General features: G+C 41.5%; 7 protein-coding genes and 7 long non-coding RNA genes across 24 annotated transcripts; 9 read left to right on the plus strand and 5 right to left on the minus strand.

Annotated features, from left to right (window-relative positions):
• Window positions 1-2,894: 2,894 nt before the first annotated feature.
• On the plus strand, window positions 2,895-5,808 carry LOC116582795. Its single transcript, XM_032330542.1, has 2 exons — window positions 2,895-3,398; window positions 5,182-5,808. Exons 1-2 carry the CDS (start codon window positions 2,895-2,897, stop codon window positions 5,770-5,772), a joined length of 1,095 nt encoding a protein of 364 aa, XP_032186433.1. The 3' UTR covers window positions 5,773-5,808.
• Window positions 5,809-31,638: 25,830 nt separating this feature from the next.
• On the plus strand, window positions 31,639-52,090 carry FGF5 (fibroblast growth factor 5). Of its 2 annotated transcripts, XM_032334704.1 has the most exons (3): window positions 31,639-32,113; window positions 39,803-39,906; window positions 51,729-52,090. In XM_032334704.1, the coding sequence occupies exons 1-3, from the start codon at window positions 31,747-31,749 to the stop codon at window positions 52,074-52,076; spliced, it is 819 nt and encodes a 272-aa protein (XP_032190595.1). In that variant the 5' UTR covers window positions 31,639-31,746; the 3' UTR covers window positions 52,077-52,090. The 2 variants fall into 2 exon arrangements, with proteins under 2 accessions (XP_032190595.1, XP_032190596.1); XM_032334705.1 differs by lacking the exon at window positions 39,803-39,906 and having other exon boundaries at window positions 51,729-51,884.
• A 250-nt stretch (window positions 52,091-52,340) lies between these two features.
• On the minus strand, window positions 52,341-94,854 carry LOC116585256. Of its 2 annotated transcripts, none has more exons than XR_004283519.1 (3): window positions 94,415-94,854; window positions 91,852-91,916; window positions 52,341-52,392 (listed from the first exon to the last, which is right to left on the minus strand). It is a non-coding gene; the product is annotated as an uncharacterized LOC116585256 (long non-coding RNA). The 2 variants fall into 2 exon arrangements; XR_004283520.1 differs by lacking the exon at window positions 52,341-52,392 and adding an exon at window positions 83,629-83,715.
• Window positions 94,855-95,122: 268 nt separating this feature from the next.
• On the plus strand, window positions 95,123-710,907 carry CFAP299 (cilia and flagella associated protein 299). 2 transcript variants are annotated; one of them, XM_032334707.1, is made up of 6 exons: window positions 95,123-95,301; window positions 133,211-133,341; window positions 322,169-322,259; window positions 623,432-623,574; window positions 687,408-687,537; window positions 708,838-710,907. In XM_032334707.1, the coding sequence occupies exons 1-6, from the start codon at window positions 95,191-95,193 to the stop codon at window positions 708,931-708,933; spliced, it is 702 nt and encodes a 233-aa protein (XP_032190598.1). In that variant the 5' UTR covers window positions 95,123-95,190; the 3' UTR covers window positions 708,934-710,907. The 2 variants fall into 2 exon arrangements, with proteins under 2 accessions (XP_032190598.1, XP_032190597.1); XM_032334706.1 differs by lacking the exon at window positions 708,838-710,907 and adding an exon at window positions 693,950-694,382.
• On the plus strand, window positions 176,250-177,051 carry LOC116585260. Its single transcript, XR_004283522.1, has 2 exons — window positions 176,250-176,608; window positions 176,656-177,051. It is a non-coding gene; the product is annotated as an uncharacterized LOC116585260 (long non-coding RNA).
• LOC116585261 lies at window positions 353,292-364,823 on the minus strand. Its single transcript, XR_004283523.1, has 3 exons — window positions 364,813-364,823; window positions 359,302-359,309; window positions 353,292-353,398 (listed from the first exon to the last, which is right to left on the minus strand). It is a non-coding gene; the product is annotated as an uncharacterized LOC116585261 (long non-coding RNA).
• LOC116585258 lies at window positions 636,563-643,938 on the minus strand. Its single transcript, XR_004283521.1, has 3 exons — window positions 643,717-643,938; window positions 642,532-642,786; window positions 636,563-636,613 (listed from the first exon to the last, which is right to left on the minus strand). It is a non-coding gene; the product is annotated as an uncharacterized LOC116585258 (long non-coding RNA).
• A 53,180-nt stretch (window positions 710,908-764,087) lies between the features above and the next one.
• BMP3 (bone morphogenetic protein 3) lies at window positions 764,088-788,644 on the plus strand. Its single transcript, XM_032334708.1, has 3 exons — window positions 764,088-764,714; window positions 779,907-780,814; window positions 787,600-788,644. Exons 1-3 carry the CDS (start codon window positions 764,390-764,392, stop codon window positions 787,789-787,791), a joined length of 1,425 nt encoding a protein of 474 aa, XP_032190599.1. The 5' UTR covers window positions 764,088-764,389; the 3' UTR covers window positions 787,792-788,644.
• On the plus strand, window positions 783,781-784,996 carry LOC116585263 (translation initiation factor IF-2-like). Its single transcript, XM_032334709.1, has 2 exons — window positions 783,781-784,566; window positions 784,760-784,996. The coding sequence occupies exons 1-2, from the start codon at window positions 784,089-784,091 to the stop codon at window positions 784,831-784,833; spliced, it is 552 nt and encodes a 183-aa protein (XP_032190600.1). The 5' UTR covers window positions 783,781-784,088; the 3' UTR covers window positions 784,834-784,996.
• Window positions 788,645-819,794: 31,150 nt separating the features above from the next.
• Window positions 819,795-916,333, minus strand: PRKG2 (protein kinase cGMP-dependent 2). 5 transcript variants are annotated; one of them, XM_032334713.1, is made up of 19 exons: window positions 916,225-916,318; window positions 906,318-906,791; window positions 884,541-884,707; window positions 880,362-880,475; window positions 878,849-878,954; window positions 875,572-875,635; window positions 868,362-868,439; window positions 866,411-866,505; window positions 863,327-863,395; window positions 859,275-859,373; window positions 857,854-857,920; window positions 855,750-855,886; window positions 853,603-853,692; window positions 851,473-851,614; window positions 837,894-838,057; window positions 834,348-834,470; window positions 833,353-833,415; window positions 825,625-825,691; window positions 822,674-822,883 (listed from the first exon to the last, which is right to left on the minus strand). In XM_032334713.1, the coding sequence occupies exons 2-19, from the start codon at window positions 906,776-906,778 to the stop codon at window positions 822,788-822,790; spliced, it is 2,202 nt and encodes a 733-aa protein (XP_032190604.1). In that variant the 5' UTR covers window positions 906,779-906,791; window positions 916,225-916,318; the 3' UTR covers window positions 822,674-822,787. The 5 variants fall into 5 exon arrangements, with proteins under 5 accessions (XP_032190605.1, XP_032190603.1, XP_032190601.1 ...); XM_032334711.1 differs by having other exon boundaries at window positions 857,770-857,920; XM_032334714.1 differs by lacking the exon at window positions 825,625-825,691 and having other exon boundaries at window positions 819,795-822,883; window positions 857,770-857,920; window positions 916,225-916,333.
• On the plus strand, window positions 916,208-921,371 carry LOC116585265. The gene is made up of 3 exons (XR_004283524.1): window positions 916,208-916,246; window positions 919,721-920,018; window positions 920,624-921,371. It is a non-coding gene; the product is annotated as an uncharacterized LOC116585265 (long non-coding RNA).
• Window positions 921,372-1,072,204: 150,833 nt separating this feature from the next.
• RASGEF1B (RasGEF domain family member 1B) lies at window positions 1,072,205-1,109,521 on the minus strand. 3 transcript variants are annotated; one of them, XM_032334715.1, is made up of 14 exons: window positions 1,109,376-1,109,520; window positions 1,097,386-1,097,568; window positions 1,095,563-1,095,685; window positions 1,094,851-1,094,988; window positions 1,089,052-1,089,264; window positions 1,088,347-1,088,421; window positions 1,086,936-1,087,031; window positions 1,086,715-1,086,817; window positions 1,084,980-1,085,059; window positions 1,083,621-1,083,716; window positions 1,078,641-1,078,736; window positions 1,078,161-1,078,284; window positions 1,076,700-1,076,772; window positions 1,072,205-1,073,521 (listed from the first exon to the last, which is right to left on the minus strand). In XM_032334715.1, the coding sequence occupies exons 2-14, from the start codon at window positions 1,097,560-1,097,562 to the stop codon at window positions 1,073,497-1,073,499; spliced, it is 1,419 nt and encodes a 472-aa protein (XP_032190606.1). In that variant the 5' UTR covers window positions 1,097,563-1,097,568; window positions 1,109,376-1,109,520; the 3' UTR covers window positions 1,072,205-1,073,496. The 3 variants fall into 3 exon arrangements, with proteins under 3 accessions (XP_032190606.1, XP_032190607.1, XP_032190608.1); XM_032334716.1 differs by lacking the exon at window positions 1,109,376-1,109,520 and adding an exon at window positions 1,107,911-1,108,546; XM_032334717.1 differs by lacking the exon at window positions 1,095,563-1,095,685 and having other exon boundaries at window positions 1,109,376-1,109,521.
• Window positions 1,109,522-1,109,783: 262 nt separating this feature from the next.
• Window positions 1,109,784-1,117,759, plus strand: LOC116585268. 2 transcript variants are annotated; one of them, XR_004283525.1, is made up of 4 exons: window positions 1,109,784-1,110,463; window positions 1,115,578-1,115,627; window positions 1,116,004-1,116,040; window positions 1,117,357-1,117,759. It is a non-coding gene; the product is annotated as an uncharacterized LOC116585268 (long non-coding RNA). The 2 variants fall into 2 exon arrangements; XR_004283526.1 differs by lacking the exon at window positions 1,116,004-1,116,040.
• A 5,375-nt stretch (window positions 1,117,760-1,123,134) lies between these two features.
• On the plus strand, window positions 1,123,135-1,129,461 carry LOC116585269. The gene is made up of 4 exons (XR_004283527.1): window positions 1,123,135-1,124,438; window positions 1,126,044-1,126,337; window positions 1,126,431-1,126,539; window positions 1,126,926-1,129,461. It is a non-coding gene; the product is annotated as an uncharacterized LOC116585269 (long non-coding RNA).
• Window positions 1,129,462-1,153,433: the final 23,972 nt, after the last annotated feature.

A 1,153,433-nucleotide genomic window follows, 5' to 3' on the forward strand; every position in this document is an offset into this window, starting at 1 on the left:
CTTTCTTGCCATGGCAACATACAAGAATTTGGAAAACTGCTCAAGTTTAACCACCGGCCAAACGCATCGGCGTTCCTGTTCACAGAGCAGCACGGTTAGTAGGGTCGTAAACACACTCCGATTCGATCACCTGTTTAACTCTCTTGGAAATTATTTATACATACTCTATGTGATACTCATGATTATATGATATCCATTATCTCATAGATGTATCTCTCTAGCTTGTTAAGATTTTGATAGAGCCTCTAAGCTATCTATTCTTAGGTAAGTTTTAACAAAGTTCTCGCCGCCTGCTGCCTTATTTAAATTTCTTTCCGGTGACCGAGCTCTATTTTAAGTCCACTCTCTCTTCCTTCTGCGCGCTTTCCTTCCTTCAGCGGGGACACACCGATGCCGGGGATGCCTCTTCAGGTTGGCCCTTCCTCTCTCCATGGTTTCACTTTTCTTCCTTTTCCTTTCAGAGGTGTTCGGTTTCCCTACCCACCTCTCCCCTCTCCACTCTCTCGGGTGGCTTGACTGGGAGTTCTCAGTTCCCAACAGGAGAAAGAGGAAGCCTATGCACATCCTATGTGTGGGCGACTTGCCTGCTGCTGCTGCTCCACTGGCGCCTCTCCTGCCCGGCCCCAGCACGCACCTTCCCTACTTCCCCTCCGTCTTCCACATCACCAGGTTTTTCCTCTTGCCGACCATGCCCATCTTCATACACATATCATTAGTGTCTCCCATCTTAACAAGCTTCTTTCTCATTCCTGAATCCCCTCCGCCACCTCCCCATCTCGCTGGTTCCCTGAAGAACAAAATGCGTGAATGAGTGCACGTTTCCAGAATCCTCTTTTCTCATTCTTTCTTCACCCATTGCAATCAGGCTTGTCACTGATGAGTATCATGTTGTCAAATTTAAAATTCTCACTTCTCATCTGACCTATCAACAGTTAATATGACTGATCACTTCTTTCTTGAAATCATTTCTTTCCTGGGTTTCTCACCCCTATCTTGCTGTTTCTTTGACCTTGCTGGCCAAAGTCGGCTGCCTCTTCTGCTCTCTCTTCATTCATAGCTTCACTTTGATGTCTTTATACCTCTTTCCTCTCCACGCTAGTTTCCTGGGTGATCTTATCTGGCTCCAGGGCTTTAAATGTCATCTATATGCACATGGCTTTTGAATTTATATCTCTAGAGCTGATTTCTCCCTAACTTTAGATTTTATAATCAACACCTATTTAATATCTTCACATGGTTACCCAATAGATAACCAAAACAGAACTCCAGGTTTTCTCCTCCAAATCTTCCAGCAGTCTTCCCTATTTCTCTGTTAATGGCAAATCCATTCTGTTCAGTTGCGTAGTTTAAAAATCCTGGCATGCTTTCTGGCTTCTTCTGTTTCCCATAGAATTCAGACATTCTATCCATTAGTTGCTTCTGTTACTTTATCTTTAAAATGTCCCCAGCAGGGGCCCCTGGGTGGCTCAGTCGGTTAAAGACTTTGCCTTTGGCTCAGGTCATGATCCCAGTGTCCATTGAGCCCCAAATCGGGCTCTTTGCTTGGCAGGGAGCCTGCTTCCCTTCCTCTCTCTCTGCCTGCTTGTGATCTCTGTCTGCCAAATAAATAAATAAATAAATAAATAAATCTTAAAAAAAAAAATGTACCCAGCAACCAACCCCTTCAATTCCCTCCACTGAAAATATATTAGTCCAAGACACATCATCAGACCCATGATCCCAGCACTGGATTATTTCAATAGCCTCCCATTAGAACTTCCAGTTTTGACCATTGTGTCCTTTACAACCTAACCTCTATTCAACAACCGGAGTGATTCTTTGGAAGATTAATTCAGGTCATATGGTTTTGCTCAGAATCCTTCGACAGTTCCCCTTATCACTCACAATGAAATTCACAATCCTTACCATCAGCTTCAAGGTCACACAGGGCAAGCATCCTCCTCCCCTGGGACCTCTTCTCCGACCACTCTCGTTCTCTCTCTGTTTCCATCACGTTGACCTCTTTGTTCTCCCTGAACTGCTCCCAGCCTGTTTGTTCCAGAATGTTTCTCCACTCCGTATCGGTACAGCATGCTTCCTCACTTTTTAGGTCTCCACCCAATGGAAATTTGTCAAAAACTGCTGCTCTTGAGCACTCTGTATAAAATAGCAACATTCTATCCTCCAACCTAATATCTCCATCCTGCCTACTATGTTTAATATTTTTGGTGGTTTATTTATTTATCATTTGCCTCCCCTCCGTGCAATGAAAGCTCAATACAGGTCAGGGCTGTTCTGTTGTTTATTATGACATGTCTGGCAATCAGAATAACACTGGGCAGAAAATAAGCACTAGGGAAATTTTTCTGAATGAATAAACCAATTTTGTCATTACCTCAATGTGACCATTTTAAAACCATTATCTTTGAAGTTATTAAGTGTATCAGAAAATACAATACACGGTAAGCTACTGAAACTAATCTTTGTTTTGCAGCTCAGCTCTTCCCAGAGCAGGACTGACACTTTGGAAAACTATCCTCCTCCAGGAGTATCTTCTTTTTGAGAGACAATTTGTCAAAGGAAACAGTAAAATATTGATGGAGTGCTATCACATTGAATCAAATGTCTCCACCCTGTCTAGTTACATAGTGTCAAGGCAGTATCCAAATCCGGCAGAGCAGCAGTCCTCGGTGACCCCCTCCTGCCCAGAATCTTGATGCAGTAACCTGGCATCGGGAATATTTATTCCATCAGATCATATGAGAGAAGTGTTTTACCATCATGGATAATTAGCCGTCATGATACGTGGTCTCAAAGGGCTGCAGAACAAATAGGACTGGGGCCATAGCAAGATGTTTTATCTCCAGTTCTGAAGCTAAGAACTCTGGGTTCTTACAGTCCTCGGGGACTCCCAGATGCTCCTCTCACATCATTGTTCCTCGAGTGGGGAGAAAAAGCGGCATCAACAATCAGTGAAGAATAAAATGTCACTAAGGCTGCATTCTCTTTGTTTTCTTCCCTCGGCGGTGGCTGCGGCGTGTGGGCTGCCTTCTGGCATGTTTGCTCGGGGTGACTCGCACGTCTGCTCGAGGACTGCAGGCTTCCCGGCCATCGTGGTGCGATCCTCCCCAGCCAACATGGGGCCGCCGGCCGCCACTTCCACTCTTATCACGCTCCCTGTTTGTGCCTGTTCAGGGGGTACCTGTCATCCTGCTATGACAGTCTGTTCTGCCCTGCTCCTCTATCCCCACGCCACCGTCTCTGCTCTTTCTCTGCTAGCAGTAGTTCCTGAACTCTGGTTACCGACAGCTTGCCAACAGCACACTCTGTGCCCTTGTCATCTCTTGCCCATCACACCTGCTGCTGCCACCTGTTCCGGTATTTTGCCAACATCTCCCCTACTGCCTTCAGTGCTGGCCGTGCTCCTTCAGCGGGAGGAAAGATTTTTTTTTTTTTTTCCTAATCAGTGGCTGCTGCTGGACAGTGACACAACTAAACAGTGACATCTGGGAAATATCATGTCACCTGTCCTTGAGACAGGGTACTCATCTCATTGCTGCCGAGATATTTAACCACCAAATTCTGAGGTCTGTGGTGTTTACTGCTCTAAGAATGTTTTCTTTCTCTGGCTTTCTAAGAACTGCAGCCTCTACAAAAAAAAAAAAAAATCTGTTAACTGTTACTACTGTTACTACTCTAGTAAGCTTGTTTTTAAAGACTTCTTGATTTTCAAATCAGAATTTAATTAGGGGGAGAGGAAGGGAGAGACATATTGTAAAAGTTTGGTTCCAATATCACTGACATTAGCTAGGGCAGAAATAAGTCTGAATCAAAGGGCTCTATTATGTCAATGGGTAAGTCTGAATTAAACTTTTTGATTTTAAAGTCAACATTAGTTTGGTATATAACCTATAAAAGACACATAGTGAGGCTGTTGACGAAAAACCACCTACTTCTGGATGAATGATGTTCTCCATTACAGTCTGTTTTTCCAAAATGCCAAAGAAAAAATTGCGGGGAGAGAGAGAGCGAAGGTAAATGAAACAGTATATTTGGGAATAATAAAAATTTTCAGAAAATAGGATTTTTTAAAAACTTGCGTATTCATAGACTGGATTAATGGAGATCCAAAGATTAATGGAAATAAAAAGATATGAATATGCTATGTAAACTATAAACTATTATGCAAATATAAGGATTATTTTTAACCAGGTTATTTCTAAAGCATAGCTTCCAGAAGTAGTAAACTGATTTCTTAATAAGGCAATTGATTTAATTTTTGAACAGCTCAAATTGCTAGAAAAATTATACCAAGCTAAAAGCTAATTTCACTTACAGTAGTTCTATGCTCTAGAATTATACAAATACTTCTATCTCAGTAGCGAATCCCTTTAAATAATTGAAGATGACTTTACAAAAATATAAAACCCAGAATATCCATGTTTCTGTAGAATTGGAGTCAAGAGTTTCATGCATTATTAGAGGGGTCTCTGGGGAGCTATACTACTTTTTGAAAAGTGATATTTATTCAAATAAAAATTGCACTTAACATATGATCTAAAGCTATACCAGTTTTGGGTATCTGTCTCATAGAAATATAGTCAGAGGTACACTTGAATGTTTTGTATTTTGATTAGTTATGGTAAAAAAAAAAAAAAAATACTGGGGGCGCCTGGGTGGCTCAGTGGGTTAAAGCCTCTGCCTTCGGCTCAGGTCATGATCCCAGGGTCCTGGGATCGAGTCCCGCATCGGGCTCTCTGCTCAGTGGGGAGCCTGCTTCCTCCTCTCTCTCTGCCTTGTGATCTCTGTCTGTCAAATAAATAAATAAAAATCTTTAAAAAAATACTGGAAACAAATAATCATGAAAATATATATTAATTATATATGATTCCATGGAACATAAAGCGAATATTTAAGAGAGTGAACTATGTCCGTACATCTTGATCTGTATGTAGTCCAAGAGGGCTACTCTTGGTATATTTTCATGCGAGGGAAGCACAACCATGTGTATTATAAGGTCTCATTTCTTTCTTTTTTCTTTTTAAGATTTATTTATTTACTTGAGAGAGAAAGAGCAAGAGAGCATGCAAGCATGGGGTGGGGAGGGGCAGAGGAAGAGCGAAAGACAGTTTTAAGCAGACTCAGTCTGAGTTTGGAGCCCGACATGGGGCTCTATCTCATTACTCAAGATCACAACCTGAGGCCCCCGCCCCGCCCTGCCGGCCGGGGCTCCCGCACCGCTTGCACTACGACCCCCGCGCGTCTGTGAACACGGCGCTGCGAGCCTTGCGGAGCGTGCTGGCTGCGGCCTGCAGCTTGCGCGTCACGTCCGCGCGCACCGCACCCTGCCTGCTGCGGCCCTGGGGACTGAGGACCGGTACGGTCCGGACACTGCGCACAGGCTCGGCTCTGCTCTCTGTGCGTAAATTCACAGACAAGCATGAATGGATAACAACAGGAAATGGTATTGGAACAGTGGGAATCAGCAATTTTGCACAGGAAGCTTTGGGAGATGCTGTTTACTGTAGTCTGCCTGAGGTCGGGACAAAACTGAACAAACAAGATGAGTTTGGTGCTTTGGAAAGTGTGAAAGCTGCTAGTGAACTCCATTCTCCTCTGTCAGGAGAAGTAACTGAAATTAATGAAGCTCTTGCAGAAAATCCAGGACTTGTCAACAAATCTTGTTATGAAGATGGTTGGCTGATCAAGATAGCACTCAGTAATCCCTCAGAACTGGATGAATTAATGAGTGAAGAAGCATATGAGAAATACATAAAATCTATTGAGGAGTGAAAATGGAACCCCTAAATAAACTAGTATGAAACAACTCAATCTAGCATAGTTGTCTTAAATTAGTGGTACACAGAGGATTTTAAAATAGCAACTATTGACAATAACAGTAGAAAAAGAAACTACTTGCAACAATGCTAATGGAAGAAAATACCCCTTAACTTTATAATGACTGCAGAAAAACACAGTATGCCTCTGTTTTGCAACACCATATGATTTTTATGCTCCATTTATGATATGCAGAATCCTGAAATTATCTGTGGTTAAAAACTAGTTTTAAAAATCATGTAATTGAAGGATGACATTGTTATATTAAGCCTTAGGAAATACTGTTTAACTTCCTTACATCTATCCCTGGATGGGGATCAAAATACTTAAATAATCTTTCCATTGGAAATAACTGGCAGTAGAGAAAGGTTTGTTAGTTGTTCGGTGCCAGATAAAAACAATACTACCTTAATTTTGCAATATACTGCACTTGCTGGTGCTATTTTTATACAGTGAAGCAACAGATTTGCAGGAAGATAAATCGTTTAATAATAAAACATTCAACTTCTTCATTAAAAAAAAAAAAAAAAAAGATCACAACCTGAGCCAAAACCAAGAGTCAGATGCTTAACCAACTGCACCATGCAGGTGCCCTAAGATCTCCCTTCTTAAAACAAACAAGAAACAACCCAAATATATATCTGAAGATAAATGTTTGAAATAACTTTAAAAAAAGCATGGAAGAACACAATACATAGTGACATTAATTATAGATTTATATATATATATCTTTTGCTTGAATAGGTTTGCATTCCTCATTTAACTTAAGTGATCCAGTATCTAAAAACACAAAACATATTTTTTTATAAAGTTCAGTCTACACTTTAATTATATGTGCTTCTAGGATTTCACTTGGTTTCGCAATGATGCGCTGATTTTCCCAGTCACAGTGACAAACGTACCTAAGGGACCCCTGGTTTTCATACATGAATCATTAAAAATATTGAGAGTTGCTCAACTCTAACAAAATTATGGCAATAAAGCCACTGTTCTTTTTTTAAGTACTCACTTTTATATTTGAATTGAAATTGGAAATACAACCAAATAAATGTTGTTAAAAAGTTTTAACTCCAAAAAAAGATGTAGTCCTCCAATTCTAGTTTCTATGTTAGACATCCCCAGATGTTTTGATCAAATGATAATATTATAAGATCTTTTATAACATAGTGGCTGTAACTCTTTCTTTCTTTCTTTCTTCCTTTCTTTCTATTTCTATTTCTATTTCTATTTTAAACTATGTTTCCTGCCTCAGAGACACTTATCCGTATATTTCTTAAAGTATCCCAATATTGCAATTGGTATTAGAAGGCTTATTTCAATAGAACTCACATTGAGGTTGTGGCAAACTAACAGTCCCAGAGTTTTTACTTGTGTGTTGTGTTTGTGAATGTTTTAATAGAAACTATGCAGATCCTCTAATATCTAGTACTAGCATGGGGATTTCCCATGCTAGGCACCAGCAGGGGGATTAGTTCATAGCCAAGGCTGAGCGTAGCTCCTAGCCACTCCTAGCCCCCTCCAAAGAGACAGCCTGTTGGGGAAATTGAGGCTAGCCTCCTTCATCCCTCCACCACTTCCCCAGGCAAGGGGCTAAGACATACTCCACCTGCCATGGAGGAAGATTGCAGCCTCATTTGACAGCTCCCAGAAGCTGTGTAGCCCAGCAACATTCAAGTCAAGAGGAGGGTAGACAGAGTGAGAGTTTGTAGAACAAAGCCAGTGACTCTGGCCAGAGGACTTAGGGTGTGGGTCAGCATGAGTTAAGAGAGCAAAGAGCTTTACAGTTTTAGAGCTGCTTCTCCCACTGCACCCAGAAGGAAATCTAATTCATAGCCCCTCTCGTCACTGAATGAAACCTTTAGTCTATCTGACCAGGGAACCTAACCAGAGCACATAGGAAGCTTTGGAGCCCATTCAGCAGCTGTAACTAAAGTGGCACTTGAACAGAGAACATTATTTGTGGCTTCTTCCATCTGTAGAACAAAACTGGTGGCCTTACCTGACCAGGCATTCAGTGCACAGTTAAGCCTGATTTCAGCCCCAAAACAGTGAGCTGTGCAGGCCCTGGACACTGCCAAGTAAGAAAGCTAATTCATCCACCTACTACGGAATATAGTACTCGGTCCTGACCATTTAGCAAGTCTGACTAGAGAACCCAGGCAAGTGTGGAGCCCATCCTACAGCTTCATTTGGTAGAGAACCAAGCTAGCAGTCCTAGTCAGCCAGTGGCATATCCCCTCCCCCCCGTCCTCAGACCTCAAGCAGTTATGTCACCTAAAACATACCACCATACCAGGCCCCACCTATCCAATGACATTACCAGTAGACATACCCAGAAACTGAAACTGAGCTGACTGCGGAAGAACTGCCTCTGGCAAAGCAGATGTCTGAAGACTGGAAGAGAAGCCCGGTTATTCAAATGCAGGTACCAATGTGAGGAATCAAGGATCGTGAAAAAGCAGGTAAATATGACACGACTGAAAGAAAATAATAAAGCTCTAATATCTGACCATAAAGAAATGGAGATCTATGAGTTATTAGACAAAGAATTCAGAATGATGCTCTTAGGAAAGTTCAGTGAACTACAAGAAAACCACCACCAACAAAATGAAAATAGGAAAGCAATGCATGAATAAAACAAGATGAGTGACAAGGAAATAGCAACCACATTAGAGTTGTAAAATACAATAACTGCACTGAAGAATCCAATAGAGAATTCAGAAATTAGGCTACACCATGCAGAAGAAAGAATCAATGACATGGAGGATAGGATATTGAAAATTGCTGGGCTACACAGCTTCTGGGAGCTGTCAAATGAGGCTGCAATCTTCCTCCATGGCAGGTGGAGTATGTCTTAGCCCCTTGCCTGGGGAAGTGGTGGAGGGATGAAGGAGGCTAGCCTCAATATTGAAAATGGAATAGCAAAAGGAAAGAAGAATGAAAAAGAAAGAAGAAAGCCTTGGGAAAGCTTTATAGGAATTATGGGACACAACAAAAAGAGATAATACTCACATTATGAGAATTTTAGAAGAAGAAATACAGAATGAGAAAGAAAATATATTTAGCACAATAATGGCTGAAATTTTCTGAACCCAGGGAAAGAAATGGATTTCTAGATCCAGGAGTCCCAAAGGACCCCAAACAAGTTGAACCCTAGTAAAGCTACACCGAGGTACATTTCAATTCAATTGTCAAAAGTCAAAGACAAAGAAAGAATTTTAAGAGCATCAAGAGAAAAGAAAGGTTATATACAAGAGAATCCCTGGAAAGCTAGCAGCAGGTGCCTCAACGGAAACTTTTTAGGCCAGGAGAAAATGAAATGACATATTCAAAATATTGAAATAAATAATATAACTGTCAACCAAGAACACTATACTCAGCAAAGCTGTTCTTCGGGGGTGGGGGGAGGAGTAAAGGCTTCCCCAGCAAACAGAAGCTGAGGGAGTTCATTACCAGACCCACTTTACAAGAAATGCTAAATGAAGATCTTTGAGTGGAAGTAAAAGAATGCTAAATAACATTAAAAAAATAGTGTAAATATCACTAGAAATGGTAAATATATAGCCATAGACTCTGTTACATGGTAACAGTGGTACATAACTCATAAACTAGTTGAAAAGTTTTTTTAAAAAAAGAACATAGCAGAAATAGCAAAAAATGTAATAATCTGTTATTAATTACACACTATAAATACATGTAGGGGCACCTGGGAGGCTCGGTCAGTTAAGTATCCAACTCTTGATCTCAGTTCAAGTCTTGATCTCAGGGTTGTGAGTTCAAGTAATGCATTAGAAATTATTTAAAAATTTTTTAAAAATAAAAAATAAAAACATGTAACAGCAAAACCTAAAATGTGGGGGGAGAAGAAGTAAAAGTATAAAGTAAATTAATTCTATTAAATATAAGTTGTTATAAGTTTAAGGTATTTTATGTAAGCTTAGTGATAACCATAAGGATAAATCTTGCAGTAACTGCCCTAAAGAACACGATAACGAAGTTGAAGCATCCTGATATCAAAAGACATCAAAACATGAAAAAAAGCAAACAGTATGAGAAACAAGGGACAATGGATCTACCAAACAGAGAGTAATTAACAAAGTGGCCATAGTAAGTTTTTACTTATCAATAATTACTTTAAACTGAAACAGATTTAATTCACCAATGAAAGACAGGATGACTGAATGAATAAAAAACAAGATTCAACAATATGCTGTCTCTAAAAGACTCATTTTAGCCTTAAAGACACAAATAGACTGAGAATAAAGGGATGGAAAAAGACCTTTCAAGCAAATGGTAACCCCAAACAAGCAAGGGCAGTTATACTTTCATCAGACAAGATAGACTTTAAAAATGGTAAAAAGAAACAAAAAAAGTTATTATATAGTGTTAAAGGGGTCAATTCATCAAGAAGTTATAATAATTGTAAATATTTATGCACTCAACCTTGGAGCACCTAAATCTATAAAGCAAAAACTGACAGAGATAAAAGGAGAAATAAACAGAAATAGAGCAATTTTTAGAGACTTCAATAGCCCAACAGTACCTTTAATATCTCAACAATGGGTAGATGATCCAGACAAAGGATCAATAAGGAAACAATGAATTTGAACTACACTATAGACCAAATGAACCTAATAGACATGAATAGAACATCCTACCCAACAAAAGCAGAATACACATTCTTCTCAAACGCACATGGTACATTTTCTAGGACAGACCACATGTTAGGCCATGAAGCAAGTATTAGCAAATGTAAGGAGACTGAAATAATTGAAATCCAGTACATTTTCTGACCACAAGGGTATGCAACTAAAGTCAATGACAAGAGGTGAAACTGGAAAACTCCCCTCTGGAAAATGAACACATGGAAGAAATCAAAGGAGAAGTAAATATGATTTCTGAGACAAATAAAAATGAAAGAACAGCATGCCAGAACTCGTGGGATGCTGCAAAAGCAGTTCTAAGAGGGATGTTCACTGCAACAAACACCTACATTAGGAAGTAAAAAGGATCCCAAATAAACAACATAACTCTAGCGTCAGGAACTAGAAAACGAAGACTAAATTGAGATCAAAGCGAGTGCAACAAAAGAAACAAATAAAAGTTAGGGCAGATGTAAATGCCATAGAGAACAGAAGAACCAGGGAAAAGATTAACCAAACTTAGAGTTGGTTCTTTGAAAAGATAAACAAAATTGATAAGCCCTTAGCTAGTGCAACCAGGAAAAAAAGACAAAGTACCTAATCAACAAAACTGTCAGTGAAAAAGGAGATATTAAAACTGACACCACAGAAATTCAGGATTGTAAAGGACTACTATGAACAACTATATTGCAAAAAAACTGGACAACTTAGAAGAAACGGAAAAACTCTCAGAAACATACCACTTACCGAGACTAAACCAGGAAGAAATAGAAAATCTGAATAGAGTAATTACCAGTAAGGAGATTGAATCAGTAAAAAAAAAAAAAAAAAAAAAAAAAAAAAATTCCCCCAACAAGGAAAAGCCCAGGACCAGATGGCTTCACTGGTGAATTTTACCAAACATTTAAAGAATTAACATCAATTCCTCTCAAATCCTTCTTTTATCCATTTTGAGTTTATCTTTGTGTACGGTGTAAGAGAATGGTCGAGTTTCATTCTTCTACTTATAGCTGTCCAGTTTTCCCAGCACCATTTATTGAAGAGACTGTCTTTTTTCCACTGTATATTTTTTCCTGTTTTGTCGAAGATTAATTGACCATAGAGTTGAGGGTCCATATCTGGGCTCTCTACTATGTTCCACTGGTCTATGTGTCTGTTTTTATGCCAGTACCATGCTGTCTTGGTAATCACAGCTTTGTAATAAAGCTTGAAATCAGGTGCCCCCAGTTTTATTTTTGTTTTTCAACATTTCCTTCATGATTCGGGGTCTCTTCTGATTCCATACAAATTTTTGGGTTATTTGCTCCAGCTCTTTGAAGAATACCGGTGGAATTTTGGTTGGAATGGCATTAAAAGTATAGATTGCTCTAGGCAGTATAGACATTTTAACAATGTTTACTCTTCTAATCCAAGAGCATGGAATGGTCTTCCATCTTTTTGTGTCTTCTTCAATTTCTTTCATGAGTGTTCTGTAGTTCCTCGAGTACAGATCCTTTACCTCTTTGGTTAGGTTTATTCCCAGGTATCTTATGGTTCTTGCTGCTATAGTAAATGGAATCGATTCTCTAATTTCCCTTTCTGTATTTTCATTGTTAGTGTGTAAGAAAGCCACTGATTTCTGCACATTGACTTTGTATCCTGCCACGTTGCTGAATTGCTGTATGAGTTCTAGTAATTTGGGGTCAAGTCTTTTGGGTTTTCCATATAAAGAATCATGTCATCTGTGAAGAGAGGAAGAGAGAGGGTTTGACTTCTTCATTGCAATTTGGATACCTTTTATTTCTCTTTGTTGTCTGATTGCTGTTGCTAGGACTTCTAATACTACGTTGAATAAGAGTGGTGAGAGTGGGCATCCTTGTCGTGTTTCTGATCTCAATGGGAAGGATGCAAGCTTTTTCCCTTTAAAGATGATATTTCTAAAAAATCAAGGAATAGGAAACACTGCCAAACTCACCTTATGAGGCTAGAATTATTGTGATACCCAAACCAGAAAAGGACACTACTAGAAGAGAAAATCATAGGCCAATATCACTGATGGATAGATGTAAAAATTCTCATTAAATACCAGCAAACCAAACTTAGCAGCACATTAAAAGGATCATTCATCATGATCAAGCAGAATTCACTCCTGGGATTGTAAATTGGTATAGCCACTATGAAAAACAACATGGAAATAGAACTACCATGCGATCCAGAAATTCTACTTCTGGGAATATATCCAAAGGTCGGAAAAACACTGACTAAAAACAATACCTGTACTTCCATCTTTTCAGCAGCATTGTTCACAATAGCCAAGACATAGAGGCGTCCATCAGTGTCTGAATGGATGAAGAAGCAGCGGTGGCGCACATGCACAACAGAATAGGATTCAGCCATAAACAATGGAATCCTCTTCTTGGTGACAACATGGAAGTACCTTGAAGACATTATCGTAGGTAAAATAAGTCTGGTGGAGAAAAACAATACTTGGTTGTCTCACTTAGATGTGCAATCTTAAAAAAAAAAAAAGAAAACCAAATTCTTAGAAAAAGAGATCAGACTTGTTATCAGAGGTGGAAGCGTGAGGGGTGAGGCATTGGAGGAAGGTCACCAAAGGGTCACGCTTACACTCACAGATAAGCACCAGGAATGTACTGTACAACTTGATAATAACTGACACTCTTGTATTATACAGCGATTTATTGCAATGAATTATACAAGAAAGTTGTTAAAGTAAATTCTAAGTGCTCTCATCACAAGAAGAAAGTTGTTCTCCTGTCTTCATTTCATATCTGAATGAAAAGATGGATGCTAGCTTCGCTGATTATAGTAAACATTTCACAATATATGTAAATCAAACCATCATGCTGTATGCATTAAACTTATGTAATAAGGTATGTCAATTATTTCTCAATAAAACTGCAAAAAAATTAAGATGACCTTCATCTTGTTTGTTTGAACAAACTGCTATGTACCCAATGATGATATAAGAAAGAGAATTTAGGAACAGTTAATTGTGGAGTAGCAAGAATTTCTCACTGAGAGGATCTTGGCTACTGATGTGACCTGTTCCCCCACTTTCAGTATAAAAGCAAAGGTTGCTGTTTTATGGGTATTAAGTTTCATTTTGTAAGATTAAAAATTCCATGAAGTCTGTTTCACAACAATGTGACTATACGTAACACTACTGAACTAACATTACTTTAAAACGGTTAAGATGGTAAGTTTCATGTTATGTGTGTTTTAACAGACTTTTTTTTTGAAGTACGTAAAGAGCAAGACTTCTCAATACCAAGTACGGCAGCTGCGGAGGCATGCTGTTACTCAAAGCGTCCTGCCTTGGATAACTGGGTGGAAGGTGAGGGCATTTAATGGAAAAAGTGAGCATTTAGGAGGAGGAGCAACTTGGAGTGAAACGACTAATAGAAAAGATGTTTCGCACCATCTTTTCTTTGCCCAAATGATTTCAGCATTGCCAGGGTCGCATCTCAAATGAGAACTCCTGTATCTCTCTCTTTTTCTACCTCCGGGCTTTCTTCTAAGGCACGGGCTCCCCCAGCCAGGGCACAGGTGCAGCCTGGAAGGAAGAAGAAGAGGAATCAGTGAATAGTCGCTCCGTTTCACCCGTCTTTCGTGAGACGGTTTTGTTCCAGGTTTCAAAGGGTGCCAGCATGTCCCCAGTGCGTCTAAACCCCAGCCCCTGATGCTGGTAATCAGTTCAGTAATCTACCCCCAACCCTTTTCTTGGGCTTTTCTGTATTTGTGGTTTCATTCCCTTGACATCCCTCCTTTTTGCTTTCTAGGATCATCTTCCAGATAAACTACCAGGACCCAATCCTTGTCTCAGGCTCTGATCAAATCTAAGGCCGAGGTGTTGAATCAGGGGCACCTGGGTGGCTCTGTTGGTTAAGCATCCAACTCTTGACTTGGGCTCAGGTCATGATCTCAGGGTCATGAGACTGGGCCCGGAATGAGCCATGGAGCCTGCTTAAGATTCTCTGCGTTCTTCTCTAAAAAAATGAAGAAGAAAAAAGAGATATTGAATGATATTTAAAACAAGCAGAGATTAAAGATTAAAGCATAAAGATTAGTTGAAGATGTCCCTTAGAAAGCTAGAAATGAGTGTCATTTCAAAAATAACATTGTTCATTGTCTTGATCTACTTAGCTCTCTTTCTTTCCAAAAATTGTTCTTTCATTTCATTTACGTTTTGTATTGTTCTGTGCTTCTTCTCCAGTTCTACTGTTGTTGTTTTTTTGAAGCCTGTGATCTTTAAAATAGTTCACGGAAGAGAAAGTTCATTTAAAATGCTTTATCTTGGGGTGCCTGGGTGGCTCAGTGGGTTAAAGCCTCTGCTTTCGGCTCAGGTCATGATCCCAGGGTCCTGGGGTAGAGCCCCACATTGGGCTCTCTGCTCAGCAGAGTCTGCTTCGCCCTCTCCCTCTGCCTCTCCCTCTGCTTGTACTTTCCCTTTTTCTCTGTCAAATAAATAAATAAAATCTTTAAAAAAATAAAGAAAATGCTTCACCGTTTTCTTCCTCAAATGGATTATTAGTGATTATATACAGGTCTAGTTTCTTTTCAGAGAAAAGAAACCCTCTTGGGTTTCTAGCCTTTAGGCCTTATTGGGTAAGGGCATGTTCTTTTACCTTCTCTGCACCTTTTTTTCAGCAAATGCAAAATAGCATTCTTTGAAAAGACTGTGAAAGGTACACAATAGAAGACGTTTTGATCCTGCCTGATTTTGTCAGTCTCCAAGAGCTGTAACAAAGATGTTTCATTTCCTTCCTTTAAAAAAATACCTCTAGGAACTCATTATGTCCATGTGTTCATATCTTATTGGAGGTGCAGTGTCAGAAATGTGGTTGAAATCTGGAGAAAGCCAGGATTTTTGGCACTTTTCCAAAGACTAAAAGAAATCTTTGCAGAAATAAAAGCTATTTGTCTTAGGAAAAGTAAAATTGTTCTGCTTGAATCAAAACTGTTGTCACAAAGAGAACAAAAAATGGAAAGTTTGGGAGATGAAATGTGGATTAATCCACTCTTGTAAGTGAGAATAGTTTTCCTCTTCCTGTTGCAAGGATGCTCTGATCACGTTTCTTTACCGTAATCCTCACGCAGGCTAAAGGATGCCCGTCTCTTAGGGTATCGTTTTCCTGCCGCTTTGTTTTCTCCCACTTTTATACGTGCTCCCTATTGTCTTTCCCAGAAGTAACTTTTTTCCCATGATATTTAACCTCTTCATAAGGTTTAGAGGACTTGTTAATTTGACTTAAGTTTAAATAAAATCATTGGAAACTGGGCATTCAAAAGACATTAATTCAAGGGTTGTCACACAAAAAAGGAAACTTTAAACAAAACAAACTAGAGTAATCAAATGTTGATGATTAAAAAAAAGGTCAGAAATAATTTCTTTCTTCTGATATACAAGTTTATGTATAAGGAAATGAAGGCCCATGAAGTTTAAGTGACACGTTCAGAGCCACAGTCCAACGATCAGTATTGTCAGGACTAAAACATACTCTTTTGTGCTTTAATGTAATTTAGTTGAAATGAGCTCCAACGTGGTCAGTAAAGCCCGGGCGGTAAGTGACTTCTTGCTGTTGGTCTTGTTTATGACATCTGTCTTGTTTCTGAAGGAATCCTAGTGACGATCTCATCCACTTGCTTTGACAGATTTTACATCTCACAGCTGCGGAAAGCCTGATACATTGACTAAGTAATTTTGCTAACCACATGGTTAATCAATGGCAGGACTAGAACCAGAACTCACTCACTCACTCACTCACTCATCCATCCATCCATCCATCCATCCATCCATCCATTCACTCATCCATTCATTTCTATTCTCATGCAACACACATTTCCTGAGTGCATTCTCTTTTGCAGGCACCATGCTAGGCAATGCAAATCAAATAGTGACTAACATAAACTGCCTGCTCTCCTGGAGCTCCTGGGAGTCCGTGGCTGGGAGTCCATACATCTGATGAGGACATAAGAAAGAGAGCCTGGGAACATTTAGTTGCGGAAAAACAAGAATCCCCAGTTGCTAGGCTCTTGGCTGTCTATGTGGCCTATTCCCCTCAGCCTCAAAGTATAAAAGGCAGGAGGCTTATGGTTTTGGGGGTCCTCTTACCTGGTTGGTTCTTAAGGGACTGAATAAACCAGCCACTTTGCACACACCAGCATGAGGAACTAAGAAGAAATGATCAGTGCATCCAGCCCCTTGTAAACCCCTGTGGTGGGTAACCTCTACTCCCCTTAATTGTTTGTTCTGTGGTAAAGCAAAGTGACGTGAGCAGCCTTTGTTAGCATCTAGATTGGCTTTATTGCCAGTAGTTGAACCAGGTCGACCTTTGTGGACCAACCTGGTCTACCGTCTATTGGCCAGTGAAAGCTACTCCCAAGTGTAGCTAACTATAGATACAGAGTCCGGTCCCAGGAGGGGGGAAACAGGTGGCCGTCCATCATGCCATTAGCTGGTTGGAAACAAGTTCATACCAGAACGCTTCCTCGTTTAACCTCACTTACGTACTTTACAAATCACACTGCTGACTTCCAGACGTACACACGAATCTTTACTTTCATGCAGATCTAGCCCCTCGAGGACGGTTCGTACAGTATAGTTTAGTCTTTGATCAAAGAATTGGGCTTACTTTCAGCTAGCGCCTGAAAACATTTATGAAACGAATGTTCTTTTTGGAGAGACTAGCAGGACCAGCCACATATTCAAGCCCTTTTTTATCTTCCCCGGTGTAGGAGACAGACAGATTAATTATCTCATAAAAAGCTACGTAGGAAAAAAGCTGCACAGACCCAGTTGTGGTGAGTAGGGATACTTTAACAAGAGTGGGACATCACGGAAGGGCCTAATCTGGGTTTGGGGTGGGAGATAAGTCAGGGAAGGCTCTTGTGAGGAAGCAGCTTTGAAGTGGAGATATTTTTAAAAATAAATAAAGGAATAAGAAAGAAGAAGTTAGATAAGGAAAACGGTAGGAAGTGGAGGGAACACCCCCTCCCTTCTCCATGTTTTCCATTTCAAGGACAGAATCACTTACACCTTGTCATTTAGAGGCCATTACATCCATATATCTTAGAGCCACTTAAAACCCAATTATGATCTTGACTGTGGTGGTAGTTACATGTCTGTTCATTGGTCAAAACTTAGATCTGTACACCCAAATGATTAAATTCTACCGTATATAAATTTTTTAAAAGAAGTAAAACCAAAATATAAATTATATAGGGCATTGACTACTGTGGTCCAATCGCTACTTTGGCTTCATACTGAGAAGCGCAAGTGACATAAAAGTGTGCACAGGCTTGCGTGTGCTTCTTGGAAATTCTAATCTTCCTCTTGAGAATGGAATGTTTGCTCTTGTTTTTGGCCTTTGTCTGAATATTTTATGTTTCTAACACAAGAAGCGCCCTTTACTATGGCTTTATTATTTAGACAGGCTAGAAAAATCCCCAGAAGAAGAATATGTTTTGTAACATACCAATTTGACAGACAGAGTGTCCTCTGAAGGCGTTATTCTGGCGTTACATGACAGGTGTCTTTGTTATCTAGAAGAGATATGGCTGTACTCACTGGTTAAACACATGATATAGGTGTCTGGATGTCATCACTCCAGTAATGGGAAGACACGAGAGATCATTATCTCATAGTCTGCAACACTTGTGTTCCGTTGTTGTTAAATCGGAGGCCTGTCATTTCTCCATGTGTCATCTGATGACATTGTCTCTGATATTTATGACAAAGGAAGCCTTTTGTGATCTTTACCACTCAGGTGAAACAGCATTTTTCTCTACCTTTTACAGAATCGAAGAAGTCTTTCTCAGGTGCACTTGTTGACTTGCATCAAAATCTAAGTCCTGCTCTCCTCCAAAATGATTTTTCTCCAAACTCGTAAGGGGAGGCAAAGGGATATCATTTTGATGGTTAATGGCACTGAGATGTGACAGGAAAGGACAATACTGTTCCATTTATATGGATTGGCTGCTTGGTTTTCACAGCAATCATCCAAGCAGAAGAGGCTATTACTGACTCTGTTGTACCAATGAGGAGCGTGAGGCCCAGAGAGGTTTAGAAACTGGCTCCAGGTGGCTAGCACATGCTCTGAGCCTTGTCCTGTTGTGAAGGGCTGACTGTGTGCTTCATGTGCCAGGGCAGGTGTGCTTGTGGAGAGGAGTAACGCTGAGTAACTACCGAGCATCTTCTGATTTGGGCGTTTAGGTCCGTGCGGAGTTCTAACTGTTGGACTGTGTTCTTACTGTGGCTTGTCTCAAGTCTTACTGAGACCTCGCACCTGGTTCCCAGCATTAACATGGACGGTAGTTTCCCTTTAAGAAGCTATAAGAGTCTCCGGGCTTTTGGTTCCTTACCAATCTCACTTTCGGTGGCAGTAAGATTAGGTATGAAACAATTGCAGTCGGAAGTGCAGGTTTCCTTCCGCCTTATTAATTCATGCAGAGCCAATATTTTTAACTACCATCTCAAGTGTTTCCTTTACTTTGGTAACAAAGCAGCATCCCCTTGCTGTTAAGTAGATGATTCCTTTATGATTCTGTTTTCTTTACAATTCATGGACATTTCCTTATAATACATTTAAAATATTTAATCTTAGACATGTCCCAAGACTTCCATCCTGCTGCTTTGTTATCTTAAACATACGGTCTTGTCACTCATCTTTCTCCAAACAAATCAAAGCACGTTATAGATGAAACTTTATGGCGTTAAGAAGCCCTAAAAATTTATTTTTAACTTTAAGATTTAATCATGTATGAGAAACACTTTTAAAGCTGACAAGTTTTTTATCACAGTTTTATTAATGGGGAAAAAGAGATGAAAATGGGTTTGAGTCTATCCTACGTTTTCTCTAGCCCCTCAGCGACTGTGAGGTTATTTGAGTCAGTCAGTGTGAAATTATCTGCTTGATTTTAAGACACGGAGCTTTAACTGCTGTGGCATCAGGTGGCTGCTGCAAAGGTATTCTGATGTGAAAATCTGAAGCAAAATTGCTTTCTTGTTGCAGGGGCACAAGTTATCTGAACAGATCCTTATACCCTGCAAACCGTGCCGCACCTGCTGGAGGGCTCAGGCGCAAGAAGATGACCCACCAGGGACTCTTACTGCCTTCGTGCAATTCTAGCACTAAAAAGGATTGCTATTATTTGAAGAAGATAGCTGAAAATGCAAACGCGCTTCGTGACTTCACCTTTAGTGTTCTTCAGAGTAAGGCAGATAAATCTCATTCCTTCTGTAATTCACAAATGGTCACTGGAATTGCCTTTCAGTTGCTGAAACACCAGTAGGCGGTCATAATCCAACCTTGTAAACACAGACAGAAACAAGCTCTTCTGCCACAAGGTATGACATACACAAGCATTAATTTTATTTATTTTACTATCTGCATTTTCAAAGGCAAGATGAACTGATCAAAATATTTTTTAAGATTTATTTATTATTATTTATTATTATTTATTTATTATTTATTTGAGAGAGAGAGAGAGAGAGAGAGAGCACAAGCAGGGGGAGAAGCAGGCTCCCTGCTGATCAGGGAGCCTGATGAGGGATCTGATCCCAGAGCCCCAAGATCATGACCTGAGCCAAAGGGAGAGGCTCCACTGAGCTACCCAGGTGTCCTTGATAAAAAGTTTTTAAAAAGATTTATTTATTTGTTTTACAGCGAGGAGGACAGGGAAAGGGAACGCGAGAATCTTAAGCAGACTTCACGCCCCGCCCAGCCAGGAGCAAGGGTAGCGAGGTTTGGTCTCCCAACCCTAGGCTTAGGACCTGAGCCAAAATCAAAATAAAATCTTGGGGCGCCTGGGTGGCTCAGTGGGTTAAGCCGCTGCCTTCGGCTCAGGTCATGATCTCAGGGTCCTGGGATCGAGTCCCGCATCGGGCTCTCTGCTCAGCGGGGAGCCTGCTTCCTCCTCTCTCTCTGCCTGCCTCTCTGCCTACCTGTGATCTCTCTCTCTGTCAAATAAATAAATAAAATCTTTAAAAAAAATAAAATCTTAAGAAAAATATGGGGTGGAGAGGGGACGTGGAATTGTAAGGGGAACTTACGGTGAACAAGTGTTCAGAGGGAAATCAAAGTCGCATCGCTGAGGCAGTTTCACTCATTCACAAACTGTAGAGTGAATAAGTTTTCTGAACGAGCCTGCCTTTTCTCCTCGTTCTCATGAAGGATAAAGTGAGGTGCCTGGAGAGCGGATCTCTCGGTAACGAGACGAAATAAAGTATCTCAAGCTGGGGCCGGACTCTTAACCATCAAGTTCATTTATTCAGTCGAACATTTACTGCTCACCCACGGTAAGTCAAGCGTCATTCTAGATGCTCGATGAGTATCTCTGAAGAGAAGAAAGATGGTTCCCCTCATGCAGCTCACAGGCTGGTGAGGTGAGAGAGACAGCGGCCGGGAAGCAGGACACAGAATACGGGGTACATCTGAGAGCCGTGAGTACAGAGAGCACGGTAGTCGATGTAGGGCTCCCAGAACCGAATTCAAACCTTGGCCCTGCCACGGCCTAGCTGTGTGACTTGGTACTTCCCTGCTCTGGGCCTGTTTTCTTACGACCTACGAAGGACGAGACAATAGTGCCTGCTCCCTTAGGCTGCTGTGGGCGTTAGATAAATTATACCTGGCAAGCATGCCTGACACGGGAAGAGCTCTCTGTTCATGAGATCGATGGTTGCTGTGAAAAACACTGAGAAGAAAAGCAGCGTGGGTGGCAGGGACTCTGCCGAGGCTGTCGTTTTACATACGTCGTTCAGGTGACATTTGGGAAGAAAATACACAAGCAAAACCTTGGAGGAGTTAGTCGGGCAGATACCCTGGGGAACCCAGCCCGAGGGAGGGAGTAATCTTTGTGAGTGTCCTAGGCTGACTGAGGGGCTGCTGCGCTGGCAGAACCGCAAAGCAGCCAGGAGGGTCCCAAAAGAGTGAGCCTGGAGATCGGGTAGGAGCTCGGAGCCCATGGGGAGGGTTTGCGTTTTATTTTAAGTGAGAAAGGAGAAGTGATTGGTAGTCGTAAGAAGAATGTCAGACACTGACTTTCTCTTTAGGAGGATTCCAATGAGCACTGGAAATGATGTGTAGGGACGTGAGACCAAAAGCAGGGACACCGGCCACCCAGACGAGAGGTGATGACGGCTGAAACCTGGGTGGGGTGTGGCAGTGGCGGTCCCAAGAGATGTTGGGATTCTGTACACATTCGGAAGATGATGCCCACAGAGATCCTGCTAGTGGGTCCTGTCTAGTGGGTGTAGGATAAAGAAAAATCTAGAATGAATCCAAGATTGAAAGTCCTCTTAAGGACGCCTCCCACCTGCCCCGCTTCCTGCCGACCGTGGTTTCCATCCTGTCCTCTGTTTTTCTCTTTGACATGATTTCTCTCATGCCGAGACAGTTCCGAAGTCTAGGAAAAATCATAATGTAAGGGAAGAAGAGTGGTTTTGTGAGCGATAATGGGGTAGAAGAGAGAAGCGAACTCCATCTGGAGAAGGCATTCCAGCTGCCAGCTCCTCCGCAGAGTATCCCGGAGACCAGTCCCGGCCGGAAAGACGTGGACAGGGAGAGGCTCCTTGTCCACGCTTAGCATGCCCAGCTCTGTGGGTTATCTGCCACGGATGAGTCAGGGTCAAGACATCTCTCTGAGCTGCTATGGATTTCTGTACATCTTGGACATGGGGAATCAGAAGGTAAAGAACTTAAAACATAAATACTGGGGCTAAAAATCTACCTTTGAAAAATGTAGGATTTTTCTCTCCTCTTCCCAGACTTTTTCACCACTTGTTTTCTCTTCCTTCTCCATGTATGGGTATAAGCCATATTCAAATATCTAAACTGTCAAAGAAGAATTAATTACTTCAGGAGCGGACACTGGCTTTTTCCAGTGATGTCTGTTAGACAAGACACACCCGTCTGTACAGGTTCAAACCCCCAATGTACTCCAGATCGTGATTTTCTTTCTTTCTTTCTTTGTTTTTTTTTAAGATGTTGTTTATTTATTTGAGAGAGAGAGAGATGGAGAGAGAGAGCAGGGGTGGGGGCAGAGGAAGAAAGAGAGAATCTTAGGCAGGCTCTGCGCTGAGCAGGGAGCCCAACACATGATCTCCTGACCCTGAGATCACGACCTGAGCCAAATCAAAGGTCAGACGCTTATCCAGCTGAGCCACTCAGGTGCCCCTCAAAATGGTGATTTTCTGAAGGAGATTATCATGTGGGAAAAAATCTTCTTTGTCCCACTTCTTCTATCGTCTCTCTTTTCCTCTTGCTTCCCTTCGGCCGTTCTTATCACCCACACACGCATCCGTGGAAGCCATTTCGAGTTTGATGCCTCACAGCCTTCATCTCTGTTAAACCACACTTCCTCTTAAAAAGGAGTTCTCCTTGAATCTGGTCACGTTCATTTACACATTAATAGATGTCGGGGCCACGGGCTGCATTTCTTGGGAGCAGGGAGAGCGAGGGGACGGGATTCATCGACATCTCCTGCCACAAGTCAATGAGCGACCATTCCGTCCTCTTGGGCCCTGAGCAGGTGCTCCTTCCTTCTTTCTGCCCACCGTTGCGAAGGCTCCCCGACTCCAGAAGACAGCTCCTGTGTTAGTACTTAGAGGCTCCACTGACAGGTGCTTCTCTATAGAACCAGACAACAGGTGTTTGCCTGGTGCCGCCTGCCAGAAGCCAAGGAGCCAGAGTAGAGAACAAAGCCCATTTGTGAAAATGATTACTGTAATTAAGAACTATGGTGAAGCAAACGATGAGAACACACACACATTCACACTCACGCTCTCCAGAGTCCTCCGTGCCCTTGACAGAGGAAATCACAGGCGACACATCTCCCAGCATTACAGTGTACTTTAAAAAGCTTTTTAAGCTTCAATTATTTCTTCTCTGATGCTTTTCCTTTCATTAAAAATTCGTCATTGATGTATAGTTGACAAACAATATCCAATTAGTTTCAGGTGTACAACTCAGTGGTGCAACAATGCTACACATCCTGAAATGCACACCACAACAAATGTATTACAGTATTATCGACCGTATTCCCTAGGCTGTTTTTCTTCATCCCGTAACTTATTTATTTTATAATTGGAAATTTGTTCTCTTAAACCCCCTCACCCATTTTGCCCACCCCTACCTCTCTCCTCTTTCACAGCCATGAATTTGTTCTCCGTATTTATGAATCGGTTTCTCTCTTTGTTGTTATTTGTTTCTTTGTTTGAAAGCATAAAACTCTTCAAAGAAAACACAGGCAGTAAGTAATTTCTTGGACATCAACATTGGCAATATTTTTCTGGATCTATCTCCCCAGACACAGGAAACAAGAGTAAAAATGAATAATTGAGACTACCTAGGAATAAAAAAGCTTTTGTACTATGAAGGAAAAAACCAACAAAACAAAAACAACCTACTGAATGGGAGAAAATACTTGCAAATGGCATATCTAAAGCCAGTAAGAATGGCTGGTATCAAGACAAGAAACAACAGTTGTTGGCGAGGATGCGGAGGAAAGGGAATCCGCGTGCACTGTTGGTGGGAACGCAAGCTGGTGCGGACACTACTGAAAACAGAATGGAGGTTCCATAGTAAGCTAAAAATAAAACTACCACACAGTCTAGTGATTCCACTTCTGGGTATTTATCCAAATAAATGAATAAAATGAATACACCCATCTGGAAAGATAAATGCACCCCTATATTTACCACAGTGTTACCTACAATAGCCAAGATGTGGAAGCAACCTAAAAGTGTCCCCTGATCAATGACTGGATAAAGAAAATGTGGTGTGGGGTGCCTGGGTGGCTTAGTCGGTTGAGCATTCAACTCTTGGTTTCAGCTCGGGTCATGATCTCGGGGTGATGGGACAGAACCTGAGTCGGGCTCCACGCTTGGCTTGGAGTCTGCTTCTCCCTCTCTCTCTGCTTCTCTCTGCTCATACTCCCTCTCTCTCCAAAACAGATAAATAAGTGAAATCTCAGAAAAGAAAAGATGGCATATATACTCATTGGAATATTACTTAGCCACAAAAAAGAATGAAATCTTGCCATTCGCAACCACACGGATGGATCCGGAGGTTATGCAGCTAAACGAAATAAGCCAGACAGGGAAAGACCGATACCACATGATTTCACCTACATGCGGAATCTAAGAAAAACACAACAAACGAAGGTACAATGTGCTTTTAAATGCCGATGTTCTTATCTCTTTTGGTGATAAGTGGCAATGATTGACAAGCCATCTTTTGAAACCAGCCCTGGTAAGGATCCTCATTTAGGATTCACATTATTGTGTCTTTGGGGGATTACAAGGCAGTGTGTCCCGGAAGGAGGCTGCCTTTGGGAACCTATGATTGATTGGAGACTATTTCTATCCAGAAGGAAAATGAAACAGCTGAGCAAAAACTGAATCACGGTATGTTTGCTTGTGGCCTTCATCACAGCCCTGAGTTCCACTGTGTGTCCCTCTGGGTCCCAGCAAGAAACTGCCTCATCTACAACCAAGAAAAACTCTGATAATAATACGGTGTACGTTCCTCAACCCCTGAGTTAAGGGTCATGCAGGAGCTTCAAAGACAGAGCAAAGAGCAGTGTAGCTTGCATAAACTCTTCTTTTAAAAAAAATCTGTGAAGGGGCACCTGGGTGGCTCAGTCAGTTCAGCGTTTAAGCGTCTGCCTTCAGCTCAGGTCAGGATCCCAGGATCCCTGCTCAGTGGGGAGCCTGCTTCTCCCTCTGCAGCTCCCCCTGCTTGTGATCACAGTCTCTCTCCCTCTGTCAAATAAATAAATATAATCTTAAAGATAAATAAATAATAAATAATAAACAAAATTAAAATACCTGTGAATATGAATTAGTCTTTTTTTTTTCAGGAGCTTAAAATTGTGTCACTGCTCTAATCTGGTATGGGCCAATGGCAAAGACATCGGCTAGAAAAAGTCATGGGTTTTATCAACATGATTTGTGTATTACGTATATACAGCCACAATACACAAAATAAACTATGTATGTTAGGTCCTTCTGCTTTCTTTTTTTTTTTGTTCTGCTTCATTTTAAATCCCATTTGCATATGTTTACGTGGCAGCTGAGAGGGTAGTCATGTGGGTAGTTCAATTTTATCTGTGATATACTGTGATTATTAAATGCTTTTATACTGTGATTACAAAAATAATGGTCCAGCATTTTGAGCTAGCAGTTTTGCAGTGTGTGGGGGGAAATAAAGGAAGAAACAAAAATGACTGATCACAAATAATTCCTGTAGAGTTCACAGGAATGAGATACTTTTTTTTTGCACTTTTTTTGTCATTGTCTTTGCTTTTTTAATTTTTATTTATATTTATTTCTTTATTTGCTTTGGGTTTTTAAAAAGATTTTATTTATTTATTTACTTATTTGTTTGAGAGAGAGAGAGAGTAGGAGTTGGGGGAAGGGCAGAGGGAGAAGAAGAGTCCCCACTGAGCAGACCCGGGATCATGACCTGAACCAAAGGCACTTAACCCACTGAGCCACCCAGGTGCCCCTTCCTTTGTCCTTTTAAAACAGCTTTTCGTTAAGCAGAGATCATTTTTGAGCTTCTCAGAAAATTCCAAGTTTTGGAAAAAGTATGCAAGGAGTATTTCTCTAGAATATGATACCAACATTTTTCTTGGAAAAAAAACGGAAACAAAAGCACAGCATCCGCTTGCTATTGCTGAAGATATCTTTAGTTTTGTGACTTCCCTGCCAACAGCTGCCTCTCCAATTTGATCCTGCGTCCCTTTAACACTGAAAAAAATAAGCATCTTATTATTGGAGGGAAAAAAAACTTAGTCTGTGTGGACTGGCTTTCAGAATTAGTCTGAGAAATCAGCTTTGATCAAATTACTTTCTGAACAAATGGCCTTTGACTGGCTTGGTGAATGGACAGCCCATGGACCCCGGTTTCAGCAGCTTCCTAGCTGTTTTTCACTGGTACTAGGCTTGGTCTCTCTTCTGTTCTCTTCCCTCCTGTCTCATTTGGCACAAGAGGGATGTCCTAGAAGAGGACACTGTGCCTTCTTTCTCTCTATCCCCCGCCCTCATTTTTCTTGAATGAGCGCCCATTTGCTTATGGCCTGTCTCTCTGGATACAAACCAAACATTCAGAATGCTAGAGCTATTGCAGTAGTGGTAATTCTAATTCAACCTTTTTTCCCCTTTCACAGACAAGAAAAGTCTCTGATTCCCCACTCTTACCACTGGACACACTTGGTATGGGGAATTAAGACTGGAAGGACCTGTGTCTCTCCACGTGTGCTCAGAATGACCTCTCTAAGCATTATTAGATGCAGAATGTGCCAGGCACAAAACCTGTTACAAGAGGCAGACCGGTCAGGCGCCTGGGTGGCTCAGTTGGTTAAGTGTTTGCCTTCGGCTCAGGTCATGATCCCAGAGTCTTGGGAACCAGCCCCACACTGCACTGGGCTCCCTGCTCAGCGGGAAGCCTGCTTCTCCCTCTCCCCCTCCCCCTGCCTGTGCTCCCTCTCTCACTGTGTCTCTCTCTGTCAAGTAAATAATAAATAAAATATTATTTTAAAAAGGGTCAGGCTAGACTCTGTTTGGGGAAGATCGTATTTAAGCACATGATCTTTAGAACCCCACATATGGTTTGTGCGCATGTTTAATAGGCACTGGGAAGCACCTCCTTCACCTTCTGTGACTTGCCGCAGACAGGACAAGGGGCTTTATACTTGATGAGCAGTGATTGTCCGGAATTGGACACCAAACGTTCAGGTGTCTAGAGGCCTGTCGTGCTGTGGACTCAGTGGCTGGATTTATCAGACGCTAAAACCGAAATGGTCACGGGGTTAGTTGGAGGGCCCCTGGATAGAGCTGTAGAGTTGAGTTTCAGTTGAGCTTTGAGCTACTTTTTAAAGAAAAGAACTGATTTCATTGAAGTGAATTCAGGTCACGGCAGACCCACTCCTAGGAGCCAAAGTTGCTTTGCCTTCTGACTCCACACGCAGCAGAGAAGGCCAGAGGCCTGCGGCTGTGTCAGAACAAGTCATGGAGGCTGGACACCCATGACGACCTCTCGGCCCAGGACCTGGAGAAGTTCGGGTCACCCGCCGCTGCCACCCTGCTTGGGCACCCTGGCTTCGTGTCCCTCGCACATCCCTCCTCGCCCTTCCTCAGCCACAGCTGTTCTGTCGAGGCTGCGAGCAAGGCCGGAAACAGAGGGTCCTGGCCAGAGCATGGCCTGAAGGCCCCTCACGGTCAAGTCCTGACCCCCACACAGTACAGCTGCGCCTCCACTACCAACTGAACGGAGGGAGCCCACAGGTCTCCCGGCAGGTCATCAGGGAGCTGGTTGGCCAAAAGGGGTCCCGCCATGCAGATACAGCCTCTCGCTGTGGGGAAGGGCGTTGGGAACCGACAGGGAGGGCCGCAGGGCCGTCTAGGCCCAGGTTCAAGCCGCTCGCTCAGGGAAGCGTTCTGAGAACCTCGGGCTCCTGTGTGCTTGGATCAGAGACGACCGGTCCCTGCCTTCCCGCACGGAACCTCAGGCCAGGCGACCCTCCCGGAGTGCGGTTCGGCCCGGAACAAAGATTGGGCGCCCCCGAGGCTCTTGGAACCAACGCTTGAGCGAGGCGGGCCGGTGCAGGAGCAGCGGGTGTCCAGGGTGCAGAGCCGTCCGGACTCGGCCGTGCGCCGCCCGGGGCTGCTCCCCCACCCCGCCGTGGCCCTCCCGTCCCTGCTCCGTCCCGGCGCGACGCAGGGCGGAGGGACCAGGCCCGGGCCTTCGCTCCCGAGCGCGGGTCTCCGGAAACCGGCCTCCAGGGACCCCCCGCGCAAGGGTGTGAACAGTGGGGAGGCTCGGGCTCCGACCCCCACCCCGACGTCCTTCTCCTCAGGCGTCTGGGCCCCCCGCGAGCAACGGAGGACGTAGAGAGATTCGCCATCGGGTTTCTCAGACGGAACCGGTAAAGGTCTGGAAGGACATCTCGGGGGCTGGGGCTGGGAGAGGGGCCGAGGCCGGGGCGGGAGCAGCGACGGTGAGGCCGAGGGGCTGCAGAGCTGCTGGAGGGCCGTCCGGGAGGCGCGCGGCGGCGGGGACCTCCAGGAGTGGGGGGAACCGAGCCGGCGCGCGCGCACTCGGAACCTGGCGCCCGGGTGACTGGGGGCGGGGGGACCCCCTCACCTGCGGATTCGTTTATCGGTTCCATGTCGGGGAGCGAGTGTCGAGGAGTGGACACGCGGCTCGAGGACCGTTTGCTCTGCCGCTGCGAGCAGTGGGCGGCGTGCGCCTTCTCCTGGGCCGCGCGTCCCGGCTGGGAAAGTGCGGGGAGGGGGCGGACAGCAGCCCCGCGCCCTGGCCATGCGTGCGCTTCTGGGACTTGACCCTGACCCGGCCCCGCGGCTGGCGGGTGGGCGGCGGAGGTGGGGGAGGGGGTCTGGGGTCCCCGAAGTAACCGGAGAAAAGTGGCTCGCGCTCTCCTGGAGGGGGTTCAGGGGACGCACGGCCGGGGTGAGCCGAGACGGTGCAGTGAGACGCCTTCCGGCCGCGCGTCCGCGGGGAGCCGGGCTCAGCGGGACCCGCAGCGCCGGGTGTGGGGCAGGGCGCGGGCGGGGCGGGCGCAGCCGGGGACCGAAGGGCCACCGTTCTGGCCCCTGCTAAGCCTGGGGGCCATGGGGGGCAGAGGAGGGCGTTGCAGGCTTCACGCAGGAAAGACGTGCCCTGTTGTCTGCCTTCACTACTCATCTTGTTTCTTTTCTTTTCTTCTTCTTTTTTTTAAATGAACAAATACGTGTTTAACTCTCTTGTCATAGATCTTAAAGGTTTGGTGAGCCCCCCCTGCTTGCTGGCACGCACCAGGAGAACTCTGCTCCCCACCCCACCTCCGCCCGAGTCTCCGAGAGAGCTAGAAAGGAACCTGGGGTCTAGTTTGCCAAATTCAATTCCTTCCCACCAGAGCTGGTCACGTCTTTTGTCTTAGTGAACACTGGGCCCTTCCTGAAGTCCGCCCCTAGGACCCCAGAGAAAGCGTAAGTGCACCTCGCCGGCCTTCAGCTGAGGTGAACTAAAGCCCAGGCTGACGTCTAGGCCTTCCTAAGTCACCTCTAGACAAAAGTTTGGTCCTCTACTCCTGCAGCAGAAAAGAGGGATACAAAAATCAAAACAAAACAAAACAAAAAAACAGTTATTTCCATGGGGGTGTGACTTGAGAAGCTGAAAGAAAGGAAAAAGACAAGAGGCCCAATTGCAGCCTCCAGAGGCTCAGCCAAATGGTCTTTGGCTTCCCAGGTTCTGGGAAGAGGCTGATCCTCTGGGGCAAGAGCCACTCCTCTTTGAGCAGACCCCTACGGAGGGGGAACTGGATTTGTTTGGAATATCTTTGCCCCCTGAGGCAGGGGATAGACTATGTGACACGAAAGTGGACTTAATGACGGCATCCAGCAGCACTTACCTATGGGCCTTTAACTCTCACAGCTTTGTCCCAAGGGCATCACCTACAGAGGGCACAGTGCCCAGATTATCTTCCCACAGTCACTCACTCAGGAAAGAGACAATTTCGGTCAGGTACCCTGTTCTGAGGGACTGCTGTCTGTTCACAATATCCCCTTGCAGGATGGCCTTGGAGGGTCTGCCTGGCCACACCAGTTAACGCGGGAAGTACAGAGCTTAAGGCTAGAACAGTGTAAAGAGAAGGGGTGTTCAGCCCAAGAGAGAATCTTAATAGTGTATCAGGGGCACGTGTCCAAGACGTCCACATCCATGTGCGATATGATCTCTCCCCCCACAGTGGCTTCCCTGAACTGTCCAGGTGACTCTCTGTTTTATAGCTGCCTTGATGTTAAGTATGGTAGTCACGAAATATTTCCAATCCTGAAAAATCGACAAGCGCCTTATAAGCTTTTCATTATTGAGATAGGAGCTCTCAAGCAGGTAATCAGTAATGGATAAAGCTGTAACTTAATATCAGGTTAGCTTTTGTGACTTGACCTTATCGGACAAAATTACCACTTTTTCATTAAAATGACCAATGAATAATTTATCAGAGTGTAATTTAAAGCTCCAAATATGTGTTCAGACAAATATTCCAAGAATGCAAGTAAGGTATATTTCTCAGATAAATGACAGTAGGGGCGTAGTATACACGGAAACTCTCGGTTCTCAGGTTTCCTGAAACACAGCGCGCGTGTCATCAATCATTCATTGGGGTCGGTCCTTCCGTCAACCGCAGCTCTGAGGACGCCGAAGCGAGCCCTTAGCTAATCCTTCCTGCCAAGGGGATCCTGGGGTGAGAGAGGACAACTGGACACATGTGCGGGTGCCCAGACCTAACCCCCCATGCCCCTCTCCGAGCGCGGTGTGCGCGTCCGGACGCAGACCGAAAGCTTCCCATATGGAAATGCAAATCGGGCATAAGGTTTAGCGCAATCCAGAGTTTCCAACAGAAGAGTAGCTCCAATCGTGGGCTAATGGCTCAAGGTGGCTCTCTAAATGCCAGACAAACCCGCTCCTTAGCTGTTTAATAAATCAGAACAGCAGCAAGAAGACCAGCCTTCTCCTCCTGCCGCGCGGCCCGGAGGCTTCCCTAGTTGGGCTGCGAATCCCGGCGTGGTTCCCCGCTGCGCGCCCTGGGCAGCGCCGGGAGGCTCTCGGCCGGACTCGGTTCCCCGGGGCTTCCCAGCACCGGGGCTGTGCGGGCGGACGGGCAGGGAGCCTGGAAACTGGGGCCGGGTGGCCAAGAGTGCGTTGCTGGGGCGCAGGCGTGCGGCGGAGGTGGGCGAGGACGCGAACCCCCTTCCACGCTTAGACCACCCCCCCATCTCGGTTGCTGCCCCCGGAGGACTCAGAGGCTCGCGCGCAGCCGAACGCCGCGCAGCACCGGCTCCGGGCGAGGGGGGCCGGCGGCGCGTGAGAACCGCCGGGGTGCGTGGCCCCGGTCTGCGCGTGCCCAGCGTCGGGGCGCAGCTCCTCGGCTCCCGGCTTCCCCTCCCACGCGCCGTCTCGCATCTCCTCCCTCCTGCACACCCCCGCCCCCGGGGCCGCGAGGCTCCCTGCCCGCACCGGCCGGAGAGCGCACAAAGCGGCGGGTGAGGGGAGGCTTCGCGGGCGTGCGCCGCGCAGTGAGATCACCGGCGTTATAAATATCCCCGCGGTGGCGCCGGGATCCGCTCGAGTGGCCTCTGTCCCTCCCTCCCCCTCGTCCCCGAGGCTATGTCCACCCGGGGCGGCGAGGGGGGCAGCGCCAGAGGCTCGCAGCCGCGCGGGGGCCACGGAGCCCAGAAGCAGCCCTGCAAGATGCACTTAGACACCCGGCGGCTGGAAGAATGAGCTTGTCCTTCCTCCTCCTCCTCTTCCTCAGCCACCTCGTCCTCAGCGCCTGGGCTCGCGGGGAGAAGCACGTCGCCGCCAAAGGGCAGCCCGGACCCGCTGCCACCGGTCGGAGCCCGGGAGGCGCCCGCAGCAGCCGGAGCGGCAGGGGCACGACGTCCTCCTCCTCCTCCTCCTCCCCCGCCTCCCCCTCCCCCGGCGCTTCTCCGGGCAACCGAGGCGGCGGCTCGGAGCAGAGCAGCTTCCAGTGGAGCCCCTCGGGGCGCCGGACCGGCAGCCTGTACTGCAGAGTGGGCATCGGCTTCCATCTGCAGATCTACCCGGATGGCAAAGTCAACGGCTCCCATGAAGCCAACATGTTAAGTAAGTTGCTCCCTCGCCCGGCCAAGCGCGTCCTGAGCGGGCGGCGGGGGACTCGGGCGGGACCGCGGCTGTGCCCCGGCCCGCGGGGGCACCTTCGGGAACGCGGGCTGCGGGACCGGGCGGCCCCGGGGCGGCCGGCGGCTCGGGAGCGGATGCGTCCCTGCGGCCGCGCTCGCGCGCCCCTCTCCGGGTTAGAGAAATGGCGATTCCTGCGGCGCCGGCGGCCCGGCGCTCCGGACGGGCCCCCTCGTTTCCCGCTTGTGGGCCCCGGAGGAGCCGCAGCCTGTGCCCGGGGAAAAAACAAGTCCTTCTGCTCGTTGGGTTTCTGTTTACCTCCCGCTTCTGCTGACGGGCCAGCATTCTTCAAGAGGCGTCAAAGTGCATCCTTCTCCTGGCCCCAAACTGACCAGTTACTTTTCTTAGAAGAATCAGATTCACAGGCCGCCCCTCCAGCGGCCACCAGGAAGTCCAGAGCAGTATGCACTACACATACCTGTGTCCGATTTATGCCCACGGCCTACACACCTGCACGCTACATACATACCCCATGTGCACGGCATCCCGGGGGAGACCGGACAGCCCCTGCCGGGAAGAAGACAGGCGTCTGGGAAGCTGGACGCGTTTAGAGAAAGACAGTGGTGGGCGCTGGCGTGACTGACTTCAGAGTTGCGTTTAGCAACGTTCAGGGCGTTGAGACCGTGACCGCGCCTTGTGAGGAAGTGGCCAGCCTTTGGTTCCCCAGGACGGTTAAGGAGAAGTTCTTTATTTTGGAAGAAACTCAGAGGAGGTTCAATTCCTTACAGGTGCACAGTGTGTAAGTTGTTTTGTTTTTGTTTTTGTTGAAGCAAAGTTTGACATTTTCTTTCTGAGGTCTCTCTCTAGCTGCATCTCCTCCCTTCCCTCGTCCCTTCCGCGCGCGGGCGTTTCCAGCCCGTCCGTCACTGCTGCTCCTCGGGTTCCTCTCGCTGCCTCCAGAGCTGCGGGACACACGAGACTCGGGGTGTGCCCGAGATGGGGCGATCGCTCCGAGGCTTCTCCTCGGAAGGGCCAGACCGCTCATCCGGCAGGGGTTAACCCAACAGACAGACCCACAGCCGGGGCCTGCGAGATGCCCAGGAGGAGCGGGAGCGTGGCCAGAAGGCTGCGCGGCGTCCGGCCCCCTGGCCGTCGAGTGTCAGCCCGGGAGCGAGCTCCCAGGTGTGCGCGACCCCACGGGCCACTGAGGAGCGCGGGCGCCTCGGCGGGGCTGGCAATCTGGCTGCCGCCTGCCAAGCGGGGCTGGAGGTGTGCACGTCGGTGGGGGGTGTGTGCGGGCGCGGCTCCCCCCGGGGGTTCGGAGGCAGGGTGCGGGAGACCTGGCGGTGCGCGCGTCCACACCCGCCGCTGCCCCGACTCCTGCAAGCTGAGCGGTGCAGCTCCAGCGGGCCGCGGTGCGGTGTTTCGGGGCCCTGGAGCCCCGAACCAGAGCGCGCTCTTCCGAGTGTGCCCCCGCGAGTCCTGGGCCTCCCACGCGCTCCGTGGAGGAGGCTGTTTCTATGTTTTAAGGTTCTCCGCACCCTTATCAAACAACTCACCATCTTGGGTCATAAAGGGCAGGTGTGTTAGGGCGAAGGGGACCTTCACAAGATTCCAGGGGCAGCGAGAGTCGCCAGGTACTTCAGTATTTCCACTGGTCTTTCTCATCCCCCCCCACCCAACTTCCCACTTCTGATCTTTCCACCTTTCTTTTACAGGAAAACTTTTCCTGTTTTGTTCTTGTAGTTTATCCAGGAAATCAGCACCAGCACAAGAGAACTTCTGTGTTCCCAAGGAAGGACCCAAAGTTAGCATTTAACAGGCTGCTGGTTGGGTCGGGGTGGGGGGGGGAGCACGTCTCTAGGGTGGGTTTGGATGTACTAGTGGTCTCTGAAATCCAAACTCCTTCCCAATATACTCACCCTCCTCTCTTGGAAAAGACAGATTTTTGCAACTTAGGCCTTGCCAGAAGAGAGGTTCTAGAAAAGCACAGGAAGGAACATGAGAGCAGTTCAGCAAAGAATACATTCACCTAAAGGAGGCGTTGACCGATATTGCTATTAACAAGGTATATTTTATTTTATTTTATTATTAGTTTTTAAAGATTTTATTTATTTGACAGACACAGATCACAAGTAGGCAGAGAGGCAGGCAGAGAGAGAGAGAGGGAAGCAGGCTCCCCGCTGAGCAGAGAGCCCAACGCCAGTCTGTATCCTGGGACTCCAGGATCAAGACCCGAGCTGAAGGCAGAGGCTTTAACCCACTGAGCCACCCAGGTGCCCCAAGGTACATTTTGTTTTAAAATCTACTTTAAAAAGATACCTAGAAAGGAACAGCGATGTTCACTAAAAAACACCCAAATAAAACTTCCTTAATTTAACAGGTTCCCGCATTCATTCCTGTTTAGAATAGCCTTTCCGGGTGTGGTCTGTCTTTCAGATGGCCACCATCATTCATTCCCTCACTCATTCATGTGTGCGTCCTTAAAAGGCTGCCTACATCATTAGCCTTAATATTTTGATTACTTCTGGGGGTTGGGGGATTTTTTTAGTTTATTTTTGCCTTCCATAGATTTTTCTCACGGAGAAAACCATAACTTGAATATTTAAGTCCTGGTGGTTTTCTGCTTTGTGATGTCTGGTGTATACTACTAACTATGATTTCGCTACCACTGCTGGATGGAGAATTTATGAAATATGTCATGTTTAGTGGGAAAGCATGTACTTTGGAAATTTAAGATAAGCCTCTGCCCCAAAGAGCTGTAAAAGAGAAACAGAAGCCTGCTAATTGTGGTCATACACCTCTTTGAAAGCAACATTTGACGGTTTCCCGACGCGTACATAGAACTAAGGCATCGGTCATGGGCTGTTGTGTAGAGTACATAAGGAAACCTTTGTTGTTTAAGTCTCACAGGAGACACAGAGCTGGGACCAGAGAGGACCACAGAGGACACACCAGAGCTTTACCTTATGATCTCATATTACGGTCTGTGAGTTAGCAATGAGGAAAACTCACATTCCTTTGGTTACAGCATAATACATGCTACTTCAGGAAACAGTCAAAACCTTGCCACCAAGCTGCTGCCTTCTTTTTTTAATCAAACTGCCTTCTAACAGGTTCTTTTAAACTCAATAATTTTCTGTAATGTTTGTCAGAAGAGATGCATATAACTATCATTTGATACTAACATTTCTGAAAACTGTGAATATTTTCTAGTTTTACCATCAGAAGTATGCTCTGACCATAGATTTGGAAACACAATTTATTTAGTTAAGGCATACCACTTAATATATTGTTAGCTTCTCTTACACAGTAGTTATTCTAAGTTTTGGAGACAGAAAAACAAGCTCATTCTTCATACTCGTAGTATGAAGAAATACTAGGGAAGGATTAAGAAAGATGGACAGGAGAAGGCAAATGATAAAATCCCTCTATTGAATAGAAACAAAGGTTTTGCTTTAATTTATACACTTCCAAGTTCAGCTTCAATGCTTCTGTTGACTTATGTTGGGCCATTGACAAACAGGCAGTCAAGTAATTATCAATTCAGGCAGCTAAAGTTGAAGACTATGGTTGCACAAAGCCAAAGTGTTCACGTAAAATATGAAAATTCCAATCATATATTCTGACTGAACTGAACCCTTGGTTTTATTAATTTTTGAAAATCTAAATTCACTATCAATTTTGGGGTCATGTAGAGTCAACCTTTTAAGTAGTCCCCCAAGCCTAGCTAAATCTATAGCTATATCTACTGAGCAGAAAAACTCAAGTGAAAGATCTCTGTTACTAATTTAATCACTGAAAACTGCTAAGTTGGGTATTTCAAGACTCGGATTTGATAATGGCACAGCATATCTGTTGCTGTGTGAATGCAAGTAGAGAAACTTCAGTTTTGAATTATTTTCTTTGAGGATTTTCAGATGAGCTGTTGAAAGCTTCTGAATACAGATATCTGTGTCTTGTATGCCATTCACTAAAAAGGAGAAAAGGGAAGAGTTTACATGATTTTATCAGCCATCATTAATAGAGTCCTGCTGTATTAAAAAAAAAATCTGGAGAGAACAAAGGTTAAAAAAATCTAGACATATATTCTCTTACTGAAATAAATTGACTTTGTAATGCATGTCTATGCTTGTAAGTAGTGGATTAGACAATGTGTGGATAAGTTCTTGCCTCCTTCAATCTAGATGCCAACCCTCAAAATCCACCAAGAGAAAATAGTGTTTTTCTATTAAGCACTGCTTTTTTCTTTTGATTTTCTTACACGTTAACACCCTAAGAAAGATAACACATTGTCACTAGCACTCTAATGGGAAGTAATTACCCTGCCTGACTCCCCACGCAGAAGGCCAGAATTGAAGGAGAGTAAAATGTGTGTCCCTACCTGTGTGCACTTGGGGTGTCCTGAAAAAGGAAACAGAGGTTGTGAGAAGGTCAAATTCAGCTTAATGAACATTCATTGACTATCTGATCTATGAGATATACTTGGCCTTCCACAATTTTGCTTAGGGATACCAGCTTGGCATCCATAATGGGAATTGTAAATTCTCATAAAATTTATTATTACTGGCTCTAAAAAGAGTCAGGAAACTACTGAAGTTGAGAAAAATTTAGTTTTAGAGAAATGCTTTCTGGGATTTATATATGTGTGATTTAATGCATGAGGGTTTAAAATATTATATAGAATTCTGGGATTTGGTATAGTAAAATCAATAATTGTGTGATCTCTTGGAGGTGGGGTCAGGGAGTTGAACTGCAGAATTTGCTCCAACATTCTCACAAAAAAGATCTTGTGAAATGACTGTTGAAATTACGTTGGAAATTATTATCTTAATACCGTTCTCAATATTACATCATAATTACATTAAGATTTAGAAGATCATACCAAAGTTACCTATGTGAAAAAATAATTATTTCATCTGAACTCATCTTTATCTTTACTTCATTCTTCATAATTTTAAATAAAATATATGCAAAAGTATATTTTAAGCTTTCAATTAAATATAATTTTTTTTTTAATTACAAAATCCAGAGGTGCCTGGGTGGCTCAGTGGGTTAAAGCCTCTGCCTTTGGCTTAGGTCATGATCTCAGGGTCCTGGAATCAAGCCACACATTGGGATCTCTGCTCAGCAGGGAGCCTGCTTCCCTTCCTCTCTCTCTCTCTCTGCCTGCCTCTCTGCCTACCTGTGATCCCTGACTGTCAAATAAATAAATAAAATCATTTTAAAAAAATAAAAAATAAAAAATCATAAAATTCATTCATTCCCAGGCAATATATCATTTTTACACTGGTACTTGCAAGAAAAGAAACCAAGCAGTATATATAATAAAATAATAACCCTTTACACATATTATTTCATCTTCCCAGTGTAATTTGTTAATGCTGCAAATTTTACATAGTATATACATACAGAATGTACATAAAGTGTGTTAGGAAACAAGTGACTCAAAGTGGGTTTTTCTCAAAATAGAATACATTACTTGTCAGAAGCTATAGTTTACATAGTCAAAGCTTTAAACACATACTTATGGAGACTTTGTCTTGACCTCTGAAATGTTAGCCTGTAAATGGATACATTCAATAAGAATTCTATCACTTACTCTACCATGTATTTTTTTCATTAAAACACAGGTTTGTATTTACAAAACCAAGTAATTTTCCAAAGAATGAGTAAAAACACTAACAATGTAGAACCATAAGTAAATTGGGAGAAAACATCCAACTAACTCTCCTTTTTACCAATCCATATTGTCCCTTTTGTTTCTCTCGCTCGACACGTAGCCAATTTCTCATGTTTTGGTGTCTCATTTTTTAACACATTTAAGCAACATTCACAACATTTCCCCCATCTTCCAAATATCTAAAATCCTTAAGCTGTTTTTAATATTCTGTGTGATAGAAATGCAACTTTGTATCATGTTCTATTAAAGCTTTATTAATAACATCATCACAATGTATTACATCGTATCTTGTATCTAACCTTACAAAGCATTCTGTGTGCTTCGTCACTATGTGATAAAATGGTAATGCTTCCAAATCCTTGGGTGTGCATCAGTCAAATAATTTGTACAGCAAAACCTATCGAAGAGAGCATCTTGAAAATGTTTGGAAGAAAGTAATTAATGAGTGACAGTTTATTTAGGAGTTTCTTCTTAAAAGTGAAAGTAGTCCCCTTCAAGTAGTTTTTTGGTTGTTTTGTTTTCAAGAAATATCCACTAATAAAGGGTTAGTGGCAGTTTCCTGGAAGTGTTTTGTTTACTCTGGACTAAATATGCTTATAACAAAGACAATAGTTCGGCTACCTCTTCCCCCCCATGAACTTTCTGATCAAGTGTTTTTAAGAAATGAAGTTGAATAAATAAGCAGCAATATTTGCTACAATTATAGGTACTAACTCACATTGTGCAAAAACGTGCCTAATGAAGGCATTTATATATATGTATTTCTATATGTCATATATATGTGTATCCACAATACTGCCTTTTTGGTAAATTGACTAATTTTATATGTATTTCAAATACTGCAGGTGGAGGCTACTGTTTTTCAAAATTTCCAGTGAATTTCTCTATTCAGCAGAATATTATTGAGATATCTACTTAGTATGTGTATTTAGAATAATTTAGGTTAAAAGGTTGAGATTTTCTTCCCTTCTCCCATCCTTTCTTCGTTCCTTTCTTTCTTCCTGGGCTAGGTCCCTTCTTAGCTCTAGCGAACTATAAGATTTTGTCCTCCCCTACCAATTTTTTGGCAATTTGAGGTGGGCAGTTAACAAAAAAGCACTATGCTTTTCTCAAGTTCATATAAACTATATATGAGTTTATGATAAACAGACAGGAATTCTAATTATATACAGACTATGAATTTCATCTTAAAATACTGTGTGAACTGTGGTATGGGATTCTCTTGACACAGTTGATGTGGACTTTCAAATTATTATAGGAGACAGAGGAACATGGACTTGATAATGCTAACTATGAAATACTAAATATAAACAGTAATGTAATAAAATACCTCATTAAATTTTTTGCCAGAAAAACCATTTAAAATGCAGGATGTCCCAAACCATAATGCCTTAACACTCATTGAGCCAATAATCCCAAATTATTTATAATGCTTTCAACATCTTTTTATGTGTAGTCTTTAAATGAACTACTCTCTGAATGATTGAATATGGTACATATTGATTTGTATAGTTATTATAATTTGAGGAGAGGGATTTATTTCATGTAAATAAGAAGAATTGTCTCTGGCTTTCAGTGTTTATATCAGTCTTGGGCCATACTTTATGAGATTTAATATTAAAAGCAGTGTATTTTCTCTGATAGAAAACAATGGATGAGAATTAGTTTGAAAAAATTTAAGATTAAGATTGAGAAGATTTTATGGGTAAACACTGTTTACTAAAAGTGACCTATTTGTAAGGAAAAAAAAGAATTATTAATGAACCAGAACTAAGCTTTTGAATATTAAAATTTGCTATTTTAAGTGAACACTTGCATGCTAGACTTTTCTTTTTTAACATAATGAATATCATGAAAGATATGGATGTTAAATACTGGGTTTTTTTAAAATCACAGCTATAAAGAATGAAAAGAATCTATGTAGAAATTTAATTCTACACAATGATATATAGAGGAGTGTGTGTTTTATTTTGGGATTTCTGTCATCCTAGGTATTTTGGAAATATTTGCTGTGTCTCAGGGGATTGTAGGAATACGAGGAGTTTTCAGCAACAAATTTTTAGCGATGTCAAAAAAAGGAAAACTCCACGCAAGTGTAAGTAGAACCACTTTATACTTGTTAAAGGTGTTACGGAGTTTCTACATTTGTAGAATGGAACAAAGTAATTTCCCACATTGGTAGAGGAACAATTTGCTCAGAGGACATAATGTTTTTATTTTTTAAATTATATGTACATTTAACCAAGATGTTCTTATAAGTAATCATTTTTATATTTTAGTCACTTGAAAAGATAATACAGAGTTCACAAAAAATTTTTAAGGATGAATGTATTTCAAAATAGCACCACTCTCAAAGTGATCGCTACTATTTATTTCTTAAAATTTGTCCAACTGAAGAGAAATATTATGGAAGTGATAATATTATATAACAACTAAAATGTACATATTTGTGGTGATTGTGTGTGCATATTTACTAGATCAGGCTCTTATTCAATTTTATAAGCTATTCATGATGTCAGAAATTAGGTCTAAGTAATATAACATATTTTCACATCATTAAGTGTGGAGAGGAATCAATAATGAGACGATTTTGATCATGCTTAGAGAAATTCAATTTCTGCATTTGAGGACTCTCATTTTATAATTTTGTTGCATCAAAAATAATAGTTAAAATTATGAAGACTAATTTTGCACTGAAAAAGTTTCTCAAGCCACTTATATATTTTGTAATCAATTTATAAATTATAGATTTCTATGTTTTTTTTTCTGAAAATACTCACTACTTGGGAAGCATTAAAACATTGTAAAGATAATAACAGATGTCTAGCTTGGTTTTTCTACTCACAGATTTGATTTACTTTTTTTAATCCCTATGTACAGCACTTAAAAGTGATTTATGCTTTTTCTGTAGTGTACTAAGATTTGTCACATTATATCATTTTTATAAAGCAATTATTATTTAATGTTAGTCCTTTACTTCTTATTCTCTCTAATTTTTACTAAATGAATTGGAGAAATATTGCTTTTCTGGTTTTTGAAGTAGGTAGAAACTTTTATTTAAGAATGTAATCAATTGAAACTTGTGATTTATCATTTTTACTTACAGATCTTTAAAAAATTCATTGAGAGTTTCATTTGTTTCAATGTGTAAAAATTTCAATTTTCCTTTTTCTAAAGGTGACTTGTTAATACAAGGGGGTAGCAGAATTCAAGCGATCTCTATACTTATTTGAAGATTAAATGAGATAATATATTTAAAACTTTTAAACAGCATTTGGTACATTGTAAGTGCTCAGTAAATACTAATATTATACAGTAATCTAAATATAATAGATACTGAATGATTGAGATAAACAAAAACCCTTGCTAACCTCTTTAATCACTGAATATAAGAATTATAAAAAGATTTACCTACTTCATCTTGTGCGGTGAGAAAGCTGTAATACAGTTTTCACAAAGTAATCACTCTTTGATTATTTATTTACAGGGGCAAAGTTCTGCAACAGTGTGCACAGCAGGGCATGCCGTTTTATTAAAAAAAAATTTGATTTTTAAAAATCCACATGCAGAATATTGAACACAGTGATCAGACACGTCTGAACACAGGAATTTCCCCCAGTCTACTTTAAGGTTGTAAATAATTGGAACACTTTCAGAATCTAAACATCTTAATAAAGTGCAGGGCGTGTAAAGAAACTTTCTCATACTGGTTTGTTTTGGGTGAGCATCTTAACTTTTAAATTGTTCAATTTATGCTCTAGTACATGCAAAAAATAGCTAAACTTGGGCCAGCTTAAGGATAATTGCCACGGAACTCAAAGTACTACAAATGGGTGCCAGTTAGAAAGGTCACGCCGAAAGGTGAGGTTACATGATTCCCCTGTCAAATGCGAGTAACCAATTTCCAGAAATATGACCCAAATGTCTGAGGACGGCTGGCTGAAATAATGCAGATAATGCAAAAACAGCATCTGTTATTCTTTCTCATCTTGGCAGGCTCAAGTTATTTCATGGCATAATGACTTTTAAACAGTACAAAGCAAGTCTTGCTCCTGTCACTCACTGAAGCTCTTTGATATAAAAGTCATTCTGATGACTTTGAGGGGAGCTGTAGATGAAAAACTAAGCCCTACGATTATGTGGATTCTTTTTAAATCAATGGTCCAAGCCCACTTCTCTTATCTGAGCTCTTATTGGCGCTTTTTCTTTAGGTGGAAAACTAATTAAATTATAAAGTGAATTATTTTTTAAGGGAGTTGAATTCAGAAATAGTATTAATCTTAGCAATTATCAGTTTTATGCCCAGATGGTTTCTTTCTTGTTTTCTTCTAGTTAAACACATTGAAAAATTGTTCTTGTAACTTTAGATATAATTATTTGATTTAGTTTTGATTTGCACAAAATTGCATTGTCACAGAAAAAGCTAAAAACCTTTACATTTTAAGATTAAATGTGTAATTTGTGAGCTGCTCTAAATTAATAACTGCCCAGAGACATTTAAAGAGAAACTTATAATCATTTTGCTATGTATATACGCATATATGTGAAAATCATGTTGCACACCTTAAACTTACATAATATTATATGTCAATCATATCTCAACAAAACCAGAAAAAATTTAAAATTAATAGAGTACTTTCAGGGTTTTGTCTATAAAGTAAATGTGAACCAAAAATGTAAAACATTCATATAATTCTGGAGAAAGTAATTCCCATATTGTATTGAGAAATATTCATGAATAATTATAGATTTTCAACTTATTTTTTACAGTAACAATTAGAATATTGAGAATGAGTTGCAGGCACAGACAATGTATTTGCACAGTTCTTTAAAAACTCTTTCACTCACATTGTCTCATTACATGATTTGGGGAGGAAGCAGTCTTAGAGATGTTAAATCTTTTCCCAAGTTAACACGTGGTTGAACCAGAATCATCCTTCTAGAACTCTCTTTTTCTATAAATGCTATAATGCTTTGTAGGTAAAAGCTAGTTGAAAGAAGATGCTGAGTTTTGTTTGGAAACAACTTCATTGTTTTCCCCATATTGTTTTATAGGAATAATAATATTTTCATATTACATGACAAAGAATAAATATCATGGTGCATCCTTACAATATTTTGCTTGTGTTTTGCACCCCCTTCCCCAATTCTGTTTGGATTCTTTTTCCCCATCTATTTCTGTGTCTCTAGTACTCAACTTAAAGTCTAGAGAAGCAGGGCAGGGGGCGCCTGGGTGGCTCAGTAGGTTAATGCCTCTGCCTTTGGCTCAGGTCATGATCCCAGGGTCCTGGGATCGAGTCCCACATCGGGCTCTCTGTTTAGCAGGGAGCCTGCTTCCTCCTCTCTCTCTGCCTGCCTCTCTGCCTACTTGTGATCTCTGTCTGTCAGATAAATAAATAAAATATTTAAAAGAAGAAGAAGAAGAAGAAGAAGAAGCAGAGGGGATGTGGTCCTCGCAGAACTTACCACAGAATTTCACACCTGCTGGTCACTCAGTGTGATGCTGTGTTGCACAGGGGACGCCTCTCAAGATGAATTTTCAAAGCAGGAGGGAGCTCTGCTTTGTTCAGAATTTTTCATTTAGAAAATGCTTCCGTATCAGCGACACAAAGATGGCAGACAGGAAAAAGAGCCCGGAATGGATCACACTGCGGCAACATTTGTGCTGATGTTTTTCTTTCTTTTCTTTCTTTCTTTCTTTTTTAAGATTTTATTTATTTATTTGACAGAGATGACAAGTAGGCAGAGAGAGGAGGAAGCGGGCTCCACGCTGAGCAGAGAGCCCGATGTGGGGCTCGATCCCAGAACCCTGGGATCATGACCTGAGCTGAAGGCAGCGGTTTTAACCCACTGAGCCACCCAGGTGCCCCTGTGCTGATGTTTTTCTTGTGCTAAGTTTGTTAATTCGGTAGAGAAATTTTCTCTTGGCGCCAAGTATGCAGGTGAACGAGTGCACGTAGACGTGCACACGGAGATGACTGAAGTTCAAACAACATTTCACTAGAATGTTCCAGCACGAGTGCAGCCCGCTTCCTACTGTGCAGGTGTTCTCAGCGTTCCGAGCAAGGATGAAGGCGTCTGGTCTTCCCCTTGTCAAGGTGTGCTGGGAATCACTGCGGTGGGAGCCGATGTCTGCCTCCCGAGAGCCGAGAGGGTTAGTCAGACGGAGCCTTCGCTGGGACTCCACTCGCCTCCTCAACTCATCCCGGGCTGAGGTACTTGTGGAAACGAGCTCGCTTCTCTTGCTGTCTCTGTCTCTGCCTGCTTTCTGTTCCTGTTCCGTCCTCACTCTGTTCCTGCTCTCTCCTCAGCTTCCTTATCCCTGTCGAAATCCCCCCAGAGAGCCCGTCTGGGTTTGTCTGAGGTGGGTCCAGATGGAGGAGTGAGAGACCCTGAGTGCGGGGGTTACCGGCACAGTTAGATTGTGTCGTTCTAGTTAAATTAAACCTACTCTTTCACCTAATCTTTTCCTTCCTTGGTTTTATCAGCTGTAAACGGAGGAAAACTAAAGTAACCATCTATTGTGATAGTTGAGCAGTTTAAATGAGATAAGACATATGAAAGATCTAGAATAGCGCCTGGGGTCGGGGGGAATAAATTCAGCATTTATTTTTTAAAGACGTTTTACAATTTAAGAGTGAGAGAGAATGCGGGTACACTAGCAGGGGAAGGGGGGAGAGTTAGAGGGAGAAGCAGACTCTGTGTTGAGCAGGGACGCCCAAGCAGGCTCCATCCCAGGACCCTGGGATCATGACCTGAGCCAAAGGCAGAGGCTTAACCGACAGAGCCACCCAGGTGCCCCGTGTCCACCATTTAATTGAAGACAGAATCTCCTTAATTTGCTCGGGGGCAGCTGTGTGATGATCCTGTCTCCTCTCTCAGGAGAAGACTTCCTGATTTCGGGGTCAGGCAGCTGTGACCCTTCAGATATTTAGACCAGCCTCAATCCTATTTATCACTGATGCTTTTTTCCTTTAGGTCCAGATTTTTTGTGTCCACAGGAGCCCCTTATCTCCAGAGTTTCCCTTTTTTCAAAGAACTTAATTTGAAAACAAAATTCTCAGGCTCAAGCTCTTAAGAGACAAGGATTTCTTACGATCATAATCTCATAATCCTTTTAGAGCCCTGTTGCATCTTGTTTTTTCCCTAAAGAAAACGGAAATCCTGGAAAAGATGGTTATCATGTGTTTTTTTTTTCAGCCTTTTCATAAAATATGCAAGATAGTATGTTGTCTATTGGAGAAAAAACATTTTAGCTTATTTTAAAGGTCCAGAGAGAAGCATGTGGTAGAATTATTTTTGTTTCTCAGGGTTTTAGGGGATCATGTTTGGAAGGAAAGCTAATTGCAGAGTTTACGAAACAGGCATGGAATGTGTGCTTGATCAGCCCTGAGCAAAGACTAGAGCGTCTTCCTTTCCTGGTTGTGGAGGTGCCAGCTGGCTGGCCCCGGATGGGAGTCTGGAGTGGACTTCCTGCGCTGGGGGCAGTGTGAGGAGGAGTCAGCAGCCCCGAGAGCTCGGCGTGTTTACTGAAAGGGGGAATGGAGGCTTGAGCAATAGTTATCATCATCATAAAAAAAATAACCTATTAAGCACTCCACTCTCCCAGTCCAGACCTTGAGCTCTCCAAAGGCATTGGATTAGAAACTCCCCTTGCCCTCTAAGGGCTTTCAACTTACACAGTAAAACTAAATGTCCATTAGTTCAGGCTCAAAAATGGGCTCAGGGCTCGGCCTTTGCAGTAAATGCCAGTTTTCCCTCAAATTCGCACTATGTGAAACTAGCGAGAGAGCCTGTTTTACTGAGGAAATCTGGGTGGGATGAGTGGACGTCCAGCTCCAGAGTTCCATGTCAGCCCAAAGCTGGAGACGGTGCTCTGTTTCGCCAGTGGTGTGGAGAATGGCATTGTTTCTCACCAGTATTTTAACACGGAGCAACTTCCAGACAGGTAGGACTAGACGGAAGTCTAGGAGATGCCCTTGGGTTTGTGTGGTGTGAAGGAGCTGAGCTGAGGCGCCGGGAGATGCGAGCTGGAAGTCACAGGTGCCTAACCCCGCGCTTGGTAAACATGGGGCTCCACAGAATTGCTTTCTTTCCTTCTCGGACCAGAGAATTAGAGCATAGCATCCTGCTTGTCTTGGGATTACTGTGAGGGAGAAACAGGAGATGTACGTTCCCCCACAGAGGAGCCCTCAGTAGGCCAGCCGTTGGAGTTATTAAGAGCATCAGAGAGAAAATTCTTACCTCCCCTGCGTCACGTAACACGGGAGGCTGGTTAATGACGTAATTCCACGGTCTCACCTTACACTTACTAAAACATGACCTCTGCAGATAGGGCCTGGGGAATCTGCATTTTGAACTGGCTCCCGGAATAATTTTAGGTCAATTCGTAAAATTGGGAGGGGGAGAAATCCGGTGGTCATTTTTCTTCATTACATTATGTCAGGTTTATTAATATTTTTGGTTTAGTTTTTATTTATTTATTTGACAAAGAGATCACAAGTAGGCAGAAAGGCAGGTGGTTGGTGGCGGGGAAGCAGGCTCCCTGCTGAGCAGAGAGCCCGGTGTGGGGCTCGATCCCAGGACCCTAAGACCATGATCTGAGCCAAAGGTAGATGCTTAACGACTGAGCCACCCAGGTGCCCCACATTGGTTTATTATTAAATCCCACTTATATATTCCCTTGGTCACTCAGGATGAAGAACAGAGATGTAGAATGGACAGATGATCAGTGCCAAGCAGGAAGCAGGCTATGCCCTGGAGATAGCATAGTGTGGCTGCAACTGAACTCTGGGAAACCTTTGTAGTCAAGAGGAAAACATGGCTCTTTGGGGGAATGCCGCCCTGTGCTGGGGTACTCTGCATGGAAGCTGTTGGAACAAGGTCTGCCTTTTAGCCTTTAATCACCAGCAAAGGTGGAGCGCCTTTGGTCAGGGAACATTCAGCACCACCACACAAGACAGCCTAGGCTAAGGGCACCTGGCCGGGGCAGCCCCATCAGTGGGAACAGGGGTGGGACCCGAGAAGCACTAACAGGAGACAGGGGAACCAGACGCGGGGATGCAAGCAGTAAGGGAACTTGGTTTATAATTGTTTTTATCACAGTCTATAATAATGTTTTAATTATTTAATAATATAAATTGGCTGTAGCCCACAATAACATTCTAATTATTTGTATTTGGTTAATTATTCCTTCACAAGGTTTTTCAAAAGGGGGAGACAAATCAAAGAAAACAAAGCAAAATAAAGAACTAAAATTGAGGGGCACCTGGGTGGCTCAGTGGGTTAAAGCCTCTGCTTTCGGCTCAGGTCATGATCTCAGGGTCCTGGGATGGAGCCCCTCTGCCTTCAGCTCAGGTCATGATCTCAGGGTCCTGGGATGGAGCCCCGCATGGGGCTCTCTGCTCAGCGGGGGCCTGTTTCCCCCCACCCACAACCCCCGCTATCTGCCTCTCTGCCTGTGATCTCTGTCTATCAAATAAATAAATACAATCTTAAAAAAAAAAAACAAAAGAACTAAAATTGATTAAATACCCCACAAACTGCAAGGATCATCCTGGCATAGGTCCGAGTCGCTCTCCCTCCCTTTCTGCGCGCGACGGCCGAGTCTCTGCGGCGTGAAGCGGGAGCGGCCGCTAGTTCCCCGCGCCGTCCTCTACCGCACACACCAGGGCTTTACGAAGGAACGAAACTCTGTTAAGAGGTTTTAGAAAGCTTTTAAAAAATAATGTTTCAGAAAGAATTTTCTGTTTGGCTTACTTGACCCTCAGATTTCAATTAAGCAGAATTAGTCTTTTCTAAAATATCCAGTTAATCAAAGTTTTACTTTCTTTGAACTGAATTTGACCTTTCTTCTAAACATCCATTGTGTGTTCTCACTGTGGGAAGAGATGAGTAGAAACAAGGCACAGAGTCCTTCTAATCCAAAATTTCTTGTTTTCCTTAATGGCACTCTTTTTCTTCCTCTAAAGAATTAGGCTATACAAGCAAAAAATAGCTTCATTTGTTCAAGTTTCATTTGTTTTGTCCATTAGGACTATATTAAATTGTATCAGGACTGTACCAAGTTACATAAAAATTAGCCGAACATTTCATTTTAATTTTACAATTATGATTTGTTGAATGTAACGTGTTTTTACACTTGCAAGATCAGGGAGAAATTAAGGAGAAAAACACATAATTTAATTCAACAAAGAGCATGGACAGGACCGTGTCTGTTTTGTTTTTCATTGGAAAAGTGGCAACTAGCAGAGTCCTGACAGGTGATACATAGTCCGGAAGCATCTGTTGAGGAGACCCGTAAAAATGAATTTTTTCAAAGATATGGGTTCTTTAGGACCATTTTAGTGTTCGGTTTTGCGATGGCCAATGGTGCTAGCCCAGTGCGGCCATGCGGGTCCCGAGTTCAGTGGCTTCCCTGAAATCCCATTCCCCTCTGTGCTTCACACCCGCACTATAGAAAACGTCTTTCTGGCAACTTCACTTTATCTAGGAAAATAATGTAGTTCTATTATTGAAAAAATATGTGTTTTGCCAAAGGACTTCTTATAATACAAAGGAGATTTAAAAAATTAAAAACCACCTGGTTTTTAATTTAACTTACCATCTGAAACTGTGTGATGGTAAACGCATACGTATATTTGAAGACCTGTGGCTAAGACCCGTATTGCTTACTGAGTCTCTGCCATATAAATGGCTCATGCGTGACATGAGGGACAGAAGTTAGGGTTAGGGCCACCGTCGCTTCTGAACAAAGCCAGGGGTTGTGCTCCTCAAGAAGAAACTAGATCTCCTGATGAAAAAATTCACTGATGAGTTTGTTTCAGATGGTTCTGTTCCATCGCAGCTGGAAGACTTTTTCAGACAAAACACGAATTTAGAAGTCCATTGAAAAAGCCAAAACAGTCTGACTGCCTTCACTCCTGCTCTCATGTGGGGGCCGGAACGGCTGTGGGGCTTCCCACAGTGTGCGGGTCCTCGGGTTCTGGGCACCTCTGCCCCTGGTGACAGTCAGTGACCCTTGGAAAATCTAGAGCCCAAAGAGCCTTCTTTCCTCTTAAGAGCTGAAGAACATGAATCCTAAGGAGGGAAAGAAGGTTTTAGACGGAATAATTTGAGCGGGTGGAATTGGGGGGCTTCCACCCATATGAAGGCTCTAAGATGGGATTGTTGTAAGTTTAATTCAGCGCTGGGTGTGTGTATGTGTGTGTCGGCAAAGGAAAGGTTAAATACTGCAGTACGCTTAAAAAAAAAGTCAACATTGAACAAAGCAATCACTGCTATCCTTTTTCAGGAAAATGGATTTTTGTCAAACATGAGTAAAGTCAAGTCAAGGTATAATGTATATATATTAAAAAATGTTTTCAAGCACATTTGAAGAAAAAAATATGAGGCAGGGTAAATATACCCGCTACTCTCTTTGACGAAGCCCCATATGCCTTTCTAAAATGCGTATCCTTCTATGCAGCCCAAAACATTACAGATGGCTAGAGCTTTTATTTTAAAAATAAAACTTTAGGATTATCAAATGAAATGTGACAGCATTTATGCCCTTTTAAAAGCCAAGCTATTAAAAAAAAACTACATTGACTTGTAAGAAAGTCTTTTTAATAAAAAAATAGGAACATTAAGTGCATTCTATTGTACAGAGACGTCTGCACAGTGCCCTTGGCCTAGACATAGGCCGGTAGGGACATCAGGATGCGAGCAATGCCATAGGTGGTGGTTCCTGAAAACACCCACGTCCAGCGCCTGTAGCTTCCTGGCCTTCAAATAAAGAGCCTTATTGACTGAACTATGCTTGAATGTAAATAACTTGGGCAAGCTGTCATCCAGAACGTCGGTGTGCTGCTGGAAGCTGTTGGAAGCACCCTGAAACCTGTCTTCCAATATCGTCAGTACTTTGCACAAGCCAAAAAATTCATGTGACCACCAAGAGTAGATCTACGGAGATTGCCTTGCCGTGTTCTGACTTCCGATGCTGAGAGAAGAGCATGGCATTATTTGAAAAAGCAAGAAAAAAAGAAAAGAACTCTTAATTCCAGTATAGTACTTCTTGGTCTGGTATGAAAAGGATATCTCATATATATTTTGTGTTTTTCTCTACAGACATCAGCATATTTGGTGCTCACAAACCCAGGAACTCTAGATAATGGGGCTCCCTGCCACTGTGAAACCTGGTGGTCTGGTCTAGGATAGGAATCCTTATTCTTTGGGACTTTTGGCCTCTTTTGCATTTGAGGAAAACCACCCATCTTTTCCCTAGAAAAATATTTTGGTGTTCCCAATAGCCCTATGGATAAGGATTGTGGATAAGGAGCCTAAAGCTTGCCCTCGACGGGCAACAGTGACATTTCATTGCAGATCTGTCTGTGTTCATGCTTTTGCCCCGTATATTTTCCTTTAATTCCTCAACAGAATCTTCTGTTAGCAGTGAATTGTTTAAGTGAAAATCTCAAAGTAATTTAAAAACAGTAACAGAATTTAAATATATTAAGAGTTCCTGTCATTTTTATAAATATTAGTATTATTTCACTAAGTACACAGTAAACAGAAAACCATCAGCAGGACAGGCAAGGCATAGGACGCGTCTTCAGAGCTCTCCCTGGCCAACTGTGTCAGCCTGACCTCTTCTCCTAGCACACATCCTGTGGGATTACTACCTCCACTACATTACTACGCTACTACCTGTGGAAGTTGCTACCTACCGTAGTGTCTTGCTGACCTGTGGACACACTGTTTCCCCTCTGAGAACTCTTTCTCATGTCGCCTGCATTACTAATATCTTGTTGTGCTTGAAGACTCAGCACAAATGTCATCTTTTCTTTTCTTTTTTTTTAAGATTTTATTTATTTATTTGACAGACAGAGATCACAAGTAGGCAGAGAGGCAGAGAGAGAGGAGGAAGCAGGCTCCCCGCTGAGCAGAGAGCCCCATGCGGGGCTCGATCCCAGGACCCTGGGATCATGACCTGAGCTGAAGGCAGAGGCTTTAACCCACTGAGCCACCCAGGCACCCCTCACATGTCATCTTTTCTAGGAAGACTTCTCTGCCCTGTGCCTGGCCACCTCCAGCCTCCTGGATCCTTTCCTCTTGTACCCTCTGCAGACCGTGATCATTAAGTCCCGCTATCAACCTCACCATGACGGACACTCACTTGTCTGCTTTTTCCACTATTCCGGGAACATTTCAAGGGCAGACATTGTGCGTGTGTGTGTCAGTGTGTGTCAGAGTCTGCAGAGGGAGAGAGAAATCTGGATGAAGTATTGCTGATGACTCCAAAAGTAATTTTTTCTTCTTGGCATCGAATATTCTCTCCTGTATCACTGTGTGAAGATATATTTTTTCCTGAAGAACTCTAACACATGCAATATTAATAGGGCCATATGCTACCCCTCTGTCAGCACCATGAATCACACTGATAACATTGAAAAATGTATCCTTGTTTCAAAGGAATAATATGACCCCATTTCTCTGAACATGAATTCATGTTTTACCAGGCAGTTGTTCCTTAGTAATTCAGTTCTGTTTATTTTCTTAATGGCTTAAGAGGGGGGAAAATAACTTAAAATTTTAGAAGTTAATTTTTTCACTGCCAGTCTCAAAGTAGTTTAAAAACCAGAACAGAGTTTCAATATACTAAGAGTTCCTGTTATCCTTTTTACATGCATTGATATTATTTCCCCAAGAACATAGTAAACTGAAGTCAGCATTACAAAGATGAATCAAGTTGGGAGGTAGACATGAAACGTAGTAGTTTGAAGCAACCTTTAAAAAGAAGCGATGGGTCTTTACCAGAAAGCACGCAGGAGGAGGCCTTCCATCCGGAATTCTCGGTTTTCTTCACAACCTGAGGCCTCGTTTTCTTGCGTGCTGAAAATAGTATTACTGCTTAAGTTTCTCCTTTTCTCCCCCTAGGCCAAATTTACAGACGACTGCAAGTTCAGGGAGCGATTTCAGGAGAACAGCTATAACACCTACGCTTCGGCGATCCACAGAACTGAGCCTGCGGGCCGCGAGTGGTACGTGGCCCTCAACAAGAGAGGGAAGGCCAAGCGGGGCTGCAGCCCCAGGGTCAAACCCCAGCACGTCTCCACTCACTTCCTGCCCAGGTTCAAGCAGCTAGAGCAGCCAGAACTTTCTTTCACGGTCACCGTTCCTGAGAAGAAAAAGCCACCCAGTCCTGTCAAGCCAAAGGTGCCCGTGTCTGCCCCTCGGAAGAGTCCCAACACCGTGAAATACAGACTCAAGTTCCGCTTCGGGTAACCTTCATCTTGGCCTTGGAGAAAGCAGGCCTTCCCTCGGAGCTTCCAGGGCTGTGCTGACGACCTGAGAAAGAAGAATATTGGGTCCAGCTCCAGCTCTGCTGCACTGTCTCCAGGTCAGGTCACGGGTTTCAGTGCGACCGAAACAAAGATGCTTTCTGAGAGGAGCTGAGCCGGAATTCTTCGTCCTAAGTGGGGAGCCCACGGCTTCAGTGCCCAAGACGGGAAAGCCTTCTGCTCTGTGCTTGGTGGCACCCAGTATGTTCTGGAAGCTCAAGAGCGCGGACTACGTACTCTCCTGACTTTTACAGATCAACCTGAAAGAACACACATGATACATTTTTATTTTTGGTTTCCAAAGAATATTTTGATGCAGATGAAATATTTTTATTAACTTTTGTTTTTGTTTTTGGGGTTTTTTTTTTAAAAGTACCTCTGCATTGAGCATATTTTCTTACTTTTTTATTTTAATTAATATGGCATAACCATTTGAATGCAGTTTATGAATATAAATGTGTTTATAGCCCATTTGTAACATGTGGATTTTTTCGTTTTTCTTATTCATTGCACTTTTAATTTTTATTATTATTATTATTATTATTTTTACCATACCTCAGATAATGTAATTTAGTTCTTCGTCTTAAAATGCTTCAGTTCTCTTCAACGGCGCCAAAGATTCAACTTAGATCTGTGTGTGTGCATGTGTGTGTGTGTGTGTGCATGTGTGTAAATTCCTGGCAGTATGTGGCATCCTGCCCTTTATGTGGCTGGGCTATCGTGGGCTGGGACTAAGGAGAAAATATAAGGATTTGTGGATGGAGTTATAAGTTGGAGATAAGGAAGAGAATTCAAGGCCCGGGTACACTACGTTTGCAGGATTTACGAGGATCTCATTCTGCCTTCATTTCTCTTTCTATCTACCCCTCCTGCCCTGATTCTTGAACAGCTGGAGGAATACATTTTATTCTGTCCACCAAGCACACACTATGAAACCAGAGCGCTTTAAAATACCTCTTGTATGACCCTCTGCTATCGCCACTGTACAGAGCCACAGGGAGCAGCCCACTTAGCAGAACATGGAGACCAGAGGAGATGAATCGTGTAACAGTCATGCACATCAAGTGCCGTTGTCAAAAATATTCTTATTACTCAACCTAACGCCCTTTGAGTTTGCTCTCCTGAAGGTAACCATTCCAGTGAATAGATGGCCCTCTAGAACAGATACTTTCTGATGTAGGTTTTTAGAAAGCTGGCCATGCCCTGTGGGAAATTCAGGGCTGGGAACTTGGTAATTGAAAATGGCACTTAAATCCTGGGCACGAATCACAGAAAATTTAACTTAAGAGAATTTACATAATTTATATGTTTTCTTGGGCAATCATTTCTATGGAGTTCTATAAAATGTGTTTATATTCAGAAATGTGCCAATAAAAAAGGTACAGCTAAAGCTAAGAAGTATGTCTTTCATAGGAAGAGCAAAAGAGTTCACAGAAAGCCTGTGTCTGATAGTTAAGCATGCTTCTTTTCTTTTAAAGGATGCTGGCGAATTTTTTTAAGGTATGGTTTATTTTGGTGCACAAATGCAAAGTTGCATTTTATGCAACTTTGCAAATTGCAAATTGCAAGATGCAAATTGCAAATTGCATTTGCAATTTATCACAATTGAACTTACTACTACTTAAGCAGTTTGCTTTTTTTTTTAATGGAAACAAAGTATACACATATTAATATATGAAATCACCCATGGACAAAAATATCATGCCTGTACTCTAGTATTGTGTTTTATTATAAATCCAATAATCTGACTAAATATTGTTTGCATCCAATACATGATTTTAAAAAATACAAAATGAAATACTACAAAAATTTTCTTTAATTTATACATTATAATTCTCTTGAGTTAAATGAAACAAGATTTTGGAGACAAAATATGTCCAACTCTTATCCAACTGTCATGTCACCTTAAATGCCCAGTAGAAAACTGAAAATAACCCTTTGGTTTATTCTAATATATTGTTAAGAATTGTGCACTGTGTATCAAGTTCTTAGTACACATAATGAATTAAACTTGTAAAACAGAACTGTAGACACGTGTTCCTAAACGGGCAAGGAAAAGATGATATTAATGATGATTAACAACATACTGAATTGACACATATATTATATTAGGCTAATGCTGCTGGTAGTTTATGTTAACCATAAAATAATAGCTTGGTTTGATTAGTATATGAAAGTTAAAATAGGATAGTTACTAAATATATATTATGCAAGTCAGGACTCATTAATTTCAAAATTTAAAAGGCAAGCTAAAATTTGAAAAAAATTTAAATTACACTTATCTTCAGTTTACTGGCCATACACAATTACATTTAATTAATGCTTGCTGAATCTTAAAGTTACCCAAATTAATTAATTAAATGAACTTATGTACAGAAAACATGTATAAATAGAACTCCTTACTAATACCTAGAACTTTTGATGGGAGGAGTCCTTGCTTACGTGGGTTTTGATAATTTTCAAGTAACTTGGCCCATCTAACATCAAATGAAGTTGTTTAATCACGGTTATATTTATCTTAAAAATCTACACATTTGGCGCTAAAATTTAGGAACCTAATTTGCCTAGAAGAGAGATGGCAAATACCTTCTGACTGACAATTCAGTTTTATTAGTTATATTATGTTTAATTTAAGAAAGTCTTTATTTGGAACATCTATAGAAGTAAGTATAGGTTTCCAATAAGATGTAATAACACTGATTTTTATTTCACAAATGATACTGTCACTTCCTTCTAAAGAAACTAATTTGAGAGTGTGGGTGTATATAAATTATCTTCATTCTTTTACTGAGTTACAGTGGGCCAGCAGTTCAAAATCACATGATGACAATAAAGGATAATGCCAAAATTTATTTCTGAAGATAGTAATGGTATTGTTTTAGATGCTTTTCCCTCTCATCCCTGAAAATAAAACACCATATATCTGGTAGGTGAATTTTCTATAAAATTGATCTTGAAATAGAAAACTAAATAATTTTCTTACATTAACATTTTTTACCCTTCCAAAGGACAGAGGAACTAAGCTAGGACTTCCCACATTTTCAATAACAAAATGAAAATATTACCCAGACCAAAACCTTGAATCCTGGCATCATTTCTACCGTTGTAGAAAATTATTGTACAGTTAATTTTTTAATTAAAAGAGTACTGCAGGCATAGCTGCACTGAGAAACAGCCAAAAATAATTTGTCAAAGGAATTCTACACCTCCTTTAAGATTTTTTCATTGCTACATCTAAATTTTGATCATGTGTAATCTATTTTTAAGCCAATGATCTTTTTATTTTCTTTATTTTAAAGATCTTATTTATTGAATTGACAGAGAGAGCTCAAGCAGGGGGAGTGGCAGGCAGAGGGAGAGGGAGAAGCAGGCTCCCCATTGATCGAGGAGCCCCATGTGGGGCTCCATCCCTGGACTCTGGGATCATGACCTGAGCTGAAGGCAGGCACTTACCTAACTGAACCACCCAGGTGCCCTTTCTCAAAACTTTTTAAAAAGATCATTGGTTTGGGGCATCTGGGTGATTCAGCCAGTTAAGTGTCTGCCTTCAGCTCAGGTCATGATTCTGGGGTCCTGGGATGGAGCCCCACATGGGGCTCATTGATCAACGGGGAGCCTGCTTCTCCCTCTCCCTCTGCCTGCCACTCCCCCTGCTTGAGCTCTCTTTGTCAAATAAATTTAAAAAATCTTTAAAATAAAAAGTTTTGAGAGAAGGAAACTTTAAATAAAAGAACAGGACTCATCAGTTTTTGTCTTTTAGCAATAAGTCCAATTGTGAGCCACTTTTTGAGATAAGATTATCATATAATTTATTAGTCAAAGAAAAGAGTTAGCTCCTCCATCTCGCATTGCGTGTTGGAAAGTCTCAGGAGAGAGGGGCAGGCAAAACCAGCCTGAGATGAACTGGTGTTGGCACTTTTACATCTGAGAATCACAAAGAACATTCAGATACACCCGGAGACAACTTAGCTACAAATCATCCATCAGTTTTTAAGCAATTTTATGTAATAAAAATAGTGATTAGAAATTAAGAGCTCTTGCATACTTTTTATTTTATTAAATTATTGTACTTTCTGACTCTGCCATATATTTGCAAGTCATTCTGCCTCATTTCATTGTCCACCACATGGTCTTCAGCATCTTTTCCAGCTTTGTCATGGATTGTTGAGTCTTAAAACGTTGAGGTACCAGGAAAAGGACATGGTTCCTTCTCAGATAAAACTAAAAATCAGTGTCCAGATTATACTGGATAATCACATGAAAAAGATGTTCAATGAAGTGATCAACATAGATATTTGTATCTTTGAAGATTTTGTTTGAGAGAGAGAGAAAGAAGGAGCATGAGTGGACGTTGGAGGGACAGAGGGAGAGGAAGAAGCAGGCTCCCTGCTGAACAGGGAACCCAACGTGGGGCCTGGTCCCAAGAGCCTGGGAATGTGAAACTGAACCATGAGGAGATGCTCAATGACTGAGCCACCCAGGTGCCCCATACGTAGATATTTTTTAAAGGCCTTGTCTGGGATTAAAAAAGAAAAAGAAAAAGAAAAACAAACAAACAACAACAAAAAAAAACAACCACGTGTGAGATTGGGTCAAGAGATTTGTAAAATGGCATCAACTCTTAGCATTTTACAAAGGACTTTGCAAATTTGAATTAATCCAGAGGGAATGGTCAGAGTAATATCATTGTTGATAATCAACAGTTCTAAGATCTTATTAAACATGTAATTCTTGAACATATCTGTTTTGAATGAAATCCCACTTTCCCCATGAAGCCTTCTAGAAAGCCATGAATATGAGTGATGTTGTCTTGACGCCACTTCTGCAAATCCGTACAGCTCCTGACATGCGTTCCCTCATCGTGGCCTTACTTTCCCAATTATTCTGTGTTTTCTGAGATCCTGCCTTGCACAAGGCATCCAACTAGTGAAATATTCCTTTATTTGCTCAATACTTGTTCAGCACGCTCCTCGTGAATGCTAGCATCAGGGGACACTCAGAGTTTGAATACTGGAGGGAATACATCTGTCCTCCTTGTACATTGCCCAATCCAAGTTCGGGCTACTCAAAAGAACTTGGGAGATGCTCTTAGCTGATAGCAATTTTGAACGGGCAGGTCCCTCTGACTTAAAGACTCTGTGCAGCCTATGGGATATTCTACTTAGTCCAGAACTTGGTATGTAATTGTATTTACGTATAGCTTCCTGGCGTATGTTAAGTGTTCAGAAATGCTTATAGAATGGATATAGGTGCTGAATAAGATTTAATGAAGGTAATGATGACAGAAGTTCATGCCACATACGAAATGGCACAGAATGCTGCAAGAGTAAGAACACATGCTACCCCCTCACTATACTTGGACTTCTCAAACACAAATCCCGAGTCCAAACTAAAAATATCAGGCACTTGAAAGCTGCATTTAAGTACCAATAAATCACCCACTGTATGAAATTTCCATGTCATTGGTCATCAAAACAATAGCTTACTACACAAACCCTGATGCTCTCGCTATTTGGAATTCAAACAAGCCGTCTGGTGGGATATCAGCAGGTGTCAGTGGGAGAGTGAAGACATTTATTTCTGGTAATTTGTTCCTTCCTTTAACTCAGATAAACTCTCTCAGAGAAGACCAACTTTCTCTGCACCTACAGAGAGATTAGTGAATATGTAATCACCCAGTGACAGGTCTGGTTCCAATGTGTTTCTCATTAAATTCTCTGTCGTTTTCTCTGTGGGAAACTGGGAAATTTATCAGATTTTCATAAAGGGTGCTGAATTTCTGCTGAGGAGGCCACACCATGTCTTTTACTCTCTGGAGTGCGATTCTGTCTCTGCTTCCCCAGCAGTGACTCATTTTACCGTAGGGCTCTCTTGGTAGGACATGTCTTTCATAACCTGTTTCCATACTTTGACACAGGTGATATATTTACATTTTTTAAAGTTCGCTGGTTGTCCTACATCTTCCTCAGTAACAGGCCTCTGAGAGTAAGCAAAACTGCACAGTAGCCTGTTCAATGGGCCAGAAGGGTATACAAAGGCCTTCCTAAGAGTCACATCCTAATGGAACATGGGAGAGAGTAAGTTTAAATTTTAGGAACAAAAAGCTGCAAAGAAGTTGTATGTTCTCAGCCTGTGCTTTTTTGTGCATGAAGGATGCCCTACAAAGAGGTGAAAACATGTCTTCTGTTGAACGAATGGCAGAAAAGCAGAAGAGCAGTCATCTCAGTGACCACGCTGATCCCTCCGAGACCTGCCGTTCTTGTCAATTACGATTAGGAGGGAAAGTCATGCCCGCTGGCGTTGCCACGTTAGTTGTATCGCTGGATCATAAAATTGGGTCAGCTACGAGAGAGTCTGTTTCCACCTTAGAAATCATGTCTGAGATTCTCAGCCTTCCCCACCTGGAGAGCAAGAGCGCAAATGAGAAAGAGACACGCGTCCCAGCTTGCTGGCCCAGAGCACAGACCACAGGATCTCTCTACCAGTCAAGGGAGTTTAATGTTTAATGATGTGAAATCAACTCCGTCTAGCAGACTCAGTCCAAAGGAGCCTCCTCGAACTAAAGCAATAATGATTTCTTAGTTGCTAATAATTTATGGCACAAATCTCTAATACATTTCTAATAAAAAGCATGCAATGTTCATTTAACTCCTTACAGTACCCTGGCATTGTTCTGGATTCTGGGGGTAAAACTAAAATAAAGGACTTGTCTGTATATGGGGGGAGGTGCTTACTTTCTTGCTTATATTATCAGGGCAGTGGATCATATATATATATATATATATTTTTTAATTTTATTTATTTATTTGACAGAGATCACAAGTAGGCAGAGAGGCAGGCAGAGAGAGAGAAAGAGCTGGAAGCAGGATCCCTGCTGAGCAGAGAGCCCGACGTGGGACTCGATCCCAGGACCCTGAGATCATGACCTGAGCTGAAGGCAGCGGCTTAACCCACTGAGCCACCCAGGCAACCCTGGATCATATATTTTGTGTGTTACATCCAGTTCTCCGTGAGTTAAGGATGACTCTTATTCTTGTTAAAGGAATTCAATATGTTAGGATACTTCGTACCACAACTGACTGAAAATCTTAAGCCATAGGTTACATTATATAGTTCAGAAGTATTTTACCAGTTTCTTTGGCTCTCCCTTTGAGAATTTATAGCATGATTTCCACTGGCTATTTACAAAGATGCAAGATAATTCTATGTTCATTATGGGATCATTAAGAGTCTGACAGAACATAGGAAAATGGACTATATGTAGGCTTTTCTAGAAAGACCTCAAATCTGATAAATTGTAACCAAGCCTAACCTGATAGCTGGGCTTGGAAGCTCAGTGACCATCTCATCTTAGGATTGCTCAAAAATGGGGAAAACTGACTTGTGCTTGTGAAATTCTGATTTCTTCTCCAGGACAAAAAATGTACACAGGATAGAAACAATTTTGTGTGTGGATTAAAAAATGAAAGTGCGGATGATCCCAAGTCTCCCCCTAACTTTCCAGCTGTCTTTCTACCTGTCTGCAGGAAGCTGGAAGACTATTAACAATTTAACACTAAAAAAAAAAAAAAGGTAAATAAAACACTACCTCCCACTGTTCTCCTGAAACAAAGGACTGTATCAGACTCCCTTTGAGAACAGCTGCTGCTTTTGGGGCTGCTAGGATTAGTGCAAATGAACCGCCCCCAGGACAAATGAGGGGGGTCGGCCGATGTTGCTGTGTCTACCTTCTGCGTTACAGAGGCAGCCTCGCCGTGCGTTCAGAAAGCGTGCCTGCAACGTTGGCCTGCAGTCAATAAGTATTTCATGTCTCTTGCCCCGAGGGTGTGCTCAGAGGACCACCCTGCAAGCGTCAGCCTCTGTGGCCACAGCTTCACGCTGTGGGCGTAAAGGTGGGTGTTGAGCCAGAGGCAGGATGTTGAGGCAGGATCCGATGTGGTTAAAATTTGGGATCGCTGGTCTGGCTGTAGGGGATCTGGAGACTTCTTCATGTCAACACTCATTCTGGGAGGAGAAGCATGTCCACCAGAGGGTTATCATCAAGCATCATCGTGACTCACTCAAGGGTTAATGGAAGGAAGCATTCATGAGAGGTGAGGTTGCAGGTTAAGGGAGAAAGAAAGGCCTCTTGTACTTCTCACCAGGCTTTCACGGCTGAGGCAACTACAAGGTCGTCTCCTGTTTAGGAAGGACACTCAATATTCCCAGAAGCCAGGGACCCAAGTGGAGAGGGGTCTGTGTCTCCTTAACTCTGTGAAACACATCATGAGCAGAGCCTCAGAACAGTAAAGCACCAAGTATTTAATGAACTGAATGATTCAGGGTTTGGTCAAGTTTCTAACTGTTTGATACAGAGACTCAAAGGCCAGAGAAAGTAGAGCCAGTTTTCTGTCACTAAAGAAAATGAAAGGGAGAATGAACATCGCAGCTCACCTAATGAAGGGTGTGTCTGGGTCTTATTATTATAATTCGGTTGGCTTGCTTGTTTGTTTTTTATAGACATTGGTTGAGTACCTACTGTATGCCTAATATAGTACCAAGCATTGTGTAATCAGAGATAAAGAAGGCATGGTTTCTTTCTTCAAGAAGCATAAAGTCCAGGCATGCCTGGCTGGCTCCGTTGATAGAGCACGTGACTCGTAACCTCAGGGTGGTGGGTTCAAGCTCCATGTTGGGCGTGGGGCCCACTTAAAAAAGAAAAAAAAGAAGCAGCAGCTGAGCTGCTGAAAGTCTAGATGGAAAGATGGACAATTAAACAAATAAGCCCCTTTCCTCCTATTTTGGAGGGGCTGGGCTCGGAAGGTAATCATGTTAGTAGAAGTAACCTGACTACGATAATTACTCCTACCCCTTTATGTTGGGACAGCACGGTTTAGTTCAGCATTCTTAGTTTGCGGGTCTATTTAACTGCCTTATCTAATTAGATATGGAAGGAAATCATCTAAAAAGAAGTGAACATTTTCCCAGCTGTTAAACCTTGGATATTGTGGTGCTCTGTGCAAATTTCCTCTTCAGTCCTGGGACACCCGTTCCCAGCTACTGGAGATGCAGGGGCTCAGGGCCGTGTCCCTGCACCTTGGGGAACACTCTGCCTTATCCCGGTTACTCCCATTCCCAGAGGCACCCTGAGGCCAATGACTGGCTGTTGCCAATACAGTGGCCTGGCCCACTTGCTACAGTTTGTCATTAATATAGGACCACGCTAGCTTCAAAGCTCTAGGATCCTCTGACGCCTCTGTTGTCACCATACAGAGGACCACCTTCTCCCTCTACCCTGCTTTCTTCACCTCCTTTGAGGTAAGGATGCCGAAAAAACAGTGCCCTCAGTTAACGCTGAATTCCAAGTGGAGTGCACACTGTTTTGGTATTAGCATATCTGAGTCTTTGATGCACATCCTGTGTGTTTATTTCTCAAGTCGGGCGGCCCATGTACCGGTGGGACTCTCCCGGCGCCCCCAGTCACTTGCCCGTGTGCGACTCTCAACCACAGATCGTTTTTAGGAAATGCGTTCACTAGGAAGAGGTTTATGGTCCGTCAGCAACCAGGAGAACCCTGAACCAAAGGGAAAACTCAGAGGGAACAAGACAAGAATCTAGGAAGACCTTTCACATTTGGGGCGGCATTTCTCAACATCCTCATGGGCATGGGAGAGCTCGATACTCACAAGCAGTGACAAACTGAGACGCTTCAGTGGCCATGCGGACCCCTGGGGTTCTTCATCCCAAGGGTGGTCCTGAGGCTCTGACTCTGCCCTACCCCACAGGACAGTGGCTCTGGGTCCGTGTGTCTGTGTGTGTGATGCCAAAGCACAGGGATGTACTGAGTAAAATCAGACGGGGAATGGGATCAGTTGGTGACTCATCACGCACACTTCCGGAAGTCTCTTTAAAAGTTGATCACGCCCTCCTTCGTGGAACACATTTTCTACACATTTTTCCAAAGCGCCCCAGGCTCCTGGCCTCTCTGACAGCTCAGCAGCTGCTCCGTCCGCCGCCGACCCTGCTGCTTCTGCCCCCACAGCGTGCGGGAGCCCAGGGCTGCTTCTCTCGCCTCTCTCTAAACTCAGCCCCGCGGTGACCGCACCTCTGCTGCAGGTGACCGCACCTCTGCTGCAGGTGACCGCACCTCTGCTGCAGGTGCCATCTGCCGGCCGATGACTCCCAGGTCTCAGGCCCAGCCCCAGCCTCTCCCAGAGCTCCGGGGGGCGGTGGCTGCTGCCCCACACGCTACCCGCACACTGACAGGACTCTCCAGCCCAGCCGACCCGAGCTCGGCTCTCGCCCCCAAACCGGTTAAGCTTCCTGACTGCCACAGGTTAATAAACAGCAGGATGATTTATTTACTCAGTGCCTTGAGCCAAAACCTAGGAATCGCTCTTGTGCCTTCTCTTCTGCTCATCAACCTCATCCAGTCCGCCAGTAGCTCCTTGGCCTCAGCCCTCAGAATAAATGCTGAGTCTCAGCCCTTCTTGCGGTCTCTGTTCCAGACTCTGGTCCGAGCTACCCTCGCCTCTAACCCGGTCCCCTGCCGTAGCTCCTAACGGGCATCCCCTCTTCCCACCGCTGTGGAGTCTACAGAGAGGTCAGAGTGAAAGTTTGAAAACGGAAATCATGCCATTTTCTGGCTTAGAACTCGCCCTCATTAGCTTCCCAGCCCCCAAGATGGAGCTGGTCCCTCCTCTCTGCTCTCACGGCGCCTGCTCTCCCTCTACCGCAGGCTCTGTTCTAACGCACTGGACCCGGACCGCCTTCCCTGTGGTTCTTCACGGACCCCACTCTCTCTCCTCAGAGACGCCTTCCCCACGACTGTGTGAAGTCTCTTCCCCAAGTTCTTCTGTCCGTCCCCTTCTTATTTTCTTTAGCTCATTTTTCACACTCCTTAACGACCTCGCAGAGCTCTGCCCCACCACGGTAGAACGCAAGCTCCTTGAATACTCAACACTTCCTGACCGAAGGAATGAAGACAGCCAGATCTGGAACAGCATTTGTTTTGAAAACATTCATTGGTTCTCACTTGGTTCGTACATGAGGGGACAATGTGAGCATGATGTGAATCTTGGGTTTGCTTAGATGCAATTTTCTCTGTCAGAAATACGAGGCATTTCAGCTGTGCCACCTGCGAAGGAATACACAACACACACAACACACAACACACACAACACGTGCTTCATGAGGTCCGTGAGCTGCGCCTGTCCTCATCAGGTTTGACGACTTTCCACCTGATTTTCAGATATATATGATACGTGAAATTTCTAGAATCAACAATTCCAGCCTGTGTGTGTGTAAAGGTGGAGTTTTTCCCACCAACAAGCAATTCTCTGCCACTAGCGAGGCTGTCCTACAACTCAACTCCACTTTGATACTGTCTACCGAGAGATAGCATCGGATCCCACAAGTAAGAGCTCAGTCCCACAAGATGCCCTCCAGTTCTGATGCTAATCACGAGCCCAGTTTGTTACCTGGTCTTCTGACCGAAAATCCAAGGTTCCTATGTCTCCCTCCCTTGGGTTGGCTTAATTTGTTAGACACAGAAACCAGTTAAATCACTAGATTATTGATTCCTTACAAAGGATTTTAAAGGCTATGAATCAACCACCAGATGAAGAGAGACATAGGTGAGGTCCCCAACAATGGAGCTTCTGTCCTTGTGGTATTTGGGACCCAGCACAAAGCCCGTGGAAGCGTTCTGGCTCACCAACATGGAAGCCAACCAAACCCCTTCATTCTGGGGTTTTTATGGAGGCAGCATTACACAGGCATTATTGGTTAACTCCTCGGCCCCTGGGGATTGTTTGAACCTCTAGTCCCTCTTCCCTCCTTGGAAATCATGGTGTGGAACCGCAAGTTCCCACACTCTAGCCATGGTTGGTTCTTCTGGTAACCAGCTCCCATCTGCAGGTGCTTTCTGAAAGTCCCCTTATAAACATAAACTGTTGTGAACAGCAAGACATTCCTTTCACCTTTATGGCTCCGGAGTCATTTCAGAAAACTGGGCACAACAGATCCAGTGTTGTAACAAAAGATGCTCCCGTTGCTCTCATTGCTCAGGAAAATCCCAGGGTTTGGGGGGGGCTGTGAGCCAGGAACCAGGCACAGGATACATATCGTATCTCTTATAAACCTTTGTCATAAATGTATAAATTTATATACATAAAAATATTTCTTATGAATCTTATTCTATATATAATATATATAATATATTTTTTTCTCATAACTCACAATATTGAAATCGTCCCCCTGTCGAAAGTAAGCACCTCAGGGAAGCCACTTTATTCGACTTATTCACTGTAGTTTCTTTGGTACCAGGCAGTGTGCCTGGCCCAGAGCAGGCACTCAAGATTGACTGAATGAATGAAAACAGTCAGTTTTGCTCTACTGCTTGTTTTGAAAAGCACGAATTGGTTCCGACTTGATTCATATGAAAGAGAGTAACTGAGGATGATGTGAATTTGGGGTTTGCTCACATACGACATCATTTGTGAGAAATCCTAGGCCTTTCAGGGGAGCCAGGCTGCACCGGAGTACACAGCACAGACATCCCCAAATCAGTGAGCCACACCAGTCCTCATCTGGTTTTAGAACTTTCCACCGGACTCCAGAGAACCCTCTTCCAACCCTCTTATGGACTGAATTGTGTCTCCCTCCCAAATTTGTATGTCAAAGCCCTAACTCCCAGTGTGGCTGCATTTGGAGACAGAGACTTCAAGGAGATAATTAAGGTTAAATGAGGTCATAGGAGTGGGGCCCTAATCTGATAGGACTGGTCTTCCTTAGAAGAAGAGGCAGAGCCACCAGAGCTCACTCTCTCTCCCCAGGCATTCACAGAGGAAAAGGCCATGTGAGGACAACACGAGAAGGCCTGGTCGGTAGGAGACTGCTTAAAAGCATCAGGTTGAACAAAACCAACATGGCGGCACTGACGCCTCCCCCGGGTTTGATTTTAGACTAAGTAAACTTTCTCCTCTCTTCCATAAACCTCCCTTCCGCCCTTCCTGGCCTTTTGGTTCAGGAACCCCTACGACGCCGAAAATGACTAAGGAGGCTGGCAGCAGCTACGCCATTCCTGTCAAAACTGGCTGGATCCTGTACTTCCCTCTAAACCCCCCAGCCCCTGCCCTGGGGCGGGTTGCAGGTTTTTTGGAAGGCTGTAGCCTGCTGCAGCCTCCTTGGCCCAGCAAAGCAAGAAGCTAGCTTCTTCCTTGACCCAGGAACTCGGCCTCCCAGCTGCACAGGTGGGCTCCCAAGTGCAGAGGTCCGTTTTCGACAACAGGTAAGCCAGGAAGACAGTTTTCCAGAAACCAAATCTGCCAGAGCCTCCATCTAGGACGTCCAGCTTCTAGATCTGTGAGAAACCAAATTTCTGCTGTTTCAGCCACCGATGATGGCAGCCCGAGCCCGAGAACACGAACCACTTGACAATCACTCACAGGCCATAACTCTTCCCACGGCCGCCCCCGCCCGCCCTCCCTTCAACGTCCTCCTGCTTCCGCTGCCTCCATCTCCCCGTGCCCCCTGTTCTCTGTTCTTTTTTCTTCATCTCTTTTATGATCAAAGTTTTGTCTCACTTTTCTTCTTTCTTCTCTTTCTCTGTTATACGGAATACAGTGGAAGCTTAAGTACAAGCAAAAATGTAAGACCTTTTTAAAGGTAAAATGCTGCATTTATTATAGCATTCCTGTCTCTTAACCATGTACCATGTGGGAACTGCACTGTCATTTCTGGTAGGTTTCTGTCACCTTTCACGTGTTCCTCATGAAGCTTCGAGTGTTGTGCTCCCAGTCCGAGTTTCTCAGGGGTCCTATGCTTCTGACGGCACAATTCTGCACACTGCCGTGATTTCTAGAATTATGTATGTTGGGTTACATCAGAAATGACTCTCTAATCCTCACAGAAAATTAGAGTTAGAAAAGTTTCTCTCACAGATGAAGCAGAAGATTGAAGCACTTTGCGTAAGTCACAATGTGTTCTCATTTACTGTGCCAGGCAGGCTTCTGACTCGAAGCTTTGATATTAATCCTTATTTTTAGCACTGGCAACCATCTTTAATCTGATCATGTTCAAAGGAAGTTGTCTTTTTGTGCTGATACTTGCCTTGGCAAAGAGAAATAAGGATATGGCTTAGATAATTTAGGTCCAATGTCTACCACCAACAACATAGTAGGGATTGAAATTTTCAGTGGTATATATCCTTATTACTGGACTCGATACACTGAATCAACAATTGCCTGATCTCCATGCATTATCTTATTTTGTCGGTCAGCTAAACATTCATTATTAAATAATATCTGTTTCAAATCATACAGGTCTCTTGCATATAAAAATAAAGTAGATCAATATCTAAAAACCACTTTATTATGGTTTTAAGAAGCCATGCACTTTATGGTTAGATAATATTTTTCAAACATGTACTGTGTGCTGATATGTAAAAATGACAATGATCTTTTTATTTTATTTATTTTAAAGAATTTATTTATTTATTCGACAGAGAGAGCTCAAGCAGGGGGAGTGGCAGGCAGAGGGAGAGGGAGAAGCAGGCTCCCCACTGAGCAAGGACCCCCATGTGGGGCTCCATCCCCGGACCCCAGGATCATGACCTGAGCTGCAGACAGGCATCTGACTGCCCTGCTCTGTAATGGGAAGAACCGAGACCGGCCAACAGGAATCTGTGTCCTCACATCAGCCTTGCCATGAATTAACTGGAAGGGCTTGGACATGTTCATGGAGCTTAACTTGCTGATCCGTCAAGTTCCTCAGCAACGTGAGCGGGTCTACTAGTCAGGGTTCTCCAGAGAAACAGAACCCACAGGATATTTATATCGATATCTACAGATTTATATGTCTATCTAAGAGATTTGTTATAGGAATTGGCTCCTGTAGTTATGAAGGCCGAGAAGTCCCACGGCCTGCCAGCTGCAAGCAGGAGACGGATGCCCCAGCTCCGGAGATGGCATCTACCCTCTACCTTGTTCTGTTCGGGCCCTCAGTGGATTGTGTGAGGGAGGCTATCTTCTCTCCTCAGTCTACCGATTTAATGCTGCCCTCTTCCAGAAACACTCTCACAGACACACTCAGAAGTAATGTTTTACCAGTTATCTGGGCATCCCTTAGCAGTTGATTTTACAGACAACACTGACCGTCGCAGCTGGGTCTTCTGCTGCTTCCCTCAGCCCACTTTCCAAGCTGGCTGCGTTCTGAGCCGCTCTCTGTCCAGACGTGACTGGTCTCATGGAGAGCTCTGTTCTTCCACCAAACAAGCTACCCCGCGGGGTAAAGAGGAAATAAGGAAAAGTCTTTTCTAAGAACACGGAGTTTCTGATAACTTTTGAACACGGTGTACCCTGGAATTAACAATCTAACAGTTGCAGACTACTGAGGGGAAGAGAGAATGCCAGTAAGACCCGGCTGGTTTAATTAGTACAGTTAATTGAGTGAATGCAAAAATTAACACACATTTCTTTACTTTGCTGCTCTGGGCCAGCTGTCAAAGATTCTTTTAACATTATTCCATTCTGGAGTAAATGGAGCCGATGAGATTTTTCCAGTGTACAGATAAGCAAAACCTTTAAACTCCCACCACATGTAAATCTTGTTTTCAACGTGACTCTGTCAGAATAGATCACACATCCTAGTGTAGCTCCCATCAGTGACTGGTATATAAGCTCGTTTCTCTTTCAAGACTCTTTTATTCCTTCTGAGAGTGAATTCTTTCCAACTGAAAAGAAAGGGAGAAAAAAAACCTAACAGCTACATACACAAACATGACAAAAACCAAGGTAAATAAATAAATGCACACAGTAAGATACAGCAGGTTGTGTTAAGTTGCTCCTAAGGCACTGTCCAGATCTAAGCTTTCACAAAGTTCATAAAACTGACTAGACGTAAACATGTCAGCTGAGCAGCTGCTACACTGTAAATTAGAATTTATGTCATTTGTTCAAAATCTCCCAGAAGTGGAAAACCGTGGTAACAGCCCTCCCAGGACCTGACCTTGAGATGTGCCTCAGTATTGCCTGTGCTGAACCACGGACTCAGAAAGCTCAAGATCTTGTCTCTGGGAGAGCTGGTAGGATTAATTGTCCACATATCTTGAGCTGAAGAAATGAGAACACTATTGTTATCAACGACAACAAGCAAATGAGCGAATGGCTGAATTCTACAAAAGATGGTCTGTTTTGTCTTCAAAAGACAGCAGGGGGCAAAGGAAAGGGCACTTTAAGAAAAAGGACACGCATATTTTTAGCAAAAGTTATGACCACTCATGTGATTCAACATAAAATATGTCACATCTCCATAACAGCGTCGTGTTTGCCATTGTACTAACTGCACTGTGCTCTTCTGATGCACTCCCTATTCATGTGCAAGTCTGGGTAACAAAGGGTAGAAGTCAACGGTCACGGCAATTGGACGGACTGAATGTCTTTCTTCTGTGACTCTGAGTCAGTCTGCTCAGTGGATTACTAAACACATTCCAGAAATCTCATAAGTTACTACTGGTCTAAAAATGGATATAATTAGAGATGAGTAAACCTACCGCAGAGTTTGATGTAATCTTTTAGGGTAATTAACACAAAGTATTTACAATGGACTTTTATTCTACGTTTCTAAAGATTGCATATATGTTACTACAAGTTCATATAGCTTACCATTACAAAAGTGACCCCCTCTCTGACACAGTCATGTGAAGAAAGGAGATACCTGCATGGTAACTATCCTACAGGAGGGGGGATCTGTAACTATGGTTGTAAATTTGACCCAATCCAGACGAAGATATGGGAATCCATTACGACTTTCACCACTTTAAGGATTTACGGGTAGATAGATACCTTTGGGTTTCGGAGTACTGTGATTTGGAGCAGTAACTTCCAAAGTCTAAGAACTGATCATCTCAAGTAAGCCTGCTTTTATTGTTATGCCGTTAGCTGGTTTCCATGGTGCAGGGAGAGCCGGTTCATTCCTAAAATTCTCCTTTTCAGGTCTGAGACAGTGCTACTAAAATCGAGAAAATAAAGTCCTTTTCTATCTATTTCCTAGTTTTCTTTTAACTCAGACACTAACTTTCCATAGTAGGGCTTTCTATTCTATGTGAACTAAAAAAAATCTATGCAATAGGATAGGACACTTCTGGATAATTAATTTTATCTCTACTTTCATAATTGACCATTACTTTTTACAGGCCTACTTCTTTGACCTCTGTAGGCCCCACAACCATTTCACATGGATGAGGAATTGGCCCCTTAGAGGGCGGATGAAACTGACGCCCAGGGACAATATCAGTCAGTCTCCTCGGAACCAGATCAGCTTTGTTTCTTCCCCGTATTCCAAGCTGTCGTTTACCCAGTATATTCGTCCTTGAGACTCTGTTATGTATGACATAGTTCAAAACCTAAATCTTCCCTTCTCTACTGAGACAGCTATGGGGGTGCTACAGAGTTTGTAGAGAAGAGGGAATGGTCAGATGTGCATTTGCTTCTCTGAGCCGAGGCAGGGAGAGTGTATGAATTTGTTCACTGGCATTTATGAGAGACGCACCAAGCGCTGAGGAATAACTTGGCAAAATGAGAGGTTAAATACGGATTCGAGATACTGAATTGACCTGCTTTAATCACCCTATACTTTTAAAGGTACCCGTGGGATCCTCAGTGTATCAAATCCTTTACTGACCCTTGATGAATAACACATCATTACAGCGAGAGTTATGTGTAGGTGTCCATTCAGGATTGTAATCAGGGATTAAAATAATCTTTGACTTCTTTTTATTACAGCAAAGAAACAGAAAACCAATTGTAGAAATCAGTTGTAGAAATCAGTAGTCACAAAAAACAAAATCCTGCCTTTGAGCTAGTTGAGTCTCACTATGATTCGACCTGACTTTAACTTAAGAGTAGCTGAGAATATCTTCCTTTGTCATAGTGTCACAACTCATTTGATACATCACAGATCCCTAAAGCTATGCAGGGATCTCTCCCCTTAATTCCGTCCGCTTCATTGCGAAGCATCTGTAATAGTCCCAGCTGCGTTCAGGGAGAGTTTGCTTGCCATGAGTGTGAGATCATGGCCTAAGTAATTACGGTGAGCGTGCAGTGAAAATATGCGGTGAGTATAATGTCAGGAAATCATGCAAATTTTATTATCATCAGTGAAGTGGTGGCTGGTGGAGAACTTGTCAGTATTTGCAACGTGAAGCCTCTAATTACCTTGATTTACTTGTAGTACCATTCACAACCTTGCTGCTGTGCTGTTCCTGACAGCACTTTACAAGAAAGGAATAATGCCACATAAATAATTTAAAAACAATAAATCATTTAGAGTGGCTTTAAACCAAAACCTAATGCAGGAGCTGGCTGAGTTCTTGCTACACTTGACAGGTAGCTGGCATGCAGAATTCATCCGTGCATTATAAGTATTTACTTTTAAAATTCACAAATCCAAAACGGGACTGAAGGAAAAAAAAAAAATGAGACCTTAGCTCCTCTCTCCCGAATCATCCATTTCACCTTGTGGAGGTCAAGTGGGAAACAGAGAAATTACGCCCTGTAGAGGACGGCTGAACTAAACACAGATTTGCTGAGTTATGCTAGGTCAATGAGTAATTAAGACCGATTCTCCAGGCGGAGCTGGCGGAGTGCTGAGGAGTGTCTAACCACCCCCGGGGCAGCATCCCCACCCTTCCCCCACCCACACAGGAGCCAGAGGGAGAGGCTGGAAAGGTCGGGGAGCAGGATGAGAGAACAGCTGACCCTAACCAGTTCCCACCTACGCTCCAGGAGGACAGCTCTTTCTCTCTGGTCCTTTCTATTCACCCAAGACAAAGCCAAGAATGAAAAGCAAAAACCCATGGAGAAAAGCTTCTACTTAAGAGAAAAGGTAGGACTGCTTCCATTATGCCGCAGGGAGAGCGGGGTCTGCCAGCTGCCTTTGGACAATGGAGCTCCTACTGGGTGCCAAGCAGGTCATTATCTCTTTTAATCCTCGCAACAATTCTCTGAGGTAGGTATGATTATCCCCTTTTACAGATAAGGACAAAACCGAGTTAGATTAAGTAATTTGCCTGAGATCACCAGCTAGGAAGTGACTATCAGAACGAAGTGGGAATCCGTCTGACTCACGCCGCACCTCCCTCCGTCCCCTGCTCCGTCACACCCACCTCCCCCACAAACCTGATTTATTCTTAACTCTGTCTCCAAATTCATTTACACGTTGGTCATTTGCGAGGCAGTCCTGGAAGAATTCAGAATGGTGGAATCCCAGGGGTAAGCAGCATCCCAAAAGTCACCAGTAAGACTTACGCCTAAAACATCCTGTTTCTCCCGCTGCAGAAGGGGTCCCCTAGCAGATTCTGCCTGAACAACCCACAAGAGGACAATAAGGCACCTGGACGGCCTGCCCGAGGCAGGTGGCGACCGGCTCTCCTCTGCACACTGCTCCCGCCCCGAAGGGTTATGGGCTCCAAGTTCCTGGTCACCTCTTTCCCTCATCAAGTGTTTCTCTTCTGAGGAGGCCTCCCCCAGATCTGTTAAGACCCCCACAATGCTTTCTTTCTTCCCGAATACCTGCCTTCAAATATTTATTTCCTTAGGTCAGTGGTTCTCAAAATGTTAGTCTGCAAAGAATCACTGGACAGTTTTGTGAACTACAAATGTGGAATGCTCAGGCCCTTAATGGTTATTCACTGAACATCTTCCTTTTCATTCTGACTTGTAAATGATCCCCCATTTTCCCGGTTTAAGTGTGTCCTACTGTTCCCCAGGCTTTGGGCATTGGTTTCTATTTATGGCAGCAGGTTCCTTGAATTAACGCATTCAGAGGGAAGAAAGTCCTGGCAGAGAGGGTTTACCCCTTTATTTGTGCTGCGTAAAAAAAGTAAATTTAAGATCCTTGTGTCCTCTGGTGCCTGCGCGGCATGCACAAAAGACTTCGTAGTGTAACCACAGTTGCGCATCATTTATGGGAAGAATAGACTTTCATTAGAAAACGACTCAGTTCAAATGTTTTGGCGACGTTTCGAGGAAAAGAGAGCAAATGGCACAGTCCAGCGGATAAAAGCTGCTAGAAGCTTCCTATAGCTGGTGAGAGGCAAACACGTTTGCTGGAGGTTGGGCTAAGCACACATCAGAAGGGAAGCAGGTTCAGACTTGGGAGAGCTCGTTGTCAGAGAATCCTGCCTTTGGTAGAGAAAGATGGGCACGGAGGAAGGAACGGGTGGGTTTTCACCAGCTGCTCAGAGGGGTGGTTCTCAGTGGGATCCCTGGACTGGCACCGCCAGCGCCACCCGAGGTCTCGACAGAATGCCTACTCCCCGGTCCCACCCCAGACCTCCTGAATCGGAAACCCTGGGAAATACGTGATTAACAAGTGTTCCAGGGGATTCTGATGAACCAGAAGGTTTGACAACCCTGGCCTAGAACACGTTTTTTCAAGAAACGAACAAAAACGGTGGACAGTACATTGACATGAGATTTTAGCTGCGACCGGTCTGTCACAGCCCCTATACGCATTCGTGAGGATGATGAAAAGCAACAGGAGGGCAGAAGTCCCGGTGATTCTCAACCCTGGCCACGCTGGGATTACTGGGGCACTTGAAAACGCCATTCCAGGGAGATCTATGCTACAGAAACAACAATAAAACCCTCAAACCCCCCAAACAACACACAACCTGCCCCCCGACTCTGCTTTACCTCCTACCCATTCTCTCATTGTCCTGAGGGGGGGCCCAACGTCCCTTATATTTAATGGTTCCTTAGATGACTCTACCTTGGTGGCCTGGGTTCACAACCATTGTTGTGGAGACCCGAAGTTTGGAACAAGGCAGAACTGAAAATACCACAAGGGAAAGTTCGTGATATTTTCTTAAAGTGCAGTGTAATTAAGGACTGGGTGTTAACAGCTGCCCTTTAGCTGAGTAACCCGACCCGTCACCGTTAGGACACACTGTAGGCGTCACAAGGCTGCGGCCATCGTTCCTAGCGGGAACCGCTGGCGGACTTGACTTCACAAGTCTGCTGGGCCACACACAGGGAGAGGTGTACAGCCTTGCCGCCGAGCCCACTGCCCCTTTGTAAGGGTCCTCCGTGTGGACCACGTGTGGAAGGTGCTGAAGGTCATGGAAAAAACTTTGGCGTCCCAGTGAGAAAATCCACGTTGGAGCGCCTGGCTAGCCGCGACCAGCTCGGCAGCTAGGCCGGTAACTTAAACGCTCTCCACGTCTCTGTTTATCTGCTCTACCCAGCAAGCTTCCTTCCAACTCTGAAGTAAAAGCTTTACTCGTAGTTTCTTTTGTTAAATGAAAAATACACATTTGTACATTTATGTAGTATTAAGAGACGACATAATCCAATGGACCATAGATCTCCATCCTTGAGTCTTTTTCCCTTGACTTTCTCATTTATTAAAGTTAACCTTTCCCTTTTCGATAAATAAGATGGATGCTCTAAGAGAAATGCAGAAATTGCCAGAATTACGCTCACCCTATGAACTAAGAATGTTCACTTTACCTCTTTCAAAAACTGAAAAAAATCACACTGACATCCGGCGCCATCTATTAACTTTCCTGTAAAATCAAGTTTTGATGAAAGAAACGGAATTGGCCATAGAAAGTTAGAAGCTTGTCTGGCTGCCTTTTAAATTTTTATTTATTCATTTTGGACTACTGTTAGATGTGCTTACATTTGATTTTATGATCCTTTTTTATTATGGAGCCAACATATAAGCTGAGAAGGGCACATTCCTTTCCTCCCATAAATGATGCTCCGGACCGTACGCAATGCTGAGCGGTACCACAGGAAGCGTATCACACAATTATCGCGGTCCATTCATCACGGTTGGTTTCAGCGGCTGGGTTTGGAGACCATACAAGGGTCAGATTCTAAATGGCATACTTAGGAAGGAGATAGATATGGCCTCTACCTTTATTGCTCTTGTACTCTATCCTTTTTACAGTTCAATGTTGTAAATAGTCCTTCCCCTGTAGATACAAGAAGGAGCTCTCTGTTCCTGTCTCTCTCTTCCCTCCTACCTTTCCCGTATCTCCAAGACTTCTTAAATCAGAAAAGCTCATTGGAGAATTTCCTGTAAACTTTTATTTTTGTCGAGACACAGGTCAACCAATAAAGCCAGTTTTCATTCATATGCTTTAAACAACCTTGATACCGTATGTGTCAATACAGTTCACATGCACATTGGTGCACATACACATACCCCCCCCCACACACCTTTGCAACCTCAGTAGAAAAACCTCCCCTTCTCCCTTCTCCTTCACTGACATATGGCCTTGGAGGGAACCAGGTGGGTCAGGACTGGACGGCGAAATAGAAAGTATTGGAGTGCTGAAACAAGACCTCCTCTAGTTAAAGATGCACAGTTCTCACTGGCACAAAGGAATAACTGATTGTTCTCAAGGAGCATGAAGATATAATGCTAGATTTCAAAAAAATTTTTTATATAATTGGCAGATGGGGTTGAAAAATGATATTGTGATTCAGTAAGCAGAGCCTACATTGCGTCTCTCTCATTTGGGTCTACACAGCTTGTAAAGAATATTTTTCAGTTATAGCAGCTACTTAAAATCCTATACTGGTGGGGCGCCTGGGTGGCTCAGTGCATTAAGTCTCTGCCTTCAGCTCAGGTCATGATCCCAGGGTTCTGGGATCGAGCCCCGTATTGGGCCCTCTGTTCAGCAGGGAGCCTGCTTCCCCCTCTCTCTCTGTCTGCCGCTCTACCTGCTTGTGATCTCTCTCTGTCAAATAAATAAATAAAATCTTTAAAAAACAAACAAACAAACAAAAATAAAATCCTATACTGAAACACACTGAACTTAAAGCCATACCCTTGAGTCGTTGTACGACAAAGGGTTAAACCAAGTTTAAAAAAAAAAGCCTATTGGGGCACCTGGGTGGCTCAGTGGGTTAAAGCCCCTGCTTTCGGCCCAGGTCATGATCCCAGCGTCCTGGGATTGAGCCCCGCGTCCTGGGATCGAGCCCCGCATCGGGCTCTCTGCTCAGCAGGGGAGCCTGTTTCCCACCCCCTTGCCTGCCTCTCTGCCTACTTGTGATTTCTCTCTGTCAAATAAATAAATAAAATCTTTAAAAAAAGAAAAGCCTATTGCTCTCAGTTAAAATATTAGTATCAGGGAGAGCAAAATTATTTGAAGTATTGGTAAATATTATTTAACACGTTTAAAATTATAATTTATCTCCTTTTCAATCTCCATTTCATATATATTTATCATGTATGCTATATATTATATAATACGTATATATTATATGTAGGTATTACGTAATCTATTATATATAATGTATTATATGCTATGTATAATCTATCATATATAAATCTATTGATATTTCATGCTGTTAAAGGAAGACCACCTATGTAGGAGACAATCTGTGACAGAAAACTGTAACAAAAAAGATCCTAAGTAGATGAATTAGGCTATTTGGTTTATCCACAAGCAAAGAAAGTTACAGTCCTTTTTTTTTGGAAAACAGACAAAGGAAAACCTCTATGAATCTTATTAAATACTAATAAGGTGACTGCTCTAATTCAGCAAGACAGATGCAAAGGGTATATACTAGGATGAGTTCTCCAACTCTGAGCTGTGAAGTATTTCAAATACATATTAAGGGTTTGACAGGTAGAGTTCCTTTATGATACAATTTGTGTGGTTGCTATGAGCCTTGGGAATTTAAATACCTAAGGGACTCCTCAAATTCCATTTTATGCTCACGGACACTCAATCATCCTCTGTTCTCTTTTCTTCTTCATATCTGGATATAAACAAATTAAAGTGGGAGAAATGTCAAGCTAAAAAAAAGATGGATGAATCAATAGGTATTTAGAAGTATAGATACAGGGATGAGAAATACTTGAACCCCCAGCCAGAGTCTCCATACCCTTTGAAATCAATCCTATTAATACAAACTTATTTGATCTCACATCCTTAACTTTAGATCTTTATAAATTACATAAATTACTATTGTATCAGTATATAATTGTCAATAATGTGTACCAAAATAAAGTAAAACACTTTATATTGATTTACAGCATATCCAATGGGACATTTTCCTTGAATTAGTCGGGTCTTTAATTTACTTTGTCATCTTCCCCTATCTCTTATCTGGTCTGGGATGTAATTTTTGTTCACTGAACACTTTTGACCTCCTATGACTTTCTAGGTACTATGCTAAGAGCTCTAAATGATACATAGATCAGTTGGGCTTGTCATAGCTCATCTAGTGTGTGCCAAGTACCTCTGAAAAAGACACACACACCCTAGATAGAATAGTGACTTTTGAATTAATGTGGGCATATGGTTCAATGTAGGCTGTGGTTGGTTACCTGCTGGTCCTCTATCCCAATAGTACTGTCCTCCTGGAAGTAAAGGAGATAATAAACTAAAAGTTAATGTATAAAAGTGGGACATTCCATTTATGTATATATGCATAAAAGGTATATGCATCAAATACATATGCTATATTATACGGTATATATAAATATATAGCACATATTTGAAATATGTTTCATATATGCTTTCTATATGACATACATTGTATATATAAAATATAATCTATATTATATATTTATCTTTTAAATCTGGTGTTCCATTAATGTTACTATTAGTATCAATGCATATGTTATAAATGAGGAAACTGTAGTGTATTCTTATCAGCTCTTAATTATGATTAAATATGAGTATAAGACATAAATTATTGAGATTTTCAGATTGTTAGGCTAAGAGCAGGAATAAGATTCAAAGTCATGGCACCTGGGTGGCTCAGCAGGTTGGGCATCCAACTTTTGATTTCAGTTAGGATCTTGATCTCAGGGTCATGAGATCAAGCTCCTTGTAGGACTCTCTGGTGGGCATGGAGTCTGCTTGGCAGTCTGTCTCTGCCCCTCCCCCACCCCCCAAAGATTCAAAATCTATTTGAGAACCATATGCCAAGCATTGTGTGAAATTTTTCTATGTGCATTTTATCATCTCACCCTTTAAAATACTTCATACTAAGCACTTTTTATTGCTTTTTAGATTACAAATAAAAACAGGCTTAAGAGAGACTTTGTGATTTGCCCAGTATTCCATAGTCACAAAATCATAGATCTAAAAGTCTAATCAAGATTAAAATTCACATCATTCTGGATAATAGCTAAGTCTCTGGACTCAATTCCAGATTGATTTTCCTACCTCTCTACTGGTAAGGATGTGTCAGTGCTTCATGGAGATTAAAATCAACTGCATTTCAATGCAGTTTATAGGGGCATGTTTGGACAAGTCACTTGTAAGTAAGCATTCTTGTGGAATGCTTTATTATGAATTAATGATAACACAGGCTATCAGCTCTGCCAAATTTTAATATACACCCAATAACTGTTTTTATAACAGTTAAACCTTGGTCTTAAAAAAATATGTGAGTGGGTAATTGTCAAAAATATGAAAGACAGCCAGCCAGACGAGAAGACTATTTGCTTCAACTTTCCCTGCAATTATATGTATTTCCTTTCTACAAGCACAGAATACAAACGATGTCCCCACAGTGCTGACATGTCACAGATTCATCAGCGTCTTCCTGATGAGGGATTTTAAACTTGCCCTAAGTGCACCCTCTCTCCCAACTTCCAGAGAAAACTCCTCAGAAGAGATCATACTTCCTTGGGGCAACTCCAGGGTCATTCTCCCTGCAATATTCCTTGGTTCTGGAGGCAACATCTTGGGGTCAGTGGGTTGCCCTGAACTCAATCCCCTTTGTGGTAACACAGGCTAACCTTCGGCTGAGTTCCTTTACTGAGTGTCTCAGAGATGTAATCCTAGTGAAGACAGCCACACGTGAGTGAGAGATGGAATTTGTAGAAAGACAGAGAGACAGGTTGAAAGTCTCCGTGTCCACGGGATCCCTTATTTCATTCTTCACTAATCTTTATTGCTTTGCTATCGGTCTTGTGCCAGATGCTGTGGTTTTTTTTTTTTTTTTTTCTCAATGTGTTGCAAAGTGAGTTTGGGAGCAGTTTCCCATGTAAAGGGAAAAGTGGCAGGTATTTACATTTTGAAATATGGGGGGTACATACATTAAAAATTTAATTGGTCTTTTGTGGACAGATGTTCTATTGCCTGACTTATATTAGTGCAAATTTACTGCACAGTGATATGACATCACTCTTTGGCACTTTTGATTTCTGTATAAAATCAATTTGTAAAGAAATATGTCCTGTTTTATTGAATCAAAGACTTCTGACCCTGTGATTAAGTAACATAATCCTTTCAAAATAAATGGTATCACATTTCTATTTTGCAGAAAGGCAGTAGTGTTACTGTGAACAAGTGGTCAGAAGAAATAACTTTTCAAGCAATTTATATTGAAGAACAGAAAACAAAAAGAGGAGAAAAGGAATGTTTTATTAGAGATAATCATCCATTAGTGAAAAGTAGATTTTAACAAAAATGAAAAATCTGGATAATTGTATAAGTTCTTACATACATCTTGACATAATACATTCAGTTGTTTCATTTAATGCTAAAATATTGTAAATTATTTTTTTTTAAAGTAGTCCCCAAAAGTAAAATGATTTCTATTTGAGATGACATGATTTTGTATATAGAAAATACGAAGATAAGTAAAAATACTAAGAAACTATCAGAACTAATGAACAAATTCAGCCAGGTTGTGGCAACAAGATCAAGATATAAAAATCAGGGGCGCCTGGATGGCTCAGTCGTTAAGGGTCTGCCTTCGGCTCAGGCCCTGATCCCAGGGTTCCAGGATTGTGCCCCACATTGGGCTCTGCTCAGCGGGAAGCCTGCTTCTCCCTCTCCCACTCCGCCTGCTTGTGTTCCCTCTCTCGTTGTGTCTCTGTCAAATAAATAAAATCTTTTAAAAAAAAGATATAAAAATCAATATATTGTGGGTATATATGAGAGCTTATATTCTACTATAACTTTGCAATGACAAATTCAGAAATAAAATCAAGAAAACAATTTCAGGGTGCCTGGGTGGCTTTGTCCGTTGGTCGTACAGCTCTTGATTTCAGCTCAGGTCATGATGTGGATGTCGGGGGATTGAGCCCTGCAATGGCTCCCTGCTCAGCGCGGCATCTGCTTGGAATTCTCCGTCTCCCTCTCACTCTGCCCCTCCCTCTGTGCGTGCTCTCTCTCTATACGGGTAAATAAAATCATTTAAAAAAATTCTTAAACCAATTTCATTCAAAATAGTATCAAAAAGAATAAAATGATAAGGAATAAATTTAACAAAATACGTGCAAAAGTAATACTCTGAAAACTGAAAAATATTTAAAAAAGAAACTAATGATCTAAGGTAAACAGAAAGGTATCTTATGTTTCTGAATCAGAAAAATTGTTGTTAAGATGGCAATACATTCACAAACTGATCTATAAATTCAATGTAATCCCTCTCAGAACCCCAGCTGGCTTCTTTGTAGAAACTGACGTGCTGATCTTAAAATGCATATAGAAACACCAAGTATCCGAAATAGCCAAACCAAGTTTGAAAAAGAAAAAATTGGAGGGCTTATATTTCCCAATTTTAATACTTACTACAAAACAACAGAAATCAAGACAACATTGTATTGGCATAAAGATAGATATATAGATCCACAAAACAGAACTGAAAGTCTAGCAATCAACCCACATATCTATGGTCAATTGTTTTTCAATGAGTGTCCACGACCATTCAATGGAAAAAAGAGTCTTTTCAGTAAATGGCACTAGAACAACTTTATTTCCTTTATTTCTTGAAAGAAATGAAGTTGGACTACTACTTCAATATTGCATGTGAAAATCAATTTGAAATATATTCAAGATCTAAGTATAAAAGCTAAAAGTATAAAACTCTTAGAAGAAAGCGTAGAGGTAAATCTTCATTACCATGGATTTGACAATGCTTTCTTAGATACACTACAAAACAGTAAGCAGCAACAACAAAATAGAATTTACCAAAACTAAATTTTTTTGTACTTCAGAGGACACTATCAAAAGAGTGAAAAGACAACTCATCAATGAGAGACATAATTTGCAAATCATTTATCTGATAAGTGGATGGTATTTAGACTATCAAAAGGACTCCTACAATTCAATACTAAAAAGACAACCATTTAGTAAATGGGCAAAAAGTAATAGACATTTCTCCACTCAAGTCATACAAAGGGCCTGTAGGTGCATGAAAAAATGGTCAGTACAATTAGTCGTCAGGGAAATGCAATTCAAAGCCACATCGAGATACGTACTCTAGAGTGGCTCCAACCAAAAAGTCAAATAATAACAAGTCTTGGTGAGGATATAAAGAAGACAGAATCCTCATTTCGTACATGGTGGGAACGTCCAATGGTACAGCCCTCTTGGGAAGCAATTTGGCAGTTCTTCAAAAAGGTAAACATGGAGTTACCCCTTGACCCAAGAATTCCATTCCTAGGTACACACTCACACAAAGAGAGGTGCACCAGGGTTCACAGGAGCATTATTCACAATCGCCAATGGGTCAAAACAACCCAAATGTCCATCAACGAATGAATGGAAACACAATAAGCCAGAAATATGAAGTACTGAAACATGCTATAACATAAATGGGCCATAAAAATATTATGCAAAGTAAAATGTCAGTCACAAAATGCCACACATAAAAGATTTCATTCATATACAATGTTCTGAACAGGCAAATCTGCAGACAGTAAATAAGGGGTTGCTGATGACGGGGGAGGAATCTGGGTGGGCTCATAACTAGGGCTACACGTTCTCTTTGGGGAGTGATGCAATACTCTGAAGCCGATTGTGTTGATTGGTTGCACAACTCTGAATCTACCAAAACCACTGAGTTATACACTCTAAATTTACAAGTGGTAGGGTGTGTAAATTATACTTCAGTAAAGCTGGTACCAAAAGTAATATTTCTGAAGCAACAATCCCACACTTAATATTAAGTGCGTAGCCCTTTCAATATGGATTTTCCAGCCATTATCCATGTCAAATAAGGAAACATTTTTGACTGTTTTTTGAAGAAACTTTACTTGGTCTGGATGAATAAACCTCCAATATACTTTCGAAGTACAGATTCATTTAAACTTTGGTTTGTTCCTTATTAACATTGTGAAGTTAATGGTTGCAAAGGTCAAGGGGTGTGAAATTGGAGAACAAATTCTTTGGACAGTTTTCTTTCTTAAACAGGTGCACCCTATCTAGAGAAACAGTTGCTGTAACCCTCATATCCATTTTTTTGTTGTTGTTGGTATCTCGGTTGAAAATGCTATTTTCAGAAAGTATTGTCTTGCCAGCGAGTTATACATTTACAACCTATCATTCTTGCCCAGCTATGAAAATAATCTTAGGGCATCACACCAGAATCCCCAAGAGCTGGTGTAAGAGCCAATTGTGCTTGTCTCTTGTCTCTTTTTTGCCTCTGAGACTTCCTACTTAATAAATCTGAGAAATGTATTAGTCACAGTGGTTTTGTGTTCTGCTTTCCTAAAGCTCTGCTCTAAGTGAGCTTTCTGCACTTGTGAACTGAGATCTCCCTGCCCTTCCCTGTCTTCCTCCCTGTGCTTTTCCAGACCTAAAATGTCAAAGTATCAAGCAGATGGAATTACATTTGGAACATTGGTTTGGTGGAGAATGACTCCATGCTTTTAGCAGATCTGTAGTTGTATTCTTTTTAAAACAATGAACTGTTAATAAAAGACTTACTGAATCCAGTCCTCTGTCTCAAGTAACTACTGTGTTTAGATAAAATATTGGATACTGTAAAATAAAATCAGCACAGGCCATTTGCTGAGCTACCTAGGATGTTGTAGTAGGCCATATTTGTGTCTAGTAATTCTCCAGAATGAAGGATTTTTCAGTACACTTGGATATCCTTCAGTATCTTTTTTTTGGGGGGGTATCTGGATTAAAGAAACTATAATACTTATACTACTAATGTCCTTTTACACAGATGTTTGGAATGGCTTCATTTTTGCCAGGCTCATTTTGTTATACCCCTACAGAGAATTGGCACTAGAGTTTCCGTAACTCCAAGTGCACAAAGACACATTTCTGTGATTGAGAGGGGAGTCTTTTGTTTTTCCCTCCCTTCACATACTAGCTTTCAGACCTACAGGACTATGATTATGTCTTAATGCGATGTTGAGTACAGTAGGGAAAACATGGGGACGAGTCCTACCAAACAAATGACCAGGGAATCAGGAGTCTTCTGGGTCTCTCACGTCCTCTGGTTTGGGTTAATAATTCCGTCCTTCAATAAATAGTTATAAGCTGATACTATGCGCAAGATACTGTCTAGATACCTAAACTCTTTCGATTTCACTTTTTTCATCTATAAAATGAAACATGATCTTTAGGCTATAAGCTTGATTATTCTATGATCCAGAGAGCAGAGGTTAACACATTTGACCCTTTTCTTCCAAAAAATCACAATTTTACCCCTATCTATACACTTAATACAACACTTTCTCATTTGCTGAGATGGTCCCTATTTTTCTTAATGGTGTTACTAAAGTCTCATACAGGTCTTGAACCAAATCGAAAGTCACTCTAAATGAATACTGTGCCCATGTGTATACAGCACAGCACTCCTGTAATGCCACCGGTGGCGGGGGCGGGGGTTGGAGACGAGGAAGCTAGGCTCCTTACTTTTAAGGGTACCTACCTTTTTTTGCTCTGCCCCTCCCAATTTGAGGACTTAAGCAGCCAAAAGAACCTGCCCACCCAGACCTGGATCCTTTCCTTTTAGCTACCTGGGATTCCAGAATTTCCCATTAACAGAACCTCCACCCTGCAGGCATATGGGGTGGTCAGGCTGGGCTCAGAGCCAGATTAAGCCTTCAGGCTGGTGTGTCCACAATGTGTGCATCAGAAATGGGAGGATGAAGGGAGAGTGGACTCCAGGCCACGGAAATTTTGAGGCTATAGGCCTGGGACTATAACTATTCTTTATAAGACATTCTCCTCTATGCGCATTTCTATGGTTGCTTTCTCTGTTCGGCAAGAAACACACACTTGCAGAAAAAATTAACTGTAAACCCTGCCAAATGGTCAACTTGGTTAAGATCTCCTCTGCCTTTTCTTTATTCATCTCTTGGTCATACTGGTGATTTCTTCCCAACATATGCCCAGCTTTATTACTGGCTGTTCTTAGTCCTTCCACTGCCACGGGTTACCCACCTGGACTGGGCCCTCTCCTTCTGTGCACCTCATCCCTCCTACCCCAAATCAGCATGGTTAGGTCTCCTTTGGTTCCAGAAAGTACTGTGCTGTCTAAGTAAGTTGCTTAATTAATTCAATGTATCTTTGATGATCCATTCACCTATTAATGTGCTCTTTTTGCCCAGGCAACAAAAGGGTTAATCCTGTTAAAACCTACTGCTCCAGGGTGAAACAAAAACTCAGTGCATCCTAGATTTTAGGAATTCTAATCACCTGGTGACGATCAGTCTTGATACTGTTCCCTGTGTCCCTCTGGAGTTTGCTTATTCTGGTTAGTTTCCATGACTTCTGTTACCATCAGTCCTGGCCCATTCTTCTGTGGTGTGTGTACAATCCCTTGTTATTGGTGAGAAGAAAACTTTCATAAATCCTACTTTCTTTCTCAGTACTAAAACAGAATGAAAGGGAGACAGATTACGAGAAACACAAAAATCTGGCTTACCAAGCACCGTCTGCTCCGCTATAACACAGTCGTTGAAATCTTGAGAAACCTTGAGTTCTCAATAATATGTAAGAAAACAATAATTTCAATAGGAAAAGGTAGGAGTGGGGGCTAAGAGGACACGGATTCTAAAAACAAAGTCATTTTAAGCAGCAACACTATGATCCCTGGCCGGGATCTCAGGTAGGCTGTGGGGGAGTCTTTGTCTGGCAGGCCTAACGCCCTTCCCAACCACCACTTTATGGCCTCTGCCAGTGGGTTAAAGCTATTCCTTGAGGGCACTGCTGGCAAACAAAGAGGCAGCCCTTGGATCCTGCTTTCAGTCTGGGGGGACTCGGGCAGGAGCGCCACCCACAGGAGGTTGGGCTAAATTCATTATTCGGGGGAAAAAGCAGCATAGAAAAATCCAGGCCAGAAGCCACAGTCAAGGTCATACTGGAGAAGTAGGGGAAGGTATCTGGCCAAAAGGCAAAGTCAGATTATAAATTGAAGAATGACAAACGTCATCAGTATTAGAAGGACAGAACTGGGGCACCTGGGTGGCTCAGTGGGTTAAAGCCTCTGCCTTTGACTCAGGTCATGATCCCCCAGGCCCACATCAGGCTCTCTGCTCAGCGGGGAGCCTGTTTCCTCCTCTTTCTGCCTGTCTCTGCCTACTTGTGATCCCTCTCTGTCTAATAAATAAATAAAATCTTAAAAAAAAAAAAAAGAGAGAGAGAGAGAAAGGGCAGAACTGGTTGGAACACGGTATAAATAAAGGGCAATTGGTCCTGGACCGAGAACCTGAACAATGACTGGAAACAGCTGCCGTCCAAGGTCGGTGTCGCGGCTAAAGCCTCACGGATGTAGGAGCTCCAGGCTTAAAATGAAAAGTGGAAAACACGGTTTCTGTTTCATGTAGCTTGTTGCTCTCAATTAACTTCACTATGTAACTATGACTGAAGGAAGCTGTAATTTATCACCGACATCTCACAGTAGAATAAGATACAAGGAGTTACAGGATTTGATCCTGGTTCCCAATTAAATACACATAACAAGACTTCGATTCTCTGAAATCTGGATCAGTGCTACATTATCCTATGGCTTCTCAGGAAAATGGTCTTAGTTTTTCTTGACCTAAGGGAAGACGTACCTACTTTTTTCTATTAGTATTCAAAGACCTAAATAAAACTTGCATTAGCCTAAGAAAGCTATTAATTAAGGTTGATTAACACGTAAAGGAAAAAATAGGCTAGTGATCATGTAACTATAATGGTTGATAAATTATATAGGTCTATAATAGAAAGTGTGCAAGTATCTTACAAAAATAGTACTTCTTAAATAATTATACAGGCTAAACTTTCAGAAATCAGTAGGAGTTTAAATTTTATTTTGAAATTACCTGGGCTATTGTTAGTCTCTTTTAAATTAAAAATTAGATTGCCCCCTGTGTATTAGTAATTATTTGGAAACTTGGAGTGATTTAGTTTAACCAAAATGATTATTTTTGATAGCTGCCCGCGTAGTAACGTTTGATGGTAAATCCTGGATTTTTAATTGAAGTAAAGGATAATATTCTTAAACTACAGTTGAAGAAAATTTAGGAATTCACTATATGCTGCAGGTCACTCTTTCTGGAATAAATATTCTACTGGGAAACGTTATGAAGGAACAGAAAGTAAAAACCGGTTTTTCTCTCCAGCGTAGTTAGCCGGAGAGGTTTTCAGAATACTTTGCAATCGATTTTTATTACCAGTCCTTTATAAAAACCTTCCAAATCCAGTAATTGACTCATAAACTAAATAGCAAATGGAAAGGGGAGAAATTAAGAAGCATGGTTCATTATGCATGGTATCAGAACCAGAGGCCCAAGTTAGGATTGATGCACTCATTCGGTTGTGGCTAAGCACACATACTGAGCCACGTTTTCAAGTCCCGGTTGTTCTTAAGACTTTAATTTGATCACAGACTCACAGCCATTCCAGCTACGTTGCTCCCATCACTGCCTCTGTCTCAATGTTCAAGAACACAAATCGGAGACATTAGCAGTGATGTGCCCCAGGAGAAATCTGTTCTCAAATTTGAAATGCCTAGAACAGCCACAATTCTGAAAAATAAGAAAGATGTGGGCTAGTAATTGTGTATTTGAATATTCAGAGGCTAGTAGATAGTCTGAATGGACATGGAAAACGGGAAGTTTTAGGAGAAAGGTAAAAAAATTCTGATAAATAAAAAATGTTAATGTTAATAAGATCTTCCTAGAAAAGACAATGCCAAGACGCTTTAATACGCTCACACAAGTAACACATTTGTGTTAAATCCATTAAATAAGTGTGCATTTAAAGAACTGCTGAAACATCAGAAATATTTACTCTTGGTTATTGAAATCGACATTTTAAAAATTCCTTTGACTAATGTTAACCTCTTTTTGGCAAATGGTGGTAGTGCCCATTAGAAAAGCTTTAAATTTTTCTTCAAAATTAGATTCTAAGGTAGTAAAAATTTAATGTTCAGATTATTTGGCTAGGGTGAGCTTCAGTGACGTCTGAATTTTCCTAAACATAATATCCATCGTACCTGTTTTTATATTTAAAGGTGAAACTGCCTGCGGAGGCGGATGTCCTGGGCGGGCAGATGGGGAGTGAGGTTAGTGGGAGGGAGAGAGGGAGGGTGACAGTTTTGAACAGGAAAAAAGTGGAAAACAGACGTTTTACATTTTTTACGTTTTACGTTTTGTTTGAATAAGAGATCAGACACACCGTGGCCATATGCTAGTTTTGCCAAGCATGTTGATATCTGTGGTCGTCAAGTAATTTAGTACAACAGGTGTTTTTTCCTAGCAAAGTGCATTAGAGGGCAACAATTCTACTGTTTCCCTCCCTTCTGGGAAACGTCTTCAGGTTACACCCAATTCGTAATGATTGTGAATGTTACAAGAGAACATCACAGAATTGTGAAGCTAGATGTGATCACAGAGATCATCCAAACTTACCCCATTCTTTTATTTATTTATTTAAAATATTTTATTTATTTATTTGACAAACGGAGATTACAAGTAGGCAGAGAGGCAGGCAGAGAGAGAGAGGGAATACCCCATTCTTTTAGAGAAGACAAAGTTATGTTCTGATTTCTTAAAATACAACATGTTTGAATTCTTTCCGCTAAGTCTGTTCTTCACACATGGAATCATCTTTTTTCCGCTCGGATTCTACTTCGTACTTTGTAAATATGTTTATGATTTCTATGAATGTTTTTTTGTCATTTATTTACAAAGTTGTTTCCCCAAATCTGCTTAGTTCATCTCTGTTTCTTTTACTCAACCAACTAAGTCCAGGCCCTCTGGGGCTCTTGTCTCATCCCTAAATTTTAATATCCTTGAAGACGAAAAGGACCAGGTTTATTTCTCACTGTGTTTTCAGGGCCTCCCTAGCACAGAGCCTGATTGTGTTATGGGAAATTACTGCTGGGTCAGTCAGTTTCACCTTTGCTTTGGCAAGTAAGAGCTAATGGGAGAGATGGATCAAAATGTCTATTATTGTGATTATTGCGCTTAATTTATCTGTAGTCAGAGAATGTTTGATATCCTGGAGAAGCAGAGCCAAGTACAGTGAGTTAATTAGCTCTTAATGGAATTAGCATTCCTTCCTTTAATGCTTCTTCTGGAGAGGCTAGTGAAGCCGAGTGAGCGATCATCCCTCCCCCTGCGCCCCTTTCTGTATTAGCTCAGTTGTAACTGGGGTTGTGCTGTTACTGGGGTTGTGTTGTTACTGGGGTTGTGTTATTACTGGGGTTGGGTTATTACTGGGGTTGTGTTATTACTGCGGCTGCAAAAACACTTGAATATCTCATGAGCTCTGACATTGTCCTCAGAGGCTAGAAAGAAGACGGTGTTTTAAAATAGATCAAGCCTCTCCTCTTAGGAATTCTATAGAGGTCATTGAGTATTTTAGAGGGGCTATATATATTCCTCAGAGAGACGGCCTGTTTCCACCTTGTATCTGGGGTTTTAAAGAGGTCACTTTATATTTTCTTCTGGAAGTCCATCTAAATTTATTTATCTTCACATCAGTGCCTCATCATTTGAATTTGTTAAGTACCAACAAGTTTCCATTAAAAACCAACAACATTGATGTAGTTCTTATTTTGAGCAGGTAGAAAGTTAGACCTTAAGTGAAAGTTTTCTGACTCTTAACTCAGGTGTAAAAAGTGCGTATTAAACTTGAAGTCAGTTGCTTCTCTGTAGAATTTCCTGCCACCCCCCGCCCAGGTTTTGAATCTGTCTTCCCTATACTTACTCTCCAATTCAAACTCCCCTTCCTTTTTCTCTTCTAGATCTAAGAGGTCTTTCTGCCACCCCTTCCAATCATTTGGTGCTGTTAGGATAATCTTTCTAAAGTACAGTTCTAATTACCACTTCTTTCCAAACACTTCTTTTGACTCTCCTTTACATGGAGAATACGGTTGAAGTTTATTAAGTTCACAAATCACCCCATGGTCAGCTTCTGACTTAGCATACTATTCTCCACTCTTACACATATTTTGAATTATAATCAAATTTACTTGAACAAACCTGCAATTTCCTTTCTTTCTTTCTTCCTTCCTTTTTTTTTTTTTTTAAAGATTTTATTTATTTGGCAGAAAGAGAGAAATAGCAAGAGAAGGAACACAAGCAAGGGGAGTGGGAGAGGGATAGGCAGGCTTCCCGCTGAGCAGGGAGCTGAATGCTGGGCTCAACCCCATGAGCTGGGATCATGACCCAAGCCAAAGGCAGCTGCTTAACAACTGAGCCACCCAGGAGCCCCAAATCTTCATTTTCTTGCCTTGAAATTTTGGCACATGTGACTCATTCACATGGACTTTTATTTACAGCCCCATACCCCTATCTCAGTAGTTCAGATTTACTATAAAGTCTGGGTTATACTTTAATTTTTTATTGGATCTCCCAGGTAAAAGTGATTTTTAGCAGCTCTGGACTTACATACTGCTTCAAAAATATCATTTTGTCTTATGCTATTGCATTTGTATTGTGAAGGACCTTTCCAAAACTTGGGTGCTGAAGTTTGAGTTTTTTATATTCCTCACACTAGTAGTTTCCAAAAATGAATGAGTAAAGCATACAGGAGGCATTTTGCAAATAGTTGATCGCATGTGAGAAGTTCATAATAGTGAGGGGAGTAGAAACTGCTCTGGGGATATGTAACAGAAGATCATCTACTAGATCTCAGGACTTCGATTGATACGATGGAACTCATAGTTAAGAAGAATGTGTACCTTGAAAGAGTGTTCCAGGTAGATGTAGCAATGTTTAAAGATCTGTGCCAAAAAGAAATGGTGGCTTCTTTAAAAACTGAAAATATTCTAGTATGGTTGGAACATGTCATGTGCAGTATGGAGGGTGTCAGAGGAGAGTCAGAATGTGAAAGGCCTGTAAGCCACGTTATTCAAAGGGCAAAGGGAAGTCAGTGGAGGTTGTCAGAGGATTGTGATAAAATCAGATCAATGTTTTTTTTTTTTTAAAGATTTTATTTATTTATTTGACAGAGAGAAATCACAAGTAGATGGAGAGGCAGGCAGAGAGAGAGAGAGGGAAGCAGGCTCCCTGCCGAGCAGAGAGCCCGACGTGGGACTTGATCCCAGGACCCTGAGATCATGACCTGAGCCGAAGGCAGCGGCCCAACCCACTGAGCCACCCAGGTGCCCCTCAGATCAATGTTTTTAAACAATCACTATGATTACACTTGCAAGAGTAGAATGGAGCCAGTGGGACAAGGGAACCAGAAAAGAGGCTATTCTGGAGGGTGAGTATTAGTCTCTGGCTTAGGCTAGAAAGCAGTGGGAATGAGATGGGAGAGAAATTGAAGTCTACAGGAGTCAGACATGGGAGACTGAAATAATAGACTGTCTGTTTCAGGGGTGAAGGAGAGGCAAGGGTCCTGTCTTCCAGGCTTTGGCCAAAATAAAGGAGGCTGTATGTTGAGAGAGGGTACCCTGGGGTAGGAGCAAGATCAGGAGGCAGGGTAAGAGAAACGAGCCAGTTTTACACACTTGATATATCCAGTGGTGTCTGGTAGGAAGTTGGATGTTTGGTCTTGAGCTTTGGAGGGTAACCTGGCTAGTCATACAGACTTGGGAACCGTATGCATGTAGGACATACGTAAAGTTAATGGATATGGATGTGGTCTCAAAGTGAAAGGGTGAAGAGGCAAAAAAAGGCCTCCAGGACAGCACCCTTAGACTCTCCCAATTTCAAAAACTAGCTCAGGGAAAAGGAGCCAATAAAAGAGACCAAAAAAAAAAAAAAAAAAAAAAAAAAAACACCAAAACCCAAAAAAACAAACAAACAAAAAAGGCAATGGAAAACCAACCAACCAACCAACCAACCAGTCTCAGGGCTAAGTAATGTGAGGGAAACTAAGAGAGTTTTGAAGAAAAGGGAGTGGTCACAGGACCTAAAGCTCCTGAGAGTCAAGTAGTATGAGGATAGAAAAAAATAGTGATTGACGCTAATCGCAAGGAGATCATAACTGAATTTGGTAAAAAGTTTGTGGGGCGGTGTGTAAAACCTGGTGAAATGCATTGGGCAGAAAGTGGTTGGAAAGAAAGGGAGAGTGGTTATAGCCAACTCCTTCATGAAGCTTTGCTATGAAAGGTGGCAGGGCCTACTGCTGAAGTGGGCCGTGAAGTCGAGAGGTTTGCTTTTAAGTTCATTTGCTTGTTGTTGTTGTTGTTGTTGCCTTTTTTTGGGGGGGGGGCTTGGTTTTTAAAATGGGGAAAAGGTGGAGGCGGATGGAGAGATTCTGAGAGAAGAAAAAGGAGAAGAGAGACACATTCATGGTAAGAGTGGATGAACAAAGTAAGAAACCCTGGGAAGGCAGAAGGAGAGAGACAGTGTAGAACAAAGGTCTGAGAGGAGGTAGATCTCTTCCTTTGAAACAAAAGGGAAGACGTCAAGAAGTGATGTGTAAGCCTGTATATTTGACTAAAGAATATCTAATCTGATGAGTTTTACTTCATTTGTGGAGAAGTTAAGATGATCTGTTTTGTAGACAGGAGGATATAGGATTAAAGGGAGAAAAGAAAACAGGAAAATTCATTGAGGAAAATCAGAGTGAACCGAAGGGAGAAAACACAATAGGACTGGGGGGCAGTGGTGAGTACCCAGTTGAAACTGGCAGCTTTACACAGATAGTGGGGCCATCTATTTCCATGTGATGTTTTCTAAGAGTGTTTGGTCACTCAAGAGAAGTAATATTTAAGGGTAGAGCCCCATTTCCACGCAGACAAACAAGTTGAGGGAATTTTCAGTGGAACTGTTAGAAAAACGTTACGGAGCCATTGAGAGTCCAAGTTTCCTTCTGCTCCGAAGAGATGGTTGTAGCTATGATATCTACCATCCCCACCCCATCGTGCAGTCGCACTTCTCAACTGCTATCAGCTGCTAACACCTGGAAACCCCATTCTTGTTTTCTGGTCTTTTGGATCCTTCCTGTTACGTGCTGTTATAGCCAAGAGGGGAGAAAACTCAGGATGTAGGGGACATGTACACATTGTGCCTCCAGACAGAAGCCGTGGAATCAGAGCTCCAGCATTTTAGAATAACTGAGACAGTGTCAAAGTCCAGTGATCTGATCACAAGAAATATCTTAAATTCATTCAATGTCGTCATTATTACAAAGCACAAGAGAGCTCCCCTTGGCTGAGATTAAGCAATAGTCCTCATCTGCAGTCCGTAGAAACCTAATAAGCACTTGGGCAACATCAGACACAAATCTCTTATCTTACTAGAGCAAGCATATGTTTTTCCTTCTTATGATAATGGTAATGTGTTAAGTCCATTTTAACCGAGCCAAAAGTCCTTCCTCAGAGCGTTGAGCATCTCATGAGCATAGTAAACCAGCCATTCCCCTTCTGAACTTGTCAACATACCAGAAGTATGTTTCCTATTCACTATTTTTTCAACAGAGAGAGAGAGAGAGAGAGAGTGCGAGCGCATGCCCAGCAGAGGGGGAAGGAGAAGCAGACTTCCCACCGAGCAGGGAGCCCAAGGTGGGGCTCGATCCCAGAACCCTGGGGTCATGACCTGAGCAGAAGGCAGACACTTACCTGACTGAGCTACCCAGGCGCCCTCCTGTTCACTTCCTCAGACATCATGGTATATTGCTGAACATCTGGATATAGAAAAGTGTAGGGATTAACTTAAATTCTCTTGTGTACTACCACCAGTTAACTACTGTACCAAAGCCTGTTTATTTTAAGGAGACACTTACACTTAGATTTTGCCTACATTCTTATGAACTTTGTTTTTATCTTGCTTTTTGCTTTTCTTTGTTTTTACTCAGAACTAAGCTAAATATGGCATATATTCTGTTATTCTTATATAGCACATATTTATTCTCTTTACATTTTGCAATTTTGCTGTGAATATACATAATCCTTGCCGGTCCTTTTGCAAGGAATGGGATTTCTAGGATTTGGTGCTAAATTTCAGTTTTCAATCTTCAAAAATCTTGGACTTTAAGTAGGAAAGTATGTTACACAAAATAAAGTATTGTCCCCACAGTTGTAAACAGGGACTTGCTGAAGCTCATTAATTTCTCTGTCACTGTCTTTTTCTCAGGCATGAGTCAAAAAGGGCTTTTGAACTTAAACTGAAAGTTAAGCAAAACACAACTGAATTAGGCCTACAGTAATTCAAGCTTCTCTGTGAGGAACAAGTCTAAACTTACAACTTTTCTTTTTCTCTTTAAATATTCATAGAGAAACCGATTTGTTCAAAATCATCCTTTTTGAGTTAGAAGACACAGCTAGACTCATTGACTGAAAATATTTACATAATTGTTAAAATTCAGATGCCTTAGAGATTACTTCATCAAAGAGTTGTTTACCAAATAATAAATTTAATGAGGTTTTTCCACTGAAAATGCACCATCACAGTAGATCATAATAGTATGACACATAAGCAATGATCCTGCATTTTCCTAAAATACAGGTCCTTATAATCCAAGTGCTATAGTTTAACGAACCCAAGATTTTCTAGATGCTTTACTGTTTCTTGAAAGTGATGACATCTTGATGGAGGAGGACCTCAAAGCAAATGTAAATACAAAGAGATGCACCCCAGGGGCTTTGACAGTAAGACACGACTTTCAGTAGTGACTGAGCATCACTCAAAGCCATTTTTATTTTATCTTACTGTGGGTTTTTTTTTTTTTAATGGTAACTTAATATTTTTTTTTTAAAGATTCTATTCATTTATTTGACACAGAGGCAACGAAAGAGGGAACAGAAGCAGGGGGAGCGGGAGAGGGAGAAGCAGGCTTCCCACTGAGAAGGGAGCCCTATGCTGGGCTAATCCCAGGACCCCAGGATCATGACCTCAGCCCAAGGCAGATGGCTAACCGACTGAGCCACCAGGCGCCCCCCTACTGTATCCTACGGTTATTCCAGGACATGATTACTAACTTTTCAAACCCTTCAACCCACTGTTCAAAGCCTTCCTACTAAGTTTGTCCCTTCAGGAAGCTTCTTCTTCTCTACTCTTCTTAGCTGCCCCTCACAACATTAAAACAATGTGCAGCTTTCCCCTACACAGAACCTAATGTTTCTTGCCTCCCCATCTTGGAATATACATCCTTTCCTCCTGTTATTTATACTAAGTCTATACTCCCTTGCATAATCTGTTATTTTTTCTAATAAACCAACAATAACAAAAAGCATCCATCTTCCATAATTAATTCCGTGTGACTCTTCAAACTCGATATTCACCTGGGCTTTCCTGTGTGGGCAATCAGGAGTAATAAGTTGTGTTGCTGTTTTTATCTTTAAGATCTCCACCAATCTGTTTGGATTCACTCTGTCTCTATATTGCGAATAATGGTAATGCTACTTTCCTAGTGGATTTGTTGTCATGATTAAACAAGATAATGCACAGAAAGCAGTTAGAACAGAGCTGGCACATGGCAGTCTTAATAAATATTATACTATAGCAAATACTTGTATTTTCTGCATATAATAAGTGGCTGAGACTTTTCGAAGCCTTTGCTGTGATCAGTTCACACAGAATAATGCTTCTTTCAGCAGAGACTTCAGGAGTTACTTCTCTATCTCTATTGATAATAAAGAATATTGAGACTTATGTCCCTTGTCTGTTAGAACATCTTAGATATTAGATGACGTCAAGTTGCTGGTGGTTGTTAATGGTAGCACAGTTACTAGTTAAGGAAGTAACCAATCTGTGGCACTTATGCAGGGAGGGTCCAATAGATGTTATTATTGTTGCTGTTTTGTCGTATTTTTTTTCTTTTTTTTAAAGATAGGCTCCACCCAACATGGGGGTTCGACCCACCGCCCTGAGATCAAGAGTTGCATGCTCTACTGACCGAGCCGGCCAGGTGTCCCTTTTTGTTGTTGGTGTTGCTTTCGTATTTTGAGTATTTAGGATTTCCCTATCCTTTCTGTTCTTCTGAATTCAATGATTAAATTGCATTAAAAGAATTCCAAAATGCCTTTTAAAATATTTCAAGATATTTTCATTAATTAAAAAGTCAGTCAGTGAAATCTTGAGATTGTTGTGTCTATATCACTTAAAATTTGTACACTGTGACACTCCCATTTTTGAGATGACCTTTTCAAACTGGGGAGGCTAACTGACCGCCAAGTATCTTACCAGGTGTTTTCATTAATTTTTTTTTTTTTTTTTAGCTCATCTGAAAATCTTCAAAAGCAAGTCAAGCCGTAGAGCCACTACCACAGGCTCAGTATTGCGCTGTTAATTTCCAAATATCTGTAAAGTATTAAAATCTAATATGAGTTCTAAAAAGGTTGGCCAGCTGTCGTGTTGATGACTTTAAATCCGTTTTAAAAATAAAAAAAAGTTTAAAAACAAGCACTTGGGGCCAAAAGAGGTCTTCAAAGATACTTCCACGGAATTCCTTCAGTTCGGGAAATTCGCACATTGCTCCCCAGATCCGAACAGTAGTAATAACTAGGCTTCCGGAGACCTCGAGGACGCGGCGAGTCATCCGAGGCCCTCTCCGACGACCCCGCTCCGCAGGGCGCTCCCCGCAGGAGCCGCACAGGAGCCGGGCGCTCCCCCGCATCCCCGCCGCAGGACGCCGTCCCGCCCGCGCTGTCGGCGCTCGGTGCGCGCGTCCCGCCGGGTCCCCGAGCCGCCGGGTCCCGGTGCCGCGCTCGGACGCGGCCGCACCTCCCCAGCGCTCCCGCCTCCGCCCGGTTCGCGGCCGCGGGCGGCGTCGGGAGCGGCGGTCGGAGACCGCGTCACCCGGCGGCGGAGCGGGGACTCGGGGCCGCGCGGGGGCGGGACTAGCGCCCGCGGCTGCGCGGCGGCTCCGGGCGGGGCAGAGGCCGCGGCGGGGGGAGGGGAGGGGGTGCCGCGCGCCCGGCGCCGCGTCTCCGTCGCTAGGGACGCCGCGGCCGGCGGCGATGGACCGGGACGACGGCGTGGGCGCCGTGGACAACATCGTCACTCAGTTCAGCACCTACGAGGACTTCCTCGACTCGCAGATCACGACCGTGGACCTGTACTACCTGGAGGTAAGGGTCGCGCCCCAGAGCGGAGCCCCGCTCCCCGCCTCCGCTCCCCCGGCCCCGTTTCCCTCCCAGAGCCCCCGCGGCGTGCGGGGGTCGCCCCCTGGCGGTGGGCTCCGGCGACGCCAGGCTGCGCCGGTCCCCGACGGCTGCGCCCGCGCCCTCGCCCGCGCCTCCCCGCCCCGCGCGGCCTCCGACGGGGCGGAGCTCAGGGCCCGGGCGCGGCCAGCGGGAAAGACGCCCGCCGCGGGGGTCTTCGGTTCCGCGAGTGCCCGCTCGTGCCGCCCGGCCCTCTCCGTCCAGGGCCCTGTGAGGAGGGGCTGCGTGCGGACGCCCGCGACACCTTGCGCCGGGCTCGAGCCCCCCCGCGCAGCCGTTTCTCTCCGCGGGGCCCGTCGGTGTCCGAGCGCCGAAGACGAGCCTGGCGGGGCGAGCGGCGTCGCCATTCCGCGGTGCCTCCGCTGCGACGCCGGCGTCGGGGCCACCGCACTCCGCTGGGCGCGGAAGGCTTCGTGCGTCCGCTGGGACGTGCGCCCCCGTGTCGGCTGTCGCGCGGACGGGACGGCCGCGGAGCTGCCGGAAGCGCGGCCGCCTCAGGAGGACGCGGTGGGCCCCGCGTCGTCTCCCGCCCGTCCCGTCCCCGCCGCCGCGCGCGCGGACGCAGGCAGGGGCTGGGGCCGGACTCCGCGTCCGCGACGGCGCGTCCCGCCCCTCGGCGCGCTGCGTTCTCGGACCCCGAAGAGGCCGCCGAGCCCGCCGAGCCGGACTTCTTCGAGGCCGCCCGCGCGGCGGGAAAGTTCGCGTCTCCTCGGGACGCGTCTGCGGTGCCACGGCCGGGATTTCCTCAGGGAGCAGCCGGCGGTGCGCGCCCGCCTCGCCGCCCGCCACCGAGGGGCCGCTTCGGACCGGTCCGTCGGGAATGACCGCCGGCGGCACTTACGACGTGGCTTCTGCCGCAAAAACAAGCCTTTTGGGATTTTGTACGTTAGTCCGTCGGACGTCGCGAAGGCGTTGCCCCGAAGGCCCGACGGAGGACCGGGCAGGAGCGCGGCGGGACGACGTTGCGTGCGGGGCGCGCGGGCGAGCGGCGGCGGCGACGGGCGGACCGGGGCGCCCCGGGAGCGTGAAGCCGCCCGCGCCCGGCGCCGGCGGGGCCGGGGATGGAGCCGCGCCCGGAGCAAGGGCGCCCGCAACGTCCAGCTGCAGGAATCGGACGCTCATCAGCGCTGGGAAAGGGCTCGTTGGTCGGTCGGCGCCCTCGGGCCGGTGACACGGGAATCACGTCTGCGGGATAAACGTAGAGCCGGGCTGGGGCTGCTGCCTCCCGCGCTTCCCTGGGAAGCGATGAAGACGGAGCCGAGGAGCAGTGAGGCCGGGGGCCTTGTGCGTCGGACACGGAACCTCCGATTCTTTCGGAAGTGACCCGTTGGGGCGTCAGGGGACTCTGCGACTCGAGTCCTGGCGTCGACGCGTTCGCCGCTCCCGGGGCCGCACGGACACGAGGGGACGCGCCCGAATTCCCGCCGAAGCGGGGCCGGGGCCCGGGGAGTATGTGCGCATGCGCGAGCGTCTCCCGGAGAGTATGTGCGCATGCGCGAGCGTCGCCCGGAGAGTATGTGCGCATGCGCGAGCGTCGCCCGGAGCTGGCTTGGACGTGCCCGAAGCACGTTCTGAAGGGTCAGTCTGAGAGGGCGTGTTTTACTGTTTTTCTAAAGATTTGAGTTATTTATTTGACAGAGACAGAGCGCAAGCAGGGGGAGTGGGAGAGGGAGAAGCAGGCTTCCCGCTGAGCAGGGAGCCCGAGGCGGGGCTCGATCTCGGGGCGCGGGGATGCCGACCTGAGCCGAACACCTCGCGACGGAACCACCGGGCTCCCCGACATGGCCCGTTTTAGCCAGAACAGCCTAGAGTCCCGTGATTCGGGTTCGAATTCTGTACTGCGCTGTAAACAGTTTGAAACTCCCAGATCCTCGCCTGCGCAGTCGAGGGGCCGGACGAGGTGACAGTCAAGGTCATGCGTGTCAGTTCTACGAGGCGTCTGTAAATCCGTCTGTCCGTCCGGGCGTCCTGGTCTTCATCCAGACACCCAGTAAGTACAGCTTCGGCGGCAGCTGTTGTCGGAGGTGGCGTCTAAATTGCTGGGAACTTAAGAGTCAGTTCTAGTCACCTAACTTTATTTTGTATGTATTTTTTAAATATTTACTTCTTTGCGAGAGAGATTGAGAGAGCCCAAGCGGGGGGAGTGGGAGACTCCGTGCTGAGTGAGGAGCCACACACAGGGCTCCATCGCAGGACCGCAGGATTATGGCCTGAACCGAAGGCAGAGACTTAACCCCCCGAGCCCCCGGGCGCCCCATCGTCCCCTAACTTTAGTGCTGTGCTTGCAGGTCAGTCTCAGTTTTCTTTATTCAGCAAACATTTTGCGACGTTTGCAAGTATTTGTTAACTTCCAGGTATTCTTCTGTTCCACTGAATATGCTGTAAGTTCCCGCTAGTGTCGATAGAAGTTAGTCACATGCGAAGCGACGATGATACCTTCGGTGGACGCACGTGCTGCTCTTCACCCCCATACGCGTGTCCCCAGAAGCTGTCCTCTGCAGTCCTGAACCAGGCTCCTCTGGCTTTGGCTTTGTTTCAGCCCATAGGACACCAGAGGGCTCGGAGAGAGGACTTGAAGAACTGACTCCTTTCCCTCTTCCTGCTGGTTGTGGTTTGGGGCTGGCAGCACTCTCTCTTCTGGGAACTGTTTCCTCTCGTCTCCTTTTAGGCCTGATGGTGTTAATGACCTCCCACTGTTGCAGCCCAGCAGACACTACATCATCCTGTGTTGGTTTCTGTTAATCTTGGGATATCTTTGTAAGTTGTGCTTTTATTTTTTTAATCCTCTCTTCTGAGTGTCGCTTCTATGACCCTGACTTCAACATCTCAGACCACTCTAAGTATGCAAGTCGTATACGTATATACTGACTGCGGTGTTTTCATGCGATCAAGACTGGGAAGGAACAGTAGCACATACACTAAAATAGTAGGAAGGGGCACAGGAGAAAAAAATGAAGACCTGTACCAGTTAGCTATTTGATGAGATGGAAAGGGGGAAGGTGGTTAAGGAGAATAAAAGAGGCTCTTCATCCTGTGTCCACTGTGCCTTGCTCATTTTACTGGCTGCTACCTATAAACCAAGAGACATTTATAACAGCAATTAGATTTATCTCTGCTAAACCAAATAACAGTATTTATTCTCCGAGTTAGTGGTACTTTAAACTAATTAAACCCAACTAAACTGATATAAAAATACTTGAAAAATTTTAGCAGAATTTTTGCTCCATGACTTTCCAGATTCTTTCTGGGTGATTCTTCCATGCTGAATAAACACAGTTCCTTCATTTTGGCTGTGGCTGCCACTGGCCACTAGAGAACCAAAAGGCCTATCGAATTGCTTTTCCCAGGTAAAGAATCAAGGGGTGTTTTTAGAATTGTTTTTAAATTTCCCTAACGCATCCTAGTTGTGGGTAAATTACTTATAGAGATTAGCAGTGTGAAAGTTTTGTTTAGAGATTACTGTTCCATCATTTAGAAAATAGAAATAAATCACACAAATTAAATCTTTGGACACAATCTTAAAATTATTTTCAGACACTGATTAAGTAAGATTCCAGGAAAAGTCCAGTAGCACAGTTTACCATGATTATATAGTAAGCCACCCAATAACCAACCAGTATTTATTGCATTTTCCCATATTTTTGTAGTATTAATTGGATCAGGTGCAGAGTAGATGATGTTTCCTATGAAATACCTTACTTCATATATTTCAGAATCCGCTGTACTCTTTTGTTGATTCAATGAGAAAAAAAAAATTGGCCTAAATTAGCTATTCTCTGTAAGAGGAGTCCTACATTTTTCCTTAAGTAAGTCCACAGAGGTGCTTATCTCTAAATAAAAATACCTCATCCTTCAAGGATGTGAATCCTGATGATCAGGGGGTGAAATTGAATCCAGAATGCCACATCCACAGGACTTCTGAAACTTCATAAAACAAATTTTAAATGCTGTGAGCCTAACATCATCCTCAGTATCTCAACTGTGTCTCCCACAATTCCCCTAAAATCTATATTTTTTGTATTTAAAGTCTGTTTCATTCATTTGGTACTTATATTGACTTGAAAAGGAGGAGACAAGTGGAGAAAGGGAAGGTTCCCAAGTAGTGTGAAGAACAAGATGAGACGGGGGGCCTATGGCAAAATGCTGGAGAACAACCATTATTTAAGGTGTGGACATGGAGGTGGTGCTCACAAGGACAATGATAAGGGGATTCAGAAAAGTAGGAGGAAATAAGGAGAACGGGATGATCCCAGAAACCAGGAGCACTTAGATAGCAAAACACCCTTGAGCAACATTTATGCAAAGCTAGGTGAGTGTTCTTTCTATGAACCCCAACAGTAAAGCAGACGGGGAGTAGTCATCCATAGACATAACATCTAAAGGGTATTGGCATCCACGTGGAAGAAGAGTAAAGATAACAGGACAACCGTAGGACCCTTAAAGGAGAAATAGCAAGATAGTCAACTTCTTTCTGTTCACTGGTAGTGGAATGGTCTACTTTGAGAACAGCAGCTGGAAGTGGGAGGGGTTTGGGCCGGTCAGTAGTAGGTGAGTATGGCAAGGTCTGAAGGTGCTACAGCAGTGTAGCCAGTGTGAACTCTTGAAACTATCTTCTATAGCTGACTTGGGCAGCGTTCCACACTGGAGATGCTGGTGGAAGTGGAATCAACACTGAGCCAGATGGGGACAGTAGAGACAATATTTGAAAGAGAAAGACAAAAGCAGGAAAGGAAAAGAAAAAAAAAAATCCAGAAAGCAAGTGCCAAATTTTTGAATACCATAGGGAAAAAAAAGAAGAGGGAAATTCTGTAAGCCACAGTTTCTTCTACATGTTCAGGAGAACCAAAAGTGAGGTGTAGAAAATCACTGAGGTCAAAGCTCATTCAGCGTTTTAAGAGAAAAGAGTTGGTAAGGAGCCAAATAGCATCCTTATCCTCCCTAACAAAACCGTGACCTTTTTGAGTTCAATCTAAAAGACATGAAAGAGTTCAGAGATGATGTGACAGAATTCAGGAAATGATTAGGAAAAAAGGGAAATCTTGATAAATAAAAAGTAACTAGAAGGAACACGAGAATGGATCAGCAGAATAGGTAATATCCTAAAGAAACAGATGTTTAAAAGGAAAATGTTTAGTTAAAAAAATAAGAGATAAAGGATTCAAGCAAAATTGACAATTATTGAAAATAGAACATGGAGCATATAGTTAATATGAGTCCCTGAAGAAGTAAATAAGAGCAAGGAAGCAGACTTAACCCTAGAAACTATAATTCAGAATTTTCTTGAAAGAAACAGCAAAAAAGATTCAAAATGACATGAGAAGAATACACTCTGTACCTGTGAATTTAAACCAGATATGACCAAGATGTATCTAGTAAAATTATGCGAACTTTATTTTTTTTAAGATTTTATTTATTTATTTATCAGAGAGAGAGCTCGAGTGTGAGCATGCTGGAGTACAAGCAGGGGGAGCGGCAGGCAGGGGGAGAATCAGGATCCTCACTGGGCAGGGGACCCAACTCTGCTGTAGGACTTGATCCCAGGACTCTGGGATCATGACTGAGCTGAAGTCAGACACTTAGCTGACTGAGCCACTCAGGCATCCAAAAAAAGTATATGAACTTCAAAGAAAAAGACAAAAAGTCATTTGGAATTCAAGACATAAACAGACATGACTTACAGGTTAAAACAAATGAAATTATCATCAGACTTTTTAATGTTTTAGGCAAGAACAAATTGGGATCACTTATTTAAGATGCTCAAACGAAGAATAATTGAGCCAAGGATTTTATATCCAGCAAATATGAATTTCAGATGTAAAGGTCACAAATGGTTGTCAATATGTAATAATCCAGTTTTATGATGGGTCCTTCCTCATTAATGTGTTACAGAAAGAACACTGGAAAACAAAAAACTAAGGTGGTATCAACGTAGGGATTGGTAACATTGAGCATCCACAGCTGCTAATGTCACAAAGGGAGAAAAGCCAATATTGGTACATGAAAGAACAAAACACTACTAACCAACTTAACAGTTTAGGTTTGAAGACTTCAAACCTTAATCTGATCTAGTCTCTGTGTGCAGCCGCTAGTTTGCGGGATACAGAGAAGGCAGAGGAACACACTGAATGGAACTGTGGGTATACAGTCAGCAAGACCAGGTAGTGGGAAACTCTAGATCAAACCTCATATGTTCTTCTTATATAGGTAGCTGTAAGTTAAGAGAAATTTAGAAAACACATGAAATTTTAAAAGGTAGGGAAGACTAAACTGGTATCTAGGGTTATGTGGTTGGCTGATAAACCTATAGAGAAATGCAGAGAAGTGATTACTATAAAAGTCAGGAGAGCGGCTACTTTCAGGGGGAAAAAAGGGTAGTAGTTAGGAAGGTGTACATGAAGGAGCTCCTGAAATGCCTTCCAGAGTTTTATTTCTTGAATGGTGGTTACAAGATTGTATGTTATAACAAGGTTAAACTCTGTTCATCACATCTCTGTTTGGGTTTCTGTATCTGTGTTTTATTTTACAATAAAAAAAAAATTTAAAAAGCTACTGATTGACCAAACAACTGTAAGAGAAATCTTTAATGTTGGATATAATAACCAAAGTGGTAGTTTTGTTGAAAAACCTCAACAACATTTATCAGTAAATAATCAGCTAATTAATCTGTTCTGAGTATTCAGCTTTCTAGGTTTTTGCATTAACAGTGATGGTTGAGAAGAATTTAATTGCTAAAAGATGCACAGAACCCACAATGACAATCCTTACAAATCTAGAGTTTATTACAGAAAAGGGACACAATATTAGCAACAACATTACAGTAAAACAGTGCACCATAGCCAAGCAAGCAAGGGGTCAGGGAGGCTAAGTGCAAGTCCATGCTATAAGCAGAATAGAATTATATGTCCTTTAAAAGGAGAATAATATGCCAGAAACACCTGGTATACCACTGGGTTCTGGTTAAGAAAAAAAAGAAAAAAGAAAAGAGCAGCTGGTCATGGAATCAGCAAAGGGCCATGGACTTGGAACTGCCCATAATGAGCTGAGTTCTTGGGGACCCACCAAGTCTTGAGGTCAGGCAGACCCAGCAACAGTGATTAGATGGAGGTGTAGTACATCTGGAACAGAGCAGGACAGGGAACAAAGCGGGTGTGCCAGCTGCATAAGCAAGTCTAGATCCCAGCTTTTCAAGGCTAGTAGACATGCATCTTTTCCTCAGCTTACATACATGGCTATGTGGAGACTTTCTTATAACTGGCTACAAGAGGAAGGAAAAGTCCGAGCCTGGTGTGCAAATGAGCCATTTGGTATGTGGGTGGAAATTGAAAATGGACAGTAGCTGCAGTATCGCTTCGACTGGGTCTTTAAAGATGGTGGGAAGACAGAGTCTTTCCAGAGGTCATCTGCTTTCTGTGACCACAGAAGCGGTTCACAGTTAAACTAGATAAGGACTGCTAGGCAGTGGTAGATGCCAGAAGCAAATGTGCTTGTTCATGTGGAAGTGTCACAATGCGCCTAGCACAGACGAGGCATACACAACCAGGCAGACAGAAAGACATGGCCTGTTGCTGTCAGCCTGCCTTTTTCATTTACCACCTCTGTGCCGCCACGGTGGGCCCATAGAAGAAGGGACTGTTGGTGGCAGAGGTGGGGCTCTGCAGGAGCCCCGCAGCATGTGCTCCCACTTACCAAGGCCAGTCTAGCTACTGTGACCTCTGAATGTCCAACATGTCAACAATCCAGGCCAGCCCTCTGCTGAAGCACCATTTCTCAAGGTAAACAACGAACTGCTTGGTGGAAGATTGACCATGGCGGACCCCTTCCTTTTCGGAAGGGCGGGCAATTCAGTCTGATAGGCATAAGCATATGTGGTATAGTCACATGTCAGCTATCCTGTCCAAGTCCTAATGGAATATTTTCTTTTTTTTCCTTTCAGTTGTACTGAGATATAACTGACATAGAGCACTATATAAGTTTAAGAGGTAAAAGGTAATGATTTATTGGCATGTATTGCGAAATGATTTTTGCAACAAGTTAACACTCATTATCTCATATAGATGTAAGAAAAAAGTGCTTTTTTTCCTTGTGATAAAACTTAGCATTTTACTCTCCTAGAAACGTTTAAATATGCCATACAGCAGTATTTATTTTAGTTAAAATGTATAGTATATCTCCAGTACTTATTTAACTTACAACTGGAAGTTTGTACCTTTTCACTGCTTTCATTCAATTCTCCCACATCTCTGCTCTGGTAACCATATATCTGATTATGAATTTTTTTTGTTTGTTTTGTTTTTAGATTCCACATATAGGTGATATAGGTGATACCATGAAGTATTTGTCTTCCTCTGACTTATTTTACTTAGTATAATGCCTTCAAGGTCCATGCATGTTATGTGGTCTCCAGTAACAGGATTTCTTTTGTTTTGTGAGATTAAGAGTCTCTTATGGTTTGTCTCCCTCCTGATCCCATCTTGTTTCATTTTTTCCTTCCCTATCCCCTAAGCCCCCCTCTCAAATTCCTCATATCAGGGAGATCATATGATAATTGTCTTTGTATCATTGACTTATTTCGCTCAGCCTAATACCCTCTAGTTCCATCCACATCATTGCAAATGGCAAGATTTCATTTCTTTTGATAGCTGCATAGTATTCCATTATATATATATATATGCCCACATATATATATACACACACACACACACACACACACACATACACATACACATACACACACACATACATATATACCACTTCTTCTTTATCAATTCATCTGTTGATGGATATCTAAGTTCTTTCCATAGTTTGGCTATTGTGGGCATTGCTGCTATAAACATTTGGGTGCATGTTCCCTTTTGGATCACTACATTTGTATCTTTGGGTAAATATCCAGTGGTGTGATTGCTGGGTTGGTCATAGGGTAGCTCTATTTTCAACATTTTGAGGAACCTCCATGCTGTTTTCCAGAGTGGCTGCACCAGCTTGCATTCCCACCAACAGTGTAGGACGGTTCCCCTTTCTCCGCATCCTCGCCAGCATCTGTCATTTCCTGACTTGTTAATTTTAGCCATTCTGACTGGTGTGAGGTGGTATCTCATTGTGGTTTTGATTTGTATTTCCCTGATGCCGAGTGATGTGGATCACTTTTTCATGTGTCTTTTGTCCATCTGGATGTCTTTGCAGAAATGTCTGTTCATGTCCTCTGCCCATTTCTTGATGGATTATTTGTTCTTTGGGTGTTGAGTTTGACAAGTTCTTCATAGACTTTGGATACTAGTCCTTTATCTGATATGTTATTCATGAATATCTTCTCCCATTCTATCACTTGTCTTTTGGTTTTGTTGACTGTTTCTTTTGCTGTGCAAGAGCTTTTGATCTTGATGAGGTCCCAATGGTTCTTTTTTGCCCTTGCTTCCCTTGCCTTTGGTAGTGTTCCTAGAAAGAAGTTGCTGCATCTGAGGTCGAAGAGATTGCTGCCTGTGCTCTCCTCAAGGATTTTGATGGATTGCTGTCTCACATTGAGGTCTTTCATCCATTTTGAGTCTATTTTTGTGTGTGGTGTAAGGAAATGGTCCAGTTTCATTTTTCTGCATGTGGCTGTCCCAATTTTCCCAATTGAAGAGATTTGTCTTTTTTCCATTGGTTATTCTTTCCTGCTTTGTCAAAGATTAGTTGACCATAGAGTTGAGAGTCTATTTCTGGGCTCTTTATTCTGTTCCACTGATCTATGTGTCTGTTTTTGTGCCAGTACCATACTCTCTTGATGATGACAGCTTTGTAATAGAGCTTGAAGTCTGGAATTGTGGTGCCACCAAATTTGGCTTTCTTTTTCAACATTCCTGTGGCTACTTTGGGGTCTTTTGTGGTTCCATATAAATTTTAGATTTGTTCTATTTCTTTGAAGTAAATTGATCATATTTTGATAGGGATTGCCTTAAATGTGTAGACTGCTTTAGGTAGCATAGACATTTCCACAATATTTGTTTTTCTAATTCATGAGCATGGAATGTTTTTCCATTTCTTTGTGTCTTCCTCAGTTTCTTTCAGGAGTACTTTATAGTTTTCTCAGTACAGATTCTTTGCCTCTTTGGTTAGGTTTATTCCTGGGTATCTTATGATTTTGGGTAAAATTGTAAATGTGATCGACGCCTTAATTTCTCATTCTTCGGTCTTGGTGTTGGTGTATAAAAATGCAACTGATTTCTGTGCTTTTATATCCTGATACCTTACTGAATTCCTGTACAAGTTCTAGCAGTTTTGGACTGGAGTCTTTTGGGTTTTCCACATATAATATCATATCATCTGCAAAGAGTGAGCATTTAGATTCTTTGCTCATTTGGATACCTTTAATTTCTTTTTGTTGTCTGATTGCTGAGGCTGTGACTTCTAGTACTATGTTGAATAGCAGTGGCGATAGACATCCCTGCCATGTTCCTGATCTTAGTGGAAAAGCTCTCAGTTTTTCCCCATTGATGAAGATATTCACTGTGGATTTTTCATAGATGACTTTGATGATATTGAGGAATGTACCCTCTATCCCTGCGCTTTGAAGAGTTTTGATCAAGAAAAGATGCTGTACTTTGCCAAATGCTTTTTCAGCATCTATTGGGAGTATCATATGGTTCTTGTTCTTTCTTTTATTAATGTATTGTATCACATTGATTGATTTGCTGATGTTGAACCAGCCTTGCAGCCCAGGAATAAATCCCACTTGGCCCTGGTGAATAATTCTTTTAATGTACTGTTGGATCCTGTTGGCTAGTATTATTGTGAGAAATTTTGCATCTGTGTTCATCAAGGATATTGGTCTGTAATTCTCTTTTTTATTTATTTGACAGACAGAGATCACAAGTAGGCAGAGAGGCAGGCAGAGAGTGAGTATAATTCTCTTTTTTGATGGGGTCTTTGCCTGGTTTTAGGATCAAGGCAATGCTGACTTCATAAAAAGAGTTTGACAGTTTTCCTTCCATTTATATTTTTTGGAGCAGTTTCAGGAGAATGGGTATTAATTCTTCTTTAAATGTTTGGTAGAATTCCCCTGGGAAGCCGTCTGGCCCTGGGCTCTTGTTTGTTGGGAGATTTTTGATGACTGTTTCAATCTCCCTACTGGTTATAGGTCTGTTCAGGTTTTCTATTTCTTCCTGGTTCAGTTGTGGTAGTTTATATGTTTCTAGGAATGCATTCATTTCTTCCAGATTGTTAAATTTGTTGGCGTAGAGTTGCTCATAATATGTTCTTATAATCGTTTAATTTCTTTGGTGTTGGTTGTGATCTCTTCTCTATCATTTATGATTTTATTTATTTGGGTCCCTTCTCTTTTCTTTTTGATAAGTCTGGCCAGGGGTTTATCAATCATTAATTCTTCAAAGAACCAGCTCCTAGTTTCGTTGATTTGTTCTCTTGTTTTTTTGGTTTCTATTTCATTGGTTTCTGCTCTGATCTTTATGATTTCTCTTCTCCTGCTGGGTTTAGGCTTTCTTTGCTGTTATTCTCCAGCTCCTTTAGGTGTAGGGTTAGGTCATGTACTTGAGACCTTTCTTGAAAAAGGCTTTTATCACTACGAATTTTCTGCTCAGAACCGCCTTTGCTGTGTCCCACAGATTTTGAACAGTTGTGTTTTCATTATCATTTGTTTCCATGAATTTTTTCAGTTCTTCTTTAATTTCCTGGTTGACCCATTCTTTGTTTAGTAGGATGCTCTTTAGCCTCCATGTATTTGAGTTCTTTCTCACTTTCCTCTTATGATTGAGTTCTAGCTTCAGAGCACTGTGGTCTGAAAATACACAGGGAATGATCCCAATCTTTTGGTATTGGTTGAGACCTGACTTATGACCCAGGATGTGATCTATTCTGGAGAATGTTCCATGTACACTAGAGAAGAATGTGTATTCTATTGCTTTGGGATGGAATGTTCTGAATATATCTGTGATGTCAATCTGGTCCAGTGTGTCCTTTATGGTCTTTATTCCTTGTTGATATTTTGCTTGGATGATCTGTCCCCATTTCAGTGAGAGGGGTGTTAAAGTCCCTTACTATTATTGTATTACTGTCAATGTGTTTCTTTGATTTTGTTATTAATTGGTTTATATAGTTGACTGCTTCCATGTTAGGGGCATAGATATTTAAAATTGTTAGATCTTCTTGTTGTACAGACCCTTTGAATAAGATATAGCTTCCTTCCTCATTTCTTTTTATAGTTTTTGGCTTAAAATCTAATTGATCTGATATAAGGATCGCCACCCCAGCTTTCTTCTGATGCCCATTAGTATGGTAAATTGTTTTTCACCCCCTCACTTTATTTATTTATTTTTAAAAAGATTTATTTATTTATTTATTTTCTAAAGATTTTTTCTTTTTTTTTTTCATTTTTTTAAACTTATTTTCAGCGTAACAGTATTCATTGTTTTTGCACCACACCCAGTGCTCCATGCAATCCGTGTCCTCTCTAATACCCACCACCTTGTTCCCCCAACCTCCCAGCCCTCGCCCCTTCAAACCCCTCAGATTGATTTTCAGAGTCCATAGTCTCTCATGGTTCACCTCCCCTTCAAATTTCCCTCAACTCCCTTCTCCTCTCCAACTCCCCTTGTCCTCCATGCTATTTGTTATGCTCCACAAATAAGTGAAACCATATGATAATTGATTCTCTCTGCTTGACTTATTTCATTCTTCCAGTGTGAAGAGTCTTCAGTCCCGTTCATGTTGCTACAAAAGTTGGGTATTCGTCCTTTCTGATAGAGGCATCATACTCCATAGTGTATATGGACCACATCTTCCTTATCTATTCGTCTGTTGAAGGGCATCTTGGTTCTTTCCACAGTTTGGCGACTGTGGCCATTGCTGCTATAAACATTGGGGTACAGATGGCCCTTCTTTTCACTCCATCTGTATCTTTGGGGTAAATACCCAGTAGTGCAATTGCAGGGTCCTAGGGAAGCTCTGTTTTTAATTTCTTGAGGAATCTCCACACTGTTCTCCAAAGAGGCTGCACCAACTTGCATTCCCACCAACAGTGTAAGAGGGTTCCCCTTTCTCCACATCTCCTCCAACACATGTTGTTTTCTATCTTCCTAATTGGCCATTCTAACTGGTGTAAGGTGGTGTCTCAATGTGGTTTTTTTTTTTCATTTTCATTTTTTATTTTTTATAAACATATATTTTTATCCCCAGGGGTACAGGTCTGTGAATCACCAGGTTTACACACTTCACAGCACTCACCAAAGCACATACCCTCCCCAATTTCCATAATCCCACCCCTTTCTCCCAAACCCCCTCCCCCCAGGAACCCTCAGTTTGTTTTGTGAGATTAAGAGTCACTTATGGTTTGTCTCCCTCCCAATCCCATCTTGTTTCATTGATTCTTCTCCTACCCACTTGAGCCCCCATGTTGCATCACCACTTCCTCATATCAGGGAGATCGTATAGTAGTTGTCTTTCTCTGCTTGACTTATTTCGCTAAGCATGATATGCTCTAGTTCCATCCATGTTGTCGCAAATGGCAAGATTTCATTTCTTTTGATGGCTGCATAGAATTCCATTGTGTATATATACCACATCTTCTTGATCCATTCATCTGTTGATGGACATCTAGGTTCTTTCCATAGTTTGGCTATTGTGGACATTGCTGCTATAAACATTTGGGTGCACGTGCCCCTTTGGATCACTACGTTTGTATCTTTAGGGTAAATACCCAATAGTGCAATTGCTGGGTCATAGGGCAGTTCTATTTTCAACATTTTGAGGAACCTCCATGCTGTTTCCCAGAGTGGCTGCACTGGCTTGCATTCCCACCAACATTGTAGGAGGGTTCCCCTTTCTCCGCATCCTCGCCAGCATCTGTCATTTCCTGACTTGTTGATTTTAGCCATTCTGACTGGTGTGAGGTGATATCTCATTGTGGTTTTGATTTGTATTTCCCTGATGCCGAGTGATATGGAGCACTTTTTCATGTGTCTGTTGGCCATCTGGATGTCTTCTTTGCAGAAATGTCTGTTCATGTCCTCTGCCCATTTCTTGATTGGATTATTTGTTCTTTGGGTGTTGAGTTTGCTAAGTTCTTTATAGATTCTGGACACTAGTCCTTTATCTGATATGTCGTTTGCAAATATCTTCTCCCATTCTGTCAGTTGTCTTTTGATTTTGTTCACTGTTTCCTTTGCTGTGCAAAAGCTTTTGATCTTGATGAAATCCCAATAGTTCATTTTTGCCCTTGCTTCCCTTGCCTTTGGCGTTGTTCCTAGGAAGATGTTGGTGCGGCTGAGGTCGAAGAGGTTGCTGCCTGTGTTCTCAAGGATTTTGATGGATTCCTTTCGCACATTCAGGTCCTTCATCCATTTTGAGTCTATTTTTGTGTGTAGTGTAAGGAAATGGTCCAATTTCATTTTTCTGCATGTGGCTGTCCAGTTTTCCCAGCACCATTTATTGAAGAGGCTGTCTTTTTCCATTGGACATTCTTTCCTGCTTTGTCGAAGATTAGTTGACTGTAGAGTTGAGGGTCTATTTCTGGGCTCTCTATTCTGTTCCATTGATCTATGTGTCTGTTTTTGTGCCAGTACCATGCTGTCTTGATGACGACAGCTTTGTAATAGAGCTTGAAGTCCGGAATTGTGATGCCACCAACGTTGGCTTTCTTTTTCAATATCCCTTTGGCTAATCGAGGTCTTTTCTGGTTCCATATAAATTTTAGAATTATTTGTTCCATTTCTTTGAAAAAGATGGATGGTACTTTGATAGGAATTGCATTAAATGTGTAGATTGCTTTAGGTAGCATAGACATTTTCACAATATTTATTCTTCCAATCCAGGAGCATGGAACATTTTTCCATTTCTTTGTGTCTTCCTCAATTTCTTTCATGAGTACTTTATAGTTTTCTGAGTATAGATTCTGTGCCTCTTTGGTTAGGTTTATTCCTAGGTATCTTATGGTTTGGGGTGCAGTTATAAATGGGATGGACTCCTTAATTTCTCTTTCTTCTGTCTTGTTGTTGGTGTAGAGAAATGCAACTGATTTCTGTGCATTGATTTTATATCCTGACACTTTACTGAATTCCTGTATAAGTTCTAGCAGTTTTGGAGTGGAGTCTTTTGGGTTTTCCACATATAGTATCATATCATCTGCGAAGAGTGATAATTTGACTTCTTCTTTGCCGATTTGGATGCCTTTAATTTCCTTTTGTTGTCTGATTGCTGAGGCTAGGACCTCTAGTACTATGTTGAATAGCAGTGGTGATAATGGACATCCCTGCCGTGTTCCTGACCTTAGCGGAAAAGCTTTCAGTTTTTCTCCATTGAGAATGATATTTGTGGTGGGTTTTTCATAGATGGCTTTGATCATATTGAGGTATGTGCCCTCTGTCCCTACACTTTGAAGAGTTTTGATCAGGAAAGGATGCTGTACTTTGTCAAATGCTTTTTCAGCATCTATTGAGAGTATCATATGGTTCTTGTTCTTTCTTTTATTGATTTGTTGTATCACATTGACTGATTTGCGGATGTTGAACCAACCTTGCAGCCCTGGAATAAATCCCACTCAGTCGTGGTGAATAATCCTTTTAATGTACTGTTGAATCCTATTGGCTAGTATTTTGTTGAGTATTTTCGCATCTGTGTTCATCAAGGATATTGGTCTATAGCTCTCTTTTTTGATGGGATCCTTGTCTGGTTTTGGGATCAAGGTGATGCTGGCCTCATAAAATGAGTTTGGAAGTTTTCCTTCCATTTCTATTTTTTGGAACAGTTTTAGGAGAATAGGAATTAGTTCTTCTTTAAATGTTTGGTAGAATTCCCCCGGGAAGCCGTCTGGCCCTGGGCTTTTGTTTGTTTGGAGATTTTTAATGACTGTTTCAATCTCCTTACTGGTTATGGGTCTGTTCAGGCTTTCTATTTCTTCCTGGTTCAGTTGTGGTAGTTTATATGTTTCTAGGAATGCATCCATTTCTTCCAGATTGTCAAATTTGTTGGCGTAGAGTTGCTCATAGTATGTTCTTATAATAGTTTGTATTTCTTTGGTGTTAGTTGAGATCTCTCCTCTTTCATTCATGATTTTATTTATTTGGGTCCTTTCTCTTTTCTTTTTGATAAGTCGGGCCAGGGGTTTATCAATTTTATTAATTCTTTTAAAGAACCAGCTCCTAGTTTCGTTGATTTGTTCTATTGTTTTTTTGGTTTCTATTTCATTGATTTCTGCTCTGATCTTTATGATTTCTCTTCTCCTGCTGGGCTTAGGGTTTCTTTCTTGTTCTTTCTCCAGCTCCTTTAGGTGTAGGGTTAGGTTGTGTACCTGAGACCTTTCTTGTTTCTTGAGAAAGGCTTGTACCGCTATATATTTTCCTCTCAGGACTGCCTTTGTTGTGTCCCACAGATTTTGAACCGTTGTATTTTCATTATCATTTGTTTCCATGATTTTTTTCAATTCTTCTTTAATTTCCCGGTTGACCCATTCATTCTTTAGAAGGATGCTGTTTAGTCTCCATGTATTTGGGTTCTTTCCAAACTTCCTTTTGTGGTTGAGTTCTAGCTTTAGAGCATTGTGGTCTGAAAATATGCAGGGAATGATCCCAATCTTTTGATACCGGTTGAGTCCTGATTTAGGACCGAGGATGTGATCTATTCTGGAGAATGTTCCATGTGCACTAGAGAAGAATGTGTATTCTGTTGCTTTGGGATGAAATATTCTGAATATATCTCTGATGTCCATCTGGTCCAGTGTGTCGTTTAAGGCCTTTATTTCCTTGCTGATCTTTTGCTTGGATGATCTGTCCATTTCAGTGAGGGGAGTGTTAAAGTCCCCTACTATTATTGTATTATTGTTGATGTGTTTCTTTGATTTTGTTATTAATTGGTTTATATAGTTGGCTGCTCCCACGTTGGGGGCATAGATATTTAAAATTGTTAAATCTTCTTGTTGGACAGACCCTTTGAGTATGATATAGTGTCCCTCCTCATCTCTTATTATAGTCTTTGGCTTAAAATCTGATTGATCTGATATAAGGATTGCCACTCCTGCTTTCTTCTGATGTCCATTAGCATGGTAAATTCTTTTCCACCCCCTCACTTTAAATCTGGAGGTGTCTTCGGGCTTAAAATGAGTTTCTTGGAGGCAACATATAGATGGGTTTTGTTTTTTTATCCATTCTGATACCCTGTGTCTTTTGACAGGGGCATTTAGCCCATTAACATTCAGGGTAACTATTGAGAGATATGAATTTAGTGCCATTGTATTGCCTGTAAGGTGACTGTTACTGTATATGGTCTCTGTTCCTTTCTGATCTACCACTTGTAGGCTCTCTCTTTGCTTAGAGGACCCCTTTCAATATTTCCTGTAGAGCTGGTTTGGTGTTTGCAAATTCTTTCAGTTTTTGTTTGTCCTGGAAGCTTTTAATCTCTCCTTCTATTTTCAATGATAGCCTAGCTGGATATAGTATTCTTGGCTGCATGTTTTTCTCGTTTAGTGCTCTGAAAATATCATGCCAGCTCTTTCTTGCCTGCCAGGTCTCTGTGGATAAGTCAGCTGCCAATCTAATATTTTTACCATTGTATGTTACAGACTTCTTTTCCCGGGCTGCTTTCAGGATTTTCTCTTTGTCACTGATACTTGTAAATTTTACTATTAGGTGACGGGGTGTGGGCCTATTCTTATTGATTTTGAGGGGCGTTCTCTGAACCTCCTGAATTTTGATGTTCGTTCCCTTTGCCATATTGGGGAAATTCTCCCCAATAATTCTCTCCAGTATACCTTCTGCTCCCCTCTCTCTTTCTTCTTCTTCTGGAATCCCAATTATTCTAATGTTGTTTCGTCTTATGGTATCACTTATCTCTCGAATTCTCCCCTCGTGGTCCAGTAGCTGTTTGTCCCTCTTTTGCTCAGCTTCTTTATTCTCTGTCATTTGGTCTTCTATATCACTAATTCTTTCTTCTGCCTCATTTATCCTGGCAGTGAGAGCCTCCATTTTTGATTGCACCTCATTAATAGCTTTTTTGATTTCAATTTGGTTAGATTTTAGTTCTTTTATTTCTCCAGAAAGGGCTTTTATATCTCTCGAGAGGGTTTCTCTAATATCTTCCATGCCTTTTTTGAGCCTGGTGAGAACCTTGAGAATTATCATTCTGAACTCTAGATCTGACATATTACCAATGTTTGTATTGATTAGGTCCCTAGCCTTCGGTACTGCCTCTTGTCTTTTTTTTGTGTTGAATTTTTCCATCTTGTCATTTTGTCCAGATAAGAGTATATGAAGGAGCAAGTAAAATACTAAAAGGGTGGCAACAACCCCAGGAAAATATGCTTTAACCAAATTAGAGAGATCCCAAATCTTGAGGGGGGAGAAAGGGGATAAAAAGAGGTTCAAAAAGGAAGAAAGAAAAAAAAAAAGAAAAAAGAAAAAAAAAAAGGAAAGAAAAGAATTAAAAAAAAGAAAACAAATAAGAAAAATATAAAAAAGAAAAAATATATATATTAGATAAACTAGTTAAAAAACGTTAAAAAAGAAAAAGGTAAAAGTTAAAAAAAAATTTTAACCAGAAGGTGAGAAAAAAAACAAAAAATGAAAAAGAAAAAAATTAAATTAACTGCAAGACTAAAAAAAATCACAGGGAGAAAGCCATGAGTTCCGTGCTTTGCTTTCTCCTCCTCTGGAATTCTGCTGCTCTCCTTGGTATTGAAACCACACTCCTTGGTAGGTGAACTTGGTATCGGCTGGATTTCTTGTTGATCTTCTGGGGGAGGGGCCTGTTGTAGTGATTCTCAAGTGTCTTTGCCCCAGGCGGAATTGCACCGCCCTTAGCAGGGGCCGGGGTGAGTAATCCACTCGGGTTTGCTTTCAGGAGCTTTTGTTCCCTGAGCGCTTTCCGTAGAGTTCCGGAGGACGGGAATACGAATGGCGGCCTCCTGGTCTCCGGCCCGAGGAGCCGAGAGCCCAGGGCCCCACTCCTCAGTGCGCCCTCAGAGAACAGCGCCCAGTTACTCCCGTCTGCCTGACCTCCGGCCGCCGCGCTCCGAGCTCACCGAGCCTGCGACTGGTTCAAGGTAACCCCGAGCTGTGAGCTCACTGTTGGCTCCGTCTCTGTAGCCGGCTTTCCCGTTCCAATACCCGCAAGCTCTGCGACACTCAGACACCCCCGATCCTTCTGTGACCCTGCGGGACCTGAGGCCACGCTGACCCCGCGTGGGCTTCGCCCCGGTTTAGCCTCTGGAGCGATGTCCCTCAGCGGAACAGACTTTTAAAAGTCCTGATTTTGTGCGCGGTTGCTCCGCCGCTTGCCGGGAGCCAGCCCCTCCCCCCGGGGTCTATCTTCCCGTCGCTTTGGATTCACTTCTCCGCGGGTCCTACCTTTCAGAAAGTGGTTGTTTTTCTGTTTCCAGAATTGCTGTTCTTCTTCTCTTCGATCTGCCCTTGGATTTTCAGGTGTTTGCAATCTTTAGGTAAGCTATCTAGCTGATCTCCGGCTAGCTGAAGTAGTCTCAGCCTGCTACTTCTCTGCCATCTTGACTCTCTCAATGTGGTTTTAATTTGAATCTCCCTGATGGCTAGTGATGATGAACATTGTTTCATGTGTCTGATAGCCATTTGTATGTCTTTATTGAAATAAAAGGTATCCAGATTGTCAATGAAGAAGTCAAACTCTCTCTTCGCAGATGACATGATTCTTTATATGGAAAACCCAAAAAAGTCCATCCCCAAACTACTAGAACTCATACAGCAATTCAGTAACGTGGCAGGATACAAAGTCAATGTACAGAAATCAGTGGCTTTCTTATACACTAACAATGAAAATACAGAAAGGGAAATTAGAGAATTGATTCCATTTACTATATCACCAAGAACCATAAGATACCTGGGAATAAACCTAACCAAAGAGGTAAAGGATCTGTACTCGAGGAACTACAGAACACTCATGAAAGAAATTGAAGAAGGCACAAAAAGATGGAAGACCATTCCATGCTCTTGGATTGGAAGAATAAACATTGTTAAAATGTCTATACTGCCTAGATTAATCTGTACTTTTAATGCCATTCTGATAAAAATTCCACTGGTATTTTTCAAAGAGCTGGAGCAAATAATGCAAAAATTTGTATGGAATCAGAAGAGACCCCGAATCGCTAAGGAAATGTTGAAAAACAAAAATAAAACTGGGGGCATCATGTTACCTGCTTTCAAGCTTTACTGCAAAGCTGTGATCACCCCTTCACTTTAAATCTGGAGGAGTCTTCATGTCTAAAATGAGTTTCTTACAGACAGCATATTGATGGGTTTTGTTTTTTTGTCCATTCTGATACCCTGTGTGTTTTGATTGGGGGCATTTAGCCCATTTACATTCAGGGTAACTATTGGAAGATATTAATTTAGTGCCCTTGTATTACCTGTAAGGTGACTGTTTGTGTATATTGTTTCTTTTCTTTTCTGGTCTACTACTTTTATGCTCTCTCTTTTATTTATTTATTTACTTATTTGACAGACAGACAGGCATAGAGGCAGGCAAAGAGAGAGAGAGGAGGAAGCAGCCTCCCCACCAAGCAGAGAGCCCAATGCAGGGCTTAATCTCAGGACCCTGGGTTCATGACCTGAGCCGAAGGCAGAAGCTTTAACCCATTGAGCTACCCAGGTTTCCCATTATGCTCTCTCTTTGCTTGGAGGACCCCTTTCAATATTTCCTATAGGACTGGTTTGGTGTTTGCAAATTCTTTTGTTTTGTTTGTTTGTCCTGGCTGCATATATTTTTGGCTTGCATATTTTTCTTGGCTGCATATTTTTCTCATTTAGTGCTCTGAATATATCATGCCAGTCCTTTCTGGCCTGCCAGGTCTCTGTGGATATGTTTGCTGCCAATCTAATATTTCTACCATTGTATGTTACAGACTTCTTGTCCCAAGCTGCTTTCAGGATTTTCTCTTTGTCACTAAGACTGGTAAGTTTTACTATTAGATGATGGGGTATGGACCTATTTTTATTGATTTTGAGGGGGGTTCTCTCTGCCTCCTGGGTTTTGATGCTTGTTCCCTTTGCCATATTAGCGAAATTCTCTATTATAATTTGCTCAAATATACCTTCTGTCCCCTCTTTCTTCTTCTTCTGGAATCCCAGTTATTCTAATATTATTTCATCTTATGGTATCGCTTATCTCTTGAATTCTCCCTTCATGGTCTAGTAGTTTTTTTTCTCTTTTGCTTAGCTTCTTTATTCCCCATCATTTGGTCTTCTCTATCACTAATTCTCTCTTCTGCCTCATTTATCCTAGCAGTAACAGCCTCCATTCTTGATTGTACCTCATTAATAGTTATTTTGATTTCAGCTTGGTTAGATTTTAGTTCTTTTATTTCTTCAGAAAGGGATTTTATTTCTTCAGAAAGTGTTTCTCTAAAATTCTCCATGCCTTTTTCAAGCCCAGCTAGCACCTCGAGAATTGTCATTCTGAACTGTAGATGTGACACATTACCAATGTCTGTATTAATTAGGTCCCTAGGTGTCGGTACTGCCTCTTGTTCTTTTTTTTTTTTTGTGGTAAGTTTTTCTGCCTTGTCATCTTATCCAGATAAGAATATATGAATGAGAGAATAAAATACTAAAAGGGTGGCAAAGACCTCAGAAAAGTATATGCTAACCAAATCAGGAGAGACCCCAAAATGGGGTGAGAAGGAAGGGATAAAAAGAAATTTAAAAAATGCACACACACACACACACACACACACACACGTATATTAGGCTGCTGAATAAAACAGAGCCACCCACTTGATTTTGGGTGTATTTTGGTCTCTTAGAAAAAACCACCTCCCAAAATTTTAAAGAAAGAAAAACATATATACAAAAATAAGGGTAAACACGATGAAGGGATGGAATATGACTGTAAAGATAACAACTAAAAAGAATTCTAAAAAAGGAATTGACAAGTTGGCTGGAAAAAGAAAGTAGGAAAAAAAAAAGGGGGGAGAGAATGTGCTCACGCTGGAGATGAGAACAAATCCCTGTGCTAGATTTAGGGTATATTTTGATCTATAAGATGAAATTATATCCGAAAATTTTTTAGAAAAAAAAAAACCTTGTATGTATACAAAAAATAAGGTTAAATATAATGAAGGATAAAATTTGACTATAATAATTGAAGGTTTAAGAAGATTTTTTTAAAGAAAGGTATTATTAAGATAAGCTAGTTAAAAAATGTTAAAAGAGGAAAGAGGAAAAGTTAAAAAATTAAAATAAGAAAAATATAAAATTAAAAAAAATTCATTTAATTTTACCAGACTAAAGCATCATGAGGAGAAAGCCATGAATTCCATGCATTGCTTTCCCCTAGCTTTGGAGTTACGCTGTTCTTGATCTGTGAGCTTGGTTTTGGCTGGATGTTCTTGTTGATCTTCTGGGGGAGGGGCCTGTTGTAGTGATTCTCAAATGTCTTTGCCTGAGGCAGAATTGCACCGCCCTTGCCAGGGGCCAGGCTAAGAAATCTGCTCTACTTTGCTCTCAGGAGTTTTTGTTCCCTGAATGCTTTCCATAGAGCTCTGGAGGACGGGAATGAAAATGGTGGCCTCCCAATCTCCAGTCCGGAGGAGCCAGGGGCTTGGGGCCCCACTGCTCAGTGCACCGTCAGAGAAAAGGGGTCAGTCTCTGGCCTTTTCCCGTTTCCCTGGTCTCTGGCCGTGCTCTGGGCTATCCCAGCCTGTGACTGAGTATTTCTGTCTCTGGTGCACACCCCCATTTGGAGTCTCCAAACCCAGAAGATTCCTGCCTCCAGAAAAGGAAGGTGAGTCTCCCTGGATTTGCCACCTGTGGGGTCCCTGCTCAAAAAGCAGTAGTCTGGCTGTGCTGCGGATCATGGTTTAAAGTAACCCCGAGCTGAGAACTCACTCGTTGGCTCTGTCTTTGTAGTTGGCTTCCCTACTCCGATACCTGGGAGCTCTACCACACTCAGACACCCATGATCTTTCAGTGACTCCAGGGGACCTGAGACCACACTGTCCCCACAAGGGCTCCATCCATGCTTAGCCTCTGGAGCAATATCCCTCAGTGGAGCAGACTTCTAAAAGTTCTGATTTTATGCTCCACTGCTCCACCACTTGCTAGGACCCGGCCCCTTCCCCTGTAATCTATCTTCCTGTTGCTTTGTATTCACTTCTCAACACGTCCTGCCTTCCAGAAAGTGGTCGGTTTTCTGCTCCTAGAATTGCTGCTCTTCTTCTCTTTGATCTCCCATTGAGTTTGTAGGTGTTCGGAATGGTTTGATAACTATCTAGCTGAACTCCTGTGACCTGATTTCAGTCTGCTACTCCTCCACCATCTTGCCTCTATCCTATTTTTCATTTTTTGAGGAACCTCTACACTGTTTTCCATAGTGACTGTACCAGTTTGTATTCCCACTAATAATGCATAAGTGTTCCCCTTTCTGCACAATCCTACCAGTGTTTGTTATCTATTGTCATTGTGATGATAGTCATTCTAACAGGTGTGAAGTGATATCTCATTATGGTTTTGATTTGCATTTCGCTGATGATGAGTGGTATTGAGCATCTTTTCACGTACCTGTTGGCCATTTCAATATCTTCTTTGAAAAAAAAGTCTTTTCAGGTCTTTTGCCCATTTTTGAATTGTATTATTTGTTTTTCTGCTATTGAGTTGTATGAATTCTTTGTGTATTCTGGGCATTAGCCTCTTATCAGATACATGAATTGTAAGTACTGTGTCTCATTCCATAGCTCGCCTTTTCATTTTGTGGATTATTTCTTTCACTGTGTAGAAGCTTTTCCTTTTGGTGTAGTATCTTTTACTTATTTTTTATTTTGTATTTATGTTCTTTATGCTTTAGTTACCATATCCCAAAAAATTGTTGCTGAGACTTACATCAAGGAGCTTTTTCCCTATGTTTTCTACTAGAATTTTATGGTTTCTAGTCTTACATTTAAGTCTTAAATTCTTTTTGAGTTAATTTTTGAGTGGTTTAAGATATGGGTCTAATTTCATTCTTTTACATGTGAGTATCCAACTTCCAGTGCCAATTATTGAAGAGATGATCTTTTTTCCATTGAGCATTCTTGGCTTCTTTATCAAATACTAGTTTACCATATTCACTTGGTTTTATTTCCAGTCTCTCAATACAATTCTATTCATCTGTGTGCCCGTTCTTGTGCAAGTACCATTCTTATTTGATTGCTATACCTTTATAGTATAGCTTGAAATAATACAGCTTCCCACTTTGTTGTTCTTTATCAGGGTTGTATTGGCTCTCCTGGGGTCTTTTTTTTTTTTAAGATTTTATTTATTAATTTGACAGAGAGAAATCACAAGTAGACGGAGAGGCAGCCAGAGAGAGAGAGAGAGGGAAGCAGGCTCTCCGCTGAGCAGAGAGCCCGATGCAGGACTCGATCCCAGGACTCTGAGATCATGACCTGAGCCGAAGGCAGCGGCTTAACCCACTGAGCCACCCGGGCGCCCCTCTCCTGGGGTCTTTTGTGGTTCCATATAAATTTTAGCACTTTTTTCCTACTTTCAAAGAAAAGTGTTATTGGAATCTTGATAGGGATTACATTGAATCTATCAATGGGGGCTTATGGAATATTTGTTCCACAGGCACAGGGTTCTATATAACATCATGTCAGACCAGGGACCTATTTTAAAACAAAGGAGCAGTGGGAGTAAAACTATCTATGTGATTCTTTTTCTCGTAATATATTCTGAAACATTCAGAGCTGCCAGCAGATATATCTTTGGGATGGGTTCCTAAAAGCACAACTGAAGTGCTACTTTGTAGATGATCGTTTAAGAGAATTGGGATGCCATTCTCTACAATCAGTGTACACTGTGAATTAAAGACCTTTGCATTTAGGTTTGTTTCCTTGGTCTGGGAACTAAGAGGTTGAAGCATCTTACCATCTTTCTCAATGACCAACTCAGGAAATTTGTGCTTTTTTACTTTACTATGGGCTCTGCAGGGTTAATTGTCCTCGTAGTGTTACTGGATAGAGAACCAGTTCTAAATTCCAGTTTAGCTGCTCACCACTAGAAAACAATAGTTCAGAGAAGTGATGGTGGGAAAGGAAATTTCTTTATAGAAATTTAGGAAGCCAACAACTTAGGAAGATGGCGGACAAATGTCTCAAAGGCCATCTTCATCTTTCTGGCAAAGCCAAAGGGCTTTAATGGGGAAGATATGGGAAAAGGGAGGGGGGCTGTGTGCAGGAGAAACAGGTGCTAAGGTGGTTGGTTGTATGCCACCATGACCCTGAACAGACTTGCTGGGATCCATGGGCATTATTTTTAAATGTAGTCAGGCCTTATTTTCTGGGAAAGTTTAGTCCTTCACTCCTCAAGGCCAGTGGTCTGCAAATCTTCAGGAACATGTTAGTTCTGCTACAAATCAGAGGTTTTAGGACAGCAAGCAAGAGGTACCCTGAAGCAAGGTAACCCTTACTACCGGTTGGAGTGCTGTTACAGTTCAAAATGGAGAAACACTCCCATCAGTTGACTCGATGAGAGTCCCATTGAATTATAAGTTACAGCTCTTCCCTGGAATCTTTAGGCTACTCGTCTAGGAATCTGGACGTGAGAAGACAGTCACTATCTTGGCAAAAGTAATTGGCCCTGACTGTCAGGAAAGTTAGGGCTGTTACACAATCAATAATGAAAGAATGTGTTTAAGATTCTGGTGATTCACTTGGATGCCTCTTGTTGTGGTAAAATGGACAAGGGTGGCAACCAGGGCTTGGAAGGGGAATGGTGACTGGGGTTCAGACCCCTCAGGAATGAGGTGTGGTTCACAACACTGGTGATCTATTAACACTCAGCGGAGGTATTAGTTGAAAGTGGGGGGAAGCAGCATGGCTGGTGGAGGTAGGAGATGCTGCATATTTGCTGTGGTTCTGAGCCAAGCAGCAGTGGCAAGTGTTATAGTTCAACCCAGTATCCTTCCTTTGTATTTATGGGAACAATTTTCAACAAATTGTATTTATTTTTATTATATGTAAATACATATACTGTTCTTCGTCATTTTCTACACAAAAAGTAATTTTTTTTTAAAGATTTTATTTATTTGAAAGAGAGAGAGCATGAAAGGGGCGAGGGGCAGAGGGAGAAGCCGGCTCCCCGATGAGCAGAGGGCCTGATGTGGGACCCGATGAGCAGAGGGCCTGATGTGGGACCCGATGAGCAGAGGGCCTGATGTGGGACTTGATCCTGGGACTCTAGGATCACGACCTGAGCCAAAGGCAATTGCTTAACCAACTGAGCCACCCAGGTGCCCCACAAAAAGTAATTTTTATATCTTTCTGTAATTTGAAAAAAATGACATAAAGTTTTGGAGACCTTTTAATGTCGCTCTATTATAGGTCTCCCTGTTCTTTCGAAGTTGCTGCTTTACATGTTTTTCACTTAGGTTCTTTAGAAGTTTGTTTTCCTTATACAGTATCATGAACAACAGTAAAATGAGCATCTTTGGTACATGTTCTTTAAGTGCGTTGTCAATATATCAAAAAGTGGAACCGATGGGTCATAATGGACATGGTTAAGTGCCCTCCAGAGTAGCCATTTAAGTCTCCCCCCAGCAGCCTTTGAGACACTTCTTTCCTCAGATCATCACCAATATCGTCAGCCCTTTCATTTTTCACCAGTATCATATGTGAAAAAAAGCTCATGGTTTTAATTTTAATTTCCCTGATATTTAGTGTGGTTAATGTTTTTTATATGTTTCTTCACCATTTGCATTTCTTCTGTGAATTGCCTGTTGATATTCCTTGTTTGTTTCACAACTTTTTTCAAACCTTTTCTACTCTCTAGACTTCTGACTCTTAGTCAACAAAGAAAACAAAACCTCCAACCTCAAAGTCAACAAAGAAAAGCAAATTGAGCTGGAAACTTCCTCAGTTTTCTACCGTGAAACTTATAGAACTATCTTAATTTCTTGGCATTCGCTCTTCCTTCCCTCCTGTGTTACTAGTGTCTAGCACCTGTAATGCCTGTCCATCCACTTCCTGTGTCCTTGTTTTGAAAACTCACTATCATTATAATGTTCCTGAGAATGTTCCCAACTCTGAGTCCCACCTTCCTAAGGTAGAGACCGAAACTCACCTTCTCAGTTTCCCTTGCTTCTGGTGTTATCTTTGCAGGTACACAGGCACTGCCAATCACATGCACTTGCATGAGGCAGCTCTTTTTAGAAAAGAGTAACAGAAAGCACCACATGGAATCCATTTTGTACTGAATGGGGTGGTAGAGTCTTTTGGCTTTCAGGTGATACAGTGGCAAAAGTTCTGGGGTCTCATGTTCTCAGTTAAATGGTGAGCTGCAGTATCTGTTTTCAGTGGTGGCAGCAGAGGGATAATTGGTGAAACAGTTCCTGTGGCTATGAGTGTTGTTTCTGGCTCTGTAGTCTTAACTCGACTTTCCCTGGGGTTTGGGGACTATTGTATTTAAAAAATTTCTTTTTGTATTTGGACTAATGACAGTTCTGCTGTTTGCAGTTAATACCCTTGATTGATGATATTTACTGACATTCTGCACCCTTCCCTTCTATGCTTTTAGGGAACTGTCTGTATTGATTAGTTCCTCTCACAGTTAATTCCAGAGTCCCTTCCTGTGTTCATTGAGTTCTCTCTATCTTGCCCTACCATATTTTTCTCTTCTTCCTTCTTAATAGTTATTATTCTGGAATGAATCATAAAATAATCTCTGTCTTCATTTCCTCATCTTCTACTTTTCAACCCACTGCAAGCTAGTTCCCATCTTCATCATTCAATAGAAATTGTTTTCTCCTGTGGTTGCAAATGAGGGATGTGTCAGTAAATTCAATGAACACTCTGTGGTTCAATCATTCAAATCTTCTGCTGAGAGGATGGCTTGTATTGGTGTACAAATAGAGGCAAGAAGGCTTTTTGTGAAGCTTTTTTAGTACATCAGAAGAAAGAAGAGCATGACTAGAACTAATGTGGACACAGCAGATTTGTAGAGCCCTGGATGTAATCAACCAACCCTTCCCCCCTCCTGTCCTTCCTCCCTTCCCATTTTCCCATCATCTGTCTCCCTATTTTCTATGTCAATATGAGAGAGAATAAATCAATAAAAGCACTAGGAAACAAGAAATGATCCATTCTAGGGAACCAGAAATTGTGCATATTTTTTGTAAAGTAGAAAGCAGATAGTAGTATCAGATTGACAAGATAGAGAAAACATAGGCCAAAAGGAATAAAACAGATTTAGAGAAATGTCAGAGTTAATAATAATATGAGGGGCAGGAGAGAACCTGTAATTGATTAAAGAAATTAATTCCACATAGCTAAGCCAGAGGAACACCCTGTACATGGTATATACGCTGGCAGTATTCAACCCAAGAATGAGTGAGAGAACTGTTCTCTAAGGAAAGTGAAGTACAGGCCTAATAAGGAGACCTGGAGGGTGTAAAGGAGCTGAGAAAAAAGAAGTAAGCTCAAAGCAATTAACTCATGTTAGAAGTTATGAAGAGGAGCATAAAATCTGGAAAAATTATACTTATGCCAAGCCCTTCTTATTTTGGCAGTTAGGTTGGAAGAGTGGGATATATCCCAACTCTCCTTTCTCTTTCATGCCCATGTATCCTCAAGTGGAGTCTGTATGTTGTCATATTCTGCCCTTTTATACATAACGTCCTCAGTTGACCTATTCAGAGGAGAGTCCGGTGAGGGAGCTAGACCTGTACAACTATGGAGGGAATCCATGCTAATGTCTGTATCAAGCAATCCAGTCCTCTGTTCATATGTAGCCACAGATGTTTGAGGAAACAGACTGAAAGAGATAGCCCAAGGTGACAAAGGAGAATAACTAATGTCAGGCGAAACAAAACATTTAAAACCCAGGGAGCACATTAAATAAATTTCAATTTTCTATCTCAGAGATATTTTAGTATCAATGAAACCTACGAGCAAAGTGATAAATGTATGAAAAGGGAGAATCAGAGAGCAAGAAAGAATTCTTAGAAATTAAAAATATAATCGACAACATTTTTAAAAAGACTAATAGAATGGGCACTTTTTAAAGGACAGATTAATCATGTGGAAGTTAAAAGTGATATAATTACTCAGAATACAGTGAAAAAAAGAGGAAAATAAGAAAGAATTTTATGAAAGAAAATATGAAAGAATAATTCCAGGAGGCTCAATATCTATGTAATCAACTTACCAGAAAGAAATAAGGCAGAAAATGGGGGGGATAAAATACTTAATTGAATAATAGAAAAATTTTTCTCTGTGTTGGAGATAAGCACAAAATTATAGTCTGCATTAGCTATGTAGTTGGACAAATTAAAAAGATTCCCACTAGGTACATAATGATAGAATTTTAGAATTCTGAGAATAAAATGATAATTCAAAAATAATTCAAATTGGATTGGATGATATTAAAATTAAAAACATTTGTGCACCAAAGTACACTATCAATAGAGTGAAAAGGCAGCCCATTGAGTGGGAGGGAATATTTGCAGATTATGTATCTAATGAGGGGTTGATATCTAGAGTATATAAAGAACTTATGCAACTCAACAACACAAAAGCAACTCAGTTAAAAATTGGCAAAGTATTTGAATGGACATTTCTTCAAAGGGTATCACAAATGTCCAATAAGCTTATAAGAAGACAACATCATTAATCATTAGCTATGCAGGGGTGCCTGGGTGGCTCAGAGGGTTAAGCCTCTGCCTTCAGCTCAGGTCATGGTCTCAGGGTCCTGGAATCAAGCCCCACATCCGGCTCTCTGCTCGGCAGGGAGCCTGTTTCTCCCTCTCTCTCTGCCTGCCTCTCTGTCTACTTGTGATCTCTCTATGTCAAATAAATAAATAAAATCTTTAAAAAAATTATTAGCTATGCCAATCAAAACCAAAATCATACATACAATGAGGAAAAGAGAATTTCTTCAATAAACTGTGCTGGGAAAGTTGAACAGTTATACATAAAAGGATGAAACTGGACCACATTCTAATGCCATTCACAGACATGAACTCAAAATGGATTAGAGACCTAAATGTGAGACATGAAACCATTAAAATCCTAGAAGAGCACAGCAGTAATTTCTCAAACATCAGCCACAGTAACATTTTCTTCTAGATATGTCTCCTAAGACAAGGGAAACAAAAGCAAAAATAAACTACTGGGACCACATCAAAATAAAAAGGTGTCGCACAGCAATAAAACAAGAAGACAACCTACTGAATGGGAGAATATATTGGCAAGTGATATATCTGATAAGGGGATAATATCCTAAATATATGAAGAATTTATGTAACTTAACACCAAAAAGAAAGAAATGACTGATTGAAAAATGACACACAACAGACACATGAAAAGGTGCTCAAAATCACTAATCACTAGGGAAATGCAAATAAAAACCACAGTAAGATATCACTGTATATCCCTTAGAATGGCTGAAATAAAAATGACAAGAAGTAACAACTGTTGATGATGATGTAGAGATGAGGGGACTCTGTTGCGCATTTGGTGGAATGTAAATTGGTACAGCCACTATGGAAAACAATACGGAGATTACTCAAAATTTAAAAAATAGAAATATCATATAATCCCTTAATTCCACTACTGGGTATTTATTCAACAAAATGAAAACATTAATTGAGGAGTGCTTGGGTGGGTCAGTCAATTAAGCATCTGCCTTCAGCTTTGGTTATGATCTCAGGGTCCTAAGATTGAGACCTACATCAGACTTCCTGCTTAGCGGGGAGCCTGCTTCTCCCTTTCCCTCTGCCTGCCACTCCCCTTGCTAGTCCTCTGTCTTTCTGCCAAATAAATAAGTAAAGTCTTTTTTAAACAAACCCAATAATTCAAAAATGTGCACCTGTATATTTATTGCAGCATTATTTACAATAGCCAACATATGGAAGCAACTTCAGTGTCCATCAGTAAATGAATGGGTAAGGAAAATGTGGTACATACACACAGAAACACACACAGACACATGAGACACACAGGAATATTACACAGCCATAAAAAGGATGAGACTGTGTTGTTTGAGATAACATTGATGGACCTATGCTAAGTGAAATAAATCTGACTGTGAAAGACAATGTGTGATTTCACACATAAGTAGAATCTAAAAAAATGAGTAACATCAGACCTGTAAATACAGAGAATAAACTGATGCTTGCCAGAGGGAAGGGAAGTGGGGAGTTGGGTGAAGAGGATTGGGAGTTACAGGCTTCCAGTAATGGAATGAATAAGTCACAAGAATAAAAGGCACAGCATAAGGAATATAGTCAATGATAATTGTGATAGTGTTGTAATGGGACAGATGGTTGGTACACTTGGGAGTGTAGCATAATGTATAAACTTGTCAACTCACTAAGTTGTACCTGAAACTAATGTAACATTGTGTTCAACTATACTGAAAACAAACAAACAAAACCATTCCACAATGATATAGCAGTTCACATCTATTAGGATAGCTATTTTCAGCAGCAACACAACAACAACAAAATAACAAGTGTTAGCAAGAACATGGAGAAATTGGAACACTGTACCTCTGGTGGCAATATCTTATGGTGCAGTCATTGTGGAAATAGTCGAGCTGTTTGAGCATCTCCTCAAAAAAGTGAGAATTACTGTATGATCTGGCAATTTCACTTGTGAGTATACAGCCAAGAGCATTGAAAGCGGGGACTAGAACAGGCACTTGTGTACCCATGTTCCTAGCAGCACTATTCACAATAATCAGAAGGTGGAAACAACCAAGAATCTGTTGACGGATTAGAGCATAGAAAAAGGTGCCATCCGTCTACAAGGCAATATATTTAGCCTTAGAAGGAAGAAAGTTCTGACACAGGCTACCACATGGGTGAACTCGGAGGACATTATGCTAACTGAAATAAACCAGCCACAAAAAGACAAATACTGTGTAATTTCACTTTTATGAGATACCTGGGGTAGTCAGATGCATAGACAGAAAGTAGAATGGTCATTGCCGGGGTCTGGGGGAAAGGGAGAATGGGAATTATTGTTTAATTGGTACAGAGTTTCAGCTTTACAATATGAAAAGAGTTCTGGTGATTGACAGTGGCAGTGATTGCCCAACTGTATGAATGTACTTAATACTACACACTTAAAATGGACTATACACTTAAAAGGGTTAATTTTATATTTTATATATTTTATCCAAATTAAAAAAATAATTTGGAGTGGCAATAACTTACCTGTAAGTCAGCTTGATCTTAGACTGCATTTCCAGGAGTGACTCCTAAAAGAAAATAATAAAATTAAAGTAAATCTTATAAATAATAAAATTAAAGTAATATTTTTAAACTTCTGGAAAATTTTATTTTGAAATAAATTTATCTGTCTATAAATAATAATATATATTATATTACATATAATATATAAATAATAATAAATATAAATATTCATTAATATATAAATAATAAAATTTATTATTTTGAAAATAATAAAATTAAAGTAAATCTTATAAATAATAAAATTAAGGTAACATCTTCAAACTTCTGGAAAATTTTATTTTGAACCAGAATTCTTTACCTGCTTGGATTAGATATCTTCTGTTTGACCATTGAGACCTACCTGCTTTCCTACCCCAACTTGCTCTCTGTCCCAAGAGGTTGATTTCTGTTGAGTGCTTCAGCTGGGCCCCCCTTTCCCTTTGGCCAGTTTGGGTTCAGCCAGTTAGAGGCACCAACAAGAAATTAGAATCCAAAGGAGAGAGGTTAGGCAGTCCACTCCCCGCCCCCCCCCCCCCGCCCCTCCAGATTCCTTCCATACTGTGCTGTAGGTTAGCGATGGCTATTTTTTCCCAAAAAGGCACAATTTAGGGTTGGGTCCTACAGCTGGTTCCCTGGGCTCTATTAACTGCTCCCTCCTCTTACCTCATTTGGACTAGTTAGTGGCTGTTAATAGCTTAATGCCCTAGCTAGCTGCAGGGTGCTTCATTATCTCTCTAGGATTTCTCTTAACCCTGTCTATACGTTTGTTAATTAACTCAGCCACTCAGTTTGCTCAGTTACTCTATTTACATGTGTCATCTGTTTCCTGGACTGACTAAAGTAGGTAATTTAGCATTCAAATGGGAGTGAAAAATAGTCTTTTTGTGGGGGGAATCAGGAACTTCTAAAACCACCTACTGGTCTTTTCTGATTTTGTAACTTGAGCAAATTTTCCCACGACATTAAAAAAAAAAAATATATATATATATATATATATATATATATATATAAAATCTCCATAGATGCAGAAAAAGCATAGGATAAAATTCTAAACTCATGTCATAACTTGATGAAGAGTACATAGCAAACACTTGTAAACCTCATAATCAATGCTTAAACATTTGAAAGTTTAGCACTGGAACAGAAACATGATAAAAGTGTGAGTACTTGTAACTTTTTATTGGTAGTCTGACCACAGCAATGCTGCGATGAAAGAAAAATGTCATAAATACTTGGAAGAAGTCAGAATATTATTATAAAGGCAGTATGATTATCTGCCATGAGAATCCAAGAAAATTAAACTGGAACCCTAGTAGAACAAATCAGTGAATTTAGTCGAAGAAATCTAAGATGGAACTACAATAATGACTCTTTTCCAGCATAATAACATAGTAACATCATAACACAAGACAGAAGCGAAGGCAGCCTCAGTAGCCTGTGGGCGAAATTAAGTACGCTGGTGGCCACAGACCCGCCCACCCACCCTTCCTCTTGCCTCCTCCCCGCCTCCCTCCCTCCTTCCTCCCCTCCCCCTCCTCCCCTCCCCCTCCTCCCCCCCTCCTCCTCCCCCTCCCTCCCTCCCACCTCCCTCCCCCTCCTCCCCTCCCCCTCTCTCCTCCCTGCCTTCCTCCCTGCCTTCCTTCTCTCCCTCTTTTCTTTCTTTCTCTGTTTCTCTCTCTGTCCTTCGGATGAGAAGTCCCTCGGTGCTCCAGATGCCGGCTACCTGTGGTTCTGGACTCACCTGTTCGGAGTCGGGTCACACCAGCTAACACCCAGTTCCAGTCTTCATCTACCGCTCACCCTCGCCCCACTAGAGGACCAGTGTGGGAGGCCCTGTGCTCCAGGGCTGCTGGGGGCGGCATGGGCTCTGGCCCAAAGACCTGGGGACAGTACAGCCCCAGCTTTGTTTGGGGAGTGAATTGTGCAGGCCAGGCCACAGACCTGTAGCCTTCCAGAAATCAGTATGACCCTGGGGAGCTTTGTGGCCTTCTGGGATGGAACCCTGGAGTCCCAATCCAATTCTACAGAGTCCAGGGCCACAGCAATTGGAAGGCACTGTTGCATTGCACATCCTTGGGGTCAAACCTCTGTTCCAGCAGCTGAGAGCTGTCTATCGTCTATCCCAGAAGAATAGTCGTGTAGTCAGAATTAAGTCTTGCACAGACATTTGCTGCCCACTTGGGTGGCCTCTGCCTTGCCACATGTTTCATGGTTCATGTGCAGCAAGGAAGCCTTCTCTTTAAGGGCGACCCATGTCTGGGTTCTACTCTGCATGATGCCTCTTTATAGTTAACCTGCTCCAAACTGCTGGCCTCTAAAAGTCAGTGACTCATGTTCACATAAGGGAAGAAGCACTGACAATTAATGCAAGATTACTGCCTTCTTTATATGCTTGGATTATCAGGGCTGATCACCTGTTTTTACTCAGATGAACTGTTAAAATCAAAACCATTAGAGTTTTACAGAACATGATAATCTTTTTGCCCTTCCAAAAAATGTAAGTAGAATCCCAGAAGGGTCAGAGGGAAGTAGGGAATAGAATATATTTGAAAAAATAATGCCTAAGAAGTTTCCAGATTTTGTGAAAACTATAAATCCACAGAGCCAAGGAGTACAGCACATTTCCAGCAGAATAAATACAAAGAAACCAACCCAAGAACTATCTTAGAATTGCTGAAACAGTAATAAAGAGAAAATCTTAAAAGAATCTAAAATGAAATGACACATTATATAAAAGAAAACACAGGAAAGACTAAACACCACTAAGAGGTAGTATAAGGCATGAGGCAATGGGGTGACATCTTTAAAGTGTTGAAAGCTCAAAAGTCAACCTGGAACACTAACCAACTCAGCAAAAACGTCTTTCAAAAATTAAGGTGAAATTCCTTTTTTCCGTCAAACAGAAGGCAAGGTAATTAGTTGTTGGCAGACCTATACCACAAGAAATGTTAGAGATTTTGAGGCAGAAGGAAAATCATATCAGCAGGAAACATGGGTATACACAAAGGAATAAAACATCAGAAGTGATAAATATGTGAATAAGTAAAAATGTTTTGTTTCTTAGGTTTCTTTAAGGATAATTTCTTTGGAGATGATTAACCATTTAAAGTGGACAGATGACTTAGGATTCTCCTAAGTAGGGGTGGGTGAGGCAACCAACGTCTGCTTTCCGCTTGTTTTCTCAGTAGGTCTTGCTCTCTGTGGCTCTGCACGTTAGCGTAGATGAGTGCAGAGCTATCCGGATGATTTTTTGTGGCCCGGTAAGACCCTCAGAAATGCACAGTTCATGCCATATATGAAATTAAAAGAGCCACTTTTTAGTGGGCTTTACTATGTCAAATGTTGTGTTGACTATGAGTCCTTTATGTTCTTCTAGAAAAACCCCACAGCGTCAGAGTTTAGCTGAGAGTTGTTCCCATTTGCTCACTTTTAGCATGTACTTATGTAAACTTACACTCAAATCATCTCTCTTCTGTAAACCAAATCCAAAATCCCGACTTTCTTCTATTAAATATTAATTCCACTAGGTGGAGGCATTTGCTTAGTTTTGTGGTTCTCACGAAAGCCGAGCAATAACAAGTCTAATAAGCAGGGAAACGAGTCAGAAAAAAAGGCCCACAGCCCTCCCAAGCGTGGTGGTTTGCATTGTGTTAGCGTGGCAAGTGCGTCCCCATTACTACATGGAGTTCCACTGAGCAACAGGGGCTTAGGGGCTACCTGTTGTTCTGGACTCACCATGCAGTTAAAAATCTGTGGAGAACTTTTGAGTCCCCCAGAACTTAACTGTCGATGGCTTGCTGCTGACCAGTGGTCATACCGAGAACATAAACAGCTGAGGAGAGAACATAAAACATGCATGTTTTGTATATCATGTGTATTGTGTGCTATATTCTTACAATCAAGTAAGCTGGAGAAAAGGGATGTTATTAAGAACATCGTATGGAGGGACCTGGGTGGCTCAGTCTGTTAACCGCTGCCTTCAGCTCAGGCCATGGCCTAGGGTCCTGGAACAGAGCCCTGCCCAGGGGGGAGTCTGTTTCTCCCTCTGCCTCTGCCCCTACCCTGCTCACAGTCTCTCTCTCTCTTTTTCTCTTTCACATAAATAAATAAAATTATAAAAGAAAGAATATCACAAGGAAGAGAAAACACATTTATAGTACTGGACTGTTGTTTATCTAAATTTAAAGTTTATATCAATTCTTGATAAGACGAGTTGTCTGTCTGTATCTATATCACTATTGTCTTATAGGATACAGATCACTGTAGATGTTATGGGTATTTCTGACACCAGGATGAAAAGATGGTGTACAGTCTATAAGTGTTGATGAACTTTGATGTTTTATCATAGATTTGTGTATCTTTTAGGGTAGTAAATGATAAAATAGACTAGTATCTACATGTATTTTATGCATTTATGACACAGGTAACTTTTTCATAATTCTTCCACTCTTTTTAGGCTCCACAATTCATTTGTGAGTTTTTAAAATTGCTGCAAATCTCTAAATAATTTTCCAGTATATTTATTGAGGAAAAAATGTGTGTAAGTGGACCTGTCCAGTCCAGACCCGTGCTGTTTGACAGTCAACTGTGTTTGCTTTTAATGTTTAGCAAAGGAAAGTAGCACGTTTTCTAAGCTGATAATGTCTAAATGTTTTCTTCCTGCTGGTTGGATTTTAAACCAACCTCTAAGGGCTGAATCGATTGTTAACCGGGCCTCTTACATTTTCTCATTTAATCCTGTCAGGTAGGTTTTTTTTTTTTTTCCTGTCAGGTGGTTCTTGCCTTCCACAGTGATGTATAAATTGTCTGTAACAGTAAAATGTATGCTTATTTCATTTTAACCAAGATAATATGAAGAACATTATTAATATATACATATTTTTATGTAATACTTTAGTCTTTGTATCAGTAACTCAACATAAAATGTCACCTCTTCATATTATGGGGAAACAGTATTCTTTTTTGAATATTCTATGCAGGCGACACAAATGTGTGAGACGTTTCTTAAAGTAGCTGAAATATGAAAGGGCTAAAGGATTGTGGGAAAATTTTTTTCAGCTTGAAGCTTTTTTGTTGTCATCTTTCTGGGTTTCTTCTTTGCTGTTTTTATTGGTTCCAACGTTATATGGAAACAATATCTTTCCAGTTAAATAGGAAATTCATCTGCTCTTTATTTTGTATTTGAAGTTTTAATGCTCTGTGTCATCAGTTCATTGACTTCAAGGAAGTAAGTCTCTGAAATGTTGCACTTTATGGGAGGAACCCAATTCTCTTCTTGTGCAAGTGGTTTTTTTAAAAGTCTTTCTTGTATGAGAACTATTGTCTCAGTTTTATTGTTTTAAAGATACTCTATTAATTATCTACAGCTGCTCTCATAAATGGTTTAAAAACACAACAGACTTTTGTCCTTTAATCCCTTAGAGAAAATTTAGTGACTGATGTTTCCTTTTTATCTTCATTGTACATCTGTGGGAAAAGGGTGACAATCCAATGTTGATGAAAGTATCATTAGAAAGAATTCTAAGTTTTCATATCTCACATGTCTCATATATAAAAAATAAATTTGATTTTTCATTTAAAACAGTTATTTGGTATACATTGAATAAAAACTGAGATGTCTAATTCGTGCACAAATCTTAAAATTTATCTTTTTCTCTAGGATGAAAACCTGGCCCGCCAGCTGGTGGAGCTAGGCTACCGAGGGACTGGAGAGGTGGTGAAAAGGGAAGATTTTGAAGCAAGGAAGGCCGCGATAGAGATCGCAAGGCTGGCTGAAAGAACTCAGAAAAAGTAAGTGTCCGTGTTCCAAATCTAGATTTTATATCATCGTGTAGAGTCTCTGGAAAAGTCTAATTTCAGTGGCCCTGTTGTAATTTAGAAACATTGGCTGGAGCAGGTAGAACTTGAAATATCCCAAGCACGTGTTCTTCAGGTCAGGAACTGCAGGAACTGTGATGTGCTTGCAAGAAGTCACATGCAACTTGAAGCTATGAATTTAGAAACATAAACACCAAAATACTGTCATTAGACTAATGAAGTCTTATTAAAAAGTAAGTCAGTGTTATTGGCTTTATGTATTTATATACTAAAAATATAAGTGACTTTTGCCTTAGAATTCCTTGTACTTTTGAGACCTATAAGTCTTTGACATAATTTATGTACTTATGTTTCTGAAAACATTATTTCATTCAACTTTATTAAAGATCACTGGCTTTTGTTAATGTGACTAATACAGGGTACATGAACTAGGAATCTAATTAAATATGTTAGATATATTATGAAAGAGATGTATACCTGAAGTGAACCTTATCAATGGATAAGCCAGTATGAAAGGTGTGACAAAGCAATCATCTGTTTACTTTTTAAAAATGAATGCTAAAGCTGTGCGTGTTGAAGAGGACAACTACTTGGAAACTGGCACATTGTTCTTAGATATAATTTTAAAAACTGCCCTATAATTATGACTAGAAATCTCTCATGTATTTATCATGACAAATAATGTTTTGGTAGCGAAATGGGAATTGGTTCCAGGAGTGTGCAATTTTAATTGATTGTTCTAGTGGTTACTGTGCTTCATTACCATGGAATTTTGGAATTTAATATACTGTCATTTGGTAAGATATTAGTAATCTGATGCTACCATAACCCATTACTACAAACTCAGTGGCTTAAAACAACATGAATGTATTTATTCATAGTTCTTTGGGTCAGAAGTTAAGAGGACAATGGCTCAGCTGGAGCCTCTGCTCAGTACCTCACAAGGTTGAAATCTGGGTGTTGGCTGGACCGAGTCGTTGTCTGGAGACTCTGAGGATGAATCTGCTTCCATACTCATTCAGGTTACTGGCCAGACTCAGTTTCTTGTGATTATGGAACTGAGGTTCCCGTTTCCTTGTCCGCTGTCATTCTGGGGCCTGGGCTGCGGGGTCCTGCAGACTACCCACATTTGTCCTCATGCTTTCCGTGTGGTCCCCTTTCAGCAGTAGTAGTTCAAAATTCTCTCACCCTTCACATTTCTCTGACTTCTTCTGCAGCATCTTTCCTGGTTCTAGCCAGAGAAAGAGCTCTCCTTTTAAGGGCCCATGTGGTCACAGTGAGTCCGTCTAGATTATCGTGATCATCTCCTTATTTTAGGGTCTATAACCTTCATTACATCTGCAGAGTCCCTTTTTCTCTGTAAGGTAACATGTTTGCAGGTTCTAGGAATTAGGGCTTGGGCAACCTTGGGGTTCTGGCCCAAGGGCATTCTGCTTACGGCAGGTCCTTTATACAAAAGTTTGAGAATTTATTCAACATTGTTATACATGACTTCTGTTTTTAAAAAAATCTGAAATGATGCCAAGTATATGGGTACAGTGTGATGTGTCTTATATAAAACATCAGGGGAGTCTTCTCTTTCCGTACCAGTAGATGTTTATCAAGAGCGGAAGTGGAGAGATTTTTGTGAGATTTTGCAGGGAATTAATGTATATTCATATTTTATTAGAGACCTGTCCAATTCATACAAGAGAAGTTGGTCATGTTTAAAGTGTAAGTGTGCATCATGTCCACTTTGTGTTTGAGGATCAAAGTGAGTATTTGCTCTATGCAATAGTCTCTCTAACTGGCCAGAGCTGGAAGTCATCAGGCTACTTAAGTACCAGTCATGTGAGGCTAATCCCCACCCAGAGCTGCTAGAACTGGAAGGCCCTTTCATCTGCAGTTCCTCTGGCTGCCTTTGTAATGGGCTGGGCCCCATATGTTGCCTCTGGCCCCATGCAGCAGTCACTTTGCTCTCTCTTCCCTCCCTCCCTCCAGCGTTAGTGACAGCAGGGCCTGCAGAGGGAGACCTAGAGTCAAATACGTCTTCGGCTGTATTTCCCGGAGAATGACTTTGAAAATACACATGAATTATCTGCCTGTCTGCCAGTTGGAAAATTGGAAACTTGGAAACTTGAAACTTGGAAACAAGAAACACTTGATTCTACCATCAGATTATATTATATTAACTTCTCTAATGTGCCGGTGAGGAGTCCTTTGTAGATCCCAATCCTCTGGTCTGGTGATCGTACAGCACCCATCTCAAGAAGCGCTGGTACCTAAGAGTCTTATTTACTTAGATTAGTTTCAGAGGTGGAGTCTGGAGAGAAGAAAGTTAAAGGTACTTGGGGGGAGCATTGTGAGGAAGTGGTATTTTGGTAAGTATCTCTCCAAAAGAAGGCTTAAGGTGAAAAAAATTATTGTGCTTTTAATTTAGTCATTCACTTTACAGATACTCATACACAACCATATTGCATTAGGCACTGTGCTAAATGCTGGGGATATGGGAGAACATAAGAGAGTCCCTGCCCTCAAGAAATCTGAGGGCTAGATAAATGAAAGACAATTACATTGCTGGTGTGAATGTAAAATAGAAAACAGTTCGGCAGTTCTTCAGAAAGTTGAACGCAGACCCAGCAATTCCATTCCTAGGCATACATCCAAGAGAACTGAAGACATAGGTCCACTAGGAAACTTGGTCATCTGTGTTCATAGCCACATTATTCATAGTCACCGTAAAGTGGAAAGAATCCAACTGTCTCTCACCTGACAAATGGGTAAAGACAAGGTGCATAGAGACACATGGAATAGGATTTGGCCATGAAAAGGAGAGAAGTACATATTGTCACTTGCTACCACATAGATAGAACTTGACAGCATTAGGCTAAGGGAAAGAAGGCACACAAAAGAACCACATACTGTATAGTTCTGTGTGTACAAAATGTCCGAAGTGGGCACATGCATGGGGGCAGAAAGTGGACTTGTGGTTGCCAAGGGCTGGGAGGAAGGGTGAATGGAGAATGACTGCTAAGGGGTATGGGGCTTCCTTTGAGGTGTTGAAATATTCCAGACTTGGAGAGGATTGCACAACTTGTAAATATACCGAGAACATTGAATCCCACACCTTGAAAGTTTGAATTTTATGGTATGTGAATTCTAGCTCCATAAAATCAATCACAACAGAAAAGGAGGCATTCTGTCATAGTGGCTGTGGCGACACCCTGAGGTCAAGATGTGGGGGATGTGAAGAACAGGGAAAGCTCTTCTTAAGGCAAGGCTGCTGGTGTGGCTCCTACAGGACAGGTAGGATGAATCCGGCTGCTGGTGTGGCTCTTACAGGACAGGTAGGATGAATCCGGCTGCTGGTGTGGCTCTTACAGGACAGGTAGGATGAATCCGGCTGCTGGTGTGGCTCCTACAGGACAGGTAGGATGAATCCGGCTGCTGGTGTGGCTCCTACAGGACAGGTAGGATGAATCCGGCTGCTGGTGTGGCTCCTACAGGACAGGTAGGATGAATCCGGCTGCTGGTGTGGCTCCTACAGGACAGGTAGGATGAATCCGGCTGCTGGTGTGGCTCCTACAGGACAGGTAGGATGAATCCGGCTGCTGGTGTGGCTCCTACAGGACAGGTAGGATGAATCCGGCTGCCGGTGTGGCTCCTACAGGACAGGTAGGAATTAATCAGGCAAAGAAGGATGTAAAGACGGACACGGCCATTTTGCCTCAATTCTGTGACAAACTCTCCTCCTTCGAAAATCATCTTCTCTACCTATTTGTCTAAATTCGTACCTGTTTCCTTGCTAAGACTTTTTCCCCTAAAGCTGTACAACTTACTTCCACATTTTCTGGGATAAACCATCTCTGCTTCATTATCATGTAGACATTATCTCTCACCTGTCCTGAACTGAGGTTCACAGCATCTGGTATAGTAGCCATAAGGCAGAAAGAAACTTTAAATGTTGGGAAGGAGGAATGCGTATAGTTTTGTTGGTGAACTTTTTGTCAAGACTGAATGTTCTTCTCTCCAGGGTTTGGCCAAGGTGTGTTAATGAGGAATCCCCATCATAAGTTCCAGAGAATTTCCATTTGTAGTGAGAAGTTCAGTTTGTTTCCTCAGGTGATGGAGAGATGGACCTTAACTATTTGCGAAAAGAGGTTGAATAGTGGGTTCTTAGGGTATATTTAGTATTAGTTTAAGATGCTATTATTCCCATTCCTTTCAGCAAGCTAATGTCTATGGCATGCTTTTTTTTTTTTTAAGATTTATCCATTTATCTTAGAAAGAATGAACGGGAGCAGGGGGTGGGGGAGGAGCAGAGGGAGAGGGACAAGCAGACTCTGTGCTGAGCGCAGAGCCTGATGTGGGTCTTGATCCTAGGAGAGCCCGAGATCATGACCTGAGCTGAAATCAGGAGTTGGATGTTTAACCAACTAAGCCAGTCAAGTGCCCTGAAATGCTCTTTATATTCACCTTGGCTTGCAGAGGAGGGCCACTGAATTTTTTCTTAGTGATTTTGGTTCTATTCTGACCAATGTATTTCTGATGGCCATGCTGACTTGGTGTCCTCTGGGTCCTTCCATGGACCATAATTCTTGGTGGATCTTCTGGCCTCACAGAATATGTCCATTCTAGCCTGCCCAGTTTTATGAGCCTTTAATCCCTTCCTCAAAATTCTGTCTCTGCAGTTAAGGCATTTCAGCTCTAGACATTGTGGATCATTGCTGGTTTCCAGTTTCTTGGAGTCACCTTAGCAGTGACTTTGCACCGTCTTCTGGGATCCTTACCAAAATGCTATGTATTGTGTTCTGAGGAGGTGCAGCAAGTCAGCAAATTCTGATACACTCAGTCTTATTTATGGCTCTCCTGGTCTAGATTTATCTCCCAGTCCTGCTTATGTGCTATCTAGGTGCACAGCTCCTTTGGGAGTAATGTCCATTTCCTCTCTTACCAGACCTAACATGTCCCTGGCTGTGATCTAACTCTTTTATAGGCCTGAGGGCCAGAAGCAGAACTGGGGACATCTCCTGAGGTAGACATATGTGTCTCATGAGAGGAAGACCTTTGTGTTTTCCTTCTGTTTTGCTGCTGGTGGTTAGAGTTGGATAGTTCCTAATGGAGACGTTGAGATCACTTCTTCAGACTCAGAAGATTCAGAAGTCTGGGGAGGTCCGAGTCTCAGGAACATCTACTCAGGTGTGTGTTGGGATACCGGGTTTTCTTAATGAGAATTCTGATTTTGCTGTTACAAACCTGCTCCTGCTGAACATCCGAGTGTCTTTGGACTTCAGCCACTGAGACTATCCAATCCTGTGCTGGATTCATCCTGTGCTCACCCACCGCATGAGGTGAGGACTTCTTTGTAAGCTAGCAAAGACACTGGTTTGTTTTTTTGTTTGTTACAGTTGTTGGTTACTTGCCCTCAGTTTTGCATTACCAACCTTAGGGCATCAGTGCAATTTAGGGACAGAGAGCTATGTAATTGCATTGTTGTTACATTGTATCACTATCCATACATTCCAGATGCCTGAATCATCCCACTGGCGAGGGCACTCCACTTTAATCGTACAGCATCCTGGTTTTCCACGTGTGAATGAGTGTTTTAACACTGGGCTCTCTACCTTGTGCTGGGGCTTTCTGCACACCACTTAACCTCAAGTGCTCTGGACCTCATTACTAAAGGGCTCGTGGTTAGAGAGAGTCCCCAAAGTCCATTTTACGGCCTGCTTTTTCAGACTATTCCAGGTACGGTCTGTCACAGACTAGCCTTTCTAGGAAGCAGACACAGAGATGAAGTTAAGAATTCAGAGTTAACTGGGAAGTAAAAAACATAAAAACATAATAAGAAAAAAACATAAAAAGTAAAAAACAAAAAGAAAAGACTGGAAGTAAAATTAGGGGGAAGTGTCAGACCTTGATGCTCACCTGGCTGAGTCCCTTTCAGGTCAGGGAGTGTTTGCAAAGCAAGATTATGTTAAAGGGATCCCACAATTGGTGGAATCTGATAGATCTAAGATCTGTTTGATCTTAGAGCCATTGTCTTGCTTCATGATTTACGGAGGCCATTCTGAGAACAGCACGACATCTGCTCATCGGTTGAGGCTGACCAAGAAAGCTAACTGGAAGCACTCACCTAACTATTTCTTTCTTCCATCCCTCCGTCCCTCCCTTCCTTTCTTCCTTCCTCTCTCTCTCTCTCTCTTTCTTTCTTTTTAAGATTTCATCGGTTTATTTGTCAGAGAGAGAGAGAGAGCGAGCGAGCGCAAGCACAAGCAAGGGGAGTGGCAGGCAGAAGGAGGAGCAGGCTCCGCGCTGAACAAGGAGCCTGATGTGGGGACTTAATCCCAGGACTCTGGGATTGTGATGACCCAATCCAAAGGCAGACACTTAACTGACTGAGCCACCCAGGCATCCCCCTAACCATATTATTTGAAGCCAGGCAACAATTCCTTTAATTTTATAATTCATTTTTAGAATTCAGATTTATTGATGTTTTTAAGTTGTTTGATTTAATGACTTGTGAAAAACATACATAGTAGTGAGACATTCACCACAGTCAGGATGCTAATATCTTCATAACTTCAGAAGTTACACCCCTTTGTATCTATGCCCTCCGGGCAGTCCCTGGCAACCACTCATCTGATTTCTGTCCCTAGAGTTTTGGCCTTTTCCAGAATGTGACATCAGTAGAATCATATAGCTGTTTTTTCATTAAGGCTTTTGAGATCATGAGTTTGCGTGTATGTTTGTTCTTGTTTATTGTTGAGTAATATTCTATTTTATGGATGGACAGTTTGTGTATTTATACATTCTCCAGTTGATGGATTTTTTTTTTTCTTGTAATGTGTTTTCTTCATTTTGTATCAGGTTAATTTTGGTCCCATAAAATGCCTTGGGAAGTTTTATTTGTTCTTTCAAATATCCTGGAAATAATGTATAGAGTTGGTGTTATTTCTTCCTTAATCGTTTGGTAGCATTTACCAATGAAACCTAGTCCTGACATCTTCTTTGTGAGAAGGCTTTTAACTGCAAATTTAATTTCTTGTAGATAATAAGGAAGTTAAGGTTACTTATTTCTTTCAGAATAAGGTTTTGTAGTTTGTATCTTTCAGATAATTTTTTCATTACATTTCTGTATCAGATATACATAGGCACAAAATTGTCGTAATACTGTGTTAAATCATTTTAATATATGTAGAATCTGTAGGTATGTTTCCTCTTTAATTCCTCATATTAGTAAATTTATCCTGATTTAACTATATAGGAGTTTACTAATGTTTTCAAAGAACTAACTTTTGAACTATAATGACTTTTCTCTAGTATTTCTGTTTCTATTTCATTGTTTTCTGTCTTCATCATTTCCCTCATGTTGCATTGGGTTTAGTTTTTTTCTCTTTCTAGGGTCTTAAAGTAGAATCTAAGATATTGATGTTAGACCTTTCTTCTTCCTCTTGGTACTCTTTTAGTTGGATTTCAACAATTTTGGTGTTTGTTTTGATTTTCATTCAATTAAAAAGATTTTAAAATTTCCTTTGTGACCCATGAGTTATTTTGAAGTTGTTGTTTAACCTCCAAATATTACATTTTTGAAATATCTTTTTGATACTGATTTCTTGTTTAATTCTGTCATGAAAGGAGAATAAATTCTGTATTATTTCTTTCTTTTAAAATTTATTGAGATGTACTTTTTGCCCCAGAATATGGGTTATATCAGTGACTGTTCCAGCAACATTTGAAAACATTTTGCTGTTGTAGGTGGAATGTTCTTTTAAAAAGTCAGTTAGGTCAAGTTGTTTGGTTGTGTTTTCAGGCTTTCTGTATCCTTACTGATTTTCTGTCTCCTTGCTCTGACTAGTGTTACCAACTCCCAACTATAATAATGGATTTTTCTGTATTTTTTTTTCAGTTTTATCTATTTTTGCTTTATGTATTTTAAGGTATGAACTTTATGATTACTAAGTTTTCTTGACATATAAAAGTCAAGAATTGACTCCTATATCATTTTAAATATTTCCTCTTTATTCCTGGTAATGATTTTTTTTCCTGAAGTTTACTTCTTCTGATACTCATATAGTTACTTGAGTTTTTATTTTACTCTTTTATTTTACACTTTTTTAATTTTATTTTTTTATTTTTTTATTTTTTATTTTACTCTTTTATTTTACACTTTGAGTTTTTATTTTACTTTTTTACTTTTAACTTACTTTTTTAACTTTTACTTTTAACTTATGAATATTTATAGATTTAAGATGGATTTCTTATGTACAGTTTTGCCTTTTTAATTCAGTCTTCAAGCACTACCTTAATTAGTATATTTGGATGATTTATGTTTACATAATTATATATATGATTTTATATATATGCATATATATACGATTTAAGTCTACCATCTTGCTGTTTTCTCTGTGTCAAATTTTGCCTTTACCTGACTTCCTTTAAGTATAGTTTTTAGAAATGATCCATTTTTTCTTCATATTTGACTTTTTTATACTTCTTTAAACTTTTTCTTAGTGATTGTTCTTTGTTCTCTAAAAAACTAGTGTAATATTCAATTTTAGCTTCTAATAGTCTATATTCAAATAATATTATGACCTTTTCATGTACTGTGTAAGAACTTTGCCCCAGTTCCATTTTCCCCATGTTTTTTTCTATTTTGTCATACATTTTTACTTCTTTTTTAAAAAAATTTTTATTTATTTTCAGCATAACATTCATTGTTTTTGTAGCACACCCAGTGCTCCATGCAATCTGTGCCCTCTCTAATACCCACCACCTGGTTCCCCCAACCTCCCACCCCCCCACCACTTCAAACCCCTCAGATTGTTTTTCAGAGTCCATAGTCTCTCATGGTTCACCTCCCCTTCCAATTTCCCTCAGCTCCCTTCTCCTCTCTAACACCCCTTGTTCTCCATGATATTTGTTATGCTCCACAAATAAGTGAAACCATATGATAATTGACTCTCTCTGCTTGACTTATTTCACTCAGCATAATCTCTTCCAGTCCCGTCCATGTTGCTACAAAAGTTGGGTATTCGTCCTTTCTGATGGAGGCATAATACTCCAGAGTGTATATGGACCACATCTTCCTTATCCATTCGTCCGTTGAAGGACATCTTGGTTCTTTCCATAGTTTGGCGACTGTGGCCATTGCTGCTCTAAACATTGGGATACAGATGGCCCTTCTTTTCACGACATCTGTATCTTTGGGGTAAATACCCAGGAGTGCAATTGCAGGGTCATAGGGAAGTTCTATTTTTAATTTCTTGAGGAACCTCCACACTGCTCTCCAAAGAGGCTGCACCAACTTGCATTCCCACCAACAGTGGAAAAGGGTTCCCCTTTCTCCACATCCTCTCCAACACATGTTGTTTCCTGTCTTGCTAATTTTGGCCATTCTAACTGGTATAAGGTGATATCTCAATGTGGTTTTAATTTGAATCTCCCTGAAGGCTAGTGATGATGAACATTTTTTCATGTGTCTGATAGTCATTTGTATGTCTTCATTGGAGAAATGTCTGTTCATGTCTTTTGCCCATTTTTTTATATGATTATCTTTTTGTGTGTGTTGAGTTTGAGGAGTTCTTTATAGATGCTGGATATCAACCCTTTGTCTGTACTGTCATTTGCAAATATCTTCTCCCATTCCGTGGGTTGCCTCTTTGTTTTCTTGACTGTTTCCTTTGCTGTGCAGAAGCTTTTGATTTTAATGAAGTCCCAGAAGTTTATTTTGGCTTTTGTTTCCCTTGCCTTTGGAGATGTATCTTGAAAGAAGTTGCTGTGGCTGATACCGAAGAGGTTACTGCCTATGTTCGCCTCTAGGATTTTGATGGATTCCTGTCTCACGTTGAGGTCTTTTATCCATTTTGAGTTTATCTTTGTGTATGGTGTAAGAGGATGGTCGAGTTTCATTCTTCTACATATAGCTGCCCAGTTACATTTTTACTTATAAGTAGGTTGCAAATTCTATAATACATTGTTACTATTTCACATAAGATCCTGATCTTATTAAGTGATTCAAAATAAAATATATTCTTTTACATTGACCCTCATTTGATCATTTTGGGTACTTTTCATTTCCTTGTTCAGATCAAAATTTCTATTTGAAAGTGCTGTTGTAACTCTGTATCTTCTTTTAAGCTTTTTTACTGTGCAGGTCTGCAAGCAGTGAATTTTCCTCACCTGTCAGTTGTTGACAAAAATATTTTTCTTTGCTTTTGAAAGATATTTTTTGCTGGATATAGAATTCAATGTTCAGATCCAGCTTCAGCACGTCCGCAGTCGCTGCACGTCTGTGCCCGAGGAGTCAGCCTGGGCTTTGGTCTCCCCAGCTCTTGCTCTTTTCCTAGCAACAGTGCATCTCTGTGTCTGTCATATGCCTAAAATGTAATGTTTCATACTCTGTTTACCTAGTTTGTGTTCTGACAGTTACCATTTTCTGCTTTATGAGCTTTATGAGCTTTATGATCATCTTCAGTGTTTTCATCTAGAAAGATGGATCATTTCTATCCTTTAGATTTGTAGGGATTAAGTACTGTAAGTGATGCTGTGTTGTAGTTTAATTAATTATAGTATGTTATATTGCTAATTATAAGACCAGTACTTCCAATTTAATCTCATTAATTTCTTACATCCATTTTCATAAGCATGAATACTATCAGCTAAAATTCTTTCTTCTTAAATTCTTTTCATATGTTTTTATGAGATAATTGGCTTTGTTGCATGTTCATTGGAATTCTAATTCTTCTGAATAAATGCATATGTGAAACTTGTTATTGAGAGGTCATTTCAAATGAACATTTTCCTAATAAGATCTAGGTACCAAAATATTGGATGGAGCTCTTCTCTCATGAAATTAAGGGTGTGATTAAATCAAAAGATTATTTCACATAACACTCACTGCGACTGCAAGTTATGTGATACCAATAAATGCTCACTGTCAATTGGATGGATATTTTAAATCACTGAGACCTACATTCTGAATTTTTCTCTCTTCCTCCCTCATCCTTTCTCCTTTTTTCCCTCTTTCACTCTTTTTTTCCTTCTCTTCTGTCTCTCCAACAAGCAATTACAGATATTATTGAGCTTTTCAAGAAATATATCTCTCTATCAACAAATGTATATTATTTTTTTGGTGACTACACGTATGAACATAGTCATAAGTGCAATTAATTTTAACTCAGGGAACTGTAAATGGACCCATTGCTTAGATGAATTGATTATTTTTGCATTTGACATGTTGTCACCATTGCCACATTTAGTTTTAGATCTTAGCCTCTTTGAGCATAAAAGTAATCTAAATAATCACAGAGAAAACCATGTAGACAAAATGTAATACTGATGATAGATCAGCTAATTATAAATTAAAAAGCAAATACAGTTTACATTTTTGAAAAGTCATAGCCTTTTTCTTCAGAGTATTATTTAAATTCTGGTTTTTGTTGTATTGTTTTAGCTCTTGGCTAAAATTTTGTGAACTCATTCAGTAGTCATTCATAACCCCTTTGTAGGCAAATTTATGGATCTTCTCTCAGATTAAGTGGATTTGCTTGACTGCCTCTGATGCCTTTAACAGCAATTTGGGATTTCTTGAAATGTTCTCTTCCTTTGACTTTTATTACCTTATAACCTACCCTTTTTCCTGGTTTGTTGTTGTCTGCTGTCTCTGCAGTCTCTGCTTCCTTCTTCTCAGCACCTTGGTTCTCTCTCTAAAAACAGTTCTTCAGTATTTTCACCTCACCTTGTATTTACTGTTTTCATCTCAGCTACTTTTAGGTTTTCAGTTATCCTGGGCCCAATCTGCAGTCCTGATGTTTCTTCTGGGATTTTTAGTTCTGTGTCTGTTTTTCAATGTTGTGAAGCCAATAATAAAGTACAAAACCCCCTCCCATTATTATTCTCTTACAGATCTGGTCCACATACACAAATACCAATTTTTTTTTTTTTTTTTAGCCTCAAGTCTTTATATTTTCAATCTACTTGATGATCAGTTCTTTTTTTTTTTTTAAGATTTTATTTATTTGACAGAGATCACAAGCAGGCAGAGAGGCAGGCAGAGAGAGAGAGAAGAAAGCAAACTCCCCACAGAGCAGAGAGCCCGATGCGGGGCTCAATCCCAGGACCCTGGGATCATGACCCAAGCCGAAGGCAGAGGCTTTAACCCACTGAACCACCCAGGCGCCCCTTGATGATCAGTTCTAAACAACAATAAACAGTGGGTTCCTGTCGACTCTTGTCTATGCTTGCTCCCATGCTAATGCATTTGCCACGGCTTTTATACATTGTTAATTCAGTTTTTCTTTAGGTCGACTTGGTTTATTGTGGTGTCTTACCAGATTGCTCAGTCTGTTTTCTTCACCATCTACTACCAGGTTGCCAGATCACGCTTCTGAGAAACAGCTTTCCAAACATCTTTCTCTCATCCCTACCCCTTCACATTCCTTTATCTTTCCTTTGACTATCTAAATCTGCATTCCTACAAAAGAATTTGGGGTGGCTTGCAAGGGAAATATGAACCTCCAGGCAATAAGATTTTAAAAGGTGGAGAAAAAAAAATATAAATGTTGAAGAAATTCAATGAAGCTGAGGTTGAGGTTAGTGCCTGAAATGTATGCCAGATTTGGGAAGATAATTCAAAGGGGAAAACATTTACATTCTAAAATTCCACCTGAAACAACAAAACCATTGACCAGAATTGTAGATATTCCTGGTTCTAAGAGGTATGGGGAAGGCAAAATTTTTCTTGATCCTCATAGTGTCCCTGGACAGGCCTGAAAATTAAACCGATAAACACAGATTAACAGGAGAAAAGATTATAAATTTATTTAACATGTTTTATGTGAACAGGAGCCTTCAAGGGGAAATAAAGACCCAAAGAAGCAGACCTGAGTATTTTATGCTAGATTTGATGAAAAGTGGACAGTATGGGGGAATGTGGTAGGTTAAAGAATATGAGGTAATTGTGGTAAACTGGGGGACACTTAGCAAGGCTTTTTTGTTAGGATTCTTCTTGGCAGTCCTTGGTCTTCAGAGAGAATGATGCTCCTTTCCCTTGCGTATAGGGAACACACCTCTAACACAAGGGTTTTATGACTACTTCAGGGAAGGGGAATGAAGAGCGACCTTCCTGCTTCTGCTTAAACTATTACGAATGCCAAGGGGCCATATTTTGAAGTAGTGTGACCTGAGCATCATCAGCTCTGAGGTTCTTTTACCCTCTAAGTAGTTACATAATGAGAACCTAGTATAAGAGTGAACCATGTCACCATCAGCATTTTATAGTGACAATAAAAGCAAGTTTTACAGAAAAAAGCAATTCACTCTTACCCTACAGGATCAATAGGAATTTTTATGCTTAAGACTTAAAATCCTACCAAATCACCTAATTTTATCTACCTTTTATTATTACTTATTAGGCAAATATGTTGAGTGATTATCTTAAATAAATATTGTAGAAATATTGCTGTTTGTATTTATTTTCATCCAAATTGTTCTGTTTTTCCTGGTTTTCTTTCCCTCATTGGAGTTCAAGATGTCATAGATTTTTAAAAATTGACATTGCTCTTGTGGTGCTTTGGATATCCACTTGGGTGTGTTCTGGTGAGACATTAGGTGTAGTCTAGTGGGAAATCTTAGGGACGTTTTCTTAAGGTGATTAGGTTATTAAGGCTCAAGAGCCCTTGAATCCACTTGACTTTGACTTTTATTCAAAATGCCTTACCTGCTTAGTATGCTTTTCCTCCCAGGAATTTTTTTTTTCTTTTCTTTTACATCTTCCCTTACTCGTGACTTAGAATCCTCCTACCCCAGGTAAACAGACACACAGATGCACAGACACACACCCCAAGCACATCGATCTGTTCTACTACCTACTTACTTATCTTTTCTACTAACCAGAGGATCAGGACACTTAACTCATAGAATATGAAAGGTGCTGCTAGACATAGGGACATATATTCTATTTTTATGGTGAGGATTATGCTGAGGATTCAAAGCAAAATTATTCTAGTATTCTATATTACTTGTAAATATTTGAATAATGCTGATATTAGAAAACCAATCTTTATTAAAGAGTCTGGCACTCAACTAGCAATGTTTCAGTTATAATCTACGAACGAAACAGTCAAGTGGCAATACTGTTGGTGCCTCAGAACTCATTTTGTCTTGGGTCGCCTGGGGGGCTTGGTCAGTTAGGTGTCTGCCTTGGCTCAGGTCATGATCCCAGGGTCCTGGGAGTGACTCCTATGTTAGGAGGCTCCCTGCTCAGCCAGGAAGTCTGCTTCTCCCTCTGCCTCTTCCCTCCCCTACTGTACTCTCCCTCTCTCTGTGTCAAATAAATAAATAAAATCTAAAAAAAAAAAAAAAAAAAAAGAACTCATTTTGTCTGCATTTTGAACCACTGTGGTCCTCTGGGTGCTGGGATAAGCCTGAAAGAAATGCACTTGCTGTAGTACCGATTTGAAGAGATGAGAGGAAAAACACTTATTTAGTGATCAGTCAGAACAAAAATTTTCATACAAGATTTATGAGATGTGAATAATTGGAGGGCAAGAATTTGTTCAGAAAAATTAACACATGAGGCCAGAACACTGATGGTATTTGTTTTGGAAAACAAAGTTAATATCGTGCCTATCACTTCCTTTTCAATTTAAGGACCTCGGGAACACGGAACTGAATTGATTGTGCTCCTCAATCCATAGCATGCTATTGCCATGAGTCTCTGCTATGCTTCTCTTTAATGAAAAAAATTTTAAGTATTTTCCTTCTTTATCCCACATTTTCACTCACATTCCTCTTCCTGTTCACACACGTTGGGGAGGAAGAATTTACACTACCCTTTAAGGTTCTTTTAGCTGGACTAAGAATCAAATTGACATGAGATAACAGGGAAAAAATCAGATTTAATAGCATATGGATAAGGGATCCACATAGACATGGAAATTCTAGACAGTGAGCAACATGATGTTTATATGAGTTAAGGAGGGGGGTAGGAGTCTGAGTATTCAAAGCGTAGAAATACCATTACAGGAAAGTAAACAGAGATGTTTGGAAAACAAAGATTGTCCTGTTATGCAGATAATTTTCTTAAAGAGTAATCTCAATTAATAGCTTTCTTCCTGGTAAAGTGGGCAGTTGAGTTAATGAGTTTCTTTGTGAGTCTGCTGGGTTGGATTACTTTTTTCTTTTTAATTTATTTTTTATTTATTTTCAGCATAACAGTATTCATTATTTTTGCACCACACCCAGTGCTCCATGCAATCCGTGCCCTCTAAAATACCCACCACCTGGTACCCCGACCTCCCACCCCCCGCCCCTTCAAACCCCTCAGATTGTTTTTCAGAGTCCATAGTCTCTCATGGTTCACCTCCCCTTCCAATTTCCCCCAACTCCCTTCTCCACTCTAAGTCCCCATGTCCTCCATGCTATTTGTTATGTTCCACAAATAAGTGAAACCATATGATAATTGACTCTCTCTACTTGACTTATTTCACTCCGCATAATCTTTTCCAGTCCCGTTCATGTTGCTACAAAAGTTGGGTATTCGTCCTTTCTGATGGAGGCATAATACTCCAGAGTGTATATGGACCACATCTTCCTTATCCATTCGTCCGTTGAAGGACATCTTGATTCTACCCACAGTTTCGCGACCATGGCCATTGCTGCTATAAACACTGGGGTACAGATGGCCCTTCTTTTCACTACATCTGTATCTTTGGGGTAAATACCCAGGAGTGCAATGGCAGGGTCATAGGGAAGTTCTATTTTTAATTTCTTGAGGAACCTCCACACTGCTCTCCAAAGAGGCTGCACCAACTTGCATTCCCACCAACAGTGGAAGAGGGTTCCCCTTTCTCCACATCCCCTCTAACACATGTTGTTTCCTGTCTTGTTAATTTTGGGCCATTCTAACTGGTGTAAGGTATCTGGTATCTCAGTGTGCTTTTAATTTGAATCTCCGTGAGGGCTAGTGATGATGAACATTTTTTCATGTGTCTGATAGCCATTTGTATGTCTTCATTGGAGAAGTGTCTGTTCATGTCTTCTGCCCATTTTTTGATACGATTATTTGTTTTGTGTGTGTTGAGTTTGAGGAGTTCTTTATAGATCCTGAATATCAACCTTTTGTCTGTACTGGTTGGATTGCTTTTAACTCAAAATGATGTTCATGCCAACGTGGTCTACCCTGGGGCAGGGTGCCTTGGTCCTTATGCACACCTCCTTAGAATATGTATTTCCCTTGCTTTCTTTCTTTTGTACATTTATTTAAATATATGCTTTTTAGAAAAATGTTTTTATTTTTATAGAAATGTGAATTGCACTATCTATATATTATATTTCTTATAATTTGTTAGTAGATTCAGTGAGTGGGGTTTCAGTACAGGTAGTCATATTCACAATGTTATATTACCTTTCTTCTGATCATTTGCTTAATTTCTTCTTTTTTTATTGTACTTCTAAGGTACTTCAGTACATGGGTGAATGGAATTGTTGATAGTTGGCTTTCTTGTGTTGTTCCTGGTTTTAAAGTGATCATATCTACTGTTCCCCTGTTTATAGTGGTGTGTTTGCCATGGAAACTCTCTGTGTGTGTGTTTGACATGGAAAATTCCCTTCTATATGCAGTTAATGGAGATAGATGATTAAATGATATTTTCCCTTTATTAAAGCAGTACAAGATATTTATAGAATATTCTAATACTAAACTATCCTTGCATTCTTGGGATAAATGCAGCTTGGTTTATTATTTTTTTTATTCATTGTTGGATTCAGTTAAATGATAATAAATTATTTGGACTGTCTACCAATGTAATCTCCTAATCCCTTTTACCTGGTATCTTCTGTTCAGGACTTCTCCTTCTTTTCTTTTTCCTTTTTAAGATTTTATTTGTTTATTTTTATTATTATTATTTAAAAAATATTTTACTTATTCATTAGAGAGAGAGAGAGCATGAGAGAGAGCACAAGTAGTGGGGAGGTGCAGAGGCAGAGGGAGAGGCAGACTCCCCACTGAGCAGGGAGCAAGATATGGGACTTGATCCCAGGACTTTTGGGATCATGACCTGAGTCAAAGACAAACACTTAACTGACTGAGCCACCCAGGCACCCAAGATTTTATTTATTTATTTGAGAGACTGTGAGTGAGAGAGAGAGCACAAAAAGAAGGAGGTCAGAGGGAGAAGCAGAATCCTTGCTGAGGGGGCGTCCTGGGATTGCAGGATCATGACCTGAGCAGAAGGCAGGTGCTTAGCCCATGGGACCACCCAGGGGTCCTGGACTTCACCTTCTGACTAGCTTCCTGTCCCAATACCCTGCCCATGTAGGGTTAAATCATTTTGAGGGTCTAAGGATTTATTGAAATATGCTCAATTATCATAGCTCTGGTCCGACACTCATGCAACTAAAAACAGGGCAGTCCCTACCTGTTTCTAGATATTATAGACCAGGCAAGACTGGACACAAATCAGAGCAGAAACTCAGAGGTATCTGATGGAGGAAGGGTAAGTGGAATACTGTTTGGTTTGAGCTGTGCCATGGTATCAGAGAGGACTGGAATGATAAGGCTTTGGGAGAAAATGTTCATTTGAGAGCAAAGATGGTTTCGTCACTGAGAGATCAAGATCTACTGCCTGGGCAATTCACATTCTGCACTACTTCGGCTGAGTTAAAGCGTTTTTACTCTATGCTTCCATTGTTTAATCGGTGTTATAAAGAGTTAATATTATTGAACACAGACTAAAATTCAGGTATTTAGTACTAAAATGATTTTATCAATAGTTATTTAATTTTTAAAACAATTTCATGGATCGTAAAATTGAGGCACAAAGTGAAGAAATGTATTCGTTCCGAGCTGAAGACTTAAATCCAGGCAGAGTGGCCCCAGAGCCCACAGTGGTTTTCTACTTTGAGAATTTATTACTAGAGAGATTTAAAAATTTTTTCTAAGGATCATGCCTTCATTAGAAGGTTATAGTTTATGTTTAATGAATCTTAACTTGATTATTACAAATTAACAGAGAAAAGATCTTATAAAGGAAATGGAGCAACTTAAACCTGTGGCATGCAGTCTTTTGCTCTTTTTACCAAGTTGAATGAAGATTTAAAACTAAATTCAATCCTATCAAACTCCTCACTTTTTATCAAGTCATTGAAGTAACCATTTAGACCTATACTAATAGTTATTATTAATAATCTGCACCTTCATTTAACTCTTGGTTACTGTATTCATTAAAATCAGTTAACATATTTATGGCATATGATTTAGCCTGGAAAACTTAAAGATACTTATGTTCTACATGAACACAGGTATATGCACATGCACGCGCGCGTGCGCACACACACACACACTTTCTTTGTCTTCTCTTCCTCTGTCTTTTCATGTGTTTAAAGCCACTACTGAAGGAAAAATAACTAAACAGAGCAGTAGATATTTGCCAAAATACTACATTTAGCTCTCAAACTTTTTAGCATAGTCAGTGATTAATTTGCTTAGTTGACAAGTTATTTTTCTTGTTTGCTTAAATTTTTGTTTAATGGGAAAAATATTTAAAATACAATCAGAAAATCATGTGTTTGTTTTAAGAGGAGATGGCAAAATCCCACCACAGTTGTCCTTGGGAGTTAGAGATGTCCATTTCCAGTAATCAGTAAGAACTAGGGACAGGTGTCAGGGGATGGGTAGACAGGATTTCTTCCAGCTTCTTTTGAGTCAGTTCAATCTATCATAAGATCAAACACTCCTGTTCGCCTCAAACAGACTGAGAAAATAAAATATGTGTTTTATATTTGTGATGTTTCATATCTATAACATTTAGATCATGAGATCTAAAAATTTGTACCATGAATTTTATTGGCATCAGTATTAATTTTAGAGAAGGGTGAAATGCATTAAGTTCTTTCTACTATATATAATCTTATGTGTAGAATTATCCAAATCGAGGTGATTAGAAGTGATCTGTTTAGTATGATCACCCTTTTAATTGAAATATTGAAACAGTTTCCAGATGTGTGCTTATTTCTTGACTTGACATAACATACATTCTAAAAAAACAGGCATCTTTCTTTTAAACCAGAGGGATTTATTCATTTGTTTATTTTTGCTATGAGATCAAAAGAATGTATGGCACATCCTTAAAATGAATTATCACAGAATTACTAGATTTTAAAAAATTAAAATTTCATTTCTGTTTGTTGGAATAATGCTGACTTTTTTCATTTCATACTTTTTTTTACTTTACATATTCTCTTTATGTCTGTTTGTTGATACATATTTATGTATGTAAACTTTGATGGTAGTGAATAGATTGACAGTAGATGATGTGACTGTATTTTGTGTATAATAATAATTAATGTTATTTTAACTGTCATTTTCTGTTGAGTACCAGGCCCTGTAGAGCATTTTTATATGTTTTAACGTGTTTAATTTTACAGATAGAAAAACTGAGTGTGAAGAGTTTACATGCAAGTTTAAAGAACCAGTAAGACAGGAGTAGAATGAGAGCCCAAGTGGTCTGGTGTTAGAGTTTGGGCTCATGACTACGGCAGTATCTTGGCTCATAAATGAAATATGGCATTAATGCCGTACCTTCAGAACATAGCCTCTTCCTTATACTTTATTCTGTGTGTTCTCAATCCTTTAAGTCGTATGACCAAACTAATCTTTTTTTTTTTTTTTTTTGACCAAACTAATCTTAAAGTGACTTTACAAGCACCGAGCACTACCTGATAATACTGAGTTTGGAAAGGAAGTCACAAAATACAGGTTTATCTTTATCAGGATCTGAGTAGCTTGTTTCATTCACTCTAAGTAGCAAATTGGGCAATAGAACTTTTTGATGACTAAACAGTTGTGTCCTTAATATGTTTATTTTAACACAATATTAAATCAGCTCTGAAAAGCTGCAGGTGTGTTTGGGCAGCTTTTCTGTTTAAGTGGTGTATTTGTAACATTAGCAAAAATGTTTTTGCACCTGGATTTGGACAGTGATAACAAACTTTCTCAGCCTAAGAACAAATTTGGCCTCTTTAAATTTTTTTTCTGTGATTTTATAATATTCTAATTCTAAATAGTTTTGGAAAAGCCTGCAGCAATAAATAAAACTTGTTTACATAGGTGCAACAAAACATTTCCTTTTAAAAAGGATTGTTACTCTTTGTAACAACTTAATAATCTTCAGGCAGAAGGGCTAGAGTACAGGCCATAATACTTGGAGTCCGGGGCTATTATGCATAGGTTTAAGATGGTTCTGCTGTTTTGAATCATTTTTCCCTTTATTTAAAATAAAATATTTTTCTAAAAAGAGTTCTTAATTTTTTTTTTCCCTTGTGAATATGACGCTTGTTCCTGACATAGACTTTACGTTGTTTGTTCTCTTTGGAAAACTGTTCTGCCTGATTGACCGTTGTGTGGCTGGCTTCTTTCTGTCAGTCGGTGTATCTCCTCAGACTGTCATTCTAATCCAGCCACCCAGTTACATGCAATAGCATCGCTCTATTTTATTTTTCTCTGAGGTTTTACTACCTGTTATGTTTAGTTTGTGTTGATTGATGACTATATGCCCTCTTTCTCCACAGACACATATAAACTCCATACAATTATGCAAGAATCTTTTTTCTCTTGTTCAGATCATCTTGGCAAATGTCTTGACAAATCACCTTACTCCTGCATTGTCCATAGTACATCCAGCCCTTGTGTACTGTCAGTGGGGATGTAAATTGGTGCAGCCCCTGTGGAAACAGTATGGAGGTTCCTCAAAAAATTAAAAATAGAGATGCTGTATGATTCAATAATGCCACTGGGTATTTACCCAAAGAAAACAAAAATACTAACTTGAAAAGCTTTATGCACCCCTATGCTTATTGCAGCATTATTTCCAATAGCTAAAGCTATGGTGGCAGCATAAGTGTCCATCAGGGGATGAAGAGATAGGAGGATTTGGGATGGATATAGATAGGTAGATACAAACACATGCACAATGGACTATTAAATACCCATGAAAAGGATGAAGTACTGCCTTTTGTGACAACATGGCTGGACCTAGAGAGTATTAGGCTAAATTAAATGAGCCAGACTGAGAAAGGCAAATACCATATGACTTCACTTATGTGGAATGTAAAAAGCAAAAAAAAATGAATAAACAAACAAACAAAAAAGCAGAATTGGACCTAAATATAAAGAGCAAACTGATGGTTGCAAGACGGAGATAATTGGGGATTTGGCAAAATGGGTGAGAGTGCATGGGAGATACAGGCTTTCAGTTATGGAATGACTAAGTCATGGGGTTAAAAGGTACATCATAGGGAATATAGTCAGTGGTACTGTAATAGCATTATATGATGATAGACAGTAGTTACACTTGGGGTGAGTACAGTGTAACATACAGAGAAGTTGAATCACTATGTTGTATACTTAAAACTAATGTGTAACATGTTTGTCAACTATTTTTTAATAAAACAAATTTAGGGGATGCCTGGGTGGCTCATTCAGTTAAGCATCTGCCTTCAGCTCAGGTCATGATCATGGGATCCTGGGATCGAGCCCCATATCAGGCTTCTTACTCGGCAGGGAGCCTGTTTCTCTGTCTGCCTGCCACTCCCCTTGCTTGTGCTTGCACGTGTTGTCTCTCTGAAAAATAAATAAATAAAGTCTTTAAAAAAATTTAAAAATCACATTACCAAAACCTACACTTACATATACCTTTTAAAAACTTAATTCTATGTGTAATCATGTGCTTAGGCAAATTGCTTCTGTGTTAGATTGCCATTGATTATTGCCATAACCGTAAATGATTATATAGCATACATATGTATGTATAATATACATTTTATGTTGTTGGTATAAATACTCATTACATTGGATTTACCATCTTAACCATTTGAAGTGTATGGTTCAGTGGCGTTAAGTATATTGATGTTACTGTGCTTCTGTTCTCTAGAACTTCTTCATCCTGCAAAATGAAGCTCTGTACCTACTTAACAAACTTCCTGTCTCTCTCTGCCTCAGTCTCTGACAAGCACCCTTCTACTTTCTGTCTCTTTGAACTTGGCTACTCTAGATAGCTCATGTATGTGGATGCAGTATTGTCTATTTTGTGATTGGTTTAGTTCACTTAGTATAATGTCTTCAAGATTCATTCATGTTGTAGCATGTTTCAGAATTTCCTTTGTGATTTTCTGAAGAGCATATTATTTTTCTTCTTTTTAGAGCATTCAGCTCCTGACAAAGTATTACCTATATCTTTGATATAGTTATTGTATATAGCCTTGATAGTAGTTATTAAAGATATCCGCTGATGTGCTTTTTCATTAACTGATTTAAAACTATGGCATTGTGAGTGGTTTTTAAAAAATTATACCTACCTGTCAGATTATGCCATGAAGATAAAGGAGGTAATGTCATATACCAGACACAGATTTTAGATAGACATAGGAATGTCAGTATATTGATTCAGGGTATATGGTCAGCACACAGATTATTTAATGGATCTTGTACATTAGCTTCCAAAATGTTGAAAGACCTAGTTCCACAGACTCTTAAACCTTAGATAAAGTAATTTGGTGTTGGTTTCCCAGTGGGTGTCAGATCAAACTCTCATTTGTTTCTAATCAAACTAATCGTTAGGTATCATTCACTTATTAGAATGTGAAAAGAAAAAACATTTTTTGAAAAGGAAGACTTCAAAGTTTGATACTTGTGAAACTCTCCATAATGTGACAGGGTACTTGTTGATTACCTACTATGTAAAAACTGAGTGAGCTTCTCATGTGGTTCTCGCAGCAATCTTGAAAAGTAAGTGTACTCATATCCATCATATAGGTGATGAAAATAAGGTGCAGAGAAGTTAAGTTACTTACCCAAGATCAAAGAGTTGGTTAGTGGTTAGTTGGTTAGTCTGTATGTTTCCAGAGTCTATGCTAGACCATGTCTACAGGGGTTTATAGTAGAAAACATAAACAATCTTAGCAAAATTCATTACTACTTTAAGTTAGTATTTTGAAAATCAGAGTGACTTTGCCGTGCTGCCTAATGACAGAATAATGAGGCCAAGCAAACTGATATATCATTAAGATAAAGTACAGTAGAACAATTAAAATTGTCAGTATGTGTACAATGTCAGTGAATGGACATATAGGTTAAAAAATGAATAGAACACAAAATAACAGGAATATACAGAGTAGAGCCTGACTCTTCCAACCTGTGGTATATCTGCTATATACTGATCACCACGAAAATTCTGCATTAAAAAGCACCTCAAAACTTAGTGGCTTAAAACAACAGTAATTTATTCAGCTCGCACATGAATGTGTTGGCTGGGCTTAGTCCTGCTGCTGTGAAGCCGGCTCAGATGACCTTAGCTGGGCTTGTTCTGGAGTCTCCGGTGAGCCGGTGTGTTGTCGGGGACTGTCTGATTTGGGATGGCTTTGGCTGGGATGACCTCCAACGTCCAGGGTCGAGGTGAGTAAGCGCTGGTCCTGGGCATGTTCTCCTGCCTGAGGCAGGGATGTAAGGGAGGGAGACCAAAACTCAGAACTCTCATTTCTCTGTCCTCTGTTCACGAGGGCAAGTGAGGCCGGTCCGGACTCAAGGTGTGGGGTAACGGACCACCCAAAATTACAGGGAGATGTAGGGAGATGGTGTGTGAAAGACGGAGCCCGTTTTTGTAAAAATTGGAATCATCTTTTAAATCAGAAGTTAACCAGCATCCTGAGTTCCATAGTCATCATTATGTTTATACAATTATATAATTTTTTATCTTTATATATTCCTACAAAATAAATTTTAAATTCTGTTTGTTTTGACTTTACAGAGTTTGTATTGTAGATGTATTCTTTTGAGACTTACATTAACGTAGTATTTTAGTACTAAGAGTCATTCATGTGTGTTGCTGTAGTTTGTTTTTGCCTTCTGTATAATATTCTGTTGAATATGTACCTCTGAGTCTTTTAAACATTCTTGTTGGTGGAGTTCGAGTTGCTTATAAGTTTTGCTATTGTGAACAGAACTGTTATGAACAGACCATATCTCCTTAGGCACATATGGGAAAGTTTCTCCTGCCCATAGAGTAGAATATATCCGTTGAAGGATATGTGAACATTTAACCTTACTTCCAAAGTAGTTGAACCAATTTTCCTTCCTACTACCAATTAATAAAATATCTTTTGGATCTATATTCCATCTTATACTTGTATGGTCAGAATTTGTTTTATTTTTGCCATTTGAATATTTTATAATTAGTTTCTTGTTGTAGTCTTGATTTGTATTCCCTGATCAAAGATTACTGGGTTATTTGTGTTTTTCTTATTTGTAAGAACATTTTATATTATTTTGTTTTTTTAATAATGTTTTAAGTTTTAATCTAAGTTCCAGTTAGTTAACATACAGTGTAGTATTAGTTTCAGGTACACAACATCCACCAGTTCCTTCCATCACTGGGTACTCGTCACAGTAAGTGCACACCTTAGTCCCCCATCATCCGTCTAGCCGTTTTCCTACCCATCTCCGTTTTAGCAACCCTCAGTTTGTTCCCTGAAGTTAAGAGACTCTCGTATGGTTTGCTTCCCTCTTTTTTTTTCTTTCCCTTATGTTCATTAGTTTCATTTCTTAAATTCCACATGTGAGTGAAATCACATGGTATTTGTCTTTCTCTGACTGGTTTATTTTACTCAGCGTAAGATGCTCTAACTCCATCCACATCGTTGCAAATGGCAAGATTTCATTCTTTTTCATGGCTGAGTAGTAGTCCAGGAATATTTTATTTATACTTGTTTCAGTTTTCTATACTTCAAGTAGCTTCTCCAGGTTTATAATTTACCTTCTCCCTTAACATAGCATGTCTTTTGACAGAATGTGAAATTAACTTGCGTATGGAGTTACTAGGATTCATAGAGTAAGTTCAGATTCTCATTTGCTCATGAGTAGAGCAGAAATGGATATTGTCCTCTCCTTCATACAGTCCCCAGATCATGTATTCCTATCTGAGATGATGGTTAAGAATGGTAACACCCAGGGGCACCTGGGTGGCTCATTGAGTTAAAGCCTCTGCCTTTGGCTTCAGTCATGATCCCACGGTCCTGGGATCGAGCCCCGCATTGGGCTCTCTGCTTCGCAGGGAGCCTGCTCCCCCACCGCCCCCTGCCTGCCTCTCTGTCTACTTGTGATCTGTGTCTGTCAAATAAATAAAATCTTGAATAGATAAAGAAGATGTGACATATATATATATATATATATATATATATGAATACTATGCAGCCATCAAAAGAAATGAAATCCTACCATTTGCGATGACGTGGATGGAACTAGAGGGTATTGTGCTGAGAGAAATAAGTCAAGCAGAGAAAGACAACCATCATATGATCTCTCTGATATGAGGAAGTGGAGATGCAACATGGGGGGTTTGGGGGGTGGAAAAGAATAAATGAAACAAGATGGGATTGGGAGGGAGAATAAACTATAAGAGACTCTTAATCTCACAAAACAAACTGAGGTTTGCTGGGGGGAGGGGGGTCGGGAGAGGGTGGTGGGATTATGGACATTGGGGAGGGTATGTGCTATGGTGAGTGCTGTGAAGTGTGTAAACCTGGTGATTCACAGACCTGTACCGCTGGGGCTAATAATACATTATACGTTTATAAAAAAAATTTTAAAAAGTAATAAATAAAATCTTTAAAAAAACACAAAAAGAATGTTAACATCCAGAAGAGGCTCTGAAGATCTAGGAGAAATCAGGAAGAAAATTCCCTACTTTAAAAGAAAAACTGAATTTCTAAAATGATGACACACTCCCACCATTTCTCTTCAAATTGTTTTAATACTTCTCTTTTTATATCTTTCAGTTTCAGCATTCCTAAGCAATAACAAGGTTAAGTGATGTCTGAAAAATATAAACAGCTGATAAATATATATTTTAGGGAACTGTATAACTTTGGCTTAACATGCTTGTGAAATGGGAATTTGTACATAGTTAGGAATCCTCATGATGGTGACAGAAAGAGGGAAAAAATGAGAAATTTCAGGTGATTTCAGATATAGTTACTTACAATCATTCAAAATTTTTAAAAACTAGAGTTATTAGCATCTCTAAAACCCTCAGAACCATAAATTTTAATAAATACATTGAAATATTTAAACCAATACGGGGGTCAGAAAATGTATGCTTAATGTATACTTTTCAATATATTATGCTAAATGTTCACCAGAAATATAGCTACCGCCTGTCAAGTAGGTATTATTATAGAGTGTAGATTAAAGTTATAAGACATAAACCAGATTTAAAATGTACTGGGGACTCACCAGTTTCTCAAATTTATTACAAAACCTTCTGTAAATGTTAGCCTTTTTATTTCTTTTGTTACTTATTTACAGGATATTCCTACAAAGTCTGTCAGATTATATCATTCTTAAAAGAAAATGGATTTCAATGAACATATGAAGAAAACATGTGTCTAAACGTCATTGAGATGTCAATGTTGATGACTGTTTCATGAACTGTATAAATTTGGGTTTTGTTTTCACAGCTTTTTTTATTTTAGCTTTTCTAGAAGGTAAAAAAATGTTCTGAAGCTGTGCTCTTCTAAATTTGGTCCTTACTGACAGGGAGGGATTTTTTGAAGCACCTGAAGTATGATACAAGCTTTGGAGAAAGATACCCCAAGATGATAGTATACAGGATTTCAAAGCAAAGAGGATTAGGAAGAGCAATAGATTTTGGAGAAAAGGGAAGGCGTGCCACTTGGAGTGTTTTATCAAGAAAGGGACACAGAAGAGAAGAGTAATCCTTCTGCTTTATTTGGCTGTGTTCAGTTTTGGTCTTTGCTTTTGGCAAAGCATGTGCAGACCCTGGAGAAGGTCCAGCGAAGATCAGCAGAAGTGATGTAAGGAATGGGACCAGCTCCTGAGAGAGGGCTCAGTGGGATCAGGACTGTTTGACTTGGAGAAGGGAGAACTAAGGGGTGATTTAACGGTCTTCAAGTATTTGAAAGGTCATTATATGGGAGATGCAGAACAGATGTTCTTTACTTCCACAGGAGACCAAATAAAAGGAAATACTTTTAAGTCGTAGCAAGAGAAAAAGTGCAGTTGGTCATAAAGATGGACATAACTATAAAGAAGGGATTAAACATTGAAACAGGTAACCTAGGAATATGGAAAGTTCAGTCCTAAGAGATCTTTAAAACTAGGAGTAGATAGCCATCTGCCTGGATGGTCTTTTAAGTGTCATTCCACCTCAGAGCAGGGAGCTCCTTTGTATCTCTTTCTGAAACTCACCCAGCTCTGAGGTCTATGCCTGCTGTTTCCACTCTTGCGGAGTTACCTGGAAGACAGTCAGGAGTATCTATCCAAGGACAGAAGCTAGAATTCAGCAGAGACAAAGCTGAAAGAGCGATCTTGTGTTGCCCTTGAGTATCTGATCGCCTCCTAACTCTGCAGACACTGGCGATGGACCAGAGAGGAGAAAGTAGTTCTCACTCATTTGTTGGAGAGACTGTAGTAAATGGTGTCTTTCTTTCTGAGAGCTTTCTGAACGTGCAGTGACAATTCAGGAAGTTGTATGAGCCACTGTTACACGGAAAGTCAGGCATTGCGTAGATTATTTCAGTCACAGGGAGCGGGTCTGTTTCTCCTTTCGCGGATAAGGAAACTGAAATTTAGAGATTTTAGTCATTAACTTAAGGTCCTTTAATGAGTCAGTGAGAAAGGCAGAATTCATGGCCTTCTTGTCTCTTTTTTCTATTCGGAGGAGAAATCACACATAACTAGAAGCATCCTCCATTGACACTGGAAGCTTTTGTAATTTTAAGAATTAGAATGAGTTCCAAAAATAATAGTCTCAGTTAGGAGAACATTAGAAAATATGTGTTGAATGAATGAGGACCGAGACTTAGGTTTTGGGTAAAATTTGGTGATGATATATGTCATAATTAAGTTGTTCCCCTCCAGGTAAAGGGCGTACTTGCAGTGAGCCCTGGGTGATATTTGGGATTGTTGTACCCCTGTAGCTAATGTAGCACTGTATGTTAACCATACTGGAATTAAAATAAAAAAAATAGATCACTCCCCTACATCAGATCAGCAACGTATGTATTCAAGATTGATTCCTTTGGTCATTTGATCCATAATTAAGACAATCGAATGGTGATGTTATGAATTGTAAAAGCTTTATAATTCAGAGATAACCTTTAGAGCTTGAGCATCTAGACTTCTAAAAGGCATGAATGACATGGGATGTTGCAAACTTTCACAATTAAGTTAAACACAAAATGATAATATAACTATTTTGGAAGAAATTAAAATAGTAATTTATATGTATAACTGGTACTTAATTTACTAATTCTTAGCTGTCCTCAATCATTATTTTATTTTTTCACTTATGAAAGTTTGTTTAGAGTTAACACAATCTGAAAATACTTCTGGGAAAATCTAGATACATAAGTGTATCTAGATTTATGTATGGATATAAACAGTCTATTTTCAAAATTTAAAAATTAACAATTATTGTACTATTAGCCTAAATAGTCTAGAAATAGTTTGGAAATAGACTAAAAAGTCTATTTTCAAAATTTAAAAATTAACAATTACTGTACTACAGCACTGATCTTGCTTTTAGGAAAATGGTACTGTATTTATTTAATGGAAAAAATTTTAAGAACCTGAAGCTATGTACGGTGCACTCTTAATTTGTGAGGGTAATAGAAATGTGAATTCTTTCCTTATTTTAGGAATGTGACTTCTTTCATTATTTTTTTGTACTGTTTTGTTGCTATGATACCATCTGATCCTTGGGAAGCTTATTAGGCAAATAGGTGTTTAGGAGTCCTTGAATGTTATTTTCTAGGATAAAATTTCCCTTTACCCAATTTCCCTTTTGCATTCCATAATTTAGACTTCTTCTACATGTAATGAAGAGAACAGTTATATACTGATGTAATAATAATAAGTAGCGTTTATTGAACACTTGCTGTCTGCCCACAGAGGGCGTCGCATAAGGTGGGTCTTCTGTCCCATGGTTTGCTTTCTCCATGGCAGGTATTAATCCAGATGCTCTGCCGGTGTTATCTCATCTAATCCTCCTACTCATATCTCACCTACGGGCTTTTATGAGGCCCTGTATGGGATAAGAAGCCTCACACACAGGTGAAGTAGCTTACAGAAGTCACCAGGATTTATACCCAGAAAACTGACCTTGCTTTTACCCTTGTACATGCTGCATCTCTATTTGAGACCGCTTGCCTGTACAAAACCACATGATGGTCATTTCAGCTGTTTGAAGATTTTTGCACCTTATTTCTGATTAGTATTCTGAATCAACATCCCAGTCTTACTTTTTGCTTATTAAATGCTGATAATCATAAAATCTTTACAATTCAAATAAACATGTTTGTTATAAGCTACTACAAAATGAGTGTGTTTTGCCTGATACATTTTGGAATAAAAGTTAAGCATGAAGCAGCCCCTTTCATTAAGGGATTCACAGTTCAGAGAGGAGAGTAACACATAAATTCAACTAAATATGTTGCTTGAAGCAGAAAGTGTTAACCAGTATAAAAGAAGTATAAATAACATATTCCAGAAGCACAGACGCAGGAGAGATTCATTCTCATTTGGCAAGTATGGTGCTGTGGACCTTGCTTTAGGAGAGAGAGCTAAAGGATTTGTATTAAACAGAATAACTGTGAGAGGGTGCCTGGGTGGCTCAGTGGGTTAAGCCGCTGCCTTCGGCTCAGGTCATGATCTCAGGGTCCTGGGATCGAGTCCCGCATCGGGTTCTCTGCTCAGCAGGGAGCCTGCTTCCCTCTCTCTCTCTCTGCCTCTCTGTCTACTTGTGATCTCTCTCTGTGAAATAAATAAATAAAATCTTTAAAAAAAAAAAAAAAAAAAAAGAATAACTGTGAGACATGTGGACACAATGTGCAGCATAAGAAATAGGACATTCTTTTTTTTTTAAAGATTTTTTAAAAATTTATTTGACAGAGATCACAAGTAGGCAGAGAGGCAGGCAGAGGGAGAGGGAAAAGCAGGCTCCCCGCTGAGCAGAGATCCCGATGCGGGGCTCGATCCCAGGACCCTGAGATCATGACCTGAGCCCAAGGCAGAGGCTTAGCCCGCTGAGCCACCCAGGCGCCCCAAGAAACAGGGCATTCTTTTCAGCAGTGTTTTGACTAGTGAGGATTCTGGGGAAAGCAGCAACACATAGATATATATCTTAAGTATTTGCTGTATTATGAACATAAAGAAATTGCACCTTAACACATACACATATACCCACCCATCTATCTATTCACTCTTATCAAATCTCTGATTAATCTAAGTTGAGATCTGATTGTCTTCTTTAATGGGTATGCATTTTCAACCTCAAGATTTAAAATGGAGTGTGAAAGTGTTTAAGATTCAAAACTGTAGCATTAATATTTGTGTGTTAGGGAAGAATCTGCTTACACTCAGTATTCTATTTGCTTAAAATGAGCAAATTTCAGCCTTTTAGATTGATAGTCTATAACTCCAAATTAAAATGCATAATCAAGAAATTAGTTTCAACTTGTGATTTTTATGTGTAAAAGTTCCTAAATTTATCTGTTGTATTTGAATGCTGAAGAGAAGTTAGTATTGCCCTTTATATATTTAACATACTAAATATATAAAAAGTATATAAAAATTATTTAAGCACTTTGGAAAGGTTTTCCCAATAAAACAATTAAAGTATTTAAAAAGAAAATTAAATATATTGAACTAATGAATGCATTTTTATATGTTTAATTCTGTTTAAATAGAACCTTAAACATTTCTAGGCTTCTAACCAAGATTTATCAGCAGAATTTAAAAGGGTAGAGAAAGGGTTTAAATTCGAATAATCTTGTTTCATCCCAAAGCCCCCTGTGCAATGACATCAAAAATTTGGCTAAAATTTAATCAGAATGGGTTTCAGAGAGAATGGGAGGAATGGAGTAGGACAGCAGGGACAGACCCAAGTATAGACCCAGACATTAGTGTCATTACTTGGGCATTGACTGTGGTGTTCGCCAGGCTCTGAAGTCTCCTCCTTGGATGGCTATGCAGGCAGCAGACATTTCCAAGAGGGACTGGAGTGGGGGGAAGGTAAAAAGACTGTGTGCGATTGATGAGGATGCGGAGAAAGGGGAACCCTCCTACACTGCTGGTGGGAATGCAAACTGGTGCAGCCACTCTGGTAAACAGTATGGCGGTTCCTCAAAAAGATAAAAATAGAAGTACCTTATAATCTAGCAATTGCTCTGCCAAGTATTTACCAAAGGATACAAAAATACTGATTTGAAGGGGCACATACACTCTGATGTTTATAGCAGCTTTATCAACAGTAGCCAAATTACTGAAAAAGTCCAGATGTCCATCCACTGATGCATGGATGAAGAAGATGTGCTATATGTGCGTGTGTGTGTGTGTGTTTACATGCACACGCACATATATGGAGTATTAATCATCCACACAACAAAGGAAACCCTACAATTTGCAAGTTGTAGGTGGAGCTAGAGTGTATTATGTAAGTGAAATAAGTCAAGTTGCATGTAATGTCACTCATATTTGCAATTTAAGAAACAAATCAGGCGAGCATGGAGGCAGAAAAAAGAGGGAGACAGAGAAGCGAACTGTAAGAGGACACACTCGGCGTTGCTGGAGGCAAGGTGAGCGGGATGGGCTAAGTGGGTGGTGGGAATTAAGGAGGGCGCTTGTGATGTGCAGTGGGTGTTACCCGTAAGTGATGAATCACTGAATTCTACTCCTGAAACTGATACACTGTGTGCTAACTAACTAGAACTTAAAGAGCTTGGAACATTACAAACGCGCTAGAAGAGTTTTCCAAGTTCTTCTTCCACAGCACTAACGTCATTTTCTTCCAATATATTTGCTGTTTATTGTTTCAGGTACAGACTTGAAATCCTCTACTGTGTTACTAGTTTTTCAATAAAAGTATGAATTTCAAATTAAAAAAAAAAAAAGGACTGTGTGTGAGCTCATCTGTGACACCTCCCAGGGTGGGATTCAGGAGCTGAAGATGTTCACAGCTATACAGACGGGATCGCAGCTGTGTTTGTAGCTTATCACGACTTTAGTAAGACTCTGTTTGTGCTCGTAGACTTCTGAGGCTGAAGCTTACCCTGTAAGAGTGAAAATAGGTGGAAGGAAATCTGAACAGTGGAAGAACTGAAATACTGCAGAGCCGTGGAGAGCGGACGCCTTAGAGATTCTTGCCGGAAGGAAGAGAAGCCCTTTCTTAGAGTTGGGTCTCACGACGCGCCGTTTGCAGGGAGTGTCGAGTTGTCCGCATTCTATGTATATTTTGAGTATCAACCCCTCACCAGATATATCATTTGCATATATCTTCTTCCACTTGGTAAATTACTTTTTGTTTTGATGTTGTCCTTCACATTTTTTTTTGAGGATTTTATTTATTTATTTGACAGAGATCACAAGTTGGCAGAGAAGCAGGCAGAGAGAGAAAAAGAGGAGGAAGCAGGCTTCCTGTGGAGCAGAGAGCCTGATGTGGGGCTCGATCCCAGGACCCTGGGATCATGACCTGAGCCGGAGGCAGTGGCTTAACCCACTGAGCCAAACAGGCACCTCCTTCACTGTGCAAAACCTTTTGATTTTGATGTTCCAATAGCTTAATTTTGGTTTTGTTTCTCTCATCTGAGGAGTCATAACTAGAAAAATGTTTCTTTTGTCAATGTAAAAAAAAAATTACTGCCTATGTTTTTGTTCAGGAGTATTTTGGTTTTAGGTCTCACATCTATGTCCTTAATTCAGTTTGAGTTTATTTTTGTGTGTGCTGTAAGAAAATGGTCATTTTATTCTTTTGCATATAGCTGTCCAGTTTTCCCAGCATCATTTGTTGCAGATTGTCTTTTTGCCATTGCATATTCTTGCCTCCTTTATCAACGATTAATTAGCCACATAAATGTAGGTTTATTTCTGAGCTTTTTATTCTGTTTTATTGATCTGTTTGTCTGTTTTTGTGCTATTTCCATACAGTTTTGATTACTACAGCTTGGTAGTGTAATTTGAAATCTGGGATTGTGTTACCACCAGTTTTGTTTGTCTTTCTCAACATTGTTTTGACTGTTTGAGGTCTTCTGTGCTTACATGCAAATTTTAATATTATTCTAGTTCTGTGAAAAATGCTGCTGCTATTTTGATAGGGATTGCATTAAATTTGTAGATTGCTTTGAGTAGTATGGACATTTTAGCAATATTTGTTCTTTTATTCTATAGGCATGGAGCATCTTTTTACTCTTTTGTGTTAGTTGTCTTCAGGTTCTTTCTTCAATGTTTTATAGTTTTCAGAGTATGAGTCTTTCACCTCTTTGATTAATTTTATTCCTCGGTTTTGTTATTTTTGGTGCAATTGTAAACGAGATTATTTTCTTAATTTCTGTATTTCTGCTGACTTTGTTATTAGTGTATAGAAATGCAACAGATTTCTGTATATTAATTTTGTATCCTGAAACTTTACTAAATTCACTTAACAGTTTTTGGCGACACCTTTAGGTTATTTTATATATAATATCATGTCTTCTGCAAATAATGGAAGTTTTACTTCTTTACTAATATGGATGACTGTTTTTTTTTTTCTTGTCTGATTGCTGTGGTGGGGGCTTCCATTACTGTGTTGAATAAAAGTGGTGAGAATGGACATCCTTGACTTATTCCAAATCTTAGAGGAAAAGCTCTCTGTTCTTCATCACAGAGGTTAGAAGAAAAATGAGACCAGGGAATATGTTCCTAATGAAAGAATAGGACAAAATCACAGCAGAAGAGCTAAATGAAACGGAGATAAGTAATATGGCTGATAGAGAATTTAAAGTAATGGTCGTAAAGATAGTCACTGAACTTGAGAAAAGAGTGGAGAATCTCAGTGAGCCTACAACAAAGACATAGCAAATATAAAAAGAACCAGTTGGAAATGAAGAACTAAGTAATCAAAATATAAAAATACACTAGAAGGAATTAATGGGGGGGGTGCAGAAGAGCATATCAGTGACCTGGAAGATAGGGCAATGGAAAGCAATCAAACTAAACGAGAAAAAGAAAAAAGGATAATAAAAAAATTAGAATGGGTTAGCTCAGTGATATCATCAAGCATAAAAATATTCACATTATAAGCTTCTCAGGAGGAGAAGAGAGAAAGAAGGGAGCAGAAAATTTATTTGAAGAAGTCGTAGCTATAAAGTTCCCTAATCTAGGGAAGGAAATAAACATCCAGATCCAGGAAACACTGAGAGCCTCCAGAAGGTCCACACCAAGACACAGGGCAATTAAAGTGGGAAAAAGTCACGGTGAAGAGAGAATGTTAAAAGCAGCAAGAGAAAAGAAAACAGTTATATACAAGGGAGACCCCAAAAGGCTATCAGCTGATTTTTTATCAGAAACTGCAGGATAGAATGGGATGTTATGATATATTCAAAGTACTGGAAAAAAAAAAAGCCTGCAACCAGAAATGCTCTACTTCATAAGGTTATTATTCAGAGTTGGTGAGATTACGAGTTTCCCAACAAACATAAGTTAAAGGAGTTCATCAACCACTCGTACAAGAAACATTAAAGGGAATTCTTTGAGTGGAAAGAAAAGGCCATAATTAGTAGTAATAAAATTAGGAAAGGAAACAATTTCACAGGTAAATGCAAACATATAATAAAAATAGTAAATTAATCACTTATAATACCAATGTGGAAGTTAAAGCACAAAAGCAGTAAAATCACAATTATACCTATAAAAATCAGTTAAGGGATTCACAAAATAAATGGGTGTGAAGTATGACATCATATACATAAAATGCGTGTGGGGTAAAAGCTTTTAGAATGGGTTCAAACTTAAGCGACCATCAACTTTATGTAGACAGTTATTCACATAAGATGATATATATGAATTTAATTATAAACACAAATTAAAAATCTGTAATAGATATACAAAAAAGTAAAGAAAAGGGAATCCAAGCATAACACCAAAGAAAGCTGTCAAACTTAAGGGGTGCTTGCTCTTTCTCTCTGTAAAATAAATTAAATCTTACCAAGGAGAAAGTAGGGGAGAGTGCCTGGGTGGGTCGGTCGGTTAAACATCTGACTCTTGGTTTCAGCGCAGGTCATGATCTCAGGGTTCTGAGATGGAGGCTTCCTTCCATGGTCAGCAGGGAATCTGCTTGAGGATTCTGTCCCTCTTCCCCTGCCCATCTTCTGCTTGCATACTGCACTCTCTTTCAAATAAATAAATAAGCCTTTAAAAATAAACTATAAGGGAAGAGAGCAAGAGAAGAAAGGAACAGAGAAGAACTGCAAAAATAACCCTAAAACAAGTAACAGAAATGCAGTAAGTCTGTATTTATCAAAAATTACTTTAAATGCTCCCGTCAAAAGAAATAGGGTGACTGAATGGGTAACAAATAAGACTCATCCATATGCTGCCTAAAGAGACTCACTTCAGACCTAAAGACACAAGTGGATGGAAAATGAAGGGATGAAAAAACATTTACCATGCAAATGGAAGCAAAAAGAAAGAGGGAGTAATGATACTTATATCAGAACAAATAGACTTTATTTTTTTATTTTTTATTTTTTTTTTAACAAATAGACTTTAAAACAAAGAATTTAACAAGAGACTAAGAGGGATACTACATATCGATAAAGGTAACCGTCCAACAAAAGGATACAGCAATTGTAAATATTTATGCACCCACCATGGGAGCACATAAAGAAAGAAACTGACAAGAATACAATAATAGTTGGGAGCTTTAACACCCCACTGATATCAATGGATGGGTCATTGAGACAGAAAATCAATAAGGAAACAGTGGCTTTGAATGATACATTAGACCAGATGGACCTAACCAATAGATTCAGAACATTCTATGCCCAAACAGCAGCATACACATTATTTTCAAGTACACGTGGAACATACTCCAGAAGAGATCACATCTTAGGTCACAAAACAAGTCTCAACAAATTAAAAAAGACTAAAATCATATCATACATCTCTTTTTTTTGACCCCAAGAATATGAAAGTAGAAATCAATCACAAAATAAAATTTGGAAAGAACACAAATGCATGGAGTCTAAATAACATGCTACTAAACAATGAATGGGTAAATTGAGAAATTATAGAGAAAAACAAATGCAAAGAGACAAATGGACAAACAAACAAACATAGCAGTACAAAGTCTCTGAATGCAGCAAAGGATGTTCCATGGGGGAAGATTATAGTAATACAGATCTACCTCAAGAAATAAAAAAAAATTTTCAAACAATTTCACCTTGTATCTAAAGGAGCTAAAAAAAGAACAAAGACCAAAGCCAGTAGAAGAAAGGAAATAATTAAGATTAGAGCAGAAATAAATGGGGACTAAAAAACCCCAAAAACCTAAGGAACCAATCAATGAAATCAGGAGCTATTCTTTGAAAAGCTAAAATTAATAAACTTTCAGCCAGACTCATCCTGAGAAAAAGAGAGGACCCAATAAAATCAGAAATAAAGGAGAAGTAGCAGCTCATAAGCACAAAACACAAAAGAGTATAAGAGAATATTTTGAAAAATTATATGCCGGTAATTGGACAATGTACAAGAAATGGACAATTGATAAACCTACACTGACATGTCATAATCACCCCAAACTTGTAGTTTACATTATGGTTCAATTCTGATGTTGCACAGCCTGTGGGTTTGGACAAAAATGTAATGATGTGTGTCCATCATTATAGTATCACACAGAGTATGATGCTGAAATTCTTTCTGTTCTGCCTATTCATTCTTCTCTCCTAAACACCTGGCCACCACCGATCTTTTTACCGTGTCTGTAGTTTTGCCACGTACAGAACATCACATCATTATAGTCGTCCAGTCTTTTCAGATTGGCTTCTTTCGCTCTGTAGTATGCATTTACGTTTCCTGCGCGTCCTTTCATTCCATTGTCTGTCTGTCGATTCACTCATCTACTAAAGGACAGGTTAGTTGCTTTGAAATTTTGACAATTATGAATAAAACTGGTATAAATATCCATGTGCATGTTTTTCTTTTTGTCTGTGGACCTAAGTTTTCAGCTCCTTTGTGTAAATAACAAGGAGTACAGCTGCTGGATCATATGGTAAGGATATGTTAGGTTTTGTAAAAAACTGCCAAACTCGATTTCAGAGTAGCTGTGCCGTTTTGCATTACCACCCGCAGTGAATGAGTTCCTGTGGCTCCACATCCTCATCAGCATTCAGTGCTGTCAGTGTTTGGGGTTGGGCCATTCTCATAGGTGTAGAGTGGTCTCTCACTGTTGTTTTAACATGGATTTCCCTGATGACATATGATATGGAACATCTTTTCATATGTTTATTTTCCATCTGCATGTCTTTTTTAGTGGGATATCTGTTAAGGTCTGTGGCTCATTTTGCAAATCAGGCCATTTGTTTTCTTGCATTTCGTTTTAAGAGTTGTGTGTCTGTTTTCGAAAACAGTCCTTTATCAGATGTGTCTTTTGTAAATATTTTCTCCCAGTCTGTGGCCTGTTTCATTCTCTCTCTAGTGGTTTTCCAAAAACATTCTTTTCTCAAAAAATTGCTGAAAGCAAGTACATATTGTCATTAGTATAAATGCTAGAAAATCAGTTGATACCCATATTTTAGGAAGCCTGACAGCCCAGTGTTATTAAAAAGTTCTATTAGAAGAATCCTGATTATGGGATGTCTTTATAATGGCCTATTTGAATTTGTCATTTAAAATTTTGGTTTTGTTTGTTACATCACAAATTTGTTAAGGCTTTGTGTTCTGATTGTAATTTAGTTCATGCATATTTTGTTATTTTTATTTTCACATTCTTTTATTTTTGTGAGGTTTTGTTTTGACAAAGGACCTACTGTTCTTTCCTTGAAAGTTTATAATTTAGTTCATTTGGCTGAAATGTGTTAAAAGTAGACAGAGATAATATAGAATCTCACCATATGTGTAAATGGCAGGGATACTTATTTGTTTGGAATTGTGAAACTATACATTTTTGCCCATCAGAAATAAAAGAAATATAGCAACTTTCTTTGTAACATTTCAGGGTCTTTACATCAACTTCATCCCACCAACTATTGTTTTGAATAAAATGAGAGTTCTCAAAAGATGCTATCATAATGAGCAAACCATATAATATGTATAAAGATATTTTATAAATTGCATCATTGTTTTATAATTATTGACTTCAAAAATAATTTATAATGAGCTCCCATGTGTAGATGTTGAAGTCTGGGGATTTGGTAAAGGCCCATAATGTTGACATTCAGAAGAAGGCCCATAACATTGACACTGGGGCAAGAGTTCTATCACAACAGTTCACCAGCAGTAAAATAATCCCATTTTGTATGTGAGTTCAAGGATAAATGCTCTGATATTTTAGTGATGGCTCTTTCCTTGAGAAGGTGCTCAGTGTATTTTATTTATACACTTGTACATATATAATTTAGTTTTTTAAAAAAATTATTTGATAGAGGGAGACACAGTGATAGGGGGAACACAAGCGGGGAGGGGGGGGGAGAAAAAGCAGGCTTCCTACCAAGCAGGGAGCCCGATGCAGGGCTTGATTCCAGGACCCTAGGATCATGACTCGAGCTGAAGACAAATGCTTAATGATTGAGCCACCCAGGTGCCTCTATTTTATTTATTTTTGATAAGAATCAGTCATTTTTAGCATTACAGAAGAAGTAGATTCACAATTCCGTGACGATTTGGAATCCAATCCTACTTCGTGTTCCATCATGTTGAGGGTGTTTCTAGTGATACATTTTAATGTAGGGAGGTTTTGTCGGGGTGCTTATGACATGCCCCACAATTCCACGGCTGGGCCCTTAAATTTCACGTTCTGTTCTCTTCCCAAAATGCAGCTCTATTTTTGTTTCTTTCTAGCTCAAAATCCTTTAATAACTTGCTCTCACTCATTGCTCCAGTGTGTTTTTCTATCTAATTCCTCTCCAACTCCCCTTCATATTTACTTTCACCAAAATAAACTGCTCCTGGTGTCTTCATGCAGGCCTTGGACTGCCCTGCTTTTTGCATATTCCTTTGTTGGTTCATTGTTGGATCACTGTGTGTTGGGGCCTTCTTTGTGCCAGGCACTGTTTTGTTCTCTCCTCCTCATATGTAATCCTATCTGTCATTCAAAGCCCAGCTGGAGCATTTCATGAAATCTTTCTTGGAGATCCCACGATAGCCCTATTTTCTTTTTCTTCTGAGATTTTATGACGTGTTGTGTGATCTGTATTTTTCACATGACCAGTCACATTCCATTTTCATTACCATTACTTATGTCAGGCTTTTAGAGCTTCTATTAGATTAGAGTCTCCCTGAGGATGTAGACTGTGTGTTGGTCCTTTTGCTTTCCCCATAATCCCAGCCTGGTGCGTTTTAGATTCATGTAAGCATTTGTGGAACAAATAACTAAAATTAGATTTTAAACCAGTTTAAATTCAAACTGATTTCTATGTTGAGAAATTAGGAACCAATAGATCTACTTTATGACATTTTGTAGTCTTGGTCCAGCAGCTTTCTAACTTAGTACTTACTGATTATTTATGGTCCCCTGAATTTTTATTTCTCTCTGTCTTGTCTTCCCCTTACTTAAGATGTTCCTGTAAGAAAGATAAGTGGTTGGAGGGGGGCAATAGAAGACAATTTAATGTAGACCCAATCAGGTTTTGAGCCTGGATGCCCGAAATGCCTTGGAAAGGGGACTCTATGAATGAAGTTTAGAAGGTCTGGGAAGTCCATGATACTATATACACATCTTGCTGTGGGTAAATGAGTAGTTTTTATCTAATTATTGAAAGCATCTTTTACACAAAAACAATGCAAAACAACAACAAATCCACTCTTCTCATATTTCTACTTTATCCCAGCATTTCAAAGAATGTCCCCATATATAGAAGGGTTTTTGGAAACTAAATTCTACATGTAAATTAATTTTAGAGATTATGATTTTCAGCAAAGCTCCATGCCTTAGAAATAGTCATTTAGAATAGTTTCCTAAGAGACCATTCAATAGTAGAACTTAGAGAAGTGAATGTCAAAGTTTTTTTTTCCCATCTTATTTTCTTTTCCCATCTTTTTTTTTTTTTTTAAGATTTTATTTATTTATTTGACAAGAGAGCGACACAGTGAGAGAGAGAACACAAGCAGAGGGAATGGGAGAAGGAGAAGCAGGCTTCCTACCAAGCAGGGAGCCCAGTGCAGGGCTTGATCCCAGGACCTTGGGATCATGACCTGAGTGGAAGGCGGCAGATACTTAACAACTAAGCCACTCAGGCTCCCCGATTTTCTCCCTTATCTTAATGAGATAAAAATACAAAAACGTTAAGTCAGTAGTCCCAGGGGCTGGTGTGCAATTATGGAAGAGCATGCAGTTTGTTCCCTAAATACTAAGAGAACGAAAAAAGAATGCTGCCTTCCTTAAACTTGGCCAAGACTTGAGGAGACAGAGAATGCAGTGACTCTGGAATGACACTCATTCCACTGAATGTGTACTTGTAACTATGCACCATCACTCAGGGTCCTGTAAAGTTGTTAGCATAATATACCTGATGGGAAACAGGTCTCTTTAGTTTAAGAAATAAATAATTTCCCTTACGAATCTAAAAGTACTGCCTTTTCCAGTGCTACCCATATTCAAAACAAAACAAAACATCAGTTTAGCCCTTCACACCATGGCAGGGAGTTGCATTTCCAAGTATGTCTTCTGGGACATTCGCATAGAGATCCTGAGTTCCTTACAAAAGAGACTTGCAGGGTCTTGCACTTCTTCAACTTTCTGCTTTTCTTCATTGTGTTATTTTTTCTTTAAGTGGAGTTGACTAATTCATTTATTTATTTAACCACTTTTTACTGAGTAAGTGTCCTGTGCCAGGACTGTGCCCCATGGGTTCAGTAATGAGTAAGACACAGTTTCCAGGGCCCAAATACTCTGCCATGACCCTGTAAATAATTAAATAGAATAAAGAATTTGTAGATGATCAATACATTTCTGGCATGCGTGAACAGTAGAAGTATCCAGGCGGAAAAGCATGTTCTCTCCATTAGGGTGTATCTAAGATAGGCCTCAGAGTCATTTCTGTGAAACCCAAACTGCCATATATATATAAAGAACAATGTACACAAGCACATATGCCAAAGTTTAGAAAGCCTTCTTACCTACATACCTTTCTTGAAAACAATATTTTAGGAAGCATTCTAAACGTCCCACTAGTATTTGACCAGGAAGCCAAGGATACTCAATGGAGAAAAGACAGTCTCTTCCATAATTGATTCTGGGAAAATTGGATATTCACATGTAAAAGGACAAAACTCCACTCCTATCTTACACCGCACACAAAAATGAACTTAAAATGGATTAAAGATATAAGTGTAAGACCAGAAACCACAAGATTCCTAGAAGAAGACATCGGAATTTAAAAAGCTTCTTGATATGGATCTTGGCAACGATATGGTAAATAAAACACATGTAACAAAATAAAAAACAAGTGAGACTACATTAAACAAAAACATTTCCACGTAGCAATGGAAATAATCAACAAAACAGAAAGGACAACCTACAGGATGGGAAAAATATTTGCAAATCATATATATCTCATAAGGGGTTAATATGCAAGAGGTGTAAGGAACTCATACAAGTCAGTAGCAAAAAGAACCCCCACAAATAATCCAGTTAAAAATAGGCGGAGGGTGTCTGGCTGCCTCAGTTGGTTAAAGCATGCGAGTCTTGATATTGGGGTTGTGAATTCAAGCTCCAGGTTGGATGTCAAGCTTACTTTAAGAAAAATGGACAAAGTACCTGAATAGGCATTTTTCCAGAGAAGGTAGTCAAATGGCCAGCTGGTACATGAAAAGGTGCTCAACCTCACTAATAAGGGAAAGGCAGATCAAAACCACAATGGGATACCCCGTCCTGTCTGTTAGAATGCCTATCATCAACAAGACAAGAGATAATGAACGCTGACAAGGACATGGAAAGAAAGGAGCCCTTCTGTGTTGTTAGTGGGATGTAAAATGGTACAACCAAAATGGATGACAACAACAATGTGGTAGTTCCTCAAAAAAGTGAAAAAACAAAAAACTACCATATGATCCAGCAATGCTATAAGAATATATCCCAATATATTCTTATAGCATTGCTGGATCATATGGTAGTTTTTTGTTTTTTCACTTTTTTGAGAACCTAGATGTCCATCAACAGATGAATGGATCAAGAAGATGTGGTATATATACACAATGGAATACTATGCAGCCATCAAAAGAAATGAAATCTTGCCATTTGCGACAACATGGATGGAACTAGAGCGTATCATGCTTAGCGAAATAAGTCAAGCAGAGAAAGACAACTATCATATGATCTCCCTGATATGAGGAAGTGGTGATGCAACATGGGGGCTTAAGTGGGTAGGAGAAGAAGAAATGAAACAAGATGGGATTGGGAGGGAGACAAACCATAAGTGACTCTTAATCTCACAAAACAAACTGAGGGTTGCTGGGGGGAGGGGGTTTGGGAGAAGGGGGTGGGATTATGGACACTGGGGAGGGTATGTGCTTTGGTGAGTGCTGTGAAGTGTGTAAACCTGGTGATTCACAGACCTGTACCCCTGGGGATAAAAACATATGTTTATAAAAAATAAAAAATTAAAAAAAAAAAAAAAGAATATATCCCAAAGAAATGAAGACTATGTTGAAGAGAAATCTGTACTCCCATGTTTACAGCAGCATTATTTATAGGAGGCAAGACATGGAAACAACCTTAGTGTCCATCAGCAGATAAGTAGATGAAGAAAAGTGGTCTATATGCACTATACATACACACACACACGTGCACACCTATGTGCAAACAACAGTGGAGTTCATTCAGCACCCCCCCAAAAAAAGAAGGAAATCTGCCATTCAGCACCCCCCCCCCAAAAAAGAAGGAAATCCTGCCATTTACAACAGTATACATGGATCTCAAGGGTACCTTGTTAGGTGAAATGAGTGAGACAGAAACAAATACTGCATGATCTTATCTGTGAAATCGAAAGAAAAGGAAAGAAAGAAAAAAGACCTAAGCTAATTAAAAATGAGATCAGATTAGTGGTTACCTGAGGCAGGGGCTTAGGGGACGAAGAATTGGAGGACGATGATCAGAAGGTGGAAATGTACAGTTATAAGATAAGAAGGTACTAGGGTATAGCGTACAGCACGGTCACTGTAGTAACACTGCTTGCTGTACAGTATACTTGACAGTTGTTAGGAGAATAAATCCCAGGAGTTCTCATCACAAGACCAGTGCTCTAACCCCTGAGCTATGGAGCCAGGAGTTCTCATCACAAGGAAAAAAACTTGTCCCCCTCTTTCTTTGCATCTGTATGAGATGATAGGTGTCGGTTAATCTTACTGTGGTAATCGTTTCATGGTATATGAAGGTCAAGCCATTATACGGTATACCTTAAATTTATACAGTGCTTTGTGTCAGTTACATTTCAATAAAAAGGGGTGGGGGGGGTAAAAGAAAATAAGCCAGAAAACATTAGAAAAAGAAGAGATCCCAGTGCCAGGCAAGAATAAGTTCTCAGCAAATACTTGCTGAATAAATTAATGAGAAGGAGTAAAAGAACCCTGAAAATTTAAAAAAACAGGATTACAGTTCGCAGGATCTCAGAGCGTCAGGATCAAATTCTATTAAAAGCATGCAGACATCAAAAAAAAAAAAAGGATTCTAGATGACCCAAAGAGTTATTCAGAATTAGTCATGGACAAACCATGGCATACTAAAGGGACTATTAGGGCCTGAAATGAGGAAGACCTGATCGCTGGGGTTATCAAATTTAGCAAATAAAAGTAAAGGATGCCCAGCTAAATGTTGGTTGCCGTAAACCCTCTCCTTAAATATTCAAAGTCCCCCTCTGGTTCTTGGGATCTACTAAGATCAGTGGTAGGTTCTGGAACAGTGGTTAGTGAGTTCTTTTGTTGAGAAACAGTCCCTGTTTCTCCCCCTGGGGGGAGCTCCCTGACCCTCTGCCTTACACATGAAGCCAATCAGATGTCCTGGAACTCTGGGATTTGTACTTTGGGGATCGGTCTTAGCTTGTGGTTGGGCTGGAGTTCCAGGAGGCCATCTGGTGAGCAGATCCCTCTTCTGATGGTGCAGTATTTCTTTCTTTGATGGGTGCCATATAGGTGCTTCCACATAGATTATGGGTAACACCCAGGTAGGACAATGAATGAATTTAGGCCTATGGGAGACTGACTGACTCTTGGGTTTGAACAGCTTGTGCAGGCCATTTCCTGTTAGTGTGTTCCAGCTGTGTTGCTGTGCCCGGGCAGCACCCCTAGCATCAGGTGACTGCTCCCCTATCTACAGCTCACATCCAGGATGTCCACAGCCCCTCTGAAGACAGTTCTCTGGAGTGGCCACGCCCATGCCCTCTGTGGACTTTAGAAATTATTTTTCTCAGGATCAGTGGTTTCTCCTGATTGATACCCTCCCTTGTCTCTGACCTATGTGGGTGCATGGTCTTCTGATCAGTCTTACGGCATTTCGGAAGAGAGAGGGACATTTCCTGCTCCAGTAGGACTCTCTTCTCTTCCAATGGCTCTTGTCCTAACCTTGGTGACCACATTCTAGCAATGCACGGATTATAGTGTAAAGAGTTTCTTCTGTGTTACAAAATTCCAAAGGTCAATATAACATCAGAAAAGGAATTATCATCCACACTTCCCTGCATGCTCTGGGTAAGAGTTGTTCTTGTGGTTATCATCAGTAAAGCACAGCTTTTGAGGTTCAGTGGGTGGCGGCATTCATGGTAGCGCCAAGGACGAGGAGTTTCTTTGGGAATGATGTAATCAGCATGAAAGAACTGGTGTTGGAGAAATGCAGAGACAAGATCCGTGTTGTTCTAATACAAACCACTTCTGAAGAGCCATGGTATTAGGTGTAATAATACTATTACCACCTTTTCCTTGCTGAAGGGGAAGGGGAAAGGAATTTAATCAAGAATAGCATACGTGATAACAAAGAACATGAAGAGGTAATTCCTAGATCTGTTCAAGAAGAGATGATTCCTAGACTTAGGAGGAATTGTCATGCACTAATTGGTCAAAACAAAAACAAAAACTTAAAATATATCTTTTTTGCCCCTTAAACTAAATTGTCATCAATCGCTAGATATCCTGTAGGCTCATGAATTTTTTAATACATTATTTAGTGAAATAGTTTATGTGATGGGGTGCTGTGTACTCCGGGGCCAGCCCAGCCAGAACCAGCACTTTGTCCAGGGAATGTCTAGAAGGTATGGTGATGTCATCTGGTCCTGGAGATTGTACAGCACCATCTATCGTGGGGGACAGTACCTCTTTCAGTGGGGTGAACACATACTTACAGGCCACTTGAGACACTGGGAATGGACATGGGCAACACGGACAACTAAAGAGGAATGACTTTTCTTTCCCTGTGTGGAGCTAATCAAAATTAAACCACTTGGAAATCTCTGCCAGATCTGGGACACCCTTGTGTCAACACTTAAAGTTGCATGAAGATTGAAAAGGTTTTGAGAACCTGGAAAGTAAATTAAATTCCATAATGAAGTCCATATAGAATATGACATTAAGTAGCCAAAAGTAATTTACAAGAAGATAGGATTGTAAAAAGAATTTTATTTTAAATTATTTTAAGAATGTTGGGGCGCCTGGGTGGCTCAGTGGGTTAAGCCTCTGCCTTCGGCTCGAGTCATGGTCTCAGGGTCCTGGGATCGAGCCCTGCATCGGGCTCTCTGCTCAGCAGGGAGCCTGCTTCCCTTCCTCTCTCTCTCTGCCTGCCTCGCTGCCTACTTGTGATCTCAGCCTGTCAAATAAATAAATAAAATCTTTTAAAAAAATTATTTTGAGAATGTCAGTTTTATAAATTTTTATGGGTGATAATAGTATTATATGTGTATTGGTCCACATATGTTCTATGCCTGTATCTATTCCACATAAGTATGAAATTATAATATGTGTGGGATTCCCTTCAAAATACTTGAGGGGTGGGGAAGAATGGGAAATGGTAGATAAAATGATTGACAGAAAACTTTGAATATTGTGGAAGTTGAGTGAGGTGCTTGGGACTTAATATACTACTCTTCCCCCTGGGTGTTAAATTTCTAAATTAAAAAAAGATTTAAACAAGTCCGCTGACACAGCGTTGAGTCAGGAATAAGGAAGCTACTCTACACGTCTTCACAGCATCTGTGTACCTCTCCTCCTCAGCTTTGAATTCTTAGAGCGCTTTGTGTTACTCTGGACAGCCTGTATACGGTGTGCCCTCTGCTACGACTGCATCGTAAGCTCTACTTAGTATTCCTTTTTATTAGTCATTTATTTTTTATCTTTCGGAAGGCCAGGCCCAGAATTTCTCACATTTTTCACATTGTATACTCAGCACATCTAGTAGGCACTCAACAGATATTTGTTGAATGAATAACAGATAATACATTACCTGTTTGAATTGAAAGGGTAGGTTTATAAGAAATGACACAGAGCAAATTCTTAGCTCTTTCTCCTGGTACTATTTCTCCATAGGGGGAATGATAAAATATATTTTCCTCATCTAATCTAACACATTCGGTAGTCCATATAAATTTCTGAGAACATGTGTAATTCTGGGGATAGCTTTGCTAAATCAAGGATTATTCTCACCCCTTCCTTTTATCAGTCAAGAAAGGAATCACTGAAAATTTAAGGAAGGAGGCATTTTGGGGGGCAGTGAGATTTGCAATTCACGAGACAGACTCAGGTGGAAACCCAGATGTGTCTGAGGAAGGCAGAGAGGGGCCAGAGTTACTAAGATGAACCACTGTGAGTGTAGTTCTCATTTAGGTCCTCTGTGCCAAATAGGGATTGAAATTAATTTAGTGGGGATTGGTTGGGTTTATATGCAAATGAGGGATTGAGGCTTGTTAAACCGAATTGGCCCCTTTAGAAATGAAGAATGCAGATGATTCCATTGCCACGGTGAGGGGGAATGCCAAGTCCAAGCTGAGGGCTTTGTTGCTGGCTTGAAAGTTCACCCAGTTCGTAGTTCCTTCAGTGAGGATGTGTGTAAATTCCTTCTCTCCTTTAATGGCTTCCCCACCCTTTTTTAATGGAGACTCTTAGCTAGACTTGCTTGTTGCATTTTGAAATCGGCTTTACACTTTTCTTAGGGAAGGACTGATTCAGGCTTCTGTGAAGGTAATGTTTAGTGGTACTTTGTTGTTCCGTTTTCTGTTCCTGGGTCTTTTCACTTAGAATCTTTGTAAACACAGGTGTATAAATAGAATTGTTTTCAATGAAAGGAAACCTTGCCCTCAGCAAGCCTCTGAACAGTTGTGTTCTGCACCTGCAGTAATAAAATTTGAGAGAGATAATGTATTGAATTTTAATCGCATGTTGCCTTGTTACGTATTCACTGTTTAAAAACATTTACTTTATTGTGCAGTTGTGAGTAAAAGGGCAGTGTTGCCAATTAAGCCACTGAATGGCCTGGGGAGTGATTTTACACTGGGGAATGATTATAGTCTTGTGTAAAAATAGCAGGCAGACAGGTTAAAGTGAGAAAATCTGGTAAACAATCTTGATGAAAGTTGGTCTCACTAGAAATGCTTGTGTGTGTGCGTTTAAATTTCTAGATGAAGTTGGGTTATTTTTGTCCAAGTACACAGAAGGGAGTTATTTAGTCAACAACTTTGTATACTAACATTTTGATAATGTCAGTGTATTTAATAAAATTGACCACTAAAGGACAACAGAATTTGCCCTTTTGGCATAAGAATTATCTTGAGCTGCTTGTTTTTTAAGAAATAGCAGATGAAAAGCTCTGAAAGCCAAGTAGAAGTTACCCTTTTGTAAGGGACTTGAACAACTTTCACACTTGTGAGGGCAGCTTTCATTTGTAAGGTGTCTTCCCTGTTTGTAACAGGAAGAGGAGGTTGACTAAACCTCTAGAAACTCTTATCAGTGAGAGGGCTCCCACCTAAATCTGCACAACAACTGTACCCTTGTTTACTGTATTTTGCTGGCACCTTTTTATCTTTAGCTGGAGATGGTATTTAAGGTGGTGGCGGGGCCACTTTGAGAATGTACTCTGTTTTCCTGGTTCTCTCCCATGTAAATAGCAGGTTTACCTGATACTAAACTTGTGCTTGTTTTTCTCCTGTTATTCTGTCTTTTATTATAGTAGGGTTTCGACCGAGAACCTAGAGGGGTAGAGGAAAAATTATTATTTCTCTATTATATTACTAAAGACAGTTTCACAGAATTCCTAGAGCTTTTAGGTTTTTTTTAAATTTGACTTTTTAAAAATACTAGTCTGACATTTAACATATTGATTGTTTCTGCATTTATTCCCCTGAAAGGCTATTGCTTATTTAATAGAAATTACTTCAGTTATCTTTTTATTTATTTATTTATTTATTTGACAGAGAGAGAGATCACAAGTAGGCAGAGAGAGAGAGAGGGAAGCCGGCTCCCTGCTGAGCAGAGAGCCTGACGTGGGGCTCGATCCCAGGACCCTGAGATCATGACCTGAGCCAAAGGCACTGGCTTAACCCACTGAGCCATCCAGGCGCCCACTTCAGTTATCTTTTTGAAGGGAATTATGGGAGGGAAGCAGATGTTATTCCTATTATCCATTTGTTGTTACTATATATTTTAATGTAGTCATTACCGAAAGGTCCCCCAATAATGGTTCTGTGATTAAAGGAGCGAGACTGATACAAAGTGAAGGTCAAGCAAAGCTTTATTTCGTGCCAAGCATCAAGAATCAACCCGAATGTTTGGGGCTGCACCTCTTACAGAGAGGGCGACCCCTCTCTGCTTCACAGAGTAGCTTTTAGGGGCAAAGGCCATGCAGTTGGGCCTGGCCATGCACAGGGAGCCAATGAGATTGTAACACACAGAGAAAGCTACACAGTTATGGTAGGTCACACATAAGTGACCAATTGAATTACAATTTACCCTATAGTAGACATTCAAACTAGCCTATCACCTTGGTCAGAATTGGCACCCAAAAGGCACCCAAAGGGTGGGGCTCATACTCCTTGGTAGCTTGGGAGACAGTATGTACCCCCCCTGATTGGATACCTCCACCTGGCCTGACCCACCTGGGCTTTGATACCTGGGACTGGTTTTTTGGGATTGTTTTTAAGTAAGTCCCCTGGGAGGAAGGGGGCAGGGACAGTTTAAGTTTTACTGCGTAAACAACAAAATGACTGTTTAATCCAGATGGAATCACTGGCTAAATAGGCCCTTACATTTACATTATGTTTTGCTGTGTTTTCTGGAAGGCTGTGGATATTTTCTTTATATTGGGCTAGAGAGTTCTCCGACAATTTTCCAAAAGATAGAGAATATAAGAAAATGAGAGTATCTGCTGTTCTTCATCCTCAGGAAGAAAAGGAGAATCTAAAAGCCAGAATGCATGAATTTAGGTTACATATATGTTACAGTTTTGGTTACATATACGTCAGAATTTTTAGAGATTCAGCGTAGCATAATGTGGGATTTTCCAAACTTGCCTACTCATAAGACTCTTCTTCGAGGGCCCCTTGTTAAGGTAGATTCTTGGGTCCCTCAGTCCTGCTAGATCAGAATTTTCAGGGAGATAAGCCTGGGATGCTTGTTAATCATAGAAATAGTAGGTATTAAAATATTGCAACAGATCTAAAAAGTGATTTTTGTTATATGGTCTGTATTTGTTAAAAAAAAACAAAATTTAACTGAGTAAATTTTAGAGCTCCTACTGGCTTTATTCGGTGACTTACAAATCCAGCAGCAGCCCATCTAGCAAACAGAAAGTTGCCTAGAAGAGCTGTAGAAAATGAAAGACGTAGATGGAAGGGGTCTGACACAGAAGTCCTAGTAGCAGGCAGCTGTTTGGGGCAAGATCCTCTTTCTTTGGAGGATGGGAGGGATCTGCCAAGATTACCTCACTGCTGCTGACCAGGAAATTCCAGATTGACTGGGAGTACGAGACTAATTAAATTAGGTATTCGGTCTCAGTTTGGTGACATGAGTCGTAGCACAAGTGACTCCATTTTGGTCCTGTTGTCTCTTTTTTAAAAACACAGCTATGCATAAATGCTTATGCATAGAAAGTATATTATCTATATGCAAATGATCTTAATCTACATCTGTTAACATTTGAAATGACCTAATAAGCAACCCACAGGCTGTGGGAAGTTAACATTTGAAGGAGACAGTTATCTGAATCTGCAAGAGAGAGTTTATGAACTAATATAAGTGATGTTAGACATAATTTTGCATTGATGAAATAGGAGCTCTGAAGATATGTGGGTTGGATAGAAACTGTACAGGCATTGCCACTTTTGCATGGCTGGGACAGAAAAATTAGCATCCAGCAGCATAGTCTTCTCATACAAATAGGTAGACTTTCTTTCAGTCCTTTAATCCTACACTTCAAGGAGGGCCAATGCATGGTTCAGCTACACACTCAGATCTGCTAATCCTGCCTCCAGAATGTTATGTTTTTTATTGCAGAATTCATCAGTAATGTGAGACCCCTGTTGGAAAGCCCAAGGACATGTGAGGACTTCATTTAGTTTAGAGAACTGGATTTGTGCCTCCTTGGTGTAGGTGTTTACAAATGTGGTAGAATTCACTGTGAAGCTGATTTTCTTTCTCATATTTTCCATATTTTGTTAATCAGTTGTAGGGAAAGACATTCTTAGCATGGACCTCCCTTTAACCATTCCAGGCTACTAAGTGTGTGATACTTTGGACAAAATGTGACCAATTTTGAGTGACCGTTGTTAAAAGATAAACTGAGGCATATGCAAAATTTTATGAGTTTACTTGAGCAAAAATCAATTTGAATCCAGCAGTGCCAAACTAGAAGTCATTCAGAACTCTCCTCAGACAAGGAGTTAAGGGAGATACTTACATAGAGAAGGTACAGATGCAAAGCAAGGAAACTATTGCATTGGCTATAGTTAAAGGCTAATTGGCTGTTTAGGACTGGTTGTCCACAGTGTTCTGTTTTATAACCATAAGGCATTTACAGGCTTAGGTTTTGGTTTGTTTATGTAGACCATGCAGACATTAGCATCACCTCTGTCTAGTGCCTTCTTGTTTAATTAATTTAATACCAGAAATGTTTATTTCAATTCACAAAAATCTGCTAGTTTCACCACAAGTTTTAAGGCTTGAAGGTCAAAATCTTAGGAATCTTCGTTTTTTTGGTCTTTGGTACCATATACTCACAAGAGTCAATTGTGCATAGCTTTTCCCAAGTTCATTGGTAGCTTGAAATGGAACATTTCAGGAATGTCCACAAGTTGGCAAACTACAAAATCCTCTACCATTCCCCCCAAAACTGTTCGTTACGTATGTACCAGCACATCACTGTGTGTAAGAAAGTGCTGGTATTCGTTCTGACAGGGCTGTCCTCATGGCTCACTGGATTTTAAAAAGTATTTAGAATAGTACCTAGAAGTTAAAGGATTAACAAATGCTTAAAAACCACCTACATTTCTTGCTTGCTTTCCAGACTGCATTGTATTATTGGAAGAAGATGTAGAATACAATAAGTATAAGTACAGAATTGGACTGCGTGTTTGGCAGAAGAGGTTGGTTGAGACAAAATTCAAAGTTAAAACCCAGATAACTGAGTTGAGTGACGGAGCTGAATATAGACACTAGGGCTCCTGGGGGACATGGGTGGCTCAGTTTGTTGAGCATCTGATTCTTGATCTTAACTTAGGTCTTGATCTCAGAGTCCTGAGTTTTCAAACCCCATGTTGGGCTTCACAATGTCCCACCCCCACAAAAAATACAGAAAAAAGAAACCAATATTCCTGTATTGATTTCCAAAAGCATCTCTTAATTTTCCGTTGTTAATAAAGACTGGTAATACCCTTAGTGTTCTTTTGGTGAATGTTCTTGATCTAAAACTTCTATTCTGAGATATTTACGCTTGGAGTTGTAAAAAAAATCATGCAAAGACCTCATATGCCATTTACTCATCTCCCTCAATGGTGACATTTAGCGAAACTGTAATGCATAATCGCCGTTATATTAACGTCGATACAGTCAAGATATAGAACATTTCCATCATCACAGGGATCCCTCCTAATGCTCTTTTATAGTCATACCCTCTCCTCACCACAACTCCCTCCTTAATGACAGGAGGCAGCTGTTAATGTGTTCTTCATTTCTGTAATTTTGTCAGTTCGAGAGTGTTATGTGAATGGGATAATAAAATATGTAACTTTCGGGATTGGATTTTTTTCACTCAGCATAATCCTCAAGTCTCACTGAGGTTTTTGTACGCATCGAAAGTTCATTTCTCTTTATTGTGTAGTGGTATTCATGGTATGGACGTATCACAGTTTATTTAATCTTTTAGCCATTGAAGGATATCTGGGTTATTTTGGCGATTATGGATAAAGCTGTTATTAACGTTGGTGTCTAGATTGTTTTGTGAATCTAAGTTGTTATTTCTCTGGGATAAATGCCCAGGAGTGCAATTGCTGGGTCAGATGGTAATTGCATTCCAGTTTTTTTTAAGAATGTGCCAAACTTTGTAGAGTGCCTGTACCATTTTACATTCCTACTAGGGAAGCATGAGTGATCCAGAGTCTCTGTGTCCGTGACAGCATGACGTGGTGTTGCTAGTATTTACTTTAGCCATTTTCTGTAGGTGTGTAGTGACACCTCATTGTGGTTTTAAGGCTCTTCTCCTGGCTAATGACGCTGACATCTTTTCACGTACTTACCCGCCACCTGTGGATCCTCTTCGTCAGCATGCCTCTTCGTGCCTGCCCATTTTCTCATTCGACTTCTTTTTTCTTATTCTTGAGTTTTCAAAGTTTTTAAAAAATATATCCTCCATACTAATCCTTTGTCCTATATAGCTTATAAATGTTTTCTCCTGGATTATTGTCTTTTCTTCCTTATCACATTTTTTTTTTTTGTTTTTCGCAGAGCGTTTTAATTTTGATAAATTCCTTTTAATTTTTTCTTTTCTTTATTTTATTTATTAAAAAAAGGTTTTGTTTATTTATTTGACAGAGTGAGAGAGATCACAAGCACGCAGAGAGGCAGGCAAAGAGAGAGAGGGGGAAGGAGGCTTCCTGTGGAGCAGGGAGCCCGATGTGGGGCTCGATCCCAGGACCCTGGGATCATGACCTGAGCTGAAAGCAGAGGGTTAACCCACTGAGCCACCCAGGCGCCCCGTCTCTGTCTTTTTTGTAAGTTGTTGAGAAAGTAATGTTGGAGTCTCCAAGTATACCTTTGCATTTACTTATTTTTCCTTTCAGTTCTAGTTGTTTGGGGTTTCTGTAATTAGCAGCTCTGTTGTTTGGTGCATTTAGAATTGTTATGTCTTCTTGGTCAAATTATTCTTTATCACTGAAAATATGTTTCTCTGTTTCTGGTAATTTCTTTACTCTGAAGTCTGTTTTATCTATTACTAATATAGCCACTACTGTTTTCTTTTGATTAATGTTGTGTGATCAGTCCTTTTCCATTCTTTTACTTCTAGCTGGCCTACATTGTCATGGTCGAAGAGCTTTATTATAGATTTCATATTGTTAGTCCACGGTGTTTAATTCACTCTTCCAATCGTTTTCTTTTAATTGATATATTTAAGACATTTGTATATAATGCATATATTGATATGTTAGGGTTTAAGCCTACTATTTTACTTTTTGTTTTGTTTGTGGTTTTGTTTCTTATATTCTTTTCCTGTGTTCTTATGTATTTCTTGAACATTTTTTGGAATTTCATTTTGATTTATCTGTATTATTTTTGGGTATGTCTTTTTACATAGCTTTTTAGTGGTTGCTCTCAATATTAACCAAATATACACAATTTATCACAGTCAGCTGGGATAATCATTTTTCCAGTTTGGATTAAATGTAGAACTTACCTACTTTTTTTTTTTTTAACCTACTTTTTAAACAAAGGAGATTATCCTTTGTTTATGGTATGTTTGTCTTATATATCTTCTCTACATACATTTATATCCATCAGATAACGTTACGATTTTTGTTTCAACCATCAGTTACCTACTAGCTGATTTACCTCTTAACTTGCTTCATTCTGATGTAGCTAGCACTCAGCTAACCTGCTTTCTGCTCATCAAACATAAATTTCAGTTTGAGTGCTATAGATGGAGAATACCAATGCCCCTCACCTGAGATCAGGAACCATAAAATAGTTACCGTCCGTGGTAGAGCCTGGGGGATAGGAGTCGGGTCAAGTTCAGTGGGGATCAGGGCAATATTTTTGTTCTTGTCATTTTTTTTCCTCATAAAATTTCTTTCTTATTTTGTTTGGATTATGAACTGTGAGAAATTTAGCATTCTTTACCAAAAAAGTACAAAATGTGTTCCAAAAACAAATATAACATTCTAAAAATTTGTTTTTTTAAAATATTTATACCCTTGCTTCAGGGTTCCTACTAAACCACATAGTATCTGCAAAAAGTAGAGGAAATTAGAGGAGAATTAGGAGGAAGAATTGTAAATAAAGGTGCCATTTCTCAGGGCTGTTACAATACACCATATGTGGGATGAATTTTCTACCCTAATCCCCAGCAGCATCCCTCTCTGTGGGCTCAAACTGCCTCACTATTACCTGTGACCCTGCTTTGCCGCTCCAGATTCTTTGAGGTGTTTCAGAGATAATGCTTCTTACATAGAAGTGTGTAAACTTGTCTGTTTGGTTCTAGACATTTTCTAAAGCATCTGTTCAGATATATCATTTTTCTTTCTAGAGGAATAAAATGTAGATTCATTTCTAACAAAATTCAGTATTAATAAAAGCAATTGTAGGTCTTAACCATGCTCATCCAGAGGTAATTTTCAACAAGAGGTAACAGGTATTTTTGAGGAAAAGACTTCGTGTTCAAAAGAAATTAAGAAAATGCTGCATAGTCTATCCTATTTTTGCATATTTATATAGTAACAACTCTAAAAAGTTGTGATGTAAAGAAATTCCTGGTTAACTTTGTTTAATCTAGCACTTAGTCACAGAATTCTACATAATTTAATACTCCCAAGTTTATTTAACTTCCTAATCCCTCTTTAATGTATTTTTATTTTATGCATATCAGCAATTAATAATAGTCTGTTAATACCTATTGAAACCAATTTTAGCTTGTGAGATAAAAATTAAAAGTAATTATTGGTGCCTCCAATATGTAGGAAATGATAGCATGCACTGATGTAATCAATCTTCCAGGCGTTTTAGAGATAATAACAAATCTGTAACTTTCGTGTTCATCTTCCCTGTAGGAAGTTTTCTTAACCTAAGCCCCATGGCCCTTCCTAGGTCTAAAATCGGGTATGACATTTTGTGTAAGATGTGCACATTTTATTTTTATTTCAACTACCTGTAATGCTTAGAATTTGTATAGAAAGAGAGAGGAAGTCCTACTTCTTATTTGTTTATATTTAATAGCAGATTTAAACTTTATTTTTCATTATCACATCAGTTTCCTGATGTATTTATTTTTCAATCTGTTTATATTCACAAATAGTTATTAAATGGCTACTATTTGCTATATATTAGATACTGATTAAGTCTTAGAATATAGGTGAGGTAGGGGTGAGGTCCAGAGCTGATGACCAAGATAGAATTCTTGAGATAGCTTGAGATAGCTTTGGTGCAAAATGGTGGTTTATTAAAGCCCAGGGACTGCGGGGCTGCTGCCCCGGGGCTCTGAGGAGTGGCCTGTTATATACTTGCAAGCTGAGAGGGGGTCAGGGATAGCATAAGCCTGTAAGGAATTTTGGAAGCGAGATTCCAGGACCTTGAGGGGCTAGTTGTTGTTGGGAAAAGGTCATTTGTTACCGCCTAATAAAACCTTATTCATGAGACCCTTCAGATGTGTATCGGTGGGCCATAAGCTTGGGGATGATTGCCAGCACATATCTTGGAGTGTTTAGAGATAAAGGAAGTTTCCAAAGGAATTTTTATATGTTAAAGTAGATTTACAGGATCCTGGTTGGGGATGGGGGCGGTCAGGCTAGGATTGCCTTTTGCCCTTAGCAGAGTATTTAAGTGGAGGCAGTTGAGTCCCTAGAGGAAGGTCACGCTGCCTGTTTCAGGGACTTGTCAGTGGGCTCTAGGTAGTAAGGAAATTTAATAACTTTTCTTCTGCCTCTGTTTCCCACATCAATACCATAAAAAAAAAAGTCCATCAGGTGATTTTTAAGTGATAGCTCTTACTTTGAACTTGACATTTCTCAGAAGATACTTAATAAAGTTAATATGTGAGAGAACAGGCTACTGCAGAAGCCACTGGCCCCAAAAACATAACAAATTAAAGGGATGAAGTTTTGGCAAGTTTGTTGCGAAGTTTGTTGCGAGTGATCTCTGTTCTTGTTACTTCTGTCATCTATTCTGATGCTGTCCCTCGGCTCTGTGTTAGTTTCTCCCATTTAATGACTTTTTTTATTTGTAGTTTGCTTTTAAATGCACAGAGTTTTTGCTTTTATTCTGTGACCATTCCTGTTCATCGGACGTCTTGTCATAAAAAGTGTTTGATACACTGAAAACAGGTAGGGACTCTCCTCATCTGTATTCTTTGAAGTGATGTGGGCGGGACTTAGTCCCAGGGTTAACTTTAATGACCAAGTAGTGTGAAGTAGTGTACGTGGCAGTGGGGAATGGCGGGTGGGACAGAACCTGAAACCTGGATCTCAGTAGCATCGTATTTTAACTGGTGGAATGAATTAATTTAAGAAAATAATGTACTGCTGTAGTAACACATGAAGAAAATGTTTCCTTAGAAGGAAAGCGACCTAATTATGGTAAACATATTTCAACAGAAACAATACTGCATTCTTTTAAAGTGAAATCATGTATGGAAGTGAACTAATATTTCCAAAATTATTGACACTCTATACACAATGTGTATATTTTTCTTGGCCTTAAACATTTTTTTCCCACTAAATCAGATTCATCGCATTTGGCAAGATCTTCACAAGGAGCATGAGGTTATTTGTGGGATGAGTATTTGACAGGTTCACACAATGTACAGTTCAGAGTTCAAAGTTGAAATCACAGTACTGTTTTTCTTTGACAAGAATTCTCTCTGGCAAATTGCCTAGAAAAATTCTGGTGGTTTCCATGTATCCCACCCAATATTCAGCTAATACTATAAAATCAGTCATCAGCTGGGACTAACTAATTGCTCTCAACTTATTTATCTGAATAAGATGGCTCTTCATTAGCTCTGTTGAAACAATAGAACACACTTAATTGAGCAACTCAAATACTGTTTTGCCTAAAAATTGGCACAAAAATATGCATGCTAAATTTGTACCTGAGAATAAGAATATACTGTATTATAATTTACATTATTGGTGAGATATAGAAATGCTTTACGTGTCCATGACAATATAAAATCTAAGTAGGAACTTCCTATATCTATTTATGCCTTAATGTCTTTTAATGACATGTCATTGGGGCATTCTTACTATGCCATCAACATTTTTCAGTTGTTACTTTATTTTGGTGGCTATGGTGTTGAAACATTATGTCATTTTAAAACTATAAACTCTATGGAAATTTTATACCACATTCAGATAGGCTTGACTCAGATGATTATTATAGTGTGAGTCTCAAATTTAATCTTAGGAGTGTGAAGAGACTATGAAATGTTGACTAATGTGATTCTAGTGGAGTTCTCCAGTGACTTTTTTTTTTAAGATTTTATTTATTTATTTGACAGAGATCACAAGTGGGCAGAGAGAGAGAGAGGAAGGGAAGCAGGCTCCCTGCTGAGCAGAGAGCCCAATGCGGAACTCGATCCCAGGACCCTGGGATCATGACCTGAGCCAAGGCAGAGGCTTAACCCACTGAGCCACCCAGGCGCCCCTCCCATGACTTTTAATAGAATTAAGTACTGCTTTTTGAAAGAAGTTGATTTGGGATTAAGAGTTGTAATTTGTAATGTGTCACTGTAACATTATGTAGAGTGGCCATATTTGTAAATTTATGAGGTTTAGGTAAAAGAAATAATCTAGATGCTAAAGCAGAAATTAGGAATGCAAATTTTTGTTTTATTTACAAGTTATTTTTCATATATACTATCACATTCTCTGAATTTTGTATTTAAGTTGGTGTCATCTAGAGTCTGAAGCTTTATAGCAAAGTTGTACATTTTTCTTCATCTAACAGTGTTTACAAACACTACCATCAGGAAAAGTTTTCTATTTTTTTTATCTTGGAGTTTTATATTTATATGCATAACTGAAATTCATTCATTATTAATGTAAATTTATTGAATATGAATTATGTACCAGTCACTCTGCTAGTCCCTCAGAAATTATTAATAACTTAAGATAGAGAAAAATTCCTGCCCTAGTGGTGTTTACAGTACAGCAGCAGAGAAGACAATAAAGAAAACAAGCAAAGCCAGTTGCCAGATCTCAGTCCTCTTACTTGACTTCCAGCGCCAGCATTTGGCACAGCGGACCTTTTTTGTCGACCTTGCAGCACTTTCTCTACTCAGCTTTGGAATTTTCCAGGTTTTCTTCTCTGGCTGTTCATTCTCTAGTTCCTTTGCTGGTTTCTTCTCATCTTTTCAATTTTTACTGTTGAAGTTCTTGGATTTTTTTCTGCTTATCTTCTTTGCATCCGTGATGCAAAGTATTTATTCGTGTGGCTTTAAGTCCACTCTCTGCTTTGACAACTCCTTGCCTACTCATTAGTCTCCAAACTCAGAGCTCTCCCCGATCTCCGGATTATCAAACTGACTACCCATGAGTCTTCTTGAATGTCTGATACATATAAACTCCTGATTGTCCTGCCCAAATCAGCTTTTCCCACACGCTTTTCCATGCAATAAATGCTAATTGTAGCCCAGTTTCTTTTCTTTTCTTTCTGTCTTTCTTTCTTTCTTTAAGATTTTATTTTATTTATTTGAGAGAGAGAGAGAACATTAAATGGGGGTGGGGGAGCTAAGGGGGAGGGAGAAGCAGACTCCCCACTGAGGAGGGAGCCCAGGACTGAGCCACTCAGGCATCCCCGTAGCTGTTTGTAAGAGTTTTCTCTACTCTTCTAACATGTCTCTCGTCCATAGTCGTTTCGCTCCCCTTTGCCCTCGTTTCGCAGTGCACCATCCCCGCCTCCTTGCGGAGCCTCCCCTACTCCCCATAGGACCTTTTGCGGGAAATCTTGTCTCCCAGATACTCTCGTGCTTTGGTTCCTCATGTTTTTCCTATTTGTTCCCAAACTCACCTCAGCAGAGACCTTTCCCCACCATTTTATTGAAAACGGACACCCCCTTTCCCTACAGCTGTTGTCTCTTCCTTATCTGCGTTTCTGGCTAAGTTTTCCTTCGCTGCCTTCATCCCTGACATACTGTGTATTTTACTTCCTCTGCGCTTCCTGCCAGCTCCTTCCCGCTAGAATGGGAACTCCAGGGGCAGGGTTTCTTACCTGTTCTGTCCGGTACCTGCCGTCTCCCCTGGCCTGCAGCATCTCCTGACTGGGATGCGGGGCCCTCGGACCAGAACCACGTCCTGCAGGCTCTTCTCCCTTCCTGCTTCCTCACTGCTCCCTTTCCCTTTCCTTCCTTCCTTTCTTCCTTCTCCCGCTCTCTCCCTCTTCATTCTTCTTAACAAGCTGAGAGGAGGCAGGCCTGGGCTGGTCGGTTGTTAAGCCTCTGCCTTCAGCTCAGTTCAGGATCCCAGGCTCCTGGGATGGCGCCCCGCATCGGGCTCCCTGCTCAGCGGGAAGCCTCTCTCCCTGTCCCACTCCCCCTGCTTGTGTTCCCTCTCTCATTGTGCCTTCTTCTGTCAAATAAATAAATAAAATCTTAAAGGAAGAAAAAGGCTTGGAGAAGTCACCGAGTTAGGGCCATTTTTTTACGCCTCTCTGGATTGGTAGCCACCTCGATTATGTGGAAAATCTGTGTCTAGTCTTCCTGAGGTGTTGACTACCTGGTCATCATTGAGAAGCCCCTTTACCTTTAGGGTAACTGCCCATTAACCCTACAGTTTGATTTTTGCTGCCGACAGCACAGTACCCATCAATGCCATTGATTTGTGGTTGCAGAATTTCTGGTTTTGGGAGTGACTCTTCCCCCAGTGAGTGTCCCAGCTGCTGCCTACCAATGAGGCTAGGGTAGCCCTCCCTTCCTTTCTGCGATACTGTGCTGCATTCACAGGGTCATTTTTTGTTTGCTGTGGCAGTACATTGTAAGCTCTGTGGGGATAAGGACATTTCCTAAATATCAAGGCCTCAAATAGACCCTAGTCCAGAAAAAGGACACAATAAGTATTTGTTGACTAAAGAAAGGAATGTCTGAATCTCACTTATAAATATAGATAGAAAAATCTAAAAGCAAATAAACATGGAAACTATTTTGTGATAACAAATTGACAAATAACAAATTGAGAAATAAGATATTTCTCAGCTTTTTCCTCATCTTATATGCCTGATAAAGCACTAAATGTCAGTCCACTCTCAAAGAAAAAAAAACTACTCTTATCAAGGAAATTTTATTTATTTATTTTAAAAAATATTTATTTATTTGGCAGAGAGAGACACACAGTGAGAGAGAAAGAGAGAGAGAGAGAGGGAACACAAGCAGGGGGGAGTGGGAGAGGGAGAAGCAGGCTTCCCGCTAGGCAGGGAGCCAGATGTGGGGCTCGATCCCAGGACTTTGAGATCATGACCTGAGCCAAGGCAGACGCTTAACAGCTAAGCCCCCAGTGGTGAGGAAACTTTAAAAAGTATCTGCTCTTGGTGTGGCATGGCAGAGACTGAGCAGTTTTTCCTACACCTATTGTCCTGAATTTATTCTGTTCATGTGTTCGTTCTCTGCAAAACTATAGAGAAAAAAAGAGTTACAAAGGGTGAAAGATGTGTAATTTCTCCTCAGGTATTATTTCATGGAATCAATACAGATGTACCTGAGGGATTAAAACAAGTATTTATGTGTAGGCAGATAAATCATTTCCCTTGATGCGTGGACAGCCTTCTAAATAATATTGCCCACTGTTGATGGCTTTGTATTCCTAAAGATGACCTCTAGAAATGGAAAGGTAGAAAAGAGAAATGTTTGTGGAAAATGAGAACACGGTCTTCCATTGTAAACTCTTTCTCCAATTTGTGCTTTTCATAGTTTTTCAAATTATTTTATTCATATAAAAGCACAAATGGTTTTGATGGTTATAAACAAATAGTTCACTTAGTTGCCACTGATTTAATTTACTTGAAAAACATTCCAATTTTAAGCCAATAATTACATGTCACAATTTCATGCTAAATGTGTAATTACTTTAAAAAATGTGTAATAACTTTTTACTAAAATCTTACATATGGACTATTTGATCACCAATTTGGTATATAGAAAAATTACATGAATATATGCTAATTAATTTGTTTGCCCTTAGACTTTCTAAAAAGAAGATAATCAATTTTTATATTTTATTTGAAATTATAAAACTATATTAAGAAATATTTTTTAATTTGGAAAAGCCTTATTTTATGCACAACCCTTGGGAATTTTGTTCAATTTTGTTTTGATTATTATATTTATCATCTATATATTGTTATACTTCTTATTTGTGTATTATTACTTTACTCCTTTATTAGATGTATCCAGTGCTTTGCATTGCCAGTATCATCAACTAAAGTCCTGCCAGCTTCTTCTATTATAGGACCAAATGTTGTACTTTTTTTTAAATCTCTTTGATGTCTTAACAAAATTATAGCCCTTAGAGCAAGTGCTCAATTAATATTGTTAATTGGTCGGTTCATTCATTCTTTCATTTAACAATTATTTATCAAATGCCTTATATCCTAGACATTTAATGCAAAAGATAAGCTGTAAATTTACACCTCTTTGTACCAAAATTTATATTTAGGATGATACACCTTGTAAAATATACCATCAACATCATTAAACCAGCAGCTACTCTTAAAATAATGTTCCAGGGGCTCCTGGGTGGCTCATTGGGTTAAGCCTCCGCTTTTGGCTCTGGTCATGATCTCGGGGTCCTGGGATCGAGCCCCGCATCGGGCTCTCTGCTCAGCAGGGAGCCTGCCTCTGCCTGCCTCTCTGCCTACTTGTGATCTTTCTCTCTGTCATAAATAGATAAAATCTTAGAAAAACAAAAAGCAAACAAAAAAAAAAGACAATGTTCCGGTCAGCTTAGTTCTCATTGTCATAAATGCTGGTTCACAATATGCCAACATGTTAGATCCAGACCATGTCATTCGTCTTAAGGTTATTGCAGGTACTATTTTTTGTTCCCTGAAATCCATGCTCCCCTTCTAAAATGAAAGGACTCCTGTTCTGTAGCGGGACGGGAGTCTACAGAGTGACTAGGTTTCCTCTGCTAACACATTCCAAACCTACATCCTAAGACAGGATTTGATTCCAGAAGTAGGTGCATGAAGTTATATGACCTGGATACATGGGAGGCAGGAGGCAGAGACTCAGATATTGGAAAGTGGATTAATCCCTGATATGCCGAGGCAGAGCATTGATACAACTGTAGCTTGCTCATGTTTTAGAAGGCAGGCTATGTGGTAACAGAGGCCATAAATAACATTAGGGGAAACCATAGGAAAGCTGCCGAATCTTGAAGTGTGTTGGCTGCTTCGTGCTGTCCCAGCAAAATCTTAGGACAGAGATAAACTCAGGAGTTAGCCAGTCTGCAAGCAGAGGTGAAAAGGAATACAGTTCTGTTAAGAAAGATTCTTTGTGCCAGGTTAACAAAAATTATTTCACCGAGAGTCCTATAATTTGAGGTCTTTTAAGGGTTGAAAAAGTCAACTCCATCTGTACTCCAAACCAAAGTTAAAATTGGTAGCTTCAAAGCCAGTGCCCTAGTAGAAGATAAAAGCTCAGTGCCCTGCTAGATTTGGGAGACAGTCTGGAGGTGAACTCAAATTAAGGGTATTGCTTTTCCACTCAAACAGAATTGTTCAGATAGCCTGGACGTAGCTTCCATCCAGAGAGGGGGTGAGCAGAGCACACAAAGTAATAAGAAAAAGACAAGACTCTTTAGGCTTAAAGACTACATCTAGATTAGATCTCTGGCTATAGTTACTTACATGTGGAACCAATCCAAAACAAATTGCCTGGAAGCTTGCTAAGGTTTTGAGGGAATTGTATGGCTGAAGAACAGCATCACGGCCTGCAAACACCTGTAGTGTTCCACTCCTTAGGAAGTCCCTGGGCTGCACAATCTGGACCAACAAGGATCAAGTTACAAAAGCATTGCAGTCTCTAAGAAGAGCAATTTTTGTAACACCTACTTGATTTATGGCAAGGAAGGACAAAAAAGAGAGGAAAGCACCTTTCAGAGGGCAGAACGAGGGGTTTTGGAGGAAAATGGACGTTTCCTCCCACAAAGTGCAATCTGGGACTTCCAGATGAGACTGACCAAGGTACTTACTCCAGTGTCGGCTCAGAGAATATCTGCAGCTCCTGCACAGTACGATTTGCTTACCGCCACAGCCCAGTAACTGCTGTGTGTCTCTCCGTCCCCTTTTGCTCGGGAGGAGCAGTTTAGTTTGCCATATCCACTAGTTTCACAAACCTCGAGTACTGACTGTGTTGTTGCCAGTAAACCTAATGTTTTAGTTTACAGGTTGCCAAACCATGAGGCTCAACTTGCCTATTTAATGGAGTGGCCAATGCACTATCCAGTGAGGAGAGACTTTCCGCAGGGTGCCTTAACCAGTGAGACTCCAGAATCTTCTCCCTTGTCGTCAGTGTATTCCATGTGGAGCAGAGACGTTGTAATGACTACTTGGGTTGCCACGTGACGAGACTGGGACAAATAATGCTAGTTGTACTCAAATTCTCATTCTCTCCTTTAACAGAGATATTTGATTTTTAGCTACTTCCAAAAATGATGTGGGCTTCCCTACCTTCTTTGCCATTTGGTGTGACTACATGATTAATATCTGGCCAATGGGCTGTAAGGGGACCTGGTGGGTGCAAAATCTGAGATGTTTTTAAAAGGAAACTGTGTTGTATTTCTGTCACCTTCCCTCTAGCCCATTTTTTGGAACATGGTTAAGGTAGTACGTTATCTTGGAACAAGAAATAAGGTTGATTTGGGGAGGAGGGTAGAACAACAAGGCAGGAGCTTTTGTCCTTTGTGTGCAGCAGAGCTACCATGCAGCTATTGCCATGTAACAAACAATATAAAAATCTCTGTGGCCTATAAAAAATCAGCGTTTATTTGTTGCTCTTGATTTTAAGGATTGTTTGGAACAAATTTCTTTCATACTTTGGGTTGTCTGGTGAATTGTGCTGCTTATATCTCTCCTTCTTCTCCTGGAACCGGATGAATACCTGAAGTGGGGGGGGGGCGTGAATTATGGTGACCGTATAAAGGACCGTAGTGAGCTCTCCCTCGCAGATGTTGTGCATGTATGAATATGATTTAGGTGAAAGAAAAGTTGAATGATGTTTCTAAGGGCATTTTAGTATTGTATTGAATACACATAAAGGCTGCCATTGCTAATGCCAGTACCTATACAGAATTCTGGCATTTTGCCATCTCTCTAACTGTAGGAGGTGTGGCATCTCACCCTCCTTGCACACTCGAAGTCAGCCTACTGGCTGGGACCAAGGCTCCTGAGTCAGAGAGGAAGGACTATTATTATTTATAGCATTAGCAGCAAACAGAATATTAGCATTTTTTGTACCTGTTCTCCGAGTCCCAATTCCCAGAGAACTATACAAAGAGTGTGAGTTGATAAACACATTCAGTGAGTTGTATTACAGCACAAGAGTCTTGAGTATAGAGAACCCCAATTTTTCTCTAACGGGAAGCAAGTGTACCTGCCTTTTGCTCCAGAGGGGAGACACACTATATCTTACAAAGTTGGAGTAAACTTGCCTTTCCACTGGAGGTGGGTGTATCTTCCAAGGCTGTTCACTGTACAAACATACTTGAAAAGATATTTTGGAATAAAGGACAGTCAGTCAGGATCTTTGCTAGCTATACATGTAGAAATGAGAGAGCTGTGGAGGATTATCTCCCAAAAAACTGTTGCCTTTTTCATCACCTCCCTGACTATGGTCTCTTACAGCTCACTGCACTGCATCATTTGCCCCAGTCTGGCTCCAGTTACACCATTTTCTCGAGGCTTTCTTCTTACCCTTTAACTTTTTATTCACTCTTGCCTTCATTTATCAAATAATGTTTCGAGTAGGTGATAAGCTACAGGTGGTCTTGTAGGCTCTGAGAAGTGAACAGTATAGAAAAAGCACCTTTGCTTTCAGTCTAATTGGAGAATTAGATAATAAATAAGATAAATAAATGAAATAATGCATAGTGTTTTAGACGGTGGCAATTGCTGAAGAGAAAATTAATGCAGAGGAAAGAAAGTGGAATTAGGGAGGTTAGGGCGGGTGGCAGTTTGAGAACAAAAGCTGAGGAGATAACATTTCAATCGGATGTGAAGGACTCGAGTAAATCTTGAGGCTATTTGGGGTATCCTGAATGGACGAGGTCTAAGAAAAGCCTATAGGAGATGCAAGGCCTTGAGTCTGGGGTGGGCCCCTGTGTCTGAGGAAGAGCAGAAAGACACTGCTGCTTATCTGTTTTATGCCCAGCTTCCAGAGTTCATCCCAACTCTGGCAATATAGATTTATTTTTTTCTTCTACAAATTTTGGTTTAATAAAAACTTATCAATACTGTATTTGATATCAAAGAAGAATAGAAAGTTGCCTTTTCAAATAATGCTGTCAGTAAATACACTGACATTCATATGGAATATAAGAGAGACAGTATGAATCTGGACAATTAGTGATGCAGGAAAACCTGACAGGTAAAAAAGAGATCTTGAAACATCTTTGGTTGGTGCAAAAAGGTGGTTTTATTAAAGCACAGGTACCCGTGGGCGGAAAGAGCTGTGCTGGGGTCATGAGGAGTGGCGCATTAGATACTTCGAAGTTGAAGAGGGAGTTAGAGACAGAACAGACTGCCAAGGTGTTTCATAAACAAGGTTTCTGGAACCCTGAGGTACTAGCTGTTGTTGGGAAAGGTCATTTATTGTTGTTTAGTAAGCCCTCGGTCATGAGACCCATCAGATGTCCAACAGCGTGCCATATGCTTGGAGGATGTTTGCTAACATGTATGTCCGGGGACGGGGTAGAGGAAAAGGGACCTTCCAGAGGAATTTCTGTATGTTTCAAGTGTTGGGTCCGTGGTCAAAGGAGCGAGACTGATATAAAGTGAAGATCAAGCAAAGCTTTATTTTGTGCCAAGCTTCAAGAATCAAACTGACCAGCCAGGGCCGCTTCTTGCAAAGAGGTGACCTCTCTCTGCCTTACAGTCTAGCTTTTAAGGGCAAAAGCCATGTGGTTGGGCCTGGCCATGCACAGGTGGCCAATGAGATTGTCACACAGAGAAAGCTGCACAGTCCTGCTAGGTCACGTGTAAGTGACCAATTGAATTACAGTTTACCCTATAGTAGATATTTGAACTAGCCTATCACCTTGGTCAGAATTGGCGCCCAAAAGGCACCCAAAGGGTGGGGCCCATACTTCTTCTTAGCTAGGGAGACAGTATGTGCCCCCACTGATTGGATACTTCCACCTGGTATCTGACCCACCCTTGTATTTGGGCTTTGTTACCTGGGACTGGTTTCTGGGATTTGTTTTTAAGTACGTTCCCTGAACAAGGGGCAGGGACAGTTTAAGTTTTACTGCATAAACAACAAAATCGCTGTTTAACTGGATGGCATCGGTCTGGCTAAAAAGCCCTTACATTCCCCCCTTTTCTTTTAAGGTTAGTCAAATCTTTGACTTTTCAGCCATTTCTATATCCCTTTTTTAATGGCTGCCAGACTGTTTTTAATGACTCCAGTGTGATTTACCCAAAAACAGCATTTCTCTCCTAGGGCTACGCAGAGTCCCCTCTTTTTCTAGAAATATTGTGTCAAGCTCTTATTGTCTATATTTCCCACCTATATTTTAACAATAGGAGCAACAATGAACTCAATGAACTCATTGTTTTTGAGTCTTAGCTTTAGTCCACGATCAGCGGGGTCCACCAGCAGCGGCATCATCTCTGGGGGGCGTCCTTGTCCTTGGCTCATTTGACGTGACCTGCACAAATCCAGGCCCCAATGCCCTCAACTTCCACCGCTGTGTGGGTGGTCGGGATGACAGTAAACGGTCCCTTCCAGTGAGGCTCCAAGTTTCCCACTTGGTGGCGGTGTATCCGAACCAAATTCCCGGGTCGGCAAGGATGTGGCTCCACCTCCATCTCTGTCCTAGTGTGGACAGTTCAGATCCCTGCAAAGGCTCCTTCCACGACAGACTGTAATGCTTGCAGTGACTGGAGTACAGACCGATCAGTCATTTCTGCTAGAGCAACCTCTTGTAGTCCAGGGCAGGGAGGGTGGGCTCCCGAACATTATTTCAGATGGGGGTCACCTTGTTTAAGCAGGGTGTACGTTGTGCCCCGAGGAGGGTGAAAGGAAGGAGATGCACCCATCCATCGCCAGTCCCCAGAATGAGCTCTGCCAAGGTCTCTTTGAGAGTCCAGTTCATTGTCTCTACTTGCCTGGAACTCGGGGACGGTAGGCGCAACGTAGTTTTCAGCTAGTGCCCATGGCCTTGGCCAGTGCCTGCGAGACTGAACTCACAAATGCAGGGCCGTCGTCTGACCCGATCGCGAGAGGCAGCCCAAACCTCTAGCAGCTTTTTGGCTACCTCTCCTGCCGTCTCATGTTTGGCAGAAAAAGCCTCTACCCAGCCTGAAAGGTTATCCACGAAAACTAACATATACTTGGGTCCATATTTTCCGGGTTAAATCTCTGTAAAGTCTATTTCCCAATAAATTCCTGGTTCCTTACCTCTTTCTCGTCCCTCTTCCCATTCTAGTTTAACCCATTTTTGTAAATATTTTAAATCTTCCTCTGAAGTTTACCTCAACTTGTCCAGCTTAGGTAAACAAACATTTAAAGACAACCAAAATCTAGAACATAACAGCCATGAAGGTGTGTTATTAAAACATAATAGAATAGAAAACATAAAATGTAGTGTCGCCCTCGGCCCGCAAGGACGACAATCAGCCTGGTTCATCCCGTTTATTTCGTCAACTTCCTCAGCTCGTATGCGGCCGGGTGACCAATAAGGGGCCAAGCGATGGGGGGAGCCAATCAGAGTCCTGTTACTATGCTGGTTAAATTCGAAACCGCCAATGACTATGTCCTGCTGCAGGCGGGCTTCACCAGAACGCCGGTTGCTTACGTGCAGCGGCCTCTGCTGGCAGTGAGCCAAGCGCCATCTTGTAATGGCGGGGGCGGTCCGGCCGGAGGCGTCCCCGACAGTATAGAACCTCTAGAGTAGTTACAACATTTACCCAAATGTAACCCAAGGTTTATCATTGGTTTAGCAGTACTCCCTGAGCAAGTTAGTATACCAAGGAAAGCCTAAGGAGTCAAAGAGATCTCATTTACAATGTAAATCCTGTTGACAATCGCTAGAACCTTAGAAAGTTTTAAAGCACATGCCTAAATATAATTAGGGATGTTAAGCACCTATGTTTCTAACAAAACATAGAAACTGAATTTTCTGGGCAGGCAAAAAGAAAACCATTTACATTTTTTTAACAGATCAATTAACCTAAGAAAACTTTGCCCTTTTAAACAGAAAGAAAACCAGCTTTTTTTTTTTAAGATTTTATTTATTTTATTTGACAGAGAGAGATCACAAGTAGGCAGAGAGGCAGACAGAGAGAGAGGAGGAAGCAGGTTCCCGCTGAGCAGAGAGCCCGATGTGGGACTCGATCCCAGGACCCTGGGATCATGACCTGAGCCGAAGGCAGCGGCTTAACCCACTGAGCCACCCAGGCGCCCCGAAAACCAGCTTTTTTATACCAGTGTCTTTCCTTTTTATTCTTAAGCATGCAGTCTTAAGATAGTGGGTTTACTGGGCTTCCCTCCCATTGTGAATGATGCTGCAGACAAAAGGTTGGGGGGAATCTTTCCAATGCTGTCCTGCTTGCTTCCCTCACAGGAACTTAGGAGCGTCTTAGCTAAGGTCTGTCTGTATAAGCCTCAGACCAGGCTCCTCCGTGGAGTATGTTATGCTATATGACGCCCTGCGAGACTCCGGGCGCAGCCCGCTCAGACTCCGTAGCCGAAGCGGTGGAGCCATACAGACAAATTCACACAGTCAGGCACTCTTCAGATTTAAAAAGGTTAGCCAGATTTAAACAGATTAGCCAGGGATACCCCCTCCCCGGGTATCCCTGGCTAATGGGAGGTGATCAGTCTCCCCTTACTCTCTGCTTGCCCCATTTCTTCAAACACAACAAACAATGCAACGGACAACAAAAAGACAAGACAAAGACAACCACAGACCCAGCAGCCCTTACCCAGAACCTGCCACTGGTGGGGATTTTCTCGGTGCCCTAGGAATGAGCAACACAACAGGCAACAAAAACACAAGACAAAGACAACCAGACCCAGCGGCCAGTGGAGATTTTCTCGGTCCCCTGACCGCCTAGGGGGACTCGAACCCCCTAGACGATCTGCCAGAAGAGGGATGGGGTGTCCCTGCATCCACTCCAGCCCTAGGGAGCATGGCTGCGTCCAGCTTCTCCCCAGTGGGCCGTACCCTGGAGCTCCACAACCAGACGGACTGGATCTCACAGAATAAAATCTGGAAATCTTACCTCCGTAGGCTTTTTCCAGAAATTCTGATGCTGGCTCAGCACTCGTCATTTGATCGTGGATGAGCCCCCAATGTTGGGTCCATGATCAAAGGAGCGAGACGGATACAAAGTGAAGATCAAGCAAAGCTTTATTTCGTGCCAAGCATCGAGAATCAAACGGACGGGCCAGGGCCGTCTCTTGCAAAGAGGTGACCTCTCTCTGCCTTACAGACTAGCTTTTAAGGGCAAAAACCATGTGGTTGGGCCTGGCCACGTACAGGTGGCCAATGAGATTGTCACACAGAGAAAGCTGCACAGTCCTGCTAGGTCACGTGTAAGTGACCAATTGAGTTACAATTTACCTTATAGTAGATATTTGAACTAGCCTATCACCTTGGTCAGAATTGGTGCCCAAAAGGCACCCAAAGGGTGGGGCCCATACTTCTTCTTAGCTAGGGAGACAGTATGTGCCCCCACTGATTGGATACCTCCACCTGGTATCTGACCCACCCTTGTATTTGGGCTTTGTTACCTGGGACTGGTTTCCGGAACTTGTTTTTAAGTAAGTCCCCTGGGTGGGAGGGGGAGCAGGGACAGTTTAAGTTTTACTGCATAAACAACAAAATGACTGTTTAACTGGATGGCATCGGTCTGGCTAAATAGGCCCTTACATCAGGTAGACTCACAGGATCCTGGAGAGTCCAGCTAACATTGATTTCTGCCCTTAGAGAAGTGTCAGGGAGGCAGCTGAGCTCCCTGAGAAAGGTCACTCTGCCAGTTCAGGGACCTGTCCATGGGCTGTAAGTAGTGAGAGAATTTGATCATTTGTTGCCTTTGTTTCCCACATTGATTAGCAGATCAAAATTTCATTGCAAGTGTATCATGCTGTAGAAATGGTAACTGGACTTACCTAATGTCACACTGTGTCTCTGAAGACGAATGCTTGGAAGAATCTTTGTTTCACAGAAACTCTGTAGCAAACTACCAAGAATAAAATGTTCAATGTGGTAAAGGAATATTTGAAACAAATACTACGGAAACATTAGATATCTTTGGGTCCTGAAGGTTATGTTTGGTTGTAAGAAAGTATATGTGATTTCTATTAAGAGTTCGTTTTAAACCCTAGAATTCAGGAATACATTATTTAACTAACATTAGAGATGCTCACATAATGTTCATGTTTTTCTGTAGATGCACAGTCCACATTAAAAGACATTCTTAAAGTGGTAAGTTTAATAAAATCCATGCTGTTAAAATACCATTTTTAACTTTTATTCAAAGAAATCTGATCAGAACACTACTTCATACCAACGTGCATTTGTTTCCCAAGGAGAGTTAGGCAAGAGTTGATAAAATAATTGACTGTGTGTGTGTGTGTGTTTGAGAAGGAGAGAGTGAAAGAGAAGGAAGGAAGTGGTAGGGCTGGTTTCTTTACACATTTTTTAAGGGGATTGTTGTTGGCATTCAAAGTAGTGGATTGGGGCACCTGGGTGGCTCAGTGGGTTAAGCCGCTGCCTTCGGCTCAGGTCATGATCTCAGGGTCCTGGGATCGAGCCCCACATCGGGCTCTCTGCTCAGCAGGGAGCCTGCTTCCCCTCTCTCTCTGCCTGCCTCTCTGCCTGCTTGTGATCTCTCTCTGTCAAATAAATAAATAAAATCTTAAAAAACAAAAACAAAATAGTGGATTGACTGACATTTTTTTCAGCTTCTGAGAAGCCTAATGAAAATATTTTTTTTTCAGATAGTATGATTTTTTTTAAATTTTTTATTTTTTATAAACATATATTTTTATCCCCAGGGGTACAGGTCTGTGAATCACCAAGTTTACACACTTCACAGCACTCACCAAAGCACATACCCTCCCCAATGTCCATATTTTAATGGGGACTAATAGAGTTAGTAAAGAAGTTGGAGTCTGAAAGAACTAAGACGAGCAAAGCAACTGTGTTGGCTCAAGGAAAATATTTAATATTTTAAAACACTAAAAGGTTCAGAATCAGCATTACCACAAGAATGTTCACTTATATTTGTCACAGAAATAGAAGAAAGACATTTTCAAAGACTGATTGCACCCTTGAAATAGAATCTAAACAAATAGAACTATCTGAATTCCGTTAATTCTGTAAAAGAGCCATTTCCAACAATTAAAATACCGCAGTACATATTCATTTGCTACCATTTACTTGTGTGAACAAAATTTACTGTTGGTGTTATAAAAAATTAAGGCGTTGGGGCACCTGGCTGGCTCAGTTGGTAGAACATGGAACTTTTGATCTTGGGGTTGTGAGAGTGCTATGTTGGGTGTAGAGATTATTTAAAAATAAAATCTTTAAAAAAAATTCAGGAGGGGTGCCTGGGTGGCTCAGTTGTTAGTGCCTGTGTTAGGCTCAAGTCATGATCTCATGGTTCTGGGATTGAGCCCTGCATTGGGCACCCCGCTCAGTGGGAAGCCTGCTTCTCCCTGTTGCTCTGCCTGCTGCTCCCCCTGCTTGTGCTCTCTCTCTCTCCCTCTCTCTCTCTCTCTCTGTGTCAGATGAATAAATAAAAATCTTTAAAAAAAAAGATTAAAAAAATTTTTAAGAATTAAAAAAATTCAGGAGACCATCTCTAGAAAGTCTTGGTAAGGATTTGGTTATAGCCATTTCAAACATATAACCATAGACTAAAGCATTATGTTCACAAAAGAAATTTCATGTTTTATATTAAAAGTTTAAAAAATTTGGAAAGTTTATTTATATTCAATATTTAAAATCCTCCCTAATATTTTGCATTTTATTTACAATTGTAAAGTACAATGAAAATGCAGGACTTTTCTACCAAGCACATCTAGATGCTGTCAAATTCACTACTGTGAAAATATATTTTTATGTGTGTCATTAAAAAAAAGGTTGTGGGCCACCTCTGTATAATTCAGTGGGGGGGGGGAGAATATTGAATCAATAATTAGTGGGATTATAAGGACTGAACAAAGCATTTTTCAAAATAGGCAGTGATGAAGGTAGCAATTAGAAAGTTAGACTAAAGGTTGGATAATTTTCATCAGAATAAAAACAAATGAGGTAAATCTTTAAAGTAGATTAAGGATGATAACTTCTTGGTGGGAAGTTGAAAAAGCTTTGTCGATTTCTTTTTTAAGATTTTATTTATTTATTTGACAGAGAGATAGAAAATGTAGCAGGCAGGGCAGTGGGCGGGGGAGGGGCAGCAGGCTCCTCACGGACGAAGCAGGGCGCCAGATGTCAGGCTCCACCCGAACCTTGGGATCATGGCCTGAGCTGAAGGCAGCCGCTTAACCGACTGAGCCACCCAGGCGCCCCATGCTTTGCAGATTTTTTTTTTTTTAACATTTTATTTATTTATTTGACAGAGAGAGATCACAAGCAGGCAGAGAGGCAGGCAGAGAGAGGAGGAAGCAGGCTCTCTACGGAGCAGAGAGCCTGATGTGGGGCTCGATCCCAGGACCTTGGGATCATGACCCGAGCCGAAGGCAGAGGCTTTAACCCACTGAGCTACCCAGGTGCCCCCTTTGCAGATTTTTATACAGCTTCTTAGTAGCTGAGAAACACGTGGAGTGTTTCTGTAATGCCCGGAGGTGCTGGAAGGGAAAAGGCCCCCAGGGCTGCATCCGACCAAGCAGCTTGCACCCACCCAGCCAATTTCTTGCTTAGTTAATTATTTGTTGAGTAAATGGGAGTTGATTTAGTTTGCGGGGTTGTTAGTCAGCAGGGTTGGTTTCTTCTGCGACTTCTCTCCCCGGCTTGTAGAGGGTTGCCTTCTTGCTCTGCACATGTGCTGCTGCTTTTGATGTAGGTGCGGCTGGAGGGGTGTGGAGCTGATGACCAGGAAAGAATTGTAGAGACTTGGGTATAAAATGGTGGTTTTATTAAAGCAGGGGGACAGGACCCGCGGGCTTTAGAAAGAGAAGCCGCTCTGCTTCTTGGGGATTGTGAGGGACAACGGATTACAGACTTTGGGGTTGGGGGAAGTAAAGATAAGGGAAAATCCAAAAGGATTTTCATATATAAAAGAAGACTCACTGGATCTGGGAGTACGGACATTTAATTGTATGCACGCTTCCTTCTGCCTTTGTTTCCCTCATCACAAGCATTCTTGGCATCTCTTCGTGTGTCCGAATCTTCTTTTGTTTTAAGGACACCAGTTAGTTAGGAATAGGGCCCACCCATATATCTTATTTTTATTTTTATATATTTTTAAAGATTTTATTTACTTATTTGACACAGAGGGAGATCACAAGTGGGCAGAGAGTCAGGCTGAGAGAGAGGAGGAAGCAGGCTCCCTGCTGAGCAAAGAGCCCAATGCGGGGCTCGATCCCAGGACCCTGAGATCATGACCTGAGCTGAAGACAGAGGCTTAACCCACTGAGCCACCCAGACATCCCTACCCATATACCTTATTTAACTTCGATCACCTCTGTAAATGCCCTGTCTCCAGCAGTCACGTTCTGGAATACTGGAGGTTGGGACCGCAACACAGGAATTGTAGGGCGATGTGGTTCAGCTCCCCTAACAGGTCCAGCAGTGTAACTGAGACTGTTGCCAAGAGCTCGTTTTCAAATATTTAGGTGAGTTTATATTCTCTGTAGGAATGATTTTCAGGTTATTCAGTGATGATAGAGAAAATTCTGTCTGGTACATTATTATCTAATTGTCTACTTTCATTAAACTAACTTTTTAAAATGCTTGATTTAGAGTTTGTTTTCAGTCTTTTGACAACATAATTGATCCCTTTCCTCGTTTGACTCTTTTACATAATTAAAGGATAGAGAGTTCCAGGGATATATAAGCTTAATTTAGTTTTTTACTCACTTTTGTACAGTACTCTAAAAACACTGTGCTACTGAGAAGATGGAACTTCCTTTGGGACTGACTGCATCGATCTGATCGAATCCACGAACAATTAGATCCTGTCAGACCTAAAGCCTGAGCCTCTTATTTGGAAACTTGTTCCTAGGAAACCAACTTTCCACCCCATCCTGCAGTAAACACCCAGGAATGTGATAGGGATGTTACCTGCTCACTTGTGCCTTGTGGGCCCAAGAAGAGTTGATGGAGATCGGAAGTATAAACCCACCAGAAGAACTGTAAAAGCAATTTCTAGAAGGTCTTAGGAGATTTTTGCCCCACAGAGACATTATCCTGATTGATGAAGTTCTAGAACATAGGTGAGGTTCGGTGGGGTGAGGTCGGGAGCCAATGACCAAGAAAGAATTCTTGAGACATCTTTGGTGCAAAATGGTGGTTTATTAAAGCATGGGGACAGGACCTGTGGGCAGGAAGAGCTGCTCCCTGGGGATGTGAGGAGTGGTCCATTATATACTTGTAAGTCCCGGAGGGGATTAGGGATGGCGTAAGTCTCTAAGGAATTTTGGAAGCAAGGTTTCTAGGACCTCGAGGGGCCAGCCACTGTCTGGGGAAAAGGTTATTCATTACCAGTAATAGAACCTTCTCCTGAGACCCTTTAGATGTCTATCAGTGGGTCATACGCTTGGGAATGATTCTCGGAGGTTTATTTTGGAGGTTTAGAGATAAAGTTTCCTAAAGGAATTGTTAAATCGACTTATAAGATCCTGGTTGGGGGTAGAGGGTTGGTCAGGCTAGGATTGTCCTTTGCCCTTAGCAAAGCCTTAAGGTGGAGGTCGCTCTGCCTGTTTTAAGGGCTTGTCAGTAGGTAAGGAAATTTAATAATTATTCTTTTGCCTCTGTGTCCCACATCACTGATGATAGATGGTTTGTGGGGCTTTGAGGCTGGCAAGCCAGCCCTGTGCCTGGGAGTGCTGCTGCCTCACAGATGGGGTAGACAGTGACCCATGTGTTGAAACCTGAATTCTGTTCTTAGATGAAAGGAGTATGTAGCCTTCACATGGCTCTGTGGGTATCTTCTTGTCAATCGTATTGTACCGCTGGGGCAAACAGGCCCTTAGCTCATCATTTTCTTCTCCACTTGTTGCTCTTCAACAGAATAAATTATGGGACAAGGGAATCCAAACTAGTTTTTTTCTGGCTGCTGCCATTTCTGGGAGAGTGAAGTGGATAAAATTCATTTTAGAATCTGTTTTGAGACTTTTTTGGTCTCTTAGGTTTGTAAAGGCCATGAGTAGCCTGTGTGGAACTAGCTGAGTTACATTAACATGCTGCTGTTTGGGTAAAGACTGTTGTAAAATACACTTAATAGTTGGTTATTTTAGATGACAGAAATTTAATGCCTTTTGGAGCTAAAGCTGTTATTGTTAATATAGTTAACATTAAAAGGACCATTAAACTAAGCTGAATGAGAACAATGTGGTAGAACAATAAGTTTGAAAAATAATGTAATTAAATTATTACATTTTACTTGATTACTTGTTAAGCAGTAGAAGTTGTGGGGTTAGATTATGGGATTTGTTTGAAGGGATATAACACATTTCCCCAAATGAAAACATCTGTTCACATTGGTGTTTTCCATTAGTCATCTTCAGAGATGTTAATTTAACTTAAAAACAATTCACACTACTCTGTTGATGATTAATTTTAAAATGATGTTTGCATTATTAGTTGAAGTGAGAGACACCATGAAAAAGGGTAATAAAAACAGATGGCCACGATGATACATTTGGTTCTTAGAAGTTTACATTAAAGCAGCCCCTGCTGTTTCCATAGGGCTTGAGAACAGGAGAAACTAAAATTGGCACAGATGATTAAAATGCCCGACTCAGAGAGTCAGTGTAACACTTGATAGGGCTCATAGAAACTGCAGTCCTACCGCGTTTCACGTGATTGCCATAACTTACACCCACCTCCTCCTCTACAGGGCTTAGGAGGAAGCAGTGCAGTTCAATCTCTTCTCTTTATTGATATTTAAGGAAAGGTTTTAAAAGTATAAAGACTGTTAGAACAGATCATGCTTTTGTCTCCAGAACCTTGCATATCACAACAGTCGGATTTTCAAGAGGCACAGGAGCACTGCTCTGAGCATTCAGGCGGAGACAGACTCCTACCAGAGGACTCAGACCGAGAGGGGAGTTCTTCTCACAGAGTCGCTCTTGAGTTGCTCTCAAGTGTTCCTGCCTGGATCCTGTCCTATAAATCTTCAGTCAGTGGCATGGCCCAGTAATTTAAAATTTTAACAAGCTTTTCAAATGCTCTAAAGAATGATTTTTTTTTTTAAAGATTTTATTTATTTGACAGAGAGAGATCACAAGTAGACGGAGAGGCAGGCAGAGAATGAGATAGAGGGAAGCAGGCTCCCCGCTGAGCAGAGAGCCCGATGCAGGACTCGATCCCAGGACCCTGAGATCATGACCTGAGCCGAAGGCAGCGGCTTTCTCCTATACCTATTCCTCAAATTATCCCTTAAAAACAATCCCGCAACCTTGATGTTCATTTTTACCCACTTAGCTATTTTCCTAGCATTTTCACTTTATAGCAGTTTGGGAGGTCAGAGAAGGTTTTGGCTCCCGACGGCATCCTAATCACGGTGCTGTGTCCTTTACCATCTCAGATGCTCCACTTAAAGGGATTAAAACACACAAACACCTTGTAATGAAGATAACGGGAGGTGAGTGTTAATAGTTGATCATTTTCAACAACGCTCTGGCAGACAGAAAACAGTCTGGGGAGAGGTATTAGAAGAAACAGAAGAGAGGGGCCAGACCCGACAGGAGTTACCTGCACTGCTGAATCCCCAAGAGATTCAAGACTCAGGAACACCAGGTCTGATGAGGTATAGGAGTGAAGAGTGAGTTGACAAAGAAGAACATTAGAGACCTACTCATGAGAGGTCACAATAAACTTATACTTCACGTGGCACACAGAATACCTAACAATGATTATCAGTCCACTTAGGCAAAATACTGGAGGGTTCTTCCCTTCAGAAATAAGTGAAGAAGTTGCAAGGGACAGCTAGTGTAGGAGTTGGTGCCCCGATCAAAGATCTCAACATTCTGGGACACAAGCATTCTCAAACATAAGGACCTGCTCGTCACCAAAAAATCCCACTAGCACCCATCCACTTATTTCTGTGTACTTAAGTTTTTATCATATCATTTAAAAAAAATTCATTTATTTATTTGACAGAGAGAGATCACAAGTAGGCAGAGAGGCAGGCAGAGAGAGAGAGAGGAGGAAGCAGGCTCCCTGCCGAGCAGAGAGCCCGATGCGGGACTCGATCCCAGGACCTTGAGATCATGACCTGAGCCGAAGGCAGCGGTTTAACCAACTGAACCACCCAGGCGCCCCTATCATATAATTTTTGAATGTGCATAGACAACTGTGGTTCAGTAGGTATTTGGGGAAGCTTGAAACATAAGAAAAAAAAACCAAACCACCTAAGATAGATGTGTAAAAAATGCCCACAAATGCTAACATGGGCACAAATGAACCACATAGTTATTCAAATTACATGGAGATTTTGGATCCTTAATCAAATTATATGGGGATTTTAGTGGGAATGTATTTCCCACCACTACTCATACACACTTCTACACTTTGTTCAGTGTTCTTAAAAACAATGATACATGAGAGACTATGGACTCTGAAAAACAATCTGAGGGTTTTGAAGGGGTGGGGGCTTGGGAGGTTGGGGGAACCAGGTGGTGGGTATTAGAGAGGGCACGGATTGCATGGAGCACTTGGTGTGGTGCAAAAACAATGAATACTGTTACTCTAAAAATAAATAAATAAATAAATAAATAAATAAATAAATAAATCTTAAAAAAAAGAACAATGATACAATAGCAATGCTTGGAGAACAAAACTAACAAACAAAGTTAAAAAGATAGGTGCCGTACAAGATTTAAAAGTGGACCAGTGAAGTTGTAAAAAAGTTCTAGATTTTAGAAAATAATATATTGAGTGAGCTATATCTTTTTGTAACATGCAGCCCCAGGGAATAAACACTTCCTTGAAATAAGTTTAAGTTTTTTTTTAATATTTGTCCCAGGGGAACAGGTCTGTGAATCATCAGACTTACAGATAACTTATTTTTTAATGTTTAATTCTTTTCAGTTAATTTTTTCAGATGAATTTTGGCAGTCAGCAATATATAATATTCAGTGACTCACATGTCAATGAATTATGCTTTATTTATTCATTACAAGAATTGATTAAGCATCTACTATATGTCTGTCATTACTCTAAGCACCAAAGAGTAATAAAAACTGATCAAAGCATATAAAAATATCTGTATCCGTGGAGCTCATGTTTTAGTTGGGGAAGATACACAATAAACAAAAAAACAAAAATTTGGAATAGTTAGTCTTAAGTGCTTTGGGAGAAAAAGTGTGTAAAGGACATAAGAAGGTGTTGGGTGTGTGGTTGTAGTTTTAAAAAAGATGATCAATAAAGATCTAATTTAGAAGAGGACATTTGGGCAAAAAGGAACAGGGTCGGAAGCTATAAGAATATAAGAAAGTATACTCACATGCGGATAGAGAAACGACCCAATACTCGAAGGCAGTCGCCAACTTGATGTTCTCAGGACCTTGTGAGGAGGCTGTTAAGGCTGGTGTGTCTCCAGTGATTTAAAGGAAATAAGCAGGGGGGCAGATTCATGACACGCCTTATTGTAGACTTCCACTGTTGAGATATGAGACCATTGGAGGGTTGCTCAGAGGGGTGACTAAACCTTAAGTAAAGGATCGCTCTCTGGCTATCATGAGAACAGCTTGTAGTGGGATAAGAATGGAAGCAAGGGTATCAGGGAGAGGCTGTTGTAATAAGCCAAGCAAGAGATAATGTCGCATAGACCATGATGGTAGCGGTGGAGGTGGGTGAGGTTATTTGGGGTCTGGATGTATTTTGGAGATAGAAAAAATAGGTTTTTCCAATGATTGAGTGTAAGGCGTGAAGAGGAGAAAGACTCAAGGATGACTTCAGGAGTTTACTGAGCACCGGAGGGGTGAAGTAGCCATTCAGGGAAGGAAGGCAGTGGGAGGAGGATTTTATGGAATTGAGAGTTCGTGTTTCAGACAGATCAAGTTAGAGATGCCATGTGGAAATACAGGTGGCAATGGAGAGCTTGGCTGGAGAAGCATTTTGGAGTTCAGTGGAGAGTCCTGGGTTGGAGATACTAATTTGTGAGTCCTGCTAGTATGGTGGTATTTAAAGTCGCATGAATCAGTAAGATCGAGAAGAGGTGCAGGGAAGGAACCCTGCAACGCTCCGACCCATAAAGGTTTGCCTGAGCGTTGAGGAAGATCTTAGTCGCAGAGGCCAAGAAGGATTAGCCAGAGAGAGAACAAAGAGGATGTGGTGTTCTAGATACCGAAAGAGGAAAGTATTTTGAGGGGAGGCAGTGATCAATCATTCAAATGCTTTTATAAAAATGTTTTCATCTGCAAATGGGTAGTGGTAGTGCTCTTATTGTTGAATGAGGCTATGGGAGTAAGTCAAAATGGGAGAGTTATACTGCACAAGTAGTTTGCATTATACCAAAATGTAGCCACTTCAAATACAACTTTGAAGTAAGCAGAGTAGAAATAAATTACTGAGTTAACCACTAAATTGAAAGGCAAGGGTAGCACTATTTGATGATCCACAGGCAGCATATCCTCCCCACCCCCGCCAACCCCTCCCTGCCAATAAATCACATGGGAAATTGAGTAACCGTCTTTGTTATTTGCCTCTGTCCTAATAGCATCTCTGAAACCTGGAATCATTATTGGGGTATGTTGGAAAGTTGTTTTGGTAATTTCCCTAGTTAGGAAAAGGGAGTCAAAGAGACTGCCTTTTTGGTGGTGTTTAAAAACATATTCTTTTGAGTTTTCACACTTATGCAAAATTGAATGGGTGACAGATGTTTATTCACTGAACTCCTTTGGCTCAGATGAACTGTCAGAGTAGTAGGAAATATTCTTACTTTTAATACATTCTTTGAGTACCTAGAGTGCTGTCAATACTTCATTTATTCTAAATATATCAAGATGTGGTAAGTTAACTTGTTGAGCTCTTATTTGTTGGTTCTAAGGCTTTTATTTTCCTAAAGGCTTCTCCTTGGGCGTCCTTAAGGGGAGAGAGAGCTCTTCTTGTTTTGAAAATAAGGAACATGCAGAATAGCACTTATTCCCAATTCAGTAGGATAGAGGTAGTTAGATCTTTTGAGGAGGAAGGGAGGAGTTCCCCGTCCACTTTGGAGGAGCACCAGGCACAGTGGGCCTAGCATGCCTGGTGCCTAAGGGTAGAGAGTCCCATACTACAGATTTTGTACCTTAGGTGTGACACAGGGGCTGCTGTCAGCTTCCTAGGCCCCTGTGGCTGGAGCCAACAAATGCCACTCTTTTGTGACTTCCAGGAGGTACTGGATTAAATTTATGTGCCACAGATCTATATGGTACCATCATACCTCTCATTCTTTCCCTTGATTCCTAGGCTATTGCCCCCAAACCCAAGGTTTTAGTCATAGTTTTTAGTCATAGTTTTTAGTTTTAGTTTTTAGTTTAGTTTTAGTCATAGTTTTTCTCCTAAGCCAACACTATTTTACTAGTTCTTCCATGGCCTTCTGTACCCACATTTTACCATAATACTCATTTGTCATGGAATGCTTCATGCAACATCTTTGCCCTCACTGAAGCTAGGCCCCCTGCTGAGGCCATGATTTTTCTGGCAACCATCTACAACAGAGACTTCTTACCCATCCCATGTTTCACAGGGCTTCTAACTCCCTGTTTCTGGACCATTTCCTGCATCTTCCAGTAAAAATCCTCCTTCTACTTTGAGAATTTTTCCTGACATTCATCCTTCTGTGGCACATTAATTCATTTCTTGTGTTTGTTGAGAACTTTGGCACTTAGGTCACAGTTTTACTTTTCACTCCAAGTACTGTCATTTTTCATCATTACTCTCTGTGGTTCACACAGCTCTGAAAGTTCACAGTTCTTACAGTAACCTGCTAGTGGCTACATCCTGGACCCTCATTCCAAGCATTCCTCTGTCTTTGGACTCCAAAATTCTACTGTCTTAACCTCTGGTTACAGTCTCCAGTATTTCCAGTTTTCTCACCCCCTACTCATCAGTCTTAATCTTCAGTCCCTCAACTATATCACGTCTCTTCCTCCCTTTCTGGCTTCACTTCATTTTCTCTTACTACTAAAATCTTCCTTTGCCTGTACTCCCAACTTCTTGGTCTGTCTCTGCCTTTCCCTCTTTCCTTTTTCCTCTGTTCCCTCCTTCTTTCCTTCTGTTTGTCTCTATCTTAGCTTCTTGAAACCCGCCTGTGTCAGAAACTGGCTCATGGTTTACCAAAACCTCTTTTCTTTCTTCTTAGCACACAGGCATGTGTTAGGTTTTGGCATGTATCTGAGGTCTGGGCAGTGGGTTGTGAGTAGAAATGATGTGTGCCACTTCTTGGTCTGGGCTGTGTAAACCTTTGGTGTGACCTCTGCCATCTCTCCCATTTCCACATGCTGATTGAATGACAATACCCGAGAGTGTTCTTGGAAGCTACCTGCCGAAGTTGGGTGATAATTCACTAGCTTGACTCCCTAAATAAATTTATGAATAAACCCCTACTCCTATTCTGAAAAATTTCAAATCAGTGAGAAATAATTTCTCTTGTGTTAAATCATTACAATTTCTGAGTTAGTCTGGTATAGCCATGAGTGTTATCATAACCAAAGATAAATCCACACCTTTGCCTTTTCTCTTTCCATATTTGGTGTGCCACTGACGGCCACTGGAGACTTAAACCATCTTGTGGATTTGTACCAAAATATACCATCTTCATCTTTAGCTGGATTATTAGTTGTGCTCAGCAATCATGCTGTGTATCATATTGCTTCTTTTTTTCATTGCCTTCAATACGTATGTCTTTACCATGAACGTCATCCTCACTTGGGTATACGATTTGTATCCTATGCCATAGAATTAGGGAGACCTTGAAGTCTGAACTTTTTCAAACACCTGTCCCCTTCCCTCCATCTACAAACATGTTTGCATCCATCATGATCACTTTACCTCCTTTCTTCGAAAGAACGGATCCTCTTTCTTCTTGAGGCTGAGAACGCCATTTGGATCTTTACCCCACTGACCTTCATAGAGCCTTTGGTCCATCCGGGATTCTCTACAGGGCAGCATTTCTGCTAATTTAACCCATCCTTGGATCCCCAGCATGAAGCACAGTACATGACATACACTTGGTATTTAAAACAAGTTTCTTGGATGAAAAGATAAATGCATTTCCTTTGCTGTGATTTCAAAATCATCCTCTCCACTGACACTTTTCTCCTCAGTAAATAGTCAGTTCTGTTCCGGTGAAGAACAAATCAAGTAAATAGAACCTCCTCAAGCTTTAAGCTCCTTGAACTCCTGTGCCATTTCTCTTCTCTTCATGAGTAGTCTGTCTGAGAAGTTGTCTATATGCACTCTTCTCAACCCACTGTAGCTAGATATCTGTCTCTATCCTCCTACTAAGCTGTGTAGGCTAAGTTTGCAAAAACTTCATAGTTCTTAAGTTAAAATTACATCCACACTCTTTAGGCCTTCGTTTTCTTGATTTCTCTGCTGAATTTCACGCCGTCGCCGCTCCCTCATCCCCATCCCCATCCGCTTTTTGGCCCACGGTTTTGGTTTTCTTCTTCTCTTTCTGCCCTTCCGCTCTCACCGTCAGTCTGTCTAGTGAACGCTGGTGGGTGCTTACCTGCTTTCTTCTCTTCATAGACTCCAAGTGGTTTCCTCTCACCCAGGGTTTCCCAATTTACTACAGCCCCCACCTTTGTCCAGTTTCTGATCTGTTCATTCAACTACCCGTGGGATGTTTCTCAATGATCCGTAGCTGCTTCAAACCCAACATGTCCAAAGTGCACTCATCAGTCTATCACCCAGGGAGACTTCCTCCTGAAGAGACTTCCTAAATTTCCATTTTCAATGCATAACAAAATCCTTATAACAGCATATACTGGACATTTTCGTTTAGTTTTTAAATTTTCTATAACAAACTCTACTAAAGTCTAGAGTACTAGAGAATACAGTAGTGAGGGCAGGAGAAGGTGACTCCTCAGGACAGCAGAATAGGACTAGGTGAACATCTGAACCAAACCCGAAGCAGAGTAGGACCTAAGCATGTCAGATTATTTTCAAGTTGTAGATCTGAGAAAAGAAACCACCTGCCCTCACCCCCAGACAGGGAGTGGGACAGGAGCGATCTTCGGAACCTGTGTTTTGGCAACACTAAGTCAGAATAAAATGACTAAACATTTTAAAAATCTTTCTAACTTAAGACTTATTATAACTTTTATAAAACAGAGGAAAAGAAATACTAGATGAAAGACCCAGAAGAAACACAAAACTTTGAAAATCACCTATATAGCAAATGGCTGTTTTAAAAGCACTGTCAGAGGAATGAATCACTTAGGAATGGATGCTGCAAAATTATTGGAAGAAAAGAATGAGATACGATGAAAGGGGACCCTCTGAAGAATTTCACAAAGAGAAGGAAATGACCTTAAAGAGATGCACTATAGATATTTAGTTGAAATAATTCTACCTCTTTCTAGTTCTTCATGTCTTCTATATATTAGTCTACTCAGGCTGCCATTAAAAAAAAAAATACCATAGGCAAGGTGGCTTAAAACTACAGAAATTTATTTTCTGCCAGTTCTAGAGTCTAGAAGTCCAGGATTAAAGTGCCCTCAGGTTGTTCCTGGTAAGGCCTCTCTTCCTGGCTTGTAGATTGCTGCCTTCTGACTGTGTCCTCACAGGGCCTCTTCCAGTGCACATGCAGAGAGAGGGGGCGAGATGGATCTGGTGTTCTTTTCTCCGTTTAAAGGCACACCAGTCCTCTCTCATTAGGGCCCCATCCTTAGGACCTTATTTAATCTTCATTACCTCCCCAAAGGCCCTGTCTCCAAATGCAGTCATGTGGGGCGTTAGGGCTCGGACATAGGAATTTTGCTGAGACACAGTTTGGTAAATAACCTTATACTAAACAGAGAAGAGGTTCAATGAAGCGATGTTTTGCCTACAAGGTAGTAGTAGTACTCTGTGCAGTGGCCCACACGCCCATCCGTTAAAAACTCTGCCAGTCAGACGTGGTCTTCGTTCTCTACGGATGTCTGCAATACTTCATATTTAAAGTTAAAACTGATTTTAAATTAGACATCCATGAAAATGTCTAAATGGTCATGTTATTTTTGGCCACTTTTGACTAAATCACAAGAAAACTAGTTTTGACTCTATGTTGTAAACTAAATAATAATAATAATAATAATAATAAAATCGCACACTCCAGTCAAGAATTCCTATGCCAGTTTTGGCCTGCAGCCAATGTTAAGACAAAATTATAACTCCTTAAAATGTGGGAGGTTCTAGCTCCGTAACGTCACTGTGCTGCCAATTGCTTACTGTAATATTTACTTATGTTACTAGCACTTAAGCTAAAGGAAACTGAATGCAGCTGCATACTTAAAGACACATGAAACCATGTGCTGTATTTTCTATGCATTTTACTCTTTTCGGCATTTACTAAGAAAATGGGTGATTTGTACCTAGAAGTAAAAAAAAAAAAAAAGGTGACATTCTTCAGCCACTCAAAACATTGCAATACTATAAATGTTACACTCACAGTGTGTGATACAGAACTTTAAAAACAGTGAGTGTCTTTCAATTTCCCAATATTTAGAACTCTGCTCCCAGCCTTTCAGAGCTTTACAGATGAGGTATATCGTCCAGGATTCCAAACTTCAAAGACATAAAAAATAAACTGCAAACTAGCAAACTTTTTTGTTTTTTTTACTTCTGCTATTTTGCTAACCTTTCCTTTTAAACACACTTTTTCTTGCATTTGCCACTTGCAGATAAAGTTAGTAGTACTAAAATAATTCATTTTTAATAAATTCTAAGTGTTAAGCTTTCTGTGAGTTAGACCAAATAACATAAAAATTGTGAACTCCAGAAATTTCATAGTTTCTTCAACCTTGTCATAATATTTTGACATCTTCTAGTGAGCTTCATTTTAAAAAGGTACCTGGAATATTATTGATTAATAGAAAAACAAAGATCCTGTGAACTGTATAGAATGTATGTCTTTTAGGTTTTCAGTTACTTAATTTTTTACTCAGGCAAGATAAAAGGGACAAGTCTTTTTTTCCTTCTATAATGAGCATAATCCTTTCATTAAAAATAGTATAATAAAATCATTTCATAATTCCAATTAAACATATATATTTTTAAGATTTTATTTGTTTATTTGACAGAGAGTGCAAGTAGACAGAGAGGCCGGCAGCGGGTGGTGGGGGGTTTGGTCGGGGGAAGAAGCAGGCTCCCTGTTGAGCAGAAAGCCTGAGGTAGGACTCGATCCCAGGACCCTGAGATCATGACCTGAGCCGAAGGCAGAGGCTTAACCCACTGAGCCACCCAGGCGCCCCTCATAATTCCAGTTAAATTTTATGGACAGTCAGGAGCAGATAAAAGTTAAAATCCTGACTCTGTGTGGAACCTAAATGATCCAGATTATTTTGTCAAACTACTACTACTTGTATACTGGGCCTTATTTTCCAGCAGACAAAATTCAAGAAAAGACAAAACTAGAATATGAGGCTTCTGTCTTATCTGACGCCTGATTCCGATAACTCCGGAGAGGATGCGACGAAGCTCACAGGGAGGAGGGTGATGGTGTGGGGGCCGCCGTCCCCAGGAAGGTACAGACGGGAAGGAGAGAGGTGGCAGAAGGCTGCAGAGGTGGCAGAAGGCTGCAAAATACCCTACAGGTCTCAGGGAAGGGGGTGAGGGAGTCAGTTGCCTCAAATTCCCGTATCTTCCACACCCTCCATCTCGTCCACAGTGAAAAGAGGGTCGCGGCACTATGAGGACATTTAAATAGATCCCTGTCGTCCTTCCCCTTCTTGGGGGACAACGGAAGAGAAGGAAAATCACGGGAAGAAATGGAATGATGAGTAACAACAACCACAAAGCAAGCCAGTACCCAACCGAACGAACTGCAGCCTGCCCTCACATCTGGGAACACCCCCTGCCCACCCTCCCCCCTCCCCCCAGGCTGTTCTTTCCTTGAACATACCTGAGCAGGGCTTCTGAGACAGGCAGTCCCAAAGAAAACAAAAAAGGAATGCCTAATGAATAAACACTTCAGATGATTAACATTCACAACCCCGAGGATTGCGGCCAGGCAGCCCAAGCTGTATTTCACACACGGACGAATGTACACTCTTTCATTCAGCAGCCACCATTTCTGGGAAGAAACAGGTCCTCTCAGAGTTCCAGAGGAGTGCCGCGGCTTCCAGATTTTGAAGTCCTCAGTTGGGATTTTTAACTTGTAAATGATGATACTTGAAAATAATTCAGGGTATCTCAAAAAACCTGAATTGTTTCTAGTCATTTAAAATGCATAGGACCTAATAATTGTTCACAAAATATCTAGTTTTTGCCAGCCTTGAATGGCATCTAGAGAAATGTAAAAACAGTGGCACAGAGTACAAATCAGAAGCTTTTTTTGAGCCAACATCTTTTGAGAGCTTCTTTGTGGGAAGGAATAACTAGCATAAGTCGTGGAAATGCCGCCATAAATATTCGTTGTTATGTTCTTTTAAACAAAAGGAACTCAGTATTTAAGGGTTGTAAAGCGTCTACATGAATTGCTTATAAATATTTCAAGAAAGGGAATTTGTGAAGGTTTCTCTCAGTGTTGTTTCAAAAATATCCATAACTGTCTAAAATAGGTGCAAGGTATCCAGAGCTGTATTTCAGGATGCTTCAGCTGAGGGCTCAGCTGTGAGGTGTTTCCCAGCGCTGGAACTCTGGTACGTGGTCCCCAGGGCCTTCTGCGCCTGGCACCATTGTTTTCCCTCCAGTTCCTTGAAACGAGCCCACTGTGGTGGAGAGGCTCACCTTTCTCCCCGCCCACCGCAAAGCCTGGGGAATCAGCTGAAGGCAACAGTTTTCATCCCTCAGCTCCTGCCTTCTGTTTTCATGGATGTGGCCCCCGTGGCCGACCGCAAGTCGTCTTTCCTACCCCATCGGGTGCTCTTATTCTGGGCGGCTGCAGTTTCATTGCACGTCAGCCCCGGCACTGCAGGGTATGTGAACGGAGACCAGCTAGAGAAGTCTGTCAAGACCAGAAGACCATACCTTCGGGACCATGCTAGGGCTTTCTAAACAAAGAAGCTTGAAAGACTGTGACCCCATGCTTTTCTGTCAATTAGAGAGGAGAGCTGGCTCTCCACTCTACCCAGGAGAACCTCAACGTCAACGTTCTAGCTGAGAGCTGGGGAGAGGGCTGGAGAGTTGTCTTGAAGCTTGTGTCTGAATAGCAGGTCCACTGTTTTTCTCTTACCTTGTGTTTTCAGTTGAGGTGGGTTTAGGTGTGTTGGAACCAGCTTTCACAAGCTAGCAAGTCTAGGGGATACCTCTGTGCCCAGATGGGTCATTTGTTGATTGCTTGACACTGGCCAAGGTGGGAGTATTAACACGCTTCCGCCAGGGATCTGGCAAATGAGGACAATGAAGGCGTCTCTCCCCTCTCTGCCCCTCCCCTCCAGCCAGGGTTAGGCATATGGATGGTAACTGGAACAGGGCAGCTAAAGCCATTCTAAGCCAATACTTTGGTGATCTCTCTCAACCACTTCCTAAAATGCAAATCTTGCCTTTTTTTTTCTCCTTTTTGTTCAACTTCATTTTGCTCTAGATTTCCTTTTCAGACTAACCTGCCTACCCCGTCTCCAACTTTTCCCACTTTCATTGTAAACTCATCTGCCTCTTGAATCTCTTTTCAGAAAGCTTTCTCCAGTTCCCTGCTTATTGTCAAGCTAGCGGGCTTCTAAGTCCATGACCTCTCTTGCACCTGCATTCAGCACGTGGGAAAAGGTGTTTTTCTCCTGTGCCTCCAACTCTGAAATATCTAATGCAGACAAAATAATGCATATCTTAGTGCCAAGTGGTATAATACAGGTGTGAATGAGAACCAACTTCCAGAAAGAAAAAGTTGGGACCCCAGAGGCCTGATGTGACCTGTTGAGTCCTGCCGTGCCCTGCCCCGCCGTGCCCTGCCCTCCCCTTTCCTTCCCTTGCTTTTCCTTACCCCCTTATATGTAATCCAGGTTTTTCACTTGTAAGACTGAAGAAAGGAAATCTGGGAACACGGGAGATGTCTTTAATAAGAGAAGGCGCTGAGAACCAAAGGGAGCATTGGCTTCTTTGTCAGCTTTAGGAAACTCATTGGTAGTTGTGCTTTAGGAAGGGCCGGGGTTTCTGGGGATCACCTGGAGCCCCACGTCTGTTATTCTTTGTCTCAGGGACTGCGGCTACAGCGCCACATTTGTGAGAAAAACCGCTCACAAATTCAGTGTGGTATGTATTTAAAGGCTTTAAAATTCTAGACTGGTGGTTCTCAACATGTGGTCCCTGACCAGCAGCACCCTTCTAACATAGGAACTTGTTAGAAATGCAAATTCTGGGGCTACACACAGGTCTACTAAATCTGAAACTCTGATTGAGGGAGAGGTGCCTTGTGATCTTTGTTTTCACAAGCCCTCCAGATGACCCTGATGCCTGCTCACATTTTGAGAACCGCTGTTCTGGGCCTTGGCCAAGGAGCTGACTGCCAGGGCAGTGCCATCTTTTTATCTGAAAAAAGAATGTGGGATTTGGATAATAAGATGTGCATGAGTATTTATGAGTACAATGCATGGGTGTTTGCTATTTATGTGTCCTAGGGCAAGCTATTATTTTCTCATTTGTACAAACGTTTTCTCACCTGTTAAGTAGGGAATATAAGAGTATCTAATTTAGGGGGGCCTGGGTGGCTCAGTGGGTTAAAACCACTGCCTTCCGCTCAGGTCATGATCTCGGGGTCCTGGGATCGAGCCCCGCATCGGGCTCTCTGCTCAGCGGGGAGCCTGCTTCCTCCTCTCCCTCTCTCTGCCTGCCTCTCTGCCTACTTGGGATCTCTCTCTGTGTCAAATAAATAAAATCTTTTTAAAAAAGTATCTAATTTAAAAGATAGTCCATGTGAAAATACACAAAAATTATGCACTGTTGTACATAATTACAATAACATCAATGTTATTGATGATATGCAAAAGGACACAAGGTTGGGATGTTAGGAAAGGGCATCATTTAATGTATTATCCATGAGACTGCAACCAAAAAGATTAATAGGTGAGACATTTCCTTTAAAAAATTAATGCCAGAAATATCTCTTATTTTTCCTCAAGAAATAAATGCTCTTATTCATTTTTGTTAATGAGAATTATAGAATTGGTGGATAAACTAATTATAAGTATATTTATTTGCATTTTGTAGTTAGTCATCTCATCCAATCAGTTTGGAAATCTAATCAAATGAAGTGGAATTCTAAATGAAATAAGTTGATACTAATAACAAAATGGTAATAATGATGGTAGTAGTTATTTTACACTGTTAACAAGCAACTGTGCTAAGTGCTTTCTGTACGGTGACTCACTTAATCCACAAAATAACCTCCTACGGGGAATCTCACAATTATCTCCATTTTACAAAGGAATACTTGAGAATTGAGAATTTAAATCACCTGTTCAAGCCTTAGAGTGGTGGGTTTTTCTGCTAAAATATGTCTGCCTTCAAGAGTGGCTGACTTCGTAATGTATGCCGGCAATGAATGACTCCCCTACAGGTTACTGTACACTGTTTTAACACTAGTTTTGATAACAGTTATATCAGAAACAAAACCAAACTCTTCCCCCTCCAGAAAAAAACAAAAACAAGTCCCAAAACAAAAACTACAAAAAAAAAAAAACCCTAAAAACGAAAACGAGTGCCCCCAAACCCAAACGTATTAACACGTATTATTATTATTGGTAAACTTACTGATAATGAGTGGCATATTCATAAAATTTCTTTAAAAAACACTGTATGCCATTTAACAGACTTTGGCAGGAAAAATCCTCTCGAGGCATTAATTCCACGCAACCATAAAAAGAATCCTTGCAAAATGCCAGCAAATGAGGTGGTAATAACTTCCAACTACTTCACTCAGCAGGGAGATGCCCAGCAGGGGAAAAAAAAGATCTGCTTTCCAATCTCTTAATTTTTCAATAGGAAGCAGTGATACAAGGCTCAGGTGTGTTTCATGAGCCATTTACGTTGGGGATGTAAGTGAAATAAGAAGTATCCATTTTACAGAAATGATCTGTTTTCAGAGTGTGGCATTCGGACTCCACAGCGTGACTGCCCGTGTTTCTTTAGCTGCTAGACGGGAGAAGCCTCGCGCTGCTGCCCACACACCTGTGTTTACACTGAGGCCTTGGCAGCCCAGGACCCCGCAGCCATGCTTCGCTCACAGCTTTCGGTTTGCTGTCAGCCGTGGCCGGCCGCGCCGTCCCGGCACTTTGACTAGCCAGCACTGTCCGAGTGTTGACTCAGGAGTCCCAAGCTTGGAATTTACTCTAAAGCAGGTTGTTGAGTCTCACTCATTTTAGAATGTCACACAGACATTTTCTTAAATCCTGAACTGGAATCGATTATGGCTTGTAAATACCGTTGAACTTTAAAAACGTAGTAGAGGGGGGAGTTGTTTTCATGTAACTTTGTGCTTTTCTACGGGCTTAAGAGATTTCCTCCCAGTTGTGTCTCTTGGAAAACAGGAGGCATGGACTGGGAATGAGTTATTTAGTAAAGCAGATAGCAAGCAAGGAGGGGGAAGGATGGTTTTCCTGAGGCTTCTTGGGTTTCATGTGCAATAAATTGAAGCAGGAGAGATCTATAATAATGTACCGTTGCAGTGATAGAGTTTTTGGATGGTACCTTTTAAATGAAAAATTTGATGCAAAATTACTCTGTTCAATGAAGTTTATGGCATTGCTGTCAGGGCCTGATGAATGACTAGTGGATTATATTCACCTCTTGATTTCTTGGGAAATAATGGGTCCTGTGGATATTTTCAGGTACAGTGAGGGTGACTCAGGTGATTAATCGGTATTCAATTCACTGATATGAAAAAACTACTATGCTTTGCAACACCTGTGTTGTCGAAGAAGAAAATCGGCTCCCACCCCAAAAGGAGCTTAAAATTGATTAGAAGTCAGAGACAAGCAAATAGATCCTTGTAATATGAAATAAATATGAGGGGGAAGACCCTGGAAAAACCACAGGAGGGACCCCTAACCCAGGTGCTGTGGGGCCAGGAAAGCTTGCACAGAGGAGCAGAGTCAGCCAAGCTGAGACCTGACAGGTGAGCAGTGGCCAGCCAGGTAAGGGTCAGGGTAAAGAATGTTTTAGACAGAAGGTAAAGCCCATGTGTATCCCCCAAACCAGAAACATATCTGTAAACCAAACTGAGTAAGATGAAACTGAGGACAAGTATCACTGATCCTTCCAGACTGCTTTTGAAGTTTAGCTTCAAATTTTATAGTTTTTGATATATACATAAATGATCCATGCTTAAAAATATAATTCAGCATGTAATTCTTTTAGGGAGGGGGACTGTCCCACATCTTAGCAAAGGGACATGCTGAACAATAAGAATAAGAAAAATGATGTGTTTATTTGAACAGTAATGTTTTGTTACGTATTTTTTTCTGATAGGTATGATTTTATATCTCTTAACTTGTTAACTTATGAATCTTTTTAAAATGCTGAAAGTGAGGTTAGTGACATGACAAATAATGACACATAATACTACTTATCATTGTTATTATTTTTTAAAAATTTTCTTTATTCATGACAGAGAGGGGGGGAGGCCGAGGCAGAGGGAGAACAGGAAGTCCAATGTAGGACTCAAACCCAGCACCCTGGGATCATGACCGAGCCAAAGGCAGATACTTAACGACTGAGCCACCCAGGTGCCCTGAGGAGGGTTGTGCTTTAATCATATAAACTAATTTCAGGTAAGATTTCTTTCAGTGTCTTCCTTAGTTCAAATGTTTTCGCTTTAAAATAATCTTTATATCAATCCTGGGGGTCCAAGTATATCCCATAATAGTACCAGGATTAATCTCCTTATATTCTGTTTCACTGTTGGCGTCAGTTATACAGCAACTCAGGATTTTCAGGATTCCTTATTCCCTGGGATTTCCTTCCTTTTGTGCATCCCCTTTCTGACTCTATTTCCCATCTCTTTCCAAGTTCTGGGTCTCATCCACTGTGCTCTCTGGAACGCTTTTCTTTTTCTTTTTCTTTTTTTTTTTTTTTTTTTAAGATTTTATTTATTTGTCAGAGAGAGTGAGCACAGGCAGACAGAGCGGCAGGAAGAGACAGAGGGAGAAGCAGGCTCCCTGTTGAGCAGGAAGCCAGATGTGGGGCTCGATCCCAGGACGCTGGGATCATGACCTGAGCCGAAGGCAGCTGCTTAACCAACTGAGCCACCCAGGCGTCCCTCTGGAACACTTTTCTGATCTCTCTCTTCACTGCCACCTGGCTCTTTATCAAGGACATGACCTCCTCCTCTCCTGTGTTGGTGAGTTTCCCACCTTCATACCCTTGGGACTGCTGTTCCTGAACACTTTTCCTCTGTCTCCCTCAGTCTCCCTGTGTTGAAGATCGAAGGTCATGTCTTCAGGCTATAGCTGCTTCTCGATACTATCTGCAGACTTCGGTTTAGGCTCCTGGATCTGTTAGTCTCTTCCTGTTGTTGGAAGTTTAAACCGAGGCAGGTTAAAATTTTCAAGTTTCTGGGCACAGATCAATTCTAATTGAGCAGTGCCAAATTGGAAGTGATCAGAAGTACTACACCAGGGCGCCTGGGTGGCTCAGTGGGTTAAGCCTCTGCCTTTGGCTCAGGTCATGGTCTCAGGGTCCTGGGATCGAGCCCCACATCGGGCTCTCTGCTCAGCAGGGAGCCTGCTTCCTCCTCTCTCTCCCTGCCTGCCTCTCTGCCTACTTGTGATCTCTGTCTGTCAAATAAATAAATACAATTTAAAACAACAACAACGGGACACCTGGGTGGCTCAGTTTGTTAAGCAGCTGCCTTCGGCTCAGGTCATGATCCCAGGGTCCTGGGATCGAGTCCCACATCGGCTCCTTGCTCGGCAGGGAGCCTGCTTCTCCCTCTGCCTCTGCCTGCCTCTCTGTCTGCCTGTGCTCGCTCGCGCTCTCTCCCTCTGTCTCTGAAAAATAAATAAAATCTTAAAAAAAAAAAATAAAACAACAACAACAACAACAACAACAACAAAACCCGGACAGGCTGTTCTGTAAGGACTGAAAATGCTTATCATTCATTCTTCTTCTTGACTCTATTTCCAGTCCACTCACCCATGGAATTTTATTCTAATGTAATTTTTTTTTGTGTTTGATAGTCTTTCCTTTATTACTCTGTCATACTTACTTGGAATAAAAATGCACACCAAATCAAAATGTCAAAATTCTTAATTTCTGAGTGCATAATCCTCTAGCAGTTAAATAATGAATTATTACCAGTGCAAATATTTCTAGTAAGCATTTGATCAAATAAGAATGTGTTACATGTATATTTTTAAGACTTTATTTATTTGAGAAAGTGGAGAGAGCACAAGTGGAGGGCAGGGGCAGGAGGAGAGGGAGAAACGGACTCACTGCGGAGCAGGGAGCCCCATGCAGGACTCGATCCCAGGAGCCCGAGATCACGACCTGAGCTGAAGGCAGACGCATGGCCGACTGAGCCACCCAGACACCTGTTACATATTTTGAAAAGCAACATTAAACCTAAAAAAAAAAATTACGAGAAATTCAGTGTCGAAGAGACTGACCTAATTTTTAAAATTCTAATAAATATGTATACTAAAAGAACCCACTTTGTTTTTAAATGCAATAGCGGCGTATGAGTTGATTCTGTTTCCTTGTATGTTCATTCCTCAGATGCAAGTTTAATTCTTTGTCTTTATTTATTATCATTAAATTTATTGTTATTTATTTATTTATGAAGTTTAAAAGTACTTGGCTTTGAAAGACACTGCTCTGGTTGAGTGCCCTGACTAAAAATAATGTAGTTTTTTGGGAAAGTGTGGAGGGTGTTGATACAGTGACTTTACGTAAAATTTTCAAGGAATTCTACTCTAGCAAGAGAGTGTACAGCAATAATATTAGACAAGTCCTGATGATTAAAATGGCTCCTGATTCATGGAGTAAGCTACGATGATTGGAATAATATGCCCACTGCTGATTGTAAGAATTCAAAATGATTATAGATACTTTTGAAAAGGTTGGATTCCAGAAAGATAATTAGATGAGTATAAATGTGATTTATAAAGGATAATAAATTGTGGGGCTTTGGTCTATTTAGTCTACCAAAGTGAAAACTAAGGGTTGGATATAACAATTTTGTAATGCCAAGCACAGTAACTTGGTGAATATTGCGTTGAGTTGGATTCTATAAAAGTTGAACTTAAAGTTACCTGTTTATGAACAGCCTCATTATAGGGAAAAAAAAGAAAAAAAAGAATGAGACACAGGAAAACTTAAAGTGAAAAAATATAGATTTGAAAAATTTGAAAACAAATTATTTAAGAATTAGAAATGAAGCATGCAAGGAAGATTTAGAGGTCTTTGTCATCCCAAGGTAAGTACTTTCTGCATGAGGTTAATATCTTTTCTGGGATATAAGGATTCTATAGTCAAGTAAATTTGGGAAATGCTGAGTTAAAGAAAAACAAATTTCTTTATTGCAAGATTTCCCAGATGATTTAGTATGCTAACGTGCCTAAGAAAAGCAGATAAAATACCTTATATTCTGTGGAACATACTGTAGGAAAATACAAAATTAGATTTTAAGTAAATATTTCTCTCATTAATTGGTCTTTTCAACTTTTAGGTAAGATTAAGACATATTTCTGGTCAAAAGTCCAAACGTTTGCCACAGGTTGGTAAAGTAATGAGTTATTTGTTTTGAAAATTGTTCTCTTTTGAATAATAGAGAACACTGTAAACTAATCCATTAGGTAAATAAATTCAAACTAGATATTTTAATGGTAAGTAGTCATGGAGAACTTGTAACATGATAGCAAGCTACATCATTTTAGGCCAATAAACTTGTTTAGCTCAATAAAGTTAGACTGCATCTTGAAAAATCTTTATATTGGTACTAACTGAATTAAGTGGACACCTGGAACATTAACACATTTTGGGAATCCTTAAGAGAGCCAAGTGACAAAAAGCTAGCAGCCCATTGCTATAAAGCTAAAACATATGTTCAGATTTATGCTGGCCAAGAATCTGCTAATAGCTGGCCATATATATATATATATATATATATATATTTATTTATACCCAGTTGTAGCAACTTAATGTGGACCTGGGCAATACCAGTTGATCTTTTCTTTTCCTTATGTACTAGGGTATTTTCCTTAAAAAAGTGTCGCTCTCGCCAGCAAGAACGACCAGGAGACCTCAGCGAAGCAAGCTTTATTTCTGGGTAGCTGTTGGGATCTCTCTCTCCTCCGCCCGCGCATGTCTATATATACCAAGATTGCACAACCAATCACTCGCAGCCACATAGATACAAAATCTTAAGTTCCGCCTACTGGCTCGCATCCAGCCGCCATCTTAATGGCGTGTTTACTTTCGGGCACGGAGGCCCCCACGGGCCCAGCCGGAGCAGCTCTGCATCGTCGCCACCTGGCGGCGGCGACGGCTTGAGGCAGCGGCAGCCGAGGCAACGAGCGGGCACGGCGGAGCCCAAAAGCATCACTGCGCATACGCTACAAGCCGCTCGGGCACCGACATCTCCCCCTTTTCTTTTATATTAGGCATGCAAGGCAGGAGATCGTGCCTGTCTTAGGTTGTCAGCTGCCATGAACATGCTTACCCGTCATCGGATAATTCCCCCTGGTTGGAGAACTCCTGGCTTAGGTTGCTATGTGCATGCAGCCAATCTTACCCGTCATTGACTACCGATCTAGCGCTGCCAGCCAGATTTGGGGAAATGTACCAGCTTCCAGTGCCATGCAAGCTTGTACTAGCGCCAACTGTTGCCTACATTGTTGTTTATGTAATGATGCAAAACGGCGGAACATAAGGATTTACAACAGATACCCAATCCCGTAATGGAGCTATGTCAATCTTATCTGCTTAACTCTTTCCACGGATTAGCAGCAATAGAAAGGTCATTATAGGCCATGGAGGTTATGCAAAGTCCAGAAAGTGATTGGATGCATCCGGTCGTCAATAGTTTCTGGAGAATGTCCACTTGTTACAGATGTGGTGAGAGCTACAGCCGCTGCCGTTGCTGCAGCTGTAGAGGCTGCTACAGCCGCAATAATGGCTGCAGTGATCCCAAAGTCTCTTTTATGTCTTGAGAGCAATACAGGCGAATTGTTACAGGAGGGAGGATGGCGGACTCACTCGTCAGTGGCATGGGGAACGGCCAGGCTTTCACTATTGCCCATTGGTGCATCTGTTGAAGGGATGCTGGTGGCGCCAGGATCGCTGTCAGGCCAAGCATCAGGACGGGGCGGGCCTTGTTGATCGATTCTTCTAATCAGTCGCTCCAGGACCCAGATAGGCACTTGGGCATCCTGTGGAAAAAGACAAACAGAACCTCGGTGCCATCTTAGGACCGGGTCAGGGCCTCTCCATTGGCCCGTGAGTATATCCTTCCACTTTGCCTGGGCTAGAGTGCGTTCGGTAACCGCCCCATGGCGGTCTGCTGCAGATGTACCATTATGGTCCAAGGACAAAAAATTTAAAATGTAAAGGGTGAGAGATGTAAGATCACGGGGTGACTTGTAGTCATCCCCTATTCCCCCTTTTCTTATTTTTTGTAAGCATCGTTTGAAGGTGCCATTGGCGCGTTCAATTATTCCTTGACCTTGTGGATTGTGAGGTATACCTGTAGTATGGACTATACCAAATTGACTTAGGAACTGATGGATAGATTTTGATGTATATGCAGGTCCATTATCTGTCTTTATTTGTTTTGGGATACCCCAATCTGCGAAGCATCGTAGGCAGTGTGTGATGACTTGTTTTGAATTCTCCCCTGTGAGGGGAGTAGCCATTATGATACCCGAATAAGTGTCCACTGATATATGTACGTACTTTTGTTGCCCGAATTCAGGTACATGTGTGATTTACCCCTAAGGAAGGCTGAGGGAGTAATGTGGCACAATTCCCACAGGTCCTTACTATATCTCTTGCCTGTTCTTTGGTGATATGGAATCTATATCTTAAGGTATTAGAATTCACATGCCATTTGCTATGGAACAGCTTCGCCTGTTCTAAGGTAGGGCAAATGAGTTGGAAACGACTATTGTGGTCTGCTAGAGCATTGCCCTCGGATAATGGTCCTGGTAGGCTCATATGGGCTCTGATGTGATCTATAAAAAATGGTGCAGTGCGCAGTTGCACAACCTCTTGTAGTTGCCTTAAGATCCATGGAATAGGTGAATCACTTAAGGAGAGGATGGCTGTTTCAATATTTTTTGTTGCATTTACCACATATTGACTATCAGAAATAATATTTAGGGGAGTGTCTGAAAATCTTTGGAGCACTAGGAGCACTACTAGTAGCTCTCTGACAGAGGGCGCTAGGGAGTCATATTTTTTCCCGGCTTCTTTGTATGTCTTTCCCTTTAAAGGTTTGTTAGGGCCTTCCTCTTTTAATTTTAAGTGTGTCATGGCTTCGCCAAGCTCATCTTCAGAGGAGCTCTCCTCTGAATTTTCTCCCCCTCTGCTAGATCCTGCCTGAGAGGCTTCTCTGACCTGCTCCTCAATTACATTTTTAACCATTTTATGGTTAGAGTCTAGCGGAGTGCCGTCAGCCTTAAGCACCTCCGTCAGTAATCCTCCCATCTTAGTAAACTTTGATCCCATTATTTCTTGTCCTATGCCTAGGAACCCTTTTACTTCTCGTCCTATACTTAGGAACTTTCTCACTTCTCGTCCTATACTTAGGAACTTTCTTATCTGAAATTTTGTGCACACTTACCGGATCGTTGCGTTCACTGAGCAGTCCTCGGTGTAGGTTTCAGGTTTCCCGGGTTTCGGCACCACTTGTCGCTCTTGCCAGCAAGAACGACCAGGAGACCTCAGCGAAGCAAGCTTTATTTCTGGGTAGCTGTTGGGATCTCTCTCTCCCCTGCCCGCGCATGTCTATATATACCAAGGTTGCACAACCAATCACTCGCAGCCACATAGATACAAAATCTTAAGTTCCGCCTACTGGCTCGCATCCAGCCGCCATCTTAATGGCGTGTTTACTTTCGGGCACGGAGGCCCCCACGGGCCCAGCCGGAGCAGCTCTGCATCGTCGCCACCTGGCGGCGGCGACGGCTTGAGGCAGCGGCGGCCGAGGCAACGAGCGGGCACGGCGGAGCCCAAAAGCATCACCGCGCATACGCTACAATCTGCTCGGGCACCGACAAAAAAGAAAAAAAAAATTCAAAGCTTTTAATAGCTTTCCTTCTACAAAATTATCCCCATGCTTTCTTATGGATAGTACTCCAAGGGTAAAGGATGTTTAAGTAGATGAGTGAAGATGTTGCTGGTTGTAGTTTATTGAACTGATTGTTTCAAAAAATTACATTCCAAGAGGCTATATTCCAACTAAAATGAATTTCCAATTACAGTGTATGTAGAAAGACTTGTGTAATTCTGATGTTGGGTTTATTCTCATTAATTGTAGCTCAGCTCAACCTACAAAGACTGCAATATCAAAATCATTTGTTCATGCAGTATTTTTAAAAGTTTTTCTATATTGGGGTGCCTGGGTGGCTCAGTGGGTTAAAGCCTCTGCCTTCAGCTCAGGTCATGATCCCAGAGTCCTGGGATCAAGCCCCGCATCGGGCTCTCTGCTCAGTAGGGAGCCTGCTTCCCCGCACCAACACTGCCTGCCTCTCTGCCTACTTGTGATCTCTGTCTGTCAAATAAATAAATAAAATCTTTAAAAAAAAAAAAGTTTTTCTATATCAACTTACTTCATAATTCTCCTAAACAAGGAAGTGCTGTTGTTAAAGATCAACTAACTGGTGGCCAGAAATGTGTTCATCATCCCTGGAAAAGTATCAACATGCCCAAGAGACATATTAGACTATTGGTCTTTTTAAGCCATGTAAGCAGAAACAGCATTCCTAAGATAATGGTTTGGTCATGCATGGCAGCTAGGAAAGCACAGTCATTGATACTTCTAAGAAGAGGCAACACTTTTTTTTTTTTTTTTAAGATTTTATTTATTTAATTGACGGAGAAATAGGAAGAGAGGGAACACAAGCAGGGGGGTTATGAGAGGGAGAAGCAGGCTTCCCGCTGAGCAGGAAGCCTGATGTGGGGCTCAATCTCTGGACCCTGGGAGTAGGACCTGAGCCGAAGGCAGACGCTTAACAGCTGAGCCACACAGGTGCCACTAGAAGAGGCAACACTTTGTTGAAAAAGTTTGTCAGCAGAGGCAGTAGATGTTCTGCGGATTTTAAGTTTGACTTGTTAAGGCAAATAGTTCAGACCCGGGTGTCAGTAACTCACTGAAATGAGGATGCTCTCGTGATGTTCATGGCTCATTGTTTCTGGAAAATCTCTGTATGCTACAAAAACAAAGTAATGTCCTAAATTTGTGGATTACTATCAGATGAATCCCCCCAAACTCATAGCAATGACATAATATTTTAAGACTGGTCTACATACCTATCAATACATATATAGGTTAGTGGACTGTTGAATTTTTAACTAACACAGTTTAAACTCACTGCAGGTATTATACTCTGTTTAAGGCATTTTTTTTAAAGATTTAAAAATTTTATTTATTTGACCGAGATGGCACAAGCAAGAGGAGCAGTGGGCAGAGGGAGAAGCAGACTCTCTGCTGAGCAGGGAGCTAGACCGGGGGGGGGGGTGCTGGGAGAGGGAGGCTTGATCCCAGGACTCTGGGATCATGACCTGAGCTGATGGCAAACACTTAACCGACTGAGTCACCTAGAGCCGTTCAGGGGATTTTTAAAAAAACTGTTGAAAGAGCAAATTCATCTGTTTTGCTGGCTTTTCAGAATACACAGGAAATAATCTTGTTAATATTATGTTAATATGAATCCTTTTTCTTAAGAGTTTTGATTACTGACTGCAGCTATTCAGTGTGGGTAAAAATTTAAAACTGGAGGGACACTTGGAGACCTAGTCTTTCTTTCCTTGTTTTACAGATTGAGGAAACCAGGAAACCAGGCAGGAGAGCTTAACAGTGACATGTTTAAAAGCTACATGCTAATTAGTGGCAGAGTGCAGGTGTTCCTACTTCGAAACCTGAAAACAGAAAATATATTTGAAGGAATATATATTTATTGTTACCAGTTCATATACAGTGATAATGCTGCTACCATGTGTTTTCCCCCCTTTTTCTGTTCATCTAAGAATTTTCCAGTAGGACCCAGTACATGGCTAATACTCAATACCAAACATTTAATTGAGGGTTCTCACACCAGGAAGAGAACAGACAGGATATTTATGTTATGTTATATGTGGCATTATTTGAAAATATGGGAACACACATGTTCTGAGTGATTATGTGAGAAAGGATTACTGTCTAAAACTGGACAGTCATAAAAGAAGTGGAAGAGTCAGAGCATCTTGTAAAAGGATCTGTAACTGCACAGGTGGCAACTATCTGGGAATACAGATTTTAAAGAAAGATTTTATGGTGCTTGAAATTCTTTTACCAGAAATGTGTACTAAATCAATAAATAAGTACATATTAAACTCAGTAATACCCATACTGGTTCTAACTGCCTTTTCTCTTTTTTCTGACCATGAACAGAAATCAGAGGATGAGAGGTATTTCAGGGTAAAATCCCATGGACTATCACTTTTGTCTAGATGATATTTCTGTCATCTGTGTAATGATTATATTACCCATAAAGTGTTCTTTTGGGAAAGATTAAATACCATACAAGATTACAGTACTCCTAAGAAATCTCTTACCAAGTCATCCAAGAAACGAGAACGCTGTAGCACATACAGTTAATAAAATATCTTGGTTGCCGGCTACAGTGACAGATGCGTTTAGCATTCTTCAAGTTAGTGAAACAATAAGGAACAAAGCCGCAGAAAATAAATGAGGGAAAAGAGTCTTAACCCTGGGCAGATATTCAAAGAGGTAGCAAATGGTGTTTTTTTTTTTTTAATTTTTTTTTTATAAACATATATTTTTATCCCCAGGGGTACAGGTCTGTGAATCACCAGGTTTACACACTTCACAGCACTCACCAAAGCACATACCCTCCCCAATGTCCATAATCCCACCCCCTTCTCCCAAACCCCCTCCCCCCAGCAACCCTCAGTTTGTTTTGTGAGATTAAGAGTCACTTATGGTTTGTCTCCCTCCCAATCCCATCTTGTTTCATTGATTCTTCTCCTACCCACTTAAGCCCCCATGTTGCATCTCCTACACTGTTGGTGGTGTGTTGTTTTTAATAATCTAATATATACACACTTTTAAAATAATCTAATTATATTAACTAGTGTTTTCTTTGAAGGGCTTACACTAAGTCAGGCATTGTGTCTGCTCTTTAAACTAATTTACCTTTATTTGCACAACAGTCCTGTGAGGTATTTTTGTTCCCCTTTATGAGGAAAGCATTGTTCAGATAATATAAAAAATAAGATAAATCAAATAGGCTTTAGATGCTGAAGCTGAAATGTGTACCAAGGTTTCTCTCCAAACGTTAGTTCTCAGTGAATGATAATGTCACTTTAACTTTTGCCCTTTAAATATATTTAGTAGCGTGTATGTAAAGAACAAAGCAGGGGCTTCAAAGATGTCCATATCCCAGTCCCTGGAACCTTGCAAATATGTTCCCAAATGGCGAAGAGGAAATAAAACTGTAGATGCAAGTAAGATTGCTAATCTCTGGCATTAAAATAGGGAGGTTATCCTGCATTATCCCTTTGGGGCCAGTGTTTTCACAGGGGTTTGGGAAACTGGAAGAGAGGCAGAAGACTGAGGTCCTGGTGATGCTGTATGTGCTGTGCTATTATTTGTGAAGGATCTATCTGCCCTTCCAGCTTTGAATATTGGAGCCTAGGAATGACGGTCATCTAGAATGTGGAAAAGTCTTGGATCTCTCCTAAAACCCTAATTTATAGAACGTGAGATGATAAATTTATGTTAGTTTACATCACAAAGTTTGTGGTAATTTGTTATAGCAACAATAGCAAACTAATACAGCAGGTGTGATTTTAGCATACTCTCTCTTTCTAATTACGTATTAGGTGAGTTGCATTGATGATTTTTTACTTTTCATTCTCATTACTGGATTATGGGTAAAAATATTAAAATCTTTTTGTCTTTCTTAATTTTATCTTTTTATATACTGAGTTTCTCCATGATCGTTTATGATGTGTCTTTAAGCAAGATGAAAGTGTAGGTTATAACTAGATGAAGTATGGGGTCAGTTTTTTTTTTTAAAGATTTTATTTATTTATTTGACACAGAGAGAGAGAGAGATCACAAGTAGGCAGAGGCAGGCAGACAGAGGGAGGAAGCAGGCTCCCCACTGAGCAGAGAGCCTGAAGTGGGAATGGATCCCAGGACCCTGAGATCATGGCCCCAGACAAAGGCAGAGGCTTAACCCACTGAGCCACCCAGGCACTCCATGGGGTCAGTTTTTAAAAATATGAATGAAAATATTAACAAAACTTCAGGAGTCACTTGTAGTAATCAGTTCTAAAGAATATACATTGAATGTTGACAGTATTTAAAAAATATTATTATTAAAAGTTTCCCCCTTCTTTGTTCCTTTTGTCCCAAACATAGACTTTTGTGATCAAAGACCCTTGTTATTGTGGTTAATTGTTTAAATAAACTTTGAATCTCTTGTGAAACCATTTTCTTTTATACTTAATTAGGACACTTGAATGTTCAAATTGCTGTTTTGTTCAGTAATATTTGTAATATCTGTTTTTTTGGCCATAGCACTGAAAGCTTTAGATTTTGTAACATTCTTAAAAGTTTAAAGGAACAAATTCTTCATGCTAAACGTAGTGAGAAGGGATCATTTTATTCAAGTTTGGAAGAGGTATTAAAATAGTATAGTGATTTTTTTTATTAAAGTATTGTTGAAACATAAAGTTGCTTTAGTTTTGAGTATACAACAGTGATTTGACAAGGCTGTGTGTTATGCTATTTGCTACAAGTGTTACTGCCATCTGTCGCTATACAGTGTTACACAGTATCATTGACGATATTCCCTGTGCTGTGCCTTTTATTCCTGTGACTTATTCATTCTGTAATTTGAAACCTCTGTCTCCCACTCCCCTTCACCCATTTTGCCCATCCACACATCCCCTTCCCTTTCACAACCATCAGTTCTCTGCATTTACAAGTCTGTTTCTGCTTTTTGTTTGTGTGTTATTCACTTGTTTTATTTTTTGATTCTACATATAAGTGAGATCACATGGTATTTGTCTTTCTCTCTCTGATGTATTTCACCTAGCATATTTCTCTCTAGCTCCACCCATGTTGTCAACAAGTAGTAAGAGCTCATCCTTTTTTATGGCTGAGTAATATTCCATTACACACGCACACACGGGTGTGCATGCACACACACACACACACACACGAACCACATCTTCTCTATCAGTTCATCTGTTGATGGGCATTTGGGTTGCTTCTATATCTTGGCTATAATAAATAGCATTGCAATAAAGATAGGGATGCGTGTATTTTTTCAAATTAATGTTTTCATTTGCTTTGGATGAATACCCAATAATGGAATTACTGGGTCATATGGTATCTCTCTAAAATAGCATAGTGATTTTTAAAATAATAAATGACTTGGTTTCAACTTGCTGTGTTTATTTATCTTTTTTTTCTAAAGAGTTGGTGAAATGGAGCTTCTTTTATAAATTTTAATTGCTACGTTTATTAATTTTGGTTTCTTTGAAATGGTAATGCCCCAATAACATGAGTAATTAAAGAGATCATATATAAAATTGATTTCTGCTAAAAACATCTAAATCACCTAGGTACCTAATAAGATGCAGTTGTGTTAATGCATTTTATAAATTTAATACTTTTATTGGAATATAAATGAACACTGATGGCAGAAATTGTTTAAACTCAGTGCTATAAGCTGAATATTTTTCCTTATAACAAATTTTATTTTTAACTTTCCATTATGAATGCAATTTTATTATAGAAAAATTTAAATAAAAAGAAAAATTATTAATTTCAGCATCTGCTGATTCAGTCACTGTTAAGTTTCCTCCTTTTTTTTAAGGGCATGTATTTTTGTTAGCTGACATAAAGGAAAAGGAATATTTAGCCTCTTTAGCCTATGAAAATTAGACTTCAGAGTAGAAATGTTTTCAATTTATGGGAGAACATGCTTTATACAAAAATCCCAGCTGAGAAATATAGAAGGAATGAAAACATTAGCAAGTCACATTTGTAAAAATATTGGAAATTTTTTTCAAGTTTTTTTCAATATTTCCACATATTGGAAAATCTTAATGAACTAATAGTAGCAATGAAGAATGAATGACAGGTAGCTTTATAATGGAAAGACCAGGCTATAATCATCTAATCTTAGCATCACTAGATAAAGATAACTAGGCATGATGTATCTCCTCTAGGATACTCTGTGTATTTCCTAGCACCACCTATGAAGTAGTCTCACTAAAGAAGTGACATCTGACTCTGACAGAGCCTTTAACTCTAGTTTTTATGATATGTATGGGATCAACGCACCATTTGAACTATAAGAAATAGCAACCAATCAGAAAACTTTAGAATGTGAAATATTCGCAGGACAACCAACCAGTTTCTCCAAGTCAGTGGCATGGATGGGTGGATTGGGTGGTTCTTGATTAAAAAATAAAATTTGAGGGGCACCTGGGTGGTTCAGTCAATTAAACATCCAACTCTTCGTTTCAGATTAGGTCATAATCTTAGGGTCATGAGATTGAGCCCTGTGTTAGGCCCCATGCTCAGCACAGAGTCTGTCAGAGACTGTCTCTCCTTCTCCCTCTGCCCCTCCCCTGCTGGCGAGTGCACATGCACTGTCTCTCTCTCTCAAAAAATAAATCTTACAAATAAATAGAATTCGAAAACTTTGTGGATTTTGTTTGTATCCCTTCTTTAATAAGTCAACTATTAAAAGACATTTTTGAAGATAATTGGGATAAATTTGAATATGGACTTAATATTAAGCAATTAATCAAATTTCATTTATTTTGTTAGATGTGGTCATTATAATTATGCAAGAAAATATCTTTTTCTATGATACCTATGGAAAAGACACTTACCCGACTGAGCCACCCAGTGCCTTACCCTAATAGATTTTAAGCCCCAGGTTATGTAGCCTCTGTAGGGGGCAACTTTGATCTATTGGGCCATTAAAAAAACCCACCTGCATTTTGTTCATTGGCAATCATTGGCTGGGGCATTTAGTAGTTGTTGGTTTTGTTGTTATTGTTTCTTTTTTTCTCCAGTCTCTTAAGTGGTCATGAGATAAGATGTCAGGCTTGCACAGAGATTGGACCCTGAGTAGAAGGAGGCTTTTGTGTTAGTCTCTCTGATAGTAGTGCCTGAGTTTACAGCCACTCCTCCCTTGGAGGACACTGAGATAGTAGCTGCAATCAAAGTTATATATTTAAAATACTTTACAATTAAGTATTTTTTAAAATGGATTCAACTCCTTTTTTAACCTTTTCAAAAACTTGCAATTAATTAATTTAGCTCCTTATAATAAGAATTCCCATCTGGAAGTTTTAAATACCTTGATTCTAATGAGAACTATCCTCAGGTCATTGAAATTACCTTACTTAATTTTCTGGAGAATAAAAAATGCAGAATGGGGCTTTATTCCTCAAGTATAGAAGCCTATCTTACTATTCAAGAGGTATTTTTAATTCTTTTAAAAATTATGTTATTTGTGAGATTTTTTTTTTTGCCATCCAAAAATAACCACTTTTTTCATTAAGTGACCGTAATTCCAAATATGAGAATCATCCTAGATATTTCTACATCTATACACATAGGCATGTACATTAGATAAATGCTAACTATATAAACAGATCAGTTAACATGTATTAAAATAGAATTACATTAAACATGCTACATTTTCAATAAGAGCATTAAATCTATCATTGATTTTTTTTAATTGAGTATTTTTTTTCATTTATTTATTTTCAGCATAACAGTATCATTATTTTCTCACCACACCCCGTGCTCCAGGCAATCCGTGCCCTCTATAATACCCACCACCTGGTACCCCAACCTCCCCCCCCCCCCCGCCACTTCAAACCCCTCAGATTGTTTTTCAGAGTCCATAGTCTCTCATGGTTCACCTCCCCTTCCAATTTCCCCCAACCCCCTTCTCTCTAACTCCCCATGTGTGAGATCTTGCTTAAATATGGGACTACCAGTTCTGACAATTAAACAAGATTGAGGAACATTAATCTCTTTCTAGTATGTTGTGCCATTTTTTTTTTCTCTTCAAAGAAGATGGTTGAGGAGGAAAGGGATGGCTGCCGACCCAAGTGTCCTTAGTTTTCTTCCTTTGAATCTAGAAGGTTAAGCAGGGTCCCCATTTAAGTCCTTTTTAGCTAAACATCTTGGTTATTAATTAATATCAGAAAAGATTTTCAAGTATAGTAGAGGATTAGAGGTTTAGGGAGATAAAGCTGTGTGCATAGCAGAGATGATAAAAGGGAAACTAGGGTGGAAGCTCAGGGTATCGAATGCAGATTTACTATTTCATTTATAATTGATACTCATATGTATTTTTCCTATGTTTAAACAATCAAGACCTTAAAAATTTTATATTGACCGAAGTGGGGTGCCCAGCATAGATCTGTAGGGTCATGATTCAGTTCCCCTCTCCCATTGTCTTGCCCAATAATTCACCATGGGAAAGTGTGATAGTGGGTAAAGTGATGATGGTTCAGTACCTTTTCTGTTTTCTGTCTCTGTGTTGGAAGTGATATAGCATATAGCACCTCTAAAATCTTAACCATCCTAATATTTTTATAATGACTTCAAATAAGCTTTATGCCAATAAGTTGTTAATAATTTTGGACAAAATACTAATATAATGTATCAGCATTATGAAATATAAAATAATAGTTGTAGACAAAATGCTATTACCAATTGGTATATAGATGAATCTGTATGGCGATCTCAGCCTATGAAAATAAGGTTAAGCATTTGTAAGTTTAAGCAGTAAAATGAATGCTTCCCTGTAACAACTTCCTGCAGAAGGAGAGTGGGTGTAAATGAATCCTGAAGAGTTCAGGAGCCACTCAGAAATCCTCATCAAGGGTACTGGAACATTGCTCAGAAAGATGGAGCTAGACTGATTGGAATTGAGAAATTTTAAACACAATTTATTCTGATGTTCATTGAGTGTGCCTTGCCATGTGCTGGACACTCTATACTAGGTGGGAGGTACAGCAACAAAGGAAATAGCATGATAATTGCTCTCAAACTGACTGAATATATCATATCTTTTCCAAAGGAAAAACTGTTGAAAGCAAAGGAGATGATCAGCATGGCCTCTGAGTCAGATTGCAAGATAGTGTTAATGTGTCTCTTAGTACTGACAGGATTCACTTTTATGGTTGCCTGAGACAAACATTCATTACTTCATTTTCATTGTCCTTAAAGAGCAATGGCATTTATTTAGATTTAATAGAACGAGTCAGTGGAGCTGAGTATGTTGTGCCTCCTTGAATGTTTCTCCTTTACTTTTTCTGTGTTCTTCTTGGAGATAAGTCCAGGGGTTTGGTCCCTGTTAGTTGGACAACATAGACCTGATTCTCTAACAAGATACATTTAAAGATATTTTTACTATTATTTTAAAAACAATTTCATGTTCAATTTCCACTGAACGGGGAGCTGCTGTTCATATGGCTGCTGTTCACTCTTTGGCTGATCTAAGTAAGTCCTGAAATAGGCAGTTCTGCTCAACTGCCGACCAAAGAGGGAGCTAGGGGTGAATGTACTACTAATTGGCCTGAGGGCAGCATGGAAATTCAGAGTCTGTTACAGGATAAAGTTTCAACTTTAGTCAGTGTCACAAGAAGACAGATAATATGGAACAAAAGGAAGGCAAATGTAAAAAGCAAACAGAGCTCCTCATCTAGCTGGGCTACATCACAGAAGGCATTGGGGTATTCATCTAGTTGGAGACGTATGAGCAGCTAGGGTTGCATATTTATTGCTGACATCTGGCCACCTTGTTAGCTCTGGTTCTGGGAGTCAGAGTTCATCTCCCTGCCTCTTGACCTGCCTGTAACAGGGTACTGCTTTTGTACTGGAAGTTTTGAAACAAGTTCCTCTGATGACTTCCATCCCAATCAGATTTTGCTCTTATACTTGGCAAATTCTTAAAGCTCAAGTTATGATATGTTGGGCTACTAACTGTGACTTTATTTATTTATTTTTTGCCATTCAAGTTATTTAACTGTCTGTTTTTGTGAGAATTCATGGCCATCAAAGCAAACTTCTGATTTTAAACTTGCTTTGTTTGTAGAATTTTCTCTTCTGAGGAAATAGGGTGATTATTTGCTGGTGCAACCTTACTGGTTTCCTCTGTACTTACAGTTCCCATTGCAAATTAGCTATCTGGTTATACATTAGTTTCTTTATTTCTAGCAGAAATTAGTATCTCTTGAGGCTGATAACCTGTGGCAGCCTTCCTGTGTGACCAGCCAGCTACTTCAGATATTAGTAGTCCTAATTTCAAATTTTATTTATCTAGATCTATATTATCTCCCATATATGCCAAGTTCATTTATATGGGTTGGATTCTTTTCTCCCCATTTCTTGGTGCTCTTGTAGCATATTATTTTAATTATGTCAAATATTTTGGAAAAATTTACAGAATTTCTGTCTCCGAAGAATATAAATGGCAGTACAGACAAAAGGCTGATATCTAGGACCTATAAAGAACTTCTCAAACTCAACACACACAAAACAGATAATCATGTAAAAAATGGGCAGAAGACATGAACAGACACTTCTTCAATGAAGACATACAAATGGCTATCAAACACATGAAAAAATGTTCATCATCACTAGCCATCAGGGAGATTCAAATTAAAACCACACTGAGATACCACTTTACACCAGTGAGAATGGCCAAAAGTAGCAAGACAGGAAACAACATGTGTTGGAGGGGATGTGGAGAAAGGGGAGCCCTCTACCACTGTTGGTGGGAATGCAAGTTGGTGCAGCCTCTTTGGAGAACAGTGTGGAGATTCCTTAAGAAATTAAAAATAGAACTTCCCTATGACCCTGCAATTGCACTACTGGGTATTTACCCTAAAGATACAGATGTAGTGAAAAGAAGGTCCATCTGTACCCCAATGTTCATAGCAGCAATGGCCACTGTCACCCAGCTATGGAAAGAACCAAGATGACCTTCAACGGATGAATGGATAAGGAAGATGAGGTCCATATAAACAATGGAGTATTATGCCTCCATCAGAAAGGATGAATACCCAACTTTTTTGTCAACATGGATGGGACTGGAAGAGATTATGCTGAGTGAAATAAGTCAAGCAGAGAGAGTCAATTATCATATGGTTTCACTTATTTGTGGAGCATAACAAATAGCATGGAGGACAAGGGGTGTTAGAGAGGAGAAGGGAGTTGAGGGAAATTGGTGGGGGAGATGAACCATGAGAGACTATGGACTCTGAAAAACAATCTGAGGGTTTTGAAGGGGCGAGGGGTGGGAGGGTGGGGGAGCCTGGTGGTGGGTATAATGGAGGGCACGTATTGCATGGAGCACTGGGTGTGGTGCATAAACAATGAATTCTGCTACACTGAAAAGAAATTAAAAAATAATCAATTTTGTGATTTCATGTTATTATTTAGTATATTATTTTAACAATAATGGAAGATACAGTCAATAAAAATTACTTTATCAGCAATGATCTTTGTGAATTATGACAACTGAGATTAAAAAATTATTATAAATTCTATTTTATTTTTTGTGACATTCTCTTCATGTTCTACTTCATATCCCTTTGTGAAATTTAAATATGGTCTTCCCAGTTCAGGGGTTTCTGGAGAAATTTATAAGGGTCTTCTCATGCCCTTTCTTACCTGTGAATGTATGGATATCTTTCTGTTTCAGGTAGATCACAGGCTCTGTCACTCAGAGGGTTTCATAAACCTAACCTATTTATCCTAATTTTGGCTCTTATACACCTTAGCTTCTTTGGCAGTTGGGTTTTCTCTGTTTCAGTCCATCTATACTGTCCCTTCATAGAGTTTCCTGACTTTGAATGTAAAAGTCACCACCCATTTTTGCTCTATTTTATCAATCTTTATCTCATAGAGAATGAAATCCATGGGGGCATTTTTTTTTTTCTTTTTCACTGTGAATCTCTAGTACCCAGAATAGTTCCTGGGTAATAGCAGAAGTTAGATGTTGAATAAAGTCTGAACCCAGTAGAGTCTTATTCTGTACTTTTTCTAGAAATAGTATATTTATATATCCTGAGAATTCCTAATTTCTTCTTCACATTTTCCAAAAAATTTCAGGGCTTTTTTGGGGGAGGATTTAAATTAGTACTTAAAATACATTTCCTTTGTAGCCCCATAGCTTAAATAAATCCAATATGTTAAATAGTCATTATACATGATATTTAAATTATAACTATCCAGTGACTCAGTAAAATGTTCTATACAAGAGATAACTGCCTTCATAATGATGTCCTTTCATTTACAAATTTTTTATTATGTAAATTTTATTTTCTTTAGTATTTCTAGAAAGAGGATGTTTTTCTTTAATCAATCTTGCTTATGCCTCCATTTTAGGAAAGATAAGTTTTGAGTTTCAGTAGTGCCTGAGTAGCTTGTGATTCTCCTTGCAAAAATGTCAATTTAGCAATTTACAATGTTTGCCAAGAGTAAAAATATTCAGACATGAAATGCTTTGTTTAATATGTTTAATTGTCTAATATGGAAGTCATTAAGCTGTGGATCAAAATTATTTAACTATAATAAAAATAATTGCAATATGCTTTTCAGGAAGGACCACACATTTTATGTAGTGATTAAAAAAGCAAGAATTTGCGTGCCTGGGTGGCTCAGTTGGTTAAGCGACTGCCTTCGGCTCAGGTCATGATCCTGGAGTCCTGGGATCAAGTCCCACATCAGGCTTCCTGCTTGGCGGGGAGTCTGTTTCTCCCTCTGACCTCTTTCCTCTCATGCTCTCTCTCTCTCTCTTAAATAAATAAATAAATAAAATCTCTAAAATAATAAAAAAAAAAGACAAGAATTAAAAAAAAAATTCTGAGGATAATTTCATGTTTTTTTTTTTCTATAAAGATTTTATTTATTTATTTGACAGGGAGAGAGGTCACACAAGTAGTCAGAGAGGCAGGCAGAGAGAGAGAGGAGGAAGCAGGCTCCCTTTCTGAGCAGAGAGCCCGATGTGTAGCTCCATCCCAGGACCCTGAGATCATGACCTGAGCCAAAGGCAGAGGCTTAATTCACTGAGCCACTCAGGCACCCAATTTCATGGTTTAAAAATAGAATTAATATAGGTTGGATACCAGGTTTCCTGTACATTTAATATGTTCATAAAAATAAAGTTAGTAAGTTGGACTTAGAGTCCTCATTACTATTTGATAAAACATTTAAAGGATAAAAATCCTTGCCAGTTTTTAAGAAAGAACTCATCTGGAATGTATGTTCTAGGACAACTTATAATATGCATACAAGTATAATAGTTACATCCATAAATAGGACATACAGTTAATAAGCCCTTCCTCTTTCTGTATTTAAGGAAATGTCTTATTATATTCAGATAAACAGAATATTATACAGCCTATGCATTTGTATAATTACTTTGAGGAACTTTTATTTTTCTATTTATTCTCACCAAATTTCTTGGGTTAATATCTTTGACAATCCGTTGTCAAGAAGAATTAGTGATAGGGATGTTTGTGAAAAGTGCACAAGCATATAGTGCCTCATGATAAACTAATCTTTGGGATATCCAGGGAAATAATTACAACCAATAGGAAGTCAAAGGTAGAGAGTTTTATGTAGGAGAAAGTGGAGGGACTTGGAAGTACGTGTAAGGAGACAGGGAGCATTGCAGCTTGGCATAGTATTAACAGTTGTCACTGGGCCCTGGTGTAAAGGTCTGTCTGCATTTGTTTGGTACCCAGGCTGGGTTGATCTGGGCGGGAGGATAGTAGCCAGAGGGTCTGAGCCTTGTGAGAGTCTGATAAAAGAGATGGTGGAGAGAAAGGGCTTTGAATCTACTGATTTGCACATGAAAGTGTGTGTACTCTTAGGGGAGTGCTTTATCATCCCTAGGAACTGGCTAGCCTGAGGAGGGGTAGCCTCCCAGGGTCAGGATAAAGACATGCTTAATATACTCTCACCAACCCTTAAGGTGGGTATAGTATTGTAATTGTCTTCTCTAAATGCACACATCATATACACCCATGGCTTTAAAACTACTTGTATGCTGATGATAAATTTATATCCAACTCCAGCTCCTCTCTCAGCTTGAGTCCGCTTGTGCATCTGTTGGCTCTTCTGCATCTCATGTCTGGGATCAAGAGCATTGCAGTCTTTTTCTTTGTTTGTTTGTTTGTTGTTGTTGTTGTTTTGCTTCTTTAAAAATTTAAATACAATTAACATACAGAGTTCTATTAGTTCAGGTATGCAAAATAATGGTTCAGCAATTCTATGCATTATAGTGCTCCTCATGGTAAGCATAAGAGCAGCTTATTCTTGGAGTTAACAGTTTGCTTGATTCTAGCCCCATTCTTTATCCATATCTGCCGCTCCGTCCACTTTCCCCAGCTCCACTGTTCTAGACCAAGTCACCATCAACTCTTCACACTTTTTATTCTCCTCTAGTATTTCACTTAATTGGCAGTGCATTTAAAAAAAAATATATATGTATATATATATATATATATATACATACATACATACACACACACACATATGACCCGGTGGACTTCCCTGTTTAAAACCCCTGCTTGGGATGTAGTGAAAAGAAGGTTTATCTGTACCCCAATGTTCATAGCAGCAATGGCCACAGTCACCAAACTGTGGAAAGAACCAAGATGCCCTTCAGCGGACGAATGGATAAGGAAGATGTGGTCCATATACACTATGGAGTATGATGTCTCCATCAGAAAGGACGAATACCTAACTTTTGTAGCAACATGGACGGGACTGGAAGAGATGATGCTGAGTGAAATCAGTCAAGCAGAGAGAGTCAATTATCATATGGTTTCACTCACTTGTGGAGCGTAAGGAATAACACGGAGGACATGGGGAGATGGAGAGGAGAAGTGATTTGGGGGAAATCAGAGGGGGAGACGAACCATGAGAAACTGTGGACTCTGAGAAACAAACTGAGGCTTTTGGGGGGGGGGTGAGCCTGGTGGTGGGCACGGATTGCATGGAGCACTGGGTGTGGTGCATAAACAATGAATTCTGGAACACTGAAAAGAAATGAAAAACAACAACAACAACAACAAAAATACCCCGCTTCACTTCCCTTATACGTAGAGCAAAACCTAAACTTTTTAGTGTAGTTTATCAGTCTCTCATAATCTAACAGTTGTTTAGGTTTCCATCTGTATCTCGCAGCTGTCTACCTATGCTGCGGAGCTCACGACCCTCTGGCTGTCCTAGCCTCCTTTCCACTCCTCACACCCCAAGACCGTTTGCATATTACTTACTTTCCTTTCTCTTTGCTTGGATTGTGCTACTACACTTTCTGCATATGTGACTCCTCATCCTTCTGGTCTCAGTTCAAATGTCACTTGTGTTGAGCAGTGTTCCCTGACCACTTGAGTTAACTAAGCCACCCACTGCTCCTTGACCATCCGTCAATTTTATTTCCTTCAGAGCATTTTTTTAACCACAATTTATAATTATGTTTAATTATTCATGTATTTGTCACCGAATTTCATTACGTTGAAATGAAATCCACAAGAGGATTGGGACATAGCCTCTCTTGCTTTCCTATTGTTCTGATCCCACCCCTATGTTCTCATGACTAGAATATATACATGGTTGATATTTATGGAATAAATAAATATATCAGTGTGTGTGGTAGACTCAGAAGAATCAAAGTGATCATCTTTTGCAACGGAGAATCTTTATTCCAGTATATCTGATTCTAAATCTAGCACTTTCTCTGATGTGATCTAAAGAGAGATGAGTATCTGCTTCACCTCATAAGTTTTTATTCTTATTTTTTTTAAGAGTTTTATTTATTTATTTGACAGACAGAGATCACAGGTAGGCAGAGAGGCAGGCAGAGAGAGGAAGGGAAGCAGGCTCCCTGTCGAACAGAGAACCCGATGCGGGGCTCGATCCCAGGACGCTGGGATCACGATCCGAGCTGAAGGTAGAGGCTTTAACCCACTGAGCCTCCCATGCGCCCCCACCTCATAAGTTTTAAAAGAAAATGATCACAGTTTATACGCTACATTTATTACATTTTGTTAAGGCATATAAAGGTAGACTGGATTTTACGGATTTGGTGTTTCTCCATTGTGGTAAAATTCAGTGTTAATATATGTTTTACAATGAAGGAGGAAAGGAAGGAGAAGAAACAACTATTTAATTTGGCTGAAACTCTGATTTTCTTCCTGAAATGTATAGTTATATAGCTTGCTTTTCTAGCAAAAAAGGATCTGCAGCAAGAACAAATTTTACCTATTTAAAATAACATTTTAGAAAACGATATAAAGAAACATTACAGACACATTTCGCTGCCAATTCTTGGTCATTGTGAAATTTTTAATGTGAGTTAAAAAAAACCCCAAATTATAGCCAGTTTCTTTTCAGTTAGAAGAAAATTTCTTTATTTTCTATTCAAGTAATTATACAGTTCATATCAATTTTTCCTTTTGTTAAATTTTCTTAAAGTAGTAATGTAATTTTTGTTAATAACAAGTGACTTTTTAAACTTATTATTTTATTTTTTCAGTGTACAAGTGACTTTTTAAAAAAGATTTATTTGTAAGAGAGCACGCAGTAGGGAGTAACAGAGGGAGACGAGAACTTTTTTTTTTTATTTTGGATGGGGAGAGGTAGAGGAAGAGAGAAAATCTCAAGCAGACTCCCTTCGGAGTGTAGAACGCAATGTGGGGCTTGATCTCAGGACCCTGAGATTAGGACTTGAGCTGGAATCAAGAGTCGGATGCCTTATCAACTGAGCCATCCAGGTGTCTGGGAGAAGAGAATCTTAAGCAGACTCTTAAGTTGAACGCTTAACAGACTGCACCATCCAGGGTCCTGAATAAGAAGCACCTTTTGTTATTTCTTTTGATGTCGATTTCCTTACTGGACTTGAAATAAAACAGAAGGATGGTGATTTTATTTTATTTTATTTATTTTTTTAGAAGTATGCTAGTTTTAAAGAAATAGAGTGTCAAATAGGACAAAGTCAGTGCTCATTATTCTAAAAGTAACCCTTTTATAAAAGTAATATACATTCATTATGGAAAGTAAAAAATAAGTGAAAAAAATAGATAGCCTATAGTTCTACCAACTAGTTTTGGTATTTTGATATACTTCTTTCTCTTCATTTTTTGCCATATATGTGAATCTGTATTTTACATACTATTTAAAATTTGGGTCATTTAATATCATATCATTCATTTAATTTTGAAACTTGCTTTTTAACCTAACGAAAGTTATATTATGGGTAGTGTTCAAAGTCATTGAATACTTTTCTATGACTTGTTTATAAAACATTTTTTAATTTTTAATTTAATTTTTTTTAAATGTATTTTATTTTTCCAGTGTTATAAAACATTTTAAATAAAAATTATATATATTTAAGGTGAGCAACATGATGATTTTATGTACATGTATGTGTAAAAATACTCCCACTGTTGAGTTAATTAACATGTCCATCATCTCACATATATACCTTTTTTTTGTAAGAATACTTAAAATTTACTCTATTAGTAAATTTCCATTATACGATACAATATCTACTATGTCACTATGTTATACATTTATGTTTTTTTTTTTAAAGGTTTTATTTATTTACTTGACAGAGAGAAATCACAAGTAGTCGGAGAGGCAGGCAGAGAGAGAAAGAGGAGGAAGCAGGCTCCCCACTGAGCAGAGAGCCTGATGCGGGACTCGATCCCAGGACCCTGAGATCATGACCTGAGCTGAAGGCAGTGGCTTAACCCACTGAGCCACCCAGGCGCCCCTACATTTATGTTTTAACAAAAAGTTTTTACCCTTTTACCATACTCTTTGTGTTTTTCCCACATGCCAGGCCCTGGCAACCACCAATTCTTCTCTTTGTTTCTATGAGTTTGACTGACTTTTTTTTTTTTTTTCTTTTTGAGATACCACATATGAGTAACTCTGTATAGTATATGTTTTATCTTTCTGACTTATTTCACTTAGTATGATGGCTTCCAGGTTCATTCATGTTGTTGCCAGTGTTGGGATTTCCCTCTTTTTTTTTTTTTTAATACTGGATAGTATTTTATTGTATATATGAACCACATATTCTTTTATCCATTTATCTATCAAAGGACACTTAGGTTGTTCGCATACCTTGGCTATTGTGAATAATGCATCAGTGAACATAGGAGTACAGATAACTCTTTAAGATAGTGATTTCATGGAACATAGTTTTTTAAAAAATATTTATTTATTAGAGAGAGAGCATGAGTGGCGAGAGGCTCAGAGAGAGAGAGGGACTCTCAAGCAGACTTCCTCTTGAGTGTGGAGCTTGATATGGGGCTTGATCTCATGATGATGAGATCATGACCTGAGCCAAAATCAAGTTTTGGATGCTCAACTAACTGAGCCACCCAGGCACCCCTGGGATTTTTATTGCAGTTTATATTTCATTAGGGACATTATTTTCTCTTCTGATATAGTATAATAATGATGATATGCTTCAGATTTGAGTTTGCCTTCTAGACCACTGATAGGTATTATTTTTACCATGTAATGATTAAATCTTGAATCTCATGTTTTTAACATTTACATTCCTATATTACTGAACATATCACTAGCATTTATTCCGTGTATTTTTATGCCTTTAATTTTTCCTTTTTGTATTTTGATTTATGTGTGTCTCCTATTAATAGTATATGTATTTGGGGCACCTGGGGGGGGCTCAGTCATTAAGCATCTGCCTTTGGCTCAGGTCATGATCTTAGGGTTCTGGGATTGAGCCCTGTATTGGGCTCCCTGCTCTGGGGGAAGCCTGCTTCTCCCTTTCCTGCATCCTCTTCTTGTGTTCCCACTCTTGCTGTCTCTCTGTGTCAAATAAATAAATAAAGTCTTTAAAAAAATAGTATATGTATTTTTTTTTTTTTGCATATCCATCTACTTGGAAAATCTCTCATAGTTTGAGAAGAGAATTTAGCCCATTTTCAATATTTTTGTTTAATTAGTATTAATTTTAGTGGGTGTCTCTCATGAATGAATTTAGTTTCATGTGAATGAATTGGTTTCATGTGTAAATATAATGATTCAATATTTGCATATATTGCAAAAGGATCACTGTAATAAGTCTAATTATTATCTGTCACCTAATTATTATCTCATCCTTTTGATGAGAACTTCTAAGATTTACTCTTAGCAACTTGCAAATATGTATTACAACAGAATTAACTGTATTTGCCATACTGTACATTATTTTATCATCACTTTTATTTTATAACTGAGAATTTATCTTTTGATTCCCTTCATGCATTTCAGCCCCTCCCCAACTCTCACTTTGGCAACCACCAGTCCTGTGGTCTGTGTCTGTGAGCTGGTGTCTGTTGTTTCAGGTTCCATGTGTGAGTAAGACCACATGGTATTTGTCTCTCGCTTTGCATAACCCCATGGGGTCCTTCCATATTCTTACAGATGGCAAGATTTCATTCTTTTTTAAGGCTGAAACAGATACTATATATATAGATCTACATCTGTATGTGCCACATTTTCTTCCCGCACTGATGGGCACGTAGGTTGTTTTCTCTATCCCTTCTTGGTACTTCTTTTTATAAAAGGCAAATAATCAGCACAGACTGTTTATCTGATGAAAACCCCCGTTCTAGAGTATGGTGGCAACACATTGGTCATAACTTCTCACTAAACTATACCACTTTATGCCTCGTATTTTATGTATGTAAAATAGCTATTAATAGCCCACCTCGCTCTACAGAATTTATACTATTGGCCTCATTTCTTTGTTGGTGTATGAATGACTGGCTTATGCATTCGTGTTTTAAAATAAGTTCAAATTTTGTTTTTTTGGAGGAACTTGTGTTTACAGTCCTGTTTCGTGCTCAGACCATTGCAGTCTGGATTGAACAGTTACCTCATCTACAACTGCCCCTGCCAGCATCACCGAAGACTTCTGGTTAATCAGTCCATTGGCCAGTTAATACTGTTCTTCCAGCTAACCTCTCTGAAGCCGTCGGCATTACTGAGAATGGATCCTCAGGAGAACATGGTGGGAAACCATGAGCGAATGTGTCCTCACAACACTCTCTTTTTGGGTGGCCTTCTTCCACTGCAGAGAATACGCGGTGGTCTCAGTCAGTGTTCAGTCTTTGACTCCACTCTCTTCTGACACACTAATTTCTCCTAGCGAGAGCTCATTTAAAAGCTATTTCCTGATTTTCATGTACAAGAGCCTGATGTATTTTATTACAATAAAATCCTCAAGTCTGAATCTGTATAGGTTGTACTGTGGTATTAATAAAATTAGACTATACCAAACCACCATATTTTAAATTCCAATAATTCTACCAGTTCAGTCTACTCAATCTTCTCATTTGTTGGATTAACCAGCTATTTTTTTTTGTAACTGCTGTCAAAGCAATAGTAAATTTATTCCAAAAATGGTTTAACGTTTGTAGTATTTGGCAGTATAGTCAATTCAATTACATCTGATAGAAATACAGATGTATTTCTATATGTATTTCATCTGTCTCACCCGTGTGTCCTACTCAAAGCATGGCACCAGTGCAGGTCTATTTCCGATACTCATAAATAAGATACTAACAAACCCACAATATTGGTACAGACTGTTCTGGACTAGGTTATAAAATGTTAACCATAGGAAGTGATTTTAGTTCTTTTTTTAAAATCTTTTTCCCCCTCCATCAGGCTGCCTACATGCTCACTGTGGCATTTTAAATTTCCTGTATCTTCTAAGTACTCAGAATTACTGGAATAAACAAATGGCATGTGGTCTTATTTACTTAAATAAAATGTAGACAAGTAAGTACAATGACAGTGATCTAAGCCTGATAATTTTGAAAATGGAGTTTTTAATAAAGCCCACTGAAACTAATAAAATGTGTGGCCACAGCAAGTGCAGATCAGTGCATTAACCATCTGCCTTTCTGATCATTTATAACACAGCTTGAGCCCTCATAACTCCAGCCTATCTTATCACTGCCCTTGGATGTTTGTATTTGCAACATGAGTTATTGCTTATTGAATTTCAGATAATTTTAAATGGTAAGGATGGTACTAAAAATGGAATTAATGGTGGGTTCAGTTTTTCTCAGTAGGTACCTACTTTCATAATTAAAGTAATGTGTTCTTAATTGATTTCAATATATATGTAAAAATAAATCAATATAAGTACATGTAAATTTATTAAAATTAATTAAGAATTAAAGAAATATTTATTCATATGACTTTGGATAGGGTTCCAAGAGTTTGAACTTGTCTCAGCATTTTTAAACATGGAAAAAAAATTTTTACAGTGTTCAAAGATGGCACTATTTTTGATTATATTTATTTGGTATTTTTATTTTTGAAATATAGTTGACATACAGCATTATAATAGTTTCAGGTGCACAACCCAGTGATCTGACAATTCTATACATTACTAGTGCTCATCACGGTAAGTGTAGTTACTATCTGTCACCATATAACATTACACAGTATTATTGATTATATTCCCAATGCTGCACTTTTCATTTCTGTGACTTACTTCTTTTATACCTGGAAGTTTGTACCTTTTAATCTCCTTCACCTGTTTCACTTATTTCAGTTTTTAAATTTTTTTCTGGATGGGTGTTAATTATTCTGATCATTTTCCTAAGGTTATAATTCATTGTCTTGGTTCTGCTCAACTGCCCAATATTTTACCACATGGCAGATAATTTGAAGTACTTCCTTGTTTTGGGTGGTCCATTTTAGTTATTCTCGATCAAGGGTGACTGATTTTATAAAAGGCCACGATATAATCCTTCTCCCATTATTTTTATATTATGAAATGCTTAGATGAATGAGTCACATTTGTGTGGTGTTGGCAAACCACAACTTAATTCAAGACCATTGTGGGTCAGAATCTAATTTTATCAACATTTGGAACTTGTATTATTTTGAGGTTTTGCAGATATCCATTCAGCGGGTAATTTGTTAACTAAAATAAGAGGAAAATGAAGTTTTACGCTTTATATTTTCATTGGTGATACGATCTGACTTTTCTCTCACCCTGAAAGCCAAGGCTGTCGGCCGCCGCCTTCTCTATCTCACCCGGTCCCCGAATTGCGTTTCTCACTTGAGACTGACACCCCCGCATGCTGGCTCCACTCCTGCCTCCCACGCTGTACTTCTCTCCTGGCTTTCCTTTTGCCTTCTTGGATCCTTTTGGAGGCTCTTTCCCCTGGATCTACTTCTGCCTGACCTTACTGTGATGGTGTTCTGCTGCTATCGCATACCCACTTCTTCGTCCTCCATCGGGCGTGGTTTTGTCTATCTCATTTATTCCTGTGACTTCAGCTACTAATGACTCTCAGTTTTGCGTGTGAACAACTCTTTCTGGACTCGTGACCCTGGATCGCCCATGAAAGATCGCTGTGATAGGTATCAGAGGAGCTATGAGAATACATGAATACTTCTAAAACACTAAAAGGGAGGATCTGACTTAGTTTGGAAAAGGTGGCTAGGGAAGGCTTTCTGGAAGAACTGATAGCTGAGGTAGAATTTGAAGGCACTGAAAGAAATAGTCTCCTGAAGAGGCAGACAAGGAAGATTCTTGCACCTGTCTAAAACTGAATTTGCCAAGCATCATTCTCATAATAGCAATACCTGATTAAAATCCTTCAGTGCCTTCTCATCATTTACAAAATAAAGCTAAAACCTTCTAGTGTAGGACTCCAAGTCCTTCATATCCTGGCCTCAAGTTAATTTTCTTTGTTTTCTTTAATTTTCATTTGATTTCTTGTCTTCCCTGGGATGTTCCTGGTTGGTCCCCAAGTGTAAGTGCACCTTTGTTTCCTGCTATTCTCTTTGCGTGGATTGTCGTCTTTCTGATCAGTCTTTTTTTTGATCAGCGTCTCTTACACCCCGTGAAATATTATTGTACCTCTGTAAATTAAATTTTCTATCCAGTGGGTTTTCATACACTTTTGACATGACTTTGTTATGTTCTTATCCTATCATTCTCACAAAAGGCCATGTTGTGTAGATGCTAAAAAGCGATGGCTCTGACACAGACCCGCCTGGAGTCAGACGGGTCCTGATTCTCCTGTTTATTACCTGTGTGATCTCATACAAGTTTTTTTTTTTTTTTTAAGATTTTTATTTATTTATCTGACAGAGAGAGAAACCACTAGTAGGTAGAGAGGGAGGGGGAATCAGGCTTCCCGCTGAGCAGGGAGCCCGATGCGGGGCTCAATCCCAGGACCCTGCGATCATGACCTGAGCTGAAGGCAGAGGCTTAACCCACTGAGCCACCCAGGCGCCCCAATCTCGTACAAGTTAATGAGACCACCTCTGTCATAGTGTTGTCCTAAGAGTCACACATACTTGTTTCTTACAACAGTAGCTGACTTGTGTGAAGTGTTCAGTTTCGTAGTTGTTGTCAATTTTCTATTATCCCTCATCCAGCACTTGCAGGCCCCAGGCCCCTTGCAAGCAAAAGCTATGTTACTCATCTTTGCGCTGACTGCAAAATAAATGAGAAAAAGAAAGATATTGTTAAGTTGAGGTGAAAGAGATGCTAAAACATTACAGTTCAGACTTTAGGAAATCGATGGGGTGGTATTTCCTATTAAGCATCAGAGCTGTTTATTCATTTTACAGGTGTTGGTGGAGTACCTGCTCTGTCCCAGGCACAATGCCAGGGATGGGACTAGGGATGAACTGCTGAGCAAAGAGACAGGGCTCATGCCGTTGTGAACTTTACACATGGAGTGGTGATTAAGAAAGATATCAACCAGATGGCCATGCGAATAGATGTATAATTCAAACTATGTGTACTGCTGTGAAGGGGCGGCATGTGGCATTGTGTGTGTGTGTGTGTGTGCGCACACACGCACTTATCATGGGGATGGGCTGATTTGGTTTGAGAGGTTATGAATGGCGTCCTTGAGAAAGTGATGTTTTGTGGTGAGCTAGATGAGTAAATATTAAGCAGGTGGCAGGGAGAACCTGGTGACTATGAGGAAAGTTGCTGTTGTGACTGGGACAGAGGGAGCAGGGGAGAACATGACAGCAGACGGGGCAGTAGAAGTAGATCACTGTAGAGTAAGAGTATATTTTACATTGTAAGAATAATGGGAAATCATTTTAGAGACTGTATGTTGTCAGTTTTTCACTTAGCGAAAAATAATTGTCTGTGTGCAGTATAGAGAGCAGACGGATGGCCCTGGGACGGATATAAATTGATGTCTTAGGAAGATGAAGAGATCGTTCTAGTAGTTTGACGATGGTTAGATAAGGTTAGAAGGATGACCAGACTTGCATAGATTGAAAAAAAAAAACAACAAGTATCACATTGGACACATGCAAGTTCTTTCCTAGAACATATATCCAGGGAAAGCGTTAAAAACATACAAAGTAGACAGCTTCCCAGCATTTTTACTTAAATTTTGTACTTTACTGTTTTTTTCAAATTTAAATTCAAGTTATTTAACATATAACATACTCTTAATTTCAGGATGGAATTTAGTGATTCATCAGTTGCGTATAATGCGGAGTGATCTTTATGTCCCGTGCTGTCCTTGGTGCCTGTCAGCTAATTATCCCATTCTCCCACCCAGCTCCCTTCCAGCGGCCTCGGTTTGTTTCCTATAGTTAAGAGTCTCTTACGGTTTGTCACCCTCTTTGTTTTTATCTTATTTTATTTTTCCTTCCCTTCAATGTTCATTAGTTTTGTTTCTTAAATATCACATGAGTGAAATCTTACAGTATTTGTCTTTCTCTGACTGACTTATTTCACTCAGCGTAATACCCTCTAGTTCCATCCATGTCTTTGCAAATGGCAAGATTTCATTTTGGATGGCTGCATAGTATTCCATTGTATATATATCACATTGTCTTTATCCATTCATCTGTGGATGGACATCTGGGCTCTTTCCATAGTCTGGCTGTTGTGGACATTGCTGCTATGAACATTGGGGTGCAGGTGCATCCTTTGAATCACTATGTTTGTATCCTTTGGAGAAATACCCAGTAGTACAATTGCTGGGTTATAAGGTAGCCCTATTTTTCACTTCCTGAGGAAACTCCATGCTGTTTTCCAGAGTGGCTGCACCAGCTGCATTCCCACCATACTCCATTGCTAATATGTCTTTTGCTTCCTAATTTACTTTTAATTTTTATTTAAACATTTACTTAAACTTTATTTAAAATTCCATCATTATGGTTTTTTTTAGAAGATTGAAATGAATCCTCTCTTCTTAAAATTCTATTGGGTGAATAAACTGAAGCTTCTGTTTTTAAGACATATGCATCACTGGAGAGACAAGAACATGAAACTACTGTAGTTTTAGTTTAAGAACTCCATTTCTAAGATTTTGGGGAGTTTGTGGCAAATGGGGTATAAGAAGGTAATGTAGAAGTGAGGGTTATGTAGCATTTTTTGAAAAGGCCAAGGCAGGTAGACTTAGAAAATGTTCGTCTGCCATCTAAGAGGAACAGGAGTGAAGAGGAAGATGAGAAGGGATATCTATAATATATATGAGAGGTTATATATGTGTGTATATGTAAAGGATGTATATGATGTTAGGGTATTGTGTGTGTGTGTTTATATGTATAGATATAACTATAATGAAGAAAGGATTATATACCTTAAAAAGTGATGGAAATACATCTTACTTTTTTCTTAATTTTTTTCTAGAACTGTAATAGTTAGAATTTTCAACTTCTCTTTCTTTCATACTCCTTGAAAAATACTGATTTATACTGCTATATTACATACGTAGTGACCAAAATTTAATCTAGTTCTTTCCTGAGCGGAGGAACTAATTTGCTACATTTTAAAGTCATGTTCTTTTCTCCATTAATTTACTCATGTAGGTGCTAATTGAGGTGTGAAATGGTATCCTGTTATTACAGGGGAGTGACATGAACTTTCATCACCTTCTGTCCTGTGCTATTGAACTTATTTTGACAGAGGGTAGGAATGATAGAATAAAGCTGTTAAAACCAATGTTGCAAAATTGACTATTACTGTAAAAAATTTAAAGGTGGGAGTCATTTCAGAAAGTGTGAATATTATTACAAATCATGACAGAAATGGGTTCAACCACCATCTCATTTTTCCAGCCAAGACACTTGGATACTAAGCAGTACAAGAAGGTGCCTATTAAAGTATAAACATGTGTGGTTATATATGTCAATTGAGAATACCCCTCTTTTAATGTGAAATCTTAGAAGATACTTTATTGCAAGGGTTGAAGTTAATACTATGTGGAGAAAAAATATTTTCCTATTACCTCAGAGGGAAATCCTATGGGCCATACATAGCTTTGTGTTCTTAAAAAAATGTCTGCTTGGTAATTTCTGCTGATGGATAAATTTGAATGTACTTATTTAATGCCTTTTTCTCAACTCAGTGTAGAAGACATTAAGATATTACATGATAAAAATGTCATTTAATTGCTTATGACTTTAAATATAAAATCCTGCCATTCATTAATCTCCAGACTGAGTGATAGGTAGATATATTTTACCATCAGTTCTTATTTTTTTTTAAAGATTTTATTTATTTATTTGACACAGAGAGAGAGAGAGACAGTGAGAGAGGGAACACAAGCAGGGGGAGTGGGAGAGGGAGAAGCAGGCTCCCCGCCGAGCAAGGAGCCCGATGTGGGGCTCAATCCCAGGACCCCGGGATCATGACCTGAGCTGAAGGCAGATGCTTAACAACTGAGCCACCCAGGCACCCAACATCAGTTCTTATTAAGAATTATTGGCCCCGGGGTGCTTGGGTGGCTCATTGGGTAAAGCCTCTGTCTTTGGCTCAGGTTGTGATCCCAGGGTCCGGGGATCGAGTGCCGCATTGGGCTCTCTGCTCAGCAGGGAGCCTGCTTCTCCCTCTCCCACTCCCCCTGCTTGTGATCCCTCTCTCACTCTCTCACTCTCTCACTCTCTCTCTCTCTCTCTGTCAAATAAATAAATAAAATCTTAAAAAAAAGAGAATTATTGGCCCCACAGTAAATCTAGGTGAGGCTATTTAAAACATATTTCTATATAAAGAGTTTCTTGGATGTGGGAAATCTTATTATTTTTTTTTTATAGTCAGATGATTGTTATTGGAGTCCATGGGGGTTGCATACGCACAAAGATAAAACTGTGGTTGACATAGTGTACTTGTCTGAGGGGAAATCTCATTGAGGCTAGACTGGTTAAATGGAAGTCTGTGGTTTACTGTGTCTAAGAAATGCACTGAATGAAGTTTTTACTGCTATCCCTGTCTTAATTTTTGTTCATGATTTTGCAGGAAAAGAAAATTTGGAGAATAAACTTTAATTTCCCTGTCATTTGAATTAGTTGTGTATTGACTCCTGTGTTTATATACCATATCCAGGAAGTCCTTGACTGAATTGTGAAGTAGATAAAACTTGACTTTTGTCTCCTTCTTCTCCTTAATTATTTCCCCAAAGCTCTTCCATTCCTAAACTCAGCTCTTCTTTATCTCAGTCTCATAAACCTCAATTCTCAATTACCTGATAAGAAATTAAAGGCAGTGGGATAAGAAAATAACACATTGGCAAGTGTAGATTATTATCAGTATTTCTGTACTAGGGTTAACTGTTTAGTTCTTGGAGGTTCTGTATAAAATTAACAAAGAAAAAAAAAGGAAAAGAAAAGCTGGCCATGCACGGGCAATGGTGATTAATTCAATTCTATGAACTGGTCTCTCTAACAATATTTCCCGTTTTTAGGTGATAAAGATATTATACTTTCCAGGGTTATTTGCATTTTCACTGAGAACTGAATTTACCCCCAAGTTAAATAGAATAATTTTAAATCCAATTTCAGATTGTTCTCTTATTTCTGATTCTAGAGCTATGACTTCTCCATCTTATATCTGCATATATTCTTTTATGGACGTTTGTCTCTTCGTATTTTTCAACTATGTGTTTGTGTGTGGGTACTTGGGGAAAGGAGCTGGCCGTCAGTTCAGGTTATCACGTCACCACAAATGTCTGAAGGTATTGTTCACGGTGAAAATGCAGAGAAATAAGCGCTGAGCAGTGCAGTGGGAGCGGCATTCTTTGTGGCGTCATCCTGCCTTCCTACCCCAACTGCTCCTAAAGTCTAAATATTAAAAAAAAATGCTCATTTGAAAATGTTGGAACTGTATCCTATAAAAAGAATTGAAGCAATTTCTCCAAGTAGTACATTCAGAGTGTTGCATTAATTTTATCCTAAGAACTTTAGAAGGATTGCTTCCTTGGATCTTTTAAAAGTCTTCTTTTGGAGGATTCAGCTGAAATTGAAATCTAATCTATCACAAAATCATGTTGATTTCCTTTCAGAAAGAGATCTTAAATTCCTTGATTTCTGGCCATTTTCACTGCCAGTGCTGTGGCTCATTCACATCGCTTCCTCCAGAGGCAACCTTCACCCTGGCCTGTTTGGTCTGGTTGCTTCCACTTCTGCTTTTCTCCACACGCCCACTGTGCGATACTTTTATAACAGAAACACACTATGGGAGCCAGAGGCCAAACCTCAGAACCTTTGTCATGGTCTCTCTCTCTCTCTCTCTTTTTTTTTTTGGACTCTTAGGTTCCAGAATCTTCTTCTATTGGAGATTTATACTGTATATCTTTGATTAAAAAATAATAAATTATGTCTGAATTCTATGTGAAGACAGATGATACTTTAAAAGTTTTGTCTTCATTCTATACACTATAATTAGACCAAAAATAACTTTAATTATACTAGCTAGATACATTTTTAAAATAGGTCTCAGCTGGTATACAAGAATAATCCATAATTGAGACCTTAAAAATTATGTCATGTCTACTACACCCTAGGAAAAAACAAAATAAAAAATTATATTTAGATTGTACAGAGAAAGGTGTTATTTCTCTAGAGGAAAGCAGTTAGTATGAATTTGATTTTTTTCCCTACTCTCATTTACTTACATTCTGAAATTTGCCACACTTCTGCCTTTTTAATATTAATACTCAAATAAACTGACCATCTATGCAATAAATTGCTTCACAGAGAAGGGCTATAATATGATACTCTTCTGTGATATATGTAACAGCTATTTTTCTGTAGTGCGGGTGAAAGAGATAATTTTTTTTTTTTTCTGGTGACAATGAATTCTGAGGAATGGATGGCCTAAAATAAGGAATTTTTCTGTTTTGATTTGTTTTCCATCAAACATAATAAAAAAGGGAAAGGAATATTGCAATAAGAACTTAGTTTTATAAACCTTGTGATACCTCTATCCTACTGTATCAACTGGATCTTTTCTTCACACTCTCTTCATCTTTTTAACACTGATCAACTCAGCTGACTATCTCAGGTAGACATACTGGAAGAATAGCTCTCTCTCTCTTTCTCATTCTTCCTGACACACACACGTATGAGGAGAGAAAGAAAGAGGGAGGAAATGTTGGTGGGATGGCGGGGTGGGGGGGCGGAGACAAAGATAGAAAGAAAAAAATGAACGAAAGAAAGTCTAGGGAGATAAAACAAAGGTTGATGTGGATTACCATTCAGTTCCAAGCTTTCTTCTATAATAAAATTTCATTTTAGCTGTTAATTTGATGGATAGTGGCTAACAGCATCTACACTGTGATAAGCAGGTCTTGCATACAGAAGTTTGTGGTTTACATCAGTTCCTATAAAATATTTCTAGGTGATTTCAATATCTTCTGTTCCTTCAGTTTATCAATTCCTTGCTCCTTTCTCACTTTGATATTCATCTGGTAAAATCCCAGACTTGATGCAGCACATTCCTGCTTCCTATGTACCTGCCCCTCTGGAGCTGAGCATACCTGGAAAAGGCATGCGATGTCGAAATTCACTCACATCAATGAGCAGTAAGCCGATGTCTTTGTTAGGCTTCCGGGCAGTCCTATTGTATTTACCTAAGCCATTTGCTCCCCCAGTCTCCTCCATGACTTTTTTCATGCCTTCTTCCGTCTGTTCAGCAGCTCATCCTCCTTCTCAGCTGGTGACCCTTCTTCCCATTTACTGAGGAAAATAGAAACATCCTAAAGCAGAAATTATAAAAGCTACGTTCACTGCAACAATGTACCTATATTCATACCCATATATTTAGACTTTTCTGCTGTTTTTATCAGTGAACTCACGGTGATTCAACTGAAAACTCATCTTTCCACGGATACACTTGATCCGACCCTCCGTTGGCAGCTCGTGGACGTTGCTCCAAGCTCCCGCTATGCTTTCAGCATAAACTTCTCTCTCACTATTAGGTCGTTCACATCAGTGGAAAAATATGCTGTAATTTTTCTCATCTTATAAATCCCTATTTTGAGTCCATATTTCATTTTTAAAAGATTTTAAAAGACTTATTCATTTATTTGAGAGAGAGTGAGAGCAAGGGGAGGGTCAGAGGAAGAGGGCAAGGAGAGAAGCAGACTCCGCACTGAGGGTAGAGCCCAACATGGGGTTCAGTCCCACCCTGAGATTACGACCTGAGCTGGAATCAAGAGCTGGACACCACTGACTGAGCCACCCAGGTGCTCCTCATTTTCGATGTCATCTCATTTCACTGTTCCCCTTAAATTACCTGAGGTAGTTATTGTTTCTGCATCTAAGTCATTTTGTTATTTCTTACTTTAGAAAAAATTATATTCAAATGCATTGATCAGCAAACATAGTATGCAAGATCTGTTTATTATGATTTGTTGAATGAGTGAGTTTTATCTAATGTTTTAGTTTAATACATTAAAAGCCTTATTTTCTATCATCTTAAAAACACTGTTACTAAAGAAAGTTTCTGCTGAAACATCCACTAATAGTCTTATGAGGTTTCCAATATAGGTAACTGTCCTCTTTTCTCTTGTTGTATTAAAAAAATTATCTCTACTTTTTGCTATTTTAATTACTATGTGTCTTGGAATAGACTTACTTGGGTTTGAATTTTTGGAGGGATCTCTCTGCCTCCTGGATCTGGATATCTGTTTCCTTCCCCAGATAAGGGAAAGTTTCAACTATTATTTCTTCAAATAAATATTGTGATCCCTTCCCTCTCTCTTCATTTTCTGAGATCCCTGTAATGCTAATATTATTATGCCTGGTGGAGTCACTGAGTTCCCGAAGACTATTCTCAATTTACATAATTTTCTTTCCTCTCCTTTTTCATCTTAGTTGTTTTCCATTACTCTGTCTTCTGGGTCATTAATTCATTCCTCTGCTTCATCTAGCTTGCTGTTTTTTTTCAATGAAGTGTACTTTTAATTTCATTTATTTTGTTCTTGATCTCTGATTTTTTATTATCTCGGTGTTAAAGGTCTCCCTTGTGTTGTTCACTCTTTTCTCAAGTCTAATGAGTATCTTTGTGATTATTACTTTAAATTCTCTATCAGGCATATTAATTTTATGTTTCACTTAGGTCTTTTGCTATGGTTTGGTCCTGCTCTTTCATTTGGGACATATTTCTCTATCTTCTCATTTTTCTTTAGCTTTCTATTTATGTGTGTTAAGAAAGTCAGTTACTTCTTTTGCTCTTAACAATAATAGCCTAATGAGGAAGAGGTCCTATAGTGCCTTGCAGGGCAGCATCTGCTATTCCCCAGGTCTTGGCCCTTCAGGGAATGTCTCCTGTCTGTGTTGTGTGTGCTCTGTTGTTGAGTCCTGACCTCTTTTTCCTTCAGTCCAGTTGTTTGCAGAGGCTCTCTTTGCGTGTTGGGGGCAGTAGTTGGTCTTTAGCAGGGGTGAGACACATTCTAACAAGGTGTGTGTTGATCTGCTTCCAAAATGACACCTGCTATCTGGAATTAGAGGGAGGAACTGCAGCTGAGGTCCTGCAAGGTGCACAGGCCTAGAGATGTGGTGTTGGCAAGGTTTGATCAGGTCTTTTGGGAAGGGTCCCATTGTTCTGGGACTAAGGCAAGCATGACTCGGAGGGGTAGATCCCCAAAACACATGACGTGGGGGAGGTTGGTGCAAGTAGGTTAGATAAGGAGTGTTGGCACCTTGCTGGTTCCCACAGGTGGCTTTTGTTTATGCTGGGAGGCAGGGAAGGGAAATGGTGCCTGCTAGCTCCTTTGTTCCTAGAGGGGTCTCCTTGTGACCCTTTCTCTCCAGACTAACTCTAGGTGAGCACATCACTCTTCCTCCCATCTGTCCTCTGGCACTTTGCAAACTTCTGGTTCTATGCTGTATCTGCATGGGCTATGTGTTGTGCTGCCTATTTAAGGGCAGGGATTCTGCTTCCTAGTGCTTTCTAGGCTCTCCCAGAACTGAGCTCCCGGATTTTTAAAATTCCAGGCTTTAAGTGCTGCTGGTTGTAAGAACTCATGAAATTCAGCCCTCATTCCTTTCTTTGTTTCTTTCTTTTTAAAAAGATTTTATTTATTTGACAGACAGAGATCACATGTAGGCAGAGAGGCAGGCAGAGAGGAGGGGGAAGCAGGCTCCCTGCTGAGCAGAGAGCCCGATGTGGGGCTCGATCCCAGGACCCTGAGATCATGACCTGAGCCGAAGACAGAGGCTTAACCCACTGAGCCACCCAGGTGCCCCAGCCCCCATTACTTTCAAAGGCAAAGACAAAAGTTATGGGGATTTATCCTCCTTGTTCTTGGGCTCCCCAGTGTGAAAGTCTGTTTTTCACCCTTCTCTCTGCCATTGGCTCCTTCCCCACCATGGATGGCCATGGACCATTTCACTCCCAAACCACATTTTTGCCCCTCCTTCCTCCTTCAGTGTGGCCTCTTCTCTGTCTTTAGTTGTAGAGTTTGTTCTGCCAATGTTCATTTTAGGAGTTATTTACACCAATGTGAGTGTTATCTACTTGTACCCATGCAATGAGGTGAGTTTAGGACCCTCTTATTCTGGCATCTTTCCAATTGCCAGATTTCTTTTGCTTTTAGTTGGTAGCGTTTTAAAGTATCATCTACTTTTTCCCCAAGATTTTTTTGGTAGCTCTTGGTTCATCCACTAATCAATGTGCTAGGGAGTCTGTTCATTTCTCCAGAGAAGGAATTACTCAGAAAAATGTTCTGAATAAAGTGAAAAGCAAGAGAATGTTTTACTTCAGGAGGGTGACTGATGGAGAGGGCAAAAAAGTTGAAGGAGAAGTTATACGAGATTGGATCTAGTCTGGGAGATTTCTCAGAAAGGGGCCATACCCCCTGCCTACCTCCTCCTACTAACTGAGCTCCAGGTACAGAGAAACAGAGACCTCGGAAAGGACTTTGAGATCCTAGAGCAGAGGAGACCTAGAGCTTACCCCTGTGGAAGCACCCCGGACCTGGGGAGGAGGGACTAGTCCCCAGAGTCAACAGGGCTACCTAACAACTCTGACCAGACTGACCTGAGGCTGTCTTATAACTTTCCGATGCACCATGTTGCTCTGCAGTGATGTAAAATTCTCAGGCACCCACTGGGGTCATAAAAATAGCAGAGAGAATTGCTGGACAGGGCATCATAGATGAGAATTATTAGGTTTGACAGAACTGTAACCTCAATAGATTGTCTTCCAAGGACCAAAACACAGAAGAGGTAAGATTCAGAGGATGTGAGCATGGATAAATAACACCAAGGAGTATTCCTATCCCTATTTTTTTTTTTTTTTGACACTGCATGAGACCCTGGGCACTTAGACTCAGTCCTAAACCAAAATAGCTGGAGTTTGAGTAAGTTTAGAAATTGTTATAAAAAATATATTTTTTTTTTGCTACAATTGAATTTGTGGATGGAACTTCATACTGTTTCACACATTTCTTTTTCCAAACATATTGAAAAATTTAACCAGTATTTATCCTTGACTCAGTAGACAACCATAATCACATGATAACAGGTGATAATCACTTACTTAGATACATTCCAGGGGCCACTTGGCTGGCATATGGGAGCACTTTGTAAGGCCCTGATTGACAAAAATAATTTCTATAGGGACTCTAGAATTGGGATTTCCTTGACCTTGGGTGATTTGAGATCTATGTAAGAGGAGAATCTAGATACCATTCATCGTATATAGAAAAGCACCATGAATAAATAAATTCCCATCTGTTGTGCCTAAAAGTAAAGATAAAAGCCACACTCAGATTTTCAGGCTTTTAGATCCAACACTGAGTAATTCCCAAGTTCATGGTAAGTTGTCTCCTTCCCTCAATGTTTATAGATTTACTCTGGAACACAGCTCTCCAGACACTAGAACAGGCCAAGTGACGGGTTGCCAACAATGAAATAGGGGACACAGTGGGGAGTAATTTTTAGATAGAGAGCTGTAAATTTCTAGAGCTAGAGGTCAACTCTAGAAGCTCAGCCTTTCTTGAATGTAAATCCTGATGATAACTACCTGACCCCAGATGTTTCCATGCTGATCCTGGTGACTAATAAAGGGAATGAGGGAAGAAGATGTTTAAACCACAGTATATAGTGTGGTTGGAGTGATGTAAATTAAATATTAAACATATTTGCCCATATACTCTAAATATGTGAAATTATATTATTTTAGTTTTAAATACCTTATGAGAGTAAAAGCATGGCATTCTGTATTTTATTAGCTTATATCATGCTAAAATACATTGTTAAATCTTGAATTTATATGAAAACATTTTAGAACAGACTCGAATAGAGAAGATAGAATTAAATATATATATATTTTTTAAAAATATATTTATTGACAACAGCACTCTGCATGCAGAAGAAATAAAGTCTTAAGATGAATTTGCTTTTATATGAAATGGAATTTTACTTAAAAGGAAATGAAAGCTGAAAAAATATCAATTTTTTTGGTTATCTTCACATGTGAATGTGGCTTGTAGTCAAAAACAGATTGTTATATACACTCACAACTTTCCTTTGTTATGTCTGTAATCTTGACCTTTGAGTGTGAATATTGGAACTGTATTCTGTGCTCTTATAAAGTTGCCTATATCTGAAAAATCGTCACTAGGAACAGAGTTTATCAGGTCATAAATAATTTGAAGAACATTCATTAGAACATTATTCATTAGGGATATATAATTATTATTTCTTCACATAGAATTGACTGTTACAGATGTTAGTATTAACAAATCAGCAACAGAAAATCACCATACATTTTGAAGACTGAACATTTTGTTCCATTGAGATGAGTGATGGGGCATTTAAATTGCCTAGAAATATCGTGAATTTATCGCAAAACTGATTTCCTAATCCTCCCCTGCCCTGTTTCTGGAAATGGCTTTTAAACACACAGATTGGAGCTTATAATTCATCTCTTCCACAACTCTGCTGATTCCTCACTGTTCACAGATTCCTCACCGTCATGGCCGGCTTCATGGGTGAGTGAATCACAGTCGCTCAGTCTCACATTTATGGGGGCCCCATTCTTGGTTTATGCCATGTCATCATTTTGAAATGATTAATAATTTTGAACAAAGTGCCCTACATTTTCATTTTCCATTGGGCCCCACAAATTATGTTGGAAGCCTTCTTCACCTGTCCCAGGCAGAATTTATTCTTTCCTCCTCTTTGTTCTTAGACTCTTTTGGGTACCTGTCCAGACCATGAGACCAAATTACAGTATAATTTGATTAATCCTCTACTTGCTTTCCCAGACAGTTGCAGTGGATGCTGTTGGTCCCCACTCAGATCTTTTTACCAGCCATTTGCCAATCTCCTAATTGCTATGAGTGCTGACTGCTAATGGCCCACCACTGGCCTTCTCCAGAGGAGCGTGCGTTTATAGAGGTACAAAAGGTTGATCTTTGCCCTAAGGAGGGCTCTCTGTGATGTCAGTTGTACTGCAGAGCTCCTTGTAGTCTCTCTCAGTCAGACTAATGGAGGCTGTCACTGAGGCCACGTCCTTGCCTTGCTTTATCTTCTGACCTCTCCTCCGTCTCCTCACTGTTTTTCTCCTTCGAACATTCTCTTAACAGCGCACATTTACCTGAATCCCTGTGCCAGGCTCTGCTTCTAGGTACTCCTGTCGAAGCCAATCATGAAGTAAGACAGGGACCGTGTGTTTCTGGTTTCTGTATTTCTACCACCCAGCACAGTTCTTGGCATGTTGTGGGTGTCCTATAACGTTTGAATAAAAGACTTTCTAAGATTGTCCATCTGAGTGGTGAAGCTCTTCCGATGTAGATTCGTTTAAGACATAACCGTGGAGGGTGTAAGCTTTGCTTCATTTCTCCTCCTTCACAGATCCTCCGTTTCCTCTAGCTTCCTAGTGTGCTCTTTCCCGTCAGGGCCTCTATTTCAGACTATCTTGGTTTCCCTCTCAAATTTCTAAAAAATATTTATTTCCCTGAGTGCCTTTTATCTCATTGTTTCTTTGGAAAGTTGTGAATTTGTAGAACATTAGAATGAGAGGAGGTTTGACTTAGAGAATATTCAGGAAAGAACTGATAAAAGAAAAAATATCAGAGGCTCGGGCAGCAAGAGGAAAAGAAACAACGGAAGGATCAGAAGTTGGTTACATATCATATAATGGATTATCCCTTCACTATTAAGTTTTATAAATCATGTTTTATGATTGTAACAAAGTCATAGCACCATCTGGTCCATAAGACCATGATATTTAAAAGTGAGGAGGGTCAGGGACTTAAATTGAAGTGAGGTGTCCACTTAACTAGGAGTGGTAAAATGTTGGTATCAGCAGATTATTATAATCTCTCTCTCTCTCTCTCTTTCTCTCTCTCTCTCACACACACACACACAGTAATACTCGGAATAACACTACAAAAACTATACAAAGAGTTATACTGAAAACCACTATAAATAAATCAAGATGGAGTACTAAAAACTCAAGTAAAACAATCTAAACTTTTTATGATTAAAAACTCTTAGCAAGGGGCATCTGGGTGGCTCAGTCAGTTAAACATCTGCCTTCAGCTCAGGTCATGATCCTCGGGTCCTAGGATCAAGTTTCCCATCCGGCTCTCTGCTCAGTGGGGAGCCTGCTTCTCTCTCTCCTCTGCACCTCCCCTCCTCATGCTCCCTCTTTCTCTTTCTCTTGCTCTCTCTCAAATAAATAAAATCTTAAAAAAAATCCAAACAATACTCTTAATAAGAAATGCTATACACTTAGTAAAGCACATTATAATTCTGTATGCTCAAAATTTTTTTAAAAAGTTCTGATAAAAGAAAGAAGATCCAAGTAAACGGAGACACAGCTGGGTTCATAGGTTGGGAGGCTCAGTGTAATGAAGATGTCAAAACCCCATTGAGGTTTGTTGCAGGTGAAGACAAGCTTATTCTAAAGTCTATATACAAGACGCAGAGCTGGCATAGCTAAAGCAATCCCGATGAAGAATGAAGTGGGAGGAATCCCTCTACCCAGTATTAAAGTTTACTGTAGAGATATGGGAACCAAGATAGCTTGCTGTCGGTAGAGGGGCACACTGATCAGGATGGAATAGGGGACCCAGAAGCAGTTACACAAATATGCTCAATAGGATTTCTGATGAAGATGAACACAAAGTCAATGAAGGAAAGCTAGGAGAATTGGATTATACCCACGGGCTAAATAAACAAATAAAGGAAAAAGAAAATCTCAATGTAGACCTCACATCTTGTAAAAAATTAACTCAAAATTGATCATCATATAGAATGTAAAATAAAAGTATAAAACTTTTAGGGAAAACATGGAGAAAATATTTAAGATCTAAGGCTATTCAGAAGTTCTAAATGTGACACAAAAAGCATGGTCCATGAAAAGGAAATTGGATAAATTGGACTTCATCACAAAAGCTTTTGGTATGTAAATACCCATGTGAAAATCTATTGGCAGGGTGCAAAATGTTCATAAGCTGCTCATCTGGGAGAACACTAGTATGCATAATATACTAAGAACTCTCAAAGCTCAATAGTAAAAAAAATAGTCTAAACAGAAAATGGACAAATAATATGGAGAGACATTTCAATGAAGAGAGTATACATATGGCAAGTAAGCCCATGGAAAGATGTTCAGCATAATTAGCAATTGCAGAAATGCACATTAAAATCTCCATGAGCTATTAGCACATTATCTATCACAGTAACAAAAAACAAAAACAAACTGACAACACCAAATGCTGGTGAGGACGTGGAGAAACCACCTCTCATACAGTGCTGGTAGAGATAGAATATTGTATAGCCACTCTGGAAAAGTGGTAGTTTCTTATAAAACTGAGCATGTAGTTGTGATATAGTCTGGTAATTGCACTCTGAGATATTCATCCCAGAGGAACGAAAGCCTGCGGTCACATTAATTCCTAAGCACTAATGTTCACAGCAGCTTTCTTTGTAATAGTCCCAAACTGAAATTAGTCCAGATGTCTTTCAACTGATCAATGGTTAAACAGACTGTGTTTATAAAGCACATCATACTATTCTGCAACAGAACGGAAAAGACCTATTGATTCATACAAGTCGTGTGAATCTCCAGGGGAAAATGGAGTGAAACAGCTGAGAGAAAAACAGCCGATCTCCAGATGTGACATTCTTTGATTCCATCTGTAGAGCATGTTTGAAATGACAAAATTTGGGTGCCTGGGTGGCTCAGTGGGTGAAAGCCTCTGCCTTCGGCTCCAGTCACGATCCCAGGGTCCTGGGATCGAGCCCCGCATTGGGCCCTTTGCTCCGCAGGGAGCCTGCTTCTCCGTCTCTCTCTGCCTGCCTCTCTGCCTGCTTGTGATCTGTGTCTGTCAAATAAATAAATAAAATCTTTAAAAAAAAAAGAAATGACAAAATTTTAGAAATGGAGACTGGATTCGTGAATATCGGAAGTTAGGGACAAGGGAACAGTTGGGGGCAGGAGGGCGATCGTTATAAAAAGACTAGAGAAGGGATTCTTATGATGATGGAACTATTCAGTATCTTGAGTAGGTGATGCATACAGGAAGCTACCTGTGATGAAACTGTATAGAACTAAACACACACACATACATATGTGCAGATACACAGATACACACAAGTACGAGCAAAGCTGGGGAGAGCTGAATGATATTGGTATGTTGTATCAATGTTAATATTTGGTTGAGATATTATACTGTAGTTGTCCACAGTACTACCATTGTGGGGAGCTGGATGAAATGCACATGGGATTTTTCTCTATTATTTCTCTTAACTGTATGTGAATCTACAGTTTTCTCAAAATCGATAAAAGAATTATCTTGGTAATATGCCAGAAGAAATTCAGAGTAATGCTTTAATTGTAAATTTAAATATTTTTTGTTTAAAGTGTTATTTGATATGTAGGGCAGTAATATCTAATTTATTACCTATGAATTTATTTTTCACCTAGGAACTGGATGTTGACACTTCATTATGCATTTCTTGATGAACATCCACTTGTGAGATATGAAATATATTGGACATTTTATAATCATAAAATTCCTTGATGAAATGGAACCATTATAACTTTGTGTGTGTGTGTGTGTGTATGTGTGTGCGTGCAGCTGTGTTTCCCCTCCTGATCAATCCTGACACTGAATGTCCTACAATTTAATTTAATTCTTGCACTAACTGGAATTTGAGTCAGACTGTTCAAGTTTAAGGACTCAGTGCCATAAGACTTGTACTTCAGACAAGAGTTGCAGATGAGGTACCCAGGCTACCCAGGTTTTTGCCCGGTTGAGTAGAAATTCAAGGGTTCCCATGACTTGTGTCAGGTTCAGTTAACCACTAGATAATTCACAGAACTCAGCAAAGTCCTTTACTTAACTACTGCCTGTTTATTATAAAGGATACAACTCAGAAGGAATCTCATGGAAGGGATATGCAGGGCATGGTATGTGGAGAGTGTAGGGTGAGTGCAGAGCTACCGTGCCTTGTTGGAGCACACTATCCTTTCAGCGACTCGGTGATCACCCACTCAGAAGCTGGTTCAACTATGCCATTTAGGGGTTTTTAGGGAGGGTCTCTGTAGGAATGATTTTTTTAAATCATTGGCCATCGGTGATAAAACAACCTCCAGCTCCTCGTTCCTCCCTGGTGGTTTGGGTGAGAAAGTTCCAACCCTGTAAATAGGCTTGGTTCCTCTGGCATACAGCCCCTACCTGAAGCTACCTAGGGGCCCCCCAAAAGTCAGATCACTAATATAATCTCAGATGTGCTTGAAAGTGGCTGGTAGGTATTAAAAAAGACGCTCCTCTCAACCCTGTTACTCAGGAAGTTATGAGGTTTTAGATGCTCCTTGTCAGGAACTAGAGACAAAGACCAAATATCTTTCTGTGTGTGTTTTCAGTTTTTTTTTTTTTTAACTTAATGCTGTTACCAAGAAGTTTTGCTTTTTTTTTTTTTTTTTTTGCCTTTTCTTCTCCCAGATATATAGCACCATAACAAAAAAAAAAAAAAAAAAAAAACCTCGCAATCTAAAATAACATCAGTATATTCTAAGTAGAAAGATTATTAAAGATAGTGTATGATTTCATAATATATCTGTGGAAACAAAAGCTGCATTAATACTTGCAAAATGTGTAACACTACAGCTACTTATTCTTTGTAGTACGTATAATGTCTAATTCAAACTACACCCAAGATTAACCACTGGCTGTCAGGCTCCTGTCCTGTTCAGCACTGCCTTAGGAAAAGAGGCGTTCAATACTGTCTTCTCATGGATGCAGGACAACTTCCCAAACTTCTGGCTCCTTCTTAGCCAGTTAGCGGAAATGAATTTGATACTTCTTTGAGAGGATCTTAGTCAGATTTAATAGGAATGTTTAGTGTTTCCCATCTATATTAATATTTGGCCTAGTCTATAATAAATCTGTTTGTTGGAAAAGCACTGTAATGTGGTGGTTGATGATCAGGGTTGCTTTAACTGGACCGAGTTCAAGTCCCACCTCATGTATCTATCACCTGGGGCCATCTCTTCAATCTCCGTGTGTCTTTTCTTACAGTAAAGTATCTATTTCATGGATGAACTTAGTGTAGATGAAAAGGTTAGAACTGGGGGCACAGAGGAAGCATTATATTGATGTTGATGATTGTTACTGTTGTTGGGAAAAATAGGAGGTGCCCATGGCATCTAGTGATTTATGTCTGAATGTATTACAGCTGTAATCAGTGCTATTGTATACATGAAATTTCCTGAATGTATAAAATGATTATATATATTAATCTGGCTAATCTTTTCTTTGAGAGAATGAAATCATGGTTCAATGTAAATGTAATATAGTGAAGTACTCAAAAGTACTTGTTAATGGGGTGCCTGGGTTGCTCAGTTGGATAAGGGTCTGCCTTCAGCTCGGGTCATGATCCCAGGGTCCTCAGATTGAGTCCCGGATCGGGCTCCCTGCTCAGCGGGAACCTGCTTCTCCCTCTGCTTCTGCCCCCGACTTGTGCTTTCTCTCTCTAATAAATAGGAGCAACTATTTTTTTTTTTAAGATTTAAAAAATTTTTTAAAATCTTAAAAAAAAGTACTTGTTCCTATTTTCCTGATACTTTAATGTCCATTTTTTGTAAGTCAGTAGTTACTAACAATGAAGGAAGTGGTTGTGGATGTGATGATGAAATTGTTTACTGTACAGCACTTAAGGTGTGCTTCTTTCCCATGGATGTTATTTAACACCAGAATCTTCAAACAAACCCTGTGACCCTCAAGCCCATAATGTGACATAAAGGTTGACTAAAGAGAATCTTCATATATCTTGATGATTTGTTCAATCACTAGAGTCGAATCAAGCATAAAGTAATAGGTCCTCTTCTCTTTAAAGTTGTTTTAACTCAAGAATTACCTTAATGCTAATTTCTCTTGGGAATCATTGTAGACAGTGCTCTATTCAGGGTAAGATTTCCTATGAAGTCTTGAGAGTTTCATAGAGGCATAGAAATTAAGTCTTTTAAAATTCTTAAACTTAGGAAATTGTTGATCAACTTTTGTAATAGGCTTTTTGTTTTTTTAAAGAGAGTCCCCCTCACACCCCTTGTGTTACCAGGAAATGGGATAAGTCAAAGTATTCAGCTTCAATTCCCCACACTTCTGTATGTGGGAAGTCAGATATACATGAAGGTAAGTACAACCATAGAGGAGGAAAGTAATAAAAAGGTCAGTGATAGTGATAGCAGGCCCCCGTTTTATATTGCCTATAATAATATACTAGTGTGTGTAATATATATAATATATAATACCATATACATAATGTACAGTGTGTATGTCCTATATATGTATATGTGTGTGTATATGTAGGTGGCACAACATGTTTGGCTAAGAAGGGTTGTGTCCGGGACCCCTGGGTGGCTCAGTCGGTTAGGCACCTGCCTTTAACTCCAGGTCATGATCCCAGGATCCTGGGATCGAGTCCCGCATTGGGCTCCCTGCTCAGTGGGGAGTCTGCTTCTTGCTGTGCCTGCTGCTCCCCCTGCTTGTTCCCTCTCTCTGTTTCAGACCAGTAAATGAATAAAATCTTAAAAAAAAAAAAAAGGGTTGTGTCCTATAAAAGAAAATAAGCCCCACTTTTAGAGAGCAGCTTATGAGCAACACGTTTAGGAACCACATTAATAAATGGTTCTAAGTGGTAGTACTCAGTATAATGCCATATTTTGGATCCAGATGAGGATGCAGTCCTCAAGGCTTTTAAGGAAGAAGTTATCTCATGTGTATGAGCTGCCTAATAAGATAACTAGAGCCACTTAGTAGTGAGGCAGCATAGGGAGGGAGCCAGCTGTGAAGCCCAAGAAGTCATACTGTCCGGGTTTAAATTGCATGTACCAGCTGTAGGGCCATGTGTAAGCTGCTCAACTTCTCACTGCATCTGTATTCTCATCTGAAACAAGGGTAAAATAATAACTACCTGTGGGGCGCTTATAAAGATTTAGTGAATTTTTATACTTAAAGCAATGCCTAGCACTTAGCAACCCCTCAAAACTATTGACTGTTTTTAATTTTATTATTTGATAATTTACTACTAAACTCTCTACAGAATTCAAGAAAAAAATTGTTCATATTTTTTTTCTGCCATGGAGTGATTAGTATCATTAAAATGTTTTAGGATTCCTTGCCCTTTGGTACTTGTTTTCTATATTTATTATTACATTATTTAAAAACATGGAATTTTAAATATTTTGTAATCCTTATAATTTTTAGATATATAGTCTTGTCTGAGTACATCAGATAAAATATATATTTATAGGCATAATTTTGTAAAAACCCAATGTATCTCATAATGTTTTTCATCAATGTATCTTGGAAGACTAAAAAACCGGTACCAGGAATGAGCTGCTATGCATCCTTAACACGTAGCATCAAACGCGTTGACCAAGAAGAGTGAGGAATGCATTTTTCTAATTGACATGCAAATGACAAATATTTAGCTCTCCAGAACTACTATAACAGCAAGATGGAAAGCACAAAATGAAGGCCAAATTAGCATCCCTAACACATTCTGGTATTTAAATCCATGCCAAAAGTTTGCTAGTGAAAATAAAACACAAAATTGGTTGGTTTGCACTGCGTGTTTGTATTTTAAAAATTGCATGCTTAAATGAAGTGAAACACTCAATGTAATTACAAATTTTATTAAATTCAACCAGGGAGCATTCAGAGTTATAGTTTATAAAGTACAAGTTTGAGAATTGCCTTTTAGAAATAAATGCTAAGAGGCTGCATGTATTTGTGCCTTTCCCACGGGTCCTACCGCTAACCCAGTAGTACTCATACCCTGTAGATCCCGTAGTGGTCAAGAGCCCGGACACCAAGGCCAGACTGCATGAGTTCATAGCCCAGCTCATCTACTTGCTGGTTGTGTGACTCTGACATTGGGGAATTTTTTTTTTCTCTCTGTGCCTCAGTTTCCTCATCCATGAAACAACTTATACTGGTACTTATTTCATAGGGTTTATGTGAAGATTAAAAGTATGCGTGTGTGTGCACACACACATACACATATACACACACACAAAGTGCATATGTAAAGAACATCCCCATATGTGGTTTCCTCTTTAACCATTGTAACTCTGGCTCCTTTTCTCTGTGTATAAGGGGAGAGAAGCCACACCACACCGTTCCATAACGCCGTCACTGGCATGGCCAGCTGACATTTGTCTTTTATTGTATCCCATCTTTCTTCCTGTACTCTTGTCTGCTCTAGTCCTGGATACTCTTCTTTTGGCCACTTTTGTCAATATGGTGCCTTTAATTAAGCCACCTACACTGGCTGTCTAAAGCCCTTTTTACTAGTACTTTCCTTGTGTCATGGCACAAAGTGCTAAAATAAGAATTTCTTGGGTGCCTAGGTGGCTCAGTTGGTTTGGAGTCTGCCTCCAGCTCAGGTTGTGATCCCATGGTCCTGGGATGGAGTTCTGCATCAGGCTCCCTGAGCAGTGGGGAGTCTGCTTTCCTCTCCCACTCCCCGCTGCTTGTGATCTCTTTCTCTCTCTCTCATGCTCTGTCTCTCTCAAATAAGTAAAATGTTTTTAAAAAATCAGAATTTCTTATCTTCTTGCCTTCTCTTACCCTTGCCATCAGTTTCAAATTCCTTTTTCTTTGCTGACCAGCACTTAGGACTACACCGTATAAACAAATACATATGAAGATGTATTTGATGAAAAAACCTGCCCCTTTACCAAAGTATTGAAATTGGAATTGTGCATATGGATTGGTGTTATTGGCTATCAGTAACTGAACAAGTAACTTGACACCTTCTTGGGTGATGCTGACTTTAAAGATGAGAAACCCTTGGAGCTAACAGTACACAGCAGTGTCATTGAAAGATAACGAGAAGAATCTAGAAACTAAAAAGGTGAACATCAGTGGCTCTTATTTAACTGTCTCTCACTTAAAGTTACTATTTATTTCCTGCTGTTTATTTCTTAAGCCCCAACCTGAAATGATCTTGCGTGTTTGAATAATTGTTTGGGGACAGGAGATGTGAGCAGAGATCTTGGGGGCTGTCTTTACTCACCCTGTCTCCAGGGTCTGTGCTAAAGGAACGCAAGGTGGACTCAAGAGATAAAAGTGGCCTATTTCATTTGACTTCTCTTGGGCTCCCTTGCTTGAATACAGGTTTTTTCTTTTGTCTGTTTGTTTGTTTTGGTTTTGTTTTATAAAAGTTTAAGTTGTTTTTTTTTTAATATTCAATGAGAATTGATACTGAATTGAGGGGTTTTCAAAATCTGCTCAAACACAGCTTCTACATTTTCCATGCATGCACCAGTTGCATTCACATTATCCTTGAGGCCAAAAGGGGATGCCAGCACAGCTAGAACTGAGAGTAAAGCCAGGACTATACGCAGGCTTTGTAACCAGTTTTCCTCTGCCAGCGCAGTTTCATTGATCTTCTCTGGGAAAGCCAGGCCTAGGAAATACTTGGAGCAATTTTGAAGAATACTCAGAATATAACCTCACAACAAGAGCTATTTTGTTTTATTTATTTATTTTAAAAAAGATTTTATTTATTTATTTGACCGACAAGTAGGCAGAGAGGCAGGCAGAGACAGAGAGAGGAGGAAGCAGGTTCCCCGCTGAGCAGAGAGCCCGATTCAGGACTCAATCCCAGGACCCTGGGATCACAACCTGAGCTGAAGGCAGAGGCTTTAACCCACTGAGCCACCCAGGCCCCCCAACAAGAACTATTTTAGGGGGAAGTAGTCAGGCTATAATATTTAAATAAACAGTCCGAAGCAGGTGTTGTAATGTAACCTTCTGATAAGCACCTTTAGTTAATTCTCAACCAGTATGTTAACTAATGTCATCCAGCTGCAGAGAAATCAGAGCAGAGCCTTTGTACAAATAGAAAATCAGTCACTCATTCAGTCAGTCTCTGGATATCAAGACCAAGAAAGTTTAGTAAAATGCATTTGATGTTAAGTGATAATGATGGTAAGCAAAGCAGTACTTTGTACCGGCTTCTACAAGATAAACTTCAATGACGTATGGCTTCTTGTTTGGCATTTTTAGAATTTTCCTTTTTCTCTCCATTTAAATGATTAATGATAATGACTAAAATAAATAATACATGTCATGTTTTTAAAGTAATTAAGGTAGAAAATAAATAGTAGATCAAGAATATTTCCATTTATAACTGAGGTGTGTTCAAATTTTAAAATTTGCTGAATTCCCATTTAAAGAAGTTGTGGGAGAATAATAATTTCTTTCCTTGATATTTGAGAGATCATATGCTGTGGCTTTGGATAGTCTCAGATTATATCAGTTGTCCCAGCATACTAATTCATAACATTTTCTTTGACTTTCACAAATGTTGTGCTTTAGTTTATACAGCAAATGCACATACTACCTAGTGCAAGGAATTTGCTTGTGAAGCGCTGTTATAACCTAAAACATTCTGGAACTTTTCAGGGAATAGCGGTGAGCCTCAAGTAGTGCCAACAATTATTTATAGCCTTAGCAGGTATCAGTTCTTCTGCTGCTCATTCTTACTGGTGCTGCTTTGTGGTGCATTCCTCCAAGTGTTTTCCAGTCCATACTCTTTTTTTTTTTTTAACTTTTTATTTTTTATAAACATATGTTTTTATCCCCAGGCCCTTTATCGACATATCAGATAAAGGTCCAGTCCATACTCTTTAAGGTGAAAAAGTATTACTCTTTTATAGCACATTTTATTCAAATGACAGTCGAAAAAGCAAGTTTATTTTTTTTCTAACATTTTATTTTTGTTGCTTTTAAATTATGCAGTACTCAACAGTTTGTATCATTGTTTGGTAGACCTGAAGAAAGATCTTTTAGAAGCTACCATTGTTAGACAGTTTTTCCCCAAGTGAACTCTTGGCTTCTAGAAAGGTCCCCTGGATGTAGCATAATGTCTAGATGCAATAAGCACATAACAGATATTTATTGAAGGAGTGATGGGTAGCAATGATAGTTTTCTTATTTTTAAAAAATAGTTTACTTTAAGTCAGCAGCATTTGAAATGATCTAAATTTATTTTCTTTAGAACCATTTGTTTTAACTTTGACATCCAAATAAATGTTTTTAAACCAGTTGTTGCAATGTCCCTGTCAAGCACTTTTCCATTAAAAAAATGACTTCTGAGGGATAAAAAAAACATCTAGAAATATGTTTGTACATAGAGGCTCTTAAATGTGAAATTAGGATAAAAGCAGAGATTGTTGTTGAAACAAATGATCCCCCACACTGTATTGTTACAGAAAAGTCTAATACTATTACCCTGGCTGTCTGTCTTAATTGATCTGATTATCCAAACTACAATGAGAATAATAAAATTCTTACTTGAAGAATATCTGGTCACTACTATCTACATTTATCAGCTTAAACAGAATACACAGGTACACTCAAGGAAAATTAATTAAATTACCTTATGTAAGACATTACCTGAGAAACTTTAACCTATATATGTGTAAATATGAAGGAAGAAGAAGAGACAATGTGGAGGAGAGAATACCATGAAGTAATTTAATTTCTTGTCATATTGATGGTTTTCTAGTGTATTTCTGCTATAGAATTACTATTGAAAACCCATTATTCTGGAGCCCCTTAGAAATATAATTTCCATATTATGTTTACAACTTCCTTTCAAGGTCAGACATGGCTTGTGATTTTAGCCTAATATCAGTTAAAAAACCCACTATATTAAAGATGAGGAGAGCCTAGGACACCAATAGGCCATGAACTTTTCAGAAAGTAATTTGAAACCACAGTTTGAAAACTATGTTTTAAGCAATGGGCTTTGCTCTTTGATCATGTTATTAATCTCTCAGGAATTTAATAACACTTAAGCCAATTTCATAATTTGACTAAGAGGTAGGTAATAATTATAATAAACTTTAAGTGTCCGTAATAGCATTATGGGAGAAGGGACGGTGAACAAAAGAGTAGCTCAGAGCTTTAAAAGTCTTTAATTCTTCAAGTCAATAGGAAGAGAATTATTGGCATTGAAATGGGCTAATTCAGGTGAATTACTGAAAGGTGACTGGCAAGTCACTCTTAAATTAAAATGGTTGTTCAAAGCCCACTAGTCCCGTAGGCTGCAGTTGAATCACCTCAAAGCCCTAAGCTCTAAGGCTTCTTGTCATTCCTAACCACATCTTTGTATACTTGGTGATACATTCCCTACCTTTCCCACTCCTTTCATTTGGTTTCATCTACCTCTTTGAATAGATTCTAGTTGTTAAAAAAGAGTATCAAATTATGTCCTTTTAGGGAAAAAGAAGTCTAGTGGAAATAAAAGCATGGCCACTTCAAAGTCAATAATTCCTACCGAAATTGCTGGAATAAGGGAAAAAATAGCAACTTTATATCTCACTCACACTATTGTACCAAATACTAATTTGTCTTATTTTCAGATTTAATTTGATGAGAAAAGTTTTTTTTAATTCAAAGGACAAAAGTATTAATGAATCACTTCCACCCACTCTGGATTATGTCTATTATCGTAGAAAGGAAAAAGTTCTGCAAGACCAACTTCTTTGCTTCAGTGTCTTTTAATATAACAATAAAATGCCAAAAATGGCAGCAGTGCTTTTAGCATTTTATTCTACAGAGTAAGAAATGATCTGAATTTATTTTTTTAGAGCCATTTGTTTTAACTTTAACATCCAAAGAAATGTTTTTAAACCAGACACCAGTTGTTGCAATGTTCCCACCAACTGCTTTTCCATTAAAAACAAGATTTCTTGAGGGATGAAAACATCTAGAACTATATTTGTACATAGAGGCTATTAAAATATGAAATTAGGATAAAAGCAGAGATTGTTATTGAAACAAATGATCCTCCACACTGTATTGTTACAGAAAAGTTCAACATTATTTTCTAAGTTGTCTGTCTTAATTGGTCTGATTTACTAGATAATTGCTATGCTCTTCAGCTCATTTTGTCTTTAACACAATCTTTCATTTAGAGAAAATGGGCAAAAACTTAGTAGCATTCAGGATACCCTTGCCTAAGTCTTTGAAAAGTTCACAGATTTCTGTACTATGTTCCTTACTAGAACAATTATGATTAGTTTATGTGCCAACGATTAAAACAAAAAAAGTTGAAATTTTTTTCTGCTTAACTTTGTAATTAGAATTAAAAGAAAATATATCATATGGAGTTAGGGAAACAAGATGTGAAAACATAAATTATATAAATGATTCCTTTGCCTCATGGAATCTATAGAACTCAATATAACTGCCTTTTTTTCCCTGTCTTTTTTTGGGGGTGGTAGTTGTGTATTTAATGCTAAATCATTTTCTCATGTAGACACACATACCTATTTATTTGATAATGTGTTCACTTACTAATATTTTGGAAATCTTGTACGTGTAAAGCTCTGGGAGAACAAAAGGAGAATTTAACATAAAACCTGCCCTGAAGGAGCTTATGGTAAGTGTGAGTGTCAGATAATTTATGTGACCATAATACAAGAAAGGAGATCAAGTCAAAATTATATGCATTCCTGTAGGGGAACAAGATATGATACCTAATGGAAAAACAGGGAATTTGGTTATATCTGACCATCAAGAAAATAGTTGCCATCTTAAAGCTCGTTAGGGATCTGATTACCATGTTTAAAAGACACATTGGGAAAGGAGTGTCAAGAGTTTTTCTTACTAAGTCCACCTTTCAGTGTGTAGCTAGTTTATCACAGTAAACCATCAGAGCTCATACTCATGAGGGCAGCAGTGGTGTTTTTTCTAATTCTATTTCAGCACCTAGTTCGTGGCTTTGATGTAATAAGGGTTCAGCAAATATTTATTGAACGAATGAGTGGGTTAAGAAAGATGAGTTTTCATTGGATTTAGCAATCAGAAATTTTTGCAGCTTTGGCAAGATGTGGTATTTTAGTGAAATGTCTAGTTTCACAATGTATTGAGGACTAAGTGAGAGGTGCCTAAATGGAAGTCTGCATGCAGCAGCACTTTTAGAATTTTGATTCTGGAGCAGGAAAAATCTAGTCAGAGTAAGTGTGTCTATTGTTTTAGATAAAAAAGATCAGAATATGTTGAAATGTTGGTGAGAAGCTTCCTGAAAATAATGTAATTAACAGAGCTGGCTCCAGGAAAGTTGTCAAAGGTATGATGCCATGAGAAGATAAATTACCTGTATCCACGTGGCCAAATCCTTTTCCACTGTAACAGGAAGGAAGACAGAAAACATACATGTAGATACTATCACACTTGTAGATCTGATGGCTGAAAATTGAGGGATTTCTATTAGCTTTAATTTTTATTGTGTTATATTAAGGTTGTCATTTTATTGAACAAGGATATAGCCAGAGCTTTGAGATGAGTAGAGACATTTTGAAGTAGCTGCATGGGGAATGGGACAAGAGGATTCACTAGTGAAACTGAGAAGTATTTCTAGAAAGCATTGAGTGAGCTGTTGGTGTTGGAGGCCACAGATCAGTAGTAGTGCATGTCAGGTCAGTGACACTGACATGCACTACCTCTTTTTCTCTGGCTAGTTCAACTGTCCTGGTACAGAAGGCAGACACTGGGTTTAAATCAGTGAGTGTGGTACAAGCGAAGGAGTTCAGAACATGGTAAGAGTGATTGAGGTCCTGCACTATGGAGTTGAATATGAGAAGAAATCAAGTCAAGACATGAGTGGACTATTTGATAGGGAGTAAGCAGAAGCATTTAGGAACTGATTGCCTTGCTGAGATCTAAAACCTAGTACAGGAGAGAGGAAAAGCTGAATGGTAGAGCCTAGGATATTGGGAGCTGTACTGTAGTTGTTTGAATTTCAGAGTTTGGTTGTGGATCAGTTATGGGTGATGACAAGGTCCAGGGCATCGACATGAGAGTTGGAAATGTGGAATAGAAGTGAGGTTCACTGAAGAGGGGAGGAGGTGGGAAACTAAGAGATCAAGATGGTCCTTTTGGACTTGGAGACACCCAACATGATATTAGCATATGGTGTATAGGAAATGATGCTAAAAATAGATAAATAATAATAGATGTAAAGGGTGGGCAGCTGGAGTGCTACAAAAACCTGTAAAATCAAAGTTTCTCAGAGAATTCTGTAGGCATAAAGATCTGGAGGCATCTCTGAGGATGACTACTAGTCATGACTCCAATATAAAACAGAATATGAGAAAATGAATAGATTTTACTTGAGAGCTTTACATGGGAGAGCTATACTTGAATTAAGGTAAAGGGCATAGAGAAAATAATCAAATAATCAGTGAAGATGTACAGAATGCAGGTCGATTTATTTTTAAGATAAATAAATTTTCAGTTTTAAGAGAGAGGATAACACTGAAATGTGTGGTCAGGTGAAAAGAATTACAGAATAGTACAGAGATATGAATTTAAAAGAGAGAAAAATGACTGAAGAAGCTTGTGTCTTGGATGGTGACCAAGGAAAGATAATGGGACTGTGCAAGGCATTCTGGCTTAATAAGGCCATTGGGTTCTCCTACCCAGGTGAGTGGGAGTATGAGACCCTCAGGTTGCTCGGACTTAGTCATCTAGGGCCTAGGTTAGCCTTTAAACTAGGTCCTAAAAAAGTGACTATGACTTTGCTTAGAAAAGAAACAAGGGAGTGTATAATAAGCAGAAAGGAATAGCACACTAAGTTCTACATACAAGTATGAAAATACTTGCCAAGAAAGAGAATGCTGAAAAGTTCACTGTGGCTAGACCCATAGGATATGTGGGCTGGAGTAGTAGTAGACCATAAATACCTTGACTGTGAAGGAGTAAAAAATTTGTCAATGATGGTGCTTAAATAAAAATCAGTTTTATTTTTTCATCTCTGCAGCGCCACTCCCTTGCTTAGTTACTAGCACTGGGTTAATAATGGTTAAACAAATACATTTGGAGTGACCTAAAGCCTTGAGGAGTCATTAACGTGTTTGAATTAGGATTCAGAAAATTTGAGGACAGACTGGAATGGGCCAAAAACAATGATACATAATTAATATAGGACCCAACAGGCAGTCTTAGCCTCATGTCCTGAAAGTCAGCCACCTAAGTGCAGAAAGTGCAGCCAGGCTGAAGAACAGTTCAGGACTAGAAAATTTAGGGGTTTTAGTTGATCCTAGCCAAACACATGTCAATACTGTCAGAAACTGCCAAAAATCATGGGCCCACAAATGTATATTGCGTACTAGAAGTTAAAGCAGGAAAGTGGATAAGAGCCCTGTAACCTGCACTGCAGTTCGCCCTTGATTCTCATTTGGAGTCCTAAGCACATAATTTTTATGAGTCATATAGTGGGTATTGGGATGGGCCAGGACAGAGGGAGGTATAGAAGAGAGATTTTCTACCCCTTCTCTGCCTCCACATCTCCATTCTAGGCAATCGCTAGTTTGAAGTCTCATTAGAGGACCAGCAACAGATATTTGGAGACAGCATGAAAAAGGGACATGTTGGCTTCTAAAGCTCTTTAAAGGCTCTTTATTTAACTTTCTATATGTTTGCTTTGTTTTGAGTACCTAATATGTTTACTTGTTTGATTGCATTATGTAGCACAACCAGTCAGAAATAAACCTGGCTAAATGACTGTTCTGGGGAGGGGCATTCCTTAATCTGTTTTATCTCCTCTGAGCATCAAAATAATTGACTGCACCAGCCAGGTGGGGTATATCCAGCAACAATATCTTAGATTTCACCATGTCCTGTTCTCCAATAGCATTCTTCGTGATAACCTTGTTTTAAACACTAGGGAGATTGTGTTTTACTCAGATTGGCCCTAAGAATGTATTTATTGTTTAAGATTCTTTTCTTTCCTTAAAATATCTTCTTTTGCCTTTAGTTGATAAGTATGAAGACATTTCTCAAGGAGAAAGTGTCAGCATCATAGCAACATAAGGTGTCCCTTGTTTTCGTCCTACTCCCCCAAAACAACATAAATTTGGCATTCATCCGTGGACAAAGGTGCCTCTGTGAAAGTTGTGGGATCTAACACCATATACCAAAGGACCAGGAGTCTTGCTCATCTATGCATTGGGTAGTCACCTGACAGACCTCAGTATCTGCTGTGAAACCTGAAGTAGTCTGTGAACCAGTTCCAGTCCCTCTTGGCAGTGGTCTGGAACACGTGGAGAGCACTGACTTGGGTAGTATTTTCCAGAGAAACAAGAGAGCCTCTGTGGAAGTCCAAATTTCCAGAGAAGTTTCAGCAGAAAAAAAATACAAGTTTGGAAAGATTATAGTGAGTAAGAAGAATAGCTTGACTTTGCCCAAATTACCCATCCTCTAAGATCCTGCAGCTTAGCCCTAAATGAGACCTATTTGGCCAGAGATTTCTCCTGCAAGGGGAGAGGAGAGCTGGTGAACAAGTAACTAGCTATTCCAGCTGTGCAGGATGTTGCCAAAGAGACTCATTTCTCTCTCACAGCATCTAGAGTCCTAAATTGGGAGGTCTGTGGCTAGGGGGAGGAAAGAGATCTGGAAATTCTCAGAGATATAGTTCTTGCTGAATGCATAGTATACTCCATCAAGAAGCCCACCAGTGAGATGCTGGGGAAGCCTATGTGTGAATACCCCCAACTGGCCTTTGGGCACCACCAGCACCTGCATGCCTCACACACATCTCACCCCACTCTTTAACTGGTCTTCTTTGCTTGCTCTAGAGAGCAGGGAGAGTCAGTTTTATAGAAGGCTGGTCAGCATGCACAGAAAGAAGGCCAGGTCTATAGGCCATAGGGGAAACACAGACTTGAGCTGTATGGTTAATTTGGGAAAACAAAAGAGAGGTTATCAGCAGCCAGCCTGGTACATTGTAGGATTGAGAGAAGACAAAGAAACTTCAGATTTCTGACACAAGGAAGGATAAGAAGTATGGATCAGGTATATTCATATAAGGTCTGAGAAAGCCTCAGTATTTCTAAGAAGACTGACAGAAAGTATTTCTATCCTGAAGGCAGCTGGTAAGTTTAGAGGAGGTGAATGCTATGTCAAATGTGAAGACAGAAACACAAAACTCCAAGGAACATGAACAAATCAAGGAAATATGCTATCATGGAATTATATTCAATGATAAGGAGAAGTACAAGTTATTCAATAAAGAATTCAAATAGTTGTTTTAAGGAAACTCAGTGAACTACCAGAAAACACAGAAAGATAATTCAGTTATACCAGGAAAACAATACATGAACACAATGAAAAATTTAACAAAGCAATAGAAATAATAAAAAAAGAATCAAACAGAAGTTCTGTATTTGAAGAATTCAAAGAGTGAAATGAAATGGAAAAAAATCAGTAGAGAGCATCAGCTTCAGTGTAGATCAAAAAGAAAAAGAATATGTGAGTTAAAAAATAGGAACTTTGAAAATAGTCAACAGAGAGCAAAGGAAAAAGAATGAAAAAGAGTGAAGAAAGCCTATGTGATCTAAGGGACAGCATCAAAAAGAACTAATATGTGAATTATTAGAGTTCTAGAAGGGAAAGAGAGTGAGAAAGGGGTAGAAAGCTTATTGAAAGAAGTAATGACTGAGAACTCCCCAAACCTGTTGAGAGATTTAGACATACACATTCATGAAGCTAATAGACTCCTTCATTATTTTAATTCCAAATGATCTTCTCCAAGATATGTTTTAATAAAGCTGTCAAAAATAAGAGAGTATCTTAAAAGTATCAAGAGAAGATTATAACATACAAAGACTCCCATTAGACTATCAGCAGAAACTGTACAGGTCAGAAAAGAGTGGGCTGATGTATTTGAGTGGCTGAAAGAGAAAAAAAATTGCCAACCAAGAATATCCAGCACACTTGTCTTTCAGAGATGTAGGTGAAATAAAAACTTTCCCAGACAACCAGAAGCTGGGGCAATTCATTGCTTGTAGATTGGCCTTATAAGAAATGCTGAAAGGAGTTCATTAAATGAAATGAAAGTACAGTAATTAGTAACTTGAAAACATGAAAATACACAACACATGAGTAAAGGTAAATGTATAGTCAAGTTCAGATTATTGTAATATAGTGGTATGTTAAACATTTAAGTACAGTATAAAGATTGAATGACAAGAGTATTAATAGTTGTAGTTACTATAATTTGTTAATAGCAAAGTAAAAAGGTAAATTGTGATATTAAAAATATAAAAAAGGAATGTGAATGGGTAGAGTTATTGTATGTAATTGAAGTTATTGCCAGAATAAAACATATTTTTGTACCTATATAGGATGTTTTATGCAAATTCCATGGCAATCACAAAGCAATAACCTATAATAGGTTGACAAAAGATAAAGAGAAGGGAATTAGTGCATATCACTTAATTCATTAATTCAAAAAAAATCATTAACCCCCAAATGAAAGCAACAATAGAAAAGGAGGGAACAAGGGAGCTACAAAAGAGTCAAAACAATAAGGTGGTATTAGTAATTCCTTACCCATCAACAGTAACTCTAAGTGGATTGAATTTTCCAATCAAAAAAGTCATAGAGTGGCTAGATGGATAAAAAACAAGACTCAATGGGGTGCCTGGGTGGCTCAGTGGGTTAAGCCGCTGCCTTCGGCTCAGGTCATGATCCCAGAGTCCTGGGATCGAGTCCCGCATCGGGCTCTCTGCTCAGCTGGGAGCCTGCTTCCCTCTCTCTCTCTCTCTGCCTGCCTCTCTGTCTACTTGTAATCTCTGTCTGTCAAATAAACAACAACAAAAAAAAATTAAAAAAAAAAAACAAGACTCAAGTATGTGATACTTAATAAAAGACTCACTTTAGCTTTAAGGTCACACATAGGCTCAAAGTGAAGGGTTAGAAAATACATATTTCATGCAAGTGGAAAACGAAAGAGAGTAGGGTAGCTATCAGAAAAAAAAATAGACCTTAAGCCAAAAATGTTAACAAAGGACTGTCATTGTATAATGGTAAAGGGGTCATTTTTTCAAGATGGTATAATAGTCATAAATATGTATGTACCCAACATCAGAGTACCTAGGTATATTAAGCAAATACTCAGAGATCTGATGGGAGACACAGAAAACAATAAAACAATACAATAAAGGTAGAGAACTTCAGTACCTTAACTTTCAGAAATGGATAGATCATCCAAATAGAAAACTAACATGGAAATGTTGCATGTGAACCATACTTTAGATCATACTTTAGACATACATAGAACATTCCATCCAACAACAGCAGTGTACACATTCTTCACAAGTGCACACGAAACATTTGCTGGGATAGATCATATGATGGGTCACAGAACAATTTTCAGCAAATTTAACAATTTTGAAATCATACCAAATATCTTTACCTTCATTTTTCAAAGATGTTATTTCTTTCTTTTAGAGAGAGAGAGTGTGCATGAGCAGAGGGAGGGGCAGAAGGAGAGGGAGAGAGAGAATCTCAAGCAGACTCCAGGCTGAGCTTGAAGTCCTATGCAGGGTTCAATCTCACAACCCTGAGACCATGACCTGAGCCAAAACCAAGAATCAAATGCGTAACTGATGAAGCCACCAGGCACCTCCCTCCACCCCCAAATATCATTTCTTACTACAATGGTGTGAAAGTAGAAATGAGAAACAGAAGGAAAATTACCCTGATAACAAAGCCAGATAAGGATACTACATGAAAAGAAAGCTATAGACCAGTATCTCTGATGAATATACATGCAAAGATTCACAAAAAATATTAACAAATCAAATTTAGCACCACATTAAGAGGATCATACACCATATTAAATGAGATTCATTTCTGGGATGTAAGAATGGCTTCGCATATGCAAACCAATAAATGTGATACACCACATTAATAGAATGAAAGATAACATGTAATCTCAAGAGATACAGAAAAATCTTTTGACAAATAATCTTTCATGATAAAATCTCAACAAATTAGGTTATAAGGAACATACCTTAATGTAATAAAGCCCATATAAGACAAAGTTCACAGCTAACATCACACTCAGTGGTTAACATTTGAAAACTTTTCTTCTAAGATCTGGGTCAAGACAAAGGTGCCCACTCTCACCACTCTTACTCAACATAGTACTAGAAGTCCTAGCTAGAGCAATTAGGCAAGGTGAAGAAATAAAAAGAAATAAAAAGCATCTAAATGAGAAATGAAGAAGTAGAATTGTCTTTATTTGCAGATGATACGGTTTTATATATAGAAAATTCTGGACTCATTCAAAAAGCGTTGGAATTAATGAAGGAATTCAGTGAAGTTGTAGGACCTAAAACTAACATACAGAAATCAGAGGTGTTTTTATACCCTAACAACCTAACATCTCAAAAAGAAATGAAAAAAATCTATTCCATTCACAACAGCATCAAAAACACTAAAATGCTTAGGAATAGATTTAATCAAGGAAGTGGAAGATTTGTACAATGAAAACTACAAGACTTTGATGAAAAAAATTGAAGAAGACAAAAACAGATAGAAAAATATCCTATCTTGATGGTTTGGAAGAATTAATATTGTTAAATGTCCATACTGCCCAAAGCCACCTATAGATTTAGAGCAATCCCTATTAAAATTCCAATGGCGTTTTCCTTAGAAATAAAATAAAGTATCCTAAAATTTGTTTGGAATGAAAAAGACACCATCTAGTCAAAACAATGCTGAGAATGAAGAATGAAGCTGGAAATATTACAGTTTCTGATTTGAAACTATACTACGATGGTGTAATAATTAAAACAGTATAGTATTGCCATACAAAAGACACATAGACCAATGGATTGGAGCAAAGGGTCTAGAAGCATAACCTCAAATATTCAGTCAACTAATACCTGACAAAGGAGCCAAAAATTCTTAATGGGGAAAGGATTGTCTCTTTAACAAATGGTGTTGGGAAACTGGGTAACCATATAACAAAAATGGAATTGGATCCCTAACTTGCGCCATCACAAAAATTAACTTGAAATGGCTTAAAACTTAAAACATAACACTTGAAACTACAAAACTCTTAGCAGAAAATGTAGGGAAAAATCTTCACATTGGTCTTGGAAACACTTTTTACACATGACACCCAAATCCAAGTAATTAAGGCAAATGTTAAAAAGTGGTGCTATACAGCAATGGCCACAGTTGCCAAACTGTGGAAAGAACCAAGATGCCCTTCAATGGACGAATGGATAAAGATGTGGTCCATATATACTATCGAGTATTATGCCTCCATCAGAAAGGATGAATATCCAACTTTTGTAGCAACATGGACAGGACTGTAGGAGATTATGCTGACTGAAATCAGTCAAGCAGAGAGAGTCAATTATCATATGGTTTCACTTATTTGTGGAGCATAAGGAATAACAAGGAGGACATGGGGAGATGGAGAGGAGAAGGGAGTTGGGGGAAGCTGGAGGGAGAGACAAACCATGAGACACTGTGGACTCTGAGAAACAAACAGGGTTTTGGAGAGGAGGTGGGTGGGAGGTTGGGTGAGCCTGGTGGTGGGCATTAAGGAGGGCACGTATTGCATGGAGCTCTGGGTGTGGTGCATAAACAATGAATTCTCGGGCACTGAAAATAAAAAGAAAAAAAATTAAAAAAAAAAAAAGAAAAAAAAGTGGTGCTATATAAAACTAAAAAGCTTCTTCCAGGGACACCGGGGTGGCCAAAAGGTACATGAAAAGGTGCTCAGCATCAATGATTATCAGGGAAAGACACATCAAAACCATAACAAGATACCACCTTAAACCTCTTAGAATGACTGTTATCAAAGACAAGAACTAACAAATGTTAACAGGAATGGGGAGCAAGGGAACCCTTACACGCTGTTGATGGGAATGTAAACGGATGTATTTGCCCTAGAAAAAAAATAATTATGTAAGTAGAGAAAGAAATAGAGAAAACTTTTGCCATGCCACCAAATATGTAGATAGAAGACAATCTTAGGATCACTTGAAGACTTACAAATAGTACAAAAATTTACACATTAAGAACTGAAATAATGGGGATTTTAGGCTCATTCCTGGGGGATTATACTGACAAAAACAGTCTCTTGTATGCATTGTTTTATGTAAAACTTTCACCAAATGATACCAAATTGGGTACAGATTTTCCTTAGACACAATAAAAGATAAGTTTTATTTTGATTTCTGTGTGACTATCACAGAATTAATGTTCACTTGAATATTTTAATATTTTACTGTTCGATTTAAATTGCAGTGGTTTTTATTTTGGTTATATGAAACTAATTTAAATTAATTCTACAACATATAATCTTTGGCTGTGACAAAAGTAAGAGAATGATTTTATTTTAACATGCATAAAATTTCTTGTTCTGGGCCAAATATTTTCTATGCTTTTCTGAAAATTGTAAACTATTTAAATAAAATATTGAAGAGTTATTTTACCATTTTCAAAACTTTTCCTGAGATGAAAGTTAAATACAATAAATAAGTGATACAGTACAGTCAGAGGGAAAAAATTCCATAATCTAGTGGATGCCGAAATGTGGACCTAAGATCTTAAATGTCATTCCCAGTTCTGTTTTTTATCATAGTATACCCTTGAACAAATCTGTACTTTTTGTACTGTAATTTACACTCATACTGTGGAAATCCATCTTGCCTGACATGATACGATATTTTTCAAAAGAGAGAATGATAAAAATACCAGTTATGATATTTAAACTAGAGACTATTTATCATTTTAAGCAAACTTCAAGGAATGCCCTAAGTCACTGTTGAAGCTGCTGAAATTCATCCAAATCGGGTAGGACACCAGGTAATTTGCTGACCGTGTCTTTTATTTATTAGACGGGGTAACCTTGAAAACCAATCCATTGATTCAACAAACATTTAATAAATGTCAGCTTCATCAAAGCACTGTGCTATTTTGGGGGCAAAAATTAAAGTTATAGATGATGTATTTTCAGCCCTCAAGAAGTTTACAGTCCAATAGTAGAAATTAGACGAATACAAATATATTAAAATGAGACTTAAAGCCAGGACAGGAAATAATAGGTGTTGGAGAAAGGGAAATAGAAGTATAAATGAGCTTTTTAAGTAGATAAGGTAGCTTCGACTTCTAGTAGATGAGCTGAAGTCTGCCAAGTCTTACCAACTGTTAACCCCAGATCTCTCCTTCATTATCATTTCAGGTTTTGAGACTTTTATGTAATATTTAAATGCCAGCTTAATAGTTAAAGACACACATCTTAGGCATTTAACATCTCTGGATCTAGTGCTCACTCATGGTACCTAGCGAGTGAGGAATCGTGGGGTAATGGGAGGAAGAATATACCCCGAGGAACACATTCTAAAAGCCGAAGTTGTATGCTGATACTCTTTTCAGTGTTCATTTCTCCAATTTGAGGTTCTACTTTATGTGGGAAAAGAACCCTGATTCTTAAGGCTGGACTGAGGTGAGCCTTGTATATGAAAGGGGAGACTTGTCTATGTCTAGACATAGACAGCCCTGGAAACTTGATTCTTAAGGCTTGTTGTTTACCAAAACATATTAAGCTTTCCCATTAGAGATTTCTGCCTGTCTTTCTGCCCAGAACTTGGTGATAGTGAGACTCTAATTGATGATGACTTGCCCCTGGATGGGTGACTCTGCTGGACACCTACTACTTGTTCAGTGTTCCCAGAATTAGTTTTTGAATCCCTAACTTTTCCTTTACCTAAATATTTAAATCCAGTGAAAAATGAGCATAGGACCTCTTGAAGTAGATTCTCCAATATTCATTTATCATTTGGGTTCACCCATATCTCCCATAAAAACTGGGAGTCATCCTGGACCCTTTCCACAGCCCCACTCCCCATTTCTGATCACTTACCAACATCTGCCAATATTACCCCATAAATATCTCCAGGATGTATTTTCTCCTATCCATCTTTGATACCATTTCCCCAGTTCCACTCTTCTGTACCACTGCTGTGACCTCCTTTATTTGTTTTCTTAGGGCTGCCTTAACAAAGTACCATAAATCGGGTGACTTAAAGCAACAGAAATTTATTTTCTCACAGTTTTAAATGTTAGAAAGCTGAAATTTAAGTGTTGGCATTGTTAATTCCTTCCGAGGGTTCTTCTCTATTTGAGAGAGAAAAGGAGAGAGACCGAGAGAGAGTGCATGAGATGGAGGAAGGTCAGAGGGACCCACACCTCCTGAGCATGGGGCCTGATGTGGGGCTTGATCCCAGGACTCCGGGATCCGGGATTATGACTTGAACTGAAGGCTGATACTTAACTGACTGAGCCACCCAGTCACCTTCATTTTTTATGTGTGTTTTTGTTTTGTTTGTTTTGTTTTAGGATTTTGTACCATGCAATTTCTGTGGGTCAGGAGTCTGGGTATAGTTTAGTTGGGTCCTCTGCTTGGGGTGCGCTTTGGTTTGGATGCTGTGTTTAGCAAAATTAATATGGTGAAGTCCTAAAACCGAAGACGATGTTCTTAGGAGGTGGAGACTTTGGGAGGTGCTTAAGTCATGAGAGTGGAGACCTCATCAGTGGAATTGGTGCCTTATGAAAGAGGCTCCAGAAATCATGGGTCCCTTTCTCCATGTAAGGACACAGAGGGAAGACATCGGCTATGAGCCAGGAACAGGACCTTTGCCCAGAGAACATAACCATGCTTGAATTTCCAACAACCAGAACTATGAAAAATACATGTCTTTTATTTATAAGACACCCAGTCTATGGTATTTTGTTATAGCCGCCAAACAGACTAAAACAGAGTCTCACAAGGGTTCAATTAATTACTCAGAAAACTTCAGCTGAGGTGAATAGCTCAGCAATTTTGATTAAGAAATTAAGAAAATGTAGTCGTTTGGAAAGTAGCTTGAAAGATTACTTTTTGGCATTGAAAGAACATATAAAAAAGAACAGACGTTCAAAGTGAAAACTAATTCTCTATTGCCTTAGGACCCCAAATCTTTCCACTACCGAGTTAAAAGGAATATTTTATGCAAATTCTACTAATGCTTATTAAATCAACATCATAAATCTCCAGAGACTAGTGACATAGTTTCTAATGTATACCTATTAAAGAACAAATTTAGGGCACTTGGGTGGCTCGCTTGGTTAAGCAACTGTCTTCAGCTCAGGTCATGATGATTGAGTCCTGTCTATTTGGCTCCCTGCTCAGTGGGGAGCCTCCGTCTCCTTTTCTCTCTGCTGCTCTGCCTGCTTGTGCTCTCTTGCTCTGTCAAATAAATCAATAAAATCCTTTAAAAAAGAAATAAAGAAAAAATTTAAATTTAAAAATCTGTACATCACCTTCAATATCGCTTTGTCTTAGCTACTAAAAGGAAAGTGAAAATTCTAGTCTAATGGTTTTTAGTGAGTATAGATCTTTTACGTCTGCACCCATGCTGTATCTTCAAATTAAAAATTCAAATCAAATAAGGTATTTCCATTATTTAATTGCTGCTTTTAGTCTTCTTATTTCCATAAATAAGGTTATTCTACAATTCATATGCCATGTGCTCTGATTCTTATGAAAACTAATTAACCCACACAAATAAGCTGACATACAAGCAGAATGGGTTAACTTAGTTCTTCTGTTGCTTCATGTCTTATATCGTTTTTAGTTCCCAGTCTCACGCTGCAGACATTCTAAGAGCCTGTGTCTAGTTCTTGAATAACACATATATAAGGCTTTTGTTTTAAGATGTTACAATTAATGAGGCAAAAGTATTTTGAACTTTTTCCATCTCTTTCTGAAGCAGAGTAGATGAGAGCAAGACACCAGCTCTGTGACCTCGGGGTAGTTACTTAAATTTTCAAGTTAGATTTTTCTCAAAGTTGGTATCTACGTCATCTATTATCATGAAGATAAAGCAAGGTAATGCACGCGAGTGCTTCATCAGAGTACCTCGGTCATGCTGAGCACACTCAGGATTATTAGTAGTTCTTCTTTGCTCTTTACATAAACTCCCTCAGTGCCATACCATGCTGGCTTGTCCTTAAATCACTGAACACTTGCTAGGCAGAATTTTAAATTTTAACAGTAACATTTGTTTCTGTTAAAAAATCCTACTTACGGGGCGCCTGGGTGGCCCAGTGGGTAAAGCCTCTGCCTTTGGCTCAGGTCATGATCCCAGGGTCCTGGGATCGAACCCCGCATCGGGCTCTCTGCTCAACGGGGAGCCTGCTTCCCCCCTCTCTCTGCCTGCCTCTCTGCCGACTTGTGATCTCTGTCTGTCAAATAAATAAATAAAATCTTAAAAAAAAAATCCTACTTACATTGGAAGCAGTTTTCATGACCGATTAAGGTAGAAAGAGAGGAGGGTATTTTAAGAATTTATCTGTGATCTTTTTCTATTTACTTCATCTTTCCTTATAATGTCTGTGTATCTGTGGGTATTGGAAGTGAAGAAGCAAAAGAAAGATGTAGGGCCTTTTTGGTCTTCTAAAATACCACTTTCATGACTTGTCACCTTTTACAAAAGCCTTTGATGACTTTCTGTTGGTCAAAGGACAGCGTGCGAAGTCAGAATCAGAAGGTGAAGGTCGAATGATTACCAGGCCCTTCTGCACTTCTTTCACGGAGTGATTACGGTTACTGTCCCCTTTATCCACACAGCTTCCAAGACCTGGCCCAGGTCTTTTCATTTCCTGACCCCACATGCCCCGGTTCACTCTGCCCTTCCAGCCATGACTCTCTCCTTGCCTGGTATGACCCCTCTTTTTCAGAATTTGTTAGGTCTCTGTGGCTTCTCAAAATTGCCTTTGTTAGCAGTGTATGTAAACTTGAATCAAACAAATGAGAATAAAACCTGTATGAAAAAGGTAGATCTCCCAGATCAGGGAGATTCCCTCCTGTTGTCCGGCACTTAAATGCTGGGGTAATATTTGCTCTTGCATTCTTAATCACTGTATCTGGGAGTCACCAAATCTGTATTTCAAGTTGGCTAGGAGATTTTCATATTCATATGCCCAACTGGCTATTGAATGGCTCTTCTTGAATTCATTCAAAATACATTTTTTTGAGCAGCACCTTTGTAGCAGGTATTTTTCTAAGGGATAGGAACAGTGATCGAAGAGACCAATTTTTTCACAAATTTTTCATTCCATTTCATTTCATTTAATTCATGTCATAAAAACAATCAGTACATAACTGCATAATATAATTTCAGGTGGTAATAAGTATTATAAAGTAGAGGAAGGATAATCACACAGCTAGGAAGGGGCGGGGTGATAGTGTAGATAAGTTCAGGATAGGTTTATCGGCAAGGCCTCCCTTACAAAGTGACTCTGAACACAGAACAAGCTACACAGATACCCTGCATCGAGTATTCCAGACGGAGGGAGGAGCGTGTAAGAAGCCCCGAGAATGGAACCCGTTTGGCTTGTCTGAGGAGTGGCAAGGAGCAGACAGAAGGGGCACAACCAGAGATGCAGGAATGGGGGAGTGGGGATGACCTTAGAGACCACGCCAAGGCCTTTGGATTTTATTCTGTCTGAGCTGGGAAGGTCATGGGAGGACTTTGAGCCAAGCAATGACACAATCTGACTTAAATTTAAAAGGACCACTCTGACTGTTGTATTGAAATTTAGGAGACTGTGCAGTAATCCCGAGACAGATGTGGTGGCTTGGACTAGGATCAGAGCAGAGGAAATGATGAGAAGTGGTCAGGGCAGATTCTGGCTATATTTTGAAGTTAGAGCCAGTAGGATTTGCTCATGGACTGAATGATAAGAGACAGGGATTCCTCCTGGATTTCAGCCTTGAATATCTTATGGAAGCTTCTAAGTCAATATATTCTAAACTAAACTCAATTCTCTCTAGGTCTCACTCTTCTTCTGGTACTTAAGTTTCAGTGAATGGCATCAACTTTGCGCAGTGTCCCATCAAAGAGGGTAATACCTCTCCTTTCTTTCTACCATTTTTCCTCCTTCCTGGGTCTACCCAAACAATTCCTAAATCTTACCATTTTTACTGCCTTAGTGATCCCAACTATGTGCGTCTCTCTTCACCTACTGTCTTATTCCAGGCCTGGGAACTGCCCTGTCTCGGCTACCCCACAGGCTTCTTCACTTGCCTTCAGAATATCTCTGTTGCTGTCTGCTCTCCACATGCAGCCAAAGCAGTCCTCGTAAAGCTCGATGAAACATTTCAGTGACTCCTAGACCCTCTGTGGTCGGGGGTGGGGAGGGCGGCTTGCCTTTCTTCTTCTCTCGCTGAGCTCTCAGGCTCCTGTCAGTCCCTTGCCCCTCTCTCTGACCATGTGTTCTTATGTCTGGTCCTTTGCCTCAGAGAAAACAGCTCCAGTTCCTTGCTGGAAATAAATATGACTCAGGCCTCAGGTCTCAGTGTAGTCATAGAAACAGTTTGAGAAGCCTTCACTGGCTCCTTTTAGAATGTACTGCACCATGTAAGATGAATTGTGTCCCTATTCTCTATATATTAGCTAGCATAGTGTGGATTTTCAAAAAAAAAAAAAAGAACAATCAAACAAACAAACAAAAAACCAAAAAAACTAAATGCTATTGTATGTATGTGTTGGCTTGTTTGTATATTAAGAGCTAGGGGGACCACAGGCCTGATGGGGCTGCACCAAGCTCAGCTGCCCAGAGAGCACAAAGGACCTCCCACAAGGAGAAACTTCGCGAATAGCGAAGTACTGTTCTTTCCCTTTTTCTTCTCATTACTTTAATGTCACTGGGCCAAGCACCTTAGCACTAGCAAACATCTTGATAATTTACTATTGTTGTGTCTGTTTCTCATCTGACAATGTCTAAATCTTCTGTATACTGTGACTTATTGAAGTCCTTGGAAGTATTGTCTCTGTTTGAAAAGCTTTTCACCTGCTCTACTGTAATCTGAGTTGAGCAATCTCGCAGGCTTGTCTGTGGAACAGGATTTACAAACTCATTAGAAATATTAAATCCAGAGGCAAGCACAGGTGCACAACTTCTGGCTTCGGTTTCATTTGCATAATAGGAGCTGGGTAATTGAAGCTGTTGCTGGTTACTGGGTTCAACACAAAAGATTAAAACACTGTATTTCAAGTATGGTTCCCTAAAACTGTCTATCTTTTACTCTTTACAAAGTTGAATGAATATTAACATTTATTAGTATGCACAGGTGTGGAATTCTAGGATTCCTGTTTATAAATTCTTTTATTGGAATGTCCCAGTCTCTTCTTTAAACCTTATTTTTTACTCTTCCGGCTAGAAAGGAAGTTTTTGCGCCAAATATTTTTTTTCTTCCTAGGGTGGATACCTTTTTCAATTTTAATTATAGAAGAGCATTAACTCTTGGCAAAGCAAAGCTACTGGGTTTCCTGCCTCAGAGAAACCTTAAAAAAGGATTGGAGAAGGTTCTAGGGACTAAATATGTAAGATCCAGTCACTTCTCACAGACTTTCTATATTTCAAACAAAATGATAATTTAGAAAACCTTCTAGCAACAATTTAGCAATACGTATTAGTGTGTTTTAATGCAAATGAATTCCATATCACATGCACATCTGCTCTGAGGATACTCCTCATAAAATTATTTACAACATAAAATACTTAGAGCACTCCCTACAGTACAATGTAGAATTGAATATTAAGCTGTCTTTTGAAGTGGTGTTATAAAAAACTGTTTCATGGCCCGGGGTATGTCTTTGACTTCTTAAGTAGGAAATAAAATAACCCAAAACAAATATACTGCATAGTATTACACATAAATAATGGAAATATAATAAATATTGATTGGATTGAGAATTGTACATAGGCAAATACTGTGATCACTGGGTGATAAGATCATGATTAACTATTGGTATCTGTCACGGGCAAAGGAAGGGCTATTAACATCCCGAATGCTGTGTATTGAACATTATCGCCCAGAGCGGTGAGAGTGAGCATTTCTCGGAGGGGGATGAAAGGGGATTTCATTTTTCTTTTTTTGTTTAAATCTGGTTTTTTATAGCTTGAGAAAATGAATCTGTTATTTTTCTAATATTAAAAATAACCCAATAGATTTTAAGAGATTTTCCTTAAACACATGAATTATCTACAAATTAAGCAGACAACTGATTTTATAAAGAAATCAACTAAAGTTTTCCTACTGTACTTTCTTTCATTAAGGTTTAGAAAGTTGAGATTCCTTTTTTTTTTTTTTGAGATTACTTTTTTTTAAAGAAGATTTTATTTATTTATTTGATAGAGAGATAGAGAGCACAAGTAGGCAGAGAGGCAGGCAGAGAGGCAGGCAGAGGGCAAGGAAGAAGCAGGCTCCCCGCTGAGCAGGGAGCCTGATGTGGGGCTCGATCCCAGGATCCTGAGATCATGACCTGAGCCCAAGGCAGTTGCTTTAACCGACTGAGCCACCCAGGAGCCCTGGGTTACTTTTATAACATTTCTGTATAAGGCGATTCCATCTCATCTAGCTTTTGGTAGTTTATGCTGGCTGGATCTTAAACTTTTAAGTAGTTAAAAAGTTAAGTAGTACAACGCATAATTAATCTTGGTAATTAGAAATGGAAAATTATTTAAGATTTTGATGATTTTTTAAACCTCAACAAATTTACTTCTGTTATTTTTAATCTATATCAATAAGCTGATTTAATGTAGTGTTAAAATTTCCCACAACCTACTGATCTCATTGGCTTTTGTTTAGTGATTCATGAATCAGAAAGGATCTAATCTAATAAACAAAAAGAGGGCCTGTGTTGTGAAGAGCACTGGGTGTTATATGCAACTAACGAATCAGTGAACACTATGTCAAAAACCAATGATGTACTATATGTTGGCTAACTAAAAATAATAAAAAAAAGATAAAAATTATGAAATTAAAAAAAGTAAACAATAAGGAGTTTCAGAGAGTTGTATAAGGTGAGAGGGTTTTCTAGTCAAAAGTGAGCAGGAACAAAGAAGTCACACTGGACATCTGCTGATTGGTTAGGGGAGGGTTGCTTCCTGTATGCGGATTGAAGGGAAGTCTGAGAGCCAGGTCAGGTGATGTGCTGAATGGTTGACTAAGGTTTCCTTTTCTGTGAGAGCCAAGCAAAGAAACTTAGTTAAGTTTCGGTTTGCTGACAGGGGGCATAACATGAACAATTCTATCTTGGGGCAAATTTAGATATTTTAACGGTAGCAATCAGTTGAATATAAAAAAATAATGAAAATTTTGTATTTTTATGTCTGGAATAAAAAGACATTTTCTTCTTATTTCAGAAAGTTAACCATGGGTTCATGTGAAAGAAATGTCACTAAAATAAAGACATTTTCTTCTACTAACACAGTTATGGGACAAAGATATTTTAAGAAACTTAATGAGTGGTATCCTCTAATTTACAGACAATAAATGAATTTCTTGATCAGCATTTTAATTGACTATGGATTCCCCTCTTTTTAATGTAAGAATGATTAAAACCATTGGACAATGGGAGTAATGAGAGATAAATTTATAAGAAAATTAAGAAGTCTTTTTAAAATTCTAGATTCAAGTATTTTCACTTGATTTCTGATTAATAAAAATGGTAAGGATTGAAAGGGAACTTCATCCCACTTCTCTGCCAGTCCTGGAGCAGGTGGTGTGATGTACCCACATGACAGGAGAGAGAGACTCCTAGTTTAACCGCTTTGTGGGTGCGCCTTTCCCATTAAGAAGACCCATCTTCAACCTGGTAGAGCAAAGTACACATCACAAAAATGTTAAAAGTTAAGAATGAGACCTATTTTCTAGTTCTCATTTCTCAGCCCCACAGCTCCCGGGAGGCTGAGCAGAGTGGTTATTCTGTTGCAGAGTCATCTCCAGGAAGGGGACACCTGCAACAGCACCCCATCCCAGTTCTCCAAATGCGAAGAAGAGGTCAAGTTCAGAGACTCTAGACTGCGGAGCGTCAGGTCAATCCCTAGCCGTGTTTTGGAATATGAGCCACTGACGGCTGAACAAGGGAAGGACAGACATTAACACTGGAAGAGAAACTTGATTCACAGGAACGAGAATCTTAACAAATGTTTTTCCTGTTTTGATAAATTTGCTAGTTTGGTTGTCATTCATTTAGCCTTGTGCCTAAATAGGAGGTGACTGAAACTTGCAAATAAATACCTTGGGCAATTAGTTAGAAGTGACTTTGTTAAGCTCCGTGTGTGTCAACAGCATGATGTTAGTGCCTGCAAGTGTAGATCACAAACGGTCTCCCCCTGTACCCTCAACTGACCACTGCAGGGTATAATTCTGAATGGTAAGAATTTAATTTTGTAGGAAATATTTATAAATTAGAGGCCATTCAGAGGAGGGTTATCAAGCTAATGAGAGCTCTAGAACCAATGTGTGTCTTAACGGTGTCAAGGAACTGTTGATATTTAGCATAAAGAGGTAAGGTCTAAGGTGATCATGTAAAAGCTGTTTTTGAATAGTTGAAGATATTCCTGATGGACAGACATCATTATGGGGTTTAGGAAAACAAAACTGGAAAGAGTGGGTGGTAGTAAAAGGGAGGAAAATTTAAACTCAGTGTTAGGGTTCATTTCTAATCATTAGAACTGTTCAACAATGGGCTAAATTGCCTTAAAAAAAATTCTCTACCATTGAAAATATTGCAACAGAACCTGAACTGATGCCTTTCAAAGATGTCACTAAGTGGATTCCTATACCGGGTAGGAATCAGATTCTCCGATTTTATGATTCTGTAGTTTTTTTCTGCATAAAAAATTCTGTATAACTATCCCATAACTAATAGCACAATATATATTGTATCACGTAAAATCTTTTAATTGTATTCCTCTAAGGTTCATCAGGTGGATAGTATTTTATTAACAAAGATTAAGAGAAGAATGTTATATTCTCCCACAGCTCTTAGATTAAGGTTCTTTAAAACCTGTGGCATATGCAATAGAGCTCACATATCTCCACTGTGAATTTTTTAGTAGGTTTTCATTCAGCTTCACAGCTTTGTGGCTATCTTCAAATCAAGGACAGCTGTAAAGGACATATTGGTGGTTTTCCAAGGCTTTCCTGAATTGAAATTTGTCTACGATTTCTCTTTCTAAATTTAATTAACTGAAAACTTTACACTAATAAAATGATCTTATTTACAAATGAGATATCTGGATACAACATCTTTGTATGTTGCATGTATGTATATGTACGTACATATGCATGTATACTTTGTAAGTATGTATGTATACTTTGTAGGTAAAGATACAACCTCTTTGGAACACCTGTCCTGTATTTGAACTTCTGTTCTAAAATTTGCACCCTGGAATTTATTTTAATTAGGTATGATAAAGTAACAGACACAGAGATAACTGCCTTTGAAAGAATAATTTTTTTACTTAAATCGTCTAAGAGACAGGAGCATGACGTACAGTACAGGGCCACATGGAGAAGCACCAGGTTTTGTCAGCAAGCAGAAGCAAGAGTGAAGGAGAGAGAACAGACCAGAGCCTTTATTGTGTTTTCCATGGGAAAGACAAGGCAGGGCAAGGGAAATGCTTAGGACTGACAAGGTTGAATAACATCCGCAGGCTCTGGGCAATATGGGTGGTCTCTGGTTGTTCAGTATGTGGCTTTGGATGATTTAGGGCAGGAGAAATATTGGCTCACTGTGTAAGAGTTAGATAAAGGAGTCGGTTGGGAGCATAGAGTCCCAGTTGGTTGGAGGGTTTGTAATATAATCTTTATATGCCTAAGTAAGCGGGATCATAGAGGAGGTATAAATAACTTTGGCTATTAATTTAGCTCTGTGGTTAATGGGTGCCAGTAGACAAACCCAGAATCTAAGACACAGAACCCTTCTCTACAGTAGAGGCTGGAGATCATATTCCTAACCTCTTGCTGTTAGGGCATAAATATGTGACTTTAGCTTGACCAATCAGAGACTGGATTTGGAGGTGAAGGAAGCAAGAACGTCGGGAATACTTCTTGGGGCAGCAGTAGAGAATCTTCTAGAATTTAGTCCGAGTATTTTTATATAAGCTATAGAGCCTATAAAAGTGGCAATGCCTTGGCCAAGTGCAGAGGCCATTCTGTTTTTGCCCAAGCAGTCAGTTCATTGTGACTGAGCATTTTCCAGTGGTTTCTTGAGTCTGGATTTCTGACCTTCCTTGAAGTGTTTTATGCTCTTTAAGATCCTTTGATAAATTCCATTTATGCTTAACCTAGCCAGAATGGGTTCTGTTGTATAAATGCACTTTCCTGAATTTTCTAATAAATAGAAAACACAAACTTATACAGTTGAAGATATATTCATTTATGTTCCTTAGGAATGAATGTCAATAAAAGAATTCTGCTTTGAATATAAGCAGCTACTGAGGAAATGGAGAAGCAGGTTAATAATATAAGACTATGTAATTCTGATATCCCAAACAAGGACAGAAGAAAATGTAGGTAATTTAATTCATAAACCACAATTATAACTGTAGACTTTTATGACTGTTTGATGACACAAAAATATTCGAGGAAAATGACTCGAAAATGAGCAACTTCAGCTAGAAACCAAAACAGAGTCTGTGTGTACTAGCGGGAGGAAGGACAGAGCTGGTGACCGTACACTGGGGTATCCAGAGCCGGTGACCGTATACTGGGGTACCCAGAGCCGGTGACCATACACTGGGGTACCCAGAGCCGGTGACCGTACACTGGGGTGTCCAGAGCCGATGACCGTATACTGGGGTGTCCAGAGCCGGTGACCGTACACTGGGGTACCCAGCACCACCCAACACATGGATCCAAACTAAAAAGCTCTGGTTCACATAAGAGAGTTGGAGTGTCTATTTTCTCCTTATGTAGATTTTATTTCCGTGATGTAAAGTAAATACTGTATACATGTAACTTAGAAATAATGAAGAGTTCTTAATACGCCACAAATGGCCCCAAGTAATTTTTTTTCCGTGTCATATAAGAAACCTTTGTTGTGATTAGTGGGGAGCTATCTAAGAAACTCTTTCAACTTTTGCAAAGCTCTCTTAGGTTCCTTTGATGGGGATTTTTATATTTGATAATTATCAGAGCTGCTAACCACAGAGAAGGATCAGAGAAGCAGATGATTCAGTTCTTGCTCTGATCTTGATGTCCTCGTCAAATCAAAACCTTGTTGCAAAAGAGGAGTTTGCTTCCCCTAAGACATTTAGTAACATATTTTCCCTTTTCCAAAATACATGATGGAGAAATTATTTTATGCACTCTAGACATAATAGGAACAGAACATAAATATTTCACATGACAGAAAAGATAATTGTGAGAAATATTATACATGAAATTTTTCCCTAACTTTCCTTACATTGTGGAAATATAATTTCTCTCTTTATGGTCATTCCATATAAACATGGTTAAGTTTATGTTAACTCTTCGTTTCCATGTTGCTTCATTGTGGTTGGTAGTTCTGGTCATTATGAGGATTAAGCATTTCTTCAAAGAAGCAGATGGGTTAGTTCAATCAAATTTGTAAATTGTGAAAGATATATGAGTATTTTCCTTCTTGGAAGGACCTTAGAATATTTTTGATGTAGTATTATGTACCATTTCTGCAGGTTTATTTGGTGTACTCACTGTACCTCATAGATTTTATCAAACTCCCTTTCTGTCTGTTTAATGTGCTGTCTTCCCCCATCGCATTTATAACTTTTTAAGGGAAGGGATTATATGTTATTACATTTTTCTTCTAGTTCTGACCCAAGTAACTGATGCAGTAAGTAATTCATATAATAGTTCATTCACAGACATTTGTTGAAGCACTCTGCTACTCTCTGGGTGGAAAGAGTTAAGGAAAATAGATAAGGTTCTTGAGCTCATTAGATTGAGCCCAGTGAGGATTATAGACATTTAACAATCAAACACAAAAATAAATGTTGTAAGTGTTATAAATAAAAAGAAAGGGATTTTGCGTGAATTTATGGGAACTCTAAAACAATGTGGTAGGCATTCCAAGTCGTTTAGATATCACCATCCTACTAGGCCACTGCGGAGCTACTGGCCAAGGATGAAAGGGGAATCAAGGACAGAAGATATATTCGTAAGAAAAATGAGAAAATCCACTGTAAAACATGACAGCTGGGTACTGAAAAGATCCATCTGTGTAATTATGGAAGCTCTAAGATGCAAGAGGCTCAGGTTGTATGATTACAATGTATTTTTGTCTTACCTCTGTGAGGAGAAACCTACCATCTGCTCTGTGTGAGTTTGTGTGATTAGGATTTCGACAACAATGTGATGATTTGCTTAATTTATTCTCCCTCTTATATTGCTATCTGGAGAAATAACGTTTTAATCTGCTGTATTTCCAGATGCTGTCATTATCATATATTGAAATTGTGTAATGTGTGCGACTGTTTGATGTGTATGTGACCCAGATTAGAATGGAGGTCAGGGGGGGCTCTCCGAGGATATGATGTTGAAGTTCATATGCATAGGCAGGCAGGAATTAGGAAAACCAAACAACACAAATCCCAGGGAGAATTTTCAGCAAAGAAAGTACCTTGTGTGGAGACCTAAGGTAAGAAAGACATCACATGTGTTAAGAACTATATGTGGGGGAGCCTGGGTGGCTCAGTGGGTTAAAGGTCATGATGTGAGGGTCCTGGGATCCAGCCCCACAGCGAGCTCTCTGCTCAGCGGGGAGCCTGCTTCCCTGCCTGCCTCTCTGTCTCCTTGTAATCTCTGTGTGTCAAATAAATAAAATCTTAAAAAAAAAGAAAGAACTCTATGTGGACGGTGTGGTCAGACAGTAGAGAGAGGAAGGGAGTGGCAAGACACACCTTACAAGACCTTTCACGACAATTTATTATTTTCATGTTTTATTCTAAATTCTATAGGAAACTGCTGATTAAAGGCTTTTAATCATGCAAGCAACACCTAGACTATTTTTAGGGTTCTGTGGCCTCAATGAGGAAAATGAATTGGACAGTATTATCTGAGACATCAGCTAGGAGGCTACAGTAACAGATAACATCAGTGATGATGACGGGTTGGATTTAGAGTAGTGGCAAGTAATTCAGAGGAAACTGAATGGATCTAAGATATATTACAGAATGTGACTTGGCAAGACTTGGTGAAGAGAGAAAAACCATATAAGTTAGACTATAAAATGTTTACAACAGAATTTCCAAAAACATTTGTTTATGTGTATACTTGTTGCCCATATATTAATGAATGTTCTAGAAAGTGACAAAACGTCCTATGAAACACAAATGTCTGTTTCTGAAACAGAAATGACTCTGTGGCTAAATAAACTTTGGAAACACTGAGTTTAGGTAAAGTTAAAGAGATTTCTTCATTATAAGACTTTTTAATGTCTTTAAAAACATGGTGATGTGCATTGAGGAATTTCAGCAGGGTGACAGTGGAAACTCCTCATGGAATTCTTGTAGGCTTAGTCTCTTACTGAACATATTTTGTGATAGTAGCAAATGAGTATCATAGAAACGTATTTAATCATTCATATTAAATCTGCATTTTAATGAATTCTTTTAGTGGATTGAAAGTATATATGTGTTTTAGGAATTATGAGGAAAAGGGATTTTAGAAAAAAAATTGAAAGCACAATATAATTTTTAATAACTTTATCAAGCAAAATTTGTATATTATAAAATTCACTTTCAACTTGCTGCAAAGTAGAAAAAAAGAAATAAAAATTTATCTGCACAAATATTTCTTTGTGAAATTTTTTCTCTGTTCATTCAAACTCCTTACACATTACCAGTTCATTAAATAACAGTTATATTATGTAGAATTTAAGTCTACTAAATGCCATTATAATTTTAATATTTTATAATGACTGTATATGATGGTAGGATAAAACAAATGCAGCTACTTAAAGTTTCACACACTCTAGGCCTAATCTGTCCATCACATTAAATTTTTATTTACCTAGAGGTGCCTGGGTGGTTCATTTGGTTAAACATCTGCCCTCAGATCATGATTCCAGGTCAGCTCATGTCATGATTCCAGAGTCCTGGGATTGAGCCCCACATCAGGCTACCTGCTCAGTGAGAAGTCTGCTTCTCCCACTATCCCTCCCCAACTTGTTCTCTCAATCTCTCTCTTTTTCTTGCTCTCAGATTAAAATATTTTTAAAAAAAGTTTTAATTCAACAATCGAGCTTAAACCTGTACTAGCCATGTATGGCATATGAAATTATGAAAAAGACATGATAATTATGTTATATTTAGTAAACATTTAGCCAACATTAATATTTACTGATTGATCATAAGTGCATATTATCCCCTTATGCTTTAACTGAATCAGCTTTAACTGAACCAGCTGAATCCTGAGTCAGCATATATAGTTCTTTCTTACATTTACAAACACATTTATCTACATGTGTTTGACTGATTTGATATAGGGAGATTATACTTTTATAGCCAAATCTCAATTGAATATTCAAATATCTTTTGATTTCTGGTTGGATAACATTTTCTTATTTAAGTTTAAAAATAGATCCTGTTTTATTATTTACTCTTATTAGTCATATCAAAAATGTTGGAGTTTGGCCCCATCTCTCTTTTTTTAATCCCTACCACTCGAATCCTAATATTAACACTGTCCCTAACTTAACTTCCCATATAATTCAGATTGTAGCGATGTGTATAATTTAGATTTCCTAAATATTTAAAAGTATCACATGCACATTTCTAAAATTATGAAACATGAAGGACAGAAATTATCTCTTCATATGTAGTGAGCTACGCTAGAACCACACGGGGAGGATTCTCAGTTGAAATGTTTTCCCCCTTGGAAGTGGTGGGTTTTATAAACTTAGCAGAAAGTTGATAAAGAAACTAGAAAAAAAATGCATATATATACACACATACACACACACTTAATGCTGGATAAGTGACATGGACCATGCTTCTGGTAGCTTTGTTAACTGTTTGAAATATTCCTGCCAATATTTGGTCAGGTGTGCATTTCCAGGGTAAGCCAAAATTCTGATAACCATGGAAACTATTCAACTGAACTTTGTGAGCAATAATAATATATTTTTAAAATCATTTACTCTGTGGAGTTTCAAATATCTTATATTTACTGTCGTTTTTACAATTACTTTTCCATTTTATTAAACAATAAAATATGCAGTATTAAGGTCTTTACAAAGGTATTTCCTGTCCAATAGATTATGTAAGTAGCAATCAAGTTTTTATAGTAGATTTTTCAGTTGACAACATGCCAGCAATGTCAAGACGACTAACAGCCTAAGCTTTAAAATATGACTTCTAATCCAATTATTTCTTGTAAAGGATAGTACATTTAAAAAATCTTTAATTTAGAACTAAATACTAGATAGAAAGATAAAATATACATAAATAAAATATATTTATTCTGATAACATACTTAGTTTTTTCTAATTCATGTGTATTCTAAGTCAAGATACCAAAGAACTATATGCTAAATAATATCATATGTCAAATTTCTTTCATACAATGAGTGTTAGTTTTATAAATGGAAGTTCAGGTGTATAATTCCTCTAATATTAAGCCTAATATTTCTTCACATGACTAACACTAGAATTTTTGTATAAAAGTTTTTCATTTAAGTAATATATCTGTTAACGTTTTTAAAGTAGCTGAATTCATTAACTAAGATTAAAAACATAATTACATCCTGTGCCTTTCGAGGAGAACGTTTTTAGATCCAAAGAGCCACTCAAATAATAGAATCTAATTGTTTCTCTTTATCAGGGCAATATAACATTGCTGTCTGGGACATCAGTTAATAAAGGATATTAAAATATTACCTCTTTTAATTAGAAATATGGTGCTAGTTAACTCAAGTTACCACATTTGATTGCTTTTGTAATTGGGAAAATATAAATGGATTCTGCTCTTACTGAAGTAGAGAGTGTCCTCGAGTGGAAATGTAAAAGTAAAATACACTTTCCCTGGCTCTGAGGCTCTGACCTGTTAAATGTTTTCTTAGCATATATATATTTATTTATATGTAATTGTGCCACCAACTCTGCTCCAACCAGGTGAAATTCTCAGTCAGAATATCATGGGTCATAATGCTTTTTGTTGGAAATGAGTGGTTTACTTTATTATCTAGACTTTAAAGTTTTCTACTCTAAGTATTTTTACAGCCCATAATATTAAAAGAAGTCTGTAGAGAGGAAAAGAGTTATAGAAAAAGGGAAATACTTCGCCAACATGAAAGCTGATTTTAAAGATTTAAATATATTTTAACAAGAGTTCATTACTATAGCCAGTAGTTAATGAGTAGCTGGTTATGAATGATAGTTAAATTTGTGAAATGAAAGATAAATTAAAATTTGGCTTTCTAGGTTTGTATGTGAAAATCATTTTATTTTGAGCATAAAAATAAAGGTTTATAATTTTTTCCACAGGAAATAAATTTCATTATACACTTTTTTTTTTTAAAGTGATAGAGAGAGAGAGAGAAAGAGCACCAGTGGGGTGTCGGGCAGAGGGAGAGAGAGAATGAGAATCCCAAGCAGGCTTCATGCTCAGGTGGAGCCTACTGTAGTGCCTTACCTCACGACCCTGAGATCATGAGTCTAAGTCAGGAGTTGCAGGTTTAGCTGACTGAGACATCCAGGAACCCCTCATTCTACCCATTTTAAATAAATATTTGTTCTGGTTATCTACTTCTGTAAAATACACCATAGCTTAAAAATCCACTTTGTTTTGCTCGCATCTCTTGGGTTAGGACTTCAGGCAGGGGTTGGCTGGACAGCTGGTCTGTGCTTATTTGGTGACATCTAATGGGGCTGGAGCTAGAAGATTCACTTCCAAGATAGCTTCTTCACTTACATGTTTGGGGCCACAGTGATCCACAAATCTCTCTCTCTCTCTTTCTCTCTCTTTCTTCCCCAACTGGCAGCTCATTCTCCAGGGCCTCTTCAGCTTGGGCATTTCACAGCATGGTTGTCTCAGTGTACTTGATTTTCTTAGGTGGCATTTGGCTTCTAAGACAGTGCATTCCAAGAGAGGGAGAGAAGATGCCAGTTCAGTTACAAGCTAGATTCAGAACTGGCACGGTGTTTTTTCCCTGTATTCTGTTGTTCAAAGTAGTCAGACTCAAGGAGGTGGAGGAGAAAAGTCTAGTCCTCTTGCTAGGAGAGATGACATGGGAAGTACCTATAGAATGGGAGATAATATTGCTTCCATTTTGGAAAATACAATCCAGCACAATGTCTAGTAAATATTTAAAGAGCATTGGTCTACATGGACATTTTATGATTTATATACTTGGGATGCTTACGTATTTGATCTGATCTGCACATAGGGAGAGACAAGTGAAGACAAAAGAGACGCAGAATTTAAATGTTAAGGTACATGCCCCCAAATTTACTACCCCAGCTATCTCTGTTTTGATCCATGCAGTGATGGTAATGGTAATGATAACGATAACGAAAGTAGATCTATTAACTGAGCACCTTCTGTGCACCATGCAGTATGCGAAGAACTTTTCATGAATTGTTTCAGAGCCCACAGCAATCCTGTTACATTATGCACTGTTATCAGTGCTCTCTCTCCCCCTTTCCTTCTCTCTCTCTCTTTTTTAAAATTCTGGGATCATTCTGGGTTGCCATAATGCTACACTGGCAGCAATCAGACGTTTTTATCAGTGTTGAATTTGTCTAGTGTTTTTTACTTCTTTTTTAACCTGCATTTTGACATCAGTCAGAGCGAGATCATCTTATAAATAGTTCTGTACACGGTGTTTTGCTTTTAAAAAAAATATATTATTTATTTATTTATTTTTCAGAGAAATAGAAAGTGCACAAGCAAGGGGAGCAGTAGACAGAGGGAGAAACAGGCAAGGAGGGGCAAGGAGCCCCATGCGGGACTTAATCCCAAGACCCTGGGTCATGACCTGAGCTGAAGACAGATATTTAACCCACTGAGCCACCCAGGTGCCCCTAGACAGTGTTAATAAGTTTAAAAAAAAAGTTGGAGTCCTGTTATTATAAAAATAAGTGTGCTGACAGAACATAGGAAAGGTTAGAAAGAAAAAAAGAAAGAAAACATTTGTTAAGTAAAGAATAAACTAAAAAGAGCATAGGTGCAAATAAGTTCTATGCACTGTGGTTTAGGAGAGATAAAAGACAAAAAGAAGAAAATTGAAAATTACACAGAATGAAGAGTTAAAAAAAAACTTGGATTAATTAATAGAGGATAGATCAAGACTAGATAAAAGGATAATGAACATGGGAAAAAAGATATGCAATTGGTGTCCCTGGAGAAGGAGAAACAAAGCAAAAGCATAGAATTAAAACTAAGCATTGTACTTTAAGGAAACTCTCTGAAATAAAAGATTTGAAATGATGTATTGAGAGGGCACATTAAATTTCTGGGAAAAAATACAGAATAGCCAACACGACATGGTCTAGAAAAATGGAATTTAAGGGAAAAGGGAAAAAAGGCAAAAAGGCCAAGACATATTGGGAAAGACACTCAGTTTGTCATCAAAATTTTCAGTGTTTTGTGCCCGCAAATAGTTTAGTAACATTTAAGAGACTCAAGAAAAGAAAATATGAACCAAGGATTCTATACCCAGCCACACTAAACTTCCTGTCTAAGGCCTGCAAGCATGCTATCAGGCAAGAACTCAGGCACTATTGTTCCTGTGAGACCTCTGTGGAAACTAATTAGAGAATGTGTTTCAGGCCCCCAAAGTGACCAGGAAGACACCTACCAAAGGAGTTGTTGTAAACATTAAATATATATTTATCTGTAAAACTAAGATTAAATGGGATATAAGGGAGACAGTATAGTATAAAAATGATATGTGCATTGATAATACAGATATACTAACTATCAAAAATAAGGGGAAGTAAGCAAAAAACAGAATAAGTTCACTAACTTCTGTATAGGTATTAACTGAGAGTAAAGGGCGTATTATTTCAAATTAGATGTTTAGGGATAGGAAAGAATAGAAGAAAAAGTACTGGTAGTGAAATTTTATTTTTTCTTAGTAGGAAAAATGAACATTGGTTTAAAAAAAGGGGAAACAAGTTTCATATAAAGTAATCATTTGAGCAAACTATAAACCTGTTAGTGCCAGGAAATATATAGAGGAAAATGTAACAACATGGACTTCTATATGAAAAATTTTCTGTGTGTGCATTTATGATGATACGACTCCGTACCCATCTGTGTATGTATAGAGCACACCTAAAGCAACATGGAAAAACTAAGGCCTCTCTTACCAGTCATCACTATGTCTAAATGAACTTAATTGAATCATAAGGAAAAGTTTATATTTTATACAAAGATACATCTAAATTAAAGAGCTACAGAAATGTATAAATAAATAGAAACACAGGTATTTTAGACAAACAGAAGTAAAGCGTAAGAGTTACAATTTTGATATCTAACAAATTAGCATTCAGTTTGAAAAGCCACTAACAGACAATGAAGGATAAATTATAATGTCTCAAGCTATATAGTTCACAATTGTAGAAACAAGAGTTTTAGTAATTACTCAGTTAATTGCCCAATAACACAGATTTATAAAGTAGAAACCACTGTAGAGAAAATGATAAATAGCAGAAATGCTAATAAGAGATTTTAACACATTCTCTCAATCTAAAACAGAGTAAATGGGCAAATATTTACTAAAAAGATAAAAGACAATATAATTAATTAGGTATTTTTATAAATACGTACTCAGTTCTAAACTCTGATAGAAAGACTTTCTCTTCTGAAGTCTACAAGTAACATTCTCCAAGCTGGACTATATCTTGCCCACACAAGGATACCACACACACAAAAAAAAATCCCCTTAATTACTCCGCCTCCCATAACTACAAAGAGACCACAGTTCAGTAAGACAACATTAATAACAACAGCAATGAAAAGTCTTTTAAAGTGGAGCATTAAAAAGCATCTAATTAAAAACTCTTTGATCAAAGGGGAAGCAAAGAAAGAAATACTAGAAGTTCTTAAAAATAAGAATCCTGAAGGGCGCCTGGGTGGCTCAGTCGGTTAAACATCTGCTTTTGGCTCAGGTCATGATCCTGGGCTCCTGGGATCCAGCCCTGCAGGGAGCTCTCAGTTCAGCAGGCAACCTGCTGCTTTTTCCTCTGCCTGCAGCTCCCCCTGCTTGTGCTCTCTCTCTCCCCCTCTGTCAAATAAACAAAATATTAAAAAAAAAAAAAAAGGTAGTGAATATACAACTATCAGACTCTATGGGAAATAGTTAAAGCAGTTTTCAGAGAAAAATATAATAGCCCTAAATATCTATATCACGAAAATGAAAAAATAAAAATGAATTAAGCACCCAATTAAAAGAATAGAAATAAGATTACATGGTACCCCCCAAAAAGAAAAAAAAGAAGATATTAATTTAAAAATTTGAAATAAATGAGTAAGAAAAAAGTGTGGAGTAAATCCAAATGTTAATTCTTTGGGAAAAAACGTAAAATAGTCAAACTACTGGCTAACCCAATTAAGATAAAAGGGAAAAGCTACAAATACATAGGGTAAGAAATGATTAGGAGGGGTATAACTATGAAAACAGAAGACTTTAAAAAGTCAAGAGACTAGTTTATGCAACAATATAAAAGAAATTTGTAAACACAAGATGACATTGCTAAATTTTGTAGATAAACACAACTCTCCGAAACAGGCCAGAGTAGAGATTACTAACTGTCTGAATAAATCAGTTATTATAGATAAAAATAGAGTAAGTGGTACACAGAATGAGTTTTTGAGTTCAATTGGATGATCAGACTCATCAAACACATGGTTTTAATCTAATACTACATTTAATTAATTTAATATAAAACTTAGGACTGGAGGTATGGCAAGTAGAGTGAGTATCTTCCCATCTTTGAAAGTGTAGCAGGAATTCATGTTCACAATGTCTGCAGGAGCTGGTGTGCACTTGGGCTACCATGATGCAGAGAACCGGCAGACCCAGTACCATGCTGGTCATTTGTACTGTGCCAGTCAAGCCAGCCGTCTTTAAAATCACAAGCTATGACATTTAGAAACTGAAGGTAATCCTGGTACGTGGTCATCAGTGTTTGAGTGTTTTTATATTTTTAATGGTCAGACAATTCTATTAATAAAATCCATTTGAAGAAAAGTAAATAACAAAAAACATCCACCAAAAAAAAAAAAAAATCACACCACCTATAAAAAAGAACCAGCAATGAGAGGGGATAGTTTTACCAGATATTAAAACATAATTTCTGTTTTCAAAATAATGTGATATAATCAGACAAAGCACTGAAACAAAATAGGAAACACAGAAACAGGCCCAAGTGTATACGGAAAGACATAATCTCAAATCAATGGAAAAAAGAAAGACGGGTTTTTAAATAATTGGTGTTGGGATAACTGAATATCCAAATGGAAAAAGTTGAAATAGGATCAATTCATCCCACAGTACATCAGGGTTAATGTCAAGGAATTAGAGAGATAAATGTTAAAACAAATGAATAAAAAAGAAAACTTTCAAGTTCTAGAAGAAAGTATAGATGGATTCCTCTATAATTGTTGATTCAGAATCCATAGTAAGGGAATGATTTGTAACACTTACAAATTATTTTAATGACATACAAATGAAACATTTTCTTGGTAAAATGCACCATAAGCAAAGTAGAATGACAACTGAAAAGCTGGGGAAAATATTTGCGACTTACATCACAGAGAAGAGCTAAAAGTCTTCATGTTTAAAGAAGAAAATAGAGAAGAAAGAGGCCAGTGATACTATGGAAAAATGAGGTATCAACATACAGTTTAAAGAAAAAGAAGTGCAAATGATTTCTATATATGAAAATATGTTCACTTCTCTTTATAAGATAAATACACAATTATACTGAGTTTCTCTTGTACTAGACCAGCACAAATCTAAAAGATTTACAATATACTTTGCTAATGAGGCTTTGCAGAAACTGAACTTTACTATTATAAATTGTAGGGAGGACTGCACAATGTCCCACCCCACTGAAGGGAAATTTGGTAATATTTAACTAAATAAAATATTCATGTACTCTTTGACCAGCAATCCTACTTCTAGGAATTTATCCCCAAAATACAGTGGCAATAACATGAAATGACCTATACACAAAGCTAAATGCTAAAGCAGTATTTATCATAGCAAATAACAGGAAGCAAACCAATGACCATCAGTGGCTAAGTGACTGAACGGTGGTATATTCCTACAGTGGAGTACTATGCAACTATAAAAAGTAGTGGAAATGTCTCTTACTACATGGTATAATTCCCTGAACATAACGCTAAGTGAAAAACCAAGTTTGAGGAAAATATGTAGAGGAGGCTACCATCGACAAAAGTAAATACCTAGCTAGCTAGCTAGGTGACAGATAGATAGGCTTGTATTAAAAATAGATACAGTTAATGGGGCATCTGGGGGGGTCAGTGGGTTAAACCTCTGCCTTTGGCTCAAGTCATGATCTCAGGGTCCTGGAATTGAGCCCCGCGTCGGGCTTTCTGCTGCACAGGGAGCCTGCTTCCTTCTGTCTCTGCCTGCCTCTCTGCCTACTTGTGATCTCTCTGTCAAGTAAATAAATAAAATCTTTTAAAAAATAGTAACAGTTACAAAATCAATTTAAGGATACTTAAAATAATGATGCTCTATGAAGGGAAAGAAATGAGAGAGAGACAAATCAAGAAACAGACTCTTATCTGTAGAGAACAAAGTGATGGTCACCAGAGGGGTGGTGGGTGAAACAGATGATGGGGTTTAAGGAGTAGGTTTGTGATGAGCACTGGCTCGTGTATGGAGGTGTTAAATCGATATATTACACACCTTAAACTAATATAATACCATCTGTTAACTCACTGGAATTAAAAATAAAATGATGTTCTGTACAGAAGGGAGAGAATAGAATAGGGTACATAAAACTGGGGGAGATGAAAACGAGATCTTTCTCAATTTCTAAATTATAAATTTGATTTTAGAATTCTGAGCATGTTATTTATGTAACTATAAGCAAAATTTGAAATCTTTTTCAAATTGAAATAATATAAACAGTGAACCTAACTGTGTATCTAGTTGGTATCATGGCATACAGAAGGAACCTTTATCAGTGAGCGGTCTAAAAGCACGGTAATCTGGCCATTCATCCCTAGAGGTGTATACACTAAGAAGAAGAAGATCTGCAAAAAGTCTCAAAGTGTTTTCAGTAAACATATTGGTGATGATAATATTGGCAATTTTGAGACTATATTTCTGAAAAAACAAATGAGTTATTATGCTGGCATTTTTGAACCTCAAGGTTTTTGGTTTGGGTGAAAGACTGTGGTGACGAGAATACATTTTACACTTGAGAGTGTCCTTATCTGAGCGTCCCGTCACATGGGGCTCTTGTGCATTCGTTCACGTCCACACCTGCCGTGGGCTGCTGCTCTCCCTCAGTGACTGAACGTGACAGGGATGTCAGCGTAGACCCGTGAATCTTTATTGGCAGAGTTTGGTTCAAGGACATGGCTTTGCTGAACCTTAGATGGCACCGCAGGCTGGGTTGCTTCCAACCACCCTCTCACCTCCCTTATCTCTGTCTCTGTCCCTGTCCCTCATTTTTTCATTTATTTTAATTTATTTTCAGCGTAACAGAATTCATTGTTTTTGCACCACACCCAGTGCTCCATGTAGTACGTGCCCTTTCCAATACCCGCCACCTGGTTTCCCCAACCTCCCCCTTCACCTTCAAAACCCTCAGATTGTTTTTCAGAGTCCATAGTCTCTCATGGTTTCCCTCCCCTTCCAATTTCCCTCTGTCCCTCATTTTTAAGTTGCCTCATCTTTTCTAAGCTCTCCTTGTCACTAGAGGTCAGACTTAACCTCTTAATGCTGCCGGCTTTATTAAAGGAGGAACTCAGGGGTTCATACAGAGGGGTCGTGCAGCAAGCCTTCCTAACAGTCTTCCTCAGGTATCTTTCTCCCCAGAGTCTCACCCCACACATCCCTTCTGCCCCACAGCCCTCCCTCATCCCTATGCTCTTCTGCTCCGAGCCGCCACTCTCCTGTGTGACAGTCCCTGCCATCTCGTGTGGCTGTTGGCACCGGCAGTATGGGCTCCTGTTCTGACTGCCTTTCCCTGGTGAGAAGTCACCCCTTGCAACCCCATTCCATCAGATTCTTCCGCTCCTTAGATGGAATCTTTGAAATATATGAACTAGAGACACACACACGTAGAGATTAGGCATGTACGACCTGACGATGCAAAGCCTGAAGGCCCTCACCTTTCTAAAACCCGTTTTTGCTCAGTGTTTTCTGGAGCAATGAGGCTGATTGCCACAGGGAGAGACTGGATGCAGATATTCCAAACAAAAGCTTACTTTCTTTGTTTTCTGCTTTCTCATTGGCCTTCACTGTACAACCAGAAGATCAGGAAGTCTATTTCAGATCAGGTAAGAGATTTAGATGCCTCCCAGAAGAGAGCAGAACTAAAGTTATATTTGAATGTATTTTCAGGATAAAACCACATTTAGAGACTAAGAATATTTATTTCCTCTCTAAGCATTACTGTTATTATTATTCTTATTATTCTTCTTATTATTATTATTAGGTCCCCCTTAAAGTGTGAGAACATCTTTTTTTTAAAATTTAATTTTATTTTTTCAGTGTTCTAAAATTCATTGTTTATGCACCATACCCAGTGCTCCATGCTATACGTGCCCTCCTTAGTACCCACCACCAGGCTCACCCATCCCTCTCCCTTTCTCCCCTCCAAAACCCTCAGTTTCTTTCTCAGAGTCCACAGTCTCTCATGGTTCATCCCCCCTCCGATTTCCCCCAACTCCCTTCTCCTCTCCATCTCCCCTTGTCCTTCGTGTTATTCCTTATGCTCCACAAGTGAGTGAAACCATATGATACTTGACTCTCTCTGCTTGACTGATTTCACTCAGAATAATCTCTTCCAGTCCCGTCCATGTTGCTACAAAAGTTGGGTATTCGTCCTTTCTGATGGAGGCATAATACTCCATGGTGTATATGGACCACATCTTCCTTATCCATTCGTCCGTTGAAGGACATCTTGATTCTACCCACAGTTTCGCGACCATGGCCATTGCTGCTATAAACACTGGGGTACAGATGGCCCTTCTTTTCACTACATCTGTATCTTTGGGGTAAATACCCAGGAGTGCAATTGCAGGGTCATAGGGAAGCTCTCTTTTTAATTTCTTGAGGAATCTCCACAGTGTTCTCCAAAGTGGCTGCACCAACTTGCATTCCCACCAACAGTGGAAGAGGGTTCCCCTTTCTCCACATCCTCTCCAACACATGTTGTTTCCTGTCTTGTTAATTTTGGCCATTCTAACTGGTGTAAGGTGATATCTCAATGTGGTTTTGATTTCAATCTGAAGTGTGAGAACATCTTAACCTACCGTGTTTAGGAATTAACTAGAAATTTTCCAGATGTACCAAAAAAGAAGAGTTCAGGGACACTTTCTCAGACAGGGCAGACCATTTTGTCCCTTCAAAGAAAAGCACAGCTTTTCATACAGGGGGGAGTAGAGTCTGACTGATGGAAGATACCACAGATTTTAACTCTCCCCCTTGGGTTTTCTTCAGAATAGAGGACGAAAAGGAACAGCCGTCTCGTGTGCATCCTAGCACTTCTCGTCTTTCTTCTGTGTGCTTCCAACAGTTGAAACTTCTTCCCAAAGATGCTGGTAGCTTTACTGTGCATTTGGTAATTTATAAACTCTTTGACATGCAAAAGGGGCCAGCATGGGGGGAGTGACGCCATTTATCTTAATGAAAATTTGATTCTCATTCCTCCTTACAAATAAATGAATCTCATTTCTCCAGAAGTCTTTTTCTTTTCTGAAAGTGATTAGAATATAAATTGATGACCTTGTGGAAATTTCATGGAAATCGCAGTATATAGTGTAAAAATTCCTAAACCATAAGTCTTTCTAAATATAATTCTGATCGACCTAACCTCTAAGGAAAATTGTTTCAATTAAATTAGAAAGAAGGGGAGGAAGGAAGGAAGAAAAAAAAAAAAGCCACCAGGAATAGTTTACAAGAAAATACAGGAGAGTAAAAAACCACACATTGGATTTAGCTCCACTGTTTTTCCCTCTTAGATCTTTTAAAAAAATAATCCCTTAGATATTAAAGATAGATTCTTCTGTTGAAATAATGCTCAAAGGAAAGGACTTGAAATGGTTCACTGGTTACTTTTATTCCTTCTATACAATATTTGGTATACATGTAGATTTTGGACGACATAGAATTTAGAAAAATATATGTATAACAAAACAAAAGAAATCAGAAAAATGAATATTAAGAACACAGTGAGATACTAGTACAAATACAGTGAGTTGCTTAAGAGAAGAGAGTGGTTACTGTGCTGGCACCTCGTCCTCGGACTTCAGCCTCCAGATATGTGAGCAAATAAGTATCTATTGTTTAAGACACCCAATCTATGGCATTTTGTTATAGCAACCCAGACTGATAATACAGAACAATCTACAATAATACACTGAACGGAGGAATGTGAAAATGCTTACCAATGTTAAAGAAATTTATAAAATACTATTTGAAAAGAAGCAGGATTTTTTTTCCTCCTAATTTATGTAACAAACAAAACAAAAAAGATATTATATTGTCCTGGAGAAAATATACAAGACAAAGCAACAGGTGCCCTACATCAAAGTACAGTAGAAATATGTCTCCCATATTTAATACTCAAATAAGTTGTCTAAAAATCCATACATTATGATAAATAAATCATATTTTTATCAAGTTTGCAAATAATATTCCATTTTGCCCTAAAAAATAAAATTTAGGGCGCCTGGGTGGCTCAGTGGGTTAAGCCGCTGCCTTCGGCTCAGGTCATGATCTCAGGGTCCTGGGATCGAGTCCCGCATCAGGTTCTCTGCTCCGCGGGGAGCCTGCTTCCTCCTCTCTCTCTCTCTGCCTGCCTCTCTGCCTACTTGTGATCTCTCTGTGTCAAATGAATAAATAAAAAATCTTTAAAAAAAATAAAATTTATATTATTTGAGACCACAAAAATACAGGCATATAGTTTTGTCAGTAAACTTATCCATGGAAAATAAAACTATTTCTGAAAACTGCTTTTTCATAGATGTGTGTTTATTTCCTAACAAGATAATATTGTAAAAGTTTTATAATAAACTTACTCATCCATTACATTTTACTATACTCTCCACTAAATTTTTCCAAAGTGAGTGTACAAAATCATTTCAAAGTAATTGAGGCACAGATAAGTTGAATTACATATTCAAACAAGTGCAGATGAATTGAATATAAATTCTAGAATTATTAAATATAGGCTATGCCCGATGTCACTGACTAGAAATCAAACCTACCTCTGAACAAGTTATTCTAGTCTAGAATTGGAGTGATGATTATGGCTGATTGGCTTTCCACAGAGGTTTCAAGACCACCAGCCTCTGATAACTCCTAGGGGCGCCTCCTGATGAAGCTTACATACCTCACAGTACCCCCATTCCTGTTACTTTAGGTTTCCTCTTACCAGTGAGTTTTCATTGTTTTCTGTAAAAGTACTGCGGCATCAAATGATGTTTTGCTATATTTTGTGGCTTCAGAATAGTAAAATAAATCCTTGGGGTTGGTGATATTTAAGTTAAAAACTGAATGCCGACTGATTATCATCAAGTTCATCTCTAAAGTGGAAATAAACATGTCCTCCCTTAAGGTTTGATTTGAAGATAATTGAAAGTATTTGTGAAATACCTAGCATAGAGAATAGTACGAAGACTGCCCAATAGATAAAAAAGTATTGCTATTAAGACTGATTTAATCTCAAATTTGATTTAGTGTTTATCTAGAAACTGCTTATTAGAACACATCACAATGATTATTCAAACCTTGCCTACTAGAAAATGCCTAATTTTACATTTAAAATTCTGAGATGATTAATAACTCATGAGTATTTACTGAAAGACTTAGTAATCTTTAAAATAAGTGACCTCTTAAGAAAATAACGTATGGAAATATTTCTATTTTAACAGTTTTTCATTTTTTCTCTTTTGTTATTTACTCTTTTTGAGTGTTAATCCAGTAATATAACTATGTGTGATGACACAAACAACATAATTAAATCATAAAACCAGAAGTCTAATTGTTGAGGATTAAGGATTTATTTAGACCCATTCATGTAGGATTATATAAATGCCTTTAGCTAATGATTAAACACGATTGGTGGAGATTAACTCATCCATATTATTTTTACCCCATTTTGAAAGTGTAGTGGATTGTAAACAGAAAAGATGGAGTATTTGTCTTTATAAAACTTATAACCCTAATATTTTGTAATGGACCTACTTCACTTCTTGAGGAAGTGACTCCTTTTGTGATATTTATTTAAGCAAGTTTTCTCAGGTCACTGACTGTTAAATAAATCTAGTTAAGTAAGAGTAATGCATGTTAAAGATTTAAGAATTCCTTACCACACACTGCATTAGCTTTCTTGCCCAATATTTCCACTTGCTGAGAAGTTTCCGGTTCTCAGATGTAGCATGCTGTAATAATTGATTATTTATATAACTTTTTGACTCTGCTGCACATAGCTTAGGAGGTCTAGCCCTTACCCTCTCTGTTCCCAGTTTGTATAACAAAAGTACTTTTATCTTTCTCATAGAGGTTATAGAAAATATGTCTATGTATATAAGACTTGAATAATAATAAAAAAGAGGAATGGTATGATTTTAATATATTGTCAGTATAATAGCCATCTCCAGAACTTATTTATTTTAATATTGCCTCTTTTGAATTCTTTTTTTTTTTTAAGATTTTTTAAAGAAGTCATCTCTATACCTAATAGGGGCTCGAACTCACAACCCTGAGATCAAGAGTCTCATGCTTCATCAACTGAGCCAGGCAAACACTCTGTAGTCTTAAAGTTTCTTTTTATCTAACAGAAATGACTCAACCTAGTTTCTTTCCTTTTTGCCTTTTTTATATCCTCATAGAGGTAAGATTAATGTTCTATGTCAGTAAAGAAATTGGTTTAGGTTTCTCATATTTTAAATTTCTTATATTAAATAAATAAACTGTACTTAAATTATAAATAATCTAAAATTATTATGGGTAATGAGAGGTATAAATAAATTTGCATGGTATGATTAAAAAGAATAAAACAGACATGTAAATGAAATTAACTCTATCTGGCTTGAGTATTGATAAAGGCATGTATGATATTTATAGACTTGATTCTAATTATTCATAAATATAGATTCTATAACTGTATAATAATTTGAGGAATGTAGTAAGTTATAATAATTGTATATGATTTATAATGATTGTGTATATAATTTTTGTGTTACAAGGACATTATCACTTGGAATAAAGTGTGGTTTTTGGCCCCTGAATGTTTTTGATATATTTGTTTTCTAATGTACTCTAACTAAGACCTGCTTTTTATAGGACATTAACAAGTGCCGGTAAAGACCTGCAAGATAATTTTCTGAAGGCTCTGGCAGTGAGAGAAGAAGACAATCGCAACGGAAAAGTGAGCGTGAGTACATTTCATCCAATAGCTAAAAATGTATACATTAAAGGCACAGTTGGTATTAATAATACAAGTTTTGATTCTTCCCTGAGAAGTGATGCATGAGGGATATAATATGGCTATTTTTCGTATATATTATACAAAGTATGTGGGAAAAAATTTTATTCCCACTTACGTCTATAGAAGTACCCACTTGGTGAAAAAAAAAAATGATTTCCTACAACTATTGTAGAGAAAATGCATTGGGATGGTGATTGTCGTCTTCAGCATTGTGCTAGTCTTACGTTGAAACTTGCTACTTCTTTTCAGCTCAGCCTCCTAGTACAGTCCTCCAAGTCACATCATCCACTGTCCCCCAAGTTTTGCCCTGTCCCTACCTGATTTGATTTTGTGGTACCCTCAGAGGAGAGTCCTGTAGTTTGCCTTGTAATCCTGCCCTGGGAGATGTGGTAGAAACCACATAATGGAGGGCTACAACTTTTGATCATCCAAGGAGAATATGGTCTTGCTTTATTAAAATGTGTGCTAAATCAGATATGTAGTTTTTAATGTTATTTGGAATATGTATTTACTTTTACCTTTTGTTAATATAGTATTAGTGATAACAGTCTTCTGTAGGTTTTAAAAAGGTTCTAAGTCAAGGATTAAAAAAAGCAAATACTCATGCTCAAACTGTAATAAATGTCTTACAGAAAAATAATCAGAAGTAATGTGATGAAAAGTTTAAAACAGCAACAGAAAAATAGGTATATAAGGTGGTCTATTTTACCAAGGTTTTCTCGAAAAATAGTTGGAATTTTTCCAACAGGACTCTTGAAAATTTCACATGCAGACAAAATCCTCAATATACTTCATAGAGAGAAAAATTCATACTTTAGTTAGATAATTTAATAGAATGAACTGAGCTTGAAATCAGGGAAAGCTTCTTGGGGAAGATGGACAAGTGAGACTGAAGAAGTGAAGTTGGAAATATGGATAGCGACTAGACTCTGGAGGGCCTTCTAAATTACAACAGAAAAGTTTAAAATTTATCTGACTCTTAATAGAAAGAGCAGCTACAAAGGCAAAACATAGCATGTCATAGGGAATCATGATAAGGACTTTTGGGAAGGGACATATGATCATTAATGATCAAACAAGATAAGGATTATGAAAGCTTTCATATAAATTTAAAATATATACTTGACAAGAACAAATTTCATCTACTCCATAACCTGATTCTATAAAGTTGAAAAAATGGCCCATGATTAGACAGTAAACTAATAAATCAATAAATACAAATAGCTTTAGAGACCATAAATCCACATTTTAACCACAGTGGTATACTTCCTCTCAAAAATATCTTTTTAAGTCTTTCTCTCCTCTTGGTATTTCTTTTAACAATGAGTGACAGACTCATCAACTCATCTACCCAGATAGAAGCACATCAGTTACGGGGCGCCTGGGTGGCTCGGTGGATTAGGCCGCTGCCTTCGGCTCAGGTCATGATCTCAGTGTCCTGAGATCGAGCCCCGCGTCGGGCTCTTTGCTCAGCGGGAGCCTGCTTCTCTCTCTCTCTCTCTCTGCCTGACTCTCCGCCGACTTGTGATCTCTCTGTCAAATAAATAAATAAAATCTTTAAAAAAAAAAAAAAAAAGAAGCACATCAGTTACTGTAGACTCCCTACTCTCTCTCACTCGAACGAACCACTAATTTCTCCAAAATATAAATCAAATTACTTCAATTTTCACCATCTCAACTATCACTTACTTTGATTCAAACTACCATTATATCTTAAGGAAATTACTATAATAGTCTCCTAAATGATACACCTATGTATTTTCTTACCCAGCTCCCATTCACTTGCCGATCACTCAATAGATTTTCTTGTGCACCCGCTCACAGCTGAAACTGTTTTCGTTCCTGGGACACTGGGGTACAAGAGAATTGAAGACCTTAAAGAGTTTACATTTTAGAGAGGGAGATAGGAAATAAGTAAGCAAAATGGAAGTGGAAAAATTAACTTCATCTCTGGATAGGTACTATGGAGAACATAAAAGTAGAAAATCGAGTAGGAAGAGATTGAATAGAGTGGTTGGTTGATTTAGCTAAGGTATACAGGAAAATCACTTTGAGGAGGTGACATCTGTTGGGACTTCAATGGCATGAAGAAGATAGCCATAGAATTTGAAGGGAGAGATATCCCAAATAGAAAAGGATTTGAGAGGGAGTGACATCCCAAGAAAAAGGAACAGCCTATTAAAAACTCCTGAGATAATCGCAATCATGACATACTCAAAAGATGGTAAGAAGACCAGAATGGCTGTTATATATTTATTGAAAGAGATTATAGAGACAGGTGAGATCAGAGAGGAAATCAGGAGCCAGATCATAGGGATTTTAAGGAATTTTGGTTTTATTCTTGAATTTTAATTTTTATATTCTTCTGTGTTAAACTAGACAGTCAATGGAAAATTTGAATAGAGAAGTGACCTAATCTTGTTTACACTTTAGAAAGACTGATCTTACTGCTGTGTGCAGAGTGGAAGATGTGGGAAGCAGGTCTCGAGAGAGGTGAAGATTTAAGATAGGGAGCTTTTGTAATCAACCAACAAGAGACAAAACTCAACAACAGGTTGGTGCTAGCAGAGATGGAGTGAAGTTACTGAATCGTGTCTGTGTTTCAGAGACAGAACAAATAGGACTCATTGATGTATCTGATGTGGAATGTTAAAGAAAGGAAGGTAGGGCAACTACTTAGTTTTTGGCTTGAACAAGGGGTAAATGTTGGTGGTACTCACTGTGACAGGAGAACTACTGAGGAATGCTGATTTCAGTAATCAATAATGAAATTGTGCTGTGCTGGCAGTATTAGCTTTGTGACACTTATTAGATACTCAAGCAAAGAAGCTGATTGTCTTTTATACATATTGCTTTGGAGCTTAGAGGAGAAGTCTTGGTTAGAATATAAGTCTGAAACACACCAATATCTAAGTGGTATGTAAAGTCGTCGGCTTGCAAGTATTTGTGTCGGTAAAAGAATGAGATTCTATGACAGGTCTTTATGGTACCCAACATTTAGAGATCCAGAATGTGTGAAAGAGCCAGCAACCAACTGATTCTGAGAAGGAGCAAGTAAGAGAAAAGTCAGGTGGGAGCCATGCTCCAAACCGGAAGAAGAAACAATTTCAAGGGAAAGAATGCTCACCATGTCAGATGCTGCTGAGAGGTTAGATAAGGTGATGCATTCGTTTCCCCCTGGCCGCCATAACAAATTACTCTAAACTGGGGGCTTAAAACAGTAGGAACTTATTTTTCATAGTTCTGGAGGCCAGAAGTCTGAAATTAAGATGTTGGCAGAACCATGTTTTCTCTAAAGGATCTATGGGAGAATCTCTTCTTTGTCTTTCCCTTAGTTTCTGGTGTTCCTGGAAATCACTGGTGTTCTTGGGTTTGTAGATCTGTCACTCTAATCTGTGCCTCCATCATCATGTGCATTCTCCCTCTGTACCTGTGTTCTGTCTTCTGTTCTTATAACAACACTAATCATATTGGATCCTCCTCCCCAATTGGGTATGGCTGAGTCAGTTTTATTACATCTGTAAATATCTTATTTCCAAATAAGGTCATATTCATAGGTACCAAGGGTTAAATCCTCAACATGTCTTTTGGGGAGGAACAAAATTCAGCCTATAACAAATGATAAAAGTTTGTCATTGTTTTTGGCTAGGTAAATGTCATTGTTACATTGGTGAGGGCTGTTTCAATGAAGGGTATGGGCAAATGTCTCATTGGAGTAGGTAGAAAAAAGAAAAAAATATGTAAATGAAAATGAAGAGAAACAACTTTTTTTTTTTTAATGATTTTTGCAGTGAAGGATAGTGTAGACATTGAGTGACAGCTGGAGCTGGAGCCCAGGAAGTTTGTTTTGTTGTGTTTTAATATAAGATGGATAATGTTAACCCGTGTTTTATGTTAGCGGGAAGGATCAAGTAAGTACCGAGAGAGGTATTGATGATATAGGGGAGAAAGGAAACAATTGCTGGAAATAAGTCCTTAAAAGGAAGATGGAATCTAGAACACTAAGAAAGAATTTACCTTTGAGAGGGGCAGAAGCCACCCTTAAAGTTATAGGGAGAAGAAAGAAAGAGTCTGCAGGCACATGTGCTAAGTAGGTTGGTGAATTTGGGTTTGGGACAATAAGAGAGCTCTGCTGTGAGTATACATGTTTTCTCTGCATTGTTCCTCTGAATGATCTTTAAATACATTGTTAGGATTTGGTTTTTCCTTAGAAAAGTTCCTAAATTTAACTTTGATTGAGTACACTAAATAGTTAATATTAAAAGTTGGGTGGGTGGTCACTAATTAGGAAACTGGAATCTTATCAGACTCATAGCCTTGCTGACTCTGAAAATAACATGGGTATTCATTTATTTGGGTCTTTGCATTTTTGATATTATAATAAGCAGAATACATATCATTGTATCAAGAGTGGCATTTAAGGTTTAATTTTGTTTCCTAGTCTGGTCTTAAAGCAGACTCCAAATGGTTTTATAGAAAACTATAAAAGAATAAACATATTTTAGACAGATCTAATTATGAGGATCATAAGCTTACTTAAAAGCCATTTAGTTAATGGATACACTTTTTATAAAAGTAGTCCAATAAAGTATACAATATTCATGAGATTTGAATCTATATTAATTTGCTGACAACAGAAATTATATGTGAACTTTATGAGGTCTAAACTCTCCAAGGGAAATGACTATTTCCTACGTATTAACATTTCTCTACATAGTGAATGCAAAATAAATGGAGAACTCCAACCCAGAGGCTCATTTGCTACTCTTTGTGTTTCATCTTAATGCAAGTACAAGCTGGAAAAATTATGATGTAGTTTTAGAATTGACATAGTTGATCTGCATGGCCTCGTAAGGCTTGAAGGATAATTCCATAGCAATTTTCCTAGGTAATTTTCTTTAAACGTTGCTAGGAAATTAGAAGAAGATTGGATTTACCTTCCCACATGCACAACTTTTAATTTTATTTTTAAGTTGGGTGATCCCAGGTTTCAAATGCTATTTAGTGTAACTGAATCTTGTTCGGGGTGTCCTCTTTCTCCCTCTGGTCAACTAATTGCAAATTGATTTACTAGTTTTTTCCATTTAGGCCTTGAATTTACTCTGCCAAAGAGCCTAGAGCTTAGGAAAACAGCACTCCTGTCTGTCCCCACTTCCCAGTGGGCCCCCACCCCAGTACTTCAATGCTCAAGTTATAGGATTACTTGCTTATTAAATGCACTCATACCATTTCTACAAACCTACTGCTTAGGCATGTAGTCTCAGGGCTATGCCCTGGGAGGGAACAGGGTTTTATGACAGTTGAAAGCTTATAGATATTGTTCAGATAAATCCTTTTTTAAAAAAAGCTTATATTAAGCTGGAGGTAATTTGATTTAATTCAAGAATCAATATTATTTTATGAATGCGTCTGAATTTCATACATAATATATGCTTCATGTAGGTGTATGTATAATATATATATGCATGTATACATATGTACATACATACAAGCATATTATACAGAAACACACACATTCCTTTCTTTAAATTTTCTTCCAAAATACTCTTGTTTTAAGTCACTATGATGTTCTGTGCATTTAGAAAAAACATTGAGACTTACGTGCAATACATGTATAAAAATGTTAAAAGGATTTTTATTAATTGTGTAGTGCCTCATATGACAGATATAACGAGTATGTTTTCCTGATAATGTAACTATTTAATTTATTTTAAATGTGTACCATGCACGTATTAAAATATTTCTACCTTACGATTCATATATTTCAGATTTAAAAATTCTTTAAAATCTAAAATGACTAACCATTTCCTTCTCACTTATAAACAGATTTATTGTTTCCTGAGAAAGGGTATTTTTCTGATTGCTTATGTTGTGAAGCTCTTAATACCACCTCTACAGTGAGGCACGCATTAAGTATATGTTTATGACAAGTGCTTGGAAAAAGATTAAGCAGGTGTGGTTCTAGATATCCAGAAACTCAGAGGCAAACCACACTGATGTGTAGGTGGACATAAAATATTCACTGATTTTTGGTGGTCTTCTGGATTTTCTATATACAATGTCATGTCCTCTGCAAATAGTGAAGGGTTACTTCTTCCTTGCTAATTTGGATGGTTTTTATTTCTTTCTGTTGTCTGATTACTGTGGCTAGGACTTCAAGTACTGTGTTAAATAAAAGTGGTAAGAGTGGACATCCCATCTTGTTCCTGACCATAGAGGAAAAGCTCTCAGTTTTCCCCCATTTAGTATGATACTGGCTATGAGATTTTCATATATGGCCTTTGTTTTGTTGAAGTATGTTCCCTCTATGACATGATGTTATATATGGAAAACCTGAAAGTCTCCACCAAAAAACTGCTAGAACTGAAAAATGAATTCAGTAAAGTTGCAGGAGAAATCTGTTGCATTTATATACACCAATGCTGAAGCAGCAGAAAGAGAAATTAAGGAGTCAATCCCATTTACAATTGCACCAAAAACAGTAAAATACCTAAATATAAACCCTACCAAAAATGTGAAAGATCTCTACTCTGAAAGTATAAAACTCTGAAGAAAGAGATTAAAAATTACACAATAAACATAAGAATGTTCTATGCTTATGAATTGGAAGAAAATATTATTAAAATGTCTATACTACTGCAAGCAATACACACATTTAATATGATCCTCATCAAAATGCTACTAGCATTTTCACAGAGCTAGAACAAGCAATCTTAAAATTTATAGGGAACCATAAAAGACCCTGAATAGCCAAAGCAACCTTGAAAAAGAAAAACAAAGTTGCAGGCATCACAATTCTGGACTTCAAGTTATATTACAAAGTTGTAGTCATCAAAATAGTATGGTACTGGCACAAAAATAAACATACAGATCAATGGAACAGAAAAGAAAACCTAGAAATGAACCCACACAACTAATGGTCAATCAGTCTTCCACAAAGCAGGAAAGAATATCCAACAGGAAAAAGACCCATCTCTTCAACAAATGATGTTGAGAAAACTGGACAGCAACATGCAGAAGAATGAAACCAGACCACTTTCTCACACCATATTCAAACATAAACTCAAAGGGGATTAAAGACCTTTATGTGAGACCTGAAACCATGAAAATCCTAAAAGAGAACACAAGCAATAACTTCTTTGACACTGGCCATAGCAGCTTCTTTCTAGATACATCTCCCAGTGTAAGGGAAACAAAAGAAAAAATAAAGCATTGGGACTACCTCAAAATAAAAAGCTTCCAGTGAAGGAAACAACAAATGAAGCTGAAAGACAAACTATGGGATGGGAGAGGACATTTACAAATGACATGGCCAATAAAGGGTTAATATCCAAAATATATAAAGAATTTCTAAAACTCAACACCCCCAAAATGAATAATCGAATTAAAAAATGGGCAGAAGACACGAATAGACCATTTTCCAAAGAAGACATTTAAATGGCCAACAGACACATGAAAAGATGCTCAACATCACTGATCATCAGGGAAATTCACATCAAAGCTACAATGAGATACCACCTCATACCTCTCAGAGGAGCTAAAATCAACAACACAAGAAACAAAAGGCGGTAGTGAAGATGTGGAGAAAGGGGAGCCCTCTTATGTTGTTGGTGGGAATGCAACCTGCTGCAGCCCCTCTGCAAAACAGTATGGAGTTTCCTCAAAAACCTACAAATAGAACTATGCTATGATCCAGCAATTGCACTACTAGGTATTTACCCAAAGAATAAAATATACTAATTGAAGAGGACACATGCACACTGATGTTTATAGTAACATTATCTACAGTAGCCAAATTATGGAGATATTTCAAGTGTCTGTTGGCTAATGAATGGATAAAGAAATGATACACACACGCACACACACACACATTAAAATATAACGTAGCCATTAAAAAAAAAAAGAAATCTTGGGGTACCTGAGTGGCTCAGTGGGTTAAGCCTCTGCAGTCAGCCCAGGTCATGATCTCAGAGTCCTGGGATCGAGGCCTGCATCGGGCTCTCTGCTCAGCGTGGAGCCTGTTTCCCTTCCTCTCTCTCTGCCTACTTCTGATCTCTCTCTCTCTCTGAGAAATGAGTAAAAATAAAATCTTAAAGAAAGAAAAGAAATCTTGCCATTTTCAATGACATAGAAGGAGCTGGAGAGTGTTATACTAAGCAAAATGAGTCAGTTAGAGAAAGAAGACAAATACCATATGATTGCACTCATATGTGGAATTTAAGATACAAGAGCAAGAGGAAAAAGAAAGAGGCAAACCAAGAAACAGACTCTTAACTCTAGAAAGCAAACTGATGGTTACCAGAAGGGGCGGATGGACTAAATATGTGGTAGGGATTAAGGCCGGCATTTGTTGTGATGAACATCAGATGTTGTGTGAAATTGTTGAATCATTATATTGTATACCTAAAACTAATATTACACTGCATGTTAACTAACTGGAATTTAAATAAAAACTTTAAAAAGTTCAGAGAACTAAGCACATTGTGTGAATACATGAGATACTGAAAAATCATTTTCTCAGAAAAACCAGAGAGAATGTTACATGCATTAAATATTTAAATCAAGTTGAGATTAAGGGTATTTTTTTCTTGCAATGTCCAAAAATACCTTATTAGAAATGGTAAAATTACAGAGGGTCCTTGAATGAAGATGTAATGTCTTGAGAGCATTTCATGTATATGAATGAGACTAAAAATTGTAAAGGTCAAAAATGTGATGATTGTATGAAGAGAAGTCTATCTAGGTAGAAATAAAGAGGAAAAGTGGGTTATTGTGAAACAATAGTTTCCAGTTTCTTTCTAGATTACTCTGATCAACATGTTTCTCTCCTATCTTGGTGTCTATGACATAATTATCTTATAGTTTTCTTACTTTAGATTTTATTCTTTCTTGGTCTGACTACCTGACACCTCTACTTGAAGCTACATCCTTTCCACTATACACATTTTTCCTTGGAATGATCTAGCCCCTGTACATCCACTGCCATTAATCCAATGAATGTGTTTCTTGCTACCAAACCAGAGGCCTAGGGCTTTGCTGTGCATCTATTAATGAATTTATTCAATTATTCATTAAGTGTTGGTAGCTAGTCTATACTAGGTACTATGTGAGCGTCTGGAGATACAGTGGATTTCAGGTGCCATATGGATCTTGAGTTGCTTGGGAAAGAAAGTGAGTAACCAAGAAAGGATACAGATAAAGCAAACTTACAACTGTGGCAGGAGCTGTGAAGGAAAATGGTCAGGAGATGATACAATCAGATTTTCAGACAGAAAAAAATAATGCATCTTCAGGACAGAGAATAAACTAGAGACAGGATAAAGAGGGGACATGGACAACCGGCCCCCACAGCTGGGGAGATGGTGCTGCAGCTCCTTGCCACATGGTACATTCAAAGGTCAAGACAGGGGCACAGAGAGACCATGTATCTGACTGTGAATATATAGAGTTTGAGTTGTTTTGGGAAAAGAAGTTGTTGAAATGTTAAGTAGGTAACTGGAGAAAAAAGATCTTCAAAATTTACTCCAGTGTTTATCTCCACATTGCTATCCCTCAGATACTTAAATTTATATGCATTGAAATTAATTTTCTTTTCCTTCTATACTCCTCAGATCTCACAACCAGTGGGTCACCAAGTGCAGTCAGTTGTACCTTGTAAATATGTCTCAAATAAATGTGGGGGGAGAAAGCAGGGAAGCCAAAGAAGCAGACGGCCGCCATCTCAGAGGGCTCTGCTGGGCTGCGCTCAGTAGCATGAGACAGTGCGCGGAAGGGGATGAGCTAACTGCCAAAGAATGTAGACAAGTGGTTGATGTGATCAGACATGCATTTTAAGAATACACTGGCAGCAGGGCGACACAGAGCTCTGTAGGAGGGGTAATGAAGTATGAGACAGGGAAGCCAACTGAAAGGCCACTATAACATTCTAGATAATAGATAATAAAAGCCTGGGATAAAGAAATGACAGGATAAATAGTGGAGAAAGATGGAGTTCAGTAATTGTGGAGAGAACTACAAGCCGTCTTACTCATTTTGATTTAGGAACTGGGAGTTGAGTTCTATTCTTGTGTTTCTACTTAGGGGATTCAATAGGGTGTGAGCAGTTGTTAATTTTATTAATGGAAAGAGAAATGTGACCTTGGCATTAACAGATTTACTGTATTTCAGTAGATCACAGCATAGAACTTGGAGATGGATAGTAACTAGACTCATGTTCTAGATTTACTGCTTAGCCAATATTATAGATGACAAAAGGTCTGTGCTGAATTTTCCAAGCCATAATGCCCCGCTCTGTCATACAGAGACTAAAAGAATACCCTCATCATAATATTAATTATTGAAAAGAAAATGCAGATTAGATACTTGGCACACTGCATAAAACACGACACGTATTTAACAATTGTGATTTCTGCAGTAAAAGAAAATTATAGCATTGCTAGAGTTATAATAGTGAATAAAAAAGAAGTTGTAGAAATATGCAGTGGTTTTCAAGGGAAGCATTGAATGGTTTTGAGTCTCTAGAAAAGATGGTTGAAAGAGTTCCTTAAGACATTCAGATATTTACAGATTTTATTAGGGTTCCAAAGATTGTTGGTCATTACCAAGATATTACAGAAATCAGGATATTAAAACAAACACTTTATGTTATGGACTTTGATTTATGTTATAGGAAACCACAGTCTATTTTATTAATTTTCTGCTCTGTGCAAACCACTTTGCTGTTTGCCATGTACAAAGACAAGACATGGACCCTCCCAACACTGTTTCTAATGTAACAGGATTATGTAACTCTTTTAAGTGGCTAAGTGGTGGAGTGGGGATGGGGTGGGGCGAGTTGTGCTTTTTCAGATGGGAGTAAACGAAGAATCCTGGGTTTATTGAATGGAAAAAACAAAAATAAAATATTCCTTTCCTAATCAGAGACTCATGAGGATTGTACTGAAAGGTCACATGGTGTTCTGGGCTGAGAAAATGGAGCCTGTTGACACTTATTTTCCCACTGAATGTTGACTATGTAAACAGTTACATGGCTGACTAGTTTGGGCTTTGAAATATGCATTATTGAAGCTGGTATAAAAGCACTGCTTACAACTTTTCCTTCAGAGTCATTCAAAGAAACCACTGTACGTGGGTAAGGAAAACCTATGAATTAGGCAGTTCCTAATATACCCATTTCCTGTGTTGAAATCTCTATGAAACATAAGATTGCGTTGTATATGACCAGTAACATTGTGCTGACATGATCTTTCCCCTCCTTGCTATTTTCCAACTTCTATAAAATGTTCCCTTTCAAGAAAATGAAGGTATTGTAAGATGTTTATTTCCTTTTTAATTGAATCCATGCCTGTCCATTAATAAACCCTTATGGAAATTATATGACTCATTCAATCATACCTTCATTTTAAACAAATTACATCAGTGTTTGGAAAATAAAATGCACATCAACTTACATTTTACTGAGAAAAGTATAGTTGAATAGATCTTTAATTTTTTTTATTTTCTAGATAAAAATATGAAATAGGCAGTGAGAAATTCTGGAAAGAGATGTTATGGAGCCATATTAATTTGAGTTAGATTCTTGGATTCCCCCCTTATTACAAGCTAATAGGTCTTCAACTCTACAGAGCCCGAGTTTCCTACACATGATATAATCATTTCCATATAGCTGAGATACTTCTAGAATAGAATTTTATAATGTTTAAGGCACAATAAGCTAATACTTAGTAGATGTTTAATAAAATATAAGGAATAGGTGTTTTGTAAAAAAAAAAAAAAAAAAAAAAAGTAAGTAATATGTGTTCTGTTATTTCAGGTTCCCTAGAAGTAGAGCCTAAGGTAGAGATTTTAGTGGAAGTTGTTTAGTGAGGAAGTTCTCTCATGTGAAACCGGGCACGAGGGAAGCATGATAGTACGGAAGAGGAAGGTAGGCAGAGGCGTGATTTCAGTGGAAATCTAGCTCCATTCTGATCACGCAGGGACCTCTGGCTCTCGAATTGTATCAGAGGTGGTTTTGCCTTGAGGCAAGGGGGGTGTGTTTTATGCACAGTCTCCTTCCCCTTTCCTGCCTCTGTCAACTAATCATCAGCTGCAGCAAGCGTTGGGGGAGGAGGGAGTCAAGTGACTCAGGTCAGCCAAGGGCAGTCCTTGTTGAGGAGAGAACAGGTGTGAACCATTAGCCATTAACACCTGCAGCATCTGGTAGAGGGGGGATGCCAGTCTGGGAAAGGGGATCTAGGAGGGACACTGCCCACATGCACTGCAGGTGAAAAAGTTTGATTTTAGACATTTTTGAAAGAAAAGAACGCTACTTTTCCAATATGTGTATCTGTATATATGCCAAAAAAATATTTTCATTTAAGGTATTTAAATTTATAAATTATTTTTTATAAAGGTTTAATTACTTTAGTGTCCGGTTTCTAAAATGAGAATGGTATTTTTGAATTAAAATAAAATGTATCTTACTGCAAAGGCATCTTTGTTTCTAAATAATGACAAGTCAAAACATGTTTTCAGGTCCAGAAATTTTGCATATATACTAAGCTTTCCTACTTAAATCTTATACTCACTCGTACACGTTCCCATACATAACAGGTGCTGTTCTGAAGGACTGGAAGAATGAAGCCAGTGAATCCACTTGTGATTCAGGAAACAGCATTGTGTCAGAATGTGTTCATGAAAGACGTGTTTGTGAATGTAAGAATTGTGGTCATGGGAGTGGAGATCTATTTTATTACTTTGTAGACACTAAGCATTTTCAGATTTAGTGCAGTTTTTAAAAAATTTTTAATTTTTTTTAAAGATTTTATTTATTCATTTGACAGACAGAGATCACAAGTAGGCAGAGAGGCAGAGAGACAGGAAGGGAAGCAGGCTCCCCACTGAGCAGGGAGCCCGATGTGGGGCTCGAACCCAGGACCCTGGGATCATGACCTGAGCTGAAGGCAGAGGCTTAACCCACTGAGCCACCCAGGTGCCCCAAATTTAATGCAGTTTTTAAAAAGTTTTTTTTTTTTAAATTTTTTATAAACATATATTTTTATCCCCAGGGGTACAGGTCTGTGAATCACCAGGTTTACACACTTCACAGCACTCACCAAAGCACATACCCTCCCCAATGTCCATAATCCCACCCCCTTCTCCCAAACCCCCTCCCCCCAGCAACCCTCAGTTTGTTTTGTGAGATTAACAGTCACTTACGGTTTGTCTCCCTCCCAATCCCATCTTGTTTCATTGATTCTTCTCCTACCCACTTAAGCCCCCATGTTGCATCACCTTGAATTCCAGGTAGTTAACATACACTGGAGTATTCGTTTCAGGTGTCCAGTGTAGTGAATCCACGTCCATACGTTACCCTGTGCTCATCACACTAAGCGCCCTCCTTAATCCCCATCACCTCTTTAACCCGTTCCCCACCTCCCACCTTCCTTCTGGGAACCATCAGTTTGTTCTCTGCGTTAGAAGTTTTTTCTTAGGGGGCACCGGGGTGGCTCGGTGGGTCGAGTCTCTGCCTGCGGCTGGGGTCATGGTCTCAGGGTCCTGAGATCAAGCCCTGCATCGGGCTCTCTGCTCAGTGGGGAGCTGCTTCCCCTCTCTCTCTGCCTGCCTCTCTGCCTACTTGTGATCTGTCAAATAAATAAATAAAATCTTCCAAAAAAAAAGTTTTCTTGGTTTGCCTCCCCCTCTCTCACTCTCTTATTTTCCTCTTTACTCATTTGTTTGGCTTCTTAAGTTCCACATATGAGTGAAATCATACGGTTTTTGTCTCTTTGAATGTCCTTGGCTGCTTATGGACTAGGAAAAAGAAGAAAACAGATGTAAGTCACTGAACCTTGAAAAATGAGCTGTTTGGTCACATTATGGCATTATTGTATTCCCGAAGGAGTGTGCAGACAGGTGACCTTGGTATTTGTCGGATGGTGAAATGTAGTAGGATTGTTTAGACATCAGTAGAGCTGTGAATAACCTCAGAACGCCCTGTTTCTATTCATAAACAAAAATAAGGGTAAAAATGGTAAAAGGCCTGCTGATTTATTCACAGTAGATGCTCCAATAAGGCTTATGTGAACGTCTAAGTCCGCATTCCTTTAGCCGCCAGTCTACACCCACAGAGTGCTGGGGGCGCCTGGGTGTCGGGGGTCGCCGGTGGGGACCGTGGACCGCAGGTGGCCCGGCCCAGCCGTTGGGATCCCGGCCCCGCCTCGCGCGTCGGGCGCGCTGCTCCCCGGCTCCCGCGCGCACCTGCTTGCGTCGGGCTCAGACCTTCGGGGAGCCGCGGCCGTCGCGCCCGTCGGTGTCCGGTAGCCTCCGGTTCCCCATTCCGGGGCCGCTCGGCGCTTCCGCCGGGATCGCGTCCGGTTCCGACACAGCAGGGCCCGGGCTCGGGCGCGTCGGGGGTCCCGGGACGGGCTCGGGCGTCGGGCTCGGGGCGCGTCGGGGGCCCCGGGACGGGCTCGGGCGTCGGGCTCGGGCGCGTCGGGGGCCCCGGGACGGGCTCGGGCGTCGGGCTCGGGCGCGTCGGGGGTCCCGGGACGGGCTCGGGCGTCGGGCTCGGGGCGCGTCGGGGGCCCCGGGCTCGGACGTCGGGCTCGGGGCGCGTCGGGGGCCCCGGGCCGGGCTCGGGCGTCGGGCTCGGGGCGCGTCGGGGGCCCCGGGACGGGCTCGGGCGTCGGGCTCGGGGCGCGTCGGGGGCCCCGGGACGGGCTCGGGCGTCGGGCTCGGGGCGCGTCGGGGGCCCCGGGACGGGCTCGGGCGTCGGGCTCGGGGCGCGTCGGGGGCCCCGGGACGGGCTCGGGCGTCGGGCTCGGGCGCGTCGGGGGCCCCGGGACGGGCTCGGGCGTCGGGCTCGGGCGCGTCGGGGGCCCCGGGACGGGCTCGGGCGTCGGGCTCGGGCCCGCGGGGCTCTGCCCTCGCTCTGCCCTCGTCCTGCCCTCGCTCTGTCCTTCTCTCGCAGAAAGTTAAAAAGTAAAAAAATAAAATTCGCAAAGTTCTGAAAACCAAAAGATTTTTTTTTTTTGCGTTTGCAAAAGAGTAATTTGCCAGAGAAACCTGACCGGAAACGAGACTATTTATAGGTCTTACCTCATGTACTGTCGCTGTCCCTTTGGCTCATTGCCAACAAACCCACGCGTTCGGGGACTGGAAGCTGTCCCGGGCTGCCTGCGCAGGCTGCTTCATACATGTGGCTCCTGTGTCACCGGCCGGGACCCAAGTGCTCCGGGCGTGCAGACACAGGAGTATGAGTACATGTATGAGTGCGCAGGCGTGTATGTATCATGCATGAAGTTTTAACGACGGCAGATCACGCGTGAGAAAACAAAGCCTTAATGATTTAGTACAATAAAAATGTATCGCTTTCTCACTTTAGCTTGTTTGTCCATGTTAAACTCGCCAGAGCTTTGTCTGCTTTATGTACTTACTCAAGGACCTAGATGGTAGGTGATCCCAAGATACTACTTCATTACGTGGCTTCTGAAAATGCCCCGGATCCTGAGAATCACTCAAGGAAGAGAAACAGAGAACCGCCGAGAAGGTTCTTTGTAGGCCGGGACTGGAGATCTGCTTTATAGTACTCCGTCCAGGGCCCAGTGCACATGGTCACACTTGCCTGGGAAGACTGGGAAGACCCAGTGCGGGGGGAGAGCAGGTGTGACTGCTGAACACCGACTGGCCATTGTACCTGTCGCATGTGTGTATGTGCGGATGATATCATCGCCATGCCATACTCACAAAGCAAAGGATTTAGTTATAGAAGAATTATCTCATAAGTAAGGCCATTAGTCATCTTTAGTAAGTGAGCATGTTCTGACTTCTAAAAAAATGGGAAAAATGCAAAAAAAAAAACCGTAATGGTGTGAGTAACTACTCTTACCATGTAACAACGTACATTAAAAAGCCATCCTTGTTAGACAGTATGGTACTGGAGCATGAATAGATAATTGCTCAACTGTACTAGTATCAGATAAATGAAAATTAAAATGAGTTATATTTTGCATATACAAGATCAGAAAAAAATAAAGTGACAGATCTTGCCAAATGCAGTGAGGTTGTGAAGAAGTAAGCAGTCATGTTCATGATTCAACGTTCAGTACATTGTTAGGCACAGTTCAGAGAGCAGTTTAATGAAGTCTGGTAAAGAGAAAGGTGTGCATAATGTTTAAGCTAATACATGCCTGTCTGAGAGAAGCTGTCCATTCCGTGTGTAACAAGGTAGTTACAAGTATGTGCACTGGAGCATTACTTAGAATATAGCAGAATAACCTAAATGTTCATAAACATGAGGCAAGTTGTGACTCATTTGTAGAATGGCACACCGTACGGCAATCAATGTGACAAACTAGATGTATTCTGTATTATCAGTGTGGATCATCTTAAAAAGATCATGTTAAATTAATAGGAAAAAAGACTGTAGGACTATTCCAATATATTTTGTTGTTGTTGTTTATCTCAGAGTCCAGTTTTTGGTTTACAGCAAGGAAATTTTTTTTTTAATTTTTATTGTATTATGTTAGTCACCATACAATATATCATTAGTCTTTGATGTAGTGTTCCGAAATTCATTGTTTGTCTATAATACCCAGTGCTCCACGCAATCCGTGCCCTCCTTAATACACATCACCAGGCTCACCCATCCCCCACCCCTCCCCTCGAAAACCCTCAGTTTGTTTCTCAGAGTCCACAGTCTCTCATGGTTCACCTCCCCTCCGATTTCCCTCACCTCCCTTCTCCTCTCCATCTCCCCTTGTCCTCCGTGTTATTCCTTATGCTCCACAAGTGAGTGAAACCATGTGATGATTGACTCTCTCTGCTTGACTGATTTCACTCAGCATCATCTCTTCCAGTCCCGTCCATGTTGATACAAAAGTTGGGTATTCATCCTTTCTGATGGAGGCAGCATACTCCATAGCGTATATGGACCACATCTTCCTTATCCATTCGTCCGTTGAAGGGCGTCTTGGTTCTTTCCACCGTCTGGCTATTGTGGCGATTGCTGCTATGAACATTGAGGGACAGATGGCCCTTCTTTTTGCTACATCTGTATGTTTGCGGTAAATAACCAGTAGTTCAGCAAGGGAATCTTACCTACAACCTTAAAATTAGTAAGGTTTATCTCTAATACAGAGAGGTTAATCATTCAGCAGAATCCTTTTGTGAGAACAATTGCTTCCAATTCCATCCAGAACAAACCACAGAAAGCATTGATTGAATTAGAGCCTATAAATTCATGCTTCGTCTAAATCCAGTTCTGTATACTTTATTTTCAAACAGCAACTTAAAGGTCAACCAAGAACTGTTGAAAAATTCCTAAAAATTTTGGAGAAAATCCAAGTACAGTGGGTCCAATAAAGTATAAAATTGTGGGATATGATGATTGTGGTAATTACATAAGGGTTTTAACTTTTCGAATGTTTCATGTTAATGAAATTTAAAAATTTGCTACTCCAGATAACTGGAGTTATCTCATGTTAATGAAATTAAATGAAATTTTATCTCATGTTAAATGAAATTAAAAAATGTGCTACTCCAGATAACTGGAACATTTACAGATTGTTGTGGATTTAGGCATGTGTAATAGTGGCCATGTGTATTCATAAGAGTATTTGATCTTTGAGGCAATATAATAGTAATATTTTTTTTCTTCAAGTGCATAAATTTTAAGAAAAAACTTCTGGCTGCCTAATGTTAACAAACACAATGGCTTTCAAATTGTGAATGATACAAAACAAGCAATGGGAAAAGAAAGGTTCTCAATACATGAAATATTTTATTAGAAATCAAAGAATTAAATAGATTTTCTGTCAACAAAGAGTTTCACCTCCTCAAACTACCAGTGGTCCTCATCAGAAAGATTCTAGTGAAAATGAGCTGTCAGAGGAGACGTTGACTGTGCTGTAATGAATAACAGAGCTGAGCTCCAGAGCAATAAGGAGACTATAGCTATGATTACTCTTTATGAACATTATTGCTCAATCTGATTTGCAAAACGTGATGGTGAAGTTGGCAGAAATTTGTAATAACTAACGTTCTAATTTAATGTTTGTATTATTAGGAGAAAATTATATTGCATCATATTCAAAGGATTTTTCTTTTGATTTCCCAAATGAATATTTCCCAAATGAATATTTAGTACTTCAAGAGGTTGGTATGTATGATCTCAGCAAGGTTTTGATCACAAACAAAAATTTAGCAATCATGTTGATTTCTCTTTTTCTCTTTAACTCCAGTGTGCCATGAATTAATTAACTGATTTTGACAGCCAAGCTTTGGAAACAGTATTCTGTTTAGATGCTGTAGTGGAAAGAAAATGCAGTTGAGCCTTCCCATTTTTGTCTCCCACTCCTGAGTCCCAGGGGAACAGTATATTTTACAGCTGGGACTTAACAGTTTGTGTTCCTTATTTTTTTTAATTTCAATTTTTCATTTAAGTTCTGGTTAGTTAACATATATGGTAAAATTGCTTTCAGGTGTAGGATTTAGTGATTCATCACATAATATAACACTCACTGCACATCACAACAAATGCCCCCCTTAATATCCATCACACGTTTAGACCATCCCCCGCCCACCTTCCTCCATCAAGTGTTGTGTTCCTTTAGATGAAAAAAAATGTGTATGTTGGCAGGTGCTTTTCATTGGACCAATTCAACATATCTGACCATTTCTGGTCTCTATTTTTACTAATCCTGGGGAGAGAGGTTTAAGGGGAGGGAGTAGATTTGAACTGATGTCTTCATTATAGTTAAGTTAGCAAGAATACCTGCTTGATTTGGCATAAGGGCCAAATACATTTGTATTCTGCCTTGGTTCTTGAGAGATGGGGGAAATCTCAGATGTGTCAGTTTATCTTTCACTCATTTTTTTTTCAAAATCTGTTCCTCTTCATATTTAACCAACTTTTGCAGTGTTAACAATTTTAATTAAGATAGTTGTCTTTTGTTGAATGCCTACTTTGTGTTGTTACTTATAACTTGTCATGTTACTTGGCATAAAGCTATTCATAGCATTCCTTTATCATTGTAATGTCTGTAGGATCTATAGTGACACCCACTTTCATTCCTGATATTGGTGATTTCTTTTATTATTATTATATTTTAATTAACACATAATGTATTATATGTTTCAGGGGTACAGGTCTGTGGTTCATCACTTTTACACAATTCACAGTGCTCACCATAGCTTATACCTTCCCCAGTGTCTGTCACCCAGCCGCCCATCCCCCCACCCCCCTCTACTCCAGTAACCATCAGTTTGTTTCCTGAGATTAAAATCTTTTATGGTTTGACTCCCTCTCTAGTTTCATCCCATTTCATTTTTTCTTCTCTTCTCCCATGATCTTTTGCCTTGTTTCTTAAATTCCACATATCAGCAAGATCATATGATAATTTTCTTTCTCTGATTGACTTATTTCACTTAGCATAATACCCTTTAGTTCCATCCATGTTGTTGCAAATGGCAAGATTTCATTTTTTGATGGCTGCATAGTATTCCATGTATCTCTCTGCCTGTCTGTCTATCTGTATCATTCCTGATGTTGGTGATTTCTATCATCTCTTTTTTCCTGAGCTGTCTTGCCTAGGTTTATCAATTTTATTGATCTTCTCATAGAACCAGCTGTTAGCTTCATTGATCTTTTCTATTGATTTTGTGTTGTTTATATCATTGACATTTGCTTTTTATTATTTCTTTTCTTCTCACTTTGGGTTTAATTTGCTCTTGTTTCTTAAGATGAAAGTTTAGGTTTTTTATTTGTGACTTATTTTCTAACATAGATTTTTAGAGCTATACTCTTGCTCTAAACACTGTTTTAGTTCCACCAGATGTTTTGGTATGTCATTTTTTTCATTTTCATGCGATTTATTTTTTACACAGTATAGATTACTTTCTGATTTCCCTTTTGATTTCTTTTTGACCCATGAATTATCTAAAATTTTTTAGTTTTCAAATAGTTGGACATTTTCTAGTTTCTAAGATTGCCTCATTCTTTGAGATTAATTTATTAATTTTGATTACCCATCCCTCTTATTCCTTTTCTGTCATGGTCTTATCATTTGAGATGAACAGGCTGAACAGCTACATCACGTTAGCTAATGTGCTTTCTCCCTAGTATTGTGTTCTTAAGTGATTTCTGAGGAGACTAGAATTTTTTGTTTTGTTCTGTTAGTTAACTTTCTGTTTCCTAAATTATTTCTGTGTCTTCCAGGGTAAATCTTTTTTTGTATGTATTTGTTGCAAGATTTTTCTCAAATGTCTAGTGATCCTTGGTTATTCATCCATATTTTTTAAAAAAGGGAAGATAAAAGTTGACTGTGAGCTCTGATAGGCTTTTCATTAACCTTTTCCAGGAAACAGAGACCTCCTTAAATGAAGAAGACTTTGCTGTGTGACACCAAGCACATGCTCTCAATCTCTTCAGGGGTTTAGTTTCTCTAAGTAGTAATCTTTAATCTTCTGTCTGGCTGTTTGAGGGGTATGGCTTTTGGGCTATTGATTAATTCTATCCATGCAGATGAAGTGTGTGTTTGATTGACCTTCTTGGCCCTACTTCTCACTCCTTGCCTTCTCTGCGACTGCAGTTTCTCAGAGCTGAGCTTCTCTGGGGGTTAGCTGATGAAGCTGATTTTCTTCTTGGCTGCAGTACTTTTCCTTCTCCTTGCCTCCCTTCTTCTTTTCTTCCTCCAGGAATAAGCTCAACTGTGCCGGCAGCTTTTTTGTTAATAATGCTAGGTATATACTTTTTTAATTTTTAGAGGACTTATTTGTTTATTTTTTAGAGAGAGCTGTGGTGGGGGGTCAGAGGGAGAGGGAGAAAGAGAGTCTTAGTCAGGCTCCACGTTCAGTGTGAGCCCAAGGCAGGGTTTGATCTCATGACACGTGAGATGATGACCTGAGCTGACCGAAATCAAGAGTCGGATGCTTAACTGACTGAGCTACCCAGGTGTCCCAGTGATGCTAGATATATTTTAATTCTCAATAATTACAGATCTTTATTTTTAAATTTTGTTAAAGATTTTATTTATTTGACAGAGAGATCACAAGTAGGCAGAGAGGCAGGCAGAGAGAGAGGAGGAAACAGGCTCCCCCGCTGAGCAGAGAGCCCCATCACAGGGCAGGATTCCAGGATGCTGAGGTCATGACCTGAGCTGAAGACATAGGCTTTAATCCACTGAGCCACCCAGGCGCCCCCGATCTTTATTTTTTTTAAAGCAGAATTTTGTCACTATATTCTTATTACCAAGAATCTAATGTTTGATGTAAGCATAATATGTTCATGTGTATGTGCAGTTTATATGTGTGTATATAAAAAGTTTGTTATTTATTAATGTCATTTTTGGTAAAGCAGATTTTTCCATATTTTAAAGATTTTTAGGAAAAACAGGAGAAGTAACATGTGTACCCAATGATAATAGGAACCCTTTGGGCACTATATTTGGGAGGGTTGTTTAATATTTTATATGTATTTGTTGCTTGGCAATAGATGCTATTTGAGAAGCCAGTACTAAGGTGACTTTTGGATGCAAATCCTTTTTGTACTTTATTGGATTGGGATAAAGACTGATCAAATAAAGTGACCTGTCAAGAATTTGAAACTAGTATGTCAAAATGAATATAAAATTCAATAAAGTGCTGTTGTTTGGGGGGTTTCTGTAGACCTAAGATACGGAACTGTCATTAAACAGATAATGCATACCACTTTGGCATCTGTAATCAGGTATGAAATAGTTAAGTTATCTACTAAGGGAAATTATGCGCACATTTTCTTATGTGTTTTCTGAGATGACGGAGTTCTCCAAGATTCTTGGAAAAATATTTGGGGAGGAAGAACATCGAGTTCCAAAATACTTTCTCCTTTGGGGGAAGTGGAGTTGGCAGGGTGTGAAATACTTAGCACTCTCTCTGTGGCCCCCGGGCAGGGGCCCATCCCACTTGCAGGTCTTCGTGTGATTCACCTGGATGAAATAGAATTGAGAAAATAAAAGATCTCATTTAAAAATAAGTCTCATTTTGTATTATTACATTTTTAGAGTCAAGAGAGGGAGAGAGGGAGTGAAATGGAAAGGAAGGAAGGACAGGTATAGTTAACACCGATTGCAGCACGGACCAGACCGTCTTATAATTGGAGAGAGCAGAGTTTATCTCTTAGCCTCTTTTCCAACTGGGAATTCCTTTTTCAGCTCTCTGGCAAATGACCATGCAGCCTCTGTTAAAATAGTTTAAATGTTTTCAGTGTTAGGTAGCTCATTTCTTTGTAGGTTATTTCTATTTCCGAGATTTCTGATAATTGACTGTGCTGGGAAAAACCTGCCTTCTTCCACTAACTCATCCTCTGGAGCAATATAAAATAATGCTGCTGCCACTCTGTGATTTTTGAAGATAGCTTTCATTTTTTTCCTTCTAAATTTTCTGAGTGTTTTGAAGTTAACTTTTAAAAATTTTTCAATCAGTATATAAGCTTTCATATTCTGAATTTCTTTTTTTTTTTTTAAAAGATTTTATTTATTTATTTGACAGAGAGAGATCACAATAGACAGAGAGGCAGGCAGAGAGAGAGAGAGAGAGAGAGAAGTAAGCAGGCTCCCTGCTGAGCAGAGAGCCCGATGCGGGACTCGATCCCAGGACCCTGAGATCATGACCTGAGCCGAAGGCAGCGGCTTAACCCACTGAGCCACCCAGGCGTCCCTCATATTCTGAATTTCTTTTTGATACTCCCCAATTTTCAATATCCCTTAAAACTTTTTAAAATCAAAGGATAGCATACAAAGAAGAATACACAACTCGTAAGTGAGCAGCCTCATAAATTACCATAAAGGGAACAAACCATTTGATGAATACTTCCAAATTGTAAAAAAAGAACATCATAGATAATCCAATAAGCCATGTTCCTGACCACTTAGTCACTACTTTCCTACTCCCAAACATAATCACTATTCTAATTTCTAACACCATAGAATAGTTTTGTCACTTTTGAAATTTGATATAAATAAAACCATATTGTCTGACTTCTTTAATGCAATATTTTAAGAGTCACTCATATTATTGTGTGTATTGTGGTAAATATTATTGCATTTCTGAGGTTTTCCATTGTATGATAACACAATTTATTTTTCAGTTTTACTATTTATGGAGAGTGGATTGTTTATAGTTTTGGGCTGCTCTGAATAATGGTGCTGTGAACATTCTCATACGTATCCTTATTTGGATATACACATGATTTTCCATTGGATATGTAGTTACAAGTAAAATTGTTAGGTCATAGTGTATGTTTTTGTTCAATGTTAGTAGATAATGCCACTTTCCAAAGTAAATTGAGCAACTTGTATTCCCAGTAACCATGTATGAGAGCCCCCATTGCTTCATAGTCTCATTAACATTTGGTATTTGAATTCTTGATTTTAGATATTTTAGTATGTGATATTATCTCATTGTGCCTTAAATTTGCTGATTACTGATGAGGCCTTCACATGTTCATTGGTCATTTGGATATCCTCTTTTGAGAAATGTCTAGTGAAGACTTTTGTCCATTTTTTTTTTACCATGTTTTTACCGTTTTAAAAATTAAGGTGTTTTCCATATATTCAGGATTAAAACTGTTTATATGGGAATATTTTATTTAGGAATATTTTCTCTAGCTCTACTTCAACATGATCTACTAAGGGAAGTTCCTAATTTTAATGTGGTACAATTTATTAGTTTTTTTTTTTCCCTTTATAGGTAGGGCTTTTTCTATGCTGTTAAACATATCAGCATAGAAGATATAGAAGATATGTTAAACATATCTTTGCTGTCGGTCCACCTGGTGGTTCAGTCAATTAAGCATCTCCCTTTGGCTCAGGTCCTGGGATTGAGTCCCGCATTGGGCTCCTTGCTCAGTGGGGAGCCTGCTTCTCCTCTGCCTTTGCTGCTCCCCCTGCTTGTGCTCTCTGTCTCTGTCTCTCTGATACATAAGTAAAATACTTTAAAAATATATTTAAAAAATTCTTTGCTGTCCCAAGATCACAAATATATACTCTTATGCTAACTTCTAGAAATTTTATTGTTTTATTATTTATATTTAGATGTATTTTTTTTTACCTACAATTTTTTGTGTTTGTGTGGTGTGAAGTAGAAATGAAATTCCACTTACTGCACAGCCTAGCAAAGATGTTAAGTAGGCATGGATATAAAAATTTGGACTTCAGAGTGGGAGTGTAAATCAAAGCTGAGATTTGGGGAGTGTTGAGTGTACAGATGGTCCTTAAAGCTATGAGATTGGATACTATTGCTGAATAAGTGAGCACAGGTTGAGAAGAACCTGAAGAGGGAGCCCACGGACACTCCACTATGGGACCCCAAACCAGAATCATTGCTTTGCTATATGACAGTGTAGGTAGAGTACAGTACACTAATACAGACCATAGTGTACTATAGATTTCTGTCATCTATGTTCTGCCTGTAGTGGTGTGTCCCATGATTGCATTGGCTTATGCCACAGTCAAGTCAGAATATAAATTAAATGGTAAACCGGAACCTCATCTTTTTAGTATGAATTATTAAGCCAAGCCCTTCATTCCACACTAAAGGAATTGGTTAGTTTGCTAGTAAAAGCAGCAATTTACATTTTTTCTTCAACATTCTGTGACGTTTTCATGTTACTCAGATCATTTGTCCTAGCTTCTCCCAATATTTTGGAATCTTCAATAATTAATTCAGCATGTTTGCTGTCTCTCTGTTGCATTCAATGTTTGTGGGTTTGATAAACAAGTGACAGCAAATTCTGGATATTATGGGACCATATCCAGAAGTCTCTGAGGGTGTGGGAGAGACCGACCTCCTTCAGCTGACATCGCTCCCAATTCCAAACTTTGTTCAAGAAAAGCTATTCAATTATATCTAACCTTCAGTCACCCAGGTCATATTTCCTGTTTTTCTAGGAGGAAATCTTGAAAAAAGACATCTTTCTTTGAATTCTCACTTCATACGGTCTTGAGGGGGGCACCTGATCCTGGAATCTTGCCCTCAATCTTGTCAGAAGAAATTACTTCCAATGTCCATTTATTTCACTTATGCAAAAAGGACTTTCCACAAAATGGTGTGATGCATGCCCAAAAGTCATACTTGGCCTCTAGCCAAGCTCAACTGTGTGAAAGCATAAACTTCGTGCACAGTAGTTTTTGTTTAGCGAAACTGAGAAAGGAAAGAATCTCTGAAGTACATGTTCATTTCAGTTGCGACATTTACGAAGCACTTATTTTATACAATGCACTGGTTTAGATGTTACAAAGGGCATAAAGAGAGTCGGGGATCCCAGCCAGCTTACCTTATATATGATCTCTAGGTCTGTCCCCTACATTGCTGTTGAATCCACATCTCTATAATCTCCATTTCCTTAATAACTTTTTCCCAAATCATATCCTGTGATTTTACGGTTTAAGACACCCCCCCCATAAGTTGTTGCAAGATGCTTTTCTAAGTTCTTCACTAGCAGTGAGTGATGATATTTGGCTTTTTACAGTCACGTGCCTAACGTTCATGTCCTGTGAACCACCTTTGGTTCTGTACTGTTGTAGGTAGAATTGGTAATCAGAGGTAAGAACACGGGGTCTCTTAGAGGGTAAGCCATAGAGTTAGTGGCCCAGAGGGGTCTAGGAAATGAATTTCCTTATCTCCGGTCCCGTTTTCTTTCACAGTCCAGAAAATGTGACTTTAAAATTACAGAGGTACTGAATTTCAGAACCCCTGTTAACAATGAATACAGACTCAAAACTCTCTTAGGTGCTCCTCATGATCACGTTATTATGAATTTCATACAGAATGAGGTACTGCTGCTCCTGATCTTGCAAGCTGCTACTGTTACACTCCCAGGAAGTCTTTGAGGTCTGAAACTTGTGTTTAGGTTGTAAGGGATCGTTTATTCCTGAAACATTTACAGTAGTGCTTTTATAAGGCATGCAACCCAATCATAATATGTGCCTTTAGCAATGAAGGAATGAACGTTGTTGATTATCAGTAGGAAACTTGGATGTTATACACTTGAAATTGTGATACAAAACAAAACAAAAAGCTAAAGATTACCAGATCTCAAAGGGAAAAATTAGTAATCCATGAATAATAAACAGAGAAAATATTTTCGAAAGACAGGGTGTCAAATACCTCTGAGATTAGTTTAACGTATGTGATCTGCACTTATATATAGCAGATTACCTAAATTCAGACTGACCTTGGCCACTGTGGTGGGTAATATTTTTGAAAGAATGAGCTGTATTAAAAAGTTTCTGCAATGTATTAGGCACAAATATGCTTTCCTTCCACGTTAGGCATGCAGAACTTTTTCCCACCTGTTTGTTTTTCCTTAAACAAACATATTATCTGATATAACTAGTCCAAAGAAAATTTTCTCTTCCTCTACATGAATGAACTCCCCTCTTACCCTTTTGCTAAATCCTGGAGCTCTGATGTAGTTCTTATATTACATCCATGTCACTTCTTGGAATTGCTTCAATAGCATATTACCCCGAATTATTTTCAAACATTTAATCACCTTCTGTTTAAGTCTGTTTTCTCCTTTGACAGTGTAAATTATTTTCCAAATACAGTGTATGATAATACAGAGTAGACTCCCTGTGCTATTAGGAGGCTTGAAATGAGAAACGAACTTGTCTCAAAGTCCGTATAGCTGTAAAACATGGCAAAATTAACAATGTTTCATCAAGTCTCTACTGTGGTTTTCATACCAGTTGTTGCATATTGTGGTTGTCTTTTCACCACTGAAAAATTCCATTTTTAAAGTGGAAATCTCCCAAAGAACTGGTTCTGGGTATCCAAAATATATGGAGGAGGTATCTAATAAATTTAGATTTAATCTGTGGTGAAGATAGTAGGCTCTGGAGTGAGATTTTTAGATTCATGGTTGAGCTCTGATATTTACCAGCTGGAGCACTTTGGGAAAACAGTACATGCTTCCTGAGCCTCAGTTTCCCAGGCTGTGGAATGAGGCTGACAATGGCTCCCGCGCGTTGACTTATGGAAGGCTTTACATGAGATGGAGTATGTGACTGTGCTGTCTGTACTTAGTGAGTGTTTAATAAATATTAATCATTTCCAAGACTTACACATGGGAGGGTTATAGAAAGTTGCAGCCTTTTCAGATGGCTGATGAGAAGAAACTAGGAGAAACTTAAAATGTTATATTATTTTTAGTGTATGTATGATCAAATTGAGACTCAAAGAGGTGAAGCTTATTATAACCATCCCACTAACCAAAAAATATGTGTAAATCATAAATCAATTTAAGCCTCTAACCTCAGCATTTTCTCATATGGCATTATTTGATGTGGAAAATTTGTGCTACTATGATTTATTTTTGCCTAAATTTTAAGTTTACTTAGTTTGGATAGTTACTAAAATTTTTCATTGGATGAATTTTTCATGATAGGAAACATACCATGTTTTGTGCATTTGAAGTGTAAGTGGTGTGAATAAATAATAAATAATGTTGGCATTTGAAGACATCATGTATGACTTCTCTGTTCCTCAGTTAAACTTGGAACTGATTGAGAGAATATTCTAAAGTGAGACAGTATGAGAAATGTATGGTGAATAACATAACATAGTAAGAAAAGAAAGAAAACGACATTGATTCTCAAGTAGAGAAGTATGTACCAGATCAGTGGAGTAGGAGGAGACAAACGGGCTTGCCGTCACTGTCTTCCTTCTCCAGGAGAGAATTTGGAACAGTCAGCCTACAGGAAGCTCCATTCTGTGGAGAGGACTTTTGTACCACTCCTAGCTCCGCAGAGTCCTGAAGTAAATAAATAAAACATATAAACATGGAAAGGAAGAGTCCAAGGGTTCAGTAGTGGACAATGATGTCATTTCTTCTAAAGTTCAGGAGAACTAAGTGAAAAATCAGTACAACTACTGAGAAATTTTTTTCTGGAGATCAAATATCAGATTTTTGCCTTATGCCAGAGAATTCCAGGATAAAAGTTTAAATATAAAAAACAATCAACCATTTGATTTAGGTTGAGGGGAGACAATCCTGTAGCCCTGGTAGCTAGTCTCTTTCTGTTTCAGTTGCTTCACAGAGAGCTGGCTTAGCAGTCTGAGTTAGTTCAACAGAACAGTTCCCGGGGCCCAGAGGCTCCCCCTTTCCAACAAGGCCAGTCTCTGATAAGGTGGTCTTCACTGTTAGAGATCACATAGGTTTCCCTTCCCTGAGACTCACGAATCCATGAAGTATTGCTGACTCACATTCCCTGTCTGCTGGAATGTTAGCCATGTGCACATAGACCTGAGCTGTGGACACTGAGAGTGGAGAGTTGGAGAGGGGCTGTGCTCTTCTGCTTAACAGCTTCCCCTTGACAACCCCCATTTCTGTCTGCACTGTGGAGTGCTGGTGGCACGTGCCCATAACCTCTGTGCTCACAAAGGTATAAGCAAATGTTTATAAGCTGCTTTAGAATAAAGAAGATCTGTAAGAGTGACACGGATGCCAGCAATGTTGAAGGCAAGGAATTATCAAATTGAGTAAAAAGGCTTTAGTATGTTGGAAGTCCCAATATTAAAAATGAGGATATAAAAGGACAAATGTGAAAATTGCATGTAGTGTATTTTACATATCAATTTTAAAAAGTCCTGTTCTTAATAGCAAATTTGGGAATTCCTTTGTGTATTTTACATGCCACTTCTTCCTTATGCATTCTTCTGTCCGTGGACACTGGGGCTGCTTCCGTAACGTAATTCCATAAATTGTAAATAATGCTGCAATGAACATAGGAGTGGATTTAGCACTTTGAATTAGTTGTTTTCATATTCTTGGGTTAAATATCCAGCAGAGCGATTGCTAGATCATAGGTAATTATATTTTTAATTTTTTAAAGAGCTTTCATACTTTTTTTCACAATAGCTGCACCAGTTTGCCTTCCCACCAAAAGTACAGGAGGGCTCGTTATTGTCCACATCCTGGCCAATGCTTGTTTCTTGTGTTTTTGATGTTAGATGTTTGGATAGGTGTGAGTTGGTATCTCATTGTGGCTTTGATTTGCATTTCCCTGATGATGAGTCATGTCTTTTCATGTGTCTGTTGGCCATCTGTGTGTCTTCTTTTGAGAAAGATCTGTTCATCTCTTCTGTTTATTTTTTAATTGGATTGCTTGTTTTTTTGGTATTGAGTTGTATACTTCTTAGTATTTTTGGATACTAACCCTTTATCAGATATGACATTTACAAATCTTCTCCCATTCGGTAGGTGTCTTTCGGTATTATTGATTGTTTCCTTTGCTGTGCAGAAGCTTTTTATTTTGATGTAGTCCTAATAGTTTATTTTTGCTTCTGTTCTCTTCGCTTCAAGAGACTTATCTAGAAAAATGTTGCTACCACTGGTGTCAGAGAAATGGCTGCCTGTGCTCTCTTCTAGGATTTTAATGGTTCCAGGTCTCACATTTAGGTCCTATTCCATTTTGAGCTTATTTTTGTGTGTGGCATAAGAAAGTGGTCCAGTTTCATTCATTGCATGTAGCCGTCCAGTTTTCCCAGCATCATTTGTTGAAGAGACTTTCCTTTTCCCACTGTATGTTCTTGGCTCCTTTCTCAAAGATTAATTGACCATATAACTATGGGTTTATTTCTGGGTTTTCTAATCTGTTCCATTGATCTCTGTGTCTGTTTTCACACCAGTACCATACTGTTTTGATTACTTCAGCTTTGCGGTATAGCTTGGAGTCTGGGATTGCAATACCTACAGTTTTGTTCTTATTTTTCAAGATTGCTTTGGCTATTCAGAGTGTTTTGTTGGTTCCATTCAAATTTCAGGATTATTAGTTCTAGCTCTGTGAAAAATGCATCGGTGTTTTGATAAGATTATATTGAATTTGTAGATTGCTTTGGGTAGTATGGACATTTTAGCAATATTTGTTCTTTTAATATATTAGCATGGAATATCTTTCCATTTTTTGGTGTCATTTTCTGTTTCTTTCTTCAGTGTTTTATAGTTTTCATAATATAGGTCATTCACTCCCTTTGTTCAGTTTTCTCTAGGTATTATTTCTGGTGTACTTGTAAATAAGACTATGCTCTTAATTCTCTTTCTGCTGCTTCATTATTAGTGTATAGAAATGCAACAGGTTTTTGTATATTGATTTTGTATCTATGACCTCACTGAATTTATTAATTCTGGTAGTTTTTTAGTGCAGTCTTTAAGGTTTTCTGTATATAGTATCATGTCATCTGCAAATAATAAAAGTTTCACTTCCTTGCCAATTTTGATGCCTTTTATTTCTTTTTCTTTTCTTCTGTGGCTAGGACTTCCAGTATTGTGTTGAATAAAAGTGATAAGCGTGGACATCCTTGCTTTGTTCCTGATCTTAGGGGAAAAACTCTTTTAAGTTTTTCACCATTGACTATGATGTTACTCTGGGTTTTTCATATATGGCCTTTATTATGTTAAGGTATGTTTTCTCTGAACCTATTTTATTGAATGTTTTAATTATGAGTGGATATTATCTTTTGTCATGCTCTTTCTGCATGTATTGAAATGATTTTTTTTGACCCTCCCTTTTGTTGATGTGATGTATCATGTTGACTGATTAGTGAATATTGAACCAGCCTTTCGTCTGGGGAAAAATTCCATTCGATCATGGTGAATCATTTATTTTTTTCCATGTATTGTTGGATTTGGTTTGCTAATGTTTTGTTGAAGATTTTTACATCTATGTTTGTCAGAGATATTGGCCTATAGTTCTCTTTTGTGGTAGTGTCATTATCTGATTTTTGGCATTAGGGTGATTCTGGACTCATAAAATGAATTTGGAAGCTCTCCTTCATCTTGTATTCATTGGAATAGTTTGAAAAGAAGGTATGAACTCTTCTTTAAATATTTGGTATAATTCATGTGCAGAACTATGAACTCCTGGATGGGAATTTTGTTTTTTGGGAGGGTTTTTAAAAAATTAATTCATTTTTTAAAAATTTATTACTGATTCAGCTGCTTTGCTGGCAATTAGTCTATTCAAATTTTCCTTTCTTCCTGATTCTGTTTTAGGAGGTTGTATGTTTCTAGGAATGTATCCATTTCTCCTAGGTTGTCCAATGTGTTGGCATGTAAGTTTTCATATCTTTTTATAATTCTTTGTTTTTCTGTGGCATTGGTTGTTATTTCTCCTCTTTCATTTCTGATTTTGTTTATTTATACCCCCCCAACACACACAACTTTTTTTTTTTTTTCCTTTGGGTAACTCTGGCTAAAAGTTATCAATTTTATTGATCTCTTCAAAGAACCAGCTCCTGGTTTCATTGATCTGTTCTTTTGGATTTTGTTTTGTTTTGTTTGCTTTAGTTTCTTTTTTGTTTATTTCTGCAGTAATCTTTATTATTTTTTTCCTTCTAACCAGTTTGGGGTTTTGTTTGTTCTTTTTCTAGCTTCTTTAGGTGTGAGGTTAGATTGTTTATCTGATATTTTTCTTGTTTCTTGAGGTACACCTGTATTGCTATAAACTTCCCTCTTAAAATTGCTTTTATTGTATCCCAATGATTTTGGACCATTTTGTTTTCATTTTCATTTGGCTCCATGTATTTTTTTATTTCCTCTTTGATTTCTTGGTTGACTTACATTGTTTAGTTGCATGTTATTTAACTTCCATGTACTTGTGTTCCTTCTAGATTTTTTCTTGTGCTTGATTTCTATTTCATAGTGTTGTGGTAGGAAAAATTGCATGGTGTGACAGTCTTTTTTAATTTGTTGAGACTTGTTTTATGGCCTAATATGGGATCTTTTTTGGAATACGTTCTATGTGTACTTGAAAAGAATGTGTAGTCTGCTGTTTTAGGATGGAATGTGTTTCCACCCTAAGTATATCTTTAGATCCATCTGGTCCAATGTGTCATTAAAAGCCACTGTTTCCTTATTGATTTTCTGTTTGGATGATCTGTGCATCCATGTAAGTGGGGTGTTAATATCCCCTACTAATATTGTATTACTATTGATTAATTCCTTTATGTTTGCTATTAGCTGCTTTATATATGTGAGTGCTCCCATGTTGGGTGCCTATTTACAACTGTTATCACTTCTTATTGGATTGTCTGTTATTATCATATAGTGTCCTTCTTTGTCCCTTGTTACAGTCCTTGTTTTTAAGTCTATTTTGGCTGTTATAAGTATCAGTACCTTGACTTTCTTTTTGCATCCATTTGCATGATAAATGCTTTTCCATCTCTTTACTTTCAATCTGTGTGTGTCTGAAATGAGTCCCTTGTAGGAAGTTTATAGATGAATCTTGCTTTCTTTTTTTTATCCATTGTCACCCGATGTCTTTTGATTAGAGCATCCATTTACATTCAGTGTAATTACTGGTAGGTCTGTACTAATTGTCATTTTTTTAAATTTGTTTTATGGTTGTTTTTGTATTTTTCTGTTTTCCATTCTCCTCTTATTCTCTACTTTCATGGTTTGCTGGTTTTCTTTAGTGATATACTTGAATTCCTTTCTTTATGTTTTGATTTTATTGGTGGCATTCTGTGCCATCTCAATCTGGATTTCTCTTTCTTTCCTCAGATTTGGAAAGTTTTCGGCTCTTTTTTTCTTCAAAGAAATAGTCTGCCCTATATTCTCTCTCCTCTCTTTTTGGGATCCTTATAATGTGCACATCATTACACTTCGTGGTCCATTCTTCTGCTTTCTTCAGCCTATATTTATTCCCCAGTGTATTTTTAATTCATTCATTTATTGAGTTTATTTCTGATTGCTTTTTAAATAGATTTTATTTATTTATTTGACACAGAGAGAAAGAAAACATGAGCAGGGAGTGGGGCGAGTGGCAGAGGGTGAAGAAAAAGCAGGTTCCCCACCAAGCAGGGAACCCAATGTGGGGCATGATCCCAGAACCGTGGGATCGTGATTTGAGCTGAAGGTAGATGCCTAACCAACTGAGCCACCAGGCACCCCCATTTCTGATTGTTTTGTTGTTGTTGTTGTTGTTGTTTTCTGTCTCTTTGTTGAGGATTTCACTGAGGTCTTCCATTTTTTTCTCAAGTTCACTGAATATTTTTATGACCATTACTGTAAATTCTGCTTCAGGCATATTACTTATTTATGTTTCATGTAGCTATCTTGCTGTGATTTTGTCCTGTTCTTTCCTTTGGTACATACTCCTCTTTCTCCTCATTTTGTTTAGCTCTCTGTTTGTTTCTTTGTGTTAGGAAAGTCAGTCATGTACCCTGCTCTTGAAAGTAGTGGCCTTATCAAGAAGAAATCCTATACTGCCCTGCATTGCAGTGTCCCCTGCTCACCAGAACCTGACACTTCAGGGGTGCCTCCTGTGTGTCTTGCTTGCAGCTACTGTTATGGCTAAGCCTCTTCTGCCTTCAGTCCAGTCATCGGTAATGGCTCTTTTTGTCTGTTATGGGCAGGGTTTGATCCCTGTGTTTTTAGTGTGCCAGTCTGGGATTACTTTGGCTTGAATTGAGTCAGACCAGGCATTTTCCAGAAATACAGTAACCCTGAACTACAGGGAGCTTTCCCTATGTTGTTTCCTGAGAAGATTTCAGTACTAAGCAGAGCCTGTAGTCAGACCCCCATCCCACTGCTAAGACCAAGTCAGACTGGTTTGTGTGGTTATCTTCCCCTCACCCTAAGGCCAGAGTCACTTTGGAGTGGTACTGTTCCCTGTTGGTGCTGCTGGCACACTTCCAGGCTTGTAGCTGTGTTTAGGTGGGCTCTAGCCAAGGGTGTGTTGGAGGGGGCAAGTCTACAGAAGAGGACACTATGCGAGCATGGTTCTCACAGGTCTCTGTGGGAGGGGACTTTGAGCAGCTTTAGAAAACTTCTGATGCTGGTCAGTCCACAGGAAACTGTGATGGGGCACACTGTGCCAGCAGGGCTCATGTCAGTTCACTGTGGGAGGAGACCTGCAGCCATCAGGGAAACCTTCTGCCCAGGCTATGATGGAAGGGACATATCCATATCCATAGAAGAGCAGTGGGGCAGGGAGAATTGTTAGCAAGCTAGGTGGAGAGTGTGTTATACTGGTTCCCTAAGGAGTCTGTGTATCTAGGCTAGGGACAAGGGAGGGAAATGGTGTCTGCCATTTCTTTTGTTCTTGGAGAAGTCTCCCGGAGATCCTTCCCACTCTAGCATAGCTCTGAGATTAGTAAAGGAATCTTGGTCCTGTATGCATTTTTCAAACTGCTACTTCTATGCTATATTTTCATGTATCTATTTGTCCTATTGTCTTTTTAAGGGCATGGACTCAGTTCCCCACCACCTTCCTGGCTCTCCCAGAGCTGAGCCCACTATTTTTAAATTCTAGGTGTTAAGTCCCACTTATTGTGGTTGGCCCCTCTTGTTTTGAAAGCCAGATGTTGTGGGGATTTTTCTTTTCAGTACAGGCTCCTGTGACTGGGGTGCCTGGTATGGCATCTGCTCTTCTTTCTTTTCTGAACCTGAAGCATCCCTCCCTCCCATAGATAGTTCTATGATTTGTTTAGCTCTGTACCTGTCTCTGCCCTTTATGTCCTCTTCTGTGTGTCTTCTTCTCTGCATTTAGCTGTGGAGAGTCTGTTCTTTGGATCATTTTCTGGGTTATTTATACTGATGTGGTTTTTATCTAGTTGTATCCATAGGATGAGGTGAGCTTAGGGACCTCATACTCCATCATCTTCACTGGAAGTCTCAGTGCATTGCTTTTTAATTTAGAAAGAATTGAGAGCACCCTAAATTTCAACAGTTGAGAGTTGCTTAAATAATGAATCAGTTATATGATGGGATATTATATAACTACTGATGAAGTTTCAGGAAAATACACAATGGCTTAAAAATGCTATCAAAACGTAATGAAAGAATAAAAAGCCCTGTCTGTCTTGTTATATTACCTGGAAAGGCTATTCACAAAAGTCTGATTATCTCCAGGTGGTGGAATTATGGGGACTTAATTTTGTGCTTTTTACCCCCCACATTTATTGCTGTGTTACTTGCTGTGGTCACAAAACTAAAATGATCACTGCAAAAGGAGCATGTGTATAAAATTACAAGAATTTAGAGATTTAAACCAAGGGTTTTACTTGTTGAAATTATTGTCCTCATTCTCAGCAGACTTCATTCCCCTAAGGGTTTGTCCTAGACAAGTGAGGACTCAATCTAAAGAAAAATTTCTGGTGTCAGACACATGATCTAAAAAGGGCTTATATTTCAAAAGATGGATTTTTGTAGGGAAGAAATATCATTTGGTGTCAAAGGCTAAAAGCTTGAGGGACTCAGGGCATAGGTAGAGATTGATAAAGTGGAGGTAAATGCAAGCTGATGTACTTTTTCCTGCCCAATAATACAACAAAAGTTTGGCCAGCTGACAGTAAGAGAATTGCAAGTGAATTTGACTAGTCAACACAGCTGGGTCCCTTGGAAACGGTCCAGTGCCCCACCCTCTGGCACAGCTTGACATATGTCAATAGCAAGTTAAGAAGATTGAAACTCAATACGTGTTTTAGGAAATTCTAGAGTAAAAGGATCTTTACCTAGCTTCCCAAAGTATGACCTGGGTTGTCAGCCTCGTGGAAATGCTTCTTGTCCAGTATGTTACGGGGTAGCAGCAAAGAGTAGATGGGGGGCTTGGCGAGGTGGTATGAGGGCAGACTCTGAAGACTTAAAGGGCTCTTTAATTCATCACCTGGAGGAAACAATGAGCTAGGTGGGATTGGCAACTGGAAAGCAAAGAGGAACACGCACGTTTCAAGGTGAAGGCAAGGAGAACATTCACGAAAGCAAAGTATGAATTGTACAAAAGTATGCATTGTTTTTCACATAGAAAGGCCGGATGGATAGATGTCGATGACTTTGGTCTGGATACCTGTCCCCTGAGGTCTCACCAGTGATATCAGAAGGAAAATTCTCACCCTAGAAAGGTTAGAAGGAGAATGAGGAGGAAGAGAATTCTGAGTCAGAGAAAATATTTTCAAACCAGAAAAAAAAAAAAAACCTGCATTTATTTTGCCTTGGTCAGATCACATGTTTTGCCACCAGTAAAAATGGGGACTCATAAGGTAAATTAAGTTCAGTTATAGAGAAGATTTTTAAAAGCTATGTTTTTCATGTCTGAGTCATAAAATTCATACCTCAATTAAAAGAGACATGTTTGTCTGTAATTCTACTTGAGGTCATGTTAAAATAATTTATGCATATTTTAGAAAGCAAGAGTCAGATGATTTTCATTGAGGAGGTACTTCTCTGCAAATATATTTTCTATTGAACATTTACTTTTCAACTACATGTTTAATAAGCATGTCTGTGACTTTATTTTCCAAAGGTGGCCTAAAGGGAGGAGAAGGAAAATACCAAAATGATTTTCCTAAAGTGTTTTCCTAATAATCGTTTTTCCTTAAACATAAAGGAAGTTACACTAATACATCTTACTCTGAATACAGACTGGAACACTGAAAAGCTAGATTGTATAGCCAACAGGAAATGACATTATGAATATTCTTACTGACATTACTACATCACCTCTTAAGTGAAAGAAATAGAAACAAACGCCAGGAATGTGTTTTCAAGAATGAGATATTTACTCGTGGTGTTTTATTCTGGCTCTACATACATTGCAAATGAAAAGAGGATAATTATTTTTATAAAAAATGGTGTGTATCATTTAGCTTCTTTTTTTTTTCTTTTTTGGATCTTTTTATTTAGAAATAATTTCAAACTAAAAAAAAACAAACAAACAAAAAACAAAAAACCAGACAAAAGAATAATACTGAGAACACCTGTGTGCCCTTTACCCAATTCCCGTATTGTTAGCTCTCTTTGTGAATGGCACTTTTCCAAACCTTCAGCGTCCTGAGGGCCGGAACAAAAGCTAGGCTGCATTGTTTTGTGTTTCATAGGCAACATCCCTGTTTACCATGGTTTTCAGGGAAGAGCAGCTTCTGCTAGTCCACAGAAGTCCCCTTAAGGCAGTGGGGGGCCAGATCATCTTTTGTAATCCTAAGAAGGGCCACTCTGCTTGTTGAAAAAAGAGTCAAGGAAGCTCCCAACTATTCTAGCTAATGAATAACCCAAAAAGTGATAAACAAATGAATATGTAAGCAAATAAATAAGCCTTCTTAATGGTATATATTTCAAAAGTGGGAGTTTCATTCTTTAACCTCATTGTTTCTTCTGCAACTAACAGTATCTTAACTTTCCAAAACTATATATAATATATATGTTAATATATGATATATAGCCATTGATACAGTTATAGGTATAAAATTATAGAGAGATGTAGAAGTATAAGTACAACTGTAAACAGAATTACAGGTTTAAAATGCATTTCCATGTTTTTTACCTATTGGGATTTATACTATACACACCCTTGGGTGGCTTGCACTTTCCACTAACAGTGTACCAGATCTAGCTTGTGGCAGTAATTCACGTAGCTCTGCCTCAGCCTTTCAAAAGTAACATAATATTGTACTATGGATATGCCATAATCGTTTAACCCATATCCTAAATATTTTTTTCCGTTTTTCCCTTTTGCTATTATAAAAGTTATAAACAAACATTTGTTGTGTATATCCATGTCTTATCTGAGGTGTCCTATAAAATTTCTAGCGGGGTTATTTGTGCATGTAAACTGGGATAGTGATTGTTAAATTATAATCCGAGTTTGAAACTTCTTGTCTTTGGCACATAGTGTATTCAGTAAATGTTTGTAGGAGGAGGAAGGAAAGGAGAAAGGAAAAAGGGGAGGAAATCAGGCAGGCCGATTTTGGGGGACAGTTTCCTTTACGAAGGTGAGGGAACACTGTTGTTCAGTGTGGATTGTGGTTACCTTTACTTACCAATTTTCTATTGTGCTTCTAAATCTTTTTACTTCTGTACTTTTTAAAAAAACTTATATTTATTTATATTTATATTTTATTTTTATTTATTTATATCATTTATTTATTTTTTATTTATTTCTGTACTTTTAACAACATTATGAGCTTTTTGTATCTTTCAGAGGCCAGCTTGAATGGTGTAGAAGTTTATAACAAATATCAGAAAGAATATAACAAATAGTATGTTAAATGTTTTATCATCTGGTTCTGTCATACCATCAATTTTTTTTAATCAGACTTGCGTTTTTTTTTTTTTTTTTTTTTCCGGCTGACTGTCCCCTCAGATAGATAATAAGCAGGGAGAACCATAAGGATAGAGACCAGTCTGTCTGATTTGTCAGTGCATTCTTTACACAGATGTCTGGGTGCTCAGCATTTGTTAAAAACAAAATGTAGAAGGACAGAATTAGAGAGAGTGTGACAGAGAGAGATAGAAAAACAGACCTAGAGAAAGGTAGAGGAAGACAGTCAGAGGGACAGAGATAGAGATAGAAAGTAAGAAAGAGAAGGAGGGATGATGGAGAGAGGGGAGGAGGGCACGGACAAGAAGGTCAGAGCTGTAAATGTAGGAGATACTCGTAAAAATGAATGGTGAGAAAGAAAAAAAGCACCAAGCTACAAGAATCTCAGTATTTTCTGAGTTCGAATCAGGGAGACATTGGATCGTTTCCCAGAAGACCAAAGTTGACATGCATAGCTTTGCCTCTGAGAATAGGGTAAAAGCTATGGGGGTCCAGCATAAGGATTATTTCGAGGGCTTGTCTTGTAATTTAAGTTGTGCAAAGAGAACTGAGCCAGTAAAGGTGAAATACCTACTTTCTATTACCTGATTCTGTGGGAATGGAAATGTAATTACAGCCACGAATCCATCACAGTGAGGGAAGCTTGGAAATTGCACTGGACCCGGAACCCATGTAATGTAATGACGTAAAAGCTTTATGAACTAGTTTTGCTTAATTTTATTTTAGATTAGAGTGTAATGTAGTGGAGACATTTATAAAACATTTTCTAGCTAAAATTTCTGTTTGATCCTATTACATTATAACTATCTTTATATTTCTATATGCATATATATATATATTTGTACACACATATACATCATACATATGTTTACATAATTACAGTGTATGGAGACACTCACATTAAAGAAATAAACAACTTTAAATTGTATGATTCACAAATGTTGTTAGACCTAAATAATTAGGAAATAGATTATTCAATTAATAAGCGTCTTGCTGCTTCTTGTTGGGCCATGTGTCTCTCCTCACCATCAACATTAGAAAGTGAGCTCATGGAAGGAAAAGAAATCAAATATTTAAATAACTAATAGCAGGTTTATGTTTTTGTTCATTTTACTTTATCAGTATTCTCATACTTATACTCATGTGTCTAGATATTTATGCTTAACTGATGACTGATTCCAGTAATATCAGAGAATAAGATTCAAATTATACTTTAGTAGGAGGATTTGTTAACATGGAACATGATGCCTCACTTGGAGCTCCTCTCAATTTTTTGGAGTTAAATCAACAGGAGTTTGTGCAGTTCATACCTTGAAGAAGCAACTGGCAGAGAGTAGTACTCATGGAAGTTTCCTTTACAAGTTAGGAAAACATTTTGGCTTCATCCTACAAATACTGCACTCCAAGGCCTATTGCTACTGTTTTTCAAATTACTCACTGGCTTGATGAATGGCAGTTACAAGTAGAGCTTTTATTGCAATGTACAGATGTTGATATTTTCCACAATTTTCTTGGACTAAATGGAAGGCTTTCATATTGAAAAAATTCATTTTGGGCATAATAAAAGAACTTAGATTTCTGCTTTTTGAGGATCCATACAACTCCTACATTTTTATTCTTATTTTTAAAAGAAGATTTATTTAAAGAACCTGTCTTCCTTGGCATTGATAAAAAGCAGATGTTAACTAATGGGATGAGGCCAGGGGGTAATGAGAGTTTGAAATAGAATAATCATTTTAGAAGTCAGAAATGGGTTAGAATTTCTACAGAAAACTGGATAAAGCTAATGGTATTTGTGGATGTGTGTGTGTGTGTGTGTGTGTGTGGATGTGTGTGTGAAGAGGGAGAGAGAGAGGATGATGAAAAGGAGAGAGAAAAAGGAAATATTGGGTGAAAATGATTCATGATAAAATTCAATTCTCAAATGACTTGGGATTTACCCACATTTAAAATTTATTTTAATCATGTATTTGAAGTTCACATACTGTGCGAGACTTTTAAATCAGGCTTATAACTCAATATAAAGAAATGTATGGGTGAATTTCCTAGAAAAGTTTCCAAGGGCTTTTAAAATACATATATTTGTTTTTAGGATACATATATTTGCTATTCAAGTTCCTTACAATGTCCAGAAGTTTAGGTTATGTTAGGGGAAAAAAAAATTTTACATTATTTTAAATAATGTGACTTTGTAAATAAATAGGACCCTTGCCTCATGTAATTATTCACACTGGTGAAACATTACTGTGAAATCAGAATGATATCCACAGCTATCAAAGTACTGTTTTCTGTGATCTCATTTAACTGTGTTAAGGAATATTAAGAAAATTGTTATTCTGTTTATGAAAATATTTCCAAGGTCAGGAAACTATGTGGTGAGAGTAAAAAATTATTTTGGAAAATATCCTTTTAGAAATGTTTTACAGTTTGGTTTATAGGGCTTATTTACTAAAGTATGAAGATTATCAATTTTCTCAATGTTGGATTATTTCAACAGACTATTTCCTTAATATTAGATTACTTTTAAGTAATCCAGAGTAATGAATGCTAATTTTATTTTTATATCTTGTTTATTTTTGAAGTGGGTCAAAGTAATAATGAAATCTACAATAGTATTTTTGGAGCAGTTTTAGTTTCATAGAAAAATGAACGAGAAACCATAGAGGTTTCCATATACCTCCTGCCTCCCCCCGCATGTACAGCCTTGCCATTATCACATCCCCAACCAGAGCAGTGTATGTGTTATAAGTGATGAGCCTCATCGACACATCATAATCACCCAAAATCCAGAGTTTTGCAATCCATTCGCTCTTGGCATTGTACATTCTATGGATTTGGACAAATAGGTAAGGACACGTATCTCTTAGTATAGTATCATACAGAGGAGTATTTTCGCTACCCCCCAATCCCCCGTGTTATGCCTATTCATCCATTTCCTGTAATCTCTGGCAACCTCTGATCTTTTTACTGTTTCCATAGTTTTGCCTTTTACAGACTGTCATGTAGTTAGAATATAGTCATATAGTCATTTAGTATGTAGCCTTTTCAGAGTGGCTTTTTTCACTTAATAATACACATTTAATTTACCTCCCTATCTTTCCATGGCTTGATAGCTCATCCTTTTGAGTTCTGAATATTCCATTGTATGGATGTTCCATAATTTATTTACCTGCTCACCTGTAGAAGGACATCTTGGTTGCTTCCACGTTTTGGCAGTTAGGAATAAAGCACATCTGTGTGCGGGTTTTGTGTTGACATAAGTTTTCAGGTAAACATCAAGGTAAATGTCAAGCAGTACTGTAATGTTTTTTTCATGATGCAATTAATTTTGTGATTTTTCTTTTTTTTTTAATTTGGCATTTGTAGAGTTTTTTTTTTTTTAATAATTTCTATTTTATGTGTAGGAGTATAGTTTGGTCACTTTCCAATGACACCTAGCTTGTCTTATATTTGCATGTTTAGATGCTACATTCTGAGTTTTTGTGTTCCTGTACCTACTAATGGATTTTGTCTGGTAAAATAACTTTGCTTAAATAGTCCATAAATGGCCCTCAAAATGACAAAGTGAAAAGAAGACAAAAATTCTAAGCTGTGTTTGAACAAATTCAAATGCATATGGGTAGTCAGTCCCTCTGTTGGTCGTATGTGGGCACCATTTTGCCCATGGAAAATTTCTGAAGAGTTTAAAAAGGCTGAATAATACTCTTTAGTGTCTATGGATTTTCAGACAGTTTGTGAACTTATTTAATCTTTATAGTTTATCAGGTAGTTCTAAGTAATTTATTAATTGAAGAGATTCTGGTTTCCCTTTACAGCCCTTCTTTCTGATCACATTAAGAAATTATTTAATAGATGCACTAATAAAAATAAATAATACCAGTGGGGCTTGGAGGGAAATGAGAGTCTGGTTTCTGTTCATAGAAGACATTACCCTGATTTCACTGTAGTGAATAGGTAGCGCTGAAGTTTCCCCTCAGTTTCCCCAACTGGACATAGTACTGAAGTGGTGAAAAGATGCACATCTGAGGAAAAAAGAGCAACATTTTCCCTAGATTTATTGAGGTACAGTTGACAAATAAAAATGGTATATATTTAAGGTGTACAGTGTGATGATTTGATACAATATACACTGTGGAATGATTACGGCAGTGAGCTAACTGACCAAGTAGTGAACCTGTCCATCATTTCAGTTACCTTTCGTGGTGTATGAGAATATAACATGACTCTCCACAGGGTTCAAGTATACAACACAGTATTACCAGCTGCGGTTACCAGGCATTGAAACCCCAGAAGCGATTCATCTGATAACTGAGTTTGTGCCTTGTGCCCTTGCCCACCTTTCCATCTCCCCTACCCCCAGCTCGTGGCAGCCACCATTCACTCTCTGCTTCTATGAGTCTGATTATTTTAAGATGCCACATATAAGTGAGATCAGGCAGTACTTGTCTTTCTGTGTCTGCCTGATGTCGTTCAGCTTATGTAGCGTCCTTGAGATTCACTCATATTGTCACAAATGACATGATTTTCTTTTTTAATGGATGAATGACATCCCATAATAATTTTTTTCTGGCTGAATAATATATATGTACATCGTACACATACAGTGCAGTATTATATAGGCCACATATTCTTTATCCATTCAACTCTTGATGGATACTGCAGTTGTTTCCTTATCTGGGCTTTTATGAATAATGCTGCAGTGAACATTGGACCCCAGGTATCTCTTTCACATCCAGGGTTCACTTCCTTTGGATATATTCCCCAAAATGGGACTGCTGGATCATAAGGCAGTTACAGTTTTAATTTTTTGAGGGATTTCCATCCTGTGTTTTTATAATGGCTGTACCAATTTACGTCTCTACCAACAGCTGCACAAGCATTCCCTTTACTCCATACCAACACTTACCCTCGCTTGAATTTTTGATAATCGGTGTGAGGTGATGCCTCATGGTGGTTTGATTTGCATTTTTCTGATGATGAGTGATGTTGAGCAGGTCTTCGTATACCTGTTGTCCATCTGTATGTTTTGTTTTTTTGAAAAATGCCTATTTAGTGCCTTTGCCCACTTTTTAACCAGGTTATTTATTTGTTGTTGAGCTGTATCGGTTCCTTATATAATTTGGATGTTAACTTCTTACCAGATACATGGTATTCAAATATTTTCTCCCAAAAGAGAGTTAATTCTAACAAAATGTTATGCTGTTTTAATGCCTATAGACCAAGAGTCACTTCTTGTTTTTGTCTCCTGTTCTATCTTATTTCCTACAACTCTCTTCACATACTTCTAACACTTAACATCTATCTTCTTTACGTTTTTAATATTGTTTAGCTCAGTTTTCTAAGCTCATCAGTTTAAAAATAGTACAGAATGCTGGTTTAATTAGTCAATATAATTTAAAATATTAAATATATTAAAAGATATGTAAAAATATCTTAATGTCTTATCAGAACGGACTTAGAGCTAAACAGTCCTTTAGGACCTTATTTTTGGGACTACAAAACCTACACAAGTGATGTGAGCCTCAGTGTAAACCTGTCGTTCTTGTTAAATGAGTATAAAGGCTCTTATACCCATTGCTGTCTTAAATCTTGTCACTAGCCCAGACACTTGGGGGCAGACGGGTTTGCTCAGTCGTGGTTAAATTGCTCTGTGTGGTCCATGATCATTACGTCGTTATCAATTCCAGGACGAGCTGGTCACACTCTTTGTAATTTCACTGAGTTGTTCTATCCGCTCTCCCGAAGTCAGTGCAAACAAACGGGTTCCAACCCCCTTCGGAACACAGCGTCAATCTGTAACTTCATGACCGAATGGTAAACCACAGGGCCACATGACTCAACTCCCCTGGGACAGTTGCGTTACTCCTGTCAGACTTTTCTCCCTCGTTCATCAGCTGGCGGCTTTCAGCTCTTTTTAGAGTCCTGGCCTTTCAAGGAGGGGTGAAATTACACCTGTCAGTAATAAATGGCCCCAGTACTTTCTATCATTCTGTCATTTCACAAGAGAAATTAAAAGGAAGCATAGCCTATTCCGTTTTTACTTAGCAACACTTTTGTTTTTCCTTTCTCTCTAGTACTTTTAGATACCTTCCAGTTGTGTAATTGTTAAGAGTATTTTTAAAATATCCACCTACATGGAGGAATGACACCAAAACACTGGGGGGATCAGCTTCTGTGTGAGTTATACATTGTGTTCAGTAACTATACTGAACTTGCTTGACAGGAGGATTTGGCTGCATTCGTCATCTGCAACGGCAATCTAAATGTGCCCCTCAGCACACTTGTTCTGTTTATTTTTTCTACATCACGCTCTGATAGCTCTGCGGTTGCTTGTAATGCCATCCCGCAGGTGCACCTGGGCACCCACCATTTTGTTTACATAGAGAACAAAGTTAATGTTTTATCAAACGCAGGCCACACCTGGGTTGAGACATGAGTAGGAAGCAGAGTTCAAATCAAAGTTGCAGTTTGCCCTTAGCCTGATATTTGAACTCCATTGAGCAAACTCTTTTGAGTTCTCTTGAAAGTTTTGAGGACTTCGTCTCTTAACTCCCCATTAACCAAAGGATGAAAGCCAGAAGGCTGATTACATGACCCGTAATGTACCCATAGTGAATACCCAGAGTACCCACTATGGTGGGTCTTGCTTTAAGCAATGAAAATAACTGAATTGTGTCATTACTGCCCACACTGTCCCAGGCAGAGAATGCTTTAAAAACAAATGTATTTGTCTTGATATACCTGAGTGTGGGGGGAAAAGTTTGAATTGGTGCCTTAAAAGTGCCTTAAAACCAAACAATGAGTATTGTGTGAATTTCACAGATTGCTGACGATGGTCATACTCAGGAGGCTTTTTGGTGATGGTGTTGATATCTCTCAAGGAGAAAGTATTTGCCAGTTGTTTTTAGATTAGTGATACAGCTAAAGACACATGGATACAGTTAGCCTCCCACGCTAGCAAAACATCTTTAACAGAACATACAGGAAATATTTAATTCCTCTGTTTCTATATCTTGCTTCTTACCCTTTGTTTTCCCTTTTCTTTGTTCCCATAAGGAAAAAATAACACAGTAAACTAAACATCAGAACCTAAAACTTGGTAAGAAGGATGGATTAACCCAGCTTGTTACTAAACTAAAGAATTTACCTCAAAATCACAATGTGAATTTAATTTCTCTGGAAATGATTACATTAGAGTTTGATAAGAAAAAAACCTGAAGTATCTGTCAAGCCTAATCAAGGAATATCTTATTTATAGAAGCAACTTCATCCATATGTAAGGCTGAAAATAAATAATTTATTTAATAGTTATGGTTTATGCAATATCTATATCTGTAAAATTATCTGTGAAAATTGAATTATCCCTATTTGTTCTCCAAATCATCTTTATACTGAGTAGTTTTCTGTAGTTCAACTTAAAGTGTCCACTAATACTTTCACTTAAATAGAAGTTGAACTTAAATTACTCACAGTCCTCTGAATTAAGCATGAAATGCCTCTGACCATGCCTGCCCTAACATTGTGGCCTTGGGCTCTCACTCCAAACCTTCTATTTCATACATGGTTCTTAAGAAGATTGTCTGTTTTATTCACTTTTAGAAGATAAGAAGCATCAAATTAAAAGAATTATGTACAATAATTAGAAAAGGAAGACTAACAGCCAAGGGGAGAAGGGAAAAGTAACAGTGATTTGCTGGACATGTTCTGAGGCAATTGCACGGACATTATCACATTTAGTCCCTCAAACCCTTCATGGGGGTGTGCTGCTTATCTCACAAATAAGTATGCTAAGACATAGGACATATGGCAGGTAATTCCCCCAAGGTAGGAAGCAGCAGAATTAGGATATTCACTCAGGGTATTTTACCTTAAGGGTGTTCACAGAGATGACATAAGTCACCTATATAAGCTTATTTATTGACAGAGAGAGAGAGAGCACCCACACAAGTAGGGGCAGTGGCAGAGAGAGAGGGAGAAGCCTGATTTGGGACTCAATCCCAGGACCCTAGGAGCAAGACCTGAGCTGAAGGCAGAAGCTGAACCAACTGAGCCACCCAGGTGCCCCCCTATACAAGTTTAAATGTTGCCTAGTGTAGTTGTTACAGAATTTGTTTTAGGAAGATCCATAGAAACGGTTAAAATATACAGAGCTTTGAAGTTTTTGACATCATGTATTTTGTAGAACTTCTCATTTTCTAAAGATAATTAATACATTATTTTACACATTTTTGTTGTCTTTGCTTGAAACATTTTCCTCTGAAACTGATGTCATACCTATGATACCTCAAATAAATTTAAATAATTCATTTTTTCAACTTAATTTACAGTAAGCCCAAATTACATTTTTTTCATTTTCTATTATGTATGTGTCACCTACATAATGTCAGGACTAGTAATAGCACTTTTCCATCCCCTACCCCCACCTGCTAAATTTCAGCTGGCTTTTACGTTTTACTGATACACAGTAAAATACCCAGTATTTTATAGAAGAAACCTACAAATCACCTGCATGAGAATCACCCCATTACTTTTGTAGAAAGCTGAATTAGGTAATCAGGGATTGGGGCTTAAGAACACAGTGTCTGAGAACCACTGCCATTCAGTTCAGCATCATTTCCCTTTGTACTTTAAGACTTAGACGGTGCTTTGCAGCTGACTGCGTTTTACAATCCATGTGCACCTGCAAAGACTAATGCTTGACCAAAACCCTGTTGGCTGAAACGAAAAATGAGGGGGAGAACCAAAGTCTGTCTTCGGTTTATAAATGGTCATTGTTGGCCATGCTCTTCCCTGTACCTTTGCCACAGAAAAGCAGGCAGGCGCACGTTTGATTCATTCTCTCCAATTATTTTAAGTATTACAGTTGTTCCCCAATTAATATGAAGCTGGGTTTTGTTCACTGATGTTGTTGTTCATGTGTCCCTGCCCTATCTGTTAAGTACATTTGTAATTTGTACTCAATTCTTCCTCTCTTGTATCTATAACATACTGATTTACAAATTAAACTCACCCTAAAGTCATGTTAATGTCAGTTTGTACTGAAATTATGCTATCCTTTCCATACTAACTGAGAGAGTTTTGATTAAAATTAATGCTACTTTAGAATATTTTAAGTCTCAAGAGGTCATTCAAAACAAATGGAAAGTTTGTTCCTGACCGAAAGTGTCATAAGAGGCACATTTGTGGACTAATTATGACCTGAGCCCAGTAACTCTATATTTCATAGAGATGACAGACAGTCCATGCCAGTGGTGAGGCACCGACTTTCAATGAGACACGTCTATTGAGAAGGAGTCCTTGATGTAATAGACATCAAAGGTAGTCTAATTAGAGAAGATGGCTCTGATTTGATGTGGGTAATTGGGAAGAACTCGGAGCAGGTCTTCTGCCAAAGAAGCACGCTATGTGTTCTTAGAAGTCTGGCTACACTGCAGAAAGATTAGGAGGCAAGGTTAATGTGGTTTGTTTAACAGAGAAATCGGATGGTATGGGTAATGCTTGTGTCTGTTTAAACTTGGAAAATTAAATGCTGACAATTGCTTAATGTGGCTCTTTCTAAATGTGCTTACAAACATTGAATTTCTATGAGTTAGTCCCATTTACCAAAAATTTTATGAAAGCATTGCATACACATACTATTTGTGTTGTTTTAGGTTGAAATGTTTCAAAGTGGCTTTTGATCAGATGAGGAAAACATAGTTTTCATGTCAATGTGCAGGATACAACTTTGTTGCATTTATACCAAAATCTTATCAGTTTAATTATTGCCTCAACTTTCCCATTTCCTTATGGATATATTTAAATGTTTATCAACTAATTTTATTTAAAAATAAATACCATGTTATATTTTTCAGTGGTAAGGAATTTTAAAACTTCATTTGTATTTTAATATATTGAAAATATCTGTATTTTTTTTTTTAAATCTCTGTATTTTTATTGTGGCAACACTTTCCTGTTTTCTGTATAGCCAATAAATTTTGGCTAATACTGAGAACCAAAGCTCCTAATATTTACTAATATCAGCAAATTAGTTTACCAGACTTTGGGAACTCTGGTTTGAGCTTTGGGGACTCCAAACACAGTGCACAATTTAGAAATTAATGGCTAGTTACTGGTCAGACATTGTTCATTGGCTAGGTAAATAGTGATATGGAAGCAAACTTGTATGTTTGCAAAGTACAGTAAGTGCAAAGTAAATAACAATGTGTTTACTTTTTTCTAATATTTCCATCTATTTGTAACAAAGTATTATGGCCTATTGGAAGTCAAACTTTTTTACAAAGTAAAGCTGAGGAATATTTTAGTACCTCACTGCAATGTGTCTATTTGAAGGAGAAAACTGACACCACTGATAACCCCTGAGGTGGGCATGTACCTTGAAACTTCTAGCAAAATAAATAAAATTAAAAACAATTTAGGGCACCTGGGTAGTTCAGTCAATAAGCGTCTGCCTTCGGCTCAGGTCATGATCCTAGAGTCCTGGGATGGAGCCCCGAATCGGGCTCCGTGCTCTGCAGGAAGCCTGCCTCTCCCTCTCCCACTCCCTCTTTTGTGTTGCCTCTCTCGCCTTGTCTCTCTCTGTCAAATAAATAAATAAAATCTTTAAAACATTAAAAAAAATAAAAGAAAAAGAAACTTCTAGCAAAAATAGCTTAGAAGTAATCTGTATCTTCCATATTTCACTTGGCAACCTCTTCAAGACCATCAGGACGTGACTGGAAGAAACCACAGTACTATTGCTCATGGTCATGGAGTAGAGTAGGTTCAGCTGGGTAGATATCTGGGACCCTAATACCTTCTTCAGAATTGAGCACCATGGAGGTCACCCTCAACTCCATTTCTTCAGCTGTTAGGGAGCTGGTAATTAGCATTAATTATCTACTGCTTAGTTACTAACCCTCTCTAGGAAAGGGGAGCTATTTCTTTTAACTGCTCAATACAGTTTCAGTTATCTCACATCTTAACCTCACATATAATTATAAAAAATGTCATGTTGCATTGTTTCAAATTCTATTTCCATGTTGTTTTGCTTGTGTGTCCTCCCAAGTAAACTGTAAACTTTCATCTATGTATTTTGGGTGTTATGCCTGGAACCAGACCAGAGCGGTCCTTCTTTGTGAGGCCAGGGCTCTGGCCTTTCCCAGACATATAAAATAATGATGAAGGCTTAAGAATCCCTGATTACATATGAAACATCTTACGGTCATGGATGAAAGTTAAGTCTGGAAGGAATAAGCTTTACTTTTTTAGGTCTTCGAAGAAAAAAATAAAAGGTAAAGTGAGGTATACTTCTTGGAGTTAAGAAGTAAGAGGTATTGGCATGAAGTCAAGCTTTTTTTACAGAAAATAAATCATCTACAACATGTAAAAATTTTGTCGCATGCCATGTAAGTAAAGAAAGTGAAAATTTTTTCTCAAATAGATAAATGACACTTAAGGACCATCAAGTAAGTAATTTGACAATTATTCCATATAGTTCTTTCAGGTTTGTGGTCAAGTTTTCCTATATTCAAATATTCAGAAGTTGACCATAATACCAAAAAAAAAAAAAAAAAAAAAGGTGAGGTTCTCTACAGTGTTAGAAAAAAAAGAGAGAGAGATAAAAATGATTTAAAGGTAAGATGATATGAAGTAAATATCCATGAAGTCTTAGGAGAGAAAATGGAAAGACAAATTTAAATCATATGAAAATAATTGAGGGAGTGGGAAGGGAAGTCTATTTGAAGGATCTTGCAGCCAAGTCAGTCAGATGAACCATCATTATTTCCATGGTTTTTATTACTAGTAAACAAAAAAAATGCATTAAATCAATTTTTCCCAACCCTACTGAGGAGGAGGCGGCTTGTAACGAGTGGACCTGTACTTAGGTGTAAGGAGGGTGTGCTACATTGTGAATAAAACAGGCTATTAGTTGAAGACTCGAAGTAAATACCTTTTGATAGTAGAAATGAAATAAATTTTAATTTAAAGTTCATGTGAAACAAATTTATTTGTTAAAAAAATAGAGGAAGTGTGACATCTATATATTTATTGTTCTTTTGGGTTCCTGGACCCAGTTCCAATGTATATGTGTGTCAGGGGATGGGGTGCTTCCCCATACCAACAAGCAATCCTTGGACACCAGGACAGTGTCCAAGAATTCAATTCAGTTCTGACACTGTCTAGAGATAGCATCAGATTCCACAGGCAAAGGGCTCAGCCCCACAGAGTGCCCTGTACCTCAGATGCCAATTACAAACTCAGTTATTACCTGTATTTATGATGGACTGACTTTAAATCAGTGGTTCCCATGACCTCCTCCTTGGATTCAGTTAATTTGCTAAAATGGCTCATGGAACTCAGGAAGACCTATTTATTCACTCGATTACTGACTTATTATAAAGGATATTAAAAAATACAAATCAACAACCCGATGAAGAGATACATATGGTGTGTACTGAAGTCCTGAACAAAGGGTCTTCTGTGCTCTGGGAGCTTGGGGCCTGGCATGGTAGCACCTGGAAGCATTCTGGTTCCTTGACCTGGAAACTCTCAGAACCCTCTCCTTTTGGGTTTTTATGGAGGCATGATTGATTAACTCAGTGGCTGTTGGTGATTGATTCAACCTCTAGCCGCTCTACCTCCCTGGAAATCTGGGGTGGAATTGAAAGTTCCAATCCTCTAGTCATGGTTGATTCCCCAGGCAGCCAGTTCCCGTCCTTGGGTGCTTTCCAGAAGTCACTTCATTAACATAAACCCAGTTATGGTGGAAAAGGGGGTTGTATGAGTGACATGACATTCATTTCAGCTTTATGGTTCAGAAACATTTTCCAGAAACTGAGGATAGGTGACCAAATACTGTGGTAAAAATGATCCCATAATTCTTACACGTCAAGAAATTCCAAGGCTTTGGGAAACTGTGAACTAGGAAATGTGTGTGAAGACCACATACAAATAAGAGAAATTTATTTTGGTCATCTGAAGGACCAAATATATATATTTCTTATAAATCACAATAACACAAGTACTAACGTGATCTTTGGTTACCTATCACATTTTCAAGTCATCCAAAAATCAGGGACAATTTTCAGTGGTTGAATGTTTTATTTTATTAGCAGGTAATTGGTTGACTTCTCTGAACACGTGAAAATACAAATTAAGATGTAGGGAAAAAATTACTTCTACAGCATTAAAGTCCAGAGAGAATTAGTTTACTCTCCAAGTAAATATTTATGAAAGATTCCCACTCCAGTTCAGTTTTTTCTGATAAGCTAGGAATGGATCACCTGTCAAAACTCGTTGAATCAAAATGCCACAAGGTGGCAGTGGCCCGCGCAAGGTGGCATACTTTCAGAGGACACTGAAGGCCCTTTGTAGAGTTGACATCCTATTTCCTTCTTACAGCTTTTGATAATAGAACTTCCTGCTTAAAAGACATGGGTTCTTCTGAATACATTTAGTGTTGAAAAACATATAATGACTCATTTTCATGACCTTTATTATGCTCTGCAATTTTATTTTTTTTTTTTTTTTTTTTTTTTTTTTTTTTTTTTTTTTTTTTTTTTTTTTTTTAAAGATTTTATTTATTTATTTGAGAGAGAAACAGTGAGAGAGAGCATGAGCGAGGAGAAGGTCAGAGAGCGAAGCAGACTCCCCATAGAGCTGGGAGCCTGATGCGGGACTCGATCCCGGGACTCCGGGATCATGACCTGAGCCGAAGGCAGTCGTCCAACCAACTGAGCCACCCAGGCGTCCCAATGCTCTGCAATTTTAAAAGAAGGAAAAAAGAAACCAACGGGGGAAAAACCCAACAATGTATTTATTATATATTATGTGCTTCAGCAATGTAACTCGATGCCTTACATATATTATGTATCTAGAATGTAGTTAAATATTGAGTAAATATTTAATACTCTTGAAAGACTGAATACAGTAGTATATTTTGCCTCATTTAAAAACACAGGGCTGGGGCACCTGGGTGGCTCAGCATCTTAAGCCTCTGCCTTTGGCTCAGGTCATGGTCTCAGGATTCTGGGCTCGAGCCCCGCATCGCGCTCTCTGCACAGCGGGGAACCTGCTTCCTCCTCTCTGCCTGCCTCTCTGCCTACTTGTGATCTCTCTCTCTCTCTGTGTTGAATAAATAAATAAAATCTTAAAAAAAAAAAAAAACAATGCAGGGCAAATAGGCATTTACCAAGCACCTATTAAAACTCTTACTTCACAGCCTCCTATTACTGGCTGTTATGATTTATTTGATCTTCCCATGTTAGATATCTGTCCACACATACATTTTATCTTTAGGCATATATTCCAGAATGATTATGTCTAATTAAGTGATTTTGAATATCTCTTTCCTTATTGCAAGGGGCAATATTGAGAGGATTTGTTATGATGCTCTTAACTGCCCATTTTCACTGTGAAATGTATAATCTTTAAGATTATTATTTTCTAATTTCTTTAGGAACATATTGATATAGTAATGACCAATATCATCAGCCATCAGAAGCATGGAGAGAATAACATAATATGGAGTGATGGAAACAGTTTTTATATGTGTGGTGTTTACTTTGTTACATTTGTTCGTACTTCCTTCATTCTAACTGTGTTTTTTTTTTTAATTGAATGCTATATATTTTTGAGTTATATTAATGGAAGGTGATGCAAAAAGAAAAAAAGAAAAAAAGCTCCCATTAGTACATACATGACTGAACACCTGAAGGTAGAGCACAGTGATCGAGGGGATGCAGTGAATTTATAGACACGAATCTTGAGGGTTCAGGGCCTCCCATCACTCTTACCTTTTGGTAAGAGCAGTAATACCATGTAATACCATTTATTTATGGATGGCTCATCAGTGGATGACTCCAGAAAAGAATGAAGAGAACAATTTGTTGAAAAGAGGGTTACTGTGGAGTTGCTACGGTTGTCATGGTGATAAAGGAGTTGACGTTTTACTCTCAGAGATAGCAAGGAAGATTTCTGAAAGCTCTGTGATTGGGAGTCACTGATCTTCTCCAACGATGTCCATATAACAGCTTGAAATGAATTGAACAAATCTTTCATTTGTATTTTGTACCTGGTGTTTGATCTACAATTGAGTGAAATTAAACGATGATACTGTTGCTTCCAGGTGACGGCTTGATTCCTGATGCGGTCCCGATAAATCCAGTCTGGTCTCCTTCCTGTAATCATTCCCATCGCTTGATTTGATTAGTTCTTCGAGGTCATGTTTAATCAACTTTATACTGACTGACTGATAATCTCTGCTGTCTCTCTTGTCTCCTTTTACCTGTTACTCCACTGGCTTTGGAGTACAGTAGATCGGGGTTCAAATTTTGCTTCGCCGTTTTCTGGCTGTGAGACTTATGGCAATTTATCCTCTATAAGCTGTATTTTCCTGGTCTATAAAATGAGACCGGGGTCCCTGCCCTTGGGGTTGTTGGCCGTGAAAACTAAGTAATACAAGTGTGTAAGCACCTGGCCTACGTGGATATTCCAGTCAGCTGAAGCTTCTGTTTCTGTGACAGCGACTTCAGGCCCTGCATTTCCTCAGTGTCTCTGTCCACTTCATCACCAACGAGGGACCGACCTTTAGCAAAGTCATTGACACGCTTTTCTACTGGTGCCCAGTGGGTATTTCCAATAAAGTGCTTCCGTCTTCTAGCGATTGCCTTAAGCAGTCAGTGTATCATGGAAAATATTTCCTAGGATCCAGTCACGGTTGTGAAGCGACACTGATTTTTTTCCAAGCTGCTCTGAAATGTGTGCTGTGACTGTTGCCACATGAAGGTCACATCCTTCCTTTTCCCTAGGAGAGGGCTTGGGCTACTGAATACCCCTTAGTGAGAGTTCTGTTATGACAACTTAGGAGAGATTGAATATCATAATCATTAACAATTAATTTGGACTCACTGAGTAAAAAACTCAATAGTTAAAGGCAAACATTCAGTATCCTGGGGTGACTGAGACAGATTTCCATCAGAAGATCTTAATGTCATTAGGTGTCTACCAGTAATTAATGCAAGAGGACAAATGCCTCAGATGAGGTGTAGATCAAGTGCTGGGGCGTTCAGAAAAGGAAGACACTTGGCCTCCTTTTTTTAGGGAAGTATGAATTTTGTGGGCCATTGGGAGAGGTGGGGGCTTCTGAGAGGAATGTGTTCGGGAAAAAGAAAACATTTCAGGTGGAGGAGCCAACAGGGAGAAAGATCTAGAGTTTTAGAGTGGAACATTGTGTTAGGAATATCATAGCTGACAAAGAGGGCATTAAGGTTTAGTATTGCAAGCTGAGACTGTGGAGGTAAGTTGGGGTCATACGGTGTAGGCTTGGAGTGTCAGTGCTATGCTTCAGAATCAGATTCTTCCCTCTAGGCTCAGGAAATAGTTTGATTCTTCAATGCAAAGATCTGTCCTGGTTATTTTTATTTGAATAATAATTTTCCTGGTCATGGAAGATGAGAAACGGATAATGGGATACTAATGGGAGACTGTTGCAATAGTCCAGGTGAGAGAAGACCCAGGATGAACTACAGAGGGCAGTAGCACTGAGTAGAAATACAGTGGTTCAGGTAGAACATGAACTCCACAGCGAATTGCTGTTGTCCTCTTCAGATAGCACAGAGTGACTTACCCTGCCGTGCGGCCCTGCTGTCTGGACCCGGCCATCCCAGGTCATGTTAGATGAAACAGCATTGATCCACATTCTGTTTCGAATCTCAGTATGCCAGAATTTTCATTCTTAGATAACAACATTTATATGGGCATCTTTTCTACAACTACCTCATTCATAGCTATTAGCTTCATTGGCTTTTATTATTTTTCTTAGCAATATGTTTTTTTTTCCCAAAATAGTTTGCATTTCTATTTGGTATAACACAAGGAGTTCATGTTTAAAGCACCAGCTCTGCTCCAAATGGTAGCAGTGAGAGATGAAAATGAAGGACATTGACAAGATACGCTGGCTAAAAAGTACGCGATATCTCTCTAGTCAGAAATACAAGATTTTCAGTGAGTCTAAAACTACAGGCTGCTAGGGTCCAGTTACTGAGTCATACGGTCTAAAAAGTCTCTATGCAACACTGGAAACTAGAAAGCGTGGGCTCATTTCTTTGTCTGAGATGGGAATTACTCTTGGCTAATCCAACTCCATTGAGAAAAGGTGGTTATGATTATGAGCCTGGGACAATGGCTTCATAAGACACTGTAAGCCAAAGTAGGTAAAAACACCAATGCCTCCTTTTTAAATTTAAATTTAATTTTTTTTTTTAAAATTGGAAATGAGTCAAGTTGTGCATTGCTTTAGTGACTGAATCTGTTATCGCTTGTATCACCATAAAGAAAGAACTGTTCTATGATTTGGTTGTGGACTTAACTCATTAGGAGATTTAGTGGAAGGAATGGAAAACACAGAGGAAGGCTTATAATAAGGAAGAAAGAGAAAATGGAAGGGAGAGAGGGGGATATTCCTTTGATTCGAATGAGCTTGCAAACCAAGATTCCAAACTACCTGAGCAAACTAATTAATTTTAGGAAACACAGCTAATAGACTAGGCAAGTGTTCACAAGAATGCATCCAAGATGAAATTAATTTTAGAGAATAGTTGATAGTGGTACTCATAAATAAAGAACAAAAGTTGTGAGACAAAGGCCGAAAGGAAACACAAGTAATTGGACATGAATAGAACCAAATGAAATGTTTGGAAATACAACTGTTTTTATTGAAATTAATAAAACTTGGAATGGAATAAATTCTAGAGTGAGCATAGTCCAAGAGAAAATTAATGAATTGGGTGATAGAACTGAGGAACTCACCCAGAATGCAGCACAGACAGGAGAGATGGGAAATACAGTAGAACGACATAGATTCAGAGACTCCCAGCAGACCTTGAAAAGGACTTCCAGAAACCAAGGGATGTAATGGTACACAATCCACATTGTATGTGCCTGCTCATTTTTAGTTCGTGGCAGAGAAAAAGCAAACATTGATCGCTTGAGGTGGGTCATTTCAAATTCTGCCTCATCACTCTGCGTCTGTGAAAGTTGCATGTGCCCAGCTTACGTTAGCTGTGATCAGAAAAGCCCTGTCTTTAAAGACATGTTAAGAGAAAAATTAACAACTCACTCGACACTTATCTTTATAAATTGGTGAGTAGTGTGATTTTAGAAAGCTTTATGTCGAGGGATGACTAAGTTAAGAAGAGAGCAATCTTTAAATAAATTATGAAATGAATTTTAAGAAGTTTTACACTTTAGGATCCTTTAAAAAAGACCTCAGTGGCAATTATAATGTTCATATTATTTATATAATCCTATTTTGTTCATTCCAAGGCAAATAAAAGACATATGATTAGCAGCAAAATCTCTAATAACCACCACTTCAGTAGCTCTACAGTATAATTATGGTTGGCAGTTATAATCCTGACTCTAAACACTTTCCAAATTACACAATTTCTTAGGAAATTAAAAAAAAGCACTGTTAGATGATACAGTATGTTAAAATTTTGCAAATATTTTAGTGCAATTATAGAAGTAATTGATTTGCTAAGATATATTATGATATACAAAAACAGTATATCATAACTATAAATCAGTTTATCTTAGGTTTTTTTTTAAAGGGTTTGTTTATAGATACAACTTTTATAGTTTCCTCAAATCTTGCAACTTATAAGATAGTTTCCTTGGTACTGTTTTGGAAAATATCAATTGTCCTTGTATTTGGAAACTGAAATTGTTCTATATTTTGCTTTTCCTCCTTTAAAATCTTCAATTTTTTCCTGACTTGGATAAACTTGTCAAAAATTTGAAATAGCCCAGAAACCTGGAAAATGAATTTCATCAGGGCGTGGGACTTATTTAAAGGACAGAGACAGTGATGAAGTTTTCAGGACATATAGTTAATTATTTAGTACATGGGATTTGAAGGACTTTTCATTATTTGTTATTGTTATAGATGGAAATTAATCATCCATCTATTATTAAGCAATATATTGATCATAGCTGCTTGGCAGTTTTATAAGTACTTAAATTACTTGATTAATGGTAGATTTTCCATGAAATAAATGCCAAGAATAGGTAGACTTGTAAATTATTTTTTCTTACTCAAATATACTTAAGAGTCATGTTAACATATTACTTTAGCACAGACTGTTTTTAAGATTAATTACAAAGTAGGGTTTAAAGTAGGAACAGACTCTCACCAATTCCCATTAGTGCCAGGACGATACCATTTAGACTGCTACAATATTAACATTAGAAAGCATGAACGAAGTGTGATTAGTTGTAGGACTATTCATAACTATAGTTGCTTCCTGTGTTAAAGTGGTCTTAAGTTAATTATAAAATAACACTTTTCATATCAATTGCCATCTTTCATATGTTAAATGATTATTATAGTCACTTGGATTATCTTTTTAACTTTAATTTCAAAGTACAATAAAGGTATTGATTTTGTGGTTATTGAAAGTTGCCAGATGAGTAGATAAAAATAGTCAACTCTGTTATTTTTTTTTTAAGATTTTATTTATTTATTTGACAGAGAGAGAGATCACAAGGAGGCAGAGAGGCAGACAGAGAGAGAGAGGGGAAGCCAGCTCCCAGCTGAGCAGAGAGCCCAATGTGGGGCTTGATCCCAGGACCCTAAGATTATGACCTGAGTCAAAGGCAGAGGCTTAACCCATTGAGCCACCCAAGCACCTAGTCAACTCTGTTCTTATTCTGTAATTCATTTTATATATTTGTTGATATAGTTTTTAATGTCTTTTAAATTGTTAAATTACATATACTTTATCAGCTAATAATTTTTATAAATTTCATGAGATTCATTACAAATACTTCAAATAGATGCTCCCTATGAAGCACAGACTATGAATTTAAGTATAAGGCTAGAAATTAGTAATCAGTAAAATTAATTACTATTATTTTTTTTTTTTAGAGAGGGAGAGAGAATCTCGGGTGGGCTCCATGCTCAGTGAATAGTCCAGTTCAAGGTTTGATCTCATAATCCTGAGATTGTGACCTGAGCTGAAATCAAGAGTGGGACACATAACTGACTGAGCCACCCAATGCCTTAAAATTAAATATTAAAAAGAAAAATAGATGGTGAGATTCCTAGGTACACGTATTTTTGTCTTTTTATAATTTGGTGTTAAGCAAGCATCCTTTCCTTTATGTCCCTTGGTGCAGTATAATCCCAGTAGCTTCGATGTTCAAGTATATATGTTTCATTTTGAAATGAGGGTACTTTACCTTGCTTCTTCCAATGTTCAAATACTGTCATAATTCTGCCTCAATGAATATATCATTTTCCAGTTAATAAGTTTGCATAAATTTTCTTTCACATTTTTTTGTTTTTAATGCATTTTATTATGAATTATGATTGCTTTAATTGTATTTGCAGCAGTAAAAAGCACTTTGGAAAATTTGAGTTATTTGGACCATTTACTCTATAGTTCCATGTTTATTTTTTTTTTAAAAATTCATTACAACATGAACATATTTCAATAAAAATCATTTTCTTGTATCAAAATTATTTTTAAAACAATATAGTTTTCTTTTCACAAGGGCCAAATATGCCTTAAGTTATTATTAAAACTTTATTATGTATTTTCCCCTTTTCTCATATTAGTGTATTCACTCATTGATTCGATGAATCTACATTTATTCAGCATCTATTTTGGGCCTAGCAAGTGCTGGCTGCTAGTGATGAAATTTTAGACACTTCAACAAGTCTCCAGACACCGTGGAAATAAGTGCTCCATAGGAGAGGCGGACAGTGAACAAATGAACAAATGAATAAAATAGTGATAACTGTAATACTCTGAGAGAAATGGAGATCAAGAATAATGACTATGGGGGCAGACTAATTTACATATACATAAGAAAATATATATATATTTATCACTTTTCATACATATAATGGGAAATAAAATTGTTTTTTGATCAGAAGGGGCCTTTTTGGAAGTTTGCATGTATTTAACACTTAAACATTATAGAACTAAAAAAAATGTATTTGCAAGTAAGGAAGTTCAAATATTTCCTAAAATATCACTGATGGATTTTTTTTTTACCCATTAATCTGAATTAGTAAAAAAAAGAGAGAGAAAAGAGTTTGAAAATTATCTACTTCATTAATAGTATAATTCCAGTGAGTACGATCCATATTGTGCTGAAAACTCCTAAGACAGATGGACAATCAGTATATGAATTATTTCTACTTGAGATCACAATTAAGACATTATAAACTTTTACTGGAAGGCTATATATTAAACATCATTTTCTTCTATTTAAAACACCATTTATAAAGCAATTTTAAGTGTCTACCTTAGCACTATTCTTTCTTCTTAAAATTGAGAAACATGTTAATCACATGCATTATGTTAGTAGACTTCTCTTTTCTTCTTAAAATGTGAACATGACTACTTATCTTTTAAATTACAATTTAAAAATTACCATGTTAATTTTAATAAACCTTATGACTAGGTTTAATTTTCCGTTCTTAGACACATTTTACTAGACTATGCCATGGCTTTAATGTCTTGCATATATGGCAAGAAACTATCAGGGAATAAATTCCCTTTCTAAATTTTCTCTATACCTAATTAAGATTACAACTAAACTGGACATTAAAATAATAAAACCTTGCTCCTTTGCTTTCTTCTAAATTTCATGGGGGAATATATTTTTAACTGTAATGATTATATACTTTACTCAGAGACCAAATTTGTTCCATAATACCGGTTATATTAGTGTATTATATACAGTATTTCCTGAAAATAATTAGTCTTAAATACATGGTTTGATATTTTCCATCTTTAAACATTTTTAATAACATAGAAAAGAGAATGAAAAGCCATGGAACCATTAAAACAAAAGCGTGAATATAAATTCTTTCTCACTGAGAGGAAGACTCTTGAGACAGAAGGACATAATGACCGAGAGCAGGGATCTCCGTGCGAGAGGGGAAGGCGCTCGCTCACAGCGGCTCCTCGGCCAGCGTCTGGAACATGGCTTCCTCTCCTTGGTCCTCAGTTCCCCTGGGCAAAATGTCTCAGAGTCTCATTTTCATTTATGTATGTACATATTTACAAGAGTGTGCCTGCTTGCTTTATAATCACTGTGCGATTGTTAGCGATTGTTTTCAACATTTCCCACTTCGCTGTTTAAAACACTGTACCCTGATTGCAGTGGTCATGAAGTAGTATGGCCTTGGAGCAAATAGATTGAACATGGGTGACAAAACACACTCTTTCCTTTAGTAGGCTACTATAATTGAATCAGCCAAGTTTACTGAACAGTGCAACCAGATCGGATCTCCTAATGGGAACTTTCTAAGATTCTAAAAGCACATAGGGATTTTTTTTAGTTCTTTGAAGACAGCATTATGAACATCTACTATCATTTAATCATAGTCATATTAAAGTTATGATTGACCAAGTTCCATTTAGTGAATGCCGGTTAAACTACATTGTGAAAATATGAAAGATGTAGGACACCCTTCATCTAACTTGAACAAAATGGGAAAAGTGAAATACTATTAACATTATGTATTCCACTGAGGTCATTGTAAATTATTTATTATGTTATCTTCTAAAGGAATTAAATACACAAAATGATGAATTATTCAGAACTGTACTTTTCTTTCTTTTTTTAAAATTTTTTATTTTTTATAAACATATATTTTTATCCCCAGGGGTACAGGTCTGTGAATCACCAGGTTTACACACTTCACAGCACTCACCAAAGCACATACCCTCCCCAATGTCCATAATCCCACCCCCTTCTCCCAAACCCCCTCCCCCCAGCAACCCTCAGTTTGTTTTGTGAGATTAAGAGTCACTTATGGTTTGTCTCCCTCCCAATCCCATCTTGTTTCATTGATTCTTCTCCTACCCACTTAAGCCCCCATGTTGCATCACCACTTCCTCATATCAGGGAGATCATATGATAGTTGTCTTTCTCTGCTTGACTTATTTCGCTAAGCATGATACGCTCTAGTTACATCCATGTTGTCGCAAATGGCAAGATTTCATTTCTTTTGATGGCTGCATAGTATTCCATTGTGTATATATACCACATCTTCTTGATCCATTCATCTGTGGATGGACATCTAGGTTCTTTCCATAGTTTGGCTATTGTGCACATTGCTGCTATAAACATTCAGGTGCACGTGCCCCTTTGGATCACTACGTTTGTATCTTTAGGGTAAATACCCAATAGTGCAATTGCTGGGTCATAGGACAATTCTATTTTCAACATTTTGAGGAACCTCCATGCTGTTTTCCAGAGTGGCTGCACCAGCTTGCATTCACACCAACAATGTAGGAGGCTTCCCCTTTCTCCGCATCCTCGCCAGCATCTGTCATTTCCTGACTTGTTGATTTTAGCCATTCTGACTGGTGTGAGGTGATATCTCATTGTGGTTTGATTTGTATTTCCCTGATGCCGAGTGATATGGAGCACTTTTTCATGTGTCTGTTGGCCATCTGGACGTCTTCTTTGCAGAAATGTCTGTTCATGTCCTCTGCCCATTTCTTGATTGGATTATTTGTTCTTTGGGTGTTGAGTTTGCTAAGTTCTTTATACATTCTGGACACTAGTCCTTTATCTGATATGTCATTTGCAAATATCTTCTCCCATTCTGTCAGTTGTCTTTTGATTTTGTTAACTGTTTCCTTTGCTGTGCAAAAGCTTTTGATCTTGATGTAATCCCAATAGTTCATTTTTGCCCTTGCTTCCCTTGCCTTTGGCGTTGTTCCTAGGAAGATGTTGCTGCAGCTGAGGTCGAAGAGGTTGCTGCCTGTGTTCTCCTCAAGGATTTTGATGGATTCCTTTCGCACATTGAGGTCCTTCATCCATTTTGAGTCTATTTTTGTGTGTGGTGTAAGGAAATGGTCCAATTTCATTTTTCTGCATGTGGCTGTCCAATTTTCCCAGCACCATTTGTTGAAGAGGCTGTCTTTTTTCCATTGGACATTCTTTCCTGCTTTGTCGAAGATCAGTTGACCATAGAGTTGAGGGTCTATTTCTGGGCTCTCTATTCTGTTCCATTGATCTATGTGTCTGTCTTTGTGCCAGTACCATGCTGTCTTGATGATGACAGCTTTGTAATAGAGCTTGAAGTCCGGAATTGTGATGCCACCAACGTTGGCTTTCTTTTTCAATATCCCTTTGGCTATTTGAGGTCTTTTCTGGTTCCATATACATTTTATAATTATTTGTTCCATTTCCTTGAAAAAGAAAGATGGATGGTACTTTGATAGGAATTGCATTAAATGTGTAGATTGCTTTAGGTAGCATAGACATTTTCACAATATTTATTCTTTCAATCCAGGAGCATGGAACATTTTTCCATTTCTTTGTGTCTTCCTCAATTTCTTTCATGAGTACTTTATAGTTTTCTGAGTATAGATTCTGTGCCTCTTTGGTTAGGTTTATTCCTAGGTATCTTATGTTTTTGGGTGCAATTGTAAATGGGATTGACTCCTTAATTTCTCTTTCTTCTGTCTTGCTGTTGGTGTAGAGAAATGCAACTGATTTCTGTGCATTGATTTTATATCCTGACACTTTACTGAATTCCTGTATAAGTTCTAGCAGTTTTGGAGTGGAGTCTTTTGGGTTTTCCACATATAGTATCATATCATCTGCGAAGAGTGATAATTTGACTTCTTCTTTGCCGATTTGGATGCCTTTAATTTCCTTTTCTTGTCTGATTGCTGAGGCTAGGACCTCTAGTACTATGTTGAATAGCAGTGGTGATAATGGACATCCCTGCCGTGTTCCTGACCTTAGCGGAAAAGCTTTCAGTTTTCTCCATTGAGAATGATATTTGCGGTGGGTATTTCATAGATGGCTTTGATGATATTGAGTTATGTGCCCTCTATACCTACACTTTGAAGAGTTTTGATCAGGAAGGGATGCTATACTTTGTCAAATGCTTTTTCAGCATCTATTGAGAGTATCATATGGTTCTTGTTCTTTCTTTTATTGATGTATCACATTGACTGATTTGTGGATGTTGAACCAACCTTGCACCCCTGGAATAAATCCCACTTGGTCGTGGTGAATAATCCTTTTAATGTACTGTTGAATCCTATTGGCTAGAATTTTGTTGAGTATTTTCGCATCTGTGTTCATCAAGGATATTGGTCTATAGCTGTCTTTTTTGATGGGATCCTTGTCTGGTTTGGGGATCAAGGTGATGCTGGCCTCATAAAATGAGTTTGGAAGTTTTCCTTCCATTTCTATTTTTTGGAACAGTTTCAGGAGAATAGGAATTAGTTCTTCTTTAAATGTTTGGTAGAATTCACCCGGGAAGCCGTCTGGCCCAGGGCTTTTGTTTGTTTGGAGATTTTTAATGACTCCGTTTCAATCTCCTTATGGTTATGGGTCTGTTCAGGCTTTCTATTTCTTCCTGGTTCAGTTGTGGTACTTTATATGTTTCTAGGAATGCATCCATTTCTTCCAGATTGTCAAATTTGTTGGCGTAGAGTTGCTCATAGTATGTTCTTATAATAGTTTGTATTTCTTTGGTGTTAGTTGTGATCTCTCCTCTTTCATTCATGATTTTATTAATTTGGGTCCTTTCTCTTTTCTTTTTGATAAGTCGGGCCAGGGGTTTATCAATTTTATTAATTCTTTCAAAGAACCAGCTCCTAGTTTCGTTGATTTGTTCTATTTTTTTTTTTTTTTGGTTTCTATATCATTGATTTCTGCTCTGATCTTTATGATTTCTCTTCTCCTGCTGGGCTTAGGGTTTCTTTCTTGTTCTTTCTCCAGCTCCTTTAGGTGTAGGGTTAGGTTGTGTACCTGAGACCTTTCTTGTTTCTTGAGAAAGGCTTGTACCGCTATATATTTTCCTCTCAGGACTGCCTTTGTTGTGTCCCACAGATTTTGAACTATTGTATTTTCATTATCATTTGTTTCCATGATTTTTTTCAATTCTTCTTTAATTTCCCGGTTGACCCATTCATTCTTTAGAAGGATGCTGTTTAATCTCCATGTATTTGGGTTCTTTCCAAGCTTCCTTTTGTCGTTGAGTTCTAGCTTTAGAGCATTGTGGTCTGAAAATATGCAGGGAATGATCCCAATCTTTTGATACCGGTTGAGTCCTGATTTAGGACCGAGGATGTGATCTATTCTGGAGAATGTTCCATGTGCACTAGAGAAGAATGTCTATTCTGTTGCTTTGGGATGAAATGTTCTGAATATATCTGTGATGTCCATCTGGTCCAGTGTGTCGTTAAAGGCCTTTATTACCTTGCTGATCTTTTGCTTGGATGATCTGTCCATTTCAGTGAGGGGAGTGTTAAAGTCCCCTACTATTATTGTATTATTGTTTATGTGTTTCTTTGATTTTGTTATTAATTGGTTTATATAGTTGGCTGTTCCCACGTTGGGGGCATAGATATTTAAAATTGTTAGATCTTCTTGTTGGACAGACCCTTTGAGTATGATATAGTGTCCCTCCTCATCTCTTATTATAGTCTTTGGCTTAAAATCTAATTGATCTGATATAAGGATTGCCACTCCTGCTTTCTTCTGATGTCCATTAGCATGGTAAATTCTTTTCCACCCCCTCACTTTAAATCTGGAGGTGTCTTCGGTCTTCAAATGAGTTTCCTGGAGGCAACATATAGATGGGTTTTGTTTTTTTATCCATTCTGATACCCTGTGTCTTTTGACAGGGGCATTTAGCCCATTAACATTCAGGGTAACTATTGAGAGATATGAATTTAGTGCCATTGTATTGCCTGTAAGGTGACTGTTACTGTATATGGTCTCTGTTCCTTTCTGATCTACCACTTGTAGGCTCTCTCTTTGCTTAGAGGACCCCTTTCAATATTTCCTGTAGAGCTGGTTTGGTGTTTGCAAATTCTTTCAGTTTTTGTTTGTCCTGGAAGCTTTTAATCTCTCCTTCTATTTTCAATGATAGCCTAGCTGGATATAGTATTCTTGGCTGCATGTTTTTCTCGTTTAGTGCTCTGAAAATATCATGCCAGCTCTTTCTGGCCTGCCAGGTCTCTGTGGATAAGTCAGCTGCCAATCTAATATTTTTACCATTGTATGTTACAGACTTCTTTTCCCGGGCTGCTTTCAGGATTTTCTCTTTGTCACTGAGACTTGTAAATTTTACTATTAGGTGACGGGGTGTGGGCCTATTCTTATTGATTTTGAGGGGCATTCTCTGAACCTCCTGAATTTTGATGCTCGTTCCCTTTGCCATATTGGGGAAATTCTCCCCAATAATTCTCTCCAGTATACCTTCTGCTCCCCTCTCTCTTTCTTCTTCTTCTGGAATCCCAATTATTCTAATGTTGTTTCGTCTTATGGTGTCACTTATCTCTCGAATTCTCCCCTCGTGGTCCAGTAGCTGTTTGTCCCTCTTTTGCTCAGCTTCTTTATTCTCTATCATTTGGTCTTCTATATCACTAATTCTTTCTTCTGCCTCATTTATCCTAGCAGTGAGAGCCTCCATTTTTGATTGCACCTCATTAATAGCTTTTTTGATTTCAACTTGGTTAGATTTTAGTTCTTTTATTTCTCCAGAAAGGGCTTTTATATCTCTCGAGAGGGTTTCTCTAATATCTTCCATGCCTTTTTCGAGCCCGGCTAGAACCTTGAGAATTGTCATTCTGAAGTCTAGATCTGACATATTACCAATGTCTGTATTGATTAGGTCCCTAGGCTTCGGTACTGCCTCTTGTTCTTTTTTTTGTGTTGAATTTTTCCGTCTTGTCATTTTGTCCAGATAAGAGTATATGAAGGAGCAAGTAAAATACTAAAAGGGTGGCAACAACCCCAGGAAAATATGCTTTAACCAAATTAGAAGAGATCCCAAATCGTGGGGGGAGGGGGAGAAAGGGGATAAAAATAGGTTCAAAAAGGAAGAAAAAAAAAAAAGAAAAAAGAAAAAAGAAAAAGAAAAGAATTAAATAAAAAGAAACAAATAAGAAAAATATAAAAAAGAAAATATATATATATTAGATAAACTGGTTAAAAAACGTTAAAAAAGAAAAAGGTAAAAGTTAAAAAAAAATTTTACCAGAAGGCGAGAAAAAAAAACAAAAAATGAAAAAGAAAAAAATTAAATTAACTGCAAGACTAAAAAAAATCACAGGGAAAAAGCCATGAGTTCCGTGCTTTGCTTTCTCATCCTCTGGAATTCTGCTGCTCTCCTTGGTATTGAAACCGCCCTCCTTGGTAGGTGAACTTGGTATCGGCTGGATTTCTTGTTGATCTTCTGGGGGAGGGGCCTGGTGTAGTGATTCTCAAGTGTCTTTGCCCCAGGCGGAATTGCACCGCCCTTACCAGGGACCGGGCTGAGTAATCCGCTCGGGTTTGCTTTCAGGAGCTTTTGTTCCCTGAGCTCTCCGTAGAGTTCCAGAGGACAGGAATACAAATGGCGGCCTCCTGGTCTCCTGCCCAGAGTAGCCGAGAGCCCGGGGCCCCACTCCTCAGTGCGCCCTCAGAGAACAGCGCCCAGTTACTCCTGTCTGCCTGACCTCCGGCCGCGCTCCGAGCTCACCGAGCCTGCGACCGGTTCAAGGTAACATCGAGCTGTGAGCTTACTGTCAGATCTGTCTCCGTAGCCGGCTTTCCTGTTCCAATACCCGCAAACTCTGCGACACTCAGACACCCCCGATCCTTCTGTGACCCTGCGGGACCTGAGGCCACGCTGACCCCGCGTGGGCTTCGCCCCGGGTAGCCTCTGGAACGAAGTCCCTCAGCGGAACAGACTTTTAATAGTCCTGATTTTGTGCTCCGTTGCTCCGCCGCTTGCCGGGAGCCGGCCCCTCCCCCGGGGTCTATCTTCCCGTCGCTTTGGATTCACTTCTCCGCCGGTCCTACCTTTCAGAAAGTGGTTGTTTTTCTGTTTCCAGAATTGCTGTTCTTCTTCTCTTCAATCTGCCGATGAATTTTCAGGTGTTTGCAATTTAGATAAGCTATCTACCTGATCTCCGGCTAGCTGAAGTAGTCTCAGCCTGCTACTTTTGTGCCATCTTCTCTTTCTTTTTTTTTTAAAGATTTTATTTATTTTTTTGACCGACAGAGATCACAAGTAGGCAGAGAGGCAGGCGGAGAGAGAGGAAGGGAAGTAGGCTCCCTGCTGAGCAGAGAGCCCGATTTGGGGCTCCATCCCAGCACCCTGAGACCATGACCTGAGCCGAAGGCAGAGGCTTGACCCACTGAGCCACCCAGGCGCCCCCAAAACTGTACTTTTCTTAATAGAGGCATCCTTAATCTAGCTTCAGAAAATTTTGTAATTCTTAGAATTATAAAGCAGGGAACAAATTTTATGCATGCTTGTGGCAAACTTCTATGTATGACTTTCTAGCTCTTGTTGATGTTTAATACAAGTAGAAATAAGCTGAAAGCAGGCAAAATAGTGATTGTCATATATAGCTTTCCCCACAGAAAGTAGATTTCGTGAAACAGAACTACTCCATAGAATATTGAATCTGAAATAAAATCTTCCTACCATAAGTTAATGGTCTAGAATTTGCCTTTTTCCTTCCCCTTTTTTCCTCCCTGCTACAAACAAGCATCCTATAACTAACAACCATTTATACTTTTTTTAAAACTTTACTTAATTTATATGTGGCCAAAGTAAATAATACTCAAAGAAGATAGACTTACTTTTTTTTTCTTTTAAGATTTTATTTATTTATTTATTTTATTTCTTTTCAATGTAAAAGTATTCATTGTTTTTGCACCACACCCAGTGCTCCTTGCAATCCGTGCCCTCTCTAATACCCACCACCTGGTACCCCAACCTCCCACCCCCCCGCCCCTTCCAAACCCTAAGATTGTTTTTCAGAGTCCATAGTCTCTCATGGTTCACCTTCCCTTCCAATTTACCCCAACCCCCTTCTAACTCCCCATGTCCTCCATGCTATTTGTTATGCTCCACAAATAAGTGAAACCATATGATAAATGACTCTCTCTGCTTGACTTATTTCACTCAGCGTAATCTCTTCCAGTCCCATCCATGTTGCTACAAAAGTTGGGTTTTCATCCTTTCTGACGGAGGCATAATACTCCATAGTGTATATGGACCACATCTTCCTAATCCATTCGTCTGTTGAAGGGCATCTTGGTTCTTTCCACAGTTTGGCGACCGTGGCCATTGCTGCTGTAAACATTGGGGTACAGATGGACCTTCTGTTCACTACATCTGTATCTTTAGGGTAAATACCCAGTAGTGCAATGGCAGGGTCATAGGGAAGCTCTATTTTTAATTTTTTAAGGAATCTCCACACTGTTCTCCAAAGAGGCTGCACCAACTTGCATTCCCACCAACAGTGTAAGAAGGTTCCACTTTCTCCACATCCTCTCCAACACATGTTGTTTCCTGTCTTGTTAATTTTGGCCATTCTAACTGGTGTGAGGTGATATCTCAATGTGGTTTTAATTTGAATCTCCCTGATGGCTAGTGATGATGAACATTTTTTCATGTGTCTGATAGCCATTTGTATGTCTTCACTGGAGAAGTGTCTGTTCATATCTTTTGCCCATTTTTTATATGATTGAATAGACTTACTTTTTGAAGTTTTGTCAAAACTTTTACTAAAAGCTTTTACTAAAAGCTAAGATAAATTCTCCAAAACAAAATTGATCACAAGTTTAATATGTTGGTGACTGCTATTTGTTCTATTCCCTGTGGCTTACTGTTTAAATTATTGAGAGAAATGTAAAGATGTAATAAACAGTTTATTTCCGTATTTTACATGCTCATTTACATTTCCACAGCTGCCCTCAGATTCCTCTCATGTAATACAGCAGCAGTTTGCTAGAAAGCAGATGTTTATGACCCATAGTACTTCTGAAAGTAGCATCAGGTATTCATTTGTCAGCTAGCAGTATTCTAACAATTGTGGGTGCCCATTTATTCAACTTCACTCGCTTAGGCAACTGCAGAGAACTTGTCTTAGATCTTCCATTAAATAGGACCCTATGGATGACTAGGTAGTTTCACATTCTGTTAGGAATAGAAATTATATATTTTGTGGAAGAAACTTCACTTAAACTTGCTAACACTTAAAGAAAATGTCTTTGAGTCTTTTCAAAGCAAGTCTTACCTGACTTTCTGCTAAGTTAATTGGAGTTCTGTATAATTACCAAAAGGACAAACATTTTGAGTGCTACCTCAGTTGTCATGTACTGTGTTCACTGATACTTCTCAGAAGGTTCAGAAAATAAAGGACCATTTTCCTTCTGAAAGTTCACTCTCTTTCTCAGAGGTACAGACAGAAGTTACAGGAAGGGCAGAAATGAGCATCTGCTTGACTGAGCAGAACAGCTGCCTTGATCTTGACTGCTCAGACGGTATCGGGCATCACAGAGCCCCCATCGGCAGACCCTTTCTTTTCAGTATTAGAAGTTCAGCTGTGCATGAACAACATTTCACTTATAACCGCCCAGAAGCTTTATGGAGTGACTCTAAAAGTTCATTTTTCCAAGGAAAGCAATAAAAAAAACGTGTTGCAGAAGAGAATTTTTAAGATTAAAAACAGTTTATAAGCTTTAGTGTTTAGCTTCTTAACCTTTGTTCATGAGTAGTCAAGGGCATGCTCAAGTAACTGTAGAAATACTAGATTTTGATAATACTCACTTAGACCAAACGTCTCCAAATTACAAATGCACAAGCTCAGACAGGTCGAGAAACACGCCCACAGTGACGTAGTTTATGGAGAAGGTCGTCCTGAATCAACGTATCTTGGTGTCTTGTATTTATGATCTGTACCACACCACCTACAGAACCAGACAGCAGGAGTTGTCAAACAATGGCCTCTGGACCAAATCCAGCCTCCTGTTTGTTTTTGTAGATAAAGTTTTATTGGAGCATAGCCATGCTCACTCATTTACATATTGTCTACGGCTGCTTCTGTACTAGATGGCAAAGCTGATTAATTGTAAGAAAGACTGTATAGCTCACAAAATAGAAAATATATACTATTTGGCTCATTACAGTAAATCCTCGGTATAGAGAATTAAGGTATGAGTATATGCTAGAAAAGAGAAAAATTAAAGTTTTTTAAAAAAGTGTTGTTCAGCGTGCCTTTCAAAGAAATAGCCTGAAGCTCTCTTCTGAATGCGCAATCAAAAATAAAGATTATGACCACTCATGAATGACATACAGACTGGTTCTGTCATAAATTACTTCTGTCCATTCTTTTAATGATCAAGAATTGTGTTCAATAAAGAATAAAATGTTAGGATGGAAGGTCAATAAAAAAAGTATGGATAATACTTTCTAAATTATGTTCTAATAAAATAGAGGGAAAACTAGAAAAAATATAATTGTGAGCAAGGATAAAAATATACTATACTGTACAGTAAAAAGAAGAAGTGATAGACATGCATTTTCATTCTTGTGAAACTCTCTTATTTTGGAAAGAAATGGTTGTCAGTGCCTGTGCATTTCCTTGACAGATTATACCACGCTGCACAATGGCAGTATTTGTCTTTGGTCTGTGGACCTAAGACATTCAGTGTCGATGGGACCTTTTTCAGTACAGGTAATAATAAGGTGGTCAGTCAAGCAACCAAAAGATCGAGTTTAAAGTTAAAATTAAAGAAGAATTCCCAGCACTATAGCGTTTCATTTTATGTAAAGCTCTCCAGCAGCCAGGCTCGTTTACTTGTCATTGGTTCCCAAATGAAAATCCAAGTTTGACAGGAAAGATACAAACAAGTAATGTAGTCTTACTCCATAGAAAAAGCTAAGAGAAACATTAGAACAAGCCTATTAGATGACTTTAAAGAGTAGCAAAAAGAGTAATTAACAGAAGTATATAATCTCAATCATGTCCTTTAAAAAATAACATGTCCAAGCAGCAGTTCAGCCAAAGGTCATGGTGCCTTACTTCCTAGTCTTCACTGGGGAGGCCGTGATTAAAACGTCAGTACTATGTGTTTCTTCTGTTGCATATAGTTGGCTATCTTAAACTATCTACTGTATATTATAATGGTTGATTTCTAGCAATGAAGACAATTCTTTTTTGATTTACTTTCTGCTTTCCTTTAGCATTTGTATGGGAGGGAAGTTTTTAACTTTTGTCATGTTTAGTGTTCAGGGAGATTCACCTCATCGAATTCTCTTGTGTTGATAGATGGGGAAATGGTCTCAGGGAGGCTCATTTCTGGAGTTACACGAAGGGTAGAAGCTTGGCTGGTAGGCCAGAAACAAATGACTCCAGCCTCCTGTCATGGGCTCTTTGCACCGTCCCCCTCTGACTCTCTCTCTTGGAGAACGGTGATTCAGTTTACTCATTGAGGTGTATGTGACAGGAGTTAAGTTTGCTAAGGATCTACTGCTAAGTGTGTGTGTGTGTTCTAAGCTTTGAGGGCTATTTAGCCATCCCACTTGGGTCTAGTCCCAGGTCCCCAGATGAGGATACAAGATCGATATGAAAGATACGAGTATGTGGTAGCCTATTTCTTATTTCTTATCTCAAACAAAAGGAGCTTTAGACTTCCAGAATCAGAAACACGAGTACAAGCCTTTGGATGACTTAAAAGCACTTTCCTGAGAATATAAGCCCTGGGCTGCAGTTCACAGTTTCAGTGACTGGACCAAGTTATGACTAGAGTTCCTGGATCACCAAAACTATCACATTTCTTGATGCTCCTTTGTTTCCCCCTCACTTCCTCATAAGTTGAAAGTCTAATAACAATGCCAGTGGTGGTCCTCCATGGGAGCGTGCACCATGCTTATGCTCAGTGAACGTATTACAGCACTCATTTTCTATCAGGTTGTCTTTGTCTGCTCAGGTTGCTATAACAGAATATCATAAACCAGTGGCTTAACCCGTTTTGGTCCAAGGACCCAAGGACCCAAGGAAGATTCCTTGGGTCAGGTCATCTTATCTCAATCTCAGGGCTTAATACTGATTAGCCTGTGAAGATGGAGTAACACTCCAAGTGTTACCATCGCCATTGGTTAATTTAGCGGCAGCCCCAAATTTGTCTTCATACTGTTTTCTCTATGGAGTGCTGGGAAACATGTAATTAAATTTCAAGATTAGTCCTGGGAATTGCATAATTTCCCAAAAGTGAACTCTAATAGTGACACCAGATATCACCTATTGTACTTGCTGTATTTGTTTAAATGTAGTCTGCTTTTTCTCTGTGTCTGTTTTCTGGAAAATTATTATTTTCCTCCCGTGTGCACATTGCTCATATTCTGTGTCTCAGAGGGTTACTCACGATTAATTAGTGCCCTCCTGTGTATAGAAAATGACAAGTTCTGCAGTTTATCATTGGGGAATACCATCAGTTACTTTCCTCTGCAAAATCCAGATGAAAATATTTTGTCTTTCAGTGCAATTATTAAAGTGATAAATAAACAAATATGCTGTGCCTTCGAATTAAATTTTTCTGGGTAATTTTGTCACTAGAAGTATAAATTTTAATATCTGCTAATATGGCATCAGATGAATTAAATGAATTTGAGTAACTTTATTATACAGAGTATTATTTTGCAAGACTTTTTTTTGGATTATCAAAGCATATTTTTACAACCAAATCTTTATAACTAGGGAAGTATAGTATACTTATGGTATAATATCTGTCACTTAAGAGTCATTTTTGTGAAGTTTATATTCATCATAGCACATTTAGCTATATAAGATAAAGTCCTTTTTTATTTTTATTATTGAAGCATAGTTTACATACAATGATATATTAGTTTCAGGTGTACAGCATAGTGTCGATTTGACGCATCAATACATTACTTGGTGCCCACCAATATAAGCGTAGTCATTAAATAGTTTCTCTTCTAAATCTAATTTCAAAATTGCATTTATATGGAGATTTTATGACATTTTGCCCTATTTATCACCTAAAATTAGTAGCTTTTAAAATTAAATATGTATTCTGTGCAAGGTATTGTGCTAGGTGCTGTACAGAATTTAACCATGAATAAGAAATGTACCTGCAGCTTACATTTTATGCAAGAGTTCAAATGATTTTAACCAGAAAGCCAAGAGAAAGCATCACATGGATATGACCCAAAAAAACCTGTGTGACCACACAGTGGAAGACATCACATATCATCTGATCAGAGGAGAAGTACCAGAAGAGATTGGCAAATGGGATAGGGAGAATGTTTAAGCTGAAATCAAGCAAAGCACAGTTTGGTAAGTAGTTATTGAAGGGGTCATGCAGGGCTGAGAGGTACCTGTAAAATCAATGACACTGCTGGATTACAGCACTATGTACTTCAGGAAAAAGAGAAGGTTCAGTTTCATGGACATTTAGGGGAAACTGTATGAAACTAATGAAGGGGGATTGTTCTGCATTTAATAGGGCCATATTTATTTATCCTGTTGCTTTTAGGGCTTTGAAAAACTTGCAAATTACAATTTACCAAACTCAGTCTTCTGGTTATGAGAGATTAGCCTGTTAGCAGCGTAAAGAATAATTTGAGCTACGGAAGATAGAGGTCAAGGGACCTCGCTGGAAGGATTATGGTAAACGAAAACCTTCTAAGAGTTAACAACTGACTAAATTTGGACTTAAGTACTGTTCTGAAGACTCTAGTTGGCTAGGGAAATAAATGGTGGCATTTACTAATTGAACTAGGAAAGTCAGTAGAAATGTTGGTTTATGAGAGAAGATAATTAATTCTGTTTGGGCATTTCACAGATTAATAGGAACTCAAGGTCTATGGTGCCAAAATTAGCAGTATGTACCTTGGTAATTCAGTGAAAAGTCAATAGTTTTGTCAGCAATCTGTAGATCTGGCATGTGGTCTACTACATGTCAGACACTACTTTTAACTGCTGGCATATTAAGCAGTTAACAAAGCAGACAAAAACAGAAACCTCCCCTCATGGAACTTACATTTCGGCGGTGGAGAAAGACTGAGTGAAGTAGGAGGAAATCTCCAAAGAGATGCTGAACTGAAGTAGAAGTAAAGGAATTCTTTAAAGAAGGAGAATGTGACCTACCGGGCCAGATGCTGTTGGTGGAGTAGGAGGAAGACACCAGCCATTAGACTGGACGAGATGAAGTTGTTGGTGACTTTGTTAAGAACTGTTTTAGAGAAAGGCGAGGATAGAAGCCTGAGTCAAGTGGGGTCAAGAAAAAAAGACAGAATGAATGTAGACAACTATTCCACTTGTCAAAAGAATTTGCTATAAAGGAGAGTTGAAAAATGGGCCTGTGGTAGAGGGGAAAAGAAGTCACAGGGTTGTTGGCTTTTCTGTTTTGAAGTGGGTAACACTGTAGGATATTTAAATATTGATGGAAAAATCCACTAGTGAAGGAAAAGTGATGATAGAGTAGGTAAGGGGAAGAATTCTAGAGTAATTTCTTTGAGTAGATGAGAGGTGATGGCATCCAGCATACCAGTTGGATGGTGTCCTCTTGGATAGGAACATGGATAATTTATCCTGTATGATAAGGAGGGAGCAATGTTTTAGGGTCTAGATGCAAGGATTGATAGATTTCAATAGAGAACCTTGTGGAAATTCTGTTTTTACTGCTTTGGTCCCTCTTCACTCTGGAAAAATAAGGAACAAGGACATGAGCAGGGAATGAGCAACTATTTCTGTAACTTCCATTAATAATCAGGAAACCATTTTATTATAGATTTACAAGAAAGAAAGAAACCAGAATAATTTCATGTTATAATGTAATATATTTTTGAAAGATATTGTAACATTGGACAGCACAGGATTCTTTAGTATCTGTGAGTTTTGCATCATGTGAATTCTAAAATAAAGTTTCAATATCCCTAATGTCCATCAGTAAGGAAGTGATTGGATAGACTACGGTACATCTACACTGAGGAATATTGTGTAGCCATTAGAGGATAAAGTGAAGTTAGATCTGTAGCTATAAGACTAGCAGCATTTCCACTCCGTCTTTGTCAAGTGAGAAAAGTCTGTTACGGGCTAATGTCTTCACTGTGATCCCAGATTTTATAAAAATAACAATTAAAAAAAAAGTGTATCTTGTGCGTATTTTTTCATATCCTGTTATTACTATGGATAAACAATGCAAGAAGATACACAGTCGGCTTATTACGATTAGTTGCCTTGTGTGGGGCTGAGAATGAAAGGGTGATGGAGGAATTAACAGGTTTATTTTTACAGATCTCACCTTTCACTGTGATAAAAAAAAATATATATATATATATATATCTACATATATATATATAGATAGATTAAAAACTAACTGAGCAAACAGGTTTAGAGACTCTGCATCATTCAATATCCTCTTTCAGTAACATACCCAATAAAAACCAGGTTTAACGATTCCATTTGATGGTAGTTTGTGTAAAAACATAAAAATCTCTGTTGACTTTTTGCATATTTTGGACTTTCCATCCTACTATCCCATTTTCTTCTTTCTACATCCCCATGGAGTTACAGATCAGTTGGTGATTGGGGTGAAGGACACGATTGTATTTGTCTAAGTTTTCTATGATGGCAAAGTCAGAGGAGCAGAAGGTTTAGGGAACGCTGGCTTCTGTTCTTTGAGTAGATTTTGTCTCCTGTTTGGAAGGATTTTATGCCAGAGGCAGCTGCTGGCCCTGTAATGGGTCAGTGTGTGATGCTGGGCCCGTTGCCCAATCTCATAGAGCAATGTTTCTTATGCTTCAGTATGAAATGAAATAATTTTTAAATGTATAATTCATAGAAAAATGTGAGCAAAAAATGATATTAGATGCAGAAATATCTTTCATCTTCTCTCTTAATGATCTTTTCATCAGTGTTGGTCACTTTCAATCAAGCCCTCCTTTTTGTAAGACTACTTGAGCTTCTGTGATATAACACTCTCCCGCAGAAATCTTACCCTCATTTATGTCTTCCAGCTCAGACTTCGCCCCTGAGTTCAGGGCTGTGTCACAGACCCTCTTCATTAGATCAAGACACTTCAAACTTGACAGTGTTCAAGCTGAACTCCCCTTCTTGCGCATCATTACTCTCTGGTGTTTGCTCTATCAATGAATTTATAAATTTTCATAGTTCCTGTAAGTGGAACAGAGAGTCAGCAGAGAGGACTAGAGAGACAGTTGTCATTCACCCGGTTGTGAAGGTGCGTCCCAGCAGCTAGCCAAGAAGTGCGGCCCACAGTCCAGCAACCCGGGGGGTGCTTCATTCTGCCAGGAGCCCCGAGAATGATCTCAGAAGCCAGTGCCCCTCCAGTGAGCGTTCAGGAAGGCGGATCATTAGTCTCTTTGATTCACTTTCAGTTTGCGCGTTTCCTTAGAGTCCAGACTGCATTCCCGTCGCTGCTATAATAGATTACCACAAACTTTATGATTTAAAGCAACACAAATTTATTATCCTAAGATCCTGGGGGTCAGAGGGATAAAATGCACATGTTGGCAGGACCACATTCCTTCTGGAGGTCTGAGGAAAGAACCTGTTTCCTTGCTCTCTCCAGTTACAGGGGCCACTTGCATTCCTTGGCTTTTGATCCCTCTCACAGTATTGGGCTGGGTCTCCCTCAAGCTGCCATTTTTGGGGCCCCCATGTTATGTATCTCTCCTCAGCTTTTAAGGACCCTTATGATTACATTAGGTCCACCCAGATAATTCAGGATAATCTTCCCACTCAGAGTCAACTGATTGGCCAACTTAATTCATTACATCCATATTCTGAATCCCCCTCGCCATATAACCAGCATCTTCTCAGGTTCTAGAGATTAGGATGGAAACAACTTTGGGAGCCACCATTCTGCCTGACACATGAGTTCACCTGAGACATTGCCTGCAAATTATAGCTTACCCCATCCCCAGACACAGAAACACACATATAACACAGGGAGATTAAAGTTGGGGTGTCAGACATTTATAAAGTAACTGGAAAGCCAGCATGGGAAAGCAGCTATGACATGAATAGCGTGAGTGGCCATGGAGCCAGGGATATCCCTTCATCTGATGTGTTTTTAGGTGTTCCAGTAAAATCACACCTGTATGGTAAGTTCCTAAGAACTGATGAGTTTGGGAACACAGTAGACTAAGAGAATAAAACAAGTTGACCACTAGAAGTAAGTAATGCTTATCCCTTCCCTTATGTCCAGGCTGTTTTTGACAGTGAATCTCCTGATGCCACACCTGTTCAGTGTAGCTCACGCTGTGCAGCTGAGAAGCAGCCGTAGCAGAGTGGCATGGACACCAGCCCAAATCCCACTGGCGATAAACTGTTTTTCTCAGGCAAATTATAACCTGTGTCCCCATCCAGAAAACAAAAACTTCTCATCCACTTCCCAAACCCTGTGATTTGTATGGTCAATACTAGCCCCAAATCACAATGCCAGGGCAAAGTTCCCTCTATATTATAGAGGCAGCTGGACTTTTATTTTGCCTTGAGTATAGATGAAATATTATTATTCAGCTAGATGATGGTGTGAACATTGAGAGCAGGAGATTTGACTTTATATAATGCAAGTAACTACCCAGATTTGTAGCTGGTTTAAACTACATAATACTATATTCAGAAGCTGAGTGAATTAGTTTTTAAAGGAGCTTCCCCTGGAGCAGTCAGTAGGGAAAAGAGCTCTGGGACTTAGAACTTAGGATGTTTGGGTCGCAAGCCATCTCAATTCTGGGTGAAAATAACCAGGGAAAAAAGAAGAGCTAACACATGGGTAGTTGGCATGTCTTCTCCTCACTGGGATTATTTTTGAGGCAGGGAAGAGGTATGCGATTGCTGTCATGTGAGGCTCTTTCTCTTGGTATGTTTTTGAAGGTCTTCGTGACTTAGAAGGTCAAGTGCCAGTGGTACCCTTTCTTAAACCATAGCAAGTAAAAATGAGGAAACTGCTTGGTAGACATTATCTGCAAAGAATTTTGTTTAGAACCTGTGTTTTCACTGTGACTGAATTGCTCTTAGTTGAAATATTTGAAATTTAGCATGATCCCCCAACATGTGGTTCTTTCTACTCCTTAGCCTTTAGGACTTTGCTTTTAACATACTAGTCACCAAAAAAGCAGCCTCATTTCCTAAGTGTGGTAGTATCTTTGAACCACAAGTTAATGAAATGGATGACTTTAGCTGCCAAACCACAACAGTGCCTCCAGTGTCTGTAATCTTGCTTTGAGCTGGCCCAAATGCATGTGTTGTCCATCTGTATTAGAGAATTTAGCGTTGACATTCCTTCATCCCATGCAATATTTGTTGAATAAAAGAAGAAGAATGGGCAGACATGCTTCACCAGATGTAGTATTTAGTCAGCCTGGAAATTCTTTCACCGTGCCCCGGCTTTGCTGTCACAGAGCAGTGTGGAACCAGTGCCTGCCTCCTGTATCCAATTTAAATTGACGATTGCTGGTGACTTATTATCCTGATTTTTAATCGGCTAATTATAGTAGATCTACTGTGAACAAGAGTGCTGCAATTTATTCCAATAGAAGCTTTATTCTCTGTTTCGTGTCTACACGTTCTGTGTTTAATTACTTACCTCCTGCGTGAGCTGCTTTAATTTTTGAGTGTCTTTAAAAGATAAGAAAAAAAGGAATCTGAATAACTTTTGGGGTTTTATAAGAAAAACAAGGTCATGTGTCACAACTTTATTGTATTCATTTTTCGAAAATGGTGTATGGTGATTTTCACTGGTGATACTCACCATCCCCTGCCAGTCGTAGACGCCAGACACCACGGGAGCTCCTGGTCCTGGTTTTGTCCTGTCCACCGTCCCCGTTCTCCTTGGTCCGCCCCTTCTCTCCTCCTCTTCCTTTTTTCTTTTCCTTCCAAACTGTAAGCCATATTTAGTTGTGCTAATAAGGTAATGTAAATGCAGAATGGATTAGTACATTTTTCAGTTTCATAATGTGTTCTCCAATCGGACACTATGGTTTTGAAACATACAGAGTGAAAAAAATGTGAAACTGGATTTCAGTTAGGTTTTCCCATTCTTTTCATCCGTAGACATTTCTACAGCACTGGAAGATAAAGTGTAAGACTATCCTTTGCTGCTTACACGTACGAACAGTTCTTAAAATAGCATTTGTCATGTAATAAATATCACAGAGAGCATCTGGGCACACGCTGCCCTGAATGCTTCCGACTGGAGAGCGACGGTCTTCACATGCTAAGGGTTTGCCAAGACTCTACAAACATTCCTTAAAATATAATTGAATCACACATGTTTTGCAAAACATTTTGTTTCCACCAGTTTACTGCCTAATGTAGATAGGTATATTTGGTTTTGGTGCAGTCCACACAATAAACTGTCTCTTTCCATCATCATGCATATTACTCATATTACAATTTTTTTAATCAAGTGGATGATGGTATCTTTGTACTGGTCATGTTAGAAAGACTCACTCCTGCATGTTCCCTTATGTAAAATGGTGGGAGCAAAGGAGCAGTTGAATCCAAAGTTAACTGTGCATGTTTCATAAAGCACGACATGTACAGATGCACATACATGTAATTTTTAAGTGCATACATGTATACATGCACATAAAGTGTGGACATAAGTATGTGTCTAGAAACTGGTAAGTAGATATAAAGAGAATCTTCAAGTATTTGTATTGTTAGAAATGTGTGAACAAAACTGTAGAGACTGCTACACAAAAGTGTAAGTTCAATTATTGGTGCGCTTCTAGGATATGCAGTTCATTGCATGTTTTGAGAGCCCACTATTAATTAAATTAATTAATGATAACTTTACCTCACTTGCATAGAGCCCAAACACATGCCAGGCAAGTCTCAGACATGTCTGTTTGGTGTATGCTCTTGTCTTCGAAGTGTAACAATATCAACTAATTTTTTTTTTTTACTTGAGAACACGAACAAGGAAGGGGAGGGAACAGAGGGAAAGGGAGAGAGAGAGAAAGAAGCCAGAAAGTTACTGTTACATGAAATTTAATATTTAATTGTTCATGTAATTGAATTGAATGTTATGTAAGGAGATAAAATATAGGAGCAAAGGGAAATATTTAAAAGAAAAGTAAGTTAACTAGGAATTTACCTCAAAGATAACAGATGTCGTGAAAAGAAAGGCCATCTGTACCCCAGTGTTTGTAGCAGCAATGGCCACGGTCGCCAAACTGTGGAAAGAACCAAGATGCCCTTCAACGGACGGATAGATAAGGAAGATGTGGTCCATATACACTATGGAGTATTATGCCTCCATCAGAAAGGATGAATCCCCAACTTTTGTAGCAACATGGACAGGACTGGAAGAGATTATGCTGAGTGAAATAAGTCAAGCAGAGAGAGTCATTTATCATATGGTCTCACTTATTTGTGGAGCATAACAAATAGCATGGAGGACATGGGGAGATAGAGAGGAGAAGGGAGTTGAGGGAAATTGGAAGGGGAGGTGAATCATGAGAGACTCTGAGCTCTGATGAACTAACTGAGGGTTTTGGAGGGGAAGGGGGTGAGGGGTTGATTGAGCCTGGTAGTGAGTATTAAGGAGGGCACATATTGCATGGAACACTGGGTGTGGTGCATAAACAATGAATGCTGGAACACTGAAAATAAATAAAATGGAAAAAAAAAAGAAAAGTAAGTTAAATGCTTTAGAAAGTTTTGGATGAAATCACAATTAAATTAGATATAGAAAAACCAATTATAAATTATTGGAAATCATTCATAAAAATCTAGAGGACTTTTGTGTGCAAGTTGCTTATATTGTAGACATCTTTAAATCCCTGCTCTGTCTTAAATTAATATGAGACTTTATAGAGGATGCCTTGGAGTAGCTTGTGTAAGAAAGATTATAAGAAGCTCTAAGGAACAGTCACTTACATAGAAAGGCCTTATCAATAGTTTAAAAATGGTAACTATTTGAGCTTCTGTATATTTTACTTAAAAAATTAAGTTAAATTTGTAACCTTCATAAGTTTCTCCTTAACTGTTCTTTTGACATAGTCTGATTACCAGTCTATCTGTTAAGAGGCAGCTACTATAATTTACAAAAATATTGATTTGAAGGAGCACGTGCACCCCATTGTTTATAGCAGCATTATCAACAACAGCCAAATTACGGAGAGAGCTCAAATGTCCATCAACTGGTGAATGGATAAAGAAGATGTGTTACACACACACAGACACACACACACACGCTGGAATATCACTCAACCATAAAAAAATTAAATCTTGCCATTTGCAATGATGTGGCTGGAGCAAGAGTGTATTATGCTGAGTGAAGTAAGTCCGTCAGAGAAAGACAGACACCGGATGACCTCACTCGTATGTGGAACTTAAGAAGAGAAGCTGATGGCCATAGAGGAGGAGGAAAGAAGAGGGGCGAACCGTGAGACACGAACTGCAGAGAACAAAGGGCGGGTTGGCGGGGGGAGGTGGGTGGGGGACGGGCTGATGGGGGGTGGGTATTAAGGAGGGCACCTACTGCGATGCGCCCCGGGCATTACTGTAAGCGACACTAAAGTCTACTCCTGAAACTAGTATTATACTGTATGTTAACTAGATCAAAAAAAAAAGTTGGAACAAAAGAAATTAAAATAGAAGAATGACGCCTACTGTGATTCAACTCTGACATTTCCTTCCGCTCCTCTTTCATGCCTCCGTGACGCAGAGTGATTGAAAGACTTCGAGACTGACAGATGCCGTGTTAACGATCTTTTAAGGTTTGCAACTTAACTGTGTGAGCCATGCTGCTTTGATACTGTATATAACCTAAAAAAAATTTAGAAATAAGTACAGCTAAAATACATGAAAATAAATGTTACTCAGATTTTCTACTTTCAGATTCTCAGGGGGCACCTGGGTGGCTCATTTGGTCAAGCCGCTCCCTTCAGCTTGGGTCCTGCATCGAGCACCTTGCTCGGCAGGGAGTCTGCGTCTCTCTCTCTCCCTCTGCCTGCCACCCCCTGTGCTTCTGCCCATGTGCTCTCTCTCTGTCAAATAAATAAAATCTTAAGAAACTTCTCAAAACAGCTTCATTGTTTTCACCAGTTAGCTACAAAATAAGTAAAGATCATAAATGCAAACCTAAGCAAGAAATTCTAAAACACATTTTAATATACTGGGAGATCTATGTAAATTTTCATCTGGAAAGTGTTTTTTAATCAAAAGATATTCCAAATGCTGTAATTTAGATGAGTAAAAGTGATTCAGACGAGTCTGAGGACTCAGGAAGTAAGACTGAGGACAATACCATTAACAGAAAGGGATCAGTCAATGACAGGCTTACTTCCCAATAAGGAGGGCAAGGAAACCTCTAGCAAGTGTGGTTTAAACACAGCTCCAAAAAAATAAACAATTTCCTGACAAATAGCTAGAGGGAAAGCTAGTCGTGGAGAGGAAACTGGACCAGCAAAGGCAATACAAGAGGAGCAGAAAATATTTCTGGAGAAGGGAAGGACGTCTTGCTTCTGCGTCAAATGAGGAAGGGAGCTCCTGAGGCTTCAAGGCATAGGAACTTTTCAGTCAATGAGTTTACTTGAGCCACTGACATTACCTGAGCCTGACATGGAACATCTGTTAAGATGGGTATAAAATTTTATGAGAGAAACTGTGAGAAACAATAATTCTCCTAGTAGGGAAGCTTCTTTAGAGAGAAAACGGCATTTCATTTGGACACATGGATACATATTTTGGGACTACCTAGAGGGCATTGTTTGAAGAGGGGAGAGACCAGAAGCCGACTCATCACTACTGATGAAAAGCAATGTAAAATAATTCATGAACTTAGTGAAAGAGTTTCCCTTCTCTTAAAGGTAATTACTGTTGATTTTTAAAAATAAATTTCAAGTTGGTAGAATATAAATTAAAATTTCATTTTCTTCTACTTTATTGTTCCTTTTTGCTGATATTCAGAAATTCCACCATTAAGTTAGTATCTTGGAAGCATTTGACTAATGTAAAGTGAAAAATTAATTTAAAAAGTTTCTAGGTAAAAACTGAATCATTATTCCTAAATAAAATGAAAGGGAAAATAAAGATAGAATTTTATTCTGTAGAGAAATGAATGTTTGTTCAAATTGTATTTTTATTAGAAGGACAGTTAAATTAGATTTTTAAATGTTTTGGAAGATTCCTAATTATTGTCATATGGTTCAGTTTCGTGTACATTTAAGAAAAATATCTTTAGGCATTAAGGAGTTTCCTTCTATAAATCACTGAAGAATGTTCCTTACAAAATGGACTTTGAGTTTTATATATGAGTAATAGGGAAAAGCCGTACAATTGTATCTTTTTTTAAGTGCTGTATTGGCTTTCAGTGGAGAGGTTATGTTGTAAATAAGCAAAATTGCAACAAAATAGCCTTATAATACAGAATTGCCTTATATAATGCATATGGTTTAAGAAAATATGACTATAGCTCATATATGTAATAATTTTAAAGTATGTTAGAAAGGTTAATATTTGCAAGAATTTGCAGAATACATAGCATGTATATATTAAGAGCCATAATTTTTGTGTATTAGGATACTTATTTTTAAAACAACAATTTTAAATTAATGCTTAAAGAATAAATATCTTAGAAACATCAGTCAGAAAAAAACTACTTGTATTTTACTATCCCCCAAATACTTTATAAAATTTACCTTTTCTGTATACATAAAGCTATATAAATTGTTTTAATTTTTTTCTTATGAAAGTGCATTAATACATTTTTAAACTTCACTTCTTTACTGAGCATATCATATCCTTTTATCCCCGCTGACCAGGGAGCCTGATGCAGGACTCCGTCCCAGGACCCTGGGATCATGACCTGAGCTGAAGGCAGGTGATTAACTGACTGAGCCATCCAGGTGTCCCTATCATCTTTTTATAAAAAGATTTTTTTGACAGAACGCACGAGCACATGAGCAGGGGAGGGGTGTGGTGGGGAAGGGGCAGAGGGAGAGGGAGAAGCAGACTCCCTGCTGAGCAGGGAGCCCAACTTGGTGCTTAAACCCAGGACCCTGAGATCACGACCTGAGTTACAGGCAGACACTTAACTGACAGCCACCCAGGGACCTCTCCCTTTGTTATTTTTTAATATTCTAAATGATTTCTCAAGAATGTGATCTTAATGACTTATACAAATGTTATCAGATTGACATGTCATATTTTATTTAGTCAGTCATCTGTGGTCGGTATTTGCACCATTCAGATTGTCTCTAATAGTATCATGGTTGTGAATTGCCTGAGACCTAGCCATTTGTGCCCATGTCTTAGGAGACAGGGGTATGGACAGAAGCATCTCCAAGGCTTTGATCATAATATGAAAGAGCTATCCAATTTGTATGACTACTTTCTCTAAACTCTCCCATTCTGGGTACTGTCTCTGCTTCATTTTTGTGTTTGCTATTTTTTTTAATTTTATGTAGTTTTCTGCTTTAAAGTAATTTCTTTGCTATTGAACATACTTGACATTTATCAGCTACTTGTGTTTGTGTGTGTGTGAACCGCACACCCACGTACTTTCCCGCAAGCTTACATGGATGCTTGTGTTATTTAGGTTGTTAAGTATTATTACTTATTATTAGGTTATTAAATATTTGTCCTTTTGTTTAGATATTTTCTTCCTGGTATTTTTGAAAAGCAGGTATTTATAATTTGATGAGTCTTTTATCTAAGGATCCCACTTCCTGTCTCTGCTGTTAGGGGCATGTGATGTGCTTATGTGTGGGGGGCAGCAGGTCTGTGGACATGCACATGTGTTTGTGGGGTGGGTGGTAGTAAATGGGCATATATAAGGGAAGAGCATTCAGGTAAATTTTGAAATATTAATCCACTACGTATTATTCAGTGTCATTAAGGATAAAGTCAAAGAGCCTATGTAAATAGCTCATATATTTATGAATTTGAGGGGTCACTTGAGTTGAAAGGTTGAGCCTTAAAAGTACTGTGGGGGCTAATGAATTCCCTCTAAAAGGAACGTGTTACTTTTACAATCAGAAACTGGGATGAACGCTACTCAAAATCAATGTACTTGGGTGGTTTTGAAAATACATAAGAGGGCACCTGGGTGGCTCAGTGGGTTAAGCCTCTGCCTTCGGCTCAGGTCATGATCTCAGGGTCCTGGGATCGAGTCCCGCATCGGGCTCTCTGCTTGGCAGGGAGCCTGCTTCCTCCTCCCTCTCTCTCTGCCTACTTATGATCTCGCTCTGTCAAATAAATAAATAAAATCTTAAAAAAAAATACAGAAGAGAGAATTCCTAGGAAGATAACAACTACATTAGTGCTAGAAGATAAAAACCAGTGCTATGATTGAGTCTCTCAAAACATTCAAGACAAATTAGGCTGTGATTGTCACAACAGCATTTTTATCTGATGAGACCTTACAGCTGACTACAGGGCTGCCAATAAAATGTTTCCCACTAGAAGTGACACCGTACATTTTACATGATGAAATGCTGTTGTTAGTGAATGTAAGACTTCAACAGGGCCAAAAATATTTCATCAAGTGGATTCTCTGCATGGGGTAAAATTTCACCAAGTATAAAAATTCTATGAGCAATATTTTATAAAATATGTATTTAAATATTTGGCCAAACTATAGAGAAAAGCAAGAAATTAAGAACATAAATTTCAGGTTCATAGTTCCCTCTGGGAGAGAGGGAGTGGGATGTGATCAGGGCAAATAGGGGGCAGCAATGGTACTGAGCATGTTTAAATTAGTGGTGGTTACGAAGGTTTTTTTTTTTTTTAATTATTCTTTAGATATATCTTATACACAGGCTTTGTTTGAATAAGGTATTAAAATATTCTAGTACATAATTTTTAAAATCATGAAGATATTTTAAATGAATTTTAAATGGTCAGTACTTACTGAATGTGTCCTGTGTGCCAAGCATTCCCCTCACATTCTGGCTCCGCTCTCCCATCATGTTCCCACACCACAATAGCCTCCCGGCTTGTGTCTGGGTTCTGCCTCTGGTCCTCCCTTCGTCCTCTTTGGTGGATGTCCCCCTCATTCGACTCTCCAGAGTCTTCTGTGCAGAAACACCCTGGGCAAGCTCTCTCCACGTAGTATACAAATGAATTTGAGCTTCTAAACCTGACCCACACCCAACTTCCTCCTCTCACGTGTGCCCTGTTGCCATGGAGGCTCGGCCAATTCCAAATGGAGAATCAGGAAGTCTAAACAGTTAATAATATGGAAGTTATTACTATAAGACATGGAGCATCTTCTCTCCTTGTTGCATATTATCAGTAGCCTTCAGAGACACTGCCCCATGCCTTTGCTGTTTTCTTAACACTCTTGGGATGATGTTTAATTTTTTACCCCAAGCTCTTCCCTCAGCTGCACACCTCTCCATTCAGCCGCATACTCCACTTGTGTATCAGACATATATAAAAACTGAAGGAATAATTTTCCCACTTACCCTAAACCTTCTCTTCCTGCGCTGTCTTGATGAATTGCAGGGCTGCTGCCAAGTGGTGCAGGTAAGACACAGAGGAGGTGTCCTGAAGGTCGTCTTCTCTGTCTCCAGTGACAACACCTTTATCATCTGTTCCTTTTCTCCTTCATCCTCAGTGCTGTAGTTTCGGGCTTCATTTTTATTCAGCTGGATTGTGTACATAGTAAACATTTTTCTAAAAATAGCAAGTGGCCTCCTTAATGATCTGTCATTTTGCCTGCTCAAATTTGTTTTCAGCACAGAGTAAACACAAATTTGTTTTCAGCACAGAGTAAACATTCTAGGATATTGATCTGTTGATATCATGCTCCTCTTCAAAAATCGTAATGTCTCTTCAGTGTCTGTACTAGTCGTCCCTGAAACTCAAACGTCAGGGGTGGGCAAGATGAACCAGTAGAATTCATAGAGAAAATAATAGCACTTTTTTAAAAAATAAATTTTTATTGAGATGTAATTGACATATAACACTGTGTAAGTTTAAGTTGTGTTGATCTTTTTCAATATGATTATGATTGTAGCTGTAGCTAATACCTCTATCACATCAAATAATTATCTTTTTTGTGCTAAGAACATTTTGCATTTGTTTTGAATGTAAAAAATTAGGAAGTAAGTAGCCTTTATTCGTAGGAAAATATGAGTTGGCACTGCTTTTTAACTTGATCTCTGTTCTGTGGTCATGACCAGGTGTGTTGAGGAAAGAGTGGGAATTGAAAGCCTCCCGGGGTTGGCTCTGGTACCTTTTTTCTCTTTCTTTCAACGTGTATTGACATATTACAGTTCATGGGCATCAGGTTAAATGGATTTGCCAGTTATATTACCTAGTTTGAATTAAACTACCTTTTAGAAAATGGACAAGGAACTAAGAACTTTTCAGTTAAAATGAAGCAGAGGAAGGGGTGGAGGAGTGAGGAAAGGAAGAAAGGGAAGCTTGCTACTTGGGAATGATACTAACGGTGAGAACATGAGTGATAATTCACAAGTGGCAGAGCTGGCCCTACTACACGTGGTACAAGCTTGTGTCATTCACACTGGAGATAAAAACAGCAATGAGCTAATTCAGATGATGAGAAGTTGGGCAGGAAATTCTATTTAAGGGAGAAGATGAGTGGTAATACAGACGCTAACTGTGGCTCTTACCAGAAGTGTGCACAGAGCCTTCAGAGATTAGTGATGAAAGTCTGCAGCTCCAGTGGTTTGCAAGTCAAACACCTAGAACATAAAAGCAAACTCCTTTTCGAAGCTAACTTGCTCTCCATGGTAGGCAGCATTTGAAATTGATTTGAAAAATTTCCACTACATTATTTCATTGCTGAAAATAGTTTTAAGGCAATTCTAATGTCATCTTCGCATTTAAAGATTTAGAAAACCAATCTTTAAATCTTTTAATTATTTTTAAATGAAGAGGTTCTTGTGATCTTTGTAAGCTATTAGTTAAAAATAAAAACTGCATTCTCTAAACACTGTCTTTCCCAAACATTATTGAAAGTATTTTCTGGGAGGAAAAAAAGCTTCCTTTGAGGAAACTAAGCAAAAGATATTCAGTGAATGAATGAATGAATGACTATATAATTTAGTGAATGAATGACTATGAATAACTATGATGAATGAATAATTAATTTGCCAGAAAAAAATACTGATTAATGTTAGGGAAAATAGAAATTTGCCAACTGAATTTTTACCAAGACTACTGTGTAATTTGTGGTTGGGATTGAAAATGAGCATCATGACTTCGTGAGTGTAGCTCAGGTTGCACTTTTTACACCTCTATCTGAGTAAGTTTGTACGCTACCTCTTTTACCTTCTGACACACATCAAAAGTGAGTAAGCAATAAACATTCGGGTGCACGTGCCCCTTTGGATCACTACGTTTGTATCTTTAGGGTAAATACCCAGTAGTGCAATTGCTGGGTCATAGGGCAGTTCTATTTTCAACATTTTGAGGAACCTCCGTACTGTTTTCCAGAGTGGCTGCACCAGCTTGCATCCCACCAACATACACAGCAGATTTTTGCAGCACTACTTTACCAAGTGTTAGATGTAAGTGGAGATTGAGGATGAGGCAGGTTTGGTTTTCAGATATTCCATTTTCATCTCCAGCACATTCTTTGAAAGATCTATCTTATAGATGCTTAAATATACATACATGGTAATGAAATGAAAGTGTGCATATTAATCTCTCTAAAATAAAAACAGGCACAAGCTTAAAACACTTCCGTTTCTTATTTTATTTTTACTGATTGTGGACACTCTAATGTAAGTTCAGGATAGCTGTAGAGTATAGGATGTTGAGGAAGGCAGGATAAGATTATAATTACAAGTTTTAACAAAACAAAAAGGGCCCTTCACAATCCTGAGCACCTAATTTAAATAGACTATGTTATTTTCACTGTCTGGTTTCCCTGTCGTCCCGTAAGAAAGTGCCTGTGAGGTGGGCACCGGTGTCGGGGTGAAGAGGCAGCCGGCATCCTGAAAGCAGAGGAAACAAACGGTTTCGAGGACGGTCACTCAATTATCCGAAGCTTCGTGTGATACAAGAGAAGATCCTCATGATGGGATCAAGACTTCATCTGTATAGGAAATGGTTCTGATTTTCACTAAAATTATTCAGTTTATCGCTTGAAATACTACACTTGAGTACTGAAAAAGATAGCATAGTCTATTTTTTCTCAATAAATCGGAGAGCAGGTTAGTACTCTTTCCTTTCCTTGCTGGACCTCGCACCAGAATTTGTAATGAAATTATTCTCTGCCCTCAGGTCTGCGGCCAGCTTGCTCATGTGCTGGTAATGGCTGTTGTGTGTATGTGGGCATGCATCACGTTAACGAAGGGGAATTCTGTTTTACATATGAATGGGGTAGGCAGGCAACAAGCCGATTTTGTTTCAGAGGCTCACTTGTGGGAGTTACTACACTTGAGGTATAAGATTGGCATCAGATTATGGCTGACCTGATTACAGAGCTGGACACTGGAGGCATGGGCAATGATGGGTATCTTCTTAAGGCTGATCAGTAAGAGCAACCATAGGGTTACATCATTGAATTTATGTTTTCTTTTTAATTGTTTATGTTATATTTTTAATTGTGTTTAAGGAAAATGAAGCACACTTAATGATTCATTAGGCACTCAGGTTAAAGAGCACAAAAAAAGAAAGAGATAAAGTTCAATGGCAGATATTTGGGTGGTATTTATTGGGAAGTGCTCGTGGCTCATGGGACTTTCATAAACTCTGCAATGCTCCAAAGTCCTGATAGTTTTTATCGGGGCCTTGTCAAACACTATCCTAAATAACATGCTAAGGTTCGTGGTCTCTCCTTTTCTCAGCCCTTAGGTCGTCTGTGTTTCAGGTCTGGTGAATCTGTAGTGAAACTTTCTGATAGTAATGGTTATCCGAGGATAAAATGCCAGTAGAAATTTCAAGTAAGCACACCTGCACAAATGTAAGTGCGTCCACAGATATACAACCTATATTGCGCTAATCTGTTAATTTGTGCAATTGTATATTCATTATGCTGTAACTATTTTTAAAAAATAATGGATACTTCTATTTATTTTAGCAAGACATATTCCAAGACTTCTGTTTCCTAGTCCCTTCCATCAGACCCCACGGATGGATTATTTTAAAAAAAGGCATTAAGGAAGTGGAAGAGTCAAGATGGCGGAGAAGTAGCAGGCTGAGACTACTTCAGCTACCAGGAGATCAGCTAGATAGCTTATCTAAAGATTGCAAACACCTGCAAATCCATCGGCAGATCGAAGAGAAAAAGAAGAGCAATTCTGGAAACAGAAAAACAACCACTTTCTGAAAGAACTCTACGGAAAGCGCTCAGGGAACAAAAGCTCCTGAAAGCAAACCCGAGCGGATTACTCACCTCGGCCCCTGGTAAGGGCGGTGCAATTCCGCCTGGGGCAAAGACACTTGAGAATCACTACAACAGGCCCCTCCCCCAGAAGATCAACAAGAAATCCAGCCGATACCAAGTTCACCTACCAAGGAGTGCGGTTTCAATACCAAGGAGAGCAGCAGAATTCCAGAGGAGGAGAAAGCAAAGCACAGAACTCATGGCTTTCTCCCTGTGATTTTTTTAGTCATGCAGTTAATTTAATTTTTTTCTTTTTCATTTTTTGGTTTTTTTTTCCTCGCCTTCTGGTAAATTTTATTTTTCAAATTTTACCCTTTTCTTCTTTAACGTTTTCAAATTAGTTTATCAAATATATATATTTTTTCTTTTTTATATTTTTCTTTATTCGTTTTTTTTAAAATCTTTTCTTTTTTTTTTCTTTTTTTTTTCTTTCTTCCTTTTTGAACCTCTTTTTATCCCCTTTCTCCCCCCTCACGATTTTGGATCTCTTCTAATTTGGTTAAAGCATTTTTTCCTGGGGTTGTTGCCACCCTTTTAGTATTTTAATTGCTCCTTCATATACTCTTATCTGGACAAAATGACAAGAAGGAAAAATTCACCACAAAAAAAAGACAAGAGGCAGTACCGAAGGCTAGGGACCTAATCAATACAGACATTGGTAATATGTCAGATCTAGAGTTCAGAATGACAATTCTCAAGGTTCTAGCCGGGCTCGAAAAAGGCATGGAAGATATTAGAGAAACCCTCTCGGGAGATATAAAAGCCCTTTCTGGAGAAATAAAAGAACTAAAATCTAACCAAGTTGAAATCAAAAAAGCTATTAATGAGGTGCAATCAAAAATGGAGGCTCTCACTGCTAGGATAAATGAGGCAGAAGAAAGAATTAGTGATATAGAAGACCAAATGACAGAGAATAAAGAAGCTGAGCAAAAGAGGGACAAACAGCTACTGGACCACGAGGGGAGAATTCGAGAGATAAGTGATACCATAAGACGAAACAACATTAGAATAATTGGGATTCCAGAAGAAGAAGAAAGAGAGAGGGGAGCAGAAGGTATACTGGAGAGAATTATTGGGGAGAATTTCCCCAATATGGCAAAGGGAACGAGCATCAAAATTCAGGAGATTCAAAGAACCCCCCTCAAAATCAATAAGAATAGGCCCACACCCCGTCACCTAATAGTAAAATTTACAAGTCTCAGTGACAAAGAGAAAATCCTGAAAGCAGCCCGGGAAAAGAAGTCTATAACATACAATGGTAAAAATATTAGATTGGCAGCTGACTTATCCACAGAGACCTGGCAAGCCAGAAAGAGCTGGCATGATATTTTCAGAGCACTAAACGAGAAAAACATGCAGCCAAGAATACTATATCCAGCTAGGCTATCATTGAAAATAGAAGGAGAGATTAAAAGCTTCCAAGACAAACAAAAACTGATAGAATTTGCAAACACCAAACCAGCTCTACAGGAAATATTGAAAGGGGTCCTCTAAGCAAAGAGAGAGCCTACAAGTGGTAGATCAGAAAGGAACAGAGACCATATACAGTAACAGTCACCTTACAGGCAATACAATGGCACTAAATTCATATCTCTCAATAGTTACCCTGAATGTTAATGGGCTAAATGCCCCTGTCAAAATACACAGGGTATCAGAATGGATAAAAAACAAAACCCATCTATATGTTGCCTCCAGGAAACTCATTTGAAGACCGAAGACACCTCCAGATTTAAAGTGAGGGGGTGGAAAAGAATTTACCATGCTAATGGACATCAGAAGAAAGCAGGAGTGGCAATCCTTATATCAGATCAATTAGATTTTAAGCCAAAGACTATAATAAGAGATGAGGAGGGACACTATATCATACTCAAAGGGTCTGTCCAACAAGAAGATCTAACAATTTTAAATATCTATGCCCCCAACGTGGGAGCAGCCAACTATATAAACCAATTAATAACAAAATCAAAGAAACACATAAACAATAATACAATAATAGTAGGGGACTTTAACACTCCCCTCACTGAAATGGACAGATCATCCAAGCAAAAGATCAACAAGGAAATAAAGGCCTTAAACGACACACTGGAACAGATGGACATCACAGATATATTCAGAACATTTCATCCCAAAGCAACAGAATACACATTCTTCTCTAGTGCACATGGAACATTCTCCAGAATAGATCACATCCTCGGTCCTAAATCAGGACTCAACCGGTATCAAAAGATTGGGATCATTCCCTGCATATTTTCAGACCACAATGCTCTAAAGCTAGAACTCAACCACAAAAGGAGTTTGGAAAGAACCCAAATACATGGAGACTAAACAGCATCCTTCCAAAGAATGAATGGGTCAACCAGGAAATTAAAGAAGAATTGAAATAAATCATGGAAACAAATGATAATGAAAATACAACGGTTCAAAATCTGTGGGACACAACAAAGGCAGTCCTGAGAGGAAAATATATAGCGGTACAAGCCTTTCTCAAGAAACAAGAAAGGTCTCAGGTACACAACCTAACCCTACACCTAAAGGAGCTGGAGAAAGAACAAGAAAGAAACCCTAAGCCCAGCAGGAGAAGAGAAATCATAAAGATCAGAGCAGAAATCAATGAAATAGAAACCAAAAAAAAAAAAAAAATAGAACAAATCAATGAAACTAGGAGCTGGTTCTTTGAAAGAATTAATAAAATTGATAAACCCCTGGCCCGACTTATCAAAAAGAAAAGAGAAAGGACCCAAATTAATAAAATCATGAATGAAAGAGGAGAGATCACAACTAACACCAAAGAAATACAAACCATTATAAGAACATACTCTGAGCAACTCTACGCCAACAAATTTGACAATCTGGAAGAAATGGATGCATTCCTAGAACCATATAAACTACCACAACTGAACCAGGAAGAAATAGCCTGAACAGACCCAGAACCAGTAAGGAGATTGAAACAGTCATTAAAAATCTCCAAACAAACAAAAGCCCAGGGCCAGACGGCTTCCTGGGGGAATTCTACCAAACATTTAAAGAAGAACTAATTCCTATTCTCCTGAAACTGTTCCAAAAAATAGAAATGGAAGGAAAACTTCCAAACTCATTTTATGAGGCCAGCATCACCTTGATCCCAAAACCAGACAAGGATCCCATCAAAAAAGAGAGCTATAGACCGATATCCTTGATGAACACAGATGCGAAAATTCTCAACAAAATACTAGCCAATAGGATTCAGCAGTGCATTAAAAGGATTATTCACCACGACTGAGTGGGATTTATTCTAGGGCTGCAAGGTTGGTTCAACATCCGCAAATCAGTCAATGTGATACAACACATCAATAAAAGAAAGAACAAGAACCATATGATACTCTCAATAGATGCTGAAAAAGCATTTGACAAAGTACAGCATCCCTTCCTGATCAAAACTCTTCAAAGTGTAGGGATAGAGGGCACATACCTCAATATCATCAAAGCCATCTATGAAAAACCCACCGCAAATATCATTCTCAATGGAGAAAAACTGAAAGCTTTTCTGCTAAGGTCAGGAACACGGCAGGGATGTCCATTATCACCACTGCTATTCAACATAGTACTAGAGGTCCTAGCCTCAGCAATCAGACAACAAAAGGAAATTAAAGGCATCCAAATTGGCAAAGAAGAAGTCAAATTATTACTCTTCGCAGATGATATGATACTATATGTGGAAAACCCAAAAGACTCCACTCCAAAACTGCTAGAACTTATACAGGAATTCAGTAAAGTGTCAGGATATAAAATCAATGCACAGAAATCAGTTGCATTTCTCTACACCAACAACAAGACAGAAGAAAGAGAAATTAAGGAGTCAATCCCATTTACAATTGCACCCAAAACCATAAGATACCTAGGAATAAACCTAACCAAAGAGGCACAGAATCTATACTCAGAAAACTATAAAGTACTCATGAAAGAAATTGAGGAAGACACAGAGAAATGGAAAAATGTTCCATGCTCCTGGATTGGAAGAATAAATATTGTGAAAATGTCTATGCTACCTAAAGCAATCTACACATTTAATGCAATTCCTATCAAAGTACCATCCATCTTTTTCAAAGAAATGGAACAAATAATTCTAAAATTTATATGGAACCAGAAAAGACCTCGAATAGCCAAAGGGATATTGAAAAAGAAAGCCAACGTTGGTGGCATCACAATTCCAGACTTCAAGCTCTAATACAAAGCTGTCATCATCAAGACAGCATGGTACTGGCACAAAAACAGACACATAGATCAATGGAACAGAATAGAGAGCCCAGAAATAGACCCTCCACTCTATGGTCAACTGATCTTCAACAAAGCAGGAAAGAATGTCCAATGGAAAAAAGACAGCCTCTTCAATAAATGGTGCTGGGAAAATTGGACAGCCACATGCAGAAAAATGAAATTGGACCATTTCCTTACACCACACACAAAAATAGACTCAAAATGGATGAAGGACCTCAATGTGCGAATGGAATCCATCAAAATTCTTGAGGACAACACAGGCAGCAACCTCTTCGACCTCAACCGCAGCAACATCTTCCTAGGAACAACGCCAAAGGCAAGGGAAGCAAGGGCAAAAATGAACTATTGGGATTACATCAAGATCAAAAGCTTTTGCACAGCAAAGGAAACAGTTAACAAAATCAAAAGACAACTGACAGAATGGGAGAAGATATTTGCAAACGACATATCAGATAAAGGACTAGTGTCCAGAATGTATAAAGAACTTAGCAAACTCAACACCCAAAGAACAAATAATCCAATCAAGAAATGGGCAGAGGACATGAACAGACATTTCTGCAAAGAAGACATCCAGATGGCCAACAGACACATGAAAAAGTGCTCCATATCACTCGGCATCAGGGAAATACAAATCAAAACCACAATGAGATATCACCTCACACCAGTCCGAATGGCTAAAATCAACAAGTCAGGAAATGACAGATGCTGGCGAGGATGCGGAGAAAGGGGAAGCCTCCTACACTGTTGGTGGGAATGCAAGCTGGTGCAGCCACTCTGGAAAACAGCATGGAGGTTCCTCAAAATGTTGAAAATAGAACTGCCCTATGACCCAGCAATTGCACTACTGGGTATTTACCCTAAAGATACAAACGTAGTGATCTAAAGGGGCACGTGCACCCGAATGTTTATAGCAGCAATGTGCACAATAGCCAAACTATGGAAAGAACCTAGATGTCCATCAACAGATGAATGGATAAAGAAGATGTGGTATATATACACAATGGAATACTATGCAGCCATCAAAAGAAATGAAATCTTGCCATTTGCGACGACGTGGATGGAACTAGAGTGTATCATGCTTAGCGAAGTAGGTCAAGCGGAGAAAGACAACTATCATGTGGTCTCCCTGATATGAGGAAGTGGTGATGCAACATGGGGGCTTGAGTGGGTAGAAGAAGAATCAATGAAACAAAATGGAATTGGGAGGGAGACAAACCATAAGTGACTCTTAATCTCACAAAACAAACTGAGGGTTGCTGGGGGGAGGGGGGTTGGGAGAAGGGGGTGGGATTATGGACATTGGGGAGGGTATGTGCTCTGGTGAGTGCTGTGAAGTGTGTAAACCTTGTGATTCACAGACCTGTACCCCTGGGGATAAAAATATATGTTTATAAAAAATAAAAAATTAAAAAAAAATCCAAAAAAAAAAAGGCATTAAGGGTGAATTTTAGGTGATGTCACCTGATTATCAATATTAACTTACTACTTTTATTTAAAAATAATGCCCCAGGAGTTTGTATTTTGTACAGAATTAGTGAGAGACAGTCAGGGTTTTCAATGAAAGTGATATGCTAGAATATGTCTTTTTCATTAGATTATTGATGACATATCAGTGGTGCATTTATCATTTCCAGTAACCTAACTTTGTGCTAAGCTGTCTCTCTTGCATGATGGATAGAAGGAAAGATTTTACTATAAAGGTGACATTGGAAAATACTCAGATAACCGATCTTCCATTGGTGCCTTACACAATATCATTGAAGTATGTAGATTTTAAAAACAAATAATCTAGACTCATGGCAGAAATACACGTTATGTGCCTTAATAGGAATCTATAAAATCTCGAGAGGATACTGGGTAGACAATTGTTATGATAAGTGGCTCATGCAGCTGTGTTGACTTCATAAATGCTTTGCATGTGTTCTTGAAAAGCAAATAAAAAAGAGCAATCCCCTCATCTTCCAAGAGCATGGGATATTTTTTTTCCTTTTAATAGTAGTCCCAAATATGATCCTTGTTTTGTTTTCTTAAAATGTTTGAAACTGTGAGTAGACACTTCAGCATGGAGACACAGCTGTTCAGTTGATCAGGCACAAAAGAAGCCCAACAATATTCTCCAAGTGAAATTGAAATTGTAATTATGTGAATTTTAGCTACTGGATATATAAATATGGGGTCCCTCAAGGAAAGCTTGGAAAGCTGCCAACTAACTGCATTTTTATGACAACATTCACATATATCACAAAGAAATTTACATTTTGTTACCCTCTGCCCTTTGCTGGCATGTAAGCCCTCGTTGTGCTGTCTGCCTATCTTCCTCCAGTTGAAGGTAGAAGTCAGGTGCTTGAATGATTTCCTCTCAGCCACTCATTACGAACAGCTGCACCAAATTGCACAACATCACTTTGAATCCACACAGACCAGCATTCAGCTCAGATTAAAAGAAATGTGTAACTTTATCTTCTTGGATTTTTCAGTGTTTTGGCTGAGCATTTTTTAAAAAATTGATGCAAAACAATTATTGTTGCAATTTGATACTTTGCAAAATGGACTATTGTTGTTATGGGACGTTTGAGATACATTTTAAGTTACTTCCTGTAAACTTTGGAAACTCTTGGCAACTTCTGACAAAAGCTAGAGAAAATTTTGCTTTTCAGGGTTTCTAAAAACTTCTGTTTAGTCGTCTTTATACCATCCCTTGAAATTATTAATCCTACTTTTTTTTGGGTTGCCAATGATTGTCACTTGTGCTTGTCGAAGCCATAACACTGTGTGCTTCTCTCCACATATTCTTTCTTATTGGGATAATGCCAGAACTTGGTGACCTCTCACTAGTTTTCCTTGTATTAGTCTATTCTTGTGTCTATCTAGCTATATATTTGTTCAATTTTTAATCATTCCTTTTTAAATTTTTTGAAATTATTTAATTTTTGAAAACATTACCTCTCTGAATGTACTTTATTTTTGCCTTAAATTTTAACTAGTTATTTGTAATGTATCTTCAACTCTAATATATAGTTTCAGGTTTTTTAATAAAAAATTTCCAAACAAAGAGAAAAATATTAGTTATCATTTGCATTTGGGGTAGGCATCTACTATTTAAACTAATGCTAAAAACACATTTATCATCTATAGTTATCTTGTTTATGCCTTGTGGATTCTATATGCTTAAGGATGCCTTGGAAGGAAAGTGAAAAGGTAAACTGCAGGCATTATTTTGATACTTATTATTAGGAATTTTCAAGTGGCAAGTGATTTTGAATTTTTATCAATATTTTAAAAATACATTCTGTGTATAAAATAAAATATTTTTAATTATTAAAAATATACTACTTGTATGTCTCAAAATTATGAGATATCTGAAATTAGAATTGTTCCCTGTGGCTAAATCTTTTGTTCCCTTCCAAGACTTCTATTCACTGGATTCTTTTTGTAACATTTGGCAGTACTAGTCATTTATGCTTTTTGCCTCTTTCAAACTCTTCCTCCCACCCCTAGCACTGGTTTCCGTTACAGCACCTCAGGCCACTACTGGCCTCTCAAATGTGTCTCAGTATATTATTCCCGCTTGTGTGTTCCTTTCTTCCTAAGCTTACTCTACCCCGAGTACTGTTTCACCCTCCAAGTTTTCTCCTCATGCTCGAGGCTCACGATCTCACTTCATCCCCGAACTCCAAGACTGCATAAGCAGGTGCTACTGGAGATCCCCACTGAGTTGCTCTTCTGATACTTTAAACACAGCTTATCCAAAATGGAACTTAACCATTTTTCATATTTCCCCATTCCAACTTGTTCCGAGTTCTATATCTGCACACTGCCCTTTGAAAAAGCTAGGAACAGGGTCGTCATCCTGTAGACACACTCCTCCCTCCCCACCTTACTCCTGTAACGCTAAGGCTTATCAGATTTAGCTTTTCAATACCTATGGCAGCTTGAGTCACTCAATGTCCATTCCAGCCTGCTTTGATCTTGACTTCTTATGTTCTAAAGCTGGAAAATAGCAGAACTATTCATTTCTAGACCCTCTTGCAAAGTAGGCTTCTATGTGTAGTGCAGATCCACCAAGTAAGGAAGAGAAGAAAAAGAAGCAGTAACCACCTCCACAGGCGTCCTGTCAAGTCTTGATGCAAGCATCTGATTTTTCTGGACAGCTTCACATCGCGGGAGCCAAGGGATGAAGACTGACTAAACATTTCTCCAGGTTGAGTTGCCTGTAATCTCCATAGTCCGGTATTCAAAGATCTCCAGGATCAGCCCATGTGCCTTCATGTTTTTTCCATACTCCCACTGTTGTGTGCTGCACACAAACAGAAGTGCTTTTGTTGTTCATACCTGAACCATAATTTCCTGCCTTTGCTCTGTGTTCTCCTCCCTTATGAGGTCCTAGACTCACCCTTATGAATGTAATCTTCCTGTTCTTAGAGACTGGATTACTATTACTCCTCTTACTATTTTCTACACTGGAATTACTTTATTTATATGATGGGCTTTTTTGTTCTATTTTATATCTTTCTAAGATGTGGTTTATTTTTTCTTTGTAACCCCATAGCTTTTAGCAGGAGTTTTTCCATCTTGACTAAGTATTTTGAAGAAATGAATGGTTTTGAGTAAGGATTACTGAAATTTGAACATAATTATTTTATTTTGTGGTAACATTTTATGTTGTGGTAAAATAAATATAACATAAAATTTGCTATTGTAACTATGTTTAAGGGTAGAGATTAATGGCATTAATACTTTAATGTCTTTGTGCAGTTTTCACCACCACCCATCTCTAGGACTTTTTTTTATCTTCCAGAACTAAGATTTTCTACCCACTAAACAGACCTTTCCCCTTCACCATAACTAGCCCAGCCCCTGCAAACTACCATTCTACTTTCTGCCTCTATGAAACTGACTACTTGAGGTAACAATTGTAAGTGGAATCATATAATACTGTCCTTCTGTAGCTGGCTTATTTGCCTTAGCATAATGCCCTCTGTATTTATCCAGGTTTTCAGTCACATGGGTCATAATTTCAGTACTTTTTAAGGCAGAATAGTGTTCTGTTGAGTGTATATATCACATTTGGCTTGTCCACTTATATGCCCATGACTGTTGACAGATGGCATTTTTCTGCCAGAACCATTTATCTGTCAGTGGACACTTGGGGTGACTCCAGCTTGTAGCTATTGTGAATGTGCAGCTCTGGACATGAGCAGACACATGTCTGTTCAAGCTCCTGCTTTCAGTTATGTCAGGTATATACCCGGAAGCAGAATTGCTGGGTCATATGATAATTCTGTTTAACCTTCTGAAGCACTGTTACACTGTTTCCCACAGTGACTGTATCATTTTTAGTTCTCACAAGCAGTGCACTAATTTCATCACATCCTTGCCGACATGAACTTTCCGTTTCTCTCTCTCTCTCTCTTTTTTTTTTATTAATTTTTAAAATTTTTTTAATAAACATATAATGAATTTTTATCTCCAGGGGTACAGGTCTGTGAATCGCCGGGTTTATACACTTCACAGCACTCACCATAGCACATACTCTCCCCAATGTCCATAACCCCACCACCCACTCCCGACCGCCCTGCCCGAGCAACCCTCAGATTGTTTTGTGAGATTAAGAGTCACTTAGGGTTTGTCTTCCTCCAGATCCCATCTTGTTTCATTTATTCTTTTCCTACCCCTCAACACCCCCACATTGCATCTCCACTTCCTCATATCAGGGAGATCATATGAAAGTTGTCTTTCTCCGATTGACTTATTTCGCTAAGCATGATACCCTCTAGTTCCATCCACATCGTCACAAATGGCAAGACTTCATTTCTTTTGATGGCTGCATAGTATTCCATGGTGTATATATACCACATCTTCTTGATCCATTCATCTGTGGATGGACATCTAGGTTCTTCCACAGTTAGGCTATTGTGGACATTGCTGCTATAAACATTCAGGTGCATGTACCCCTTAGGATCACTACGTTTGTATCTTTAGGGTAAATACCCAGTAGTGTGATTGCTGGGTCACTCTATTTTCAACTTTTTGAGGAACCTCCATGCTGTTATCCAGAGTGGTCGCACCAGCTTGCATTCTCCCCAACAGTGTAGGAGGGTTCCCCTTCCCCTTTCTCCACATCCTTACAAGCATCTGTCATTTCCTGACTTGTTGATTTTAGCCATTCTGACTGGAGTGAGGTGGTATCTCACTGTGGTTTTGATTTGTATTTCCCTGATGCCGAGTGATATGGAGCACTATTTCATGTGTCTGTTGACCATCTGGATGTCTTCTTTGCAGAAATGTCTGTTCACATCCTCTGCCCATTTCTTCATTGGATTATTTGTCCTTTGGGTGTTGTTTTCTAAGCTCTTTATAGATTTTGGATACTAGCCCTTTATCTGATATGTCGTTTGCAAATATCTTCTCCCATTCTGTCAGTTGTGTTTTGGTTTTCTTAACTGTTTCCTTTGCTGTGCAAAAGCTTTTGATCTTGATGAAGTCCCAAGTGTTAATTTTTGCTCTTGCTTGCCTTGCCTTTGGTGATGTTCCTAGGAAGAAGTTGCTGTGGCTGGGGTCGAAGAGGTTGCTGCCTCTGTTCTCCTCAAGGATTTTGATGCATTCCTTCCTTTCTCACATTGAGGTCCTTCAGTGTGAAGACTCATCCATTTTGAGTCTATTTTCATGTATGGTGTAAGGAAATGGTCCAAATTCATTTTTCTGCATGTGGCTGTCCAATTTTCCCAGCACCATTTGTTGAAGAGGCTGTCTTTTTTCTATTGGGCATTCCTTCCTGCTTTGTAAAAGATTAGTTGACCATAGAGTGGAGGGTCTATTTCTGGACTCTCTATTTTGTTCCATTGATCTATGTGTCTTTTTTTGTACAAGAACCATACTGTCTTGATGATGACAGCTTTGTAATAGAGCTCAAAGTCTGGAATTGTGATACCACCAACTTTGGCTTTCTTTTTCAATATTCCTTTGGCTATCCGAGGTCTTTTCTGTTTCCATACAAATTTTAGGATTATTTGCTCCATTTCTTTGAAAAAAAAATGCTATTTTAATAAGGATTGCATTAAATGTGTAGATTGTTTTAGGTAGCATAGACACTTTCACAATATTTGTTCTTCCAAACCACGATCATGGAACATTTTTCCATTTCTTTGTGTCTTCCTCAATTTCTTTCATGAGTACTTTATAGTTTTCTGAGTATAGATTCTGTGCCTCTTTGGTTAGGTTTATTCCTAGGTATCTTATGGTTTTGGGTGAAATTGTAAATGGGATTGACTCCTTAATTTCTCTTTCTTCTGTCTTGTTGTTGGTGTAGAGAAATGCAACTGATTTCTGTGCATTGATTTTATATCCTGACACTTTACTGAATTCCTGTACAAGTTCTAGCAGATTTGGAGTGGAGTATTTTGGGTTTTCCACATATAGTATCATATCATCTGCAAAGAGTGATACTTTAACTTCTTCTTTGCCAATTTGGATGCCTTTAATTTCTTTTTGTTGTCTGATTGCTGAGCTAGGACTTCTAGTACTATGTTGAATAGCAGTGGTGATAATGGACATTCCTGCCATGTTCCTAACCTTAGTGGAAAAGCTCTCAGTTTTTTCTTCATTGAGAGTGATATTTTCAGTGGGTTTTTCGTAAATGGCTTTGATGATATTGAGGTATGTGCCCACTATCCCTACACTTTGAAGAGTTTTGATCAGGAAGGGATGCTGTACTTTGTCAAATGCTTTTTCAGCATCTATCGAGAGTATCATATGGTTCTTGTTCTTTCTTTTATTAATGTGTGGTATCACATTGATTGATTTGTGGATGTTGAACCAACCTTGCAGCCCTGGAATAAATCCCACTCAGTCGTGGTGAATAATCTTTTTATTGTACTGTTGGATCCTATGGGCTACTATTTTGGTGAGAAATTTCGTATCTGTGTTCATTAAGGATATAGATCTCTAATTCTTTTTTTTTTGGTAGGGTATTTGTCTGATTTGGGGTCAACATAATGCTGATCTCATGAAATGAGTTTGGAAGTTTTCCTTCCATTTCTATTTTTTAGAACAGTTTCAGAAGAATAGGAATTAATTCTTTAAATGTTTGGTAGAATTCCTCTGGGAAGCCATCTGGCCCTGGGCTTTTGTTTGTTTGGAGATTTTTGATGACTATTTCAATCTCCTTACTGGTTATGGGTCTGTTCAGATTTTCTATTTCTTCCTGGTTCAGTTGTGGTAGTTTATATGTCTCCAGGAATGCATACATTTCTTCCAGATTGTCAAATTTGTTGGCGTAGAGTTGCTCATAATATGTTCTTATAATTGTTTGTATTTCTTTAGTGTTGGTTGTGATCTCTCCTCTTTCATTCATTATTTTATTTATTTGGGTCCTTTCTCTTTTCTTTTTGATAAGTCTGGCCAAGAGTTTATCAATCTTATTAATTCTTTCAAAGAACCAACTCCTACTTTCGTTGATTTGTTCTGTTGTTTTTCTGTTTGTTTGTTTTTTGGTTTCTGTTTCATTGATTTCTGCTCTGATTTTTATGATTTCTCTTCTCCTGCTGGGTTTAGGCTTTCTTTGTTGTTCTGTCTCCAGCTCCTTTAGGTGTAGTGTTAGGTTGTGTGTTTGAGACCTTTCTTGTTTCTTCAGAAAGACTTGTGTGGCTATATGTTTTCCTCTCAGGACCGCCTGTGCTTTGCCCCACAGATTTTGAACCATTGTGTTTTCATTATCATTTTTTTCCATGACTTTTTTCAATTCTTCTTTAATTTCCTGGTTGACCCATTCATTCTTGAGAAGGATGCTCTTTAGTCTCCATACGTTCCAAATTTCCTCTTGTGATTGAGTTCTAGCTTCAGAGCATTGGGGTCTGAAAATATGCAGGGAAAGATCCCAATCTTTTGATACCAGTTGAGACCTTATTTAGGACCCAGGATGTGATCTATTCTGTAGAATGTTCCATGTGCACTAGAGAAGAATGTGTATTCTGTTGCTTTGGAGTGGAATATTCTGAATATATCTGTGATGTCCATCTGGTCCAGTGTGTCATTTAAGGCCTTTATTTCCTTGTTGATCTTTTGCTTGGATGATCTGTTCATTTCAGTGAGGGGAGTGTTAAAGTCCTCTAGTATTATTTTATATTTAAAATTGTTAGATCTTCTTGTTGGACAGACCCTTTGAGTATGATACAGTGTCTTCCCAATTTTTTATTAAAGTCTTTGGCTTAAAATCTAATTGATCTGATAAAAAGATTACCATCCCAGCTTTTTTCTGGTGTCCATTAGCATGGTAAATTGTTTTCCACCCCTTCACTTTAAATATGGAGGCATCTTCGGGCCTAAAATGAGTTTCTTGCAAACAGCATATTGATGGGTTTTGGTTTTTTTTATCCATTCTGATACCCTGTGTGTTTCAATCGTGGCATTTAGCCCACTTACATTCAGGGTAACTATTGAGAGATATGAATTTAGTGCCCTTGTATTGCCTGTAAGGGGACTGTTACTGTATATTGTCTCTGTTCCTCTCCAATCTACTACTTTTAGGGTCGCTCTTTGCTTAGAGGACCCCTTTCAATATTTCCTATAGAGCTGGTTTGGTGTTTGTAAGTTCTTTCAGGTTTTGTTTGTCCCGAAAGCTTTTTTTTTTTTTTTTTTTTTAAAGATTTTATTTATTTATTTGTCAGAGAGAGAGAGCACAGGCAGACAGAGTGGCAGGCAGAGGCAGAGGGAGAAGCAAGCTCACCGCTGAGCAAGGAGCCTGATGTGGGATTCGATCCCAGGATGCTTGGATCATGACCTGAGCCGAAGGCAACCGCTTAACCAACTGAGCCACCCAGGCGTCCCAAGGAAGTTTTTATCTCTCCTTCTATTTTCAATGATAGCCTATCTGGATATAGTATTCTTGGCTCCATGCCTTTTTTGTTTAGTGCTCTGAATATATTATGCCAGTTCTTTCTGGCCTGCCAGGTCTCTGTGGATAAGTCCGTTGCCAATCTAATATTTTTACCATTGTATGTTATACACTTATTGTCCTGGGCTGCTTTCAGGATTTTCTCTTTGTCCCTAAGACTTGTAAATTTTACTATTAGGTGACGGGGTGTGGACCTATTCTTATTGATTTGAGTGGGGTTCTCTGCACCTCCTGGATTTTGATGCTTGTTCCCTTTGCCATATTAGGGATATTCTCTACAATAATTATCTCCAATATACCTTCTGCTCCCCCTCTGTCTTTCTTCTTCTTCTGGAATGCCAATTTTTCTAATGTTGTTTCATCTTATGGTGTCACTTATCTCTCGAATTCTCCCCTCATGCTCCAGTATTTGTTTGTCTCTCTTTTGCTCAGCTTCTTTATTCTCTGTCATTTGGTCTTCTATATCACTAATTCTCTCTTCTGCCTCATTTATCCTAGCAGTGAGAGCCTCCATTTTTTATTGCACTTCTTTAATAGCTTTTTTGATTTCAGCTTGGTTAGATTTTATTTCTTTCATATCTCCAGAAAGGGCTTTTATCTCTCCAGAGAGTGTTTCTCTAATATCTTCCATGCCTTTTTCGAGCCCAGCTACAACCTTGAGAATCATCATTCTGAATTCTAGATCTGACATATTACCAATGTCTGTATTGATTAGGTCCCTAGCTTCAGTACTGCCTCTTGTTCTTTTTTTTTTTGTGGTGAGTTTTTCATCTTGTCATTTTGTCCAGATAAGAATATATGAATGAGAGAATGAAATACTAAAAGGCTGGCAAAGACCCCAGGAAAATGCACTTTAACCAAATCAGAAGAGACCCCAAATCGTGGAGGGGAGTAACAGGATTAAAAAGAAGTTCAGAAAAAAAAAATTTAAAAAAAGAAAAAATATAAAAAAGGAAAAAAAAATATATATATATATTTATATTAGACTGGTGACTAGAACAGGGTCATCCACTTAATTTTGGGAGTATTTTGGTCTCTTAGAAGAAACTGCCTCCCAAAATTTTAAAGAATGAAAATCATATATAAGGGTGAACACAATGAAGGGATGGAATATGCCTATAAAGATGAAAAACATTTTTTTTAATTTCTAAAAAAGGATTTGTTAATGTAAGTTCGTTGGGAGAATAAAGAAAAAGAAAGTGGAGAGAATTTGCTCAGACTGGAGACTAGGACAAGCCCAGAGCTAGATTTAGGGTATATTTTGATCTATTAGAAGAAGTTGTTAAATTTTTTAGAAGAAAAAACCCTATGTGTATACAAAAAATAAAGTTAGATACAATGAAGGATAAAATATGACTATAATAATGAGGGTTCAAAAAAGATTATTATTTTTTTATGAAAGGTATTGTTAAGATAAACTATTTAAAAAACATTAAAAGAGGAAAGGGTAAAAGTTAAAAAAAATTTAGCAGAAGAAAAAAATTAAATTAAAAAAAATTAAATTAAATGCAACACTAAAGAATCATGGGGAGAAAGCCATGAATTCCTTGCTTTGCTTTCTCTTCCTCTGGAGTTCCACTGTTCTCCTTGGTAAGTGAATTTGGTCTTGGCTGGATTTCTTGTTGATCTTCTGGGGGAGGGGCCTGTTGTAGTGATTCTCAAGTGTCTTTTACTGAGGTGGAATTCCCCATGCTTACCAGGGGCCGGGCTAAGTAATGCGTTTGGGCTTGCTTTCGGGAACCCTAAACGCTTTCCGTAGAGTTCTGGAGGACAGGAATGAAGATGGTGGCCTTCCAGTCTCCAGCCCGCAGCTAGCCGAGAATTTGGGGCCCGGCTTCTCAGTGAGCCCTCAGAGGAAAGCGCTCAATCACTGCCATCTCCCTGGCCTCCTGCGGTGCTCTGAACTCACCCAGCCTGTGACTGGTTCAAGGTAACCCCAAGATGAAACCTCACTCCTCAACTCCCGTCTCTGTAGCTGGCTTCCCCGCTCTAATACCTGTGAGCTCTGTGACACTCAGACACCCCTGATACCTCTGTGACCCCATGGGACCTCGGGCCACGCTGACCCCACATGGGCTTCACCCCGGCTTAGCCTCTGGAGCGATGTCCCTCTGTGGAGCAGACTTTTAAAAGTCCTGATTTTGTGCTCCGCTGCTCCACCACTTGCTGGGAGCCGGCCCCTCCCCCTGCGGTCTATTTCCCGTCGCTTTGGATTCACTCTGCCACTTCTAGTCGATTTTCTGTTTCTAGAATTGTTGCTCTTCTTCTCTTCAATCTCCTGTTGGATTTGTAGGTTTTTGCGATGGTTTGATAAGTTATCTAGCTGATCCCCTGCTACCTGATGTTGTCTCAGCTGCTACTTCTCCGCCATCTTGACTCCTCCCCACCCCGTTTCTCTCTTTTTGACAGCAGCCATCCTCATGGGTGTGAAGTGGTACCTCCCTGTGTTTTTTATATACATTGCCTTGGTGATGAAGGATATAGGATATCTTTTCATGCGCCTCTTGTTCATTTGCCTGGCTTCTTTGGAGAAATGTTTATTCAGGTCCTTTGCCTTATTTGTTAATAGGGTTTTTTGTTGTTGTTGAGCTGTGGATGTTCCTTTATATATTCTGGATATTAATCCCGTACCAGACATAAGATTTGAAAATATTTTCTTTCATTTAGTGGGCTGCCCTTTTACTCTGTCAGTAATATCCTTTGATGTGCAAACGTTTGTAATTTTGGTAAAATCCAGTGTATCTGTGTTTCTTTTGTTGACTATGCTTTTGGGGTCATAGCTAAGAAATCATTGCCAAACCCAGTATCATGAAGCTTTTCCTCTTTTGTTTCTTTTAAGAGTTTCCCCTGTTGTTTCTTTTCTAAGATCTTATGTTTAGGTTTTTGATCCATTTTGAGTTCATTTTGTATATGATGTAAGGTAAGGGTCTAGCTTTATTTTTTTTTTTTGCATGTGGCCATCAGGTTGTCTCAACACGATCTATTGAAAAGACGACCCTTTCCCCACTGAATGGTCTCAGCACTCTTGTTGAAAATCATTTGACCATACATGTGAGGGTTTATTTCTGGGTTCTGTATTCATTCCATTGGTCTATATGTCTCTTTTTATGCTGGTACCAAACTTTTGGTTACTTTGTACTAAGTTTTGAAATCAGAAAATATGAGACCTCCAACTTTGTTCTTTTTCAAGGCTGTTTTGGCTCTTCTGGGTCCTTTGAGATTCCATGTAAATTTTAGTTCCAGCCACACTTTTTGTCCTCTCCTTGTTCAGCCACACAAATGGTCATAAGAATAAAAGCAGTTAAGGAGATCAAGTGATGTGATGAGCACTGGATGTTATATGAAATTAATGAATCATTGAACACTAACCCAAAAACTAATGTTGTAGTACTGTATGTTGGCTAATTGAATTTAAATTTAAAAAAATAAAAGCAATTAGTATTTCATCACTTTTTTAAATGCAGGAGAATATTATATATTTTTTGATGTTAATAATATCTGAACCATTAGACTACAAAGAAAGACAGTAATATGTAATGCAAACAACCATGAATAACATTTGAGAAACTGGGAGACTGATTCTAACCTCAAACTAGCTGTGTGGTCAGAAACAAGCTATTTAATCCTTCTGGGCCTCGGTTTCCTTGTTCTTATACCAAGGGTATTTAAATGGATTATCTCTAAAATGTGTTCTGACTCTAAAACTTTATGGAGAATTTAATCTTTGGGAACTCTGAGTTGATAGTGTTTTAGTTCCTTTTCCCTGCTTATATCTAGCTAATTTTATGATTATGAAGAATAGCCTTTCTGTCTACTGAATGTGTACTGCATGTATCCTGTCCTGTGACAGAGGGAAATCTCTCGTGTGAATTCTCTACATGCATATGTTTGTTAACGTTCCATCAACCAGGAGATTGATGAGGTGGCAGTTTAACAAAGGATGAAAGACAAGTTGTACCCAGGTGTGCAGGGAGAAGGAGTGAATCAGGTCAGCAAGAGCCATCACAAGTAGTTAAGGCCAGAAACAAAAAATTGTGAGAGGCCAGTGAAGGAAAGAAAGTGGAAAGCATGTAGAAGTGGAAAGCTTGAGACTACAATGCTGGAAACTGGGGCAGCAGAGGATGTTTCTACCCAAGCATCTGACCTAAAATTAGAGCTGCCTACTTCTTTAGTTGCCCCAGGAACTTAGAGATATGAAGGTACAGAAAAAGAGAGAAGTATCCCTTAAGTGTTGAAAGGAAAGAAAGAAGCATACAAACAGGATGAAATTAGAAAGAGAATGTAATATAATATAACATAGGATTAGCCAAAAGTAGTTCAACAGATGGTAAAATATATAAGATGCATAATGTGATCCTGACCAGTAACTACCAAGTATTCAGTAAAGTCCCCTAAGCTCATGAATGCTTTGTGAGAGAAATATTTTTGTGTGTGGAAAATGACAAAGCTAATTTTCATGCCTGTGTCCACGTAGCCCAATGCAGAGGTAGCCCTGGAGAATTCAAGAACTTGGAGAACATTAGCACACCTGAAATTTCCAGGACTTTGAGGAAGGTCTTGGAAATTTACAGTGTCAGAAACTGGTGGAGCATCGGCATACAAGTGGGGATCCAAAACACATAAAAAAGTAGCAATTAGCTTATTGAATGGGCTTAATTCAGTGGAATATGCAAACAAGTCTAATTTTAATTTTCTCCAACACTGTTTTCAGATTTCTTCTGCGGAACCCATCTTCCTTTTCCCTGGACAATACTGCAGGCATACTTTTTTTTTTTTTTTTAAACCCACTAAAAATAGTCTCATAGTAATTCAAATTCACTTTCTGTTTTTAAAAATTTATTTCAGTCTAAATCAAATATTTCATGTGCATTTATTCTTGTCAAATAAGGTCTTCCCTTTCATTTGTGGTATGGAGCTATGATCTTTTTTAGTGGTTTATTTTATATTCTTTGAACCTGTCTTTCCCTGAATCTGGTTCCTTATGTTGGGAGAATGAGAGGAAAGATTGGAGACAGAGGAGAATTGTCTATGTGATTGATGCTCTTGTATTCAGCATCGATTTCAACTAATTCTTTTGGTTATGAATGGCATCCAAAAAGGTGATCTGCCTCAGATTATGCCAGTGGGCTCTTTGGAGGACCTCCTCCCATTCACCCCAACCATGGGGATACCCTCTATACAGAGTCCTGATATAAGTGACGGTTTCTGGTTAATCTCCCTGCTACTTCAGTTTAATTTCTTTTTCTGACTATACAATCCAACAGACAAGAAGAAAAAAAAATATATGGACCATTAACAAACTCTGTGATACTGGGCAAGTTATTAAATATCTCAACTTTTCATTTGTATATTTGGAATTGTACTGTCCACCTAGACATAATAACTAAAGACATATGAAGTGCTTAGAACAATACCTGGTGCATGCTACTGAATATTGTCTATTATTGTTGGGACTGAGTTCTCCTTGTCCCAGTAAGCAGTCTACTTGTCTCGGCCAGAGGAGAGGTCAGTCCTCAAACCTTCCACCTGAAAGCTTGACCCACTGGAACTCCTCATAACCCTCCAGGCTTCTCTTGGCCTATGGTGGAGAAGGGAAACAGTTTGATAGAGGGAGGAGTTTGTCCCGCTACCCAGTGAATTCCATTGTCTAGCATCCCTCTTCAGAATGTGGGAATAATTGTCAACTATTATTTTCACTGTCAAATCTTTAGCCAAATCCTGTGACACAGACATAAAATTTTATTTAACATTCTATTTAGCAAATTTCCAGAGCAGAGATTATAGAACACAGAGGAAGCCATGTTAATCCTTGAGTGGTAACTTCTAGCCAACTTACTGGTCCCTAAGTTCTATCACAAGCAGCAGGTTGATTCTTAAAGGTTTTATTTTTCATTCTAAAGTTAAAAATTTCATTATTGTGCTTGGAAATGCCTTTTTAAAAAATATTCAACTCCATGAATTTGATTTGTTTGGGGACATTGTTGGAAAACAGGGAGAAAAGGAAATGGAGCTTATTTCCTAGACATTTACCCAACATTTCCACAGCCATTGGAGAATTTTTTTTAATTAAATTTATTTATTTTCAGCATAACAGTATTCATTATTTTTTCACCACACCTAGTGCTCCATGCAATCCGTGCCCTCTATAATACCCACCACCTGGTACCCCAACCTCCCACCCCCCGCCACTTCAAACCCCTCAGATTGTTTTTCAGAGTCCATGGTCTCTCATGATTCACCTCCCCTTCCAATTTCCTCCAACTCCCTTCTCCTCTCTAACTCCCCATGTCCTCCATGCTATTTGTTATGCTCCACAAATAAGTGAAACCATATGATAATTGACTCTCTCTGCTTGACTTATTTCACTCAGCATAATCTCTTCCAGTCCCGCCCATGTTGCTACAAAAGTTGGGTATTCTTTTAAAAGATACTAAAATAATTTAAAAATGAGTTTTAAATATGTGAGTATGAAACACATTGATGTTTGAAACACATTCTCAAATCACATTTGAGAAACACATAGATTCAGTTTTAATTTAAAACACAACAGTTCAAAAGTGGAAGCAAGTTGTCTTGCCTGTTTTGAAGAAGGTAATTTTCAAATTATATTCTTTGTTTACTCCAAATATAGGAAGCATAGTTGGGGATATTTAATATACCCCAACTACTGAACATCTAGTCTTTCCAACTTCCTCATTTTCTTCTTGCCTAATTGCAGGGAAAATGGTGGGAAACGAGCATTATCATTTTTAAGGTCCAATAATCTGTAAGTTCCTTAAAACTCTCACATTGTTTGCCTACATTTTTACTTTATTTTACTTTAATTTGTGAGCTTAAAGAGTGAATATCTTGGGTGCCTCAGTGGCTTAGTCAGTTAAGCATCTGCCTTCGCCTCAGGTCATAATCCCAGGGTCCTGTGATGGAGTCCCACTTTGTGATCCCTGCAAGGTGGGGAGCCTGTTTCTCCCTCTGCCCCTCCCGCCACTCGGTCTCTCAATCTCTCTCTCTTGCTCTCTTTCAAATAAATAAAATATTTTAAAAAACTGTGAAAAGAAGAGTGACTATCTTGACTTGACCTTGAAAATGCATTGGTTTTGATTCCTTCTTCCTAGTATCTTTCTGTGTCTTAGTGACTGAAGTAAGTAGATAGAGTTGTAAATGACTTCAGGATAGGATGATTTTTGGAGAACTGGCCAGAGAACAGAAGTTGATAGAGCCAGTCTTTTGTTTTAAGATTTTTGGTCTTGAAAAAAGGAAACATGCATGAGATAATGAAAGTATCACAACTTTATTAGATGTTAACAGCTTGAACAGGTATAACTTTTTATTTAATAAAATAAAATAATAAATAAAAGTGAAAAAAAAAGAGAAGGGAAAACACTGTGGAGTAGACTGGTTAGCAGAAAAGGAAGGAGATTCTGGAGAACTGCCACTTTCTTTCTAGTTTTCTAGAGACCAACCCTTGCATGAAGTCAATGTTTAGTGAGTATCTAATGAAGACCTCAAATATTGGATTTTACATAAAATAAGTTTTTAATCAACAGTATAATCATATGATCATCAAAATGAGAAGCTAACTCAATTTCTTGTCAACAAAATATCTTAATATGAGCCTTGAACTTTGGGATAATTCATTGCAATTATGTATCTTACAGGTAATGAAAGTTTAACTTCATTTAATTGCTTTCCAAAGTATGTATTTTCTCACTTACTTCTGGTTTCTCTGTGTTTAAAACCAAGATTTAATTTGAAGACATGCAAACTATTGCCAAAGGCCTTTCAGTTCTCTTTCAGTTTGAACTGTTTGAGATGATAAGCACACATTATTAATGATAATAATAGCTAATGCTTACTGAGCATTTCCTGTGAACCAGACTTGTGTTAAGGACTTTGCCCATTTTATTTCTGAAATCTTCCCTCCCAGCAACCCTGTGATTTAGTTATTTTTATCATTTCCATTTTACAGTGAGAAAACCAAGGCACAGGGATCTGAAGTACCCTACCCCAAATCAAACTGGTAGCTAGTGGCAGAGCTGGTCAGTTACATTGCAAAATCCCCTGTTTCCACTCCCAAAGTTTAGCTTAACTCTTTCACCTTGAAAGATCTGAAATACAAATAATGTTCTGTATTCTTAAGAGTAATAGAGTTTTAAAGACTAGAACATAAGTAGTGTGTTCTGTTGGACAGGGCATGGTATTTGTCATTGTGGTTTATCTTGATAGTTTGTCATGAAGTCATATTGAGACCTCTAGCTGATTTTAATTATCCTCCACAAAACATTTAATAAGAATAGCAGCTAAAATTTATAGAGCCCTCATGAAATGCTCAGCCCTGTGTGTTCTAAATTCAGAGCACATTTTTTCTTTGTAACCAGCGTAGCATTACCTCCATCACATGGATGAGGGGACTGAGAGGGTCTTCAGTCCATTTCTCAAAGATCACATTTTCACTGCTTTTTGGCTAGATCTTCCCCATTCTTTAAAGACCCCAAAGCAGCATTTTATGCATATCTTCTAAATTTCATTTTTCAAGTTTCATGCTATCAGTTCTGGCCTGTTGGGATCCCTCTTATCTTATTTCTGTCATCCCACACCGTTCTCTTAGCTCTTGAAGCCTGCCATCAAAAATGTCTCCACTGTCATCATCCCAATGGTTGATAAGAATGTTGAATAGATTGAATAGATTGGTACCCAGCACAGAGCCATGAGGTCCTGGGCTGGAGACCTCCAGCCTATATTGCCTCAGTTCATCCTTTAGCATCCTCTGAGGGTTGCTGATTTACAGGTTCTGAATTACCTCTATTCAGCCCATTGGTCTTCATTGGGCCACAAATTTTATCAAATTCTTTCTTCTCCTATAGTATGACACCTATCTCAAAGATAATATCTATCAGAACTAATTTTCTGTCCTATAGGCCAATGTGGTGATGGTGCAGAGAAGAATGCAGTGTCAATGTGAAGCCTCTATTAGCTATTATTTATAGATTCGCAGAAGTGGAAAACATCTCCAAGAGCCCCTCACTACATTTACCTCCATACTAACAAATAAATATTTATGTCATTCAATTCTTAAATCTCTGTAGGTCTTCAAGCTTCTTAGTAAGTGCCTGATACCTTAATTTTCATAAAGTGAGAAGTCCTATATGTCTTCACCTTGATTTTTCAACCTAATATTTTCTGATTCTGTCATTACCCAGAGATGTTTAATAGGAGAAACTGATACTGATTTTATAACATAAGACTTACAGGTATACCTGGAAAGCCTCTACTTACTTTCAAGTCATCTAATATGGCTCCATCAGTGTTAAATTTAATGAAATACCTCATGCACATGTTTGTGTATTTAGCTGAACTTTTTTTTTTAATTTTTAAAATAAACATATAATGTATTTTTAGCCCCAGGAGTACAGGTCTGTGAATTGCCAGGCTTACACACTTCATAGCACTCACCATAGCACATGCCGTCCCCAATGTATTTAGCTTAACTTTTAAAGTTAATGTGTTCCATGTACTTACTGCTTAACTGCTTAAAATGAGTATTTTAGAACTTCTTTAAATTTTAGTTTTGGAAAACAGGAACAGCACAAAATTTGTGAGGTATTGAGCTCATGTACTGTTTACACAGTGCCTTATCCATAGCCGATGCTCTGTAAACATTTGTTTGAAGAACTTTTGTGTTGTGATGGAAATCGAGTGCATTTCCTTTTTTGAACTATAAAACTTTCTTCAAGTGTCGAAGAGTGCACATTAGTTCCAATATCTTAATATTTGGCAGGTAAGTCTATGTTTTACAATTTAGTATTTCATATTCCTATCTGTTTTTGAACTTCATTCTCTAAAGTGGAGTCCCAGTTGATTCCAGTACAGTTTCTATATGGGAACCATATAACGTCCTCGTTAATTGTCATTGTCCGCTTCTGAGTCTTTGCCAGGTGGGTCATATCTTTCCTGTTCTACAACTGGTTAATCAGAATGTCAGCTCCCAGGTATACGTGGCCATTACTCATTGTTTGAGGCCATTTGAAGACTTTTTTGTTTGTCTCATTTCTAAACTAGACCCCTTCTGTTCCAAATGAATTCCATTTTTCTTATTCTTTACCCAGCGGATAAGGTTCAGCCACACTATTTGCCAGGACCACTAGTCTGTTACGTCATTCAAAACTCTTATTACAACCACCTTCAGCTTTTCTTTCTCTGAGTAAGTAGAAAAACACTTTTCTACAGATTCTGTTACATCTGTTGCACAGTCAGAAAACTCCATTTTTCTTCTAAAGCCCTTGCACATTAGACGTAGGTGTATATTTGTCCCAGTTTAGAGTCTAGAATTTTTTTTAAATAAATAGAAATGGTAAAACACTGAAGTTCACAAAACAGTACAGTGAGATTGATATGTATCATTTGCACATTTACATTTAATTTAAAATATATCATAAAATTATTTAAAATTTGGGTCTGGATATTGCTTTATCCAGGTTTTTGCCAAACCAAAATTAAACACTTTATGTAATGCTATTGTCCTTTAAAATTTTTTCAGATAAAAGAGACTTTGGGGCTGGCCCCACACATTCATCTAACATTTCTCTGGAGTTTTCATCACTTATCCTAAGACGCTCTTGCTCAGCAAATGAATTTTCAGACTCTTATTAAATTTAAGTTACTAGTTTCTCAGATTTGGTTTGAGATCTCTGAGGGAAAAGGTCCAGAGCTTCACCATTAGCTGCCCAGTGCATAACGTCTGCTTCCAAAACAATGAACAGGGAAATGTGACCCCATGCTTGGGAGTTGAAATCTTGCCAATTGCACTGAAGTGTTACATTCATTATGTCATACCACACACATCTGATAAGGAAGACATAATGCTGTTGGATAGGTTCTTGTATACAAGAACTCCATAGGTCAAGTAAAGAACTGTTTTTCATTTAATAACTGAACTATGCAGGTGCTAATTCAGACCATATGTAGGACAATGCAGAAATATGTTACTTCACAGTGGAATGGTAGCATTTGTGTGAGTTGATATTAAGGGGAATTTTTGATTAATTAGGGTGCCTATGCTCTGCTTAATTTAAACCATGGAAGTCCATTGACATGATTTTATATAAAAAATAAAGCTTGTAGAAAACTGTCATAATGCTGAAATTTTTCCTGTTCCCTTTCTTTACACACCCTGACTTTTTGAAGGTCCCTGCAGACCAGTTCATCTGAGAGGAACATATTGGACACTGGGAAAGACCAAATTAAAACTGAGGCAGAAACTGATTCCCTCATTAAATATGCCTGCCATGGGATCTCCACAGTGTGTCTGGCACAAGTAGTACTGAGTGATTCAGGTTCTTCATGTTTTTCATCTTCTTGTGGGAACTAAGTTAGGAAAAAGGACCCCAGAGGTAACATGCTAAGAACTACTTTCACCATTTAATTGCAAATTTGCACTAACCAACCAAATACAGTCTATGTGCTGAGGATTAAATAAATCCAGGAGAACTTTGATGGAAGTTTTGTTTGAACGATATTAAAATCAACCCCCAAGAGAACCTTGGACTCTTTCCCTGTCTGGGGAAGTCCACGTTTTGCAACCTTCTGCACTCTAGTTCCTCACATGCTTCTTCAGCTTTTCGTACTTTCCTTTTGCTCCTTTTTGAGACTGCTATAAAATTTACTTTATTTGCATTGCAAATACTATTCTCTTGCTTAAAAATTTATTAAGGCTAATTAATTCTGAGGTTCTTTATAATCATATACATGTACATGAGGAAAAATGTTGCCACCTTACTGGGTTCAGAAATTCTGTCCAGCTCCTACTATTTTATGTCTTACTGCTGTTGAGCAGTTGTGGGGTTCATGGAGTAATGGCAGCACATGGACGCCATCCCTAATTCTGAGGAGCAAGAACATTTCCAGAAAACATAATTATTGATCATATCTATGTGTCATACACTTAACCCAGATATGGCCTTTCCTCAGCCTAGATTTCTGCTGTGATGTAAAGCATCTGTCCTGCAAAATGAAAATATAGACAGATTTTCTCCAAAGATGCATGCAAAACTGATCTCCACCCCATAATGAACTGATTTGGAGACAAGGTGCATGGTAGAACACTTCTGTTCCCTCCTTTACACTTCCACCCAAAACCACACGAGTGATGCACCATATATACCTGTTCCTTTACGCCAAGGGCTTTCTAGTTGGATGTATCCCTTCTAATGCTCCCACCGTATCAGTCACATAAATCTCCACGAAGCATACTTTACAAAAGTTACTCTTGCCTTAGAAAATATTTTGTCTGTATAATAAAATCTGAAACCCTAGATAGATAATCAGGTCATTCCACATGTAGACCAGCCTAAAGTCAGCTGTTTCTCCTGCTGCCTTTCCTTGTACATATCCACTCGAGCAAGTCCGTCCATCACTAGATTTCCGGTACTATTGTGTTAACTCTCCTCTAAACTGTTCTTGCCCAATGCCATTCCCCTGGAATGTGCACCCACCTACCGACTTATTAAAGCCCCATATTCCATATCCCCACTTCAGACTCCAGCTCCACTACCCATGATCTTCTCTGAAATTACATAATTTCGGAATTTTCATGCCTACAGAGTTTGCTAAATGGCCTGTCTGAATATCCTCATTTTTTTTTTTTTTAGTTTTTTTTTTTAATTATTTTATTATTTTTTTTTATTTCCAGCCTGATATGAGGAAGTGGTGAATATCCTCATTTTATAAATAAGAATACTGGGACCTGTGAAAGATCAAGTTACAAGCTTTGCTGTTGCAGGAATCTTTAAAGATACACACGATACACACACGGGTGATTTACCCTGACATTAAGGCATCAGTATTGTGATTTCTTTGGTCAGAGGTTGGGTTTTATACCCATCACCTACCGAGATACAGATCTGCTTTGCAGATAATTTGACAATGACATCCTGATCAACTATACATGATAGATGCATCTGTAGTCATCTAAAGGCTATCCAAAACATAGAACATTAGCTTCCATCATTAGAAGCTTCATAGCAAAAATAATTTCACGTTCATTCATTCAGTTTATCAGCTTATTTCCCTCATAGCTGTCATAAACAGCTAAGTTTTGTTATAGAAGAAATAATTCCTGGTGTTTCTATGACCAAACACAAAATTATTAAACCCTTCTATTTGAAAAACTTTATTATGGATAATAAATAATACTGTCTGCCTTAATAACAGTAGTGTTATTTTTCTACCTCACTACTTAATATTGGAAATACAACAGTTGAGTTCTGAAAGTCACACATGGAGTACATTCTTTGGAATCTTCTTTGTTTGATTACTGTTGAACAACACACAAAGCTTTGTATTTTTTCACCTGAATAAATAGTGCCCTGCATTTCACCCTTTGAGGTCAATACATACGTCTCACAAGACAGGCATTCTTCAGCTCTTTTCTTGCAGATTCTAATGAAAAGCAAAACTCTCAGCATTCATGCCACCTGATTGAGTATAGAGGAATCTGTATTTTTTATTTTTATTTTGCGCAACTAGCTTCTGGCCACCAGTAATTTTATATATTGTAAGATTTTCTTAGGAGAAAAGAGCAGTATATATTGATGTGCTGCTCTCAATTTTGATCATCAACATAGTTTCAAAGAAGACATGACTTGCCAAATACTTGAAATATTTAAATTTCATTGTAATATGTAATAACAGGTGTGCAGAAGAGTTGCCAATTTCCACACAGTGCTTGTGAATTCAATTATTATTTGCCAGATAAAATGGTATTTAACTGATATCTTGAATTCTGACTTGGCAACAGGTCTTTCAAAAGCTGCAGCTTTCGGTAGAAATCTTTTTTTTTAATGAGTGTCAATTGGGAGTGGAAATATCTTTTTAAGATATCTCAGATTTTTTGCAACATATATTTAGATGAAATTGTTTCCATTGTTTCTTGAGTTTGACACTTTTGAAAATAAAATGAGAAAAGCCACTGGGATTGAATTGTGCAGAACAAATGCTTTGTAAATTTTAGAGTCCAGGGCAGAAACTAAAACTTCATTTAAATAGCTTGGATGAGTCACCATAATTTAGCCTTGTGTTAGATGCAGGGGCCAGATTTGGGAGGTTAGAATTATTCAAATAGTGACCAGATCTTTAACATTTGCTAAAACCTTGTATACTGGGTAGTATTTGGAAATGTCTCGCAGTAGCATCATTAAAACAAACTAAGTATATGCTTAGATGTGATGAAAGCTAATTTAATACAAATATGCTGCTGGTTTCCTTATTTTGACACAGGGTGATATTTCTACAGCACATCCATACCTCATTACTCATTTAGGGAAATACCTGATGTGTTCTTAACCAGTAGTCATTTTGGACTATTCTGGATAATTTTAGATATATTAGAACATCAGTTCCATTAGCATATCCTCTTTTTTTCTGTTGATTTTTTCAATTTTTTTTATTAACATATAATGTATTATTTGCCCCAGAGGCATAGGTCTGTGAATCGTCAGGCTTACACACTTCACAGCACTCACCATAGTACAAACCCTCCCACAACTCTTCTGAGTAAAGTCTAGTGATAATCTATGGCCCGCTAGACCATTTTGTTTTGTTTTGTTTTGTTTACCAACTAGTTGCTTCCCACTTACCCTGTTCCAGGGACAGCTTTCCCACATGCAGTGAATCCAACTGCCATCTTCAGCAAATACCTTCCCTGCTTATATGGGACAAGCTTTCAGAATTAGAATGTGTCCCAAATGTGAACATCTGTGTAAGTATTGTATGTCCTATTTCCCACCACAGCATCCTCAGATGGCCCTCTCCTCTCATACAGTTAGAGTCGACTACGTCAGAAATCAATCAGTACAGACTGTGCATGGTCTACTAGAGTAGAAGACACGGTAGGTCTTCTTATCATCTTAAATACTACAGAAACTTGGGCATAAACAGACAAAAGCCTCATATATATTTATAGAATGTTTTAAAAAGTAGACAACAATTTGATTCACCATGTGTTAAATATACTAATTTCAAATGAGTCATTTGTTTCAGAAAGAGAAGTGATATTTTCAAAGGATAGTGTGGTCTTACCATAGCACATGAAAGGAAACCATTCTGATAGCAGTGGAGAGTGACAAATGACAGCCAGATCACCAAAATAAGAGACGGAGAAATAAAGCAAGCACACAAGATCTGTACAAGTACAGTGAATCCGCAAACATCATCGCCTGGTCTCTAAAGTGATTCTGCCTTTAATAATGATTGTTTTCTATGTTCTAGATAGTAAGAATACAGAACAGTGAGTAAAGCAGACACTGATGATGTAGAGCAGAGGAGAAAACAAAGTCCTTCTCCCTGTATAATTTATGTTCTGTTCAGTAAGATGGACAATAAACACATTAACAAAAAAATAAATTTGATAACTTCATGTGGTAAGTGCCAATGGGCATAAAATCGAGGAATGTGATAGAGTGGGGGGTCAACTTTCAAAGGGTGGTTTATGGAAGTCTTCCCCGAGGTGGTGATATCTTGAGTCTGAATGGCTAAGAACAGTGGGAAGCACTGATGAAAATGTTGCAGGCAGAAGGCATGGTGCGTGTGAAGACCTTGAGGCATAAAGGAGCTTAATGTGCATGAAGAGTAGGAAGAAGTCCAGTGTGCTTGGACTACGGTGGACGCAGGAAGAGTCATTTGAGAGGAGCGTGGAAGGTAGCCAGACACAAATCATATATGACCATTTATATGGAGAAGAAATTTGGATTATATTCTGTTGTGTCAGTGGAAAAGATGAAGTGAAGTTTAGTACACTTGAGACATATAAAGGATCAATGTTTTCGTCAATTTTTTTTTAATTTATTTTTTATTTTCAGCATAACAGTATTCATTATTTTTGCACCACACCCAGTGCTCCATGCAATCTGTGCCCTCTATAATACCCACCACCTGGTACCCCGAACTCCCACCCCCCCCTTCAAAACCCTCAGATTGTTTTTCAGAGTCCATAGTCTCTCATGGTTCACTTCCCCTTCCAATTTCCCCCAACTCCCTTCTCCTCTCTATCTCCCCATGTCCTCCATGCTATTTGTTATGCTCCACAAATAAGTGAAACCATGTGATAATTGACTCTCTCTGCTTGACTTATCTCACTCAGCATAATCTCTTCCAGTCCCGCCTATGTTGCTTCAAAAGTTGGGTATTCATCCTTTCTGATGGAGGCATCATACTCCATAGTGTATATGGACCACATCTTCCTTATCCATTTGTCCGTTGAAGGGCATCTTGGTTTTTTCCACAGTTTGGCGACCATGGCCATTGCTGCTGTAAACACTGGGGTACAGATGGCCCTTCTTTTCACTACATCTGTATCTTTGGGGTAAAGACCCAGGAGTGCAATGGCAGGGTCATAGGAAAGTTCTATTTTTAATTTCTTGAGGAATCTCCACACTGTTCTCCAAAGAGGCTGCACCAACTTGCATTCCCACCAACAGTGAAAGAGGGTTCCCCTTTCTCCACATCCTCTCCAACACATGTTGTTTCCTGTCTTGCTAATTTTGGCCATTCTAACTGGTGTAAGGTGGTATCTCAATGTGGTTTTAGTTTGAATCTCCCTGATGACTAGTGATGATGAACATTTTTTCATGTGTCTGATAGCCATTTGTATGTCTTCATTGGAGAAGGGTCTGTCCATATCTTCTGCCCATTTTGTGATATGATTGTCTGTTTTGTGTGTGTTGAGTTTGAGGAGTTCATTTTAGATCCTGGATATCAACATTTTGTCTGTACTGTCATTTGCAAATATCTTCTCCCATTCCGTGGGTTTTCTTGACTGTTTCCTTTGCTGTGCAGAAGCTTTTGATTTTTATGAAGTCCCAAAAGTTCATTTTCGCTTTTGTTTCCTTTGCCTTTAATCAAAGTAGTTAAATCTTTAAAAATTAGTCATTCCTTTAAAGCAGCACTTTCTAGTTGTCAGAAGAATGACCTATGTGAAATAACTCAGAATTGGAGATTCTGCTTTAAATGAGGTGTTGAAGAAGACGTATTTCTTGATAGGGCAGTTTAAGGTTTGGAGGTAATTCTGGAAGCAGATATGTTTGTATAATTACTGTTTTTGTGGCTGTTGTTGCTGTTTTTTAATCCCTGCTACTCTTCTAAAAGAATCCTTTGTCTCAACTTTCCCAGTCTGTTCAAACAGGTACCAGAACGATGACTAACCCCATCTCCAAACAAACAAATAAACACATAAACCGAACAAACCAATAACAGCAAGAGACAGACTGAAATGAGAATCAGGTGGCTTCTGGAATTTTGGACTTGGTGTTATGAATCTACACACTTTAGGCTAAACCTCAGCAGTGACATTGGATGGCAGTAGTGGGGACCACACCCTGGAGTGGGTCATGGGTACCTCTTAGTTTTGTTGAATAGTGGCTTGGACCAAGTTGAAAGGGAAGAGTGATTGTAACTATTCTATTTCTCACAAGGATAGCAGACAAGAGCAGGATTTATGACTGCTACCACCTGGCTTCACTTGGACCTTCTGATTTCATGTCAGGTAACATAACAGAGGGCAGTGTGTCCCAGGTTGCGTCCATACAAAGTGACTCAAGATAATTTGGGATTATATGGTGACAAACTTTTTATTTTGATAGAAATATATGTACTTTAATGTAATTGTAAAAATAAATAACAACTCAAACTCAGAATTTTATAGACATCATTGATGTAGCAAAGTCCAGGTACCTCTATTTAAATGAAAATAGTACCTAATGTTACAAAAGTTGTCAATGTCATAGCTAAGTGACAGAAGGTTGAGGAATGCTAGCATTAACCCAACAGAGACCCTGAAGTTGAAATTCCAGCTCTGTGGTTTCCTAGCTTTGTGATTTTGGCAAATCACTTTAATCTTTGAGTGAACATTTCTTATACAATGGGGAAAATACTACACCTTCCATCATTATTTTGTAGTAATTAAATGAGATGATTAATTTGTAGACACTAACATAATGTCTCTCTAGAGTAAGTGCCCCAAATTAACAGTCACCATACCTGTTTTCTATCACTGTGGACTCCTTGAGAGCAAACTGTTACATTTTTAGAACCTAGTTTAATGTCTAGCAGTCAATGAATGTTTTTGTAAAAGAACAAAAACATTAGAAAGTAAAAGAATGGATGAGTAAAAGAATGAGTTTTCTGAATTTGAATTTCTTAATAGGTTTAATTAATTGGGCTCTTTTCTCAACTTTTATCCAACCCAGTGCAGTAAATTATTTTTAGGTGCTGACTACATACTCACCATTGCTTTAGGTGAAATAATCATCACCTTCAAAGACTTCACACCATAGACTGCAAAATAATTCCAGCACAGATAAGAGAGCAGTAAGCAGGTCAAGTGTATTTGAGCAATTACTGAGTATTTAATATTTCTGGCATAATTTGAACTTTCCCAGTCTCCATAAGCTTATCGATACCAAAGAGGTAATTTAACAGTGACGCTTAAATTCTGCTTCCTTTTCCTTCTTTGTAGTAAGTGTCCTGGGCTCCCAGACCCCAGATCAGTATAATTGATCGCTCCCCCCACCTCCCAGCCAACTAGTTATATTTGAGATTAGTCAATATTGTCTCAAATGTGTTTATAAAAAACTTTGTTCCAAGTAAGTTCTGTGTTTGCTCTGTTGGGTTGGGCAGGCTCTCTGCGGGGTGGTGGGTGGCCTGGCAGCGTTTCACTCGATAACACTTCATTGCTGTTCCAGCAGATACCATGCTATCAGCGGCTGCTTTTCCAGACTTAACAACTCCCCGTCAGTTGCCACATTTCTTCCAGATGCAGAGAGCTCATTTACTGTTCCACCAGGCAGTACCCCATGTACCTCGCACCAGGAGAGGATAGCAGTCTGTGGCAGCATGGGTGAGGGGAAGATGACTTTCTTTCCTCTGATTTACATTTTATTAGAGAGTTCCAAGAAATGCTGTTTAGCCAGCGTTTTACGGTATATTCAGTTGTCACAGTTATTGAAGTTACAGGGGACAGTTGAAGAGAGATGGTCAATGTACCATGTTTGAAACAATTCCTTACTTCTGAAATCTAGGGCTTTCTTACTCGTGCAAGTTTATTTGTTGTACACTGCCATATGGGTTTGCCATTGGCTCTTCAAATTTAATATTTCCAAAATTTAACTCATGATGTTATCTTTCAAATTTACCCTATTCCTAATCTCTTATCTTGTTTTTGTTTTGTTTTTAGCGAGTTCTTGATTTATATTTATTTTTATTTTTTCCCTAGGTTTTAATTCTCCCAGAAAGTTCTAAAGTCCTCTGCTTGATAGACTCTGATAGGTTATCACACATGACACGGCCTAGACCCAATTTGTGATCCCTGTTCTCCTGGAGCATTATATGTGGGGATAAAGCAACAAGAGTTGGCAGTGTTGCCACAGTGAAACTTAGTTTTGATTCTCCAAGTTATTGGGAGCTCTGGAAGCACAAAAGTAACTCATCAGAATTTAATATTAGATTCTTCTGACAGGATTAAGTGGATTGGAAAGGACTGGAAACAAAGAATGGGGCAATCATTTTGGTGAGACAAAATGAGAATCTGAAGAGATCTGTTCATTTTATGTACAGATGAGCTAAAATGAGCAAATTTGGTACTAACTCAGTAAAATAAGTGAAGTGAATTGTGAAGTTAAAGGTGACTTTTTATCTTTCTGGCTTCCAAGCCGAAGTCAGTATGGTCCAGTAGTTAAACGTGTAGGCTCCAACGGCGGGACACCTGGTTTTACTACTTACTAGCTGTGTGACTATGGGCAAGTTCCTTAAGCCTGCCCTTCCTCAGATAATGGTAGTAATTACTTCATAGGATTTTTGTGAACATTAAGTGAGTTAATATTTGTGAACTTAGACCAAAACTTGGCACACGGTAAACATTCAGATAGTTTTAGTTATTGCTATCATGGTTTATAGTTAATGTAATACTTATAATTTTAATATTATCAATTGAATGATGGTGGTGCTACAAACTAGAATGGGCAATACAAGAGGCAAAGCAAATTTGAAATCTAAGGGGATTTTTGATTGAGGTTTACTGAGCCCTATGTGCCAGTCATATATCCAGGTAGCAATGGACAGCCAAAAGATGAGTCTGCAGTTCTAGCAAGGGTTCTGGCTAGGAGAACATGAGTAGGTAAGATTGGCTTCTATAAAAATGAGCTGGGGTTCAGATACTAAAGAGAAGCCAGTATGTTCAGCAATAAATGAAATGAGAATGCGATGACAAGATGTCTAGCATATTCTTTCAAGAAGCTGTAGATGAGAAGGAAAAAAAGTTGTGTGGAAGTCAACAGAGGGAGAACCTTTCCAAGATTTTTTAAAATAAATATTTAAAATCTTTTAAGTAAAAGTGGAATCAATTTGATGTATTTCTAGACTGAATTTATACAAAGCCAAAAGAGGGTAAGGAAAAGAAAATACTTAAAAATAGAAATCATAACGGCAACTAATATTAGTTATTTACTAATGAAAAAGATGTGTTCATTTTGCGTCAGCTACTGTTCCTAAGAACTTACATGCATTATCTTACTGGAGCAAAATTGGTACTAGGTGAGGTTGCATGGGTGCATGGCCTCGAACCCAGGACTGCTTGGTACTGAAGCAGTCACATCTCCAAGCTCTGTACTGTTTTGCTTCCCATACTTGGAATAAAAAGGATAATGAACAGTAATCTTAAAAATAGTAGTAGAAATTAGAATTGAGAATACAATGGGAAAATAAAGTGCACCAAACGGTTAGGGATGTATTTTAAGAATCTTAGGTTAGAAAGGAAGGAGTAAGAGATTATAGAAAAGAGATTTCTCTTAGTTCTGCCTCCCTGAAAATAGAAATAACATTATTTGATTCAATAATGTCTGAATCCTAATATTCAGTTATTAAACATCCAATCAAGTGAGTTTAATTAAGTTATTGCTTTTCAAAAATACCTAAATGTGTTGATTGTCCTGAGGGAAGTGCTGAGGCTCCTTTGGCAAGAAAGATTTGGAAGTGATATTGAAAAGTAATGATCTAGATACGAGTCCCTTTATCTACACTGATTTTATGCAGAAAATAGAGTGAGATTTATTGGTGTGTCTTTTTGTTTGTTTTCCATAAAAATTTGAATGTGGTTAATGGGGTAATTGTGAGCAGAAACCTTTCTCTTACAGCAGTGTTGGTGGGCCTTAAAATCTTTTGCACTTAAATTATCTACCCCCACCCGGCTCTTGTTTTTAGCTGCAGTATTTACTCGAGAGTAAAAAAAGAATCCCTATTGATTCATACCAGGCTTATAAAACAGAGTATCTGCTTCTACTTTTTATAGGGAAATGAAATAGAATGATTATAAACAATGAACTTGCCAACGTGATACTGTTAATCAGCTTATTTAAACAAAACCCGAATCATGTGCCAAATACCTGCCATCTTGTTAAGGAACAGTTTGTGTTCTTTGTTTGTGGCTAGATTCTGTTCCCCAGAGGTCTGATGCTATGAAGCTGGAATTCAATTTGTATGTGGTCAGGAATGATGTCAGGTCCTAGAAACACTGTCAGGACGTATCTTTCCAAACAGGTGGGAGAATGGTGTGGGATAGACCAGGTCTACAGTGATGCTTGAAGAGAGACATAAATAGATTTATTTTTATAATGTCTTTTCAGAAATCTCTTCAGCCTCTTTCATTTACTCAAGTGAACCATGAGCTTAGGAGGTTCTCATTATATACAATATATTTTCTTTTGCTTTATACAATGTAGAGAACACCTTTCAACATCTGTAAATTTTTATTTTTCAGATCATGTTTGCATGCATTTCATGAATCCTTACTTGGTTTGTTAAATTTTTCCCCTTTTGGTTAAAAATACATTTATCAATTAAAGAAACTTAAGGCACAAACATTTCTCTTGGAAATATTGAAGAAATAAATTATTGCTCTGCTTTAATACGCAGCACTGAGCTGTTTAAGTGGAATGGAGATAAATATTTTACCAAATGTCTGAAATGTTGGCTGATCTGTATGTCTGTGGTGGAGATTAGGTCAGCTCTAGAAAACTGTACTCAGAACACATAACTATTTTTATTCATCCCTTCTACAATTATTACTATTTGGGTAGATTCTGGAACTTTACTGAACATTTTCTTTTCTTTTCCTTCCTTCCTTCCTCTTTCTTTCTTTCTTTCTTTCTTTCTTTCTTTCTTTCTTTCTTTCTTTCTTTCTTTCTTTCTTTCTTTCTTTCTTTTCCTGGCTATCTTGCTTCATAATCTCTGTTAGGTAAGAAGTCAATGCATCTCTGCAAATATTTAACATTTTGTATTTTTAAAAGTAAGCATATGACATTTTAATTACATTTGCCTATATATTATCTTAGTTAATTGCTAGTGAGGTTTCAAATCTCGTATCATGTAACAAATAAGTTTCATCAGAAAAACTCAAAACTATTCCGATCAAGTCTGTATTCTGATTCATGGAGTATTCCTATACTAGCCTTGGAAAAATTGACAGAGTAGAAGAAAAAAATGCTTAACTTTTTGGAAAGATATCATGGAAGGAAACTGTGCTAATGCCACCCTTCATAGTAGGTCAACCTTCAGCCCTACATATACTCAGCTGTCTTTTTCTGCTTAAGTCTATTGTACTTTCCATGACCTGTCTTGAGTTAGCAGGACTGGAGAGCAATCTAGACCTACCCCTAACATAAACGTAGTGTATTCCTTCTTAATAGAGAAGTTAATAGGGGGGCACCTGGGGGGCTCAGTGGGTTAAGCCTCTGCCTTTGGCTCAGGTCATGATCTCAGGGTCCTGGGATTGAGCCCCGCATCAGGTTCTCTGCTCGGCAGGGAGCCTGCTTCCCCTTCTCTCTCTCTCTCTCTGCCTGCCTCTCTGCCTACTCGTGATCTCTGTCTGTCAAATAAATAAATAAAATCTTAAAAAAAAAAAAGAAGTTAATAAGTCTTGTTTACTACAGGTTAACCCCAGTTAACATTTTTGGTATTCTTGTTCATTAACTTGAAATCTTTCTGACCAGCCTGTCTTTGATTGGACCTACATCTGCTGACCTACTGCTGCTCTCTGTAACTAGTACTGTGTTGTCTCTGAGGAAATGCCAGAGTCTGAAAGACCTAAGAAAAAGAATAATATAGCTTGTCCTATATGTTTCCTTAAAGACAGTGAAGTGTTAAGATAGCCCATAGTTTACTGAAATGATATTATAATAAACATAACTTTAGTCCTGTGCAGAATAATGGCATCCTTCCTGTGACTGGAGTTGAAATTTTAAGAAACAAGAGTTTAAATTAAGTTCTGAGAGAGTAAGACCCATAAACAACTGAAGTATCTGTAGAAATCTACAGAAATACCTGTAGAATCCTCTCGACTCTCTGCCCCCCTCGTCTCTGTGCTTTCGTTCCCCTCAGTTCTCTGTATCTGTAAGACTGAATCCCTGTTGCTGTCCATCTGTCCCTCTGTAATCACCAGTGCATAAAACAGTCTTGGCCCTGTCCTTCCATCCAGAACAACAATCTAAAATCTGTTTGGCTATAACAGAGCGATGCCATCTACTTTCTAATCTGAAAAACCAGAAATGGACCCATGAAAATTTGTTTGCTACTGGAAACATATAACATCTTTTCTCAGGTCATTTTCCTTAAATTGTAGCACTTTTTTGGGGGGAGGGGAATACTTCTCACTTCTGTTGTCTGCACACTATTACTGAATCTAATAGACTTAGGGTGGGTTGTGTATGTAAGTGGCAGATAGTCATGTCCCAGGAAGGGCCCAAATTGTGGGATGGTATAAGCATGGGCCAGGTACTTGCCTGCCTGGGCCCAAACTGCCTCTTCCTTAGTCCAAACCCTTCTCTGAGCCACCTTTCTTATGTTAAGAATTAAATAAGTTAATAAATATAAAGCATATAAAACAGTATTCAGAACAGAGCAACCAGTAAGTGTCAGCTTCCAGTCCCGTGGGCACTTACGCACATATGGGGTTGGCCCATGGACTTTGCCTCCACAGGCGCCGAACACACCTTTATACACCGTAACTCTATGACAAAGCGAACATATATATTGAATTCATATGAATCATATGTGTATTTTTTTCCTAAAAGAGCATTTCTGTTTGTGAGGCCAAATAATTGGTTCAGTAAGTTCCCTATTACAGTCACCATGACCTTGTGAAAGAATCTTATCTCAAAAAGCTCATAGGAAATTTTAGAAGTGTTGGTGAGTGGTTACTTCTCATTCTTTTAGCTTAAATATCTTTTATCAGTGGTTTATTTACACACTCCGATTTCTCCTCACTGCCTTTCATACGTTACCTGAAATAGAACATGAAAATGTCAGTTCTGATAGTGTGAAGAAAGCTGTGGATTGTCACAATGTGATAAGGATACTGATAATTAACTTTGGTCTAAAGGCAGAAGAATACAGTGTCAAGAAATAGGTGGTAAGAAGTAGCAGAAAACAAGCAAGTGCGACTGAGAATAGTAGCTAAGATCTCTGGCCCACTTTCCTGAATTTAAAGTGTATCTATATTTTGGTGGTTTCAGAGGCTGTGACATATTTATTTGCTTAACGATAACTAAAGCGAAACCATGGGATATTCTACGAGGCTCTTCATGTTCAGAGCTCTGCGCTCTACGGTATTCTCCCTTCCTGATTCTTCTCCCTGTTCTTCCCCTGCAAGTACAGAGTTCTACCACCCGACAAGCATATTTCCCTCCAAATGTGTCCTTGTGTTGCTTTTGCGCTTCTATTTCTGTGCCTATCTTAGCCTATCTTTGGTTGACAATATCTACCTCCCTTCCTCATAAATCTAGAATAAGAAAAATTAAGAAACCAGTGTCTGGAGAAGGAATGGAAGCAGAAAGTATAGATTATTCTTTTAGAAGTACGTTAGTAAAACAGAGAGAGAGAGAGGAAGAATAACTTTTAGGTTCTTCAAGAGAGATTTCCTTTATCTTTTTTTTTTTTTTAACCCTTATGGATCTGTAGAAAGAACTTTGGTTTAGACTGAGAAAATAAATTAATATAGAGGAAGAGAAGAAATTGTACTGGGAAAATGTGAAAGCTTGAGAGAGAAAATACGGAGGAAATGAAAAGAAGCTGAATCAAGGATAAGGGTGGGTGTGTTAGAAGGCAGAAGGTAAGGCGCAGAGAGAGAGGCAAGTTTCTCCGCAGGTCTGTGGAGGAAGACGGATCACAGAGATGAAGATAGAGATAGAGAAAAGGTGAGGAGTTTGAGTAAACTCCTCAGGATGGTGTGCGTCTTTTCAGTAACACAACTGCTGAAAATGAGAAATGCAGGGTTAGGGTTGGACCCTTAAGAGCAGAAAAGTTCTGGAAGAGCTATCATAGGAAAGAAGATAGGTTGTCAGCTGAGTTTAAGGAATGCAGAGTTAAACTGAAGACCTAGTTGAGATTAGATACATATGGACATGATGCAGGTGGCCCTTAAGGAATCTCCGATTTTGTTCCTTTCTGAGAGTGAAGTTACATTCTGTGGTGAGGTTCAAGATAGATATAGCAGATTACAGGCATAATTAAATGTCAGTGTTATTTTTGGCAGAAGATCAAACATTCCTGAAATTGAGAAGCAGCATGCCTTTCTTCAAGCCTTTCATTTCAATAAAAAGGATAAATATTGGTTGCCAAAACCATCTAATGTAATACCAGACCTGCCTGTCCTAGATAGAACTATATCTGCAGATGTACTAAGCATTTTTGGAGATTTCAGTCAATTCTAACTTATTCTATTTTGTAAAATATTGATATAAACAGTTTTATATTACTGTATCAAGAAGAACTGAGACCACAGGATTAGGTGGTTATTTTGCCATTTTTTGATCTGATGACAGAAATTAGATAAGGCGCACCCAGTTTTTTTTATAGGTAGGAGAGCCAGAACTACTGTTTTTTATTTGTTCAAAGTTTTTTCGAATTCCAGTTAGTTGGCATCAGCTTCAGGCACACAATGTAGTGATTCGACACTTGCATACAGCAGGTTCAAGGAGGAGCTAGAAGTGGGATGCGTGACAGTGAAGTCCGGACTGGGGCAGGCACTGTGGGGACAGGAGGGCTAGCAGTTTTGTCTTGGAAAGGAGAGAGAAAATGCACCCTCTTCTCGGCCTGTATCCCTGATTACATAATAACAGAGGAATAGTAAATGCTATGAAAAATTGACCATAACATTTATAATTGCTCAGACAGCTACAGGCTTATTTCTTGCTCATGGTGCTGTCCTGAGCTATTCTAGGTTAGTAGAGGACAGTCATTTGGGGACCCAGGTTAACGGAGTCTCTGTCGTCTTCAAGAAGTAGCTTCCAGGGTTGTGTAGTTTTTCTCTCCAAGGGGAAAACAAGAAAGATCAGGAAAGTTGGTGTATGGGCAGTTTGATGGGCTGGTTCTACAAGTGTTGCACATTGATTATGTGTCACTATCCAGAACTCTGTCGTGGCCAAACCTATTTGCAAAGCAAGCTGAGAATGTAATCTGGTGAAAAGAAGTGTGCAGCTCTGTTCCATACTCAGTGACATACTGACTGCTGAGTACTGAGGTGTGGAAGCAACTCTTATATTGACCCAACAGGGAAGGCAGTCTGCTACCAAGTCCCCCATCTCTACTTCATGATTGGGAACACTTGGCTGCTTTCTTCATAGTTCTTGTTTGAAGACATACTAAAATTAAGAAATCAGCAGTTAACATTATTATCTAACATTTAAACATTGTGGAATGTAATTAGAATTCATCTACTCAATGTTGTTATTCTAAGTGGCCAGTAATGATGGCAATGAGGCAGTTTGGGAAATTCTTGTTTTTCCAGTAACACAAAATTTTATTCCCACTGTGATTGGCAACTGTAAAAGTAATGAGTGAATTTTGACTAGGGAGAAGGAGAATATTGATTTGTGTGATTTTTAGGAAAAATTTAAAATGTCTGCTGCAATACTATTTATGCAATAAATAAAAACTTACTTTTTAAATGAAGAATACAAATTTCTCAAATCTGTTTAAGGGCATATGTGAAGTTGTGCTAAAGTATATGTTACTGTTAAATGGCTGCTATGGAATTTTCTAAGTTCAGATTAAACTTCCCTTATAATCCTAACTTGACTTTGAACGTAGGCTCTCATAAACATGTAATACCCAGACACATTCTTTTAAAAAATTGTCATCATTATTGGCCTTTGTTACTGTGTGGTCTGTGCTACGTCTTAAGAAACTATTGTGTTGTTTTTTTTTTTTCTTCCTGTTTAAGAGTTGAGTTTGTGTGAACTATCTTAAAACATTGAAAATTTTAATTAAGATGCATGAGAATATTCCAGAACCTCTGTATTGTCTAAGGATTAAGTGAAAATCACTTACAGTAAGTCTTGCCCTCACCCATTAACATAGACTTCAGAGTTTCAAAGAATGAAGGTTTTGCCAAAGGAAAGGTTTTCTGGGGCTAAACAGGAATTCAAATCAGATCTAAAATTATTATCCTTTTTTTCTCCTAATACCTTCCCAACGTGTAATCATACAAACTCCTTATAATTGCAGATATCAACACATGGAATTATAGCCTGAATAATTATAAGGACAGAATCATACAAATTTTATAGCTACATTAAATTGTCTCCTACTAAGGGGCAGGAGATGTGTATGTCTATGTGTATGTCTTTGTTTGTGTACTGTGTGTGTGTTCAGCATACCTGTAGGACTGACTTTTCTAGTTTCCCTTTGTCCCAGCACCTGTTCTGTAAAGTGGCATTTACTGAACGGGCTTATGCCACAGCCAGTTTTGATAACATTTCTACAGATAAACAGATACACACATGGGCTTCTCTGGTTTTGCACATGAGTGTGAAGCATTGATTTGGTCACATACAATATTTAACCAAAATACTTTCATCCTCAGGGAAGTTATTCTTGAACTTTGGTATATGCAAAAATTAACTGGACAGCTTATTAAAAGTATAAATTTCTAATGACCTACAATTAGAGGAGAAGCACGAGTATGCATTTGTAACAAGTACTCCCCCCAAGGTGCTTGACCCATTGATCACATGTCAAGGGACACTGCCTTAAAAGAGTGCAACAAGGAATATTTCAATGTTTGACTCTTTTTTTTATACATCTTATAACAAGGTTCAGACAAATGATGTTTCTAAAACAAACGTTTGTGCTCTTGAAACGTTTGTGCTCTTGAGATTCATATTTAATCTGAATTCTACAGTGACACCTGGAGACCCTGATCAGTAACCCACCCTGTTTTGATTTTGAGCATGAAACATCTAAGCTTCAGACGGGCTGACAAACTGACCTGTGAGCCAAATCGGACCTGCTGCCTGTTTTTGGTGGGTCTATGACCTGGGAATGGATTTTACATTTTGAAATGGTTCCAAAAAAATCAAAAGAAGAATATTTCATGACACATAAAAATTGTATTCAAATTGCTGTGCCCATTAATAAAGTTTTATTAGAATATAGCCTGGATCTATGGCTGTTTATTCACTACAGTGACAAGTGGTATAGCCATCAGAGAGACCATATACTGTGCCTTCATTACTTCTCATTGTTGCTCAGGGTACTTTCAGTCAGTGACAGTTTTAATGCTGTAGTCTTCCAAGGGCTACTGTATAGTCATGTGGTAGCATTGGTAAAGCATTGTTTTTGTTATGCAGTGGTTCTACAGTTGTACTGAGTGATACAACTTATGTCAACATCACTAAACTAAGCACCCTTTGACAATATTCCCAACTCATAAGAAAACAATAGAAAAATGAGAAAATTGGAAATGTAATGTCCCATCATAGCAGAATTTCTTCACCAAAGTAAAAAATGAAAATGAATCTGCAACCCAAGTCAATTTCTGAGTCACTCTCTTTAGTCAAGTAAAGGAAGTTCTTTGCTGTTTTTGAGTTAATTGAATTGTGTTTGAAGTAGCTGAAGAAATGTACCCAGAGAAAATAAAGACTGTTAGCCTTTTTGTAAGAACAGTTGCTTAAAGAGAATTTAAGATGTTGGGAGAAACATAACAGTTAACCTAAAAACAAAGCAAGCTATTTTGAGTGGTTTTCAAGGCTATTGATCAACCAACAGATGTTAACTGATACTGCTCAGTATTGTCACTTGTTTGAGGACTCAAGGCCATGTGTAAAGTGACGGAAGAATTAGCCCCTGTGAATGGTCTGCATAGAAAAACCAGAGACCAGAATTTTTTTTTTTTTTTTTTTTGTGGTTTGATGTTTTTCTTTAGGGTATGCTTGAATTCCTATTTATTTATTTATTTATTTGTGTGTGTGCGAGCCTATTATACGTTTTTCATTTTGGGTTACCATTGGGTTTATATATAACATCTTGTGTCGATAGCCGTCTATAGTAAGTTGATGATCACTTAAACTCAAACATACTATAAAAACACTAAATTTCCCTCCTCCATGTTTTATCTATATGATTCCATGTTTTATACTCTTTTTTAAAATTTTTTATTTTTTATAATCATATAATATATTTTTATGAGACCAGAATTTTTTAAAGAAGTTTAGAAAACACTAATTCACTACAGCCAGACATGGAATTAGCTAAGTAAGATAATGTAACATTGTCGTTGTCGATGAGATGTGTAGAGCAGAGAAAGGATCAGTTGTGCAGATTCACATTTTGTGGAAATAAAATATGTTTACAGTATGATTCATCACTGGATGCCATGTGGAAGGTGTTTGAGTTGGTAGTTTTATTGAACCAGAAGTGTTCAGTGGTGAACTCTTTCACTCTGTGGCTTTACCCATGGTCAGCTCCATGACTTTTTGTCAGAAACAAAAACTGAATTTCCTGAGTTGCCCCACCATGCAGCAGTTGAGTGGTTTAAAAGTGGTAATGTTTTGTTATAGTTTTGTTTTATTATAGTTCTCTTTTTTATCAGAGCTGAGGATGAAATTTTTGTGATAGGAAGAGCAACTTTGAATTACTGTTTCAGATATTAAATGATTTTGGATATCATCTTTTATTCAGACTTGATAATATTTCATAATGGATTCAACTTAAATTACAAGCAACACAATGCTTATATGTGAAACTGTAATGCAGTGAAGTCTTTTCAACAATAACATTGTTTGAATGAAGTATTTTATTTTCTCATTGTTATGTAGCATATTAGTAGAAACTGGGAAGCTTCTTCTTTGCCAATTTGAATACTTTTTATTTCTTTTTGTTGTCTGATTGCTGTTGCTAGGACTTCTAATACTATGCTGAACAACAGTGGCGAGAGTGGGCATCCTTGTCGTGTTCCTGATCTCAAAGGGAAGGCTTTCAGCTTTTCCCCATTGAGGATGATGTTCTTTGTGGGGTTTTCCATAGATAGATTTCATGAAGTTGAGGAATGTTCTCTCTATCCCTATATTTTGAAGAGTTTTAATCAGGAATGGATGCTGTATCTTGTCAAATGCTTTTACTGCATCAATTGAGAGGACCATGTGGTTCTTCTCTCTTCTCTTATTGATTTGTTCTATCACACTGATTGATTTGTGAATGCTGAACCACCCTTGCATCCCAGGGATAAATCCACCTGGTCGTGGTAGATAATCTTCTTAATGTACTGTTGGATCCTACTAGCTAGGATCTTGTTAAGAATCTTGGCATCCATATTCATCAGGGATATTTGTCTGAAATTCTCCTTTTCGATGGGGTCTTTGCTGGTTTGGGGATCAGGGTAATGCTGGCTTCATAGAAAGAGTCTGGAAGTTTTCCCTCTTTTTCTATTTTTTGAAAGAGCTTCAGGAGAATATTATTTCTTCTTTGAATGTTTGCTAGAATTCCCCAGGAATCCGTCAGGTCCTGGGCTCTTGTTTTTTGGAGGTTTTTGATGACTGCTTCAATCTCGTTGCTAGATATTGGTCTATTCAGGTTGTCAATTTCTTCCTGTTTCAGTCTTGGAAGTTTATAGGTTTCCAGGAATGCATCCATTTCTTCTAGGTTGCTTATTGGCATATAACAGTTGATAATAATTTCTGATGAGTGTTTCTATTTCCTTGGTGTTAGTCATGATCTCTCCCCTTTCATTCATAATTTTATTAATTTAGATCCTCTCCTTTTTCTTTTGCATTAGTTTGGCCAGTGGTTTATAAATCTTATCAATTCTTTCAAAGAACCAGCATCTAGTTTTGTTGATGTGTTTGTTCTACTGTATCTCTAGTTTCTAACTCATTGATCTCTATTCTAACTATTTGCCTTCTTGTGTGTTGGATTGGCTTAATTTGTTGTTGATTTTCCAGTTTTTTAAGGTGTAAAGAGAGTTGGTGGATTTGGGATTTTTTCCAAGGGAAACAAACGCGAAAATGAACTTTTGGGACTTTGTCAGGAGAAAAAGGTTCTGCACAGCAAAGGAAACAGTCAACAAAACAAAGAGGCAACCTGCAGAATGCAAAAAGATATTTTCAAATGACACTACAGACAAAAGGCTGATGTCCAAGATCTAGAAAGAACTCCTTAACCTCAACAGCCAGAAAGCAGATAATCATATCCAAAAATGGGCAGAAGACACGAACAGACACTTCTCCAAAGAAGACATACAAATGTCTATCAGACACGTGAAAAAATGTTCAACATCATTTGCCATCAGGGAAATTCAAATCAAAGCCACATTGATATACCACCTTACACCAGTGAGAATGGCCAAAATTAGCAAGATAGGACACAACGTATGTTGGAGAGGATGTGGAGAAAAGGGAACCCTCTTACACTGTTGGTGGGAATGAAAGTAGGTGCAGCCACTTTGGAAAACAGTGTGGAGATTCTTTAAGAAATTAAAGGTAGAGCTTCCCTATGACCCTACAATTGCACTAATGGGTATTTACCCCAAAGATACTGATGTAGTGAAAAGAGGCCATCTGTACCCCAATGTTCATAGAAGCAATGGCCACAATCTCCAAACTGGAAAGTGCCAAGATGCCCTTCAACAGATGAATGGATAAAGAAGATATGGAATATTACATTGAAATATTATGCCTCTATCAGAAAGGATGAATACCCAACTTTTGTATAAACATGGGTGGGACTGGAAGAGATTATGCTGAGTGAAGTAAGTCAAGCAGAGAAAGTCATTTATCACATGGTTCCACTTACTTGTGGAGCATAAAGAATAACATGGAGGACATTAGGAGAAGGAGAGGAAAAGTGAATTGGGGGAAATCAGAGGGGGAGATCAACCATGAGACACTGTGGACTCTGAGAAACAAACTGAGGGTTTTGGAAAGGAGGAAGGTGGGGTGATAGGGAAGCCTGATGATCAGTATTAAAGGAGAACACTTGTTGCATGGAGCACTGGATGTGGTGCAGGAACAACGAGTCTTGGAACACTGAAAAAATAAAATTAAATTAAAAAAAAATAAAGTAAAGAAACTGGGCAGCTTAAAACAAAACTCATTTATCAACTCACAGTTCTGTAAGCTCAAATCAAGGTGTTTGCCAGGCAAATTCTCCTGTGGAGGCTCTAGGGAAATACCCATTTCCAAGTTTCACTCTTGCCCTTAGTAGAATTCAGTTTCTTTCAGTTGGAGGACAGAAAATCAAGTGTGCTTGATTATTTCAGCCATGATACCCTCAGCATGAGGAAGCTGTCCACATTCCTTGCTATATGGCCCTCTCCACCTTCAAGCCAGCAATGATGCCCCAAATCCTTCTTATACTTGTAACCTCGGACTTCCTCTTTCTCTGACCTCTAGACCAAGTTTAAAGGGCTCATGTGGTCAAGCCTAACCATGGAAGTAAAATACAACCTATTCTTTGTCCCAGATATTATACATTATGTGTTATACAAGAAGGTGAAGACCTTGGAAGTCATCTTGGAATACTGCCTACTACATACAAGTGATGTTAGGCTGCTTTACACTTCCTGTGCTGTCAGAAGGCAAAATGAAAAGTGAGATCTTCATTTCCACACCTTTGCAGCAGATTCATTTTATGAACTCAAACTATAGATCTGGTAGTGTTTTTCAGACTTCTATGTAAGGACAGCGGAAATTTTCATACTTAAAAATCCATTTAAATGTGGAATTAAGAAGCTTTCACATAACTTTCCAATTGAAAGTGATTATTCTGCAATGTAATAACGTGTTATAAGAAAAATATCAGAAGAATATAACAGAATTCTATAAATGCCTCCCAAGTAATGAGTACACTCAATTAAAATCTTATATTTTGTGCCTTGATACCAGTATTTGGCAATAGCTGTCTAAAAAGACATTTTCAAATAGAAAATATGTAAGGTATTTTAAAAAAGATTTTATACATTTATTTTTGAGGGCACAAGTGAGGGGAAGGGGTAAAAGGCAGAGGGAGACCAGACTTCTTGCCAAGCAGAGGATGCCCCCGAATATGAGGCTTGATCCCAGGACCCCAGGATCATGACTGAGCTAAAGGCAGATGCTAAACCAACTGAGCCACCCAGGCACCCCTAAAATACATAAAATCTTAGTCAGGTCAGCATTAATTAATAGGTGAATATTTGCAACTGATTTTGATGTTAAGGAACAATATATTTGAACCCCAGTTAAGCAAAATTTTATTTAAAAGAACAAGGAATTCCATTCCTCTTAATAGAACTATTTTACAAAAAATGAATTCTATTATTATGGTTTAAATTTCATCAATAAATTGTTATATAATTACCTATGTCATTTCCTCAATTTTGTGTCTTGACCAAAAAAGCCTAAAATATTTATTCTCTGTCCTTTTAAAGGAAAAAGGTGTCACTACTTGCTTTAGAGTCATACAATTTGCTATGGGGCCATGTTGATAGTGGTAGGCTATATATCTCTATATTTTGGTCCTTGTTTCTTATTGATGTCTTAAAGATGGCTGGGTGCACAGCACATTCATCAAGAATATCCCTATGCTCATGCATTAGAAATACAAATATTGTTAAAATGTCTATTCTACCCAGAACAATCTACACAATTAATGTAGTCCCTATCACAATACCATTGACATTTTTCACAGAGCTGGAACAAAATAATCCTAAAATTTGTGTTGAACTGGAAAAGATCCCAAATAGCCAGAGGAATATTGAAAAAAAAAAACAAAAACAAAAACAAAGTTGGTAGTGTCACAATTCTGGATTTCAAGCTCTATTACAAAGCTGTAATCATCAAGACAGTATTGTTCTGACACAAAAACAGACACATGGATCAGTGGAGCAGAATAGAGATCCCAGAAATGGACCCTCAACTCTATGGTCAACTGATCTTTGACAAAGCAGTAAAGAATGTCCAATGGAAAAAAGTCTCTTCAATAAACAATGCTGGGAAAATTGGACAGCCACATGTAGAAGAATGAAACTGTATCATTTTTTTACACCATACACAAAGATAAACTCAAAATGGATAAAAGACCTAAATGTGAGGCAGGAATCTGTAAGAATCCTAGAGGAAAACAGAGGCAGCAATTTCTGGGATCTCTGCCACAGCAGCTTCTTGCTAGACACATCTCCAAAGGCAAGGGAAACAAAAGCAAAAGTGAACTTTTGGGACTTCATCAAGATATAAAACTTTTGACAGCAAGAAAACACTCCACAAAACTAAAAGACAACGTATGGAATGGGAGAAGATATTTGCAAATGACATTTCAGATAAAGGGCTAGTATCCAAAATCTGTAAGGAACTTATGAAACTCAACACCCCAAAAAACAAATAATCCAGTCAAGAAATGGGCAAAAGACATATAAACAGCCAACAGACACATGAAACTATGCTCAACATCACTTGAAATCAGGAAAATACAAATCAAAACCACAATGATATACCACCTCACACCATTCAGAATGGCTAAAATTAACAAGACAGGAAACAATGAATGTTAGCAAGGATGTGGTGAAAGGGGAACCCTTTTATACTGCTGATGGGAATGCAAGCTGGTGCAGCCACTGGCAAAAACACTATGGAGGTTCCTCACGAAGTTAAAAATAGAGCTACCGTATGACCCAGCAATGGCACTACTAGGTATTTACCCCCACAACACAGACATTGTGATCCAAAGGGGCCTGCACCCCAGTGTTTATAGCAGCAAAGTCCACTGCAGCCAAACTGTGGAAAGAGCTAAGATATCCATCAACAGATGAATGGATAAAGAAGATGTGGTATATATATATACAATAGAATATTACACAGCCATCAGAAAGGATGAACTCTTATCATTTACAATGACATGGATTGGAACTGGAGGGTATATGCTGAGTGAAATAAGTCAGTCAGAGAAAGACAGTTATCATATGGTTTCACTCATATGTAGAATATAAGAAATGGCACAGAGGATCTTAGGAGAACAGAGGGAAGTTGAATGGGAAGAAATCAGAGAGGAAGACAATCCATGCGAGACTCTTAACAATAGAAAACAAACTGAGGGCTGCTAGAGGGGAGGGGTGGGGGCATGGGGAAATTGAGTGATGGGCTTTAAGTAGGGCATGTGATGTGATGAGCACTGGGTGTCATATGTAACTGATGAATTACTGAACTCTACATCTGAAACTAATGATGTACTACATGTTAACTAATTGAATGTAGATTAAAAGAAAAGAATATTTCTATGACTTCTATCTTTGTAATTCTCTCTCTCTCTTTCTCTTTTTTTAAAGATTTTATTTATTTATTTGACAGAGAGAGCTCAAGTAGGCAGAGAGGCAGGTAGAGAGAGAGGGGGAAGTAGGCTCCCTGCTGAGCAGAGAGCCCAATGCTGGGGCTCGAACCTAGGACCCTGAGAGCATGACCTGAGCTGAAGGCAGAGGCTTTAACCCACTGAGTTACCCAGGTGCCCCTTGGCAATTCTCTTTTGACCATTGCATATATCTGCATCTTTAGCTCTCAGGTTGATTAAGCTTTATTATTTAAAGATTTTATTTTTTATTATTTATTTATTTGAAATTTTGTGCTCCAGAAATTTTAGCACACATAAGACTTTCTATCACTAGATCTCATAGTGGATTTAGAAGTTGAATAGTGCTGTACGGATATGCATACGTAGGCCAAAGTTAGTCTAGATGAGTGAAATGGAGAGTTTATTAGTGAGAGTTTCTATCAATAAATTCTTTTTATCCTACTGTAAAAACTTGGAGTTGGAAATGAAACCTGTGGAATACTTATATAATAGTTCTGTATTATTACTGAAATTAATAGATCAGTCACTACCTAGGGAAGGATTCAACCATGCACTATCAAGGTGCAGCTAAGTATCCTTCAGTGAAATAAATCAGGCTAGCTTTTGTGTATTTTCATGTCTGATCTCCATTTTGAAAAAGGTATACTTCTTGATCTCCTAAAATTTTTTTATCTCATCTTATTCACTCCTATGGTTTCAGTTTCTGGCCACTGAAGTCTCCGTATATATTTCTTAAAGAATTCCAAACTCAAGTTTCCCATTCTAAAATTGTATGGAGAAGGCTAATCTAACTTAGCATGTCTAAATGGAAGTCAGTTTTTCATTTCTCCAGAATGAAACAAACCAACAAAATGACCCAGTGCTTCTCCCTGAATTTTTCTTTTGGTAAGGCTTCTTCATTCTCCCTATTATCTCCTTCATCCTCCTCAACTCCTCCATTTCTTTCCATTGATCACTAAATTTTAGCAACTTTTAGATGCCAGACACTGGGTTAGTCATGGTGTGGAAATATAAGGTGGACAAAACAGACTTAGTTTCTACTCTATGAGTTTTCATTTTAGTTTCAGAAGCAGGACAAAAATTAAAATAAAAAGAACCCAAATATATAAACAATTTATAAATTATAGCTAATACTATTCATTCATCAGTTCATTCAAAATACTTATGGAGGCGCATTCTCTAAGCCAGGCACTATTCTACGCTTTGTAGATACAGCAATGGACACGCAAACAAAAATCTTTTTCCTAATGAACTTTCATTGTAGTGTGAAGAAATTGGCAAGAATTAAAAAGTAGTAAATGGTCAAGGTCTCCATTATATTGAATGCATAGGGAATCCTTTCTTATAGTGAGCACAAAGCTGAGACCTAGATGATAAAAAGGGCTATACATGCAAAGAATGGAATGGTCCATTTAAGGGAACAGTGTGTGCAAAGATCCTGAAGCAGGCCTGTTTTACTCACTGCAGCATACCTAGCACCTAGTAGATGGTCAGTAAACATTTTTTTTTAAGTGTAGTATGGCATACGAGGAGAAAAGTGGCAGATGATAAGGAGCAGAAGGCATAGTACTCAAGGCATTGCACAATTTAAAGTAAGATTAATTCTCAGTGAAATAAGAAGCCATCAAAGAGTCTTAACTATAGGATAACATTATAGATTTATGTTTTGAGATGGTCATTTTCTGCATCATTACCACTTACCACCACCCATGCAATAATTATGCTTTGTGTCATTCTCTAAACGTTCCATGCCCTATCAGCATTCCACGCCTATACTATTCTCTCTTACCTGATAGAGTCTTATGTGCTCTGCAGTCTTCTCTGATATCCTTCAAGAACCCAGTTCCATTATTTACTATTCTATGAAGCCTTCCCTGACTCTCCTAACAGATTCAATGGTTCCTACCCCAGCAGGTTTCTGATAGATCTGATGTTATTGCACTCCATTTGCTACATATTATATGTTTACATTTGTGTTCAGTGATTTGAACATGAATTTTCCAAGTACAGATTCCAAGTCTTACGAATGTGTATATCCTCTGCTTCTTTCACTGTGCTTGGAACATAGTAGTTACTTAGAAAATGTTCGCTGAATAAAGAAAACCCTGAAACATTTTATCCCCTAATATAAGATTTATTTATTGTGCTCGCTTCGGCAGCACATATACTAAAGATTTATTTATTATTACTATTTAATAGTAACCGTGAATTCCAGGAGACTCTCTGGTGGGTTTACAGAAATTAATCACTTTCACTGTTGGAAGCAGAATAATTTGGATAAGTAAATTTGGCTAGAAAAAGAAAAAAAGAGTTTAGATTCCAACTACTAATTCCAAGTCAGATCACTTTTGTAAAAAATACCTAATCATTCTGCAGTTCTGCTGTGAATTAGGAGATGTTCAGTAAAGGCCAGGGACTGGGGTGGTACATATTTGCTCCATTTATTTTCAAGTAAAAAACAAGAAAAGAAAGGTGATATTATAAAAGAAAATTCTATGGTTTCAGTTTCTGGCCTAAGAATTAAGTTCTAAGAATTAAGTTTTTGTGAGTTTCTTTTTGTACCCATAATATCCACATATAAATTGGTCCCCACCTCTTATTCTAAGTCTCTATGAAAAGATATGTTATTTCTTGCACTTCATTCAGTGCCACTGAAAAGTAGAAGGAACTCAACAGTTAGTTACATCAATTATTACATGGCTGAATGAAAGAGTAACTGAATCTGTCTTCTTCAAGTAAATTGATAGCAAACACTGTTTTTCTCTTCACCCATCAGCTATGTTTACTTCAGTAACTTCGACATTTGTGTAATGACACTCGTAGTGGTTGGATCTCGTAATTTCCTGTCTTTCCCAGCTCGCTTAGGTTGCCTGCCAGCTTTGGCAGTTACCCACCGGCAAAGGGATTCTGCGTATCATTCAGAACTCCGTCATCTCTAGTATCACTAACTTTATAAAATGATGAGCTAGCTCTCAATGAACACACCTGGTGTCCTTTTTCATGTCTTTTTTAATGATCTTATTCCCTTTGACATTTAGGTTGCCTCTACGTGAAACCGTGCCCTAGTTGTCATTTACTCGCACTGCTCTGAGTCATGTCTGGGACGTGTAACTACAGCTCAGTAATCACCTTGCCCGTGTCGTTTCATTTCACAGTGCCTCTTGGTTCCTGCTCTTCTGGTCCTAGGCACAGAAAATAAATTTTAGAGCCCCAGATGTCTCATTCAACTTTATTTCTTTACCTTATCTTGATAGTAATCTCATGATTTCCAACTTTGAAATATTTAATTGAGTCATACATATTGCTGAATTGTAATTATCTATACACATTCAGAATCGGAGTAAAAGAGTATTCTCTTATCCTTCAAGAAAATACCATTGTACATGTCATTTGCCACAGCTATCCTTACTGGGATGAATGAGACTCAGTGGATTTTGGAGGTAAGAAAATTTTAGGAATCTAATGAGGGGCTTTCTGAAGGTCCAGATAACACAAATCAGGAACGATCTATTGTTATCATCCATGATTACAGGTAGCTTAAGCTTGGGACTGCTGGTTCCAAATCAGGAAGTCTAGACCCAGTATCAATAGCAATTAGGAATGGTAACTTTGCTAGTATATATCCAGGTGGCAGCTACTCACCAGCAAACCCAACCCTTGGCAAGTTTTTCAGTTAAGTTGTTGCATTTGTTGTAATTTTCAGTTTGACTGATGTACATACAAGATTTTCACGTTAGATTTCAATCAGTTCTCTTTTTGAACTGGCCAGAAACAAAGGGCTGACCTCTCTGTGCTTTATGCTTTTACATTATTGTTGCCTTTGAAGACCACCTAGGTTAGAGTTCAGTCCTCACAGGAAACAAGTCTGTTCTTTGTTTTTTTCCTCTTTATGTGAATGTATTCTAGATTCATTCTGCTTTACTGAACATAAGCAAAGATGAGTTCAGCATTCAACATTTCTTTACTGGATTCAATGGAATATTCACAGTACAAATTACACTCTTCATGGAGCAATTCAGTTGGGAAGGACTGGCGGTTGATATTTTTCTTATCATGTTTGCAAGGATTCTATTTTAAATTAGTGTAAAATACTTATGAATAAAATGTCTTTAGCATTTAACATACTGAAAAGAGTCTATATTGATGTGTCCAGACAGCTTTCTTTTGATGGAGAGACTCACTTAGGCAATTTTCAAAGTTGCTATACTATTAACTCTCCCTGTATGACCCCTGATAATGAGAAATGATCCAAATAATAGTGTAGCTAAAAACAAATAACAGGTAAGGCTGATACATCATGAGAGTGTGCCCTTGAATTTAAACTTTCAGTTACCAAAACCAAAAGCACAACATAGAATATTGAAATAGGTGACTATATGCTTTGTTTTCAAATGTAAAGAAAAACATTTTTAAAGATTAATATGAGGAACCAGGCTATGGCTTATCTTGCCATCTGATCTGTAGAATATCAACCTTAAAACTGGAAAAAACACACAAAATAAATATCAACTCACTTTTGACTGTTATAAATACTATGACTGTGAATGCTTCCTTTTTTTTTTTTTTTTCCATAGCTGGAAAAAGTATGCTAAACCAAAATGAGCCTAAAAAATGTTTTAACTAAGGCAAATATATTCCTATCACAAAATCCTTTTACATTTAGGCATCAGTCAGTTGCTATAAAAACTCATTTTTTTTCTTTTTAGAGTTAAGCTGATTTACTCTTCCACATGTTTTATATTTGTTAAAGGATGTGGCTCTTCTGAAAGACATTTTGACTCACAGCCTCCCTGTTGTATGGGTAAATGAAAGCAAATGATGCTGTTGTAAAGCATAAAGACAGAAACAGTGTTGCCAAGTTTGCAAACAAGTATAAGCCTGTAGTACATATAAATAATCTGGGTTAAATATCAGGGCTGTCAGAAGCACTGTTCTATATTTCTGCCCTTCTCATTCATAGTTTGATATAAATCACTCCTCCTGTGATTAAGAAACATTATCAAGCAACTTTCTTCCTGAGCTAAGTTGCCACCTCAATGGAATGGGTCCATGTTTCACCTTACCCCTAGTAGTTCAGATCTGGACAGTCTGATTCAGCAAGGGCCCATGGTGTTGTGTCCTCTGTAAGCCAGATAAAATGTAACTCAAACACAGACTGGGTCCTTGGAGTCATGAGGCACAGGGCTGAACAGACCGGTTGATCAAGAAGTTTGTCTTATTACTTCATACAGCGATCCAGATTTCACTCCTGTTGGTTGGCAACATGCAAAATCCTTGGTATATTGTTTTGATATTGTATTAGCTCAAAGCATATCTGAGGTATATAGGGAGGGAGTTTGGGCCAATGTGTAATGGGGACTCCCATTTCACTTAAAATTCTATGAGCCTGCTAAAACTTTTACTTGAATAATATGAGTATGTTTCAAGATAGAGCAGAGCATCATAAAAAGGCATGTGCTCTGGAGCAGACTTGCATGACTTAGAGCTGTGTGACCTCAGGCAAGCGGCTTCATGTCTGTAGGACTCAACTTCTTCATCTGTAAAGTGGGAATAACAGTAGTGCCTACTATCTAGTGTAGAAATTGAACGAATTAGTACATGGAAAGTTCCTCTGACCATTATTAAGCACATGATGAATGTTTGCAACAATCATAGATGTTCTCAGCCAGGACACACTGGAACCTGTATACTTACTATTTACATTTGTCATAAATAATAGTGCCCCACTGTCTGACTTCTCATGTCTCTGAGAAACAATTAAAATCAGTGCCAATTAGGCAACTACCAAATCCATCTGAATGTCAGCTGGTGATACTGATCTCAGAACGATAAGGAAGATAAATCAAGATTGAATTCCCTGAGACAATGGAGATAATAGTGTAGCTGAAAGACACTTGGAGGGGTTGGAAATTGAGGCTTAAACAGGGAAGAAAACTCTGTGAATGGTGATCTCCAGAGCTGAAACAGCAGAACGGGAGCTAGGAGACCGTTTTATCGGAACCTCATTATTTGAGGCCCAGTTTGGAGGTAGATGAAGTTGTTTTCTCAGTGGCCAGATGGTTGAGGAAAATAGATTTAACTTTGTCCAAAGAAAGCAACTTGCAGAAACCAGAAAAGGAAATTAGATTTCTTAGGGAATCCAGAAAAGAGACAAACTTGGGACTGAAAGAAAAAAGCTCAAGTAAACACACTGTAGAAGCAGAATCTGATTCCAACTCTGCCACTCAGCCACTGAGTGATTAGGACAATTAACAGTTGCTCTGAGGACTGACTTTCTTCTAAAATCATTATGTTGCAATATCAAGCATTACAGATTGATGGCCTGGGAACAAATTTGGAAAACTGAAATAAGATTGTTTTGTGTGTGTAGATGGTGTCTGAGAGATTCAGAATAAAAGCCTTAAAGGGAAATTTTTATGTTTCCTGATTCTGTCAGGGCTCCCTTACACCATCCTTACCACATTTTGTCCCCCTTACTCATATACCTGCTTGCCCCTGACAGCATTTTAAGACCTCTGTACCTCTCTTTCTAGTGCCTTTTTTTCAAGCTCTAAAATTCCATCAGTCTCTACACATGATAGAATGAACAATAATACTGGCTATTATTGCAATCTTTTATGTGCCTGAGACTAGCCCTCAGAATAACCTTACAAGGTTTTATTGTAACATTATACTTATTTTACAGATGATGAAACGGAGACTGAAGGATGCTTAATGGCTTCTATAAGGCCACATAGCTTGAAAGTAGCTATTTTCACCTAACTACAGGTCCTAATTTCCAGCTAACTACACCCAATGACCTCTCCCATTATACCATACTTCCTTCATCTGTTGTTTACTGTTGCTATTTTTAAATTGATAGACCTAAAAAGTAGAGATATTTAGTCATCTGGAGATGTTCTCCTCTAGACTAATATATTTTCTGATTATGCTGGAAAAATCAGTCGTTGCCTTTCATCACGAAGAGGCTACTTCAGGACTGGACCCTGCAGTAGTCTTAGGCCTTCCCCCAGACGTTATAGAGCACAGGTTCTATGAAATGATTCTGTTCTCTTAAAGCAGATTAAAATGTGAAGTTGGATTATCAACCCAGTGTTTAAAGTTATGTTCTTTGCTTAACATTTCTAAAATGGAGGATCCCCTGTGGTTAAATTCTAATGTTAGGAATGAGGAGGCAATATTTAACGAGTTCAAAATGTCATTTAAAAACTTCTCAAAAGTTTGGGCCACCTGTGTGGCATCATCGGTTGGGCGTGGGACTCTTAGTTTCGGCTCAGGTCTTGATCTGGGGCCATGAGATCGAGTCTTATGTCGGGCTCCATGCTTAGTGCAGAGTTCGCTCGGGATTCACTCCTCTCCTTCTCCCTGTGCCCTCTCCCCGCCCTCTCTCACTCTTCTGAAAAAGTGAATGAATAAATCTTTTTTAAAAAGTCTTCAGAAGTTTAATTAAGCCAACTTTCTGGAAGGTTCACACATGCTGAGGCTGTGGTTTTGAGACAACGACACTTCCTGAAAAGTACAGGTCAAATTCTCTGGCAACATGCCCCATTGGTGTATTTTAGGCACTTGATGATTTCTTAATAGTCATGCTGTCCCCAGAGTCATCATCGGCCGGTATCTGCGCCTTAAGTACTATCTGCTCCTTGAATACTCTCTGAATTATGACTGTTGAACATACTGAGAGAAACACTTGCATTTGTGCAGCTGTTAATATCGCAGAGCCAGTGCGGCTGCGATAGAGTAGCTTAGCCTCATTTAACCCAGGCATCAACCAAAACTTCAGTTAAGTACTAAGTCCCAAATCTAGGTTATATGTAATAACGAAGTATGACAGAGACCAGCTGACAATGGCGATCTTCATTTCTTAGCTACCAGCTTGAGCTTGTAGTACTGTCTGTATGAAAAATCTTGTTTTCACTTGAGCAAATTAAATATGTACATCAGTAGTGGTGACTGACTGTGTGATCCATACTTAACAATTTCTCAATTATTTTCTTCACTAAAATGAGTGTAAACTTTTAAATCAACAACCAAATGTATTAAAAAGTGAAAAAGATTTTTAAAAATCAGATATAGAAATGATTTGCACTGATTTGTCCTTCTATAGTGATTGGATTAATTTAACAAATCTGTGAACAGTTTGTCCTAAAATGATCCACTGAGCATTAGCTTTTACAAAAATGCTACGACCTATTCTGCTATGTTTACATATATGAAGACTGTATTCCACAGTCTGACCAATATTGCACTTCACACCTGCACATGGAAACTTCCTCACATCTCCATTTCCTCATCTTTCTGCAGCGAGGTATCCTGTCATCCATTTATTCTTTGAGCGCCTACTGTGTGCCAGGCACGGGTGTGTACTGGGGGATATGGTGAGCCAGCCATTGAGTTAGGGGCTAGGAGAGGGTGTATGAACCGACTATTCAAATGTATGCAGGAGCCAACCTGATCGACAGGGCGTGAGGGAGCCTTCCAGGAGAGCAGAAAGACTGGAGCAAATGCATGGAGCTGAGAGACTTTAGTCCTTTAAAGGTGTGGATGGGTCATAGAAAAAAAGAATAGACTGGAGAGTTGGGCAGAAGCTTGGCTACAAGAACCTGTTAATGAGCTTAATCCCTTGTAGGGAGTCACTGAGGAGCTGAAGTCAGGAGAGTTGCATGTTCATTTGCACAACAGGCAACTATGTACAGTTTTAAGAAGAGAACTATTAGACTTCAAGGCAAGAGGCCAACCAAGAAATGAAGATGGTCTGAATGAGGCTGTTCTTATTCCATAGAGAATAAATTGTTTTCTATAATATAAGAAGAATTTTAGGATATCAGAAGAATCCTGCAGAAGGCATCACCAATAGCAACAACGGTAACATAAGTAGCCACCAGAATTTACAGAGCACTTACTATGTGCCAGCACTCTGCCAAGACTCTACAGGCTCCTGGGAAATCCCTACTGGAACTTCGTGAGTTAGGTACTCTCATTATCATGTTTAGAGAAAGTCGCATAACCAGGAAAGGGGTGAGCTGAGACACAAAGCCAGATCTTTTTTTAGAGCTGTGGTCTTAGCTACTCTAGTATACAGTTAAGCTTATTGAATTTTTAAGTTTTCGTAAAATAATAAAATAATGGCTTTCAAAATAAAGCTGAATAAATTTCTCATTATCTCAGTAATGATAGTAAATGGGTTTTGTGATTTTTGCCCTTGCTTCAAAAAGTACTTCCAAGTTTGCAGCCACTTTCATAGATGCCTGGACTCCAGACAAGAAAGTTACTCATACCCAGATAGGCGCTGGCCGCAAAGCAGGCCCTATGAAACTTACAACGTAGTAAGCACACACACACAGCAAACAAACAAGTCAACAAGACTTCCAAAACTGTGGACCGAATCTTTAGCACTTCTTATCTTCACCCTGTTTGTTGTTGACTTTTCTCCTTATCCAAGCCATATTTTCTGTAGTCTAGTGCTGTCCCCTCAAGTTCTTGGAGTAAAAGTTATCTGAGAAACTGATTTGAAAAGCTATGTTTATCAGTGACTCAGTGGGATATTTCTCCCCAAAGATGTTTTTGTATGAAGAGTGGCCCATAGAGAGTGAGAGAAGGGAAGAGAGGAAGTCCGCTGGAAAGGGTAGCTTCCTAAAAACCAACTCTGATTTTTAAAGAGACATCTGGTATGATGAATTTAAACCTTCAAGTCACATAATAAATTATCCTTTCGAGATTCTGTCCTTCAAAGCAGTCTTCTGATTATAATTTGACTTCCATTGTGGTTGGACTTCCTGAAGAGAATGTCCTGAGGAAAAGATGACGTACCTGGATATATGGGCAGTTATAGTTCTCCATTTTAGTCCTGAAAAAAAAAAAAAGGCATTTAGTCTTATTAATTACATACCTACAGCTTTGGTTAGTGTTCCTCAGTTCCACAAATGGCTCCAGAATGCTCATGAATCAAATTTCTAAGTTCAAGACACTGAGGATGGGTCTGGAGTCATGGTGAATCGATGGAGGAAAATGCTCTCCCTTAATGCTGTTTGGCAGTAATCCAGTTTGTTTTCCTGTGTTATACCCTTACCTTTGAAAGAAAGTCTTACAAGATCTGTTAAGAAAGTCAGATTGTAAGCATCCCAAGACTTGGAAAGCAGCTAGAGTTTTAAGAAAGCAGGCTTTTCCATTACCTCCAGAACATACCATGTAGGAAAATGAAGCCAGTTTCAGAAATCTACTAATCACACTTCCGACATTGATGACTTTTTACATTATCCCAAAGGAAAATACCAGTTCTGACAACTGACAATTTCTTATGATTGCATTTAATCAAAGAGTTTATTTTAAAGCTGCCTAGAGTTCTGACTGCATTCCACATGGCTGACTCTTGGCAAAGTGAGGAGTTCTGATAGTCATGCTAAAACCTCATAACTTTTCAGGTAGTTCCTTGTCTAAGTCAATAAATCACATTTTCTCTTCTCAAAAGTTATTAGGCCTCCTGGGCAGTGTACCAAGTTGGGCAGATGTTTTGAAGATGTTCTGATCAATCCAAATTAGGAACTAGGTGTTTGAAGTTCACTATGTAAACATCATGTTACTGAAACTTGGCTGTGTGGTTTGGGTGGAACACAGTAAAAGAAACACAAAGCACTTTGCTGCCTCTATATGACCCAGCGTTTAAGAGGAGAAAAAAGTGACACGTTGGCTTACTTAAGATATATTTTGATCTCCCAACAAATCCTGACAATACTTAGGTATGTTTGCTGCTGATAGTAACAGATCAAACAATTTATTCCATAGAAACGTTTGTTTACTGTTTTATGATGGCATAAACTACTATTTTTTTTGTCTCTGATGCAGAAATAGCATACGTTTTAATATTCTGAGGGTTGTCATAAATAGTGCACTTACAAAAAGCCAAAAGGACCCGATAGTGTGTTGTCAAGGAAACTGCTCATCAGTTTAGTTAATCACCAGTTATGGGTTCATGCTTTTCAGATATAAAGAAAAATGTTATTTAAAACAGGTAAAAAATGGTTTCAAATGTATAAAATACACATTTTCTTTTGAAGGTATGTCTTGCTTAAACATTGACTATGTAAGTACAGCATAAACTCTTCATAACTTTACCATTTACAATTTGATGGAATTTGATGATTTTAAGGTTTGAGTTTATTATTCCATTTTTTTGATAAGGAGTCAGACTGAAAGCTGCAGTGGTAATAAAGGTAGAGCTATATTTAAAAGTCAGGTTCAATTTATTTCCATCAAAGTTTCTTGAATTTGCACTCATTTTAATGATAACCATGACATAATAAACCTTCAATGTAATCACTTGTTATTTTTGAGAACTCATTTGATTTTCAGGATGTCATAATATGAAAATAATTCTATCTTTAAACTTACAAGGATAATGTTCATAGGACTGAAAGAATACAAGAGTAGTAACCTATAAGTCTGTATAGCTCCAAACGAAAGTAAGAAAGAACAAACCTTAGTAAAATAGGAATAAAGTAAGAGAATCAAGATAGTAATTGTGCTAACAATCCCTTCAAAACTCTGGAGTACTGTCCTAGTACCATGTGACTTCTGTCTGGGTGTCTTACTGTTTCTCCCAATTACCTGTGAAAAAAACAAGGCACATAGTATTTTCACTTTGCAGATAAGGAAAATTAAGCTTAGATGCTTAAATATCTAATGTCTGACAGCAAGTGTGACTATCAGTAAGAATAGCTCTGATTGCTAATCTGAGTTCACTGATGGCGCGCAGAACCCACCTGCTCCCATGCCAAAACAACTGGAACATGATCACCTTACTGCGTCTCACCCTGGAACACTCACTCCCAGCAGGCAAGCTTATATCTCGTATATGCGTCTTGGTTCAACTAACAAGCTCAATGACTTTGGTTAAGTTATGATCTCCTGTAGCCACTTAACATATTTATAACAGAACTGATTATCCTGTCCCATCAAAGCTCGTGCCATTGAATGAAATTATGTAATAAAGCACATAGCTGTCAGCCTGGCACATAGTTCTCTACAAAGTAGTTTGGTTGAATCTGAATATATATACATTCAGTGTGTAGCTGTGATTAAGGAATCCTTGCTGGTTCCAAAGCAAACTATCCAGAAGATGTCTGAGGGTCTGTGGTTACCAGGGATAGAGAGGTATTTTCTCATTCCATCAAAACCTTTGTAGGAGGGTGTTTACGTGTTCTTTGGTATCTGCTTCAGACCCAGATTCTAGATCTATCTTTGGCCCTAAATTTGAATGTGCACATCTATTAGACATTGTGCTCATTTACCCATTCATTTATTCAATAAGTATTGAAATGTCCACATTGTGCCAACCTATCTGGTTGATGCTGCCGCTAAAATGAATGAAACAGACATGTCTCCATTTTTATGGAGTTTGCAATATATTGGGAAAAAATACAACTAGAAAATAACTATGAAAAAAATGTGATGAATATTATGATAGGGGAAATTGGGATTGGGGCATAGAACCAGTCAGAGGAGTTTAGCCTAAAGGAGATGGTGGCCTCACTGAGGAAGTGAGCATGTTTAAGGAGAAAATTGAAGGATGAGTTGAGTTAGCTGTTTTTAAATAAGAGAAGAGAAGGGAACGTCTGGCAATGATTTTCTTCTATGTAGTTCCAGCTTCTCCCATGACATTTGAGATATACAAAATCATATTTGAATGCTTTGTTGTGACCACTGTGTGTTACTGGAAATAAACTCAGGTCAGCAGAAATCACATATGACTACTACTCTTTCTTTCCAACTACTGGTAGACAAAACATCTCAGTTCCCCTAAAATGTACTTTGGAAAGGCCTTTAAGTTATTTATATCTTAAGATCATTGTTTAATTTTTTTTAAATTCCTATCTTTATGAAAGAATGAATAATTGATAACAATGAAAAGAAGAACTACCATATACCCAATGCCCGTTATGTGTTAAGAAAGCTTTTAGATTCAGTAGTTCTGATCTTACCAACAACCCCCTAAGATTGATATTTTTATCACCATTTGTACAAGCAAAAATTGAGGTAAAGCTAGTCGAAATCGCACTTTATGGATCACAAGGTATTAGGAGTACAGCTATGTGCTAGTGGAAACATCTGACTTTCCCTGTTTCACAAATACCTTTTCATTATTAATCGCTGTAATTTTTTGACCATTTTATGTTTTACAATTATTATTGTATATCAATTTCCTGATATATGTTGTGTTTCTCTGGCTTTTCCTTTAATTTTACACTTGTTAATAGTAATGCCTTACTAGTTATTGAAGCCCGAGTTTTTGTAACTCCAGGAAAGGGAAGAAAGAGCATGAAGAGATGAAGACGACACAGTCTTGTTATTAGTGGTCATCAGTGTAGCTTTCCTGGGTAGGATCTACCATAATTTTAGTAGCACTATGTGGCAGTAGTAAGTCCTTGGAACACTGTATGTGAAAATATGGAAACAAAACCATAAGGGATTCTAGTAAACTCAAAAAGACAAAAACAGGACAGTTCACCACGCTTCCTCGGGGCAAGAACCCAAAGACCCAAGTCTTTGCCATGGTACCTGTCATACCCTCATTAAGCTTGATAAATTTTTGCTGAGTTGAGGAATATACAGTTGGAAGACAGATATTTCTTTGATAAGGAATGTACTTAAACCAGTTATTTTCATCAATGCAAACATAGAGGAGCCACGTCTTTATATATTTTGGAACAGCTGTCAAGAGTAAACAGTGGTAGGAGGACTTTAGGGAATTTAATAGAACTCAGAGAGGACGTTAAAAAAGAACTTAAAAAAAGACCAGTATTTAAAAGATTAATTATATATTAGGTCACAAATAAAAGATCACTTATTTTCCTGAAGTGAAAATATTACCAAAAGAAAAAAATCTGTTTAATTGCAAGGCAATAAAGTTAGAAATTATTGATAAAATTAAGACAAAAATATCCTAAAATTTTCTGTTAAACAATTCTCCAATGTAAAGGGAAAAATAAAGTGAAATAATAGAATTTCTAAACAGTAATAATTAAAAATACCACATACCAGGACCAATGGCATATATTTGAACAGTAATCAGAAGACACTTCAAATCACTAAATGTTTTACCACAACAATGAAGGAATTAAAAAATCAATGCAGACCTTTGCTGTTGCTGCGTTAGTGCATAGGCGGACGGAGGAGCAGGCGAAGGAAACACTGGCTTTGGGCGGTTTATAAGTAGTTGCAGGGTTTTTACATGTGACCAAGGTAACAGGGACCAGATTTACTTCTCTCGTGAAACAACTGAATCAATGTATGAAACATAAGAAACAATAATTGTCATGACATTGGATATCAGGAAAAAAGGAAAGTCACCCCTGAGAAATGGGAAATACATGGGATGAGCCCTGTCATTTTCCCAAATCACTGCCTGGAGAAAATGTGTTGGTTGTAATACAAAGAGGGAGAGAAACCAGGCAGAACATGAAAGTCTCCACGAGCTTGAGGAGATAAAGCTGGTTGTCTCAAGAGGTCAAGACAGCTGTGGTCCACTGGGCAGTAGACTTGGGAAGAGTCAGCTGCACAGAGAGACAGCATCAGAAATCATGAAGGGTCACCCTCAAGCACTGAGCTGAGTATCAGTGATGCACGTGGGCAGGTCATCTGAGTGAGGGGAACTATCACCTGAATAGCTGAAAAGGAACAATCGTTAGAGCCAACACAAGACCACTAGCTTGAGGGGAAAACCTCACAAGTCACAGCGCATCAGGTAGAATATCAAGGGGGTTTTGCCTCAGTAGTAGGGAAGACCAGCCTCAGGTTCAGTGTTGCTCTGGCCCCACCTAACAATCCTTAAAAGTAAGAATTGAATGGATAAAACCAATTCCAAGTAATTTGTCCACTTCCATAATAGAGCTCAAGGATTTTTACAGGAATACAAAAATACCCAGCATCCCTAAAGGTGAAATTCATAATATCTGGCATCTAATAGAAATTACTAAAAATATAAGGAAACAAAAATTCTACACATAATAGATTCTATTGAATGAAATGAAAAATCAACCAACAAAACTGACTCAGAATTATTACAGATGATAGAATTAATGGTCAGTTATATTAAGATAGTTTCTGTAACTATATTCCATCTGTCCATCTGTTCAAGAAACTAAAGGAATGACTGAGCACATTAGTAAAAAGCTGGAAGATATTTTTTTAATTGCCCCAAATTGAACTCTTGTGATAGAACTACAGTGTTTGTAATGGAAAATACAGAGTAGGATTAATAGCAGATCTGACATTTATGAGACAAAGATGAATGAACTTAAGGAGATAATAATAGAATGTATCCAAAATTAAAACCCAGGGAAAAAAGAATGAAAAAATCCAAAGCAATTATAGAAGGTAGTTTAAAAAAAACTAAGTAATGGGATGTTTATTATCCTTATAGTCAGGATGATTTTATGGGTTTTACACAGGTAAAATATAAATAGTACACTTTAATGTGTACATATTTTAATGTATGTCAGTGGTACCTGTTAAAAATAATAAAATGAATAAATTCATTAAATACCCATCCCTCCAAAAAAAAAAAAAAAGCCTGGATAAAAAACAGCAAAAGAAACCAAAGAAACCCAAAGTAGTAGTTATTAAATATAGAGGTAGCAATCAATGAGGTAGACAGTGAAAAAATAGTCTACCTACTAAATCAATCTATTACTATGAAAAAAGTTTACAAATAAGACACCACCAGTTAATTCATAAAGAAAAAGGGGAAGGGAAGCAAAATATATGAAACAAGAAATGATGATGTAAATATGATTAAAACATTAAAATTTCATTTCACTAGAGATTTCAGAAATTTTAATACTCTTCATATCTTTGCTTAGGTATATTTCTTCTTAGATTCAACAAGAACTGCTATAAATGTTTAGAAGTTACATGCACACACGGGGCGCCTGGGTGGCTCAGTGGTTTGGACCTCTGCCTTCGGCTCGGGTCATGATCCCAGGGTCCTGGGATTGAGCCCCGCGTCGGGCTCTCTGCTCAGCGGGGAGCCTGCTTCCCCCTCTCTCTGCCTGCCTCTCTGCCTACTTGTGATCTCTCTCTATCAAAAAAAAAAAAAAAAGTCCCTAGTGGTAAATTTAGAAGTTACATGCACAGAAACATGTGGATTAAGAATATTTTATTACTGTCATTTACAGTCGTTGGCTCAGGATAATAATAAAAAGCATACTACTTTTAGTCATTTTTTTATTATTGTTAAATTTTCACATTCAGCATACCCCCTTCTTGGTAAGACCACTCCCATTTCTCCATCCTTGGTATACCACTACCTCCAAGTACTTTCTGAATATTTCCTAATGAATATTTTATTTCCATTATTTTTTCTAATTTCTTAAAGTTTTCCCTTATTCTCTGAATGTTTCTTTTTCATATCATGGATGAACTTCTTTCTCTTAACTATTTGAGAGTATTAATTTTATATATTTTGAGGTTTTTATTTTGTTTTTATTGACTGCAGTTCCTCTGAATCTCCTTTTCTGTTTGTCTCCTATATAATCTTTGTTTCATCTTAGAAACCACCCTCCAAAGCCTACAGATCCTTGGCTCATTTATATTTAAAAGAAAGCACTAAAAAGCCATTTGGAAGATCTCTATCTCTGTGGCTGGCTTTTCCTAAAAGTGAAAGGTCTCACTGCAGAAGTATTGAGTGGAGAAGCCACTGATTAGTTAGGGAAGCCCTTTCCCACGTTCTGTTCCTTCTCTCCAGAGGTCAGTTTCACCAGCAGAGACGTCTCTAATCTTCTGCCCATAATAGAGACAAAGAAGTAGCAACCTTTTGTACCAACCTGAGAGTTCAAAAGAAAAGGAACTGGGGTCTTCTTATTCAGACCTTCAGGTTTGTTGACCTTCACTTCATGATCCTGTTTTAGCATGACGTCTGATCCTCCTGCTTGACTGCTCTGAGTTCCAGAGACCCTGTGCTTTTCAACTTCTCAAAATTTTGGCAGGGTAAGAGGGGGAGGGACACTATGGCTACCAAAGCCAGAGAAGGGATGGAAAGTAGTTCTAACTGGTCCTCATACAGGCTTTCACGTAATTCTGATTTTGGGCCCAAATCCACGGGCATCTTCAAGCATCTGGTGCCTGCAGAGAACACTTGGGCATGAATGTCTCCTGCTGTATTAACTAGGGCTTAACAATCTGCTTTACATCTTCTACAGTTTTGTCGATTTTGTTCTTCTTCACCTACTTTCTTCTAGTTCTGACTGCACTTATGAATTTGTACAATTTGTATTCCTTTACTGTTATTTCATTAGGCTCTCCAGAGGGAGCACAGGTAAATGGGTGTGTTCAATCTATCCTATTTAACAGGTAGCCAGATTCTTCCTCTAGAACGACAACTTTAAAATTTATATATGGAAGCTGCCTGTGAGTTTCATGTATTTGGGTGGGTTTTCTTTTGCTTTAAAAAAAATCCCATTAGGGACGCCTGGGTGGCTCAGTTGGTTAAGCAGCTGCCTTCGGCTCAGGTCATGATCCCGGCGTCCCGGGATCGAGTCCCACATCGGGCTCCTTGCTCGGCAGGGAGCCTGCTTCTCCCTCTGACTCTGCCTGCCACTCTGTCTGCCTGTGCTCGCTCGCGCTCGCTCTCTCTCTGACAAATAAATAAATAAAATCTTAAAAAAAAAAATCCCATTAATAGGATCATTAGTAATTGGTAAGTTTAACTTGTGTTAGGAGAGAGAAGAACATCTCTTTAAAAGCCTCCAAATATGTTTATTTCATACTTATACTATACTTGTTTTAAATCTTCTTGAATCAAAATAAAACAAATATATTTGTACAACCTGTGTTCAGAGTTGAATAAGTAACCATCAAATAATGAGAATGAAAAGAAAAAGAAAAACAAAACATTATCAAGAAGAGATTAACTTCCCCCCCCCCACTTCACTGGTGCTGAAATGTGTTATGAGCTATCTTTCTTTGTAATGCTTTTGGCATTTCACATCCATAGCAGATCAAGACTAGCATATGTTCTTTCCCTGATTTTCCATTTCTTCACTAACTTAAACATTGTGGGGACTGGCTGTGTTCCTCACCAGTTGTGGAATAAAGTAGTTGGCTTGAAATTGATTTAAATTAAATCTGATATGTCAAAGATATAAACCATGTTCTTACAATGTTACCACAGCACCCATGGGGTGTTATATAAGCAGTTGGATGCAGGTATGTGTTTATCAGTTGGAGGAATACTTTTCATGATTGTGTTGTTTTTCTTTCAGTTGAGTAATTTAGTTCAGAAAAAAAAAGTCTTGTTTTTCTCTTTGCACACTTCACCCCCAGCCTTCCAGCAAAAATAAAGTAAAAAAATAAATAAAAGAAAACAGATCATCATTAGTTAGGCCAATGTCCTATATGTTCCAAGATACCATTTCAGTATTTTAAGAAAAATATTTACTTTCCATGTAAAAAAAATCTATGTGTCCTTTCTAGAAAAAAAAATACTTTTATTTGATAACTAGTAAAATATGACATAGCTCAGAATTCTAGGTCATTTAAGGTATCTACATATTCATATTTTTCTTCTAGAACATTTTATTTACTGCTTTACTAATATAATATTTTAAAATAGCTAGAATATCTTCAGAGGATTATTCAACCAGCCTTACTTCACTTACTCCTCTAAAAGGATAAAGATTGTGGAACACTATTTGTATTTTTATAAGATCTATCTATTTATTTTAGAGAGAGTGAGCAAGTGAGCACATGGGGGAAGGGAAGAGGGTGAGGGAGAAAGAGAATTTCAAGCATACTCCACACAAAGTGCAGAGCCCCATGTGGGGCTCAATCCCGTGACCCCAAGATCACAATCCGAGCTGAAAGCAAGAGTGGGTCAACTGATAGCCGCCAAGACGAACCTAGAACACTCATTGTATCAACTTACATGCTACTATCATGTGATTTTGCTTTAAGTACAACAAAAAAGTGCCTGGAAAAAATACATAGAGGAAATTGGGAATAAATGGACACTTGAGCCAGACTACCTGAGTTCAAATCTTGATTCTAGAATCCTACTTACTGTTTTGTGGAAGCAGAGCCCTTGGTTTCCTCATTTTTTTCAATAGGGCTGGTAATAGTACCACCTGTTAAGAAATTTAAAGAAAGGTAGCGTACATAAAGAGCATAACATAGTGTCAGTTGCTTGGCAAGAACTCAGTAAATATTATGTATTACTTGTCATTATTATCATAAACTGTTTTTTTTTTTTTTACTAAGTTAAGGAACCTTATTTTATTTTTTTATATTTCAACTGTTTGTATTTTTTTTAATTTATTTATTTGTCAGAGAGAAAGGGAGAGAGAGCGAGCACAGGCAGACAGAATGGCAGGCAGAGGCAGAGGGAGAAGCAGGTTCCCTGCCAAGCAAGGAGCCCGATGTGGGACACGATCCCAGGACGATGGGATCATGACCTGAGCCGAAGGCAGCTGCTTAACCAACTGAGCCACCCTGGAGTCCCTGTTTGTAGTTTATTAAGTAAATATACATAATTGTCATATCAGCCAATTAAAAAAAAACTGGGCACATTTTCTTTTTTAAGTTTAATTTAATTTTACTTTTTTCAGTGATCCATAATTCATTGTTTTAAAACGCTGCCCTATTTTAGGTAAAACATCTAACTGTTGTTAGATTTGGAACAGAAACCTGAGGTCTTGATTCCTGACCTCCTAGGCTTTCACTGACAAGCAAGATATATTTGAGAAAACAGTGTAGAAAACAAATGTGAACTATATGACAAAATATGTTAGGAAATTCCTCATATTATTTTGAAGTATAGCAATATTAATAAATTAATAAATAGAATTTCTGTTTGTCACAGTTAATATGCAATCTAAGAAAAGCTCAAGTCCGTTATGCATTTAATGAATAACAAAAAACAACTTGTGTGTCTAAAACAATGAAGGTCAGGCATTTTTCTTCAGAACTATTAAAATTTAAAAAATAGCGGTAAAAAGTTCCAGTTGGTTTTGGGAAGAAAACTATCCCAATATTTCCATATTCAGAGCTCCATAAGTAATTTTCCAACTGATAGGACTTTTGCACAATAGTAATATCCTTTTCCAACCCCCTTATGTTTCCAAACCTGTAGACTATTCTTTTCTCTGATCTTAGAGATTTTTTCTTTAATTTCAAGTACACAAAACTTTGGCTTAGCACTTTCCACATATTCCAATGACAAAGGCATAGTAGACTAAAAAATATCATAGAGAAACCAAAAAACAGTAGACTGAAGATGTGATATGGATTTTATTTTTAAAAATAATAATACTCATCTTTTCTAGTAGCAAATGTTATTTTAGTTTCTTCATTTTATTTTGAGCTTCAATTTATGAAAATTTCAGAGCCATTTACTCTATTTATCCTTTTGTATTATCATTTCTTCTGAACTTCTGTTTCCTTCCATTTTTAAAAAAATATTTTATTTATTCATTTGAGAAAGAGAGTGAGAGAAAGCATAAGAGGGAAGAAGGTCAGAGGGAGAAGCAGACTCCCCGTGGAGCTGGGTGCCTGAGGTGGGACCTGATCCAGGGACTCTGGAGTCATGACCTGAGCCGCAGACGGTTGCCCAGCCCATGGAGCCACCCTCCTTCCCTGTGTGCAGCGGGTCTCTTCGAGGCTGGAAGCGGACCAAAACCCTTTCTTCCGTTGGCTCTGCATTCGGTCCATCACTAAGTACCATGCATTTTTCTTTTTAAAAATCTCTCAATTTGGAGGAGTCAAGATGGTGGAAAAGTAGCAGGCTGAGACTACATCAGGTAGCAGGAGATCAGCTAGATAGCTTATCTAAACATTGCAAACACCTACAAATCCAACGGGAAATTGAAGAGAAGAAGAACAGCAATTCTAGAAACAGAAAATCAACCACTTTCTGAAAGGTAGGACTGGCAGAGAAGTAAATCCAAAGCGACGGGAAGATAGACCGCAGTGGAGAGGGGCCAGCTCCCGGAAAGCAGTGGAGCAATGGAGCACTAAATCAGGACTTTTAAAAGTCTGTTCTGCTGAGGGACATTGCTCCAAACCTGGGTGAAGCCCATGTGGGGTCAGCGATGCCCCAGGTCCCGGAGGGTCACAGAAGGATTGGGGGTGTCTGTGTGTTGCAGAGCTTGCAGGTATTCGAATGGGGAATCTGGCTACAGAGACAGAGCTGAGGAGTGAGTTCTCAGCTCGGGGTTACCTTGAACTAGTCACAGGCTGGGTGAGCTCGAGTATGGCTGGAGACCAGGAAGATGGGAGAGATTGAGCGCTTTTCTCTGAAAAAAAAAAAAAAAATATATATATATATATATATGTATGTATATATATATATTCTTTTTTATATTTTTTCATTATTTGTTTTCTTTTTTAAATTCTTTTTTTTTCTGAACCTCTTTTTATCCCCTTTCTCCCCCTCTTGAATAGGGGTCTCTTCTGATTTGCTTAAAGCATATTTTCCTGGGGTCTTTGCCACACTTTTAGTATTTTACTTGCTCCTTCATATACTCTTATCTGGACAAAATGAAAAGGAGGAAAAATTCACCACAAAAAAAGGAACAAGAGGCAGTACCAAAGGCTAGGGACCTAATCAATACACACATTGGTATGTCAGATCCAGAGTTCAGAATGACAATTCTCAAGGTTCTAGCCAGGCTCGAAAAAGGCATGGAGGATATTAGAGAAACCCTCTCGGGAGATATAAAAGCCCTTTCTGGAGAAATAAAATAACTAATATATAACCAAGTTAAAATAATTAATGAGGTGCAATCAAAAATGGAGGCTCTCACTGCTAGGATAAATGAGGCAGAAGAAAGAATTAGTGATCTAGAAGACCAAATGACAGAGAATAAAGAAGCTGAGCAAAAGAGGGACAAACAGCTACTGGACCACGAGAGGAGAATTCAAGAGATAAGTGACACCATAAGAAGAAACAACATTAGAATAATTGATTCAGAATAATAATAGATTCCAGAAGAAAAAGAAAGAGAGAGGCGAGCAGAAGGTATACTGGAGAGAATTATTGGAGAGAATTTCCCTAATATGGCAAAGGGAACAAGCATCAAAATCCAGGAGGCGCAGAGAACCCCCCTCAAAATCAACAAGAATAGGCCCACACCCCGTCACCTAGTAGCAAAATTTACAAGTCTTAGTGACAAAGAGAAAATCTTGAAAGCAGCAAGGGAAAAGAAGTCTGTAGCATACAATGGTAAAAATATTAGATTGGCAGCAGACTTATCCACAGCGACCTGGCAGGCCAGAAAGAACTGGCATGATATATTCAGAGCACTAAACGAGAAAAACATGCAGCCAAGAATACTATATCCAGATAGGCTATCACTGAAAATAGAAGGAGAGATAAAAAGCTTCCAGGGCAAACAAAAACTGAAAGAATTTGCAAACACCAAGCCAGCTCTACAAGAAATATTGAAAGGGGTCCTCTAAGGAAAGAGAGAGCCTAAAAGTAGTAGATCAGAAAGGAACAGAGACAATATACAGTAACAGTCAGCTTACAGGCAATACAATGGCACTAAATTCATATATCTCAATGGTTACCCTAAATGTTAATGGGCTAAATGCCCCAATCAAAAGACACAGGGTATCAGAAAGGATAAAAAACAAAACCCATCTATATGTTGCCTCCAAGAAACTCATTTTAAGCCCGAAGACACCTCCAGATTTAAAGTGAGGGGGTGGAAAAGAATTTACCATGCTAATGGACATCAGAAGAAAGCAGGGGTGGCAATCCTTATATCAGATCAAATAGATTTTAAGCCAAAGACTATAATAAGAGATGAGTAAGGACACTATATAATATTCAAAGGGTCTGTCCAACAAGAATATCGAATAATTTTAAATATCTATGCCCCTAACATGGGAGCAGCCAACTATATAAACCAATTAATAACAAAATCAAAGAAACACATCGACAATAATACAATAATAGTAGGGGACTTTAACACTCCCCTCACTGAAATGGACAGATCATCCAAGCAAAAGATCAACAAGGAAATAAAGGCTTTAAATGACACACTGGACCAGATGGACATCACAGATATATTCAGAACATTTCATCCCAAAGCAACAGAATACACATTCTTCTCTAGTGCACCTGGAACATTCTACAGAATAGATCACATCCTGGGTTCTAAATCAGGTCTCAACCGGTATCAGAAGATTGGGATCATTCCCTGCATATTTTCAGACCACAATGCTCTAAAACTAGAACTCAATCACAAGAAGAAATTTGGAAAGAACCCAAATACATGGAGACTAAACAGCATCCTTCTAAAGAATGAATGGGTCAACCGGGAAATTAAAGAAGAATTGAAAAAAATCATGGAAACAAATGATAATGAAAATACAATGGTTCAAAATCTGTGGGACACAACAAAGGCAGTCCTGAGAGGAAAATATATAGCGGTACAAGCCTTTCTCAAGAAACAAGAAAGATCTCAGGTACACAACCTAACCCTACACCTAAAGGAGCTGGAGAAAGAACAAGAAAGAAACCCTAAGCCCAGCAGGAGAAGAGAAATCATAAAGATCAGAGCAGAAATCAATGAAATAAAAACCCAAAAAACAATAGAACAAATCAACGAAACTAGGAGCTGGTTGTTTGAAAGAATTAATAAAATTGATAAACCCCTGGCCCGACTTATCAAAAAGAAAAGAGAAAGGACCCAAATAAATAAAATCATGAATGAAAGAGGAGAGATCACAACTAACACCAAAGAAATACAAACTATTATAAGAACATACTATGAGCAGCTCTACGCCAACAAATTTGACAATCTGGAAGAAATGGATGCATTCCTAGAAACATATAAACTACCACAACTGAACCAGGAAGAAATAGAAAGCCTGAACAGACCCAGAACCAGTAAGGAGATTGAAACAGTCATTAAAAATCTCCAAACAAACAAAAGCCCAGGGCCAGACGGCTTCCCGGGGGAATTCTACCAAACATTTAAAGAAGAACTAATTCCTATTCTCCTGAAACTGTTCCAAAAAATAGAAATGGAAGGAAAACTTCCAAACTCATTTTATGAGGCCAGCATCACCTTGATCCTAAAACCAGACAAGGATCCCACCAAAAAAGAGAGCTATAGACCGATATCCTTGATGAACACAGATGCGAAAATACTCAACAAAATACTAGCCAATAGGATTCAACAGTACATTAAAAAGATTATTCACCACAACCAAGTGGGATTTATTCCAGGGCTGCAAGGTTGGTTCAACATCCGCAAATCAGTCAATGTGATACAACACATCAATAAAAGAAAGAACAAGAACCATATGATACTCTCAATAGATGCTGAAAAAGCATTTGACAAAGTACAGCATCCCTCCTGATCAAAACTCTTCAAAGTGTAGGGATAGAGGGCACATACCTCAATATCATCAAAGCCATCTATGAAAAACCCACTGCAAATATCATTCTCAATGGAGAAAAACTGAAAGCTTTTCCGCTAAGGTCAGGAACACGGCAGGGATGTCCATTATCACCACTGCTATTCAACATAGTACTAGAGGTCCTAGCCTCAGCAATCAGACAACAAAAGGAAATTAAAGGCATCCAAATTGGCAAAGAAGAAGTCAAATTATCACTCTTCGCAGATGATATGATACTATATGTGGAAAACCCAAAAGACTCCACTCCAAAACTGCTAGAACTTATACAGGAATTCTGTAAAGTGTCAGGATATAAAATCAATGCACAGAAATCAGTTGCATTTCTCTACACCAACAGCAAGACAGAAGAAAGAGAAATTAAGAAGTCCATCCCATTTACAATTGCACCCAAAACCATAAGATACCTAGGAATAAACCTAACCGAAGAGGCACAGAATCTATACTCAGAAAACTATAAAGTACTCATGAAAGAAATTGAGGAAGACACAAAGAAATGGAAAAATGTTCCATGCTCCTGGATTGGAAGAATAAATATTGTGAAAATGTCTATGCTACCTAAAGCAATCTACACATTTAATGCAATTCCTATCAAAGTACCATCCATCTTTTTCAAAGAAATGGAACAAATAATGCTAAAATTTATATGGAACCAGAAAAGACCTCAAATAGCCAAAGGGATATTGAAAAAGAAAGCCAACGTTGGTGGCATCACAATTCCAGACTTCAAGCTCTAATACAAAGCTGTCATCATCAAGACAGCATGGTACTGGCACAAAAACAGACACATAGATCAATGGAACAGAACCGAGAGCCCAGAAATAGACCCTCAACTCTATGGTCAACTAATCTTCGACAAAGCAGGAAAGAATGTCCAATGGAAAAAAGACAGCCTCTTCAATAAATGGTGCTGAGAAAATTGGACAGCCACATGCAGAAAAATGAAATTGGACCATTTCCTTACACCACACACAAAAATAGACTCAAAATGGATGAAGGACCTCAATGTGCGAAAGGAATCCATCAAAATCCTTGAGGAGAACACAGGCAGCAACCTCTTTGACCTCAGCTGCAGCAACTTCTTCCTAGGAACAACGCAAAAGGAAAGGGAAGCAAGGGCAAAAATGAACTATTGGGATTTCATCAAGATCAAAAGCTTTTGCACAGCAAAGGAAACAGTTAACAAAATCAAAAGACAACTGACAGAATGGGAGAAGATATTTGCAAACGACATATCAGATAAAGGACTAGTGTCCAGAATCTATAAAGAACTTAGCAAACTCAACACCCAAAGAACAAATAATCCAATCAAGAAATGGGCAGAGGACATGAACAGACATTTCTGCAAAGAAGACATCCAGATGGCCAACAGACACATGAAGAAGTGCTCCATATCACTCGGCATCAGGGAAATACAAATCAAAACCACAATGAGATATCACCTCACACCAATCGAATGGCTAAAATCATCAAGTCAGGAAATGACAGATGCTGGCGAGGATGCGTAGAAAGGGGAAACCCTCCTACACTGTTGGTGGGAATGCAAGCTGGTGCAGCCACTCTGGAAAACAGCATGGAGGTTCCTCAAAATGTTGAAAATAGAACTGCCCTATGACCCAGCAATTGCACTATTGGGTATTTACCCTAAGGATACAAACGTAGTGATCCAAAGGGGCACGTGCACCCGAATGTTTATAGCAGCAATGTCCACAATAGCCAAACTATGGAAGGAACCTAGATGTCCATCAACAGATGAATGGATCAAGAAGATGTGGTATATATACACAATGGAATACTATGCAGCCATCTAAAGAAATGAAATCTTGCCATTTGTGACAACATGGATGGAACTAGAGCGTATCATGCTTAGCGAAATAAGTCAAGCAGAGAAAGACAACTATCATATGATCTCCCTGATATGAGGAAGTGGTGATGCAACATGGGGGCTTAAGTGGGTAGGAGAAGAATAAATGAAACAAGATGGGATTGGGAGGGAGACAAACCATAAGTGTCTCTTAATCTCACAAAACAAACTGAGGGTTGCTTGGGGGAGGGGGTTTGGGAGAAGGGGGTGGGATTATGGACATTGGGGACGGTATGTGCTTTGGTGAGTGCTGTGAAGTGTGTAAACCTGGTGATTCACAGACCTGTACCCCTGGGGATAAAAATATATGTTTATAAAAAATAAAAAATTAATTAAAAAAAAAAAGAGTTAACTGTTACCATATCCCTTCTTGATCTTCTTCTAGAAGTGCCTTAATTTAGAGGTTTGAGTTTGGAATAAATGTAATATTGCTCAAGCTGAACATCTCAATTTTTATATTCAAACTGGGTTTAGAGAAATGGCATTATTCAAATATAATAGCTTGTCTCCTTAGAATGCCATTTATAATATAATTTTACACTTTTCACCTTACTGGCTTCTCAGAACAACGCATTCAAGTTGACTGGATAGACTTTTTTTTTGCTTATCAGCAAACTGAGGTGGAGATAAGTAATTGTTCAAGAGCATTCTACTGGTTGTTTGGAAACCACACCTTGAACACAAGATCTTTAGAAGAAAATCAAATTTTCTTTCAACTGTGTGTTGCTACAACAGAAGTAGCCATGTCATCATCTTTTTATCCAGTGAGGAATTTAATTCACAGATGCTTTGGCACTGTTTGTAAAGAGATTAAAGAGTAATTTGTAAGAAAAAAAAAAAAAAGAATCACACACCTTGAACTATGAGTTCTGCTCATTATTTCCAGATACACCGAACGACCTGCTGTCTATTCCTCTATTACAAATTAACCTTGATTCCTCAGCTTTTTAATAATTAAGAAATTCATTATTGACTGGAAATACAGAAGACAGTGAGATCATACTTGAGAGTTAGCTAGAAAATGCATCTGTGTTTTAATCTACTTAGCCAATAACGGAAAGAAACGGCAACTGGACAGGAATTCTTTTAAAACATCATATAATCTTTAATTCTTACTGTTGATTTTTTTTTAATTTTTCATTTTTAAATAAATATATATTTTAATCCCCAGGGGTACAGGTCTGTGAATTGCCAGGTTTACACACTTCACAGCACTCACCAAAGCACATACCCTCCCCAATGTCCATAATCCCACCCCCTTCTCCCAAACCCCCTCCCCCCAGCAACCCTCAGTTTGTTTTGTGAGATTAAGAGTCACTTATGGTTTGTCTCCCTCCCAATTCCATCTTGTTTCATTGATTCTTCTCCTACCCACTTAAGCCCCCATGTTGCATCACCACTTCCTCATATCAGGGAGATCATATGATAGTTGTCTTTCTCTGCTTGACTTATTTCGCTAAGCATGATACGCTCTAGTTCCATCCATGTTGTCGCAAATGGCAAGATTTCATTTCTTTTGATGGCTGCATAGTATTCCATTGTGTATATATACCACATCTTCTGGATGCATTCATCTGTTGATGGACATCTAGGTTCTTTCCATAGTTTGGCTATTGTGGACATTGCTGCTATAAACATTCAGGTGCATGTGCCCCTTTGGATCACTACATTTGTATCTTTAGGGTAAATACCCAGTAGTGCAATTGCTGGGTCATAGGGCAGTAAAAAATTGAAAAAACAGAAAAGCAGATGACAGATTATTCAAGCTATAAACATATGTAACTAGTATAAATTTATATTGCTTAATTTTTTGTTATTTGACTATCAAGATATAGTAAGAGTCAAAAATTCCCCAATTTTCTGTCCTAGAGCCTAATTTAGTTCATGAGAAGTCAACACGCATGTGATAAAGATAAGAGGAATAATGAAAGAATAGTATCAGTGTTTGATAAGTGTTAATGAAGAATACTGAGGGGTCAGAGACTAGGCTATCTTAGTAGTTGGTAAGGGTAGGTATCTATCAGAATGATGATATCAAGATATGAACATGTTTTCTAGGGAGATAATTTTAAAAGTGAGATAGTTTTAAAGATGATAATGTTTAGATAAGAGTGGGATGTAGGAGACTAGCTGTGGATGCCCAAGAAGCCAAATAATATCTGTTTTAGTTCAATTGGACATGTAAAAAGCCTCAGCAATCTGTGTTTAAAAGCATAAAGCAGGACAATTTTATCTCGGAAACAGAAGCAATGTTATATCTTCCAGGAGATGGAACTCATTTTGGCAATTTAGTTGTCTTGGTTCTTCCTGTATGAAAATGTAACAGATGTCTATGTAGATGGTACTACTTTGGAGAATATTTGTTGATAATATACTTAAAAATTACTCCTAGAAAGTATGAAGTCACTTGACTTTGTTGCATCTAATTTTGTGACTGACTCAACATGCTTATGTAGCTTGTGAAATTTAAATATTTATTTTATGTCATTGGAGTTATACAAGTACACACACAATGCCTTTAAGTTATAGAATTGGGTCATTTATAGAAAAGTTCAGGTCAGTTTTAAAAATTATTTTGTTAATGATCATGGAAGTATTGGGGTTTCTTTGGAGTAGATTAGCAAGTAATCAGTTAATAACAAACAATAGGGTATTATTTTTTATTTCTAGGAAGAAGTTGGTTTTAAGTCGTTGGGTTTCTTTTTCAAGTTCAGGTGGCTGGTGATGTTTTCAGATGAGATAGAATTTTGTTCTGTGAACCAGCAGATAAGAGTTGGGTTTGAGAGGATATGTTGCCCCTAAAACCAAATCAAATTGTTTCACTTCCATTTAGTGAATTTTGATTTTAAAAACCCAAGGAAATAATAAGTATTAGTTTTTGAAAGCATATGTCTGGATAGACAAAGCAATTGTCATTTCTTCATTGTAGAAGAGATCTAAATCCTTGACCCAAATCTCATAAAAATAACTATTAAATATGCATGTAAATTCATCAGTATGCTTGACTTCAAAGAGTTAATTAATATATTGTCATGTTTGATAATAACTTGGGCTTCACTCCATGCTGGTAATGCTCACTTTTGGTACATCATTCTTTGAATATCCTCCACTAAGCCTGTAACGTAGCATGTAGATGCTAAAGAAGTAGTCTTGAGCCAGCATGGAATATTCAACGAAAAATATTTGTAGAGCTATTACTTAATAGACCTAGAACTTGTTAGAAGTGGCAAAAAAAAAATAGGAAACAAAGTGAGGATTGCTGAAGGGGATGTGGGTGGGGGAATGGGGTAACTGGATGATGGGCATTAAGGAGGGCTTGTGTCTTGATGAGCACTGGGTGTTATATGTAACTTATTGAAATAACAAAGTGACAAAACGTAAGAGGAAGGAAAATTTTAAACATCATAACCCAACTTAATTTTTTAGGTAAATTCATGTTTGCATATACTGTTTTCCATACAGATACACACAAGGTTTATCTGATCATGTGATCAGTGTCCGACCTCTGACAAAATAGGAATAGCTTTGATGATGGCTATTAACACATGCAGTAAATAATTTTGAATGCAAAATAATGTTAAATTGAATTTTGAGTCCACAATAGATATAATGACTTGGTCAGTTTTCACACTCTAGTTTTGGGCTTAGCCTAAGTAGGGATCTTTAAAAAAGACTGTTCAGCTGTTCAGTGGTATTTGAGAATGAATAGAATTGAAATCTCTAAAATATGACTTCATTTGCCACATGTCAGAAGCCATAAAAGCAAATGTATCTAAAGGTCTTTCATGCCTACATGTACAACACAAATGGTCTTTTTCATCATTTACAGTAAATATGATTATTGCCAGATTGTAAATATGGACCCAGGCTGTTCCCTGGGAAATTTAGTTCAATCTGTTTGCAACTCTTTACAGATGTGAGCTTTCCATAAAGATAGTATCTTTGTATTTTGCTACAAAATGTAGATTCAATTATTTTATTTATCTCTCAAAGATATATATAACATTACTTATGTAATTCATGTTAGTACTGAATGCTTGTGATTTTCTGTAAAAGAAGATAATGGGAGAAAAGGGTAGGAAATAAGATGGCAGTTTCTTCGTAACAGAGACATCTCATTTTAAAGACAGCATTATAATGGCATTACCGGAACTACTCTTGCTAGCCTTCCATTGCCTTGCTATCCTGGGAACAATCTGAGGACAGTGCCTCATTTGCGTCCTGGTTGGAGGCCCTGCTATTGTTCTGTATCTTGGTTCATGGCAGCCAGCTCAGAGGTGTTCAGTGTGGTTCATGAGAACTGGGCAAAAAACAGTCCACAATCGATAGACATTCATCTCCATTTAAAAAAAAAAAAAACTTGGGGCGCCTGGGTGGCTCAGTGGGTTAAGCCGCTGCCTTCGGCTCAGGTCATGATCTCAGGGTCCTGGGATCGAGTCCCACATCGGGCTCTCTGCTCAGCAGGGAGCCTGCTTCCTCCTCGCTCTCTGCCTGCCTCTCTGCCTACTTCTGATCTCTCTCTGTCAAATAAAAAAAAAAAAAAAAACTTGATGTACATACTTTACTAATGCAGGTCAGCCCTAACATTTTGCTTGTTAGGGCACTGTTTTTGACAAATAGACCTGCTTCTCTCCGTACAAACAACCCCACTCCCTTACCTTTTATGGTATTTTTTCTTTTTCTTTATAAAGGCTGTTCATTTTGTCAATCTTTATTAACGCACATGATCTACCTGCATATAAATTATTCCTTAGGAGCTATTTATAGATTTGACAGAAGTACATTGATATGTTAAGAATTTGACCACCTTTATAATAATTATAAGCCACAATTTCTCCCCATCTTGTGAAAGTGAGTTCCATGATTGAAAATAACCCAAACAATCTCAGATGGAGATCCCTTTAAAAAAAAATATGTAAAATGCTACTCCAATGTTTGGGGAGTTGGGTTGATCACCTTATATGGGGTGCTGTATATTCCTGATGGATAACAAAACCTTTGTGATAGATAAATAAAAGATTCTGAACTAAGGTTCACACCATCAAAGGAGTTTCCAGTGCATTGTTTGTTTCAACCAAGACAAAACCAAATAGCTCATCTGGCTAAAAAGATTGAAAAAGACATATAAAAACTGATTCTAAAATAAAAGTTGTAGGGACACCTGGGTGGTGCAGTCAGTTAAGCATCCAACTCTCTGTTTCACTCAGGCTTGTGTGATTGAGTCCTCTGTTGGGCTTTACACTCAGCACGGTGTCCCCTTAGGACTCTGTCTCCCTCTCCCTCTTCCCTGCCTACCTCAAATAAGTGAATAGATCTTTAAATGTAAAATAAAATAGAGGGGCCTGAGTGGCTCAGTCAGTTAAAGCATCTTCCTTTGGCTCAGCTCATGATCTCAGGGTCCTGGGATCCAGCCCCCATCAGGCTCCCTGCTCAGTGGGGAGCCTGCTTCCCCACCACTCCCCCACCTGCTTCTCTACCTGCTTGTGCTCTCTCTGTGTCAAATAAATAAATAAAATCTCTAAAAAAATAAAATCATAAGCATACTAAGTGTCAAAATCAACTCTACAGTGTAGGTAGGCATTAAGTCCGAGGAACAACATGACCTTATAGCAGTGAGACCACAAATCTTCAGAAATGGTGGCAGCACATGTCTGTGTTGTAACACCCCAATACCCATGTTTGAGATCTATCTAGATGAACCTCATCCCATCTCACAGAGAAATATTAAACAGATATCTCTAATTTGTTCTTCATTCCTTCTGGAAGTTTTCGTATGGTTAGAGTCAGGGAAGCAGAAATCGATGTTCTCTACTCAAGAATGATGTTTGAATAGGAGAGCAATATATTTTTAAGTGCTTACATGTATGAAGATCTTCAACTAGATTTGATATCATCTCATTTCGTCCTAACCTCAATATTGTGAGTTATCTGTTGTTTCAACTTCACGTAAGAGAACAGACTGAGACCAGTTAGGGAGTTGTTGGAAGGTCATCTGTGGATGATAAACATAAAACTAATGGTATAGGTTGTATAAAAATACTACTACTAAAATGAATACCAGGTCCCCCAAAATATGAACAAATCTTAATTTAAGCTACAGGTTGGGGTATTGCACATGGATATATGATGCATCAAATAAAATTGCCCTTGTATGTTTCTGATAAGTTTTCACCAAAAATACTGCATTCCATTTGAGAATTGTGTTTATAGGTCTCATTTAGTAAGAGTGAGTTACAGAATAACATTGGTTTTAGTTATTTCATAACTCTTTTGTTTTAGAATAGATTTTTATTTACCTGGAATTTTGAAGCTAGCACTGAGGGTTTCCATGCACCACACACCCAGTTTTCACTATCATTAATGTATTACATTAGTGTGATACATTTATCAGAATTAATCAATATTGATTCATTATTATTAATTAAAGTCCCTACACTATTCAGATGTTTTTAGTTATTCCCTGAGTTCCTTTTGCTCTTCCAGGAGCCCATCCAGGCTATTACATTACTTCTAGTCATCATGTTTCCTTAGTGTCCTCTTGCCTTCCCCGCTTTTGAAGACTTGACAATTTTGAGGAGTACGGGTCAGGACATCCCTCAGTAAAGGTTTGTCTGATATGTTTTCACTTGTCTGTATGTGTCTTAAGCTAAGAAATCTCCCAAGGAATTGAAATTCTTTTCCAGTTTTCTGCAGTCTTCCGGCTGTCTGTGCTCAGGTAGTCATGAGGTAAAGACCCTGAGGTACAATTTAGGACCCAGAGATTTTCTGCAAGTAAAGAATTGGGAATCTTATTGATAGTGAAAAGGACTTGTACTTGAGTCTGGTTGAGTCATTTATCAGATTCTTGTACATGGGCCATGTACAAAATAAATTTGTCTCCTAGATCTAGTTTACTCACAAGTAAAGGGCCACCTTCTGCTTTAGAGGCCATTGTAAGAATTAAAAGAATGAAGCATGCTTAATTTATGATATAGTAGTTTCTTGACGTAGTAAGTCATTAATAAATAATAGCTTTAAAAATATTATTAGGTATTTGATATAAAGAGCTGAGCACAGAATAGGCTTTTATAAAAATCCATTTAAAATGAGTGATTTGAGAAGTGAACCTACTTAATTTGTGAAAATATTTAATTTGAAAATATTTATTATCCTAAGGGAAGTAACATTTTTGCATATGGTCTCACTAGATTACACCATAGCTCATTCTCTGGGTAAAAAGGAAAAAAAAAAGAAAGAAAGAAAGGAAGAAATAAATAAAGGAAGAAAAAAATGTATGCAGTTTTCCGAGTGCTGAACTTTTTGTTGTTCATCAAATTCAGAGGTTGATCTCAATCAGGTCGACATGACTTCCTTCAGGAAGAGAGATGGGTCAGCTGATCACCCTTGAGTAACTAATGATTAAAATTACATTCATAGTCAAACAATAGTTAATTCTATAGTGAAAATAATCTAGTATTGGAACAGACAGCTGTTTGTACAGACTTCTATTCAAGTGGATCGTGAAAATAGTAGGAGATAATATGTAGTCCTATTTGTAATGCATTTTTCAGTTAGCCTGTGAAAAGTAACCTAATCAAGCCCATTCAAAGCCTGTGTGCACAAATAAGACCATTAGAAAAAACAAACTAGAAACTAGGAAATGGTCTTTGGAATATGACAAGCTAGATAAGATTGAGTGATCATGATAATAAGGACTGGCCTTTGTGTTCACGGCTTTAAAGAAACCAGAATCAGCTCCATGGAAATTGGGCTCTGAGCCCAAGAAGAATTAGGCGGGGAGCCTAAAGGAAATTTAATGTTCTCTGTTTCTTCTTTCTGTTTTCTATTTAATTTGGTTTTGGAAGAAATCTCTATTTATAAGATAATTTTAAGTTTATCTGAAGTGGGTGAATGATGGTTTAAGTCTACTGAGATTGAGATGCAAAGAAAAATACAGGAAAAAAGGAGAGGACACCCGAGATACCTATCAGAGAGACTGTGGAAATCTTTGTAGGTGGAATCCAATCCTCCTGTAATGTAAAGGGGATTTATAGCTCCTGCCTGGGTGAACTAAATATCCAGTTGTCTGTGTTTCATAGTTTGGCTAACCTGTTCTCCATGGTTGTAATGGAATCATAATAATCTCAAACAAGAGCTGGAGTAGTTTGAGTTACTAGACATTTCCACTGAAGCAGTTTCCATGTACTCATAGAGTATATCTAAATACCAAGAGGGCTTACTTCTTTTTGCTTTAAGCTGAACCGTATTTCCTGAGGCTGTGAATATGAAGAAAATGGATAGTGATCTACAAATTCAAATGGAGATAAATATTTATTGTGCGAGGAAGAGAAATAACTAACACATCCAATAAGAATAAAAATTTATTTGCTACAAACAATATAGGGAAATTATATTATGGCCAAATGTTCTTTAAGACTTTATTATGTAAAATTCCAGAAGATACCAAGTATGGAAAGAATGTTAAAATTTAATATACACAGAGTACATAACTAAGGAATTTACAAATGAACATCACCCCACATCTCTTTAATTTTCAAAAAATGGGATACTAGTTTGATAGTGATTTTATTTTTATGAAACTTACTCAAATTTTAAGTGTTAAGAGCATAACCATGATCATATAAGTTCTAGACCCCACAGTCTAAGATGGACTCAGAGCAAAATTAATTAAAACAATTGGCAGAAATCAATGACTAGTAAAATTATATAATGCACATAATAATTCTTTTTCACCTCTAGGGACTACGGTTGCCAGTTTTTAGTAAAAGGATCCCACCATTAGAATAAGAGAAACCAAAAATAACAAAGAAGATATGCAATTAATGAATTAAATAATCAAGTGATACAAAGGTAGTATTTATTATATCCTAATGATATATCCTATTATATCCTTATGTAATTAAGGTCTAAGGAAGGCAGTTTGGCACATTTAAAAATACTACTATTCATATAAAATAAAATTGAGAAAAAGTTATTTGGACCAGAATCCTGAATTCTAGCTAGGTTCATTGCTTAAAATCTGTATTATTTTGAACAAATGTTCATGTGGGGACCATCTAAAAGCTGGAGTTATTCCACCTATAGGCAATATTGTTGTGTAATTTAAATGAATATAGTAGAGGCTCCAAATGAAAATACTTAGAAAGTTGTAAAATGGCACAAAAAGCAAGTATCCTTGATGTCTCTGTTAAAGGAATGTGTTCTTCCCAAGTTAGCAAATTTCAACTGAGCTTTAAACTTGAACATATTTCTAGATAGTAATTGTAATTATAATTATAATCATAGGAACTATAGACTCATTTGATGTTCTCACTGTTTACTGCTTCATAAGAACAAAACATCAAAGTTAATAACCTCTGAGCCTCTCCCTATAACCAGTATTCTTAAACACGTTTTGAAAATGTCAGGGGAAAAAATGGACAGAATGACTATGTGCACAAAAATGACAATTATTCTTGGATCTAAGTCTCCTTTATTTTGTTTTAATTTTTTAGGAGAGGCATAGAGAAACTAGAAAGCCTCAGTGAAATTACCCAACAAACGACCAAATGGCAGCCTTATGTTTAGAGCCCTGCTGTCCCGCAGATGAATCCTTTTTCTGTTTGCACTCCAGATGCCATGCCATCAGCATATCTGTGGACAGTACCCCAAGCATCCAGCTTTGTTTCCTGAGAGCAGCCTTCATACGTACGTTGCCAAGGCAATAGTTCTAAATAGTCAGAGTCTGTGATTTTAATACTAATCAAATTACTTTGACAAGGAACAGTCACTTAAAAAAAAGGGGGGGGGATGAAAGGGAGAAAAAAGAGAGCAGGGTACAGACTGTCGGCACTTAACCACACGGTGGTATGCCTTGACCGCTATGCAGGTGTTAGCTGAAAAGCTTTCCTATCTGCCCATTGGGATTATCAATGGTTTAAGCGCACCGTCTGTTGGTACCCAGTGGCTAACAGGCACACATTTATCCCAGGGATAGAATAATAATGACTTATCACATGGAATAGAGCTGCTGGCATGTAATGGCACTCATATGGATCCCCTAAAAAATAAAAATCCCAACCAAAGATTGATGCCTATCTTCCTCTCTTTCTTCCACAGCTCTTCATTCATGCTTACAATGCTTCCCAGATTTCCACAGGTGTCAGCCCTGTAGCTTGTGTTGGGTTGGCAAAGAGCAAGCGATGAACCAGCCAGTGATGATTTGGTTTCTGTGCGTGTGTTGCTTAACACATGCCTGTTCCACTCCGACATGTCTTTTACGTACTTAAAATTATTTCTGATTTGGATAGGAGGGGATCCCTTAATATCAGTGATTTGATGTGATATGTATGAGTGATGACATCATTCTTTTGAAATATGATTGAAAACTGAGCAGACTTTAGAAGAGAGACATTAGGCCCTGGGGATAAAAATATATGTTTATAAAAATAAAAAAATTAAAAAAAAAAAACACGAAGGGAGGGAAGTGGAAAATAAAAGATGAACAAGTAGCATTCCAGAGGGGGGTAAAAAAAAAAAAAGAAGAGAGACATTAGGATCAGGAAGAGCTAGAAAAACATCGGTCACTTGAGTTGTTTCCAATTTGGGCCATTATGGACAATGCTGCTACGGACATTCTTTTATGGTGGACTTGTGCATACGTTACTATGGGAAATATAACCAGCAGTAGGATTGCTGGGCCATGGACCATGCTATTAGAAAATATTCAGTCGAAAATATTAACAGTTCGCTATAGTATTTTTGATGTTTCTTATGCCCCCTAGAAGTGTAGAGACTCTTTGTTTTGTAACTTCACCAAAACTTGCAATTGTTGATCTGTTTTGTAGCCATTCTGGTAGGTTCATAGATGTACAACATTATGATATTAATGTGCATTTTTCTTATTTAGCATGGGATTGACAACTTTTTTCCTATGTTTACTGGACATTGATTACCTGTTTTGTGAGGTTGTGGAGGTGATTGCCAGGTGGTTGTTGTTGTTGCTGCTGTTATTTTTTAAAATTCAACAATCCTTTGTTGATTTTTAAGTCTTTACATACGTTGTATTTGAGCCTTCTGTCAGTCATATGGACTGTAAATACCATTTCTCACCCTATAGCTTGCATTGACATTTCTTTAATGATGTCTCAATGAACAGAATTTCCCAAACGAATGTATTGAATTTGTTAATCTTTTCCCTTATTGGATATATTCATGCAATTCATACATTTATATATATGTATAACATTTGTATATATAACATTTATATATATATATACTTTTATATGTATGTATATATAGTTATACAGAAGAGTTCTGAAATAAATTTTGACTGTATCTTTCCTGAGGCTCTTGTGGGCAGCCATGGACAATGATAAGAATAATCCTGGCTTTGGCTTCTGTTTTGCATTATTTATAGCCTCATCGTCTATAATATCTTGGTAGCATTCTGCGTAGCTGGCTACATACTAGTTACTCTATTATTATTTCCCTGTCTTCTGTGGCATAGTAGTTCTTACCTGGTTTTCTTCTTCCCCCTTTTTTTTATTTTGCCAAATTCTGTGATATCTAACTTGAAATGATTAAATTCATAAAGTTTGCTCTCCTAGATTTTCTTCTCTCCTCATTATTCCTTCTCAGATATTCTTATCCATATTCATGGATGTATGCAGACAACTTACACATTTGCATCTCCAGATCAAACATCTTTTCTGAATTACTGATGTATAGACCCAAACCAAGTAATATCTCTACCTGAGTGACTTACAAGCATTTGAAATCAAACATGTCCAAAAGTGAATGCATGAGCTTTCTACTACTCTCCACTGTTCTCTAGCTAAGTAAATCATACCACCATACAGCCTCGGGTCCAGGTTCGAGGACATGATTCTTTACTACTTTATCATCCTCTGTTTGCTGTTACCTAATCCTACATTTTTAGTCATTAAATATTTTTCTGTTTACAGCTACTCTCAGCTCATGAATCGTTGACAAGTCTTTAGTGATCACTCGCCGGGGAGTCTTGCTTCTCCGTCTCCCTCTGCCCCTCATTCTGCTCATGCTCTCTCTTATGCTTTCTCTCTTTCTCCCTCTTTCAGATAATTAAATACAATCTTAATTTTTTAAAATAAAAATTCATTTAAAGTACAGTGTGTTTTCTTTATTATGTCACTGAAAAGATCTCCTCATCAATATGCTCTGCAAAATTTCTGACACTGATTTGCTTGTAGACCCAGGGACTGGCTTTGCCCTCTTGGGAGGATTGTATGTTCTGGTCATTTGCCCATGTGTTTAGCCTGTGCATTCTTTGACATAAAGCAACAATGGGCAGGTTTATTTCTTTTCTTTGGGCCAAAACTTGGGGTCCAGTATTAAAAATAAACTTTTGTCCACATACACAATGCAGCACCATGAATACCATAGAACTTCCTATTTAACTATTTTAATATTCTCTATCAGATTTTTTTCTTTTTAACCATTTCACCATCACTAATAGGCACACTCATTCACACACGCATGTATGCTTGAGATCTATTTATATGCCATAAAATAGAGAACATTCATCCATTTATTTTAAGGTATTTATTGAGTGCTTAGGGAATTGTGAATAATAATGCTGCATGCTGTTCAATGACTATGAGGCAGTGCTGAGTATTAGCGACAAATCTCTGAAATCTGCAGTCTGGTTTTGACTCTTCATTGCACCATGTAAAAGCTATTTAAGCTCCTTGTTTTGGTTTCCTTGTGTATAACAGTGAAATTTAAAAAATATTTTATTTTATAAGGCTGTTGCAAGGGCTGAAAAAGAAAGCACTCTTAGTACCTTGTGCTTGGTAAGCAATGACTATTTTAAATCTGACATCTGGGAAAACTTATTTTTTTCAAATTTAACATTTCTAATATTGTATAACTAGGTTATGCAAATACTTGATAAATCATTTGAATTGTATTAAATGGTATTATGATAAAAAGTCTACCACCCTTGTAGAATTATATTTGAAAATAGCAATTTTTTAAAGAAAGGATAGCACTTTAAAATATTTATAACATGTTCAACATATCTAGATCATAAATTGCTAAGTGCTTTGCATACTTAAATCTTAAGAGGACTCTACTCCTAAGACTCAAGTCATTGTTAGACTGTAACATTCTGATGTCTAAGAAAGTGTAATTATTGGGTTTATATGTGTAACAATGCCATTTTCAAGCTCATTACATGCATGGTAACAGTGAAATCTGTGAAGGAGAATCATAAATCTTGTATAAGAGGAATCCACCTGTGGCTTTATGATCTTGGAACTGAGCCATAATTTTTCAACACCAGTGAAAGTGCACCTGTCTATCAGATAAGAAAACACAGTGGTCATTAATTATATTCTTTCTTTCATTATCTCATGGACTTGGAACCATTAGTGTTATTTATAGGACATACTTTGTGTTTGATTTAAGTCATGTTGAAAGCTGCAGCCCATGTGTGAGTTACTTTGGCAAGATCATGGTTTGATCATGTAGTGAAGACATCAGAAACAGAATGTGCTTTGGATTATGCTAGGCTCTGCTTAAACTATTCTTTAAGAAAGACAAAATCATAAAGAATGTTGCAAGTTAATACTGTGTTCAGAGTTTCAGGAGTTTGGTGCACCTTTTACTTGTCAACTTCTCATAGAGGCCTGAAAAAGTAGGAGGGAGGAAAAAAAAAAGCCAGGATTCTAGGCAGCATGATAAATTTCAAAAGTTGAAATAAGTGATGAGCTTTATTCAAAATAATTGCCTTTCCGATTTTCTTATCTTTTAAAATTTACTCATGGGAAATTTCAGGTTAATAGTATAACTTTCATTTTCCCTATGGCATTTCCACCATTTTCTCTACTATGCCTTCTCTAAATATCACAGTTGCGTTTTCACAAATTTGTATTCATTAAAAACTTTATTGACAAACAGGGACTGTGAGAGGCATCGTGAGAAAGGAGTGGAAGAAGAGGCAGGGAGGGAAGAGCAAAAAGAAAAAGGCAAGACAGGAAGAACAAGAAGTAGAACAAAAGGCAATGGTCTCTACCTAGAGAGAGTATATTCTGTACTCTGTTAGTCTGGTAGGGATCTCGTAACAAAATGCCAAAGACTGGGTGGCTTCAAACAACAGAAATGTCTTTTTTCACAATTCTTGAGGCTAGAAGTCTAACATCAAGGTGTCAGCGGAGTTGATTTCTTCTAAGCCTTCTCTCGAACTTGGCTTCTGGATGGCCTTCCTCCTTTGGAGTCCTCCCGTGGTCTCCCTTCTGTGTACTTGTGTCCCAACTGCCTGTTCTTATAAGGAGGCCAGTCATATTGACATACCCATGACTTCATTTTAACTTAATCACCTCTTTAAGGTCCCTGTATCTGAATACAGTTGCATTTTGAGGTACTGGAGTTAGAAGTTCAGCATATGAATTTGGGGTGGGCGCACATTCCAAATTCTATAATAGATTTTTGTACAAATTAGAATACAAAGAGTAGAAAAATTAATTTCATCCGAAGAAATTTGGGATAAGTTCTGATAAAGGGAGTATATAGTCTTTTTTTTTTTAAGATTTATTTCCTTATTTTAGAGAGGGAGACACCGCAGGGGGTCAGGGCAGAGAAGGAGAGAGAAGCTCAAGCAGATTCCTTTCTGAGTGCAGAGCACAGGGTGGGCCTCGATCTCATGACCCTGAGGTCAGACCTGAGCTGAAACTGAGAGTCGGATGTTTAACCCACTGCCCCACCCAGGTGTCCTGAGGGAGTGTATATTCTTAAATACATAAACATGTCATCACAGGATGGCAGTCTTGAATTTTAGGGCTCTGGGCATTCTCTATCTATCTATCTGTCTATCTATCTATCCATCAATATTTCTTTCTATCTTTCTTTCAAGATTTTATTTATTTGAGAGAGAGAGAGAGAACGAGCAGTAGGGAGGGACGGGGAGAGAAAGAGAGAGACGCAGACTCCCTGCTGAGCAGGAAGCCTGACGCGGGGCTCAATCCTAAGACCTGAAGATCATGATCTGAGCTCGTTTAACCTACTGAGCCACCCAGGTATCCCCAGGCTTTTGGGCATTTTTGATATATTGAATATATAAAGTCTTATGTATAAGTAGGATGAATTTTTCAGGAAGCAAGCTATGTATAATGTCCTTAGCTACTATTTATGCAGGAGAAATGTTGAAACATGCCAAACCTTTTGTATTAACATTCAATTCAAAGAAATATTCTGTACTAGAGATCATTTTAGTTAAAAGCATATATGGGTTATTTCCCAAAATTATTTCCAAATATATGTGCCCTAAGACATTTCCCTGTAGCTTTATAGCTTTATTTCTTTGCTACCACTCTGGGATAAGAACTTGAAATTGCAAAAGAATGAGATAGGTTTAGTTAAAAAGGAAAACAAAAGTCCATTATTTGTATGCTTAAGTTTAAAAAAAATTAACACATTATAATCCCAGAACTGAAAAACTATGAAGGTTTGCAAGCATTCTAACTTAAGTTGTCCCATATTTATTGAATGTTGAATCTTCTTTTAAAGAAGGAATGCTATAAACATTGGGGTACAGATGGCCCTTCTTTTCACTCCATCTATATCTTTGGGGTAAATACCCAGGAGTGCAATTGCAGGGTCATAGGGAAGCTCTATTTTTAAATCCGTGAGGAATCTCCACACTGCTCTCCAAAGAGGCCGCACCAACTTGCATTCCCACCAACAGTGGAAGAGGGTTCCCCTTTCTCCACATCCTCTCCAACACATGTTGTTTCCTGTCTTGCTAATTTTGGCCATTCTAATTGGTGTAAGGTGATATCTCAATATAGTTTTAACTGTGGAAAGAACCAAGATGCCCTTCAACGGACGAATGGATAAGGAAGATGTGGTCCATATACACTATGGAGTATGATGCCTCCATCAGAAAGGATGAATACCCCACTTTTGTAGCAACATGGACGGGACTGGAAGAAATTATGCTGAGTGAAATAAGTCAAGCAGAGAGAGTCAGTTATCATATGGTTTCACTTATTTGTGGAGCATAACAAATATCATGGAGGACAAGGGGTGTTAGAGAGGAGAAGGGAGTTGGGGGAAATTGGAGGGGGAGGTGAATCATGAGAGACTATGGACTCTGAAAAACAATCTGAGGGGTTTGAAGGGGGGGGGGGTGGGTGGGAGGTTGGGGTACCAGGTGGTGGGTATTATAGAGGGCACGGATTGCATGGAGCACTGGGTGTGGTGAAAAAATAATGATACTGTTATGCTGAAAATAAATAAATTTAAAAAAAAATTAAAAAAAAAAGAAGGAATGCTTGTTTGTTTTTGTAATCAGACTGGTTTAAGTTCAGCCTGTATTTCTATTGCCTGCAATTCTTTCTACACTGAAAAGAAAAAGCATTCTATTTGCAAACCAATGACTGTTGTTTATTCTACACATTAATGTAATGTTTCTGCTGTAGACTGAGTGCCCGCGTGCCCTCCAAGTTCATGCTGAAACGTAATCCCCAATTTGACGGTATTTGGAGGTGGGGCCATTGGGAAGGTTTCAGATCCTGAGGGCAGATACCTCGTGAATGGCATGAGTGTCTTGATAAAAGAGACCCCCAAGTGCTCCCTTCTCCCTTCTTGCTACCAAGAAGACACAGTGAGAAGGAGCGTCTGTGAACCAGGAATCAGGTTCTCACCAGACGCTGAATCTGCCAGTGCCTTGACCTTGGGCTTCAGATCCAAACTGTGAGAAGTAAATTTGTGTTGTTTACGAGCCACCCAGACTGTTGTATTATAGAAAATGTGTCTGTAAAACTGCACACCAAGAACAGCTTCAAGAAACGCATCTGTCATGGGGGGGGGCATTTTTGACAGCTTAAATAAATAAATCGCAAAAGATAAAATCTAATAGGTTTTTTAAAAATACAGCCTGTGATTTAATCTAGAGCCTTTACTTAAGGGTATGAAGTACTTACTAGTTTATACTAGTTGATGAAAAGTTGAAGATTATGACAAGAATGCTAATGATAATGGTGATGAAGTTGTAGTTTCATTAGCCAAGATTGTTGAGTAGCTCCAAATTGTCTTTGCTTCCTCTTTATTACTTCTGGTCTAGAGGAACTAGCAGCTCTAAACATTGTCTCTATCCCTGGCTTTCCAACATCTACACTTTCTCCTGTATCTGAATGCATTATCTATCTCTCAATTCTGTTGCTCTACCAAGGTGCTAATTCTTAGCACAACTGACACATTAAGAACTTTCTAAGAGTGTCATTAGGATTAATTTTAGGCGAAATGTCTGGCTAGCAAGTAAGTGTGCCTAAATTACACCACTGCCTAAGGTCAGCCTTTTATCTCGGAGTTTATATGTGCATCTACCTTATTATTTTGATTTGAATAATTAGTTATGATTGAGGTATAATCCAATTACTTGGTCATATATTAAATAATTATGTGTGTGTGTGTGTGTGTGTGTGTATTCTGAAGTTTTAGATTTGTATTTTCTGTACTATAAATGAGAAAATGGAGGATATGTGGATAGTTTTATAACATTGACCATGCTATAGCTATTATTCCGGTTAAATATGTGGCTGCTAATTTTTTAAATCTTTATTTAAATATTCTATTAAATATTTAAAAATGCACAAATCCAAAGACTATGGCTCAGGGTATCACAAAGTGAAAAAACCTACATAAATCCCACCAAAACCAAGAAATAAAAAGCACCGGCAGCACCCAGAAGCACCCGTTTTACCCTTTCATCACTAATGCATTGTTCTTTTTGATTCTCCTCTGCAAACCAGACCAGTATCCTGACCTCTAGCTGCAGCTTAGTCTTTCCTGGTATTGAACGTTATATACATAAAGTATTTTGTATGTATTCTTTTCTGTTTTGTTTATTTTGCTTAATATTATTATTGTGGGACCCATTTGTGCCATTGTGTTTCAGTAGTGCATTCGTTTTCATGTTTGAAAATGTCTTACGGGATGCCGGGGTGGGTTAGTCGATTGAGCATCTGCTTTCATCTCAGTCATGGTCCTGGGATAGAGCCCTGAATCAGGGTCCCTGCAGTGAGCCTGCTTCTCCCGCTCCTCCCGGCTCATGCTTTCTCTCGGTATCTCTGTCACCATCTCTGTCTCTCTCTCAAATAAATAAAAGAAAAGAAAAAAGAAAATGTCTTAACTTGTGTCTCTGGAAGAAAAACCTGAGGCAACAGTTTGTGTTAATGTGATTTTATCATTCCTTATAAAATCTCAGGGGAGGAAATGGTAGGGCACCGTAGAAATGGGATCGGGAAGGTTGGAGAGCCAGCAAGATAGGTGTGATATAAATAAAGTTCCTGGGAGGGGTGCTCGTGTGTTCTCACGGGAGCTCTGAAAAGGTGTAACTTCAAGTCAGGGGTCTGCATCAGAGGGAAAGAAGCTGGGAAACCTCCTAGAGACTCTTTCACTCCTTGGTTAAGGCTCTCCTGAAAGGTACATAAATTTTCAGGCACTTCAGGCTCTGCACGCACGGTAAGTTAGGTTCCTGCAATCAAAAAACTGCCCTGGGATCTAGAGATGCACGTGTTGGCTGTTGAAAATGAAAGCACACCTACAAAGATGGCAGAGGTACAAGGAGATACGGGTGAAGCACCATTATGGTAGCACTGTATGGGTAGAATATCATTGTGTAAAATGCACTATGATTTATTTATTCACGGTACTATTGAACGACATTTGAGTTGGATTCCAGCTTGGGCTGTCATGAATCATGCTTTGACTTGCCTTATGTGTGTATTGCTATTAGCTTCTTATTTGACAGAAGATACCAACAATTCTCCATGGTAGTTTTAACAGTTCGGACTTCCATCTGGACTATGTGAGAGTTGTTCTGTAGTCTCAGCAAAATTTGAGATCTGTCAGTCTCCTTGTGAGCCATTGTATTTTGAGTTTGCATTTATGATTCCTGATGGAGTTGGCTATTTTTTTCATATGTTTATTGGCCATTTGGATATCTTCTTTTTGAAGTTGTGTGTTTGATTTTTTTTTTAAATTGTCTTTCACCTGTAGATTTGTCTACAAATCTTTATATAATTCAGGTTTGAGTCATTTGTTGGCTACATTGTGTGGTGGATGGAATAATGGCCCCTAATTATATCCGGTCCTAGTCTTTGGAATCTATAAATGTCACCTAATGATTTTTTGGATGTGATAAAATTAAGGATTTTGAGATAGAGAGATTATCCTGGTTTTTCTTGGTGGGCTGTAAATGCAGTTACATTCACATTTTAAGAGGGGGCAGAGGGAGACTTGGCACAGGCCCAAAAGGTAAGACAACAAGGACTGAGGGCCTTGGCTGATGTAGCCACGGGAAGCTGGAGAAGCAAGGAACAGATTCTCCCTTAGGGCCTGCTAACACTTTGATTTTGGCCCCATGATACTGATTTCAGATTTTAATCATCCAGAACTGTGAAAGAGTATCTTTCTGCTGCTTTAATTCACTAGGTTTGTGGTAATCCGTTGGAGCTTTAAGAAAACTCTCATTTCTACTGTATGGTTTGTGGTTTCATTACTTTAATGGTGTCTTTGATGCACGAAAACCCCCAATGTAATTGTAGTCCAATTTATCAATTTCTTTCTTATGGTTAGGGACTTTTTTCTAGCATGTTTAAGCAATGTTTCCGGTCTTAATGACATAAAAATATTCTCCCATGTTATCTTGTTTTACCTTTCTTCTTTATGTCTACCGACCACCTAGAGTGGATTTTTATATATAGTATGACAGAGGTTAGGTTTTATTTTTTTTCCCCTTAATGGATACCCCTTGAATTTGGTACCATTTATTAAAACAACTTCACTTTCCCTCTGTACTTGAGGCATCTTTCTTATAAGTGAAATGATTGCATATTATAGATGTTTCTCTACTTTCCTATTTCATTGATCTATCTGTCTATCCTTGCACAATCACCTGGATTAATTTTGGTTTATAACAAGTCCTAATAATAAGAAGAGATATTCTCCAATCTTGTTCTTCGAAATTGTCTTTGGTGTTTAACGTTTGCATAGCCATAACCACTTTACAATTTTGTCAATTTTCACACCAAAAAAAAAAAATCTGATGGATTTTATTGACTCTATAGAACAATTTGGAGAAAATTGGGGGCATAAAAAGTAGCCCTTTCAATTCATAAATATGACATTTCCTTCCATTTATTTAGGATTTATTTAGCTTCTCAAGATGATGTTTTTAAATGTTTATAAGATTTATTTCTAAGTGTTTGATGTTATTATTTATTATAAATAGTAACTTGAAAGTGTCATTTTCTGAACTCTGTAGCTGATAAATAGAAATATGAATTGATTTTTAAAATATTGATAATCAAGCCAAGCTCACTTATTTACCCCCAAAATTTTTCCTTTGCATTCTTTCTATACACAATCATCTTTATGTACAAATAGGCTATATATTTTTTTCTTCAAAGATTCATAGATGTTGCCTTATTTTTCCTTTTTTTCTTTTTTTCATTAATAAGGCTCTCCAGTATTAATGATGGACATCCATATCTTGTTTCTAATATCAGAGGGAAAGATTTACCACTAAGTATGAGATATGCTTAGATTTTTTTTTGATGATTTCTTCATAAGATCAAGAATATTCCCTTCTAAGCACAGATGTTTCTAGGGGCTCAAATCAATAAAATTGACCTGATTCTGCACCCCCAAAAAAGTATGTATTCTCTTCTAACCTTAATTTTACTGAATTGTTTGTTTTGTTTTGCTTTTTTTTTTTTTTTATCACAAACGTAGATATGCTTTGTTCTGGATGTTATTTGAGATGAGTTTGATTCTTCCCTTTATTCTGTTTAATGTAATTCTGTTGAATTACATCATTGATTTTCTAATATTCTGTTGAATTACATCATTGATTTTCTAATATTAATAAACCTGAACTGGTAATGACTGCTAATTATCCTTTTATATATGACAAGATTTGGTTTGTCAGGTTTTTTTTTTAAAGATTTTATTTATTTATTTGACAGAGAGAGATCACAAGCAGGCAGAGAGGCAGGCAGAGAGAGAGGAGGAAGCAGGCTCCCCGCTGAGCAGAGAGCCCGATGCGATGTGGGGCTCAATCCCAGGACTCTGAGATCACGACCCGATCCGAAGGCAGCGGCCCAACCCACTGAGCCACCCAGGTCCCCTGGTTTGTCAGTTTTTGAACATAAATATTTTCAGCTGTATTTATTAATGAAATCAGTCTATAATTTTCTTTTCTTGTGATATTCTCTTCAGATTTGGGCATCAAGTTTATTTTAGCCCCCTAAAGTCAGTTTGGATGTATTTTCTTCTCCATTTTCTGAATGAGTTCTTACAAGACTGACATTATTTCTCCCTTAAATAAATTGGTAATATTTATTGATGAAACTGAGGCAGGGTTTTTTTTGTACGAAGTTTTTGTTTTTGTTTTTTGTTTTCTTTACCCATCCCCTGGCCCCCTCCCCTCTGGCAACCACAAGCTTGTTCTCTGTATTTATGAGTCTGTTTTTTGGGTTTTTGCTAGTTTGATCATTTGTTTTGTTTTCTTAGGTTCCACATACAAGTGAAATCATATGGTATTTGTCTTTCTCTGACTTATTTCACTTGGCCTAGTAAGCTCTAGGTCCATCCATGGTCTTGTGAATGGCAAGATTTCATTCTTTTTATATGACCAAGTAGTATTTCCAGTGTGTGTGTGTGTGTGTGTGTGTGTGTGTCTACCACATCTTCTTATCCACTCATCTATCAGTGGGCACTTAGGTAGTTTCCATATTTTGGCTATTATAAATAATGCTTCAGTGATCATTAGAGTGCACATACCTTTTCAAATTAGTCTTTTTATTTTCTTAAGGTTAATACCCAGTGAAATTACTGAATTGCATAGTATTTCTATTTTTAATTTTTTAAGAAAAATCTGTACTGTTTTCCAGAGGGTTGCACCAGTTTGCAATCCCACCAACAATGCATAAGTGTTCCTTTATCTCCACATCTTTGCCAACACTTACTATTTCTTGTCATTTCTATACTGATTGTCCCAGCTAGTGTGAGATAAGTCTGTGTTTGGATACACATTTCCCTCATGACTAATGATGTCAGGAATCTTTTCATGTATCTGTTGGCCATCTACATCTTTGGAAAAACGTCTGTTCATATCCCCTGCCCAGTTTTTAATTGGATTGTTTTTTGGTTGGTTTTGTGTTGAGTTGTATGAGTTCTTTCTGTATTTTGGGTATTAATTGGATAATATATCTTTGTTCGATTTATCATTATCTTCTCCCATCGGAGGTTCTTGTTTGGTTGATGGCTTCCTTTGCTGTGCAGAAGTTTTTAGTTAAATGTCCATTTGTTTATTTTTGCATTTGTTTCCCTTGCCTGAGGAAACAGACCGAGAAAGATATTAGTAAGACTGATTTCCAAGACTTTATTTGCCTATGTTTTCTTTCAGGTGTTCATAGTTTCAGATCTCACATTTAGGTCTTTAATCCATTTTGAGGGTGTGTATGTGTGTGGTGTGAGAAAGTGGTCCAGTTTCAGTCTTTTGCAAGTAGCTGACCACTTTTCCCAGTACCATTTGTTAAAGAGCCTATTTTTTTCCTCATTGCATATCTTCGCCCCCTTTGTCATAGTGTAATTCACCATATAAATGTGAGGGGTTTTTTTGTTTTCTTTTTTTGCTGGACTCTCTATCCTGTTCCATTGATCTGTGTGTCTGTTTTTTGTACCGGTACCATACTGCTTTGCTTAATATAGCTTCATGGCATATTTGAAGTCTGGGATTGTGATACTTCTAGCTTTGCTCTTGTTTATCAAGATTGCTTTGTCTATTCAAGGGGCTTTGTGGTTCAATACAAGTTTTAGGAATACTTGTTGTAGTACTATGAAATATGCTGTTGGTGTTTTGATAAGGATTGTATTAAATTTGCACATTGTTTTGGGTAGCATGATCATTTTAACAGTATTCTTCCAGTTCATGAGCATATCATTTCATTTATTAGTGTCTTCTTCAGCATCATAGTTTTCAACACTTTGGTTAAATTTACTCCTAGGTATTTAATTTTTAAAATTAATTTATTTATTTTCAGCATAACAGTATTCATTATTTTTTCACACACCCAGTGCTCCATGAAATCCGTTCCCTCTGTAATACCCACCACCTGGTACCCCAACCTCCCACCCCCCCGCCACTTCAAACCCCTCAGATTGTTTTTCAGAGTCCATAGTCTCTCATGATTCACCTCCCCTTCCAATTTCCCCCACCTCCCTTCTCCTCTCCATCTCCCCTTGTCCTCCATGCTATTTGTTATGCTCCACAAATAAGTGAAACCATATGATAACTGACTCTCTCTGCTTGACTTATTTCACTCAGCATCATCTCTTCCAGTCCCGTCCATGTTGCTACAAAAGTTGGGCATTCGTCCTTCTGATGGAGGCATAATACTCCATAGTGTATATGGACCACATCTTCCTTATCCATTCGTCCGTTGAAGGGCATCTTGGTTCTTTCCATAGTTTGGCGACCATGGCCATTGCTGGTATAAACATTGGGGTACAGATTTTTTAATGAAATTATAAATAGAGTTGTTTTCTTGATTTCTTTTTTCTGCTAATTTGTTATTAGTGTATATCAACACAAGAGATTTATGTATATTAATTTTGTATTCTGTAGCTTTACTGAATTCATTTATTCTAGTATTTTTAAAAGATTTCCATCTATTGATTTGAATAAAACTATTATGGATTCAAGGAAATTATTTTCTTTTTTTGGCAATTTAGAAGAACATGCTTTTCTGGGAATTTTATATCTTCACAGATTTTCCAATTTATTGGCATATGATCTTTTTAAAGTCTGTATGATCTGAAGTAATGTTCCTTTTTCATTCTTAGCATTGGGTTTTTATAAATACTTTTATTCTTTCTTTTCTTTTTTTTTTTAATCAGTATCACCAGAGGATATTTTTATGATTATTAAAGATTCAGACTTGTTTCCAAGATTCCTCTCTATTGCTTTTATCTTTTATATTCTCTATATTATATTTTCTTCCTATATTTTTCTGTTGTTTTTCTGTATCTCTGAGATGAATGCTTAAGATTGTTGATTTTCTTTTCTTTTTTTCTTATTCTAATGTATGTATTTTAGGCTGCTCAACCTTCAGCCTTAGGTCTTTCCTTTCCACTGTGCCTTAGAGTGTGTTCCTATAAGCTTTTGTCCCTCTCTCAAAAGTAGGAAGACTGCTGTTTCTCAGTGCTTTCCATCCTTCTGTGGATGGGGGACAGGGGCATTCTTTGTTGTACTGATTAAGACCTAGTCTTAGGCAAACATTTTGTCAATGGGTATTGAACCTATCCCAACCCCAGATTTAGGACTGTACCCTGCATGTACTCTTCTTTTTCCCCAGAGAAGGGTGTGTGTGTGTGTGTGTGTGTGTGTGTGTGTGTGTGTGTGTGTGTTTAGTTCCCTTCCCCTATTGCAATGAGTTTTCATAAGGTCCTTCTAGGTGATTACATTTGTTGCCATTCCTCCACTTTTTTTTTTTTTTTTAAGATTTTACTTATTTATTTGAGAGAGAGAACATAAGAGGGGAGAGGTCAGAGGGAGAAGCAGACTCCCTGCTGAGCAAGGAGCCCTATGTGGGACTCCATCAAGGATTCCAGGATCATGACCTGAGCTGAAGGCAGTTGGGTAACCAACTGAGCCACCCAGGTGCCCCTTCCACCCTTTAAAGACTTTTCTTCTCCCATGAATAAATGAGGGGAAGGGTCTGGTCAGAGTCTCTGTGCCTTTTCTAAAAGTGGTTACTCTTAGACATGAAGAGGCTGTATCTTATAAGAGGCTCTTTCATGACTCTCGTTGTTGTTGTTGTTTTGAGAGAAGAGCCTGGGGACTGGTATAAATTTCCCTTGTGTCTGTGATTCCCAACCATTCTATTCTCTTGCTCTGCCACAGTTAACCTGTATACAGCAGTTTGTTAAGACTTTCAGCTGAGTTGTTCTTCTGGACATTCTTTGGTATCTACTCCAGGTAAGCAAGTGATTGCATTCTGTCTTTGGACATGGCTACCTGCCTTGTATTTCATGTTAGTTAGTTCATCTGTGACTTCAGCCCTCTCTTGAGATCAAGAAAAGTTGCATGTTTGTCGATTGTTGAATATGTTGTTGTAAGGGTTGCGGCAATGCTCTTTCTTTCTTTCTTTCTTTCTACTTTCTGTGTGGAACAAGACTAAAGTCCTTAACTATCAAGAGGCAATAAGAATCTTGGTCCTAGAGATCAGGGCATTCTGTGATTTTTCTAGGTCATTAATAATCAAATGAGATAGAGTAGAGTCTATAATAGTCCAAAGAGGGAAGAGGTAGATAAATGGGCAGTGATGCTATTTTCCTGCAATTTTTGTCTGATTGTTTTATAGAAAGGTGTGATGTTATTTGGTCTGCGCTTTAAGAGAGATGTACAACCATAGGAGTTAGGTTAAATGCAAAAATGACTACTTTGGAGTCAGCTGTAACAAAAGGAAGGAAACAACCAAACAAAAATCATGAGTAGGAATGATAAGCTGCTGTAAGACATTAAAATTTAATACTTCTTTCTACTTCATTCGATGGATTTTGAAGGCATTCTTCAATATTTTCTCAATTATATATTATGACAAAGTATTTTGGGAATGAAATTAAAAGACCATAAATCATGTAGAACAAATACTTAGAAGAATGTTTAGAAGACTACCATTCAATTATTAAATTGACCCTTTACTCTTTCAGGGTGATATGTGGATAATAAAAGTAGAAGTCAAACTGAGTAAGAAGTGTAAATCCAACATAATCCAATTAATGGTAAATCCTCGATAGGTCTTTGTCATTGCTTAAGAAACTTAGTCTCCCTTCCTAAGCTGTAATTCTTGTGCAAAAAGCAGTTGAGTTTTCATTAGAACATTGTGGCTAACAGAAACATTTACTACATTCATTTTACTAGCAAGTATTTTTGTACTTTAACAAGAGTAAATTAAAAACGTTGGCTCAGAGGGGTCTTTCTCTTTTGGTTGGTGCTTTGGTAACAAAGGACTAGTCTCCGTTTTAGGACAGTTCTACCATCCTGCCCATAGTCTCACTCAGTAGACATATCTGAGAACTATATCGTGTGTATTCTGCTCTCCCTGCATCCAAGAAAATTTCAATTACACAAGTTTGTGGAGTGAAGGGAAAAGCATATGTCCTCTGTTATACCCCTTGTCCACCAAAGTTTGATGTTTCTGAAGGGAGCCGTATGCCCCCTGCTTTGTAGTTTGGGTAGCTTTAATATAAAAACAAATAGAACCATTGTCTAAAATAAATTATAATACTTTTCCAACAGAAAATTAGATAGCATGATAGATTAATCTGTGTAACTTTGTTAATTTTATTTATTATTTTTTAATTTTCTATGCTCCACATTTTTCCATTCTTTTTTCTTCTCTCTGTGAAGGAAGTGGAGTTCAGTTATCTGTCTGGTGGCCTTTGCGCTGTGTCACAGCATCTACTTATCTTTATACAATCTTATTATGATTTATTCTCTAAGTATAAAAATGTGTTTAAGCTGATTATTTTTCTATGTCTGACAACCATCAGTAAACGCAATGTTGTTATCCAGCAACTGAAATCAGTTGACAGGCACCTCCATACCCTATATCAGGAATTAGCAAACTATGGCCAATAGGCCAAATCCAGCCCACCACTCATTTTTGTATACTCAGGAGCCAGGAACGGCTTTTACATTTGTTGAATGATTTTTTAAATTTAATTAATTAATTAATATTATGAACATATAATGTATTATTTCTTTCAGGGGTACAGGTCTGTGACTCATCACTCTTACACCAAACACAGCACTTACCACAACACATACCCATCATGCTGAATGACTTTTAAAAATCAAAAGAGGAATAATATACATGACACATAAAATGATATGACATTTAGGTTTCAGTGGCGATAAATGAACTTTTATTGAAACACAGCCACACTCATTTATTATTGTAATTATTATTGGCTGTTTTCTGCTACAAGGGCAGAGTTGAGTAGTTGCTGGGGAACTGTATGACCCACAAAGCCCAAATATTTTTTATCTATCAGTTTACAGAAAAGGTTTGTTGACCTCTGCTATATATGAAGTTTCTAGATTGATCAGGATCTGGATTATTTCAAAGAGAAAGAAGAGTGTTAAACAGTAGATTATGTAGAGGAGTGGATATTGTCATCATTATCAGAGCTCATGGCTTCCTACAATATATTGAGTATTTACAAAATAATGCATTTGACATTTGTGGTTATATGCAGCTAATACCTCCCCAAGACACACACACAGTTGGGATTTTAATCATTTAATTATTTCATGTGAAGAACAGTTTTAAAATACTGAAATTGATTGGGACACCTGGGTGGCACAGTTGGTTAAGCATCTGACTCTTAGTTTCAGTGCAGGTCATGATCTGAAGGTCATGAGATCGAGCCCCACATCAGGCTCTGTGCTCAACACAGAGCTTGAGTCTCTTTTGCTCTCCTTCTGCCCCTCCCTCTCCTCTCTCTCTCTCTAAAATAAATAAATTTCTAAAAACTCTACGAAAAGATCATGATTGTGTGGATTGTGTGGCTCCAACCACACACAGAAATCAGTACTGTTTTTCTTTTCTCACAACCTATCAATGTTTGGTGGTTCCTGTGTTCCAGTAAGTCACTTTTATAATCTTGCTTTATTATCCCACGTAAGAGGCATTGGAAGGAATTTTTTTTAAAGGAAAATTATAATTAGAAACAAAATATCAGATATTCACCAAAAGTTCAGTTTTTAAAATATCTTATTACCCAAAGAGTTGTTAAACATTCAAAATTCATTAAAAAATAATTTTAAAATTAATTATGACTATAATTGGATTGACCACCAATGAGGATATCAATGTTTCACCAATATTTCAGTAGGAAATTTGTTATTTTAATTTATATTGATTTTTTCAAAACATTTACTGATAGCTCACTTACTTATACCAAATGCATATTCTTCTATAGTCTTTCTAATGTCAAGAAAATTCTTCCATCCCAAAAGCTTCTGTAGTCTCTTACCAGAGCTGATTCGTTTTATTTGGTTTCCTAATATAGTATTAGATATTAGTAGGTTAATGTGAACATTATTTCACTGTTAAACATTAGTTCTAACTTTTTCACAGAATCAGTTTCTTATTTTCCCAATCTCATTTACAGTAAACTGATGTTTCCTCATGCACACGTTTCATAACATTCATAATATAAACAAACATAATAATATGGAATGTCTAAATGACAGAAGGATAATAAAGGATGTCTAAATAACAGAAGTTTTGGGGGCTAAATGATTAATACAGATAGAATACCATTTGCTCTTCCCAAAGTGTTTTAATTTGATTGCCAAAAAGTGTGTGTTGGTCATGTAAACATGATATATTTTCTAAGGCTAGCAAAAAGGGAGAATTGTTTGTCAAAGATGACCAGAAAGCAGAGGTAAACTTTCTCAAATAATGGATAAAATCAAGGCAAATTATATTGACCAAAAGGAATTCTAACAATGTTCTAAATATTAAGACAATAAGGAAGTATTGATGGTTTATGTACCATACAGGGTTCTTATTCTTAAAATTAACTCAGGGAAAGAAATAGTGAAGATCACTGAAATTATTTCGAAAAATATATTTATTTATTTATTATTTATTCATTCGTCTATTTATTTATTTATTTTTTTACGTTATTTATTTATTTATTTAAAAGATTTTGTTTATTTATTTGACAAAGATCACAAGTAGGCAGAGAGGCAGGCGGGGGTGGGGAAGGAAGCAGGCTCCCTGCTGAGCAGAGAGGTGGATGTGGGGCTCAATCCCAGGACCCTGAGATCATGACCTGAGCTGAAGGCAGAGGCTTAACCAACTAAGCCACCCAAGTGTTCCATGACTCTTTTCTTTTTTATTTTAATATAAGTATATTTTCCAGGGGCACCTGAGTGACTCAGTGGGTTAAGCCTCTGCCTTTGGCTCAGGTCATGATCTCCAGATCCTGGGATCGAGCCCCACATAGGGCTTTCTGCTCAGCAGGGATCCTGCTCCCCCCCTTTCTCATCAGATAAATAAATCATCTAAAAAAATAAAAATAAAAAAATAAGACTCATGACTGCAAAAACACATAAAACTTGATTTTGATCACATCCATGCCAAAACTTCCTGGGGATTTTGTTTGTTTGCTTGTTTTGTTTTGTTCTCCCCCATCCCCACATTGTTTAAATCACTTTCAGTTTCAATTTAATAAAATTTTTCAAATGCTTTTATTGTTAGGTACGGTGTTAAACTTTGAACAGTGTACAAAGTTGATGAATGCATAGACCTAGTTCTGAAGGTAACCAAAGTCCAACAATTGATGTTGAATGTAGATGATAACTACATGGCAAAATATGTGTCAGGTAAGGTCATGAGAGAAAGTATTTAAAGTGAGTTTGCAGGGCACCTGCATAGCTCAGTGGGTTAACCGTCTGCCTTGGGCTCAGGTCATGATCTCAGTGTCCTGGGATCACCACCCACTGTCAGGTCCCCTGCTCAGCGGGAAGCCTGCTTCTCCCTCTCCCTCTGCCTCTACCCCCGGCTTATATACTGTCTGTATCTCTCTCTTTCTGTGAAATAAATAAAATACTAAAAATATAAAAAATAAAGTAATAGTCTGCAATCTGATTAAAGAGAAAACCTTGAATGCTATCTTTATAGTTAGAACTTTATTCTGGACGCCTTAAAAACTTTTGAGCACAAGGCAATTATTCTTTGGGTTGTGCTTAAATGCCACAAAGGAAAAAAAAAGGAGCAAAGTTGCCTTTTGTTTTATTTCTTTTGTTTCCTTTTATTTTTCTCCTTTCAACCACTATTCTCATCGATGTGAAGAAAGAGAGAGAAAAAAGATCAAATTAATAGTATTGACTATTATATATCCAATGCAATTTTGACACCATTATTTAATTTCTTTATGGAATCGTTTTATTGTTGTTCTTGTTGTTAGAGACAGATTTTCCAGTAAACATCACAGACTGGAATTATTTGAAGTCCGTGTTACAGAGATTTAATAAAAATAGAAATAACAATGATTTACGTAACTTTTGCACTTCAATTTATTTAGTAACCTAATTAATTCCATGAGTTTACTCCATATTTTATTCCTGATTTTCTGTAACTTTCTCCACCTCAATGTGGACCTAGGCTTCTTAAGCTTTCTATATAACATATAGAAATTTAATATATATATATATCTAGATCCCATATTTATATTTCTATATTTCATATTTATATTTTAGTATTTGGGAATATGTTATGGGTAAGTTTGCACAGAGCTGCAAACAGTCTCTTCACAAGGCTAAATGTGTCCAAGGGCAGAGAAAAATCTTTGTTTATTCAACTTACCCTGATTTAGTCAACTTTATGGATGTCAAAAACTCTTCATACGGATAGGCTGTTTTCTTCTTAATTTCCAAATTGGTTCAGTTTTTTTTTTTTTTTTCTGCAATGAAAATCTCCCAGGGAATCAATAACCCCTTAATTTTTTATCTTTAGCATTTTTAACAAAGCATGAAGTAATATGAAAGAAATGGTGGTTACTACTCTTTGAATTAGAGTTTTATCAGAAAAGCAGAACTAGTGTGGGAGTTATGGAATAAAGGAGTCATTATGACACCTGAGACAACTGTGGAAGAAGCTGGGAACACCAGGAGTCTGGAAGGAAGGAGGGCTGGGCGCGGAGAAAGGGAGGGCAGGGACAAACTGGACCCACCGCCCCCTTTGCCCCTGCTCCCACTACATCCAGCCATAGTGGCGTTCAAAGTGCAGTGACCACTGTTTAACTTCCAGTTGCCAAATCTGCAGATTTCTCTTTTGCCTAACGTGAACCAGGAATTATACAGGAAAAGGGATGCTGAGAGACAGTTTTCAGCTTAGCTAGATTGACATTATACACAACTACAACTATTTAAAAAATCATTTACATATGTATTCATTTAACCTGCAGGTATTTAATATGCACTTATTACTTGCCAGGCTCCTTGTTAATTATTGAAGATAAAACTATAAAAAAGAATGCTCCCCCTCCTCAAAATTCAATTTTTTTTTTTACAGGACAAAAATAAAAGAAACAATTAGAGTAAATTGTAAGAAGTACAGGTAAAAAATGAGAGGGAATAGTTGAGGTCCTTTATTTATTTATTTTTTAAGACTTTATTTTGAGAGAGAGCAAGAGCAGGGGGGAGGGTGGAAGGAGAGGGGAAGCAGGCTCCGCACCGAGCAGAGAGCCGGACTCAGGGCTCTATCCCAGGACCCTGAGGTCATGACCTGAGCATGAAGGCAGACGCTAAAGTTACTGAGCCACCATGGCGCCCCATCTGAGGTCCTCTAAAAGAGTTCACCAGCGAAGCCTTCCCAGGCCAGGAGACATCAAAATGGATACCTGCTGGTGGGGCACATATGATGGGTGGGGAGAGAGGCAGAGGAAGGAAAGCCGCACAAAATGCCCTAGAACCAAGAGAGTGGTAATATTTGGGGAGAACTGAAAAAAGTTCAGGGTAACTAGAATGTCGAATTCTCAAAAGAAATGGGTAATTTGTGGTGGACAAATTGCTACTCCATTGGTAAATTGTGATACATGTATTTCGTGTTATTCCTCCTCCCATACTCCTTTCAGTAGTAACTCATTTACCTGAGGACTGTCACTTTAAAAGTTCTTCTGATGCTTGTTAGGAGTGTGTTTAATTGGTATTATTGTCTGACAGCAGATGTTCTAGAAATATGTAAGTCAGATAGAAACTGCATTTCATTTTAAAAATCTCAATTTAAATTTGTCTAAATAGAATATAAACAAGAACATGTGTCTAAGCAAGCTTTCTTCTCTCTCTCCATATCCTTCTAGAGCAAGTCCTTTCCTTCTGGGTGGTCACTATTGTGGTCTTTGTTTTTATACAAAGAAAAATACAGGAGGACTCTACTGTAAACCAAACTACAGTGGAATCTTGCTCAGAATTAAACTGCTCACCACAATTATGCATTCCTTCCTGTGGTTGTTATCAGCATGGTTAATCTCCAAACACAATGATATGCGGCACTACTCAAGACTCAAAAATTGACATATTTCTATGGAGGTGGAAAAAGAGAATAATTCACCTTAGATTCAAATAGCCACATGGTAAATTCCAAAATGTTTGCACAATGTTTACCAAGAAAAGCGCAATTTTCCTCCATCATATCTGCAGTAATCAACAAAGAAAAAAATTCAACAGTAAATGTAAAGTCATTAGACAAATTAGACAAATAAAAATATGCAGGTCTGAATTATGTAGTAAGTTTCAATCAAAGTGCCAGCAGGTGCTTTGTGCAATTTTAAAGGAAATTTCAATGTTTTTTTGTTTGTTGTTTTTTAAAGATTTATTCATTTTTTTTAATATAATAATTTTTTTATTTTTTATAAACATATATTTTTATCCCCAGGGGTACAGGTCTGTGAATCACCAGGTTTACACACTTCACAGCACTCACCAAAGCACATACCCTCCCCAGTGTCCATAATCCCACCCCCTTCTCCCAAACCCCCTCCCCCCAGCAACCCTCAGTTTGTTTTGTGAGATTAAGAGTCACTTATGGTTTGTCTCCCTCCCAATCCCATCTTGTTTCATTTATTAAAGATTTATTTTTTGAGAGACAGAGCATGAGCATGCGTGGGGCAGAGGGAGAGGGAGTGAAGCAGACTCCCCAGTGCTGAGCAGAGCTGGCATGGGGCTCTTTTTCATGACCCGAGATCATGACCTGAGCCAAAATCAAGAGTCAGAGGCCTGACCGACTGAGCCACCCAGACGCCCTACAATGTCTGTTTTAAGTAATAGTTGTAGCCTATGTTAGCAGAGCATAGGGTCTTGTATAGTAAAATGAATCATGGATCTACAAATACCAAATCAATGTGATACTGGTACAGAAATAGATAAGAAAATTAATGGAGGTGACTAGAAAACGCAGGAACCAGGTTCAGTGTTTGAATGTGTGCAAATTTATATGCCTCAGGGTTTCAAATATAATAAAATATCATTTTAAATCAATGGATAAATACTTATTTCATAAATAGCCCTGAATATTAATTTGTAACAGAATAGGCATCTATTACATTTGATACAACTCTGATAAATTCAGGGTAAGTCCTAAAAATTAAAAACATAATTTCCTTTCCTTCAAGTTGATGGGCTAAAATAACATGAAAAACTTTATATGAAGTTAATATATATGTAATATTCAATGTTCTCCCTACACCTAGAATTTACATATTTCTATATATAAATTATATACTTTTATATATTTACATACAAATAAATATTTATATATAAATGTATGTATTCGTATATATTTATATAGAAATTATATATTTATATATATATTTATTTCTCTGACAAAGATGAATATAGGGCAATTAAAAGAAAATTATAATTAACTAGTGAAACAAACAAAAAACCTAGAATCTCTTTTGAAAAAGATAATTGTGTTTGATAAATAGTAAATAGAAATATTTAGTTCTTCAAAATAATGAAAGTTATCTGATAATAGAGAAGTCAAGTCATGAAAAGTTGTAAGAAGGATACAACTGAATATCAAAAATAATACTTAACCCAGTTATCACCGTTATCACATTACTCAGGGTTTATGGAAATGCAACATGACTCATATTTGCTTAAAACTAAAATTTATTATTTTAAACACACATACACACAATTTTAACAGGCTTGATTCCCCACTTAGAGTCTTAAATCAGGGAGTTAAGTTAAAAATGGTGTCAAGATAAAAAAACAAACAAACAATAAAGTGATGGCTTCACAGCAATTTACAAAGTAAACTTTGATGAGATCTGGCTAAATTTCAGTTGCTTAGACTTCAAACACAAAACATTATTTCTAGCATGGAATAATATTCCATATCCAGGCTGTGTGTGTGTGTGTGTGTGAGAGAGAGAGAGATGTAAATATCACACACATACATTATAAAATACATAATATGCATAAATAAATATATATACATATTCATATGCATATATACACATAAAATATACATAAATAAATATATATATGAATTCCAGGTGTAGTGAGAGCATAAAAACCAAAAAGTTGATCTTCCAAATAAAATCACAAGGAAGAAAGATATTTAAAGTCAATAATATACTTTCCATTTTGCCTGGACAGTCTTATTGTCCCAAGGGTGATCGGATTCCTAAAAATTTCTTGGTTTGGATGACTCCAGTAATTATAAACAGGAACTAGAAGCTCGTGAACTATTAATGCACCTGGTCCAGGCGTAGGAGGTCGGAGTGTGGTAGGAATGGAGTTGGTAATTTTGATGTCAGTAAGCTAGAGTGTCAGTTTAACGCTCATATGGAAACAGCAAGTGGAGTTTGGAGCCCACCTGAGGAACAGAGTTGGGCCCCTTGAAATCCACTGTGGTAAATAATGCACTGCTGGATTCCCTTTCAGGAATAAAGGACTTATTACCCCAGTTGTGAGGAATAACTGGCAAATGGTCCCTTGTTGCCACCCCACTTTGGAAATTCTCTCAGCTAAAGAGAGCTGTCTCATTAAAGTCATACCCCTTTCTTAGGGCAGCCAACATTCCATGACTAACAGGGGTGTAAGTGCCTGACCCTCTTTCCTTGGTGGGAAACAACCAGAGAGGACCATCTCAACTCCAAAGGCACACAGAGGGTGAGCAGAGGCATTTAATATAACTGCCTTCCATCTCACCTTCTTCCACCGTCCAGTGGTATTTCCTTCCTTCTCCTTCCGCGGGGGTTCACCTCAAGAACACTTCCTAACAAATAGCTTGAGCTCTAAACTTTTTCTGTCTTTTTTCTAGAGAGCTCAATCTGTGATCTGTGAAAGAATGATCTAGAGATGATCTGGTGAAAGAGTGACCTATAGATAACCTTCCCCATGGCACAGGAAGGCTGTCTTCCCCAGGTTCTGGGTAAGAGGGTGAGAAAAGACCATCTGACAAAACTAAGTGCTGGATATGTGGCCTTGCTCTGCTGAGGGTCCACATTTGCTCTTGCTATGTTCAGGAAGCCTCATGCTGAAAATTATAAAACTTGTCTTTAATGAGAGCTAGCACCTCACTTCACTGCCATAAAAAGGAGTGCTAAACCTCTCTCAAGGATAGTAACACCACCCAGACTAGAAATGATTCCCCTAGCAAAAAAGGAGAAAGTGTTAGCTACTAAAGATGAGCTCGCAATAAAAATTTTCAGAACAAATCAAGAGTATTCTTTGTGGATTAATTGGTAGACATAAATATACTGAGGCAGTAGTTTCAAGAATTTTCAAGATAATTAGATTGGAAATTTTAAATCAGTATTTTTAAGTGAATAGATTTATAAATAAAATGATTAGATTTTTAAAAACAAGATGCTATGAAATACTAACTTTCAAGTGTAAAAGAACTAATGTGAACTTCAAAAATGAAATAAAAACATTAGAATTAAAGGAGAAAAAAATCTCAATGGACAAATTAAAGAAACCAAAGAGAAAATTCATAATTTGGAATATAGAATTGGAAAAATTACCCCAAGTGCTGTACAGAGGTATAAAACTGGAAAATTACAAAAGAGGTTATGACACATGGACGGTATAATAAGATGGTGCAAGACGTCAACTGTAAGTTTCAGAAGGACAAAACAGAGAGAACGGCAGTGGGGCAATACTGGCAAAACAATAGCTGAAAATTTTTTTGAATAGATGAAAGATGGGAATCTTAAGACATGAGAAGCACAGTGCTTTAACAGCAGGATAGATAAAAATTAACCATCACCTGGACACAACTTAGTGAAAAGATGTAATACTGAAGACAAAGAGAAAACCTTCAAAACAACTGTAGAAAAACAATCAGGCAGCCTGGGAAGGAAAAACGATTAGGCTAAGATGTTAAAATGTCTGCAATAGTGTAAAATGTCAACAACAAAAAAGATCAGAAGACAATGAGAAAATGCATTCAACTTCCATCAGGTTAATAAATGTTTCACTAAAATTCTAGACTCAGCTAATTTGTTGTTTAAGTATAAGATTGTACTTTTACAGATGGAGAACATATACAGGAAATGACATGTTCATTTTTCCATGCTCAAAATAATTGAATTTTATCCCCTCTACATAGTTACAATAAGAAATCATTGGCAATGGCCAAAAACTAGTTTTGTAACATTTGTGGGGTCTTTGTAGCTCATATGTCACTTTAACATTTTTGTGTAGCCTTCAGACATTCACCCACCCACCCCCTAAATCCCCACCCTCCTCCACAGCCTGGACAGGAATATTATTTCATGCTAGAAATGATGTTTTGTGTTTGAAGTCTAAGCAACTGAAATTTTGCCAGATCTCATCAAATTTTGCTTTATAAATTGCTGTGAAGCTATCGTTGTATTGTTTTTTTTTAACCCTGATGCCATCAAATCAGCAATAACCAAACTTGAATAATGACACAGAAGATTCTAAAACATAGCTTTTAAAAAAGCACGAGGGGTCCACAGGTGTTCTCAAGTGGTTATGTGATGTACGTGAGAAGTAGGAAGGCCTCAGCTAACAGTAACTATATCTGTTGAGTGTAAATGGCAGTGCCTTTCAAAGGTGCAGAGTAGATGGGTAATGTCTATAGAGTCCATTGAAGGAAACATTTAAGGTTTTTGCACTTTTCTTAGAAATAATGATACACACATCTTGTTAAGCATTTACTAGGTGTCTTACATTTTATTTCCACTTAAGAATGATTTCATCCAGTGGGCTATGGTATGTGGGCATTACTATCCTATTTCACTGGTGCAGAAACTGTGGCTTAGCGAGTCTGCTACAGAATTGTCTGAGAGTGACATAGCTTATTAGTAGATCTCTTTGATTTACATTATTGTACAACAAATTACCATCATCTTGTGGCTTGAAACAATTCCCATTCATTATCTCAGAGTCCCTTGGGTCAGAAGTACAAGTACAGGTTAGCTCAGCTTCTGCTCAGGCTTGCCAAACTGAAATCAAGATACTAACTGGGGCTGTGGTTCTTATCTGAGACTTGGAGACCTCTTCTGAGCTCATTTGTTATTGACATGATTTATTTCCTTGTGACTGTGACGTAGGTCCCTGTATTCTTGCTGCCTCTTGGTGGGGTCCATTCTAGCATCTAGGGTTGCCCTTAGTCCCCTCCAGTGAATCCCCATGGGAAGTTCAGTATGAGTCTTCGTTATCTTCCAACCCAGCAGGAGCTGTTTGCTCTGACTTCTAAATACCTCTACAGACTTCGGGGCTGGAGGCTTATCAGACGGAAGGCAATCACTGAGTGACAACCCCATCACCACTTGCCATAACATTTAACCTAAAAATGAGTAAATGTCTCATCATATTCATATGCATAGGTTCCACCGACATTTGAAGGGAGGTGACATAGGGTGTGTATAGCAGGGGGCAGAAGTTGTGGAGGCCTTCTCACAATTCTGCTTACCTTGCTCTGCCCTTCCTAATGCAAAATACATTTGCAAAGACTTCCCATTACATCATAAGCTGTAGTCCAAAATATCATCCTCTTATTATAAATTTCATAATATCATCAGGTATAGTCCAAAATTGTATCTAAATTTCTTTAGCTTAAAGTAAAAAAAAAAAAATAAAAAATAAAAGTCTCATAATCTAAATCATCTTAATGAAATGCAGATGAAGACCTACTATAATCCGTAAATCTAACTCCTGGGGCAGAATTCTTCTCCATCTGAGGACCTATAAAAGTAAAGAAAAAGGTTAATTGCCCACAACATTCCCTACATGCGATAGCAAGACAGGCATTTAGGGTAGTAGCTATAAACATTTTCATTCAAAAAATGGAAATGGGAAAAAGCCATGAGTTCCGTGGGGAGGGGGTTTGGGAGAAGGGGGTGGGATTATGGACATTGGGGAGGGTATGTGCTTTGGTGAGTGCTGTGAAGTGTGTAAACCTGGCGATTCACAGACCTGTACCCCTGGGGATAAAAATATATGTTTATAAAAAATAAAAAATAAATAAATAAATAAATAAATAAATAAATAAATGGAAATGGGAGGTAAAAAGGAGACACTGGTCCAAAGAAGTTCTGTAATCCATCCAGCAAATGGGAGTTTCTTGATTAATTTGTAAAGATTATGAATAACTCTCTATGACTATTGGTTCTATCCTCCACGTTCTTCATTTTACCCTTGGAGTCATTCTTCTTTTTATGAAAAGTTGCACACATTTTCAGGTGAGTAACTTATCAGCCTGCCTCTTGCCGTTGAATGGGGGGCGTAGTGTCCGACAAAGTCCTTTCATCTGTACTTCTTCTGTCCTTTTCAGGCCAAGTCTGAGATGTTTCCACTGTTAGAATTTTTTCAAAGATTCTGTGGGCCTTCCAGGAATTTCCATGGCACTAACTCTGTTAGACAAAAGGCATACCCACAGATCTGTTTGAGATAACCTTTTATTTGTTTTGACTCCTCTTGCAGAAGCGCTCTGGTTTGGTTGAGATGTGTGAGGCAACTTCTAATTTCCTGAAATGGTCTTTGTATGACTGGATTCTCTGACATTGTACTGGAAGCAGCAAGTAGAACCCAGGCAGCATCTTCACTGGTTTACTTGGAAATTTCAGCTATGTGTCCAAGAAAACTGAGTTTTTCCACAGCTTTGCTAAGCATTCTGCCATGACAATCTCTCTTCCTCTTCCTGAGAAAAGGTACATATAAAAACTAGTATTTCTGCACTTCCAAACATCTCCTCTAAAGGTGTGTACCCTTTCACACTTTTTATCTGCTACTATAAATGTATACAAACACATGCAGACATAAAGTTCATTCTATCTTTTCTTTCAAAAACACATTTTCTCTGAAATCGCAGTGTTAGCCAGGTACCTCTTCACCTGAAGGCTCACGTTTTTGCCTCCAACCTCCCTCGGATTGTTTGCAGGATTCGGTTCCTCTGGTTTTGAGAGTGGGATGGGGGTCGTCTTACTGTCTGTCAGCTGGGGACCACTGGCAGATCCTAGAGCCTGCTTTCTGGTCCTTGCCACATGGCCTCTTACCATAGGATCTCTCATTCTTTGTCACGGCCGTCGCGACAAATCGACCAGGAACGTGAGGGTAAGAGGATGGTGAAAAGAACTTAAGAGACAAAGAGATGGGGGCAGGAGGAGCCCTGAGGAGGATGTCCAACAGTGCCGAGTTTAGTCAAAGCACTAAGGCCATATATATAGTGATAGGAGAAGCAATACACCTGTGCCTAGTTAAACAATCACGAGTTCCCATAATAAGTTTCATATTTAACTATAAGCAGACCTCGTGATGCCAAATGGCTGATGCCAGTACAATTGTTCTGTATTGATACAGCAAACCTGAAACTAATTTATGAGCAGTATTAGGGCAGCAAGGACCAGCACTGAACTTTTGACCCCAACCGAATTGTTCTCATTTGTTTAGCAAGCATGTGGGAAGTCACATAGGCGAGCGCACAACACACAGCACAGACCCTTTCTCCATGCTGCTCAGCTTTTCCTGTCCTAAATCTTTTGTTAGGTTATTCGGACTTTAAAGGTGGCACAAGTCAGGGCCTGGTTTGGTTCTCGTCCCAAGCCTTACTGCGGCCTCTAGAAATGGTCCTGTCATTTTTTTTTTTTTTAACGGCTCATTAATTAGGTCAGATCCACCTTGATTTTCTCCCTTTTGATGCACTCAAAGTCAACCAATTAATATCTGGTTATAGGGTAGGTTCTATCTATATTCAATGAAAGTGGAATACAACCAGGGGACAGGGATCGTGAGGGTCATTCAGAATTCTGCCTACCACAGTGACATAGCTCTAACCCACATCCAGACCTCTTCTGGTCTCAAGTTTCTTCCTTTAGTATTATGCTATACCACCACCTTCTAGACTTATTTTGAAACATATTTCTTAATTTAACATATTAAAGCCAGTGTAGATGTGCATGCTTTTTCAAAGTATTAGGCACAGACCAAATTTATTTACCTCTCACTGGTGAAAAGATAAATCCACATTTGCTCAGAAATATAGGTGTTTGGTACTGAAACATTTTAGATGTATAAACATTCATTAAATTACTGAATGGTATAGTTAATATAACTATTTTTTCCTCTTGTCCAATCAGTTCCATCAGATAAAAATCTATTCTGTGTTCTCAACCAATGAAAACTAGCTTCACACACCACTGTGCCTCTTCTCAGCTTATGTTATTAGTTAGAAGTATATTCAACTAGGAATAAGTAGCAGAGTGTAAGACAGATTTTTTAATCTCCCTTCAGTAACAGATGCGTAGGCCCTTTGGCACTGAGGACTCTTGCTCATTCATGTTTTTGCTTAGCCATCCTAAATTCATGTCTTCCTTTATGTTCTCTAAGGTGGCTCCACTGGCTCCTCCTCCAATTCCTGATAATGTAGACAAGGAGAAGGACAATGAAGGCATTGACATTTGTACTTAAGAAAATAACTATTTATAAGATGTGGCTTCCTCTCACATCCCGTTTTTATAGAATCTAGTCGAATAGCAATTCTTAGCTACAAAAGATTCTAAGAAATTTAGTTTTTGCTGAACAATGATAGATCTAGCCCAAACTTTTATTAATATGGAAAAAAGGAAAAATGGAGATCAGAGGACCATTAGCAATGACTGCCTCATGTTTTTAATTACTAGTGGTGGTTGGCCAGTACTTGAAGTTATGACCATTTTTGACCTATCATTTCTAGCTGATCAAAAGTAGGCAAATTATAGGGCAGAAAAATCACACGAGTATGAAAATCTAAGGCTTTACCGGTTTAGGACAGAGAAGCACCTAAGGCACCCACCAAATAAACAGGTGGTAAGGATCCATAGTCAATAAGAAATTAGTGGAAATTCTTTACTTTATGAAAGACAATATGAACATGAATGGGACCTGAAGAAAAGTGACCAAAATTGTCAAGGGTTACCAGAAAAGAGTGTGGTTCAGGCACAAGATTGCTTCTGGAAATGTGAAGAAAGGAGGTTATGATTGACCACATAAGGACACGGGAACATAATTTGCAGGGAACAGGTATTGTTAATTTTATTTAGCTCCGATTCAGATTATGCTTCCGTTTTAGAAAAATCATCTCTGATGCTAATAGAATAGTGACCATATGTCAAATCATTAAACTAAAATCCCACATATAATTACATTAATATTTGTATGTAACCACATGAAAAATACAATTTCCTAATGTGCACTACTTTCCTTGTAATTGTCATTAAGACAACTTAAATGATATAATCACCAAATCAGCATAGCTCTAACACATATAAGGAATGTAATCAGATATAATTTAAATATCCTTAATAATTGTGTCTTAGCTATACTCTTAAGAATATGATACAAATTCAGGATAGTATGAAGCAGGGAATAGATTCGTTCAATCCTAGTAAGTGGTAAAGTGACTAGAGAATGAGGCTGTTGACTCAAACCAGAGAGAAGATAATCTTTGTTAACGTTTCTCAAATTGAAAGTCTTGGTGCTATTAGCCAACTCTATTTAGATGGTATGGATTTGAATTCATGGCTGTCACAGTCATTTGAAATGTAGCGCAATGTGTTCCTCAGTAGAAAGGGAAAAATCCATCTGGATGTTTGCAGTTCATTTTTATCCTTCATTTCACAGAAAGGATGATTCCAATTTTCTTATTTTTTCTTTGGCGGGCAGTTTTTTTTCAGACTCTGAAAGTACTAGAGTTGTAAATATAGATGATAGGGTGTAAATTATCATCATAGCCTTACCATGCTTTCGTTAAATTTAGAAGTGGAGATATTTTTGGTAGTAATTTGGTCAATTAGTTTTATTTGATATTTTAATTATTTTAGTAAGGTAATTGGGAATAATAGAGTGCTTAGCAGATTATCTAATTAATTACATATCTGAATCCAATTAAATACATAGCTTAGAATTCTTAGGACTTACAATTTCTAGATCAAAAGTTGTAAAATAATTTTTCATGTATTTAATGAGTCTTACATGTCACTGTACTTCAGAACTTAATATATTAATATTCCTAAAGTTATTTGAGTACTCTAGTAAATTACTGATTTAGAGTAATTAAATTAAAGTTGACCCTTGAACAACACGGGTTTGAACTGTGTGGGTCTACTTACACTGGATTTTTTTCAATAAATACAGTATAGTCCTGTAAGTAAATGTATTTTCCTTATGATTTCTTAGTGACATTTTCTCTAAATTACTTTTTTTGTGCGAATTTCGTATATAATCAACATAACATCCAAAGTATGTGGTAATTGTTTACATTATTGCTTCTGGTCAGCTGTACTTGGTCGTTAAGTTTCGTGGGAATCAAAAGTTACAAGCAGATTTTCAGCTCTGTGTGTTGGGGGTGGGTCAGGGCCCCATTTAACCACTGCATTGTTCAAGGGTCAACTCAAAGGGCACCAGGGCAGCTCCATCAGCTAAGCATCCATCCTTTGGTTTCGGCTCAGATCGTGATCTCTGGGTCCTGTGATCGAGCCCTACATCAGGCTCCCTGCTCAGTCCGGAGTCTGCTTGAGATTCTCTCGCTCGCTCGCTCCCACTGCCTCTCCCAGTCATGCTCTTTATCTCTCTAAAATGATAAATAAACCTTTAAAAAAAAAGGGGTCAACTCAAAAGAGACTTACTACGTTAAATTTATACTTGAGTCATGGTTGATAGGGTTTCAAAGAATTAACCAAGTTTGTAAATGGTAGAGATTAAAAACTCCAGTGTTTTCACATTAGACTCATCACACATTAGTCAGAAGTTCCCTTGAAAGATGTTGTAAAATTTACTCAATGTATGAAAAACACAGGATAACTTAAAATTTGAACTTAAAACCTTAAGTAAACAGATCTGTAAATTTGTGATTTTATCAAATTTAACATTAATTTCAGGAATCCAAGGAGCTATAATTAATTTCTCCAGGCACAGAAGTTACCTTCAGGGTCACCAACTTTTATACGATAAATATGCTTTTTAGAGGAAGCATAATAAAACTTTATATTTTTTAAAAACGAAGGTAATATTGATTTAAACAAAACAAAGGTACATATAAAGACTAAATAATCTTTCTGCATTTCCAAACACTCTCTTTCAGTGACATGTGTCCTTTCAAACATTTTTCCCTGCTAATATAAATATATACATATAAATCTGTATACATAGTAAAAATTTGCTTTCTTTAAAAAAAACACATTTGTTTGGACAAAAATCTTAAAAAAACAATTCTCAAAATAATTGCAAATGGCCAAAAACTATATAAAAAAATTCAAAACACCTTCACTTAAATAAATAATAAATTTAATAAATAATAAATTTATTAAAATAAATAATAAATCAAATAAATATGTACTAAGATAACTATATAATTTTCATAATTTCATTTTAGCAATTGTTTAATAAACACTCAGAAAAGTCAGTGAAGTGAAATGAGCCCTCACATACATGGATGAAGGTTCTGGAAACAGGCAGACTCTGACAGATACTCTGGGGATACGTGTCCAAGAGTTCAGCATATCCATGGTTTCTAGTCTAGTGATTCAGTTTCTAAATATTTGTGGACAAGGGTGATTGTCATAGTCACATTTATAAAAACTTTGAATAAATTAAATGTCCAAAGAAGGACTTATTAAAAAATAGTGTTTACATTTGGTGAACCATTAAAAAATGTGTTCTAAAGAAAAATGGCCTAGGGATATGCTTTGCATATAAAAGATATATGAACATGCTTCTAATTAAAATGAGTATATACTCTAGAGATATACTTGCAAGGTGTAAATGAAAACAGGAAAGTATTATAATTTTAATATTTTAGGGTAATAGAAGTACAGATTCTTTTTTTTTTTTAAGATTTTATTTATTTTAGAGAGAGAAAGGGAGAGAACAAGAACAGAAGGGAGAGGCAGAGGAAGAAATAAGCTCTCCATCGAGCAAGAAGCCCGATGCAGGACTTGATCCTAGGATCCTGGGATCATGACCTGAGCTGAAGGCAAATGCTTAAGCAACTGAGCCACCCAGGTGTCCCAGAATTACAGATTCTTAATTGTTTTCCTTATGCTTCTCTGTGTATGCAGGTTTTCCTCAATGAGTATCCATTATCTTCATAATTATAAACAAAAAGAAATTTAATATTTAAAAATAAAAATAATGGATATTCAATGTCAGGTATTCATTAATCATATTTACTAATTTCTGATGAGGCCTCTTCCATGTGTAATGCACCATATTTACTATCTTGCTAGTTGGCTCTGTTTAGTTGATGTATTTTTCAATAATCTAGTTAATCAGTTTGGAAAATAAAATTAGAATACATTGACTCAGATTCTAGCCACGTATTCTTTACTCTAGACTACATTGCAAAATGTAAAATAATTTGAAAATGAACTAAAAGAAGCACCAGAACACTAAAAGTCAAAAAAAAAAAAAATCAGTGCAAATACGTTTGTACAAAAGTTTAAAATCTTGAGCTTGTGAGAATTTTGGAGGATATTTTTGAAAAACTGACCATCCAAATAAAGCAAGTTTGTCTGGCATGCAAATTTATAAACAAAATGGTTATATGAAGTGAGAAAGGCATGAGTCTTTGTTTGCTTCGATATTATTTTTAACACGTTGAACTATTCCAGTAAGTGATTTGAATTGCAATTTAGGAACCAACTGAGTCAACAAAATAAATATGACAATTCGATGCCATTTGAGGATATTGGCATTTTATAAAAGAAATTGTCTTGTAGAGTAGATGGTGGTTCTGGCTTGGGTTGCATCTCTTTTTCTCCTTTTTCCCCCTCTGAATGGAGATCCTTGCCACCAGGTTCAAAGCACTCTCTTGCCAACTCTAACACCATGGAAATAATTTAAAAGGTGCACTGGAGGAAATGTTTCAAGGTAATGGAGGCTTTTACGACTGTGTAAGATACAAGGGTATACTTGTACAGGTGATCAAGAGAGGGAACATACAAATATATCATGCTAATTTGGCAATTTTCACAATTATTTTAGGACCATTGCCAGAAGTTCATCAATCCGTGCTTCCATTTTCTCTACAATGGCAGGCTATACTGGTTGTCCAGCCTCTCCCTGAATGTTTATAGAACCAGAAAACTCTCAGTCTCTCCTGGGTTCTTACCTTGAGGTCCTAGACACCATAGGAATGCCTAAGTAAGTTTTGCAGAGCAGATAACACCTAAATTACGTGTGAATTTTTGAAGATGTGGTTTAGTTTCCGTACTTACTCAAATTCCTGAAAGTCCAGCAACTTCAAAAGGATTAAGAGCCAGCACAGAAATAGGCAATTCCATTTTCAAACAGCTGAAATAACTGAAAAGCCAAAACCAAAATGGTATTACAAAGACAGTTTCTACAAGTTGTATAGATGTAAAACACTTGAAATTCAAATCTTAGTTCCCTCACTTATTAGTTATATGATCTTGGGCAGTTTAGTTAAGCATCAAGTTCTTCATCTATGAAATGGAAATAATATCAAATTCACAGTGTTGTAAGAATTAGAACAGATAATCTATGGGCAATTTGCTAGAATAGCTTTATTCTTTTCTTCTCCCCTACCTTCAGTTTTTCGTGGAGTGTATATTTGTATGGTATTATATGAATTAAAAAACTAAGGAATGCTTATTAAATTCTTGGGTCTTACATCGTTTGCCTAGGTCTACCCTGCAGCCTCTCCTACTCCTGCCCCCTTCACTCCTCTGTTTTTACCACCTTGCCTTTCCCGCAGTTCCTAAAATGTCACACAAACTCCCATTTCAAGGCTTTTGATTGGCTGTTCACATCACCTGGATTGCTCCCTACTTCCTTCTACCTTTCCCCCAGTTTAAAATAAAACAGAACAAAAACAAAAACAAGTTGTTTCCTCTCTTTCTTTTCTGTATTTTTCAAGTAAAGCCAGTCTATCAAGATTGCAACACCTGTCCCCCTCACACATAGGAGATAGACCTGAAATATCCTGAAATGTTTCGAAATCAAGCTGTTGAAGAATCCTGAGATAGTGCTGAAGACAGTTCCAGAATCAAATGGAAGAATGATACGTAGATGAAACTTTTATTTCTGGCTATGACGGAGCGATCTGTATCAAACCATCTCTTCTACTGAGTATAGTTATAAAGGCAGAATACAGAAGAGACTAATACATGAACACAGTGTTGTAAAAGTAATCCGTGAGCAGCCAAGGCATCCAGCACTGGGATCCCACATGCCAGAAACAAATCTAGGAGAGCCAACTGCCTCTGCTGTTTTCCCCGTGAAATATTAGCCAGACTTCAGACACAGCACTGCAGTGACACAGAAAATGATGGCCTAATGCAAGAAATTAGCAAAGTCCAACCCACAGGCCGAGTATGGCTTCCTGTGCACAGCAAGCTCATTGGGTTACATAATGCCCGTGGCTGTTTCGGCAGGACCATGGCAGAGTTTAGTTCTGCCAGAGACTGTCCAGCATGTGGAGCAGAATCATGTCCCTCTCACCTAGCTGGGAGGATAAATATTGGATTCTAGGGCTGCCAGTGAGAACAGAGCCCCAGAAACACTGTCATCCAGTCGAGACCTCTGAAAAGCTGTGCGCTCTGCTCTAAGCGAACACGTAAACTAGACACCTCTACGAAACAAACACCCAGCCTTGATTCAATCAAAGTCATTGATGTGCATCAGTTCTTTCTGACAACTTGACAAAAGTAGATCCTCCAAGGAAGAAAATAACCTTATCCAGAACTTCTACAGTTTTCTATACTCAATATCTAACATTTAATCAGTAAATACCAGAAATGTCAAGAGATGGGGACGATGACAGAAAAGCAAGAGAAAAAAGACAGATAATAGAAGGAGACCCTAAAGTGGTCAAGAAGTTACCAGGAGTGTACTTTGAAGTAACTGGTTAATATATAAAAGAAAATAGACGACAATATTGATAACTCACTATAGAATCATAATATAGGCAAAAACTGAAATTCTAAAAGTGATAAATACAGTTAATGACATTAAGAATGCAATAGATACGTTTTAGAGGCAGATAAAAAATATCTACACAAAAGCACTGAAAAAAAGAAGTATGGAAAATGCATAGCAGAATGCAAGAGACATGGGACCCAACAAAAAATCACCTAATGTAACTGTCACAGGCGTTCTATATATGAGACAGAGATCAGGGTGGAAACAAAATTGGAAGAGATACTAACTAAGAGGTTTTTATTTAACTAAACTAACAACATCAAGTCACAGATTAATGAAATCCCATTAATCCTATTAAAGAGAATGAATGAGAAGAAGCCACATCTGTGTATCCTATAATTAAATCTTCTGAAAACCTGAGACAAAGAGAAAACCTATAAAAACAGAAAGAAAAGAAAAGGGTACATTTTTCCCAATGAGGCTACAGTAAAACTGACAGCTGTTAATCAGACACTATAGAAACCAGATGAATCAGAGCAAACTTCTAAGTATAATTAGCAAAAACTTAAGACAATAGGAGTATGTCATTAGGTATAAAATCAGCCAAATCCAGAATGTAAAAACCAAAGGTCATGTGACCTGATTTCCTCATCCAGTAGGTAGGAGGAGGAGGAGAGGAGGGGAAGAAAAGAGAAGAAAAGGAAGACGAAGAAACCATCTTGAAATGCATAAATCAAATGCAGTGTTGGAACCTTCCCTATGTCCTGATTTCAATAAACTAAAAAAAGAAAAAACACACTTATGAACCAATGGGGGAATTTTAGTTGTGATAATCCTATTTTGAATAATTTTTTTAAAGCCCTTAATTATTAGAGACAAACTGAACTATACACACATTAGTAATATATTTATTATCCTTTCATATAATTCAGTGGAGGTGAGGTTACATAGATAAATGAGGTAAGATTTACCTTTTGATAATTTTTGAAGCTGGTGAATGGATGTAGGAAATCCATTATACTGTTTTATCTATATTTGTGTTTTAGAATATTTCTATAATAAAAAGGCAGATTTTAAAAAGAGAAAAATCGTTATCTTAAAGTACTGTTAACTACTTGAGTTAAACAAAATGAGCTTATAATTCATACCAAAAAAAAAAGACATTTCTGGGATTATTTTATGATACCTAGGCTTACGTATCTTTTTTGAAAATCAAAGTAATAATTTTACATTCCAAAGTTTCAGTCCCTTTTAGAGGATCAGGATTTTTCCCCCTTAATTTTCTCTTTATTTCCAATCTATGCTGTAAGAAACAGTTTAAGACTTTCTTTGCAGAGGAGCAATGGAGACTGTACTTGGTACCCCAGTTTGGACAGGAGTAGGTCTTGCCGTGGACCTATACTAGCCCTTGCTGCTACTTGTGTGAGTTAGCAAAGAGGTCCTTCTCTTGAGTGGAGGCCTCACATGTAGGTCTGGGCTCCAGCCTTTGCCCATCCCTCATTTGGGTGTCACTGTGCACTGAACGAATTAAGCTTTTGTGGCAGCCTTGAGATTATGAAATCTTTTCTCAATTTTCCAGTTTCACTGGCAGTGAAGCTGATCTTTTTTTCATAGAAAATTACTGATTTATTATTCCCTCTTCCTCCCACTGATTCTCTCTCCCTCCTTTCTTCACACACTGCTGGCGCCAATTGCTTTTAAGTCTGTAATCGATGACTCTTCTCTCTGTGTCACATGAAATCCTTCCCTTCATGTAACCCAGGTCATGGCAACAGGGCCATTTCTTCCACAGATTTATAAGGAACCCAACCCACACTTCTTAGTGTTTTGAGATCATTGTAGATTTGCCTGCAGTGTAAGAAACACTGTCCGTTACAGTTTTTGCTAATGCGGCCGTCGTACGTACCGCACTGCAGAACCACAACCAGGACATTGACATTGATGCCACTCACCTGTGTTACTCAGATTTCCTCAGTTTGACCTGTATTCATTTCTGTGTGTGTACTCAGGTCAGTGCAGCTTTGCCACAGGCGTAGTTTAGCCCACACAGTCACACGTTTGTACGGACACCATGTCTTCACTCAACTACTTGAAGAGTAAGACCTGACACATACAGTGTGTAACAGATGCCCAATGGTGTCATAAACACCTTACATACATTAACTCTCTCAATACTCAGAACAAGGTTAGAAAGGACGCACTCTTTATTATCTCCATTTTATTTTGTTTTATTTTTTAAAGATTTGTTTCTTAGAGAGTGGGAACGGGGATGGCGAGGGAGAGGGAGAACCTCAAGCAGACTCCCTGCTGAGGGCAGAGCCCAACACGGGGCTCCATCTCCAAACCCTTCAATCATGACCTGAGCTGATATCAAGAGTAAAAGCTCAACCGACAGAGCCATTCGACACCCAGATAGCTGCAGTCCTACCCTACTGGGAGGGTATGAGGGTGAAAGGAGCCTCGGCTCGTCAGCAGTCGGGCCCAGCGCCGGAGGGATCGTCAGGGTGCCTTGCCTTCTCTTCGCCTGGAACCTATCATTGTTCCTCCGGGTCACCACGGGTAGGTCCAGAGCAGGCCACCGCACACCTGAGCCCCTTCAACATAATAAACTTAGATACTCAGACACTGTTCCTATAGGTACTGCATGAACTGAACATATATGTACTGCATGAACTGTCCGCATGTGGCATGTGTGTTCTCTCAGCACTGCCTCCCGTCTCAACCCCCAGAGATGCACACACTCCTGTCTGCTCCCCCAGCACACCGTTGCCCGCAGCTTCTCCTTGGCGCTCTTTTCCTCAGCATCTTAGTGTCTCCTCAGTCTTTGGCTCTCGGCTTTTGTGTGCACGTTTGTTTACTTACTCACCCGTTTGTGTATAGAGCAGTTGTTCTCTTCATCGAAGAAAGCGTATGCGAAAGCCCAGCATGTAAGAGGCATTTAAAAAAAATGGTTTCCAGAATCCTCATGACTCAGGCTCTGGGGAACAGAGCTTGAAAACAATCCTACTTCTCCTTACGCCATCTCCCGTTTATCTCCTGCTCATCACACCCCTCTGGATCCTCCTCTCCAAGCCACATTTCTATTTTTTTTTTTTTTGCTTTGATTCCTACCTTTTATTTTTTTTTTTTTAAAGATTTTATTTATTTATTTGTCAGAGAGAGAGCGAGCGAGAGCGAGCACAGGCAGACAGAGTGGCAGGCAGAGTCAGAGGGAGAAGCAGGCTCCCTGCGGAGCAAGGGGCCCGATGCGGGACTCGATCCCAGGACGCTGGGATCATGACCTGAGCCGAAGGCAGCTGCTTAACCAACTGAGCCACCCAGGCGTCCCCCTACCTTTTATTTTTACCTGATATTTTCTCCTTCCTCCCTTCTGCATTTGCATTTCTGTTTCATGCTTAAACTCTGAAATGTTTTTAAATAAAATAAAATAACGATAAATACATTTTTATAAAAAGTTTTCCTAAGAAACCGTCTCCTTCCCTCATGCCACTTCAACCCCACATTCTTCTCAGCAGCGTCGCTCGCTGCTCTTGGCAGCGCCAGTGTGTCCCGTGGGGCATTTAACAATATGTTACTTTATGTTGAGATTTGCTGCTGCTGATAGTCCCTTTGTGCTATTGCTGAGTCTCATCCTTAATAATCTTTAGTAATAGTCTTAATTCTCCTTTGTATTCCCAGAGCAAGTGGCACAGCATACTGCATCTGTGGCCCACCCAGTTGTTTTTGTTGAATGAGTCACTTCAGTATTTACAGCATCACGGCCTGAGATAGATACAGAAATTATGTATGTTCGGTGTTCAAGGGAGGCAGCATCTAAATTCTGGGTGGCTTTAGAAATAAACAAATGATTCTTCTTGACTTCATAGTTCTCTTTAAATCAATAATCCCTGCATATCTATTAAAACAGACTTTCAGTTAGAAGAATGTCTCTCTTTGATCACATGTACAGAGTTATTGCTAATGACTTCTGTTAATGGAAATTCAGTCGTTGAGCCTAGGTATGCCTATAAAACTGAATCTGCAGAAGAAACAAATAGAATAATAATAATATCTAAGCCTGGCAGTGATTACACAGGCAGCCATGGGGTAGATGCAGGCTATGTCCGTGGGAGAAATAAATATATGTCAGTATAAATAAAAGTCTAAAGAAAAAAGGGTTGATAAATTGCTGTTTTTCTGAAGTATGCCATGACTATGACTTGGACCCAAACTCCTGTTCATGCCAATTCTTTGTGACAGACTTCTTCTGTAAGAAATTTATGTAAGATGTGTATTGCATAATTACCACATACATAATTATATACTTTTTAGATAGTACTGTCATACCACGTTGTTTTTTTTTTTTTTTCTTTAAAGAAGATTTACGTTTAGTCGAGCTCAAGAAGCCCCAGTAAGAGACACTGAGGAAGGGAGGACCAAGCGTCAGGTGACCCTGATTCTCTGCTGCGGCTGATGAATGAAGAGGGCTGTTTTGCGCGGGAAACAAGACCATTTTCTTTGTTTCAGGGAAGGTGACATAGAGGGAAATTATTTCATTATCTTCAGAACGGTTGTACTATTGTTGATCTCGAAGAACTTAGCAGGGTGGTTTGAACAGTCACAGTTTTTAAGTGGTACTTCAAAGGAGCCTGGGATGAGAGGGAATTCTAAGCAAAAGAGATTCAGGCAATCTTGACATATTAAATAAAGAAAGCACTTGTATCTTTTTATAATAGTTTAGGACTATAGGTTGTCCTGGACATTTAATCTTCAAGGAATTGATTTCATAAAGAGCAGAAAGGGTAGCCAACAAAAACTTGCCTGTCACAGCCCTTGGTCTGGTTGGCGGGAACTAGAGCGGGACTATCTGCGAGGGCTGAGGGGGAATTTGTGAATACTCATTGTTCATCCAATAACTTTAATGAAAGGTTTCGATAACGAGATTGTGCATTGATGCTCTATACCCTCGCCGCCCATTTGAGGTATTTTGTCTAATTCAGACATTTAGGTTTCATAGTTGAGGAGAAAGGATAATCGAAGAAATTGATGAGATCCTGCAGGACAGGAGTGTAATTTAGGATAGAGGGAATGCAAAATGTGAAATGTCTAAATAACTCAAATTGCCAAGTCACGATAAAATAATAACTCATAGGCTAACTTAGAGAGGTAACACAATAAGGTGCAGCACACAGGCTCTGGAATCCAACTGGCCATTGCATGTTACAGGTGTGCAGTTCCAGGCAAACGCTCAAGCCCTGGGCTCTATTGTCCTTTGTGGAAAGTCGTAATATTATCAACTACTTCATGTAACGGATATGTGGCATGGGAGATATCTATTATTTTTGCCCAGCATCCATTTTATCCTTCTAATCTGAAGATCCTGGAACCCTAATTTCCATCTGGTAGCCACCCCCCACTCCCCTTTTAGCGTCTACATTCATAAGAGGAAGCCTGTGATTTAACTTGGCTGGCTGTGCTCTCCTTACCTTGGCTCTGTGAATGGGTCAGAGTGGTTTGATGTCCAGTCAGAGAAAAACTGATGCAATGAGAATTTTTCTGGGATTATTGGAAGGAAGAGTCATTTCTTTCCCACTGGACTGGAACCCAGAAGAACATAAAGCTGAAGCTGCTGAAAGTCATCTGTCCATGAAGAGCGTGAGAACTAAAATAAAACAGGAGAGCAAAGCCCAAGGAGCAGGGAATATTGCTTAAGCCCCCAAACCTAGCAGTTTCTGAAACAAGCTCTCCGCCTCTACTTGTAGTTATTTGAACCAACAAATTCCTTATTTTGGGGGTGTTGGAAAGGGGTTCAGCTTAAGCAGGTTTGAGTTGAGTTTTTCTGACACCTGAAACATTAAGAATGCTAACCATATGAGGTTCAAATTGTATAAATTATAATATAATATATAAATTACAATAAAATTATGTATTTTATATATGTTTAAATTTTATCTAATTATGGTAAAATTAAATTATTTTAAATTGTAGATCTACTCTATCCCTCAGGAATATAACTGACACCTCTTGTGTATTCATTATATTGTAGATACTATACTGTTAGCCTCACATAATTACTCCATTTAACCCTTAAAACCTCATCAGGCAGGGCATATTAGGTATCTATTGATGCATAACAAACTACACCAAACCCTACATTTGTTATTTCATAGTCTCTCTAAGTCAGGAATTTGGGAGCAGCTTATTTGACTGGTTCTGGCTCATCCTCTCTCATAAAGTCTCAGTTACAAAGTCACTTGGGTTGCAGATGTATGAAGGCCTGATTGGGGCTGGGACTGTCAAGATGAAAGAGTGAGTGACTCAGCACAGACACGAGTTTCAGTATGTTTTATGATTGTGTACTGGAAGTGACACAGTGTCACTTACGTAACACCAGCCAGTCACACAGGCTAGCTCTATTCAGTGTAGTAGGGGGCTACCCAAAGATGTGAGTATCAAGAGGCAGGGACCATGGGGCCATATTGGAGACTTGCTAAACACAGAATATGTTATCTCCATTTTATAGATAAAGAAATGAAGCCTTAGAATTTGTTCAGGGTCACATAACTATTGAAGGATGAAACAAGATTTGAGACTTAGCCAGTCTCATTCCAGAACATGCTCCCTTAACCACAGTGCAGTGCTTTTTAGTTAACTGTCTCCGTAGAAGTTAATGATTATTATTTAAGTATAATGTATTCAGCAACTCAGAGCATGTAAAACTCATTTAATGTTTCTCTCCATCACTTTAATATGTCTTTGTTTTCAAACTAATAAGTAAGGCTTAAAGCATCATATCCCCGCAAAAGACTTTTTAAAGAGATCCCATATATATTATGACATTTGGAACAACATCCCTGGCATCTCCCTTGGCCAGAGCCAGCCAGAAGCCAGCCAGTGTGGGAGCCTTGAGTGCTTGTCTCAGGACCAGACTTCAGGGGGTGGAACCAAGGAGAGAAGGGCGAAGAAGTTCCATAGAGGGAAATGGAGAATCACAAGCTCAAGATCCCTACACTTCAGTTAGTAAATAACTCATTTGGGTAGAAGCAAATTGTAAGAAAAGTGAAAAATAATCCTGTGCAGAGCACAGTTTTAATGAGATTTTTGAAAAATTAATTCACTGAAATATCTTGAATATTTAATATTTCATCCTTTAACCATCTTTTTCTTGCTTTAATCAGCCTGTCTTTCCTCATCTTCTGTATTGATTTTTTTAGGCCAACATTATATTTAGAAGGCTTCGTCCAGTTCATAAAGTCATGTGTTTAATAACTGTTTAAATGTCTTAGCATGGCATGTTCCGCATTACAGAATAGGTAAATGTCTTGTGATCGACAAAGAAGACAAGTTGTACCAAATCATTTTATTTAAAAGATTATTTTAGCAGAATCAGGTTGGCTGATATATTCTACCAAATTTCAGTATCAATTTTTCAGTGAGAAACTATGTGTGACTCTTTTAAAAAAAGAAAACTCCTTTAAATATTTTCCTTATTATTGTGGTTTAGCATTTCATGTTCACTTGTCATCTGTGACTTATTTTTTGTTTTTGCTTTTACCTAAGATTCTTATTTCATGTGTGTTAAAGGTTCCCTGTTGAAAACGCCGGGTTGCACCTTCACGGATGTCTGTGTATGACGTCATACTTCCCCACCCTGCCAAAGGGGTTCCCTTACCACCGTCCTTGAGCTAAGGTGTTCTCTGACTCATCAAGTCTGGAATTCTTTTCTTTTTTTAAAGATGTATTTATTTATTTTTATTAGAGAGAGAGCGCGCGCGCGTGCACGCACACAGTGGCAGGGAAGGGGACGCAGAGTGGGGCAGACGGAGAGTCTCAAACAGACTCCCTGCTGAACATGGACCCTGACACAGAGCTCAGTCCCACAACCCTGAGATCATGACCTGAGCCAAAATCAAGAGTCAGACACTTATCCGACTGAGCCACCCCGGTGCCCCAAGTCTAGAATATTCTTGCAGAGCATCTCTGGGATCCACCAATTCCTCTTCATTTCCATGGCCAAAATGTCAATTCACATTCTAACCACCTTGGCGACTCCTTGCTGAGCTCATTCAGTTAAGTACGTACCCCAAACATTTATTTACTAAAAATAGTGAAAATATGGAATTGTGGGTGCTTATGTAGACACACTTGTTTCGGGTAACAAAGAAATAGCAATGTTGTATAGACAGTAAGAATCATCAGGCTGTAGTGGGGGACAGGAGGGCAGGAGAGAAGTTCTGGTCCGTGAGGCATATGGAGCTGCCGGTTGAAGCCGTGTGAACAGGTATTTTCCCTGGTGATTACTGGAGTTGATATTTTCCACAGCATAACTTTTGTTTTTACTTGAAAGCGTCTATAATTGGTTTCATCAATATAGGGAAGTGCCTTGCTTGAAAACACAGTTAAAGTAATTCAGAGAAGTAAAATAATATTTTTGTGGTCCCTTTTTTGAGTCTGGCAACACAACTCAATATTCAGGGCCAAGCAGAACAGCATAATGAAAAAAAAAAGTAAGTTGTTGGTTTTTTTTGTTTTGTTTTTGTTTTTCCTTTTAATGTCAGAAGGGACCGCCACATATTTTCTAGAAATCTTGCTGTGTGGAATTGCTATTGTTTTTGGCTCTGTTTTAACCAGTAAACTAGTTACCCTGAATTCTAAGGCACCCTTGATAGACGTGTGGGTAGTGAAATAGACCCTCTGTTTAGTGGACTATGGTTTCTGCAGAAAGAACAATAATACTCCAGGTTATTTTAGTGTCATGGCTTTAAAAGGATCACCCTGATGCAATTAAGTCATAGTTTGGAGTGGAAAGGAGGTGGGGAAGGAGATATTAAAACCAATGAAAACACTGTCGACGAAATTACTTTGGCTGTTTGATGGAGCCGATACAACAGATTAAAAAGTGGTGATTTGCAGTACTGTGAGCAGATTACACCGTCCAAGAGGGTTTGACTCCTAGATTGATGAAGCCATAAAAGAAAAACTGCCACCTATGTGCTTGCTTATTTTTCAAATATGAACTACTTTAAAAACTGAAGCCTAATTATGGACTATATTTCTCCTGTGAACGTTAATAAAAGTTTGACCAAACCTAAATTATGCTTTCCACAACCTTTTTAAAGTCAAATGAAAAAAAAAAATACAAAAAACAAACCTCAACCAATTATAGTAACAGTGCTGTGTAGGAGGTTTGCAAATATATGATACATTTGGACAGCTGTTTTTTACTGGAATCCTATCAAGACCATCACTAAAATATTTTGGAATGCTTAAAATGAGGGAATGCTAAATTTGTCGCTGTGCCTCTGCCGCTGGAGGCCCTGACTTTGGAAGTGTTTCTTGGTTGCAGTGGTGCTACCAGTTCTTGAAGCCGGCCACACTCTGTAACCCAGATTCCCCAGTGGTTAATACAAAATATTTACTTTACATGAAATCCTTCACTTTTCAAAATGTTTATACTATTTGTCTGTGGAAGGTGATCGTTCTGATACACTTGATCAATGAAATAGGCAGCTAGGATGTTCAAAGACTGCTCCTATAAAATGGGGTGGAGGGTTATTAAATGACCCTAGCAAAAGCATAAATAACCAAGAGCTGTGAAGATATAGGAAGGGATAGAAGAGCATGTGGAGCTGGTCTTTGACCCTGTCCTGGTCCAAAGTATCTTAGATAAAGATGAAGACAAGATAATGTCCCACCTCTTGGTCTGTGAACTCTGAGTGTCTATAACAATGACTCTGTAATCGCCGTACATATCCGTGTGGTCAGCCTTCATGTTCCCTTTGTATTTTTGTTGTTGCTGTTAGTGTGTGTTTTATTTTGAATAGAGTTAGCCTGGATTTTAGTTAAAAATCACCTTTTCCCATCCTTCCGCCTCTTTTCTTCCTTCCCTTTACTTCAGGCTTTAATTAATTTTGTCAAAGCCCAGCTTGGTTCCAGAGATTTCCCACAGGTCCAAAAACACCCGAGTCTGGGGCTTCCTTCTCTTCCTTCTGATTCTCTCCTTTTCTCCCAGCATTGGATACCAGTCTGTTCAATCAGATGTTTCCAGGGAACCATGGCCAGTTTGGTGACCAACAGGAAACCCAGATTTTTCAGGAACATCAATTCCAGGTCCTTTTCACAGTGGGTTCCTGAAGTTTTTTATGACAGCCCTTATTTCCAGCACAAGGACTAAAGTATCCAATACACAGACTCTGGCCTCAGCCAAATTTCCCTTTATCTGTTACCGTCCCTGCCTCGCACTTTCAATGTGTAGGAATGTCACACACCTGGCATTCTTCCCTTTCTGCTTTTGTTAATGTTGTCCCTTCTGCCCGGAAATAAAATGGCATAGGTCAAGTGTCTCTTTCTATAGAAGCCTTCTCCCCCATCTCCAGGGGAAGCTGTGTGTTTCTCACCAACATTTCTGTTAAGACCACTCGTTCCAAATTCGGGGTGCACCAAAATAACGTGAGGGGCTTGTTAGAATACAGATTCCTAAATTCCTCATTCAGTCCATCAGGGAGGGAGCCTGAGAGTTTGCATTTCTAACAGTCCCTTGGGGACTGATGACCTGGGGATGATGCTGTGGGGAACACTGTTCCAGGTGCTCATTATACCCAGGAAATAGTAAGATGGGGTTGAGTTTCCTCAACCCAGCTGTGTCATCTTTGAAGGCAGATGACTTGATGTTCTCTAATGTCTTTATGTATATTTACAATACCCAAGTACCACACCTGACAGTATGCAATTGGTCCTGAAAAATCAAAGCTAATAGACAGAAGTGCATCCTGGTGCTGGAAATGAGCTGAACTAGCTATCAGGAAACTCGTTTTAGCTGCCACAGTCTTTCAGTTTCTTCATCTCCGACTAATGATTAAAAAACTGGTCTACCCTATCTGCTTATTTTGAGAAGATTAAATTAAATATAAGGACCTTTATGTTACATATATACACAGGTGTTTGATGTCATTCTCTCCATGGGTTTTGGCATGCGTGCGTGTGGTGTGTGTGTATGTAATGATGAGTTTACTAGCTAGTACATCTTAAGTACTTAGTAAGTGGTATCTTATTAGAATTATGAATAAATTCGTTTGAAAAGTCTCCCCTGTTTATGTTATAACCATATTAACCACACAGTTTATACTGGCTGGTTTCTGGAGGGAGTAGGGGCAAGGGAGGCAGGAGGAAGAGAGACACCATTATGTAGAAGACAAGAGGACACATAATAGGCCCCCGAAACATGATTTGCTGTGGTAACTGCGAAGAAATCTTTGTTTATTAAAAGTGGTTTAGGGTTAGACAATATGTTCTTGAGTTTTCAAAGCTTTGGTTTTCCTTGGAAAGGGTGAATGTGTTTGACTTAACATAAACATCTAATACTTTCTTCCTCTCTCATAGCTTCTCTCTTTGGCACATTGCCAAGTCGCTGGAGGGCTGCCGAAGTACACAGTTCTCGAATAATAATTAACGTATAGTGTAAGGATAGTTTTCCATCTAGATATTTTACATATGTGCACACTAATACTCTGAAGGTTTCTGACTACAAAAAAGTCTTAAATTCCAGGAAATACAGGTGAACAGCTGTCTTCCAATAGCAGTATACAGCTGACTGTTCTGACCAGTGTTGGACAGGAAGGCAGGTGCTTCTGTCTGTCTGTCTGTCTGGTGGTTGGGAAGTTACTGAGGCAATGCATACCACTGAGATCCTGGAAACTGGGCATACCCCTGGGAGTATCTTACTCTTATATGAAAGAGACTTAGGTACCAAGTATAGTACATTTAGGTGAGGGGTTAGGGAGGAAAGCAGAATAAACTCCGCTTTATTAGAAAGGGTAATTGATTTAAATTAGAACCTAACCTACTCTACTTAACTTTAGAGAACTTCATTAACTAGGGTCAGATTTAATACTGACATGAAGTTACCTGATACAGGATTAGCAGGGGGTGATTTTATTAATAGTCGGATAAATTATTCTGTCCTCAGCACCCTTATAGTTCTGTGCTCAGTTACTTTTACCATCTGTGAATTAGCGAGCATACATTATTAAGCTTGTGCTCTGTTTCAGGCTCTGAGACATTCATGTATCCATCACATGACTGATTTTTATCTCAGCCACCTTAGAGATGGGCAAACAGAAGCTCTGAGTAAGAAAGATTTGCCCAAGGAAATAACTCTGAGTAAGTAGACATGGGGCCTATCCTTACTGCAAATTCAGAACTGACTGTGTTTTAGCAAAGTCCTTTACATCAAGCATGAAAATCTCTTCACCGATTGACATGTGTTAAATCTACATTAATTCTTTCTGTGTGTTAGCCATCCAGCTATGCTGCTGAGGTAGACCACTCACCCAAGGGTGAATTTGTCTTTTAGAAAATGAAAATGTGCCTTCCCCCCGACATATTCAACCTGTAATGGGCAGATAAACATAAGTACTAATATATCTACTTGCACTTTATTACCTTAGGAGGAGTTAGTAGGACGCTTGCTCAAGATTATCCAACAAATAAGTCAGAATCTACCTCTTTATATTCTCTCCCCCCAAATCCAAATTTTCTTGCCCTTACATGTGAATTCCCATTATAGTTCTTTTATACTGTAAAATAAGATCAAGCATTACTATAATTTATTTGCTACTTTGGAGTTTTAAAACTACCAGGTTCCATTTTAAACTTTTTTTTTAAAAGATTTTTATTTATTTGTTAGAGAGAGAGAGATACAGAGCGCAAGCACAGGCAGACAGAGTGGCAGGCTAGAGGCAGAGGGAGAAGCAGGCTCCCTGCCAAGCAAGGAGCCCAATGTGGGACTCGATCCCAGGACGCTGGGATCATGACCTGAGCCGAAGGCAGCCGCTTAACCAACTGAGCGACCCAGGCGTCCCTAAAACTACCAGGTTCCATTTTAATTGCATTGGTTTCCTTGAGAAACAAGTTTACCTGTGGCAAAATCAATCACACACAATTTCTGCATTGTCTTCTAATTTACCTTGAAGTGTCATAGTGGTACGGCACAGATTTCACAGACACTGAAGGATTTGAAACTCCATGTCTTAATGGTCACAGCATGGATTTTTCGTGAACACTGGGACCATCTCAAACCACAATCAGAATACCTGTAATATACTGAAACAACCATTACATGTGGGCAAAGAACATTTTCATGATGAATCATAATCAGAAATATTTCACACAACTCTTAAATAGCAGAAATGGTCCTCTAATAAAATTCTAATGGGACACATTTTTTAAAGCTTTCATTTATTTATTTAAGTGAGAGAAAGAGAGAGCACACAAGTTCGGGGGAGGGTTGCAAAGGGAGAAGCGGACTCCCCACATATCAGGGGGCCTGACGTGGGCTCGATCCCAGGACCCTGGATGATGATCTGAGCCAAAGGCAGACACTCAACGGACTGAGCCACCCAGGTGCCCCATGGGACACTTATTTTTTAATATATCTTAAGCTGTGGGACTATGCAACTGAGACTTAACAATTTTCTAATTTATAATGTTGAATATATATGCATCCTCACTCAGGAGGGAAAAAAACTCTCAAGTTTTCAATGACTAGATTGTGATTGGTTTAGGAACATAAACAAAGTTCTAAGTCAAATTTTCTAACTGGTTGAAAGTTTTCTGTTATTCTAGAGAAGGGAAATGTATTGCTTAGTATGTCTTTTATTTCATGAATATAAAAGAAAATTTTCTTATTATAGATAAGAGTTTCATGGAAAAAAATACTTAAGTCTGTGGGCTTTAAAGTCAGACAGACTGGATTTTAATCCTAGTTCTGTTATTTCCTGGCATTGTGAACTTGGGCACATATTCAGCCTTGTGCTGACTCCTAGTCAAGGGATAGCGGTCAGGATAATGACACTTTCAAGAGTAGTGGTGAGAATTAAGTGAGATAATCCATGTATTCTTCCACATTAGAGGTCCTGACCATATATCAGCAATTACAGCAATTACTGGGGATAAAGCACAAATTTTGATAAGATAGAAGTAAGCCCTCCATGCACATTAGAACCTAAAATTGAAATCAGGAAATGAGAATGTCATTAGTGAAAAAGTAAGAATAACACATGATTTGCCACAGTTTTACAAACCCTTCAATATGTGCAAATTGACTTTAGAAAGAAAACAAGTCTGGACTAAAAACCAGTGAGTGATGTCAAGGAGCTTAGCAGTATTACTACCTACATAAGTAATTTTATAAACTGCAGAATCTCACTGGGTAAGGAAGTTGAGACCATCTTCCCTCAAAGAATATATGTTTGAAATCCGTAAAAGCTCGTTTATGCAAATGTGTTCTTAGAAGCATGGCAGACAACACAGAGGAGCAGGACTATCAAACGTATGAACAGGGGCACTTGGGTGGCTCAATGGGTTAAAGCCTCTTGCCTTCGGCTCAGGTCATGATCCCTGGGTCCTTGGATGGAGCCCCGTGTCGGGCTCTCTGCTCGGCAGGGAGCCTGCTTCCTCCTCTCTCTCTCTCTCTCTCTCTCTCTGGTTCTCTGCCTACTTGTGATCTCTGTCTGTCAAATAAATAAATAAAATCTTTAAAAAAAAAAAGTATGAACAACTTTAGCAGAGAGCTACTAACGAAAAACTTACCAAATTAGTTGAAATTAATAACTTGATGTCACAGTAAATTTTATCTGAAATTTCTGTAGTGTTATCATGTTATCATGTATAATTTTGTATATGGAGCTGGAAATTTTTTTTTGATTAATTTTTTATTTTTTATAAAGCTGGAAATTTATATCAGATCGGATGATAGTCCCTGACTGAATGTGAATATTCCTATTAACATCTAATTAAAATTAAATTTAATTAAGAGTCTAGTTCCTTGGTACCATTGAATTGGACCTTTAATAGCATTTAAAAAAATGACTCTGATCTCTATTACCCACTATTGACAGTAAAGCCTTTGTAGGAGCCTGGTGTTGGATAGTAAGGAGGGCATGTGTTGCAGGGAGCACTGGGTGTTTTGCTTAAACAATGAATCTTGTAACACTGAAAATAAAATAAAATTTCCAAAGGAAAAAAAAGGGGGGTGGGTGGGAGGAAACAAAGCCTTTTGTAGGCATCAGATAGAACTTTAAACCAAAATTATATCTGGGTTAATTTGGTCTCATAAGTAATTTGAGTTACTTGACTGAGTTGCAGTAAGATTTGTTCTACCTTTGGATTTAATTCCTAACCCATGAGTGCTGGACTACCCAGGTAAATATGAAAAACCTCCCAGAGATAGTGAAAGAAGTGAACAACTTTAAATAAGACAGAAAAACATAAGGACTGAAACAATTGTAGGTGAAGCCATGGTGTCAATATTTGATACTGTGTTCCCCCTGCATTGACTACCATCCACTCCCCAAGAAAGACATTATGAAATGGAATCTGTGAAGAACAAATGTTAGTAGTGGATTGATTTTTATCAGTAAAATATGTATCTTTACCACTTTATTCTGAAAACTCTTGTGAAATCTTCGATGAAGTAAAATTCAAATAAAGAGAAAAATGCATTGACAGCCAAAACTAAATAAGTGGTTGACAAGATATTGATAGGCTGTTTACTAAATTCATGTACATAAGAGAGAATAGAGGCTCTATTGTAGAATATTTGTCCAAAATCAGCTTTATTAATTACTAAACCAGAATCTCTTGCTTCTTTCTGAATCATGGTTAGCCCAAGAAATCATGCAGGGGGTCAGTCATGTTCCACTTACCGTCTGTAAATGTTTGCAGATTCTTCCCAACTTCTGTCCAGTTAGCTAGAGTGTCAATTGGGAAGAAGGTCAGAGGAGAGCAAAATAAATTGCTGATGAAATTGCAGTAGGCAAGCCTTCATGCAAAAGGAGGTGCCTCTAAATTTCACAAGAATGGGTTGAGTAAAATCTCAAAACCATTCTGCCCAAAGCACTCTGGTTTCTCACATTCAAGCTCCTATTAAGTTCAGCAGAAATACAGTCCTTATGTTTCTGATTCATTTTCAACTAATTCAGCACAATGTTTTGCAAGCACTTTTTGATGTTGGAGAAACATGTTGTGTTGTCTTTCCGAAGTCATTTTTTGTTCAAGCAGGACATGTTGTGTTGTCTCTCTAAAGTCATTTTTTTTTTTTTGTTGAAGCAGGAAGTTGAAAATTAGCGCAAAGAGCAAAACAGTGTATTTTTTAAAAAACATGAATTAGCCTAAAACTTATCAAAATATGATTGTTTTATTCATCATTTTAATTAAAGAATTTGAAAATGTTCTTATGTCAAACACATGGCTTATTTTACAACAGAAAGACTAGATGCAGAAATTATAGGTGGAAGAGGGAGTAAATAATTTTAAATACATTTTGAATGCAATGGAACAGAGGTTTTACAACACTTAGGCTTTATCCGTTTGAGGCCTGGCTTTACTCAAAATACATGTTTTTAGAAGTGGGTAAGTGCTTTGAGTTGTGGTATATATGATTATGGTATTGTTTATTTTTCACTGCTTGTTTTCATTCTATCATATTTCATTTTAAAAGAATAATAGAATTATGGGTTCTCTAATACATGCCTTGAACATGGTTTCATTATTAGCAGCTATGATGTTGGTTCATTAGTGGTCATCTGTGAGCACTTGAGACTTTCCCTCCACCATCATAGAATCTCCAAGATGCACTTCTCTCTCTCTGCCATCAAAAACAATCTTTGATATTTGAAACCTCCTGTGTTTAGAAGAAATTCTGGGAAAATGATCAATATTTAAAATGAGGCCTGCCATGTCTTCTTTTCATTTTTTTCCATCTGCCTAAGTATAATTTGAAAAGATTATGCTGTCTTTCACTTGGAGTTTCTTTAGTACAAGCATTTCATGTCCATTTAACTATAATGAATTTAATAAGTTTAGAAAAATGCATAATTAAAAACGTAAGAAGTTGCCATTCTACATTATGGCACCTCCGTTATTAATTTGTATCATTTCAGTAACTCTGTAATGTAACTCTTACTGAAATCTCTCATTAACCTTAAGCCAAGACCTGGAAATACATTTATTTGTAAATCCTGGAAACATCTCTTATTGACAACTGGCTAAATGGGAAGGAAACTAATATAAAGGATATATTTTGCAAAGGAGTATCAAATGGTGTACAGTAGAATAAGCACAGATTCAACAGGACCTCTGGGTATTAGATTGTCTGGTATTAGAGTTGAAATAAATTCTCCAAATTCATGTATTTGATCAGTGGTGTGGACCTAACTCAAAGCAAGTCTGTTTGACTCCAAATTCCATTTATGTTCTTTTATCTGATAAACACGAAGTGCATTTGCAGTTTGTGGGAGAAGCCAAGTCTATTGTAGGAGGTAAATGTGTACCAATGATTACTGTAGAGTACAGTGAGGGAGATCATTAACACGCATACAGATGTGGGAGCGTCATCAGAGAACAAGAGTCTGGTGCTGCCTAGATAGGACAGAGCAGATCTCATGGAGAAAACCACAGAAATAAGTTTTGAGATAATAGTAGGATTTCACCGAGGAAATCAGAGACTAAAAGGACTTCTGTCAAGGCCCCTGGGTGGCTCAGTTGGTTAAGCATCTGCTTTTGATTTGGTCACGATCCTGAAGGTCCTGGGATCAAACCCCACTTCAGGTTCCCTGATCAGCAGGTAGTCTGTTTCTCCCTCTGCCCCTTCCCTTCTTGTGCTCTCTCTTTCTCAAATAAATAAAATCTTAAAAAAAAAAAAAGGACTCTTGTCAAAGACATTAGGGTGTTTGGAAGTCTGCATGTATCCACCTAGAGAAGGGGAAGCTTGCATTTATCCTATGGATCAATTTTTTCCCACAGAAACATAATATCAGTGTATATATATATATAATTTTAAATTTTCTAGTAGCCATGTTAAAAAAGTTGGTAAAACTAATTTTAATGACATAGTGTACAGAATATTATACACTATATTTTATGCATAATATATAAAATATGTTCTCTTTGGGACACCTGAGTGGCATAATCAATTGAGCCTTCAAGTTTTGGTTTGGGCTCAGGTCATGATCTCAGGATCATGAGGGGGTTCCACAGTCAGCATGGAGCCTGCATGAGATTCTTCCTTCCTCTGTGCCTCCTGCTCATGCACTCTTACTCTCTGTCTCTCTCTCTCAAATAAATAAATAAATGTTTAAAAAAATGTCCTATTTTTTTTCTTTATTTAGAGTCAATTTAGTTAACATATACTTATTATTCGTTTCAGGGCTAGAATTTAGTGATTCATTTTTTGCATATAACAGCCCATGTTCATTTCATCAAGTGCCCTCCTAATGCCATCATCCAATTATCCCTGCCCCCCACCCACCTTCCCTCCAGCAACACTGTTTCCTGGAGTTCAGTGTCTCTTCCTGGTTTGCTTCCTTCTGTTTTCGTCTTACTATGTTTTTCCTTCCCTGTGTTCAACTGTTTTGTTTCCTAAATTCCACACATGAGGGGAATCATATGGTATTTGTCTTTCTCGAACTGACTTATTTCTCTTAGGATAATACCCTCTAGTTTCATCCACATTGCTGCAAATGGCAAGATTTCATTCTCTTCGATGGCTGAGTAACATTCCATTGTATATGTATACACCACATCTTTATCCATTCTTCTATTAACAAAAATCTGAGCTCTTTCCATATTTCATCTATTGTGGATATTACTGCCATAAATATTAGTGAGCATCTGCCCCATCAAATCACTATGTTTGTATCCTTTGTATAAATACCTAGTAGTGCAATTTCTGGGTCATAAGGTAGCCTTATTTTTAACTTTTTGAGGAATCTCCATACTGTTTTCCAGAGTGGTTGCACAGGGTTGCATTTCCACCAGTAGTGTAACAGGGTTCCCCATTATCTACCTCTTCACCAACATCTGTTGTTTGCTGAGTTATTACTTTAGCCATTCTGGCTGGTGTAAGATGGTAGCTCAGTGTGGTTTTGATCTGTATTTCCCAATGCTGAGTGATGCTGAGCATTTTTTCATGTCTGTTGGCCATTTGTATGTCTTCTTTGGAGAAAGGTCTGTTCATGTTTTCTACCCATTTCTTGACTAGGCTTTTTGGTTTTTGGGTGCTGAGTTTGATAACTCCTTTATAGATTTTGGATACTAACTTTTTATCTGTTAAGATATTTACAAATATATTCTCCCATTCCATAGGTTGCCTTTTAATTTTGTCGAATGTTTCCTTTACTGTGCAAAAGCTTTTCATCTTGGTGAAGTCCCAATAGTTCACTTTTCCCTTTGTTTCTATTGCCTTTGGAGATGTGTCTAGCAAGAAGTTGCTGTTCCCAGGTCAAAGAGGTTGCTGCCTATGTTCTCCTCCAGGATTGTGTTGCATTCCTGTCTCACATTTAGGTCTTTCACCCATGTTAACTTTATTTTTATGTACTCTCACCATTGTTGTTCAACATAGTACTGGAAGTCCTAGCCTCAGCAATCAGACAACAAAAAGAAATAGAAGGCATCCAAATTAAAAAAGAAGTCAAACTTACACTCTTTGCAGATGGCACAATACTCTACATAGAAATCCCAAAACACTCCACCAAAAATTTGCTAGAACTGATACAGGAATTCAGCCAAATGGCAGGATACAAAATCAATGGAATCAACAGAAGTTAATGCATTTCTATACATTAACAATAAGGCAGAAGAAATCAAGGAATTGATCCCATTTACAATTGTACCAAAAACTGCAAGATACCTAGGAAAAATCCTAACCAAAGGTGTAAAGTATCTGTACTCTGAAAACTATAGAACACTTATGAAAGAAATTGAGGAAGACACAAAGAAATGGAAAAACATTCCATGCTCATGGATTGGAAGAACAAATATTGTTAAAATGTCTATGCTACCTAAAGCAATCTATACATTCAAAGCAATCCCTATCAAAATACCATCAACACTTTTCACAAATCTGTAACAAACAATCCTAAAATTTGTATGGAACAAGAAAAGACCCTGAATAGACAAAGTTAAGTTGATAAAGAAAACCGAAGCAGGAGGCATCAAAATGCCAGGTATCAAGCTCTATGAAACAAGATGGGATTGGGAGGGAGACAAACCATAAGTGACTCTTAATCTCACAAAACAGACTGAGGGTTGCTAGGGGGAGGGGGTTTGAGAGAAGGGGGTGGGATTATGGACATTGGGGAGGGTATGTGCTTTGGTGAGTGCTGTGAAGTGTGTAAACCTGGTGATTCACAGACCTGTACCCCTGGGGATAAAAATATATGTTTATAAAAACTAAAAAATTAAAAAAAAAGCTGTAATCATCAAGATAGTATAGTACTGGGAAAAAAACAAGCACATAGATCAGTGGAACAGAATAGAAAACCCAGAAATGGACCCTCAGCTCTACCATCAACTAATATTCAACAAAGCAGGAAAGGCTATCCAATGGAAACAACAAATGGTGTTGGGAAAGTTGGACAGCCACATACAGATGAATGAAACTGGACCATTTTCTTACATCACACACAAATATGTTCTATTTAACTCAATATAATTTTTAAGATTCTATTTTATTTATTTGACAGAGAGGGAGAGAGACAAAAAGAGAGGGAACACAACCAGGGGGAGTGGGAGAGGGAGAAGCAGGCCTCCTGCTGAGCAGGGGCTTGCTTGAGTGGGGCTCAATCCCAGGGCCCTGGGATCGTGACCTGAGCTGAAGGCAGATGCTTAACGACCCAGCCACCCAGTTGCCCCTCGATATATTTAATATATATTATTTTAAAATAAAACAAAAATTATTAATGAGATGTTACATTTTTTATATTAAGTTGTGAAATTCCCATGTGTATTATACACTCATGACAATCTTAATTAGGACTAACCACATTTCCAGTGCTTAATAGGCACACTGGTCTAGTAGCTACTATCCTGAGTGATTTGGCTATAGGCAATAGTAAACATTTTAAGCAGGGGAATAATACAACCAGTTTATGCCATTGTGCTGGCAGTTTGAAAGGTGAATTAAAGATTGGAGGCTGAGTACTGCTGAGAGGTTTTGGCAGCAGTCCATTCCGTGATGAGAATTGGAACTGAAGTAATGATCATGCAAGTGGCATTGGAAGGTGGATCAGTGGTGGAGCTGAATGGACGTTACTGATCACTTTGTCGTGGGTACCAGGGAGCAAGAGGTCCTGCGGATGATGAAAGTTTTGATCTGGACAGGTTGACGGTTGGTTGTTTTATGTTTGACTCTGTGCAACAGATTGTAGGGGTTAGGAGCAATGATTCCAGTGCCAGTCTTCTTGGGTTTGAATCCTGTCTGCTTCCTAGCAGTGAGTCTGTGGGCAAATTACTTAGCCTCTCTGGGCTTTAGTGTACTTTTCTGTTACGTGGAGAGAACAGCTTACCTTTCTCGTGGTTGTTCATAAATGTGCCGCGCATGGAGCAGTGTTCGGCATACTACTAAATGATATCAGTGCTAGCTATAATTTTAATCTCCTGAAAATTGATCATTTATGTATAAATTTATGAGGTTATAACACTAATAACTAAAATGTTGAGTTACCTAGAGCACCCACAAACTGCCTACATAAATGAGAATTTTTTGACCTGTTTTTTACCTTTACATCTAATAGTGGAATCATTAAAAACATAGGAAAGTTATTTTTTTTCTTTTAAAGATTTTATTTATTCATTTATTTGTCAGAGAGAGAGAGAGAGCACACAATCATGCAGAGAGGCAGGCAGAGGCAGAGAGAGAAGCAGGCTCCCCACTGAGCAAGGAGCCTGATGCGGGACTCAATCCCAGGACCCCAGGATCATGACCCGAGCCAGAGGCAGCAGCTCAACCAACTGAGCCACCCAGGTGCCCTGGAAAGTTCTTTAAAACAGTATTGTAAACCATTTTATGAGTATAATGGAGGCATATATTTTGTCAGTATATTAGCAAATGTGATTGAACTTAAGAAAATTTATTTTACTCTTACTCATATACAGTGGACCCTTGAACATCATGGGTTTAAACTGTGTAGGCCCACTTATAAGGATTTTTTTTTTTTACAAATACAGTACTATAAATGTACTTTCTCTTTTGATTTTCTTATAACATTTTCTTTTCTTTAGCTTCCTTTATTAAGAATACAGTGTGTAATATACACAACATACAAAATATGTGTTAATAGACTGTTTATGTTATCTGAAGGCTTCTGGTCAACAGTAGGCAACTAGTAGTTAAATTTTGGGGGAATCAGGAGTCATCCATGGCTCTTTGACTGTGCAGGGGCTCTGTATCTCCAACCTCTGTGTTGTTCAGGGGTCAACATTAGTTACAGACTTGTGTTGTGGTTTGTGAAGTTTTCATGCAGATGACACATAAACTTAATGCTTTAACCATTGCCTCTCCCATTCTTCTCTACTCTAGAAATTATTTCTACCAATTTGTTTCTTATTATCCATGCACCTTATCTTTTTTTTTCATTTATTTATTTTCAGCATAACAGTATCATTATTTTTGCACCACACCCTGTGCTCCATGCAATCCGTGCCCTCTATAATACCCACCACCTGGTACCCCCACCTCCCACCCCCGCCCCTTCAAAACCCTCAGATTGTTTTTCAGAGTCCATAGTCTCTCGTGATTCACCTCCCCTTCCAATTTTTATCCACATAACTTATCTCTCAATAATTTTAAGGAACAATGATGTCTTAGAATACTATTATGTCCCAAATGACCTTGACAAATTGAAAATTGTCAAACTTGTAGAAGATGTGATAACAAGGAAATGATCACTACTGTGTCTGAGAGTATCCTATATTGTCACTCAATCTTTGCACTAATCCCATTACCGAAATTTCAATTTTACAGATAAAGAATTTAAGACACACAGAAGTTAAACTGTCCATTATCATTTTGAAATTTTCGTTTTAGGAATACAAACATAAACTTCAGGATGTAATATTTAGGTTGTATATCTGAAGGAAATTTTGAGAAAGCGTTGTTTGGGATAATACTGAGAGAAACATCACATTTACAAACTTTTGCTATAGTCTTCATAAAAGCCTTATCAGAGTACAATTTATGTCACCATGATTTTAAAGAAGAAAAGAAAAAGTGATATGAGTAGGATCTTTACATTGAATTAGAAAGCTTCATGAAAGTAGATTCCACATGTCTTTAATTCCTAAAATAAATTATTTTAAGTTAAAGCAAAAATGTATTTAGCAAATAAAGTAGCAGTTTTTGAAAACCTATTCAGAGTACAGTAATATGCTAAAAGTTCTGAGAATACAAACAAATGTAATAATCTCTGTGCACAAGGATGCTATCCTGTAATATACTCATGGAAGTTATAATAGTTAATAACATGTAAAATAATAATAAATTAGATATAAGAAGGGCATCCTAAATAACAAGACAATAAAATACTAAATAGCAGCTAAGGGAAGCTGTGGGCTCACTTTTCTCTGTGCACTTTTAGAAAGAAGGTAATTAGATATTCATGCTGATTGATTTAATGATTGAGATGGATGATTTATTGAGTACATTCTGTGTGCCACTTGACAAGCATATTGTACATTTTATCATTTAACATCAGGTCCTGTTATAGAGATTCATCCATAAGTCCTTGTCTTCCATCTCTGTTGAAATTTTCAGAAAAAGACATTTTGCTCGCTTTCTAAGGCCATGTTACTGAATATCCGTCCTCTGGATATTAGACATTGAGCACTTGCTATGTGGCAAGCCTTATACTAGGGTCTAGATTTGTAAAAGTGTCCTTAAAGAACTTTCCAAAGCAGTCAGATACAGAACCAAAATATAAGAGGAAATAGTTCTATTGTTAAGAAGTTTTCAAAGATAAATTCCTTCAACAAATTTTACTAAACCCATTAGCCAGGCACTGTTCTAGACGTAGATCACTGGAGATACATTAAAAGCAAAACCAGAAAAATCCCTGCCCTATGGAATTCATTTTCCAGTGCCATTGGACCGTCTATGAAGATGTAATCAACTCCAGTGATTGCAAAGAGTTAGTAGAAACAACACAGAGCCAGGACATTCAAGGAGGGTTTTGAAGGAACTTGCTTGGTCAGCAAGGAGTTGTGGGACATTGCCAGAGGAAGAGGAGGACTTCCCAAAGGCACTGAAGGAGGCCAGGGTACCGTGGTATCTGTTCACACACAACATTTCCTTCCTCCTAGATGGTCAAATAAAAAGGAAAGGGAAAAAACCTATTAGATCATAGAAAATATCATGACATGTCTAGGGTATATCTTGCTAATTTTTAATCATCTGAAGATGTTAGCTTTATTGTTAATAGTTGTAAAAGTATAGACCCAATTACACTAAGTTACTTTGAAAATAAGGAAGAATTACTTTTGGACTCATCCATGAAGGATGGCAGTTTATAGATATAAAGTTACAAACAAGTGCTTCTTTTTCTTTAGAAGCAAATTATCCCTCTGAACCAAAGGTTCTGTCCTTAAAGAGGGATTTTTTAAACATTATAAACTTATTTGTAATGAGGTGAAAAATAAATCTATACATTTTGGCATTGCATTTTGCCCACAGATAAAGCCAAATATTTTATTTTTTTAACTTTTATTATGTTATGTTAGTCACCATACCATCATTAAAAATATTTTAAGTAAGGAATTATCTTTATAATAAAGTTCAACCATTGCAAGAATCGCCACATAGGAATCCATTATTATTTTCCATGTTAGTTTAGATTCAGATTAATATATACCTCTGCCAGCTTGTGAAGTAATTAATAGTTACTGCACTACACCATCCCACACTTGTTTTAGGGTATACTCATTTATTGCAAAGAAATACCAGAGAAAAATCAGAGATTATTTAGGGAATTTATTTAATACTTTAAAAAATGCAGAGACTTGAATACAATACATAAAATGAGTCAGTTAATAAAGATGCTTTAGTAGGAAAATAGGACACTCTTAAAATCTGATCTTAAAAAGGGTTCCTGAATATTAACATTAGGTCATGGCAGTGTACTGAAAAGAGGTTACTCTTTTGCTCTAATTGCTTTTAAGAAAGGCTTTCACATTGAGTAAACATGACAAAAAGCATTCATTAAAAAAATATCATTCTGATAGTAATTTACTGTATTCCCCTGATGGATGACATTTTTCAGACATTTTGAAGCTTATATGCTAGGAAGCCTCAGTTCAGTAATGATGTATCTGGTAGTTTCAATAAAACCATAATCCATTTCACTGCGGGTCATAATGAAAAATCAGGGATGTTGAGGGGGAGTGAGGGGACCTCACTGGTTTGCATCTAAAATTTGCATGCAGAAACAAAACAGGAAAAACCAAAAAGAGAATTTGACCACGGACCATGAGCATTTTAAACAGTGTTATTGAGGAGCAAAGAAACAAGGTGGTGGTGGGGAGGGGGGGAAGCAATGTATTTTAAAAATCTGGAACTTTAAAAATGTTATACGTACAAGATTTTATATGGAATTATTTAAAAGTTCATAAAATTATATTTCAGTTTTTCCATATTGATACTGAAATACTGAAATGTTGAGTTAAACTAATTATTTTGGCTGTTAAAATTTTCTAAGATGCATATGTTTACCATTATGACAAAACCATATTCATTCAGAGTTCTTTTGGTTACTAATCAAAATTACATTCGAAGAAGGAATTCGGCATTCATAGATCATGATCTGCTGCTACCCTGGATGACCTTCATGTGCCTGCAAAAGGGTGGAAGCTTAGCTTAACCTGAAGTTCCAAACATAGTTATGTGTTGTCTGTATTTTAAGTTATTTTCCTACAGAACAGCGCCATAATTTCACAGGGAAAAAATGTGGAACTTAATTTTTAATTCATATGTATGTTTTGTAATGCTCTAAAATACATTCCTAATTCTGATGTGCAGGGAATTCACTGGGTTGTGTGAAGTAAACATCTTCGGTTTCAGTGTGTGTTAGATGGTCAGCCATAATGCTTTTACACTGAGTGTGTAGGGATCCTTTCTGGTTTTCCATAAAAGAACCATTTCAAAAGCTGCAAACCTGCATGTGCTACACATGTTAGACATTAACTAATGTGATTTTTCAAGCATCTCTTACATATGACACATTTAGGACTAAATGCTTGCGAGAGAGTCTTGATTCTGAGAGCCACAATTATAGGTTAGAGCCCATTCTCCCTTTTTATTTGTGGTCAGGTTTTAATGTGGTCATGATACATAGTCGCATGATTTACAATCAGATGGATCAGCCACTGACTTATGCCTCACATAAGCGTTATAAATTCATATCCTTACCTCCAGATGCAGGGAAAATGCAGAGACCTTTTTATAATGGATTATTCAGACCATTTTGCGGAGGAAAAAACCAATCCAAAGCAAAAAGAGCTTTCACATATGGTATCCATAGTGGTGACACTATTTTACAGAAAATGCTCAGATGAAGCAAAAACATCTTTGACAAAGACTAAAAAACAAAAACAAAAACAAAACACACACACACACAAACCAAACCAAACCAAACCAACCAACCACCTATTTATAGCTACAGCTCAAGCTGTCAAATTTAGAGTAAACCTTTTGCCTGTAACCACATTTGCAGCCGCATTCTTCGGGCTAATTGCAGGCTATTCCTGCTTTGCATGGAGACATCTGTACCGTGGCACACCCTGTAATTCGGTGGCAAGGGATCTCTCATGATTTGGTTGATAGTGTATTACAGCAAAAGCCTTTGGGTGGGAACAGGAGGATTGCATTGTTTCAATCGAGGTGACAAAAAGTGAAACCCACAGCATAAGCCCTGCAAGTGTTCTAGAATGTTCCATATTTTATCTTAGCTGTAGAGGGAGACTTTTTAAATCCTATGAAAGAAAAAAAAAAGGGGGGGAAAGAGGTGTCTTCAGACAACCAGGATCATTCCCGCCAGCATCTGTTTGAAATGAGTCACATGTCATCGCCTCTGCCCTAGTTCAGGTTTCTTTTTTTTTTTTTTTTTTAAGATTTTATGTATTTATTTATTTGACAGAGAGAAATCACAAGTAGATGGAGAGGCAGGCAGAGAGAGAGAGAGGAAAGCAGGCTCCCTGCTGAGCAGAGAGCCCGATGCGGGGCTCGATCCCAGGACCCTGAGATCATGACCTGAGCCGAAGGCAGCGGCTTAACCCACTGAGCCACCCAGGCGCCCCTAGTTCAGGTTTCTATCACCACTGTACTATTTACTGCAAAATCTTCTTAGTACAAGAGTCTCCTATCCGACGGCATCACGGTCCCCAATCTTTAGTCTCTTCGGGACACTCAGCATCAGCACAGTCCTCCCAACCTCTGTCTCTGTTGCATTACACCTCCTTTCAGAACCGTCGGCGACTCCCATTCGCTGTACATTCTCTCACCTGGCTTTCACAGACCTTGAGAAGCTGTTCCTAAACCCCTTTCCTAGCGGTGCCCCTTCCTGTAGTACTAAATCACTGTCCTGTTTGGAGTTGTCTATGGGCCCCTGAATTCAGATCGTCTAGGTTTGAGGTCCAGGCACATCACTTACCAGGCACGTGACTGGCAACCAGTGGTTTAACCACCTTGGGGCTCAATATCTTCATCTATAAAGTGGGCTCTAATAATTGCACCCACATTCTAGGGGTTTGGTGAGGATTCAGCGTCTTAATAATACATACAAAACACTTCGTGCCTGGTAAGCGCACACCCCGATAGCTCTTTATTGCTGTTGTTTACTCGGGTGTGCATACTGGGTGTCCTCCAGCGGAATCTTCCCTCCAGAAGTGTGTGGCCTGGCAAGCAGGTTTGTCTTTCTTTCTTTCTTTCTTTCTTTTTTTTTTTTTTTGAATTTTCATACTCTTTAGACTGATCTTATTTTCTAATAACTTGTTACTTACCCGGTTGTTGGCTGAAATTTCATCGGAGTTCTCTGGCTCCGTGAGCACTAATGTGCCCATCTGTGGTGAATTAAGCAGTGTCCCTCCCTCCAAATCCACATTCTTCCTGGATCCCAGAGTGTGATGTTATTTGGAGATGGCGGCCTTGAAGATGTAATTAATGAAGAATCTTGAGATAAAACTGTGTTGGACTTACAGTGGGCCCTAAGTCCACTGACAGATATGCTGCTGCTTTTTTTTTAAGATTTTATTTATTTATTCATTTATTTGACAGAGAGAAACCCAGTGATGGAGGGAATGTAAGCAGGGGGAGTGGGGGAGGGAGAAGCAGGCTTCCGGCTGAGCCCAGGACCCGGGACCATGATCTGAGCCAAAGGCAGATGTTTAACCCACTGAGCCACCCAGGCGCCTGAAGATACCCTTCTAAGAAGAGAGGACACCGACAAGACGGAGAAGACCGTGTGTAAACCGAAGAGAGACTCAGAGATTGCATCTACAAGCCATGGGACACCAAGGGTCACACGGCACCAGAGTCTAGAACAGCATGGGACAGTTTCTCACTCCAAGCCTCCAGAAGGAGCCAACCCTGCCCACACCTGGATTTCAGACTTCCAGCCTTCAGAACTAGGAGAAAGTTCCTACTGTTATAAGTCACCAGTTTGTGGTAATTTATTGTGAGAGCCTCTGGAAATTAATATTGTGAGCATCACTTTACCATCTGGCACTTCCAAGTCTCAGTTCTGTTCCCACCTATGCAGTGGAACCTCCACTGCTTAAATCACTCCAGCCTGACAGAAACACACCCTGTGCCGAACTGCCATTGAAATGAGGCCTCTGCCCTCTTCACGTGGAGCTTCTCTTACTTGCTGCTTTTATACGTGTTCCACAGCAGGACTATGAACTTATAAGGATGAATGCTGAGCCCCACACATTTTTATGCCCTGATGGTAATTTCAGTACCATAGGCTATGATAAATGTTAATTGATTGATCCAAATTGCCTCTGAACTTTATGAAAAATATGTTTCATAAAAGTATGGAAATGTGCCGTAAAAACGACCCACTTCAGTTGCAATCACCTTTCACAAGGATGTTGTTAGTTTGCATCTACAAAATGTATATTTAAATACCTTTTCAGGGACACCATGTCACATTGATAGCCAGAAGCTTATATCCATATGCACTACTATTATAATTGCATAAATAGAACATTTTCCCAAAATAAATACAGATATTAGTTGTGATATGTGGCTACATCTTATAGTTCTTCTTTAGAACATGACTTAATTGTACAAATTATCAACTATGATAATAATTTGATTCTCATGCAAGTATTTTATTCATTCACTGAAAATCCATGCTTGAAAATGGGGAACCCAAACATGCCATCTAGTTAATGTGATGGGTGTCTTGGTAACTGTTTCTCTGAGTTATTAATAATTAGTACTTCAAGGATGTGGCAAGGCCAGGGATTTCATGTCCTTATCGCCTGGCTGGTTTTGCAGCTAAAGACTGTCCCCTTTACCAGAGCTGGCTCACTCACCAATTTGTGGTCATTAAGAGGAGTGACCTGCCAACGCTGGGCCCACTGTGTCCACTTTGTGTCCAGAGGGCAGCAAATTGAGAAGGTGCATTGCAGGAAAGCCCAATGTAAAGGGACTTCAAAGTTCAAAGTTAAGGCATCTGGCACTGAAGACTTGAGAGGTTAATCTGGGTGTCAACTGAAGGTCTAGAGTCACAAATGCTTGGAAAAGCATGTAGTCAAGCACATGGTCGAGCACACGAAATACAAAGGCAGAAAATTGGAAAGGATCAGGGAATTCAGCAGATCCAGAATAAAAGCAGGATTACGGGAGGTAGGAAATATATAAAAATGCAAATATATATATTATATATATAATAAATATATAAAAATGATGTTAAGAAAAATTAGATATGTGTACACCCGCCCAAAAAAATGCAATACAAAGTAGCTGAAAAATAAGATTATATGAAAAGGTATTGCAGTAACAGCCACAAAGTTCTCAGTGGGACATGGAGTCTCTTTTCAATGATTCCAAGCGTGATGTATTCATATATTCCTCAATTCCAAAAATAGAACTTGTGAAAGGAGTGAATAATGTATGTCTGTCATCTGTACCCAGAAAGATAACTTGACCAATGGGCCACAGCTGAAGGAACTATTTTTCTATTGCCTTGATTTTTTTTTCATCAAGGCTTATTGATCACACATCAGGAGCTGAAATCTTCTCTAGACCATTAGTCCCCGCCTTCCATGAGACTGCGGAGCTGGCTGGATGCACTGATACTACGCAAGCACAGGTGACAAGTGTTTGGAAAGAGGCCTGTATGCAGGGGGTCACATATTCCATAGGAGAGCCTCCTCCCTTATCTGGAAATTGAGTAAGGAAGCGTCCCAGAAGAGATGTCCCTTAAGCTGAAAAAGGAAGCTCTGAGAAAGTGGCAGGAGCCCTAAATTCCATCATGAAAAGTTACTGCACGTATCCATTTACTGACTTCCCAGGTATTTTTGAACCACCTGCCATTTTCAAGGCACTACAGAGGGCTTGAAAAACCTTCAGAGAGTTATAATCTCATCTGAATATTTCAGTCCAATATAGGCAATCAGTGTGGTCAATATAGCAGGAACAGTTGTTACATTGTTTTCAAACTCATAAAAACTTTCACCTAGGAATAGTAGAGCATTTGTATTTAAAATGTAATGGGCTACAGAGGAAATTCATTAGTTGATAATAATTCACATAAATAATCTTCAGATCATTTTGTCCTAAAGACTGGCTGAAATATGCTTGTAAGTTCAGTATTGATTATTACAGTGTATGTTGGTTTCATATTTCACATTTGAGTCTAACAACATCACTAATATATTTATTTATGGGCATACTCATTGAAGCCTGCGAACATTTCTGTAAGAGATTATTGACAGTTCACACAAAGTTATTTTTTATCACAATGTTTTATTAGTCAACTTTCAGAAACTGTTAGAGAAAAATGTGTTGCTTTAAAACATTTTAACTGAACATGTCACGATACAAGAATAATGTGAAAAATGATCATCACTTGTTAAGTTATAGAATCTAGCAGACATATTAAATTCTCATTCTTCTAGTATGTGCAATCATGGCCATGCATATAGCAAGAATCTATGTATTTAATTAAAGCATACTTGTTAGAACAGAGAAAAAGCTTACATCATCAAAGTTTAGATTGTCATTAAATATATGAGAAAAATTATTATCATGGGTCTTTGGGCATAATAAATTGAGAAGCAATTTTCTATCACTCAGCAGCTAGATGTATGAAAAGCAGATTTCTATGAACAAAGGAACTGTTGTGGACTTAAGCTTATCCTTAAATCTATATTATTCAGAGAATTTTTGTGACAATCAAGGAGAGTTACATATAGTGTAGGATACTTAGCAAAGGGTCAAAGTAGTCTCTGTATGTATTCACAGAAATGACATCTTCTGTTCTCCTAATATATTTATTAGAGATGGGTGTCTTGTCCAAATAATAAGCCCTCTGGGCTAGTGAATGAATCCTACGGCTCATCAACTGTATCTGTACCAAATGAGACAGAATTTATATGACACAAGACTTTCATTTAATTGACATAGAATTTAGATATTTAGAAATTGAAGTTCATTTAAACATCTGAGGGTTGGGAGGAAATAGATATGTGAGTAATCATAACAGGTGTTGTAAGACAAAGAAATAAATAAAAATAACACCAACAAATAATTGCCAGAACTATAAGTACAAATTTGAGGCCAGACCTGATGTAAGCAAAAATATGCTCTAATTCTTACCCAGAAAAGAAAATAAAAAGAAAGAGAGAGAGAGAAAGAGAAAGGAAGGAAGAAAAGAAAAGAAAAAAACAGCAAATTTGAGGAAGTATTTGCAAAGTCCTTAACTTATTGTGAAATTAGTTGGATCAATTTGTCTGAATTTATTGGCATTGCTAAATAAAAATAGGTTGCATTTGATCTTATTTTCTGTCTTCTAGTAAGACAGAAATTTACAGTAATTTATTCTAGATATTCCAGTCTGTGGGCCTGCATATATGTCAGCTACCTCTTGAAAGTACTGCAAACTTTTATTTAGCACCATTACTTTTTCTTCTTCTGTCTTCTGTCATTGCTCTCTCCCAGAATTCTAAGTAGAACTCTGCAGCTCAAAGCTTTGTAAAGTGTGTTTGAATGGGTTGAACTCTATTACACTTCATCACTTCCCTTAAACAAGTGAGCTAATGGTGTCCTTTCCTTTTAAAATGTGTATCGAGACATCCACACATGTTCCACAGCAACCCCCCAAACTTGTTAAAGCACGTGCCTATTTCATGCTCTGGAAGTGCACTTGATGTTGGCACTTGGTATCAAACACATATGGACACAAGTGTCATCATGTCATTAGTAAATCCATAAGAGAGACATTTGTCCATATTTATAGTGGGGTTTGAAGGCCTTAGAGAGTTTCAACAAAAAAATGAATACTTGAGCCAGAACACACATTCCATAGAAAAATATGTAAGAAATCAACTCCCTGGTGAGTTTTGTGTTCGTATAATTTTTTTTCCCTAAGATTCTTTGTAATTTGGGAGTAATTTAATGTCTCCAACTTGTTTAAGCTTTAAGTATGTGATTTAAAATACTTCCTTACAGTATTTAGCAAAATTAGTTATTTTTACTTGCTTTCAGCTATTAATTTAAAATGGAAGTTAAAACAATTGATTTCCTTTCTTAATAAATTAAACAGTTTGGCTTACAGGAACTCCCAACTGAATACTGACACTAGAAAAATAAGCAGGGCAAAACTTGAGTTTAACCTCTTATCTCTTTAAGGACAGTCAAGGGAGAAAAAATATTAAGGAACAAGACTTTGTTCTAGGTTAAAGTCTGCGTTGAAAATTCTTACCCAGATATCAAGGTAGTAAGGTAGTACCCCAAAGAGATGTAAAATCCAGAAAATGTGTCACCCACACATCTCAAATGGACGCCTGTTCTGTGCCCATAGACACATACATACAGAGCCTGCATGCTCAGTACAAGAAGTTGGCCAGTGCATTCAGCCTCTGAATTCACCAAGGGCAAACTGGAGTTATCAACTACAAATATAAGCAAATAAACCAAAGTTGCCAAAATTTGATGAAAATCAATAGCCAAAGAGAAGTGCCAACCTCAATAAACAGAAGATTTAGCAACCAAAAAGTTAAGACTGAAAACAAAGAAAAACTTTAGAATTGGCATTTAACGTACCCAGAGTTGAGAAGATATTGCATCTATAAGACAAAGTTAAGCTATTATGTGAGATAAATAAAAATCTACAAAATCAAAAATATGATGTAACAGTGATGCAGATTTTTTCTCTCAGCTTGCTCCCAACTCCTCTGTAGCATAGTTTACTGCATGCTAGAGACTGGAAAGTTTGTAGTTCTCAAATGGCCTTGCCACTTGGGTTTTCTGTGGGACCTAGCTAGCTTCTTAAAAGGAGGATGTAATGTGTGAGGTTTGGAAGAAGTAGTGAACATGCTGAGGTGTGGGCTACACTTTAGCTGCTTTTGTGTCTGCTGGTAGATCCAATTAGGAGGTATTTGACTTTTCTATGGCAGCTCCAGGAGAGGTCCAGGTGTCTGTTCTCTGGCTTCATGGGCATTCAGAAGCAGCATGTGACATCTGTTTACTGGTACATGTCAGGGCTGAGGTCGCATAGTCTTGTAGCCAGCAGGGATGGAATGCAATGGCACCTTATCACTGGGTTGTGGGTGAAGCATTTGCACATGGAGCCAGCAGTGGTGGTGGCCGAACCTCCATGTTAGCAAGGAGGGTGTGTGCTGTGGTGAGTGCTGTGAATGGTATAAGACTGATGATTCACAGACCCGTACCCCTGAAACAAATAATACATTATATGTTAGTAAAAATACATACATACATACATACATAAAATATTTTTTTGAAAAAAGCTCTTGGCCCTTTCCCTGGCCAGCTCTATCACATTCTGGGAGTTGCTTTTCGATTTCTCCATCATAGACTGCTCATCCCAAACTTTAGATCATTTTGTACACATCTAATTCCATCTATTAAATTTTTTCTGCTTTAACTAGACAGAGTGCCATTGGATGTTGGTTGATATATGTGGTTCTCTAAATAGTACAGCTCCATATATAAAAGCTGAAGTACAAAACAGATATATTTGAAGACTGAATTACTGAGCAGGAAGATCAAACTAATCTCTAAAATGTAACAAAAAGATCCAAAGATGGAAAATATAAAAGAGAAATGGAAGGCCAAAAGATAAATTTAGGTGTTCTTTCATTTTTCTAGTAGGAGTTCTAGAAGGATAGGATTGAGAAAATGCAAGGGAAGAAGTAAACAAATAAAAAGAAGAAATTCCCAATACTGAAAACAATGTTCAGAGTCCAGTTTCAGAAAGTCACTAACTAAAGACCATTTCAGTTCTAATTACTTACAATTCCCGTAGCAAGAGGTTTGTATACCAACAGTATGAAGTGAACTTAAGAAAGAGGAAGGCACTGGATGCCTGCATTACACAGTCAGTTAAGCATACAGACTCTTGGTTTTGGCTCAGGTTCTAATCTCAGGATAGTGAGATGGAGCCCCACATTGCGCTCTGTGCTCAGCATAGAGTCAGCTTGCATTCCTCTCTCCCTCTGCCCTTTCTCCTGTGCTCTCTCTGTCTCTGTCCCTCTCTAAAATAAATACATCTCAAAAAAAAAAAAAGAAGAAGACATCAAATTAAATATGTTTATAGCAAGGAATGGTGACACATTAGTTTAAAAATAAGATGGCAGGAAAAGTAAAATAGCAGACATATTGCTAATCACAAAAATATGAATTGATTAAATTTATCTATTAAAATAGATACTATATGCATGAATTCATTGTAAGCATACTATGGAGTCCTGAAGTGTTCTCCAGCCTTAAAAATAAAATATAACAAGAAAACAATATGTAAATTATGGTCAAAATTATGTTTGATCATTGTGTATATGTATATGTATGAATATGTGTATTTATAAATGTGAATGCATAGGTAAAGAACTAGAAAGGTATACATCACATTTTTAATAATTTTTTCCTCTGGAGTTAGAATTGAACTGGGATTGAGGGTAGGAATAAAAAAATACAGTGAATAATTTTTCCAGTAAAATATCTTTTATTTATATATTTGAGGGAGAGGAAGAGAGAGCAGGAGGAGGAGAAGAGGGAGAAGCAGACTCCCCACTGATCAGGGAGCCTGATGTGGGGCTCGATCCCAGGTCTCCAGGGTCATGACCTGAGCCAAAGACAGATACTTAACCAACTGAGCCACCCAGGCCTCCGAAACTCAGAAAATTATGGCCAATATTATCATAAAACTCCTATTTGGCAAACAGTTTCTACAAAACACTAAGAAAGTCAATGAATTAGAGTATGTCAGAATTTGAGAATAAGGTTCTTTTTTTTTTTTAAGATTTTATTTATTTATTTGACAGACAGATCACAAGTAGGCAGAGAGGCAGGCAGAGAGAGAGGAGAAAGCCGGCCCCTGCTGAGCAGAGAGCCCGATGCGGGGCTCGATCCCAGGACCCTGAGATCATGACCTGAGCCGAAGGCAGTGGCTTCACCCACTGAGCCACCCAGGCACCCCAAGGTTCTTTATTTTAAAGACACCTTCTTTGGAACAATAATTCATATAAAACTGTGCAAAATTTCCCCAAGAGCACCCCATCCTGCAGATATTTTATAAATGGTTGTGGATAAAATTATTCCAAATCTAGAACCAATATGTAAACTATAAGAATGATAAAGTAAACTGTAGACTCTACAATAAGCCTGAAAAAACCTTTTGATTACAAAGAAGTTATCAGTGTATATTAAATAATAAAGGAAAATGAATTTTTGTAATATAGAAAATGGTGTAATGGAGCTACCTCTATTTGAAAGCAGATATATTTTAATAACATCATTTTTTCATGACCAATACAAACCAAGAAATATCAATTTGATTTCAAAAGAGATTTTTTTCCAACTTTGTAAAGAATGTACTATCAGCCCAGTTGGTGTTTTAGTCCTCATGTCAGCTATGTATCTCAATGAAAATTAATAAATTGGTTTTGATAACTCTCTAACAGATCATGGTAATGTAAATACATTCCCTTTGTTCTCATCATTAAGGGAGAGACTGATAAATCCAGGAATGAATAAGACTCTAGGCCTTTGATAACTCTACAGATACCACATAATTATCAACAGGAAACCATCAGTTTCCTATGGTGCTCCATCCCATTCCCCACTGGGTCCAAAGCATCACTCCTCCAACTACCAGCAACTAAGTCCCTTCCCAAAAATGCTCTTACACAGAAGCAGCTGCTTTGTACCAGGTTAGTCCCCGTCCCTGGCAGCAGCCTGTATCCAATGACTGGTCCATTTTAAGGATGCAGGTTATAAAGGCCTGTCTGCTTTACCTCAGTCAGCGTGCGTCTGCGGACCGTGCCAACTCTAGAGCTCCCCAGAGGATGAGTTTCGGCATCTGTTGCAACTGCGTTACAGTTCAACTTCCCTCTGCCCTGTCCTGCTGCCCTTACTCTTCACAAGGGTGATCCCTAGGGCGCACCCCCGCAAAATCTTCTCCATGCGAATATTCACCTCAGAATCTGCTTACAGGGAAATCCAACCTAAGCTTTCTAACCCATTCGAAGTTCAGTAGTGTTCAGTTTACTTTTTCTCCAGTTGTCTTCGTTTATATAAATATTTTCATTCAAAGTAACTTTTTTCAAAACATTCTCTATATATTTATTTCAAAAATAAAACCATATACTAAAAATGTGTCATAGTCTGTATTTTACTTTAGTAGAATATGAATGTTTTCTATCTTACATATCTTTTTTTTTAAGATTTTATTTATTTGTTTGACAGACAGAGATCACAAGTAGGCAGAGAGGCAGGCAGAGAGAGAAAAAGGAGGAAGCAGGCTTCCCGCAGAGCAGAGAGCCCGATGTGGGCTGGATCCCAGGACCCTGGGATCATGACTGAGCCGAAGGCAGAGGCTTTAACCCACTGAGCCACCCAGGCAACCCCTATCTTACATATTTTTATATCCTTTTTTTCTTATTCTTTTTTTTTTGAACTGCTTCAGAATGTGTCAGTGAAAGAGTACACTACATACTTAATGGACTTTTGGTTGCAAAAATTCAACTATTAAAATGACTGCAGTAAATATCTTTGTGCACATGTTAGTGTAGACTCATGATAATTTCCTTGGGATATGTTTCTTGGTATAGAGTTCCTGGAGCAAAGGGCACACGCACATTTAAGGTTTTTATTGCTCAATTTCGCTACCAGAAACATTGCACTACTTCCACAACCAGACATCTTTGAGAATAGATACTAACTTGGAAAGTATCTTTATTAAGTCATGAAAACATAACTTGTTTTAATTTGCATTTTTTGTAATAAGTGAGATTGAATTTTTTATATGTTTATTAGGTATTTGTGAATTTCTTTGATGAGATACATATTCATATCTGCTGGGCCATTTTTTTTCTATCAGATTAAATGTAGTTTTCTTATTAAACACAAAAGTTCCCTATATATATTATAGAGGCACCTGAGTGGCTCAAGTGGTTAAGCATCCAACTCATGATTTTGGCTCAGGTCATGATTTCAAGTTTGTGCAATTGAGCCCTATGTCTGGCTGGCTTTCAGTGAGGAGTCTGCTTAAGATTACCTCTGCCCCTCACCCTGCTCACACTCTCTCTCTTTCTCTTTCTCCAAAATAAATAAAATTTTTTAAAAAAAACAATATTTAATATAAGGACTGACACAAATGATAATGACTGATATAGAATTCATATTTGATATGTTTTGTAAGTATGAATATATATAAGTTTAAATTAAGTGGTTTTATGATATAAATATACTAAACCTACATTACAAATGAAGCTACCTTAATATGGTCTTCTAGATCCCAAAGACATGTCAGATTCCCTTCATATTATTTCTTAAATCATTATGCAATTTTTATTTACAGATCTTATCACAATATACATATACACTCACATATACTATATATACATATATAGATTGTATATATACACACACACATACATATGAAAAAAGAGTGACTATTTAATGAAATAATTTTTTTCCTTTTTAAAAATTTATTTATTTTTTAATTTTTTAAAATTTTAACTTATTATTTTTTATTAACATATAATGTATTATTAGCCCCAGGGGTACAGGTCTGTGAATCCCCAGGTTTACACACTTCACAGCACTCACCATAGCACATACCTTCCCCATTGTCCATAACCCCACCCCCCTCTCCCTACCCCCCTACCCCTGGCAACCCTCAGTTTGTTTTATGAGATTAAGAGTCTCTTATGGTTTGTCTCCCGCCCGATCCCATCTTGTTTCATATATTCCCTTCCCTACCCCCCAAACCCCGCATTTTGCCTCACAAATTCCTCATATCAGAGAAATCATATAATAATTGTCTTTCTCTGATTGACTTATTTTGCTTAGCATAATACCATCTTGTTCCATCCATGTCATTGCAAATGGCAAGATTTCATTTCTTTTGATGGCTGCATAGTATTCCATTGTGTATATATACCACCTCTTCTTTATCCATTCATCTGTGGATGGACATTTAGGTTCTTTCCATAGTTTGGCTATTGTGGACATTGCTGCTATAAACATTCGGGTGCACGTGCCCCTTTGGATCACTACGTTTGTATCCTTAGGGTAAATACCCAATAGTGCAATTGCTGGGTCATAGGGCAGTTCTATTTTCAACATTTTGAGGAACCTCCATGCTGTTTTCCAGAGTGGCTGCACCAGCTTGCATTCCCACCAACAGTGTAGGAGGGTTCCCCTTTCTCCGCATCCTCGCCAGCATCTGTCATTTCCTGACTTGTTTATTTTAGCCATTCTGACTGGTGTGAGGTGATATCTCACTGTGGTTTTGATTTGTATTTCCCTGATGCTGAGTGATGTGGAGTATTTTTTCATGTGTCTGTTGGCCATCTGGATGTCTTTTTGGCAGAAATGTCTATTCATGGCTTCTGCCCATTTCTTGATTGGATTATTTGTTCTTTGGGTGTTGAGTTTGAGAAGTTCTATATAGATGTTGGATACTAGCCCTTTATCTGATATGTCATTTGCAAATATCTTCTCCCATTCAGGCAGTTGTCTTTTGGTTTTGTTGACTGTTTCCTTTGCTGTGCAAAATTTTGATCTTGATGAAGTCCCAATAGTTCATTTTTGCCCTTGCTTCCCTTGGCTTTGGTGATGTTTCTAGGAAGTATTTGCTGTGACTGAGGTCAAAGAGGTTGCTGCCTGTGTCTTCCTCAAGGATTTTGATAGATTCCTGTCTAACATTGAGGTCTTTTATCCATTTTGAGTCTATTTTTGTGTGTGGTGTAAGGAAATGGTCCAGTTTCATTCTTCTGCATGTGGATTTCCAATTTTCCCAACATCCTTTGTTGAAGAGACTGTCTTTTTTCCATTGGACATTCTTTCCTGCTTTGTTGGAGATTAGTTGGCCATAGAGTTGAGAGTCCATTTCTGGACTCTCTATTCTCTTCCACTGATCAATGGGTCTGTTTTTGTGCTAGTACCATACTTTCTTGATGATTATAGCTTTGTAATAGAGCTTGAAGTCCTAAATTGTGATGCCACCAGCTATGCTTTTCCTTTTCAATATTCCTCTGGCTTTTTGAGTCTTTTCTGGTTCCATACAAATTTTAGGATTATTTGTCCCATTTATTTGAAAAAAGTTGATGGTATCTTGGTAAGGATTGGATTAAATGGGTAGATTGCTCTGGGTAGCCTGGACATTTTCACAATATTTGCTTTCTTAACCCATGAGTGTTGAACATTTTTTCATTTCTGTGCGTCATCCTCAATTTCTTTAATGAGTACTTTATAGTTTTCTGAATAAAGATTCTTTGCCTCTTTGGTTAGGTTTATTCTTAGGTATCTTATGGTTTTACAATTGTAAATTGGATTGACTCCTTAATTTCTTTTTCTTCTGTCTTGGTATTGGTGTATTGATTTTATATTCTGACACTTTACTGAATTTCTGTATGAGTTTTAACAGTTTTAGGATGGAGTCTTTTGGGTATTCCACATAAAGTATCATATCATTTGCAAAGAGTGAGAGTTTGACTTCTTCTTTGCCAATTCAGATGCCTTTTATTTCTTTTTGTTGTCTGATTGCTGAGGGTAGGACTTCTAGTACTATGCTGAATAGCAGTGGTGATAGTGAACATCCCTGCCATGTTCCTGACCTTAGGGGAAAAGCTCTCAATTTTTCTCCATTGAGAGTGATATTCACTGTGGGTTTTTCATAGATGGCTGTGATGAAATTGAGGTATGTAAACTTTGAAGAGTTTTGATCAGGAAGGGATGCTGTACTTTATCAAATGTGTATCAGCATCTATTGAGAGGATCATATGGTTCTTATTCTTTCTTATTTCTATTCTTTTCTTATTTTTTCTTTTTATGGATACTATTTCTTAGTATTTTGGTGAGAATTTTTGTATCTCTGTTCATCAGGAAGATTGGTCTGTAATTCCCCTTTTTGATGGGGTCTTTGGTTTTGAGATCAAGATAATGCTGGCCCCATGAAGTGAGTTTGGAACTTTTCTTTCCATTTCTATTTTCTGGAACAGTTTCAGGAGAATAGGCATTAATTTTTCTTTAAATGTTTGATAGAATTCTCCTGGGAAGCCTTCTGGCCCTGGGATCTTATTTATTGGGAGATTTTTGATAACTGTTTCAATTTTCCTACTGGTTGTGGGTTTGTTCAGGTTTTCTAGTTCCTTCTGCTTCAGTTTTAGTAGTTTATATGTCTCTAGGAATGCATCCATTTCTTCCAGATTATCTAATTTGATGGCATATAGTTGCCCAGAATATGTTCTTTGAGTTATTTGTATTTCTTTGGTGTTGGTTGTGATCTCTCCTCTTTCATTCATGATTTTATTAATTTTGGTCCTTTCTCTTTTCTTTTTGATAAGTCTGGTCAGGGATATTTCAATATTATTAATTCTTTCAAAGAGCCATCTTTTGGTTTGTTGATCTGTTCTACTGTTCTTTTGGTTTCCATTTCACTGATTTCTTATCTGATCTTTATGATTTATCTTCTCCTGCTGGGTTTAGGCTTTTCTTTTTTTTCCTGTTTTTTCTCCAGCTCTTTTAGGTGTAGGGTTAGGTTGTGTATTTGAGACCTTTCTTATTTCTTGAGAAAGGCTTGCACTGCTATATACTTTCCTTTTAGGACCGCCTTTTCTGCATCCCAAAGATCTTGAACAGTTGTGTTTTCATTTGTTTCCATGAATTTTTTCAATTCTTCTTTAATTTCCTGGTTCATTCAATCATTCTTTAGAAGGATGCTCTTTAGCCTCCTTGTATTTGGGTTATTTCCAACTTTCCTCTTGTGATTGAGTTCTAGTTTCAAAGCATTGTGGTCTGAAAATATGCAGGGAATGATCCCAATCTTTTGGTACTGGTTGATACCTGATTTGTGACCCAGGTTGTGATCTATTCTGGAGAACCCACTAGAGAAGCATGTGTATTTTGTTGCTTTGGGATGTAATGTTCTGAAAATATCTGTGATGTCCATCTGGTCCAGTATGTCATTTAAAGCCTTTATTTCCTTGTTGATCTTTTGCTTAGATGATCTGTCCATTTCAGTGAGAGGGGTGTTAAAGTCCCCTACTATTATTGTATTATTGTTGATGTGTTTCTTTGGTTTTGTTATTAATTGGCCCATATATTTGGCTGCTCCCATGTTAGGGACATAGATATTTAAATTGTTCGATCTTCTTGTTGGACAGGCCCTTTAAGTATGATATAGTTTACTTCCTCATCTCTTATTATAGGCTTTGGTTTAAAATCTAGTCCATCTGATATAAGGATTGCCACCCCAGCTTTCTTTTGATGTCTATTAGAATAGTAAATTGTTGGAAAACCATTACATCCCCCCTCCCGCACTTTAAATCTGACTGTGTCTTTGGGTCTAAAATGAGTCTCTTACAGACAACATACTGGTTGGTCTTGAGTTTTGTTGTTGTGGGTTGGTTTTGTTTTGTTTTGTTTTGTTTTCCATTCTGATACCCTGTGTGTTTTGATTGGGGCACTTAGCCCATTTACATTCAGGGTAACTATTGAAAGATGTGAATTTAGTACCATTATATTGTCTGACTTGTAAGGTGACTCTTACTGTATATTGTCTCTTTTCCTTTTTGCTCTTTGTTACTGTTAGGCTCTCTCTTTGCTTAGAGGACCCCTTTCAATATTGTGGGGCTGGTTTGGTGTTTGCAAATTCTTTTAGTTTTTGTTTGTCCTGGAAGCTTTTTATCTCTCCTTCTATTTTCAATGACAGTCTAGCTGGATATAGTATTCTTGGCTGCATATTTTTCTCATCATGCTAGACCTTTCTAGCCTGCCAGGTCTCTGTGGTTAGGTCTGCTGCCAATCTAATATTTCTGCCATTATAGATTACAGACCTTTTGTCCCAAGCTGCTTTTGGGATTTTGTTTTTGTCTCTGAGAGTTTTAAGTTTTACTATTAGATGATGGAGTGTTGACTTATTTTTATTGATTTTGAGGGGGGTTCTCTGTGCCTGGATTTTAATGCTTATTTCCCTCCCCAAATTAAGGAAGTTCTCTGCTATAATTTACCCCAATATACCTTCTTCCCCTCTCTCTCTTTCTTCTTCTTCTGAGATCCAAATTATTCTAGCATTGTTTCATCTTGTGGTGTCACTTTCTCTTGAATTCTCCCCTTGTTATCTAATAGTTTATCTCTCTTTTTCTCAGCTTCTTTATTCTCTATCATTTGCTCTTTTATATCACTAACTCTCTCTTCTGCCTCATTTGTACTAGCAGTTAGTGCCTCCATTTTTTAAATTTTTTATTACCTCATTAATAGCCTTTTTTATTTCAACTTGGTTAGATTTTAGTTCTTCTATTTCTCCAGAAAGGGATTCCCTAATATCTTCTATGCTTTTTCCAAGCCCAGCTTGTATCTTTATAATCATCATTCTGAACTGTAGTCTTGACATCTTACTAATGTCCAAATTGATTAGGTCCCTGGCAGACTTATAATATTCTCATACCTAGTTAAGCACAAAAGCTTCATTAGTCTTCTCTTTAAGTATCATTAGATTCCCTTATATTCTTTCAAGGTAATATAAGGAATCGTTTTATCAGATACCCTTCTCTCCCCAAGAACGAAAAGAAAAGAAATCTAGGTGTCCCATAGTTTACTGAAGTTGGAAAAGTAGACCAAAGAGAGCCATCAAAATAGAGATTGGACAGCCTTGATAACACTGTGATGTAAGGAACTAAAAAAAAATAGTGAGTTTTCATATTAATCTCACCTAGGATCATAGAAATATTTTTACTTTGAAATGATTTTAGAGTTCTCCAAACAGAATTCTTAAGCGTGAAAATTAGAAATAACTAAATTATAAGCCAGTAAGAGAAAGATAAATAGTGTATGATCTAATTTATGCATGAAATCTTAAAGGGAAAAAAGATAGAAGCCATAGAAACAGAGAGGAGAATAGTGGCGTTTTCAAGGCTGGGAGTACAGAGAGTGGGGGAAATGGGAGGTGTTGATCAAAGGATATAAAGTTGAACCTATGTAGGATAAGTTCTAGAGATCTAATGTATAGGCATTATGACTATAGTTAATAATTTGTATTTAATACTAGAGATATGTTAAGAAAGTAGATTTTAGGTGCTCTCATCAAAAAGTAAATAGTAAATTTGTGAGGAAAGGGTGTGTTAATTAGCTTAAGTATAGTAATCATTTCACTGTATGTCTGTATATCAAATCATGTTGTACACCTTAAATATATATGATTTTTATTTTAAAAATCACCTACTAGTCCTTGACTTGGGTTTGGAAAATATATTACCCATAAAAAAGTCTGTGCCCATGAAAAAGTGCTCCATATCACTCGGCATCAGGGAAATACAAATCAAAACCACAATGAGATATCACCTCACACCAGTCAGAATGGCTAAAATAAACAAGTCAGGAAATGACAGATGCTGGCGAGGATGCGGAGAAAGGGGAACCCTCCTACACTGTTGGTGGGAATGCAAGCTGGTGCAGCCACTCTGGAAAACAGCATGGAGGGTCCTCAAAATGTTGAAAATAGAACTGCCCTATGACCCAGCAATTGCACTATTGGGTATTTACCCTAAGGATACAAACGTAGTGATCCAAAGGGGCACATGCACCCGAATGTTTATAGCAGCAATGTCCACAATAGCCAAACTATGGAAAGAACCTAGATGTCCATCAACAGATGAATGGATCAAGAAGATGTGGTATATATACACAATGGAATACTATGCAGCCATCAAAAGAAATGAAATCTTGCCATTTGCGACAACATGGATGGAACTAGAGCGTATCATGCTTAGCGAAATAAGTCAAGCAGAGAAAGACAACTATCATATGATCTCCTTGATATGAGGACGTGGTGATGCAACATGGGGGCTTAAGTGGGTAGGAGAAGAATAAATGAAACAAGATGGGATTGGGAGGGAGACAAACCATAAGTGACTCTTAATCTCACAAAACAAACTGAGGGTTGCTGGGGGGAGGGGGGTTGGGAGAAGGGGGTGGGATTATGGACATTGGGGAGGGTATGTGCTTTGGTGAGTGCTGTGAAGTGTGTAAACCTGGTGATTCAGACCTGTACCCCTGGGGATAGAGTATTATGCCTCCATCAGAAAGGATGAATACCCAACTTTTGTAGCAACATGGACGGGACTGGAAGAGATTATGCTGAGTGAAATAAGTCAAGCAGAGAGAGTCAATTATCATATGGTTTCACTTATTTGTGGAGCATAACAAATAGCATGGAGGACATGGGGACTTAGAGTGGAGAAGGGAGTTGGGGGAAATTGGAAGGGGAGGTGAACCATGAGAGACTATGGACTCTGAAAAACAATCTGAGGGTTTTGAAGGGACGGGGGGTGGGAGGTTGGGGTACCAGGTGGTGGGTATTATAGAGGGCACGGATTGCATGGAGCACGGGGTGTGGTGCAAAAATAATGAATACTGTTATGCTGGAAATAAAAAAAAAAAAATACATCAACAAAAACCCAGCAAACAAAAGGTTGATTTGAGTAAATGAAACTACTTGAGTAAAAGGAAATAAAATTATCAATGAGTAGAGAATAAAAAAAAAAAAAAAAAAAGTCTGTGCCACTGAGCCAAACAGGATTATATATACTGTCATGGCAAACAGTGAGTGGCTGGTGACCCGTCCCCTCTCGCTCCTCCCTCAGGCTTCACATTGTCTCCTTTTGAAATGTCCTTTAACCCATCCTTTTAAATGTTGGGTTATTACATCATCATGGTATTGTTTCAATTGAGTTAAATAAAACTCACCAACTAAAAATGTTAAAGAAAAGAAACCCCTAAGTTACTGACAAAATGTGTACATGTCTCACAGACTGCTTTGAACAGATGAACATGCGTAATGTAAGAACTGGAAGAATGTAATTTTCTTTGATTTGAGTATATTAGGAAGTCATTGTATATGAAGTGGATTTACTCTGTGGTGAGAAAGTGCTGAAGGTGATAACACGAAGCAATGAGTCCTCAAGGGCAGAAGCTATGTGGGATTCATGATGACTGCAAGTAGACAAAAAAGAATTCAAAGTAAAAACAAAATGTAGGCCTCAAAAGTCACCAGTGGTTTGTAGAACAGCCTCAGTATAAAAATACTGAGTAAAGGCAAGCCTTGGCTTTGGAGTGCAGGTGACCTAGGATTTCTGGTTAGGAGTGTCAAGAGCGTGTTAGTTGAAAGAAGAAATCAAATCATCTGGTAGGTTTTGGAAACTGTCAAGAGAGTGGCGTCAGACAAAAGCTACATTAATGAGCTAGCCATATCCATCAAGAATACATAAGTTTTCACAAATGAGTCAGGTAGGTGGTCAAAATTAACTTGATGTCTAGACAAATAAAGGGGGAAAATTGCTTACTGGTGTGAAGGAGGAAATTGCATAACTTATGATCTCAATAAGAATAAGTAGGGGAGCCATATAATTATTCATTTGCAGGCTGCAGAACCAGTATCTATGAACACTGACCTTAATCATTTCTTTTCTATTTACCTAAATCAAAAAATCTATTGGGAAACATCCCAATTCATAAAGTCCAAAAAAGCTTTAACTTCAGTAAGTACCCTGAGAGTCTTAATATAAAACTGAAACACAAATACAACAATGTTGTCAACGCCATGCTCTTACTAGTTAGTTCTTAAAAGGCTCCATTCTCATGGAGAGTCAAATCCCGAGAAGTCTTCCTGAGAGTAACTCCAAACTGTAGGCAGAGTTCTTGAGAAGAGGCTGAAAATTCTTGAAAAATAATTGCTTCTTTCTTTCTCCTTTTTCTCTTTCTCTCTTTTCTTCCTTTCCCTTCCCCTCCCCCCTTCTTTCTTTCTTTCCTCTCCCCTCCCCTCCCCTCCCATCCTCCCCCTCCCCTCCCCTCCCCTCCCCTCCCATCCCCTCCCCTCCCCTCCCCTCCCCTCCCCTCCCCTCCCCTCCTGTCCTTTCTTACCCTCCTTCCCTTTCTTCACTTCTTTCTCTCTTCTTTTTTCCTTGTTTTCATTTTTTTTTCTTTTTTGGCCCTCATACCTTTTGAGAAGTGATAAGAGAATTACAGATGGAAGTGGCTATATCACAGTAGCCAAAGGAAATATGAGTAATCTAAGAAAGACTGAACCAAATGATGTTTTCCATGACTTCTAAACACACCTTTAATATCGTGTGGATTTACATTTTAGTAAATTTGCATTTTTAGGAATTTAGGACAATTATATGACTGATGACATTATGTGCAGTCACTGAATAAATATTTATTCAATTTCTATTGTATGAAGGAATATGAAGGAATATTCCAGACACAGGGGATATAAGAGAGAAAAATGAAAAAAAAAAAAAAGGCCTTATGAAACTTAAAATAATTAGATCAGACCAAAGTAGAGACCAGTGAGAACAGAATCAGATCAGGAGTTAAATCCTGGCAAAGACAGAGAAATCTACAATTACGGTTTGTAAGACAGGGAGCTGGGGACACATGCTTGCTGTGTGTTGTAGGAAGAAGGCCAGCGTTGCTGAGGCAGAGTGAGTGCAGGGGCAGAGTAGGACAGGAGGGTAGGGAGGAAGCGAGGAACTTAGTGGCGCTTGTATCCGTTTTAAGTGGAAGGGCCATGTTATTAAGTCATGTTTTAAAAGAGTCCTTCTGGTTGCTGTGGGTCGGTGTGGAAGTGCCAGTGCAGGGTCATTACCTTAGTGTCCCTGCTGCCTTGCCTGGCACATTGCCTGGCCCGGACTGGTGGTCCATTCGGTGCTCATTGGGTGAGTGAATAAAAGAAGATGTTTATGACTGACTCTAACTTTTATCAACATAGTAAACAGCAACTTTTCAAGTGATATATTCCCTAATTTTGGATAATATATGTCATTAAGCAGAGAGAAAAAATTTAAGCCCTGAGAACTAGTTAAAAGGTTTGCAGGCTAATAATCCTGAACCACTTTTCACTTTATCCCATCTCTCTAACTGTAGTCAATAGGGTCCAGAATATTATTAGAGTAATTATAGGGAAAAATGGCAATAAAAGTTGATAGAGCGCATGTATTATAAAACATGTGTGCTGGGCAAAGCCTATAAATTAGCAATTCCTTCAGCAGGAATCATTTTTTAATATTGTAGGTAAGATACTAAACTTTATACATGCAGCTATGAGTCTGCCTTGTAGGTAGAAGAGCGACCTTCCTATGTGTTCATTGGTATTTGGAGATGCATCACAGTAGTCTTGACAAGGAAGCTCCATCCTTATTCTTGGGCCACTGAAAATGTAAGCTGAGGAGGAAAAGGTTTCAAATTTGAAAAGATCTTTGTTTCTTTCCATTCGACTATGAGCAATAGATTTGAAAAACAAAATACTTCAAAATCACACAAATGATTCCTATCTCCTTTAATGGGACCCCCTCCCCCTGTTTGGAAAACAAGTCATATAAACAAACTTCTGAGGAAGAGAACTGCCTCAGAACCAAGCAGTGTTCTTCTGGTAAAAGCTGAAATGAAAAAGCAGCACACCTGCTTCCAGCGGGTCCCCCCTTCACATAGCACACACGGCCTTGCCATGTGAAGTCTCGTCCAAATCAAACAAGTAGCAATTTTAAAGTAGCACCTAAAGAGGAACTCAGACAGGGTTTGCCAGCAAAACCCCAGACCCTAAAAGTCCCTGCTGCACAAGCCTTATTTTCATTTCCTTGACCCATTTGCAGAGAGTTGTTACTGATGGCCGGCTCGGCCTCCCTGTACACAGCACACCAATAATAAACAGAGGCCGGCTGACACCCAGAGACACCTGCAGAACCCTCACAGTGCTGGATTGTTCATCCAAGGGGAAACGTTTTGACTGGGGCTGGATGAGTAGCCATCCACTGGCTCAGTACACACACACACACACACACACACACACACACACACACGGAAGAAGTTTACCAAGGACCCTCCTGAGGGCCTGCGGACTGCCAAGAGAGCTCAAAGGAAAGAGCGGCTGACTGTGGGGAGCATGTGAAAGGATCTCTGTATGCAGTCGTCCCCTTGTGTCCCAAGCTCTTGGACCTGCTGAAATTAATTTTGCAAAAGTTTGGTAGAAGCTGCATGCAATCCTTTGCACAAAGACTTGAAGGCATGGAGCTTATTATTGCAGTTTCTTAAGATCCAGCTTCTTATTTATTCATAAATTACATACTTGCCAATGAAAATACTTTGTTGAAGGTCTGATCAAGCAGGTGCATTCAAGTAACCTGAAAAGCCTTCACTAACATTTGAAAACTTTTCAGACCTGGGTTTCTTGGAATTGACAACAAAGGCCTTTTTTTCCTTCCATGAATTCAGGTTTGAAGTAGTTTTCTAAATAATTCAGAAAATATGATTTAAGTTGGTAACGGATCAATAGGAATATATATAAAATTCATCATGTTCTGAAAGTAACTTATTTCAAATGTATTCAAATACAATAATTAACTTCTTTAAAGGGCCCACTTGGGATTTAAAATAGTATACTCAACATTTTTGACTAATGTGCATTCATGATAGGAGAAATAAAGGGAAGTTGATTTTTATAATTGTGCAGCTTCAGAAACCAGACATTAAATTCACTAAGAGTATTTTTGAACTGGATAAGATGTACGAGAGGGCATAACAGTAGAAAAATATTGAACCCAAAGATGTAACAATATAACGAAGGGCCACAGAACACAGGGACATAGTGAGAATGGAAACTAGATGCCAAGCCTCCAATACAGCACTCTTTGTAGAATACTGTGCAGCCTATCTTGTGCGTGTCTTCCTTCTGAATTTGTCGATGATACAGTCATCGGCAAAAAATAAAATATAATAAAAATAAAATAAAATATTGGGTGCCATCTCTAAAATTGCCGTTTAGTGATGCTAGCATATTAAAAGTCTTTTGTCTCATTTTTTTTCTCATTAACAAAGTGCATCTTTCTGATGTTCTTTAAAATCATTTGCATCAAGTCTTAGGACTACAGATATCCTCTGCTTTTTGAAAGTTCTTATCACACCACATTAGTACCTATCTTAGTACCCATTTACAAAAGACCTACATTAGTACCTTCATGCTAACTGAAGGAAGTCTGAAGGTGATTTTTCGCTTTTCCGAAAAAGGTGAAAAGTGCAAATAGCATCAATGTCTGTTTTGCAGCCGGCTGCTGTAGACTCAGTGCCCACCCTGAGCAGGAGAGCAGCCCTACCAAGCTCCTTCCCCCAAACTACACTCAGCTTCTCAGGGTCCAGCCTTCATTTCTATGAGCTGTGGCTGTACACACCTGTGCTCTATCTCAATTTATTTTATGCATCCATTAGCAAGATGTGTTCTAAGATATCAGAAAACCCTAGAAGAGGTTATGTTTTGGGTCTGGGAATGCTCAGAATGTTTCCTTATAAATTAATGGCCATTGCTTGTTCAATTTAGGCCATATCAGCTTACAGAAGGTGTCACAGGAACGCCCTACTCTCGGATAGCAGGGGAAATCTGTTGTCCAAACCACTCAGGCAAGAGAAAATACACCAGCTGTGACTTAAGCAGCTGCAGAAAGTATGTGAGAACTGAAGCTGGAGAAAGGCCAGTTTGCCTGAGTCCCACCTGGACCTACTTAGCACCTCCTCCCTTGTCCTAACCTTAAACATATGCCCTTAGGACTCCTGAGGGACAGAGATGGAACCTGGAAAGAGCAAGAGGCTTATGTCTTAGTTTGGGTTAACAAGATTGTTCCAAGGTCCTTCTATTGCCTGTTTCACCCTCATTTAGGTCTTCTTCCGCCTCCCACACCTCTCCTTTTAGCTCCAGCAGACAACTGAAATCAGTTTGGCCCGTAGTCCCTGCTATATATTAATAAAGCAGAGACTATAGCATTTCCCCCATATTGTCTTTTTATGTTTTTATGAAGTAAATATAAGGGACATACCAGAGACCTTCTCTCCATGCAGGTGACCAGAGCAATCTAAGTGCTGAATAACTGGACTGGTGTGATCTTACATAGGCGCACTGGTGCAGCGATTAAAAAAAATTTCTGTGTTCCTGTTCTTCTGATGCATACCCTTAAATAAAGATACCCTTGTTCTACAATCTACAGTCAAAATACAGACATTGAATCTCCTTTAAAAGTTTCAGGAACTTTAGTATACATTCATTCATTCATTCATTTAACAAACACTGAGTACTCTGCTCTCTGCTCAGCGGGGAGCCTGCTTCACCCTCTCTCTCTGCCTGCCTCTGCCTACTTGTGATCTCTCTCCCTCTGTCAAATAAATAAATAAAAATCTTTAGAAAAGGGGGAGAGGAAGAAGGCATGAATAGACATTTTTCCAAGGAAGACATCTAGATGGCCAATAGACAGATGAAATGATGCTCAACATCACTGATCATCAGGGAAATACAAATCAAAGCTACAATGAGATACCACCTCACACCTGTCAGAGTGGCTAAAATCAATGACACAAGAAACAACAAGTCTTAGTGTAGATGTGGGGTAAGGGGAACCCTCTTACATTGTTGGTGGGAATGAATGCAAACTGGTGCAGCCACTCTGGAAAACACTATGGAGATTCCTCAAAAAGTTCAAAATAGAACCACCCTATGATCTACCAGTTGCACAACTAGGTATTCACCCAGAAAATATAAAAATACTAATTCAAAGTGATACATGCACCTCTGTGTTTATAGCAGCATTATCTACAATAGCCAAATTACAGAAAACAGTCCAAGTGTCCATCGACACTTTCAACCATGATGAATGGAAAAGAAGATGTTTTATATATATAGGTATATATATATGTGTGTGTGTACACACACACACACACACACAAATGCAATATCACCCATAAAAAAGAATGAAATATTTCCATTTAGGATGATGTGGCTGAAGCTAGAGGGTATTATGATAAGCAAAATAAGTCAATCAGAAGAAGATAAATACCTTATGATTTCCCTCATATGTAGAATTTAAGAAGCAAAGCAAATGAGCACGAGGAAAGAAACGGAGAGAGGCAAACCAGAAACAGACTCTTAACTATAAAGGACAAACTGATAGTTACCAGAGTTGGGGGAGGAGTTGGAGATGGGTCAAACAGGTGACGGGGGTTAAGGAGGGCACTTGGTGTGATGCGCACTGGGTTGTATGGAAGTGTTGAATCACTATATTGTACACCTGAAACTAACACTATACTGTATGTTAACTAACTGGAATCTGAATAAAAACTTAAAAAATACCTAAAAAACAGGTAACAATTTATATATAAAGATAATTATTATATAATTTTTATAGTGGCATATATTTGAAAATACATGAATGTTCAAAAATTAAATGTTATTTTTAGTCAGTGGGGGAAAAAATAGTACTAGAAGTCCTAGCTAGACAATTAGGCAAGAAAAAGAAATAAAAGGCATCCAGATTGGAAAAGGAAAACTAAAATTATCTTTGTTCTCAGGCAATAATGATCTTATACTTTGAAAACCCTGAAGATTTCACAAAAATCTCTGACAACTAATAAATGAATTCAGCGAAATACCAGGATAGGAAGTCAACACACAAAAAAATTAATTGCCCTTCTTTCCACTAATAATGAGCAATCGGAAAGGGAAGTTAAGGAAACAATTTCATTTACAATAACATCACAAAGAAATACTTCGGAATTCACTTAATCAAGGAGATAAAAAAATTATACACTAAAAACTGTAAAACATTACAGAAAGAAACTAAAGAAAACATAAGTATATGGAGACACATTCCATGTTCATGGATTAAAACACTTCATGTTGTGAAAACCTCCTTTCTTTCTACCAAAAGTGATCTATAGATTTTAGGCAATCCCTGACAAAGTCCTGACAGTGTTTTTTGAAGAAATAGAAAAAACTATCTTAAAAAAACTATCATGTCAAATAGAAAAAAAAAAAAATCAAGAAAAGGAACAAAAATGGAACTTTCTGATTTCAAAACATACTGCAAAGTCATAGTAAGAGATACAGTGCGGCACTGAGGTGGCTGGCTCAGTGGGTGGAGCATGCGACTCAGTCTTTTTTTTTTTTTTTTTTTAAAGATTTTATTTATTTATTTGACAGAGAGACATCACAAGTAGGCAGAGAGGCAGGCAGAGAGAGAGAGAGGAGGAAGCAGGCTCCCTGCTGAGCAGAGAGCCCGATGTGGGACTCGATCCCAGGACCCTGAGATCATGACCTGAGCTGAAGGCAGCGGCTTAACCCACTGAGCCACCCAGGCGCCCCATGCGACTCAGTCTTGCAGTCAGGAGTTCATGCCCCACACTGGGCATAGGGCTTACTTAAAATTAAAAAAATATATATTTATTTAGAAAGAAAAAGAAATAGTGTCATACAAAACAGACATATAGACTAATGCAACAGATTAAAGAGCCCAGAAATAAACCCTCACATATATGGTGAAATGATTTTCATCATTTCATCAAAGGATGATAGCATGATTAGATGGAGATAGTTTTTTATTTTTTCAACAAATGAAGAAGTGGATATTCATACAAAAGAATGACACTGGACCCTTACCTACCACTATATACAGAAATGAACTCAAAATGGATTAAAGATCTAAATGAACTCAAAGTAGAGGTGAGACCACAAAACTCTCAGAAGAAAGCATAGGATAAAATCTTCACGACATTAAATTTGTCAGTGATTTCTTGGATATGACTCCAAAGGCATAGGTAACAACAGAAAAACACAAATTGCATCCTCTGCCATTCCCCTTACTTATGCTCTCTTGTGCTCTCTCTCTGTGTCAAATAAATAAATAAAACTTTAAAAAAAGAAATTAAAGTGATGTAGCTGCTGTAGACAACAGTTCTTTAAGAACATTAAAATATAGAATGACCATATGATCCAGTAATTCCATTTCTGAATATATACCTCAAAGAACTGAAGGCAGGATCTCAAGGAGATTCTCATATACCAATGTTCATAGCAACAATTTTCATAATAGCTAAACATGAAAACAATGAAGTGTCCATCGATGAATGAATGGATAAGCAAAGCATTGTGTATAGATACAATGGAATATTATTATTTTTCGTAAAAAGGAAGGAGATTCTGATACATGCTGCAACATGAATGAACCTTGAAGATATTGTGTGAAATAAGCTACAAAAATACAAATGCTATACCATTCCTTTTACATGAGTTACCTAGAATAGTGGTTGTACAGACAAAGTAGAATAATAGTTATCAGAGGCTTAGGAAAGAGGCAAATGGGAAATTATTGTTTAATGTATATAAAGTTTTAGTTCTGCAAGATTCAAAGTGTCCTGGAGATGGACGGTAGTGAAGGCTCCTAACAATATGAATATACCTAATGCCACTGAACTGCACACTTAAAAATTGTTAAGATGATAAATTTTGTTTTTTACAATATTACAAAATTTTTACAATAAAAAATTAAAAACAAAGATACTAAAATGCAGTCATCCAACTATTCCAGAATATACTTTTTTTTTGTTTTTGTAAAATATCAACATTTTTAAAATATTACAGGATTCTCAGTTGTCAAATAATGTTTGTGAGAACTATCCCAAGTCCCATATTATAGCATGAAAAGCACTCAAATGAATAAGCACAATAAAATGTGATGTATTGTTTTATAAAGGGGAAAAGTCCATAGGGAAGTGATGAAGCCTAGTCTAAAGGCAGGATAATCTTCCAAAGGGAGGTAAAGAAGATGAGCAGTAATGGATATGTGTTTAAAGCAGAGGGAGTATTTGTACATAGACCCAGAAGCAAAAACAGTCCAGCACATTCCAGGAATGAAAAAATGTTCATTGTGGTCTGAAATTGAAGTGTGGCACTCAAGTGTAAGAGGCAAGACTGGAGGCTCAGGGAGGAACTAGAATGAGGAGCATCTTGTAAGTCACATCAGGAAGATCAGATCCTTTCCAGGGCAGAAGTCAGCCATTGAAGACTTGAGTGCAGAATTGGCTTATTAGATGTCTCTGGCTACAACTTAGAAGAAGCAAGCCTGAAAACAAGGAATTCCACTAATTGTAGTAATCCAGGTAAGACGTGATACTGACTGGACTAAGGTAGTGGAAGTAAAAATGGATACAAGGGGACAATGACTTCAGCTAATTAACAAGTGGAAGTCAGAAAATGGTGACTGTTGGGGCACCTGGGTGGCTCAGTGGGTTGAACTTCCAACTCTTGATTTTGGTCCAGGTCATTATCTCAGGGTCATGAGATGGACCCCTGCACTGGGCTCCTCACTGTGCATAGAGCCTGCTTAAGATTCTCTCTCTCCCTCTGCCCCTTTCTCCACATCTCTCTCTCTCTCTAACTTAAAAAAAAAAAAAAAAAAGGAAAATGGTGACAATCTGTGGGACAAGCAAGGAAGCAAGGAGTTAAGAATGATGACAATGGCTAACTCATTAGAAAGGCTTATTACATAAGTCATCTCATTTAATTATCACAGTAATTAGGTGTTTACTTAGAAATGCTGGGGAATATGTGGATAGGAAATAGTAGACATGGGGCTTCAATCAAAGACTGTTCACTCCCAAATCCATGTTCATAAGTACAATCTAGGCAGTTTCTTTTCGACTGGGTAGATGATATGGCCATTTATTAGAGAAAAGTGGGAGAGAATGGGTTGAGAAAGAAGGTCAAGATAATGAAAATATTTGTAAAACACTTTAATGGAAATAGATGTTATGTATAATGTATTAGTTTTGTGATCTAAATACTGAAAGAAGTTTTACTAATTCTCTTAAGTAGGTCAGTCATTAAAAGCACTTAGTAATAAACAGCAAATGGAATGTAATTCTATTTACCAATGTTTCTCAGCCTAGCTGCAAATCAGAATCACCTGTAGAATTTTAAATATCTAGGCGTCCCTGGACTTCACCCCTTGAGGGGTAAGCACATGGAGAAGTATCTGTATTTTTCTTACACTTCTCAGAGATGCCAGGGCTGCAAGCCACCATTATATAGAATTTACACCAGTGTTTTCCACATTAGAAGAGCAGGATTGCTGGCATTAGAAATCTAAGAGTGCTTATTAAAATGCAAATTTTCAGTATATTCCGACGCCTCTAAATCAGAATATCTGGGAGTGTGTCCCGGAAGCTGCATTTTAACTGGCTTTCCAAGTGATATTTCTATACAATAAACTGTCAAACTATTAGTATATGTTATTTATCTGCATTTATATTGCAGATGTTTTAATAATAAAAACAGTATCATTACTCTTACATATGTGTAACACTGATACTATCCGTTGAGGGCATGCCAGTTTAGCATCAAATAGTTTTCTGTTCCATCTTGTTAACTGTTTAAAAGCATAATACTTCATTTCTCATCATTCCTGAATTAGTTAATATTGAATGAAAGAAAGAACACAAATCCTTGAATCAGCAGGAACTGGTACTTGCTAATAGTGTTCCAAACAATTCTGCATGTCGGAACTGTACTACACCAATTCATAATGGATTTAGGCCGTGGCAAGTTTACAGGATCTCTTTCCAAATAAAGCGTCCACAGAAGACAAGTGTCAGATTTGTTTTTCTGTGGCAGAACAATGAGAACAATATGAATGAGTTTCTACCTCTTTGATGCTCCAAAATGTTTGTTGGTCACAGACTTTTAAGTCCTCCCTGGAGTTGGTCTCCTGTGTCCATTAGTTAGGGTTGTTGTGTACAGCAGCAACACAGGATACACACTGCATAATTCCAGGGAGCGCCATTCATACTACGGTTTATGATATGCAGCCTGTTGCCAGTTCTCAGGGGCAACACGTATACCCCGTGGGAATTTTAAATTCTAAATTATGTCTTGCAGTACTATTTCCTTTTATGTCACACTGGAAAGCATGGGCATTACTTGAAAAGGTAGATGTAAATTTGTTCACTAAAATAACTTAAAAGTTCACCAGTAAATAATGAAAAGCAAGACATGTATTCACCAAAATGAAATTTGGTTCAGGAAAAGAAAAAAGTGATAAAGACTGGCTGCTAATTACAAAAAATTTTGTATTTGGCTTTAACTTAAAATGTAAGGATTTAATTTAATCTTTATTTTAATCTTAACCACTTAAGTGTTAAGTAGATGATTTTTAATTCATTTCTAGAGCAGTAATGTTTGTTGTCACGAAGTTGAGGCCCTACTTAGAGAATGTTTTCTATTACAGAAATATCTGTTGTAAGATTAGGTGAATGTTTTTATCGAACATATTCCACTATAAAAATCACCACTATATATTTACATTCTAACAAGAACATGATGGCATGTCTTAACTGTTTTAAGAAATTTGATATATTATTACCATTTAAAAATACCTAATAATAACAATTCTAATTCTTAAAAAAAAGGGGGGGTTTCTTTTATTTTTTACTTGTTCTGCTTTGTTAATCTTCTAAAGTACAAGAGTCTTCTAAATAAAAGAGTTTAAATGCAAAATATTCATAATTGGAAGAGAGTACTACATTTTAACTTTTGTCAGTTTAGAGAAATTATATTTTCTTGACCATATATTTTAACAATATTTTACTTTATTCAATTAGCATGGCATTATGTAAAACAGATTTCACAGTATTTACTGAACATAGTAACCAAAAGTGGGTCAAACATTTTTGGATAATAGAAGGCATAATTTACAAGCCCATAAACCCCTATTTTATGAAATACTATCATTTTAATTTCAGAGTGTTGTAGTGAAGACAAATACATCAATGGTTTTGGACCCAAAAATATATTAAATATTGATAGTTAAAATCAACACTTGCTTATTTGGGAACCATGAGCCCATGAGATCACCACGCCCCCGCACACACTCATCTTGCCCTCTCTGTCTACCCACTTCATTGTTACTATTATATTTTATTTCATTTTATTTCTTTTCAGTGTTCCAGAATTCATTGTTTATGTACCATACCCAGTGCTCCATGCAATACGCTCCATAATACCTACCACCAGGCTCACCCAATACCTCCCACCCCTCCAAAACCCTCAGTTTGTTTCTCAGAGTCCACAGTCTCTCATGGTTCGTCTCCCCCTCTGATTTCCCACAACTCCCTTCTCCTCTCCATTTCCCAATGTCCGCTGTCTTATTCCTTATGCTTCACAAGTAAGTGAAGCCATATGATAATTGACTCTCTCTGCTTGACTTCTCAGCATTATCTCTTCCAGTCCCGTCCATTTGATACAAAAGTTGAGTATTCGTCCTTTCTGATGGAGGCATAATACTCCATTGTATGTATGGACCATATCTTCTTTATCTATTTGTCCATTGAAGGTCATCTTGGTTCTTTCCACAGTTTGGTGACTGTGGCCATTGATGCCATGAACGTTGGGGTACAGATGGCCCTTCTTTTCACTACATGTGTGTCTTTGGGGTGTATAGCCAGTAGTGCAATTGCAGGGTAATAGGGAAGCTCTATTTTTAAATTCTTAAGGAATCTCCACACTGTTTTCCAAAGTGTCTGCACCAACTTGCATTCCCACCAACAGTGTAAGAGGGTTCCCCTTTCTCCACATCCCCTCCAACACATGTTGTTCACTGTCTTGTTAATTTTGGCCATTCTAACTGGTGTAAGGTGGTATCTCAATATGGCTTTGATTTGAATCTCCCTGATGGCTAATGATGATGAACATTTATCATGTGTTTCTTAGCCATTTGTATGTCTTCTTTGGAGAATTGTCTCTTCATGTCTTCTGCCCATTTTTTTTATGTGATTATCTGTTTTGCCTGTGTTGAGTTTGAGGAGTTCTTTATAGATCTTGGATATCAGCCCTTTGTCTATAGTGTCATTTGAGAATATCTTCTCCCGTTCCGTGGGTTGCCTCTTTGTTTTGTTCACTGTTTCCTTTGCTCCTCAGAAGATTTTGATCTTGATGAAGTCCCAAAAGTTCATTTTTGTTTTTGTTTACTTTGCCTTTGGAGACATATCTTGAAAGAAGTTGCGGTGGCTGATGTCAATGAGGTTACTGCCTATGTTCCCCTCTAGGATTTTGATACTTTTTTTTGTAAGAGATTTTATTCCTTTGACAGAGGGAAAGCAGAGGGAAAGAGAATGGGAGAAGCAGCCCCCCCCCCCCCCCCACTGAGCAGGTACCTCCTCTCCCCACCCCCTGCTGGCCTTGATCCCAGGGGTCTGTGATCATGACAGGAGCCAAAGGCAGATGCTTAAGCAACTGAGCCACCCAGGTATCCCTCTTTTTTACTTTTATATTATCAACCATTCTATGAGTGGGGAGAGAGATATTGTTTACTGAACCTACCATGTGCGACACAGCTTTTATGAAATCAGGAGGGGAAAGAGAAGAGGCAAAACATAAATGGGGCAATTTTGTTACCGCTTGATAGCTCTAATAAGCTTAAGGAATATATGACATTGTTGATTAAAGGCATGCTTAGGGATTTTTCTCTATGTTTCATACATTCATTGTGATTCCCCCACAGTACGAATGATTATTGGTGATAATTTCACAAACATGGAATTTCAAATACAAGTTCACAATGGAACCTCCCCTGTAGAGAAAATCTATACTAGATCTCTAGTAGACTAAGTGTCTAGTAAAATATGCCTATTCCAACAAAGGGAAAAGCGTCCTTGTAGAGGTGAAATAACATTTGTTCTCTCCTAGCACTTGACATGACTGCTGCAATGATACAGAAGACAACTCCATGTCAATCTTCTCAGTAAAATCAAGAATTAATTTTTGGCCCAGGATAGAGTAAGAGATGGAAGCCAGGAGAGAACATCCCAAATCAGTGGCACATTACAGAGAAAATGGAAGTAATAAGCTCACAGGTTAGATTCACAGGAAGAGAGAGGCACAAGGGTAAATCTCCTTCAGTCATTTCCGATGGGAAACAGTTGCTCTTTGCTAACTGTATGTGTATCTGAAGAAGAGCATTTTGGGTTTTGGGCTTTGTTTTGCCTTTGCTTTTCCTCAAAGTGCATGTGTATACCAGTTTGTTCACATGACATAGCCCTCAATAAACACTTACCAAATAGATGAGCCAGTGAGTATTTCTAAGACTTGCTTGTGATTAAAGGCACTGGATGGTGCTGTGGGAGTCAGAGTCGTACTGAGGAAGAAGTGTCATGGACCACGAGGAACACCGTGGTCTCCTCATCTGTGAAGTGCCTCCCTACCTCATGGGTTGTTGTGAGGATTACTCCGGACCACAACTCTTTAGGAGAGGGTGTCCAGCACCAAACATTGGATGGTTGCTAAGGTCACTATACCACTATCGGGGCTGCAAGAGCTGATGCCTCATGTGAGGCCACAGGATGTTGGAAGCTCCTAATTTTATGACTAAAAGGATTTTCACTGAGTGTCCAATCAGACTGTGCCACGTTTCACCCCAAAATTCAGTAGCTTCTTCAGACTGGTCTCTATCTGGGCTTGCTATGACAGAGGAAGGGACACATATATTCAGAATGAGGGTGTAGCCATTTCATGCCCATTATATTGAACTAAAATTATTATTAATCTTGGTTGGTCAGTTCACAGACCAGCCCCTTATCACAGTTCACATATAACTGGAGCAGAGTTTGCCTCATCCCACTGCTCAAGTTATGACTATGTTACCTTCAAATACTTCTTGAGTTTTGTTTCTCAAATTTCAATGTACACATAAATCACTTTAGGACCTTGTCAAAATGCAGTTTCTGTTTCAGTCAGTCTGGAGTCAGACACATCTTATAAACTAAATACAATTGAGTATGGTATCCAGCTCCGGAAAAAAGGTAGTGTATTACCAGCACTCCAGAAATCAACTGCAGTGTGGGCCGGATGGTGGCCCCCAAAGATAATAGATCCCAAGCCCTGGAACTCATGAATAGCACCTTGTATTGTAAAGGTTTGATAGATATATTAGGGTCTTGAAATTGAAAGCTTGTCCTGAATTATCCAATTGTGTCCTAAATGCTATCCCAGTTGTTAGACAAAGGGAGATCAGACACACACAATGAAGACCATGTAAAGATGGAAACAGAGGTCCAAGGAACACAACCAGAAGAAGCTGGAGAGGCAAGGAATGGATTTTCCCTAGCCTAAAGCCTACAGAGGAAGTGTAGACCCACCAACACCTTGATTTGGGATTTCCAGACTGTGGAACGGGGAAGAATAAACTTCTGTTTTATTCTCTAAGCCTTAAAATCGATGATCATTTCCACAACAGCAATAGAAGACAAATATACCGGCTTTAATTCCTTTTAAAATAAAATACCCTCATCCTTCAGTGTCATTAGAATTCATCTTCTTTTTTGAGAACACTTTTTAAGAACCTGAAGATGAGTAGAAGTCCCTTGTATGATATCTTCACATTACTGCCTGATATAATGTACTCATTTTTCTCATGTTTTCTATGCTGTTTATAATAAATTACCATAGTTAGAAGCTTAAAACAACACAATTTATTATCTTACAGTTGTGTGGATCAGAAATCTGACTGAAATCAAAGTATCAGGAGGGCTGAGTTACTATCTGCAGACTCACGGAGGAAATCACCCATCTTCCCTTTTCTTGCTTCCAGTGGTTTCCCACATTTCTTGGCTCAGGGCCCCCTTCCTCCTTAGTCAAAGCAGTAATGTTACATCTTTCTGATCCTTCTTCAGTACTCACATCTTCCTTCCTGATGACAGCTTTTAAGGGTCCTTGTGATTATACTGGGCTGACCCAGACAATCCAGGACAATCTCTCCATGTTTGGGTCCTTGACTTTAATCACAAACTCAGAATCCCTTTGCCATGTAAAGTGGTGTATTCACAGGTTCTAGAGATTCAGATTCAGATTCAGATATATATAGAGATCCACATGGGGGTGGGGCAGGGATTATTTGCCTACCATACCTGCTGTATAGTATAGAATTTCTAGTTCTTCAACCTAATTTTGATGATGGAGGTTTTGATATTTCCCATTAGTTTTAGGGGAAAAAAAGCCTTTTTGATTTTTTAAACTATTTTCTAAAGTCACTCACTTAAAGAGTCCTTATATAAAGCATTACTCATCCAACTATTGTATCTTTTTATATTGCTGCTAAATACAATTATAGAGTCTCAACTATTCTGAGAATCTTTATTGTTAGGGTAATTGTAATACTGGAGTTCTTGCTTTTCCTAACGTAGGGATGCATAATTTTAAAACTTACAGCCATCATGCTGTACACTACACCCCCCAGAACCTGTTTATAGCTGGAAGTTTGTACCTTTGGACCACCTTCATCCATTTTGACCACTCCCAACCCCCTGCTTCTGGCAACCACTAGTCTGTTCTGTTTTTATAAATTTGTTTTTTTTAGATTACACATGTAAGTGAGATCAAACAGTAATAGCCTTTCTCTGACTTACTTCAGTTAGCATAATGCCCTCATGGCCTATCCACATTGTTACAAATGGCAGGATTTCCTTCTTTTTTGTGACTGAATATTTCTGTGTGTGTGTGTGTGTGTGTGTGTGTGTGTGTGTGTGTGTCTTATATCTATTTGTATTTATATATATTTATATGTATTTATTTATATACACACACATACACCACATTTTCTTTATTCATTCCTTCAGTCAATGGACACTTACATTGTCCCAACATCTTGACTACTGTGAATAACTCTGGAAGGAACATTAGAATGCAGATATCTTTTCAAGATAGTGATTTTGTTTCCTTCAGATAATGACCAGAAGTGGAATTTCTAGATCATATCATAATTACATTTTTAATTTTCTAAGGAAACCCCATACAGTTTTCCATAGTGTCTGAACCTATTTAGATTCTTACCAACAGTACACATGGATTCTCTTTTCTCCACATCTTCACCAATACCTGTTATCTCTTGTTGTTTTGATACTCACCAGGTAACAGGTATGCAGTGTTATCTCATTGTGGTTTTGACTTGTATTTTCCTGTGATGCTGAGTACCTTTTCAAGTATCTGGTGATCACTTGTATGGCTTCTTTGGAAAATGTCTTTTTAGTTTCTCTGCTCAGTTTTGTTGTTGTTGTTGCTTTTATCTATTTATTTATTTATTTTTAAATTTTATTTTATTTTTTCAGTGTTCCAAGATTCATTGTTTATGTTCCACACCCCATGCTCCATGCAACTGGATTTTTTGGGGGGTTTTGTCTTTGGGGGGTTTTTTGTTTTTTGTTTTGCTATTGAGGTATATGAGTTTTTATGCTTTTAATATTAACTGATTCTCAGATAGATGCTTTGCTACTATTTTCTCTCACTCTATACATTGCTCTTTCATGGCTGATACTTTCCTCTGCTGTGAAGAAGCTTTTTAGTTTGATGTAGCCCCCTTCTTTATTCCAGCTTTTGTTGCTTTGTTTTTGGAGTCGAATCCAAAAAATCATTGCCAAGACCTATGTCAAAGAGCCTATCCCCTACATTTCCTTCTAGGATTTTTATGATTTTCAGGTCTTACAATCAAGTCTTTAATCCATTTGGCGTTATATGTATATGTGTGTGTGATGTAAGATACAGTTTCTTCTGCGATGTGGCTGTCCAGTTTTCCCAATGCCATTTGTTGAAAAGATTGTCCTTTCCCCATTGTATATTCTTGACTCCTATGTCATAAATTAGTTAACCATATATGCATATTTTTATTTCTGGGCTCTTTATTCTGTGCCATTGGTCTTTGTGTCTATTTTTATACCAGATGCTATACTGTTTTGAGTATTATAGTTTTGTATTATAGATTGAAATCAGAATGTGTGATGCCACCAACTTTGTCCTTGTTTTTCAAGATTGCTTTTTGGTTATTTGAGGTCTTTTGGGTTCCATACAAATTTTAGAATTTTTTTCTATTTCTGTGAAAAATGCCACTAGAATTTTGGTAGGAACTGCACTGAATCTGTAGTTTGCTTTGTGTACTATGGAAAATTTAGAGTATTAACTCTTATAAACCATGAGTAGGAATATCTTTCAATTTACTTGTTGTTATATTTTTTTATTGATGTCTTACTGTTTTTAGTCTAAAGATATTTCAGTTCCTTGTTTAATATTACTCGGGTATTTTATTCCTTTTGATGCAATTTTAAATGGGATTGTTACTTCATTTTAATTTTTTAATTAATTTTTCAATTCAATTAACATACATGTTATATTAGTCAGGTATACAATATAATGATTCAACAATTCTATACATTTTTCAATGATCATCAAGATAAATATACATCATCAAGATAAATATACTCTAAATCCCCTTTATCTATTTCACCCATCTACCAATTCACCTCCCCTCTGGCAACCACCAATTTGTTCTCTGTATTTATGACTCTGGTTTTTGTTTGCTTGTCTCTTTTGTATACTTGTTCATTTGTTTTGTTTCTTAAATTACACATATAAATGAAATAGTATGATATTTGACTTTCTCTGACTGTTTCACTTGGCATTATACCCTCTAAGTCTATTCTTGTTGCAAAAAGTAAGATTTCATCCTTTTTTATGGCTAAATAATATTCCTGTGTGTGTGTGTACATCACGTCTTCTTTATCCATTCATCTATTGACAGACACTTGCATTAATTTTTCTTTCTTATACTTTGTAGAGGTATATATAACTTTTAATAGTATTATTTTAAAATATATTGTTTAGTAAGTTTTTAGGTGATCTCTTTTGAGGTGAATAATAAGAATTGCCTGATTTTTCTAAATTAGCAAACTGAGATGGAGAGATTGGTTTTATAGTATCTGTCAAAAGAGAGAGGAAAGCAAAATTAGAGGTAGGAAGTATTTTGCCTATGTTTTCCACTTCTTTATATCTTATTGTCCCCAACTCATTGACTCATTTTTAACAATTAACTGTGTATGTTCCCTAATTGTTAGAGAAAATTAGCAGACTCTCATCTGCTAATATTTTAGGCATGTGGACACTTGTGCTTTTCTCCAATTCACAAATTCGTCAAAACCCATTAAATTTCTCTCTTCCAATAAGCCTATCTTGATCATCCCAGGCAACAGTGATATGGTACTTCTTCCAATGACTTAAATTGCTTATCTTGTTTATTGTTCATTTGATGCTGCCTATAAGCTGCCTTGAGTTATTCATCACTTTTTATTTGATTTGACATTTTCTCCTAGATGAATTATGAGGTACTTGGTGGCAAATGATAGACATTATGTTTCTACAGACTTCTTTTGTGTGTATAATGCTGTTCTGCCCATTATAGACAATGAGAGTAGAGTTGCTTCCTGGTCAACAGTCTCACATCCCCATCCACATCATCACTATCAGCATCTTCAGTAACCATTTAATGAGAAAATGACAAGTCATTGTCTAGAACAGCAAAGAATATCTTCAAAAATGTTTAACACATTTTTCTTGCATCATACACAGGGAAGAAAACACTGTCTCTTGTACTGGGAAATTCAAGGGCCAGTTATAAGCATAAAAAGTTGTGTGACCTAATGGAAATTTTGAGAAATTGAAAAAATCAGGAGATCTGTCCCCCACTCTACCCCTTCAGGCCTTTACTAGCAAATTACTTTAGGCAATCTGGATCATACAGACCAATGCTCTATTCCTCATTTTCAGAATTGCCACTATGGTGGGGTGCCTGGGCAGTTCAATCTGTTAAGCATCTGACTCTTGGGGCGCCTGGGTGGCTCAGTGGGTTAAAGCCTCTGCCTTTGGCTCAGGTCATGATCACAGGGTCCTGGGATCGAGCCCCGCATCGGGCTCTCTGCTCAGCGGGGAGACTGCTTCCTTCTCTCTCTCTCTGCCTGCCTCTCTGCCTGCTTGTGATCTCTCTCTGTCAAATAAATAAATAAAATTTTTTAAAAAAAGCATCTGACTCTTGATCTTAGCTCAGGTTTTGATCGCATGGTCATGAGTTCGTGATCATGAGCTCAGGCCTCCTCATGCTGGGCTCCATATAAGCCTACTAAAGAAAGAAAGAAAGAGAGAAACAAAGAAAGAATTGTCACTATGGCAATTTCTTTCATGTATTTACCATTAGGCTACACTATGGGCAAAATGTATTCTGTTTTTATAAATTTGTTTTTTTAGATTACACATGTAAGTAAGATCAAACAGTGCAAAGATAATTTACTTTAAAAGGTAAATAAATTCCTTATAAAACCCAAATTCTTGTTCATAATCATATTAAAATTACATTCTCAGATAAGAATTCCCAAGAGAGGGATGCCTGGGTGGCTCAGTTGTCTAAGCGTCTGTCTTTAGCTCAGGTCATCATCCCAGGACTGGATCCTGGGATGGAGCCCCAGTTTGGGCTCCCTGCTCAGCAATGAATCTGCTTCTCCTTCTGCCCCTCACCCCACTTATGCTCTCTCACTCTCTCTGTCTCTCGCTCTCAAATAAATAAGTAAAATCTTTAAAAAAAAAAAAAGGTCTTAAAATAAAAAGAATTCCTAAGAGGATAATGGGTTTTAAAAGATAATTTCTGTGGAATTCCCATTTTAAAAGTCTCCCTGAATGTGTTTCCAAGTAACTGAAGCCTCTGCTCCCCTTTGCTGCACCAGAGTGACTCATTTGCCTTCCTTGCTCCTGTGACCTTGAAGTCCCTGGGAAACATTCAAGAATTATCAGGGTCCCAGCAAGGAAAAACCAAGCTCACTTTGAAGCTTAATATATCTTAATTAGTATCCTTGTCCCCACAGTACAGGTGACAAAACTGCCTTATAGTCTGTGGCGAGTTGCAAATGAGATAACTTTTGTGAAAACCCTTATGCAAAAGATTTATGGTTTTAGGTGCTTAACTCAGAAAAACTGAAAATGTTCATCTCTTAATCTATTTTTTTGTTGATGTTAATAAGAAGTATATATTTTATGAAAAATGCACAAATTTGACACTTCAGATTTCAGTGATCCACATTCAGGTTAATGTTTCTCATAATCAAAATATGAAACCTGAACTACATAAGTGTGTGTTATGCTCTAATCGCCAATTAATTAATAAAATATAGCATTAAGGGCCATCTGGGTGGCTCAGTCGGTTAAGTGTCTGCCTTGGGCTCAGGTCATGCATGATCCCAGGATCCTGGGATTGAGCCCCACATCAGACTCCCTGCTCAGCAGAGGACCTGCTTCCCCCTCCCTCTGCTGCTCCCCTGCTTGTGCATCCTCTCTCTCTCTCTCTCTGAAAAATAAATAAATAAAATCTTTAAAAAAAAAAAAGAAGAAGATATAGCATTAAGTACTTATATAGCTATGCCTGTCAAAAATGTTTACCTTTCGGGGCACCTGGGTGGCTCAGTGGGTTAAAGCCTCTTCCTTAGGCTCAGTCGTGATCCCAGGGTCCTGGGATCAAGCCCTGAATCGGGCTCTCTGCTCAACGGGGAGCCTGCTTCCTCCTCTCTCTCTCTCTCTCTCTGCCCGCCTCTCGGCCTACTTGTGATCTCTGTCTGTCAAATAAATAAATAAAATCTTTAAAAAAAATTTACCATTTCAATGGACTTAAATATGCTTAAAAAGTCATATAGGCAGAAAGGACTTAGATGACTTGCTATTTTAAATTGACATCAATATAAGTAGACAAGTTGGTGTTTTGGCCTAAAGGTAAATGCTACTTTATTTTGGCATAATTATTGTAGTTTAGAACAAAATATTTTACAAGGACAGATAACAAAGACAAACACACATTTATTATTTTTTTTAATCTTGAGATCACAATTTTCTATTTGCACGTTACCCTTAAACCACATCCTGCATGTTTTGGATTTCAGAGAGTTTAGGATTAAGGGAAGTTCTTTTTATCTAATGCTTATTCTCATGGTTTGTTTTGATTTTTTTCCCCTTAGCATGATACATAAAAGTTTGAGTTCTTTAAAGATTCTCTGGATTTATGAGCAAAGGAAGAAGAGGATTAAGATGATTTTATTTTTATTTAATATTTATTAAGCACACTAGTTATTCCAGAATTTTTGGAAAATCCAAACTAAAATAGCCTCCAAATATGTGTTTGCCTTTTAGATTTTTAGATTCAGATGCCTAATGAATTCTGCCACCTTCCTTTTACAGAAGAATTGAGTCATGAAAAACTAGGTTGTTTATCTGTGGTCATAGAGCTGGAAAATAGCAGAACTGGGAATAGACACTGATGTTTTCAGTCCCACCCGTCCAGATTCTTTCCACTCTACCAAACTGCCACTCATGGCAACTAAATACTTCCAAGAAGGATAAATATGTAATTATGCATTAGAGTGTAGGAACACTGTGGGCAAGGATGGTGTTTTGTTCACTCATGTGCCCAGCACACAATAACAATAAACTGTTCATAAATATATGTTGAATAATTGAGTTGCTGACCGGTGCTCATTTAACTCTATTACATGGCTTAGGAGTCAGAGCATCATCTTTGACTGAGTTTAACATCTTAATTGAAACAGAGCTGTTCAATTAGCCTTCATTTTGTGGTCTCACTGGCATAAAGGCTGCAAATTCTTCCTATCTCAGAGGAAATTACCACCTCTAGAGCACTGGTCTCAAAAATCCTAATGCTCAACATGACCATTCAAAGGTCCCCGTACTGCTCTCATTTTACAGCCCCTTAAGTTAGTATTCCAACACAGCCCTGACTGTTTTATTATGCTGCCTAGATGAGCAGGTAAGTCCTCACAACAATTTTTATCACAATAGGGCCCTTTAATAAGAGTCTTAAGAAACCAAGTAAGTAATTGAAAAATTATAAAATCAAAATGTAAGTTACATCTAAGGCAGCATTATGTCTATGTTTTGATCTAACTCCAAAAACTACATTAGATCTCCAGACAACTAAAACTTGTATGACAACAACCTTCGCCAATAGGGCTCTAAGGTAACAATTCAGGCAAATGGGTACCATCCTTAAAAATGAGACTTTTGTGCCAAATCCCAAAGTAGAGCCATCATGAGCTAAGCTAAACCACATAAAAGGTGCCTTTCTGTCTATACTAGATTGTGTCTTCCATGATCTAAGACACTTGAAGTAGACTGAGAGGCCTTCGTCCTGGTCCTTTTTACCCAAGCCCTCTCCTAAATCTTTGCTTGCCAGTCTGATAAGAAAGTCTGGGCAATAAAACTCGTCAGAATTTCTTTCTATGGACAAAAGGAAACTAGCCCCATCTATTTACCACAGGCTTTCTCAGTGTGCCACCAAGGAGAAGAGACCGCAGCCCATGACTCTTCTGCTGGACACACATACTGGAATGCAGCACATCGCTTGGTCTGGGGGTGGTGTTAAGAAGAGGACTTCTGGGGAGGGAGAGCTGGGGGACCGGCTGAATCTTCCTCCAGACAGAAGCAATGAATTGCGCATAGATGAGAAGAGGCCGGAGCATGCTCTTGGGTGATATCCATAGATTCCTGAGTTCTAGTCCTGGCTCCACTACTTACTGAAAGGGTGAACTTGACCAAGTTAAACATTCGCCAATTCTATCCCAGACACTAGGGAACTATTGGCCTCTATTTCCTTTTTCATATCTCTGGCTTTCTCTACTATGATGGTGACAGAGTGGCAGTAGTGTACAAATGCTGAATAAAGTGGACTCAAGAATCAAACAGACAGTGTCTAATTCCAGTGCTGTCACATAATTCTGGAAAATTACTTCTCTTAAGTCACAGTTTTCTAATCAGTAAAATGGTTGTGATAAGGGTGCTTGCTTAGTAAGTTCACCGAATATCAGATTAAATAATGCATGTAAAGTGATTAGCATGACCCAGTTTCATCATTCAGCAAATATTAGATTTTAGTAACAAGAGTCGAAGCTTGGGTGTGAGCTTAAATGGGATGAGGGAAGTGAGAGCCTTTCAGCCAGCTATGATCTTAGATGCAGGCTCAGTTCAGGCACCTAAGTAATATGGTCTCTTCATGTGACTGAGTCTAAGTCCTTAGGCTGTTACACCAGGTATTGTCAACAAAGCCTCCAAGTAGTCACAATATCTGCCAGCCTTGAGTGTGTATTTCCTTCAGACTCTTTGCAAGAGTAGGTAGTAGACAAGGTTTGAGAGCCTGGGGTATTGGAGCTAAATACAAGTTTATTTATGTCTTTAATTGTAATGTTGGTTAAATGTCAACACACTGAGAAAAACATAAATAGAATTTATGTCTGCAGTGATCATGTTGGTTGCTTGTGTTGGTTGCAGCAGTCCTCACCCTGAAGGGTTAGGGCCAAGTCTTCTGCTTTATCCTCTATTCTCATCACAGCAGATCTGCTCAGACCCCACACTGTCTTCTCTAGGAGAGTGTTCAGATTCTCTGGTGATGTCTTTAAATTAAGAATCTGACCATGGTATGCATAAAGCAACCTAAGAAATTCCCATTGCATTTATATCAAATTGAAAGCCATTTTTTGAACCCATTTGGCCTACAGAATTTGGCTATTTCCCAATCTCAAAATTTATTCCATGTCATTCCTTGCCTAAACACTTCTTTGCTCTCAACTTTAATCCAGCCATATGGACTTTTCTTTTTTTCTGTTTCTTGAACAAGCCAGGCTATTTCCTGTATGAGGGCCATTGCGCTTGCTTTTCCTTCTGCATAGAATGTTCTTCCTTTGCAGTTTCTCATGGCTTTCTCACTATTCAAGTGTCAATTAAAAAATTTTCTTCTCCAAGAAGCCTGATTTAAGCTCCCTATTTAAAGTAACTAGGCCCTTTCTAATTAATATCAGCTTTATTGTTCTTACAGCCCAATATCTCTATCTGCAATTATTTACTTATATATGCATGGTTCTTCTATCTCCATTAAAAAAAAAAGCAGTCTGTGGAGAACAGGGATTTTATTTTATTCACCATTTATCACCAGTTTCTAGAACAGTCACTTTCTCATGGACTTTATTCAGCCCTGACTAATAAGGTTTAGAACTTTGCTATCTTCAGAGCAATGGTTTTTTATATAAGCCTTTAACCTCACACATGGTCACCCTGCATTTCACCTTCCTGGTAACACTACAGTCTTCCCTGTGCATTTGCTCCCTGTTTGCTAGGTGGAGTACCATCACCTCTATTTTCGGGTGAGGGAGGGAGAGGTGAGACACTCCGTAACCCTTAGATAGACCCTAGGGCCTCACTTCCAGGCAGTGTTGCTTGGAGAAATCTAGTCCCAGAAAACATGAAGCTCTCTCTAAATTCTTTGAGTTTCTCCTATGCTCTTTAAGCAATTTCTACAACTGTTGCCTTTTCACATTGTTTTATCTGTACATTCTTCATTTGTGCATTAGCAAGCCATTCCTCATAACCATATTTATTCTTTCCCACTCTCAGTTGCATTTTCTATGTCCTTCAGTGGAATCCCCTAATAACTTAAGCAAGAAAACATAGCAATTAACATGAATTTCTATCATGCCTAATTTCCTTAATTCAAATAGCCATTCATTTATTTACTCAAGAGATACTTATTGAGTGCCTACTATACTGTGTCATAAACTGTTCAAACTTGGAACATACTAGTGAACAAGATAAAGTCTCTGCATTCACTAGACTATGAACTTCCTGAGGTCAGGGTCTTATTTTGTTCACTATTATATCTCCAGCACCGAGGACAGCAGTGGGAACACACTGGTCTCATTAAGTATATTTGAATTAGCCCCTCTAAAGTATAGTATGACTTACTCTATTCAGAAGTCTATATTAAAACACATAAATGAGTTTTCTTTTTTAACTGAGATTTGTATGAAGACAATGACAGGATTTCTTTAGATTGACAAAACTCAGTCCATAATGAGAATGATAAATAATTAATATTCAATTCAATCAATTGTATTGTATTTGAATTCAATTTAAATTCAATCAATTGTAAACTCTATCTGGTGAATTTAGATACCAATATATAGTTGCCCCTTACTAAGGAAGTGGTTTTAACCCATAATCAGTTCTTGTTAATTGATGAGACTCTATTCTGCCTTGGTGATATCCTCTGTTGTATGGTGTCAGTTCAATGACTAATAGCCCCAGATACATGCGGTAGTCCTTGAGGTGACCCTGTGCATCATCCATTAGTCTCTGTGTTAATAAACAAGTGTTGCCATTGTTTTCTGTTGGAATTCTTATGACATATTAACCATATGAGCCTAGGCCCAAACACCTCCTGGTGTTTTAGTTTTCTTATCTATAAAATAGGATTAATAATGATATCCATATTATTGGAAGTTGTGTTAGGATTAAAAATGAGAGAAAACCTCAGCACATAGTAAACATTCATGAAAAGCTAGCTTTTACCACTATTTTTATTCTGTTGCATGGTGACACTTTCTGTGAGGCATAATTAAATAAATAGCACCTTAGCAGACTATCTTGCTGGACTTCATTTAGTTTCCTCAATTTTTTAAATTAACATATAATGTATTATTTGCCCCAGGGCTACAGGTCTGAGAATCATCAGGCTTACACACTTCACAGCACTTACCACAGCAATACCCTCCCCAATGTCCATAACCCAACCACCCTCTCCCTAACCCCCTCTCCCAGGCAACCCTCAGTTTGTTTTGTGAGATTAAGAGTCTTATGGTTTGTCTCCCTTCCAATCCTATCTTGTTTCACTTTTTCCTTCCCTACCCCCCAAACCCCCACGTTCCCTCTCAAATTCCTCATATAAGTGAGATCATATAATAATATGATAATTATGTTTCTCTGATTGACTTATTTCACTCAGCATAATACCCTCTAGTTCCATCCATGTCATTGCAAATGGCAAGATTTCATTGATTTTGATGGCTGCATAGTACTCTATTGTGTATACACACCACATCTTCTTTATCCATTCATCTGTTGATGGACATCTAGGTTCTTCCCATAGTTTGACTATTGTGGACATTGCTGCTATGAACATTTGGGTGCATGTGCCCCTTTGGATCACTACATTTGTATGTTTAGGGTAAATACCCAGTAGTTCAATTGCCGGATCATAGGGAAGCTCTATTTTCAACTTTTTGGGGAACCTCCATGCTGTTTTTCCAGAGTGGCTGCACAGCTTGCATTCCCACCAACAGTGTAGGAAGATTACCCTTTCTCCGCGTCCTCGCCAGCAACTGTCATTTCCTGACTTGTTAATTTTAGACATTTTGACTGGTGTGAAGTGATATCTCACTCTGGTTTTGATTTGTATTTCCCTGATGCCGAGTGATGTGGAGCACTTTCTCATGTGTCTGTTGGCCATCAGGATGTCCTCTTTGCAGAAATGTCTGTTCATGTCCTCTCACCATTTCTTGATTGGATTATTTGTTCTTTGGGTGTTGAGTTTGATAAGCTCTTTATAGATTTTGGATACTAGCCCTTTATCTGATATGATGTTTGCAAATATCTTCTCCCATTCTATCAGTTGTCTTTTGGTTTTGTTGGCTGTTTCCCTTGCTGTGCAAAAGCTTTTGATCTTGATGAAATCCCAGTAGTTCATTTTTGCCCTTGCTTCCCTTGCCTTTGGCGATGTTTCTAAGAAGAAGTTGCTGCGGCAAAGGTCAAAAACGTTGCTGCCTGTGTTCTGCTCAAGGATTTTGATGGATTCCTGTCTCACATTGAGGTCTTTCATCCATTTTGAGTCTATTTTTGTGTGTGGTGTAAGGAAATGGTCCAGTTTCATTTTTCTACATGTGGCTGTCCAATTTTCTCAACACCATTTGTTGAAGAGACTGTCTTTTTCCATTGGACATTCTTTCCTGCTTTGTTAACCAGTAGTTGACTGTAGAGTTAAGGGTCTATTTCTGGGCTCTGTTTTCTGTTCCATTGATCTATGTGTCTGTTTTTGTGCCAGTACCATGCTGTCTTGATGATGACAGCTTTGTAGTAGAGCTTGAAGTCTGGAATTGTGATGCCACCAACTTTGGCCCTCTTTGTCAATGTTCTTCTGGCTATTCGAGGCCTTTTCTGGTTCCATATAAATTTTAGAATTATTTGTTCCAGTTCGTTGAAAAAAATTAATTGTATTTTGATAGGGATTGCATTAAACATGTAAATTGCTTTAGGTTGCATAGCCATTTTCACAATACTTATTCTTCCAATCCATGAGCATGGAACGTCTTTCCATTTCTTTGTGTCTTCCTTAATTTCTTTCATGAGTACCTTTTATTTTTCCGAGTACAGATTCTTTGCTTCTTTGGTTAGGTTTATTCCTTGGTATCTCTTGGTTTTGGGTGCAATTGTAAATGATATTGACTCTCTAATTTCTCTTTCTTCTGTCTTGTTGTTGGTGTAGAGAAATGCAACTGATTTTTGTGCATTGATTTTATATCCTGACACTTTACTGAATTCCTGTATGAGTTCTAGCAGATTTCCAGTGGAATCTTTTGGGTTTTCCACATAAAGTATCATATCATCTGCAAAGAGTGATAGTTTGACTTCTTCTTTGCTGATTTGGATGCCTTCAATTTCTTTTTGTTGTCTGCTTGCTGAGGCTAGGACTTCTAGTACTATGTTGAATAGCAGTGGTGATAATGGACATCCCTGCCATACTCCTGACCTTAGGGGAAAACCTCTCAGTTTTTCTGCATTGAGAATGACATTTTCTGTGGGTTTTTCATAGATGGCTTTGATAACATTGAGGTATATCCCTACACTTTGAAAAGTTTTGATCAAGAAAGGATGCTGTACTTTGTCAAATGCTTTTTCAGCATCTATTGAGAGGATCATATGGTTCTTTTTCTTTCTTCTATTAATGTATTTTATCACATTGATTGATTTGTGGATGTTGAACTAACCTTGCAGCCCTGGAGTAAATCCCACTTGGTCGTGGTGAATAATCCTTTTAATGTACTGTTGGATCCTATGGGCTACTATTTTGGTGAGAATTTTTGCATCTGTGTTCAATAAGGATATTGATCTGTAATTCTCCTTTTTGGTAGTGTCTTTGACTGGTTTGGGAGTCAATATAATGCTGACCTCATGAAATGAGTTTGGAAGTTTTTCTTCCATTTCTATTTTTTGGAACAGTTTCAGGAGAATAGGTATTAATTCTTCTTTAAATATTTGGTAGAATTCCCCTGGGAAGCCATCTGGCCTTGGGCTCTTGTTTCTTGGGAGATTTTTGATGACTGATTCAATCTCCTTACTGATTATGGGTCTGTTCAGGTTTTCTATTTCTTCCTGGTTCAGTTGTGATAGTTTATATGGAATGCATCCACTTTTTGTTTGTCCTGGAAGCTTTTTATCTCTCCTTCTATTTTCAATGAGAGCCTAGCTGGATTTAGTATTCTTGGCTGCAAATTTTTCTCATTTAGTGTTCTGAATATACCATGCTGGTTCTTTCTGGCCTGCCAGGTCTCTGTGAATAAGTCTGCTGCCAGTCTAATATTTCTACCATTTTATGTTACAGACTTCTTGTCCCTGGCTGCTTTCAGGATTTTCTCTTTGTCACTAAGACTTGTAAGTTTTGGGACACCTGAGTGTTTCAGTTGGTTGGGTCATGATCCCGGAGTCGTGGGATTGACTCCTGCATCAGGCTCCCAGCAACATGGGGAGTCTGCTTCTCCCTCTGAACTTCTCCCCTCTCATGCTCTCTCTCACTCTCTCTCTCAAATAAATAAATAAAATCTTAAAAAAAAAAAAAAGACTTGTAAGTTTTACTATTTGATGACAGGGTGTGGATTTATTTTTATTGATTTTGATGGGAGTTTTCTGTGCCTCCTGGATTTTGATGCTTGTTCCCTTTGCCATATTAGGGAAATTTTCCACTATAATTCACTCTAACATAACTTCTGCCCCCCCTTCTTCTTCTGCAATCCCAATTTTTCTAATATTGTTTCATCTTATGATATCACTTATCTCTTGAATTCTCCCCTCGTGGTCCAGTAGTCATTTGTCTCTCTTTTCCTCAGCTTCTTTATTCTCCATCACTTGATCTTCTAGATCACTAATTCTCTCAGTTTCCTCATTTATCCTACCAGTAAGAGCCTCCATTCTTGATTGTACCTCATTAATAACTTTTTTTATTTCAGCTTGGTTAGATTTTAGTTCTTTTATTTCTCCAGAAAGGGCTTTTATTTCTCCAGACAGGGTTTCTCTAATATCTTCCATGCCTTTTTCAAGCCCAGCTAGCACCTTAAGAATTGTCATTCTGAACTCGAGATCTGACATATTACCAATGTCCATATTGATTAGGTCCCTAGCCTTCGGTACTGCCTCTGGTTCTTTTTTTGTGGTGATTTTTTCCACTATGTCATTTTATCCAGATAAGAATATATTAATGAGAGAATAAAATACTAAAAGGGTGGCAAAGACCCCAGAAAAATATACACTAACCAAATCAGGAGAGACCCCAAATTGGGGGGAGAAGAAAGGGAGTAAAAAGAAATTTAAAAAAATTTTAAAAACTTATATATATTAGAGTGGTGAATAGAACAGAGCCACCCACTTGATTTTGGATGTATTTTGGTCTCTTAGAAGAAACTACCTCCCAAATCTTAAAGAAAGAAAAACTTATATATATGCAAAAATAGGGGTAAAGATGATGAAGGGGTGGAATAGGACTGTAAAGATGAAAATTTATTAAAAAAATCTAAAAAAGGAATTGATAAGTTATTTGGAAGAAGAAAGGAAAAAGGTGGAGAGAATTTGCTCAGGCTGGGGACTAGAACAAAGCCCTGTGCCAGACTTAGGGTATATTTTGATCTATTAGGAGAAATTGTATCCCAGAATTTTTTAGAATTAAAAAAACCCTATATGTATACAAAAAAAGAGCTAGATATAATGAAGGATAAAATATGACTATAAAAATGCTATAAAAATGTAGGTTTAAAAAGAATTTTTTAGAAAGTATTGTTAAGACAAACTAGTTAAAAAATGTTAAAAGAGGAAAGAGGAAAGGTTAAAAAATTTAGAATTAGAAAAAAATAAAATCAAAAAACCTTAATTAACTTTGCAAGACTAAAGAATCATGGGGAGAAAGCAATGAATTTCATGCTTTCCTTTCCCCTGGCTCTGGAATTCTGCTGTTTCCCTGATCAATGAGCTTGGTCTTGGCTGGCAGTTCTTGCTGATCTTGGGGGAGGGGCCTGTTGTAGTGATTCTCAAATGTCTTTGCCTGAGGCAGAAATGCACTGCCCTTGCCAGGTATTGGGCTAAGTAATCTGCTCAAGTTCGCTCTTGGGAGCTTTTGTTCCCTGAAGGCTTTCCATGGAGCTCTGGAGGAGAGGAGTGAAACCAGTGGCCTCCCAATCTCTGGCCCAGAGGAGCCAAAAGCTTGAGCCCCACTTCTCACTGTGCCCTCGAAGAAAAGCAGTCAATCACTCCCATCTCCCTGGTCTCCAGCTGTGCTCCAAGCTCACCCAGCCTGTGACTGAGCATTTCTATCTCCTGCACACAGCCCTGTTTGGAGTCTCCAAACCCAGTAGATTCCTGCCATGCTGCTTTCTGGTGGAGGAATGTGGGTCACCCCAGACCTGCCACTTATGGGGTTCCTCCTCAAAGATCCAGTTGTGCTGCTGATCACAGTTTAAGGTAACCCCGAATTGACAGCTCACTCCTTGACTCCATCTCTGTAGTCAGCTTCCCCACTCTGATACCTGCGAGCTCTGCTACACGCAGATAGCCCCGATCCTTCTGTGACCCCACAGGACCTGAGACCACACTGTCCCCAAGAGGGCTCCACCCCCACTTAGCCTCTGGAGTGATGTCCCTCAGTGGAGCAGACTTCTGAAAGTTTGGATTTTGTGCTCTGCTGCTCCACTGCTTGCTGGGAGCTGGCCCCTCCCCTGCAGTTTATCTTCCTATCACTTTGGATTCACTTCTCCGAAGGTCCTACCTTTCAGAAAGTGGTTGATTTTCTGTTTCTGGAATTGCTGCTCTTCTTCTCTTCGATCTCCTATTGGGTGTGTAGGTGTTTGGAATGGTTTGATAACTGTCTAGCTGATCTCCTGTCATCTCAGCCTGCCCCTCCTCCACCATCTTGACTCTTCCTCCAGTTGCCTCAATTCTAAAACCATGTTGGTTGCACCCTTGCCATGAACTAAAATCCAGGAGAGATAATGAAGCATACAAAGCTAGATAAAGCATATGACATTAGATATGGTCTCCAGCCAGCAAGGACCTCACAAACTACAATATAAAGGAGCAGGTACAAAATAAAAATATTTAAAAACTGTTATGGGAGCTCATGTGAGAAGCAGAGGAAATTCCTAAGGTAATACTGAAAAGAATTTAAAAAAAAAAAAAAAGATTTTAGCCTAGAAAGAATTAAATATAGGGAAAGGAAGACTGAATTCCCAAAGGTACATCTCCAAGAAAAATAAAAACTGACAGATTATGAATGTATTGAGGAGAATGGTGGTAGTTCTGTTGAAAATTTCTAGTTGATTAATGATAGGTTCATAGAAAACTTCAAGGGTGAGAAGCCAAGGCAATCAACCTTCTAGGAAATAAAAAATTGTTGAAGAAAGGAAAGTAATCATAGCTGGGTGAATAAATACCTTGACCTCTCTGCTTCTGTGGCTCAGCTGTGGTAATGTTTAAATGGTATTAAAATTGTAAACACTACATAATCATTTAACCTAAAATTAGGAAATTGCCTTATTTGGGTGCTGGGTGGAAGAAAAGTTTATAAGTGGTTTGAGAGGGAAAAGGAGGCTGGTAATAGAGATAAATCATCATCTTCCACAATATGAAGTAGGTAAAAAAGAAAAAAAAAGTCAGAAACATCAGTATTAATATGTTATTTAGAAACAACTAAAAAAGGAAATGAGGTTCTTCTGAGGAATAAGTACCAAGATTAAGGAAGAGTGATGAAGATGAAACTGTACCTCTAGATAAGTTTTGAGGTAGTATTTGAATCTTAGAAAATATATAAATGCATTATTAAATACAAATAAATAGTAAGTGTGAAATTAAACAAATACCTTTCACCAAAGGGGTTCCATGAAAGGGGGAGGTAGAGGTGACAGTGGTCCTGGACAGGTAGTTTGGCATCAGATAATGGGCGATCTACAGTACTAAAGAGGTTGTGTCTCAGAACTCAAATAACCAACAAAACAGGAGAGACACATTCAGATTTCTGCTTTAGAGAGGAAATTCTGGAATACTTTTGAAAGTAGTTGGAGCAAAGAAGAAATGGTGTCAGGGAAAGTGATTATGCTAGGTCAGCAGGGAAACAGTAAGTTTGTTATTTCAAACATCTTATTCAATGTTGGCAATGATCTTAGAAAGCAAAAGCATGGCTTGAGATATATCTTAAAAGTATGGTCAAGAGAATTTGGTGATTGATTAGCTGTGGGAATTAGAAAAGAAATCAGAGTTGATGCAGAGGCATCTACATTTTGATGGTGAATTTCTTTGCTTTTGTAGGAGGCATAATTAAACGTGGATTTACAGAATGATGGTATGGTTTTGCAAACTTAGGTGCCTGCATTACATCCAATTAAAATGATGTTGTAGACAATAACACCTACTATGTTGAAATTCAGGAAACTCCAAGGCTGGAGATAAAGATTTTGATTAAAAAAAAATTATCCACATTAGTCTAAAGTTCATGAAAGAATAAGAACTGATACTTAAAGCTCTGAAACTGGAGAAGAGCAATTAGTGAGTGAACACAGACAGAGAAAAGATGAAGACCGAGCCTTGGAGAGCTGCAAAACTTAGACATCAGAAAAAAAGGAGGAGCCAGTGAAGAAAAGATCAATGAAGCAAAAGAAAATCTTGGAAATATATAATGTCACAGAAACCAGAATTAAAAAGTTTCAAGAAAGAAGAAGGTGACCAACCACTGCAGGAAATTCAAGTAAAAGAGAAAATGAGACTTGACCGTTGGATTTGGCAAGACGGAACAGTAGATGTGAGAGGCAGAACTATTCATCAGAGTGCTGCAGGACAAAGACACTGATTGTAACGGATAAAGAGATATGAGAACTGTAAAGAAAAGCAAAAACTTGGGACTGTAACTAGCTGTTACTTTTTCAAATAGTAGATAATACAGCATGTTTATATGTCCATAGTAGCGATTGCATGGAAAGTAAGACAGTGATTCAAGAGTGAGTTATTAGTCCACGATTCCCTCAGAAATCAAATCTCCAGCTGTTACAAAATGAACAACCCAGCTACATGGGAAACTCCTAGGAAGTATAGATTGAAAAGGACCACGGTTCTCTACTTAGTCCTTTATCTATTGCCCCTTTGCACTGACACTTTTGCAGCTCAAACGGAGTCAACTCTCAAGAGGAGTCACTCTCCCCGCCTCTTGAATCTGGGCTGGCCTGTGACCTGCTTCGGCCAACAGAACATGGAAGGAAAAATGTGCTGGTTCGGAGCCTAACTAAACCTTCAACAGGAAGGGCAAAGAACTTTCTTAAGCATAACCCTGAGAATTGCATATGTGAGTGAAAAGATGTGTCGAACTGCAACTGAATAAAATGATGTCGGATTTTAAAATAATTATCAGCATAAGGAATTCCAGAAAGTAAGTTGTTTTACAGAAATAGGTAAGGACACATTTTGAAATGTTACAAAAAATTGTCGGAACTTGGATTCCATTTGCAAAATCATTTCTCTTCTGAAAGGAGAAAAGGATTCCCTAAAACTAATGATTCATGAAAGTATTCCAAGGGTTTTTAGATTAAAGGAGATAAAAATTTCTTCCTTCATTTGTTTCCATCAGGGAGCATACTGACAGTCTCAGGGGGGTAGCACACAAACTTTGCTCCTGTGATAGCCCTCATTCCCTGAAATGGATGTTTCAGTTTTAGCAACATTCTGTTTACTATGACTTTTTTTTTTTTTTTAAACAAGTGACTTTGGCTTTACTATTGAAAAAGTCCCATTTCAATGTATCAAGTTTATGTCTCCTCATTAGTGTTTGGCAAGAAAAATCAGGCAACACATGTACTCAACTCATAACAAGTTTATGAATTTGTATTTTAATCCACTTCTGGGAAAAGACAAGCAGCCAAAGATCCAAATGATATATTAATGGTCTAAATTGTACTTTAATTCATTTTTTCCCAACACATGAGAAGTAATGAGGACCTAACTAGGCATTCCATAAGTCTTTTCAGCTAACATTGGTTCACACTTGAGGCCACAGACCATCTCAGTAAAATCTCAGATTCCACATTTTCCTCGGTGTCTGAGCCCCTGCTTCAATATCAGGAATACTTGTATCTTAATTAATCTATCAAAGGCTTGTTCTTGTATTTTTGCTGCCATAACAAGAACTAGTGTTTTCTACCTAGGTTGCAAATAAATGTAAACCAATATTTATGGTTTCAAATAAATATCAGTTGACTTGCTGAAATATTTGTGGTGGTTATACTTTGACTTATTCTAGAGAGGATTAAAAGGTTTTATCTAAGGACAATAAGTATTTTGGAAGTCTGCCTTCTTATAAACATAACATCATCATTTAAAAGAGTCTTTATAGTTTTCATGTATCTCCTGGGAAATTAACTCTGATTTTAAAAAAGTTATTAAAATGAAAAAGACCATATATTGTATGATCCCATTTATATGAAAAATCCAGAAAAAGCAAATCTATAGAGGCAGAAAGTAGATTAGTGGTTGCCTGGGGCTAGGGGTGGGAACAGGGATGACTGCAAAGGGGCACAAGGGATCCCTTTGGTATAAAAATGTTCCAAAACTGGATTGTGTTGCATAGAACTGAAAATTAAATAAAATCATTGAACTACACATTTAAAATTTGCGTGTGGTTTTTATTTTATATAAATTATACCTCAATAAGGTTATTATTTTTTAAAGCAAGTGTTACTAAAGAAACTTATAACAATTATTTATAACATTTTATAATTCTTAGTGAAACATTACAGGGCTTCACATAAGAAAGCTTGAAATCACTAAAATATGTCACACTCGGGCGGAAATAAACCTGATTCTTCAAAGGGCTCTCTTAGCTTATTCTGCCCATTCTGGACGCCAGAATCATGACCTTATTACCAGTTGGGTCCATTCTGGTTGTATATAGTAAAACCTGGAAAAAATGTTTAAACTTCAACTTCAAAATACGAAGTTTTAACTGAGAGTGCTGAATGTAACAAATGAATTGAACCATGTCCAGCAACATAATTACACACACCCAAGCAATGGAATTCTGATACGAGTATTCCCTTTCCTTATCACTAAGAAACTGATAAAACTCTTAACATGATATAATTTCAATAGCAACAGTAATAATAAAAATTTTAAAAGACAATAGATAATATTCACTGAGTGTTTACCATGTACCAGGCATTGTTAAGTGCTGAGCAAAAATAGTCTCAATTCACACAACAACCTGGAGAAGCAGATAATATGTCCATTGTGTAACAGAAGAAACTGAATCTTACAAAGGATAATGAATGCACCAGTGTCACAAAGTAAGCAGATGGCAGGGCCAACATTTGGACCCTAGTCTGAGAGTCCACTGGGGAGTGATTATAAAAAAGGATGTCATGGGACGGCGTCCTGGCTGTGAGTGTGGTTGCCCCATTCTTGAGTTACATGTCTTTTGAGGTGGTCATTCACAACGCTTTCAGCACCTACATTTACAAAATGACAATAATAATGCTATCTAACCATTATATATTTTTGAGAGAATTAAAGGTAATGAATGTAAAGCTCCCAGTATTTTGCTCAGAACATAATGGCTTCTTAATAACTGATACCTAGTAGTATTAATAGCAGGGGTAATTAGTATTCACCTTAGAAGAAAATACATTGATAAAGGAATATATTAAATTTGTTAATCAGGAATGTGAGTTTGGGGCCCCTGGGTGGCTCAGTCATTTAAGTTTCTGCTTCAGCGCAGGTCACGATCCCAGGGTCCTGAGTGGAGCCCTACATCAGGCTCCCTGCTCAGTGGGGAGTTCGTTTCTCCCCCTGCCCCTCCCCCACAGCTTGTGCTCTCTTGCTCACTCTCTCACAAACAAATAAAATCTTTAAAAAAAAAAAAGTGGGGCGCCTGGGTGGCTCAGTGGGTTAAGCCGCTGCCTTCGGCTCAGGTCATGATCTCAGGGTCCTGGGATCGAGTCCCGCATCGGGCTCCCTGCTCAGCAGAGAGCCTGCTTCCCTCTCTCTCTCTCTGCCTGCCTCTCCATCTACTTGCGATTTCTCTCTCTGTCAAATAAATAAATAAAATCTTTAAAAAAAAAAAAAAAAGTGTTAGTTAACTGACTTGTAATTCTTGGACAGTCTATATAATAAAATATAAACAAGAGAAAATAAAATTTCAACCAACCACCAAGTACCTTACAACTATGTCTTACCTCTTCTGTTTCATTATTTTTTCCTGTCACCTACATTGTTTTTGTAATGATGTAGTTCAAAGTTAAATATTGAGTTGTAATTTCCTGACAGTCTTTTGCCAATTACTACACATCAATAGTTATAATCATTTTTTAAAATAATTTTATGAAGCATGTTATCCGTTAGGAATTTTTTTAATTTTGCAGATTTTTTTTATTTTACTAAAATTTCTTTCACAATATATTTTTACACCTAAATAGCCATACTTGGAAAGACATCAATGAAGTCATTTGTTTCTATTGAAAATAAAAGAAATTACAGATACAATGATCGCTAGACTTTCCCCATTGAAAAAAAAAGAGCATTTGCATGTGGCATACAAATTGGGTGCACAGGCAGAAGGCCAGGCTCTGACAGCACCTGACTATGAGCTGAGCCATTTCACGCGAGACAAGAGGTGATTTCACTGCTCTCCAGAGATGAAGGAGAAATGGGAGGAGGGGAGAGGCTACAAGAAGGCTTAGCTAACTAAACGCTTAGGTCCAATGAAGCTTGCCTGGTTTTGTTTTGTTTGTTCCTTTGTTTGTTTTGGAGGTATTCAGTTTGGTTTTGTAGAAACTTGCTAGATTTTGCAGGAACCTATTTAGGAGCATAGGACTTAAGAATATATAGAGGAGTTAAGAACTTGAACAACCCACCCAAGGACAAACAGTGAACTTTATACTCAGTTTGTCTTGACTTGAAGTTGTCTAGCTTCAGAAAACCCCTAGATTCACAAAAATCACAGGGCATCCACTTAACTCTCACAAGGCTAGAGAACTGAGATTTAAAGTACTGTACTCAAATTCCCATAGACAATGGGCTTTAAACTCACATGGGAAAGCTGTATATAATAATGTAAAATAGTGAGATTATGGAGAGGTATATACACATATACATATAATTTTACACCATTATTCATTTTACCCACAAGACACTGAACAGTAAAGATGTTTAGGTACTTGGTTAAGTAAAAACCAAGCACTCACCCTTGTGTTTTTAATTCTTTACAATGTATATTAACTTTATAATAATTATGGAATTTATGATTTGATCTAGGACTTAATGAGAGAGATAAACTTACCATAGTGATGATGACTTGTCTATTTATCCTTAAACAGTTCTATCGATTTTTGCTTTCCACATTTTCAGGCTATTTTTTTCAAAGGTTAATTCAAAGTTATAATAGCTCTATCTTTCTCTGAATTGAATATTTTATCATTATCTAGTGACTCTCCATCTCTAGAAATGCTTTTTGCCTTCCAAGTTCATTTGTCTCATACCAATATGCTGATACCAACTTTTTAGACAGACATTTTCTTATGCATGTTCTTTGATCAGTTACCTTTCAGCCTTAAGTTTTATATCCTTTGTTTTTATCCACTCTAAGAACCTTTGTTTTTTAACTTAAACACTTGGCCATTCACACTGACTGTAATTACTTCATTATTTTCATTTATTACCATGTGTATTAGTTCTTTAGGGCTGCCATAACAAAATACCACATACTGGGTGGCTTAAACAACAGAGATTATTTTCTCACAGTTATCAAAGCCAGGAGCAAAAGGTAGATCAAGATGTTGATGTTGGCAGGGTTGGTTCTTCTGAAAACTTCCTCCTTGATGTGCAGGTACCCATTTCTCACTGTGTCTTCACGTGGTCTTTCCATGTGTACAAACCCCTGGTGTCTCTCTGTGTCCAAATACCTCCTCATAAAGTCAGATTGGATTAGTGACTAATGGGCTCCTTTTAGCTTAATAACTTCTTTGAAAGCCCTATGTCCAAATACATTCTCTGATATACTGAGGGATTCAACATAGGAATTTTGAGGGAACACAGTTCAGCCCATAATGCTATCATTCCATCATATATTTTTCTATATATTTACTATATTCTTGGAATTTCATTCTATTCTTTATCTCTGACCTTTCAGTTAGAGTCACTTTTTTGCCTGAAATACAGTTGACTGTTCAACAATATAAGGGTTAAAGGTACCAACCCCACTACAGAGTCAAAAATCTGCATATAACTTTTTACTCCTCAAAAGCTTAACTACTAGTAACCTGCTGTTGACTGCAAACCTTACTGATGACATAAAGGGTCAACTAACACGTATTTTACATGTTGTGTGTATACATACTGTATTCTTACAATAAAGGAAGCTAGAGAAAAGAAAACAGGAAAATCATAAGAAAGAGAAAATACATTTATGGTGCTGTACTGTATTTTTTTATAAAACCTATCCATATATAAGTGGAGACATATAGTTCAAACCCATGTTTTTCAAGAGGCAACTATACATCCTCCAGGATTTCTTTGAGTTAAGAGTCTTTTGTCAATCAAGGCTCTCATTTTTTGGTTTTCTCACTTGAAAGATATTTTCTCTGGGTTTATAATTCTGGAAACATTCTTCTTTTCTATGGACACATTGAAGATTGTTTTTATCCTTTTCTCATTTCTCTGCCGTATGTTGAGGCAATAGTCCTAATCTCTCTACCTGAAAGGCTGGATTTTGTCTCCTGTCACCTCCAACTCCCAAGATCATGAAACCCTTTCTAAGATTCCCTGCAGTTGGGCACATGCCTGCAGGACAAAGATGGTTCTAGGGCTCTGCTTTCCTTTCTGGGAATCTATTTCCACTTAGTTTTTAGACTCTAAGTATTCCTCATTTTTGACAGTGCATCAATGCATGTTACAAGTTGCATTTTAGATTTTATCCAGAATTTATTTTTGCTTTCATGAGGAAGGTCAGTTACAATATTTGGTATGCTATTCTACTGAAAAAATAAGACTGATCCATTTCATTTAAAGATAGAGGCAGACAGAGGAGGGTGTTTTTGTTGTTGTTTCTTTTTCTGTTAATAGAGTTCCATTTAAGGGTGCCTGTGTGGCTGAGTTGGTTAAGTGTCTGACTCTTGGTTTCGACTCAGGTTATGATCTCAGGGTCATGATATCAAGGCCTGCGCTGGGCTCTGCACTCAGCTCAGGGTCTGCTTAAGATTCTTTCCCCACTTCCCCCCTCACTGCTCCTCCCCCCATGCTCTCTCTTCTCTCAAAAGTAAATCAATCAATCAATCAATCAAATCTTTAATAATAGAGTTCCATTTTAAAAGTAGACGACTTATTTCGGACATTTTTCCCGCTATGTGCCTGTAAGATTCGCCTCAACATTAGGAGCAGCCTTGGTGGGGTAAAGATTTCAAGGACCTTAAGGACTTCGCATGAAACATTGATAGTTCTAGTATGTAGCCTTGTTTAAGCAGAGATAGCAATCTTAGGTATGGATTTAGAAGTCTAAGAGTCTTAAGACGTCTCTGAGTTACTGTCCATTTAGAATTTGTGCTGTAAAAGCTAGAAACCATGGACTGAAAGCCATGGCCGAAAACCATGGCTGAAAGCATGGACAAATCTGAGGAAGTTTAACTTGGAGCTGTGTGGTGGAGACGAGAAGGTGCAGGACTGAACCTACGTGAGACTGAGCACAGGAATGACAATGCGGGCTCCTTGAGCCGCCTCTGTGGAAAATGGTGCTGATCCATCACCACACTCTCCTTAAGCCAAGGACGTGCCTCAGAATCCTTCTCTGCGTGGCCTCCTCAGCACCAAGTGCCAAACGACTGCAGGAGGCAGGAAGATGCAATTTAACAAAATAACGACCAGCGGTACCTCGTGGCTTGTTCTTCCGTTTTTCAGCTGGGACATTGTTAGCAACATGTTTTCTCAGGTGCAGCGAGAAAAAGGATTCTTTCAGTTTTCTCGGTTCACCTTTTTGGAAGCTCTGTGAAGGTGACCCACGTGAGTGCTTCCTGTAACTGACCACACAGAGACCCAACAAGGAACCGTCCAGCGATGGGCAGAGAGGAAAAGGAAGACTTGTTTACAGTTTCTTCCAAATGTGGAACGTTGTCATGAGATTCTCCACTTTGAATTAGACCTGGAAATAAAGCCATGAAGAACTTTTCCAGCTAAATAGGTTTTTTTGTTTGTTTGCTTGCTTGGCTTTGTTTTTCTCTTGGAGGTTGAGATCAGTGTCTGTCAGCTTGATAGAGAAAGGACTGCCATTCTTCCATTTGCTCGAGCTGACTTCCACGTACGCTCGGTGTCCGCTCCTTCCCTCACCTGACAGGCTGCTGGTCTAGGTCTTCACATGCCTCACTTTTTCTCATCCTTCAGGCTTCAAGTCTTGGTTTAAACTGGCCTCCTCCAAGTCTTTTCTGATGACCAAAAGTAGACTTCGCCACCAACAATTCATTCTCTTGTCAACCATGTTCTTTATTTTTTTTTTAATTTTTTATTTCAATTCAATTAGCCAACATATGAGTACATCGTTAGTTTCAGACGTAGTGTTCAATAATTTATCAGTCGCATACAACATCGAGTGCTCATCAAATCATGTGCTTTCCTTAATGCCCATCGTCCAGTTCCCCTCCCCCACCCATGTGCCCTCCAGCAACTCTCAGTTTGTTTCCTATAGTTAAGAGTCTCTCATGGTTTTTCTCCCTCTCTGATGACTTCATTCTCTAATCTACCATGTTCTTTATTTGCTTTGTGGCATTTATCACTCACTGGAAATACTTTTTTCCTTTTCATATCTCGTCTGTCTCCCCTCACCAGAGCATACATTCTGAGAGGCCAGGGTACTTACTGTGTTGTATCCTTGACACCTTCAACAGGATCTAATATGTAGTAAGTGCACAATGATATTTGTTCAGGAAATAATATGAATGAGAAAAATGTACTTTTTGTTTTGACCTGTGGACTTAATTTGGAAGGTGACTTTAATTCTAAAGAGATTCTAGTTTTATTAAGAGACTTTTTGACTCTCACAGTAATGAGAAGGGACCAATTTATATCTTTGTAATGGAACATACATAGGAATTGAGATAGAAAAATAATGTAGTAATTAAATAGACAAACACAAGAACTTGGGTTTTAATCTCAATTTTTTGATTACTAACTGTGAGACTATTAGTGAGGTACTCAGCCTCTTTGTTCCTTAGTTTTCTTATCTAAAGAAATTATGACCATGGGAAGACAATAGGATTCGGGGGAAAGGAAATAAATTAATGTTATGCAAACACTTAAAATGTCTGCCTTTTGGAAGACCTGTAAGTTAATTATTGATATCGTCTTATAAAATTATTATAAATGTACATTATACTCCTGTGAAGTTAACTTTTCATGAATTTCTTCATGTGTCAGGATTAAATAATCATACCTGCTTCATAGGATCATGGTGAGGGTGAAAGGTAAAGCACTGAGCATGCGGTCTGGCACATGTGACACTCGAAGACTACAGATTTTATTATCATATGCAATATATTCAGATGGCTTTAATTTATTTACTCTTTTTATTCTGTCTTTTTTGTGTGTGTGCTACCAGACTGTGATCTTTATTCGTGACAAAAATTCTCATGGGCAGGAGATATCAGGATACATTGACTATGCCCACAGGCTAAAGATCGAAGATTTTGAAGTCTACTTTAGTGGAAAAAGAAGACTTCTTCCCAAACCCACAGATTTGAGGTAAATTTTGTGTACTTCTCATACCTTCAGTAAGAGAACAAGCTCCTCAGAGGTATGGCAAAAGATTCTTATTTTTTGTTCTGTATCGTGCCTAGAGTGGAATATACACATATACATTATATACATATAATGTATATAATATATGTATGTATATGTATGTATATAATATGTATATATATATGGAGTGTGGTAAGACTGGCTTGAATAAAAATTTAAAAAATTTAAATGCGCAATGAACCCAGATCCACTTTTCCCATCTACAGTCTGATGAAGAGAAAACTTCAGAGATAAAGTAAGTAAATTCTCAGTGATTTTCCTTTTAAATTAAGGTTGGGGTACCAGGTGGTGGGTATTGTAAAGGGCACAGATTGCATGGAGCACTGGGTGTGGTGAAAAAATAATGAATACTGTTATACTGAAAATAAATAGAAAATAAATTTTTAAAAAAAGTAGAGCTTAAAAATGGCTAATCTTATAAGGCTCTTGGATCACTTGGCACTTGGTCTGCTTAGGAGCTTCAAGAACAGTCCACCTGACACGTTCTCCCTCTCTGTTCTTTGGCCACCAACCAGAGTACAAGCCTTTGCCTACCTTTGCCTCATTTCCTCTCATTGCTGGCCTGTTCGGGAATTCCTTCCCACCCACCATTCTGTTTACCGCTCACCCCTCCCCTTCCTCTGGAGACCTGGTCCTATCACATATGATCTCCTTTCTGTCAGTTTGTTCACAGATCAGCCCTTGTACCTCTTTGGAAATAGGTCTTAAGGTAATTTTTTAATTCTTTTACTTTCCATAGAATCCAGAAGTGGTAGCAGCATTCTACTTGAACTGTTCTCTATATCCAGATTGTTCGACACTTGGAACAACACTCTCCTCCTTTGACATTCCTGCTGTCTTTTATCCATCATTATTGCTATTTTCTTTTCTTTTTTTTATTTATTTACTTGACAGAGATCACAAGTAGGCAGAGAGACAGGCAGAGAGAGAGAGACTGGGGAAGAGAGAGGGAAGCAGGCTCCCTGCCGAGCAAAGAGCCCGATGCGGGGCTCCATCCCAATGCCCTGAGATCATGACCTGAGCCGAAGGCAGAGGCTTTAACCCACTGAGCCACTGAGGCACCCCCCTTATTGCTATTTTCTAAAGACTTCTTAACCCATCACCACCTTAATGGACCTACCCCTTTTCTGATCCCACCTAGATGTACGGCACGTCATTTAATTTCCCTCTGTAATAATCTGTTTTTGTGCTTTTGCTAACTTCAAGGGTAGATTGATAAGAACTTTGTTTTCTGTACCTGTAATTGAATTCCTGGGTTCTTGTAGACGTAATTTTAGGAAATTTCACTAAGGTGTGGATATCCAAAAATATTCTAAATTTTCACTGGTCTTTCAAGATCTTTCTTGTCAACCTCTGACACTGCCTCCTCTCACTGTATGGTTTGCCTCACATTGCACAGATTACACTGAGTCTAAACATAGAAACTACCAAATGATCTCTTTTTTTTCCAGTGATGTTTCTAAAACAACATAGTTCTGACCTTAGGTGGCTGCACCTTCTTCTTTTAGAAATAGATTTATTTCTTGAAGAAAAAATAATACTTCAGTCTTACCAAGTGAAATATTTCTTTTATACATGCACCTACTCTCACAAATTTTTTACAGATTCAAAGAAAAAATAATTACTTGTCCTGTTCAGAGCTAATTTATCCAACTTGTTTTTAATGCCTTCCATCCTTCTCTCTGCTGAAACTATATTTCATGTGTTCCCCTGTTTTTTAGAAATTCTCAAATTCACTCTCTTGACTGATTCCTTTATCTCACCTCTAAACATGCTGAAGCCATTTCTATTTAAAAAAAGAAGTCGTTTCTATTTTGAAAGATTATTTCTATTAAAAATCCCCTTTTGCAAATATCATTCTCAATGGAGAAAAACTGAAAGCTTTTCCGCTAAGGTCAGGAACACGGCAGGGATGTCCATTATCACCACTGCTATTCAACATAGTACTAGAAGTCCTAGCCTCAGCAATCAGACAACAAAAGGAAATTAAAGGCATCCAAATCGGCAAAGAAGAAGTCAAATTATCACTCTTCGCAGATGATATGATACTATATGTGGAAAACCCAAAAGACTCCACTCCAAAACTGCTAGAACTTATACAGGAATTCAGTAAAGTGTCAGGATATAAAATCAATGCACAGAAATCAGTTGCATTTCTCTACACCAACAGCAAGACAGAAGAAAGAGAAATTAAGGAGTCAATCCCATTTACAATTGCATCCAAAACCATAAGATACCTAGGAATAAACCTAACCAAAGAGACACACAATCTATACTCAGAAAACTATAAAGTACTCATGAAAGAAATTGAGGAAGACACAAAGAAATGGAAAAATGTTCCATGCTCCTGGATTGGAAGAATAAATATTGTGAAAATGTCTATGCTACCTAAAGCAATCTACACATTTAATGCAATTCCTATCAAAGTACCATCCATCTTTTTCAAAGAAATGGAACAAATAATTCTAAAATTTATATGGAACCAGAAAAGACCTCGAATAGCCAAAGGGATATTGAAAAAGAAAGCCAACGTTGGTGGCATCACAATTCCGGACTTCAAGCTCTATTACAAAGCTGTCATCATCAAGACAGCATGGTACTGGCACAAAAACAGACACATAGATCAGTGGAACATAATAGAGAGCCCAGAAATAGACCCTCAACTCTACAGTCAACTAATCTTCGACAAAGCAGGAAAGAATGTCCAATGGAAAAAAGACAGCCTCTTCAATAAATGGTGCTGGGAAAATTGGACAGCCACATGCAGAAAAATGAAATTGGACCATTTCCTTACACCACACACAAAAATAGACTCAAAATGGATGAAGGACCTCAATGTGCGAAAGGAATCCATCAAAATCCTTGAGGAGAACACAGGCAGCAACCTCTTCGACCTCAGCCGCAGCAACATCTTCCTAGGAACAATGCCAAAGGCAAGGGAAGCAAGGGCAAAAATGAACTATTGGGATTTCATCAAGATCAAAAGCTTTTGCACAGCAAAGGAAACAGTTAACAAAATCAAAAGACAACTGACAGAATGGGAGAAGATATTTGCAAACAACATATCAGATAAAGGACTAGTGTCCAGAATCTATAAAGAACTTAGCAAACTCAACACCCAAAGAACAAATAATCCAATCAAGAAATGGGCAGAGGACATGAACAGACATTTCTGCAAAGAAGACATCCAGATGGCCAACAGACACATGAAAAAGTGCTCCATATCACTCGGCATCAGGGAAATACAAATCAAAACCACAATGAGATATCACCTCACACCAGTCAGAATGGCTAAAATAAACAAGTCAGGAAATGACAGATGCTGGCGAGGATGCGGAGAAAGGGGAACCCTCCTACACTGTTGGTGGGAATGCAAGCTGGTGCAGCCACTCTGGAAAACAGCATGGAGGTTCCTCAAAATGTTGAAAATAGAACTGCCCTATGACCCAGCAATTGCACTATTGGGTATTTACCCTAAAGATACAAACGTAGTGATCCAAAGGGGCACGTGCACCCGAATGTTTATAGCAGCAATGTCCACAATAGCCAAACTATGGAAAGAACCTAGATGTCCATCAACAGATGAATGGATCAAGAAGATGTGGTATATATACACAATGGAATACTATGCAGCCATCAAAAGAAATGAAATCTTGCCATTTGCGATGATGTGGATGGAACTAGAGCGTATCATGCTTAGCGAAATAAGTCAAGCAGAGAAAGACAACTATCATATGATCTCCCTGATATGAGGAAGTGGTGATGCAACATGGGGGCTTAAGTGGGTAGGAGAAGAATCAATGAAACAAGATGGGATTGGGAGGGAGACAAACCATAAGTGACTTTTAATCTCACAAAACAAACTGAGCGTTGCTGGGGGGAGGGGGTTTGGGAGAAGGGGGTGGGATTATGGACATTGGGGAGGGTATGTGCTTTGGTGAGTGCTGTGAAGTGTGTAAACCTTGTGATTCACAGAACTGTACCCCTGGGGATAAAAATATATGTTTATAAAAAATAAAAAATTAAAAAAAAAAAAAAGGGAGTTGGGGGAAATTGGAAGGGGAGGTGAACCATGAGAGACTATGGACTCTGAAAAACAATCTGAGGGGTTTGAAGTGGCGGGGGGGTGGTGGAGGTTGGGGGAACCAGGTGGTGAGTATTAGAGAGGGCACAGATTGCATGGAGCACTGGGTGTGGTGCAAAAACAATGAATACTGTTATGCTGAAAATAAATAAAAAATAAATTAAAAAAAAAAAAAAAGGAAAAAAAAATCCCCTTTTGCACTCCAACTATTGAACTGCCTCTCTTTTGGTTTTCAGCTAATCTCCTCAAAACAGCATGTGTTCCAATTCTCACTGCTCACATAGGCGCTAACCCATGGTAATGAGTTCTGTGCCACTATTATTCAAATGGAATGACTCCCGGTAACAGCACCGGTGATGGCCAACTCGGCAAACCCATGGATCATTTCCACCTCTTGTCTTCCTTAACTTCTCTACCGTATTTGATTAGTGTTGATTCATCATTATGCTGAGTAATTCTTCTTTTCAAAACTATTCAAATGCCCTTTTTATTTTCAGAATCCCTCACTAAATTCTTCCCTTGTTTATTTTGTACACGTTGGGATTCGTCAGAGTTCGTCCTTTGATTTCGTTTCTTACCATCTACATTTTCCTGGGTGATTTGATCCCTTTCCTAGAGGGGAGCTGTTCTTATTTCATATGCAGTTATCCCACTGCTTACTTCAGAGAACTTTCTGCGCATTCCATTAGCAACGAAAACTTATTTTCAAAATTAAACTCATCTTAATCTCTGTAGTTTTCTGTTGCTTCTGTACCCTCCGTCTGGGCGAGTGGCACCACCTTCGCAACCCAAGGCAAAATCCCGATGTCGCTCTCGACCTCCTCCTCTCTACCACCACTCCATAACTGATAATTTACTAAAAATGCCAGATTCTGTAACCTTCGCATCTTGGTTTATATTAAAGCAGATGTTAGATGTGTCATTTCACCTATATGAATTGTTCATATTACTATTTCAGTATGAATCTTTATCTGATAACATTTTAACAGAAAATACCTAACAAATAATTCCTTAATATTCTCTAATGCCTAGTTAGTCCTTTTTCGTATTTTATTGTCTTAAGGTTATCTTTTCATAGTTGATTTGACCACATCAAAACCCAAATAATCTTGTGTTTTTTTATTCCATCTTTTGTAATTCTTTTACTATATAACAGTTCCTTCCTTATTTTTTTATGCTGTCGATTTGTCAGAGAAACTATGTCACTCACCCCAAGAAACGTCTCGTAACCTCCATGTGGCTGATGGCTTCCTGCCGTCGTTTCACATCCTTCTCTGTCTTTCTGTTTCCTGTCAACTGGCCTGATAAAATCCGGTCTCGGTTTTTTTTCAGCTAACCTCTTTTAATCCTGAAGCTCAAGGTGAGCTCTGGATCAGTGGGTTCAGCTGGTGTCAGTCTGATCACTCCATCAGAAAGTTCCCCATTGGTTCATGTAAATGGTTTTAGAATACAATAACAAAAGCTACCTAAATGTATTTACGGAAGGTTGTATAATGGTAATTCTCTAAATCTAGCATTCATTCTGCATTATTTAGCCAGAATTCTTCTATAGAGAATAACTTTTTCTCATCACTTAGTTGGTTACCCTAAAATAGAATTCAGTGCATGCAGAAATACAAAATAAATATTTGATTATTTCCTTAAATTTATGGGAAAAACGCAAAGCCAGAAGCACAATAGAGTACACAGGAATGCCAAATTGTTTTCGAAGTGGTTCTACCAATTTGTACCCACCAGAAGTACTATGTAAGTGTTCCAGTTCAGAAACATTTTTCCCACTGTACTGAGTTACAAATGATCTCTCATTTTGGCTTTTAACTTTCATTTCTGTAATCACTTATCAGATTGAGCGTCTTTCATTGGTTGATCAAATTTCCTTTATGTGAATTATCTATTAAGACTTTTTCCCATCTTTTTTATTGGTTATTTATTTCTCCTTTTCTTATACATTTTGAATTCTTTTTATTTTTCTCTTTTGGACATTGATCGATCATTTGCCGTTTGTATATATTGAAAAATGCCGTCTTCTGTGTGCAATTCTGCTTTCACCTCCTTTACACTGACTTTTGATGGAAGTCAGCAGTTTTGATAGATTAATACATTTTACTAACCTTTTCATCTGAGGTTTGCATTTTTTTGTGTTTTGTTTAATCAAACTCTACGTTTATGCAGGGCATAAAAATATTGTTCTATAGAGTGTAGTTTTGCTTTTTATTTTATATCTTCAGTGTATCCAGATTTAATGTTATATATGATGATTGATTGGGTAAGAGTCCACTTTTTTTTTTTTTAAAGATTTTACTTATTTATTTGACAGAGAGAGATCACAAGTAGACAGAGAGGCAGGCAGAGAGAGAGGAGGAAGCAGGCTCGCTGCTGAGCAGAGAGCCCGTTGCGGAACTTGATCCCAGGACCCATGACCTGAGCCGAAGGCAGCGGCTTAACCCACTGAGCCACCCATGCCTCAAGGGTCCACTTTTTATTATTGTTTTCTTAAATGACTAATAATTTGTCCTAGAATACTTACTGAAAAGTCCACTATCTTCTCTCTCACATGTGCAGCACCATTTGTGTCTTAAGTTAGGTTCTGTATGTGTTTATTTCTGGGCTCACTCTTTAGTTTTATTGGTCTTTCCTTGAAATAATATAATCTTGGTCATTTGGTATATTTTAGTGATAGTTTTTAAAATAAAGACAGTTTTTTTTTCAGAAGCATCTAGGCTGTGCTTGTCCTTCACTCTAACATATAAATTTTAGAATCAGCTTGTGAAGTTCACACACAAAAAAAAGTTGTAATTTTGATTGGAATTTCTTTCAATTTATGGCCAATGTACAAGTAACAGCGTCTTTATGATATTTACTTTTCCATTTATTTATTTAATTTATTTACACTTTTTAATATTTCTTTTAATAATATTTTATGTTTCCTAATTATTGAGTTTGACCTTTTTCTTTTCATGGATGCCATATTATTTCTGAGGTTTTAAACAAAGTTATGTCTATTCTGATGATTCTCACTGGATAATTTTTACCACACGAGTTTAATGTAAACCATCTATCAGAATCAAACTTCATATTTTTCACTCAAGAGATTTCACACCAATAAATGACTAAACAGTGTTACCAGGGGGGTAAAAATACCTTTGGTATATGTATTGCCCTACTTAGCTCAATTTAGAACTCGAACAAAGACTTTAAAATTAAAGATTCACTTACCTTTTGATGTGCTCTTCTACTCTGTGTAGGAAGAGACGTTAGTTCTGTGATTGGAATCCTGCTTTGTGGAGAGTAGAAATATTGACAGGTATGGCTATTATGCAACACAACAGAAGAGAGGGCCCTGAAAACTTGATGTCTTGTCATTTCACACTCCCTCTGCCCACGTGTTTAAGATTCAGTACCTTCCTCAGCATATGCGAGTACCTCACAAGTCAGTAGGATGTTGCCATGTAGGGAGCTCACATTTTCCCACAACAACTTAGTGAAATAGGTGCAAGACGAACTGTTACCATCTGAGAGAGGAGAAACTCGAGCAAGCCACTTGCTAAAGTTCACAAGAGAGACACGGGTGAGTGAGAACGAGTTCTTAGGAATTCCGATTTACTGCTCACCTTCAGAACACTATTCTGAGTTTAAAAGCTTTTGTAGCCTGAATATGATTGCACTAAATAGGATCCCTGAGTTATATTCTGCCCCACATTTAGCTGCTTAATTATCCATATTTATGTATCCATATCATTTCCACAAAGATCTAAAGTCTGCCTGTAGAGCTCTACCTATCCCTCGAGTAGACTGGTCAGGAGGAAATGAAAAGTTTTCTTTGTGTTTCTCTTTAGAGAATCTATGAAATATTCATACCCTTGACCGAGGAATGCCCTAAATATTAAAGCCTTGAGATATTATTATCAAATTTCCCTTGCAATCCCATTGTCTGTTTTATTAAAATATTTAACATGCCAAACTTCTGAAGTTGGAATTTAAAGTTGTGTTTATCCTGTGCTTAAGTGTGTTCTCATCAAAGCATCTGGTTCTCAAGTTTAAAAGAAAAAGGTTCTCAAGTTTAAAAGAAAAAGGAGTAAATGACTCAGTTCTTCTGCACAGAGTATAAAAATATTGGCGTTTTTAAGGTTATTAATATTGTTCCATATCTAAATTTGGTGACTAATTAGTAAAATATCCATTTAGTCTCTTCAACAGATATTTGCTGAATTTGAAAGAAAAGGAATATTTTGGGTGAAAAAGGATTCTGACTGAGGGAGACTTTCTGCAAACACCAGCTCCTTGATACGCAAAGTGTGGTCCATGGACCATTAGCACCTATAAAGCTCAAGAAGCACACTCTAGAGCTGTGCTGTCTGGCAGAGTAGTCATGAACCACATGTGGCTGCTGAGCACTTTAAATGTGATTAACTCTGAATTAAGCTATTCTAAAAGTATAAAATATATACCTGATTTCCAAGATTTATCATAAAAATATTAACTATCTTATTAATAAGTCTGCATTAATTACATGCTAAAATAATACGTTGGATATGTAGGGTTAAATGAGACATATTATTAAAATTATTCTCACCTTTTCTTTTTTATAAATATAAATTTTTTTAAATTTATTTGTTTTCAGCATAACAGTTTCATTATTTTTTCACCACACCCAGTGCTCCATGCAATCCATGCCCTCTATAATACCCACCACCTGGTACCCCAACCTCCCACCCCCCCGCCCCTTCACAACCCTCAGGTTGTTTTTCAGAGTCCATAGTCTCTTATGGTTCACCTCCCCTTCCAATTTCCCTCAACTCCCTTCTCCTCTCTAACTCCCCTTGTCCTCCATGCTATGTGTTATGCTCCACAAGTGAGTGAAACCATATGATAATTGACTCTCTCTGCTTGACTGATTTCTCCTCACCTTTTCTTTTAGCTTTTCTTTAGTGCGGCTGTTAGAAAATTTACAATGACATACGTGGCTTATGTCTATGACTCAATTCTCTTGATAAATAGATCTGGTGTACTTGTCCTCACCCCAGAGTTTCAGTCCCATCTTGATCTTTAGAACCAGTATTAAGCTTAGATAGGCATGATGTCAGAAACCATAGACCAGAGATCACTAGTTAGTGGTGTCTGAATGCAGACATGTTTTGTTTGGCCTACACGATGTATCTAAAAATTGCATCAGTGCTTGAGAAATAGGAAATGTCACATAAAATATATTGGATTTGCAGATTCTCTTAAAAACTAGTAAGGTCTTCCCACACTGAGCCTGCATTCTCTCATTGCAACCATGACCTAGAATTAAATAGCAGCTGCCTTCTGAGATGGGCTATGTTCTCACCAGATTAACATAGACATAGACTTGACCACTCACACATCTTGGCATCTACACCGTCCCCCTCAAGTCACTCATTTGAGTACCTCCTGGATTCTCCCAAGTATTTTGAATCTCTGACTACTAGCCTAAATTACCATCTCAGATGTTAGAAGTTATATTTGCCATCAGCCCAGTCATGCTCTCTGTTGTTTTCCCACTTTGGTGAGTTTAATTTCAGCCCTCAGGCTCTTCCAAACTACTGAGGCAAAGTCTGACATAACTTTGATACTGATAAAGATTAACTGAGCATTTATGTGGACAAGACACTGAGCTAAATAATTTATAATTTATATTCATTTTTTCACTTACTTGACTACCTAATGGATTTTTTTTCACATTCTAACATCAAAGAATCTGCATCATAGAGATGTTAATTTGCTTAACCCAAAGTTACACACAGAGACATTTGCACTCACAACTAGAAATCCAGGGAATCTGTGTAACACCAAATACCATAATTTTTTTTTTTTTAAATCAATACATGATTCTACTTTAGGACTCTGTTGTGAAAAGATATCATTTTCCTCTTTGGTCCCGTATCCATACCCTAGTCATTGTCAGGCTGTATATTCCTTTTGCAGATGTGTATCTGACTTGACAAGACCTAATTTGGGATTGTTTTTCAGAACTTGAAGCCATCCCGCTATCCACAGTTAAGACTGGGGAATTCAGCCGTCCTGTACCCACCCTTGCCACTTCCTCCTTGCATTGAGCTTGGCAGAAAACAGCCCTTTGTACTTAACCAGGCTTATATTTTCCGTCACTGTGAGTAAGAATTACAGTGTCCCACAGCTTTGTGAGGGGAAGAGCTCTGGCCAGAACTAAAAGTGGCCTTTAATTGTGGCTTCAACCTAAAAGTCTTTAGGGAAAAATTGGCCCTGACTTGTTGAACCTCAGTTATGTCCCAGGATACTTTTAGAATCTATTCATATCCTCTGAACTGTGGTTCACATAATTTTTGTAATATTTACTTGGAGTTCTTATACAAATAAATTTAATTTTCCAGTACTTAACTCTTTGCAGTTTCTCTGTATCCCAAGCTAAACATTAAGTGCTGTCTCTCATGGACGACTCGAGGACGACGGAGAAGAGAACCCCCCAAAGCTATGTTAAGATGAACCTCCTCCTGCCTGTCTATACAGAACCCAAACATACTGAAACTGACTTTTCCTACCAAATTCCTACTGAAATATCCGCCGCACTGTTCAACGGTAGAATTTTATTCAGACCCTGTTTGTCTCGTTTCTTAAAAAAAAAAATCAGAATACCAGAACAATCATCTGGTGGTCTCTTTAATTGTTTACAATGTGCTTCCCTGACGATAAGTGAATAATTAGAGTGAATTATTAGTAATAATAATAAGAGTAAACCTTAAGTGAATAATTAGAGATCTGAGACAACCTCTAGTTCATTGACAACAATTACTATGATTATGACAGGCTGCTTCTTTTACACAGGATTTTTTTCCAACACTTAAAAATTTTGGTAAAATATATAGAACCTAAAATTTACCATTTTAACCATTTTTAAGTGTACTGTTCAGTGGCACTAAATATATTTAAATTGTTGTGCAACACTTCCAGTTAATTATGAAATTATCTTAGTCTTGGAAAAGTCCAAAAAACAGTACAATAAATACCAATATACTCACAACCTAGATTAAACCGTCATTCACATTTTTCAAATGTGCTTCAACTCTCTTTAGTATGCTGCTGTGTATATACCATTTTAGAATAGTTTGCAGATTTCATCCTTAAACATTTCACCAAGCATCTCCTAAGAATAAGAACATCCCCCTATATAACATCATGTTATCATACGTAAGAAAATTAGTAATTATTTCTTACTGTCATCTAATATCCAGCTCATATGCAAATCGTCTCAAGTTCTCAAAATGTGTTTTCTGACTGGTTTTGGGAAGCATCATCCAATCAGTGTTCAAAAATTGCATAGCTTATGCCTCTCGGCTGTCTTTCACTCTAAGATAGCCCCACACATAGGAGGGCTCCGCACATCCCAACAAGATGTTTATGTTTTTGTTTTTTCTCTTGGTCATGACATTGACTTTTTAATGAGATACGGCCAATTGTTTTTTACATTGCCCTGCATTCTGGGTTTTTCTGATTGTTTCCTGTGGTCTCTTTTGACTTGTTTCTCTTGTCCTTGCATTTTCTTTAAACTGGGGGAGAAATCACAAGGCTTGATTCTATTAAGTGTAAATATTTTTTCACTAAGAATTCTCCATTGGTGAGTAACTACACATTGCAGCGTATCAGAAGGCAACTAATGTCAAGTTGTCCCATTATTAGTAATGCTCAGTTTGGACTGGGGTTAAAGAAGAATTGCTAAATGTCTCCTCTGAAAAGATTTTCATTCGTTGTCAAGTTTTTTATAGTAGCTTAACTAATATCAACTCATATTTATGTGTTTATACAAACTTATTTGTTTGTCTAATTCTCCTGTTCAAAATTTACACTTTTTTTTTCTTTTTTTAATTTATTTTTTATTTTCAAGATAACAGTATTCATTATTTTTGCACCACACCCAGTGCTCCATGCAATCCGTGCCCTCTATAATACCCACCACCAACTTCCCACCCCCCGCCACTTCAAACCCCTCAGATTGTTTTTCAGAGTCCATAGTCTCTCGTGATTCACCTCCCCTTCCAGTTTCCCCCAACTCCCTTCTCCTCTCCATCTCCCCATGTCCTCCATGCTATTTGTTATGCTCCACAAATAAGTGAAACCATATGATAATTGACTCTCTCTGCTTGACTTATTTCACTCAGCATCATCTCTTCCAGTCCCGTACATGTTGCTACAAAAGTTGGGTATTCGTCCTTTCTGATGGAGGCATAATACTCCATAGTGTATATGGACCACGTCTTCCTTATCCATTCGTCCGTTGAAGGGCATCTTGGTTCTTTCCACAGTTTGGCGACCGTGGCCATTGCTGCTATGAACATTGGGGTACAGATGGTCCTTCTTTTCACGACATCTGTATCTTTGGGGTAAATACCCAGTAGTGCAGTGGCAGGAAAGGCTACTAGCAAATTAACCTTCATATCCAGAATTATTTTCATTTAATTTACTAAATTAGAAGAAAAGATGGTATTCGCCATAACAGAATTTAAATGGCATTAAAACTATAGTGTAGAGTTATCAGAGATCATAGGCAACTTCAGGTGTGCAAATAAACTGCCCCAAAATTACACTTGCTTACTGTTCAGAACCCAGAACCAGTTTCTTAGAGAAAGTGTCAGCTTCCCAGGCCATTCTACAAAATGCCAACTCCATTATTATTATTTAAAAAGTAATTTTTTATATGTAACAAAAAGAAACTTGAAGATATCAAAGAAATATTTCCATCCCCCTGTGCCTTACCTATCTCAGCTATGTAATAACAATCTCATTTGGATTAATAGAATAAGTAGTGACTCACCATGATCACCTTCCTTCAGACGTCACATCAGTGGCCATCACGGAGTCAAAAAACTCAGGTAACATGATATCTTGGGGAACACATCTTGCTCTCTGGAGTCATAGGCAAAATCATTTTATATTCTTGGAATACATATAAGTCAATACATTCCAGGTAGATTCTGTTCAAAAGCCCAACACTTAAAACTTGGCAAATACTAGATATCTACTGATGATTGGAAATCTAAAAATATAAAAATGCTTGAGTGTAAATCTCACAAATGAGAAGAAGATTCATGGCTTGCTTTCGCACAAAAGAGTAGAAGTAACAGAATTGGGACTAGATCCCAGGTCTCCTAATCCCAAATCCAGATTCTTTTAACATTCCAGCATGCTGGGTATTTATCTAAGTGTACATATGACTTGAGAGTCTGTATTTTGCTTTACTTCATTTTATTTTAAAAACAGCACTAGCTTCACTAGTGATAATCAAAACCTGGTCCACTTGCTGTAATTAATTTTTACAATCTCACATCCATCTATGCCATTTTCCTTCATCGGTGGCTGAGGTAACATGCAGAGAAACTAGAAAGTGAAGTCACATGGACTAAATCCAAATCGATCTACAGTACTTCTGGTGGGGGAATTCTGAAGCCATTCTGGAACTGAATTTAACATAGAGACTTACTGCTCTTTCCACCCTGATTCCCCCTGACCCGAGAGATTCTGCTCTCCACATTAGAAAAGTCATCTCAAACTTCAGGAGTTGAGATTAGCATTCAGTAAGACAGAATTAGGCAAGCAAAACCCTCCAGCATTAGATTAAAAACTCCCATCAACTTCCTCGTCTTGTTTCATGTGTCTACCTACCTCTCTTCATGCTTTCATTACAAAGAACCACTCACTGTTTCCTAGAACATCATGCTCTTTCATGACCCTCTACTGGATATACCTAGACCCACATTCTCTACCCAGCGAGCCCTTTCTTAACGACACAGTTCAAGTGTGACCTTTTCCAAATTCTTCCATTCCCGGAACTGAGTTCACCAAGGTGATTCCATATCCTTGTGTCTACCTCTTTTCTTTTCTATTAGTTCCAACATGATTTTGACATGTTTACTGTGAGCTCTTCAGCACAGGAACAACCATGGTGTTGGAGGTTTCAGATACCAACTATCTGTACCTCCTCTCTTCTCGTGGCTGTAACTGCCAAGTAACTAACACAGCAACCCCTCTGGGGAGTCATCCAACAGAGAGTTACAGAACACCTTTGATGTGCCAAGTTCTAGGACTGGGGATACAATAACCAGAAAAAAGTAAATATGTTCTCATAGAGTTTATAGTTGGTGGTAGGAGATAGAAAATAAACCAATGACAATTATGTCTATCCATCTGTATGTATGTATACGTATTCGTATATACTATATAGACTTATGCTAAGTAATTAAGTAGAAAATTCGGCATCTATACATCTATAGGAAATGTCAGAGCAAGGTACGTGCTGTGGAGGACAATGGAGTGGAAGGGGGACTTTTGGGTGCCTTCTGAAATTAAGGTGGCCATGGAAGACCTCATTGTGCCATAGAGCTGGCACAAGCCCAGGGACCTGAAGGCACTGAGGCCGGAGGGACCAGGCAGGAGGCCAGCGTAGGCCGAGGACACAAGCTCCTGAGGCGGTCTGTGCGGGGAAGAGCTCGGCTGCAGTGGGAGGTCATGCAGAGCAGGTTGGAACGAGGTCGGGAAGAAGCGGAGCCAATCACATAGGACGCTACAAGTTGTAAGGACCGCATTTCATGCTGAGTAGAATTGGGAGCCACTGGAGAGTTTTTCACAGTGGACCGATGTGATACGCACTTCATTTTTGCCTAACCAGGGGCGCCTGGGTGGCTCAGTCTGTTAAGCGGCTGCTTCTAATTCGGGTCGTGATCTCAGGGTCCTGGGGTCAAGCCCCACATTTCAAGGTTCCCTGCTCAGTGGGAAGTCTGTTCCTCCCTTTCCTTTTGCTTTTCCCACCCTGCTCATGCCTGTTCACTCACTCTCTCTCAAATAAATAAAGTCTTATTTTTTCCCCACACTATTTGCAGAACTGAGAGAAGGCAGAAGTAAGGACAGAGGCTGTGGGAGGCAAAGTGTTAGCTTTGTCCATGGCAGTCGGTAACCCGAGCTCTGAGTTTTCTGATAACGTTGGTCCAAGCTGTGGTTCTTAAACTTGACCACGCCCCCGAATCACCTGAAGTGCCTATTAAAGCCGGATTTCTGGGCCCTGTTCCCAGCAGCCCTATCTCACGAAGCTGCTCCCTTCCAAAGGCAATGCGCCAGACAGCGAAAAGTCTCCAAGCAGCCCTGTGCTGACTTTTGGACACATGGACCCTGCCCTGGGAATGTATGGCTCAAAGCAGTCAGGTCGCCACCCTTCAACGCAGACGTTTCCTACAGGATCCTCTTCTGTGGAGATGTGGACAGTATATTTCTGTTTATGATATAGTTGCCTCTGTGGTGCCGATCTAAGGCCTGGCACTTGGCAGGGACTTATTAAAAATTTATTACATGAATATTTGAATGAAATGAGCAATTTTTAATGAAGGAAATCTTCAAACTGATTTTGAAAAATATCAGGAATGAAGTTTTTACTTAAAATATTTACTGGGGCTCCTGAGCGGCTCAGTCCTTAAGCGTCTGCCTTCAGCTCAGGTCATGATCCCAGGGTCCTGGGATCAAGCCCTGATCGGGCTCCCTCCTCAGTGGGAAGCCTACTTCTCCCTCTCCCACTCCCCATGCTTGTGTTCCCTCTCTCACTGTGACTTCCTCTGTCAAATAAATAAATAAAATCTTTAAAAAAAAGTTTTACTTATGGTGTGCCTGGATGGCTCAGTCCGTTAAGCATCTGACTCTTGATTTGGGCTCAGGTCATGATCTCAGGGTGGTGAGGTGGAGCCCTGCATAGGGCTCTGAGCATGGAACCTGCTAAAAATTCACTCTTTCCTTCTTTCCCTCCCCCTTCTCACATGCTCTCCCTAAACAAACAAACAAACAAACAAATAAAATCTTTAAATAAATAAAATGAAATAATAAAATGTTTACTTAAAAACCATCTTAGCATTGTGGAAAACAATTTCGATAAAAGAAAAAAGTTGTATATTAATTGCATTTACTTAGGGTTGATTTTCATTTTGTTATAACTCTGGGTATCTGGCCCAATAATTTGAATCTGCTCTGGCTATTAACTAATACTATAGCAATTCTGTCAAAAGGTTATTATGTTGTATTTTAAGTCTAGATTTTTGCTGCTGATTCACAAAATTTGCTTTGGTGGTAGGACAGAGTTTTCAGTAGATTTGAAACTGTCAGATAACTTGAGAACCTTTTCATAAGTGTTTTCCAAATCAAATTCCATCTCACAGCATGAAGTAAAAGTTAGAAAATAATTAAAATTTTAGTATAAGCTTGTTTTCGATGTTTTCATAAGTATCCAAGAGTATAAGGTATGATACGTAATGTCTCTGCATTTCCTTCTGGTGTTAGTATAGAAAGGGTTTTCTTTATATTATTGGATTCCCAGTTGGTTCCAGTTTGTTACATAAAAGGAATGCATTGGGCCATGGGACACAGCAGCTTGTGCTTGAACTTTAGAACTTCAGCTGTCAAAATGCTCATAAAATTAAATTAATTTCATCTCCAATTTTAGGAAATTGAATGAAACAATGTGATACCAGTTTCTTCAAACAATATAGGATTTCATTTTTAAATATTACAAAATGTCAATAAATGTCAAAACCAGGACATTTTGAAAAAATCAAATTGATCTTAAGGGCTTTGCTGTAAGGAGAGCCATCTGTGTATTGTTCTGCATTTTCCCTACCTCTACTTTTAAGAGTGGAGATGGGTCATTTTAAAAGAACTAAATAATTTAGTTCAATTTGATAATATGTCAGTTTGTATCCATGGACTTACTTGAGAAGAATGAAACAGAACCCTGATTCAATTATGTCTGTCCTTGACTATTTCTGTAGGAAGATCCAGGAACATATGAAGATTTCACACCCAATCCTAAGCATGTTCAACTGAAGTAGTCAAACTGAGCTGAGTTTTCCAGAGTATTTGAATTCAGAAAACATTGGTTCTTTGCCTACCTTTCCCACATTAGCAGAATTAGATGTTTTTTAGCCGTAGAAATGACAGTGTATTTATTTAAACCCTTACATATACACACAAAAATATAGTAAAGTCTTATTAACATATTAATATAATTCTGAGTCATTAAAGTTCAACAACCCATAGATTTGTGAAGACACAACAGAAGGAAAGTTAATTTGGTGACAAATCTAAAAACACTATACCAACATTGCTATTCTTTTAACTCTCAGCATGTTTATTCTCTATTTTTTATATTTATATTGGATTTTTACTTATTATTTTGCTTAATAATTTTTTCAGAAACACTATGAACGAGATAAGACTTTCGGTTGTATAATTCTATGCATGATCACACCTTACAATCCAGTAACATATGCATGCATCTCTGTACTGAAATTTAATGACACAGAATAATGGTACTTTCTTAAGTTGTATAGCTTCTTCAGTCATAACTCAGAACTCAAGCTGTCATTTCCCTCTCCCAAATAAAGAAAACAATAAGCAAGTCCAAAACGAAAAAGCAAGTCATTGGGTATGCCAACACACTGTCTCATTAGTTCCCATAATCTCTAATTCATTATCCTCCACCTGACTGGAAGTCTGCATCGTCAAACCTTTGCGGTTTTCCTGTTTAAGCTGTAGAGTATTCTGGGTGCCTAAGTCCTTTGACTATGACACACTATCAAGAAAGTGAAGAAAAATGAACATGGAACAAACAGGAAGGGAAAGGAAAGGAAACAACGTGAAAGGCAAGGGAAACGGGAAGAAGAGAGCCGGAGAGGGCGGAAGGCAGAGAGAGGGGGCGGAAGGCTGGAGGTTTACGGAGGTGCCTGGAAGAGATCTCAAACCTTTTCATTTCATGTGTGAATACATGAAATGAGCCCATTAAACAATAATTTTTGCCGTGGTTCTTCAACTCATGTTAATTAAAGCCACTTTAAAAACATTTGGGTGAAATACTCCATAGTTGGCTAATCGACCTGTAATAGATGAGAACAAAACTATTTCCTGGAAAGGTTTATTTGCTTTATTTTACAAATGCCTCCTTCATGTTCCTTATAAATCTAGGCTTGTCCCGTTAGTTTTCAAGGAATACATATGACTCCACTGATATAGAAGCAGACAGTTATGCTTGGGTCTTTCTGTAGTCCGTCTCCTTGAATGCTCTCTTAACGAAAGCTAGAAACGATGAGAACTGTCACAAAGAGATTTAAGTCAATCTTTCTCTGCAAGGCATATAGGATTAGCCCCTAGTCTCAACTTGTCTAAAGATGAACATGAGCTGTTTAGCTCATCTGGGAAGCAGCTGTGCAAAACTATGGAAGGCAGTGGTAAGGAAAAACCACTATTAGGTAAACAAAAGTAACAGAAAGATGGTGAAAAGGGTAAAGGAGTAAGAAATTAGAATCCATTCAAACAAAACTTTTGGATGAATGAGGGAGAAAGTCTTTTCCTGCCAACCTAGTAAATGTTTAATCTGGAAAAGCATGCTTCCACATCTGGCTTATATTTTATATTGCAAATATTACTTCTTTCATTTTTTTAATTTTATTTTTGATGTAAATGTTGGTTTGTTAACAAAAATAAAATAAAAATCAGTGGAGAGATGTGGTATTAATATTACAAATGCTAAGTATTTCAAATAAAATATTCAAAATACAAACTATTACCTGCTCTCAAACATAGGCCAACAAAGCCTCTAAAGAAGAAAAGTGAAAATATTGGAAATAATAAACATTTATATTACTTGAATTTGAGTCACCTAATATAGTAAATACCATGGGAAAACTCTCCAAATGACCGGAGTAGTTATTTTGTGATTCTTGCAATTCAGTATGATTCTCAAAGTGGGTATAATTTATTTAAAGAAAAAAAGGAAGTAAAAATGATTCACTTACGTTTATTTGTTTGAGGACAATATCGTAATGTTTGAAGGAATAAGCTAGTTCCAAAATGAATTATTGCTTAATTTTCTGGGCAATGACTCTGAAGACTGCTACTCTTCTACTTGTTGAGTCAGCCACGTGACTTAGCATGTGGCCTCCCATGGCTTCTTGGCCCTTCTTTCCAGAGCTTGGAGAAGTCAGGTCAGGTGTAAGGCCAGTAGCTCCACGAAAGAAAAGATAAATGGGATAAATTAGAAGTCTGTGTACCTGGGAAGAGAAACAAGTACAATTGAGTAATAATTTTTCTCTGTTTCTGCTTGTGGTAATAAAGATAATAACTTACATTTGTGAGTTCATAGCACATTTTCACAAGCTTTGTGTCATTTTCAGGATCTTCACCCATACATTTTATTTCACCTAGTAATTTCAACACAATGACTCAGAATAATAAAATGTTATAATAAAATATCTACAACGTACTATAGGAACACAGATTAAGATGTGGTTAATTAAACATTTGGGGAAGTACAAGAAAGGTTGCTGCTGCCAAAAAAAAATAATAATTCAGTTTGTCCTTGAAAAATGAGTAGGAGTCTGCCCAAAAGAGTAGTGGAGGATTGGGTATTCTAAGTATGAGCAGAAACATGAGCAAACATGACAAATTTAGGAACACTGAATAACTGATACCTCTTCAGCTATCTCAACTCCACATATATATAGATAGATAGATAGATCTGTATATCTATCTATCTATCTATCTATCCATATATATATATATATCATATTCTAGGACTCAGTTCAAATGAAATATAATACACCTAGAGAATGAGCAAAGTAGCCTGTCAGGAGGTTCCTTAGAAGGTATCCCAAAGCAGTTTCTATCATTGCGGGAGAAGCTAAACCTTTCTAAATCTTTGTCATGAAATTCAGTCATTATATATTAATACCTACTGCAAGTTAAGATGTGCCTGGCATTGAGAACTCAGCAATGGACAGTAAAAGGTTAACTTCTCTTGGACTCTTATATTCTGTAGGTAAGAGAGACCCAAGAAGAACTGGGTGTATCCATCAGCATTCTTAGTTGCAGACAGCAGTCTCTTCTGAGGCTCGTTTAAACACAAAGAGATTTAATGAGGCTATAGGAAGCTCAGGGAATCACTAGGACTGAGGAAGCAGACATACACTGAGTTTCCTCACCACAGCCACACTGCAGAACTGAGCTGGCAGAGAAGCTGCAGCCTCCAGCAACAAGCAGGAAATGACACTATCCGGAAGCTTCCACCACAGTGAGCGACTCAGGGACATGCTCCTTGTGCAACAATCAGGAGCCACATTATCTGGAATCTTCTGCCACACCCGACGGCTCTGACATTGTGCCTTCCCTGCCATAATCTATTTGAGCAAAATTGCTCCTCATGTTCTGTGTTTCTCCCCACATAACTGAGTTCCAAAATAAATTCTGTGAGAGCTTCTGATTGGTGACTATTAAATCACGAGAAAAGCCCGTCGCCAAGGAAACCTTAGAAAAGTAGATTATAGCTCTCCCATCTCTAAGTACAGGAGGCACATCAGAAAGGGGTCACACTGAGTACTGGGCAACACAATCCGTGGTATCTGACAAAAGTGGTGAGTAAATTGCATGGCTTACAACTTTTTTTTTTTTTAAATATTTTTACTTATTTGAGAGAGAGACAGAGATAGTGAGAGAGAGCACATGAGTGGGGAGGTTAGGGAGAAGCAGGCTCTTCAGTGAGCAGGGAGCCTGACACAGGGCTTGATCCCAGAACCCTGGGATCAGGACTGGAGCCTAAGGCAGACGCTTAAGCGACTGAGCCACCCAGGCACCCCAACTTACAACTTTTAATCAGTAATTGCACAGAAATGAGCTGAGGGCTAAAACAGGACAAGCAGACAGGAGCTGCTCTAGATAAGATGGTGAACAGCAGCCTCTCCACATAGGTAAAACTCAGGCTCATTTCTAAAAGTTGAGAGTGCTTCCTACCTACCACATGAAGAGTAAGGAAAAACTGATTTCAGGCAAAGAGATCATTCAGAGCCTAGCAGTTAAAGAGCCAGATCTCTGGAACTAAACTGGGCTAAAACTGTCATTGCTCCTTACTTTATTATCTTGGAAAAATCACTCAAACTCTCTAACTTATCTTCCTTGTTTATAAAATGGAGATGATAATAGTACCTACCCAAGAAGGTCACTGTGAAGAGAGTAAGAGTTGGCGCATGTAAAGCATTTGTAACAGTGACTGGCACGTACTATGTTCAAGACACAAGTTTCTATTATCACTAACTTTTCAAATATGTTAAATGTGAATTATCTCTGACATATGTCTCGAGTTGAAAAGTCCAAAGATACAAATATGAAAGCATCAACAGAAAGTTAGTGCTTAAATCTGTCAGAAAGAACGTTACAACTAGGGAAGAGAAGAGACAAAATGTGAGATTCCCAAATTTGAGCTGTTCAGAAGAGGAGAGGAGTAGAACCCATACACTAAAGTGAGGAGGAAGGCACGGAGCAAAGGCAGAGCACGGTCATATCATGGAATGCAAGAGAAAGATGTATTTCAGGAAAAAAAAAAAATCAGGATTAGAAAACGGCATGAGCTTCCTCCAGAAATTAAAAACTAAACAGAACTGCGGTATGACCCAGCAACGCCACTTCTGGGTACATATCCAGAGACGACGACGGGACCTCGAAGAGCTATCTACATCCCCATCTTCACTGCGGCACTACTCACAACAGCCGGGAGAGGGAAACTGGCTAAGAGTCCATGGGCAGACGGGTGGACGGAGACAGTGTGGTGTACAAACAGTGGAATTCGCCCATGAGAAAGAAAGACGTCCTGCCGTTTGTGACAGCATGGATGGACCCTGAGTGCATTTTGCTAAGTGAAATAAGTCAGATGAGAACAAGGACTGTATGATACCATTTACAGGTGGAATCTCAAAAAGCCGGATGCACAGAAACAGAGAGACTAGAGTGGCAACCCCCACGGGTTGTGGGAAGTGGGGAGGGGGACAGAGGGGAAATGTCTGAATGGTAAAAACTTCCAGCTGTAAGATGAGTACGTCTTGAGGATCCAAGGTACAGCATGGTGATTATACTTAATAGGACTGTATGACGCACTTGAAAGTTGTTAAGCGGCTCTTCAATGTTATCATTCCTAAGATGAAATATTAATTACATGACATTATGCAACGGTTAGCCAACACTATGGTTGGTAATCATTTAGCAATGCATAAGTGTATTCAATTTCCATACCGTGCACCTTAAACTTACACAATGTTACACGTCAGTTATAGCTCGATAAAGCTGGGTGGAAAGGTGAAGAAGTGCCGTCTGCTGATTACTATGAACATTTGACAATGTGTGTTGTGTCTGGATATGTGGAGAACATCTAGTGACCTTTATAAGAATGGTTTCTGCCATGTGGTGGTGGTATTGGGTCAGGAGAAAACTATATTGTAGTAGGTTGGAAGGTGACCTGAAGGTGAAGGAAGAGAAACAATACAGGTAGAAAATTCTAGAAATTTGATGAGAAAAATTAAATGGAGTTGAGGGTCCATATCTGGGCTCTCTACTCTGTTCCACTGGTCTATGTGTCTGTTTTCATGCCAGTACCATGCTGTCTTGGAGATCACAGCTTTGTAGTAAAGCTTGAAATCAAGTAACATGATGCCCCCAGCTTTATTTTTGTTTTTCAAATTTTTGGATTATTTGTTCCAGCTCTTTGAAGAATACCGGTGGAATTTTGATCAGAATGGCATTAAAAGTATAGATTACTCTAGGCAGTATAGACATTTTAACAATGTTTATTCTTCCGATCCAAGAGCATGGAATGGTCTTCCATCTTTTTGTGTCTTCTTCAATTTCTTTCATGAGTGTTCTGTAATTCCTCGAGTACAGATCCTTTACCTCTTTGGTTAGGTTTATTCCCAGGTATCTTATGGTTCTTGGTGCTATAGTAAATGGAATCGATTCTCTAATTTCCCTTTCTGTATTTTCATTGTTAGTGTATAAGAAAGCCACTGATTTCTGTACATTTACTTTGTATCCTGCCACATTACTGAATTGCTGTAAAAAAAAAAGAAAGAAAAATTAAATGGAAAGGAAAGAAATGGGGTTTGTGTATATTTGCATGCAATGTGTGTGCACATTCATGAGGTAGATGAAAATTAGTCTATTATGGAAGAGAGATATGGGAACTAAGGAAAAAGGTTTTTTTTTTTTTTTCGAATAAGAGATGTAAGAGCTAAAAGGAATTGGAAAGGCAATCAAATAATTTCATCCTGTGGCATCGTAAATCAGTTCTTTTACATTTTTCTGTTATTATCACATCCTATAATGACACAGTGAATATAATAGGGAAGATGTTAAAACAGGAATGCCACCGTCTGGTAGTACACCTTATGTTTGAAAAGGCTGGGCTTTGTAATCACTCAAACCTCATTTCTAATTCTTGTTGTATCATCTCGAGCAAATATCTTGACCTCTCTGTATTGTGTACATCTTTATACAAATTGGTAATAATACCTTCCTCAATTGGTAGCGAATCATATGATCAATAAGGACTTGCATATAAAGTACCTAGCATGAAAACCAGCCCACAGTAGATGCTTAATATATTAAGACACTGTTAAACATTTTTATCAAGGAGTACTGAGTATCAATGAGTAATGAAGTTGAAGTTGGCATTTTTTAGAAAGTGGAATAAAAAATTTACAAAGGCCAGTAAAAATGTCCATTTCCACAGACCCTATAATGTGAACTATACTTTGAGAAAAATGTATGAAGTACTAGGATAATTTTGGTCCTAAAACTGGACAGTGGACAGCTCTGGACCACCATAAGTAAAACCACAAAGCCCCTCATAGTAAGCAGCTGTGCACCAGTCAGATGGCAAGGTTGCCTATTTGAGGCAAGACTCTACTGGGGGCATGAATAAGGTGGAGAAGTTACCTAGGAAGGTAAACAAAATACACCCAGCGCAGTATGAAACACAATTTCAGGTGGAGGGTCTGTTTTTAAAGGATCAGGCGAGAACATGTGCATGCACACGTACGAACACATTGCATATTAAGCGGCCGTCATTTCTGAAGCCCTTTGCTTTATCAGAGCCTTGATTGTTTTGGCAGTTCTCGGGATCTGCTAGAGACATTCTCTTCTTTGGACGAAGCACTGTAATGATGTAATGGCTGTTACAAGATACTCTTCTTAAACATTCTGGGTCTTTGTGAAGGTAGAAAAGAAGTCTTTGCTCTCATATCATCCAAGGGAGCAAATATATATATTTTTAAGAAAGATATTTGGCTTCACCCTGTCATGACTGGTAGGTTTTGCCACAAGTACATGACAGCCTGTTTTATCTGCTTGGAACTTCAAACACCCATGGAAACTGGGTCACTGTGAATTTTCAACTGATTCCACTGTCTAGAATAACAGGTTTCTGGACAATAGATTTAATAATCGTTAATGGTTTATCCTCTAGGCCCGACTGTTGTCAGTTGTTTGTCCAACTCTCTCATTTCTCTCAGATATGGATACCTAATTTAGCTTGACTATGACCAGAGACTAATTAAGCTTGAAATATCCAAAGAGAACTCTAAATTGAATCTTCTTTGAAAGTTTTAGAGTAGCTTTCATTTCCCTCTCAGAAATTGCCAGGTGAACGCTTCCCCTTCCTCCTCCATTAGCCAGCTAGCTTTCGGCTTAGGCTCAAGGTTATTTTCCCTGTCTCCCTACTCCGATCTCCCCATCTCTAAAATACACACTTTTGCATGTACATACAGCCTTCCTAAAAACGTTATGTTCAGGAGTGGTAATTTTAAATAGTAAAATTGTGATTTTTTCATCTGAGTCAGGTGCCTCTCTCTTCATCATTGTGAGACACCCTCAGGTCCCATTTCTTCCATGAGAAAAGTTTGAATATTTTTCCTAAGGTGGAGAAGCAGCTTTCTTGCTCTGGGCCAGGATGGAAAGAAGATCCATCCCAACCGTCTGCACATCTACAGTAAATGCCTGGCAGAGGATGACTCCTGATTTTTAGTAATACTTTTTTAAACTGATTTAGAGAATCTCTAGTTAGGACTGCAATATATCTTCAGTCTTTGGTAAAAAAAAGAAATGGCTGGTTTGCTAACCACAGAAGAATTTATTTCAAGAGAACATCACTTTCTCTAAGTGCAGACTTTTTGAAGTAATTTTTAAAGATGATGATGATAAACTGCTTATCTCCAATTCAATTTTATAGCTATTCAAATCAGAGAGTATATGATTTTTATAGAGTAAAATGGAATTTGTAGGACATTATGGCAGTGATTGTTGACCTATATACATGCATAAGTATCTGTCAGTGAGTATTGTTATGCTGCAAATAAGTTAGATTTTTAAAATATTTTAGTATAATTTCTCACAAAGCATTAAAGTATAAGAGGTCATTATAATTTACTAGATTCTTAGAATCCTCAAAGATGAGCCTTTTAAATTAATTAACTGTCAAAGACAAAGTGAGAAAATCTAAATCTTTGGCGAGATGATATTGGAAGTTTTCCTATCTTTTGGGGGGAGGGTAAACTATGGAATGTTACAAACACCTTCTGTTTGGATGACTGTTGCCACCCTGGGACACCATGACCTTAGAAGTCAAATCACGTCTTGTCCGCAGATGGGTCAGAGATACGAAGTCCTCGATGTGGTCCACACCCATATCATTAGTCTGCCACAGCCCAAGCAGAGATTTTCTCCAACCGGCCCAACAAAGAGCCTAAAATTCCGGGGAATTTGGGGAATGGAAAAGGGAGAGAACTAACCCTACTTATTATCCAGAGGGGAAATTTCTAGTTCTATAATTTGCATAGAAAAAAAATTGAAAGCAAATGTAATGAACTTTCTCATAAGAAATTTTTATTAGAAAACATTTTTGGTTGTAATTATGAGGATGATTTACCTTTATGAAGACAATACAGAAAGTACACAAGAGTATAAAGAAAATCAAAATCACCCATAATTTTACCATTCTGAGGTATTACTATTGTTTGGACTTTTTTCCTTTTAGTATTCCTTTATGTGTGGAAATATAATTTACTGGTATTAAATTGATATCAACATAAGAACAAATATAGACATATTGCTATATAGAGATACATACTAATATGATATATAGATATATAGAAGGATAGATATTGAGATATATAAAATTGACATAAATATTAACAATATTAAAGATGATACCAATATAGAAACAAATATAGATAAATATCCAGATCCAAATATAGCTTTTTTCAAAATTTTAATCATGCTCTCATACAAAATTATTTCAATTGCTCTAAGAAAATCTGTGTTAGAATAATTATTTCAATCGCTATAAGTCCCTCAGATATATCTGGGAAGTATCAGTCAATTCACAATGAAATTCACTAAATAATTCCGATTATAACAGACACAATAATGTAACACATAGTCATCGGTCTCAAGAAGCTTTTATTATTTCTTTCATTTATATAAAGACTCATAGAAAATAAAATTAAAATTAAATTCATACTTGATCAGGAGCATGGAGAGACATACACACTTAGGAGAAAATCTCATGTTTATTTGATGATATACTTCATGAAGGTAATGTTATTGTGAAATAATTCTCATAATGTGCCTGTATGCTTTATTTGGATCAACAAATGTGAGGTGCAATTAGCTAATTATCAATGAATGTAAAGAAACATAGAACAGTTTCCCAGTTTTTAATATATTGTTTTTGGAAATGTTACAGTTACTGCTGTTTGCCAAGCATGATGCTAAGTGTTACCTGGCTTAATGCTATGATGCGATTGGAGGAGTAAACATTTTTGGTCTCAGGAACACTGGATCCAGTTGGGGTAAATTGGAAGGGGAGGTGAACCATGAGAGACTATGGACTCTGAAAAACAATCTGAGGATTTTGAAGGGGCGGGGGAGTGGGAGGTTGGGGTACCAGGTGGTGGGTATTCTAGAGGGCACGGATTGCATGGAGCACTGGTTGTGGTGAAAAAATAATGATACTGTTATGCTGAAAATAAATAAATTAAAAAAAAAGAAAAACATGATCCAAATTTGTTAGTTAAAATAAAATAATTTTCAATAGACACAGTATTCCCACTCCCTTTGCTTTCTATATTAAGGCCCCCATTTCTTGAGATTGGGAAAAACTGGAAAAGCTTAACTTTTCTAGTTCTGTAAACTAACAGAATGCTTTGGGCTGCATTGCAAACCTAGGTATTACTTGACTGCTGACTTTTACTATTTTGACCATTTGATTATTTTAATCCACCTAGTTAATGGTCAATACATTTGAACCTAGTCCATTCAGTGGAAGAGCTAGGAAAAAAAGAAAACCCGCTATTAGACCAAACTGACTGGGGAGTTTGCCCTATGGACTGCCACCTAATCCCTGCTCCCAAGCTGGGAGTGCTGGGCTGACTTCCATTGTTCCTTCTTTTTTTTTTTTTTTTAAAGATTTTATTTATTTATTTGACAGAGAGAAATCACAAGTAGACGGAGAGGCAGGCAGAGAGAGAGAGAGAGAGGGAAACAGGCTCCCCGCTGAGCAGAGAGCCCGATGCGGGACTCGATCCCAGGACCCTGAGATCATGACCTGAGCTGAAGGCAGCGGCTTAACCCACTGAGCCACCCAGGCGCCCTCCATTGTTCCTTCTAATCTTTAAAATAGTTTTAACCAGAAATTATATCTGTTTTAAAGAGACTAGAATTCTAAGAACTTGGATGTGTGCGGCAGTCCGATCTCAAAAGAAAATCTCCTGACGGCGTTTTCCCTCTGCGTCTCTCTCACCTTGACTGGGGCCAAAAAAGCATCCAGTCCACCTAGAGAAATCTGCCAGAAAGTTGAAGGGACCCAGTCCCTTGCTGCAACGGAAGAATGGTTCTGTTCGTTCCCTTTGGCTTTCGGTGCAGTTTCTCTATGGCAAAGCACCCTTTCCTGCAATTTTCATTGTGTGTGTGTGTGTGTGTGTGTGTGTGTGTTGTTCTTTTTTTTCCCCCCACGTCTCAAGATTAACAGGCAAAGTGTTTTCAAGCTTTGCTCAGGAAGCCTCAAGTGTCTTTTTCGTGGGTGTTTGGATTTGTCACACACTCTTCTGTTCTCTCCACGGTCCACGATGGCCACTGAGTCAGTGTGTCATGAACTGTGGTGTTGCAGATGAGACGCTCACATCTGTATCCGAGGGCAGCTTGCCTGCAAGTAGTGGACAGACCCTGTAGGTTACATTTGTCAAAGCTGTGTAAGCAGCTGCAAAGCACAAAGTCAATAATACTTAATTTATTTTGCTGATAGGACGTCCCAGAATTTAAACTTTACAGACATTCTCTTGAGTTCAGGTTTGGTTCTCCCTCACTTCTTGTTTAATATTTTGAGAATATGGATTTAGCATGACATTCCTACCTGCTTAAGTAACAAGGCTTGGAAAAAAATAGCGAAGTGATCCAAGAAAGAGATGCTTGCATGCCAGGATTTTATTCTAGCCTACTCTGTTTTGGAGATGCACCTGTGCCTACATATTAGAGCCACCGGAGGGAAAGCATTTCCTTAAGGACTGCTTCTTATTACCTCTCCAGCTCAAAATGTCCTTCGGAAATAAGTGTGCCAGCCCAATTGCCTTGTTGGTATTAGTGTACTGTGCCTTGGGTAATATTGCTAAGGTTGTTTAATTAATCAGTAGATAGATTTGTTATAGCGGTTTGCAGGTTGGGTCACATTACCCTTTGGTACTAATGCTCACCTGTCTCACCACTGCTTTACCCTTGTGTTTGACCTATGCCAAAAACCTAACTCTGATTTATTCCAAATGTTTGGAAATGCATTTTAAATATACAAACATACATGTGCCTATGTGCACACAAATACACATACACGTTTGCACATTTTGCCTTAGCACCTGATTTGAACTGTCAGGTAATGAGTCCTATGCTGACACTGACATTATGCCCCAAAACTCTGCGTAGTCTCTCGAATGATAAGAGATTTGTACTCCCCAAAACACCTGCACAACTTTCTGTAATTCTCCAAATTCTCCCCAATCTTACAATTGCAAAACCTGTAATCACTTACTTAAAATAAACATTCACAGTGACGGTTGTGAATTTAAATTCTTAAACTTATCTGGTCAGTTGCCTTAATTTTTTCTATGACTTGAATACTAAAAATTAACTATACTCGGTTCGGCAAGCACCAAGCTTCAGAAGGTGTCTAGGGTGGTTCATAATTGCAGTAGAAAGAGTTGAGTGTTTTCTACAAGAGTTTATCTGGATATTTGTTACAAGACTTGGTTTCCAACTTTAACACCAGATTAAAATTTGTAATTTAGGGGCGCCTGGGTGGCTCAGTGGGTTAAAGCCTCTGCCTTCGGCTCAGGTCATGATCCCAGGGTCCTGGGATCGAGCCCTGCATCGGGCTCTCTGCTCCGCAGGGAGCCTGCTTTCTCCCCTCTCTCTCTGCCTGCCTCTCTGCCTACTTGTGATTTCTCTCTCTCTGTCAAATAAATAAAATCTTTTAAAAAATTTGTAATTTAATTTTATGATAATTTTAATGGTAAATTCATAATTAGTTACTCTAAACAGATAACGGGGAATTAATCTATTATAATGGCTTAATGTCACAAAGAAATATGTATCAATAATATGTAATTTTAGAGTCCCAGAAAACATTTAAATGAGACATTAAATATGCAGTGTATGCCTTGCAGTTCCAAATTTTTCACTCTGAGAAAGTTTTTTCATTATACGTTATCTTTTATAAACTTCAGGTGGAAAAAGAATTTACCATATTTTTAAAATTCTTATTCTCTTTCACAGATTGAAATGTTTTGATATTCTAAAATGATAAAATCTCTGTGATTTTAAAAAGCATAAATGAACTGTATAAAATTTAGAAAACTGGATGTTTTAAACCCTTTAATCAATTTCAGTATCTTCTGAAATAGGCTTGCAACAGTAACTTTTTTTTTAATGACTCAAATTAAAATAATTGAATTTTCTGAAGCCATAAATGAAATTCAAATAACCTGTTATTAACTATCTTTTGAATAACAATTCCTTGAATTAATTCATACCTGTTCACCAACTGATATTTACAACTAAATTAAATATACAAAGAAAAGGTTCAAAAAAATGAAATTCATGTTTGGTCATAAAAAGTCCTCTTAGGCTAGCAGATCAGTACACCAAAGTTTACATCTGAACTTTATCTCCAAATAGACAGTCTATTTTATATAACTTATCAATTTCATTAAAACAGGTCATTGTTATTATTGGCTACTCTGTAAGTAGAATAGCCTGGGAAATATGAACACAGTTCTCTGCAACATTCGTGCCATCCTTTCTAGTTCTCAAGACAGGCTATCGAAAGTGCTTCCAAATTAAAAAAAAAAAAAAAAAAAAAAGAAAGTAATTTGATGAAGTCCCAAAAGTTCATTTTCACTTTTGTTTCCTTTGCCTTTGGAGACATATCTTGGAAGCAGTTGTTGTGGCTGATATTGAAGAGGTTACTGCCTATGTTCTCCTCTAGGATTCTGATGGATTCCTGTCTCACGTTGAGGTCTTTTATCCATTTTGAGTTTATCATTGTGTATGGTGTAAGAGAATGGTTGAGTTTCATTCTTCTACACTTCTATAGCTGTCCAATTTTCCCAGCACCTTTTATTGAAGACACTGTCTTTTTTCCACTGTATATTTTTTCCTGCTTTATTGAAGACTAGTTGACCATAGAGTTGAGGGTCCATACCTGGGCTTTCTATTCTGTTCCACTGGTCTATATGTCTGTTTTTCGCCAGTATCATGCTGTCTTTTGATCACAGCTTTGTAGTAAAGCTGGAAATCAGGCAATGTGATGCCCCCAGTTTTGCTTTTCTTTTTCAACATTTCCTTGGTAATTCAGGGCCTCTTCTGATTCCATACAAATTTTAAGATTGTTTGCTCCAGCTCTTTGAAAAATGCTGGTGGAATTTTGATTGGGATGGCATTGAAAGTATAGACACTTTAATAATGTTTATTCTTCTGATCCATGAGCATGGAATGATCAAAAGCTTCTGCACAGGAAAGGAAACAGTCAACAAAACAAAGAGGCAACACACAGAATGGGAGAAGATATTCACAAATGACAGTACAAAGGACTGATAGCCAAGATCTATAAAGAACTCCTCAAACTCAACACACACAAAACAGATAATCATGTCAAAAAATGGGCAGAAGACACGAACAGACACTTCTCCAATGAACACACACAGATGGCTAATTTGTATGTCTTTATGTCATCATCAACCAAGATGAACACATGAAAAAGTGTTCATCATCAATAGCCATCAGGGAGATTCAAATCAAAACCACATGGAGATACCACCTTACACCAGTTAGAATGGCCAAAATCAACAAGACAGGAAACAACATGTGTTGGAGGGAATGTGGAGAAAGGGGAGCCTCTTACACTGTTGGTGAGAATGCAAGTTGGTGCAGCCACTTTGGAGAACAGTTTGGAGATTCCTTAAGAAATTAAAAATAGAGCTACACTATGACCCTGCAATTGCACTACTGAGTATTTACCCAAAAATACAGATGTAGTGAAAAGAAGGGCCATCTGTACCCCAATGTTCATAGCAGCAATGGCTACAGTCACCAAACTGTGGAAAGAACCAAGATGCCCTTCAATGGATGAATGGATAAAGAAGATGTGGTCCATATGTACAATGGAATATTACTTAGCAGTCAGAAAGGATGAACTCAACTTTTGTATCAAGATGGACAGGACTGGAGGATATTATGCTGAGTGAAATAAGTCAAGCAGAGAGAGTCAATTATCATATAGTTTCACTTATTTGTGGAGCATAAGGAATAACACGGAGGACATAGGGAGATGGAGAGGAGAAGGGAGTTGGGGGAAATTCGAGGGAAAGATGAACCATGAGAGAATATGGACTCTGAGAAACAAATTGTGGGTTTTGAAGGGAAGGGGGTGAGCCTGGTGGTTGTATTGTGGAGGGCACATATTGCATGAAGCACTCGGTGTGGTACATAAACAATGAATTCTGGAACACTGAAAATAAATTTAAAAAATAAAAATTAAAAAAAGTAATTTGGGTAATATGGCACATATTCAATAACCCTTTATCTTAATAAGCTTTTCCTGATCTTTGGTTTTCAATTTCTTGACTCATATCAAACTTAACATTTCACTCTTAAAATATTTATATTTAAAATACTTAAGCATTTATAATTTATAAATTTACAATTTATAAAATATAAATCAGAAAAATTATTTTGTTATAATAATAATATGTAATATTATATATAAAATAATATATATAATATAATATTATATATAATTATATGTGATTATATATAATTACATATTATTATATATTATTATATAATTATTTAATATAATATTTATAATATAATTATAAAATATAATCTATAAATTATAATTTATAACACTTTATAATAACAAAGTGTTTAAGTAAACTGAAAGGGTGGCTGGGTGGCTCAGTCATTTAAGTGTCTGCCTTCTGCTCAAGTCATGATCCCAGGGTCCTGGATAGACCCTCACGCGTCTCAGTGGGGAGCCTGCTTCTCTCTCTCCCTCTGGTATTCTCTCTGCCTGTGCTCTATCACTCGCTCTCTCTCTCAAATAAGTAAGTAAAATCTTAAAAAAAAAAAAAGAAAAGAAAAGAAACAAGTTGTCCCATTCTATGTTCCTGTATCTGTGATCTGCTTCATTATTTTAAGGTATATCTTTTTCTTGGGGTTGTTTAACTTTGGGCTTTCTAATCCATCTTCTCTATCTTTTCTTCTCTAGTATCATTCTTTTTTCAGCCCTTCCCCGCCTTCTTCACTCACATATTCCTCCCAATGCGTTCTGAAAAACTCCTATCCAAATACATAATTCTGACATAAATACTAACCAATTTACAAAAATTTCCACATCAAATACGAGTGAATATGTTGATTAAAAAAAAGAGAAAGAGGCTCTTTTGGTTTGTCTCCCTCCCCAGTCCCATTAAAAGACTCTTAATCTCAAGAAACAAACTGAGGGCTGCTGGAAGGGAGCGGGGTGGCAGCGATGGGGTGGCTGCCGGATGGACACTGGGGAGGGCATGTGCTATGGTGAGCACTGTGAGTTGTGTAACACTGATGATTCACAGACCTGTACCCCTGGGGCAAATATTATGTTAATAAAATATTTAAAAAAAAGAAGGGGAATCAAAACCATTTCCAGCTTATTTTACTACTAACAGTATTTTGATGGATTTGGAACCCAGTATCTATTCCAAATGGTTTTTGTTTGGTTGGTTGGTTGGTTTGGTTTGGTTTTGATTTTGGTTTTGGTTTTGGTTTTGGGTTTGTTTTTTGTTTTTGTTTTTGTTTTTTACCATGTATTTGTCTGTATGCTAAGAGGAAATTAAAATTGCATGCATTCCTCATCCAAACTGACATCAAGCTTAGTTTTTTAGAAAAAAATTTAGCCGTAATAAGATTCTGGTCAATTCCATAAATCTCATGATGACTTTCATGTCATACTAAAGTACATCAAACCAACCTTTAAAATATACCACATATCAGGGAAAGGAAGCCAGCATTGCTTCTATCAGAATCAGCACAATGCTGTGAGAAGTACTTCAAAGGGAGAAAGATTCACAGAAAAAGAAGAGGTACTTGTTCTACATTCAAGAAACCTGTCCATTGACTTCTTTTTCATACCGTGCCAAAATGGTTTAGTCTTTGACATTATAGCAGGCTTAGAACTCAATTTCAAAAGTAGAGTTTGTCTGTAGTTGCCCAGAGGGGAAAAAAATGTATATTTTACTCTTCTGTTTGAGGAATACTGACCCTAAGATAATAAGCCAACATTATTTAATAGCTTCCTTTTTTGAGAGGGAATATTAAGTATCCAAACCCTTCAATGGAACATTTGGTTTATTGAAAATACTGAGTATTCCATGGGTCTTTCAATCAGTCCATCAGAGAAAAAACAAACAGTTATCACATTTTAATGCCAAAGGGAGAGCTAGAAACAGTGAAAATGCAAAAGATACTGAAGATACAGTGTCTCTTCTAGGGCAAGATCTTATTCTGTCTCCAAGGCATAATTGACATGTAGGCTGCAGTTAGAAAACACTTAAGCACGAAATTACCACTGCACTCTGCCTTCTACCCATTCCACAGAAGGACAGGGGAGGGTCTGATGGGCAGAGCCAGTGAGGACAGTGCTTTTCCACACCCACATGACCTCAGACAGACCCAGAAGAACATGAATTCCTCAAAATCCATCCTTAATCTTATCTGGGAACACAATCTCCTGTGATTCTCCGAAGGAAATGTTGCGACAGCCAATGGAGCCCTCCGTGAACCAGACCACCTCCAGCTAATGGATCCAGGAAGAACCCAGAGGTGTGCGTTCTGGGGCTTCTTGAATCTTTTGGTAGACTCTACAAGCAGCAGTCAGGGATAAAGTGTCAGGGAGCACCGTGAAGGGGAAAAATAGGAACCAGGGATAGTACAGGTCTTGGTGCATCTGATTCTCCACCCATTGAGGACTACCTCCTGCGGGTGGTCCCCAGCACTAGGAACCACGGAAAGGCACTGAGACATTTTTTTAGAAAGGCTCTCCCAAGCATGGGGTTCTCAGAGATATAAGTCCTGGTTTCCTGCCCCTAAGCACAATACTGTCAGAAAGAAGAGCTGGAACTAAGCTTGGAAATATAGTGAGGATCCAGGTAGGAAGAAAGGAAGACTTAACAGTAAGAAAGAGGGGAAAATTTGGGAGGCAGCAAAGGAGAAATCCCAAATGAGAAGAAAAATGAACATTACACATGAAGCGCAGCAGAGACCAGCCAGGCTGGTCTATTGGAAGGTGAGCTGAGGAATTATGGTGGGTCCTTTAGAATGGCTCCTTCGTTTTCAGTTCCAACTTCCATTTAATACGCCTTCAGGTACGGTGGAATCTGGATAGCTAACGAAGACACGGCTCAGACTTCGGACAGCAAGGACTCTCGCCCAGAGACAGGCTGTCCTGCTTCAGTGTGGAAGTGACTTTGTGGAGAAGAGGCCGCTGGTGTGTCCTATGGCTGAGGAGGTAGAGAGAGCTGTAGATGCAGCTTCCGCCCGGGGAAGGAGGAATCCTGATTTTGGTAGAGGCTAAGTCAGGCTGAAACTCACAGCTGTAAGAGGAGTTCCCCTCATCTGGCATGCAGTCTCTTTTTTTCTTTTTTTTAACTTTAATCAGTTTATTTTGACATATAACCTACATGCAGAGAAACTTCCTGACTGTGAAGTGTGCAATTCACGAGTTTCAGCAAGTATACAGTATGCAAAATGACTATGCAAAGACCACCTCGATGAAAACAGAGCATTCGCCTCATCCACTAAAACGTAACCTTTACCCTTTGTAGTCGATCCCCAACCCCCGCTCTAGCCCCACTGGTCTGCTTTTTTGGTACTATAGTACTTCTTTCTCTTAAAATCCCTATAAATGAAATTAAACAGAAAATAGCCTTCGGGTTATGGCTTCTTTCGCTTGGATTAGTGCTGTTGGCTGTCCATCTGTGCTGATGATGGGCCAGTGCCTTATTCTTTGTCCTTGCTCAGCAGTGTTTATGTATGTATATAGGGACCTGTGCGTATACATATATAAATATGTAAACACACACATACACCATCAGTTTGCTCATTTATCAGTTGATGGACGTTTGGGTTCTTCCCAGTTTGTGGCTAATTTGAATAGAAGGGACAGGAACATACACAGTCTTTGTGTGGACATAAGTTTTCATTTTCCTTGGGTAAATACCTACCCGCAGGATTGGTGAATTCAGTAGGCTCATGTTTAACACTGTAAGAAACCGGCCAGACTGTTTTCCAGAGACAGTGTAACACCTTTCACGTCTATCATCTTTTACAAGTTTCTTTTGCTCTACATTCTTGCCAACATTGGTATTTTAACTCTTTTTAATTTTAACTATCCATGTGCGTGTGCGTGTCAACTCTTTTAAGCTCAGCACTATTGACATGTAGAGATAGAATTTTTTGTTCTGTCATTGTAAGATGTTTAGAGGCGTTCCTGGCCTCTGCCAGCCAGAGGCCAGTAGCAGCCCCCCGGTTAGAATGACCAAAATTGTCTCCAGACATTGCCAAAATACACTCCTCCCTGCTGAGAACCACTAATGTAGAGGTACATCACTGTGGATTTAATTTACATCTCTGTATTGACCCATGGCAGCGAACACCTTTGCTTGAATTTATCTATAGGGCTCTCCAGCTTATCTATTTCCTCAGTTAGGCTTCGACAGTTTGTGTCTTTCAAAGAATTTGTCCATCTCATCTAAGTTAATAAGTTTTATTAACTTAAAGTTGCTCATAATATTTCCTCATTATCCTTTTTGCTATCTGTAGGGTATATCTCTTTTTTCTTGTCAAACCAATAAGTCTTCTCAATTTTATTGATATTTTTAAGGAACAAGCTTTTTAATTTCATAGATTTTCTCTTCTGTGTTCTGTCTTCCAAGTATTGATTTATACTTTTATCTGTAGTATTTCCTTCTTTTCTTAGATCATTGATCTTAGACTTTTTTTCCTTTTCTAATATAAACATTTGTCCCTGTAATGTTTCTCTAAGCACTGCTTTAGTATCCTCCTACACATTTTCACATATTTCTACTTTCATTCAAGTATTTTCTAACTGTTCTTGTGACTTTTGCTTTCGCTGCAGGTCATTTAAAAATATTTGGAAGTTTCTCTCAATTATCTTTGTTCATGAAGTGTCTTTATTTCACATTCATTTTTGAAGGATATTTTCATTAAATATCGATAGAATTCCAAGGTGGCAAGATTTTTGAAATACTTTAAAGATGTCACTCCGGGCACCTGGGTGGCTCAGTGGGTTAAAGCCTCTGCCTTCGGCTCAGGTCATGATCTCAGGGTCCTGGGATCGAGCCCCACATCGGGCTCTCTGCTCAGCAGGGAGCCTGCTTCCCCCTCTCTCTCTGCCTGTCTCTCTGCCTACTTGTGATCTCTCTCTCTGTCAAATAAATAAATAAAAATCTTAAAAAAAAAAAAGATGTCACTCCATTTTTTTCTAGCATACATAGTTTCTGATGAGATATTGTCTACCACCCTTACCCTTTTGTATATCTGCACGTGATGTATCTTTTTATCTGGTTTTAAATATTTTTCTTTTTGTCACTGATTTTCCACAATCTGATGTATTTTTTCAAAATTTGGGGTACATTGGTGCTTTGTTGGATTTTTTTAGTGTTTGATCTACTTGAAGTTCATCGAGCCATAAAGCCATGGGTTTGTAGTTTTCATTAAATTTGAAAAAAATTAGGCCTTTATTTCTTTAAGTATTTTTTTCTGAACCTCCTTTCTACAACTCCCCTGCTTCTCCCTCTCTCCCCTCTCTCCTTCTAGGACACCAATAAATGTATGTTAGCTCACTAAGCTTCTGTTATTTGGGGGGGGTGTGGGGTGGTGGGGGAGGAAGTTTCTATTGACATGTCTTCAAGTTCACTATTTATTTTTCTTTTTGCAGTGTCTAATCTTAATCCCCTCAAATGTAGTTTTAATTTCAGATACATTTTTCCTCTGAGATTTTATTTGGATTATTTTCATACATTCCATGTTCTCTTCTTACCACATACATTTTTAAGCATATTTATAAAATACATACTAGCTACTTTATAACTGTCTCCTAGTCTCATCATCTTTGTCATTTCTGAGTCTATTTCCATTAATTGATACTTTCTTCTGGGTTGTAGATTATATCTTCCTGTTCCCTTGTATATCTAGTATACTAATTGGATACTGGACATGATATTACATTTTTGGATTCTGGATATTTTTGTATTCCTTTAAAGAATGCTCCTTTGTCCTAAAATGTAATTAAGTTATTTAGAATCAGTAAGGTCTTTCTGACACTTTTTTTTCTTGTTTTGTTTTTAACATTTAATTAATCTATTTATTTTAGAGAGAGAGCATGAATGGGGGGAGGAGGGGGAAGGAAGGGGAAAGAATCTCAAGCAGACTCCCCACTGAGCACAGACCTTAATGCAGGGGTTGATCTTATGATACTGAGATCATGACCTGAGCTGAAACCAGGAGTCAGATGCCCAACCGACCGAGACACCCAGGTGCCCCATGACACTTGTTTTTAAGCCTTGTTTGGGCAGGTGCAGAACAATAAGTAGGAGAATATAAATCATAAAAGATAATGACAGTCAAGCTGAAAGCCCAGTTCTAACTTAATGTAAAAGTAAAGATGGAACTATTATTGATTTTTGAGAAGATAGAGGATACAACATAAGGAATTAAAATCTGGGGTGAGTTAATATGTCCCATGTATTCAAGAAAAGAAAGTCTAGGGCCCCTGGGTGGCTCAGTGGTTTAAAGCCTCCGCCTTCGGCTCAGGTCATGATCCCGGGGTTCTGGGATTGAGCCCCACATTGGGCTCTGCTCAGCAAGGAGCCTGCTTACTGCTCTTTCTCTCTCTGCCTGCTTCTCTACCTACTTGTTATCTCTGTCTGTTGAATAAATAAATAAGATCTTTAAAAAAAAAAAAAAGAAAAGAAAAGAAAGTCTAGAATTAGGGAAACCAGCTAGGAAGTGAATTAAGTAGTCCAGGTGTTGCTTAATAGTGATGAGCCTAGAATAGTAAGAAGAGAAAAAATGGTTAATATGAGCAAGATTTGTAAGGAAGAAATGATTTGAAAAGTGTGATAACAAACTAGATAGAATTAGAAATGGAAAGGGAAGGGTTGATGACTCCAGGGTGATACTGAAAGAAATGAGCAAGGAAAACTAACTTTCAAGGGTAGATGATAAGTAAGTTTTGGACTTTCGTTTTGTGATGAAGGTGAGCACATCCAAGTAACAATGTCTGGGGGGCTGTTGAAAAATAACACAGTTTCACAAATAATAGATATGAGCAGGAAGCCTAAGTCTGGACAAAAAGAGACATGGTGAATATGGATGAGTTTAGTTGCTTTAGTTGCTTTTTAAAGGTATTATGGTCCAAAATCCTATCCTAAAATATTTCTTATTTTAGTAAAAGAAAAACTAATAATATTTTCTCTGTTTTAGATTTTGAATGCCTCTTGGTTTCTAGATTTGAAAAGGAATTAGAAATATCATAATAACGCAAGGGAAGCTATTCTTCTGTGTAATTACTTACACAAGTATTGGAAGCCTCGCATAAAGTTGTTGTGTTTGAGGGAACTCCAGCCCATATTCTTTACCAGAATTTTGGCTAACTTTCAGGTAAACAAGCCTCCAAATAGTTTAATAGTCACCACCAGCAGTTGCCAGGCTAATGCTTTCATTTCCCTTCATGGCACATTTCCCAAAGAATCTGAGCCTTTCGTGTCTTGAGGAAAGATTTCATACAGCAGAAGTAGGCTTAAAAACACAATAGATTATTATTTTGTTTGTTCATGATACAGAGAACTTCCAAGATACATCACACAATTTTCTGTTCTCTACAAACAATTTCCTAGAGTAACAACCCATTCACTAATGCTATTCAAATTAATCACTAGACGGAAACACTGGAAATCACCTACTCCAGATGCTTTATTGAGTAGATGTAGAAATTGTTGATGAGAAGGTATAATTCAGATTAATGACCTAGTTACAAGAATTAAGTTTCTTGATACTCTGTCCAATGCTATATGCTGTATCTTTAGCTCTGCTACCTTGCAAATATTTTTGAAAAACTTCAAGAAGAGGCCAATCAAACATGATTTTCTTGATTAATTCCCCTTTACTGTCAGTATCTTATTTTGTCCTGGTTTTCTACTGCACTCATAAAGCAGCTGGGTAGCCCTGTATAATCCACTAATTGGCCTATAGTGATTCAGTCCATTTCACAACACATCTAAAACAAGTATTTGGCTTATATCTCTTTTGTTACTACATGCCTTGATTCTAATTATGACATAAATTTCTAGTTTTCATGGCTATGAATAACAAAGCAAATTTTCTTCCCACTTTATTTTTTAAATCTGTTTCTTTATTTCAATTGTCAGTTTTATTTTTTTCTCTTATTATTATTTCAGTCCCATTTCACATGATTTTTATTTTTTAATTTTTTTCTTCATTTTATTATTTAAATTCAATTAGTTAACATGTAGTATGTCATTAGTTTCAGTTGTATTATTCAATAATTTAAGGGGTTGGGGGGGTGTTATTGTTTTTGTTTTTGTTTTTGTAATCTCTACACCCATGTTGGGCTTGAACTCATGACCCAAGATAAAGAGTCACATGCTCTACTTCCTGAGCCAGCCAGGCCCCCTTCTCCCCACTTTAAAAGTAGAAAAAGCTAACGAATCGTAGGTTTTGATTTTGACTTAATCACATGAAGCTTATCCTTGTAGCCCCCAATTTACATAAGATTTATATTCCAGAAGTTAGCAAACTGGCTATGAGAAACATTTATATGCTACCAACAGTGTTATATACTGCAGTTAGGTAAATTCAATAATACCATTATTTCTGGTGTGTGTGTGTGTGTGTGTGTGTGCGCATGTGTGTTTGAGTGTGTAAACTTTTAATATCAAACTGGTAACTATCTTTTCTTTTCTTTATACTACTGATTTGTAAAACTTTTTTTTTACGAATTCTAATATTTGTTGTCAATAATACCTCTCCCCCACCCCAAAAGAAAGGGATAGTTTCCCACTGTACCCAGGCTGCCCAATCACAGTTCCAGTAGAGGAAGAAGGGGAGAAGGCGGGAAGAAAGGATGATGATGGACTCTCACAAATCTTACAGTTTGCTGTTCGGGTTGTTTCGGGGCAGCTGCTGGGTTCAAGGAAATGTTTCTGAGGATGTGAGTTTTATTTACAGGGTTAATCTGTGAGGTAGACCCACGTGAAAGGTTTGTGGACCGTGATGGGCTAGGTGAGGAGTCTGGCATCAGTATCAGCCCCTCTTTCAATCAGGACAGTAAAGAACAGACTGTGTAACTGCTAGTTATGAGGTGAATGGGCAAAAGCCAGGGACTGTCTGTAGACTGCACAACTTGGCACTAAATCCAAAACCCTGAGGACCTGAAATTATTTTCTTCTTACTATGCCAGTAAATGCACATTTAGTTCTAAATACTAGTTCCTAAAACATGCTACAAGTTGAGCAAATTACCAAACAGAGTATTCATAGTCAGATGGTTTCTAGATTCCACAATTCAGGTTATAATCCAATATATTATATCAGTATTTTAGCCTCTATATGTTTTAATAACCATGTTGAATTACCATGCAACTCTCTAACTCAACTTATTGGACAAATGTGGTACATGAAGTTCAAGAATTTAGCCCCTGGTCACAATCATGTCTAAGGCAGAAATGTAGTCATCTGCAGTTCTCAGCACATTGTAATTCAAATGGGTAGAATTTTCTGTTACAGTTTCAGGCTATTGCAATGTTTTCCATTTTCCACCATCAGTATGAGGTCCTCAGGTAAAGCTGAATTATCCATTACTTAAAGTTAAGCAGTTTTTTTCATTTTCCAAGCTACATAAGAAACTGTTTTTTCTTGAGTCCATGACTCACAAATTCAATATGTTTGATTTCTTTACTAGGTAGACACCATTTTCTGTTGTTTTCAGTCCAAATTTATCTGGTTCACATAGACTCAGTACACTGAGTTCATTTGAGGAAAATGTATTAATTTCTATTATTTCCAGGCCAGTGTCATATTCTACCATTACGAAGATCACCATCCATATAGAATTAAAGGTGGCTGTAATTTTCTCACATGAACCCAGGTGCCTGAGGTGCCAAAAGTTGGATGACCACATCATTTGCATGGTCAGGGCTTTGATGTACTCCTGTATCTATGTGCCTCTGGGAATACCCCACAGTAAAAATTTGGACTTGCAGAACCTCCTTTATGAAAAACACTACTCTTTTTTGTTATTATACAACATTTATATATTATATATGATTACACATTTTGCATTGTAGTCCATTCATCTATTTGGAAATGAGTTAGAATAGAACTATAAATTTGCAAGTTAGAACCCAAATTAATCTTGCTGCCCTCTGATTTCACAGGCATTGTTGTTTGTTTGTCTTTTTTTTTTTTTTAAGGCAATTTTATTTTATTTTTTTTTTAAAGACTTTTATTTATTTGACAGGAAGAGAGGCAGGCAGAGAGAGAGAGGAGGAAGCAGGCTCCGCATGGAGCAGAGAGCCCGATGTGGGGCTCGATCCCAGGACCCTGGGACCATGACCCGAGCTGAAGGCAGTGGCTCTAACCCACTGAGCCACCCAGGTGCCCCTGTTTGTTTGTCTTAATTGAAGTATAGTTGTCTTGCAATGTCGGGTGTACACGTAGTGTTCTACACGTCTGTATGTTACGCTATGCTCACCACAAGTGGGGCTACCATCTGTGTCAGTATACAACACTATTACAATATCATTGATGATTTTCCTTGTGCTGTACCTATTATCCTCAAACTGCTACCCTTGTATGACGTGTTTTCCCACTCCCACCCCCACCCTAGGATCTTGCATTAAAATTATGGGGCAAGACAAATAATCCTGGTCAGAAATCGCTCCTGACAGATAGCTCATAATGAAGATTGTTAAATATCCATGGACTAAAATGGAGCTAGACTACTGGCTCTTCAGTCTGCGTGTGACTCACCTGTCTTCCCTCCGCTGAATGCGTGTTGGATCCTGTCGGAGATAGAAGCATTTCCTGACCGAACCAAAGCTAAACAAAGCACTGAGAATGGGGTCATGTAGGGTTCAAGCCAGACTGTTAGTGTCAGCACCTAATCTGCTTCCTTGTACCACAGAAGGGGCCAAGACTCATGACTCAAGTCTTCCCACCATGTCCTTAGGCTCGAGAGGGTATGCCACATGGATGTACTCTTATCCTCAAATTCTAACCCCTCTCCCACTTTCTCATCCCACAATGCATCTTCCTTTTAGCTCCTTTCCATGGGATGTCTCTGAGCCAGCCTGCCCTTGACGTGTGACCTTCCACCACAAAAAGTAATGCCTCAACTTCCAGTTTCTTTTTATTGCTTACTAATAAGGTCCAGAAGTGCCCGGAATGTCCACGACTTCTTCCTGCAGCAGGAAGGGGTGAGCTCTGACCTCATTTTCTACTACTTTAGGTGGACCTGCAGGGGTTCAGGTAAAGAAGGGTTGAGATGTGGTTAAATAAGGGTAAAAACTATTTTGGCTTGTGGCTGATTTCCTGAATGCAACTGAAATTAAATCCATTTTACCAATAAAACATTATTTTCTTATTAAGGGTTACTCAACCAAATCCTTATGAAAAACACAAATTCCTTCTGTTAAACTTCTCTTAACTTTTATTCTATTCCCCTGAATTAAGAATCATTTTCTTATTTGCTATAGGTGTATTTGCCTCCGTCTAGTCTAAGTTTTCATAACAGGTTCCCCCATGTTAATTGACAAAGACAAGCACTAAACCCGAATTCATATCCTTAATCCCCAGGTAGTCAGTCTACCCTTCCACATGTGATTTATTCCTTTATTTTCTAAATTCCTATTTGTGAACCTACTATGTGTTGGGCAGAGTATTAAGTGATTTGACAAAAGATAAATAAGACTCAATTCCTTCCTTCAACTAACACAGTGTCTAGTCAACATAGAGAGGTAATTGTAGAACAATTTGGAAGTACAATGATACGGATTTACTGGGAGCATATCCAAGTATAAAGGAGAATATACAAGGAATGAGTGCAGGGGAAAGGCAAGTCTTGCTGGAAGCGGTGCTGACAGAGCTCAATCATAAGGAACGCCTGGGCATTTCCAGGCGTGGAAGACGGAGAAATAGCATGTAGGCCAAGGGGACAGTGTGAACAAGGGCATAAAACAACACAATCTATGAAGAAGAAGCTATTAGCTGCTCAGTGTCACTATAGCATAAACTTCAGACTCAAAAAATAAGACATGAAGAGCCATGCAAACCAAATTAAAAAGGTCCTAATTTATGCTCTAAGTGGTGATGCGTCATTGAAAGGGATTTGCATCAGGGAATAACATGGTTAAATCCAGGTGTGAGGAACGGGTTTGGAGACTACGAGGAAGATGGATTGAGTAGACACAAGGCAGGAGGCCCGGAGGCAAACAAGCTGCTGCTCAGGACCTGGATTAGGACGGTGGTGGAGGGTGCCGTGCCAAGGGCCCACCCGCTGTGAGAGAGGTTTAGGGAGCCCTACGTGGACACAGGCTGCACGGAGAGGGAAGAACTGAGCACAGTCCCAAATCTAAATCACAGGTGTCTCCATAAATAGGAATCAACAAATATAAAACAGAGAATTCGAGGTGTCAGTAGTTCAGGGAGAGGATCTCGGACCCAGTTCTGGGCGACTTGCTTTTAAAATGCATGTGGGAATCTGGAACACAGTAGATGGACATATATGTCTGAATCTCCGAGAAGACTGGGCAGAGAAATAGATATGGAACTTTTAAAATATAAATAGTAACTAAAACTAAAACAATGAGAGAAGATGAAATTTTCCAAGGAGGGCATTTTTTTTTTTTTTTTTAGCATCAGCAGTGATAACATTCTTTCTACAGGAGTACCAGCTTTGCTTACTATTTTTGAAGAATGACTGTTATTCTTTGTATGTATGTGAAAAGCACATATTTTTGAGAAATACATTTGGCAGACATGCTTACAGCTTTAGTTGCGAATTAAAATATAAAAAGGTGAGGAAACAGGTATGATTCTTTTTTATGGCTCCATGACTAAAAACTCGAGGAGTAATTATAAATATTGTTTCTGAACATACAACAATAGCTTTACTATATATAGATGGATCTCATGTCTATTCTTACAGTCCTAGATAAAAGCCTCAAAGATACTTGACTTCTCAAAATCAACCCCAGTTTATATTCCAAGATGTTTCATGTAATGTTTCTAAGTATATCACAGACGGATACTTCGAGCCAAAGGAAAACCAAGCATTGTATTTATCTATTCGATACACATCTTGTAACAAAGGATTTTCTATTTCCTCCATTTAAAAGAAACACTTCATTCTTTTTGTATTTACAATAATGCCTACTCTTGTGGAAAATATGTGAATTATAGAGGAGTATGAAACACGAGTAAGAGAGAAAATTGAAATCCCTAATTTCCCAATTCAAAATTTTAAAGTATTATAAATAGTAAAATGTTATGAAGATAAAATTTTGTAAGTTTATTTCAACTATTATAAATATCATAAGCATATAAATATAACATTTATAATATACGTATATGTAGCACACGCGTGCACCCAAAAGTATATTTTAAAGAGTTGGGAGATGGCTACTGGGCAGAATTGTGTGTTGGTCAGGTCAGTGCCTGTAGGTCCGATGTGTGCGGTGCCATCAGCTGCGTGCCTGCTACTGGTTAACAAAGACAAGAGCTGCAGAACATTTGCATTTTCCTTAAATAACTTGCTCCAAAGGAAAACATCACTAGGTCAAGGAGGGTTTTCTTCATGATTGCTGTGGGCTTGCCTTCTAGTCTTCTTTTTTTTTTTAAGTTTTTAAAACTTTATTTAAATCCAATTAATTAACACACACTGTATTATTAGTTCCAGAGGTAGAGTTCAGTGATTCATCAGGTGCGTAACACCCAGCACTCATTGCGTCACGTGCTCTCCTCACTGCCCATCACCCAGATACCCCCAGATACCCCCACCCCCAGAGGCCTTCTGCTAAAGAACAGTTGCCCCCAGCCAGATAGGGATGGGGGCTTCCTGACACTCTCAGGCCTCCTCCTAGTTTGTGATGTTGGAGCTGAATCCAACTGAATCCCGAGCCGTGACCCTGTCACCGCACCAAACCACTGTCCCTTCCAGTATAGCCTCTCACTTGTGCCTTTAATTACAGTCTCTAGGATACACCGCAAACAGCACATAGAGGGTATGCGCTGCTCTAACGGCCAGGAGACCAAGACTCAGGGACACATTTGCCCCTTTTCACTGTAATATTACTCCAGGAGGGAGAGGTTTGGTTTCCTTAAAGGTGACAGGGACTGGCAAGTAGCAGCTGCACCTGTAAGCGTGTTTGTGAGTGTGTTTGCTCTCTTACTGTACACTTACCACACTGGATCTTATTATATTCTAAGCACTTCATCTTCTCTCTGAAAATTCGGCATGAATATCAATTACAGGAGCCGCCAGGATCTTGTTTTTATGCTGTTCTTTCATTAAGCAGTTGTCAGTTACTGAACATGCCCGCTAGGGCGTCCAGGACCCCGACCACATATGGACCTTACTTAGATCCTGAGTTGAGCAAACTGTACTTCCAAAAGAAATAAATGGGCCAGTTGGTGAACTTTGAATGCTAACTGGGTCCTTGATGACACTGCAGAATTATGACAGTTTTAAGATATGATAATAAAATGCAGTTTTATTTTTTATTTTTTTAATGTAGTTGTACTTTTTAAAGTTATCTTTTAAAGGTTAAAGGAAAATTGTCAGTCTACTTACAACACTTCTGAGTCCAAGTGGTTAGTGTCAGAATTGTAGGTGGCTTGTGTCAGGCTTGTATTAAATTCTCACACTACCCAGAGTTAGTACCAGACTCCACAGACTCAAGGCCTCAGCCCCACATAACTGCCCTTATTTCAGAAGCCGGTTGCAAATAACGGACCCCCTGCTTACCCATACTTCTATCTCATGGCTACAGAGTCAGGAGTTCCCCTATGACCACCACTGTTGGGTTTGGTGATTTGCTACAACGTATTCTACCCCCGAAATTAACCCCACACTATATATTAACTAACTAGAATTGAAATAAAATCTTGGAATAAAAAAAAGGAAATATTTACTTATGTTTACAGGGTTTTTATTAAAAAAAAGTTACAAAAGATCAAAAGATACAGATAAACAACCAGAGAAAGATTCATAGGTCAATGTCTGGAAAGGCCCTAAGCCCAGAAGCTTCTGCCCATGTGGAGTTTGGGATATACCATCTTCCTGGAAAGCAGATGCTTTCCAACCCAGAAGCTTTCCCAACCCTAATGGTTAGGGTTTTTATGGAAGTTCTATGTGTGAATGATTGGCGATTAACTCAGTCTTTTGCCCTGTAGCCTCCCTTCCTTCTCCAGAGGCAAGTGTGGAGGGGGCAGGGGGTGTTCTGGCTGAAAGTTCTGACCCGGTAATCATATGGTTGGTTCCTCTGGCAACCATCCCCCACCTTGAAGCGGTCTAGGGTCCCACGGAGAGTCACCTCATAAACTCAGGTGTGGTCGGAAGGAGCTCTTTGTGAAGAACAACAGATGTACCTTTCATCCTGTCATTCAGAAGATCACAAGGGTTTGAAGCGCTCTGTGCCAGGGGCAGGATGAAAACCAGATACACATTACTTACTACATCACAGTATCAAGGAATCCACACTGAAGTGGTTTTTTTGGATGAAATGATACTATGTCCAAGACTGAAAATAATCTAGCTGATGGGAGTGAGTTTGTGGGAGGGAAGGAATGGCGGCTCCGCGCCCTTTCTGAATAATTGTTGAAGCTGCAATGGACGCATGGGGACTCATTATTCTAGTCGCTCTACTTCTAGGTGGGTTTGAAATGTCCCAGGATATATTTTTTAAAAAGGGGAGCAAGGGATGAACTGAGTCTCTAAATACATACACTGAATAGGTATTTTGTGGAACTTCTGTTCACCTCTACCTGGTGAAGTGCCCCCTGATATTTCTGGTCTATTCTACGCTATTCCATATTTTCATTCTGCAACTGATTTTGCAATTCAAGAAAAGACCACAATATCCACTGTTCTCCCCAGGTTCCACCTCCTACCCAGCCTTTTATCGATACTTTCTCGTCATTTCTTCTTCTCTAGACCCAATTTAAATTTGAATTTTGCCTTCTGATTGCCTAGAATGGGAGTATGGTGAATTTTAAGCCATCGCTTGTGAAGAATCCTGCGAAGAGTCTTATATCTGCGAACAGTATATATCTTTGTCTGTAATGCTTGGAAGTGGAATTGCAGTGTCAGGTAACATGAATACTTAGCAGGCTTGTTATGCACGTTGCCAGATTGCGTTCCAGAAATGAATAACTCGCATGCCCACAAGCGATCAATGAGCATATTTGTCTCATGGTGCCCTAGCAGGTAGGGAGTGTTACACTCTTTTTAATGATTCCTCATTTTGAAAGACAAAAACATTTTTTTCACTCAAATTTCTTTCACCATTAGCAAAACCTATGTTCTTTTCAATTATTTGTTGGCTATTTTATTTTCTATGATCTATTTTTGTCCTCTCCTGATGTTTTGAGTTGGAACCATTGAAACTTTTTTAATTACTTCATAAGAGAATTTTGTAATTTAAGGTTATTTATGGCACTTATCATTCTCTCCTAACCTTCTTCCACCAAGTTTCTGAACAAGATATTGCTGATTTACCTTCTTATGTTTTGTTATCAAGTCCAAATATGTGTCAAAGGCATATTTTACTAGCCTCTTTCTTTCTTCCTTCCTTCCTTCCTTCCTTTCTTTCTTTCTTTCTTTCCTTATTTATTTTTAATTTTTTTAAGATTTTATTTATTTATTTGACAGACAGGTCACAAGTAGGCACAGAGGCAGGCAGAGAGAGAGGAGGAAGCAGGCTCCCCGCTGAACAGAGAGCCTGATGTGGGGCTCGATCCCAGAACCCCAAGATCATGACCTGAGCCAAAGGCAGAGGCTTAACCGACTGAGCCACCCAGGCACCCCTCTTACTAGCTTCTTAAGGGTGAAACAACGGATTTTTATATACAATGTGTTTTACCCAACTACAATCATCTCTGCTGTTCAACTTCCAGTGTGATGTTTGAGGCATCTGTCAAACTGACCGGAGAGTTATGCTTTGTATAAACAAAAGAGGTTTCTGAATATGTGATGTGGTTGAAGGACCATCAGGAAACCACCTCACCATCTACTCAAAACCACCTCCTCTCAAAGTGCAGAGCTTACACCCCACAATTAGAGACACATGACATTGGCAAATTGAAAGAGAGGCAGATTTTTTTGTGCTAATATACGAGTTTCTGATAATGTCCTCACCCAAGCTTTTAGCCGGGCAGAAGACTAGAGGAGAAAGAAAGTGAAAGCAGACACAAGAGCAAAAGAGAAGCAGATTCTGGAGATGAATGTCCAGTCACACCCCTCATGGCAATCTCATGACCTCAGAGGAACACCCTGAAGATTGGTCAGAACTAACCAAGTGCCAGGTGGTTCTGCTCGACGAATAATCGGGGAAAGCCCAGGTCCTATCCTTACCTCAGCCGAGAAGTCAGCACGGTAAATCAGTTACTGCAGGACAGAGCTCGTTTCCTGTAGTACGGTATTCATCACAGACGCTGGCAGATACATGCAGCTGGCTGAGGGTTGTAGTTCCCACAGCAGGTATTGTGTGATATGAGATTTGAAGATTGAGGACTTAGCTAGGTAGAAAAAATGTGGAGAGAGCGGTCCAGGCAAAGGAAACAGCACGTCTGCATGTAGAGAAGGCCTGGCAGGGCTTTGGAATGACTTGTTTAAAGAAATGCACCTAAGGTGCCTGGGGGGCTCCATCAGTTAAGCATCCAGCTCTTGGTTTTGGCTCAGGTCATGATCTCAGGGTCGTGAGACCGAGCTCCCCGTTGGGATCTGTGCTTAGTGCCAGGTCTGCTTGAGATTTCTCTCTCTCTCTCTCTCTCTCTGTCTCTGTCTCTCTGTCTCTCTCTGTTTCTCTCTCTCTTTCTCTCTCTCTCTCTTCTATCCCCCTCTCCCCTGCTTGTGCTCTTTTTCTCTCTCTCTCTGAATTAGATAAATAACTCTTTAAAAAGAGAGAGAGAGACACACACACACATAGTGGGGAAGACTCGAGAAAAATCTGGGGTAGTACGTGGGATGGCCAGAGAGGCGGCTTCTAGGTTTTGGAGAGTTTGTGTGCTAAGCTATAGAGTGTGTTTAGAAAGCCATTGGTGTTAGGAAAGTATTTTAAACACGGATGTCATATCTGATGTGGTATTTTAAAAACTAATCATAATTGCAAGGGGATGACGGATGGAGACGGAAGCTGGGCTGAGTGTGAAGCTGTTGCCGCGATCCGGTAAGAACTGGTGGATGACGCGGCATTTGGAAAGAAGCAGACAGACCTGGGAGATTAAGGAAGTGGAACCTGTAAGACTTGATGAGAGACAGGACGCACAGTGAGGGAGGAGGAGAAGCCGAGATGAACCCCATTCCCAGCCTGGGTGAGGAAGTGGGTAGTCCTGTCGCTTACCGGAGCGCCAGTCTCATCACCTCGTGACTCACAAACATGATAAGACATCGCTTCTTCTGTTTGGCTACTAAAACCTGGTAAAGAAAGGAGAAGCAGAAAGAGTTGTGCAGGAAAAGAGTGCGCAGCATTGTAGTGTCGTGCAAAGAGTTCTGGTATAAGAGTTTATGGAACAGGTATACATTAATGATCTCTCTTGTAAGAATAAAACACCTTATTATTTGAATGAAGAAGGCCTTCAGACAGAGACGGATCAGCTGAGGAAGGATACCCAGATGAGCAGCTCTAATTCTTTCTACTTAATGTTTTCCCTCTTTGATTCTCCCCACAACCAGCACGATGGATCCCAGTAAATAACTGCTCCACTTTAATTCTGGCCCAGAAGAGCCAACCTATCTTTCCTTGGCTTTGCTCTGAACAGTTGAGGTAGACAGACATTTTTTAAAGATAGCTTTCCACGTCATGTACAGAAGTACCACACTGTCCAGAGGAAAAAGTCGAAGGCTGTGAAATGTTTGGCTTCTCTCTGCCTCAAGTTATTTTCTGATTATGTGGATTCTCAGTGTTTTCGTCTGCGTTGTTTCAGTGTTATTTTTTTATTTCTCTGTGATCACATTCTAATTACAACTTATATTACTGCTTCCCCAACCTCGAGTACAAAATGAGGTCACATTCCTTTCAACATTCAAAATAAATTTTGACCCTGTGGTCCATCCCAGTACCCTGACTGTCATAAAATGTTTATTTCTTCTTCAACTCAACTCCCTGAAGGTAATTCCAAAATCTCCACAATGTCTAATATATGAGTTTACTGTTGCTGAATACAAATTACCACAAATTTAGCAGCTTAAAATAACACTAATTTATTATGTCATAGTTAGTAGGTCAGAAGCCTACCATGGTATGGCTGGATTCTCAGCTCAGGGTCTCACCAGGCTGAGATTAATTTGTCAGCAGACCTAGATTCCTTTCTTGATGTTCTGGGGAAGAGGCCTCCACCAAGCCCATTTCAGTTGTTGGCAGAATTCAGTTCCTTTTAGTTACAGGACTGAAGTCCCTGTTACCCCTCCAGCTTAAAGCCAGCAACGGTGCATCAGGGCCTTTTCATGCCTTGAATTACTCTGACTTTTTCTGCCTTCCTCTTCTGTTTTTAAGGGCTCTTGTGGTTCCATGGTACCTACTTGGATAGTCCAGGATTTTCTCCTATTTTAAGGTCAAGCAGTTTATAAACTTGGTTTTATCTATAAAGTCTCTTTTACCGCAGAATGGAACATATTTTCAGATAAAACACCAAAGGGTGGAAATCACAGTAGATTTAATTCTTGATTTAATAGTATTAGTAGATTAGTAGATTTAATAGTATATTATACTATATATTATAATATATATTATACTATAGTATATTATACTATTTATAGTATAATAATAGTAGTATACTATGTATAGTATATTTAATTCTGCCAGCTATGTCTACCTGTTCCCAAGAGGTTAGTCTTTGTTGCTGTCCTTTGAGGGACACAAACTCACAAAACCATTTCCAATAACTAAGGAACCTCCTTTCTGATATAAGAAGTTATCCCTGTTGAAACCTGGGTACCTACCAGCTCAAGTGCCTTCCCCTTCGAGAGGGCTGTGATTTAAACACAAGAACTTTGAGCTTCTCAAAAAAAAAACAACAAAAAAAACAAAACAAAAAAAAAACTTTGAGCTTCTCAAAATTATCTTCCTTGTAGTACCAAATGATCCTATTTCCCAGACAAGCACTACCGTCAAAACTTGGTAATGCATCTGCCTAGTAAAGCTCCTGTCCGTTTAAGAAAGGCATTTCAGTGGCCTGCGGCTAACGTAGCTCCGTATTCTCACCTTCAGCTTCTTGCTGCTCCGTCACAGCTCCACACTGCCGACGCTCACTTCACGATGCTCATTTATAATATGACTCTGTATTGCACACCTCTTTTAACTTACACCAGCTTGGAGCTTTTTCACCTCCAAGCACACCTACACAACCTGAGCCCGGAGGAATGATGAGGGTCCCTCCCAATACACTTACACCCGGTGTTTTCTTCCCAACTTCTCTACCTGATCTCTAGGAACCAAGATTCCCTCTTCCCATATGCTAACCCGTCCTTTAATGTCAATCTTTACTTATCGCATGGTCATGAGTAAAAGATTATAATTCCCAAAGTTATCCACAGATGTGAGAGAAAAGTATGGTAATTACAACGCAGATTTCGTGACTCCTCAGAGAAAGATCAGTGAGCTGAAAGAGCGTCTTAATATTCATAATGTAGAAATGAATGATGAGGTTGCTGATGCCATCGCTCCAAATATGTGCCACGACCTTCCAGGATAGAGAGAATACGATGTCAGAGAATGTTTGTTATTTTTAAAGAACAGGAATTTAATCTTCTAATTCAACAGAAACAGCAAAGATTACTTATCTACATAATCTTCTTAGCCTAAGATAAATACATGCTAGCCCTTAAGACGAAAGTTACCAGTAACAAGTGCCACATTTTGGTGGTCATTTTCTCTTTCTTTGCTTGCATTTGACAGTGAGGATTTCCCTGTTACCTTTCATACCTTCTATTCCCCTTGATTCTTACCGTGCTGTCCTATCCTAACTCCCCCGCATTTGTCTGCGATTCTCGGTCTCCTTCTCGCACCCCTGATTTACACACATACCGTGTAAACTGTGACATCAGAAACAAAACTGGGATGGCGGAGAACGTGCAAATGTCGACCTTCGTGTGCATTGGAAATCATTATCAACTTAAAAGCAACTGTCATAAATAAAAGGTATTTTGTAAGTCATGGTAAATACAAAATAAAAACCTATAATAAATATACAAAATGTAAAGAGAAAGAAATTTAAACATAAAACTACAGAAAATCATCAAATGACAAAGGAAGAGAGTAAGAAAACAAGAAATCAACAGAGGAATTACAAACAGCCCAAACACAAAATGGCAAAAGTAAGTCCAGACCTATCAATAATGAATGTAGATGGATTAAATTCTCTAATCAAAAGATATAGAGTGAATGAATAAAAAATATTAAAAAGTGGGACGCCTGGGTGGCTCAGTTGGTTGGACGACTGCCTTCGGCTCAGGTCATGATCCCGGAGTCCCGGGATCGAGTCCCGCATCGGACTCCCAGCTCCGTGGGGAGTCTGCTTCTCCCCCTGACCTTCTCCTCGCTCATGCTCTCTCTCTCTCTCAAGTAAATAAATAAAATCTTTAAAAATAAAACAAAATAAAATAAAATGCCACTCTTCAAAAAAAAATATTAAAAAGTAAAAAAAAAAAAAAAAAAACAAAAGAACAAAAACAAGTCTCAACTATATGTTGCCTGGGAACAACTGACTTCACCTTTAAGGACACACACAGACCACAAGTGAAGGGACAAAAAAAACATAGTCCATGCAAGTGAAAATCAAAAGAAAACAAAGGCAGCTATACTTACATCAGACAAAATAGATTGCTGTAGATTATAATAAGAAGCAAAACCAGCTCATTATATAATGATAAATGGGTCAATTGAACAAAAGAATGTAACAATTATAAGCATTTAGGATATACATAGGGTCATGGGGTCTACTCACAGTCACTATTCTCATTGTCACCCAATCAGTAGAGAGCAAAGGGCCAGGTTTATTCAAGTATACTTCTCTTCTTCATGGAAGCATGCCGAAAAAGTATTCATTCGAACATTCCTTAGTGCTAATAATATCACTATCCGTCCAATTTCTCGAGCTAGGAACCTAAGAGTCATCTATAATGCATCTCACTAATGACTTGTAGACTTGCTATCTGCTGTATATATGTGTGTTTGTGCGCGTGTATAATTTTTTTTGGCAACCCCATGACCTGTAATGCTTTTTCAATTCTAGCCTGGGGTTAGTAAACAGACTTTAATTTGGTCACGTGGATTCTAGCACTCTCTACTGCCATCACCTTACATCAATTCTTCACCCACTGCCAGAATAATCTATCCAAGCTGCTTATCTTGCCCTGCCACTTTCCTATTTCCTAACCCTCAGATATTCCCACTGCCTACAGGATGAAGATAGTATTGTTTGGTATTATAAATAAGGCTTTCTGTGACTTGTTCTCTGGGTAGATCTTCAGTCTCATTTCTCACCTACCTACGTGAACTTTCTGTTCCATTGATACTAAATTGCTGGCCGCGTTACCCCTGCATCCTCCGTTCCAATTCTCAACAGCATGATTTTCCATGCTGTCTCATCTAGTTAGCGGCCGTTCTTCTATCTCTGATGCTGTCCCTCTACCTGGTTAATTCCTGTTACTCATTTAAGATTCAGGTCTCATGTTACTTCCTGTAGGGAGCTATTTTTAAATTCTTGCTTATCTTAAAAATAAATAAATAAATAGATAGATAAATAAATAAATAAATTCTGCTTATCTTCCCTCAGTCTGAGTAAGGTTTCTCTCCTCTGTCTTCCCATCAAGTTTCAAGTATATTTGTATTGTTTGGATAGTGTTTTCCCCTATTAGATAATGAACTCATAAGACAGAAACTGCATGTTATTCCTCATTCTATCCCAAACATGAAAAATTGTGCTTGGTGCATAGTGTATCCTCTCCATTAATGTTCTTTTAAAAAAGAAGTGAATGAATGAACAAGTGAATTACTGTAACTTCTCAGGCTCTTCTTTCAGCTCCTTGCCTTGCTCTTAGTCATGTGACATCTAGACAGCGTATTTCCCTCTTAACTTGCAGGAAAAACTGGACAAAGAACTATTTGAAGCCAGAACCCCTCCAAATTCTTATTTCGTTCCCTATCAGAACCCCTTAGATGGCCTGGTTGGGTAGGAGGAGGAACAGCAGATGGCACCTCTTTAATCTGGACAATTGACAAAATGCCCATGAATAATGCCATGTATGTAGAGAGGTCCTGGACCAGATCTCCGGTTCTGTTCATTTCAAAGCACATGTGTCTCACTCAGATGATAAGGCTGGTGCTCACAAACAATTGTTCCTACAAGATCCTCTCATTACGATATCTGTAACGCCAGAGGGGGCTCTCAAACGTAAACAGATCGCGCAGAAAGACTTTATTTCAATTATTGCCCTGTTGGACTGGGAAATCTATATTGAATTTTAACACACCCACCCCGCATATATCCAGCATGGTAAATGCAAGCAAAGCTCGAAGTTTTCTAATCCTGCTCTAAAACATATGGAAAATTAGGCCCAATTTTTTAGAGGAGTCCTTTAATGCACTCCCTGAGACAAAACAACTCCTTCTTTATAACTGCTTTTTTACCATAAAGGGACAAATTGGCTCAAAAAGCCCCATATTTGGAATTTATTCCTTGCCTTCCTCCTTATGTTTTGCTCCCAGGGGAGAATCTTCACTACTTTCATGGGATATAGACCTAGCCTGAGAAACCTGACACAGAGGAATAGTTAGCAGACGAGAGATGAAATAACCATCTTCAAATCTCAGATTAAATGCTGATTTTGTTACACAATATCTAGAATATTCTGTAGCTCTAATTTTCTTTTCTAGAAAGTGATAATTTAGTAATAACAATAATACGTACAGATATGCATACCATGTCTACCACACGTGGTTGTTCTGGACATTAAAAAAGAGTATAATGGTGAAAGCTCTTTGTCTATGATAAAGCACTACATCAGTGCAAAACAATATTCACAGTAGTTGTTTCAGTAATATCAGGAGAAACAATGAGATTAAGAGAGGACTCTGTGACCCCCACCCCTCCCTGCGCCATCACTTCAAGATTCTGCTTTGAGAAATTTATTTCTTTTTTTTAAAGATTTTATTTATTTATTTGACAGAGAGGAAGATCACGAGCAGGCAGAGAGGCAGGCAGAGAGAGAGGAAGGGAAGCAGGCTCCCTGCTGAGCAGAGACCCCCCCCCCATGTGGGACTCAATCTCAGGACCCTGGGATCATGACCCCAGCCGAAGGCAGAGGCTTTAACCCACTGAGGCACCCAGGTGCCCCTGCTTTGAGAAATTTCTGCTCCTTCAGTCTCTTTACCAAAATGGGCACAGAGCCCAGTTGCTGTAGGAGCAGCTGGTGGCATCCGTGCTTGACCTTGAGGTTCTCACTCTAGGATCTGCAACTGAGAGGTACTCCAAAATGTTTCTAATAATTGCTCTGATTGAAAAATCAGAAAGAGCTTTGTGTAACTTGTAAGTCTATTTCCATAGGCCTATCTTGGGGGAAATCTGGTAATGTGTTCATCTGTTACTATCACCCACTCCTTTCCCACTGCGTGGGGCTGGAAATTCCAGATGCCCCATCAGAGCGCTGCGGTCCCCAGTGAGGAGACCAGTATACAGTCTAGGAGGATGGAAACAGGCGTGACATCCTCAGAACCGCGCCCTGTAAGAAGGGTCGCTCTGAACAAGGAGCTCCTTGGTGGTGACCTAAGAAATCTTCCCATTTGGCTATATTATCCTCTACCCTTGAGAATCCCCTTTAGTCAGTCAGGTATCCCAGGTGTTGTATTCTATTCGCCATTCCCTCAGTGCTTTCTACCACCAGTCCATCCACTGACATCAGACGTCTGGTTCAGAGCCACAGTGAGCCACACAGGTCATCTGTCTTCGTGCACGGGTGAGAGCTGAGCGTGGGGGAAGGGCTCTCCCGCCATCCCTGCGCCCTCGGATGAGGAGACCCGGCCTCACTGGCGCTCCCTGCTTTCTTCGCTGAGCACACTCTGTCCCCAAAGGGAAGGCACACAGTTTCTGCGTTTTAGTAGGAAACAGTTAAGAATCATATTTCAGGGTGCCTGGGTGGCTCAGTGGCTTGAGCCGCTGCCTTCGGCCCAGGTCATGATCTCAGGGTCCTGGGATCGAGCCCCGCATCGGGCTCTCTGCTCAGCAGGGAGCCTGCTTCCCTTTTTCTCTCTCTGCCTGCCTCTCTGCCTACTTGTGATCTCTGTCAAATAAATAAATAAAATCTTTAAAAAAATCATATTTCATATTTAATTTTCAGCTTATAGCCATTTTTACCTTCTGCCTTACCTCCCAGTGTATGACTGAAAATTTCTCACAGTGGTAAGAACTGATTTTGTATATTTTTCAGTTCTTATCAAATCTACTTGGTTACTAGCCTTTCCACCTAGAGTGCTTGACCCTATTACTTTCCATCAGGAAAATCTCACTAGAAATATATTTGACCAAGACATATATTCTTTCTTGACCCCTACGGTCCAAAAATACCTTACAAATATTTCTACTGTATTGTTTTTCATGCTGTTCTATAATCTTTTGTTTACATTTCTGATGTCCCATAGACTGTGAGCTCCTTGAAGGTAAAATCTGTTTTTCTGGTGCGTGTGTGTGTGTGCGTGTGCATGTGTGTGTGTGCGGGTGTGCACGTGCATATGTGTCTGTGTGCGTGTGTGTGTGTGTCTGTGTGCACGTGTGTGTGCGCGCGCGTGTGTGTGTTATTGTTGAATACTCAGGATCATTCCAGGCACAAACTAGATACCCAAAATTGTGTTGAGTTTAACTGAATGACACCCTGAATATCTGTCACCAGGGATTTTAAGGTTCTCAATTATTTTAATAGTTACAGTGCATTGTTCAACAGTTATCTGTATTTTCCCAACTTGCATAAGCATTTATTAAATAACTGATTGAATTTAGAAATATAATATTTGGCCATAAACAGGAACTAACTTAAGTAACTTAAAGAAACACTAAACTTTAGACGTCATATTCTTACCAACCAAAATGATTGATCAAACATATATTTTAATATGGACTATGATATTTGAGAAAATTAGTTATTATAGAATGTTATGCTACTTTGATATTATTTGAAAAATAAAAAAGAGCAAGTGTATTTTTTAAAAGATTTTATTTATTTATTTAACAGACAGAGACCACAAGTAGGCAGAGAGGCAGGCAGAGAATGGAGGAAGCAGGCTCCCCGCTGAGCAGAGAGCCCAATGCGGGGCTCAATCCCAGGACCCTGAGATCATGACCCGAGCCGAAGGCAGAGGCTTAACCCACTGAGCCATCCAGGCACCCGAGCAAGAGCATTTATTATTCTAGATTAAATTTCATGTCTCTATACCACAATTGCAATTTCATATAATATAATTTTTCCACAGCAATAAAATTTTTTAAAAAATCAACCATAAGAAAACATGCTTTAGCATTGTTTAAACATCTTTATCGTATCTTTGGCAAATCTATGGCAAAACTTTGGAAGCATTTTAAATAAACACTGCATAAATCAACTCTAAAACTGACTGTTTAAATGTTTGGATTTGTGGTTATCGACCGCATGTCTCCATCTCGGCTTCTCCAGCATCACCTGAGCTCACTCTTGTTGTCTTGGCATAATTATTAGGAGCAACCCTATCTTTGCCAAGAGGATCCCAGTTTGGACAGCAAAATTATAAGGTCATCTTACTTATAGGCTCTCTACACAGAGATTAAAAAAAGGAGACAATAAAGTTTAACATTTAAGTGTCCCTATGATTGATATGAAATCTCCTGATTTTTTCATTTTTCAAATCTTTTAACAAAACTAGTTCTGTAGGACTTTAGTTTTATCTCTGTTTTTTACAGATTTCCTTTAAATATGAGTATGTCTTTGTCCAACAAATTATATCTTATAAATGCACCTTCTTTCTTTTTATCTCAAAGAGAATGTGCTTTAGTTTTAGAACCATATGCAAATCTTAAGTGCTATAAAAGCCTACTGGTCCTACTGCATAAAACTTAAAAAGATTGTATTATTAACGGAGATTGAAACAGAAGTTCTTCCTAATTACTATAAATTGTTGATTGTATTCATGGGGAAAATCCCTGAGACGATAATAGCTTCGGTTCCAGTGATGTGTTGTCTGTGATGTCAAATTCCATGTTTCTGTGGGGTGATTTCCATTTTTTCTCTCTGTTTTACGTACCGGTGACTAAACAATCATTTTGTTTATTCTAATGAATTCTTTTCTTTTTTTTTTTTAAGATTTTATTTATTTATTTGACAGAGAGAGAGAGATCACAAGTAGGCAGAGAGACAGGCAGAGAGAGAGGAGGAAGCAGGTTCCCCGCTAAGCAGAGAGCCCGATGTGGGGCTCGATCCCAGGATCCTGAGATCATGACCTGAGCCGGAGGCAGAGGCTTTAACCCACTGAACCACCCAGGCCCCCATTTTGTTTATTCTGTATCCGCCCTAAGGTCTTAACTTGCCTTTAATGTATTTTATGTGCATTTTTTAAATCTTTAAATTTTAAATTTTGTGCTTTCATAATTTCCCTTAGTATGTCCCTTCCATTCCATTTGAAGGAAAGTAGTGAGCAAAACTAGGCCAAACAGGGTATTCTGGACAATGGCTTTGAAATTTACTCCCCCTGGTGGTCCAAAGCTCTGTTGCCCTGTGATGTCGTTAGAATGTTTTCTCTGGTATCAACAATTGTCATGGAAAATAAATGACAAACTTGTAATTGTTTCCAAAAACATACATGAGGTCCCCTTATCACTTAATGAACACAGTTTCTGCAGATTTCATTTTATTACTACAATTTATTTGTATAAGTTGTGTAGAACTACCCTCATACCTATACACTAAAATGTCCAGGATGTTTATCATACAGAGTAAATGGAAAACTGTTCTTTTAATGCAAAAGCTTCAAGGATTTCACATAAATTACCTCACAAGTTCTTCTATCTGTTATAAATACAGTATGTTTAAACTTTTCTGTATTTCCAAGTTGTGAACACTGAGACATAAATCGAATAATGTGTTAAAACTCACCGAATCAAAAGAGGCTTTTAAATCATGGAATACTAGCATTGTAAAGAGCCTTTGGAATATATAGTTCAACTTCTGAACTTCACGTAAGAGAAAATTGAAATCATTGCATCAGGATTTAGATCAATTATCTTTATTTCCTCTTAAAATAATTTCTCTTGCATCTTCTTTAATTCTGTAGTAACTGAAAATATTAATTGGGTTATAAATCCTATTAGTAGAGATGGGTCAAGATCATGTATTTAACCAATAAACATGTATTGAGTGTTGCTTACCGATATGGAGATACAGCAAGGAACAAGTACTTGTTGGGATATCGAGACTGAGGAGTCTGTGGTTTATCTCAGTTACTAGAACTGAGCAGGCGATGTGGACCATGAGCTGAGGTGAGGGAACGGAGTGGAGCCAGGGTGTGGGGCAAACAGGCATCGAGAAGGGGGTTAATTTTAATGTTTTAGGAGAAAAATGCGACAGCCTGGAGCAAACCTGGTATGGAGGAGGTTTGGAGATCTCTTTCTCCTCTTCCCTTTCTCTTTCCTGCTCCTCTTCTTTCTACTTCTTTTCTTCTTTCTTCCTTTCTTTTCCTCTTTCCTTCTCTTTCTTTTCTTTCTTTCCTCCTTTCCCTCTTCCCTCCCTTCCGTTCTCCCTTCTTTTCTTTTCTCTTCTTTGTTTGGTTGGGAACATTGATATGGATTTATTAGTCCTGGGGAAAATTTTATGGTGAAATGAATTTGATTATATCAGAAAATGTTTAGATGATTATTGAAGTAGTTAAAGAGGCCACAGGGATGAAATTCAGAACATATATGGATATGATTTTTTGTTTCGGAAAGGAAGAGGGACACCTAATTCCTCTGAGTTGAATAGAAGGATCTAGAGGACATTGTCAATATAAACAGATTTGCTACTCATGGAACACGATATTGATCATTAGTTTCCATTTAGTGTCCTTTATTTTCCTAATAAAGTAAGAGGTTAAAGTCATCTTTTGAGACTAAGGAGGAAAGTGGAGGAATGGGAGGCCGGAGCCGTATAATAAATGACAGAGAAGGTAACTAGAAACATGTAAAAAATTGCTCTGTAGTGCCTGAAATCCAACCGAGGTTAGAAATTTGGAATTCAGAATTGGATCAGGGGTACCGTTGTTTCAGCAAGAGTTTTCAGAGACCGTGGGGAGTAATGGAGAAGGTAGACATTTGAATCAATTTTGAAACTGGTACTTTTCAATATAAATAGGGTCCGTTGAATGGTAAAGCTGTGACGATTGACAAGTATCTTGTGGATCATGGTAAGTAAAGAAGTAAGGAAACTCGTTGTTGTACGTTAGGAGGACGGTGCGCCAAGGAGCTCAAGGCCTCGAGAAGGTGAAACAGAAGATGAACTAGCGAAGGACACTGATAGACACTAAAAATTCAATAGAAGTCAGATGCTTCAGGGGGATTTCAAATTCAACATGCCCAAAACTGAACCTCCCGCTTCCCCCCAACTCCTTCCTTATATATTTTATATCCTGGTAAGTAATTCTGTGCACTGAAGGATCCGCACCAGAAACCGGAGAACAATCCTAGGCTACCATCTGTTGACATCTCTCCGCATAACGTCAAACCCGCCCCTCCCTCACTTACCAGCACATGTGACGACCACCTGGGCTCTGCATGTATAAAATCTGATCATTTTGTACGTATTTCGTGGGACTGGTGATAGGACTAAATGAGACAATATATCCATTAGGCTCAGTACAGTACCCAGCACATGGGTAATAATTATTGCCAATTTTCCTTACTAAATACTAATACTTATCAGCTCTTGGAATTGACATGCAAAATGAAACTGTTTCCCATCCTTCATCCTAGAAGAATGAAAGTATTGAAAAACAACCTAAATTGCTCATCAAAAGTACCACATGCTATACAAATTAACTTTTTTTATAGAGTGTGTGTATATATGTATTTTTTCCTGCCTAGACTTTAGTAAGACTTTTTTTTAATTTTTTATTTTTTATAAACATATATTTTTATCCCCAGTGGTACAGTTCTGTGAATCGCCAGGTTTACACACTTCACAGCACTCACCAAAGCACATACCCTCCCCAATGTCCATAACCCCACCCCCCTTCTTCCAACCCCCCTCCCCCCAGCAACCCTCAGTTTAGTAAGACTTTTAATTTGAGGTCTGAGCAACAAGATAAGAATGTGTGATATAAATCATGCCACTCCAAGCACAGCTAAGCTAGGACTCAGACATTTTGCTGGGATTATCTATAGCTATATATCTCATAAATAATTATTTAGAGAGAGAGATAAAAGGTTAGAATCACACCCATTGTCCTCTATGCCAACTTAGCAGTCTTTTAACCAAGTAGCCAGTAAAATGGAGGTCAGATTATCTTTTTTCATGGATTAAAGTGAATTTGAGAATATAGCTTGGGTGCACAGTCAGATTGACTACTAATAACTTCACCACTGCTACCTTACCTAGTGGGGGTAGAGGCTGCCATGATAAACTTCACTTTTGAAGGCTACTGAAGTGAGGACCTAGAAAGGCATGAAATGCTCAGCTCCTTTCCACTATTCACCAATCGAATATTCATTCTTGCTCTCTTGGGGAGGACATACTCAACAGACAAAGATGATTAGAAAACCACTTTTTCTAACTCTGTGCATCAGAAAGGGCAGATATTCCTATGTCTTGGCCATAAAACAAACAGTAGGGGAAGAGAGAAAATATTTCTCATTAATATGCCCCAATGATATAAATATATGATTAATATAATGAGCCTTTTCTAAGTATTGAAAAATATGAGCGTAAACATTACATTTTCAGGTAATGACACAGAAATTGGTGCCTCAGAAAATACTAGAATTCAAAGTGAGTTTGATCAATGAAATCTACTCTTTGAAAATGAGTAAGGGAATAATAAAGGGCAAAACAACCCAGAAATAGGATAATAGACATATTAGAAACATGTTACTACTTGAACATATTAACATAATATTAGAAATGTGCTAATAGGAATAAGATATGTGAAATTAATATATTGAGTATTCTTACAACTCATATTACAGTTATTATATTAATTTTTGACAAGTAAGTATAAAGCAAGACATGGAAAAAATAGAAAGTTTCCATAGATCAACCAAAAAAGGGGGGCTGTAAAATGCAGGCAATGTTGAACAGCAGAAAGAACATACATACCTGTGCTTTGAAATGCACAGATCTGGGTTGAAATATCAGCCCTGTCACATGCTAGGTGCAGGGCCTCCTCCATGCCAGTCGACCTCCCCTAGCCTACTTGCTGGTCTGTGAAGGGAGTGCAACTTCCTGTGGGTTTAGGGCTAGAATGTACCACATCATGCCCGGCCTATGGTAACCTCTCACACTCCCATAGTTTCCTCATTCCCTGGGAAACATATGATTAAAAATAAAGCCTGAAAGAAATGAAATAATTTGTTTTGAATGAAAAGAGGTGACTTAACTGGCCTTTCCTTCCAGGAAACAGGCTCCTAATAAGCTGAATCTGAGCGGGAAGAAACAGCTTCAAATTGCACTAGTTTTCTTCTTAACTTCCTGGGGAGTGTAATACTGGACTAAGTCCTAGTTCCTAAAGTGTCCAAACCAGGAAGTTATGCAAAATAGTCATACATATGTATTTAAATAATTTGAGAATAACCTAGTCTAATCTCTTCTGCAAGAATTTTAATCACACATGTGTCTTACATGGTTATACAGACTATGATCCAATTCATTTATCGGAAAACTGAACTGTCCTAAATATTTTCTGAAATATATTTGTTAATTTATTGTATCATACATATTAATTTTTAATAAATATTTATTTTTCTAGCTTTTACAACTGGGATAGTCATATTGCTGTTTGGAATTCAACTCCCAATTATCAAGTGATGGCTGACAACCCAGAAGGCTTACTTTTCAAATACAAAAGAGACAGAAAAATTCTTAATGTGGATCCAAAGGTAAGACCTCTTTTACATTTGTATATTTCTCTGAATTTTATTGTATTTTTTCCACTATTAAAAAAATCTATTAAATATTTGACACTCTTCAGTAATTTAAACCTAGAAATAAAAGACTATATTGAAACATAAGGTATTCATTATTCCTTAAGAAAAAACTCCAAACTTAATCTATTATCAGAAATCAGTAAGGAAGAGTTTGGGGGGGATTTAAATAGAACTGACAAGTAAGAATGTTTCTCCAAGTCTACCAGCGAAGTTAGATCAAGCAGCCATCGGGCAGTGCATTTTTGTGCTCTGATCCTGGGGATGTCCAGTACTTTTTGCTCTAAAGGGGAAGACAAACTATTTATGGAAGGGAGACTCTCACCTCAGAAATATTCCCAGAATTCTAATCCCTTTTTATATATAACTAACAGCGAAAACAGTATTACCCTTTGTGTATTTCTAAGTGGTAACTTAGAAAATACATTTTATTTAAATATTTTAAAGACATGTCCCATGATATTTTGTATTTGTTCAAGGACAAATATTTACATCTTACATATTTTTAATGACTGTGTTTGCATCATGACTTTTAATCATGACTTGTATGTTTGGAAGAGAAGGTTAAAACTTGATTTAAAGTCATATGTTCTTGAGTTGCTTAGGCATTTTTTTTTTTTTGATTTTGGAAAACATACTCATATGACAGCATCAGTCTAAAATCCAAGCCAAGAAGAGTATTCCTTCCCAGTGGATATGCCTGGGAGAGAGATAAGGATGGACAAAAGGAAAATGGGAGTCTCGTTCTAAAAACTTTCCCAAAACTTTTTAGAAATTTACAATAAAAAAAAAATAAAATTATTTTGTTTCATATCCAATTAGTAAAATCTCTTGCTCATAAAAATTGCGCAAAATTACATGCTCAAAGAATGAAAAAAGAAATTCTGTAGTAAGAAATGGATTGTTGTCTGCAATCAGATATGACTCCAACACAGTGACTTAACAGAACAGAAGCTTCTTTCTCATGTATGAGTCTCAATTGCCAGTCCAAAGTTTGAATGGCTGCTCCACAGTCATCTAGACCAAAAGGGCCCTCATCCTCTTGGACCAAAACAGATCTCCAGTCAAAACAACCACATTTCAAACAGAATTCACGGAGGGAGTTCAGACAGTGCGAAGGACACCTCTGCTCCAGTGCCTTTTAAGGAAGTTACCCAAAAGCTACCACTCGAAGGTTCACTTATATTCCATGGCAAGAGCTTAGTCACAGGGCAACATCTATCTACACGGATGACTGGGAAATATAATCTTTATTCAGGTGGTCATAAACCTAGCTGAAATCAGAAGTTCTGGAGAGGGGAGAAAAGATGTGTGAGTAGAAACTAGCAGTTTCTGACACAATGTTATCTCCTTCAAAAGAGCACTACTCTTGGGGCACCTGGCTGGCTCAGTAGGAGGAGCATACAACTCTTGATCTTGGGATCGTGAGTTCAAGCTGCACGTGGGGTTGTAGAGATTACTTAAATAAATAAAATTAAGAAAAAAGAACACTACCCTTTAATTGGTCTAAGGGTTTCTCATTAGTAAAATGAAGGGTTGAACCTGAAAATAATTATAGCCATAATTATTATGAATTGATAAATATTAGTGCAACTTCTCTCTAGTGGTGGCTCTTTGCTTCTCACAAATGCATGTCAAAACTGAGGCAAAGTACAGGAAACTTAATAAATTATATTCACAGAGACTTTTACTCTTAGAGGGTTAAAGACATAAAAGTATTAATGGCTTCCTTAGGAGGTACAAAATAAATTTTTGGATCAGTTTTGATGATCCACACTTAAACTACTTTATGGCTTTATTTTAACTAATGGCATATACATATTTCAAGAATGTATGTCATGAATTATAGTTTTTACAGCCTTTGTGGAATCATTATTGAATAAAAACTGTTGTTGTTTAGACTTTATTTATTTATTTGAATGAGAGGGAGAGGGAGAGTGAATGAGAGAGAGAAGGAGCAGGGGAGGGACAGAAGCAGACCCCCCATTGTGCAGGGAGCCCAGTGTGGGACTCAGTCCCAGGAGCCTTGGATCATGACCTGAGCTGAAGGCAGATGCTTAACGAACTGAGCCACCCAGGTGTCCGTAGGGGGTGAGAGATATTTTGATTATAATTTCATTATAATTCAAAAGATTTGTGATGAATCTGAAGGAAAGGTATTTCCAAATCCTGGAGGAAGAATAGGGTCCAGTTAATTAGTGATGAGAGGAAAAAATATTTAAAGGAATTATTTATAAAAGAACCATTGATGGGACACCTGATAAAATTTAGATACTTATATTTAATTTTTCTTTTAATTTTATCTTTTCAAAGATAAATCTTATAGCTGACCTACTAGAAAAAAAATGCTGGTTTCAACACCAATAAACAAAATTCTATGCCTTACTTTATAATTAACTGGCTGCCTGGCCTGGTGAAATCCACATAACTTCTCAGAGTTTTCACATTCACAAATGGAAGATGTGAGTGTTGCTGCTGTTTCCTGATCTCTAAAGTCCCCTCTACAGCCCCAGTTCTCAGAGATTCTGACTCAACTTGTCCCAGGCATACATATTTTCACAAACAGCCAGTGTGGTTCTATTTCAGCTTATCTATGAACCACAAATGGAGAAAAGCTTCTCCTTAAAAGGACAATAATCTCAAGAGATCTGGCACTCTTTTCAAACAGTGTTCTCAAACATTTGACCTCAAACAAAATATAACACATATATTTTAATTTTTATGGACTAGATATGAAATTAGCACGTTCATCTACATAATACCTTAACTTACCTTCTTCTAAGAGCTATGATCCTTTTATCCTTCATGCACCACATAGCATCTCTTACAGACCTACAGAATAATCAAAAACAAGCTGTCGAGTTGTTAAAATTACAAATGCACAATGATAAGTTACATTTTTAAACTTAATGTTATTATTAATAATTTTATTTGAAATTCTTCCTAAAATGAACACCCAATACTGACACAAAAACAGACACGTAGACCAATGGAACACAGTAGACAGCCTAGATATGGACCCTCAACTCTATGGTCAAATAATCTTAGACAAAGCAGGAAAAAATATACAGTGAAAAAAAGACAGTCTCTTTTAAATGATGCTAGGAAAATTGGAATGCTATGTATAGAAGAATGAAACTCAACCATTTCTCTTACACCACACGCAAAGATAAACTCAAAATGGATAAAAGGCCTCAACATGAGGCAGGAATCTATCAAAATCCTAGAGGAGAACATAGCCAGTAACCTCTTTGACATTGGCCACAGCAAGTTCTTTCAAGATATGTCTCCAAAGGCAAAGGAAGCAAAAGCGAAAATGAATTTTGGGGACTTCATCAAGATCAAAAGCTTCTGAAGAGCAAAGGAAAGATACAGATGTAGTGAAAAGAAGGACCATCTGTTCCCCAATTTTCATTGTCCCCATGACCCAGCAATGGCCATGGTTGCCAAACTGTGGAAAGAACCAAGATGCCTTTCAACAGACAAATGGATAAAGAAGATATGGCCCATATAAACAATGGAGTATGATGCCTCCATCAGAAAGGATGAATATACCCAACTTTTGTATCAACATAGACGTAATTGGAAGATATTATGTTGAGTGAAATAAGTCAAGCAGAGAGAGTGAATTATCATATGGTTTCACTTACTTGTGGTGCATAAGGAATAACATGGAGGACATAGGGAGATGGAGAGGAGAAGGGAGTTGGGGGAAATCGGAGGGGGAGACAAACCGTGAGAGACTGTGGACTCTGAGAAACAAACTGAGGATTTTGGAGGGGAAGGAGGTGGGGGTTGGGTGAGCCTGGTGGTGGGTATTGTGGAGGGCACATGTTGCATGGAGAACTGGGTGTGGTGCATAAACAATGAATTTGGGAACACTGAAAAAAATAAAATTAAATTAAGTTAAAAAAATAAATAAAATCAATACCATAACTTATAACACCATAATATGCTCCAAAATACTGTTAAAACAACAAAACTCAACTCTTCTTGTCTTTTCCTTCAAATAATCCCTTTGAAATATTTTACACTGGTTGCCCAGGTAGTTCAGTCAGTTGGACATCTGCCTTGGGCTCATGTCATGATCTCCAGATCCTAGGAGATCCAGATCCAGATCCTCAACAGGCAGCCTGCTTCTCTCTTTCTCCTGCTCCCCTTCCCACTTGTGCAGTTTCTCTTTCTCAAATAAATAAGTAAAACCATTAAAAAAAAAAGAAATATTTTACACTTAAAATTTAAAAAGGTCAAGATAAATGAAAGGTGGAAACTGTGATAAACAGGATGTCTTTCCTCTGTATAACACAGATGTGGACTCATTAACTCTGAAATGAGTTAATGTGGTTCCCATGAAACATAGTTGTTTGTGAATGGTAACAGTGGAAAAAAGAAAATTGTGCAGATCTTAGAACGAGTAATATGAGTTCATTGGTTAAGAAATTCCAAATGCAATAAGAGTTTGGTTGCATTGAAAACAGGACCACTGGCTTTAACTTCCCTGCAGCTGTATAACATCTGGAACAAATAAAGCTGGTTTCTATTTTTGAGTGAAGAATGCTTGTCTGAGTGATTCACACCCACCGAAATGTTTCCAGTGTATTATCTTAGAAGGATTGAGTGGAAGGACTTTGCACTCACTCCCTGCATTATCTGGACAAATGAAAAAAAAATGGAATTTTGCTTTTAAGAAGCATTAACCATGGGAGAGTTTCCTTGAGTCTTAAAATAATATGGGTGGTCTAAAACCTTCATGATCTACTAATTGGAGGGACAGATTGTATAGAACAGTCAAACATAGGAAAAATCTTCCTTAATGGCACCAGCTTGTCTCCCCTCCCTGCTTCTGTTCACTAAATGCGATAATGCATCACCAGGAAAAAAAGCCTGGTTAATGGATGCTTAATAAGTATCATGGAGTAAATGATTGAATGAACGATTCCCTCCAAACACACAAAAATAATACTCACTAATTAAAAATTGAGAAGCAGATTATGTCACTGATACTTGGTATATAATGATAGCCAGAATGGGAATAGCCACTTCATTCTATATTGATCCCAATAAGTCCGGAAAGGAGTACAAGAGTTTATCAGTGAAAGCAGCTAGTGAAGCCATAATTTTAGCTTTTTAAAGGTTATGCAGAAATCTTAATTTTGGTATATACTTGCAAGTGTTGTACGAACCCAGAAATATATAATTTAAACCAGCTGAGATTAAGACTGTTGAATTAGAACATGTTGTTGAGGGGCACCTGGGCAACACAGTCAGTTAAACATCTAACTCTTGGTTGCAGTTCAGATCGGGGTCTCTGAGTCTGGTCTCCAGGTCGTCGGATCGAGACCCGCATGGGGCTCCATGCTGAGCGTGGATTTTGCTTGAGACGCGCTCTCCCTCTGCACCTCCCACTCGTGCTTTCTTGCTCTAAAATAAATAAATAAGTCCTTTAAAAAATGTTTTTGGTTTATGAGTAAATTGTCTCAAACACGTTTAATGACTTACTCAACGTCACATAGTTCATTATCGGTGAAGTCTAGCAGTGGAGCTTCAGTGTAAATGTTATGAGACACCGTAGGAGATCTAACGAGGAGCAAGAGTTCAAGCCTTGCCCTTTATTTAGCTTAGAGTACTTTTAGGGAAATAGGCATGTAAAAAATATAACTGCAGTACAAAGCAGAAAGTGATATATTGCAAAAAAGAGAAGCGCATTGGGAATTCAGTGGGAGGAGAGATGGTATTTGATCTGGGGTAGGGGCCAGTGGAGAGGGAACGGTGAGAGCACAGCACTGAGAGGAGCTAAGCATGAAGAGGTCATGGAAAGGCTTGAATGTAGGACTGTTGAGGATCGTGAATGAGACTTGGGAGGAAATGGGGTCACACAAAGCTCTTGTGCAGGGAAAGAACAAGATGAAAGTTATGTGGTATTTTTTTAATTTTTTTTTTGGTTTTTTTTTTTTTGGTAGATGTTATTTATTTATTTATTTGAGAGAGAAAATGGAAGAGTGTGTACACATGTTGGGCTGTGGGGAGAGGGGCAGAGGGAGAGGGAGAGATAGAATCCCAAACAGACTCTGGTCTGAGCTTGGAGCCCCACATGGGGCTCAGTCTCACACCCCTGAGATCATGACCTGAGCTGAAATCAAGAATCAGATGCTCAACTGACTGAACCACCCAAGCACCCCAAAAGTTATGTTTTAAGAGAATGAGAGGGACTAAATTAGGACAGACTAGGGAGGACAAACTAGAGAAGATGCTAGCATAACAATAATCAAGGTAAAGACCAAGAGGACTAGAACTAGATAGAAGTCCTACTGCAGGTAGCAAGTTTCTGTGTTGATGTTTTAAATGTTGCAACTGCCTGATCATTTAGGCAAAGACAGAACTAAGAGAATGCATATTTATGTGGAAAAAAATTCTGAGAGGTCTTACTTCACCCCAACCTTCAGGAAAGAGAAAGAGAGAGTATGAGCTAATCCAGGAGGAGTACAGAGAAAAAGGTGAGCTGAATGAACCTGTGTAAGTCTGTTGTCTCTTCAGTCTTCCTTCCATCCCCTTTTTCTGAATCTGGCATTTATTGAGTAACTACTGGGCACTATGAGATATAAAAATGAATCAGAAAGGTGGTTTTCTTGCCCTTAAAATGCTTACACGTTAATTGAAGTGTGGATGGAAAAATACAATATGCCCAGAAATGGCAAACTAGCTCGTGAGCTGAGAGGACAGAAAAAGTTCTAAAGGATTGAGAGAGGATACAGTTTACTCTGGACCTGCCGCATTCAGAAGTGGGCTAACAAAGGACGTCTGGGTGGCTCAGTGGGTTAAGCGTCTGCCTTCGGCTCAGGTCATGATCCCAGGGTCCTAGGATCAAGTCCTACATCGGGCTCCTTACTCAGCATGGAACCTGCTTCTCCCTCTGCCTCTGCCTGTAGCTCTCCATGTTTCTGCTCCCTCTCTCTGACAAATAAATAAATTAAAATCTTTAAAAAAAAACGAATAAAATAAAATGGGTTAACAAAAGAGATAGCATCTGAACTGGATCTTGAAGGCGGGTATGGTGAGGACATGAGGATTGGAGTAGAGGGGTGCTCTGGTAGGAGGGAACGTCACATACATAGGTGAGGAAGCACCAAGCATGGGTCTGCATGGAGAGAGGACCCCGTTTTGTTTAGAGAGGAGCTGTGAACATGGGCCGGACATCAGAATCACCCAGGAAGCTGTAGAATATACAATGCCTAAACTCATCCCCAAAGATTCTAACTTAATTGTTCCAGGTGGAAGGCCTAGGCAACTGTACTTTTCAGAAGCTCTCAGATGGTTCTAATGTGCAACCAGGGTTGGGATCAAGGTGTAAGAAGGAATGTAATAGCAAAGAAATTCTGAGAGAAAATTGAATTTCAAGGGTGGAAACCAAATCTAGTAGGTTTTCCCCCATTCTACATAGCTCAATGAGAATCTGTACCATTTGTGTCATGACTTAGAATTTCTGAGTATGAAAATGATTAAGCCATTTTGAAAGGAGGTGAAGTTATTGTTCTATTGCCTAACCTTCATTGGTGTGCAAAAGAAAATCACTATGAAAATATGAAATTCCATAATACAGTCTCCTTTTTGTTATTTTGTTTAATGTCTAATAAAATCTGCTTGAATATAGATGTTTGATAAATGGCTGATAATAAACAAGCAAACAGGCAAGCAAAAAACATATTAAAAGATGTCAAAGATGCATGGTTCCTATTAAATGTAGGAAATTGGTGAAACAAAAGACATTTTATGGACTAAACCTTCCTGGATCCATCCTGAGTGTCACAGAATCTGGAAGGCAGGTACAGAGCAGACTGTGCATTGACTTGGCAGGATGTAGTTATTTTCTCTTTATACAACAATACTCCTCACTGTACAACAGGATGCCCCCAATCCAGACTTGTCCTTTTGAAAATCACAATTGTTGAAACAGAAAAATGTGCTGCTTTGGAATGCATACACTTACCATAAGAGCTCTTTACCAGTGTCCAACCCACAGTGTCTTGATTCGGAGGGATTTCTGTCAGTTCAGTCAAGGATTTGCCCCTCCCCTCTCCTCACAGTGGCCAACAGAGCCCTACACTCCACCCCAAGCGATTCCAGCTGAATTGGTCTGTGGAGAGGCCCAGGAGTCTATATTTTTAGATGTTTCCCTAGGTGGTCCTAAAGGTTAGCTGGATTTGATATCCATTGTTTTGTTATTAGTTAATTAGTACTTTATTAGCTGTTGGTTTCAACTTACAGATTATGTATGTCCATAAGGTAATCAAACTTCATTCTTCTAAAATAAGTTTTAATTGTTAGTGGTCTAAATCAATATTCCTGAGACTATACACACTAGAAAGTACAGACCATATGCCAGACTTCTGGACAACCTCCGTGGTAAAAAGACTGACAACACTAGATGCTTCCGGGATAAACTGCCACTTTTTCCCCTCACTTACGTGGATCATTACAGAGTTGGGTGATGGTATCCTTTCTTGCTATCATGGTCTCATCAAGAATCACTTTGTCAGATGGGTTTGTCCAGAAATTCAAATGAAACAGATATATGCTACAGAAACTCATAAAGCAAAACCTGAAACCTGGGGCAGGAACTTTTCTGGTCACTTTACCATGTATCTCCAGTACTAGCATATGGTAGATGCTCAGTAAACATCTGTGGAATGAACAAATTGAATATTAAATATTTGCTAAAGAAATGAATAGTGGGGCCAAAAATAATTCTGGAAACTTTTGAGGTTAATTTTAACATATTTCAGGATCTTGGGCACTAGAAACATATGTAGAGCTAACGCTATTTTTAGCTGAAAATTACCAGAGTAATTGACTATGGTGCTTTTCCGTCTTTGGCAGATGAATAAAATCTGGGGGTTCTTTACTGAACTTTGGAGTGGTGACCTTGGGTGTCAGGATAATGGTGATATGTTAGGTCCATGGATGGATGAGAAAAGTATTTCTTTTAAGTTTTTTTTTTTTTTAATTTAGTTGTCAAATAAGGAGAGAGAGAGACAGAGAGCACAAGCAGGGGGAGTGGCAGGCAGAGGGAGAATCAGGCTCCCCATTGAGCAAGGAGCTCCTTGTGGGACTCAATCCCAGGACCCTGGGATCATGACCTGAGCCTAAGGCAGACACTAAACCGACTGAGCCAGCCAAGCGTCCCAAGAAAAATATTTTTATTATTTTTTAAAATGAATATATAGTCATCATTGTATGTTATGCAGATACCAAAAAAAGAAAAATTCTACTCTCTTTTCCTATGAGCAAAAGACTAGATGAACAAAGTTTAAAATTAAAAATAATTTCTACCAATAAAAACACAATTTTTGTTTGTTTAATTTAGAGAAAGATTCTAATGATTCTAGTGGTATTTTATCAAAACTTCTCTCTGTTTTGTTTCTCCAAAGCAACTACCACCTAAGTATTTGCTATTAGCAGGAAAGGTATTAATTGCCTCAATGCCGTCTCCTGGCCCACGGACTACGTTAACATCAGTGGGAAAGTGTAAAGCATTTCAACAAAGGGTTTTAATGTAGATTTTTTCTTTTGCACCCATGCTGTTGATTGCTAAATGTAATAATCTGATCATGACGCTGAATAAAGGTGTCTTTAAAAAAAAAAATCAGAGGGAACCTGCCACGGGACTGAAATTGCTCCTCTCAAAAGGGCGCCCCATTACATGTCTACATCCTTCCTGCAGATGATCCAGACTTAATCCCTTAAAGCTCCACAGTCCTAGTGAAGGTTCTCAGTTTTACCATATGCCTTTTTAAGGAGTTCAGGCATATTTCCTACTGGACATTTAAGGAAAAACAAACAAACAACCCCTACTGAATAGAATATATTTAAGCAAAGATACGGTTTCTTCAAAGTCTCCAAGTGTTCCCTCCAGCCCCACGCAAACTCGAATTACTGGAGCACAGGACACTCACTTACCTACACCACTTTTCTGGCTCCTAGATTTTCCTTGGAGGCCTCTTGTAAATGTTCCTATTTAACTGTGGCACAGGCACACTTATTAGGTAAAGCTGAGGTCTTGCCAACTTTCTGGTTTCACTGCCCAAATTACTGAATGTTTGGTTGATTATAGCCCTAAAACACCCACATACTAAGAAGCTTTTAAACATTTTCTCCCCTGGGCAATCACCTGGTATACCTGAACTGAAAGTCTACCACATATAAATTAAGTATTTACTCAACAAACTGCTGCTAAAATCAATGGCCTTGAGGAATATCTTTAAAATGACAGAACAGAGCTTGAGTTTTATGAATTAAAACTCCTAAAACTTCAATGCTGTGCCCTCCTCTTGACCTGAAAAACTGATTTTAATTTTATACACACTATGACAGAACAACCCCTAGAGATAACCACATGTTGTTAAGAGTATGAACTCACAGATGAAGCACAGCACAAGAAAGGTGAGCTGGAGGAAAGAGAAAATTAAATATAAAAATTAGCATTATTGTTTGCGTATCAGTACTTAACGCTAAGTATGAGTGATAACCACTCACCATCCAAGCAAAATGTACGCAGTGGAAAAAAAGGAAATATCCCAATAAAACAGACATGTCAAAGAAAAAAATGCAGCTTTAAGCTTCTAACTAGAAGGGCAGTGTAATAAAACAGAATGCCGAAGGTATAATAGAACTACTGTGGAAGTGAGAAAGGAGAAACTGGAGGAAAAGAGATTTTCCCTCAATTCATGCTCACCTTCTTGCAAAACTTATTATCACAAGTTAGGGCAAAGTATCGAAAAGAGTGGACGTTTAGGTTCTTGGCTGAATGAAATGCATGACTAAGAACAAAAGAATTGTTTCCTCCGTGATTTCAAAGACTTCATAGTTAATGACAAAGAAACAGACACCAGAAGACCCACAAATCAGGCATGGAGTCATTGCAGGTGCAAAACCACAGCTAAGGGATTATTTCTAATTCAAGGGGAGCATGATTTCTTCTGGTCTCAACAGTTGAACCGGTAGTCAACTCCCATGGCCCCTTCTTAACCATTCACCACCCCAGCAGATGCTTACAATTTCTGAGGCACTGAAATCCCAAAGCAGAGTGAGGGATGTTGACATTTATTGGAACATGGAACACGATAGCATGAACAGTGATCAAGGCCATTGGCAAGAGTGGAAAATTTTATGTCGACAGTTTCTCAATTGTTATTGCTGGCTGGGATATCTCAGCATAAAACACAATCAAGCAAAGGGCAGCCCCAACTTGGTACCCCCAGAAAACGACCTCACAAGCACAAGAGGCCGCTCCAGAGGATAGGTTCTTAATCTTTTGGGAAATACAACTTATTTGAAAATTTCATGGATTTGCTCCAAAAAAAAAAAAAAATGTACATATGGGCCATACACAGAGAGTAGTATAATAGTTTAGGATATTGAAAGACCTGCATACATCTCTTAATGAATTCCACTTGAAAATGAGACCTAAGTATTCTCCAAAATATATGAGAGCAGTTGACGGGTCTGGATGAGCAATAGAACAAGCAGGAAAGGGTCAGGAATTGCTACCAGGACTCGGGCTGGAGCTTAAAGCTATTTAAGAGGGGCTAGACCTAAATAGATCCTATCAGCTTTGTGATTAGGGCAAACTGCTTAATTTCTCCAAGTACTTTTCTACCACTATCTTCTCGTCTGTAAAACAACCATTTCACAAAAGGTTGTTGTGAAGATTAAATTAAAAAATGTATTTAATGTGCCACTGAATGGGTGGTCAGTTAATGAATATTATTTCTTTGCAGTGTATCAACTTAGAAACAATGGAAGTCCTAGAGTATCATTTTTCCCTGCAGTAGTCAAACACTGGAAATAATCTGGGTGCCCATGACTGGCAATGGTTAAATAAATCATGATACATCAACATAGTGAAATAGTACACAGCAGTCTTAAAAAAAAATAAAGCTATAGTTAGTAAAAGTGATGTACTTGTATGAAAAAATGTTCATGTGACATTATTAAGTGAAAAAAGCAAGCTGTAAAACAATATAAATAATATTCTAGGAATTAGTCATAATTTACATAGGAATTTCCCATTTATGGACATTGGTCTCTGTTTTTCTCTCCAAGTTTTAAATGAGAGTCTATAACCAAGTTTCTGATTTTGTCTTTAAGATGGATTCTTTTATTTTTTCTTTTAAATATTTTATTTATTTATTTGAGAGAAAGAAAGCCAGAGACAGAGCATGAGTGGAGAGGGAGGGGGAGGAAGAAGAGGGAGAAGTAGAGCCCAACATGGGACTTGATTGCAGGACCTGGGGGTCGTGACCTAAGCCAAAAGCAGATGCTTAACCAACAGAGCCATCCAGGTGCCCCAACGATGGATTTTTAAAATGGAAAATGCTTAGTCAAAAAGATATATCAGAAAGCTTTATAAGGATATTGTCAACTCACTTTGTAGTTAGTATTCATTTACTGAGCTATTTAAGGCTGACTATTCACATATCCTATTTTTGCATGCTTTTTAAACTTTGTTGATTTTATGGTTCAGACTTATTTGGAGTCACTTTCATTTTCATTATTACTTTTTAAAAAGATTTTATTTATTTATTTGATAGGCAGAGATCACAAGTAGGCAGAGAGGCAGGCAGAGAGAGAAGAAGCAGCCTCCCCACTGAGCAAAGAGCCCTATGCGTGGGGCTCAAACCCAGGACCCTGAGACCATGACCTGAACCGAAGGCAGAGGCTTAACCCACTGAGCCACCCAGGCGCCCCTCATTGCTATTATTATTAGAGGTGAACATTTCTTTCATATGCGTGTTAGTATATTGTATTTCTTCTTCTGTAATTGTTATTGTCTGCTACACAATTTTCTATAGTTTTTAAAAAATTTTTTACTGATTATTTTTATTAACATATAATGTATTATTTCCCCAGAGGTACAGGTCTGTGAATCATCAGGCTTACATACTTCACAGCACTCAGCACAACACATACCCTCTCCAATGTACATAACCCAACCACCCTCTCCACCACGCCCCCAGCAACCCTCAGTCTGTTTTGTAAGATTAAGAATCTCTTATGGTTTTTCTCCCTCCCAATCCCATCTTGTTTCATTTTTTCCTTTCGTACCCCCACCCCCAACTCTGCCTCTCAGATTCCTTATAGCAGGGAGATCATATGATAATGGTCTCTCTCTGATTAAATTATTTCACTCAGCCTAATACCCTCTAGTTCCATCCACGTCATTGCAAATGGCAAGATTTCATTTCTTTTGATGGCTGCATAGTATTCCATTGTGTATATATACCACATCTTCTTTATCCATTCATCTGTTGATGGACATCTAGGTTCTTCCCATAGTTTGGCTATTGTGGACATTGGGGTAAATATTCCCCTTTGGGTCCCTACATTTGTATCTTTAGGGTAAATATCCAGTAGTGTGATTGCTAGGTTGTAGGGTAGCTCTATTTTCAACTTTTGAGGAACCTCCATGCTGTTTTCCAGAGTGGCTGTGCCAGCTTGCATTGCCACCAAGAGTGTAGGAGGGTTCCCCTTTCTTCACATCCTCGCCAAAATCTGTTGTTTTCTGGCTTGTTCATTTTAGCCATTCTGACTGGAGTGAGGTGGTACCTCATTGTGGTTTTGATTTGTATTTCCCTGATGCCGAGTGATGTGGATCATTTTTTCATGTGTCTGTTGGCCATCTGGATGTCTTCTTGGCAGAAATGTCTATTCATGGCTTCTGGACATTTCTTGATTGGATTATTTGTTCTTTGGGTGTTGAGTTTGAGAAGTTCATTATAGATGTTGGATAATAGCCCTTTATCTGATATGTCGTTTGCAAATATCTTCTCCCATTCTGTCAGTTGTCTTTTGGTTTTGTTGACTGTTTCCTTTGCTGTGCAAAAGCTTTTGATCTTGACGAAGTCCCAATAGTTCATTTTTGCCCTAGCTTCCCTTGCCTTTGGAGATGTTTCTAGGAAGAAGCTGTTGCAGCTGAGGTTGAAAAGGTTGCTGCCTGTGTTCTCCTCAAGGATTTTGATGGATTCCTTCCTCACATTGAGGTCTTGCATCCATTCTGAGTCTATTCTTGTGTGTGGTGTAAGGAAAATGTCCAGCTCCATTCTTCTGCATGTGGCTGTCCAGTTTTCCCATCATCATTTGTTGAAGAGACTGTCTTTTTCCATTAGACATTCTTTCCTGCTTTGTCAATGATTAGTTGACCATAGAGTTGAGGGTCTATTTCTGGGTTCTGTATTCTGTTCCATTGATCTATGTGTCTGTTTTTGTGCCAGTACCATATTGTCTTATGATGAAAGCTTTGTAACAGAACTTGAAGTCTGGAATTGTGGTACCACCAACTTTGGCTTTCTTTTTCAACATTAGTCTGAATATTCAGGGTCTTTTCTGGTTCCATATAAGTTTTAGGATTATGTTCCAGTTCTTCCAAATAAATTGATGGTATATTGATAGGGATTGCATTAAATGTATAGATTGCTTTAGGTAGCATAGACATTTTCACAATATTTGTTCTTCCAATCCATGAGCATGGAACATTTTTCCATTTCTTTGTGTCTTCCTCAATCTCTTTCATGAGTACTTTATAGTTTTCTGAATACAGATTCTTATTCCTAGGTATCTAATGGAGGTATCTAATGGTTTTGGGAGCAATTGTAAATGGAATTGGCTCCTTAATTTCTCTTTCTTCTGTCTTGCTGTTGCATTTCTGTGCATTGATTTTATATCCTGACACTTTACTGAATTCCTATATGAGTTCTAGCAGTTTTAGAGTGGAATCTTTTGGGTTTTCCACATAAAGTGTCATATCATCTGCAAAGAGTGATAGTTTGACTTCTTCTTTGCCAATTTGGATGTCTTTAATTTCTTTTTGTTGTCTGGTTGCTGAAGCTATGACTTCTAATACTATGTTGAATAGCAGTGGTGATAGTAGACATCCCTGCCATGTTCCTGACCTTAGGGGGAAAAGTCTCAGTTTTTCCCCATTGAGAATGATATTTGCTGTGGGTTTTTCATAGATGGCTTTGATGATATTTAGGTATGTGCCTTATATCCCTACACTTTGAAGAATTTTGATCAAGAAAGGATGCTGTACTTTGTCAAATGCTTTTTCAGCATCTATTGAGAGGATCATATGGTTCTTGTTCTTTATTTTATTGATGTGTTGTATCACATTGATTGATTTGTGGATGTTGAACCAACCTTGCAGCCCTGGAATAAATCACACTTGGTTGTGGTGAATAATCCTTTTAATGTAGTGTTGGATCCTATTGGCTATTATTTTGGTGAGAAATTTCGCATCTGTGTTCATTGAGGATATTGATCTGTAATTCTCCTTTTTTGGTAGGGTCTTTGTCTGGTTTTGGGATCAACATAATGCTGACCTCATGAAATGAGTTCAAATTTTTTCTTCCATTTCTATTTTTTGGAATTGTTTCAGGAGAATAGGTATTAATTCTTCTTTAATGTTTGGTATTATTCCCTTGGGAAGCCATCTGGCCCTAGGCTCTTGTTTCTTGGGAGATTTTTGATGACTGCTTCAATATCCTTACTGGTTATGGGTTATGGGTTTTGGGTCTGTTCAGGTTTTCTATTTCTTCCTGGTTCAGTTGTGGTAGTTTATGTGTCTCTAGGAATGCATCCATTTCTTCCAGATTGTCAAATTTGCTGGCATTTAGTTGCTCATAACATGTTCTTCTAATCATTTGTATTTCTTGGTGTTGGTTGTGATCTCTCCTCTTTCATTCATGATTTTGTTTATTTGATCCTTTCTCTCTTCTTTTTGATAAGTCTAGCCAGGGGATTATCAATCTTATTAATTCTTTCAAAGAACCAGCTCTACTTTCACTAGTCGTTCTAGTGTTATTTTGGTTTCTATTGCATTAATTTCTACTCTGATCTTTATGATTTCTCTTCTCCTGCGGGGATTAGGCATTCTTTGGTGTTCTTTCTCCAGCTCCTGTAGGTGTAGGGTTAGGTTATGTACTTGAGACCTTTCTTGTTTCTTGAGAAGGGCTTGTGTGGCTATATGCTTTCCTCTCAGGACTGCCTGTGCTGTGCCCCACAGATTTTGAACAGCTGTGTTTTCATTATCATTTGTTTCCATGATTTTTTTCAATTCTTTAATTTCCTGGTTGACCCATTCATTCCTTAGAAGGATGCTCTTTAGCCTCCATGTATTTGGGTTATTTCCAACTTTCCTCTTGTGATTGGGTTCAAGCTTCAGAGCATTGTGGTCTGAAAATATGCAGGGAATGATCTCAACCATTTGGTACCAGTAGAGACCTGATTTGTGACCAGGATGTGGTCTATTGTGGAGAATGTTCTATGTGCATTGAAGAAGAATGTCTATTCTGTTGCTTTGGGATAGAATGTTCTGAATATATCTGTGATGTCCCATCTGGTCCAATATGTCATTTAAGGCCTTTATTTCCTTGTTGATCTCTTGCTTGGATGATCTGTCCATTTCAGTGAGGGGGGCGTTCAAGTCCCCTACTATTATTGTATTATTGTTGATGTGTTTCTTTGATTTTGTTATTAATGGGAGAATTTGAGAGATAAGTGATGCCATAAGATGAACAATATTAGAATAATTGGGATTCCAGAAGAAGAAGAAAGTGGGAGAGGGACAGAAGGTATATTGGAGTGAATTATAGTAGATAATTTCCCTACTATGGCAAAGGAAACAAGCATCAAAATCCAGGAGGCACAGAGAACTCCCCTTAAAATCATTAAAAATAGGTCCACACCCCATCATCTAATAGTAAAACGTACAAGTCTTAGTGACAAATAGAAAATCCTGAATGCAACTTGGAACAGGAAGTCTGTAACAAACGGACTTGTAACATACAATGGTAGAAATATTAGACTGGCAGCAGACTTATCCACAGAGACCTGACAGGCCAGAAAGGACTGGCATGACATATTCAGAGCATGAAATGGGAAAAATATGCAGTCAAGAATACTATACCCAGCTAGACTGTCATTGAAAATAGAAGGAGAGATAAAAAACTTCCAGGACAAACAAAACTAAAAGAATTTGCAAACACAAAAACAGCCCTACAGGAAATATTGAAAAGGGTCCTCTAAGCAAAGAGAGAGCCTAAAAGTAGTAGACCAGAAAGGAACAGAGACAATACACAGTAACAGTCACCTTACAGGCAATACAAGGGCACTAAATTTGTATCTTTCAAATATACAATATAAATGTAAATATAAATATAAATTATATTCATACAATATGAATATAAATGGACTACATGCCCCAATCACATGACACAGGGTATCAGAATGGATAAAAAACCAAAACCCGTCAATATGCTGTCTACGAGAAATTCATTTTAGGCCCAAAGACACCTCCAGATTTAAAGTGAGGGGATGGGAAACAATTTACCATGATAATGGACATCAAAAGAAAGCAGGGGTGGCAATCCTTATATCACATAAATTAGATTTTAAGCCAAAGACTATAATAAGAAATGAGGAAGACACTATATCATACTCAAAGGGTTTGTCCAACCAGAAGATCTAACAATTTTAAATATCTATGCCCCTAAAATGGGAGCACCAACTATATAAACCCATTAATAACAAAATCAAAGAAACACATTGACAATAATACAATAATACAATACAATACAATAATCAAACTTAGTTCATCAAGAGTGGCTGTTCCTACCTGATTTAAATGAGTACTGTTTTCAAATATGACATTTCAGGCAGGGCCTTGGCTTTTCAATGTGTACAATTACAACCTGATTTTTAAAAAATTAACAGCTCCTTTTTGAACCAATGCAAATAACTAAATGGCCATGGAAAATTAAGTGTAAAGTACGTGTAAAGTTTTATTTAAGTTTTCTACACTTGGAGTCCAATTAATGGAAGGTAAAAATTAGAAATTAAAACTGTTAGAGGATATTTGGACATTTGATTAAGCTAGGATCAGGATACTAGAGAAATAATACTTAGTCATATATTTAATTAAATAAGCATTTAAAATAATAATACATTTTAGGGGCACCTGGGTGGCTCTGTGGGTTGAACCTCTGCCTTCGGCTCAGGTCATGATCTCAGGGTCCTGGGATCAAGTCCTGCATCGGGCTCTCTGCTCAGCAGGGAAACTGCTTCCCTCTCTCTCTCTCTGCCTGCCTCTCTGTCTACTTGTGATCTCTCTCTGTCAAATAAATAAATCTTTAAAAAAATAAAATAATAATACATTTTAAAAAAGTATAGACATTAATATGATTGTAAAGGAACTTATCTTTATATAAGTGAGGAATCTGTTCTTTTCTTTCTTCTCTTTCTTTCTTTTTCTTAATCAGGAATGTAATAAATTCAATATAAAGCATAGAAAAAATTTCCTATAAGACACACATTATTTGCTACCTAGACAGATAACACAGAAGGTCAAAAAAATATTTATATATATGTCAAGAAATGAATAAGTAAAAAAAAAAAACAAGCCCATCAAGATAAGGCAAACATTAGGAAAATTTTATAATATTTCATCACTTCATTTCAAACTCAAGTGCTATAAACCGAGTCAAGTAAAATTTACTTCCAAATTTGCCCTTTATTTTACTTTTTCTGTCACAACAAATCTCAGGGTACCAAGGAGTTCAAAGTAATTTTTATATTTATTAAGATGTTATTTCTGTTAACATTTTAATTCATGTTCATCATTGTTCTAGTCAAACAAATCAGTAAGTATTTAAAAATTTCTCAGTTTCAACTTCTAATATGGTAAATATTGATGGTTATAACCCACATAAAAGTTTTTGGGAGTCCTTAGTAAGTCTTAAGATTGTACAGAGGTTATGAAAAGGAACAAAAAGGAAAAAAAGGCCTGAAAAACACTACTGTATATATTTATACAATGTATATTCATATGTAAAACCAGTACTATAAAGCTTGTATTATAAAACAAAACTATTTTCTCTTTGGAACACAAAAGCACATAGACAGTGGTTTTAGTCTGTCCTTATTACTTTGTGTAATTTTATCAGTGTATTTGAATAAATTTAAGAAAAGCAAACCGAAGTAGCATAAAATGTATGCTTGTATTATACCTAACACTCATAAGTCACACTATAAGCCATTTTTATTAAGCCAAATGATTATACTAGTCTGACTTACCAAAATTTACCTTAATTACATGAACTTTAATGTTCAAAATATTTCTGAGTTTCAAAATAATAACATTTTTAAAAAGGTTTATGTATGTATTTCAGGGAGAGAGAGCATGCACGGGTGGGGAGGGGCAGAGGGAAAGGCAGTGAGAATCTCAAGCAGGCTCCACACTGAGCTCAGAGCCCAACACAAGGCTCAATCTCATGACCCTGAGATCATGACCTGAGCCAAAACCAAGAGTCAGACACCCAATCTACTATGCTACCCAGATACCCCTATAAGAGTAACTTTTTAAGTATACATATATCAAGTATTCAAAGTTTTGATTTCCTTGTTTTCCTGGAATTTTAAACATTAGCCACATACCAAAAGTAAACACAAAAAAATTACCAGACTATATATCAAAAGGTTGTTTCCTTTCCTGATAAGCACAAGATTCTCAATCTGAGCTCAAACAGACAAGCAGACAAACAAAGAAAATAAAATACTAACAAATCATGTTCTCTGTTGTCTTCTCTCCAAGAAAGAATAAATCTCTATAATCTATTACTCCATTTACAAAGATCACAAAATTTTGACCACAAAACCAAATTACTGTTACCAATGGGAAATAATTTGTTGATTTTAAAAGTCCCCAAGACAAAAACAAATCACAAAAGTAGTAAAATGGAAAATATGCAAAGAAACAGAGGATAGGCAAAGTGAAAGTTCTGTGACAAGAGGGAATTTACCTCTCGAAGCCAGGAAATGTCCCGGATTATGTCCTACGTGAGGTATAACACTCCTCCAACAACACAGGTTCCTCAGACATCAGCTGACTCCATCGGGCATTGTAATTTGCTACAAGATAATTGTTCATAAGATAATTGTATACAAGATAATTTTTCATAGAAAGATATAATTATGACTCTCATACAGATATGACATGAATGTACCAACTCTTTTATTTAATTTACTAATTATAGAAGGATCAATCAAAGGAGAATTCTAGGAGCAAAACATATATAGGGAATAAGAAAAATTGAAATTAATTTGCAAATAGAACTCAATGCAGTATAATAATTAATTGAATTCTATTGCATACAATTAATTTCCATCTTTTTGACAAGAATATTTTGCATTATTATCAAGTTTTCCACAACTTAAAGAGTTGTAAAATAGAACAAATACCATGAAAGGCAGAAAAAAGTTGGATGGGTGAGTCACTCAGGATACCCACTATTTTTGTTTACCCATTTCAGTCTTCACAGTTTTGCTGACTCTACTTAAAAGAAAAACTAAAACATTTTTTCTTGCTAACAAGAAATTACTATCATGGGGACAAAGCAGGATGAAAGCTTTCCTCTAGTCCTACATCTAAATGCCTTATCATCTCTTTCTACAAGAAGAGAGAGCAAGTAACTTCATTCTTTTGTGCATTGAATAATATTTCCAATTGTAGATATTACCAAATCTTTTAGAGTCTATCTTTTCTCTCTTATCAATACCACATTAGTGAATACTCCTTCCCACAGGAGTTCCCCAGGAGCCTAGTTGTATTATAGACTATCCTGAATAAAGATATAAAGAGCAAATCTTTTTTCACAGATTATAATTCAAAGGGAGGGGGAAAAAAGTTCAAATAGTTTTTAAACAGATAAGAAGGTTTTAATTAAACCCACCATGGACAGGCACTTCCTCTAGTCTTCATCAATTCCAAACTCAAGGTCATTTTTATTCGACAAACTTGAAATTATGATAGGATTTTTTAAAAATTTGTTAACCTGTGATCACATGTGTTTATAAGTCCTTCCTTGGAAATTCTGCAGAGTTATTGACTCGTGGGGTTTAGCAGGGTCCAGACAAGTATGAGCTTCTGATAGTTTTCAGTAATATCACATCCCAGAGCCTCAAAGCTTCTGATTGGAATTATCACCACTCCTAAGAAAAAGAACCTGAAGGGAAACATAAAAATGTCTCTTTTTTAAACATTTTTATTTATTTTTTTAAATTTCATTTCAGTTGAAACATGAAAATGTCTTAATGGCCATTGCATTTTTTTTCTGTTCCTATAATATTGAAACAAGAAAATTTGTTTAATGCCAATCATTTGCATGATATACTGGACTGATTAACAATATAATTTATGTATTTTAGTCTTCCCCAGGTGACAACTCTACTAGAACCCCTATCCAGACAGAACTCTACATTCAAGTTGTCCTTTTTGACCACATTTCCAGAAGAAAGACTTAACTACCAACACGTTACATGGTCCCCTAATGGCTTGCTAAATTTGAATGAATTCTGTAACCAGAAACAACTTAGAAAACAAGTGAGTACTGTAGCTGGGAGGCAAGCTGGAATAATAAAAGTTGATAAAGAAATTAGAAAGAAAACCATAATTGTGACTCTCTTTGTGGGGTACAGATCTTAATCTGACTTGAGGTTTTTCTAAATTTTTCCCTCTAAATCCTGAAGCTGATTGTAACAGTTCTTGGGAGAGAATCTTCTTGCTACTTATTTTATAGCTCAGATCTTCCAAAACAAAAATACTCCAGGTCCTACTATTGCCAAATACAGAGGTCTGGAATCTGTACCATGTGGCAGTTCTATCTACTAAATTTGTTGAATATTGATAAGTCTGAAATTGAAGAACAAGAGTAAGAAGATATAAATACAAGGTTTTCAATAGCTCTGTATGAGGAAATAAAATCTCAAATGTTCCATGAGGTGATGTATAAAATGAAGTGTTTGATACACTTGTGTGCCTGGACAATGTGAACCCCATGACCATGCAGCTGAGAAAAGGAAATCTAAGTGAAACCAAAAGATTTTAGGGAAGTGAGGACTTCATTAGGGAAGAACATGTTTTCCTCACGTGACACTGCAGGTGGCTTTTGTGCCACTTGTGATTTAAAAATATTTGAGTTTTCCTCTTGTTCCCATTCTCTTCTCTTTCTAAGCAATCCAGTACCGTGGCCATTAGTTGGGGCCAAGCAAGACAGAAGTCTGCTCAATGTGTGGGAATGGGAAAGACCAGAGCAGGGCATCAGAGCTCCAATGGGGTGAGAAAGGTGTATTCACAGGGGGGTGATGGCCTGGCATAATATTGGAGATTTCATACAAGATGAGGAGAGTGGTATTAAATTAGAATTAGGTGTATGGGTGTGATCTCATGATTTTCAATATATACAACAAATACAGAACATATGTTAATGTTTTATGATGCATTTGCCATTTCTCTGTTCAATAAGAGGACTTCAAAACAGCAACACCCAATCAATGAGCACACATAGCACCCAGATCTTGGTTTCTCACCACCATTTTCTACCAAAAAGAAGCAGTCATCCTTGGGGAAATGACTGATTCCAGGGCTGAGGCAGGGAAAATATGTGGATCTAGAACTTCTTTTTGTGCCAGAAAGCAAAGAAATTCTTGAAAAATGAAGGGATTTTTCAAAAGGAAACCACATCCACATTGAAAAAGTTCCTACTGGCCAAACCTGGGACAATTTGGGCATCAAAATAAATAATGAAAAAAAACCAGGCAGAAAGTATAAAACCATGAACCCATACTCATCTATATAAAGGAATAAATGAAATGTTTGATGAGGAATGGAATATTTACATAATATCTCCCACAAAATGTGTGTTAGTTACAGAGGGAATAATGGAAAAAACTGGAAGTCACCACTTTCAACAAGCGATGGAAGGGAATATATTTAGTAATGAAGGAAACTGAATTTGTCCCCCAAGTAATGTGCAAGAGAATAACTCACCATCACTTTTGTAATAATCCTGCCAAAGTTGCATAACCTGAATATGATCAAGAGGAAACTTAGAAAAAAAAAATCCATAGACATTATGTAAAATAACTGGCCTGAGATCTTCAAGTTGTCAAGATCTTGAAAATAGAAGCTTGAAAAGCGGTCTCAGACTGAAGGAGAGACACGATAATCAAATGCAACATATGATTCTGCATTGTATCTTTATCCTATAAAAGGATACTGGGGACATCTGGTGAAAATTGAAGGGTTTCTGAAGATTAGATGGTGGTAATGTAAAAATGTGTGTCCTGATTTTGATGATTATGTTGTGGTTATATTAGAAAATGTCCTTGATTGTAGGAAATTACACTAAAGTGTTTGGGAGTCAAGGGGCATCATGTCAGCAAATTGTAAATATTCCGGGGGTTTTCTTTGTGTTGTCCTTGCAACTTTTTTGTAATTCTGAGATTGTTTTGATCTTAAAAAATATTTGATTTATTGCATTTGTAAATTAGAAACTCTATTTACTTATATTCTAAGTATTTTAATTTTTACTATCATTTTTCTGAGTTCTTTTATAGTTTAATTAACTAAATTTTTTTAAACATTTTAGATTTTGTGATTTTCATTACATTCAATTTTCTAATTACTTCAAAATTTTAACTAGGAAATGAGCCTTTGTATACATTTAAATAACTCTTATAAATTTAAGAATTTAAATGTATAAATAAAAAGACTCATAGTCTCTTAAAAGTTTCAGTATGGCTTATAAATTTATAAAATTTTAGTTGACACTCATGTCTGAACTAATTATTCAAATATCACATTTTAAATTGGAAGGATATGTGGTAGTTTTCATAGATGTTTTAACTATTTAAAAATTTTTTAAAGATTTTATTTATTTATTTGACAGAGAGAGGTCACAAGTAGGCAGAGAGGTAGGTGGGGGGGTGGGAGCAGGTTCCCTGCTGAGCAGAGAGCCCAATGAGGGGCTCAAAACCTGAGACCATGACCTGAGCCTAAGGCAGAGGCTTAACCCACTGAGCCACCCAGGTGCCCCACTATTTTAAATATTTTTAAATGTAGGTATTTAAAATACTTAATATATTTACATATTATTCCCATATTTAATCCCAAGGTTTAAGACACTAATCATTAGCTTCTGGACTGAATTTATGGATAGTGAATACTGAATGGAGGTTTGAGTTGGGTTAATGGGACATACTCATTTGCTAGGGCCTCCATAACAAAATACCACAGACAGGGTGGCTGAAAAAACAGAAATGTATTTTCTGAAAGTTCTGGAGACTGGAACCAAGATCAAGGTGTCAGCAAGTCTGATTTTTCCTGAGAGTGCTCTCCTTACTTGCAGATGGCGGCCTTCTTGCTATTTCTTCACGTGATCTTTCCTCTGAGCAGGTGTCTCTCCATGTATCAAAATTTCTTCTTATGAGAACACCAGATTGCATTAGAGTCCACCCATGACCTCATTTTAACGTAAGTCTTTAAAAGGGCCTGTCTCGAAGTACAGTCACATTCTGAGTGCCTGGGGGATAGGACCTTGACCATGAATTTTGGAGGGATACATAATTTAGCCCATGCATGGGATATGGACTGCAAATATCAAGGATATTTTGTCGTGATTAGACCCGTTCTGCCAATGCTAAGCCAGGTCTATACCTCCAAGGGTTCCAGGTTTATGCTGCTCAAATGTTGGGCTGCCTTGCTGTCTGAGAGCTGTGGAGTCTCGAATCATATTACCTAACTCTGTCATCTGATTGGGGTTTGCAGGACCCACTCAGGTCGGTTGATGCTCAGTGAATCTATGTAGGGTTTCATTCTACTGTGAATTGTTTTTATATTCTTTCTACCAGCAGAGCCATGACACCTATAAATATTTAAGTGGTTTCTGATTATATTGAGTGTATTTCTCCTATCGTGCCTTGTCCTATGGTCACAGGTCTAAGGTCAAACGAATGCAGCTATTGTAGATTCGAAGTTCCTTTCATGGAAGCTTATTGAGGTGACTTTCTCCCAGTAAAGAAGAGAGTAGTTCGAGAACTGCTATGCCTGAATACAGGGTACCCTAAGAAAGTAGTTTTAACTTGACACTAATGGTGGGATGCAGGACCAAAGGGAAGGAGTATGTGAAATGCATGTGAGAATCAGCAGAAGAACAGTGGGCCAGCAACACGGCACCCAAAAATGGAAGAATGAGCGAGCCGACTGAAAGGAAATGAAACAAGAAACTGAGCAATGCAATAAAGAGGAAAGAGCATTAAGAACCAGACTATTTGGCAAACTGATGTTGATAATTGGCCAAATCATTTTATCTCTCCAGACTCTGGCTCTTGAAGGTCTCCTCAAAATCCAAAACATCTCTGATTTCCCTTGCTGTTTTTCTAATCTATTTATAGACTCCCTCCGCGGAACAGAATAGCCTTGCGAGTTAAGTAGAATTTTCTCCAAGTGACAGTTCAAGTGTGTTATCCAAGACTCTGCTTGCAAGTGACAGAAATCTAATTTGAGCCTTTATTAAAAAACATGGAGGCATCTCCCAGGACTAAAGAAAGAACAGAATATGTCTGCATCCCAGGAATAATCATATGATCATAATCAAACACTTGAATACTATTGAAACTCCTGCTTTATTTCATGGCTGCATTCCTCTCTGCACGTCATTATTCTCTTCCAACCAAAGAGCCTCTTTATTTCGATGCGCGGTTTCACACTCGCTGCCTCCCTGCCTTCCTCTCTCTCTCTCGTTCTTTCTTTCTCCCTTTTTCCCTTTCTGCCTCTTTCTTTCTTTCTTTCTTCTTTCTTTTTTCTTTCTTTCTTTCTTTCTTTCTTTCTTTCTTTTCTTTCTTTCCTTCTTTCTCTCTCCTTCTCCCTCTCCCTCTCCCCCTGTCCCCCGCCTTCTCCCCTGTCTCCTTGCCCCGCCCTCTTTCCTTCCTTCCTTCTCTTCTCTCTCTTTCCCAATTCCGGAATCCCAGAAAAGGGACCCCTGACTCAGCTTTACTCAGGAGCTAAAGCCCCCACTAAAATTTAAAATCTAAAGTGACCAGGCTCTACAAAATTATGTTTCCCACAATTAGAGCAACTACGATAATCCTGCAAATGGATGAGAATCTTCAGAAAAGCAGGCAGTTTGGGGACACAGCAATGCTCCAGTTGAAGGGAGCAGCAAGAGCATGTGGGAGACAGGAAGGGGAGCAGCGCCCGGGACAGTCGCCCAGGAGCAGCACCCGGGACACTCGCCCAGGAGCAGCACCCGGGACACTCGCCCAGGTACTCAGTCACGCAGCAGCAAGTGACTTCTCCCCTTTTCGCTGACGGTTACCAACGGAAGGAAACAGCGTGGCAGTAGGACTGGTGAAGATTCTCTTCGTGGGTTATAATGCAATTTTCTGGGATAAACAATCACATAATCAAAACGACCTGACATATGACCAACGTCTTGAGTGTTATTGTAGCTCCCAGGATAATATGTTTTGAACAATAGACAATAACTTTCTTAATCTCAAGGAAAGTAAAAGGAAATGTATACTCATTTATTTATGAAGGACCTTTTCTGAGCCAGATTCTTTTCTAGGGGCAGAATAAAGAATAAGGGGTCCCCTCCAGGAATTCACCAGCTTGGAAGAAGGAATCTAAAGACGGAGGTTTTTATAGTTGTCCCTGCCGTTACTGCTGCTGTAAATGGATTTTCCCCTCAGCTACCAATAGGTTGTCGTAGATAACTACACGAATTGACCGAGACTTTCTAGAATCATACTGTTAAACGATGCTGCTGCTGATTTACTGGGAATACCACTTGGGAAGTATTTCCCAAAGTATGTTCTATAGCATACTAGTCTTTTAAAAGAATCTGCCAGGGCGCCTGGGTGGTTCCGTCGGTTAAGTGTCTGTGCTCGGTCAGCTCAGGTGGTTATCTCAGGGTCCTGGGATCGAGCCCCAGGTTGGGCTCCCTGCTTGGCGGGGAGTCTGCTTCCTCCTCTCCTTCTGCCTGCCACCCATCCTGGGCTCTTTTACTCTTTTTCACTGTCAAATAAATAAATAAAATATTTTTTAAAAAAGTATATGTCCCCCCAAAATTTTCTGTGATTAACTAAGTGACTATTACTGATTCCAAGAGGCCCAAAATAGAGCTCTACAGGCTTGTTTAACCTAGGTTCGCGAATTGTCCCCTGGTCAACATCCCCGTTTTCACATGAAACACCTCTGTTACTGGAGATTTTCTGTAGTTTGGAAGCCACACACACACACACACAAATATCTCACACATTTAAGCAGGAAGACGTACATACTAAAATCCAAGAAAGAGTTGAAAAGCAAGATTCAGGAGAGAAAAAAATAAAGAGGAGTTCTGGGAGCCTCTCTGATGAACACGGCCAGTAATAGAGCTGAGCTCCAACTACTTCCCAGTCTCTCCGTCTGTCAGGAGAGGAAACTTAATCAGCCCCACGAGGGGCAGGTGCATATCTCTGATCAGTCAGCGGTGGTCTAGGTCGGAAGGGAGTCCGAACACCTAAAGGTCCGTCTCTGTGTCCTTCTAGAGAAAGAGGACTTATCATGAGCTGGGAAGAAAGCTCTACTGTGAAATCTCTTGAAACTAGCAGTATATCACACACTGTGAAAACCATTAAGTATGATGTTGACTCTTGATTTAATATTCATATTTTAATATTAGATGGAACTATACTCCTATTTCCAAATTTGCTTTAAGACTTAACTAGGAATGAATATCAATGTTTCCTTCCAAGTGCATTTTTGCCATCAATGGAAATTATTATTAAAACTAAAATCAAGTTAGATGATATGGTACATGTATAAATTTTGATATACATTCCAGGTAAAAATGCTTCTTGAGCAATTTCTTCAGTAAATTGTCCAAATTGGTTTGCTCATATATTATTTGAGATTTTTGCAATTCTAGTTATGAGAATGCTTTCAAATGTTCTTGTTGTTGTCATAATCTGAAATTTCCTAACAACATATGATGTTGAGCAATGCCATAAATTTTCCATCTGTGTGTTCTTTTTTGGTAAAGTGTCTGTTCCAATATTTTGCCCACTTCTTAATTGGACTTTTTTCTTACTGCTGCTTTTTAAGAGTTCTTTGTAAATTGTAGACACAAATCCTTGATCAGTTATGTGTTTTGCATATATTTCTTCCCAGTCTGTGGCTTATCCCTTCTTTCTCTAAAGTATGTAGCTGTTTTTAAATACTATCTTTAACAGATTATTTTTTTAAAAAATCAAAGTAAGGTTGGATTTTTCCATATTTCAGAAAACATTTTATGTAAAAACTTGGATTATCTTTTTTATTAAAGATAACTCTCAATAGTAAAACCACATAGCTCAAAGCTTTTCAGAAGAAAAAATTTTGATTATCTTTTTATTAGAGAAATTAAAGTTTTTTATTTCTTGAGCTAATTTTGAGCATTAAATTTTTCTCTGAAAAATAATCTACTTCATGAGGTCTTCTAACATCTTTTCATAGAATGGTACATAATATCTGTTGTCATATATTCCCTCTGTACTTTTTGTGATATTAAATGTATAATTTCTATTTTTTTAATTTGTGTCATACCTTATCTCTTAATTATATTTATAAGAGATTTGACTTTAAAATGTCTACCATTTTGCTTTTGAATAGATTCAGATTCTGTTTTGAATTAATTGTTTCTATTTTTGTTTTTCATCATATCCTTTTCTATGCCTTTTTTATTGTTTTTCTCAAACTTTTTGAAATGCAATTAGTCATTATTTTTATTTCTGCTTTTCAAAAATAATGAAACGATTTAACACAAAATTTTTTTTCTGAGAACACCATTGGCCACAACCGACAAATTCTGAGAATTACTGTTCTCGTTTTATTTTATAAAGACTCCATACTTGCATTATTTGCATTTGCCTTTAGCCCAAAATTTTAGTTGGCTTTTGTTTTAATTTCAAAGTAACCCTAATTACTTTTATCTATGCTTGTGAGCATGATTTCTAATTTTATTGCATTGCTGCCAAAGAACCTTGCCTTTATAATTCCCACTTTGGGGATTTTATTGATATTTTCCTGTAACTTAGCTTACAGTTAGCTTTATTTTTTTTTAATGTAATGTTTCACAGATGGTTGAAAAAAATGCATATTGTTTATTTTAATGTGTATTTAAACTGTAATAACATGTTATCCGAGTACCTATATCACTTTTTTATATATATACATGCATATACAGGGGTGCCTGGGTGGCTCAGTTGTTAAGTGCCTGCTTTTGGCTCAGGTTACGATCCCAGGGTTCTGGGATCGAGTCCTGCATCGGGCTCCCTGCTGAGCAGGGAGCCTGCTTCTCCCTCTCCCACTCCCCCAGCTTGTGTTCCCTCTCTCACTGCATCTCTCTGTCAAATAAATAAATAAAAATCTTAAAAAAAATTTTTTTTAAGTACAAAATACAAATAAAATGAATGTACACATTCATTCATACACGTACATGTGTATGAATGTATGTGTTTTGGACCCTCAAAGGCTAACAGAGATATGGCCAAGTTTTTTTTACCCTGAATAGTGTTTAATACGTCTTATAAATCTAACATTTTTTTCCTTAATTGATTTTGAAACTCCTCCTTTTGTTATTGTTATGGGCATTGTCCGCATGGACTGTACCTGCACTGAAAGAATCTTTGATTTCCTTTTTTTTTTTTTAACTTCAATCCCATTTTTTCCCTGAATTTTAAAATATCAACTTTGCTTTATTTCTGTTTTTATTTGTCTGGTAAATGAGTGCCCATTTTATTACCACTTCCAACATTTTTCAGTGTTTATTAATGTAATCTGGTGGCTTAAACCCGGGTTATTGTCATTTTTAATAAATCCTGTCTTTTAATAATATTCATCAAAAATTAAAGGTAATTTTGTAGCAATATCTATGACAATTATTCTTGCTTCTAATTTTAAAATGCTTCAGTTGTCACTGTCAGTCCTGTTACACCATGAAATTCTTATTCTTAAATTCTAGTTTCATCAAGTAATATTTTTCTTGCTTATTCTTCCTGTTAATTTTAAAATATGTTCCCATTCTCATAGCAAATAATTCAAGTAGAATTGAAAAATAGATGGAAGTAAAGGTCCTTTCTCACAGGCCTGGACCAGGATGGGACATGTGAGATCCCTAGCACACAATGTTTAAGGAGACAATCAGGTTTGTACCTTAGCTACGTTTTCACCTGACCCTAGGCCATCCCTGCTTCCCAGTACTTGCTCCACTGCAGAAAAGATACCACTGCTGACAGTTTGTCTCTCTAGAAGACGGTGTGAGTGTGTGAGTGCATGGCTTTTTTTATTTTTTCTTTGATATTTGGTATTGTCGCTACATACGGTTTCCCATTGCTCCACATTTAGGATGGGGTCACTTCAACAAATATCTATCAAGAGCCTCCTGGTGCCTGCTGTTGTAGGCCTTTAAACAAAACAAAGACTCGATGAACACGAACATATTTCAGTCTTCCAAAGATCTGCGTGCTCTTCCAGTATATGGAGGGACCATAATGTTTTCAACCATCTTAACCATTTTAACATTGATGATGTTAAAGTATTTGTTGTATTAAATTTTAACATTGATGATGTTAAAGTATTTGTCATATTAAACTATCATTTTCTTAACATTTTCTTCCCTGTAGAAATTTTTGAATATGATACTGCTGGATCAAAAGCAGGTGTGTTTGTTTAAATGTTGAGAGATATTAACAAATTGCCTTTCCAAAGTGTTGCACGTTCATAGGCCTAAGGTGAATATGAAGGTGCCTCTTTCCCTCCACGGATATTAGATATCAGCGGTCTTCCTTTCCTGTTTCTCTAACAGGTAAATATTTGTCCTCCACTGCAGTTTTCAAGTTGTATTTCTTTAATTATAAGTGAGTTTCACAGATTTTTATATATTTATCAAATACCTTAATAATCTTTCTGTGTCATCTTCTATTTTTTAATTTGACATTCTTTATATTTTATTATATTCTTTATTTTTTAATTGATTTGGAAACGTTTGGAATATACTGGGAATTTTTTTTCTGAAATATGTGATGCAAATGTTTTTCTTCGTTTATTGTTATTTGATTTTCTATGGTTGTGCAAAAGGATTCAATTTTTAAGTAGTCAAGTTCAATTATGCTCTATTATTAATAGCTGTTGTATTTCATGACAGCAAGACTTCCCCACTGCAAGATAGTAATCACTTTTAAATTTTTCTTCTGGATACTTTTGTTGTTATTTTTAGATGTAGATTTTTGTTGACTTGAGATTTATTATGATATAAAGAATGACAAAGGAATTCAACAACTTTTCCTTAAATAACTATTAATTTGCCCCAGTATTTTTCAAAATAATCCATTTTTTCTTGACCAACTTTAAGTCCCAGATTTACCATAATAAATTCACTCCTTTTCTTTTGTTTAGTTCTAGTATCTCTGTATTGTGTATTGCTGGGTCACCGCATGCTTTAATTTCTTTTTTCTTATAACGTTTAATATCTTTTAGGTCAAGTTCATCTTCATTCCATATTTTAATAGCAGTTGAGGCAATGATTTTTCTTTCCTTTTTTTTTTTTAAAGATTATTTACTTATTTATTTATTTGACAGAGAGAGAGAGAGAGAGATCACAAGTAGGCAGAGGCAGGTAGTGGGGAGGGGAAGCAGGCTCCCTGCTGAGCAGAGAGCCTGATGTGGGGCTCGATCCCAGGACCCTAAGATCATGACCTTGGCCGAAGGCAGAGGCTTAACCCACTGAGACACCCAGGTGCACCGAGGCAATGATTTTTCTTTACCTTATCTTTAATATAATTTTTCAAACTTCAAGAGCATATAAGGATTACATAGGCAGTTAAGGTACGCATTTAACATAATACCTGTCACAGTAAATAATAAATCATAGCTTCTTAAATTAATTCTCCAGTGTAGTGAATCCATGTAAACCTGCGCTTGCTGCCACAGACGGTGAAATGTCCACGGTCTCCTCTTACTCTGCACTTGGACGTTGCTTGGATTTTCTGCCCCCACTTGTTCCTCAGCCACAGCAGAATCGGTACAGCTCTCCGTTGAAGCTGTGTATATGGTGTAACTCTCCTGGACTGAGGTGGGACTTTCTCCTGCGCCCATGATGCCACACACTGAGGGATAGCATGATAGTGGTCATTCCTGGCAGGAAAATTTGCCAAAATGGTTCCTCTCTCTGCCCCAGGGTTTTGTGCCTGGAGCACACAAACACATCACCACAAGGAGCCCCTCATCTTCTTTTCCAGTTACTTAGGAATAAGAATCGCAGTACCCATGTCAGAGAGCAGTACTTTTTAAATTGTTTTCTTCAGGATCTTGACGTTAAGTTTAAAAGCCTTACGGCTATCTCAAAGGGCAATATATATAAGCCAGAATTAGTGAGCTTACAAGATTCTTGTGCATTTTCATCTTTCTGTTTCAAGAAATACTTTATTTGGACAAATGATGACATTATTTAAAATAAAGGTGGGGAAGGAGAGGACAATGGAGTAGAGAGACTCTTGTCCAACCCTCTTGTTAGTCTAGACCACGGCTTCTCAATATCGGCACTATTGATGTTTGGAGATGGATAATTCTTGGTTGTTGGGTGGGGGCAGAGTATTCAGTGAGCTGTAGGATGTTCAGCCGTATCCCTGGTCTCTAGCTGGTAGAAATTCCTCCACAGTTACGACAAATGGGAAGGTCTGCAGACATTGCCCCAAATCACGTGGTGGGCAAAATTGTCACAACTGAGAACTACTGGTATACATCAGGCTTTTTGTACAATAAGGCCATATAGTGGATGCATGTACCCCCTCATCTTCTTCTGACTTGTCTTTTGACAAGTTTGCTTTTGATAACAAATTATGTTTCTCAGTCCACTTCATCAGACTTTGATTAGTAGAGGTTCCCTCCAAACTGTGTAAGATTTAGTATTTTAGTGTTTGTGGGGTTAGAAAAACCGCATCGGGTCCCCTCAGCTTGATAGTATTTAATACCAGTCTCCTCGAAGACTCTAAATTGTACGTTACTTGCATAATAACAAGGAACCTACTTATCAGTTAAGGATGATCAGCAAAAAAACATTAAACAATCAAGCAATGTCTTCTCATTGGTGGGTTTCAGCCCCCAGAAGCCTATCAAAATGTGCATAAGAAGTGGTACCTGGTTACTGCAATGTTAACTCTTCATACACTCTTGGCTTTACTTCTATGTCTCTCTGCCTGGTTCGTTTGGATCCTTGATTTCTCTAACATTTCACCTGCTCTCTTCGTATGCTTTAAATGGATCCGTGGATACTACCAGCTCTTGAATCCATTTGCCTCTCCCAACCCTTGTCACTGATGGTGCCTATGATAATAGTACCTATTTTCTACAGATCATAGCTGTCAGTTTCTGAGGAAGGATAACGTTTCACTTAATTTTAAAATGACTTTTAACAACAACAAGAAAACCCAACATTTGAAAGCTTTCCTTTTCTCAGAAATAATTTCCTGCTTAAGAAATATAAACATTCAGCAATATGTTGTGGCTACTTCTTTCAGGAAATCAAATAAGTAGGTGTTTGCTAATCTGATTATGTAATAAGTAATATTTAAAAGTGAAAAATAATTCTGCTTTTTTTCTTGGCACTTTATTTATTCCATAACTAGCACATAAAAATGAAAAAGAAAATGCACTTACTAGACAAGTTATAACCACAGGACAGAGTTAAAAGATCAGTGAACTTATAAAACAGATTTTTAGTTTTTAATTTGCCAATTATTTTTCAATTGGTCACTGTTTCTTTCAAATTATCACTCTAAGAAGGATTAACTGTTATAATGATGAGAAATTCCAGTGTAAGTTCAAAAGTGTACAAGGAAGCTGAACACTTAGAAAGTCAGATATATGCTGGGGAGGAGGGAGGCAGATCGAGCAAATAAAAGACTTCAAGGGGAGAAATGTAAGTAATAGAAACTGATGATTCTGGATACCTGCACCTAAAAGCAAATTTTCCAAATTATTCTGCAGCTGTTACTGCTGCCCGTAACTCTGCTCAGCCTTAGCTGTGGCGCAAGCAGGAAGGGACCGTATGTCTTCACACTCCCACCCCGTGATGCCAAGCATTGCAGAAACCGTGTCCTTAGAAGATCCAACTTCACCTTCTGCTCTGCTTCCCCCTGCAATGTACCTGCATTTTCTACCTGCTCTGACCCCCTTTTCAGTGGCTCAGCTCTTTCATAATTCTCTGGTTAAAGTCAGTTTAGAGTATGGTACCAGGCCCTCTCACACCTACATGTTTCGGACTAGTTTGTAAGCACTTCTTTATTTATCCCTTCGATTAGAGTCTGCTCACAGCTCAGCTCTGTAGCACCCAAAAGCCTGTGTCTGAAACTGCCACATAATGGAATTTCTTAGAGAAATGGAAACAAATCCTTACTAAGCACCTGTTATATGCCAGGCCATCTTCCGACCACTGGTAGGAGAGCAGCAGCCAATACAGTGAAAGCCCCTCACCCCCAGCCATCTGACCTTTCCATAAGGGAGATGACAGACAAAGGAACAGCCAAGAACAGCATCATTCTCTAATTTAAAACTGTCCTTCTGAGATTGAGAGACAACTATAGTATGATATAAAGAAAGCAATGACTGAGGATTCAAGATACCTTCTTTTGTGTGCCATTTTAGCAAAATTTTGTTAAGTAAATCACAATTTAAGTTTCTGAGCTTTAGTTTCCTCACATAAATGTAGGGATAATAATATCCATAAACTCATATAATACCTGAAACAATCCCTTGCGATAAAATATTGAAAAAAGAAATTATCTACAAGGTTAAAGTCATCTTCCAACAATACATTCGCTCCCTAGTAGTAATGTCTTCTTCGAATTGTCCTCTTTATGGTTCCTGAAAAATTCAAAAACACCCCCAAGTGCAGGGTTCTTCCTGTTGCCCAATACAAAACATGTCCTGATGTTCTGTTAACTTCAGTGGAACGTCAGTAAGCAATGGCAGAACAACACAGGCAAAAGGCCAGGAAAGAGGTGGCTAAAACCTAAAATTAAATTCAGATGATCCTATCTCAACTGTAAGCATTTTTGAGAGGCAAACCTCAATACCCTGATCTTAGACTGAGATAACAATTTTTGATATTTTGAAATGTTTCTTTGAAGTAAATGTAACTACTTTTTTAAAATGCCAAAGAAATTTACTAAACATAATGAAATTTAGGGCAAAAATATTAAATGCCAAGTCATATTCTTACAATTCTGTGTGAGAGTTGACAATATAAAATAAGAGTTTATTATAAATTACAATTTGATATGGGGACTACCAATTTTGCTGCTTTAATTGTATTTACTTGACAAGATGCAATCTGTTTTTTATTTTTATAATAACCATTATGTAGAATGTCTTATCTAAGTTGATGTATCGCATAAGCAGGAGTTATATGCACTGCTGGGACACAGGGCCCTGCATCTTTACCTGATTTCTAAGGGTCAACCTGTCTTCCAAGATTCAGATGCATGTTTCCAACTGCCTGTTGAATTTTTCTGCCTAAATAATTCACTAGCACATCAAGCTTAACAAATTCAAAATGGAATTCATAATTTTGCTTTCTTAGCCTTGTCCTTCTCCTGACATTGCTACTCCTGCTGATATCCATCAGTACCCGGGAACTTCAACTTAATTTCAAAGACCATCTATTAGATCTCCGGTCTCTGTGTCAATCTTTTCTTCATCTCCTGTATCAACCCCTTCTCGACATTCTCACTACCAGTGCCCTAGCTCAGTTCTATACTGTCCCGTCTGTAGGGCAGACCAAATGCAACCTCGTCAGTTACTCAGGACGAGTGTCTTCCCGGCATCAATCCGTCTACCTTGTGGAAGGTAGATCCCTGGCTTTCAAAGATGTTCATGTCCAAATCCTCAGAACCTGCGGCCGCGTCACCTTCCACGGCAAAAAGGGACTTTGCAGATGTGATTAAGGTTAAGGTTAAGCTGGGGAGATTATCATGGATTATTCAGGTCAGCCCAACCTAAGCACAGATTCAGCAAATCAAAGGAATTTTTTCTCATGTGATCCAAGGACAATGTGAGTAAATGAAAAGGATCAGAAGGACATGAGGCTACAAGTTAAGATGAACAAGGGGACCAGGAGATAAGGGTGGTAAGCAGCCTCTAGAAGCTGGAAGAGGAAGGGACAGGGCAGGGAAACATTCTCCTGTGCTGCCTCTGGAAAGGAATGTAGTTCTATCTACACTTAGATTTTTGTCCAGCAAGACCTGCCTCAACTTATGACTTACAGAACCATAGAATAATAAACCTGTACTGTTTTAAGCCACTCAGTTTGTGGTAATTTGGTGTGGCAGCAACTGAAAATGGATACTCATGTACTGTTAGGTTAATCAGTTTAAGAACGTCCCTACCCCCTTATTCCCACTCAAGACTTTGTAGCACCCCGTGTCCTGCCAAGTATAATTCAGATGCTTCTACCTTACACACACAAGATTTTGTCGTTTCATTGCAGACATCTTCCAGTATGTCCCTTCGCCAATACACACAGAAGAAATGTCTATAAGCCATGCCCTGTATCAGTTCTCTACTTCTCCACCATTGTGCCTTGGCACATCTCTTCTCTCAAATGTGCTTCCTCTTCATATCCACTTGCTAAGATTCTGGTTGTCCTTCAAGTTTGAAATCCATAGCCATGTCCTCCAAGCGGCCCTCTCTGATGTCTCTAGCTGGAAATGAATCATTTTTCTCTCCTGTGCCTTCTTTACCATTGTATATATCTCTTAATTTTGTTTTAATTTCTATCTTTATGCAAAAATGTTGCTTTGTCTTTACGACATATATGAGCTTTTTAAGAACAATCTTGACTTTTATCTTTGAATCACTAATACTCTGATTTCAGGTGATTGCACTAAATAAATATCAAGAATTCTTCTGTTGAGCCAAAGGAACAAAGAAAGGATGAAAAAATAAATAAGTGGAGAAAACAACTAATTTTATGTCATCTCCTCTCGACCATTTTAAAGAAGACCTGGTATAATATATCTGGTCTGTTTTAAAAGGAACACTTCAGATTTTAAAAACCAATTTTGCTAAACTATCTTTATGGTACTAAAGAGTAAATATCATATTATGGTCCTCAAGAGGCAGCGCTAGTAAAAATCTTCTGGTGCAACAGTGTCATCTGGGCCTATCCAGAATATACAGTGCGGTAATTCTTAGAGATAATCTTTAGACCATGAACGTGCTTGAAGTCTGAACGATTTCCCTATGGTGGACATGGTTCTTTACGGATGTTCCAATGTTTGTTTCTCCGTCCTCTGATTTGCTTATTTTCCTTATTTTGAAAATGACAAGTTCGTTGTCTCTAAACAATGTCATCCCAGAGCCCTGGGCAGACAAAATAAGTCAAATGTGCCAAACATATGCATGACAGGGGAATGATTTTCCCAGAAATGATAACCACATGAAAGTTCTCAGAATGCCCTCCTGGGCTGTGGGACTTTTTAGCCAAAGAAAATGCAAATTGTATGGGCTGAAATAGGAATCATATAAAAAGAAAAAGAATAGGAAACTGGTTCAGTATTTTTTAGAAAAGAGAATTGCTTCTTGACATGCAAAATATCTGCATTATTCTTAAAGAATATTGACTCTACTTCTAAAATGGAACTGTTGGAAAATGGTATTTTCATGAAAAAAAAAATCACTATTGTTGGAACTAGCAACACTTAGAGACATGAAGGGAGTCGTAATTAAATTGTATTGGGGAGATCGTTTATTGAATGCCTGCTCTGCTGGGCACTGGACTAGGAACGGGGCACACCAAAATTAATAATGTAAAGCTTTGCCCTCAAGAAGCTGAAGTACTAAGCCAATTCAAACTTGGTTAATTCACCAAGGAGCTAACTGGTTTTTGATGATTTGTGTCCAGTGAACTGACTTATGGGAAACCAACCTGCCTCTGAGAACTTCCAAGAAGTTTGGGGAATACCATCGTAGGAAGAGATAATTAAATAATTTTAGTTAAGTGGGATAAAGCAAAGGACAGACGTTTTCACAAGATGACACGATAGTCTAAGCAGAAGTCTCTAGAAGCCTTGTTGGCCGAGGGGCCAGCTAAGACCCGAAGAAGGAAATAGCCAGGCAAAAGTGAGGCATCTACGACAGAATGGTTAGAGAGAGGACAGGACGTGTTTGAGGAACTCTAAGGGATGAAACCCTCTGGCACATACGGTCTGAAGTAGAACGGATGCTGAGACCTGAAGAAGGAGACGTAAATCTAGTCACATCACCAAGGATCTCCTCAGCTCCACCCATGCGTTTGCATTTTGTTTTTGACAAACCCGGGAGAACTATCAACAGGATTGAGGTAAGATAAAATGGAAGAAAGGACATTTTCATTTTTAGATTAGATCACAGCGGGTTGGAGAGAGAAAAGGAGAGGTTGCTTCACGTTTAAGCTTCTGCGGTGATGTGATTGGGTCACTCAGTGTTGTGGATCAGCTGGACGGGAGAGAGGAGAGGCCGGAGAGGCGCCTCGGAGGAACTGGGAGAACCCTGTAAGAACCACAAGTCAGCGACAGAGGCCCGGAAAGAAGGACTCAGTGTGAGCAGTATTTTGGAAGTCGGATTAACATGATTTAGAGATCTGTTGGGAATGAGGGAGGGAGAAATTAGAGCTGCCCCAGTGCCCTCTAGCCTGAGACACCGGGAACGCGATGGCGTTGCAGCCGTGAAACAACGTGAAACCTGCTGGACGTGCTGCAGAGCCCATGGGGACACGGGAAAACGGCGTGTTTTACTGTGTTGAGGCACACGTATCAGCCCAGTGCTTCATAGCCTAAAGTTTCCCAAGAGCTAAAACTTTATAACTTATTAGGAAGGTTCATTTAAAATATTTTCTAGGGCACCTGGCTGGCTCAGTTGGTTGAAATCCAACTCTTGATTTCAGCTCAGGTCAGGATCTCAGGCTGGTGACTTTGAGCCCCATATCGGGCTGCTCACTGGACATGGGGACTGCTTTACATTTTTTCTCTCCCTCTCCCTCTGCTCCCTCTCCATCTTCTTTCTCTCTCTCTCCCTCCCAAGCAATTAAATTAAATTAAATTAAAATATTTTCTAAAATTTTGCCCAGACACGTCATCAATACATAAAACAAGGTTCATGAAAGTAGACATTGTATCACTCCCTTAGGGTGGTTTCTACATATTCTTACTTGGCAAAAGGAAAAGACATTTATACTTACAGAATACCTACCATGTAAAGGCACTCTTTTCGAGTATTTTTGCATACTGTGCCTTTTAATACTCACAAAATTTGAAGAAAATTATATCCAGGAACGTTCTGGAAACTTAGAGGTAGTAATCTCTGACTGCCACTGTAGCCTAAACCCTGTCTTTGTACATGACCGGCTCTTTGTGCCCAAGGTCATAGACTAACATTTCTCATTTCTGAGTACAAAGTAGGCCATAGAGTGATACCTCACACTCTGAGGGCACTTAGCTTTGTGCATCTTTGGGAAAGTGGTAACCCATTCGGTCTTTGGTCATGTGCTAAGTCGAAACTGTAATCTATCTTTCGGACACTGGATGGCAATATTCTAAATAGGCTAACATCCAGTTCCGGGTGTTGGGGCCAGTGTTCCATGGGTTTGCATAACAAAGCTTCGGTTCTGAAATCCCATTTAGTCTCTGGCTTTGAGACTTGAAGAGTATGTTGCCAACAGAAAATAGAAAAGGCCGTTTGGCTAAGCCTGCCAGTCTGTCCATCCAAACACTTGCAATAGGTCAACCATATTATCCTTAATGATGGAAACAATATATGTAGTAAATTAACTCCAGAAGGCCAACGGCTAAGTTTTCTTATAGTGAAATTAAGAATCTGAGCACATTCAAATAATTTCTGTTCCAGTGCAAAATGTGAACGTCCGTAGTTTCGCAGCACCCACATATGATCAGCATATTCTGAACTGGATGTGATCTGGGTGTGAATCTGTGTCACTGTCCCCCAAATTGGGAAATCTGTGGAATCTTTGATGATGCCGGTCTGTTTGGGATATCACGACACCAGATTAGGACCCTGAGGGGAAGAAAGGAGAAGGGCACTGTCAGCCGGGCCGGAGCTTGGTATTGAGTCAAAAGGGAAAGGATTATATGTGGAAATAAGGGAAGGAAACCATCTGATCTCTGCATGTAACAGAACACAAAAACAAACAAACAAAAAACAAAAAAAGGAACTAGGATGTCATGTTCCCTTATTCAAAAGAACGAATCTGGAGTATGTGTATTTTGATGGCTTTTGTTTCTTGATTTCTTTTTGGAGATATCCAAGGACGTGACTTGCAGCCAGACTTGTACAATTCCAGAAAGTCTTGCAGAACGTCTGGGCAGGGCAGTCACATGGGCTAAACTCTAAGAAAGTGCCTCACTTCCTCCAACTTTTCAGAGATCACCCTTGACAATGGATTCAAAATCAAGACTAATAAATAAATTACTGACGCCAGCCATGTGTCCTGTGAGCACAGTTCTTGGCCATTTCTCTTGGACAGTGTCTCAAAATGGTAATGAGGAAAAGCACCATGAGGAATTACATTGAACCCAAAGCACCGAGCGAAGCTTAGCTCTCCAGATGCCGTCAGAGCTGGGCTGGCTTCAGTGCAGATGTGTGCTCGGGCCAGAAGGGATCATTCTCATCCGTAACTGCTTGCTCTGCTAAACTCCACCCCATTCTTATAGGACAAAGGATGTTTTAAAATACAGGAAAAAGAATTACACCTTAAAACAAACAAGAAAGTCGCACCAGCAGCAAAAACCCATTCCCCTGAGAAAAGTATATAATGTATGTTCACCGTTGACATGTTGTCTTCTGCTTTAAGACATGATTTCTATGTGAGTTGGATGGAGGTTGCAGAGAACTATAGAAGCTGTGGAAATGTTAGAGCCAAATCAACTTACAGGTGAAAAGGAAAATACCAGAAAACACATTTTTTTAGATTTCAGGCCCTCTAATTTCTAAAACAAGGTGGAACTGAGGACACTCATAACTTCTCTGAGTAGCTGATTGCCAGTTCCTGGGCAGACAGCAATGTAACAACAACTTACTAAAGAAAGATTATATTTGGAAGTAACAGAGTATGTGTTTGTTTGAGCAGTAAGGGAAATAAAAACTCATGTCTATAATTGCATCTATATTCTCATTTGCATTTTTATACATGTGGTTTCCAAGAAGCTTGAAAAATGCTATTTCTAGTTTTTTTTGTGGAGACGCAGTGATAAGGATATGTAGGGAGGTAGTTGTAGAGGGATGTTCAAATAGGTTACTCTCTACAAATCTGGTGGATCCTAAGCTTGGCCCCATATTAGACATAAGTGGGAAAGTCTTTTAAAAGCACACATTCTAGGCTCCACCCCAGCTCTCGTGCATCAAGATCTTCAGGCATTGGCACATTCATTTACTGTCATTAAACATTGCAGGAGAGCCCTTGTTAGTCGGAATGCTGTGGCCCAGCAGGTAGCCCTCTGGGATCTCCTTTTAAGACAGCTCGGGCCTACCACCATCCTAAATGCCCCATTATCTTCAGGAAATGACATACTCTATTTCCCTGCCAGTGGGCAGCTTACCCAACGGTAGCCTTCTTTCCTCAACCTGCTAGCTTCCCACTTTCAGAATTTTCCAGGTAGGAAGCAATCACTAATCCCTACTGCAGTGTAGACTGCCAGCCACTAGGGAACATGCCCTGAGGTCGCACCTGATGCTTTGATCAAGGCCCCTGACGACTTCAGCACATAAATCTCCAGCCTCATTAATTCCAACACATGCCCACCCAATTTCTACAAGTGTTTCTTAGAGACTGTTACTTGGCTGAGAAAAGAAACACCATCTTCCTCTCTCTGGGGGAGGAAAAAAAAAGGTCAAAATATTTTCTACTGTACATTTCTTTAGAGAATCAATCTTTCTAAATCATAATTTTCTCATCGATATGCTGGAGACAAATCCTGCTGCTTGGGAGACAAGCCTATTCACCATGCAAGAAGAGATAAATTTAGTAATTCTCTTTAGAATATGGGAATACTTATGTCTTATTGTTTTCAGCTTTAGCCAACATTCAGGATGTCACTTTTAATTTCCTGTTCCACAGATATTTAAACTCTGTAAGCTGAGTTCAATAATAAAAAGATTGTAATGGTAAATTTTATGTGTCAACTTTGACTAACCATGGAGGAGCCCAGATATTTGGTTAAACATTATTTCTGATGTGTCCATGAGACTGTTTCTGGATAAAATTGGTATCAGAATCAGTAGACTGAATAAAGCAGACCAGCCTTCCCTAATGTGTGCAGGACTCATCCAATTCACTGAAGGCCTGGTTAGAACAAAAAAGCTAAGAAAGAAAGAATTCTCTCTCTCTCTGCATGACTGTCTTCAAGCTGGGACATGGGTCTTCTGTTGTCTTCTGACTTGGACTTGGATTAAAACTTCAATTATTGGCTCTCCAGGTTCTCACACCTTTGGACTCAGACTTGAAGTGTACCACTGGCTCTCCTGGGTCTCCATCTTGTCAGCCACAGATCTTGGGACTTACTGGCCTCCACAACTGTTTGAGCTAATCCCATATAATGGATAAAGAGAAAGGGAGATGCCTTGATTGGTTCTGTTTCTCTGAAGAACCATAATAAATGTACTTATTTCTCATCACTCCCTGCTAAGCTGATTCTGTGGGCCTGTTCTCTTGCTCACACCAATCCCCACCCAAGACTACATTAGGAGAAACTTATCCTATAGCTTTTCTCTTCTGTGCTTATTTAAGACCAATCTCAACTAGCTGGCACCAACTCAATTACATTTTAAATTTATCTACTATGCAGAGATTCTTGACACTGGTTGTTAAAGCTTTGGTCGCCTGACATAGTGAGAGTAGTTATACCGCAAAATTGGCAAATGTTAAAAATCAGGGGTTTTTAGGAGAGGAGATCCGGTTTTACTAATACCAGTTGGGGGTAACCATAAAAAATTTACCTTAAAACTATCCCCTCTGTAAAATCTGGACACTATAATTATGAAATTTACATAAAATAGATGTTAATAAAAAGGTTTTTAAAAATATAAAGTAAAATAGTAAAAAAAGTTAAAATAACTCTCCATTTCTCTAAGCCCAAGACTATAGCTAGCTTGGACTTAGAAACCTAGAATTTGGGAGAGGAACAGAGGAACACGACTAGTTTCTTTTCTACTCTTCTTTCTTGCCCCAACAGTCTTTCTTTCCTACTTAGTATTGCTGTTGCTAATCTTTCTAAGGTCGGGCTTCAAAGGAGAGAAGGCTAGGGAGAAAGGAGCCAGCTTTAGGCTGCTGGTGCAAATGTAATCTGGCACTTGTTTCCGCTGACTGTAGTGGCTGCACATTGCTATGCTCTTCTCCTGCGGGCTTCTCTTGAGGTCAGACTTTTCAGGCAGGGGACCTCCGGCTGCTGATCTCTGGATACTTCCCTGGCTGATTGCTTAGGTCATTCCCTCAGCACTTTGGACTCAGACGGTCCAGTCTACTCTCCAGTTCCCATGGCCCTTTCCAGTAGTGCTCTTAGATGAGATCCTTTCGAGATGATTCCTGGTAGGATTTCTCCCACCCTCCCAGTCACATTTTCCCTAAGTACACATTCTTTACCCTCAGAAAATGGGCACTTGCAACCCTCTGTCAGCTCTGTTCCTCAAGAGTCTATTGCCCTTGACTTTGCAAAGGTGAGTCAAGGTCACTGTGCCTCCAAACTCCTGATGACACAGGTCACAATCTCTCAGTAATTCTCATGAAACTTCCTTTCCCATTTGGGCTGATGTGAAGAGGAAGCATCCACCCAAGTTCCTCTCTGTGAGGAAAGGAATCCATAAGCAGAAAAACAATCCTCCAAAATGTTGTTCCCCCAAATTTCCTTTTATAGTCTTGTTATGGATAATGAGCCAACAGTGGCTTCTAAGTGTATCCTATATAGATGGTCTAGTACCCTGTTCTGCTATGAGGGGAGAACTTGGCACCTACTTTATTGCTCTGCGCTTTTGGAGCCTCAGCAGAAATTCTCAGATAACAAGTCATATTTTAATGTCTTATTATATATGTATCTGTAAGTATGTTTGAATTTAATACATAAACTATCGAGCAATACACAGACATATTACAACTTAACCTTTGGGAGAAAAATATTGGGGGGATGTATGTACTTTTACTATAGATTTTTCTGTAGTATTAGTTTATTTTTACAGTGTAGATGTATTAGCATATTCTTTAAAAAAAAAATAGATGCTTCTGGTGCCTATTCAGGTTTGAGAACCACTGATCTCTCAGTATCCATTATTGTATTTAAGCAACTTATTTTAATTTCATAAGTTGTACTTGTAATAAGTACAACTTATTGTACTATTTGTGTGTATTTTTACTGTTTGCTTCTCTCTCCAGACTGTTATGTCCGAGGATTGTCAGTATTTGTTACCAGTGTATCCCTGACACTAGTAGATGCTCTTTCTTGAAGCAAAAATTAGAAATAGAAAAACAGGAACTAATAGAAGTAGTTGCCCACAGTGGGTCAGTATGGCATAGACAGGATTTGGAACAAAACTTTTCAATGTATATTTTTTATATGTTTTGAAGTTCAAACAATGTAAATACATTTTGAGTTGTAAAAATGTCTGTGAATGGACATTCTGACCAGGTATGCTATTTGCTAAAATCTTGCTTTCTTCTCGGAAGTCCCAGACCCTATCCCAGACTAGCAAATGTCCTGCCTCCATGTAGGGAGCTCCATATTAGCACATAATCAGAATATGGCCATTAAAAGACATTTTTACAATTTAAAATGTATTATCAAAGAATGGGTCACACACACACACACACTCACACATACACACAGCTGTCTTTTAAATTTCATACGACTTAAAGATATTCTCTTTTTTTTAAGAATTTATTTATTTATTTGACAGAGAGAGATCACAAGTAGGCAGAGAGGCAGAGAGAGAGGAGGAAGCAGGCTCCCGGCTGAGCAGAGAGCCGGATGCGGGGCTCGATCCCGGGACCCTGAGACCGTGACCCGAGCCGAAGCAGAGGCTCTCTCTTGTCCCTCCTCCGCCCGGTTCTCCGCCATCTGTCCCTCCCTTCTCTTTCTGCAGATAACTTCCTTTTCGCTTTTCTTCTCTTGCCCAACCTGCTTAGTTCCTCTCCTCTCTGCAGTTGAATTGACATGGGACTTGAGCAAAGTCCTCTTGATAGCTAAAATTCACTTAATTCACACCCAAATTCGGTTTTTTAAAACCACGAAGAGAACTGCAGCGTTGCGGAGTAGTGAACACTGAGCTCGGACTCCGGAGACCTGGTGCGAATCCCGGTTTTGCCAAGGAGCAACAGCTGTGTGGGTGAGAACGAACAGCCTCTCGAAGGCTCGGTCTTCCTCTTCATGGGGAACCCCCCCGACCGGGGTGCTGAAGCGGGAAACATAGTGAGAATGCAGTACAAGAAGCCCACTCAGACGAAAGGACTGACAAGCCCCTCTCTTCTCGTAGTATTTCCAGACAGTGAGTCACCTTCTGTCAGAAAATTCCGGAAGAATATATTATACACATATTCTATAAAACAATTTTGTCCACTTTACTCTCTTGTGAGATCATTTTAAAATTTCTCCTTCTTTGGGCAAGGCAATGTTCAATTCCTGGCATTTCAGGGAAACTCTGTACTTGTCTTTAGGTTGTTGACTGATTCAGTCACTCTTTGAACAAATATTTATTGAGGAAGTAGCAAGGACCGGGTCACTTTCCAGGGTTATTCCGTGTCACACTCACCACAGCCCTGTGAGGTACACAACATCCTCCGCTTTAAAGGGAAAGATGCTGGGACGGGGGCAAACCGAGCAAACGTCTGTCCAAAGCGTACACAGGGTTTCTATCATCATGTCTTCATGGAATTAGCTTGTTCCTTCAAGCACACGGGCCAGTAAACACCAAAACCTGTTTTGACCTGTTTTGACCTGTTTCTCAGTGGTGCCTTCGGAACTGTGGAAAGGCACTGGGGAATCACTGGGTCTGGGCTGAGAACGCTCGGTTAGATTTCCAGCTCACACTGCCAGCGCTGGCGGGAGCCGGGAGACGGAACAGGAATCTGCCACCTCCCACCTAGAGGATTTGCCACCTGCCGGCAAAGTTTAGCAAAAATTGTTGTTCTCTATTAAGACAACTTGCTTTAAACAGTACTTTTCCTGGCTCTTGAGAGGGATCTCAGCTACTTCCAATGATCAAGACAGGCACATTTTCATGATACTGAGCTTGGACGCAGAGTTTCTAGGTGCGAAGGGAAATCTCTTTGGTTCTCCCTTCCTTGAAGAAAGGGCAAAAGTGCGCCTCTCCATCAATGTCGCTGCCTTTTGAGAAAGGCATATCCTCTGTGTGCCACAAAAACGACCTGCAAAAAGACATTGTAAAGAGTTTAGTAGGCTGAACTAGAATTGGGGGGCTTGTGGATTCATAAATCATCTGCCCTTCTGTCTCTCTGGCTCTCAAAAATGGTGCTGGCAAGTATTTTACTCTTTGGTTTCCTGGTTTTTTAACTTACAAAATACAAATTTCAGTATTTCTCACCAAGTGACAAATGTAAAGTGTTTTGGAATTTTCAGAGGAACAGTGCTTTTGCAGACACTGCTGTTTGCCAAAAAACCTGAAGTTGAAGTCTGAAAAAGTATGCGACTTTAATTAAATGACCAGGCAAGAAATGTATCATTTCTACATCATGGGCAGGTATATAATTTTTTTTAATTTTACATTACAATAGAACTCTGCAGCTGAAACATAGATAATATTGCAGTTTGGGGCCGGGATGAGATTTTTGTGTGGAGTGGGAACGAACAGGGTCACTCATTCTCAGATAAAATGCACACCGTCAAGAGCTCCATGACTGTCTGTGAGGCAGATGGGAACTCCTGACGCACACCAGGCCACTGTTCTTCAGCAAAGAAAACAAAAACCCAGGTGCAGAGTGTGCTGGAACCGAGCAGATGGGCCTTCCAGAGGGTTCACTGTTTACGAGAAAGAGGAACGGAGTTCTCCTCATTGAGTGACCACTCCTCCTGCGGATCTATTTCCCCCAGCTGGTCTCAAGCGGAGTATCCCCCCACAAAGGCCCAGGCAGCAGCTGTCATTGACCTCTGCCCCTTCAAAGAGCGAGGCCGGGTGGCCGCTTGCACCCTGTCAAGATGTGCTAATTGCCTGAATGCTGAGCATCAGAGCCCACGTACTAGGACAGCGTTTCTATAGTGGGGCTGCCTCCCACACATCTTTCTCTGGCCCTGAAGTGTTTTAAAGGAAAACAGTTTCCATCTGTTTCTTTACAGATTACTGGCATCTTCTCCATCCAGTTGTATGTTATCAGCTCCCAGTTATGTCTGAAGGATGCTATTATCTGGGGAAGGAAGAAGCACTGTAGGAAGAAGGATCTGGTAGGAGAAGAGGGACGGTCCCCCAGACAGCGCTCCTGTGCCCGGCGCACGTCCCTCGTGCACAAGCATGGCTGCGTCAGATCGTCGCCACAACCGCAGAGGAGAACACTCCTGCGGACCCTGGGCGGACCGGTCAGCTGGGGCTGGGGACACTGCTGCTCACTCGCCGCTCTCCGGTCTCTCCTCTCCCCGTCTCCGCTCGACACAACCTGGCCAGGCTCCTAAGATGACGTTCGGATTGTTTTCACTCCAGTGCCCTTCCCTTGGCAAGCCAATGAGGAACAGACTTTTCTGTCTGCCTCCTCAGACGCAGTCTCAGCCGACTTTCCAGATGTATTCTAAACCCCTTGCCGACCCAAGCTCCCCGGCTGTATCCCTGGTTTCTGCTCTCCCTCCTGCGAATACGACTTCTCTGACTCATCGGTCTTACCCTTTATTCTTGCCTCCTTCCAGGGAGACCTGACTGTATTTCACAGATCAGCACAAAGGTCATCTCCCCCAGAAAACCTTTTCCCTGTCTTTTATATGTGTTAAACCCATTATAACTTATTATGTTCACTTGTAGCTCATCAAAACCCATTAAAGATGATGCCCACACCAAAAATCATCACTAAAATGCAAAATTATAATCGTTCTCACAGAACATTGTATTATGCATCATGTAAGGAGAATTAGAGAAAAGAGGTAAATTTTTAAAATCTCTTTGGAGCTGTCTTGAGAGAGAAACAGAAAGAGGAGAACGGAGTCACATTTAAAAAAATACATTATCTAAGTATGGAGATAATAATATGAAATTGAGTTTCCAAGTAACAATCTATGGTCATTCTGTTTTATCTAGAGGTGTTAGATCAATACCTATACATTCTAAAGAGATGGCTCAGGTGAAGGAAAATTAATATTGCATCCCTGCAAATGACGGGGACCTACTTATTATCTCATCCTACCATGAGCAGAGAGGTACTAATAAGTGTTTAACAATAGGCTCTGGAATGAAAAGGGACCTTAATCTGTAGTTTTTGCCAATTTCTTTAGTGTAAATACCTTCATCACTAATATTTCAATCTGAACCTACTGGGGTGACATCACTGATCATGGAACTAGAAGAGATGGGCACTTTGGGCTCTTCTGAGCTGGTACAAGCCCCCTCCACCCCCTCACTCTAAGTGCCAATTGTTGTCCCGATTCAGCAGATGAGGAAACTGATTCAGAGGTTTTATAACCTGTGCAAGATCAAGACCATCTGACAGACATATGGAAAGCGTAAGCCGTTAGCGTGTCCCATTAGATTGCAAATCTCACTCTTTCCCACGAGAGCACACCATCTGAACAACGTCAAGGACTTAAGTCACTCTGAGTCCCCTGATGTTTCCACCAGGAGTAGGAAAGCAAGACACAAAGGAGTAGTCACACGGCAGACAGACCTCAGTAAAATGTGTCCATAGGAGAGACGTGTCTGGTAGCATCGAGTGATATTTCTCAGAAAAATAGAAATGGATAAAGAGAGAGAGAGAGATGAGCAGGACTAGAGCTGTTGCCTCTCACATGATGTCCCCCCAAGCCCCCAGGCTCACCAAAGCACTACTTTCTCTTAGTCACACACTGATTTCTCCTTGTAGTTTGTAGTTTTTCATTTCTCATTTATCCCTTCTTCCTTCAGTCACTCCTTCCTTGCACTTCCTACCTGCCGCCCAGCCTCCTTCCTTGTCACTCTTCTCCCACTACTGTCTTATTGTGTTCTGTCATCAGTGAGGCTCTGGACTAATACACAGCACTGTTTTCCAGTGTTGCCCATCACCGTAATTCATCCTGCATCGTTTGGAAAGCCACTGGGTCAGGAAGTATAGTCCCAGAATCAGGATCCGTTAATGGAGTAGACAGAAGTGTGTTATGAGGATCCAATGGATTTACCCAGAGGCATAAAAAACACACCTATTAAAAGTTTGGAGGAGGGGCACCTGGGTGGCTCAGTGGGTTAAGCCTCTGCCTTTGGCTCAGGTCATGATCTCAGGGTCCTGGGATCGAGCCCCACATCGGGCTCTCTGCTCTGCAGGGAGCCTGCTTCCTCCTCTCTCTCTGCCTGCCTCTCTGCCTACTTGTGATCTCTGTCAAATAAATAAAGAAAAAATCTTTAAAAAAAAAAAAAAGTTTGGAGGGAAAAATTCATTTCTGGGGTATTGAGCTGAATTTTGATTCTTCTCAATAAGCACAAACCAAGGTAAAGTCTAAATGTCGATGCATATAACTCTCAGATCCCAGTATCTTACAGAGAAAAGAATTATAATACTGTAAGGCATAGACAAAGTACACGTCCTCTTATTCCCATCATGATCCTTCTGGAGCTACTCCATTTAACACTAAAATGCATTTCTAACTTAACCTTCATAATAAAAAGGGCCAATTCTCTGGTAGCTGACCGTGCACATCCAACGAAATACAGAACAACCCATGGCAAAAGGAGGCATTCTGGTTAAATCAAATGAGGCTTTTAAAAAGTCACATACTCAGGGATCACTTTGTAGCCCTTAGCTTTTGTCTAAAATATTCCCCAGGGGAGAATCTGCCTCCTCTCGCACCACGGCACCCTCTTTACATCTCCCATTTATCAAGCCGCTTGTCGGCACGCAGGGCTGCCCGAAGGGCCTGGCCTTTGTCAGAGTCTCATCTGGGAAACACAGCAGAGCTGCCTCACTCCGGCACAGCCACCTCCTAACGGTGAACAGACCCAGCCCCTGCGTGACCCGCCGCGCCTGACCCACGCTCACAGCACGGAGCGCTCTGAGTCGCTGTGACACATCTAGCTGGAGGACCATTAAAGAAAATGGCGTAAGAGAAGGGACAAGAGACAGGACGCAAGACCTGGCCCTGAGTCTCTCCAGGCCTCAGTTTCTTTTTCCGGATCCTTAGACAAGAGTCAGAGGATTATAAGGTAGTTTCTAGCTGAGAAACTCTGTAACAGAAGTAAAAACATCACCAGCCTGGGCTTTCCTTTTTTTTAGCTGTATGAAGTATTGAAAAAAACATTTTTTTAAGTTTTAATCGGGGGCTGTTTGTCCTAAACAAACAAACAAAGAAAAACGTGGGAGGGGCGGCTGTGTGCTTTGGAAGTTTACTTGGTCATCTTGGAAATTCTGAAAAAGAGGGATCCATAACCAGAGGTCTCAGGAAGGACGCTACCTGGCCACGCATTGAGAGGGAACCTGCTACCCGTTGGGCGCTTGCTACGGGTCAGATGTTGAAACTAAGCGCACGGAAGAGGCAGGGCCTGTGAGGGCAGCAGCCTCTGGGTGGAATCACTGCCTTCTGGGGTCCAGGCCTGAGCACTGGTCTGACTGATGCCTCGCTTCTCTGTGAGAAGAACAGCTTCCAAGAGCCGGCCTCCCGTGGATGAAGGAAACTGGCGGCCTCACAAGGACAGTGTCAGTACTTCCCCTGCAAGTACAAGCTAAGGAACGGAAGTTCAGAAACGGTGAGTAAGTTGCCTCCAAAACATAAGACTGTAGAAGGAGGTAGAGCTTGTGTCAAACTTTGATCTCACTAACTGCAAAGTTATATTCCCTGATAGTCCAGGACACAGCGGGGCCTCATCTAAAGACTGTATCAGAATCCCTGGGGGTGTCTACCAGTGAGGTAGGTTCCCTGACCACAGGCCAGATCTTCCAAATCTGTGTGTGTGTGTTGCATGGCAAAAGGGGCAGAAATCTAGTTTTGTTCTGTTTTGTTTTTTAAACAAGTTTCTTGAGTGATTGTTTTATGCATTCAAATTTGAAAACTTTTGCACAATACTATATGGCCTTCCTAAATAAAACTTACAGGAACCAGATATGACCCAAAATGCAATCATAGAAAGAATTTTAACAAGAAAGACCAACACCAGGAACATCATAACACTCGAGGTGGCTGACCAGTCCATTCCCTTCCCGGCACAGGAGAAACCAAAGTCCTCTCGGCAAGGGGCCGAGGGAGTGAGCATGGAGTAAAGGCAAAGCCATCGGATGCACTAGGAGTAAAGTTAGTCTGTCTCCACGAGGGGCTCAACTCGACAAGGAGAACCAATTTGCTCAGTGCCGTCCATGGCAGCCGATAAATTCCTGCTCTTTTTCTCCCCGGGACCAATTCCAATCTCCTATTGATACGCTCTTTATCAGTCAGGTGCAGTAGCGTTAACTAGGCTACGGTTCTTGTTTTTAGCTTCTGAAGAAAGAGTTGAGATACTTCGATTAGAATGAGACGCCGCCGACTCCACTGGGCAGTAGGTTTTCAGATCATTCAAACAGCTGGCGCTTATACACGCTGTTCTGAGAACCTGGCTTGTGTCCTCTTATTGATCTTCACAGCAGCCTCTGAAGGAAGTGCTGTTCATTGTCCTCACTCGACAGACACAGAGACTGAGGCACCCAGAGATGAGGTGACCTTCTGATTGTCACACGGCTGTCGGCAGCAGAACGGGGTTTCAACATGTACAGCTGCGCCTCTGATCACGCTCTTATCCACACTGCCATTGCTTCTAAGCTATCTCATATGCTTATTTTTACTTGTATTTTTTGATGGAACACAGATCTCTATATCTAGGTGACATTTTAAAGGAAAGATTGTGTCTGTAACAAAAGTACAACGTTTTTGTTTTGTCACATGCATAAGAGAATGACTTCAAAAGAAATTAAATTGCCTTTATAATACCCGCTTCTCTTAAATTACATACTGTAAATTATCACTAGGAATATAAAATCAACTGGATAGAACAGTGTGAAATAAGTGTATCACTTCTTTCCCTAGTTATTTCATCCCACCTGATGTGGGTCTAGATGTTTTGACTGATAAATCATTTCAGAATCACCAGAACTTAGTGATTCACTTAGTCTAAGTGAACTTAGACTTTCTGGGTCATGATACTATTCTCACTGCATTACTGATGATGCTGAAGATGGCTTCCAAGTAAGCTGAACTCGTGCATACCTTTTACATTTATTTTAAAAAGATTCCTTCGAAGATCAATGACATCAAGAGATGAGGGTCTGCAAGAATGATAACAGGCCAGGTACAAGCTCTGTTTCTGTTGTTTCTTCCCTTTTATATGAAGATGCAACTTACACAACATCCTGAAATTTCAAATAGAGACAGAGTTATTTGAATTTTCCAGAAGTGATTTAGGAAGCCATAATCCCTCTTGGAGTTTGAAACCAGACCATGTTTCCTCTTGAAATGTTTGTCTTATTTTTATAAACAAATCAAAAGAGCAAGGATTGAGCACCTGGATGGCAGAGTCCATTAAGTGAGTCTTAGGTTCAGCTCAGGTCACGGTCTTGGAGTCACGAGATGGAGCCCTGGCTCATGTTCCACGCTCAACGTGGAGTCTGCTTAAGTTTCTCTCTCCCTCTCCCTTTTGATGCTCCCCACCATGCTCGCTCGCTCGCTCTCTCTCTCTCTCTCTCTGTCTCTCAAGTAAGTAAATAGTTTAGAAAAAAATGAATAGTAAATAAATAAAAGAGAAAGAATTTCTCTTTTCCCCTTCACATTACTTTGATTTTGATTGATTGCTAAAGAACAATTAGTCTACAATATTTTACTTTAAGAAAATCTCCAGCAAACTTATCCCAATTGAACACGCGGAACATACTATAATGCTGCATCAAGTTGAGATTAAAGTTCATTATAAGTAATACAAAGACCATTTTATACTTCCTGCTCTCCTAGGTAAGTCAAACATTCTATCAATTGATGCATTACCAAGAGATTAAACATTACAACCAAATCAACAAAAGATTAAATGATTCAGATCTAGGTGAATGACTAGATGAACACCATTACCACCTTGATAAAAGAGGACCAAATACTCTTTCATTGTGGAGGAAGAATCTCAAATCTGTGTCATGCATAAAGTCTATGGTTAGCATCTTGAAGAACATGTATATGACACTGTATCTCCCAAAGTTTTCCAAGACAACCTTGATTTCAAACATCCTGCCTTACTCTCCCCTTGAAATTACTGAGTATCTCCCATCCACTGCACTATGTATCCTGGTTTTTCGTTTGGAAAATATGGTCAGAATAGGCTTTTGCTTCATTTACCATCAATGAGCTTTGTGAGGGTTTCCTTTCAAAATGTGTCTCACAGAACCTGGACTGAAAGAGTCTTACAAGGGTCAACGTTTCTGAAGCCAGATTGCCCGGGTTCTTACCATAGTCCCCATCTGCGCCTTCCTTGCTCTGTGAGCCAGGGAACCAATTTAGCCCCACTGAGGCATAGTTTCCTCAACTGCAAAATGAATACTAATAATAGGTCTCCTATTGTGTTGTTAAGATAATTTAGTAAGGCAATAGTTATTAAGTTCTTAGAATAGTCCTTAGTACATATTAACTTCTCAGTAAAAATTAGTTCAGTATTTTAACTAAGCTATTAATTTAATTGAGACCAATACAGAGATATTGCCATTTTACTTCAAAAATGGCTCCACACTAGGGATACCTTGGTGGCTCAGTCAGTTAAGTGGCCAACTCGGGGTTTCAGCTCAGATCATGGTCTCAGGGTCATGTGTCTGAGCCCCGAGTCGGGCTCCACACTCAGGGGAGAGTTTGCTTGAGAGTCTCTCTTCCTTTACCCTTCCTGCCCATGCACTCTCTGTCTCTGTCTTTGTCCCTCTCTCTCTCAATAGATACATTAATAAATAAATATTTTTAATGGCTTCATACTATAAGAAGGGTATACAGTTTATAGTCACACTGTGGAGTTGTTGATATAATTTAACCCATTCCTGGAAAATTATCTGCCTTCTACCTTGCTTTTGATTTATAATATATAACTACCATTTTGTTGTATAAGTACCTTAACAATTGGAGAAAACATTCTTGTCAGTTTCTTGTTGCCAATATTTTATACCATTAATTGCACATTAAAGGAAGACCATCCATGAGGGCATTATCACATCTGCTTCGTTATCTGTCTCCACAAGTTTTTAAGTGAATGGATCTGCCTCTTATACCAGGGCTGAATTATTTCAAATATCACAACAAAGATATGTTTATTTGCTCTTCTCTTCTTTGGGCTAACGAGTATTAATGCACGTTTAACATCAAATATTCTATTTTTAATGTTTAATAAAAGGTTGGCAAATGAAATGTCAATATGGCATATTTTTAATTTGGGATAGGAAGTATTTATACATGATTTTCCCCCCAAGGAGGACCTAAATAGAAGGAATAATGTGGAAAAGTGTATGACCGAGACAATCTGAATCTAACAAATAAGACTCCATTAATTCTTGAGAAGTAATTCTTTTTTTTTTTTAAGATTTTATTTACTTATTTGACAGAGAGAGATCACAAGTAGGCAGAGAGGCAGGCAGAGAGAGAGAGAGGAGGAAGCAGTCTCCCCGCTGAGCAGAGAGCCCGATGCGGGACTCGATCCCAGGACCCTGAGATCATGACCTGAGCCGAAGGCAGCGGCTTAACCCACTGAGCCACCCAGGCGCCCGAGAAGTAATTCTTATAGTCAACAACTACAAAGGTCCTAACTGTTGCTCCTGGACAACCAGTTCTCATGAGCCCACTGTGGAAGGACAGATGGTGCGGCATGCGGGAACCAGCTGTTTGCTGAGGGAGGTCAGAGCACTAGGGGGGAAAGAAAGGTTTATTCAGACATGTGCAGAACAACTGTAAAGCACACAATCTTTTTTTTAAAGATTTTATTTATTTATTTGACAGAGATGACAAGTAGGCAGAGAGGCAGGCAGAGAGAGAGGGAGGAGGAAGCAGGCTCCCCGTTGAGCAGAGAGCCCGATGCGGGGCTCGATCCCAGGACCCTGGGACCATGACCTGAGCCGAAGACAGAGGCTTCACCCACTGAGCCACCCAGGCGCCCTAAACTACACAATGTAATCTAAGCACACCAGTCATACAACCAACAAGCCTCACTCATAACAGGAGTTAAAGAAATCTGAGCCGAATGAAGAAATAATGAATGAGTTGGATCGTGAAGGTCTAAGAAGGTAGGAAATGCAAGGTAATGTGTTTATGAACTTTTTATTTGCTTGGTTATCACCGTAATGGCTGTCAATTTACCTACCTGTCTCTAAACCTCAGTTTCTTCTTTAGGAAAATGTATGTAGTAATAATACTATAAATTAATACGCCTTCCTACCCCAGAAGACTGTCGTAAGTTTCAAATGAGGATACTCTGGAAATTACAAATGCTGTACACAATTAAGTAATTTTTGTTTCAGTTCCTTATGGAAAGTGAAAAGCCATTGGTATGTCTACACAGATTTTTTCCTCTCAACCCACCTTTCCGTATCTAGAGGTGTGGGGACACAGTAAAGTGTGGAGTGTTAAAGGGAGAAACCGTTATTCCTCGGGAAGGCAGGTGGAGAATCTTCAACTCTCCTTCCCTCTGATGGCTGAAGGGATTGTCTGCAGAACCTGGGAAATGAGAGAAGGAAGTCGGCATCGATGTCCTCTGCGAGTCCAGCACCGGACGGTCTGTACGGAGCAAGGCGTGGCCCCGGAAGAGAAAGGTGAGCGATTGCAGCTGGTAAGTTGAAGAACAGTCATCTCAAGTTCAAGGTGTGAGAGCACTATCAGTCCAACGGAGCTGTTTCAAGCCTCACTTGCACTCTTGCAAGCACTGTGTGAGGGATGGAGCCGGCCCCGCCTGAACGCAGCGGGAACGCAGCGGGAAGACGGATCCGAAGGGGGAACCACAGAGTTTCCTGTGTTAAAATATTAATTATTTGTGGGTGGTACTTTTTAAACATAGCCATGAGTTGCTATTGAAATGCAAATGTGTGTTTATTGCCCTGAGGGAGATGTTATTAAAAAATTAAAAAAAGACAATACCCAGAGCTGGAAATTGCCCCCTGGGCCAAGGGCAGATGTTGGGCAAGAGCACAAAGTCTCTGGGAGGACCGGAAGAAAGGAGGAGGGGCAGGGAGAAAGGTCAGAAAGAAGTAGAAAAGGCCGACAGGGACATCCCGTGAGAGCCCATTAAAAAGTCACAGCTGAGCCCAGTCATTGTCAAATCCAAGAAGGATTCACAAGATTCAACGAGGACAGTAGTCAGCGGGCGAGGACTGACAGACACCTCCCCGCGGGAGCAAGTCCTGCGAAGCCCAACTGTTCTGCCTTCACGGTGGGAAATGACTCTGCACCTGGTGAGCCAGCGACCAGCTATGCCTTCCCCAGCAGTAGAAGTTGGCTTAGAAATAAAACAGCCTCTGAGCACCCGAGTACAGAGCAGAACACCGGAACCACTTAGAGAGGCAATAGAAAAGAGACAGAAAAAGCCGAGTTTTGAAATACTTAGTGGAGAGGTTTTCCACTCACCTTTTTTGCCCACTGGATGGTGGAAGAAGAGAAAACCAGAGACTCACTAGAAAAGCACCTGAAGAAATCAGGGGAAACCAAACATCAAACTGCCATTGCTTCAGCCACAGTGGGAGATAAATAAAAACAACAACTAGAAACCACGGAACGAACAATTAGAGATACAGGTGGACTTAGAGGCACTCAGTCAACCAAGCACCACGGCTATTTCCGAACAACTGAGTATATAAAAACAAAATGTTGAGGAAACCCCAGTCCATTACAGGTTGGCAGGAGGCAGAGCTGGAACTACGTTCCTACCTGCATGTCTCCTGTAGACTCAAAGCTCCTCCGTGGGTGACGCCAGCACGGTGACACGAAGTGTCCCAGAACTATGTATTTCTTTTTTTTTTTTTTAAAGATTTTATTTATTTATTTGAGAGAGAGAGTATGAGAAGGGAGAAGGTCAGAGGGAGAAGCAGACTCCCCACGGAGCAGGGAGCCCGATGCGGGACTCGATTCCGGGACTCCAGGATCATGACCTGAGCCGAAGGCAGTCGCTCAGCCAACTGGGCCACCCAGGCACCCCGTATTTCATTTAGAAGTTACACCCAAGCCAAATGGAATTGAAAAATCAGGTTTTTAATTGATCTGTTCAATCAAAAATGATGCAAGAGTGCTTCCTTACGCCCTGTGCCCTACAGGATCCTGGGGTAGCGCCGTAATGGGAGAGAGCATAAACTTTACAGTCAGACTGCAGACATGTAAGAGCGTTGGTGAGACACCCCTGTGAAGTTCATACCTTGAGGTAGTCAGGCTTTTTTTCCTTAATCAGATGGACGACAGGGAACCATGAAATGTGTTTTTATCAGAGGAAAGGCAGAAGCAATTTATACTGCAGAAAGACTGTGGATCAGGTGTGTGCAAAATGGATGGACGGAAAGAAAGATCACGAAACCGAAAGGTCGGGGCGCCGGGGGGGCTCAGTCCTTAAGCGTCCACCTTCGGCTCAGGTCATGATCCCAGAGTGCTGGGATCGAGCCCCACATGAGGTCTCTGCTCAGCGGGAAGCCTGCTTCTCCCTCTCCCACTCCCCCTGCTTGTGTTCTGTCTCTCACTGTGTCTCTCTCTGTCAAATAAATAAATAAAATCTTAAAAAAAAAAAAAAGAATTTGTAAGTTTGGAAAACTGTTTCTTGAGGTTGCCACATTAACTTAGTTGTCAGGACATAGAAATATGAATCCGAGTGTCAGTGAGAATATTTTTAAATGGATCAGATCTTTAACAGAAGAACTGGCAAAATTTGGGAATAATTAGAGACAGAGGATTCAAGAAGAGGGGAAGATTGCAAAATGATGAAATGTTTTCAGTTACAAGAGCCCACATGATAGAGAATAATTTGTGCTTGTAAATGACCTAGGTCATTCTTAAAACCATAGAAAACCAAGAAATCAGTAACTTTTCCTCAAACCGGTGGTAACTGATAAGACATGTCAGAATGCTCACAGCTTTCCAGGCACCGGGGTCAAGAGTAGCTCCCAGGCTCCAATGTTACTTATCTTAAATTCATCGGTAAGATCCTTAATGTTAACATACGCTGCATTAGAGTCAACGGTTTGTTTTACAATTCGTGGAGATATCCTTCATTACACACACAAAAAAGTAAGTGTTGGAGGAAGAAAAGCACATTTGAGAATGACCCCTTATTTATTCTGAAGGACGTGGACATGCTGACAGGCTCACCACCTTTCACAAAGCAAAAGATCTCCTTGTCAGAACACGAAATAGGTCTCAAGGATCCCAAATGTAATGTTAGAGGGTAAAGATAAAGGATAAAGTGTGAATAACCTTGGATCAGAAAGAACAATTTTTTTGCTAACCCTGCCCTGTCCACTAGCTATGTGAGTTGAATTAAAAAAGCCCTGTGTTTTAGCTAAACACACACACACACACACACACACACACACACACAGGAGGACTTGAGTAGGACTCATTCATTCATTTATTCATTTAACATACATACTTTCATTAAGTCCTTTTTGTACTGAGCACTGTCCATGACCCTGGGGAACAACTGAAGGAAACAACAGTGAAGCACAAGACAAGACAGCTTGTTGGGAGCATAACCAAAAAAGACAGTCGGGGTCCCCGTGGCTCTGGCAGGACTTCACAAAGGAAGTAAAAGCTGAACTCTCTGGAGGCTTGACCAGGAGTTTCCCCCACGTCCTCTGCTGAGGATGACTTTCCTAGAAGGAAGGACTGCCTGGTGATCTGAACTTTAACTTGTAAATCTTAATTAAACTTTAAAGTATTTTCTTTCAGAGAATAATACATGTTCTTTTGAGAAGGGGTAAGAACATGTGAGAAACTCCCCTCCTTGAGAGAAATTATTAAGAAATTTTATGAAAGCTTTAAAAAAAGATGAACAAGATTCACATTCTCATATTGTCTGAGGAACATAGATCAGGGACGTTTCAAAATAGTGACTTATTAATTCAGTATTTACACAAAATATATTAAGTTTTGTTACAGGTTTTTTTCAGTGTGTTTCATTCTTTTTATTGTTCTACTGAAAAGACCTAGTTACTTGAAAAAAAAAGTAAAGGATTCTGTTCAATTGTACAAGTGTTTAGGAGCTTCTTAATTTTTTTTTTGAAATTAATGTTTTGCTCTTATGATTGGGAGAATCAGGGCAATAAGAGTTTGTCTTTTGAAGCGGTAACAAACTTTTTGAGTTTGTCTTTTGAAGTGTCCTGTTCCATAATTGTATTTGTCTACACATAAGGATTCACAGTAGATCTAATAGGCAACAGTTTTTGCCATATATCTTCCAATGTTAACAAACCAAAAACGTTTCCTGTTCTTTCTCTGAGATATAGTTTACAACATATATTTTTCTTTTAATTTTTATTGTTATTGAAGTATAGTTGACATGAAATATATTAGTTTCAGGTATACAGCATAGTGGTTTGAAAACTCTCTACATGACGCAACGCTCCTCACAGTGAGCATAGCTACCATCTGTCACCATACAAAGTTTTTACACTATTATTGACCAAATTCCCTTTGCTGTGGTTTTCATCCCCATGATGTAGTTATTTATAACTGAGGGTTTGTACCTCTCATTTTCACTTATTTCACGTATTCCATTGTAACATGTATTTTAAAGGTAGCTTTTAGAAGTGACGTGTATAGGAACAACATAGTAAGATTTGCATTAAATGATCTTTAAAATAGGATGCAGTGATACAGTATCTTGGAAGAGAAAAAGATCTTCAATTTGCTCAGTTTCTTTGTGTCAAGTGCACTAGATTATCTTATTTAATCTCTACAATAGTCTTAAGAAATAGTCAATTCTTTGTTATTCCCCGTAGTCGCCTTCTATAAAGTCACTGTAAACACCATATTGGAGAATATGGACACAATGTTCCTGGGCAAAGAAGTGTAGGGTTAGGTTCCTGCAAGCCTCTGACCACAGTTATTTTCATTAACTGATTGATGCACAGACTTCTTTATGAGTGTTTCTGTTTAAAGATACCTAATCTATTATATATTGCTGTTTTATTAACATTGAACTCATGGCCAACTTTCAAGCATAACTCACGCCTGGTAAAGTTCCTATAACTCATGTGTTTTCTCCATTACGCACATCAAGCCTTCTTACGCGTAAGAACACTAGACAGCACTTGAGCACGCTTGGGGGCTATCGTGGAGGCACGTGGATGCTCTTTTGGTGAACAAAAAAAGCACAAAAGTGTGAAAAAACATGGAATCCAGTAGACTATGAAAAGGACACCTGTTTATAGTATGAGAGCTGAAATTAGGGGGAAGAGTGTTGCTTTGTCCAGCTTCAGCTGGGATCGTGCACATTGGACAACTCACATTTTTCACCGCTCTGCACATGTCCACGAATGACCACAAAGGTACCAAACACTGATTTTGAGGATACAAACAAATATTACAAGGAGGTGAATTTGCACATATAGAATCTGCAAATATGAAGACTGATTGCAAAGACTGTTACTCCTATTTAATTGGGAAGTAGGGACCCAGAGAACTTAAATACTTTGCCCATGGTCATCCTGTTGGGGAATAACGGGCTCAATAATTGTGCAAAATTAGCCTCATCTACAGACTTCAACCTCAGCTAATATTTCCATATAGTCAATGTAGTAAAGTATTAGGAGCATAGTGGTTGGGTTCAAACCCTACTTCTTTCAATTACTAGTTGTTTGGCCTTGGAATCTTGGTTACTACCCACACCCCCCCAAGCCCAAAGATCTGCTGATGAAGTGGGGACAATAACAATTGTAATTAATTGGGTAGCTGTGGGGATTAAATGGACTAACCCACTTCTTAGCCTGTGGAAGTGCTCGGTAACTATTAACTTCATAGACTCCACTATGTAGCCACCATATATATATTGAACGTTAACGGAGTCATACACTGAACCCAGAACATGGAATTATGTACTCCTTCCAACAACCTAGGACAAAGGTTAAAACACATTTTACACATGAGTAAACTGAGGCTCATAGAGGTTTAAGCTAAGGCTAAGTTTATTTCTAAGCTTAGTAGAGAAATCCGGATTTGAACTCAATTCTGGTGCTCGCTTCGGCAGCACGTATACTAAAATTGGAATGAACTCAATTCTGACTCCTGCCAGCTTGTTCCGGATGCCTTCTCCCATTGCCTCTTTGGCCCATTGTTGTAGGATCTGTATTCGAATAATAATTATTTAAGTGATTACATGCACCATAGTCTGAAATGCAACCCTCTTTCATCTGCTTTGTGCTCTTACATACAATTTCAGACCAATCAAAAATTCTGTAATTGTAAGTACAATTATATCAGCACTCTGAAGTATCGGTCATACTTTTATGACCATATTTTATGACCTGAAAAGGGGCATATTTTGTGACCTGAAAAGGATACCAACAATATCCATATTTTTCCTTGATTTCTTTTTGAAATATCTTATCTCCATTGTTTCCTTAAGACTGTAATGCTGTAGACATTTGAAGTTTTCAAGAGTCATTTAAAGTGAGGCAATTGTGATGATCGATTTTATGTCAACTTGGCCAGGCTGGGCTGCGTAACTGTTTCATCAAGCACCAATCTAGATGTTGCTGGGAGGTATCAGTGGATGCGACTGATAGTTACAATCGGTTGACTTTAAGTAGACCAGATTATTCTCCATGTGTGGGCCTCATCTAGTCAGTTGATGGTTTTAGGAACAAAGCTGAGAATTCCCAATGAAGAAGGAATTCTGCCTGGAGACTATATAGAAATCCTGCCTGACTTCTAGTCTTCCAGTCCTATTCTAAGAATCTGAGATTCAAGACGGCAACAACTCTTACCTGAATTTCCAGCCTGATGGCCTGCGCTACAATCATGTGAACCAAATCCTTCAGAGAAATGTCTTGAAGTATATATGATAGATAGATAGATAGATAGATAGATAGATAGATGACATATATAGATAAACGATAGATCTGTGTGTGTGTGTGCACGCATGTGTATGTGTGTGTCCTATTGGCTCTGTTTCTCCAGAGAACCCCGAGTAACCCAGTGACCAAATATCTTATTTTTCCCAGGACAGAGAAGTTGTGTGGGACATGGATATTTCTGTCCTAAAGTCAGGATGGGCTTGAGTCAAACAAAACAAGTTGGTCACCCTACATAAATTATCTCTCCCCTGCAGCAAATTTCACAGTGAAAGGGGACAATAGTGTTACACCAGTTTATAGGTTCCTTCTGATTATTGTTGGTACAAGGTATCCAGCTAATAACAAGTCAAACTATGTTAACTTTGCACTTTATTAGGTTGTGTTTGTTCATGGTAAAGCACACATAACATAAAATTTACCATTTAAACCAACTGAAAGTTACACATCAATGTGCAACCACCACCCCTATCTACTCGCAGAATTGTTGCATCCCCCCAAATCGAATCCTATACCTGTTAAGCAGTCACTCTTCCCAGCTCCTGGCAAGTTTTAATCTGTTTTCTGCCTATTCTAGATATTTCAAACAAATGGAATCATACTTGTACAGAAACTCTAGGAACACGGATTATGAGATAGAATGAGGAAAAGTGTTTGAGGATTTAAATCATTCATTCATGCATCCAGCAACTCTTTATTGAACAGTTACTATGAACCAGATGCTTTTCACGGTTCTGAGACCATAAACGTCCCTACAGTCATAGCATTTACACAGAGAGCAAGCCATCAGTGCAAAATGTTATTGAATTTATGGAAAAACGTCAGCAGAGGAGAAGCTGATAAAAGATAGAGGCCCTTGAACTCTGGACCGAGGAGTTCAAATGTTAAATACTAGCACTTAGACCATCACTATAGGTTCCTGGAGCATTAAGACAGCAGCCAGACTTGGCTCTTCTTGGCTTGTTTCTGTGTGTGGAAAGAGACAGGGAATGCAAGCCAGGGATAGTTCTGAGGTGGCGGAGATACGGGTGCGGTCTGTCATCACACAGGAGGACACCGGTATGAGCCTGGACGTGGGAAAGAAGGCCTTCCCTCTTTTTCACAGGGTTTTTAAAAACTCCTATCAAGACTGACTTTGAGCAGGGCTTAGTTGCACATTCGGCTATTACTGCTTTCTGATAAGAAACGCCATAAAACACCTGTGTTGGGTAATAGAGGCCAACAGTATCTCCTCGGGATCAGGACTTCCTCTGTCCTCATCAGTATGCACCAGGAGTTCTTCCATGGCCCAGCGAAGAGATACAAACGGGTCCACCTCTCCGCAGGAGTAGAGATAAGTACTTGCACAGAATATTACTATAAGATGTTACTTGGGTCTCCTTTACAATCCTATAATAAAACCAATAATAACACTTTGAACTGATAAACTCCTTCACACTGAAAGTCTCAAGTGTTTTATAGACCATAAATTCTCCCAACACCCTTTATGAGATAAAGAATAATCACTCTCTCCAATTAACAGTTAAACTAAATACTAGCTTGGCCGAATGACTTGCCCAAGGCCACTGAAGTAAGTCAGAAGTCCACTTGTTCTGGAGACTAAAGCAGGGCTGATCCTCAACGTGGGAGTGCGGGAGGCGGTCCTTCACCCCAGGTACCATGTCCTCTTCCTCTCTCTTTCTCTACCCACTTCCGGCAACCTCCTCAGTCTCCCTCAAGGTGCTAACGGACACCAGTTGACAATTCTCAAGGTGCCAGCCTTCCCAGGAGTATCTGCCTTTTATTAGGTGGCTCTCGACAGCTGGCTGAATTTCAAGAACACACAGAACGAGCTCTTTGACTTGCTGAGGGAGAGTCTGTTCTCAGAGCTCTGGGGTCATTCACCCCTGTACTCTGCCACGTGGAGAGGAGCCTCCTTCCCCAGAGAGAAGCCTCCCCTCTTCCTATATCAACCAGTACGCTGGGGTTCTGCTTTGTCTTAAAGACAGAAAGAGAAATGAAAGTCATCTTTCTGCCTAGAACTACCTGATACCAGGACCCATCTGGTCCTGCCTAAGCTTTTTGTAACTACATTCATTGTGTCCTAATATTGTTGGCAGGTATATTGTCCCTCGAAGTGTGCTGGGAATACAACCCAAACACTGCCACCAGGTGGGATCTCTTTCACCTAGCAGGACAGACAGTTTCACAGCATTTCCAAGTTCAACAGCCTTGAAGATCTCTCCTTACATGAGAAGGGGGGAAATGGAACAACTTGAAACCACTGGGAAATGCCTGGTTGCCATTGTCTTTCGTTAGGACTTAAATCCAGTTTTCTGTAATTTCACATAGCCAGTCTGTTACACATGATTGAAGAAGAAAGTGGGAACTTAGGACATGAAGTTTGCTATATGGTCACTTGCACACCTTTTATGACCCGCATCCCTTCAAAGCTCTGGAGAAGGCAACCACACATTATGTATAAGGGCTGAATGCACAGGGAAAAATATTGAGCTCCCAACTGTTACACCATTGAAAGACAAGTAGTAGTGTGTTTCACTATCCAAAACGGAGAGAAATTTCTATTAACTTGAAGTTCGTCTGTGTAGCTCTGTGGTTGCTGCAGAGATGTAATAGACTATGCCCAGGTTTAAAAAAAAAAAAAAAAGGGAAGCCTCTTTTCTCATCTTTCTGCCGTCCTGGTGACAGCATTAGGATGTCACTGGTTTTGCCGACGTGTTCTTACTCCAGGGGGTCTCCTAAGGGACATTTAAGGAATGCCTGCTGCAAGCAAAATGCTGTCCCAGGTGCTGTGCAGGACTCATGCTCAAGAAGCTGTGTTTTAAATGGACACGCAAATGTACACAAATGCCCATTTTATGTGGTCAGTTAACTTCTCATGTGTTTATGTATCAAATAATAATGGCCTTGAGTCATCAAGAAGCATTATGAAGACATTGAAATGTTCATATATTATACATTATTATATATTTTATATAATAAATACATTATTATATAAATATTTATTATCTATTTATTATAGTTAATATTTATTATGATTTTATAATAAATAAATAGTAATTAAGTTAATTTTATATTTGTTATAAATAATTTATTATATATAAATATATTATACATATTTTATAATAAATTTTTTTTAAGTTTGGTTTTGGCTGTGTATCATATGAGGAGGAAGTTTGTACCAGAGTCTTTTCAAGCAAGAAAACTGCTACAGGACAGCATTCCTTGTTGATGCGTCAGAATTCAAAAATACATATTGACCTAGCTGCAAAGGTCATCATGAATCCTTTTTAAATTATTTATACTTCCTCCAAAATATGAACTTCAATAAAAATGTGTTGTATACGTAGTATAAATGTGGGAATTACAAAAATGGAAAAGAAACAACCATTGGTCTCATGGAGCTTGAGATCTGTCCGCTTCCAGTCGATTGAAATTCCTGCTGGTTCACGCAGCACCAGCGGGCACTCCTGTTCTGTTTACAGCTCAGCAACAGTTACTACGATTGACAAGACGGAGACCTGAAATATTTATATAGCGCTTGTGCAGTCAATTCATTGCCCAGTAAAAGAATTGGACCTGGCTCCTTGCCAGAGTTATCTAGATCTTAATTTTATAAGGCAAAAATTTACCCTAGAGTTCAAAAATTGAAAAACAGGGTGGAGGAGTTATAGGGGGTGATCATTTGTGGCCGAAGAAAGCTGTTTGCTTTTCTATGGGCAGATTTCCAGGGGCAGTTTAAAATGACTTCCCACAAGGAAGAAATACCAGAAAAACACCTGGAAATCCTGAAGCAAAAGTAAAGAATAAAATTAGTTCCCAATGGTGATATTTATCATTTCCACACCCCATCTGTCCATATTTCTAGGGCATTCGTCACTGTACCTAAACAACGTTAATTGATCCTGCTCAGCTTTTACGTAGGCGATCCGAGCAGCTGCACCTGGAAATCTATAGGGTGAAAAGGCAGATGCTTACAAGCATGACAATGATTGGGTCCCTGGGCTGCAGAGGTGACAAGTGAGATCACCTCCCGCTAGTACCTTTCAGCCCCAAGTTCCTGGAGGGTCAGTAACGTCTTCCGTCCAGTGTCCTATTGCCCACCGTCTCCTGGGCTGTATTTAGGGGAAATCTTGGTGGGAAGGAAAAGGGGCAAAGGGAACATGGGAGAAGGTAGAAAGAGGAGCTTGAGAGGAAGGAGAGAGTCCCCGGTATTGCAGCATTGCCAGCTGAGGGAGTTTGGAGACAGGAGTCCTTGGGAAAGTTCTATGGAAATAGGAAGGGAAATGGTCTTTAACTGTTTTGGCACCATTGCTTGGTCACAAAATCATCTAAGTGTTATGCTTTTAGAAACCCAATTTAGAGGTGCCTAGGTGGCTTAGTTGGTTGGGCATCTAACTCTATTATTTTTTAAGATTTCACTGATTTGCTTGAGCAGAACACAAGAGAGCACAGAGGGAGAGGGAGAAGCAGGCTCCCCACTGAGCAGAGAGCCCAACGCAGGGCTGGATCCAGGATCCTGAGATCGTGATCTCAGCTGGAGGCAAATGCTTAACTGACTGAGCCACCCAAGTGCCCGGGCATCTGACTCTTGATCTCAGCTCAGGCCTTGATCTCAGGGTCATGAGTCCAAGCCCTGCATTGGGCTCCATGTTGAGTATGGAGCCTACTTGAAAAAGAAGAAGGAGAAGGAGAAGAGAAAGGAAGAAAAGGAAGAAAGAAAGAAAGAAAGAAAGAAAGAAAGAAAGAAAGAGAAAAAAGAAGGAAGGAAGGAAGGAAGGAAGGAAAGATAAAGGAAAAGGAAAAGAAAAAGAAAAAGAAATCCCACTTAGGAAACTATCACCAAAATGATGAGGCAGAAAAGAGAGACGCATTTTAAGACGACTTTTTAAAAGTAACTATTTTCCCCAAAAGACAAGAATCAGACTCAATAAACTGCCATGTACAGGAAGGGCTAAGTCCAAGAGAGAGAAATCTTCTGGTAAAAAAAAAAAAAAGAAGGCTTTAGGAGGCCATAAAAATTCAAACACAAATTATAGAGGAAGGATGCCCTCTGGACTGCCTGCCGGAAGATCAGGATAGGGAGTAGAGTCTGCATGCAGATCCTGTAGACAACGGGTGAAAACAATGCAAACAGACACCCCAACGATCAGATCACAAGGGCTGAATTAACAGCCAGGGAAGAACCTTCAAGGTGGGCTTGCCAAATTTCTCCTGCTGTGACGCACGTGCAACACGAAACATTCTAGCAAGGAGAAAACAGCAGTTGTTACAAGTAAAATTCTTTCCGTTTTTTAGGGGGAAGGAGTAGGTGTCGTGGTAAATTCTGACAGCACCGTTATCAGTAGAAATTTTCAGGATGGGTGGAGTTGTGAAACACAAGAAGAAATGGGACTGAACATGTCAGTTAATTATACAATCTTAGCGCATGGTTGTTCTGATATGTTAATCATGAATCAGGACATAAAATAGCATAAAAAGGGATCCAGTCACTTCACAATATAATTCCTTTTTAATTAAACAGAAAAGGTGAAAATAGTGTATGACCATAAAGATATAATGAACACATGGAAATAGTCTCTGTTCTAGGTGTAGAAAAAGGGGGACTGAGAAGATATATCCCACGACACTAATCTTGGTTTTGTTTGTTATGATGACAGATAATATGAAAATACATAAAACAGAGTTTCTTCCCTCGAGGAGCTAAATCTTTTTTTTAAGATTTTATTTATTTACTTATCAGAGGGAGAGAGCACAAGCAGGGGAGCAGCAGGCAGAGGGAGAAGCAGTCTTCCCACTGAGCAAGGAGCCGGATGCGGGACTCCATTCTAGACCCTGGGACCACGACCTGAGCCGGAGGCAGATGCTTGACCGACTGAGCCACCCAGTGCCCAGGAGCTGACTAATTCTTATTCCTTATTATATTTGTTTAGTCATCTTTAATTTTAATGATTAAAGTTCTAAGGAATGTCTTAAGTGAAAAACTATTAAAATGAAAAGAAAGGAAATAAGCAAAGGCTAAAACCAAATAGGAAGATAAGTATATTTTTATTCTGCCTATTTCTAGAGGACCACAAATTTACTGGAGGGAGACATTTGATAAAACAGCCCTTCAGCTTATCACTACGCAACTGAATTCAATTCCACAAATACGGGTTAAACACATGACCGGGGATAAAGATACCCGGGGAAGGCAGTGGGGACGAGAGGCGAATGGTTATCTCTGCCTTCAAGGTTCTTGCTTCCAGTAAGAAGCAAGATCAGGACATTACTTCTACCTCTTCCTACCCCCAACCTGTGCCTTCAGTTCTTGTCTGATTTTCTTATTTACGATAAAGAACAGGGCCAAGCATTGGGTAAAACCCTCTAAGTGACTAACTGTTCTCCGTGTAAAACATTAAGAAAACGGGAAATTCTCTATCACTGGATGGCTCTCAGCAGGGTCTCCTTTCCAATTTTTCCTGGGGCTAGAACATTTTTCTGCCAGACCCTCTTCAGGCTGACTTTTCCATCATTCAGGTGTCAGCTTCTCAGAGACACGTCCTTGACCACCTCACCATCCTGGAACAGCGCCCCTGCCGACATTCCCTTCCCCATACCTGCACTATTTTTGATCTTGTTCTTTTGTTTTATTGTCTCCATGGTAATTCAGTGAAATCCTTATTTTTTTTTGTTTGGGTTTATTGCCCATTTCTCTTAGAATATCAACTCCATGAGGGTAGGGATTTCAAAGTCTTTTACATGGCCGTGTCTCTAGCTTCTAAAATAGTATAAGGTTTACGATGTATAGTCATTGAATATTTATGAACAAATGAGAGAGAAAACGCCTGCCTCTCTGCGTCTTACTGTTTTGACCCTAGATTTTCTTTAAAAAACAAAAAACAAAAAAACCTCACTCACTCACTTTGTTCCCAGCTGCATCTCCAGCATCCAAAAGACTTATTAGTACATAATGATGTGCAGCCAAAAAAAAAAAATTATTAACAGAAAAATGACAGGATCCAGGAAGAAAAAGACCTAAAAAGCAGAAAAATCAAGAGGAAAAATATTGTTTAAGCCAGATCATGGAGCTGCGTGTAGATTTCCTTGTGTTTATTTTCATAAACCTTTTGTCCATTGTTGTTTGCAAGTTCCAGGCTTGCCTCAGCTGTGTGACAAAAATCACACACTGAGGATGTGCTGGGTGCGTAAACTTCACCAGAGTAATTGAGGAAGGAGGAGCAGAATCCTTTGTGCAGTGCGGTAGTAAAAACCACGATCAGCCAGAGAAGGATCGGACAGATGGGACGTCGCCAGGGACAGAGAGTGTGACAAGAGATCCGGATCCAGGTGGAGGTTCTCCCATCACGGCCACCCCTGGGGGAGCCTGGGTTTATTAGAGAAGGGGCCGTTTCTTCATAAAACTCAACAACAGCAGCATAGGATAGAATCTCTTAAACGCTAAGAGAAGTCCTGAATGCTCTGATGACTTAAAGGATTAAGAGCTCACAAGCCATTAGACTGATTAGGAAGCACTTCATGGAAAAGGGACCATTTTCAGATGGGTCTTGAGGAGCACAAACCAAGCGTATGAAAACGACATGCGAGGAAAGTCGAAAAGGACCATCTAGTATGGCTGGAGCACAGGGGACACGTGGGAAAGAAGAGAGAGACACATGAAAATTAGGTCAGGACAGATTATGGAAGCCTGTGAATACCAAACTGAGGTTTGGTTTTGTTCAAATTTAGTTTCTGCTTTTTGAGAATGCTTAAAATACTACTGAACTAAGTTCTAGGAAGATCAGTCTAGTAGTATTCAGATGATCACTAGGGTAGGCAGGATTCTAAAATGGCTCTTGGTCATTTGCACAATCACCTCCGTCTTCAGTTCCCAGGGTAAGAAGGAGCTCCACCTTCAGTGTAAGAGGACGTTGTGCATATGCTGGAGGGTCCGTTTGGTGATGAGTTTTTGATATATGGCAAAACTGAGTTTAAGAAATGAGGTTATCCTCAATGGCTCTGAACTCAGGCAAGTTCCTTGAAAGAAAGGGAGCTCTTTCAGGAGAAAGAGATTAGAAGTACTATATTTAACACGTAAGACACTTTCCACTGGTGGCTTGAAGATAGAGAAATGACAGGTGGCCTCCAGAGGCTGATCACAAGCCCTGGTGATGCCCAGCAAGACAAGGAGACGTCAGTCCTGAAACTGCTCCGAGCTGCAGTCGGTCGGCAGCCGAACGAGCTTGGAAGAGAATTCTCACTCAGAGCTTTCCAACAGAACCCCACCTCCCCGACACCTTGAATGTGAGATTCCGAGCGGAGAAGCCGGATGAGCCGACCTGGACCTCTGACTCACAGACCTGTGAAATAATGGCAGTGGTTGTAAGCCCCTAAGTTTGTGGTGACTTGTCACACAGCATTAGACATCAAATACAGCTGGGAGTGAGGAGGAACAGAGAACCATTCGGGGGACTCTGAAACTAGTCTCCGTTAGAATAAACTAGCAACTTAAGGAAAGAGGTTGCAGTCAAGATGAAGAGAGGAGACATCGCCTCCGTGGGCCTCAGGGACGGGGCAGCCATAGCGGTCGCGGCAGGGGAGGGGGCGCTGCGGGTCTGACAAGGGGGAACTGGAGAGCTGAGAGGACGTTCACTGAGGACGGAGGACTGGAACCCAAGAATAGTACTGGGGGGGGGTGACCAATCATCTCAGATGTGCAGAATTTGTGATGACAACAGCCTATCCACAAGTTTATAAAAAACGGAAGTCTAAGATCTACAGAGAAGCTTAGGAATGTTGGTTTTTGGAGTGTCTACTAAGTCAATAAATAATGCGTAGCTACAGTGAGTTAACTGAGGAAATTACCGGAAAAGTTAGCATGAAGTCGGATGAGGATTCCCAGAGGAAGTCCTCTCTCACTTCTGTGCTCTTGAAACTTCCTCGGTCTGGGATATCCCATCCGAAATTGTCTTGGAAAACCACCGACTTCAAGCATCATCTCCTTCTTAAAGCAATTCCTGCCTCACACCGTCTTTCAAAATTATCTGGAGGTTCCTTCAGTGACAATATCCCTATCTCCCCAGCAGACTAAGTCTTCAGGAGACAGCGGCTGTCTTATTTCATCTGCGCATTTTCAACACCAAACCAAGCGTCAAGAGTGCGACAGACACTAAGTATCTGTTGAGTGCGTGAAACAAGACAGGAAGAAGCAAAAAGACAGGAAGGAGCCTGGATAGTGACACAGACATAAGACAAAAAGGGACGAGTTCTCAAAGGAGGGTGGTAAATAGTGTCAAACGCTTCAAGACAAAGGATGAAGGCTCGCTGGTGGAGATGTTGGTTTGGTCATGGGAAGTGTAGTGCCTAACACAAGAACAGCTTGAGTACCAAGATCACATCACAGATGGTCAGAAATAAAGCCAAGTGATGGGATTTAGAGGTAGTGAGAAAGTGAAATGGTAGGTGAACTTTTTAAAGAAGTTCAAAGATCAAAGAAAGGAAAGTGACAAGGTGATAGCTTGTGAAATAGATAAGGAAAGGGGTTTTCATTGTCATTATTATGTTCAGTTGGCCACTGTCGAGTACATTCTTATTTTTCGATGCAGTTTTCAATGGTTCCTTAATTACAGAAAACACCCAGTACTCATCCCAACACAGATGTGTGTTTTGTTTTGTTTTCTTAAGATTTCTGTAAATATCCTTTTTATTCTCTTGACAGATGTATGCTCTCGGCTTGGGACTGGAGAAAAGCTAAACAAGTTCACAAGCAGAATAGAAAATAACCCATAAATGGGTTGAAGACTCATAGACCGTTCATGTTGGATGGGTCCTTATACAAGACCCTGTTAGTTCCTTTCTCTTTTCACTATTCCTTCTTCCTTGACAATTGAACTCAGATTCCTCTTGCAGCGGCGGTGTGCCAGGGCCCAGACAAGATGCTAGATTCCCAGACATCCTCACAGGGAGAGGTGACCAATGTGACAAAATGTTGACCAGTGAGACAGAAGAGATACCTGCCAGGGCTTGGAGAGCTTTTGCTTTTCCCGATGAAAAGGAAGAGATAGAGCCAGGGCTTCCCTTCTCTCTCCTTTCTCCCTTGAGAAGGCACTTGATGGCTGAAGTTGCAAGCGGCATCTGGTGACCCGATGGCAGTAAGAAAGAGGAAAATAAGTGAGTCCCATACACACTGGCAATGACACTCGTCAAGCCGCTGAGCAGATACCAACAGCTCCTTAGGCAGACTTTCTGCAACAGGAAGAAAAACGAACCCCTAAGTGTTTAAGCCTCTGCGAGTCAGTTACACACAGACAGATACATCGATACATTGGTGGATACAGACTTTGTGTATAGATACGAATTGTATTGCCCCCAAATAACTCTGCAACTAAAAAGGCCTTAAATATCTTCAGTCAGCCTGCCGATATTTGAATCAGCCCTAAACTATCTTTAAGTTGTCATCAACCTTATGTGTATCTACTTCCAGGGGCACGACACTGATGAGTTAGTAAAACTGTCTAGACCATTTTGGAGAATTTTGACCATTAGAAAGCCTTCTCTTCTCAAAAGCTTTCTACAGTTGCCTCCTTTCCCCTGACCCAGGCTCTGCATAAACTCATTCCGCCCCGCATCCCGTCTCTTTCCCCTGTGCTCTCCAGCATACAGACTCTGTACAGCCAGGTCAGCCTTGGTGCCAGGCGACGCGGCCTCAGTAACAGGACAAGCTCACGCTCACTCCCACACCTTCTCTCTAAATTGCAAGTCCTTCATGTTTGACTCTAAAATGTCACCCATTTTTCAAGGTTAAATAAAGCGCCGCCTATTCCAGGAAACCTTCCCTGGCTCTCCCATTTCCCACCGATCTCCTCCTGAGGCTGGCCCAGCAGACTGTGACCCGGTCTACAACGCACGGTTGAACACCGACCGATCCTTCTCCCCTTGTCCCATGTGGGTTTCTTTGGCTCAACCACTAGAAGGTAAACTCCTCCAAGCCCAAGACACACTCTCCTCACATATTCTGCCCACCGCCGCTAATGTGGCCTTACAGACGTACTCAATAGTTTGATGGAGTTTTGGGACATGAAGGTGTATAGTGTTTAAGGGAACTAACAAAGACACACAGAATACACATTAAACACACAGGGTGTTGTGGTCAAAGTAGAGCCCAACTCAACAGAACCCACTGAAGGTCAAACTAGTGTTTGCTTTACAAAAATGTCTTTCTTTAATTCTCCTTCTTTTTAGGAAAAGAGTATCCTAAATAAGTATCCTCTGATTCACTGATGGGTAGGAGTGGTGATCCTTATTCTCTAGCATAACATGGGAAATTCCTGTTATTAAAATATAAGGCAAACTTATTAACAAGACTCAAGAAGAAATCAGACGCAGGCACGTGTACCACCATTCTATTCAATTCTGAAGTTCTCCTTTCTGGCTAGTTCTACATCCTCCGCATGTCCAATAAGCCGGTCGCTCGGCTGGAATTATGAGTGCTCTGATTTACCCCGTGAGGGGGGCAGGAAGGCATCTGAAGATGCCAGCCTTCAGAGACTAGTTCGTCCATCCAGACCCAAGCTTCTGCGGACTTTGGTTAAAGAAACACTGTCTTGAAGCATCACAAGATGGCGTCTCCAGATGTTCTGATGAAAGATCGGTTAATTCCAGCTCCGTTTGCTCTCAGTTTCCCCGCAGATCGCTCAGCGGGTCCGGCATGGGTCCCGTGAAGGTGCCACGGCCGGACGGGCTGCTGCTGGCTTCCTCCGTCTCATCCCTTGCTCCAGCTTCTCAGGTGTAGGCCACCTGCCAACGGGGCTTGCTTTGGTCCAGCATTTGGTGGCCACCAGTGTTCCTTAGCTCGCTGGCGGTCACCCACACTTTGCTTTCCAAACTTGCCCTTACAGCCGCAGGCCCCTGCGAGGGATCATTCTACCTGCTTATCATCTTCTAGTGACCTTGTTTATTCTGAAGGTGCTGGCTGGGCCCTGAAATGTAAAGGTGCGTTTGGCTTTTCCTCGGCTTTACACAAAAACGCACAAGCAATATCTCAGCTCACGGCTGACTCCTGTTAAGCGTTTGCTCTGTGGTAGGGGCTGTCCTCGTCTCCTGACACGGACTGCCCAGTGATTCTCTACAACGACCATTATGCTGTACTTACAGCTCAAATAAGAAAATAGAAGCACAAGAAAGGGAGAGTGCACAGGGCATCTGGGTGACTCAATTTGCTAAGTGTCTGCCTCTTGCTTTCAGCTCAGATCGTGGTCTCGGGGTCGGGGGTTTGAGTCCTGAGCCCTCTCCCGGGCTCGATGGAGAGTCTGCTTCAGGATTTTCTCTCCTCTCCTGCCCCTACCACCTGCTCACCTGCACTCTTTCTCTCTCTCTCTCAAATCAATAAGTCTTTTTTTAAAAAGCAGGGGAGGGGGGAGTATGTGAGTCTAAGAAGTGAAGGTCGGCATTGAAAGCACGCGGCCAACCCCAGCACCCACAGCACAGCCCCTCCCATGGAGAACCACATTGAACGTGGCGTTGCAAAGGTTGCCACAGATACACACGGGCACTCAAGGAAGAGAAGTCTCAGGGATGGTGACACAGGCGAGAAGGGAGAGATTTGGGCATTGCAGAGGGGGTGGGGGTTGCTGGTAGAAACCCAGGACAATATAAATTTAAAGGTCAGAGGTGACCACCAAAGCAGAAGGTTTTTCTTCTCAATTTGGCATCTTCTGGGACTGAGTGTACGGATGTGAGGAGCACTGGAGGCAGCCTGGGAAGAGGAGGCAGCTCCCAGAGCCGAAACAAAGCAGGAAGGAGAAGGAAAGAACCAAAGAGTCACAGGGAAAAATCAGAGGGACAGAGTTTCCAGGGCCTCTTGAATGTTGCAATTGGGTCTTCATTATTAATCACAAAAGCTATTATGTTCTTTATGCCAAGCGAAGATCATACACATGAACCCACTGAATCCTCACCGCCACCCTTGAAGTTCGCGTTATTATCTGCAGAACCGTTCTGGGGGTGGCCCGGGGCAAAATCCAAACCGCAAGGGGCTGCGGAGTGACAGAGTGGGGAGGATGTAGTCTGCCTTTGGGATAAATTTGAGATAAAAGGGGATTGAGTCCCTGTTAAAGGCCAGTCGGGGAGCCAGTCATTTCAGCACTGGTTTCCAGTCTCATCCAAACTAAACTCTCAAAGGGACGCGTCCTTATTCTCCTTCAGAGAAAAACGTGGATGTGGAAACCCAAGGGGACGCGGGAGTCTATCTTCCTTTCAGTTAGCCCCGCTCTGCGCCCACAGAGGGGACAGCTCCCTGGACAGAGGCTCACCGAGGGCTCTACTGCTCGGGGCTAGGCTCCCCGCGAAGAACATTTACACAATTGTCACACTGGAAGTCAGTTTAAATGCTAATCGCATGATTAAGTCTGTGGGGAGGGCCAGGAGCCGCATTCCCTGAGCTGGGAGTGTGTTTTTCCTCAGTTTCCACGTCTGCAGAATGGGCTTCCCTGGGAAAACTCTTTAATGAGAGTGAAGGGCACGAGGCTGGCTGGGTTGGTACGGCCGCGCCTGCCCTCGGAGCTGCGGGTTCGAGCCCCGCCTTGGGGGTGGACGTTGCTTAAAAAACGCGCGCGGCGTGCGGTGCGCAACGGGTGCTTCGGGCGCGAGAAGCGCGGGGCAGAGCGCTCGCTGGTCGTTACACCTCCATTTTGCAGCCAAACGTCGAGAATGAGTGACGGTCTCAGAATCCGCGACCCGAGAGCTTGCCCGGGACCCCCGGCTGTCGCGGGGTCACCCCCAGCCCGCGGAGAAGCCCCTGCGGGGAGGTCAGCGGCGGAGGGGGGGCTGCGGGGTCGCGCGTTTGCGTTTCTCGGGAAAGACGGACTCGCACGTGTGTTCGTCCTGGGGCAGGCGAGCGCGGCGGCTGCGCCCGGGGGGACCGGGGCGGCCGCGCAGGTGCGGCTCCGCCACTTCCATCGGGGCCGCGCGCGGGGCGAGGCCGGGGCCCACGTCGGTTCGGCCGCGTCCGGGGAGGGGGGAGCCGGGCGGACGCGCGTCCCCCCCGCCCCTCGGAGGCCGGACACGAGCGCGCTCTCCACGGGGTCCGGAGAAACGCCCCGTCCCCCTGCCCGGCCTCCGCGCTCCCCCTTCCCCTCCTTCCCCGGCACCCACCCCTACTTCCTCTCCTCTCTCTCCCCCTGCTGGTCGGCCGCGGCTTCCCCGTCCCGCGCCTCCGCTCGTAGCAGGGGCCGCGCGGCCGGGAGGGACGGGGCGAGGCCGGCGCGCTCGGAGCGGGAGGCGGCTCGCGTCTCTCCACACGCGCACACGCACACACACGCGCACACGCACACTCAAAACTCGGGCCGCGGCACCAGCTGCTCCAGTCCCTGGAAGAGGCAGGCGGGCGCCCCCGCCCCGCTCCGGCCCCCGCTCCCGCCCCGCGCGGCCGCCTCCCCCCTGCGCGGCGCTTCGGCCGGGCGCTCGGACCAGACGGGCAGGGAGGACAGGACAGACCCGAAGGCGCCCGCGCCGAGGTCTCGCCCGCGTCCCGGAGAGGTCGGCGCGCCCGGGGAGCCACCTGCCGGGCCGCGGTCGGTCGGCGCCCGAAGTGCGGCTCGCGGCGTCCGGCTCGGGCAGTGCGCGGAGCTCCCGGCGCCCCCGGTCCGGCTCACCTGAGTCCCGGCCTCCGCCGTCGCGGGCGCTCGTGGCTCGGAACGTCCCCCGCCCCCGCCACGCGCGGAGAGGACGCGCGGCGGCCGGAGCTCGCCATGGCCGGGGCGCGCCGGCTGCTGTGCCTGTGGCTCGGCTGCTTCTGCGCGGGCCTGGCGCGCGGGGACCGGCTGAGGCAGAGCGTCCCGGAGCCCCGCGGCGCTGCGACCGGCGACCGCGCGGCAGGTGCCGACCCGGGCCCCGCGCTGCGGCCGCACGACCGTGTGTCCGCGCACATGCTGCGGCTCTACGACCGGTACAGCGGCGGCGGCGCGGCCGAGGCGGAGCGCACCCCCGGGTCCTCGGAGCGGGGCTCGCGGCCCCCGCGCCCCCGGCCCCTGCGCGAAGGCAACACGGTGCGCAGCTTCCGAGCCGGAGCAGCCGGTGAGTGCCCCCCGCGCCCCCTTCCCGCGGTCCCGCCCGGATTTCTCGGGGACACCCCCCCCAGCTTCCTCGCCTGCCCTCTGCTCTCTGATGCCACCGGAGCCGCTCTCTCAGCCTCCGCACTGGCCCACCGAGCCCCCTCGGTCCCCAAGCACCCCGCGTCCGGCCAGCGAGGAGCCCCCGTTTAGAGCCCGGACCGAGAGGGGATCTGCAGAGCCACCAAGGAGGTCGCGGTGGGCTGGACGGACGGCCCGGGGAGGGGCAGGGCTCCCCCGCGCCCCGCAGAGCCCTCCTGCGCTGGGGTCTGCGCACCCCGGAGCGCCTCTGCGGGTGTTCCCGGCGCTGGGCCGGAGCCAGGTTGCCCCGAAGGCAGATGTCATTCCATGCCAACCCCAAGGCACCAGAGGGAAAAGTCACCCTCGAACGAGACGCCTTCCCCTCGCCTTCAAGACAGTCGCTTCTCCAGACCGTGCGCCCCTCTTGACTCGAGTCCCCCGTGCTGCTGAATTGGACACTTTCCCTCTCACAGTCCCTTGGTGACAAACACAAAAACTAACCCAGGTGGTCGGCTTCCGATTCCTTAAACCCATCGGGACAGACGGGGGCTGCACCTATGCCACCCCGGGGGAGCGCGGGGGCGGGCGGCGGTGGACGCGGGCACCTCCTGGAACCTGCCGGGAAAATCTGCTCATCCCGTTTCAACACAGATCACCGCGGACCGAAGTTCGTGGCTTAGCAAGGTTCCTCCGGTCCCCTGTGGGGAAGCCAGTAACTGAAGCGATCAGCCTGCCTCCCTTGTGCCAACAGCTTGAGGGAAAGTTTCCTGGACACTGACTCGGTTTAGATGCTTTGAGGACGCATCAGGCTTTTTCTGCTCACTGCAGTCATGGCACAGGGAAAGGCAACTGCAAAGCCTCCAGTGAACCGTTGAAAAATAGCCAAGAATCTTCAAGGAAGGAGGCCTTGCCTCGCGCTCTGTCAGTTCTGTCAGAATCACTAGAAAGAAATCTCCCAGAGCTTTGATAGGTAGGACTCCTGGAAAAAAGGAAAACCGGAGCATCCATCAAGGAAAGCCCTAGGCTGACCCTGTGAATACACTCTAGAGCCCCAGGCAGGACTCACAGTAAATGTGAGTTATGCTTTCTGACAGAGGAGCTGGGCCAGATTTCACTGTCTTCCTAAAACCCTGAGCGTACTCTGTAAGGGGCTGCCCTCTGGGAAGGAACAGGAGGCTTCTCGGAGTTATCCACAGCCGGCCAGCCCCTCCAGGAGGCTGACCGCTGACCACACCAGTGCATACCCTGTTTATTTCCGTGCAACTCCGGGGGCAGAGCTCAAGGCAGGCGCGGCCTGGGAGCCGCAGCGATGGGGGGGACTTGGGATGGGGAGGCCGTGGGCTCGGTAAGGCAGGCGGCCGTCCTGAAGATGCACTCGGATTGCTCTTATCCTGACGTCATTTTCTCGGTGATATTCCCAGGGAGTAGCTAAAGCACCCAAGAGAGGAGTAGTACTTTTTGTATCAACAAGTTTCATTTTTAGTCTGAATCACAAGTTTGGGAGGTGGAATGTGCGTTTTTTCACTCACACCCATTGCCTGGTTGTTTGTCCGTCTGTCGTGGGCTGAGTGCCAGGTGTGTGGGAGATGGGTAAGGGTTTGAATAAGGTGGGCCATGTTCTTTGGGGCTTTGGCTCACTCTGTGCAGTATAATTTCTAGTGCCCTTGATCAGCCTCACGGGTCTTACACCCGCAAATGACAAGCTCTGATAGGGAGGCCAGAAGTCCCTGGAAATGACGGATTGCAGCCTGACGCATATATACAAGGCTGTGTGCCCTGATAAGAAAAGTAATCCCTTTCGCATCCCAGAGACGGTCTTAATGACTTATTCATCAACTGTAGACACTGGTTTTGTGGAAGCTGAAGTGTCGTGTTACTGCATTGGATGGAGACTCCTGGAGAGGTGGTTCGTGTTGGACCCTTTCCAAGCGTGTTTGGTTACTGGCACACTCAAAAGCCCTTATTATAAGGCGGTCCTGGCTCCGGGAAGGCACGACTTCAGGAAGGTGCTAAGGCTTTCACGTGTGTCCGTCTCCTTCATCCATATCAGCGTTTCCAGAACACTCTGTCTTGTGACTGTGCTCCCATGTGGGTGAAAGATGCTGTCTGCTTTAATAAATCAGATGTGTTTTCTAGTCTGTGGTGTTTGGGTTTCACAGCCTATGGGTTTCTCTGCAGCAGCGACCTCCCGAATGTTAGTGGAGGGTCAGGTGGTCTGCTGGGTATGTGGGGTGGCGGCTGAAGGGCGGACTTTCCACGTGCTTATCCAGGCTGACTTACAGCCTTCCAGCCCTGCTTGATCCTTGGAACATACCTGATTAAAATTATTTATTGTTCTAAACCTAGAATATCTTTGGTTGAAATTTAGCTGCTGTGGTATCCCTCTGATTACTTTCTACTTAAACCATTACTGGATGGTGGGTGGCATCGATCCTAAGTACACTTTCTCCTCCCTTCGTGCTATGCCGAGGGTGTGCCAAAACCCGAGGTCTGGAACACTGCTCAGTCTTTTTGTGATGTGTGAGGGCTTACAGAAAGATGGGTTTTCTCTTTCCTTTCGTAAAAGGTAATTTACAAAACTGTCGATGACAGAGAAGTTTAGCTCTATAAAAATATACCGTCCTGAAGGAAGATAAGAGGTATATGAAGTTAGATTTTATTCTCTTCTTAGTTTAAGGTGTCCTGGGCTACTTTGTAATAAAAGAAGAGTATTTTGCATGAGCTTTCTTCCTGGCTGATCTGAAGATGCAGACTTTGTGCTCGTTAGTGTCTCATCATTCCCCTACTCATAAATTTAACTTCTTCAGGAAAAGTGATTAAAGCACACATGTTCTTAATAGGAAAGTATCATTATTATAACGAATGACATGTAACTACAAAAAGATTATATTTCGGTGAATATTTGTCACTTTAAAAAAATCACACAGACTTCATAGATAAAAGAAAACTGAGGTAATTGAGACCGTAAAGCGAATCTTGTCCTTCAATGAGGAAGGGACAGTGTTTCCTAAGGTGACCAAAACTCTTTAAAAATGAAAACTACCATTTGATGTGTTTCTGGAGGGCAAGGCAAACATAGAAGGCTTTGGAAAAGATAGAGGTTAGGGCAGAATGAGCGTCCTGTAAGGTACACGGGTCAGTGAGCGAACATTATTTTTGATGGGTTTAATGGCAAGGGACTGTGATGACTTTACTAAGATACAGTTACCTTAAAATCTCTGGCACCCAGAAACTAGGCTTGAAATTAATGAGTACCCAGGTTATCTAATGTTCTCATTCAAAGGGCAACCGTGCATCTGGAGAAAGGGAGCTGGGTGCGCAGCTGCTTCGAATTACACACTACTTTGAATACAGGATAGCCCCTGATGAAGTTTTTACTGTAATAGGCAAGGCAGCTTTACGATCTCTGACATTTAAAAATCCATAATGCCATGAATGCTTGATTATCCATACTAATGAAAAAGAGAAAGAATGAGTTACATGAAAAATTTATTTAAATCTAGCTTTTTAGTATAGTTAGCCACACTCAAAGAGACCAAGGGACTATAAGGGTCAATTAAAAAGTCCCCTAAGTAGATAATCCACTCAGGATATATTTATCCATCAAAAATATATATGTAATTAAGAATGTATTAGGAGGGTTACACTCATTTTATCTAAACAGTGGACCTCTGTAAGCGTTTGGCCCAGTTCTGGTATCTCTAGAAATTAAACAGGGACGTGAATGTCAAATCTGCTCTCGCGCATTTTGGAGTTCTACAAGTTTGTATTTAAAGAGAGGCTTCGAGGAAAGCAGGCTCAACCCCCCTTACATGGAAGAAGAAATGGATGTCATGATGTATTTACCAGACAATTTTTAAACATAGTGAGCTCATCTCAAAACCTATTATTTCTAACAGTCTAGTCTAATTTTCTAGGAGAAACTTTGGTAAAAAGGGGTCTTTGGAAGATGTTAGCAGGTGTTATGTGTAATTGGGTCCCATGGTCAAACAGGATTGGAAAAAACGATCATTTTTACTTGCTTTGGGAACTTTTGGAGCTTTAAATACTAGTGAGTCCTCTGGAGAGTGAGTCATTTTCCCCCTGAGAGCATTTTAGAAAATCGTGGTTCTAAGATACCAAGTTGGGGAAACGGTGGTTCAGTGCCTTCCGAATTTCTCAGAAATGGAAGATACACAAAATTTAAGTGAATATTACAGCTGGGAACTGTCTCATTCCTCACTTCCCGGTGAGCACCGATCTCAGGATGTTTACTCACGCTGTTCCTGTGTGGACCACCTTCCTGCTTTCACCTGTTCAACTCCTCTGACTCTAATTGTAGAGTCTGTCTGTCATGAATTTTCATTCTCTTGGTTTCTTTATGAATTCGCAGCCACTGTTCTCTTCTATAGGAAGACATCTTCTATTTCTTAATAGTCATCATTTCACAGCTAGTATTGTGCTTTTAAAAGAAAAGCTGCTCTATTTGTGGAGGAATTCACAGGAGATCCTACACATCACTTTGTTTTATCACCATTAATATCTTGATGAAAGATGCACTCAAGACACCTATCAAATCCCTTCTAAAATCACCCGAGTTTGTTGTACTTATGAGAACAATAAAAATTGTTCCTATCAAAAAGCCTCCTGAAAATAATTGAGCAACTTTGCATATACTTTCTAGTCGCTACTCAGGAGGGTTTTTGTTTTGTTTTGTTTTGTTTGCTACATCAGAACTTTCCTCCCCAAATGTGGATGGATTTCCCATCTCTTCAATTTGCATATCCTAACAATCTGTATCACTGATCTGATTTTGGTGGGAGTGGTGGAAATGAGTTTGGAATAGTCTCAGCTTGCACGTCCCCCTGCCAAGCTCCAATTCAGAGCGCGTTGTAATGATTAGATTCCGAACCCATGAACACAGAATCCTGTCATGGAAACACTGACCCGGTATCAGTCGAGGGACACACGTATGCAGGACCATAGCCCCCTGGACAGCAGTCCTGACGACAGTGCACGAGAAGAGCGCTCAGCTAGGGAGTGTATTTAGGAATGCACAAGGTTGTTTGTTTCTTCACAGGCTCATAGCGGCTGTGTCCCAGCACACTGGTACCTCAAGTAGGACTTTCGGTGACACACTTTTTAGGGATGGCAAGTTTAAAGGCATAGATGTCTGCATTCATTTAAAACACCTAAGCCCCTAAGTCACGGAGCCCATTGAGCATGGTGTGTTGACTGACTCCTTCAGTGATGGAACTACCTTTAAGACCATCATTTCCAGACAAAGAACCACAGTAAACGCAGTGCCTCGATTTTATTTGGGCACAGTATGAATACAACTTTTGGACCAGCTGATGCTACCATATTACCATCGTCCATAAATACTTCTTACTTTACTGAGTGAATCCTATTAAATGTTCTTTTTATAAAATAAATGCATCTGATAGTTGTAGAAATAGAAGATTCTTCGTCCAATCTTCCGATTTTATAGTTAATACAACCGAGACCCAGCATTATCTTATTTGTTTTCCTTTAAAGGGTATCTTAAAACTAAAACCACCCATGGAATTAAGCTATAGATGATCTGAATTAAGTGTAACTGCTGTACTTAGGCATATGTAAAGGAACATGGTTTTCAAGTACAGAAGAGATTCCTGGTATTTTACTTTTTCTATTCCTTGAGGCTGAGTTAAGAGATCTAATGACTAATCTTGGCTGAACTGCCAACTAATGAAGATCTCTAATAGTGCTAGACTCCGTTTCTTCATCTATCAAATGATTAAGTCACACCTGCTGTGCCAGTCTCACAGAAAGATGGTAAAACTCAACTGAGATAATGGATGTGAAAATGCATGAAATTGTTAGAAGCTCTCTATAAATGAGATATTCTTAATATCGTAAAAGGTATCTCTCTCCAGCTTCCCACAAGCCTTAAACATACCTAACCTGCTGACCATGTGTAATTGTCTGTGGCACAAAGGATAATATTTCAGCACTAATGTGAATAGAAGGAGGTGACAGCCCTCTTGTGACACGATCTGTGATACCCCAAACCTACATTTAAGAAGTTACTGTTTCTGTCCTGACCTTGGCAGCTGAATGGAGCAGAGCTGCACCTTTTTAGAGTGATTTCTTGAGGAGAATTGTTCTAACGTGCCATCTCTGGGTTAGCAGAATCGGCATCATCGGGGAGCTTCGTGGGATTCTCCAGCCCACCCAAGATCGTCCAAGTTAAACTCTGGGGGCGGGACCCAGAACTCTCTGTTTTCACAAGCCATCAACCTGATTCTGACGCATGTTTGAGACACACTTGTCAAGCCCATGTCCCTCAAGTTTTGGGGATCTTAAAACAGCATCTGAAATCCAGGATTGATTAATGTGTAAGTCCTGGTCGCATCCGGCGCTTCCGTGGGCCTCTCTGTGGACAAATGGTTTATTCATTTCCATAATGGTAAGCTTCTCTCACGGTAGAAGGTATATCTCCGTCTTTACGGCAGTTTCTCTCTGGAGCGGACTTCAAGGGAAGTCAATAAAGACTTCCAATCCGCCTTCCACAGCTGCAGAGAGTTTGGGGCCTAACAGATTTGGGGGAAGAAGATACGGGACAGGGATCTGTGAAGCACGTCTGAAGCACGTCTTGTGTTCTGAGGACCCGGCAGAGTTGGCCACGGAGCAGGCGCTCAGTAAATATTTCCGTTGAGTGGAATTAGATGTCCAGGGGACTGGATAAGAAGAGATAGTAGAAAGGCTATCAGCCAACCAAAGGATCATTTAAAAACAAACTTTAAAAAATAAACTTGCCATGAATGACGTTCCCATGCGGCATTTTACCATGTGTAGGCCCGGTCTCAGTACGTCTTCTCCATATACAACTGTTCTAATGATGCTTCTTTTCCAACGAACTGAGAGGAAACACCGTTTGGTACCTCTACCCAAGAAGGGCTTCTGCTGACTTCCGAAAGTTGAAACGACTTGAAAGTATTTTCACTTTGGTGTTAAGTAGGAAACATTTTGAATCTGGTAAGTTTACACAGTTGTTCACTCAACAAATCAGACAGACATTTTTCAGGATATAAATATTCCAGAGCGCGCACAGCACTAGGAGCTCAACGATTTATTGGGGCTCGAGTCGGCCCTCCGAGAGCTCACGGTCTAGGAATGCCCTTCGGCGGAGGCTAAGAGTAGATAAACTGATGGACGAACATGTCGCTCTTCCAGAGAAACATACCTTAGATCATCCTTGGCCACGTTTTACTCTGGACACAGAGAATGGCTATCTTGAAATTCCAGAAAACTCTGTCGTTTGACTGGCACTCTGCAAGGAGAACCCAAATGCGATGACTTTGTGTTCCAGCTAGGAAGTCTCCGTCTTGCCTTGCCTGGGAGCTCAAGGTGCCTGAGCGACCCCGTCTTCTCACTGGGTGATGGCAAGCACTCAGCCGTGACTGGAGCTGAGCTCGGCTCTGTCCGGGGCACCCCTGGCATTTCTTGCAGCTGTACTTCGTTTGGAGAAAGAAGTAGGGGAAAAAAACGTTGTCCTGACTTACATATTTTCTGTATGACTAAAATGTTTTCCCTGCTTTCTGGGGATTTAACTAATCATCAAGATTTCATTTAGTCTATTTGTTTTAAAATCAGACTTTACATAGAAAGCTTTCCATTGTGTGTTCTAAGTCCTCTTGAAAACGCTCTGTGTGGGCCAGCAGGAAGGTGAACTTCCACTTCACCACTCCCCGGGCACCGCCCCAGCGGCTCCGGGCCAGGGGCTGAACCCTCACGATGCTGGCAGGGCCGGTCCTGAGTTGTAGCCTCCTCACTGTGTCCCTGGTCTCAGTGGGCTCAGGTGCTTTGTTTTCAGATGAAAACAGAAATAAATCTTCTGCCTTTATCTACGAATCAAACTCTGAGCAAAGTCTGTACTGTTAAGAGCTGGTTAACTCCCTCTCCGAAGTCCGTGTTAACTCGCAGGTGCCTCATTTTTGCATTTCTACGTGGATCGGTTGGACTCAGTCTGTTTATCTGTGAAAGAAACACTTACCGCGCAGGGCGCTAGAGTCAAGCCCAGTGCTTATGGCTGAGGAGTCCCATGAGGTTAGCAGGATCTTCCTGTAAGGAGTTTATGGCCGTAGGAAGGAGCAGGGATGCTAGGAGAGTCATGCTAGAGGCCGGGCTCCGACAGAAGGAGCGCGTTGGCATGACAGCCCACCTCAGGAGGTGGGGCCTCCCCTCTGCCCTAAAACACCAAGTCTGGAGTATGAAGCAGAACAGGGGGACGAAGCCACTGCAGGGAGAAGCGGCGGCAGGTGCCACGTCCTGACAGGTGAGCAGAGAGGAGGGTAACTCGAAACTCACCTGACGACTGAATCTCTTGCAAGTCACAGATCCTTTGACTCTAGAAAAGTCAAAGTAAGAGGATAAAGGCCATGGCGAATCCGAACTAGAGGCCGGGCGCGTTCCCCGCGAGGAAGATCCCTCGGGCTCCCGCCGGCGACCATGAGAAAACAGCTCCACCTGTTGGTAGCAAAACTTGAGCATCGACCGTCTCCGAGCAAGAGCTGGAAAATGAAGAAGCCTCGTTCCTCGGAGCGACCGGCGAGGTTGTTACCGCGTGAATCTCTGCCCCCTCCCTCCCGTGAGGGTGTCCTCCTGCCGTCGTCGGAGTCAGGACTGTCTCAGGGAGCCCAGTCTCCCCGACAGGCCTCACCGCCATACTCCACACTTAGAAAGTCATTCCTTACACGTACCCGTCGGGATTCTGCCTCCGTGCACCGGTCTGGTTTAGACCTCAGTCCCGTCTCTGACCCTGGAAAGAACAACCCTGGGACCACCCCCCCTTCAGCCCCTCACGTATTTGTCAACAGTTTTCATGCCATCGGCAAAACCGTTGTTTTCTTCCTGCAGGCCGTGCATCCTCTGTTTACTGAATTCAAACTCGTAAGGCAGAGCTTCCAGACCCTTCATCATCTTGGCTACTACTCTCCCCTGCACCGACGAACTGGTCAGAACGAGGGCGTTCAGAATGAAGCACGCGGCCCAGACGTCACTCGGCGGGTGTGGCGCTGAGGGTCTCCTCGTGCCCGAGGACTGCAGGCCGCCAGCAGATGCACACGCGATTGTTTTTTAACCTGAAAAAAACCACCATTGTGGTTGCCTTATGTCAGTGTGTTGTTACTACTCAGAAGGCGTACCTCGGTTTCTACTTCAGTAATTCCAAACAGGTGCGTGTCAGGGTGTCTCCGAGCTGCGGCATTTTCCGTGCAGGGACACCGAGCTGTGGCTGGAACGGTACCATCCGGGGAGCAGAGACGCCTGCCGCGGAGCTCCTGCTCTTACACGTGTGAGGACTCTAGTTTGGAAAGTTAAGTCAGTTTACAAAATCTGTCAAACAAGAAGCGTGAGCGTAAGTCAGTCGATGTTATCACGCACGACCCTCTGCAGCGAGGCGTCCGGCTCCTTGCGGAGTTCTCGGTACTCACTGGCTCAGCTGCTCGCTATCTCATACTCCCGTTTCTTCCTCTGTAAATGCCACGTACTGGTCGGGTCCTCTGGAGGGAAAGAGTATTAACTTGCCCAGAAACTGAGTACTTTAAGGTGAAAGAAGATAAAGATACAGGACGGGTTGGAGAAGTCAAGACCTGTGCTGGCGGGATGCTTGAGCGTGTTGTTAAACCACAGTGGGAGAGCAGGTCAGCTGGAACGGCCAGGATGCGGCGCCCCCCGGTCTGGGTAGGAACGGCCAAATGTCACGTGCTGGGCCTAGGAATAAAATGGGACCTCGAGTTAGGAGCCGAATAGGAGCTGGCCGTTCCTTTTCTGAATTTTGGCAGCTTCGATGTCTGTTAGGATTAGATTAATGTAGGACGTAGTAAATTTCTCTTTAAAATACAGGAAATATTGCTATGCAAAAGCCTCCGGGTGTGCAGCATTGCCTGCTGCCGGCGCGGGCTCCTTCCGATTCCCACCCCCAACACCCCTGTCTCCCTTCATTCTGAAAAGTCTGGTTCCCCGTGTGCGCTTCTTCCCTTGACTCTGGCAGAGTTAAATGCTCGCTTCGGTGCTGCCTCAAGAACGTAGTTAACACCTTCGACAGCAAGTAGGATCCTTATGGCACAGTTACCCCCATTTTGCTTCTCGGCTCCAGGGCCCCCCTTCCTTCCACCACCAGCGTGGACCGCAGTGGACGTTTGCGCGGCCGAGACCCAGCCCAGGGGCCAGCGCCTCCTAGATGTTCAACTCGGGTTTGTTAATGCGGAACATTTGTTTTGCTTCGGTTCTGGTTCTTTGTTGGCTGTAGTGGATGCACTTGCGTCCTACACAAACAACACCACTGAAGCCGTGTCTGGAATCACGGTGCCAGGAAGCACTGTTGCTGACCTGCCCGTTTAACTCTTCGGGCTCTGTCGTCGAGCGGTTTGTTAATGTAGACTTGGGACGGCAGACTGAACCGATTAGCCACAGCTCGAGGGAAAATTAAAAGCAATTACCAAAATTATCTTTGTCTGATGTTCTTGGTAAAGGAAAGCCTGTTGCATTCCAAGAAGGGAATCTTTTGCCCAACTTAGTTTCTGGTTCGAGGATTCATGCTCAGCAAAATCCTAATTCTTCTCTGCACGTGGGAAAAAAAAAAAATCCTTTTTTTTCTTTTCCTTCTGGACTATATGACGACAAAAGTGACAGTTATCCTAGACTGCCATTGTCCGGTAGAAATGTCATCTGAGCCACAAACGGGAGCCACATACGTAATTTAAAATCTTGGGTGTCCACATTTAAAAATATGGGAAGCAACCACTGACATTGATTTTAATCATATATTATTACACTGAAACTATTCTGCACCTGATTCTGGTGTGGGTGACTTGGGTCAGAAGTGGCCCGCACCGACACTCCGTTGTCAGACACCAGCGGGGTATCTGAGAATGCGACTGTGGCTCCGGGAGATAGCGTCAGACCCCACAGGACCTCCTCCGGGAGATAGCGTCAGACCCCACAGGACCTCCTCCGGGAGATAGCGTCAGACCCCACAGGACCTCCCTCCACTTCAGAGGCGGATCACGAGCCCAGGTCTTCGCCTGGAGCGTAGGTCCGGATTGGAGGTTCCCAGGAACCACCCCCCCACCCTTGGGTTTTGATTAATTTGCTAGAGCAGCTCGCAGAACTCAGGAAGCCCGTTTGCTTTCTGAATTACCAGCTTACATGAACAGGACGCACCTCCGAAACAGCCAGATGGAACAGGTCGGGAGAGCAAGGTGTGCGGCAGGGTGTGCAGAGTCCACGCCTCCCCCGTGTGTCGCTTTCCCCAAATCTCCCTGTGTTTACCAGCATGGATGCACTCTGAACCCCATTCCTTTGGGTTTTATAAGGCTTCCTAATACGGCGTGGTGGTTTAAGTCCTTGGGGAGGCTCCGTCTCCCGCTCCTCTTCCCTCCCTGATCAGGGGTGGGGCTAAAGCATCAACCCTCTAATCAGTGGCTTGGCTCCGGGGCAGCCAAACCCTTTCCCTATGGGTCCTCTAAATTCGCCTCATTAACGTAACAAAAGGCACCTGTGTGGTGCTCTTGGGAATGACCAAGGGTTTTAGGAGCTCTGAGCCAGGCAGGGGACAAGGACCAAACTTATATATTTATGATAAAATCACACTATCATAATATTCAACCCAAGACATCCAAGTCTTGTCATTTTAGCGTGCGGCCCATGTAAACCTCTGGTCGTGTGATATTTTATATTCTTTTTGAACTGAGTCTGTGAAATCCCGAGTGTATTTTATTCTTACAGCGTATTTCAGTCCAGCTGTAAACGGCGACTCTTTTGGACAGGGCAGTGCTGGCTAGCGAGCCTTCACAGAGCTTTTCCTGGGTGCAAGGTGCTTTCCCTGCCCTGTGTCGATTAATTCTCACATCCCTGCCTTTGATGCTATTGGGCTCTTTTCCCAGAGGAGCAGACAGACTTACGGAGCTTGGGTTGGTTATTTGCCCAAGGACAGCGAGTGGGTGTGGTGGCGCTGGGCCTGGCCCCGGGTGGGACTTGGAAATCGTGTGCCGAGCTACACTGAAAGCACCACCAGAGGCGGGGGTCAGATTTATGAGAGGACATTGAAGATTAGACACAGGGCCGGGAGCTGCTTAACAGCAGGTCACAAGGTGTCTGGAAACATGTTTGGAAGAAGGAAACTTTTTTTTTCTTTTTTTTGAGGAGGAGGAAACGTTTGAAACCAAAACTTTGGGGGCAGGAGCGTTCTTACCTTACCCGCTAGGACACCACCACCAGACCCCCTTGGAGTTCCCGTCTCTCCCTGCCAAGAGGTCTGTTGGGCAACCACTGGCTTGCCACGTACTTGGAACAGAGGCTCCACCTCCTTGCATTGGGAGCCCCCATCTGCGGCGAGAAGTCTGGGTCAAAGCACGCGCTGTGGGGACTGCTATGCATTAGGGCAGGAGTCTCCGAACAGCCCTGATGCCGTGGCTTTGTTATGCAGGTCTGCGAAGTATTATCCTGCTGTCATGCATCGTACAAATGTGCACAGATGGCAGTTCCCTCCTCTTCCTTCACATGGTGTTAAAAATGAGTAAAACATGTTTCCCATTGCACTTCCCTTGTGCTTGGGGACTCCATGAACTCATTTTAAGTTTCCACGTCTTTATAAAAATGTTTTGTTTTTACTGAAATATGTTTCTGATCGGGAACATAACTTCAGGATCGCGTGTATGTTCCTGAACGCCGTATGTATAAGGAACAAGTGCACGGAGGAGGGTTCGGGCGCTGGTGACGGATCCCGGGACGGGGCGTTCTTGAGTCCTAGCGCAGCCTTACCACTGACTTGGTAGATGATCTCAAGAGAAGGAACCAGCCTCTGCCCTGACCGATAATCTCTTGTTCCGTCGCTCTCTCTCATGTTTGAAGGACTGAAACACAATTGACCAATTTCAATAATTTTCATCAAACGACATGGAAGAAATTCAACTCTTAAGTTCTTGGGATGTTGTAAACCCCGGGCAGACTCTACACGGGCATTAATTCTTTAGGATAATTTGAGTGTGTGGCTCATTGTTTCACATAAATTACCTGAATATTGACCTCTATGGTCTTGCTTACCAGCCCTCACTGCACCGTAAACTCCGTGAGGCAGGTAGAAGACTCAGTCCCGCAGTACAGCCCGTGCCAGCACTAACAACAGTGAGAACTTGTATGGGAACTGCTTTACCCGCATCTCACGTAATCGGGATGGAGGAGAGGGAGGTGTGGTCTCCGCGTTATGAACTATGAATGAGAGCCCTAGCTTGCCCGAAGCGGCTGAGCCTCCGCTTGAATCCAGGTGAGTCTAACCCCACCGGTGCTTGTAACCGGAAGGCTGTCCGCGGCCACGGATAAGAAGCCATTACAGTCCTGGGCCGGATTTAGAGGACTGGTTCTCGGTGCTATTATAACGAAGGGCCAGAACTCTCAGCTCTCATGGCAGGAAGTTCACTGCTGAGTTACAACTTCTACACATCCATGCTGCTTCAGGAAAAGAAAAACCAAAAACCAAATTCGTAAACATGGCTCATCCTTGCTTTAATCTTTCTCTAGCTTTCTCTAGCTTTTTTTAAAAAAAGATTTTATTTATTTATTTATTTGACAGACAGCGATCACAAGTAGGCAGAGAGGCAGGCAGAGAGAGAGGAGGAAGCAGGCTCCCTGCTGAGCAGAGAGCCCGATGTGGGGCTCGATCCCAGGACCCTGAGATCATGACCTAGGCCGGAGGCAGAGGCTTAACCCACTGAGCCGCCCAGGCGCCCCAGATCTTTCTCTAGCTTTGAAAATTACTCCTGTTTTCTTTTTTTTGCTTGTCTGACTAGCTGAGGTGAGACTCACATAGCACAAAGGTAACCATCTCTAAGCGGACAGTCCTCAGCGTTTGGTACCTTCGCACTGTTATACGACCACCACTAATTTCAAAATAGCTCCTTAATTCCAGAATGAAGCCCCCCACCCAGTAAGAGCTTCCTCCCCCTCTGCTTGCCTCCGGTCCCCGGAAAACAGCACTGTGCGTTTGGTCTCTACGGGTTTACCAGCTCTGACTATTCCGTGTCAGTGGAATCATGCATTCTGTGACCTTCTGTGTCTGGGTCTTTCATTTAACATGATGTTGTCAAGGTCCCACGTTCTAGCATGTGTCAGTCCTTCATTACTTTTTATGGATAAATAATATAAATATTTTATAACATTATATGTAAATATACATGTATGTTATATAGAATATATACATGTTGACTGGATGGATAAATAAGCGTCTCCCACGAGGACACGGCACCGCCGTCCAGCCGTCCCTCCGGGGGTGCACTTGCGCGCCCTTCACTTGGACTGTTGTGACCGTGTACCTGCAGGGAAGCTTCTGCGTGCACTTGGCTGAGTGTCTGTTTTCCTTTCTTTGGGCTACAGGGGAGTAGCATTGTGGGGTCACATCGTATTTCTGTGTTTGACTCTTGGAGGACCTGCCAGATGTTTCCACAGCCGCGGAAGCATTTCACCTCCCAGCCAGAATGTACAAGTGTTCCTTCTCCGCCACATCCTCACTAGCACTTACTTTGGTTCTGATTACCAAAGCCCGGCGAGTGCACGTCACAGGGTACCACAGTGTGGTTTTGACTTACATTCCCCAGTGACTGTTAATGTGGAGCGTCTCCTCATGTGCATATTGGCCCTTTATAGATCTTCTGTAGAGAAGTGTCTACTTGGTGCTTTTGCCCATTTTTTAAGGGTGTCTTTGGCCTTCTGCGTTGAGTCATACGAGTCAGTTGTATGCTCTGGGTGCCACAGCTTATCCACAGTATGATTGGAAAATATTTTCTTCCTCCTCTAGGTTGGACAGACTTTCTTGACAATGTCCTTTGATGCATGAACGTTTGTTAATGGTGATGCAGTCCGATTTACACATCTTCTCTATTTATTTATTTATTTTTCCATTGCAGCTCCTATTTTGGGTGTCATTATCTAAGAATCCGTCACCAAATCTAAGACCCTGAAGATTTTACTTGTATGTTTTCGTCTAAGAATGTAATGGCTCTAGCTCTGTATTTAGGTCATTCATTCATTTTGAGTTACATTTTGTATGTGGTGTTAGGTGTTAGGTAGGGGTTCTGTTTACTCCTGTTAATTCTTCTTTTTTTTTTTCCCTCCCTAGGAACCCTTGGAAGCAAGGGACTGCACATTTTTAACCTGACTTCTCTAACCAAGTCTGAAAACGTTTTATCTGCCACCCTGCACTTCTGTGCCGGGGAGCTCATCAACGTGAGCTTGAGCTGTCCCACATCCAGAGGATGCTCACAGCAGGCGCAGGGGAAACACTTACAGATTGATCTCTCTGCGTGGATCCTTAAATCCGACAGAAACCAAAGTCAACTCCTGGGTCATCTTTCAGTAGAGGTCGCCAAATCTCGAGACTTGGGATCCTGGCTGTCTAAAGACATCACTCAAGTCCTGAGGAAGGCCAAGGAAAAGGAGGAGTTCCTCATAGGATTTAATATTACCTCCAAAGGACACCCACTGCCAAAGAAGATGTCCCCCTTCCCCGAGCCTTATATCTTGGTGTACGCGAACGACGCTGCCATTTCTGAGCCGGAGAGTGTGGTCTCAAGCCTACAAGGACACCGTAATTTCCCCACCAGAGCTGCGCCTCCGCTGGACAGCCATATCAGAGCTGCCCTTTCCACGGAACGGAGGAAGAAGCGCTCGGCTGGGGTCCTGCTCCCTCTGCAGAACAATGAGCTTCCTGGGGCCGAGGACCAGTACGGGGAGGACGGGCCATGGAAGGAGAGGAAACCCTACAAGACCCTTCAGACTCAGGCCCCAGAGAAGACCAAAAACAAAAAGAAACAGAGAAAGGGACCTCACCAGAAGAGCCAGACGCTCCAGTTTGATGAGCAGACCCTGAAGAAGGCCAGAAGGAAGCAGTGGATCGAGCCTCGGAATTGCGCCCGGCGGTACCTGAAGGTGGACTTTGCGGACATCGGCTGGAGCGAGTGGATCATCTCCCCCAAGTCCTTTGACGCCTATTACTGCTCCGGGACCTGCCAGTTCCCCATGCCCAAGGTAGCCCTCGCTCTCTGTCCTGTCCTTCCTGCTTGGGTAGAGTAGAGACACGCTCACGGAGCGCGTGCTTTCATGTACAAACCCGTCTGGACGCTCACTGATTGCATCCCGGTGCGCACCGGGCAGTCGTGGTCAGGCTTGGTGTTTTCCTTAATGGTTGTTACCGTAACACGAAGTCAGTACTGGTCTGAAGAAGGATACGAGGGAAAATGTTTGTGTGAAATGTGCTTTTCATGTGCTTCCAAACGCGGCGTGTGTTGAGGGATGTGGCGTGGTCAGCTCTGTGCGGCTCGGCGCACAAGCCCCAAGGGACAGAAGGCTGGTCTGGGAGGGGCTGGTCAGGGAAGGACTAGATGTCGTGGGAAGAGGGACGGGCAAGGACTAGTTGGAGTGATGCCCCTGCAGGGTATTTCTTGACCAGGGGTCTCCCGTGGGATGAGCCGACCCCACCAGTGGTCTCCCGTGGGATGAGCCGACCCCACCGGTGGTCTCCCGTGGGATGAGCCGACCCCACAGGGTCGGGATCAAGGCCGGGCCCAGGGACTCACTCCATGAAATCCACCAGGTGCGTGTTTCGTCTGCATCCCTAGTAAACATCCAAAAAGGAATGCAAAGGAGGGTGTTTTGACCCTGTAAGTTTCTTCCAAAACTTACTGCAACCAGTCAGAGTTTACCTGTGTCTCTTCCCAAGTCAGCAGAGACAACTTTATCCCATCAGGCCTCAGTATCCTACACCTTTACCCTCAGAAGCTTCCCCAGTCCCGCCTCGGCCTGCACAGCACATCCTGGCGACTCCTCTGTCTTTGGATCTAAAGTTAGGAAGAGACAGTGGTGCCCTCTGGCCTTCAGTCAAACTTACCGCCGAAATTCTGTTCTTGGCTTCCAACAGTCTGAATCTCTGACATACAGTGAAATGGGGCTGTAGGAGGATCAAAATTCGGAGAAAGAATAGAGTTGGGTTTTTTGTTGTTGTTGTTGTTTTTCAATTTTTGTTGCTATATAATAACGGAGGAAAAAATCTTTTGCCTCCAGGAGTGAAGAGCTCCTGCTTATAGTTCTTTAACATTTCCTGTTCTCGTGCTACTAGTCCCATGACCATTGGGTTGTTAAATGGAGCACATGCAGAAGGTCTGGCTGAACAAGGCCAGGTGGCAGCCTCAGGGCAAGGAACTTGACTGAAATCCCCGTTTTCTTACTAGAATACCTCGGAAGGAGAAGCTTTCTACATCTAAGACTTGTCTTTCCCGAGGATTTTTGCTGATTCCGTGTTTCGCAAATCTAAACACTAAGTAAGGATTATGTACATGTACTATGATATAAACAGCCTTATTTTCTCTAAATATTCATAAAGACTGCATCACTGATCAAATAAAACTTGTTCCAACTAGGGAAGCATTTAAAAACACACCACAAAGACGCAGAATGTAACAGTGATGAATTTTTACAGTGTGGGTTGCTTCGCAGCATTGAGAGGTGGAATGAATTCAAATCTGTCTCTAAACTCAGGATGACTGAGTTTTCCAAATAATCTCTCACACTCGTACACTGTAACTTCTTCTATGTAGCCTGGGGAAGGAGTTTTCCTTCCTGACTCCAGATTTTCCTTCCTGAGCCAGGGAGCCCTGACCATGTGGAGCTCTTCAGTGAGTTTTCAGCTCCTCCCTCCGGAGACTGGGTCCGGTCGCCACTCCACAATAGTGACCCCCACTTGCCCGCCTTCTCCTGTTGGTTACGCCTGCCTTGACTGTTCAGAATCCTGCTGTTGCTTCGGTAGATCTTCCCGACGGTTCTCCATGATCCAAAGCATAATTATTTAAAAATTTATGAGGGATAAGTTAAGAGGAACAGAGATGGGTTTGAGTGTGTCAGTGCAGTGGAATGACTAAATGTACAGGCTCCTCGTTGGGCTGCTTACCCTTAATGTGGCTACAGCTTGCCTGGGGCTGTGTCGGTTCTGATCCAGTGGTTCTGAGCATAGAGCCTAAGAATCTGCATTTTTAGTAGAGTTCCTGACAGTTGCTGGTGCCGCTGGGCCGCGAAGCCCTCTTTGAGTAGCCACACTGAGAACTAAATCCTTTACCTCAAATCTTGGCTCTACCTCTTACCAGTTATGGTTTTTGGGAGGAATTATTCATATTCTATGCAGATGACCCTTGAACAACATGGGGGGTAGGGGCCCTGATGCCCTGCATGGTCGGAAATCCACGGATAACTTCTGATCCATAACGTAACTACTAACAGCCTACTGTTGATTGGAGACCTTATCAATAACAGCAACAGTAGATTAACATGTATTTTCTATGTTGTATGTACTGTGTACTGGCTTCTTAGCAATAAAGTAAGCTAGGAAAATGAAAATGCTTAGAAAAACTAAATATGAGAAAACACATTTACAATACTGGGTTTATAAAAAAAAATTCACATGTAAGTGGACCCGTGCAGTTCAGACTCATGTTGTATGAGGGGCAACTGGGTGTTAGTTTTCTCATCTTTGAAATGGGTGCAATGGTACATAATAAAAACAGCAGTACCTACGTAATGACAGCTGTGGGGAAATGAAACACGTTGCACATAGTAGGCCCTCAGTAGGCGCAGCAGATATTGCTGTTGATATTCTTGGTAATGGTCGTTGTCGAGACGGAGGAGAACAGAGCATTAAATACTGCGGCTGCAGAAAGACCAAACAGGGAGACCGATCAGGAGAATAAAAGGTGTCAGGACAAGAAAAAGCTGCTTCAACGTTTCCAGCCCCTTTTCAAACACCACAGAGCCTAAAATAGGGTTCTCCCTGCGGGTTCAAGCCTGTAAGCTCTTCCCGTAACAGCCCTTGGGGCGTCGTAGAAATCAGGACAGCAGCGGCCGCAGCGGCCGAGCTCATCGTCGTATTGTGCAGACTTGGGCTCCGGGGCCACGGCGGGGATAAGGGAGGAGTTCTCTGTGCAAGCGCGAGGACCCCGTGCCCGGCCGGAGCGGAGTGCGTTCTCCGGCTCTCGTCACCTCCTCCGGGTCTGCCTCGCCTGTAAGGTCCTGGCGGGGCCCATTCGGCCTTGCAGGCCCCGCGGCGCCGGGTGTGCAGTGACCGGACGGCGGGGCGGGCGGGACCGCAGGCAGCGGCCGCTGGGGTGACTGACACGCGTCCGTGTCACCGCCGGCTCCCGGCGCGGCCACCGGAGCAACGACCGGCAAGAAGGGGCCGGACAGCCGCGGACAACGAGGCCTGCGGCCAGACCCGGCGGAGCCCCGTGGGACCCAGCAGGCGCCGCAGGACTCGGCGATGTCGGTCGGACGCACGGACAGACGTTCTCCCGGCCGCGCGCCCTCGCGGCCCTCCTTCCCCGGGGCTCTCCGGGCCGGGCTCGGGGGCGCCCTCGACGGCCGGTCCGTGACGCGGGGCTGCTCCGCCTCCCCAGACGCCGCGCGTGGCCCTGCACGGTCCCGGCTCGACGGTGTCGGGCGATCGCAGCCGCGCGGGCCGGGCGGGCAGCGGGCGACGAGGGGCCCCGGCGAGGACACGGTCGCCGTCGCCGTCGCGGGCGCGTCGGAACCCGGTGAACCCGCGGCGCGGCAGGTGCTTACCCAGGCTCGGCCGCGGGCCTTTCTCGGGTCCGACCCGCGGCCACTCCAGGCCCCGGGCGAGGCCAACGGCGGCCGCGCAACCTGGGAAAGGCCCGGGAGCCCCGACGCGGCGCGGCCGGACACGAGCCTGCGGACCCCGCGCGGACACGAGCCTGCGGACCCCGCGCGGACACGAGCCTGCGGACCCCGCGCAGACACGAGCCTGCGGACCCCGCGGCCACCGCCGCTGCCCGGACGCGGGAGACGCGGCGGGGCCCGAGGGCGCGGCTGGTTTGCGGGGAGCGGACGCCGAGAGCGGCCGGGACAGGGTCGCCGCGAAGGGCCGGAAGCCTCGGAACCGCCCCGCGTCCGCAGAGGAGAAACCGCGCTCCGAACGTGATGGACCCGCAATCCGCTTCCTGAGTCTCCAGGCCCAGCCTCGGGGCCCGAACAAAATGACCTAAAAACCCTCCACCTTGATGTCCCGTCCTCCAAGCCCGAATTCCCTAGACTGACGTTGGAGGCACGCGTTACTCTCATTACAAACAGGCAAGGGAGAGGGGCGCCCGGGGGCTCGGATAAGCACCTGCCTTCAGCTCAGGTCGTGGTCCCAGGGTCGTGGGATCGAGTCCCACAAGGGGTTCCTTGCCCACGGAGCCTGCTCCTCCCTCTGCCTGCCGCTCCCCCTGCTTGTGCTCGCTTGCTTTCTCTGATAAATAATAAATAAATAAGATAATCTTAAAAAACAAAAACCAGAGACTAGGGAGAGAGAGAACACAGACCGACAGATTTCTTGGGCTATGCAGAGAGAGCTATGAGAAGGATGATCTGAACTAAAAAATACAAACATAGACTGGCAACCTGTTTCAGAAAAACAATTACTGCATGGATCTTTTGTGCATGACGTAATGATTCCCAGTAAAGGCGGCTTGATCAGGGGATTCTGTCGTGAAGAAACATGGGGAAACTCCCTAGCAAATTGAAGGTCCCTGATAAGACAGGCCAACCCGGAATCAAGGGCCGGTGCCTACATTCCAGCGAGCCCACCAGAGACTGCTCAGAGTTTCTGAATCTATCATTTGTGAGTTAGAGCTTAAAAAAAAAAAAGACAGGAATTTTCCTAGGAAACACCCATGAATATTTTCCGTATCTACTCTGGGTCATTTGCACAGAACCTCTCATTTTTGTTGATGGGAACAATCTCCACAGTAATAGGTAAAATGGAGGGCATGTTATTTCTTGTATATTTTGTCCATTTAGCAAGTATTTCTCGGTGTCCAGCACACGCTGTGTTCCAGGCCCCGGAGACCAGAAACACACAGCAGTTTTGATCAATCAAGACCCCTTCTGCTTAAGTAGATCCACTTCATATGAAATTTAAATACTACAAGTGTCATTAAAACACTAAGAATAACAGAATAATGATGTCAGAAAATCTATGGTTTAAAGAAACTCTTTGGGGATCTCTGAGTCTTAAGAATAAATCAGTAGAGAAAAGTGGATGGCTGCAAAATTCTCTTTGGAAATTACCAGTACCGATGAAGTCACAAACAGTGGCCGTGGGTCTCTCTGGTACAGTAGTTACAGTTTGTGCCAGTTACACAGTTTACGGATGTGCCAGACACATGACGTGCGATATCGGACATAGACTTCCTTTCCTTAAAGGGAGCACACTTTGCTTTGCAAAGCGAATTGAAAGTTAATAATCCTTTCCAACACATACTTAAAGTTTTTAGGAAGAAAGAGGAAAAAAAAAAACAAAAACCAGTTGCCCACCATTCAGACCATATTGTAAATAGTTTATGCCCATTCACAGTAAAGTTAAAGTCTCATATATGGATAATTTCTTTCGTTAAAGTTGAAAGATGGGGTGAGAGAAATCGGACTTGCCCTTTCTCTGCCAAAAATAATCCTTTTCTTTTCTTTTCTTCCTCTTCTTTTCCTCCTCCTCCTCCTCCTTCTTCTTTTAGTCGTATGCCAGCTTTCTTTGTTGTTTCCTTCTCCCTTGGTTTGTATGCGCCTTAACCTATTGAAGTTGTCGTATGGGAGTTTTTAGGATGTTGAAATTAAAGCACCAAGTCAGAGGTCCCTCTCAGCCATGAGAAATATGGCTCAAAGTCTTGAAATTAAAAACCCCGAGTTTTGGCTCAAATCTCACTTCTGAATTGACATGTGATCTCTGGCAAGTTGCCCAATTTCTGTTTCTAAATGTGTGTGGGACAACACTGGGTTCACCTGCCTAAGAGAGACGTTGGGGAACACGGATGCGGTGCGGCGGGCGTCCATCCTGCGGTCTGCAGCGCTCTGACAACACCTGCGTGTCCTGGGCTTGGACAGGGGCATCCTTCAGGGCGCAGCAGAGCCCGAGGGAGCCCCGTGACAGTCACCTGTGTCACGTGGGTGTCGGCATCTTCCCAGGGGAGGACTTCACCAGGCACCTTTAGTCCAACTTCTGATACCCATGGAATAACCTCGGGCCCCCTGTTCCCAGAGGATTTGGCCCCCCATGAAACGGATTTCCACACTGCCGCCTGGAGTCAGAACCCATGGAGCGACAGTGACCCCCAGTGGCCAGCGGGGCGGTCGTCTTCACCTCTGTGCTGCCAGGTCAATCACAGTGCAGAGCGATTACCGTCCAGTCCATCCTGGCAAAAAGATCAATGTTCCTTGATGCTTGGTTTTATTTTAACAGCGAAGTGTCAAACCCTAGAGTGGGGGTGATCATATATCTGTGGGAAGCGTAGACTTGAGAATGAATGGGGTGTTTTGCAACCCTATTGTGGAAGACATCCGAGGACGTATTAACCCCCCGTGTGGGGACCAGGTTGTGTTTAATTAAGTGACTCTGGTCTAGGTAACTGGATTCAAATCCTCACTCTGTCACTTCCTAGCTGGTCGACTTTGGACATGTCATTTGAGTTTTCGAGACTATTTCTTTACTTGAAAAATATAAACACTGGTCGTTGTGGTTGTAAGGGCGTGAGATAGCAGGTCACACACAGCTGGCGCGTATATATACGCACACAGCCGGCGTGACAGATGTGTGTATCGGTTATGACAACCGTCGTGGTGGGGTGTGATCCGAGCTCGTACTGCACAGGTGACAGTGCCAGAGCATCACGGACGAGCTGAAGCGCGTCCGCCGTGGTGCCGGTGAGCTCAGGTGATGGGCAGTGAATGGCGGGAAAGCAGCCCACGCTAACCCCCGTGTTCTCCCATTTCTTTTCCAGTCTTTGAAGCCCTCAAATCACGCTACCATCCAGAGCATAGTGCGTGCGGTGGGGGTCGTGCCCGGAATCCCGGAGCCTTGCTGTGTGCCCGAGAAGATGTCCTCGCTCAGCATCTTATTCTTTGATGAAAATAAGAACGTGGTACTTAAAGTGTATCCTAACATGACGGTAGAGTCTTGCGCTTGCAGATAACCTGGCAGAGAACGCGCACGATGCTTAATTCTATCAGTACTTTATTTAATGGACTCCCCCTCCTTTTTTTTTTTTTTTTTTTGCACTGCCAATGCATTTCACCCCAAAAGATCTTTTTATAGTTAAAGAGAACGAGCAAATAGACTGATGATTCCCACCAAGGAGAACGACTGTGCTTGTTTCTGAATGTAACTCAACGCAAGATTTTAGTAAATATGGACATTTACTTCTTTTTTTAAAAAAAAAAATCACAAAAAAAGATCACTCAAACTGTTTTTAGAGCTATTAAAGGACACACTGATTTATTTTTGTAATGGGCTTTGAAAATAGGTTGGGAAAACACCAGTAGCTTTTCACTTATCTCTAAGTAGGTTTACTGCCCTAGATTCCTGAGCGACTCTGCGAGTGCTGAATTATCCAATCAACATTTATGTTTATCTTAGAAATGTTTAAGACTCTTGTTTGCCGGTGTTTGTCCTCCATGTGTCCTTGTGTGAACGGATGACGGAGAGGGTGTGCTGAGTGTGGGTGTACAGATGCAGGTGCGTTGCCGGCTGCCCTGGCCCTTCTGTAGGAAGGTTTGCTTTGCACAGTTTTGTAATTCAGCCTACACGGGATTCTTTGTTTTATTCCTTTCTCCTTCTGGCAAGCACCATTCAATTATGAGAACTTTACCAAGAAGGAGAGAGTGATCCAAGAGCACAAGCCTGGCCCTTCAGTTTGAAATACACTTATTTTCATTTCATTGTCTCCAAGAAAAGGGAAGCAGCAACCCAATTTTCAGACCCAGGGGGAGTTCCCCTTCTGTAATCCTTTGTCACAAGTACCTTCATTTGTTCCTTTAAACTGAATTCAAAAATTTAACTGAGGGGCACCCGGGTGGCTCAATTTTTGAGCATCTGCCTTTGGCTCAGGTGGTGATCCCGGGGTCCTGAGATTGAGCCCCGAATCGGGCTCCCTGCTCAACGTGAAGCCTGCTTCTCCCTCTCCCACTCCCCCTGCTTGTGCTCCTTCTCTCACTCTGTCAGGTAAAAAAAATAAAATCTTTAAAAAACAAAAAACAACAAAAATTCAACTGGATTTTAAAATTTTGATTAAAATTGTACTTCTCTGGATATGCCTTGACTTCCTGTTAAGTAATCCATAGATACCAAGGCTTGAGAACAGATGGAAAATTGGAGATTTCCTTAAATGAATGAATCACAGTCACATGTGGGATGTTGAGGCACATCCAGGTTGAGGCAGCTTTTCAGGTGGGTCAAGGCTGAGCCTTGAAGTCAGTACGTTAGCAGACTCACTAAAAATTATTCACCAAAAAGAAGGAAGTCAAATACAGACACTTTGTTTTTCTCCCCACTTCCGTTTGTCATAAATATCCTCTCATTGAAAATTTGTTTCAAAAATCTCTCCTGCTACATTCCGTGTGTGACAAAAACGTTTTCAGACCCTGGGCTGGTGAAGATGTCACACCGGAGGTTCACCGTCCTCTCAGTCGAGCCTCACCTGATTAGAGACAACTAAGCCGTCTCCGAGACCATGAACTATCAGAAGACATGGGGTTTTCTCTCTCTACCTGTAGCTCCGATCTTGGTTTATCATTTAATGAATATTTACTGAGCATTTATTTTGTAAGAGGCACTGTGTTAACTGTGTGTCCTCAGCAACCTCACAGTGCAATGAAGAGGTTGACGGGTTGAGCTAGAAGCCCTTTTGGATACTCCGTGTTGGGGCGTATGACACCGGCTGTTTCATACACATCTTCCTCGAATGGGTGATACCGGCAGATAAAACACTGCCCGGCTCTGCTCATAAACCAAAGGCAAGAATGTGCTCGTCTTCAGTGTTTGAGAGTGAGTATGGAATTCTCTGTGGTTTCAGTCCTATTTCTAACTTTCTAACTTATTAGAAATCCATTCAAAGATTACCATGAACAGAGGCTCTTTACACTTTCGGAACGCACAGAGGTCGGCGTGAGTTTCTATTAACTCTGTTAACTTCTATTAACACCCATTCTGAATAGTAAGTTAAGCTCTGGGGCCTGAGTTACTGTGATTTCTCCGAGTTCATTTTTTATTCTGGCTGCACTATATTAGATATTTGAAGTGAGACAGGTGATGGAATTACTTTTAATAAACTTTATCAGAAGGTTGAAAGCAAAATTATATAATAGAAGCGAGCCGGTATGTGGCTACCCTATTCTGGGCATCCCATCTTTCAATAAAGATTTCTTTTTCATGGGTAGAAATGATGAAATTCTACATGTAGTTTTTCCTCTAGCAGTTCCCAGCATTACTTTTCAGCCTTCTTCCCTGATGTCTGTCTGTTACCTTTCTTAATTTTAATTGATGACCCTTTTTACAGATTAAATGCCACAATGGGCAGAAAAGCCTCTAAATAATAAAAACTTGTGAGTATGAACTAAGTAAGATTTTATTTTAAGTAGCAGTTTATATAACAAAATTACAACACAATTAAAGTGCATGGTAGTCTTTCAGTAATCAAAATATTTTTTTGACCACTAGTTAGTTATTTCTGGGTGGCCTTGTGACCATTATTTGACAACCACATTGAAGATGTGTTATGCTATAAACAGGAAAAGTTTTACTCCCTCCAAAATAAAGGAAGATTTCTTTTTAGTCAAAGGGGTTGAAATAAACGATATTTTAACTAGTAAAAGTTTACTTGAAATAGTTGGAAAATTGAGTGACTATTTCACAATTTCTTGGGTACTAGTATATGTGTAATCCTTATGTGGGTTTTTACAAATCTCCTGCTATAAAAATGGCAAGGTGCGAGAAGAGAAATCGTGTCTAGAAATGACGTGTCTTAGGTCGTGCGTCTGTCTCTCCCTCCCTCTTCTCTCTGTCCCGTTCACCACTTTCTTTCCCAACCACCAGTGCACCCACATTCCTACTTGTGACAGATGCACACACACAGAGTCACTTAAAAAGTGAAATTTTTTTCAATAACTTTTCTTAAATTCATATTCAGGGGCTGCTGATGTCAATACAGTATTTTCAAAATATCTTACTATAAACAGTGTAGATAATATATAATTTACAGGATTTGGGATATTGGAATTTAAACTGGAAGATTGGATTCCCTAGATCTCAGGAATACAATTCTCCAGATACATTTTTACATTCACCTAGCTATATATTAATTGATGATCATTTATTCATTGAAAGAAGATTTTTTACTTTAATATTTCTGGAGCAACTCTTGTCACCTGCTTAATATTTTTATAGACAATCATATGTGTATAGTACTATTACCACCCTGCCACAAATTTTTTTTCTATAATTACATTATTTGGTTGAGTCTTTCTGCTTTCACTTTTCTCTGTGCTAACAAGTAACTAGCATCTGCTTATTGACTTCTTTTTGAATCAAGGTTGGGTTAAAGAATAGCTATGCACATGTGATGTGTAAGATTAGATACGAAATTAAATAAGATAGCTTGGATAAATCTGACTTCTCTGCATAGCTTTTTTTTCCCCCTGGAGAATCATATTTTAATGTAGTTTATAGGTGATTCAATGATCCCCCCTTTCTAAAAACCAAACCTTCCTCAGCTTTTCACACTAGTTTCTGTAAATGTGTTAGTTCAGAATTTAATGCTTGTACAGTTGACGGCAATTTAAAAAATATATATTATATATATATATATCACATATATATATATGGGAAAACTTTAAAGATGCTTTTAATTTATTTAATGACTGTTGCTTTTCTATAATGGTAATTTTCATCCTTAGATGGTGAGAAGAAATTCTTTTTACTATAGTTATTACATGCAAAGTGAAATTTGGTTCTTTAGTCAAATCCGCTGCTGGAACATGTCGCAGTGAGACTGTGCAAGACACGTCATTACTGATGGATAAGTTTTGCTGACTTTGTATCATTTTCCTCCAGTAATGGAGAGCTTTTCATTATACAATATGAAAATAAAAATTGCTTAATTGAATGCTTCCCTATTCTTCTCTACTATACTGTGCTGTGTTTGAAAAGAAGTTACAGAGTTTGGGCACAGAGTTGAACATTTTCACATGGTGTTCTGAGTGGGGCGTTGTCACCCACTATCAACAAAGTATGGTTACCTCGTGGAAAAAAAACTGAAACACACCCAGAAGGAGGAAACTTGTCTTCCGAACTGGAGAAACTCCACTTGAATTCTTTTGTGTTTGTTTGGTTTTAACTACAAAGTCCCCATTTCTTATTTGGAGATTTTTTTTTTAACCACAAAGTCCCCATTTCTTAATTGGAGATATTTTTCCCCCCTCTGGGAGCCTGACTCCGTATTTTGACAATAACATGACTTCACCACATATTGTTAGAGTATTCTAGGTACATTTTAGATGATAAGCATTTAACTGTAGTTAATCTGATCATCAGGGTAGATTGATTTATTTTTGTTTAAGCTCTTGCCTTCCCTTGAAGAAAAAGAATGACCTGATGTTAAGAAGTAAATCATAATTTCCTATTTTTGCACTCATTTGATCTATATCAGATTTATTCAGACTGTGAAGTTTAATTAAAATCTATAGCATTTTGGAATTTTTAGACACTTTAGAGATCATCTTGAACAACTTTCTTCACCTCTTTGGGTCTCAATTTACTCATCTATAAGATGAGGCAATAAATTTCCTGCCTCATAAGCTTGTTGTAATGTTTAATAAGACAATACATGCAAATGATTTCACCAAGTGCTTGAAACAGAATACTTAGTTATTGTCAGTTATTATTATTATCTTTATTATTATTATCTAATTCAGTCTTCCCATTTTCCAAATAAGGACTTGTAGACATGTTAGAGTTTACACCCACTGGAATGTCTACTGACTGTGCCCTCCACTAAAAACTCGCTCCCATCAACAAGGGATGGTTTCCTTGACATGACAAACATGGGCATCGGACAAACGCTGGACCAGGGCTGGTAAACCTGGGAGGAGATGCAGCAGCAACGCTGCCCGGGAGGGTTGTAATTCTCTTACATCAGGCAAACAACGTCTAAATTGTTCAGTCTCAGAACTGCAGATAAGTTCTATGTCACTATTATCAAGTGACTATCGACCAGTTAAACTAAAACTTACCATAAGAAAAAGCATCATGCCACAAGGTTTTATACATTCAGATCTGCAACACACAAGATTATGAATCCATGAAACTTTTCTTCAGGGTCTTTGATCACAACTGGATGTTCTCAGAGCTTGACTTTTTAAATTCAATTTTTTTTTGTCCTAGTATTTGTCTTTTTCATTTGCATTTGCTATAATCCTGGAGTCCAGTCCTGGCCTTGTTAAGCTCTGGGCTTGTGCACTTTGCTATGTTCCTTCACCTACTTTCTCTTAGGGCATCTTACAGCATAAGGGATCTAGTCAGTGGTATTGTAACAGCCTTGTATGAGGACAGAGGGTGGCTGCAGTGGTGGTGAGCACAGCCTCACGTGTAGACTTCTCGAATGGCTACAGTGTACGCCTGAAGGCAACGTAACGTTGTGTGTCAACCACACTCAAATCAAAAGAACATACAAAACTAGATTTGTAAAGAGAGTACAGCGTGGACTTAGGAGCTCAGGCTTGCAGTCAGACTGTCGCATCAGAATCTCGACTCTGTCACTAACCACATGACTTGTGCAAGTTGCAAAACCTCTGTCCGCTTCCATGACCTCATGTGTTAAGTGAGAATGAAACATAGACCCTCTTGCAGGGCTGGAAGGATTACTTGAGTTGCTACCTGTGAAGCTTTACAGCTTCAGTGTTCTAGAAAATATTATAGATATATTATATTATAGCTTTTTGATGTATTAGATGTATTTTATGTGTTTCTGTGAATGAGTCCTTTGACCTGAGAAGTAGGATCTCAGGTATTATTCCCAGTTTATTCACCAAGGAGAATAATTGCCTCCGCCGAGGTAGGAGCCGTGTTGGTGGCAGAGCTGGGGGTCACATAGTAGTGGACTTGCTCTGATCGTCCGTTTTCCACTTTGCTTCCCATGCCTCTTCCCAGAGAAAGCTGTCAGAGTACATATTCTCTCAGAGGTCAGAGAAATATGGAGGAAATGGACCAAGGCCTCAGACAGGGAGCAAACAATAAGCTTCAGTCTTTAGTAAGGGCAACGTTTGATTAGTGTTTGGGTCTGAGCCTGTTTGCCTGAATTGGATTTCCTGCCTCATTGTAGGTCAACCCCAGCGGGTATGGAGACTGTCCGTGGAGCTAAGGTCCCGAAAGATGGAAAAGGTGTGCTTTGCGTAGATGATCCTAAAAAGGAAAAAGTCAAAGAGGGGCTGAACTTCCGGTTGCCCTTTTCCCCCATGATCAGTCAGACAAGTTGACCCCTTAAAAAGAAAGAGTGGAGACAGGAACTGAAAATATCACTTCACTACTCTCCTGGAAGAGAGCACACAGGACTCTTTTTCCCTGTATGGGAAACTGGAAGTCCGGTATTACGAGGAACCTCCTCTTCCAACTCCGGTAGTGCCGTCACAATGGGAAGCTATGCCCTTCCGCATATCCCATTAAGCATGAAGAACCCGAAAGAACAAGTTTATGATGTTTGCGTGTAATCTTCAGTCTTCACCTCTCCCCACTGAGGAATATGGACCCATGGGTAGACGGCCAACTCTCAGTCTTTCACTATTTGGATCGACCGCTGCCTTCCCATGAGGAAGAGCCAGGAGAGGAGAGAGAAGTAGGACGTGTCTTCTACCACAGTGTCCTTTTAGCCAGCAGGGGTAAAATTGAACCCCATTTATGGAAAGGTGAGGAATGGGTAAAACTGACCCCCCAACATAAACTATGTTATGAACTGTCTCCTATCACCTTTTTTTATACTGAACATTTATTATGAATCTAAAAGGAGCAAATGTGGTATACGGTAATTGTTTCAGTTAGTGATTGGGATGTGGTTTTGTAAGAATTCCTCTGCCCTGTTTATTATTCCTATTTTCTCCAGGACAATCAAAAGACATGGAAAAAATAATCCAACTTTGGTTGCCTTGAGTCGAAGGCCAGAGTGGTCTGGGTGTTGGAGCTGCAGCCTGCAGGAGAGTGAGGTCTACCTGCGAGACAGTTGGGAGCTGCTCCCATTAACGAGGTTAGAGCCTGAACCACACTCTTCCTCGTGCCCTTAATGTTGTCCATTTTAGTTTGCAACAACTTGGCTTTCATTTTGTCCTCATCTCCTTCTGGGACACCGAACTGCCGCTCTGAGGGCAATGAGAAATCCAGTCCTAGAAGAAGTTAAAATCAGAGAGTGGCAGGTGTTTTCCTCCCCCACAGTGCCTTCATCTCAGCCCCGTATGCCGTATCTCACACACACTCACACTCGCGCACACGCGCTGGCTCTACAGCGGTGTCACTGAAGCAGAGAGTGAGGTACGGTTATGTTCCAACCCCTGAGCTCAAATTATCAGCCAACTACATTTTCGAACTCGAAGCATGGGCAAACTGCCATCGAGTTACAGTGAACACCCCCCCCCCATGAGGGCTCAGGCCAGATGTGAACGCAGCAGTCCAGAGGTGAGGCGATTATGTGCAAGAACCATGTGACAGAGCTTTTCCCAAAATGGACTGACTTAAGAGAAACATTCTGGTGTTTTCAGGACTTCAGTCCTGCTTTCTGGAGATGTTCCATCACTATAAACACGAGTATACATACACACGAGCAGACTTGAAGCTGGGTCCAACATATGTCGTTTCATTAAATAATCTTGTTAGAAATGGGAGAAATCAATGACACAATCTAAAAGTTCTGCCAGTTGAAACAGTCAGACAAATGCTGCGTGGAATCTGGAGCCCATATTCCGGTGTCAATAACGTGGATTAGAAAGCCCAGAGCTGTTAGTAAGGTTTGGATGATTTTATAATGCAGGAGTAGATGGCCTGCTTGGCAAGGGGTGTGCTTCGAGAGGTAACAGAGCCCTTTGGAGCTGTGCTTTCTACTACCTTTAATTAGAAGCTCACTTTGTACTACTTCCATGGAGAGCAGCATGTTGCAAAGAGAAATTTCGGCTGTGATAGGTTGGGCCGAGAGCATCCTGAAGTTGTATTTGCCTGTAATGTCCTTAGGAGTTCCCATTTCCCCTAGCAGAACATTCTAGAAGTTATATTAAAATTTTACTCCACTCTCTCCAGTTATGAAACAGAGATCTAGAGTTCATCGTCAAGAGGAGATATTTCTGTCTTGTAGCAGGCAGACTCTCTAGTGCCTTCTGCTTTGAATCACCCGTGAGACACATAAGAAAATGACTCAATGCTTTGAGAACAAGGAAGAAAGCACAGAAACATGAGTATTTTGAGCTCAACGAAAATGTCATATTTTAAAGTCAAAAATCTTAATGAAACTTAGACTTCATGATTATTCTTCCTCAAGTCTCTAATAGCTTTCTGAATAAAGTTTGAATTTGTGAGACGGACAAACAGCGTCTATCATGGTTATCCGGCACACATAGGTACGGACAACATACTTGAACCAGAGCCCAAAGAAGAATGAAATGACAGAATCTACACAGTGAAGATTTACTTACCGAAGGGTCTTCTCTTAAGTTTATTGATTTTATGGAAATGCCAGAGCCAATTCCTGGATATTTATAACTGATGAGAGATCGTTATCTTGACTGTAAAGCCACTTACTCAAAAAAGGAAAGGCAAAAGAGGAAAGGGAAGAGAATGAAGAGAAAAAGAGAAGAGAAAACAAGAGAATAGAGGAGGGAGAGGAGGGATCTTGAGAGTCTCTGGGCACCTGAAGACGGTTACCACGGCCACGGATGGAGACACAAGGCCCTGGACAGCAATTTATTCATTCATCGACATAAACCGGGGGCTAAAGGTGGAAGGACCCTAAATAAGAGATTCTTGAGGTTCTGGGATGACAGGCAGCTTGAGTTTCAGTTCTGGCCAAGGTTTTAAGGGTCTCGTATCTGACAACACTGAAGCATCCAGAAGAATTCCCTCAGCATCAAAAGAGTTAGGAGAGCTCGAGTCTAAAGCTGTATGAATACTGTAGCCATTAGCCAGATGTTTGACTTTATTTAACTTCAAATTGCTTAAAATGGGATAAAGATAAAAATTCTTTTCCTCATTCCAAAAGACCACATTTCAAATGCTTAATAGCCACACGTGGCTAGTGGCTCTCTGACTGGACAGCACAGACGTAGGACATTGCCGTCATTACGGAAGCTTCTGGACAGTGCTGATCAAAGGAATAACCATGAGTAGTTTCACTTGGGCCCTTCAGGAAAACGTGGTCTATTTTAGGCCCTCGTCCGAACAAGCACATTACTACATAGGGAGGCTCTTGTCCGAGAGTCAAGCCTCTGGAAACTGACAGAAGATGTGAGTGCCCTCACAGCTAGTTAAAGTTGAAAACTGTTATAAAATGTAATTTAATCCATGCTTATTTAAGACTATATGTTAATCACTGTCTGACCTAAAAGCTGCCTCAGGACATTTGTCCTGGCACAAGATCCAGTTTTTGCTCCCCGGCTCTTTAATATACAGGTGTTAAGTACCGTTCAGGCCCAGCTGGGCAACGCCTGTCCCGACCTTGGGTTCCACGTGGCTGAACGCCCGCAGGGGCCTCCCATGGACTCAGAACAACTGCGTGTGATAACGTCACACCTGCCCAGGGTTGTTCCACATTCAGTAAGTCCACGTTCCCATGTCGCTGCCCTTTTGTCCTTTCTGAGCATTCGGGACATGTCTACATGGTAGACGATGATGACAGATAAGTGAATGAAGTTAAATACCTCTAAAGTATTTTATCCTGTCTCTCATCAACAGTTACTTCAATCCCTTCTTGATAACGACTCCGTTCAATAAGGTTTCTATAAGCAAATGATTTGGCAAATAAAAGGTATCAATTAAAACACGTAAATGTTAACAAAAAAATCACAGTATTATTAAAATTATATTATTTATTTGTATCTTATAAAAAGTTGAAGAGTTCTCCAAGTATACCATCAGACCTCCCTCCTTTGAGATAGACTGCTATCAAAATAAGTCATAAACAGTTAAAAATAATTATCTCAGAAAGGCAGCCATTTTCAAGGCTAAGAGAGAAAGTTGTGGGGATAAACTAGACAAACGCAGTCGGTTTCAAACTCTCTTACTGCCTCTCCATGTAATACTGGGTGTGTCCAGAGAAGCCTTCATTTTGGGGGGGACACTTCAGTCTCTATAATCCAGAGAACACACTTGCTTTCTGTTTTCTGGAGGAGTTACGCTCCTCTAAGACCCTTTTCAAAAAGTGTTTTTTAACTTTCCAGCGTACAAGAGTTTGTGTCAACTGAATGTGTTAATGTTTCTAGCCTTGGACGGGATTCTATCTGTGAAACACCTCTTAGTTATGTTTTCAGAAAGTGTGTGTGTCGCTCTAGGGTTTTTTCCCTCAGTATCCTAAGGAGATGAAAGGAAAAGCAAAATGAGTACTGAACTGTCATCTTGCTTACAAGTCAGTTTTGAGGAAAAAATTCATATCTGAAGCAGGATGCTTTAAAATGGAACCTGCGAGCAATGCTGAGTAATCAAGATGATAACATCATACCGTGTGGAGCTATGGAGTGTCCCCAGGTCTGACTGAGACGTTAGTGAGTGAGCGTCGAGCCAGCAAGAGACCCTAAAGACCAGAGAGTCGAGAGTCCTGAGACAAAGATTCTTTGGCTCCGACCCTGAATGCAGAAGGAGCTCCCTCCACTCTTCTAGCTCCAGCTCGCGCGGGCTGTGTAGACAGAGACGCTCGTGCGTTCACGCACCCACACACATGCACACGCATTTACAGAGAGGGTCTCTCCGGCTTCTCCCCCACCGAACAAATCCCATGAAGCTCCTTCCCGTCCCTGTGACGCACCTGCATTTTGGTTCTCTGGCCGGGAAAGAGAGAGTGGAAACTTTCGGAAGCCTCAAGCTCCTCTTCAATCAGCCAGGAACAGGAGTCACACGCGGCCCTCCGTGTCCGTGGGAGCCCCAGGTAACGTGCTGAGTAAAGGCCGCGGTAACGCCTGGAACCTGCCCACCGCTTCGTAGCTTGTTCCCACGCTGCGGATCTTGTGCAAATGCTTTGTGATGCCGTAGAGCGTTCAGTATTTATTGGTCTCTGTGCATTGTATCTCTTCCCTTCATCCTCAAGTCCCAATAATCGAGCCTAATAAACCTTCCTGGCTTTCTAATTGTGAAGAAGAGTGTTAATATTTTTTAATAAACAAAAAAAGGGCACTTTTATTTTACATATGATAGACATGTAGATAATAGAAACAAATGCATCAAATTCTAAGACCTTGCGGTGAGCTTTGATCGGAGTCCTGATACTGATAATCATGTGCTTCATTTGTTACATATTCATTTCCTTTCACAATGTCTGATTTACTCTTTTCCTTTAAAGATCTATATTTGATAAGTGTACTTTTTTTTTTTTTAGAGGGCAGGAGGAGGGTGGGGGGCAGAAGGAGACACTCTTAAGCAGGGCCCATGTCGGGTACACCCATATGCAGGGCTTGATCTCGTAACGCTGAGATCACGACTTGAGCCAAAATCAAGAGCTGGACGCTTAACTGACTGAGCCACCCACGTGCCCCTACCTTAGTCGTCTTCTTTTTTTTTTTTTAATTTTGATATGGAAAGTCTTTATTCTTTTAATTTAATTTAATTTACAGTTGATTAATTAACATGACAGTGTACGATTAGTTTCAGGGATAGAGGTCAGTGATTCACCAGTCTTCTATAACACCCAGCGCTCAGTACATCACTTACCCTCCTTCATGTCCATCCCCCGGTTACCCCAAACTCCCACCCACCTCCCCTCCGGCAACCCTCAGTTAGTTTCCTATGATTACATGTCTCTTTTGGTTTGTCCCTTTTCTAATTTCCTCTTGTTTTAGTTTTCCCTCCGTTCCTCTATGCTTCTCTGTTTTGTTTCTTAAATTCCACGTATGAGTGAATCTCATGATGACTGTCTTCGTCTGATTGACTTAGTTCCCTTACCAAATACCCTCTAGTTTGAACCTCTAAACTGTTTTCCAGAGTGGCCCCTCACTTAGTCTTTGCAGGAAACTGAGACTTGGATGAACTAAGTTAACGTTCAAATTCTAACCATGAATAAAAAGTAGATTCCATGGGAACTCAGACTGATCTGAACCCAAAGCTATTAGCATTGCCACTACGACTTACAGACTTATTGTCTTAAGAGTACTTATACCTAATACCTTTTGGTGACAGCTGGCATACCTGATGCCACACTGTGAGATTTTTTTTTCACATTGTGAGGTTAAAAATTCTCCCTTCTACAGATTTTGGAAAGATACGTGAACTTGTCACATTTATATGGCAAGTTACAATACTCCTTTCAGTTTTTATCTCTGGATCTTTATTTCATAACCACTTAATTATCACAATCTCTTATGTTTCATCCCACGAATATTTATTGAGATCTGGAAGGTCTGGGAATACACATGTGAACAAAACCACCCTGCTGCTTGCTCTCCAAGGGCTCACAGTCTTACGGACGCAAGAGATGATTCTGCAAGCAAAGCACAGTGACCCAAAAAGATGCCAAGAAAGCCAGGTAGGGTCTGAACCCCTCAGAGAGTCCCACTACCTTGTCTGGAGAGCAGCAGCCAGCAACTCTCTTCTTGACCCAACAGGTAGTACAGATGATTGCTGCTGTCGCTGGCGGACCATCAGGGTACAATTTTCCAACTGCTAGGAAGCTGGGCTTCCAGCCAGGAACCATCCAGATACTGCAGGAGCCATTTCCTGGCACCTGAGACTAATGGTTCCAAAGCATCTGGTCATAAGTTCAATAAACATTTATTGAGCACGTACAATATGCTAGGCACCATGGATGTAAAGTCACACAACACACCACGGGGACGCTACCATGCAAGTGAGTAACCGAAATGCCCCGTAAGTGCACCGCAGACTCGTGCTCAGGGCGTCCTCAGAGTCTCCTGCCCCACCCCACAAGGCAGTCCTTCAGACTCAGCGCCGACGATCACACACCAACCACCAGGAACGTTGCCCAGTCTGAGAGAATCACATTAAGAACCAGAATGGCCATCTGTCCTACTTGGCCCAGGTCAGTCCCCAGATCCCATCTTGCTCTGGCGTAACTAAAGCATCCCCTCTTTCACTCTCAAAAGTGATCCTGCTTGTTTGATAAATGATACAGTGAACCAACCGAGGTCTCATGAAGGTTGATATCTGCTTGGCTCTAGCACACAGGAAACGGTTTCCTGCTCTTTTCTGGAACCCTGACTAGGCGCGGAGCCTAGTGCTGGGTGCTATGGCCCCCCACTCTTCCAGAGAGCCAGAGGCAAGGGCATTCTACCTGCCCTACTGATGAGGGCATGAAATTTTAGGGAGTTCAGTTACTTCCCAGGAGTCACAAAGATATTAAAGGGTAATACTGGGATTCAAACACAAGTGTGTCTCGCTTCTTGTAGCCACAGAAGGGTAAGTTTGACAACTACATTAAGGACCAGAGAAGAGCGATTCTCAGAGAGGCTGTGGGAAACAAAGTAGCTGATCAGGTGCGAGACACTCTGGTCCTGGACCTTCACCGTAGAGACAGGAGGTCTACGGACGGACGCCACAGCCTGTGAAAGGCCCGATCCTCCCCCACCCCCACCCTCTCCTTGTCTAGGCTGAGCTCTCCACCACCATTTCTTCATCTCAGACGGCGGGATTCGGACCGCCGCGCATGCACCGGCGCAGGGGTGGCCGACTGAGGAAGCTGGTGGGGGTGGGAATGGTCCCCACCACACAAGCTCTCTGCTGGGCTGCCTCCCTCAGAGACAGACTTTGTGTCTTTGCAAGTTTCCTTTTCCCTCCTTCCGTATGGAGACTTAATGTAACGCCTCCGGGATATGAGAAGAGAGAACTTTTCACCAGTGAAATGGAACTTTCACGGTCTGTGAAAGATACATCCCTTTTGTTAGTCTCTTTATTTACCTCTGCAGTGCTATAAACCGAAGCAGGAAATTATACTTTCAGATTAGGAAACATTGTAGAAGGCACAGTTAGAGCGTTTCATGGAAATTTGTCCCAGTTGCTTAGGCTTTATTTCCTTCTTCCATAAAAATTGCTTAATTGGTTTATGTGATAATAAAACTAATCTATCATAATTGTGGGCAATAGAGACAACAGAGAAAGGTATAAAAATAAAGTGGAAATTGTAATCTCACCACTGAGAAATAACCATTAGTAACGTTTTAATGATATGTTCCTGGATATTTTTCCATGCTAATTCATGTACATATGCTATTTATTATTTCAAATAAAATTGTGGTATACTTTTCTAAGCTATGTTCTCTGTATATGTATGAATATCTGTAGAATGTTATGAATATTTTTATGGCATAAATGTAGATCTACCCAAATTTTCTTTGCATTGTAATAGTGTACTATGTGTCTATACCCCAATTATTTTTATCATTCCCAAATAGCAAAATATTTGGATCGGTTGGTTGTTTCTTGCTGTGTTCTGTTTTTAGGGTTGTTTTTGTTTTTGTTTTTGCTATTATATAAAATCCTACAATGATGATTATTAAAAATATATTTCTGTATAATTGTCCACTCAGTTGTTTCTTTTAGATTCACTCTTAACAATGACATCTTTTCTTTGTTGACTCACGTCACCCGACTTAGATACATCACATTCCCATCTTTAGTGCACAAAAGCCTGTAGTCTGCACAGTGCATTCAATATTAGAGCTTTCGACCCTTTTAAACTTTGCTGCTCTAACAAGAAATTTTATTGTTATTAATAATTAACTTGAGTTAATTGAATAATCAGGAATTCACACTAATTTAATTACTTAAGAGTTAGACTGATCTATCTAACGGCTGGTGAGCTTAATATAGTTTACATGGATTTTTAAACACGTGTAGTTCTTTTTTTGAGAGTGTTCTGTTCATATCCTTTGCTCATTTAGTCACTAAAAAGAGTTTTTATTATTGTTGCTGTTATTATTACTATTAGTTTCCATACACGTGAATTCTTTGTATGTGAACAATATAACAATATAACAATAACATAATAATATAATATATAATAATATAACAATATAACATAATATAACAACATTGATCTGTTGTTCATGTTCTAAGTGTTTTCCCCGGGTGGTCTTCTGCCTTTTTGTGATCGTGAAATTTAAAATTGGCTTTTGCAAGTGCGTACGTACAGATGTACTTGTGTGTGTCTCTCTTTGTATGCGTGCACACACAAGGAACAGGTGTGGACGTGGATGTAGCCACGGACGGGCGCAGACATTCCACGTTCCCTGTCACCGCTCACTGCTGTGACCTCCAGCGGTTACCTGACCCTCACGCTTCCACACAGAACGTTCCCTGGTCCTCTGGTGTGGAACTCTGCCCCTTCTGTGATGGCTTTTTGGTGCCCACAGTAAACTTCTCTCTATTGTCTTCAGCTGGAAGCTCCCTGAGCTCCACACGGCGTCCAGCCGAGAGCCCGGCGGGGAGTGAATAGGGGAGTGGAGGAAGCTTCGTGTCTCAGCTCCTCTCAGGCACAAGGACATTGTCCCACCGACGTTTAGCCTCAGGGATCTGCCCCAAGTCCCGGCGCAGAGCCCTTGTCCCAGCAGCCCACCACTCCTCTTTCCAGCATCTTCCCTTGGGTCCCGAAGCAACGAGACTGCGGCATCCACGGCTCCCCCCACCGGGGTCCCAGCTGTGGCAGGACGGAGGTGCCCGATGGGCCCCGCGCCCTGCTGCTGTCCCGCTCGGTCCCGCAGGCCCTCTCCGCTCTCAACAGCACCGTCCCTGCTTGGGCGTCCCTGGAGGCAGCTGAGCCCCAGTTTGTCGCTGCGGCCACTAGATGGAGTCCGGCCATTAGCCTGAAGGGACAAGATGCTGACGCGTCCCCCACCTCCGGGTGGACCCAGTGGCCCTGGGGTAACCAGAATGCGACCCTGCCACTGCGCAGAACGGTCTCCGGTGGCCCTTGATACCCTCGGGGACAATTCTAGGTAAAGCTGGAGATCAAAGGGCTTTGTCTGTCTCCGGGTCGTGAGCGAATGATCCATTCGTGAAGCTCCTCTGGAAGAGTTGAAATTGCACGTCCGGTGTTCCCGGACCCCGTTCCCTGGACACCTCCGGTTCCCTCTCTCCTTAACCTCTGCTTCCTGCAAAGACACAAGTGTTCCCTGCATCTCTGTCCTCAGCCAGAAATGTCTGCCCCGAAGTCTTCCGAGCTCTTAGATTCACCTGGTGAGGAAAGGTTGCTGCGCTGAAATAGGAAAAAATATCAAGAAATAGGTTGGCCTCTTAATTTTGTCTAAAGGATGAAACGCCAGACGGACCCAGCGCGGAATTCCTCGAGGTCGCGTGTGCTCCGTCAGAACCTGGTCAGGAAATGATATTCGGGAATGCTCTTGTCACGTTCCTATTTCTCTGTCAGTTTTCACAGAGAAAACGGCACACTTTGCAATTGCCACCCTATTCTGTGCTTTATTTCCTGAATTCCCAGTTTTTAGTGGTCACCTGCATGTCCCTGACCCATCAAATACAAACTACAAATGAGACACGGGTGCAGATAAGACGAACAGAACAAGGCCCGGCAGTCCCAACCCGAGCACTCTCGCTTTTGAGAATCCAAGAGCATTTGCTTCCCCCGTACAGAAACGAACCGCCCCAGCTGCCCCCGGAGGCTTACAGCAGTCAAGTCAACCTCACCCTCATTTAGGAATAGAGAATATATCACTTTACAGACTTACACTAATAAGTCTAACTATTCCCCCTCTAAACGGCCCCCGTCCGGAGTGATTATGACGGAGGTCCCCGCATCAACCTTCGTATAATTAAGCTTGAGAATGATGGAGACATTTAAAAGGCAAACTTGAGAAAATAATCAATTATTTAACTGGCCAGTAGAGGAGCGCCGTATGTGTGAACTCCAAGACAGAGGAAGCTTTCAGGTTAAAACAAAAGACCCCTCGTATATCCTCAATGCTTTAAAAAACATATGTTATCACTTATTCCTGTAGGTGTGCTTTTCAGGTATACAGTTCAGGCTTTATTCTTCTGTCTGCTCTCGGATAAATACAAGAGTCTCAGGCAAAAATGTGCAAGGACAGGTTGGGTCTTGCAGCTTGATGTGAAAGTCAGATTGTTGCAGAATAGCGATGGTTTTATAGAAAAATGTAAAGTTGTCGTCCCCCGAATTTGCTGTAAATCATGACATTTCTAGAGAATTCATCTCCGTCCCATTGCATTCATAAAAAATAACATTTTGTGTATCTATACACTTGATCTGACGCAGTCTTCTATTTAACATGCTAATTTGAACATTCTAGGGAATTGTCAGGGTATAGCTCTGATTTTAAAAAAATAACAGTCAAATTCTAAAAAGATAGTATTTGAGAAATGAAGAAATGCAAGCTATACTCTGAATTCTGTGGCTCTTGTGTTAGGAAACAGAATTTATTCATTTGAAAATACTTAAAAGTTACAGTTGACCAAAATAAATGCAAATTCAAACATATGATATGGATATCGTAGGGATAAGAGTAAGCTGGAAAAGTACTGTGCATTAGAGAATCTGAAGATGGAGGTCCCGACGAAGTCTTGCTAGCACAGGGCAGGTTATTTAACTATTTGGGGATCGGTTGCTCCATCTGTAGCTCATGCATTCACCCAAGAAATTCTTGTCAAGAGCTCACGTCTGCTTAGCACTGTTCTAGACACTGGGCACCGAACACCCTGTCTCCATCAGGGTTACAATGTGCTGGAGAACGACAGAAGGTAAGTCAAATGTGTCAAATGTGTGTCGTATTAGGGAGCAGGAAAGGCTGTGGAATTAAGCAGCAAGGGGAAGAGGGACAAAGAGAACCAAAGCACTTGCCATTCTAAGAAGGGTCATCAGGAAAAACCACTCCGAAAAGGTGAAGTTTGAGCCAAAGTCTCAAGAAAGTAAATGTATTAGGAAAAGCATGTGTCAGGGGTCAGTGCAAAGACCCCGAGGTGGGAATAGAACCCTCCTACGTGAGGAAGGGTCAGGACGCTAACGTGGTTGGAGGAGAGCGAGAGAAAGAAGTGGGACAGGAAGTGAGAGGGGACGGAGGTGGGGGTGGGGTGGGTTGGCTCTAGGGAAGGAATGATTTCAGCTTTTTCTCTGAAAGAGATGGGAAGTTATCATAGGGTTTTGTAGAGAGACATAATATTTCCTGTCTTGTATTTAAGAGATCACGTGGGCTGCCGTATTGAGAAGAGATGAAAAGGGGCCAGAAGCAGAAGCTGTGAGACCAGCACGGCAGGGATTTCAACACTCAAGGTGCAAAGACCAGGTGACTTGATCTAGCGAACAGCAGTGTCGGACCTATATACGTTTCAGATCAAATTTAATAATTCACATGAGAATGATTTGGAAGTTGTATGTTCTTCACAAATATGAGATGGTCATAATGTTCTTGTTTATAAAATTTTTGACTTTTCTTCTGCATATGCTATTCCAGAGCCACTTTACAGACAATTTGTGAGTTTCATTTGAAAAAATAAAAAGCTGTCAAATTCTAAAAAGAGGATATTTGAGAAATGAACAGCTTCAAGCTATACTCTAAATTCTGTGGTTCTTATTTTAGGAAACAAAAATTTCTATAAAGAGACTTGACCCAATTGGATCTTAAATCTTATCTCTTAAAGATTACCTGTCAATATGATTATATATTTTTCCGTTAATCCATTTATTTTACAGATAACATTAATATATTTCCAAATAGTTAGGACTAAACTCTATCTGGTACAGTGAGTCTTGTAATGCTGTTTTTGGATCTGATTTGTAATATCTCATTTAAGACTTCACATTTATTGGGGCACCTGGGTGGCTCAGTGGGTTAAAGCCTCTGCCTTCAGCTCAGGTCATGGTCCCAGGGTCCTGGGATCGAGCCCCGCATCGGGCTCTCTGCTCTGTGGGGAGCCTGCTTCCTCCCCTCTCTCTCTGCCTATTTGCAATCTCTCTCTCTGTCAAATAAATAAAATCTAAAAAAAAGAAGACTTTACATTTATTTTTACAGATAAGATTGGCGCATGTTTTTGTTCCTAAAAAAAAAAAAAAAAAAAACCACAGCTGGATAGTTGGATGTCATGGTTATAGTAGCTATAGGGAATGAGTTGGGAGGTACTTCTCTTTCTCTGTACAGAGTTTAACTATCATAGGAATTGCCTGTTGAACACTATTAAATTGAGCTGATTGCCTTGTGGAGAGAAGTGGTTATCATTTCATTTTGGACTATACGGATACTCTACCTCTACATAAATTGACTTTCAGCGATTTACATGCTCTTGGAAATTACTTTTTTATCTACCTTTGTAACTTATTTTCTCATTTCCATTAACTCAAATCTGTTGTTCTTCCTTTTCTTAGTCCTGGCATCATTATTTATTCTTTCCCTCCTGGGTCAAACGTATATATTTTCTTTTCTGTTATGATGATTTTTTTTTAAATCAGCTTTTGTCTGTAATAAAGATTTAAGGTTTTTTTTTCTTTTGTCAATTAATACTTTATCAGTAAAATAGTTTCTTAAAATTCCCAGGATTAATTTTTTTAAATTAAATTTATTTATTTTCAGCATAACAGTATTCATTATTTTTGCACCACACCCAGTGCTCCATGCAATCCATGCCCTCTAATACTCACCACCTGGTACCCCGACCTCCCACCCCCCTGCCACTTCAAACCCCTCAGATTGTTTTTCAGAGTCCATAGTCTCTCATGGTTCACCTCCCCTTCCAATTTCCCTCAACTCCCTTCTCCTCTCCATCTCCCCATGTCCTCCATGCTATTTGTTATGCTCCACAAATAAGTGAAACCATATGATAACTGACTCTCTCTGCTTGACTTATTTCACTCAGCATAATCTCTTCCAGTCCCGTCCATGTTGCTACAAAAGTTGGGTATTCATCCTTTCTGATGGAGGCATAATACTCCATAGTGTATATGGACCACATCTTCCTTATCCATTCGTCTGTTGAAGGGCATCTTGGTTCTTTCCATAGTTTGGCGACCGTGGCCATTGCTGCTACAAACACTGGGGTACAGATGGCCCTTCTTTTCATGACATCTGTATCTTTGGGGTAAATACCCAGGAGTGCAATGGAAGGGTCATAGGGAAGCTCTATTTTTAATTTCTTGAGGAATCTCCATACTGTTCTCCAAAGAGGCTGCACCAACCTGCATTCCCACCAACAGTGGAAGAGGGTTCCCCTTTCTCCACATCCTCTCCAACACATGTTGTTTCCTGTCTTGTTAATTTTGGCCATTCTAACTGGTGTAAGGTGGTATCTCAATGTGGTTTTGATTTGAATCTCCCTGATGGCTAGTGATGAAGAACATTTTTTCATGTGTCTGATAGCCATTTGTATGTTTTCATTGGAGAAGTCTCTGTTCATATCTTCTGCCCATTTTTTTATATGATTGCCTGAGAGAAAGCCCAAATTCATAAAATTATGAATGAAAAGGGAGAGATCACAACTAACACCAAGGAAGTAGAAACAATCATCAGAAGTTATTATCAACAGTTATATGCCAATAAGCTTAGCAACCTAGATGAAATGGATGCATTCCTGGAAAACTATAAACTCCCAAAATTGAACCAGGAAGAAATCGACAACCTGAATAGACCGATATCTAGTAACAAAATTGAAGCAGTGATCAAAAACCTCCCAAAAAACAAGAGCCCAGGACCTGACGGATTCCCTGGGGAATTCTACCAAACTTTCAAAGAAGAAATAACACCTATTCTCCTGAAGCTGTTTCAAAAAATTGAAGCAGAAGGAAAACTTCCAGACTCTTTCTATGAAGCCAGCATTACCCTGATCCCCAAACCAGGCAAAGACCCTACCAAAAAGGAGAATTTCTGACCAATATCACTGATGAATATGGATGCTAAGATTCTCAACAAGATCCTACCAAAGAGGATCCAACAGCACATTAAAAAGATTATCCACCATGACCAGGTGGGATTCATCCCTGGGCTACAAGGATGGTTCAACATTCGCAAATCAATCAATGTGATAGAACAAATCAATATGAGAAGAGAGAAGAACCACATGGTCCTCTCAATTGATGCCGAAAAAGCATTTGACAAAATCCAGCATCCGTTCCTGATTAAAATGCTTCAAAGTATAGGGATAGAGGGAACATTCCTGAACTTCATCGAATCTATCTATGAAAGACCCACAGCAAATATCATCCTCAATGGGAAAAAGCTTGCAGCCTTCCCGTTGAGATCAGGAACAAGACAAGGATGCCCACTTTCACCACTCTCATTCAACATAGTATTAGAAGTCCTAGCAACAGCAATCAGACAACAAAGAGAAATAAAAGGTATCCAAATTGGCAATGAAGAAGTCAAACTCTCTCTCTTCGCAGATGACATGATTCTTTATATGGAAAACCCAAAAGACTCCACCCCCAAACTACTAGAACTCATACAGCAATTCAGTAATATGGCAGGATACCAAGTCAATGTACAGAAATCAGTGGCTTTCTTATACACTAACAATGAAAATACAGAAAGGGAAATTAGAGAATCGATTCCATTTACTATAGCACCAAGAACCATAAGATACCTGGGAATCAACCTAACCAAAGAGGTAAAGGATCTGTACTTGAGGAACTACAGAACACTCATGAAAGAAATTGAAGAAGACACAAAAAGATGGAAGACCATTCCATGCTCTTGGATTGGAAGAATAAACATTGTTAAAATGTCTATACTGCCTAGAGCAATCTATACTTTTAATGCCATTCTGATCAAAATTCCACCAGTATTCTTCAAAGAACTGGAGCAAATAATCCAGAAATTTGTATGGAATCAGAAGAGACCCTGAATCGCTAAGGAAATGTTGAAAAACAAAAATAAAACTGGGGGCATCACGTTACCTGATTTTAAGCTTTATTACAAAGCTGTGGCCACCAAGACAGCATGGTACTGCATAAAAAGAGACACATAGACCAGTGGAACAGAGTAGGGAGCCCAGATATGGACCCTCAACTCTATGGTCAGTTAATCTTCGACAAAACAGGAAAAAATATACAGTGGAAAAAAGACAGTCTCTTCAATAAATGGTGCTGGAAAAACTGGACAGCTATATGTAGAAGAATGAAACTCGACCATTCTCTTACACCGTACACAAAGATCAACTCAAAATGGATAAAAGATCTCAATGTGAAACAGGAATCCATCAGAATCCTAGAGGAGAACATAGGCAGTAATCTCTTCAATATCAGCCACAGCAACTTCTTTCAATATATGTCTCCAAAGGCAAAGGAAACAAAAACGAAAATAAACTTTGGGGACCTCAACAAAATCAAAAGCTTCTGCACAGCAAAGGAAACAGTCAAAAAAACAAAGAGGCAACCCACGGAATGGGAGAAGATATTTGCAAATGACAGTACAGACAAAAGGTTGATATCCAGGATCTATAATGAACTCCTCAAACTCAACACACACAAAACAGGATTAATTTTTTTTTCTACCCTCTTGAGGTAGCTATGGAGTTCCCTTATTTTCAATTCTTACAGTGTTTTAATAAGTTCACGGAAGAATAACCGTTTTCCTCTGGGTACTATTTCACTATACCCCACAGGTGTTTGAAATGTACTGCTCACATTCTTATTAATTTCTACCATGAAACCTTATATTTTAAAGTCATCTTTAAAACTCAGAGTCATTTTGAAAAACAAAATATCTCATTTCCTACTGAATAGTTGTTTGGGGGTTACCTGACTTTTGGTTCCAGCTTTATTGCAGTGAGTGCTGGATTTTTTTTTTCTAATCTCTTTATGAACACAATAAGCACTACTTTGAAGAATCTCAAGACCTTTTATCCAGAATTTAATTTAACATAAAAGTTAGTTTTAATTTGGATGAAGTGCTTTTAAGCAAAATGAAATTAGACAAATTTAGACAACACAGAAATACACATGCTAACTGAGAGGAATCTAGGCTGAATGCAAGGAGAGAAATCCTAAAGAGTTCAAAGAATCCTGGCAAGAGATGGTGTTAGCCTGAACAGAAATGGAGACACAGAGGACAAGTTCAGTTTAGGACTGAGCTGGTAGTTTCTAGAAAATTAAGGTGAACACGATCAGAGGACTGTTGGTCGGGAGCTCGGCAGTCAGGTCGGCCTGAGGGTAGGGACTTGAAGTCACAGTTACTCAGGTGATATGAAAAATCGAGTAGGAGGCACCACGGTGTGTAAGGAGTGGTGGGTCAGAGGCGTGAGGAGAGTGGTGAGGGTCTGATCATACAGCCGCTGGGAAGGACGAAGAGAGGGAACACTGGAGCCCCGAGCAGAGTGCTATCTGGGAAGTGTTGAATTTACAGTTGAATCTTTGTATCAGCTGGTTGGCCTGCGTTGCGTGGAGGTTGAGTTTAATAGCTCTTCAGCTCTCTCCCTGGAGAACTGACAAGAGAAGCAAGATCTGGAAGAGGAGAGATGAGGACTGGTGTTTTCGACATGTTTAGCACAAGGTACCAGATCTTCTTCTTCTTCTTCTTCTTTTTTTTTTGCTTTTCTGATTCTTTTCTTTTCCTTGTTTTTTTTTTTTAATTTTTTTCAATTTATTTATTTTCAGAAAAACAGTATTCATTATTTTTTCACCACACCCAGTGGTCCATGCAATCTGTGCCCTCTCTAATACCCACCACCTGGTACCAGATCTTCTAATATAGGAGAAGCTGAAAATCTGAGTGCCCAGGGCTGCCTGGGTGGCTCAGCTATTTCAGTGTCCAACATGATGCTTAATTCTGGCTTGGGTCATGATCTCAGGGTCCTTAGACTCAGCCTCTCTCCCTGCCTCAGACTTGACACTCAGCGGGGGGTCTGCAGGATAGTCTTCCTCTCCCTCTGCTCTCCCCACTGCCCCGCTGTGTTCTTGGTCTCTCTCAACCTCTCCAAAATAAATAACCAAATCTTAAAAAAATAAAAAAGAAAATACGAATGCCCAGAGTTTGATTCAAGAGTTGTAGTAGTACTGAGCCTTAATCAGGCAGTAAAAAAACAATAGATAAGTAAAATCTGGCAAATAGAAGAAGATGGTGTGAGGGCAGTATGACCCCGTACCTAGCGAGCATACTAGAATTTACTCTCCTCCGTGCTGCCCTCAGTGCCTGAAGCAGTTTCTGTGGGAGGCTGTACACATATTCCAAACTTTCTGGCATCCTACCACCCTCCTCGTTTATCAGAAATTAAATTTCTTCTCTTGATAGCAGCACATTATGTTGAACAAAATGGTATTGCTTATCATTCCTTCTGGTCTGTATTTTCAGGATTGCCTTGTGCCTATTTCCAAGTTGTTTCCATACATCCAAAGGTTGCCCTTCGCTTTGGGAGAGAGGTTGGAGTAAAGGACGCACTGATTCATTACTTGATTCTGTAGGCAACTTCCCTGAACGGTCAACAGTCTTCCGAATATAGCTTTGTACTATTTAAAAGTAACCTTGTTCCTTCCTTTTCATACTTGCACACCATGAATGCAAGGCATAGAAGCAAAGCAGAAACAAAAACAAGAACAAGGGGCGCCTGGGTGGCTCAGTTGGTTAAGCCGCTGCCTTCGGCTCAGGTCATGATCTCAGGGTCCTGGGATCGAGCCCCGCATCGGGCTCTCTGCTCAGCAGGGAGCCTGCTTCCTCCTCTCTCTCTCTCTGCCTGCCTCTCCATCTACTTGTGATTTCTCTCTGTCAAATAAATAAATAAAATCTTTAAAAAAAAAAAACAAGAACAAAAAAAACACACAAAACTAAAAAAGAGCCCAAAAGTTCTACATGAAAATAAGAGATAAATGTGATGACCTAATCCTGCTGGGGATAACCAGAAGTAGGTTTAAGTTTGACAAAAGTGCAGTAAAGCGAACGGAGGAGCGCTATGGAAACTGCGTTGGCATCTGTGGGTTGGGTCTACCCCATGGAAGGGAGGTGTTCTGGACTCCTGCAGAAGAAGGACACCACGTACTGCCCAGGACTCTTAGAGCAGCTGGATGGAAGCCAGTGTCCACATTGCTGTCTTGTTACGGGGAAAACTAAGGTAGCGGAAGTGGAACCTGGCATGGAAAAAGATAAAAACAAAACAGAAAAAAAAAAACATGCAAAAAACCAACACAATTAAGTTTAAACCCTCCTACCTTGGTCACACTCCACCATCTAAAACCGTAACAACATTGATTTGTACAAGACATTATGTATTTCAGCGGACACCCTGCGACGGTGCGTGCTTAAGAATAGTTTGACCACAGGTGCTCTGTCTGGGTCAAGTTAGTGAGTGGAAGGCAAAGTCTTTTGTTTTAACTAATTTGGCACCCAGAAAATACACCACCCAACAAGGAGGATTTGAAACTTCTTTTCCCAGTGAGTGGTGCCGTCTCTACGGTAATGAAGGCACCCGTTTGTAGCCTCACTATGAATAAAACACACACAGTAGGTCCTTTAAAAAGGTGGGTTGAATGCATGTTTCAAGTCTGTTAGTCTGTTCTTTTCCCTCCGGGATAAAGTCTCCTCACCTATAACATAGTAGAAACAGTAATTTCATAAAGCTGAGGCATACATTTCAAGCGAGATGACCTGTGTAAAGTATTTAGCAAACTCCCTTTCATGTAGGTGATTAAAATGTTAATTATTTTTTTTTTCCGCCTTGGACAGTGTGATTAGCAACATGTAGCAACCCTACTTAAAAAATAACTGAGACCACAGTCTGCACACTGGTTTTAAAAGAAAGCGTTTTTTTAAATGACGTTATATATCTAGACACACACACAACCTTGCATTTTCGCGCATACACGCGCACACACGCGTATACCTGCGTCCGTACATTTACTCACCTAGAAGCGGGGAAACCCCGAGAATCATCCTGGCTCGCTTCCTCTTCCTCTAGTTGCTCACATGTGGTCCTGTCACCTCTCTCCAGACACTGTCCCACCCCTGGCTCCTTGAACGTGACCCATTCGACATTCTTGTCGGAGCCAACTTCCATTAGTTTCCCAAATTAAATAATTCAATGGCCTGCCGTCTGGGTCTGCCTGCTTTCTGTATTCCCCAATCTACGCTTCGTCATGGCGTGGCCACCATACTGATCTTTTGAAAACATAAATCAGATCAAGTCACTCCCCTGCTCCAAAAGGAAGGAAAAAAAATCAAATGGCTTCATATTTCGTTTGGGAGAAAAATCAAACTCTTTCCTGTGGCCTTTGAGGCTCTCACAGCCTGGCCCTGCCTACCTCCCTGAGTGCTGGCTCTGCAGGAACTTCCAAGACCTCTTCCTTTTCTCCAACACGCCAGACTCATGAATAGCCCCACGGCTTTTGCGTTTGATTTCTCTGCCTGGAATACTTCTTCCTCGACGGTCTCAAGCCTGTTCCATGCACCGTTCATGTCTCAGCTCAAATGTCACCGACTCAGGAGAGCATTTCCTTACACTTACTCAAATCACTCTCTCCTTTTCTCAGACCCTCTGTCACATTAGCCTGTTTAATTATATTAATGGAGTTTATCACTGGGATGAAAGTTTACCGTTTACTTTCACAAAGCAAAAAGAATTCTCCTTTTAAATTATAAATGAGATTTTGTTTTGCCTTCCTGAGAATAAATCTTGTTTTTTTCGAGAATCCTTTGCCTGCTGATTAAGATTAATTCCAGGAGGGCTGTACTGAGAAAGTCTTAGATAACATCAAGCTCTTGAAATTCAAACGCCACGCTTTGGTCCTGAAAAAGGATGATCTAAATTCCTCTCTCTCCTTTAGCTTATAAAAGATCAGGGTTTTGTGGAAGAGATCAGAGAGTTTTATGTATATAAGGGAAATCCAGACAGCAAAGAAAGACCAGAAGCCTGTTTCCTTTCTGACCCTGGGAACTGTGGAAGCAGGGAAGAGAGGAGGCCCCTCCCCCACACCGGGGTCTCATCACAAGCTGCCCTTAAGCAAAGCACAGACAGTTAGCTTGGGGGCATGGCATAGCCTGCAGTATGAGTCCCAGAGTTCCCCTGACTTCCCTTGCCTTCTACAATGTAAAAACAGGACCTCGAACTCTGAAGGTCCAGCTAGGGGAGCTTATCAGAGGGAGTTATCTTCGTAAGAAGCAGGTGGCTCTGTAGTGAGTTCTGAAAAGCAGGTCTTAGCTAGAACTAGAAGGAACCACTGTCAAACCCCAAAAGCCTTTAAGGGCAGCAGTAACTGAGAGGAACTCAAGACATCGAGGGATGCCTTGGGCCCTGTCTCAGCCCAGAGAAGACAGATGATGATCCTTTGTCACCGTAAACTTCTGCTGCAAACATCAGACAATTAGCAAGGAACTCCCTGGCCTAGAGCTTTGACTCATCCTCCCTTTTGGTCAGGGAAATTACTGGAAGAGAGGCCAGACGAGCACCTGCGCACGTTGTCGAAGGGAGACTGGGCTTTGTCCAGATAACGGCTGGGTTATCAGAACCACTTGGGGAGCTCCTAAAGCCCCCAGAGGCCCCGGCCTCTAAAAGTGGGATGGGCCTCGGCCTTGACACCCATTCCATTCCCCATCACAATCTGATACCCACCAAAATCTGAGCACCACTGCCTTGGAGGAACTGTTTCTCATGATTTGTTTGGATTAACGTTGAACCAGAGGTGACTAGTCCCTCCCACCAACCAGTAGGTGGAAGCTCAAAGGAGATGGGCTACACTATGCGTGTTTTTTAATTTACATTTTACAATATAAATAAGTTAAAATAATATTTATATACAAATAAATATTTTATAAAAATTAACATTTTATAAAAATAAAAAATATATTTTATAATATTTACATTTAATTTACAAAAATTTTTAATTTCCATTTTTTCTCCGTACATCCAACTCTTATGTGGGGCTCAGTTACGTAATGTGCACCATTTGTTTACTAATTCACCATTATCCTCTTACAATTAGAGTAGATGCTTCATGACGGGAGGGATCCTGTCTCTGCTGTTTACTGCTGCCCGCCAGGGGCACAGAGGAGTCACTCGAATATTTGTGGAGGGAATCAGTCAGTCAGTTGATTAACCAAATCATTCACACATAGGCACTTAGCAGAGAGAATCTGGTGCCAGGAGGCACTCTATCTACAAGTAAGGAAGAAGCAGGGAAACAAGGCATTGAAATTCTGGCAGAAGTAGAACCAACTATTTTTCCAAAACAGCTAAGAAACCTTTAAAGAAGTAAATTACCTGTCCCTATCAAGCGAGAGGGTTGGTTTGCGTTCCTATATGTGGAAATACATCAGAATCGAGAGGTAAGGAATAGGGTCTTTCCAAATTTGACTGGAAGATTTAAGTAAGTAGGGGCTGAATACTGGACAGGCAGCTGCTGTGGTCTGTCAGCTGCCTGGGGAGCGGTGTGCCCGGGAGACGTGTGTTGTTGGCTTTTGACAGTCCTTTTGTGCATTGACCTTTCTGATACCCAGCTTCTCTGCTTCAATTTATTTTTTTTTTTAAATAAGTCTTGTTCCTTATTATGAGATCTAAGTCTAACGTATAAATCTTATAAAAATATAGAAGAAAAATACCCACAATTATATTACCTGGCTAATATCATCACCGTTAACCAAGTCATCTCATAAAAAGGAGTGTTCACTAGGACTGTGATTTTTGTCCCTCTGCTGTGTCCTCAGACCTACGCGTGCCCGGGGCAGTGCGTTCATTAAGACACGCATTAACTAGTTCTCTCCACCGCCGTTACTCACTAGAATAAGAGGATTCCCTCTCCTCCCTTTGATCTTTACGGGTCCTCAGAAAGAAAACTGTGTGTTTGTACGTTTTTATTAGCCTTTCTTCACTTTCTCTGGCTTTGACTCATGGATTGAGCTTTTCAATATTTCTAAGCACACTTTAAAATCTTTGACTCTCCTCCCTAAATGAAAAACTGAGCACAGACTTTACAAGAGACAGGCCAAGCAGAATGTAGAAGAGGGCAGCTTTCCAGATCTCGCATTTTATGATGCATTTAGCAATCTGAGCATCCTCCTGAATTTTAAATAGCAGGGCTGGAGATTGACTCACAGTCAGCTTGAGTTCTGCTGGGACACCTGGCTGGAGATTGACTCACAGTCAGCTTGAGTTCTGCTGGGACACCTGGCTTTCTCCCACCCCAACCCCCGGGAGAAGTTCCACGCGCTCTACTCGGTTTCCGGGACGGATGCATCGCTGGTGTTTTTCCTTTATCACAGCAGATTTTTTTCTGCCTGTTTTTTCCCCCTTTCTCAAGGCACATCTCCTTCCTCACTGAGAAAGTTTGTATGTATTGAAACAAACTTCATGTTACTTTTTATTATACTGTTTTTAAGGTAGTAACCGACAATTAAATAAACAAAAATATCTTGGTTTTGTATCTTTCAAAGTTGAAAAAGCTCTAGCTGTTACTCGGTTTAGAACTTGCCTATAAATTACCAGAGAAAAGTCGTTATTGCTGGTTTCACCTGAGTTGTGTGGCTTGTCTCTAATGTCCAGTTTGATAACTACTGGGTAGAAAGAGAGGAAGAAAATCTTGTTTCTTAAAAATCCAAACTAAATAAATCATATAAGAATAATTATATATTACATTTATATATTTTACTAGTTTTGAGATTGAGTGACTTTACACTTTGTCGATTTAGCTAAGCCAGAAATAGAATGCTTCCCAGGATTCCCTTCTCTGTATGGTTCTGAGTTAGGCTTTGGACACAGAAGAAATCTGCATAAGATCTGAAATGCAGAAATACGTTGCCATCATGCAAGACCAAGCTACTGTAGCGGCTTACGAAGTCTTGCCAATCGCTGGTCACTGAGCCGCCAGGTCTGTGGTTCCTCCAGCTGCAGCCAGACTGGCCCGTCAGCATCTGCAAATCCCAAGTGAGGTGGACTGAAAGGGTACCAGCTTATTCCACAGGCCCCCCGTATGACCAAGCTGGCAACCATGAAAGACAGAGGCCGGTTCCAGTTTGTCATCCCAAGTCCTGGGAGTTGTTTATGCGGCTACTCTGTCTCATGCACGGTCACTAGGGACAATCAAAGTGTAGGCCATGGTTTCAGTCTCATCTGGAGGAGCACCTGCTTCCAATCTCATCTCCGTGGTCACCGGCACAACTCAGTTCATCTCGTGTGTGTGACCGAGGGCCTCATTTTGTCCCCGGATGCTGGCCAGCGGCTCCTTCAGTTACTCTCCACATGGGCCTTTCCAGAGATGCTCATGTCATGGCGGCTGGTTTCCATCAGCGCAAGCAAATGAGAGGGCAAGGGGGTGATATGGGAGAAGCAGAGTCACTTTGTAACCTACTCTTAGAACTGACATCCCATCACCTGGATGGTTTGTTAGTGTTTGTTAGAACGAAGTCACTAGGCTCAGTCCCCACTCGGAGGGGAGGATTACAAAGGGCACGAAGGCCATGACAGGGATCACTGAAAGCATCTCTGCAGCGATCATACCTTTCCAGATCAAAGGCATGTTAAGTATGTGTTGTGCACACCCACTCTTTAAAAAGAAAAACAACTTAAAAAGAAAAATTTATTTATTTATTTGTCAGACAGAGATCACATGTCTGCAGAGAAGCAGGCAGAGAGAGAAGGGGGAAGCAGGCTCCCGGCCAAGCAGAGAGCCCGATGTGGGGCTCGATCCCAGGACCCTGAGATCATGACCTGAGCCGAAGGCAGAGGCTTTAACCCACTGAGCCACCCAGCTGCCCCAAAACAACAACTCTTAAGAATCACTTTCTCTATAGCACCTTCACAGGAAGATGTGGGGTACAGCCTTTGTCTAATGGAGTGATCACAGATTTAAACATAGGAAACTCACAAAGATTTTAAAGAAAACATGACAGCTTAGAATGAAGAGCTAGAGACGGACAAATGGAAAAAGTCATGTCAACCACCGAGCAGCAGGAAACAGACTAGGAAGTCTGTGCGGCGGCAAACAGCAGCCACGTCTCACAGAAAGAGAAGAATGACTCGAAAGGCAGAACCAGGACTCTACACAGTGAGGTCAACAGTCACGGAGAACAACTTGAGGGAGTGTGACTCAGCCCAAAGCAGAGGAAAGGTACTATGTGTCAGACCAGATTTCAGAATTCAGTGGACTCGTGGCTGCTTCCTGCCTCCCATCTTCTCCCTCTCTGAATGCGAGTATCCGTTGTGGTTATCCCTGGATGGTTTTACCACGTAAGGTTGGAAGTGTGCTAATAGATGACTTCGTCACTCGGTTCACAGGCTTCCAGGACTAAAAGAATATATGCACAGAATTATAACTGAGGATTCTTATCCACACTCGAATGGATTTGGAGGGATAAAATCTTAGGTCTTAAGCTTGAGCCTGATACTGTAATTAAGTTGTATTTTTAGGGAGGCTCTTGGGAGGGAATGTATTTGCTGCCCATGCAGTAATACGATTCATCTGTGACCAGAAAGTGGACTGTGGCAGTTTTTAAAATTGCTTGCAAGCTCTATGAAACTCTCTTCATTAAGTCTATGTTCCCGTTCCCCAAAGCTGGGTGGGCTTTGCTTCCATCATTAGAATATGGCAGAAGTGATGTCATGTGATTCAAGGCTGGTTTGTAAAGGATTAAAAGCTTCTCCCTTGTTTCCGAGAATACCTGTTCTTGGAATCCTAAGCCTCTCTGAAAGTAGTCTGACTAGTTTAAGAACACCAGCATGTGAGGATTCCAAGCTGTGGAGAGGACATATGCGGGCTCTCTGGTCAGGCGTCCTCGTCTTCAAGTGGTCTCACCCTGGGTTGCAGAGAGTGGGGGACAAGGCTTTAGGTGACTCTAGCTCCCAGCTATGGATTCACCCCAGGCTCTGAGTCTTTTCACGTGATATCGCCAATATTGTGGTGTAGAGACAAGCCATCTTCACCACGTGTCTGAATTCCTGACCCGTAGAATTTACGGTAATCATAAAACGGTTGTTCGAAGCAACAAAGTCTCAGTTGCTTAGAGCTGGGACTAAGCCATGAAAAAACCCAAACGGCAAAATCGTGACGGAAATGCGTATTCAAAGCCAATGTTTAGCTTCAAAGGCAATTGACAGTGAGTATGTTTATTATTATTTTACAGTCTTGTGTGAATGACATGATGGACATAAATACTCCTAGCACAATGCCTAGCAATAAAGAACAAGGGTTTATTATCATGCCGAAAGAAATATATGTATGTATGTATTTCCAAATGGTTATTGTCAATGGCCTATAAGTAATAATACTCTGGCCCAATGCCCCAAAGCTTTACATGTACATCTCCAGTTTACAGATGGATGAAGATGTGGTTTATCATTTACACAAATCTGGGCAGAGCTAAAATTCAAACCCAGGTCTCTTTAACTCGAAATCTTTTATTTTTTTTTTTAATAATCCTCTCCTTCCATTTTCATATTTAGAGAAAAGATTAAGAAACTAGAATTATGAAAAGTTGCCCCCACAGAGAAGACTCAAGACTGAAAACTTAACTTTGTACTTGGAAAAGAGAACAGGAATGATTTGATGATTAGGAATATGATGCATTTGTATATTGGGGGATTAGGAATATGATAGGTTCTGTATTTTTGAAGAATATATTTACATATATATATATATCCCTATTTCATAAAAAAATTAGAATTTAGAAAAGTAGGTGAGCTCTTAATAAAGCACTTCATTTTGGTAAGTATTAACCCTTCATCATACATACTAAAGTTTAATCTTCATGATTTAAAAGAAAAAGATAAATACTGGATTTAATTGGAATAACTATACATATAGGTATCAACCACACATAGTCTCAGGGCTAAATGGTTATTAAGTCCCCTTTAATTCTAATAGAGACAGTAACAGTAGCTCCCCCCTTTGCAGCACTGATTATCTCACAGATGTCCACAAAGGACCAGGTATCTCTCTGAATCCCTGAAACAGACCTCTAAAGCAGGTGCTATTTTACTACATCGTCTTCTGCAGGTGAGAAAGCTAGTTATAGTCTACTCAAAGAAGTGAACTCAGTTTCCCAAGCTCACTCAGCTAAGAAAGAGTGGAACTGGAATTACAGGATGGTTCAATCTCTCAGTTCTTTATCTTTATGAAGTACTCTAAAGGAAACAAAATAAAATCACGTGTGGAGATGACATACTGATATGGCCAATCACAGGCAAAATAAAACTGTAGTACTCTAGGTTGGTTTTTATTTGTATATCTGTAAGTCTTTTTTGAATTACAATTCTTGATCTCCTCTGAGAATATCATTGCTGTTATAACTATAGAGTTCTAATATCCATCCAATGCATAAATTTTCTACATTTATAGGTGGGTAATTTAAAAATATATACATGGAAAAACATATAATGCTTACAAACCAAATGCAAATAAAAATCTTTAAAAATCTTAGAAATTCATTAAGCAGGTTATGTTGATCCTATTAAAAATGGTTCATCTATGTACAGTACATAATCTTTTAAAAATACTACTCCAGAAAACAAAAATTCTTTGGTTCAGCAAAAGGATTCTCTAAATGTGGAAATTCAATTTGTTAAGGATGCACCCTCTTGAGTTGGGCCTCACTTAACTGCTTAGACTCTTCAGGAAGCATACAGCTGACTGTTTTGGAATGCTGAAAATATGGGTGGAGAGTGGGTAGAAGTTGCTTTTCCCATAGAACATTCGTATGTGAAAATATAACCAGAAGCTTGAATAATGCAGGAACTTTGATGTTATTTTTACTCTGCCAGATCAAAAAGATACAGAGAAAGTCTACTTGCCATCCATTTGGTGGGTTCACGGTCGATGCCTGACAACATTCTCTAGTGAAGTTCTTCGGCGCTGGTATCCAGTGCCATTGAAACTAGTCTATTCATCATCTGGAAGATTGTGAGGAGACAGGAGGGCATGTGCTGGATGTCCCTTTTACCGAAGTCCCATCACTTCCCCGAGGCTTGCCTACCTTACAAATCTAAAATTATAAACACATTTGTGACTCAAATATCTTTAAAAAGAGTTATTGATGCAACAGTGATTACAGGGCATCAACATGAGCCAATGAAATTTTCATTAAAAATTAACTGTGGTTATTCTGTATTCTTGATTTATTAATGGCAACAAACACAGAACTGGCCAAAATATCTCAGTTTTGAAGAGTCAGCAACCTTACCTATGAGAAGTTATTCTCTCCATATTTAATGGGAAAGAGAAGCCTTCACAATTTTGTGCCTGCGTGTTTTCTACTTTGATTGTGAAACTACTTAATATATAAGACAAAAGTCTACCAAAGGCCCATCACTTGACCCCACATTATAACTACCTTTAGCAAGGCTTTGAGAAAGTCTCTGATGTATCACAGCTGGTCACAGGAAAACAAAAAAAAAATATATTTTTTGCTTTATTTTTTCAAAGTTCCCCATAGGAATATGATTACTGGCTGGGTGAGATAACTCATTTTTTCTCGGAAGTGGCACCATTGACTAATACTAAAACTGACCTTTCCCCAGACTAGTATTAGATGCATGTTAATATGTTTCTAGGTTGAGTGCAGGGGAAATCAAGAGCTTATACCGACTACGCAAGTTTCTGTAGGCCACGGCTTTAAGACGCCACAATGCCTACGCGGAATTGTTGAGGGCAGAAGTCTCGTCCGGAGTTCACCCTTGCTCTTCTTCCCATTTGCGTGACTTAGTTGCTCAAAGGCAAGACACTTTTTAAACCTTATTAGCCCTCAAAGGAGACAAGTGTGATTGGGATGGAGCAATAGAACGCAGAGAAAATGATGCCCCGTCAACAAAAATGGTTCTGATGGTTGAGAGGGGAAGAGAATGGCCTCCAACATTTGAGAAGAGCAAATAACAGAATACATGAATAATTCAGAGCATCTAAATGAGACATTATAGCTCAGAACCACCTTCATATCCACACTGCCCCCCACTCAGGGGCAGAGAATTCTCTTCCCTAATGGTCTCCCCAGAGACATCATAACACTCCAAAGAGAGAAGCGATCACTGCTGGATTATTGGTCCTTAGAGTCCTCTTCTGGATGTAGAGACAATAATCATCTTTTCTTCTGTCAAAAGTCTTTATCCCAGCCTGACAGCTCATCTGGAGGCACTCCTTTTTCAGGGGGGTACTTGTCGAAGTAGCTGTGGTCTGTGGGTCCACTGAGCTAACAGAGGAGGAATTAAGGCAAAGGTGAGGATAATGTTATCATATACAGGTCATGAGTTTTATATCTAAACCCTGTTTTTATACGGTAACCACTGGGAAGTCACAGGTAAGGAGCTGAGACGACCAACTGTCATTTTGAGTCACACTCTCAGCCTCCGAGGTTCCCTCTTGAGACCACACGGATCCAGTAACTGCATTACATTCCACAGAAGTTACCTGGCTTGAGGAGGTAAATCCAAAAGAAAAGGAGACAGAAATGGTATCTAGTTTTTGTTTTTGTTTTTTTTCCAGATTGAAAAACACTTTAAAAGCAAGTATTTTTTGATTGGGAGGGAGACAAACCATAAGAGACTTTTAATCTCACAAAACAAACTGAGGGTTGCTGGGGGGAGGGGGGTTGGGAGAAGGGGGCTGGGGTTATGGACGCTGGGGAGGGTATGTGCTATGGTGAGTGCTGTGAAGTGTGCAAACCTGGCGATTCACAGACCTGTACCCCTGGGGCTAGTAATACATTATATGTTTATTAAATAAATAAATAAAAATTAAAAAAAAAATTAGAGCACCTGGGTGCGTCAGTCAGTTAAGCATCTGCCTTCAGCTCAGGTCATGATCTCAGGGTCCTGGGACCGAGCCCCACATTGGGCTCTCTGCTCAGCAGGGAGCCTGCTTCTCCCTCTCCCTCTGCTCCTGTGCATGCTTGTACTCTCTCTTTCTCAGATAAGAAAAATCTTTGAAAAAAATCAGAATCTGACACTTTTAAATCCTTTTTCTACTTTATAAAAGTTTCTCACTGACCTTGAATTTCTATATGGTTTATTGACCCACATAAATTTTCCAGGATGCCAAAGGGTCAGTTCAAAATATTATTGACCCTGTTAAAAGAGTGAAATGATTTGAAATTAAACTATTTTGCAAATCAGGTGGGTTTTCAATTCTTTGCTTTCAAACAAATTTTAAAAGTACCTGATTGAATTTTCATCTGGTAGATCAGTGAAAATACTACTTATGACAAATCATAATGTTTTTTTCGGAGAGTGGGGAGATCACTCAGAAGGCATTCAAAGTGGCATTGCTTTTTTTTTTTTTTAAGATTTTATTTATTTATTTGACAGACAGATCACAAGTAGGCAGAGAGGCAGGCAGAGAGAGAGGAAGGGAAGCAGGCTCCCCCAGAGCAGAGAATCCAACGTGGGGCTCGATCCCAGGACCCTGAGAACATGACCTGAGCTGAAGGCAGAGGCTTTAACCCACTGAGCCACCCGGGTGCCCCTGGCATTGCTTTTATAAAACCCTCCACTCCCAGTTATTTATTTCAGCACTAAATGGCCATATAATTTTAAAAAGGAATAAAATTGACATGGAAACTGATCCTATTTTTTTAATAAGTAACATTTCTCTCCTGGTACATAAGTAATTTCTTCTCAAGAAATATTTGTTAAATACTCGCGTTTCAAACTTTGCAAGGTATTTCTCTCATTTGATATTCCATGTTATAAAAATGTAATTACAACTGAATCCAGAAGAAATATGTGTGTTGTCACAGAAATTCCTGTTGTCAGAGGAATTTTAAAATTTAGAAAACTATAATTGAAACCCATTTAAAGAATAATCAAATACTAGCATCCATAAAAATATTTTTATGTAAGATGAAAGAAACTCTTTTGGGAAAATGGGATGGAAATACAAAAATATAAATTCAGAGAGAAAAAGGAATTATGTAATTTTACTCTCTGTAGATTTTAAATGGCTAATGGGCATCTGATCTCACCAGTGTTTAGATTACATTACATATATTGAAAGGAGTAACGTTTTACTTTAAAATGTCAATATTCGTGGTGCCTGGGTGGCTCAGTGGGTTAAGCCTCTGCCTTCGGCTCAGGTCATGATCTCAGGGTCCTGGGATCGAGTCCCACATCGGGCTCTCTGCTCAGCAGGGAGCCTGCTTCCTCCTCTCTCTCTGCCTGCCTCTCTGCCTGCTCGTGATCTCTGTCTGTCAAATAAATAAATAAAATCTTAAAAATAAATAAATAAATAATAAAATATCAATATTTACAATGTACTAGAAATCACACTCTTCACAACAACTAAAACATATGATGAAAAATTGAGAAGGCAATCTAAAAATGGTTTTAAAATTCCTTCAAGAGTCTATAGGGTGCTGACTGAGATCACCACTGAGTCATCCGTCGCCCTGCCCCCCCAAGTTAGCGGATGTTCTGTTTTCTCTCAAGCTGTCCAACCAGCAATGGGTGGTGAGCACCCAAAAGTGGCCACCCCAAATTGAGACTGCTGTAAAATGCACCTGGGATTTTGAAAACAGTACGGAAAAATGAATGTGACATCTCATTAATATTTTACATTGACTGTATAACAAAATGACAATTTTTCGATATACTGTAATAATTAAAATTAATTTCACCTTTCAATTCACCTGTGGCTAACTAGAAAATTTCAAATCACGGCACGATTCATATTTTATTTCTAGAGCCCTCCGTGAACCTGAACGGCACGGACTGCCTGCAGACTCAGATTTTCCTGCAATTGGTTCCTGAGAACTGAACTGATCTCCGTCAAATAAGAGATACTGTTTAGTCCCTATAATCACAATTGCTATGATATTTTCACTTAATTAAAAAAATTTTAAAAATCTAAAATGTGGTACATAAAAACACACCCCTATTCTGTTTATGAAAATAAAAACTAGAAAAAGTTAAAAAAGTAATATTGTGGATACCATACCTCTCTCTGCAAAGGTGATGGAAGGTTCCGTGCTTTCAGGCCCTCCCAATTAAAACCATTTAACCACCTGAGAAGGAAAAACAGTTCAGAAGACTATTACTTGCCTGATAAACTGCTAGTGAGTCAGCTTATCTGTTGGTCCGTTTTGTGGCTTCTCCGACCTCAACACTGCAGGTGCAAATGCTGGGGGAGGGGAGGCGGAGAGGGACAATGCAGAACTGCGCCAGTTGTCCGGGCTCACGTTAAATCCACGCCCACTAACCTCGAGGGGGTAGTTCATGCTGCCCAGCACTAGGTCTAGATCCCCTGTTGTCCCACTGTCACTCTCCCTTAGGCTCACATTCGTACTTGGTCCTCTCTCCTTAGACTTCCAGAAACTCCCCCCCATCCTCACTCCCAAATGATGCCCTGACTTCTTATTTCACTGAGAAAACGGAGCTTGCACAATCCTCTCCCAGTCTATCCACCTGCCTGTCCACATCCGTGTGTTCCCTTCTCTGGGAGCAAAGAAGTCTTTGCTTCTGGGGAAGGTCGGCTCAGCTCTACGTACTGGACGCCGCGGACTCCTCTGCTCAAGAGCGTGCTCCTGCCATTGACTCCTCAACGTCTACCCGCTAGATCCTTCCTTCAGTCTGAAGACATTTTATTTCTTCCAACCACAGAGTAACCCCTTGACCTGAGCTCCCTCCATCCAGCTTCCACTTTCTCTCCTCCCACAAGAGCAAAACTCCTGGGAGGTTATCCAGCCACTCTGCTTACCCGTTTCTCTGACCACGCTACCGTCAGCATCCACTCTCCACTCCCGTGAAGCTCCTCAATTCTCAGTTTTTGTCTTACTTCACCTAGGAGCATCAGCCACGGTTCATTATTCACACTTCCTGAAACACTTCTCTCACGTGGCTTCCAGACACGTTATTCTGCCTTCTTGGGAGCTTTCCCTCTATTTCCCACTGCCTTTTCCACAGGAAGCTGGTGTGCTCCAAGGCTCAGCTACTCAATGACTTCTAGCTTCTCGACTACTCTCACTCCTGGGTCATCTCAATCAGTCTCGTGACTTCAGACAGCATTTATATATCTACTGGTTACTATTTCTATTTCCAATAAAGACCTCTCCATTGCTTCCCAAGCTAATAGCTACAGCTGTTACTCCTCATCTCCCGAGTGGGTGTCTATCCTGCATCTAGCACATATCTGGCCCACACTGGAGCTCCAAGTGTTCCCCAAGGCACTGACCTTGACCCTTCCAGTTGCTCAAACCAAGGACCTTGAAGTTATCCTTTCTCTCACTAGTCAGTCTCCCTAACTCAGTCCATATTCAAATCTTGTCAATGCTACCTTCAAAATCTGAACTCAGGATCTGAAAAATTCTCATCACCCTCACTCTACCAGCATGGGCCAAGCCACTACTATTCCTCCCTTGTGTGACTGTAATAACCTCCTAATGCGTCCTCCTGCTTTTGTCCATGAGAAAGAACCGAGCAGCAAGTGTGAACATATCAAACACAAGTCAGGTCACATCAAGCCTTTGTTCAAAAACCCCCCCAGTGCATTTTGCTCAGTATGAAAGGCAAAGCCTTTACTAGAAACCCTAAGGCCTTGTACATCACCCTTTCCACCACCACGGCACCCCAGCTCAGCACTGTCCTGCTTTCTTTCCTCCCTCCCTCCTCACCATTCCTCCGACAAGCTAGAGGTGCTCTCACATTCATAACTTGCACTCAAAGTTAGATGGCTCTTTCCCCAGATTGTCACAGGGTTTGCTCCCCCAACACCTTCAGATCTTTTCTCAAAGGTCATTTTCTTAGTGAGACCTTCTTTGACCATCCAGAGTACTATTTCACCCACCCCCCCTACTTCCTAACCCCTTCCCTGCTCTAGTTTTTTCTTTAGCTCTTACTGCTCTCGGATGTGTCTTCCATGTTCTGTACTTAGTTATCCTGTTGATTCTGTCTTCCCCACTAGAATGTTAGCTCCACGAGGGCAAGGATCTTCATCTGTTTCCTTTCCTTCTGTGTCCCTCACATGTGAGCAGGACTGGCCATCTAACCAGGCTCAATAAACGTCTGTTGAATACCTGAATGACCCTGCAGGAGAACCTCTTACTATCACATCCTAGAACATCACACTGCCTTAACGGTGATGTTCCTGGTGATCCGTACGCAAAAAGCCCCAAGGTAAAAAGGTGTCTTACAATAATCTGTAAGGAGGTTAAGCTGATGGTCGGATGAAGTTCCTTTCATTTATTTGCTTCCACATCATTAATCTAAAAGAAATGATCTGGTCTTTAGGACACACTTCAAACCTGGTGGGCTGGAAATCTAATAGCAGAGTGGACATAAAAAATGTATTCTGTCTCTCAGGATCTTATAAGGAACACGGAATAGTGCTGTTCTATACCCACTGATATTTTCTACGGGGACACTGAGGTCAAGCCTGCCAGCTAACAAAATGTACAGAAAGTCAGTTCGGTCCCAGGCACTGGAAAGAACAAAATCCTACTTTTAAGATATTCTTATTTTGGCAGGAGATGACAAACAAACAACAAAAACTAGTGAACAAAGTTAATTTCAGACAGTAGTAAGGACTAGAAAGACACGTGAGAGTAAAGTGGTGGCTGATGACGGGGATGGGAGGGGTTGGGAGTGGCCAGAAGGACAACAGAGGGCGCCGTGGGAAGACTGTGAGACACATCACCCTTAGGGCTAGACACAGGTATAGATATATCTCACGTATTCTTTATCCCGGGGCCTTATAAATGGAAGGAAGGGCTAGAAATGAGCTGAAGTGTGGGGAATGGAGTGGAAACTAGAAAAAAAAAAAATAATAAGGTATCTGAGAACCGGCCAGAGGCCAGTCCATGCAGTCCTTGTAGAACACAGTATGGAAGTAGGATTTTACACTTAATGGGAAGCCATTAGAAAGTTCTAAGGAAATGGTGGAATCTAAGCACATTTCCAAAAGAGGATTCTGGCTGCGATGCGGAGCATGACCCCAGGGCGCCGTGAGGGGCAGGGCAGTGGCAGAGGTGTGAGGCCGAGCGCCGGGGACTGTGGGCGGCTGTCCCACAGGTCTGTCAGCCGTGCTGACAATGCTGCACCTCCATCTTGTCTAATGTCTTCTCAGCCCTGGAGTTGACTGAGGCCCCGAGCCAGGTCTAAGCTTAGCAAGAGAAAAAGTACTATAAACAGAGGGAAGGCTCTAGCACACTCCGTTTCAGACCCATTCTTAACCCAAGGTGCCATTTCGGGAGGAGCTGCTGAAACACTGATCACAGACAGGAAGTCCCACGGCGGCGCCCGCTGTAAGGCGCCCCCTGTGCGCCTACAAACCCACAGGCTGCTCTCCTGGACGCGCCCGTCGGCCTCTCCGCATAGACCGAACCTTCATTGTTAGGGATTTCTAGGTGCGCAGTCGTGTGGATTCTTTTCTTTTGTCGCCAAATACTGCCGCAATTTCTTTTGACGTATTTTACAGTGCTCTCTGCCCAGAAGCGACTCCATAAATATTAATAAAGATCATTACTGTTACCCTGTTGAATCAAAGAGCTTATACATTTCTTGCTGAGTACTTGTTCCAATTTGACTTACGGCAATATTTACTTAACATGAGTGGCCATTCACTCAACACTTGGCCTTTTGACACTAACCACATTTTAAGTAACACAAGTGCCAGCTTTCGTGTGTAAAAAATATTCACCAAAGAAATATTAGCAGCAATGGCACATAAATTGCTTTTTCATTTTTAGAAGACTGGTAGAAGCTATTCTTTAAAGTAATTTTAGGGCGTCTGGGTGGCTCAAGTGGGTTAAACCTCCGCCTTTGACTCAGGTCATGATCTCAGGGTCTTGGTATTGAGCCCCGCATCGGGCTCTCTGTTCCTCGGGCAGCCTGCTTCCCCCTCCCTCTCTGCCTGCCTCTCCACCGACTTGTGATCTCTCTCTCTGTGTCAAATAAATAAATAAAATCTTTTAAAAAAGAAAGAAAATGCAGCAGCTAGAAATATTGAAGGTAACATTAAGGCACTTGAAACAAATTATTCCTCTAGCAGGAAAGATTTAATTGCACCCTACAATTATCCCTCTGTTCAGATAGGTGTTGGGAGACATGACTGGTGCCTAGTTTATCCATCAGCTGAAAAATAGGGGAAGAGGGAGCTCTGTCTGATTACGTTTAGTTAAAATGATTTAACTCAGAATGTACAAACACAACAATATGCCATGTTAAATTGCATTGTTTTTAAATACAAAGTTAAAATGAATTGTTCTCTGAGAAAAAAGCATACATTTTACTTTAGAGAAGAGTGGGAAAATCTGATGGCAAATTTCAGAAAGATTTTCTTTTTACTTCCAACAGTATACAGAGCAGAGAAGCTATAAGCCTTGAAGACTTAGGGAAGGTTTTAGAGAACTCCTACTTAAAGACAGGGAGAAATCTATTTTTCGGGTCCCTCCCTGCCCACACACCCCCAACCCCCCTACCTCAGCTTTATATCTTAAGAAACACTAGGAAAATCAGATGAAATAATGTCTGAGCTCCCTGAGCTCGCTGAAAAGCACTGTGTAAATTTGGTCCATTCTACTTTTGAACTCTACCCCATGCACCGCACTCCGAATCTTCCCTCACTGTTAAGAAGAGTGGGCAACATAGGCAGTAACCTCTTTGACATCAGCCACAGCAACTTCTTTCAAGATATGTCTCCAAAGGCAGAGGAAACAAAAGCGAAAATGAACTTTTGGGACTTCATCAAGATCAAAAGCCTCTGCACAGCTAAGGAAACAGTCAACAAAACAAAGAGGCAACCCACAGAATAGGTTGTAGTGTTGCAAATGACACAACAGACAAAGGGCTTTATATATCCAAGATCTATAAAGAACTCCTCAAACTCAACACCCACAAAACTGATAATCACATCAAAAAATGGGCAGAAGACTCGAACAGACACTTCTCCAATGAAGACATACAAATGGCTATCAGACACATGAAAAAATGTTCATCATCACTAGCCTTCAGGGAGATTCAAATTAAAACCACACTGAGATACCACCTTACACCAGTTAGAATGGCCAAAATTAGCAAGACAGGAAACAACATGTGTTGGAGAGGATGTGGAGAAAGGGGAACCCTCTTTCACTGTTGGTGGGAATGCAAGTTGGTGCAGCTTCTTTGGAGAACAGTATGGAGATTCCTCAAGAAACTAAAAACAGAGCTTCCCTATGACCCTTCCATTGCACTCCTGGGTATTTACCCCAAAGATACAGATGTAGTGAAAAGAAGGGCCATCTGTACCCCAATGTTCATAGCAGCAATGGCCATGGTCGCCAAACTGTGGAAAGAACCAAGATGCCCTTCAACGGATGAATGGATAAGGAAGATGTGGTCCATATACACTATGGAGTATGATGCCTCCATCAGAAAGGATGAATACCCAACTTTTGTAGCAACATGGACGGGACTGGAAGAGATTATGCTGAGTGAAATAAGTCAAGCAGAGAGAGTCAATTACCATATGGTTTCACTTATTTGTGGAGCATAACAAATAGCATGGACGACATGGGGAGTTAGAGAGGAGAAGGGAGTTGGGGCAAATTGGAGGGGGAGGTGAACTATGAGAGACTGTGGACTCTGAGAAACAAAATGAGGGTTTGGATGAGCCTGGCGGTGGGTATCAAGGAGGCACGGATTGCATGGAGCACTGGGTGTGGTGCATAAACAATTAATTCTGGAACACTGAGAAAAAAAATAAAATGGAGAGAAAAAAAGAAGAGTGGGCAAATTAATCCCTGCAGGGAAGGAAATTCAAAATTCTTCATTACCCTACTGAGGTGAGAAAATCCTTTAGCATCAATTCACAGTGCACCCAATCACAATTTGACAGCTACATTTAAATGAGCCTCAGGTAAACAAGAAAGAAAAGATAAAACCAGAGCATGTTAATCCAACCACCCCAGAGCAAAGTGCAGATGCTTCCTTAACGAGCGAGAGGAGGAAAACGCATCGGAGAAGGACTTTAGCAGACGGGACACTTGTTTGCTCAGTATCGTTGTGAAGAGTGTGTTTATGTGTCATTTTTGTAAGAAGAAAAGAAATTGTGGTAACAACACAGAGAAAGAGAGATAAATTGGAATCTAAGACAAATAATGAGCTTCACACTAAGGCAAACAGAAATACTCCAAGCACTTCGATGCCTACAAAACGCAGATGCGTCTGTCTCTATCGTCCGTCTCTCCTAACACTCCCTCAGGCAAAGCCCAATATGAATTTACAATGTTGAATTCATGGCTTTATTTCAAGGAAGTTCATGAATAGATAGAGCAGGGCTGGCAGCCTGGGGATTTTTTTTTTTTTTTTTGAAGCTGCACCACTATGTGAAGCAAAATGAATAGTGTTTCTATTCAGAAGCTTCTCTCCCTTTATGTCCACACGTTCTGTGTCTCCGATTCTTCTGTAGAAAATATCCAGATAGGAGTGAAATACTGAAAGGTGTTTTCATTTCGGAACATAAATAATTCAGTGTGTTCACAGGCTGTCAAGGATGAAATTCTCCAATTTAGTTTTTCTATTACCAATAGTACTATCAGTCAGTGATCATTTTTGTATATCCTGAGCAAAATTAAAACATTTTGAGGACTGCTGGATTCAGCTGGGCATCAGTCATTTTAAAAATCTAAAAGGCTTAGGGGCACCTGGGTGGCTCAGTCCATGAAGTGTCTGCCTCAGCTCAGGTCATGATCTCAAGGTCCCGGGATCCAGCCCCGCGTCAGGCTCCTGCTCACCCGCAGGAAGCCTGCCTCCCCCTCTCCCTCTGCCTGCTGATCCCTCCCCCTGCTGGTGCTCTTTCTGTCTTTCCCTCTATCCATCTCGCCCTGTGTTAAATAATTAATTAATTAATTAATTAATTAAAAAGAACATCTGAAAGGCTTGAAGTCCATGTACGTAATCCGAATCAAAGACGATAATTCACAGAAGTTATCACTGGCTCCAAAGGCCAGCTTTAGAACCTCACAGAACTGTAAAGATGCATGTTAGATTATTGTATAAACCTAAACTTCATTTGAGAGACTTTGTGGAAATCCACGTACTTTACCCCAAACGTAAAATACAACAGTAGGCTTCAAAATTGAGAAAGCTAGTCAAAAGAATATTACAATTAAAATAAATACGTATTATTAGCTAGAACTGAAACAGAATACAATTTACCAGTTAATTTCTCTTTAGCATTGACAACGGCAACTATATTGTACTTTAATGACCAAAAAACGTCAAAATTAGAACTTAATTCCTCAAAGAATCCAAGTTGATATTTTAAAACATAATACGGGGTTCCTAGGTGGCTCAGTTGGTTGAGCGTCCAACCCTTGATCTCAGTCAGGTCTTGATCTCAGGGTTGTGAGTCTGAGCCCTGTGTTGAGCTCCATACCCAGTGTGGAACCTACTTAAAAAATACACATAAAAATAAAAAATAAAAATAGCAAAATATAAAAAGCTAAGTCGCTATAACTTAGAGATGTGATTTTGTCACTTGTTTTAGAATTTCATCCATTCTTGATGGAATCTTTAGCATTAGAGAAATCACCTTGAGACTGATTATTGTAACCACACCTAGTAAAAACAAATTAAAAATAACACCAAAAAGGAAAAACTGAATATCTGTAAAGGGGCCCTTGTGATTTATAAGGTAAGCGTCAAGTACGTTTTTCTATAAATTTCTATTTTTTTCTGGGCTACGTACCTGTGTTTCTTAATGTCATTGATTCCATTCTTCAGATTTCCAAGTCTTTCTGTTGGATTTTGCCTAAAATAAAAATTTTTTGACAGGCAATTCATAATAATTATGCTTCAGTGAATTTTAAATTAAAATTTAACATTTTTTCATTATGTATTCATTTATTCAACAGTATTCATAGACTTAGAGACTGAGTATAGGGAAATGAAAATCACACTGCTCTCTCCAGTGTGTGTGAGTGTATGTACACACACACACACACACACACAGACACACACACACACACCGGTGTTTTAAATGAGCTATGAAGAAGGATGTTATCTTATCAAATCTGCTGAGGAAAACAGAGAAAGCTTTAGAGAATCATTTACATCTGAGCTGGAATCTTAGAAACATGCAGAGATTTCTGCTGGCAACCCACAACTAGGTTTCATGTTCTAAATTTACTAAATGCTAATGCTTTCTTAAAAAAAAAAAAGTTCAAATGTGCAAAAAAAAAAGAAAAGAAAACAGTGACAAAGTAAAGTTTAAATACAAATTCCAAAAGTCTTCCATTCTCTGATATATTATTTTGAAGGGTAAATAGAAATTAGGAGTAATGTAAAATAAGGCCAGAAATGTACTGCTTTTTAAAATGGAGACTGACAGAAGGTAAGTAGTGACACTTTATCACCACCATTGGTTTTCTCTCAAAATAACAAGGTTGTAAATTAATTACTCCTTTATTAAACTAATGTTCTTTTTGCCCTAATACACATAAAGATGATTCCCAAGGAGAAGCTGATAACTGTAGATCTCTTTCAAACTGTAAGTAGGTATTGTGGTTCTGTAACATGAAGTAAACTCAAACTCCTAATGAAGAAATGATTTTCTTTGAACAGAATTTAGTTGCATGAAAAGTACAAAAAGTAAATGGCTGCCAAATTTTAAATTGTGTGGACACAGAATGAGAAGACTTCACACATTCCCCAAGAACTAGGGGTTTTAATTTTCATTCTCACCTGCAAAGCCTCCGAATCAAATCCTCAGGTCTTCTTGTGATCTTTCTGGGAAAATCCATTTTTTCAATTCCTTTGAGAATCAAATTGTAGGTCATCATCTGGTCAATCCCAGAAAAGGGAGGGCTGCGGAAAGCCGAAACAGGACACGAGGACCAACGTGTCAGACCCACTTCCAAGTCTGGAAGCGACTTTCTTACCTTTCTCTCCCTTCCTCCGTCCGCTCTCAGTAGTCGTTGTACTGAAAAATCTGGATATACGCTAGAAACAGCTGCACTGATTTCCTATCACCTAGCAAATGGCACACACACGTACAAGTAAGCTGTCAGGTGGTGATAATCACCAAGAAGAAACATAAAGGAGCAGACGGAGTGACAGACGGAGCTGTGGTCTTCTCAAAGCCGGATGAGGCGAAAAGCCTCTGTCATCAGCTGACAACTGAGCGGTGACAGCCACGGAGAGACGCGGGGAAAGAGCCGCGCCGTCAGCGGCCAGCAAGAGACCAAGGACAGCAAGTACCCGGCCGTGAGTCGGGGGTGGCGCCGGTGTTCTGGAAAAAGTGAGGAGGTCTGGGCTGCTGGGGGGAAGTAAGGAAGCGGGGGAGGGGTAGGAGCAATGAGGCCATATCGTGGGAAGCTGGAGGTGACGCTAAGGGCCCCGGGATGTGCTCTGAGTCCGGCGACGGCCTTGACAGCAGTCAGAGCAAGCGTTTCTTAAAAACGTGTCAAAAGTGACCCGTGACGGTGCTAGCAGCGGGGTAGGAAGTCCTGGTGGCCTGAACGGGGATGGTGGACGGGAAGGTGGTGACACGGGGTGGGCTCCTGGATCCGTTTGGGTGCTAAAGCGAATAGGATCTGTCAGTGGGTGAAGGTGGGTGCAGGAGGAAGAAAGGATTCGAGATCGATGCGGAGGTGTTTCGGCTTCTGGAACGGAGCTACAGCTTTCCAAGAGGAGGCTGGCGTGGGTCCTGAGGCACAGAGCAGGCTGTGACGTGTCCACCTAGAGCTGGGTTGTAACGGTCCACGCAGACCGCGGAGTTTGTGACTCTGGCATTCAGGAAAGACGTGAGAGCTGCAGCTACCGTTGTGGGGCCTCGTCAGACGGGATTTCTGGCAACGGACTGGACGGTCCAGCCAAGGACAGAGCGGAGGGAAAAGACATCAAGACTGAGGTGGCCCAGAGCGGAGCCGCCAGGAGGACAAGGAGGGTCCGGCAGTGACAACAGACACGGAGCCGTTAGCGTGGGAAGAAACGAGAGAAAGGGAGGTTCTGGAAGGCGCGTGGACAGACTACTTCGGGGGAGCGCTGCTCCGGTGGCGCAGAAAGCGCTGGGAGCTGACCACTGAATTTGGATAACGTTTTAACCCACACATGTTGCTATTAAAAACACTTTATTCTATTGTGTCGTTTAATTTTTGAAAATTGAAGATGGCTTTCATGAACTACTCGGCTATATCCTGGCCGTGCATGGGACGCTTCGCTACTGAGTTCCCACCCAGGAATAAACTTGGAATAAGGTTGGTGCGACAACTTTGCAACCATCTCTTGTCTTGCTTGGAAAGAAAATAAGATACGGGGGGAAAATAAGAAAATGAGGTATGAAACAAAAAACACTGCCGTATTTTCCATACATCAATGTTGACAATTAGGTCGTGTTGTGTTTTAGTTCATTTGCATATACCTCCTGACTCTCTAGAGTTCAGGGCATTTAAAATCAACTTTTCTCATGCCCTACCCTGAACACCTTTACAAGAACAATTCCGTAACGTCTTGACAGTTCAAAGCCACTTTAACAAACCCTGAGTTATTGGGGATTCCTCCTTATTCCCCCACTTTGCTTCCTTATTCCTTGCAGGAACCTATCCCAGCTGATAAAGACTGAGTTGAATATTCCCTAGCAACCTCCATGAACCACCATGTATTTCTTAGAAATGCAGCTGACAAATTTCGCAAGGATGAAGGAACAAGTTCTTGAAATAGAACTCCTTGTGTCCCAAGACTATAAGCAATTTTCTCTCTGAATGACGTTCTGGAAAATTTCCTCTTCTTTCCTTCAAAATCTTAAGCAATGACTATTTGGAAATGAATACAGATAATATAAAATGCTCTCTTATATCGGTTTGCTCAATGCATGTGGACAAGGAGGTCCAATATAGCCACACGAAATCTCACATTAGAAATTTGTAGTGTAGGGGCATCTGGGTGGCTCAGTGGGTTAAGCCTCTGCCTCAGCTCAGGTCATGATCCCAGGGTCCTGGGATTGAAGCCCGCATCGGGATCTCTGCTTGGTGGAGAGCCTGCTTCCCTCTCTCTCTGCCTGCCACTCTGCCTACTTGTGATCTCCCTCTGTCAAATAAATAAATAAAATCTAAAAAAAAAAAAAAAAAAAAAGAAATTTGTAGTGTAAAAGTTCAAGATTTTATGAAAATTCTTTCTAAGTATGTGTTGAGACTTAAAGCCCACCGAAGGGCTCGTTCCAGTATTTGGTACGCCAGTCCATGTACAAATCCTCTGAAAATCCGAGAATATCTGCTTATAAGTGTTTGTAACAATGATCAAATCAGCTGATGAGAAACGGAGGAGAAAACTGAACTGTTTCCCATGGGGGTGTCCACACATTCTATTAAAAATGCACATTGTAAGGCATAAGCATATAGTGGAAAGCGGATCATATTTAGGGTTAGAGGATCCGGGATCAAATCCCTGATCTTAAGCAGGTAGCTCTCTGTCCTGACTGTCTAATCCATAACACTGAAGTCATAAAATAATAAAAATTCTTCTTTAACTTCCACACAGACCCGTGAAAACTCAACTAGAGAATACACATGTGAGAGCTTTATAATGCGTAAAGCACTTCACTGTCTGAGGTAAGATCACATAGGGCCTGTGTATGTGTGTGTGTATGTGTGGGTGTAAATGCTTGTGCATGTGTGTGTATGCGTGCACCCATGTTGAATATTGGGGTCCCGGATTCATTAATACAGCCCTTTAATCCCTCCAGGAGCGACAGTTAATCTGGACTTCTAAGCCTCCTGCCCTGTCTGGTCTGGGTTCATTAGCACCTCTGGAAAGCAGCTGACAAGGAGATTAAAATTTAGATCCAGCAATGTTCCTTTTCTTAGCTTTTCTGGTTAATGATTTATTGGGAAGATGGAAGAATGGGGCTAAATTTAGTTTCATTGTTTAAAGGATTTAACTGAAACATGATTACAATTTTCTCGATTACCAAAAATGTATACGAGAGGAAATAAAAACAGCCTCAGTTCCTCTCCTAATCCTCACAACAGAGTTATCAAACCTTCACACAGTTAACAGGTCATCTATAGCAACAGGCCCTGACATTTTGGGCAAACCAGGGTAATTCTGTCCATCCTTCCTGTACATTCCCACATGCTTTCTCCATGTTACAAACCAGCAAGAATAGACAAAGGGGAAAAGGCATCACACGTAATCAAAAACATTCTAAAATGTTAAACTCTTAAATTATATATATATTTTTTATCATCAGTAAATTATTTTGGCACTTCTGTGAACTTGAAGGTGACTTACTTGCCGGTTAGGAGCTCGTACACTAGAATCCCCAGAGACCAAAAATCCACACTGAAGTCATGTCCTTTGTTGAGAATGACTTCAGGAGCTACATACTCTGGAGTTCCGCAGAATGTCCATGTCTTCTGTCCAGATCCTATTTTCTTAGCAAATCCAAAGTCAACCTGGAAAAGGATGTCAAAGACATTTTCAGAGACTAGAAACTCATGTTCTTCTCTACGTCTCCCTCTAACTTCTCCTGCCTGCTGTCTACACCTCCGCCCTCCCCTTCACACACATACCCACACACACCACGGAGCCTCTCATTTATTCTTTTGCAGGACCAGGTACAAATCTAGTTACACTGGAGCAAGTTCCACGTACACACTTCCACGCCCATGACCCCTGAAAGAGGAGAGGAATGGCCGGCAGGTGTAGGCCGCTACAACATATGTAAAGCTCAGAGCACGCAGGCGACTTTGTGATCGACGGCGGCTCTCATTAGGGAGAGGAGAGGAAGGGGTAAGATCGACCCTGGTGCACTCTGGGCTCCGTCATGAGAGAAAATCAATAGCAAGGGGCAAAGGGATTCTTAAAAGTCGGATCCATCTTTAAAAACCACGATGCACCATGTCCGCACCCTTGACATTCTGGCTTTCCAAAGAAAAAGCCAGAATCACCTCTTCTCAACTTGGGCCAGACCACGGACACTTGGAGTCCTTCTCAGGCAAGTCAGTGGTGAACAGCCCCTGCGTGAACTTACTTGTCCTGAAAAGACGGTCAGCCTGCACCCCGGCCGGGCTCTGTGCTAGGCTTCCAGAGACAGAGCTGCCTGGGAGGAAGCCAGAGTGCGAGGACTACTTACACATGCGATTAATGCTGCTTCAAGTGACACGTGATGGAGTGGAAGACGACGCAGGGGCCACAAAACATACCCTTCTGCAACATGCGGGAGAAGACCACGGCGGAGGATGTCATTGGGAGGTGATAACCTGAGCTCGGCCCTGACTCAGGGTGAGGAACTCTCCCGGGGATTGAATCAGCACGACCCTCCCCCGTCTCTGCAGAGTAGGTCCCTCCACTCCTCTGAGGCTCTATTCAATGAACCAGCCTCGTGAGCAGAGTAGAAGTGGGTAAGAAGTCCGGGGCGACAGGAAGACCCGCTCACTGGGGGACGGCCGTGCCCGCCTGACATCCGCCCGCAAGACAGACAGCGGGATTCTGTCCGCAGACGCTGTTCGGCTGGTACTTTGCACCTCCAGTACATGCAGGAATTCTCATAGGACCCCCCTCACCTCCCCGGGGTAAACACACACAAATGATACCTGAGCCTCAACATGCACGTGTTAACGGTTTCATTAAGCACCTGGACTATCGCAATAAAATGGCAATAATATTGAGTAAAAACACAACAAATAAGGCTAACATCAAAATAGGCCCTCATCTGAGAGAGTATGTCAATGAACTATAAAACCCAGCCTCCTTTATTTATTCAAACACGAATATTTAAAGTCTTTGTGTTACCTTAAATAAATCTCTTAGAAATTTAGCATTTCAGTAATACCTTTTAGTTTTTATCATGTAACAGCCAGGATTTCCTTATTAGAAAAAGGAAATTTGAACAACCTAATTTGAAGTGGGATTTCACCATTTTCTTCTATCTATACAGAATGACTCATAAAGATTTTATCGAAGGGATGGCTGGGGATACTATGAAATTAAAATTTTGTAACCAGCTGAGATTAGCTTATCTACTTATTCCTCAGAGAAGGAACCAATATGAAAATCCTAGCTAATTTTATAAAGACTGAAATTTAAGAGACAAGAAAGCAATGTTTATAATTGTGTTTGTGTGTGCACCGATGGAGATATTATAGTGTGTTGTTTTATAATGGCCTTCCAATACATGTTTTTCATAACATTGAAGTTTTCCTTTTAAAAATGACTGTATGTTCATTAGATGTTTAAGAGTTTTTCTAGCTCTGAAAATGGTGAATTTTAATTTGAATAGCTGGTTTTGCTTTTGTAGTATTTGATACTGACCCACAGAGATGGCTGTAATTATATTAAGATTTTAAGATTTATGGGAACTTACCCCTTTTCTTTGATCTTATCAACTTTAGTCTAACATCTGGTTAGACTGGTTAGGAGATCGACACTCAGACTGACTTAAAGTCACATGCTTAATCGAGAAGGCCTCAGATCTTCTGATGTCAAGTTCTGTGGATTTCCTATAACCATTCCCACCACCTCCGTCTTGTACCACCATGGATTCCACCACAAAGCTCAAGTCTTTTTAAACCTCTCTCTAGGCCACGGAGATGTAAGTTCCTTCCTTCACTCGCTAAGTATCTCCAGAAGACCCGTATGTACCAAGCACCAGGATACAGACCCCAGGCCTCTCAGAGACGGCATCTCAGAGAAAGAGGGGAACAAGCATGAAAATAGGAGATCGTACATAGTAATGCCAGATCGTGGCCGACGTGACGAAGAAACATGGCAGAGTGAGGGATGGAGATCAATAGGAATGTTACTTTAAATAGGGTGGCCAGGAAAAGGCTCTCTGAGGAGGGAGCATTTGAGAAGATTTCAGCAGGAATCTGCCTGAAATGAGAAAAAGGCTCATAAAAATCTGAGCAAGAATGATTCTGACAGAGAAAGAGCAGCGCAAAGGCCCTCGCCTTCGGGAACGTGCGTGGTAAGTTCAAGGATCGGCACGAAGGCCAGTGTGGCTGGGCCACTGCGTGCGCGGGAAGACAGCCGGGAAGTGAGGGCCGAGTTTGCATCGGCCTGGTAAACCCCAGAAAGAACTGCAGAGACTTTTTTTGGTCTAAGAAGCCACTAAGGACTGAGAGAAGGTTATACATGTCCTGACTAGTTTTAAAGGATCCTTCTAGAAGGCAAGAAAACAGACCCACACTTTTTTTTTTTAAATTCTACTCACAAAACAGATCTTTTGAGAATATCCAGAGAAGCTATACACAGGCTTTCTCTTGCCTCTATCAAATTTCCATTATGAAAGTCGGCTTACATGATGCTGAGAGCTTAAAAACATTAAATCTCCAAAAATCTTAATGAACTAGAAGGTTTTAAGATGCTTCTAAGTCTGCAGTGGTGGCTGCATCATTCAGAAATAGAAAAATTAGCATGTGGCTTGCTGGAGCCTGTGTCCAGTCAGTATTAGCTTTTTTCCAGCAGTTTCTCTCTGGGCCAGGAGATTTGTCAGCTATTGGTTCTCTTGGTCACATAAAAAATGGATACAAAATGACCAGTCTAATTAAGCCAAATGATTCATGGGGACATAACTTTCCAAAAAAATATTTATGTGGGGTTTTCAGGGCACCTACTTTACCCAAGTCTAGACAAGGGTACAGTGGAATGTGTATCCCGTGTGCAGCAACCAGAGACGGTTTCACGTCCTTGCGATGTTGAAGTCCGTCCACCCACACAGGCAGCGGCGACGGCTTCCAGGGGCGGGAGCGGAGCAAGGGAGGCTAAGGCGTGCATCTTTCAGGGCCACGACCCACTCTGCATGGGGGAGTGGTGACTCACCCCGAATTCTCAGTGCATTTACTAGAAAGGGAGCCAGCTGAAGGGGAACTCAGACCCAAACATCTCTGCAGGCTCATCTCCTAGACCACCTCCTCTTTGAAGCCTTCCTTGAATTTACAGAACCAGTTCCTTTCTCCTCCAAGGTGCTTTAACACTGTTTCTACTCCACAGTTACGTCCTTGGGGCAAAATCCTGCAGTCGTGTGTGAGGAACTCTAGCTTCTTGAGGAGAAGCCGCAGTACATCCTACTCACTTTGTAACCCCGACAGCGTCTGTGACACAGCAGATGTTCAACACCTGTCTGGTGAAAAAATCTGAATGAAGCGATAACTGTTCACACCAGTGTCGAAAGATATGTAAATGCACATGTACATGTGTATGTGCGATCTTCACAACAGCTCGGGGAGCGAGGGACGGTTATCCCCGTGTTCAAGAGCAGAAAATGAAACTCTCGGAAGGCCTTGGATGCTTGAGGGGAGGCTCGAACCAGGCTCCGAAGGGAACCTTCCCGTTAAACATAGATTGAGAAGGAAGCAGAAGATTTCTAAGAGGAAAGCAGCAACATATATTCAGCACATTGGTGGGAAAAGCTTCATCGCTACTTAGTAAGTACAACTAATAAGAGTCTGGCAGACAGGATGTAGTGGGAGCTGATAATTTCATTGGTCAGGTGAGAAAAAGCTTGAAGCATATAACATGACCTGCATGCAGGTTATAAAGCCTGAGCAGAAAAACAGGACCCCGGAGCCACCACCAGGTTAACGAGCAGTCGGTGCAGAAGCCCTGTGTGTTCCTTCCCCGGGGTCCCACTGCCCATTGCCAAGAGGTCACCGCTCCCCTGACGTTGGTGTGCGTTGGGTACTCGCATTCCTTTCTAATTTTACCACACATTTCAGATCCTTAAGTAAAATAAGTTCTTGTTTTTAAAAACTTTAGATACATCTTACATCTATTCTTGGGCAAACTGCCTAATGTCGTTTAAAATTACCTTTGTGAATCTAATTGATACTGGAGCACATTTATTTTCATTGCTGTATCATACAGCACCGAACTAGCATGCAGTGATTTTCTGGTCCGTTCTGCTCTTGATGGACATTCGCCTTGTATCTGAGAGTGCGCTCCCACAAAAATGCTTCAATATTGTTCTCCACGTTACCTAGCAGAGGTCCATGTAAGATGGTAGAATCACAAGATCAAAGACGTGATGTCTTCAATGTCACCGCACGTCGTCAAATCACTTTCCTTAGGGATCATACTGCCCTGCCGCCCACCCCTCCTTCCCCAGCAACAAGGCTGAGTTCCGGTTGGGGGCCCTACGTCCTCGCGATCCTCTAGGGAGAGCAACTTTCATTTTTGACATGGGTCAGTATTAAATCACTGCAGTTTTAATTTGCACTCCCTCCGCCTGAGTCATTATAATTCCGGAGTGTACGAGAAGTCCCTCCTGCCCGCCCCGTTGGCCTTCAGAAATGCCTTGGCTATTCTTGGCCCTCAGTTAGTCTACACAAACTTTAGAATCGGTTTGCCAGACTTCATGAGAAGCTTCGATGGAATCCCACCGAAGTGTATCTAATCGGTATGTGACTTTGGAGACTATTCATATCTTTGTGGTGTTGAGTCTTGCTATTTTGAAACCTCGTACATCTTTCCGATTTAGGGTTATGCTCGAGCTACTGTTGAACAAACATATCTCAGGAAGTATAAATGCTTAAGTCCTACATTAATTTACTCCTCAAAATGAATTTTCTTGAGCAGTAGGGGGATCTCTAAGCAGTAGGTCAGGGACACAGGACCTTCCATTTTCTTTTCTTAAAGATTTATTTCAGAGATTGAGAGAGAGAGAAGGGAAAGTGCGTGAGTAGGGAGGGGAGAGGAAGAATGAGAAGTAGAGACGAATCCCAAGCAGAGCGAGCTGGACGTTGCCCCTCCGACCTTTGATTCATTCTGATATGCAAACAAAGTTCTAAGTCTGGCAGTAAACACCGTAGCCTGGTTTCTGCCCTCATGGGGCTATTAGCAGCGAGGGGAAGATAGGTCATAAAGAAGCAGGCAACAATATCAACTTTTAATGTGTCCTACATTGTATTTTCTTATATAACACTCACTTACAGGGTTAAGTTCCTCTATGACCACGTGAGAAGATGACTCACGTGAGGTCACAGCACAACCATACAGAACATTTATTGATGAGCGATGAGCTAAGAGCATGACCATATAGAATGTTTATTGATCTCTTGGATTGCTACCAACTTTTCTGCTGAGCAAACCCAAGATGCGAAACTACAACACGAATTCTGCTCAGGCTGAGAACAAGACGGATTTTTCTTTAAACTCCTTACTGTCCTACACCTTATTATTGTCCTTGATGCATTCATGATAACCAAGAGAAAGACTTTGAATCATTATTGCCGACCTCAGCTTCTCTTGGCCTTGAAAGTGGAGAAAGAATCAGGAAATCATTGGAAGAGCAGAGGAGAGACGGCGATGTGGTGTTCTTCTAGTAATGTCTGCTAACGCTTGCTCGCCTCTCCGTGTTTTCACTGATAGAGACAGCTGGGGCCAGCGAGGACTCACCCGGGAACAGATGTGGCCGGCCGTCTCAACGGTAAATTGGGGAAGAAGAGAAGAATGAGCTCTTCGCCGCAGACTACAAAGTCCTCCTCTGTATTAGCACAGAAAGGCACACCTTCACAGCCTCTAGAGGGACACCTCCAAAACCCAGACCTTTCTCTAACTTGGGTCTTTTCCCCAAGCTTTCACCGGCCACGCTTTGCTGGTAAACAAACAAACAAACAAACACACACTGTTCCTTTCTTTCTGTCCTTAGATATCTGATCCCTCACAGATACTCCAAGAAGTGATGTAGGAAGATGAAAAACACCATTTAATCCAAACTGGGGAAGGAGGCCAGGTTCAGCCTTACACGGAGCCTTTCATCCTTGAGGACTTGACGCCCGAGGCTGGACACCCAGGTGTGCATTCTCGCTGTGCCGTCACCAGGCACCTCCGCTGCCCCCATCCTTACGCAACCCCCTCAGGGACTGTGGCGGGAGCGGCTCGGCCGGGCTGCCGGCCGGCGGCCCGACTCCGGTTTCTCATGTTTGCTGAAACTTGCTTAACGGCCCTAATGGATGATCACATTTCGTTAATTTGTGTCCTTCAACTCCTGGGAACAATATTCCATAAGCTCATTAGATCAAGTTTATTAATCGTGTTGCGCACATCTCCGAAAGCTGTCGAGCTTCTCAGTCGGAATGCGCCGTCGGTTTCCGAGCGGAGTATTAAAATCCCCTATAGTGGCTCATTTCTCCTTATTACTTCTTTCGAATTCTGCTTATTTTTGAAACATTTTAGTAGGTAAATAAAAGATCGGGATTTTTATATCATCTCGGCAAAAGGAATCTTTCGCCCTCAAAGGATAATCCTTCTTGATATCCGGCAACCCCCCTTCCCTCATAATGAAAACCGCGTTTCAACCCGCTGACGATTCCCAGGCGTATTTTCTTCAGTCCTTTCTGCTTCCAGCTTCCTGCAGCCTCGGGCCTCGGCTCCGTCTCATAAACACCGCGCAGCCGACGTCGTTTTCTAAATCTGCTTGACAGTCCTCGGTTGTGATCTGTGAACGTCCACGCACGTCCCACGTCTCTCTGCTCCCGGTGCCTGCTCTCTCGCTCTGGCTCCTGGGTTTTCTGTTTCCCTCTTGCTGCCTCCTTTGAGGACGACCAGCACTTTCTCCCGCTTTAATTCCAGTTGTACCGACTCCTGGTTGTGGTGCTGTTGCTCAGCGTTTCCTCGTTCTCGCTGCCCGACGGCCGGCTGAGCGTCCGTCCTCTCCTCCGTCCTGCGAACACATCCAACCCGTTTTCCGTCTTCCTAAGGTTGCATCTCGGATCCGTGACCAGGGATCACTTTTCAACTCCCTCAAGCACATCCCCCTGTGAGGGTGGTCAGCCCTTCATCCTGGTTTGAAAACGCCCTTATTTCCACTCTGTTGGAGGAGAGTCTCCCTGGCTGAACAATTCAAGTTTCGTAGTTATTTTCTGTCAGAATTTTAAAACTACTCCTCCGCTGCATTCCGGACCCTCTGGTTGCTCTTGTGGCGTCAACTGAAAGCCCGAGTTTTCCTCCTTTCCACGTAAACCGTCTTTTGTCCTTGATAGCTTTTACTACTCTGTTTTTGTTGTCCCCCCACAATAAATCTCACAGTAAACCAGGGCTGGCCCTATGGGACCAACGGACATGGGGAAATGCTGAGATGCGGCCCTGCGAGCAGGTCTTCCACAGCGCTGTAGTGTCTTCTCGGATGACGCCTTCTGAGGGAAGCCAGCTGTCAAGACACAACAACGTTCGACCTCTGAAGAGGCCACGGTGCCCCCAGATAACGCCAGCATCAACTTCCCAGCCTCACGAGTAAGGGACTTTGGATGTGGATGCCCTGGTCCGACCCCAGACAAGCCCTAGCCGACATTGGATCGAAAATTCATGGGACACCTCAGGTCAGAACGACCCGGCTGAACCACTCCCCAAATTCTGACCCACAGAAACTGCGAGAGATGACAAATGATTCTTGTAGTTCTAGATGTTACATTTCAGAGTGATTTGTTACCCAAAGGTAGGAGCCACAGCAAATATAGTTTGTCCCAGATGGGATTTGTTTGGGTTCCTTTACCTGATGGTTGCTGTTTCTTGTAACTTCCCCCAAATTTTCAGCCACTGTTTCTTTAAATACTGCTTTCCCCTGATTTTCTATTATTATTTTTATCGTGGACTCCAATGTATAATTTTAAGAACTTCTCACTCTGTTCTCTTATTTTTTCACCTTTGAGTGGCTCTATGTGACATTCTGTGTAAATTAAATGTGTCGTCTGGTGAACTGATTTTACTTGCGACTCCTCTGACATTGAGCCTGTTACACTTTTCAGATTGGTGTGTCATTTATACACAAGGATACGCAAACAGCTCACTGAGTTTTGATGCAGATTATACACGGGACCAAATGACCACAGAGTCAAGACGGAGACACACTCATTCCCTCAGCAAGTCCCTGGTGCCCCTTCCAGTCCAACGGCTCCCACACGCAACCACTGTTTCGACTTCTACTGTGGCTTCTAGAACGGCGACAAACGTGATCATGCAGCAGACACTCTTGTCTATGGCTGCCTCCGCTCCACACAGGTTTCGAAGGCCACGCACACTTGCCGGTAGCCGTCCAGGCCTGTCTGTCGCGGAGCAGCGACCCGTGGCTGACATACTGCCGCCGCGCTCAGACATTGGATGCTGATGGATATTTTGGCTGTTTCTGATTTGAGGACTTTTAGCAATAAAGCTGTGGTGAACATTCTTGTTTGTTTGTTTGTTTAAGATTTTTATTTGAAAGGGAGCGAGCAAGAGAGCACAAGCAGAGGAGGCAGCAGAGGCAGAGAGAGAAGCAGGCTCCCCACTGAGCCGGAAGCCCAGGACCTTGGGATCATGACCCAAGCCAAAGGCAGACGCTTAACTGACTGAGCCACCCAGGCGTCCCTGTAATGAAAATTCTTGCCCAAGATTTTGGAAGACATGATTTCAGTTTTCCTAAACAAATATTGAGGAGTGACGTTCCTCCCTGGAAGTTGAATTTTTGTCACAGGTTAGCCATATGCTTGGCTCAATATAAAACAGACAGACTGTTCTTTAAACAGTTTTCTTTCTCCCCTAGGAATTTAGGAGAAAGTCCTCACCAACCCTGGGTATTGCCAGTCTTTTAAATTGTTGTCATTTCAGTGGCTATAAAATGGTTCCCTTTTGTAGTTTTACTCTGCCTTTCCTTGATGATGTCTGGTAGGACTTAATAATCATTCCTATGCCTTCTTTTGGGAAGTGATTTTTCAAGACCTTTGACCATTTTTTAAAATTGGGTTTTCTTTTTATGGAACTGTAGGAGTTATTTATGTATTTCCCAATACAGTCAAGTCTTTTGTCACATAAATGTGTATTGCAAATATTTTCTCCCAGTCTGTGGCATGACAACTCATTTCCCTAAAGTATTTTAATTACCAGAAGTTTTTAATTTTGATGAAGTCCAATTATTATGGACTGCATGTTTGTGTCTCCCCAAAATTGGTAAGTTGAAACCCTAAACCCTGATGTGATGGCATATGGAGGTAGGGCCTTTAGGAGGTAAACCAAGCCATGAGGTCCAGCCCTCATAATGTGATTAGGAACTCTTAGAAGAAGAAAGCTCCCTCCAAACTCTGTGTGTGTGTGTGTGTGTGTGTGTGTGTGTGTGTGTGTGTCTTTCTCTCGCGCATGAAAATGAGAAGGCACCTCTCTGCCAACTCAGCAGTGGGTCCTGACCAGACAGGTACCAGATCTGCCAGCACCTTGATCTTTGACTTCCTCGGCTTTAAAATTGTCAGAAATAAGTGTTTATTGCTTAAGTCACCCAGTCTATGATATTTTTATTATAGTAACTGAAATTTTTATAATTAACACAATTAATACAAATTAATACTCTTTGTATTCTAAGAAATCACTGCCTACCCCATGTTGTGAAAATATTTCCATATTACCTTCCTGAACTAATTTTTCTATCTTGTGTGAGGTGGGAGCAGGTTCATTTGTCCACATACGCATGCCCAGCTGTTTCAGCATCGTCTATTGGGAAGACTGGCTTTTCGCTTTTTGCTAAAAATCAGTTGATTCTATGTCTATCTCTGGGCTTTATTCCATTAGATGAAGCTATTTTTCTACCCTGCGTTGTGACACTGCCTAGAGTACTACAGTTTACAGTGTCAGATATTGTAAATTCCTCAATTCTGTTTTTCGTTTTTCAAAGTGGTTATTAACTTTTCTAAACTGTGTTTCTGTGTAAATCTTAGAGTGAATGTCTCAGTTTCTAAAAATGCACCTGCTCTAATTTATATTATAATGACCTTAAATCTGTAATTAATCTGAGGAGAATGGACACTGTATCAAATATTGAATTATACAATACATAACCATAGTATACCTTACCATTTAGTTGTATATTTTTTCTCAGTAGTATTTTGTAGTTTTCAGTATGGAGGTCTTATATATTTTACACATTAAATATATTCAAATTTATTTTATAATTTCTGATGTTATTATAAATAGTATTTTTATTTCATTTATAAATATTTCCTGCTAGTATAGAAAAATAGTTCTTATCTATATACTGACTTAATTTATATGTTGACTCAAGTGACTTTAATTTTATTGATACATTGACATTGTACTGATTATCATGCACATTCTTTCTAGTTCTTCTTTGATAGATGCTTTAGGCTTTTCTACATAAACAGTCATGTTGTCTGAAAATAAAGACAGGCAACTTCTCCCCTTCTCGTCTGTGAGCTTTCCTTTCTTTTTCTTGGTTTATTTCATTGGCTAAGACCTCTATGAAAATGTTGAAAAAAAGTGGAAAGAAAATATTCTTACCTTGTTCACAATATAATGGGGAAATGTTCAATATTTCACTGCGAGGTATGATGTTAACTAAAGATTTTATCCCCATGCCTCATACAGTAAGGTGTGTCCTGAAATGAACGGCTTAAACAGCTGTGGGGATGTGGATTTGTCACAGCATGATTCCCTTTTTTCAAGGTTTAAATATCCACTTTCTGTTGCTCTCCACATATTTTCACATACATATTATAATTAATCTCATCAAGAAGTTTAGTCCAATGGAAGCCGCTCCCGCATTAAATCTGTTATTTCAATTATTATATTCTAAATTCCTTAACAGAAGTTTTATTTATTAGCTTTTTCTAAACCCATTAGATTTTCCCCTCTGTTCCTTACTCATTTGTCATTTCCTCTCTTATTTTTAAAAGATGTGTTAGGTGGGTTTATTTTACATTTTGTATCTGATTACTCCAATAATGAAGCACTTATTTGCCTGCCAAAAAACGCTCATGGTACCTTTTCTCCCCCTCCTATATATTTTTTGTCTTATGTTTTAAAATGTGAGCTCATGTTCTCTGGAACTTTATCCCTGGGAGTTCTTCGTAGCCTGAGTTAAGAGTACGTTCATCCAGACGGATATACATTGATTCTTGAAAAGTTGGGCATCCTACCAACATGAACCCATTCTCAAATCCTTGCATGGGGTTTTCCATCTTAGAAGACTAAGCACCCAACCTCCATGAAGACGAGCCTATGGCCAAGAATTCTTAAAGGAGACTCTTTTGCTTCTGTACCAAGAGCCCAATAATGAGAAAAGCACGTTTTCTTGCATGTACTCTGTCTTTTTAAATTAGATATCTTTTCTTGCTTTCCATTTTTCTGAGAGTGTCATCTGTGTGATTGCTGGCTTTGGGAAATATTCTCTGATTCAACTTCTCACACTGCCCAGGTCCCAAACTTGGTCCCCTGTTCTTAAAGGTGCAGCTACTAAAATCAGTAGCTACAAAATCTGGGCCATCTCAGATCACTGGGTGCCCACAAGACTTCAGCTTCATGTTTGAGTTCTAGACTATACTCCTGTCCAAGCGTGGTTCCCAACCTCGGGGGAACCCCAGTGCTGTCTCACGAAGTCAGCCACGCATGTAATACTGCTTTTCGTGTTTCATTCAGTATTTTTAGACATTTGGTAGTGAGAGGATTTCAGCCTATCTAGTTTGACATATAACTAGAAATGGAAATATTCAACATGTACATTTTAATCTCTAAAGGCTTTAGTTGTCATTCGTTGTTTAGCTAGTTGGCAAATGAGTCAGCTGGATGGATAACACTGGCTGACGGGAGAGATATTTATGGACCCCCCATGGCTATGTATAATAAATATGCTCTCCAATTTTTAAAAAACAGCTCTGAAAAAAAAAAAAAAGAAATGAATCTAATGGCTAGTCTGCCTCCCTCGTGATGGCTTTGGTTCTAGAATATTCCAAAGCTATCCGTAAATAGCTGCAAGAGGCACAGCCAATGAAGGAATTGTGAAGAAGAGGGACGACCGAGCCTGTGTTAGTCCCTCCCCAGTTCTCAAAGCTGCCTTTCACAGATAAAATAAAGCTTGAATGGATCAAAATGTTTCTTGGAAGTTCACCAGATTATACATGAAAGGACTTATTTTACTCCTTTCTGTGGAAAGAAGCCGCTTAGCAATTACACACAATGAGTTTAATTCCTACGGCCGCATGACCCAGTGTAACGTGTGGATGGTAAAGCCCGTCCCTACCGTCAACTGCGTCACTTGCAAAACGCTTCGCCCAGGTCTTGACCCATAACATACTAAACGACTTACGAGGTGACGGCTAGTGTTATTTCCACGTATGGAAGTCCTGATGTGAACTTCTAATATCTCTGTAAATGTTACATTCAGAGACGGTTTCGTGCCCTTGACACACGGACAAGGCAAACTCAGGAAAACTCAGCGTGAGCCCCCGTCTGCATGGGTTCCCTCCTGACGTCCAAAGTGCCTGGGCTTCTCCCCTCACGACGGCCCAGTTTCTCCTAGATTCACACTGAAAGCGGTTTGTGTGACTGGGAGTGTACGCGTGTTGGGCTTCAGAGGACTACAAAGATGGGTAACAAGGAAAGTGTCTGTCCTCAAGGAGCCTCTGGTCTAGTGTTGTGATTCGCAGCCCTGGATTCTCACCTAGAGAGATTAAAAAAAAAAAAAAAAAAAGGCGAACTAACATTCCTAAGTGTATCTTTCCTCCCTACACAGACAGTGGCAATCTGGGGACAGGAGACAGACAGTCACCTACTTTCCTTATTCCTTAGATCCAGTACCTCTATGTAGTAAGAATGTATTAAAACCTGTTGAAATATATTATACAAAATATTAACCAAATCCAATGTTAAAGGCATTCTATTACACACGTCCTTACAAGCAGTCACGGGTATGGCTGAAATATTAAATTCCCAGGCCAAAAAGAATGTGCTTCTAACACTTCCCCCCAGATTAAGGTGCCAATGTCCTCGCCATACACCCTCCCCATGATGAAATAACAGCTGTCCCAAAATTAAAAGTAACTTGCAACCGTGACACGACTTTGGTGTTCAGAAATGTCTCTTATGACACTCTAAGTGACAGAACTTGGCTTACCAACTTAAGATAACCCTCAGCATCTAGGATTAAGTTTTCTGGCTTCAGGTCTCTGTAGATGATACCTAGTCGGTGCAGGTAGTCAAACGCTTCAGTCACGCAAGCGACGCAGAACTTGGAGGTGGCTTCGTCGAAGCTGCCCCTGCAACGAGATCATTTCCCTCTCAAGACTCTGGACACACATACCCGTGGTCTAGTCCAGGGGTCAGCTATCGCATTGGTAATTTTACGCCATGAAAGTAAGTGTTTTGTAGGGCACTGACACTAAGAAGGATTCCGTACCACCCATGAGGGAGCCTGATGACGGTAAAGAGATTTAGGGGGATGCTTGAGGCAAATGCGAAGTACCTCACTACTATTAAAATGTCCCCATCCCAACAATTGTTTCTTGTCATCATGTATGGATACGTAAAATACAACCATAAGAAAACAAGACTTTTTAAGATATTTGTGGCAAACTCTAGAGAAAATGCAACTATTTTAACGGAGCCCTTAAAGCAGACTTCCGTAATTTACTGCTTGCCTCAATAATGACTCAAGTGATCGTTTTCATTTCCTGTTGGTATAGCATGTAACAAGAACCCATGCAGAAATGGGGTCATAACTCTTTCCTGTTCCGTGCGCCTTGATATTAGACTGGCCCTGTGTCAGCACTGCGTGCGGGGTTCCATACCGCAGCATGAAAACCTGGTGGTGATTTGTGGCAGGGAGCTGTGGAAGGGTACGGCTTTGGGGTGAGTTTCTACTGCATCACTGCGTCCTCAGCCAAGCGGTGTGGCTGTTCTGAGCCTCAGATCCCTGTCTGTAAAATGGGTTTACTACTTCCTGTACAGTGCTGTTTCGAGAGTGAGGCACAGTGCCCAGCAGACAGCACCGACTCCCGTTCCTCCACAGACCCGCTTGCTGAAGCAAAGGTGGAGGGAGCAAATGTTTCTGTAGGTTCCACCGAGTCTCCGCAGCCTGCTTGGTCTTCCCCACCCTGACCCGCCCAGCAGCACATCTCTAACACGACACATCCGCCTCTTCGCGGATGCTCAAAGGTCTCCCCTTCCCTGGGTCTGGGATTCTCCACCACGAAAGCCCATTAGAACTGTTGGGGAGGTCATTCTAGACCCGACCCAAGGTGAACCAAATCATAATTCTGGCATCAGGGCTTGGCACGGTTACTTTGCAGAGCTCTCTACGTGACTGTGATGAGACACCCAGACCAGTGACACTCCCACACATCCGGCCTGGCATTAACCTCCGTAACCTCGTGCAAACCCACCTCCCCACCCCTCTTCTGCGGACCTTGTCTTCTACTCACATTGGGCTCTGAAACACCCCCAAAGACACATAATCCTATCTCCACTTTCCTGTTGCATACTACATCCGTTTCCTTCCTCTCTGCCTTTCCAAAGCACCGGTCCTCTCTAGGAGTTAGGTCCAGGCTGCCCTCTTTCATCACACTTTTACACGTCTCCTCTCCTCCGAACTTGCCATCGGCAACTCTCACTTGGCAGTTAATTACAAATCGGCAACTTCTCTGTCACATTTAGCTCACACACCTAATAACGCAATGTTTTAAAACTTACCTCCCCAAATAAGATCAAAACTCACTGGAGGAAAATTTATATACCTTTTACCCTTTTGGTTAGGAAAGTTCACCCTGTCTGGAAAGCCCCCACACTGTCTACGAGGGAGGCCTGCGCACCGCTGGCGCTCAGTAAACACGGGAGGCGGCGATTCGGCAGAAACGGGCCCTTCTGTAAACCTGAATCTTTGCAGGACGCGCCCTGCCTCGCCCCGCCCTGGCCCTTCTTCATCTGCCCCGCAGAGATTCCGGGTTTCCAGCGACCCTGCCTCGACCCTGCCTCGTACTAACCACAAGACTGTGGAGCGTTCACTCTCTTTTGAGGGCTGCAACTCTTTGATCCCTAATATGGAAATGACCAACAACCTTTTACAGTGTCTATTGCATAGGTCCAACGTTAGAGAAGAAATACCACCATTGCTCTGCTATCACATGATAATATTTTTAGGACAACTTCTTAATGACTTTCTTTACGTCTCTTTAAAGGATCGTGAATAAAGCATCCTTGAGACCAAACGCGAGAACACGGCGCGATGTCTGTAATGCTTTTCCATTACCTGTCCCTTAATATACTCCACAGCTCCCCACCTAAGCAGGCCTCCAGAAGCATGTATACATACTTAGCGTCCTTGAAAGTGCGATACAATCTGCGAAGACACATAAAAACACGGTTGTCATTAAAGATCTCGTTTCAAAAGCATCTTGAAGTTGCTTGAGAACATCGTGGGTATCGCTTGGGACTCACGCTCCTCTGGTTCCGGACGCCCTCCAGCCACACGGGACCCCTCACGGAGCGTTCGTCCTGCCTGGCTTCTGCTCACGGGAGCTCCTTCCCTTACTGGCCTCCCTCTCCACACACACTGACCTTCTGCCTCTCGGCTCCGCTGTAACAGCGAGATCCTCGAGACCACGCGCAGGAGCCCGCTACGGCCGCTCATCTGCCCCCTTCTCCAGTACGGTTTCTCGTCCCTCCGCCAGCCCAGAGACCTGTGCCTGCGTCTCCTTTATGAGCTCCCGTCACACCCATGTCCTATTTCCCCTGCTTGGTCTCAAAAATAAGGCTGTGAGACAGAGACCTATAAGCAGTGAGTTCAGTAGGGAGAGTTGTCTGGGAACAACCCCGGCCCCCAGGGGAGGAATAAGGCACAGACACGCCTGGGTGGCAGGAGAGTTCAGCTCCGACGGAGTCTCTAGTTTCAATGAAAGCCTCAGCCTCAAGGAGCTCTGCCCTCGTGGGATGTGGGCTGCACCTGGAAGCAGAGTCTGATCCTGGGCAAGAGGGCTCTGATCACCTGACAGCAGTGACCAGAAAAGGACCGAGCTAGAGTCCTCAGCTGACAACACTCCCAGAAGCTACAGGAATGACAGCTTCAGTCCCAAGGTGGACCCGGGCCAGGTACCGTACCGCACCCCTGGGTGCCAGCCGAGCACCCCGATGGTGTGCCACCAGCAGAAGCAATCTAGCAGAGCCGCTCAGCGTGGGCTCTGAGTCCAGACTACTCAGGCTTGAGTCTCCGACCCGCTGTTCACGAGCTGACAGCTCGGTTGTTAACGACTGCTCTCGAGCTCGATCATAACATTGACCTCGCGGTTACCTCATAAAGGTCAGATGAATACATGCATTCACTGGATTCTATGTTAGTCACATATTAATTTATGTTGCATATCTGCATATATAGTAGGAAGAATAAATGTAACCTATTTAAATATATATTCAACATATTACATATGATATATCACATATATATTGTGCTTACAGCAGTGTCTGGCACATGTTAATTTCTCAATCAATGTTGTCATTGATATTTATTATTATATTATCATTTCCTTCTATGCCAGGCACTCTGCAGAGAGCTGGAAATGAGAATAGGAATAAAAGCTAAGCCATGTCCTGAAACTGCTTATGATAGTTTGTTAAGGAATTATTGAAGAAAGGGGGGGGCATTCTGGGAATGCATTAATATAAAAATACTTAGAAAACCCAGCATTGCCTGGGTTCAATGCTTTTAATGTTGAAAAAAAGTGGGTGTGGAACTATGGATAGACAGGGAGTTTCTCTCAAGGCATTTGATCCAAAACACAAATTCTATCCGCCGTAAGGGCACTCTGCCTCACCTGGAAACCACCGAAACTATATTCTAGGACTATGACCCGCATGAAAAGACAGTCTCCACTGGCCTACACCACAGACTCATGAATTCACAAGTAAGGAGAGCTGTGGCCTTGAACAACCGAATTCTCGTACCGACTCTGGGGAAGGAGGAGTGACTCCGGGGAGCCGGATCGCCCAGATCTCGGATCTGCTAGGATCATGCCCCGGGACCCTGGAGGACTACACAAACCCAAAGGCCTCTTCTTGCAGAAATTGAACAGCAGTGTGTCCCTTGACAGTTTCAAATGAATTCTTTTCTTCCCAAATTCTGCAGTAGGTATGGATTAAATAATCAGTTCAAGTTATTCCACACCAATTTCATATTCTCTCCCACACACACCCCTACACACACACACCGTCTCCTGAGACATTCTCAAGGATAAAACCCTGCACGCTTGACTCCAGACTTCAGACTTCTCACATTTCATGAGCTGTTTCTGCATCAGGGGTAGAGAACTCAGAGTGCGGCCTCCTTTCTCTGTTCTGTGCTCTCGCGTGGAAACGTTCGGAAGCGTCCGCAGTCCTACACGGTGGGGCCGGATGGTCACTTACTTCACGATGAAGGGAGAACACAGCTCTTCCAGAATCCGCTTCTCTGAGTAGACGTGCTCCTGCTGCTTCGTGTCCACGATGTGCTGCTTCCGTATACACTTCAGAGCAAAAGCCACATTCTCGTTTTTCACCTTGACCTGCGCCAGAAGAGAAAATCCCTCACAATCAAGCTATTAAAAAGGTTCACCGTATCTATATGAAACAAGTTAACCAATGAGGAGCTGAACTTCTTTCACATGAAACAGTGTGTTCCCTTTTATCCACGTATCCCTCTGGGAACTAACTTTTATCCAAGTGTACATCCTTGCATTGCAATTTCCAGAAAAGTTCACAAATCTGGAACATGGTCTTAATACGTTTGCATTAGAACAAGAAAAACAAACTCGAGTTAGATTTAATGTTTACAAATCTATTCACTTTTGAGGGTGTGATATGAAGAACTTTGACCAGAATTGCCAAAAATGGTTCTTTCCTAATAGGCACTTCTTTGATTTTCAAAACAAAACATATTAAGTCAAAATCCATAGTCGCTGTATCCAATATGACAGCAACTAGTCACATGAGGTTGTTTAATTTTAAGTTAATTAAAGTAAGAAATTCAGCTGCATTAGTCACACTTCAAAAGCTCGCCAGCCACATCTAGCCCTAGCTACCCTTCTGGATAGCAGACAGTTAGGACGTTTCCCGAAGTACAGAAAGTTCTTTTGGAACCTGTTGCTTTAGATGGACAAATAAAATTTTCCCTTAAAAGGAAATAAAACATTTTTATAGATACGTACTCGGATAGGCTTACAACTCCATAAGCACACGATATATGGCAAGTAATGAACCTGTAGATTTGGCCACACCCCACATTTTTTCACATTTGCCATTAGTACTATGCAGGATTTTTAAACTAATGGTGGAATTATTGTTTCAATTATTTTCTAACTATACAAAAAAAAAAAAAACCCACATCTCAGAATTGCTAATTCAATCCTTTTGCCAGGATGTTTGGTGAAAAATACCACTGCAGATAGCTATTGCCCTTGTCTCTCTATATGGCATAAAAAAAAGGTGAAAAATACTCTTTGGCTTATGAAGAAATTGTTTCTTCCCCTCCCCCCTCACCCATCAGAGAGGGAGAATTGACTGGGGTGAAGTGTGTTGTCCAGAGGCTCCTGGCAGCACTTCTGATCTGCTCATGTCCGTGGCCATCCAGCAGACGAAGGTGTCAGCAAACTTCCCCGAAGTTAAGGTACAGTGAATCGTTAAAAATCTGCTGGGCGAAGAAGGGCTTGGGAGCAGCCAAGGTTCAGAATCACCTGTCCCCAGGTGAGGTCACAGATCTCCATCCCCCCGTTTCCCCGGAGCCCTGGATCCGACAGGACCGCTCGGTTACTCCTTGGAAGCTAGTGGTAAAGCTCAGAGAGGCGGTGAAGTGGAAAAGCCAGCCAAAGTCAGGCCGCAAGTTCCCAGCTGTCCTGGTCAACAGTACAGAGGCTGCTCTTCAGATATTCCCTTACAGTCATTTTCTCTTTTTTTCCAGAGAGAAAATCTTGAGCAACCCAAGGCAGGATAATGGCAGCCAAATACAGACATGGCAGTGGAGCTGTGTCAACTATAGTAAGGTTTTATTTCTCGGACACTTCCACTGGACACACTCTTTTCTTTAGTAATAGTTCACATGCCATGAGTGTATGTGTGCACACATTTTCCTGTTAAAAAGTACAGTTTTAATGAGTTAGAGTTTCTGGGAACGCTTACTTGGTACATCTCTGATAATTATAACCAAGACGAGAATTCACAAAAGGATGTGACACAGAAGCTGAAATAGCAGCTCCGTTACTACAAGTGACTTATTAGCACAGGCCTGCCACCATACAGCACGCACAGTGAAAAACGTGCTTTCTTAACTTCAGCTCAAAGCAACACTTAAGAGAGCAATAACAATTCACATGTCCGTCCAAGAAACACTGGAATATAAAACAAGAAAAAGTCAAAAGGCTTCTCTCAGATGCTTGAAACGTAAACCCCTTACAAGCTCAACTCTTCCGAACCCACCAACGCCCAGTGTTGCAATAATCTCAAGGTTCTGGAACGGGGAAGAGGAGAATCTGGCCACCTTCTCCTTCAGCTGAACCATCTCCAGCGAGAGTGCTTTGGACAGCTTCCAGTTAGACATGGATCTCCTGTGTGAGAAAAGTGAAACTTGGCACACACCCCCTTAGTCAAGCCAGAGTCATGACACACATAAATTCCACTCACGCAACAGTCTTATTTCTGCCAGGGTTGCTGCCCATAGTGGCTACAAAGGCTACCTCGACTTTTAGAGGGTCAGCTTCACTTGCATTGGGAGGGAAGACGGTAGGATATACAAACAAAGAAACTGATGCACACAACGATGAATAAATACCAAACCGAATCAATGTGAGGTAGAAAGAGCTGAACCGTGTAGTGTTTAAAGCATATTTCAATAAATATGTGCGTGGTTTTTTTTTTTTAAGAGTCAATGAGAGGAAGTAAAACCGGTGAGTCATTCCCTTGGCTGTACATACAGGGGAATGCCACACTGAGAATCTTTGCTGTGTTTTGCTATTTTTGTCAGATTTTGAAGTTTTCCATGGCTGAACCAGAATGACTGCTTAGTGAAACATGGAAGAGATATTTCTTACTTTATGTCTAAATATCATTGTTTGGAAATACTCATTTTTCTCTTTTAATTGAGGTAGAATGCTCTGACTTCTGTATTATACATATATTCATGAAGTGTTCTTACTACAAAAGGCCTTTAAAGACATAAAAACTGCAAATATATCCCTTGCATAAAAAGACAAAAGCAAAAAACTTAGGAGGGCCTCACTGAATGTTCTAATTTAACTCAAGTGTCAGTTTTCTAGAACTTTCGACTCCAGCTTCGTTAGTCCTACCTGGTGAATATATGCTGAAGTATTTACTCTACAAACTGTAAAGGATTTTCAAATATTTTAAATTTTACAACATAGTTTTTCTATGAAGCACAAAATTATTCATAAATATCACTATATTTAGCCCAACCCAACTCCTTCCTACACACACATGTGCGTACACACACACACACACACACACACACACACAACCCTGGGTAATAGCTCCCTTATATTCTGAAATACTTCTGCCTCTCCCCATGGCTCTTTACCTGGAATCAGGATGAATGGGTTACTCTACTGCCTTGGCATTCTTGCTTGATCTCCATGGGCAAGATACGCTTCATTTCTGAATAACGTCCTTTTGACATTGAAAGACAATGTCAAGCATCCCCTTCCCAAGGCCCCTCTCAGGAAATGTCTCCCTCACATTACTACTTGTCAACCCCAAATAAGGAGCTGACCACTTACAGACTAAAACCCCACCCATACGACTGGTAAGTGGCATCTCTTTGTGGAAGCACAATTTAAAAGAACTGCCCGCTGTTTTCTAGTGGTGGCACAGCAGCAGTCACCACCGAGCGAACCACACACACTTGCCAGGAGGCATGTGCCCCTGAGAAGACCCCGCCGCACTTACTTCGCATGTCTTTTCTCGTCATCCCGGGTCAGGTTGGCCACATACCCTTCAAGGTATTTCTGGAGTTCTTCAAAAGTCCCGACTGTCTGGTTGAATGTTCTAAGTGAATAAAATACATAGGTGCCTTTGTAATTTGACATTTCCTCAAGCTCTTAGAAAACTTCGTTATGATTATTGATGGCTTTGTAAATGGTTTTTCAAGAATTTAGGTGACAGTAAAGTTGTTACAAAATGTAGAATAGCTATTTAGAAGTTATATGATGAATTCTTCTCGTTTATGAAAACAAAGAAGAGAAAACCTTTCAGTAGTTTTCTGCCTTGTGGTTCAGGTTTACTAACAATATTTTTCAAGAAGATATTGGAAAGAAAATAGTCACAATCTCTTTACTGAATCAACAGGTTAGATGAGTTGCAGATTTTCCTAACTTTGCTTCATCAAATTAAGCTATTTATTTTAAAAATCAAGGATAAAATGTTTCTTTTCTTTTCCCTTGATAATGCCCCTCATTTTACATTGCTTCATGATTAAATCCATTTTTTTTTTTACTTTATCGCAGTAGTTCCCAGAGGCTCAGCCAACGCCTCCCCTCGACCACTCTCACCCTCCATAAATCAGACCTGGGTGGCGCCGTCTAACTTTATTTACCACGTTGTTCGCAGGAATTCTGATACACAGCCTTCCTTGCCCACAAGAAATAAGGAATCCCCTTCCTCACCAAGTGAAATACATTTTCTGGATTTCTTTTCAACGCTTCCCCACCCTACACTGGACAGTCCACCTCAGTCTGCGGTTTTTAGAGTAGTTCTCTTCCCTACTGCGAAGCCGGATCCTTCGAGAAACTGTGCTTTAATCTTCTGGCTGAATCTGAAGCACCTGAGCAGAGCAAAATGAAAGGAATGAAAACTGACCCCCAGACACCTCCAGCTCATAAAGCAGACCTGTCTCATTACTGTGCCGTTGCCGTCTGCTGCCTGCCTAGCCCTGAACGCCTCTGCCCACACTGAACTGGCCACCAGTCCACAGTCCCCTTATTACGCAGCTCTCACATACCGGGCTGGGTATTTCCCATTTTCCCCTTCAAATCTACCCTCCACGCTTTCCCACCTCCTCTGCCCACCGTCCTTCACTGACCACAGAACAGTGAGAAACAAGCGTATTGCCATGAAATCTCAAATTTCCAATGGCTGAACTGTTCAAGTGAAGGAAAATACTTGCTGTACATCACTTCACTCTGACTTCTTTACATGTCTCCGCTACCGGCCTGCCGTTAAACTAATTAAGGCACTGTAAACAATCTCATGTTGAAGATGTAGGCTCTCACTGCTGTTCCCGTCCCCTAGAAATTCTTCGCACACTCGAGTGAGTGCAGACTTAAACAGCTACAACACTCTAGCTGTAACAAACAGCCTGTAACCACTCTGCTGGTGTAACATGCGGTGTAATCACTTCCTCTGAGATCCAGCCCAACAACCAGTGACGGAGATGTCACAAATCACACTTCCCACGCATGGAGAGAGCTATTGCCATTTTGCACATTTTATTACGTTCTAAAAATAGGGAAACTTTAACTCTCCTTGCAGTGAATTCATTCTACGCATTTTGAAAACAATGCATTAAGAAGGAGGAAACGCAGCCGCCCCGCGTCACCGCAAGGATGGTGCCCTGTATTCAGCCAACATGTGGAGCCCTTCCCGTCTGCCGAGAACTATGACGTCTGCTGGCCCTGCAACAGCAGTGAACAAGGAAAGGTTTCTGTCCCCGTGAAGCTTACAGAAGACAGGGAAGACAGATGTTACGTGAAGCAATTAAGCAAAATGTAAATAATGATCTAAGGGCATATAGGGTAAAGTGGGGGAGTTATCACGGATCTGAACCTAGTCTATTAGGCGTTACTATGATGACTACTATGAATTTATCACTCAAACTCAATACTTTTCAGAGTGAAAGGTGGTGCCGATAACAAACATGCTGGGACAACCAGAACTATCCAGAAATCCAGGATGTAGGTCAGCCTGGTCACACCAGATACCCGGCTCCTCTCACTCACAGAATAAATTCGTGTGACGTTTCGAGTCTCATTGCGCCTAACACAATACTCTTACACTACCAGATCTCATCTGTACACATGTATGCGCAACATTTTAAAATTATAAACTTGCACATAATATATAAACTCCACAAAATCCTGGCATCCTTTGCAGGGATTCTGAGTGCGTGAGGTATCGTATAAATACTTGCTTGTGTGATTACAATGAAGAAACACGAAAGGAGTTCTTCCTTTGTGTCATATTTTTAGTCCCAGCCTTTCAGAGCAATTTATAAGATTCTACCGAACAGCTAATGCTATTCAGGGTATGCATTTATTTTTAATGAACTCATACACAAAACAATGCACTATCAGGACAACCCTGTACCAGTGTATTTTCCCTTTGTGAGCTGGCATCCAAAGATTACCTTTATCCGAACATATTTTGCACTTTCTAGCCCCCATGCCTTTGTTTTTAAGCTCTACTTCACCTCGAGTGACTTCCACATTTCCTACTGGCCTGAAAAATTCCTATTAATTTTTAAGCCCCATTTCCACACCTAAAAGAAAATAAAACCTTGCCCACTTTATTGCATTGTAATTGCTCCTCTTGCTGAACACACGCTAGGGGAGCCAAATGGCCCAGCAGAACGAACTCGGAAAGCCATCAGGGCCCCGTCGCAGATGGCTTTGCTGGGACATCTCTACCGATCTGGGACTTCCATTGCTTATCCAGAGAGAGACTGAAATAATTTGAAGTGATATTAAGATTATTGTTCTGTGCGTGGTGACGGATGCCAACTAGACTGATTGCCCTGGTCCTTTGGTGATATATACGTATTTCAAATCGTTACGTTGTATACCTGAAAGCAATTTAAAGTTATGGGTCAATCATCTCTTAATCACAAATAATAAATAAAAAAGAATGAGTGCTGTTTGTGTATGTCAATGTTATGGTGCTCATGTATTTTAAGTAACATTTATCTTCTAGAGATGCTACTAAAATTTACAGATGAAATAATTTTATGCTTGGAATTTGCTTGAAAGTAGTATGAGAAGACGGGGAGGGGGTGGCAAAGTGACAGAGATGAGGCATTAACTGATCATTTTTGAACTTGCATTATGGGGTCCATAATAGTCTCCTGTCTGCTTTTTACTATATGGGAAATTTTCCAAAATAAAAAGACTTCTGAATGTTCTACAGTTCTAAAACTCTATAATTTGATGTTCAGTATGAATGTTATGTTCAACTGCAACCCACTACATACTGCTTTGTGATACTTCTTGTCATTTTACTGTTTTTTGTTAATATTTCATGTGCGTATGCCCTATGTTTTTGACCACACTCAGACATTTCCTAGACAATGGCCTAGATTTGTATATTTGAATTTCCTTTATTATAGAAAATCAATAAACAAACAACTCACTAATGAGAGACCCAAGGGGCCAGATTCAATACAATTTGAAATGAGTGAAGGCCACAAGGTAAGACTTTTTCCCGAAAGCAACCTGAGACACTTAGAGATTAATATTAACACACACCACTTGTAAATCACTACGAATGTTAAATCAAACCTTCTCTGGAAATACATATAACTAAGGGGTATTGTATGTTATGTCCAAGAGAGATAGGATTTATTCCAAGTTTTTTGACTGCTTAGAGCATTTTAGAAATAAATTATGGAACTGTTCACTCTATTGTGCAGGGGAGAAAAATCCAAAGGGGCACCAATAAGCTTATTTCTCTGGAAGATGAAGAATTTAAATCAGTCTATCGCTGATGTTTATGTACAAACTTTGCACACAAAATATTTAGCCCGCCAGCATCTGCCACTGCCTCAGACAGACTCAGACCCGAAGGCCCAGTTCCTCCCCATGAATTTTAATGGAATGTACTCGCAGCTGAGGGCTGCCCAGCATTTCTGAGTGGTGATGAATGAGAAGACAGATGGGCCCTTGGAGTAACAGAAGGCCAAGTCTTCGAAGGTGGCCGCAGCCGGCCTTCTCTGACATCGGCATACTCACTCTCGATCTATAACCAGGCACGCCACATCATTTTCTTCAGCAATAATGTTAGCGGATCTGACGTCCTCACTGCAGACAAAAACAGGGACGAAATTAAACATCCATTTTTATTAAAGAATCTGCTTTCTTATGAAACACCATCACTTAAACCTTCCAAAGGCTGCCGCTTTTAAAATATCATAACTTACACTTCACCCCTTTCCAAAAGGGAATTGAAATGCACCCCAATGAAGGTGATGTATGTGAGCAATTCTGACAAGAAGACAACTGTGCCGGGAGCAGAGAGAGAGCAGTGACTGTGACTTTCTATAGAATCGCCTTCTGGGCTTTGTGTCAGCCAGAATAAAATACCTCTCTGGTGACCAAGTGGGAACTGCTCATTAATAAGCAGCCCAAACTGAAATTAATGGATCCAAAAAATTCACTGGGAAAACATTCAACTAGTTAACATAGAATAAAAAAAAATCAAGAATAAAGCCCAAAGAAAGTGTTTTGAGTACCATATCACCCAACGATTTAAATAAACACTAAAATACTTTAATTTCATAAAGTCTAGGAGTATGTTTTCCACTAAAATCTCTGAAATCAGAACATGTCCTACAATTGGTGATGAATCACAGTGTAATTAATAGCACTGTCTTTCTTCCTCAAGGGCACATAATGTAATTGGTGCATCTCACCGCTGAGAACCTAGATATAATGAATTATGGCATGCGATCTAATGATGGCAAATTTAACAACCAAAGAATACCAATGGGCCAAGCATTGGGTAAAGCATTTATTTGTACTAGTTTCCTCCCTCCATTAGTTACAAACTAGAGACACTGAAAAATGGTACACCCAGATGGTACCCAGTGCTGTGGGATTCATTTAAGGTAACCGGGAAGAACAAGTATGTCGAGACAGCTCTAAGCAACTTCATCAAAAATGGTATCACACAAAGTATATATAGTTCCTTCTTCTTCCTTAAGTGTTGAGATAGGAAAAACTTGGTGACCCATTTCTTATTGCAAAGAAGTCCCTTAACCACACAGCTAACATTCAGAGTCCTACTGATATAACCCATAGTTCCTCCCAAATTTGCAGGGTCCCTGCTGGAAGACATTAATGAAAACATTACAGCTTGATGAGCTTTTGAGCTGGGAGCTGGGTAGACTGTACTCAACCTGTGTGTGTGTAGACATCGACATCTATATGTACGGATGGATGTCCACACACCCGTGCATGCGCACAGACCTATGATCTTAGATGTGAGCCAATCTGGTTTGCGAATTCGGAAAAGCAAAGGTGTGGCATCCCTTGCACTTGTCAATGTCAAGACTGACTGGGAATATTCTCTGCAAACACTTCATAAATATTAGGGTTTGTAAGTACACGTACGCTTCTTTTATAATAACTGTGTAAGTGCCGTGAGTCAATCTTTGTACATAAAATGTTGTAAGAACTCCTGGGACTAATTAATGTCAAGTCCCAGAAATACACAAGACTGTAAGGAATACCGAGTCCCCTTCAGTGGCCCTAAAACACGATAGCAAAGACGTACATAAAAGTCTACAAGTATTTGTATCAGGGCTCCTTTTCCTTCATTTTAGCTTTGTGCTTCCAAATGCCTGGGGAGTTGGGTATATATATTAAATATAAATTCCCATGGTTCTCCTGGGAAAACACTGTGATTGGCTAGCTGTGACACAGAGCATAAATTATTTCAGATCCAGCAAAATCAGACAGCGTATTTCCTTTCAAGAGATATTTTGACTCTCTGGTGCATTTATAAAGTTCTCTGCACTTTCAAACTGTAGTTGTTTTGTTTGCAGGTATGAGACAAATAACCTAGTAATGTTAAGAACAAACACACTGAAGTTTTGAATAACAATATTACATAATTATATCACATGAAGCTATTCACACCGCCACAACCAAAAACATTAAAAAGGACAATTTCCCTGTTACTGAAACAAGTTAATTATGAGCTAGAAAATGAGAAAGAGCAGTTTAGCTTGTCCTCACATTCCATTTTTAAACTGTTTACAAAACAACCACAATCTAACCTCCTAAGTTTAGTTTTTCCTTTAAAAAAAATAAGAACTTTCTAATTTTTAAGTAACCAGATTTGTCTCCAGTAATTTATGAACACCTTTCTTTGCCCTACACTTAATATTATCATCCCATACAAATCAGTGGAACTGGGACTTCAAGACAACAATTAAAAAGGAAGAAAATGAACAGAAATAAGCATAGATTTGAAATAAAACCCATTTAGTAGTAACAGTAAAACTTTAAGTGATATCTTAACTAATTTCAAAATTTCAAAACATATGTAACTCCAAAAAAAGTATTGCTCGAAACTCTACGCTTGATCCGACCCAAAAGGCCAAGAGGCAATTCTAAACTCTAATTTCATCTTTTATAAAGTTATTTATAGTTAAGAAAATGTGGGTTTTTTAGAATTGAGGTTGTTTTCTGAGTCCCAGGAAGTACACAGTGTCTTCTAAGACGTTTGATTGATCTTTTTAAACATTTCTTCCATAAGTCGGATCAAGAGTAGATAAATTCATCCCTCAAAAGACCTAATGTTCAGGTTGAAGTCCCGTACACGCTATTTTGAGTTGTTTCTTAAAACTTGCAGAATGAGGCAATAAAAGTTCTTAATATTGCTTTTGGCATAATGATTTTAAAGCACACGAAATATGTAAAGTCATTATTTGATCATTTTTTAAGAAGGGGGAAAAGACAATATTTCAAACTTTGGAAATATAAAAACTTGTTCTCAAAGGGAAATTGTGATTCTCACGTCTTTTGTCTCTTTCTCTCACACGCTTTTCAACTGAAGAGTCTAACAGAACACCAATTTTACTTTCACTAGCAAATTTAAGACTTCCCCATTTCTTTTCTGTGCAAAATCAGTCCACTTATTTTGTGCATAACAATGAAATTTCTAGCACCCAGTTTAAATTTCTGGTTTAATCCCTGAATATTTGCTGACATCAATTCGGTAGCTCAATTTGACATCTCTAACGGGAGTAGTTGCACATGTAAGGCAATCAAAGAATTATTTAAGTATGGCCCAGGAATTCATGGATTTACCTGATAAGAGCTTTTTCCCCAAAGTACTCTCCTTTCTGCAGTGTTTTTATCAGTTGTGGCTGATCATGGCCCTCTGTGCTCTGGGTGACTTTTACCTAAATGATGTAAAACAATTAAAAAGAGAGAGAAAAAGAAAAAAATGAGAATCTGGACACATATCCATTCAGTCAGACCCTTTGGATCTATGAACCTTTGACTGAAATAAGGAACTAGACAAGCCTTTGAGTTTGCGGCAGTTAGCACAGTCTTGCTACGGTCAACTCGTCTGGAGGGACCGAGAGAACCTGTGACTAACAACCAAATGACTCCCAGCCTGTGAGAGGAAGATCTTCCGTTCAAATCCTACCTCTCAAAGCTAGAGTTTTGTATGTGAATCCAGCGATTCCTTCCGAGAGATACTCAAGGAAAGTAATTTCAAACCATAAGAGACTCTTCATCTCCGGAAACAAACGGAGGGTTTCTGGGGGGTGGGGTGGGGGAGGGATGGGGTGGCTGGTTACAGACGCTGGGGAGGGTGCGGGCGATGGGGGTTACAGACGCTGGGGAGGGTGCGGGCGATGGGGGTTACAGAGCTGGGGAGGGTGCGGGCGATGGGGGTTACAGACGCTGGGGAGGGTGCGGGCGATGGGGGTTACAGACGCTGGGGAGGGTGCGGGCTATGGGGAGCGCTGTGGATTGCGTAAGACTCATGAACCACAGACCTCTGCCCCTGAAAAGAATAATACTTTATATGTTAGTAAAAATATAATAATTTCAAAAATCCAAAGACAGTGTCAAGTAATCAAGAATAAGGCTAAGTATCAGAAGTTCTGAATCCGGTGGCCTCGACTGACTTACTGAATCCTGCACACCCGCTAAACTGGTTGCAAAATGTGGATCTGGAGAAGGGTCATCGCGCTCATAGGTGTCTTGGTGTGACCCATTCCCACGGCAGAACCAAACAAAAAACATCAGTGTTCCTTGTTTGTGGCTAGAACTATGCCAAATCAACAGGATAACAAGGGTTGCTTCATGTTGAATAGAGATTCTGATTAGCATTTAAGAAAGTCACAATGAATTAAAATTAAAAAAAAACAATAAATGTTATTTGTTTATTAGTCAGAATGCTTTCAAAGCATGGGGTCCAGGTTTGGGAGAAATGACAAAAAGTGTTTCTAAGTGTTGAAGAGTTTCCGAGGTTTGAAGTTATTTTGTTAATCTTGTTTTCCTTCCCTGGGTGCCCAGGCTAAGTTCAACCACAAGTCGGTTTGCAAGGGGCCGTGCCTGACTCTGATGACACCCTTCCGTGGAAGAAAGGACGTCGTAAAATCCAACAGGTTGCACACGGGTGCTCAAGCTTCTTTCTACCATTCAATACTTCGCTAACGCCCTGTATCTCAGGAATACTGTGGAGAGTCAGCATGGGAACAAGTGGTAACATGTTATCACTCAATATCTAAGTAAAGGAAAAGGCCTCCTGCATATACACCAACATAAATTTTCATCGGCATCTGAACCAATGATATATGAACTGATGCCTGGACCCATAGCCATCTATAGCTTCATGGCCGGCCACTGTTGTCCTCAACTGCCGAGTTCATTTTCCCCACACCTGCCGCTTGTCACATCCGTTGGATGAAAAAATTTCCAGCCCTAATCTTGGACTCTTGGGCAGGCTGAGAAGGAGAGATAAAAGGGAACTTAGAAAGAAACCAGTTATTTTATGCACTATGAAAAGTGTCCAAAGAAAATCAAGTGACATGCCCAGAATCACTAAGAAGTGACCTCTGAGCTAGAACCATCACAGGTCTCCTGCACCCCCCGGTCCAGTGCTCAGACCAAACCTCACGGAACTCTCCCGAACAGAAGCTCCTTCACCGTTCGGTGCAGAGGCTTCCCATAGCAGTAGTTCCCACTCTGATTGGAACCGGCTTCTTAAATTTGCTTTAAGTAAGCTTTAATTCATATTTACCTTTCCTTTCGCTAAGATGAAGAAGGTACTTCCTTCCTCGCCCTCTCTGATAATGTAATCTCCTTTGTCATAGTATTCCTATTGGGACGAGAGAGAAAGAAAATGTTCAATCCAGTGGAGATGCAGAGATGAGGGCATAAATGAAACCGAACTCCTCGTGTCTGGCAACGAGCATTCCATGCCCATTTCTTTTATTTGTTGTTTACTGTCACTGCAATCATCTTGAACCTTGTAGTCATAAGCTGTAGAAAAAGTAAGGAGACTTTTCCTTTATTATGTGCATTTATGGTTATCCTTTCCAGAGAAAATTCACCTAAAAGACTGACTTTCAGGCATGAAGGCTGAAGAGCATGAAGAGAAATGAGAGAAAAGCAATGGCCTCTGGTGCACAGGGGAGCTTCCGCCTCAGTGATCTAAGTGCGAGCGGCCCAGTGATCAGTCCCCGTCTGAAACCGGGACTAGAGCCTAGGGAAAGAAGACCGAAAACGTTGGAAATATTAGCCTCAGGGGACTGTAAGAATATCAGCCTCACTTTCTGATTCCTTGAAGAGCAAAGGCTGGGAAAATTCGACCTACAGAATAAGTAGCCCTTTATCATGGATTCTTCAAAAAAATTTATCATCATAGAAGATCAACATTAGAACTTTTCACATGTAAATTATGTTCTTCTGTGTAGATTTATCCTCATGAAATCTCAATTTGTCACTTATCTCTCTATGTGTCTGTAAGCAGAGAATTCTTGGGAAGGGAAAAGTAATCAATCCATTTGTCGCTGAAAGAACAACTCAGTCTCAGAAAACAAAAGATTTTAAGGCGCCTGGGTGGCTCAGTGGGTTAAAGCCTCTGCCTTCGGCCCAGGTCATGATCGCAGGGTCCTGGGATCGAGCCCCGCATCCATCGGGCTCTCTGCTCAGCAGGGAGCCTGCTTCCTCCTCTCTCTCTCTGCCTGCCTCTCTGCCTACTTGTGATCTCTGTCTGTCAAATAAATAAATAAATCTTTAAAGAAAAATGAGAGAAAACAAAAGATGGATAAAACCGTCTACCTCTACTTCATTTTAACATTGTCTCAAAGTCAGAGAACCAAAATGGATCTCTTAATTATTTATACAAATAAAAATGGGCTTGTTTAATTTCTTTAAAAAGGTGTAATTAATGACAAAATAGCTCTCTCTTATTTTTCTTTTAGATTTGAAAATAAAATCCAAACATAACTACTTCTGTGTCTGCTGTATTTCAATATTCTTTTTGGTCATTTATGCTTAAAAGCTATTTACATTTTGAAATAAATATGACTCCTAATACGAATAAACATACCCTTTATTTACAGAGCACTATGTACATTTTATAAGACACTTCAACATCTCATGGAAAAGAGCAGAGCATCTCGGGGAGGAAGTACTTTGAAGCCAAACACATGTCGATTCAACTCCCAGTTCTGCTTTGAATTTCACATCCATCAACCCATAAAGTTCAAATAAGAATATTTACCTTCAAAGATTTAGAGAAGCACATTAGTTCTCTACTGCTGCTGTACCAAATAACCACACACTTCTTAGTGGCTGCGAACAACCCCCATTGATTATCTCACAGTTTCTGTGTGTCAAAGACTCCAAGGTGACCTGGATTTTTCTGTCAGGGTCTCCTAAGACTGAACTCAAAGCATCAAGCAGACTGTTTCCTTCTGGAGGTTCTGGGGGAAAAGCCACTTTCAAGCTCCATCATATTGCTGGCAGAATTCAGTTTCTAGGACAAGGCCTCATTTCCATGCTGGCTGTCAGCCCCTCAGTTCTTAGAGACCGCTCTGAGGTCTTTGCCCAGAGCCCCTGTGCTTTATGACCAACAATGGCTCATCAAGTCCTGCTCAGACTTGAAAGATCCCTGACTTCCACTTCCGCTACCTCTCTCTGACTCCAGCCAGAGAAAATTCTCAGCTTTTAAGAGATCATGCAATTATATTCCTCCCACCTAGATCATCCAGAATAACCTCTTTATTTTAAGGTCCTGAATCTTAATTACATCTCCCCATTCTCTTTGGCCATGTAACATAACATATTCGCACATCCCAGGGATTCGAGTCTGGGACATCTGGGGGGGAGGTCCATTCTGCCTACTACAATAAACCAATTAAGGACCATGTTTTGGTGCATTAAAAGCGTCTGAAACATAGTAAATAATTAATGGTTGTCATATTGAGGAAGAAGATGTTTAGGATTTGCTTAACTGTTAGTTCAATTTTTGGGCCTCAGTTTGCTTTTCTGTAGAACTAAAATGGCATGACCTGTCACACCTAGTGCTGAGACAGTTTATCTAAAGCATCTGATAGCGCATTTGATAAACACTAGGAACCAGGTGACTCTGCATTCCTAGGAAAGAGCCTGTGAGCTGGTCATCAAAGCCTTACTCGGTGTACATGGCTGCCCAGATGGAAGGCACTCCCCAAGCTCCCTGTTAGCTGTAGCATGTGACTAAATTCTAGCTAAAAGAACCTGAGCTGGAGTGATGGGAGCCACGCTGGGCGAGGTCCGTTGCAGGATGTGTCTTCACTGAGAGATCTTGGGAGAGGGTCATCTAGCCGGGAGCTTGAACGCCTGAATGACTCCTTGTGCCCTCCCTGGGCTGTTATGCAAGCAAGAGACAAACCTCCCCTTTATTTGGGAAATGATATCGGAGTTTCTTGTATCCCAGTTTACTTACTCCAACTCTCTATTCTCTCCCATTCCAGCGTTATCTCAAACCTTCGCCACACACAAGCTCCACGGTACAGTTGAGCCTTGGTGTTTAATGAGTGACCCCACTACACAGTTCAGCGCTTTCATTATGCAGCTGCTGTTCAGTTCTCTTTCACCGGATGCTGGCGTCCTGCTAGATGTCCCTGCTACAGACAGTCCGCTCTGCAGTCTCTCCAGTGCCCACCCCACTCCCGGGTGCCACTACCCACACGGAGCAGAAAGAACATGGGGAATTTGCCAAGGGCCGGTAGGCTGTGCTTCCGTTATTACAAAGCCTTTGGTGTGTGCAGATGTGCAGCTTTGATTCCTGTCAGTCAGGGAGGCTGAAACGAGGCTTGAAAGGGAACACTGAGAAAGAGCTTTATTGTTTCTTAAGGGGCAAACTTCCTAGCGGTATTTTTCCTAGGGATGGTTCTTTGTCACCCAAAACCATGGGAGGAAGATAAATAATACCTCCCAGTGTGTTGACAGTAACTTCACAGATCAGAAAAGGCTGTGGATGTAGGTCAGACCAAAAATATATAGTGGTAAGTACAGGCTCTGATGCTAGACTGGCCAGTGTCTGTCAACCGGGGAGCGCAGCCGGTCCAGCCAGGGTGGTCACCGAGACCAAAAAGAGAAATGCAAACAGTGTGGTTATTGTCCTGTGGTTACACTGCAAAGGGGTCCCTTATAGGACCAAAAAGCCATGGACCCCATCCTCTGAAGCAATGATTTTCAAGCATTTTCACTCTGACTCAGAGCAAAAAATACATTTTACATGTACACCCAAATACACCAATGCAAGCATACACACACACAGACATTTTATAAAATTGAAGTATATTTACATAACACACTTACTAGTCTGATATTTTAAAAAATGTTCCTCCAAATTAATTTCCAGGTCTACTAATGACTTGTGACCCTGAATCTGAAAAAGATATTTTAAAAGAAGCTGTAATGGAAACTCTGAGAGTAGTTACTGGGGGTAAAACAAGAGGGAAAACTAAGGGAATCAATCCCAGGGCAGACTAAGAGGTAGAAGTCAGAAGAAAACTATACAAACAGCAGTAGTTAAAGCTAAAAAGTTTTTTTCACTGTAAAGAAAATGCTCCTTGTGTGATATTGAGAAAATGTTAGAGACTGAATGCCTATGAATAATATATATAAAACAGAAGAAAACCTCAAGGTGATGGAGAAAAAGGACTAAGAAGCAAGCTCATAGCTTCCTCAAAGTCTTTAGTGTGTGGCTAGAAATCTTCATTACGAAGTACTGATGTTCCACAATCAGACGTACCACACACACACACACACATACACTCCTGGAATCATGTGACTCTGTAGCCACGTTGGTTGTTTAAAAAACTGTATACAGTTATTTGGGTTGTTACCAACAATTCTTTCGTTTGTCCAAGCAGGATGGTTAAAACACCTCAGAAATCTCAAAGCAACCGCATGTGGATCAGGCTGCTCTTACCAACCAGTCCGGTAAAATTTCCTCATTTCCAAGGAACTGGAGCCTGCAAAATGAAAACCAACACGAATTCCTCTATCTTGGGGTGAGCCAACTGTCTAGAACCCTGTAACTGAAACAGCGTTGAAGGAGCCTTAGAGATCTGGCCAACACGCCCTTATTTTGTAGGTGAGGAGACCCTAGTGCCACCGTCCCTGATGGACAGCTCTGAGTGACAGAAGCTCGACCTTAGGACTAGTGAACTTTCTGTGACACTCGGCAGTCCTGCCTGTAGCGAACGGGTCCATGAACAGGCAAAATGCACAATTATCTCAACTGTCTGATGACTCCGGATGTAATCACTAAAATGAGAAAAAACCCTGGTTCGTGCCGGTGTTATGCAGGAACTATAAGAAAGAAAGCTAGACTTTCTAACAAGTTATGAAAAATGGAAAATTCCTGAATAAAGGGATAGACTATGGTAAACTCTAAACATGTGTTCTATCCATAACTTTAAACCAGTGCCTCCCAAACTCTAATATGCATAAGAATTGCATATCCAGTGTTGAAGTGTGAATTTCTGGGCCGGTACCCCAGAGTTTCTAATTCAGTAGGCACAAGGTGGTACCTGGGAATCTGCCTTTCAAGCAGCACCGCAGGTGATGTGGGTCAAGGGCAGCAACCGTCTACAGGAGCCACCCCCCCCCACCTCCCCACTCCTGCTACACCTCCAGCTTCACGAAAGGGGGCACGTCAGAGTCCTAGAGCAGAGGGTCACTGGGTCAAGTAGCAAAGCTCTGTATCAAAGCATGCGGTGACATCTGGGTCAACCACTGTCAGACCTCACGCCTCTGCGCGCGGGAACAGAAACTCGTCCCTTCCCCATGCTCCACACCGCGCGACAGCAGAATTCACAGGGTCCTCTTCAGGACCACTCCCGCTCGCCCCGCACTCGGAATCTGCGTCCAGCTGTGTGACGGCCACTAGTTACCCCTTGCAGGTGCCGGTCCTGCTTTCCCATCAGAACACAAGAAGAGGGTAATGGTGACGCCTCCCTCTCGAGCTGACTGCGCGGGTTTAAGCTGAAGCCAGAAGCGCTGCCGGGGGACCAGACCATCGGAGCCGTCGGTCCGGGCGCTCAGGAGGCAAAGTCTTCACACCATCCCAGACCAACGGCTTGATGATGAGGAATTCCCATATCCCTTCCCTGCCCCCACAGAAAAATCCAAAACCTCCCAAATCAGTTCCTGAACAGCAGGCCAGATTCGGCCCGTTTTGTCTCAAAGGCTACGGAGCCGGTTTGCGCGGCGGCTGGTCCCGGACTCCGGGGCCGCTCCGTTAGAAGCCGGTGCCTTGGTGATGGGCTGCGGCCAGGACCCTGCTGACGCGTCATTAGTCCGAGCTACACTGGTGACTTATGTGCTTTTCTTCGAGCTCAACAGACCCCGTCACTCCCTTGCTAATCACTTTTACACTTGAGACTTCTCACGCGCTACACAGACACGTTTGTTCACCAGGTATGAATAAAGGCCCTTTATAAACGGTGCTGCTGTCTGCAAATGCTGAGATATAATAAAGCCTTTCTGGGGTGTTTTGAAAGATGAGAACTTTCAAACTCAAATTGTGCGTTAATTAATACTGGATTTGCATTCCCATCTGTATATTCTGTAGCTAGTGCCTGTGGCTGCAATAAATATGTCTGATTTACCATTTATTTTTAATGATAGTAAATTTTAGTATTTGCTGTCAGCACGGAATCCCCCTCTGGTGAATATACTCTATTAGTATTATATTAAAAACAGATTTCCTCAGTTAACAAAAAATATATAGGGCTACTCCAGCTTTAAAACACATACACACACACACTCAGAAATTAGGATGAATTATTAATTTGTAACATCTGGGAATGGGTTATGTTACATTGGGAAAATCCCAAGAGAGGCAGGGCAAGCCGTCCTCTTGAAAATGACTTCATATCTGAATACTCTGGGGACACAAGGCCAGGCACTGTGTCATCATGGCCTGTACCTGACAAACGGCTGGACAGGTCCCATGGATTGTGAACGGAAACATCACGGGGGTGACTTACACGTAAGGATCAACCGTCACGCTCCTTCTCAACAGACATTAGTTGACACCGTAGATCGTGACTGACGGAGGCATGAATCTGTCAACAGTCAGTCTTGTTGGGATTTTTATGTCTCCCACTGAGAACAGCTTTATAAAAGCTTAAAGTCGGCATGCGACTTCTCTCCTTTCCTTACTTCCTTTAAATTCTGTAAAAGCCATTTTGGCTCCGGTGAAACTGACCCCCCCACAAAAGTCAGAGAGAAAGGACTTGCGTTGCATTTTAATCTCTGACATCTGAAGGGTTCTCATCTAACGCGTGTCATTAGAAGCTAAGGTACATGTTGCAAACGCTTTCTTCACGAAAAGATTTGACTAGTCTTGGACTAGAACCAACCCTTTGGGCGATGCCTCGTATGAGCCTTTGAACACATTCCAATATGCTGTTTTCCCCTAGATGTTAAAATACGTAAAGTGCTCCTTAAATGCAAGGTTTTTAAATGTCTTTTCATGGTGTCGAGTTTTCAGGTACGGGGTTGTTTCATAGCCTGACTCAGAAGGCTGTCCCCGAAAGCTCCGAAATATCCTTCTCTACTTCATTACCTAATTAAGCTTCTCTGACTGCTTTATATTGGGAAAACTCTACGTGGGATTGTGATGTTAACTGCAGAAAATCAAATGCCCTCAAGTAAGGCGGATCAGTTCTGTAAAATATGTGAAAAAGATTAAAGTATGTAAATCAAATGTCACTTTACACAAGCAAATCCAACTTTATACAATCCAGGAGAGTCACCGAAACCCATCCCAGCCCCTCAACTCCCTGTGAGGTGGTCTAAGGTTTTTCACAACAGAAACAGACTCCTGGTCTCTGTAAACTGGCAACTTACCATCTTTTCCTTGTTATGCCTTTACAGTGCTAATAACAGCTAGATTCCATAGTCTTTTAATGAAAAGTTTTCTTTCCTTTATAATTTCTTACCACTTCCAAGCAGTCAATGATCTTGGTTAGTTTATCTTCAGGTAAATTCTTCAGCAAGGATACACTTCAAAATTAAAAAGAAACCTTTAGTTATCTTCCTGAATTAAACCATAAATATGCACCTACATGTAGTTCAAAAAAATTTTCCCTGCATCTAAAAAAATCTAATGCACTTAATTTTTCCAAAGTAAACCTCCAAAATATAGCACACATAAATAACTGAATTTCAAAGAAACTGAAATTATAAGACCACATGCAATTATAGATATTTATCATAGGCGAATACATAAAGATAGTTAAGATGCCATAAAAAGAAAAAAATCAAATTTTTTCTGTTTGGGGAAAAAACAACACTTTATATTTGTTGTTGGTTTTCAGAGTGAATCACATCCAGAAATGGGCTTCCCTCCACATCTCAGTATCTCTTTTTTTAGCACGAAAAGGAGCTCAGCTTCCAGAAGAGGATCCGATTTTCATCTAAATCCTTGTAATTAAGTAAAGGCTGAATCCAGAGGGGAATGCAGGAATTAACATGGAAATGACCTTTGATGATTAGTCATACTGTACTGTCTTTTAAAATTAATGGTAGCCAGGGACAAGGAATTGGAACATTTTACAAGTAATAATGATATGCAGAGGATGAAGTAGGATACTGGAAATTATTATTTGAGAAAAAAAATATATCAGGGGTGCCTGGGTGGCTTCAGCTCAGGTCATGATCCCAGGGTCCTTGCCTTGAGCCCTAAGTCATCGCCAGGCTTCCTCCTCAGTGGGGAATCTGCTTCTCCCTCTCTCTCTGTTCTCACCCCTAGTTATGTTCATGCTCTCTCAAATTAATAAAATCTTTTAAAAAATCAGAAATTCCACACAGTATGATTAACCAGTCAAATGGTTAAATTATCCTGTTAGAGAAATTTCTCTTCTACCTTACCTTACCCACTTTTACTCAGGACTGTTGATATAAGATAAATTCTTTCATACCATCTAAAATTTGACATCTCTCGGGAAAAAAATGATGTTACTCCAAAACTGCATGATTGGATCTATTTTTGAAAAGAGAGCTCGCCCTAGACTGACCCTTGCATGTGCGCACAGAGAGGCACACCGTCAGCAGATGGAGATACGAGTGTACAGAATCCTTTGTCATTGGAAAACACTAGAGCGCGCCCCCGCGGGACAAGAGCTGAGCACACTGCGGTAGAGTCAGGTAACCGCACACTACCACAGGAGGAACGGCCGAACTCACTGGGTGACGTAGAAAAAAAATACTGAATAAAAAATTGAGTCACAAATGTAAGACCTTTTTTTTATTTTTTTAAAGTTCAAAAATAGGTTAAATCAAGCTATAGGCAAAGTAATAAAGAAAACCAAGGAATGATGACTAAGCTTCCGAATGCAGACCGCTCCCACGCAGAGGCAGGTGGAGGCCGGGAGGTGAGTGGGGAGCACGTGAGAGCCACCAACGAAGCTGTCAATGTCCCAGGTCTTGGGCTGGACAGGGAGGAGCTCGGTGACGCTCATTTTGTGTGTTTCATAACTTACATAAGTACTACACACCCTTTACACGTATATTACACACTTCATAATAAGAACATGCAGATGGAAAAGGAGCTCACTGTGCGTTATGAAGCCAAGTGAAACGTCTTTCTCTAATCCTCCCTCCTATGAATGAAAAGGTAAAGAAAGAGTAACCGGACTCTTCACTGGCTGACACACGCTCGTGGTGAACGTTCTGCCTCTGGTCCAGACTGGGGTCTATCATGTGGGTGAAAATTCTCTCCTGTAAACCTGTTACCCTTGGGGATTAGTGAGGAGACTGGTCTGAGGAAAAATCTCTAGTCTGTTTTCCTTCTATAAAGAAAGAGATGAGGTTTATCTGGGTCTCCACTGAGCCAGTGTTTAGGGCCTGACAATAAGGATGTGTTAAATGAGCATGAACAAGGTAACAAAGGAAGAAAGAAGGGAAAAAGGTTTATGTGCTTCTCTGAGCTCCTCCACTAGACAGAAGACTCTAGACTCCAGGGAGCGACATGAGTACCTAGTGGCTCAAGCTTTATCTCACGTGTTCAAAGGCAATTCACAAGCACTGGCTGATTTATTTACCCCCTTCTTGGCCCTTGCGTGACTGTAGTTCATTCGCTTTTAGTGCTGACCTGAGTTGCTCAGTTGTTGGATTTTTAGGTCACCTGTACTCGGGCAGACCCCACTACACGTCAGCTGGGATGTTGGCTGGCAATTCAGGAAGGTGCCTGCTTACTGCTGCTGAAGCTCTTTGCCAGGAGGCAGTGTGAACTGTGGAGGATAGATCAGCAAGATTCTATAGGAAAACCCTTCACACCTACAATGTTCCATTGATTAGCAATGCATTTATTCACTATTTATTGAGTTCTTACTATATACTAGGCACTACGCCAGCTCTAAAGTCATTGGCTTTGCAGGCTAGTTATGCAAGATAAAATCACTGTAATTAAAAAGAGCTCACAATTATTATTACTATAATTATTATCACCATCACTTATCATAGGTAACACTTCATTACAGTGTGTACTACAGCTGTAGAGACTGTCAAATCTCCCACAAAGAAACATGGAAATAGTTTAAATAAAGAATTTATATTCTCCAAAAAATATCTGTTTCTAGTCATAACTGGCTTTACAGTGAGATACGTATTTGTTTCTCTATGAATTAATGCATCTGAGTTTTAGGGGGGGTTACAGAATAGCTCACAAAATATGTTCCAAGGATCTGTGTCATTATGACAAACATAGTAACATTTCTGGCAAGTTAATTTGCTACAAATAATAATAATTTGGAAGATGGGGTGGTTATACAAATGAGAAAAAATGTCTCAGGGAAAGCAATTAAAGAGAGTAAAATACGTTAATTTTAATATTATTCTAACCAAGGCATTACTAGGAAAACTGTCTTTTGCTATCCACTTCCAAATTATAGAATGTGCTTCAAAGTCAACTGAGCAACCGGGGTGAATATTTTGGAATTTTTTGCCCATTCTTCTACACTGTATACGACAACTCTGTCAACACAAGGGCAAATTCAGTGAAAGGAAAAAATCAGCGTGCAGGGCCAACTGGGATTCAATGTAATTTTTTTACCTAGTGGCATTTACCGCAAGGGAATACTTTTGCTCCAGTGGTTTAGTCATGTAGAAAATGCTTAAATGAGAAAGGCTACGGTAAAATGATTATTGTGGTAAAACCTACATGTCCACATAAGGCCACCTCACCGTCTCCTCTTTGCACCCGTGCGCTGTTCTTACCTCCTGAGGAAGTTTCTGTACTGTTCGTCTCTAGCTTGAGCCGTCCTTCTCATTATGTTCTGGAACACCTCTCGATCTAGTGCCCATGTTTTAACGTTGGTAATAGCTTTCGAGAAATCAAGAAAATAATAAAATATTGTTTAGCCCCACATTAAGAAAACACTCCATAATGTTAATCAATACATTTTTCATGTATTCTCATAAAATGATATTTCTTGGAAAATGCATTATTTAACATGCAAATGGAAGGAAGCAGTGACATAAATCGTGGGCAATTTCATAAAATCATCTTTGGCTTTGAAATGAACCATGATTTGGAAGTGAGTAGCAAAGATTTCCTCTCTAATTATGTTTTGCTTAGGATGACATCAAAATTAGTTTGCAATTCCTAATTACATACTACATCATCAGGATGTAGTTCAGATTTATGCTGCGATACAAGAGAAAACCAGCCAGCTTGTAGCTAGATCAGAGAGCAAAGAATTCACAAGTCGATAATTGGAAGTTTAAGATCTCTCAGTGTATGAGTATGTTTTTATATCTTTTTATGTTGTTCAGACATTGTAGCTAATGAGAGCCAATATATTTTAAGGATCTCTATGGTTACTTTTGTATAAAGTGCATACAAATCATTTTCATAGAGATTATGCAAGACAGTTTTTGAGACAATTTTTTTATAGGAAAGACATGGAAAGCAAGAATAAAATCTAAAAAGGAAGAAGAGCAGAAGTTGCAGCTCTAAGAGATCTAGATTAAATTATATTTGCACTTTTTTTTTAAGAAGTAATGAGAGCCTATAAAAAAAATCAAGACCCAAAGCTTTGGTTTCCCAAACTTTGGAGCAACTTAGGTTTATCTTGGCATTCTTGTTAAAAATACAGATGCCCAGGCTCCATTGCCAAAGATCTTGACTGAGGTTTGGAATAAAGTCCCAGAATCTGCATTGTTATCAAATCCTGCAGCAATTCTGAGATGCCCCCGCCAGTCCTAAATACTGAGAAACACACCTAATTAACTCTGCCCAAGATTACCATGAATAAAATCAATAAAAACAGGAACGCTTAAATTAATCCCAGAAGTCACTCATGAAACTCTCACCAATTAATTCTCACCCCTTTTGATATTTACGTATTTTCCTTAGTTTCATTAATTTTTCTGGTTTATAATATGATCAGAACATCATGGAGAATGAAAGGCAAATATTCTGGATGAACCAAAGGCAGATGTTTACACAGTTTAAAAAAAAAGTGAAGTGGCAATTAAAGCAAATATTGGAATAATTCAATAATATGAAGCCATTTTCATATTTTATATGCAGGCACCTGATGGAAAGGTTCTCTTAATTTGAATTGTTTAGATGAGTGCTTTCAATATAAATCCTGTAAGCACTCATTTCTATTAATAAGAGCACGTGAGGCACCATGCAAGACAAAAATACTCAGCAGGCCATAGTGACTCAGATTGTCATAAGCATTGGGTAATGATTCAAAAATACAACATTTTATCCCGTTACCTTTCACAGAGGCAGTTCTTGTACAGTTGTATAAAATGGCTAGTTCCCCAAACGTGGTCCACATAGGGATGGATGATAGGAATTTCTCCCCTTGGAACACCTCTAGTCGGCCCTCTGTCGGTCAGAATTAAAGAAAAACACAAATGATCAAGACCCATCTGGATTCCATAATTGCAGAAGTAAGACCATCCGAAAGTATACAAAGCACACCAGCAAGATATCTTATGATTCTCGTTACAATATTGTGGTGGAGAGTGTAGACTGATAGCAACTTGGCCATGTTAGCTGATCACCCTGAAAGAAAGAGTTACCTACTTTGTCTGAGGTTTTTTGTCCGTAATGGGAGTACTAGAACTAGTAATGACTTCACACAGTGGTTGTGAGAATTAAATACGGTAATAGAGATGGGGAACTTAGAATAAAGGCTAACACATAGTAAATGCTGTATTAGTGTTTGCTGCTGTTAATATTATTATCATTGTTACAAAGTTCTTTCTCTGAAGCAGTGGATGGCAAGTGTTGTATTTAAAATACTTTCTACCCCAGGAAAACGTGGCACATAAAACTATTTCTCTTGTGCAAGAAACACAACAATCCCTGTATGTCTGTATGTCTTGAAAACACAGCGGAGCTGCTCACAATAACAGAAGGACTAGCTTGTCCTCCCTGAGCAGTGCACCGGCCCTGGAGTCTGACCGTCTGGCACTGACTGATCATCGGCTGTGTGACCCTGGGCAAGTAAAGTCACCTTGCCTCCACTGTGGTCTTCCCCTCAATCATTGAAATGAATTAATAAATGGAAGTTGATAAGAAAAATGCTTGAGAAAAACAGCATCAGGGGAATTAGAAGACAAGCCACAGACTGGGAGAAAATATTTTTGCAAAAGACACATCTGATAAAAGAATGTTTTGCAAAATATACAAAGAGTTCTTACAACTCAACAAAAAGAAAACAAACAGTCTCATTTGAAAATGGGCCAAAGAGTTTAACAGACATTCTCAAAGGAAGAGATACAGATGGCAAATCAACATATGAAATGATGCTCCACATCCTATGTCATCAGAGAAATGCAAATTAAAACAACAGTAAAATGCTACCACACACCCGGTAGAATGACAAAAATCTGGAACACTGAGGACACCGAATGTTAGTGCAGATGTGGAGCAAGAGGCGTGCTCCTCCACTGCCGACAGACACACAGCGTGGGACAGTCACTCTGGAAGACAGTGTGCTAATGCCTTACGATATTAAACATAAGAGTTTGCCGTACAATGCAGCAGGTGCCCTCTTCAGTGTTTACCCAAAGGAGTTCAAAACTCAGGTCCACGTAAAGACCTGAACGCGGATGTTTATAGCAGCTTTATTTGTAACTGCCAGCCCTGAGAAATGGCCGAGATGTCCTTCAACGGATGAACAAACTGTGGTCCATCCCGACAGTGGGATATTACTCAGTGCTTAAAATGAAAGGAGCTATCAAGCCAGGGAAAGACCAGGAGGAAACTTAAGTGCACACGACTACGTGAAAGAAGTGAATCCGAAAGGGCTACACAGTCCATGATTCCAGCAATATGATATTCTGGAAAAGGGAAATGATGCAGAAAAACAGAGAGGTCAGTGGCTGCCAGGCGCGGCGTTGGCTGAGGTGAACAGGTGGAGAGCAGAGAATTGTCAGGACGGCGAGAAATGCTCTGCTCGGGGTCATCATGTAGGTTCCATGTCACTAGACATTTGCCTAAACCCGCAGAAGGCGCAACACCAAGAGCGAACCCTAAGATGACTCTGATGATGTATCAATATAGGTTCATCCTTGGTTAAAAAAAAAGGACCATTCTGGTCAGCGATGTCGATAATGGTGTAAGCTACGCCTGCGTGGGGAGAGAGGACGGAAAATCTCTGTATCTCCCGCTCAAATTTGTTGCAAACCTAGAAGAGCTCTAAAACAAGTTTTGTCTTATAAACATGAGAAAGGGTCTGACACTAATCTTGATCTGGGCGACGGCCGAGGCAAGGGGAAGACGGGGAAGTCCTCACAGTTCCTTTGCCTGGGGACTCTCTCCTCCTTCCCCTGAACAAGTGTGAATGTGACCTGCCGAACAGACAGTCATGTGCCGGGAAGACCTACATTCTTAAAGGAAGAAAGATGGCGGGTCATTCTCTTTCCCTTGGAGAATCACTCTTTCCTTCTCCTAATTCACCACCAAGCCGCTCTGGGTCACCTCTCTCCAGCCAGCCATTCACCAAATCGGATTTGAGTACCCGTGTTGGACCAGGAGTTGGTCCAACAGCCTTCGAGACAGTGTGGACAAAACCCAGAAGATACTTGCTCTGATAGCACTTAAATTGTAGTAAGAAATACACTCTTTTGGGGCTCCAAATCTTACAGACATGATACAAAATTTAATAATTTCTCATTACAACTAAATTCTACTCCATTGAAAGCACTTAGTGGTACCGTTGAGTTGATATCATGGATTGTCATGCATTTCAAGTTTTTTTTTTTAATTGATGATGACTAATGGTACTTGAGCAATACTGAAGAATTATATGGAATATCAAAAGTTTAAGCCAAATATGCTTTTATTATGGACTATTCATGCTGTATGTTATAAAGGGGAGATTTTGAATTAATTTGCTCAATGACATCAGGCAAGTCAGTCCTGAGATAATACTGTAATCAATTCAAATAAGAAACGGCCCAATTTTCATTGTTATGTGTGCTCTAGCCCTGGTATCTCCGACTGTGTTGAAACCAGTTTCTGTCCTAACTCTTCTCTGCTCTCGCCTTTCACTGGAGTCACTGGCAAGGAACCTGATGGGCTGACATGAGTTTCTCATTTTGTCCTAGCACGTTCCATGAAAATTTGCTGAGTTAATGATCTATCTCTTCTTGTCAGAATTTCTGGTGTTGCTAACGTAGAAGTGAAATGGCCAAGGGAAAAGCTGAAAGAGGGGGAAATTGCTCTGGATCTCTGTCCCTAAAAACTTGGAGGCTAGCTAAATTCAGACCATATTTCACTTCCTGGGTAGAATAATTACTTGAGAATCACTGTATAATTTTAAGGGTGTCTACAAAGATGTTTACAGCAAATAAACACCAATATTTATGGAACTAGAGTGTCTGGAGAATCAAAGTATATGAAAACAATCTTTCATACGGTTATAACTAGAATATTACATGTTTATTAACTAGTTTGGATAGGCAACTTCTGCCCCATCCCTCAGGAAACAAGGATCATAAAAGCGTTCTTAGATCGCCAGGAACTAGCAGTAGAAACTAAAAGGCCACAGGAAATCTCCGTTTACACTCCATTTGGTTAAGCTGCTTTAACTTCCTCCCTAAAACTCAAAAAGTGGGTGATTCAGAATTTGATAAGGTGTTCAATAAGCGTATACCCTGTTCAGATCATGTCTTGCTTTTGTATCTAAAATAACTTTAAGTACCATATAAGGCATGCATTTGATATGCATTTAAGAAATCCTTTGCTTATCTGATTTTTAAAATATATCCAGCATGTAAACTTGTTCCTATAGGATATATGTAGAAAACAATTTAAATGGTTCTTAAAACACCAGTGTTAGTCTTCAGGCATTCCATTTGAGTCATGTGCACTTACATGTACCTAAATTATCTTTTAAAGTCATTCATATATAACCAAAGTACTTCACAGAACCACAAAAAACACTGTTTTCCTTATCCTGTTGCAACAAGCTAAAACTGTCCACATAAGCAGCAATATTTTGAATAGAAGCGCCTTTTTGTAGCCGAGTAAGTGGCACTGTGACTGAGAGTACCGGCTCAAGCCAGACTGCCTACGACTGGACTCCGCCTCCACCACGAGGGAGCTCTGTGGCCTTTCTGAAGTCCCTGAACTTCTCTGCTCCGAGTCCACGTTCGGAATACGGACATAACAGCACGTGCCTAACAGAGCTGGTGGGACGGTGACAGGAGATCCCTCTATTAACGCTCAACAGCGGCCTGACATAGAAAAAGCATTCAGTAAACATCACCATCACCAGAATGATTAGATCGACCTTGTTACTATTTCAAGAACTCAGATCTGTGATGTTGTGTATACACAGAGCAACTGGTTTTGCACTTTGATAAATGTTTGTAAAAAATCCTAAGACAGTAGGCAAAGTATTTATTGTATGATGCCTGGAAAACCCGTGAAACCCACCTGCTAGCACAAAGATGTGGTTTCCTGGTTCTCCTTGCTTAATAATGTAACCGCCCTGCTGGTAGCTCCTCCCGTACATGCACTCCACCATGTCTTTGATCTGCTGAGGGTCCAGTCTCTTTAGAAACTGGTTTTTATTAAGGGCATCTGTAATGAGCTTCTTCTCACTGGCGTAATGGGAAAGAGATGAAAAATGACATTGATGAAAACCATGTTTGGTTGCTTAGATTTACTTTATTTAGATTTCTAATATTACCACCTAGGTACTTACCACTTTTCCGGGAGGGACAAACTTTCTTCTGGCCTCGCCCACACAGACCCTGATAACTACCGTACTTCACATATAAAACCTTTAAAAATATTTTGAATAGTTTCCGGTAATTGACATTACATCAGTTTTATCACTCCTGGCTGTCATCATCACAAATGCAGCCTCTCTCAAGATCTCTAGGTTAACACAGTTAATAATATTAGTAATAGTAATGGATAGATGATTTTTTTAGACGGAGAGAAAATCTGGCTGGTCGAAGGTCGCTTAAGAGACTATGACAAAGGATGCATTTATTCATGTACACTTACATGCATAACGCCTATAGTAGAAGTTATTTTATACTTTATTTAATCTTCCTGTGAGATAATTACTGTTCCTACTTTCTGTAAAAATGGACTAAAAAGTAAGAAGCAACTTAATACCCCTAGGATTTCAATCTAAGTCCATGGGTCGGAAGACTATTGCCTCTTCTGAGCTATTAGAAGTCAGCCCCTTTGGGACTTGCTAGGTTCGATCAGAAACAGAGGGTGATGGTGGCAGGCTGGGTTCACCTACATTTTGACCCTCAGTATGTCTAGACTAGACAGAACATACATTTCCAATCTCATAACCTAGTCATTTCCAAAACCCAAGGCCCTCTTGTTGATAGTCCTTGAACATTCTGTTTTCTTTTGGAAAAGAAGTAGCTCAAAATAATTACCCAAACTTCCTTACCGTAAATTTAAAAAGTTTTAATTAACATACTTTTCCATAGTTATCATAGAACTATTGAGCTGGCAGGAAAGCGACCTCGTGGGCTAAGTTAGAATCCCTGTATCACACACTTGCTTTCAGTCAAACTCAGTGTGATTTCTAAAAATAAGGGTTTCTTTTCTGTATCTTTCCTTCAAACTCTCTCCTGCCACTAGCTTTCCTGTTTCAAAACTTGTCATATTTTTCTAGACAGAAAGTTCTCAAACATAAGTAAAACTCCATGGATTGCCTCCTTCCTGGATGGCCCCACCCGTCAGATCATGAGGTTATGGGAAGAAGACACAACAGAGAGATTCCTTCTGCTCTCCAGTGACTCCGTCACCCTCGGAGCCACACTAACTCTTTGAGTACCTGGAGAGCTTACCTCCTCCTGCAACTAACCTATCATCAAACCTGTCATGTCTCTTTACAAAAATATCAGTGACTCATTTCAGTTTCCCTTTTCAAGGATGTCACCACGGTCCAAGAAAAAAACTTGGGTCTGTACAATGTTAATAGCTTCTTTTTTAAAAAGAGTTTCAGCTTCTAGCCTCTTTCCCTGTAGTCGATTCTATACTTGATTATCAGATTATTCTTGCTAAAAACTGACTTCATCTGATCTCATTTTCCCCTCATCTGCTGAAGCCAATAATTCACTCAGCTGATATATATCGAGAAAATACATTGACAACATGTTCTTCTCAGAGCAAGCATCTGAACAATGCCAAAACAGCCCCAGCTTTCACAGGCCTTCAATACTCTCCTAACATCCCAGCCAGTGTTTCATCAATGCCCACAGAGCCTAATTTCCCAAAATATGTTCCAAGAAGTGCTCTTCCTTTATGAGCAAAAGTGTGCTGAGTTGAACAATTTTGGAAATTCACAATGCATACTTTCCAAGTTCAAAGAAATCTTCCAGTAAACGAATCTCTTAAACCAATGTTTCCAAACCTCAGAGTCTTCTTTATTTATTTCTTCTTTTGGCTTAACTTCTATGAACATTCCATGGAAGCAGTCTGAAAACCCTTTTGACCGTAGAAGAAAAGCAACATCCCACAATCTGGTATTCACCATTTCACACCACATGACTCCACTTCATCCATCCAGTATTTACTTGCAAAAAAAAACCTTTGCTTCAGTAGGCTGGTATCCTCATGGCCTCATATGCCTGCCAGCTTTATCGCTAGACTGAGCCTCTGTTTTTCTCCTCCAACTTAATTTCTTCTTCCCTCGATCAGCTCAAGCTTTATAATTCTCCCTTTATGATCTAGCCGACCTGCCCAGGTGCAGGTGTGTAGCTCACACAATCCTTTAAGTCTATTCTAAACTCCTAGAGTATTGTATCCATGTCTATTCAATTCAACAAACTTTATCAAACATTTACTTGGGGCGCAAAAATTAACTAAGCATGGCCCATGATCTCAAAGAGTTTCCAAATCCTTTTAACTTAATTGAGTGTATAACCCTATTATAACATCCTACCAATAGAAAAGGGTTCTCTCTATAACTTTTTCTCCAAACAAGATTAAAATTCTTTTTTTTTTAATTTTTAGAAAGATTTTATTTATTTATTTGACATAGAGAGGGGGAGGAGAGCAAACACAAGCAGGGGGAGCAGCAGGCAGAGGGAGAAGCAGGCTCTCCGTTGAGTAAGGAACCCAATGTGGGACTCGATCACAAGACCCTTGGATCATGACCTGAGCCAAAGACAGCAGCTTAACCAAATGAGCCACCCAGGTGCCCCAAATTATAAATTCTTGAAGGACTGGGTCTTCTCTTGAAATGTCTAAGAGGCAGCATACAGCAGTGACTAAGAGTATGAACTTGGCCACTCCTTCTCCAACAATGATAGACCAGCTGTTACCAAAACAACTGTCCCTGCTCACACAGTACAACTCCAAGAGCTAAAGTAGATATTTACAAATTTGTTTGAAAGCACTGGACACCTATCAACATAACCACAGCTTGAAAAGCTGTTATCGACAAGAAAATATGAGCTTGATAATCACCTCTGCTTTTCCCTTCAAGGCATTTGTTGATTTGTACCCAGCACTGAGCAGAGTTTTGGCAATCTCAAAGGAAGACCAAAGTTAATGTCCAAGGCACACCGTGAAGGAAGAATCCTGGTAAACACCCAGGATTTCAGAGGGGTCATCCATAAGGCTGTACCGAGAGAAAGAATCAGCCCAAAAGAGGCTAGCTCTGGAAAAAGACAGAACACAAACTTCAAAGTGTCAAATGCCATTTTGGTTAAATTGATTTGTTCCTAGACTGACTGCCTGCCACAAGCAAAGAAAAGTGTTTTCTCCAGGATATTCACAAAATTTAGAGACTCAAATTTTCTCTAGAGCTTTCCCCTAAATAGAGTACATGGTAAAACATCAGGCATACCAAGAGAAAAGACCAAATGAGTGAAGACCAAGAGAAAAATAGAGAACAATAGAAAGAGACCTAACAGATCAACATATTGTAGGTATCAGATACAGAATTTCAAATAATCTTATCCAAAGAAAACCATACCTAAGACCATCATAGTCAGATTAATGAAAACCAAACAGAAAGGGGAAACCTGGGATGCAACTGGAGAAAAGACAATTGCCTCAAACAACTAGTAAATAAGTTACGGGGTTAGGTGACTTACGCCTCGAGTGAAATAAAAGAAGCCAGAAGACAATGGGATTTCTCCAAAGAGCTTCACGATGCCTATTTCCACTATCTTAACCCAGTGAAAATGGCCTTCAAACGTAAAAGCAAAATGAATACATTCAAAATGGCATTCCATTGACAACAGACTCACAATGTTGGAGAGCTCCAGACAGAAACAACCCCAGATGGAAACTACTAGATGCTAGAAGGAAGAAACAGCAACGGACAAAGAAGGCATCCATGACCAAAGGAAGCTCATCTTTACAAAAGTAACAGCAACACCTCGAGGATTTTAAAATGTTTGAGAAAAACAGTGAAGCTGTGCGTGGGGTGGACGAGATGGCAGTAAACATAATTTAAGGTCCAGGAAGTGATAAAAGCACTAAACTATTATTAGAAATTTACTAAATTAAGGAAGCATGTTATACTTTAGGGTAACCCTTATAAGATGAGCCAAACAATATTTAACTAGAAAGCTAACAGAAAAGAAAATGGAAAAATAATATGCATCTAATCAACCCTAGAAAATGTCAAGAAAGTAAAGAAAAAGAAACTATAGAAGTGTAACAAATAAGAAACAAATAGTACTATGGTAATAAGCAAATATTTATATTTACATTAAAGATACATATACTAAACACTGCAATTTAAAGAAAAGACTGTCAGATTGAAAAATAAAAGGGAAATATGAAACGTGTGTTACTTATAAGAAGCATTCCTTAAAGATAAGGATACAGAAAGGCTGGAGGTAAGAAAGTAGAAAGAGATATTTATATATTATAAACACCAATTACAAAGAAAATGTTTCTTGATATAGGTAACTAGAAAAACACATTTCTAGAAATAAAGATGGATATTTCATATTGATATGATCAGGAAATACAGGTATTCTAAATCTGTATGCAATTAATTAGATAGCATCACAATACAAAAAAAATTGGCAAAAATAAAAGAATAAACTAATCCACAATTCTTTTGGGAGATTTTAATACATCCCTTTAAGTAACTAACAGGACAAGAGACAAAAGTCAGTCAGAACACGGTTTTAAACAGGTGACTATGAAACGTGATATCTTGACCTCACTGATACTTCACTTAAATGATTACATTTGGGGCATTGGGTGGCTCAGCTGGTTAAGGGTCCACTCTTGCTTTTGGCTCAGGTCATGATCTCAGGACTATGAGACCAGGCCTGGCATCAGGTTCTGTACTGGGCATGGAGCCTGCTTTAGATTCTCTCTCTCCCTCTCCCTCTCCCCCTCCCCAGCTTCCTCTCCAAAAATAAAGTAAATGATTGCATTCAACAAATTCAGAATACACACTCTTCTCAATGCATGAAAACTTTAATGAATATTGATGATATGGTGAACCCTAATGCATGTCTCAGCAACAGAGTATGTTCTTTGAATAGCAGAATGAAGCTAGAAATCAGCAACAAAAAATAATCAAAAAATTCTCAAATGTTTGAGAATTGAGCAACACATTTTTTGAGCAATATATTTCTTTTTTTATTTTATTTTATTTTCTGTAAGAGAGTGCATGCTTGAGCAGAGACACGGGGGAAGGTAGTGGGCAGAGGGAGAGGGAAAGAGATTCTCAAGCAGGTTCCACACTCAGCATAGAGTAGAACGCAAGGCTTGATCTCATGACCCTCGATCACAACCTGAGCTGAAACAAGAGTTAGACGTTTAACCAACTCAGCCACCCAGGTGCCCCAAGTAATACATTTCTAAATCACCCACCGATCAGTGATCAAATCATAAAGAAAATCAAAGAGTATTTTGAAAATCAAAGAGTATTTTATCATTTATGTAAATGATAAAAGTGTGACATACCAAAACTTATGAGATGTACATAAGTCATGCTAAGAAGGAAACTTACATTATTAAATAGATTTATTAGAAAAGAAGAAGATAAAATCAAATAAATGTTAGAGAAAAAAAAGCAGAGTGAGCTAAAAAAAGGGGGGGGGGAGAAGAAAATAAACATTAAAATGAAAGCAGAAAATAGTAAAATAGAAAAAAAGTATAATGAAGAGAAACAACACAGCCCTCAATGGTTTCTTTAGAAAGACACAAAACTGAGGAATTCTCAGCAAGGCAAGGAGACAGACAGAATAATTATCAATCTTAAAAATAAGGGATCCATCACTGCAGATATTACAGATATAAAAAGAAATGATTGAACATATAGTATAATCAACTTCTGAAAATTAAGTGAAATGAAAAACCTTGAGAAAAATATAATAAACCATGTATGACAAAAGAAGAAGCAAAAAAAGTGTTTAGCAATTAGAAAAATTGAACCAAAAATAAAAACGGTCTCACAAAAGGAATTCTAAATCCAACCACTAAGTTTTTCAGACACTGAAGGAAAAAATAACATTAAACTTACATAATCTTTTTCAGAAAATAAAAAAGAAAAATTCTTACCACCTTATTTTAGAGTATGAGAATAGGCTGATAATTAAACTCACAGCACAAGAAAGAAAAATTAATGCGATTCACAATGTAGAAAAAATAAAGATAAAAATAAATTAGTAAAGGGGCGCCTGGGATCGAGTCCCGCATCGGGCTCTCTGCTCAGCGGGGAGCCTGCTTCCCCTCTTTCTCTACCTGCCTCTCTGCCTACTGTGATCTCTGCCTGTCAAATAAATAAATAAAATCTTTTAAAAAAATTAGTAAAATCTTGGGCGCCTGGGTGGCTCAGTGGTTTAAGCCGCTACCTTCGGCTCGGGTCATGATCTCAGGGTCCTGGGATCGAGTCCCGCATGGGGTTCTCTGCTCCGCGGGGAGTCTGCTTCCTCCTCTCTCTCTCTCTGCCTGCCTCTCTGCCTACTTGTGATCTCTGTGTATCAAATGAATAAATAAAATCTTAAAAAAAAATTAGTAAAATCTTATTGGATGCAGAAAAAGCATTTGATAAAAGTAAACACCTGTATATTATTTCTAAATTTTAAAAAAGCTCTTAGCAAATTAGGAATAGAGTGGAATGGAATTTCATTAATCTGATGAAAGATTATGTATAGAACAAAACAAAAACAGAAAGCATTATATCACATGGTAAAATATTGAAAGCCTTCCTCTTGGTATCAGAAATGAGACATTTTAATTTGACCCTGAACCAGAAGTCTGAGCAAATGTAATAACGTGAGAAAAAAAAAAAAAAAGAAAGAAAAGAAACACACACACACACACACACACACACACACAGAGAGAGAGAGAAAAAAAGAAAAAATACCAAATATGTAATTGTAGGATAAGAAGAAATAAACCTACCCTTCTTTCTAAAGACACGCTGTATTGGTAAAAGATTCAAAGGAATGTGTAGGTGAACTATCAAAATTAACAAGTGATTCCAACAACTGGATACAAGGTCCCCAAACAAATTCAATTTTATTTCTATATCCCAGCATCAAATAATTAAAAATGAAAAATTTTAAATTACATCACTTTAAAAAGATAACAAACCTCAAATATACAGGATTATATCTAACAAAACTGTGTAAGACCTCTACAGAGAGAAGTACAGAATTTTAAGAGAAATGGAAACATACACCATAGTTGTGGGTGAGAAGACTAAATCTTTTAATGATGTCCGTGCTACTCAGATCAGGTTTGATGAAATCTCAGTCAAAATTCTGAAAAATTTTACGAAAATTAACAAGCTGATTCTAAAATTCTTGGTCATCAAAGGCCCAAGAAAAGCCATCACAAGAGAGGAGAGCCGTAACACAGTTGGGACACTTAAAGGATGTCAACATTCAGTAGACATCACAGTAATTAAAAGAATAAACTCATCATCACAGTAATTAAAAGAATAAACTCATGGCACAAGAAGGAACAGGAAGCCTTTGGAACAGAGGAGAAAGTTCAAAAATCCACCTCCACGAACGAAGAGCCTTCACGTAGGGCACTAGTTGTACCACCGAGCTGTAGGGGAAACCGGACATCAGTGGAAAGTACATATTCCTAAAAGAGCTCACCCTTGTTAACGATCAAGGAAGAGGTAACCAAAGCCGTAGCCAGATACCACAATGTACCCAGCAGAACGGCTAGAACGGAAAAACAAAACAAAAAACAAAAAACAACGGACAATGCCAAAGGCGCCGAGCAGGCAGAGTGACTTCATGCTAACAGGTTCCTGGACAGAGTCCGTGTGTGTTCAACTACTTTGGAAGATTACGTGGCAATCTGCATCCCATGTGAACTTAGAGAGAACACACTCCCCGGCAATTCCTCTCCTGGGTACAGAGCCGCCATAACTCACACGCGTGCGACGGATGCGTATGTGCAGACACACACGGACACAGACGGATACAGAGAGAGAGAGACAAGCAAAAACGTTCGTGGCCGCCTTGCTCAAAACTGCTAAACCGATCAAATGCCGACGACAGCAGAGTTGACAAACTGTGGCACAACATCCAATCAACACTGTATAGCGCTGATAATTAATAAGTCATTATTATTGATTGATAATTATTACTGCCACACACAATAACATAAGTGACTCTCACTATGTAAAACAAACAAGCTAGTCTATAAACCCATTAAGATAAAATTCAGAAATAAACTGGGGTGCTGGGTCGCTCAATTAAGCATGTGCCTTGGACTCAGGTGATGGTCTCGGGGTCCTGGGATCAGGCTCCACGTTGGGCTCCCTGCTCAGGGGGGAGCCTGCTTCTCCCTCTGCCTCTGCCCCTCGCCCCAGCCATGCATGCTCTCTCGAATAAGTAAATCAAATCTTCAAAGAACACAAAGATAGGCACAAAGTAATCTGGCTACCCGTGAGGTGGATAACGGTAGCGGTTAGAGGAGAGAAAGGGGACTGAGGAACGGGGAATGTGCTGTTGTCCGGTCCGTCTGGGGGTAACATGGGCTTGTTCCCTTTAGGATTTGTGTACTTCAGTGAAAAGTTCATCAAAAGAATAAAATGTGGGGGCGCCTGGGTGGCTCAGTGGGTTAAACCGCTGCCTTCAGCTCAGTCATGATCTCAGGGTCCTGGGATCGAGCCCTGCATCGGGCTCTCTGCTCGGCGGGGAGCCTGCTTCCCCTTTCTCTCTCTCTGCCTGCCTCTCTGCCTGCTTATGATCTCTCTGTCAAATAAATAAAATCTTTAAGACAAAATAAAATAAAATAAAAAAATAAAAAACAAAATGTGGAAAAGAAATGTGTCAACGAGTTTGGAGTGAGAAAATCCTTCATTCGAATCTGTTCTGCCCCTTGCTCACGGTGCCCCCTTGGACACATCACTGAACTTTCCGAATCCCAGACTCGGCTGTGAAGAAAGCGCAGGAATCCTTTCTGCTCACAGAGTATCGCGCGTGTTAGTAAGATAATGACAGTCGAGTGCTGGCAATGCAGGCAGCAACGGCATGTGTTTTGGGGGGTGGGAGAGTGGAATGGGAAACGTTCTAGAAACCAGGGATACACAAAGAGGCGCTGCCGAGACACTCAGCTCACTTCCAAGTTCCTCCCACCAGGCTGGATCTCAGAATTCACACCCAGAACCTCCTATAATCCTTTCTCATCCTCTGCCTATGTAATCAACATTCTTGGAAGCAATAAATTTCTGTCCTTTAATTTGCTTCAGGAAGTTTAGTTGGTCAAAGTCCACCAACAGTTCCTGTTACGTTAGGGTCCCGCGTCTTTTCTCCGGTTCTGACCTTAGAGGCCTGTGTTCTCACTGTTTGCTTCTCTTGGGCAACAGCATATCCCGCAACCTTCTTTGCATAAGCTCAGGGCAAAGTAGGGGCCAGTGGCCACGGCCTGCTACTTTCCTCCTTATCTGCCAAGGGTTTCTTGTGAGCAGAGAGGCTGAGGCCATGCAGCTCGCACGGCACGTCGTAGCTCAGTTACACACGCAGAGAGAAAGCATTCTGTAACGCACATTGCCAAGGGCACGGGATCTGGAGCCGCAGTGCCAGGGTTTGAGTCCTAATTCTGCCCCTTATGAACCGTGGAACCCTGGGCAAGTCACTTAATCTCAAGTTTCCTCAGCTGTAAAATTACAATAAGCACAGTCCACAGGTCATAGGATTTCTATGACAATTTAATGAGTTCGCAGTATAAACCTCTAAGAACAGTGCCCTGCACATGAAGCTATCCCCACCTAAGGGATAGCTGTAATTCTTAGAAGCCGGCAAGTCACCAGCAACTTAAAAACCTCAAACAGCCCTAAAAACTATACTTAAGACCTACCTTGATTTTATTGAGGGAGTCCCCCTCCCAATGGTGGTAAAACTTGACAATCCAGCCTCCCTGCCTGTTCAGCCTCCCAGTGCTCAGAGCACCCACGGGCCACTGAGCTGCTTACAAGTCCCCAAATGTGCCAGATGCCTTGTCTCTCTGCCGGCCGTTCCTCCTTCAAAACCCAGCTTGGATTCATCTTTTCCATGGAGCCCTCCCCGATCCCACCAAGCAAAGTGTGCCCCTCCTTCCTCTGCACACCTACCTCTTGGAATACAAACTACACAAGACTGCAAACATGTTAGCTTCCCCAAGGAGACTGAGATCTCCAACTGCGTGGCTGTGCCTTCTTCATCCTCTTAGGAGCCAAATCCTACGAGTGCACCTGGAGCCCAGAGGAACCCAAAAGATTAAGAATGCTAACGGGCTACGAACGTCCCTACTCCTTCCCCAAGTTTACGGGTACAGAGACAAGAATGGAGATGAGAAGTGTCGCTATTCCGTAAACAAGCCGCAGACGATAAGCAAAAGACGCGTCTCTTCACTCCCTTTCCCCAAATATCCTTTGAGCCATAAACCAACAAGAAAAAAAACTAATAAAGGCACAAGTTTATGATTTGGAGAAACTAGCCTGAGAACGATGAGATCACTCCGTGCGTAATCAGAAAATGAGCACGACTTTCTCCTGTCCGCCCGCTCTCTCTACTGCCATGGAATTGAATACGGTTGTGATTTAATCACGTTTACTGCTCCTTCAAGCTCATGGCAAAAACCTCCGTCTCTCTTAAGTGTGTGCCCAGGAGCCTATTCCCAGGAGCATCCAAGAACAGAGTTTAATAATGAAACGTTAAAAACAACCAAAATTTACAAGGGAGTTAACCTGACACACTCAATGATCGTCCTAAGTCCACGATGAGCCCTGCTCTTCAGTCGTCGAACTGAATGTCTCTGGAGTCGGCGGTAGGAAGCGTGTTCCTGTAACAGAACACGGGCTCCTAATCGTCGCTGCACACCATGAGCCTCTGGGGAGGCTGTATAAATCCTGGTGCCCAGGGTGCTCCCCCCAAACCAATTTAATAAGACCCCCGGCGGTTAAACCTCAAGGATCAGTATTTTTAAATCCTCCCCAGGTGACTACGATGCACGCTAAGGCTATGCATTATGGCTGTAAACAAGAAAAGGCCAGGGAGCCTGAAGTTGTGCTTTTCCTCTTGATTCCCACTGCACTGGAAACAAGACTCCACCGCAGGCTGGTGAAGCGATCAATCAATTACTATCAAGTAATTAACAGTGGCTGATTAATTAACGATAACAAATTAACATCTGTTGCAGGAGTTTTCCATATCTTATTCTCCTCTGCAATATTACAAATAAACAGAAATAAGAAAATCGTTACTCCTCTCTCCCTCTTCCCAGGAAACCATGCAGAACCTGCAATGTGGGTCAGCCCATGGGGCCAATGCTGTCAAGTCAGCCCCAGGACTCTGGAATTTTTTTTTTTAATTGTGGTGAAACACACATTTGCAAACTATACCATTTTAACCATTTTTAAGAATACAGTGTAGTCGCATTAAGGATATCCTCATTGTTTTTCAACCATCACCGCCATTCATCTGCAGAACCTTTTTCATCTTCCCAAACTAAAACTCTACCCATTAAACAATAACTCCCATTCTCTGCTCCCAGCCCCTGGCAACCTCCAATTCTGCTTTATGTCTGTACAAATGTGATAGGTATGCCATATAAGTGGACTAATACAATATTTGTCCTTCTGGGTCCGACTTACTCACTTGGCATGATGTCCTCAAGGTTCGTTCACGTTATAGCATGAAAAAAGGAAGGAGTTTATTTCCCTTCTTAAGGCTGAACAATATCTCATTATATGTATACACTGTATTTCATTTACCCATTGATCCCATCGTCAGTGGACATCTGGGTTGTTTTCACGTCTGGGCTACGGTACATAGCTCACAGCTCACAGTCTGCTGCCACAGACACACGTCTACAAGCCTCTGGATTTTTACGTAAGGCGTTGTATCTCCAGCATGGCCGGCGTTCCCACCCGGGGAATCTCACAACAGTAAAACAGAAGGGCCTAGTGTAGTGTCCCGAATTCTAAGATGGCTCCATGATCTCCAATCCCTTGTGTCAAACTCTTGTATAATCCCCAACCCTTGAGAGAGGTAGAAACTGTGATCTGCTCCTTGCCAACAGAATACGGCAACAGTGAAGGGAAGGTCACCCCATGTGTGTAATATAAGATTTCATCAACTATAAAGAGATTCTCCAACTGGCCTTGAAGAAGTAAGCTGCCATGTTGGGAATGGGTCTGGGAGCAGGAATGCAGCCAGGAGCTCCGGGCAGCCACTAGGAGCCGAGAGCTGCCTCTGCTGACAGCCAGCAAGAAAACGGGACGTCAGTCCTACAACCACAAGCAACTGAATTCTGCCAACAATCACGGGAGCTTGGAGGAGGGCTTCTTCCACTAGAAAGCTCGAGGAAGGGACACAGTCAGCTGATTCTCTGACAACAGTCAGAGTGAAACAGTCGAAAGTTTCACAGTGTGAAACCCTGAGCAGACGACATGATTGTTGTGTCATCTCCTCTCAGAATCAGAATCAGAAAATCTGTTGGGTCATGTCCTGACCCACGGAGACTCTCGGTAACAAATACGTGATGCTAAGCTGCTAGGTTCGTGTTGGCTCGTCACTCAGCAAGGGAAACTAATACACCTGGCTTTCCCAGTGTTTCTGTTCCAGGAATTCCAGGAGATCGCTTTCTCGCCTTTCACCGCCCTCTCCCTCATCTGGCCTGGAAAGAAGGGACTGGGAGCTACAGATCTTTCTTTCCCTCCTATTTCCGAGAGCTCGATCTACCGTCCCCAAAGGGATGCTCAAACCCCTGCGGCTTGAAAGTTACCAGGTAAAATTAATGGACATGATAAACATACATTCCGGGAAGCATTAAGTGGACACTGAGAGTTCCCAACTGCTCACATTTTAGTCTGAATTATATACAAGACACCCTCTGGTCATTCCCGGCTGTATATCTCTAACAAAACAAACCAGCAACAACAAAACAAAAACTGACAAAAACCTGTTAAACAAGGCTGCACTAAAATACCTACGACTAACAAGCAATCTGAAGGAGAGTCAACATGGAGGAGAGGAGGTAAATTATTTTAAAATGAGATTTTAAGAGAAGGAAACAGCTTTAATCAAAAATACAAGAAACATAAGAAACACATCTTTCACAGACAAGGTACTTCTAGAAAGAGTCTAAAAACCGATGAGCGCCTGGGTGGCTCAGTCGGTTGAGCATCTGCCTTCTGCTCAGGTCATGATGGTCCCAGGGTCCTGGGATCAAGCCCTGCATCAGGCTCTCTGCTCATCTGGGAACCTGCTTCCTTATCTCTCTCTCTGCCTGCCTCTCTGCCTACTTGTGATCTCTCTGTGTGTCAAGTAAATTTAAAATAATAAAATTTAAGAAAGAGTCTAAAAACTGAAAAGCTTTGTCTTTGGCTTCCCTTTTTGAGAATTCCATTGCAATTTAAACCCTAGAGAAAGTCAGGGGACAGGAGCGGAGCTGCTCAGGCTTCCAGAGGGAAAAGGGAGGCTTTCCCGAAAGCAGACTGTGCTGCTTCTTAGGAGGCAAAGGTCCGTGGAGATGCGCCCTCTGATCCAACGAGCTCAATGAAAAAGGTCACTCTTTTCTGGACGGTACTGTTTCTATTATACTCTTTCCTATGAATCTAACAAGAAAATGGGCAGTGTCCAGAAAGACATGCAATGTCTGTAAGAAAAAACTGGGTCAGAACCGAGTAGCGCATTTCAGAAGACACTTAGAAGATGTGAGGGCGGTTGGAGGCTCCTCTCGGGCCTGCAGGTCGGCGGTTCAAAGCCAGGCCCGCTCGGTTCATCTGCAGGAACCTATCCGCAGTCCGGCAGCCCCACAGACTGTGGTCAGCTTCGTCGAAGTGAGCATCGCAGCAAGTACAACAGAATGATATAGGCTTCAGGGAGGCTCCGAATTGGTGGCAGCTGTGTTGACATCCAGGGGACGTCACAAGGCTCACGGCACTACACGGTGAGCCCGGGCCAGTGACTTCTGCCAGCCGAGCCTCGGACAGTAATACTTCGCCGGCAGGCGGCTGTGAACCTGCAGAGAAAACTCCAACCCGGGTCACACTGAGAGTGCCTGGCCCGGAGCAGGTGCTTGAACCGGCACTGGGGCCGCGGGCCGAGGGTGAAGGGGAATGAGGGGACCGAGGACACGTACACGACAGAAACGGGAGACGGGACAGGCGTGCAGAGAGGGAAGCCAAAGGAGAAATGAAATTAAACACGAGCTTGGCTGAGTGAGAGGTTCTAGTTACTGAACTGAAGCCGTTGACCCGAAGCACGAAGGAGACCTTGGCCACTACCCAGCCGCTAGCCACGGCTGCTGGCTCTCGCGGGGCCTGAGCACAGCAGGGCACGGGCCGGGACCCGGGGGCACGGAGGCCGCCGGCGCGGGCGCCGCTCCGAGGCAGCTGGGCGCGCCCACCTGCGCCTGGACTCTGGACTGTTCCCAGCAGCGAGGCCTCGGGTGTCGAGTGTTTTCCGAGGCTTAATGAGACATTTTCCCCAACACCTGGCAACTGGCAGATCAGAAGATTTGAGGATAACGCGAGCAGGAGCAAAGGGCAGCATAAGCGGAGCAGAAGACCATCTGAGCCCCGAGAGGCCGCCCGGCTGCGGGTGCGCGGTGAGGGGGCCCAGGGCCTCCGGCTGCTGGAGAGAAAGACGAGGGGTCAGAGGCCGGAAGCGAGAGGGACTGGGACCAGGAATCAGAACGTCTGCCTGAGCCTCCTTAAGGTCACCGAGATGTCCAGGTAGCCGCTTCCTAATTCTAGGAGGTTCCTCAACCTGTCTGTGCTCCTTACCTCTCCCTTTTTTTTCTTAAAGCAGCACCACCCTTTCCACTCCTGCCTTGCACGCACACCTCCAGGGGGAGCCATTCCCACGGCCGGCTGTGCCTCCTATAGGGGCTGCCCTCGGACACCGTGGTGCAGAGCTCGCACCTGGCATCAGGCAGACATAGACGTGAGTCCTGGTTCAGGAAACTACCGATCCCACGACCCTGAGCAAATTCAGAAAACTCTTGAACTACTCTGAGCTTCCACTTCTCTTTCTCTGGTGCCACGAAAAGCAACTCCCACCTCATCAGGCAAGTCTCCCGTCCCCACGATTAAGGAACAGACTCCCAGCAGTTAACCTGTAACGGTTTTCTCAGGCATTCCTGCGTAGCCGGGTCTGATCGGGGTGTCTCGATGCACGCCACCGCCGGAAAACGTAACCCCTGTTCTCAAACGTTCTGAACATTTATGCCAGACACAGCACTCTCTGCCTTCACCCGTAGCCTCTGGCTATCAGATCACCGCACAACTGGACTTCGTCTTCTTTCTTTCCTTATATAGAGAGTTTCGTTTTCTGCTTTTTGGAAGACGTAAGTGAAGACAATACAAAATTTTTAACTGGCCAACTGATTAGTAAAAGTCTGTACGTACACTCCTTCAAATCTTTAATAATCGATTCCGTGAAATCTGGGTATAGAACCTCTCAAGCAGCAACATCTAAGTCATGATTTCATGGAACTAAAAAAAAAGAAGTTTCTTTCTCTCCCATGCCAGCACATGCTCCTCTACTGCAGACTGAGTGCAGAGCAGAACTTCCTAGAAGCATCATTTTCAGGGAGACATAGTAGCCAGGAGCTGTTTGGAATCATACAAAACCAAAGCACTAGAAACGCATCCGTTTCTAACTACATATTTAATTTTTTACAAGGGTTCCCAACTAAAATGTAATTTTCATCTTGGAAAGGTGGTATATTGGAGTTGTTAGAACAGACTTGAGACAGCAGAGTTTCTGGTGTTGAATCCTGGCTCTGATATTAAGAGCCGTGTAATCTTGGACAAGATATTTAATTTTGCGTGCTCAGTTTCCTCATCCGTAGAATGGGGGTGTAATAATACTACCTGTAGTATAGGTTTGTTGTGAGAATTAAATAATTCAGTATTTGTGAGGCATTCAGAATGGCGGCCGGCACATAGTTTGTGACATATGAATGCTACTATTATTACTACTACTGGTCATTCCATACAAACAGTTCGTGCAGTGAAGAAGCCACATTTCCATAACGCACACTCGAATGCTCGGCCCCTCTTCAGGAAGGAAACCCCGATGATAACAACCACACTCCTTCTCGACCCCTTGATGTAGATCTTATTTCCATGCATGACTCACCAACATGTTCCTATTACCTATTCTGCTCCTGGGGTGGGAGTGACAAAGGAAACTAATTGTCCTTCCTAAAACTAGAGTCAACATCTGAAGTCAGATGGCAAGTCTTTGTTTTATCCTTCCTTTTCAGGGAAGAACAATAGTTTCAAATGATAGTTTTTGCGTTCCTAGCGAAAGGCAGTCATACTAGCAACTCGCCAGATGTCTCTGATTAATGTGCCTGTGTTCCGCCAGACACGCAGCATGAGCTTGTAATCTCGCTCTGCCGAGGCTGAAGTTGGCTAAACAATGCCTACATAAACGGAAAATTTAATTTCAGTGAAAGGTTTGACCTCTGCGTCCATGGTTGTCTTGGTGCTGAAGGCAGGTCAGACATGACCAGAAAGGCTCTCTGAGCGCTTCCTTGCCCTCCTCTGCCGCTCAGTTCTCAGCCCTGAAGAGCGCTGTGCTCCTCTGGGAACCCGTTCGGGCCCCTCCCTAGATCGCGAAGTGCACTACCAGGGAGCTCTGAGCCATTCCCTGTGTCACACAGGCCTGAGCCCTGAGGATCCAGCACTTGGTAAACACTGAGAGAGAGTAAGCTCTGCTCAGCTCTGCCTGAAGGAGCCAGAAGCACCCATGCTCTTCCTATCCATCAATAAAGCAGGTGAAAAGGTGCCCACACTGTCTGACATGAGGGCTTTGATTTTTGTGGGGACTTCTAAGAAAATCAGGATTGTAGAGGAAACTAACTGCTTTCAAAGTCAAGAATCTTGGGTTCTAAACTTAGCCCTGCCACTGCCATGACATAATCTGCAACTCTCCTGCCTGTCTTCCCTCTTCTGCAGTAAAGGTTCTTCCAGCTCTAAATCCCCGGCTGTTTGCTAAAATAAATTTATGTCAGAAATCAGAGAACTTGATACACCGTAGTGCTCTGACTCATCATGATTTATGATACTTCAGTAAGGCTAAGTACCTGTAATAGAAACGGGCTCTGTGCCCACATAGTTGTATGCCTCTGAAGATCAAAAATGGTCAGCGGATACAAAGCCAAGTCGCTACAAAAGGCCATGATGCGCCGCAGGTTCAGCGCCATTGAAGAGTGGCCCCACCTTGTGCTCTTCTCCGTCTGACAAGCACATTCTCCTCTGCTGTGGCTTTGTGCTGGAACCAAATACGAGTCCTATGTTGCCACACTTCTCTAGGTCATCATTCCCATCTCAGGAAATAGCAGTTCCAGTCAAAAACACACAATCGATTTCTAAAGAAGACTTGCAAATGGCGAACGGATGCAAGAGAAGATGTTCAAAGTCACCAATCATCAGAGAAATGCAAATCAAAACCACAACGCGGGATCATACCTTACAGGCGTCAGAACGCCTAGTATCCAAGAGACAGGAAAGGACGAATGTGGGCCAGGATGTGGAGAAAAAGGAGCTCTTGTGCACTGTTGGTGGGAATGCGAGTTGGTGCAACCATTACGGAAAACGGTGTGGAGGTTCCTCAAATCATTAAAACAGAAACAGCACACAATCCAGTAATCGCACTCCTGGGTAGTTACCCAAAGAAAATGAAAACACTGATTTTAAGAGACACGTACATCCCCATGTTTACTGCGGCCTTATTTACAGCCAATGCATGGAAGCAACCCAAGTGTCCATCAACAGATGAATGGATCAAGAAGCTGTGGTGTGTCTGTATGCAGCGGAATATTCCTCAACCATACAAAGAATGAGATTTTGTCATTTGTGACATGGATGGAACTAGAGGGTATTGTGCTAAGTAAAATAAGTTAACAGAGAAAGACAAATACCCTATAATTCCACTTATATGCAGACTCTAAAAAACAGAGCAGAACAAACCAACAGAAACACACCCATAATGACAAAGAACAAACTGGTAATTGCCGAAAAGGAGGACCATGGGGGCTGAATGAAGGGGGGTGTGGAGTGCAGGCTTCCAGTTCTGGAAACAGGAAGCCACAGGGATGAAAGGCCCAGAATAGGGACATAGTCACTGGTATTGTAATAGTCCTATAGACCCAACAGATGGAAGCTACGCTTCAGCCGAGCACGGCATCCCTTAGAGTGGTCAAATCACAACGCTGTACGCCTAAAACTAGCATAACATTGTGTGTCAGCTCTACTTCAGTTAAAGCATAACACGTAATCCAGAATTGCAACATCCAATACAGTAACCACCAGACACGTGGCTATTCCATTTTAAAGTTAATTAAAACAGGGGCGCCTGGGCGGCTCAGTGGTTAAGACTCTGCCTTTGGCTCAGGTCATGATCAGGGTGCTGGGTTTGAGGCCCGCACGGGGCTCCCTGCTCATTGGGAAGCCTGCTTCTCCCTCTCCCACTCACCCCACGTGTAATACTGCTCTCACTCTCTTGCTCTCTCTCCGCAAATAAATAAATGAAATATTTAAAAATAAAATAAAATAAAGTTAATTAAAATGAATATTCCATTCCTCCGTGACACTAGCCATAGTTCCAGTGCTCACAGCCCCATTTTGCTCTTGGCTACCACACTGGGCAGCACAGATTATAGAACACATCCGCCAAGGCAGAGTGTCCTATCGAACAGCACTGAGTTAAGACTTTCCCAGCACCACTACAGTACATACGTTGTTCCATAGAAACCAGGGAGGTCCCTCTATCCAGTTTGAGCCCCCGCTTCAAGCCCCGCAGGAACACTTGATGGGTACGGGACAGCAAAGCTGGCATGAGTGGGCTGTCTGGTCGTTAGTGAAGTTCACTTGCCGTTTACAATAACCTCGAGCACGGGGCCCCAGCAAGCTCACAGAGTACCGGGGATGGGTTTTACAGCTTCTCATGAACTACTGAATCTGAATCTTCAGGTCACAAATCTGTCGTCCCCCAATGTTATCTCACAGTTTCTGTTGGCACATCCTGTACGCCTAGCGCTGCTGACGGCAAGAGGGCTGGGGATCTCCCCTCACTTTCCTGCTCACTGTCACGTCCGGTACTCATCGGACACACTCTGGTTGACAAAAAGACTAAAAAGCCGTTCAATGGCCTTCTGACTCAGTGTGGAAGCAGGGACTCCAAAATGTTGTTGCCACTTATCAGTAGGAACAAATTCAGTCAAAATTTCAGCCAAGAAACTTTATAGAGCTCAACAAATAAGTCATGAGCACCTCAAAATAAATGAAGGAAACGTTGACGGATGCGTTAAATTCTCTAATATCTCCAGTAACTGCCTGGAAAAGTAGCTAAGCCAGCGAGTGCGAGGTGCCGTCCTCTTATCAGTTAAAGACGCTCCCCCCTTTTCTAATGCTCTCACTCCTAGAAAATTGTTTCTCACAAGATTTTTGGTAGACTCTATAAAAGATATATAATAATATCCAAAGTTTACTTGAGGCTTTTCTCTAAAACTAGAACTACTTGAAACTGGAAAATGATTTGTAATGCTGACTAATTTTTAAAAAACTGGAAAATTTAAAGTCTCTGACTTGATGATGTTAGTCATCTATATTTAGGCAGTTATTCCAAACTTAAGAAGAAAGACATCTGCAAGGGAGACTGCAAGACAACTTGAGGCAAAAACTGCTGCACGGGAACCTGGGGCACAAACCAATCCATGAAAAAAGAATGGATGGTCCCCAATTCTAATTATTGTTTTCAATTTAGAGCCACAATGTTTTATGGAAGTGTAGGAGGGAACATTAGGACAGGGATGATCTAGCTTGGTCTCTTTGGGACTTATTCATTAAAAAAACAAAAACAAAATCAAGCCATTAGCCTACTTCTTCATCATGGCCTCCTCATAGACTCGTACCCATGGCTTGCCTTTATGATGAAGGGAGTCATTTTTAGTCCTCATTCAAGAGCTCTAATGTTTTCCCTCCTGTGTCCCACTCACTATAGACAGGTGGTTTGGCTCAGAAACTGACTGCACCTAACTACTGATTTATTTTCCTGATTACAAAAGAGTTAATAAAGAAATACAAAGAAAGAAATTTTATACAAAGGAATATGTTTATCTTGAATGGTCCAGTTCCCTAACACCAGGAGAATGGTGTTCTGCCTCAAGATGGACAAGTCTTTGGAATAAAAGAATGAACACAACTTCTGCTCAAGAGAAATCTGGTAGAATATGTAGGGGCAGGTCAAAGAAGATGAATTGCTATTAAATTCTCTGATGCTTCTCTTAGATATACAAGAACATTCCTATTTGAAAGATTTTTGGTGGGACAAATAATATACTGTGCTTACATACATATAATAATATACTACATAATATGTAATATTACTATATATGAAAATATCTCTGTTATATCAAAAGAGAACATTAGATGATTTCCAGCACAAATCCACAAATCCACACCATTAAAAATAAATATTAGTTTTGCAAAGGGAGTAGATATGACCTTCCTAAACCAAATAATAATAAAAATCTTGGCTTACAACAAACTCTTCCATTTTTTTTAACAGCAAACTCTTCTGAACTCTAATATTAATCAGATTTCTTTCAGCCACAGAGTATTATGATTAATAACCCAGTGTGATTTGTTTCGTTAGCAAATATTTATTGATCACGCACTATGTGACTGTCAACAAATTGATGAATTAAACCTCCCTTTGTAATTCTGCTGTCAAAATTAATCATTTATTTGTTTAAGTCAGATGTTTTATGTTGATTTATATGACTTGTGTTTATGAATAAGTTAAAATTTGTTTTAAATTCACAAATCCTGCATTTTGCTCAAGGGTTCCAGGCTCAGCCAAGATGTTATCAAGGTGAAAGATCTAATTTCAACTAAAAATGTTCATTCACTTAAAAATAATACAGAAAAGAGACCCTAACTTGGGTTGTTTCTAGTCAGTCTTCCCAGCTTGGGAAACCCAACCTTCAGTAGGAAAGGAAATGTGCATGCACGTACCAAAGCGCTATCATCAATATTTATAATTCCTCGTAAACATCTTTATTTTCAGAATTCATGCTTTTGATTGCTCCCTCCACCTGAAATGCCCTTTCCACCCCATCCAGGCTTTTTTTCCTCCTTCAGACCTCAGGAAAGGTCGCCTCCTCAGCCAGGCCTCCAGGACAAACCCAGTTGTGCGGTTTCTTGCCCGTCTCTCCCCCCACCGCAGACAGCAGCACGATACCGATCCAGTTGGTCCCATCACACGGTGTATCCCGGTTAGTAAAGACCCGCATCTGCTGGTCTTCGCGGAGACTGCGGCCTCCCCCCGGGAACGCTCTGCGCCTGTCCGCGCGCTAACACCCGCCGGGCATCTAACACCGGCGGGCCGCGGTGCTCCCTCGCGCCGTGTGGTGCGCACGAATTCGCCCCCCTCTGAGGATCCCGCTTCTTCCTTTCCCTGACGCTTGAGCATGCACGGTGATCCGTGCCCGCATCCAAGCCCACTCCTGCGGGCAGACCTCCTGGGACCCCCTCCGCGCGCAGCCCTCGGGGCGCTCAGGATGACCGGCGTGACCTTCGCGAGCTCAGCTCCTGGGTACACGCATCCCAAGGGTCGGCTGAGCGCCGCCCCCGTGGAAAGGGGAGCTCTGCTTCGAGGGGCCTTCTCCAGGACCCACCCAGGCTGGAGGTCCCCTGCATCCACACCCGAGAGAGGTCGTGTCCCCTTTCCCCGAAGCGGCCCGAGGAGCCCCCCGCCCTGCCCAGCCGGAGCACGCGCCCCTCACCTGGAGTCCTTCCTGACTCTCGCCTTCTCGAAGGAGAACTCCGGGGGCTTGTTGAGGTCATAGGTCCGGCTCGTGGGCTCCGCAGACACCCCGGCCTTTGCCCCCCGCCTGCTGTGCAGGGAGACCAAGCCCGAGGCCTCGCGGTGGACTTCCAGCGGCGCCTTCCCGGGCGAGGCCTGCGGCGCGCCGTCGCCCTGCGAGCGCACCACGTCCTGCAGCTGGTTGAGCTGGACGCACTTGGCCTGCAGCTGCTCCGTGAGCTCCGCCACGGCCGCCGTCTGCTTGGCCAGCTGCTCCCGCAGCTCCTTCAGCTGGTACTCGCGCTCCTGGACGTCCGCCTCCCTCCGCCGCAGCTCGCGCTCCAGCTCGGCCACCCTGGCCCGCAGCGCCTGCACCCCCGGGGGCCCCGCGCGGCCGTCGGGGTGCTTGGCGTGCTTGGGCTTCACCGACCCATTGCCCATCTTGCTCCAGGACCTGCGAGAAGGCAGAGAATCGGGGTGACCCAGTGCGGGAGGGACCCACGTCCCGGCCCGGCGCGCCCGCCTCATCCCGACCTGGGTCATAAGCGCGAACCCGCGGGTCAGCACTACTGACCGTGACGCCCCTGCTTGCAGGCGGCCAGCGAGCCTCTGACTTCCTTTACCTCCCGTGAGCTGGCACTTGGTTTCGCTGCCCCTGTCCCTGCCACGAGGGCACGGGTGTCCCACCGAAGCACTGTGCGCCAGCGGCCGGAGCTCCCTGCGCTTCCATCCGCTCATTCTCTCCGGACAGCCGTCGAGGGCCCCACAGCAAAACTGGACATCAGCGCGGCCAAGCGGCCACACAAAGGAGCCGCTGCAGAAGCAGAGGCTCGGACTGGGCGCGCTCTCGCCGCTCCCTGCGCGGCCGCAGCAAGAAACGACTCCCTGATCTAGAAAACCGCGTCCGCCTTCCTCCTGCCGACCAGACTGAGCGGTGCTGCCGCCTTGTTAACGCGTTCCTCCTGCTGGGGCACCCCTGTGTTCTGTATTTCCCTGTTGAAAAGTTCTGGGCAACAGTTCCTAGACAGTGGAACAGAGGGATAAGGAGTCCCTGACATCCTTTACGGAATATCCCAAAGCCCAGGTTTATCCCAAAACGATGATGCGCGGCGCAAGGCTCCACTCCTTTCCGGTTCGCACCATGTTCGGTGTAGGCCCCAAAGTGCGTCCCTAACCAGCAGATCTCAGGCGGGGGGAACTTAAACGAGGATTATCAGGGTGGTTGTAATTCTGTCCGAATCCTTTCATTGCTGTTCAAAGCTCTGTGTTTACTGTAACATTCCTTATAAATACAAATAACTGGCCCCGCAGACTTGTGATTTCACTGATATTATTACTTAAGTGGGAGATAAATTAGGTATCAGGCTTACTGAATCAATTCAATGAAAATTTTTTAAAATCGCCTGCAGATCAGAAGCGCATATGAGCAAAACCAGTAAGGAGAACTTGAAAAGGTGAGTTTGGAAAAATACTGCTTTGATTAATTCCCATCAGGTGTAAGTCTTTTTAGGCTACCTATCTAAACGTCATACTTCCACATATTTTGACAGCCATAGCTTAAGATGCATTATAACACTTGTAAACTAAGTTTAAATTCTCTCTCATGATATAACACCCGAAGATCTAGATGACACTTCGTAATTACATAAGCCACACATTCTTGCCCCTCTCTCCCTCTAAATTTCAAACTCAAGGAGAAATGAAATGCTCAGACTGATTTCACTAGCTCCCCCAGAATAATCGTGACCTCTACAGCAATAAAGGCAAAGACGGACAGATGTAAAACAGCCTCTAAGCCTCAAGCAGATGCAACCAAATAGCCAATGCACATCGCCTGAGACAGACGGCACACACAGCAAATAAACGTACTTACAGAAGTAATCTCGTAATGCCCAGATATTCCTCATAGAATTCAGAGGTTCAGAGTAGGCATTAATAAACATTAGCCTCCAGAAAACTGCCTTGCTATGTTGCAAAGATGTGGCAGGTTTAACCTTTAAGTTTCTCTTGACTTGGCAGCATTTACTATTCTTACGTATTAAGAATATATAAAAAGGTTGAGGAGACTAGAATTCAATGAAGTGGACACCCTTGTATCCAAATAAGCAATTCAGAAGACATTAGACTGGGACCTAGGAATAAACCTGAATGGGATTCTGCATGGCAAGTGTGAGATGGAGCTCCCAGGGGTGTCTTAAATTAATGAGTGCGCAAGTTTTTAACATCCAGCAGTAACCCATTTCCTAGACATGCTTTTTAGGTCCATGGACAAGCACTCCCAACCAAGGCAGGTTGGAGGAAGAGGCGGGTTGAAGGAAAAGGGATTGCCTTATAAAGAAAAGTTAGCATAAAAACTTTAAAATGTAACATTAAACTAACTTACTCTTTATTCATAGAACAACTGTTTACTAAGGCCGAAGGCAGTGCCATGTACTGTATCAGGGGCATAACTCCATGGATTTGGAATCCAATTGGACAGAGAGAAGAGTTCCAACATTCTTAATATGAAAAGGCTTAGAAACATTTTTGCTCTATGTATGGTACTCAAAATACCCTATTCCAATCCAATAATTTTACAAGCTTGAAACACAATGAAACAGGTGTTAAGATCTCCCAAAACACCAGCTCTTTCCCCCATTTTAATGCAGATGCTTTAGAAGCTGTGTAAATCCTTCAAGCCAAGAATTCTTAAGAGGGGTGAAATTAACTGATCTATCAAGTAACAAATTTAAGATATGTAAGTCGGTTACTGAATGGCTCAATACTGAGTCTGATTTCTCAGTGAGCTCACTCATTTAAATTTTGTTGTCCCTTAAGCCAAGGCTTCAAGTGCCTGGCTTCACAAAATCTAATTAGATTCACTGTTTCCTATATCAGTCACTAAGATAGATAAGCTATTTCTCCAAAATGTATTGCTAGCCACAAGGAGAACATATTGTTAGAAACATAGGATGTTGCCCCATCAAACTAGCAACTACAGGTTATTAGAGTCATTGTTAGAATCAGAGGGCAAGACTTGATGTAATAAGAAATGAACTTGGAGATAAAGATGAGAATATAAGGTGAGCAACAGAGTCAGGCCAGCCAGGGTTTGGAAGACAACCTGCCCTTTCCGGTTGTGTGACCTTCTACAAATGACTTAGAATCCTGTTTTCCAATCTAGGAAGCGGGTATAATTATATTCAGCTCATAAGGTCATTATGAAGATTATGTTTACAAGGTATCCTGTACAATGCTTGACACACAACAGGCCCCAAGTAGCTCTTACAGTGCTGGAGACAGACACTGAGTGTCTCGGTGGGAGGAACTCCCAGAAGAGATCATTGGTGGTTGGGACAAAGTCTAGCATGTTGGATGTCTTCCAGACAAGAGGTCTCTAAAGATACCAGTTATTCCCTGGGGGTGAGGGGAACCTTACTCTGCCTGGCTTATCTCTTCCATTAAAGAAAGAAATGATTCTAGAACAGCCTGGGCAACCTTCCCTGAGAAGGGAAGCTCCACCTAAGAATGGATACCAGAAAGCTTCATGAATGACCCAGCTCAGGATCTAGGACTGTAAGGACTCCACAAGCTTTGTCATTCCCTCACACTGCCTCTACCTGTTTGCACATATTCAGGGTAAGCCTTCAACCAAAGGGGCCTACCGAACTATCTGGGAAGACAATTAATTAAAGAAAAAAAAAAGGCTCACTGTGAATGTGGGATTCTTCTGTCTCCATAAACAGGCAAGAGGAATGGAATGAGTTGTGGCATTGAGCAAGAAAAGAAGAAAATACATGCGATTTTAAATTATTATTACATTAATTTGATCACCACTTAGGAAATATCCCATACAAGAAGTACCAGAAAAGACACAGGAGAAGCCAAACTGCCCGCGAAGGCTCTTGCCTGTGGTCGAACACCTGGAAGCCAGTGTGGGGGCAGTTGGGCTTTGTTGTCTGTGTTTTCCTCCAGCCCTAAACTAGTTTGAAACCACAATCTTGGCTCTGATCTAGATGATATCTATTTCTCTCTCTCCCCATATGGAGTCTGACATAAATACATTTATCTGTAAATATGGGAGATGATATAGTGCTGACTAAGGTGACAGAGCCAGACTCTCAACCCAAGCAGTTTCCTTAGTATATATCTGTCCTTGGGCACAACTTTGGGCTTGGGTGTCAATAATAGAATAGATGGACAGACCCACGGACAGAGCCACGGGCAGATAAAAACCACTATGCACACCATGTAAAGTTGTTAGAGGGTCAAATGAGAAAAGCCATATTAAACATTATTACTATTACTGTTACCATTATTTAACATTATTAGTAGTACTGTTACCATTATTTACCCAACAAAATAACTCATCTTAGTAGAAAAATGTACTGATCAAAAAACATGCACTAAACGAACACAATATTATCAGAGAACAAAGTCAGTGGTGATACAAGCAGACTTCAAAACTTACTATTAAAAAAAAGACTTACTATAAAGCTGCAATAATCAAGACAGTGGTATTAGTGAAAGATAGACGAATAGATGAATGGTACATAATAGAGCTCAGAAATAGACTCACACAAATATAGTTAACTGGCCTTTGACAAAGAAACAAAAACAGTTCAGTGGAGAAAGGATAGTTTTTTAACAAACTGGACACACACACATACACACACTCATTAATCTAGATACAGATCTCATATTTTCACAAAAATTATCCTAAAGTGTATCAAAGACCTAAATATGAAACACAAAACTATAAAATTGCTAGTAAGACAACAGAGGCAAAATTCTAAGTGATCTTGGGTTTGGTGATGACTTTTTAGATAAAACATCAAAAGCACAATCCTTGAAAGGAAAAAAGTTGATAAGGCAGACTTCATTAACATTTATAACATCTGCTCTGCAAAGACACCACTGACAGAATGCACCAACAAGCCACAGACTGGGAGACAGCACTTGAAAAGCACATATTTAATAAAGGACTAGTATCCAAAATATACAAAGAACACTTAACGTTCAACAATAGGAAAACAAACAACCCAGTTTAAAAATGGTCAAAAATAAGGGGTGCACATGTGGCTCAATCAGTTAAACATCTGACTTTAGCTCAGATCATGATCCCAGGGGGCTGGGACCGAGCCCCACCTCTGGGCCTTCTGCTCAGTGGGGAGTCCACTTCTCCCTCTCCCTCTACCCGCCTCTACCTCCCTCTACCTGCCGCTCTGCCTGCTGTGCTCTCTCACTCTCCCTCAGTCAAATAAATTAATAAAATATTTTTAAAAATGGGCAAAAATCTAAACAGATATGTCACCACAGAAGATACACATGTGGAAAATAAGGATGTGAAAATATGCTCAACATTGTATGTCGTTAGAGAATCTCCAAATAAATCAGTCGTGAGATACCACCATATACCTATCAGAATGACCAAAATGCAAACACTGACAACACCAAATGCCGGAAGGAATGTGGAGCAGCACGAACTCCCGCTCATTGCTACTGGGAGTGTGAAGTGACACAGTCACTCCAGAAGACAGTTTTGGAGTCGCTTATAAAGCTACATAATTATATAATGCATTGGTCATGTTCCTTGGTATTAATTTGACTGATATGAACATGTACGTCCACACCAAAACCTGCACATGCAGTAGCTTTATTCATAACTGCCGCAACATCGAAGCAATCGGGATGTCCTTCTTTGGACAGACACATAAACAAACTGCGGTAAACCTAGACAACGAAATATTATTCAGGGTTGAAAAGTTGTAACGATCGAGCCATGACAAGACATGGAGGCATTTTAAATACACATTGCTAAGTGAGAGAAGTCAGTCTGGAAAAATCTACGTACAGCATGATTCCAACTATTTGACATGCAGGAAAAGACAAAATTTAGAACACCGAAAAGATCCGTGGTTGCAGAGACTTCGGGAGAGGGGAGAGGAAAGAGCAGGAGGAGCACCGGCAGGCTTCAGGGCCGTGAGGTTACGGTGCGGCGCTGTGACGGTGGGTACGCGTCGTGCACATGTGTCCAAACCCACAGAATGGACACTACAAAGAATGAGCCTTATTGTTAACTAGGTACTTGAGTTAATAATCATGGGCCAATCCTGGTTCATCAATTATAACAAATGTAACACTTATGATCATACTATATATATATATATAATATACAATATAATAATAATATATAATAATATATTTATAAATAATATATAATATACATAATAATAATATATATTATTATACAATTGTATCAATGTATCACATTGATACAAGATATTAAGAATAGGGGATAGGAGGAGGGGGCAGGGGAGCATATGGAAACTCTGTAATTTTCACTTAATTTTTCTATAAAATTGCTCTAAAAACTAAAGTCTATTAATTTAAAAAAAACACATATTAAGGAGTGAAGGCAAAAAAGCTGACAGCATATCCAGGAAACAGACAGATGCATGATGGGAGAAAGAGTGTGATGAGCCATGAGAAGTCTAGGGCAGGAATAAGACGCGGAAGAATTCATACGCCACGTTATGGTATCTGCATTTTAGTGTAGGTCAAGTTTTTTTCAAGTTATATGGTCAGATTTGTCCTTGAGAAAAGACTATTTTCTTGGCCATAAATATGGAATGGAGTGAAAAGAGCTTTACAGGGAAAGGAACAAAGCAAAGGTTATTGCGCCAATCCGAGTCAAAGGTGATGGGACGGGGAAAGGCCAAAGTCCCAACCCCATTCTCGTGTCTTGAACTTCTGGAACTCAAGATAACTCTGCTTACATGGACCAGCTCCATGGTAGCCAGAAGAGAAAACTGTGATCATCAGGGATTTGGTAAAAGCTATGACTACGGTAACTCTGCAATTTCCTTGCCTTCAACAGACCATGAAAAGTAGAATCAATTCTTTTTTTTATGATATGGAGAGTTTACCCTGAAATCAGAGAAGTGAACTACATGTTTTTATAAATAGTCTCTTAAGTCTATGTGAAACTGATGCATTTGGTGCTATCCTTAATTTGTTTCACCAAATTTCTTTTATAAAATAATTAACCATCACTAAATATATAAACCCCTGCTTCTTTTCCCTGAGGTGAAGCACACAGAGCTGCCATTGTGAGAACAGCTCAATTCCCTGTCGATGCTACAGTTAAAACCATCCTCCCGTCTTGTGACTGATGACCCGGGACTCAGTTTTGAATCTACTGTGTGTTTTCTGTAGCCACAGCACGGCAGTTCGAGAGCAATCTTCTTTCCTCAGGCAGTCATATGAGCTCAGTTTCAGCTACCCCAGAGGTTGACTCTCTCTTTGAAGGGCCTCTCCACCCAACAGAATGTTCATAGTGAATTTTACGAATGACACATATCCTGTGTTTTCACTGTCCAATGTGGTGGCATTCCATTCAGCTATTTTTGGGTGCTGCAGTATCCGATAGACAGGCCAAGGCAGAGAAATGTAATTTTATAGGTGTAGGTCAGGATATTACAGCTGATGGAACTTGAGTGGTGATAAGGAGAAAGAGAACAAAGATTTGGAAATTTCCACTGTGGCAAACTGGGTAAGAGGGGATGTCATTAACCAAAAGGAGGAGCAGATCGGAGGGATGAGACAGGGAGGTCAATTCCGGACGCGCTCCGTCCGAAGCACCTGTGGAACCAACATGGAGGAGTTCAGTAGGCCGTAAGAAGTGAGCACTGGACGATCAGGAGCACGGAGGTGCAAATGGGTCTCATAGCCTCAGTACGGGCTGGAGCTGAAGTAGTGGATTAACGTGCCCAGGAGACTGGCAATAAGGAGAGGAACAGGATCTGGGCATACATCCCACGTGAAAGAAAAACTAGAGCTAGGGTAAGAAGAAGCTACTGCTTTGGTAAAAGTGAGAGAGGGTATGAATGGGTTCATAGTCAGAATGAGATTGGTGGAAGGAATCCTGCAGGGACTAAAGAGCTCCGTGTGGTGAGTACATGGGTGTGCACAGAGGGGAAAGAAAGAAAGAAAGGAAGAAAGACAGAAAGACAGAAAGACAGAAAGAAAGAAAGAAAGAAAGAGAAAGAAAAATGATCCCAATATTTTGATCTGAGAAGGCTGAGAGGAAGGTAGTGCCGTTAACTGATTCATTCACTCAGAGGTGAAGACAGCACCATCCACGGGCTGGGCACTGAGACACTGACTCAAGTCAGGGCCATGAGCATGCTTTATGGGGACAGGAATGAAGCTGACCTTATCTGTGTTGAGCCTGAGGTGTCTGAGTGTCATCACCGTCGAAATGCTGAGCAGAGAGCAGCAAAAAAGAAAGGTGGAGGCAAGAGACTGCTTTACAGAGGGAAGGCTTTGAAGTCCCATTAGTAGATGAGATCACTCCAAGAAAGGGAAGGAATGCCTCTGCCACTACATATGTACATCTAGATGATACCTACAGATCCCGTTGATCGGAGGAGAGGCAGAGAAGCAAATAAGGAAGACGCGGAAGACGCAGGTGTACAAGTAAGAGAAGTAGCAGAAGTATCCTAGAGGCCAGGAAGGCAAGGTTTCCAAGAAGCGAGCAGGCGGCCCTTTACATCCCACAGATACGCCAAAGCAAATTAAATCAGAGGGAAAAAGCATGGAATTTAGCCTTTCACACAAGAGTTGGTATAGAAATCTGATTCCAAAGGACCGTGGGAAGAGCTGACGTTGACAGCAGGGGGTTCAAGATGATAACTTGGTTCATGAAGTGGATTTTTACAACAGTGGGAACTTGAGTGTGTTTGTAAACCCGGAATCATGGCCCAGCGTAGATGCAGAAAAATGAAAACATAGAAGAGGGAATCACTGATAGGGAAATGGCCTAGAGGAAGACAATGTGGGATCAGAAGATTTGGGCAACATCCAGGCAGCACCTGCCTTCCCCGGGGCGGTGAGTTAGCCTCACCTGTAAGGACCGCACAGGACTGTAGTTCAGTCTGCACACGGAGCACAGAGATCTCTGCCACATCGTCTGAGGCCGTTTATTTTCCGTTACACAGTGTCTCAGCGCAGGCACAATGGCCTCTCATTCTCCAAAGAGGATTCTCCACCATATTAGGTCCTGCGCTCGCGTGCACTACACCGGAGCGCGGCAACAGACACTGCGCTCGTCCGGGAGTTAAACAGAAACTTGCCAAGAAAAGAGACAATGATTTCTAAGGAACTGGGGACGGGGGTCGGGAGCTGTACGTTGCTCTCTTCCCTTATTTAAAAAAAAAAAAAAAAAAAAAAAAAAAAAAAAGCCCCTCGGACCCTCTGGAGCAAGGTGGAAATCAGACTTTTCTACCTGTTAATTCTGCCTCCCTTGTTCCCAGCCTCATCTCCGGCCTCGGCCGCCGCCCATCCGCACCCGAGTCCTGCCCCGCGCTGACCCCGGCCGTCTCCCCCATCCTGTAAGTGGACGATTTGCGGGGTCCGCCCGCTCCTGGCCCTGCATCACTTAGAAATGCAGGAACGCGAAGCGGCTCCAGGAGCTGCGAGCGCCCCCGAGCACCCGCCCAAGTTTGCGCGGACTCCCAAGTCCTCGCGCCCGGGCCGCCTCGTCGCCGCTCCGCAGGGCTGGAGGAGCCGGAGCGCACGCGGCCCGCCCCGCGAGCCCCAGCCCCGCAACGCCGCCGCCTCGGCGGGGACAGCCGCGAGGACCCCCGCCCCGAGGACCCCCGCCCTCGCGCCGAGCTCGCCCCTCCCGCCCCTGCCCGCATCTTGGGATCACGCAGCCCGTCCGCGCCCGCGGCGCCGGGGAGCACGGCCACAGCCCGCCAGCAGCGCGCGCCCGCGTCCACACACACACGCACGGGAGCGGCGGGTGTGGAACGGCGCCCCGCGCCCCGCAGGCAGCGGCGCACCCCGGCCCCGCGCCTCCCCGCGCGGCCCCCGCGCCCCAGCCCGCCGCCCGCCGAGCTCACCGCACCGCCGGGAACTTTCCAGGTGCGCAGCTCGTCACCTCGGCGCCGCCGCCCCCGCGCCTCCGCGTCCTCTCCCGCGCCGCCCTCCCCTGCCGCCCGCGGCGCCCGAGCCTGGAGCGCGGGGCCCTCGGCGAGCCCGGCCGTGCGCGGGACGCGCGGCGCGGGCCCGGGGCTCCGGCTGCGTGGGATCCGGGGGCGCGGGCGAGCGCGCTGCGGGCAGGAGCTGCGGCGGCTCGGGTGCTGCCGCCTGGCTCCTCCGCGGGGGCCGGTGCGGAGCAGACGCGCCGGGAGGGAGGAGGGAGGGCGGGAGGCGGGAGGGGAGGAGGCGGAGGAGGGGGAGGGTCAGCGGGGCGGCCGCGGGCCGGGGCGCCGAGCCGGCCTCCCGGAAGGTGGGGTCCCCGGCGCATCCCCGCGGCCGCACCTTTGCTCCGCGGCGAGCCTGGCCGGAGCCCGGCCCGCACTTCCCCGCGCTCCCCCCGCAGCGAGGCGGCCGGCGGGAGACGACGTCGGGCGGAAACCGTGTTCTAGGCTATTGTTATCTCCACTTGGAGCCTGTGGGCCGAGGGGACAGGAAAGTTCGGGGCGCGTTCCTCTCCCCGCCCCAGTCGGCCCTGCGCCGCCCCCCCCAGGTCGCCTTCCCTCGCGGAGCGCTCGCGGGGCGCACGGCCGGACGCGCTCTCTGGTCACTCGCTGCCCTCCCCGCGGACCGGTGACCCCAGGAGCCCCGAGCCGCGCTCTCCCCGGACTCTGGAGCCACAACTTGCGCCCAGTTTGCCGCTCACGGGATCCCGGGGACAGGGGTTTGCACCGAGTTTTAAGGGGCAGAGATTAGACCTTCGGAACCGGTGGGCCCCTGAGCCGGGCCCCTCCCTGATCGCCCAGGCCGCTGTTGCTCGCCCAGTCGCCTTCTGATTCCATGGTTTTTTGTCTTGTTTTGTTTTTCCCCTGAGGCTCGCATTATGGTTTTCTAAATATATACGTGCCCCGCCGCGTTATTTGCTGTGCTCTGGAGTTGTGAGATCCCCGTGTGGCTTTTCCCCTTCCCTCCTGCCACCAGAGGAATTTCACTGGCAAGTCCACCGAGGACAGGGCAGTGTCTGTGCTGAGGAACGGGAAGTACAGTGAGGTTTTATTCTGGAGAAGGTCGGAACCCACCTCCCCGGGGGTTAAACCTCGTGGTGGCAGTGGCTCCTGTCGCACTGGTCAGCGCTGGTACATACCTAGACTTATATAGAAGTGAGCCCAGGGAGGGTCTGTTGAATGGGGCCACTACATTTCAGAAGAAGAATGCAGTCCTGTTTGTTTTTGTGCCAAGTGAAAAAAAAAAAAATTAAGCAAAAGTACAAAGTACTTTTTCATGAACATATGCTACAGTCTTCCCATTTTATGCAGGCCTTCAAAATAGCCCAGCTAGAGAAGATGGTCTGGGGAAGGATTCCACAGGGAAAAGAAAAATAATTAAGTCGTTGTTAAGTCACTGTCATCATGGACTTCTCATTCAACAGAATGGATTTTTATGAACAGTCTAACAACAACAAGAAGGAAATCAGATTTTCAAAGTCCTTCAAAGTCCTTTCATGCATTTAGTCCACGTTGCGGTGCGGGGGGTAGTGGATTGCTAATTAATGGGTTCACATTTTTTTAAACATTTTATTTATTTATTTGACAGAGAGAGATCACAAGTAGGCAGAGAGGCAGGCAGAGAGAGAGAGAGGAGGAAGCAGGCTCCTGCCGAGCAGAGAGCCCGATGCGGGGCTCGATCCCAGGACCCTGAGATCATGACCTGAGCCAAAGGCAGAGGCTTTAACCCACTGAGCCACCCAGGCGCCCCTGGGTCCACATTTTTAAATAAAGTAGAATAAAAATATCAGATATATCATGCATAGTAAGAATAAATATGCTCTGTATATCTTTCCTTTCAGTTAAATATGTGTATGTAGGGTCAACCATGTAATATGTATTTTCTTACTATTCCTTGAGGCAAAGGCTTCTGTACTCCTGCTGCCTGAGGTCACCCATCTAGTCATTTTGAGGGGAACATTAGCTCCTTCCCAAAGATCCTGTCCTCTGGCAACAATGCCATGCTGAGCTGTTAAAATACAAGGAGTATGGTGAGGAGGAGGAGAAAAGTGACCTTTTTTTGAGCCTTTATTCACTCTTTCAACAAATGTCTTTAAGCAGCTCCTGTGTCTCAGGGACAGCGCTGCAATCCCGAAATTCGGTGGTGAGCGAAATCAACACACGATCTTGGCAAATTAGACTCTACAGTCCGGAGGGGGAGACAGACATCAAACCAATAAACACAGAAGCACAATATATTTGTCAAAAGTGCCGTGAAAGATAATATGACATGGGAGGGGGAACGGGGTTATGATCTAGATGCAGAAGGCTGCAATTAATCATTAACCTAGTTTAAAATGTCTTAAATGATAAGGAAATTTACGGTTTCCTGCGGCTTGAAGTCCCAAGGTTGAGAGGCTCTTGCTGGTAAATTCAGTACCTCAGGGATGTCAGGGTAGGTGTGGGCTGTTTCCGCATCCCCCCTGCCAGCTCTGCACGCCAGCTCTGCCCCCGGGTCTGCCCCCTGCCCCGTGCTCCCAGGATGGCCGGAGCAGCCGCAGTCACCACAGATAATCCTGGCGGTGCCCAAGAGCAGGGGAAGGGGTCTGCGCCCCAGAGCTCCCGGAAGCGCCTCGCCGACCCCTCACCTGTCATCAGTCCGGACCGACCCCCGTGCCCACACCTAAGTGCTGGGTGTGGAGGGGGGATCACCAAAATTGGCTGAAGCTCTTCAGAATTTGCCCTGGAACTTTCCAGAGTCGCATTCTTTGAGGAGCTGATGCTCGAGCAGAAAGGAGGAAGCGGCCATGGATGTTGGGTTGGCAACGTAGAGTCTGCCGGAGGGACTCGGGGATGACTCCTCTGAAGAAGATAACGTTTCAGTGTGGGATGAGTAAGAGTCAGCAAGGAGGAGAGCCTTCCGGCAGAAGGAACTGCGGGTGCGGTTGACTCGCCAAGTGTTGAAAGACACACACGCGATTTCTCATTTACTATGTGGCAGAAGTGAGCCAGCCTCGGGAAGCCAGCTCGGAGAGTTAGGTAACGGGGCCAAGTTCACAGAACTCCTAAATTGCAGAGCCTACCTCTTGACTCCTCCTTCTGAGACAGGAGGAAGCCAGAGTCCCGTGGCCTTCCTGGTCACCCACTGAGCAGCACAGCCTCCTCCAGGAGGCCCTGCAAGCTTTCCCAGGCCTACCGGTGGTGAGGGACCTGATTCGGGAACAGCCCCTCCCCCACTGGGTCGGCCTTTTGTTCCACCGGGTGGCCTGGTCTCTGCCAAACACTGTCACCAGAGCGCGAGGGTTGTCCCAGTGGAGATGCGGATGGTAAAATGCAGGTCTCACGCTACGAGCAGCTCCGGGAAGTACCCAAACAGCCCTGAATTTTACAAACATCTCCCGATTTTTCCTACTTTCTCTTTCTCGCTGCATCCAAGGGACTGCCCTGGAGACAGCCCCCAGCAGTGCCTCCGTGCTGGACCCAGGCTCCCAGGCCCCCGTGTGACCGAGCTCCGGTTCAGCTCCTCCAGCCGGAATCCCATTTTCTTGGGATCCGTGGCCTCACGGGAGGCTCCGTAGCTGTCCTGGCACCGGGGACGTCCCGTCGGGCCACCGGGTCAGAGCAGCGGTGCTCACTGTGTGAGCCGCAGCTCGCAGCCGCCGCAGGCTCCAGCGAAGCTCTCCGCCGTGAGCCACCAGATCTCCCGAGGATGTGAGAGCGTCAGACCCCCCCAGGTTCTCACCATCTCTTTGGCTTTGCCCCCCTCCCTTCTTTCCTCTGTCATTTGTCTACTGGCTTGTTTCTCTTATGGCGCTGACCCCCGGGCAGCCGTTTCCGTTGCTACGGCCGGAACCTTAGGTCCCTGGGGCCTTTGATCTTGTCAGCTTTGCCAAGCCCTGACCCTGGACCGAACTGCCGTTTGCCTTCGGTGCTCCGGCCCTCAGGGCACCAGCATCCCTAGATATGGTAACAGAGTGGGGCCGGCTGAGTCGACTGCCCTTTCTATGTCTCCAGCCTCCCTGCAGCCAATAACCCTCTCTTCACCTCAGAGCCACTTATTTCTTCCGTGACATCTCACGGATGCTGCAGGATCTCTCCTCCGGGATCCCACAGCAGCCGCTGCCCCGCGTCACATGTAGCTGTTAACTCCCCGTCTCTCTTACTGGACCTCAGAGCAGGGCCTTTGCGGGATCACTTCGAACGGCCTCAGAACACACGCCGCTCAAATCTTTAATACATAGAAAACAATCAGAACATTCCACTTTCAACCTACTGCCTCGATTTTCAAAATCAATCAATCGATCGATCTATCTTTTTTTTTTTTTAACTGCTTCCCCAGATGCTAGAGGCTGGAGCAGGCATCCCGTCCCAGGGTCTCTCCTTCCCCGGCAGAAGCTCACTGCTGACATCACCACCTCCCAGGCCCGGCTCTGGGAGCGCCGTTCTCCGTTCCACGCTCGTGTGTTCGACGGGACCGTGACCTCTCGTTTGCCAGATGCCTCCCTGATGATTCCCGACGGACAGGAGAGTGAAGCCTGTGGGCCTGAACCCAGAGCGCACACGCGTGGCTTCGTGGCTCACCAGGCAGCGGCCAGAACCTACATGCGTCCCGCACTTGGAACTGACCTCTTCCCCGTGCTCCCCTCGAAAGTCCTCCCTCCTCCACACCACTTTCACTCATTCTCAGTTTTCCCAGGACTCTGACTCTGCTTCCCGCCTCCCTCTCTCCTGCGCCCTTTTTCCTCATAGCCCCCCTCATTACTTAGGGGCACGCCGTCAGCACCCCCACAAGACTGTACTTGATCTCAGTCCTTCTTATGCTGTTTGTGACTCTCTACTCTGTATTATCGTTATCTCTGGGCCGTCCCCATCACCCCGAGTCACTGTGAATATCCAGAGGGCATAGTTCGTCTGATTCGTCTTTGCTGACTCTCTTAAAGCACCCGCAGCAGGTCCAGACCCTAGGGATAGAGTGAGCTGTGACGTACTACCCAGGAGAATTATACCTGTGTTTCCACCATTCTTTAGAAAGAATTTGAAGGGGCACCTGGGTGGCTCAGTGGGTTACGCCTCTGCCTTCAGCTCAGGTCATGATCCCAGGGTCCTGGGATCGAGTCCCGCATCGGGCTCTCTGCTCAGCAGGGAGCCTGCTTCCCCCTCTCTCTCTGCCTGCCTCTCTGCCTGCTTGTGATCTGTCTCTGTCAAATAAATAAATAAAATCTTTAAAGAAAAAAAAGAAGAAGGAAGAATTTGAAATATGTTCTTGGTTTTCCTTCTGAAATAAAAGCTATTGTTTGGAAAATGACACAATTAATTAACAAATTCATAATCTGCCTCATTAACAATCAGATAATAGAAAGTTTTACTCTAAAAAACTAATACGTAAATACTTTTCATTTTGCTTTTCTCTGCACATATTGGATTTCAGTTCATAGTGTGTTGACTTTCCTAAAAAGTGATTTTTTTTCTAGTTATGGGCGCTCAATAAATAATACAGCCAATGTATGTCAACTATGCACGGAACTCTCAGTGTTTGGAATCCCACCATCCTCTGCTATTTCAAAGCATCCGTCCATGCTTTGACCTTGAAGCTCCCTAGTCCCCTTATCCAACATCCCTCTCAGCTTCAGACTCCCACAGTCACATCTGACTCCCCTCTAAAATCGCCGGCTCAGACGGTGTCTGTGCTCCCCAGGTCTGCTCAGCCCTGCCTGCCCACGAGGCACCAGCCCCCGCCTTGCTTCTCAGACGCGACGGTCATCGCAGTGCCTCACGCTGCTGGCATCGTAGCAAAGCCGAGGCTAGCACTGCCCTGACCTCGGCCTCCTCGACAGTGAGGAACACAGCAGCACGGCTGTGCCGTCCACCATCGAGGCAGCCTAAGCTATTCCAGCGCCCGGGTCTGACCTGTCAGGATCCACAGAACCTCCAGCTTCCCTAGCTTCTACCTGGAGGGGGCCCAAGACATAGCCTGGAGATACAGTAGAATTAATGCCCTATGGAATCAACTTTGACCGTTGAGAGACAGGAGCCAAGAAGAAGCCGGCAAATAATTGCTCGTCCTTCCGGCCCACCCAGGAGGCAGCTCTGCACTTCTGGCTGCTCTGTGTGACTCAGCAACCAGCTTTGCTTCCTGAAGAACCTGTGGGCAGACTCGTACTGTAGCACCTGGAGTCTGTTTTTCTCCTTCTCCCTCATTTCGCTTCTTCCATTACTCCTGCTTCCTTGGGGCGGCTCCCCTGGTGCAGAATGAGCGTGTGAGCTTGCCTCAGGCTCTGTTGGCTTCTTCTTTTCTTTTTTTTTTTTAATTTAAATTTCATTAGCCAACTTAGACTAGTACATCATTCATTTCCAGTGCAGTGTTTGGGCTAAGACGAGATGATACTGTCTATGGCCACAGCCTCTGTCCTCCAAATTCGTTTGCCCAGTTGCTTCTCTTCATTTTTGTCTTTAACGTGACCTCTAACTCCTTCACCGTGTCCTTTCTCTCTCTCTTTACCCAGCTTCTTACTCTGTTTAGTATGCAGTGCCATATACTGAATATGTGCTAAATATTACTATCGTATTTCAAACTATACATAAAGTTCTAGTAATTATAACAGTATTAACATAAAACAGATACATAGATCAATGAAATGAATAGAGAGCACAGAAATAAGGCCCTGCTTATAGGATCAGTTAATTTACAACAGAGAAGCCAAGAATGTACAGTGGGGAAAGGGTAATCTCTTCAGTAAATGATTCTGGGAGAAAGGGACAACAGGCGAAAGAACGAAACTCAAACGCTATTTTGTACCACACACAAAAATTAACTCAAAGTGAACTAAAGGCTTGAATATGAGTCCCAGAACATAGAACTCCTAGCAGAAAACATAGGCAATAAGGTCTTTGATATAGGTCTTGGGAATGGTTTTTGAATCAGACACCAAAAACAAAAGTCACAAAAGCAAAAATAAGTAAGTGGAACTAGATCATATTAAAAACCTTCTGCACAACGAAGGAAAACCATCAATAAAATGAAAAAGCCACTTACCTAACAGGAGGAAATGTTTGCAAATCATATATATAGTAAGGGGCTAATATTCAAAATATATAAAGAACTCATACACGTCAAAAGCAAAAAAAAAAAAAAAAAATTCACATTACAAAATGGTCAGCTTACATGGGGTCCCATAAGGCAATAATGAAGAGTTGGGTTTATGTCTATATATAAACACACATTTATATTTATATTTAAGTTTCTCCCACCTTAAGCAAGGGCTTCTTCCATTATATCTTATACAGAAACTTCTCAAATCTCCCAACATCTACGCTTCCTATCTTTATTTCCTCTGTCATCTCTTTGATTTTCAGTGTATTAGCTTCTTAGTGCTGCTATAACAAATTACCACAAACTGAGGGGTTAAAGTAATATGCACTTATTTTCTTAGCGTTTTGAGATCAGAACTCGAAGACCAGCCTCGCTGAGCTAAAAGCAAAGTGTCCTCAGAGCTGTGTTCCTTCTGGAGGCTCTACGGGGGGAATCTATTGCCTTGTCATTTCCGGCTTCATGAGGGTGTCCACATTTCTTGGCTCATGGTCCCCCTCCGACTTCAAACCTAACAGCTTAGTATCTTCAGAACTCTTTGACTGACTGTCCTGCTTCCCTCTCTTGCTTGAGGACTCTGGTGACTACACTTGGCTCACCCCGATGTGCGTGGATATCTTGTCTCCTCAGAACACGTACCTTCATCCATCTGCACAGTCCTTTTGCCATTTAGGTAACAGCGTCACAGGTCCTGGAATTTAGGACATGGCCATGTGGGGAGGCTGTTGTTCTGTCTACCACACTCAGTAATCTGGTTTCCCACCACTCTACCAAAAACACTCTCCTCGAGGTCACCAACGACGTCCTTTTTTCTGGTTTCCTTAGACTCTGTCTGGTTGGGTTGACCTCCCCAGCGGTGCCACATGCAACCTCTTCACGTCTTCCCAGGGCAGCAGCCTCCATGAGCACACGTGCCCTAGAGCTTCTCTGCGTCTCCAGTAGCTGCTCCTTCTCAAGTTCCTTTGCGCCGGGTCTGCCTCCAACCGTAAGCGGCCAAAGTCCTTGCTGCGTAAGGCACAGTTGTTCTTCCTTCCTGAGGGTGATGGTCCTCTGGAAAGTAGTGCCCCTTTTGGGCCCACAATAAAGAAGGTGGCGCTTAGAGACGTCCTTGTTTCAACAGCCATCTGCGTGATGGTGGCTCCCAACTCGACATTTCCAAGTCAGGCTTCTCTTCTGGAATTCCAGAACAGATTGCTCATCTGCCTTTTTAGCATTTCCACTCGGGGACCAAGATGCAAGCCAATCAATAACAACATGGCCAAAAATAAAGGAACATCTTTTTCCCCAAGAACAAACTGTTCCTTCAGTGTCACTCGTGTGCATACGCCATTTTCCAGCTAGATTTCTGGTTGGAATTCGAGGAGTCGTCCTTATCTCCTTCTCCCCCTGGCTGCCCATGAAAACTTCCTCCTGTCACACATGTGCCTCTGCTATCCATGAGCCTCCCTCCATCACCACCACCAGCCTCCTCTCTTGCCTGAGCTGCTCCGAGTCCCTTCACTCCGTGCCTTTTGCTTCCGTCCCGTCCCAGTGTGTTCTCCACACAGCTGTGTGAGTGATCCTGTGAGAACAGAAAGCTGACTCTGTCGCTTCTCTGCTCAAAGGCCATTAATCTAACAGGCATATACAGCCACAGTGCTTTGGACCATCGTTATCAAGGACCTATGAAATTACATGAGACCTGGAAAAAAATTATTGCCTCCATGCTACAAAAGAAAAAGCCAAAAAATGTTTAACTGAATATCTATAAAGCATGATATTCCAACTAGCAATTCAAGTGTACATGTGTATTTCGTGTGTGTGTGTGTGTGTATTCATTTTAAAATCAGAAAACAAAAGGAATAATTTCATCATATAGAAACTCAATTTTTTAATTATAAAATATATTGTTTCTTTAAGAAAATTACATCTCATGTTGAATGGGATGCCAATACATTTGAATGTTCTTACTGTGTTGTGGGGTGAAGCCTCTGAAAGTCAGAGTGTGTAGGGCCTATAAAAATCCTTAAACAGTTTGGCCTCCAAGACCTTCTTGCTGCTTTTACAATAAAATCCCAAATCTTTAATGGGGCTTTCTAGCAGGTCAGGGCTGCATTTTATAGCTTGCCCTGGGATGTATCCATGTTGGAAGAATACACTGGCTTCCTAGGAGGCCCCAGACCAGGACTTTTCAAATTGCAGTGTGTGCCTGGGCACCTGGGAAGCTTGTTACAACGTGGGTTCTGACTCAGCAGGCCTGGGAGGGGCTGAGATGCTGCAGTGCGATTGTCACGGCTCCCGGGTACCAGTGCTGCTGCTGGTGTGCGGATTGGGTGGAGGACCCCAGAGGGCAGCCCTGCCTCCTGCTATTGGCTCTCAAGTACTGCTAAGAGCTCCATGGGTCTAAGTGGACTTAGAGGTGCCAGGGCTAGGAGGTACTTGTAGTCTGATGGGAAATCTTCATGAGAGAAGAAGATGATTTTGAGGATTAGAAGATAAGAGACTTCATATGTACAGTATCAGGACTGAGTTCACGGGGTAGGAGAGCAGGAGAGGCCGATGAATCCGCTTCCCTCTATATGTGCTTGCACTCAGGACGTATGCTCGCACAACCTCAGGCTGCCCCCAGGGCTCTTTCCCCGATGTTGGAATCAGGCTGAGACTTTCCCTGTAGCAGCTTTCATTGGACAGTTTTGTAACCATGGGCTCATGTACCTGTTTTAGGATTAAACGATAAACTCCTAGCTGGCCACAATGAGCTCTTCTTCTCCATTCGGGGCTAACAATGAATAAGAGAGTGATGTTAATACCTATTAAGGTGTAACTTCCAGCCAGAAGGCAACGTTGTTCTGGAATGCCAGGAAATAATTCCACCCCACAGGACAACCTGTGTACAGTAACCAGAGTTGGGTTAGCTGCTTTGGCATGCAGAAGCCGTATACCCAACAAATGGAAATAGCACATAGCAACAGCTCTATAAATGGCAGCCCTAGCTATAAGATTTAAAAGAACACCCGTGCCTACGTAGCAACAGCTGGGGTAACACAAGCTGCTTGCTAATGGTGGCTGGTGTTCGCTTATTGGTTGGTTTTGCCTGTTGTTTATAGTGTTGTCATGTGATAACGTGTATTAAAAGCAGGGAAACTTTGCCTCCAAAGTAGTGAAAGATAAATGAAAATAACTTGAGTGCTATTTTTTTTTTCACTTGATGCTTTGCAAAGGCTATGCCACGTAGATGTGAGCTCTTACGTGTCCATCCTGGCATTTAAACAGCAGAAACCTGGCTTGACCTATGGTACGTTTGTCCGTTGTGCAAGCATTCGAGGGAAACCAACTCGATCAGGACCTCTCTGGGACGTGAGCTTGTCTGTGTCCCAGACCCAGACAGTCTATAACGGGGTTTTCCTCCTAGAAGGTCCTCCAGATACGGGAGATTTCATTTCATCCGTCAGTGATGATATTTCCCGGAAACAAGAGTAGTTGAAAATCCGGTTTCATTTCAGTACTTCAATGGGGCCAAACTGGTTTTCAGGCTTTGCTCAGTCTGTGTAAACAGTGTACCACTGCGTGGGCCCATTTAACGCCACAATGACCGCAGAGACATCTGCTCAAAGACACCGATAAAAATACACCAAATCTGGGCCTGTATCTAAGCAGAATGTCACAGGAAGAAGCCAACCAAACAGAACTACGTGGTCTTCCATCTTCGTGCATGGTCGGACGACCCTCTTTGTTCCTCTGTCATGATCTTTCCGGTGGGGATAACCATTCATTAAGCTAAGCTACATGTCCTCCCTTTTCTCTGACCACTCTGGTCCGACTTTGCAATTTACATGTCCAGCTTCCCTTGGAAGATCTAATTGGGCATAGGCTGCTAGTTTAATCATCAGGGTGGTCCATTTAAACAGGTACCTATGTTAACGAAATATAATAAAAATTGTATGCAAAATTTCATGTTTGTTCTGATCTCGAGTCAGGGCATGTTACAAAAGCCAAGGTTCAAGGATTATTCACCAGAGCTGGCCACAAGATATGCAAAATTTTGTGGGCTGGGTATTTACAAACATTCACAGAGTGTAGCTAATATAGAATGGGTGATCGATAAATATTTCTTGAATAGATTACAGATGTTGCTGGCTACTTAGCCATAAGAAGAGAGGTGAAGATCACACTGTTTTTGAAAATTTAATTAAAGTGGAAATGTATGAGGATCAATTTTTATTGATAAAAATATAAAATTTAATAAAAATATATTAGAGGTTCTGCAACAGTAATTGAGTTATTGTATTTTCCCCCATCAGTGAATGACTTCTGTATTGAGAGAACATTTCAGTAACGACATAATTAACACACTCTCCAGTAGCTGATTGTAATTAGTTTTCCTTAACAGATTTTATGTAGGAGTTGAGGCTTCACAGTATTGGGAGAAGAATGTTTTGAGAGCTTTGCAGTAGGAAGAATGGACACCAGAGTTTGGGCTCAGGCCAGAAATATCCAGTTCCAATCGCAGATTCCCAGAGAAGCAGACTAGAGTTGGCCTGGTGGAGGGTGTGTGCTCACAGGAATAAGGTACGGAGGAGGGGGGAGATCCTAAACCATGTAAGTGATGTACTTCCTGCCTCTACACCCAACGTACACACCAACTGAGAGGGCCGTGGGTTTTGAAGCTGCTTGTTAGCCCAGGTTTGGCTAATTTAGTGGTTCTCACTTTTCTTTTTTGGCTCAGAAGACTTTTACAGTCTTAAAATTCTTGAGGACCCCAACATACTTTTGTTTATGTAAGTTGTATCTATCAGTATCATATTCAAAATGAAAACTGAGAAATTTTATAAGTATTTATTTATTTGAAAATAACTATTATAAAACCATTAGATTTTAACACAAAAGATATCATCTTAATGAAAAATAACTCTTTCCCCCAAAATGTAGAAGAGAAGCATTATTTTATGTTTTCGCAAATCTTTCTAATGTTTGGCTTCATCGAAGGTAGCTGGACTTGCATATTGACCTTTGCATTCTACCTGTTATTGTGTTACGTATCACATAATGCCTGGGGAAGTCCACTGAATGAGAACAAAAAGGCAAATAAGGTTCAGTATTGTCATAATAACTGTTTCCATCTGCGACTCCCCGAAAAGATCTTGGGGACGCCCATGTGTCCCTGAACCACATGTTGAGAGCCATTACTTCAGTTTATGAGCCCCGTACTACTTTATATGTCATTGGTGATCCCATCTACCACAGTGCTCGTCTTTGACGTTTAGCTCAGTGGCCGGCCTAATTGGCTACCCCAACCATAGGCTTCCAACGATGGTGGCAGAAAAAAAAGGAAAAAAAAAAAAAAGAGGATTGCAAATTATTCAGCTCTAGTGTGCTTTCTCAACTTCCAAGGTAAGTAAGTACGTGAATGAATATACAAATGAATGAAAAAAGTTTACTCCTCAATTTTAATATTTTCATTTACTTGATCTTGAAATTAGATTATAGTCCCTACCATGAAGCTTGATTAGCTACATTCAACCTGAGGTTAACAGAGATTAGATAAAATGTTGGTTTTTGATCCCTTATCACTCCCCCAAATCTTATAAAATAGAGGGAAAACTGCCTCACGCAGGGCTTCTGGTCAGCTACAATCCACTCCAGTATTTATTCACCGACCACGTGTTCCTTCAACCAACAGACTCTTATTCAGCTCTGGGGACTCAAAATTTCGAAAGGGAAGGTCTCTGTCTTCTACAAATTCACAGCGCAATAGGATATGCTGTAATTCTATAACCCGTGCATTTGCTCGGCTCGCACTAACCGTTCAATGAGTATGCACGGGCACCTGCCGTGTGCCGCCACTGAAACAGGTGCAAAAGAGAACGATTTTCTTGCCTTTTGGAATTCAACCAACTGGGGCCACAAACCCGTGTAAGTAGCTAAAATACGCTAAGTCCCAATAAAAGTGGGTGCAAAACTCTACAGGAACCTGGAGAGGAAAACATAAATAATCGGTGAGGGAGGTTTCTAGCTTGGCAGGAGGCCAAAATCAGATCACACTCTGCAATCTGAAAGAGCCAGTTTCTAATACCATCTCTACCCCTCTCTGACCTTTGAAGCCTAAATCACTGGGTGGAGAATACAAGTGTGATCCCGTCTGTGCAGCGCGGGGACAGCGCCGGGACGCTAGAGCGTGTAAGAGAAGCGAAGGCATTCTTCGGAGGAAGTGAATCAGGCAGACATCCTAGGTGAGGAAACCCACACATGCCAAAGCCAGGAGACACGGAAGAGTGCGTGTTACCCTAGAAATGAATGAAGTTAAACCAGATTGATAAAGTTGGAAGAGTAAAATACCATAAGATCCTTACTGAGGTTAAAATTGGAATTTTACTGCTTTTTTGAAATATCACTCCCGGCAACACCAGCAGAGAGAAAAAGTAAGATATAAAGACGTTGACAAAGTACATCACAATGCTGAAAAAAGACAAAGAGGAGCCCTTGTCCGAGAACAGGCCTCGGAGACTTTCCACAGTTGTTATCAACAAGTGAGTCTGCGTGGAAACGGGCGTCGCAGGGAGCTGGCGCCAAGACGTGCTTCAGAGGTGCCTGACCCGCTGTCGCTCCTCCCTTGGATGAAGATGTGGCTTTGTCCGTCTGAATGGAATTAGGATCAAGAACCTGAAAAGTACATTTGTAAACATTCTCTCGAACAGAAGGCCCTGGATGGTAAATTCTTCAGGGAGGACTCGCGAGTGTGGTCATCACAGGGCAGTGGTGGCCCCTTCCCCAGATCTGCGGTGCCTCTGCCTCGCAGGCACACTCTCAGAGCAGCTGCGCCACCAGAAGTGCGGGAGGCTTCGGGAAGTCAGGCTCCGGGGCCACTCTGAGCCTCACGAAGCACAGGATCTACCGGAGCTTCGGGGGCCGCCGTGACAATCTCCCACAAACCCCGTGCTTGAGACAGCAGAAATAGGTTGTCGCATCCTCCCGGAGGCTAGAGGTCCGGAGTCAGAATGTCAGCGGTTCCGTGCTCCCTCTGAAACCTGAAAGGAAAAATCCTTCTTGGCCCCTTCTGGGGGTGGCCATCGACCCTTGGCATTCCTTGTCTCGTAGCTACAGCTCTTCGATCTCTGCCCCCATTACCACACGTCCTTCTTCCTGTGCCGCTGTTGTCCAAAGGTCCCTCTTCATAAGGACGCCAGTCACTGGAGTAGAGCCCACGCTACCGACCTCATCTTGACTTAATCCCATCTGCAAAGACCAATTTGCAAATAAGGTCACACCCACAGGTCCCAGGGGTTAGGACTTTAACATACTTTTGGGTGAAACACAATTCAACTCCGAGTAGTATCCTTGGCTTTTTAATTTTCGAACCGAGTCTCAAGACAGGTGTGTGCTGGCAGTGGTGGGGTAGAGTCCCTCTTCCCACCTGTCCAAAACCGACCTGAAATTACACAAGGTCATACAACCAAGGTATCCGAGTGGTTTCGAATCACCATTTCAGTATCATTTGTGAAGGGAGAAGTGACTTGCTGTCTGGAGAATGAGTGTGAGCCAAACTGTGAGTCATGGAGGTATTTGTACATGACTATTTAAGCAATGAGGTGTTATTGCTTAAATGAGAGGTTTCTAACTCAAAAAGCAGTAAGACTCAGCCTGTGTTGCAGAACAGTTGATCTGTGAATAGTATGAGGGACGATTGGTCCAGAAAATGCAAAGGCAGGAAGAGCAGTTAGGGTCTGGAGAACGGAGGTGGCTGGCACGGGCTGGGGGCGTGTCTACGGCAGTAGAAGGGTTTGCTGGACAAGACAGTGGCCCTGAAGAGGAGGCAAGAGAATGGCTAGGAACGTTCTGAGTGACCTGTGGGATCGGACTAGTAAGAAAGGCAGAGGAGTTGATAGTAACTCTGGCGTGATGAGCCTGGTTAAGTGGGTGGGATGTGTCTCCGTCAAATGGGGGCAGACAGCTCAGGGGAGAAAATGCAGATTTTTCTAAGGGGTGAAGAAATTACAATACAGAAGATGCTGTGCAGAGATAACAACGGCGTAAGTTTTATTAAAAGCATTAGGTAAAAATGTGTGTTGTCTGTTATGTAAGGACTCCAAGACACAGCCACCTCTCTGCTCAAGGCTTGCAGTGACCCCATGCTCAAAGTGTCCCCAAGGACTGACTTTCCTTCCTACTGTCAGTTGGCACCACTCCCCCACAGCCAGGCTCGACTTCTCTGCTTCGGGGGGTGACATCATGATTTACCTGTCTTTTGAGTCATAAATCTGGAATCTTCCCAATGCCTCCTTCTTCCCAAACTCTCATTATCTTGTCATCAAGTCTCATCCGTTCCGTCTTGTAAATCTCTTGAGTCGATCCTGCTTCCCCATTTCCACGGTCTCTCCGTCCGTCATCTGTCCTATTACACCATCAGCACCTTGCCAGCTCAGTCCCGGTGCACTTGGACTCGATCCAGCTCTACAAAGTGCTCTTTGCCCAACACCAGTCTGACCGAGCTGCTGGGAGACGGCTTATCCACCTGTCCCTGCCCCCAGCGCACGGCCTGCTGAAGTCCAAACTCCATAACCTGACCTACGGAGTCATGCATGTTTCTCCCCCTGCTGACCTCTAGACTTTGTCTCTTTCTAGATGGCGCTCCTTCTCAGCACATTTTAGCACCTTTAAGGATTTGGGGACTTTGTAACTTCCTTATACGTCTTGTATCTTCTTTGTGTGATGTTTCCTCCACCTGCTCCCAGGGACTAGGCCCCCTTCCTATTCTCCCTGACACGGAAAGCCCCTCCTTTCTCTCTGGGATCTCCCTATCACGACCCTCTGCCCCTGCGACGCTTCCTAACACCATGTGTCATTGTTTACACAGCCGACCCTCCCCACCAGGTCACCAAAAACCTCCTCGAGGACAGAACACCCAAATTCCATCTCATAAACAGACGGATCAGCTATTTTTTATGCACATTTTTTTTGTCCAAGATCCAAAGTTGATTGGGTTACTCTTCTCAAGTTTATGAAAGCTGTGGACCAAAGAATTGGATTATTCTGGGGCACCTGGGTGGCTCAGTGGGTTAAAGCCTCTGTCTTCGGCTCAGGTGATGATCCCAGGGTCCTGGGGTCGAGCCCCGCATCAGGCTCTCTGCTCAGTGGGGAGCCTGCTTCCCCCCCCCACCCCACCTGCCTGTCTGCCTACTCGTGATCTCTGTCTGTCAAATAAATAAATAAAATCTTTAAAAAAAAAAAAAGAATTGGATTATTCAGACATTGAAAAGAAGCTTACAGCCTAATAGGAGAGTCAAGGTAAATGAAAATGTAAAAAGAAAAAATAAGTTGGTACAGTCAAAAATGAATTATTACAGGTCAGAATTTTAATGTGTTTGGTAAAAAGCTACTGCAAGACACACAGGCCGAAGGAGCTACAGTATTATCTTTAAACCAAACCACACAGATCAAAACAGAACAAAGTGAGGGTGAATTTCCAAATATAAAAATGACATTTTTTAGTTCTTTTGAAGAGGTCAGTCGACCGATACACTGCTTTTGACATTTTATTTGCACCAACTAAAGTCGCTCTCAAATCTGCTTCTCTCCAGTCAAAACAGAGAAGTGGTATCAAAATAAATGTATTTAAAAAAAAAATAGTAGAGTAAGTATCCATTTTCTGATCAGAACTGACCTCTAGGAACGTCTGACCTGGCTGTGACTGATGGCAAAGCTCCCTCCCCCGCCGCCACCCTGGCAGCGCGCCCGCACTCATTGCCACTGGCGTTATAACGTGCGGTCAGGTCCAAAGGGAACCCCCTACCCCTCTCTTGCTCTCTAGGAAAGTATAATCTTCTTACTCTGTTCTCCACACAGCAGTTGATGATTCTTAGAGTAGATGCTTTACTTTCTGTTTAAAACCCGTCAGTGGCTTCCCACTTCAGCAGAATAAACTCCAGACTTGTCTCCTGATTGTGACGGCCTGCGTGATCTGCCTCCTGTCTCGTGGGGCTTACACCGCACTGGAAGTCACTGGACTTCCATGAAGATGTCTGCCTGGTGGTCCAGATCTTCAGCTCCCAGGGCTTTGGTCTTCCTGTTTCCTCTGCCTGGAGATTCCCTACCTCTTCTCGAAACGACAGCTTCTCTCATCTTTAGATCTCAGCTTAAATAGTACCTCCCCTTGGCTCCCAGTCTCTAAAGACGGCCCTACTTTTGTCTTCTCCTCTGTTCATTTGTTTTTATAGCATTAATTTTGTCTAAGCTTTAATTAGTCTTTATTTTTAATGAATTAGTGCGTTGGTATTGTGGGCTCTCTCTCACGCTAGAAAGGGAGCTCCATAAAGAAAGGGACATCTCTGACTCATTCGCTTTGCCATTTAGTGTTAATTTTATGTTATAATCATAGACATTTTTACCATTTTAATTATATTTATATTGTTATAATTATATTAACTAATTTAATTATATTTTTATGGGTGCTTTTTATTGACTTTATATCTTCTTTATTGAAGTTTTAGGAAAGTAAAGATCAAGTCCTTTTTGTTTGCTGATGTTTTACTGGAACCTCATAAATAATAAGTCCTTAATATCTGTTTATACAATAAGTGAATTATTAAATAATTATTAACCAATAGTAGACACTTAAAAGGGTAAAATGAAAGTATCTGAAAAAAATTGCCCAGACAATCCACTGTGTTAAAACAATGCAAATGAAGTCTGCTGTCAACAAGAACCTCAAAAATAAAAATCTAATAACCAGCCTGTCGGATAGGGATTTCACTTTCTTTTTAAAATCAATGATCCGGTCTCGTATGTTAGCATCTTCCTGACACAAACTATTTGTTTACAGGGAGAGAATGTACTCAGATGCATCTATGATGTATAAAAACCCAGTCCTTACTATTTGGTGTTGGCCTCACTGTAATTTTGATAGAAAGTTCCAGTGAAGAGGTTTCCAGAGTTGATATTGAAGCATAATCTTTTTTTTTTTTTTTTAAGATTTTATTTATTTGACAGACAGAGATCACAAGCAGGCTGAGAGGCAGATGGGGTTGGGGGGAAAGCAGGCTCCTCGCCTAGCAGAGAGCCCGATGCAGGGCTCGATCCCAGGACCCTGAGATCATGACCTGAGCCGAAGGCAGAGGCTTAACCCACTGAGCCACCCAGGCGCCCCGATATTGAAGCATCATCTTGACCCATACTCGTCCTCTGTGGAAAGTTTCGTGTCATGGTGTCAGACGGCTGTGTGGTCTGCAGGTGACACAAACAGCCGTGATACCCTGTATGTCCTTCCACTAAGAGGGGGGTCTACTTCCCTAGCTGTTGAGTCTTTGTTGGCCCTGCGACTTGTTTTGATCAACAGAATATGGCAAAAGTGATACTGTGGCTGTTCGAAGCCTCAGCCCCAAAAAGCCTCTTACACCGTCTGCTCTTGCTTCCTAGAAATCTGCAAATGCCATGAGAATCAGCTTGGCCTGTTGGAGGTCGAAAGAACACATAAGGGGAGACCCCAGTTCTTTAAGATATCCCTGCTGAATCCATCCTAGTCGGCCAGGCCGGCCGCACTGCACGTTGCCAACATGCGAAAGACAGCCCAGCCGTGTGAGCTGGCCGGGGCTGCTGTAACAAAACACTGCAGACTGGCCGGCTGAAACGACACAAATTTGTGTTCAAAGTTCTGGAGGCTCAAAGTCTGAGATCAAAGTGTTAGCGGGATCAGCGCCTTCTGAGGGCGGGCGGGGAAGGCTCCGTCATCCCAGGCTCCCCTCCGGGCCGACAGTCAGCGCCCTCGTGTTCACATGATGTTCTCCCTGGGTCTCTGCATCGCCTTCTCTCGGCACGCGGCTGTGTCCACACTTCCTCTTCAAAGGAAGGACGCCGATCACGTTAGATTAGGGCACAGCCTAATGACTCGACTTTACCTTAATTACGTCCGCAAAGATCCTATCTCCAGATATAGTGACATTCTGGGGTGCTGGGGGGTTTGCACTTCAACATATGAATTTGAGGGGACGAGGTTGGGGGCGGGGGTATGGTGACACAGTTCAGCTCACAATACCAACCCAAATCAACAAAGACAAGGAGAACTGCGTGGCTCAAATCTGCCTGGCCCAAACTGCTGACCCACAAAACAGAGAGCTACATAAACAGCGTTGTTTTCAGTTACTGAGTTCTAAAGCAGCTTGTTACACAGCAAAGGTTAACTGATAGGGCCAGATTTAATTGAATTTTAGTGTGTTTACACCTGGGTTTTATGACTGTAGACTACTGTCGTCCATTTGGGCCACTCTAATAAAATACCATAGATTGGTGGCTTAAAAGCAAACATTTATTCCTCAGTGTTCTGGAGGCTGGGAGGTCCAAGAGCCAGACGCTGGCAGTTTTGATGTCTCATGAGAGCCTGCTTCGGATTCCTAAAGTGGCCGTCTTCTCCCTGTGCCCTCGCGCGGCAGAAAGATGAGAGAGCTCTCTGTGGTGTGCTTTATAAGGAAAACAATTCCATTCATGAGGGCTCCCTTCTCTAATCAAGTCATGTCCCAAAGAGTCTGTCTCCTAATAACATCACTTGGAGATTAGGTTTCAACACGTAGATTTTGGAAGGGACACAAACAAAAAAAAAGGGTTGAGCCTCTGCCTTCAGCTCAGGTCATGATCTCGGGGTCCTGGGACTGGGCCAGTGTTGGGCTCTCAGCTCAGCGGGGAGGCTGCTTCCCCCTCTCTCTCTGCCTGCCTCTCTGCCTACTTGTGATCTCTGTCTGTCAAATAAATAAATAAAATCTTAAAAAAACAAAAACAAAAACAAGAGCTGTGCTGTTTCCATGTGTGCTGTGACAAACATTCGCTGGGAACATACGTAATCTCTCCAGCCCTCCAGCGACAAGCTAGATGTCATTGACCATGACTATTTAATTCTTTTTTTTTCAGTTGATCCTCTGGAAAGTACAATAGCAGTGATCACACTAACACCTCAAACTCAGATTAAGTATTTCCGGTCAACATCTCTGCGAAAGGCATGTTCTTCAAAATATGTGCTTGTCCAAGTTTAACCTGATTTATTTTCTGAAAAATCTAACCCTGCACACCTCAGAACACTCTCACCTAGGTGGAAGTCATGGTTTACTTACTTTTATGTGTAATGTTACATCTCTAAATACCAATATTTTCACCAGAATAAACTCAGTCTTGCAAAGTTAAATTTCATGCATGTCAGAAATATCTCCCCAGTGGAATAAATACTAAAATGGGAAAATTTTTAAAAAGAGCAGTTCTGCTTTTTGGCAGAGAGTGTTAAATGTGTTTGGTCATCAAATCGACTTTGTATTCCAAAGAATATCCCAATGTTTCGACAATGTCTCAAAGCTCTTGTGAGTCTCCCAGCCAACTGTTGCTGAGGGCAGTTTCTTCACCTAGCAAGAAGGTTTTCTGATTAACTCACCTTAGAATCCCATATTGACCTCTTTTAACTTTTTCCTACATATTTAAGCACAACTAAAATTGTTCCCAAGGGATGTTCTAAAAGTCCTACCTGGTTAAGTAGCCTCATTACTCTCATGTTGGGAAACTGATAATTGATTATTCTAATTTTAACTACATTAAAACCCTACTATGCTCATCTTATTGAGCAATTTTATGAAGAATTTGACAACAGTATGTGGAAAATGCTGAGAATTTAGTAGTTTTGCTTTTTAGGGACCATTACTCATGTTCTAAAATGCAGTTTAAACCCAAGTCAATTACATTTTCATTTTGAAAAAAAATTTTTAGGAAACTTAGTTTCTTTGGGATTTTTCACCAGAAACCATGGGCCCTCTTAGTCTCAGAAGTACCACTGTGGGGCACCTGGGTGGCTCAGTTCGTCAAGCACAGGACTCTTGAGCTCAGCTCAGGTTTTGATCTCCGCATTGTGAATTCACGCACTGCACTGGGCTCCAAACTGGGGTGTGGAACCTACTTAAACCATCAACAACAACAACAAAAAAGTGCCACGGTGCTCCCAGGACCACAGGGTCTTACTGTACTGAGGGCTAGTTACTGTTTTGCTTCGAAGTGTCAACATTTTCCCTGTGGTTGTCTGGGGAGATGGTTGGGTTTTGCCGCTCCTTGAAACTCACACTGCGTCCCTTTTTGCATTGCTTGTGGCTGGGCATCTGCCATTTCCTATATGCCAGGAAGCCAGCTGCTTTCCTGGTCTCTGTTTCAGTTTGTTAATATGCGAAGTTTATGTGGTTTAGGGCGTAGATGAGGTCCTAGACAATGTCATCTCTACTCGCAAATTGATTGAACCAAACAAGAGACTAACGTTCGTAGCAGGCTGCCCAGAACCGGTGGTGCTCTGACGGTTCGTTTCCACAGTCTGTAGCTGGGGAAGGTTGGTTTGGCACCAGTCATCCTTTCTTCGGTCCAGGGCCTCTTTCCATCTTCCATCTCTGGCAGGATAACCACCTCTCCACCGTGTGCTTCCTTCCTTCCTTCCTTCTTCCCAAGTGTCGTTTAATCTTCACATGTTGGAGGACACAGGAGTTCTTCAGTTTCACTTTGCTTTCCCCTCCACTCTGGATGTGTCCTAGTTCCCTCAGGGGTCTCTTTCGTAATCTAATTTCCTTGACTTTGCCAAGTATTTCCTAAACAGAAAGTCTATGTGCCAGACCATATTAGATAATTTTTGTCCTCCAGATTTTTCTAACTTGAAGAGACATTGATGTCTCTATTCTTGCAAAAATTACCGCTGGAATCCCTCTTTTCAAGGCTTCTGACAAGTTCTCATGTTCATAAAATACTTCTTCACACTCAACAAATTGTCCAGAGATCTGCAGAGGAATGGTTCTCTGTCCAGGAGCATCAGCTTGTTAAGGAACAAATAAAAGGCATGTCCGGAAACAGCAGCCAGAATTGTCCCTTTACACTCTTCTGCTTTGCTATTTCAGAAACAGCCTTCTGAGTTTGCCGCCGCTGTGACTGCAGGGCCAGAACAGAGAACGTTAATCCTAACAAACGACTGTGACCGTTTCATAATGGTACATATATCTCATGGCAGCTAAACTAATCCGTCCCTGAGATGGGCAGAACAAGCTTAAAGCAGGCTTTGTTAGGGGGCCATCCTTTGGGGTATCAGATATCACCCACAACGGCCTATATTGTTAAGTATGTGACAAGCTAAGTCTTTGACTATATTAAAAACCTTTTTAGGATCAGCTACTCTGAGAAGTTCAGACAAATAGGTGGTTTTAGGTTTTTTTTAATTTTATTTTATTTTTTCAGTGTTCCAAGATTCGTTGTTTATGCATCACACCTGCTGCTCCAGGCAATCCGTGTCCTGCTGGATACCCACCACCGGGCTCCCTCAAGCCCCAGCCCCCTCCTCTCCATAACCCTCAGTTTGCTTCTGGGAGGGTTTTTAACAAGAGAAAGTAAAAATACTGCTCTGCCTGGGATGATTTCCTCCAACCAAAAACGGAAGGCATCAGTATTTACTTCGAATCAGTATTGAAAGTAAATCAGTATTTGCTTTAGGGAGGCACTTTACAAAATGCTCTCTTGGTCCCTCACCGTAATCTTTCAAGGAAGCGTGACGTGCCTGTGTTCTCAACCGGGAAACCAAGGCCTCACGATGACCAGCCGCCTGCCGCCTGCCGCAGGTCACATTGCGCCTGGCCGGGCTGCGGGTGTGCGGGGCCAGGGCCGGAGCCCGCGGACCCCCGCGCTCACACGGTGTCCGAGGCGGCGAGGTAAGGGGGAAAGGCGGGGCCGCAGGACCGGTCAGTCCCCACCGTGCAGCCGCGACCGCTGCCCCGCGGGGACCGGGAGACGACGCAGGTCGTGCGGGGCGGCCCGTGAACCGGCCAGACGCGGGATGTGCGCGTCCCGCACGAGTGGTGTGGACCGAGGAGAGCTACGTCGAAGTCCGAGTCTGTGGCTCGGGACGCGGTGACACGGCTGGAGGACGCCGGGCCCCGCTTGCGGCCGCAGAGACCGTCCGGGACGCGGCGAGCGGGTACGGACGCGGGTGGGGACGCGGGTGGGGACGCGGGTGGGGACGCGGGTGGGGACGCGGGTGGGGTCACGGGTTCCGACGCAGGTGGGGACGCGGGTGGGGACGCGGGTAGGGACGCGGGTGGGGACGCCGGTGGGAACGTGGGTTCAGACGCGGATGGGGACGCGGGTGGGGACGCGGGTGGGGACGCGGGTGGGGACGCGGGTGGGGTCGCGGGTTCCGACGCGGGTGGGGACGCGGGTGGGGACGCGGGTAGGGACGCGGGTGGGGACGCCGGTGGGAACGTGGGTTCGGACGCGGGTGGGGACGCGGGTGGGGACGCGGGTGGGGACGCGGGTGGGGACGCGGGTGGGGACGCGGGTGGGGACGCGGGTGGGAACGTGGGTTCGGACGCGGATGGGGACGCGGGTGGGGACGCGGGTGGGGACGCGGGTGGGGACGCGGGTGGGGACGTGGGTTCGGACGCGGGTGGGGACGCGGGTGGGGAGGCGGGTGGGGACGCGGGTGGGGAGGCGGGTGGGGACGCGGGTGGGGAGGCGGGTGGGGACGCGGGTGGGGAGGCGGGTGGGGACGCGGGTGGGGACGCGGGTGGGGATGCGGGGACGGACGCGGGTAGGGACGCGGGGACGGATGCGGGGACGGACGCGGGTAGGGACGCGGGGACGGACGCGGGTCTCCCGGCCGCACGGCCCCGTCTGGCTCTCACGGAGGCGCGGCCGCGGCCTGTCCCTCAGCCTCCCCGCGCGGGGTTTCCTCATCCGTAAAGCGGTTCCCGGAGGAGCTTGTGTCGCGGGGTTCGAGGAGCTCCGGGAGCCGCACCCGACAGTGACCCCGATGCCCGGCGCGTCCCCTTCCTCGTGCTTCAATCTCCGAACCCCGTGAGTCCTCGTCCTGCGGGAGCCTCGAGCGCACGGCAGCGCCGTCGGGCCGTGCTCGGGTCCGGACGTGTCACAGCTTCCCCGGCTGTGTCGGCGACAGTGACTGCAAGCGGCACGAAGCAGCGCGGACACAGCGGCCGCCGCGACAGTTGTTCCCACGGAGCAGGTCGGCCCCGACGGCACCACCCGGTCAGGACGCAGCGGGGCGACCCCGGCGGGCGCTTTCCCGGGTCTGTGTCATGGGAGACACCGACCACCTCCCGGAACGAGGACTCCTTTGCTGGTGTCCATGGAGTTCTCTTCCCAGCTCTCGTACGATGATGTCCTAAATCCACGGGGGCTCCCAGCCGACGCAGCACCTCACACCCACTCCGGCCCTAAGACAAGACAGACGTCCGGTCGCCAGACCCAGAGACAGCTCCGAGGGGCGCAGCGCGCACCGCCGCCAAGGAGCCGAGCCAGAGCTCGCGCCGGTTCCCCTCCTCGGGGACATGGTCCGTGCGCGTTCCTCGTCGCCCTGCCTCCTTCAGGGTGTCCTCGGGGGACTGTCCAAGATCTGCAGGCCGGTGTCACACGTGCTTCCACCAAATACATTGCATCGATCAAAGTGAAGCAAAGAAATAGTCTTTCCTAAACGCAAGTAGATCGTTTCAGAGTAAAGAAGAAACAGGAGGATATTCTTCCTCTTTTTTTATATATATATTTTTTATTTACTTATTTGACAGACAGAGATCACAAGTAGGCAGAGAGGCAGGCAGAGGGGGGTGGGAGGCAGGCTTCCTGCTGAGCAGAGAGCCCGATGCGGGGAGGGCGGGAGGGCTCGATCCCAGGACCCTGAGATCATGACCTGAGCCGAAGGCAGAGGCTTTAACCCACTGAGCCACCCAGGCGCCCCTCCTTCATCTTCTGTAAATATCTTTCACTTGCTGTTCTCCAGACAGAATCGAATGACAGGTTAGGCTACAGCGTTCCCATTGAGACCTGTGACCCCAAAAAAGGTGGGCAGGAAAATCAAATGAGCAGACAAAGTTTTTATATTTTATGTTTTCATGTATTTTAAAGTATATTGTTTTCATGCACATACCAATATGAACATTGAGAAATCATTTTAAAACCCAGTAAAAATATTAGTAAATTACCAAAGGGACAGTTGATAGGAACGGGTAGATGATTACTATGATTTTTTTTCTTTTTTGCCCTAATCCACTGTCAATAACTCGTTCCAGTGGTAGAAGCTGGCATTTACTTTCTTACCCTTTTTAACCCTGGGTTTCAGCTGAAATTCAGTTTCCAGGAAACGTCTCCCCATGCGGGGTCACTGTCCACCACAGCCTCAAATTCCGCCGGAGGCCTTTGCCCATGTACACAGTCGGACAGCTCATCGTCTGTTCGGGCTGGTTTAGAGGACAGTGCCCATGTGACCAAATTATATCCCTTGGAAAAGAGCTGGAATGAAAGAGAACATATATTACCCACTCAGGGATGGGGTTTAGTGTAGGAAACCAAGGACGTCCGTGGGCTGCACTCACCACCTTTGCCAGTGGGCTCAGATTTTTGCATTTTGGTCTCTTGTGCCTGTCATGCTCCTTTTGAAAGAGTGCCGAGATACAGAAAGCAGAAAGCCAAGTCCTTGTATTCAGGAGGGCTGTCCTTCTGGTGTTCACATGGAGGAGTTTAAACAAAAAAGTCGAAGATTGGAATATTATAGGAGCACTTACGCCTTGATGGAGAACAAATAAGGAGGATGTTCAGGTTAAATAGAAATTCCTTAACAAGCCAAAAAGACCAAAGAAATAAAATTGTGTATCAAAGATACAGAGATTGATTTTTCTGGTTAGTGAAACTAAGGGACTGACCAAATGTCTTTCCCCAAATGATGCAGCTAAATGCCCGGGTGTTTGTTATTTCGTCCAAGATCACACACTCCCCCTCCCACACCGAGAGACCCCCGTCGCTTAGAAAGTCGGGACATTCTCTACTGTTCACTGTGACTGTTTTGTGAGCTTGTTTATCAGCCTCGCAGATGCACTGTGAGGCCTCTCATCGGTTTGGGACCACAAGTGAGTGTGTGGTGCGAAAAAGGCCTCACCGTGCAATTTAACAGATTCCCAAAAAAGGAACAAAAATCCTGAGAGAAGGCATTCATAACAGTAAAAATTATGGTTGGTGAAACTTGGCTGAATTGGCTGAGGAATTCTTCATCTTTCTAAAAAGATTTGCCTCGTGTATTGGGGTTAAGTTCAGCCCTGAAAGGGCCTATTTGAAATCATGCTGTTCTGGCATCTGGCTGAGGACATTCTACCCCAAATTAACCACACACAAATGCCATTTTTAGTCTCCCAACATTTGATGCAGACAAGGGTTCACATCCTTTGAAGCACAAGTCTTTACAGTTGTGATGAACTCAATAAGCATTAGAAACTGCTTAGACAAAATGTTACCCACAACCAATTCTTCAAAATCATGCTAATATGCGTTAGATTAGCCATCTCTGCTTTAGAAATCAGAATATACTGAATGTAATTTAATGATTTCTTATAAAATGGTAACCTGAAAGCAGAGTAATATATTAAATATCTTTAAAATTTTTGTTCTGAATCCGTAATCACTAGGAACTCCAGGGTCCGGGAAATAGAATATAAATAAAAAAAAATCTGACTAAAGAATGCTGCCTCCAAAAACAAAGCTTTTGATGGTTTTAAATATCTAGATATGTTTTCAGGTTCCATTGTGATCATTAAATATTTATGTCCCACGTGACGTTGAAGAGGATGATGTCTTATACCAAGCTGAGTCTGTGTTCTAGAAGATCTTCTTGTAAGAACAGCGTGATTGATGTACGTAGCAGTGTTATTCTCAACAGCCGGAAGATGGAAGCCACCTGAGTATCTGTCAGCAGACGACTGGGTAAACACAGTGTATACCCGGATGAGGGAGTGATACTCAGCTTATTCATACAAGAGGAGATTATCCAGCTTTAAAAAGGAGGGAGATCCTGTCTCATGCTACAGCACAGCTAAACCATGAGGATATTAAGCTAAGTGAAATAAACCCCACTCATGAGGACACAATTATGGCATAATTCTACTTCTGTGAAAAACCTAGAGTAGTCAAATTCATAGAAAGGGAAAGTAAGATGGTGATTGCCAAGAATGGGGCCGGGGGTTGATGAGGAATTACTGCTTAATGGGTACGGGGTTTTTGGAAACTGGTTACACAACAACGGGACTGTATTTAACATGACTGAACCATATGTACCTTAAAAATGGTCAAGAAGGTACATTTTGTTTATGTGTCTTTTGCCACAATTTAAAACTTTTTTAAATTATGAATTCTATGGTTTAAGCTTGCAATAGTGTCATTTTCTTCTCTTATAGATTCATATGTAGAAAATAATGTAGGTTGATGACAGGATGGCGTTAAGATTTCACTCTGTAGGAAGCAGGTAGACCAGTAAGAACTTAACCATACAGTAGCCTTGGTTTCCCTTTCACAGCACGTAGTGTTGATGGGAAAACATTCTTTCTACCAGAAGTCAAGGAAGAGATTATTTTTCTAAAAGATTTTAGTTCCTTAAACTTTCTTATTCTATTTTCTTCTCTCTGTTTTGTTTCTCTTTCATTTCTCCATCCCCACCGACTCCTTACCCATCATCTACTCTGTATGCTCAGGCTCCTGAAATCCATTCTTCTTATTTGCCTCCATCCATTTCTTACCTTTTCCTGTTCTTTATATAGACAACCGTGGATTTATAGACAAGTTGGGGTTAACTGGAAAGTAGTTGGTAAGAGAAGGTCAGCAATTCAAAATGCTAGTTAGGAAGTCCAAGCTGTTGAATCGGGATTAAAGATTCAAGCCCGGATCTGAGAGAGGAGGCAGTGGATGAAGGGATGGTGAGATGGCTGAGCCAGGATCCAAAGGAAGAGAGAGGCCAAGGAGACAAAAGTAGAGATAAGGTCTTCGGCTAAAGGCACGAATTGGCCTAACAGAAGGCGGGCTTCGGAGACAATGAATACATGATGCCAATATGGATGCTGCCAGATGTTGGTGTGTTTCCAGGATGCATCCTTACAGTGGGAGGGTCCCACTGAATAACAGCTTTGTTTGAGATGTTACAACCAGCAGATCGATGACTTTTACAATTTTAATATAGCCGGTGTTCCAACCGTCTGTCTTCATTGTAGCTCTACTGACCTCTTCATTCCCTCGCATTGCCATGATTTTATGACTACTACTCTTGGTCTAGACAAAACACTGTCCAAAAGAACCTTTTCTGGAGATGGAAATATTGCATGGTCCAGTACAGTAGCCACTAGCCACATGGGACTAGAGAATGATCTATTGGACATCATAGGTCTAGAATGTTCTTCCCTATTTCCTAATCTGCCACAGCTCTACTCCCTTCCGTTCCGTGTCTAACACTGAACGAATACTGTCAGTGTTTCACACAGAGCCTCTCAGATCTCTTTTCTTGCTTCTGTGTGCCTCTCTTGGCTTCTCAGTTTTTGATTCTAGTAACTTATACCTACGACTTAGAAGATTGTCCTGTGGGTACTGGAGCCATTGTGCATGCAAGGGATGAGGTCCAAGAGCCTGAGAGTTTAGATCCTGCCCCAACTCCTCACCCAAACTCCAGGGCAGCCCTCAGTCCCTGAATGACCAGGCCAGGATGATGAAAGCCCTGCTTTCTTTGGATCAGACCAGTCCTGAAATAGAAGGCACACTCCCAAGTTCTCCCCAGTATTAGGTTCAAGCTACTCCCAAGCTCTCCCCAGTATTAGGTTCAGGCTACTTCTTCAGGACCTGGAAATCTTGCCCTTATGCTTGGTTGGTTTCCCTTCCTTGTCTGCTTCCTTACCAGTTTCTTCTGGGAACACTTCCTCAGTAAATAACTCGCACGTCAATCTTCACATCAGGGTCTGTGTCTAGGGAATTCTAAGACAAACTGAAATGCCGATTCCTCTGTGGAGCTTTCGCCAGTTCCCCAACCAAAATTAATCTCAAAGTCCTATAAGCTGCCATGACACTTTATTCAAATTTCTAACATAACACCAAATAAATGTAAATTACATTTGTAACTGGGTCCCCAACCAGAATGTGAGCTATGGTGGGGTAGGGATTATGTCATATTCATCTTCACATCCTCTTTTTTAATGTCATTATGTTATAAATTCTATAAAATATTTATTGAATTTATTTGACTATAAAGGAAAATGTGGACATTGTGACTTTTTCACCATTTTTAATAAAAATATTTAATGATTTATGGTTATTAAAATTTGTATAAAAGAGACTTGGTTGCCAGAAGGTATTTATTCAATGTACTATAGATTTTTTCCATGTTCAGTGATGATAGCTAGCACTTTTTTTAATTTGAAAGAGATTAACATGGAAATAAGTCTTACCAAAAAACGGGTCATATACTCATTGACAGGGAAAATACTTCCTGATTTTTATGAGTTCTTCAAACTTTAGAGTCTTTAGAAGTTCAACTGGGAATGATTCAGATATATCACTGAGCCAAATCAGAGCAGCACACACAATAAAAAGAAAAAGCCGCCTCTTTCCCATCTTTTGATGATTATAATTTAATAAAACATGGACCAAGTTGAATATCTTGTAGCTATTTAAAAACATATAACTGAAGATACTCAAAGAGATTTATCAAATGGACAAATAAATAATGTTTAATGCCAAAGACAAGTAGATCACAGAGTAGTATATATTTCTAAAAATGAAATATATATGCACATAGGAAATAAAAAACAGGAAGAATGCTAGAAATGGTTGGCTCTGAATAATGCCATTTAAAGTGGTGGTTTCTTTTTCTTTCTTTACTCTTTGTTGATTTTTCCACACTTTTTTTGTGTGTGTATTTATTTGTTAAATAATCTCTACACCCAATACGGAGCTTGAACTCACATCCCCGATATCAGACTCGCACGCTCCACTGACTGAGCCGGCCAGGCGACCCAGTTTTCTAGGTTTTCTCCAATGAATATGTGCGCTATTGAAATAAGAAAACAAATGTATTTTTAAAAGCGTCTAGTTACTTCCATAACTTCCCAGGGTTGCCCACCCCAAAAATAAGCAACAGTAATCAAATAAAAATGTAAGTTTACATACAGAGGAATAAAAATGATCGCAACAGTGATTTTGTTCACTGGAATCATTTACAATCCAGTCAAGTGCACAGTGATCTGCTTCTGAACGCTGGACGCGCTCTGAGTTGAGAAAGTCATGGAATGACTGTTACGATGGAGACAGGAGCCCCTTCGCTTGTGCCATTTGATCCTTCCCTTAAGCACTTTCATGTAGGCATGAAGTTGATGTGCAAAGCCTATGTCCTTGTGACAAAATGCACTGATTCAACCATTTGAACATTTTGTTAGCAATGGACACATCATTGTTCATTTGATTATGTTGAAAAGTAACAAGTTACTTTTACTTGTTTTTCTACTGGCTGAAAGAACTTAACTGACCACGCTGCATTATGGAACTATCTTTTAAATGGACTAAAATTATTAAATCAGAAATAAGTCACTCAGATTTCCTATTGACCAAACTGCTCAGATTCTGCAAGGAAATATCCTAATTTTTCCCTTTGAAATTCTCCTCTGGCAGTAAATTATAAAAAAAAAAAAAAAAAAAAAAAAGGAAGCTGACTTTCCCCTCACTGTACGGAGAGGAAGCTGACAATCAATGCACAAAGGCTTTCAGTGATATTAGGTGATCTAATATCACATGATATTAGACTCCTGTCTGAAAGAAAACTTTCGGTAAGTGCGCAGCAGTTGTTGAGGAGTAAGAATGTTCTGTCCCCCAAGGTCCTTTCAGCCAGACTAAGACTCAGACGGACACAAGAGAGACCAGGAGGAGAAAATCACATTTAATGGCATATGCACAGGGAGCCCACACAGACATGGCAATTCCAAGACGGTCAGGCAGCACGCGGTGTGTGTGTACACGTCTTCCTGAATGGAGGAGAAGGCGGTAGGGGTGTGGGAATGTGGAAGGAAGAACTGCAACTCACAGGAAGTTGACTGAGGAGCCGGTGTTCGTTAAGTGCTTGCTAGGCCTCTCAGAAACAACCCGACACAGAGGACTTCGATCAAACAGGCCTTGCCCGGCCCCTCCCCGTCTGCGGGGCCTGGTTCCTATCATACTGCGGTTATCTACGGTGATGCCTTTCTTCCTGGGGCAGGTCTTAATTCTTTGCTGGCAGTTGTAGCGATCAGAAAAGAGCTTTTCCTGAATCTGCTGAATTTTGACCACTTTTCAACTTGAAATAATCGTTATGCCAAGGCAGAGTATTTTGTGGGGGGAGTACCATTGGCCCCTACGATGTATTTTTTAAATATGTTCATCTTCAATTCCACATCTTATACATATAATAGCTCAGAGAACTCAGAGAGCCCATTGTCTCTATTTTTCTGGTGTAGACTCTGAAGCCACAATTATATCCTTTTAAAAGACCAGCTGCCTCGAGAGACAGAGGTCCTGAATCACATTGCAAGGGCATGGCAACAGGTTTGGCCTTGAACATTCAAAGCCGAGAGGAAATAATATTTCTCTTTCCTTTCAGGAAACTGCCCAGTGTCCTCCTGTCTTGAGAACGTCTCCAAGGTGCTTGGCAGAGATGCTCGATCACGGAGTCTGGCAGGATGGGTGGGAGGGGCAGCGCACGGCCTCACTCACACTGCCACCTCGTCAGGGTGGCCTTTCCCGGAACCCCTCAGAGGAGCACTGATTAGGACCAGAATTGCCATGCCACCCGCACGGTTCCCAGGGTCAGGACCCAGCCAGCTAAAGCATATTAGCCATCCTAAAATAATAAAAACAAATTAATGGAGTTGCCTCAAGGGAAATCAAATTCCACTTACGGGCCCAGAGGCAGAAACAGCTGTTAAAATTCATTAAATTAGAAGTTCCTGTAGTAGCTTCTTGAAGATGTTTTTCAAAGTCTTGGGGCCACCACTATTAAAAAAAAAAATCTAGTTAAACATTATTCATCAGAAAGCATTTTTGTGGGGAGGACATGAAGTGTATTTTGAAATCTTCACAGGCTATAAGAGTGGGGTTGGACCATCTCCAAAGTTTGTATTTCAGTACGCTTTGACAGATGGGCTCGTTGTAAGTTTTAAAATTTAAGAAGTGGAGAATCAATGGCTGCATTAAAAACCCCAAAAGCCTTTCCACTGAGGATTAGAAACCCGAAAAGCATTCCACTGAGCATGATTTTCCCCATCAAAGAAGCTTCTGGAAGATGTTTATGGATTTTCTCAAATCTGACTACAGTTTCTACAACAAAATTATTAGCTAATGAGAAGAATGACTTAAAACCCGTTAGGCGTTGAGGGGGAGGTGCCTGGCCACTCAGTCCGTTAAGCGACCGTTAAGCATCCAACTTCCGTTTCTGCTCAGGTCATCTTCTCAGGGTGATGAGAGCCCAGTCGGCCTCGCTCCTGGCTGGGAACCTGGATTTCCTCTTGCTCCCTCTGCCCGTCCCGCTCGTGTTCTCGGTCGTTCTCTCTCAAAGAAACGAACAAATCTTAGCGGGGGGAAAAGAAAAAGCAAAAAACAAAACAAAACAAAACAAACAACAACAACAACAAAACTGGTTTTTGTTTTTTTGTTCTTTATCTCGCTTTCCTTCCAAGGACATTTCCGTGCGGTTGAAAGGACGGCACCCGTTACACGGCTGAACTATGGCAGGAAGAATTCTTACAATGTCAGCCATAAAGGAGTGTGTCGACAAGACAAACAATGAATTCAGCTGCTGTCGGTGCCTCAAATTCTTCACCTTAAAAAGGGACAACGGGGGTTCGATTGGATGTTCTCGGAGGCCTCCGTCGGTTTTGAGCTGCAGGAGACCAGAACCCCGGGAGCACGCCTCGAACCGGGGAGTGGCCGCCAGCCTGAAGTGCACAGCTACGGCTTCATTCGGTCCGACCCCGAGAGGGCCCCCGGGGGGAGACGTGATCAGAAGTCTGTCGGTGACGGTGTCTGATGGTCGATAACCAGATCCAACTCCGGCTAACGGCAGGTAAACGGGCAATCATCACAAGGTCATGGCGGGCCCAAAGGGAACTTGCAGAAGCAGAAGCTGGAGAGAACAAGAAGCAGGACGTCTTAGGGATCGAAGTGGCAGACGCGCAGGCCACCGCGCGGGGACCCGTCGGCTCCAACCGTTTTCCTTTGTCCCTGTGGTCACTGGGCTCGAGAGTCGAAGCGCCGGGAAGGACCCTTCCTCAGATGCTGGGTCGACATTCACTGCCCACTGCGCCCTATTCCTGGGTTCCCGCACTCACTGTAAAGGCTCAACAGCTAAAAACGGTATTTGCCTGTTTCCCTTGCGGCCAGTGTTCCAGAAGATTCTGAACGATTCAGCGAGTCGCGTGCATTTGTGTGGGACTGGGAAGGCAGAGGCAAGGTGGACACCCCGTGTGTGCAGCTTCTGTGATTTTGCTTCCAGACCGTGGACGTCAGGGCGTCTGATTCTTCTGCAAAGGCTCTAGCCAAGGTCCCAGCATCCAGCTGTTAGCCTAATAGGCGCTGAGAGGCGTGACGTGGTCATTTGTCGTGTTGGTGCAGATGTGCCACGGCTCTGGAGACAATAACCCAGCGGTGGCTTCTAGTCCCCAGGTCGCGGCTAAGCTGGCATGTTTCTGGAGCAACAGTTGGCATCTTGGCTTCCTCTTTCCTCGGCTTTCTGGTGGTTGTCATTCTGTTTGTAGACCGTTTTTGTCCTGCCAGTAATCTCTGGAAGCACCGTTCTCTGTCGTAAATCCCCTGTCGCTGAAATAGCCAGAGAGTGTTCCATCAGCGTCCAGTTGGCCGCGGTGGTTCCCACATCCGCCTCTGGGCCAGGGGGAGGCAGGATGTGCTGAGTGGCGGCCCCAGCACTATTATATACACAAGAGGAATAATTCTCCCGAAAGAAGATCAGTTGCCCTATCACAGAAAGGAGCTGGGAGGGGGTAGAGACGGATTGGGAGTGGCAGGAAGCAAACACCCTCCTGCAAATAAACACAAAGTCGATCAAATCAGCATTGTCCGAGCGTGCACAGACTCACTGCACAAACCGATGTTGTCCAGAAAGTCCTGACGCGCTACCATGTGTTAGGAGAGCATCGCTGTCGGGAGGGAGGGAGCCAGAGAAGACCTCATGAAGTGTCTTCTGATTCAGGTCTTGAGGCTCACGTAGACAGGAAGGGCTTTCCAAGTAGTAGGAAATTAATAATTTATTAGTTAAGAAATTAAATTTCTTTTAATTTAAGTTTTACTATGTATGGGGAAGATTGAGGGCTTGATTAAATAATAAAGGGGAAAGTTTTGGTTTTTAGTTGTTCTCAAGTAGGTGTAAATATTGTAACTGGGAGGAAAGCCCGAAAGATAATGCGCACAACAGAAACGCAGCAGACCCCAGTGAGCCCGCAGAAGAGGCACAAGGCCCGCGCCGCGTCCGGGCCCGCCCCAGTCGCCGCGGAAGCCGCTGCCCATCCCTGCCTCTTTGTTGCTCTGCGCCTCCTGACCTCCCGCGGTAGAAACGGGGCTTCCTTCCTGAAGGCTTTCCAACGGCTAAGGTTCATCTTCCCCGGGCTCTCCCGTCGCCTGATTTTCCTCTACGACTTCCTGATACTCTTCCCGAGCCTTCCTGTCCAGTCAGCGGCTCGAGGACCGGCCCGAGCGACGTGAGCTTTGACCCTCCGGATACTTGGGCCTCCCCCCGGGAAAGCAGACCCCATTCCTTCTTGCTCCGCCGGAGCTCAGGGCGGAGTCGTGTCCCTGCGCGGCCCCGTGGCCGCTGTTTCTCTCACTCATTTCACGCTTGACCTGCCCTGGGGGCGCTGCCGACGCAGCACGTCACAGCGAGACTCTGACCCAGGCTTCTGCGCCCTGGTAGCGCCTTCACGATCCGGAAGGGAAGGAAAACCAAGACCGAGTTTCCATGGGTGGCAGGTCCGCGTCTAGCCCTTCCCATGTGTTGTCCGTTTACTGTGGTTTCCACGGCGGTGTGTGGCCCCCAGCCGACCCCTGCCCACTGCCGCAGCACCTCCCAGCGGCCGGCTCCGGGCAAATCCGGTTGATCCAGCGCTTTCCTCCCACCCGTGCCTCTGTCCACGCGGCCTGCTCTCGGTCCGGGGTCGCTCCAGCCCACCTCGCCGGCCCTGCCCTCTGCGCCCGTCCGCCGTCCCTCGGCCCCGGCCCTGGTCTCTGCGCCCCCGTCCTGACCCCGGCCCCGGCCCTGCTCTCTGCGCCGCCGTCCTGACCCCGGCCCCGGCCCTGCTCTCTGCGCCCCCGTCCTGACCCCGCCCCGGCCCTGGTCTCTGCGCCCCCGTCCTGACCCCGGCCCCGGCCCTGCTCTCTGCGCCCGTCCTGACCCCGGCCCCGGCCCTGCTCTCTGCGCCCGTCCTGACCCCGGCCCCGGCCCTGCTCTCTGCGCCCCCGTCCTGACCCCGGCCCTGCTCTCTGCGCCCCCGTCCTGACCCCGGCCCCGGCCCTGCCCTCTGCGCCGCCGTCCGCCGTCCCTCGGCCCCGGCCCTGGTCTCTGCGCCCCCGTACTGACCCCGGCCCCGGCCCTGCTCTCTGCGCCCCCGTCCTGACCCCGGCCTCCCGCGCGAAGCTGATCTCAGCCCCCAAGTCCAAGGGGTTCGGAGTGAAAGGCACCTCTGTCCTCACGCACTGATCGTGACCCCGCGGAGAGGGAGGAAGAAACAGTGACGAGAACGAAACTCCTAACATTCCTGCCATTTTCCGAAAACCGCGTTCACCTGTTTGGAACCAGCGGCACCTGTGGCCGAACGCGATTCCCCCAGCAGGAGCACGAGGACCGGACGGTACTTACCGCACAGTTAGTTCCTCAAAGCTTTTCTTCTCTCCTTGGCCTTACACATTTTCTTTGCAAGTGTCAAGAGGACTAAAAGAGAAGCCTCTAGAATGTGATAGTGCTCCTCAGAGGACAAAGTCGGAGATCAGGAGGTGAACGACAAGTACCATACACAGCCCCGAGAAGATTTCCATGAGCTGCTTACACAAGGAAAGTCCTGATTCCGCTGTGCGCGAGCTTGGGCACGCGCGAGCCCACACGCATGTGCACACACGTACACACGCACTCTCCCGTGTACCCTTCTGTCATAGCATTTAGAAGTTGAATTTGTTGCATGGCCTCCATTTTTCACACACTGAATTCTTTTTTTTTTTTAATATTTTATTTATTTATTTGACAGACAGAGATCATAGATAGGCAGAGAGACAGGCAGAGAGAGAGAGGAGGAAGCAGGCTCCGGGCTGAACAGAGAGCCTGATGTGGGGCTCGATCCCAGGACTCGGAGATCATGACCTGAGCCGAAAGCAGAGGCTTAACCCACTGAGCCACCCAGGGACCCCACACACTGAATTCTTAAGCATAAAAGCTGTTAAAAAAAAAAAAAAAATATATATATATATATATATATATATATATATATATATATATATATATATATATATATTTTGCAGCAGCGTTCCTGATTAGGCACTGGATGAGACTGTGTTTTAAAAACACGCCCGTTGGGGCGCCTGGGTAGCTCAGTGGGTTAAAGCCTCTGCCTTTGGCTCGGGTCATGATCTCAGGGGCCTGGGATCGAGCCCCGCATCGGGCTCTCTGCTCAGTGGGGAGCCTGCTTCCCCCTCTGTCTCTGCCTGCCTCTCTGCCTACTTGTGATCTGTCAAATAAATAAAATCTTTAAAAAATAAAAATAAAAATAAAAACACGGCCCGCGAGGAAAGGGGACACGTTCCGGGGGAGCTGTCAGAACTTGGGTCCAATCACCTCTCCGAGGCCTGAGGGGTCAGGACAAGGCATCGCTGACCCCATCCTCTCGCCCCTCAGCAATGTAGCAGGAGGAATGAGAGCCAGAAGGACCACCTTTCCGGGCGCTCCGGTGCGATCTGGGAAAGGACGGTTTCCTCCCTTCCTTCAGCTCCCCTGCTGGGAAGACAGGACTTTTCTCCGGAGTCCGAGGGAGGGAGACCCGCCAGAGTTCTGGTAAGGCTTAGGGTGACGGCTGGAAGTGGAGGTTGTGTTTCATTCTCTGGCTACTTCACTGCTCAGGAACTGGGGTGGCTCCTCTGCCCAACGCGTCCAAGCAGGGAAAACGGACCCCCGGGAGCCGCAGCCACATCTGGCCAAAGAGAGCCTAGCAGAGGAACGCTGGCTGAGGGCGTCCGCCGCGTGTCAGCATGCGGTAAGGGGTGAGCTATCTCAGCATTTTGTGTTTACACGTCACACTGTGAAGTACCGCACCGGGAACGGGCTTCCGAAACCTTCCTCTAGGGTCGGTTTCCAGAAGGAGCGAATTCAAAACTAGCTTGAGGAACAACAAAGTAGAGCAAATGCATCACTTTTCATGGCGGTAATTTTGAAGGACGACATGCTTAGATACACCATTTTGTTGTACTTGTTCCAACAATGGCTCTCCGTCCTCTACAGTCCCAGTGACCGGGACGGTCATGTCACTGCAGCAGCTGTATGTACGACAGGTCCCCCGGTCACGGGGTCTCCAGTGCGGGTTTGCGTGACTCACCTTCGTTCTCTTGCTTTCATTTGTTGACCAGAGGCAGTGGTTTGGGGGGCAGGGGATACAGCTGATTTGTAAAGCTGTAAACACACTTGATCAGACTCTAATGTCCAGCTAGCAGTGTGATCCCACCAAGTGTGGGGTTGGGAAGCCAGGAGCTGAGGTAAGCCATCTCCAGCACATCCCAGACTGGTGAATGTGATCGTGAAGATCCACTCAATTTGAACCACTTAAAATGTTATTATACTATTAATTAAAAAAAAAAATAAAAGATCCACACCCAGTGTGGAGCCCAACCCAGGGCTTGAACTCACGACCCTGAGATCAAGGCCTGAGTTGAGATCAAGAGTCAGACTCTTAAACGACTGAGCCACCCAGGAGCCCCCATTAATTTGTACTTTGGTGTCCCTCCACAAACAATGGCAAATGGTATGCCAAAAGCAGCCATAGTACTCGAGTAGGGCAAGCATGGCGATGGAAAGGAAGCAAAGAAAATGAGAACTGTTAGCTTTTCAGAGAAGGAGCTCGTTATGCGTAGCATAGTAGCTGTCATGTCTGTACTCAAGAAGACAAAAATTCCCACTTGTTTTGGATTCTTGCTGCAGTGGCCCCTACCGTAGCATATCTCACAGCACAGGCCTTTGGGTACATCTCCACTGTGGCTTACAGAGTGCCTCTCTCTTCCTCTGTACTAGGAGTTAGCTCTCCAGCCCTTGAGACATGGCTCTTACCCTCGGTCAAGGAGAAAAACCCGGAGTTGTAAAGCTGGTAGAGCTTATTTTCTAAAGAAGGAGTTGTCTCCCTCAAGATGGAGGGGTGTGCCGGCAGCAAGCCGCAGTAGCCCAGAGATCCTCTCCTGCTAGAAGTTGCCCAGACACGTCTTCTACCAGGGCCTCTGAAGTTACATTCTGCGTCCACTCCGATGCTCAGCCGCGGCCCGAGGGGAGACGGAAATGACCCTGGCCCAGTTAAGGTGCTCTCTCAGAAAATGAGATAAAAAGATTATGATAGCACTGCTCTTTCATAGAGAGCAACACCCAAACATCTCGGTTTCCAATCAAAAACAAAAACAAGAAAAGAATGAACAGCATGACCTCAATTTCATATCTGCACTAACAATTCAAGAAAAACAATTCTGCAGTCATCTATGTGTAGGAGATGCTCTCACTGGCAGAATTCGATTACATGCTAAAGAGAGGCTGGCTCAATATAAAAATTCTCTAAAAAGCATAGCAAAGACTTCCCGGTTTTTCACACAGACGCTTCATAGAAGATTCTCTTGGATTTGGAGGCCCTGCGTTGCCCCGGATCAAGTTCAGTGAGCGGCTGGAGGTCGGGGCAATTAACTGGGAACGTGAGGCCTTTCCCTCCCTGATCCGTCTGTGCCCCACTGCAATCACCCCATTTTATAGTAACTAGAAGCTTAGTATAGAGCTGAAGTTTAAAGGTCTTACTGTTTTCCTGCTCTATGAAACAGAGGAAGACGCGGTTATAACGGTTTCATTTAAAGCCCGTTCGAGGTATAGATGATATCATACAGCCCTTCGCCACGAAAGGGTTAGGTCGGACTTACAGGACCGTAACTGCTCATATTCTGTCACTTGTCCTCATCCGCTCTTCTCTCCTGCATAGGAAGGCGGGGGGGCGGGGGGGGGAGAGAAAGAGACAAAGAGAGGGTGAAGATGCGCTGCGTGGTTCGGAGAACATCCTCCGATTGAAAGAACTTCTGCAGGTGTCCAGAAGGAGGCGGAGGCAATCCCCAAAGTGTGCCCACAGATTGTTGGTCCGCTATTGCACAGACGGACGAAGACGCCGCCTGAGCCGGGGAGGCTAGCCCCTTTGAGATCCCAGCCAGCAGAGGGTGACTTCGGACATGAAAGCCCAGCTGCAAACAAGCTGAGAGTTGTACCCACCTTGCAAGTCACTTCTCGCCCGAGCATTTCCAGCCGCATCCCGTGGGAACCTGCCGGACAGCAGGTGAGCTGCCGGGGACTCACAGGAAAGTGGCCTTCATCTTGGCATAGCCGAATGGAACTGACCCCATTTGGGACATGGATGACCCCCGGACACTCAAGGACCTTGCATAATGGTGAGCTAAAGTAGGGCAGCCCCACGCAGGATGGGGCAGGAGGACTATTTTAAGGACGCCCTGAAGCACAGCTTCAAATGACGGGGCCCAGCTTTGTCATACTGGTCTCATGAAGAAGCACTTTTACAGACCTTGGGCGAACTGCAGAGACCCAGACAGAGCGAGCAAAGCCTGGACTCTGCGAACGGCAGCTGTAAGCACGCTTCTAGGAACGGAGGGAGTCCCCTCTGCCGTTTGTACTCAAACGGTCAGTCTGTCACTGTCATCGTGGACCTGGAAAGTCCATGCCTGCAAGTGAGCAAGTAATCTGGCCCAAAGAGGGAAATTAATTTGGCACAACTTGCCTCAGCAACATTAGTGGAAGGCAATGAGTCAATGTATCAAGAACGGTTGCAGATCGATAGGAAAAGGAACAAATGCCCCAGCTGATTTTTTTAACTGGGAAAGAATGTGAAAGGGCAATTCTTTTATTGAAGTGTCTGTAGTTGCCACAATGTTACTTTAGTTTCAGGTGTACGACCTAGTGATGTGGTAACTCTATGCTATGCTATGGTTACCACAAAAGAATGTGAAAGGGCAATTAAAAAAATTATTTATTTATTTGACAGAGACAGAGATCACAAGTAGACAGAGAGGCGGGGCGGGGGGGAAGCAGGCTCCCTGCGGAACAGAGAGCCCGATGCGGGACTTGATCCCAGGACCCCAAGACCATGACCTGAGCCTAAGGCAGAGGCTTAACCCACTGAGCCACCCAGGCGGCCCTGAAAGGGCAATTTTTAAAAGTGGAGCCACAGTCATCAGTAAACATCTGAAGAAAATAAAGGTCAACCTAAACAGTGAGCAAAGACGTAGAAGGTACCATTAACAAGATGTCAGTTTTCACCTGTTTGAAGATTTTTTTCTCTTAATGATAGTGTAAGGCCAATGACAGGAAAACAAGGCTGCATTAATTTATGCATTAAATATTTATTGAGCACACAACACATGCCAACCACTATTTCAGGTGCCAGAAATAGAGTAATGATCAAATGAAACAAAATCTTTGTCTTCGTGGAGCTTATACTCTACAGCAGGAGAGAAACTCATAAATGATTAAACAATTTCAGACAGTGATAATCCTATAGAAAGTAAAACAAGATAACTGGATAACCAGTGACAAGAGAGAGGTCCATTTTGGGCAGACTGGGGAAGGCCTCTCAGAAGAGTTGACATCTGAGTCATAATGGCAGAATGGATACAATCATACCTCAAAAACTATACAAAATATATATAATACATACATGTATGTCTGAAGTAGTTAACTGTAAAGCTGCTAACGCAATCTATCTTATAATTGCAAAAACTTAGAAACAACATAAAGGCACTATAGCTTCCTGCTTATTCGTTGTCTCCGTAAGATCATTCACTGTGGAGAAAGTTAGAGGCTATGTAGTGAGCCTTCGGAAAGGCCCACGTGGCAAGGAGTTGAGACCTCCAGCCGGCAGCGATCTGAACAGGCTTGGAAGGGATGCTGTGGCCTGGAACTTCAACTCTGCGCCTGCAACCCTACGAGAGACCAGAATGCCAGCTAAGCTCTTCCTAATTTCCTGAACCACAGAAACTGTGAGCTAATACACGTTTGCTTTAAAATGCTGGTTTCTTTCAGACAATCAGCTGCACAGCAATAGCCAACTAGTATGCCCAGCCAGAAGACACTTTTAAGCCCAGTTGTTACACACAACTAATGAACCAGTGAACACGACATCAAAAACTAATGATGTACTATATGTTAGGTAATTGAATTTAAATTTTAAAAAAAGAGAGAGAAGAAGAATGCTTTTACAAATTTGAATTTAAGTGTCTTTGAGGGACACCTGCGTAGCTCAGTAGGTAGAGCGTATGACTCTTGATCCGGGAGTTGTAAGTTCGAGCCCCACGCTGAGTGTAGAGGTCACTTGAAAAATAAAATTGGTGGCTCAGCTGGTTAAGTATCCAACTCCATCTCAGCTTAGGTGTTGATCTAAGGATTGTGAGTTCAAGCCCAGCACGGAGCGTACTTAAAAAAAAATAATAAATTTATAAATAATTGAATAAATAAATAAATAAAATCTTGAAAAAAAAAAAAAACCCTGTTTTTAGATTGGGAAAATATCTTCCATTTTGTCACAGACTCTAGCACTACCTGTCTCAGGCTTTCCTGTAATTCGTAAAGACATTTGAGTTGGAAATACCCGCAAGACTCAGCAGATATCCAAAGGAAGTTGTGTATTTTAAAGAGTTGCCCCAAGCCATATGTTTTTCTAACTCGTGCCCCAAAAAAGAGGTTTTGCTATTTCAAAAGTGTTTGGGAAAAGCACAGAGTAACTAACTCCCACTTGAAGCTCACGGCACATTGCGATCTTGAAGGGTTTAGGATGTCCTTCAGGAAAGAATTCTGTTCAACTCTCTTTAGTCTGTATTCCCCCAAATTTAGTTTCCTTCCTTCCTCCATTCCTTCCATCCTCGGTCGTGTGACAGCTCTCCTCAGACCTCGCAACACGCGAACAAACACAGTCCCGGTTGCATTTCGGGGCTGTTCAGATTCAGAGGTTTGCAACATCATCCGTAAGGCACTAGCAGAGAGATGTACTGGGGTCTTGGCTTTTTTCTACGTTTCGGTGAGTATCTGGAGCCCTGCTTGATCTGGTGTCCTAGAAACTTGCTAGCCTGCCTTCTTACCATAATCCGTTGCAAACCTGGGTGTGTAGAGGAGTCATTCGTGAAGCGTTAAATTTCCACCGTATTTTTAAATCTTGCCCAGCTTTCCTCCACAATCAGCTGACACCTGAAACAGGAATGCATGATTATTTAGATGTTGCTTTAAGAAAACAACAGAAAAAAAATTAAAATCACAACAAGAAAAGAAAGAATGGATGCCAGCCTAATGCGGTTATTGGCTACTTGGATATTGATAACATCATTCTTTCCCCCTTAATAAGGGTTATGGAAAACCTAATTATAGTTGCCTAAGAGCTTTCATAGGATGGAGATTTCTGAGAATTACCAGAAGCCTGAAAAAACTCTAATAACCATGAACCCTTTTATTTATTTTAAAGATATGCCCTCTGTAAGGACAGGAGAACATATTGGCCACAGTTCAGAGCCGTGTCACATTAGAAATTCACCCCTGGAACACGACATCAAAAACTAATGACGTACTGTATGGTAACTAACAACATAAAATTTTTTTAAAAAAGAAAATAAAAAAGAAATGTATTCTTTATAACTGGGCCTGGCTACAGGTTGACAGCAACAGAGCAGACAGACCTCGAGGAGGCGGGATCTGAGAAGCCACAAGCGCAGTGTCAGCACTTGGCTCCTGGTCAGTTCTGATGCCGTCATAAGTCGGTCATGTCGTCAGTGAGGGAGTGAGGTTCACTACCCCGGAGCACTGCAAGGTCGTGTCGTCAGTGAGGGAGTGAGGTTCACTACCCCGGAGCACTGCAAGGTCGTGTCGTCAGTGAGGGAGTGAGGTTCACTACCCCGGAGCACTGCAAGGTCGTGTCGTCAGTGAGGGAGTGAGGTTCACTACCCCGGAGCACTGCAAGGTCGTGTCGTCAGTGAGGGAGTGAGGTTCACTACCCCGGAGCACTGCAACCGCAATCTGCTGGCAAAATCTAGGCCAGCAACCGGTCTGAGAAGCAGTGCAGGTTAGTGCCCTGCTGCTCCACGTGTGGTCTCTGGTCCATCAGCGCTGGCTTCTCCTGGCACAGTGACAGAAATGCTTCTGCATCTCTTGGTTCAGGCCCTCGGTGAGTGCTGTTGGTTAGCGGGACGATGAAGCACTTTATAGTTGGTGATTCCTACAGAAGTGCTGAGCTGGGAAGTTTCTAAACACACACACGCACACACACATACGGTTGCGGCTGCCAATGGCCGTCGTAGCAGCTGTTGTCCGTTAATGATGTTACGGAATTATTTTTCAGAATAAGAAAGTAGAAGTTCACTAATTTATTGACAAAAATAATGAAAAGCTTGAAAAATGTGGTGGGTTAAAACAACAATCGTTTGGCTCGATTACAGTTTCTTCAGGTCAAGAATATGGAAAGAGCTTGGCGAGGTGGTTCTGTCTTAGCCCTCGGCCTGCTACCGTCAGACCATTTTCACGGCCGGCGTAAGCCTGGTCCGGCCCCCCCGCGCCTCCGGGGCCCGCGTCCTCTCTCCGACATGCTGCCTCCGCATGGGTCTCCGCCGCGGGGCTTTACCGTCGCGGATTCCCACCTGGCCGGGAAGACAGCCATCTAATTCTGTCAGAAATAAGGGTAGTATTTTTGTGTCTGTCATTTCTCTTTATTTCTGTACTTGGTCAGGACGCAGGAGCAGAGGGGACACTTCCCAGGAGCCCCCACAAGCTCAACGCTTTGGAGTGATTGTCCTCTCAGTCCCGGGGAGCCGCCTGGCTCTGGGACCGGCCGCACGGTGGCACCTGCTGCGCCCACACCCCCGTCCCCCCAGCCCCCTCCTGCCTCACTCTGGCCACCTCACTCTCTTCTCTTAGGGGCCCCAAAGCAATGCTGCGGCCTCGGTCGTGCCCTCGGCTCCACGCTCACCTCCTGGCGGCCCTGTGAATCCTGAGCGACACCCGCGGTGAGACACCTCCCCATCGCCGAGGACTCCGCAAGGGAAGTGCGCGGGGATGTGGAACAATCCGGAGCGTGTCCCCGGGGAGGAGCGGTGAGGGGGCGCGGCAGGGACCGGCTTGTGACTTCAGGAAGATGAAGAGAAAAGAGCCTCTTCAGCCCCACCCACCCGGTGTCCCCAGAAAAGGGAAATGAAATGAATCACGAGAGACTGTGGACTCTAGGAAACAATCTGAGGGTTCGAAGGGGCGGGGGGTGGGAGGTCGGGGAACCAGGTGGTGGGTATCAGGGAGGGCACGGATGGCATGGAGCACTGGGTGTGGTGCAAAAATAATGATACTGTTTTTCTGAAAATAAATAAATTGAAAAAATTTTTAAAAAAAAGAAAGAAAAGGGAAATGTCTCTCCACCGGACCCAAGAAGACACAAGTGTCAAGTCACATGAAGCTGGGGATCGGGCCTTCGGGTGGCTCAGCCGATGGGCCCGATGGGTCCGGCCTGTGACGGTGCTCTGGCGGCGGCCGCAGGGCTGCGGGGCCAGCCCGCCTCCGGCCCCACGCGCGGCCGGCGTCCGCTTCTCTCCGTCCCCCTCTCTGCTCCTCCAGCTCACACGCACAATCCTCTCTCAGACCAATAAATCAGTCTTTTAAAAAAAAAAGGAAAGAAAGCAATTGAGTAGACGGGGGTTCTGTGCTGTGACAATGTCGACACCCCGTGGGACGGGTCTGTCGGCGTCACGGGGGTCGTCTGCGTCTCCCAGTGTCACCGCGTTCGTCGCCGTGCTCGTGGCCGGCAGCGGGTCCCTCAGGGAGGCACCGAGGGGGGACTTTTATAGAGGCTGCGACGGGGGCCTGAGAGCATGGAGGCGACGGCCCGCGGCCACACGGCAGTTTCTCGGGGCTCTGGGAGGAAGGGCTGTGAGGTCTCCGCTCCGGGACTCCAGCGACGAAGCCACCTTCCGCTTGCTGGACGCCGGCGGGTGTCTCCTGAGCCGCGGAGGGCCTGGCCGTGAGAAGCAGGACCGGACAACCCGTGGTGGGTCCCGTCTGGTGCCCGGCCGACCCTCCCGAGCCGCCCCTCCACCAACGACACAGGCAGGACGAGCGGAAGGACGCCCGAGACCATCAGTCCTCTTGCTCCAAAGGGAGACTGGGAAGAGCTCCTGTGGCCCAGAAGAATTCCTATGACATCGATTTGCTCCCATCTGTGTACACAGGTGGACTTTTGTGGAAAGAAGGAGAAGATGTGTGGGCATCACCATTTGCCATTTCCTGACAGAAAGTGCTTCTCCAAGTACTTGACTCGGTTGAGTCGTCCTAGTTCGAGGTTCCTCCTGAAGCCGACGCTGAGCCCACACTCAAGTGTAAACAGTTCACGCAGGAGACGGTGCCAGGAAGCCCTGGCAGAGTGCGGAGCAGAGAGGCCGGGAGAGAAGCAAGCCCATTAGAACGGTATGATCTGGCCGGTTTCCACGGCGAGGAGCTGGGGCTCATTCCCACTGGGCGCCCCGGGAACCACTGTCAGACACGTAACACTTACCCTTGAGGGAGCGGGGGTTCCTTCCGCCAACTCTCATCAACGACTGGCAGAGGCAGCAATTCCCTTTTCCGGGGCAGTGATTTCCCCTTACTTCCGACCTCCCTGGCAGGCCGAGAGCCTTCAGGCAAAGAGTCCATGAAGCTAAGAGGTAGAAGTCGGGTCTGGAGGTATAGACATGGTGGCTTGTCTACTACAGACTCGATTTCTGTCTTTCCATATGACTCTCTCTTTCACCTTTACTTGTGCAAGCACTCTTTCCCCGACCCCTAGAGACCTTCTAAATCATTGAGTGACTCTTTCTTTTAAAAAATTTTTTTTTAAGATTTCATTTATATATTTGAGAGAGAGAATGAGAGAGAGAGAGAGAGCCCGAGAGCGGGGAGGATCAAAGGGAGAGGGAGAAACAGACTCTCCGCCCAGCGGAGAGCCCTGCTCGGGGCTGCATCCCGGGACCCTGGCACTGTGACCTGAGCTGAAGGCAGATGCTTAGCGGATTGAGCCACCCAGGCGCCCCATGAGTGCTTCCTAGAAGAGCCGGAGGCTCACCCGTCTGCCTGATCCTTGAGGCAAATTTTCCTGTGCTGCTGCTGCATCGGGTCACCCCCCTCCACAGTCCTTTGTTACCCTCACTGGCCTCTTGGGCTTCTGAAATGCAGTGAGATATGATATGTGAGATTGCTGGTGGAAATTTAGTTCCTTCACGAAGCTACATATTTTAATAACCTTTGGATATTAAAAGGATATCTAAAGGATAACTACTCTGAAAACAACTGTTGGTGACTGTTTGCCGGGTGGGGTATTCAATTTCACTCACTCGGTTGCATTAACCAAACATTTGTTAATTAATCAAAAAGGAAAGTTATATGAGCCACCCGAGAATGTACAAACATTTTCTTTTCATTTTGACCTTAATTATAAATCACTTTTTGCTCTTAAACATTCGGTAATCAGACTTTCCTAAGTCTGATATGTAAAACCTCTGAATTCCCATTTCTTCATTCATAAATAAAGGTTGAAACTGTTGCTTCAAATCTTGGCATTTTTGCTGGAGAGATCGAAGATTTTATGGGTCCTGTGACTTTAGAGGGACGACACTGTTTAGTCACATTAACTACTACACTTCGGTCGGTATGTAAAGTAGGAATGTCCACCCCGTCCCGCTTTCCGCCACGACTTCTTCCAGAAAAATGTTAACCGATGAAAAGCAAAATATGAAAGTATGTGCTTTTAGGGAAAGAAGCAATCTATGCACTTTTCAGTACCTTAAGGGCTCAAAGCGATCTGTTGCTTTACACTGAAATGTTAATGAGAGAGAGGGAGAGAGAGAAACAAAACTGTGGCGTCTCTGAAGGAGGGAAGAGTTCCCAGGGTAAAGACGGAGCCTCAAAAGCCTAAATATAAACACTATTAGAGGCATTTATCTGGAAATTATTGAGAGGGTTTTGTGGTTATTTTTGTTGTATCTTTTAAAGTATTCTGTAGAAAAATCTTTACAGGAAAACAGTCCAAGATGTCTAATTTACATCTGAAAGAGAAAGAATTTTAATACCGCTTTTGTAGCAGTTACTTATACAGCAAGTTCATTTCTGTTTGTTTTGTTTTCATCACTTCGTGTCTCCCTGCAATGACCTAGATGCTCTTCTGAAAGTCCCGCTAGCACAGGACGCCGTTTGCACTCTCGGACAGCCCTGCTGACTTGAGAAGGAACAGTTGTTCTCAGATAAGGGAGAAAATTACACAGAAAGTAAAGGCTGAATGTTTTCCTTTTTCTGACCCAAATGTCAGGAAGTGAAAGGTCTACAAAACAATGTTAACTCATCTGTTCCTCTGTAATTTCATTGGGAAATGATTGAATTTCCATCTTTAATAAAGCCACCTTGGAGCCTCTGGGAAACGGCTTTGATAGTGAGACCGTGGAGCTCCCACGTATGAGGGCCTTTCTTCTTGAAGTGGTAAGCTTGACGTTTCACCAGTGTAATATTCTCCACTCTATTCCTTTTTTTTTTTTATGGGCTTTAATACTAGACTACACCGATTTAGGGAAGAACAAGAGAAAACACTTCCTCTTCCCCTGCCCCGCCCACCCCCGTGTTTACCCAGGCCCACTCTCTCTCTCTCTCTTTTTTTTTTTCTGGTCATAAAATATTTATTAAGATATACTTTGGGGAATATAGTGAATATAAAATTTAGGATCACAATATGAAGCAATTTCAGTCCTCTCAAAAGTCAGCCCCGCCCTCAATGCTCTGCAGATGTAAAACCACTGGTGAGACTTACTAAAAGCAGTTTGACTAGTACAGAAGAGGCTTTTCATGAACATTTACAACTAGAGCATCTGAATACCTGTTTTAAGTGCAAAACCACACCACATTACACTAATGCAGCAACAATGCATTCATATTGTTTTCATTAGTCATTAGTAGTCAACTTGCATAAAACACCAGAAAAAAGCACAATGGAGCTCACAAAATGGGCTAAAAAATGAACCTGTCCTTGCAAAACACATTGTAATGGAAGAAGACATTAAAAATGTATTATGCACAATACAGAAGCTGCGTTCCAAAGATCACTGGTCACTGGTCACTTCCAGGTTCCTGAGTGTTTCACCGGCCTCTGCTTGCTCAGTCCTCATGACAACCCACGTGATATGTGCCGTCACCGTCTCCATTTCACAGATGAAGGAGCAAAGATACAAAGAAACTAAGTAATCTCTCCCAGGTCCCGCTTTTTAAGAGATGGAGCCTATGTAACTTGGTTCTGGAATTCAAGATTCCTGGCAGACGTACCTACCTACGTTCCTCCCAAGGTCCTAGAAGACAGCTGGGAAGGAGGCAAAGCGGATTTATCTACGTTTTGTTTTGTTTTGTTTTCTGCAGGTTTGTTTAGTTGTTGTTTTGGAAACTGATCTCAGTGCCTCTTTCCCCTTTCCAACACTCCTTTACCTGAAGTCTAAAGTCTGCTCATCTCTTGTCAGAGCCCTGACCCTTTATTTACATGTGGATCTGTGTTTATATTTGTACTTGCAGTTAATAATGCACACGTATGACTATTACATACACACACACACACACACACACACACACATATAGTAGCTACCATATCTGAATTCAATTCACCAGCACAATCATCTGACTCAGTACGTTCTGCATGAAAATACCAAGCCACTCCTCATGCTTGAATTTGACCATACAGCCACATAAACAGCACTCTGAGTATATCCCACATTGGAAAATATTCAAACTCTCTGCGAGTCTCATGCTACATATCAAACCCGATACAAAATTTAAGTCTTTCACGTACATGTGTTTTCTAATATATCTGCCACATTTTTGAAACATTTCAGCTGTATCACATCACGTGCCACTTAGAAATAGGAAATGATTGCAATATGTTTTTAAAAATACGATACGCAGATGTATTCTTGTATTTCTATAGCCTTCAAAAAAGAACAAAAACCAAAAACAAAAACGGTGACAGTTCACCAAGTCTTCGCTGAAGATCCGCACACAGACCCACACCAGAGTCTCACCTACGCTGGTTGCCCAGTCTTCCTAACAAGCAGAGATTCTCGAAGGCTGGTGAGCAAAAGAGGCGAGTTTCACAAATTCAAGAAAGAAACTAAAGCAAAATAGTTGAGTGGAGGAAGGGAACTAGCAAACAGAAACTTAAAACAATCTCTCAGGAAAATTCTTTGAATCTAAAAAATTATAATTTCCTTAAAAAAAACTATAAGTTCATAAGAAAAAAAAAAAACTTGGTATAACAATTTACAGACATCGTGACCACACGCTGCTCTTAGGATATCAAGGAAAGGTCACTTCTCATGCTCTTTTAGGAACACTTTTCAAACACTTTTCATTAGGAAGTGTTTCGGGTATTACTGGTTGAGGGATGTTTCACTGGGGGCAGAAAGGACAGGAGGTTTATTTTGGAAGTAATCTAAATTCAGAATAGGATGATATTGGTGAGAAGCTTGGTACAACTTGAAAAACCCTGGCTCCCGATTCTAGTCCAGGTTCTGCGGGGTGCGGGCTCTTGCTTGCCTTCCGCCCTCCCTAGGCAATAGCTGCTTCGGCCACCACAGATGGGCTGGGTGGGAAGATCCTGCAGACCCTTCCTTCTTCCGGCTTCTGTCAAAAGGATCTGCACTTGGCAGCCCATATTCTCAATGTCCTTAAAATCAATTTACATGTTTGACTCAAGAAGAATAATAAACAGCACTGTTGTTACTACTTATATTTGATTAAAAAAAAAAAAAACCTAGTTTGACAATTCTTATTCTCTTTTATTTAATTGGCTGGTTATTTCCATAAACTGACCAAATCCTGTCATTTAGAAAGTCAGGAATATTAGGTGAAAAATCAACAATATTCTTTTTCCTCCTACCATTGTTGGTTTAATGACATGATTTGATTCTGACTAAATTATAAAACAAAGATATAATGGTTTTGAAAAATGCAGATATTAAAAGTTAGCTTGGAATATTAGTATTATACAATCTGTGCTCAGTGAAGGAAATTATTGTACCTAAAAGGATGATCTGTGTCCTAGAGATAAGAGTAGAATAGATTTATCTTGTAATTTGGGGGGCTTTCTAAATTGTTAATTAGATTTTCCAATGACGCACTAATAATACAGCATCCGGGCCCCCAAGGTGGTTTTAAGTATATTTAAGTTTTCACTGTTAAAGTTATTGTGCATTTCATCTTAAAATAGGAATAATATAGCACTTAGCTATTCCAGAAATAGATCACTCTGAAACAATCACTTGTGAGAGAATGACAAAGAGAATTTATATTCAACAATTCGATAAATAGATCACGGTCTTCAGAAAAATCACAAAGATCTACTATAAATTAAATTCTGCCCCCACTCCCAAAATTCACATCTGGAAGTCCTAACCTCCACTGAGACTGCGTTTGGAGAGAGGGCCTTTACTGAAGCAGTTACTGTTAAATATGGTCCTAAGAGTAGCATCGTGATCGCATAGGATTAGCAGACTTGTTGCAGAGGAAGAGAAACCAGATCTCTCTCTCTCTGCCGTGTGAAGACACGGCCGCCGGAAGGTGGCCTTTGGCCAGGAAGAGTCGTCCCCGAGAACCGAATCGAGCAGCACCTTGATCCTGGACCTCCAGACTCCAGAACCGTAAGAAATACATTTCTGTTGTTCAAGCCATCAAACCTATGGTATTTTGTTACGGCAACGAGTGCTGATTAACTTAGACCTATGCTGGGGCAAGAAAATAAATGTTTTTGAAGCAGGATAAGGAAAGAAAACCTCATGAGGTGATGGGTGAATGCGGTTTTTGGTGTTTTCCTGCAGGTATTGCTTGTGTGTTTGTATTTCAGAAGTGGAGATCCCCAACATGGTCTGAGAGCAGATTAGTCTATGAAGGGCAAGAAGCTAGTGTGATCTTGACATATAGTCCTTTATGGGATCTCCAGTGTTTCTTCAGGAGCTGAAGTTTCTGACCCCTAGATTAGCAAATAGGGTTATTCTGTTCTTTACATCAGTCAGTGAGCCTGTCCATGTTTAGCACGCTAGCACGACGATCGCTCTCTTCCCAACTCCCCGCAGGACCTGCTGAAGGAGTTAAAACACTATAAATCCACAGATCTCATGAGATTAGTAAAGATAGGAAAAGTAAGTCCATGTGAACACTGCTGTTGTTTGAGTTCTGATGTCAGTTTCATTTTTATCTGCCCAAGTGGGAGTACAATAAAAATGTTCTAGAAAAAAATATTGTTTGTTTCTTCTCATAAGAGTCACAGAAGACAAAATAGCTGGGTGAAAGCTGAAAGAGTCCTTGCGAATCACAAAGACAGAAATAGATTAAGTAACAAACATATGCTATGAATAACATTTCTGGAACACACACTGTGCGGTGTGTCCTCTGGGGGGCAAAGCAAGGTGGACTCTGACCCTGCATTGGTGTAAGATGATGTCATGAAACAACACAGCACAAAATCAATCACCTTGGACTTCCTCAAACCTAACCATGCTCGAGGCGTCACACTCGATGCTATGGCATGTGCTCGTTTTTTCTATACGCAAGGAACTAATAAGCCAATTGGAGAAAGTCTGCACATACGTACATATTAGCAATAGGAAACCATAATATGTTGACGGGACATTCGTCAAACTAAGACAATAATTCTTACGTCACAGCCGTTCAGGGGATCATGGGTGAGGACTGAATGGAAAGCAAAACATTTAAGAGCTCCAGACAAACCTGGGTTTGATTCCCCGCTCGGCTGCTTGTGAGATAGTCTTGTGCAGATGTACTCTCGGGAAGAACGGATGATACTTGCAGCTTTCCATGACTGTGGAGAGGACTGAGTAAGATCACCTGTAGAAAAGGGTTTGACACAATGCCTGGCAGGTAGTAAGCACTTGATAGATGTTACTTAGCTCATTATACACATTTTAAGTACCGAACACAGGCCCTGGACTGTGCAGTTGTTAAACAAATGTTAATTTTTATTTTTTCCTCAAGTGACAAAGGAAGAAGGTCACCCACAAGAAATAACGTGCATACCCAATGTGGAATCAGAAAGATGGACAAGGGAAAGTAAAGGAATAGGGTTTTCGTGTTCTTAACCTGAGTTGCAGGCAGACATACCCAAAGCCAAAGAGCACTAGAGGAGTGGTCTCCAAAAGATGCCCCCCAGAAGTCTTGCAGGGTCTTATGTGAATGATCCCAGATGGAAATCCTATTGTTGGGAACCAAAACAGAATAGCTCTGCCCATCACCTCTGCTACCACCAGGTCCAAGCCACCGGTCTCGTGCTGGATTACTGAAGCAGCCTCCCAGCCGGTTTCACAGCCTCTCCCTTTGCCCCCTATACTCTATTCCCAGATAACAGGAGTAATTCTTTTATAATGTGCATCAGATCATGTCACTCTGCTGACTACAACCTTACCAGAGCTCCCAATTTCACTGCTCGTAAGAGCTGGCCTCCTTGTAATGTCTTACAGGCACTCAGATTTAGCTCCCTGGCCCAGCACTCCTTGTTTTCTGGTCCCTGACCTCACCCCCTTTCATTTTTACCCTCTGTGGCAGCCCCAGCACGCTCCTTGCTGTTTGTTGAACATGCAAATAGCTCTTTGCCGAAAGGCTTTTGCACTGGCTCTTCCCTCTACTTGGATCTGTTGTCCCTCAGGTAACTCCCTCTTCTCCTTCAAGCCTTTGCTCAAAACTCAACCCCTCAATGATGCTTACCTCATTTAAAATTGCAACCTATTAAAATAAAAGCAAAAGCAATCTATTGACTGCACAGCAAAGAAAACAATCAATGAAACTAACAGGCAAAATAACAGAATGGAAGAAGATATTTGCAAATGCCATATGCAATAAAGGATTAGTATCCAAAATACATAAAGAACTTACAAAACTCAACATCCCCAAAAACAAATGATCCAGTTAAAAAATGGGCAGAAGACATGAATAGACATTTTTCCAAAGAAGACATACAGATAGACAACAGACACAGGAAAAACCCTCAGCATCACTCATCACCAGGGAAATACAAATTAAAACTACAATGAGATACCTCCTCACACCTGTCAGAATGGCTAACATCAGCAATAAAGAAATAACATGGAGAGGACATGGAGAAAGGGGAACCCTCTTGCACTGTTGATAGGAATGAAAACTTGGGCAGCTGCTCTGGAGAACAGTATGGAGTTGCTCAAAAAGTTAAAAATAGAACTACCCTATCATCCAGCAATGGCACTACTAGGTATTTACCCAAAGAATACAAAAATAATAATTCACAGGGTACTTGCACCTCTATGTTTATAACAGCGCTATCTACAAGACCCAACTGTGGCAACAGCCCAGGTGTGCATAGATGGATCATGGATAAGGAGGAAGTAGCCATTTGCAACAAGATGGGCGGAGTTAGAGCACGTAACGCTACGCATAGTAAGTTAATCAGAGAAAGACAAATGCCGTATGATTTCACTCAGATGTGGAATTTAAGAAACAAAACAAATGAACCAGCAGGAGAAGGAGAGGGGTCAGAGGAGAAGTCAGAGAAAGAGAATGAGACGCAGACTCTTAACTACAGCGAACAAACTGATGGGGCTGTGGGGCTGGGTGAGCTGGGCCATGGGCACCGAGGAGGGTACTATGACGAGCACCAGGTGATGGAAGTGTTGGGTCACTGTGTTGTACACCTGCTACTAAAATGGCACTGTATGCCAACTAACTGAAGTTTCTTAAAAACTTAAAAAATAATAAAAAGCTAAAATTGCAACCTTTCTCCCATTCCCCTCCAGCACTACCGATGTTCCTTGTCTTGCTCTACTTTCTAATTCTTCTGCAGTGGTTATCAGCTACTTAATTTACTTATTTATGATGGCTCTTGCCCATTTTGTTCCCCTCCCCCGCAGAATATAGCTTTCTACAGGACGTGTGTTGGTTTTATTCACAGTTTTGTTCTTAGATCTAAAAAAGTATCCCTCAAATAGTGAGCATTCAAAGATTATTTACTGCATGATTGACTAATCTGTTACTAATCTATATAAATATATTAATATTATGTTATATAGGATATTATATGTAACTGATGAATTGTTGAACACTACATCTGAGACTATATGTTGACTCATTGAACTTAAATAAAAATATAAACACCTTCAAGAAGAGGTTGAATTTAAATAAAAAAAGTAATGTGTTACACACTAATATGTAATATATGTTATATATATGGTAATATGTTAGTAATATATCACTACTAATTCTAATATCTCCACCACCTTTAATTCTAACCTACTATGATAGAGTTGCTAGTAACATTAGTAATTTCCAGAATTATTAATAATATAGAATTACTTATGATTTAATATACTAATAATCCTGATTGTTATTACCGTAATAAGACAGGTCGTTCACAGGGAGGAGCTGCAGCTCCGCAAACTGCACCGTCGACAGAGCATCAGTCCCTGGTAGGCCCCGCTAGACACCGAAGAGGTAACCGTAGACGCAGAGAAGCAAAGAAAGGGCAAAGGACCCTGCCGCCTCCTCGATGGGGACGGCCAGGGAAGCCACTGGGAATGCAGTAGATACAGCCTAACTGTCCAGCTAAGGCTGTGGACCAGGTTTTGAGGGAGATGACGTCAGTGAGCAGCAGCGGGCGGGTCTCCGCAGCCACCGTCGTCCGGGCGTCGTCAGGCGTCTCCGGAGAGAAGAGCGGCCCTGACCCTTCGAGCCGCCCCGCCCCGGCACTGGGGGCGCTTCTCTTCTCAGCAATTCCGCTCCCCTCAGCCCCGTCTGTCATGGCGAGACGTGCCTTCCCTTCGCACGCAGCGAATCTTTCCCACTTCTTCCCCAGACACATGTTTATCAAGCTCAGTTTTTACCTGAAGTGTGGAGGGTCTATTTTCCTCGTATAAAGGAAAGGTCCTGTTTCCAACAGTTTGTTTCAATGGGCCACAGGGGAGACTAGGTGCTTTGTCACATAACTAGATGTGAAATGTGGATTTTTCTTCTGGCAATTTACTGAGTGACATAGTCTCTCTCTCCCTCTGTCTGCCCACCCCTCCTGTCTGTTTTCTCTTGTTCCGAATCTCTCATGGTAACCCAAAATCTTGTGAGCAAGATACAATGTCTAAAATTTGGCAATGGAACTTACTTGCAGGAAACCTCTTTGCAAACTCCAGTATATGCACTTTTTCATTTCAATCCAACAGAACACTGAATTCCATTCCGTTTTCTTCTTTTGAAAGAAATCTCTTCATTTAAACACAGGAGTGTAAGTACTTTCTCTTTACCACATACTAAGTACTACACAAATATAAAGGGAGACGGCTGTTCCTGTAACAGCAGAAACCACGTCTGAAGAAGGAAGGTGGAAAAGAAAGTTGTGAATGTGAAACAACAGCAAAGCGCCTTAGGCCATTAGAAGGATAGTGACCTCCGGGTCTAAAAGTCATGTGTAGATGCAGGAAACAGCTGATTGAAAGGACTTTCCACTAGTTCCAGTTAGTATCAGGACTATGAGCCTTATCACCTTGCTTTCTATTCGGAAATAATGTTGCTGCACGTCCCTTACCTTACAACAGCAACAGCAGAACTGTGGCCTTTCTCCCGAATCAAGGTCAAGGCTAGGCACATCAGTTTAGGGGGAGAAGGATCATTGCCCATTTCTTCCAGCTGAAACCATCTTTATAAAACTCCAAAGAGTCACAAAATCATCTCAAAAAAATTTTTTGAAGTAGATGAGATATAAATAGTTAATATAATCTCTTACCAAAAACAGGTGAGTCGGCGGGCCACCTCATGGAACACAGGCCATGGACTGAGCATTAGTGAGAAAGTGGGGGGGGGGGGCGGTAAACAAAAACAGAAGCTCTTCAGGTCCCTGCGTGCAGGCCGCACAGCCCGCTCCCATGTCCCCTAGAAGCGGCCACTAACCCCCATGCCGCTGGGTGACGCAGAGAGACATACACTCCGGCTTGACTCCCGCTGACTAAATGTTTTGGGTGCTGCGGTTTTCTCCCGGGCTGAGATGGACGCAGTCACGCTAAGAGGAATGAACTCCCGACGGCTTCAAAAATCAATCTACCTTGGCAAAGGGCACGTGCCCCAGCAGCCTACCAGGAACCACACGTGTTTGAACCACACAGTCTTGAATTTGTTCAGAGCCAATGTGCTTTACAGACATTTTTTTTAACTTCTCATAGTGTCTGAAATGGATCTAACAATAGATCTTTTACTGGCGCCAGAGCTGAAGAAAATGAAGCTTCTCTTCCAGGTTTGCTCTGAGGAACCTGCTTTCGTATGGGAAGGTTTCAATTTTACTTTGAGAATACTTCGGGTAACTCTGTTTATTTTTTTTTTTATTGTTTTTGCTTTTTCTTTTTTTTTTAAGGTTTTATTTATTTATTTATTTATTTGGCAGAGAGAGAGAGAGATCACAAGTAGGCAGAGGCAGGCAGAGAGAGATGCAGGATCTCCACCGAGCAGAGAGCCCAATGCGGGGCTGGATCCCAGGACCCTGAGATCATGACCTGAGCCGAAGGCAGAGGCTTAACCCACTGAGCCACCCAGGTGCCCCACTCTGTTTATTTTTAAAGGGTTCTGGCAGGACACCAATTTTCCTGGTTCACATTGTGTGGCCACGTAAGCCTTCTCATACTTGCTTTTAGACCTGGGGTGGGAGAAAATGAGAATCAGGCCTGTTATCTTGCTCTGGCATTTCCCAGAATGCTGGAAGGTAGTGACATGTGGCCCTAACATTAACAAATAATAGCTAAAATATGCTTCTGTTACCAATAATAGTCCTGCCAGATGGCTGGCATCAGGAGGAACACGCCAAGGAATCATTCCCATACTTTGTAGCTAAACCTGGTTTTTAAAAAAACCTTGAAGGTGAACCTTACAAAAAGGGGTTGAGATTGAATGACTTTATTTGCCCTATTTGCTCTACGATTACTCTTTAACTTAGGTCATCCTGAGATGTAACGCAGTATCTACCCCAAACACTAAAACATTTTATTATAATGAGTCCCAGGGCCAGAAGCAAGTCTCTGGTATGGGCTTTGGTTCCAGTATTTGATAATATTGTCTCTGCAAAGAGAAAATACAGCTTTTGTTGCAGACAGAAATAATCAGTGGCAAGGGCGCCCGGGTGGCTCAGAGATTAATCCCCTGCCTTCTGCTCAGGTCACCATCTCAGGGTCCTGGGATCAAGCCCTGCATCGGGCTCTCTGCTCAGCAGGGAAGCCTTCTTCCTCCTCTCTCTCTCTGCCTGCCTCTCTGCCTACTCGTGATCTCTGTCAAATAAATAAATAAAACCTTTAAAAAGATAAAAATTAAATTAAATAAAAATTAAATAAAAAATTAAAAGAAAAGAAAAGAATCAGTGGCAGAGTGTTCATGATGTCAGCGTCCTCAAGGGGACAGTGACTAAGGTCCGTGTGACTGGAGAGAGCTGCTTTCCTGACTTGCACACAGAGTTCAGTCCATCTTTTGTTGCTGTATGAGACAGAAAAACCAAGTCACTGTATGTTCAGTTCGCTACTGTTACAAACTTGGCTTTAGTTAAAGGAAAAAAGATCCTCCCTTAGGCATATGAAGGGACTGGGTCAGACCCATGGGAGACTCAGGGGCCTTACGCATAGCTCAAGAAAACTTCGGGGTGTCTGGGTGGCTCGGTCAGACGAAGAGTCTGTCTCTTGATCTCGGCTCAGGCTGGGATCTCAGAGTCCGGAGACCAAGCCCCCATATGGGCTCAGCGCTCCCCGGAGAATCTGCTTGAGATTCTCTGTCCTCTCTCTCTGCCCTTCCCCCACCCCCACTCTCAGATAAACCGTGATTTTTTTTTTTTTTTTAAGAATGAAAGACAGCATGGTACTGGCATAAAAACAGAAACATCGACCAGTGGGACAGATTAGAGAGTCCAGATATGGACCCTCAACTCTATGGTCAAATAATTTTTGACAAAACAGGAAAAAATATACAGTGGAAAAAAGACAGTCTCTTCAGTAAATGGTGCTGGGAAAACTGGACAGCTATATGTAGAAGAATGAAACTCGACCATTCTCTTACACCAGACACAAAGATAAACTCAAAATGGATAAAAGACCTCAACATGAGACAGGAATCCATCAGAATCCTAGAGGAGAACATAGGCAGTAATCTCTTAGATATCGGCCACAGCAACTTCTTTCAAGATATGTCTCCAAAGTCAAAGGAAACAAAAGCGAAGATGAACTTTTGGGACTTCATCAAGACCAAAAGCTTCTGCACAGCAAAGGAAACAGTCAAAAAAACAAAGAGGCAACCCACGGAATGGGGGAAGATATTTGCAAATGACAGTACAGACAAAAGGTTGATATCCAGGGTCTATAAAGAACTTCTCAAACTCAACACACACAAAACAGACAATCATATCAAAAAATGGGCAGAAGATATGAACAGACACTTCTCCAATAAAGACATACAAATGGCAATCAGACACATGAAAAAGTGTTCATCATCACTAGCCCTCAGGGAGATTCAAATTAAAACCACATTGAGATATCACCTTACACCAGTTAGAATGGCCAAAATTAGCAAGACAGGAAACAACATGTGTTGGAGAGGATGTGGAGAAAGGGGAACCCTCTTACACTGTTGGTGGGAATGCAAGTTGGTGCAGCCTCTTTGGAGAACAGTGTGGAGATTCCTCAAGAAATTAAAAATAGAGCTTCCCTATAATCCTGCAATTGCACTACTGGGTATTTACCCTAAAGATACAGATGTGGTGAAAAGAAGGGTCATCTGTACCCCAATGTTCATAGCAGCAATGGCCACGGTCGCCAAACTGTGGAAAGAACCAAGATGCCCTTCAACGGACGAATGGATAAGGAAGATGTGGTCCATATGCACTATGGAGTATTATGCCTCCATCAGAAAGGACGAATACCCAACTTTTGTAGCAACATGGACGGGACTGGAAGAGATGATGCTGAGTGAGATAAGTCAAGCAGAGAGAGTCAGTTATCATATGGTTTCACTTATTTGTGGAGCATAACAAATAGCATGGAGGACAAGGGGAGTTGGAGAGGAGAAGGGAGTTGAGGGAAATTGGAAGGGGAGGTGAACCATGAGAGACTATGGACTCTGAAAAACAATCTGAGGGGTCTGAAGGGGCGGTGGGGGTGGGAGGTTGGGGTACCAGGTGGTGGGTATTATAGAGAGCACGGATTGCATGGAGCACTGGGTGCAAAAACGATGAATACTGTTACACTGAAAATAAATTTAAAAATTTTTTTGGAAAAAAAAAAAAAGGAATGAAAGAGAAGAAAAACTTCAGCCATGGCCTTTTGGGTCTAGGAGCCCTAGAACAACCACTGTGCCGAGTCTGTGAAACTCACACCACTTTCCACCTGCTTCACTCTGTCCTTCTGCACTTCTGAGGCCTCAGGGAAAGGTGTGGAAACCCAGCTCGCACAGGACTGCCATTCCTGAAGCCGTGTACACGGCCCGCCAGCACCGAGCGCAGCCCTACTCGACGGTTTCACGGTCCCATTTGCTCCTTCCCTGCGGGGGCGTCTGAGCGCCTGTCCAGTGTGCAGCCTGACCTCACATTTTGTTGGTCCTTTTCCCCTCCCTCACCCTACATTTTGAGTCCACTGCCTTGAAGCAAACCACTCTCCTGAACAGGACTGTGTCCCTTCACAGGGGACATTCCTGCCAACCAGCTGGTTCGGCCACTCGAGCAGCTTCTATCCCAGCCCCACGGGCAAATTCTTCTAACGGGGCCCCCGTAACGCACATGTCCTTCCAGCAGCAATTACAAGCCAGATCCGAGGGCACCGCGCCGCCGCGCTCCTGGGCTCCAGGAAAAAGCACAGTGAGAGTTCTGGAATGATTTGACCTGGGAATGATATCATCATTTTAGGATTGCGCTACTTCGTTTTCCATTTTTAATCACTTAGAGTTTATATCCCCCATATTGAAAAGGGTTGATGAAATGTTTAATAAGTAAAGACTAATTTTGAAAGCTCTTTGCTGGCTCAGTTCTGTGTAAAAATAGGACTTTAAAAAGAAATTATGTTTTATGAAAGACCCTGTGAGGCTCTCCTTTTTATAAGAAAACAATTTGTCAATTGACCTCGTACTACAAACTCTCCGTCTTCTTGGTTCCATGTGTGGTGCCAGCTTAGTGATGTGAAGCAGGGAAAGTCGTGCTTGTGGCTGGGGAGTCGCCGTGACCCCCACGTGCTGCTGGCCTGGAAGGTGAGCCACACCAGCAAGGGAACGCTTTGCCCTGGGAGCGAGCAGATCCCTGAACTTTGAGGAGAAACAAGAGAGCATGACCGGCCTACGTTGGGGAAGTCCTGACTAGAGCTGTTAAGGCTCCCCTTCGTGTCCCAAGTGACAATCCCCCAGGCTTGAAGATGTCAGTTAACACGAAGCAATCACGTTCTCATCGTCAGCATGTGATCTCGGTCTAGGTCTTTATACACCTTTCAGCCCAGAGTTCTGATAAACACCCCATTCCTTACACACAGGCACACCCACACACACGCATGCACACACACACACGCGCACGCACACATACACCCCTTTCACCATCTACCCACACACACTGACCAACATTTTCTTTTTTCCTGAGACCCAACAGCATCAAGCATGCAAAGCCGTCAATGGTCTGTTGGAGCAGATCTTCATTTCATGAACAGCATTCTTAAATGCATGGGTGTTAATTTATCGCACGTTGCCCCAGAGGTCTTGGCGTTTGGTTGACGGTTATGTCCAGTGGATGCAACATTCAGAAGTTCCCAGTAAGTACAAAATTGCTACTGAAATCATTGTTGATAAATTGTTGTTTCCCGTACGGAGGTCCCCTTCCCAGCCCAGGAGGCTTCAACAACTGAATAATACGCGTTGATTCTTTGACAAAATGTCATGCCATGACGTAGCCCATTATACGAATCACCGTCGTTGAGCCTGTTCTATGTGCTAGCCTATGCCTGAGCTTTTGCAAGTTCTTTTTATTTAATATATCCTTTAAGGTGTCTTTTTATTTTTTTATTTTTTAAGTGTCTTTTTAAAAGAGAGTTAAACGAATAACCACTTGCACTGTAAAAGTAATGGGAAATGAGCTACTCACGTCCTGCCCTCATTTCTATCCTATCTCCCATGGCTCAGATAAAGGTCAGAAGAAAAGCATTTCTAGGGTCTATGCAAACATCTAGCTCCTGGGAGGACTCCAGGATCCGCGAGGACAGAAACCTGTGGTTTCTACGGGAAGCTAAAAGGAAAGAATTGTGCTTCCTTTGTGTTTCTATAGAACATGCCACAATCCCACTGGCTCTGAAAAGTAAGGGTTACTCACGAAATCATTGGTTTTACATCTCAGTTTCTAATCTTTCACTCATAAGAGCCCTGGACAAAGTTCATCAAGATTTATTGTTCTGTCCAAATGTTCAGTCAACAGGTCATATGATGTTAGAGTTATCCTGAGTAGTCTGTTTCCATAGATAAAGATAATAAAAATTTACGACCATGCATGTTTTTAGCAAAAGGAAATTGAATTGCATCCTCGAGTCCAAACAAAAGCACTGCAATGTAATTGAATAAAATAGTAGGACAGTTAATTATTGTGTTATGATAACTCATTGTCTAAGTATCATCTTCTCTGAGTTATTTTATTGAAACCAACCAGGGCATCTTCCTTTCAGACTGAGATTTCTGGTAGCCCTGCCTTTACCATCTGCTCTGAAAACCAACCAAGATATCAGCATAAGAGCCACTGAAAAGAGCACAAAGATGCTGAGAAGTTTTCCGTATTTGTTCAGAGGAAAAGCAAATGGAGAAAGACAGCTTCAGTGAGCAACAAAAATCTGTGCGACTTTTAGAGAAGAATGGTAACACTTACTCTTTCTTTCCTTAGGCGATACGGGGCTGCACAAAGAATTTTATTTAGGTCAAAGTTTGGACACATCAGGAGCCCTTGGGAAGTTTGTTCGTGATTCAGAGTCTGACTCCTCCACCCTTGTATGTTCTGGCTCAGCAGGTTTCGACAGAACCTGCAGTCAGTCTCTTCCCGTTTCCAGCACAGCCTGCCGCCTCCCCTGCTTCCCTTTCCTTCACAGCACTCATCACCTGCTAACATACGAAACAAGCAAATTATCTAGGGTGGAAAATTTCTCTTTGTCGATCTCCCCTTGACCCCACATGTTTTGTCTGGCACAGTCTGGTGATAGCAGGGAAGAAGGGAAGGTCCGTGGGGTGATTGGCTGTGTGATCGTCTCAAAACCCTTTTAGTCTAGCGTTGGGTCTGCTGGCAATCCCAGCACTGAACTGTCTGCTCCAGTTCCTCATAACCGTGTGCCAGGACTGGCACGGGCATGTGGCGATTCCTTTGAGGACGGGCACACATACAACCTGCTCACCTCATTCTTACCTCCTGGCCAACTCCTTGCCCCTGCTTATTTCTCCATCAGATGGCAAATGTCAAGAGAACCAGGAAGAGCTATGGAAATATTGTCGAAGACTAAGAGGAGGGAATTTGTCCTTTCTTATCTAAACATGAAGAAAAAAGACACCGTGAAAGAAGTAATACAAGATAGACACCACTGAGCAAATTCTCTAGGTCCATGGGAGGCAACTGAGTGGAAATTTGCCCAGGATCTGCCCAGCTACAAGTGCAAAATCAACCTTCACATAGGAAGCCTCTTTGAACTCTACGTGTCTTTTTGGATCGACCAAAGTCAAATCTCAATTATCTTATCTCTTCCTATAAAGAGTTTGATATACAGTCCTTCTAAAAAGAAAATACGAGAAACTGGAAGTACTGAGACATTCATGAGCCAGGAACTCGGCTTAAGTTCCCGTGGGACTGACGACCAGGCTAAATAAGGGAAGCCGGGGTGGGGGGGGATGAAATGGGACTAAATTGGGAAAATCTTAGGCTACACTTTAAGCTGTGTCATTTAACTATGTAAATGTCTGTCGCATTTAAGAGATCTAATAATGTTATAAGTATGAAAATTGTGTAATGGGTATTTTTGTTTTTTGTTTTTAGGCATCATGATATTTACAGAACACATAGGCTCTATTGACTTAGATCATAGAGTAAGTTTTCATAAAGGAAACTTCCCCTACTGACTTCTGTTATAAAGTGGAGTATTCCTAGAGAAAAAAATAATGGTATGATAGCGAGAATAGTAGGTCCTTTCCAAAAAAAAATGTAACCCAAGAAATGCCCACAAATGCTTTTTTCATATCCTGCAGCTCATGATGTCATAGGCTAAGAGCTTGAGTTTTCCGATGTTATTTGCACCATATGTGGCACAAATAAAAATTAACTTGGGGCAACAATTTATTTTTTAAAAAGTATTTTCTATGTGGGTTAATCTTACCACTTATTCATTCAATAATGCCTAATAACACCAAGCCCTGGAAGGAATTGAATAAATTAGGTCCCTGACAGTCTTTGTAGAGCAAACACAGAGAGGAATGTCAAATAAACAAGATTCATTAAATATACAATATAAACTCAGCATTATTCTAGGACTGTAGGGTTGGCAGGAAAGGTACATAGAAATAAAAGATGATTTAGTCCTTAGGTTAGGAAATTAACAAACTTCTATACCAACTGTATTTTTCTATGAGGCACTGATTTGCAGCTTGAAGAATCCCATCAAGTGCCCAGCAAAATGAATGAAAAGCAAAGAGCATAACATAAACGGGCAAATTTAAGACTCACTATGTATGTCACATCAATGAACAAACATAAGACAAGAAGGTTCTCTGACTGGGTATAGAGTAAAATCCATGGAATGTTGCAAATGGCCCATTTAAAACAAAGTGATTTGGGAACACATTTTGGAAAGTTTAAAATATGGTTCCTAAAATTTAAAAATAATAATAATAAGCAATATGGTTGGAAGGTAAAGTCAAAGAACTCTGTTACAACAAAGCTAAAGGAAAATGAAAGGTTAATGGATGCCCACCCCACGAAATTGAAAACAAACACATGAAGGAGTATTATTTTGCAATTTTAGAACTCAAAAATAAAGAGAAGATCTGAAAAGCTTCGAAGGAGGAAAAGAAGGTCAAATACGAAGGTACAAAAAACAGGCATTCCGACGGCAACACGGGCTACTAGAAGACAGTGGAGAGGTGCCTTCAAAATTCTAAGAGATAATAATTCCAACTTCAAAGTCTAGAATCAAATGTAGATGGAGGTGGTTTGTGGAATTTCAATGCTCATCGTAGTCAGCCATTGCTCTGTAGATTTGAAGGGACATCCTTTAAAAAGCAAGTCTACAGAATGATGATTAGTTACAAATATTAGGTAGAATTAAGTTAAATCAAGTTATTTTCTATTTGAAAAAAAATTCAAGTGGAAATTGTTTAAAGCAGTCAACATAGAATACAATATTAGCATCTTGGTGTCTGAAAGCCATCACTACCATGTTTAGATTAGAAGAATGTTGTTTCTCATATGGATTGTTGGTCAAAGGGCACAGACTTGCAGATGAATTTCGGTTCTGGAGAGCCAGTGCAGAGCATGGTGACTACAGTCGAGCAAGACGGCGTCGTGTACTTCAAAATTGCCAAAAGACTAGATTTTAAATGTCCTTACCGTGAAAAAGAAATTTCAGTTATGTGACTTAATGACGGAGGGATTAGCTAACACTGTGACGACCATAAGGCGACATGTAAACATGTCAGATCCACTGTGCACCTTAGACTTACACAATCATATATGACAATTGCATCTCAACTTTCAAATTGTTACATTGTGCACATTAGACTTAAAAAAATAGTGTTTCTTGGGGCACCTGGGTAGCTCAGTGGGTTAAAGCCTGTGCCTTCAGCTCTGGGCATGATCCCAGGGTCCTGGGATCCAGCCCTGCATCAGGCTCTCTGCTCAGCAGGGAGCCTGCTTCCCCCTCTCTCTCTGCCTACTTGTGATCTCTGTCTGTCAAATAAATAAATAAAATCTTTAAAAAAAATAGTGTTTCTATATATGAAAATAACTTACCAGAAGAAACACTTAAGAGTTAAAAATGGTTGCCATTGACAGTGGGACTCTGTACTAGATTAGTTTTGTGGAGGATTTTTGTTCTTGTTTTTGTTGTTTTTTATAAAGCCTCCTAGGATGGCTCAGTTTTTTAAAACTACCAAATGTGTTTTGTTTCAAATGTTTAATGAAATAAAAGATATTTGTTATGAAACAAATGAAGAACAAACACCTTCAGAACTTAGCACACCTATCTTTACTCTACTCAAGGTACTTTTTCTAATTCCCAAAGCGTAAATACTGCCACTATGGTTGATTTCAAGCTACTGGCATGATGTTACTGAATGTGGAGTTGGAAAGAGATGCAAATTAACTCACCATTCCGTAGTATTTCCACTATACAGAAACAATAATGTTAAGTAACCTTAAGAAAAAAGATAATCCTGAAGTGTAGTAAAATAATTGGAAAGTATTGAATTTTGAGTATTTATTAACCTTATTTTAACTCCTTTTAACTCCTTTATTTTAATTCATTTAATTGTGGTTTATATCAACTAATTTTTTTAAGTGGCTGTACTTAAAGCACACAAATTTCTAGAAATTAACAATTGTCACACTTGCAAACCAGTCTGAAGCAGCTTGAGCCCACAGCCAACACCCACAGTAACATGTCATCACCCTCCTATGGACGAGAATGGTTGTTAGAGGGATGGATAAATGGATGGACAGATGGACGCATCAAAACATAACCAACTGGAAACACTACCCATCCATGAGTCAATTCTCAGGGACGGCTTTCCTCTGCTATAATAAGTACTTTGACGATTGAAGGCAATGTGTCCACATGGCAGCCATCCTGTGTGGGAACTGGATATTTACACAAGCACTGTTAGCTGCTCTGTTATTAAAAGCATCATTGCTTATTATCTGACAGTTTTAGCTACATTCATAAAAAACTGGAGTGTTTCATCAAGTAGCACCATCTTGAAATCCAAATAAACTATGAATAATCACCAGAAGCCATATATCAGGACCCAGAGTGGGTGTTTCCCTGGATTATCTGATGAGACTGTGTTAATGGAATTCAATCCTTCAAGGAAATTACAAGTATCTGAGGGCAGATACTGTGTCTGGCTTATTTTTCTAGCCTCCGTAACACTCACCCAACGTTCACAGCTGGGTTGGAATTTACCAGCCAGTATTGCAATGACCTATTTATGTATTCTCTTCCAACAGACTGTAGGCTCTCCTTGAAAATGAAGTTTTGTCTTGTCTACTCTATGTGACAGTGCCTGGTTGATATTGACCCCTTACAAAATATTAGTTCAGCCTCACTGAAGAGTTGCCTAATAATTAATTAATAATACAATTGCTAGGATTAAATCCATGTTAAGTGCTTAACATAATATCTGGCACATAGTAGGCTTTTTTTAAGATTTCATTTATTTATTTGACAGAGAGAGAGAGATCACAAGCAGGCAGAGAGGCAGGCAGAGAGAGAGGAGGAAGCAGGCTCCCCACTGAGCAGAGAGCCTGATGCGGGGCTCGATCCCAGGACCCTGAGACCATGACCTGAGCCAAAGGCAGAAGCTTAACCTACTGAGCCACCCAGGTGCCCCACATTGTAAGCTTTAAATAAAGGTTTGCTGCTATATTTTTATGCCTTGATGTCATAAATAAATGTGATCGGTTGTCATAATGCATGACTGGCCTAAAGGGATAGCATACATGTTTGAAACAGTGAAACGTATTCCCAATTATCAGCCACAAGACTTTTCATAAAATTAAATTTGTAACATCATCAGATTGTTATAGTTTCCCTCCTAGATGTAACTGTGATTCATTCATCTGAATCAAGATTGAGTATTAAAAGATTATTGAATTTTTATCTTCTCTTCTGCCTTGGGTTTGCCCTGGAGATCTGCATGCTGATAAGTCACCTTCTTGGTCTTCTTATCTGAGGAGTTCTCGTGCCAACCATGGAAGTTAACAAGTTTTATTTATTTACCCTGACAGGAAAGCTATTGCTTAAAGTCAGAAAGCTCATGCATAAATCACAGGATTTTGCCTCCTCAGTCCTCACCACCCAAACCCCTTCCGGCTACAGAATCTTGCTCTGCTCAGATTACGTAATATTTCATCTCACTTTTCTCACCAAGATTTCTACCTGGAGGTGTGCGGTCTGGGGCAGTCAATGACACGCATTCACTCCTGATCCTTAATGGTCGACGTGAAGCTGGTCCAGAGGCGGTTTTTAAATAGTAGCTGAAACTCTTTGGCATGTTTTCAGTTGAGAAGTGTGATCTCTGTTTACTCTCTTGGAATCTGGGTGAGCCGTTCTAACTCCTTTGACCAACACAGCATGACAGAAGGGACACTCATGAGACTCATGCCTTGAGTCCTTCACCTGGTTCCCCGGAGCACTGGCTCGTGGAGTCCCGGGCTGCCAGGAAGTGCCTTGTTAAGACAGGACCCCAGCTGTACGCAGAGGCCAGAAACAGACCTTCTAGCCAACGGTTCTAGGTGAAGCCCGACTTGACTAAACCCAGCCCACGAGTCAAACATGCGAGAGGAGAAGCTTCCAGATAGTTCCAGCTCTCAGCCCTTCAAGTCGCCACTAGCTGTTTTACTCTTCCCAACTGAGTCCCCAGATATCTATCTCTCTATGTATCTATATTATTCGTTTATTTATTTGGGAAAAAGAGAGAGAATGCAAGCTAAGGGAGAGGGGGAAGCAGATTCCCTGCTGAGCAGGGAGCCCAACGCCGGGCTTGAACCCCAGACCCTGAGCAAAAGGCTGACTCTTAACCAACTGAGCCATCCAGGCGCCCAGATGCCTCAGATTTATGGGGCAGAGAAAAGGATATCCGCTGTGCTGTGTCAGCATTCCTGGCCCCCAGAATCTGTGAGCGCAATAAAACGGTTGCTTTTCTGTGTCACTCAGTGAAGATGGTTTGCTACAGAGCAGCAGGAACTGGGACATTCACCTCGAACCACAAGGGAAGCTGTACAGGTGGAAATTCACAGGGAGACGAATATAATCCCAACCCCGTGTGGGAAACGTTGCCAGGAAGCGGACTCCGACACTCAATGTGCAGGCGTCCCGCGTCCCCTGTCCCTGTCTCTTCAGTGCCGGCGAACGTCGTCATCTTCATCCTAACCTCTGCCTCCGTCTCGCCACACTAGACACCCCAGAACACAGTTGCCAAGACACTCTCCCCGATGAACTCTTTGTGAGATGCGGCTGTATGGAGGAAGAGATTTTTTAATGGGAGACGGGAAATCGCTCCTGCTGGGGTCAGGACGGAGGTTCTCTTGAATTCTGTTCTTTTGAGACAAAAGATAGAGGCATGAAAGGAAAAAAGAAAAATGAGATTTTTCTTAAAACCTCTTAAAACCTTCTTAAAACTTAAAAGAAAGATGCTTTGTTAATTTGTCTTGCTAAGTCAGGCACAACGTCCTATGATTCCTGCGAGATCCCCAGTATTTGCTGGTTCCTGCTGGTGGATCTTTGACCTGACTTTGCCTCGCAGTATTAGTCATGCGACAAACGATTTCAGACTTGGCTACAGGCTGTATTTTTTATTCATATTACCTAAGCTAAAAAGTCAAAACACTATCAGTTACAAAACTAAAAACTAAAATTAAAAAACCGAAAACAATATTCATGGCTATAAAATAAGTAAATTCCATACACATGAAAATACAAAAATAAAAATTAGTACCTTTTAATTAAAAGCAACGAGCTCATTTGAAAAGGCCCCGTAATCCCGCATAGTTCTTTAGAGATATTATCTAGCACAGACGGTGGCAATGGAGAACAGCTCTAATTCAATAATAAAAATGGCATTTACCCGTGTGATGCTTGCCCTCCGAGCTGGGTACATTTTCCCTCACATGACAGCTGAAGAAGGGAACACGCCCAAGGTCGCATCACTAGTCAGATGGGGCCGGCAGAAAACAGAGTTGGGCCTGTTCCAAGCCTGTTTCAGGCCGACTGTCTAGATTGCACTTGATCATTTAAAACGTGCCTCTAAGTGCATCGTTTAACCTCACTGGATCCGGAAAGCCGTGCTGTGAGTCAGCCTGTTGTTTCTGTTTCCTAAAGAGTCTTCAGCTCAGGAAGGCAGAGCAAATGTCCCCAGGTCAAAGCATATGAAACAATTTTGTACATCACAACTTCTCCATAAATGATACTTGACATGTGTTCCGTGAGAACAATAAGAGATACATTGGTTGGAAATATGGCACCTTGCGAGGAGACCTCTTGGTTTTGTGGGAGATATTTTTAAGAAAAAAATGAATGACTGCACATATAAAACCAGGCACCAACGTGAGTATTTGCTCAGAATGAGAAAACAGCTCACCATAAACTACTAATTTTAAGAAACTAAAAAATATGGGGCGCCTGGGTGGCTCAGTCGGTTAAGCATTTGCCTTCGGCTCAGGTCATGATCTCAGGGTCCTGGGACCCAGCCCCACATTGGGCCCCTGTTCAGGAGCCTGCTTCTTCCTCTCCCTCTGCCTCTCACCACAACTCACGCGGACGCTCTGTCTCTCAAATAAATAAATAGAATCTTTTTTTAAAAAAAAGATTTTACTTGTTTATTTATTTGACAGACAGAGATCACAAGTAAGCAAAGAGGCAGACAGAGAGAGAGGGGGAAGCAGGCTCCCTGCTGAGCAGAGAGCCCGACTCGGGGCTCGATCCCAGGACCCTGGGATCATGACCTGAGCCGAAGGCAGAGGCTTTACCCACGAGCCACCCAGGCGCCCCTCAAATAAATAAATAAAATCTTAAAAAAAAAAAAAGCTGAAAAATACCTCTGCATTGCAAAAATTCAGAAAATAACAAAAGATTTTTATGAAATGTAGCTCTGTACTAGCTTTTCCCTACATTTTCGGCTGTATGATTCTGTACCACATCTTTATATGACAATGATTTTTTAAAAACAGTACTCTAAAGAGAGAATAGAAAGATAATTTGTTCTTTTAACATGTCTGATTGCATCTATTTTTTATTATCGGCAGTTGAGAGGACTAAAACTCATGGCCTCAGACACAGGCCTTCTCCCCATCTGTAAAACAACTGCAGGTTTATGTCCTACAAGCGTACAGTCTCAGAGAACTTTCCTTCAGCTGCCCCCACCGACAGGACGGTGGGGGTGACGGCTGTGCGTCCGGCAGTACTGATACACCCCAGATGCGAGAGGACTTCTATGTCGACCAGGAATAAACAAGAACTGAATCCTCTCTCTTGCAGGTGTGCGTGTCCAAGGCTTGAAACGATTGTCTGTGAATTAGCTGTGGGGTCTGTATTCTTCAAGCTTCGCTTCTCCCTGGTGATGCACCTGCTTCCAGGACTGGGCACTGGGGTATCACGGCGTACCTCCGTCCCAGCACCCCCTTCCACCCACCCGGACCTGAAAACCGCGTCACAGAGGAAAAACCAGCAATAATGTAGCTACCCCCCTAAGTCTACTCTTATTCATGACCCCGAAATGTTCACAGCCACTCCAAGGTCTCCAGACAGGGGAGTCGGTATGAGAGGAAGACAGAAAGGAACGAGACAGAGGTCTGACTAGACTGAAGTTCAATATCATGCCCTTCTGCGAATCTTACACTAACAGAGGTCTGTACAACAAGACCGGGAACCTTCCAGGGCCTGGCAACAGCTGGTCCCCTGGAGGGACCTGCAAGGTTAAGCCACACTGAGTCACACAAACCATCTCTGCCTCCTGAGAAGGATGGTAGACAAGAGAGCTCAAGATGATTAAACCCTCCGGCTTTTAAAAGCTTCCATTTCTTCTTTTTGGCCAGTCAGGAGGCAATCAAAATTGCAAATACTAGGGGCGCCGGGATGGCTCAGTAGGGTAAACATCTGCCTTCGGCTCAGGTCGTGATCCCAGAGGGCCGGGTCAAGCCCCTCTTGGGGCTCCCTGGTTGGAGGGGAGTCTGCTTTTCCCTCTCCTGCTGCCCCTTCCCTTGCTCGTGCTCTCTCTCGCTGCCTCTCAAATGAATACATAAAATCTTAAAAAAATTCTAATTATCTAAGGATCTGCCCGCAGTGCCTTCATCTCTTGGATGAACTCGATCTACGCCGGCTGTAGCGAGACTCACCAGAGCACTTAAAGTGCCCAAATAATTTAGGCAGCAGAACACCTCATTGCGATCAATTAAAAAGTGTGCTTGGCTAACTTCATTTGCATATTTATATTAACTCTCCTCTCCATTTGGATTGTATGATCTAAAGGGCTGCATTTAACTATAGCACAACCCTTCATTTATCAACCCCAACCACTGCTGACAATAAATAAAGGTCATCTGTCTCCTTGGAATAAAGACATCACAATCCGCAGGCGGCAGTCGTCTTCAGGCTGGAAAGGCTTGAACAAACGTGATCGCAGGGAACAGCGACCCAGCCTCCGTGGAAAGAGTTGGAAATAAAGCTCTTAGTGGTTTTAAATAAACACAAGTCTGCAGACAGAGATGAATTCCTTCCCAAAGTACTGAGAGGATTTGCAAATGTGAACACTGCTCATTTTTGTAACTTTTGCATAATTACAGAAAACAGAGATGTTGAGAATCTAAAAGTGGAAAAGACGTCCACTCCAAGAGAGGAGACGGGTGTACTTGAGAAACACAAGACTGGGGGTCTTGGTGCCGATTCCTAGCAAAAGGCTAAAATAGATGGTTTTATTAAGTAGGAAATTAATGATTACTAGCTCAATAATCAAATTTGAATTCTGGCTACCAGCCAGAATTCTAGCTGATAAAGAAAATCATGTGCTCATGTCTAACGTAATCCTATGCAGCTCAGCTATTTTCTCAATCATTCTGATTGACAGCTCAAGAAGGGTTAAGACCATTTCTCCGGGTTGTTGTTGCTTGGTTTTTTTTTTTCTTTCCCTTTCCTCCTTGAGGTTGATCCTAAGCCCTAGAGGGTCTTTAAAAAATGGGTATTCTGTTTCCTTCTTAGTAGGGAGGAAGAGGTTGTATTTTGAGTTTGCTCTCGCTGCCATCTTCCTGTGCGAGCCTCGGGCTCCGCACGTGTGTCATCCCAGAGGATCCTCAGGGCAAATAAGGGCTGTAGCCCCCAGTAGCAGCCTCGTCGTCCCCACGGACCAGGAGAGGCTGCGGCTGGAGTGTTCACGGGGTCAGTGTCAGCCTGAGATAAACCCAACGCCCAGGGGCTCTTCTCTGAGAGCCACAGGCGGTGCTGACTTCGGTATTTCAGGATACCCTGTGCCATTCTAATATGGGTTTGTGAACAGCCTTCAGAGCAAACTTACGCTGCTTCTGTGAATGTTGAATGATCCCCCTTTTGCAGAGATAAAAATAATAGGTCACATCCTTTAAAGTACCAAGATAAGGAAAGAAGTCCTGAATTGCCTGAGAAATTGCAGAATTCAATGGAGTTTTCCTTGATTTTACATCTTCTCCTAGAGACCGGAACGGGGGTTCAAAGATGAAGTGAAGCCTCGTTTTCAAAAAACTAAATTTCTGGTTTTGTATAATGAAGCCACGATCTAAATATTCACATCTGATCAATTTACCACTGTCTTTTAAGTATCTTGCAAAGGAAGCATTTATCACAAGGAGCCCACATGAATTTACAAATAATAACTTCTATTAAACTAACCACCATTTTTTTAAGTTTAGAAGAAATCCAAGAAGTCTGGGAAAAACCGTAAGTACTAAATCTCAACTGAAGAAAACTAATTCTGTTTTCCATAGCATCTCAGAGCCCAAAAACAATGGCAGGAGAGAAGAAGCACCTTAACTTCCGGGGCATGGAATGAGGCTCTGAGAGGCGGGGCGCCCTCAAGGTCAAGCGCTGGTCGCTCGGGAGTCTGCACTGGACGCCGAGCTCTCCTCTCTCAGACCACCCACAAGCCTGCCCGGTGTCCAATCTGCCTCGGGCTGAGCACTAAGGACGGGGATTCACAGCGTCGCGTTAGAAGCTCAGCGCTGGGTCAGGGGCAGGCAGAGGCCCCCGGACAGCTGCCGTCTTCAGGCCCAGGGGCGCTCCTGGAACGCGTGCTTCTCCGGCTGGTGCAGGAGCCGCTCTCGGCCAGCTCGCGGGAGCCACCTGCATGCACGTCCTCCCAGGGGCAGGCCCAGGGACGTCCTGTGGGTGGACTGAAACCGGCAGCAGTGGGAAAACTTACACGGGGGGCCCTGGCCAGGCCACCCCCCACAGCCAGTGTGCACCTGTCTTCCAGCACGCCTCTGCTCCGGGATGCCCTCCGGCCACGACCTTTCCCGGCCCTGGGCTCTTCTCCACGAAGCAGGCTCTGCTGTTAAAGGAAAGCTTCCTCTGTCTTTCTGTGGCCCCTAAATGCAAAACAAGAATGAACAAAAAACAATACAACAAATAAAAATGTAAAAAAAAAACCTTACTGCGGTCAAAGGATTAAGGCTATCACAGAGGTAAACAGAAATCAGGTAAGCACACGAGCAAATTACAAAAATTTACACAAGTTCCTATAGTTTGCGTTGTTAGTACCTTGCTGGCCTCTGGTCTTCCCTCTGAGTCACGGAATGGACATGTAACCTATAAAGTTCCTAGTGAGTGTCTGGCAGCTAGAATTGGTGCTTAATAAGGGTAGAAATAATTATGACTATAGTATTAACATATGGGAATTCCAAGGGGATTCTGTCCCCAGAGTCCCCTTATTGGACTGGGTGGGGATACAAGAGCCCCCCTGACCAGGCCTCCCTCCTCAGGGGAATAACCACCTTCCATGAGGTTCCCTCCGGAAGAAAGGAGGCCTGGAAATGCAGTCCCTACGGCCAACACGGGCCTGGTATCCGCCAGCTAATGTGTTTGCATTGCTCGCTATTGCCAGGCTGAGGCCTGCTCCTCCCCTGGACCCGGACGCCCAGAAAGACGACCTTCTCCACACACACCGTTTTAGAGAATTCCCTGATGTAGAAACATAGTCAAAAATGAGATGGCAAGGGGTACCTGGGTGGCTCAGTGGGTTAAGTTGCTGCCTTCGGCTCAGGTCATGATCTCAGGGTCCTGGGATCGAGTCCCGCATCGGGCTCTCTGCTCGGCGGGGAGCCTGCTTCCCCCGTCTCTCTGCCTACCTCTCTGCCTACTTGTGATCTCTCTCTCTCTCTCTTTCTCTGTCAAACAAAATAAATAAAATATTTTTTAAAAAATGAGGTGGCAAGTACAAGAGTAAGGAGAAAGTCTACATGTGACAGCTGGTTAGCCTGGAGGGGCAGCAGGAATGGGAGAAGGCCTCGTATGTTCTTGCCACGCAAGACACATTGGCCAAGTAGATGGAGAACGGAGGATCTATAGCTAAGGCGGAGACTGTCCCGTCAGTTCAGAGGGAGACCCGTAGGTCCGGACACGCAGATGTCTACTTGGCCCAGGGTTGCTTGACCACCTGACTGACGTAAAGGAAGACACAGGGAATCTGTCACTGCATTTTTGTATGGCACAAAGTGGGGAGTGACAAATAATGCACCTACGGGTAAGAACAGGAGACCTCATCAGGCTGGTCCCATGATGCCCTCGAGGAACAAAATGAAGTTCGGATGTAGGATAAGTAAACTCTGGCTCTTGGGTCAGCATAGGGAACATCCTTCCCTTCCAGCATGATCTGGCTAACACAGGCCCATGCCAGGGAAATCGTGTCTGCTTTTCTCATTCCAGATTTGGGACCATGAACGGGGGCGATTGCTGGTTGGCTTCTGGTAGAAAGCCCAAGGCTGAGGTATCCAGTGTTTCTTTTTATAGTTATCTGGCCCTTAAAGTGACTGGGCCTGGTTTTGACATTAAATGAACCATATTCTAACCAAACGAGCTAGCCAGACTCTAATATATGATTTGGGAGGTAAATTGGTATTGAATTATCTAGCCAATTTCTCAATTCTTTAATTAACATTGCTTAAGTCACAGCAGATAGAATACCGTGGTTCTTAATTGGGTCTGTATGTAGACATGACTTCACGACCGATTCTAGGAAATGCTTAAGCAAATGAGCTTCCTTACATGCAAGGTGCCGTCTTCTGATGAATGCATGAATGTATTTTAAATAGCCTCAAAATATATTCTTTAGTGGATGAAAAAGATATTTCTATATTTAAATCCAAAGGGCCTTGTCTGTTTCCCTCTCAGATGTTTAAAAAATAAAAATTTTATTACCTTTCTTGTCAGTGGAATTTTGTCCATTAAGATATATTATTATACCGTATAATAAAACCAGCATTGGATATAAACCTCACAGATTACTTTTCTGAAATGCATCTGAACTAGATAATACTAACAACTGCCCTTGTATAAGGAGAAGATACTGCAAACCCATCCCCAGTTTTTTAATATAATCTCAATCCAAATATGTTTAAAGACTTAAAGTTACGCTCAGCAAATGCATCCACTCGGTAGATTCAAGAACGCAGAGTCATTTTGTTGGGTGTAAGTAAACTATATCTGGTAAATCACGGGACAGGTTAAAAGAAATACTTGCACATTGTAAAGTCCTACCCATTCATTTCTGAATTTTCAAGCCAGGAAGGCTGTAGTCAAACTCCACATTCATAAAGTCCCTAAGATAAACAATGACCGGCTGAGGAGAAATGTGGTTCTCGCCACAGAAAAATATCTGGGAGATTGTCTTGTCGTGGATGCTCTCCTCACCGGCAGCAGACCTGGAGTTTAATTAGCTTCTTGGGCTTTTCCAGCAGTCACAGAGCGGAGTTCAGTCCTCCTCGGACACCGGCACCAGCCCCTCGTGGTCACCGATGCCGGGCTAGGAGCTGTGGCGAGGAGCAGCGTCGTGTCTCCCACGGGGGGTCATGGAGGACTGCCTGTGTGAGGTCGTATATGAGGGAAAGGGAAGAAAACAGAATTTTTTTTTAACAGAATGATTTTTAAATATGTATTTATTTATAGCACTGGAGTTGGTCTTCTTATTTTGAAACACCCACTGCTTGAAAGAAGGGAGCAGGGCCAGCTCTTCCTCAAAATATTCTGAAAAGCTTGATAGATTTTTGAGGAAAAGTTGGAATTTGCTTGCATATTGAGCCTAAAGATTTGGGGGTGAGAAGGAAGGAAGATGGAATCTGTAGTTATCTGAGAGCATAAGTTAAAGAAACCAGTGGGCCGAGTGGCTCTGACTACTGTTATTGGCAGCAAAGATCACCAAAGACTCCCCATTGTTCAAGGAAAGTTCATAGAAATTGGGAGAGGACTTGTTCCAACATAGAGGGAATCGAAGCCAGAAATCACTGGAGCTTAGCTCAGTGGCTGTGGTTTGAGTAACAGCCACTGGCCACGTGGGTATAAGCTGAAAAAGCTTTAACCTAGGATTCTAAGCAGAGGACACCGGGGGTCCTGTCCAGAGAGCAAGCCACTCGCCAACCATCGCCAACCATCTGACACCAGGCCACAGCCAGAAGCAACAGCAGCAGTGAACGGATCCACTTTTCCAGTTTTCTGTGTCCTTGGCTTTTGGAAGCAGGTGAATTCCTGACCCTCTCCCCAAACTAATTAACCTTCGTGATGGATGGACAATTTAACACAGTGGAGAAGGCACTCAGAGAGTGATTCTGGACTTCCTCTTAATCAGAAAAGTGGTCTTCTCCAGCGACCGGAAAAATGCAAGAGATGTGCCCATATGGATTCCCTCGCCTTGGGGAACGGTTCGCAACAATCGCAGGACTCAGGAATGGCGCTGTGATCCAACAGTGGAACTGAGCAGCCACACAGCTCTAAACCTGCCTGTGGGTTTCTGCTAAGCCTTGTGCAGACAAAGGGAAAGGAGCCAGGATGCACACTTACCCAGTGTCTATGTCAGGGAAAAAGAGAAAAAAGATCCCGTCGGGAGGTTGTTCAATATGAGTCTTGGCATCCTGTTGCAATGCCCAAAGTAGCTTTCCATAATCAAATGTTTCTTTAAGTATCTTGGAGAAACAATGTTCTCTAATAATATCTGGTGGCTTCTGTCCATCCAAAATGCTTAATTAGTGATTATTAAGACCATAAACATATTGTGCACTTGGCATTTCCCTCCTGCCGATCTTGTAAAACCTCCAGGAAAGACACCACCATAATAGAAAAATTTTCTATCAGTTTGTTCTAAAAGGGGAAAAAATTACAGATAAAAAGAACACATATCCCTTGATATTCTGGTTTCCATTCATATGTTCATTCCATTACTCATGTACGGTACCAACTTTGAGACAGTCATTTGCCAGGCACTGAGCATCGATATGCATGTGGGGCCCAATCCCTAGGCTCTAGACATGCCCAGGCACAGGGCAGAGAAGGACGAGCACGTCGTGTGCTGTAGGAAGCTAAGGGTAGGTTTCAGACTCGGCAAGCTCAGGAATCACGGTGTCATTAACCAAGATGGGGAATGAACCAAGGAGGACTCATTTTGGGGAAGAGATGAAGAGTTCAGCTGTGGAATTTCACCTTGATTTTACTGCCCGGGTTTTGAGCAGCGTGGCGTGGTTGGTAGGTAGTGACTCTCACTTCAGCGGAACCAGGCTCGTATCTGGGCTGTAACGATGCTGGTGCCCATGATGTTGGCTTGGGCACATTCTTCAGACTCTCAGAGCTATGCCTTACTCGTCTGTAAAATAAAAGTGATGACACATACTTCATAAGCGGTAAGGATGAAGAGGTACAAATGGTATCTGAACGTGTCATTCTTCTAATAATCCCGCCACACACCTCCCCGCGCCCAGTCTGAACCCAGACTAGATCCATTTGCTTCTGCTTCATTTTGGTCTTTGCCAATGGACGGTGTGCTTCTTTCCGTCGCCGACAACCCCGTCTTTCCTGGCACGCTGGCTGGTTTCCAGGTGTCCCCCCTCCTTTGTGGAGCTGAATCCCATCGTCCCAGCGCACGTCATAGCTGGTGTAGAGAAGCATGTCCTATCTCACCGCTGTCTTCAAGCCCGCGGGGAGTAGATGGATAAAAATAAGGCTGGAAATTGTCGCCCCTGTTCAAATACGTATCACCTGCTGCGACCACACCGTGCTGACGGATCGGGTGTTTAGGGCCATGAACTTTGTCCTAACTTCCTTCATTCTTCAGTCCTCCCTCTTCCAAGGGGACCGACGTCCTCCCCCAGTCCTGGAGCGAAGCCAGGGTACACCGTCCTGTCGTTCTGCCGGGCTGCTCACGCGCACCGGGGGGGACAGCTGCATCCCGCACAGCTGTTGTGAGGAGGCTGAAGGGGGAGCATCACGAGCCACGAGGGCAAAGGAAATGCTTTACGGAGTCACTGAAGCGCAGCTTGAAGGACCAGAACACCCGGAGGCAGCTGGGAGCGCCAGGCTGACCGGCGGCCTCAGAAGCACAGCTCTCCTTTCTCAACAAAGGCAGCTGCTGACCAGGAAACAGCCACAAACAGCCACGTCTCGTTCCGATGGCTGTGCCCGGCGGCCGTTAAAGCACGTGTCCTGTGCACCCGGTTCAGCAGGGACTCCCAGCCCAGGGAGGATATTTTGGGCTGCGTGTTCATCCGACTTCCAGTGCTGCCGCTCAGAGGAGGTGACCACATGCCTCTCTCCTAACCCCCCGGCTACGTCACAGGACATCCGAGAGGGAGGCTCCCAGCCACGGCTCAGTCAGGTAAAAGGACGCCGGCAGCCACAAGAGGAAGGAATACAGCGCGTGAGGCCAGTGAGCCCGACCGCTAGGTCAAGCAGCGTATATCCTGGCAGGCTGACTCCCGGGGATGCGCTGGGCGATGGCAAAAGGAAAAAAAAAAAGTCCAGGGTGGATTCAAATCCCGACTCTGTGACAATATGAGAATTTGCTTCCTGGTCTATAAAATGGAGAGAAAGCCCCTCTCGTGTCTTCTAAAAATTAAATGAGATGATACAGTGTGCCCATGATTCGTGTCTTCAAAACCAGCTCTCTACTCTCTTCCGTGTACTGAGGGAAACAGTCCGCACAGAAGTGGGATCTCCCTGTGCCTTTAGCTGCGGCGTGTGCCTGCGAGTCCGCGCAGCTCTCCTGCCTCGCTCACTGGTCAAAGGGAGAAACATGGTGCTGTCCTAACCGAATTCTGTCCTCCATTGATGTCATTTATGAGTTCGCTGGGGAACAATGCAAGTACTCACCATCTATGTCCTCCCTCTGTGGGGAAGTGCAGAATGCTCGTAGTTATGGTATAGATGGAAAAAAAAGTCCTATTTTCGACCTTGATGTCAGGTAGGGGGGAGGATGAGCAGGCCAAGCTCTGAGAACGCCCCTTCGCAGAGCAGCCTTCCGTGGAAACACCTCCCACATTGGCCTATCCACAGAGGAGTCCATAACTGAAAAATTAAGTCGGAAAACCACTTTCCTATAATATTTATGTTCACAAAAACGCTTGAAGAAAAAGACAGCAGTACTTTTACGACCTGGGTCCACCACTGTGTCCACTCCGTCCATTCAGTCCATGCAGGCCTGGAAACCGGCACATGACACAGGAGCTGTTCCTACCAGGAAAGTCTCTGACATGAGCCAGCCCCTGAAATGACAGCAGAAAAGGAAACATTTCAAGGTACAAGGCTGAGGGTTCCCAAGACCATCTTCGGGTTTGATGAGGGAGGCCGACGGGAGAGGAAGACCCTCAGAATCAGGACACGGGCATGCTCGTGGCTCAGCGTAAACCAGATGGCTGGTACAGGCAATTTGAACACAGTGAGCTTCTCTGACCCATCAGAATGGCATGAACCTTCCCCAAATGCAAGTTGCCAGACACCAGCCGAGCCACTCATAAGAGAGTAGTCAGGCCTGCTGTGTTTTGCACAGACATCCACAAAACAGTTTGAAAGCTGATGAGGTAAGCGTAATAGGAACATCAAGATATGAATGAGTTTAAATCATCCATTACCGTATGAATTCATTAACAATACTATAAACTACCATGGCCGTCGCGCCAAGAGGGAAGAGTTACGGGAAAGACTAGAATCAAGTGAGCAGATACGGTATTCCCTTGTAACCAACGCCATAAAAGGTGAACTTTGAGTTCCTGTACCAAGTATGCATTTAAACAGGGGGAAAAGCAGCAGCCACAGTAGTGAAATGAGTGTAATAAAGGAATCTTGGATCACAGTTCAATCCTCCCATTGTACAAGTAAGGACATAAAAATCTCAAGGATTACTTGGCTGGTCCAAGATCACACCGCTGGCTACAGGCCAAGCAGAGCACAGAACCCCGCTGCCCGGCTCCCGGCAATGGGCCTCTCCCCTTCACGGCATTCCAACCTTCGTGCGTGGAGGTCTCCGGGAACAACAATCTCTAAGTGTAAGCACAGTGCTCAGAATTGTGCTAGGTCAGGGCCAACACAGCAGTGCTAGAGGAATATGACTCGGCGGCCCCAGAATTAATTGATCGATCAACAAATACTGCAAAACCCCAGGGAAGGTGTTGAGAATGAGCTCCCCAGACCTCCAACCATGGGAAACGTCCAAACACGTAAAACGTATGTCCCTGGGACAAGGTTCGTGACAGGAGGGCGGGCTGGTCCCCGACAAGCGGGTGCGGATCGGGTGTTGGGCGCATCGGCATCCTCCCAGGATATGCTCTCGGGGAATGTCCGCGTTTAGATCCGCGTGGAACCATTAGGTGTTGGGTAGTCATACACCGTGTACTTTCACACATTCTGCATCAATTTTCACAAATCTCCTTTCCTCTGTGGGTTTGTCTTTCACACGTGGTTGGACAGAGTTAGGTCGTCATGGGATGTCTCCAACTGCTAGCCCGGGGAGAAGGGGCTGATAGCACAGAGGCAGTGGGTGCGGTGGAGAGGAGGGGGACCCCCCTTCAGTTTTCTGCTTGTTCTCTCCCTACCCACTTGTTTCTCAAAAGGTAACGCTTTTTAGGGTGAGTAGGAAGTGATATTGCCCAGATTCAGAGTCCCAGAAGTCCTCGGACTCCCTCGGGGTGGGGGGTGGAGGACGGGCAGAGCGGGCGTCGCCCTCCACAGCTTTTACAGGATGTTAAGAGCCAAGAAAATGGAAACTGCAGAGAAGGGACCAGAGTAAGGAAAACACAGGCCTCGTCCCTGGGGCTGCAAAGTACAATGAGTGAACTACGAAATGCCCATTCCATGGTAAGCTTCTCTGTTCATGTAAGTGACGATCATTAAAGCAAAATCCCAACACTTCACTTGGTACGAATTGGCGGTTGTTATCTTAGCAGGGACTGGGTGAGTCTCCACGCGATTGCGGGGTCGGCCTCATGAATAAAAAGAGTAGGCCCCGTGATCTGACATGAGTTGCGTCTTCAGGATCCACTCACTCGTTTGTCCTCCCACTGGCTCTAAGGCAATCAGGGTTTCATGACTAATTTATTAAACACGCTGGAGGAGCAGATACAAGCAGAAGACCGCGCTTTCCTTTATGCCGCTCTGAACCCACTCTTCCCACCTGTTCCTTCTTGACCCTGGGCGAAAGCTGGGCAGGTCTCGTAGGTTCCCAGGTCACGATGAAATGCTAAGTCGTTATCAAACAAGCGCAAACGTAATCTTTTCCACTAACCACGGATCTCCAAACTCCCATTCAATTTAAATCTTCCCCGTAACCAGCTTAGGTCTGCTTCAGGCTTGCAGGACTCTGGAGGCGGGAATGCCCACTGCTGGCTTCTCTATTTCCGTCCTTGTTCTGAGTTAAACGTTGTCTGCGAGAAGAAGAGATGAAGCCAGTCCTCGCTCCCGACAGCTCCGTGCCAGTGAGTTTACTCAACTCGTTCTCAAATCCTGCCTCCCCGACGGCAGCCTCAGCTCAAGTCCCCGACTCCCTCAGCTACGGGGCAACTGTGTCCCTTTTAGCAAGAGGGGGCCGAGTGGGAGCCTCATCCCTACAAGTCTGGCCTCCCCCGGCACAAGGCCTGAGGCCATGCGAGCATGTAAGGGGAAGCCAGGGGACTGGGCTACGTTGGCTCATTACCACGTGTCCCGGACAGGGCAGGCTCCCTAATTTGTGGGGCCCCGTGTGACACGAAGACGCAGGATCCTGGCACAAAAATGATTAAGGATCTGAAGACAGTGACAGCAGAACATGGCCTCGGGAACAGGCTCTTCTGGGCACACGGACGTGCAGCTGCATGGATGCCGGGCGGCGAAGCGGGCTCTGACCACAGAGCGATCCCAGGATGAAGGGCAACGGGAAATGAGAACGAGACCTTCTGTTTCCAGGCGAGGGCGGCGCTGAGAACAAAGTCCGGAGCCCAGACGGCGAAAGGAGGCCCTTTAGGAGGAAGTGGCTGAGGATTACCAGAAAAACAGGCTCAAAGGACACTGCTGGGTCGTAAAACCGCTCGTTCCTCCTGCGATCATCAACCACGTGCGGGTGTCAGGGCCGCGGCCTTCCCGCAAGGCTCGCCCCGAGTTTCCCGGTGGGGGCCGGGTTCCCGGTCAGAGCATCTTCCAGGTGGAGCCCCGCAGGGGACAAAGGCAGAGGGGCCGCCCACAGACCGATGAGGCAGCAGGGACGGGAAGGTCCCCAGGACGCACACCGGAGCGAGCACACAGGGCTTCGGGCTTCGCAACGCGATTCTGCAGGGTCGGCTCACCCACGCGGCATCTGCGCCCACAAATCCCAAGGCTGTTTCAGTTAAAACATCAGTTGTAGATGGGCACATCCAGGGCCCCCCGAGAGACAAGATATGGGAAGACCGGCCGTCGGTCACCAGAACTTCGAGGGCCTCAAGTCTGCTGTGGGAGCGGCCTCCCCGTCCTCCGGCCGCGGTCATTCCTTGTGGACGGGAGAGACGGTGCCAGAGGGGGACGCCACTCCTCTGTGGGCCTCGTGGGACCTTCCCTCCCGAGACCGCACCTGTTTATTTGGCAGAAGTGAAGACACCGTCCCAAACCCTAAAATGTCGTCAGTGTCTCCATCTGCATCATCCTGCCATGTCGCTGTGTCAGAGCACTTCAAAGGGGTCAGCGGACGTGAGAAAGATCAGAACCCGCTTCCAAGGAGCTCAAACACTTGGCACTTCGCACTGAGAATGTAAAACTTGACAACCTGTTGGTTTTTTTTTTCTTTATTTTCTCCTAGGCTGGTCCCTTTGGTTCAGTCTACTATTGCTTCCTCAATTACCCTCAGGATAGAGATATTTGATGCATCAGAAAAGTACTTTCGTGTTGGCACTAAGAGGTTTTTAAACCTTACTTTAAAAAAAGAACTATGTTATATATGAGTACATATATATTATTATATAATATTAGTGTGAATAATATACTACAATGAAAATAATATTAAATATGTGTGTGTACGTACATGGGTATAAAGAGAGACAGAGAAAGATTTGAAAAACATTCACCAAAAAATTTGCAGCATTCTCTGAAAAGTAGTATTAGGGATGATATTCATTTTCTTCTTTGCATTTTTCTGCTTTCCAACTGTTCTATATTGATACCACATTTCATATTATCGGGGAGAAAATTATTTTTATATGTCCCTTGGCAACCAATAAGATCGCACATGTTTCCTTAAACATTTCTAGGCTGACAGCACAGTCCTAAATGCAGTCCTCACATTTTCTCGCAATAAATGTGTTTTCATAGCTCCTTTCCCTACTGGACTTCATTTTCTTAAGATCTGTGACTTGTATTTTATATTCCTGGCTACTCAGGTATCTGGCACACAGAGTTAGTAATAGATGTTCACAGGATAAATGGGGGAATTTGTGAATGAATGTAATCAGGCCACTTTCTAGTCCAGACATTAGTTAAACAACTCAGCTTTTGTTACACTTTACTAAGAAATATTATGGTTCATCTCACACACTAATTCAACAGCAATATTTTAAGTGACTTCTTTTCTTATTTTCTTTTTTTTTTAAGATTTTATTTATTTATTTGACAGACAGAGATCACAAGTAGGCAGAGAGGCAGGCAGAGAGAGAGGAGGAAGCAGGCTCCCCGCTGAGCAGAGAGCCCGATGTGGGAGCTCGATCCCAGGACCCTGAGATCATGACCTGAGCCGAAGGCAGAGGCTTCACCCACTGAGCCCCGCAGGCGCCCCTCATCTTATTTTCATAAAAGAAAGGAAATACCGAAACCCTTCTCTTCTTTTTGCACTCCTTTTTCTTCGGTTTACTAGTGTGCAATGAAATCACAGTTATAAGAACCAGTGCAACGGGCAGGGAGAAGCTTCAGTTTAAAAACGAATTCCTGGGCGCCGCCTGGTTGGCTCAGTCTTGGTTCCAGCTGAGGTGAGGATCTCAGGGTCGCTAGTCGGAGCCCTGAGCCGGGCTCGGGCTCAGCACTGGACCGGCCGGACAGTCTCCCCCGCCCTTTCCCTTTCGCTCTCCCGCAGGTCTCGCACGCGTGCTCTCTCCCCCTCTCAAATCGATCAATAAGATATTGTTAAAAATCACTATGCGGAAGCAGTCAGCCCAACAGTGGAAGCAGAAGTGGGGGGTGAACTAGAAAGTGGCCCAAGGGGACATTGAGGCCCTGCGCCCTCGGAACACCGGAGGGAGAAGCAAGAGCTTCGGCCAAGGCTGCTCAGGAGAGCGCGGACCTCCCTGCAGCAGACTCTCCCTTTGCCTGCAGGGGTGCTCCTGAGGGCCTGATGGCCCCGGGCCCTCATAGGCGCTGCCCCTGCACTTCAGAGGCAAAAGAAACACTGAAAAGCAATAAACAGAAGAAGCTGAATCTTTCTGTGCAGCACATGCACCTGTGTGTGTGTGTGTGTGTGTGTGTGTGTGTGTGTGTGTTTCTGGGAGTGGAGGTACATTAAAAAATCAGTTAGATGTAAGAGGAAAAAAAAACCCTGAAGTCACTTTGTTACAAAAATATCCTAAATTCTGGGAAAGAAGCCCAAATCCTAAGAAGATTTGGATTTCATATTAGACAAACAGGGCAACCATAGAAGAACTCTCTGGTAAACATTTGTGCATAAGAGCACAACTGGAATTAGTTGAAAGAGAAAAACTGAGAGTAAACGGGAAAGGCAAGAAATCCTAACCAGCACTTAATTCATTTCAAAGTTAGCCTCGAACCTCACTCTTAAATACAGTGTCTGCTTAATACTCCCTAGGTTTAAATGACGTAATAAAGGTTTCTTTTTCCAAAATAACAGTGGAGTCAGACCTCTAATTAAGCCCTCGTTGTTTGAATTCTATGACCAGAGCAGTGTTCCTGGAGTTTGCAGCCTACAAGCGCTTCGAATTTAATTTTGACAAGTAAATAAGCCCAGCCCGGACATGAAGCGAGGTGCACGGCAGCACTGTCACAGCACTGTGTGTCGCGGCCGGCCCCATCGCTGTGTGTCGCGGCCGGCCCCATCGCTGTGTGTCGCGGACGGCCCAGGCGAGCCAGGCTCCTCCACTCCCTTCCTTTCAGCCCCGAACCGACTGACTTTTTCCTTACTGTAACCAGAATTTTCCTTAATGCTCTATTATTAAGTTATACTATTAGGGAGGGCTTAGAGTATATAAAAAAATGTTTTGAAAAGCAAATTATTTTCTAATGAAATCAGCACTATTTCTTGCAGCAGATTACTGGATATTGGAGATGTTATTCATAAAATACCTGTCAGCAGACCAGAAAGGAAATCTAATTGTGTACCACACAGAAGCCACAGACCTCTGGGTTTGTACGAAGAGACGATATCGGGTTAAATGAAAGCTTCAGAGGAAGTCCAAGACTTATGTAGAAACCAGGGTGTTATCTTAGTAATGATGTAAAAACAAAAGTAAATTGGCTTAAAATAAACAGTTAAATCTTATACAAATATATATACGGACAGCTCACTTGGCCTACAGTAGTTTCGAAAGCAAATGTGTAATACAGTGATGGTTGTTTCCACCTCGAAAAAGAATCACAAAAATTAAATGTAAAATATATTGTCTGATGGGTGCATTTTGCTGATACAATGTTTGTACTACAAAGAGAGAAGACGACAAACATTGCTAGTTACAAGCTCTCGTTTGGCTGAAGCTTCAGTTTCAATAGTTATCCCTTGCAACTTTTCATCTACCCTTCCTTTATTGTTTGCTGCTTTTTAGTTCTCCTTTTCGTCACGGTGCAAATTTCATGAAAGCAGATGTTTACCCTCTGACACTTTTGTACCTTATCTCCTCACAGTAGCAATATCATTTGGACATCTAATCAGATTTTCCTGTTGTGCAAAAAGTTTTATCTGTCCCCTGAAAGTACAAGGTACAAAACAAAAAGTAGATACAGTAGTCATCACCAAAATTGAAAACTCTTTAAAAAAATTGAAAACTCTTGTGTTGTAAAGGACACCAACAGGAGAGAGAAAAGACAACCCACAAAACAGAACATTTTTTCAAATTATACAATTTCAAAATTATATATTTGTATATAATTACCAGTAAGGGACTTGCATCCAGAATATAAAGAACTCTTATAACTTAGTAATAAAGAGACAAATAACCCAATTAAAAAATGGACAAAGGACTTCCATAGATATTTCTCTGAACAGGATGTACAAATGACTAATAAACACATGAAAAGGTGTTCAACATCATCAGTCATCAGGGAACCGTAAACCAAGACCACAGTGAGACACTGCTTTGTACCCAGTGAGATGACTGTCCTCAGAAAGTCATAAAAACGAGTGCCAGGAAGTACAGAGAGAAACTGGAGCACTCACATACTGCTAGTAAGAATATCAACTGACACGGCTCCTTTGAAAAACAATCTGTCCTCTTTTAAGTAGTTAGACATGTAGTTCGCATACGATCCAGCAATACTGTTCATAGTTAACTTATCACGAGAAAGATAAACCGATCTTCACACAAGAACTTGCACACAAAGGTTCATAGCAGCACTCTTCACAATAATCAAAAAGTGGAAACAACCCAAAGTGTCCATCAATGGATAAATGGATAACAAAATGTGGTGTATCCATATGATGGAATTTTGTTCAGTGATAAAAAAGAAAGAAGTACTGACACCTGGTACACCATGGACGAACTTGAAAACATGCTAAAGAAGAGAAGCCAGTCACAAACATCACATGTTGTGTGATTCCATTTGTGTGGAATACCAAGAACAGTCAAATCTATGAAGATAGAAATTATATTTGTGCTTTCCCGGGCTGGGAGGTGATGGGGAGATTGGGCGTGATGGTAAACTAGCTGTTAAAAAAAGGTCCATCTTTCATCCTCCAGGCTCTGCTGTATCAAGGCACCAGTAAGCTTAAGTTGTTGGAAATTCCATCTGATGCGTTTCCATGCATTTGCTCACTAACCTGCCCCTGGCTGTGCAGGAGTCCTGGGTTCAATGTCACAAGCCCAAGGCTTTGTGTCCCGTATTCCTCTAACTATATGACCTTGAAATATTCACTTAACCTTTCCAAATCTTAATAAAATAGAGATCAAAAATAATTAGCTCACAGGCACCGTGAGAGCTAAATGATATGGCATGAGTCAGACTTCCTAAACCATGAATCCTGCACAAATGTAATGGTTGCTGTCATCAGTTCTCCAGACCCAGGGCTTGATTCCCACTTTCCACAAAAAGTCAGGCCCAAAGAGACCTGACTCACATCACCAAATACATCATATGCAGGAGCCAGGGGCTTAATTAACAGTGAGAAATCACACCGGCAAGCAGATTGGATAGGCATGTCAGCTTGTCCACTCGTTTCCTTCCCAGGAGAGAAATCTATTTGAGAAACTCAATTACCATTGGGAGGTTGCTTGGAGAGTACAGAGTCAGACCCCGGGGAGCTGGATTGTCCGGGGAGCGTTATTATGCAGTTATGGCAAACTAATGAGTCCCCTTCCTTCCCTATGGGGAAGATTTGTCAAGCAGACTAACATCCTTCCTTCTTTAGAGCAAGAGGCTGCTCACGGACATCACTTTCACCCCTAGTTTTTTGGGCATTCCTCCTCTTCAAGGTATTCATAACCACTTCAGTTTCATCACCCTTCCGCATCTCCTGCATTGTTATGATGAATCCCTTCCCAATTTTAAGCTTCCTTGGTATTAATCATATTTTGTGGGTTGACTGCTTCCCTGGTGACTATTTGTGACACACAAGTCCCCACAATCTACAGACACTTTGGTCCCATCAAGGCTGACCAGAACAAAGCTAAGGTATGGCTCCTCTTCTGACCCAGTTCGCTGTCCTGCCTTCTTCCACACAACTTATATCTGACCTAAGACATAGAATCCTCCACAAATGTGAGTTGTGGTTACTGTAAACCCTGTAGATCGAAGCCTTCATGTTTGGTCATCACAGCATGACTAGTGCTCAGTCCCTCTGGCCTTCTTTCCTTTCCTGCACACACTGACCACCATTTTCTTTTAAATCAGCTTTGCTTTGAAACAATTTTGATAATAGAGAAATGAGAGTTTCATACTCTTCTAGAATAAAAATTAATTATTAATATATTCACTGGTCTCTCCAGAAATGTAGATATCATTTACAGGTGTCCTTTGGCATCATAGTGGAAAGCATATGGACTTGGAGTCAGGGAGTTGAAGGGTTCTGACCCAGCCTCTCAGTAGTCACATCTCTTGGTCCAGCTACTCAACCCCTCTGAACTCACTTTCTTCATCCGGTGCAAATATCTTCATTACTGGTGTCCTGCAATAACAAAAAATAATGCAACATAACAAAGATGGTGACGTACATGTTTAAGTCCAAGGTGAAGGATAGCTCTCATTATTGAGACTTTTGAGTTCTTTAAAAAGGCCTCAATCGGAGTGCCTGGGTGGCTCAGTGGGTTAAAGTCTCTCCCTTCAGCTCAGGTCATGATCCCAGGGTCCTGGGATGGAGCCCCACATCGGGCTCTCTGCTCAGCGCGGAGTCTGCTTCCTCCTCTCTCTCTGCCTACTTGTGATCTCTGTCTGTCAAATAACTAAGTAAATAAACCTTTTTAACATGAATCAAAAGCTTCTGCACAGCAAAGGAAACAGTCAAAAAAACAAAGAGGCAACCCATGGAATGGGAAAAGATATTTGCAAATGACAGTACAGACAAAAGGTTGATATCCAGAATCTATAATGAACTCCTCAAACTCAACACACACAAAACAGACAATCATATCAAAAAATGGGAAGCAGACATGAACAGACACTTCTCCAATGAAGACATACAAAGGGCTATCAGACACATGAAAAAATGTTCATCATCACTAGCCCTCAGGGAGATTCAAATTAAAACCACATTGAGATACCACCTTACACCAGTTAGAATCGCCAAAATTAGCAAGACAGGAAACAACATGTGCTGGAGAGGATGTGGAGAAAGGGGAACCCTCTTACACTGTTGGTGGGAATGCAAGTTGGTGCAGCCTCTTTGGAGAACAGTGTGGAGATTCCTCAAGAAATTAAAAATAGAACTTCCCTATGACCCTGCCATTGCACTCCTGGGTATTTACCCCAAAGATACAGATGTAGTGAAAAGAAGGGCCATCTGTACCCCAATGTTTATAGCAGCAATGGCCACGGTCGCCAAACTGTGGAAAAAAACAAGAAACCCTTCAATGGACGAATGGATAAGGAAGATGTGGTCCATATACACTATGGAGTATGATGCCTCCATCAGAAAGGACGAATACCCCACTTTTGTAGCAACATGGACAGGACTGGAAGAGATGATGCTGAGTGAAATAAGTCAAGCAGAGAGAGTCAGTTATCCTATGGTTTCACTTATTTGTGGAGCATAATGAATAGCATGGAGGACATGGGGAGATGGAGAGGAGAAGGGAGTTTGGGGAAATTGGAAGGGGAGGTGAACCATGAGAGACTATGGACTCTGAAAAACAATCTGAGGGTTTTGAAGGGGCGGGGGTGGGAGGGTGGGGTACCAGGTGGTGGGTATTAGAGAGGGCACGGATTGCATGGAGCACTGGGTGTGGTGAAAAAATAATGAATACTGTTATGCTGAAGATAAATAAATTTAATTTTTAAAAAAATAACAGAAAATAAATAAATAAATAAAAATAAAAAGGCCTCTATCACTGTAAGTCGGGTCATGACTTGCTATGCAGTCTTCTGAAACTCTGGGTCTTTCTGTTCATTATTTGAAAAGCAAAAGGAAAAACACCCTTTTTCATGTTCAAAAGTAATAACAGTGTGGTTAAGGAAGTTTTTCTCAGCACACACACATCTGTCTTATACATTTCAAAAAAGTGGTTCAGAGTATTAGAGAACCTCTAAGTAAGATTTGTAGGGCAACCTCCTAAGAAATGTAGAGAAACACAAACAATATCGGTACCAATTTTCTCATCTGATCTCACCAACTATTTCAGGAGAGAGAGCAGTAGCCCACAGCATTACAGGCCTCTGACTTCAAAGGCTCTTAGATTTTAACTGCTGTTTGACTTGGAAAAACCATGGTTAGATGCTTAGGCTTTAAAAAAAAAAAAAAATCAAACACCATTTAAACGTCCTGCTAACTGCATTTCCAAGGTTTTATAACCTGTGCCTTTTCCAGAAAGGAAAGCATCATCTATGAAATCTATGAAAGGAATATGAGGTAATGAAACATTTTTAGTGAGTTGCATTTTTCACTTTCTCACTACTGATGATACTAATGCAGCTCATTCAATGAATAAAACAGATGCAGAAGACAAACCCCAAAAATCTAATAAACAATAATAAATAATAAAAATCTAATAAAAAGTCTACATAAGGCATGATGGGTATAAGACATTCCTAAGAGAAACAAAGGTAATGTTTCAGAGTTCTTCTCCTTAAGATGATGTTCTGAGAATTGTTCGTTTTCTTAGAACGGCCTTTCAGTTGTCTTCAGCCTGTCCACCCCAGCCACGGTGCTTCTTGCTCACTCCGAGCGAGGCCGCCTCCCTGGTTTCCATCGCCTCCTTGGACTGGGCCACTCGGGCTCCCACAACCAAATGCCACAGACTGGGAGGCTTAAGCAACAGAAATTTATTTTCTGACAGTCTGGAAGCTAAAAGTTGATGATCAGAATGCCAGCGTGGCTGGGTCTGGTGAGAGTTCTCTTCCTGGCTTGCCGGCAGCTGCCATCTTTCTGTGCATGCACATGACCTCCTGGCGCACGTGGAGAGTGAGCGCGCGAGTGCACAAGGAGAGATTGAGAAAGAGACACTGACAGAAGGCTATCTGGCGTCTCCTCTTATAAGGGCACGAATCCCACAAGCAGAGCTCATGACCTCATCTATTTACCTCCCCTAAATTCCATCTCCAAATACCATCTCACTGGGGGTTAGAGCCTCAATATGTGTGTTTGGTGGGAGGACACAACTCCGTCCTCAGCTCTGCTCTAAACCTCTTACTGGATAGCTTCCCTAAGATTGAATGGCTTCCTGGTTTATTTGGCCTTACAGTGGGACAATCACCAGATAAAGTGAGCTGATATGCTTAGAGACTTTAAGCAATAAAGTAAAGCCCCATACCAGGTCTCGGATCTGAATAGGAAAAGGTCAACGTTTGATTGCCCAAAAGATTTCAAATGAAAACTTGACCTTGATGAATTCACCAATATTCAGAGATTGGTCCTTGGTCTTTTTGACTCAGAAATCAGATTTTTGTAGATGCACATTTCAAAGCTCAATTTTGAATAAAAAAATAAAAAATAAATTTCACGTTCACCCCACTCAAGAAGCTAGTATATAAATCAGAATGCCAGTAAATCAGTAGGCAATGAGAAATGAAAGCTGTCACACACACTAGAACACTTGAATTGGCACAGACTAGATTCTACATTCTTTTTGGAAAGCCAAGTCATAATCAGAAAGCTGCTCGCTAACCAAGAATTCAAAAGACAAGAGATTATTTGAAGATTAAAATGTTTAATATCACGAGGCTAAGAAAACTTGATATATCCAGCCTCAGTGTAGAAATAGCCTAAACCAACCGTGAAAACCAGAATTTATCAGTAGGACTTCCTGTCCCTGAAAAGCGCCCTCACTGGCCCTCCCAAGGTAGGCTGCTTTCCACTCTTCTGTTGCTGTGGAACACCGTATACAGTGGAGCCCTCCAGACTTGCTCAGCTCTGGGACTCACTGTACCTCTTTAGCACGGAGATCACAATGTAGGAGTGGAGACCAGGAGTGTGAGAGCCAGAGGATCTCACTTTGAATCTCTGTTCTGCCCCTTCTTGGCCATATGACCTGGAGGGCTTGCCTGAAAATGCCCTACACCTCTCTCCTCCATCCCAATATGAAAAAAACAAGCCCATTTAGGTGCTTAGCGGGGACCACTGCACAGACGAGACTTCCATTCCTGTGCCTCGTCCTGTTTCCTCTACAACCAGGTCTGACAACCCCTGTGTGGCTGAGATCCAGAAGCCGGGTTAAGTCAAAATTGAAGCAGACAGAGACACAAAAGAAAAATCCACTGCCTTCCAAAGAAACAACAGAACAGGAGAAGGAAGCAGACGCACCCTCATGCGGCACGCGCCACTCGCGCGCCCTGTACATTGCACGGACACCGCCTTTTTGTTTTACTCCTTTTAGCTATTTAACTAAGATACAAGGGGTTGGATCTAGTTTAAATGACGGTGCTGCTGCTTATCGCAGCGAAGAATCGAGAACCACTGACGAGGGCCCCACCTGCCTCTCCCATCTGCCGGTCTGGCTGGCAGGGAAGGAAAAGAGCTTGCATCTTGAAGCAGCAGCTCGCTGAGATGACACTGAGATGTAGACTGAAAACCAAGCTAGTCCAAGGTGTCCTGCACACTGTAAAATGCAATTTAATCCGAGTGCCGTTTTTTTGTGTGTTCAAATCTTTTTAATTATCGGAATGCACATTTTTTTTAAACGTAAATAAAAAGTTTTCAAACCTGAAAGGAGAAAATAATCCCATTGAATTTGCAAGGTTGTTGCTAAGATTATGCATGTAAAGCTTTTAGATCATTAGCCTTCATAAAGAGCGAAATAAACCTCAACTATTATTTGGTAGAAATTTGCAAATCTCTGCTTTAGTTCATTACCGGACGTTACGGTTTAAATTCCCAGGCTGCACTCATGTCACTTACTCCCACCGTCCCTCACGTTTGCTCTTGAAACCTACAACCGCTCACACTGATGACAGAGACAGGTGACGTAACTCTTCATACAGAACACGCTGACTTCTTTTCTAACTCACTAGATAACATAAAATTTAACAGAGGACTTCTAAGGACAATGTTATTTACCACTTTTCTAGGACAGAAGTTCAGGTCATCACCGCGGAAAGTTTGTGATGGAATTTAAAAGAGGCAGCAGGAGAGGGTGACTGTAAAGTTCAAAGGCAGAAGAAAACTGCTGATGTTCTCCCGAGTTTGTGGAAACCTATGATTAACCCTTTCTTTTATCTTACACTTTACTGAAAAACAGAATGGACACACACATATACTGGCTTTGTTGGTAGTTCTTTGCTTTTACTTATACTTTCACTGCCCAAATATCAACTGAGTGCTACAGTATATTGGCTCTCTTTGGACTTTACGTAAATGTAACCCCACATTATTTTATACCTAACTTGTCTTAATTTTGTTTTCAGTTTTAACTCATGACGCGGGACACACCGGAGTTCATTCATTTCACTGCTATGTGGGACCGCAGTCCATGAATATGACACTAATTATCCGTTCACTTTTGATAGAATTTATTTTGGTTCCGGCTTTGGCGACTGATTGCAAAGAACGCTTCTTTGAATATTCTTTGGGTGAATTGCCACAAAAAATAATCCAATGGACAATCTAAAACTGGAAAATGTCATATATTAAAAATGAAACCATACTGGCTAAGCAGCAAATGGGACACGACAGGAGACAAGAGAGAAGCAGCGGAGAAAAGGCCCTGGGGAGGACAAGACGACACTGAAAGGCTCTCACGTTGGAGCATGTGACCTGCCCCAGGGCCGGCCAGTCAGAGCAGCCGTGACTGGCTCAAGAGCGGGCATGTGACTCAGGTTGGTGCGATCAGGGCTAATCCTGGAGCTTGGGCTTCAGGCGCCAGAACGAGATGCTTTCTTTTCCACTGGACTCGAGCCTGGAGCTTCTGGGCTGGCTTCTAGCCAGAGCCAAGAGGGAAGGGTAACATCTCCTGAGGCCCTGGAGAGAGCTACCCTGGCCCTACACTGGACCAGAAGGTTCCATGAGCAAATATTTCTCTATTTGCTTTAGACCAGTAGAACTGGTTTTTGTTTCATCGCCTTCAATGGAAGTCCTAACTATACACACCTTTCTGCGTTCTTACATTCTGACGCACTCAGATGCCCTCTGCCCTTGTATGTACCTTCCAAAAGCAAAGGTGTGTATCGTAACAGGGGAAAACTTCAGACCGATTCTCTGCTCTATTTCCCGACTTGTAAATAGTCTTCTTTCTGGGTCTTTCCTAATAAAGCCACAGCAGTGATCCGGGGACCTGACCGCACGCAGGACATCGGCACTGAATTCTTCCTCACTGGATCCCTGTCAATGTACATTCGTCCAGCGAACCTTCGCACTTCTCTACTTCTAATTCTAATACATTGTTTTAATTATCATTTTAGGAGCTCAAGTCTGAGAGGACCGTGCGTATGTCCGAGCGGGAGGCTTCATGGTTCCTCGGCAGAGGACTCACACTCCAAGTGAAGAGAGCTGCTGTGAACTGCGGTGGCTTCCGCTTCTGAGTCTGAGAATGAACTTAAAATTCAGAATGGCCATCAGAAAGCCTGGTTGCTTAGACCTCTGTAAACTGGCTTATCTGAGCATCACAGACCTCCCCCACTGTGTTCTGTCTCCAGCCCCCTTTCCGTTTCAGGCGTGATGCACTAAGCTCCGGGCTCCAGGCTCCGAACCGAACACTGGGCGGGTCATTCATTGTTCATTGTGGGCCTGATTATTTTCCGCACAGAGAGAAACTTCCCTCTTTAAAACTAGATGGCAATCTCTTTTTCTTCCAGTTTTATATTATTCCTTATTCCTTCTTATGTACTGGGATAGTATTTCAAAAAAAAAAAAAGAAGAAGAAGAAAAATGAAAAACCCTCACAGACAGGCTTTGATTCCAATCATTTTTTTTTTAATTCTTTGTTCGGCTTTCCCTTCCTGTCCCCCCACACTCCCCACATACCTAAAATTAACTGAGTCAGAACACAGAAACTGGCAGGCTGTAAGGCCAGCCCTCGGACATGTCCTACTTGACCTTTACAATGTATTTTAAAATTCTGTTTTTGTTGCACACAGTTGACATCAGGAGAGTCTACAAGTCTCACTCCTGAAATATCCAGACGTCTGGCGCCCCACGAATTCCCTCATGGCAGCCATTAGCTCAAGGAAAGTAGCAGCTGCTTCTTTGGTCTTAAAACTGGTCGTCTTCACTTACTGACTCTCCACAGGAGCCCCGGGAAGCAGCAAAATGCAGAATAGATGTCACGCAAAGTGTGACCCCAGGGCCTCAGACGGGCTGCTGTTGCACTGTCCAAAGGGACAGAAGTAGTCGGAAGGCTGGACAGGAGGGGGCCTTGAGGTGGCGGTCACCGGAAACCCGCAGCAGCAGGCTGTGTTTTCAGACATGCCACGGAGCAGGAGACAGTGGAGCTCAAAGAACAGATAACCCACGGGCAAGATCGGAAGCCCCAGAACCTCAGCCTCACAAAGGAATGGAATGAGGAAAGGAACACGTGAAGCTGCGTTTTCAGTTTAAAAGTTCCTTTTCCTGGTGTATCCGAGTACGTGGACCCGTGGTCTCCACGTTAGCGATGGAGCTCTCGCACGAAACTGTCTTTCTTCTGCGCCCAGCTGCTGCCCACCTTGTTCTCTTCAGCAGTCCTTCCCCATTCCCTTCTGCTTAGTCTCTGCGCACGCCTGATCAGCACGGGAGCCACCTTCCTGAGGCCTCACCTGGAGAATTTATTGTTCGGGATGAATGTCGCCATTCCGCAACCCACCCCCGAACGGGGACTTAAACGGCAGCCAGCCTTTGCCCACTCGCACGGGACGTGGCAGGCTTGGTTCATCTCTGCTCCCCGAGCTGTCAGTCGGTGACCCACCTCTCGGGACTGGAGTCCTCGGGAGACTGGCCCACCGTCGTGTGTCGGGCCGTCCGCCGCCGCGGCTGTCGGCTGGATGCCGAGAAAGGGCCTCGTCATACAGCTGCTTGGCTTCCTTACAGCACAGAGGCTTGGGCCCGGCGTGAGAGCCCCCAGAGATGGGATGTGAAAGCTACCGGTTTGCGTGAGAGCCCCCAGAGATGTGAAAGCTACGGATTTCTTAAGTCCTGGGCCCCAAAAACCGCACAACATCCCTTTCACTATATTCCACTGGGCAAGCCGAGCCGGCGCCGAGTCAAACAGAGGGGACATAGAACACGGCTCTCAATGCAAGAAGTGTCAAAAAACCCGGGGCCATGTTTTAAAAAGTGCTACATTTATTAAAAAAGCAAATACTTGGATTTCACCCTAGACTCTCCAAATCAGTACTTCTGAGGCTTGAAACTGGGAATTAACTTTTTTTAAAGATTTTGTTTATTTGACAGAGAGAGGCACAGCAAGAGAGGGAACACAAGCAGGGGAGTGGGAGAGAGAGAAGCACGCTTCCCGCTGAGCAGGGAGCCTGATGCAGGGATCAATCCCAAGATCCTGGGATCATGACCTGAGCCAGAGGCAGGCACTTAACGACTGAGCCACCCAGGTGCCCGAGACTGGGAATGTATTTTTAAGAAACACTCCAAGTTTTCGTAAGTCGACCAAAACTTGATTTCTACATCATTTTGGAACCTCTTGTTGTCACATAAAAGTTCCCTTTCCCCTGTGTTCCTCTAGGGGAGAGAATTTTGTAATATCCACAACCACAAGCTTCATGAGAAGGGAAGGGGTCTGTTCTCAACTTGAGCTCCCCGCGCACTGCAAGCAGAGCAGGGCCCAGGAGAAGGTGCGGGGAAGTGAGGACGGGGTGGAGAACCTGGACGTCAGCACAGGGAGGCGTCCGGCACGCAGCTGCACAGCCCGTCAGAAACTTCAGCTGACTTTTTATCTGGGGTACCCCTCACCTGCGAGAAAACGTGCTTCCTTTTCCTACAGACGTTAGGAAGAGGGAAATGTGTTCAGGAGGGCTGTGTTTCCATCTGTGAAGCGTGCCGCGCTGCAGGCCGAGTGCACAATTTCTTTGGGTGGTTCTGGGACAGAGGAGGGAGGAGAAATGAGGCAGGAAGCAGGAGCACATCGTTCCCTCAAGGGGAAACCAGAGTTGAATCCAACGGAGAGACTCCGGGAAAGGCATAAAGACATAAACATCAGAATTATCCAGCCAAGAGGTGAGCGAGCAGAGACTTCCATTCCCACCCCCTGAAGTAATTCAGTAACTAAGTAAGGATGCCCCGACGGGGTCATTCATTCCCAGGCATTTCGCGGGGCAAAGGGAGTTCCAGGTTTCGGCCGTGGTAAATCAGGCTGGTTGCAGGGAGGGGTAAGGGGCCAAGAAGGTGTGAGGAGAACACGCTCCCACGTCCCACCTCACATGTGGGCCCTGCTTTAACCGAAACGGATCAGACTAAGGACGTTAGCGTTTGAGAATTTCCAACGTGTTCTTTATGGTCCTTCTCTGCCTGTTGTTCCAGATTCTACAAGGAGACGCCTTCCTTCTCCGCGGAGCGCCCAGACCCTGGGATCACGACTTGCGCCGAAGGCAGAGTCTTACCCGACTGAGCCCCCAGGCGCCCCACTGTCGCCTTCCCCTGCAGCGAAAGCACCGGAGTCCGCTAGGCAGAACCGGGCCGGACCCCGTCCATCGCTCCGCCCCCAGCCCCTGCGAGCAGCACGAGGGCAGGACCACTGGTCCGCAGGCACCTGGGGCGAAAACGCAAGCCGGGGCCTGCCCGGAGCTCGGCCGCCGCTGGCCCTGTCCTGTCCGGCCGCTTCGCGCTCAGCAGAACTTTTTCCCCTTTATTTAAAAACTGCGGTAGAATCGACAGGACCCCGTAAACGCGAGTGCCCAGCGGCCCGACTGGATACATTGTATCGCCGTCCGACCGCCTGCGGCGACAACGGCACCGCCGTCCTCCCCCCACCCCCGTGAGGTCACTCCACCCGCGCTGGGGACACTCACGTCCCGTCTCTCCGCAAACTCCGCGCTCCTAACCCGGCCCTGTCCGCAGCGCCCGGGTCTCTGGGACTCACAGCTGCGGGACGGCCCGTCCGCGACCTCCGACCCCCGTCCCGGCCTGCGGAGCGGCCGTTCCGCTCTGTCCTTCCGTCCGCTTAGACGAGACGTCCCCGGCGCGTCCTCGTCCGTCCATCCATCCGTCCGTCCGCGTCGAACGCCGCAGCCCCGCGCACGGGAAGCACCGCCCAGAGCCCGGCGGCCGCGGACGCAGCGTCCACACACCCGCTCCCGCGCGGGCCGACACCGAACCGCACACAGAGCTCTACAGCCCGGAGCGACGCACCGATGAGCCCCGTGTAGACACGGGCAGTGCGACCGACGGTCATTTTCCCGAAGAACCTCACGGGCAGAGCGGCCGGGAGCAGAGTCGCGGCCAGCGCTGGGCCGTGGTTCCCGCCGACGCGTCCCGGAGTCCGGGGCCGCCCGCAGCAGCGCCCGCAGCACGAGCCCTACGCGCCCCGACCCCGCAGAGCTCGCGCCCCCGCCGCCCCCCTCGCCTCGCGGCCCCGACTCCGGGCTGGAACAGCCTCCGGAACGGCCAGTGCGTGCCCACAGCTCCCAATGCAGGTCCCTGGGCCACGGGGCCCGGTAGTGCGCGACGAGCTGACCCCGCAGCAGGCGCGCCGGCCCCGCGATGACGCTGTCCGCAACGTCCCCTCCGCAGACGAGCGAACCCGCGCACTGACCGCACACACGGGACATCGCGCGGGCCGGCCCGGGGCGCCCTTCGCGCCTCTGCGTGTCCGCGGCCCCGTCCCCGGCCCGAGTGGCCGCACTCCGCGTCCCCTGCGGGTGCGCGGGGAGGACAAACCCCGCCTCGCTTCTCCGACCGCCGAGCCTGACCCACAGACGCAGCGGCCTACGGCGCTCCGGACTCCGCCCTCGGGGTCAGCCGTGAGGCCGTGTGGGAGGGTCCGAGCTCAGGACTCCGTCCCCGTTGGTGCGTGGCTTCCAGCAGGCGGCTCCATGCCGTGCTGTCCCCGGCGGTCGGTGCTGCCCCCGGCGGTCCGGTGCTGCCCCCCGGTGGTCCGGTGCTGCCCCCAGCGGTCCGGTGCTGACCCCTGGTGGTCCAGTGCTGCCCCCCGGTGGTCCGGTGCTGCCCCCCGGTGGTCCGGTGCTGCCCCCTGGTGATCCGGTGCTGCCCCCGGCGGTCCGGTGCTGCCCCCCGGTGGTCCGGTGAAAGCTGCTACAGCCCCAGCCCCAGAAGCCGCGTCGTCCTCCAGCGTCCGGGACCCCCACAAGGAGGGCCAGAGCGCCACCCGGTGGACTCTTTAAGAACAATTTCGCTGCGATCACCCGGCGGCACTTGGCAGCCCCGCGCCATCGCCGGCTCCGACCCAGGACCGGGTCAGGGGCTCCGAACGAGAGACTCCTCCAGGGCAGCGGGCCTCGTCCCGGCAGAGTTGGGCGCAGGCGCGTCTCCCCACGCTCCTGTCCCCGTGGAGGGACCGGCACAGGCGGGCTGCGGGGACGGCCGCAAGCATCGCCCGCTCCGGGCACGCGACACGGAGGCGCAGGAGCGCAGCGCGCGGTGCTTTCCGCAGTGAAGTCGCCAGGTGAGGTGCGGCCCACCGCCGTGGACCCCCGAGTCTGCGGGCGGAGGCGGGGCCTGGCGGAGGCGGGGCCTGGCGGAGGCGGGGCTGGCAGCGGCCCCGGAAGAGCCTCGGCGGGAAGGACGCGCACGCGGAAGCGGGAAGGGACTCGCGGCGCCGCCGTCCGTGCTCGGCTGCCCGAGAGCTCCCAGCCGCGCCGGGGGGACGCAGTGGACGGCGCCGGGCGAGGCGACCGCGGTCCCGCCGCGCGGCCTCCACGGACTCGGGCTCGCAGGATGCGGCGGCTGTGGCGGCCGCTCGCGGACCGGGCCGGCGGGTCGGGCGGGCCCCCACGCGGACTCGGGTCCGGCGGCTTTCTCCTCAGCGGGTGGCCGGGGCGGCGTGTGGCCGCCGCAGACCGCGTCGGGACGGGGCGGGGCGGGCGGGCTCCTCGCGGACCCGCCCCCAGCCCGCAGACGTTCGGGTCGGCAGGGCCGCCCGGGGACAGGCGCCTCCGCGCACCGAGCGGCCGGGTCTACGCGCTGCCCAGCATCGCGGTGTCAGCGGGGAGCCGCGGCCGGGGTCCTGCGGCGGCGTCTGCGGGAGCGGCTGCAGCCGTGCGCGGGTGTGGGGGCGCGGGCCGGGCGCCCTCGTCCGGGGCACTGGGAGGGCCGCTGCGTTTCCTACGGAGGATCCCGCGTCTGCCGGAGAAGCCGGGACGCAGCGTTTGTTTGACGCGACGTGGTCACGTGGCGCCGTCCTAGCCAATGAGAGCTCGAGCTCCGCGCTGAGCGCCGCCCCTCCCCGGGCGAAAGGCCTCGCGGGAAGCCGGGTCGGCCGCCGCCATCTTGCGCTTGCTCCCGGCTGGAGCGCGGAGGCGAGGCCACGCCGTGGCCGCCGTCGTGCGCCCGTGAGGTGACGCGCGCGGAAGGAGGACGCGAAGGTTGACGCTGGCGGAGACCCCGCGGCCGTTTTGTTTCCTGGAGACAGACGAGCCCGGACGTCGAAGTCGTTGCGGGCTGAGGCCGTGGACGGGGACGCTCCCCGCCGAAGCCAGCGGCGCTCGCCGCGGCCGTGTCCGTCCTGGCGGCCCTGCCGGGCCCGGGGCTGCGCCGGGCGACCTGCGGCTCGGGGTGACCGCGGGAGCAGGCGCCGTCCGGTGCGCTGCGGCCGAGCCTGGGTCCTCGCCTCGCCCGGCGCCGCAGCCGCGCCCCGCCGTGGGGGAGGGGGAGGCCGAGCCCGCGGGCGTCCGGCTCCCCAGGCCGGGGTGCGTGTGCGGCGCGGCCCGGAGCAGCCGCCGCCGGCCGGTCCGAAGCGCGGGGTCGGGGCGGCGCCGAGCACAGGCCGGGCCACCCGGGCAGCCACGGTCCCCGCCGCCGGGTCTTCTGGGGGCGCCTCGCGTGTGCGACGACGCGGTTCCTTCCCGGGGGCTTGCGGGGAGCCGGGCCCTGCCGCGCGCGGGGCGTCTGCGCGGTGCGGTCCTCGCCCTGGACGCCGCCCGCAGTGGCCGCGGAATCACGCCTGTCCCCGTCGGCTCCGGCCACCGCAGGCCGAGACCCGGGCGTCCGCAGCTCGGCGATCGGGGCGGGCTCCGCTGGCGGCTCGCGGAGGCCGGTCCTGCAGGGTCCCGCGGCCTTTCCTCCGTGCGGTGCGGGGAGGACGAGTCACCGCGGGAGGAAATCACCGAATCGCCCCCAAGGTCCCCCTTCACATGGGGTCGCCCTGGGCTAGAAACTGCGACCTTCCGTGCACGGCCGCGGCCGAACGGGACGGGGTCACGCGAGCTCTCCGGCGTCCCCTGGACCGCGCGGCTCACGGCGGACGGACGGCGGCCCTGCACGTCCCGCGGGGCGCCGGGTCGGGCCCCTGCAGCGGAGGATCCACGGTCAGCGTCGGACTCGCTTGAGAACCCGGTGGAAGTGACCTTGTAGGCTGTGCCCACCTGGGGAGGGAACAGTTGGATCAAGTGTGTTTGTTTAAGTTCCGGGTTAAATTACTGAGTTTAACTTGCGTCTCTTTGTAGAATCCGGGTTTTGAGTAACTAAAAAATGTTCTTTATTTGGCTGTGGAGTATAGAGACATACATCAGTTAGAAAGACGGGGCGCCTGGGGGGCTCAGTGGGTTAAGCCTCTGCCTTCCTTCTGCTGGGGTCGGGATCTCGGGGTCGTGGGATCGAGCCCCGCCTCGGGCTCTCTGCTCAGCGGGGAGCCTGCTTCCTCCTCTCTCCGCCCACTGTGATCTCTCTCTGTCCAATAAATAAAATCTTAAAAAAAAAAAAGACACACATAGACAGACTTTAAAAATCTTTACTTACCAATTTCATTTTAGTATCCAGCCTGTTTAGCTCCTATTTCTTTTTCTTTTTTTCATTTCATTTTATTTCTTTTCAGTGTTGCGGAATCCATTGTTTATGCTCCACACCCAGTGCTCCGTGCAGTCCGTGCCCTCCATTATTCCCACCACCTGGTACCCCAACCCCCCACCCCCTCCTCACCTCCATCACCCTCAGTTTGTTTCTCAGAGTCCACAGTCTTTTCTGGTTCGTCTTCTGCTCCGATTTCCCCCAACTCCCTTGTGGAGCATCAGGAATAACGTGGAGGACGTTGGGAGACGGAGCGGAGACGTGAGTTGAGGGCTCCTCTCTATTTCTCATTGACACAGACTCACCTGAGAATTAGAAAGAGGAACAATCCAGGCTGTGAATACGTAACAAGTCATTGTTCTACACGGGATCATTAGGAACTGACTTAAAAGTGTGAATTAATGAAAATAGATTGGGGTGGTATACTTTAAAAAGAAATTTGGCAGCAAAAGACAAGATGTCTTTGTGTTAATTCAGCAGAAAAGAATCCAGTTATCATTGAGAGAAAGCTGTTAGCATCGGATGGGACACATAAACGTATGCCTAATACTGATTCACAATTGTAATTTGGGGTCATACTTACGCCTTCCATTATTACGTGTTTTTATGTTTTCTGCTGTATGAATACTTCTATTAACAAGTCAAAGAAAAAAATAAGCAGTGTGCACATTTGAAACCTTTCAGTGACTCCTGAATTTTTTTCAGTCTAACAGTTACGGAGAGCTCTAGAGATAGAGTACACCTTAAAATTTCCCTGTCACATTGATAAATCACTCAGCATTGTATAAGAATCCCTGAGGTTTGTAAACTATGGCTTCATAGGCCACAAGAGGTTAGTTTTTGCCTTACTCAGTAAGCTAACACCTTTCTGCAGTTCAGCTGCGATCCGTGAAGGGACTTGAACACAGTGTAAGGACAGGACGTGGGGACTATGTCTAGTTTCAGTGTTCATTAAATCCATGCCCACGCAGAGAGATGGATTTTTTTTTTTAGATTGACAGCATTTATGTTGCATTCTTTTTGAAAAAGTAAACAAAACAAGAACCTACCAGTTTTTATCTTAACATACTTGAGAAGCAGGTGGGTCAAAATATAAAATATACAAGAGGGTGCCAGATACCACCACCTACAGCCAATAAATAATGCCCAGATTTGGACAATGCTAGCAAGCCATCAGGGTTTACAGTCTGAGATAAGTGACTCCAGAAGTTATATCCTGCCTTTTGGGGATTGTGATACCTCTCCTTTGCCCTGGCTCTTTATCTGTAATAGATTATCCAAATATTTGTTGACCTTTGAAGGCTAACCTTGGAGTCTAGATGAAACTAGATTTTCTACAACCACTCTAAAAGTATGTTGAAAGGAATTAAAGCTCAGAAACCCTTTAAACAAACAAACATATAAACATACCCCCCCCCAAGTAGATTTCAGAGTGAGTGAAAATGTCTGGCCTCATCCCTTTCCCCAAATCTCTCTCTCCCTGCTCACTCCCACACATAACCCCAGGAGACAGGAGATACCAGTACAGACTCCACAAAGGTATCTGGTTATACAACTGGTTATACAACTCTTTTATAGGGCATAGGGGCTTAGAGACGAAGTAATGGTTTGTTTTGATTATGCAGAATGTACTCTCTCCTTTATAACTGGTTTAAGGCTGTCCAAATAGATATTAATAATCTGATATTGCACCCGCCCCCAAAAAAAGGAAGAGGGGAGGAAAGAAGGAAAGGGGGCTTGGAGGTGAGGGACACAGCGGAATATCTGAGTGACTGACTTCATTTCACAATAGAAGATTTTGTCAATTTATTTCTTGGTAGAAGAATTTCTTTTAATGTAAAGTATTTTTATGTTAAAACAATTTAATTTTAATTCCAGTAGTGTTAATAAGTGTTACATGAGTTTCAGGTGTGCAGTATCCTGACTCGGTAGTTCCATATATTAGTTCACGTCACGATAAATGTACTCTGAATCCCCGTCAGCTAGTTCACCCTCCCACACACCTCCCCTCTTGTTGCCATCTGTTTGTTCTCTATAGTTAAGAGACATGTTTTTGGTTTGTCTCTTCTTTTGTTCATTTGCTTGTTTCTTAAATTCCACATATGATCACCCATGATCATATGGTATTTGTCTTGCTCTGAATGACTTATTTTACTTAGCATTTATACTCTCTAGATCCATCCATATTGATGCAAATGGCAAGATTTCATTCTTTTGATGGCTGATGAATGGGATGATATCGTATATATGATCTGTGTGTCTTCCTTACCCATTCATCTATTAACGGACACTTGGACTGCTTCCATAATGTGGCTATTGTAGATAATGCTGCTTATAAACATAGGCCTGCATATATCCCTCTGAATTAGTGTTTTCATATTCTTTGGGTAAATACCCAGTAGAATAATTACTGAATCATAGGGTAGTTCTATTTTTAATTTTGTGAGGAACCTCCATACTGTCTTCCCCAAGGGCTGCACCAGGATGCATTCCCACCAGCAATACAAGAAGGTTCCTTTTTCTCCAGATCCTCACCAACACTTGTGATTTCTTGTGTTTCCGATTTTAGCCATTCTGACAGGTATGAGGTGGTATCTCATTGCAGTTTTGATTTGCATTTCCCTGATGATAAGTGACGTGAAGCATCTTTTCACTTGTCTGTTGACCATCTGAGCATCTTCTCTGAAGAAATGTCTACTCCTCTCTTCTGCCCATTTTTTAATTGGATTATTTGGTTTTTTTGGTGTGGTGGTGTATAAGTTCTTTTTATAGTTTGGATGTTAACACCTTATTGGATATGTCATTTGTAAATATCTTCTCCTTATCTCAGTAGTTGTCTTTTAGTTCTGTTGGTCTTTTTCTTTGTCTTGCAAAGGCTTTTTATTTTGATGTAGGAAGACATTTTTAATCCCATAATTTACATCATGCTATAAATTTTTGCATCTCTCCTTGTGTCTATGAAAGATTTGGTATCAAACCCCACCCCCACTCCCAAATTTGTTTCTTCTTATCATGGCTTTTACTCTAAGCAGTAGCTTTAAAGCAAAAGGGCTATTGTGGCTGTTTCATAACTCATAAGCTTGAAGACTATAGGTTCTTCCTGACTCCTGCTTTGGAAAGTTCATGACTTTAAACCCTTGAATCATATCCTCCTCTACTAATATTTTGCCTGATTATTCCCTAATACTGAGTTTTATCTGATAGTAAAATATTATGTGTCCCTTCACTTTCTAGAGAACACCTGAGAACAGCATGACTTATAAAATAATAATCTAGTGAAATCAGCCATATTACATGGTTATGATGAAAGTGTTTCAAATAACAAATATATTTTTAGAATATTTATTCTGTTTCTAAAAGTTATCAACTGAGAATAATAACAAGTATGGGAAGTGCATTTTGCTATATGTATATGTCAATAAAAACTTCTTTAAAAGAAATAATATGAAATACGACAAGTAGCTATTGAGTTCCTTTCTGTTAAAAAGATTACCCTTGTTATTGAAAACTTTCCAAATGAAGTCAGACTCTTCAGGGTTCACATACCCTTAGTGTATTGTTTAAATAGATTTTTCTTCATTTGCAGTGATGATGACCACTTTTTGGAAGTATTGGGGTTGCAATTTTTATACTGTGCTTGATCGTACTAAACACTTGGGAGAGTCAAATCCATAATTTATTCTTATAACTGGTACCACCTGCGGAGGGGAAGCACCACAGCCCCACCCATGACTCCTTCCAGGGTTTCACCACAGACAAGGACTCTGGGAATTAAAGAATCTTGATTTGTAGTATTCAAACATGTGATTTAATCACAATAAGAAAAGGAGCTCTTACCCATATGTAAAAGTCAGAAATGGTTATAGGGTTTCCCGATGACATTTTCCATGAAGTTATACATTCATGAGTCCCACAGTATTGATTCGGACATGGGTCCTGTGCCTCATTTCCTCTCCCTCTTACCGGAGTGTGATGTGTGTATCTGTGCCTACGTGTCTGTATGTACTTTTCTCACATGTAGTCAAGAGAGAGTGGCTGAAAGGAGCATTACAAAGGGCCAGTGAAGCAATCATTACCCAGTAGTGTCGAACCATGTAAGGTTAACCTACCCATGGACTAGCCAGTATTTTTCGAAGAATATTCTACCTCCCCAGGTCTATTAAATGAGAATCCCTGCCATGGATACCGGCGCATCTGCATTAAAAATTTCTAAGTAGTTCTTACCCATATTGGAATCTAAGGAATGCCCAAGTTTGGTCCTTTATTCATTTATTTGTTTGTTCAGCAAACATTTACTGTTAAGTACCAAGAGATACAAACAGGAACAAGATAATCATCCTGTCTTCATGAAACTTAGAATTTAACATTTGCTACACTGTGTCTCCCAGACCCCCTCCCTGTCCTGTAAGAATTACACAATTGCTGCAAAATGTCGAGCAGACTTCTCTGCTGAACAGGACCAGAGCCAGAAATAATTCACATTCTAAAGAATAAAGAGAACTGTGAGCAATTGGAGACCAGATTCTCACCGTGTCTAGGGCTTAGCAAGTGGCCACTGAACCACCTCCAATATCCGGCGTCATCATCCAAACCCAATCCCATTTTCTACGCATGAAGAATAGGGAGGGAACGGGACGGCGAGGGAAGGCTCAGGTCCACGAGCCCAAAGTATCAAGTTCTTCCAGCAGGACCATCGCTCCTCACTCCTCCCTGTGAAGACAGCAGTTGCCTCCTCACCACAAAAACCAAGTAAAGGAAGTACTAGTTAAGACTCCCTGAGTCCGGCAGTGCTTTTAAGAAGGAAAGATAGACGTCTACCCTCCCAGTGAAATGTGTCCTTCTGCCATGAACTCGCTGGTCAGCCAGGCGTGGCTCTCTGAGAGAAGCCACGTGGACAGGGGGCAGCGGAGAAACTTTCACTCCCAGGAAGATCACTGGACTGAGCCGCAGCGCTGCATCGAAGCGGGCAGATCGTTGATGAGGGGTCCCCAGACGTGAGAGGCTGTGGGGTCTGCCATGCAGGTGGGAACTTGGGACATTGGACGAGATAAGTTAAGGATCCGCCTCTCAGAGAATGTAACGAGAGCTTCGAGAGAGTTAACATTTGAACGCCTGTCATGCCAAGTAGGGATTCACAGCTAACCAGGTTCCCCACGCCCCCCAAATTGCACTTTGTAACTTTCAATTTTTTTTTTTCCTACCCCAGATGTCTGTGCTTGGGAAGAGAATGGTGCCGCACAGGGTATGAGATAGAAGCTTTAAACTGGCCAGATTAGACCAGAATGACCAGAAGCCTGTGGGACCTCACTGTCTCATTATGGCCTGGAGAATGTGGCTGAAGGAGGGAACTGAACAAAATCAGTATTGCATGTTTATACCCCACCGTAGGCTGAACGTGTCCTCCCAGGATTCCTGTGTCGAAACACGGTCTCCGGTGCAGTGGCACTTTAAGGTGGGCCTGTAGGAGGTGACTAGGTCCCGAGACTGGAAGACCGCCCTTGTCAAAGACACTTCAGAGGATTCCTCACCCTTTCCTCCGTGGGAGGACACAGCAAGAAGATGGCCTTCTCTAAGCCAGAAAATGAACCTTCTCCAGGTACTGACTCTGCTGGGGCCTCCGTCTTGGACTTCCCAGCCTCGAGAACTGTCGGAAATAAATTTCTGTAGTTTAAACCACCCCGGGTCTGTGTTGTTTTTGTTATAGCATCCTAATCTGACGAGGACCAACTACATAAGATTGAGAAATAATGTAAACGAATCCCCCATTAATACCACCCCTGCCGCTGTCGCCGCCGCTGCTGCCACCCCCGTCCTGAAACTGACAGTGACCGTCAGCACACTAAAGACTCTGCGAAATGCTGCAGGAAAAGCTTTGTAATTATATTCAACCTAGCGTTTTTCTTCTTTATTCAGAGAGAACAAGAGAGATGGGTGTGTGCATGCATGTGTGTGTGAGAGACCCAGAGCCTTACCGGAGGTTAATGTTCTACGGGAGGACACACAGGAAACGCGTGCTGGAATAGGCATTAGATGTGCAGCGCTCTGAGGTCATAGATCAAAAATTACTCACATCTTAATGTGTTATTATATGATCACATGGTTAATAAAGTAACTGAATACATTAGCATTCATAAGATGACATAATAACTAATCGTTATTGAGTGCTAACTGCCTTCTGGAGAATAAAGATTTTCCATGCATTATCATAATTGAATCTTTCCAAGAACCTGTGATGTAGGTACTACAGTCAGCCCTTGAACAACACAGGATGAAGGGCACCAACCCTCGAACAGTCAAAAATCCACGTAGGGACATCTGGGTGGGCTCAGTGGGTTGGGCCTCTGCCTTTGGCTCAGGTCATGGTCTCTGGGGCCTGGGATCAAGTCCTGCATTGGGCTCTCCACTCAGCAGGGAGCCTGCTTCCTCCTCTCTCTCTGCCTGCCTCTCTGCCTGCTTGTGATCTCTCTCTGTCAAATAAATAAATAAAATCTTTAAAAAAAAATCCACGTATAACTTCTGATTCTCCCGAAACTTAATAGCCTACTGCTGATCTGAAGTCTTATCAATAACATAGCCAACTAATACATATTTTACAGATTATATGTATTGCATACTGTATCCTTATAATACCTTTTACTCAATATTTTCAGTATTCTAAGCTACAGTAGTTCATCTGCAAGTATTTTTTAAGGATGTTTATTGAAAAAAGTCTGTGTCTAAGTGGACCTGAGCAGTTCAAAGCCTTGTGTTTCGAGGGTCAACTGCATGCCATCAGGTTGTTGTTGAGGAAATGGAGGCCAAAGTTGCACTCCTGTAGGAAGCCTTGTCTGTCTGAGCAAGCCCTGCTCCAGACTGCTGGGGTAAATTGCTCTGTATTCACAGTTCTCCCTGCATCCTTACGGGAAATTATCCCGACTACGATTCCACTATTCCTTGCGACCACACTGAATAATCAGTCATAGCTGTGAAACTCGCGGCAATGAGATTATCCGTAGTTTTCTAGCCAGCATTTTCAGGTTAAACAACAATGTGAGGGTCTCCGTAATAAGGGTGGTAATAATTTGAAATTGATATGAACTACAAGAGAAAGGCCAAAGAGAGGCTGAACAGCTGTACACTTTGGAAACATTAAGGTTCCTCTGGGTGGCATATTATATGAGTCTCTGTGTGTGCCGAGGGGGTGAGGGGGGCATGGGGATAATATTCATCCTCCGTATACTCTAAGTATGAGCAAATTGGTTGCAGATGGCTCACAGCTGCGAGGAATACCTTTGTTTCATTTGAAACTTGTTATAAATCTGTTCCTTAGACTACCTGCTCCAACGGCACTTAATTTAGAGGATGTTGGGTAAGTCCTTGTATATGACCTTCATATATCATCATGAAAGCGGTGGGGTGGTTTCGCCTGGAAGCCCCTGAGACAGTCCCTAGATTTATCAAAGGGCCGGGTTACCTCGGGCACTTAGGGGAGTTTGAGGAAAGTCTTTTATTGATTATCAACAGTATAAAGAAGAAATCAATTTTTACAAAGAGTGGGATTGAGGGAGAAAAGTTCCCTTTGGATTTAATAAAAAAAAAAAAATATGCTAGAATTACTCTTTTTTTTCCTCTGTATTTTGTAAACCAGAAATACTATTTTATACATTAAAGGAGTTTGAGCTGCAATGGCAAAGCTGGTTTTTGTGAGTCAACAGTCCAACTTGCTTTTCTCTAGAAAGGCAGTAAGTGAATCAATGTCCGGGTGCTTTTGCTGGGGATAGGAATGGGGTGATGGGGAGGGATAAACGGATGATCACTACATGACTTACTTGATTTCATAAGTCCGAATTAGTGGAGCTCATACTTGGAAAACAACTTCTTTTCCAATTAATTTTTTTTAATTTTACAGCAAATATTCATTAAATGCTTTAAAGTGACTTTATACTTGAAAAAAAACTTTTATTAAATGTTGGGAGTTGCTATAATTCCTGTTCTGGTTTTGTTTTATTATTGGGATTTCAGTCCTGCGGTCCTTTTACACCAGCTCTTTAAAGTCAAAAGCTTTGAACTTAGAGCTTCTTCTGGCTCCGCAAAAAGACTTGGTCAGTGGCTTGGTACACTCTGCACTTGCCTTCCTTTCTCTCTACCTCAGCCGGCAGTTCAGGCTTTCTCAGAGAACCGTCCAGGAGGTCAGTGGGCATTGGACCTTCCCTAGAAGTGGGTCAAAACAGAGATCTGGGTCTATTAAAAACCCACGAACCATTTATAAGTTTCCCTGTCACACAAAAGCCATGCAAAGGAAAAGCAAAATGCATCTTAAAGAGTAACCACTGAGCGGAACAAAGGAGGCCCTGGCAAAATAACAAAGGGCATACACTCTCCGCTCAAAGATTTTCTCCAACATTCATATCATCAAACTGACAACAATTTTTAAAAGCAACCACTGTAATTTTGAATAAAATTTAGATTCTGAAACATTAAAGAATTCTTCTGTTTGCAATACAAAGTTTTGCCAGGGGGCAAATACATCTGCATTATGTTCCTAACTTCACGGAATGTGCACTGTAAGATACATTGCCGACTCAGCTCCAAAGAAATAGCCTCAAAAGACAGCAAAAGATGCTTGGTTTTACCATAAAAAGTATTTTCACTAATAACCTAAAAATTTATATTTCTGTTTTGTGTCATGTTCCTTTATTTTGTGATCAGTGGGTTTCCAGAGACCAAAAAAAATCCTTAAGCATATAATTGCCCTATAAGAAATAAAGGTTTTACAGCTGGCCCAACTTTAATGACTGTCCAGGAACTATTTAGTCATATTTTGGGGGAAAAGTATTATCACCCATCAATTCACCTCAGGGTGTTAGTACAGGTTTTCATTTTCCTCTATTATGAGAGTTTTGGGAAAATGGCTGCCATGTTGCAGGAAAGATGACCCAAATGTTCTAGAAGAATAGTTCTCAAATTTTAGCATGCCTGAAAACTACTTTGGGTTCTAGTTAAAAGGCAGATTCTGATTCATTAAACTCAGTGAGGGCCTGAGATCCTGCCTTTCTAACAAGCTAACAAGATGATCCCGATGTTGAAGCTCTTAGAATCCCTGGTACTTGGATAAGTAGGAAGAAAAGAAAGTTCCTAAATAAAGGAAAAGGCACAGCATAAAACAGTAAGCACCATGGCATCTTAGCGGCCATCTAGAAATATCTTAAAAGAAAATCGACAGGGGTCCCTGGCTGGCCCAGTTGGTGGAACACAAAACTCTTGATCTTGGGGTTGGAAGTTCCAGCCCGGTGTTGTGTGTAAAGATTGTTTAAATAAATAAACCAAAGAGAGAGAGAGAGCGAGGAGAAGAAGGAGAAGGAAAAAAAAGAAAAAGAAAATGGACAAAAAAGGTGGTTAGAGCCATAAAGATCAACATAGCTGGTTAAGGTGTAGGGAAAGAAACATAGAAAAAGAGCACCAGATTGGAAGTCAAAGAGTCTGGTTCTAACTTTAGCTGTGCCACTAACCCTGCGAACTTAGATAACTCATCTGCACAGTGGATCTTGGTTTCACTCAATTGCGCTGTCTGGATCTTGGTTTCCTTGTCTCTACGATAACGCAGGCAGGTCCCTAGCTGATCACAGCACCTGAAACAACTAGAGTAGGAAAGTTCCGGCAAGTATCAAGTTCTGCAGTCAAGAGAGATGAATCAGCCTCCTCAATGCAGCGGTTGAGTGTATGTTCTGAAAACTAGGATATCGATCCCTACCTTCTAACAAGAATGCCCCCTCTGGAATTAACCCCGAAATACGATCAGAAATGCACACAAAAAGAGGTAAGCACAGCTTCATTTATCGTAATAAAAATTCAGAAAAGATCTAAATATCTAAAAATATAATGGAACTATTAAATTGATTAAGGTTCATCCAACTAATGAAATGTCATGTTAACATTTTAAAAGAATTTTTTTTTAATATTTTATTTATTTATTTGACAGAGATCACAGGTAGGTAGAGAGGCAGGCAGAGAGAGAGAGAGAGAGAGGGAAGCAGGCTCCTGCTGAGCAGAGAGCCCGACGTGGGACTCGATCCCAGGACCTCGAAACCATGACCTGAGCCGAAGGCAGCGGCTTAACCCACTGAGCCACCCAGGCGCCCCTTTAAAAGCGTTTTTAAAAGATTTACTTATTTATTTTAGAGGGAGAGCACACACACACATGCACACAAGTGGGGGGGAGGGGCAGAGGGAGAGAATCTTCAAGCAAGCTCCCCACTGAGCGAGGACCCCGACCCAGGGCTCCATCTCCCGACCCATGAGATCATGACTTCAGCTGAAACCAAGAGTCAGACACTTAACCCACTGAGCCACCCAGGCACTCCTAAAAAACATTTTCTAAGGATTTTGTGATAAGATGTTATGTAATAGGCATATGAAAAACTTCTGTAAGGAAATCGATCAGATTTAAATAAGAATATGTATTTGCCTGCTTTTCTTTAGTAGTTTTATAATCAACAATGAGACTTTTTTTAGATTAATTCTCACTGGAGAATTGAGAAATCATCAGAGATAAAGTGTCATTTCCTGTCGTCCTTGAAAAGTTGAATGAAATCATTTCTTAGGTCCTTTCCAGCTCTAAAATGCAATCATTTTATAGACGGGATGCTTTTTCCTAACAAAGCCAATGAAAGAACCTTGAAAAAACTATTCAGATCATCATTCAGTATTCAGAGTTTTTGTTTACATCAAGTTTTCAGTGATGCTTATGTAACATCCTCTGATGCCACTCCCTCGATCTTCTACATATTGACCTTTCGGGAATTAAAAATGACAATCTCATATGTGCCCAAAGCGTCTCCATTTTGTTTGTTTGTTTTCTCCCTTTCTCAATCTTGAAATCATGTAAGTGTTGTTTGGTTATACAAATTTAATATTGATCAGAATGCAGAAAAATCTCAAGTGTTAAAATTTACGGAGCATCGCGACAGGCTGGCCCTGAGGAGTAGAACAAATTAGACTCACAGGTCAGGTGGTGTGTTTCGGGCTTTTATATAGTTAGTGATCTATGAAGGCACGTTTTGCAAAATGTTTGACAATGTAGCTGAAACTGTGCAGTAATAGACTTTGTTACAAACATACATCTTCTCAAAACCCGACTGAATGGCACATGCCTTAGGACATAGAAGAAAATCTTAAGATGCCTTCTGACTTAAAATATATATGAATCCATGATCATCTCTCTTCCTTTGACCCAAAACCGTCAACATGCAGTAGAATGTCTGCAGTATTTATTAGTTTGGGGCTGAATGATACCACATTTGTTCACTTCCCCTGAAGTCAGGCATGAAATCGAAATCTACACTGTCCACCCTCTTGGGGTTCCCAGGACCTCACAAGCACATTTGCAGAGTACCGGCGCAGGTGGGCAGGTGGAGAGCTTCCACGTCAGGCAGTGCTGTAAAATGTTTTAAATTTGCATGCCATTTCATGTTTGCCTATCAGCTGTTTTTATTTTTCCCCTGGACAGAAAGAGGCCAAGTGGAAAGTTTTTAGGTGGGTGAATTCAACACCTGTTTTGAAAAGCTTAGAAAATTAGTGAGACGATTGACACCTAACTTCCCGATACTAAAGAATTAGACTTCAGTTTTCGCTTTCGACCAGCCCGTTCAGTCATTTGACTTGGCCTCAGAGATGAAATGTTTAAAAACCTTTACAAAGAATTCAGTCTGAAGACTTTTCCACTGTCACCTGGGGTCATTGTATGTAATCAGAGTGCACTGTCTATCTGTGACCTGCCCTGTATCTGGCATGTTTGACTCAGAATGTCATTTGGCAACTTCTTGGCAGATGATTTCATCTAGGATTTTTTAGAGTGATGATATCATTATTTTTATAAAAGTGATACTTATTCATGATTAAAAAGATTAAGCAGATAAAGAAAGTACAAAGAAATCCCACAGATGATCCCAAATCCTATCACTTGAAAACAAACATTTTTAATATTTGATGAATATTGTTTCAGACGTTTATACGTGTGTAGAATAAACGCAAGGGAGAGGAGAGGAGGAAGAGAGGCGGCAGAGGGAGGGAGAGGGAGAGATCATACTGTATCCGTGAATCTAAATTTAAGGTGGCCTAAAGGATAAATCCTGATTTTATCCTTTTTTTTCTTTTTCTTTTTTTTTTTCTTTTTTTTTTTTTATTTCCAGCATAACAGTATTCATTATTTTTTCACCACACCCCGTGCTCCATGCAATCCGTGCCCTCTATAATGCCCACCACCTGGTACCCCAACCTCCCACCCCCCCCGTCCCTTCAAAACCCTCAGATTGTTTTTCAGAGTCCATAGTCTCTCATGGTTCACCTCCCCTTCCAATTTCCCCCAACTGATTTTATCCTTTTTTTAACCTCAATTCCATTTCCAAGTTGTCCCAAATACTTCCATCGATACCTCTCACGCTCATCTCCACCGGGTCCATCCAGTTTAGGTAAAGCGCTTAGCACATTTTCTTGAACAAGATCCATGCTTTCCTGTCTTCAGTCCTGCTCTTACTGATGTCTCCTGGTGCCCTCCCCGCCCGCCCTGACCAGAAGTGCTCTCCTGCTCTGGCCTCTGACGATGTCTAAGGACCCTTATCTCTCTTTGGGCACCTGCTGTCTTTATATCGTGAATTGTCTTTTTGTGTCTTAGAAGTGTTAACTCAATAAAAAATTATTAATAAACTTTAACGTCCTCAGAGACATAAAAGATGCAAAAAAAAAAGAATCTAGATCGCAAAATAGAAAAATAAAAATAAATAAAACGAAATGAAAGTAAACAAGAAATAAAGACTATATATAAATAAAATTTTGAAAAAGAAGCTTTAAAAAGGAATTGGAAAATGTAAGAGAAAATGAAATAATATAAAAGATAAAGACTAAAAGTAAAAAGGAAGGTAGATCCTATTTCCCTTAGAGCTGAAGATTTGCAGGACTCTGTGATTAATAAACTCGGTGCCAAATTGAAAAGAAGAAGATTGTCATCTCCCTCAGAACAAGACCCGGGTTTTCTTCTCCACCACCCCGCCTTTGGTCAGGGCTTTCCCCGCAGTTCCGAGGACAACATAGGTAAGTGTCCCACGGCAGGTGTCCAGTGGCACTTCCCAGACCACAGGCGAACAGTCTGTTCTGCGGTGGTCGGGGACTGTGGTGTGCACGGGGCGTCCGCGCCAGGGTCCGGAGCGATCCCAGCCGCGGGAGGGGTCCCGGGGGGTTCCTGGACCTGGAATTCCAGACACGTGTTAAAAAGCGCCTCGCTGGGGGCGCCTGGGGGGCTCAGTGGGTTAAAGCCTCTGCCTTCGGCTCAGGTCGTGATCTCAGGATCCTGGGATCGGGCCCAGCATCGGGCTCTCTGCTCAGCAGGGAGCCTGCCCCCCCCCCCCCGTGATCTCTGTCTGTCAAATAAATAAATAAAATCTTCAACCACAGCAACAACAAGCGCGTCACTAGGGAGCCCGGAGCTCGGTTGGGTCAGGACGGAGCCCGACAGCTGCTGGCCCCCCGACGACCCCGTGCGACCCGGACCGAACGAGGGTAAATAACTGGGGGCGCCGCTACAGGGAAGCTCGAGCCTCAGGACCCCGCGGATTAAAAGAAAGACGAGGAGGAACAGCCCGTGGCCGACGAGAAACGGACCGGAGGGGAGACCGAGGGACAGTCCCTGGAGGTTCGGGGCGGGGACGGTGGGGACCGAGAGCGACCGAGGCCCAGGGCAGGGGCAGCCCCTCGTCGACGTGAGCGTCGCAAACCCGCCGAGACGCCGCTTCCGCCCAAGGAGCGAAGCGTCGGGCGAGCGTGACCCGCACCGAAACCGCGTGACCCCGCGTCCGGCCCGCGACGGAGGCGACTGTGCCCCGCGGAGGCGCGTCGTGCGGTCACAGCGGACACCCGGACTGCTCCTCCCGGGGACGGTGTCGCGTTCCGCACGGCGAGGACAGCCCGCCCCCCCACCCGACGACCCCCGTGCAAGGGCAGCTCCTGCCCCCGCCGCTCTCACGCGCTCCCGACGACACGCGGGGCGTCCGAGCGGGGCAGCGGCTGCGGGACACCCGCGTCCTCGCCGCTGCGGGCCGAGGGCTCTGCCGCTGCCCGGGGGCGTCCCAGAGGACGCTGTGTCGCGCCCGGCACCGCGACGGCCAGACGGGGACGCACGCTGGGAAGGGACGACCCGCCGCCGGCTTCCACGGAGGGTCCCGACCCCGGCCCGGCCCGGCCCCGGGGACTCCGGGCTCCTCGTCAGAGGCCGCGCGGGAAGACGTGACGGCAACAGGTCTGGAGTCCGACGGGCTTGAGTCGGGACCGCGACCTTGTGGTCCAGAGGCCGCGCTCACCCTCGGGGCCTCAGCGGCCTCCGCGGCGGAACAGAAACACGTGCCTCGGGGACCGCGGGGACGCCAGGACGCGCGTCCGCACCCGGAGGAGGGACCGTCTCCGAGCAGCCGCGACCCGGGGACGCTGCCCGGACGCCCCCCTGGACGGAACGGGACCCGCACTACCACGGCCGGAAGTCCGAAACAGCGGGACGTCCAGGTTGGACACTCGACCTGCGCAGACACGACGGGCCGCGGCCCGGGGTCGCCCTGAGTGCGGAGCGGGGCCTGCCGCCGTCGGGCCGCCCGGAGAGGGGACAGACAGGGACGGACGGAGGGTGGGGGGAGAAAATGAAGGCCCTTCCCCGCGTCCCGCGCCGTCCGGGTCCTCGTCCCGCTCCCCCCGGGAGTGTCGCTGAGTTCGGGGACGGAGACGGTCACTCAGCTCTGGGCCCCGTGGAATTCCTCCGCGGACGACAGTCGGAAGCGCGTCTCCGCCCACAGACAGTGACCCGGGAGCTGCTCTAACCGCATCTTCAGGACCGACCACGCAGAACACCTGCGGGCGGGGACGCACTCCCGTGGCCACTGGACAGGCTCGGAGAGACCCGGGGAATCCTTGAAGGGGCTTCTTAGACGTCGGGGCCAGGACGGAGGCATCACTTCTGCCGGCGTCGGGCAGGTTCCCCAAGACAAGTGCTGGCGGCTCGTCCGTCGGAGGATAAACAACAAACCAGAGACTGGAAACGAGTTTACAATGAGAAACGTTGACTCACCCAGTGTGGGGTTTTTCCCCTCCCGGTGTTCCCAGTTCATGTTCTGCCAAACACGTTTAGCCGAACAACATGGATAAAATATAAAAATTAGTAACAAAATTACCTGAAATGATCTTCCATCTGTGAAATTATACCCGGTTCTTGAAATGCAGGTGATTACAGTCCTTCTGTCTCAAGAACACATTGACTTCCCATGAAGGGGCGACTCCGCCTGTGCCCTCCACAGAAAGCGCTTTGCCCAGCTCTCTCAAAGAGTTCAGCAGTGCGGCAGGAGAATCCAGCAGATGATGAAGAAAGAAATGAAAAGCAGGAGACCAATGCATGAGGACTTCTCCCAGCTCAATTTTACCAACTTTTCTTACCTTCGTACAACGCACAAAGCATTGGGTGACTACGTAGGAAGATAGTAAGACCCGATCCTCAAAGACATTGTAGTTAGATAAGAAGGAGAAGACAAGGATACAAACACAGTGACTCTACGTCTGTGGGACTGTACTAGAAAGGGAGCACTGAAGGGCAGCGGAACCAACCAACCCAAGATAAGCCGCTTTGGGATACTGAGTATTTTGAGCTCCTGGCACTGGAAAAGGAGCAGACGCAGGAGGAGGCTTTCTCTGAACTTCCTTTATCTGCCTACAGACAGATCTTCCAAAAGGAGCTCAGTTGTCATAGATCCCCTCCTGGTGACTGTCATCAACCAGGGGGATTGGTTTTTGTCCCCAAAAAAGGAGACTAGACATTGACACTACACCCAGACAAACCTGGCCACAAACTGTCCTGCTTCCCACCTGTCCTGTAAGGGACCGCTCACCTTTCCTCAAGGTCATATACTCTCCCCTAAGAGGTCTGTATGTCCTGCCCCTTTCCCTATTAAGATGGTATTTAAAACTCAATTCTCAGGAAATTACCTCATTTTTTTCTAGGTGTTTGCCATGATGTATACAAGAGCCATACAGGTTAATAAACTTCTGTTTTTCTCTTGTTAACCTGTATTTTATTACAAGGGTCTCAGCTAAGAACTCGGAAGGGAGAGGGGAAATTAGCGTTGCTCCCTTACCATGGCAAGGTCTACAGCGGCGAAGGCAGGAGCCGCCACCCTGGATTGAGACCATACGGGCGTGAAGCCAACATAGCACCTGAGCTGGGCCTCGACAGCAGGTGGATTCTAGGCAGAAGTATGAGAGAAGAGAGCACGAGAAGCAGCACTGAGCTGCTTCTCAGTGCTGAACACCCGCAGAACACCCGCCCCCTCTCCCTGCAGCTCCCTCTCCCTCTCCCCTTCCCATCCTAACCGGCCCCTACTTGAAGACTTGGCTCAGTCGCGTGACGTCTCCTCCAGAAGACCTTCCTATGCTCAGCCCCTCAGCAGGTCGGGCCGGGGTGCTCAGCTGTGTGCTTCTCCCAGCACTGCACGCTTCCGTCCTGTTATGATGACATTTTTTGGTCCGAGTCCCTCAATAGGCCAACAACATCCCTTAACATCCCTTATTTATTTACTTACTTACTTACTTACTTACTTACTTATTTACTTATTAGAGTGAGCAGAAGTCTGGAAGATCTTAAAGAAGGAGCCAGAGAGCCAGGGTTACAGGGGATATTTGAAAGCTCAGAGAAGCCGTCATTTGCCAACCGGTATGAAAGTATTGCAAGACACTTAGCCACAGACGGGCTGCACTGCCGCACGCCCGGTGAGCGTCAGCTCTGCCAGCGGAAGGAGAGGACAGGTGCGGTCCTGAACAAAGAAAACACGCAGACTGCACGTGCGCTAAGACCCTGGAGATGATCCCTAAAATGCATGCCATGAGAAAATGTAGCCTGTAAGAGATTTATAGATGTTCCAAGAGAGTTTCTAAGGTCAAGGAAGATTCAGAAACGCCGCGCACGTTACGTTCCTCTTCTATCCCATAACACATTAGTGAATTACAAGTCCTTGGATATAGAAAACTCCTGAAGTCTGTTCAGCCCAAGTATTTAATAAACTTACTTCCCCGAGGAAATCCCTTTGTCATGACATGATTTAGCTTTGGGAAGAGATTAATGTTCTACGCAACAAGGTTTGGGAAACATCATCCGAGGAAACATCCTCTGCACATTTAAGTACACCCAGACAGGTGCGTCCTCACAGACCGCTCGCCACTGACGTGCACAAAGGCCAGGTTGTCCCGCTGCCATTATTTTCAGGAAATTTCTCTTACACTTTATTTCAAGGGCTCAATAGCCCTGACCATTCACTTGCTTGTTTCCAACCCCCAGCCAAGTCCTCACACACTAACTCACAGTAGTCAGGGGTCAGAAATGTTACCTGTGACAGGCAGAAAATGGGGAAGCCTGGCGGACTCAGTCAGTGGAGCGTGCAAGCATCGACCCCGGAGTTGTGAGTTCAAGCCCCACGTTGGGTGTATTGTAACTGAAAAATGAAATCTTAAAAAAATAAAGAGCAGAAAACTAGTATCTTCAGTTTGGGGTACTGCCACGACTTCTTAACTTTGTGGTTGTAATTTAAGAGCAGCCAAACACAACATGTAAGTGAATGGGCAGGGCTGTGCTCCCATCAAACTTCATTTACAAAAACGGGTAAAGGGCCAGCTGTGCCCTGTGGTCCACAGTCTGCCAAGCCCTGATGTAGGCTGAGAACATGGTAACCTCTTCAGGCTCGCTTCTTCTGGCTTCAGGACGGTCTTTGATCTCTTATGTGTGTCTTATGAAGGACACTAGATCTCAAAGGTAAATTAACTTGAACTTTAAAAAGTCCTTGTTGCTTTTCAAATCTGTGAGGAGAAATGAAGGCGGGGTCCAGAGGGCAAGGAAATGACAACGGACAACATACCCCAGGCACCAGGGAGTACAAGCAGCAAGACCGTTCACGGAGCTCCCCGAGATGTTTAAAATTAGCCTCACTTCAGCTCTTCCACGAAACATTTCAGGACTAAAAGCCTAATGACAATTCTCTGGCTGAGAATCAAGTTGCTGTCACGTCAGCGTTCCTGCTGTTTGCTACTATTTTCATTTGATAAGCAGAACCGTCTACGTGGGCCTAGATTTGAGGCAAGCTCATCAGTGATTCATGGTTTAGAGACAAGAGGCCCCCATCTCCAGATTGTTCGGGTTTCTTTGGCAGATGGATTGTAGATGTTTTCAATTAGGTGAAAAACAAAACCTCCACAGAGTATGGTTTTAACCTAAATAAAACCTCCCCTTGAATATAATCTCTCTCTCTCCCCTTCCTGCTCTTACTCTCTCTCCCTTTTTCTCTCTGTCTCTGTATGTGTGTGTGTACATGTGTGTAAAGTGGGCGAGACAGCTGCATTACACAGGTGGTATCCTAGGCAGTAAATAATATGGCTTTTATAGATGGCTTGAGACACACAGTCTCAGAGCAATTAATTTTACCACTACGCGTCTGACCGAGGAGCACTTTTTATCACAGCAGGAGTTCCTTATCAAATTCTCAGGTGCAGGTGCTCCGTAAACACTTCGGAGGCACACGGACCTCATGGCTGAAACGGGCAGTAACTTGAGAAGGCAGGAAGAGGTGGCCTGGGAAGACAGAGAAATAGAAAACACTGACCTCAGCTCAAAAAGCAAACCAGACTCGTCAACCCTGCCCTTCTGTGGAGTCCGTATATCCCTCACCCACTCATGGGAAACCTGCAGAATTAGGAGGCCAGCCGTCAGGGGAAAGCTCCGCTTTGCCGTCAGAAGGATGTGTGCGCGTGCAGTTCCAGGTACCTAGATCTGGGTTTCAAAAATACCGACAGAAGTTGCCAAGTGGAGGACAAGGAGGTCAATCTAGCAAATCAGGGAACGGAGGGCTCACCGACACAGCTAGTCGGCGGGAATGTTCCACAGAAAAAAGTGCATCTGATGAGACAGACACACGTACATGTCTTTAAACAGCCATCTGGCTCTCAGACGAGCTATGATTTGTTTTATTTATTCATAGATTAATGAATTTTATCTCCAGAAAACTGAGTCTAATATTTTCTACTTGATTAGCTACACCAAGATTTCCTCAGCCGAGACACACAATCTACAAAGTAAAGATTCCACCAGAATTTAGATTCCAGGATTTTGTTGTTCTGCTTGTTTTTCCATCAGGCGGCTGCTGGGGCCTGACATTTTTGTTAAAAAACAAAACCAAGGAGGAAAAACTATTACAAATATTTTTGAGACCCATCAAAATCCTAACACTTTTCCAAGTTCAACAAACATTTTCGGTGGACGAACAGCCCTGGTGACATCTAAATGAAGAAATTGTCGCTCTTAACTAAAAGGTGCAGAAACACAGTCGTTGGGGCGCCTGGGTGGCTCAGTGGGTTAAAGCCTCTGCCTTCCGCTCAGGTCATGATCTCAGGGTCCTGGGATCGAGCCCCACATCGGGCTCTCTGCTCAGCAGGGAGCCTGCTTCCTCCTCTCTGCCTGCCTCTCTGCCTACTGGTGATCTCTGTCAAATAAATAAAAATCTTTAAAAATAAAAATAAAAATAAAAAAGATTGTTAGAAACACAGTCGTTGACTGACCATCCAGCAGGCTCTCCTGACACAGCGGCCCTTACCCACTGGGAGGGAGAAGACAATTGGAAAGACAGGGAAAAGCATTAAATGGAAAAACCTGACAAAAATTACCCTTTAAATCTGAGTCCTCATGTAAGTTTCATAAGGAATCACAAGTTTATAGACTTAAATTTTCCTTTTCTACTTAAAGATGATAAAGAGAATATAATTATGTTAATTATAATATAATATGTAATATAATAATTATATTGTATTTATATTATATATTAATTATATTATATGATTAATATATTGTATTAAAATAAATATAATGATATAATTAATTATAATATATTATTATATTATATATTGATAAATATCTTATAATTATTAATATAATTATATAAAAAATAATATAATTCTCTACATCTCTTACTTAAACCCCCTTTTTATTGCGTTTTTTTGTTTCTTGCCTGCTGTATCATTATCAATAACTTTGTTTCGATTTCTTCCTGAGCAGAGGATCTGACTTTGGATGACTGGGAACCTGATCTCAGGAGAAGAATTAAATGGTTGACACAGGATACACATGACATCAACACATAACTAATTAGAAATAATCAGGAAAACAAAATCCCTGAGACAGCCTTTAACATAAGCCTCTTTCTAGAAAAATATTATTCTTTCTTTAAAGCCTAATGTACCTATTTCAAGGACTATTTCAATACTTTTTTCAAAATCTGCAATGTCTGGCCCTCCCCAGGTCTCCCAAAGACGCCTTCTCTTTCAAAGAGCAGAGCGTTACAGACGTTATCTTCTAAGGAACAACCACTCATAAGACAAAATGGCAGAATACTTTTCTTTGAATTTAATTCTCACTTGGGCATCTTCCTTTTCCCCACAAGTAATGAGGAATCATATGTTCAAGACAACCATAAATATGAGAATCTTCTAATTTGTTTGATCAGAAGCCAGAAATACTCGCATGTCTGCCACGTGAGGGGAGGCAACCAAAGAGTGCAGATGCTCAGACCCTCCGTTCTACAGACGTCAGCTGGAGAAACGAGCCCTCTCCGCTGAACCATGAATTCATGAGAACACCCGTACATGTTTTTAACTTTAGAAAAAGTAACGGTGGGTGGCTCAGTGGGTTAAAGCCGCTGCCTTTGGCTCAGGTCATGATCTCAGGGTCCTGGGATCGAGTCCCGCGTCGGGCTCTCTGCTCAGCAGGAAGCCTGCTTCTCTCTCTCTCTTCCTGCCTCTCTGCCTACTTGTGATCTCTGTCTGTCAAATAAAAAATATATATATTAAAAAAAAAGAAAAGAAAAAGAAAAAGTAAGTGAAACTACAATTCTGTGTCCATTACACTTGGAGCACTGGGGCGAAGAGTAGGCGGAGGACGTCTCCTGCGACAGAAAGCACATCCTTCAAACGTGGCTCCCCTCCGCAGATCCGAGGAAGCCACAGAGCCTTCTCTTCTCTGACCTGCCCTCGCTATCTTTCTGTCCACTCGAAGAGCTTTCCCAGGTTCCCCGCACTTCTTCAGTCTCACAAAGAATCAGAGAAGTTCTCAGGGTGTTCTAGGAATGTGCTGGGACCACCTTCTTTCTCTCATGTGAGCCAGTTCTGGTAGCTTCTTCTCAAGGCCATGTTCCACGTTCCAAGGACGTCACACCGTAGCTAGAGATTAGTCATGGTGAGAGGAATTTACACCACGGAAACTGGCAAATGCTGTAGCTTGGGATTGTTTCTCTCTCTGGAGATGGAGCTGGTTATTAAACATACAGCCCCAGACCCATGCCTTGGATGCGACTCTCCTCCCTCTGCTTCCCTGTATCAAATCCGATCCAACTTCGGAGATGATAAATTTGGCAGAGATGGGCAGAGGCTGCGGACAACATCTTAGAATCAGTGAAATATGGTCATTAGGCTCTCAGGTTCAGACTCCGCACCTGGGGTCTAAGCCCAGGGGAGGTGGCCCCTCTCTGGGGTCTTTGCCGGTCTTTCATTCCAACGGAAGTTGACTGCACGCTAGAAGCACCTGACAGTTCTTAAAATTATCCCACCCCAAATAAACAGAATTTCTGAAATAAGAAAAGATAACCAGCCAACCAACCAAACAGGAAACCTCTCCAGGATATTCTGATGTTCAGCTATTTGTGAGAAGTGCTGAGCCTCATCTTCCCAAATCCCACCCACTCCATTTTATCCTTACAAACTTGATTACACATAGTATACAAAAAGGCAATGCTCTCTGCGTGATCTGGATTTCCTAAGGTTAATTTGCCAATAGTTGTTAGGGAATAAGTAGGTTACAGCTGCTTTTTTTTTTCTTTCTTTTTTTTTTTTTTTTGACATTTTCCTTCCTTAGGCTCAAAATCTTATCTCATAATTCATATAGTTTGGGTTCATATGAGTGATTTTCCTTCACTGTCACAGATCTAGTTAGTGCAAGTCTCTAAAACTAACAATTCTTCATCCTTTAAGCAGTATTTTCTTCAAATTTATTTTAAATATTTGAAAAACATTAAAATATCATTTTGATAGAAATCCTGAACCTTCCTATGAAATAACTTTGGTTATAAACTAATGGCATATCGATATCATAAAACATTCCTTCCTGGGACCAAATCGCTCCTAGTGTGGAGGGAATAACACAGTTTATTGGAGACAACAATTTTAGTTAGGGTGTCTTCTCTCTGGGAAGGACATCCATTAATCACCCTGGAAATACTCAGACTTTTTAGCCCTGGAAGACTCTAAACCCCAGTTCTTCCCAAGCCAATTTCCCCCCCTTCGTTTTACCTTCTTCCTCAACAGAATCTTAATTGCTCTTCAAGTGTCTGCCTCACCTCTACAGCCCGAGAGAGACTCTGTTATTCTCTGTCAGTCAACCCATTCTCCTGGCTGCCATTACTAATCCAGACAAGGGGGCCTAATCAGACTAAAGGAAAGAACTCATACTCCACCACTGAAAGTAGGTTTTCTGGGGCACCTGGGTGGCTCAGTGGGTTAGGCCTCTGCCTTTGGCTAGGTTCATGGTCTCAGTATCCTGGGATCGAGTCCCACATTCGGGGCTCTGCTCAGCAGGGAGCCTGTTTCCCTTCCTCTCTCTCTGCCTGCCTCTCTGCCTACTTGTGATCTGTCTGTCAAATAAATAAATAAAATCTTAAAAAAAAAAAAAGAAAGTAAGTAAGTTTTCTCATCTGTCTCTCCTACTGAGTGTGACAAGGAGACATGCACCTCTGATTACCATTGGCCAACATCTGAGACCATGAGGGGAACCATCCTGAAAATGAAATCAACCCTGAGCAGAGCAGAGAGAGAATGAATCTGGGCCCTCAAGATCACCTTGAGGTGCTCAAGGTGACTTTAAATCTTGTGAATTAGCAAATTTCCCACTTAAGTCAGTTTGAGTCAGATATCTGCTACAGCTAGAGAGATCAAGACTATACATTTTTCTTCCCTGCGCATCCTTCAAATATCTGGATTCTAGCTCTGTTGGAGCTAAGAAGGCTAGAAAAAGAATGAAACTTTGATATCTGACTCCTTGTTTTTGTAGGATTTGGAATGGCTTAGAAAGAAGGCAAAGTGGTAGGGGAGAGAGCAGAAACAAGATCTAGAAAGAAAAGCCCTGTGTCAGCTTAGAACCGTCAATTTAGAATTTTTTTAAAAGAGATTATTTATTTATTTGACAGACATCTCAAGCAGGCAGAGAGACAGGCAGGGAGAGAGGAAGGGAAGCAGGCTCCCCGCTGAGCAGGGAGCCCAATGCGGGGCTCGATCCCAGGACCCTGAGATCATGACTTGAGCCAAAGGCAGAGGCTTTAACCCACTGAGCCACCCAGGTGCCCCCAGTTTAGCATTTAGAGCCTAGAGTCCTCACATGGAGAATAAGTCTGTTATTATACAAACACACTAAACCGGGGATCAGCAAACTTGCTTGCAAGGACCAGATCACACATATTCTAGGCGTAGTGGGTCCGACCATCCCCAGCCCTAGCTACCCAAGGGTTAGACAGCACCTGAAGGAGCAGGTGTGGCTCTCTTCCAACAATGCCTTCTTCATGCAAGCTGGCAGCAGGCTGGATTTGACCCAAGGGCCCCAGCTGGTGAGATCGGCATGAAACTGCCTTCCAGGTGGAGCAACCAGACACCAGGCACACCTGAGGTGAGGCCACAGGAGGTACAAAGCACCATCTAGAAAGTGTTGGGCACCACCTCCCTAGAAGAGTTTAACTTAATCTGATTAAAACAAACTTCCAGTTTACAAGAAATACAAGAACTAAAGAATGAAGTTAAGTGATACAATGGGAGAATATACAGACAAATCCAGAATGTAGGACATTTAAGGTGGCTACGGCCTGCTCCAGATTCAAAGGGATTCTTCTTCAACTCGGTGTGTGGACTTTGGGTTTGAAACCAGAATCAGATTGACTGTAAAAGAAGAAAGAAAGGCCCCTCGGTGACTCAGTCCGTTAACTGTCTGCCTTCCACTCAGGTCATGATCCTAGGGTCCTGGGACTGAACCCCTGCATCAAGCTCTCTGCTCCACGGGGAGCCTGCTTCTCCCCTCCTTCTGTTGTTCCCCCTGCTTGTGCACATTCTCTCTCTCTCAAATAAATAAATAAAATCTTTAAAAAAAAAGATTTTTAGATACTCAGGAAAAATTGGAAATATTTTTGGTGTCAGATTGATACTAAGAAATTATTAACTGTGTTGGGCACGATAATGACATTAGGGTGATGTAAGAAAGTATCTATATGTGTTGTGATGTATTTTTAAGTATATATGAGTGAAATGACTAGAAACCTAAATTTTTCTTAGAAATGCTTTGAGAAAAAAATTAGGGCAATGAAACATATGAAATAGTAATATTTTCTACATCTTAGCAAACCTATTTTTGGAGATCCTTGCCTTGAACCAGCCTGGTTCTCGGGGGGCCGATGTTATTTTGACACTCATGTTAAATGGCGGCCCGGCAGAAATGCACAGAAGCACAGCTGACAGGAGAAACCGGAGTGAGATTTTGGTGCAGTGATTTCTCAGAAACTGGCTCTGAAATGTTACCTGTTTTTATTTTGAGAAGTCGCCTCTATCTTTAGTGCCATGTAGCTCTGCATAAGTGAAGTGAACATCATAAGTATATACCTGCTTGCACACACACAATAAAATGGATCTGGAAGCCTGAGCCATGGAAACGTCGTTGTCTTTGAGGAGGAACACTGGGTGGCATAGGATGGAGAAAGGAAGGAGTTTTTCACACCCATTCATAGCTTTCGAATTTTTAATCCTATAAATGCATTGCTTTTAAAACAAAGAAACACCATTTAAAAAACAAATAAGATCCCCTTGTAGATAATTTTGTATTTCCGGGTTCTGTGGCCACCTGTGTCTCAAACATTCTGTTCTCACCCACATTTCTAGAAGGAAGCTCATCAACAGTTTTATGGTGATCAAATAGGGTATAATAAAATAATTTGGGGGGTAATTGATTTCTTAGTTCATGAAATCATTGTGCGTCTTAGTGGACACATTAGGCCTTTCCTGAGTCTACTCCTCAATACCAAAGTCAGAATCTCGTTAAAACACGAGGCACCAACTAGAGGATGGGTATGTAAGTAAGGGCAAAGGGGAATTACCAACAGGAACCTACGGGTGAGTTCGCTCTTCTTCCTACAACCCCTTTGCCTTTCCTTCTGCAGAGTAAGCTCTCCGCATTCGTTGCTCCCATGTGAATGGCCTGGCCAGACTGAGACTAAGGGCACCTTACGGTCAGGGGTTCCCCAAACGGAGAAGGCAAGAAGCGTGGATCCCAGAGGGAAGCAGGGGTGCAGATGTCTCAAACGCCCCTCATATGTTGCATCTTGAAGACAAACACCAAGACTCCTCCCCTCACCAGAACCCACCACAGATACAACTGGTTTATTCAGGGGCACCTGGGTGGCTCAGTCGGTTTAGTGTCTGCCTTCGGCTCAGGTCATGATCTCAAAGTTGTGGGATTGAGCCCCACCTGGGGGCTCCCTGCTCAGTCGGAAGTCTGCTTCTCCATCTCCCACTCCCCCTGCTTCTAGTCCCTCTCTCACATCTCTGTCAAAGAAATAAATAAAATCTTAAAAAAAAGAAAAAGTACTTATTCCGCTTTCCCAGAATATACCAGAGTTTCCCCTTGTCCGACTTTGTTTACTTTGCTCGTTTCCTCCAGCTGCAACAACTTTCCTCATCTACCTCCTTTCCCAAAGTCCATCCGTCCTTCAAATCCCACATCCTCTCATGCTCAAGGGGCCTGTGCAGATCACCCCGGCCCACCCAAGGGACAGGGGAGGCCTCCAGGGCTGCGAGTTCCGTCCGAGGTCAGCAGCGGTCTTTGCTCACCTGCTGCGGCACGTGGGCGTGCTGGGACCAGCCTGGCTCCTCGGCCGGCAGTGGGCACTGACTGCGGCGCTGCGGGGGAGGGAGGCCGACAGCAGAGCGCACGTCGGTCATTTTCAAGCCGTTGCTTGCTCTCCGTCCCCCTCCTCTAAATCCGTAGCCTGTGTTGTCTACTTAGTCATTTTTCATTTAACTACATTTGCATATTCAGAGCTCCTAGCCCACAGAAGACAATAATATTATTAATTGGGTAATTGAACTACCTCTTTTTCTTAAACAAAACCCCCTTTTAAATGATTTTTTTTTTCTTTTATTGACAGTTTATTTGTGTCCTTTTGGATTGTGGACTTTACCTAAGAAGAAGTGATTTCATTATTTCTGAACAGGTTATGTCACGACTTTGAAGGCAAGAAGGGACTGTGTCTGAGAGACTGTGTGGGGGTGGGCGTGGGGGCCCGGGCCTGTGAGGCTGTGTGGATTTTCCCTCCTGCCACTAAAGCCTGGAGCTTGCAGCTGGCCTCCAGAACGACTCAGGGAGAGCAAAGGTGGGCGCCTGCACATTCTTAGTGACACAAAGTACCTGGAAACCAACTGTGGTCATCAAGCCCTCGGCTTGCTCCCGCCTTTTGGCCTGAAGTTCCATTTATCTGTGAGAAACGCAAGTGTACTAAACGCTGATGATGACTCACGGGCCGTTAGTGACCTTATTGATGGAGCAAGTGACGGCTTCTCATTACTCTAGAGTGATTCTAAACATGTCTAGGAACTTGTAGTAAATTTTCACCACTTCACTAAGCTGGATAAATATGTCCACTAAAAATCCAGGATTCAGTTAAATTCAACAAGTAATCATATCCCCAATATATCTCTATTAGGTACAAGATAAATGAATATTTCCATTTCTGAGCTTTCATTGTGGACCACAGTCTGTGCTAAGCATTTGACCTGTATTATCTCATTTAATCGTTACGACGTTCCTATAATGACTCACTGTCCTCACTTGCCCTTGAGGAGACTGAGGCAGAGGGATTCAGGGGGATTCAGGGCCACTAGCGACTGCAGGGCAGGGTTCCCGGGACACCGTCCGATCTAAGCCTGGACTCTTACCTCCTTTGGCGCACTCTCCTCTCCTGCTTGAGTCTAGTGAACTGGTTGAGGACTCTGAAATCTGAGCTCAGATCCGGTGACCCCTGCGACCCCTGACCCAGGAAGTAGTCAAGCAAGAGTCAGCCAGTCCAGTTCCCCTTGACCTCACGTCCTCTAACTGAGGCTCCGGCACCTCGCGAGTGTTTACTAAAATGCTCCTGGAAGACTTGACCTTCCAGCAGGGGACTCCCTGGCCCCTAAACATCAAGCCCCCGTTTATACCGAAGCGCCCACTACCTGGCAGCAGGCCGGGGTCACACGCGCCTCCTTCCTGCGGCCTCCTTTACCAGCGCCCAGCGCCTCCGCCGCGCCGAGGTAAGACCAACGTAACACCACCAAAAAGTAAAATAAAATAATTCACTACAAAACAACAGTGGGAGAGCGACCAGAGATAAGGAGGGAAAACCCAGGGGCACGTGGGTGGTTCAGTCGCTTAAGCATCTGACTCCTGGGTTCGGCTCAGGTCACGATCTCAGGGCCGTGAGACAGAGCCGTGTGTCAGGGTCTTCTGGAGGATTCGGTCACTCCTGTCCCTCTGCCCCACGCCTGGTCCCTCTCTCTTTCTCATTTAAATTTAATAAGGTTAAATAAATTTATTTAAAATAAAGATTTAAATAAACCTGAAAGGAAGAAAGAAAGGAAGAGGGGGAGGAAAGCCAGCCCCAAACCGAGGAATGCAAAGTTCGCAGACCCTCGTGGTTTTCAGCTCACGGTCCCTTCAGGCCCAGATTCTAGTTTCTTCTCCTCGGCTCCCCGTGGGGACCAGGTGGCTCGTGATCACAAGCACTAGGACAGGGCGGCTCCTCAGACCACCCTAGAAGCCGCTTTCTCCGGCTCGGTTCTGGGCATCGGAATTGAAGGTTTGGGGTGGGGTGGGAGAGGCAAGGAGGCACATTTGTCCCAAAAATGCCGTGAAATGTGTGAACACGAGGACAAGACGTTAGAGACGGACAAGGAAGACGTGTGGGCCGCGGGCTCGGAGGCCCGTTTGTCCCGGCGCGCTCCCTCTCTCCCCACTCGGGCTGCCTCCTCCGCGGTGAGACCGCAACCCTTCTAGAGCCACACTGCCCCGTTCATCTCCCGGGGGAGAAAGGCGCTTTTTTATCAAGTCCTCACAGTCCTCTTGAATTGCCTACGAAGCCACCGTCTTCGCTCCGCAGAACGGAGCCGGACTCCGGCCCCCAGTTGTGCTCCCGAATCTTCCGTGTTGAGTCCCGCTCACTGCCTGAAGCCCGGTACCTGCCCGGCGGCTCCTGCTTCTGGACGAGCTTGGGGGCTTCACTGGCTCTGAGCGAGGCTTCCCTTCGACTCCAGCTAAGACCCGTGCCGGTACACAGTGCCGCAAGTGTTCTAGAACGAGGCCGAGGCTGGCGGGGATGCCCCAGTTCCGGGCCGGTGGGAGACAGTGACAGCAGCGCGGGGGACACGTTCCCCGTGGCCCCTCTCCCTTCTAGAACCAAACGAGGGTGCAGTGAGGCAATAGTGCATCCTCCTGTTTTCCTGAAGAAAAAGAAAAACTGTGGCCTTCGCCCCAGGAACAAGGCAAAGATTTTTCAGCCCGTCTGACTTCTCTTAGCTCTCAGGTCTGCTCTAGTCAATATTCACCTGTCGGCTCAGAGCATGTTGATTTTGAGCTCAGAGAATTAAATCGATCCATTTTTTATCTATCTTGCCCGGCCTTTCACTGGCCGCTGCTTTTTGTAAGCAGCGGACGTGGTAGGAACCCCTTATATCACAGACAAAGGAACGGGGCTCACACTTACCGTAGGAGCTCAACAGTTGTGACCCATTAGGCTATTCCCATCCAGAGCTGCCCTGATTCCAGAAACATGAGACCCACAGGGTATCGAACCCACGTAATCAATAGCTGTTAGAAGGTTCTTCTGTACTTGAAGAAAAGAATAGTGCTGAAAACCGACTGTTTCAGGCAACCATGAGCACGAGTAACCAACCAATGTTACTGATTTGGGCTTGTGGGATTTCTTCTTCCTCTCAGCCTCCTCCTCCTTCTTCTTAACTGAGATGCCATACCTTTGGCTGCGGTACCTTCCCTAGAGGATACATTATATCTTTTAAGCACGATTATGCTACTAGTTGGCTCCTCGCCAGCACGGAGCTCAGCATGGGGCTTGAACTCATGACCCTGAGACTGAGACCTGAGCCGAAATCCAAAGTCGGATGCTTAACCTACTGAGCCACCCACACACCCCTACACTGATTTTTTAAATATAATTTGATTTTAGTTCCTGTTAGTTGACACCAGTGTAATCCTAGTCAGGTGTACAGTCAGGTGCGCTCAGCACGTCCATGCTTCATCGGCTCCTTCCGGCAGGTGTTTCATCCCCGTCACCTGACTAACCTCCGTCCCACCCAGCTCCCTTCCAGGAACCGCCAGTTTGTTCTCTACAGCTAAGAGTCTGTTCTTGGTTTGTCTCTTCTCTCTCTTTTCCCTTGTGCTTGTTTTGTTTGGTGTTTGGATTAAGTGTGAAATCCTATGGTATTCGTCCTTCTCTGACTGACTTCTTTCGCCCAACACCATGTTCCAGCTGCATCCATGTCACGGCTAATGGCAAGGTCTCGGTGACCACGATGATTATTTAAACCTATGCGGTGGCTTCATTCGTTCTGAGGCTTTATCGTTGCTTGGTCTCTCTTCCTTAAGGGTCTGAATGATTTTTTTCCCAGTTTACAGTTGTCTTCTACCTGCTTGCCCTCTGCCTCTCACTACTGCGAGTAGAAGTTGTTAGAGAACAACAGCCCCGCCCTCAGTTCGGTTGCAGGACCCTCTCCTCTCAGTGATCCAGAGAGGCGGCTCCCTGCTGCGAGCGGGGCGCACACGTGCAGCACGGGGTCTCCCGCAGAGCTCAGCGGGGATATTCAGGGACATTCGTATGGTGAGACGCGGTCATTTCTAACAATACACACGTAAGAAAGGAACAACGGGGACTTTGGAGAGGGAAGAGACCACCAATCGCAACAGTGGTAATAAACCATCCTAACTGCAAAAGCAGCCTGCTTTAAAAAAAGAAAAAAAAAGGAAACAAAGTATATTCCACCTTCATCGTTCTAAGATGATCACCCCGAAAGTTTCCCCATGGGATGCCCTTAAACCTTTGTCCTTGGTGCATTCTAAATGACTATCTCATAAGAATTAAAGTTGCACATGACTTGAGGAACACATGCCGCTTAATCAAGGAAAGCCCACCCTCCTGTGGTTCACGGTGAGAGACCACCCAGAGCTGGAGCAAAGGAACGCAAATGACTTCCGAAGTAGCAACAGGTCAGCCCGCAGGTCAAGTGTATGCTGAGTGTCTTGTCTGTGCCGGATGCTTCTAATTCTCCACGGTTTGGATACAGCAGGCAATCAGACAAGGCCGCCCTCCTCAAGGTCACTGGCTGCATTACTGACAGCACATTTAATTTCTCAGTTTTGGGTTGGTTCCTGCATTTAGTTTTCATCTAAAACAGTGACGGATACTTTTGCATAATGAAACTGGTCTACTATAAAACTATTTCAGTTTGATTTTAGTTTTGTCCAGAACAAAAGGATAGTATCCTCCAAAGGTAAATTCAACCTGCCATTTCCAGTAAGACAGAGAACACTTTTTAAAATGTTAAGGGGCGCCTGGGTGGCTCAGTGGGTTAAGTCTCTGCCTTCGGCTCAGGTCATGATCTCAGGGTCCTGGGTTCGAGCCCCACATCGGGCTCTCTGCTCAGCGGGGAGCCTGCTTCTCCCTCTCCCTCTGCTGCTCCCCTGTTTCTTCTCTTTCTCTCTTTCTCTCTCTCTGTGTCAAATGAATAAATAAAATCTTTTTTTAAAAATGTTAAATGGCATTTTGCTTGGTTTCTCCTTAGAATTTAGGAAAACAATGAAGTCGCAGTCTCGTCCAGGATATCCCCTCATGTTACCTCCGAAGAGAGAAGAGCTGGGTTGGAAGAAGTTACAGTTAGATGGAAAGGGCCCCTGTTAGGAATAATTTTTGAAATCACTTAGTGTCAAAACTCCTAAAGAAACACTAGTCAACACTTGCCACTCGTCTCTGCAAAGATCTCCCCCGGGGCCGGGTGAGGGAGTCAGGAAGCATGAGCGTCGCGGACTGCGACCGGGGCCCCACGCCGGCGGACCCGACCCCCAGCGCTCACGGGGTCAGGCTCCGCGACGGCGGCCCGACCCCCAGCGCTCACGGGGCCCCACGCCGGCGGACCCGACCTCCAGCGCTCACGGGGTCAGGCTCCGCGACGGCGGCCCGAGCTGCCTCTCCTGGTCGCTGCCCCAGGGAGTGAAGTCGCGGAGAGGGGCCCAGAAGAGGCCGGCGTCTGTCCGTCAAACGGGCCCCACTGGAAGGGACAAGATCGGTCTTAAAGCAAAGCTCCAGAACCACAGCTGCTGTGTCACTGGGCCACACGCACGACTTCTGACCCAGCCGGCTGAGTCAAGGAAGCAGTTTTGACACAAATACTAACCAAACGGCCACAGCTGTGCAAAGCTCCCCCTTGCCCAGGCGCAACTGTTGTCCTGGCTCTGCCTCCTGTTGTCCCCCAAATCCTGCCCTCAGTGAGGTCCTCGGTAACCGTCGGCTGGAACGTGGGATGGAGTCAGTCACCGCAGAGCCTGCCGCTGGCTTGGAGGCCGGCACGGGACGGCGTCGCACACTCTGGTGGCCACGCACACTCTGGTGGCCACGCGTGGGTGGAAAGCTGCTCCCGCGTGAGTGGCTGAGCAGATGAAGCCTGGTGGCCCGCGAGGCAAGCTGGGCCCCGCCCTCCGCACGGGCCGGACGTCACGTCGGTGCTGTGGGGACACTGGGCGAGGCTTACACCTGGGCAAGTGCTTCTTAATCCCCAGTGTGGTGGCTACAGGTGTCCCAGCCTGAGCAGCCTTCTGGTTGCCCACACCTCGGCGGGGCTGATCCCAAGAACCCTGTACCTAAACCTTAATGAATCCGCCTCAGGTCGCGCCGCCACGACAGGCCCCTTGCTGCGCGTGAATCCAGCATGTGACGTGTCCTAGTGGAGAGTTCCAAGTGGAATGCGTCTGTAACCACTGTAAACTGGTTTGTTTCTGTTGGGCCAGATTCTTATCCTCTGAATGCGGATCCCTCTCTCACAGAGCTTTGGCGGGTAAAGATCTGGAATCCGGCCTGGGGTGTAAGCCTGAGTGTTTGGTTCCTTCCAGAATGTTGCAGTGGGACGTCTGAAATCCTTCCTTCTCACATTTGGGAAATGAGGTTAACTTGCCCTGAGGTAACGGGAGCAGGACAAGCCACATTAGCACCGATTCCCAGAGGAGGTAGCCTTGTCCCTGAGCCATGGAGAGGGCTCAGCGCAAACCCTGGGTAGGGAGGTTGGGGTACAGTCTGCGAACGGCACCGTGCCTGGTCCTCACAGCTGTGGGAAGGCTCACAGCTCCCCGAGTATCTTTGACACCAGCATCTGCTGTCATCTGCGGCGGGGATTTACCATTGATGTCAGGCTATTCTCCTATATGTCCATGCGGCTTTCAGTTCAGAATTATAAGCGACTTGGGCTGTAACTACAGTGACATCACCAGTAACAAAGACCCAGACATAACCCCAAGTAGTTTTTACGTTTACCATTCTCCCGCAGCCCCGTGTTTTGGCTGTGATGCAGACTTTAAAGACTATTCCTTAAATTGTTACCACGAGTATATTATCACCCATTCTACGCAGAAAGCCCCTTGGAGACCGAAGCCGTATTCCAACCATCTTTGTGGCAAAAATAGGACAGTGAAAGGGACATGCCATTGGCAGTGAACTGGCTTGTGTTTGAATGACAGATCTTCCTAGGTTGGTGGCCTTGTGCGATTTAATTAACTTCTCTGAGCGTCAGGGTCCTTATGTGTAAAATGGGGATAACACCCTCGTCCTAAGTTCTTGGTTCCTTTCCTGACTTTCCACTGTCGTCCCCCTCACCCAGTGTCTGTCACGATGACATACGTGCTTGCAGCAGAGACTTTAATATGGGTACCGAATCCCTTACAATAAGCAGCTAACATTTTTAAAAGGGGAAAATGTTTTCTTTAACAATTCTATATATGAACGAGTGACAGATAGAACCAGAGAAATCCAATAAACTTTCCACGGTCCTATAGATCATGGGTGGCAGGTCCTGGATAAAATCAAGACTCCTAGATCTCAGAGGAGCCCTTCAAGGTCACTGAAAGCCTTCCACAGATGCACGAATTCACGGCGGTCCACGAGGGAACAGGACAGAGCAGGGAGGTGGCAGGGCCGGAAATCCTGCCAGAGCTAATGCCGTTCTTGAGGGCCCCACACCACAGCTGCGTGGCCTCCGTCAAAGACATTAGGACAACGGAAACAGACTCCACAAAATCGCAAAGGCACATCTTACTAACTAGAAGGATATGTCCATTCTGTAGTCTCCAAGCACAGAGAAAGGAGGTAAGATAGAGAAGAAGAAACCACGGGACGGGTAACCTCCCGACCCCACCGACTTCCCTCACAGCAGGCAGGAAGAGACAGAGAGGGAGAGCGGCTTGCCATCACGGCGGACGCATTAGAGGACTGTTCCCCGGGGACCTCCCCAGACGCCCTCCTCCTGGCTCAGGCGCAGGCTCTGCGGGAGGGGCCCAGGTCTGTGTGTTCTTGCACACGTGAGCCCATCCAAGAGCTGGAGCTTGTACATTGATTGATACATTGTATCTAACCCAGTGATTCTCCAGCACTTTGAAATCTAAAATATTCCCCATTAATGGTCTCCTGCATTTGCTTAGCTGTGCTCTGTCCTAAGTGGACGTCATCGGACTAGCTGGTCTCCTTTTTTCCAGTCTTTTTTTTTTTAATTAACATCTAATATATTACTTGTTTCAGGGGTACGGGTCTGTGAGTCCTCAGTCTCACACACTTCACAGCACTCACCGCAGCACATGCCCTCCCCAGTGTCCCTCAGCCGGCCACCCTCTCCCTCCCCTTCACCCCCCAGCAACCCTCAGTTGGTTTCCTGAGATTAAGAGTCTCTTATGGTTTGTCCCCCTCCCCCGTCCCGTCTTGTCTCATTTTTCCCTCCTACCTTCCATGACCCACCCCCACCCCCACCCCCCCGGCCTGGCCTCTCAAGTTCCTCCTATCAGAGAGATCGTATGACAATTGTCTTTCTCGGACTTATTTCGCATCTAGCTGTTCTCTTTAAATGTGCGACGTGCATCAGTGATGCAGCACTGAATCGGGCTGCTTGTGCCCCGTGGGAAAATATGTTCTCATTCGCCAAACCCACCGAATGAAACACTGTTTAGGACAAGTTCATTGAACGGAGGGAGTAGCCGAAGGTCACAGGGTGTGTGAAGTTGACAATGCAGGGAAGGTGGCCCCTGAAGGGCCTCGTGGGTTTCTTCCCTAGGGATAGGTGACACCCTGTTGACCTTGACCTTTTCCTTCAACACCACTGAACAGGGTGGGAACGTTGATCCTGGAGACCTTGATCAATGCACTCTTGCCATCGCGGAGGGGAACCCTTGGTACCACTTCATCTCCGTCTGCCTGGGACCATATTTTCCGTCAACTCCTGCTCCCAGACTCACAAAGGAGAAAGGGCAGCGTGTTGGGACTGGGGTGCGCCTTAGACTACATAAAACATCCCCAAACGCGCCCTCACAGTGGAATATCCAATCATACTTGGAAAGCTGAGGTCAGGGAGTGGAATGCTGGAAATCAGAGAGTCGCATGCACAGTGCCACAGAACAAGCTGGCCGTGTCCATGGGGCGCACCGCGTCCACGAGGGGCGGGGCACAGGGGACCTCAGCACTCACGCAGCTCTGTCCCCAGTACCTCCAGCTTGACCCTTTTCTCTCTTTCGTTTGTCTTTGAGAGGCAAGACAAGCTGTGGGAGGAATGAAAGGCATGTATTGTGGGGACGCAGCGCCCTGAGCTGGACAAGCACACAGGCGGAGGGAGGGGAGATGGGAAGGCGGAGGGCGGAGGGGCCGGAGTCGGAGTCGGACCCGCAGCCGCCAGCAGGTGGCCCGGTGAGCGAGGCGCAGGCCAGGGCGGGGAGCGCGGAGGGAAGCGGCGGGGACCACGCGGAAGGGAGTCCCCGCTACACGGGCTTGGCAAGGCCGGACCTTCTGACTTTTCCAAAGCAGTTTGAAACCCGAGCTTTCACATGAGCGCTTCCCGTTTCTGTGTCTTGGTGAAAGGCTGTTCGTCCCCAAAATTCCTGCAGGGCGGACTGGAGGCCAGAGCCACGTGCGTGGCCAGCGTGTAAGCAGAGAACGGAGGAGGGAAGGGCCCGACAGCTCCGAGCACAAATGGGCTGATTTTCGCCTGCAGGACCAGGACAAGGAGAGAGAGACTCGGCCCCGCCAAGCGGGACGCCGGACCAGCGATGCCCTGGGGAGTGGCTCGGGCGCGCAGCTTGGCGCCTGGAATCCTGGTTTGATGTCAGGTGTCACTGGGCAAGTCATTTGACCTCAGGGGCTTCCACTGCCCTGGTCGCGAACAGGAGAACGACACCGACCTTGCCTGGCTGTCAAGAGGATGCGGTGAGCTGCTCTGTCTGGACGTACCTGGCTCGCAGTCGGGGCTCCGTGGAGTTGGTCCACTTTCCCCCACCCCCAGCAGGGGGGATAGTTAGGTCCCGAGAAGATAATTCCTTGGTTTAAAGGACCAAATTCTTACATGCTGGAACGCCGTTTAGTAGGGTCACTGAGGAATTAGGAATCCTTTTGAGAACTCCAGAAAATGTCACACCGCACCTAGGAGGGGGCCCACCGAGATGTTTGGACACATCGTTCGTGAACAAGAAGGAATCCAAGGCCATAATGCAGACCAGGTCTCCCCTCTCTGAAGGCTTTGCCCTACATGTGCCAGCAGAACACTAGCAGGTAACAGGCAGCAACACACTCCCATGATTTCCACCTGCCTTACCTCTTGCTCTAGACTTTGTAAGGTCATTTTCAGAGACTCCCACCCCTCACCTCTCGGGAAGTACCACACCTGACACAAAAACGACTCAAGTATGTAACTGGTCTTTCTACTACATTTACCCAAAACTCAAGGTTGGGGGGGGATCCTCTAAGCGTTCCCTAAGAGATGCATTTGTAAATACGATTGTTCCCTCTGAAGCTGAAGAGGAGTTCCCACCTGCTTCGAACTGAAGGTAAGTAAAGAGCATCATGTGGGGAGATAGGGCCTGGGGGTGTGGGATGGAAAGGGAGTTTGTTCTAAGGAGATCCTGGATGGAGGCAAAGCAGTATTGACACCCAGAAAGCTCCAGGCCTCCCTCTGCCGGCCCGCGTGAGGTGGGGAGCATGTCCCCAGAAAATCCAGAGCCCTCATGGTCCGCCAGGGAAGGCTGGTTTGGGGATCTGTGTTTCTCCTTAACTCGGGACCATTAAAGAGCGCAGGTGGCACCTGCAGGAAATGAGCAAAGTCTTCCCGGAAGTCTAAGCAGAGCAGAACTCCCCAGCTCTCCAGCGCACGGGGTGGCCGTCTTTCAAGTCGCTGACTCTGGAAAATGAAAATCAGCAGCCCTATTTCTTACTTACTTCTTATTCAATGTTAAAAATCATGATTTCGTAAGAAGCATTTCCCCAGTTTTATCATCTATTTCTCCCCTTACTGCTGTAAAGAAACAGGAAGAAATGTAATCAACAAGGGGGGTTGTCTATTGTAACATTGTAACATTGTAAACAATGTCCTTGGACTCTTTCCTGGGAAGCCTGTGTTTTGTGGGTCCTGTGGGCTCCCCTGCCTGGGGATCTGCCTTTTATATAGGACAAGCACCTGAGAAAGTGCTGACCCACACAGCGGGACCCCCGGAAGGAAGCTGCACCAGAGGCTTTCAGCAGAAACTCAGCTAAATGACTCTTCAGTTCAGCTGGCGTTCTACCGAGTTGCCCTTGAGAAACTAGAAATTTGTGTTCACTTGTAAAAATAAAGATTTATTCCTGCCATCCTACATTTTATGGACTGCTACAACCCCAAACAGCACGCGGTCACAGATAATTCAGCGTGAATTGATGTAAGCAGGACATTTATTTTCTAACTGGAGGAGGCGGGGACAGAAAAATACAAGAAGCTCCTGTGATAACGGAGGCAAATAATCAAGGGAAATAATGCGTATTCTGTTCTGTAAGTGTTACGGTGTCCATTTTACAGATAAGGAAACTGAGGCTAAGGAATTCATTTATTTATGGCCACACAGAAGTAACAAATCTGTCATACGTCCTTTCCGTACAAAAGGGAGGATGGGAATGCCAAACATCCATCCTGCTGGCTTCACACTTCTGCTCAGGGCCAAGTTCACGCTCGAACAGGTGCAGATTTCTTCTCCCCAAACACAACCATTTCTGGGAGGCCTCGGTGCTTCTTTCCATCTGCCACAGGGCGGCAGCATTTCCCCAGCGATGCGGCTGCCCGAGCGGGGACGGCAGGAATCCGGGGATGGAGCCCACCGTGGGAGTCAGGCCGCGGCTAACACGGGACACGTAGGAGAGGAAAAGTTCCCAAGCTGTGATGGCACCCAACGAAGTGAAAGCTTTTTAACCCAATCGTTACTTTCACATTTAAGAGCTCCCAGGCTCTCTGCGGCCTGGGAAGGGGACTCCTGTGGAATTATTTTAGAGCGATCCTGGTTTCCACCACTTGGTGGCAATCATGTCCCCGAGAATATCCCAAACCCATGCTTTTTCTTGGAAGTTGGGAAGCCCGTTTGGAAATGTCAGCAGCCTCGGCCTTCACAGGTCACCCCGTGGTGGGACGGAAAGCGGTGGGGTGTGGAAGGTACCGTGAGTGGGACACCCCGACGGTTCATTCCACCCACGGCCTCCCTCAGCTCCCCGGTGTTTGGACGGATTCACACACCCACGTCTGCTCGGTGCTGGGTGCAATAATTTCCTAATTCTCCATCGCAAAGCTTCATCCCGCCACGGTTTGGGTTGCTCCTTCAAATAGCTCCGGAAACAACCAGCTCCTCCCTGCTCGGCCCGCCCAGCCCCACGTGTGACTGCCACGACCCTCCCCACCTGCCGTGGCGCCCAGGGCCTTAGACACGGGCGCGCTGTGCGATGCGGATCCTAACTCAGGTACCTAACGGCGGCGGCTCTCGTACGGCCCCTGAAGCTGACGAGGTCTCGGGCACTCGTCATGAGGCCAGCTTTAAGGCTGCAGGACAGCGCCTAGGGCCCTGTCTGCAGGACACGCAATTGTGATGCTGATGCTAAATTTTCAGTGTTTCTGCTCCAGCATGAGCCTCCCACTGGCCGTGTGGCCTGTGAAGATGCTGACGGTAAGGTGAGTCCATGTCACGTAGAAGAAAGAAAGGCAGAATTCGTGAGTGAGGGGAGAACACGGCGCGGTGTGCCGATCCCAGAGTCGGTGGCACAGCCCTGAGGAGCCGTGAGAGCCCGCTCTGCGCCTTCCTCCCTCTCCGCCGGGCGCCTCCAGGATCAGCAGTGGGCTGGCATGAGATGTCAAGCCAGGTGTCGATTTTCTTTCTGAGATGAGTTAAGTTATACATCAAGATGCTATTGCTTTGGCCCTCTTAGCAGTAGTTTCTTGGCTGAACGCTGCTGGGAAGAAATGATGGGTATCACTCGGGAAGGCCGTGCTGCGACGTACATGAAGGAAAGGCTGGAAGTCGGGACGTGGCGATTGGGAAGGCTGAAGAGAAGCTTCTCGTGGCTCCCCGAGTCCCTGAAGTTCACGAAGACAGAAATGACTGAAGAGTGGGTGTCCTCGCGGGAAGGAAGCAGTCTCCGGGACATCATTCCGATCTCTGTTTTTTATTTCTCTGGGACTCTAACTGAGGACGCCCTATCTCTTCGGTCTACCATGTAGCTGCCCAGATCGTATCTTTTGCCGCGTGAGGCAATGGTTTCTTGGCACGCACATCACACACACTGGGTGTTTGTCGACAGTTACCGTGCCGTTAGTCATTGCCTGGGTAGCTCTGCTTTCATGTCTCCGCATAAATGAATCCTGCCCACTCCCTCGGTCTTGTCTGGCCACGTTCTCTGATCTTCGTCCAGCGTTTCCATCTCCGTTGGGCCCCAGAACTCCTCACTGACAGTTTATTGTCTCAGGTGAAATACCGGATCTACCCAGAAGAAAAATAGGGTTGTGTGGACTCGGACGGAGAGTTAACCCTTTTTGTACAGTTTCGAAGTTGGAAGCTTCATTACTGGCCGCCTTATTTGGGTGAAATCCCCAAACTGGTTTTGAAGGGCTTGACTATTTGCTGGCTGGACCCGTAAGGAAATTTTGAAAGCAGGCCTCTATAATACATCATAATCCTGTGTCCCCAAATACCAAGGCCTTAGAACAGGGACAATAACGTTTCATAAAAGGAGATGCAGCGGGCACCTGGGTGGCTCAGTGGGTTAAGCCGCTGCCTTCGGCTCAGGTCATGATCTCAGGGTCCTGGGATCGAGCCCCGCATCGGGCTCTCTGCTCAGCCGGGAGCTTGCTTCCTCCTCTCTCTGCCTGCCTCTCTGCCTGCTTGTGATCTCTGTCTGTCAAATAAATAAATAAAATCTTAAAAAAAAAAAAAAAAAAAAAGAAGGAGGTGCAGCAAGGTCCCAGGCGAGCGGAGAAGGTAGGAGGAGACCCCAGGAAGGGCCCTGAACAAAGAGGCTGTGCCCAGAGGCCCAGCGGATAGTTGTGCTGGGTACAGACACAGACGCGTAGGTCAGGAGGGGGGGTGGTCAGTGGAGGGAGCTGAAAATTGGGTAGATTTTCCCATCGGCCTCAATTTTCTTGATGAATCAGGAGGCAAGACGGACGGTGGAGTGCGAACAGGGTGGGGGATGCAGGAGCGCTCAAAGCCAAGTCCGGAAGGACCCCAGGGCGAAGGAGGCATGGAGAGCCGGGCGGAAGCAGGGAACCCTGACCCGGGAACGGCTTTCCTCGGCACCGACAGCTCTCTTCCAGCCGGCTGTGTCATTCCGGCCGTGACAGGTGCTCACCCTGCTCCCCTCACTGCTGCTCTGTACGCGGCTGTCACCTCTCACCGCACCCGACTGGCCTCATGACATCTCTCGCTGCCGGCTTTCCGTCTTTCTCACCACTGCTGGAGTCATAGCTCTTTCTTTCTTTTTTCTTTAAAGATTTTATTTATTTATTTGAGAGAGAGAGAGCGAGCATGAGAGAGAAGTCAGAGGGAGAAGCAGACTCCCCTCAGAGCTGGGAGTCCGATGCGGGACTCTTCCCAGGACTCCAGGATCATGACCGGAGCTGAAGGCAGTGGCTTGACCCACTGAGCCACTCGGGTGCCCCAGGAGTGACATTTCTTACCACCCAGTCCGAGCACAGGACTCGGTGGCGTGGAAGTCTGCAGCGGCTCCCTTGACAGCTGATTAGAAACCAAGCTCCTCTCCTTCGCCATGAGGCTGTGCTAAGTTGAAAAACAGCCACGGATTGTTCCTTTCCCGGTACAGACGCAGTTTTGCAACGTGACACTGCAGGTCTTCCTGTCGAGGGATGGACTCCATTTCTCCGTCAGTCTGGGCTTGGGCACGAGATCGGCTGTGAGCAATGGAACAGCCAAGTGGCTCTACGCAGAGACGTGAGAAGCCCGGGTGCTGTCGTCTGCTCTTCTGGGGGACCGTGGAAGTCCCCGTGAGTGAGCTCGAGCCGGGGGGGGGGGGGGGGGGCTGGCGGACGAGAGACCCCTGCGGAAAGCGTCTGGTTGTTCTAGACTTTCCAGCCAGGGCTGCCACCAGCCGGTCCAGTCTAGCTGACCCCGGACGCGTGAACAAGCCTAGCCTGGACCACCACAGCTGCCAACTCGGCTCACTCCAAATTACCGACCCAGAGGTTCATGAGTCAGAACACGAAGCGCTGGCTGAAGATGGGAACTAGGCAAAGTGAGTGAGACATTCATAGTGCAGACCGTAAGGAGGCTCTCACTTATATTTTCACAACACTGAGCGGGAGCGTCATCTTGTATCCCACACATCGTACTGGCCTCTCTCACCTGGCCCCAGTCCTGGCCCTTTTAGGTGTTCCAAGGCCATGGGTGACGGGCGCAAGGATCTCCTTGACCTGGCTCCTGAGTCTTTATTCTGGCCACTGATGGTCACAACATCGATACCATGGACCACTGCTTCCATCCCTCAAAGTGTGCCCTACGATATGTCGCCCCGTACTCCCAGTGACAGCCGCTGGGCAGGGGCTGGAACCTGCCCAAAGCTCACAGCAGATGACGAGTGTGCTGGTCGGAAAAGTTCTGCTCAGAACAGGTCAGTGATGGTTATCTAGGCCCGAAGATTCTCGACCCTGGATATGAACTCCTGCGTACGAGGTCCCCAGAGCATCCTGAATCCCGAATCACCTTCCAGAATCAGCCTCCGTCAAGGGTCGCTATATTGCAGGGTTTTCCTCCCAGATTTCCTTGCGATTCCTGCCTCTCTTGAACTAATTTGCCGGGATATTTCCCTTAATACCGCAAAAGTCTCTTCTTGAGCGTTTTCCCTCCCCACGTTCTGTTCACCCTTTGTGCTGAGTGACGCTGCCTCTGCCCCTCTGGGCACACGGCCGAGCTCTTCCGCTGGAAGACCCTCCTTTCCAGATCTTTGACAAGACACTGCGGGTCTGGAATCCGTTCCCAGGCTACGTGTGCTCGCTGGACCGTGTCTTGTGCCCTTCCTTCAACTTCAGCACCTTCCGCTGCTGCCGGCCCACACCCAGCACCTGTGCCTCTCAGAGGATTGTACTGGAGGTGTCCCGCCTCTTCCCCATATGCTGGGGGCTTTATACCCCCACCCTGCGCCCCCGTCAGGCACCAGTGACCGACGCCTGTGAAGTACGAGAGGCCCACTAGTTCGCTACTTCCCTCCAGAAGGACAAACTGAGAGTCCTTTATGCTCCAGAGCGTGCTACGGGCATGGGACTCCGGCTGAACTGGGGACCTCGCCTGAAATCGCACAGTCAGCCGGTCAGTGGGCACTTTGAAGGCCGCGGTATGGTCACACGGGACATCGTTGTTGATGAGAAAACTCCTTGCATTGACGTGAACTCTGCCTCTTGGCCATTTCCCTTTCGGACCCTCATTCCTCCCTTTCGCGAGGAGGAAGACTTCTGACGGGGGCTACTTCCCACCGCAGCTTCGCTTCAGGTAAGTAACTGTGGGGGCCACATCCTTTGATTCTGAAACTTTACGGTCCTTATCACGGCCATCATGGTGCTCCCAAGTTGGTCAACGTCCCCGTGAAGCCTAGAACCAAAACCAGGAGAATGACAGTGGCTCCTGGGCGGTCCAGTCCGTGAGGCGTCCGACTCCTGGTTGTGGCTCAGGTTGTGATCTCAGGGAGCCCCGGGGTGGGACTCAGCGCGGAGTCTGCTGCAGATTCTGTCTCTCCCTCTCCCTCTGCCCCCCGCATCTAAAATTAAATAAATCTTTTTTAAAAAGTGAAAGATGATGGGATGTCGAAACAACAGGATGGCCTAAACAGATGTCAGTTAGCGGCGCCCTGACCGCCCACCTCTAGCCGTCCTCCATCAGGGTGTACGATTTGTCCTGGTAAGAAATGGCTACTACAGGGGCGCCTGGGTGGCTCCATGGGTTAAAGCCTCTGCCTTCGGCTCACGTCATGATCCCAGGGTCCTGGGATCGAGCCCCGCATCGGGCTCTCTGCTCAGCAGGGAGCCTGCTTCCCCGCACCAACACTGCCTGCCTCTCTGCCTACTTGTGATCTCTGTCTGTCAGATAAATAAATAAAATCTCTTAAAAAAAAAAAAAGAAAAAAAAAATGGCTACTGCAAATACCCATTTGGGTCCAATGAAGATATGTGTCAGTTAAAATCACGAGCGCCCGTTACATGAACTTCTGTTAAGACCCGTCTTCTTCCATCTGAATTTACAAGAGTGAGTTTTCCTCTAACTTCAGTCTGTCAAGCTTCGTCTGGTTTGGTTTAATTCGTCATCGCAGCGAAACGAAAGCTCCGTCGGTATCGTGACCTTTTCAAGCGTCCTGCTGGTCAGTGATAGAAATGAGAGCAAAACGGGGCCAGCGTCAGAGCCCCACACCCCGTGACCCACTGCACGCGAGCGGACGCTGACGTCACCCCGCACTCCGGGTGCCGTCGCCCAGCGAGCTCGAATTCTCCGGTGCTGTGGGCCGTGATGTGGCCTAAATCTGTGCGCCGATAACGCCAAAATCAAGTTTTCTTATGTCTTTGGGATTTTTCTAATCCAAGAAGCAAACTGACATGTCAGTTAAGAGCGCGGTTCTTCTAGTCGACATGGATACTGTAAGCTGCGTCATTTACCAGTTTTGCGAGGTTGAACAACCCTAACATTTCTGTGCCGTGGTTTCTCCACCCTTTAAATAAGAATAAGAATGGCCTCCGTGTCACAGGGGATTTGTAAGTAAATTAGTTTATTTCTATCAGTTTAGCAGAGAACCCAGCATGTGTTATTACCAGCTTAGAAACATGTAGAAAGGGGGCTACTGATTTAGGGAAAATAATTCTGATCACCAATTCCAACACGTGAGGGGCACACCATCAAGCCATTCTCCAACACCAGCTGGATGTCCCATGATTCAGTGAATTCTGACTCAGACGCCACAGGTTAAGGGCTAAGTCTTACAATACTGCCTCCTGCTCCCAATTCAGTTGCCAATCGCAAGTCCAGCTTGTAATTTGAACTTCTGACCCACTGGCTATAGATCTGAGGTTTCCACCACCTCCTTCTTGGTTCAGAGAAACATCTTAGTTAGTAGATCACCGGTGTGTTCTAAAAGAATATGACTCAGGAACAGCCAGCTAGAAGAGAAGCATGGGGTAGGTCTGGGGCGGGGGTCACAGAGCCTCCACAGCCGCTCAGAAAACCACTTTCTCTGCTTCCACACGTGGTCACCCACCTGGATGGTCTCTGAGCCCTTCCTTTTCAGCTTATATGGAGGCTTCATTACTTAGGCATAACTGACCAGATCATTTGGCTATTGGTGATTGATTCAATTGATTCAACTTCCAATTTCTGGAAGGTCCAGGAGGTAGGACTGAAAGTTCCAACCCTCTAACCACAAGGTTGGTTTTCCTGGCAACCAGCCCTCTTCCTCAGGGGCTTTCTAAAAAGCACCGCATTAACATAACAAAGGACACTTTCATGGCTCTCCTCATTTAGGAAATTCCAAGGGTTTAGGAGCTCCAAACCAGGAAGGGGAGAAAACCCAATATATATTTCTTGCTATAATTCACAGTCACAAGAGGGCATCAACCAGAAGGCCTCACTGAGAAGGAGACATCTGAGCAGAGCTGGTGAAGAAGAAACAAGCCTTGACGTTGACCAGGGAAGCAGGCTCCATGCCAAGGGGGCGGTTAGGACGAGGCTCAGTGTGTGTCTGGACTAGAAAGGAGCGTATGTCTGGATCTGAATGAGCGAGGGGGAGGGTGGTAGGAGGTGAGGCTGGAAAGGCAGCAGGGTTCAACCTTGGGGACCTCAGATTGGACTTTGAGTGAGATGTGAGACCATTGGGATGGTATGGGCAACGGGGTGCGTGACAGAGATGGACTTGTGTCCTGAACCACCACCCTCGCTGAGACGGCGTGCGGAGTTTGGAAGGCTGCATAAGGATCCGGGAAAAGCTGATGGCGTCTTCACCTGGTGCAAGGGGTAGCAGCGGTGAGAGCAGTCAGTTCCGGTACATCCGGACACCGTCTACAGGACTACGGGCGCGCACCGGGAGAAAGCGAAAACACGGCTGAGGCCAAGTGATCCAGCCAGAGCAACCAGAGGATTGAACTGGTGTTTACGGAGTTCGAAAAACGGGAAGAAGGGCCTGTCTGGGAAGCCCATCAGTCAGGACGGGCTGGGTGAGGCTGCGGTGACAAACGCACTCCCAGGTCTCACTGGCTTATTCCACTGCGAATCTCCTTCCCACTCTTAGTGCCTGTCTGTTGCCTGGGGGCGGGGAGCTCCGCTCCGAGATTTCACTCGGGGACCCAGGAGGGCCGCGACCTCCTCCTGACCCCTTCCCTCTGTCGCCGGCGCGGCTGGAAGGGAGCACCGTGAGCTGAACTCTGGCTTCGAAAGCTCCTGCTGGGAAATGAAATCACTTCCACTCGTGTTTTATCAGACACAGCAATCGCAGAGCTCTGCCTCACTTCCGGGGGGGACGGGAAGTGCAATCCCACCACATGCTGGAAACCAGAGCTGGAACGCCTCAGGGACTAGCCCCGGTGACGGCCGCCGGTGAGAAATTCCCAGTTGTTTTGCTTTTGTGTTTTGGACACCGCCGTCCCAGTAGAGGTACAACGTACAAGTCCGAAGTCCAGGGGACAGTAAGATGTGGATCCAGGCTTGCAGGAACCTAGAGTTTATATGATTTTAGGAGAAGCTTCTTGAAGACAAAGACTTTGAGACTCAATATAAAATTAGGGCCAGGGTCTTCGAAGGGCTTGTACAAGTGAGAGGGCCTGAAGCTTCAAGGCGAATCCACATCTAAAAAAGGCCTAGACCCATAAATAGAAAAGCCACCAGATGGCAGAGGATTTTAAACCAACGGGACCGAACGAAGTCACCTTTGAAGTGAATGTAAAAGAGCTCCTGAAACCGGGGCCGCGAGGCGTTTTGAGAATCGACCAATGAAGGGAGTTCTCAAGCGGCTGGAGATGCTCCGTAAGGAAATAAGCCCCTTCCTCCTGATGCTTACTTTGCGCTCGTTCTGCTCCGGCTGCTGCTGACGTCCACCACAGCCCTTCTCCTACTCGCCGCAGGACGGCGAGCCTCATCACGGAGACTCGAACCCCGGCCTGCAGATGCCGCGCCGTTCCAGGGGAGGTTCAGTCCTGACCCAGCAGCAGGAGAAAGAACTGGCAGCAGGTACAGAGATTAAACGTTAACCTCCGGCCCCGGGCCGCGTAGGTTCTCCAGCCGGAGCATGTGACCCTACACAAGGAGGGAGCCCAGTGTTTCCAGAGTCTGTCCTGACTCTGCCACTCTGCCCAGATACTCCGCCAGCTCCTGGGCTGGGCCCCGGGACTGGATCCCATCAGCAAGGGATTTAATTGCTTTGTGTAAACATTTCAAGTTCCCCCTTCATTTCACATTGATTAAGATATGATCCAGTTGAAGGTCGTCAATAAAGGAAATAGGGCACCTTAAAAGGATGTTTGGCAATACAGTGGGATGAGGGCGGTTGTGGAGTTCAAAGTCACCTATAGGAAGGATTACCCCGTCCCTTTATAAACCCTTCATCAGAGGAAGGTTAATGCATGGCAGACTTCAGAATAAGTAACTGAGTCACGGGAGACGCCGTTAGCTCGCGGGGGCTGCTGTGATGACGAAGCGCCTCGAACGGGGCAAACGAGCGGCTGGAACAGCAGAGACAGATGCTGTCCGCCGGGCCGGGCTCCCGCCGAAGACACCGCGGAGGACCCGGCTCCGAACCTCGGGAAGTTCCTTGACGTGTAGCCGCGCGACTGCGTCCCCCCATGGCCGTCTCCCCCCGTCTGGCTCTGTTTCAGCTCCCCGCCCTCTAGGAAGACGCCAGTGGTATTGCTTTGGGGCCCCCACTAATCTCTGTGAAGACCCTCCCTCCAAATAAGGTGGCATTCTCGGGGACTGGGACTAGGACGCTGGTCCCTGTCCCAGGTACTTGGACTCTGACTGATCTTTGCAGGGGACACCATTCGCCTGAACACAGACCTGGGACAACCCCTCGGTCACCCTCCCCCGGGCCTTCTCTGCCTTGTTAGCGTGTTCCCAACCCCCCCTGCTCCCCAGCCTCGCTCCTCAGGCTCAGGCTCTCCTGATCGCTGTCCGGTCTAGACAAGCATCTTCTGCTCCGTCCCCTGAGTCACCCTCAGGTCGCCCCTGCCCAGGCCAGCTCATCGTCTCTGGGCAGCCAGTGTCCTCTGGCCGAGACGCACCTCTGGCCTCCTCACCTCAGCTGAAAACCCTTCTGCAGCTCTACACAGACTTGGAGGGAAAGTGCAGCGTCTCAGGCCAGAGCCCAGACCCTTCGTCCAGCAGCTCCCACCTCCCGCTCAGCCACAGCTTAACCCTGAGGCAGCAGGAAGAAGGCGGGTTCTCCGACGAGGGCACGTCATCTGAGTCTCGGGGCAGTGAGGGAAGGACGCCTCCCGGGGAGGCTGGGTGACAGCAAGGCACTGACCTCCTCCTGGAGGACCTCCACCCCCACCCCCACCTCCGCACAGCTTGGGGGGCGGGAGGCTGGGGTTGGGGGGTACGGGGGCTCACTGGATTCCAGGAGGGACCTTCCTCCTCTGCCTGGGGGCAGTTCGAGGAAACACGCGGCCCGACCTGCAGGCAGGAGGGGTCTCCCTGGGCAGACGTCAGTAAAACCTCAGGTTTGCGTCCGCCCTGGAAAGGGCTCTGAGCTCCCGGACTCCTTAGACAGGAAGAAAGCGTTGGGGGCAGCGTCCAGAAGAGAAGAGCTCCCGACACCTGTTGCACTGCGGAGCGTGATTTTCTCGGGGAGGTGAGCCCCTAGCCTAGGTGCTGGGTCTCACTCACGCCTCCGTATCCCTGGCCTTGGCACTGTGTGCAGCGGGCATAGGAACTCAGCAAATCTTGGAGATTTTTCCTTTGTTTTCTTGACAGGGAATCTGTAACTTCCAAAGTGCTGGGATAGGGCACCTGGGTGGCTGCCTTCAGCTCAGGTCATGATCCCAGGGTGCTGGGATCGAGTCCTGCATGGGGCTCCCTGCTCGGCCGGGAGTCTGCCTCTCCCTCTGCCTGCAGCTCCCCCTGCTTGTGCTCACTCTCTCTGTCAAATAAACAAAACCTTTACTAAAAAAACAAATGCCAGGATAGCTGCAAACAGGACTTGCTAAGGACGGGAAGCTGGGCAGAGCCCTAGGCAGGCTGGCCGCGTTCGAAGGAATCCGCCTAGTGCAGGGAACAGTCCTGGACTGTGTGGTTCGGTCCCAGGCCACTCGGCAGCCAGCCTGAGAGCTACATGAATCAACGGCTTGGGAAAACTTTCAAAGCTCTTATATTTTAGGGCTTTACAAGTTCTTCTTTTCCTCATGTCTCCCCTCGTGCATAAATTGTTAGATTTCACTCTACTGGACGCCTTAAAATTCTGCCAGTTAGAAAGCTAGGGTAAAATGATTCTTAGTCGATCACGCAACCGAATGAATGAGAGTAACAGATTCAAACCTTCCAGCCGCTCGCCTGGATGGGTGACGCTGAAGAAAGTGATGTCTTGCTCTGGAGCGAGGCGTGCGGGAAGCTCTGGGACACAGAGCAGGTGAAGCAAGCAGTGTCGTCCGTCATCAGCAGGGCTGAGCTGGCTCCGTCCACCCCGTGATGAGTCACATGACCGTCACCTTCTGGGCCCAAGTGCATCCCAAGTAGAGACCATCAGTGGGACTCGCTGTTAGGGCAAAGAAAAGAGAGGCTCTGTACACACAGACGCACCTGGGAGTTTTGCTAAAAGAGGCGGCTGGTCTTAGCAGTAACACAACTTTGTTCCTTTGTTCCTTTGTTCCTTCCATCCCTGCTGGAGCCCAGAGTTTCACGGAGGACAGAGTCTGGGAAGTGAAGGCCGGTCAAGGCTGGATGGGGCCGACTAAAACTCCCTTCGGGCTTGTTCAGGACTGACAGCTGCGGGCCGAGAAAATAACTCGAAGACCTGTTGGTACCATGTCCTAAACTCTCTGAACCTCGGAAGTTCCATGTATAGGAATATTTTGGTAATAAGTCTGTATCCTCACTGCCTCGCAAGATGTAAGGGCAGAGAGCTAAGGGATCCCACTCATTCGACTGCCCCTGACGGCACACAGGGCTGGACTGCTGTGTGAGCCAAAAGAGTGGTCTGTGTTTCACAATGGCTGAGGCTTTGGGGGGCACCCAAGAACCCCGTGGGTTATCCTTACTTCCTAGGTCCAAATTGGTGGAGAGGCAAGCACTCCAGTCAGCTTCTCTTTGGCTTGCAACAAAGGCTTTGGTCGTTTCTTTCTTTTTTTAAAATTTTTATTTATTTATTTGACAGACAGATCACAAGCAGTTAGAGAGGCAGGCAGAGAGAGAGGAGGAAGCAGGCTCCCTGCTGAGCAGAGAACCCAATGCGGGGCTCGATCCCAGGACCCTGGGATCATGACCTGAGCTAAAGGCAGAGGCTTTAACCCCCTGAGCCACCCAGGTGCCCCGGTCATTTCTTTTTAAGATTTTATTTATTTGACAGAGAGAGCAGCAGAGGGAGAGGGGGAAGCAGGCTCCCCACTGAGCAGGGAGCCCGATGCAGGACTCTATCCCAGGACCCCAAGATCACAACCCGAGCTGAAGACAGATGTCTGGCTGACCGAGACGTCCAGGCGCCCCAGGGCTTGGTCATTTTTGAATAAGAGGGAGGAGAGGGACCGGTGATGCCCATTTTCCAGAATCTCACTAGATGGTTTGGACTCAGCTCCGGCAGTGAGTGTACTTACAAGCAATCCTCCTGCTTCCCCAGTTCTATCATTTATCGAGTATCTACCTCGGTAGCCAGCAGGTTGTCGCTTCCCCGCATAGTCCCAGTGTCACTGCTCTGATAGCTTCTGCGCACTCCAAGCGTCTCAGAAGCTCTGACGTTGCCACATCCCGCGTCTTCCTAAACTTGTCAAAAGCTTTGTGATGTACAGATCCTCCCCCCATATTTTTTCCTCCCTCTTCTGAGGTCATGCCTGTGGCGATCTTCCCTTGATTTTTCCCTCCACGGCCGGGGTCTCTCTGGATTTGGATTCCTGCAGCATCCGCAGCTCCAGGGAAGGTGTCCGTCCTCAGGGCACTGGCGTGTGGCCCTTCCGGCGTCCTTCAGCGTGGGACGTCCCCTGTCAGGCAAGTCAGACTCTGCCGCTTCCCACCAAGGAGGGCCTCTCAGGCCCAAGACAAAACGCAGGAGCGGGCTCTGATCATCCCTGGTGTGAATCCGGGTCTTCTGAGCCAAAGCGTGACTCGTGTTTGAGAGCCGAGGTGTGAACAGGCAATTTCTGTGTGTTTTTATCCCCATCATCAGGCACGATGACCACAGCCGCTGTGGCAACGATTAGTGCAACCCACAGAGTTATTCTTGTCGCCTTCAGAAACCGTGTTTCTTATTCTGGCACTTTTGAAATCATTCCACTGGCCTTGCACAGGAGTGTTTTCTGGTTTCTGGTGCAGCGGCCACTCTGCCCTGTAGAGAGCTCTGTGCCGGTGTGGGACACGACCCGATGGTGACTGGAACTTCTATGACTCCTTACGCCGTGTTTACTTGCGAATTCGCCTTTGAGCCCGGCAAGCCGAGGAGGGCTTTCCCAAACCTCAGACCCTTAGCTCAGGAATGGTCATTCCACAGCAGTTAGTCCGGACCCATCGCTCACAGAGGAGGACCCTGAGGTTCAGAGAGGAAGGGAGACGTCCCCAAAGTCCCACAGATCTCCGCACGGTCAGGTTTAGCACTTGACCTCATGAAATGTGCATCTAATACTCTCACGGAGTAGATTTCTGACTTATCCCAAAACCTTGAGCAATCTTGGTCCCAGGTTTTTGGGTTGTTTTAAATGATGGATTGTAATATTATTTTTAAAGATGGGTTTCTTGGGGTGCCTGGGTGGCTCAGTGGGTTAAAGCCTCTGCCTTCGGCTCGGGTCATGATCTCAGGGTCCTGGGATCGAGCCCCGCATCGGGCTCTCTGCTCAGTGGGGAGCCTGCTTCTCCCTCTCTCTCTCTGCCTGCCTCTCTGCCTACTTGTGATCTCTGTTTGTCAAATAAATAAAAACAGTCTTTAAAAAAATAAAAAAATAATAAAAATTTTTAAAAGATGGGTTTCTTGTTATGATTATTGGTACTCATAAACAGAGGGGGATGTTAGCAGACCAACTAAGTGTCATCCTAATGAAAACCAACCTCAGTGCTTTGGATCTCCCTTGTTGGGCACCAATGAGTGGAATGGAATTACTTAAATTTCTACTTATTTCCGAAATCCAAATGTCTTAGAGGTACGGTTGAGATTCAATCAACCCAAGCAAAGCAAAAACCTGTGAGTCTGCAATAACCAGGCCGGTAACCGGCTGCTCCTGCATTCAGCACACTTCTGGGCGCACCTTAAGTCACACCACTCACCTGCCCATGTGAAATTTCATAATTGCTTTGCAAAAAATTTAAGAATGCCCGCAGTCCTTCAACTCCGTGTTTCAGCCGAGTTGACAGTACACTGTGCGGACCTTCCTCTCCCACAGCGGTCCGTCTAGAGAAGGATGATTCACGCGGACTCTCATGGTCTCCAAGCAGCACAGGCGGAGAGAGGGAACGAGTGCAAACTGTTTCATGGTTCGGTCCCTTCAAGAAGTACATCGTTTTCCTCTTGATTCTAAGAAAGACCATTTCCCTTCCCCTCTTTAATTCCCTAAATTAGGACCTACAAAACCGGTGCCTAGAAATCCAAAAACGTTGGCCAATGCATTCAGTTAAAAAAATAAACGTATCTACACATCCTTTAGGAGGAGTTGAGTTTTCGTATAGAATTAGGGCAGTGGTCTTTTTTGCATGAAGCAAACCTTATTTGTTAGTTTTGGACATTAGGCCCCTGACCCTTTGGGTGCAGATGCATAAACCTCAAACCCCAACATGTCTTTTGTCAGCTTTTAAGGGAGCCGGCGGTCTTGATTACGTGAAAGAGACAATTAAGGGGAAGATTCGGTCATTCCAGAAAAGAACGGCGGCTTGACTTCTCCAGGAAGTTTTGATTTTCCACTGAGACGCTCGAAGTCCAAATCTGGCAAACATCTTTCCTTTTCAAATGTCTTCAGGGTCGAGTGTGCCGCTCTTGATCTCGGGGTTGAAAGTTGAGCCGCACTGTGGGTGTAGAGAGGACTTAGAAATAAAATCTTAAAAGAAAAAATGTCTCAAGGGAGAGGCTCACCGAGCTGCTATCAGAATATCTTTGAGTTTTCTATGTTTAGTTACTAGCTTCCAGGTAACTCACGTTTCCCCCCAGGCGACGAATCTAGGAATTCCTTTGAACCCTAAGCTGCAAAGGAAAATTACCCGCCATTGCGCACCCTCCATGCGGATGGTAAGACAGCTTTGGGGAAGAGGCAGGCACTGTCTTTTGTTGAGACCCGTCACAGGGTAAACAGAATGTCCCCCAGCAGCAGGTAGAAGATGTTAATAATCCACAAGTCAACATTCCTGTAGGGTTTAGCTATGGGCCCCCTCGTTAGGCTGTGGTTTCTGGAGATCCTCAGGGCAGGCGGCCTGCGGGCGCAGTGAGAGAAAGGCAAGCACAGAAAGAAGCCGCCAGCAGGAAGGCACAAGGCGGCAGAGGCACTGGGCGGGGGTGTCGGAGCCAGGAGCCAGTCGGGGGACAGGTGAAGCCGAAAACCTCCCACGGTGAGGGTCAGAGGACGGGGTTGCTGAGATGAAAGGCTGCGCCTGGGGAGCTCAAGCCCGCGGGCAAACACCAGGGACGCGTCCTTGGAGAAAGGTTCATCCTTCCCTCCCTCCCCACCCCAGGTTTCTCGAGGCTCCCCCAGGCCTCAGGACAGAGTCTGCTGCGGAATGTGTGGCGCGTCCGGACAGGCGACCTCCCGAGTCTGAACCTACCAGTGACAGGGCCAGGGCCGCCCACGCTGAGTTTCCAGAGGCCTGGGGCCGCGGTCCAGCCACACCGGTGGGACTGGAGCCTGCTGGGGGGTCTGAGCCACGGCACGGAGAGAAGAGCTGGTGGTCGCTTGGAGCCTGGTTTATCGATGTTAAGACAAGAGGCCGCGTGGGACAATGGCAACTTCCCGCGGAAACTCAGCACCCCGTGTTTTAAGCCGATTCCCCTTCAGTAAAGTATTTCCAGCAGCCACGTGTATGCACCTCATGCCCCACGAGAGACCTCACGACCTCACGCCGCCTCTGCAAACCCACGATGGGACGCGCAGGAGGACCGCGGGGGACCGGGGGCCGGTGGGCAAACGCTCTGGGCAGGGCCGGCCCGGGAGGCGGCCGTGGGAGGCTGCGCGGGCCGGGCCGCTGCCGCAGCCGGGAGACTCCAGGGCAGAATGTGGCCCCAAGACGGTGCGTGACCGTCCCAAGAGGAGCGTGGCTGCGTTTGACGTTAAGGACACTGAAATGTGAATTTCATAGGATTTTCACAAATTGGAAAATTTTATTCTGTTGATTTTTTCCAGCCGTGGTTAGCTCGTGGCAGATCGGGCCAGCAGCCGGCAGTGGGCTGCCCTGGGTGGGGACGGTCGCGAGAAAACCGCGCCACTGCCCCGGCACAAGGAAGGGGGCACAGAGCCCGGGGAGAGGCGTTCCCCAGGGAGAGCCCGGTATGGCGGGCGCCTCGCTGCTCTCAGCAGGTTCCAGCACCGGTGCGTTAGCATCCTCTGTGCCCTACCCAGACCTACAGAATCCAAAGCTGCTCCCCAGCGAGATCCCGGGACTGACAAGTCCGAAAGGTCCTACTGAAGCTGGAGAAGGCTCGGCCGCATGGGTTAAAGCCCGGCCTCTGGAATCCTAGGCCTCTTTCCAATCTCCGGGCCTAGTAATAGCCATGTGGCCTTGGACAGATGATTATTATTATTATTATTATTATTATTATTAATGCACCCGTTCCCACACCTGTAAAGGGGGGCTGGTGATCCACTAAGCGCGTGCGGTGCCCGGCCGGTGCTTGTTATTCAATGCCTGCTCCGACCCCTTTCTACAAGATAAATGTCTACACACGTACCCCGGCAGGCCTCTTCCTCCAGGACAGACACACTCACGCCGGTCACTGAGCTGAACTGCTCAGACAGCCCCTCCCCCGGCCCCCCACGACCCCATCCATAAAAGAAGAGAGAGACGCCACAGCTCCGGCGGGGAGTGTAAGATATATTGACGGTTGTAAAGGGACAACTTGGCGACACGTTCGGTCTGCGGGGAAGGCGTGCAGCACACACACATGCTCTGTTTTGGGAAACCGCGTCATTAAGTTCTCAGATACGTCTCTGGTTTTGAACATGGTGTTTTGTTTTCTTCATTAGCAATTTACTACTCTACAGTTTCTCCTAGAGTAAACACACAGGATGGCTGTTTGCAGAGCAAGGACAGGCTTATTGAGATGTTTAACAAGGTGAACTACTTCACAATTAGATCGACCTTTGAGTTAACAGCAAGATGTTTGTCGTCTGTTTGCCTTCACGGCCGCAGAGGGGAGGCGCGGGTTCACGTGTTTAGTCACCAACAGACTCCCAAACATAATGAAAAATAACAGTCTGTTCAAAAAATTAAGTTGTAATTAGGCCATGGGTTTTTTCCAAGACTCTTAAAGTCAGATAATTTAGATTTACAAGAGGGAAAAAATAGGCATGATGGAAAACTAAGTAACAAAACAGCTACTGAAAAATACATCTGTAGAACACAGTGGTCAGTTGTAAACAGCTCAGAAGGCAGAGAAAACCAACAGTCCTTCTAGAACGCAAGCAGTCCCACGACAGTCTGCTGCTTTTTTCCCCAGTGGCTGTTTTCCAACCATACTGTTGAGCTTCATTATATTAAATAACTTATATGGGTAAAAAGGAGTTTGCTAACCAGCAGCCAACTCAAAATCTTGCGGGAAGAGGGAGCAGAGGAACTGGAAACGCAGGAAACGCAGCACACACTGCGGGGAACCGACGTCGAGTCCGCGCTGAACCCGTCTTCCCCCTCCGGGCAAGGCCCTGGAGCTCAAGTCCGGATCCACAGCGAAGGTTTTCTCCCCTCCCTCCTCCCGCTTCTTCACTTAAGTTAAGGAAACACGGGCTTCCTAAGAGCCAGCCCTCAGCTGGGCAAGTCCCATTAGCAGCAAATGTTCAAGCAAATAAAAAAAAAACACAAACACACACAGAAGAAAGCTCCGTCCAGGTGCAGAGCTGTGATTCACATGGAAATTCCAGAAGATGAATCACGGGCCGCGCCGGCAGAGAATTCTTTCTCAGGCGTCTTCCGTGAACATCTCCGTCTCCCAGAGTCCCAGTCATCCGCCGGCCATGGGACGCGCGTCCCCGTCTGCCCGGAGCCGGCCTGCTTGCGGGGACTACGGGACACTCTGCAGAACTGGGTGCAGGAGACGCAGCCCTCGGCGGTCCGCGCGGCTCAGCGGCGGCCACGGTCAGCGCCCGCTCCTCAAACTCTGCCTAAGAGGCTGGACCTGAAGAACAACAGACGACAGTGAGACACGGGATGCGACGGCGGACTTGGGTCCGGGTTACAGTGTCCCGCCCGGTACCGGTTCCACCTCTCCTAGGCCCCGAGTTCGATTACGCAGAGTTAGAAAGAGGAAGAAATGTTCACGTCTGCACTGGTCTGGTCACAGGCGGGCTTACTCAGTAGAGAAGCATCTGCACATTCCAGTGCCCACGGAAGGCATTTAAACAGCCAGGGACAAGACCGGTGTCCACCCCCAGGTGGATGTTTGTCATTGTCACTGCTGAGCCCAGGTGACAGGCGCCGGCGCCAGCAGGAAAAGCGTCTATGGGGAGTCACCTGACTGCCTTCTACGTTAGAGTGATACAAGCTTCAGGTAGGTACTATCAGCCTAGAACAATTAGCCTTTGTGTCCACTTATCATGCAGCTTTGCAAACATCATGGCCTATTTTCCTTGTCCTCTTGGTGGCTGCTCCGATTTGGCCAACACCTGCCGCAACCCTACATGCTTCCCCAGCGTGGCAGGAGCATGGGCCCAGCGTCGCAGTGGGCATGGAAGACCCCGTGCTTGCCCTCGAGGGGCTTACGTTGTCATCGGGGTAAGAAGCAGGGCACTAAAAATCGCCCGTCGGCTTGGAAGGGGGGAAGGCGTCTGCCTTGTTCGCCATCGGAGGAGATACGGATCAGAGACGGGAGGCAGTGCAGAGGGGCTGGAGATGACCCAGGATGTGGAAAGGGCGCAGTGAAAGTCTGTTCTTCAAGGCTCCGTAAAAACCACTCCCATGGAGAAACTAGTGTGTTGTACGAAGATCATCTTCCCTGTGTCGCTCTGCATATCTCCCCACACACCGTTCTCTCTCTTTGGGCTGAGGTGGCCCCTCGGAGAACACTTCCCAGAACTGTCGCTACTGAGCACGTTAGAGCGGAGCACAGCTGCGGGCAGACACATGGATTTGTCCCTGAGTTTAAGCCTGTACAGGGCACCCTCTTTTTCACTTCCCATTTCTAAACTATCCACTAACGTCTCTGTTCACATTTCAACCAATCGAACGTTAACCGTTACTGTATATTGTGTGTCCGGTACATGTAGATATGGGAAGAGGTTGTGCAACTCGGTCTTTAGTTTTCACTGTCAGCGCTCTGACTTTATGAGCCCTTCCAACTAAGCTCTGGCCACGAGGAACGCGGCGTAAAGAATCACAACCAGAAAAGCCTGGACAAGACGCATGTGGGAGGCTCGGACTATCAACGTGTCTGGATCCCACAGGGAAGGCTGACGCCAGGCATCCTGTAAGAGCGGCCGCTTTCCCGGCTTACCAGTGCCTACAGATCGATACAAGTCACGAGAGCTGAGCTCTACTCGGGGGCCGTATCAACTTCAAGCTCTTAAAAACAATTGGAAAGGGAAGTAAAAAGAAGAAGAAACACGGAAAGCAGGGAACAAGGAGTCAGTCCTTCCTAAAGCTCTCACCCAGCACTGAGGAGTGCCCCAAATATCCGTGAACCCAACAGAGTAATATGAAATTTTAATATAAATATGTCACTGGCAGGCCCACAGTTTATGACCGTCCACCTGCGCGCCGGCCCGCAAGCCTGCTAACGTTCCCCTGACGCCGGGTGTCGGCGCACCTTCTTCTAGTTTGTGTCTGGAATAAAAGAAACCAATCACGGGTGCCTGGGTGGCTCAGTGGGTTAAAGCCTCTGCCTTCGGCTCAGGTCATGATCTCAGGGTCCTGGGATCAAGCCCCACATTGGGCTCTCTGCTCAGCGGGGAGCCTGCTTCCTCCTCTCTCTCTGCCTGCCTCTCTGCCTACTTGTGATCTCTGTCTGTCAGATAAATAAATAGAATCTTTATTTAAAAAAAAAAAAAAAAAGAAACCAATCGCTCACCCATCACCGTGACGAGCTCTAAGCATAACGATTCCACTGTCTCTGGACCTCAACCCTCCTCATTTGCGTCCAAATAAATCACACAAAACCAAATCTAACTGAGACACGCTGGTTCATGAAATGTGGCCCAGTGTCAAGTGAGATGAAGATTCCCAAGCGACTCTGGGAAGAAGAGAAACGTGCTCATCGGCCTGGTACCACAGGGCACATGTCCCAGCGTCTCTCAGCAGAAATACAAATAGAGCAATTCTGACTATGGGATTACTGTATCCTGGGCTACTTTACTTATTAAAATATCTCAAATGGTTAAAATATACATTTACCTATTACCTATCCTGGTTTTTTGGAAAATGCATTGACTTGAAAATGCCAGTAGATTAACACAATTCTTTAATTTGAATAGATACTGGATCATGTTTAAAGTCCCAGTTTCTGGGGTGCCTGCCTGGCAGGCTCAGTCGGTTGAGCGTCCACTGGGTTTCTGATCAGGTCACGATGTCAGCGTCCTGAGGCCAAGCCCTGCATCAGGCTCCGTGCTCTGCTCGGGCTTCTCTCTCTCTCCTTCTCCCTCTACCCCTCCCCACCTGCTCAAACAAGCACATCTTCAAAAGACAAAGTCCTAACTTCCTCCTTCTCTCAAACCAAAATGGGGACCAAAATGCAGTCGCCAAGAGAGTGACACACTCAGACTGACTGAACCAACCGGTACTTGGGTCTCATCAGTCAAATAAAATTTTAGTGTTAGGACTCTTCAGAAACCGAGTCTGAACTTGTTATCTCTTAGATGAAGGGAACGAGAAGCTTCTCCCTCTACCATTCACACTGCGGGGAAAACAACGAGGAAGAAGGAAAGCAGAGTCACCGCACACGCGACGGCAGAGTCACCGCACGTGCGACGGCATAAACAAGTGAAAGGCCATAAAACTGAGTGAGGGCAAGGAGGGTTTTCAGCTGCAAAGATTCAGGAGACGAGAGAAAAGAAGCAGAGAGCACCGGAACACAGGAGGGACGTCCCACAGAAAGGACCGGAACACAGGAGGGACGTCCCACAGAGAGCACCGGAACACAGGAGGGACGTCCCACAGAGAGCACCGGAACACAGGAGGGACGTCCCACAGAAAGGACCGGAACACAGGAGGGACGTCCCACAGAGAGCACCGGAACACAGGAGGGACGTCCCACAGAGAGCACCGGAACACAGGAGGGACGTCCCACAGAAAGCACGTGGCTTTCCTCCAGTAAGTCCCACGCGGCCCGCCGAGTGGCACAGCGATGAGAAGCACAGACTCACCGTAAGGACTTCCATCGGTCCTTCTCTATGTGATTTTCAGGTCCTTCACTCTCGTAGGAAGCCAGGTAGAGCGCTGCAATCAACCAAAGTAAGAGCGCGTGAACACTGAGGCCTTCTCCTGCGCACCACCCCCGCCAACACCCCGTTCATCAGCTGAACCCGAAGCAAGACTCTAGCATGTCATCTACCACTGGGAAGCACCCCGGTTGCTGTGAGAACACAGAACATCACTTGGCCTGACTGACCATCTCAACAAAATCCAAGGGGCCAGGGCACCTGGGTGGCTCAGTTGGTTAAGTGTCTGCCTTCGGCTTGGGTCATGATCCTGGAGTCCTGGGATCGAGCCCCGCATTGGGATCCCTGCTCAGCGGGGAGTCTGCTTCTCCCTCTGACCTCTCCCGGCTCAGGCTCTCTCTTTCTCTCAAATAAATAAATAAAATCTTTAAAAAAAAAAAAACAAAACAAAAAGAAAAACCCCAAAAAAACAAAAAACAAAAAACCAACTCAAGGGGGCTCTGGGCCAAAAAGGTACTTAATTAACTGAAGTTTATGAGGGAAAGAGCTTCCAAACGCAAGCCACACGATGCTGTCACAGGCTCACATCCACGTTCCTTATGGGGGGAGGAGGTTCTCTTCCCTCCTTTTTACAAAAGCCTTTCTTAGCTATAAAGCCAGATTTTCCAGGCCACTTTTTCATTCTTCTAATATTTTCTTCTTTAGTTTTAAATCAAAAAGAATCTCACTCAAAGATGTAAAAGCTCGGTATTAACCCCACGTGTAGGGATTACGAACGCTCGAGGCCCCTCTGGGATGGGAACGTCAGTGTGAAGCACACGTCCGTCAGGATCACTAACAGCAGCGATCTGCTACGAGAAATTACTAACACCACTGAGTCCCAAGATATTAGAATATAAAAGATCGAAAGAATAAGTCCCTCAGTCTTTAATAAAGTTTATCTCTCTTCTCATCACTTTCTTTTCAGTATAGACAATCACTGTTTCTGCCTAAAATTCATTAACATCTTAACAGGTCAAGATTTCCCACTACTTCTCCAAATAGCAGCAGGTAGCGACTATTTTTGTTTGTTTTTCAAATAACTTTTAATGCCAACGTGCCACAAACAGAACACCTTTGTCCTCCAGTGAAGCAAGTTTCAAACAAGGTGGGGAAAACGTCCTTCAAAGGACTGTCCCCATGTGTCCCCAAAGCTCGGCAGCGCTAGGATTACAGAGATGTTTAAACACAGAAACAATCTGTTTGTGGGTGAAGAGTGAGGGCCTGGCCAGTACTTTAGGGGCACATCACGTGGTTCCCTGCGCAACAGAAAACTCTTCAGGAGGATGAGTTCAGAAGACAGGCCTCGTGTTGGTGACGGGCCAGACCGAGGCCCACTGTACCCGCGCGCCCCGACGGCAGGCTGCGGGATGTGAGGATGGGCGGCTCGGCCCCGAGGCCACTCACCGTCCTCGCTGAAGACCGGCACCGTGAGCAGATACTGCAGGATCTTCCGGTCCCTCTCAAACGGACACTCCACCTGCTTCCACGTCATGAACTCACTCACTTGTTTGGCCAGTTCCCAAAATTTCTAAGAGAAAGAAGAGTTGAAAAGCGGTCACGAAAATCACGGGCATTCCACGGGTGTTTCTTCCCCCTCTGGCTTCGAACCAACTGAACTATGTGACTTTCTTAATCTCATATAAACTAGCTCTAGGTATCTGTGAGGAACGGGTAAACATCTACACATCCCTCCAGATAATTACTAATAACAACCCTGCAGCTAATTTATTCTACTCGGTCCTCGGGAGCGGTATTTCCTTACAAAACAACAGACAGAGAGAAAACTTGGTTCTAGAACTTCAGAAGCGACGCAGGCGGCCTGGCCGGGAGGGAGTGTGCCCGGGCCGGCCCTCCCTGCGCTCGGATCCCGCGGCCTCCCCTTACCTCGAAGTTGACGTGGCCGTTCGGAAGGCGGTTGGCACAGCCCTCGTTGAGGAAGTAAATATCTTTGATTAAAAGACTGAAGAATGGTATCACGATCTAGAGAAAAGAAAAGATTTGGGTTTGCTCGGGCAAATAGGTATTCAGTCTCTCATGGAACAGCACAAGGGTTCCTGGCGGCCATCAGCGACTCACTAACAGGCAACAATGAAGGAAGACACAGTGTTTCACTCGCCGCCCGTGACAGCACTTTCCTCCCTTGCATAATTCTGCTGAAGCTGCAAATGCTAATAATAACCAAACCCCAACAGAGACAACAGGCATTAGGAGGTGGAGGCCTGTGGAGCTTTCGCAGTCTTCCCCACTGCGTATCATAAATGTAAGAATCCTCGTTAGCATCAAGGGAAGAGCTACAAGAACGCTGGCTTTTCATTTAGCAATCCCTGAGGTCGAGCAAAACATGAAAAGAACCTGTCACCGCAGGTATCTTCAGATTTTAAGACGTGGGACCCACTGCCCCACTAGAAATCTGTCCTGCTGTATCCTTTAGACTTACATGTCTTAGACCAATCTCTTTTGAGATGAACATTTTACTCTTGAAGATATCGCTCAAGATAACATGAGAGCTCAGGGTTGGAGGTCATGGTTGCTGCAAACTTGCTATTGGGTAAACCTGGCCTTTGGCAGAGAACAAGCAGGCACCTGTTCTCGTGGGAAATCACCTGGGCAGAACCTTGCACAACATGTTGTGAGATGTGTCCAAGCGCAGAGGAATATAAATGTGTCTGTTAGAATTAATGGCTGTTTGAAAAGCAGTAAACCTCCAGTAAGACGTTCCTGCCTCGGGTCTTTGATTTGATGAGGCGGTATTTAATTAACCTAAAATAATCATCTCTAAGAAACTATCTTAAATCCTGTGAAGTCCATAACGAACACAGAACAAAGCTCAGACACTATAACTTCCACGTCTTCTCAAGCGCCAACAAGTTTTTACAGATTCTAAGTGTGCTGCAGCGCGCAACGCTCCCCACACCAGCCGTGGGTCCTGCTGTTCACCGAAGAGCACATGTTTGAAGTTTCCCTAAGCCTTGACTCACGGGGCACATCCACCCCAGAGGATTGGGATCCCTGGAAAACAGGCATTTGGGCTCACACACAAGAATATGAGGTATCACTTTTCACTTCTAGAGGTAAATTCAGATGTCCCCCAAAGTCATTTAAAAAAAATAAGCCTGGGTTATTTTTTTATTGCATTGGTCGCTGGAACAGCCCAAGTGAATCTGTGGTTTTGAGTGTCTTTGAGTCACTTGCAGTCATTGCGATGGTCTGTAGAAGCCTCTTGGTCAAGATGCCCTCACCCCCTTCCCCTTCCAAGATCACCGGTTAATCCTCTATTATTTGAGGGCTAAACGGCCGTCGTATAACAATGAAAAGGCACGCCCAGGACCGCGCTTCATTGAAAGGGCACCTCTGACGGGGAAGCCTGGTTTCGGACCCCGCCGGGCCTCGGCTTCCCGCAGCCCCACGGTTTACCAGCAGTGCAAGCCGGGAGTCTACACACGGCGGCCTGCAGCCCGGCCCAGGCCCTCCACATGTTGCCAGGGGCCACGCATTTAACATTTTCAAATGGCTGGAAAAATATCAAAACAATATTTCAAGAGCATGAAAATGACAGGAAATTCAACTTGCAGTGGCCCGACAGCCTCATTGGAAAAGAGCCACACTTGCTCATGCACCTACGTGTCGTCTGTGTCCGTTTCTACGCCTGCGCATCACAGCGGAGTAGCCGCGTGGACCCCAGAGCCCAAAATACTTGTGACCTGGCCCTGGATGCGAAAACTCTGCTGACCGCTGATGCAAGCTTAACATACTAAGAAACCTAGTTTCCTCACCTTAAAATGGGAACAACAGTAACCACCACACTGACTTGTGGTGAAGATTAAATAACACAGGTCTGACCTCAGGTAAGCTCTCCCCAAAAGCCAGTGGGGAGAAAGGGGAAACCACGACTGATGCACCTTTACGTTAACAAGGACGTATCAACACAGGGAAATGGAGACTCAGTCATAATCAAGATGTGGCACTTGCACAGTGTAAGAGTTTTAAGCAAGAATTTTCTTTATTCTCAGTGCTGGGCTGTGAAAGTCACGTGGTGTTGAGCATTCTGTCTCACACGGATATCGTAAACATCTCATGACCCCATGTCATGTGCCTCCAGCAGAGGCTCAGGGCTACACCTTACGGAGTATTCACACTTATGGTGCCCCCAAGATGATCCTATATATACAGAGAGAGACAGACTTCACGTAGAAGAGAGAGCATCTGGTATCTGTCTGACTTATTTAACTCAGCGTAATGTCCTTGAGGCTCATCTATGTCGTCAGAAATGGCAAGATTTCATTCTTTTTCATGGCTGAGTCCTACTCCTTCGTGTGTAGCGACCACAACCTCTTTACGCATTCACCCACCGATGGACCCTCAGGTTGTTTTCCTGTCTTGGCTATTGTAAATCCTGCTGCAATAGACACACGGGTACAGAGATCTTCTTGTTTTCTTTGGATAAAAGTCAAAAGTGGGACTGCTGGGTTGAGCCCTAACCAACGGCTTGCATCACTCTACCAAGAACACAGAAATGTAAGTTTTCTCCCTTCAAGGCTCTGTTCCTTACACCGATACGCCTTCAGCTTCTACATTACTCACAGACAGTTCTCTTCGTATCTGCAGCCCCTACAACAAACCTAACACAATAAAAATCAGGAGATTATAAGGGCTTTGGCTTCCCAGGCACTAAGGTAGACATACGGGTTGCCAATAGGAGGGAACAAAAGCTCCGGTTTCTGGGAGGTTTTTGGAGGTCCTGCCAATGGTGCCTTTAGTGGGAGAACTTCTCAAGTAATAATGTTTTCTAATTCACTTTCAAAACATTCTTTTTTAAAAAATTTTTATTTGTTTAAGTACTCTCTGCCCGCAATGTGGGGCGCAAACCCATAACCCAGAGATCAAGAGCCCTATGGACGCTTCAGCAACTGAACCAGCCAGGCACCCTCTATCAAAATATTCTTAATTCAGAAACTTAGCAAATATGCTTTACAGACACAGTCGGTTTCATGCCTTAGAAATGCATGCTGTTGAGGGGGAACCAGTTCCCACAAACATGGATGGAATGGTAAAAGGATTTAAAACCATATAATCATATGGGAAATGGCTAAAAACCTGGAGGCAGGAGTACCCAAAGGAAAAGTAGCTGTTTAAAGATCATTTAAGGGCCTCCGTGCAGAAGACAGAATTGATGTGTTCCAAGATATGATCCCTAGGGATGTGCCACCTTGGTCACATAAACTTACCATCTGAAAGAATATTAAAGATGCTATTACCCGAACCGTGTTGCTAGGAAAATTTATAAATTACTTGGGAATAGAGAGAGTTTCTCCTCACTTCAAAAGAGGAAAAATAAACCCCAACCCTCCTGAATAAAAGATGTGTTTTGCCCAGAAATGTTCTCATTCACAGCCTTTGAGACCAATTGTGAAAAATGGCATTTTTTTTACGGTGGTGATTTCGTTTGTTTTACGAACGAGGGAGTGCAATTCAGACTCCCACACAGAACGGGTTTGTAAGGATGGCAAAACTACAGCAGGCAGAGTTTATTAAATGATTAAAGGGTAAATACTTTGGACTGTTCTCTGGAAAAAGCTGTTGGAGTCCCAGAAGTCTAGTCTTTCTGGGGGGCGGGACTTCAGAGTGACTCTGGCCGGGGCGCCCTGCTGGAGGTTGGGGTCGTTAGCCTCCTGGCTCTCCTGCAGGGTCCCGCAGAGGCGGCCTCGCACCCCGCTGGGGAGTGCAGTGAGAGGATGCGGCCCCCCAGTTGCTGATTTCCTGAAGCCGAAGCAACTTCTGATTAGACTTTTCCTCAGTCTTGCCACAGGACTGCTGAGACTTGCGCCCGTAAAACCGAAGAGCTGGTCCCGTCCGTCCGGCTCAGCTGAGACTGATTTCCCTGCTTCAACTCCTCTCTGACCTTGTCTCTTCAAAAACTTTAACTGTTGGGTTCCCAGCACCTGTCCAATGTTATCAGGACTGACACTCTGGACTTTGTGGAGAAGCAGGTCAACCTTTCCAAAAGACATTTCCTCTTGTGATTTGTTTTTGTTCCAGATCACCGAGGCCGGAGCTTTCTTGCAGAAGGGACTGAGGTGTCCTGCAGTGTTTTTCACCCTCATTCTTAAAATTTGTTTGACTTAAAAGATGGACAGAATCTAAGCGAAATAGATTTTCCTCAAACAACCTCGTCAGCCCGTTTACCGTAAGCAGGTACTGACGTCACAGATGACACGATCTCTAAACGTCAGAAGGACTGTTCCTTTTCACCTAAGAGATAGGACACTAACATGGGCCGAGAAAGGACCTGCAGAGTTGAGCGTGTGACAGAGCCAGGACTGTGAGGAACTGTTCAAGGGGCGAGCAACAGGGCACGCACCACTTGTCTCTCAGACATCAGCCCTGCACTTCCCGCCACCCCTGCCGCCCACACACCCACCTAGAACCAGCCTCACGCTACAGCGACCAACCTCCTTCCTGCAGATAAATGACGTAGCCACGGGAGGTAAGTTAATTCTTGTAAGAAGAACGGTTATACTCCATCAGCTACCTTGTGCCGAGCTGAAGTGTCTGTTTTCCATTACATCAAATTACTCTAATGCTAGCCGTCATCTTAACACATGACCTCATTTATTGCTTGAAAAACAACTCAAACATAGAACAAAATGATCATTTAAATAACGCAGTAGCAACACAGTACTGTCCGTTTATAATGGACACTAACACGGTGCCTTCCTCTAGCATTCCCCTTCTCCACGGGGCAAGGCACAAACCCTTCCGCAGTCTCGACTTCCTCCTGGATCTGAAGCTCAGAGCAGGAGTTCACGGTGCATTTTACTGCCACACGTGGTAACTAACATGAATACAACTCCTGCAGGCACCTACCTTCTCTCGGCTGCTGTGAGCCGCTAAAGACCTTTGCGCCGCCCCACGAAGAGCTGTCCGGTAGTTGTAGAAATTACTGGAAGGGTCCATCTGATGCTGCCCACAAAAGAGAGGAGAGTATTAACCCCTTACTTCCCACCAGCACAAAGTCGGCCAGACCATACTTTGAACCCTACATAACCCATGTGATACGTGAGGGGGCCCAGGGAGCGTCGTGGGTTAAGTGCCCACTCTTGGTTCCAGCTCAGGCCCTGACTCAGAGCCACGAGATCGAGCCTGCTCAGGGCTCCAAGCTCCGCGTGGGATCTGCTTGCATTTCTCTCCCTCTCCCTCCTCCCTACCCCGCCGTCTCTTTCTCTCTAAAATAAGTAATAGATCTTTTTTAAAAATTGCAATAGTTGAGACAACTCATTAAGGATAGGAATGACCCCCTCCTACACACGCAGGCATAAAACCCATCAGAACACACGTTTTCTTTGCTGAGGTTTGATTCATTCACGTAAGCTGAAGTTGGCTTCAAATCAACAAGGTCAAACCTAGACCAAATTCTTCCCAGGTTCACCTTGGAGATTCGACTTAGAACTGATAACAGAGAATCAGAAACTAGCCTAGGAAACCACTTCCAGGTTTTACTCAAATGTTAACGGACCAGTTGCCGGTTGGCCCTGCGTAGCGACCCTTTGTTGTGAACGTGAACTTTGCATGTGGTAACAAATCACTCACAGGGAAGCAAAGCGTACTGTCTTACCAGAAGGAGAAGACATTAGACAATAAGAATAAAGGCATAATAATGCAATACTTCAGTGCTGCTTCCCAATTTGGAGAAAACTTAGGAAAGGGCATTTTTTTATTATCTCCCAAGACCACTGATTCAAAGGACCAACATGCCAAGGTGATAACGACATTAGTATGATCCAAACACAAATGCCTTTCTGGACAGCTCGTACTATCCTCCGAATCACCCTGCAGAGCCTTTGCGCAGGTTAGCTAAATCTGCTGAAATATGGCGCGGGAGTATTTCTATAGGGATGGGAACTCTCCCCCGGGACACTGCAAATGCAGGACGACAGCCGGCCCGTGGCAGAATGCCCAGTGGCTCAGGATCCAGACTCCATCCTGGCAAACAACAGGGTGTAGCTCACAGGCCGCTATTTCTTCAGCCGGTTCGCCCCAAGGTGGACCCTCTGTCTCCGGAAGGGCCGGGCTACAGCCCGATCTCTCCTCCCCTCTGCCAGTCCTGACCCCCGCCCTTCCCTGCGTCCGTAAGGAGAGACGGGCTTTCTTCCCTATAGGGACGCCCTGATCAAGGGCAAAGCTCACACAGAAGAATCTCACTTTCAAGGCCCCAACTCCACGTACCTCAAGGACATCAAACTTTGCAGTCTTCACTTTAGCCCATGTTTTTTTCAGTCGAGACACGGGGCTCATGTTCATGCCGGCTTCCCGTTCGGAACGGAGTGGAGACGGGAGAAAAGGTTGAAACAGACAAGTAAGAGAAGTCATTCGAAATCATGCTCCAAAAAAGTGTTCATCACTAAGTGCAAGTTAACTTGATAGAAAAAACACCCGCCAGTTTTCCACAGTAGAAATACCGTCTCGTGCCCCACCAGTAACACAGACTTCCACCTTCTCCTCATCTTCACCAATGTCTGGGTCACACAGTCCTTTTTTTGTTTCTTAAATATTTTATTTATTTATTTGACACAGAGAGAGAGATCACAAGCAGGCAGAGAGGCAGCAGAGAGAGAGGGGGAAGCAGGCTCCCCGCTGAGCAGAGAGCCCGATGCGGGGCTCGATCCCAGGACCCTGAGATCATGACCTGAGCCGAAGGCAGCGGCTTAACCCACTGAGCCACCCAGGCGCCCCTCACCCAGTCCTTTTAATTTTAGTCATTTCAATGTGTGAAATGGTTTTACACTCTGATTTTAATTTGTATTTCTCTGATGACTAATGATACGGAGCACATTTTTATGTACTATTATCTATAATATAACAATAAGTATACAAAAGCAAACTTTTGTGACATAGCTAAGTATCTGTCCTGTTTTTCACTGGGTTTTTTGTGTCCCTATTGATTCACAGGGTCCTTTATAGAGGCTGGATGCAAGTTATTTTTCAGCTGTCATATATGAAGATACTTTCTCCCATGACATGGTGTGTCTTGACATTTTCTTAGTGGTATGAGGGAAAAAATTAAGTGAACTTCTACCGCCTAGGACTGTGGACTTTCAGGTCCCTGATTTCATGGTCTTTCTGCTCACTATTTTCAAGAAGTAAACCAGATAAAAAGCCAAAATGTGGTATTTTTAGTGAGAAAACAAGGAAAATCATGTTGAAAAGAAAATGGAATTCAGAACTGGTGAGGGGGAGGTTATCGGCATCAAAAGCACTGAATCACATCTGGTAGATTCTCCAACTTCAAACTGACTCTGACTCTAGAGGGTCCAGTAAATATTCAACTATTTATTGACCACCTAAAATGTATAGGATAAACATATGATTTATCCTATAAATAGAGTATTTTCAAATGAAAGAGTCACTATCAATAACTGTAGCATGACTCGGGCACTATGTTTATAGGATGAATGAAAAGAAACATGGTCACTGGTGTTAAGATCCCCATGTTACAAAGAAGGAGCAAAGTTCGTCCACCAGGGTAATATGGGGGTTGCAGGTGTGAGTCCTAGGCGCATGGACAGTCACAAGATCCCGTTTCTCGGGCCACCCTCCGGTGCATGCTGCTAACATCATACCGCGCAGTCTCAGATCATACATTTTTATCATGCTTGACCACAAGCTGCCCGAACACTTTCTAAATCCTCCTTTTAGACGAATCTCTCCCTCATGAGCTTCTATCGGTAAATATTCAGAGGAGGACAAGCTGCCTGGCTGTACTCCGTGAAATCACACACGTCAAACAGAGTGTGCGCTCTTGTACGATGCTGACATTTAAAGCGTTCGGAACCTTCTAGAACAACTCAGGATTCAAAAGTAGAGTTTTCATTAATGAAACTGTACTACGTGTGCATTTTTAGTGGATACACTTCCCAGGACCTCACAAGTGAAGGACCCGTGCCTTCCAGAAAACACTCACAGATTATGGCCATCAGGGAATTGAAGTTGCCGATGTTGAAACACTCCCGAGCTACGTCGATGAAATACTCGATCATCCTTGCCCGATGCTTCTTCTTCACGGGCTGTACAGAGACGGGGAGAAAGGAGGGCACTGATCCAACACGCGGACCCAGCGGGTGTAAAATAAATACGAGAAGAATAAGAGGGAGCGCGCGGAGAAAGGGAGAACCTGTTTCTCACCATGCAGATCTCGGTGGCAACCAGGTAGCTGAGCCGGTTGAACCATTCCACATACGCCTCCAGGTTTCGGGTTTTCTTCCGTTCACTGTAGCAGCTCTGGGGAGAGCAAAGCGAGCAGATGAGTTGGAGACCAAGAGAAAAGAGCGGACGGGGCTCTCGTTTCTGTCAGACATGGGCCTTCAGTCCAGCTATGGAGTGAGGCAGCCTTCCAAGACAAGGCGATGGGGAGGAGGGACAGAAAATCACTAACATTCTGGACTCCCTTCACAGAAATACCAGCCTCTTCCTACGGTCCAGTGAAACCCATAAGATCTAGTCAGAGACATACTCTGAAGTGTTCAAAATGGGGCCCTTCCCCCCAAAAAACCAAGTCACTCTCGGTGGCAACTCTTCCGAAGCACAATTCAAAGGGGGTTTGGCTGCGCTCCAGAGCACCCTGGACTGACGGGTGCCCTGGGAATGCTGCTAGCGACATGGCGAGGAGAGGCTGAGAGCCGGGACTGGGATAGTTTCTCTTAAAATGCAGTCTAGGAGCATCATGTAGCAAGAAGCGAAACATCTTCCAAGCGAGGTGAATGAGAGTCTGGGCCGTCCCGGTCCTTAGCAGGGCGAACGGCTCGTTATTCAAAAGCGAAAGGAGTTCAGCTCATCTCGGCGCTCAGGGCCAAGCCTGAACAGGGTGACTGCACTCCTCCTTCCTTCCTTCCAAAAAAATCTCACGAACAAAAAAAGTCCACTAGCCTCCTACTGCAAAGCCTAACCCTTGCTTCCTGTACTGAGGGAAGCTATTCTAAGGCCGGAAAACAGCTGTTACCCCTAAGTTCCAAAGGGGGTTTTCCCTAGTGGATGATCCAGTCTTTGTCTAACAACTCGAGATGCTTCTGGGGGCCACTGGGGACCATTTCCCATGTGTGTTCACCGATCTTACATCCGTGCGTGTTCACACGTGGCTCACTCGGGCAAGAGCCTGTCATGAGGGACTGACCTCGAAGCCAGCAGCAAAGCGACCCTTCCTCGGCTCACTGCATGTGGGTCCTGTCTTCCCGCCCCTGTGATTGCTGAGTCACCAGCGGAGCATTCTCTGGTACTTTTTCTGACTTAATCTGCTAAAACCATTACGCCTTTATCTCCGACCTTCATCACCGCAAATCCTGTGTCTACTTGCTTATTAAATTTCCCATTAAGGAGGAAGAAGAGGCTAGGGTTTGTGACAGGGTAAGAATACGGTGACGGTGCTTGAAAACCAGGCTTACGAAACACGCAATGAATCAGACGTGGCTAATGAAAAAAACACCTTCTGACTGTAAAGCCTAAGACAAAATAATTCCAGGCTCTGTCTCTTGCATCCACTATCACAGACTAAGAAGTCCCATTTCCAGTTGCAGAGCTGACCTCTAGGTAGACTGATTACCTTGTCATTGTCCAAAGGGTCCTTCTGCACAAACGCCTGAACAAATTCTTCTGGCCCAATATAATTGAGCCTTTCCTGAAACACCAAACCAGCAGATCAACGTTAGTAAAGAAAATGAAAAGAAATAAACTGTTAACTCCTTCTGTTGACTTCTGGCACGGCCTCCACTTTTTATGCAGCTTCTAAAATGAGCCTTTAACCCTAAGTACTGTCATCCCCTTCGCGATCTGAGCAGAGGCAACTTTCTGCCGACGTCAGTGCCACACGGCATAGTGAAAGGCTGGGCAAGCCATGGAAACGGAGAGCGCAGATGGGGAGGTCGGTCAATCTGCCCTTCCGTCTTGCTTGCTAGTGCTTAAGCGAATTTCCCAGGGCGTCTGGGTGGCTCAGTCGGTTAATCATCTGCCTTCAGCTCAGGGCGTGATCCCAGCGTGCTGGGATGGAGCCCCACGTCAGACTCCCTGCTCGGCGGGGAAACTACTTCTCCCTCTCCCCCTGTGCTCTCACTCTCAAATAATAAATGTATCTTAAAAAAAAAAAAAAAAAGTGAATCCCCTGAATGTCAAAAACATTCATGTTCAAGGTCTAAGCAAAACATAGCTACCGCCCATAGCACTTCCCATTGGGTCACGCTAACAGAGTCTCCCGGGACGTGACTGCCGACAACGTGTGCGTTGCCACAGCAAACGGTGACAAGGACCTTACCAGCTCGATGTGAGTCAGCTGCTGAGCCAGAGTGTAAGGGTCACTGCAGATGGTAATGATGTCCCTCTGAATGGACTGGGGCTTGGTCTTGAGAACCGTGAGCCGATCCGTGGACGTGGAGCTGATTTTGGCCAGGACTTCCTCGTACTGGCTGAGCGTGGCCAGTTTGCGGACCAGACCCTGAATCATCTGATGGACGTTCTTCCTGTACGTCTGCGGGCAGAAGCGCAGGATTACGCTCACTCTGCATGTGGACCGTCCGCCCGAGGCAAACTCGGGCCTGTGCTCCCGGGCGCTGGAGAAGCCGCGGGCAGTTACGGGACAACCGAGTCCAGCTCCTAGAGTCCGAGAGGGACACGTCGCCCACAGGGGCCTTTTCGGACCTGGAAAGTGAGCTCTTTGCTCAGGCTGCTCTGAGAGGACGATTCAGGCTGAGCCAGGAAAGCCCCACAGCGACACTTTGATGAGCTGCTGCACGGAACTAAGTGCGCCCTGGGCCGGCACAGGAACACCCCGCTTCACCCCGCGCAGGCTAAAGCACACTGGTCTCCGCTCGGAGCAGCCTCGTCCTAAGGCTTCTCTGCCGGGTCACATTCTTGATCTCCCTGTGCCTCTCGCGCCCAGTCTTGGTCATCTATAAGCGACGCCAGCCGGACAGAAAATACCACGATCACCCCTTCCCCCCGCCCCGGCCCGCACCTCACTCTGGCCTTGCACAGAGGACGCGGCTGGCGCCAGGAGGCAGAGGATGTTCATTGCTGGCACCTGACCTGCATGTGACTCACATCCATTCCTCGGCACTCCTGAGTCAGTGCGAAGGTTCGCGACCAGCCGGGCTCCCCCGCGTGGCGGTCCTCCCCGTGACGCTCTCACGGCGGCCGCACTATCCGCGGCCACGCTGCACGACAGCCACAGCCCTTAAGACCAATCGGTTTCCAAAGCAACTCACGTATTCGAGACAATGTCAGTCTCTTGATTTTTTAGAGCACTCGTGAAGTCAAAGAAATAACTTCACAATCAATCCATCCCCAGGGGCCTGTCATCACGACAGAAGCTACGGCTTCTCTTCTTCTGCCTCGTCTCGCCCCAAGACTGCCACGCAAACGACCACCCCTGTAGGTAAGTGACCTGAGAAAGGCCCCCACGCTAACCCGGTCCTTAGGTCAGCGCCTCCGAGGAGGGCCGTCCCACTGAACTGAGAAAGGCCTATGGATATGCGCGTCTGCTTAGTCAGACCCTTTTACAAGGTGTTACCCACTATTACTTTCTGAGATTAATTGTTTGAAAACTGAATGGCATCTTACCTACAAGTACAAGAGCCTTATCATGTCACAGAGGCAACCCGGTGTACCGGAGCAAATTACAGAAACTCAGACGGACAGATACCTGCATACTTAAGGAAAATCCCAAACGCATCTGGAAATGACCGATTCTTACTTAGTCAAGGCAAAAGCAGCTTACCCAGCCTTCTTTTTCTTTTCTTTGTCTCCACTTGTCTGGAGCATATTCTACTTAGTTCTTTAAACTGGCCTGCTAGATCACCTCTTTTTTTCCTTCTGTTACTCACAGACCACCCTACATCATTAATGAAATACCTCAGTGTTTAAAAAGTTGAACCTTCAAAAAATCTACCTTCCACCCACTTAGAAGATGTGATCTATTTGGTAATATGCTTGTCCCCCAAAGAAAAATGTCTTTTTCTTTGGAATTTGAAGGAGCTTGAGACTGAATTAAGGGCTAATTAAATTCCTCATGGTGGGGTGAGGCCGGGGACAGGGGAGGGGCAAAACGGGCGAAGCTGGTCAAAAGGTACAAACTTCTAATTACAAAATAGATAAGTCCTGGGCACGTAATTACAGGGACTATAGTTAATAATACTGTATTGCATCTTTGACACTTGCTAAGAGAATGGGTCTTAAAGTTCTCATCACAAGGGAAAAAAATTCTGTAACTGTGTAGTGATGGATGTTAGTAAGACTTACTGCGATTACTTCACAATCTATGCAAATATCAAGTCATTAAGTTGTACACCTGAAACTAATACACTGTTAGATGCTAATTAGACCTCAGTGACAACAATAAATAAAAATAAAATAAATCCCTTGTCCCCATCTCCCTCGCTCTTCTGCTTTCATTATTTTCAGTTACATTAAAAATCTGTGAACTTAAAATGGTCTCTTCACCCTGTCCCAAATGTCATACCCAACATTCCCGGGGGATGCTGGTATGTAGCAAAGCATCAGGAGATTCTTTTTTGGGGGGGGGGGGATTATTAACTAGCTTTATTTTTATTTACTTATTTAACTTAATTTCTTTTCAGTGTTCCATAATTCTTTGTTTAGCACCATACCCAGTGCTCCATGCAATACGAGCCCTCCTTGATGCCCACCACCAGGCCCTCCCAACCCCCCACCCCCTCCCCTCCAAAACCCTCAGTTTGTTTCTCAGAGTCCACAGTCTCTTAGTCTACACTTTAAAGTATACTTTTTTAAGGGAAGTGGTTGAGGGATGTACAGTCAGGAATTCAGCTAGTGAGCGAAAAGCAACAAGCTATAAGGGGAAAATGTATACAAGAGGGTATAGGGTAAAGCTATTCGAATAATGAAGAACGTGTGTGTATGTGTGTGTGTGTGTGAGACAGACAAAGAGACACACAGAGAAAGAGCGTATGCATGTATGACCTCTTTAAAGTTTCCTGCTGCCATTTGAGTCCATTCCAAGCTTTGTGTTGTTGGGCGTGCTTCCTTACTGAGTCATGAATTGCTAAATATGCACTTACTCTTTTTTATAACTTCCAATGCCAGTGACAGTAATTACCTGGCAAATAAAGATAGAAGAAAGACCAGCCCCTTAAGGAAGAGAAAACTGCCTTCTCCCCACTACAGTCCCTTGTCACGGAATTTAGTCATTAGCTCCATTTCATGTTTCTTGTGGGCAAGTCCTAATAAACCACTTCATTTGGGGCAAATCCCCAGGGGGAAACATATTAAGCCAAATTATGCAGAACTGTCCCAGCAGATTCAGCAGAACCCGACAAAATCATACACAGGGCGCACCTGGACTCACTGACTGCCAAAAAAAACCCCTAAAGTCTCGGGCGAGAAGCAACAAGTCTCCAGCCAAGCCCACGCTCCTTCCTGCGGAGGGAAGTAGGTGTTTTCCTCTTCCAGTAACTGCACAGTTCGCTCCTTCATTCACGTGCAGGCTACTGAGTCCCGACGCAATGCCGGGCACTGAGCTCGGAGTTAGGGACCCTACGATGAACAGAGCGGGCACCACGAGTCAGCGGGGGGAGAACAAATAGTAAATTAAAAAGCAAGTAATTCCCAGCCACAGGGTGCTCTGAAGAAAGCGGGGGTGAAAGCCCACAATGAGGGTGTTGCAGGGGACTGTGGTTGGGTGGTGAGGGAAGGTGTCTGTCTGAGGACAGCATGCATCACACGATCTTAGAGCCGACCCGGGTGTTAACGCAGCACAGTTGCCTCTTCGATTTGCAGGGATAGAGAAGACAAGGAATCTGGGGAACCTGCTGAAGCCTGCACAGAGCCACCAGATGCCAACAGAGGCCAATTCCGAAAACAGGACTAAAGGGGCCAAAGGAACGGCCTCTCCCTGTAAAACCCAACTGGATCAAGGCAGGGGACGCGTGGCTGCTCAAGCCCTGGGTTGACCCATTCCTTGGTTCGACCTGGCTTACCTTCTCGTTTCCTCTTTTCACTCACAACCATCTGACAACTTCAAGGTTTATCAAGGATTTGTATTAACAGAGGAGTGCTCACAAGAAGCCGGTTCAAAGGCCCCGGGGCCCTCTGACTTCCTCCCAACACTTGAGGGGCTTGAACCTGACCAAAAAACCAGACAGGACCTAATCGGACTGACACAGATATAAGTGATCTCCCTCCGTGACCACCACCACACGACAAGCAAAAGGCCACCCATCAGACACTTTCAGAACGGTAACTTTCTATCTGGAAAAGATTCTTCAGGTGTTCTTTGGAAAAGATCAAGTGACCATTCCTACCTTTTAAAAAAGGCAATGGGGGAAGGTCAGTTGACTGACCTATCAAGTTAGGTACCTAAAGTACAACTTAACTAAATGTGGTACCGACTGACTCCAGACTCGGACTTCTTACAAGATAAAGTCCTTACGGTGCCACTGATCTTTTGAGCACCTTGTCCTACTCCGAGTTCACTGAACCAGGACTGATGCTGCCCAACGGACACAGGCTGGTGTAAGAGCAGCTAGAAAAGCACCCTGCGGCACTGAACTTCTGCCTTTGTGCGTGGCCGACCCACCAATTCATACCTGGCTGGACCCCATCACAGGCAAACCGGCAAAATAATCTTAACAGTCATAACTTGCAAAATGACTCAGGAACCCACTCACTCAGCCTCACAGATAAACCACAGCCGTCTGGATCAGCAGGGTTCAGTACAACGTCACACAGGAGCAGCAGAAGGGTTAAATCCACTCTCATGAGGACATAACTGCAGGCGAGTCAAGTTTGTCAACTGCAAATCTGAAATAATTTTTTAAGGCGGGGGGAAGGGTCTTCAAATAGATTCACCAGAAGCAGACACAACAGAGGGCGTCTTGTCACTGATCTTTATAGCGCAGCACCGAGGGAGTGCGTTCTCAAGGAAGGTCACTCCGAAGGGAAAATGCATTTCAAGACGAACAAAACACGACATCTCTCCAGTGGCCAAACGCTCTGTCCATCTTTCCCTGCATGGAAGGGCTGTATCTGCGCCCAAGGGCTCTGCCCCCAGGAGCTCACTGGCTGCACAGAAGCTACAAACACACCCTTGCCCAACAAGCTTCAGCACAAAATACCCGGCCTCCAGGCCTCCTTCAGAGAGGATCACCCTTCTTGATTTAACAGCTAGCTAGCTCTTGTCAAAGGCCTGGTGCTGGGAAGTGGTATTTATGACAGAGTACCCAAGAGACTCACTTTTCTCCACCCACCCTAGGTACCAGCCTTGAACCAACTTCCGGCCACCGGAGACTTGGATCTTTTCCTCTCTGTCTTCTCCTCTCCAGAAGAATGACCTTTGCTAATGACACAGGAATCATACAGCCTCGGTTTTTTGTCAAGGAGCATTTGTTATAAAACCTACACAGAGCAGTCTCCCTCATCTCATTCTGTGCCCCCTGGATAAAGTTCTCCGTAAGAAACTTCTTAAAATTTCATTTCATTTAATGCCCTGAAGAACTAGTAAGCTCTCTTTCCTGATGGTGAAAATCCCATAACCAACTGTATTTCTCTTTTACCCGAAGTTGACGCCGAAACCGCAGCCGTCCTGTCCTGCTAGTTGCTTCCAGACCCTGTGTTTTCTCCCTTCCGTGGCTACAAAGTGTCTATTTCTGATGTATCAACACACAACTTATCATCTGTTAATACGTTACCAGGTTATCTACGTTGTATCCATTTGTGTTTAGATCTATTAATATGATGTGTTTATCGTACATGCTATGTAACTTTCTGTGTCAAATCTTTCAGAAGGAAGAAAAGTACAAGTAAAATTAAAACACCCCTGCAGCATGAACCCTACGTGTGAATGGATATGAACGTACCCCCGGATTAATCATGTAAAATTCCAGATGATAACCCTTCCAAGTGGGATTATGTAACCCTCCCCGTTCCGCACACCAAACGGGCCCTGATGCGATGTCGAAGATTTGCCCAAAGGCAACACAGAAAGGAAGACGTGGAGATCCTGATACATAATTCAGCACCAGTTCCCACCAAGGCTTGGCCTGGAAATTCAAGTGCTTTCACTAAAACTCAGGACACCAACCTCCTCGCCGCTGGCTATCTGGTGAGCCAGATCCTTCAAGTTTCTCATCATTCTTTCATCCCGAAAATCGTAAGGAAACGTTTCTGTCCATTCCGTCAGGAGCTGAAGGATTTTGGGTGCAATTTTTCTTATCTGGTTCTGGAAGAAAGAGCACATCTCGTTCAGTGATCTCTATCACCACAGACGGCGTCACATCTCTAACTGAACAAAGTCACTGGTAAATGTCTCCTGTAAAGTCTTTGGGCTTGAAGAAGTCTAGTCCCCCTCCCCCAAGTCAATGCCAAGTGGCACCAACTTCAGGCAGCATCTAGGGCTCTTCCATGGCTGTGAACTTAAACTGTGGGGGCTGGCTTGTTTCGCATGAAGGACATGATGGTTTATTTTTTAAAAATTCTACCATACTGACCATAGTGACCGGCACATACACTGTGCGGGCTTTTCTCTTGGGTAGTAACATTGCAGTATTTTTATATACTGAAGTGATTCAACAGGACCAAGAGCGTTAGAGAAATAAAGATCTTAGATGAAAAGGAACACTAATTCCAGTGTCCGAGCCTCCACCATGTTCTTTATGCCATTCCCCGTTGCCTTGGCACAGCTGTGACACCATTTATGCCCTTCAGCCCGGGGGAAGGGAGCCAGCTTCACAACATCTAAGTGACAGAGTTACCAAGCCCAACAGAGAATAGTAAAGTTCAAGGCATATCATTACCTTGTCACTGCTGGGATCACTTGGTCTCTGGTGCTCAACACATAAATGGCAAACTTTGGCCATTAACTCATACGGATGCACGAACAACCGAGAACTGAGGAGGAAGGTAAATATGTACGTTCTCTGCAGCGAGAGGAAAAAAAATCACCGTGGTCACATTCTCTCTGAGACTAGTATCTCCCCCATAGTTTACACATCTTATTTCATTAAGTTCTCTCGATCAAAGCTAACACAGTTTCATAAAATAATGCTTCGTAGTAAAACACCTTAAGACGGATTTTTCCTTTGCCTTCTGATGTACCTCTTCCCTTCAACCACACTAAAAATAACACAGGTACCAGATAAGTTTATCTACCAAAATTATTCAAAGCACACTTTGACGCCCCTCCCTCTGGACGCCAGGACACCAGGACACATAACTCACTCTCGCTAAGGAGAATGAAATTCAGCCCAGAGACACTTAAAGACATTGACTTAAAGACACTTAAGACACTGACTTAAACAGATCACCCCTACAGAATCTTGTTCTGCCTCCAGATGTTATGGTAACTCAATGGAAACCAAAAAAACACCCAGCCCACAACAGCTCAAGGATTCTCCGGCGCGTCTGGTGGGCACCCAGCAGAGTCTGTCCGCTGGGGCGAGAACATTCAAAGGCGGGCTTTCAAGTCATCTGCTTACTCGCTCGGAGGCTAAGCAACTTGATAAAACACAATATCACACTGTATACTTTTTCTTAACTACATTGTCTCCCAAGAAGCCAGTAATGAAGTAGGGCTTATTTGCTATAACAGTTTCAGACTCCCAGTGAAAAGAAAAATCCAGGGTTGTTTTTCATTTTGTTTGGGTTATTTTTTTTACCCCGCCTCCCCACTTAGGCGCCTTTACTAGCTCATAAACACCTACAGAGCCAAACAAGGGATTCCTTTTACTTCTGACCACAAGTGTCCCTGTGTGGCAACATATTTCACGAGGCTATGTAACAGATCGCACAGAGAGATAACTCAGGGAGAAACACTGTGATGAACTCCGGCGGCAAGCACAAACTATCCTCCGCGCACCAAGGTCATCATTATATTTATAAAAACATGTGACTCTGTGTCTAGATGGTTTCATGAACTCCTTATCAACAACCAGCTGCTGTCCAGTAACAAGGGGCAGCTCCGGCACCAGCGAAAAGGGGGAGAAAACACCACTTGCCCAGAAACAGAGAAACCTAGGTTTGATGCCGATGCTGGGCTGAGACCGTGTGTGCGGCTCACTCCGCTTTCTGAATTTCAGTGCTCTCCGCTCTGGCCTCTTGGAATTGCCGTGGAGAGTGAGAAAATGGAAGTGACTTCTCTAGACGAGAAAGTGTTACCCAGTAAAGGCGGGCTACCAAAGTCAAACACATGAACCGCATCTTGAAAATGCCTGTTGTTCCCCTTTCTAGGAAGTCTTCCTGCCCGACCTCACTTTCCTCAGTATGGAGATGGTCTTGGAAAGAAAACAAGCATTTAAGTATCCTAGGAGTATGCACTGTCTTCCGGCGTTTCTATGCAAGGACAAGGTATATGCATGAATTAAACCTACAGATACCTCACTTGGATGGTATCTGGCCATCTACAATGCGGTACCAGCCCCGAGAAGAAACTCATCAAAATGTGAATCACACGCAGGCTCCACTGGATCTCAAAACACTCAATAATCAATAGGCATTTTCTGACTTGAAAAATTCTTAGCAGCCCAGATACAGTTCAGTAGTATCTGGGGTCCCTGCCCCTACGTTGTAACTTCCTGTAAAGACCAGCAGGGATGCGCTTCCGAGGGATGGGGGTACCTACGTCCGGATAGTAATCCACGTTGGGCACCAAGTGCTGGATGAGCGCTTCCAGAGACCCGGACAGGAGGTTGTTGTCGTGGTAGCACAGGCCCGTGCAGCCGGCCTCCGCCGCCTGGTACAGGTTCCGGTTGTAACCGCTGCTGTCGAACATGGCCGAGAAGGGCGGCGTCTGAGGCATGCTTCCCTACAAGGGATTTAAAGGGAGAAAACGCAGCGTCAGTAATATGCTATCTGGACGGAAAGTCGCTTTCACAGCGATGAGGGAGCAGGTAACTTTGAACACAGGTTGGGAGGGAACAGCAGCGCCATCAGAACGCTAATCGCTCCTGGAGGAACACGCGCACTGTCCGGCTGAGCACAAACTCATTCAGTCCGATGCCGGGACATGCTTAGATCGGAGGATCCAGCTTGGATCTGAGTTCGAGTCTCCGGCCACCGCATGCAGACATCAGTCCTTCCCGTGGAGGATGGAACTGGGCTTCGCACCGCCTGGTCTCACAGAGCCGAGCGCCGGCCAGGGGAGACCGTGCGAGCCTTCGAAGCTGCTGGGAAGACTGAGCATCCCGTGTAGGTGACGCCGGACTGACCCGGGGTGTAGCAGGAGATAAGCAGGACAGAGGCTGCAAAAGTGAAATCCTAAGAGAGGCCCAGACTTCAAGTACTGTGTGTGTGTGTGAGCGTATGTGTGCGCGCAGGTGCATGTGCGTTTACAGATGCGTGTATGTAAATCCAGACAGTCAATGCTGACCCTCCAGCTTCCCCTGGGAGGTCTGACACAGCCGATTTTCACCCATTTGTGTCAAATTCCTTTGGGATGGGGGCTCTATAAAGCCTCCGTTCTCAGCAAACGCGTGGGCCGAGAGGCTCCTGATTTGGGGGACAGAAGCCCCGTGCCAGTCCTCTCCATTCACATGCTATGCAGCTCACAGAGCCCTTGTTCGAGGGGCTCAGTAGAGGCCAGAGGCTATTAAGTCATGACTCGGATTCCTAGGGACAGAGCTCGGGACCGAGAATACACTGTCGTTTTCGGGCAGCATGTCTGGACAATGGAGGCATCCAGGAGCGACAGACTGAGGGTCTCAGAAGGCAAACAATGCGGGAAGCCAACCCCTAGCTATGGACCCAGGGGGACAGGGTGTGTGAAGGCCCAGGAGGACACAACGTGGGCTAATCCTTCTTTTCAAGATGCCAAGGCTATTTTCATCTGAACGGGAGAGGGGTGTTAGCCCTGTCTGGGAAGGCACACCCCTCACTCCGAGCGCATCTGCTCCCGCTCCAGCCAACAGGGACCATGGCGTCATAACATGTGCGCGTGCCTTGGCAAGCGTGGCCAAGGGGTGGAGTGTTGGGGCAAAAATCTACTACTAGGACAACCTGGCAGATGAAAACAGCATTTAGGGAAGGAAGCATCAAGAAACAGAAGAAAAGCTTCAGCCTTTTGTACTCTATCCCAACCACAAACCAATGCCAAGGAGAATGCTGGAGGGAAAAATCAGCCACCAATGGGAAGACATGGGTTACTGAGAATCACTCGGGGACATCTGTCACTACGGGCGTCATCACTGCCACGTCTCTCGCGGAGGCAGGACGTGGTCGTAACAGCCAAAGGATCAGGAGCTGCAGGACATAAGCATTAACACAAATGCTCCGAGCCTAGTTAAAGTCATTGTTAAATAAAGAACACAATGTCAACATTTTATGAGACAGTGGACAAAGTGTGCTTCTGTCCTCTTCAGATCACCAGTTTTCTGAGTACGATTCACGTGCAGTATAATCTTTACAAACAACTTGTCCTTGGTGGGAAGATTTTTTTAAAAAGAGCCTTTTTTTCATCTACCCTTTCCCTGAGCAACTCAAAATGTCCATAAACAGAGACTCTGGGACCCAAGATGAGAAGCGTCTCAAAGTTCAGTCTGAGAGCCTGCAGGGAACCGTCCATCCGGATTCGGTCACCACTTCCGGCTTACAAAAGCTGTAGATGGTCAAAAACCATACGGCAGGATCACAAGTGGGATTCCATCGTGCTCTGGGAGTTGGGCTTTTCTTACTTTTTCTGCCAAGAACCATGAATTTTCTTCAATTTCTCCATTTATTCATCATTACTGAAACCATCCTAATAAAGTGATTCGGGTAGATGCTTGGCCAAAGACTTGGGAATTTCAGGAAAATCAGAAAATGCTGAAAGTTCAAAAGGATCATAGAGATCGTCTCGTCTGGGATGAAAAATAGGCTTCGCCTCACTGTCCGGCTGCCGCCAGTTAGACGCGGGTGCCCGGCGGCCTGAGAGCCAGTGAGGAGACCACAAGCTGTACGGCGTGGGAATGTGTCCTAAGCGGTTAGCACGGACCGCAAAACGGGTCACGGAACAGGCCAGAGCCCCGGTGCCGCCACAGTCGGCTCCGATCGCCTATGTTTATTCCCGTGCAAACCCTGAAGGTGGAGCGAAGTGACCAGGCTGAGATGTCACAGCGCTGTGGCCGCAGCGGACCCCCCGCCCCGTGACTCTCACGCCCCTGCTGCCTCCCGCTATTAACCGTAACCACTAGCCCTTGATAGTCAAGGGTCACCCAGCTCCCTTTCAAGAAATCAGCACCAAAGCCACAAGTATCTGTACTTCTCAGTTTCTTACTCCCACGAAGCAGACAAGGACTTAGATCTGACCAAGGCCTCCGATTTAACAAAGCCCTGATCGGGTGCTTCACAGCTGTGAGAACTGCAGAAGATAACGCCACCACCGTCTCCCCCGATGTGTGTTTTTTATTTAGAAAATGGGTCTCAATTTTGTTCGCTCCTTCCCAAATCCTAAATTGTAACAAAGCTATTAAATTCTCTTATAGCAAAGTTCTTCTTAGAGCATTACTAGAGTGACGGCACGAGGCCTCTGTATCGTTCTTTGGGAATAGGTCACTCATGGGATTTCTTTGATGAGGCACAAAATATCCACACTTAGAAAGCCCCCCACCCCCAACCCAAGCACAAGGAAAATACTGCAAATGACGGAAACCTACCTGGGGTGGAAGAATTGGGGATACAGATCAGTTTCAAGAAGAGGGTATGTCACAAGTCACTTTCTGCCTTCTAGTCACCCCCAAGTTCTACTGCTAATCAGCTGAGCTCATTCCCCCACGAAGCATCGTGATTGTTGAACTTGCACATAGCAACGACCGACTGCTCAGATCCGAGTCACTCCGAGAGACACCAGGCCCGCATTCATGCACGCTGGTCCTATTTTTCTACGTTGCCTTATACTCGAGACGGCTTCTTTCCCAAGCCTCCCCCCCCGCCCCCGCTACTGCGGGATCCTTGGAGCGGGGGGGGGGGGGTCCCCATGTTCCTCCTTCCCTAACTGCTCTGATTCCCCGTCAAAGCCGCTCGCCTGGAAATGCCTAGACGCACAGCGCAGAAGGCTCTGAGAAGGTTAGCAACTCTGGTCTGTGTAAGCTTTACTGCCTACAAATGCCTCTTGGAATTCTTAGATCTACCCTTTTCGGCAGACATCCTCCCGTTGTTTTGACTGCGTAAGCAGCTACGGTTCAGAAAACCTGTCCTCACTGACTGGGGTTACACAGCAGATAAGGGATAGATAGGACCGTATTTCAAACCTAGACCCTTAGGTCCCAAATTTATTTTACTACATCATGTTGTGCTACAACTGGACATCCTTGAACCTATAATATTTAACCATAAAATGAAAAATCTGCCAGTCTATCCCAAATTGTAGGCTGTAAGAACAATTTCTGTGCTTCACATGGTCCGTGTAAGGCATGGCTGTCAAGATGTATCAATGCCACTTTTTATTCTTATTAAGAAGCAATACTATTGTGTGCCTGGGTGGCTCAGTAGGTTTAGCTTCTGCCTTCGGCTCAGGTCATGGTCTCAGGGTCCTGGGATTGAGCCCCGCATCGGGTTACCTGCTCGGCAGGGAGCCTGCTTCCCTCTCTCTCTCTCTGCCTGCCTCTCTGCCTATGATCTTTGTCTGTCAAATAAATAAATAAAATCTTAAAAAAAAAAAAAAAGAAGCAATACTATCATGACAGCAGGACTATTTACATTACTGACCTTTGCAATCAAGGCACAATGCCATCTAGGCAGAGATTTTGGATTTTAACATACACTATGTTAACATTTAGTTATGCACATAGTGATAATAAGGCATGTGTAACAGTATTTTTTTACCAATATGAAATTAAAGAGTGTCTTACAATGGATGGCATCTCAGATTCAATTAAAGAGCGTAATGCTTGTGTTTACTTCATAGACCTCCAGTTAAAAAACAATCTTACTGAGACAAATGATAAAAATAAAGATCATGGATCATAGTATTCATCACCCGTTTCCGGACAATCTCTAACAAGTGGCCAGTCTAGCCATTTTCTAGAAAGAGAAGCTGCCTTGTGTAGGAAATGCGTCTGACGAATGAGGGGAGGCCAGCAGGACCGTCCAGGAAGCACTGTCCGTGAAGCGGACCTTACACACCTAAGAAGACAAGCATAGCAGTTTCTTTCTTTCAAGTATCTTCCCTGGTTTCACTCACATCAAGAACTATTGCTTGTTCAATAAAACTCAGATTTCTCATCCAAGATTTGAATTCTACTTGCTCCGGTTCTGGAGTTGAAAAACGAGGCTCAGAAGATTAAATATTAACTTGGTTCTTGTTTTAAAAACACACACACACACACACACACACACACACAGAGAATACCCAAGTACTGGCCACGAGAATGCAGAGCGGCGTTTACTTCCAGACACTGTCAATGCCCGGAGTCATTTGCTAACGGTCTCGCAGCGGAAGAAGAGCAACGGGCGGCGCTGCTCCTAACCCAGACCTCCCGGGTACGCATTCGTTTTCGTCCCGGTGCAGTTCTGATCTCTTGTCTGTAGCAAACCTTCTCCTTACAGCTCTCACAATTAATATTCTCTATCTCTACGGTCCTTTCAACTCTCAATTTTCCCCTCTGCCTTTTCCAGTACAACCTCAAAACCAACTTCTCCGCTGTCTACCACACTCTCTCAGCACAGATGCTGCCCAATCCAACAGACCTCTCTGCTGACCAAAAATCTTGTTCAGGAGAACCCGACTTTCCCAAAATTAGAATGTGTGACAGCATTAGGGTAAACGCCGGCATTAATTTACCATTAAGTCAAACTTCAAAGTAGTTAATTCCTTTAGAAAAAAAAAAAAGATTCATATGAGATACTTGAAAAAAAACTGCTGACTTGATTCAAATCACGACCAATGACGTAAGGCAGAGGACAGGTTCACCTTGAAACAATCCTCACCTAACGAAGAGTTTCATTTGTGAATCCTTTCCTGGAAACAATATATTCAATGTGGCCGGTGGCTCTTAACTTTCTGGGGCGTTCACAAACCTCTCCCCACACTGCCCTGAGGGAAATGTACCAACAAGTCTACTTATACCCTCGGGGAGTTCAGACCCCAGTTTAGGAACAGGTGCAGACCTGCACAGAGCCTAGATGGGACTTACCGAATCAAAGAAGAACATGGCAGTTCTGAAGGGAAGGTTGGTCTAACACATTCAAGCCTGGCTCCTTAGAAATCAAAGAATCCTAGTATTTTCAGGTACTGCCAATCAAATGGAGTTAGAGAATTTTAACATGATACCTCTTCTGGTTTGGGTAGAGATATTTAAATGGGTATTTTTCCCCCTAAATTGAGATGGCACTTTGGGGTGGGGAAAGATGTGATGAGACCATGGGAAGCAGATTTTGGTTTTTAAAACCACGAACTAGGCTAAACGAAAGCTTAGAGCCATGAAATTAGCAGAGAGATCACAGGTTCTATTGGAAACTTCCCAACGGGAAGCAAAAGATCTATCCAACTCAGGTGTACAAGATGAATGTTCTTTCTTAAAATTGACTTGGTAAGCTGAAAAGTTGGTTGACAGACTAGATATGTTGCATGGGCAGCTAATTCAGTCACGAAGATATATCATGCTCTTCCAAGGACTCTGAAAAGTTCAGCCTGACATTGATCCCGAAGCGAGGAAGCAAGCTCTGGGTGATTTAAGGATGAATGGACTTGAAAGGCAGGCCTAATGGTTTCAAAGCAGCGAAAGCACCAGATGAAAAGCTGCCTTTTTCTACACAGCAGACTGTGTCTGAATTAGTGGCTGCTTCTGCACCACGTTATTTATGAAGAGGCAGGTGCACCGGGATAAGGTGGCTTCAGGTGACAATCAAACTGGAAAAGAGGCTGAGGAAGAGATGGGTGTGGGAACTAAGTCAGAAGCTGGCCTTCGACATCTGCGGCAGGTGCTTTGTAAAACTCTACCAGAACGTCAAGTCAGCACGTCCCTTACACTTCAGAGAATGAGCTAGGAAAAGTAGGACTGGAAAAAAACAAAACAAAACAAAAAAACAAAGACAAAAAGAAACAAGGGACAGGGAGCTTTCGATCCATATCTCATCACAGAACACTCCGGTGAAATATTTAACAAACCCAATGTCTTTATAGGGATCACTACCTTTCTGTTTCTGTTCAAGTGCTGGGCAGGTGGCCCAATTAAAAAAAAAAAAAAAAACAGACCCACTGAAGTAGAGGAAGGCTTCCCTATCACAGCTGAACTTTGAAACTGTATTTGTTTAGTGAGGAGAGGCTTAATTTAATATCCTGGAATTACCGGTTTCCCAATTCCCATCTCGATTCCAAAGGGACTTTGCACTTTGGTGGGATGTACCTTCTTCCTTTTCTCATTTGAGGTTCCAGAAAGCTGAATGAGAAAGAGTTCACATGTTTCAGCTTTACTCTCCCTGGTTTTCTCAAGTACTTCTAGCCTGCTTTTGGCACCACTGGATGTTAGAACACGAGGACCGACTGTGTGTAGAGAACCATGGACTGACTCAGAGTGCAAGTAGGAGTCATGTTCCTGGCGATACCTAAAACATGGCTTCTTTGGAGCTTGGGAAGGTCTAGAAGATTATCTTCTCATGTCTTTCCCGAGCCAGGGGAAGTCCTAAAGGCAGAGATTCGTAGCAACAGCTCTGGAAACTGCAGAAATGCTACACTACTGGTGACCTCCTTGAGGAGAGAGGCACAGTTCCTGAGCACACAAACAATGCATAGTAGACAACTCTGAAACAACTCACTTCTTTGGCACGTGAACAAAAAGTAACTCACTCCCAGATGGGTACATTCTTTGGAACTGAGCCCCAAATGCTTAGTAAGTTTCATAATCAAGGAGGGAAAAATGAATATTTCTTATTAAAGGAGGTCTTATTTCTCTCCATAATGATGAACTTGGTGGTATTACTTACCAATGTTACAAGATTTCATTAGAAAAAAAAAGAATTTGCATTTTGCTTGATTTACCCTGGATGCTACTTAAGAAAACCTTTACTAAATCTTCACTAATTTACTAATTGTGACTCAAATAATTACTATCTTTGGTTTCCCTGGAAGAAAATTAAAGCTAAAAAATTTGTCATCTTTTGTCTTGGAGATATCTTGTTAGCAGTTTATTTATTAAAGCACAAAACAAAATTTCGCTACATGACAACTCTGCATGGGCCTGGAGAGTCATTTGGAACCTTCCTACAGGATTAATCTTTACTGCCAGGGAACAGAACCTGTCCGTGTTCTTTATGCCTCGTGTTCAAACTACAGCTTCCGTGTAGTTCCTGAGCTGAACAGCAGAGGGCTCCGCCTTCCCGTCTGTGAAAACACTGGCGCTTTCCAGCTAAAAACAGTGGGCGCTGGTTTGGAAAAGTGAAGGGACAACTGGAGTTCTGGGTGGAAAAAACCTCAGAAATTGGTGTCTGCGATCCCGGCATATTACTGAGCTTTGGAGAGTGGCACTGTTCATGCTGTACAGCTGAAAACAAACGCTGGCCGAAAAAGTCAGTCGGTCTTATCTGGTAGGACTTAGGTGCCCCAATACAATGAGAATTAATTACTTTTTTCCCAGAGGACAAGAGTGATCTTCTGGCTAATCAAGATCATCCTGATCTAATCACACGCTGTCAAAAGGAACCTTCTGGGATATTGGAAATGGTCCCTTCTACACCGTCCAGGACGGTCGCCGTTAGCTGCCTAGTCGCTATTAAGCGCTTCAAATGTGGCAGGCACAACCAAGAAACTCAATTCTTAATTTTGTCTCATTTAATCAAACTTAAGTTCACATGTCCCCACGTGGCTAGTGGCGACCACACCGGGCGACACAGACAGAAGGTGTAGGATCATCTGTACGATAGCTCTCGGGCCAAATGACAGAACATCATAGCATCTCGAAAAGGGCTTATGTTTCTAAACCCAATTCATTTCAGCAGGAAAATCTAAGTATCAGGATACTTAGTGAGGACACGTAGTAAACAAGCAGAATTTTCTATTACATTTATTATGTAACATGGTTCCTGGGATAATTTTGGTTTTTGGCTGCATGTTCTTGAAAAACTGAGCTTATCCCTCCCTCTCTGTCCTTCCCTTTTCGATAAATAGAATGATCCTGGTGGTCTGCAAAGGGTTTTCCTTCCCTACGTGGCTACTTTGTATTTTCTCTGCATGAAACTGATTTTCGTACCAGGGCTTCCTAATAAAATCTGAATCAAATGAATGACTTCTAGATAAAGACATACCTTGAAATGGAATAGTAAATATATAAACCTCAGAAAAATGATAGGACAAAGACTGGTTAAAAATTTCATGAATGGTGGGACACCTGAGTGGCTCAGTCAGTTAAGCATCTGACTCTTGGTTTCTGCTCAGGTCAGGAGATCGAGCCCACGTCAGACTCCATGCTCAGTGGGGAGTCTGCTTGAGACTCTCTCCCTCTCCCTCTGCCCCTTGTGCTTGGGCTCTTGCTCTCAAACAAATAAAACCTTTTTTAAAATTTCATAAATAGTAGCACCGACTTAAGTCAAAAAAAAATTCCAACTCAACTTCTTGATAGTAATTTTTAACACAAAGAAGAAAAATAAAAGCAAAAAGGAGATCAAGAAAATACTGAATCTCTACATAGTTTTTATCAATACAGAGAAACTTTACTCTCTTCTCTTCATCTCCCTACACCCAGAAAGTAGCTGCACATCTAACTTCATCTCCCTACACCCAGAAAGTAGCTGCACTCACTTCATCATCTTCCAACCCATTTAGGGCACAGATGCACGAAGGGATAGTACACCAAAATAAATCAGTAGTCACAGAACAAAAAGAGATTCATACATCACCTAGTTCAACACCCCATCAACTTTATAAACATTGCAGATAGAGGGAGAGAACAAATGACTTGTTAGGGCTCTGAACCCAACTCCCTAATCCCAGGGCAGAAATCTGTCCATAGCACGAGGCTATAATATCTGTTATTTGAAGATAATCGGGATTGGTATAGATCTATTTTTTTTAAGTAGGTTTAACTGGAGAACCAAAATAGGACAACTGTAGTTCTAGAAAAGTGACGGGGGTGGGGAGGTAACACCTAAATTAAACCACTAACAACAAAAATGCCATAAATCTTAAGCGGTATTTCCAACAGCATAATTTGTCTCTTTCAGGCTTCATGATATGTTATCATGTCTTTTCCACTTGTTATTTGTAGCATCAGAATCAAGATTCTCAATCTCTCTTTGGGAATTCCAAGTTCTTTTCTAGGTAAAGGAGAATACCATCTTTTCTCCATCTCTTGTCTCACGGGGAGACCTGCTAGAACCATCCAAACTGCTTCTCCAAAGTCCACTTCTTCCAAGTAGCCTTTGGAGATTGATAATGTTGGTTCCCTCACTTCCTGTGCCATTATTAGGTATCTTACATCTCGTCTAGATTCTCACCCAGCGTCTCCCCTTCATTTCTTTTTCTTAGATAGGAGTTATTCAGTTGTCATTTTTTTGAAAAGGTCTATTGTACTTTCTTAGCTAGTTGTTAATTTTAGATTATCAGAATGTAATGTTACCAATAATACAAGAAATGTGTATTATGATAAATAATACATTTTTAGAAACATTAAGTAATATATACCTAAGAATATATCAGATTAGATGCTAAGCTGGGGTAAAAAAGACAATAATTGTAGATGCTTTCTGGTGATTTTGTATTCCAAAAGACAGTGTTATCTCAGGTATCAGGTGTGGCAGGGTCAGAGAAAATGAGCCATGGGAGAAATAAATTCTCGGAATTTAACATAGCACTCCGTTAGACAGCTGGAAAGTGCAAGGCCAGTATGCTTAGGAGCCAGAAATGTTGCCACCTCCAGCAAAACAAAGGATTGACCCACATGTAGTGGAATGATGCCAACAAGAAATTTGCTAATCAGTAGCTGATCTTTTCATCTTGGCCAGAAAATCTGCTTCAAAGGAACAATAAAGCAATGCTTGTGAACCCTGATTTCTGTCAAAAGTGGCCCAACACCGTCCCCCCCAAATTAAAATAAGCACTAATGACAGGCTCTAACAAGCTGCCATTCTTTTATTCTGTTAGGAAAACCGCAACCGCCAAAAATTTTTATTTGTACGGCTGTTTGAAAATCAGTTCTGTATTTTCCCCAAACCTCATCTGATCAGTTACATCCCTCCCGAACCTGCGACGAGGCATCCCGGGGCGGAACGGTGGCCTCCTGGCATGTCAGCCCAGGTTTTCCCGCAGCCGAGCAACTCTGTTTCCGACTGAGACGCGGCTGTCACATGCCCCGCTCCGGCCGCCGTTCTCGGGAGGAACGAGTCATTATTCACCCGCTCTGAGTCTGACGGTACCAGACGTTATTCAGGAGCGCAACACCCTGCTCCCCAGGCTCTTCCGCTTTAGGCACCCAGTTCGGAGACCCTCCCTCGGCCTCGAGCTCACCCAGGGCTAAACACAGATCCCGGCGCACCAGCGGCTCCCACCGCGGTCACACGGGGCTGCTGACCGCGGGCTCCTCGGAGACACGCTGCGCCCAAACACACATACGCAGATGCGCGTGCATGTTCTCCCACACACACCGGGCTCATGGGCGAAGTGGGCACCTCCACATCTGGAGGAGAAAGTCTCTGCCTGGGGATCTCCTCGGCTCTTCGCATCACCGGGACCACCCTGTGCGCCGTCGCAGGCCGGACTCCCCTGCTTTAGCCGGAGCTGCGTCGGTTCGATCCGGCTCCGGTGCAAAACAGCAGCGCTCGGGCAGTGCTCACGGGAAGCGGACGTCCACACGCGCGCACAGGCGCGGACACCGCAGCCCCCGACCAGCGCACAGGCGCGGACACCGCAGCCCCCGACCAGCGCACAGGCGCGGACACCGCAGCCCCCGCCCCGCGCCCTCCTCCCTCGCTCCCGGCCGGCGCTGCAGTGGCGGCCCCAGACAGCTGGGCCCTCGCGCCGGCGGCCGCGGGGCTCTCAGGCCCTCGGGCTCACGTCACCGCAGCCCAGCCAGGTGTCTCCAGAGGCTCACCTGAGCTCGGGGAACAGCCAGGACACCCGTGCGCCCCAAATTCGCTAGGTGAACGGGGGGCTGGACACCACCCGGTTGTGACAAGCGCACGACTCCTGCTTCCCGTCCTTTCCCAAATCGGGTGTCACAGGGCGCCCCGCCACCGCGCGCAGCGCCCCCGCCCCCACACGCGGAAACGAGCCGAGCAGCAGGAGGGAACGGCCGGCGGCGCCGCGGGCCGGGGACAGGGACGGACGCGCGCGGCCAGGACTCGGGCCGACCCTCGACCCACCACGACCTCCAACCCGCGGCCGGGGGCGCGATCGCGGCGAGAGAAGCAGAGCCGAGCCCGAGCCCGTCCCTGCCGGCGGCCCGGCCCCGCACCTGTTGGCCCCGGTCGGCTCCCGGGCAGCCCCCGGCGCCCTCGGCGGCCGCGCAGGGGAGCCCCCGCGTCCAGCTTCGGCCAGGCGCTTTGTGCGGGGAGCACCTGCTGGCCGCGACGCTCCCGCCCCGCCAGCGCCGCGGGCAGCCGGGGCGCGGTCCCCGGAGCGCGGTCCCCGAGCGAGAGCGCAGCGCCGCCGCACACCCCTGGGCCGGGCTCGGGGCCCCGCGGGGAGATGCCTGGCCGGGAGCAACCCACCTGCGGACCGACCCGAGTCTTCGGCTCCCCGGCGCTTTGCCGCGCGCCACCAGCGCGACCCGAGGACAGGCGGCCGCAGCGCGCGAAGACGGAGAGAAAAACCCGCCCGACCCGCCGGGCGCCTTGTTTATACTGAAACCGCGGCCTCGGCCGCCGCGCACACCCCCTCGCGCCGAGGGCCCGCCTCCCGCCGCGGCCCCGCCCCGCGCCGCCTCGCACCAATCGCGGCGCAGTTCACCGCCCCGCCCCGCCCCCCGCCTCCCGCCTCCGGCCCCGCCCCACCCCGCCCCGGACCAATCGCGGCGCAGCTCGCCGCCCACGCCGCCACCGCCTCCGCAGCCCGGGACCCGCCCACGCGCCGCGGGGCGCCCGGGACTCCCGCCCACCGCGGCCGCCGGGTGCCGCCCCCGCTGCGTAGACCGGCCGGGCCCGGCGCGGCGGTGTTTACCCGCGTGGGGTCGGCCGCTCGGGCGGCGCGCGTCCCTGTCTGAGTCCGCCCGCCCGGGGCTGTCTGTGAGGTCATGTGTGTGTGTGTGTTCGTCTGCGCGCGCGCTCCCCGGAGACACCGGCCCGACTCGCTACACTGTATCCGCTCGCGCAGTCGGGAGCCCAGGTCGCCGCCCGCGCACCTGCGCAGGACGCCCGGTCTGCCCGCGGCTCGTCTGCCCGGCCGGTCTTTCCGCAGGGCCCGAGTGCGAGCCGTCGAGCAGCGCGCGGGGCAGGCTCGCGGCAAAAGCAGGCGGGCCCCGCGGTGCTGAAGCTCACGGCGGCCTCGTGGCGACACACGGGAAGCAGATGGTCGCAAACAAAGTCTCAAACTGCGGCTCTTACAAGTTCCACAAGGGAAGGGAATCTGCTGTGAAATAGGATTCTGGAGGCGAGGGGGAGGCGGGTCCTCGGTGAAGGCTGTTGTCATGGTAACCACATACTCTATCATTGGATACTTGATAACTATTTTAGAAAAAGGGTAAAAACCTCAATAGTTCACCTTGTACAAATAAAAGAGACCGAAGGGAAGGAAGGATGGAAACGAGGGAAGAAAGGCAAAAATTGGAGCACCGGAGACTGCTGCAGCTACGTGACCTGGAGTAAGTCAAGTGTCTTTTCTGGGTTTCAGTTTTCCCACATATACACAACGACACGATTCATACCTGCGCTACAGGACTATAACTAGGATTGCTGAGCTAGAGGAGCCCTGTTTGTCCCTACTCCGTCCTCTTCCTGTTCCTCCTCCTTCCTGGCCTGGAACGGGTCATTTTCAAGTTCAGCTTGCCTGTTCTGGGCTGATTCCTCCCCTCATTTTCTTCATCTGCCCCTCCTTTGACTTCTCTTCCTCTAATTATACTCTCTCCTTTACTCCTGCAAATGGGTCTCCCCGACTCAGTAATTCACTCTGAGCCTCTCTGCAGTGGAAAGGAGAAGCCGTGGGGCCCAGCAGGCTTGGTGGAAGTGAGCCCCGCAGGGAGGCACAGGGGCTCTGCTTGCCCAGCCTAGTCACTGAGGTTGTACTGGTTGCTTTGTCTTCCAAGCTCAGTTCTCCGTCCTGGCTCTGTAACAAACAAGCCACTGAGGTTGTGCAAGCCATGTGCAATACTGAGGTTCCTGGGTCGGTAGCAATTAACTAAAAGGGTGAGAGTAAACCAGGATTCCTTAGTGGAATATCTGACACAACCTTTTTAACCTCTGGATACACCCACCCACCACCCTGAAAGATTTTGTCCTGTTTCCCTTTCTTAAGTGTTTCTCACCAAAGCAAAAATGCTTATTTTAGATTCTCAAAGTATAAAAAGGACACTGTGATAGTATCGTTTTACTGTTTTACTAAACCACATTCCCGCTCCCCATTCTGATGGACCCCCATGGCCCCTTCTAGCTCCCTGTGTGAGAGGCGATACACACGGACAGGGACAGCTCCAGAGCTGGGTAGCCTACAATCGGATCCTGTCCTATGGCTTTGCCAGTTATCAAACCTTACAAAATCCCATATTGAGGGACCCTGGGCTCCAGTTTGATCATATGAAAACAGTGGTCATAGTTTACAAAAGTAACTTCTTTGTAGCATGTTAAGAAGATTCTTTAAACGGACACATGCCTGGCTCAGTCGGCAAAGCGCCTACCTTCCGCTCAGGTCATGATCCTGGGGTTGGGACCGAGCCCCAAATCAGCTCCCTGTTCAGTGGGGAACCTGTTTCTCCCTCCCCACCCCCTTGTTTGTGCTCTCTCTCCCTGTCCCCTTCTTGCAAATAAATAAATAAAATCTTAAAAAAAAAAAAAAAAAAGGAAGATCCATGAAAAGAGTTAATACATGAAGTGGGTTTGGAACAATGTTCCTGAGCGAATCCTTCCCTGACCCCCTCTCCACAGGGTCCTTCCCTCCATTCGTTGTTCCTTCTGTAGGACTTGCCACCATTTAACATATTGTATATTCTCTCCCTAGTTAGAGTATAAACTCCAAAACATCAGGTTTGTTGTTGTCATTGTAGTTGTTGATTTCCTGCTGTATTTCGAATGTCTAGAACAGTGTCTAACACAATAAGCACTCAATAAATATATATTAGTTGACTTCATTAATGCCTAGTAAATGGTAACTACTCCATAAATAATACTGTGATGATTATGTATCAATCATTCTCTATCATGAAAAGATATGTATTTTTTCCATTTTCTACTTTCCATAGTTTCTTTCTGGTCTTTTGACTCCATTGGCTCAATTCTTATCCGGGTAACATTGGTGAGCTCAGTAGTACTGGTCACACTGATGCAAATAAAGCCCCGCGGAACAGGATACTCAGATAATAAAATAACTGCTTGTACGGAGCTTTGGGTACATGGCAGGCCCTGTGCTAAACAGTATTTTTCTCTTCTTTTCCTCTTGGACCTCAAGTGCACAAAATTAGAGCAATCAGCATGACTAATCCATGTCTAACACTCTTAAATCGGCGGGGGGCGGGGCGGGGGGGGGGGGGGGGGGGAGACAAACCGTGAGGACTGTGAACTCTGAGAAACAAAAGAAGGGTTTTGGAGGGGAGGGGTTGGGGGAGGCTTGTGGTGGGTATTAAGGAGGTATTAAGAGACTGTGACTCTGAGAAATGAACGGAGGGTTTTGGGGTGCGGGTTGGAAGAGCCTGGTGGTGGGTATTAAGCAGGGCATGGATTACGTGGAGCACTAGGTGTGGTGCATAAACAATGAATCTTGGAACACTGAAAAAACTTAAATTAAAAAAATAAAAATAAATTTAATTATTTTAATATATTTAGTTTATATTAGTAGTCTCTTTCATTTCCCATGTGAAGTCCTAGTTTCCACCAATCCAAAGGCACGTAACTCTTCCGCCATGTAGGCAGTGTGTGTTTCAGTCGCCTTTCATGCCCAGTGATGGTGTCGCTTCATGTGAGTTCCACACGAGTCAATGTATCTAAATGTCACTGTACAATCCTCTTGTTCTGGTTTCACCGTGTTCCTTCCGACTTTCCATTTCGCTCATCTCTCCGTGTTCACAGACGGTGATGCTGTTTACCCCTTCCACCTTCTGTTGAGCGTTTCACCGTATTTGTGTTGCATTTTTTACTCACATTATCTTTGATCCTTGGCAAAACTCAGAGAGATACGTACTATTTTCTCCACTTCGGAGATGAAGGAATGATGCCTAGGAAAGTAAGTAACTTGCCATGGCCATAAAGCTGAAGAGGCCATAAGTTAAACTGGTGTCTCTCTCTGGTGCCAGTGCTCTGGTCTTCGTACTCTATAAAACGGATTTAATTACGGATTGTAAGATTTGTGAAATAAGGTCTAAAAAAATGACTCAATTTGACTCATTTTACATGTCTAAGATATTGTTGTTAAAACTAGTAGATATATGCATTTAAGCTAGAGGAGTTTTCATTGGAAAGCAATGTTTATTATTCGTCTGAGACACAGGTTCAATATTAATTGTGGTTTATGATTTTCTTTTTTTTAAGGATTTATTTATTTATTTATGAGAGAGAGAGGGTGAAAAACTCAAGCCGACTCTGCACTGAACATGGACCCCAGTGGGGGCTCGATCCCAGGTCCCTGAGTTCATGACCTGAGCCACAGCAAGAGTTGGAAGCTTGGTTGAATGAGCCTTCCAGGTGCCCTGGTTTATAGATTTTCTTAAAACACTTGAACATTAATGAAAATTTCACAAAATGTAACTACCTTCCAATATGCAAAACTTGCTCCGTGAAAGGTGAATGAGGCTCCAGAGCACAAAATAGGCCTAAGGAGAGAAAAGAATAAGGAAACAGATCACAGCTTCAGTGTAAGAACTTTAAAGGCATCCACAGTGGAACAGCAGCCTTTCTCAGCATTGAATTCCCTCTCTCTGGGTCTTAGACGGCCTTGGGAAATGGCCAAGTCTCTCTCCAAAACACTTGGACGTTTTCTCTTTCCTTTCTTTTCTCCGCGTCACTCTGGGATATGGAGAAGAAGAGTTTAAGCATCAGGCATTTTAGTCCGAGCTTATAAGGGTAAGAAACAAAGGCACTGATCACCCTACTTTTATCAACAATCAATCTAGAACACAATCATGGCCTTCTCACTTTCAAAGCCAAGGAGGACAAACCAACTAAGTATGATGTGCATTGCCTGTCTTGTCTTTTAGCCAAAGACTCATGAGAATTTTATGAAGCAAGAACACAAAGACGGATCAAATGCAATTCTGAGAAAATCACTTAACAGTTCCTAAGCAAGGTATGTTAATATGACCTAAGCAAGTTCTGTTCATATGAAGCAGAGCTATTCTACTCCCATACCCACTGCTTTCACACAGGATGTGGAAATGCTGTTGTGGCACGGCTAAGTCAAGACGGAAATATTTTGGAGCTCTACGACTCCTTTTTTGGGATCCCCTCTCTTTGGACTCTCTCCTACAGAGCAGCAATGGTTAAGGGGAGATACTGTGCAAGATGTTGGACAGGCCAATTAGATCAGCCCAGCTCCAGACCTTAGAGAAAACCCCTCATCTTCTCCTGATGGTTCAGTGGGCTTCTCCTGGGCTTTCCTTTCCTCATCACCAGTGCGCCCAGAGTGAAAGGCTTTAGGCTTCTTGGCAGGATTTGGTGCCCTGCCGTCTTCCTGCTTCTATCCTGAATGAAAGAATTCTCTCTGTGGGCCAACCTAGCTCACTGGTGGACCACACTGGAATTTCGTAGTAATGGAAACTATGTGTGTGTTCGGCGTTGACCTGTGCGCCTGCGCTTCCCAGAACCTGACAGATGAATGGCGCTAATGTCCTAAGGCAGGACATTAAGATTTAGATATTGAAGATCCCGAGTCCCTGCCCAACTGCGTGAACACCTTCAGAGCCCCGCCACTTAGAAGGAATTTTTGTGATGAAACATGTGCTTGGATCCGTCTTGGAATGATCATCTCAATAGTAATTCACAACATTTATTACTGTTTACAATGTTTTTTCACATCCGCTATCTCCTTTAGGGAGAAGATTGGGTCGGTGAGGGCCGTTTAATTTTGACAGTGGTCATTACAGAGGCATATATTTCCCTTTCCTGGGATCACTAAAAATATTACAGATTGTTATTCGTCAGACTTGCTGAGAAGACACTCCCGAAGACAAAGGAACTGACTAAAAAAGAGAACTCAGGGAAAGTCTCTTGCACAGACTCACATGATTTCTATCACTGTCACTTTTTATCTCTCAGACCTTAAGTTGCACAAAAGAATGTAATGACCCCATGGGAAATTCCACAGCAGATATAGTGGGTTTTCAAAATCCCCTAGGGAGATGTAAAAAATTAATGGATCTTCATTTATGCTAGATGAGATCTGCTGAAAGGCAAAGTTATTTTTTTTCCTTTATCCGCGTTACTGTTTCACTCATTCGCCCACTCTTACTAATACAAAGTAATTATTTGTAATATCCTCAGGAGGGATATTGTTGTTGAGAAATAATATAACTTGGCCTGATCATGAGGTTATGAGGTATGAGGTTATCTCATCGTCTTCATTGGTTATATAATGCACAGTGACTTAGTTTTTTCTGCACAAAGAAATATTTCATAATCTTAAACAAGCATCATTTTGACAAGATGTAATGCTTTTCTGAGCGTAAGTTCAAATTTGTTTACCATGAGTTTGTTTAGATAAGTATTCATTCTATAAACTCTTTATAGCGAATAGTAAATATAAATATATTTCTCTATTTCTATTTTCTCTTTCTAGACATTTTTGTCAGCTTTCTTGTGAGTAAATTGATCTTACAATGAATTAAGGTAAGGTTTTCTGTTTCAAATTCTTACAGCCTTTAATGTTAAGTCTGATTACTTTGCTAGAAGATCTCCTTAGTTTTGACTAATTACCAGTCTATGTCCTAGAACATTGGGTGGGAAGGGGAAGGGAGAAAATGAATAATAGAATAATAAAATTTTAGAACTGGTAGAAATATTAATGACTATCTCTTTTCATCTTTCTCCACCCCCATGCCACCAACCAAGGCATTTTTGAAAGAAATTGAATTCTAGAGAGATTAAATGATCTTTCCAAGGCCCTCCAACAAGATAATAGCCAAGTTATACAAGTCAAAGAGCCTAGGTGATAAGCCCAAAACTTCAAAAACTACATGATTTTATTTCCTAATTATTTCTGCAGGGGTGACATTTATGGAGCTACTTTGACACAGTAGAAGGTACAATTTGTTTTCAAATATTCTCAATATATCTAATATTTCTTGATGAAATGATAAAGAATTCTAGATGTTGCTAACACTTTTCATTAGAATTCTCTGAATATTGCCAATACCACCTATCTTATTTAATATTCAAGATAGTAAAATAGTAAACTCTTAGTTGCTTTATCATTAAAGTAACCATAATGTAAACTATTTATCAGATGTCATAAAGTATATTCAAGAAATTATGTTAATCTAAAAGTTTCTCTAGTAAGAATTTACTGTTATCATCATGAAAACATATGCCTAATATATTTTCTCTTTCCTCTACTAAAAGAATTGACTTAAATAACACTATATCGTTTTTAAAAAATACTACACTACAGCATTGTTGTGATTTCCAGATGATTTTGTCAAGTTTAATTTGCTAAAATATCCAAATATTTATATTGACACTTAAATATTATTTCCATTGGAAAACCAGCATTTCTGTACATATGTTTAGATATTGCTATGGAAAACATAATGCTAAATATATTTTCTGCACAAAAACAAATGGAGCGGATCATATAGTTTAACTGTATTTCCCTGGCTAATTAGAAAGCACAGTTGTCTCTGGGAAGGGGGGAAGAGGGGATAGGATGAGGCAAAGGGGGCTCCAAATTTTTGTGTTGTGTTTGATTTCTTTCATAAAGAAAGACGTAAAGCAGATATGACAGCATATCCATTATCATCATTTGTGGGTGTTTTCATTGGAAAGCAATGTTTATTATTAGTCTGAGACACCAGGAGGTGCCCAACTGTTTATACTTTTTTAAAATTTTATAAATTTCTCCCCCAAAATCCCCTAAATTTTTATAATTATGGCTGGATATTTTCATATAGCTATACTGCATAACCTTAAAGTTCTGCATTTAAAGCTTACATTTTAAGGCAATCTGTACTGGCGATGTTACTATTTTACCTTGCTCTGTTCCCTGATTAGTCACATTTATAATGTATGACTGTCAACCAGAAGTGCAGAGTTTTGTCTGGTCTTGCCATACAAAAGTATAATGTGTGAAAAGTTTGTTAAAGAATGTTATAAATGTCCCAAAGTTTATCAAAATTAGCTTCCTCTTGCTTCTTGATATGGTTGCATATACCCCCTCTCAGACAGGGATGCAGATCATGCGTGTAACCCAAAAGAGCTTTGAGTCTTGACTGAGACCTGCTTTCGAGTCAACTCTCCCTCAGACTAACACCACTAGCATATGACTAACGTTTCCAGGACCTGGAATTCACAAGTGATAATTTTAGAATCTACCATTATTCACATAATTGTCTCCAATTAGCTGTCTCTGAAGAGTGGTCAAGAACTAAAGGAAAATGGAGGTTGGACATATGGACAGGTCTCCCTCTTCACGGAATGCTCCATTCCCATCCGGTCTGTTCAGAGAGCCACGGTACATGTTCGGAGACGTGTTCGCGGCGTCAGTGTGTGGGGAAGAACATGGCTGTTGCTTGGAGAGGGGGAGCTTGGGGAGATTGGAAAAAAAGAGGAATTCTTCGGCCCAGACTATTGCTCAAGGGCTTAAAGAGATCATCTCCTAAGAGAGAGCTTGTTAGGAAATAAGCCTGAGAAAGACTAAGGCCTTCTTTATGGAGGCCTGAACTTCATACCTCTTACAGCAAGAAGTTTGTAACGGAGGCTCAAAGGCGACGCCGAGTCCGCATAGGTCTCCCCAGACAAATAAAACCCTGGTCTTGAGTCGTTTTGTTGTACGGTGTTTTCTTCAGAACCCATAAACTCTTTTTAAAATCCTCTTCCTAAGTTGAAAGTTAAACACCAGATATTACAAAAGGCCGTTGTGAATCCAAACTTTCTAACTTCCAAAATACTAATAGGAAGTTGAATTTTTTTTCCCAAAATAGTTGAACTAGGACATACTGTTTTGAAAATATCTCTAAATAGATGTGATTTGGGTTAGCCCTGCCCCCGCTGGCCCATGAAGGCTCATGGCAGACATAGTCTCGTTTTTTGATTCACAACACAAACAAAATAAAAATGAATGTGAATTTTGATCTGTGTCTTTCCTCTGGTAAGGAAAAACCCCACATACAACGCTGAGACCAGTCCTTGAAAGTGCATCTCAACGGCATAAACTCCAGGAAACTCTCACCTGACAAGTAAGATGTCTATTAGGCCCTAGAAATTTTTACAGAAGTTTTTACGGCCTGAGGGAATATTTGAACCTGTTAAACAGGAATTCTTTTGAGGAGAAACAACCAGCATATTGAAATAAGTCATTTGCAAAAAAGGCTAGCAGAACTTGTTGCAAAGCAAATGAGGAAAGAAATGCAAAACAGGACAGCTGGTTGAGAGCGAACTATGGAAGGGACACATTGTCTCACCTAGAGATCAAGAGAGTGACCACTATTTCAAAGGGACCCTGGTCTGTGTGGGAACAAATAAAGAAGATCCTATAAAACTAGGCTCTCCACTAAGGAAATTAACGCTCAGATTCTGAGTTTCCTCGACTGTAAAATGAGGAGATTGGATGGCATGATTTCAGAGGTGTTTTCACTGTCAGATGCTGTTCATATTAAGTTTTTGTTAGTTTTTAGACTTGTTCCATCTGGATAACTCAGCAGCCAGGCAAGAGGCTTGAGGAGTCCCAGAAGTGATAGCCTTGACCTCACCCCACTCACCTTATGACTGTGGGCATATCCTTTCCCGGAGTTCAATGTCTGCATTATTAGAGTGATTGTGATGTTTGGAAGAGTCCCTGGGCACCTGCTTTCCCTGGTCCCTGAGGCTTGGGCTCCGCTAGAGGCTGTGACTCCCAGTAAGTATATCATGGCATAGTGACACTTCTGCTCTGGGTCTGGAGTAATGAGATCTGAGATTCAGCTTCAGTCATGGAAGGTCTGGGACAATTCACTTGGGACTGTGTTGGTTTTAGCACCAAAAGCCACATGTCGTGGGCAAATCTTCTGCTCCAGGCACACTGGGAGGGTCGACTGCCCTAGCTCCACAGGTATTTACCAGAGAGAGAAACTTCCATGGGCCAGACCCTGGAAAAGGCCTTGGGAACCCAATGAGAACGAAACAGACAAGGTTCCCACTGTCACGGGACGTCCCTCCAGGTGGGCAAGATGGACTTAACACAAGGAAATAGACAACCAATCATCACAGACGGTGGTCACTGCTGGGACGGAGAACAGCTGGGGCGCCCTTCTCAGAGGGCATCGAGAAAGGCTTCTCTGGAAGCAACCCTATAAGACAAGGAGTCCGTCATGAACATTGCTGGTGTGGCTTAGTTCTCGGTCGTTTCCTAGAATGAAGAGGTCCTTTGAGGAACCCTTTGGATCATAGTAGCACTCCCTAAAATCACCTTTTTTATCCATTTATGTCGTTACTACTTCAAATTTGGGATAAACGTTTTAATAGAGTAATTAGAATAAAAAGTACACGTGAACAAGACCTTAACTATCACGTCAAAGGCCACAGCGATACTTGGTGTACAGTGGGTGTATGCTATCGATTGAATAATGAGAATAAATGAGAATATTGCTACCTCTTGATCTACTGTGTGGCTCCCCAAACTCGCGCTAAAATATTCCCCTTTGCTCAACCAGCCTGTCCATACAGCGGACGGAGCTGCCGATCCTATGGGCTGTGGAACACCGGTCAGTCTCAGGCTAGGACTCTCTGAACCAGTGTGCGCCTGCTTGAAGTACTTCCCTTTGCTCCGTGCCCATGTTTTAGCTCAGGAGATGTTAGGTACTCAGCCACCTGAGTCGAGGACAGCTATGGCTCTTAATTTTAAGTCCTCCGCTTCAGGTCGACCTGTCTCTATCAGTGGGTTGCGGTGTTATTAATTAAAAGAAGGCAGAGGTCTAATAAACGCACAGTCTTAATACACGCATCCTAATGACGATCATACTGACCACAAACACAAGTCTGTGCACACTAGCTGAGTTTTCCTGCAGTGGGTGTAGGTATGCAAAGCCATGATCCCTGACGCCAAGTCCATACTTAGTGACTGTAGGGTCCAGCACTGGCAATCACTTTGAGTATCAGGTGATTTTCCGTCATTTGTAGCCATTCAAGTCTAATTTTTAAAAAGCTGGGGATGGGTGACTGACGCTTACTCAACATTTACTAATCATCAAGGATGTGCTAAGTGCTTTCTCTATACATCTATTGAAGCAGCCTAACAATCCCATAGAGAGAAGTCCGTTTCTAGAAGAGGAACCGAAACTGAAGGAAGGTTTTTAAAAAAGCTGCCTGAGAACAAACATCTAATAAATGACAGATCCAGGATTTGGACCGAGGTCGGCCCAGCTCTGGTCTCTGTATGGCAAGGAGGACCTAGTCCGTGAAGCAGACACAGGGACATCGGACGGATTTTCCCTGTGATGACTTGCGATGGAGGAAGTCCACGGCGCGTGCGTTCCGTGACCACCCGTGTGGCTGCAGCACCGTCCGAGGCGGCCGAGGCCGCCTGGCCATCGAGGCCTCCCGCAGTGGAAGCAGGAAGGACTTGGTTCGGACTCTGGCTCCGTGTGCGCCAAAGCTGTTCACTTACTACAAGCTTCAGTTTTCTCATTTGTAAAATTAAAATGCTAATAATGCTTGTTTTAAAAAGGAACTAATACCTGGCATATAAAGTCATTAGTTCAGTACCTGGCACATAAAACTCAGTAAATGGTTGTTAATTAAATATAATCATCATTACTATGCAGCGGCCTCTCTCCTCTCTAATACCACAGCCTCTTCCAGACTCCTCAGAAAAGTGGGGCCGGATTTGCTTATCTCTACGTGTGGCTTTCATTTTCTGTTGTTGAAAAACCACTTGAAAGTTGCTGATAGCACTACACACTTCAGTACGCGTCTCCTTACATTCTTGTACCTAGATAATGATATATCTAACACCTAGGAAAAATCAACCGTATTAATTAATATCATCTGATTTCTAGTATATATTTAAATATTAAGTTTCCTAAATTATCCAAAAATATTATTCCCAGAGATTTCTTTTTGAACAAGGATATAATCAAGGTGTTCTACTGGGTTGTTGTTTCTTTGTTTTCTATTAATCTATATCGCTCACTCCCAGCCCACTCTGCTTTTCTTGACATTGGCTTTTTGGAAGACACCAGGTCCTCCATCTCAGAGAAAGGGCCGCAGTCTGGAGATGTCCGGTGTTTTTCCTGGAGGTACCATCTCACCTGTTCTTCTATCTTCCAACTTATCTTTACATTGGAATGCTGGCTTAGGGCTTTATTGCTTTTGAAGCTAAACATGGTGCCAAAAATGCCTCAAAGTCGAAGCTAGCTAGTCCATATTACATCACATCAAAGTTTCCATTACCACTTCCTCTTCAAAATACCTCGTGGTTTTGTAGGCATCTCCGGGGTATGGCTACACCAGTGATTTTCCACTCTAGCTTCCTTTAGAGTCATCTGGGGAATTTAAAAAAATATTTGTTCCCAACTTGCATCCTTAGAGTTTCTTGTCGCGGGCCCCTGCGCTGAATGATTGCGAAGCCTCCCCGTATAAGTCTCACTGGAACCAGGGCGGAGGGGCTGGTTTAGAATTCCGGCTCCGAGAAAGCGGGGGGCACGCCTTCTTGCCTCCTAATCCCCACGCTCCGAGTCCAGTGGAACGTCAGGCCCTCACAGCTGCGCAGGAACACAGGGGACATCCGTCAGCTCATTAGTACTCATCCCGCCCTCCGACTCCAGCTTCTCCCTTTCTTCTAACTAGTGCGTTAGGAAGTCAGAAGGTCAACTCGATAGCCTGGGCAGCCACATCAGAACAAGCCACTACTTTTCAAATTTCTGAAAACAATATATCAACGGGTGAAGAATCATTTTCACACAGCCAAGAGAGGAAGAAGGGACAGTCATCTAGCTCCACTGTTAGACTGATTCTGCGGCAGACGATTCCGCTTTTTTTCTTTTTACCTTATCAGTTCTTCCAGTTTTCCTTGGAGGGACTGGCGGAGCGATTCTAAAATTCCTTATGGAGGAGAGATCGGGCGTTTGTCCTGGTGGTAACGAGCAAATCTCAACCATGTGCAGGGGTGCGGCGCGGCGGAGAGAGGAGGACGTCGGGCGTTGTTGTACGTCTCTGCATTCGAACTCAGCTTTGGCCCGATCTTAGACACAGAATACAAAGATGCACGACTCAGGTTTGCCAAAATTAACCACCTGTAACGTCCGGTGCGAGGGAGATAAGAACGGTCACTTTCTCCGAGAAGAAAAGCCTATCCCATAGCAAACTAGGAAACGGTAAATACACGCGTATTTATTGTCCCGGCACTAACTGAACATCAGCACCCACCAAGGGAATCCCAGCAAAGGACTGAACACACGGGTTTGTTTCTGAAAATGCTTTTACCCCAAGGAAAAATGATCAGTCTGACTCATATTAACAGAAACGTAAATTAAAGCTGCACCAAGATATCTTTTTCTTTAGCTCATCAGGTTAATAAAAATCCACTGTTGTAGAAGGTTACAAATGCACGGATCTTGGAACCCATCAACAGCGGATAAGGAAAATCATCCTAAAGATACAGTCCACTCGCTACACGAAGTAACACATGAACAAAGCTATTCGTTTCGTCAAGTAAAAGATCAGAAGTAACCAAGCGTCCGTCATTAGAGAACTGGGTAAGTGAGTTCTGACACAGTCACAGAGTCAGTTTGCAAGCATAATAGAGAATAATCAGGAAACTGTGCACGGATATGTAATGCACACGTGCTACGTAGTGAGAGGAGGTACGGTTGTTGTATAGTGTGAGTTATAATGTATATAAAAGGATAAAACAAGAGAGCATATATATCTGTATTGTATTTCTCACGTGAGAAGAATCCGCGGGCAGATAAACAAGGAATCGGTCGGTGGTCAGCGATTCGGGGAGGAGATGGGAACGGGTCGGTGGGCACAGCAAGAGGGACAGGCAGGAAGGAAACTCCTCACACAACAGGCACCTTGTCACACTCGATTGCATTTAACTGTGTGAGCGCAGGACCTATTCACGAACCCAACTATTCCTTTGAAAGTCCTAGAAAATGTAGTTTGAAAACAACCCAAATAATCTTAAAGCTCTTATTCAAATTGTGCAGTTTCAGAGTAAACCCTGCTGCTGTGTGTCACTTCACTGAAAACAAAACTGAAAGTCCATTAACTTCTCGTACACCCAGACCTACACCATGGATTTATAAGAAAACTGATCATTTCCAATTTTGATTTGCGTTGCTCTACAGAAGGTCAACACTTCAGGATACGTTAAAACACGCACTGCTTGAAGTCCAGACAGACCGGGGCTGAGAGACATCCGTCCCAAGGCTGGTGCTTGCATGAGAATGAAGTAATGATGTCAACATAAAATGAATCTCTTCTCTCACGGGGCCCTTCATGGAATGCGCAAGAGGTGGGGCTCCCTCCTACAACGGAGGGGGATTCCATCCAGGGCAAGGGGATTCTGTGTTCACAGACAACAAGATGAAAGGAAATTGGGGTTTATTCAATAGGTCCTTCCATCTGTGACTTTCAGTTCTCAGTTGTCTGTGTGTGTTTTTGTGTGTGTGTCTGTGTGTGTGTATCTGTGTGTGTGTATCTGTGTGTGTATCTCTGTGTGTGTGTTCTATTACAAAAACCTGTGGGACTGTTGCTGTGTCGCTAGCGTTTTGCCCCATGCCATGCATACAGCGTGTGGAGCAGAAAAGCCTGACAGGCCCCAGTAAAATACGCCTGGGCTCTAGGGTCTCTGTGATGCTGCCAAGTCACACATCCTGCTCTGTCTTAGCTCAGTGTCCTTATCTGGAAATAGAGTGAGAGCCTAACAGGAAGACCTCGCCATTCTGATACGGGGACCAAGTGATACGGTGGAGAGGAAAGACTTGGGAAAGGGTCTGTTGAAAATAGTGCTATTGTGACCGCGGTTCTGACACAGATACGGACAGACAGGGCAGAGGAAGGTGAACCTGATTCCAAAACACGCATCGTGGAGAATTCGTCTCACTGTTACAGATGAGCGTGAAGAAAGCCAGAAAGGTTGAATAACTTGCTCCAAGGCAAGTAGCCCGTTGGGAGCAGAAGTAGAGACAAATCCCCACACAGGTATTATGACTGAATGTGTCGCTCTTCTAAGTCTCTGCTATGATTTCACCATGAGCCTTGAGAATACGTGGAGAATGGGAAGCGGCAAAGGGCCACTTGATGACCCTGGTCACAGGAAGGCTGGAGGAACAATGGAAAAAACAATCAGAAAAGGCACAGAAGGACAGCAGACAAGACGTAAGATGGCAGACAAGACGCAGTTAAGGACTACGGGCCAATAAGGTGCAGGACGTGATGAAATCTGGGACGGAGGGCCTCTAGGTCAGGCCCTTGACCATCTGCCTCATTCCACAGTTACTGGTGAGGACCATGGAGGGTGTGGGCCCAACAGGGTGGTAGATATTTATAAATATATATTTATAATGTGTGCTCAAAATTTTAAAATAACTGATCTTTGCTAAATATTTCCTTTCTGAACCTTAGGGGTAAAAGATTAGTAGAAATCTCCAGATGGACTCATGTTGGGTATTTTCTGCTTGAGAGTGAAAAACCTGGGGCCACGTCTTCGAGAGGAACACCGTTAGGATCCTCCTTAAGAAGGACCAGAGCAGGGCGCCTGGGTGGCTCAGTGGGTTAAAGCCTCTGCCTTCCGCTCCGGTCATGGTCTCAGGGTCCTGGGATCGGGCCCCACATCCGGCTCTCTGCTCAGCAGGGAGCCTGCTTCCTCCTCTCTCTCTGCCTGCGTCTCTGTCTACTTGTGATCTGTATGTCAAGTAAATAAATAAAATCTTAAGTAAAAAAACAAACAAAAACAAGAAGGACCAGAACAGGGGCTTTGAATCCGTGAATAAATACTATCACATAGGACTCTTTGAATGAAACTAGCCTGGGGTATTTTTTTTCTCCGTGCTAAGTAAATTTCCGAGTGGTGATAATATCTAACACATACACAGAGCTTTCTAAGTACCGTGCACTCTTCTGAGAGGTCATGCATTCATTTAATGCTCATAACCGTGTGAGGGGAGTTCTATTACTATCTCCACTTTCCAGATGAGGAAACTGAGACACAGGGAGGTCAGGTAACGTGTCCAAGATCAAACAGCCAGCAAAGCCACCATTGAGCTGGGACTTAAACCCAGGCTGTCCGGCTCGCAGGACTTAATGTGGTCTATTACATGGTGCTTTACATACTCTGTCTCCTAGAACGTCATTAAAATAGCAATCTTGCTGCCTACACTAAAACCTTGGATTTCTGGGGTTGGACAGATAAGAACTCATTTATTCATTAAGTAAGTCATTCCAATATTCATTCAATGTGTCTTATAATCTTACTGTATATCAGGCTCAGCAGTCGCAAAAATAGATGTGGTTTCTGCTATCTGCCAACTGAGCGTCTAGGGGGGAGAAATACTTATCAAATAATGACACAAAAAAATGTAAAATTACAAAATTTCATAAGAAGCATGAAGGAAATATATGAGATGTTCCAAGATTATTTGAACATATAAATTGGCATCTGTCCTAGTCCCAGACAGGCCCTGAGGGACTTTGGCCTTTGAGCTGGGATTACAAACAAGAGACCTGGAATTGTTTAACATTTCTAAACCCTAATCCTCACCTATAACACAGGGGCAATGGTTCAGGACATTATCCCAGCACTTAGTAACTACTCAATTAGTGATAGTGATAGCCTTGTTATTTTTAATTTTCCCATTACTCTCTGACCCGTATCCACTTAGAGATGAGGATATAGGAAACATGAAGATTTAGAATAATATATTTAGCAATCATGAACACGGAAAGGAGTGGGAAGAAAAAGAAAATGACTTGAAAATGCTATGGATTTTAACTGTTGACAAGTAGAGCGCTTCAGTAAACTGAGCAGTACCTGGGAGGGAACCAAATGGGAAACTAGACGCGTACAGGAAACCCGATGCTTCGCTCATGTTTTTTCTGATGCCTCAGGATTCTGTCATGACGTCGCTTCTGTCCGGCTGGTAGCACATTCTCTGTGGCTTTAGGTACTTCTTCAGCCCGAGTCACGGGATGGACGGACTGACGTGCACGCTCTTCCCCAGACCTTACTGCTGCAGCCCGCGGGAGGAAGGGCTGGACTGACCTCGCCGGGGTGGGTGTGGACAAGGCAGGTGAGGTGGGGTGGAGAAGCTCCACTCTCCCGAGCCATTATGAGGGCCACAGAGAGCCTCTGGCCCTATGACTCTGCTTCAGCTTCGCAAGGAGAAGCAGGGACGCTGTGAGGTAAGTTGACGGAAACTCACGGACTCCTTCCTGCCATGCGAGGTGTCCCTGGAAGACCCCCGGGGGATGATTCAGTGATCCCACATTTTTCAGACGGGAATCTGCCTCTGCCCCCTTGAGGAGAGCACGTCAAAGGGTCAGGGACACGGGAAAGGGCCGGGAGCCTCGTGCACGACGGCTGGAGGTGTGTCCCGGGCAGTCCGTGAGTCCACGGCCAGACCAGCAGGGAGGCGGCATGCTCGTGGGGGGCTGTGCCGATGTGGCAGGAGCGCACTCTTACCCCGAATCCCAACCCCGCACCACTTCACATCTGGGGCAGGGTCAGGGGCTGGCCAGGAAGGGGGGTGGGGAGTGGGGTCCAGGGGGATCGACCAGGGCCACCTCCCTGGCCAAGGGACGTCTAGACTGTCACTGCCTTGCCGTTCAAGCCACTGGTTTGGTTCCCCTGAGGCTAGTCCCCATGGCAGGTGTATTTCAGGAGTTCAGGTGACTCAGGCGCTCGGGGGGAAGTCCCCGGCCTCAATTCCTGCACTCCTGGGCACCTTTAGGCCTGGACTTTCCATCAGTACAATATTTGCTTTTCCTTAGGGAGTCTAGAAGCAACTCACACATGGTGCCGACTTCCTCTCTCCTCCTGCTTCTGGGAGAGCTCCTAAAACAGTGGAGGGGCTGTGAAATAGGAGGCGTGGCACACTGAGCGAGGCAGCCCCCGGAGCCGCCGTGACTCCGAACGGCATCGCCACGCAGCGGTGTTTTTCTCATCATCAGGGACAAGCACTGGAGGTATCTCGTGTTTCCAGGGTGATTCTGGGGGTCCTGACCTTTCATTTCAAAGGCAAGTTTTGTAGCTACATGTGTGTATCTGAGAACTGACGGATGCCAACAGTGCCTGCGTCCCTCCCAGCGCACACATGGACATGCAGGACTGGGGGGTGTGAAGACAAGTGAAGAAACAGACAGGAAAAGCGCTGTACAGGCATAAGGAGGCAATAAATAGAATCACCGTGGCAAATCCAGAACTAAGAGAAGCTTTCCAAGGCAGGATCGCCCACAGGTCTTTCTCCAGAAGCTCCAGTCTGCAGCCCCCTCTGTCACACCGGCAAGCCCCCGGCGGGCTCCGTCAGGGCCGCACAGGCGGAATTCTACCGAGCTCAGATTCTCGATCTTAAAACGGTGCAGCAAAGAGGACGCCTTTTCCTCTCTCCAGTGTAAAGAATGTGTTTCAAAATAAACGTCCGGTGTCCATTCAGCCGTTGGGTCATTCACCACAGCGAGCGCAGAGCCGGTGGTCAGTAGCTGTTGAGTGAAACCGGTCAGGTCTGGAAAACCATGTGTGTCTCCCGACGCCCGGAGAACGCACTCCCGCCGCTCGGGAAAGAACCTGAGTTATTTGTCGTGGGTCACACACAAAAGGCCCCAGTCTCCCGGCTCTCGCCGAAGCCCCCAGAAACAGACAAGGACGTCTGGTTTCCTGATTGACCTGTGACTGCTGTATCTGGGGTTTAGCTCTAGGAACGGAGGGAAAATGAGATGTCTTTAAACAATTTATCCATCGAAAGAGGACCCTCCCCCAGCCTGTTTGCAGCCACCTTCTTTTTTTCCCCTCTGCTCCCTTCTTTTCAAACGCTACCTGACAGACTGCCGCCGTCACCCTGTGAATGTAAGTAATTTCCTTGTTGACAGCCTCCGTTCTCCCTGACATCTGCCAGCACTCCCTGACACGTGAATAAGCATTAAGATATTAACAGTCTGGCACAGGTTTGAGGGCTGGAATAGTAATGCTTGGCAGGCCTGCTGCACAAAGCCACACGCAGAGAGACCCCCACTCACTCGGCTCTGTCGTCCTTCTGGTTCGAAAACGCGGCGGGGCCCCGCGTAAATGCCGATTATTCGCTCGACTGCCCTGGCATTTTGGTGTCTCCTTCGACAGGCCAGATCGTACATTAAAAGAAAAGAAAAAGAAAAACAAGAAAATGCCTGCTTGTGAGACCCTGTAAGGGAGAAGCAGAAGGTTCAGGAAAAAGGCAGGTCTTTGCTCACTGGGATGAGTTAATATTTTAAGGGGATTGGCTTAACAGAAAAAGCAAAGTCAAGCTCCCCAAACTGACACACAGGACAGTCTGCACAGAGCTTTCTTCTGATATTTTCAAATTCTTCCCAAACACTAGCTAGCAGGTGCCACCTTTGTGCCATGGACTTTTGTCAGATCCTCCTGCCGAAAATTATGAGGCCAGAACACCACAGTAGGCTTTGTTGCCGGAATCTGCTCCCTGAGAAATGGCAAAGCTATTAACATGCTGGAGTCTTAAGCTGTGAAGTGAGTCAGAGAGTTGTCTCTGTTCTATTCTGGGCAGGGCTTGTTTTGGATCAAAACCCAGCAATCCACACAGGTAATGCTAAAATTAACATCAAAATAGAAGGGGCAGAACTGCGAAGGTGACACTTGTTCCCGAGGGGAAAATGACTCACTATGGCTGCACTTGGGAAACAAAAGAGGAGTTAAAATAGGTTTTACGGAAGTTCAAGGTAGTCTGATGACGGGGTCAGTTCAAGCATTTTGGGGCTCAAGACCTTGACATCTTCTGGGGGCAAAGAGCCCAGATTTTCCTCACTCCCCCCAGCTGGCCCCTGTCAGGACCCGGCGATGCCACAGAAACAGCAGACGGTTACATACTGATTCCTTCTGCAGACGCCTTCATTTCCCTGTTGTTTGACCCGAGCCTGGGTCATTATCTCTGCTTTGCAAGAGAGGAACGAAAAGAGGCCCCAGAAGGATAGGGCCTTGCCCCAGATCGCAGGTAGTAAATGGTGGAGGCCCAGAGTGACCCTGGGTCCTGTCTTCTGGGCTGGAGTACTTCCAAGGCATCGGCTCCCAGCCCTGGGGGCTTGGTCAAAATTCCCAGAGAAAGGAGCCTGGAAGGACTGTGACTGCCTTTCTAGAACCCAAAGAGCCGTCTGTGGCCACGAGAAGCTGATGGACTGGGACTGAAAGGAACCAGAAGAATCAACTCCAATCCACAAAGGGGGTTGCTCAGGTGGGAAGGGTGGTGCCCGTCAGACTGACCTCATTTCTTCCTGAGCACAGCGGGGAGAGCCTCCGTGGTGGCTTGGGTGTGTCTGCTTGGGCAGGGGAGTTGGAGTTCTCAAACCAAATGCCTCCGTGGTGGCTTGGGTGTGTCTGCTTGGGCAGGGGAGTTGGAGTTCTCAAACCAAATCCCGGGCCACCCCCAGTTTCCCACTCCAGACCTTGGATGTGAAGGGCGTGGGCGTCAGCGGGACCTGAATTCGAGTTCTGCCCCCCATTAGCTGGCTCAGTTTGGCCAACTGAATCTCAGTTTTTTCATTTATAAGACAGTGAAGACAACCCTATCTTCCTTCTAGGCTTGCTGTGAGGGCTAACGGAGCTAAGCCGGTCAGATGTTTAGTACAGTAACGCCCCAAAATAAATGTTAGTATGTTGTTATTATTAATCAATATGGGGACTCATGGGGGCCTCCTATGTCTCTGATTCCCGACTTGCCATCCCCCTGTGGCCGTCCTGCCATGAAAGTGCTGTTACAGCCGATAATGGGGCTCCTCCAAGGCTCCCGCCTTTGTGCGTGTCCGCCTCACTCTTGTTTCTGGACGGCTCCCACTTACTTTAGATGCACGCCCCAAGCCAGGGCACCTGCCTGTCTCCATGATAGTGTGGTCATTGAGAGCGCAGTCTGTGCTCTGGACATTACTGACCTGCTCAGTCCTGCAGGTTAGGGGCTACATTTCGCTTTTAATGGTTGGGCAGATGGAGCTCAGAGAGGTTAAGTAACCTACCCAGAGCTTCACAGCTGTTAGGTCTCGGGCCGAACTTTGCTGCTGGGGGGTTCTGGTACCAGTGCCCGCTCTACAGCTGAACCACCTCACCCCTCCCGAGACGAAGCTGCAAACCAGGGAACTTGGATTCTTTTGTCCACCTTGGTCTCCCGTGGACACCGCTGGGGGTTCCTGTCCTGCTCCTGCACCTCCCGGCAATGTTTCAGGTCCTGTCCGGGCTTCGCGTCCATTCTGACCACCCCCGTTCGGGACCGCTTTCCTGTTTCCTGGATGTCAGATGTTTTCTGGATGTCCCTTCTCCGTTTCAAGTCCCTTTCTAACTCACTCCGCCAACACACAACGCACAGTGCCGCCTGCTCAACCCCCCGGAGCCTGGCTCTCACGTCAGCTTCCCGGCAGAAGGTACTCAGTGACGACCCACATTCTGCAGAAGAAAACGATACTAGTCAGCCGGACAATCGAGGTCTGCCTCCTCCATAAATGTGCAGCTTAGCTTTTTGGTTCTCATTATATCGCTTTACATACTCAGCAAAAGGCACAATGCACGGGGCCAGAAATCTGTGCCTCTTGTCTGTTGCTGCCTCCCTGATACCTAGACTAGTTGCTTGTTTACACTACGTGCTCACTAAATATGTGCGGGTTGAGTGAGTGAATGATTGAATGAATGAAAACAATTTTCCCTCTAAAACGACGACACTGTCCACCGTGTTTACCGCCGAGCTCCCGGTGGTTTGAAGACGGCAAGTCAGCTCTCCTTCTTCAGGGCACCTGCCAACGTTTTTAAGGATGAAGAAAAGCCAACACAGGACTCGTAAATATTTGATACATTGTAGAAAATAATGTTTATCAAAGTCATGCTTTGGTGCTTATTAAGCACAATGCAATGTAATTGTGTTATGCAAGGGTGATGACGGAGTTCTAGAAATAGTCATTATTAGTCCCGACAGGCGGCGTGACCTGGTACGGGAACGGCGGTTTAAAATCAAGTGACAAAGGTCATCCTGATTTGGCTACCATATGCGTTGCCGAGCCAAGACACAAGGGCTTCTGCTGCTCCGGCCAGTGGGGGCCCGGAGCTCACGCGCGCTGCCTGCCTGCCTGCCTTCCTCCGGCCTCCGGCCTCCCCTGCCCCGCACAGGTTCACACGCACCTTCTCCTTCTGAGGCTCAACGAAACGCCCTTCCCTCTCCCTTCTCTAGGCCTCCCCCGGGACGAAATCTCTTATCACTTCCCTGCGGCAGCTTCTCGTGGGGTCAGCCACGTTAGGATTCTGACTTCAGTCCCACGGCTCAGGCGGTGGCTGTCCCGACCAGGCCTGTGAGAAAGGCCCGTCCCCCACTTCTGAGTGATCCTCTAACCGTGCTCCGCCGACTGTCCCCTGTTGTGCCGCGCTCACCGGTGCTCAGCGTGTCGTCGTGGGCTGAGGGAGCGGCCGCGGGTCAGAGAAGCCGGTGTCTGAGGCGCGTTGCGAGGCCGGGACAGGCCGCACCCGCGGGCCGAGGGCGCGGGGCAGGGGCAGCCGCGTCACGGGGCTGCGGACAGACGGCAGCGCGTGTGAGCAGTGACGGGGCCCCGTGACTTCCGTGGGGGCCACAGCGCCGGCTGCCCTCAGACACCAGCTCTGTCGCGTCTGCATGAACGGGGGGCGCCGAGCGGTGTCCCCTGTTCCTACGTTTTGTGGCTGACGACGACAAAAGCTAACACGGGGCGGCGGTGGTTCCCTGTAAGGGCCGCAGGCCTGTTTCGGACGTGTTCCTGCCTTCTGTGATGAAACTGTTGCGCGGACACTGCACGTTAGCTAGGATACGCCTGTGTTACTGTGCGTCTGTGTCTGATACATCTGTGTTACTATGTGTATGAAACTGTTCATCGGACTCTGCACGTTAGCTAGGATACGTCTGTGTTACAATGTGTCTGTGTCTGAAACTGTTGCGCGGACACTGCACCTTAGCTAGGATACGCCTGTGTTACTGTGCGTCTGTGTCTGAAACGTCTCCGGGCCGCCCCACATCGCTGCTCACTGTCGCGGGACTTGGCTGTGGTCCTGTCACTGGCATCAGGCTTGGTCATGTGACCTGCTCAGACCTGCGGACTTTAAGTAGAAGTGACATGTGCCGTGACCGAACAGAGCCTTCGGGGCCACTGTGCCCTTTTGCCTCTGCCCCGCGGCCGACCCATCTCAGTGGGGTCGTGTCCTTCCTGCCAGACCCTGCGCAGAAGCGGCATGTGGGGCAGGACCTCGGCCGCCCAGCCCGGACCCACACATGGGAAACAAGCCTCCGCTGGCGCAGGCCCCCGGGGTCTGGGACCTGTCGCTGGGACTGCCATGGCGAGGCCGAGGCATCCCCCATGCAAGGACGGCCCGGCCAAGGAAAGCGCTCGGAGCGGCCAGAACCCGGGAGGGCTCCACAGTGACGGCGGGGCCGAAGCGCTCCCACAGATGCGATTTCCTAACTCACGCTCGCACACCTTCCATTTAAAGCCTCTTCCTTGGACTCTCCAAAGTAGTTTGCTGTGGACAGTCATGGGGCTGAGAGCCGGAAGGGTATGCGTCCTGGTCCCGACTTGCTTCTTCTGGGGCTCCGTGTCCTCCTAGATAACTGTCAAGGTTGTGGCAGAAGAAATTTCGAGGCCGCGGCCAGGCCGCCGCCGGGTCCCGCATCCACTGCGTGACCGAGGTCGGCTCTACCGCTACCGCGCGGGCGTCCAGGCCCTCAGCCTCTCCATCCTTCCCCTCACAGGACCGACCTTAGCTTTGGCCGTGGTCAGGTGTCAAGGCAATGGAGTTTGCGTGGGCTCCTGGAGCACGGCACTGTGTTTTGTTTTCCTTCTCATATGAAGTCACTAAACTCTCAGCCAGAGAAAAAAGTGATTTCCCAGAAAACAAAAACTCTTTGGCTCACCAAGGTTGTGCTTAAAAAGAGCAAGGTACGATCAGAGAAGAACACGAGGCTGCCAAGGTGGGCAAAGGTCTGGCCCCAAAATGAAAACTTTGGGTTCCAGCCTTCTTCCCGCATTATCAGCCCGGTGATCTTGGGACACCACTCATTACTCTGGGCTCCAACTTCCCTATGTGTAACAGTAAAGGATCTCCAAATCCCTGTCCAGTGCTAATGTTTTGTCACTATAATTCCATCAAAATTAATTGACAAATGTTTCTTTTTCTTTTTTTTTTTTTCTTGCAAGTTTCAGGTGGCAGTTCTCTTAATTTGTAGAATTGGGGAAATACATTAATGGAGGGAAATGTTTACAGGGAAAGCCCAGCCCACACAAATTTTCTGAGTTGCTAATAAATTTTGATCTTAAAGGAGAACTAAAAGAAAGAACTCAATTTATAACCATTTAACACAAACAAGCACTAGTTTGTTTGCCAGAAGAACAGGTGGCCTAGAATCTTTTCCTGCCCACTCGCAGGAGATTTTCTGCTCCAACTTAGGGAAGCTGAGGGCCGCCATATTCCTCCTAGCGCTGTTGAAAGGTATCCAGATCCTCAAAGTCTCCGCCAGAGGTGTGAAAAGTCGGGTGTGGGCCCCAAAGCTGCCCAGGCCCTGACTGGTTTCCAGCACCAGGTCCTCCTCCCATCACTTGGGACGGCAGGTGCTTGCTGTCCCCATGCCCCTGGCCTTGGCAGGACCGCAGTCTGCTTGCCACACCCTGATCTCCTTAGATCCCCGCCACCATACCCTATTCTGGGCTGTGGGCAGAGACAAGGCTGAGACTGGATGTGGTAATTACACAGTCTAAGATCATGCGCCCCACGAGAAGTCCCGGAAAGCCGCCCTTAAAAATGTGCTGTCCTCCTCCTAGAGATTCTGTATTTACTGAAACATGCACGAGTCCTCCGTCAGCCTCAGAAAGCCATTCTGGAAGAGAGGACATGAGGGCGCCCTGCTGAGATGCCCCTCGGAGAGAACCTGTGGTGGAGCGTTGCCTGCACCTGCCATATTTTGGATCTCCTGAGCATTCACTGAGAGGCCACACTTCCCCTAGGGCTGCTCCAGATGAACACTGAGCCCACTGGGGAATTAGAACTGGGCCATTCCTGGCTCAACGGGGGATTCCTCCTATGGGCACTTTTGGCTTGGGGACTTTCCAGCAGGATGGTCAAAACTTTCTCAGAATTCTGCCGTGGTCTGAAACGCTTCCTACTCAACCCTTCCTTCCCTCTTCCCTTTCCTAGATCTCAGACCTGCACTATACGCCAGAGGCGCCCCCTGCCTGCTCCTTCCCTCCCCCGCTTTAACCCTTATCCTTCCCAGGCACTTTCCTCACTAGACCTCCCGCACAATGCCTTCCTTTTGGCACCTGCTTCTAAGAGAAGCAGGACATGATGCTTTCAAAGTTAGCACGTCTGGCCCATTGTATCAAGGCTCTCCAGAGAACAGAACCACTAGAAATTTATCATCTGTCTGTCTTCCATCTGTGTATCCTCTGTCACGGATCTACCCCTATTATAAGGAATTAGCTCAGGTGATTACAGAGTCTGAGAAGTCCCAAGATCTACAGTGGGCAAGCTGGAGACGCAGGAGAGCCGATGCGTGGTCCTAGTCAGAATCTGAAGGCCTAAGAGCTAATGGTATAAGTTCTAGTCTGAAAACTGGCAGGCTTGGGACCCCAGAAGAGCTGTTTCAGTCTAAGTGTGAAGAACCGAACAGAGCATCAAAGTAGCCAGGCAGGAGGGGTCCCCTCTTACTTTTATGGGATGAGGGTAAGTGTGATGGCCGCAATATCAGTCTTTCTGTTCTATTCATGCCTTCAACTGATTGGACAAGGCCCACCCACATTAGTGAAGACAGTTTGCACTGTCTACAGATTCAGATGTTAATCTCACCCAGAAATACCCTGATAGGCACACCCAGAGTAATGTTTGACCAAAATCTGTATACACTATGAGCCTGTCAAGTTGACAGCTAGAAATAACCATCACACCCAGGGAATCCAGTGGTAATCGGTTAAAGTACTTCTGCTAAAGTCGTGAACATAAGTCAAGGTAGAGTATGAGTCGCATTTGTGTTTGTATCTGCCTCTGTAAAAAAAACCCTTGAATAATAATAAAAAAAGATCTATGAATAACTGAAGGTGGAAACCACATCTTATTGACTTTCAGATATAAAGAACATATTGAAAATTCAATAACTTGAATTCCTACTATGTGTCCCGCACAGACAAAATGATAAGGGTATAGCAGTCAGCCAAACAGACCAGGTTCTTGAGCGCAAACAGCTTACATGAAGGTGAGAGAGACACATAATATATTAAACAATTGCATGTATGTCGTAACGTGCGGCCGTCCGTGTGAAAGGGGAGGGTGAGTGGGCAGGAGGACCGAGGGGAAGGAGAGACGCTCAGCGATGGCTGAACGGGCCACTGATGGGCGGAAGACTCTGGACGGGGTCAGCGATGGCTGAACGGGCCACTGATGGGCGGAAGACTCTGGACGGGGTCAGCGATGGCTGAACGGGCCACTGATGGGCGGAAGACTCTGGACGGGGTCAGCGATGGCTGAACGGGCCACTGATGGGCGGAAGACTCTGGACGGGGTCAGCGATGGCTGAACGGGCCACTGATGGGCGGAAGACTCTGGACGGGGTCAGCGATGGCTGAACGGGCCACTGATGGGCGGAAGACTCTGGACGGGGTCAGCGATGGCTGAACGGGCCACTGATGGGCGGAAGACTCTGGACGGGGTCAGCGATGGCTGAACGGGCCACTGATGGGCGGAAGACTCTGGACGGGGTCAGCGATGGCTGAACGGGCCACTGATGGGCGGAAGACTCTGGACGGGGTTATGGGGGAGGTGGTGTACGTGGTTGGGACGAGCAGGAATTTGGAGTTACCCAAAGCAGAAGGAAGGCCTTCTCCTCTACCCAGAGAATCAACAACTAAAGTGTTCTTCCCCCAGTTCTGGCCGTTCTTCTCTTCCGCCCCTACTCCTCTCTCTACGGCGTTTCTTACCGAGCGGGCCGGACTCCCTCTCCCTGAGTGACCGTCTCGCTGGAGCAAGTTTTCGAGTCAACTTTATCACTTGCATTGACCTTCCCAACATGAGGGCTCTGGGCCAGTTTCCAGTTCTGAAGAAATTCCTCTAAAAGTGGCGCTCTGGAGACACTTCAGTAAATGAAGATGAACTTGGCGAAGAAATTCCAAGCGTAAGGGCAGATAATTAAGAGAGATTTTCAAAGCCTAGGGGGAAATCAAAGACCATTATGTCTGTATGGTTTGCACTAAACCACTTTTATTACAATTTGAGCTCCATACAGCTGGGCAGCAACCGAGCAGTGGGTCTGCACAGCCAGGGGAAAAGCAGAAGTGTGGATGTCAGCCTTCCGGCCGCCTACAGGAGCCACACGTAAGTTTAAGTTTCACAGCTCCCGAGGAATTACAGAAACCCAAACAGGTGATTTTATTGCCATCCTAATAAGGAAATGATGGCATAGTCATTGAGAAATAAAAAAAAGCTTTAAAATTTCCCTTTCGCTCTTCCGCCTCTCTGACTCAATTCCTTATCCTCGACGGGGATGTGGTAAGAGGTACGAGATTTTCCTGGAGTCCTCTGAAGGGAGGTTTAGTAGACGAGTCTGGGCTTTGGAACCGGGCAGGCCTAGAAATGCAACTTTGTTCTGCCAGCCGGGAGCTGTGTGATCTTGGGCAAATTACTCAGTCTCTCTGAGCTCCACTTTCCTTGTCTGTAAAATACCCACTTGAGAGAGTTGCAATGATCCCGTGAGATAGGGGAGGAAAAGCGCCTGGTACGTGATGGGTGTTTAAGGAATGATGGTTCATCTTTCTGGAAAGGAAGGTCCCTAAGGAGCTCAGAAAACATTACCATACTTTCTCTTTATGATTTCTAATAAAGATTATGACATCAAAAAGGTCTTTGTCAAGAGAGTGGTCACAAAAGCAAATGTCTTTGGCAGATCTACAGTGGGATTTGGTTTGTAATTCACAGAGGAGAACTATGGCAAAAAAGCAGCCTGTGCTGCCCCAAAGGGCCAACTAAAAGATGTATGCCTGATATGAGGGGGTGCACCCCTCAGCTCCTGAGGGCCTGAGCCCCATTTAAAGGGAGGGTGCAGTTGCTACCTAGCTCTTAGCTAAGGGTAGCGCAGACCTGCTACTGACAGATTTTTTTAATCCGTAAATCCATTACTATGTGAAATTTCCGGTTCACATAAAATGGCTCCTACATCAATTAATTAAAAAAAACAAAACAAAGCACAACACAGAGACCACAAAAAGCATGTTTTCAGGCCAGACATGGCCTGCATTTAGCAGGGATTGCCCGACAGCAACTTCTGGAAGAGGAACATTCCATGATTGCACTCTCACTCCTTGTATAGTAAAATATCCTCGTTTTAAAATAATTCTTTGAATAATTCCATGCAGAGCAAGGAGTTCAATGTACAAATAAATCTCTTCCTGCATATTTCTATATCTGGGACACTAAGGACCCAAAATAACCTAAAAAACCTAGGAAGAATTTTGTTGTTATTTATTCCTCAGGATTCAGAGATTGCTGGCGGGCATGTCCAGTCGCAGGGCACAGGCAGGACACAGCTGACGCCTGCTGATGAAGCTGTTTTCTAGATATGTCCTTACAAAACATGATGTTCCCTGATACTTTCCCCGGTATCATAGGGGGGTTAAATTATTAATGAATAGTCCAGGAAATCGTTGCCTTCCATCTTAAAAGAGAAGGCAGAAAGAGATTAGAAGAAATTATTTTTTTTTTTTAAAGAGTCTGTCTGTTGGCCCCAGAGGAGCCTCACAAAAGCAAGTGTCCAGGGGAGGTCCTGACGGGCAAAGAAGTGCTGGTTGTTTGCATAACGGCGGCTGAAAAGTGTGTTATTGACTTGTTCCTCTCCACTTCTGAGCTTAGAGCAGAGAAAAAAGAAACTGTATTTCAGCACCAAGAGGCACCGTAGAAGTTAAGTCCATGTTTGATTGACCGTGTCCCCCCCACACACCCTAAAACTATCATTTACAGGGAACCCCAGCAGGGTTCTGGACTATGCGGCAATCCAGATACGTGGGCAGGGCTTACCCACAGAAGCGGGGGTGGGGGGGTAGGGGGTGGGGATTGGAGGAGGGGTGGGGGGAGTGGGGGGGGTGGGGGGGTGGGGGGAATGCACCACGACATCCCTTTTGGTGGGTAACAGGCACATTAGGATGGAACAGCCTCAGGAAGTATGGGACTGTGACCGTGAGAAGAGAGAAACCTTGGACCAGAGGAGCTGGAGGGCATCTTCACGGGAACTGTTGATTCCCTCTAACGACACAACCAGGCGTTTGCGAGAAGCCGAATTACCCAGATGTCTTCTCAGGACTTCTATGTGTTCTGCCCCCAACAACCGCTCGGTCAGTAACTATCCACGTAGTCCTGGGCAAGGACGGCCTCTGGGGTCCGACCGATTCTCTTTACACACTGACAACTGCGGTGCTAATGCAAAACAACAAGTGAATTCCGTGTTCTTCTGCCTATTTTTCCATGTTTCCGACACTGAATGGAAAACAAATGCCATAAAGAGAACGAGGCCCGATGATGGTCCCGTTCCTTATCCACTCCAGGCGGTGCAGGGTCTCTTTCTCAAAATATTAGGTTTAGAAACAGCAACAAGGATCCACAGAAAGGGACAAACATACTCAACCAAAATGATGTTTCACGGGTCTGCTATAAAAATTAAAGGATTCTCTCATTACTGGGGAAAAAAACACATATTTTTGAAGTTACAAAATTTAGAACCTAAGATAGCAATAATGAAAGGATTCTTTTGGTAAAAGATACTGAGATCTTGGAGCCCTGTTGTAAAACAGCACATCGAATAGAATTTCTATTTGAAAAACTAACCCTCAGTTCCTCCTCTTTTCTCTCTTTTTCTCGTGACTCCTTATCTCTACTACTACAATGACCCAGTAATAAAAATATTTTGCTTTGGAAATCTCACTAGAATGTCCAGTATATTTTAATCACAATATTAAATGCACCTTAGTTTGAGAAAGCCTTTTTGGAAAAGATAAGCCAAATTCAAGCAAGTGGAAGCCAATCTTTTTGCAACCCTGTTCCCTAGGATTATGATGTTCCCAAGATAATTTCATCATCTCACTTGGGTCAACAGTGCTGTTGACTTGAATGGCAGAACGCCAAGAGAAGTTGCTATGCCAGGTTTGGCCCTTAACGATGCCCGGTTGTGCTTTCCTTTGAGAGAGCGCGCCACTGTGGGGACGGAATTCCCAGAGTGGGACTCAAGGGGGTGGTCGAGGTTAGGGAAGAGCAGGTTGGCATTTGGGCAGAAGACAGAACGCAAGCTTTGATGGGGACGGCGGTAGCATTTAGTACTCTCAGTGCGCGCTGCTCAAATTCCCGCTGTCACTGCAATTAGAGCCAATGGTCTTCCTCCTCCCAGCTCCCTCAGATGGGAAGTGTTGCTGTGACCTGCCGGGAACGTATTAGGTTTCCTTAATAAAGACAAATACATCACAGCGGTGGGTTAAGTGTTCCAGCGAACAGTTAATTCTCGCTTCATTAAGCCAAACCAAATAATTCTCATTTAAATGAAGAAACGCATCCTGCTTCCCAGTAAATATTTGGTAGCAGAGCAGCAAGGAAAGCTCATGCCATGTAACCCTTCCTGCTCTTTGGGGGCTCCTGGAACATTTCCACTTGTGCCCCATTGAGAATGAGAAACATTCAAAGCAAAATGACACTTGTCTGAATAAATGGGGAAACTAAGCTTCGTGGAGTCTCCTCCTAGATTTAGTGGGGTTTGTTTCTCGTTTCTTAAAAAGTGTGTGTTCACGCTGTTGTTCAATCGTGGAACTGTTGTGATCCTCCCTGGGCCTCTGGGTCGTCAGTGTGAATTAGAAAGTCCTCCTGGATAATCTCGGCAAATCATCTGGTGGAGAGTGCCGGGGCTTTTCAGGCTAAGTGCACAAGATACACATAAATCATCATCACTTCGGGGTTGATTAGAAGAGGGCAGGTATTTCGCCATCTTGGCAATGTGTGTATGCCTGTGGCAACTGATTAGCTATTTCAAATTAATAGCTCAAAATGAAAACAAGCCTGGGGTTAGAATAAAGAGAAATGGGGTTTTTTTTTTTTTGGTAAGGAAAGCTTCAACCTCTTCCAAAAAGCCCCTTCCCTCCCCCTCATGCTTTCCGTCTTCCTCTTGTTATCCAGCCTAGAACGATGTCTGTCCGCGAGAGGACGGTCTGGAGGAGAGTTTCAGAGCTCACGGGGCGGGGGGCTGTGGGGAAGGAAGATGTCAATGAGATGTGTTCTTCTGTGGGAGCTCAGGAGGTTCTCAGGGTGCGGAGCCCTGCGTAAGAACCACGGGGTCCTTCCTTCCGTCTGCACGAGCCACCCTGCCTGCATCAAGAAGCTTCCGGAGAGCAGTCCGTCTACACCCGGCATGGCCACCGCAGGACTCAGTTGTGAAAAAAAAGAAAAATTCAGTGAAAAAGAAAAAGCCCCATAGAGAAGAGACGGTAAAATAAACACACACTCTGTTTCCAGGGCAGGAGGGGGGCTGAGGGGGGGGAGAGCGACACATGTGGTCCAGAGGTAGAAGGAGGAACTGGATTTCAAGAAAATTTTATGAGACCTTTTTTGCCATTTTGCCTTCTTGGCATTTTGGGCCTAGATTTTATTTTGGGAAGTGTTCAAAATTACACTTGTACTACTATATTAGTTTGTCTTTTAAAGTTAAAAAGAGAGAAAGGAAGAAAAAAATCTGTCTTTGAAAGACCCTTTTACAGGCAGTAGAAAATATACCTTGAGGACCTGGTTGCTCTCCCAGAAACTGAGAAGCCTAAAGTCTGTCTAACCTTGTGATTTTTTTGATAGTTAACTAAGATGAGTAAAACTTTATTTCTTTAACTACTGACTTTATTTCCCTAGCGATTCCCCCTCGTTTCCATATTTTGATAAAGGGAAGCTGTTCCCTATGCAATTTTAATCTCATTTTTCAAAAAAGATGAAAATGCCATTTTAGAAACAAAACTATTTTTTTTCGTCAAATTACCCACTAGGAATGAGTTGTAAAATTGTATGTTCTTCAGATCGTGACCACCGTTACAATACCGGGGTGGGGGGTGGACAACTAGTACGTCAAGCACGTGTGTTTTCAAATCCAGCTCTGCGCATACTCTGCGCGACACTGCGTCAGTCACTAAGTGTTTGTGAACACCCGTTCTTCGCCTCGAAGAGATAAGGCTAATAAACACACACTTGGCGTTGTTTTGTTGAAATTTCATCAGATAAGCAAGCACGAATACCCATCGTGGTGGATACTACGAAGTCACTGTGTTCAGTCTCTTCCTCCCAATTCGAAAATGCTTTCTAGAAGGTCTAACTTAATGGGTACCTTTAGAACACTCAGCAGTCCAGTGAGCTCTGGGGTAGGCGTTACTGAGAAATGAGGAAGTAGAAAACCCAAATTATGTCTCAGAAGAACATTCCTTCTGCTTGAGGAAACAAGATGTGTGAAAGAAACACAACGGGGAAGCCATCAGAGTGCATACAGACAAGTATTCGAGCTTGTAAACAGCAGGTGCCAAGATGGGTTCTGGGAAAGGGATGGGTTTTATTTAGGCTTTTGTGGCACAGGGAATTTTAATTGGCACAGGCAAAACAAACTACTTTAAAAACGAAAAAAAAAATATAGGAAACTCCTTTTGGGGGGAAGAATACAATTTAAGAAATAATAAAAATTTACAAGATTTAAGAGGGTAGGAATGAGCAGAGCAGACGTCTTCAGGAAACGGACCGACCCGGCACGGAGAGCTTCACGGGGGAAATAGCTCAAAAAGAGGAAATTGGGATCAAATGGTGACGACACTTGCGTCTCATCCTAACCAGCTGAGTCTGAGCCCTGAGGTCTTCGGGTCATGACAGCGGCCTCTGCCGTGGCTGCTGCTATCCAGGTGGACCGAGCACCGGCTTCATGCCCAGAAACTGCTAGAGCAGCGCTGTGTGTGCGGCGTGTGCTCGTGTTCGTGTGTGTGGGGCCACCAGGGTGTCTGTGCGTCCCAGATGCTTCCTCTGGGGCCTGCTGCAAGCTGCAGACTGGCTTCCCCCTCACCAATATGGTGGTTCGATCCGTACGAACTAACCTCAGGAGCTGGTCCAGACAGTTTAAAGGGTGTAGAAAGAGACCAAGAATTATTAAGAAGAACGGGGTTTATAGAAATAGTTTAGCCTAATGAGTTCCCCTCAAAGAGAAAGAGCATTCTGGAAAATTAAGTCAGTATCAGAAAGTTGACGGGTTGTTTCTACATCAATTAACCAAACATGTACTCAGCCTCCATGGAGTGACAGACCCGTGGGTGAGAGAAGCAGCACGAGGTCCCTGAGACCTCAGTAGTCCTGAAGTGTCTGTCTTGGCTCAGGTCATGATCCCAGGGTCCTGGGATGGAGCCCCCCGTCGGGGTCCCTGCTCCGCGGGAAGCCCGCTTCTCTCTCTCCCTCTTCCCCTGCCTGTGTGCCCTCTCTCACTGCCTCTCTCTGTCAAATAAATAAAATCTTTAAGAAAAAAAAAAAAAGAAGGATACTGAGACCCACACGTGGGGTCGGACGTTGGAGGGGACAGCAGGGCATCCGGACACAGGCGGGCCGCAAGGCAGGGTCCGGGAGCTGATGCTCGCGTCTCTGTGGCCACAAGCCACGGAAATGTTCTGGGAAGTTTGGAAACCAGTCGTTGAACTTCGGTGTATACTGTCATTTATGTCGGCACAGCATCAGTAAATAGTATCTCACCTCCGGAGGACGTGTGTCCGTACCAACGAAGGCACCACACTGGAACAGAGGTAGTTGGGGATACGAACGGGCTACGAGAACCAGACAGAACGAGCTCTCAGAAGCTGACTTTCAGGTGTGAAAATGGACCGAACCACTGGCTGAAGACTCACTGTTTTCCACGGGAGTTGTTTGTGAAACAAAGAAATTGCCTACGTATTATGTATCCATATCGAGGAATAAGTTAAGTTCAAAGTACATTTTAAGAAAGAACAGAATTGGGACGGGAGGGTGCTGGCTGCCGCATCGGTTACGTGTCCAGCTCTTGGTTTCCGCTCAGGTCATGGTCTCAGGGTCGTGAGATCGAGCCCTGTGTCAGGCTCCTCACTCGGTGGTCTGCTTCTGCGTCTCTGTCCCTCTCCCTCTGCCCCTCCTGCTTGTGCGCTCTCTCTCTCTCAAATAAATAAATACATCTTAAAAAAAAAAGAGAGAGAGAGAGAAAGAGAGAATGAAGCATGCCTGGCTCCTCGGTCAGTAGAGCATATGACTCTGGGTCTCAGGAGGTCGAGCCCCACGTTGGGTGCAGAGATTACTTTAAAACAAATTCAAGGGATGCCTGGGTGGCTCAGTGCGTTAAGCGGCTGCCTTCATCTCAGGTCATGATCCCAGCGTCCTGGGATCGAGTCCCACATCAGGCTCCTTGCTCGGCAGGGAGCCTGCTTCTCCCTCTGCCTCTGTCTGCCTGTGCTCACTCTCTCTCTCTCTCTCTCTCTCTGACAAATAAATAAATAAAATCTTAAAAAAAAAAAACAAATTCAAAATCTAAGAGAAGAAGGAGGGGGTGGAGGGGGGGGGATGGAATAAAACCAACGGAAGGGAAACCCACTGTGAGAAAATTGGGTGGGCCTCTACCAGAGAGGCTCTAAAATATGTAGGTCCCAAATTAAGCCTCATTACATATTTTTAACTTAATGTTTTGGCAGCTGATATAGTTACATGTTTCAAAATCCAAACAATAAAAAGTAATACGGAGAGAAGCTACATTCCCACTGCTATCCCCGTCCAGCCCAGACCCTCTGCGGAGGCCTGTGGGCAGCCGTCTTTATTAACTACTGTTGTGTGCATCCAGTCGTCCTGTATGCGCAGCCCACAGACGTGCTAGTCCTATGAAATTTAATTAGAAAAGAAAAGAGGAAGGAAATAAACCAACCTTCGCTGGGCAGCCTCTACCTGCCAGACGCCATCAGGCGTTCTTCCAGAGTTGGGTCACTGGTTCCTTAAAACAGCTCTGTAACGTGGGTCTTTCCATCTGCCACAGGACCAGACCTCACGCCAGATGGGCAGAAACCCCAGCCCTTTGCATTGTACTTTAGAAGTGCTTTCCTTTTTTTTTTTTTTTTTTTAAATTTATTTAAGAGAGTGGGCGAGAGAGAGCAGGAGCGTGCACACGCCAAGGCCCAGGCAGAAGGAGAAGCGGGCGCCCGGCTAAGCAGGGAGCCTGACCCAGGGCTCGAGCCCCACCCAGGGCTCCAGCCCACGGGAATCGGGACCTGAGCGGAGGCAGACGCTTGACCCCTGACCCCCCGAGGCGTCCCTCGAGTGCATCTTCTCCCCTCTTCGACCTCTGGAGTTTCATGTGGATTGTACACACCTCTTGGTTTTTATACTTCAACTCATTGCTCCACCTAAATAACACCCTTAAAAGACCATCTTTCTGGGTGGTTTTCAGGATTACACTGAGCTGTTGATGCAGCGTGCGGCTCACGGAGAGTTCTACAAACAGCAGCTACTATAGCGTCTCTAAGAGAACTTCCTGCGCTGGCCTAAGTTCACTCAAAGTGTATTGATTTCTGTTTGACTCATAAAGATGGTCCCATTTTTGGATTCAGTCTATTTGAATGTCAAATGTACTTCTGAGTGAGTAATAACCTTTGTCTACTCCTTACAAAAATAAAAATAAATCTAGATACTGCATCACTAGACCCTTTCCTTGGACAGCCAAGCTTAAAGCCTGTGAACAAGAATGACCACATTCACTGTGCATCAAGGGTCAGCAAATTTCTGTAAAGGACCAGATAATTCATATTTTTTACTTTTTTGGGTCTTTGTCACAACTATTCGATATCTCATCGTAGCGCAAAAGCGGTCACAAAAGCAAGCGTAGCTACGCTCCAATCAAACTTTGTTACAGATGCTGACATTTGAATTTATATTTAACATTAACAGATACTAATGTTTAATTTCAATTTACATGCGTTTGAATGTATTTCTCTTCTTTTGCTTTTTTTCAGCCATCAAAACATGTAAAACCCTTAGCTCCTGGGTCATGCCAAAGTTGGCGTAGTTTACCAACTTCTACCCTAAATCATAATGATTTGATTGAATCTGGCCAATTCTCTCTCCACGTCTCTCCCTCTTCATCTCTGTCTCCCACGGCCCCACTTTCATAAACAAGCAGACAGGAAAACAAAAGGCCCTTTTGCAAGAAATACTCCTTCTTACCCACAGAGCCACAATTTTACTTCTCATAAGCAGCTTGGGGTTTTGTAAATACAATTTAGGATTCGTATACAAGTGTAGGTACAGGTTTGAGTTGAAATCAACTAAGCATCGGGACGTCGACGCTGGAAAACACAGCGGCAGACAGCACGTCTCGCTGCTGGGAAAGGAAGCAACATCGGCACCCGACGCTGTGTCATTGCTTCATTTGAACCAAACTTCGGAGACGATTACTGGCTTTCTTGCATCTTCTACTCATGCACCTTAAAGGCAGAAGCTATTTGGCCAGGAGATGCAGGGAGCCCAGAAAGGCCTCCGTCCACCCCCCTGGGTCATCGGCCCGGCCGAGAGACTTTAGAAGTCAGACCTGGCGGGGACTGTGCTCTGGAAGGTGGCACCGGGGCCTCTGCTGCTCCTTGGGGCTTCCAGAGCTCCTGCTCCGTCCCCTGCCTCCATCCGCCGTCATCTCTCCCTCTCCCTCTCCTCACCACCATCTCCTCACGGAGTCCAGGCCTCCGGTAAGAGGCGGGTTATCTGTGGAAAACTTCTTTCCTCAACCCACCCCTATCCGAAGGCAAAAGGAGCACAAAACCCTTGCCAACTGTTTAGAAATGGTTAGGGAAAAATACTTCAGTAGTCCTACAAATGATCCTTGACTCCTAAAGCGTTTCGTTATCTTCCGGGGGAACCAAGTCCACTCGGGAGGATTCCATCCGCTCCTGTGGATTTTTCAGATTTAGGAATTCTTGGACAGAAGATCTGGAATGCTGACGTGACCAGTGAAACGTCCAGAATTCTTTATCAAACTGTTGTTAGTGTAGAACCCAGCCCTTCACTGTGCTCAACAGGAATCTAGATGTTGACATTTTAAAGAAATATTGGAACTGGGGCTAAAAATTACAATGCTCAGGAGACGAGTGAGGGGCTGATAATGGACAAAAGCACAGGGGACCGAAGGCTCAAGCTGTTTTAAGCTGCAGGAAAGCAGGAGCTTGTCACTTGTCCCTCACCAGCAGCATCTCGCTCAGGAATATTTGTCGAGCGAATGAATGAGTAAATGGATTTACAGAGGGAAGAAGAGGACCAGAAAGACAAAGTCTGGGGCGCCTGGGGGGCTCAGTCGTTAAGCGTCTGCCTTCAGCTCAGGTCATGATCCCGGGGTCCGGGGGTCAAGTCCCGTGTTGGGCTCCCTACTCGGCGGGGAGCCTCCCTTGGCCCCTCCCCTTGGCCCCAGCTTGCCCTCTCTTGCAAATAAAAAAATAAATGAAATCCTAAAAAAAAAAAAAAAATGTACGGTTAAGTACTTTCCAGGTACTGGAAAGCACTAAGCGGAGGCGCAGGGCGCCGAGAGCACCCCGCGGGGCGGCGGCCGTTTGACAGAAGAGACGCAGGGACCGCCAGAGAAGAGACGCAGTAGGAGGGCGTGAGGAAGCGAACCTTGACCTCTCCCCTCTGGTCCTCCATGTTCCCGCCAGTGCCTCCCACGGGGCCAAACCCCACCAGAAGCCAGAGGCTGTGAAAACGGGGCAGAGAAGGTTGTAGAGCAGATCCGGGAATGGGGGCAAACCCATCGTCCATGGGGTGAACCGAAGCAGCCGAGCTGGATTTTCACACCTTCCCACGCACGACACACAGCGCTGGGTCCGTTTCAGAGGCGCAGCACAAGGCCTGAGGCACGTGTGCGTTGCACAGCAATCGCCACGATGAGCCTGTGCGCACCGTGCCCGTGCCTACGCTACGGTTCCTTCTCTTCTAGGGAGAACTTGTAAAATTCACTCTCTCAGCAACTGTTGTGAGCTGGTTTTAAAAAAATTCCGTGCCTTTGCTTCCCTGTGCCTTCCTTCATTCTCTGCTCTCCAAAGACCTGCCCGGGCCCACGCCTCTCTTATCGATTGGATGATTGGCTACGAGCTGCCGTTGGAGATTTGGAACGAGGAAGTGGCCAAAGGCTTTGGGAAGCCTTATCTGTGCTCACATTCCGGCCCGCCGCGCCTTAACTGTAAACGCGGGCGAGGCACGTAAACCTCTGTGTTGCTTAAAATCTCAATTTCCTTATCTGCACAAGGAAAGAAATTATGTAGCATCTCAGGAGGTGGTCACCAGGACTCAATGAAACCCTTTAAGTAAATGCTCGATTCCGGTTCCGATGTGATTGCTGTTTCATAGCTTATCTTGGATCAGATTTAAGCAAATTTGTCTTATATTGAAAAATGTGCTCTCAGATCAACGTTAGGGCAAGGCTGCAATGAGTCTGGCGATCGTAAGTGAAAGATGCGAGTCTTTTTCATGACTTCATGACCATCGATTTTATTCTGCTCTTGTCTACCCGAGCTAAGATGTTTCCTTCCTCGAGCATTGACTTTTCTGCCTTTAGATAGTACCAGAATGTTCCGGGCCTTGCGGTAGCCCAGGGAAGCTCCCCTCCGCGTGATCTCCGTGTACAGCGCGGCTGAGCCACCAGCGCGTTTCTGAAAGTCGCTTCCTTGGAATTTCAGCATTCCGTTCGAACCGACTGAAGCGGAAAGAAGACCGAGCACGACAGGACGGCCTCGTCTTCAAACCCGTTCGCCGGCAAACTAGAAATCCGCTTAGATCAGTTGGGGTTCCAAAGGTGAGAATCGGCTTCGGAAGTGAAAGTCAGTAGCTACAGTTTAAAAGTCTGCAGCAAATTTTCTTCCCCTCCCCCACCACTTCCTCATTTTTCTAACGAGAGTTTCATGTGCCTTCTTGATCGACATGGATTTATGGCAAGCCGTGGACTCCTGTTTATGCCGTCATTAAAATTTAAGCAGACATGTACTTTATGGAAAGACTGGCCAGAATTACGATTTTTAAACCCTTCCCCACCTCCAATTTTTAGCACTATAAAAGAAACATTACTCTCACGGAGTTCTTGACAAATATTTCTGGAAATTTCCAAAATCATAAATGCATTTGTAACTTCTATGCCTGATGCACCAATTCCACTTGCTTAGGTTAAATAACAAGAGGATGGAAAAGTATTTAAATATCAGTTTGACGCCTGAGACCACCAGTTATGTCAACATGTAGGTGGGCCTTCATGATGATTTTTTTTTTAAAGATTTTATTTATTTATTTGACAGACAGAGATCACAAGGAGGCAGAGAGGCAGGCAGAGAGAGAGGAGGAAGCAGGCTCCCCGCTGAGCAGAGAGCCCGATGCGAGGCTCAATCTCAGGACCCTGAGATCATGACCTGAGCCGAAGGCAGATGCTTAACCACTGAGTCACCCAGGCACCCCCTTCATGATGATTCTTAAGGATAAACTGCTGATTATCAGAAGATACAGCTCCTCTGAGTAATGACTATTCTCCCGGTGAATTATGTTTTTAAAATATAGTCTTAAAAATAGTATCTCTTGGGCCATGAAAGCCCTTAAACAATGACTCTCAAGGACTTCCCCTGTCCTTGCTTGATAACATTCAGGGCCTCCAGACCTCAGAGCAACTTCTCAAACACTACATCTACCACACAATCACACCCGTATCTAAAAAAAATGTGCCAAAACCAGTTGCATAAAAAGATGGAAGGGAATGCACCAGACTCTTAACAGTAGTTACACGTGGGACGCAGGAATAAAACAAAGTGGTAAAAACGGTGTTAATCCGTTCCTAGGGATTCCTGACCCCGGTTTCCCAGCTTTCTTCTGGAATAACGTGGCAGCGGTGAAGGGCATCAAGTCTGGGTTTGGGAGCGGCCGCGCTGCTCACTGCTGTGTGATCTCGTACAAGTGGGAGCACCTCCAGGACTCAGCTCCATCATCAAACAGAAGAGACAACAGTAATATTTACCCGCCCGGCTGTGAGACTAAGTGCACGAGTGTGCGCGTCGCTTACACCTGCAGCGGGGGTCACCGGGAGGCATCATTCTGTTATTCAGAGTCAGTCTTCTCCCGCAGAAGTGACCTCCTGAGAGAAGTGATAAACCCGTTTACTTGTCTTTTATGTTGTTGGACCCGCATACAATTACTAGCAAAGAAGAGACACTCCGTGAAGACTGGTGACCCCAGGAACGAGTGAATTCCATGCGTAGCGTCAAGTGACACAGAATGTCGCTACTTCCTCCGTGACGATCTCGTTGTGATTGTCTTATCCCCCATCTGCAGCCTTTATTTTAGCCGTCACTGTTTAACATCCGCCCCGAAAGTGTTCCAGGCCTGGCCGCCCTGATCTGGGTCACTAGTGAGAGGTTTAATTCATGATGACGCACGTATCGCCCAACAAGGAGCACTTCAGAGGACTCTTACTCTTGGGGCTCTTGGGTGGTGAGGCTGGTCAAAGGTCACCCTCTTGGATTCGGCTCAGGTCCTGACCTCAGGGTCGTGAGATGGAGCCCCGAGTCTGGCTCCGAGCTCAGCATGGAGTCTGCTTAAGCCTCCCTGTTCCCCTGCCCCTGCTCTCTCTCCCTATAAAATAAATAAAGTCTTTAAAAAAGCAGAATTACTTTAAGATATACCAGCCTCCCTAGTGTTAAAGACGTTTCATTTCAGACTTTCACGTGGGTTATAAAGACGAGGTCACATTGAAAGTGTAAGTTTGAGAGTCAAAGGGCACCGAAGTCCATGTGCAAAGTCAGGGTTTTTGAACCAATCCGTGTGTCTCATTAGTGCCACGCTTCTCTTCTGCTGCTGCAGCCCAGAACTACGGGGCAAAGCTGCACTTGCCCCAGAATGTTCCAAACGGGAATAGCTGAGCCACACCTCCCCAGAGAACGAGTCTGATTGCTTTTCTCCAAGCCTCCCTGGATTTTTAAAACTAATATTATTTGACAAAGGTGTGACTTGCTTAAGACCTATTCAGAGTCTCTTGTGATGACACAAAAATGATCACGTTCAACTAATATGTATTGTAATTTCTAGTATTTGTCTCTCACTGCTAAGTTAGTTGTCGGGAGGAAACGGCCTCCTCGGAAGCTTCCGGCTGTCGGTGTTTCAGTCCTGGTTCCTGCTCTCCTGCCTTAGCAGAGGCCAAAAGTAAAAACTAGTAAACACACAGTACCTGTGCCACCTGCATCAAACCTGCATCTTGTTCGAGAAAACACACGGACTGTCATTACCCCCCTGAGCTGGGGCTCCTAAGGCTCCCAGAAAGTAGGGGAGAATGACTCATCTCAGGAGCACCTGCAGGGCTACCAAGGGCTGTACCCCAGCACCCTTAATGCCCTTCATTAACCCATTATGGGTCATTACTTTATTAAATGAAACTATTAAAATACCCAAGGGATGAGGTGGGCGGCGCGGATTGGCCGTAATCAGTAGGAGCGCGGTAAGTAAGGAGCCGCGCGGGAGCTCACTGCAGGAGATGGGCCAGTGATTAGATCAGGCCGGCTGGTACCTACACAATGTCTAGAGCAGTACAAAGTGCTTCTGCATGCAGGAGGAGAGTGAACCGAAGTGGACAGTGAATTAGTACAGGTGGGGAGTCTTCACGGACATACGGAGTCTCGAGACCTTGAAATTGTCCTACTGTGACTCTAAGTTACACCGAGGTAATGGAACGTATTGAGACTGCAGAGAAGTCTAGACACATACTTCTTACTTCACTCTAAGTGGAAAATATGTGCATCAGGATCTGCCGCAAAGTTTTGTGAACTTTGATACCATTACTCCTTCGTATGGAGGTTTTATATAGTGCCCTAGATTTTTAACACATAAAAGTGGGTTTCCGAGAGTTTTCATTCATCTGTTGCCCAAGCCCCCCGCCCCCACCCCCGTGCGACAGACGTGGTAAATTCAGTATCACAGCAGAATTGTAGTACGAAGACAAAAATGACCAATGTCCCTCAGAGGCCTGAGGTTGACCAGGAAGAAATTCATATTTCTGAGCCCTTATTCTGACCCACGCTCTGGGTCGAGAAGCACCGTTTCTACTGCCAAGACCCTTAACTCAGCGGCAGCTTGTCCTCTCAAAGCACAGCCCAGATCAAGGCCCAAAGAGCACAGGGTGCGAGTCTACCTCCCCCCCTCCCCCGCCCCGACCCCATACCCAGCCCAGGTAAAACACTGTTCTGGATGAAACTTCAGAAAAAGGAGAGTGTGAAGTCTGTGAGAGCCGGGCCTACTCACCATCCCAGGGGGCCATTATGTACCATTTTACTGCAATTTCTCTTTGCTTTGTTTTTTGCAATGATGCATTTAGCTATAGCAAGTAGAGAAAAACCCTATTCAAGAGAGTGGGGTCATTATCCGCTCACAAAAGGCCATTTAGAGAAAGAACAGCCCCGTCAGTTCAAGCTGCGCCGCCAGAGTCCAGACCCATTAGCAAAAAGGTTAGCTGTTTAAGTGGGAATGTGAAACAAAATGTAATAATTAGGGCTAAGTCTGGGCACCCTCCCCCTGCCAAGAAAGCTGCCTGGGATCATAAACTCATTCCCTGAAAGTCTTAAGCTTAGGGGAAAGCAAATCACCAAGTCCGAATGACAGTTCGGTTGTTAACCTTTGCCCTAGAGGCGAGGTTTTCATCCTTTCTCTCTTTCTTTCTTTCTTTTTGGTATGTTTTTTATAGATGTCCCTTTTATAAGGCCGGGCTGTTCTTTTTCCTGCCTGCCACTAGCGACACGTTTCAGACGACGGCTGTATGCGTGGGCGCGCACGTGTGTGTGTCTGTGTGTGTGTAAACCACGAAAGCAAATACATTCCAACATTACCAGCAGTTACCTTCAGTGAAGAAATATGTGGGAGAACTGGGAATTCATTTTTCTTTGTTTCCGCCTCTGTACTTCCTGATTACTCGTTTATTAACAGCTGATGTACAAGGGACAGGAACAAAAGACACGTGCGACATTTCCGACAGAATCTGCTACCATGCCGCCGTCAACGGAGGGAAACACCAGTCGGAGTCTCGCATGACTGACCACGAGGGGAAAGGCGGTAAGCGCCTCAGAGAAGAGGCCGCACCGCGACGGGACGCAGACTGACACGAAGGTTAACCAGACGACCCCTCTCCGTTTCCTCAGCCGCTTGGCGGCATCTGGACCAACGTCGTTTCAGACTAACAGATATTTGTCGTTGTTACTGATACAGGAAATGCCCATCATTTAGCATCCTCGGAGGCACACTGCTCCGGTTAGTGAAGCAAGAGTAGCTCGTGCTGGTCATTAAATAGCTACTTCTTGTTGGACTGATGGGCTGAAGGGCCGGTTACGGGAGGGTCACCGCGTGCACGGGGGTAACCAACCTTCGGTAAATAAGACGGGGCCTCAGATGCCATGGAAAATGCAATGTCTGACGATCCAGAAGGCGCTCTGGGAGGCTGCAGAGCCTCGACTCATCACTCTGAACCGCCGCGATGACTGTAACTCAGACTTGCGAAGCACAAATTTGTAAGAGTTTCCTATTGCTGGATTATACGACAAATTTGTTTCTTAGGCAGTATTTCTAAAGTGACTTGAAGGTAAAACGGAGATACGGACCAAATGCTTAGCACGTAGCAATTAGGCATTTTATTTATGCCTTCATGGGCTTTCGTTAACACTTGTTTTCATTTTTATGGCTCTCAGAACAAAATATTCACTTTAATCCAGGAAGCAGAACTCCTGTGTTCACATTGTTTAATCAATAATTTAAGAAGCATTTACGGTAACGGCATTTCCTTTAAATCCCATGAGATTCCTTTTAAAATTTTTTCACCAAAAAAGTTTGGTGTAGGTAAAATTGGTTTTTTTCATCCTTAGTTTTTAATTAAAAATTTGTGAGTGTCCTCGACACACCCTGTCACGTAGTTTCAGGAGTACAACACAAGACTCCACTCTCTGCTACGCTGTGCTCACCACGAGGGCAGTTAGCATTTGTCACCACGCAACGTCACTTCAGTACCACCGGTGACATCCCCTGTGCTGCCTTAGTATTCCTCTGCCTCGCTCGTCCTCTAGCTGGAAGCCGGTACCGCCCGCTCCCCTCACCCGCTTTTGTCTAGGTAGGGTTTTGTATAGGTAGAGCAAAGGGAAAGAGACAATCTTGAAATCTATAATTGCACTTTGGATTGTGGGGAAAAGAACAGATGTGAACAAAGTCACAGGCCAGTAAAAGGTTGA

This window comes from Mustela erminea, chromosome 2 (assembly GCF_009829155.1).
Source record: "Mustela erminea isolate mMusErm1 chromosome 2, mMusErm1.Pri, whole genome shotgun sequence".
Lineage (NCBI taxonomy): Eukaryota > Metazoa > Chordata > Mammalia > Carnivora > Mustelidae > Mustela > Mustela erminea.

Excerpts from the sequence above, each read along its gene's own strand:
- LOC116582795 (XM_032330542.1), top strand. The coding sequence starts at position 2,895 with ATGCTCCTCTCACATCATTGTTCCTCGAGTGGGGAGAAAAAGCGGCAT. Across the intron at positions 3,399-5,181 it reads TACTGCCTTCAGTGCTGGCC|GCCCCCGCCCCGCCCTGCCG; the intron begins GTGCTCCTTCAG and ends TCACAACCTGAG.
- FGF5 (XM_032334704.1), top strand. The coding sequence starts at position 31,747 with ATGAGCTTGTCCTTCCTCCTCCTCCTCTTCCTCAGCCACCTCGTCCTC. Across the intron at positions 32,114-39,802 it reads CCATGAAGCCAACATGTTAA|GTATTTTGGAAATATTTGCT; the intron begins GTAAGTTGCTCC and ends CTGTCATCCTAG. Across the intron at positions 39,907-51,728 it reads AAGGAAAACTCCACGCAAGT|GCCAAATTTACAGACGACTG; the intron begins GTAAGTAGAACC and ends TTCTCCCCCTAG.
- CFAP299 (XM_032334706.1), top strand. The coding sequence starts at position 95,191 with ATGGACCGGGACGACGGCGTGGGCGCCGTGGACAACATCGTCACTCAG. Across the intron at positions 133,342-322,168 it reads GCTGAAAGAACTCAGAAAAA|GACATTAACAAGTGCCGGTA; the intron begins GTAAGTGTCCGT and ends TGCTTTTTATAG. Across the intron at positions 687,538-693,949 it reads TTCTTAATGTGGATCCAAAG|GCAAAGACAGAACTAAGAGA; the intron begins GTAAGACCTCTT and ends CTGATCATTTAG.
- BMP3 (XM_032334708.1), top strand. The coding sequence starts at position 764,390 with ATGGCCGGGGCGCGCCGGCTGCTGTGCCTGTGGCTCGGCTGCTTCTGC. Across the intron at positions 764,715-779,906 it reads CTTCCGAGCCGGAGCAGCCG|GAACCCTTGGAAGCAAGGGA; the intron begins GTGAGTGCCCCC and ends TTCCCTCCCTAG. Across the intron at positions 780,815-787,599 it reads GCCAGTTCCCCATGCCCAAG|TCTTTGAAGCCCTCAAATCA; the intron begins GTAGCCCTCGCT and ends TTTCTTTTCCAG.
- LOC116585263 (XM_032334709.1), top strand. The coding sequence starts at position 784,089 with ATGTCGGTCGGACGCACGGACAGACGTTCTCCCGGCCGCGCGCCCTCG. Across the intron at positions 784,567-784,759 it reads GGACCCCGCGCGGACACGAG|CCGAACGTGATGGACCCGCA; the intron begins CCTGCGGACCCC and ends AGAAACCGCGCT.
- PRKG2 (XM_032334714.1), bottom strand. The coding sequence starts at position 906,778 with ATGGGCAATGGGTCGGTGAAGCCCAAGCACGCCAAGCACCCCGACGGC. Across the intron at positions 878,955-880,361 it reads AAGAACTGCCTCTGTGAAAG|CTATTACCAACGTTAAAACA; the intron begins GTAACGGGATAA and ends ATTTCTCGAAAG. Across the intron at positions 875,636-878,848 it reads TACAGAAACTTCCTCAGGAG|TGTATCCTTGCTGAAGAATT; the intron begins GTAAGAACAGCG and ends TTAATTTTGAAG.
- RASGEF1B (XM_032334715.1), bottom strand. The coding sequence starts at position 1,097,562 with ATGCCTCAGACGCCGCCCTTCTCGGCCATGTTCGACAGCAGCGGTTAC. Across the intron at positions 1,095,686-1,097,385 it reads ACGTGGATTACTATCCGGAC|AGAACGTACATATTTACCTT; the intron begins GTAGGTACCCCC and ends CTCTCGCTGCAG. Across the intron at positions 1,076,773-1,078,160 it reads GCCGGTCTTCAGCGAGGACG|CGCTCTACCTGGCTTCCTAC; the intron begins GTGAGTGGCCTC and ends GGTTGATTGCAG.